The 1,153,433-nt window shown below is 46.3% G+C and overlaps 3 protein-coding genes across 13 annotated transcripts; 1 reads left to right on the top strand and 2 right to left on the bottom strand.

Annotated features, from left to right (window-relative positions):
* Nucleotides 1-604,662: 604,662 nt before the first annotated feature.
* Nucleotides 604,663-627,081, bottom strand: LOC146822130 (uncharacterized). The gene is made up of 3 exons (XM_085609092.1): nucleotides 626,983-627,081; nucleotides 612,292-612,432; nucleotides 604,663-605,243 (listed from the first exon to the last, which is right to left on the bottom strand). Exons 1-3 carry the CDS (start codon nucleotides 627,079-627,081, stop codon nucleotides 605,130-605,132), a joined length of 354 nt encoding a protein of 117 aa, XP_085465218.1. The 3' UTR covers nucleotides 604,663-605,129.
* Nucleotides 627,082-633,204: 6,123 nt separating this feature from the next.
* Nucleotides 633,205-643,181, top strand: OST4 (oligosaccharyltransferase complex subunit 4, non-catalytic). Its single transcript, XM_085613246.1, has 3 exons — nucleotides 633,205-633,209; nucleotides 639,167-639,304; nucleotides 643,000-643,181. The coding sequence occupies exon 2, from the start codon at nucleotides 639,168-639,170 to the stop codon at nucleotides 639,279-639,281; it is 114 nt and encodes a 37-aa protein (XP_085469372.1). The 5' UTR covers nucleotides 633,205-633,209; nucleotide 639,167; the 3' UTR covers nucleotides 639,282-639,304; nucleotides 643,000-643,181.
* A 10,640-nt stretch (nucleotides 643,182-653,821) lies between these two features.
* On the bottom strand, nucleotides 653,822-1,122,192 carry AGBL5 (AGBL carboxypeptidase 5). 11 transcript variants are annotated; one of them, XM_085613235.1, is made up of 20 exons: nucleotides 1,122,036-1,122,163; nucleotides 1,107,501-1,107,571; nucleotides 1,044,900-1,045,017; nucleotides 1,030,891-1,031,180; nucleotides 1,028,142-1,028,313; nucleotides 1,007,913-1,008,079; nucleotides 992,615-992,792; nucleotides 991,932-992,110; nucleotides 965,914-966,508; nucleotides 962,998-963,167; nucleotides 948,409-948,544; nucleotides 877,124-877,308; nucleotides 870,375-870,571; nucleotides 777,442-777,651; nucleotides 717,509-717,609; nucleotides 686,284-686,442; nucleotides 675,207-675,244; nucleotides 661,154-661,305; nucleotides 659,246-659,349; nucleotides 653,822-656,203 (listed from the first exon to the last, which is right to left on the bottom strand). In XM_085613235.1, the coding sequence occupies exons 4-20, from the start codon at nucleotides 1,031,109-1,031,111 to the stop codon at nucleotides 656,135-656,137; spliced, it is 3,033 nt and encodes a 1,010-aa protein (XP_085469361.1). In that variant the 5' UTR covers nucleotides 1,031,112-1,031,180; nucleotides 1,044,900-1,045,017; nucleotides 1,107,501-1,107,571; nucleotides 1,122,036-1,122,163; the 3' UTR covers nucleotides 653,822-656,134. The 11 variants fall into 11 exon arrangements, with proteins under 11 accessions (XP_085469361.1, XP_085469360.1, XP_085469365.1 ...); XM_085613234.1 differs by lacking the exon at nucleotides 1,107,501-1,107,571 and having other exon boundaries at nucleotides 1,122,036-1,122,192; XM_085613239.1 differs by lacking the exon at nucleotides 1,107,501-1,107,571 and having other exon boundaries at nucleotides 653,822-656,200; nucleotides 1,122,036-1,122,192.
* Nucleotides 1,122,193-1,153,433: the final 31,241 nt, after the last annotated feature.

Below are 1,153,433 nucleotides of genomic sequence, written 5' to 3'. Positions count from 1 at the left end.
CCTCCTGCTTGTTTTTTACTGCCAACATGTAAAATCAGGTGTCCTTTTAACCGTACTTGTAGGCTTATTCAGAAATATTGTTATAATATCGCCCACTTTGAAATTTTTCCCCGTCTCATGCACTATGTTGGCATCTTGGACACTTAATAATAATATCCAGCATTTGTAAAGCGCGCAGCTACCTCAGGCGTGGAGTCCCGGCGCTGGGGGCCGGTAATGTGGCCCGGTGCTGTTAACACTTGGATTGCCCCACTCCTTCACTGGTTGCTTGTGGACATGCAGACGACGGAACACCCCGTGGGAATTCGCTTCTTTCACTCACAGTACCATTCTGGTCTATGAGCCCTAAGTTCCCATGTTCTGCTTTCTATCTTTGGGTTTAGTGAGTGCATACTTTAGCCAAACGGATTGTACCACTTCCTCCCTGGGAGTAGTTTGTACGGTTATTACGCCTGCACCTAAACATGACAGCAGCCGGAGTAAGAATAGTCTGAACTCCATGCTCTGTGTTCTTTATTGACGGTTGGCACAGGGCCTGTGGGCTCCACCAGTGGCCTTGATTACTTTGCCCTTGTTTCTTCAGTTGCTCACTTAAAGTATGCGGTTTCGTAGTGTTTGTTGCTGACTGTCACCACTCAGGTTTCTGAGGCAGTTTTGTATCATACTCTCTACTCATGTTTTTTACTCTGCCGCCACATTATTAAATATGCAGGTGCATAATTTAATACTTTGTGTATTGCACTACATGTTTTAAAACCCAGTTCTTCCAAGTACCCTACAGCTGTCACTTGTACTGTCAGAATGCCGCAGTTGCTTTGATGCGGAGTGTGCTAGACGAGGGCGCCGGCCTTTAGGGGAGCTTTGAGCTTTACTCCTGTGTGTCAGATGTTTACGTGCTACTCGACCTATCGGGAGTGCATCATGCCTCACACCCTGCTCACTCGCATTTACTTCCAAGCACTCCAGACGCCCAAGGCTCATCACTGCAGAATATGCACCTCATGAATGCGTGACTGGAGCCCTTCATAAGTGAAAGGGAGTGGTCTGTCAGGGTAGATAGTTAAATCACAATTGAGAGTACTTATCTCTGCATGTATTGTAATAGCATTTATATAGCGCTTACTACCCCTGACGAGGCGTCAAAGTGCTTTTTTGGCGAGTCGCACGCTACCCCGGAACCCATAAAAGGATTAGTGTTGGGTTAGTATAGTGAAATATGAAAATGTACATTCATTTTAATATTTATCATGGACACGGTCATGATGGGGACCCAGATGTTAAGAGTAGATAAATAATACAATTGTTAAATGAATAGGAGTTGAAATTCAGAGCACAGATAAGTCTAACTGATAATTATTAAATATTAGAGTTACTTGGAAGTACAATGGGATTACCTCGTTTCTTTCAGTTTTTGTTTCCGGGCTGGTCACTAAAGATCTGCTTAGTCTACTGATTGAAGATTGCGAGAACAAATTAAGGCAGGGAGCGCGGAAGAAGAAGTTGCACGCTTTGCCGAATCTGCACCACCACCATTTAAAAAAAAAAAATGGTCTACCCTTTTCGTGCTGTGCAATCCCAATACCTTCCACGAGAATAAAACATACTAGAAATGCATATCTAAATGTTCTTCCCTGATTCTTCACCTGTTCAGGTTTAAGTGAATTCTCATTTCTTGCATTCAACAAGGTTTATTGGGTTTTGCACGCTTCCATTTTCTTAGCGAATACATCGAATGTGATTTGATAATGTGATACGTGCTTAACTTGGCCCAAACGTTTGCTTTTCAAGTGGTATTTTGATGTCGTCCTAGATCTTTTAGTGGTGGTGCACTTTGATTAGCACGTTTGATGGGATACATAAGGCTGTTGTAAAGATGAATATCCTTATTACAATGTACACATAAATCGTCAACTAATTGCTTTTCTTTCATTTTTTCAGCGAATGGCATATATGCAAGAAAAACGTTTCAGTTGAAATGCAGCTATCCTGAGAACTTGTGACCCTGAAACAAATCGTTTTACTACTGTGACCTGGAATTTATTTCCTTTTCTGGATGTTGTGACCTGGAAGTGGAATCTTTTTTTAGGTCTCGCCTGAGCCAGCGCTTTAGCGCTGCACTGGCGAGAGCTATAGAAGGCGGCATTTGGAAGTGCAAACTAGTGCTTCTTTGAGGCCTTCAGCTACAGTGCGTGTGCGCCGGGCGCGCGCACCATTTGTCATCCATCTGATCACTTTCGCGGCTGCTTTGATGTTCTCAGTGAGCCGCGTGGCCACTGAGAACATCAAAGCGGCCGCGAAAGTGCACACCATTTGACACCCCCTCCCTTATCCCACTTCCACGTTCCTCCCCCACCACAGAGTGCGACTCGTGGCCGCGCGTCTTCCACAACTCCCGGGCTTGTTAGCAAATCGTAAACAAGAGAAACATTAATAAAGATTCATATTTTAAACTATACTTATTTTTGGAAGTACAGATTTAGATTCTAGGCGAATGGTTCCAAACGTAACTGTCTATATTATGAAATATGTACTCAGTCGCATTTAGTTCAGCATCATTTTGCCTGTTGGTATTAGACAGCGCGGGTATTGTCTGTGGTCTGTGCGAGCTTGTGTCTGTCTCCAAAGAGCATCATATAACTTTCCACATCCCTGCACACAAGCCGCTAAGAGCACTGGGCTGGACCGCACCACCCAGAGGAGGAGGGGCTGGGACAGCATTGACAATCCATATTAAAAAAAAAATACAAAAAAACAACTGCCGCCAAGCAGATGACCTACACCCCGCCTGCACTAAACTCCAAAGCATTTGCAAAAAAAAGATGAAAAAACGGTAGCTTACGCTGAAGGTTGCTATGAATTTCAGCAGCAAACGAAGCAGCAAGTCATCTGTCTAATACGCGCCTTCAAAACACACTCCTTTGTGATGCGAATGATGGAGAAAAAAACATTTGGAATACTAATTACAGCACATCATTAAGAATTATGGTCAGCCGGCGCTGCATCATAAATAGAAATAAATGTCCCTCGGGTGCGTGCATGTCACGGGGAATTTGTGAAATAATATCTACAGATGCTGCGTTGCATAAAAAAAAACAACAGCATTATTTATTAAAGAGATTACATCGGCTTCTCCCTTTTGGTGCTTTGGAGTGCGTGCTCATGCACAAGTCGGAAATCCGCTGCATTTAATAAAAAAATCTAAAGGGGTCCTAAGCACATTGAATGATAAAACACGTACCGTGCTCTGGAATAAATCTCTCATCTGCGGGTGCGACTAGCAGATGTTGCATGGCATGCCAGGCTGCTCAGCCCCTCTCCCGGTGCTTGCTACAAACGGCTCTGATCTCTCCCATGGAAACAGCACAGCAGAAAAAGACACCGCACATTTTACTGCTGATGCTGATTCCCATCCAGGAACAAGCATTGGCAAAGCCAATAGGTCTCGCCTTTGGGACCTTATAAGTGTTTAGCCATGCAACAGTTATAGGACATTTTGCTGCGTAACTAAATACTTATAAGGTCCCAAAAGCGAGAGCTATTGGCTTTGCCAATGCTTGTTTTTCCTGCTGCTCCCTTCATGATCTCTGGACCAGTGGTACCAAGGACTCTGCGCCAGGAGTATCAAACTGCTAACTATAAGCCGATGCTCCTAGTTCTGGCAACTCCTGACTGACGTCCAGCATACTAGCTGAAAGTGGTGAGAAACATTTTTGATGACTGTTTAATTAATGAGTACTCTAGTCACAACAAAACAGTGGGAGAAAAGGGAGAGGTGTTGGGTGCGCTAGGACCGTCATGGCCAGGACGTCTTCTTTTGAACTGGAGATAGAGCCAGCTCGGTGGCCCTAAAAACTGGAGATGTCTTGGACTGATCAAAGGACTATGTTAACATGTCTACACCAGGCATCTGCTGCAGAGATGTTCTCAAACTGCAGGGTTTCCACCCATTCTGCTCTTTGTTATACATTCAGCAGCATTGGGTGAGGCGCAGTCATGCAATGAGAACGGCTTCTTTATTTAGACCTGAACAGAATTTCTGTGCTCTGTTATGTTATTTTATAGAGCACGTATGTAGCTTCTTGGTGCTATTGAAAAGCTATAATTAAAAGCACAACAGCACACTACTGGAAAGAGTAAACTTTAAGCGGGGAAGGCAACACTGCCGCTTCAATCCAGTACAGTAAGTCTGCAGGAAAAGTCCAAGGAATATCCTTTGAGTCCTTACTAGGCCTGGGCGAAAATTTCGTTCCGTTCGCGGAAATTGCGATAATTTGACATTTTCGCGTTCCGCGGAGAGCGCGAAAATGTCAAAAATTTCGGTTTCCGCAGCTTGGCGATAATTTGTTTCTTGCTCGCGCTGTAAAATAATACATTCTCGCACGCGCGCGATCGCCTTACCTGAATCCCTGCGTTCGCCGACAAGTTTTCTTGATCCGGTCGCGTTCTCCATGAGATGTTGTATTGTTTTTAGCCATTTGCGCTGTCTCGCGACAGTTCGCGCCCGCAGTGACGTCATGCGTCGCGCGATCACGTCTTTCTTCTCGCGATCATGCACCGCGAGACAACTCAAAACAAGATGGCCGGTGGATAAGTTGGCGACCCGCAACCATGCAGAAAATCTCGCGAACATGCCGGAAAAAAACTTCTGCATCTTCGCGATATTTCCGCTTGTTTGCGATAATTTTAAACATTTTCGCGATAATTTGCGAAAGTTAATTTCGCAAATTCCGCCCACCCCTAGTCCTTACAGCAGACAATGATCACTAGATCATTGATCATGTAGCTCAAGATGCCAGTGGGTGCTGCCTGAGGAAATATGGTAGCCAATGTTGTAGGCTTGAATGATGCTGTCTGCTAGTTTCATGCAGCAGTTAGATAGGGTTGCAACTCAGCCCACCCCCTACGTATGCCACAAGCGATGCTCGTAGTTTTCGACAGAAAAGGGTCCCTATAAATTCATGAGAAGGGTCTCTTAGGAAGAAAGTGGACTAAGTTATGACTGTGCCTTTAACTCCTGCAGACTCTTCTAACCCCTGAAGCAGTCTGCCTTGGAAGATCTATTGAGGACCCTGACAATTTTCGAGACATTGAACCATTATCTCAGAGGGCTAGAAGCGCTTGTTCAATGTTTAGTAAATGGAGCTTGTTTTATGTTTAAATGGTGAGGTTGTAATAAATAATCATTGAATCTTTGAATAACTCATTGGTCTACAGGTGTTGGTAGAGCTGCACAGTGCAGATATGGGCTTATTGTTGAACAGGATCTCCATTAAAGTCTTTAAGGAAGCAAAAGACTTCTTTCTCTCCTTGAGCCTACCTGCCCAGTGGCTGTAGGAGTGAGGGAAGAAGCCCATGTGCCAGCCTCTTGGGGCATTGGCTAATGACACACCAATCTGCCGGGAGGCAGAAGCTGCACCAATGACAAACCCCTCACACTGAACAATCCTGGCATGTTTCAGCTGCACCGCTAGCATATTCGAGCAGCCCCGCAGGCATATTGAAGAGCTGTTATATCTGAGGTCCTCAAATGGCAGACCGCTACTGGTGTCTAGGTGGAGGCCTGTCAGCATATTTGGGTTGCGGAGGTTATACCTCAACAAAATAAAATTTTAATTACAAAATGTAAAGATTTCTAAAGGGACATCCCTTAAAGTAAGCATTTGAAATGCATACTACTTCTAAATAGTACACTTCCCATGGCATGGAGCAGACTTTAGGGTGTGTACTGCTGGAGAGTCAAATCATGATAGTAAGCTTCAAATGAAATGTATTGATTACAAGGATGTTTAGATGTTATATGTGTTTCCAGTAATTATTGACCTTACCCAGGTTTGGATCAGAATGGATTCACTATCTGAACAGCCTTCTCTAGACCATATCAAGGGTGTCCACTGCCAATAGAACCCCATAGGTAGCTTTGTAGAAACCTAATGATAAATAAAACAAATATGCAGTTAAATTCAAAGTAATCGTTGTATAAGACTCAGCGGCACGCAAGCAGCCTCCGTACGGGGCTGGGTCATAGCACGATGTTGAGTTTCATGACTTGTGGACAAGGCCGGGAATGCCTCCAGGATGCTGAACAATATGCGATACAATAACAGAGCTGCATTCTGTCCACACTCCTTTATGAGTCAGAGTGCTGGCAGGTGGCAAAAAAAACAAATAGTCAGCCTTCAATAACAGTAAACTGAGAAGAAGCTTGCCCATTTTCTGACCATGAACCATCTCCAAACACGAACTGCTGATCAGATGCAAGCAAAAGAACAAGGCCACAATCATCTTGTGAAAAAGATGGAGATGTATAGGACACTTGAACTGTCACTGGGAGTGAACACACTCTCCAGTCCCAAGACACACAACTTTGCGACCCGTAGGTTCAAGGTTTTTAAATGAATAAATATGAAATAAAATTTCAACATATTCCTTGCTAAGAAATGTTCTTTTATTCAGCATCACAATCCATATAATCCTTTTCTATCAACAATGAAATGACATCTCATTTCTCAATAATTCCACAAGACCCAATGCATTTCAGGCTGGAAGACCCTTCATCAGGGGTCACTGCAACAAAACAGACTGTGAAAACCACATCACAACCCTTTAACAAACATAACTATACAGAGCGGTGCCACTTCATCCGTATTGCTTGTGAAGTTTACCCTTATACCACCAAAAAGGTGCTGCTGAAAGTGCTTAGGTGCCCCAACAAACACATTGTTTTAATACGGAAAACCAACGATGGACTCACGGTTAATGCCCACATGAGAATCACCAAAGTTAACAGAGTTGCCATTTCTTCATGCGTCTCCAACATGCTAAAGACCTCTGTCTGGTGATACCATATAGATCTAGTCACTAACTCCTTGGCCATGAAGATGCACTGTCCCCGCTGATGAACATGCTTTCGACCTTTTACCGTGCCTCAAAAAGTGAAAAGCAAAAAATGCGAATCCAAAAACAAACCATAATGAATGACAGTGAACCCTAACAATTCAAGTTCTCAAAATGTGCCTGCAACGTAAATGCAAGCTGTTATATTTGAAAATAATGTATAGGACACACCATCAGAAGAGAACAAGTATCCGTGACAAGAACAGCTCGTCACTGGACCCCAGACGGCAAACGCAAGAGTGGCAGACTAAAGAACACTTTGAGGCGAACAGTGGAGACAGAACTGAAGACCCTGAACCACAGCTGGGGCACTGTGCAGAAACTTGCTCAAGACAGACAGACGTGGAGGTGCTTCGTTGCTGCCCTACATGCCAGGTGGCATAATGGGCAATAGTAGTAGTCATGGCACAATGATTCATTAAGGATTTTATACCTTTTGATACATCTTGCCAAATTAACACAGTCAATCAGGCATACCTTGTGTTGGAGATATCCAAATATTTATCCAATCATTAATCGTCAACAGAAATGTAACTATATTTTGATATTGACTTATAATTTGTTCTGCAACCAAAGCAATCTGGCAGTGCATTCATATGCAGATGGTTTCCTTTATTTCTCAAGGCCTTGTGGTCACTGCAAGTTCAACAGGGCAGCAGGCCTTTAGACATTCTGCAAAGCCATATTAAGCGTCACAAAATGGAACCTGAAACAAAATGGAATCTACAGCTGCCCATTGGAGGGATTAGATGTTCAATCTTCCCTCTCCAACAATTGGATATTAGTAAACAGCGAGTGGGGTTTGTTATCGGGGAGTTAAAGACGTTCTTCTCTAGCTCTGAATTAGATGAAATAAGAAGCCTTCTAGTTCCACACATAGACAACAATGGTTTAATAAAACACACAAAATGTGATGGGAGGAATACTTGCAATTTGTTTTGCCACTGGTAGCATCCCAACCCATTGGTCTTTTGCTCACCATGCCACCTCAGTTTGGACCTGGCCATATGGAAATCAGTTTTGACCCTGCTCCTCATGGGAACAGTCCAGCCCGAACTGTCAAGCCAGGTCCTCCTTGAACCGAAACACAAGCAGCCCAGGACTGGTTATGCCCTAGTTATGGGCTCATCAGCCGGGTACAGCTTGGTTCCAGTGACACAGGGAGCACGAGACCCACGTCTGGGCATACCCATGCCACTTAGGGTGGTAAATGAAATATACAAAAGGTGATGGGAAAAAGGCTTGCAATTTGTCTAACCATTGGCGATCTGGGTTGACTCCATCATCGATCTCTAGCTCACTTCGCCACCTCAGTTCAGACACAGCTATATGCAAATCAGTCTTGACCCTGTGCCGGATGGGAGCAGTCCAGCCCGAACTGCCAAGCCAGGTCTTCCCTAAACCGGAAACAAGCATCCTGGGACCTGTTTTGGGGTAACACCCCTCATCAGCCAGGCTAGCTTGAATCCAGTGGCAAAGTGAGCAAGGGACCCACGTCTGGGCATACCCTGCGTTTGCTTTCTTCGCCCACAGTTGGCAGTTCAGGCTGGACTGTTCCCATAAGGTCAAGACTGATTTGCATATAGCTGGGTCTGAACTGGGGTGGCAAAGTGAGCTCAAGAACGATGATGGATTCAACCCAGATCTGTGACTGGGGGCGAGTGTCCGAAAAGTTTCAGCGCTCCGTCCATAATCTCCTTGTGTTTGCTTTGTTCGCCCTAAGTTGGCAGGGTATGCCCAGACGTGGGTCCCTTGCTCACTTTGCCACTGGATTCAAGCTAGCCTGGCTGATGAGGGGTGTTACCCTGAAACCGGTCCCAGGATGCTTGTTTCCGGTCCACAGAGGACATGGCTTAGCGGTTCGGTCTGGACTGTTCCCATGAGAAGCAGGGTCAAGACTGAGAAGCTAATAGCTGGGTCTGAACTGGGGTGGCGAAGTGAGCTGAAGAACGATGATGGATTCAACCCAGATCTGTGACTGGGGGCGAGTGTCTGAAAAGGTTTAGCGCTCCGTCCATCGTCTCCTTGTGTTTGCTTTAATAATGTGAGTGGGCATCCCTAGAGTAGGTCTGAAGTGCTTATTGGGCTCTGTGGTGTTTTCACTGTGTATAGATGAAATCTTCCTTAAAGAACAGTGTCACTCCACTTAGGCCTACAGGTTCCAGGGAAGCCTCAATCTGGGGAGAAACATGCACTCACAGTTTGAATTTACAGTCCCCAACAGCCCACATACACACCTTAAGGCGCTTCAAGATTTGTCATATTTGTATGGCTCAGCTCATGATCAGATTCCAGGCCTTTGTCTCCGTACTTGGTCAAGTTAATTACTTTTCTCCCCAGCAGGGGGTCCAAAAGCCTCCCCACTGATTAGGGCGATTTACAGTACTCAACACAGTTCTTTGGAAAGGAAAGGAGTCGGGAGAAAATCTGCATCAGATTATTAGCTTGATACACTATGGACCCCATCCCATCCACAATCATAAAATAACTTAACCACACCATTTCCCCTTTCTGGACAAAAATCATCAACGCCTCTCTCACCTCAGGCTATGTCCCAGACTCCCTTCAACTTGGACAAATCACACCCATTCTCAAAAACCAGGGGCCGACCCTAATGATCTCAACAACCTCAGACCTATCTCCAACCTCCCATTCCTTGCAAAAACATTGGAGAAATGCGTTCTCCACCAACTCAACAAACACATTGATGAGTTCAACCTCCTCGACACCTTTCAATCAGGATTCAGGAAAGACTGTAGCACGGAAACAGCTATGCTCAACGTCTCTGACGATATTCACAAGGCTTTAGATGAAGGTGATGCCTTCCTACTCATCCTTATTGACCTATCTGCGGCATTCGACACAGTAAATCATCCAGCGCTTCTGGAGATTTGTCAAAGCGCTCCGGCATCAATGGCACAGTACTAAAATGGTTCACCTCCTTCCTTCAACACCGCTCGCAACAAATTAAAATCAACTCCTGTCTCTCGAAGCCAACAAAAGTCACACTTGGGGTCCCGCAAGGCTCGATCCTCTCCCCGGCCCCCTTCAATCTTTTCATGGAGCCCCTCACAATCATCTTGAAAAAAGCTGGAGTGAATTACCACCTTTGCACTGATGACACCCAAATCTATTTCAAAATCAAGTCTCCCAGCGACATCCAACACCTCAATGCCACTCTAACCGAGATCCAAACTTGGTTCAACGCTAACCACTTTAAGCTCAACCCAAATAAAACAGAACCAATCCTATTCTCTCCAAAAAGCAATCATCGTCCAATCCAAGAGTGGCTCAAGAATCTGGTCGCCCTAAACTGCCCCATCGTCCTATCCGACTCAGTTAAGTCTCTAGGCATCACCCTTGACAAGAACTTATCTTTGGAGGCCCACATCAAAAACTCTGCAAAAAGTGCTCTTTTCTCTCTAAAACACCTCAAGAAATTGAAACCTTTTCTTCCCCATGATGACCTCAAGACTGTAGTCCAATACCTAGTTCTCTCTAAAATCGACAACGGGAACGCCATCCTAACAGGGACTCCAAAAGCTCACCTAGCCCCTCTAAAGGCAGTGTTGAACATGGCCGCTCGACTCGTATCTGGAGTAAAAAGATTTGATCACATCACTCCAGCTCTCAACTCCCTCAACTGGCTTCCCATGGAAGGGAGGTGTATTTACAAACTGGCCTGCATCACACACAAAACCCTTTACTCTCCGGCCCCTAACTACCTGAACAACAAACTGGTAAGAGCAGGTCAATCCAGAACGCTGAGAAGCTCCAACTCACTCCCTCTTATTCCTCCGAAACTGAAAAAGAAAACCACACAATACTGATCGTTCTCTGTGTGAGAAGTTGGCCTGATGTATGATGTCACTAGTTATAGTGTACACCTTATATCAGTCCAAATACCCTTATGGTGATTGGTTGTAAAGTCAACCTTATAGACCAGCTATCCTAGTGGTAGCATGGACAAGAGCAGTCTTAGGCTAAACTCTGAATGGCATGTGAAGCCAGCTGTGATACCATATATAATCCCTTGAATACCAAATGAAAGGACACCACAACAGATATATATATATAAAATAAAGTGTATTTATTCTAAGCAAACCCTCAGCACTCTTTATGAGTTTAGAGGTAAGTACAACACAGTCTTATTAATGCATACAGTAAGTCACACAGGTAAGTAATACAGTTAGGCCCTAGGGGCCACGCAAACCATATACTAAATAAGTGGTATAAGAACCACTGTCACGGAAATAGAATAGGCCTAGGCCTAGGGAATCGCTGGGGCTACACTACACTAGCGTTAGTTAGGAAGTGGGAGGCCCACGGGATTCGTGTGCAGAGTGGAAACACTCACGCGTAATGCGTAAAAGTCAATAGCAATGTTATAGTTTAGAAATAGATAGATTTAGGACACTTCCGGAGTAGCTAGGAAGTTGAGACTTGAAAACTAGACACTAGGATAGTCACTATCCTGATGAGCACCGGAGTACCCAAGTTACCTAGCCCACAGGCTGCGGGTGCATAGGGGTGAAGATGCGTCGTTTTCGTCGTCGACTCCTATGGATGCCTGAAGAAAGATGCTGACAGGCAGTCAGGGGAGAGTGTCCGGTGGATCCCAAGGCTGGGATCAAGAAGAGAAGAAACCTGCAAGCAGAAGGGACAGAGTCAAGGTCACTAGCCAGTGACCACGTGGAACCAGGAAGGAACCAGGCGATGTCGTGAAGAGTTGCAGGTGAAGGTGAAGCTTGTCGCTGCAGCCAGGAGGACCAGGATGCGTCGAGGACGACCAGGACCAGGAGGCGAGCTGTCCCACGAAGGCTCTTGCTGTCGGCGGCGTCGAAGTTGGACTAGGACTCACCAAGCCTTGGCAAGCGGAACCCACGAAGAACAAAGGACTTGCTTCTGGTGCAGACCAGGAAGGTCTGGGGTGCTTCTTCTTTGCAGAGAAGCGGGAGCCAGTCTGGAGGAGCCAAACCAGCGCAGAAGATTTCAGGGAGCGTCGTCACAGAGGCCACTAGCCAGCGGGCAAGCAACCGGACAGACGCGGCAAGCAGGAAAATGCTGAAGGGCCCCACGCAGGACTCGTGGAGTGTGGGGGGCTGGTCTTCGGTGCAGATGGTGCTTGGGGTTGGGGCTTCTCAATCCCCGGTGCACAACTTCGAGGGTACCTCAGAAGCTGCGCTGTAAGTTACTAGCCACTTTTCCCAGGTAGCCGGTCCCACATCGCTTGTCGCCTCCACGGATCTCAGCTCTGCTGCAGATGTGGATGAGGGTCGGAGAAGTCTGGAAATCAAGGCTCTGGTCGGGCTCTGCAATCGGTTCCTCGTCGAACGTTTCACAAAGCAAAGGGTAGTCTCTTGATGGTGCCTGTTTGCACAGGGTAGCCACTCCTTGGCTACAAGGGAGATTCTTCAGTCTTCTTCTTTCGTCGAACGTCGAAGGTCCAGAGTTTCTGTTCAGTTTTGCAGGTTCAGGATAATCTAATCTCTTGAGGCCCAACTCCCACTCTTATACTAATCTGGGGGCTGGGATACCTGCTAGGTCACGCCTTATGGGTGGGACCTGGGAGGGGGTGGTTACACCCACTTCCCTTTGTCCAGTTTCGCGCCAGAGCTGGGGCTGGAGTGCCCCAGCGCCGGTTTGAACTGGACTATGCAAGGAACACCTTGTGTGCCCCAGGCATGTCTCATTCCTTTCAGCCCACCCTGCCCCAATACACTAAAGGCTGTCTGGGGAGGTGCTAGCACCTCCCCAAGCAGGAAACCTATTGTCCAGGCCTCCCTGGCTGTGATCACTCCCAGCAGCAGGAGGTCAGACTTGTGTCTGTGGCAGCAGCATCCATTTTGTGATGCTGAGGCTTTGGTTAGAGTTAAACAGCAAAGTAGGATTTTAACATGTCTCTCCCTCTAGAAGGGAGGAATAATATCCTCATCACCAGAAATGGTATGGGGGTATTATTCCAAAGTGTTAGACACCTTACACGACATGTTTTGATAAAGCCAAACCATAGTTACCATAACCGTTTAAGATTATAAGGCACTTTAAGAGTATATGGTAGGCTATATCATAGAACAGCTATAAGGACTTGGTTCCGAAAGCTGCAGACAGGCTCAGCTCATGCTAGAGCACCATCTCACATGTTACCAAGCACTCTGCCTCCAGGATTGTTAAGGCCTGCCATAGGAGTGACTGATAGGTACACATGTGTCTATATATAAGGGTAGATATAGGCATACTATACCTAAGCAAGGGGTGATTACACGACCTTGCCCCAGCTGAGTGATCAGCCAGTTGTGTCTGATTGGAAGGCCAGACCAGGGGTGGCATAATACATGCTGCAGCCCCTGGGAGGCCTAGGGTACACCTATGCCCTGGGTACCTATGGTACACTGTACAGGGTCCAATAAGGTGATCCTTACCAATTGGTTATGTACCTAGGGTACATGGAGTCCATTTTAAAGAGAGAGCAGACAGCCTGAGACCCTGAATGGCAGGATCTCAGGCCAACTAAGTCGAAAAACCAGCTAGACACTAGGCAAAAAGTTGGGGGTAACCATAGTCAGATATCCACCTTCCTACACAACCCCCCCCCAAACGAAAGGAGATAAGGCTGGCCTTGACAAGGTAAGCCTCTATTGCCTGAGTGGCCATATAAGGAAGAACCAGCACTGGCATGGTTACCCCCTGTCTCATGGTCCACTAAGCAATCCCTCATCCTAAAGATATCATAGGGTCTCCACCATAGGGAATCTCTACCTTTGGTGTGTCTTTGCAAAGTAAAAGGCTGGTGTTGAGATGGAGTACTGAAGTGAGTGCCCTCAAAGTGAGGCCTCAGCTTCCTCCAATCATCCTCCACCATGGATGCCTTTCTTTCTCTAACTGAGTTGCACTGTGCTCTCAGGGTCAGCCTCTGGCTACCTAAAGCTGGAGGCTGGGTCCCTTTTGTGGGCTTACTGGAGGGACAGGTCAGGTTTGGGGCCCTAAGGTCCCAGGTTTGCCTGTGCCCAACAGAATCCCTCTGGGGGAGGTCCCTAACTACCTGTAAAGGGGATCCCTCAGGAATGTTTTTACCCATCACCTGGCTAGGGCTACTAGCCAGGCAATCCTCATTCTTTTGATTGGGGGGTTCTTGTGGACAGGGGCCCTCTTGGGGTCCACTGGCCTCCCTGACCTCTGCAGCCCTGGGCTGACTGAGGCAGGGTAGAGAGAGGCAGGCTACCTGCACCAGACTGGGTCCCACCTTGGAAGGGGCCACTGACATCAGAGGCTCTGCCAGGCCAGGCCTGGCTACCTCTGGGGCAGTTCCTTCACAAGGGGTGAGGTCAGATCCCTGAGGAGGCTGACCTTTTCCTAATGTCTGGGGAGAGGGAGACTTTTCTTCCTCCCCACTACTCTCTGTTTGTGTGGAGTGATCCATAGTTTCAGGCTTCACTACACCTATGTCAGTCTGAGTATAGGCTGAGACCATTACAGCCTTGCCAACCTTTTCAGGAAGGCACTCACTTTGTGTTTGAGCTGTGACTGTCACAGCTCTGCCAATTTCTACAGGGAAGTCTGTCTGTGCCTGGGCTGTGGCTACCACTGCCCTACCAACCTTTTCAGGGAGGAAAGCTACTTGGACAGGGGTTGTGACTGGCACAACCCCACTACCCTTTTTGGAAAGGCCTACCATTTTAGAATGGGTGTCTTGTTCAACTCCAGCCCAAGCTGAGAGTTCTAAGTCATTCCCCAGTAAGCAGTCCACAGGCAAGGTTGGAGACACTGCCACACTTTTAGGGCCAGTGACACCTCCCCAGCTGAGACATACCTCTGCCATGGGATGACTGTTCTGTTTGCCATCAATGTTAGTTACCTGGTATGAGAAACCAGGCAAAAGCTGCTCAGAGGGAACTAGCCTATGGGTCACCATAGTGATGCTAGCTCCAGTGTCTCTGTAGGCCTCAGCTTTTCTACCATTGATGTAGGGTTCCTGTCTGTACCTACCCAAAGTGTTGGGACAGGCAGTGAAGTTGGCAAACCCCATGCCACCATCACAGACAAGAGTAGCTGCTGCAGGGGAAGTGGCTAAGCCAGGATCCCCCTGTGTTCCCCAAGAAAACCCAACCAAATTTTTGGGGGCACTCCCACCACCTGGGGGATTACTGCTGACAGTAATAGGTGGTGTGACAGGAGTAGTTGGAGGAACAGTTTTGTTTTTAGCCTGTGGACAACTGCTGTCAGTTTTCCAATGCCCAGGTGTTTTACACACATGGCAGTAAGGCTTTTTAACTGTGGTAGAGGAGGGAGCTTGGGACCCACCACCCTGTGTGGAGTTTTGGGGCCCTGAGGAAGATTTCTCTTTTGCTTTATCCCCACCCTTCTCTTGAGGCTTGGTGGTATCTTTCTTTTGGTCACCACCCTGATTTTTAGGCCTAATCCTGGTCCTGACCCATTTATCTGCCCTCTTTCCCAATTCTTGGGGAGAGGTCAAATCTGAGTCTACCAGGTGTTGATGGAGAAGCTGGTTCTGACAATTACTAAGGATCTGCTCCCTCATAATCAAGTTGTACAATCCTGTATAGTCCTGCACCTTGCTGCCATTTAACCAACCTTCCAAAGCCTTAGTGGCACAATCCACAAAATCAGACCAGTCCTGTGTCTGTGTCTTCTGGGTGTCTCTGAACAACAACCTATATTGCTCAGTGGTTAAGCCAAACCCATCTATCAGAGCACTCTTCAGGACTTTGTAATTGTTTGCATCCTCATCACTGACTGTGAGGAGCTTGTCTCTACCTTTGTCAGAAAAGGAGAGCCACAAGATAGCTGCCCACTGACTTTGGGGTACCTGCTGTACTTTGCAGGCCCTCTCCAAAGCAGTCATCCACTTGTGGATGTCATCCCCATTCTGATATGGGGGGACTATCTTGCTTAGGTTTCTATGGTCATAAGACCTATCCCTATCTCTAGGAATGTTGCTGCCACCAGTGGGTTCTGACCCACACAATTTTTGCTCTCTAGCCAGAGCAAGCTTCTCTTTGGCAAGGGCAATTTCTTCCCTCTGAATCCTCAGATTAGCTTCCCTCATTCTGGCTTTATGCTCCTTTCTCTCAGGTGAAGTCATTCCCCTGTGAGAGGAAGCATTAGAGATGCTAGAAACATGGGAGTGGATGGATTCCCTTGAAGGGGATCTGTCCCTCCTGCTTCTCTGTGAAAGCCTACTTGGGGGTCTGTATGGGGGGACCCCATGCAAACTCCCATGTAAACTTAGGTTAGCCTGGCTAAGTCTCCTTACTTGGCTCTGGCTGTCTACCTCTTCCTCTGAAGTCCCATCTGACTCATCTGTGGTGGGTAGACCCTTATCTACAGCTATGGCCCCATCCCTGGCAGCTCTTTCAGCATCATAGGCCTCCAGAAGCTCCACTAGCTGTCTAAGGGTAGGGGTTGAACCCTGTTTTATTCCTCTGGAGGTACACAAATGTCTCATCTCCTGGAATGTTAAGGTATCATACCTAGAGGGGGTCTTCTGCAGACCTGCCCCTCCTGAGAGAGCATCTACTTGATCTCCTCCCAGAGGCATGATCTAGTGAGGGTGTGGTGTGTGCACCTACCTACACTAGTTGTTTCTACTAAACCTCTCTAGTAGTTGTAGTCAGGGTGTGTTACTCCCTTCAACCTACAACTACTAAGTCCAGTAGGACTTAAGTATTTTAAACTATGTTATATGTACCTAGACAATATCTGTGTGATCTTTCAATTTAGTATCTCAAGATTACAATGGTATTACAACAGCAAGCTCAGATCCCAACCGCTGCTCACCAATGTGAGAAGTTGGCCTGATGTATGATGTCACTAGTTATAGTGTACACCTTATATCAGTCCAAATACCCTTATGGTGATTGGTTGTAAAGTCAACCTTATAGACCAGCTATCCTAGTGGTAGCATGGACAAGAGCAGTCTTAGGCTAAACTCTGAATGGCATGTGAAGCCAGCTGTGATACCATGTATAATCCCTTGAATACCAAATGAAAGGACACCACAACAGATATATATATATAAAATAAAGTGTATTTATTCTAAGCAAACCCTCAGCACTCTTTATGAGTTTAGAGGTAAGTACAACACAGTCTTATTAATGCATACAGTAAGTCACACAGGTAAGTAATACAGTTAGGCCCTAGGGGCCACGCAAACCATATACTAAATAAGTGGTATAAGAACCACTGTCACGGAAATAGAATAGGCCTAGGCCTAGGGAATCGCTGGGGCTACACTACACTAGCGTTAGTTAGGAAGTGGGAGGCCCACGGGATTCGTGTGCAGAGTGGAAACACTCACGTGTAATGCGTAAAAGTCAATAGCAATGTTATAGTTTAGAAATAGATAGATTTAGGACACTTCCGGAGTAGCTAGGAAGTTGAGACTTGAAAACTAGACACTAGGATAGTCACTATCCTGATGAGCACCGGAGTACCCAAGTTACCTAGCCCACAGGCTGCGGGTGCATAGGGGTGAAGATGCGTCGTTTTCGTCGTCGACTCCTATGGATGCCTGAAGAAAGATGCTGACAGGCAGTCAGGGGAGAGTGTCCGGTGGATCCCAAGGCTGGGATCAAGAAGAGAAGAAACCTGCAAGCAGAAGGGACAGAGTCAAGGTCACTAGCCAGTGACCACGTGGAACCAGGAAGGAACCAGGCGATGTCGTGAAGAGTTGCAGGTGAAGGTGAAGCTTGTCGCTGCAGCCAGGAGGACCAGGAAGCGTCGAGGACGACCAGGACCAGGAGGCGAGCTGTCCCACGAAGGCTCTTGCTGTCGGCGGCGTCGAAGTTGGACTAGGACTCACCAAGCCTTGGCAAGCGGAACCCACGAAGAACAAAGGACTTGCTTCTGGTGCAGACCAGGAAGGTCTGGGGTGCTTCTTCTTTGTAGAGAAGCGGGAGCCAGTCTGGAGGAGCCAAACCAGCGCAGAAGATTTCAGGGAGCGTCGTCACAGAGGCCACTAGCCAGCGGGCAAGCAACCGGACAGACGCGGCAAGCAGGAAAATGCTGAAGGGCCCCACGCAGGACTCGTGGAGTGTGGGGGGCTGGTCTTCGGTGCAGATGGTGCTTGGGGTTGGGGCTTCTCAATCCCCGGTGCACAACTTCGAGGGTACCTCAGAAGCTGCGCTGTAAGTTACTAGCCACTTTTCCCAGGTAGCCGGTCCCACGTCGCTCGTCGCCTCCACGGATCTCAGCTCTGCTGCAGATGTGGATGAGGGTCGGAGAAGTCTGGAAATCAAGGCTCTGGTCGGGCTCTGCAATCGGTTCCTCGTCGAACGTTTCACAAAGCAAAGGGTAGTCTCTTGATGGTGCCTGTTTGCACAGGGTAGCCACTCCTTGGCTACAAGGGAGATTCTTCAGTCTTCTTCTTTCGTCGAACGTCGAAGGTCCAGAGTTTCTGTTCAGTTTTGCAGGTTCAGGATAATCTAATCTCTTGAGGCCCAACTCCCACTCTTATACTAATCTGGGGGCTGGGATACCTGCTAGGTCACGCCTTATGGGTGGGACCTGGGAGGGGGTGGTTACACCCACTTCCCTTTGTCCAGTTTCGCGCCAGAGCTGGGGCTGGAGTGCCCCAGTGCCGGTTTGAACTGGACTATGCAAGGAACACCTTGTGTGCCCCAGGCATGTCTCATTCCTTTCAGCCCACCCTGCCCCAATACACTAAAGGCTGTCTGGGGAGGTGCTAGCACCTCCCCAAGCAGGAAACCTATTGTCCAGGCCTCCCTGGCTGGGATCACTCCCAGCAGCAGGAGGTCAGACTTGTGTCTGTGGCAGCAGCATCCATTTTGTGACGCTGAGGCTTTGGTTAGAGTTAAACAGCAAAGTAGGATTTTAACATGTCTCTCCCTCTAGAAGGGAGGAATAATATCCTCATCACCAGAAATGGTATGGGGGTATTATTCCAAAGTGTTAGACACCTTACACGACATGTTTTGATAAAGCCAAACCATAGTTACCATAACCGTTTAAGATTATAAGGCACTTTAAGAGTATATGGTAGGCTATATCATAGAACAGCTATAAGGACTTGGTTCCGAAAGCTGCAGACAGGCTCAGCTCATGCTAGAGCACCATCTCACATGTTACCAAGCACTCTGCCTCCAGGATTGTTAAGGCCTGCCATAGGAGTGACTGATAGGTACACATGTGTCTATATATAAGGGTAGATATAGGCATACTATACCTAAGCAAGGGGTGATTACACGACCTTGCCCCAGCTGAGTGATCAGCCAGTTGTGTCTGATTGGAAGGCCAGACCAGGGGTGGCATAATACATGCTGCAGCCCCTGGGAGGCCTAGGGTACACCTATGCCCTGGGTACCTATGGTACACTGTACAGGGTCCAATAAGGTGATCCTTACCAATTGGTTATGTACCTAGGGTACATGGAGTCCATTTTAAAGAGAGAGCAGACAGCCTGAGACCCTGAATGGCAGGATCTCAGGCCAACTAAGTCGAAAAACCAGCTACACACTAGGCAAAAAGTTGGGGGTAACCATAGTCAGATATCCACCTTCCTACACTCTGGCAACGCTCCCAGGTTGTGGAATGCTCGCCCCAGAGTCCTCAGATGCAACCCCATCTTCTCCTGTTTCAAAAGGGACCTGAAAATCCATCTCCTTAACAAATACTATCCTGACCAACGTCAACTAACCTAGACTTCAATATCCGAGTTTACTCCTCTCGCTTGACATTCAAGGATAGTTGGTGACCGGACTGTGTTAACCACCTTATCTTCCATGCTGTATTTTCTTTATCCCTGGTTTTGCTTCCTTACTGCCTGCCTACTATGTAATGCAATTTCCGTCTGTTTTTCTTTATAGTATGTATGTAAAGCGCTCTGATACCTACGGGTCAAGCTAGCGCTATATAAATCTTTTAAAATAAAAAAATAAAATAAAAATGCTGCACCTGGGCTGGAACCTCCCAGGCCCACTGGAACGAAGGAGGTAACCAAGACCTCCTGACCCAACACACAAGGGACTCGCCTTTGAAGTTTTGGTGGGAATGGATCAGGCAGTTGTGGCAGCTAGGGGCCAAGCTGGGGCTCTCAGAGAAGCTCTTACTAGAGACAACTTGAAGTCTCCATGTTGAATTGCCCAGGATGCTATGCAGGAGGGTTGGGACAGGGGGGGTGGAAGGTTGAAATGGATTAGTCTGGGGTGCCTCCCTCCTAAAGATTTCCACCCCTACCCCCTGCACAAGGGAGAGACTGATGAAAGACCTTGGACCTGGGAGAGACAACAGTGAAAGGCTGCCCAGCTGAAAGGAGAAGCAACCTGATGCCCTGAAAGAATAGACTTTTACTCCAGCTGACCCCCAGGACTTGGACGGGTCTATCTAGGGCCAGTGGCTCTCACCACCTTATTCCCCTGAGGAACAGCTGAGGGAAAGGACATGCTGGGGAAGCCCTAGATGGTTCCCCTAGTACTTCTGTGGACTGGCCCTAAACTCCTGTGATACACCAGTGCTGTTCAAGAAGCCAGAAGGATCTGGGGCAGGGAAAGTGCAACAAGAAGCTTCTTTTGCTGGCTGGCTGTGGAGGTGCTGCAGATGATCACTCCAACAGCAGGACAATAGCACCAGGAGACAAGCAGAGGACAGGTCTGTCACAGGGAGGCAGAAAATTCAACTCCCTATAAAAAGGTGTCTGAGGTGAGCCTGCAGGGTGCTTTACCCGCTCACTTCTCTGGAAGGTTGGCACACTGCTTCAAAAATCACCCTACATCTCCGGGTGCATTTAATCCATGACCCTCAGGGGCATTGATTCAGGCACTTCAAGAGCTGCTCCCAGTGAGCAGGAGCAGAACAATGAGAAAGCTGGGTCCTGCCAAGCACGGGGAGCTGGCCGGGGCTGCAACGGCTTGTGCCTGCTCCCCTGTGGCTTCCAATTACTTTTCCACTATGGTGAAAGTCACATGGCACAAACCCGCTAAGGAAAGTTGCAGAGCTGCTAATAAAATATTCATTGCTCTCAGAGGATGCGCCCAATAATTCCTTGCAAGGGACAATCTGCATATTTTATTTTGTGCTCATGGTAACCCAAGAAGCACCGGGGTACCACTAAATTGTGTTTTAAATATGTTGTGGGAGGCTGCAGAGATGCAGCAGCCCCTCAACCCCCAGACTGTCCCATAGTTCACCCTTGGCATTGAATTCATCACCCCCAGGGAGTGGTTTCCCATTGATTCAAGTGTTCCAAGAGTTGGAGCTTTAGCTCTTGAGTGCAGGGACCCTTAGTGGTTGGTCCAATTGTTATATTGTGTAACCTGCAGAGTTTGAAGGAAGGCACACATGCTCCTCATTTGAAAAAGCTTTATTAGCAATGCTCATGATGAACAGTGGAATGTTTACATCTATAATCAATGCTTTGGAGTACTGACATTGTTTCTGTTAGTTCCAATGGTGTTCCATTAACAAAGTATAACATGTGGTGACACCCTGACAAAGCCAGTAAGCCTGCCTTATATATACTGACACCCCTTATATTATGATGTTGCATCTAGTATAGGTGGGGGGTATTGTGATTATAGGGTTCAGGACCCATTTGGGGTGTAATGTGGTGTAAGCGTGTCACCAAAGGTACTGCCATCAGCCTGAAGGTATATATTTGTAATTTAAAGCATCGTATTTGTGTGTGTGTGTTTGTACTGAAAGTACCGATTGAGCATTAATTTATTGAGTGCTGTTGCTACATGTCTGCAAATTGGCATTGCTATCCCACCACACCCCCCCTGAGTAGATCTTGGACTGCTCTGCTTTACTACCTACAGAGAGTCAAGTGCTACAATGGGGTACCTGGTACCCAGTAAAGAGACAATGGCTGATTTAATAATTGTGAAGGACTCACATCCTTCGCAACTAATAGCCCAATTTCTTACACATATCGTCCATGTAAAGGTGGTACGAGGAGGCACATTAAGAGCAGCCACGAGCCTTTAGGGATACCAAGAGTTAGCTGGTTTGGTAGTGAGATCTGTAGAATGAGAACCAACAGAAACCTATTTCAGTGATACGTGAAATAGCAAGAGTTGAGTGCAGCGTGGGGTTGACGAGTACACAGAGAGTTCTAAGAGTTAGAGGATGGATGACAGATGTATGTGGTGAACAATGTCAACGAAGGCCATGTGCGTGATGGTTGTTTCCATAGATTGAAGTGCTTGATATTCTTTGAAACACATGCACACTGACAAGGTTCATGAACTGCATACAAACCATGTGATCATGTGTACACTAGTGATCCAGCGATCTGGGACTAATACATTTCCACAGACAAGGCCCAAATTCATTACCCAACAAGTCCCTTCACGCTGGGTGAGTGTAATACTGAACTTACCAAAATCCTTATTATATCGTCGTCTGCAAAATTTGTGGCGATTTAATCTTTATTTATGTTGACAGGGTTTGTCAAACTAATACCTAATTCTATTGTACTTTTAATTCAAGAATAAACACCTCTGAAGAAGACAGACTCATTTGTATATTTATAATACGTTATCTAAATAATGTGAAAACGCTTATCAATACCAAATACAGTATGACTCATACACCATCATGAGAAACAAAATTAGAGAAATAACAATAGATCGCATCTCAATAACTGTGCATAAAGGAGTGGAAAGGTGAAGAGACAAAAGGTTCAGAGACAAAATACTTTGCAAATGATTATACAAATTCAGTTTTCTGTCTATACGAACCCAATGGAAAATAGGAAAACTACTCTCTGGCCACGAGAGCAGGAAGACCCGTCAAGAAGTTTTGAAGAGGCAAAGTCTAAGTCAGGAAACAGCACACAGGAACAGCCAGCTCAAGAATAGGAGACAGCAACACGGGCCTCTCCTGGCTCAAGAAACTCCGCAACAACAAACGCCACCACCTACCCCCCTTCCACGGGACCCTCAATTATATCCTAAAACCCAAAAGACCAACCCATAATTGTATCAGAACTAACAATTTATTCTCATTCGATTTGGTTAAGGAAGGGGTTGTCCTGTCACACCACTCTCGTCATGTCACTTTGTTCAGAGACCTTATTGTTCATTTATTCATCTTATCAACTTCCAGCCCAGGAAATACAAATTCAGGTCGCTGTCATAATAGACATTTCCTCCATCCTGGCCATGTAACAAACTCTGTATCACGTTTGTCCATTTGCGCCGCTCTCGAAAGAAGTATTCTTTCTCTCGAATTTTATTTTGTTTCTCCATGTAAACTCCTGTCAGGCACATAGGACCTGTGAAGGACAATTGTCTTCCACCTTCCCCTTATCGCTCAGAATTAAAACTCATTTATTTCTTTAATTAACCCAAACATTTCCTGCGGAGCAGAAAAACAAACTTCTACGGAAAACAAACACAGACATTATTAATCACTTCTAATGCTATACCATAACGCGCCCACCCTATGCTGTATCTATCCATGCGCACCCCGAGTTAACATTTTTCTCGCAAATGTTAATAAATTGACCTTACATTAGTCAAAAGCATTTTCCTTCATGTTAGGCCCTTTTTACGCATACGTTTTTTACAACACATGGTTAATAGGTGTTACTGAGGGTTCAATTCGAGCAGGTTTCATTTCCCAAAACCGTGCTCCATCACTAGGCATGCCCATCACACACTCATTTGCACTATACTCTGTACTAAAATCACAAACATGGCAAGCACAATTTATACACATTCCCTGCACAACCTCTTTTCTGACAGTGCACATACAACATACAGGAAATATCTCAAACTTCATAGACTCAAGAAAGAGAAGCCCTGCTTATTAGAATGTAGGCAATGTGTTTCAGGCACATTCTCGCTACACACACTGTATACCAACCTCTCATTGCACCCCAAAACACAACCTAGGTCTCACAATGATGACACAAGCAAACACTGACTGCAGCACAGACAATACACAATATACCTGCCATACACACACATTACACATCTAAGACGTATGTCACATCCGTGACACACTGCCTTCTACAAAGTCACCAGATACTTTATAGTACACAGAAGAGCCACTGAGCAATGTGCTACAGGCCTGCAGACAGGCTAGAGACAAGACTCTACACAATTGTGAGTGTGCCTCGAGCACACACGCTAAATGAAAACAACCCGCATATACAAAACACATGTACACATGCACAAGCATACATATTCGCACATACACTCATATGTCACTCACAGCACACCTAGTAAAGTGCCACCTGCCTTACACTAGGAATGACACTACACACACCAGCCTGCCAGCCCACGTGTTGCGGCCAGCTTATCACCACATGACCTGCACTTCTTCAAGGACTGACAGAGCTCCTCCTCTTCTGCGCCACACAAAAGATTCAAACCTCACTTTCATTGGCTCCCGTCTGATCCTCGCGGGCTTCGATGGTGGGCTTGAGTAAAACCCGTAGGAAGTGGCTCGTTTCACCACCTAAGGGTCACAGGATGTTCATCGTCTTGAAGTCCATGCAAGTATTGGGTTCGTTATGAATGTCATCAGTAGTAGTGCAGCAGTGGTAGTAGTATTAGTAGTAATTATAGTATAGTAGTATTAGTAGCATTAATTGTAATTGTTGTACAGTAGTAGTAGCAGGAGAAGTAGTGGTAATAGTAGGGTCAGTGGTAGTGATTGTAGTGTGATAATGGTAATAGTAGCAGCAGTAGTAGTAGTAGTATAATCAGCAGTAGTAGTGGTAATAGAGGCAGCAGGAGTATTAGTGGTAATAGTAGCACCAGTGATAGTGATTGTAGTGTGGTAATGGTAATAATAATAGTAGCAGTAGTAGTAGCAGAAGTAGTAGTGGTAATAGTAGTAGCAGGAGTAGTAGTGGTAATAGTAGTATCAGTGGTAGTGATTGCAGTGTGGTAATGGTAATAATAGTAATAGCAGCAGCAGCAGTAGTAGAGGTGGTAGAATGAGTAGTAGTGGTAATATTAGTTTCAGTACTAGTGATTGTAGTGTGGTAATGGTAATAATAGTAGTACTAGCTGCAGTAGTAGTGGTAGCAGGAGTAGTAGTGGTAATAGTAGTACCGGTGGTAGTGATTAATGGTAATAATAGTAATAGCAGAAGCAGCAGCAGTAGTAGTAGTAGTGGTGGTAGAATGAGTAGTAGTGGTAATATTAGTTTCAGTACTAGTGATTGTAGTGTGATAATGGTAATAATAGTAATAGCAGCAGTAGTAGTGGTAATAGTAATAGTAGTACCAGGAGTAGTAGTGGTAATAGTAGGATCAGTTGTAATGATTGTAGTGTGGTAATGGTAATAATATTAGTAGCAGTGGTAGTGGTAATAGTAGGATCAGTTGTAATGATTGTAGTGTGGTAACGGTAACAATATTAGTAGCAGTGGTAGTGGTAATAGTAGTAGCAGTAGCAGTGGTAAGAGTAATATTAGCGGTAGTGATTGTACTGTGATAATGGTAATAGTAGTAGCAGCAGTAGTAGTGGTGGTAATAGTAATATTAGCGGTAGTGATTGTAGTGTGATAATGGTAATAGTAGTAGTAGTAGCAGCAGTAGTGGTAAGAGCAGTAGTAGTAGTAGTACAAAACAGCAAATGCAATGAGGCCCCTTTGTGTGGAGACGTTCCTTGCGTTACAGTTGGAAGTGTTCGCCTCCTGGGGCTCTCGTTCCACTCTGAGCCGTCTGTGGCATCTGCCAGCGGTGAGGAAGGGGGTGTATGCAGACAGCGCAGATTGTGAAACACTTCCTGCCGCACAACACTGGCACAACTTGTAAAGGGAGATCAAGGGAAGGGACTGGCCACAACTAAAGGACTCACAAAGGAAAGGCGCGTCATGGCTGGCACGTGCTGGAAGCTCGTGGGCAGAAGGAAATTCAATCAACCCAAAAATACTGCAAAGTACTGGAAATGGTGAAAAACAGGCAAACAAGCATTGGCGTAGCCAATAGGTCTCGACTTTGGGACCTTATACACGTTTAGCCAAGCAGCACAGTATCAATTACATTATATTAGCTAGAAAAGACCTCAACGTTTGTGGTGAATCATCTACGATATACTGGCCCTGTTACTACCAGGCATTAATTAAAGTCCTTTGACAGACAGTGTTAGTGCCTCTTCTGTACTGGACCTTTATGGTCATTCTGTAATAAAATATGAAATAAAACAAGGAAGACTGTGAGCGTGTTAGAAATGGGGGTCTCTAGTTGGCAGAGGTAGGTACCTTTGTCCAAATAGAGACCCTTGCTTCTAGTCAGGGTAAGGGGAATACACACTCTAGATAACCCCTGCTCAACCCCTGGGTAGCTTGGCACGAACAGACATACTTATCCCAAAGGCAATGTGCACAGTAACACAGTGATAACATCACAAATTGACACCAGACCAGTTTAGAAAAATAAATCTTTATCTAAACTTAACAAGACCAAAACGACAAAAATCCAACATGCATGTAATAAGAATATGACTTTACAAATGTTTCAAACAACTTGGCCCATAGAAAACTATGGATGTGTGATTTCTCTCAAAGTACCTGTAGTTGCGATAAAACTCACAAGGCAAAACAGCCGCAAAGATGGGAAGCGTAGAAAAACAAAGAGATGCGTCAGTTCCTGAGACCCGGGGAGGCGATGTGACAGGTCTGCTGCACGCAGGAGAAGTGATGCGTCGAAGACGGTCTGTAGGGGGAAGTGATGCATCGGTTTCTGAGATGGTTCTGGTCCATGGGTGATGCGTCGTCAAAACTTGCCGCACAGGTACGATGCGTGGAAATCCGGGATGCATCGGCGATCGATGCGGCGGCATCGAGCGGCGCTGCGTCGGTTCCTTCAGCCACGATCCCTCAATGCGTCGGTTCTTGCAGAGGCAGCAGGCACTGTGTCGGTTTCAGCAGCGGCACAGCGACGCGTGGAGATTCTTCTTGCACAGCGTTGCTGCGTCAGAAAAACAGCCATAAGAAGAGCGTTGTTTTTACAGCTCCCAACAGCTGGAACAACCTCCAGAGGACCAACACAGTCACAGGCACCTCTTGGCAGGTCAGAACTCCCAGCAAGGAAGTTCAGGGGAGCTGGGGGTGACGTCTCTGTGTCCCTGAGATTTCAGAACAGAAGGCAAGCTCTACTCAAGCCCTTGGAGATCTTCCTCAAGCGCGGGAACACAGCACACAGCAAAGTCCTTATCCTTTCCTTGGCAGAAACAGCTACTGCAGGCCAACCCCAGATACCACACAGCAAAGGGACAGTTCTTCTCCAGTTTCTCCAGCTTGTCTCCTTGGCAAAGGTTCCCCTTGATTCCAGAAGTTGTCTAGCTTTCTGGGGTTTTATGTCTAATACTTATACCCCTTTGTTCTCTTTGTTCAAGGGTCTCTGAGCCTAGTCCAAACCAGTTCTGTCCTCACTGGTGCAGTATGAGCACATGGGGCGGAGACAGCATTGTGCAAGGGAGACAGGCCCTATTCAGGCGCAAGGAAATCTCCTCCCACTACTCTAAATTCAGTCAAGGTCTTTTCAGCTCAGCTCTGAGTCATCCAGGAAGGGCCAGGCACAACTCAACCCCCCCTGTTACTCCAACACCAGGCAGTCAATACACAAACAGGCAGAGGCACACAGAATGGTTAAATAAGGACATGTCTACTTTCTAAAAGGTGCATTTTCAAACACACAATTTAAAAACCCTCTTTACTAAAAGATGTGTTATTCAATTCTGAGTACAGAGAGCCTAAACTTTATTTCTCTATCTTGCCGCTATGGGAAGCTATACTTGTAAGATGTTACAAACCATTTCCCATTCTATTCTATGGGGAAAGATAGCCTTTCAATAATAAAAAAAAGAAATTGGCAGTATTTCACTATCAGGACATGTCACACACACCAGTACATGTCCTACCTTTCACATACACTGCACCCTGACCAGGGGGGTACCCTGGGCCTACCATAGGGGTGCCTTACATGCAAGAAAGGGAAAGTTAGTGCCTGCAAGGAAGCAAAGTGCAGTTTGGGTTTCTAGACAGAAGGGAGATGCTGTGGTTAGTTCTAGAGAGGAATCAAGCTTGTACCACTGATTTGAGGTCCTCGGTGGATTGACGGATTTCATGCCTCCTAGAAGTCTGCTTTGGTAGTGCCCACTTTATACTGGTGCATTGATGCCAGCCTGTAGAGCGAGGCTTCTTATCGAGGATAAAGCCCAAGGATATAAAATTCTCCCCATTCTCTGCTAAGCTGGTTCCATCCAGCCAAGTTCAACTGAAATGGAGCATCCAGGGGGTAAAATACAGAGGAATCCCGCTTTTAGAGGAATCTGTTTGAGGAGGGAGTGAGACTTTCATGAATTAAGTACTTTTAGGAGCTGGCCTGATTTGTAATGTCATTATAGGGCTTTGAAGGGACCTGCCTTAGGAGGGAGCGTGTATTTTTTTGTTTGCATGTGCAATTCTGGGCAAAATACAGATTTCTGGGGAACTTTTTGTTGAAGGGAGGATTGATTCGATAATGATATAGCTAGTTTTATTTGTTGGGAGTGTTTAGTCAAGTAGGACTGGAACCATCTTGGACTTGATTCACAGATTTTCATTCATAGTTTCATGGTTCTCCAGAGAGTGGCATGGTTGACTTTATCAAATAACACTGATAAGTCTCGCAAAGACAGTATTGTTAGAGTATGGATGTCCAGATCAATCCCTCCGCCTCCTTCTAGCGGAATACGCCACACTTCAGGGAGGAACTGATCAGGTTTATTAGTTACGGGATGATGGATGAACTGATGCCCCTCAACAGGTCTGCTGGGATAGCGCCTGAAGCAGATGGTCCTCGTTCTGCAAAGATCCTTGACATATTTGCCAGCTCAACCTCTTGGAAAGAACACCAGCCCACCGGGATTTGCGGGCCAGGCTGGGGTAAGGCGTGGAGTTTACTGAGGAATGTTGGCCTTGAGAGAGAGTTCAATCTTTTATTTTTATTTTATCATGGAAGGATGTTGCACACTTTTCAGAGTTTTCTCTGGATTCTAGGATGTCCCACAAGATGATGAGCTGGGTTGTATGTTGTTTCACAACTTCAAAGAGTTTCTTTGGCACGATTTTTGGCCATGTTGATTTCATATTTTAAGAATGAAGTCTTGATCTCAAATGTGTGATATGCGTATTCCTTTCATTTGGCTCGTAGATTTGTTAGGTTCAGAGTTGAGAGATTTTGCCACCTTATTCTCTGTATGGCTCTTATGAGTTTCCTCTCCAAATAGAGTTCTTTAGAAAACCACTGAGAAAGGGGAAGGCTTTTCTGGCTTTCTGTTGAGAGGGGAGATTAATATCTGCTTCTTTTATCATGGTTTTGTTGGTCTCTTGGTTTTATTGGTCTCTTGAGCCTTTAATGGGCTCCGAAGCTTGGTGGCTTGTATTCTAGATCACACCTGCAAAAGCCTCTGAGGTTTCAAACCCAGTTTTATTTCTTTATCTCTGCCACAGCCACAGTGCAGGTACACTCATTGAGAAAGGAATTATGAAGTTGTCACAACAGTTCACCAGGATACGTTTTCCCATTTTATGCTTTTAAGATCAAGGGTTGATCCTTTAACACAGTGGGTGATGAGCGTAGCTTATTGGGGTCATTATGTTTCTCAAAGTGTACAAATTGTATGACAACAGAGTCCTTATTGAATCCCCAATGCAGATTAAGGTCATTTAAGAACATGTTCTTGTACCTGAAATTAATCTCTCAGCTGTGAGTTCCATCAGTTGTTGAATAATAGTGAGTTATCTATCACCTGGTAGGTGGTAGATGGTGTGGGAAATAGTGGAGCAATTTTCTGCCGTTTTCACTTTAATGGAGAGACTTTGGAAGGTTGACGCGTGATCCCTTTTCATGGAATTGCGCTGGATATTTGTACTGGATAGGAGCTTTGTGTATTCATTCAACTCCTTCCTTCACAATCCACACAAATTATAGGGTAGCCGTTTGGTACATCCCCTACAGTCCCAGTACTGTAGGGGATGAGTCTGTAAGCCATATTTCAGTCAGGAATCAATATTCCCACTGATAATCGAATATGCGATTTCCAGGTGATGTTTCTGCAGTTACGCGGTGCACATTTAAGGGTGGGTCGCTCATTTTTGATAGAGGTTTAAATAAAGTTGCAGGAACTTGAGTTAAGTTTCATCTGACGCGGTCGGGATCTTGTTCGATAATATTGGTTATAACATTTGATACAGAGGTAAATTCAGGACCTTTTTAATATGAGGGTAGGTCTCGGATAGTGAATGTATTGTGAGAGTAGGTCTCAGAGTGTGAATACCATCGGGCATGGTTGGATTGTGTTGGATAAGTCCATACATGTTTCCAGCGTGTGAATCAGTGCTTCATGGCCAACGGTGCCTAATGCTGGAGATTCACAAAGAGGTTCTCCAGCACTCCTGAGCCCAGAGTGTGGAATGGCTGGACAAGACCGCTCAGTGAGGATCTCAAAGACTCCCAAGTCTAGATCAAGGCAGTGCATTGCAAGGTCCCTCATCTCAGAATGACTCAGATACCCCCTCAAAGATGATATCCAGCGATCCCGAGCCTTATGCATGTCTGCGATCAGAGTCCTAGATAGGCCTGGGCTAAAATTTCGTTCCGTTCGCGGAAATTGCGATAATTTGACATTTTCGCGTTCCGCAGAAAGCGCGAAAATGTCAACATTTCCGCATTCCGCAGCTTAGCGATAATTTGGTTCTTGCTCGCGCTGTAAAATAATACATTCTCGCGCGCGATCACCTTACCTGAATCCCTGCGTTCGCCGACAAGTTTTCTTGATCCGGTCGCGTTCTCCATGAGATGTTGTATTGTTTTTAGCCATTTGCGCTGTCTCGCGACAGTTCGCGCCCGCAGTGACGTCATGCATCACGCGATCACGTCTTTCTTCTCGCGATCATGCACCGCGAGACAACTGAAAACAAGATGGCCGCGCCCGCGAGCAACCACATGGGTAAGTTGGCGAGCCACAACCATGCAGAAAATCTCGCGAACATGCGGGAAAAAAACTTCTGCATCTTTGCGATATTTCCGCGTGTTTGCGATAATTTTTAACATTTTCGCGATAATTTGCGAAAGTGGATTTCGCAAATTCCTCCCACCCCTGGTCCTAGACCCACCACCACAATGCCCTTCAACAGCTTCCAGACCCTAGAAACAGACAGACAAGGCATGTGTCTTTATTCTGCACACATAATTATTTAATAATATTTAAATAATAATACATTTGATGAGACTCCTCCTAAACACATCTTTTCCTCAATGCAAGCCACCATGTGTTTAGTGACCATCCAGCTGTGTCCACAAGCACATCTCAATTTCTGACTTTCAAGATGTTGATCTGATACGCCCCCTACCCCTGACCCGCCTAAGCGTTCAGTCCAAGGCTCCTAGACCCAAGCCTTACTTCTTAGGTGTCAGTTTGACTCTTGTACTCTCTTGTCGCTCTCCACTGTCTTTATATTGCTAATTCAGAACAAGTGAAAAAAGATTGCGCTAAAAAGATTGCGCTCTTACCCAATCTTAAAACATTACTGCGACCAAGAATAAGGGCTCAAATACACCCCTTTTTCAATGATGTCTGCTTGGCTTGTAAAACCTACTGTGACATCATTCACTAAATGGCTCCTTTTATTGTTTTTATAAAAAGGTTAATTTAGTGGCTCAAAATCCTAAAATTGACAGTCTTTTGGGATCTTTGACCCAAAACTTCCCGGAATGAACATTTGCAGCATCCTTGGCTCTGATGTGGCTCTGCATCCAGACTGTATTACCTTAGCTAATTACTGATCCCCATCTGATTCCTTTCTAAAAAGTCCAGGAATCTGAATGCTGGTAAATAGTAAGTATTTATTTCTGCAAAGTTATGTGCATCCAACAAGACAGGCAGCAGCCAGCAACTGACAAAACCCCCACATTCCACATTCTACCCTTGACACAGTCGTCAAGTTGGCACTCGCTCCAGGTTCTAACTCTGAACCTAACACATCATCTCCCCCAAGAAAATGAAGATACGTACCCCCTGAGAAAATGAATTAATAGTTACTAACATATCAACAAAACAACCAATATAACAGAACTTAACCCCTTCTGTGCCACGCCCTTTCCCCCTCCTGTGCCGGGCGTTTCATTAATGGGTGGGGTTCATGACGAGATAGTCTCGTCATGGGCACAGCGCGACCGTGCTCCATGACGAGACTATCTCGTCATGGGCACAGAAGAGGTTAACAGCCATACATAACGACATAAGCAATATCAATTGGTATACATGCAAAACACCCATAGTATATTAAAACACATACAATGAGCACCAAATATATGGGACACAGGTGCTTATAGATAATCCTTGTGCCATGCAGGAGGTGTCCTTTCGCTTCCAGATCTCAACAACCTCTTCTCCTTCTTGGAAGATGGCACGTCATCCTGAGCCACAGTCACCTTCAGCATACCTATCCCACTTTGCATGGACAACATTTCTTTATTCCACCATTTGCCATTGTCAAGTTGAACTACTCTGTCTTTGACAGTTTTAATTTGCACACGTTCCGAAAACTTAGATTTTCTTTGGGGATCATACCAGGCAATTTGACTCTCACCTAATCCCCCACTCTGAAATTAGCTTGTCATCTCCCTTTGGTTTTTCCCACACTCACAAACTCCCGTTGAGTCTTCTCACTCCTCAGCTTGATCTGCTCATGTTCCACATCAGACACCTTTAAATTCCCAATCCACGGTCTAACCATTTTGGTGGTAGCCAGTCTGCATTTCAATAATGCACATGGTGAAATACTGGTGGTTGCATCGGGAGTAGTTCACAATGCTCACAACAAGTTCCTTAGCTCCATTTTCCAATCCAACCCACTCACCACAGCTAATTTTCCTTTATTATTCTATTGCACGCTCAACCAGGCCACTGCTGCGGGGGTGATACAAAGAAGTCGTGAAATGCTTTATGCCCCAATGAGACAGAATTGTTTTTAATTCTCTCGCCACAAACTGCACCCCATTATCTGTGACATATTCCGTGGGGTCACCCTCTCTCAAAAAATGGTTTCTAAAAATGCAGCCTCTTCCTCAGTGTTGGAGGTTTTAACAAATTCCACCTCCAGCCATCTGGTGCCATAATCCACCAAAACTAGACCTTACTTGTACCTCTCACACAACACATGCATAGGTCCAATAATGTCCAAACCCAATCTGCACTATGGTTTTTCCAGAATGGGTATGGCCTCCAAAGGACTAGGAAACATGACCTGTGTTTTGTCACTTACGGCACATGCCATGCACTCCCTCACAAAGTGTTACACAGATCGAACATTTGCCTGATCCTCCTTTTCATAGCTCTCATACCAATGTGCCTTTTTTATGCTAAGGTCAAGACCTTGTTCTGCATGGCACTAGGAGCCACAAATAGTTCAATTCTCCTCATCACACCATTCTTCAAGTTCAATTCTGAAAAAAACATGCTTAAAGGCTTTCATTTCCTCTTCAGCACCCACATCAAACCATTTTCTGCTTAACATACATGCCACTTGTTGATTGACAACATCCTGTATTCTTTCACTCCTCCTCCGACATACAATCATAGTCGAACCCAGCAATGCAGCCACCAAACAAGAATCATCTTCCAATACATCCTCCGTTCCATCATTTGTAAGTGGCATCCTAGATAAGCTGTACAAAATCAGAGGAAAGCTAGGGAGTAAGTACAGGGGTACGTCCCTTCCCCAAATCAATACAAGACTTAAACAATGTGGACGGACCCACTATGTGTATGTAATTAAATCACTGTGAGTAGTAAGAACATGGACCCATTAGGTGTTCTTAAAAGACCCCTCACACACCAACCTGGTTGGTGTCATGCTTCATCATTGGGGTCCCAACCGGTGAAATATTTACAGTTAAAAATATCTCTGAGGATCCTTACCTATAACTTTAATAATGGTGGCTCAGGATACGGTTAAAAAACAGTATGTGTGGTGCAACTAATCTGGATTTATTTACTGTAAATTGCTTTATGTGTGGCGGTCTACATGTTTCAGCCCGTAAAAAAAGGTGAAAAGGGCTTTCTTCAGGACCAAGTGGGTGAAAAGTGAGTGGCAAAGGTGAATAGTGCCACGTGAAACCTTTTGTAATACCTACACACGCGCTAAGGTGTGTGGTTAGAAGTGTCTGCGTACTTACTGACACTTGAAAATACAATGTATGGGGCAAATGTGCGGGAAAATTGGGGGGAGGGTTCATCCAAGTAACCGATTTGGTATTGGCAGTCCCTCTGCTGCAAACCTGATTCGGTCCTTTGGCTATATGAAGTGTTGCTTTGCCTGAGCCCAACGTAGTAAACACTGCTATCAACAGTTTGTGATCCATACGAATAACAAATTCCGTACATCACAAATAATTCCTGAATTGGTCAACACCCCACCAACACACTAAGGCTTTGCGTTCGATCACAGAATAGCCGGATTCCGTCCCACACAATGCCCTTGAAGCGAATGCCACTACCACTTCTCTACCATCTCTTTTTTTGTGTAACAGATCTGACCCCAAACCATGCTGACTGGCATCTGTCACCACAATGGACGAATCCTGGGTGTCAAATTGTTGTAAGGGAATGGCACTGGCTAATTCGTTCTTGATGATCTCAAACTCCTGATCTTGATTGTCATTCTACACAAATTGCAGATTTTTTTCATGAGAGCTCTCATGTGATAGGTTTTCCCACTATAGTTGGGAATAAAACGGGTATAAAACTCTAACATACCAAAGAATAAACAGAGCTGATCCTTAGTCTGCGGCACTGGAAATTCTTTGATAGCTCTCACCACACTTTCTTTGGGTTCCACCCCTTGGGAAGACAATTTGTAACCCAAATAATCCACCCACTGCAAGCTTACACTTACCCGCTTTCAACATAACCCCTTTTCCAGTGAAAATAGTCAAGCCTAATGTCTTGTTGTGACTTTCCATGTTGCCGCATTCACCAAAATATCATCTTAGAAGCATTTCACATTAGCTACCCCCTTAAACATGGCTTCCACCACTCTTTGAAAAACAGCTAAAGTGGAAGCCAGACCAAAAGGCATTCTTTTGAACCTGAAGGTTCCTGCTGGGGTAACAAATGAGGTTAGATGGTGACTGTCTTTGTGCAATGCTATATGGTGATAGGCAGAAGAAATATCCAGGGTAGAGAAAACCCTTGCACCTTTAAGAGAACCTAACATCTCCGTGATGTTGGTCAACGGATGCCTATCCACCCATATCCTTTCATTTAGATCACGCAAGTCTATACACATCCTTAGACTACCATTCCCTTTTCAGGCGAGAACCACAGAAGACAACCACTCAGAACTCTTGATGGATTTAATTATGCCCTGTTCACTAAGGGATTTCAATTCCAGTTTTATCTCCTCCCTCATGGCCAGAGGGACCCGCCTTGCTTGATAATCAACCAGTTTCATACCATCCTTCAATATTATGCAATGGGAAAAACCTTTGATCTTACCCAGCTTCTCACTGAAAATTTCCAGAAACGCATTTTTCCACACTCACTCCTCAAGTATATATACTGATTTGCATTCCTCCTTAAGTAAAACTAGTTCCAGACTGTTAGGATCTAAAATGATGCTCTAAATTCTTCTGTTTCAACCACCCTAAAAGGCATGCCCCATCCTTCTCCAGGTAAACTGCAGGCAACGCGTTGCGTCCATTAAAACTCAAAGCGCACTCAAACTCATCCAGCACTTCCACAGGTTTACCCCATATGCTACAGGTCTGATTAAAGACGTCTTTAACTCAATATTATCAAACATCTGCCATTCATTGGGACCAATCAACATAAAGAAGGAACCAGAATCGACCATCATAGGTACAGAAACACCAGAGATATCCATCTGACAAACTGGTCTTTTGAGCGAGCACACTTGAATCGGTCTTCAGAACTGTACCATTCTCTACACCTTCCACTGATGACTCTGTAATCATCATGAAGCAACTATCCTCCTCTCTGTCTGAGTTAGAAGTTGTTTCAAACACACTATCAACTGAAAGAATCTTCTTGCTATTAGACTTAATCAGAGAATATTGAATTTGTTAACATTTGCAAAATGACTCTTCTTTTTACACTAGACACATGTTTTTTCTGCAGCAGGACACGTAGTGGCATTCCCCAAATGATTTCTGCAGCCACACCTATAACAGTAAAAAAAAATTAGGTTTGGAATCAACTCTTTTCTCTTTTTTCTTAACTTCAGTACCCACACCCACGGATTGAACTCAGGATTCAATAGCCATTTGCTCCATATACACAGTTGTAGTTTCTACTCTCTTGACTATCTCCAGAGCCTTATCTAAGGTTACATTTTCAGTAGTCAGCAACTTCTCCTGAATTTTCTTACTGTTGATTTTCTCCACTAGCTGATCCCACAACATTTCATCCTCAAAAGCATTTTACTCGCATGTGGATGCCAAAACTCTTGTCACTGACAAACTTTTCAACTGATTCCCCCAGTAATTGTTTCCTCATATAAAATGTATGCCTTTTGATTATACCATTACATTTTTCTTAAATCTAATATCCAACATTCTGATAGCCAAGGCGTACTCATCCACTTCATTATCTTCATCACACTCAACAACCATAGGAATGTGCTGTAAAAGTTTCCTCCCTTCTGTACCCAATGAGTGCCGTAACAAAGCCATTTTTTTCTTTTGAGTGAAATTCTGCCCATCAATGGCATCCATATAAGCTTCAAACCCCTCCAAACATAATTCCCATTCTACAGGAGGAACACCTGGAGATGACAAAAAGGTAAGTAGAGGTAACAGCGCTTGTTGCATGATTAAGCTCTAGAACGGGATACCTACGTGCAATTTAAACTCCAAGAAATAGAGGTACACTTTCACCAGGAATTAGAAACTATCAAATATGTATAATGCACCCCCAAGTGAAACAATTAACACAATAAATTGACCCTAAAAAGGAATAACACAATCACGGAGGTGTGCATATTACCCAAACATAAAGAATGCGCTCCAATACACATGAAAACATTGAATAACATAAGCTGTATGCACAAAACTGATTTCGTAGTGTGCTATCACTGACGATGCCTCAGGAAAGTGATGCACAAAAGTACAGATGAAATAGTTTTTGATGTGCCTATCACCGCAAGAATAGGCAAGCCCAGCAGAATGCAGAAGATTCGCTCACCAGTCCAACTGTTCAAATGTGTGCCTGTCAGTGGTGATATAGGCCCTTGGAAGAAATGCTATTGACAAGGACAGCTTGGAAGAAATGGTTGTTCACACGCTGCACTTCATGGCCAGCAAACGTAGGTGTGCTTGTCACCGCAGTACAGGCCCTGGTTTACTGAAAGAGAAATATCTGCAGTGGTATCTGCAGCGAGGATGTGCCTGTCATCGAGGGGGCAGGCCCTTACACAATTTGGCTTTCAAAGAATAACTGCAGCGATGTCTGCAGCAGCGATGCCCTACCAGATATCGAGACCTAGAACAGTTCCCCATAGTAAATTGGCTGCCAGATTGTAGTAACGAAGACTACACGTAATTATAATTTAATTATACATTTTTATTAAGTTACGAATAATAAGGCCCACAATCAGCCGACACAAAGCGTGACTGTCAGGTCAACAGCTGAGGAAAGAATGGCAAGAATTTCGTGACGTCAGATATAAACGCTGCCAGAATTCTGAAGACGCGTCACCAAGGAAACAGCAAGGATGCAACTGCGTTGTGCAACCAAACTACGTGTTTGAATAACTTTATACATTGCGAAGATATACAACATCTCCCTTTGCCAACTTAAAAGAGCAACATAAATAAGTTAAAACAAAACATAATCCTTATACTTGCGGGGAATGCATGACATTCTACCAGAGGTGGTACAAGTACCTTCAAATACGTTTTGACTAGAAACTGCAACATCACATGGCATATTTGTTTCTGATGTGGATACATCTGTAACTTGTGAACTTTGCCTACTTAATCTGCACCCAGATTCCTGTTCTTTTTCAGCTGAAAACTGATCAGGTAAGGAAGAACTGCTTACAGACACATTAGCCTCTGAAGGAATAGGAACACATGTAGCACCAGGTGTCACGTTGTGATTATAACTACCTGTCTCAGAAGGTAACCATAAATAATCATTCTCTGACTCTAAGTCATTCTTGATAGACTCTTCAATGAGTTCTCTTTGACCTGGTTTGAGTTTAATTACATCACTCTTGCTTCTCCATCCTAACTTGTCCAAGAGAACCGAGCTATGAGTTACCTCAATAACTTCAGATGGAGCTGAGAACTTGAATTCTCCTTTTTGAACCTTGAAAGGTTTTTGAACAATGACCCAATCTCCTTTTGTAAAGCTTTTGTTGATAGCTCTATGAATTTTATCATGGTAAGTTTTAGATTTGATTTGATGTTTCTGGATTCTTTCTTTGACTTTTATATGTCCATCGTTGATTTCCACAAAATTTGTAGGATTTTTCCCTCGTTCAACAAAAGTAGGTGTGAGCAATGTTTTACTCTTTCTGCCTCTCATAAGGAAAAAAGGAGAATAACAGTATTTGTAGTGTTATTATATGCGTTAACCTTTTCTTGTATGAATTCTTTCACTGGAAATTTTGAAGCCATGGCCAATTGTATGCCTTTTTTCAAGAATCTGTTGACTCTTTCGACTTGTCCGTTGGATTTTGGTGAATATAAAGGAGTCTTTTCCTGTTCAATACCATAGTGCTGCAAAAATGACAACATCTTTTCTGAGGTAAGTTGCTTGCCATTGTCAGAAACCAAAATACAAGGTAGTCCTTCCACAGCAAAACATTTTTCAAGAAAAGTGATAACTGCATTAGTGTCTATAGCTGCTACAAATTCAACGTAAATCCACTTGCTGTAGTAATCAGTAATCACTATAATGAATCTACAGTCATGTTCTAAAAGGTTAAATGGACCAGCAAAATCAATTGCTATTTTGTTCCAAGACGTTTTGGGAATGGACACTAATTGCATCTCGTTAACCCTTGGTTTCCAGTGCTTATCAGATTTTAAGCAAACTACACATGTGTCAACATTTAAATCTACATCAGCATCCATTCCTGGCCACCAATAATGCATTTTCAAAAACTTTTTGGTAAGAGTTGAGCCTGGATGGCTTCTATGTGCAATGTCAATCAACCTTTTCCTCAACTTTGAAGGAGGAATCAATAAATAACCACTAAAGAGTAAATTATTTACAATGCTTAGTTCATTCTCCATCTGACAATAATTTTTAAACTCTGAAGACAAATTTCTGATTGGTGGCCAGTTTCCTCTAACAAATTCCTTAACTTTGTTCAATACGTAATCTTTGCTACTGAGCTCTAACCATTCAGTCTCAGTGCAAGACTGTTCAGAGTTTAAAAGAATATTTAAAGAAGCTACTACACATTCCGTATCTTCTTCCATCTATGGCTCTGAAGACTCTAATGGTAACCTGGATAGAAAATCTGCGTGGATATTATCCTTGCCTGGAATGTGCTTAATGGTGAAGTTGTACTCTTGTAATCTTGCAATAAGTCTAACTAATCTGGCAGAGGCCTTACCATTTCCTCTGCCATAACCATCAACCATGTAAGTTAAAGGTTTGTGATCAGTGACTAATTCAAACTGCTTACCCCAAAGATACATTTTAAGTTTTTCTACTGCCCAAACACAAGCTAGTGTTTCTCTTTCAATTGTGCTGTAATGTAGTTCAGAATCATGCAAGCGCCTGGAAATAAAAGCCACAGTGTGAACAATATTCTTAACTTTTTGAGTAAATATAGCACCAATGCCTACAGAGCTAGCATCAACAGTTACTATATTTTTACCTTCCGAATCATAAGGATGTAGAGTTGGTGCATTAACAATTGAATGTTTGATTACAGAAAATGCTGAATCCTGAATGTAAGAGTTCCTTTCGGTCCAATGTGGGCCTGAATTTTCCTTCTTGAAAATGTAGAAATCGCTCGTCGCCAAATTGTAGTAACGAAGACTACACGTAATTATAATTTAATTATATATTTTTATTAAGTTACGAATAATAAGGCCCACAATCAGCCGACACAAAGCGTGACTGTCAGGCCAACAGCTGAGGAAAGAATGGCAAGAATTTCGTGACGTCAGATATAGACACTGCCAGAATTCTGAAGACGCGTCACCAAGGAAACAGCAAGGATGCAACTGCGTTGTGCAACCATACTACGTGTTTGAATAACTTTATACATTGCGAAGATATACAACACAGATGAAACGCCACAATTAGAACTCAAGGTGTTGCCTGGAGAAGGCCACAGAGCGCGTTGCTAGGCGACAACTGCGTGGCTTGAAAACAGCCTAGGGATACTCGCAGGGAGCCAGGAACTCAAGATGGAAGGGAGAGCATTGCTAGGCAAACCTTGCGCCGGTAGTACGCAGAGCCCAGGGCCAAACAACAAGGCTGAGGCATGGATAATAGCCCCCCACCTCACACTATAGAGGCGCTGGGCCTGTAGCGAAGAGCACAGTACTTATCTGTGGGACACCTCTGGACTTCCGACTCCTGTCCTACCTGCAGGCACCTCTGGACTTCCGACTCCAGGACTTCCAGCTGCAGGACACCCTCTGGCTGCACAAGAAGGTCACCTGTCCTGTCCGTCACTGGGCTCTTGTCCACGCATCATTGTTAAAAAGTCCAGGAGTCTCAAAGCTGGTAAATAGTATTTATTTTGGTGAAGTTATATGCATCTGACAGGACAGACAGTAGCCAGCAACTGACAAAACTCCCACATTCCACATTCCACCCTTGAAGCAGTCGTCAAGGTGGCACCCGCTCCAGATTCTAAGTCTAACTCAGAATCTAACACTTTCCTTCTGCGTTTTCTCTCTCTCTCTCTTTTTCTCTCTCTCTCTCTCATCCTAGGATGTTGTGGACAGAGGGAATGCATTACTTCTGCCAGATGCTGTTAACAGAGGTCGGATGAAAAAAGCAAGACATATTTTCAGTGTTAATGACTGGTCATATTTAGTTTTTCTCCATATGATGATTTACAGATTTGCACCGAACTCTCCCAGAACCCCATAAACATTCTTTCTGTTGGTTTCCTCTGGTGTTTGATTGTTTCCTCTGTTCTGAGTTACAGATTTACATATTTCACCCTTTGATGGTTATATAAATATGTATGCAGCCTGAACGTACGCACTGGAGCCGCAGTGCCAGTTTACACAAGGCTTCCAGACAAAAATGTGTTTGTTTTTGTTAAAATGACACTTTAACGACAAGCATTGGCAAAGTCAATTGGTCCCACCTTCGGGACCTGTTGACTTTGCCAATGGGTTTTCACCATCCTGCACAACATAACATCTTTGATGCTGTGTGGCATGGCTAAAGAATAAAAACAAAATTAAAAAATTGATGCGGTTGGTAGTGTCATTTTGTAGAAGTGCATATAAAGCATATGCGTGCCTACAAAATGACACAGGCACCTTTTCGATTTTTTATTTTCAGTTACCGATCCAAGTTGCTAACAATATCCACCCGTCAATGGCATCAGGAGTGGAGTGGAGGAGTGTGGCTCAATGGTTAGTGCGGCAGACCCTGAAGCAGAGTTCTGGCCAGGGACCAGGGTTTGATTCCCGCCTCGGCGGGGCTCGGGCTCAATTTCCTCGGACCTGTCTATTCTCGCCTCGGTGCCTATTCTAATCAAGGGCCCCATGCTGCAACTCTGGGCAATAGCTTGCTTAGCCTCCACACCGGCCCCAACAGCGCTAAGGATGCCTGGCTTCACCCTGGGGGTGCCCAGGAGTGGACACTTCACAGGGAAAGCCAGGAGGAGTTCCACAGTGGTATGAGTATCAGCGCCAGGAAACCGCAAAGGCGACACCGCAAGGTGGCCGTCTGGTGACAGTGCGCTCTATAAGTACCTTGACATTTACTTTTACATTTACATCAAGCGAGCTCCTGGGTTGAATGTACACTCTACAGATACACCTGATATGTTAAGGCGCACCAGACCCCAACATCCGCCCTCTGGCAAAGGGGATCATCTTGTGCATCCACACGTAGGCTGCACCATGTTTCATAGGTGAGGCGAGAGAGCTACACACTGGGCCATCAACCTCCTTCAATAGAGAGCTGCAGCATACCAGGGCCTACATGAAGAGTGTGCAAAGTTGTCCAAGTAGGGTGACCCTGAGGAATGTCTTGGCATCCAATGGATCAACAACCTTTTTTATTACCAAATCAGGATCCACTTGCTGATATTGATGGCCAATACACATTGCGGTTCGACGGTCACAAGTACAAGGTGATTGGCTGCAGACTGTCAACATCCAAACCAGACAGAATAAATGAGAACTGAGGACAGATATCAGGTGACTACATAGAGCAAACTGTTCCCCAAATGTTACCTTCATCTTCAAAAACAAACGCTGAATATACGAAATGTACTCTGTGTCCCCAGCTGTTGAACAGAAGCATGGTTCTGTTTTCTGGTTTGTGTTTATTTTGGAATGAACACATGTTACAACTATAAGTAATAATCACATCGTTTCACGGAATGCGTGGGGTGAAGATTCGTCTTTGCGTGTTTTTAAAGTTGATGATAGTTCTACCGTCCTCCTGTTGAGAAAGTGACTTCATGAATGATGTCCATCCTTCAGGTGTGAACTATCACCACCACATTAACACCATCCTATGTGTGTCAACCCCAACCTGTTCCAGATTCCCTTTCAAAGATAAATTCCTGGATGGGGTTAGGACTTTTTACTCCAATTTTCGGATTATGCTACAGCAACTCTGAGTCCTTGACTCTTGGAAGTTAAAAGAAAACAAACAAAAATGTTAACTCTTTTAAAGAAGCGCATCATGTCTCGTCTCTGTCACTGAATGAACACCCACCACACTTGTCATTAGCTATAAAAGATGACCCTGTAATACATCAGGCTCGGTTGAGCCCCATCTTCCATAGAATGCTGTAGTAAAGCATTTGTTTCTGCGTTGACTAGTTGTCCAGATGGGATGATCCTGATAGCAGAGATCTAAGCCGGCTTTAGGAATGACTATGGTGTCCAGACCAATGAAAGCGTTGTCTTTGGCTATCGTACTAGGGATCCAGCGAGGCAGACACAGAGCGGCTTTTTTGCTGCTGCGTAGATTTCAAAGCAGCTCTCAGCAGGATTGATTGCTGTATCTTCTGGCCTAACATAGAAAATTGAGACTTTAAGCATGGCCTATTTAAGATAATTATAATCTCCGCCCAGGGGCATGGACCACAGGGACACATCAATATGTAACATGGAATTTATATAGGGTTGTGTCATATCCCCTCGTTTTTCATTTAGGGCAGTTTTACCAGCTCAACTCTCACATGTGAGATCATTTCTCCCAAATGGTAAGAAATGACCTTCATTGTCGCTGCTTCTTGTAGGCCGGCAGCTTTAAGGGATTGGACACCAGTAGGAAGGCAGCATCTGTTAGATCAGTTGTTGTATTTAACTAAGAGAAACAAGATTTAAAGTAATGTCAACAAGAATAAAACTCTAGGTAGAGATGGGAAAGACAAATGGTTTCTATTGTGCAGAGGTCTGGCTCGTGGCTGCCTCAGCATCTGACAATAATAAGGGCCCGTAAGGCAAAGATCTTGCCAATAGCAACACAGTGAGCACCAGGACGGGCCTTTAAGCAGTGAAAATTATTGGAATTTTAGAAATATAATCTGTGCCACAAATTGGCGAAATTATACAATAGCACAGAGTTGAACAACAAGTAGAAATTTTGTGCAAAATAGGAGTGTTTTCAAACTGATCTGTGTCTTGTAATCTATCACAAATATTGGATATCATGTATCTTTTGCAAAGGAATTTGTATATAAGACGCAATTCAATGAGGGCATCACACAAGAGGAGGTGGCACAATCAGAAGCCCCCTGCAATGCTGGTATTTCACCCACTGACACAAGGTCATGGCCCTTCTGGAGTCACTAAAGGAAAAACTACTGACGCGCAGGTTCTGCTTCAAGAAAGTGCAGGCTCTGCTTCAAGAAAGTGGAGGCTCTGCTTCAAGAAAGTGCAGGCTCTGCTTCAAGAAGGTACAGGCTCTGCTTCAAGAAAGTACAGGCTCTGCTTCAAGAAAGTGCAGGCTCTGCTTCAAGAAAGTGCAGGCTCTGCTTCAAGAAAGTGCAGGCTCTGCTTCAAGAAAGTACAGGCTCTGCTTCAAGAAAGTGCAGGCTCTGCTTCAAGAAAGTGCAGGCTCTGCTTCAAGAAAGTGCAGGCTCTGCTTCAAGAAAGTGCAGGCTCTGCTTCAAGAAAGTACAGGCTCTGCTTCAAGAAAGTGCAGGCTCTGCTTCAAGAAAGTGCAGGCTCTGCTTCAAGAAAGAGCCTGCAGGCTCTGCTTCAAGAAAGTACAGGCTCTGCTTCAAGAAAGTGCAGGCTCTGCTTCAAGAAAGTGCAGGCTCTGCTTCAAGAAAGTGCAGACTCTGCTTCAAGAGAGTGCAGGTTCTGCTTCAAGAAAGTGCAGGCTCTGCTTCAAGAAAGTGCAGGTTATGCTTCAAGAGAGTGCAGGCTCTGCTTCAAGAAAGTGCAGGCTCTGCTTCAAGAAAGTGCAGGTTCTGCTTCAAGAAAGTGCAGGCTCTGCTTCAAGAAAGTGCAGGTTCTGCTTCAAGAGAGTGCAGGCTCTGCTTCAAGAAAGTGCAGGCTCTGCTTCAAGAAAGTGCAGGTTCTGCTTCAAGAGAGTGCAGGCTCTGCTTCAAGAAACTGCCAGAATATTTTTTGAAAGTTTTAATACGTTGGAAATGAAAGACTCATATCCTTGGGTAGCAATGAAACAAAGTGCACTTTTGCAATGTTACTGTTTTTCATTTGTGTGCCATCTCACAAAAACATCATAGAAATGAAATACTATTTGTATTAGAGGTGTGCAAAGTTTTTTGTATTCTTAGCAAAGGCTGCAAATTATTCTCTCTGCAGCAGTTGTGTGAAATTGTGAGTTATGCAATTGACTTGTGTCTCAAAGATCTACAAAATTCTGCTAGGATGTACTTTTCACACAAAATGAGCCATCTTCTGCCCAATATCATTGATCATGGGACATGAAAACCTGCATAGAAAAGCTGTGTAAATGTATGTGCTTGTGGAAAGGAAATCTCGTCCAAAGATAAACTTGCAGAGAAGAGAGTGAATACACTTTCCGGCTTTGCAGGGTTCATTTTCAGAGAAAATTATCTTGCAATGCCCAGAGAAACTTTTCACGGTCAAAGTTGAAGTTATACCAAGAACTTTGCACAGTCTGTGAAGAGTGAAATTGAGTAACTTTGCAAAGCTGGTTTACTTTGCACACTCCAGATTATAATGTGTGAGATGTGAATTAGATCATTTGTGATTTTGTTTATTTATTCTATGTTATTTGTAAATTGCTGTATATAGTCAAATACTAAGGATGAAAGGAGTTCAAAGTCTTTGAATGTGCATTCAGCCAGAAACTTCAGCTTCTTTCATGACTCACCCTCATGGTACCACAGGCACTTATGAAGAACTTTTCTCTCTGAAATATTTGCTTCCTGGTCCGAAGGCGTAGGGACGACTGAGGTACTGTGCACAATTCTCAGCGGGCATAAACCTTTCTTATATCTGTAATACTGCGACTGCTGTCAAGCATATCCCTTCATATGGTCATGCCTGTGTTAGAGCGAAATTACCGATTTTTCTGATTGACAAAACCACTGGAAACGGCAACGAAATGTATATGTGCTCCTTGCACGCGTGTCGAAAAACAATACTGAAATGAGTTAAGTTGAAAGATCCAACACTGTAAAAGTTTGCTTGGTTAGTTAGAGAATGGTAGAATCACTAGACATGGTGATTTTGAAATTAATTTTATAACTAACTACTTATATTTCTATCAAAGATGTCGTGAGGATGAAACATAAAACTTACCATTCCTAGCACAATGACTTGACAACATATATCAGTGCAAAACTTTTATGTTATATGTTAGAGCTTAAAACGTTTTTTATATAGATTAGGGGTGGGCGGAATTTGCGAAATCCACTTTCGCAAATTATCGCGAAAATGTTAAAAATTATCGCAAACACGCGGAAATATCGCGAAGATGCGGATGTTTTTTTCCCGCATGTTCGTGAGATTTTCTGCATGGTTGCGGTTCGCCAACTTACCCATGTGGTTGCTCGCGGGCGCGGCCATCTTGTTTTCAGTTGTCTCGCGGTGCATGATCGCGAGAAGAAAGACGTGATCGCGCGACGCATGATGTCACTGCGGGCGCGAACTGTCGCGAGACAGCGCAAATGGCTAAAAACAATACAACATCTCATGGAGAACGCGACCAGATCAAGAAAACTTGTCGGCGAACGCAGGGATTCAGGTAAGGCGATCGCGCGCGCGAGAGAATGTATTATTTTACAGCGCGAGCAAGAAACAAATTATCGCCAAGCTGCGGAATGGGGAAATTTTGACATTTTCGCGCTCTCCGCGGAACGCGAAAATGTCAAATTATCGCAATTTCCGCGAACGGAACGAAATTTTCACCCAGGCCTAATATAGATGCCTAATAATATGTATATTTTAGATTTATGGAAACTTTTTTGATTAAATGCTTTTATCAATTACTTTACATGTTGCTATTTTGAAAATGTAGTCGTAGGCCATAATCGCATTTATGTGAATTAATCACTGACAAGCATTAAAGAATGTGTATATATGATACATTTGAGACATTTTATAATGCCTTTTAACATATATTAGGAGTTTTACACTAAATGAAATATGAGTTTAAAGACACTTGAATTAACTTTTCTCTTTAGGCTGTGTCTCTCCATGGCCTGATGCAATGAACTTTGACACATTTCCAAATGTTGCTTATTTGTTCTGATCATGTCACATTACTTAAAGTACAAACCAGACACTTGTTCTTAATTCTGTTTTGTTTGGCTTTCATGAAGAACCTAACCTTTTGGCCGTGTCCATGGAGAAAGCAATAACGTTAAAGCTTTTTGTCGATAAACCTGTGAGGATGAAATGTAGTATCTTTGCTCATAAATTGCGTGAGAAAAGTTTCTGAGTATCAATTTGTCTCTTCTAAACAGAAGGGGATCACATGAGGTCCCTCCACAGTGGACTCACAACGACATCATGATGACAAGTATGCAGTATAAAGACTATTGGATTGAGGAGGGCTGGCACCCCTGCTTCTTCTCTGGTTTTGGCTGCCGGTGGACTCTTTGTTGATGTTCTTGAGAACTGTGACCGTTGCCATTGTTCCATCACTTCCTTGACTCGATTCTGCCTGCCACACTATCTTATTTTCCTATTGTCTTATGCTAATGAACTTGTCTGCTAGAATATTTGGATCTGTCTCGTGAGAATCCAGACCTGAACCTTTGATAAATGCTCCTTTTCCTTTTGTCTATGCTTATGGACTTACACCTAGTGGACATTAATTTGAATCCCGTGTCCCCTTGAGAGATTTCTAATTGAACCATCCTGTTACCTTGGCAACCATCCTTTACTTTCTTTCATTTGATTTACTAAATGTTTAGAATTTTGCTGCATACCTTTTGAATCTCTAATACAATAATACACTTATTTTAAAGAACTTTTTGAGGTAATTATCTGAGATTAATGTTCTTTCTTTGAAACTGTGCTTGGGAGTTGACTGCCAATTAATGGTCCTCTTTGGGTAGACTGCGGTGGGTTATTCTAGATTCCACCCCTTACTATGACAAAGAAAGACCCATCAGAGGACCAATGCCTCAGTGGCAAGGTATACGAAGTAAAGATTTGGAATGTAGCACTCCTATGGGCACAGTGCTGGCTAACCTGTTTGTTAAAATGTGCTTCTGCACCTGTACGATGCTGCTCCAGGCTGGTAGCCAGGACCATAGATCTGGTCTCCTCAATAAATTCAGCATCTGGCATTGTGTCAAAACTTTTATGGAGCTGCCTCTTTGTGATGAGGTTCTTGACTTAGTCTCCTGCATCCCAGTGACTCCATCAGTCCATCAGTATTTGACATAACTTTGCCAGACATCTCAGGTACACGATTGTTGAATCTTGTGTATACTGGAATGGTTGTGTGGTTGTGTTTTACAATGGAATGTGTGAAGTGGCAGTGTAGGCAGTCTCCCCGCCGCAGTTGGTTATACTGGAATAAAGCTCTTACCTTTCCCAAAGATGTTCACTTGCCATCTTTGACTATACTTCTTTACATTGGTGATGACCTCTGTGCCCCACCATGACTGGGAGGAGAGCTGCCGAATGACCCTGCAGGGAGTGATGACATTTGTGCTGTTCCCACTGGCAGATCAGGCAGCGTGTTGTGGATTAGGGGCGATGGAATTTACTGCCTCTTTGAGCTGTCCAACATCCCAGGGTGAGAGGTTTTGTTCTAATTTCTGCTGCCAGTAAATATTGTGGGGGATAATGCCTCCACGGACCTCTACAGCTGCTGCTGTCGCGAGACATTTCATGTGCAGAGTCTCCACAAGCCCTTACAGCAACTGTGCCGCAAGCTGTTCTCACGCACTTCGCCCTCTTGAGTGTATGTTCTTTTGTCAGTGATCATGCTAGGAGTACACGCTTCCTTGAACATGAACGCAATAATCAATGGTTGCCTAGTTGCAAGACGCCATTTGTTTACTCAAGAATTGATGCCAGCACAGATCCACTGCTTAAGGGAACTGTAGCGCATTGTTAAGCAAACATGCAGAAACGAATAACATGAAACATTGGATACAGTTTTGTTCAGGAAAAGCTCACTGAAATAAATATAATCAGTTTTGTACTATGACAAATGCATGTCTATAATTGGAACTTCTGGGGGCTTTAATGGGACAATAGTTTTGGTGGTATTAAGTGACCATTATCAAACTTGATTTTGCTCTTGCTATGAAAGGATTTTTGGCACCCACATATTTCTAAATGCCCCAGGTGAGCCTATGGTACCTTGGGTGGACTAGAGGGAGGGGTCAAAGTGTATTTTCAGGCTGTGGGTGCTGACATTTATACTGCATCCAGAAAGTTGGCCATGTTTTAACATTGTCTCTGTGCTGAAGGAGGAAGGATAATAAAATATCTTCCACTCCTTGTAAATGTTGAGGAAGAGGATGAATATATGGATGAATATGACACAGCATTGCATCATTTAGGTATGAATTTTGGAAAAAAAGAAAAATTAGATGGTGGAAAGATTTAAGTTTCATAAAATGAGCCAATTCCCAGGCGAATCTGTGGAGAGCTACGTTGCTGGTTTGAGATCACAGGTGGCCACGTGCAATTGCAAGAATTTCCTGGAAGAAATGCACAGAGACCAATTACAATTGAAGGTTAATAATATAAAAGTGCAGGAGAAATTATTAAATACAGAAGGATTAACGTTACAGATGGAGGTCGATATCATGAAAAGAGCTGAGATCACTTGGTTTGAAGGAGTTAGCATAGAGGGAAAGGGGAGACGTGGTTCAAAAAGAAGACCAAAAACTTAGGGGAAATGATGCCGCAGTTGGATCCGGCCAATTTGGAGAGTGTGTCAGGGAAGAATGAGTGGTGTAAGGAAAACTAAAAGTGTAGTTAATATTGTAGAAGCAGTGGGGGTGAAGTCAAAGTCATGATGTAATATTATAAATACAACATGATTTATTGAGGCCCAGTTAGAATTCCAAGGAGTGGTGGTTCCTTCTAAGGTTATTTTTTTTGCCAAAGATGGGTCTTGTTTATCACAGAGGCCACAACAGGGAGATCTGCTTCTATGGTTGGAACCTAATCATCCTGATTAGGTATTGGGAGCACAGTCTAGATTATGTGTAGTGTAGAATACATCATTGGACTAAGAATACACTTTGGTGTTCAGGAATGAGTTGGGGGTACTCAAAGGGTTCATGCATAAAATTGTAATGAATGATAGGGTGACTCCAAAGCCCAGAAGCCGCATGGGGTTCCTCTCATCATGAGGGAACCATTACGTTAAGAATTGCAGAAGTTGTGTGATGAAGATATTGACTCCTCTGGTGATGGCCAAAAATAGTAATGGAGAATTGTGCCTTTGTGTGGATTTAAGTGATCGTAATGCTGCAATTTGGGTAGACAATCATCCCCTGCCCTTTTTGGTGAAATATTAACAAGCATTAAGGGAACTAAGGTGTTTTCCACACTAGACCTGTCCTTGGCATACCATGAAATAGTGTTACAGCCACACTCTCGACCTTTGACATCCTTTGTCACACCGGAGGATGCTTATAGATACAAGTGGATGCCATTTGGGTTAGACTCTGTGTCCACTGTGTTTCAAAGAGCTATGCACCATTTGTTCAAAAACGTACCTCAAGTTATGTATTTCCAGGATGATAACCTGGTGTATGGTGGGGACGTATTTCAACATGTTTGTAATTTGAGGACGGTTTTGGAGATTTTGCAAATGAATGGATTAACAATAAACAAGATTCAAGTGAGTGGAGTGGAGTATTTGGGCCATTGGATTGATGAGAGAAGTATTTCTCCCAAAATGAAATTAGTATCTGCCATAGTAGAAGTGCCATCCTTGGTGAATATAGATCACCTAAGATCATTTCTGGGTTTATCTGAGTATTATTCTAGATTTATTTCAATGTTTGCCGACAAGACTACGTTTATGAGGAAACTATTGCTTAAAAATGAAAAGTTTGTGTGGTCTGATAATTATGAGACAGACACCAATGATATGACTATTATAAACTCTGATGCCAGCTGTGTGGAGCTGGGTGTGGTGTTACTGCAGAGTAGGAATGAGAGAGATGTCCCCATAGCATATGCGTCATGACCCATGAGGGGTGCGGAGAAGAACGACTCCATGATTGAAATAGAGGCATTGGCATGCCGGTGAGGTGTAAACCATTACAGGAAGAATGTGTGGGGGACTGAGTTTGTGATTCGAACCAAATCGTCCTTTGATTGATGTCTTTTTTATGAAAATTGAAGGCAGAGCGTTTGCTAGAAGTGCACATTGGGTAATGAGGATGATGGAATACAACTATAAGATGCAGTATATTTCAGGGAAGAAGAGCATTTTGGCAGACTGTCTGTTAAGGTTGCCAGAAACTGAGAATAATGACATGGAGGACAATACTAATGAATTAATGGTGAATAGAGGAAATGTGGTCACAGAAGGCAGTATTTTTCATGTGGCGTGGGAATGTGCAGCGAAGAGTAATATGTTTTACAAGAATATAAAAGGTATCTTCTAGAAGGATGGCCTGCTAAAGGCAAAGCTTCTGAGGATGGAGAGAATTTTTCAGCAAGTGACTGGAATTGCCTTTTGTGGGAGATGTGTTGCTGAGAGGGAAATTACTGGTGGTGCCGTCGGAATTGAGATAGTATTTAGTGAAGCAGGTGCATCAGGGTGACATTGGCATGAGTGCTACAAAAAACGCATCAGTGAAGAATATTAGTGCTAGTGAAAGTGGCAGGATCAAACTCTGCACAAGCTGGTTAACAAGTTAACACAATATTGGTTCCCACAATGCTTAAAGGACAAAGAAAAAAACGTCCACCCAACGTTTCAAGATTTGGAGACTAATAGCCGCAAATGTCATTTAAGCAAAAGTCTTTAAAGTGAGCAAATGTCCAGTAAAATTAAAATTCCTCAAGTATGTAGTCGTAGAAACGTCTTTATATTTACAATGTACAATTCCAAATTCAGCAATATTACAGCCAGTCCTTCATCATTATAATTCAAGTGTTATATTCAAAGCCTCATAGACATTGAGGTCTATTCAAAGAACAGATGTAGCCAGTAGCCAACACGTGTTTCCCCTTGGGATTAATCTCCCACTGACTTCCTCAGGGCTACAGCAAGACAAAATAAAACCCATGACTGTCTGTACCACTAACCTTCCCTATGGTTAGTATGGTGGTAAGTTTTCAAAAGTAAAATAAAAATAAGAAAGACGAAAAGAAAAGAAACTGTGATCCTAAATATTAAAGAAATATTAAAGAGAAAAAGAAAGGAAGAATAAAAGAAAGAAAATGAGAGTATAGTGGGTAAAGAATAGTAACTCTGCTCCAAAGTCCATCCATTGTGCCACCTAATGATCGTGCCTACTAACCACATGTTGTAGCCCTGAGCATCCTAAACTATTGGTACGTACAATGGTTATGGGGTCCAGTGCTCAAAAGCTGGATTTCTGTTCTCAAAAATGGACTGTGTCAAGGATACTCTGGTTGCACAGTGTGGTAGATGCCTTCAGCAGAAATACTGATGCTAACAGATCGCAGCATGGCGAGCCTGGTACCTGTGAAAGCATCTGCAAGATGTAAGCTTTTGTGCGGGCACTGTTTGCAGTGTGGTTCCTGCAGAAAAACTGTTTTCTATACTTTCATCTACTCTGTTTGCAGCCAAATGTACAAATAATAAACTAGCACATTCATAATGTGTGTGTGTATATATATATATATATATATATATATATATATATATATATATATATATATATATATATATATATAGCGCATCCTTCCACTTCCCAGCGGGCGAGGAGGAAAAGCACACGGACACCAGACGTGCTTCACAGAGATTTATTCAGAAGTTAGTAACAGCGTGGCATGTCATTACGCGTTTCGGCCACCAGGTGGCCTTGATCACATAGAGTAACAACCTTACTGAATATCCTTTTATACAGAATTTTGAAATCACGTGATAATTAGTGTTGAACGATATAGAAGAAATATTCTTGATTTGCCTGTCATGATAAATCAACATGAGGGTGTACAGATACATGATCAATAATAAGGTGCAAATGCTTGTTGTTCAAAGTGCGTAGGTTAAAGTGCAAATTGCAATGATATTATGTGCAAAATATGCTGCATAGTGCAAAATACAAATATTCGCATGAGGTATGTAATTATAAATAGGGGATAGCTATAAAAATATTTGAAAGTACAAAATACATTTAATAAAACCTTCATATCTAATCGCCTATAGAATAATATCAAGATGTTTTTGTGCAAAATACGCAATAATTATATCCACCTTGATCAGCAAAGCAAAGACTGTCAACCTGATTCAAAAATGCTCATGAGTATAGGATACTAAATATCCATTCAATAATTGACAAGCAAAATTAAAAATAAAAATAAAAAACCTAATGACAATATATCGTTCATATAGATCTTGATTTTCAAAAGAAATATGAATAAGTGCAAACTGTGACAAAATAACAGGATAGGAGAACACAAGAAAAGAGCCATTATGTGTTTGACAATTGAGATTCTTGGAGTGCCACGGCCTGAACATCGAATGAGTCCAAAATCAAAATCCAATTTCCAAATATAGGGATTGGTTCAATGAGCGTCTGCACAAAAGCAAATGATAATATGAATTTCTTCAATCATGACGTTCCCAGACATATGGTGGCTTGTAGACTTTGAAAAGGCCAAATTGGGTGTATCATCCATTGGTGATGTTGCAAACATCGTCACCAGCAAGAATGTGAGCGACAACCAAGAGGACATTGTAAATATAACAATAGGATAAGTGAAAATGACAGAAACACAAGACAGAAAGAAGTGGGAGAAAAAAACAAGGAACAAATACGCATTTAGAAGTCAGTAAATGGTTCATCAATTACAAACCCACATTACAATATTTGAACAGTAATAAATAATGTTATATTCTGTTTTTCCAACTATGTGTGGTTAAAATTGTAAGAGCATAAAAAGACTAAAATCAAGGAACAGCTGACCATACACATGAAATGTTGATGGATATCTTGTTTAACATTCTCAGATTCAACCCTGAAAGAATGTGTGTATGTTCGCGTGAAGATAATCTAATTGCTGTCAGATACAGTTATACAGGTCCTCAGTGTTATTGAGTCCTGTAGGGGCCTTGCTGTCGAACTCTAGGATGTACCTTGTTTCGAGCTGTCTTAAAGATTTTTCTCTATTGCCCCCTCTGCGTTGTGCAGGAATATTGTCAATAACAAAGTACTTAAGACAATTCAGGTCATTATTATGGTACTTTTTAAAATGTCGCGCTACGGGGTAGCTGGAGTCATTGTTGACAATTGCTCTTAAGTGCTGAAGGATCCTGGTATGGGCTTGGAGTTTTGTACTGCCTATATAGTTTAAACCGCACGTACAGTTTAGGACATATACCACGAATTCTGACTTACATGTGTAGTGGCCCTTAATTTGTCTTGCGGTGGGGCTAAAGGGTACATGGTATTCAGTGGTGTTCTGACCGAATTTGCACGCCCTGCAGCTTGTACATTTAAAGAATCCATTTTTTGGTTTAAGCCACGTGCTGTTAGCGGGTTTGTCCCTGTTGGATCCCATGAGTTCTCCCTTCATCGTTTTAGCCCTTCTGTATGTAATCACAGGTTGAGGAGGTAACATTGGGGCCAGTACACCATCAGTAAGTAGAATGGGCCAATTTTTTGAAACAATGGCCCTTATTCTGTGGTGTTGCCTACTGTAGGTTGTAATTAAACGTGGTGCGTCCAAAATTGGATCATCCACCACCAGATCAGGTACATTGGTAATAGGGATACTAGACTTATCAATTAATAAAGTATCTCTGGGCATGATTTGTACTTTATCATAGGCCTCCCTCAGGGTCCTCTCAGTGTACCCTCTTTCCTTCATCCTTGTTATAGCCTCCTCCGAGCATTTTGTTCTCTCCTCTGGTGTGCTGCAAATACGCTTTATGCGGAGGAGTTCCCCATAGGGGATACTTCTTATCAAATGCTGCGGATGAGCACTGCTGGCGTGCAGAATAGAATTGCCAGCAGTGGGTTTTCTGTATAGGGTTGTCTCAATTTTGTTGTCAACAATCATGACTCTAGTATCAAGGAACTCAACTGAATTGTAATCTATGTGCGACGTGAATTTGAGATTAAAAGTATTATTGTTTAAAATCTCAATAAAATTCATTACACTAGAAAAATCCCCATTCCAGACCATAAAAACATCATCAATAAACCTGAGCCATGTGACAATCTGGGAGTTGAATATTTCCGCATGTGTCCCCATGAGAACCTGCTCCTCCCACCAGCCAACATGAAGACAGGCATAACTGGGGGAGAAGCAAGCTCCCATGGCGACTCCCCTCTTTTGGGAATACAGGTCATTGCCAAACATAAAGTGATTATTGCACAGAGCCCATTCAATTAATTCCAAAAGCATGGCATTATGGTTATGAAATTTGATCGGTCTGCGATCCAGATAGTGTTTGGTGGCAATTAAACCTGTGACATGTTCGATGCTTGTATATAGTGATTCGATATCAAGAGTCACTAGCAGAAACCCAGATTGCCATTCAATGTTGTTCAACTTTCTAATGAAATCACTCGTGTCTCTAATGTATAGTATATATATGTGTGTATGTATATATATGTGTATATATATATTACCTACTGGCGGTCGCCAGTAGGTAGTTATAGTTAGGACCCCTTTTCCATAGGAAATCCGCAACATTCTATTTTGAATAACTTTGGCGCCGATCGACGAATCCTCGCGAATTTCTCAAAATAGGTGGGGCGCTACGCTCCGCTCCTACCCTGAAAGTCTCGGGGGGATTCGTCAAGCGGGGGCTGAGATAAAAGGGGGGTCCCAAAACGCGTTTTTCCCATGCATTTTTCCATAGGACCTTTAGACAGGGCAACAGCCCGAACGGCTGAACAGAATTACTAGAAATTTGGCAGAGAGGTAGTCCTCAGGTCAAGGAAGTGCCTTTTGTAGGTTTGGTGTAAATCTGTTCAGTAGATTCTGAGAAAATAGCCTTTAAATCAATATATATATCTGAGCCAGCTTACGGTACGCTTACCGTAAGCTTACCGTACGCGTACGGTGGCGTGCGCGAGCGCGATTCTGATTGGCTCTTAGATCTTAGTAAACATTCGAAACAGCCGAAACCAGGAAGCGGCGGCCGCCATTTTCTCTCTCGCACTGAGAGCTATGTTGTTAAATAAAACCAATAAACATATAAAGGGGCTGTTTAGACAGCTCCCACACACATAGCCATGTTGAGGGAGTCCCCAACGACCCCCCAAGGCCAAAAATGCAATTTTTATTTTTTCGCTAATTTCGCCGATTACGCTTACCGTACGCGTACGGTAAAAAATGTAAAAAAAAAAAACACTATCCACACTCTCCCGACCCCCTGTGCTTTTGGTGGCCGCAGGCCACCAAATGTGCAGGGCTTATGTGAGGTGTGAAAAACCACAATATTTTAAACAAAAATAATAAAAGAAAAAACTAACAACACTCTCTCCACCCCGTGTGCAAATGATGTCCGAAGGGCACCATTTGTGCATGGCTTATAAAAATTACGAAAAATTAAAATATTACCTTTCAAAACGAAGTGCATCATATGTCCTCCATGTGCGCAAAGCGCATCTTGTGTACATGGCCCATCTAGCGTAACGTGGGCACGCGGTGCGCGTAGCGCACTGCGTGCCCACCGTGCGTGCACGGCACTAACTGCGTAAAGTGGGCGCGCACGCCACGAATGGCGTAAAGTAACTTAGCATTTAAAAAACCGTACAAATTCACTGAAAAAAACATAGGTTTCACACACGTTATAGTTAGGAATTAGCATTTAAAAAACCTTGCAAATTCACTGAAAAAACCATAGGTTTCACACATGTTATAGTTAGCGGAAATTTTACTGATAAAAAACCAGTGAAATTCCCCCGTTATAGTTAGTGTAGGCAACTATAACTCACGCGACCGCAATCTTCTGCTGATGACATATGTGTCTTTATGAAAAAAAAATATTTGTAATATATGTATAGCTAAAAATGTATGGAAGAAGACATGGGCAAATAAGTGTCTAAATACAGTATTAGCATCAGCAGAGGATTGCGGTCGCGTGAGTTATAGTTGCCTACACTAACTATAACGGGGGAATTTCACTGGTTTTTTATCAGTAAAATTTCCGCTAACTATAACATGTGTGAAACCTATGGTTTTTTCAGTGAATATACATATGTATATATATATATGTCTATATATACACATTATATATATATATATATATATATATATATATATATATATATATATATATATATATATATATATATATATATATATATATATATTCCAACGCAATCCAGTTTAACAGTTATAAAGAAAACTCACTGGTGCCGTGGCCTCTGTTTTCAAGACGTGCTTTATTCAACGGATCTCCCTACGCGTTTCGGAGTTTCAATCACTCCTTGATCACGGGCGGGGATTCAAAGTGCAAGTGATACATTTAAAGGTGCAGTCTCCGTATTACGTCAACACGTAGTAAACATAGAAACATTTTCTCTGTTACATTGTTGCAAATAAAGTTGTAATTCAATATTATCGTATTCAGTGTATAAACAGAGCAGAAAATGTAATTCACTTTTCAATGTTGGCACCAAACATAAATGTTTTAACTTCATTTCTATGAAGAAAAATAATATGCGATTAACAGTACAACCCAAGTGGGTGCTTAACTATGCACATAAATTATTATAACTCCAGTGAGTAATAATCATATCAGTGTGGTGTCCTCTTTACATCTATTCAGAGTGCTACAACTGCTCGTTTTGATTTCTTCAATCCTGCAACAAACCAAAAATTACTGTTAACTTTGAAGACTGCTGTGTGTCAAAATTTAATAAAACTTTAAAAACCCTTAAAAAACATGTTACGACAGAAGCAGCATTTGGACAAAATTCATCTTAAATGTATCGACATTTCCTCATCCTGATTCAAACCTATGGGGCACATGGTGTCATATTTGATAATCATTTTCGATTCCATCTTCCTCAATTCCAATGTCCGACTACCCCCCCTTTCTCTAAGGGGAATACAATCTAACACCATGAATTTCAGAAGATTGACATTTTGGTTGTGTTTCTGATAGAAATGCCGGGCTACCGGATATTGCTTGTCATGATTCTTTACAGCCCTAAAATGCTCCAGAATCCTTTTCTTTACTTTGTTGATAGTACTACCAATATAAAATTGGTTACATGGGCATTTGAGTGCATATATTGCATATTCAGTGTCACATGTCAAATGCTTCGAAATTTTGTACGCTGGCTTTTCAGTATTTATTTTCACAGCCTTACAGCTTTGACTGAATTTGCATGCTTTGCACTTGTTACAAGTGAAGAAACCCTGTATCACATTACCTTTCTTGGTTTCTTTTATTGTACTAGTCATCAGAACATCTTTTAGGGATGTAGCTTTTCTGAATGTGATAGAGGGATGCATACCTATCTTTTCTTTGAGATCAGTATCAGTTTTTAAAATTTCCCAATATTTGTTAAGGCTTTTCCTTACATCCCAAGCTTGGTTGTGATAGGTTGTAATGAATCTTAACTGTTCATTGGTTTCCACCCTCTCTTTTCTTATGAACATGTCTTCTCTTTTTATTTTAGCTACTCTTTCAATAGCTGAATTAATGGTGGCTTTACTATAGCCACGTTCTGTGAATCCTTGATTCATTACTTTTTCTTCCAGTGCATAATTTTCTTCTGTGCTGCAATTTCTTTTGGCACGTAGCAATTCCCCAAAAGGAATGCTATTGATTAAATTCTTAGGATGGCAACTCGTGGCGTGTAACAGACTGTTACCTGCTGTTGTTTTTCTGAACAATTTGCTACAAATCTTATTGTCATGAATTTCTAATCGTAAATCCAGAAACTCAATAAAGTTTTTGTTAGTTTCACTGGTGAATTGCAAATTCAATGTATTGTTATTCAAATCAGTAACAAAATTCTGTGCCTGAGTTTCTGTGCCCTTCCATATGCAAAAGATATCGTCAATGTATCTGACCCAGAGGACGACGTGGTCGTGGTATTGTCTGATGTTTCTGACAAACTGCTCCTCCCACCAGCCGAGATATAAACCTGCAAAGCTGGGGGCGAAGCAGCTTCCCATCGCCGTCCCCTGGGTCTGTCTGTATATCTGTTTGTTGAAAAGGAAAAAATTGTTTTTAAGACACATGGAAATCATTTCTAATATCATTTCTGTGTGTAACAGAAAAGACAAAGATCTTCCCTTAAGGAAGTATCTACAAGCATCAATACCTTGATTCTGGGGAATGCTGGTATACAGGCTGCATACATCCATACTCATTAATAGGTAACTGTCTTCCCACATGACATCACTGATAATTTTCAAAAAATCCCCCGTGTCCTTGATATAAGAGGGTAATCCTTACACTAGAGGCTGCAGAAAATAATCAATGTACTTAGATACATTTTCAAGAGGACTACCTCTTGAGGACACGATGGGCCTGCCTGGTGGACATCTTAGATTTTTGTGAATTTTGGGCAATAAATATAAGATTGGAATTTTTGGATCTTTACATAATAGAAATAGGAATTCATCCCCTTCTAATATCCCTTGATCACGCCAATCAGTTAACCTGTCTGTCACTAGTTTATTTGCAACATCATATGCATTTTTGGTAGTGAGACAATATTTATTGCTATCTGACAATTGAGTTTCACCTTCCTTTAAGTACATCTGGAGAGGCCAGATGACCACATTCCCTCCCTTGTCGGATTTTTTGATTACAATATCTCTCCGGTCTTCTAGATTCTTTAATGCTTCTCTATGTTTCTTATCCATGTTTTGTGCAACATTAGAATTTTTCTTTTGAATTCTTTTCAGATCATTAATCATTCCTCTCTCAAAACAATTAATGGCATCATTATTGATACAGGGTAAAAAAATAGACTTTGGTTTAAAATGCGTCCCAGCACTAATCCCAATGTCAATACCTGTATTGATAAGGTTTAAAAACGGATCATCAATAAAAGATTCAACATTACCAAGTTCATAAACCGTATGTAAAGTATCAATATCGTGTGTAGTTAATATTGAGGGATCCGCTCTCACATTCTCAATATTAGGTGTCTTACTGTTAGCAAACCACTTTTTTAACTTTAACTTCCTAACAAAATTAAATAAATCAATACGTGTTTCTGTGTAATTGAACTTGGAAGATGGGCAAAAGGACAACCCCAACGATAGTACTTCAAGTTCTGTTTTAGACAAAGTATAATCAGAAAGGTTTACCACTGTCATTGTCTCCTTCATTTTGTGGCTTTCTTCCCCCTTGTTTGCATTCCCACTGGGTTGTCTTGTAGACTGTTGTTGGCGCGTCTTACTTTGTTTCCTCCTCTTCCTCCGCGCCCTCGACCTCTGCCCGGGCTTTCGCTGTTTGCTTGTATGCTCTGTGCTCTTCCTTTCGCCATGAGTGTGAATTCCATTAAAATTCGATCTTTTACCACATTGGTTTCTGGAGGATCTAGAGTTTCTGGAGGATCACCTTCATCCCTGTCCACAGTTTCAGAGATATTTATCACTTTCTCCACTGTTGTTGTCACTGTTTTGGAGGTAGTCGCCTGGTCTTGATTACTGGTTTCAGTGGTTCCTTTTCTCAAGTGGTCAAATTTTTTACTGAACATGAGGATTTGTCCTTTACTGTAATCCATCTCATCTCTTTCAAACTTGATAAGTTTTTTTGTTTTCGTCTCTTCTTCTATTTTTTCCAACCTTTTATTCATTTTAGCCATTTCTCGTTCAAACTCCTCCGAGTCACACAGTTCTTTAAGTCTCTTGACAATATCTTCGCTCTCTTCATTTAACTTGTTGCATTCTTTTTCCGCGTATTTAATCAGTATTTTCAGCATGTTTGATGAACATTCATGATTATTATTCATCCATTCATTGATCATTTCAGGATCAGGATTCTGGAAAGTAGGAATAATATAGATGCGGAGGCCACGAGGGATTCTCCCAACATCTACATATTGCTGTAAAGCCGTAGCTTCCCACCATTTCGATTGTTCTTTCTTAGACACCTTCCATAATGTGTCCCATAATTTACGCTTGTCATCTCCGTTTTTAGCGATAGTTTGAATGCCCAGGGTGTCTGATCCAACAGTTGAAAAGTGAATTACATTTTCTGCTCTGTTTATACACTGAATACGATAATATTGAATTACAACTTTATTTGCAACAATGTAACAGAGAAAATGTTTCTATGTTTACTACGTGTTGACGTAATACGGAGACTGCACCTTTAAATGTATCACTTGCACTTTGAATCCCCGCCCGTGATCAAGGAGTGATTGAAACTCCGAAACGCGTAGGGAGATCCGTTGAATAAAGCACGTCTTGAAAACAGAGGCCACGGCACCAGTGAGTTTTCTTTATAACTGTTAAACTGGATTGCGTTGGAATTTGTTGGGAGTGGCATCCCGGCCGTGTTGCCCGCCGTTGAAGTGGCTTCGGTTTGCCAAACGATACGTTGGAATTCAAATATATATATATATATATATATATATATAAATTGAAATTATACTGGCTTTAAGTGGCGATGTTTCAACCGCATATGTCAATACTTTCAGCAGTATAAAAAAAAGCCCCTCAACAAATAGATTGCTCATTTTATTATGTTCAGACACTAAAGGCCATATGTAGGTAGGCCAATACCGGTCGGTAACGGCCGATTTTCGGTAAATATACCGTTACCGACCGGTATTTAGGCTTTTGAGATGTAGGGGGATCATTTCTGTATTCGGTAATTTACCGAATCGGTAAAATTACCGAATCGGTAATTTTACCGATTCGGTAAATACCGAATACAGAAATGAGATATAGGGGGAGTGTGTGGTGGGTGTGGGGATTCGTTATTTACCACCAACTGAAAGTTGGTGGTAAATGACGAATGTCCCTGTGAATGCATTATTTGGCCCTTATATGTGTGCAATGTGGCAGACACACATGCCCTCAGTGCATGTATGTGTGCCACATGTGCACACATGCAGGAATCAGGGGTGCAACAGGGTATCAATGTGACACCCTGCCACCCTTGATTGAGCTCCCCCCATTACCGATTCGGTATTTACCGATTCGGTAATGGTAACTGGCTTCCCATTGATTCCTATGGGCCTCCAGGACGACCATGTGATTCCACAGTTTTAAATTCTTTTGCATTCAGGGCGCTGCTCAGTCTTCGGGTTGCCATGAGTCACAGGTTCAGCATCTTCCAGTGTCTGTAAGCTATCTATCCATCACCCCTCTGCCTCTCCAATGCTTGTTTTTTATTGGGTTGCAGCGCGTCTGCCAGGCAGATGCTTGCACAGCTGCTGCATGGCACCGGCGCGGGTCACGTTCCACGTCCTCTTGGGCTTTCTTTCGATGGAGCGGTCTCTGCAGCCTGGAAACGCATCAGGCAGCACCCGCGCCCCCAGCTCTGCGGTTTTACCGCATTGTTGGGTAATAGAGATGATGGTAAGAGGCCTTCATCAGGCTCACATCACGGCTCCCTCGTGCATTGAAACTCTAGCCCTGTTCTTTCCTCTGTTGGACGGAGAGGACTGGTCGGTCATTGATAGCTCCTGCTGCTGCTTTCCCAGAGTGCCCTGCGCCACTGTGCTGTGCACTGTGTAGTCTGAAGGCATCTTTTCACAATCCGAGCCCAGCAACCTCTGCTTCTGTCTTTCTTTTAACTCTGATTTGTGCTATGTCTGCCTCTTTTATCTCCAAATAAAACGGGGGCTAGGTCTCACTGTGTCTTTCCTATGGGTAGGCGTAACTCGCACAATTCTGTGTAGCATAATCACACGGAATTACTGAAACATTCTGTGAGGTTACGCAGAATCACACAAAAAGTGTAACTCTGCATTTAGAGCAAATTTCTTTGCACAAAAATGGACCCCTTGTGCGGATCCGTTTTGGGCTAAGAAATAGTGCTAAATGCAACAGAAAACGAATAGCGAGCTCAAGTGCCTGCTCACGCTTCCTAAATGTACTTTTGCGGTAGGATTTCTCCCCCAAATAATTTGTAATTATGCAGGTGGGTGTAATTGCGTTATTATAGGTAATTCTGCATCAAAGAGTAACACAGATTTACCAAATTTAATCCGATTACTCTGGCATCATTGAAATTCTGCCCAGGCCTAGTCTCTATTGGATTGTAGCAGATTAAATCGATTTTTTGTTCAGTTTGTTAGGCCTCAATTTGTGTTCCTTAAATATCTGCCGAGGGAATCTTTTCACAGCTCTCCTTCATTGTAGATATACTCTTACACCCCTGTACTACAGCCTTGCCAGGTTTCCCATGCATGACGTGATGCGCCAGTCTAGGCATTTTCTTTGAATTCTGGGACTTGCAGTTTTGTATATTCCATTATAAAACAGCACCACCAGTCTCAGATTCTAACGTAAAAACCTGGACTGGAGTAGCGCATTACACATGGCCCTGGAAAAGTTGGCAGCTATGAAACCGAGGTGTGTGGGGTTACCCGGATCGGACACAAACACTATTTGCTCCTGATTCTGAGGTATTCCCAGTTGTGAAGTCATTCAACCACAACTGGAGATAACTAAATTCCAAGTTTTTGTCTTGGGCGACCCATCAGCTGGTGCTGTCCTCCAGTATCCTGTTGGCTTTGGAAGCTTTTGACTGCTATAGCTAGACAGTGAGATCCCAGTCAGGGCCGGACTGGCCGTAGCGGGCACCAGGTGTTTCCCCGGTGGGCCGCAATGGTGGGGGCCGGTTTTGGCCCCCTGGGGGGCCGTTTTTGTCACCGGGGCCTGCAATATCGGCCCACGGTAACAAAATCGGCCCTTGCAAACAGCTCGGCCGCACCCCCTCAGTCCACCCAGGGGGCCCGCCGAGCAGTTGGCCAGGGCTTGTTTTGATTCTCAGTCCGGCCCTGATCCCAGTCCAAGGAGGCAGCTGTGACCTGTGATGCCACCTGCAGTGTTTTAGGTGACTCTAGTACACCACAGCCTATTCCAATGGAATCTGAGTCCAATTAAATGGTGCTAGGATTATATGAATCACATTGAGACCTTTACACTGCTTCAGAAATAATAGTACAAAAAAACACTGGCCCATCAGGAGACCATCCAAAAGTGTCCCGTCCGCTAAGAGCTGCCCTATTTTCAGCGTCGGGGACAGGCTCAACAGACACTATGGTGCCGACCTTTCGCAACTAACATTAGTCTTTCATAGTCCATAAAAGCTGAGTCACTCGAAAAAACCTCCTGAATGCTAAGGCTATAACTTCAAATGCATGCATATATGTACGTACGTATGATGATGTATGAATATATTATTATTTATGCATTATTTCTATAGCACAAACCTAGTCAAAAGGCAGTAGAGCGCTGTACAGGGTCAAAAACAAGCATAGAGTCAATGAGTGAGTTACCTGGGTTCTGAACTCTTCCAGATGTCAGATCCATCGCTGGTTGCCTCTAATACAGCGACGGCTCGGCTGCTAGGGCAGAGGAGTGCAGCCCCCCCCCCCCCCCCCTCGCCAGCAGATGCAAAGTTTGAAAAATAAAATGATAATAAAAGAGGTTTTTTGTCATTTTACTTTTCTTCGCAGGGCCAAGTCTTGGGGGCGGGGCCATTGTGACGGCTCATGGAGACAAGTGCGCATGTGGGTTTGGCCGGCCATCGTAGGCAGCCACGCCCACATGTGCACTGAGATGTCTCCAACCCGGGCTGCGTTGCCGGGCTAGAGACAGCAGGCACAGGGTCCCATTCTCTCTGGGAGCGCAAATCCAAGCCGCTCAGGCCAATCCTGGCCCTTCTCTCATGCTGCTAGCTGCTTGAGAGCCGCATCTGGATTGGCCATAGGAGAGTCTGGGAGCCTCTGCCTGTGCTGCCGTGGAGGCAGAAGAGCGGCGATGCGGCGGGCGGCAGGTACCTTTTCCTTTGTTTTATGTTGTCTTGTTATTGCCATCATCCCCCCTCCGCACTGTCCTACCACTTTTCCCTGACACCAGCCGCTACTGCTCTAATAACTAATTGCAGGTGACTTGTGGCGAATTTTTCACTATTTGTGGCATCACCATGCATCATAATGTGCTTGTAATAAAAACAGAATTATCTGGTTTTTACATGGTGATTACACACCCCGGTAAATTGTGATGAACTGCTTTAAGCTGTGTGTGGGTTAAGCTACATACCATTGAACTCGGCTTTCAGTGGCCGGGAGTCAAACCTTCAGCTGGAAACACAAGGAGTCTTATAATTGGTACTGTCCGGTGGTCCCCAACAACTTTAGGACCAGGGAAGCTTGCAGTCTCCCCTTTCACCGCCCCACTCCCCCATCCCACCCCACTTCCGCCCCTCCTCCCCGAATAGTTACAGCATGACGGTATTCGCTTCCCTCCACCCCCGGGCTCTGCATCTGTCCCGGTCTTTCCTCGCTTTCACCAGGCCTCTGATCGAAATACCACAATTCTGACCTTTCCCTCACTTTGTGGCAGTTAAATATTCATCATACATCTGTGCACGTCATCTTGTGTCTGGCTGATTCTCCACACGCTAGTACCGTTGACGAAACATCTGCTTTCCTAATCTTCGACTGCTTTGAGACGCCCCCATCCGCCGCAGCGCTTTATTTTGTATTTTTCATAGCGCCTCAGCGCTGCTTCTACGGTGGCGCCTGAGACAGGAACACGCAGCTCACTGACCGCATGAACGCACCTGTGCTCACAGGCTGTCACAGGCCGACAGAGACGCATGCGCACAGAAGTTCAGCTTCCACACACTGTTACCGCTCATGAAGGTTAAAATGCACTCGTACAAAGATTTAAAAATAAATCCGCCCACACGGACTGAAGTGGGCGCTCCTGGGAAGGAATGTCCTGAAAGTGTGTGCACACCCCAAACATACTTACTGGTGGGGGGGCTCACAAACTGTTTCTGACCCTTTCTGACCTTGGAAACAGCAAGATATTGACTACTGTCAAGGACAGCACTGGTGACAGGGGTTTTAAAAGATAAAACAATATTTTCCGCAAAGACAAAAAAACGAAAAAAATGACAATGCCCAGATTGGGAACTTGCCTTTTTCCCATGCACAAATACACACTACGCACAATTTCACATGCCCAAATGCCTTTGCTTGGGTGTAGACTGGAATTCACGAAGATTTTCCAGAAGCACAAATCTTCTGAGTGTTGCCGGCTTGCAACCTGCACTTGTAAACTTCTATGAATTTCTGAAATTCGAAAATTAGAATCCAATGTAGAGACGTCAACACGTGGGGGCCGATTTCCAACTTTTTAAAACTCGGGTCCAATTTGGCCTCTAGTGAAAGGTTGCAGTGACAGTAAATGGTATGAGAGATGCTAATCATACAATACAATGCAGTGACCAGGCCAGTAAAACAGCTTGGGGCAAATCTACAGGGCATTGCGTCATCGAATCGTCACTTTTTTCAAGTTTCAGGTGGCGTAATGAGCTGCTCTATATTTACAAGGCGGCGCTAAGCCGCTTTTCGTGGCTTAACACCGCCTTGTAAATATGTCCCCCCTCACCACAGTTTTCTGCGGCAAAGGGGCGTGCAATGTGTGTTGCTGTGAGTGTTCCCACGCAACACCCTTTTGCTTTTACAAGGATCTGTAAGTCTGAGGCAGCGCCAAAAACTAACGCCACTGAATAGCAGGTGTTAGATTGGCGCAACAAGGAAAAATGCATGTATTTCTCCTTGTTTTTTGCTCTATGCTGCACACAGAGAAGGAGCAAAAATGCCATTAATTATTGTTTTTTCTGCAAGAAGGTGTCACTTCCTGCACAAACACAATCATCCCTGCAACACAGGCACCCTTGCACCAGGGTACCTGCATTGGCACAAGCCAGCTTTTTTAGCGCCTGTGCAAGGGAAAACACAGGTTGCGCTGTATTATTGTAAATACTGCACATCCCTGCATTTTTTTAATGCGGCACAGCTAAATTGCTTGCAGCGTCGCACCATTTCGTTGTAAATATGGCCCCTGGTTTGTTCTTTCTTCCAAGTCTGAAGCTAGATCTTGCTCTGGGAATATACTGCGTTTTGTCACTTTTCCTTAGTCTTTTGACAGACTTGATTGATTGACAGGCACAGTGAGTGCCTGCTGACACAAGCATTGGCAAAAGCCATTAGGTATTCCCTATGGAACCTATTGGCTTCCAATACGTCCCATCCCCGATGGCTACCATGCATGTGCATGCAAGAGCCGTGCCTACTGTTGAATAATGTTTCTAAATAAATAAGCAAAACAATCCAAGATGGGTGTGACAAATGCATGTGCATGCCAGGCACCCTCTTGGGATGGTTTTTGACTTATTGTTTAAGACAATTCATTCCAAGATGGCCACTTTTCATGCCCATGCATATATGGTAGCCATCTTGGCATCATTTTCCTTGAAGCAAAAAATCCTTCCAAGATGGCTGCTGTGCATGCATATACCTGTGCATACGTACTATTGCACTGCTATCCAGTTTTTTTTCCTTAAATTTAATTTACCATTCTAAGATGGCCACCATTTTTGGGGGAGTTTTGTGTGATGCCATGCAAATTAAAAGAAGCAAGTGGCCCATTAGCAGCCACAGGGCCCTGGTGAAAAGATTAAAATAAATGCAATAAATAATATGAAATGTAATAGAGAAAGGACGATGGTTATAAAATTGCAAGCAGCCAAGTAGCAGTGTATAGCTTCCATGTCTCCAAAAAAAACACAAAGTAGTGATTGCAAAAAGTGAGAGGCCCTGTAGCAGTGTGTAGATACAGAGGCCTCACATAAAGATTTAAAAAATATATATGAAAATATATAAAAAAATAAAGCCATGGAGGGGCAAAAGAGTGATGAAAGTGATGCAAAAGGGCAAAAAAAGAGTCTCCTCCCACCAGCAGTTGAGTAATACAAACCTACCAATCAGAAACATGTTAAAGTGGAAATGCTCCAGGGGTAGGGAAAATAGCAGAATAGGAAGGAAAGCCATTGAATAAGGAGAAGGGGCTTGAGCTAGGCTAGAGAGCCACCCGGTCATGAGCACGGCGCTGACCCAATGTCAACTATGGGGGCGATTACGATGTCGGACGGACCGTCTCGTAAACAGGACTGACCGGCCTCCGATCGGTGGTTCTGCCCACCTCATTAGGATGCGAACGAACACTGGTCGGTCGCATTCTAACATTTGCCTATGGGAGCATGCATTATGGCCGTAAAACGGCCGTAATACATGCTACCATAGGGACATGGGAGGTGTTGTTCGTCCCTGCACCCCGTGGTAGGCACCTCAAGGTGCCTGCCACTGGCTGCAGGGATCAACAACCAGATGCCTCACACACAAGGTGGCCCTGCTGGGAGCCCCCCAAACATGCCATCCGACATGGTTTCCCTGTCGGACAGGCCGGCATGAAACCAATGCCGGAAACTGTGCATCGTAATCCCATGTGCGGAAAGGCCTGGCCTTTGGGATTACAAACCGGTTCCGACTGACTTGAACCCTTCGGTAGCCAGCCGGAATGACCGGCCGGTTTCAATTCCGACCGGCTGATACATAATCAGCCGGTTGGAATTGAAACCGATGATGGGGGTCGGAAAGCCTCCGACCAAAGGTCGAAAGCTTTCCGACCTCCATCGTAATAGGGCCCTTTGTGTTTTATACTGTAGGTAAGAGGTCTTGGACAAGAGACAGCTACAGCTCTCTCTAGGTCAGGACCTAAAAACAGCCTCCCATCCCTCTTCTAGGCCACCTGCACTTTGCCTAGAGATATCTCACGGTTTGTCCAGTGGGACCAGATGAACCTCTGTTCTCGCAGACTCAGGGGCTCATGCTGGCCTTCCTGCTCTCAGTGGATAGTGTTTTGTTAGAAATGTCCTAGATCGGACGCGCTACTGTAGGTACACTCCCCTTCTTCAGGAAGACTTGGCTGGCCACGAGGCATCCTACTTTAGCTGATCCATATGGCAGGCTGGAATTAATGGTGTGGCAAAACCAATTTTTTGTGGAGGAAATCTGGGTCTGATGGCTCAGAGAGCTAAAATCGCGGCAGAGCCATTCAGACTTTCATCTTTTCTGAGGTTGATAAAATGAGTACTTTTGAGTTGGATAGCACCAAATGGCACCCCTCTGGAGTATGAATGCGCCCTACAAATCCACCCATTATATTAGCTACGAATTTTGCATGTTTTTATAGGCCATAACCTACCCTACCCACAAAGCACCCCCAACATGTCCCCATATCTCAGATACACACTCTTTTGGGATGGCCAGGTACTGCTGACACTGGATTTCTGGTTCTGTTAATTTTGTGAAAACATTACAGAGGGATACCCCAGAACATGTGCCCCAGTCCATAGTATAACATGTGCATTTGTGAAGCGCACGTTTGTTTGAGGGTATTGTGGCGCTGAATGACAGATGTTTATTGTTAGCTGCGTCCATGGTACCCATTTCATCAACCTCAGAAGGATGAAAGGCTGAGTTGACCCACAGGGATTTGAACCTGTGATCATGAGGTCTAGCACAGGTCCCTACAGTAGATTAATTAATCCACTAGGCCACCAGACCCACCAGCAGAAGCAGAGTAAACCTTTGGGGTATGGATTGTCCACAGGTCCATCTTTGAGTTTCCCACCCACAGCAAACCTTTCTCGTGATATTCTCGTGATATTCCCTTGCGAGGGGAAGCTTTGCTCGCAGAGTGTTGCTACGTGTCCATCGAGACAGAAAGAGGCCACCTGCTTCTTCTTCCTCTGGTCCTGGTTCAGCGGCAGCAGAGCGGCCATCTTGTCTGTGCTCTGCTGTAGCCGCTGTCCAACCTGTTAAAGCATCCCACACCGTGGTCTTGGGTCACCGTTCAATGCTGCTGTGCCCCCCAGCAGCAGTCACACCACTACAACTATCACTCAGAACCTTTCAATGTCCAGATTGTCTAGACATGAAACACTATTGCACTCTGCTTTGCATATTACTTTGGTACGAGTCCTGTGTTCAATCCAGCTTCAGTGCTTCCCACTTCATGTGACGCGGAACCATAGCTCTGTGACTGTCCCTTATAACTGCCCACCATAGAGAGCCCTTTTTGGTCTCACTCACACACCCCAACCCACCTGTGACATTGCATATTCTGTTAATGGCTCTTGTCTTGGAAAAAATGAAACAAATTGGTTGCTAGGTACGCAGCCTGCACCTTACATGAAATTATTCATAGCAAATGTTTACCAAAAGCGTATCCTCTCTAAGCACCTGAACTGATTGCTTTTACCTGTGCTTGCATAATAAATGCTGCTCCGAAAATTGTAACACTCGTTGCTGGTTCAAAGTACGCATTTGAGGTGCCAATGATTTTAGGCTCCTCTGGATTCAACAAGGTTTCCTCACATCAACTCGTTCACTGTCTCAACAGCCTCCCCTCTCAGGTTCCAGTGCGCTGTCCACGAGCCCGACCGAAGCCTGCAAACCCGGGACAACCTGCTACCCTGTGACTGAATGCATGTGAGGATTCATCTGCTAACTAGGCCCAGTTAAAATGCAATTACGCTACAGTAATCAGAGTAACTTAACAAATTATGCATTACTCTTGTGATGCGAAATTACTGAAATTACGCGATTACACCAGATTGAATAATTAAGAGTAACATGGGGCATAATTCGTACTGCAGGAGCACAGGAACAACAAACTAAGAGAGCGTGAGCGGCTGCTTGTTCCGCTTTTTGTGTCCTGTAGCATTTACTGCTATTTTGTTTGTGCAAATGCATCCTCGAGGACATTGTTGGATGCGAGGGTGTATTTTGGACTAAGAAAATAGAGCTACTTGCTGGATTACTCTTTTCGCATAATTACGAGTAATTTTGAAGTAATTATGAGTAAGTATGTTAGAGAGAATCGGGCCATTTATGCCCCCCCGTACAGCTAACGTCATTGCCCCAGTGGTAAGATGCCTTCCAACTTATGCTCATCATTAACCCTGTTGTCACGTACAGAGGTCTGCCCTCAAGGCTCCAACAATTGCACTGCAAGCAGTGCACCGAGCCAAGAGGCCGCAGACCCGCTGATTGAAGAGTTCCTGTCCCCATAAGTGCTTCGGAGAGGCACTAGAAGGATACAGCACTTCCTTTGGCCAACTTCTATGGCCAGAAGCCCTGGTAGCGGGAAGCCTCCCAGCTGCCTGACCCCTCAATGGCTTTGCCTGGCCCTCTTTGCTGCATGTTTGATTAGTTGGTTCATCATGTGACTATTTCTGGAGGGGAGAGCAGTGGGCCAAAAGAAATCAACTGCACTAGTCAACTGCCGACTTCCATAACAAGCATTGGCATAGCCAATAGGTCTCGCCTTTGGGACCTTATAAGTGTTTAGCCATGCAACAGTTGATGTTTTTACACCAAGGATATTGTGCTGCATAACTAAATACTTATAAGGTCCCAAAAGCAAGACCTATTGGCTATGCCAATTCTTTTTGTTGTTGTGCCTCAGTTATCATCATCTTCTGAGCTGCCCTGTCTACCCTGTTACAGCCCTGAACACATCAGTGGGTGTTCTTATTGACGGTAAACTGTGTTTTGGGTCAGGTGACTGTGAGAGCTACATTGGTGCTTGCTAACATTTGAGAGCGCCAAGAATTATTGAGTCAGAAGAGCCTGTTGTGTAGCTTTGTGTGAGAGGCTGCAGCTGGCATGATGGTGGCATTTTGCAGGTAGTGGGCAGCATGCAGGACCGGGGCAGACAAAGTAATACAGGTTGTGGTTTATGATGTGACTTGTATTAGAGTTCCTTGTTGTTTATATGGATTACATTTTGATATTAATGTGTTCCTAATGTTCACTGCTTAAGTTTGCTCACGAGAAAGTATCAGTGATAGTCCTTGAAATGTCAGTGATAATTACCTTGAAATTAAGAAGATGTCACATATGGCAATCCGATACTTTGGCAGCTATGTAGGCTAACTATAACACATAAGCGATGGCACAGAGCTAGGGAGCGTGTGAGCAGGAAGTGTTATGATGCCGTGCGCAGGACACGTTTTATATATCTAATAGGTATTTCAGGATGGGCGCATATATTTTCGTGTTTTTGGTGGTTAACGCCGCTGTACGTGTAAACAGTAAATTTAGTATTACAGGATAATTGTAGATCTGAACCATAATACAAGAGGGGTGGCAGAGAGCCAGGGAGCGAGCGAGCAAGAAGTGTGATGATGGAGGTGCGCCGCACATGTGTATATATATTTGAAAAAGGATCCAATGACGGTGCATTTTTTTTTGTGCTTTGAGTTTTGCTAATGCCGCTGCACGTGTGCGAGGAAGAAGGAGGGGGCGTGTTAATGTGCTGCGTGCCGTATGCGTGCACTTAGCCTGTCCTGTGAGTTCTGCAAACAGAGTTATACGCGTGCACAACTGCTGTTGTTTGTAGGTGTGCACTAATTTTGGGCAAGTGACGAGAAGCTGAGCAGCATTGGAGTAGCAGTTTAAACTGTAAGTCCTTGGTAAAGCATTATGAGTAAGTGTGTGACACATGGCGTGCAGAGTTTTGGAGCTCGCGTTAATGTGCAGTGGAGTTTTTTGTTTTGGCGATTGGATAAGCGGTGTTGCTGAGTGTTTATAGTGAAGTGACATTGGTTAGGGCGGCGTATTTGAGTGTGTAAGTGAGGTTACAGTTTGTACTTGAACGTTGCTACCTTGAACATTGCCAGTAGTTTTGGCAGTGGATCGCAAATTTAAGCTAAAAATGAGAAGAAACGATAAGTTTGTTTTATTAGTTTAACACTTGCGGCATGGGACAGCTTGATAATGGCTGTGCTAGGAACTGAGAGCAAGGAGAAAGGCGGCTGATTTCAGGTAGCGTATTGTTATGAGAGGTAGCTAGGAGCATGGAGGGGGTGAGAGTTGAGGGGGCATGCGGGGTTAGGGGGACACCTAGGGATGTATTTGCAGGATGGCGAAGAATTTAATTGTTTGTTAGTGGTAAGTGTTATAGGTGAGGCGCAAAGCAGAAAGAGTCCGCCGGCAGATTGGAGGGACGTGTAGGGAGTTTGCTGGGTTACTGTTGTTGGGGAGCGAGGGGAGTACTTAGCTGAGGAGGTTAATTGCGGCTGGCGAGTGATTACATTTGAACGGCGTTTCAAATTTAGCGAGTTAATGCGAAAGGAAAAAAGCAAAACAAGTTCATTCTAGTAAGATCTTTTGTGCTTGGCTAGAGTTGTACTTGCAGCAGCACAACTGTTTGGTGCCTCAAGCTGCGAAGCAGTGAACACAAGGGTTTCTTATGGCTACGGTTGTCTTTGGCTGTCTGATAAAATTATGAATGAATTTGGGAGATCCTGAGTTGGCTTTCCATTCACAGAACTTATTGAAAGTTGGTAGCCCACTGTCACGCCTCATGTGGTTCTATGCATGTTGTTTCTACAATCCATACCATAAACGTGAAACGGAAGAAATGTTTGATGTGTTACACTTGTCTATCTACGAACACTTACTATTACCAATTTCATATGCACACCAGCGTCAGATTCTGTGTAATCTGTACTCTTTAGACAAGGATAACCAGTCTCTGAAAATATCAAGACCATTCTTAAACATGAATTAAGGCGTACTTGCTTTTAAGCTGCTCGCAAAAAAATAAACAAGCCACGCGAATGGTGCGCGCGCGCGCGATGGCAAAAGTAGGCTTGCGAGTGGTGTGCGGTGCGGGACTGAAAGCTGGCGGATGCGCGCGTGCACCCCCCCGCGTGAACGCAAGTGCTAGGCCAGCCAGCAGCACTTTGAAATCTCACCTACAAAATGTCTCTCTGAGCAGCGCATGCACGCTGTTTTTAAGCTGCTCGCAAAAAAATAAACAAGCGCGCGCGCGATGAGTAGGCTGGTTTAACAAGCGCGCAAACCGCGCGAGTGGTGCGCGCGCGATGGCAAAAGTAGGCTGGCGAGTGGTGTGCGGTGCGGGGCTGAAAGCTGGTGGATGCGCGCGTGCACGATCGCGTGAACGCTAGCGCTAGGCCAGCCAGCAGCACTTTGAAATCTCACCTACAAAATGTCTCTCTGGGCAGCGCATGCGCGCTGACTCAGCGAGACCTAAAAAGCACTCTCTCGACAACACAATACTAGGAGTGTGCTATATCGTAGCACAAAATGCGCCTTTCTGCCAATTTCTTGATGTGAGAATAAATTTCACACTTCAAAACGTGCTGAAGACTAAATCACTGCCAGCAACAGCTGCTTGAGTTCTGTTGTTCCAGTGTATTCAATGTAAGATTTCAGTACCAATGATGATTTAACGCATTTGTGGTAAATTGGCACATAGTTATGCAAAGTGGCGTAATGGTGTATCTTGGAATTTTGCAAAAAAAGTGTAATGTGAAATTACTGCAACTACGTGAATTACGCCGGCATAATTTACATTTTGTCCAGGCCTAGACAATACTTTTCTGCAGGAGCTGGAAGTGTACAAGCAGAACCTGGACCTCTTCATACTGGCTGTGCTCCAACTGACTCCCATTAGTACCTACCTATGATTCCAAAGTGCTGATCTAAATCTGCATACCCTGAATGTGATAATTACATCACCCTTGTTAACCTAGGCCTGACAATGCCCTCACCAATCAAGAACAATTCAAGAGCCCCTTGAACTCATTTGCCAATGCACTGGTATGTGAAGAAGAGAATAGCAGCATCTTCATGGTAGGCAGTGAGTGCAATGTGACTCTGCCTAAGAAAATTACCCCATCCTTTTTCCTGTTTTTACTCAAGTTGAGATTCCAAGAACCAGTTTCCTATCTTTTGTGAGTACAGCCGTAGAGGTGACTGTGATCAAACTTGGACTTACTACTGTTGTTGCAATCGGGCCTGTGTGTAGCTACCCGAAGACTAGTCTGGATCGTCTTACTCTGCATATGTTGCGCCCATGATCATACATCTTGTGACACACCCTCCTGCCTTGCATAGGAGAAAGAAAAGAGACATTTTCAGAGACTGCACGATTTGTCACTGTCCTGATACTGGGTCTTTCTATGAGAATTGTCGAGATGGTAAAGTACTGGAAGAGGTGCCTAATTCAACTGCTAATGCTCTTGAGCTACCAAGCACTCAGTTGGTGACTCAAAGGCTTGTTACTTTGCAAAACAGAATAGCTCTGGATTTTGTATTGGCTGGTATGGTTGGTGTATGCTTTAATTGGAGTTGTGTGTTGTACTTATATCCCTATGGTTTCTGTCGGGATCAACAAGCAGATTGAAACGATATGCTAGTAATAAAGTCTTGCATATAGTTGATAATGGATTTGTATGATGGGACCTCTGTTCACTGTTGAAAATAATTTTTGGAGGAAAGGGGTTGAAAAGCATTTGTGGCGGAAGGGGTATGGAGATGCTCAAAATAGGTTTGATCACTGTTCTTCTCTTTCTGATCTTCATTCTCACTTGTATTGCCTCCATCTGAAATCCAACCAAAGGCAAGAATACCCCCATCTAGGCCTTCAACAGTCTATGATGATGATTGCAATAATTATAATATGGATTAAACATCTGTTGATGGTACTTTGGGAAGCAGACAAGATGATGAAGGGCAAGAAGTGTTTTGTTTATTGAATATTGAGCTGCACTAGTTGTGCCATAAATAGCACAAAAGAGAGGGAGTGTAAAAAATATAAACCCATTTGCCTCTCTTATCATGACTATAACAGAATAGTGCCATGGTGCACGGGTGCCTGCGTTGGAGCTAGGCAGCTGAGTTTAGCGCCAGCACTAGGGAAAATAGAGGGAAGCTCTGTATCATTGTATATACGGAGCATCCCTGTGTTTTCAGAATGGCGGAGCGTGATGTTAGCAATTTTTTCTTAATGCAAACACAAGGGGATGATGGACGGAGCGCTGAAACTTTTCAGACACTCACCCCCAATCACAGATCTTGGTTGAATCCATCATCGTTCTTTAGCTCACTTCGCCACCTCAGTTCAGACAGCTATATGCAAATCAGTCTTGACCCTATGCGTCATGGGAACGCGAACTGCCAAGCCATGTCTTCCCTGGGCCAGAAACAAGCATCCTGGTACTGGTTTCGGGCTAACAGCCCTCATCAGCCAGGCTAGCTTGAATCCAGTGGCAAAGTGAGCAAGGGACCCACGTCTGGGCATACCCTGCCAACTTAGGGCAAACAAAGCAAACACAAGATGATGATGGACGAGCCCTGAAACCTTTCAGACACTGACCCCCAGTCACAGATCTGGGTTGAATCCATCATAGTTCTTTAGCTCACTTCGCCACCCCAGTTCAGCCAAGCCTTGTCTCCTTGTGTTTGCTTTGTTCGCCCTAAGTTGGCAGGGTATGCCCCGACGTGGGTCCCTTGCTCACTTTGCCATGAGGCACAGGGTCAACACTGATTTGCATATTGCCAGGGGTGGCATGGTGAGCAAAAGAATGATGGTTTTAACCCAGATCTTTGGACTGGGGGTGAATGTTATGATTTGTTCTGCATTCCATCCATCAGTTGTGTGTCTTCTGCTTTCTCGCACAGCAATTTTTGCTTAACACCACGCTTCACCATTACCTTGTATAAATGCCCCTAAGTGTGTAGTAGAATACAAATTTGAGCCATGCCTTGTATGCGGGAGCCGATCACCACCGAAAATGTATGGGTTATTCCCTTGTCACTCATCACTGGGATTCTAAACTATTATTATTATTTTTTTTAAATCGCTTTCAGACTCAACCAAAATGTGAAATGGATATTTCTTTGAAAATAAAGTACAAAGTTTGGAGAATGTAAACAGAAGATGCTGTTTTAAAACTAACATTGTTGGAAAAAAATGCAGTTAAAGCTAGTTTAGGGGGAATCACCCTCATGAAGTACAACTTTCATCAACTTCAATAAACGGCAACCATCCTTTTAATTTGACTCTGCCCTATGTGGGCTTTGGCAACAATCAATGTAACCTGAATAGAGCAACATCGCCCATTAAAGGAATTGTACATTACATTAGTTGCCAAAGACACTCGTTGCCACTGGATGGAGGACATACCGCCTCTGCATTCATGCATAGTCCGACTTCCGGATCCTGCCATGGCTCCGCCCTCCTCTTTCTTGGCTGCGTCTCGATGGTGTTCAAGGTGGTGGGCTTGCACAAAGTAAAGCAGAAGTGTGATGCCATCAAGGGATGTTAAACATGCCCACTACTGTTCTCAATAATGGATTGCCGCAGAGTGAACCAGTGCAGAAGATACACCGTTCAGAGGACTGCTAAAAGGGCGAAAGCCAAGCATTAGGTGGGGTGCTCGCAGTTCAGATGAAATTAGGCGTCTGAGGTGCTACCCCTTAACTCCCCTAGATCAGTGAGGTCGCATCTAGGGTGCCACTTTATTAGTGAGCGTTCACTGTTATGATAGTAATTAACGCCTCACACAAACTTTAGACAGTCTGGTCTCGCTTTTTTGATTGATAAGTGAATATGGAGGACTTAATAAGTTAAGGTCTAAGACTGGGAGATAACCACACGTATCAAACCATTGGTTTCGGGAGCTCCATGTCGAGGGGGTTATATATTGACTATGCCCGCTAAGATAGCCAAATCTTTAAACACAGTGAAACACCCTGTAGACGAGAAAGGGATACCCCCATTGGCCAATACTCGTGAGAGAGCAGCGGAAGGGTTCAGCACTGCCTGACTCCTATTTTCTATTTCAACGTCCAATATGTCAGAAGATGCTAATTTAGCGTGTTCAACTACGTTTGCAACGACACCATTGGCCAACACTCCTTGTGAATCTCAGAAGGGCATACCAAGAGGGGAAGCTGGAGCAGAAAATATCACCAGCTCAGACCCACATAGGGAGTTATCTATTGAGGTGGCTATCCTATTCCAGGTGCTACTGCGACTCAATCAGAAGTAGTTCCGCCCGCGTTTGTAGGGGGGAACAAATCAATGCACAACGTGTTTCCACTGTTCCAGCCTCATAAACCTGCAATGAAAGTGGGGAGCAGTAGAAGAGCCTACCCTTAGGATTACACGGCCTAGAACAGCCATCTCAGAACTCTCAGAACATGGGGGCGTGGGGACCCAAATGTGCAGATTCATTAGAGGGAAATTTAACTGGCAATGTAGGAGGTATGGAAATTATCTCCCATCCCCTGAGTCGCTTTCGCCATGTCAGAGGGAGTGCTGAGCGAGTGCTGAGCGAGGGTAGATATATAAAATGAACACATCTGGAAATGGCTAACGAAATGGGAGGGCGCCTGGACAATATGAATGAGCAAATGACCCAATTAATTTCTGAAGTCGTAGAAATAGAACAGCAAGTATCCGATTGTCAGGATAAGATAAGCACTACCTCTGAATTAACTGAGCAACTCAACAGGGAATTAACATTGATTTGAGATAAACAAGAGCAGATGGAGAACCGTTCTAGACGATCTAATTTGTGAATTGAAGGGGTGCCTGAGCACGAAGAGAGCACTGTTGGCCCTGTATCATTCGTCAAAGCATCAATAAGCTTGCATGTCTTACTAGAATACACACCAGATTTAACTTTCAAGCGAGCCCATAGAATCCCTGCACAAAATTCTGCTCAAGCCAAGCACACTAACCTATCCTGGTGAACGTTTTGAATTATAGGTTGAAAGAACGAATACTCTCTAAAGCACTCAAGGAGAAGTCTTTCTCAGGCCAAAAATAATTTTCTTTTTGTATTTTATCCAACATAACAGCGGAAACAACTCACAGGCATAAAAAAATTAAGAATATCAATAACAATTTAGAGCAAAAGGTGCATAGGCTTCTGTAGCTCCGCTTTCCAGAATAAAAGTGCCTTATAAGGGGAGAGTTCAAATACTTAACATGGTCAAAGATGCTGCTCTGCTTTTGAAATCTATAGGGTGATTTGGATGTTGATCAGTCATTGCGAGGAAAGAGATGGTAGAAGATGGATGGGGCGGGGCCAGCAGGAAACTAGAAGGACCGGCACCCAGACACGGTGCCACTGAGCAATAGGCAGTTTTGGAGTGGGAGGCTAGGTGGAGCGACTGCTATAGCACTTGGGTTTTAGGGTGAAGGAATGGTCAGGGAGATGATATAAAGGAGGCAAAAATGCTAAGTCCTCATTTGGTTCCTATTTTGCACAGGTTCTAAAAGTGTTAAAGTTTTGCTGATGTGTAATTTCGGGTGACAAAATATTAGTGCAAATTATTAATGATAATGATGCATATAGTTGTAACCGATGAATTAAATATGTTGCACTTGAAATTACATAATTACTTTGTTTAGAAGTCTGATTAATGATGCAGTATTTTTATGCCGCATTTTTGTGTGAGACGCCATTATTTTAAAATGGATGCAGTTTCTGGTGCTTAGGATGTCCTGCTCCCGTCTCTTTCAAACCTCCCAATCAGTGTCCTGCTGCGAGTTATCTCTCCCCACAGTTTCCACAGAGCAGAGAATGCTATGACCTAGGAGGCAAACTGTATTCGAAAGTTTGTATTGTGAATTAAACATTACAACATGTATCCGATGTATAATCATGAAGTATTTCCTCTGGAAGTTCAGCTGCAGGCGAGCAAAAGGAAATTATTCAATAGGCTATTGCTTCATATTATGTGGTGCATCCCTGGAGTGCAATTTCAGAGGAAGCAAGAAGAAGATTTGTCTTAACTTAAGAAATGGGTCAGTGCTAAGAATATTTACAGTTAACTGTTTATTTTTGATTTGCAAATTCGACCTAACCAGGACCATACCATGCTGAATCTTTAGTTTTATTAATCATTATGCATAATTTGTTCATAAAAACTCCTGATTTTGAGCTGTCGGGGGCAATTTTCAATTTTCCGCCCAAGAGTCTGTACGACTGTTCTGAGATTTTCTTTATCCCTGAGATGCAGTCAGCACTCTTTATGAGTGTGACATTTAGATTTTATTGCTTAAGTAGGGATTTTTATTATGATTTGTGATTCTGTATTTCTTCATCTGAGGCTTCAGGGGAAATGAATGCATCTTTCTGTGTCATGTCGGTTTTACTAGTAATTTTGTAATAAATCCTTTTAACCCTGTTTTTGATCTAGAACTCAGTTATTAATGGTCCCAGTTTCTATTTTGACTTTACTCTGGTAACAATGAATGGTTGTTCTGATGAGCAGAGTAATCTCTTATTGCAAGAGAAATGTGAGACCTCTGCGCTGAACAGCCCAGGGAAAAATTGGGAGGTGCATAAATATTGGGGTGTAAACAATTTTTGGGGATTAGCTCCCACAAAAGCACATACAATATGCACTTTTACAGTGAATTTTGAACTAGATGTACGCAATATATGTGGCATGCCCATTGATTTCCTTGGTTTAGTGCGCATCTAGCACTATTTGCATTTTGTGCTAAAGAAAGAAGCAACATGAGTAGCTGCAGTGCGGCAGGAGTTCGGGAGTTGTTGTGTAGGGTTAAAAGGGGCTACGATAAAGGAACTAAAGGGGGAGCAGAGTGTGGCGTAATAGTTGATCATTTTGGGCTTGATTCACGAAGGTACTTATGTGTAATAAATTTACCGGTGCTGAGTCTCTGCACTCGTGGCAGAGTCTCTGCACATAGAGGTTTCATGCTCACATGGAGGTCCTCGTTCACATTGAGGCTTCATGGTCACTTGGAGGCATTACTCTTACATAAGAGGTTTATACTCACATGGAGGTCCTCGTTCACATTGAGGTTTCATGCGCACACAAAGGTCCTAGTTCACATAGAGGTTTTATGCTCACATGGAGGTCCTCGTTCACATTGAGGTTTCATGCTCACATGGAGGTCCTCGTTCACATAGAGGTTTCATGCTCACATGGAGGTTCTCGAGGTCCTTGTTCAGATAGAGGTCTCATGCTCACATGGAGGTCCTCGTTCACATTGAGGTTTCACGCTCACATGGAGGTCCCTCATTCACATAGAGGTTTCATCCTCACATGGAGGTCCTCGTTCACATAGAGGTTTCATGCTCACACGGATGTCCTCGTTCACATTGAGGTTTAACGCTCGCATGGAGATCCTCGTTCACATAGAGGTTTCCGGCTCACACTGATGTCCTCGTTCACATTGAGGTTTCATGCTCACACGGATGTCCTCATTCACATTGAGGTTTCATGCTCGCATGGAGGTCCTTGTTCACACTGAGGTTTCATACTCGCATGGAGATCCTCGTTCACATTGATGTTTCATGCTCATATGGAGATCCTCGTTCACATAGAGGTTTCATGCTCACATGGAGGTCCTCGTTCACATTGAGGTTTCAGGCTCACACGGATGTCCTCGTTCACATTGAGGTTTCATGCTCACATGGAGATCCTCGTTCACATAGAGGTTTCATGCTCGCATGGAGGTCCTCGTTCACATAGAGGTTTCATGCTCACATCGACGTCCTCAAGGTCCTCGTTCACATTGAGGTTTCACGCTCGCATGGAGGTCCTTGTTCACATTGAGGTTTCATGCTCACATGGAGGTCCTCGTTTCCATTGAGACTTCATGGTCACTTGAAGTCATTACTCCCACATAAGAGGTTTTATGCTTGCATGGAGGTTTTGTGGTCACATTGCAGCTTCACTCTCATGTAGTGGTGTCATTCTCACATAAAGGTGTCATGCTAACATAGGGGTTTCATCTTCACTTTGATGATTTCTCAATATAGAGAGGTTCCACCAGCAAATCAAGGCGTCTCATGTTCTCAATCTTCATTCACAGTATCGCCATGGCAATATAGAGCTCCCCCTTTTACAGAGGTGACCTGCACCCTTTCTCACATAGATATTTCTCAGTGACATAGCTGATTTACACTCAGATAGTGTCAGTCAGTCAGTCAGTCATATAACTTTATTCGATTAAAAAAAATAATTATATATGTAATGTATACAGTTCAGTTCGCACGCATGTCATCATACACAAATAATACATCGCCGTATGCACAAAATCAGTAATACATGCATAAAGATGTATAGAGACCCTCCATAACAACATCACCAAGAATAAGGATCAATAGGATGAGTTCTAAAAACCAACAATAAGCCATCAAAGATTACAGGAAAAATAGCAACCTAATGATATATTATAGCTTATACATACTGACACAGAACTAAAAACTTAAGCTAAAAGCACCAGCCAAAAACCGAGACACATAAAAACGCATTTTAGGTACAGACAAAAGCTGCAAATATAAAAATGCGGGTTTATAGCGAAGGGAATTAAATCTGTGACATATCATAACATTGTGCATAGTGTCACAGGCAGACACGTTATCACATGCGCAAGGCAGTAAATTGGAGGTTTTGTACCAAACATCTGTTGAAAACAGTAACTGGTGAAAAATGCCCAATCTAAAATAAGGCAATAAATGTCGGTGATGATTGCACAGTTCTTGGAGATCTGATTAAACTCCGTTGAGTGACTCTACCATAATATACTGGTGCATCGACTGCTTGGTTAAAGCAGGGGCCTCCCCTCCACTGCCGCCCTGAGATAGAAGGAGGCTTCACACAAGCTTCACCCAAGCGAGATCTACTTACAGTGCGAGCAGGACAGTGGTCTGGGGCCCATGTAGAGTTCACTCTTTCTAGGGGATTGTGAGTAACATTTGGCTTCATGGTTACCTACAGGTTTCACTCAAACATTGTTATTAGATATGGAGTGCCGTTGGTCACGTACAGATGTCACTTTCACTTAGTGGTGTCATACTAACTCAGAGAGCCCTCAGTCACCGAGGGGTTTCACACTCACACAGTGGTGTCATGCTAACTTAGAGGGTCCTCAGTCACCGAGGGGTTTCACGCTCACACAGTGGTGTCATGCTAACTTAGAGGGTCCTCAGTCACCGAGGGGTTTCACGCTCACACAGTGGTGTCATGCTAGCTCAGAGAGCCCTTAGTCCCGAGGGGTTTCACTCTCACACAGTGGTATTATGCTAACTCAGAGAGCCCTCAGTCACCGAGGGGTTTCACGCTCACACAGTGGTGTCATGCTAACTCAGAGAGCCCTCAATCACCAAGGGGTTTCACGCTCACACAGTGGTGTCATGCTAACTCAGAGAGCCCTCAGTCACCGAGGGGTTTCACACTCACACAGTGTTGTCAAGCTAACTTAGAAGGCCCTCAGTCACCGAGGGGTTTCACTCTCACACAGTCGTGTCATGCTAACTTAGAGATCCCTCGAACACCGAGGGGTTTCACCCTCACACAGTGGTGTCATGCTAACTCAGAGAGCACTCAGTCACCGAGGGATTTCACGCTCACACAGTGGTGTCATACTAACTCAGAGAGCCCTCAGTCACAGAGGGGTTTCACACTCACACAGTGGTGTCATGCTAACTTAGAGATCCCTCGAACACCGAGGGGTTTCACCCTCACACAGTGGTGTCATGCTAACTCAGAGAGCACTCAGTCACAGAGGGGTTTCACGCTCACACAGTGGTGTCATACTAACTCAGAGAGCCCTCAGTCACAGAGGGGTTTCACGCTCACACAGTGGTGTCATGCTAACTCAGAGAGCACTCAGTCACCGAGGGGTTTCACGCTCACACAGTGGTGTCATACTAACTCAGAGAACACTCAGTCACAGAGGGGTTTCACGCTCACACAGTGGTGTCATGCTAACTCAGAGAGCACTCAGTCACCGAGGGGCTTCACGCTCACACAGTGGTGTAATGCTAACTCAGAGAGCCCTCAGTCACCGAGGGGTTTCACGCTCACACAGGGGTGTCATGCTAACTCAGGGAGCCCTCAATCACCGAGGGGTTTCACGCTCACACAGTGGTGTCATGCTAACTCAGAGAGCCCTCAGTCACTGAGGGGTTTCACGCTCACACAGTGGTGTCATGCTAATTCAGAGATCCCTCAGTCACCGAGAGGTTTCACGCTCACACAGTAGTGTCATGCTAACTCAGAGAGCTCTCAGTTACCGAGGGGTTTCACGCTCACACAGTGGTGTCATGCTAACTCAGAGAGCCCTCAGTCCCGAGGGGTTTCACGCTCACGCAGTGGTGTCATGCTAACTCAGAGAGTCCTCAGTGACCGAGGGGTTTCACCCTCACACAGTGGTGTCATGCTAACTCAGAGATCCCTCAATCACCAAGGGGTTTCACGCTCACACAGTGGTGTCATGCTAACTCAGAGAGCCCTCAGTCACCGAGGGGTTTCACACTCACACAGTGTTGTCAAGCTAACTTAAAGGGCCCTCAGTCACCGAGGGGTTTCACTCTCACACAGTCGTTTCATGCTAACTTAGAGATCCCTCGAACACCGAGGGGTTTCACCCTCACACAGTGGTGTCATGCTAACTCAGAGAGCACTCAGTCACCGAGGGGTTTCACGCTCACACAGTGGTGTCATACTAACTCAGACAGCCCTCAGTCACAGAAGGGTTTCACACTCACACAGTGGTGTCATGCTAACTTAGAGATCCCTCGAACACCGAGGGGTTTCACCCTCACACAGTGGTGTCATGCTAACTCAGAGAGCACTCAGTCACAGAGGGGTTTCACGCTCACACAGTGGTGTCATACTCACTCAGAGAGCCCTCAGTCACAGAGGGGTTTCACGCTCACACAGTGGTGTCATGCTAACTCAGAGAGCACTCAGTCACCGAGGGGTTTCACGCTCACACAGTGGTGTCATACTAACTCAGAGAGCACTCAGTCACAGAGGGGTTTCACGCTCACACAGTGGTGTCATGCTAACTCAGAGAGCACTCAGTCACCGAGGGGCTTCACGCTCACACAGTGGTGTCATGCTAACTCAGAGAGCCCTCAGTCACCGAGGGGTTTCACGCTCACACAGGGGTGTCATGCTAACTCAGGGAGCCCTCAATCACCGAGGGGTTTCACGCTCACACAGTGGTGTCATGCTAACTCAGAGAGCCCTCAGTCACTGAGGGGTTTCACGCTCACACAGTGGTGTCATGCTAATTCAGAGATCCCTCAGTCACCGAGAGGTTTCACGCTCACACAGTAGTGTCATGCTAACTCAGAGAGCTCTCAGTTACCGAGGGGTTTCACGCTCACACAGTGGTGTCATGCTAGCTCAGAGAGCCCTTAGTCCCGAGGGGTTTCACGCTCACGCAGTGGTGTCATGCTAACTCAGAGAGTCCTCAGTGACCGAGGGGTTTCACCCTCACACAGTGGTGTCATGCTAACTCAGAGATCCCTCAATCATCAAGGGGTTTCACGCTCACACAGTGGTGTCATGCTAACTCAGAGAGCCCTCAGTCACCGAGGGGTTTCACACTCACACAGTGTTGTCAAGCTAACTTAAAGGGCCCTCAGTCACCGAGGGGTTTCACTCTCACACAGTCGTGTCATGCTAACTTAGAGATCCCTCGAACACCGAGGGGTTTCACCCTCACTCAGTGGTGTCATGCTAACTCAGAGAGCACTCAGTCACCGAGGGATTTCACGCTCACACAGTGGTGTCATACTAACTCAGAGAGCCCTCAGTCACAGAGGGGTTTCACACTCACACAGTGGTGTCATGCTAACTTAGAGATCCCTCGAACACCGAGGGGTTTCACCCTCACACAGTGGTGTCATGCTAACTTAGAGGGTCCTCAGTCACCGAGGGGTTTCACGCTCACACAGTGGTGTCATGCTAACTTAGAGGGTCCTCAGTCACCGAGGGGTTTCACGCTCACACAGTGGTGTCATGCTAGCTCAGAGAGCCCTTAGTCCCGAGGGGTTTCACTCTCACACAGTGGTATTATGCTAACTCAGAGAGCCCTCAGTCACCGAGGGGTTTCACGCTCACACAGTGGTGTCATGCTAACTCAGAGAGCCCTCAATCACCAAGGGGTTTCACGCTCACACAGTGGTGTCATGCTAACTCAGAGAGCCCTCAGTCACCGAGGGGTTTCACACTCACACAGTGTTGTCAAGCTAACTTAGAAGGCCCTCAGTCACCGAGGGGTTTCACTCTCACACAGTCGTGTCATGCTAACTTAGAGATCCCTCGAACACCGAGGGGTTTCACCCTCACACAGTGGTGTCATGCTAACTCAGAGAGCACTCAGTCACCGAGGGATTTCACGCTCACACAGTGGTGTCATACTAACTCAGAGAGCCCTCAGTCACAGAGGGGTTTCACACTCACACAGTGGTGTCATGCTAACTTAGAGATCCCTCGAACACCGAGGGGTTTCACCCTCACACAGTGGTGTCATGCTAACTCAGAGAGCACTCAGTCACAGAGGGGTTTCACGCTCACACAGTGGTGTCATACTAACTCAGAGAGCCCTCAGTCACAGAGGGGTTTCACGCTCACACAGTGGTGTCATGCTAACTCAGAGAGCACTCAGTCACCGAGGGGTTTCACGCTCACACAGTGGTGTCATACTAACTCAGAGAACACTCAGTCACAGAGGGGTTTCACGCTCACACAGTGGTGTCATGCTAACTCAGAGAGCACTCAGTCACCGAGGGGCTTCACGCTCACACAGTGGTGTCATGCTAACTCAGAGAGCCCTCAGTCACCGAGGGGTTTCACGCTCACACAGGGGTGTCATGCTAACTCAGGGAGCCCTCAATCACCGAGGGGTTTCACGCTCACACAGTGGTGTCATGCTAACTCAGAGAGCCCTCAGTCACTGAGGGGTTTCACGCTCACACAGTGGTGTCATGCTAATTCAGAGATCCCTCAGTCACCGAGAGGTTTCACGCTCACACAGTAGTGTCATGCTAACTCAGAGAGCTCTCAGTTACCGAGGGGTTTCACGCTCACACAGTGGTGTCATGCTAACTCAGAGAGCCCTCAGTCCCGAGGGGTTTCACGCTCACGCAGTGGTGTCATGCTAACTCAGAGAGTCCTCAGTGACCGAGGGGTTTCACCCTCACACAGTGGTGTCATGCTAACTCAGAGATCCCTCAATCACCAAGGGGTTTCACGCTCACACAGTGGTGTCATGCTAACTCAGAGACCCTCAGTCACCGAGGGGTTTCACACTCACACAGTGTTGTCAAGCTAACTTAAAGGGCCCTCAGTCACCGAGGGGTTTCACTCTCACACAGTCGTTTCATGCTAACTTAGAGATCCCTCGAACACCGAGGGGTTTCACCCTCACACAGTGGTGTCATGCTAACTCAGAGAGCACTCAGTCACCGAGGGGTTTCACGCTCACACAGTGGTGTCATACTAACTCAGACAGCCCTCAGTCACAGAGGGGTTTCACACTCACACAGTGGTGTCATGCTAACTTAGAGATCCCTCGAACACCGAGGGGTTTCACCCTCACACAGTGGTGTCATGCTAACTCAGAGAGCACTCAGTCACAGAGGGGTTTCACGCTCACACAGTGGTGTCATACTCACTCAGAGAGCCCTCAGTCACAGAGGGGTTTCACGCTCACACAGTGGTGTCATGCTAACTCAGAGAGCACTCAGTCACCGAGGGGTTTCACGCTCACACAGTGGTGTCACACTAACTCAGAGAGCACTCAGTCACAGAGGGGTTTCACGCTCACACAGTGGTGTCATGCTAACTCAGAGAGCACTCAGTCACCGAGGGGCTTCACGCTCACACAGTGGTGTCATGCTAACTCAGAGAGCCCTCAGTCACCGAGGGGTTTCACGCTCACACAGGGGTGTCATGCTAACTCAGGGAGCCCTCAATCACCGAGGGGTTTCACGCTCACACAGTGGTGTCATGCTAACTCAGAGAGCCCTCAGTCACTGAGGGGTTTCACGCTCACACAGTGGTGTCATGCTAATTCAGAGATCCCTCAGTCACCGAGAGGTTTCACGCTCACACAGTAGTGTCATGCTAACTCAGAGAGCTCTCAGTTACCGAGGGGTTTCACGCTCACACAGTGGTGTCATGCTAGCTCAGAGAGCCCTTAGTCCCGAGGGGTTTCACGCTCACGCAGTGGTGTCATGCTAACTCAGAGAGTCCTCAGTGACCGAGGGGTTTCACCCTCACACAGTGGTGTCATGCTAACTCAGAGATCCCTCAATCACCAAGGGGTTTCACGCTCACACAGTGGTGTCATGCTAACTCAGAGAGCCCTCAGTCACCGAGGGGTTTCACACTCACACAGTGTTGTCAAGCTAACTTAAAGGGCCCTCAGTCACCGAGGGGTTTCACTCTCACACTGTCGTGTCATGCTAACTTAGAGATCCCTCGAACACCGAGGGGTTTCACCCTCACTCAGTGGTGTCATGCTAACTCAGAGAGCACTCAGTCACCGAGGGATTTCACGCTCACACAGTGGTGTCATACTAACTCAGAGAGCCCTCAGTCACAGAGGGGTTTCACACTCACACAGTGGTGTCATGCTAACTTAGAGATCCCTCGAACACCGAGGGGTTTCACCCTCACACAGTGGTGTCATGCTAACTCAGAGAGCACTCAGTCACAGAGGGATTTCACGCTCACACAGTGGTGTCATGCTAACTCAGAGAGCACTCAGTCACCGAGGGGTTTCACGCTCACACAGTGGTGTCATACTAACTCAGAGAACACTCAGTCACAGAGGGGTTTCACGCTCACACAGTGGTGTCATGCTAACTCAGAGAGCACTCAGTCACCGAGGGGCTTCACGCTCACACAGTGGTGTCATGCTAACTCAGAGAGCCCTCAGTAACCGAGGGGTTTCACGCTCACACAGGGGTGTCATGCTAACTCAGGGAGCCCTCAATCACCGAGGGGTTTCACGCTCACACAGTGGTGTCATGCTAACTCAGAGAGCCCTTAGTCACTGAGGGGTTTCACGCTCACACAGTGGTGTCATGCTAATTCAGAGATCCCTCAGTCACCGAGAGGTTTCACGCTCACACAGTGGTGTCATGCTAACTCAGAGAGCTCTCAGTTACCGAGGGGTTTCACGCTCACACAGTGGTGTCATGCTAACTCAGAGAGCCCTCAGTCCCGAGGGGTTTCACGCTCACGCAGTGGTGTCATGCTAACTCAGAGAGTCCTCAGTGACCGAGGGGTTTCACCCTCACACAGTGGTGTCATGCTAACTCAGAGATCCCTCAATCACCAAGGGGTTTCACGCTCACACAGTGGTGTCATGCTAACTCAGAGAGCCCTTAGTCACCGAGGGATTTCACACTCACACAGTGTTGTCAAGCTAACTTAAAGGGCCCTCAGTCACCGAGGGGTTTCACTCTCACACAGTCGTTTCATGCTAACTTAGAGATCCCTCGAACACCGAGGGGTTTCACCCTCACACAGTGGTGTCATGCTAACTCAGAGAGCACTCAGTCACCGAGGGGTTTCACGCTCACACAGTGGTGTCATACTAACTCAGACAGCCCTCAGTCACAGAGGGGTTTCACACTCACACAGTGGTGTCATGCTAATTCAGAGATCCCTCAGTCACCGAGAGGTTTCACGCTCACACAGTAGTGCCATGCTAACTCAGAGAGCTCTCAGTTACCGAGGGGTTTCACGCTCACACAGTGGTGTCATGCTAGCTCAGAGAGCCCTTAGTCCCGAGGGGTTTCACGCTCACGCAGTGGTGTCATGCTAACTCAGAGAGTCCTCAGTGACCGAGGGGTTTCACCCTCACACAGTGGTGTCATGCTAACTCAGAGATCCCTCAATCACCAAGGGGTTTCACGCTCACACAGTGGTGTCATGCTAACTCAGAGAGCCCTCAGTCACCGAGGGGTTTCACACTCACACAGTGTTGTCAAGCTAACTTAAAGGGCCCTCAGTCACCGAGGGGTTTCACTCTCACACAGTCGTGTCATGCTAACTTAGAGATCCCTCGAACACCGAGGGGTTTCACCCTCACTCAGTGGTGTCATGCTAACTCAGAGAGCACTCAGTCACCGAGGGATTTCACGCTCACACAGTGGTGTCATGCTAACTCAGAGAGCCCTCAGTCACAGAGGGGTTTCACGCTCACACAGTGGTGTCATACTCACTCAGAGAGCCCTCAGTCACAGAGGGGTTTCACGCTCACACAGTGGTGTCATGCTAACTCAGAGAGCACTCAGTCACAGAGGGGTTTCACGCTCACACAGTGGTGTCATACTAACTCAGAGAGCACTCAGTCACAGAGGGGTTTCACGCTCACACAGTGGTGTCATGCTAACTCAGAGAGCACTCAGTCACCGAGGGGCTTCACGCTCACACAGTGGTGTCATGCTAACTCAGAGAGCCCTCAGTCACCGAGGGGTTTCACGCTCACACAGGGGTGTCATGCTAACTCAGGGAGCCCTCAATCACCGAGGGGTTTCACGCTCACACAGTGGTGTCATGCTAACTCAGAGAGCCCTCAGTCACTGAGGGGTTTCACGCTCACACAGTGGTGTCATGCTAATTCAGAGATCCCTCAGTCACCGAGAGGTTTCACGCTCACACAGTAGTGTCATGCTAACTCAGAGAGCTCTCAGTTACCGAGGGGTTTCACGCTCACACAGTGGTGTCATGCTAGCTCAGAGAGCCCTTAGTCCCGAGGGGTTTCACGCTCACGCAGTGGTGTCATGCTAACTCAGAGAGTCCTCAGTGACCGAGGGGTTTCACCCTCACACAGTGGTGTCATGCTAACTCAGAGATCCCTCAATCACCGAGGGGTTTCACGCTCACACAGTGGTGTCATGCTAACTCAGAGAGCCCTCAGTCACCGAGGGGTTTCACACTCACACAGTGTTGTCAAGCTAACTTAAAGGGCCCTCAGTCACCGAGGGGTTTCACTCTCACACAGTCGTGTCATGCTAACTTAGAGATCCCTCGAACACCGAGGGGTTTCACCCTCACTCAGTGGTGTCATGCTAACTCAGAGAGCACTCAGTCACCGAGGGATTTCACGCTCACACAGTGGTGTCATACTAACTCAGAGAGCCCTCAGTCACAGAGGGGTTTCACACTCACACAGTGGTGTCATGCTAACTTAGAGATCCCTCGAACTCCGAGGGGTTTCACCCTCACACAGTGGTGTCATGCTAACTCAGAGACCCCACAGTTACCGAGGGGCTTCACACTCACACAGTGGTGTCATGCTAACTGAGAGATCCCTCAATCACCGAGGGGTTTCATGCTCACACAGTGGTGTCATGCTAACTCAGAGAGTCCTCAGTCACCGAGGGGTTTCATGCTCACACAGTGGTGTCATGCTAACTCAGAGAGCCCTCAGTCACCGAGGGGTTTCACGCTCACACAGGGGTGTCATGCTAACTCAGGGAGCCCTCAATCACCGAGGGGTTTCACGCTCACACAGTGGTGTCATGCTAACTCAGAGAGCCCTCAGTCACTGAGGGGTTTCACGCTCACACAGTGGTGTCATGCTAATTCAGAGATCCCTCAGTCACCGAGAGGTTTCACGCTCACACAGTAGTGTCATGCTAACTCAGAGAGCTCTCAGTTACCGAGGGGTTTCACGCTCACACAGTGGTGTCATGCTAGCTCAGAGAGCCCTTAGTCCCGAGGGGTTTCACGCTCACGCAGTGGTGTCATGCTAACTCAGAGAGTCCTCAGTGACCAAGGGGTTTCACGCTCACACAGTGGTGTCATGCTAACTCAGAGAGCCCTCAGTCACCGAGGGGTTTCACACTCACACAGTGTTGTCAAGCTAACTTAAAGGGCCCTCAGTCACCGAGGGGTTTCACTCTCACACAGTCGTGTCATGCTAACTTAGAGATCCCTCGAACACCGAGGGGTTTCACCCTCACTCAGTGGTGTCATGCTAACTCAGAGAGCACTCAGTCACCGAGGGATTTCACGCTCACACAGTGGTGTCATACTAACTCAGAGAGCCCTCAGTCACAGAGGGGTTTCACACTCACACAGTGGTGTCATGCTAACTTAGAGATCCCTCGAACACCGAGGGGTTTCACCCTCACACAGTGGTGTCATGCTAACTCAGAGAGCACTCAGTCACAGAGGGGTTTCACGCTCACACAGTGGTGTCATACTAACTCAGAGAGCCCTCAGTCACAGAGGGATTTCACGCTCACACAGTGGTGTCATGCTAACTCAGAGAGCACTCAGTCACCGAGGGGTTTCACGCTCACACAGTGGTGTCATACTAACTCAGAGAACACTCAGTCACAGAGGGGTTTCACGCTCACACAGTGGTGTCATGCTAACTCAGAGAGCACTCAGTCACCGAGGGGCTTCACGCTCACACAGTGGTGTCATGCTAAATCAGAGAGCCCTCAGTCACCGAGGGGTTTCACGCTCACACAGGGGTGTCATGCTAACTCAGGGAGCCCTCAATCACCGAGGGGTTTCACGCTCACACAGTGGTGTCATGCTAGCTCAGAGAGCCCTCAGTCACTGAGGGGTTTCACGCTCACACAGTGGTGTCATGCTAATTCAGAGATCCCTCAGTCACCGAGAGGTTTCACGCTCACACAGTAGTGTCATGCTAACTCAGAGAGCTCTCAGTTACCGAGGGGTTTCACGCTCACACAGTGGTGTCATGCTAACTCAGAGAGCCCTCAGTCCCGAGGGGTTTCACGCTCACGCAGTGGTGTCATGCTAACTCAGAGAGTCCTCAGTGACCGAGGGGTTTCACCCTCACACAGTGGTGTCATGCTAACTCAGAGATCCCTCAATCACCAAGGGGTTTCACGCTCACACAGTGGTGTCATGCTAACTCAGAGAGCCCTCAGTCACCGAGGGGTTTCACACTCACACAGTGTTGTCAAGCTAACTTAAAGGGCCCTCAGTCACCGAGGGGTTTCACTCTCACACAGTCGTTTCATGCTAACTTAGAGATCCCTCGAACACCGAGGGGTTTCACCCTCACACAGTGGTGTCATGCTAACTCAGAGAGCACTCAGTCACCGAGGGGTTTCACGCTCACACAGTGGTGTCATACTAACTCAGACAGCCCTCAGTCACAGAGGGGTTTCACACTCACACAGTGGTGTCATGCTAACTTAGAGATCCCTCGAACACCGAGGGGTTTCACCCTCACACAGTGGTGTCATGCTAACTCAGAGAGCACTCAGTCACAGAGGGGTTTCACGCTCACACAGTGGTGTCATACTCACTCAGAGAGCCCTCAGTCACAGAGGGATTTCACGCTCACACAGTGGTGTCATGCTAACTCAGAGAGCACTCAGTCACCGAGGGGTTTCACGCTCACACAGTGGTGTCATACTAACTCAGAGAGCACTCAGTCACAGAGGGGTTTCACGCTCACACAGTGGTGTCATGCTAACTCAGAGAGCACTCAGTCACCGAGGGGCTTCACGCTCACACAGTGGTGTCATGCTAACTCAGAGAGCCCTCAGTCACCGAGGGGTTTCACGCTCACACAGGGGTGTCATGCTAACTCAGGGAGCCCTCAATCACCGAGGGGTTTCACGCTCACACAGTGGTGTCATGCTAACTCAGAGAGCCCTCAGTCACTGAGGGGTTTCACGCTCACACAGTGGTGTCATGCTAATTCAGAGATCCCTCAGTCACCGAGAGGTTTCACGCTCACACAGTAGTGTCATGCTAACTCAGAGAGCTCTCAGTTACCGAGGGGTTTCACGCTCACACAGTGGTGTCATGCTAGCTCAGAGAGCCCTTAGTCCCGAGGGGTTTCACGCTCACGCAGTGGTGTCATGCTAACTCAGAGAGTCCTCAGTGACCGAGGGGTTTCACCCTCACACAGTGGTGTCATGCTAACTCAGAGATCCCTCAATCACCAAGGGGTTTCACGCTCACACAGTGGTGTCATGCTAACTCAGAGAGCCCTCAGTCACCGAGGTGTTTCACACTCACACAGTGTTGTCAAGCTAACTTAAAGGGCCCTCAGTCACCGAGGGGTTTCACTCTCACACAGTCGTGTCATGCTAACTTAGAGATCCCTCGAACACCGAGGGGTTTCACCCTCACTCAGTGGTGTCATGCTAACTCAGAGAGCACTCAGTCACCGAGGGATTTCACGCTCACACAGTGGTGTCATACTAACTCAGAGAGCCCTCAGTCACAGAGGGGTTTCACACTCACACAGTGGTGTCATGCTATCTTAGAGATCCCTCGAACACCGAGGGGTTTCACCCTCACACAGTGGTGTCATGCTAACTCAGAGACCCCACAGTTACCGAGGGGCTTCACACTCACACAGTGGTGTCATGCTAACTGAGAGATCCCTCAATCACCGAGGGGTTTCATGCTCACACAGTGGTGTCATGCTAACTCAGAGAGTCCTCAGTCACCGAGGGGTTTCATGCTCACACAGTGGTGTCATGCTAACTCAGAGAGCCCTCAGTCACCGAGGGTTTTCACGCTCACACAGGGGTGTCATGCTAACTCAGGGAGCCCTCAATCACCGAGGGGTTTCACGCTCACACAGTGGTGTCATGCTAACTCAGAGAGCCCTCAGTCACTGAGGGGTTTCACGCTCACACAGTGGTGTCATGCTAATTCAGAGATCCCTCAGTCACCGAGAGGTTTCACGCTCACACAGTAGTGTCATGCTAACTCAGAGAGCTCTCAGTTACCGAGGGGTTTCACGCTCACACAGTGGTGTCATGCTAGCTCAGAGAGCCCTTAGTCCCGAGGGGTTTCACGCTCACGCAGTGGTGTCATGCTAACTCAGAGAGTCCTCAGTGACCAAGGGGTTTCACGCTCACACAGTGGTGTCATGCTAACTCAGAGAGCCCTCAGTCACCGAGGGGTTTCACACTCACACAGTGTTGTCAAGCTAACTTAAAGGGCCCTCAGTCACCGAGGGGTTTCACTCTCACACAGTCGTGTCATGCTAACTTAGAGATCCCTCGAACACCGAGGGGTTTCACCCTCACTCAGTGGTGTCATGCTAACTCAGAGAGCACTCAGTCACCGAGGGATTTCACGCTCACACAGTGGTGTCATACTAACTCAGAGAGCCCTCAGTCACAGAGGGGTTTCACACTCACACAGTGGTGTCATGCTAACTTAGAGATCCCTCGAACACCGAGGGGTTTCACCCTCACACAGTGGTGTCATGCTAACTCAGAGAGCACTCAGTCACAGAGGGGTTTCACGCTCACACAGTGGTGTCATACTAACTCAGAGAGCCCTCAGTCACAGAGGGATTTCACGCTCACACAGTGGTGTCATGCTAACTCAGAGAGCACTCAGTCACCGAGGGGTTTCACGCTCACACAGTGGTGTCATACTAACTCAGAGAACACTCAGTCACAGAGGGGTTTCACGCTCACACAGTGGTGTCATGCTAACTCAGAGAGCACTCAGTCACCGAGGGGCTTCACGCTCACACAGTGGTGTCATGCTAACTCAGAGAGCCCTCAGTCACCGAGGGGTTTCACGCTCACACAGGGGTGTCATGCTAACTCAGGGAGCCCTCAATCACCGAGGGGTTTCACGCTCACACAGTGGTGTCATGCTAACTCAGAGAGCCCTCAGTCACTGAGGGGTTTCACGCTCACACAGTGGTGTCATGCTAATTCAGAGATCCCTCAGTCACCGAGAGGTTTCACGCTCACACAGTAGTGTCATGCTAACTCAGAGAGCTCTCAGTTACCGAGGGGTTTCACGCTCACACAGTGGTGTCATGCTAACTCAGAGAGCCCTCAGTCCCGAGGGGTTTCACGCTCACGCAGTGGTGTCATGCTAACTCAGAGAGTCCTCAGTGACCGAGGGGTTTCACCCTCACACAGTGGTGTCATGCTAACTCAGAGATCCCTCAATGACCAAGGGGTTTCACGCTCACACAGTGGTGTCATGCTAACTCAGAGAGCCCTCAGTCACCGAGGGGTTTCACACTCACACAGTGTTGTCAAGCTAACTTAAAGGGCCCTCAGTCACCGAGGGGTTTCACTCTCACACAGTCGTTTCATGCTAACTTAGAGATCCCTCGAACACCGAGGGGTTTCACCCTCACACAGTGGTGTCATGCTAACTCAGAGAGCACTCAGTCACCGAGGGGTTTCACGCTCACACAGTGGTGTCATACTAACTCAGACAGCCCTCAGTCACAGAGGGGTTTCACACTCACACAGTGGTGTCATGCTAATTCAGAGATCCCTCAGTCACCGAGAGGTTTCACGCTCACACAGTAGTGTCATGCTAACTCAGAGAGCTCTCAGTTACCGAGGGGTTTCACGCTCACACAGTGGTGTCATGCTAGCTCAGAGAGCCCTTAGTCCCGAGGGGTTTCACGCTCACGCAGTGGTGTCATGCTAACTCAGAGAGTCCTCAGTGACCGAGGGGTTTCACCCTCACACAGTGGTGTCATGCTAACTCAGAGATCCCTCAATCACCAAGGGGTTTCACGCTCACACAGTGGTGTCATGCTAACTCAGAGAGCCCTCAGTCACCGAGGGGTTTCACACTCACACAGTGTTGTCAAGCTAACTTAAAGGGCCCTCAGTCACCGAGGGGTTTCACTCTCACACAGTCGTGTCATGCTAACTTAGAGATCCCTCGAACACCGAGGGGTTTCACCCTCACTCAGTGGTGTCATGCTAACTCAGAGAGCACTCAGTCACCGAGGGATTTCACGCTCACACAGTGGTGTCATACTAACTCAGAGAGCCCTCAGTCACAGAGGGGTTTCACACTCACACAGTGGTGTCATACTAACTCAGAGAGCCCTCAGTCACAGAGGGGTTTCACCCTCACACAGTGGTGTCATGCTAACTCAGAGAGCACTCAGTCACAGAGGGGTTTCACGCTCACACAGTGGTGTCATACTAACTCAGAGAGCACTCAGTCACAGAGGGGTTTCACGCTCACACAGTGGTGTCATGCTAACTCAGAGAGCACTCAGTCACAGAGGGGTTTCACGCTCACACAGTGGTGTCATGCTAACTCAGAGAGCCCTCAGTCACCGAGGGGTTTCATGCTCACACAGTGGTGTCATGCTAACTCAGAGAGCCCTCAATCACCGAGGGGTTTCACGCTCACACAGTGGTGTCATGCTAACTCAGAGAGCCCTCAATCACCGAGGGGTTTCACGCTCACACAGAGGTGTCATGCTAATTCAGAGATCCCTCAGTCACCGAGGGGTTTCACGCTCACACAGTGGTGTCATGCTAACTCAGAGACCCCACAGTTACAGAGGGGTTTCACGCTCATACAGTGGTGTCATGCTAACTCAGAGACCCCTCAATCACCAAGGGGTTTCACGCTCACACAGTGGTGTCATGCTAACTCAGAGATCCCTCAATCACCGAAGGGTTTCACTCTCAGACAGTGGTGTCATGCTAACTCAGAGATCCCTCAATCACCAAGGGGTTTCACGCTCACACAGTGGTGTCATGCTAACTCAGAGAGCCCTCAGTCACCGAGGGGTTTCACGCTCACACAGTGGTGTCATGCTAACTCAGAGACCCCACAGTTACCGAGGGGCTTCACACTCACACAGTGGTGTCATGCTAACTGAGAGATCCCTCAATCACCGAGGGGTTTCATGCTCACACAGTGGTGTCATGCTAACTCAGAGAGTCCTCAGTCACCGAGGGGTTTCATGCTCACACAGTGGTGTCATGCTAACTCAGAGAGCCCTCAGTCACCGAGGGGTTTCACCCTCACACAGTGGTGTCATGCTAACTTAGAGGGCCCTCAGTCACCGAGGGGTTTCACTCTCACACAGTGGTGTCATGCTAACTTAGAGATCCCTCGAACACCGAGGGGTTTCACCCTCACACAGTGGTGTCATGCTAACTCAGATAGCACTCAGTCACAGAGGGGTTTCACGCTCACACAGTGGTGTCATACTAACTCAGAGAGCCCTCAGTCACAGAGGGGTTTCACGCTCACACAGTGGTGTCATGCTAACTCAGAGAGCACTCAGTCACCGAGGGGTTTCACGCTCACACAGTGGTGTCATGCTAACTCAGATAGCACTCAGTCACCGAGGGGTTTCACGTTCACACAGTGGTGTCATGCTAACTCAGAGAGCCCTAAGTCACCGAGGGGTTTCACGCTCACACATTGGTGTCATGCTAACTCAGAGAGCCCTCAATCACTGAGGGGTTTCACTCTCACACAGTGGTGTCATGCTAACTTAGAGATCCCTCGAACACCGAGGGGTTTCACGCTCACACGGTGGTGTCATGCTAACTCAGAGAGCACTCAGTCACAGAGGGGTTTCACGCTCACACAGTGGTGTCATGCTAACTCAGATAGCACTCAGTCACCGAGGGGTTTCACGCTCACACAGTGGTGTCATGCTAACTCAGAGAGCCCTCAGTCACCGAGGGGTTTCACGCTCACACATTGGTGTCATGCTAACTCAGAGAGCCCTCAATCACTGAGGGGTTTCACTCTCACACAGTGGTGTCATGCTAACTTAGAGATCCCTCGAACACCGAGGGGTTTCACGCTCACACGGTGGTGTCATGCTAACTCAGAGAGCCCTCAGTCACCGAGGGGTTTCATGCTCACACAGTGGTGTCATGCTAACTCAGAGAGCCCTCAATCACCGAGGGGTTTCACGCTCACACAGTGGTGTCATGCTAACTCAGAGAGCCCTCAATCACCGAGGGGTTTCACGCTCACACAGAGGTGTCATGCTAATTCAGAGATCCCTCAGTCACCGAGGGGTTTCACGCTCACACAGTGGTGTCATGCTAACTCAGAGAGCACTCAGTCACAGAGGGGTTTCACGCTCACACAGTGGTGTCATGCTAACTCAGAGAGCACTCAGTCACAGAGGGGTTTCACGCTCACACAGTGGTGTCATGCTAACTCAGAGAGCCCTCAGTCACCGAGGGGTTTCATGCTCACACAGTGGTGTCATGCTAACTCAGAGAGCCCTCAATCACCGAGGGGTTTCACGCTCACACAGTGGTGTCATGCTAACTCAGAGAGCCCTCAATCACCGAGGGGTTTCACGCTCACACAGAGGTGTCATGCTAATTCAGAGATCCCTCAGTCACCGAGGGGTTTCACGCTCACACAGTGGTGTCATGCTAACTCAGAGACCCCACAGTTACAGAGGGGTTTCACGCTCATACAGTGGTGTCATGCTAACTCAGAGAGCCCTCAATCACCAAGGGGTTTCACGCTCACACAGTGGTGTCATGCTAACTCAGAGATCCCTCAATCACCGAAGGGTTTCACTCTCAGACAGTGGTGTCATGCTAACTCAGAGATCCCTCAATCACCAAGGGGTTTCACGCTCACACAGTGGTGTCATGCTAACTCAGAGAGCCCTCAGTCACCGAGGGGTTTCACGCTCACACAGTGGTGTCATGCTAACTCAGAGACCCCACAGTTACCGAGGGGCTTCACACTCACACAGTGGTGTCATGCTAACTGAGAGATCCCTCAATCACCGAGGGGTTTCATGCTCACACAGTGGTGTCATGCTAACTCAGAGAGTCCTCAGTCACCGAGGGGTTTCATGCTCACACAGTGGTGTCATGCTAACTCAGAGAGCCCTCAGTCACCGAGGGGTTTCACCCTCACACAGTGGTGTCATGCTAACTTAGAGGGCCCTCAGTCACCGAGGGGTTTCACTCTCACACAGTGGTGTCATGCTAACTTAGAGATCCCTCGAACACCGAGGGGTTTCACCCTCACACAGTGGTGTCATGCTAACTCAGATAGCACTCAGTCACAGAGGGGTTTCACGCTCACACAGTGGTGTCATACTAACTCAGAGAGCCCTCAGTCACAGAGGGGTTTCACGCTCACACAGTGGTGTCATGCTAACTCAGAGAGCACTCAGTCACCGAGGGGTTTCACGCTCACACAGTGGTGTCATGCTAACTCAGATAGCACTCAGTCACCGAGGGGTTTCACGCTCACACAGTGGTGTCATGCTAACTCAGAGAGCCCTCAGTCACCGAGGGGTTTCACGCTCACACATTGGTGTCATGCTAACTCAGAGAGCCCTCAATCACTGAGGGGTTTCACTCTCACACAGTGGTGTCATGCTAACTTAGAGATCCCTCGAACACCGAGGGGTTTCACGCTCACACGGTGGTGTCATGCTAACTCAGAGAGCACTCAGTCACAGAGGGGTTTCACGCTCACACAGTGGTGTCATGCTAACTCAGATAGCACTCAGTCACCGAGGGGTTTCACGCTCACACAGTGGTGGCATGCTAACTCAGAGAGCCCTCAGTCACCGAGGGGTTTCACGCTCACACATTGGTGTCATGCTAACTCAGAGAGCCCTCAATCCCTGAGGGGTTTCACTCTCACACAGTGGTGTCATGCTAACTTAGAGATCCCTCGAACACCGAGGGGTTTCACGCTCACACGGTGGTGTCATGCTAACTCAGAGAGCCCTCAGTGACCGAGGGGTTTCACCCTCACACAGTGGTGTCATGCTAACTCAGAGATCCCTCAATCACCGAGGGGTTTTACGCTCACACAGTGGTGCCATGCTAACTCAGAGAGCCCTCAATCACCGAGGGGTTTCACGCTCACACAGTGGTGTCGTTCTGACTCAGAGAGCCCTCAATCACCGAGGGGTTTTACGCTCACACAGTGGTGTCATGCTAACTCAGAGATCCCTCAGTCACCGAGGGGTTTCACGCTCACACAGTGGTGTCATGCAAACTCAGAGACCCCACAGTTACAGAGGGGTTTCACGCTCATACAGTGGTGTCATGCTAACTCAGAGATCCCTCAATCACCAAGGGGTTTCACGCTCACACAGTAGTGTCATGCTAGGCTCCATTGCTGCTACTCCTGAGGCGGAAAGCCGGGAGGTGTTGTATCGTTTTTAAAACCTGCTTTGTTGTATTGTATTGATTTTAAAAATACTTGCCTGACTTTGCACAATTCCTGACTCCCATAACAGCTGAATATTAGCTGCCGGGACTCAGAATCCACTCGTTTCTTGGCGCCATTGACCGCCGAAGGGAGACGACAGCCACGCCCACCTCTTGTTGGCCACACCCCCTCCTACGCTACCCGCCACCACTATAAACTATGTGTCAAAATCGGAAGCGCAGCGGACGAGCGCAGCGGGCACGCCGATTGCGCGCCGCAGGCGCGCTTAAGGCAAGCTCGTCTGCGCTCGACAGCGACGAGGACGCGCCTAGCGCCACAAACCCTGTCCAGTACAGCCCATCATCCCCCGGCTACACTCGGGATGCTTTGATCGACCTTCGAGGGTATGCGCATGAAGGTAAGCTCACCTTCGAAGAGACTGCCTCTCCACTAACTGACTTCACACACAAGGACCTAATTGTAGGAGGCCTCTTGAACGTAAGATCCTTACCAAAGCACGCCACTGAAATTAATCTTCTTATCGAGTCACACCATCTAGATGTACTTTTTTTAACCGAGACCTGGACACATGCAAACTGTGAGACCGACCTAGCAGCCGCTTGTCCGCTAAATTTCAATATTCTTCATCTTCCTAGACCCAAAGGCCGCGGTGGCGGAGTTGGCGTCATCTTCAAAGCCTCGTGGCAAACGAACACCTTAGACAGAGATCCGACACCCGGAATCGAGCTCTTTGGTTTGTCGATAAACTGCCATCAAGGAGATACCTTTACGGTAATCATTTGCTACCGCCCACCTGGGGCCTTTTCTCTCTCGCAACAGCAAGCACTCCTCACGACTATCACCAACATGGCAACCTCTCACAGTAAACTAGTACTTCTAGGAGACTTTAACCTTTGGCCAAACGGCAGCCTAGACACAGGTCTAGACAACCTTCGGCTGTCCTGTGATAGTGTGGGCCTTCAACAACTAATAAAGGACCCCACTCACTCTGCAGGCAACCGACTCGATCTTATCTTCTCGAGCCCGGGTCTAACCCAAGTAGGCGACATCCTGCCTATGAGCTGGACAGACCACTCGCTCATTAAACTCTACATCAATAATGCCACAACAAGCAAACCCAAATCTCACCCGCCCCCACAATTCTCGTACCGAAACTGGAAAGCGTTAGAAAAACTCAGCACCTCCACCAGAATCTTCGAGGTGGAGGACAGTTTCGCCATTACCAATTCGGTGGAAGATAACTATAGATCCTTTAGCTCGAGAATCACCTCCCTTGCGGACTCTGCTGCCCCTCTTAAACTCTGTAAACCGAAAGGTAGAGCTCCGGCTCCCTGGTACAACGACTCTTTGAAAACCCTCAAGTCAGCCTGCAAACAAGCTGAGAGAAAGTGGAGACATGGATACTGCAACAATAATAAAACCCTCTGGAAGAAGGCACTCCGTGACTACAAGTCCGCTATTGCAGAGAGTAAAGCGAACTACTACTGCGCCACTATTACCAATGCGGCCAACAGTCCAAAAAGTATATTTCAGATTCTGGACAATATCCTACACCCTGACTGTGTCAAAAACCCCATCCCCCCTTCTCAGCCCCTTTGTGATAGCCTCGCTCAGTTTTTTACTGACAAAATTGAGACGATCATCAATAATCTAGCAACGTCCCCGTCATCCACTCTTCCCACCCTCCCTGAAATCAACCCCACTATTCCTGAATCTCTGAGGTCAGCCTGTCCTCCCACGAATAAACTACTGGCTTTCCCTCTTATTTCTCAAACAGAATTTGAAATAGTCGCACAGGGCATCACTTCCGGATCCCCCCTTGACCCTCTGCCTCCGAAAATATGGAAAACTTGTGGGCACGAACTGTTTCACACTCTCCGGATGATTTGTAATCAATCCCTGAGCTGCGGCGTCGTTCCCCGCTCCTGGAAGCAAGGGCTTATAACCCTGCTGCTAAAGAAACCCACGCTAAACCCAGATTGTCTGTCCAATTTCCGCCCCATATCACTCCTGCCTTTCCCGGCGAAGGTGCTCGAACGCTGGGTCAGTAAATGCCTCTCAACCCATCTCGAGCAGTACCATTTTCTGGACGAATTCCAATTTGGGTTTCGCCCAGCCCATGGCACTGAAACTGCGGTGCTCACCGCCATGGAGGAGCTTCGAATGCGCGCAGACAAGGGCCAAGCCGTGGCCCTGATTTTACTTGACCTGTCTGCCGCATTCGATACTGTCAATCATAGGATCCTGCTCGAGCGGTTGAGAGAGGCAGGGATCGACGGCACGGCCCTGATCTGGTTTCACTCCTACCTTAGTGACAGAAAACAGGCCGTTTCCCTCCCCCCTTTCCAATCGGTCTTCTCCCCGGTCCCTCACGGTGTTCCCCAGGGTTCCTCTATCAGTCCGATTCTTTTTAATGTTTACTTAAAACCTTTGGTCACGTTAATCAAATCGCATAACATGACCACAGTAAACTATGCGGACGATACCCAGCTCCTTCTCTCTTGGGAAGGCGAAGACTCCATCCCCTTGCAAGCCTTCCATGACTGTCTACGAGACACGGCAAGCTGGTTGCACCGGAACTCACTTCAGTTCAACTCCTCGAAAACCGAGGTGATGTTCTGCCCTGCGAGTCGCATACCCCGCCCTCTGCCCGCTGAGTTCTGGCCCCCGGAAAACTCCAACAACCCCCCACCAGTTACCACTGTTCGCAACCTGGGCGTCATGTTAAACCATCAATTGAGCATGGAAACGCAGGTCTCAAGAACAGTTGCTACTTGCTCTGGCCTTATGCGCTCACTGCGCAAAGTCTTGCCTCTACTTCCACCCTCCGCCAGAGCACTAGTAGTCAGGTGTACCATTCTCAGTCGCCTTGACTACTGCAACGCCCTGCTGCTTGAATCTCCTGCGACACTACTGGACAGACTCCAACGAGTCCAGTCGGCAGCAGCCAAACTGGCTCTTGGATGGACCAGGAGATCCTCGGCCACCGCCGCACTGGCCGAGCTGCATTGGTTGCCTTTGAGGCAACGCATTGCCTTCAAGGCCCTCTGCCTGGTCTTCAAGGCACTACATGGAGTAGGACCAAGACCTCTTCAACGTCTGTTCTCCTGGTACACCCCCACCAGAACACTCAGGTCCACAACTGCCTGCCTTGCGAAAGTGCCCAGATGTAAGAAGGCCAGGATGGGAGGAAGATCGTTCAGAGTAGCTGCAGCCAAGCTATGGAACAGTCTACCTGTCGACATTCGCCAAATCTCTCATCTCCTCCCATTCAGGAAACGAATTAAAACATGGCTCTTTCCTCCACCCCTATAAAAATTCGGCCAGCCCAGTTCACCCCCGTCAATAAACCACAGGAGTAGCTACCAGCGCCAGGATACCTGCCAGGTGACAGTCGCGCTTTATAAATATTAAAAAAAAAAAAAACTCAGAGATCCCTCAATCACCGAGGGGTTTCACGCTCACACAGAGGTGTCATGCTAACTCAGAGATCCCTCAATCACCAAGGGGTTTCACGCTCACACAGTGGTGTCATGCTAACTCAGAGAGCCCTCAATCACCGAGGGGATTCACGCTCACACAGTGGTGTCATGCTAACTCAGAGACCCCACAGTTACCGAGGGGTTTCACACTCACACAGTGGTGTCATGCTAACTCAGGGATCCCTCAATCACCGAGGGGTTTCACGCTCACACAGTGGTGTCATGCTAACTCAGAGTCCTCAGTCACCGAGGGGTTTCACGCTCACATAGAGGTGTCATGCTAATTCAGAGATCCCTCAGTCACCGAGGGGTTTCACGCTCACACAGAGGTGTCATGCTAACTCAGAGATCCCTCAATCACCAAGGGGTTTCACGCTCACACAGTGGTGTCATGCTAACTCAGAGAGCCCTCAATCACCGAGGGGATTCACGCTCACACAGTGGTGTCATGCTAACTTAGAGATCCCTCAATCACCGAGGGGTTTCACGCTCACAGAGTGGTGTCATGCTAACTTAGAGATCCCTCGAACACCGAGGGGTTTCACGCTCACACAGTGGTGTCATGCTAACTCAGAGAGCCTTCGATCACCAAGGGGTCTCATGCTCTCATAGTAAATGGTTAATATCACAAAGATCCTCCAGTCATAGAGAGGCGTCTTCGTCATGCAGCAGTTTCACTCTCACATGGAGGTTTTGTGCTCATGTATAAGCTTCTTGCTCACACAGAGATCTCTTGTGCACGTAAAGGTTTCACACTCACATAGGAGTCCCTCGTTCACATAGAGGTTTCATGCTCACATGGAGGTCCCTGCTGCACATGGAGGTTTCATGCTGACCTACAGTTTCACACTCACGTGGGGATTTCATGCCCACATAGAGTTCCCATGTGCACATGGGCGTTTCATGCTGACATGGAGGTCGCTTGTGCACATGAAGGTTTCATGTTCACATATAAGTACCTCATGGGCATGTTCCCATAGAAGTCACTTGTGCACATGAAGGTTAGATGCTCGCATAGAGTTCCCACATGCACATGGACATTTCGTTTCATTCTGATAAAGAGGTTCCTCATGCACATGGAAGTTTCATGCTCACATGGAGGTCACTTGTGCACACGGAGGTTTCATGCTCACATAAGGTCACTCGTGCACATGAACGTTTCACACTGACATAGAGGTCCCTCGTGCACATGGAGGTTTCATGCTCACATGGAGGTCCCTTGCACACAAGTATATTTGATGTTCACATGGAGGTCCCTCTTGCACATTGAAGTTTCATGTTCACATAGAGGTCACTTGTGCACATGTATGTTTCATGTTCACATAGAAGTCCCTTGTGCACATGGATGTTTGATGTCCTTCAGTCACAGGGGGGTTTCATGCTAACAGAGGTATCTCCTACACAAAAATGTTTCAAGCTGACATAGGTGTCCCTCATGCACATGGACGTTTCATGCTGACACGTAGGTCCCTCGTGCACATGGAAGTGTTATGTTCACACAAAGGTCACTTGTGCACATGGGGGTTTCATGGGCACATGGAGGTCCCACGTGCACAGGGAGGTGTCATTCCATGCTGACAATGAGGCGCCTCGGGCACGTTTGACGCACTCACCCCGGTTTCTCGTCTCCTTGGAGTGGGCCAGGGATGAGACATCCGAAGGCTCTTTAAGAGCCCTCCTCACATCCATCCCTCCCTGCCCCCCTCCTTCCGCCTGCTGGGAAGTCGAGGACCCCCTCTCCGAGCTGCTGGCTGGGGTTCAATCCGACGAGCTGCTGCTATTTCGGGACCCCGGCTCTTCGGGTGAGCGCGCGCTCCTCGAGGCATCTGGGCTCTTTTTCCCTTTTATGGAGACGAGCGCAGGGTCGAAGGAGAGAGGGAGAAAGGCCGCTTTCCAGCCCCGGAGCTGGGCCGGGTCCAGGGGGGGCTGGAGCCGGTGTCTGGCGGCGCCGGGGTAAATCATCCACTCGAGACCCGTCTCGGTGACCTCACCCCGTAGGCCGCACCTCGGATATCTGTTCACCAGGAACCGTGCGGTGGAGGCTGAGCCCACACCCAGGACAGACAGATCTCCACTCAAGATATGCAAATGTTTGAGCGTCACAGCAAAGCCTGAACTAACACCAGCCCTGGCATTACTCACAGTCTGGACCATAGCTAGGGAAGGCTGTGACTCGGGAAACGAAAAGCATTGATAGAGGCAACTGCTTGGCCTTTTGTATAGTGAGAAGTGTCTGGTGTTGCACTAGTAGCCTCAGGGCCACAGACACTTTACAGTCAGAACCAGGGCTGTTGAAACAATCTGGTCTCGACCAGCCAAAGTTGTGGCTTTTCTGATAAAGGCATACTGGTGCAGCTTTAGGTTTTGCTGGAAGCGCATTGACCTGACATTGAATATCTTGGGCTTGGTTCATTGTTGCATGGTAGCCAAAAATATTCTGATTTGTAGGCAAAGCGCGTATTCCCCCATGAGAAGAATCTCCAGTGGTGGTGAGTTTTCCAGCGGAGAGCCTCCGACGAGTCAGGATTTACCGCTTCTTCCAAACATTGAAGGATTTCCCCTGACTGTGTTACTCGAGAAATGACCCCCTAGCAAAGGAGAGATGATTTTTCCTAATAAAAATGCTGCCAGCCAATGAATGAGGTGAATGAAGGAAGGGCCATCAGGAGTGGCTCGTTCTTTTTAGATTTATATGACGCACTCTGACAATGGAATTGTCCAACGGCACTAGGCTCAAATAAGGTAAAGGCAGGGACTAAAAAAACATACATCTGTGTGCTGAGAAATTAGGCTCCGAGTGGCCTTCAGAAGCTCATCAGAACAGGTTCATTTTTAGGTCTTGCTAGCGCGCATGCGCTGCTCGGAGAGACTTTAGTAAGGGCTTTAAAAATGCTACAGCCGGCTACAGCTTGCAGTGCACGTGCGCGGGCACGCGTTTCAGCAGAGGCGCCATATGGCTTGACTACTGCTGCGCGCGCACCACTCACGCACATGCACTGCAAGCTGTGACCGGCAGTAGCATTTTTAGCTTGCTAATCGCGGCACCGGTGCTTTATTTTTAACATTAAAACAAAGCGCCGGTGCCGCGATTATAGCAAAAGTAAAGAAATAGAAACAAACATCTATTTCTTTACTTTTGCTATAATCGCGGCACCCGCGCTTTACTTTTAATGTTAAAAGTAAAGCACTGGTGCCGCGATTAGAAAGAAAACAAGCATTGGCATAGCCAATAGGTCTCGCCTTTGGGACCTTATAAGTGTTTAGCCATGCAACAGTTGCATAACTAAATACTTATAAGGTCCCATAAAGCGAGGTCTATCGGCTATGCCAATGCTTGTTTATTTCAGATGATGAAATAATGTCACTCTCTGTTCCACTGCAGACAAGTCTTTGGAACCATGTTAGATGAAATGAGTGGTCTAACAGGACGGGGTCTCCTGGTGTTTTTCTGAAGGTGGGAAAGGACTTCAAGCAGAGATTTTACATTATATAGAATTATGGACCAGTGACAAGTGTGGCGATCTTACTCCTGTTGAGCTGCTGTAGAATATCTCGACACCCTGGAGCCGTCGGCGACAGCATTCTGCACAGCATGGCGGTAAGCGATTTGGCGTTGGGAGAACCCTCTAAAAGAGCAATTCCACAACCATGCTTTGAATGGATGAGCACCAATTTTTTAAGGGGGGTGCTGCCATCAATGAAGTTTTTTAGGAATTGTGAAAAACGCAAGCGTCACTTAACGACCAAGGGGCTTATTTACAAGCCCTTTGCGCCGCCCATACGTCACTTTTTCCCATAATAAAAGTGACGCACCGGCGGCGCCAGGGGCTTGTAAATAAGCCCCCAAGTGTAGCAAATGAGCCACGCCCATTCAGCAGGCGAGTGGTAAGTGTGTGGTGTGGAGCTGGTGGTGCCTTTTGGAACATACTGTCCCAAAACTATTATTTTTGCAGACAGCACATTTTTCATTGAGATGGCCACAATATTTGAAGAGACGAGCAGTTTTGCTGATAAAAACACAGTGCACAAATGATAATGTGTGAAAATTGGGGTTCAGCAAATATTTATCGTTTGCATATCATCAAATAAAGAGTTTTGATCCTATTAAAACCTTTGTGTTCATCACACGTCAGAATTACAAAACAGTGTGCTTTATTTGTTCTATCCTAACTACTGATATATTTTGAAATATGTATACAGTTCGTTTACAGGTATTTAATTGTTGTTGTGTGTTAGAAAAAAATCTGACATCACAGAGCCTTTCCTTTCACACTCCCTGTACCCCAGCAAGATTGTCAGATAGTAAACCTTATAAAATCTCCTAACTTTGTAGTTAGAGAAAGAAACGTAAACACCAATCTCCATAATAAGAGAATGAGTAGCAATTTGTCAGAAGACATACCATGATATTTGAACTCTGTCTTTGAATGGACCACGAATGTGTGAAGATCAAGCCTGGGCGTAGTGGGCGTAGTGGGGCTACGTGGAGCAGCACGGAGTGTGGCAAAATCTACGCACACTTGCGCGCTCCGCGTAGCCCCACTACGCGCTGCCTGCCTCCCGCCTGCCCTAATTTTAAAATAATTAAAAGAAGGTTAAAAGTAAATATAAACCTCCTTACCTTCAGCGTGGCGTCCCGGGGCTCCCTCTACTTTCTGACCGTAAATTCTTCATGCAAATGCGCATGCGCGGGGGTCCGCGCATGCGCATTTGCATGAAGAAGTTACCGTCAGCAAGAAGAGGGAGCCCCGGGACGCCGCGCTGAAGGTAAGGTAGTTTATTTACCTTTAACCTTCTTTAAATTATTTTAAAATTAGGTCGGGCGGGAGGCGGGTGGCGGGCAGCTCTGCTTCGCTACGGTGTGTGCGTAGGGCTGCCTGCTTCGCCTACTTCGTAAACGGCGAAGCAGGCAGCGCTACGTGCACTCCGTGGGCGAAGCGGAGCACGACGCCCAGGGTTAGTGTAGATAAAACCAAAAAATAAAAAGGCATCTTTTTTACTCACTGGCCTTCTGCATTCCACCATGGTTATTTTGGGGGTGCTCCAGCACCCTCTATCCTCCAATGTCCACTTTCAGTGATTAGGCGAATGCCCCAACAATCAGCCCTTCCAACCGATTCGGATCATATCGGCCGGATTCCTTTCCGACTGAGCCGTTCTGATGGGCTCGGTCGGAAAGGAAACCGACACGGATTTCTGGATTGCGCACGACAGGCTCAGAGAGCCCGTCCGCCATCCGGAAATCTCCCAGTACTCCCCCGCCTGCCTCTTTGCGACCGAGGGAGTACGATGGCAGTTTTTCACTGCCTTTTCGTGCTGGTTTTTCCGGCACGAAAAGGCAGTCGGAAACTGTCTTTGGGGGCCCCTAGTAGGGCCCCCATGGGTGTGAGGCTGCCGAATGGCAGCCTGGGGGCTCCTATGGTGTCCCTCTGTGTATCCCTGCACCCGGTGGCAGGCACCTTAGGGTGCCACCCACAGGGTGCAGGGATGAACTGCACCCCTGCTTTCAAGGACGCAGGCATTCATTTCGCTCGGAATGCATGCCTGCATTGACTTGTATACGAGTGCGACCGAACCCTGTTCGGTCGCATCGTACTAGCAGGGCCGTAACCGACGACAGCAGGTCGGTCGGTTACGGTTCCTGACCGATCCGACATCGGAATCGGCCCCAGAGTTGGGGATTACCACCATTGTGCTAGAGCCAGCATGTTGCCATGAATTACCAACATTGTGCCAGGGCCAGCATGTTGCAAGAGGTTATACCATTGTGTCAGGACCAGCATTTTGCCAGGAATGCTTCCAGGAATTGCTACCAATGTGCCATGGTAAGCATGTTGCCAGGGATTATAAACATTATGTTAAGATCCACATTTTACGAGAAAAAACCACCATTGTGCCAGGGCCAGCATGTTACCAAAATTACAAAAATTATGCCGGGACCATTATGTTCTGGGAATTTACCACCATTGTGTCAGGGCATGAATTTTACTAGGATATATCACCACTGTGCCAGTGCCAGCATGTCATCTAAGGGCACCACCAACAGATTGCCAGGATTTGTCACCATTGTGCCAGGTCCTGAATTTCAGGGGCAGCATTAGTGCACAAAACACCCGCTCCTCACCGGGAGTCCCGTTGCAATGGCCCTAAACACAAACACAGACATGCACTCTCAGACACTGTCTCAGGTATGCACAGACATACACATACAAATACAAACACACACAGACATATACACACATACCTGTACACTCACAAGCAACCTGGGAAAGGGGGAAAAAGGTGAAGGGATGGGGTTAGCTGCTGTGGGTGCCCGGCAAGGACAGAAGGGGGTGGGGATCAATGAGAGCCCATAGGGAATGCAGGGTGAAATGAGGGAATGAAGCAGAAGTGTGGGGACAGTAGAGCGGTGCGGGGAGAGTGCCAGGTGGCAGGAGTCTAACAGGAGTGTGGGGGCAGGGGGATAATCAAGCTGGAGTGCAGGGGCTGGGAGACAGGAAGAGACCAAAGTGCTTGACTGGGGTGACATAAGCAAAGTGATCGGGGGAGCTCATTAGCAGCTAACAGGTGTTCTGGGGAGGTTGGTAGGTGGCGCTATGGAGGCACTGATGACGGGTTTCATTTACCTCTAGCAGTGCACCTCTAGCGGCAGGGCGAGGCAGTGCAGACACTGCTGTACGAGGGGAAGGATATACTTTTCGGCTCACATAGCACCAGGTTGTGTGGTATGCCTAGCAACATGCCAGATGCCTTTTTTAGGCTGAGCCTGGGCAGCGCATACGCTGTCTCTTTGAGACATGCTGTATTCACTCTGTGGGCTTACAGTCCGCCCAGTGCCTTTTTGTTCGTTCCTGCGATTGTCGTTCAAAAATGCTTGCTTGCTAGTGGTTAATCGTTCCTCTTTGTCAATTCTTTTTGCCTTTTGTTTCCACCCTTGAAGCACCTTCCAATTACTTGTATCTTTACGCCTCTGTGTTTATCTGTTATTTTGGGGGACTCTTAATTTCTTTTATTCCTGCTCGTGTTTGTCGTTGCTTGTTTGCATTGCATGCTTTTTAAAGGCTGCTTCTCGTTTGGTGCTTCCTACTAGTGAAGATGCCACAATGAGCTCACTAATGAGAGATGACTAAAATGTTGCCGGCTAGCTCGTTAGCAGCATTCTGTATCACCACTTTTAAAAACCCCCAGCTTTATCTTGCCCAGCTTCATCTCACTCCCCCATCCGCCTTGTCCCTACTTCATCTTGCTCCCCATCCCACACTCAATTTCATCTCGCTCCCCCGCCCTCATGTCTATTTCTTCCCCCCACCAACCAGTCGGTGCCGGTTTCTTCTCCTCCCGACCACCCTGCACATTCATGTCAATCTGCGGATGCTGCTATGCCCGCACTGCATAGCTAAAATAAGAATGGGCTCAAGCCCAAACTAAAATGAAAGTTATAATCTTCCGGGTTAGTCTGCACACAGCTCCTATTTGCAGGCACTGCTACGCAGTGCACTGACAGCAGTGGCTATTTGATTCTACCAGCAGAATTGTGCCCGCTCTGTGTCGGAGCAGTGCTTACAACAGGAGGCAGCAGCTCATGGTTTCATTCAGCCCACCCTGTGGCGGTAATAAAGCACATACATCGTCCCATTCAGCGGGCACTGGTGACTCTGCAGATGCAGGGTACAAGGCTTGGGGGCAGCAGGGTGAGTGAGACTCCTTACTAGTTCCCTTTGATATATTTTCACCCTTTTAATAGGGTCACTGCGGCTCCCATACTCTTCCTCCGCGTATTCCTGCTTTGTTACATTCCCAGGTCGCAGTGTTCCTCATTGCTGCGGCCTGGATTCAAAACATAAGTGATTTACACGAACTGCCTGTCGCAACCCACTTCCAGATTTGTACTTCTGCTGTTTTAATCAACAGTTTTTGTTTTGCAGTGAAAAGAACAACTCCTAATTTGTTTGTTCACATCTTCAAAGTAACTTTGTGGTTTAAAATAAATACTGTATCAAGTGTTTCTCCATTTTGTGAATTTTTATAGGTTTTTGAGGTGTTTTAATTGCTGAATTTTTTAAGAGCATGATCAATGGGATTGTTTCGTTTTTAATCCTTTAGGGGTTTGGGTATTTAATGTGTCATGGTTTAATGTGCCTCTGTTATAGCCAATTGCCCTAAAGCTCTTTTCTTCTTCATCATTGCGTATGAAAGCACTTCCAGATATGTAAGTTCAGATTACCAGTTGTACAAAAACAACACTTCAAATAAGTACTTCTCAATGCAGTGCTATAATGTGCCTATTAGTGTCAAGACTTCTTGGTTAAAAAAATACACTTTTTTTGAATTTTGAAGAGACTTTATCATATTTTATGTCAAGTTTGTAGTATGATTTACACAGCAAAAAATATTTCCAGGGCTTGGCTCATGCATGGGCCTAAAAAACCAAGCCACACCCTTGTCTCGGCTCTGGCTCAAGTGTAAAGCTATCTGGGCTGCTTTTCAAAGAGCGAGATCAAATGCCAGATGCTGTTTTCGAGGGCATCACAAGCTCATTATCTGCTCCAGGCTTTCTCCAGAAGAGAGTTAATGATTATCAAACCATTTTCATTCAATTATTTTAGGTTTTGTGATGCATTAGGTAGTCTGATTAATTCATTAAGTACTCTTCCGTGGGACACCATGGGGCAGATTTATGTTCCTTGGCGCATCCCTGCAAATCAGCAGGGATGCGCCAGGGAAGATGCATCACGCGAGTTTGCCCTTGCGCCACCGCAGATGCGCCGCATTTATAATGCGTTGCAACGTGGCGCAAGGACAAGCAGATGCGTGACGCATCTGCCGGCATAAGGTTGGCGCAGTGCTGAAGTTGTGTCGCAAGCGCGACGCAACTCCAGCACTGTTACAACCTGCCCTATCCCTAACATGGTGCGTCACGCCTTACGCCTGCTTGAAGCAGGCGTAAGGATTTGACGCACCAGCGTCGGAAAAGTGACTGCGTGAAATCTTGAAGATTTCACTGCGTCACTTTTCCAAGGCTTTTTCCGACGTAACGCCCACCCTGCATACATTAAACCTGACGCAGGTTTAATGTGGCGCAGGGCTTTACAACGTGACGCATCTCCCTAGATGCGTCACGTTGTAAATCTGTCGCAGGATGGCGCTAGCTTTGCGCCGCCGCTGCGTCACAAAAGTGACGCAACGGCGGCGCAAAAGTGGCGCACGGGGCTTGTAAATCTGCCCCTTTATGTTGAAAAGTGCACCTTTGCACTCCATCTAGGCACTGCACATGGTAAAACCTGGCGAATTACGACTATTGAACACAATGAAAAGTTACAGTCAGTATGTTGATACCACAAAGAATAATACAAATTCCTCCCCCATTTACTTGCATATTTAAGAAAAAAGCTGCATAAATAATCAAGTAACATGCATCATGTCACTGCTGCCATATGCAGGTTTGTTTTCATTGCATCACCGACTGGTGCAGTTAGCAAAGGTATTATTTGAAAAACATTATTTTATTCATCGTTTAAATTCCGTTACGTTGCAGACTTGCCCTATCTGGGCATAAATTGCATTTCCAGTGTCCATTAAAGAGCACGGAAGCCCAACCTTGTTTCTCTTTCTCAACAATAGTTTTTGCTAAATTCCACCACTGAGTTGCATCATTGAGGCAAAACACAAACAAGCATAGGCAAAGCCTACAAAGCCTACTGGCCTTGCAAATCTTTTTTAACCAATGGGTACAGCATTGCAGCTAGTGTGCAGCATTGCTATTTAACCCTTTCCGCGCTGCGTGAATTTTCGCGCTGTGCGGCCATTTTATTGAGTGGGCAGAGTTCAGACAGCCCCTGGCCGTCCTCCGCACTCGCCCACCGGACGGCTTAAGCACACAAGGGGTTAAAACAAAAGAGCAATGATGCAGCTGCTGCGCCATTTTCCAGTCATGTGCATGTGGTCAACATGCATGCACCTACAGAACTACTTGTACATTTGTTTTTCTATTTACTAATCTGAGCTTGGACCAGTAAATGGAAAAATATGGAGTGTGAAAGGGCTGTTTAAACAAAGGGGACACAAATGATCAGGTTGCAGGAGCGGGATGGAGGAGGGTGTGCGGGAGAAGCAATCTAAGTGAAAGAGAGCAATTTGGACCACCAGGAAGGCCAGAAGCACACAGAGGTAAGATAGCACAACATGAGTGTGGGTGGGGGTGTAGAGGTACATGGCCGTGAGAGAAACTTGGACGTGGGATAGACAGCTGGGAAACACATGCACATTCATAGCATGAATAAGTACAATGAAAAATGTAGTTCCTAAAAGCAAGCAGTGAAAGCACAGAAACCAGCCATTCAAAGAGATTGGTCAACAGACTATGCTTCAGGGGAGGGACAAACATAAGATTGACAAAATAACATCAAATGAGAAGCATCCAAATCAAAAGGACAGAGAGGCCAACCAATGGTAAGCGATGGGTGGGCATCTAGCACCTGTGGTAAACCCACAAAATGTCTCTTGCAACAAGACAGCTGTGCTGCAGATATGCTTGTTTAAACAGCCTTGTCCATATAGCTGTCCTTTAGAGAGACCTCTGTTTGTGGCAAGTGGTACTGCAGCCTTCTAACTCTTAATAAACCTATTTATTGCTAGTGCCTGTTACTGCAGCAACAATGGGTGCATAAGACATCCGAAAATGCATTGTCAAAAAACCTGTGTGCATAAAAGATAAAGGCTTTAAATAATTGTGTTTCTGTAGGAGAGGCTGGACCCCTACAGTGTTTCTTTTTGATCTCACGGGGTCGGCAGCCCACCCAGGAAATTCTTTTTTCCTCATTTTACTATTTTGTTGTCTGTGTTCAGTGTTTTCAAGAGCTATTTAGCTCTTGTGTTCTTGGAGGTAGGTCAGGAATGCTGTGGGATGTCCTGAACTCCTCCACCCTTCTAGGGGACATGTGCTTGCTGACAGCTGAAGTTACTGGCATGCATCGAGCTGAAACATGATGGGCAACTGAGTGCTTGATGAGAGGGCCACACGGGGCCCTCGTCCATTAATACGCAACGGGACCGGCGCAGTCTGATGCCGCCCAGCCACTTTTGTTGTAAAGAGAGGAAGAGATATCAAGTCTTGGAAGTGGTCAATGCTCCACACGGTGGAACTGGACAGAGCAGCTGACTGCTTCACTGGCTGCTTCAAGAGCCTTACTGGTGGCTGGCATGCAGATCCCTTGTTCTTCTGTTTCTGTCCTGCTCCAATATTGTGTAAGAGGATCTGTTGGGCACTAGTGAGTGATACCATGTGTATGAAACTCCCTAGACACTGGACCCGAGGGTATCTGGAGTGTTGCACCCACTGACCATGTTTACTGGAGCTCAAGTACCAAACTCATCACTCTCCCTGCCTGTGTGCAGATAGACCAGTTGGGGAAAATGTCTTGTGCAGGTTTGTGATGATTTGCAATCTATTCTGTATTCCTGTAAGAGTAAACTTACAACTCTCTTCCAACCCCTGCCCCGCAGATTGCCATGTCAGGTCATGCTACTTTCACACCGGTTAAGTATCCTTTGGACAAGCTTTAGGAGACACCGGCTCCATCACTAGTGTCTTGCCTCACTTGGACGACCAAATATAGTACTTCCAGGTATCAAATTAATTGTTACATTACACCCGACTTAATGCTGAAGACGGATTTAAAGTAATCTTTTACTAAAATGATGACTTTAGAAATTCACCATTTTATTGCCCCAAAGTTCAAGTAGCCATTTCTGATTCACTGCAGCTGTTGTAGCCCAGGACAGCCTGCTGGCCTCCTGCCAGGAGGAGTGAATGGCTCTCTGGAAAGGTCTGTTGGAGGGATGAGGTGTGACCTCCTCCTGACAGGATGGACAGAGGGCTGTGGCCATAAATGGCTCAGCTTCAAAGAGGCTGCCCTCTCACATAGGCAAATACAAGTCACACATTGGCTTGCCCACTCCTTTGTGCAGGTAGACAGGATGGCATCTCTTCCAGAGAGAGAAAACCCGTTGTCGATGCAATTTTCAAAGAGGGGTGGCTCATTATGGTGGACACGCCTCAGGGGTGTGTCCTTAGCTCTGACATAGGGAAGAAGACTTCAGACAACTTGGATTTGGGCCTAGAGATGCGCTCTGGTATTATTTAGTGTCCCAGGAAGTGAGGTAAGAGCGGGTAGAATTGTCCCGTTTCATTGGATCTCAGGTATTCGGGGACCAAAGCTCCATACTAACGGCAATGTGGCAATGTTGGGTTGGCTCTGTCCCTTCAGCTGTTCCTGGTATTTAGTTTCTACTCAAAAGTGCCACTACTCTTATTTAGGGGTTTAAGTCTGAAAGGGAGATGGCAAGTTTGATACAAGGAGCTGATGTAGCTAAAGAACAGTGTGATAACATATATAGGACTATAAATATGTAGGCTGAGGAATAAAAATAACTGTATTTACAAAAAGCATAATTAAACAAAACCATCAAGTGTGTACGCAGCAAACTGGAAGTGCCTAGGAATTTTGGGGACAGTGTTATACAAAGAAATGCAATAACAAATGTTACGCACATTTTTACATGCATAAGTTTACCATGGCTCAACATTAGACCGTGCTTGCACATCAAAGAGCCCCTGTTCCAGAGTAAATATTGCAACTCAGTAGCACGTGATCCTGATCAGCAAACAGTGTGGTCAGGCTGCAATAGGGGTCCAGATAGGACTTTACACCCCAGCCCCATGCTTTCCAGTGCCCCATGCAGCTGCAGAAAACATATGTGTAGATTTTGAAGGGAATGCAAACCTGTCGCCTTGATTAGTGTCACTAACTTTCAGTCTACAGAAGTGTCACTGTAAGAACATATTTTATTAGTGGAGGGGGATAAGTACCCACCTCAATTAATAATCACAATCCTTGTCAGGGTGAACCCTCAAAGTCACTTAATTAACCTGAGCACCACTCCCCTGTTTGTTATGGCACAAAGCAGACAGGATTAAGTTAGGGTATTGTGTAAAACAAAATTAATTTAAAAAACGTTAATATACAAAATGACACCAAAATGACAAAAATACAATTAGGGGAATCGGAGACATGAACTTTTAAACTTTTAAGTAGAAACAGCACCAAGAAGCACAAAGTGCCAATGATAGTCAATGTTTGCAGTAGAGAAGGACCAAGGCGCAATTTGACACTGACCACGATCGAGAGCGGGTCAGATGCTCTAACCAGGTTTGCCTTGGTCAAAGATTTTACCTTTTGAATTTGCTCCTTTAAATCCCAATTAATCACAGGACTACCCTTCCAAAGCCCCCCGAGAACTCTTAGAGGCTCACAGGGTGTCAGGCAGCGCCTAGGTCAAGTCCAGTTACTACTGATCCGCTGGGCAACTACAGAAAAGACCTCTTGTAAGTTGTTGTAACCCTGCAGCTTGAACAGGAGGTAAGCCTTGTGATCCTTTGAGTCGCCTTCTTTGTCCTGGGACAAACAGAGAGAGCAGGTCCAGTCCTCAAGGGCTCTTCTCTGGTGGGGTGCAGAGACAGAATATCGAGTAAAAATATCGAATTACACAAATATCAAGTCATTAATGTTGTGGTTCAGAAACCTCGACAGCAAGAATATCGTGGTCAAGAATATTGATTTAAGCCAAGTAATATCGATGTTAAGAATATTGAAGTGTTTAATATCGTTTGCAAAAATATAGTTGTTAAAAATATCATTTTTTTATTAATGTTATGTATTTTTAAATGTATGTGTTGTATTTTTCTGTATAAGAATTGTTTGTATTTTTAATATATGTGTTCCAGTTTTAGTAGTTATTAAATTTATTTTATTTGAATTTTGCGTTTTTAGTTCCGCAGCGGGTTGTGGGTTTATAGGGGAATAGGGTGGGAAGTAATTTAATTATATTACATTTAATAATTCTTTTTTATTTATTAATATTTAGTTAATTGAGATGGTATAGTGTTAAATGTGTGAAGTAATTTATTATTAATTGATTAATAATTGGTTGTTAATTAATTGGTCATTAATTATGGTAATTGTAAAATTAACGATAGTTGTGTGTGTTGTGGTGATTATAGGTGTAAAGGGTGGGAAGTAATTTATTTTTGATGTATGAATTAATTATTTGTTGTTAATTAAATTTAATTAATTAATTGGGAATTAATTATGGTAATTGTGTCATTAATTTAAGGTGTTTGTTGTGGTGTTTATAGGTGTAAAGTGTTGGAAGTAATTTATTTTTAATTTACAAATTAATTATGGGTTTTTCATAAATTTTAATTAATTGTTGGGAATTAATTATGGTAATTGTGTAATTAATTTTAGGTGTGTGTTGTGGTGTTTATAGGTGTAAAGGGTGGGAAGTAATTTATTTTTAATTCATGAATTAATTATTGGTTGTTAATGAGTTTTAATTAATTAATTGGTAATTAATTATGGCAATTGTGTAATACATTTTAGGTGTGTGTTGTGGTGTTTATTGGAGTAAAGGGAAAGAAGTAATTTTTATGTAATTAATCAATATATAGTTGTTTAATAATGTGATTTATTTGATATTTATTTTGGGTAATTGTTTATTTTTTGGTGTGTTTTATTTACTTTTAAAGGGGTAAAGGGTAGGAATTAAACACATTTTAATTATTTTATTATTAGTTGTTAATAGTAATAGTTTTTAATTTAAAAATGAGTTTTAATTGTGTATTATTATTTTATAGTTTAATTTAGGTGTGTTTTGTGGATACTATAGTGTTAAAGTGTCTGTAGTCAATTAATATCTATTCAGTTTTTTATTAATAATATTTTTTAACTGAATATTAATTATGTTAATTATGGAAGTAAATTTAATTAAAAAGGTTGAAATCGTTAGTTATTGGTGTGGTGTTATAGGGTAGGAAAAAAAATACACTTATGTATTAATTCATTTTTTTGTTTGTCAATATATTCTAGTTTAAAAGATTTTTTTTAAATACATTTATTTATTATTTTATATATTATTTGTAGCTTTTTGTTATATGTAATTCATATTATAATGTTTTCTTTTTATATATTGAATATATTTGATTTCTCATTTTTCAAATATTGTTTATTTGTTTTTATGATTTTTTTATTTTTATGATTTTGTATTTTTGTTTCAATTGTTTGAGTGTGAATTGTAAATTTTGTCTCTCCACTATCCAACACTTTCCCTAATGTTGCATTAACTGGAGTGGGAATAGTAATTTTTACCTCTCCGCTATCCTGCACTTTTCCTACTGTTGCACTCACTGGAGTGGGAATAGTAATTTTTACCCCACCACTATCCAACACTTTCCCTACTGTTGCACTCACTGGAGTTGGAATAGTAATTTTTACCTCTCCGCTATCCTTGCACTTTTTCTACTGTTGCACTCACTAGAGTGGGATTAGTAATTTTTACCCCTCCACTATCCAACACTTTCCCTACTGTTGCACTCACTGGAGTTGGAATAGTAATTTTTACCTCTCCGCTATCCTGCACTTTTCCTACTGTTGCACTCACTGGAGTGGGATTAGTAATTTTTACCCCTCCACTATCCAACACTTTCCTTACTGTTGCACTCACTGGAGTTGGAATAGTAATTTTTACCCCGCCGCTATCCAACACTTTCTCTACTGTTGCACTCACTGGAATGGGAATAGTAATTTTTACCCTTTCGCAATCCAACATTTTCCCTACTTTTGCACTCACTGGAGTATGAATAAAAATGTTTAGCCCTCCGCTATCCAATCCTTATTCTACTGTTGCATTCAGTGGAGTTGGAATAGTCATTTTTACCCCTCTGATTTCCAACACTTTCCCTATTGTTGCACTCACTGGAGTGGGAATAGTATTTTTTACCTGCTAAGAGTCTGGACTTCAGGTTAGCTGCTTAAGTCTGTCACCTGAAAGAGCCTTTTCTGAGCAGGCCCCTTTCTATCCTTTCTATAGAACTCCATGATGAAAGAGTTAGGACAAATGTCTTAAAATAAATCATACTTATTCTAGGTGTCACTAATGACCCACGCAAGAGGCCAAGCTGTTAGAGCCACTTATTATAGGCCATAAATCAACGTGAGCCACTCTAGCCTTAGTGCCAAGTAGGGTGGCCTTAAATTCACCCCTGAACTTCCTGCTTAGGGCAGACACAGCACACTATAGTCTTCTTCTTGGGAATGAAATGATTTATCTAAAGTAACTAGAGTAAATAACAAAGCACTAACTGGTAGTAAAACCTTTTCCCCTGTAGAACTGATTAGATATGAGTTTTACACCACATGTGCGCAGTTTAATTTGAAATATTTCTTATTAATCTTCATGTATGATGGATTTGGGGACCTTGGTAATTCTGCTGTTTTCTATTAGCCATCAGCTGCTGTTGCCGGCTAAGGTGACCAGAGTGTCTTAGACAACTTGCTCAGGATGTTGGCCATGATCTTGAGATAAAATTTGCCAGGAAAAGGGCAGACGTGTAATTATACAAACATTTAAAACAAGATACAGTGGTACCCATCCTCCTTATATATCCCACATTTGTTCTCCCAGTAGATCAGATCAGATCAGAATATTCTTTATTCGGCTGCTGACAGCCATAAAAGCATGCAAGACATGCAAAATAGGAATAGAATACATACAAATGATTTAAAACACGCAAATAAAATGCATAAAATCTTCAGGTTTGAGATATTAATGACCAACAATCTGGGATGAGCAAAACCAAGATTAAGACCTCTTGGAGCAGACTGCGGCTTGTCCCCTGTCCACACGTTCCGTTATCTGGTAATGCCAGTAAAAAATGACATGCTTGCATACAAAGCCATAGATTCCTAAGCCTCAAAAATGGTTGAGGAATTTTTTGGTATACATTTTATAATATCTAGAAAAGAAGAGAAGTGAGGGCAGGGTCCTACTTAGGAATGCGAGACAGGGATAGGTAAGTTGGAAAGGGCTAGAGCGTGGTAGGTGCTGATGGAAGACCTGATGAGAGAGGGTCGGACATCTGAGGCCTCCACCCCTGAGAGACCACCACAACAGGAGCACCTCCAGGGGCTATACTGCAGATCCCGGGAGATGGGGGACATATAACATAGCACCACATGAAACGACAGCTCCAAGAGGGGAGGCATCTGTGAGGGGCCACCACTCACCACAAGGTACTGGGGAGGCGACTATCTGAGCTCAGTAGATGTAATTGGGAGACAGCAGTGCGGGGCGGGAGGGAGAGGGGAAGGTGGGGCTAGTTATCTTGTTGGGGAAAAGGGAAGAGGGGAGGGAGCTTACAGCCTAAATAGAAGACTACTCACCAAATGGAAGATTAGACATATGGAAATTGGACTCATTAAGACAACGATATATGAAACACGCAATGTAATACATTGATCCTGAAAAGGTTTTGCATATAATGGTACTGCAGTCAGCGGAAAGAATGTATAACATGTAAAAGGCAATAAAGTTTTTTAAAAAAAAAATCTAGAAAAGAAGAGAAATTGTACTACAGTTTGTTTGGGCGAATTAGTACAAGGCCATTCTTTAGAGTCCAGCTGGGGTTGGTGTTCAGCCAGAAAAAAAGAAAATATTTCACTTTACAACCCTAGCAGCTGAACAATAAAAGCCTTTCCCAGCTCTTAGGAGAGACTTTTATTGGTTTTATTATTGCGACTTGTGAAAATGCGTCTCCCTGCAAACAAGCAAAGGATGGGAGTCTTGGCTGACCCTCAGACGTGGGTAGTTGCTCTGAGGTGGGCTCCTGTCTGTCATCTTTTTGCTCACTGTGCCTCCGCCATCATGGACCAACCACATGTAAATCAGTCTTGGCCCTGCCCCACTAGAGGCAATCTGTCCTGAAGGGCCAGGCCACGCCCCCTCAACCTCTGTGCTCACCGGTGCCAAGGAGAAAACTCCAAAAAAGTGGAGCGGCTGGAGTTTGCGCGGGTGGTGTTGGCACAACTAAGCGCATTCTGCTAACGTTTCTATTTTCATAAAAATCAGGAAAAACTACTTTCAACTTTTTCCCCAAGCACTGAAGCAGCTAGGTGAAGTCTAGCATTCCAGTTCTTATAAAAATCTCCTCTTGTGTCTCCAAGCACTTCCGGAGATAATTCCATCGATGAATAAAACATGCGCTTTGTGTGTTTCAGGCCACTGGAAATACTCTGTAGCATTACAACATAATGCATACATTTTTTAACAGAATTGTGTAACTGATACGTTTAGTAAATCGTGGGAAAACGTTGAAACAACTGATGCGTATTTCATGTTCCAGTGTACAACAGAAAAGTGGGCCCTCAAACAGGAATACGGCCGCTAAAATCTATAAATGACAATTTATTGAGAGCAATGCATGTGAAAGCTTTGGTAATGTGGGAGGATCCCCTAAAGGGTCCATTCGGTGAATGGTGAATGACGTCACAATACAACTCAAAACCCACCAGAAGTCATCAAACAAAGCAACATTCTAGATTGTCTGTTGTTGGTGACCGAGATTCACCTCTAGGAGAAGAGAATTGCTTTTGTTTTGCTCCACACTGGATGGCCCCTTAGACCTTGATATAAAGAATTTCCACCCTACCCAACTATCAACAAGAGATATTGGCCCCTTGGATAGTCCACTTTCTTCATGTAGACCAGGTTTGACCTCTGGAGCACTATTTCCTTCTATGGTGTTTACAACAAACATCTCCATCAAACCACCACCGAAGAGAAACAATGCCAACCTAGTCCAAGGTTGGCTATTGGGGCCAGATTTGTTTGAGGGTACAGGTGACTTCACCAGCAACGCTGATGCAGGGGTTCAAGAGCTTATGTTTTGGAACTGGCCGGTTGAGATGAATTCGTAGCAGGTTTTCGCCAGGGCAACAGCAGGACTGTAGGCTGTTTGTAGTGTAGCCATACCATATACTCTTAACCGCATTATAAGTATATCGCGATAGCGTGATAACTTGAGAATGACTACACAGAACCATATCGTGTTTGGTGTCAAACATGTAGGAATCATACCCCCAGTCCAGTCATGGGCATGAGGGCATGATTCCCCCCTGCTAGAGGGGCGATATGGGAAAAGTGGCAGAATTTAGACACCAATTTAAAAGTGCACACGTATCACAAAATGGATGCTACTCGCCACCCACACGACTCTGGCTGCCTGTTGCTGGGGAAAACCCCAGCCTCGGCAGCTGGACAATAGGGATCCTGTTGCAGGGAGGTGCCAGCACCTTCCCAGACAGGCTATGTGGATTGGAACTGGGTGGGTGCACCATAGGATACCTTTCAGAGTTGCACGTAGGCTGCTACAGCGCCTACATTCTGCATACACCGCCTGGAACCGGTTCAGGGGCATCCTGCCCCTCGCCCAGGTGGAAAACACACAAAGGGGAGAGGGTGTAGCCACCCTTTCCCGCCTCAACTACCATTGGTGGACACTGATCTGGACACTCCCCTAATCTTGTGGATAAAGGTGAATAACGTGTCCCCGGAGAATCAGATTAATCTTGGACTTCACAGACTTGACCTTCGACGAGCTGCTGCCCAGCTGACTGCAGAAATCTCCCTTGGGGTAAAGGAGTTACCCCCCTGCTTGGCAGGCACCTGAAACACTGCAAGTGACCCAGTTGGAACTTCGCTGCTCCTTCGGACATCGACGACTCCTCTCAACCTGGAGGTGGGTTTCCTAGCATCCCAGAGGCCAGTGAGTGTGCCCAGCAAGTCTGAGCACCGTGGACCGTGTGGGTGCCGAGATCCCTGATACCCCAGGACACCAGCCACCTCTTGCGTAGCACACGACCCTGACCAGTGGGGAAGTTGTGCTTTGCCCCAATATTGAGCCAACCTCTCAGCAGCAACTGTGCCAAAGATCAGCGCCCTAGCTCACTCCGGTGGCCCGTGGGCACCCTTTTACGCACTCCAAATTGCTGCCTTCCGCGGTCCCTTGTCTCTCGACTTGTGGGCCCTGGCGGAGGACAATCCTTACTTTTAAGAGTTCCCCTGGTTGCACCAGGCCTGCTCTACAGTCTCCTTGAAGGAGATCTCTCACAGACCTCGTGGGTCTGCACCAGTAGCTGATTTGTTCATCTTGTGTGGGTTGCGGTTGCCAAGGGTTAGTGGATCCAATCCAGACACTAACACTGCAGAGACCCTCATCCTTTGTGGGACAGTCGCCCTCCAGAAGCTCCCGGAGCCCGTGGCTGCAGATCCAAGCTACGCCTTTTCCACTTGAAGCACCTGACATCGAAGGGCTCTTTTCCTTGAGCTCCCTGGTCACTGTGCCGTGACCCAGACTCTGTCCCCTCTGCTTTCAGGTTCTTCTCTACAAGATCTACAACTTCATTCTTCACGGCATCATCGACGCTTTTGGCTAGCAGCAGTTTTGTACATTTTCACATTGAAAATCAGCCCGTGACCCGACATCGAAAACGACCTATGCACCCGGCTTCCCTGGGGCAGGTAACAGTGGTACCTCGGTACTCCCGTGGTAGTGGGCTCCTCAAAAGCTTAACTCTAAGTTTTTAACTTTGAACTCCTGCTAGAAGTGTCTTTAATCTGTTTGAATCAAACCGCGACATTCTCCATAGGCGTTAATAGAGACCCCGATAGCAGCTATTTCCACTGCACGCGCCTCCCGTGGGTCCCCTTCCTCATCACTTGGGGTGGATTCTCAAGGGGCCAGCGATCCTAAATGCCCTAGGCATTGTCTATAGAATTTTCGTGGTTCTTATACCACTTTTTTAATATATGGTTTGGTCCCCCCCTGGGGCCCTGTGATTCCAGTGCTATTTATTGTACCTATAAATGCTTGTTTGAATTGTAACTTTACCTCTAGCCTCATAAAGAGACTTGTGGGATTCTGTTTAGAATAAATACATATATTTAATATATATACCTGTGTGGACTACTCTTTCATTTGGTCATTCAAGAGGTTATCTATGGTAAAACAATAAGCTTAACACTCCTTCAAGACTTAGCCTGAAGGCTGCTCTCCACAGCTACCACTAGGATAGCTTTCTTTAAAGGTTGTCTTTTAAACCTATCACCTTAAGAGTCGAATTGGACTGGTGCAAGGTGGTCACTATAACTAGTGACCAGCATATGCCAGGCCAACTTCTCACATTGGTGTGCAGCGGTTGGATTCAAGCTTGCCATTGTTTTACCAGATAACAAATTGAATTTCTAAAGTGAAAGCCACTTGGTACTAAAGGTACATATAAATTCAAGCTTAGAATATAATAAGTTCTACTGAACTTAGGAGTTGTGTGTAGCACACCTTGACTACAACTCAAGAAAGGGTTCAGTAGGCCACACCTAGTGTAGGTAGATACACCAGTACCACTACACTAGAAATGTCTTTAAGTTCAGGTGCCCATAAGGCTCTGGAAGGACCCCATAGGGTTCCAGTCGACAAATATGATCATCTCTCCTTTGCTGAGCTTAGGGAGATGTGCACCACTAGGCAACTTAAGACAAACAAAGGTGCCAATACTCAACGTCTCAGGGAAATCCTGCTCATAGCAGACTTTAAGCAGACTTTAGTGTCTGATGGGGTAGACAGGTTGGGTGGGCATCCCCCAGAAGAGGACACCCCAGGGGAGGACTCTGATGAGGACCAGGAAGAGGAAGATGAACTTGACCTGGATGAACAAAACCATTCACAACATGGAGATGATGGCCTAAGAGGCACTCTCTCCATCCCTAAAGGGAGAATGGTGGATCCAAACAGAAGGAACAGACCCCCCTCAGTGGGGTCCAACCATTCTGAGAGATCCAAAGGGACCTCTGCCTCTTCTCAGAGAAGAGAATCCTCCCAAGAGAGGAAATGCAGACTGATCCAGTTTGAGCAGGCTAAGCTACAGCTCAGGAGAGAACAGTTAGCATTGGACAGGGAATCCCTGGAGCTTCAGAAAGCTTCAAGAAAATGGGGTCTAGAGACCCCTGGTGGCAGTAATACCCCTAGAGTTAGAGAGAAAGCTCCTGACAATAGGAACCTACATAAGATTGTGACCCCCTATCAGTCAGGGGATGATATCCACAAATGGATCACTGCACTTGAGAGGGCCTGTAAAGTTCAGAGGGTCCCAGTAGAGCAGTGGCCAGCAATCTTATGGCTTTCCTTTGCAGACAAAGGTAGAGACAAGCTCCTCTCTGTCAGAGAAGAGGATGCAGATGATTATTATATCTTGAGAGATGCTTTGATAGATGGGTTTGGCTTAACCACTGAACAGTATAGACTAAAGTTCAGAGACACCCAGAAAGCACAGGATTAAGATTGGGTAGACTCTGTGGATTGTGCTACCAAGGCTCTGGAAGGTTGGTTAAATGGCAGTAAAGTAAATGATTATCAAGGATTGTACAATCTCATCATGAGGGAGCAGATTCTTAATAATTGTCAAAACCAACTCTTACACCAGTACCTGGTGGACTCTGATCTGACCTCTCCCCAAGAATTGGGTAAGAAGGCAGACAAATGGGTCAGAACCAGGATTAGGCCCAAGAACCAAGGTGGTGACCAGAAGAAAGATTCCACAAAGCCCAAAGAGAAAGGGGGGGATAATAAAACAGAAAAATCCCCTGAAGGGCCCCAAAAAATCCAGTTCTGGGGGTGGGTCCCAAAATCCTTCCTCTACCAATAAGAAGCCATATTGCCATGTGTGTAAGCAACCTGGCCACTGGAAAACTGACTCCAGTTGTCCAAAGAATGGCAATAAAGAAAATATTCCTCCTATTGCAGCTCCAACACCTCCTGTTACTACTAGTAGTAATCCCCCAGGTGGTGGGAGTGCACCCAAAAATTTAGTTGGGCTTTATTGGGGAACTCAGGTGGACTCTGGCCTAACCAGGTCCCCTACACAAGCAACTCTAGTCTGTGATGGTGGCATGGGGTTTGCCAACTTCACCATGAGCCCCAATATCTTGGGCAGGTACAGACAAGAGCCCATGATCAATTGTCAAAAGGCTGTGGCCTACAGGGACACAGGGGCTAGTGTCACCATGGTGACAAAGAGACTAGTGCCCCTAGAACAGCTTTTACCTGAGTTTAGCTACCAGGTGACCAATATTGATGGAGTTAGGACAGATCATCCCATGGCAGTGGTAAATCTCAGCTGGGGAGGGGTCACTGGCCCAAAGAGAGTGGCAGTGTCCCCAACCTTGCCTGTAGATCGTCTACTGGGGAATGACCTGGAAATCTCAGCCTGGGCTGAGGTACACCACAATGCCCATTTAAGAATGGTAGGCATCCCTGAGAGAGTGGATGGGACCCTGAGGGCCTCACCTACACCCCAGGAAGAATTAAAGGGAGTGAGGCCTGAAACTATGGATCACTCCACCCAGACAGAGAGCATAGGGGGTGAGGAACAGTCCTCCCCCCACCAGACTAAAGGTAAGGGTCAGCTTCCTAAGGGAGCTGATCCTGACCCCTGTGAAGTAACTGCCCCAGAAGTGGTCAGGCCTGTCCTGGCCACAGCTCTGATGGCAGGGGATGCTTCCAAGGTGGTACCCAGTCTGGAGCAGGTATCCTGCCCCTCTCTACCCTGCCTCAGTCAGCCCAGGGCTGCAGAGGTCAGGGAGGTCAGTGGACCCTTAATGGGCCCCTGCCCAGAGGAACTCCCTCATCAGCAGATTAGGGACACCCAGCAGAGTAGTTCTAGCCAGGTGAACATTCCTCCACAAACTGAGGGATCCCCTTTCCCCCCAGATGGACTTTGTTGGGCACAGGGAAACCTGGAGCATAGTTGCCCCAAACCTTCCAGTGCCCTCCACTATTCCAACCAGAGGGACCCAACCCCCAGCTGTAGGCAGCCAGAGGTTGACCCTTAGGGCCAGATATGACACAGTCATGGACAGAAAGGTTTCCATGGTGACCAGTGACCTGAGGAGGGTGAGACCACCCCAAATAGGGCCTCACTTCCAGACTCAGACACCCCACCAGCCTGCTTCTGTACCAAAACCCAAAACAGGTAATTTCCAAAGACTTTGGAGAAACTCTAAAACCCCTTGGGGTAGGATTTCCCAAGTGGACCATGAGACAGGGAGCAACCATGCTAGTGCAGGTTCTTCCTTATATGGCCACTCAGAAAATAAAGGCTTATCTGGACAAGGTTAGCCTTATCTCCTTTCGTTTGGGGGGGGATTATGTAGGAAGGTGGAATCCGACTATAAGATTGCCCCCAACCTTTTGCCTGGTATTTGAATAGTTTTTGACTAGTCTGGCTGGGATCCTGCTATCCAGGACCCCAGCCTATTTGCTTCCTCCCTAAAACTGATGTGAGTACCCTAGGTACATTCCAATTGGATACTGAGGACACCCTACCTGCCCCTTGTAGATGGTACCCTAGGTACCCAGGGCATGGGTCCCTCAGAGGCCTACCAGGGGCTGCAGCACTTATTGTGCTACCCTGGGACAGCCATACCAAATGACACCACCAGACCACTACTGTAGTCTGGGTAAGGTGGTGCTTGCACCCCCTTACAGGGATACAGGTACCCTGTATCCCACCTATGTACAACACATGTATTCTCATTGGTCACCCCTCAAGCAGGCCTTGCTAATCCTACAAGGCAGGGTGATGGGATATGTGTGAGGGGGGACCCCTACCTGAGTAGGGCCCCTCTGCAACCCTCGTAAAAATCATTGCTGGGTTGTTTGTAGTGTAGCCATACCATATACTCTTAACCGCATTATAAGTATATCGCAATAGTGTGATAACTTGAGAATGGCTACACAGAACCATATCGTGTTTGGTGTCAAACATGTAGGAATCATACCCCCAGTCCAGCCATGGGCATGAGGGCATGATTCCCCCCTGCTAGAGGGGCGATATGGGAAAAGCGGCAGAATTTAGACACCAATTTAAAAGTGCACACGTATTACAAAATGGATGCTACTCGCCACCCACACGACTCTGGCTGCCTGTTGCTGGGGAAAACCCCAGTCTCAGCAGCTGGACAATAGGGATCCTGTTGCAGGGAGGTGCCAGCACCTTCCCAGACAGGCTATGTGGATTGGAACTGGGTGGGTGCACCATAGGATACCTTTCAGAGTTGCACGTAGGCTGCTACAGCGCCTACATTCGGCATACACTGCCTGGAACCGGTTCAGGGGCCCTCGCCCAGGCGGGAAGCACACAAAGGGGAGAGGGTGTAGCCACCCTTTCCCGCCTCAACTACCATTGGTGGACACTGATCTGGACACTCCCCTAATCTTGTGGATAAAGGTGAATAACGTGTCCCCGGAGAATCAGATTAATCTTGGACTTCACAGACTTGACCTTCGACGAGCTGCTGCCCAGCTGACTGAAGAAATCTCCCTTGGGGTAAAGGAGTTACCCCCCTGCTTGGCAGGCACCTGAAACACTGCAAGTGACCCGGTTGGAACTTCGCTGCTCCTTCGGACATCAACGACTCCTCTCAACCTGGAGGTGGGTTTCCTAGCATCCCAGAGGCCAGTGAGTGTGCCCAGCAAGTCTGAGCACCGTCGGACTGCGTGGGTGCCGAGATCCCTGATACCCCAGGACACCGGCCACCTCTTGCGTAGCACATGACCCTGACCAGTGGGCAAGTTGTGCTTTGCCACAATATTGAGCCAACCTCTCAGCAGCAATTGTGCCAAAGATCAGCGCCCTAGCTCACTCCGGTGGCCCGTGGGCACCCTTTTACGCACTCCAAATTGCTGCCTTCCGCTGTCCCTTGTCTCTCAACTTGTGGGCCCTGGCGGAGGACAATCCTCACTTTTAAGAGTTCCCCTGGTTGCTCCAGGCCTGCTCTACAGTCTCCTTGAAGGAGACCTCTCACAGACCTCGTGGGTCTGCACCAGTAGCTGATTTGTTCATCTTGCGTGGGTTGCAGTAGCCAAGGCTTAGTGGATCCAATCCAGACACTAACACCGCAGCGACCCTCAACCTTTGTGGGACAGTCGCCCTTCAGAAGCTGGCCTTCCTTGAAGCCTCCCGGAGCCCGTGGCTGCAGATCCAAGCTACGCCTTTTCCACTTGAAGCACCCGACATTGAAGGGCTTTTTTCCTTGAGCTCCCTGGTCACTGTGCTGTGACCCAGACTCTGTCCCCTCTGCTTTCAGGTTCTTCTCTACAAGATTTACAACTTCATTCTTCACGGCATCATCGACGCTTTTGGCTAGCAGCAGTTTTGTACATTTTCCCATTGAAAATCAGCCCGCGACCCGACATCAAAAACGACCTATGCACCCGGCTTCCCTGGGGCAGGTAACAGCGGTACCTCGGTACTCCCGTGGTAGTGGGCTCCTCAAAAGCTTAACTCTACGTTTTTAACTTTGAACTCCTGCTAGAAGTGTCTTTAATCTGTTTAAATCAAACTGCGACATTCTCCATAGGCGTTAATAGAGACCCCGATAGCAGCTATTTCCACTGCACGCGCCTCTCGTGGGTCCCCTTCCTCATCACTTGGGGTGGATTCTCAAGGGGCCAGCGATCCTAAATGCCCTAGGCATTGTCTGTAGAATTGTCCTGGTTCTTATACCACTTTTTTAATATATGGTTATATGGTTTGGTCCGCCCTGTGATTCCAGTGCTATTTATTGTATCTATAAATGCTTGTTTGAATTGTAACTTTACCTCTTGCCTCAAAAAGAGACTTGTGGGATTCTGTTTAGAATAAATACATATATTTAATATATATACCTGTGTGGACTACTCTTTCATTTGGTCATTCAAGAGATTATCTATGGTAAAACAATAAGCTTAACACTCCTTCAAGACTTAGCTTGAAGGCTGCTCTCCACAGCTACCACTAGGATAGCTTTCTTTTAAGGTTGTCTTTTAAACCTATCACCTTAAGAGTCGAATTGGACTGGTGCAAGGTGGCCACTATAACTAGTGACCAGCATATGCCAGGCCAACTTCTCACAAGGACCCATAAAGAACCCATCCTCAAATTTAGCACAGCTGTGGTTGGGATACTATTACGACATTTAGAGAGACTTGAGAGCATTTAGGACTAGGAGGACAGGTCTAATGTTCTGGAGTTTTCCAACCCCCTTTTGGCAGGGCGTATGGTTTTACCCAAACAGCTTTAGGGGCCTTCTCTGAAGTTGTGGCCTGCTTCTGGACCCGATGATCTCTAGCTACCCAGGTGGCCCTGATGGAGTCCTATCACTTAGTGGCCCTCAAAGCTTTTTGAATGAAAGGAGCAATTGAAGAGCCGCTGAAAATGTAGCAATGTTAATGGCACATTTGGAACAGCTGGCGGAGGGGTGCGGTTGGGCCCGCTATCCACTCAGGAAGGCTGCAATCTGTGAATTCAGAGTGCACCTCCAGTCAATAGGTCTGACACAGCTTCAGCTGCCTCACCAGATCCATGTCGTCACAATATTCATACTAAATATTCATACTTGTTTATGAACATACTGCTACAGTTTGTATCCTTAGGGGCCGATTCCGATCCGCGTCGGAAAGCACTCCGACCGAGTCGGATCCGGAGTGTTTTGCGACCGAGCCGGACCCCTACAGTCCGACCGAGCGAGTACGATGCGCACGTATGCTGTCGGACTCGGTTCGGTCGGACTCCCATAGATGTCAATGGGAGCCGGTCGTACGACGCGTACATGGGCTCCCATTGGCTGAATGGGTACGTCTCAAACAAGTGCGCTCCCTACAGTGGGTACGCGTCGGTGCCGCCCGCACCGTACATGCCTGTGTTGGGGAGACCCATAGGACTCCCCCTGTGTCTGAGTCGTAGGGCTGCGGGTGTCAGGGGGTCCGACGCGGAACCCCAAAGTCCGACTCCGGGAGCTTTTGCGAGCCGGACACTCCGGCTCGCACAGGCTGTCCGACACGTGCATCGTACTGGCTCGGTTGTAAATCGCATCCATTGCACGCCACGGTTAGCTTCCGACCGGGACTTACGGAGCGGTTCAGACCCGGAAACGACTCGGTCGGTGAATTTCATGTAGCTCGCATCGTACTTGCTCGCTCGTACAGCTGTACGAGTCAGCCGGAAAACACACGTACGGCTTGTTGTTTTTCCGGCCGAACCCGATTCGGTGCCCTTCCGACCGAGATCGGAATCGGCCCCTTAGCGTTCATTGCGTTCCATTGGAATGGAATTACAATGTGTGATTCCAATGCCCTCAGCATTCTGTTGGAGAACAGTTGCTTTGGGCAGAGGCCCTGCACAGAGCTGTTCCCTGTGTATGGGGTGTCTTCACTAAAGTAACCTAACCCAAGCTGCCTGCTGTAGTACTCGGAGACCTTAGTCTTGGTGAGGTCATTTTCCTATGTCAGGTTGGAATGTGGTCGGTGCAGGATTCTTCTCGAGTCAGTTGCTCCGTGGCTGGCGAGGGGAGAATCACGCCACGTTATTGGTGTCTGCTAATAAAGGTATTTCACCTTTATAACCTGTGCGGTGCAGTCACTTCAACATTTTGGCGACGATAGCCAGCCACATGTTGTGACTGTGACACCAGACTGCTGTGTGAGCGGAGTTGGTGCTGGAGCCTTCTACAGCTCTTGGTATGAGACAGACCTGAAGGATTTTCGAGGCTGAGGCTGCGCTCATAAGGAGTCAAAGTCAGCGCTGAAGTGAGGTGCGGGCGTACTAACTCTCCGTGTCTGCCCGCGGTACGAGACTTCTGCTGAACTCCCCTGCAGGGCGCATCACACCACCAGCTTCATTGAGCGTGAAGACTGCGCGTGTCAACCTAAGTAGGACGAAGATCGCAGTGAGTATTGGGTATGCGAGACCATCTCGCCTGTGGTGTCTGCCCGCTCTAGCTGCTGTTTTACACAAACCCATGCAGTAAGGACCCTGCAATACTTCTGTCCTGGTGCACTGGTTGTGTGCAGTTCTAACCGTCTTGACTTCGTACTTGCTGGTAAGGAGGAGTCCATGTGCATTTCTTATGAGTAGACTGTGTAGTTTTATCAGAGGAAAGCACCTCTGCAAGAAAGCTCCAGCAAAATATTAACCCTTTCAGAGCTCCACTGACTTTCAATTATGACAAATTCCTCAATCGTGATTCAACCCCCTTTTCTGGCACAACAGGGCCAACCTTCCACTCAGTGGGAGGAATGGATAGACCTGTTTGATAATTTTATTATTGCACTGGATGGGTTGGAATTCACTCCTGAGCGGAAGAAAGAGGTGTTGTTAGGCACCATTGGCAAGGAGGCTCAATATATTTTTAAATATTTGCCTCAGATGCTGGGCTTTGACAATCAGCCTGTCGAGGATATGCTCCAGGAAGCCATACTGCGTCTGGAAAAAAGGTTTGCTAAGGTGGAAAATATTGCAATGTCATGTTACAAGTTTTATACCAGACCTGAAAAACCGGGCAAATCGCTGGATGACTTTGTCTCAGGCTTACGCAAACTTTCTATAGAATGTCAATTCGGTCAAATGACCGACGAGTTGATCAGGGACCAACTTACTGCCCAGTGCCAGAGTAAAAAACACACAAGAGCGTCCTTCCTTGAAGAATGCCATCGCCATTGCTAAAGTTGTTGAAGAATCGGAGCATTGCATGAAAGAAATGAGTAGAAAAGAGGCTGTAGAAGGAGAGGTTGCTGCAGTTGGGAAGAAAGAAAAAGTAACTAAAGCCACTGTAATGTTGTTTCCTTCCCCCAAATGATGGCACAGACACTCGGGGTGCAGTCAAGGGCTTCTGTATTCACGGAGAGGGAGCGCGTACAACCTGGTTGCTCGCGCTCCGAGATTCAGTCGAGTGCATCCTCCCAGCAGGCTTTGTGGTGCACAACCAATAGACTGCGACACCACACATCTTCCCCCTTAACGACAACAAGGAGCTAACTAACCAATGCATGTACATTTTCCGTTTACTTTGTGTAACAGAACATACAATGCGCAACTGGCGTAGTCAAAGGGCGCCTCACCGAGTAACCATAAGAGACTACAATAATGACAACTTATAGCAGATCGGAGGAGAATATAGGAGAAGAGAAAAAGGGAGAAAGAGAGAAAGAGAGAGAGAGAAAGAACAAGAGAATCACTGTGCATTAATTGCTAGAGGGTAATGAAGGATAGAGGACAGAGGAGTGGTAAATGTCACTCTCTATACCTCTTGGGTAACACCACTGCCCTGCCCCTGCGAGTATGTGTGAGGGGAACTCCTGGTTCATGTGCTTCCCATGTGTGGGAACTGGCCTCCCTGGTGCTCCCCTCCAGGACCCTGTCGTTTATGGTGGAAGTCCCTTGCGTACTGTCCGGGTTGTGTGTATCGTTGGTTTCTTGAGGTGGAGTGTGCTGAGTGGCATCGGAATTATTCTTCCCTACCGTGGTGCCCGCATCGCCCCTTGTTTCCTCCATCAAATCACTCCTCTTTGTACCTGTAACCACCCTGCCTTCGTCATTGGCAGGCTCCCACTCTGCATATCCGGTGCTGGTGGTGGGAAGGACCTTGTTCCATCCGATAACTTTGTTGCACTTGGCCATTCTGCATTGCGACCACACTTTACCGTCGCTCAACAAGGCGAAGCGGGAATACAGTTCTCTGACTTGTAGGGGCTTGCTGAACTTGCTGTCTCTTTTCTTGCCGAGAGTACCAAATTTCACCCTGACCTAATCCCCCGTAGCTAGGGAGACCTCTCACACTCCGTGCCTCTTGTTGTAGTTGGCTTTGAATACTTTCTGGGATTTCTCCAAGTTGCTCCTCACTACTGCTGGGGACCATTTGCTCTGCAGCTTAAGGTTCATCCAAACTTGGTTGTCACGTGTGAACGGTTCTCTTCCTCTTAGGATCTTGAACGGGCTGTATCCAGTTAGGGTGGGTGTGATGCGGTATGCCCATACCGTGTTCCTGACTTCTGCTTCCCAGCTCTTACCCGTATTGATGGCTGCTTGAACAGAACCATTGATCACTGGGTTAACCTGTTCTGCGAGGCCATTACCTGCAGGGTGGTACACTGGGGTGTGTTTAGCTGCGATGCCATTCCTCTTGATGAATGCATTCCACTTCTCCGAGGTGAATTGGGGGCCATTGTCACATGTGATGATTTTCGGGATTCCTTCCCTCAGAAATGTATCAGTGAGAAAGGAAACAACTGCATCCGTGTCCACTTTTTCGTACACTGCTACCTCCGGCCACTTGGAATATCTGTCGACTAGGACCAACACATATTTGGGAATCCCCCAAAGAGTCCAGAGTAGGGCCCAAAATGTCAATCGACAATTGCTCCCAGGGGTTGTTTGGAGTGGGGAATCCTCCCATGGAAGGCCTCAGCAAGGTCGTTGACGTGTCCACGGTGGCGCAGTGTTCGCATGCTCTTATGTACTTTTCCACCTGGTTGTCTATAGCTGGCCACCAGTACGACTGTTTTGTTCTTCTCTTTGACTTCACGATTCCCAGGTGCCCTTCATGTAGGATGCTAAGAATGCGATCCCGCAGTAGTCTCGGAGGGATGACTTTGTCTCCTCTCAGTAAAAAAATGGCGTTGTCGCTGATGGACAATTCATCACGCACCTCCCAGAATTTTCGGAGGTCGTCCTCCATGTGCCTCTTCTCAGGCCATTTTTGCGTGACATACAACTTCACTTACGGGAGCTGAGGATCCTCTTCGTAGGCCGTCTTCAACTCTTGTGCTCTGATGACTGTCTCTTGGTCCGTCGTGAAGGCCACGGCGTACTCGTCCCATTCAGTATGTGTGAGTGCTCCTTACATGGCCGCAGAGCCTTGTTATTAGACCCTGGTAGATACTCAACGTTGTAGACTAAATCCAACAGTTGGAGGGTCATCTTGGCGATACGTGGGGTGGCACTGGCGTGTCCACTGGACGTGAGGACTTTGATCAACGGTTTGTGGTCCGTTCTGAGAGTGAATCGGGACCCCAGAGGTACTGGCAAAATTTCTCCATGGCCCAAACGGATGCGAGCATTTCCTTCTCGATGACGCTGAACTTCACCTCATTAGGGGCGAGGAAACTGGATGCGAAGCTCACGGTTGTTTCCGTGTTGTCAGTGGACCTTTGGGACAGGACAGCTCCTAAGCCATTCTCGCTGGCGTCTGTCGTCAAGATGCTGTGAGCCGAGCTGTTGAAACCCTGCAGGGGGATGGCATCGCATATGTCCTTCTTGATGTCTTCGAATTCCGCGTTGGACTCTGGCGTCCAGCTGAAGGTTTTCTTCTCTTTTAAGATTTGTCGTAAATGGTGTGTTTTAGTGGCAAAATTCCTGAAGAATTTGCTGTAGAATTCAGCGAGTCCCAGAAAGGAGCGGACTTCATCCTTGCTTTGTGGCTTGGGTGTGGATCTGATGGCCTCCATGTTGGTTCTTTTTGGATAGATCCCGCTGTCGCTAATTTCGTGTCCCAGATACGGGACTGTACCCGAAGCGGCATTTCTCCAATTCCGCCATGAGGCCGTTCTCCGACAGTGTCCGTAACACCTCTTTAAGTTTGTCATCGTGCTCCGCTTTGTATTTTCCCATGATGAGTATGTCGTCCTGGAAATATAGGACGCCGCTGACATTCTTGAACAACTTGTGCATGCGTTTTTGGAAAACCGCAGCTGCTGAAGCCAGGCCAAATGGCACTCGCCGGAATCTGTAGCAGCCGAAGAGAGTGATGAAGGATGCCAAACTCTTTTATGAGAGATGGAGCGATATTTGGTGAAAAGCCGCTGTGAGGTCTATCGTGGAGAACCAATTTACTCCTTTGGTTTGGGCCAACAATTCATTGATTCTGGGTAACGGAAACTTGTCCACTATTATGTTTTTATTCAGTTCTCTAAGGTCTATGCACAGACGCACTTTCCCACTTGGTTTCCGTGCCACCACCAATGGTGCCAACCATTCCGCACTTTCAATGGGTTCTATTATGTCATTTTCTTCCAGGCGTTTGAATTCCAGTTGCACTGCTTCTCTGCAGTTGAAAGGAATGTTCCAGACTTAATGGCTGACTGGCACAGCGCCATCCTTGAGTAATATCTTGTGCGTGAACGAGGAGGGCCTCCCAGTGGGCCCACCAAATACTAAAGGGAACTCTTCTTTCAGTTTTTCCTCTTCGAATACAGGTGGGTTATCGGTCATGAGTACCTGCGTAGTCTCTGGCGTCCAGCCGAAGGTGTTCTTCTCTTGTAAGATTTGTCGTAAATGGTGTGTTTTAGTGGCAAAATTCCTGAAGAATTTGCTGTAGAATTCAGCGAGTCCCAGAAAGGAGCGGACTTCATCCTTGCTTTGTGGCTTGGGTGTGGATCTGATGGCCTCCACGTTGGTTCTTTTTGGATAGATCCCGCTGTCGCTAATTTCGTGTCCCAGATACGGGACTGTACCCGAAGCGGCATTTCTCCAATTCCGCCATGAGGCCGTTCTCCGACAGTGTCCGTAACACCTCTTTAAGTTTGTCATCGTGCTCCGCTTTGTATTTTCCCATGATGAGTATGTCGTCCTGGAAATATAGGACGCCGCTGACATTCTTGAACAACTTGTGCATGCGTTTTTGGAAAACCGCAGCTGCTGAAGCCAGACCAAAGGGCACTCGCCGGAATCTGTAGCAGCCGAAGAGAGTGATGAAGGATGTCAAACTCCTTTATGAGAGATGGAGCGATATTTGGTGAAAAGCCGCTGTGAGGTCTATCGTGGAGAACCAATTTACTCCTTTGGTTTGGGCCAACCATTCATTGATTCTGGGTAACGGAAACTTGTCCACTATTATGTTTTTATTCAGTTCTCTAAGGTCTATGCACAGACGCACTTTCCCACTTGGTTTCCGTGCCACCACCAATGGTGCCAACCATTCCGCACTTTCAATGGGTTCTATTATGTCATTTTTTTCCAGGCGTTTGAATTCCAGTTGCACTGCTTCTCTGCAGTTGAAGGGAATGTTCCAGACTTTATGGCTGACTGGCACAGCGCCATCCTTGAGTAATATCTTGTGCGTGAATGAGGAGGGCCTCCCAGTGGTCCCACCAAATACTAAAGGGAACTCTTCTTTCAGTTTTTCCTCTTCGGATACAGGTGGGTTATCGGTCATGAGTACCTGCGTAGTCCCACTGGGGTTGAGCTGGATGCCCAACGCCCTCTGGTCAGCCCACCCCAGAACAGAAGGTTCTTTTTCTGCGACATACAGTTTGCCGATGGAGTCTCTCCCTTTGAATTCAATTTTAAGCTGCCGGAACCCAACCATAGGGATTCTCTCTCCCGTGAAGGTGACAGGGTGTACATCGGTGGGGTGTAGATGTCTCCCTATAGTGTCAGCAAAGTCCCTTTCCCATATGTGTCTTTGGATTATAGTGTATGGGGAACCAGAGTCCGCCACCATTGATACCTGCACTCCCCCAATGGTTAACATACAGGAAGGCTTTTTGCTGCTCTTGCAATCAATACCCATGCCATGGTCTTCTATGCACAAACTACAATCCTCATCAACATTGTCTTCCCCACCCTCATTGTCCGACTCATACAAGACACATTTGACTGTGGAGTTGCTGGGTTTCCATCTGCAGACTTTACCAAAGTGTCCCACAATCCCACAGAAGAAGCATTTGACATGGAACACAGGGCATCTTCTGTCATTGGCCATGTGGGACTGACTCCCACAGCGGTAGCAACTACCTCGTTGCTCACTCGGGCTCTTGTTGGGTATTGCAAACTTTCTCATGGGTCGCCTGTTCTGTCTGTTCCCCACACTGGGAGCAGGTTTGTCACTTGGCTGTTTTTTGTCACTCACTTTGCAGCCGGTAAGCTTGTGCTAGTTTTGCTTCTTAGCAGCCACCACACATCTTTTAGACAGTTCCGCCTTCTTCACAATCGCAAAGATTTCATTCAGAGGTGCATCACCACTGACCCACAATTTCTCCTGTACACTCGTGTTGACTGTGTGCATTATTATTTGATCTCGTACTAGATCATCGTGAAGGTGGCCAAATTTGCAATTTTCTGCCAATTTTTCAAGCGCCGCTACAGAGTCCTCCACTGTTTCCGAGTCGGTGTGTTTCCTCTGAATAAAATTGTAGCGGTCTATGGCCGTGCTCACTACTGGTTGGTAATGACTGTCTCAGTCTTCCAATGCGTGCTGGAATACGTCTGTGTCATTCGGGCCTCTGGGTTTTTTGACCAGACCCTCATACACCTTCAAGCCTTCCGGTCCCAGATTATGCAGTAAGATTCTTTTCCTGCATTTACTGGAGAACTCCTCTTCCCCCTCATCCTCCAGGGCAGAGAGGTAAGTACACCTTCCATTGAGGAAGAACACCTTCCAATCAGCCCATTTCATGGCGGGCTCCCCGGGCATCGGCAGGAAGTGCACCGGGTTTGTCAAGGAGAAGGTTTGGGCGCACATCGCAGCAGATTAGTTGGCGCAGGAGTGGTAGACCCCTGAAGGGAGAGGGGCACGGCGGTCCGCCGTCCACACTGTAGGCGATGTAGGCGCTCAAGGAATGGAAGGAATCCCAGCACTTGTGGAGGGCTTCTCACTGGCTTTGGGGAGTAGAGGCAGCGTGCGTGTCCCTCTGAGCGCTGTAATGCAGGACACGTGGTTGGTAAGCTGCAAGGGTCAGCAACATAAGTGGCAAACGTGGGCACCTGTAGGCAAGGTATAGTGGTGCTGTGCTGTGGCGAGGACAGCCAGGGGTTGTGTTATGGAGAAGGCCACAGCGTGTAGAGAGCCAAGTCGTGCTGCAAGGAGGGCCGCCGACTAGTGGTGCATCCCCGTGGGACTGCAGAAGAAGGTGCACTCTGGATCAGTATACTGTGGCAATCCTTTCAGTTTGCAGACAACAGGGGTTGGTGTATGCCCTCTGAGGGGACACTGCAGGCTGCCTTTGCAGCTGGCTGCAGCACCGCCGTACTCCCTCTCCGACTGACCTGATGATCACGTGGGCCTCACTTCGGCGCTCCGCTCGATGTTGTTCACGGGGCGCTGGCCATTGCAGATAGAGGTTTACCCGCCTCGTCGCCAGCTTGTAATGTCGTTTCCTTCCCCCAAATGATGGCACAGACACTCGGGGTGCAGTCAAGGGCTTCTTGATTCACGGAGAGGGAGCGCGTACAACCTGGTAGCTCGCGCTCCGAGATTCAGTCGCCCACAGCCTCCCAGCAGGCTTTGCGGTAACACGTGGTGCACAACCACTAGACTGCGACACCACAGCCGCAGCCAGCAAATATGATAATAAAGCACAGAGAGGGGCCCGAGCGAGGGGTTGCTCCTGGTGCAGCAATAAGTATCATACTTGTCTCTAAGTGGTGTTTCACTTCAAACAAAGAGTGCAGAAGATGTGGGCATAGAGGACATTATGCCCAGATTCATAAAGAGGCTGCCAAATACCATGTGGCAGTTGCCAATTACTTCAATTGAGAAGATGAGAATGAAGATCGGGTGTTGATGGTGCTCTCTGGCTTGGAGGAAAATGCCAGATGGATTCAACCAAAGGCATCATTCCAAATTCTGGACAGATGGGTGGAACTGATGGTGAACTCTGGCTCTATATATACTATTGTACCTAAGAAGATGTGGAGAAAGGAGTGGCATCAGGCTACTCTTCTGTTCAAAGACATTAATCCTAGAGGGTACAATGGAGAAAAAACGAAGTGTTGGGATATTTTTCGTCTCCCATTGAGTTTAAATCACAACAAATTGTGGGGAAAGTCTATGTGGCTGAGGATGGTCCACCCATTTTGGGGTGGGGGCATCAGTTTGACTTGCATATAGTTATTGATCCCCATGCTCCCGGGCAGGTGTTGTCAGTGACAGATATTACCACTGATGGTGTTGAGTGAAATGAAGGATGTGTTGAGTGAGAAGAAGGGAAAAACAAACAAAAATATTTGTGAAAACAAAATAAGAAATATATACAAAAGGAACAAATAGAATAAGATCCTCCATAAGCCAATACTATAGGCAACAAAGGGAAAAGAGGCAAAGGAAATTGCAACAAGGTTTATGCATCCCATACAACGCAGGAAATAAAGCCCCCACCCACTATGAACACCAAATCCATGAACGTTATAACACTGTTTGCACATATGCTTCAAGATACCATGGGTGCCTTTGAAGCCTTAAGGAGCAAAGTTCTCTGACTCCATCATTAGAAACGGTGCCATCGGAATTAGGAGCATGGGCAGCATGATGACCATCAGAACTGGGAGGATGAGCATCTCCTGCCCTCCATGATGATAGAAGAGATAAGGTCCCTAGAATCCTTATGTAGCTTGATCTGGTGGTAAGCACTTTTCAGGTTGAGTTTGGAAAAGTACTTTTCACCCTCAAGCAACAACAACAACTCATTTATGTTAGGTAGTGGAAATGGGTCCGTTACCACATGCTGGTTTAAGCTGCAAAGGTCCACACAGAACCTGAGCTTACCATCAATCTCCTTTTTATTATTATTTTTTTTTTTTTAAAACCTTTATTAACCGCAGTTGCATCAATTTACATTGTACTTCCATTTGCCAAAGCGTCAATTCAGCAATACAAAAATACACATGTTCAGAGGGTGAGACACAGCCATTTAGCCGACAACCCGGAGGTCCGGCGGCGGTAAACAGTTGAACATATGCATAGGAATCAGGTATGTACATTGTATGTAAGTGGGTCTATGGTGCTTTTCTGTTTTTCGTCGTGTCGCATCTGAAGCGCATTGCCTGCAAGAGAGGAGGGCGCTGTGTTCCAGCCCTCATTGCGGCGCCGTCGATTAGCCCCTAGGCCCGCAGGGGGAATCGCGCAAGGCACCAGGTTCCCCACCAAATGCCCAGGTCTCCGGGCAACGGAGCCCTGGTGTCCTACTCTTGGCGTAAGCTGGAGCGCGACGAGGAGGTTGCAGTATAGCTCACAAAGACACACATGTCAGCGTGTGTATCCGACGAGCCCAGTGTGCCGGTTCGCAGCTCAGCTCTATGCGCGCGGCGCATGACGCTCTATCGTCCCTTCAGCGGTGTGCTCCCCAGGCCGCCGAGCGCTTGTGCAAGCCTGGTATGGAACTCTGCGCGTTTTGAGTGGATCATCCCGCGTTTGCCAGGCGTAGCCGCCGTCTGCGCGTAGTGCGCGCCATTGCTGCCTCATCAGTGCTACACAGAGCGCGCTAGGTAGAGCAGCGCCTCGGGGGCGTCGGGTAACACATCCAGCAACTGTTTCTGTGGTTGGACATGGGTTCGGTCAGGGAGCGTAGCCAGCAGCCGAGCTGCTCCCCGTGTGCGTATTATGAATGGAGGGGTCAGGGTTAGGGTCAAAAACTCGGGTGAGGTCCAGAGTAAGAGGGGAGGGGGGGAGGTGGAGATCGTTCTGCATGAGAGTGGGAGGAGACAGTAGCTGTCAAGTGGGGCATAGCTGGGCCATATGGGAGGCGTGCCGAGCAGCAGGTCGTGGGGGGGGGGGAGAGAAGGGGGTTGGGAGGGGGGGGCAGGAGGCCGTCGAAAGGGGCCAAGAGCCCGCTGTGTCTGCGTCCGTAGCCCTAGATTATCCTCTCGTACGAGGGAGGTGCTCCTCCATGCCTAGGAGGGGGCTTCTGAATGGGGCGGAGTGGTCATATCTTCCCGGGTGTGTCCGTATCCCAGTATCGCGCGCGCCCTCTCAAACTGCGGCGGCAGCAAGCCCCGCGCGCGCGCCATAGACGCGCTGTAGGCGATGTCTGGCAGCAGCCCCCTGCAGAGTAAAGAGCGAGAGGCGCTAGGGGGTAAGCAAGCAGAGGGGGCCGGGAGCTATCTCCGTCATGGTCTCAGGGATGTCGCCATCCAGCCAGCAGGGCAGCGATGCCCTCCAGAGGCTCAGGTTATCCCTCGGTTCCGGCAGGCCACCTGAAAGGCTGTAAGGAGGTCATCCCAAATTTGGGCGATGGGGAACTTCCGGAGCCCTGCAGTTTCCTCACGTAGAAGCACTGCACTCTCCGCCTGCGCCCAGTTTACGAAGGAGGCCCTCCAGTGTCTGATGTGCGGGGGGGCCGTTGCCTTCCAATGCTTGGTGAGCAGGCGTTTGGCTGTTACAAGCCCCATGTCCCAAAAGCGCGCCTGCACTTTATTTGCTTTTGTGCGCTTGTATAAGCCTAAGATGCATGCCTCCCACGTGCGTGGTAGCCGTCCATCTGTACCGCGCTCAATCAGTGACAGCACGTCGTTCCAGTATGCCTGCACACCAGTGCAATGCCATAGCATATGTAAGAGGTCTGCTCCCGGTAGCGAGCACCGCTGGCAGACAGCGTCCGTCCGCAAGAAATATCTGTTTATCTTTTCAGGTGTGAGATACGCACGCTGCAGTATGTAATATTGTATAAGTTTAAAGCGGGGGTTGCGTGGAACGTTAGTCGGACTGGCCAGTATCATCGCCCATTCTTTGTCTGTCCAGTCTCTGCCCCTGTCTGCCGCCCAGCGCTCCCTCAGCACCAAAGTGGATGGTTGCGAATGCGCCAATAGTGCCTGCGCCAGCCAATGTATGACATGCGCGCCATTTCCCATAACGTGCAGATATTGGATGAAGGTATGCGTCGGCGGCTCCACCACCATGTCATCCCAGGAAGCCGTGAGTGTCTGCATGAGGGAGGCATGCAGGAGGAACTGCCCCGCCGGGAGCGCCGTGTCTTCAGCCAGGGCGGCGAACGTAAGCAAGTCGCCATCTTCATATAGATCACTCAGCGTGTCTACTCCTGCCTGCTCCCATCCTGTCAAGTGGGCCTCCGTGAGCGGTCCCGTCGGGCCAGGCATGCCCAATAACGGTAACTCCGGGGCGTACGGTGTGGTCGCGCTTGTGAGGCGAAGGCACCGCTGGAAACATCTGCGCGCCACTGCCAGGTAGATCTGGGAGGGGCAGGGCGCGCGGGTCAGCGGGTGGAACAGCGTGTTGATTTGTGTCCGCGTCCAGGCAGTCGCATGCGAGGCAGTGTCCTCTAGCTGCTTGCCGCCCAGCCACCCCGCCACCCATTGCATCTGCGCCGCTAGGTCGTACAGCTCCATATTGGGGACCGCTAAGCCCCCGGAGTACGTGGGCATGTATAATTTGGCCAACGCTACACGCGGTCTCCCCTTGTTCCAGATGAGGCCGCGCAGCAGTGCCTCCAGGTCGCGGAACAGCTTGGCGGGTACATACAAGGGCAGGTTTGCAAAATAGTACAATAGGCGGGGCAGCACTATCATCTTGGTCAGTGCCACCCGGCTAGGCACATTGAGGGGCAGGGTGTTCCAGTAGCCAACCTGCGCACGAACAGATGCGATCGCTCTGAGGAGATTCCCGTCCAATACGTCTGCCGGGGTTCTATAGATTCTAATCCCCAGGTAGCGGAAGGTGGTGGGATGCCACTGCAATCTGTCCCCTCCCAGTCGGACGTCGCATTCAGGCGTCGTTGGGCCAAAGGGATAGGCTCCCGACTTGGCCCAGTTAACCCTCAGGCCCGACATCACCTCGAAGGTGCGGAATACATCAGCGAGGGAGGCGGGGATGGCAGTTATGTCTCTGACGTACAGCAGCAGGTCGTCTGCATATAGAGATACCGCGTGCAGTCCATCCGCTAATGGGATTCCCCATTCCAGTCCGTGCGCCCTAAGCGTCGCAGCCAGGGGTTCCATTGCCAGCGCGAACAGCAGCGGCGACAGCGGGCAGCCCTGGCGGGTGCCTCTGCGGACCCGGATGGCGTCAGAGAGGATGCGGCCCGTGCGGACTCGGACAGTCGGTCTGCTATAAAGCAGGTCAATCATGGCGTTATAGCCCCCCCCCCAGCCGGTATTTCTCTGCAACCGCCCTCAGGTACGGCCACTCAACGGAGTCGAAGGCTTTCTCCAAGTCTAGTATCAGGCATCCCGCTCTTGGCCACTGTTGCGTGGCGTATTCCTGTACCCGAAAGAGCCGGCGGATGTTGTAGGAAGTGTGGCGTGTGGGGACGAATCCGTTTTGGTCCCGGTGCACCAGAGCAGGTACATGAGGTGCCAGACTCCTAGCCAACGCAGAAGCAAGGATTTTATAGTCTGTGTTTAGCAGAGCCAGTGGGCGGTAAGAGCCTACTCGCGTGCCGTCCTTGCCTGGCTTAAGGATAGAGACCAATGTGGCCTCATTCAACGTTGGGGGCAAAGCAGCTCCCTCCGCTGCCGCCGCATACATTCGCAGTAACTCCGGGACTAGGATGTCCGAGCCGGCCTTGTAAAATTCAGCCGGCAGCCCGTCCGGGCCTGGGGTTGTCCCATTGGAGAGCTGAAAGATGGCCTCTCTGAGCTCGTCTGCCTCCAGCGGGGCGCCGAGTTCGTCTTGCTGCGCAATAGTCAACTGCGGCATTGGCAGGGGGGAGAGATAGTCGGTGATGTCAGAGTAAGGGACTGTGAGACGGGAGCGATACAATGCGTTATAGTGGACAGTGAAAGTGTCATGGATGCCAGTTTGCGTGTACATTAGTTCCCCCCCCTCTCCCTGTATAGTCGTCACCGGGGCAGAGCGGGCGTCCCGCGAGATCAGCCACGCTAAAAGCTTGCCCGGTCTGTCACCGAGATGATGAGTTCTCACCGAGTGCGCAGCGTAATTGACATTGCGAAGTCGCTCCAAAAGGCGCGCATGCTCCACGTGGGCTTCATGTAGTGGGCCTCCGTCCCCATCCACAGCCTCCCCCTCCCGTGCAAGCAAGCCCGACTCCAGCCTGGTCAGGTCTCTCTCCAGCTGGTGTCGTATCTGCCCCTGGGTGTGTAGACAGTGGCCTCGTATCACTGCCTTGAAGGCGTCCCACTCCACCCTTGAGTCAGTTGCCGTGCCGGTGTTGTCCTCGAAATATTGCGCGGTGCGCTCGAGCAGGGCAGCGCGAAAAGTCGCATCTAGTAACAGCGCTGGCTGTAGGCGCCATGTAGGGACAGGGGGGTGTGGGCGGGCCCAGGCTAGGGACATGAAGTGTGGGTTGTGGTCCGAGTGCGTGCGGCCCATGTATTGCGTGTCCGTCACATGAGGCAGTAGGTCTGTAGATGCCATGAAGCGGTCGAGGCGGACATGCAAATCGTGGGCGCCAGAGTAATAGGAGTATGTCCGCGTCCCTGGGTTGCGCTGCCGCCAAACATCTTGCAAGTCCCACTGCGTGGCCCATTCCAACAACGCTTTCGTGGCTCCCCTGGTAGGGGCATTAGCTGGGGGCGGGGAGGAACGATCCAGTGCGATGTCTAAGGTGCAGTTATAGTCACCCCCTATGATCCATGAAGTTGCATGCCAAGTCGCCATAGTCGCTGATAGCCGCGCCAGGAAGCCGCCCTGATCAACATTTGGGGAGTAAAGGGACATCAGTGTAATAAACTGGCCATCTAGCCTGCCCTGCGAAGCCGTATATTTGCCCTCACTATCTACCACAGTGTCAATGGCCTCCCACGGGGTCCCTGGACGGACCCATATCAGTGTTTCGCGAGCGAATGAGGAGTATTCCGTAGCATACAGTTGCCCTCGCCATCTACGATGGAGCGCCCGCACCTCGGTCCCGCTCAGATGGGTTTCTTGGAGCAGCGCTATGTTGACTTTGTGCCGCTTTAGGTACGAATAGATATGATAACGCCTAGCCGGTGTGTGCATCCCCCTGACATTCCAGGTGCATATTTGTATGCTAGCCATAGCGGTCATGTGCGTGTGCATCTCCCCCATTCCCCAAGGGCGCATCCCCCACCTCAAGGGTCCCCCAGGTCCAGCAGCCCGCTCCCACCGTGCAGCTAAAGCGGATGATGTGTGTGCAGTGTCGTGATCTCCAGCAGGGTAGGGGGAGAGGGAAGGAAGGGTACATAGAAAGCCTGAACATGGCAACTAGAAAGTTTAGAATACCAAAAGGTCGGCTTCACAACGGGTCGCCGTCCAAATACTCAAGTGAGCTTATGAACTATACAGTCTCAGGGGGTGGGTGATTTATCTCTTAACTGTAATTAAAACAGTGCAGTCTTGGAAGCGCCCTGCATGCTCCCCAGGTGGTGCGTGCATGCCGCTGCTGGCCGGCAGGCGTCTAATGTCCGTTGTTCAAGGCCGTAGCAGCTGTACGCCCGGTCGTCAGGCCAGCGTGGGCAGGAGCGCCCGAGGGGGGGCATGGGCATGTCCCCCTCCGAATGACGTCAGTGGTAACAAGCCGGTGACGCAGCACCAAGAGGCATCTCTACATGTCTGTAAAGTGGGTGTGTGAGCCGTGTGTTCATAAGCAGAAAATGTACTCACAGTGTCCAGCTCCGTGGGCGGATCCCTCATAATGTAAACGGTGTAGGCGCAGGGGGCCTCAGGCAGGTCCAGTCGCGCAAGGGGCGGCCCAACAGGAACTCCGGTAGGCCGATGTCTCGTGTCAAGTGGCAGTTCATCACCAGGGCTCCTCAGCCGAAAAGGTCCGCTGTTTGTGGTGTGACCTCTGGGGGTCCCCCAGAGTCCTGCGTGTCCGGGATACCATAGATCGCCTCGTCATCCGTTGAGTGCACTGTCGGGCTGGCGTCCGGTCGAGCCGACGACGCCGGGGAATTGCTGAATTCCGCCACCCTACGCAGGGCATCCCGCTGTTCCTGCTGGACGAGATCCACCGGTGGGGAGCGGCTCGCCGTCCCTCTGGCCGGCGGCGGCGTGGGCGTCCTGCGGCGGCGCCGTCGTCTCGATCCTCTTGCCCTCTCCGCCGCAGCAGCTCCCATCGTCCGCCGCGGCGCGTCCGGCATCCCGCCATCAAGCCAGGCCTCCGCTTCCTCGGGACTCGCGAAGAAGTGTGTCTTATCGTGCGCCACCACTCGTAGTTTGGACGGGAAGAGTAACGAGTACTGGAGGGCCGCTTCGCGCAATCTTCGTTTTATCGCCTGGAAAGAGTGCCTCTGCTTCTGTACTCGCGCCGTGTAGTCTGGGAAGAACATCACTGTTGCGTTGTCGATGGTGATTTCCCCTAAGGTTCTGGCTCCTCGCAGTATGGCATCGCGGTCTCTATAGTTGAGTACCCGGAGGAGAAACGGTCTAGGGTTAGAGCCCGGGGGGGGGCGGTCTCGTGGGCACGCGGTGGGCTCTCTCCACCACGAAGTGCGGGGAAAGTGTGTTGTCCGGTAGCAGGTCTCGCAGCCAGTCCTCAACCTTGCGGACAGGGTTCGCCCCTTCCCATCTCTCCGGGATGCCCACCAGGCGAATGTTGTTTCTTCTTGCCCGGCCCTCCGCATCTTCAGCCCGTCCCTCTAGCAATTCCACCCGATTCAGGAGGTCTTGCATCTTTGTTTCTGTCCGCTTCGTCGCTGGCTCGATATCCGCCATAGCGCCTTCCAGCGTTGTGGTGCGCGCTTGCAACTTTTTATGGTCGGCTTGGAGGTGTGTTAAGTCGATTGCCACACTGTCAATGCGGGTCTCCAGGGAGGTGCGCGTCTGCTGTATTGACTCCTCCATCCTCTCCATGGCCGCCAGGACGCTATCCAGTTTCACCGCTACGTGATCGGTGTCCATCGCGGGTGTTGCTTTCTCGTGCCTTCCCCTCTCCGCTGCAGCTCCCGGTCCGGAGCGAGTTTGCGCCCCTCTAGGCATGGAGTTGGCGGTGTGCGCAAGGTGTCCCCCCGTCGCCGAGGGGCAGGGGTCCGTTTCCGCGCAGCGAAGCGGCTCCGCGCCGCTGATGCCCCTGTCGTGGATCCCGCCCCACTCCAAGGGAGAGGAGCGTCGTGCTTCCCCACCGCCGCGCAGCGCCAGGCGTCGCCGCTTCAGTCAGCCAGGCCGTGTCGCTTTCGCCATGTGTCCAGGGGTCCCAACCAGCGATGGGTCCGGTCGCAGCCGGTGTGGCGCTCAGCGGCTCCCTCCAACTTGCGTGGCACTCCTGCGCCTCTTTTCCCACGTCGCGGTCGCCCACCGCATCAGCCCGAGGCATAGGGATCGTGTCACGTGCGCGGCCAGAAGGCCCAGTCCAGCGCTCCTATAGTGGCCTCAGGAATCACGGGTGGCGGCAACGTGTGTCGGCGCGCCGTGCTGCAGCGCAGCTGTCATCCAGAGCAAAAGCCGCCCCTTGCGGCTAAAGGCCTGCAGGAGTCTCGGAGAGGAAATGGCGTCCCAGTGCATCCACAGCCCGGTCAGAGCGCGAGGGGGGGGAGAGGCAAGTGTCGTGCGCGCCTTCGTAGGCCCGGGGGCCTCCACCGCTGCCCGCCCAGGTCTTCCTCAGTCCACGTGAAGCGCGATGGCTGGCTCCGACGCGCAGCAACGATCAGGTGCCGCACCCCCTCGGGTCCGCCCGGTTGTCTCCAGGGCCCCAGGCACACGACTCACCCCGAGTCCGGGCGTCGCCAGCAGCGTGGTCGCGTGTCCTCGGCGGCGTCCCCAGCTCGTCGCCACCTTCCGTTGGTTCCGCAGGAGGGAGGGGGGGTCCCCAGACGCTCCCAGCTGTGGCGTCCGCCTTTCCAGGTCACCCCTGCCGTGGTCGCGGGCCGCCACTCGGCATCGCAGTAACTCCCCCGTAGGCCGCAGAGTTAGGCCTAGGGGATCAGGCAACGCCGCGGGTTCGCGTAGTCGCGGACCGCGGCCGCGCGTCCAGCAGAGCCGCCGCAGTCCCACCTGTCGGGTCGGCGCGGTTCTCCACCGCCGATTCTCGCCAAAGTCGGCCAGGAGACGGAGAAGGTTCCGTAGCAGGCCCGCCAGCAATCTCGAGCAGGGCACAGGAGCGTTGTGGCGGATAAACGACCCGGGCAGGAGGGCTCAAGCGGGAGCTCTACCCGGGCACGTCTGCTTCCATCGCGTGTTAAGCCACGCCCCCCCCTTACCATCAATCTCCTTGGTAATAACTACTCAGGAGACCCACTCAGATGCTTCAACCGCTCTATGACTCAATGCACAGTTTGTAACATTTCTTTTACCTTGCCTCTCACCACTACTGGAACTCTCCTTAATTTGTGTTTGACAGCAATGGTACCTTTTTCTAACACAATTCTATGGGTGTATCCCCTAATTTCTCCCAGCTTCTCACTGAGCACATCCTTCATTCACCTAACACCTCAACAGTGGTAATATCCGTCACGGATAATACCTGCCCAGGAGCATGGGGATCAATAACAATATGCAAGTCAAACTGATGCTCCCACCCCAAAATGGGTGGATCATCTTCAGCCACATACACTTTTCTCACAACTTGTCATGATTTAAACTCAATGGGAGACGAAAAATATCCCAACACTTCTATTTTTTCTCCCTGTTATTCTCTAGGATTAATGTCTTTGGGCAGAAGAGTAAAAATGAAGGGTAGAAGGGAGAGGGGTGTGTAGTACTCGGAGATCTTAGTCTTGGTGAGGTCATTATCTTGTGTCATGTTGGAATGTTGTGGGTGTGGTATTCTACCCAAGTCAGTTGCTCCGTGGAGAATCACACCACTTTATTGGTGTCCGTTAATAAAGGTATTTCACCTTTATAACCTGTGTTGTACAATCACTTCAACACACGCCTACAAGTGTGCTGATTGTGTGCATCAAGAGGTACACACACAACACATGCATACAAGGGCTTGTTATCAGGGCTCTTCATCCATTGTTTTTTTCGAGTGTCATGCACATTGTGCTTCTGCCCACGACAACATACAACATGGTGCAATAGGGCTGACCACTTCATCAATTGACTCTCTTGCACTCTGAGTGATGGGGTTTCGCCTGTTCTCATGCACACAGCTGCCTGAAGCTGAGGCTTTTTTTTAAGCGCCCGCTGCTGGTGCACCTGAATTCCAGGGTTGGTTCCACCTCGTGCCTCTTTCTTCCACCACTCTATGCTTCCCGTCTCTTTATCTCACTCTTACAGTTTGTTCATATTTGTTTGTCAGTGTATTGCTTTTTACCTGTTCCTCTATCTTTTTCCCTTTTGCACCTTTCGCTGTGTTACTCTGGCTACAAGTCTGATCCTGAAAAATAGGCCCGCCCCAAAAATGAGTGCCGGGACTCACCATTTGCCACCACTGGCACAAATTAGGCAGTGCAGGGATTCATAAAGTTCTTTAACACTGCACCGCACATGTGGAGGGGTGGTTGTCTCGATTATACTGCAACCTTATGGTTCTTACACCATGCCCTAATATAGCCTTAGAGCCCAAGTTGAAGGTGAGGGCCTTTAACAAGGGTGCGGGCCTTTATTGGCCAGTTGAGCCCGCTACGGAGTGCTCTAAGGCTATTAGAACATTCCACCCCAGAGGGCAGAATTTTCTAATTTGTATAACAAAGGCCTCACAGAGCCCGAGGGGGCTGAAATCCCCTGGGGCTCCGTGAGGCCTTTGATCACAGCGGTGGCTGTAAACAAACATTGGAATGTTGATGCTCCAGGCTTCTATCAGCCATTAGAAGCCCAGAGCACTCCATTGTCTTCAATGGAGCGCTCAACATTCCAATGTTCTAAATAGGAGTTTGATGATGAGCTTAATTGTGCATCCATGAAATGTCTATGGGCAGACATATAAGTCAGGGCCCCTTAAAGGGCCTAGTTAGTAGCAGGGCTCAGTAAGGACCCCTAGATGCAGGGCCTTGGAGTAGCGATCCTAGAAGGATGGATGTACGACGAAATAAAGACCCTTGTACCAGTGCTCGGCTAGTGGTAAAGTTCTTGTCACAAGTCTCCAAGAGTTCACAACTGTTCAGAGTAGTGTTCTGTGTAAAATAACTGGTCCCATACAAATGCAGATAAAAAATAAAGCTTTTATTACGCAAGCCAATCTTACTGTAGTTCCTGATTATTCGCCTACCCATGCTTCACAGATTTTCCTAATTTTCCCACACTGCCCTGGTGTCTTTTTAGGTCTCGGCTAGCGAAGGCTGCGCTTGCGCAGTCTCGCTCGCGAGATTTAATGACTTTGAGTGACTTTGAGAAGAGGGGCTTGCACCCGCCCCTCTTCTCTCCTGTTCTCCATTGGCTGGCCTTTTAAATGCAGGCCAGCCACTGGAGAAGAGGTCCAGTCACTCCGTTGAAGCCCCGTCCTTTTCGGATCGGGGGGCGTGTTTTTTGCGAGAAGTCTCAGGGAGGAGACAACAGCAAAACACGCCCCCAAATCCGAAAAGGACGTGGCGTTTCTCCGAGGCATTTTCTGCTTCGCCTCGGAGAAAGGCGGCGGGGTTAGGCTGCTGCTCTGGTCTGCTCTGCTGCTCTGGATAACTGATAATTATCTTTTAACTATATGGTGCCACGGATAAGATCGACTGCCTGTTCATACTGTATTTCTATGCTTAAAAAAACAATAAATGTAAAAATTGACCAAAAAAGAAATCATAACTATATTTTTTAGAAACATGGCACGCGTTTCGCTTGGTTGGGCGTTTCGCTTGGTTGGATATACCGATGCATGGATGGAAGTGGGAGAAAGTCCTTTCAAGATGGCCGGTGCCGTTGACTAGGGGAGCCTGGGTCCCGGAGGTGAGAGACGTGCGCACGGCGACAGCTCAGTCGGGGTTCATGTTGGTTGTTGACACAGCGGCTCAGTCACACTCCTCCTTCCGGAGGTTCGTGTCAACAGAGCCCGGCCATGGAGAGGCCGCGGGATAAGCTGTCACGTTCGCCTCATGGTCATCGTGGCTCCCGGCACGGCCCCCGCTCAGTTAACGGCTCACGGCCCCGTTCCTTGTCCTCCGATAGGCCCCGTAGTTCCCGGCCCAGCTCCCCTTTTGCTACTCGCCGCTCACGGCCCCGCTCCCCTTATGGTTCCCGGCCTCGATCCCCTCATAGGCACTATAGTTCCCGGCCTCGCTCCCCACATAATTTCCGTCGCTCGCCGCCTCGTTCCCGTGGCTCCCGGCCCCGCTCCCCCGGTAGTCTACCTGGCTCCCGGCCTCGCTACTCCCACCGGTCACGACCCACTTACGGCCCCCATGACCACAGGCCCAGGTCTCGTAGCCCCAGGTCCCGCTCCTCCCGTGCCCTCAGGTCCCGCTCACCGCTAGGTTACCGTGGCTTGCGCTCAAGCTCCCCTCTGCCCCCGCTTCCGCTGCGCCCTTACGTGCCCCACGGTTCCCGGGACCTCTCGCCCCTTAGTCTACGGCTGCGCTCTCCCTTTGGTGACCGACCCCGTTCTCCAAGTAGCCCGTATGCCTATCCCCTGCACAGCCCAGGGAACCTGTCCCCTCTTCGTTCCCGCTCCCCTTATCGCTATCACCCAGGGAGTCCCCGTCGCCGCTCCTTCTCCCCCGGGCACCGTCCCCCTCATGACTACCCGTCTTCACCCTCGAGGGGGCTGCCCGAACTGGACTCCTCACAGCGGCCACGTGACCCGGAGGACCTGCGGTACCGCCTAACCCGGCCCAGTCAGAGCGGCGACGGACAGGTAGGGCTCATGTCAACAGGTGAAATTGTTTTCGGAAGCATAGTGGTCATAACTAGCATCCTAAGTTCACTTTTATATAGTCAACCTCAAGACATGGGTGTTTAACCAATAGGTACAGGCAGCATGATCGATCCCACAGTGCCTGGAGACTATCACCAGTAAAACAGTTTCGCTTTACAAATCCTGATTAATTGTATATAGGCGATGCTGCCTTGTTCACGCAAGTATGTTTTGCAGAGGCAACGTTTGATGTGCATATGTGCACAGCCAACTGAAAAGGAGTCCACTTCAGTGACAGGGCTGCTGTGACTAGCTTTTGGTTCATTCCTTTATTTTTTTTAATATTCTGTTATATTGATGCAATTTTTTTCCGAATTCCATATGGGGAGGGGGCGGCCGAGCACTTTGACAGGGCCGGTTTTGGTACCCAGTCCGGCCCTGGTCACAGCAGTCTATTAGCAGCACAGGACGAGCACGCGCACCTTCCCTATGCCGGGGTCAGTGACGCGCCTCTGCTGCTTGAGAGATGACCCAGTTGTGACGGAGGAGCGCGCGCTGAGCACCGGCGGTTATCGGTGCAATCTTTATGACTGTTGTCTCTTGCTCTCTGCCTTGCACAGAGTTCATTCACACCGGGCCCAGAGCTCCTCATGCCTCACACCTGTTAATCTGGGTTAAGGGGTGCAACCTTCACCTACAGGCCAGCAAGGGGGTGGGGCAATGGTGCGGTGCGAGGGGTTCGGCACACAGATCGACAGAGACACACGGGTAAACAGGAGCACACATTCAAACACACAGTTACACACAAACACACGTGCAACTGCAGGGATAAACTGACGCATTTATACACAAATGCTAGACAAACATTTCCAGACACACATCTCAACGTATAGTTACACAGAGATATGCACGTGAACACTTGTGTTAAGTACCCAGGTATGCTACAAAATGCCAGGCATACAGGCACAATCTGTGACGTAGGCATTCAGGCCGAGATAAACCATCCTGTGCATATTCGATGATCAGTTACACAAAAACATAGGGGTAATCTGGCACACGTATCTTCAGCCACCTAGATGAGCATTCGGTAGAAGGCACACATACACAAGTTTGCAAGCACACCAACGTGATCAGGCCTATAGTTAAGCCACACTCACCATCTAGAGCACCACACAGCTCTAAGCCATCGGGGTGGCAACACATGTGCCTCCTCAATGGTACAGCCAGGTCATACCCTACAGTGATGGTACATATAAGACACAGCTGCTGTCATCATCACACACACAACATGCCTCCAGTCACATACTTGGTTAAGCGTTAGTTGCCGAAGTGTTCGCCTCCTGAGAGGTATATCCATTTCATGTTTTTCTGCCTCATCTACATCACCCGCAAACACATAATACGGCATCAAAACCACACATACTGCTCCACCCTAATTCATAACACCATCTAGATGGCCACTATCCAATAAAATCAATCACAGAGGAATACATTAGTCTACTCCAACCCTGCCAGTTACTATCCACTGACTTACAATATGACAAACCACCAAATACAATATCAACAGAATTGTAAAGTGTGCCCAGATTGTGAAAGCACTGTGGGATGCGATTTGCTGCTGAAGTGGGTGTATTAAGCAGACTGCGTTTCCTTCCTTGGTACTTCTACTAAAAATGAATGAGGAATTTATAAAGCGCTGGAATCACCCCGGCAGGGGTATCTCCGCGCTAGCAGCGGATAGAAGCGAGGAAGTCGTGAGGGCGCTCAATCGTTAATAAGCTCCGTTTTTAATAGTTTTCTGATTTTAAGCAAGTTAGGTCACTTACGTAAGGCACAGGGGAGCGAGTTCCAGAGACGTGGGGCAACATAGAAACGAGCATTTACAATGCAACGGTCTCGGCATTGTTAAAGTTAGAGCTATTGGCATTGCTCATGACATTATTTTTGTTTGTTTTTGTTTTTAAAACATGTAGAGAAGCAGCATTGTTATTTACAATGTCAATAGCTTAATCAGTGTGTGTGTAGGTGGCTGTGTGTGGGTGCAAATGCAATAGGTCTCGCATTTGAGAGTGATTAAGCTATTGACATTGTAAATAACAATGCCGTTTCTTTAAATGTTTTAAAAACATAAACAAAAATAATGTCATGAGCAATGCCAATAGCTCTAACTTTACCAATGCCGAGACCATTGCATTGTAAATGCTTGTTTCAGGTAAACTACCAGTATTTCCTCGTGAGTACGAATTGCAGCTGAGAGCGTGAAAATGTGCTTTTTAAAGGAAAATTAGCTTCAAAACAGCTTTCCTTGCTACTTTGAAGCTGAATGGATGATGGCGATTTTTTTTCTAAAACCAACTTTAAAGTGGTTCGAAAATCATGACATAGAAAAACCCACGAATAGAAAATGTTGTGAACCGCAGTGGAAATTGTAGAATTTGCAAGAATTACGGAAAGTGTGTGAGGAGCAAACTTTGGAAATTGGCACACATTATGTTGCAGATTCCTTGTTCGCACTCCACTCCACAGCCCGCCTCGAGGTTCCTGAAAGTGGTGTAGGCGGCCGCCTTGCGCAATGGTGACTGTGCCAGACATTCAGATGGCTAGGGCTGCTCATCTGGGAGCCATGAACCAGTCGCTGCCTGAGTCACCCCGTGCATGGCTGGGCTGAGGGAGGCAGGGGCGGTTCCAGGGAAGTGAGAGAGGATTTCCCAGTAAGGAGGATGACGTCATTAACAGCAGCAGAGTTTATTATACAACCTGCCATTGACACTGGCCCATCACCTTCCAGGCGAATTGATGCTTTTCACCAAGGAGCTCTGAGTGACATCAACTAGACATTGAGAGCGAAGCTGCAATGAAAGGTTTGAAAAGCATGGCCTCCTGCCACCCACCGAAAACATCCTCCTGTTCCTCAATCCAAATATAAACAGAACCTGGCCTTCTGCCAGCCATCCGCACCATCCTCTTCTTACACCGCTGCACCCTTCCACACAAGAGAAAGAAATACCTGGCCTCTTGTCACCCACCCCTACCACCCTCTGTGCCTTCCCACCCCTTCCCAGCCCAAAGCTGCATTCTGCCAGCGTGTTTTCATGGGCCACATGTGTGAAAACGTTTTGCATTTACAAACGGTTCGAATCGCTAATTTTGGCTGTTTGCGAATGCAAAATAGCTTTTCAAGATGTATGAAAGGCTCTGTAGTCGTAATTTTAGGCAATCGTGAAAATTGCGATTCCCTAAAATTGTGACTACAAATAGGGAATCACAATTTGTGATTCTCTAAGCACATGTACCAAGCATCTTCTAAATGCAAACTGTGCATTTAGGAAATGCTATTACCATCGACTCCAAGTCGATGATAGCCATGTGTAATTTTTGAAAAATGCACAAAAATGTATTTTCCAAAGTGCCATGTAGCGCACACCAGGCGAGGCAGCGGTACAAAGGAGAAGAGAGCGCTTCCCCTCGTGATGTCACATCAATACTTAACCTCTTTCGTTAACCACTGATGGGACGTCACTGCCATGAATTACTCGATTTTAATTCAATTGTTCATGATAAAAGCCGCCTATTTGAGCCATGTGCAAAATATAGAATTATAGATCGGTGAGTGTGAATCACAGGGATATTTTTCTCCGAGAGTTTCTGAGCCACATCAAAAACTGCAATTTCAGTCAATATCCTGAGTTAGGAAAAAATACCTTTTGTTTACTATACTTTTATATTACTTATGAGTCCTTTACACTACACTAACATTAATGGGCTTTAGTATTGTTTAGTTTGTTGTGTAATATATTTGGTTATACTAAATAAATTGAACTGTGTACAGGATTTCTTAGAGATGTGCTATTTTTTTATTTGTTTGGCACTTTGAATAAAGTCCTTTGGTTTTGCCTTCTATTTTGCTCTCTGTATGCTCCACTGGAAAACAAGCTTTGTTTCTCACTGCCGGAACATGAATTGGGTTTTGAAAATCATGTTCTTGACAGTGAATGCACAGGGGACCCATATATACCACATATATTATAGTCTGTCCGTGGTAGGGGTCAGGGGTGTAATGCGCCACATTACAAAGTTAATGGCCTCTTTCTAAAGAGTGAAGGGCTGAGTGTATGCAGTGACCACATCCTGGGTATGTCTGCTCATCTGGAGGGCGTGAGCGCTGCATGCATACTTCTCCCTAGGGGGCAGTGTTACACACAGTGTAGAAGGGGGTGGTGATAAAAGTTAGTTGGTCCCAGGAAGGGTAGACCATGCACTACTTTTACACAAAGGTGATCCTGACTTAACTACGAAAGGAGGGCCCACCCCGCCCCCATGAAAACACTAAGAGATGAATACGTTACGTGTCAAGTCATAGTAAAGAGGGGACAGAGAGACCTAAACAAAGCTCTGCCTATTAAATGTGCAAGACCATTAAGGCCTCAGAGGCACTGACCCCAGGCTTATCTTATCCCCCCAAAAAAGGTCATTCCTTATTTATTCCCTTTTATAGCTGTGGTTACCTGAACAATACTTGTGTACAACTAGGTGACCGCCACCCTGCAGGCCATTAAGGACTCGATTGTGTCATAGCCTAGTGCATTCTGGGTGGTGTACATTTCGTGATCTTCCATTGACCTGACTAGATTGACACCCCTGAAATCAATGATTTGGCGGTGAAAGGTTCAAGACTAGAGACAGTGTCAGCAATGACCTGGAGTGGGGTTGTCACCCTATGTACAACCAATGACATGCAAAGCTGAAATCTGTGTTTGTTTGGGAAAGACTTGTTAATCCAGGAAGCTGCACTGACGTTAAAGGAATGCAGCCTTTTCTCCCCAAGAGACATTTGTAGCTTCAAACACAACACATGCTATCATCCACCCTCCAGCCTCTCCGGCTTCCTCAATGTTTTCTTGTTTCCCTTTACCGGTGACTCCGGCTATGGCCGACCATCAGAATAAGAGACTAGGCTCTCCTCCGCGTGCCTCATTACACTCATGAGGGGTGAAGCGTACCAAGAGCGGCACATCATACACCATCATCTCCCCCTCAGGCCTCTCCGGCTTCCCCCAGGTATTTTGTTTGTCTCTGTACAGATTGAGCCTCCAGAGCTCTGCTTTGATGTTTATGGTCTGGCGTGAAAGCGCAGCTGTCGCAAGACAACTATGTGAGCATCACAGAAAAGCGCTTTTGAACCACCCACAGGTTGGGACCCAGGAGTGCATGTTTAGATTGGGTAGAAGTTGTGTGCTTCCACAAAAAAGTGCTTGCCCTCCAGACAGCTACAATGGTTATGGTCTGGCTTGACAGCGCAACTGTCGGCAGCCAATGATGTGAGCATTATTAGAGAGGGGCTTTGTCCCCACCCACAGGTTGGGACCCAGGAGTGCATGCTTGGATTTGGTAGAAGTTGTGTGCTTCCACAAAAAAGTGCCTGCCCTCCAGACAGCTACAATGGTTATGGTCTGGCTTGACAGCGCAACTGTCGGCAGCCAATGATGTGCGCATTATTAGAGACGGGCTTGGTCCCCACCCACACATTGGGAGTCGGGAGTACATGGTTTGATTGGGAAGAAGTTACGTACTTCCACAAAAAAGTGCTTGTCCTCCAGACAGCTGTGATCATTTTGTTTATTCATTCAGTGGCTTGAGGTTGAACTTTCAGGGTCACACACATGACATTACAATGCTATTACACTGTCTTGGATAACTAGATAACTTATAGTGTTTATCTCTGGCAGCAGCACAGTTGGGAGGAGGGCGGTAATCAACCTACATGGATTTTTAGGTCTGGCTTGACAGTGCATTCATAAGCCAGACCTATTGGCAATGCCAATGCTTGTTCCCATTCAATTTTTGGGGCCCTTATGCAAACCATAGCTTCAGGCGAAGAATTGTATCTTGCTGTCAAGGAAGCATAGATCTCTGCTTCACTAGAAACACTCAAAAAACCAAGCCTAACTTGTTTCATGAAGCAGAAAAAGGTAGCCTCAAATTCCCATCCAGCAGTAGCGAGATACAGGGCCATGTAGGAGGTATATGCATCATGACAAAAACCCACCACTCTTTCATTTATTTATGTACTAAATTATTTAATGATTTATGTATGTATTAAAACATTATTAAGTGCACCAAGACTGAAGGTGACAGGACTCTGTAAAACAAGCACTGCCAAAGCCAATAGTCCTCGTCATTTATAATGACTGCTTGTTTGCATTGTATAAATTAAATAAATGTAATCCGTAAGATGGTCACCGGTGCCTAAGTATGTATGCATGCACACTGGTGGCCATCATGCAATGCTTTTCTTTGTGTTTATTACAAAAAACATGTAAGATGACTGAGCATACTTGAGCATGCATTTACATACATGTGCAGCCATGGACAGCCATCGCGAGCTAAAAGAGGCGAAAAGCTTGGTAGCATTGCCCAACTGCTGGACCCATTGCAAAATAATATCCTTTTTTTAAAAAAACAGGGAGAAGGAAGCAAGGTTAGCAGGGAGACAACAGATGAGTGGGAACAGACAGGGCAGGGTGTCGGCATTTCACAGGGGGGCGCGCAGACAGAGGAAAGTGCAAGGAAATCCGTGCACTTCCACAGAGTGTTGAATCACAAAAGAGAAAAGGATAGTTAGTCCCTTGATGTCACAGAGGAAGAATACAAATCATCCAGTCACAAGTTGTACAGAAGCTACGCTCCAGGGGCGGGAGAAAACAAGAATAGGGATGAAAGGCATTGAATCAGAAGCATGGAACTGAGATAGACAATTACACCATCCAATCCTGAGCAAGGGGCTGACACAAATCACACTCTATGTATTGTATTGTAGACAAAGGTCATCGACTCTGTAGGCAAGACCTAAAAATAAATAAGAAACATCAGAACATTTACAAATATGAATAGTAATAGAATAGAACCAGTGAAAATACAATCTAAAACAACTAGAAAATAGTGAACAATCGCAATAATTAATAGAAAACTCAGAAGAAAAAGGCAAGTTTGAAAACGTGTGTTTCAGAATCACTACGAACGAGCAGAAAGTCTGGGGCAGGGTGAATCTCAAGGGGAAAAAGTTACTCAAAGTTGGAGCGCCTGCAGGAAATGCCTGTTTGGAGAGAACAGAAAGTTCTAGAGGGTGAACCACTTTACTCTCAGTCTGACGTGAGCCCCTGACGTCTGTACCTTCGAGGGGAACCAGTGCATATTAAACAGTACCAGGATAATGTGATTAAATTAGCTAATTCCAAAAACCAAGCAAACAACGTGTGTTTGAACGTTAATACATGAAAGAGTGATAGAAAAAGTGCTACAGACAGACTGACGAAAAGAGAGACAGGAAAGGCAGTCAAAGAGATAGGGGAGGACAGAAAGAGAGATGTAGGTAGAGCAAGAAAGAGAAAGTGAGACAGAGAAAGACAGAGGGTAAGATAGAAAAGGAGGAAGAGGCAGAAAGACAAAGAAAAAGAGATGACACCATGAACCAATAGGGGACGAAGAGAGAGATAGGAAAAAACAGAACGAGTGAGAGAGATGAAGAAACATTTAAAGAAGCAGAAGGAGGCAAAAGTAAGGGAGACAAGGAGCTAGACATATACAATGATTACGCAAGAGAATAAAAGGGGGAAAGAAGAGTAAGACAGAGCGAAAGAGAGTGAGAGAAAGTCAGAAAAGAATGGAGACCAAAAAATAAAAAGAGGCACACAGAGAAAGAAGGGAGTGAGAGGTGGTGCAAGGGAAAGAGAAAGACAGAGAGGGAAAGATAAGAAAACTATGTTGAGAGAGAAAAAGAGTGAGGTAGAGAAAAAGTGAATGAACTTGAGAGACGGTTAATGAGAGCAAAGAGATAGGGAGAGATGAGGAATAGACGTCTGGGAGAAGGAATGGGCAAAAAGTGGGAGTGGGATGGAAGGGAGCGAGACAGAGAGAACAGTAGGTAGAGCGGGTGGAGAAAGAGTAAGAGGGAAAGAAATGAGAAGGGAGGCGAAAAGAGAAAGAAAAGGAAGAGACAGGAGATAAAGAACAAGAGAGCTAGAGTGAAGGTGGGAGATAAAAAGAGAGATAATTAGAGAAAGAGAGAGAGAGAACGAAATAGAGAGAGAGAGAAAGAGAGAGAGAGATAGAAGAAGAATAAGAAAGAATAAGAAAGTATTAGAGTGAGAAAGACAGAAGGAGGGATGGTAGCAGGGCTTACCGTTGGAGGGGACTTGGCAGGCATGGGGTTACCATATTCCAAACTTGCGTGCGCTGAGTCTGTGTACATGGCAGAGGGGCTGGCATTGTGTGCAAAGTGTTGGCATGGCCTGATGAAGGGCTTCACATGCATGAAGATGACACTACACAATGATGCCCAGTTATGGGACTATGTTTCAAAGACTTCCTGAACTCTCACTATATTTGAAGATAGTAGCCGCCATCTTGGATTATGGGGAATAACGTCCCTTGCAGTTCACGCTGTCTTTTCTAGGCAGTTGTGCTACAATGTTGCTACATCCAGGACCCTTGTTTTGTGCAGTCTTGATTTTTGTTGGAAGGAACCAAATGTCTATGAGATCCAGCTCAGAACTAATTCTGTTTTGGAGAACAATTATCAAGTCGAGTTACAAAATGAACTATATTTGCACTTAGATTTCAGAAGTTAAGGACTGTGGGAATTAAGTACATTCTCTTTTTTAACTTGTAATTCTTTTGTGAAGAAAGAGAAGGAATTCCTGAAGAGAGAGAGAGAGAGAGCGCGCTCAGATCCCTCCCCACTGCTCACAGGAGGAGGACGAAGAATGGTAAAACTAAAATACAGAAATAAATCAGGTATGAAAACTCCTTGCCGTGTTCTGCCAGAGTGGCATAGAAAGCACACGGACAGAGCCGCACAGCTGTGCTGCCCTTGCCCATCTGATGAGGATTTCTAGCAAAACATCTGGCATACACCTTGAAAGTATTGTTTCTGTGATCTCCACTCAACGCCGGGAAAGGCACAAAATATTCAGATTAGTAGAATATCTTTAAATTAGCTGACGCATTCGTGTATTATCAATAATTGATCTCAGAAAAATCGAGAGATGGCCCTAGCTTGTTTAGGTGGAAAAAAGAGTTCATTAAATGGGCTGAGTTTGAAAGTTCTATTGATTGCAAATAGCTAGACGGACGGGAAGCAAGAAATCGCTGGAGGCAGCTAGAGCATGGACAGCGTTACAAGACTTGTTAAAGAACCCCGAACATATGGGAGGGGGTGACCAGGAGGGAGAGATCCCCGGTGAAGGTGTCTGATTGTCCTGTGCCAGACCTAAAAGGCGCAATGACCCCATGATAGACAAACCCCTATTGGGTGGGAAGAAGACTACTGGGTTTATTCCAGTGACTCACAAAGTAGGAATAAAATGCCCTTCAATCAACAAGGCAGATAGGTGACTAATGTGACACGCCCATGGGCTAAGTTGGGGTAAGTTCAGGTAGTTATATAGGAATTGTAAGGTTTAAAGTACGCAACGGCACACAGTTTACTGATATTATGTAAGGTATGAATGACCAAGTAGCCGGTATTTTGAAACATGATGTGGATATATACAACTAGAGGCATTACCGTTCTGAGGTCCCGTTTTATAAACTGCACTAGGAAATAGACAACTGAGGCTGTACTCTCACTGCTATATTATTGTATTGATTGCCTGAAAATTCAATAAAATTTGTTTACAAAAAAATAAAATTGATCTTAGAAAGCTTAGTTGAATAATATTGTTTTATTTTCTGAGTTCTACCTGCGCTATGTCTCGGATGCTTTTTAGATATTTTTACCACTAGCCAACAATGTTTTAAGTACTTTTGAGTGTTAGCAGTGGAACCTCTCGGGAACAATAATGTAAGAACCTGAGATTCTAAAGTTCCTCCCTGGCTCATAGATGTCTCAGTGAGAAGGACAGTTGTAGCAGTGTCTTAAACCAGGAAAAGCACATCTGATTATGTAGCGTCTTCCCCAGCTTGCAGCAGTCTTTAGAGTGTACCAAGCAAGAGGCCTGTTTTAACACTGTATTAAGATTGTCTTAAATCAGGACAACACCTTAAGGGCCAACTTTCCTTGCTTACCAAAGTCTTAAACCTTGGAGAAACATTAGTGAATAAGAACTGAACTTTTTACCACCGGAATGACACCCAAGGCTCTCCTATTACAGCTCTTAAGTCTCTGAACATTGCAAACTAACTCTGTTACTTAAGAACTCTGTAGCTAGCAAGATGTATTTGAATAATGTGGAAGAGTAAATGTAACCTCTAAGGCCCAGATTAACTAAAAATGTTGCAATGCGGCATGAACATCCGCAGCGTTGTGTTGCGCTAAGGCTACAAAATTGTGCAGAACACCATTTGTCAAGAGTTGCGCACTGCTGATGGCATCCGTAACGCTCTCACAGAAAAAGCATTGTTGTCTGCAACACAAAATGCTGAACCCTGGAACAAGGGCGAGCAAGTTATATTTTGTGTGAGAGGGGCACACTTCCATACAATTTCAATATGCAGAGCATCATCTATGGGTAAATCGCATAGCATGTGTAATTTTGCAGATATTACATGTGTTGCACACAGGAAGATCATGAGAAATTCTTTTTTCCCCTTTGTTGCGACTGTCTTCGTTTGCGCTAAGGATCCTCGTAAAGTCAGGTCACACGGTGTTAGTAGATGTGGCTTTGCATTGAATCCTGGAGGTTTTTGCTCTATCCCAACCTTGTTACGCCTCCCTTGCACATACTAAGAGTAGTTTGGTACTCCACAATGCAAAGCAGCTTCACGGTATAGTCACGTTAACCTGTTAATGCAATAAAACGTTTGCGACCAAAAGTAGATTGACGCTGTCATTTGCACCACGATGCAGCACACAAGAGCTTGTGCCAAAAAACAGCGCCCTTGTGTTCCTTACAGGAATTGTGTAGATTCAAACAAAGGGAGTCTTAATCAGTGCAGAGTGAGTGCGAATCACAGGGATATTTTTCTCCGAAGTGTTTCTGAGCCACATCAAAAACTGCAATTTCAGTCAATATCCTGAGTTAGAAAAAAATACCTTTTGTTTACTATACTTTTATATTACTTATGAGTCCTTTACACTACACTAGCATTAATGGGCTTTGGTATTGTTTAGTTTGTTGTGTAATATATTTGGTTATACTAAATAAATTGAACTGTGTACAGGATTTCTTAGAGATGTGGTATTTTTTTTATTTGTTTGGCTCTTTAAATAAAGTCCTTTGGTTTTGCCTTCTATTTTGCTCTCTGTATGCTCCACTGGAAAACAAGCTTTGTTTCTCACTGCCGGAACATGAATTGGGTTTTGAAAATCATGTTCTTGACAGTGGATGCACAGGGGACCCATATATACCACATATATTATAGTCTGTCCGTGGTAGGGGTCAGGGGTGTAATGTGCCACATTACAAAGTTAATGGCCTCTTTCTAAAGAGTGAAGGGCTGAGTGTATGCAGTGACCACATCCTGGGTATGTCTGCTCATCTGGAGGGCGTGAGCGCTGCATGCATACTTCTCCCTAGGGGGCAGCGTTACACATAGTGTAGAAGGGGGTGGTGATAAAAGTTAGTTGGTCCCAGGAAGGGTAGACCATGCACTACTTTTACACAAAGGTGATCCTGACTTAAGTACGAAAGGAGGGCCCACCCCGCCCCCAGGAAACCACTAAGAGATGAATACGTTAAGTGTCAAGTCATAGTAAAGAGGGGACAGAGAGACCTAAACAAAGCTCTGCCTATTAAATGTGCAAGACCATTAAGGCCTCAGAGGCACTGACCCCAGGCTTATCTTATCCCCCCAAAAAAGGTAATTCCTTATGTATTCCCTTTTATAGCAGTGGTTACCAGAACAATACTTGTGTACAACTAGGTGACCGCCACCCTGCAGGCCATTAAGGACTCGATTGTGTCATAGCCTAGTGCATTCAGGGTGGTGTAAATTTTGTGATCTTCCATTGACCTGACTAGATTGACACCCCTGAAATCAATGATTTGGTGGTGAAAGGTTCAAGACTAGAGACAGTGTCCGCAATGACCTGGAGTGGGGTTGTCACCCTATGTACAACCAATGACATGCAAAGCGGAAATCTGTGTTTGTTTGGGAAAGACTTGTCTTAATCCAGGATGCTGCACTGACGTTAAAGGAATGCAGCCTTTTCTCCCCAAGAGACATTTGTAGCTTCAAACACAACACATGCCATCATCCACCCTCCAGCCTCTCCGGCTTCCTCAATGTTTTCTTGTTTCCCTTTACCGGTGACTCCAGCTATGGCCGACCATCAGAATAAGAGACTAGGCTCTCCTCCGCGTGCCTCATTACACTCATGAGGGGTGAAGCGTACCAAGAGCGGCACATCCTACACTATCATCCACCCTCCAGCCTCTCCGGCTTCCTCAATGTTTTCTTGTTTCCCTTTACCGGTGACTCCAGCTATGGCCGACCATCAGAATAAGAGACTAGGCTCTCCTCCGCGTGCCTCATTACACTCATGAGGGGTGAAGGGTACCAAGAGCGGCACATCCTACACTATCATCTCCCCCTCAGGCCTCTCCTGCTTCCCTCAGGTATTTTGTTTGTCTCTGTACAGATTGAGCCTCCAGATCTCTGCCTTGATGTTTATGGTCTGGCGTGAAAGCGCAGCTGTCGCAAGACAACCATGTGAGCATCACAGAAAAGTGCTTTTGAACCACCCACAGGTTGGGACCCAGGAGTGCATGTTTAGATTGGGTAGAAGTTGTGTGCTTCCACAAAAGAGTGCTTGCCCTCCAGACAGCTGCAATGGTTATGGTCTGGCTTGAGAGCGCAACTGTCGGCAGCCAATGATGTGAGCATTATTAGAGAGGGGCTTTGTCCCCACCCACACATTGGGAGTCGGGAGTACATGATTTGATTGGGAAGAAGTTATGTACTTCCACAAAAATGTGCTTTTCCTCTAGACAGCTGTGATCATTTTGTTTATGTATTCAGTGGCTTGAGGTTGAACTTTCAGGGTCACACACATGACATTACAATGCTATTACACTGTCTTGGATAACTAGATAATGTATAGTGTTTATCTCTGGCAGCAGCACAGTTGGGAGGAGGGCGGTAATCAACCTACATGGATTTTTAGGTCTGGCTTGACAGTGCATTCATAAGCTAGACCTATTGGCATTGCCAATACTTGTTCCCACTCACTTTTTGGGGCCCTTATGCAAAACATAGCTTTAGGCGAACAATTGTATCTTGCTGTCAAAGAAGCATAGATCTCTGCTTCACTAGAAACACTCAAAAAACCAAGCATAACTTGTTTAATGAAGCAGAAAAAGGTAGCCTCAAATTCCCATCCAGCAGTAGAGAGATACAGGGCCATGTAGGAGATACATGCATCATGACAAAAACCCACCACTATTTCATTTACTTATGTACTAAATTATTTAATTATTTAATTATTTATGTATGTATTCAAACAGTTATTATGTGCACCAAGACTGAAGGTGACAGGCCTCTGTAAAACAAGCACCGCCAAAGCCAATAGTCCTCGTCATTTATAATGACTGCATGTTTGCATTGTATACATTAAATAAATTAAATCTGTAAGATGGTCACCGGTGCCTAAGTGTGTATGCATGCACACGGGTGGCCATTATGCAATGCTTTTCTTTGTGTTTATTACAAAAAACATGTAAGATGACTTGAGCATGCATTTACATACATGTGCAGCCATGGACAGCCATCGCGAGCTAAATGGGGCGAAAAGCTTGGTAGCATTGCCCAACTGCTGGACCCATTGCAAAATAATATCCTTTTTTTAAAAAAACAGGGAGAAGGAAGCAAGGTTAGCAGGGAGACAACAGATGAGTGGGAACAGACAGTGCAGGGTGTCGGCATTTCACAGGGGGGGGCGCTCAGACAGAGGAAAGTGCAAGGAAATCCATGCACTTCCACAGAGTGTTGAATCACAAAAGAGAAAAGGATAGTTAGTCCCTTGATGTCACAGAGGAAGAATACAAATCATCCAGTCACAAGTTGTACAGAAGCTACGCTCCAGGGGCGGGAGAACACAAGAATAGGGATGAAAGGCATTGAATCAGAAGCATGGAACTGAGATAGACAATAACACCATCCAGTCCTGAGCAAGGGGCTGACACAAATCACACTCTATTTATTGTATTGTAGACAAAGGTCTTCGACTCTGTAGGCAAGACCTAAAAATAAATAAGAAACATCAGAACATTTACAAATATGAATAGTAATAGAATAGAACCAGTGAAAATACAATCTAAAACAACTAGAAAATAGTGAACAATCGCAATAATTAATAAAAAAAACAGCAGAAAAAGGCAAGTTTGAAAACGTGTGTTTCAGAATCACTACGAAAGAGCAGAAAGTCTGGGGCAGGGTGAATCTCAAGGGGCAAAAGTTACTCAAGGTTGGAGCGCCTGCAGGAAATGCCTGTTTAGAGAGAACAGAAAGTTCTAGAGGGTGAACCACTTTACTCTCAGTCTGACGTGAGCCCCTGACGTCTGTACCTTCAAGGGGAACCAGTGCATATTAAACAGTACCAGGATAATGTGATTCAATTTGCTAATTCCAAAATCCAAACATACAACGTGTGTTTGAACGTTAATACATGAAAGAGTGATAGAAAAAGTGCTACAGATAGACTGACGAAAAGAGAGACAGGAAAGGCAGTCAAAGAGATAGGGGAGGACAGAAAGAGAGATGTAGGTAGAGCAAGGAAGAGAAAGTGAGACAGAGAAAGACAGAGGATAAGATAGAAAAGGAGGAAGAGGCAGAAAGACAAAGAAAAAGAGATAACAACATGAACAAATAGGGGACGAAGAGAGAGATAGGAAAAAACAGAAAGAGTGAGAGAGATGAAGACAAATTTAAAGAAGCAGAAGGAGGCAAAAGTAAGGGAGACAAGGAGCTAGACATATAAAATGATTACGCAAGAGAATAAAAGGGGGAAGGAAGAGTAAGACAGAGCGAAAGAGAGTGAGAGAAAGTCAGAAGAGAATGGAGACAAAAAAATAAAAAGAGGCACACAGAGAAAGAAGGGAGTGAGAGGTGGTGAAAGGGAAGGAGAAAGACAGAGAGGGAAAGATAAGAAAACTATCTTGAGAGAGAAAAAGAGGGAGGTAGAGAAAAAGTGAATGAACTTGAGAGACGGTTAATGAGAGCAAAGAGATAGGGAGAGATGAGAAATAGACGTCTGGGAGAAGGAATGGGAAAAAAGTGGGAGTGGGATGGAAGGGAGTGAGACAGAGAGAACAGTAGGTAGAGCAGGTGGAGAAAGAGTAGGAGAGAAAAAAGAGAAGGGATTCAAAAAGAGGAAGCAAAGGAAGAGAAAGGAGATAAAGAACAAGAGAGCTAGAGTGAGGGTGGGACATAAAAAGAGAGATAATTAGAGAGAGAGAGAAAAGTAGAGAGAGACAGAGAGAACGAGAGAGAGAGAGACAGAAGAAGAATAAAAAAATAAGAAAGAGTCTTAGAGTGAGACAGAGAGAAGGAGGGATGGTAGCAGGGCTTACCGTTGGAGGTGACTTGGCAGGCATGGGGTTACCATATTCCAAACTTGCGTGCGCTGAGTCTGTGTACATGGCAGAGAGGCTGGCATTGTGTGCAAAGTGTTGGCATAGCCTGATGAAGGGCTTCACATGCATGAAGATGACACTACACAATGATGCCCACTTATGGGACTATGTTTCAAAGACTTCCTGAACTCTCACTATATTTGAAGTTAGTAGCAGCCATCTTGGATTATGGGGAATAACGTCCCTTGCATTTCACGCTGTCTTTGCTAGGCAGTTGTGCTACAATGTTGCTGCACATGTTTTGTGCAGTCTTGATTTTTGTTGGAAGGAACAAAATGTCTATGAGATCCTGCTGGAGAATAATTCTGTTTTGGAGAACAATTATCAGGTCGAGTTAGAAAATGTACTATTTTTGCACATAGATTTCAAAAGTTTAGGACTGGGGGAATTAATATATTTCTCTTTTTTAACTTGTAATTCTTTTGTGAAGAAAGAGAAGGAATTCCTGAAGAGAAAGAGAGAGAGAGAGAGAGCGCTCAGATCCCTCCCCACTGCTCACAGGAGGAGGAAGAAGAATGGTAAAACTAAAATACAGAAATAAATCAGAGATAAAAACTCCTTGCCGTGTTCTGCCAGAGTGGCATAGAATGCACATGGACAGAGCCGCACAGCTGTGCCTGCCCCTGCACATCTGGTGAGGATTTCTATCAAAACATCTGGCATACACCTTGAAAGTATTGTTTCTGTGATCTCCACTCAACGCCGGGAAAGGCACAAAATATTCAGATTAGTAGAATATCTTTAAATTAGCTCACGCATTCATGTATTATCAATAATTGATCTCAGAAAGCTTTGTTGAATAATATTATTTTATTTTCTGAGTTCTACCTGCGCTATGTCTCGGATGCTTTTTAGATATTTTTACCACTCGCCAACAATGTTTTAAGTACTTTTGAGCATTAGCAGTGGAACCTCTCGGGAACAATAATGTAAGAACCTGAGATTCTAAAGTTCCTCCCTGGCTCATAGATGTCTCAGTGAGAAGGACAGTTGTAGCAGTGTCTTAAGCCAGGAAAAGCACTTCTGATTATGTAGCGTCTTCCCCAGCTTGCAGCAGTCTTTAGAGTGTACCAAGCAAGAGGCCTGGTTTAATACTATATTAAGATTGTCTTAAGCCAGGACATCACCTTAAGGGCCAACTTTCCTTGCTTATCAAAGTCTTAAGCCATGGAGAAACATTAGTGAATAAGAATTGAACTTTTTACCACCGGAATGACACCCAAGGCTCTCCTATTACAGCTCTTACAACAGTCTCTGAACATTGCAAACTAACTCTGTTACTTAAGAACTCTGAAGCTAGCAAGATGTATTTGAATAATGTGGAAGAGTAAATGTAACCGCTAAGGCCCAGATTAACTAAAAATGTTGCAATGCGGCATGAACATCCGCAGCGTTGTGTTGCGCTAAGGTTACAAAATTGTGCAGAACACCATTTGTCAAGAGTTGCGCACTGCTGATGGCATCTGTAACGCTCTCACATAAAAAGCCTTGTTGTCTGCTACACAAAGTTGCCGAACCCTGGAACAAGGGCGAGCGAGTTCTATTTTGTGCGTGAGGTGCACACTTTCGTACAATTTCAATATGCAGCGATTCATCTATGGTTAAATCACATTAAAATATGTGATTGTGCAGATATGAAGTGTTTTACACACAGGAAGATCATGAGAAGTTCTTTTTTCCCCTTCATTGCGACTGTCTTCGTTTTGTGCTAAGGATCCTCGTAAAGTCAGGTCTCACGGTGTTAGTAGATGTGGCTTTGCATTGAATCCTGGAGGTTTTTGAGCTGTCTCAACCTTGTTATGCCTCCCTTGCACATACTCTGGTGCCGATTAGGATCCTGGAAAAAATTTCCCCGTACGACTCGTATCCGGTCTTTTTACCGTACGAATCGTACAAGTGCCGTACAAACTGCCAAGTACGATTCGCATGGGAAAAAGTCCATACGAATCGCATTGGGAATAATTCCCCACACGTCCTCGGGTCGGAAAATGTGTCCGACACGTCCCCGGACGATTTACCATACAAATGTGAAAAGTGAAGTCCGACCGCGCAAGTACGATCCATCCCGTGCGTCCGATGTTACAACCGTATGGATAAAACACTGTCCGCACCGAACTCCCATAGCAACCATGGAGACTTGTGCCCGCATACGCGCCGAACACCCCCCCCAGCCCCCGTATGTACGCGCCCAACCACCCCCCAGCCCCTGTGAGTACGTGCCGTACCCCCCCAGCCCCCGTGAGTACGAGTCGAACCCCCACCCGTGTATGTACACCCGTGTACGTACGAGTCGAACCCCCACCCGTGTATGTACACCCGTGTACGTACGAGTCGTACCCCCACCCGTGTATGTACACCCGTGTGCGTACGAGTCGAACCCCCACCCATGTATGTACCCCCCACCCGTGTATGTACACCCGCCAGCCCCTGTGAGTACGTGCCGTACCCCCCCCAGCCCCCGTGAGTACGAGTCGAACCCCCACCCGTGTATGTACACCCGTGTACGTACGAGTCGAACCCCCACCCGTGTATGTACACCCGTGTACGTACGAGTCGAACCCCCACCCGTGTATGTACACCCGTGTACGTACGAGTCGTACCCCCACCCATGTATGTACACCCGTGTACGTACGAGCCGAACCCCCACCCGTGTATGTACACCTGTGTACGTACGAGTCGTACCCCCACCCGTGTATGTACACCCGTGTACATACGAGTCGAACCCCCACCCGTGTATGTACACCCGTGTACGTACGAGTCGTAGCGCTGGGGGTACGCACCGTACATACACAGGTGTACATACACGGGTGGGGGTTCGACTCGTACGTACACGGGTGTACATACACGGGTGGGGGTTCGACTCGTATGTACACGGGTGTACATACATGGGTGGGGGTTCGACTCGTACTCACGGGGACTGGGGGGGGTACGGCGCGTACTCACGGGGGCTGGGGGGGGTACGGCGCGTACCGGGCCCCCTAATCTGGTCGTTTCGCGGCGTACTTCACTTTTCCGGCACTTTTTGGGTGCCGTAAAAATATTGCCGTCCGGACTGCTGTCGGTTCGATTCGTACTTCCTGGGTCGTGAAACGCTGCCTGAAAGCGTCCCGACGTCACGTCGGAGCATTCCCGGATCACATTCGTATGTATATTTTCGTCGGTCGGTGTTTTGTACGACTCGTACGGAAATGGTGTTTCCGTGCGAATCGTACTTCCATGTTTGTAATGTTTTTGTCCCGGGTACGAGTCGGACGGGGAAAACGCTCCGACCGACGGTTCCTACCCGGTTTTTCCAGAATCCTAATCGGTACCTAAGTGTAGTTTGCTACTTCACAATGCAAAGCAGCTTCACGGTATAGTCACGTTAACCTGTTAATGCAATAAAGCGTTTGTGACCAAAAGTAGATTGATGCTGTCATTTGCACCACAATGCAGCACACAAGAGCTTGCGCCAAAGAACAGCGCCCTTGTGTTCCTTACAGGAATTGTGTAGATTCAAACAAAGGGAGTCTTCATCAGTGCATAATGAGAGGTACCTTGTGAAGCACATGTGTGCTCCAATGATTGTCCTAACACTAGAATGTAAGATAATCACTTATTTGTGTGTAGTATCAGCAGTTAGAAAGTGGCCCATTACCACTCTGCTGATTACCTATATCGATAATAAACTGTATGTAATAATATGTCTGTGTGTTCATGCATGTCGTTGCATGTGTCTGTGCATGTTCCTCTTCTATTTAATACCGTTCAATTTCCTAGATGTTTAAAAAAGAACATATTTTCTATGACCATGTTCATCAGTAAATTAATTAAGTGTACTTCTCATAACCTACCTACAGAGGTCAGAAGAGCAGATGTCTTTCTTAATTATTCTGATAATATAACCTTTTATATAACAAATTAATGTATATTAGGCTAAGAAGCCAGTTTTGAATTGTGTTCTGTACGATGCCGAGGGTTAGTCTCACAAAGCGTTCCTCACTTGCCAAGCTTCACAAAATATTCTTCTCTTTTTATATAAAATACTTTATTTGAATCACAAAGAAAATTGCAACAATTAGAAGCAATAGAACATTTACTTATGCAAACAAATGGATTCATTAAAAAAATGGGCATAACTTTGGCAAACAGTCATTATCATAAAAATAACTAGCATTTAAGACCCAATTCTTCTGAGACTGGCGAAGATGGATGGTGTATGCTTCTTTTATTCCCTAGTCTGCCCTATCATCTAATGTGTTCATTGTGTCTATCAGTAGTAAGTATACGTAAATTGAAAAAAGTATTTTGACAAGATTTCTCTGTTATTTAATTCATGCAACATTCAACAAGACAATTAAACAACTAAGCCAGATATCACATTATTGATTCAGCCAAATCTCTCGGAATCACCCTGGACATGCACTTGAACATGAAGAATCATATTAGCAATGTATGCAAGGGTGCTAAACACCAGATGAGGATACTCAGGAATCTCAAAGCATTCCTTCCGCAAGTTGACTTCAAGCAGGTGGTCCAAGCGCTTGTTTTGCTAAGGCTAGACTATGGCAGTGCTACGCTCTGTGGCCTCCCCAAATATACCTTGGCCCCACTAAGGGCTTCCTTGAATGCCACTGCCAGATTGATTACGGGTGCAAAAAGAAATGCTCACATATCGCCAGCCCTAAAATCCCTATATTTGTTGCTCTACCAAGCAAGAATACAGCTAAAGACTGCCTGCTTGTCTCACAAAGCCCTCCATTTCGAAACCCCCGGTTACCTCGCTCAAAAGCTAGAATTATCTGGAGGTGGTAGACCATCAAGAACAGCAAACTCTTTCCTCTTGAAACCACAGATGTTTTGCAAAAAGAAAATGAGTCACAGAGCTTTCTCAGGCTCTGCCCCAAAGATCTGGAACTCTCTCCCACCGGAAGTCCGCAGAATCTCCTCCACGGTTGCTTTCAAAACGGAAGTAAAAATATTCCTTATGAACAAGTTCTTGCATTAATGGGTTTGGATCGTCTGTTTTAATGTATTGAACTTACACCTTTAAGCCCCGAGTCGGTTGTTATGATCCTATAATTAATTGTTTGCTCCTCTTCCAGGTCGCTATTTTTCTAGCCAGTGTGATGTTCTTTGAGACCCCCTTTGTCATTGTTCTTGTCTGCATGCTTAATTGACGCCTGTCTTTCCCTTTATTATTTCCTACCCTCCAAGTGTGAAGCGCTCCGATATCCATTCTGAGTGCTGTTCGCGCTACATTAAACTTTATAAATAAAATAAAAAAATTACAGCAACTCCCTCCTCGTCATTGCTAGAGGTAATGTTTCTAATGCAGAAAACTCTTCAGGCAATATTAGAAGCTTTGAGGGTGAATAATGGGTTGGGGAAAACTCATAAAAATCAACTACAGGGAATCGCTGAGGAGTTAAAATAAATTAATAATTGTATGCCCACCCTAGTGCTATCCATGACAGAGAAAAGAGACCAGGAGTTAAGCGAACTGGTTGATGACGAGCAGGTAAACCCTACTAACACAGCAAGATCCCCAACGGTATACATCTCAAAACAACCCATGCTGATAACAAAACGGGGGACGTACTGGGGGTGCTAAGGGCTACACACCATTATCAGGAAGAACAGAGGGATACAGAATATGATCAAAAAGAAAGGAGTCAAAAACAAAATCGGGAGGTAAGTGCAGAACATAACCCCAAGATCTGAGCCTCGACAAAAGAGTGAAATAGGAGGAAGAAAGAGGGCAAGTGGGTCTATGAGGGGAGCAAAAGTACCAGAAAGAGGGGGTACCCAGACACAGGCTAAAGCAATGCAACCTGAAGACCTGCAAAAAATAAAGTTTGGGGTACTGCCGCCACGGAAACAGAAATACAGCCTGAGAGGTGTGGCACCTGGTGTAAGCAACTGGGGAGAAGCCACTCTAGAACAAACCAGGAAAAGTGAACCCTTAATGCCGGTCAAGGAATTTAAAAGCGAGGGGAGCAGAGTAGGGCATGGTCTATGGGTATACATGGAACCCCAGGGAAGAGGGACAGGTGGAAAATACCAGAGGAAACTTAAGCCCTGAACTGCTCACATGTTTTTGCAAGTACTAGCCAAATGCCCCAGTCTACGTTAGATCGCATCTGGTGACATCAGGCAAATAGAATTCACAACAAACCGAGAGGTAAAAGAGGTGACAAAGGCCCTTTATCACTCTGAGTGTGTAAAACAGAAGGTGGTGTAGGCGGAGGTAGAACTAGGAAAGGAGGGCCTAAGACTGCATCAGACGGGGGAACTGGGAATGAAGGCGGGGAGGGAATATAAGACCCTGACTTGCCACGCAGGTTTAAGCATGGATCAAGTAAGGAGCTGCTCACAAGGGGTCCAACATAGAACATTTACTGACATAAGCGAAGGCGGCATACGGGTGACCATAGCAAGTGGAAATAAATAAAATAATGTTGAGAAATCGATTTGAGTGCCTATCTGATACAGTTTTAAGTTGGAAGGATGGTCGTGTGGGGAGGGTAAGCGACCTGGACTAGGGTTTTGAGCCCTCGCACAGCCTAGCAGCCTTGTCCTGGAGCACAGGAGGTTATAGGAAACTGCTAAACTATAACAGCTTCAAAGAAATGTTGGGAAGTATGAAATTATGTTTCTACAGGAGACTTGGCTGTGGAAGCACTCGAACCATTAGATAGTTTTTTAACGATTTCTATAGACGTTAGGCGTTTGAGCCCAGGTCAGCCTTCAGGCGGTCTGCTCACTTTAGCCAACAAAGGAACCACACTGTAGGTTAAAGTCATGGTTATTGGCTGACCAGATAGAGAACTATAGTGTCCCACAGGTATAAAGATGTATATTTGAAATTAATATATATATCCAACCATGGAATGCTGCAGATTATGTGGAGCATTTATGCTTGTTAGGCAAGGGTATCTCACATTATAATGGTTTTAGAGGATTTTAATCATAAGTTAGATCCTCCCTCCAGCGATAAGATGTACAAAGATTTGTTAGCTGCCACACAAGTACCACTGGCTAAAAAACAGAAAAAGCATGACTTGGAAATAAACGACAAGTTCAGCCTGGCAACACGCAAATAAAAAAATAAGCTGAGGGAAAGAAAAATAGAATTTATAAATAAAAATTGGAAACTATGCTTGAAGTGATAAGTACAAATAATATCAGGAAGTTCTGGCAGTTTGTGCGTGATGGGAGTGGGCAGGGAGAAATGAGGTGTCTAGTAGGCGAGGATGACTGGACAACCACATGAGTACCTTGTATGGTGTTAACAACGCGGATGAGGGCGCAAAGTTTAAGTTCGAGTTTAAGGAGTATATCAGGTCATATTTTTCACTCCAGAAGATAAAAAAAACACACAGAATCTCAAACTAAGACGGCTGGCCAAGAGAACCTCCCTGCAATTATCATAAAAAATAATGTGGATTGGTTGGCAAGTTGTTTTCATGCCACCTTTCAAAAGGCCTTGCTCTCTGGGAGTTTTACAGAGAGTTGGAAATGCACAATAATTAGGCCGATATATAAGAAGAATGATGCAACACAGCCCAGAAATTACTGCCTAATCAGCCTTCTGGATGTGGGGGAGAAAGGATTCTCAAAGTATTGTTAGGTCTAATGAAAACTTGGGTGGAGCAAAATAACGTAATCCCGGTTGAGCAAGGTTGCTTTAAAGAAGGCCACTCGACAGTCACCGCTGCCTTAGTTTATGGTTAATAGCAAAGAAGTCTATTGAGTTGATTGGGCCGATTATTTTGCTGTTTTGTTGATTTCAGGGCCACCTTTGACTTGGTCGACCGTAAACTGCTGTGGGATATGCTGAGGTGGCTCGGCATCAACACGTGCTGCTCGCTTTTATTGAGGAGCTACACAGTTAGAATTGGGCCTGAGTGATCTTAGACACCAGAGGGACCCGATCGAAGAGAATTCAGATAAAGAATGACCCACGACAGGGCTGTGTCCTGTCTCCCTTATTATTCTCTTTATTTTTGTCTGATCTACCAAACATTTTAAAGAAAGTCAACAGTGTTTGCCCTAAAATGAATGGGACCCACGTCCCATGCCTACTATAGGCCGATGATTTAGTGATAGTAGACATGACGGAAATGGGAATATTAAAGAAACTGGATTCCTTCCTTGGATATTGCTTAAGCAAAAGACTCACGATTAACTTGGACAAGACGAAGATAATGGTTTTGGGGAAAAGAAAGGGGGGTTTTAATTGGTGCTTTTGGAAATAAACTTGATGTAGTCAACAAATATAAATACTTGGGAATGTGGTTGATGTCAAGTTAAATTGGAGAGATCTTGTTGAATCGCTAAAAACGATGGCATTGTCCTCGGTATGGGGCATAAAATAGTTTAACCGGAAGTATGGAGGGCCCTGTGTATGCCCCATACTGTCTGCCTTTAATGTAATGGTCCGACCCCAATTACCAATATGGAGTGCAAATGCCAGCACTAGGTGGTAAATTTGATTGGAATCCTGAAGAGGGTAAACATGTGAAAGGGCTCCTCGCATTGCCACCCTCAATCATGATCCAATCCATAGGGGTTGAATGCCAACTTACGGCCAGGAGCTATTTGGGGGTACAAGTTACACTAAAATTCTGGCAGACTAAATAGAGAGGAAACCCCCAAAATATTGCACCTCTGCAAAGCGGCGATAGACAACAGTGAATGAACTTAAGTAAGACATATGCTAGATAAGCTCTGAGTAAAATTGTCACTAATGCCAGATCAGTGGAGGAAAGGGACACAGATCCCTAAGCAGGAGCTACGAGACATTAGAACCAAAAGTGCAAGGGAGGAGGATCTGTTTTACTTGAGAAGTAAATTGTCCTTTCCATTCCTGGTTAAAGGTTGGAACAATGATGACCAATTTCCTTATATTGAGACCCTAACAAACCCCAAGCTCGGGAACGCGGTGTTAAAATTCCGGGTCGAGATAAACCCATGTTACGTAGATAAGAAGACAAAAGCAGTAATGAGCGACGAGCAGGGCACGTGCGCATGTGGATTGAAGGCAAAATGTGATGGGACACATCTTTTACTGTACTGTTGATGCTTTTTAGCTGAAGAGAAAACCTTTTTAAAAACCATTTTTATCACTTATGGAATTACTAATCAGGATCAAGCCCTCAACTTGCTGGTAAACATGAGATTTTTAAATGCCGTATGCGCAATTGGGAGATTTCAAATGCAATACAGCAGACATTATAAGGTCTGTCGAATAATTTGTAGGGACCTAGTGGGTTGATGGACCCCCCACTAAACTACTTTTTCCTTTTATACAGTTGTGTTTATATTGGTGATATGGGTTTTTAACTACTTTCACTCATGTATGATATTAGGATGTATTTATGGGAACGTTTATAGACTAAGGTCTAAATAAACAACTATTTGACTGACTGACTAACTAACCCAGTCAAACAGGACAGAAGTGCATACAACTACCACAAAACCTGTCATGGGGAGATTCCTAACAAAATATATATATATTCAATAGTAGGTTATCCTTATTAGCTGGAGCAAATGTCACTCGGTAGCCAGTCAAAGAAGTAAAGAATTGGTTCAATGAATATCTTAGCAAACAGAATTCCTCCTGCTAACCTGCAAAATTGATCCATTCCTGAATAAGAATACAACATTCTCTTACATTTATTTAATCTAATCCTTTAATCATAGAATGTGGGAAATCACTTGCCATCATATTAGACAAGAACTTAAATTTCCAAACTCACATTAATGCAATAGGTTAAGGGTTACAGGCCCAGGTGAGACATCTCATCTGCGAGGAAGCTTCAAGCTATTTCCGCAATCAAGATTAGAATATAGCAACTCTCTCCTTCAGGCAGTCACAAGCTCTGCTTCGCCTCTCTGAAGTCAGGACTAATCCATCACCAGGCTGGCCACAGGGGCGAAGAAATAAGATCACATTACACCTCTTCTGCTCCCTCTAGAATGGCTCCTGAGAGAAGCAAGAAGCTTTTTTATATGCCTGCACCACTTACAAAATGGCCATGTGTGCCTGCCTGGTGCCATCTCAGTAGTGAGGACAACAGGAGGTCCTGACGTCCTCCTTGGAAACACCAAAGAGGTTGTGACTCTTGAAACGAATTAGCTAAGTCACTAAAAAGATGTGCACATAATTATTACACAAGAGAGAAGCAAATACTCTTCAAGACACACCAGAGAGAAAGACACAATCGCTGTATAATGCAGCCAAAATCTTATATATATTCTCTTATTATGAAAATAGCAAAGTCAATAACACATATGAAGGTTTATCAATAGACTGTCGCTCTAGAATGGCTCCTGGTAGAAGCAAGAAGCTTTATTATATGCCTGCGTCACTTACAAAACGGCCAAGTGTGCCCGCCTGGTGGATATGCCAGGCAAACTCCGCTCACTGCAGACTTTGGAAAGTTCTCTGCTGGAAGCTCTGGGCTCTGACAACATAGGATAATTCCTCTCTGGATGAGCTGCCACGGCCTGGGGCTCGATGCCCCCAGTCATCCGGACAGTTGTGTCTTTAGTGACCTTCAAGAGAGAATTTAATAACTTGCTCTTTCAGCATCCCTTCCACATGCAAGTGCAGCGCCCCTTTCGTTTTTCTAGGATTACTTCTCACTGCTCATGGGGTTGTCATCGATGGGACCTTCGAATGCATAATTTCTTAACTGTTCTGTCAAACTGAACATGTTCCTACGTGAAGTGCTCTGCGTCTTCCGGGTCCAGCTCACGCTTAAACAAATGCTACTAAAACCCCTGCTGTTTTTCTATCTAAAATGTCCTGGGCCTCCATGGGCTGCTTGTGAGACCACTCTGGAGCCAGGGGTGGAGAGAGTGAAGCAGGACAAGCTGTGCAAGAAGGGCTTGAACTCGGGTGAGGTTCCTGCTCTGTCCTCTCCCTCGCTGGCGATCAGAATGAAGGTAGGTAGATCCAGGAGGGACCCAGAGGGGAAAGGGGAAGAGGAGTGAGAGAGAGTCGCAGGTGGCACTCATCTGCTTCAGATATTCAGGAGTGGAACAGCGAGGCCGGTAGGGCTGGGGAGGTTTAACACCGAGCACAAAAAGGCGTAAGCGTAGCAAATTATGATATCAAATGGAAACAATTTAAGTGCTCAAAGGAAGTGGGGTTTATCAGACTCTGTCACGGATGATGCAGAGATGAACCCAACACCGACCTAGATACAGGTGCCATACCCCAAGATGCCACAGAATCTGCATGTCGAAGAAGGTAAAATGCACAGCATACAAGGTAACAGCCCCGCATAACTCCACCACACGGGAGAACCGAAAGTGGGGGGAAAAAAAAGGTGAAGAGAAGGACCACCGTAAAGAACTATCGTAAGGGTAAGCTATATAACTATACAAAAACTTGTCAGGCAGCTACTGCATGCTGATCTGTGGTTTAGGAATGCCCCTGCCTAACAGCTCTGGAAGTCATGGATCTAACCCGGAAGTGAGTACAGTCTGTGGTTTAGTTCTCCCACCAACTTGTTCTTCATTATTTAAGGCAACCTTAAACCCTCTCCATTTCTTCTATACAGATGTTCTAGGGACTTGCAGCCATAGTTGTGTCTGCTTATTTCTAGTAGTAGTAGAAATAAAAGACACACAACTACACTGCACAGCACTGTTGTCTCTCTTTTATTTCTTCGACGACTGACATGTTGGAATAAAACATGGACAACGACGCACGCGGTCGTAGATGGCCATCCAGGGCAGCGGGAAAAGAAATCACCGCGCAGGCAGACCTTGTCCAGACCCCACGCAAGCAGGCGGGCGACAGCCACGGTGAGTGAATGCAAAGCTGATGACTGAAAGTGTGGGAATGTCACTCTTGACATTTCTACACTTGACAACGAAATAGATAACTTGGCACTACCAGTGTGTCACTTCACATAACAGTGACATTCCTATACTTTTAGTGTACCTATGTGTGACATTTGATGTCATACACATCATGCCTGCAGCGGAGAGATCGTGGGGGAGTATTACAATCCTAATGCACGTCTCCCTTTTAACTAGTAGTGGAACCAGTTATGCCTGGGATCTCATTACGATGACTTTGAAGTGGAATTTGCCACAACAGTCGAGCAGCCAGTGTACCTTGTCCACAGTATCTGAGTAACCCACGGGCCACACTGGCCAGCCCTAAATGCTCCTTGGTGAGTCATGTTGACTGTGTAAAGGGTCCCCCCTCCGTGCGCATGATGCTCTGTGTGATGCTTCTGACCTATGATAATGTGCCTCAAACTCCCATATTCTCCGCACTCTCAGTGACGCTCATCATGACTGCCGTTTAGCTTCTGCATCTGACAACTTTAACAGTAGCAAAGCTTCTTTTCCTCCTGAATGATGCTCGGCACTATTGCTTGTAGGTAGCTGAGGTCCTTTCACCACCAAATTAAAGACACAAATCTGCAACCAGAGTAAGAAATACTGGGGTATATTCTTAAGGAGCTATCGCCAAGTTATCGGCACTTTATCGCAGCCAAAGTCGCGATAAAATTACCACCCCGTTCACAAGCTGGTGCAAACAGCCGATACCACCAGTTTTCCGGCGATTGCATCCTCAAAAAACATCGCTACGGATGACCCCGGCAACTATCGCTAATAAGATGCAGAGTAGGCGTTCCCGAACAAAAAGCCGCGGCAACACCACTCCACAACATTCACAACGACCAGCCTGATCTGCGACAAGAACACAAAACAGGCAATAAGGCGCATTAGCAGCAGGAAACTAACAACTGCTCTGACCTGGTGCAAAGTCGGACGACAACCGGCAGCAGCCAAGGAATCACAGCCCATAGCCAAACATGAAGAACAACAGATGCCTCCGAGCAACTGAACATGCAGCCTGGAGCACCAAGAGGGCAACAACACACACCGCCACCCCCCCACCCAGACCCCCCCACCCCTCCCTTCCGACAAAGAGAATGGACATCAACTCCACGAAACCATGACCCAAACAAATCGTCTGAAGTAACACAACCAAAACACCTAACATACAGGTTTGGCCATAAAAATGGAAACAAACATCCACATCATATAACCCCCCAAAAAAACTTTTATTACAGATGAAACAAAAAAAAACAATCATGAAGCGGCACGGCAGGTCTTCTCCGGGCATTCCGTAATTCACAGACTACAAGACAGAAAGACAGTTAAGAAGGTGTGACATGCGCCCATCAAAGGACAGAGAGGGAGAGCGACAGAGAGAGAGAGGGGGTGAGGGGGAGAGAGGGATAGAGAAAGAGAGAGGGAGAGAGAAAGAGAGAGGGAGAGAGGGAGAGAGAGAGATAGAGAGAGGGAGAGAGAGAGAAAGAGAGAGGGAGAGAGAGTGCCGAGACTGCGGACCCAGGCCCCACTGCTCACCTGCAGCCACCGGTGTGTCTCCAAGAGGGCCCACCACGTGCCGGTGGGAGCTCCAAGTCCAGGGCCCACGACCATGGCACCCTCCACATCATGCAGCCGCGCACCGCGGGCCACCAGGTCACACACCTGATTCTTTGTCTTGATTTTGCAATGGCAGAGAACACATCAGTGCACAGGGCATCATCGCAGGCTGCACACCCGCTCAACTCAATAGTTGCCACTAACTCTGTGACCCGCGAGGCAACGCCACTTGGCGGGAGGCCCGCACTGCCCTCTGGCTTAGGCCTACACTGCGGTCCAGCAGGGCTCACACCAATGCCACCATTCTAGACCGCCCGGACGGCGCATCATCGCAGGCTGCACACCCGCTCAGCACTGAAGGTGCCCCTATCTCAGTGCACGGAAAGACACCGTCCCGTGACGGTGTGCCTGTGCCTGCCGCAGTGTATCTGGTGTCGTCAAGTCTGTGCACCGCTGACCATGGACCCTTTATGATTGAGTCCTGTGGTGCGGACGCCATGATGTCACCACCGGCACTGGGCAACGTAACGTGTCAGGGCCCTAGGCCCTCATGCATAATGTATAACCACACGGAGACACACATTTGGGGAGTGAAAATGACGTCCAGCACTTGCGCCAGGCCCTTTTTATTGGCAGGGTCACATGTCCTGTGACGCCGGTGCCGAATGGGTGTGAACCAGCCGTGAGGGAGTGGCTGTGGCATGCAGACAACTAGACCTGTGAGCAGCAGATCCCTACTGGGCAGACCTGGGACATGTATAAGGGTGTAAACAATGACCCCGGGGCTGTGGGTGTGCTTCCGTTCTGGCCTGGACAAGGAAGTAACGAATGCGTGTTTCCCCGTTCTAGTGTCGGCGCCACCAGGCACGCAATCGGCAATGTGTCACCATGTGACCCAAGTCCAACAACATAAGCAACATGGACGTAAGGTGTAATCATTGACCCTACATGCATCCATACCCCCACACTTGCAAGATCATAGACATGAAACTCCGTTGTGTAAATGAATGTTTAATGCACATTCAATGGAGTGTTGTAGCTGGAGCAGTACAGGGCCATGCAAACCCCACTTTGCAGCGTTGGCCCGTGGAGGGCCAGCCAGAGTCCTTCAGGGAATGACATGTACATCAGTAATGGAGGAGTTCAGTCCACAGTCTGATATCTGTGTTATTGGTGGCTAAACAGATTATGGCAGTCCATGTCAAGGTCCAAGGTGAGTGTCACAGAGTGCATCCGGGGACAGTGCAAGGGGATGATGCTGAGGGCAGAACCAAGCAGAAACCGGCCATATGACGGACATGAATGCTACCGCTTCCTTCTGACCACGGGGGCAGATTCAACCGCATCTACCTTCTCTGCTGTTTCATGTGCCTCACATGTGGGTGGTGGTGTTCTGTCTCCAGCACTGTGTGGCACTGACACATCAGGGGCCGGAGATGTGGATGGAGTGGTAGCAGCAGCATACATCAGCGTCAGGCCTTGTGGCAGCAATGCCATGAGGATGGTCTTTATGGCATTAAGGGACCCAGCTAACTCTCGCTGGTGTGCAACCGTGTCAGCCGCTGTTTCTGCACGCTTATGCTCCTTGTCCTCCATGAGCCTCCGCATGAGTCCCAACTCCCGGGCGAGCTTGCTGGAGCCACTATGACTTGGCCAGTCATTCCTGCCTCTGATTCAGGACCCTGGTGATGTCAGCCATGTTTCGTTGGAGAGCATGGAGCGGACTGTCGGTGTCTGTTAGGGACTGTGAATGTTCCCTGATGGGACTTAGACACCCACGTATGGCATCTAATTTGGCTGCCATGTGGTCAAACCCCACATGCACTTGTTCGGTCAGCTTCTCCTGGCACCCCTACACACGGAGTTGGAAGGCCATATGTTCGTCGTGGCGGTCCTAGGAGGCAGCCGTAGTGGTGGGTGCTGCCTGCTGTATGTACTGTGCAGGTGGTGGATTCTCCTCGTAGCAGCTGGGCTGCCCTGCTCCTGGAAATGGGCTGCGGAGGCTGTCTATGAGCTGTTGGAGGGCGTCAGAGTCGAAGGACTGGTTGTCCTCTTCGTCATCAGGGAAGAGAGGTTGGGACTGCTCTGCAGGAGGTGTTGAATTTGCCTCTGCAATGTGAAGGGGAGATGCAGTTTAACATTGTGTTCACATGTATGTTGACGCATTGTACATGTTTACATGCAGACTGAATGACAGTGTACATTGTTACTGTTTGTGGGGAGCTGCCTATTTGATGTGGGACAGTGGACATTTCGACAACTTCACGGATGTGTGTTTGTACTTTTACATTGTTAACTCACATTTCCCTGCGATGCCATATGTGATTGGCCAGTTACTGTACAGAAGCGGGACCAGTTGTGTCCCCTGTTCTGTTGTGGACGTGTTGCGGATTATGCCACATCGTTGTCAATGTTGATGTGCTCTGCATGTGATGTGTGTGCCGCTTTTTGGGGGAGTCGCACCTGCAGCTCTGATTTGGCTGCCCCTGACCCCTTACATGTGGTGTGCCTCTGACTTCTGTGCTTCTACAGTGCTGGGATGTTGCATTCTTGGGTGCATTGGTATCTTGGTGGGAGTTTGGGGTCTGGGGCATGGTTTGTCTGAAGATGTGCTATTCTTACTTGTGCATGTGTGCCATTGTGCCCATCTCCCCCCGTTCCCCAGTCCCTGGTCGTTACCCATCCTGTTGCTGTTGTGTCCGGTCCTGTTGAGCAGTGTCCGGGCCCCCAACTCCTGCCACTGTCTCCCCACTGATGACTGTGGACACCATTTCCTCCATCTCATCCAGTTCCTCCTGTGGAGCTGGACTCCCACCTCCAGTCTGCATTGCTGCCTTCCGGTTGTTTGCGAGCTTCTGCTTGGTTTTGCGCTTGACATCATTCCAGCGCCTCTTGACCTCTTCCATTGTCCTCTTCAGCACTCCGACTGCATTCACCTTGTCCACTTTGGTCTGCCATATTCCATTTTTAGTTGCCAGTGATACAGTGGAGGTGACGAACAGTAGTTAATGGTGTTCTATCACCTCCGTTATCAGGATCCTGTTTTCCTGCGGACTGAACCTTTTCTTCCTACTCTTCTTCTCCTTGCCCTTCCCTGACCCCGAAGTCCTCCGGGGTGCTTGTGGGGTTCTGGTTGTCCTCTGCACTTGCTCTGGTTGACTCCATTGTGCTTCGCTGTTGTTTGGCTTTTGTATGTTTTTTTCACCTTTTGTAGTGCATTTTCCCGCATGTCGTTTGGGGATTGCAGGCCTGTGGCTGGTTTTCGCTGATTTTTGTAGCACGATTGGCGTCATCGCCGCTTTTTTCGCTTTGGTGTTTCGCATTTTTGTGGCGTCGCATTGATGCGTTGTCGTGGGACTATCGCATGGTGCCGCCAGCTTGGGAATACCACGTTGATACAGAGTTATTTTCCCGTGATGGACTGCGATGTGAAGGGTTGCGTTATGCTACTTTTGCGGTAATTATCACATGTCCTTGAGAATATCCCCCACTATTGTTAAATGGGGCTTCTCATTTACAAGCTTGCTCACTAAGCATTGTATTGGGACGGATCTGTGTTATTTTCTGTGTGCTCTCTGTAGGAATATCTGTGGGGATGACTGGGTATCCTTGTGCATTGTAAGGTCATTTACTATGCTTTAAAAGTTAATGCATTTAAACATAATGAAAAAAGTGTTGCCATTCGTTTTCCAAACTTCCTTGGGCTTTACAGCCACTTTATCAAATCCAACCCCCTAAGCAGTGGTCTGCAGCTAGGCTCACTTCAGAAGACAACTCTGCATAAGGCTGAGTAGAGAGGGCTTCAAAAGAACTCAGATTACAGTTTTACCAACACTAAACTCTTAAAAGGGCCACCCATCCCCCTCCCAGTGCAGTCCAGAAGGTCTGGAATGTCAATGGCTGTGATCAGGGCTGCAAATGAAACATTTACCCGCAGTAAACACTGCTCCTTCCCTGGGGAGGAAGCCAGGCCCTCGGCGTCTCTCTTATGTGGTAATGAGCTCTTGAAGCTGTCTGTGAGGCACAACCAGGCTTTGTCTAGAGCCTGTGAGCCTGGCGGGAGGGGCTCTGTGGGACCGCCCCCTCTGATCCAGAATATTGCTGTACTGTGCACACTTTTTATTGGGTGCATGAAGGAACAGGATGTGGCAAGGGCTGCAAATTGTCATTTACACGTCACAGCGCTGGCAGCCTACGGGCATGTCTGCTACTAAAGCCCAGAGAAGGTCCCAGAAGCAGAAGGCCTCATTGAAAGCTGATGTCTGGAGTGTTACTGCCCACAGGATCATGTCACTGGAATTGCCTGCTCGGTGCATGACACCAAAGACATTCCCAATAGTAGGGTGTTTGCAGTATCACCAGCACTCCTGTCAGTATTTTCCATAAATGCTTGTAATGGTCCAGAGAGGAATATATAGTGGGTAACTGGAATACCTGGCATTTCTTTCTTTCTGGAATTAATGCCCATCATCAGCCGCTGCATGAACTTCCATCAACCCTCCAGACACCTGCGCTCTGCCTCACTCGCTCACACCCTTCGTATCCGCGGAAACAACAGTGGAGGATGCCCTTTCTCCTACCTCGCAGCCAAATCCTGCAACGGCCTCCCCCGCTAGCTCCAGACCTCACCCTCTCATCTAGAGTCTAGGAAGGGACTCAAGACCTGGCTGTTCAACTGATCCACCCACAACTGCAGCCCTCGGCACCTGTATACCCTCACGGATGATTATCCACGCTTTACAAATCCTGTTTATTGATTAATTGAGATATTGAATCCTGGATGAGCTACTATTGTTCTCAGCTTAATGCTAACAAAACCAAACTTGTGGAAGGGATTCCCAGTGAGCCAAAGAAGCGCTCGACAGATCAGTGCCAACACTTCACAAACAATTAGTGCAACACAAGTTCATTGTGTATGGGGGTGCAGTGAACCCCTAAAATCTTACTCTCAAAAACTTCTTAATAACGCGCCCTCTGGCCGGGTGGTTTGGAGACGATGCTAAACATCAATCCCATGAAGTAATGTGTCCCAAGTCAAGGTACAAACCACATTTAAAAATGCACCCAAATCAGAAATGACTCACTCAAATTGTGAATTTTAGAGTGCAATTTAGGTACACCATGGAATTTTATTGCAAAATTTAAAAAGAGAACAATACAAAAATTGCAGATCTTACTTAAATCCATAAATCATTGTCATGCAGGTTCTAAGTAACAGTACAACACAGAATACCAGACAAAATCTATAATATGCTGAGTCCCAAATGTGCAGGAAAGTGAGTAAGGAATCGAACAGCATCCCTACTAGAACACAAAGAGTATCTGGCTCCAGTGCTTAATTTGTAAAATGTTAAGTGCCAGGGCTCTGACCGGGAGGCCACTGCAGTTTGCACCACCCATCGCCCCTGTCATCTCTGTCAAAACAGCTACTAACCATCTCTCTTGCATATAAATGCGACAGTTCAGATTATTCCTGGTCCCCAAAGCTAAAGGAATGGCTGGGGAGGCAGGTATTAGCAATTTTTTAATGTACATTGTTTTCCTAAACAACTGTTATACTGCTCATCTCTAAATTACATGAGCAGCGCCACCTTGTGGCAGACTGCCCTAAGTGTGGTGTTGACATTTAGGTGCCGGTGCCTAGCACCGGAAACCAATTAAGTGCCGGTGCTCAGCACCAGAAAGCACCGGCTCAAATTAAGCACTGTCTGGCTTACCCAAACACTTGAGTGTTTATGTAGAAAATCTCCTCATAGAACAATATGAAAACTGCAGAATGATTGTAGTGTGAGCAAAGAAATACATTGTCAACATATCAGAATTCAGTTTTTAAAACCGTCATACAGCCCTACCACGTATGCACTATCCCACTACGTGAAAATTGATTCAACCACTCTGACCTAACATCATCCGGTGGTATCAGAAAAAACTAGCTACATAAACAACAGTGAATCACTGTGAATGAATGTAATACTGCAAGGTGAAGAACCTTGGTAAAATATTACAATAGTGAGTCCGGGCTATAGAGCCTTCTTCGATAACAGTACTATGAGAAAATAAGCAAATCCACATCTTGCCTGACTACATTTAGCAGAAACAACAATAAAGCGTGAACATCCATTTTGAACAAGATGGCGTTGAGGCCTAACTGAGGCCTAGTTAGCGGAGGCCAGGAGAGCACACTTTAACAAGCCATAAGAAATTGTTTCAATGGCAATAGAATCAATTTGACATATACATGTGAAATCAATGTAAACTAATATTCTTCTCATGTGTTAATAATGAACATTTTTCATTGGGCTTCCGCAAATATATCAGTCAAGATGTGCGCATGGCTCATTAACATGTCTGTAGCCTTTTTATCCAGGGTCAGTGCGAAATCTTGCTGTTACGCTCAGGGGCGGCTCCTCCATTGGACTGGAGGAGCATCACCTCACTTAAATACCCCCAGAAAAGCCCAGAGAAGAAAAATAAAATGGTAAAGAAGTTAATTCATTACCATTTTATTTTTCTTCTACGCATCCAGATTCAGGGAGGGGCAGGCCTGCTGAGTGGCAGCAGTGGTGGGCTGCCTCCACACTAGTTTATAGTGCGCATATCCGTTTGGCTGGCACCCTTGCGACGGCCAGCCTGACATGCGCACTATGAACCTCTAAAACCATCTATCTTAGACAGCTCTGTTAAGAGCTACCACAGGCCTCGACTGTCCTCAGGAGCGCCGAGAGATGCCGCTCCCTCCAATCCAGGCGCTGCTGTCATGCTGAGAGCAGCGCCAGGATTGGATAAGTAGGTAAGCTGGGGCCCTGGCTTGATGCCGGAAAAGAAGAGGACCGAAGCGAGGAGGATGTGCCTGCACAAGCAGAAAAGTGCGTTTTCATTTATTTCATGTGTATTTATGTTTTGTATTTATTTTATGCCCTCACCCATTTTCACCCTCTCCAATCGGTATACTTACCAGCTGCCACTGTTTACACTGTACTCCGGCAGTTGTACTTTTTGTAGGATTATTTTATGATTTTTTACTGCTGCAAAAGAATAGAATATTTTTTTTACTTAATTGAAAACAAACTCGAACGAGCTACTTACCATTAGGCCCTATTGTCACAAATGTAACTCACTCATGTTCCACCGGAACCATTGGGTTGTTTAAAGAACCCTCACCCACCAACCTAGTTCGTGGCATGCTTCATCATTGGGTTACTGCACAAGATGCCTAGCGCATCCTGGGTGTGCTGCGACGCCTGATTACAGCACAGCTGGATTTTTATTATGGAGTTGTGAATTTATGAGTGGTTTTAAAACTACCTCAAGGTTGTCCGTACCAATTGAGATTTTTACTACTGGATACCCTGAGTGGTTAAATTAAAAGCAGTGGATGTAGGGTGCAAGAAGAAGGGTCTCACACTTCAGGGTGTGTGGATGACATGTTTCAGCCAATTATGAGTGCTATTAAGTCACGGTGGCTTTCTTCAGGTCCAGGTGTACTAGAAACCAGCCTTGTGTAGTATGGGCATGAAGGCATGCAGCAAACGTTTTTTAATGAATCGTACTTTACATTTTTCCCCATCCTTTTTAATATCTGGAGTGGATATAATGAGAGAAAATTACACAGACAGTGCTATGCTAAATTCCGTAGCCAACAATCATGCCTATGTAATGCAGACTTGCTCAGGGCATCGAGACACAGTTCACTCCACTGTGTTATCAAAAGCTATAACAAGCACAGGTCTATGTTCGGCACTGACTGAGTGCTCAGTCTCCTTACACACAGTGCTTAATAATATAATTATATAGGTGTGAAAATGAGGGCCACGCGACTCACACCATGCCGTTTCAACATCTCATATCTTTCTATGCCAGTGGCATGGTTCATTGATGAAGAACATACTGCTCAGAAGGCAGGGCATGTGCAGCACAAGCACACATGCAACATAAAATCACAAAATCAGGGATTGTGTAATGGTGATATGTGAATTTTGCTCAAAAAGTGATTGACAGAGCTTAGTCCTGTCTAATGCATACTTATGTCGCGTGGAGCAACAAATACAAACAGGATCTTCCTGGAGGATGATTCCTTCTGGAGGGATTAGGCTCAAATAGCCGGCACTGAACAACGGACTGGATCATCCTCATAATAAAAACAGCGAAAAGATTATCCGAGGCAATGCTGACAGAAATCCAAATATCTGAGAATCACTTTCAAACAACCATCAACTCCTTCAAGAAAAACCTGGATAAGGTGAATAAAGAGATTCCTTGGCAAAAAAGGACCCTCCTGTTGGGCTGCGCGCCCATTCTACTCGGGCCACAGCGGCTACTACTGCTTTGGGACGGGGTGTCCCTTTGCAGGACATCTGTCAGGCGGCGACGTGGGCTTCGCTACACACGTTTGCCAGGCATTATTGCCTTGACAGCCAAGTCCGGAGGGATGGCTTCTTTGGCCGTTCTGTCCTCCAGGACTTTCTGGTGTGATCTTGGTTCGCAGACCCACCACCGGGGATGGTATTGCTTGGGTATCTATTCTAAGGTGAGGAATCTAACTAACGTGTTTCTTTCAGATGAACAAGTTACTTACCTTCGGTAACGATGTATCTGTAAGAAACATTAGTTAGTTAGATTCCTCACCGACCCACCCATCCTCCCCGTTCTGCGAACTGACATCTAGGGTTAAGGTTGTCCTTTCAGGCCCCTAGATTTTATTTTTGGCACCAGTGTCGGTCTTTGCATGGCTCTGCGTTCCTGGCGCGGAAGGCTATGTACAAGAACTGACGTCAGCGCGCGAGGGCGGCGTCTAAGTACTCCGACGACGTCATCCCGGCGCACGTAAGGACTATTGACAGATTCTAAGATACAGATGTTTCAAAAAGATCTGAAACGTTTTTCATATGTTAAAACAAACCCCTATTCCGACCCAGATTACACCCCCACGGAAAAACAACACAACTCCACAGATAACAACTCATCCAACAGGACATCATCAGACACAGGGAGTTGGTCAAGTGGGGATAACTCTAAGAATTCACTCCCCTACAGAATCAGATGGTGCCACCACAGCAATTCTACCATCCACCCCAACCCGCCCAATTTTATGGCTGGGGGAACCCCCTCCACCAGCCTTTCCCCTCCCTCTTTTTTCCTCCTGGTCAGAGGTTCCCTTTTGGGCGTCATGAGAGGCAGAGACAGAAGAAGAAGAGGCATCCAAGTGCATGGGGAAGAGAACCCAACAGGGGTGACACCAAGAGCAAGTCAAGGGACATGCAACCAGGAACCAGTACACATCCAGGATTGTGACGAACTTATCCTCAAAGATACTCACAGAAGCGTAAACCAGAGTTTTGAACAAAGGCCTAGGGTTCGTGCCAACTGTACACCTTGACAAGTTTTGCCTCCACTGCAAACTAGCGGAATTCTTTCGAAAGATGAAACTGACAACCTTTTTTGATAAAAAAGTAACTCTCCACTAAATCAGAACCCCCAGGGGACACGGGTCTGAAGATCAAATCCACTTTCTAACCTCACATCTGTACTATCCCCATAGAAATCCTTATATCTGAGCAGGCAGTATCAAGCGCGGTAGAACGCATACAGGACAATAGGAATAATGCTTACCATAATATGAGTAAGGCAGAAACCTCAGCCTTGAAGGAACTTAAAGTGGACAAAACTATCATCATTAAACAGGCAGATAAAGGAGGTGGAGTAGTAATCCTGAACAAAGAGGATTACAGAACTGAGTGTAAACGTCTCGTAGAGGATGAAACAATCGCCAAATACTCCAGCAAGACCTCTCCATCCAACTGCCGAACGAGATTAAAAATTTCATAGAAGGCGCAAAGATCAGGGGGTGGATCTCCAAAAAAGAGGCAGAATTCCTGTCCACAACTAACTCCAAAATACCGTACTTTTACGCACTCACCAAGATTCACAAGAACAGAACTCCAACACCAGGATGCCCTATCTTCTCAGGTATAGGCTCCCTGTTGAAACCATTGCCACATTTCTGTGACTTCTTCCTCGAACCCACAGTACAAGGGAAGCTCGACTTACCTGAAGGACATTAAGGATCTTCTAAGCCTAATCAGTGATATTGAGTACGATACGTTCAACAGCCTATTACTGAGCCTGGACGTAGAAAGCTTGTATACAAGTTTACCCCAAGAGGAAACCATGGCAGTCATCAAGGATGCCCTCCGCCAAGGTGAATGGAATTACAACACCCCTAGAAGGTTCATACTTGACTGTGCCTGTCTTTTCATTATAAAAAACATCTTTGAGATTGAAGGAACCATCTACCTCCAAACATTTGAGACTTCTATGGAGAGCATCTTTGACTCCAGTGTAGCAGGGTCGCATGCCTTTGACTTCGAGAAGAAGAGCACCTTGAATGACGACAATCTCTTCAAAGACAACATACAATTGAGGAAGCATTACATAGACGACATACCGATTATCTAGAAGGGAAAGGTATCAGATAAATACCTGCAACAGAAACCTGAAGTTCGCCCATACATTGAACACAACTCCTATAACTTTCTTGGATGTTACCATCCTTGCAGAGGATGGGGGTATACAAGCTAGAAATTACCACAAGCCAACAAACAGGAACACACTGTTACAATTCGATGGTTTCCATCTGAGAGCCTTGAAAGAAAATGTACCTTATGAGCAGTCATTAAGATTAAGAAGAAAGTGCAGTAAGACCTCTGATTTCAACCTAAAAGCCAAGTCCCTTACTGAAAAACTGTGGGAATACCCTGAGAAGACAATACTATCTAACCGAAGAAGGGCATGAAACCAAAGCAGCCAGGTGAGGATGGTGGCCACAACTGCACCCCTGGTCTGTGTGACTACCTTCAACATGATCTCCAATCAAGTGACGAAAGTGATCAATAAACATTGGTAGATCATCCAAACAGGTCAACTGAACTAGGAGAAGCGCCTCTTTTCATTCAAGAAAGCAAAAAGCTTGAAGGACAGTCTGGTTTCTACCAATCCTAGATCACAACTGGAGACAAGTAGGTTGAAACGCAGCAACTAGGGCTTTCCAGAGGTAGTGGGCCATTACGCATGCAGCAACTGCAGTGTATGCCACATTACCACCAAAACACTTATCTAGAATCCGGAAAAGTTTGGACAATAAAGAAACACACGAACTGTAATTCAACCAATGTGATTTGTCTGATCACTTGATTGTGCAAGCTTTGCTATGTGAGCTTGACCAGTAGGGACATTACGACATGCATCTGCGATTACTGGAGTAAATGTACGCTGCAAAAGAAGTACAACAAGGATGGCAAACCACTTCCTGAAGGAAGGTGATACACCGAAAGACATAAGATGGGTGGTCATTGAACAACTCGAAGGGAGTCTTAATAACTTGCAGGATCTCTCATATGAAGAAGAACAATGCTGGATTTGCCGTTTGTCCACCCACAGGCATGAATTGCATGACAATATCCCTTGGAATACAATCTTGACGTAACTCACTTGTCAGTACCCCGATTCAGTCATAGAATAGGCAGTGTGTTCATACGAGGAACTGTATCTATTCATAGTGATAACCAACTACACACCCTGTGGACATTCTGCCAGTGTACAGCAGTTAGGCAACAAATCACTGTGATCCAGCACTCCACAAGATTATTTTATGATCATATAATATATCAGTCCATTCAGCAGGTGTTGTTTCAAAATTATTTCTTTATTGGGTTCTTCTTCTCTTTACATGTAAGCCTGGACCGCTTGATGGAGGGAATCTGCTCCGACACATTGATATTATTTTAAATCATATAAGGGTGAAAAACACCTTGAAGAACTATGAACAATCAAGTAAAATAAAAAAGGTAACTGACTTAGTCTGGCCAATTAGAGGAAGGCTTAGTTACATTTCGTGATGTTGGAGGGGAATAAGACGAAGCCCTTTTTATACTTCATAATTTTGCCCTGAAGAAGTCCTCTGGGACGAAACGCGTCGGCTACGCTATATGTGTCTTTTATACATGTAAAGAGAAGAAGAACCCAATAAAGAAATAATTTTGAAACAACACCTACTGAATGGACTGATATATTATATGATCATAAAATAATCTTGTGGAGTGCTGGTTCACAGTGATTTTTTGATATATTGTAGGGTCTCTGATCCTAAGGGGGTTTAGGGGTATTTAACCTCATGATCCTTGGCACCCGAAAAACATTAATAATTTTGACCTGACTAAATGATTTGGTGCAATTAAGTTTCTCCCTTATACCCCGTCTCTTTTGTGTATTGTACAGCAGTTAGGCACTTATTTATAAGATCGCTTTTGCATAAGATCATTTATAGCCCCTTAGCACAGAGTTTAGATTTAAAGTCTTTCTTAGCCATGTGCTAATATACTTATCCATTACAAAGAATTTCTATTTTGCAACAACAACAACATTTGAATATCACTTGTCTCTGTCATGATGGCACTATGTACTCAGTTTCTCTCAAAATAGCCCTCTCTAAGAAGATAAACCTTGCTACTGAACTCTTAGCTCAGGTTGTAGGTTACCTACAAGTGTCTCTGTGGAGTAACGTTCCTGACACTTCTTCTGTACAAGTCAGCCCTCAGAGTAGCACTTTGCCGCTGCCAGAAAGGGGTTAACTGAACCTCCCAGCGCCGCACGTATGACGCGTCATGCTGGGATGCGGAAGCACGGCACGGTTCCCAGACAGCTACACTACTTCAGTCGGCCGCAGCGGATACCCTGGTAGCAACGAGATCACCGTGAGGTTGTGAGTAGGCAGATTTGCAGGTGGATCACCTTGACGAAGTAACTGTGGGGGCATGGACTAAATATGTCTGATACCGCAATTGATACCATCTCGGAGCCGGTAAGAAAGGATGACATTATTTTGCACTTATGATATCACTGATGGCTTTCCTCCACAGTGTGTGACTACAGGCCCGCCCATACTGGCCGACCCTTGTTGCTTGAAATCCCTGTGACATAAATATGTATTAGAAAGGGCTAGGTGCCCAATTATGACTTTGGTGGTGCTGCACCGGCTCTCCATCGGCACAGCACCCCCAGAGCTGTATATGGACCACCCACCTGATTACGAGTTCAACTCATGCAGGCAGATGGTCCTTTTGCCTTTCCCACAGTGATTCCCTGAAAAAGGGCATCGCAATGAGAACGGCAAAAAAGTTCCGGCACTGTATGGACTGTGAAGTCCATGCCGTGCCGGAACTGAGGGTGCAAGCAGACAGGGGGGCACATATTGTTCCCCCCTGAATGCATGCCCATGGCGGGGGAACATGATTGCCCTGGTAGGCCCACTTTGTTCTCCCACCACTAGCCTTTTGGAAGCGGGCTCACTGCCATGATAAGGCTGGCGGTGGAGGTACTCGTAATATGCTCATCCAGTGAATGACATGTACATGCCTGAATAAGAAGGCCCGTGAGCTACAGTGAAATAAAGAGGCACTATATATGGGCCCTTATTACCAAGTCGACGTTTCATATAGAGCGAGGTGCACATTTATACAGTTAATGAAATAATATCTGGCTGCTATAAAATAATATACACGATCACTACCGTTATAAACACATCAAATTCACGTCTGGGTTTCGTGTCTGTAAATCTGCCCGGCGTCCTGTATTATATATGTAATGTATTGAGGGACTGCATCTCCGGCAGGCGTTAGACAGAGGCAGGGCACTTTTATTTAAGGGGTCATATTTATGGAAGAATGCGCGTATGGTGTAAGTGTGCGTGTTTTCTAAGGAGCATTGGATGTGATGTCTCTGTAAGCAGAGGAGTCCATGTTTCTATGGATCTATTGTTGAGCCGTGCCTACATTTGAAGGTTAAGCTTTTAATCTGCGTGTTCTCCACCCGCAGAAGTGCCCAACCTGTGAGCCCCCTCTTTGTTGCCAAAAGCTCTCATCTATGTGCAGAATTAATATCACACAGCTGGGAGTACTTTTCTGTGCAACTTGTGCAGGTGAAGAAAATGTATCTGGAAAGATGTGTGCAGGTAAGTCAATAGAAATAAGTGCCGGTGCTAAGCACCAGAAACCACTGGCACAAATTAAGCACTGGCTTGCACCGCACGTGCCCTGCCATCAGATTAGTATGCTCTTCATCAATGAACCACAGCATAGAAAGACATGAGATGTCGGAACGGCGTGGTATGAGTCGTGCGGCCCTCCTTTTCACACGCATGCAATTATAGTATCAAGCACTGTGTGTGAGGAGACTGAGCACTCAGTCAGTGCCGACCATGTATCAGTGCTTGTGATAGCGTTTGATAACACAGTGGAGCGAACTGTGTCTAGACTAGGCCTGGGCTAAAATTCCGTTCCGCTCGCGGAAATTGCGATAATTTGACATTTTCGCGTTCCGCGGAGAGCGCGAAAATGTCAAAATTTACGCAATCCGCATTTTACCAGAAATTTTTTGCTTGCTCGCGCTGTAAAATAATACATTCTCGCATGCGCGCGATCGCCTTACCTGAATCCCCTCGTTCGCCGACAAGTTTTCCCGATCCGGTCGCGTTCTCCACGAGATGTTGGATTGTTGCTAGCCATTTGTGCTGTCTCGCGACAGTTCGCGCCCGCAGTAACGTAATTCGTCGCGCGATCACGTCTTTCTTCTCGCGATCATGCACCACGAGACAAGTGAAAACAAGATGGCCGCGCCCGCGAGCAACCGCATGGGTAAGTTGGCGAGCCGCGACCACGCAGAAAATACCGCGAACGGGCGGGAAAAAAACGTCCGCATCTTCGCGATATTTCCGTGTGTTTGCGGAGATTTTTAACATTTTCGCGATAATTTGCGAAAGTGAATTTCGCAAATTCCGCCCACCCCTAGTCTAGACCCCCTGGGCACCCCTGCATGACATTGGCATGATTGTTCGTTACGGAATTTACCACAGCACTGTTTGCTACCGTTGTTTGTGTAATGTTCTCCCATTATATCCACTCCAGATATTTTTTTAAAGGATGGTGAAAAACGTAAGTTGCGATCCATTAAAAAACTTTCACTGCATGCCTTAGTGCGTATGCCCGCACTACACTAGGCTTGTTCCTAATACACCTAGTCCTGAAGAAAGTCACTGTGACTTAATAGCACTCACAATTGGCCGAAACATATCGACCGCACACTGTGATGTGTAAGACCATTATTCTCCCACCCTACATCCACTGCTTTTAATTTACCTACCCAAGGTATGCATTAATAAAAATCTCGATTGGCACAGACAACCTTGAGGTAGTTCTAAAACCACTCATTAATTCACAACCACATTATAAAAATCCGACTCTGCTGTAATCAGGCGTCGCAGCACACCCGGGATGCGCTAGGTATGTTGTGTGGCACCCAATGATGAAGCATTCATTCCACCAACTAGGTTGGTGGGTGAGGGTTCTTTTAAATAACTCAACGGTTCCCCATCAGCCTGGGACGACTCTTGGTGGCCCACGTCACTAGGCACAGCCCCGGAAACCACGGACCACGCACGCAACCTGGGGGTCATCCTCGACTCCACTCTCTCCATGACCAGGCAAGTCAACGCCGTCTCCGCGTCCTGCTTCAACACCCTCCGTATGCTCCGCAGGATCTTCAAATGGATCCCCCTCGACACGAGAAAAACCGTTACCCAGGCCCTCATCACCAACAGACTCGACTACGGGAACGCCCTCTACTCAGGAACTACAAACAAGCTCCTGAGACGACTCCAACGCATCCAGAACGCCTCGGCCAGACTCATCCTCGACATCCCCCGCCGCAGCCACATCACACTCCACCTGAGAGGCCTGCACTGGCTCCCCGTCAACAAAAGGATCACCTTCAAGCTCCTGATCCACGCACACAAAGCACTGCACAACACCGGACCCACCTACCTCAACAACCGACTCAGCTTCCACACCCCCACCCGAAGCCTCCGCTCAGCCAACCTCGCCCTCGCCACAGTCCCCCGCATCCGGAAAACCACCGCCGCCGGCAGATCCTTCTCCTACCTCACCGCCAAGACCTGGAACTCTCTCCCCACCACCCTGCGGCAGACCCAGGACCTGCCGGCCTTCAGACGACTCCTCAAGACCTGGCTCTTCGACCAGTAGCACCCCCCCCCCCCCTCCCCAGCGCCTTGAGACCCTCTCGGGTATGTAGCGCGCTTTACAAATGCAGTGATTGATTGATTGATTGATTGATTGAACATGAGTGAGTGACATTCGTGACAATAGGGCCTAATGGTAGCTCGCTCGCTCTTTGTTTTTCATATATTAAAAGGGAAGAGGAAGGAACCTACTTGCATCTTCCCGCTCTCTTTTTCTGATTATTCTGGTATTTTAATTGGCCTTTGCTGAATGATTTTAGTTTTACATATGAGAGAAATTACAATGTTTTTATTAGCCAAACAGTAAAATGTATTTCATATCATTTCTTTTCACATTGTTGGCTAGTATGTGTGAGGTTCCTGACCACACAGAGCGATCCGTTCTGTTGCTTGAGGGGTCCTTGTCAAAGAGGAAAAATCACACACAGGAGGACCAACGCAGCTTCCATATTTAAATAACATAATTAGTCCCGTTTTTTATCAAAATCAGATGCTTGGAATCCATCACAGTCCCATTAACTCCTGTGTAAACAGCCCTCCCGCGCTCACAGGCATACATCAGCTGCTAACACACTCTGATTGCATCTGTACACAACCATCAAGCACACATCAAACACACCTCACAACTGCTTTCTAGCCTGCGCCTATTAATTCTTTCTGCTTTCACTGGTTTGAACGCTTGCCTGCACGTGGATGACGCGTATAAGCAAAGGGGGTCTTTAATTAATCAGTGGCAGTGGGCTGCGCAGGGTTTGATAAACTCTCATGAGCGCTGGTGCTGCCGCAGTTTTACAATCCGCGCTCTGCTGGGAGCGGAAAGTGAACCTGATGTTAATGAGACACATGAAAACCATTAAAAACAGGCGCACAACACCCGGTAGCCACGCGCCCTGGGGACACCCCGCCATCCGCACGGGCTGACGTTTTAGGGTCTCTCTCGCTCAGCTGAAACCCCACGAGGCGGAAGAGGCCGGGAACTATTTAAATGATGAATTACACGTGTCTCGAAGTCAGACCGCTTGCAATCATTAGGCTAATCTGTTTTTTCCTTTTTAAGGGTGAGCCGTAAGGGAATCCTTTTCATGCTTTTCGGTGAAGGGTTGTGGCAGTGCGTACGTCTCACGTTACAGAATACAGCAAGGATACAGACACAACGTTTAACTGTTGAGTGACCCTTGTAACCAATTGCATCAGTGGGCGTGGCACTAACATATTTACAAAGAGCTTTTGTGTATGATAGAAGTCACATGTATAAAGCCGTACATTGAAAATATATTAATCCATACATTGATACGATACAAGCAGGTCTTTAAGTGGGATGAAAAAACTGGAGGGTCTCTCAAAGAGGCGTGGCCAATGTAATTAAGGGCGCGGCTTAAAAACACGTAAGCTAAAATCTGTGCTTAGGATACTGTGCTGCCTGACTTGTATTTTGCTGTTTCTGTCATTGCATCTAGAAATATGATACAACAAGTAACATCATACCTACAAGAAGTCAGTACTATTGGCTTTGTCAATCAATCAATACATTTGTAGAGCGCACAACTCACCCGTGCGGGTCTCAAGGCGCCGGGGGCGGGTGGTGCTACTGCTCGAACAGCCAGGTCTTGAGGAGTCTGCTGAAGGCCAGCAGGTCCTGGGTCTGTTGTAGGCTGATGGGGAGGGTGTTCCAGGTTTTTGCAGCGAGATGAGACAATGATCTGCCGCCGGCGGTCACTCGACGGATGCGGGTGACGGTGGCGAGGGCGAGGTCAGTGGAGCGAAGCTGGTGGTTCGGGGTGTAGAAGGTGAGTCGGTCTTTGAGGTACGCTGATCCGGTGTTTTGGAGAGCTTTGTGAGCGTGGGTGAGGAGCTTGAAGGTGATCCTCTTGTTGACAGGGAGCCAGTGTAGGTCTTTCAGGTGGGCTGTGATGTGGCTGTGGCAGGGGATGTCGAGGATGAGACGTGCAGAGGCGTTCTGTATGCGTTGTAGTCGTTTCTGGAATTTGGCTGATGTTCCTGCGTAGAGAGCGTTGCTGTAGTCCAGTCTGCTGTTGACGAGGGCCTGGGTGACTGTCCTTCTGGTACCAGTGGGGATCCATCTGTAGATCTTGCGGAGCAATAGTTAGTTGCATTTCACACCACGACAATGTTGCTGCCCCTGAGTTTCAAAAAGAGAAGGGAAATCCATAGAGAAAATGGCTCTCTTTAAAGGATTTCCATTCCCCTACATTGCTCACCTGGCATGACGTCACTAGTAAGAAGTGAGCAGTGTGAGCAGCGCACATCGATGTGCCTGCTGTGCTGTCACTGCAGTACAGGGAAAAAACAGACCGCCTGCGCCATGGCACAAAACAGAGCCCAATAGAGACCCGTTTCAAGACCCCCTTCCAAAAACTGTCGGTGCTCAGACCCGGTGAGACCCGGTCCACTTAAAGCCCTGGATACAAGGTCCTTATATATTTAATTGCTGTAGAGCGCTGCTCTCTCCATGCGATAACTTCGCAGCACTGAGTTGTACAGAGGGAAAAGTAAAGCAAAATATATTAGGCCATGGATTGAGTCTAGCATAAGTGGTGAAAACTGCCAGATAAAGCCGGACTGGCCAGGTCACCACGTTGGCATGGTCCCAGTGGACTGAAGGCTAGCGCTGTTCCACGAGCAGGACGGGCTGCCATGGCCCACCCATGCCCACTTGGCGCCATTCTACCCACTGGCTCCTGCAGGGTGGGGCTAGTTTGCCCATTTTTGCCAGGGCTGGTTTTGGTTTCGCTCCCAGCGAAGGGCGAGCTCGCTCCTCTGTTCATATTCACGCCTCAGATATCCATGTGTCAGAATGACTCACCAATGCCCTCCTTTCTTTCTGTGGTGCTTGCTAGCACTGTGTTACGGTTTTCTGACACTTTAAACAACAGGTGTTACTATTATCAAGCAGTATTCAATTTATTGACCTGGAAAGTGTGAAAGATTGAATGAAATCTCCAGACTATATCCAGAACTCTGCAGCAATCACTTACCTCACCTACCCCACTTACCATGGACACGTGGGCTGCTGGTGGCCATTTTGTTTCCGAGGGGTCAATGGCGGCTCGCTGGGCACCAAATGAAGGCAGCAGATGAAAAAGGCTGACGTTGCTGTGAGAGCGATGGAGATTGTCTGGAGATAGCCTAAGACGTAGGAAGACATTCAGTCCATGGTCATGTCTTCAAACGCCAACATCGCTGAGACGAAGGCTGGGGTCTTGTGATGACCCTGCTAATAGGTCATCCAATGTAAGTTCAGCAGCTCCATTCCCAATCTCTTGAGCTTTAAGACCATTCCAGGTAGATATTATCAATGACTTAGTTCAGCAGCCGAGGCAGAAGCCAGTTTCCGCAAGTGTCAGCAGGCGTTGTGCTTGATGCATTTGTTGATTTGTTAGATTGCCCCTCAGCTCATTGGTAATAGATCTGTAGCTGTTTTGGATTCTTGGGATCAAGGAAAGTTTCTTTATGACTGGCTTGATGTAGAAAGGTGGGATGCATTACAGAAGAAACTGAGGATAGTTCTCATATTCTAGCCAAAGAGATGGATTGGAAGCACTGAGGCTCCTTGAAGACTGGAAAGGGCACAAGGCCTCACGGGGAGCCTGATTTACCATTTTGTTAACCAGTCGCAAGAAATCCGAATCATGCAAGTGAGAGGGGGTAACACAGCACTTTAACTTCACGAACATCTGCATGCATTAACTGTGCCAGATTTAATGCTGGATCTGATGTTTATGATGTTCATTTACCTAATTTGAAAGGAAATAAATGTGTTTTTCTGCACGAATTTTGCAAGAGTATTGAGGAAAAGCAAATTAGCGGCATGACTTACTTTATTCCATTAGCTTTTGTGTAACTTTCTCTGAAGATAGGTGCCTTGTGATTATTTGTTGTAAAGAAACCTGAGGGAGTTAAGATGTACTGAGCCACTTTGAAACTGATATTTTAGTTCAATCAATTAATTTGACCCTGTGTTTGCAGGTGGGGCTCACCAGTGTTAATTTCAAGGGACCGCCACTTGTTTTTCTTCTTCAGAGTTTCACCCAGAGCAAGAGCGATAAATTCAAACAAGGTGAAAATAAGGAGGAAGAGAAAGAAGGAAAAAAGGTGTCAAAAAGAAAGTAGGGATGAAAAAGAGACTGCAAGGGTGAGATAAAGAGGCAAGGCAATGGATGGATGTGGGGTTGGGTATTTGGGGGAGAAGAATCACTTGAGTGAGTGAGTGAGAGAGAAAGAGAGAGAGAGAGCAAGAAAACACAGACTGTAGAATGCTTAAAAAAAAGTAAAAATAAGTCCTTTCTGATGTAGGCAGTGGAAGAATAAAAATGATCCAATCAAAAGGATGATAAATGTAGGAGAGTAGGATCTGCTTCTTATAGTTACCCCCACTTTTCGCTGATGTTTCACTGTTAACTGATAACCAGGACCCCAGCCTAGCTGCTTCCTCTCTAAATTGATTACCAGTACTATAGGTACACTCTAGGTTGGATTCTGGGGTACCCTTATAACTCCCTAGTATATGGTATACTATGTACCCAGGGCATAGGTACCCCAGAGGCCTACCAGGGGCTGCAGCATGTATTATGCCACCGCTGGGAAGCCTTCCAAAATGACACCACAGGACCGCTACTGCAGCCTGGGTAAGGTGGTGCATGCACCCCTTACTGAGATATAGGTTCACTATATCGCTCCATATCGCTGCACATATCAACCTATCAGTCACCCCTATGGCAGGTCTTACTAATCCTGAAGGCAGGGTGCTGGGTTTTATGTGAGATAGTGCCCATGCATGAGCAGAGCCCCGCTGCAGCCTTCGGAACCTTTATTCAGGGGTTGTTTGTGATGCAGCCAAACCATATACTCTTAAGTGCATTATAACCAAACGGTAAATGCTAACTTTGGGATGGCTGCACGGAAACATGTTGTGTTAGGTGTCAAACACCTTGGAATCATACCCCCACACCAGTAATTGGTGTGGGAGTATGATCCCACCCTTCTAGAGGGAGAGACATTACTGCACCGGTGTACCCGGTACCAGCTAACAGAGCCCTGGCATCACAAAATGGATGCTGCCAGCCAGACATGAGTCTGCCCTCCTGTTGCTGGACGAAACTCCGGTAGAGGAGGCCTGGACAATAGGTTTCCTGTCACAGGGAGGTGTCACCACCTCCCAGACAGGCTTTATTGTATTGGGGTTGAGTGGGTGCGCGCCAAGAGTGCTTTGAAGTCTGCACTGAGGGCACATTTAGTGCCCCTTTGCATAGACCAGCTCAAACCGGTTGCAGAGGCTACCAGTCCCTGCTCTGGTGCAAAACTGGACAAAGGAAATGGGTGTAACCACCCCTCTTTCATGACCCTCCCATAGGTGGGTGCCTAGAGTTTGTCCCACCCCTTCCTTGGGTATAAGATAGGAACCTCTGGCAACAGGACTTTAGATTACACCTGGACGAAACTCTGATACTGAATCTTGGAACTTCGACGATCTACATTGAACCAGATGACTGAAGAATCTCCCTTGGAGTAAAGGAGTTACTCCCCTGCAAGGCAGGCACCAAAGACGCATCTGACCAGTTTGCATCTCCGAAGCTCCCGCCGGACTCCGAAGAATTTTGCAACACAGGAAGTGGGTTTCTGTGGTCTTAGAGGTCGATCAGTGTCAAGTCTAAAGGGGTTTGCTCAAAAACATCTCCTAAGTGTCCTTAACTTCTAAAATTCCAACCGTGACTTTCCCATAGAACGGTACGGGGCTCGCGGCTGTGTTCTCACACTGCACACGTCCTCTGTGGGTCTCCTGTGTCACTACCTTGGATGGATCCTTGGAGTCCTAGCGATTCTACGTACTCTAGGCAGCGTCTAGTCAAGTCGTGGTTCTTATACCACTTTCTTAATATATGGTTTGGTCCGCCCCTAGGGCCCATTGGATATTGTGCTATTTACTGTCATTTTAGAACTGTATTATTGTGTATCTTGGACTCTAATCTCATAAAAAGATTAGTAGTGAGTGTTTAGAAATAAATACATATATTTTATATATATCTTGTGTGGATCCCCTTTCATTTAGTAATACAAGAGGTTATAATCTGGTAAACCAAGCTGCTTTACACTCCTTCAAGACGTAGCCTGAAAGCTGCTCTCCATAGCTACCACTAGGATAGCTTTCAATAAAGGTTGTCTTTCAACCTATCATCAATAAGGGTTGTTTGGGCTGGTGTAAGGTGCCCACTATAATTAGTGGACAGCATATGCCAGGCCAACTTCTCACAATAAAGAAGCTCTGCTCCAAGGGAGGCACAAACTCAAGAAGATGAAGGAAAGCCATAGAATAAGATGCAAGAAAATGAGGTAACAATTAATGCAACCTGTGGGAAGCAATAGACTGGTTCAAATATTTTGCCCATCACTTTTGTGCTCTTGCTTGTTTACTGATACAGGTTGTACTACCCCTAGTTCTTCCAAATGTGTCTGGGATTGACACCTAACCTTGTAGTTGGAGATTTCAGTAACAATGACCAGGGCCAACGGTGCAGTGAACGAGCCTGTGCAGTGACACAGTGACTTTGTGACTTGGACCCGGTAAATAGAGGGGGTGGTGCGATGGCGGTCGGGAGTCCAGGGTGAGTGGCGGGAACCCCCCCTGCCCCTCCCATCTTCCCCCCTGCGTGCATTAATACTGCAACATCAACTGTGGTGGAGCCCCCCATGGCATGTACTGAGTGCCAGTGCAGAGCGGAGCCTGGCAGATAAAACAACTCACTAACGGAGGGGCGCGGAGGTGAAGGGCGACCCAACAGATTGGCCTGAGAGTGCGTGCTGGTGAAGTTGAAGGTCTGGGGCCGAATTGCGTTGTGTGAGCGGCAGTGGGTGTCTGCCTCCCTCAGTAATATAGACCGTGGTGGCGAGGAACAGTGTTCGCACTACGGTGTGGGGCGGCAACCAGCGCCAACTGGGAGAGCAGTAGTGCCAGCCGAGACAGACACCTGAAAATATCAGGAACCCTGGAGAACGGGGGACCGGGGCCCTCGGCTTCCCTCTGCTTTCCCCCGCGGCCCCATCCACCTATGGAGCCTGGTAGGAGAGATCCAAATCAGCAGTGTATTGCATGCTGGCACTGCATGAGAGAAATGGGGGGTTGGACACACATCGTCGCCGCAGGGAGAGGGCAGAGTCGCCTGAGAAACAGCCAGGATGACATCCACGAGGGGACCTAAAACAGTCCAAACTAACAAACTAGACCGCTATACGTTCCCCAAAGAAACGCAAGACCCACCAGCCAGAGATAAACGCACTGGAGAACTTGGGGGTGAAAGCCCGAAACACACCTTGAAAGATGTGATGGAGGCAATAACTGGGGTTAAAACCTCACTGGAGCACAAGATGGACTCAATCTCAATTAAAGTGAATCTCATTTGGGCATATCTCACCAAAATCAGCAAAAGGTCAAACAGGTAGAAATCACCATGGTGAGCCTGGTGGATGACACCACGTAACTACAGGGCGAAGTCCGAGAACTGCAAGCTTTTCGAAAGTTCACCGAAAACATGCTGGATGACTACAAGGGACACTTCAGAAGAACCAACATACGCATCCTGGGAGTACCAGAGAAATCGGAGGGTCAGTAACCGGACCTCTTCATGAAAGATCTTGTCCTTAATTACCTGCAGCCTAAAGGGCTGTATAAATTCTTTGTAATAGAGAGGGCACACAGAGTCTGCGGGGGTCGCCCGAAGCCAGGGGATCCTCCCCGTCCAATGCTGGCAAGAGTCCTCAACTTTTGGGGCAATGATGTTATACTCCAAAACACCAGGGTGGCCCCCCCACTCCGATACGAGAACGCCGACATAACCTTCTTCCCAGACTTTACCCAAGTGGTACAGAAGCAGAGACGATCCTTTGTGGCAATTAAAAAGAAACTCAGAGACAGAGGCCTAAAGTATGCAATGTTGTTCCCCGCTCGGCTCAGGGTGGAGGTGGAGGGAAGGGCATGGTTCTTTGATCACCCGGAGTCAACGGCCGAATGGCTAGAGACCCCGAGAGAATAAGACAGTAACCTTCATGGCCACGACAACCAGACAGACCGTCACGCTGCGGGAAGTGCAGGACCATGGAACGGTGGAGCCTCCCCCCCAGTGGCACCGGATACATGCCCAAGACGGGAACAGGTACCAGGGATCAATTACGGACCTAAACTACATGGGGGCACCTTCCGTGAATAAGGGGTATAACTTTGCAACACGACCCCTCTCTGGGGAACATACCATAGTGGACATAGAGGGGGGTCAGAGGGACGGAGCACCACGTACCTCACTTTTCTTCTTTTAGTTAACTTGTTGAGCAACAGGCACTTTGTAAGTTTATTCATGGGCAGTTTAGCGCCCAGAGTGCAGGGGCGCAGGGAGGGGGGTGGTTGGAGAGGGGGTTTACAGTTGTTGAATGTTGTAGTTTTTGTGTTGACAGATCAAACTGACATTGGTGCAGAGGAGACAGGAAGTTATGTAGGATCCATTAAGTGCACAGTGGGATAAAAGTGCCAAAATCCTGAGTTGGAATGTCAACGGGCTTGGTGATAAGGTCAAGCATAGCGTAATCCTACAATATATTAAAAGACAGGCCCCTGACATTATCCTGCTTCAAGAAACCCATTTGGTGTGCAACTCCTGTAAGGCTTTAAACAGGTGGGGCTACAAATTGGTGGCACACACTGGCTTTACGACCAGCTCCCGAGGGGTAGGCATAATGGTGAGAAACTCATTCCCTCTATCCATCAATTCCACATGGACATAGGGGTAGATAAATAGGAGTCTCGGGACTTTGGCGAGGGAACATATTGACGCTTATGTCAGTCTACCTGTCTCCTGGCCTCCAGAGCGGCACATTTAAAAACCTGGGAACAATCCTACTATCACTCCCGGAGGGTCTCCTGGTGGTAGGGGGTGACTTCAATGCAGTTGTATCAGACACCCTAGACCGGCACCCCCATGCGAGATCGGGTCTTCTTTTAGATGGCTGCCCAACTTTATGGAGGCATTAGGGTTGGTGGATGGGTGGAGAACATACAACCCAGACAGAAATCCAACATACTTTCCATTCCGGGGCTCACCATAGCCTTTCTCGCATAGACTACCCCCTGGTTCGTGCATCTCAGGTGGCCAATATACAAGAGATCAGACATCTGGCAAGGGAACTCTCCGATCATTCTCCTGTATGGGCATGTATAGTCCTGGATCGGTCAAGGGTAGGGAAAATTGCTCCCCTTAATCCATGGTATCTCTGTGACCCAGGAGTCTGGAAAGCATTACTCCAAGCCATAGATCACTATTTCCAAGAGAATGAGGGAACGGTGGACTTGGCCCAGACCTTCTGGGAAGCGTTCAAATCAGTAATATGAGGGCAAGTACTGTCACTAATTGCTGGAACGAAAAAGACACACAGAAAGAAATTGTAGAGACGGAAGACGAGGTCCTCCGATTGGAGGATGAGCTAGAAATAGAAGTCACCTATGAGACACTTCACACACTACAACTCAAACAGGAAGATTATAGAGTGTTGGCCACTGATAGGGCTAAAAGCCTGGGAAGAGAAAAACTGAGCAGAACATATGACCTGGGGGATAAAGCGGGGAAGCTAATTGCATGGGTTGACAAGAAGGAGTGGGCTAGTAGACTAGTTTCGGAATTGAGGGGTGCTGACAACACATCCATGACCGATACACAAGAAATTGTGAATCAATTCGCTAACCACTACCAGGAGGTATATCATACTAGTGGGTCATTCACGGAGGAGGAGTCTCAGTCGCTAATACAAGACATAAAACTTCCCACCCTGACAGAAGAAAATCGACACTTTTTAGAAAGTGAGTTTACAAATGATAAAATAGCGCAAGCCATCAGGTCGCTACACTCAGGAAAGGCACTACGACCCAACGGTATTCCCATTGAGTTGTACAAGCTTAGACCTGATAAATTAGCCGCATACCTCCAAGCTATGTTCGTGGAAAGCAGAGAGGTGGGAGTGCTACCAGAGGGTGGCCACTTTGATCGCCATTCACAAGGAGGGTAAACCAAAGACCGACTGCGCCTCCTCCAGGCCGATTTCCCTGCTCAACACAGAACCCAAAATCCTAGCTAAACTCCTAGCTAACCACCTGATGAAGTTAATTGGCAGCCTGGTTCACCCTGATCAGTCGGGTTTCATGCCGCATCGAAACACCGCGCTACACTTACGGAGAGTGCATGGGGTATTAGGAAGAGTAGCTACAATCCGAGAGGCAGCAATAATCGTGTCATTAGATGGGACCGTGGCATTCAACACTATCAAATGGCTGTATCTCTTTGCAGTCCTTGCTAAAATGGGGTTTGGCCCGAATTTCATTCAATGGGTACGGCTCCTATACTCTGAGCCCCTGGCGCAGTTTGTAGTCAATAATAAGAAATCGACCGTGTTCAAGCTGAGTCGGGGGACCCATCAGGGTTGCCCTCTCTCCCCTCTCCGATTTGCCCTTGCCCTGGAGCCTCTGGCTGCCTGGATTCATAGGGACCCTGTCATACGAGATCTGCATTGGTCCTCCGAATGTGAACACCGTATCTCTCTTTACGCAGACAACATTCTGCTTTACCTAGCCTCCTCGAAAGCATCATTAATAAGTGTATTGGATATATTGACCCTATTCAGGAGATAATCTGGGTTTTCCATTAATTGGGGTAAGTTCCTCATCTAAGTCCTAAAAGGGGATCCACCTACCCCACCACAGAACTGCCCACTACAAATCAATACAATGGGCTTCAAATACCTAGGTATCTTTATCTCCCTAGATCAGACACTCCGTTTTACCCGTAATCTTCTCCCTCCCCTGCAAAGGTTGAAACGAGACATAGCAAGCTGGAAAATGCTTCCGCTCTCGCTGCTGGGCAAAGCAGCCCTCTTAAAAATGATGACATTGCCTCGCTTTCTATATGCGCTGCAGAACTCTCTAGACCAAGTTCCAGCATCATACTTCAAAGAAATTGAGGGCCTACAGTGGGATTTACTGTGGGATGGGAAGCCTCGGATAGCTTTAGCCAAACTAACTCTAAATTGGTATGATGGGTGGATTAGCCTCCCAGATATTAAAAAATACTACTGGGCGACACATCTCGCAGCCATTAATCAGGGCACCTACGGACGCCCAGATGATCCGGGATATGCCATGGATCGGTGGCTCCTATCGAGAGGGAATTATAACAGAGCACTCTATTCAACACCCCAGAAACACCCCTTAACTGGGCCAACTAAACACTCGGTCAATGTATGGCACGCTGCAAATAAGCACTTGGGATGGGACCGAAAACTTCTGTTGGCAACTCCTTTATGGGACTCTGAGAGGCTGGGAAACCTGTGGGGACGAAGGGTTTTGATAACTGGGATCTCATTGGGATCTCACAAATCAGTGATGTATGGGTTAAAGGCGAAATTATACTGTTTGCCTCCCTGCAACAACAACATGAACTAGCCGACTCAGAACGTTTCAGATATACCCAGATCAGCCATGCCTCGAGTCCCATCTCCCAAAAGGCTATTCCCCCCCAGAAGCCTCGCCACTAGAGGATACACTGCTAGATGGCTACCTGCCTGAGAAGGCCATCTCCCTGACATACAAAAAATGAATCAATAACATGGAAGACCGTCTTCAGTCACTCAGAGAAAAATAGATACGTGATGGGATTGAGCTGGCCATGAAGAGTGGCAGGAAGCAGTGGCTTCCCCGCGGGAGATGGCAATCCAAGCTAGACTGAGGTTAGTCTAACTCAAAATTCTTCACAGAGTCTACATTACAGGGCCCTTTGGGTTCGCATGGGTAGAGCAAAAGGAGGAGATTGCAGGCGACAATGTGGAAGAGAGGGCACATTCATGCACATAATATGGGTTTGCGACCTCATACAAACATACTGGCGCAACATTCATGATATCCTTAGTGAAGTGCTCACACTAGACCTGCGCCCAGAAGCTTGGAGATGCCTCCTGAATGTGTGGGAACCCACCGACCTCAATAATTATGACACACAATGGGTCACACTGGGATTAATGTTAGCAAAGAGAGATATTGCACATCTCTGGGGAGCCTCGCAACCGCCTAGAGTAGAGGCCTGGAACGAAGACCTAGACTGGTGCATGTTTTGGGAAAAGTAAATTTAAGTAGCTCGGGCTGCCCCAGGAAGTGGGCCCGGATATGGAGCCCTTGGTATAGCTACTGAGGGAACAGCTGCAACCCACCGTAGTGCACTACCTCGGATGAGTCCCCTACCCCATAAAATGTCTATACAATGTACTGTTGCACGATTCTATAGGATAATGTATCTGCTGAAAGAAAGTGTATTTTGTAACCTCTGTATTGTATACTGCATGTCGATGAACAAGTTCAATAAAAAGAAATATAAAAAAAACAATGATCAGGGCGCCCATTGCAAAGCCTACTGTCACACAGGTAGCAGGATTTTTCTAAAGGCGGATTCATTAAACCAAACTTTGAAAATAGAGGTAGGTGAGGGTGCCAGTTTGCAGACGTGCTATGAATGATGCAACACAGCAGGGTCAACTTTAATCCCTGCCTTCTCTTAAGAAAGCCTTTAAAATGCCATCCCATTCAAATGCCTCTTTCTCATTTCACACCATTAGAGGAAAAGGTCAAATTATGGAAACCCCCTTTGTCTGGTCAGGGGGTAGTGAGCAGGGGAAATTTACATAGCAATTTTCAAGGCACAAATTACATCTATTAATCCTTTTTAGGTCTCGCCTACACGGCGCACATGCGCTGCTTAAGAGGGTCTTTAGTCGTCGTTCTTCACTTTTTCAAGCACTGCACTCGTGCTTGTGGCGGCATCCACCTTGCGGGAGCGCGCAGCGGCGTGCCACAAGCACGAGTGCAGTCCTTGAAAAAGTGAAGACTGCACGCATGCGCACGCACCACTCCTGAGCTTGATAAGATAAGAGTATACAGTGTTTTCTCAGGTGCGTTGTAATCCTTACCCGTCTCTCTATCTTAATTGAATTACTTTAAAAATGAAATCGATTAATATAAATTAGCAATGACGAGCACAAGCACAAGTGCTTTAAAACGCCTGCTGCTTGTGCTCTTTTGTAAGATGGGAAATTAGAGGTTTTCAGAACATGCGGATTCAAGTCTTCACTATAATTGTTTCTTTTATTTGTTCTGCATGTATTTTATTACATATAATAATGTAGTATCCTCAGAGCATTAGGAATAGCCACAAATCGTTAAACTCTGCAAACATGTATGGGTTTTATATTCGAACCATTGTCACAATGAAAGTTGAGCTTTAGAGTACTCACCCTAACTGCAAATGCCTTGCATTAATGGCTGACTCACTCTCACTGACTATCACACTCTCGCTGACACTCTCACAGACTCTCACTCTGTCACACTCTCACTGACACTCTCACAGACTCTCACTCTCTCACACTCTCACTGACACTGACACTCTCACTCTCACTCACACTCTCACTCACACTCTCACTCACACTGACTCTCTCACTCACACTGACTCTCTCACTGACTCACTGACTCACTGACTCTCTCACTCACACTGACTCTCACTGACAGACTCTCCCACTCTCACTCTCTCACTGACAAACTCGCCCACTCTCTCACTCACTCACTCTCTCTAACTGACAGACTCACTGACAGACTCTCACTGACAGACTGACTCACTCTCGCTGACAGACTCTCAGTGACTCACTCTCACTGACAGACTTTCACTGACTGACTCTCCCACTCTCTCACTAACTGACTCTCCCACTCTCTCTCACTGACTGACTGACTGACTCTCTCTCACTGACAGATTCTGACTGATAGACTCTCACTGACTGACTGACTGACTCTCTCTCACTGACAGATTCTGACTGATAGACTCTCACTGACAGACTCTCCCACTCTCTCTCTCTCACTCACTGACTTACTTTCCCACTCTCTCTCACTCACTGACTCACTCACTCACTGACTCACTCACTCTCACTCACTCGCTGACTCACTCTCACTGACTGACTCACTCTCACTGACAAACTCTCACTGACTCTCTCACTCTCTCACTCACTAACTGACTGACCCACTCTCTCTCACTGACTGACTGACTCACTCTCACTGACAGACTCTCACTGACTGACAGACTCTCACTGACAGACTCTCTCACTCTCTCTCACTGACAGACTGACTCACTCTAACTGACTACTCACTCACTCTCACTAACAGACTCTCACTGACTGACTCACTCTCACTGACAGACTTTTTCACTGACTGACTCTCCCACTCTCTCACTGACCGATTGACTCACTCACTCTCACTGACAGAATCTCACTGACTGACTCACTCTCACTGACAGACTCTCACTGACTGACAGACTCTCACTGAAAGACTCACCCACTCTCTCTCACTGACTTACTGACTCACTCATTCTCACTGACTGACATACTTTCTCTGACTGACTGACTCACTCTGACTCACTCACTGACTGACAGACTCTCACTGACAGACTCTCCCACTCTCTCTCACCGACTGACTCACTCACTCTCACTGACTGACAGACTCACTCTCACTGACTGACAGACTCACTCTCACTGACTGAAAGACTCACTCTCGCTGACTGACTGACTCACTCTCACTCACTGACTCACTCACTCTCACTGACTGACTCACTCTCACTGACTGACTCACTCTCACTGACTCACTCGCTGTCACTGACAGACTCTCACTCACTCTCTCACTGAATGACTGACTCACTCTCACTGACTGACTGACTCACTCTCACTAACAGACTCTCACTGACTGACTCACTCTCGCTGACAGTCTCTCACTGACTGACTCTCCCACTCTCTCACTGACTGACTCACTCACTCCCTCTCACTGACAAGCTCTCACTGACTAACTCACTCTCACTGACAGACTCTCAATGACTGCCAGACTCTCACTGACAGACTCTCCCACTCTCTCTCACTGACTGACTCTCCCACTCTCTCTCACTGACTGACTCACTCACTCTCACTGACTGACTCACTCACTCTCACTGACTGACTCTCCCACTCACTCTCACTGACTGACTCACACTCACTGACAGACTCTTACTGACACTCTCACTGACTCACTCTCTCTGACTCACTCTCTCTGACTCACTCTCACTGACTCACTCACTCTCACTGACAGACTCTCACTCACTCTCTCTCACTGACTGACTGACTCACTCTCACTGACTGACTCACTCACTCTCACTAACAGACTCTCACTGACTGACTCACTCTCACTGACAGACTCTCTCACTGACTGACTCTCCCACTCTCTCACTGACTGACTCACTCACTCCCTCCCACTGACAGACGCTCACTGACTGACTCAATCTCACTGGCAGATTCTCACTGACAGACTCTCCCACTCTCTCTCCCACTGACTGACTCTCCCACTCTCTCTCACTGACTGACTCACTCACTCTCACTGACTGACTGACTCACTCTCACTGACTGACTCTCCCACTCTCTCTCACTGACTGACTCTCCCACTCTCTCTCACTGACTGACTGGCTCACTCACTCTCACTGACAGACTCTTACTGACACTCTCACTGACTCACTCTCTCTGACTCACTCTCACTGACTCACTCTCACTGACTCAGTCTGACTCACTCTCACTGACAGACTCCCACTGACTGACTCTCCCACTCTCTCTCACTGACTAACTCTCTCACTGACTGACTCACTCTGCCTGACTCACTCTGCCTGACTCACTCTCACTGACAGACTCTCACTGACAGACTCTCTCTGACTCTCTCACTGACTCACTCTCACTGACTCACTCTCACTGACAGACTCTGACACTCTCTCCCACTCTCTCTCACTGACTGACTCTCCCACTCTCTCTCACTGGCTGACTAACTCTCACTGAAAGACTCACTCTCACTGAAAGACTCACTGATTTACTCTCACTGACTCACTCTCACTGACAGACTCTCACTGACAGTCTCACTCTCTCTCACTGACTGACTGACTGACTCTTGCGCTGTCTCTCACTGGCTGACTCTCCCACGCTCTCTCACTGACTGACTCCCTCACTCTCACTGACTGACTCTCCCACTCTCTCTCACTGACTGACTTACTCACTCTCACTGACTCACTCTCACTGACTCACTCTCACTGACTCACTCTCACTGACTCAGTCTCACTGACAGACTCTCACTGACAGACTCTCACTGACAGACTCACCCACTCTCTCTCACCGACTGACTGACTGACTCACTCTCAATGACTGACTGACTCTCAATGACTGATTGACTCTCTCTCACTGATTGACTCTCTCTCACTGATTGACTCTCTCTGATTGACTCTTTCACACTGACTCTCTCTCACTGACTCTCTCTCACTGACTGACTCTCGCTAAAAGACTGACTGACTCTCGCTAAAAGACTGACTTACTCTCGCTAAAAGACTGACAATCGCACTGACAGACTCTCACTGACAGACTCTCACTGACAGATTCTCACTGACAGACTCTCACTGACAGATTCTCACTGACAGACTCTCTCACTCTCTCACTGACTGACTCTCCCACTCTCTCTCACTGGCTGACTCACTCTCACTGACTGATTGACTCTCTCTCACTGATTGACTCTCTCTCACTGATTGACTCTCTCTGATTGACTCTCTCACACTGACTCTCTCTCTCTCACTGACTCTCTCTCACTGACTGACTCTCTCTCACTGACTGACTGACTCTTGCTAAAAGACTGACTGACTCTCGCTAAAAGACTGACTCACTCTCGCTAAAAGACTGACAATCGCACTGACAGACTCTCACTGACAGACTCTCACTGACAGATTCTCACTGACACACTCTCACTGACAGATTCTCACTGACAGACTCTCTCACTCTCTCACTGACTGACTCTCCCACTCTCTCTCACTGGCTGACTCACTCTCACTGACTGATTGACTCTCTCTCACTGATTGACTCTCTCTCACTGATTGACTCTCTCTGATTGACTCTCTCACACTGACTCTCTCTCTCTCAATGACTCTCTCTCACTGACTGACTCTCTCTCACTGACTGACTGACTCTCGCTAAAAGACTGACTGACTCTCGCTAAAAGACTGACTCACTCTCGCTAAAAGACTGACTCACTCTCACTGACTGACTATCCCACTGACTCACTCTCTTTCACTCACTGACTAACTGACTCACTCTCTCATTCTCATTCACTCTTACTGACTGACTCTCACTCTCACTGGCTGACTCTCTCACTCTCACTGACTGACTGACTCTCTCACTTTCACTGACTCTCTCACTCTCACTGACTGACTCTCTCACTCTCTCACTGACTCTCACTCTCTCACTGACTCTCACTCTCGCTGACTGACTGACTCTCACTCTCTCACTCGCTGACTGACTCTCTCACTCTCACTAATTGACTAATTGACTGTCTCACTGACTGACTCTCTCTCACTTACTGACTCTCTCACTCACTCTCACTAACTGACTAACTGACTGACCTTCACCCTCCTGTTATTTATGCCCCCCATAACAAAACAAGCATTGGCATAGCCAATAGGTCTTGCCTTCAGGACCTTATAAATGTTTAGCCATGCAACAGTTGATGCTGTTGTACCAATGATATTGTGCTGCGTAACTAAATACTTATAAGGTCCCAAAGGCAAGACCTGTTGCCTATGCCAATGCTTGTTTAAAATGTTTTCTCCTCAAGGCCACAAAAAGCTGTTGATCCATCTCGGCCTCTCAATCATTGTTGGGAGGAGCGCGGTCTGAGTGAGTGCCGACTCTGTCGGGTGAAACACAGAAACAGCCCCTCTCACTCCCTCTCCTCTCGGTGAGAAGCTCTTACAGGAAACCAAATGTTCAGGCAGACCATCAGACAACAAGCGACGAGGGAGAAAAGGGAACACCTGGAGAATTGACCCAGGAGTTTGGCCAATGACCGGTCAGACTTTGACATTTCGCATAAGGTTCCGATCTCTTTCTGACACATACGTAGCAGCCAGAGTAACCAGCTGACCTGAAAACACTAAAAAATAACAAATAATTGATCTAATGTGACACACTTTTTATCACTATGACAGTAAATCAACTGTTGCTGTTTTAGGGGGATTTCTGATGTTGTTAAACTGGAAGTAGAGATCTTAAGATGTGTATATTTATGATAAGAGAGATTTTCTCTCGAGTCCATCAAGCCATGACATCAGTCTGATACTACAGGAAGGTCCGGTAAAGCTGGCGGACCCCGCTCAGACCTCTCACCAACACGAGCCCCTTCAGTAGGTACCTGTGATGTGAGACTTCTGGGGTGTGAGAGAAAGGAGGAGATATAAACTGCCCTTGTCTTCTGTTTCCTACATGCATTGGGCTTGTGAAGTGTGTAGCGAGGCTACGGTAGAACCTGCTGGCCGGGGTCTATGCCACTGCTTGTGCCACCGTGGAGCTGTTGAAATTACACCTACTGCTCTGAATCTAGTCTGTAGGAGCATCGCTCTTGCCGCCTCCACCGGTCCTTCCATTCTCCATCTCTAACTGTTCTGTGGCATCACTGCCCCACGTCTTCACTGCTTCTGGCCCTTACACCTGCCCTGAAGTAGTGTGAGTCCTTGCCCACACTACTCCAGCCGCCCTCTCTCCCATTGGTAGCTGGTGACAAAGCTGAGCTTTTCCTGCCCTGTCAGACCTCTCCCTAACCCTATTTAATCCTCCTCCCCACCAGGACATGTTGTGGTGGTATTCAGGTAATGAGCAGAGAGGGGATGGGCATCTCCCTGTCTTCCGGTGCAGCCCATACAGCCTAGAGAAGGAACCCCTACGCCGTAGCCTTCCTCTGACACTCATCCTCCTCTTGGTGCCTTCTCAACTTCCACAGTATTACCTCACTAACACCTCTCTCATCCCAGCAGCAAGAAATACCCACTGTGTTGGAGTCACCAGGACATTGACAAATTGATCTTATTGATAGCCTACCTCTACAACGCACCTACCATGCCCGCCTGTATCCAGCACATGACTGTGGCTTATTCCTTGGTCAGTCCTGGGTGGTCTCTACAACACGCCTACCATGCCCGCCTGTATCCAGGGCATGACTGTGGTTTGTTCCTTGGTCAGTCCTGGGTGGTCTCTACAACACGCCTACCATGCCCGCCTTTATCCAGCGCATGACTGTGGCTTGTTCCTTGGTCAGTCCTGGGTGGTCTCTACAATGCACCTACCATGCCCGCCTGTATCCAGCACATGACTCTGGGTTGTTCTTTGGTCAGTCCTGGGTGGTCTCTACAACGCACCTACCATGCCCGCCTGTATCCAGCGCATGACTGTGGCTTGTTCCTTGGTCAGTCCTGGGTGGTCTGTACAAAACCGCCTACCATGTCCGCCTGTATCCAGCGCATGACTGTTGCTTGTTCCTTGGTCAGTCCTGGGTGGTCTCTACAACGCACCTACCATGCCCGCCTGTATCCAGCGCATGACTGTGGCTTGTTCCTTGGTCAGTCCTGGGTGGTCTCTACAACACGCCTACCATGCCCGCCTGTATCCAGCGCATGACTGTGGCTTGTTCCTTGGTCAGTCCTGGGTGGTCTCTACAATGCACCTACCATGCCCGCCTGTATACAGCGCATGACTGCGGCTTGTTCCTTGGTCAGTCCTGGGTGGTCTCTACAACACGCCTACCATGCCCGCCTGTATCCAGCGCATGACTGTGGCTTGTTCCTTAGTCAGTTCTAGGTGGTCTCTACAACGCACCTACCATGTCTGCCTGTATCCAGCACATGACTGTGGGTTGTTCCTTGGGCACGCCTGGGTGGCTTCAACAGCCCGCCTACCATGTCTGCCAGTATCCAGTACATGACTGTGGGTTGTTCTTTCGGGACTCCTGTGTGGTCTTTACAACGCACCTACCATGTCTGCCTGTATCCAGCGCATGGCTGTGGGTTATTCCTTCTTCTTTGTTGGTCTCTACTATGCATCTACCATGTCTGCCTGTATCCAGTACATGACTGTGGATTGTTCCTTGGGCACTCCTGGGTGGTCTCTACAACGCACCTACTATGTCTGCCTGTATCAAGCGCATGTCTGTGGGTTGTTCCTTGTTCTCCGTTGGTATCTACTATGCATCTACCATGTCTGCCTGTATCCAGTGCATGACTGTGGGTTGTTCTTTGGGGACTCCTGTGTGGTTTTTACAGCACACCTACTATGTCTACCTGTATCAAGTGCTTGACTGTGAGTTGTTCCTTGTTCTTCGTTGGTCTCTACTATGCACCTAGCATGTCTGTCTGCATCCAGTGCATGACTGTGGGTTGTTCCTTGGGCACTCCTGGGTGGTCTCTACAACGCACCTACTATGTCCGCCTGTATCCAGTGCTTGACTGTGGCTTGTTCCTTGGTCAGTCCTGGGTGGTCTCTACAATGCACCTACCATGTCTGCCTGCATCCAGGTCAAGCCTGTGGCTTGCTCGAGGGTCGTCTGTACAGCGCATCTAACATGTCTGCCTGTACCCAGCACATGACTGTGGGTTGGAAGCAACAAACCTAACCTGTGCATGGTTGGCATGCCCACGTGCATCGTTCTCTCTCACACTCTTAGTCCCATTCCATGCATACATGCAGCTACATGATTGAGCCACTATAGGAGTGCATTCCAACACTCTTAAGGCATGACACAAAAACACTTTTCAGATAGACTACAGGCCTAAGCGACACCTTGCCCATTAGAAACAGCAATACATTCATGTAAAACGCAGGCCTTGTATCCTCACTTAAACGCTGCGGCCCATGTCAGGATTGCAGCCCTTGTCTGGTTACTAGTGCACAGCACGAACATGCTTTACATGAGTGTGTGCAGTCAGTGCACCAGGGTGAGACTTGTGCATGGAAGGCTCCTGAACCCCTGTATCCAGCCAACCGAGCGTATGCGGTCATTATACTAGTGTGAGACTTGTGTATGACTAGTTCCTGGACCCCTGAATCCAGTCTGGTGAGTATGTGCAGTCTTTGCACCGGTGTGAGACTTGTGTATAGATGGTTTGTGACCCCTGCAGCCAGTCGTCTGGGCATGTAAGGTCATTGCACCAGTGTGAGGCTTGTGTGTGAATAGTACCAGGACTCCTGCAGTGTGAGACTTACTTATAGATGATTCCTGGACCCCTTCATCCAGCTTCCAGAGTGCTTGAAGTCATTGCACTAGTGTGAGCTTTGTGCATTAATGGTGCCTGGACGCCTGCATCAAGCCTGCTAACTGTTAGCAGCAATTGCACCAGTGTGAGACTTGTACATAGATGGTATCTGGACCCCTTCATCAAGACTGCTGAATGTGTACAGTCCTTGCACCAGTGTGAGACTTGTTTATAGATGGTTCCTGGACCCCTGCATCCAGCCTGTTGAGTGTGTCCAGTCGTTACACCAGTGTGTGACCTGTGCATGGATGGTTCAGGACCCTTGCATCCAGCTTGCTCAGTGTGTGCACTCTTTGCTCCAGTGTGAGACTTGTACATGGATGGTTCTGGGTCCCTGCATCCACCCTGCTCAGTGTGTGCAGTCGCTGCACCAGCGTGAGACTGGTGTATGGATGGTACTGGACCCCTGCATCCAGCCTGCTCAGTGTGTGCAGTCGCTGCACCAGTGTGAGACTTGTGCCTGGATGGTTCCTGGACCCCTGCATCCAGCTTGCTGAGTGTGCCCAGTCGTTACACGAGTGTGAGACTTGTGCATGGATGGTTCCTGGACCCCTGCATCCAGCTTGCTGAGTGTGTCCTGTCATTACACAAGCGTGAGACTTGTGCATGGATGGTTCCTGGACCCGTGCATTTATCCCACTCAGCAAGTGCATTCATTTCCACAGTGAGACTTGTGGATGTATGGTACTTGGACTAGCGGCATCAGACTTTCGTATGGATGGTTCTCGACCCCTGCATCCACCCTGCTGAGAGTGTGCAGTCATTGCACCAAGTTGAGCCATGTGTTTGGATGGTCAGGAACCCCCGCATTCCTCCTGCTGAGCGTGTGCAGTTGTTGCATCCAGCCTGCTGAGTGTGTCCAATTGTTGCACCAGCATCACACTTGTGCATGGAAGGTTCCTGGACCCCTGCATCTAGCCTGCTGAAGTTGTGCACTCCTTGCACAAGTGTGAGACTTGTGTATGAGTAGTTCCTGGACCCCTGCATCCAGCCTCCGGAGTGTGTGCAGTACTTGCACCAGCATGAGACTTGTGCATGGATGGTTCCTGGATCCCTGCATCAAGCCTGCTGAATGTGTGCAGTCACTGCACCAGCTTCAAACTTGTATTTGGATGGCTCCTGGACCCCTGCATCCAGCTTGCTCAATGTGTGCACTCCTTGCACCAGCATGAGACTTGTGTATGTATGGATCTGGACCTCTGCATCCAGCTTGCTCAGTGTCTGCAGTCGCTGCACCCGCATGAGACTTGTGTATGGATGGTACCTGGATCCCTGCATCAAGCCTGCTGAATGTGTGCAGTCTTTGCACCAGCTTGAAACGTGTGTATGGATGGCTCCTGGACCCCTGCATCCAGCTTGCTCAATGTGTGCACTCCTTGCACCAGCATGACACTAGTGAATGGATGGATCTGGACCCCTGCACCCAGCCTGTTGAGTGCGCGCAGTCTTTGCCTCAGTGTGACACTTGTGTATGGATGGTTCTGGACCCCTGCATCCAGCCTGCTCAGTGTGTGCAGTCGCTGCACCAGCATAAGACTAATGTATCGATGGTCCTGGACCCCTGCATCCAGCCTGCTCAGTGTGTGCAGTCTTTGCACCAGTGTGAGACTTGTGCATGGATGGTTCCTGGACCCCTGCATCCAGCCTGCTGAGTGTGTGCATTCATTTTCATAGTGTGTGACTTGTGGATGTATGGTTCTTGGATTAGCAGCATCAGACTTTCGTATGGATGGTTCTGGACCCCTGCATCCAGCCTGCTAAAGGTGCGCACTCCTTGCACCATTGTGAGACTTGTGTATGGATGGTTCCTGGACCCCTGCATCCGCCTTCGCAGTGTTTGCAGTCATTGCACCAGCATGAGACTTGTGCATGAATGGTTCCTGGATCCCTGCATCAAGCCTGCTGAATGTGTGCAGTCTTTGCACCCGCTTGAAACTTGTCTATGGATGGCTCCTGGTCCCCTGCATCCAGCTTGCTCAATGTATGCACTCCTTGCACCAGTATGCGACTTGGGTATGGATGGTTCTGGACCCCTGCAACCAGCCTGTTGCGTGTGTGCAGTCTTTGCACCAGTATGACACTTGTGCATGGATGGTTCTGGACCTTGCATCAGGCCTGCTCAGTGTATGCAGTCACTGCACCAGCGTAAGACTTGTGTATGGACGGCTCCTAGACCCCTGCATCCAGCCTGCTCAGTGTGTGCAGTTGCTGCACCATTATAAGACTTGTGCATGGATGGTTCAGGACCCTTGCATCCAGCTATCTCAGTGTGTGCACTCCTTGCACCAGCTCGAGACTTGTGTATAGATGGTCCTGGACCCCTGCATCCAGCTTGGTCAGTGTGTGCAGTCTTTGCACCAGCGTGAGTCTTGTGTATGGATGGTTCTGGGCCTCTTCGTCCAGCCTGCTGAGTGTGTCCAGTCGTTGCACCTGCATGAGACTTGTGCGTTGGTTGGTTCCAGGACCCCTGCATCGAGTTTGCTCAGTGTGTACAGTCTTTGCACCAGTGTGACACTTGTGCATAGATGGTTCTGGACCCCTTCATCCAGCCTGCTAAGTGTGTCCAATCGCTGCACCAGTGTGAGACTTATGCATGGATGGGTCCTGGACACCTGCATACAGCCTGCTCCTTGTGTGCAGTGGCTGCACCAGCGGGAGTCTTGCGCATGGATGGTTCCTGGATCCCTGCATCCAGCGTGCCCAGTGTGTGCACTCTTTGCACCAGCGAGTCTTGTGCATGGATGGGTCCTGTGAGGAAATATGAATTTTTATGGTCAATTGTGTCCCCTATCTTAGACCCCAACGGCTCCATGTACATGCTACAAGTACATGTATGTTCCCTCCAGTTCCAGCTATGAAGACGCAAATACATGTGCGTCCAACGCCAACATGTCCTCTTTCAGATCCGCCATGAATGGGTCGAATATTCCATTCCTAAGTATGATTGGCCACCGACTTTATATGGTTCACTTTTCACGTTTTACAGTTCAGGCGAGTAGGCCCTGAATTCTGCCATCAAGCCTTTTTCTGCTTCTACCTCTGAAATGCTCCAGCTTGGACCTGCATCCGTATCCATGAACTTTGTCCTACTCCCTGCGCGGTTAACGGTGCATGACGCGGCCTGTTGCCTGCCAAAAACTGTATTCAGCCTTCAAGTTATCTGCTCCGCTCCTCATCCAATGCATTCCTGTCTAGTAGCTTAGGTAAACATCCTTCCAGCTACCGAGCAAAAGGCTCGGCCTTGCTGTCTTTATGCAAGTAATTCATAGCCCCTGTTACCATGGAAGATTCCTGCCCCCTCGCATCTCATGTAGACACATAGACGCTTGTACATGCACTAACAGTCAGTATAGAATAGATTTCGTCCGAGAGACCTTTCCTTTTGGATAAAACAGTTCCTTAAACAAAGATATTAGATACGATTTGGGATTAGGTTGACCTGACCCCCCAGACTTCTGTCTCCACATGTAGAGCTAAATGTCAATTCCCCTTCACCCTCTAGTTGCACGTCAATCACACGTCATGCGGCTGCGCGCGCATCTCTGCCAAACATTTCTGCTGACACTGCAGGATTCTCTTATGGATCCACCCACTTGTGACATCATTTTAAATGACGTTTCTAGTATACGCCTGTTATTACGCCCATTTTTCATTACGTATGTGTATTCTTATCTGTACTATCAGCTGTTACGCCTCCTGCATCTGTCTTAATGCAATGCTTTTCATATATATATTGTTACTTGTCAATAATGTATTGCCTATTCCCTTCCTGAACCTTCGTGGTGATGGAATAAGATTGCCTGGTTCGAACCATGATTCCTTTGTAAGGAATAAAGCCCTTTTCAGAACCTCTAATACCACGGATTCTGCCTCTTATTTTGACTGAGTTATTCTTACTAGACTTTACCGCATAAAAAATAGTACAGGTAATTTAAATATTTACCACATAAATTGGCGCCCGAACAGGGACACTTTCTCATCTCACGCGCCGGAGGTGCGTTGCAGGCCCGGTCCCCTGCCACAGCTGAACGGACAAAAACGCGTACCCGCAGAATTTCCTGTATCTCCCTCCGGCCAAGCGGGGGTGACTGAGGCTGCGATCAACACCCAGACGAGGCGGTGAGAAGTGCGAAGTATCCCGACCAGAGCCTAGCTGAGAGAGCAAGATCCGAGGTATACAGAGGCCCACCAGGTTCCGAAGTTCCGAGTCGAGTCCAGTCCGGTCCAGTTCAGTTCAGTTCCGAGGCCTTCCGTTCCGTGCTACCCGGTGAGTACCATTGCTGGGGAGGCAGTTAGACGTGCACATTAATTTGTGCCGGTCCTGACGGGTTTGGGTACACAGATCCGGTCTGCACTGTTTTAGCAGTGTATCTGTACTGTTTAGCAGTATATCCAGTATGTTCATGTATATAATTAAGTATTATTTAGTATTAGTATTATGTCAGTAGTTAGTTTTCTCCTAATTATCATTGTTCGTTAAATGTTAAATGTCAAATGTTTTAATGTATTTAAAAATTGTGGTATGAATGAGTGTTCATTATTGTGTTTATTGTATTAATTGTGTTCAAGTCCAGTTCAAGTAAGAATCAAGTAGCAAGGTTTAAAGATGCCGTTCTTTTCAAAATTAAGACAGATTAAAACTAGAAAAGGAGTACTCGAAGAAGCTGTTCCCATTCCACCTAGGGACACTCCAGGGTATTTTATGTATCATAAACATGGCTTAGATGCCGTGTTATATCTTGACTTATGGGTGGACTACACCAAGGATCTAGCAGAAAGTCAGAGATGGCCCGCAGCTGGGACATGGGATGCAGATTGCATCATGAGAGTAGAAGAAGAATTATGGAAAAAGAAAGCCAGACAGTCACAGAAAGATGCCATTGAACTATGGCGTAAAGAATCGCATAGGCGCACAGAGAAAGCGCTCAGACTGGAAGAGAAAAGTAGGGAGAACTCAAATAAAGCCCGAGAAAATATATTAATTGAGGAAGGTACCCGAGTAAAAACAGAACAAGTAGACAGACAACGAAACACTCTTATGAATGGTATGTATCCTCTTTTGGCCGAAGGTTTACCTAAAGCCACCCCGGGAATACCGAAAGATTTGCCACCCCCATTACTCCCGATTAAAGCACATCCCAAGACCGCAAAAGATATTTTCCTTTCCTCCTATTTAGACGATGTAGCTCCCGAATATGTTAATGTTCCGCCACACACGCCACCTGTCGATGGTGCTCAACCCCGAGATCATCCGCCCCCAACTCCGCAACCACAAACTCCTCCGCATATTCCAATAGGTCCATCTGTTTCCACCGCTTTTCCTGCATCCACAGTTTCTATCTTACATCCCACAAATCCTTTTGTGCCTAGCACCTCAGAAGGTGCGACAGGAGGTGCGGCAGCAATTTTTGCCACGCCACCATCACGAAGTAAATCGTCTCTTAGAGATTTAGCAAACCAACGTACACCCCAAATAGCAACGTCCGACATGTTTAAGGAACATCTTGTAGATTGTGGATATGATCCAGTGCCCGGTAAAAATGACAGAATGCTGCTATCATCACTACGTATACGACGAGCTTCAATGTATTTAACGACACTACCAGGAATGATTACACATTTAGATAATATATATCGCTTTGTCCAAACAGGGCAAGGCCCTGAAAGTATTGACGAAGCCATGGAATACCAGAAAGTGGATGTACAGAGACTACTGTTACGCTTCTTCATAAACTGCTTGATCAGAGACAGAGATAGGTCCGAGGTAGATCAGGATGAAATGCAAGTACTTACCAGATGGGGTCAGAATATATCTGAGGGAAAACATGATAAACAGACGTGTATAGTAGCTATGTGCCGAAAGATCCGCAAAGAAGTAGAACGAATACATAAAGCCAGATTGGAGGCAGACAAAACTGAATCAGAGGGAGAGGAGGAGGAAGAATCAGAAATGCCCACAGGACAATTAGAAACGATAGCTTATGTAGGTAGGGGAAGACCTTGTAACAATACCAGATACTTTAATGACCCGATACGTCCGATACGTCCAGAATGTAACAGACATTTTCAAGCCCCTATGCTAAATACGAAGTCCCCTGAACACTTATTCCAGGCTGCTGATAAACTACTTCGAGACCGAAGGGGGTATCATATGCTCGATTCTATGGATGAACAAGAATTAGCCAGGTCAGCAGTACAATGGGCTGACAGTTCTGAAAAATACAGTGATGATGCGTTAGCACACACGTTTTTGAATCTTACCCCAGACGAACAGCGTTTAGCTGGCATATACATGATACAACACCTCGTTATATTATATAGAAACCAACACTCCGATCCTGGTCCCCTACCTGATATATTGATAGAATTACTCACGAATAAATGGAGAGGTTCAGGCACTGATTTAATTAAAGAAATTCTAGAATATCGACACCAGTACATTGTCTTCGTATGCCCAGAACATGTTTCAGTTCCCCCCAAAGTGGAAAGAAAAACGTATCACATAGACAGACAGAATCCCTTACGCGAAGTACACCCAATCAGAGGTGAAGACAATACTTTTAAACGCGTGTTTGTGTACACGCCCATAACTAAAATTGAATTATTAGAAATGAAGAAAGTAGTACCTAGCCATGACAAAGACCCAGCAGGTTTCCACCGTGAGATAAAAGACATGTTACTCATGGGAGAGTATACTTATCCTGACATCATGAAAATATTGAAAGTTTTATTGCCTGCCGGTATTTACGAGAAACTCAAAGAAAAGGAATGGGAGGTGGGAGACCAAAAGATAGAGTGGACAGCATTAGAGAACGAAGCAAAAGCCCGAGCTGCAGGTTCAGGGCTTGGGGAAAAGACTACAGCATTGCCAGGATTATTAGTGCAGGTACTACCACGTTTATTAACTACGAAAAAGGAAGACTGGGGTGCAATTTCAGCCTGTAAACAAAAACAAGATGAAGACACTAGTGATTTCTATTCCCGATTTGAAAAATGTTTTGGTATTAATAGTGGCATAAAAGCAAATAGTGAGTCGTATCCACATCTGTTTGTGACAAAATTAGTTGAGAATTCCCTGCCCCAAGTTAAGAATAGGGTATTAAAATTCGAGAGTACCTGGCAAGGTAACACACCGTCACAGATGTTACAAATGTTACAATATCATCACAATAGAATTAGAGAAGAACAAGAACACGAACAAAGACGTATGAAAGACACGGAAATGAAAATGCTTGTTGCTCAGTCAGTTCCAGCTGACGGTCATAAAAAGGGTACGACACAGTCCAATGATTCAGTAGGTCCTGTTAGAGGGACATGCAACTATTGTAAACAGCCAGGTCATTATATACACGATTGCGCAGTTCTAAAACATAATATCTCTACGGGTATAACGAAAGAGAGACCACGTCCGCCTAGACAGGATCAGATCCAACAACAAGTCCCTCAGCATGCGCAACCTATGCCAGTTCCACAACAGACCGCACCACAACCACAACAACAGCCACAGCCTATTGCTGCAACACAAAACACGACACAACAGATGTACCAGTATGCACAAAATGACTATCCAGAGTATCAGCGCTACACATGAAATAGCCTAGAGAGGGAAGTTGGCCTACCCCTTATTGAGGTTCCCGTAGATCAAGAAGGTCCTTACGTACAGAGTCAAGTATTAGGGAAAGACAGAAAGTTTCTACTCGATACAGGGGCAAGCAGAACCACTATCCGTCACAGCGAAGTCCCAGGGGTACCCTTCTCAGGCTCACAAAATATTTCCCTTGGTTTTTCAGGAAAGCCCACTATTAACGAAGTATCGCAACCGCTTGCATTCACAGTCGGTCCATTAACACGGACTACAGATCTATTGCTCACAAAATCATGCCCAGAAAACTTGTTAGGTATAAAAACATTGAAAGCTCTAGGAGCTGTAATATGTTGTTCTCCGGAAGGAGTACGACTATTTTTGCGTGACTTTAAGGGTCACTACGTGTCTAGAGACATGGATCATCGGTTACAGAATCTACCTACACATTTATGGGCACAAGGCCCCACTGATGTAGGTTGTATGCACATTACACCATATCGAGTCACACTCAAAACAGGAGTAGTATTACCACGAATACGACAATACAAGTTACCCCCAGATGCTGTTGTGGCTTTACTGCAAATCGTTGACGAGCTCATTGCACAAGGAGTGGTTGTGGAAACCGACTCCAATGTATGTAATTCCCCGATAATTCCGATTCTTAAACGAACTGATCCAAAAGCACCACCAGTATATCGATTAGTTATTGATCTGCGAGAATTAAATAAATGCATTGTACCACAATACCCCGTGGTCCCAGATATCTCTTCATTGCTAACAGCCATAGATTCAGAAGCAACGTTCTTTACTGTAATTGACCTCAAGAACGCTTTCTTTAGCGTCCCAATCGATCCGGAAAGCCAATATTTGTTCGGATTCAGTTTAAATGGACGAAGTTTTAAATTCGCACGCGCACCTCAAGGATTCACAGAAAGCCCCAGCATCTATAGCCAAGCACTGAAAAGAGAACTTGACAGTATCCACATGCCTGCTAACACTGCCCTGCTTCAATACGTCGATGATCTGCTGATCACCGCCCGAAGCGAACCTGAATGTGAAAAAGCATCACTGACGGATTTACATTTCTTAGCCGACAAGGGGCACAAAGTGTCCCCTTCAAAGCTACAATTCTGTGTCCAGCAAGTTGTGTACCTTGGGCACTTGCTGTCCAAGGGGGGAAGACAGCTTACACCCGACCGTATCCAGTTAATTGTTAACATGCCGCCACCCAAGACACAAAAGGAGGTACGGGCATTCATAGGCCTCACTTCGTACTGTAGGCAGTGGATCCCTCAATATGCATTTCTAGCAAAACCACTCATTCAGTTGACAACACAGGAGGCAGCGACATCGACTGTCCTCCCTTGGACTCAGGAACATACGCAAGCTTTTGAAAGCTTAAAGAAAGCTTTATGTCAAGCACCTGTTTTAGCAACACCATGTTACAGCAAACGTTTTACACTTTTTGTTACAGAACGTGAAGGTACTGCTTTGTCAGTACTCACGCAGGAACAAGCAGGATCACACAAGCCATGTGCTTATTTTTCTAGTACATTAGATCCCGTAGCTCAGGCTCTTCCTGCGTGCCTGAAATCGGTCGCAGCAACAGCTTTAGCAATCAGACAAAGCGACGCCATAGTGTTAGGACATCAATTGACAGTACAAGTACCACACGCAGTAGAGGTTCTCTTGAACCGGACCCAAACACAACACTTGACCATAGCAAGACTGACGGGTTATGAATTGACATTGTTCCAGCCACACATAGAAATCAGATGTTGTAGTACATTAAATCCTGCCACACTTTTGCCAGTAAGTGGAACAGACCCATTGGCACATGATTGTATTGAAGTCATTACTATTACGACGAAACCCAGACAAGACTTGACCGATATTCCATTATCATATCCAGACCTGACATTGTATGTAGACGGTTCATGCATGAGAACAAGTACAGGAGAGTTAGTGGCCGCTTATGCAGTCACAACAGACACTGAAATTGTTGAAACGAATTGTATCGATACCTTGTCAGCTCAAGCAGCAGAGCTCATCGCTCTGACACAAGCCTGTATTCAAGCCAAAGATAAGAAAGTCAACATATACACAGATTCACGTTATGCATTCGGAGTCGTCCATGACTTCGGCGTGCTTTGGCGAGAGAGAGGTTATTTAACTTATCACGGTGCCCACATCCAGCACGGTCCCCTTATTCAAGCTCTGTTAGATGCAATACATTTGCCGACTGCAATATCGATTATGAAGTATAAAGCCCATACAAAAGTGACTGACATTATTTCTCAGGGTAATGACCTAGCTGACAGGACAGCTAAACAGACTGCTCAGAATCAGACTCATACAACTGACACGACAAAGACAATAGTTCCGACACCAACACACTGCATGACAGTTAAGGATCCCGCTCTTGATGTAATTGACATACAGACACATGCTACACCAGAAGAAATAAAGAGATGGACTGAATTAGGAGGGATCCAAACGGATCAAGGATGGATGACGAAGGAAAAATCTATATGGTTTCTTCCTGACTCCATGGTTCAAGTCATCATTAACACAATACATAGTCCAGCGCACCTAGGAGAGAAAGCTATGCTAGACAGTATTCAACACATTTGGTTCAATAAACACTTGCGAGCAGCAGCTAAACAGAAAGTACGTACTTGTATGATTTGTTGTCAGTTCAATCCAGGAAAAGGCGTACCTGTAGAACAGGGTGGATTTCAAACCCCCGATCACCCTTTTGAAGTCCTCCAGATGGATTATATCCAGATGGAACGTTGTCGAGGATTCAAATATGTCCTCGTAGTTGTATGCGCTCTTTCCCGGTGGACAGAGGCGTATCCCGTCTCAGATTACACTGCCCCGACTACTGCCAAACAGTTAGTTCGAGAATTCTTCCCACGGTATGGTTTGCCCCGTGTCGTGTACTCAGATAATGGCCAGCCGTTCTCATCCGAGCTAATGAAACATGTTTCACTTCTGTTAGGCTATCAATGGAAATTCCACTGTGTCCGACATCCCGAGGCGGCAGGTCTTGTGGAGCGGCATAATCAAACTTTGAAAATTAGACTGTCCAAAGTATGTAGAGAAAAAGGTGTCGACTGGATAGTAGCTTTACCAGTTGCGCTCTTTTACATGAGAATGGTAGCACACTCTCGAACAGGGCTATCCCCGTATGAGGTGATCTTCGGTAGACCACCAAATATGTGGGGGACGCCTATACCCCGTAAAATAACTGATGTTGATTGTAATATGCTGACAGATTACCTGGCTTCCTTGATGTCTGCACTACAATCTTGTCGTTCACAGGTAGCTGCAGCTTTTCCCGATAACACTGAGGTGAAGCCCCATGACGTGGTTCCGGGAGATCTTGTGCTTATAAGGAACTTCGACAGAAGGAACCCGCTGGAGCCTCGCTGGCAGTCGCCTAAACTCGTCTTATTGACCACAAGGACAGCTGTGAAGATTGAGGGACGTAAAGGGTGGTTGCACTCGAGCCATATCAAAACATTTCATGGACTATCATCCGACTTAAATTATCAGCCCTGCATTCCCTCACAGACTGACTCAAAACTCCCCCTGGTTGACAAGACTGAAAAAGAAAACTATAAACTGAAACTAAGGTCTAGCAAGTCAGACAATTTGATTGTTTAAGTCCTCTCCAAGGTGAATCGGTTGAATTTGTCTCTGACATGTATCCTCTAGACCGAAATAGAGAGAGAAATAGACAGAAACAGCTCAAGAAACATGCGTACTGTAAATCACTTCGTAGTCACTGCATAGTGACATTGTTAATTATGTTTTTTCTAAGTCTTCTGATTATCATTGCCAGTATATTATTACACATGTATTACCCTATTTCCAAGCGTGCTTTCAATGCTACTGCCGAACATTCTTTTAGCGAATTACCCCCGCACGAGCTGTCCTATAGATTTGCGCTGCGCAACAACACATTCATTAGTATGTTACATCATTCTCATCAGACCAGCAATGCTACAAATTGTTGGATATGTGGCCGACTCCCTCCCTATCAGAAATACAAGGGAGTTCTGCCTCTCTTTCCGTATCCATTTACACACAATGGCTCCTGTGGAGCATGGTTTAGTTTGATTAATTCCCTAGATTCAAATTCAGTAGTTTATCAAGACAACTGGGTTTGGGGAAACCTGAACCTAGTTTTACTTAAAGTCTGCTACCCTAACAAGGAGGGACTTCACAAAAGAACAGGAACTGATCTAGAAAATGAAGTATATGGATTAGGTAACTTTACACTTAATCTCATGATCCTGAATGTTGAATCCGAAGCTACACCAATCTTGCCCGCTATGTCAGTATTTCCAGTTAGAGGCGAATTATGTGTAAGAAAGAATGGTTCAATACACATGGGCCATAGTAAATGTACCACTGTAATAGAATTCAGTGATAAAGGCAAATCTACATTTAGAGCTTCTCGTCACTCCTACTTCATCTGTGGTCACACTGCATACATACGCCTACCCCTAGATTGGGATGGTACCTGTTACATTGCATTCCTTCTGCCACCTGTTTTCCTAGCCCCGCCTGATTACCATAGGAATACCCATTTAGTACACAATAGACAGCAGAGAGATCTCCCGATTGTCGACTACACCGAAACAGCATGGGAGCAATACACAGATTTTAATAAAGGTTTCTTTCCCTACATAGGTACAGTCACTAATAGTAAGTTGATACGTAGATTAACTAGAACCCTTGAAGCAGTAGTGAATGAAACTACTTCCGCCTTAGGCAACTTAACAGAGGAGCAGTCTGCGATGCGGATTGTTGTTCTTCAAAATCGTCTTGTCCTTGACGTCATCCTGGCCGATAGGGGCGGAGCTTGTAGGGTCATCGGATCAAGTTGCTGTGTTTTCATACCAGAAAACGCGCCGTCAGTATATAAAGCCATAACTCGACTTCATAAGATCGTAAGCCAGATACACCAGAATCCAGGCACCTGGACTTGGTCCGGTTGGTTCTGGAGCGTGTTGTCAGCCTGGGGATGGAGGATCCTATCCTTCCTAGGTATTGGCTTTCTCATTCTATTCAGTTGCTGCTTGTGTCTACAATGTGGGCCAGCGATTTGTGGTCTGTGTGCCACATCGTGTATCCCGCCTTCGAATTTTCATTCAAGATCCCTGTGAGAAGTTGGCCTGGTATATGCTGTTCACTAGTTCTAGTGACCACCTTGTACCATGCCAAGCAACCCTTATGGTGTGGTTGTAAGTCAACCTTTTCGGACTAGCTGCCCTAGTGGTAGCGTAGGCTAAGCAGTCTTTGAGGCTAAACTCGTGATGCGTGTTAAGCAAGCTGTTTTACCAATAGTAACCCCCTTTTATACCAATGAAAGGACACCACACAGATATATATTCAAAATATATATGTATTTATTTCTCAAAGTAACCCCTAGTCTCTTTATGAGCACAGGAGCACAAATCGTCAAACAAGATTACAGTAGAATACACAGAAGTTGCACTTTATATGGATAGGCCCTGGTGGCCACTCAAACCATATACTAAAATAGTGGTATAAGTACCACGAACAGAAAAGGGAAAAGGCCTAGGGCCTCTAGAATCGCTGGGCCTACAAGGAGCTAACGTCAGTTAGTGACCAGGAGGTCCACGGGTGGCGTGTGCAGAGCAAATAGTCACACGCGTGCTCCCATAGGTTTCAATGGGTGCGTAAAAAGTACAAAGTTACTGCAAAAGGAATCTTCCGGATGACCTAGGAACTTAAGATTTGGAACACAGGCACTAGAGATGTATTACTACACATGGGCACCGGAGTACCAGCTTTACCTCACCCACAGGAAGCGGGTGCATAGGCCTCAAAGTGCGTCGGGTTTCTTCTATCTGTTCCGTTGAGCCTGGGACAAAGATGCTGCAGGCGGTCGGTCGGGAAGAGATGCAGTGGATCCAAGAGTGGATCGGAGATGTTGAAGACCTGTAAGCAGAGGGGACAGTGTTCACAGTCACTAGCCAGTGACCAGCGTGGCACCAGGTGGGTACCAGGCGATGTCGGGTGCAAACAGGTGATGAGGGGTAGCTTGTCTCCGCAGCCACGTGGTCCCTGAAGGTCGACGACGTCCAGGAGTCGGCTCACGAGCTGTCCCACGCAGGCTCTCGCTGTCGGCGGTGTCGGCGACTTGATCGAAGCAAACAAGCCTTGGCAAAAGCAATTGCAGGAGGATTCGGAAATCAGCTGTTGGTTCTGACCAGCAAGGTCAGAGGGATTGCTCCTTTGGAGGGGAGCAAGGGCCAGTCTGGAGCAACCAGACCAGCGGTGTTTGTCGTAGATTTCGTCGCCAAGATGGCCACTAGCCAGCGGGCCAGCAACCGGTTAGGCGCGTCGAGTGGCAAAATGCAGAAGGGCCCCACGCAGATCGTGGAGATGCTGGAGGGCTCACCTTTGGTGCAGATGCTGCTCGAGGGTTGGGCTTCTCAGGACCCAAAGCACAACTTGGAGGGAGCCTCGGTTGTTGCACTGGTCAGCTTGTCGTAGTCGTTCCAAGATGGCTGGCTCCACGTGTCTCGGTGCCTCCACGGGTCTCCTCTTTGCAGGGACTGTGGATCGGGCGGTGAGAGGTCTGGAGGTCCAGGTCTTGTCAGTCTCTGGGCTCGGGCTCCGGCGGGAGGCGGCGGCAAAGCAGACGGTGATTCGCTGGATGGTGCTTGCGTTAGCAAGGTGGTCACTCCCTGACCACAGGGGAGATTTTCTTCAGTCTTCTGTGCAGCAGAATGTCGAAGTTCCCGTCTTCTTCTTAGTTTCAAGTTGATTCCAGGATGTCTGAAGTCTTAGGACACAGCTCCTACCTTTATTCGGATTCTAGGGGCCGGACTACCTGCTAGGTCCCTCCCTATGGGTGGGACCAGGAAGGGGGGTGGTTACACCCCCAATCCTTTGTCCAGCTCGCCCCAGGCCCGGGACTGGTGTGCCCCAGGACCGGTTTGAACTGGCATATGCACCGAGGCTCCTTGTGAGCCACAGGCATGTCTGGTTTCTTTCAAGCCCTACCTGACCAATACACAAAATCCTGTCTGGGGTGGTGCACGCACCTCCCCTGGCAGGAAACCCTTTGTCCACACCTCCCAAGCTGGAAGGACTCCCAGCAGCAGGAGGGCAGACTTGTGTCTGTGGTGGCAGCATCCATTTTGTGGAGCTGAGGCTATGTCTGATTTTACCCGGGTTTCAGGTACTGTACATGTCGTGTCCCTCTAGAAGGGTGGAATGCTAACCCCGTCGCCAGAATTGGCGAGGGGTTAGTATTCCAATTCGTATGACACCTTACTCGACATGTTTTGATAAAGCCAAACCAAAGATAGCATTTAACCGCGAGGTTCATAATGCACTTAAGAGTATATGGTATGACGATATCTGGAAACAGTAGAAGGAAGTTGTTCCGACCACTGCAGACAGGCTCAGCTCATGCCAGAGCACCATCTCACATGGAACCAAGCACTCTGCCTTCAGGATTGTTAAGGCCTGCCATAGGAGTGACTTATAGGTTACCAGGTGTCCCATTTAAGTTTAGGTATAGGTATACTACACCTAAGTAAGAGGTGATTACACCAACTTACCCCAGCTGAGTGATCAGCCAGTTGTGTCAGATTGTTAGGCCAAGCCTGGGGTGGCATAATACATGCTTCAGCCCCTGGCAGGCCTTGGATACCAATGCCCTGGGTACCTAGTGTACACTGGTACAGGGGCTGACAGGGTGATCCAACCAATTGGGTATGTACCTAGGGTACATGGAGTCCATTTTAAAGAGAGAACAGCCAGGCTGAGATCCTGAATAGCAGGATCTCAGGCCAACTAAGTCGAAAAACCAGCTAGACACTAGGCAAAAATTTGGGGGTAACCATAGTCAGATATCCACCTTCCTACACAACCCCCCCCCAAACGAAGGGAGATAAGGCTGACCTTGACCAGGTAAGCCTATATTGCCCAAGTGGCCATATAAGGAGGAACCAGCACTGGCATGGTTACCCCCTGTCTCATGGTCCACTAAGCAATCCCTCACCCTAAGGGTATCAGAGGGTCTCCACCATAGGGAATCTCTACCTTTGGTGTGTCTTGGCAAAGTAAAAGGCTGGTGTTGAGATGGAGTACTGAAGTGAGTGTCCTCAAAGTGAGGCCTCAGCTTCCTCCAATCCCCCTCCACCATGGATGCCTTTCTTTCCTTAACTGAGTTGCACTGTGCTCTCAGGGTCAGCCTCTGGCTACCTAAAGCTGGAGGCTGGGTCCCTTTTGTGGGCTTACTGGAGGGACAGGTCAGGTTTGGGGCCCTAAGGTCCCAGGTTTGCCTGTGCCCAACAGAATCCCTCTGGGGGAGGTCCCTAACTACCTGTAAAGGAGATCCCTCAGGAATGTTTTTACCCATCCCCTGACTAGGGCTACTAGCCAGGCAATCCTCATTCTTTTGATGGGGGGGTTCTTGTGGACAGGGGCCCTCTGGGGGTCCACTGGCCTCCCTGACCTCTGCAGCCCTGGGCTGACTGAGGCAGGGTAGAGAGAGGCAGGCTACCTGCACCAGACTGGGTCCCACCTTGGAAGGGGCCACTGACATCAGAGGCTCTGCCAGGCCAGGCCTGGCTACCTCTGGGGCAGTTCCTTCACAAGGGGTGAGGTCAGATCCCTGAGGAGGCTGACCTTTTCCTAATGTCTGGGGAGAGGGAGACTTTTCTTCCTCCCCACTACTCTCAGTTTGTGTGGAGTGATCCATTGTTTCAGGCTTCACTACACCTATGTCAGTCTGAGTATAGGCTGAGACCATTACAGCCTTGCCAACCTTTTCAGGGGGGCACTCAGTTTGTGTTTGAGCTGTGACTGTCACAGCTCTGCCAGTCTCTACAGGGAAGTCTGTCTGTGCCTGGGCTGTGGCTACCACTGCCCTTCCAACCTTTTCAGGGAGGAAATCTATTTGGACAGGGGTTGTGAATGGCACAACCCCCCTACCCTTTTGTGACAGGCCTACCATTTTAGAATGGGTGTCTTGTTCAACTCCAGCCCAAGCTGAGAGTTCTAAGTCATTTCCCAGTAAGCAGTCTACAGGCAAGGTTGGGGACACTGCCACCCTTTTAGGGCCAGTGACACCTCCCCAGCTGAGACATACCTCTGCCATGGGATGACTGTTCTGTTTGCCATCAATGTTGGTCACCTGGTAGGAGAAACCAGGCAAAAGCTGCTCAGAGGGAACTAGCCAATGGGCCACCATTGTGATGCTAGCTCCAGTGTCTCTGTAGGCCTCAGCTTTTGTACCATTGATGTAGGGCTCCTGTCTGTACCTACCCAAAGTGTTGGGACAGGCAGTGAAGTTGGCAAACCCCATGCCACCATCACAGACAAGAGTATCTGCTGCAGGGGAATTGGCTAAGCCAGGGTCCCCCTGTGTTCCCCAAGTAAACCCACCCAGATTTCTGGGGGCACTCCCACCACCTGGGGGATTACTGCTGACAGTAATAGGTGGTGTGACAGGAGTAATTGGAGGAACAGTTTTGTTTTTAGCCCTTGGGCAACCGCTGTCAGTTTTCCAATGCCCAGGAGTTTTACACTCATGGCAGTAGGGCTTTTTGGCTGTGGTAGAGGAGGGAGCTTGGGACCCACCACCCTGTGTGGAGTTTTGGGGCCCTGAGGAAGGTTTCTCTTTTTCTTTATCCCCACCCTTCTCTTGAGGCTTGGCGGTATCTTTCTTTTGGTCACCACCCTGGTTTTTAGGCCTGATCCTGGTCCTGACCCATTTATCTGCCCTCTTTCCCAATTCTTGGGGAGAGGTCAAATCTGAGTCTACCAGGTGTTGATGGAGAAGCTGGTTTTGACAATTACTTAAAATCTGCTCTCTCATCATCAAATTGTACAATCCTGTATAATCAGACACCTTACTTCCCAGCAACCAACCCTCCAAAGCCTTAGTGGCACATTCCACATATTCAGACCAGTCCTGAGTCTGTGTCTTCTGGGTGTCTCTGAACATTAACCTGTACTGTTCAGTGGTTAAGCCTAACCCATCAACTAGGACACTCTTCAGGACTCTGTAATTTCTGACATCCTCTTCTCTAACAGTGAGGAGTCTATCTCTGCCTCTCCCCTCAAAGGAGAGCCATAAGATTGCTGCCCACTGGTCTTCAGGAACCTGCTGCACTTTGCAGGCTCTCTCAAGAGCAGTCATCCATTTGTGGATGTCATCCCCACTTTTGTAGGGGGGCACAATCTTGGACAGGTTCCTATTGTCAAAGACCCTATCTTTGTCCCTAGGGACATTGCTGCCACCAGTGGGTATAGACCCACTCTCTCTATGCTGCCTAGCCTTGCTCAGTTTTTCTTCCATCAGGGCTACTTCTAGCTCCTGCTTCCTGATCCTCAGCTGGGCTTCTTGCATCTTGGCCTCATGTTCCCTCCTCTGAGGGGTGGTCATCCTTCTCCTGGAGTGACCTTGAGAGCCTCTAGAGCCATGGGAAGCATTGGAGTCACCTGAGCGATTCCTTTGCCTTCCAAGCCCTGTGTTAAGTCCACTGGGGAGATCCAGTGGGTTGAACCCACTGTCAGTCCCCAATAGCCTTGGTTTAGCTGGGCCAAGTATAATACTTGGCACTGGGCTAGTTCTCCCTTCATCCTCACTACTGTCAGTATCCTTTTCACTCTCATCCTCTGTGGTAGGCATCCCATCTAAGGGGTGACTATTGGAACTGGGTACCTCTGTAGTATCTTCAGAAGGGGGGCCTCCTGTTCCTGACCCTAAGGGGGCTAACTGGGAAGCTTTCTTGAGTGCTCTCTGATTCTCATCATTCTGTAAGAGCTCTCTGAGCTCAGCAGAGTTTGGGTTCTTGGGCTGTTTAAGGCCTCTAAGAGTTGCCAAATGCCTGAGCTCATTCTGATTAAGGGTAGCAAAGCTGGATGGTGCCCTCTGGGGGTCACTCTCAACAGAGATGGGTACAGTGGACCCCTCTGCCCCGGCCATTGCTCTTAAGTGTGGGTGGATGTGTTGCAATCTACCTACACTTGGGTTTACCTACTAAACCTATCTAGTAGTTGTAGTCAGGGTGTGCTACTCCCTTTGCTCTACAACAACTAAGTTCAGTAGAACTTAAGTATATCTAATCTTGTTTTATATGTACCTACAGGTACCTATGTGATCTTTCAATTGGTAACCAAGAGATTACAATGGTAAAACACAGCAAGCTCAAATCCAACCGCTGCTCACCAATGTGAGAAGTTGGCCTGGTATATGCTGTTCACTAGTTCTAGTGACCACCTTGTACCATGCCAAGCAACCCTTATGGTGTGGTTGTAAGTCAACCTTTTCGGACTAGCTGCCCTAGTGGTAGCGTAGGCTAAGCAGTCTTTGAGGCTAAACTCGTGATGCGTGTTAAGCAAGCTGTTTTACCAATAGTAACCCCCTTTTATACCAATGAAAGGACACCACACAGATATATATTCAAAATATATATGTATTTATTTCTCAAAGTAACCCCTAGTCTCTTTATGAGCACAGGAGCACAAATCGTCAAACAAGATTACAGTAGAATACACAGAAGTTGCACTTTATATGGATAGGCCCTGGTGGCCACTCAAACCATATACTAAAATAGTGGTATAAGTACCACGAACAGAAAAGGGAAAAGGCCTAGGGCCTCTAGAATCGCTGGGCCTACAAGGAGCTAACGTCAGTTAGTGACCAGGAGGTCCACGGGTGGCGTGTGCAGAGCAAATAGTCACACGCGTGCTCCCATAGGTTTCAATGGGTGCGTAAAAAGTACAAAGTTACTGCAAAAGGAATCTTCCGGATGACCTAGGAACTTAAGATTTGGAACACAGGCACTAGAGATGTATTACTACACATGGGCACCGGAGTACCAGCTTTACCTCACCCACAGGAAGCGGGTGCATAGGCCTCAAAGTGCGTCGGGTTTCTTCTATCTGTTCCGTTGAGCCTGGGACAAAGATGCTGCAGGCGGTCGGTCGGGAAGAGATGCAGTGGATCCAAGAGTGGATCGGAGATGTTGAAGACCTGTAAGCAGAGGGGACAGTGTTCACAGTCACTAGCCAGTGACCAGCGTGGCACCAGGTGGGTACCAGGCGATGTCGGGTGCAAACAGGTGATGAGGGGTAGCTTGTCTCCGCAGCCACGTGGTCCCTGAAGGTCGACGACGTCCAGGAGTCGGCTCACGAGCTGTCCCACGCAGGCTCTCGCTGTCGGCGGTGTCGGCGACTTGATCGAAGCAAACAAGCCTTGGCAAAAGCAATTGCAGGAGGATTCGGAAATCAGCTGTTGGTTCTGACCAGCAAGGTCAGAGGGATTGCTCCTTTGGAGGGGAGCAAGGGCCAGTCTGGAGCAACCAGACCAGCGGTGTTTGTCGTAGATTTCGTCGCCAAGATGGCCACTAGCCAGCGGGCCAGCAACCGGTTAGGCGCGTCGAGTGGCAAAATGCAGAAGGGCCCCACGCAGATCGTGGAGATGCTGGAGGGCTCACCTTTGGTGCAGATGCTGCTCGAGGGTTGGGCTTCTCAGGACCCAAAGCACAACTTGGAGGGAGCCTCGGTTGTTGCACTGGTCAGCTTGTCGTAGTCGTTCCAAGATGGCTGGCTCCACGTGTCTCGGTGCCTCCACGGGTCTCCTCTTTGCAGGGACTGTGGATCGGGCGGTGAGAGGTCTGGAGGTCCAGGTCTTGTCAGTCTCTGGGCTCGGGCTCCGGCGGGAGGCGGCGGCAAAGCAGACGGTGATTCGCTGGATGGTGCTTGCGTTAGCAAGGTGGTCACTCCCTGACCACAGGGGAGATTTTCTTCAGTCTTCTGTGCAGCAGAATGTCGAAGTTCCCGTCTTCTTCTTAGTTTCAAGTTGATTCCAGGATGTCTGAAGTCTTAGGACACAGCTCCTACCTTTATTCGGATTCTAGGGGCCGGACTACCTGCTAGGTCCCTCCCTATGGGTGGGACCAGGAAGGGGGGTGGTTACACCCCCAATCCTTTGTCCAGCTCGCCCCAGGCCCGGGACTGGTGTGCCCCAGGACCGGTTTGAACTGGCATATGCACCGAGGCTCCTTGTGAGCCACAGGCATGTCTGGTTTCTTTCAAGCCCTACCTGACCAATACACAAAATCCTGTCTGGGGTGGTGCACGCACCTCCCCTGGCAGGAAACCCTTTGTCCACACCTCCCAAGCTGGAAGGACTCCCAGCAGCAGGAGGGCAGACTTGTGTCTGTGGTGGCAGCATCCATTTTGTGGAGCTGAGGCTATGTCTGATTTTACCCGGGTTTCAGGTACTGTACATGTCGTGTCCCTCTAGAAGGGTGGAATGCTAACCCCGTCGCCAGAATTGGCGAGGGGTTAGTATTCCAATTCGTATGACACCTTACTCGACATGTTTTGATAAAGCCAAACCAAAGATAGCATTTAACCGCGAGGTTCATAATGCACTTAAGAGTATATGGTATGACGATATCTGGAAACAGTAGAAGGAAGTTGTTCCGACCACTGCAGACAGGCTCAGCTCATGCCAGAGCACCATCTCACATGGAACCAAGCACTCTGCCTTCAGGATTGTTAAGGCCTGCCATAGGAGTGACTTATAGGTTACCAGGTGTCCCATTTAAGTTTAGGTATAGGTATACTACACCTAAGTAAGAGGTGATTACACCAACTTACCCCAGCTGAGTGATCAGCCAGTTGTGTCAGATTGTTAGGCCAAGCCTGGGGTGGCATAATACATGCTTCAGCCCCTGGCAGGCCTTGGATACCAATGCCCTGGGTACCTAGTGTACACTGGTACAGGGGCTGACAGGGTGATCCAACCAATTGGGTATGTACCTAGGGTACATGGAGTCCATTTTAAAGAGAGAACAGCCAGGCTGAGATCCTGAATAGCAGGATCTCAGGCCAACTAAGTCGAAAAACCAGCTAGACACTAGGCAAAAATTTGGGGGTAACCATAGTCAGATATCCACCTTCCTACAATCCCGGAAGAAGAAAGAAGAACAAATGATGCTATATGAGCAGATTGATGGATTGATGAAGATGGATATTTCATAAGGGTCCGTAGGGGACAAGGAGGGAATGAGGAAATATGAATTTTTATGGTCAATTGTGTCCCCTATCTTAGACCCCAACGGCTCCATGTACATGCTACAAGTACATGTATGTTCCCTCCAGTTCCTGCTATGAAGACGCAAATACATGTGCGTCCAACGCCAACATGTCCTCTTTCAGATCCGCCATGAATGGGTCGAATATTCCATTCCTAAGTATGATTGGCCACCGACTTTATATGGTTCACTTTTCACGTTTTACAGTTCAGGCGAGTAGGCCCTGAATTCTGCCATCAAGCCTTTTTCTGCTTCTGCCTCTGAAATGCTCCAGCTTGGACCTGCATCCGTATCCATGAACTTTGTCCTACTCCCTGCGCGGTTAACGGTGCATGACGCGGCCTGTTGCCTGCCAAAAACTGTATTCAGCCTTCAAGTTATCTGCTCCGCTCCTCATCCAATGCATTCCTGTCTAGTAGCTTAGGTAAACATCCTTCCAGCTACCGAGCAAAGGGCTCGGCCTTGCTGTCTTTATGCAAGTAATTCATAGCCCCTGTTACCATGGAAGATTCCTGCCCCCTCGCATCTCATGTAGACACATAGACGCTTGTACATGCACTAACAGTCAGTATAGAATAGATTTCGTCCGAGAGACCTTTCCTTTTGGATAAAACAGTTCCTTAAACAAAGATATTAGATACGATTTGGGATTAGGTTGACCTGACCCCCCAGACTTCTGTCTCCACATGTAGAGCTAAATGTCAATTCCCCTTCACCCTCTAGTTGCACGTCAATCACACGTCATGCGGCTGCGCGCGCATCTCTGCCAAACATTTCTGCTGACACTGCAGGATTCTCTTATGGATCCACCCACTTGTGACATCATTTTAAATGACGTTTCTAGTATACGCCTGTTATTACGCCCATTTTTCATTACGTATGTGTATTCTTATCTGTACTATCAGCTGTTACGCCTCCTGCATCTGTCTTAATGCAATGCTTTTCATATATATATTGTTACTTGTCAATAATGTATTGCCTATTCCCTTCCTGAACCTTCGTGGTGATGGAATAAGATTGCCTGGTTCGAACCATGATTCCTTTGTAAGGAATAAAGCCCTTTTCAGAACCTCTAATACCACGGATTCTGCCTCTTATTTTGACTGAGTTATTCTTACTAGACTTTACCGCATAAAAAATAGTACAGGTAATTTAAATATTTACCACACCTGGACCCCTGCATCCAGCCTGCTCAGTGTGTGCAGTCGCTGCACCGATGTGAGTCTTATGTGTGGATGGTTCCTGGATCCCCGCATCCAGCTTGCTCAGTGCGTGCACACTTTGCACCAGGGTGAGACGTGTGCATGGATGTTTCCTGAACCCGAATAAACGCCTGGGGACATAAACTACGGTCAAGTGTATAAGGATGGTTTATGTCAGTGGAATGCACAAAGCAACCTACACCAGGGCAGGGCACATGTCCACTCCTGTACTTGGTAGAGGCAGCGCAGACTGCTCACAGGAGGTACAGGACATCCTATAGGAAAACCAGGGCTGCATACACTTTTTAGGTCCCGCGCCTAGCGTTGCAGTGCTCAGCACTGCTTGCGCAGCGCGATACCTCTTGTGCGGGCTTCAGAAAGCTAGCCACACGCTCGTGCGTATGGGTTTGCTTTCCCCGTCTTCCATTGGCTTTCGCGTGCTTTTTTTTTTTAAACGGCACGCGATTGGGCAAAGGTAGGTGCATGTCCCGCCTTTGCTCCGCCCATTCCCACCGGTGGCCAGCACGCGCAGCAGCGCGTGTTTGCCTCACTGACACGCTCCCTCCCCCCGCTCCTCTGTGGTGCGCGCGCACCACAACTTTCGATTCGTTCTGCCTCGGTCCAGCCGCAAGCTTCCCAGGATCGCCCCGGATTTCCCTGCACCTCCCAATGCCCGCCTCTCCGCACCTCGTCCCCGCAGTTGCTCTCCCTGGTGCTGGATGAGATGGGAGATCTCTGAGCGCACCACCATCTCCACGAGGCGTCCGACCTTCTCCTCTTCGGTCCGGATCGCTGTGAGGTTTTGCATCGTTTTGGGGGGGATTACAACACTGGCAACATCTCCCCCGTTTGGAGCCCCTAGGATTGGCTTGTATATTTCCAGACATGACAGTGTGGAGGACGCTCAGGTCTCTGCTCGTGTTCTGCTGGGGACTATTCGCTGCAGCGGAGGAGGGTAAGAGTTATTTGACTTAATTACCTTATAACAATGTACATCAGCCCCCGTGCCCCCCACTACCCCCAATCTTGAGTGCTGACAGTTGTTTGCGCACCGGGAGCTTTGCGTGCTTGAAGTTGGCTTCCGGTGGGTCCTGCTGCTGTGGTCTGGTTTTCCGAACATGTAGTTTTGAGATTCCGCTCTCATTTCTCTCACATATCACAGTACATCCTTAACTGTGGTCTTTCATACATCTCCAGCTGGTGAAGCAGTGGAGACGCGGATACATAGACTTACTTTGTTTCTCTAGCAACCTTCATAGGCTGCAGAATAGACTGGATTGCCTGGCACGGAGCCTTGTATTGATCTGGCAGTGTTGTAGTGGAAATAGGCATGTTTTTCATTTCAATCGTTTGTAAAAAATAACGTAATGTGCTGTACTTCAAACTCCAAACACCCCATCCACCAACTCTTGTCAGGGTAGGAGAGTTGTTGCTGCTTGTTGACTTTCCCTGGTGCAGTCAGTGTTTGAGAAGGCATGGGGAGACAGGCGTTGTGTCACCTGACATAGTAAACGAGCACTTCTGGACAGGGCGTGTTCATTTATCTGCATGTTATGTCTCAATATATCAAGTTATTGGGAAGGCGGGCACCCTGCCACGCCTGTTGAGAGCCGGCCATCACTTACCAGAAAGACTGAATCAAGTGCCCACCTGCTCTCCAACTTGAGATGTTCGCTTCTCGCTTCCTGGACCATTTGCCCTCCCTGCGTCTGGACGGTTCGCCGAAGTCTGGTGTACAGTGGGGCCTCCATGACATAAAACTGCAACAAACACCCAGCACTGGGCCATTTCAGTAATGAAATGGGAACCCTTTACCACTGGTCCACGCCCTATTTCCTTCCAGGGGGCAAAAATCAATAAACGTTTGCATTGCAAGTGTGCTTACGAAATTACGATATATACGTATTATCAATGCCCCGACTAAGCCAACATATGTTCAAAAAAACTCCTGCACATGTCACTTGCATTGCTATAATACCAGACGTAGCATGGGTCACATTATCAACCATATCATCTCCATTGCCTCACAGAGCCCTCTGCCCCTCAAAAGACTCCTGTTTCCTGCGGAGGAGCCATGGAAAGGGCATGGCGTGAAGGTTCTGACGCTAAACAGCGGCTCTCAGTTAGCAGGGCTCAGAGAACCATGTCTTCTTCATGTGAGCCATGAGATCAGGGAGCCAATGGCAGTGTCAGGGGTGGCATGGAACGTGCCAGGGATGCATGGAAGGCCTCTACCACAGACACCACTGAGCTCTTTTTGATAGTGGCTTACTTGTGGCATAACAGCTAGGGCTGCCGACTTTGGAGCTGGGGAACCAGGTTTGAGTCCCAGCGTTGTCTCAACATCCTGTGATTCTGGGCACATCACTTAATCTCCCTGTGCCTACCACAAATGAATGTCCCCTGTCGTTGTGTAATTTAACTGTGCTCCAATACCTTTCGGGTCAAGTTCATGCTATATAAACAAGCATTTGCAATGCAATAGGTCTCGAATTATTACATTTTGAGCTATTGGTGTTGCATTATTTAGCAATGCCAATAGCTCAAACTTTAATAATGCGAGACCTATTGCATTTCAAATGCTTGTTATTATATTGTGAAATGCATTGAAGCGGTGGGAAAACCGCACAATAAAATAACATCCATAAAACATGTAAATAGATATGTAGGGGAGTTATGAGTAGAACAAAAGGGGTCACTGTTTCATCTGATAAAAACGAACGCATGCAAAACCTGAATAGCCCTTGACGAAAATGTTAGTGGGAAATGAATGGAAAAAAGCGGAATGAATTGAGCCACGGACCCGGTCATTTTATTTTTGAATGTCGATTTCATTAATTGTAAAGCGTGCAGTGCCTGGAGGCTTCCAGGCGCAGATCCCAAGACGTGGAGTCAGGTAAAGGCCAATGAAGCGTTCTCAAAGGAGAGCCCGGACAAGAGGCCATTGAGCAGGGGCCTGGGAACCCTACGTCACAGTGACCGCCCGGAAGTGGGAGGAAGGGCATCGCAGTTCGCGGGCTCTTAGGCTAGAGGGCGCTCCTGCCCAATCAATGCATCACAGTCCACAGCGGCAGCCATCTTGTGCTTGCAGAACATGCAGTTCTATTGGCTAAACACCTGGCCTGGACCCAGTGATCCTCCTCACTTGAATAAACCCTGTGTGATCCTGGCCAAGTCGCTACATCTCTCTGTGACTCAGGTTTCCTATTTTCTAAAATAAGGGAGCGCTTAGAGACAGACTAAACTCCAGTAATAGGTACTGCATAAATGTTTCATGTATTGTGAAATCATGATTACATTCAAACTCAAGGGGAATAGTGGGGGGTTAGTTTTTAGGTCTTGCTTGACAGCACATCTGCAAGTCTTTTGTTACTAATTATGTTAAACATTCATAAAGCAGATTTAGGCGTTTGTTCCTTCCAAGAAGTAAGTCTCTGAGGTGGCTGGTAACATTTGAAAGTGGTGAGGCGAGTGAAGTGCCCCCACCACTTCCCAAAAGCCAAAAATGCTGCAGTATTTTGCCTTCATTCTGCCCATTGACGAGGCCTACAAAGAGAGTGTAACCTAGCCACTTAGGGAAAAAAAAGAAATCGAAGTAGCTAACGGTTATGCTGGATTAAAAAAAACAAGCATCATGCAATATAAACAGAAACTAAATCACTGATGTGCACCACACTTGCATTTTAGTTACAATTAAATGTTGCTTACCCACAAGCTCCGCGTCCTTGATGTTCTTCTACTGTTTATTTATTTTATTTTAAAAGTTTTATATAGCGCTAGCTTGACCCGTAGGTATCAGAGCGCTGACTCCCCTAACCAATACAGATGCTGCTCTCATGCTACTAGTAACCAGCATGAGAAAAGCGCCAGGATTGGATGGAGCAGGCTGGCTGGCGCTCCTTCAGGCCCTGGAGGCCTGTGCTTGCTCTCTACCCAGCTAGTCTAACACAGCTCGGGTTGGAGAGCTTTAAAGTGTGCATGTCAGGCTGGCCGTCGCAAGACAGCCAGCCAAACTGACATTTCCACTTTGGAGTGTCTGGCCAATACTCCTTCCTGCAATCAGTCAGCAACAGTGGACAGGCAAGCTACGCATTGGTAAAAAACAAAATGGCAATAAAATCATTTCATAGCCATTTTATATTTCACATTTGCCATGGTTTGGCTCACAGCAGGTGACCCTCCACCACCCTAATGAAAATCCGGCACTGCTCTCTCATCTCATGCTATTGGCTGTTTGGTGTGTCATTCCAACTCCTAGGCAGTGGGGGCATTGCAACTCCTCAGGGATTACTTTACATTTTAAGAGTACACAGAACAGTCACACGTTTAAATTCTTTAACTCATAGCTGCATTGCATACAGAAAGCAACACTTTTTTGTTTTTGTTTTCCATTGCTGCAGTATTTCTTATTTATTTTCTTCAGCTTTAAACATTTAAGCTGACTGATTGGCTTTGCCAATGTTTGTACCTTTTTATTTTATAAAAACATGTTAATTGGTTGAAAAAAAATGTGTATCAAATACAATATTACACACAAATAAAGCCATTGAAACAATAGTCCAACTTAATAAATCCTAAAAACCTTTTGAAGCATGATGTAATACAGTAAGTCAAAAAAAAAGTCATACAAAAAGCAACATTTGAACAGCTGTTTTACAAGACAGCAAGTTTTCTTTGTGGTCTAACCTTGTCGTAGGGCTTTCCTGCCCCTTCCTCAAGAGTGGCCTCGAGCTCTGAGCCTGCAGAGCTGGGATTCACATTCGAGTCTCAGATATACCACTTGCTGTGCTGTGATGCTCTCCGTTTCTCAGTTCACCCAAAGTTAGTGTCTCCTGCACCTTTGTTGTTTTCCCCTCCCTGTTGGTATTCCCTCTCTAAAGGACTGTGTGACTTTGTCTATTACCTGAGAACTCCCTGCCACACTGCTGTCTCCTGGGCTCCTGAAGCTAGAAGCTTGGTCCACTGGTACTTTCCAGGGTTTGTCATCCTGGAGTGTGTGGTTGGTTTGTTCACTGTCTGATGCAAACAATCTGCAAAGGCTATCTGTACCACATATTGAATTATAACCTATCTCTCCAAAGATCCCACGCCTTTATTCTGAACCATGCCATGACTGAACTCCACCCTGAGTCCATCAGTTGAGGTGCCACTGCAGGGGTTTACCTTCTCTCTCTCTCTCTCTCTCTCTCTCTCTAATCCCCATTTCCCCCTGAGGAGGCCACAGTGATGGCCATCCATTCTTGTTCACTTGCCTGCTCGACCCAGAGAGGAGATTGGTGGAATATCGTCAGAGCCTGCATCGACCTTACCCAGTGAGCTGAGTCGTGACATGTGTGAGTTGGCACGCCTGGAGACATGCGGGGCATTTTGGATGCTTTGGCGAAGATATCATCCATACGGCGGGGCCTTAGCAGGACATGGCAGCTTGTGGTCATGGGCGATTTCAATGTGTGCATCTGAGGAGATCAATGACCATCAGGCACGCTCCCAGAGAGTCATACATTCTTAATAAATATAGCCAAGAGAATTCTCTCTTGAGTAAGTATGGCTGCAAATGATAACATTATTTTAGTACTATTAACATCTTGTCACAAAATAAAGATGTTAAAATGAGAAGACATGGGAAAGCTAAAACAAAGTGTAATAAATACCCCTTTAAAGAGAAAGAAATAGATGCAAGAGAGATGGAGAGAGTCACTGGGGTGGGAGGCAGGAGGGTGGGCGGATGTCAGAATCAAAGCAGAGACGTTTTGCAGGCATGGCTGCCGTGTGTGGGGGATCCCACGCACAGGAGCAAGAACAGGGGAGAACTGATATCCCCGGCAGAGCGGGGACGTGCCAGACTGGGTGGACGCTGCAAAGCTTCCTGCCAGACTGAGCCTCATTTCAGACCAAGAATGCAAAGTGGTCTGTGGCCGGAAGAGAATGTAGCCTAACGGTATGGGATCGTGAACATGGCATCAGTCCCAAATCTAGTGCGCCTGCGCCAGCTCCCTAGACAAAGCCAAGGAGCCAAAAAACGACCAGAAACAGGCACTGTGTACTCTGAATGTTGCATGACCGCAATCACGGCCTGATCAGCCCCATTGGCAGTTTGCAAATGATTTGCACAGCGCAGAGGGCAGACTCGGGGAAGGCGGGAAAAAGATAGGAGCATATTAACAAGGGCTTTATCTCCGCTTTTTTGGCTTTAAAAGCCAAAGAAGCGGAGATAAAAATATCGCCCTATCAACAACAGGGTGCTAACATGCAAAATCGCATGTTAGCACCCTTTTTCACTACGCTTCCCTTTGCATCTCTAATGAGCGACATTTCTCCTATTATTAAGCTTCACGCTAACCCTGTTAGAGACAAAAAAAAGCAGAGCTAACCACGGTTAATGCTGCTTTTTTACGTCTTCTAATTTTCAGACTTAGCCATGTAATCCAATGGGAGGTGGATTACATGGCTAAGTCCACCATGGGCTATCAACAAGGATATCCCTATCCTTGTAGTTTTATTGCTGCATTACCAGCGATAACCTCCCAAAATGCCGCTATCGCTGGATTTTTTATCGCCTAGGCGGTTAGCATTGTTAATTACGCGATAACCAGGCGATATTATCCAGCGATAGCGGGCGTTAAAAAAATTAACGCTAAGCGCCCTTAGCATTAATTTTCCCTGTTCCTTGTTAATATGCCCCATAGAGCGTTGTTCAATCAATGAGTCACGAGGCTTGTGAGACAAGGAGAGTGTTGTGTCCCGTGTGCGCCAGCCCGAAAGGATGACACAGCGAGGCTGGGGAGCTCAGGCAGGTGCCTTTATTCTTCTATTCAGTGCGGTGCACGCAGGCACCTCCGTCCTCCTCGAGGGTGCAGGTAATGAATGTCCAGTCCCCCGCTCCCTGACCAGAAGTGGTGTCCGGGCACCTCCCCATATGCCCTGTGCAGGGTACTAGTGCCCACCTGCACTTGTCGTTCCCACCGAGAGCACATGGACAGACGTCAACAGCACCTGGTGCTCTGAATTCATCTCTGGTCACGTGATCCACAGGCAGCGATGCACCAGTTTCCTAATGGCTGCCAGGTTTAGCCGCCCTACAGAACACGTTTATTTATTTATTTATTTATTTAATGCCGTTTTAGATAGTGCGGTCTTTACCCAAAGGTGTCAGAGCGCTTTACAATAGAACCGAGTGCGTTGCTTAAGGAGAATTACACACTAACAAGTTACAAATACAATCAGGGTAATTATAAAGGTAAAGATAAAATAAGAGGTGCAAGAAATTGGTTACTACAGGTATGGGTGACATATTTACAGCGTTGCCTTCAAATGAATGCTAAGCAGTCTTGAGGGACATGAGAGAGTTGAATTAAGCCTGGAAGTGTCTGATGAAGAGAAGAGACATGTGACACCTCAAAGAGAAAATATTGCAGCCCTGGAGTGTCAACCACCACAAATAGCAACAACACTAAAAATAACACAAGAAGTGTTGAATAGCTATGGTGGCGGAGAAGGCCACATTTGTTAATAGGAAATGTCCCAAAAAATGGAGTAGAATATGGGGAAAATGGAATATGTATAGAGGAGATATATGTGCCCCCCCCCCCCCGAGGAAGAAAGTGACTCAGAGGATGATATGTAATAATAGAGAGAGTAGTTGCGAAGTCGAACGTCACTAAATGTAATGAAATAACTGTAATGCAGATGGAAAATTGTACATGCAGATCTTTGTTGTTTACAATAAAATGTAATAAAATTTTTTTTAAAAAGAAGTGTTGATTCAGAAAGATGACTTCTACAGTCCCCACTCGCCAATAAAAGGCGCGATCCTTAATAACCAAAGAAGGTGTCAGATTTTAAAGAAAACTATTAACTGTTGCTACAATGATAGCTTTAGAACAGTTTTAAAAATGGCCTTGTCCAGCGCAGCACAGAACTCCTGTTAGTACACGAGGTCTACTGTTAGATGGAAACTAATGGAGACTTAAATAAAAGAGGAGAGAATGACATTGAGCAATGAACAGGGCTCTGCATCCCTGGGAACTCTCAGGAACTGGGACCTCATTTACTTATTTTCGTTGCAGGGCAGCGCCGCAAGCCTTCCTGCTGCGCTGCCCTAAGTCAAAAGAAAAGGGCAGGAATGCGCTGTCTCTATGAGATACGACACATTCCTGTCCTCTTTCACAGCGCTGGCGCACAAATGACTGCCTGGCGCTAATTCATGAACCCCAGCTCCAGCGTGTCTGTGTTGAAATCAGGTTCTTTTTGTGGAGGAAGGGACACCTTCCCTCACAAAAACAACCCTGATGCCTCCCCTGGGGAGGTGTAGGCTTTTAACCCATTCCCAGATTTACAGCCTGTTGTAAATCTGGGAATGTGTCAAATGCCGTGGGTGTTACATGGGAACACCCACTGTAACACCTATGGCACGCCCCCCCGATTGCAGTTTGAGGCAACACAGCGACTTGCGCTGCGTTGCCTCACACCATATCTACGAGGTCATGAAAAGCCACGCAGGGTGGCTTTACGTGGCCTCGTCGATATGGGTAAGCCCAGTGTGTCGCTAGAATGCCAAAAAAAGTGACATTCCAGCAGTGCACTGGGCTTGTAAATACGCCTCTGAGTCAAAGGTAAAAGGCACTACAGTCAGCACTCTGTGTCAACACCACAGTCAACACTGAGGGGAGCACAAATTGTGGACTGCATCTATCACGATGCTAGGGAGCAAACTTTTCTGGGATTTTATGTGGTGTCCGGCCACACCCTTTTCCCTGGCCAGACTGATTTTCATGACCTCTTCTATCATTTATCACACGTTCTTAATGTTCCTTTTTGTAAAAATTGCATTCTGGCCCATTGATTACACTTCAACAAGCCCAAGCCGGAGAGTATGGCCAGGGTGTGGAGAGTACGGCTCAAGCCAGAGACTCCGGCCCGACTGTGGATGTAAAGATACGACTCGTAAATGACGTCTGTGAATACCAAAAGTCGTAAAGTTAGACTTTTGTCTCAGATTGCCTTTGTGAATCGGGCCCTTTAACCTTAAAACGATAATGTCATGTAATGCATGTCGGCATGAATTTACTTGATATATTTTTGACCCCATTTGCCCGCCCCTCCCCCTTCTTCATAGCTGGCAGCTGCCACTGAAAGCAAGGCGGTGAACCCAAGGGGCACATTGGACAGACCCAAGAGCGTGTTTGGGATGCTGATCCGAAAGAACGCGCAGCAGTGGGCACTATGAGTGGATTACTGAATGAATCCTTTGGAAGTGACCCATGCTGCAGAGACGCACATTGCTGTCAGCACAAGGTGGAAAGCTGTGTGTGCAGAAAAAGATCTGGGTAATGCCAACAAGCACTTGGCCCTTGAGTGGAAACTCCATTACCCTGTGACAGACACACAGCCATGAAAGGACACATTTCTCCCAGTGAAAGCAGACTTGGTCCCCTTGTTACTGTGCACGAGAATAAGAACGCCTTGTGTCTGGGCCAAGAACCATCTACCTGTGATTCTGGACAGGTCCTGGAGATGAGCATCCGTGCCACGTTGATGAACCATGGGCTTAGGGTGTAAGCTGCCAAGTGAAACGTGCACACGGCGCCCCAATGTCGGAAACAAAAACCTGCTCTATGGGGCACTGCAAACACCTGAGCATTTACAAATGTGCTGGTAATACTCTGAGACGTGGGAATCCTACATTTTTTGACCTGATGTACTGACGTTTAGCCTATTCCCTTAAACTGAGCAGAATGCCGCCATGTTGGGAAATTGTTCTTAGAGCCACACTGCCAGGTTCACAATAGTGGTGAAAAGAAATTTGCCATCCGTGCCCGTGATGCAAGGATACAACAGCTCAACCAATGGAGAATAATAATCCATTCCTGTAGCCAGCTCTAGCGGGATAATGCAATGGAGGGTTATGTGGCTGAAATAGGAGCTGTAGGTATTAAAGATCAGAGAAGCGGTCACTGGAAGATTCCATCCTTAGATTCCAAAACAAACACCTGGGCAAGCGGTGAGAGGATGAGACCTTCTACCGCTGCACCCACACCAGAGGAGCAGGGACCAAGCTCCGTCACTCCTGGCTTGGCAGGATGGCTTATCTCAGCTCCTGCTTCCAAGCTCTCTTCGTCACCTTCACAGCAACAGGGATTAGCAAAGTCCCAAGGCCAGAATCAGTGCATTTTCACCAATCGAAGGGCCCTGCGGGCCACCTTACCACTTCTCCAACAGAGAAGCCGGCCGAAGAAGGCCTCGTCGGAGTAGTGTTACTGATTATAGCTTCTCCATTGTACATAAGAGTAGATGTTACTTACAAGTAAAACTGTTTTAACTGGCTTGATTGCTTCAGATCAAGTCAAAGGATTATGGGGCCCTATTCAAAAAACTATTTCAGTGAGAAAGTTTGACTTATATCTGAAAATAGTTAATTTATTGAATGCAAAACAGATTCTGCAACCCATAGTCATTTTTGCACTTGTAAAAGGATTTCTTTACACTGAGGTTTCTGCGTGAGTAAACCAATGGCTGTGTTAGAGTTGTAGGTACCTGCCCTGCGGATGGGAAGGAAAAGGAACTCCTCAAAACTGATGTGCCAATGGGGTTTTCTCCACAAAGGAGAAAAAGAGAAAAAAGTTAAACTTGGAAAAGATTTGAGAATTCCAAAAAGTAGTAAATCCGCACCCATGCAAGGCAGTAAACCTGTGGGCACAGATGTGTCACGTATTCTAAGAATCGGGCCCCAGAGGTCTTTTCTTCTGTGCTTATGTTATTTGTTGGTCAAATGTTTGCCATGGTGGCACATTGGTATGTGTGCCTGGTATGAAGGTCTGTATTCACCATTGGAATATATATGTTAAACTCCAGGCATGCACTGGGCCCATTCTCCCTTCGCAGGTGGAGGACTTGAAGACAGGGATTCTAATAAGAAAGACGAAGGAGTCAAATACTCACCGATGATGTGAAATTCATATTAGAGAAGCAACAGAGCTGTCAACATTCTCTGATCACAAAGAGGTAAGATACATCCGGGTTCAAAACCCCCAAGACGTGAATGGATGAATGAATGAATGAATGATTTATAAAGCTCACATCTGTATAACAGATGTCCTGGTGCTCGCCCATGATGAAGCATGCTGACCCAATAGAGTGCCTGTGGACTTGGGTATAACAGACTTACCTGGTAGCTGGAACACCGAATGAAGCAATGGGGCTCTAACTTGGTTGCCCATTTCCTAAGACCATCTCCCCTCTCTTCTAAGACTGATCTTATAATCCCTTCCCATGAGTGATCTCATTTCTTAAAAGTATCGATCCCCCGCTCCCTTTCAGATCTGCTGTGACTATGGCCAGGCCTGACGCACAGTATATGGACCCCCGGCCACTCCCTCTGAGCCGTTCCCTGAGCTTCTTCCGTGCTGAGCTCACTGTACCCTTGGATTCACCCTCCCAGGCTCCGCTTGGTGAAAGTATGGTGTTGCCCCTGGAGAACCCTGAAGACCAACTACAGCGGACGACTTTGACGCTGGAGAATCAGGTTCGAGTCTGGCGGGAGGCTCAAACATCCTGTGATTCCAAGTAAATTACTTAATCTGTCTGCGGTGAAAAAAATAATATGAATGTGTCCGTCTGAAATGCAACTGGTGCTCATGTTAAGCACTCTGATAACTTCGGGCCGAGTCCACGCTATATAAAATAATAGTTAGATAGATAAATAGATAGAGAGATAGATAGATAGATAGATAGATAGATAGATAGATAGATAGATAGATAGATAGATAGCAGCTGCTTTCTGCTGCATCTAGTTCCACTTACTCTGATCACTAAACTGCAAGCACTCACTCGAGTTGGGGGTACACGCGGGTACATGGCGTCCTCCCACTATTTTAATAGGGTGGGCGCCGTCCCCACTGCCAAGAAGTTGGGCCCCACAGAAATATGTTGAACTTGTCCCAGTAGCATTTTCAGACACCGGACACGTTCAGCAGCTCCTGCACGTTGTCTGCTTTTCATTCTCAGCAGCAACGTGCTGGCAGGGAGGGAGCTTTTTTTGCACCAGCTGTGCCAAAGATAAGGGCAGAAGTTACCCCATGGCAGCCATCAGGCCTCCTTCTGATCGAGAATAGGAGGGGAGGCGGCCTGGAACCTCTCAATTAAATGCAAATGCCCAGGAGAGGAAACAAAAGCACACAGCTTGTTATCTCTTCACAGACACTTGAGAGATGCATGCTTTTTACTTTTTCAGTCCCTGTATATACGTGCACGCGCTGTAAGAATGTCAGATGGGATGGTCTGTCACAATATTTACACAACTAACAATATAAATAGCTCTATTTTATTTCTTTTATAGCGCTACTCATCCTTAAGCAGCCTTCCAGTGAGGCACTTCCTGTGATGCCATGTGGGATGTCACGCATCGTGACATCATGTCATTCCATGTGTGTTGGCACGCGTCATGATGTCACTTGCATACAGCCTAACTTGGTCAGTCCCCCCATTTCTTTTCATAGGACTTGTGCCCTGCGCTCACTTGAGCTCAGCTGCCACTTTCTTTAACTCCTTCGGTGCTCATGACGGCTCCCGCTGTCATGAGTCACAGTAGACGTGTGCTCATGACGGCCGGGAGCCGTCAGAACGTTGACGCTCTGCCCACGCGCTATTAATTCCCCACCTGTGCAGGAGGATTAATCAGTGGGCGGAGCTCGGACGGCTCCCAGCCGTCATGAGCACACGCCGACCGTGATTTATGATGGCCGGGAGCCGTCATGAGTACCGGAGCGCCACACCCAAACCCGTCCCCCCCTCGCACCGTGGCGATATTCGCGCCGCGGCGAAGGGTAAGCCTGTACTATGCCTGGGAGATGTACTGTAGTAGTTTAATGAGGCTGTATTAAAAGCAGGGCATCCTCGCTACCCATAGTGCTTTGCAAGGTCAGTGGTATCAGCTCAGACTCCATCTTTCTCCAGATGACAAGTGCTACTTATTGTTTCCAAGAGGAACATGGTCAGGGTCTGGGGTGAAACAGGGGTGAATAACGCTGAATTACCTGCTCCCCAAATGATTCTTTTGAGAGCCACCGCCCTGCACCCTGCATTTTGCTTGCTGAAATGCAGCTGAGACCATCTGGTAGCCCAACTCCTTGTGGGCGACTGATTTCTAAAGCAGATATTCAGTACCAGGTGTTATGGCCAGGAAGGTATCCACTATTGCCCGAAGAAGGATGAAAGCACTGTCAGTGCACGGCTCTGCTGCTAACAAAGAGCCCTGACAGAGACGTCCTGTGTCACTCACAAGCTTGAAATCGATGGGGGCCAAATCAATACGTGAAGCCCCCACAGTAAGACACCATCCTGTGGAAAAGCAAAGACAGCGAACCTGCGGCCAGGGTGCGAGTGAGCTAAACACTCTGGGGGCATATTATCAAGAGAAGTATCGCCGCTTTTTCGGCACATATCGCCGAAAAAGCGGCGATTTTTCTATCGCACTATTAACAAGGACTCGCTACCAAGCATTAGCGCGTGTTACCTTAAGTTAGCAGCCGTTTTTTTGCCACTTTGCATGTCAGTGATATTTATCGCTAATGACATACAAAGTGGGCATTCATTCACACAACTCCATGACAAACACTCGCTAAGACAGCTTCGGGATATTAACAAGGCTGCACCGGGCCCGCGATGCGAGAATCAAAGCCACGCTAAGCCCCCTTATCGCAGGTTTTTAACTCCTGCTAAAAATACGACTTGGCCATCTTTTATATGGGAGGTGGATTGCAAGGCTAAGTCCAAACCTGCAAATTAGCAAGGTTTCCAGTATCGCAGGAAAATTATCGCTTGTTTTCTCACGATAAAGCATGTTCTCACGGCTATGGCTGGATTTCCTATCGCCTTCGAGCAAAGCCTTGTTAATACCGCGCTACCACGGCGATGGAATACAGCGATAGCCGGCGATAATAAAAAAAATACGCGCTAAGCGCGCTTTGCGATAATTATCGCAATCTGTTGATAATATGCCCCCTGGTGTGTGCAAACGGGTGGGGTAGATGTATGTAATGAGGCCGGCCGGTGTGGGATGGCCGAGGCTTCTGTCTTTATGGCTTTCTTCTACATCCATTCGAGGTGTCCAAATCTGATGGGTTGAAAGGTTCTTTACCCTTTTCAAACACCCCAGACTCCAAGACACTGGGGGGCAGATCTATGTTGTAGATGCGCCACTTTTACGCCGCCGTTGCGTCACTTTTGTGACGCAGCGGCGGCGTAAACCCTGCGCCACATTGCGTCCTATTTACATCGTGGCGCATCTATGGAGATGCGTCACGGTGTAAAGCCCTGCGCCACATGACACCGGCGTCAGGTTTCATGTGGGCGGTTCCACGCAGGGGGGCGTTCCGTCGCAGGAACGCCCCTGAAAAGTGACTCAGTGAAATCTATAAGATTTTACTGAGTCACTTTCCCAACGCTGATGCGTCAAAACCCTGCGCCTGCTTGAAGCAGGCGTAAGGCTTGACGCACCATGTTAGGTATGGGGTAGGTTGGAACAGTGCTGGAGTTGCGTCGCGCTTGCGACACAACTTCAGCACTGCGCCAACCTAACGCCGGCAGATGCGTCACGCATCTGCTTGTCCTTGCGCCACGATGTGCTGCATTGTAAATGCGGCGCATCTGTGGTGGCGCAAGGGCAAACTTGCGTGACGCATCTTCCCTGGCGCATCCATGCTGATTTGCAGGGATGCGCCAGGGAACATAAATCTGCCCCTTAAAGTTCGGCAGGCCTGGAGAAGAGTGACTCCAGCTATGTCACTCACACTTCCCCAGCCCCTTTGGGGACTTAGAACCACAGGCCTGGCATCCCTCACGCGCTGTCCCTGTCCCAAAGGAGCTACAGAGATGGCTTCCGTGTGGAATCTGCCCAGACTGCCCTACAGAGGAATCCTCTCAGACCGTGTCCCCGCCTCTCTCACTCTTTCTCTCGCAGGGTTGTCCTGTCTCTCTCTTTCTCCTCCACACCAACATCCCTATAACCCCTTTTCTCCACCCCTTCTCTCATGCAATCTTAGGGGCAGATTTACAAGCCCCTTGCGCCACTTTTGCGTCACTTTTAACATGGAAAATGTGACGCAAAAGTGGCGCAAGGGGCTTGTAAATCTGCCCCTCAGTCTCTTGTGGAAGTGGGGGAGGGAGTGAATGACAGCAGCTTCACCTTTCAATGCATACTTCATTTTGTAACTCTCTACATAACACTGTTCTTTGATGGAACAAGTTACAACTCAGCTTGTGGCGTTACGGCCAGAGCTGCCGACTTCGGAGCTGGGAAACTTGATTCTCGGCTCAACATCCTGTGATTCTGGGCTCATCACTTAATCTCCCGGTGCCTAAAAACAATGGGGCAGATTTATGTTCCCTGGCGCATCCCTGCAAATCAGCATGGATGCGCCAGGGAAGATGCGTCACGCAAGTTTGTCCTTGCGCCACCACAGATGCGCCGCATTTACAATGCGGTGCATCGTGGCGCAAGGACAAGCAGATACGTGACGCATCTGTCGGCGTAAGGTTGGCGCAGTGCTAAATTTGCGTCGCAAGCGCGACGCAACTCCAGCACTGTTCCAACCTACTCTATCCCTAACATGGTGCGTCAAGCCTTACGCCTGCTTCAAGCAGGCGCAGGGTTTTGACGCATCAGCGTTGGGAAAGTGACTCAGTGAAATCTTATAGATTTCACTGAGTCACTTTTCAGGGGCGTTCCTGCGACGGAACGTGTCGAAACGCCAACGTGAAACCTGACGCAGGTTTCACGTGGCGCAGGGCTTTACACCGTGACGCATCTCCATAGATGCGTCACGATGTAAATGGGGCGCAACGTGGCGCAGGGTTTACGCCGCCGCTGCGTCACAAAAGTGACGCAACGGCGGCGTAAAAGGGGCACAAGTCCCTCATAAATCTGCCCCTATATGTAACCGTCAGTCATATAACTGGTGATCACGTAAAGCACTATAAATTGCCCTTGGGCCGAGCACACGCTATATATAAATAAATAAATACATTTTCGGAGGTGCGTGTTTGCCGGAGTCTGCGCGTGGGACTGTGGGTGCGTGCGTGCGTGCGTCAATGCGTGCAGGCATGCACATGTTGGTCTCGGAAGACATTTGTCTTTTCCCTTCTAATCCATCATGAACCACAGAGCGCCCTGTGGCCCGTGAGTGGTTTCGCAGCGCTGCCTGGAGTATGGCTTCTTCCACAGTCTGCATTACTTCTTTGAAAATAAATCCCCTCCCCGGGGGCCGCGTCCAAGCCCCTGCAGCACAACTGCCCCCAGCTGCCGCGCCCCCGCCAGCCGTCCCTTGGATGGGGGGTCACATAGGACTTTCAAGAATAGAGATCCGTCAAATAGTAAAGCGTCACAGCAGCTTCCTGCAGCGGGCTCCGTTTCCATCCAGAGATCTGAGGCATTCCCCAGGACCAGGGCTTGCTTTCCCATTAATAACTACAGTATGTAAGGGGGGGCGGGGGTGGGGGGCTGACGTACTGTCAGTTGCAAACCCCTCTTCAGCTGTTCCCTCTCCCTTCAACCCACAAACCACTCACAGGAAGGCGTCTGACACATCAGCAAACACTCCCATGTCATTGATGTAAATCTAGCCTCATATGCTGGGGCTAGTAAAGCACTGTGGGGCCTAGCTGACAAATAATCACGCAACGCAGCAAGTCACCTCGCTGCGCTGCGCCGCGCTGCGTGGTAGGGAAAGGGCAGGGATGTGCCTTATTTAAGGCAATACCGCGCATTGCTCCCGTTCCCCTTGCACTCGCACCATTTTGGCAGCCTAGCACCAACACAGGCACCGTTGCACCATGGGGCAAGGGTGTCTATGCTGCAAGCAGGATTGTTTGTGTGCAGGAAGGGACGCCGCCCGCACAAAAACAGTCCCATGTGGCATATTCCTCTTTCTATGTGTGCGGCAGAATGCAGTACACAGAAAGAGGACGTAATGAGGAGAAATAAAGAGATTTCTCCTCGTAACGCCTTCCTGGGAATGCATATCTTTTTGGCGCATTCCCAGGTTTACCAATTTTGGTAAATCTGGGAGGAGTAAAATACCATGGGGGTTGCGTGGGGGCACCCATATAACGCCATGGAACATCTCCCTTGAACAGAGTAAGGCAACGCAGAGATTTGCGCTGTGTTGCTTTACTCCAGATTTATGGAGCCACTCAGGGCCAGACAAAGTGGCCTTGCAGGCTTCATAAATCTCATTTAGAACTTGTCTCACTCTTGCACCACCTTGGGTGGAGCAGGGGGCACTATGCCACTCATGGCCTCCTTTAGGGTACAAGAGATTTTAATTTTGGGAACTAATTTTTTTCCTCAAGAACTTTGATGCACAGCAATGGAGAGAAAAAGACAAAAGGTTGAAAGAAAGGACAGAAAGTTCGGAAAAACTGACAAAGGGAGAAAACAGGGACAAACAGAACCTGCAAGAGTAAGTTAAAGAGGCAGAGTGTCTGGTGGTGAATGAAAGAGGTGTGAGATGGCATGAAGACGGTACACTCGTGGTACGTGGTATTCTGAACCCTAACATTCGATAGCACCAGCCGCGGACTTCTGAACTAAACTTTGGGCCCCAGCGCTAATCATTTTAGAAACTGGGCACCTCAGCCCAGTTACAAGATACAAGACCACAGGCACGGTGGCCCTGGGTCATGAAACTGCAGAGACACATTTTCCTGGATTGTGGTGAGTCTACAACCCTCCCCTGACTAGGCCGGCATACTTAGAGTGCCCCTTTATGTCTTCTCAAGCCCAGGACAGCCAGGAGGGTCTGTATCGTCACCTCCTCGGCAGTGGCCATGGTTCTGTTGGCTGCTGCAGTCATCCTGATGCCAGGACTGTTTGAACATCTTTGTACACCGTGCGGTTCTGCAGACCTCCTATGTAGTTGCAAGGTCTCGAAACCTAAAGTCCAGCTCCCAGTGGGAACCGTGACGCCTTCTGCTCCTGTGGAGTGTGGCCCCAGTTGAATGGGTGCCATGACCACTGACATAGGTTGGGTGTGACCAGTATTTACTGAAATTGGGCCCCTAAAGATTGGTGCCATCTGGGGAGCCCGCCCACTGCTATGTCTGCCGCCTGCACAAACTGAACGATCACCTCAACCAATCCTAAAGAAAAGCGTGAATTGTGCTCCCCAGTGCACCGGTGACGTGGACAACAGCATTCTTGGCACCTCATAGCTTCAAAAAACCCTTGCTGCAGTAACATTTTAGGTTTTAAGTCCAGACATTTTTTTCTCTTTTTATGACCCGAATGCTAATCTGATGCTTCCTTCTACTCAATTGTCCAATCATCCACCCATAGCCAGAGCCACGGAAAGAGAGGAGCCTCGTATCAGAGGAATTTCACTATTTTGCATGCATTTTCTCTCACCTTTTATCCCATTGACCTAAACTTCTAAATATTGTTTGCAAACCTCATAGTGGAAAACCCAATGACTCCCATAAGTTCCTGCTTTTAACCAAGCGCTATCCCATCAGGATTTTAGAAAATCTTGGTCCCAAAAAGTTCTCTTTCTCCCTCTGCCTCTGAATCTGTTTTAGTGTTCCCCATACCTCTGCCTACCTTTACCTGTGTGTTTCCTACCTCTTCCTCAACACCTTTCCTACCTAGTTATCTCTTGCTCTACCATCTATCCTACCCTACCTTATGGCACCTCCCTTTAACGCTCTCTACTTCTCCGTCTACCTACAATTAGTATGAGCTTCACCTCACACACTTCTGTTTACCATAGTTCTTGCTCTACCGCTATCCTCTTTTACTTTACCTTTCTCTACTTCGCATCTCTCTCCCTCAATCTCTGTCTTGTTGTACCTCATCTCTCTCTATACCTCACCAATCACTAAATCCCCACCCTTTACACTAAGCCTCTTTGATCTCTACCCCTCATTCTATCTCACACCTCGCTACCACGCACTATCTCTCTTTCTATGCCTCAATTATGTTCCTGCATATTCTTCCAGTTGTTATTCAAAAGCCTTGAGTTCGATTAGGCATGAGATTGGGCTCAAGATTTGTGAATATTTTTTGAAACAGCGCAATATTGGAAAACTACAGCACTCTATAATGCTATTAACTATGACTGAGATGTGTTTGAATAAGAATATATTCCTGTTCAATCATTTTTTTTTTAAATATCTTTATTGCATTTTTATCTTTCCTGTTACATAGGTACTAAGTATCAGCACATATTCCATTTATAACAACATCCTTGATATTATGTCGCAGTTACATCAATCCAATTATTTCAATCACAGAATTATGACATAGTGCATGTTAACTTCGCAGGGATTGTCGTGCGTTTGTAAAGTATCATAGGCAGTATCCGCCCCCCTGTCCTGATTCCTGTTCAATCATGAACTGTACCAACTACTGTGCGGAACAGCTGTAAGGATTCCTCTCTCTCCAAGCTATGCAAACCTCACCATCTGTTGGTGGTAGAAAGAAAATGCAAGGGGACCAGAAAACAAACAATATCTAGACAAAATAGTCCTTTGACTAAGATATATTGACAATCTATTCTTAATCTGGAATGGTACAATTGAGAAATGTTTGGTGTACTTAGATGCATTAAGCAACAACGACGTAGGCCTGAATTTTACAAGTAGGACAAGTCAGGAAAAGGTGGACGTCTTGGACATTACAGTTTATGTACAAGATGGCCTAATTGAAAGACTTTTGTGGGAGTGCCAGTTTAAAAATAGAGCATTCTGAGTGGCCCAGGGAGCTTTTTTTTCCTTTGGGCCAATTCACTGACTCCAGTGCGCCCTGATTGGCTGCCAGCAACATCTTGTGCTGGCAGCCATTACAGGGCTCTGGGACTTAGTCCCCTGCAGTAATAAATTAAAAACAAGCATCTGCAATGCAACAGGTCTCGCATTACTGAAAGTTTGAGCTATTGCGTTGCTTTATTATTTGCAATGCCAATAGGTACAGTTTTCAGTAATGTGAGATCTATTGCATTGCAAATGCTTGTTTTCTCTTTGGTGAGAGTCTGAGATTCCAGAGCGTTCTGAATAGCTTCTGTATCAACCTCCCAGCTAGTGCAAATGAAGACATCAATCCAGCATGAAGAAAAAAATTATTTTTCCAGCCACTAAAATCAGGAAATACCTCTAGGCCTTGGGGAAGAAGCTTGGATTTCAGGGACTGCCAGTCATCTGGATTAACCTCATAACTCTCAACAAGCTCTCACACTCTGCACTTGGTAAAAATGTGTCACATCTTCCATAGTCTACTGATTTTTTTTAAATGGCGTTTTCGAGTGATGTGATTCTTGTGTCCGACCCGCAGGTCTTACGAAAGATTTGTGAGCAATCCGAAAAAATAACGAAGACACTCCTAGGCATGCAAAAGTGACAGTGCATATGAACACAGCGAGTGAAGGCCCGTGCGCTGGTTACGCCCAGAAATCAATACCGAAAATTGTGCCTGAAACTAAAGTAAATGTCCAGACGCGAAATTAGGTATGCAAGAGGGCCAGTAGCATTGGAGGGGACAACTGAGCAGAAGGAGGGACAAATGGTAAGGATTGACCTCTGAAAAACAAGGCATTTTGAATGGCACAGGAAGGGCATGCTGAGAACCCCCAGCGCAGACACTCCATGTCTCGAGAGACAGCGCATGCGCTGCCTACGCTCAAACTAAAAATATAAGGAGGCAGGGTAGGGATAGCCTGCCCTCTCTAGACCACATTGGGGGGGGGGAGGGCAGAGAGATAGAAGTTTCTGCTGCAATTCCACAGGACTCTGTGAGATCAGAAAAAAAATGCTAGCCCGAGGCCAGTTTTATTAATTAAGGGGAGGGGATGCGATGACCCTCTCTGCAGGCCATTACAGGCCCCAGAGAGCGCACCTCAGGGCTACAAAAGTCCAAAAAGGAGAGGGGTCGCGCAGCACCCCTCCCCGAGCGTTTATAGACCCCGGGAAGCCCACCCTGGGGCAGAAATGCACCTTAAAGGGGGCTGGGGTCCCCTACCTGGGCCTTGGAAAGGCCTTGGGGACCCCATTCCCGAGGTTTGCTAACTTTCTAAAAAGGCAGGAGACTGCATAGTCCCTCTTCCTGAGTCTTCTTTGGACACCATCCCCTGTGGCCAGCTCACATGCTGTGTACCAGAAAGCCCACCCCGGGACACAGAAGTTTTCCTGCACGCACCGGTGCGGGTAGGGGAATGTATATTTGCTCCTGCCTGGCAAGAGCATTTTCAAAACTCGCGTAAAATGGGAGCAAACCCTGAGTCTGCTCCCATAGGGCGAGAGCTGTGAAAATGCTCCTGCCAGGTGGGAGCAGGCTTTTGATCTGTGTCACTGCCCGAGCTGATGCGGGCAGGGAAACAGATCCACAGATTGGTCCCTTCCTGAAGGAGCAGTATAAATAGCTGCTCCCTCCAAGCAGGCGCAATGCCGGTTCCCGGAGTATGCTGGGAGCCAGCTGGGGCTGAGGGGGGCTAGAGGCTTCCCCACAGCCCCCAACATTGTTAATGGTGGGTGCCATGTTTGGGCACCAGGGCACCTACCTTTAAATAGTGCATTGGGCCCCAGGAGATGGGGTCCAAAGGGCGTAAAAAAGCTCATAGAGGGGGCCGTGTTGCCCCCGCTCCTTTCAATTAATCAGCGGCCCTGTGGGATGGGGTCCTCAGGGTCTTTTTAAAGCTCAGGGAGGGGGTCCGCCCGCTACCCTTTTTTTGTATGTTTCGGCCCTGGGCGTGTCATAAATGATGCCATTTGAGATGTCATGAGAGATGTCATAGAACATGTCATGAGTGATGTAATATGTGAGGTGATAAGCAGTGTATGGCAAGTCGTAAGTTATAGTTAGCTCTGCAAATCAGTCTTGACCCTGATCCGCATGGGAACAGTCCAACCCGAACTGCCAAGCTGGGTCTTCCCTAGACCGGAAAAAAGCATCCTGGGACCGTTTTCAGGGTAACACCCCTCATCAGCAGGGTAGCATCGGTAGGTTCTACGGCGGAGGAGACGTGCAGCATGGAGGGAGACCAGTGGAGGCAGGCAGCGGAGCAGCAGAGCTCGGTTCGGCGTTTGGAGCCTGGAAACTGGAACCCACGGGCTCGGGAATAAGCCGTGGGAGGACAGTGGGAGTCCAGCGCTGCCTTGACCGGTTTGACCGCTGCCGTGCAGTGCTGTGCTAGGTCTTGAGGTGCTCTAGGTGGAATTCACGATACGCCGGCGGAATTCACCCCCCCCGGAGTGCAGTGCTGTCCCGAGTGCTGTGGCGTTGGCGCTGCCCTGACTGCTGTGGTGTTGGTGCTGGCGCCGTGCTTCCGTGCTTCTGTGCCTCTACGGGCTCCTCGCCCAAGATTCTCCATCAGTTCTTCAATTCCCCAGTCTATAGCCCAGTGGCCCAGCGGTCTCTCTCAGTCTGTCAGCGGGCCCAAGCAAATTGAGCGTATGCACCCTAGAACTGTTAGCAGGGTGCTGTAAGGCTGCTATGAGGCTATGTGGAGTGAGTTAGAGCTGGAAAACTCAGGGAAAACCGGTTTGATATAGAAAAAATCAACTAATTTTCAAAGCCATAAAAGTTGACCCTCATAACTTGCGGTTTCTTTCCTTCTGGAGGAGGAAAGGAAAGGAGGTAAATCTACATTGAAGGAAGCTGAGGGGAATTGCACTTGCCATACCACACCATTAAGAGCCACTGACTTCCAGTCGAGCGTGGAGTGCGAATTGTGGAGCGGCCCTGGGTCTTGTTTGGATTGCTGCAACGGAACCACGGTTCTGCAGTGCTGCAGTTCCGCTCTTGCTTGCTCCCGCCAATACCTGCAAACCTGCTGAACCCCAATTAAATATCCTGAACAAAGGAAAACTGTGAGTACGTGCCGGAGCTGGGGGTGAGCAGGGAGGAGCTGGGTTGGAGTTGACGTTAGAGCAGTGCTGCGGGGGTGTCGCTTGTTAGTGCTTGAAGGGCACTTCAAGAGTGGTGGTATTGCACCAGCACTTGTGAGTGCTTGAGAGCTCAATTTCCGTCAGCGGCAAGCCTGTACTGCAGTGGCAACTGCGGCCGCCATGAGCGGGTGGCTGCAGTGAGTAATTGGACTTATTCAGATTGTGGAGCCTACAACCACGCCAAGCGCGCCTGCTAGCCCCCCCTGTTTATGCTGATTCTCACTTGTATTTCATTTGCTTCTCGCCACTTGCCATTTGCTTCTTGCCACTTGCCATCTGCAAATTGTAGCTGCAATCTGTGTGTTTGCATATAGCTTTGAACCATCTTATTTCTGCCTTGCCTCTCCATTTGCCACCAAAGCAAACATAGGAAGGCGAAGTATTGGCACAGGAGACTGTTATTGGTTTTGGTGTTGGAGACTTGGATAAAAAGCGACTTCGCTGCCATTGGGAGTCAGCCTCATGCTCCCCGGAGGACTATATTTTGGGCAGTAGCAGTAGCAGCTGAACAGCTGAGCAGTTGGGGCTATTAATTTATCTTTCAAACTAAGAATTACCACTGTGTTATTTTATACCACGCTCTGTTATAACCGTGCCTTAGGCTTAAACTGTTCCTGCTTGCTCGTTTTGTTAAGGAGGAAGACATCTTGTGCCCTATAGGGTGGATACTATGAGGTCGGGAAAGGAACGGCCACCCTTCCCTCCCATTAAGAGGAAGAAAAAAATACAACAATCAACAACTCTAAATAAAATAAAAATAAAACAAACAGGTGATGTTGGACCCGGCCTCATGGCGTGGTCTTAACCCTCTTGGTTTGTGCTCGTCCCCCCGCACTGGCCTACACGGGCCGCCCTTTCAGGCCACCAGGGACCTCTCCTCCCTTCGAGGTCCCCCCTTGGATTGTATCCCTTTGCCTACACCCGCCTCAGCGGCCCCCTTTTCCAGGCCGCACAGGAACCCCTCATCTCTTTGGGGTTCCCCCCATGCTTGCTCCACGCACCAGCCCACGCAACCCGGCTCCCGCCGGCCGCGGCCCCAGCGAAGCCCCGACATCGAGGCACCAAGATCTGGCCAGGGGGCACCACGTGGCCACTTCACCTCTCCCGGAGGAGGAGAGTTTCGATGGGACCCCCACCGTCCCCCCACACCTAGGTGCGATCGTCCTCCGGCCTCCCCGGGCCTGGCGCCTCCCCCGCTGGGTGTCTGGCCTCTCCCAGCCCGGCCTCTCCGCCCCCCCCAGGCGCGAGGGTCCGGACATCAAAGAGCTCCAGACCTATATCTGGGGCAACCCCACAAGGGAACGGCAGTTGTATCCCGGAGTCAAGAGCCCTGCTGATGGAATCGCGGCTGACCCTACGGAGAAGAACTCTTGCTTGACCCTATACCACGAGCCCAGCTGACTGCGTCGCGGCTCCACCTTATTGAGACAAGGAACCTCACGGAACATCGGGGCCCTGCTGACGCCGTCGCGGCCCAACCTCGCTGAAGCCTCCCCCAGAGCCCTGCTGACGTCGTCGTGGCTCGAGCTGAACTGAACCACCTGAAGAGCCCTGCTGACCTAGTCGCGGCTCAAGCTCCACGAACTGATCACCAGAGCCCTGCTGACGCCGTCGCGGCTCGACCACTCCGGGACACGGAGTCCCTCCAGCTTGAGGAACAAGAACTGGGCCTAAGGTACCCTCGTACCCCGCTACTACCAAAGACTGTCCCGCTACCCCGTCCCTACCAAAGACTTTGAGACTCTTGCGGATCCCTCGATCCCCCCCTTGTATATATCGATAACCGCAACCTCCTAAATGCTGATAAAGAATTGCTCATCGTGATAAACAGCCTCGAGTCCTGTGTGGTGGTGTTACTGTGCTGGTACGGTATAGGAGAAGGACCTCTCCTAGGAGGCTTCTCAGCAGCGCTCGGCTACTTCGTACAGTGTGGAGGCCCCCCTGGGTGGTCTCTCCGACTCCCCTGGGGTCCGCCTTCCAACATTTGGTGGCCAGCGACGGGATCCGAGCCGAACGCAGAGCGTACAAGCAAGTAACCCACTCGCTATCCATCCAGACGAACACAGACCATGGAGTTCCAACCAGAACGATTGGAAGAGTACACACACAAAGAGTTAAAACAGTTCTGCAAGGACAAGGGCATTTAGACCACCGGCCTAGGTACCAAGGAAGAGATGCAGGAAGCCCTGAGAACCTGGATAGAGTCCGAGGCGGGGGGAGAAACAGCCTGGAAACCGGCCTCTCCGCGGAAGAAATACGAGAGCGGTAGAAGGTCCGGACCCATGAGCTAGAGCTCGCACGACTTCGGCTGGACGGCGAACTCTTGCTGGCCGAAAAGAAATTGGCCGTAGAACAGCTACGGCTACAAGAGGAGATAGAGGAGAAGAAGCGGGATCGAGAGCTGGAGGAGAAAAGGCTGACCCTCGAACACGAGCGGGGTCTCAAAGAACTCGAGCTCAAGGCCCAGAAGGGGGAGACCGGCACCCCCAGCAATAGAGACGCTCTGCCGCCCACCAAGGCCAAGGTCCATATTCCCAAAGATGTCGTCAAAGAGTACTATAAAAACGACGACATCCAGCAGTGGTTTAAGGCGTACGAGGTGGCCATGACCTCCCATCGGGTACCCCGGAAGGATTGGGGTGCCGGCCTATGGGGTCGGTTCCTTAGCGAGGGCCGAGACACCCTACTCCAGCTCCCGGAAGAAGTGATGACCTCGTACGACCATATGAAGGAGGCCCTGCTCACCCGCTATGGACTAACCGCGGAAATGTACCGCCAGCGGTTCAGAGACTGCAAGAAAATCCCCGGTACCACGTGGGTAGAGTATGTTGACTTTTTCAGCAGGGCCCTAGAAGGGTGGATCAAGGGGAGCAAGGTCGCCACCTACGAGCAACTGGTAGACCTCATTATTTGGGAACACCTCTCCAACAACTGCTTCGTGGAGCTAAGACAACACCTCCTCGACAGCAAGCTGACCGAGCCGCGGAAGCTTGCCGCCGAGGCCGATCGATGGGTCAACACCCGAGTCCCCCGGAGCTCGATGGGGGAGTACCAGCGAAACCCCACCGGACCCCCCGCCAGCGCGGCGGGGGAGGAGGGTCGAACAGGAGTCGGGACATCCCAGCCGGGCCGCCCCGGAGTCCGCCACGAGGGCCGCCTCAGCAACACACCTCCCCGAGCCTAGCCCGAAGAGGGACGGCGCCAGCCAAAGCCGGACCCCGGCCCACAATAACCTGCTACGGCTGCCAACAAACAGGACACTATGCCAGCGACCCTGCCTGCCCCATGAACCGACGAAGTGGGACCAGCGGGCCCCCGCCCCGACAACTAGTGGCTGCCGCCCTGGGAGAAGGGGAGGAAGAGGAAGAACCCCTCAGCGGGGGGTCCACTGAGTGGGAGCCGGCGGCTATGTCCCTGGTCTGCCTGGGCAGCCGAGAAATGGTGCCCCGAACCCCCATCCCGAGCAACACCCAGAAGTACCAACAGTGGGTCACTATCAATGGACGACGGGCCGAAGCCCTCCGTGACACCGGAGCCAGTGTCACCGCTGTCCGCTGCCACCTGGTGGCCCCCGAACAGATCCTGCCAAATGTGCTATGCCCCGTCCGGACGGCCGACAACAGCGAGAGCATGTGCCAGATGGCACAGATTCCCTTCGAATGGGGAGGGGTGACGGGCATACTGAAGGTGACTGTCCGCGACGACGCTCCGGTGGACTGCCTCCTGGGGAACGACCTCGAGAGTTCCCCCTGGGCTCAAGTGGAGCGGCGAGAGCATCTCCGAATGCTAGGACTACCCGAATGGGCCTTCACCACCACCCGGTCCATGGCCGCCCAGGCTCCCCGTTCGTCCATGGCCGCCAACACCGTCGAGCCCGAGGGGCCCGTGCCACCGCCTGCCTCCAGCGAGGAAGAAGCGGACCTCGATGCCAGATCCACGGTGCCCCCCCCCCCGGACGAGATCGCCTCTCTCGGCACCCTCCCGGAACTTGCCCAATGGCGCCACGACGGGGGCCACACCAGAGAACAGTTCGTGCAGGAACAGAAGACCTGCCCCTCCCTTGAAGGAGTCCGGCAACAAGCGGCCTCGCAGGCCAACCGTGACCAGACCGCCCTGGGTCACCGCTTCATCCTGGTCCTCGTAGACCACGCAACCAGGTACCCTGAGGCCATCCCGCTTCGAACTGTGACCGCCCCCGTAGTGGGCCGGGCCTTAATGGGGATCTTCTCGAGAGTGGGGTTCCCCCGAGAAGTGGTGAGCGACCGAGGTACGAACTTCATCTCTAAATACATGCGGTCCCTGTGGCAGCAGTGCGGGGTCACGTACAAGTTCACCACCCCATACCACCCTCAGGGGAACAGACTGGTCGAGCGGTTCAACAGAACCTTAAAAGGCATGATCAAGGGCCTGGAAGAGCCCCTACGGAGGAGATGGGATGTCCTGCTGCCGTGCCTCCTGTTTGCCTATCGGGAGGTCCCGCAGAAGTCCCTGGGGTTCAGCCCTTTCGAATTGTTGTACGGGCATCCCGTCCGAGGACCCCTCAGCCTGGTCAAGGAAGGCTGGGAGACGAAGCCCCGAGATGCCCCTCCCGACGTCCACAGATACCTCCTGACCCTCCGCAACCAGACACGGAGGTTCCGAGCCCTGGCCGAAGCCAACCTCGAGGCCAGCCAAGAGGACATGAAAAGATGGTACGATCAAAACGCCTCTACCATCGAGTTTGAGCCGGGCCAGCAGGTCTGGGTCATGTCACCGGTTGACCTCTGCGCCCTCCAGGACAAATGGACCGGGCCCTTCAAGGTGGTGGAAAAGAAGAGCCCTGTCACCTACCTGATCGACATGGAATCTCCCCGGAACCCCCTCCGGGTTCTGCACGCTAACCGGCTCAAACCCCACTTTGCCCGGACTTAACTAAGCCTACTGCTAGCGACCGACGACGGGGGCGAAGGCGACTCCGAGCCCCTACCCGACCTCCTGCGGACCAGCGACCACGACGGGACCATCGAAGGCGTCCAACTCGCCCCCTCCCTGACCCCGGAACAGCACCACGACTGTCAGCAACTGTTGCAGCCCTTTGCGGCCCTCTTCTCCCTCACTCCGGGGGTGACTCCATGGTGTGTCCACGACGTCGACACTGGGGACAGTCCCCCCGTGCGACACAGAGCCTACAGAGTACCCGACCGGGTGCGGGCCTGCATCCAGGCTGAGGTGGCAAAGATGCTGGCCCTCGGGGTCATCGAGCCCTCCGACAGCCCGTGGGCCAGTCCCGTCGTCCTGGTGCCCAAAGCCGCCGCACCAGGCACCCCCCCGGAGCTACGATTTTGTGTGGACTACCGGGCCCTGAACACCGTTACCAAGACCGATGCCCATCCTCTTCCCCGGGCCGACGAGCTCATCGACCGCTTAGGGGCAGCCCGCTACCTGAGCACTTTTGACCTCACCGCCGGGTACTGGCAGATCCAGCTCACCCCCGGTGCCCAAGAAAGATCCGCTTTCTCCACCCCTGATGGGCACTACCACTTTTGGGTGATGCCCTTCGGCATGAAGAACGCCCCGGCCACCTTCCAGAGACTAGTGAACAAGGTCCTGGCCGGGCTAGAGGCCTTCAGCGCGGCTTATTTGGATGACATTGCCGTATACAGCAGCCACTGGGCTGAGCACCTGGGACACCTCAAAGCAGTCCTGACCGCCCTCCAAAGGGCCGGGCTCACGATCAAGGCCAGTAAATGCCAGATAGGCCAAGGATCGGTGACCTATCTGGGCCATCAAGTAGGGAGCGGCCAGGTGGCTCCCCTCCAACCGAAAGTTGATGCCATCCAGGCGTGGGAACCCCCCACCACCCAGACAGCTGTCCGGGCCTTCCTGGGCCTCACCGGGTACTACCGGTGATTCATCAGAGACTATGGGAGCATTGTCGGCCCCCTCACAGAGCTCACGTCAAAAAAGCAGCCCAAGAAGGTACACTGGACCCCCCGCTGCCAGGCGGCCTTCAAGGCCCTCAAAACGGCAATGTGCACGGCCCCTGTGCTACAGGCCCCGGACTACAGCAAGGAGTTCGTGGTGCAGACGGACGCCTCCGAATATGGAATTGGGGCCGTCCTGTCCCAGGTAGATTCGGAGGGACTCGACAGACCCGTGGCCTTAATCAGCCGACGGCTGCTGCCCCGGGAGCAGCGGTGGAGCACCATCGAGTGGAAAGCCTTCGCTGTAGTGGGGGCCCTCAAAAAGCTCCGGCCCTATCTCTTCGGCACCCACTTCCGGGTCCAGACCGACCACCGGCCCTTGCGGTGGTTAATGCAAATGAGGGGCGAGAACCCCAAGCTGCTGCGATGGTCCATCTCGCTGCAAGGGATGGACTTCTCTGTTGAACACCGGCCCGGCAGTGACCACGCCAACGCTGACGGCCTGTCCAGCTTCTTCCGCCTCGACGAGGAGAACCCCCAAGGAAATGGGTGACTCTCCCTGCCTTCGGCTGGGGGGGGACGCCTGTTGGACCCGGCCTCGTGGCGTGGTCTTAACCCTCTTGGTTTGTGCTCGTCCCCCCACACCGGCCTACACGGGCCGCCCTTTCAGGCCACCAGGGACCTCTCCTCTCTTCGAGGTCCACCTTTGGATTGTATCCCTTTGCCTACACCCGCCTCAGCGGCCCCCTTTTCCAGGCCGCACAGGAACCCCTCATCTCTTCAGGGTTCCCCCATGCTTGCTCCACGCACCAGCCCACGCAACCCGGCTTCCCCCGGCCGCGGCCCCAGCGAAGCCCCGACATCGAGGCACCAAGATCTGGCCAGGGGGCACCACGTGGCCACTTCACCTCTCCCGGAGGAGGAGAGTTTCGATGGGACCCCCACCGTCCCCCCACACCTAGGTGCGATCGTCCTCCGGCCTCCCCGGGCCTGGCGCCTCCCCCGCTGGGTGTCTGGCCTCTCCCAGCCCGGCCTCTCCGCCCCCCCCAGGCGCGAGGGTCCGGACATCAAAGAGCTCCAGACCTATATCTGGGGCAACCCCGCAAGGGAACGGCAGTTGTAACCCGGAGTCAAGAGCCCTGCTGATGGAATCGCAGCTGACCCTACGGAGAAGAACTCTTGCTTGACCCTATACCACGAGCCCAGCTGACTGCGTCGCGGCTCCACCTTATTGAGACAAGGAACCTCACGGAACATCGGGGCCCTGCTGACGCCGTCGCGGCCCAACCTCGCTGAAGCCTCCCCCAGAGCCCTGCTGACGTCGTCGCGGCTCGAGCTGAACTGAACCACCTGAAGAGCCCTGCTGACCTAGTCGCGGCTCAAGCTCCACGAACTGATCACCAGAGCCCTGCTGACGCAGTCGCGGCTCGACCACTCCAGGACACGGAGTCCCTCCAGCTTGAGGAACAAGAACTGGGCCTAAGGTACCCTCGTACCCCGCTACTACCAAAGACTGTCCCGCTACCCCGTCCCTACCAAAGACTTTGAGACTCTTGCGGATCCCTCGATCCCCCCCTTGTATATATCGATAACCGTAACCTCCTAAATGCTGATAAAGAATTGCTCATCGTGATAAACAGCCTCGAGTCCTGTGTGGTGGTGTTACTGTGCTGGTACGGTATAGGAGAAGGACCTCTCCTAGGAGGCTTCTCAGCAGCGCTCGGCTACTTCGTACAGTGTGGAGGCCCCCCTGGGTGGTCTCTCCGACTCCCCCGGGGTCCGCCTTCCAACAGGTGACATCCAGTCGTTTAAATCATCTACGGTCCGTATATTTGGGAAATCAGTAAAGTCCCCAACAAAATTTGACTTCATGAAAGATCCAACAGGAGCCATGTTAACGCTATTAACTAATTCTCGCGGTCTCCAAACCCCAATTAAACCACTAAGTGAATCAAGTACATCATCCCTTAAACAAGGAGGAAGGGAACACGCTCATTACGAGCTGGATGGGGAGCAAAGGTCAAATTCAACTGAAGAACTATGCAACCAATGGGATCAAATAACGGACCGAGAGCTGCAAAATATTTCTCTAACTACACATTCGCAGCAAGAGATTTCAAACTGCACAGGGCAATTGATGGGAGATACTCAGAAATTATTAACAACGGGGCTGCCAATACCAATTGAAGTGCAAGTAAATGTAAGAAAAGCCATCGACGTAGGGGAACCAACTAATCTGGCCCAAACAATTCAATCCCAGCAAGAACCTCCGAAAGAAGTGATTGACTGGGCTAAATTCACAAGGGACGATAAAATCTTGCCCAATCACCAGCAATCCGATGTTAATCTGACAAATGCTGTCCATATGGTGGACCAGGAGAATTCTAAGCAAAATCATGGGTCTCAAAACAATATGGATGACGAGAGCATGAAATCAGAAACCTTGTAGCGTTGGAGTACTCCCTACCAAAAAGATGAACGGAATAGTAGGTTACATTTTGCTGGTCTATGTGAAAAGGGGCATGATCAGCAAAGTCCTGTAAGTTCAACCAACAAAGAGCATTCATTTTTAAATGGGCAATGCCATAGCCCGGCACGGCAAGAAATAGGAAACTGGAACTCAGGGTCAATTTGGGATCTATTTTTTAGAACCTCGCAATTAACTCTTGAAGCCTTAACATTTCAGTCTAACAAAATGGAGGTGCAAATAGATCTCTTGGGTGCTATGGCATCATCTGTAGCCGGTATTGACCAAAAGATAGCATCATTAAACAACTTAATAATAAGGGCACAAGCTCAACCAACATCTTCTTATATAGAGTGTAACTGTGCCCCAATAATTAATAAACTGGTCACAATTCCAGATGTTTTAAAAACAATAATTGATGACGTGAAAGGAAATCTATTCAATGTTGGCAAGAACGCTAGCCAGCACGACGGCTTACCTAAAGACCCGACGAAAAGTAATGGTAATACTGGACTTAAAGAAAGTCCGAAGGATCCAATAGCAGGTAAAAAGATTGAACAAGCAGTGGAAATCCCATGTTTATCACAATTAGCATCTTTAGAGGCACCATCAGAAGTTCATTTAACCAAAAGACAGAGGAAAACGGAAAGCTAGAAATAAAATCTCAAAAACAACAAAAAATGTAACTATCTCGGAATTAGAGAGAACAAACAGAGAAAATAACCAAGAACAAACATCACACCAGGTACAAGATGTCAAAAAAACATTACCAGCAAAACCTTTCTATCCTTTGTTCAATAAAAAATTGTCAGAAGCACATGCAGATATAAAAAACAAAGTCATCAATGAACCAATAGATAACACAAAACAGGAAGATGAGGAAAAAGTTCAGCTCTCAGGTATGTTTTATGCTGAAGAAAGTAATGAAACGGTGGAAAGTAACGAAACGGTGAAAAGCAAATTAGCGCAATCAGAAAAGAAAAGGTCAAAAAGAGAGAGTATAAGAGAGGCTCAAGAAAATACAGAATTGCCAGGAAACCAGAAGGAAAGTAATACTCCACAGGATCAGGGAACCGTGGAAAGAAATCCACTTATACAACAAATACGGCCTAAGGAGTTAGGTAAATACACTGGGAAGAAAATTGAGTATGACCAAGAAAAAGATGTAAATCATATACAACAAATTAAAATAAAAAACTTTGGTCAAAAAGAGGGAGTAATATAGGTAATACAGGTAATTTTTGCACCAGAATATAAATCGAGGGGTTATAATGATATCTTGAATCGTGGAAACATCTTAAAATTGTGCAAAGCAGTACCTACATTGGAAAGAATTAGAAGTACTGACATCGAATCAATTGAATTCCTAGTAAGAGATAATAACAAACAAGAATCGACATTAATAACCTGGACAACACCGTTGCTGCTCTCATTATACAAGAAAACAAGCTTTTTCAGGACTGGGGAATAAAAGTAACAACCCCACCCCAACCCTCCTATCCTAGCCCATTTATCTCACCGAAAACACTAAATAAGAAGCAAAAGAGACCAGATACTAATCAGACATACTCAATATTAAATAATCCAATAGGTATAACAACTGGGCAAGGTCTGAGAGCAATAGTTGAAAACAAAAGTGACCCACCGGACACCGGACACCCTACAGTTTGGCTGGCTGACTGCAGCCCTACATAATGTCAAGAAGGACTGACAAACTGCATTTGATGCTACTACAAGGGGGCTAACAACCCAAACTGAAAGGATTAGAATATGTTCCTGGAACATAAATGGCGCACAATCTAAGGTTCATCATGAGCAACTACCATCAGTATCGGCCAATTTTCAAATTGTCTGCCTACAAGAGACCTAGGTAATTGTGCCTTTCAAATTAGAAGGTTACAAGGGCTACTATTCGTTAGCCAAGAAAACAAGCAAATATGGCAGATCTTGTGGGGGCTTGGCTACTTTTATCTCAACTGAACTAAATATGGAGAGTGAGATGGATGCCCAAGGTCTAAAGGACTGTTTGATTGTCAAAATACTTTACAAAGTACAAAAGATAATTAAATCCATTAACGTATATATCCACCCTGACTCCGGTTCACGAAGAACAATGGTCAACTGCCTGATAACTATAATATTGCCGCAATTGGCAAATGACATCCATCCTGAACTCATCATCACAGGTGACTTTAACATGAACCTGTTATGGTGTTATGTTAGAGATGCCGAAGTTCAACAACAGAACTATCTTTGGTCGATCCCCAGCCTCCCACATTGGATATTAAGGGAGGTAAGAAAGAAAAAACTGGTAAGAGTTTTTTAAAGGACTTAGAAACTATAGGTTTGAGGGTGCTAAACGGGCGATTTCAGCAAGACTCGCCATCGGCTTGAACGTATCGTGCAAGGGGAAATAAGTCCAGAATAGATTACACAATAGCATCATTGGACTTATTTCACAAAATTTCTTCTTACCGGATAAGCCAAACAGACAAGAGTGATCATAATCAACAAATAATAGACATAAACTTAAAGGGTATAAGGCATGAAAAATATACGACACTTCCGAGAGAAACAGCAACAGTAAATTATAAGAAACTCTATTGGACAGAAAATATGAAAGATTCATTTATAGCCAGTGCACAAGCAATGGTTGAGACACATTTTGAAGGAGATTTCTCTAATGCTATTGAAAAATGGTCCCTCTTTACGAAGACATTAATTTCCAGTCAGTCCCAAAGAGATGGTAATAAACGGCAGCTGAAAAGAAAATCACGGGCATTGGTTAAAACATCGTCTGAGTGTCATCTATTAAAACAGAGCGTAATAGAACGCTAAGACTGGTAAAGAAGTACCCAGGCAATCGAATCCATGGTGAAAAACTCAAAAGATTAAATACAGAAGTAAGAAAATTGACCTGGAAGGACAAAACGCAAGCAAAACAAGAGATATGGGCAAAAGCTCTATATACATGTAGAAGGAGCAATGCAAGAGAATTCTGGGTACTAGTCAATAACTTAAACGGAGCTAGTAGGAAATCCACCTCTTCGACAGTCGCTGAAGCAGATTGGGTTACGTTTTTACACTTGCATCTGAATCGCGATCTAGGCAAGGTTTTGAACCCCATCATTGAGGGTACATATGGCACAGAGGATAATAAGAATACCAAAATAACTATAAGGGAAAGTCAAGTATGTAAACTTATTAAGAAACAAAGATCCAATGGTGCCCCCGGCCAAATGGGATTCCAGCTGTTTTTTACAAGGAGAAAGCATCATATTGGTCAAACTATTTAACACCAGTATTCAACCAAGCACTGCAAACAAGGACCATCCCAGAGTCCTGGAAGGGATCTATAATTTCACCTATTCATAAAAGTGGCGACTGGTCACTTCCGGCCAACTATAGATTAATCACGCTGCAAGACATTGAAGCAAAGCTTTTTGCATCAATTCTCCTTAAAGAGTTACTTGACTGGGCAACAGATAAGCACTTTATCCCGCCGAATCAATCAGGTTTCATACAAGGTCAAGGGATGGCAATGAATATTTTAATAAAGGGAACATTAATGGAATAATATAAAATAAAAAAGCAGCCATTATATTTATGCTTCGTGGATTTTAAATCCACCTTTGACTGTGTGGATAGGCACATTTTATGGAGGAAATTGGCTCATTAAGGTATTATTCCATGTCTTCTAAGAGCAATTCAACTATTATATACGGAGACCTGGACTAGGGTTCTTCTAGGCAATGGCTCAAAACTTTCTAGGAAAATTAAGACATCCCAAGGCTTAAAGCAGGGTTGTGTTTTAGCACCGTATTTATTTAATTTATTTCTATCCGACCTTACAGTAGCATTGGACAATGAGGTAGCACACTCTCCGAAACTGGCGGATAAACAAATATCGAATTTATTATATGCTGACGATGTCGTCTTGCTCAGTCAAACAAGGATAGGGCTGCAGCGATTAATATACAAAATATTAATGTATTCAATTGAGAATAAAATGATAATCCACAAAACAAAAGCCAAAGTAATGGAAGTCAGCACTAGGATACTTATCCACAATAAACACAAATGGTATCTACAAAAACGGCAGCTAGAAAAAGTGCAATGCTATAAATATCTTGGTAAACTGTTTGACAAGAATGGATCCTTTTTACACCATAAAACAGATATGAAAAAAAGAGTAAACTGTTTACAGGGGGCCTTTCGCTTACTCTACCGTTCTTTGGGAGGCCCAACTTACTTCCCACTATTAAAAGTAACAAAAGCGAAATTGCTCTCCAGCCTTACCTATGGAAGTGAAGTTCTTTGTGGTTCAGACTCTACATTATTAAATAATGCTGTTACAAAAATGTTTAAATATTTGTTTCGACTGCCAGCCAATGCATTGCCTGCTCAGATCAGGCTGGAATTTGGCTTATGTAATCAACGTTTCACAAGGATGGGTCAATACGTAAAGACATGGAAACAAATTAAAACTAATATTAATAATCCAATGTGCTGTCTGCTATGGCAAGATATACAATGGAATCAAAAGTTGTCTTTTTTTTTAAATACCTTGATATGGCTTTGAAAGAACTTTCAATTCACGAGATTTGGGAAATGCCTTTAACCCCACAAGCTTTTAAGAAAATAATTAACAAATCAGTAAAACATTTATCTCTCCTGACAGATAAAGAATTGTTTACTAAGCGGTCGCATGCATGGATGACAGTCAATGAATATACGATGCTTAAAGTTCAGCCGTACTTAGAAATACCATGGACAGTACAAATTAAAAATATATTTATGAAAGCAAGATTTTGGTAACCTGCCAGGCTTAAAGCATGCAATGCCGTGGCTGAGGCCAGCTACATCGACTCCCTGCCGACTATGCAATTTATGGGAAGAAAATATCACACATCTGGTTTGCATATGTGCAGCAATGACAGCTGAAAGAAAGAAATACCTGAAAAACCTTTTCATCAAAAAAGGTGTTCGCACATGTAGACATGCTATGGTAGTTTGTTTTAGTCCAACAGACATTATAATGAATGCTAATTTTACCAAATTTTTGGTACTTGCAAAAAAGAAACTGGATGTCAGAGAATTGAGTCTAGTAAATCTGGTAATTATGGATAGCTAGGGAGGAATTCTGTATTATATAAGTACATTTGCTCATTAGTAATGACATTAATATTGCTATTATGTATATCAAGTCTTTTCTATATGCCTTAAAAATGATGGATGGAATTAATAATTTTGTGGTATTATCTGGAAAAAAATCCGATTAAGATTATTAAGAATTTTAGACTTATTTGAAATGTTTTATGAGGTGTGTATTAAAAATTGTTCTAATTGTAAAATTTTAATTAATCATACAATAAAATGTTACTACTTACTACTACCCTCATCAGCAAGGCTAGCTTGAATCCAGTGGCAAAGTGAGCAAGGGACTCACGCCAATTTAGGGTGAATAAAGCAAACACAAGGAGATGATGGACGGAGCGCTGACATTTCAGTTGCAATGTGCATATGTTTTATTGCTGTGCTGAAAACTGTGTTACAGCACGCAGAGGCAAGACATCCAATCTCAGTGCCACTACAGTGTTATGGAAGGTGTCACTAAATCAAATCACGGTCCCACTGCGGCTATGTCTGGTCCTTCTCAGAGCAGGGGGTGGCAGAGATGGGTGTCATTGCATACTAAAATAGTGTACTTGAAATCTGTTGCATATTTCTAGGGCCACTGGGATCATGTGTCAATGCATCAAGGTTGGGTAAATCATGCTGCAAGGAAAGGCAAATTATGGAGCGTGATGCTGTATTGTGAGGCAATATTATTTCATTGTTTTGGAATTTTAACATACTATTCGGGTAAAAGGCTCACCTCATTAGAACCGGTTTAACACCTGGCTACAACAGTCATCAATTACAAAGTAACCAGTAAACCTTTGCAAAGAGTTTGCAACTTTGCAACCCCATCTGGCGTGCTTTTTGATAACCGTCAGTAACGAGCTGGGCTAATATTGAACACATTGGGGAGTACAAAATTGGTGCCCTGCTGCTGTCCTGGCCCAACTAATGGAAGCAGGGTGAATCTCATTCAGCTCGGGCCTTTAACGCTGGCCGCTACTTCGGGCTCTAAGGCCATTAGAGCAGAATGGAATCTAATTTGTAAAAGCAAAGGCCACTAAGAGCCTGGAATCCCCTCTGGCTCCGAGAGGTCTTTGTTTACAGCAAGAGCTGTGCAAAGATAAAAACATAGGGATGTTGTTCTCCAGGCTTCAACCAGCCAGCAGAATCCTGGAGCACTGAATTTTATTTAATGGAGCGATAAACATTCTAATGTTCTAATAATAATTAAAGTGGAGGTTGTTCTGGGAGGAATATCTAGAAAGTGCGGCGGATGCCTCATCATGTAAACTAGAAAGAACAAGGGGCTCTGGGTTTGAAAAAGTACTGGGTGTGCATGGAGGGGTAAGAACAGCAGGGCAACACAAAGCAAGCTGATTCACTCAGGCCAGCAATCTTCCAAACGCTTTGTTTCTCACCCCGCATACGGAGAGTGCCCTTTTAGCTAGGATCTGAGATACAACCAGAGTAGGGTTCACATGACCAGTGCTTATCTGCCTTTGAGAGCCTGAGAGGGACTTGGTGAATAAACCCCTGCTCGAAGTTTTGGCTTTGGACGTAGGTGGAATCTGGGTCTTTTAAAGATTGTGTGGTTTCTGCTCAGCCTTGTTTGCTCTTCCACCGCCTTCCTCTTTCATGGGATGCATTTGCGCAGCAGTAGACAATGTCCCTGCCTTTTAAAAGTCAATCAATATGAGAAATAAAATGATGCATGGTTTCTGCCTATGTCACCAATCTGCCTTCTTGTGCTTTTGTTATCCTTTTGCTCATTCGACAGCATCTCTTCCTGGCATGTGTCACTGTACAGAAAACTGAGCCTCCCTTGATAGTCCTGCTTTAGGTGTACGGACTCCCGAGTGGCTAGCCTGGTCAGTCCTTAATATCATTTGTGTGTCTATCCCTCGCACATTACTCGGCCAAGTGCTGTGTCCCATAACACGTTAAGTGCACCTTTGTGGTCAACACACATGACATAAAAACACTTCTCATATAGGCTCAAAACAAAAACACCACCCTCTCAACCACACACTCCAGCTGGTCTAGCTTGCTGTTCGTGTGGGTAAGCGCATCAGCACCCCCCATAGGAGTAGTAACTGCTAAACAAATGGTGCAATACCACACAATACAATACTCCTGCAGGGCCAGTCCTCCTTTGCACACCCACAGCCAGCACTAGCCGTCAGATTAGGCTGGTCAGCAGTACTGATTGACGTGGCTACTAGCCTTTCCTTAGAGCACATTAACACTCTCACTTGGGGCCCCATTAGGATGGCGGGCGGACTTTAGTCCACCCGCCACCCTAGTGGTGCTGGGTCCAGCCGCCAGTGGTGCGCCGGTCCCGTCCCACACCGCCAATTAGGTTGCAACCGCCACCCTGGCGGTCGCATTCCGCATCTTCAACATTTCGGTGGGTGCTGCTGTAAGCAGCACCCGTCGCAATGCCAAAGAGGCATGTTGTGCATTGCCATGCACAACGTAGCAGGCACCGCACTGTACCTGCCACCTTGTGCAAGGCAATGAAGGGGGTACACCCCAAGTGCACCCACCACCCCTCCTCCCCCCACCCCCCACCCTCCACACCACCCTGGGAGCCCGCAACGGGCCCCCAAAGCACATCCCGCCAGCCTTTCTTTTTTTATGGCTGCATCGCCGCCATGGAAAGGTTTTTACCACCAGGCATCATAATATGGATGGCGGTGCCTTCCAGGCACCGGCACCATATTATGCCCGCGCTCCGCCCGGCTGGCAATCGCTGGATAAATCAGTGGAAAAGCGGCGGACGGACTAAATTTTATCCCTTCGCAATCCAACACTTTTCCCACTTTTGCACTTATTGGAGTGGGAAGAGTAAATGTTATCCCTCCGCAATCCAACACTTTCCCTACAGTTACACTCACTGGAGTGGGAATAGTAAATTCCACCCCTTCACAATCCAACACTTTCCCTGCTGTTGCACCTATTGGAGTGGTCATAGTAAATTTTAAGCTTCCGCAGTACAACAATTTCCCTACTGTTGCACTGACTGGAGTAGGAATATACAATTTTACCCCTCCGCAATATTTATATTGTAATTTATTCATTTTGTTTTTTAAATTAATCAATTGTTTTACAGATAATTTGTTTGTTTCTAATGTAGTACGGACTGCAGTGGGAATATTACATTTTTTTCTTCCTCAATCCAACACTTTCCCTACTGTTGCACTGACTGGAGTTAGAATAGTAAATTCTGCCCCTCCGCAATCCAACACTTTCCCTACTGTTGCTCTGACTGGAGTGGAAATATTACATTTTACCCCTCTGCAATCCAACACTTTTCCTACTTTTACACTAATTGAAGTGGGAATAGTAAATTTTATCCCTCCACAATCCAACACTTTCCCTACTGTTGCACCTATTGGAGTGGTAATAGTAAATGTTACTCTTCCGCAGTCCAACACTTTCTCTACTGTTGCACTGACTGGAGTAGGAATATAACATTTTACCCCTCCGCAATCCAACACTTTCCCTACTGTTGCACTTATTGAAGGGGGAATAGTAAATTTTATCCCTCAGCAATCCAACACTTTCCCTACTGTTACACTCAGTGGAGTGGGTATAGTAAATTCTACCCTGCGCAATCCAACACTTTCCCTACTGTTGCACCTATTGGAGTGGTAATAGTAAATGTTACTCTTCCGCAGTCCAACACTTTCCCTACTGTTGCACTGACTGGAGTAGGAATATAACATTTTACCCCTCCGCAATCCAGCACTTTCCCTACTGTTGCACTTTTTGGAGTGGGAATAGTAAATTTTATCTCTCTGTAATCTCAAATTCTTCCTAGTGTTGTATTAATTGTAGGACTCCGCAATACTTTATTTTATCTTATTTTGCCTTTATTATAGTGAAAGTAATACATTTTACCTTTGTGTGATGTAACTATTTTATTACTGTTGTGTTGTGTGAGGTTGGTGTAGTAATTTTTATATATTATTAGTATAAGAATGTGTCAATTTATTTTATAAATTGTAGTGGGAATTTTTAATGTATTCATTTGAATATTTAATCATTTATTTTATATTGTTTAAATATATATAATTATACTTCTGTTATTTTATAGTGATATTATTTATATTCATGTTTTTATTTGTAAAATACTTTTATTAAATTGTAAAAACCTTTATGTTGTTTAATTTTAATTAAAGTAGTATTTTTTGTTATTGGTATATATATAGCTACCACCTCCAAGTTACAGATCGTTCAAAACTGCGCAGCTCATCTGCTCCTCCAGAGCCTCTACCGGGAATCCACCAAGCCAGCAGTGAAGGCTCTTTATTGGCTGCCTGTATTGGAGAGAATTACGTTTAAAGCTTTATGTATCGCCCACAAGTCCTCCCAGGGAAAAGGACCGCCAATCATTCAATCTATTTTCTCCCCTTACTGCCCTAACAATCAATCAATCAATCAATCAGTGGTTTGTAAAGTGCGCTACTCACCCGTGAGTCTCAAGGCGCCGGGGGGGGGGGGGGAGGGGGGGCGGGAGCGGCTCCGGATCAGTCGAAGAGCTGGTCTTGAGGTCCTTCCTGAATGTGTGCAGAGTCAGGGAGTGTCTGATGTTCACAGGGAACCTGTTCCAGGTCTTGGCAGCAATGTAGGAGAAAGCTCTCCCACCGGTTTTGGTTCTGCAGATGCTGGGGACCTTGGCCAAGGCGAGGTCGGCGGAGCGGAGGTTCCTCTTGGGTACGTGGAAGGATAGTCTCTCTGGGACATTGCACTTCACGATGCTTAAACCTTTGATAAAAGCTATTCGCTGAAACACGTCAGGTGCATCGTGCCTGCGGCTGCCTGCGCTGATTGAAATAAAGCTGGTATATCCGGATCCGGGCTCTGGCGCATTTCTTTGTTGGATGTTATTTGGCGGGAAGCGCTGTCTCCCGTCTCAGTAAGAGCCGCCCAGCAGGGTTGGGTGTCCCCGACAACAGCATCGTTTTGGAATAGTATTGATGGGGGACATGACCCGCCCGTCCCACTGCAAGCTTTGAGGATTTCTGGGCGATAATTGCAGTATGTGATGGGAAAGGGAGCCAAGGGAGGTTGATTCTCCGCTAGGCAGGATCCGGACACAGCGCTTATAGACATTTGTGTGGCAGCAACATGGACTCTTTGTGCACCAGCTTTCTGCTCTGCCATACTTACCTTCAACAACATGTCTAGGTCGTATGTGGGGGAACCTCATTGTGATGGCACAGGTATTCCAAAGCGGCCCAAGATGAACTATGGGACATGTAGTATGGTAGCTGCCAGTCATGTGATTTTACAAACATCAATCACACCTGGGACATTGCACTTCACGATGTTGATAAAAGCTATTTGCTGAAACGCGTCAGGTGCATCGTGCCTGCGGCTGCCTGCGCTGATTGAAATAAAGCTGGTATATCTGGATCCGGGCTCTGGCGCATTTCTTTGTTGTATGTGTATATATATATATGACAAGCCGGATGGCAGGCTTAACACTGAGTGCGTCCTGGAAAGCTCGAGGGCGTTTGTTGGTCAAAATTTGCAGCGCGGTGTCCTTGCCGCGTCAGGAATGCACCATCTTCTTTCACTGTTCCTGTGAGAAACGGATAGAAGAGGCTGTAGATTGAAACGAGTTCAATCTGCCAAGCGTGATGAGCCGGATGTAAATAACTCTCCACAACTCCAGGGATCCTACTGCAGGACAACACAAATTCTCGAACCAAGTATGCGATATTGAACTTACTAAAGAAAATAATTGTGGTTCTGTTGTAATTAATACATTTCCCAGCATGCAACAAAACTGAACACAAATGAAGTGCAGCCCACTAAGGGCAGGGAACCAATAGAAAGCATGCAATAATTTGAAATAAAAGAGCCTTTCAACATCGCGTACTGAGCAGCCTATGATTAAGGGGCGGCAACCCATGAAACGTGTCAGGCACCATAATTCACCTGGGTTCTGTTGGAGAGGAATATTCGGACAAACCGGATGGCAGGCTTAACACTGAGTGCGTCCTGGAAAGCTCGAGGGCGTTTGTTGGTCAAAATATATATATAGATATATATATTATATTCACTGAAAAAACCATAGGTTTCAGGGGCGTTATAGTTAGCTGGACATTTCCCTCGTACAAAACCCTAGAAATTCCCCCGTTATAGTTAGTTCAGCTAACTATAACTCGCGCCCCCGCAATGCACTGCTGATGACGTCACATATTACATCACTCATGACATGGTCAGTGACATCGCTGATGACATCACTGATGACATCTGAAATGACATCACTGATGACATCACTGATGACATCATCCATGTGATAAATTAGTGCATCTTCTCACACCCTTTGATATACTCAATCAAAATTTCAGACGTCCATTCTCAAAACCATAGATACTCCAATACCAATAACTACATACCCACTCATTGACTCTTAGATCCACACACACATCCACTCACTCACCTGTACAGTCACTTACAGTCACTCAGTACAGGACTATCATATGCATTTATACACCTACATAGACACTCACACACCACCAATCATCCATAGAGGTACTCTCACACCTAGTCAGTCATGCAAATAATTAATCACACTCCCATTTACTCACCTATGCAGTTATACACACACAAGTTCACTTACTCATAAAAATAGTACCACATTCTTACGCTCTTATACAATCACTGATACAAGCACACACTCATCCATACAGCCACTCTAACAATCACACACTCTCACATATACCCACTTATATACTCTTACACATATATACTGCCTTTCACATATGTAGTTACTCACACATGCACCACTGAGATATACATTCAATCACTAACACACCCATACATACACTCACCCAACCATACACTCCATCACAGATGCACTCTTAAAACCATGCACCCATAGAATCACCCACTCACACATGTATGCACAGAGTCACAAACAAACACTCGGGCATCCAAACAGATACTCAGACAACCAATCAATAACCCCTAGAAACTCTCATATAGCTATTCACAAAACCATGCAGCCGCTTATACACCAACAGACAGACATATACAGAGATTCACACAGTTTAGTCACTAGTCTGGAGTAAGATACGTTTAATGACTCACTTATAGAGTCAGTCACGCACCTACTAAATCATCCATTCACACACTTATACACCCACTCATTCGTCCATAGGTTTTTCCCTATATATATATTAAACATATTTAAAATTTACAGAAACACACACTCACTGGATGACGTCATCAGTGATGTCATCAGTGATGTCATTTCAGATGTCATCAGTGATGTCATCAGTGATGTCACTGACCATGTCATGAGTGATGTAATATGTGACGTCATCAGCAGTGCATTGCGGGGGCGCGAGTTATAGTTAGCTGAACTAACTATAACGGGGGAATTTCTAGGGTTTTGTACGAGGGAAATGTGCAGCTAACTATAACGCCCCTGAAACCTATGGTTTTTTCAGTGAATTTCTAAGGTTTTTTAAATGCCAATTCCTAACTATAACGCCCCTGAAACCTATGGTGTTTTCAGTGAATTTCAAAGGTTTTTTAAATGCTAATTCCTAACTATATCAGGCCTGAAACCTATGGTTTTTTCAGTGAATTTCAAAGGTTTTGTAAATGACAATTTTGAATGTATTAATTGTTATACTGATTTACTATATTTTTTAAACTATTTATTTTTATATATATATTTTTAATTACATTATACATTACAATACAAAATATACTTTCTCAGAATGAATTACTTTAGTTTAAATACTTGGCAAATAGGCAACAGACTTTTAAGTACAGTAGTTACAGTTGTTGCAATGGGCAACACAATTTCAAACACAAAGCAACATTGAGCTCAATGTGAATTTCTAGTGAAATGCAATTAGTTACTTTATGGATTACTTTTCTAGCCACAGGACTGGATCCTAGATTCAGTCCTTGGACATCTCCTGTAAACAGTTGAGTAAAAGCGCTTTGGTTACAGTAGTTATTTTTAAGGAATATTATTGTATTTTAAAAGTTGACACTTAGAAACTTTTTCACATAGAATCACCAATGTTATCCTATGGCAGAAAATACACTTAGCAGGTAAGTAGTGTTATCATTACTTTTCCTTACTCAGTGGTGGATCCTGGATCCAGTACTGGCCAACCTCCTGTAAACAGTTGAAAGAATGTGTTTAAGTCATACAGACGATTTTTTAGGAATATTTTTAGTTTGTGAAAATAGACACTTAGAAACTTTTCTGGTGAAAACCACACAATGGATTCCTATGGAAGGAAATACAAGTTACTGGTAAGTACGCTTAGAATTACTCTTCCGGGTCAGTGCTGGGCTAAAAGATGCAGCCCTGGGTTCTCTCCTGATAACAGGTGAGTAAATCGGAATTCGTAGTTCGGCTGATTTTAGAGGAATATTTGTACGTTTCAAAAATGGACACTGAAAATTTTCTGGTGAAAACTACACAATGGATTCCTATGGAAGGAAATACAAGTTACTGGTAAGTACACTTAGAATTACTTTTCAGGGCCTGTGCTGGGCTAAAAGATGCAGCACTGGGTCCTCTTCTGATTACAGGTGAGTAAATCGGAATTCGTAGTTCGGCTGATTTTACAGGAATATTTCTACGTTTCAAAAATGGACACACAAAATTTTCTGGTGAAAACCACACAATGGATTCCTATGGAAGGAAATACAAGTTACTGGTAAGTACGCTTAGAATTACTTTTCAGGGTCAGTGCTGGGCTAAAAGATGCAGCCCTGGGTTCTCTCCTGATAACAGGTGAGTACATCGGAATTCGTAGTTAGGCTGATTTTTGAGGAATATTTCTACGTTTCAAAAATGGACCCTGAAAATTTTCTGGTGAAAACCACACAATGGATTCCTATGGAAGGAAATACAAGTTACTGGTAAGTACGCTTAGAATTACTTTTCAGGGTCAGTGCTGGGCTAAAAGATGCAGCCTTGGGTTCTCTCCTGATAACAGGTGACTAAATCGGAATTCGTAGTTCGGCTGATTTTAGAGGAATATTTGTACGTTTCAAAAATGGACACTTTGAAAATTTTCTGGTGAAAACCACACAATGGATGCCTATGGAAGGAAATACAAGTTACTGGTAAGTACGCTTAGAATTACTCTTCAGGGTCAGTGCTGGGCTAAAAGATGCAGCCCTGGGTTCTCTCCTGATAACAGGTGAGGAGATCGGAATTCGTAGTTCGGCTGATTTTAGAGGAATATTTGTACGTTTCAAAATTGACACTTAGAAAAGTTTCTGCTGAAAACCACACAATGGATTCCTATGGAAGGAAATACAAGTTACTGGTAAGTACGCTTAGAATTACTTTTCAGGGTCAGTGCTGGGCTAAAAGATGCAGCCCTGGGTTCTCTCCTGATAACAGGTGACTAAATCGGAATTCGTAGTTCGGCTGATTTTAGAGGAATATTTGTACGTTTCAAAAATGGACACTTTGAAAATTTTCTGGTGAAAACCACACAATGGATTCCTATGGAAGGAAATACAAGTTACTGGTAAGTACGCTTAGAATTACTCTTCAGGGTCAGTGCTGGGCTAAAAGATGCAGCCCTGGGTTCTCTCCTGATAACAGGTGAGGAGATCGGAATTCGTAGCTCGGCTGATTTTAGAGGAATATTTGTACGTTTCAAAATTGACACTTAGAAAAGTTTCTGCTGAAAACCACACAATGGATTCCTATGGAAGGAAATACAAGTTACTGGTAAGTACGCTTAGAATTACTTTTCAGGCTCTGTGCTGGGCTAAAAGATGCAGCACTGGGTCCTCTTCTGATTACAGGTGAGTAAATCGGAATTCGTAGTTCGGCTGATTTTAGAGGAATATTTCTACGTTTCAAAAATGGACACAGAAAATTTTCTGGTGAAAACCACACAATGGATTCCTATGGAAGGAAATACAAGTTACTGGTAGGTACGCTTAGAATTACATTTCAGGGTCAGTGCTGGGCTAAAAGATGCAGCCCTGGGTTCTCTCCTGATAACAGGTGAGTAAATCGGAATTCGTAGTTCGGCTGATTTTTGAGGAATATTTCTACGTTTCAAAAATAGACACTTTAAAAATGTTCTGGTGAAAACCACACAATGGATTGCTATGGAAGGAAATACAAGTTACAATGGTAAAGGAAGGGGGCGGGGCCTGAGGTGACGTGTGCAAACACGCCCTGTGGCGCGTTTTAAGTTGGGGAATTAATTCCTCTTCAATCCTGCGGTCCCCTGGGGGCCAACTAGCCCACCAGGTACCTCCAGTATGCGTCAGGGAGCTGCGTTGCAGAGCGGTGTTCAGAGGCCATGCCCCTTTTTACAACACTCTGCCACGCAGCTCCGTGGCGCTTCCTGGAGGTCCCTAGCGGGCTAGTTGGCCCCTAGGGGACCTCTGGATTGAAGAGGAATTAATTCCCTAAATTATAACGCGCCACAGGGCGTGTTTGCACACATATCGCTTAAGGCCCCGCCCCCTACCTTCACCACTGTGCAAACGCGCCCTGTGGCGTGTTTTAAGTTGGGGGATTAAGTCCCCTTGAATCCTGAGGTCCCCTGGCAGCCAACTTGCCCACCAGGTACCTCCAGTATGCTCAAGGGAGCTGCATTGCAGAGAGGTGTTTAGAGGCCACGCCCCTTTTTACAACACTCTGCAACGCAGCTCCGTGGCGCTTACTGGAGGTACCTGGTGGGCTAGTTGACCCCTAGGGGACCTCTCGATTGAAGAGGAATGAATTCCCCAACTTAAAACGTGCCACAGGGCGTGTTTGCACAGTATCACCTCAGGCCCCGCCCCCTACCTTCACCACTGTGCAAACGCGCCCCATGGCGCATTTTAATTTGGGGGATTAAGTCCCCTTGAATCCTGAGGTCCCCTAGCGGCCAACTAGGCCACCAGGTACCTCCAGTAAGCGCCACGGAGCTGCGTTGCAGAGAGGTGAAAAAAGGGGTGTGGCCTCATTACACCTCTCTGCAACACAGCCACCTGGCGCATACTGGAGGTTCCTGGTGGGCTAGTTGGCCCCCAGGGACCCCCAGTATTCAAGGGGAATTAGTTCCCCCTCTGCAAACGCGCCAGGGGGAGCGTTTGCCGAGTGGTGTAAGGAGGGGGCATGGCCTCCGGCCCGATCCCGATCTTTTCTGCTGGCATTGCTTTTCCATATGGGGAGCAGCTAACATGCTGCTCCCCATGTGGAAAAGCAATCAGCTTTGCCTCATTGAAGCGAGAGCAGGTTTCCCTGCTCTCGCTTCAATGAAGCAAAGCAGTTTGCAATGACAGGGTGGGAGCCGCGAGGCTCCCGCCCTGTCATTGCAAACAGCAGTGTCCCGGGGGTGGGCACCCCGGGACACTGCAGGAGCCGGCCATGGGGGGTGGCGTTCCCCAGGGCCATCATTGGCTCCAGGAGGGGGGCCGCTTGGCCCCCCTCCAATACGGACAAGTTGCCCCGGGGGGTGGCGGTCCCCAGAGCTGGGGGGGCCTGAGAGCCCCCCATCGCAAATACTTTCAAGCCCCGGGGGGTGGCGGTCCCCGGGGCTGGGGGGGCTGCGAGCCCCCCCACCCATTTTCTATAAACCCCGGGGGTGGTGGTCCCCGGGGCTGGGGGGGCCGTGAGCCCCCCCATATAGTATCTCTGAGCCCCAGGGGGTGGCGGTCTCTGGGGCAGTGTGGGGGGGATTGGGACCCCCCCACACTTTTTTTATTTCTGCCCATAGGGATTTGGCCCCCCCAGGGGCCAATTACCAAAGAAGCGCGGGAGCCCCGAGCTTCTTTTTTTTTTTTTCGGCCGAAATTCACGCTGGGTGCGCGAATCTCGCTGATTTTTTAATCCTTGTGGGACCCCCTGAGCAGGCCTAGGGGGTCAGGGTGTTTCTACCCTGCCCCCTTGTCGCGTTTTGCGCCTTTGTTTTTGTACTTTCTTGTGCCTCGGCTCTACCGAGGCACAAGATGGCTGCCAACACTTCCTGATTCAGAGTGTTGGCAGCCAATTAGCATTCAGCTCGTGCTCGGGAGGGTTCGGGGAGGGTGCGGGGAGGATCCGCGGATCCTCCCCGGCCATAGATATCACTAACTTTTAACTCTAATTTTCTCAGGAACTACTGAACGGATTTACACCATTTAAGCAAAAGGCACGAGTCTAAACTGAGGACTACCTCCTCGCCAAATTTGGTGTAATTCCGTTCAGCAGTTCGGGCTGTAGCTGCGACAACACGTCCTATGGGAAATTGCATGGAGAAAACGTGTTTTGGGACCCCCCTTTTTTCTCGGCCCCTGCTTGACGAATCACCACGAAACTTTCAGAGTAGGAGCAGAGCGGAGCTGGCCAAAAGTTTGGAAAATTTTGCGAAGATTCATCAAAAGGCGCCAAAGATATTCCCAATAGAATGTTGTGGATTTCCTATGGAAAATAGGTCCTAACTATAACTATCTACTGGCTAGTAGATAATATATAGATATATATTTGTTATATTAATATACTGTTTAATATTTTTTAAATTTTAATATAATTTAAAATTATTAGTTGTATAATACTTTTTTAACTAGATATGTTAAAGATATATATGTATATATATATATTTGTATGTGTGTTTAACTTTTTTAAAGTAAGTTTATTTGTTGTATTTGTTACAACATACATTAAATGTATTACATTTTTATTTAATTAATGTTAGTATTTAATATATTTTAAATTTAATATTCGAATATTTTAATGTACATATACATTATTTAATTAATGTTAGTATTTAATATATTTAATTTTTAATATTCTAATATTTTAATGTACATATACATTTAAAAATGTATATTTAATACAACGATATTATTGAAAACAATATTTTTTTAAATATATTTGTACTTACCTTTTTAAGTATAGGTTGACGATATGTTTTTTAGTAGATATTTTGTCACTGAACCATGGCCCTTAATCTCGCCATGCCTAAAAAACAAAAACGTTTAATCGGACCTTGTGTAATGTAGCTGGTGCTCATGAAAAGCGCTCCGTTCCCATTTGGAGAGATAATGCTATATAAAACTTTGAAAAAAGAGGAATCTGTGAATGCTCAGCAAGTAAACAATAGTGCTAACGCTCACCAGGGCCCTCTTCAGAACCGAGAAGGATGGCTTCAGAAACAGAATTGGAAGCCATGTGCACTATTGTGATATTCACAAGTCACGTGACGTCAGTTGAAATCGCTGTATTTTTTATCATAAACACAAAACTTAGGGCCTGATTAGGATGGCGGGACCCTAACGGAAATGGCGACCGCCTGACATAGTGTCGGGGGTCCCACAGGACAAATTACAATGCAACCGCCACTGTGGCGGTCACATTGTCCAGGGTTTCCATTGCGGAGGGTGCTGCTGGCTGCAGCACCCACTACAATAGAAACAAGCATTTGCAATGCAATAGGTCTCGCATTTGCGAGTGTTTGAGCTATTCACATTGTAAGTGACAATGCCTTTTATTTATGTGTTTTGAAAACCTGCCAAAGGTGCGTAAGCACACAACTTGTACTTATAGGGGCTTATTTACAAGCCGCTTGCACCGCCGGCGCGCAACTTTTAAAATGGGAAAGTGACGTATCGGCGGTGCAAGGGGCTTGTAAATAAGCCCCATAGTCCTTGCTTACGAGAAGCAAGTCTGGCAGTAAAAGAGGAGCAGCTATTGTCAGCTTTGCTTTTCGTAAGCAAGTTCTATTACACAAAGTACACCGCTTGCAGGTTTTCAAAACACATAAATAAAAGTCACTGTCATTTACAGTGCTAATAGCTCAAACCCTCGCAAATGCGAGACCTACTGCATTGCAAATGCTTGTTTTATAAGCGACCCTCACTTGTTCAGATGCCTCAACAAAACACGTGAGATGCATTGGATTCAGTACATTTTAAAATGGTCTCAAGGAAGAGAACTACACTACAGTTAGAGAAAATGTGAAGTGCTCGATATATGAAAAGTCCTAAATGCCTAAAAAGATTCCAACTCAAACATAGCTCACAAATGCATTGAACTGAAACTGTACACTATCGCCAGTACCTAAATCTAGCGCTTTCAATTAAAACTCAAGATATTTCAAAAGGTTTTTAAAGCGCACGCAAAGTGTTCATCCTTTTGGACCATCTTAGATATCCTCGAATACAATAGTTTCAGCACAGCCTCGTCGCCATTCAACAAATCACAACAACGGAAAAAGTTTTAATCTTTAAAGACTCACTGGCTTAGGCAAAGGGGACTCATTCAGAACAGCAACCTAGCCAAACATCCCGTCCTGGGTTTTCATGTGACAACTTAATGCCTTCTGGGACTTGTAGTCTTTCATTGCTTCCATACAGCCCAGTTGGTCTTGCACACCTGATAACAGTGATTAGTAATCCAGACCCCCACCTTGACTCAACAAGTGCAGCTAATATGTGTGATCTGCTTCTAACAGCCCCTTAACAATTCTCTCTTTCTCTTCTCTCTCACTGATTCTCTGTTTATTTTCTTTCTGCCACTCTCTCTCTCTCGCCCTCACTCACTCACTCTTTTCTCTCTGTCTTTTGATCGTTCCTATTTGGATTTCTTGACACAGCGCTTGGAGTTCACTCATTCACACTGGTGCCCTTGCACAATCATTGAGTTTATGGTATTTTCACATCTCCATGTAAATCAGGAGGGGAGGCCCGCTCTGTGACCGCTGTGACTGAATCACCCGGGCTACAGTCATATAAAACAAGCATTTACAATGCAATGGTCTCTGCATTGGTAAAGTTAGAGCTATTGGCATTGCTCATGACATTATTTTTGTTTATGTTTTTGTTTTTAAAACATTTAAAGAAACGGCATTGTCATGAGCAATGCCAATAGCTCTAACTTTAACAATGCCGAGACCGTTGCATTGTAAATGCTTGTTTTTGTTAAGCAGGGGGTTGGGGGGTTTAAGTGATTTGCCCAGAATCACAGGATGTTGGGCGTCATTGCCGAGACTCGAACCTGGTTCCCCGGATTACAGATCGGCCGCCCTAGCTGTTAGGCTACATCCTCCCCAGCTGATCGTTTATTGGAGTTTTGTGATGGCATATCGTTGAAGCATCTTAGATATCATTAATAACTAATACGTGTAACAAGAGGGCCCTTGAATTAGGTAACAGTAGCAAACGTCACACGGGTGCAAGGGCGCTGACACAGTGGCATGTTCTAGGGCAAAAATGTAATGCTATTATTTATTTTTATATTCTTGATATTGTCATCAAATGTATTGCAGAGACACTGAAATGAAAAGGGCAGTGAAAGGTAAAAAGGAGAAGAATACAATTAAACCACTGTGCCGCTTACACCTGAGCTAGGTGCCACGTGCCGCCGGTCCCCGACTGTGAATGTTGAATTACTCCGAGATATGTACCGGTTTATAGCAAAATGTATATTTGTGGTACAGAGCAGGTCGGTCGCAGGAGCCGTGCTCCATTAGGGGAAGCAGCATGAGCCTGGTGCACTATCTGACCACAGCCTGCTGCATAACACTGGGAAGCACTGCAAACGAATGGATCAAATGTTAAGAGCTGCCACTCAACTCACGCGCTGCAGTCTATGGGCTGGCGGCATTCAATACACAGTCTCACTCTCAACACGCCTGCTGGGGGCGCAGCCAATCAGTGAGAGAATCACGTGCAGCAGGTCTGCACTGAATGTATTGGGAGGCGGCGCGGTGCGGGGGGGGCCCTGCACACGACCATCAGTTCTGTGAGTATAGCCAATGAATGAGTGGCGGACAAATGAAACTTTCATTTATGTTTTCTTATGCCGCTGCAGAGTGAGAGAGTGTGGGGCTTTCATTCTTAGGTGCACGTGACACGTAATTATTGGAAATGCACGCAATGTGTGTGCTAATGTAAAGAAGCCTTTCCAGGTCGTTGGCGCGCGTGACTAACATCCCTTGTTTTGCTATCAAGCCAGGAAGGCATCACTGCTGGTTAAGGCGGGCCCGCGGCCGGAAAACAACACCTACTCTCGGTGAGTGCCACTGACATCTTTTGGTTGTCACTTTCCGCCTGCCGCATAATGTGCAGAGCTGTTCTGTGTATTGATAAGCAGTTGCGGGTATGGCTGGGACCGCTTACTTTTGATTTGCCGGTTCCGCCTGCGAGTGCGAATGACATGGCCCTTTTAACTACAACGATGTAGGGCCGCCTCTCTCTTCAAGTGCTGTGTTTTCACAAATAAAAAACACCTTCTGCCGATTTTTGTGTCCCCAGGAGTTTTCCGGCAACAATTAAACAAATGCCAACATAACTTTGATGCCCCCATTGTTTCCGACACACGCTTAGGTTACTCCCTGCACAAAGGGGTCGGGTCATTTGTATTAATTAATTCAGGGCACAGTGAAAACGAGGCACGTTCGCCATCTGTGTACTCCGAGCCATAATCTCCCTTACCACCGCCCCAATCTTTCAGGACTTTAACAAGCACACCACCGCCTTTCTCCGAGGCGAAGCAGAAATGCCTCGGAGAAAGGCAGCGTCGATTTCGGATTTGGGGGCGTGTTCTCCTCTTGCCATTGGCTGGAGGAGATAATTAGATTTGTTGAAAAAAACACGCCCCCGAATCCGAAAAGGACGGGGCCTGATCGGAGTGACGGACCTCTTCTCCAATGGCTGGCCAGCATTCAAGAGGCCAGCCAATGGAGAACAGGGGAGAAGAGGGGCGGGTTCAATCCCCTCTTCTCCAAGTCATTAAATCTCGGATCGAGACTGCGCAAGCGCAGCCTTCGAGCCGAGACCTAATAAGAGACTTCTCTGCCTATCAGTGTCAAGTTGAACTATAGCAAGTTGCATTGAAACTTTTTTTTTATTGTTTGACAAGAACCCCTTTTTCGCTTTTCTCAGTTATTCCATTTTAACAGAATTTTCTTTGAGAAACCGAATATAATTGAACTTAATACATTTAACAGCCTTGAAAATGGTACTGAAATACAAGGGACCTATGGACATCCTATAAAGTTTTATTTCTAGTGGTAAAGTGCTCTCTCTGCCGCACTAGTGCATATGAATTCAGTGAAAAATGCGGATTTCTACATTTAAATTTTCAGATGAATATCAGGTTTACTTAGTATACAGGTATACTACCAGGAAAGTGGCTAGAAACAAACCCCATCAAATAAACCTAACGTAATCAATTAGAATTTTTTTTATTTTAGAATGTTATAGCACTTGGATGTAAGGCAAGTGAGACACGTGCCACTTCTGGTTGTATTATTCACATACATAAACAACGGATATAAAATCGTCAGACTTACGTTGTTAATAAACGTCATATTGAGGGGCCTATTTATGTAGCCTTATTTTAGTGTCTATTGATGCGGTCAGCCATGATTGCCATGGCAACAGCTATGCATTCTGACAGCACTGAGAGTTAAATAGGGATGGCATTTCCTCGTGAAGGCTATGAAGCTGCAGAAGTGTGCATGTTCTAGTACGCTGATATGTGCACTTTGGGACCTGCAGGAGAAGCAAGCCGTTGGATCTCACGGTCCCAAGACATCCGGAGAGGGGGCGTCTCCTGAAATACGTGGGTGCAAAGCCCCAGACACCCTTTAACCACAAAGGGGCTCTAAGTTTACCACCTCAGAGACGGGGAGCCCGTGCAACGGTGAATCTCACAAGAAAAGCCATGTTTGTTGACCAAGATGAAGCTGGCTGTATAATGGAAGCACAATGGGCCTGATGAACGGAGGGAGGGAGGGAGCAAGCAAGGCGGCCCGACAGGGGTAGGGAAGTTAAGCGGAAGCACGCCTTGCGCAAGTTCTAAAACGCCATTGGAGACGGAGGACAGGAGATGTGCACGCACACGTATGGAGGACAGGAGATGTGCACGCGTTCTGCTAAAATGCCGTGACCTGTACGCGTGCACATCTCCTGTCCTCCGCACGCACGCGTGCACATCTCCTGTTCCCTCACATCTCCTGTTCCCTTTCCGAAGCCATTCCGACAACAATAGGTCTCGCCAAGGTGCGAGTGACCAGCGCATGCGCTGCATCGCTAGGCGAGACCTAAAAAGGGATGTGTAACACATCCCTGTACTACTTGACAAGCACCATGCGGTGCCTGTCCCTTGGCACAGGGATCTGTTGGGGGCACCATAGGTACCCCCCGCACCCACAATCGGGCCCCCAATGTCCATTCCTGCCAGCCTTCCCATGGATGGTGAACCGCCATGGGAAGGCTGTCGGGAAGGGACCATCCTAATCCCTATAACGGTGCCTGGTAGGTACTGCCACCATTTTAGGGATAGGAAGGCATCCGACGATAAGGAGCGGGCTCAAGGAACTGCCGGCCATTGTAATTTCGCAGGCGGAAAATGGCCTTACGATAGCGGTGAGACTGCCACCACAGCCTGTCGCTAGCGGTCTCGCCATGATCATAATGAGGCCCCTAGTGTCTGAATTCAAAGCCAAAACCTACAGAGAATTTCATGCAGAACAGCTTGCGATGTAGTCACTCAAAGTGTCACACATGAGGTAGGCAAATGTCACGCATAGTCACACTGAAAACTCGGAAGTATCATAATCTGCAGAGTGCAAACTTGGCAGCTATGGAATTGTAAATAAAAGGGCCTCTTTGAAAGGAAAACTCAAAGGCTAACATGGGCCAAATAAACAAGGTTTAGGTTTATGTGGGCCGCAAAAAAACAAAACATTCAATTTTCATAGAAACATAGATTTATTTAGAAAAGTACAGAATAAAAAAAGAGCAAGAACAACGATAAAATTGATGTTTTCTTCCTGACACTTAGGGGGTCATTAGGATGGGGGGGCGGATCGCCACCGCCGGCTCGGCAGTGGCGATCTGGCCGCCATCCCAACTAGATTTACTTCCCACAACGTGCGTCCACCGCTTTTCCGCCAGTCGGCAATCGTTACTATTGCCTGCCGGGCGGAGCTGGGGCATAATATGGTGGCGGTGCCTTCTAGGCACCGCCATCCATATTATTTATTGCGGGTTACACAGGCCTTTCCATGGCGGATTCTCTGCCATGGAAAGGCTGGCGGGGAATTGCTTTGGGGGCCCAATGCGGGCCCCCAGGGGCGTGGGGGGCTGCATTTGGGGGGTACCTATGGTACCCCCCTTCATTGCCATGCACATGGTGGCAGGCACCACACGGTGCCTGCCACGTTGTGCATGGCAATGCACAACATGCCTCTTTGGCATTGCGGTGCGTGCTGCTTCCTCCACAATGTCAACGATGCGGAATGCGACCGCCAGGGTGAGTAAGGAAAGTGTTGGATAGCGGAGAGGTAAAAATTACTATTCCCACTCCAGCAAGTGCAAAAGTAGGGAAAGTTTTGGATACCAGAAGGGAATAATTTACTATTCCCACTCCAGCAAGTACAACAGCAGGGAAAGTGTTGGATAGCGGAGGGGAATAATTTACTATTCTAACTCCAGAAAATTCAACAGTAGGGAAAGTGTTGGATAGCGGAGGGGTAACAATCACTGTTCTCACTCCACAAAGTACAACAGTAGGGTAAGTGTTGGGTAGCGGAAGGGAATAATTTACTATTCCCACTCCAGCGAGTGCAACAGTAGGGAAAGTTTTGGATAGCGTAAGGGTAAAAATTACTATTCCCACTCCAGCGAGTGTAACAGTAGGGAAAGTGTTGGATAGCGGAGGGGTAACAATCACTATTCCCACTCCAGCAAGTGCAACAGTAGGGAAAGTGTTGGATAGCGGAGGAGAATAATTTACTATTCCTACTCCAGGGAGTGCAACAGTAGAGAAAGTGTTGTATAGCGGAGGGGTAACAATTACTATTCCCACTCCAGCAAGTGCAACCGTAGGGAAAGTGTTGGATAGCGAAGGGGAATAATTTACTATTCCCACTCCAGCGAGTGTAACAGTAGGGAAAGTGTTGGATAGTGTAGGGGTAAAAATTACTATTCCCACTCCAGCAAGTGCAACCGTAGGGAAAGTGTTGATAGCGGCGGGATAACAATTACTATTCCCACTCCAGCAAATGCAACAGTAGGGAAAGTGTTGGATAACAGAGGGGAATAATTTACTATTCCTGCTCCAGTGAGTTTAACAGTAGGGAAAGTGCTGGATAGCGTAGGGGTAAAAATTACTTTTTCCACTCCAGCAAGTGCAACAGTAGGGAAAGTGTTGGATTGCATAGGGGAATAATTTTCTAATCCCACTCAAGCAAAATAATTAAAATCAATAAACAAACAATGAATAATATATTTTGCCTCTCACCATATTCCCCTATAAATGACACCACCAATGTTCTAAAACATAACACTATTAACATGATTTATTAATAATTATCTAATTAATTAATTAAAATTAATAAGCAATTTAAAAACAATATATTATTTAATTTACACAATTAACAATATAAAACAACTTAAAATACATTTTATAATAACACATTTAAAAAATATATTGAAATTAAATTACTTCCCAGCCTACTGCCCTATCAACACACAACACACAAAAAAATGACACAAATAACATAATTAGTAAATAATTAATAATTATTAATAACTAATTAATAAATAATTAACAATATATTATTTATCACAATTTTCAATATGAAATTTAAAATAAATCAATATTAAATAATTAAAAAATAAAAATTAATTAATTATAATTAAATTACTTCTCACCCTACTACCCTATTAACCCACCACTCATTTCTAAAACAATAACACAATTTACATGTTTACCAATTAATTATTAATGATTAACAAACAATTAATAACTAACTAATAATAGATTATTTACCACAATTAACAATATAAAAACATAAATACTTAGGGGCCTATTAGGATGGCGGGCGGACTTTTGTCCGCCCACCACCCTGGCGGTGCTGGGACCGGCTGCCAGTGGTGCGGCGGTCCCGCACCGGCAATGAGGATGCCACCGCCATGGTGGCGGTGGCATCTCGTATGCATTGCATTGTGGCGGGCGGTGCTGGAAGCAACACTCGCCACAATGCATTATATGCATGTCGCGCATTTGCATGCACGACATGTGCACCCCCCATGTCATGGGGGGTGCGCACGACATGGAGGGTGCGCATGTCGTGCATGCAATTGCGTGACATTTGCATGCACGCACTTCCCGTGCACCCCCCAACACCCTGGGGCCCCGCAATGGGCCCCCAACTGAGAAGACCGCATGCCTTTCACCACCACGGAAAGGCTGCTTCCCGCTCTCATTGTAATATGGATGGCGGTGTCTAGCAGACACCGCCACCATATGCAACCCTTTTCCGTCTGGTGGACTCGTCGACCGGGTGGAAAAGCATCGGACAGTCTTCCCGTCCGCCGCGGTACCCCCAGCCATCATATTATGGCATGGGGTAAATGGGAGTGGGTGGGAGATTATGCGGGCGGTGGCAATCCGCCCGACATACTAATAGATACCTTAATTATTAATTCATAAAAATGATTGATTAATTAATTATAATTAAATTACTTCCCACCCTATTCCCCACAACCCACTCCTAAAAAAATAACATACTTTATTTATTTACCAAATAATTAATATTAATTAACAACCAATTATTAACTAATTGATACAAAAATAATTACCACAATTAACAATATACAATATTAAATATATAAATATTAATTAATAAATAATAATAATTAATTAATTATAAATTACTTCCCACCCTATTCCCATATAAACACGCAATCCGCTACAGAATAAAAACGAAAAATGTAATTGAAAATAATTAATAACTTCTAAAAATTATTATTACATTTAGGGGCCGATTCCGATCTGGGTCGTAAGGGCACCGAAACGCGATCCGGCCGGAAAAACTACGAGCCGTACGTGTGTTTTCCGGCCGACTCGTACAGCTGTACGAGCGAGCCAGTACGATGCGAGCTACATGAAATTCACCGACCGAGTCGTTTCCAGGTCCGAACCGCTCCGTACGTCTCGGTCGTAAGCTAACCGTGGCATGCAATGGATGCGATTCACGACCGAGCCAGTACGATGCACGCGTCGGACAGCCTGTGCGAGACGGAAACATCGATATTATTAACAACGATATTTTTACGAACGATATTACTGTCTTTGATATTTAAAAAAAATGATATTTCTTACCTTACTGTCGATATTCTGGTCCACAATATACTTGCTGTCTATATTCTTGTACCTCGATATTTACAACTCGATATTATGGTACTTCGAAAAAAAAACTTGCTATTCTGTCTGTTCACCGATAAAGACATACTGAATACAAAGGGCTGACATCGTAATGAGTAATCATTAACACAAGATAATAAAACATTTGAATACAAATCAATATTTTTTCTTGAACATTAACTTACCAGACACAGAATGGACTGAACAAATTAATAAGCGTACAATAAAGAAACCTATTTTTCTTGTTTTCCAAAAGCAGAATATTTCCTGTTAGACGCACCAAACAAGTCAGTACAAGACTACTGGCGTGGTCGGTATAATTATCGTCTGCTAAAATATTCGCTACTAGTATTAGTGGGGGGCTAATGGTGCGCCTGCGCGTAAGGTCACTACATAGATGCAACATGGCTATAGTAATCAGGCATTGGCGAACGTTGTGGTTCGTTATTAAAAATGATGTATAATGCATTCATCGCTCCCACTCTTTCTTCTCTCCTCTCCTCTTTATTTTCCCCCCACTTACTTTCTCTTTCTTCAATTTGTTTTATCTGGTAGGTCCCACATAGGCGGCTCCTATTGCACTGCTTCTCTTACCTGCTGTCCATTGGCAGGCAAGCTTCGGCTCTCCCTCCTCTTCTGATATTCGAGTTCAGGCTCTCGCTCCCCTCTCCTCCCTCAGGCAGCCAGGCAAGCTCCCGCTCCTGCTCCCACCCCTCTCAGCTCCCTCCACCTGCTCCCCTCAGTGACAACACCGGCAATCTCCCCCTCCTTCTTGCATCAGCTCTCTCCTCCTCCCACCTCCCGCTCCCCTCAGTGACATAGGGGCTCATTATGATGGTGGACGGACATCAGTCCGCCCGCCCGCCATCATAGCTCACCAGCCCAATTAGGATGCACCCGCCAGTATGGCGGACGCATCCTGGCCTTTTAACATTGCGCACGGTGCTGCTGGCTGCAGCACCGTTCGCAATGTGAAAATGCCACGATGTGCATTTCCATGCACAACGTGGCAGGCACCACGCGGGCCCCCAAAGCCAGTCTTTTGCGGCGGGTTATATCCACCGCAAAAAGACAGGTGGAAGGGCTCATCATAATCACTACAGCGGTGCCTGCACTACACCGCCGCAATGATGCCCTGGTTCCGGGTTCCATGGCGGACAGACTTTCCGTCTATTGTGGAACCAATGTGATTCCCACCGCCATCTTAATTTGGCGGTGGGTTAATCTCATTCTGATGGCGGAAGGATCGCCACCGCCGGCCCATCATAATGAGCCCCATTGACGCCAGCGTTCACCCGCTCCTCCTCCTCCTTCCTCCTCCAGCACAAAATAACATTTTGTTTTAGCTCGAGTATAATGCGCACCCACTTTTTTAGCAGGGTAAAAAAGTGTGCATTGTACTCAAGATTTCGCGGTAATTGGAAATTGTAAAAATGAAGCTACGAAATTTGTATTAAAACCTTTGTTACGTACCGTTATATTGGCTGGGCCCAAAGATATTCATTGTCAGCCGCATGTGGTCCGAGGGCCGCGAGTTTGACGTGCTTGACATAAACTATTTCTAGTTCAAGGCATTAGATACCAGTGTGACTATCTGAGCAGAATTAATGATCATGGGACACCAGTAGAGGAACACAGTGATATGGGGGAGTGTATTTTCTTTTTCTCTTATCTTGTGGGTGGTTCTTTCCCCTCCTTAAACCCTCCTCCTCTGGAGTTTCCATTTAACCTTTTGCAACGCCTGGCATTCTGAGGGTAGTGCCACCCATAGAAAGGTCTGAGGGCTAACAAGAGGTCCTGGCATCTCTTACTAGGACACTGTCAGCGTGGATCAGGCCTTTGCTGACGTCAGAGCACGTACATAGATTCATATATACATTTCAAACGGTACTGCTTACGAGTTCGACGGATAAAAGAATCAGCAGATATCTAAGTATCAGGATTCCTTCTAGTGTTTCTTAACGGAGAGAGAATATTCGAAGCTATTGAGGGCAGAGAGGACATTTCAATTTAGACGTCTCCAGGAACCCACAGAGAAGCCTCACGGAACTATCTACCGCCAACATCTATGTAGTGCAGCAATGTGCATGCGGGACACATGGATCTTGCCAAGCTAGTTAAACTCAATTTCTGTGTAAAAATAGCATAATATTTTGCTGAACATCTTACAGAAAACATGTGGGATGTGGGTTTCATCGAGGAAAGGATTAACTGTTGTCTTATTAACCCAGCATCATTGGTCCTCCTGCAGTTGATTAGCGAGGGCTTGTTCCTTCAGACATGTGGCAGCAGTTTGTGTCATCCTGTGCTGGTTGTTGAGGGAAGGCGTGGCGGGGCCTTATGCTGGCAATGAACGAGGACACATGGCGGCCCCCATTCCAAAGCGTGGTCCTTTTGTAGTTAAACTAGTTCAGCTAAAGCAGAGCAGTAATTGTGGGTTCAGAGTGCGCTCCCACCAGGGGTGAAGAGCAGTCAATGAGTCTGGCATGATCACCGGTGGCCGCTGGCCAATCCGATTCAAGCTTTCCAGTTGCCTTTGATCCCAACATCTGGCGGTGTCCTTCCCCTTGGTGGACCTCTCCAGCTGCCTTCAGAGCAACTGCCGTGAAACCCCACTTCTGCTTGAATTTCTGGCCTTTATCCAGTATATATATATTTATGTATGTATGTATATATAATCACCTCCCGTACTCTTTGAATCCTAAAGACCAGGCACAGACACAAAGAATCTCCACTTGTATTTGTTTATTTTCTTAACACATCCCCCATAACGCGTTCGGTCACCCTGTGACCTTGCTCACATGACGCACAGCGTCTTAGTGGCCTTCTTAAATACAACCATGTGACAGTTTCAACAACAAAAGACTCTGCCTCGGGATTCTTTCTCTGAGGCATGCAACAATAACATAAATCGTTGAAAGTTTTATTCACAATATTGCAAAAAACGAACCTGTTTTTTAATTTCACAATCAAAATACTGTATTTTCAAAATTTGCAATGTTTGAAAATGTGAACTGAATACTTTTTCTTTTACACTCTCATTTCAAATCATTTCACTTACTGAATTTATTACTTTCTGCCTAAATGCATGATGTCAGATCACAACCAATCACTTAAAATAATACCCTGCATGCCTGTCATTTTTACTATCTCCATAAATTCTGCTTTGTTCTAATGAATATTTAGCATCACCAGTCAATTCATCTTGTTAATTACAATTTAAATATCGATCTAATACACATCTAAGGAGTCGATTATGATGTTGGTTGGAAAGGCTCCGAATGGGATTCGAGTCTGCCGAATCCGATTCGGAACCCGTCTTTCCGACCGATTCGGAAAGCTTTCCAAACGACCAATTACGAAGTTCGGAAAGCGTTCAGACTTTCCGACTCGGTTGCAAATGTCATTCGGAGGAACAAAGTCGTTCGGAGCCAACTCGTACAGGTCAACGGTCCGCGTTTCCGACCGAGCGATTACGATGGCAGATTCGAACATCCTTTCCGAATCAGTCGTTCCGACACGGATCGGCTGTCGAATTCTGAACTATGCACCTGATACATAATACAGGCCCAGTTGTGCAGTCTGTATTTATCATAGGCCACGTCAGTAATAAATATCAAAGGCCACACTGTATGAACACTAAAGGCCAGTTTGTAAAGAGCATCAGAGGTCCAGTTTGCATGCGCATCATACAATCTATCAATAATGGACAGCAAAGGCCAGTCTGTATGAACTTCAAAGGCCAGTCAGTAGTGAACATCATAAGCCAGACTGTATGAACACGAAAGGCCAGTCTGTATAAAAATCAAAGACCTTACGTAAAGGTTTTCAGCATGGAAATGCAAAATTTGCATAATTTGGTTTTATGTAGTCGCACAAAATTTGGGGAAAGTTATGTAAAACTACACATAGTTATGCAAAATACAAATCTCTCATTTAGCGATATATTCTATTGTGATGTGCATACATTTTTGACGTGTGGACGCATTTCACAGCAAAAAAAGCACAAAAAAGTGGCACAAGCAGCAGTCATTGGCATTCTGGCCATTTGCATCATTCTCACGTGCTCACTGCAAACTTTTGCCACGAACTGCGCAGAATTACACAACGTGGCGTAATGGCATAATTTCAAGAGTTTGCTAAAAATACACAAATTACACTGGAGTAATTTAAGTATGGCCCAGGCCTGGTTTTCAAGAGCTTAGAGATTGCCCTGGTTCTAAGGCAGATGCTCTGGGTGAAGATTATTACTCACTATTACTCAGTGCCACCGTAGCGTCACTTTTTGAGACGCTCCAGTAACGCAGCGCCATTTTCCATATTTACAAGGTGGCACTAAGCTAAATATGACCCTTTCCACTGCAGGCAAAGGGGCGTGCAATGGGTGTTGCTGTGGCCATTCCACAGCAACAGCCATTGCTTTTTGACACCGCTCCAGATTTACAAGGCTGAGGCAGCGGCAAAAACAAACACCATGGAATACCAGGCGTTAGACTGGAGCAACGAGGAGAAATTATTAATTTCTCATTTTTTTTTGCTCTTTCTATTTGTATTGCATTGTGCAGAACACATAGAAAGTGCAAATCACCATTATCGATTGTTAATGTGCAGGAAGGTGTTCCTCCTGCACATAAACAATCATCCCTGCAGCGCAGGCACCCTTGCAACATGGCAGCAGGGGGCCTGCGCTGGTGATAGGCAGCTTTTTTCCCGCCAGCGATAGAGGAAACACAAGGGTGCGCCGTATTCTTGTGAGTACAGCACTTCCCTGCGGTTTAAAGATGTTGGAGCGTGGCACTGCTAAATTTGGCGCAGCTCTGCGCCTTGACATTTTCTTGTGAATATGCCCCTACATCTCATGTCTCTGGCCGCAGGCTGCGCTGGCCCTGTTCAGGAGTGAGGAATTGAAAAATTGCTCTTAAAGAAGGAACACAAGGGTGCAAGGCCTACAAGAAGAAGCTGAGGGGCCAGATCCCTAGTTGTTCATGGTGGGCCTTTCTCATATCTACTGGAAGAACATGCAGAGATTTGTCTATTTAGGGTCCACTGGGTGGGTCTGAAAACTCTGAGATGAGCACACAGGGAATGAGATTCAAGTAGAGTTTTCCTTTTCACATAGAATTTGAGAAGAGGTGCAGTATTACACAGCCATTGCATAGGCAACGGCAGCTTTAAACATTCCTTATGAGGCATCACACCAGGCAGAGGAGCACACATAGGCTGATTCCTGTTGGTCTGGCTCATCGAAGTCTCTATTGATATTGTCAGTCTTGAGTATGAAGAATTAACTGAAGCTGTTTCCTTTGTTGATTGAGTGGTTTATGTGGGAGCCTAGGGGAGGATGGACATGATTATAGCTTGTTTTCATATAAACCTTCAGGCTGTATGCCCCATAGACTGTAAATGACAGGTGTTGCTAAAACTGCATTTAATTGGTAACACTTTATGGAGCTCGGCCGGCTGAAAGGCTGAGTTGACCTTTTTATGATTCTAACTCCTGACTGACAAGTCACACCAGATATCAACTCAGCCATCTTGTCAGTTTATTGGTTGATAGAACTCGAGAGGGCTTTGCTTTTGCTGGAGGCTTCTGTGATGGTTGCTTTGATGTGAGCTGTTATTGTTGTGTTTTGAGCTTCCTGTGAGCTGAGCAGAGAGATTCATATGTCCTAGATTGAGTAGCGATTTGAATTTGTGACTTTTATTGTTTTCTGAAGGTTTAATTGCTATCAGTGAATTCTTGGTTGCACCAAGATGCTGAGAACTTTGGTTTTAAACAGAGAGATGCACATCTACAGTAACTTTTAGTGGGATTGACTGAGTCCAAGAGTGTTGACATTGTTTGCATTTCCGTGTTTGACGCTGCAGGTGATGAGGTCTTGTTTGATGGTGTTTCTGAGAAAATCTTTAACACAGAACAACTGTTATTTTCTTAGTTAAAGCTGACCGTGGCCTCTGGATGTGATATGGAAAAGGAAGAGCAGAAGAGGTTGGTCCTCACTTTCAGTGACAAGGTATAGCAGCTGAGACAAGTTTCAGAGGAGCAGAATAGGTCATGGTATTTTTGTTGGTGTTGGGTAGTTTGGTTATTTATTTCATATTTTGAACCCCAAGGCGTAGGTTAAATAACATTTTCTTAATTTTGTTTGTGGCTCAGTCTCCAAAGAGCTGTAAGTTCTCAAGAAATGTTGCTGGAGAGATGCACGGAGGTGGCATTTATGAGACTGATGGTGTAAGAGAGTTAATTAGGCAGAATATCGAAAACTGACGTATCGTGGGACAAAATATTGTGTCGAAAAAAATCGAGGACAAAAATATTGTTCAGATAAGTTTCTATGGGTAAGTAAAGGTTTACTATATACAACTCCACATATATGTACCTTGATGATATATATATCTTCAAGTACGTAGATGTGGAGTTAAGAATCTATACTTACCTTCTCGATATTCTTGTCCTCGATATTTTTGAAAGGATATTCTGTCCACACGATATTTGTGTTTTCGATATTCTGTCAGAGATCCCTTTTCTCAAAACAAGCATTGTGTCATTTCTGTTGGTTTGTCAACTGGTTGGAATGTGATCGGTAGGGATGGGGACAGGAGAGGAGCTCTGGAAAGCTGATGGTGTCATCTCCTGGAACGGGCAGGCCAGGAGGACTTGTGGTTGGTTGCAAGGGCTCCACGTCTCTTGTGCTTGCCATTGATGACCGTATGGCGTAGTGTTAGTTTTGTTTAAGGTTCATGAGTTGGTGTGAGTAAGATATGCCTGAGGTTGTTAGGATTGGAGATAAATGTGTGCTTTTTGTGCATGCTGTGCTTGTAAGGAGGTCAATTAGTGTGAATTGCTTAGAAGAATGTAGAAACATCCAAGACTGGAGTGTACGTGAAGTGTATGCGACTCCTGAAGTGGCCCATAGCATTTTCCAGGCCCAACAGGACGAAAGACAAGTCCAACAATTTATCACAATTGTCTTCTTCCACCTTTTGTTTCAGACGCCCTGGGAGGGATGCTCTTGGAAGGCCAGCAGGAAAAGACCATGGCGTGGCAGGAGTGGGCAGACAACCTTGAAGTGTCTGTTGACTTGATACTGATGGGGGGTCTTAGAGGTGGCTTCTGAGCCTTTCGGGTCGCTGATGGGAAAAGTCTTCCTTTAATTTGAACTCTCTTTATGTGGAAGGCAGTCTCTGCTGGCTTGGTGTAGGATAGGGCCATCTATCTCTCTGCAGTGGATTCTGGGCCTATAAGGATGTTTCTGGGAGTTCCGTTTCTCAAATTGAGCTAGGTTTATGGGAGGAAGGGACAGGGTGGCCTCAGATTGGCTGCTGCCGGATGCTTGGCATGGGTTGGACTTCCCTGTATATTAAAGTGAGGCACTTCATAGTGAATAAGGATCACTGAACCCTGACAGTAAGCAGCAGCCGCCAGCATCACACTGGCAACTGACACCATCACAACCTAGTGAGTGGAAGGGAGGGGAATGAGTAAGTGAGCGCCGCACCCCATTTTACATCATCCCTTCATTAAAAGATAAGGAGCGGGTGGAGCGTGGTGATACTTATGTGTATGGAGATTTGGTACACGCATCTGCCAGGCGGGTGTGAGAATGTTGTGTTTGGTTTGTATGTATTTAGAAAGTAGTAAGCTTGAAATCCTCACCTAGGGCCTCATTCAGATGTTGGTTGACGGGTTACTCCGTCAATATAAATCCCATAATATCCTACCAAATTTATATTTCGGCGGACGGGATATATATCACAGTTGTGACGCGTAACCTGTTCGACAACATCTAAATCAGGGCCAGGAGTTCGGCATTGTTGATTTTAAACGCGGGGGGCCTTATTTATGAGCCCTTGCGACAGTTTTGCGCTGCCGTTGCGTCACTTTTCGTGATTCAGCGGCGGTGTAAAACATGCCTCGTGTTGCGCCCTGTTCACAAAGTGACGCATCTAAGCAGATACGTCACTTTGTAAACCCCTGCTCTACATTATACCTGCGTCAGGTATAATGTATGCAGGGGGACATTCCCACGCAAGTAAGCCTCGTAGATGTGACGCAGCGAAATCTATGAGATTTCACTGGGCCACTTCTAGGACGCAAATGTGTCAAATCCTTAGGCCTGCCTCATGGCAGGCGTAAGGGTGACACAGTGCTATGTCCATAGCCCTTTCCCCTGCATTGATTGAGGTGCGTCACGCTTCTGACACTACTCCAGCAATGCGTCATTTTTGCACCAAGATACGTCAGTAAAACTGACGTATCTGTCATTCCTTGCGACATCATGCGTCATACAGTAAATATGAACCATCCATCATGTCGCAAGGAGGGAGCAAAAAAAAGTGACGCAGCAATGCGTCACTTTTCATAAATGAGGCCCTGGGTGTTGGTTTACAAATTAATACATCATTGCAGAGCATTTTTAGAAAATGTTGGATTTTTCATCAAATGAAGCAAAACGTGACCAGAAAGCGTGTGTGCTTTACGGTTTAGGTTGCTGTAGGGAGGTGAAAGGTTTTACCCTCATCTTTTAAATATCTTTGTATTTTTTAATAGCGTGTGGGGGTTTCCGCGAGGTCACACACCTGTCAGTGGGATACAGATAACAGGTGTTCATGCGAGTCCTGGTGCCCACCAGGAGGGGCGGATAGCGACGAGCTGGACAGGGTGTCAAGGCCTCTTACGAGAGGCAGGTCTGGTGTCGGCACTTCGGACACTCCCTCCCTGGCACTGACAGCCGGTCTGCTCTCTGCCTATCAGCAACTGCTTCGGGAGATGAATTACATTTCTCTGCGAAAGTAGACAGAGAGGGGTGGGGAAGTGCCCCAGAAGTAAAATTCTTCCAGGGTTTGGGGCGGTGCCTCACCCGGGGCAAGGATGGAAATGGACTCCATGGCCCTGTAAGTCCTCAGCGGCCCTAAACTTAAGACTTAAAGTAAACGATGACGATACTCAGTGCAATCACCAGGTCCAATCAAAGGCCAGAAAGAAGCTATGGGCAATGCTCGGTGACTTAAGAAGATTCGAATCTCCCAAACGTTAATGAAAAGGAATCCTTCGGGGTTCGAGCTCTTGAGACCCCCTTTCAGAAGCGCTGGCGCCCCCCCCCCCCCTCCCTCCCTCCCGGGGGCGGATCCAGCTCTGTGGAGGGAGCATTCAATGTCGCTGGTGCACAGCCTGGACATCAGGCTTAGAGCAGGTGCATGGAGGCAGGGGTGGTCTCTGTGCAGCTGACCGTGGGAGGGCGGCTCATGATGGCCACTATCATCAGCACCTGCGGACGCCCTACACTTATCATTGAGATTAGAAGCAGCAGTAACACCAACCACAAGCATTAGTATTATTATTAATAACAAGTATTAGTATTAATACCAACAACAAGTATTACTATTATTATTAATGACCACAACTATAATTCCAATAACAACAACTAATATTATCATTATTATTAATAATAAAGGCAACAATAACAAGAACATACACAATGCTAATAATACAATTATTATTCATAGTAATAATAAAGCACATTATGCACCAGCTGTGTGTCCTCGTGAGTGCCGATGCTTAGGTTTCGTACTACCCACTTCCGATTGCACGTGCATGACGTCATACGCTTCAGTCAGTTTCATTCAGGTTCTTCTGCATCACTTCCGTGCCAAAGTGCTTGACAGAGGCCAGTAAGGAAGGGAAGGGAGGCGGGCAGCAAGAGCGGGCAGGTGAAGGTTGGCACTCACAGCAAAAGGAACTTGGAGTGGGGCGGTGTGGGCAGGTAGGGGTAGGGCATTTCTGGCAAACATCCATTACAACGCAGTCATTACAACGACCTACCTTTACAACACAACTGCTACAACGCAACTGCCTTTACATCGCATGCCATTACAATGCATGCCATTACAACGCATGTCACTACAACGCATGGCATTACAACGCATACCATTACAACGCATGCCATTACAACGCTTTATAAGGTAAGTAATGGACATTTTTTTAGTATTAGGGTAAGTATGGATTTTTGGGTACATTGGAATAGTAATTTTTACCCCTACAACATCCAACACTTTCCCTACTGTTGCACTCACTGGAGTGGGAATAGTAATTTCTACTCCTACACTATCCAACACTTAGTAATTTTTACCCCTACACTATCCAACACTTACCCTACTGTTACACTCACTGGAGTGGGAATAGTAATTTTTACCCCTACACTATCCAACACTTACCCTACCGTTGCCCTAAAAGTATTATACGTTGTACTGGTAGGCATTGTGATGGAATGCGTTGTGATGGTAGTTTTTAAAAATGCGTTGTAATGGCATGTATTGTAAAATCATGCAATGTAATGGTAGTTGCGATGTAAAGACTGCATTATAAAAGCATGCGTTCTAATTGCATGCGTTGTAACGTCATATATTCGGCATTTCTAGGGCCGTCTTAACAGCATTATAGGCCCCCGGGCAAAGCAGTGCCCTGGAACCTGCCTACACCATCACTCACAGGAATAAAAATGTTTAACTGAAAATTAGTGTTACATTCTGGTCTGCATGGGGTCCCTATCCTCGTGGGGTCCCTGGCCAACTTCCCAGCGTGCCCATGCGTTAAGACAGTGCTGGGTATTCCACTACTATAAGGCATTGAGGGTAAATGAATGAAAAATGAGGTGGCAAAGGGAGGGCGAGGTGAAAACGAGAGATATGGGTTAAGTGCTCGAGTGGGGACAAAAAGTGATTATTGAAGACAGGAAAGGAGTCAGGTTGTCAGTGTCGGTAAAGCGATGCAAAGTAAAGGGAGCCTGGAGGTTTGACGTAACACAGGGTGGGATAAGGATCCGTACCCTTCATCATCCTCGAGAACTACCGTACAGCTTCAAGCCTAGGAAACTCTACTCTTCATCAACCCCGAGAACTACCGGACAGCTTCAAGCCTAGGAAACTCTACTCTTTATCAACCCCGAGAACCACCAGACAGCTTCAAGCCTAGGAAACTCTTCTCTTCATCAACCCCGAGGACTACCGGACAGCTTCAAGCCGAGGAAACTCTGCTCTTTATCAACCCCGAGAACTACCGGACAGCTTCAAGCCTAGGAAACTCTACTCTTCATCAACCCCGAGAACCACCAGACAGCTTCAAGCCTAGGAAACTCTACTCTTTATCAACCCCGAGAACTACCAGACAGCTTCAAGCCGAGGAAACTCTACTCTTCATCAACCCCGAGGACTACCGGACAGCTTCAAGCCTAGGAAACTCTACTCTTTATCAACCCCGATAACCACCAGACAGCTTCAAGCCTAGGAAACTCTACTCTTCATCAACCCCGAGAACCACCAGACAGCTTCAAGCCTAGGAAACTCTACTCTTTATCAACCCCGAGAACTACCAAACAGCTTCAAGCCTAGGAAACTCTTCTCTTCACCAACCCCGAGGACTACCGGACAGCTTCAAGCCGAGGAAACTCTACTCTTCATCAACCCCGAGGACTACCAAACAGCTAGGAAACTCTACATGTATTCAACCCTACTAAACCTTACATTGTGGCAGATAAAAGAAAACATAAATTGCACCAGGAATCCCTCCACTGCATCATCACTACTTAACTCTACACTGCATTAGCCCTTTGAAAATGTGCGCTGCACCAGCACTGCGCAACCCTAAACTGAACCAGCCCAAAGCGATCCTATTCTGATCCAACCCTAAGCACCTCTACACTACGCAAAACCACAATGGACCAGCCCCAAGCCACCATACACAACACCAACCCTACCAAAACTACACTGAACTTGCCCTAAGCAAATCTACACCAGCCCAAACCCTAAGCAGCCCTAAACTGAACCAACGCATGCCATCTTACCCTCAACCAACCCTAAGAAACTCCACACTGAACCAGCCCACATAAACCCTACAGAATGTGCAGGCAAACCGAGCAGACCTTATTAGGATGTTTAGGCCCTACTGCTGAAGTTGTGTAGTAAGCGGCGAGACTTCTCCAAACCACCTGTGGTGGCATGGAAAGCCCTCAACAAGCAACCTGAGAGGCAGTATCAGGAGCGTGTCCTTGACACTTGATGGTCAGCCCTCAACAAACTACCTTCCAGGCAGCATTGGGGGCTTGCCCAGTCCAATCTTACTCATTATCAAGCCTTCAAAGCGTCATCCGCAGTACTTGACATATATAGAAAAAGGCTTCCTGTCCCACTCATATCCTTTCCTGTCTAGGGGTCTGTCCTACACGTATACATTTCTGCCTCTGGCTTGCCCCACTCATATCCCTTTCTGCCTCGGGGCTTGTCCCACACATATTTCTTCATTCCTATGTGTTAGTCCAACTCATATCCCTTTCTGCTTAGGGGTTTTACCCCCTTATACCCTTTCCTGCCCAGGGACAACACAGGGTTTCGCCCACAGTTGTCGTTACTGCATAGGGGGTTGTCCCAATCATTTCCTTTTCTGCCTAGGACTCTGTCTTATTTATGCCTGTCTCTGCCTAGGGGTTTGTCCCAAGTGCATTCCTTTTTACCTAGTGACGTATCCCTCTTTTATCTCTTCCTACCTAGGGGTTTGCCTCACTCATATCGTTTCTGCCCAGGGTTTTGTCCCACTCAGATCCTTCACTCGCTGGGGTCTGTCCCACTCGTATCCTGGCAGAGTGGAAGCAAACACCGAACTTTACTCCTTCATCTTTGAAAAGGCCACCCAGGCCCTGTCTCATGCTATTTGTCAAGGGCAGAGGTTTCCCTCATAACAATAGGGATTGGATGTGGCTTACGATCTTTGGGGACAACTCCCTTCTTTAAAATAATCTTGTGCATGAATCCTTTCAGCATTCCCAGTTCCTCCTTGAATACCAAGGGATACTCTTCCATCAGTGTTCTTCGCCAACTGTTGTAGTTGTTAAAATTGTTTAAGGAATGGAGATGTGTTGCATTCTCGTGCATCAGAAGGTTGGGACGGGACGACTCCAGCATGGAATGTAACATACTGGGCAGTGGCTGGAAGCCTCCCTCCCGGCTGATCCATGCTTAATAAAGCTTTTACCTTTCCCTATTTGCTTCTTTGGATCTTTCATTGAGCGCTATGAGACCTGTCGGTATATATGCGCTATACAAGACTGAATTAACAATAACAATAACAATAACAATTGGCCACCGGGCCTCAGGTGGTGCCATGCAAGCAGTCTGCACTCAATCAATCAATTGATCAATAAAGGATTTATAAAGCACAGCAAATCACCGGTGAGGGTGTCAAGACGCTGGAGTTGGTAACTGCTTTGTGGTGATTATTTTCATTCGAACAGCCAGGTCTTGAGTCCTTCCCTGAATTGCTGGAGCGATGAGGCGGTCCTGAGGCGCAGGGGAAGGTCATTCCACGCTTTGGCTGCCAGGTTGAGAATGAGCGACCTCCGTTGTTGCCTCTGCAGATCCTGGGGTGTCTGTGAGGAAGAGGGAGGTGGATCGCAGGTGTCTGGTTGGTTGGTGGAAGGTCATGCGTCTGTTGATGTATGTTGGTCCTTCGCTCAGAGCCCCCATTAGACTTCCACATATAAATTTCCATTTGGCTGACTCAAGACATGTGAGCTTTTTCTTTCTGGTTCAGCGGTAACCTGTGTCGGATGGCACCATATTCACACCTCTGACTCCTTCACGCCAACACAACACTGGCACTGCTAAGACTAAAGAAAGTCAGAAGGCAGAGACAATCTGGGGCATCTATGAATATTCCTGTATCATGTTCTGTAAACTGAACTTCCAAAAATAGTAATATACAGCACAGATGATGTTTCAGGCCGCACAAGAAATGCTCTGACGTACGTGAGTGTGAGTGTTTTCATGTGGTACAACCAGCGATTACAGCGATTACAGCGAAACAAAAATATTGTCAGAACGATAAGCCAGCACAGTCGGGGAAAAATTCACACACTTTAACATGGGGTATCCAGCTAATGAGCAAGCTGCAAACAAGCCACCTCGGCCCTCTCCCAGCACCCCGAGTTTGTACTGGAACATGGCCAGTTTCACTGGGATCACATCTCACTGCAGCTGAGCCAGACCTGTCACTTGGCAGAGGTTTCACACTGTCAGTGGTTCTGTCTTACAGACTGTAGGCGTGAGGGTAGACTTCCACATGTTGCCTTCGTTATTGCCCCACATCTTGCATCAGTTATTAGAACCAAAGAAGCTCTCTCTCTCTCACACAGACTCTCTCTTTCCCTGTCTGTCACTCACTGTCTCCCTTTCTATCTCTGTCTCTGTTCCATGTCTGAGCTCATATTCTCCATCTTTGGAGATCTTGCCAAGTGAGTCAGACGGATTGAGGGCTCCATTTACAATATTTTGAGACAGCGCAGCGCAGGAAGCCTTCCTGCTGCACTGCCGTGCATCAAAAGAAAAGGGCAGGAATGCACCATATCTACAAGATTCTTGTCCTTTTCCCCTGCGCTGTCGCACAATAGACTGACATGTACCAACGCAGGCACCCTAGCGCCATGGTGCATGGGTTCCTGCGTTGCAGGGATGATTGTTTTTGTGCAGGAAGGGACACCATTCTGCACAAAAACAACCATGAGAGCAATGCAGCACAAATAGAAAAAGAAACAAGCATTTGCAATGCAATAGGTCTCGCATTTACGGGAGTTTGAGCTATTGGCATTGTAAATGACAATGCCTTTTATTTATGTTTTGGTTTTTAAAACATAAAATAAAAGGCATTGTCATTTACAATGCCAATAGCTTCCTCGCGTAAATGCGAGACCTGTTGCATTTTCAATGCTTGTTATATGAGCTTCAAAGACTTTTGAATGGAAGCATTAAAAGAAAACCTCTCATAACTGTACCAACAAATAGGTCCTTTTTCTCACCAGGCACATGGCATGCATGATTAGAAGCTGTGTAGAAATAGCGCTTCGCGATACTGTGGTAAACACTAATGTACTGGAATCTTTATTTAAATCCCTTTCGGAGCAGTCAGTAAAAGTGGCAAATATAATTGAAAAATTGAGCAGTTAACATGCACCTTTTGGTTTCACTTTTCCAAAATTATCCTACATAAAATCCTACTGAGCAATGTGCTGGGGGTTACTCACTTGGTGCACATGGGGTCTAAGTTTATACTTTTTGACAGGGCTGTTTTAAATTACCAGTCCGGCCCTGGACGTGTTTCAGAGTCGAGTCAATGACAAAGAAGTGGTCCAAATGCTACGTTCAGAAGGGGGAGGGTGTGGCTTAACGACCAGTGCAGCCGACTTGGGCGCTGAGAGATCCAGGTTTAAGTCTCGTCGTGTGCTCAACATCCTGTGATTCTGGGCAAATCACTTCCCCCTGCCTACGGACAGCGCCTACAGACCCTCACGGGTTATTAGCGGCGCTATACAAATCCAAGTATTATATTATAGTATAATTATTAAGAAGAGAAAGAGGCAGCCAAAAGACGAGGATCAAATGTCAATGCAAAATGGAAAAAGTGGCCTAGAAGGAGACTAGATAAGAGGGGGTGGGGGAGGAGTGGCCGGAACGCTACTCTTAAAAGCTGATGAAACACAACTAGTAGAAATGGACAAAGTATTGAGGAACTATATGCAGCCGTTCCAGGCGTTCTGAATTTCCGGTATAGAGCAGTAAATTCAGACATAAGCGAAGAGAGAGAGAGAGCAGTAAATACAGAAATAAGTGAAGAGAGAGAGAGCAGTAAATACAGACATAAGCGAAAGGGAATGGGGTTGTAAGAGAGACAGAGGCCTAGGAAAAGGAGGGGAGCCAGGTAGAGAACAAATGCGTATTACGAAGAAAACAAGACAAGCCCGGCTTCTAAAGTGTTCCGGACGCGAGCGAGCCCCGCCGCGCGAAAGTGAAAGCAAATTTGTCACGGCGAGACGCGGCGGAGCGTGGCACGTGCACTTGGCGGGGGCGGGTGAGTGCATTCCAGGCGGGGGAGCGGACCCTTTGAAGTATGATGCTGAGGGCGCCAGTGGGCTGAAGCGCTTCCCCAAACGGATTGCATGGCGGCACGATGCACGTGATTGTGCGCGTGCTCGCCATGTAATCCACTTTTGGGAGCACTTTGAAATGCCCCTCTTACTAGAGTCTCGCATAGCGATTGCGTAAATGCAATAGCTAGGCGAGACCTAAAAATGAGGAGAAATAAAGGAAATTCTCGTTGTTGCGCCTCCCTTATGCCTCCCATGGGGGGGCATAGGAATCTGATGCATTTCCAGGTTTACAAAATCTTGTAAATCTGGGCAATGCGTCAGGTTCCATGAATTTCGTGTGGGAACACCCACAGGAACACCTATGGAACGCCCCTTTCACACAGAGTAATGTGTGAAAGGAGGCCATATTAACAAGGCCATGATAAGCCACGCAGGGTGGCTTTACGTGACCTTGTAAAGATGGGCAGGCAAATTGCACCACCAGTGCATCAAAAAAAGTGACTCACCGATGGCCCTAGGGGCTTGTAAATAAAACCCTGTGAGTTTCCACCAGGTGAGGTCAGTCAAGCTGGAACCAAATTCAATGTACTATCTGGCATCATTTGTGTAGCCCTGCATTTTGCGGTGCACCCAGAGATTGCTTTTACGGGATACAAGAGGGTTGATGAAAGGGTCCATCTGGTGAATGATGTCACAATGTGTCTCAAAAGCCCAGCTCACGTCATCAAATGAACAAACATTCTAGAATGACCATTCTTGTTAGTTGTTGATGATGCTCGACTCAAAGATGGCCTCTGCGGCTATAAGACGCGACTTCCCGGCACTACATGACCATGATAAAGTAGTAGGGAAACTCCTTAGCAGGTGTGCTCCACAGGAAATATGAATTTTAGCAGAGGGCTGCGAGGGGAACCCATTGGACATTGGCAAATGTCTCTTTTCTCTCCCAACAATGCATAAGCAGCATATGTTACCAATGTGAAGATTGACTTACTCTACTGTATTGTGCAGCTGAATTAAACACCCACTAAAGCAACAGTATGTGCCCTTAAACACAATGACATGTGAGGTATGATGTTCTATGCACATGTTGAGAAGAGGTGTCTCATTCCTCAGCACACATGCCAATAATGTGTACACGTGCACACACCAGAATGTAGGCGCCCCTACAGTATGACCCCGGTAGTTGCTTGAGTAGCCAGAAGAGTTGTTCCTTCTTCAGGAATGACATACACCAAACCCTGAAGACTCATAGGGCGAGAGACTTTCTGGCTAGTGTTTCGGTGGCTTGGCTGGTGCTGTGCTGTTGTTGCAGCTGTGGTAGAAGACAGTCTGTTGGTTGCCAATCAAATGGTTGTGGGGACAAAAATGGTTTGAACATAATTAAATTCACTCCCCACTACCTCCCTCTGGTAGAAGGCGTGGTTGGCCTGATTTCTGCCCAGTAACATTATTTAAAATATTTTAGTCTTTAATCTTTGTTTGGGCACAGCTTTCAGTATTTGCTTTGCACTGAACATGTGCATACCTACCTTCTCCTATTACCTGTGGCTAGCCATTGACTTATGGGGGGTGTATCTCCAGGATACACATACAGATTATAAAGCGAGACTTTATCAACATGTTCCTGTGCATTTGATGGAGTTTTTTAAGGTAAAGTAAAGGTAGAGTTGCATATTAACTGCATGTTATGTGGACATAGTGGTGATAGTAATGCTGAGATTAACGCTATGACGTAATTACTTTGTTACAGAAGGATATGCATATTTTTAATCAAAAGATTTGCCTGACATACGGGAGGCGGCCACAGGGAAAGATACGGTAAGAAGCCGATATTGGCATTTATATACATTTGTTTTGGACCATTAGGTAGGTTTGGATTATCAAATATAAGTTTTGTCTAGAGAGGATAAATGGAGGCACTAGCAATTAATACTGGATGCTGTACTCAAGGTTGTCTTTGATAGAGATGATGGGTGGGTAAGATTTTATTTATTGGTGATGGTGTTGCTTGTCACTGGAAGGCTTTATGTTTTGATCAAAATATTGTGGTAAGAAGCATGGCATACCCTCAGCACAAGGACACGTTTGCTCCTCCATCCTTATTTTTCTATATTTTCTTAATTCAACAATCACTCTTGTCCATTGGCTGTTCCTATTGGTGATTTCACAGTTTCTGAGGTGGAACTACGGAACTTCGACACACCTGCACTGGGAATTAACATTTGACACTACTCTTAAGCTCTTTGCTGGCTTGGGGTCTGTCTTGTCCACTTGTTGTCCCAAACCCCATGGTGATAATCAAAATGGACAATGTAAATAACTAAGGTTGATTATTATTTATTTTGTAGCCTTGATTAAGTCAGTTGTGTACTTACCATAGACGAAACACGTGTTGGATACATTTTCATGTGGGATTTATTGGGCACATGAAGATTGAAAACAAAGTGGAATTTACAACTATATCAACTTTTGTGGACGCTTGGATTTGGACATTGGGGCTCCGGATAATTTTGAACCTTTAAAATCTGTGTTTCACGTGTCACATTTGCTGGTGCACAAAAGACAGAGGTCAAGTGTCAGGCTGCTTTAGTCTTTTAATAGGGGCATTGGTGTTTACTTTCCTGACTTCAAAGTGAGAGGAGTTTTTAAAGTGAATTATATTACAATGTAGGGTGTTGCTTTTTGCAATACACAATAAAATGTAAATACCTGTAAATGAACTGTATGCATCCAGCAGTTAGAAAAAGAAAAATGAAGCACTTTTTTTGCAATTCTGAAGTGTGCTGGAAACAGAGATTTTAATAGGATCAAGACACTTACTTGGTGATGCACAAAAGATACATTTTCACAGAAACCCGATTTCCACACATAATCATTTGAGTGTAGTTGTATCAGTAAAACTGTACCTCTGTGCAACTTCAGGGGGCACGTCAATGAAAACTGTGCTGTCTGTAAATGATAGTGTGCTGCCACACGATGCTTCCGTTATAATCACAAATGGCCTCTCCTTGTGTACATTAAAGGTATATGTGTCGCGAACGTTTGTTGTTCTAAAAAGTGGATCGTGGTTCTAAAAAGTTTGGGAAGCGCTGCTCTAGAGAGCGGCTGATGCTTTAGAACAGATGTTCTGTCGGCGGAGTGCAAAGCTGATCGGTCTCTCAATTGAGCACTTGAGCCTTTGCAGATGGCAGGGGAACATCACACATCATAACTTGGTTTTATAGAGCTTCTCATGCCCAAACAACATCATATTTCAACTTACCATCAAAGCAATGGGGAGGCGATTTCATATTTCTGCCAGCACCTTGCCGCAAGCTGTGCGGCAGTTTCAACACAAAAGCACTATAGGGCGGCTGTCCAAGTCAGTAGGGGCGGTTTTCATCAAGTTATATTCTACTGGAACCTCCGCCTGTTCCAAAGCCGTGCTAGGGCGGAGGGGGTCTCATTGTAATACATTCACAGCACCATATTTGGGAGGCCATTTTCATTCCCTTTGCATTGAATATACTTGCGGCTGTTGAAGATGAATGACATTGAATGAATTACCTTCACAGGTCACCTAAAATTGTGGCATGTGAGTTGGAAGCGCTAAAGTTCACTTTGACTTACAGGTGTGGGGGAGCAGGAACTAATCGGAACACAGTTCTACCATTTTTTATTTTTGCAGTAGAAATATTTTCATGGTTTTTTTGCAGTTAAAGCATAGCTTTTTTAAAGGTTTTTAATTAATGGTAGTTTAGAACCATTCAGATCCAAAGGTGTATTTAGCTACGGTGCACCCGGCCACTGCCAAGAGAACAGCATTGGTAAAGCCAGGTCGGTCTCACCTTCATAACGTGAATGCCAGCCCGTTCGCTGTGCCACCAATGCTTGTTTATAAAGCAAAGTTTGTTTTTTAAAAAAAGTAAAAGAACAAAGAAAAATTCTAGAGATGATGCAAACACCTTTCTTATGATATCTGAAATTTTAATTGTTCTAAATGTATTTTTGGGGAGGAAAACTCCTGGGTGGTAAAAGACCTGTACCCCTGCCCTGAGTGCCCTGAGTGCTACCCTCACAGTGGTTATAGTGGCAGAGGACTAGAGTGCAGTGGTGGCACCACACCGTGCAGTGATCAGTAGGAGTGGACAGGTCCTTTTGACCCTGTGTCACTGGAGTGAGGTCTACAGGCTCACCCAACTTTCGTTAAAGTTCTGCTGCTTGCACTTAACTCACCCTTGGCCTTCATCAGCTATAGGTCGAGTGCTGTACAGCACACAGCAGGAGTGGCATCTCTGCACTGGATCTATGTGCGCCTGGGGAAGGGTACACTATGTGGAGATGACAGTACTGGACAGTATGTGTGCTGTGTATATACCCTGAATGCAAATTGTGCCTACAATGGTACCTTGCATGGAGGACCCTGGGTTCCATTTTGGGGAGGCCCTGGCCTGCCTGCTGAAGACATGAGGAGTAGAGGAATCCTCCCAGATATATGTGTGTATTTCTGCATTCTTATGAGCTGGGTGGGACACACTGGAGGAACGGAAAGAGAGAGACTCACCTCTGTACACCTGTACACTTCAAAAGGTAGCTCTTTGATTCTGTGATAGATCACAAGGAAAGGGCCTGGACACAGCTCAGGAAGGCGATGGGGCTGATAAGGGAATATTAAAGAGTAGGGCTGGGAGCCTGGGATTCATCCTTTGAAGCACATATCACTGTGGCTGACATCCAGATGTGAAAACTAGTCACTCCCTGGCCTGTTTTGTGGGACTATCAGCATTGAAGACTCTCCCACTGTGACAGACAGCCTTTCAAGAGGAAGAAAAGTGAGAGAGGAAAGTGTGTATTTCAAAAGAAGCAACCCCCCCCCCCTCCCAAAAAAAAAACTTTGAACACCCAGAGCCTAAATCACATATGGTGACTGGTAATGGACTATGAGAAGGAGAGGTTGAGACCCCAACATCTTTCATCTGCCAAGCAGCCAGGCGGGCTGTGTGAGAAGGCGAAGCTCTGAAAGACATCTGCCTGTGACCTGCACTAGGATTGTTAGTCTCCCTTCTGAGTGAGGGACATCACACAGAGAAATCAAGACCACCTGCTCTGGAGCCTGGAGCACCTGCCTGCATGCCAAGACCAGTGTACTCTGTGAGGGAGAGAAGAACATTAGCGTGATCGAGGACCAGTAGGGAACCCTACCAAGAGGACTCCCGGTGCGAGATGTGAGGAGATGCTGTGCCCCGATCAGGCCGTGGACCATGTGCAGGAGTTATTTAGTGACTCTCTGTGTGCCAGGAGAGGACCGCGGTGGACTGAGCCATACATTGCGTGCAGTACGGGGAGCGCCAAGCCTGTACTTCCTCGTTGCCATTACCACATATGCCAGATGGTACCAGCGTAGTAGTGACTATGTGACAAAGCATCAAGACTTGTGTGAGCCTTGACGGAGACCCTATATGTCAGGAGGGGTCGCTGTGGCGTCAGCGATCACACCAGAGAAGCCTGCTCCTTGCCCACAAGTACGGCGTTAAGCCCGTAAGCCAGGTGGGGCTGTGGGCACTGAGTTTCTCCAAAGATCGGGCCTGTCATCGAGACCCACTCTCTGACCGACCCCTAGGAAATCTGAGGGCATTGTGAGGATTTTGCTCCATTGCTGGACTCTAGTTGGGAGCACAAAGATCAACCCCCTTCCCCCAAGGAAATTGAACTTACCACACCCACGGAACCTGGGAGCACCTCCGATTACTATTGAGGCCAGCAGAGCAGCTCGGGATATAGAGCCTGTGACTGCCTGGTGCTGCCATGTGCACCGTGATTAGCCCGACTCCTCTGAACAGGAGCAGAGCTGCAAGCGCCCGTGGTCGGAGCACCCATTTAAGCCCCTGAATTCATCCGTGCTGCTGGAAGATGTGAACTGGGCCTGTCAGGCCGCATGGGACTCGCTGCTGAAGGTGCTGTGGCACCATAGACACTTTTGACTATTTCTTAAAGAGTCAAAGCGGACTCTTGAGTAAGGCCTACTGGTGAGCCTTCCCTGGATGCAGCCACCAGTGAATGGGGAATAACCCCTACCAAGTTGCATCGACGAGGGTGGAACAGGGATTTGCCAGATAAACACTGCTGCCTGATCTCAAGAGAATTGTGTTATTGTTTTACTAGTGTTGTTATTTCTTTTAATGTGTAGAGTTGGATATAAAATACTTTTTTTATATCTAAAATCAAGTATTTGACTGGACATTGATTTATTGGCGTTACTAAGGGCACTTTGAGTTATGAGTCGTGTTTACTAATCTCCACCTACACTTCCTTCCCAAGGGAGCCTTTGACTGCTCGTCCACAGCTATCACTGAGAGTTAAGTGCAGAACGGGTAATTGGCCTCATTGAGCAGGATCCATAGTAGTTCAGGCCCAGGGACATGAGGAGTAAAAGATCTCAACAACCACGGTTGCGCCCTGTAGCCCCTGCGTGCACCGTGGCCCACTGAAAAGGGTTCTGACAGTCATGGTTTATTTTTCAAAAACATTTCACTCGGGAAACAGGGCAGAATTCAAAAAGCATAAGGACATATAAGAGTTTAAAGGAAAATGCTTGCCATGGCCTAGTTTGCTTTTCACAGGGTTCAGAATTTAAACAAAGATCCATTTGTTCCTGTTGGCCCAGCACAGTAGCCCAGGGATCAGATTTGTGGGCCTCCAGGAGAAGAAACATCTCTTTTTCAGTCATGCTAAGTACACCGTCTTCCTCACACGGCATTGTGTGCAGCCGATGGCCCCTACCCTAACACTATAGAAGGCTTTGTGTGTCAAGGCTTGGTCATTCAAACAATATGTGGAATGCAAGAGATAACACAAAGCAACCCTTAATGTCTGTTCTTTAGTCAGACCCTCACATAAATACACCTGTTGCTTGGCTTTTACAGGCAAGCTGGGAGGGTGGGGAACAACATTGAAAAAGGGAGTGGCACGTGCTTGAGGGGTGAAGCAGCACACAAGGGAGAGAGGTAGAAAACACATGCAGTCTCGCGGAATGCTGATAAATGAAGAAAAACGTAGTTGCTGAAATGTGAGCAGTGGAAGAATATATACCGTCCAATCAAAAGAACAGAAAAGAGGCTATGGTCCAGGGGAGGGACAGAAACAAGCAGAGGAGGGCAAGTCATTGGTCAATAAACTTGCAAATGAGAAAGACAATAAGACAAACAATTGGTGAGCATCGCTTGGGCTGTAGACCCGCTCTGAGTTTCTCATATCGTCCACGAGAGGTCTTACGTCCTGGTACCTGAGACCTAAAAATGGCCTTCATTGCTGCGAGTGCGGTATCCCTCTGTCGCTGCTGCATTGTTTCCATCTGCCTCTGCCTCCTACTGCTTACAGCGGCTCTGGTCATCCGCTGCAGATGGGAAAACAAGCATTGGAAACCAGCCAGGAAATGTTGCATTAACTACAAATGATGCAGAGGTTTGGGGAATTTCCATAATTTGGTCAATTCAACATTCTGAAAAACGCTACACCCAAAGCCACCAACGCCCCTTTGACCTTCTTCAGCAGCACCCGATGCAATCTGTCCACATCAGCAGCTGTCTGTCCTGTCCTGCCGCTTCCCAGGGCGCTGCTCCCACATCCTGGTCTGGGAGTCGAAGGTTCATGCCCGTCTGAGGCACACCTTCAATCCATGATTGGAGGCTTGAGAAGGTCACAGCTCCCTTCCCTCCTAAACACAGGGCACATGACATTTAAGCCTTCATCTGGCCATCAAAGCATCTGATAGGTCCCCCGGGGAATTCACATCACTTGGGACACATTGTCAAGGGTTGTGATGTCACAAAATTAGCACTGTACAGATGAAACCTTATGATTATCAATGGCCCTCTGAGGTTTAAGGTTAGATTGGATCTTTTAAAAAATTTCCTCCATAAGTTTCCATCTTATCTTGTAATTGGGGGTGCGGAGCGAGCCGCGTGCTTATGAATCGTAAAGACAAGCGGGAGAGGTTTTCTCACAGCGAGCTATATCTTAGTGGTAGGATTTGAGGAAAAGCAACCACAAGGCCTTGGTTCCGATCACAAGACTCCATCGATCAATCAACCTACAGCCCCTTGTAACTGCTTCGGAGAACAGTGCCAAGCATCTCTAGAACATGAGCCAGCATCCATTCCAGCTAAGCCTCTTTAGGTTCACGAGTCCTTCCTTTGGTTAAGTGCATGCCCAGTACTGGGGCCCCACAGTCTCTTCCCAGGTCTCTCTTCAGGGCCACTGTGAGTGAATGATCCTGATAAATCCGAAGCTCCTTCGGCCAGTCGTACCTTTCGTGTGACAACACCCTCCAGAGAAGTCTCCATCTTATTTTCCACAGTAGAGATCACCAGTGTTTTGAACTGTCTTACATGGTACCTCCCCGGACACACCTCCTCTGTGGGTATTTGCAGGTGTTTACCTAGGACCAGGTGGGGGCAGGCATATTCTCCTTCGGGTACGTCATCACCTGGGGGGCAACATAGATAATGTCTGCCACAACAAAAGAGAGCACGTTGAGGCCAAAGATTCAACAAAGCCTGCATAACACCTAGAAGGCGATGATACACCTCCCTAGATACAGAGTGACTTTCACAACTACAAACAGAAGACAAGCATGCCATGTCCGACAAATCCTAGACATAAATGGCCAACATTAATGGTTGCTGCTGGCCCACAAGAAGAACTAGCAGCAATTAGGCAACTAACAAACTCAACTGTGGGAAGCAGGTTGAGCTTGGAAGCACACTGTCAACTACAGGGACAAAGCTGACAGGGACCGTGACCTCATCAACTGGGCATCATCCATTTACTATCTCCTATTACTATTTCCTCGGCACAGCCTCTGAGGAAAGGGCTTGTCTTCAATACTATGGGCCTAATTCAGATCTCTGGGGACGGGTTACTCCATCACAACGGTGGCGGATATCCCATAGGCTGAAATAAAAATCCCATTATATCCCATGGGATTTATATTTTGGCGGACGGAATATCTGTCACCGTTGTGGCGGAGTACCCATCCGCTGAGATCTAAATCAGACCCTATATTTGCTAAGACTATGCCATCTTGCTTGACAATTAATAGCTCAGGTGCCACCAAGCAATGATTTTAGACAACTTGCCAACTCTCCATCTCAGATCACCCACCCAGCCACACCCCGTGCCCCTCTGCCATCCAGCAGCTGGTGGAGGCAAGTGGCAGACCACAGGTGCATCTGTTTTTACAAAATGCTGGGCCCGCCTCCAATCCCTTTTTGTCGTTGAATGAAAAACTACACATCCAGCAAATGCGATGCAGCAGATCAGAACCAAGGCCCCGGTGCACATACGGACAGGTCACAAATGGAGGTGCCCATCACACCCTGACTTTTTGCAACTTGTCTTTCATTTCAAGCTCACACCTGTGTCATAATAGGTTGCATCGCAAAATGCCCTGGGGTCACAGACATCCTCCCTAATGAATATATTTGGATTCGACTGTGCTCTTTTTGAGCTGAATTGTAAAAACACAAGACGATCAAAGCCATAGAAGAAGAAGAATGTAATTGGCATGTGGAAAGAGTGTTGGGGCAATGCCCATCTTAACCTTTTAGATTGTTGTCAGTCAGAGAACACGTGGGACAACAGCTGCTACAAAATTACTTTTTAATTCATCTCTGTGCTTTAGATTTGTAGTGAGCATGACACAACCACTGCAAGGGGATAAGAATGTTCCAAAGTTAGGGTGTTGGTATTTGCTAGAGAGAGAACAGTGTCTGAGTAGACTGTGATTCTTGCATTAAAAGAAGGGCTAATTTGGGCTGTGCGGTGGCAAGAAAGCCACCAAAAATTAGGCTGATCTGGTAATTCCACCAGAAGCAGAATGAATACTGGTTTCAAGTTCTGTTAATTGGGGGAAATTTCACTTTACTCATTCCTCCAGGCCGCCATTCTAACCACAAATAACCAGAGTTAAATCCATTAACAAGGCCAGAGGTGAAACTGATGAATCTAGGCTGGAAAATCCACCCCAATATCAGCGGATTTACTTCTGCAAATTGCTGCCATGACAAGACGCTAGAAAAAGTTAAGTGGAGGAACCTTGGCAGGGAGTGGAGACCCCACAACGTGTCCTTGAGATGGGGGGCTAGGTGATAGCAGTGTACGTTCTTATCCAGGTAGAGTTCTGCTACCTGCACGCGTGACACAGTAGCATTAGACTTTGACTGAAAATCCACCACCAGTTCATGGGCCCATTGATGGTAAACCCTGCAGCAAAAGCAGGCTTATGGACCTACCTATGCAAGTTGCATTAATTGACACCTCTAAATCAGATACATGATTAGTTCTCTACAGACACCCTCACTGGGGTGGTTAACCCACCAGTGGCAGTAATTGAGTTTCTCTGAGACAATCCTTAAATTGGATGTAAATTGCCTTTAGTTCTGGTGTACAACAGTTTCTTTCATCACCAATAACCTTTGTATGTTTATCAGGTAAATGCATTTTCGAGTTAAAAGTCCACTGCAAGGCTTGGGAAAAATGTGTCCTTCCCTCTGACTGACTCGCCCTGTGTGTTTTACTCCAGCGGCATTGACAAGCAGTGAACCCCACTGAACACAACAATACTGTCGGTGCCTGGCCAGAGAGCTCCTGACTGGGTCCGGAGCCTGGGGGGCCCTTGGCATGCACTTTGCAGGGGGGGGGGCCTCATGTTTCGTTACTCCCACTGTATCTTTGTGCCTCTAGGTCTTTATTGCATTTTTGTAGGTTTTGATTGCTTCCCTGAAGTTTTGTGACACTCTGCATGTGTTCACCAAATTTGAATTTACTGCTTAGAGAATATTACTGTAAATGTGCTTGGTTTTAGCCAGGGCCACTGTGACCATGCAATTCTGCTTCCGCGGTGTTTCTGCATAATTATGAATTTGCCAGTTTGCCACATAATCCTCCATCCGCTGCATAATTTGCATATGATACCAAAAAATGCTGTTCAAGCTCAAACGGATCAAATGTTACTAAAAAGGTGGCGATACATGCTGCCGTGCAGTGGAAGAGTCTTTGTAAAAGTCAACCGGTCACCTTTCAACTGCCTATTGCTGCTTTTGAGCAGGGATGTGGAATTCCTATAGCCCGACGCCCAGTACATATTGTTTGGGGTCAAGGGCAACAGGTTTTTATGTGTATTTTGTCCTTGGGACAAGTAGGCCCAGCCCCCTGCAGCACACACCCTTAGGCTGCCAGTAGTACTACAATTATGGATCAGAGAAGGGCACTGTCTGCAGTTAAGGTATTATTTTTGTTCGTATGTGAATGATGTTCAAACTTGTATATATGGTTCAATAATTGAAAGCCTTTATTATTAGAGTGAGCGCTCTACGTAAATGTTGTAAGCTTGACTGCACTACTGACAATGGTTGCAGTATAAAAATGTGTACACACGTTTTCAAAGTTTAGCAATATGAGGCTATAGCTAATGCTCTCTGATGGGATGCAAATATTTGCAGAAGATTGAAAGCAAGATTGATGAATCTTTGCTTTCAAAATAAAAAGTTGATTAAAAAAATGAATGCAGGGAAAAATCTTTTAGCTAAACTACTGTAAACTTTCAGGTACCATTTCTTTGCAGCATCATTTAGTAATATGTGTTGGTGCATGCTAGTATTTCCCAAACAATTCATAATGGAAAATCAGTGTAACCAGTTTCAATAAGATTATGGGAAACAAAAATAAACAAGTATTGGCAGTCAGTAGGTCTGAATTTGGTGCCCAGCTTTTTAGTTTTGTCAATGTGTGACTTGTTTTGGCATAGTTTTTGTAAAACCTTATTGGTGTGGGAGCTGCAGTGCCCTCACGATTATAACAAACATTGGCAAAAGCAAAAATAGTTTTTGGTCTCAAAAATCACACACTGCCACAGTAGTTACTGGCACTGAACAAACCTACTTTGTGTGCCGATATGTTCCTTGTAAAAGAGCATAAAGCTGTCACTCACAGTGAAGCCAGCTGATACAGAGAGAGGGACAGGATATTAATAAGCGCAAAAGGTCATGGCCAGACTAAATTAGGGACCCAATTAAAGAAAATCTCAAAAGTGCACCCATGGTATATGTCCTTGCATTAAGTACAGCTATACGGCTTTTGTGAATTACCAATAATATACAAAAGTAGAACAAGAAAAAGTACTCCTAGAAAATATTTGTGAACTGCATTTTAGCATGAGCAGATATGCAGGTATAGATTTTCTCATGTGAAAATCTGGGTGTTTGCAAATTCACTTTCCATTTAACCACTTTTTTCCCAACTCTTGAAGAAGGCTTCCTTCCATCTGCCATTATCAGGACTCAATTTCCAACATTTCGCAGTATGGGAAAAGATTAGAGAAGAGTTGTTGAAAACCCTTAAAACATGCAAATTAGTAGGTTTGCGCTGACTCAAAAGGGCATTTTAACCCTGGAACTATTGCCTACCACTACCTTCAGCCCCAGTATGCAGATCTGTGGAAACATGGCAACATAAGGAATTTGCAAGTAATCAAACACAACTATGGTATGAGCCCTGGCATAATCAGATAAGCTATATTGGAGCTCTTATATAATGAGATTGCTGACATTTGTCGCCGCAGTACATGGCACCAAAGGGACAAGTGGATCTTGTTCCAGGACAAGTATATTTATGAAGCAACCTGCCCCATGGACAAGTAGATATTATAATAAATTCCACACCCCTGTTTTGAGTATTAAACTGTTATTAATGAGGTGAATCTTTGTCTAGACAGTGTTAAAATGAGTTAAAAAAAGACAAAATAATGCAGTAATACTGTGACAAAATGCACCAAAATATGTCACATAATGTGCCTTTTCTTACCACATAATTTAGTCAACACTGCCGCACAATTCAAAAACAGGCATATTCCTTTAGTGCCCACACACCCCTATGGATATGTTTTGGCACTATTGGCAGAAAACATATGTGTATTGTTGCCTAATTCAATGGTATTTGTTTTATGAAAGGAGGATGGACTCACTGGACCGCCTGGTTTTGAAACAGGACCATGCAGTGTGGCAAATAACTGTTGTCCATTCTAAGGGGCAGATTTACAAGCCCCTTGCGAGACATTTACGCCGCTGTTGCATCACTTCTGTGACGCAGCGGCGGAGTAAACCATGCGCCATGTTGCGCCTTATTTACAACGTGACGCATCTAGGGAGATGCGTCACGTTGTAAAGCCCTGCGCTACATTAAACCTGCGTCAGGTTTAATGTATGCAGGGTGGGCGTTCCGTCGGAAAAAGCCTTTGAAAAGTGATGCAGTGAAATCTACAAGATTTCACTGAGTCACTTTTCCGACGCTGCAGCGTCAAAACCCTGCGCCTGCTTGAAGCAGGCGTAAGGCATGACGCAGCATGTTCGGTATGGGCAGCCCCAGAGCATTGCTGGAGTTGCGTCGTGCTTGCGACACGACTCCAGCAATGCGTCGCCCTTATGCCATCAGATGCATCACGCATCTGTTTATCCTTGCGCCATGATGCGCTGCATTGTAAATGCGGCGCATCTGTGGTGACGCAAGGGTAAACTTGCGTGACGCATCTTTCCTGGCGCATCCCTGCTGATTTGCAGGAATGCGCCAGGAAACATAAATCTGCCCCACTGTGTATTGAGCCTTCAAACCCGGCTCACTGCACACTTGTGAATTCAGTCACTCTTTATCAAGCTGTTTCTTCATCTGCAGACTCCAAATAAGTTCAATGATATATTATGATAATATAATTAGCAGAAATTGTTTTACGTATATTGCTACCACCTCTAATTGCCTAATACAGATGTTGCTATTAGCCAATGTAATGACTCCCAATTTACTTCTTTCGAAGCTTGAAAGGCTGAGAGGGCCCTACCAGTCTACAAACTCGCAGCCTGCAGGTTACTCACACAGATGTCAGCAGGGAGCAATGAACTCACACACCATAACTGGTGCATCTACTGGGATGTGATCATCAGAGCTGCTTCGGCCCTCTTTGCTTTTAAGATAACATGTTCTCAGTTCTAGGTTCTGTTTTTTGTTTAAATCTCTTTTACTGAGTTTGAAAACAAAGAGAAAAGATTAACAACACCAGGCTATAGGCGGCGTTAAGTTGGTCAACATCAGTAGGGTACATATTACTCAACACGTCACTCTGCCACTCAATACAAATAAGCGACCCGTGGCAGATCATGAGTGGAAGAGCGAGACGCCTCCTGGCTCATAAATTCCCGTGACCACAGATCCCAAAAGGGCGGCCCTCTATTTCTCGAATTTAGTATGCCCGGGCGACTCCACTCGCCGCCACTGCGGCCCTATAATGATTGGATTGGTCTGGGTGCGAAAGCTCGGTGAGCAATATTATGCCCCTGAGCAATAGGATGCAGCAAAAGGATACAATCCTGGGGAGCAATAGCAGAAACTCAACGGAACTGACGTCAAACACTGCGTGTGTTGTCAGCGTGCAACGTGTTACCTAAAACAGCAACGGAGACACTGCATGGTTTAGAAGAAGCTCTACAGGGGCCAACAGCCACTAAAGGCACAGAAGGCAACCTGCAGCAAAGGGTAAAAGGGGAACCCCCTATTCTGCCAGCCGGTAAGAGAAAGAAGAAACGACCAGAGGCCAGACCTAGATAGGAGAATAGGAAAGAAATGGAAAGAAAGGAAGGGGGGGGGGGAGAGGAGGAACACCTCATTTGTGAAAACTGGCGGGATAGAGGAGGGAAGAGCCTCCGGAAAGAGCCCCGGGTACCCCCACTCCAAGCAACAACCGCCCATCCCACCCTGGTCATTCCACCGCTTCCTCGTAGGAATCTCCCCTGGGGAGCACAGGGTCGTCAACCAGTTGAAGGGCCCTTAGGCGGGTGGAACAAGACGAGCATGTTCCAATTTAGAGAGGTGTAACTCCAAGGGTTGCCAAGTGCGCTTGAATGTAGGGTTGGTATGCGCCAGGCGATGGGAGAGGAGCTCCATCGCCATGACCTGCCATAAACGGATGAACCACACCAAGGAGAGGGGGCAGGGCCTTCTTCCAATGTCATGCGATAACCTGTTCCGCCGCATTAAGCATGTGGAGGATCAAACGCCGTGCCGAGTGTGTCATTGCTTTAAGAGACTTCAGCCGAAGTCCAAGGATCACTACCCCTGGGGCACTCGGAATGGGAAATCCCACTACCTGCTTGATATGGCTCAACGCCTCCTTCCAGAAGAGCGTGAGTAGCGGGCACGACCACCATATGTGCGTGAAGGAGCACGCGGCAGCCTGGCTGCGCCAACACAGGGATGTGGAAGTGGGAAACATCTTCTGCAATCTGAGGGGGGTGTAGTACCAACGCGTCATGATTTTGTAAGCTGTCTCTTGTTGTGTAATGCTTTTAAAAGTGTTAGGGGTATCCCTCCACAGTTGTTCCCATTGTTCAGGGGGGATTTCTTGCTCAAGGTCCGTGTGCCAGGGTTGCTGATAGAGGGGCGGTGGCAGTGCACGTGAGCGCTGCAGGACCTTAAAGGTCCTGGAGATCAAGCCCTGGGAGCCATCAAAAGAGCAGACCAGAGACTCAAAGGGAGTGAGTTGGCGCGTGGTGCCCACCATGTATGAGGAGCATGCATCCAGCGTCGGACTTGGAAGTACTCAAAACGTGCGGCGTTGGGGCGGTGAAATTCCTGCTTACATTGCTCAAAGGATTTAAAGGATCCTCCCTCAAATAGATCTACAATGGTACGACACTCTCCAGCTGCCCATGCCAGGAAAGATGTAGGCTGGAGGGCTGGCGGAAACCCCGGATTGCGTAATGAGTATTGTGAGCTTTAAGTAACGCCCCTCCTTGTCACGCAAGACCCGTGTAACATGGACCTGGCTCCCTACTTTAAAAAGTATCGCCACCCCTGCTGTTTTAGGTGGTGCGGGGGCCCAGAACTGATTGGGGTATCAGTTCGCTGCAGATGGGTTTCCTGAAGGAAAATGACGTCCAGGTCGTGGGAAAGTAAGTAGCGCCACACCTGCCTTCTCTTATTGGGGGCGTTGAGACCTTTTACATTGAGGGATAGACATTTAACTTGTGCCATCACAAACTACAAACAGAATAATGTGCGGGTAGGCTTACAATCTTCCACTCCCATCCCCCGTGTATTTCGGCCTACTCAGGGATGGTGTCGGGTATAAAAGGAGGTGAGAAAGGAGTCGTGTTTCACTCGAGTAAATAGCAAAGTATCCCCGTGGCCAATATATCCTGCGCTGGAAGGACAAGATGTTGTAGTGTGCCTGAGCTCTCCCCCGAAGAGGGCAAAGAAAGAAGAGAGAAAGATGGAAAAGAGGAAAGAATAAAGAATAACAAGCTGAACAGTCAAAAGGTCAACGGGGCCAACGTACATCGTTCCAGTCCAAGAGCAGCCCATAGGCATATACCAGGGTGGCTCTGAGGAAGTCACTCCTCATAGGGACTAAGGGAATGGCGGGGCGTGCCAGCAGGTACAGGATATTAGCTGCCGCCCTTCCCAGTGGCTAACCCGCCACAATGTTGCTAGCTGGGGAGCACGGTTCCCCCCGAGGAGCAGGTTCATAATCCCCCGCCCCAACATCGGGACCAGGGGCGCATAACGCAACCAAAAGAGGGATATCAGAAGACTCAATTTCTCAAAGCAGTCTAGAACATGTTCGGTGGTCCATAGATGATATAAATGGCTGGAACACCAGGATGAAAGGGTATCCCCCTCCATCCCGATAGGCCTAGTTCATGTCAGGGGCCTACAGCCTGAGTCAGGACCCAGTGGGGGAGGGGGACCCAGACAGGCAGCCCCGCCCGTCCGATGTTTGTGAGGCCTCTATAGATTTCAAATGATGGATAATGTCCTGTTTGGCTTGGTTAGACATTTCGCTTGCTTTGTAAGCTCTATTTTGAAGAGGAAGGACCTTCAACCACTCGGGGTGCAGGGGGACCCTGGGCTCAGCATCTGCAGAGGTCGAGGTGGAAGGCCACGGGTCAGGTGTAAGTTGAAGCAATTGAGAAGCCTCCTTGAGCGATCTTATTGATCTACATTTGCCCTCCCACTGGAAGGTCAAGGCAAAAGGATGACCCCACGGGTATTTAATATTCAAGTCCCTCAGTTTGTCTGTTACTTGCTTGAAATCTCTGCGTCTTCGTAATGTGATTGGGGAGAGGTCCTGGAAGATCTGAATATGGTGGCACCTCGTAGGTCAGGTCAGTGTTGCTCTGAGACACGCGTAGGATCGCCTCCTTCTCTGTATAGAAGTGCACCCGGGTAAGGATGTCAGGGATTAGGTTCATCTTCCCGCGTGGAGGTGCCACTCGGTACGCTCTATCCAGAGTAGGGGGTGAAGCGTCATCATCTCCCCGGATCGTCTGGAGGAGATCCGCCGTGTAGGTCAGATGTCCTGTCCCTCTCCACCCCGTGGAACTCCCCAGATGCGGAGGTTGTTCCGACGGCTCCTATTTTCTAGGTACTCCTGCTTGATTTGGTTGTTCCTCAAGTGCTGCAATGCGGTGCTAGAGCTCCTCCTGGTCCTCCGTTCTCGCATCGAGCGTTCGTTCGAGATCGTCCACTCTGGTGCCAATTTTGGTCACGTCGCTCCAAATGTCTTTCAGGCAGGTTTTAACCTCAGTTTTGAGGGAGTTGATTGCAGTTTTTATTTCCTGGAGAAAGTTCGAAATAAAGCTTGAGTGATAGGGCTGTTCTCCACGTTTTCCGGAGAGGTTGCCATTGTGAGGGTCTGCTGGCTAGGTGCCGAAGTAGATTTTGCCCACAGTTCTGTCACGGTAGTGTCTTTGGTGGATGGCGGTACTGTGGTTTTCCCCGATTTAGTGCGGGGCATGACGTAATCAGTTGACACCCCTGTCTCGCGGAGGCACTCGCTGGCATCTAGCACTGGGGCCCTCTGCGGAAGGAACACTATACGCAGGAGTAGGAGAGGCTGCCAACAATGAGTAACTGCGTGCCTGGAATACCGGTTCCAGAGCGGGTGTATTGTTGGTATACCAGAGATGCCTCCAGCGGTGGAAGGATAAACCTCCAAGGCGTGGGACTACCAGCGCAGACAGTCCGGAATGCTATGCCATGGATTCCCCTCCCAGCCAGGAGAAGGTGCCACCACCAAAAACCAAAGTATGGGCACGGTGGGCAGGACCCCGGGTGCTGTCTGATTGCACAGCCGATCACCTCACCACTGCATTGGGTCCGCCCCTGCTCCCTCACCCAGTAGGCCCCAAGCGCACTCTCGGCTCAGCCACGGAGGGGCCCCTCAAGACCCTGCTCGTCAGCTAGCGTTGCCGTTCTGGGGGTGTTGTCAATGTTCGTGCACCGTAGGGGGCTATGGGCCACAGCACGGGTCTCGCTACGTAGATCTCCGGTGGGGGATACGGAGTTGCGGTCAGGAGGCAGGATTCACCTTCTCCCCAATGCTGGTCCCGGAGCGAGCGTTGAAGGACGATCTAGTTGGAGGCCCAAGCACACCAAGACTCCGGGCTCAGGCGTGGATAGTGGACCACGCCAGGATCTCTGCAGTGGCGAAGCTCTGCATGATTTGTTGTGGAGACTCATCCCAACCAAGGCACTCCAGGCCGGGAGGATGTGGTAGAGGCAGTAGACAGACCCCAACGGCATCAGTTTTGGGAGGCCACGAACTGTAAGGGTGCACCGGTGTCCAGGTGAGGGAGAGGTCTATCGCGCTCCTCACCCAGCAGTTTCAATGTCATTCACGCTCACCACGGGGATGGAGATCCACTAGGCCTGCACCGTCACACCACCCCACCAGTCACCTCACCTCTGGGCCGTAGGTTCCACCATGATGTTGAGAGCCGTCTGTGCTAAGGCCCACATGCGGGTCCTGAGCCCGAGGCGACGCGAGAAGAGGGCCGCCGCTGGTCACGCCCCCCGCGATAGGGTCCACCAGGGGAAGCGCAGGAGCAGGGAGGGGGGTGCCGGGTGTGGGCAGCACCCCAACGAACTCTCCGCGCCTCAGCAGTGAGCCGCCTAGTGAGATCCGGGCTCCTCCGAGACGAAGGCCTCTGCGGCGTTTACAGGCAAGATGGCGGACGGCAAATTCTCTGTAGGCCCTCCGCTCCGCCCCGGGCTAATCTCTGCAGCAGGTCCCCCGTTGAGGTGCAGAAGGCGGGCAGGGGGTTAGAGAGATGCTGGGGGGGTTTCAATCACAACCCGAGTCTCTTGCTACGCTGGATGTGTGCGGCCGGCCTCCGGAGGACAGAGCGGTCTCGGCGCACATCCTACTCCATCGAGGTTTTGGCCACGCCCCCTGGTTCTGTTTTTTAACCATGATTCTAAGCGGGAGCAAAGGTTAATTTGTTAAAACAATAAGTGCCGGGGTTCTCGTCAGGAGACAGCCTGCACCAGCCCATTTCTCCTGTTAGCACCGCCTAAAACAGAACCAACTACTAACCATGAAAGCTGGGAGGGGATGTAGCGTAATGAACAGAGCTGACAACTTCAGAGCTGGGAAACCAGGTTGGAGTCTCAGCCTTGGTTCAACATCCTGTGTTTCTGGGCAAATCACTTAATCTCCCTGTAAATGAATGGGTCCTTAACTGCTGCTCATAAAAAGCGCCCATGTCAATGATTAAGAGCTGGTGCTGAGCACCAGAAATCACTGGCTCAAATTAAGCACTGAGGCATGAGTCTTGTTAATGTCAAGTACTAGATACAAGGACTACCAGTGGCTGTAAGGCGTAGGGCCGCGCCTCCTATCCCACTGCACCCCGAGAACATATGCACTATTATTACATACATACAGTAACACAACAGTGCAGGGAGGATCTGCGGCACTGCTGGAATGCATTAGCCTTATAACTTTCAAGGCTTGTTGTAACCCTCACACTGTCAGGCCTTTCCTACAGCTGCCCTGCTGCCATGGCGCCTCCCTCCATTATCCACAAGTAACACATGTTTGCAGTTTCATGTAAACAGATGTTACGGGTGCCAGAGGCACAGTACATTCTTGGGGATAGGTAAGTACACACACATGCCATCCGCCCCATTATTCCACTAATGGAGTCTTTCCTCTATTGCTGATGACCGACATAGCGCGTCACAGAGATTACTTCTGGTCTTGTCCACGCCTGGGGCTCCATCTGGAGCCGCCATGTTTCCTTGAGGCAGACAGTCAGATAAAGAGGCCTTTTTGAAGACCAATTGATATTTGCTGAGCGGTAGGGGTGTAGCTCTAGGGGGGTGTTTGGGTGTGACACCCCGCAAATAAATGCATTCTTGGCTTGGTAGTTGGGTTGGGAGGCCTGGGTCGGGTCTGCTTTGTCTGTGTTGCATTTTCCTCACTCCTGTTTCACTAAGAGGTTTTAACTTATTCATTTTTTGGATCAAGAACTTAAATATATATAGTGACCGATTTACCCAAAAAGAATCAAATCTGTACCCACAGAAGTACTTATTGAATGAGTGCAAGGTTTACTACTATCTAGAATTCACAAACATTGGCAGTAGTAAGCGTGGAAAGATGCACCAGTCTCAGGTTTCCAGGCATACTACGGACACTCAAACACCCAAAAGTGATGGCACGAATGGTTGCAAATAGTTTACCCACTGGCATTTCCTTGAGGTAGCATTTCAAATCATAGTTTTTCACTCACTGTGTCAGTCTAGATAGAGGGCCTGATCTAGGGTTTAGACGATAGAGTAAGGGTGGCGGAGGACCTTATACTCCCCAATCTGCCTCTACTCAGGCCACCAAATTTGGAGATGTCCACCAGCCCCGCAGACATCTCTGTATCATTGTCATGGCAGTTCCTGTCAATGCAGGAAAGGATATACCTAAGAGTGGGCAGCAAAAAAAAAAGTAATCCCACCGCCCATTCTAACTAGAGCGGACGGACAAATGCCTTACCTCGACGGCACCTACTCTGTTGGACAGTCGGAGTAAGTTTTACACTAACTAAATACATTTGTCTCCAGTGGTGTAAAACTTGAGGTCCACCAAACTCAAAATCAGGTGGAGGACCTTGAGTGTGTTGGACAGGCACCCCGTCAGTGTTGGAATGGAGTACTTGTCTGCAAACTCTAAATCAGCCCCAGAGCCCCCCCCCCCCTAATGCACATCAGTACTGACCCTGCTCTTCAGGGGAGCAGTCCACCCGACCTTGATCGTCTCACCCATTCACTCTGCAGTCCGTTGCTTTTTTAGTTGGGAAATTTGTGATTCGCACTCTCGAATCTCACTGACTGAGCTACGCCCCTACTGAGGGGCTCCAAAGGGCGAGTGGGACACATGCTGGTGCCTGAGTGTTTCATCACAGAAGAACTGGAACCTCAATGGAGCATCAAAGATGACAGAGGCTGACTAGCTTTTGACATTGTAGTGGAACTCCCTGTTAGATGTTCAAGACATATTTCAAGAATGACAGCTCTCGATTTAAATGATGGCCCTTCTTTCCCAGCATGCCATCTTGATTTTACCATCCCGTGGCCCCTTCTAAGGTTCCATGCCCTCACTGTGTTGGCCTGTAGCTACTCGACACCATTTTGCCCCAGTGTGGAATGCTGCATGGACCGGTATGCTCAGCGGCCTGGCCTTCGCACCTGGGTACCACTCCCTTTCCATTGTACCTCTTGCTGTTTCCCTCCCGGTGCTAACATCTATGTAATAATCTAGTCGATGATGGGATATACCTTTGTTATGCATGGCTTCGATAAGAATCTTCTATCATTTACAGTATATTCTAAATATGGTAATTTGCTGCTATGACATAGCAACAGTTTATGACAAAACTCGTTGCCCACTGTTGCTACATCATAAAGACCTTCCAGGCCAGGCTGGCAGGGCTCGCCGAGAGTTCATCAGTGCCAGGCCAGGATGGCAGGGCTCGCCGAGAGTTCATCAGTGCCAGGCCAGGCTGGCAGGGCTCGCCGAGAGTTAATCAGTGCCTGGCCAGGCTGGCAGGGCTCGCCGAGAGTTCATCAGTGCCAGGCCAGGATGGCAGGGCTCGCCGAGAGTTCATCAGTGCCAGGCCAGGCTGGCAGGGCTCGCCGAGAGTTAATCAGTGCCTGGCCAGGCTGGCAGGGCTCGCCGAGAGTTCATCAGTGCCAGGCCAGGCTGGCAGGGCTCGCCGAGAGTTAATCAGTGCCTGGCCAGGCTGGCAGGGCTCGCCGAGAGTTCATCAGTGCCAGGCCAGGCTGGCAGGGCTCGCCGAGAGTTCATCAGTGCAGCGATGCTTCTCTGCATTGGCTGAAAGCAGGAAGCAGAGCTGCAGGAAGGGGAGGGAAGGCAGGGAAGGTGGTGGAGTTTGGTAAAGTATTTCTTTCACAATCGGGTCAGTAAGGGGAGGCCATGTTCTGCATGGCTCCCCCATTGCTATTTTGCCCCTACGCAGCAGATGATTTTGGGGTCTATACAGAACATAAAATCATAGATGGGTAAAATCTGATTTACAGAGAGGTTTTTCACCCAAGGTGGTTGTCTATTCGATGTCACTTAGAGCCCCTCAGTGAAAAAACAACCCCGTAATTCACTGTTATCCATTTATAGTTCAGTATATACGTCTTCTCTGCACATATCCTCTTTTGTAATCTAAATTTAAGGTCCCAGCACAGACATAAACTGCACATCACATGTCCCACTGTGGAGTATTTCAACTATGGTTTAGGATAAAATTTACCATTTTCAACCCTGTGGGCACTTTGATGTCTCTGCATGGACCGTACTTCCGCCTACAGGGCCCGAGTACCTTAGGGTGTGTAAAGTGGTGGGGGCACTAGGCCCACATACTTTATAAATGAGCACACAGACACTAGATGTATGGTTGGTATCTGGCCTCGAGCACGTGCGCTCGGCCCCTTTTATTATCAGGGTCACCTGACTGCTGACGCCTGTGGTGGGTGGGTGTTTAGTGTGGGTTCATAGGCAGTGGAAACACTGTATCCAGCAGGATACTACAGGGTGGTCTGTGCTTGACAAACTGTAATAAATAATGAAAACTACAGGCACCTGCAGGTGCAGGACAGAGAAGCGGTTTGTTCATCACCACAGCCCTAGAGCAACCCCAGAATCAAGTAAGAATGCCAGAGGAAATGAATCAAAACATTCTTGACTTCTACTGCGGCAGAACCCTGCTCAAGTAAAGAACACACTATTAAACATGAACGCCACTACACCTCTCCCTTCCCTGCAAAGAGCATCGCCAAACAACAGAAAACATGTATGGAATCATGGTAATAAGGGTGGGAAGTTATAACAAAGCAAGATAGAAAGATATGTATATATCCTGCCCACACTCTCCGGGGCACGGAACACAACTTTGCCCCCGCCTGGGCGAACACAGTGAAAAATGCAGCTCCCGCAGGAGCAAAGTGGCAGAGGCAGCTCCTGCCAGCCCCACAGTGGATGCTGGCTGGGGAGCCGGCTGGGGCCTTGGGGCTGCCTCTTTAGCCCCAACATTAAACAAGCATTGGCATAGCCAGTAGGTTTCGCCTTTGGGATCTTATAAGTGTTTAGCCATGCAACAGTTGCATAACTAAACACTTATAAGGTTCCAAAAGCGAGACCTATTGGCTATGCCAAGCGGCCTGAGGCCGCAAAAGTGAAAGTGATCGCGATCAAACATCAAAGCGGCTGTGCGGCCGCTAAAGTGAAAGCATTCATGGTAAAAGTGGCGCGCGCGCCCGCGCACATGCACTGTAGCTCTAGGCTGGTCTGGTAGCATTTTTTGGAGCCCTCTCAATAAGTCTCGCCACACCAGCGCATGCGCTGGGTCAGGCGAGACCTAAAAGTAGTCTGGGTGCCCTGGATGGCCACCGGGGCCTCCAAACATTCTGAAGTTCTGCTGGAACATAGAGCTGCACAAGAAAGTAACACACCATTAAGTATGTACAGCTCTACACAAATCACATACCAAATAAATAAACTAAAGGATCTAAGAATCCTAGAAGCAGGTCTCTAGGGCATTCCATGATTAATAGTTACTTGCCAGCCACCAGAAGACACACACAGCTGCATTTCACAAACAATAGGACCGCCAAGGAAAAGGACCATCACTCTACACAGGAAACCCTACTCAGGGCTCTGGAACGGCAGTTCCAGTCATGAAGAGAAAACAACAGAATAAATCGTTTTAGAAAGGACAAGCTCACAAGCTGGACAGGCTCACCTGAAGACTTCTGCAATGTCCACCAGCTCTCCAAGGACTGTGTGATAAAAGAAGAACTAAGCAATCCTTGTGACATGTAGTGCTGGTGTCTTTGGAAGCACAGGAGCCAGATACTACTGCAAGCTCACTGAAGTGTCGAAAACCTACTCTGTAGGCCTTGCCTTTCGAGGAGTAACTAGGTCAAATTGTCAAGGGTAGTGTCGTATAGGATGTCTAATTCAGATATCACTGATGTCTCTCAAATTACAAATAATGTGCTATTATTTTAAGAAACTTGTGTAAGGCTTTATTTAAATTAGGGAAACGTACTTAGTAATTTCATGAAGTTGCTGAAGGCATAATCATTTTTCTGATTACATTTCACCATTACTCTGTAACACCTGTGTCTCTCAGGGTCTCTGTGACTTTATTCAGGGATTTGCTTGGGAGGGTATGTATTTGTAAGGCTACATCCAAGCATGCTGTCATCTTATGATTTCTCTCCACCACAGAGTTCAATTCCTGAGTCAATTCCTAATACGTGCAACATGTGTGCTTCTTCACTGGTGGTGTGCAGGGGTCTCACTGGTGATGACCGTCTTGCTTGGGCATCAGGCACCCAGTCTTTGGCTGCCGGTTGTAAGCAAAGGCAAGAGTCACCGTTCATGGAAGTCAACAGAGAGCAGCAGTATGCAGAAGCACCCAGGCCTTCACCCGCACACCGATGGCCATCACTACCGGAGATCACTGGGCAGGATGAGCAGTGGTAACAGGTTCTTGACCTCTCCACTCTCTTTCCTTCTAAATATCTCATGGTAACACTCTAGAAAGCTAGACTTTGACTCTAGGCTAAACAGGTGGACACTCACCACACCAGGGCGGTCTATCTACACCTCTTCATCAAATGCCACAGTAGCAAAGCCCCTCAGTTCTGGGGAATAGTCCCTAAAACTGTCCCTCTCCAGGAGACATAGGCAAGATTCTGCCTGGCCTCCGAGCCTTCCTCCAATCAGGTGCCGTTGCTGGGCTCGTGCCTCTCCTCTAGAAGCAGAGGCGTACCTGGGGGGCAGTCTGCCCCGGGCGGCACTTTTTGGGGGGCGGCGGCGGCGAGCACAAGGTAAGTTTTCTTTTTTTAAATGTTATTCTCCCTTGTCATTGTCTGTCGCCCCCCCCCCGCTCGTCGTAGTCTCTCGCCTCCCCCATCCCCTCACTCTTATCTGCACCGGCCGTCACTGGGCGGAAAACTCAGGGATTACCCCGGGCAGCAAAAGCACTAAAAGACACGGGAAGGGGAGGTTCGCAGGTAGCCCATCTCTGTGGCAGGTGCGTCACCCGTGGCCGTTCCTGGCCACGCCCCTGGTCGAAGTGCTTGTTTAAGTGCTGCTCTTCAGGAGATGACACCGAGGGCCCTTCAGATGCGACAGACCGGGGTGAACACACGGAAGCGGAAGGCGAGGCAGCGCCCACTCTGGCCTGGGGATGATAGACACGGCAGACCAGATCCCGGACTGCTGTCGACGGGATGGAAAGAACACTCTCCGGGGGAGGGAGGAGGGAAGGGCGGCCATGTTTGCTGTTGATGCAAATATAAATACCAATGAGGTTGATTGAAATCCGAAGTGCTGCTCTGCTCTGAGCTGGGAGCAACTTGGTCACAGACATTGAGGACAACGTAGTGTTTCTGTTCCATTCAGTGGATTGAATATTAAAGTCATGAACTTGGCTATTTATTTGTATTATTGTAGAGCGCGAACTCGACCCGAAGGTTTTGGAGCGCGTTACACGAGCACCAGGTGCTTATTCAAGATGACATTAATATTCTGATGTTATTCAAGGTGACATTAATATTCTGATGCACGGGGAGATTAAGAGATTTGCCCAGAATCACAGGATGTTGAGCTGACGCCGAGACTCGAACCTGGGCCCCCAGCTCCATGGTCAGCAGCACTGGCCTTTACGCCACCTCCTCTCCCCATGCGGCATTAAGGTGTGAATCAGGAGAGCGGAGAAGGAGGATATGGAGGTAGATGGGGAGACACCAGTGCCGACTACACCATCCCATATGGAGCATTAGATGCCCTTAGGAGAGATATAGATATCCGGGGACGCTCAAGTATGCATATGTCACCTCTCTACCATCGACACACTCTCTTCACACCATATCCAATCACAGAGAACCAGATGGCGCACTCATGACCAGCTACATAGTTCTGCGCAGTTAGTGTCTATTAGCATTCTCCCCTGTAGGGTGCTGGCAAAAAGGCCTGTTCACTTCTACTATAATCAGTTGTCACCAACCATTACTAGTGTCACATTTTATTCACAGAGAGGCAGACTGCCGTATTAAAATGCATATCACTTCACAGAGTGCCCCCATGAAAGCTGTTGTTGAGTAATACATGATAACCCGGCACAGCCATTGGCAAGAAACTTGGGACACTTGTCTCCTGCACAAGAAAACACCCCTGGTCAGCCAGTATGAGAAGATGAGGAGCAGGTGGTTGCATGGAGTCTGTGCCAGGCACTTTCACCCTACATGTGCCGTGCTCGAGTGCCATTGCAAAAGGAACAAATGATGGATGGAATGCTGAACAGTGCAAGCATTCACCCCCAGTCACAAGGCTCTGGGTTAAATCCATCATTCGTTTGCTCACCACGCCACCCCAGTTTGGATCCAGCCATATGCAAATCAGTCTTGACCCTGTGCCTCATGGTAACAGTCCAGCCCAAACTGCCAAGCAAGGTCCTCCCTGGACCGAAAACAAGCATCCTGGGACCGGTTTCGGGGCATCACCCTTCATCAGCCAGGCTAGCTTGAATTCAGTGGCACAGAGAGCATGGGACCCACATCTGGGCATACGTACCCTTCCCCCTTAGGGCGACAATTGCAAAAGGAATAAATGATGGACGGAATGCTGAACAATGCAAACATTCACCCACAGTCACAAGGATCTGGTGGCACTGAAATGTTTACTTTGCGTGCTTTCCCCTCCTTGCACAGACCCCCTAAACCTCAGAGGCAAATAGGAAGCTGTTGAGGGAATGGGTGAGCAATGGTTCGACGCTGTGACATCATTCATTTCTCTCCCTCCGCCCCAGGCATATTGCTGAACAAGCATCCATGCACCACATTCATTCCCTTTTATACATTCTCTTAACTCATAAAGTGTCCCTGGAGATGAAAGGGCCACAGGTTAGCAAAGCATCAACCTGGTACTTTCACTCGGAGCGGAGCAGGCACCTGTCCTCCAAACATGGGTGCCTTAGAACATACACACAGCCGAAGCTCTCACACGTGCTTACATGTTTGGCACATGTAACATAAGCATGTCTAACATATCTCCGCAGTGAAAGAGAATGTCATAGGAAGTCCAGGTTGGACGATGTCCAGACAATATGATGTACTGACCTTCCTGGAGCCTAGACTCAACTAAAACACAGAAGGAATAAATTAAACACGGAAGGTCTAGTAAAAGAGTAAGATTCTAAACATATTACAACTGGGACAATGCAGGCATGTGGGCCTTGCCCTAAAGAGTGACCTCATCACTACAAAAGATTACAGCCCGGGGGTGATTCTAGGGCCAGGCTGTTTTAGCCAACTCCTTAGGGGGCCAGCAGCATGAGGGAGGGTGCAGTCCCCTCACCGTCCTTGGGAGGGCAGCATAGAGGGACGCCCACGTAGCATTTAATAATCCAGGTAAGGCTGTTAGTCAGCCATGCTCCTTTTAGTATAACCATTTAAAAATTGACATGTTTTGGTGTCATTCATGTAAACATATGAATATTAACTAGCATTGGCAAAGGGAAGAGGTTCGGCTTGCATTTTGAACTCTCACTTAAAAATGAAAATCTTGCTGAAATAAAAAATACAAAATGACTGCTTCTGTGATAATGCATCTATGGGATAAAGGATTTAATGTGTGATGATTCGGAGTGCTTTTTGGATTTAAAATAATCCCTCATAAAAGGTGAAATGAGAAACCAGACAGCAATATCCTGAGGCGAGAGACAAATGCTCCTCTGGGTGGCGCCAAATTCCACTCTATATATATATTAAAGCTTTGGTAAGGAACATGTGGTGTGGACAGCTGCACTGTCAAGCAGACCGAAGAATGGGTGTTGTATTTCGGGAGCCACACACATGTTGAAGGGGTAATGTGCAGCATTGTGATTAGGGCTCCCGGTTTTATGGTATTTCTTTTTTGCCCATTTTATTTGTATTTATCCATATTTATTTTGTGTTTTGCGTATAAATGAAGTTGTAAAACTGTACATTTCCATATCTATTTACTGATAGACACACGCTCATACTTTGATGTCTGTTGTGATTTAGCTATTTAAGCTGCCAAATATTACACAACAATAAATCCACTGGTAAATAGTAGCATTATATCATAACTATATGTTGACATATGCCATTATTTAAAAAAAATTCATCCTGTTTTTAAATTTCCCATGCTGTCCATCTGCTCGGCTGCTAGCCTATAATTCATGAAAGACAGCAGAGAGAGTCACTTTAAAGAAGCACAATTTTGTGGATTTATCCACTTTTAAAAATAAATGCAGAGAGCAAACACGAGGGGCCCGATTCACAGAACTAACTTAAGACAAAATCCTAAACTTACTACCATTTTGGTATTCACAGAAGGCACTTACTCATTTCGGTATTCACAGAAGTTAGGAGTCCTAACTTTAGGACTCCTAAATGCCTTCTGTGAATACCGAAATTCTTAAAATTAGGATTTTTCTCAATTTAGTAGTCCTAAGTCTAAACTTAGGACTACTAAATTGAGAAAAATCCTAATTTTAAGACTTTGGTATTCACAGAAGGCATTTAGGAGTCCTAAAGTTAGGAGTCCTAACTATACTACTACTAAACTGCAAAAAATCCTAATTTTAAGACTTTCGGTATTCACAGAAGCCATTTAGGAGTCCTAAAGTTAGGACTCCTAACTTCTGTGAATACTGAAATGAGTAAGTACCTTCTGTGAATACCAAAATGAGTAAGTGCCTTCTGTGAATACCAAAATGGTAGTAAGTTTAAGATTTTGTCTTAAGTTAGTTCTGTGAATCGGGCCCATTGTTTTCTGTCTGTATTTATCTGTAACAATCTGTGAAAACAGGGAGCCTTAATTATGATTCGAAATGAGTCCGTTTAGGTTCTAGGGCAGCTAGGTGGAGGGAGTAAAAGATATTGGTTGTGTCATCGACAATTCCCATTGGCTTCCATGAGCAATGGCTTCTGCCTGAGGGAACGAAAAAAAACAACTAGTGGAAAGTGCCCAGAAAACGGATAAAAGCGGAACTGCAGTTATTAATAAATAAAGAGCAGGCAAAGAGCATGTGATTCACAGATGTTTATCTTCCGGTTTGGAAAGGTTCCGCACATCCACAGGTAGTGTATCCGAGTATGTGCTAAAATTACATATGTGTTTATAGACTGCGTAATAACTTGATGGAACCAAGATGCTAAATGAAAACTGAAGCGTTCCCTGCACGTCACCTCTGTGCATTTTGGCAGGCAATCGAAAAGGCTAGGTGGGAAGGAGAAACATTAAGTGACATCTAGAAGAGGTAGGAGAACGAGCTGTGTGCACGCGAGCAGCCTGCGCCCCCCTTGTACTGAAACAACACATCCACGATGGCGGCTCTTGCCATGCCATGTTGTTGGAAAATGAGGCAGTATCTGTGAGGTCTACACAAATAACATGTCACATTTATCCTTCACTGTGAACCAAACACCCTATTGTAGTGCTTGACTCGCAGAGGGTAGCGTTACAGAGCACTCTAAGGTTTACTCAAGGGAGGTGGTGTAGGCTAGTAATCGCCATTTACCAGTATGCAGGAATAACATTTAATAATTGATTGTCCAGTCTGTACTTTGCTTTATAAAAGAAAGTACATTTATTAAACACACACACTACTCAATACTATGCACCAATTTATAAATATACATAAGCTGTTGGAATTACCTTGTGACATTGCATAACATCTCCACCCCTCCCACAGGGGGGGTGGGGTCTAGTAACAGTCCTCCCATGTATGCACATCATCTTACCCCCTAATGCAGTGGGTTGACACAACCTGGAGTTAGGGCCTTGCCAACTGGCACCATCACAGTGGTGACCCACCCCATCATCTCAACAAGCATCAAAAATAGGTTCACCTGCCCTGGGGGCACATGACCATGACTGAGCATCTCATACTGACCATACAGTATGCACCTCTACATTTTAGTGGCTAACAGTCGGGGTTGTTCTTCCGCTAACGCAGTAGCAAGAATACATGTTTGAACATCACTTTAAATGAGGTACTTAGCATAGCCGATAATCAATCAATCAATCAATCAATCAATCAATCAATCAATCAATCAATCAGAAGTTTGTTGAGCGTGGCTACTCACCCGTAAGGGTTTCAAGGCGCTAGGGGTAGGGGGGGTAAAAGATCCATTCCATCAAGGAGGGGGTATGTCGAAGAGCCAGGTTTTTAGGTTTTTTGCAAAGATGGGGAGCGATGTTGTCTGTCTGAGGTGTAGCAGAAGGGCGTTCCAGGCTTTGGCCGTGAGGAAGGAGAAGGAGCGGCCTCCCGATCTGGTCTTTCTGGTGCAGGGGACCATGGCATAGGAGAGCTGGGCTAATCTTAGGGTCCTTTGGGGTGCATGGAATTTGAGTTGGCTGTTCAGGTGTGCTGGGCCGGTGCCGTGGAGGGCCTTGTGTGCGTGGGTGAGTATCTTGAAGGTGATTCTTGCCTCAACGGGGAGCCAGTGGAGTGTGTGCAAGTGCTGGGAGATGTGGCAGTGTTTTGGCAGGTTGAGGACCAGTCTTGCGGCGGCGTTCTGGATGCTCTGTAGCTTGGTCGAGTCTGCTGGAGACCAGGGCATGAGTGACGGTTTTTCTATGTTCGAGGGGGATCCATTTGAAGGTTTTTCGAAGGAGGCGGAGAGTGTGGAAGCAGGAAGACGAGACGGAGTTGATCTGGCGGTCCATTTTGAGCTCGGAGTCCAGGATGATTCCCAGGTTGCGTGTGTGGTTAGTTTGGTTGACTGGTTTCCGAGGGCGGGGGGCCACTAGGTGTCGCTCCAGGCATCAGGGTTTGGGCCCATGATGAGTACTTCTGTTTTGTTGGTGTTTAGTTGTAGACAGCTGTTTTTCATCCATTTGGCAACGGCTTCCATACCTTCTCAAAAGTTGTGTCTGGCGGTGTTGTGTTCGTTGGATAGGGAGAGGATGAGTTGGGTGTCGTCTGCGTACGACACAATGTTCAGTCCGTAGGTCCTGACGATGGGCGCGAGTGGAGCCATGTAGACGTTGAAGAGTGTCGGACTGAGGGAGGAGCCCTGAGGGACTCCGCATGTGGTAGGTGTAGGGTCCAAGAGGAAAGGGGAGAGTCTGACCCGCTGTGTCCTGCCAGAGAGGAAGGAGCAGATCCAGTCGAGGGCCTCGTCCTGGATTCCTGCGTTGTGGAGTCTGCGTATTAGGGTGCGGTGAGAGACTGTGTCGAACACCGCTGCGAGGTCAAGGAGGATGAGGGCTACTGTTTCTCCTTTGTCCAGTAGGGTGCGGATGTCGTCTGTTGCTGCATGGAGGGCGGTTTCCGTACCGTGGTTTTTTCTGAAGGCGGATTGGGAGGAGTCGAGGAGGTTGTGCTCTTCAATGAATGTGGCGAGTTGGCTGTTGATGGCTTTCTCGATGACTTTCGCTAGGAACGGGAGCAGGGAGAAGGGTCTGTAGTTTTTGAGGTTGGTGGGGTCCGCCGAGGGTTTCTTCAGAAGGGGGTTGAACTCGGCATGTTTCCAGTCATCGGTGAATGAGGCGGTCGCCAGGGAGCGGTTGATGGTGTGGCAGAACATGGGTGCGATGGTGTCGGCGGCTGAAGATGTGGTGGAGGCAGGGGTCCATGGGGTCCCTGAGTGGATTCACTTCATTGTCTTCAGTGTGTCTTTGGTGGTGAGGGCCGTCCAGTTGTCAATCGCTGGTTTCCGGGTGTCGGGGGTGGTTGGTGAGGGTTCAGTGTGTTGGTTGTCTTCGTCAAAGTTGTCGTAGATGCTCTTGATTTTGTGGTGGAAAAAGGTGCTGAGTTTGTCGCAGCGGTCTTGTGAGGGAGGGATGTCAGTAGACTCGCTGGTGGGTTGGGCGAACTCCTTGATGATGTTGAAGAGTTCCTTGCTGTTGTGCGTGTGGGTGGAGATTCTGTCTTCAATCACTTCTTTCCTCGTTTCTCTGATGAGTTGGTGGTGGGTGTTGGTGGCGGCTCTGAAGTTGTTGTGGGCTTCTGTGGATTTAGTGTTCCTCCAGGCCTTTTCGAGATGGCAGCAAGTGCGTCTGGACTCTTGAAGTTCGGCAGTAAACCATTTGGCTTTCTTGGCACAGGTATTGTTGTTTTTCTTGAGGGGGATATGGTGTTGGTGCTGTCCGAGATCCATCTATGCAGGGTTTGGGCTGCGGTGTTGGGGTCATCGTTTTCCGCGATGGTTGGTGTGGAGTTGTTGAGTGAGGAGGTGAGCTGGTCGTCGGCGATTTTCATCCTGTTTTTTTGTGGGAGCAGGTTCTCGTGTCTGTGGATGGTGGGTGTTCTGAAGGTGAAGTGGACGCAATGATGGTCGGTCCATGGGAGTTCGGTGGTGTGGCTGAAGGTGATGGAGTTTCCTGTAGTGAAGAGGGGGTCGAGGGTGTGTCCTGCTGAGTGCGTGGGCTCGGTCACGATCTGGCGAAGTCCAATGTTGTGGAGGTTGTCCTGGAGGGATGCGGTGTTTTGGTCCAGTTGGTTGTCGAGGTAGAAGTTGAGGTCTTCCAGCAGGATGTAGTTGGTGAATGCGATGGCCTGCGGGGAGATGATGTCAGTGATGGAGTTGGCGAAGGGTCCGTGGGGTCCAGGGGGTCGGTAGATGAGGGTTCCTCGGAGGGTGGTGGTGGGGCTGGACAGTATCTTGAAATAAAGGTGTTCCATTGTGTGCTCGTCGGGGAGTGTGCTCAGGCGGAGGGTGGATTTGTGGACGATTATGATTCCACCTCCCGGGCGGGTGGGGTGGTCCTTCCTGGAGATCTTGTATCCTTGGGGGATGACGATGGCGATGTCCGGTCTTGAGGTGGTGTTGGTCCAGGTTTCGGTGAAGAATGCTACATTCGGGGTGGTGCTGTCGAGGAGGTCCCAGATTTCGGTGGCGTGTTTGTGGAGGGATCGGAGGTTGAGGAGGATGCATTGCAGGGTCTTTGGTTTGGGTGTGTTCTTGGGGTCAGGTTGTGCTGGGTCCGTGTTCCTTGCGGTGTTGTAGGTTTGTCGGCAGTGGTGACAGCTGAAGGGTCCGTGGGTGTCCGCTGGTGAGGCTAGCTTGCAGTTGTTGTTGCGGCCTGGGTTGAATGTGTGGAGTGCTGCTGGGTTGTAGAGTTGGTGATGAGGAGGTCCAGAGTTCCTGGCGCTGGTCGCGGTCGGGGCATGGACGGGCGCAGACGGGCTTGTCTTTGGCGCGCCAGCGGCGTGGCCACCATTAAGCAGAGGTCGCGAGGGCTGGACAGCTGGGAGCGGGGAGGGGGCTGGATTGGTCGCGCTGGTCGTGCTGGGGGGAGGGGCTGCAGGGGCAGCAGCGACAGGGAGGACGGGCGGGAAAGGAGGGAAAAGGAGGAATAAAGGAAAAGAGAACTAGAGTGGAAATAATGAAAAAAAGAGCAGAAATGCAGAAAAGTGCAGAAAGGAGAATAAAATGAGGGTAGAAAAAACGAGTGATAAACGAGTGAAAAACAGGATGAGAGAAAGAGATAGAGGTCCACTGGACCACCAGGGATGAGATGCAGGTGAACCTGCAGGTGGAGGAGGGCCTTGAGCACCAAACACACGAGAGTGAAGGGGCAGGCCTCACTTAATGGTGGAGCTGCGAGACTGGGAGAACAATGTCACTGACAATGAGTCCAACAGATGTGGTAATGCATTTCAAGTAAAGCCCCTAAAAGGCGTCACAGTTAAAATCACAGGATTAAGCATATACAGCCAGACACCCTAGCAGGAATGTCCAGCAACATAACCCCACTTTACTTATGAATTCACATAACACATGTGACTTACATTCCCACCATAGAAATAACATTGGTAAATGCACTTCTCGTGCAATTGCACCTCTTCACCTCCAGGGGATGCCCTTCTCCAGACATCCCCACTACAGCCTTCCACGTATTGAGGCAATCCTTAAGGCACCCCCCAGCTGTAGAACAAAAGTTCCAGCCCGGGTGAAAGTTTATTACTGGCTGAGCCCTTCAGGGATTACTTCTATCGAGTTCTCCCAGAGACTGAGGGTGGGACTAATTATCTTCATGCTGGGGAGTCTGCGTTGCTCCTGCAGCTCCCCCGGCACCTCTTTCTGCAAATGGGGGTGACCCCTCTCCTCTGGGGGCCACCAGGCACCAAAAATAGTAGCTTTCCCTATGCAAGGCGCTTCATGCTCAGCCATGCATTTTAGAACGGCTCTCCCGCTGCTCCGTGGAGAGCCGCGCTGCCCTTGCTGGCGGTCTCTTGCCGCACCTGCTCTTGTTGGGGGCCCGGTCCCACTCGGACCCCGTACTGCAAGTTGAGTGCTGTGGGGCTCGGAGAACCCACCCCCGGCCGCTCCTGCTGGCTCCCCGTCCAGCCCGCAGCCTCGTGTGCAGCCGCGGGAGCCGGCGCGTTCATTCGGTTCTGCCCGCTGCGGCAGGCAGACATGGATGCTGCTTCCTCTCCAGCAAGTCTTCGGGGGATTGCAAAGGCCCTCCCCCCACTTTCCCACTACCACGGGGAAGTGCGACGACACTCCCCCCGCCTTCGCCTTCCATTGGGGGCCCAGAGATGGTATTCCGGGCCCCATGGCAATCCTTCACGGGGAGCGCAAGAGCGCTCCCCGACTTTGGCTTCCGGCTTAGGGCCCGGAGTTGGGATCCCGGGCCACTAGTACATCATTGCGCCTCTCTCCTCTCTCCAGTTTCATCAGGGGCCAGGGTGGGCTCCTGGAACCCCTTGTGGGCAGTTTCATGGGGAGCGCGACGGCACTCCCAGGCTTATCTTCTTGTGGGGGCAGCCCCCAGGACCTGACCCACCCTGGGGGCCCATTCCAGACCAGCGGCAGAGCCCCAAGCGCTTCGTCGCCGGTCAATCCAGGGGTCAAAGGTCGCCTACCTTCTGGGGGGCATACCTCAGCCCCCAGGGGACCGATCTTCACCATTTTGGCCTATTCTTGCTCCTGGTGGCGAGCCCCAGCCACTAGAAGCACTTTCTTTTGCCCTCCTGGTCTCGGGGAGGGTGAATTCATCAGGGAGCTGTCTTCACTGGCTCCATGCGCCAGCCTTTCACCTGGCTCTCCTCCTGGGCCTCTCTTCTCCTTCCGCAGCGGCCCAGGCTTCTGCTCCCTTGTCCTGGTCTTCCCTTGTGGCGCAAGTCAGAGTCCTGGGCCAGTCTGGAGGTTCTTCCTTCCAGCTGCCCATGGTGCCAGGCACCAGCACCAGTCTTCCTCAGCAGGACACACCCCAGAGAGAGCTCTTCTTTCTGTGCAAGCTCTTTTAGGAGAATTTGGAGGGGGCTGGAAGGAAGTCTCTGCTTGCCCTATCAAGCAGCGACACACACCTCTCTGCCCCTGCTCCCTCCTTCCTGCCCAGGACTCTGGGTTAGTTCAAAATGGCGTCGTCCAGGGGTCTCATGCCATATGGTCTCTGAAAGTCCCTCCCCCCCTTGCTGCCTTCTCTCCAGAGCAGCTTGGTGTTGGGTACCAGGTGACAGCTGCTGATGGAAAACTGGGTAGCTCCACCCATCCTCTCTCTTTTAGGAGGAGCCCTTAGCCCTTGGAATGCTTGCCGTGAAGGGCTAGCCCTCTGATGCTACAGCTTGGGGAGGAAGGTCATTAATCCAGCCTGGCAGGGTCAGCCCAGCCAGGCTGTGGTTATGAGCTGACTCAGAGGAATATGACATTTCTGGATGGCCCAAAAGCAGTACAGATATGACTTTGGACTCTGCAGAATACTTCTTCTCACCTAAGTTAGAGTGGACTTTAGTGCGGGTCTGGAATTTGTAGGCCCTAGGGAAGCGAACTATCCCCTGTGGTCTCCATCCTCATAGGAGAATAATGATGTGGTCTTTCAGTGAAAACAGTAAAGCACACTGACTTTCCCTTAAATGTTTCTTCCCATTGTATAAAGCCTATTCTATGTCACCACCCAGCTCTGCATATTTCCTGTCACACCATTCTATCTGTATCTGCTCCTGAACTGTGCACAACAGGAATCTCCCCTGCGCAGCCCTTACACGTGTGCACACGCATGTACACATGTGTCTGCATATAACCAGCCCGGTGCCCCTTACTCCGGCTGCAGCGCAGCGGCCTAGTATCACCAGGGGGACACCGGTAAAATCCACATTCAGTCTCTTTCATCATGAGTTCACTATGGGTGAGTCCCAACTTATGAGGCTCTCCACAGTAAAAGCTCAACAATTAGGAGTTCAAATAGCAAAAAACCCGGGTGGCTCAGATGGTCAGAACCACCTTCTAACACATGTCATGTAACCAGTGCTTGAAATGTAAAAATAGAAGTGCAGGTACCCTGTACCAGAGTACCTCCTTGTTTCTGAGAAGTGCCGGTACTCTCCTATTAAAAGTATTACGTCTCTCTTGAGAAGTGCCGGTACTCTCCCTCTTAAAATAAAAAAGTGCCAGTACTCAGTACCGGACAGTACTGGCCCATTTAAAGCGCTGCATGTAACCAGCAGAGTATGTTCAGTGAGGCTGGAACAATGTTTAGAGTGGGGGTGTGGCCATCATTGTTACATCACAGAAGTCACAGGGATTATGAATAATTCAAGCGACACACAAAGAACCATGGCAGCAAACGAGCCACGCCCATTCGGCAGGAGAGTGGTAAGGGTATGGTATGTAGCCAGTGGTGCATTCTGGGGCACACTGTCATATATTACTAAAGCATGGTGTGGTAGCAAACTGTCATTGACCGACATTTTCCATTGAAATGACCACTAAATTTGCATCAACATACAATGTTCTTGATAAAACCTTATAGTACACAAATAATATGTTGATCTCGGGTTTCAACACATATATAACAACTGCACATCACCAAGTAAAATGTTCTAAATTGTTTTGATCCTATTAAAATCTTTTTAGCCATCACACTTCAGAATAACAAAAAAAATGCTTCATTTGTGTTCTACTAACGGCTGATATATTTCGAAGTATGTGTACAGTTCATTTATAGGCATTTAAATGTTATTTGGTAGAAGAAACTGATATCTTACAGCCTTTCCTTTCACTGTCCCTGTAAATCATTTAACTTTGCCGTCAGAGAAAAAATTAAACATCAGTTTCCATGATAAAACAATAAGCAGCAATTTTTCAGAAGACATAGCCCGGCAGCGCTTCCAGAATCTAGGCATCCATTTTTGTGGTTTGGGACTTCTCAGTGACTTTACACGTGCTGATCTGGTGTAATTGTGTTTTGTTAGTGAGATGTAGATAAGATTGGAAGAAATACTAGGGGGCAATTTACAACTTCTGGCGTATTCCTGCAAATCAGCAGGGATGCGCCCAGAAAGATGCATCACGCAAAACTACCCGTGCGCCACCAGGGATGCGCCGCTTTTACAATGCGGCGCGCCATGGCGCATGAATAGGCAGATGCGTGACATATCTGCTGGCGTAAGGTTGGCGCAGTGCGAGAGTCGTGTTGCGGGCGCGACGCAACTCCAGCAGTGTTCCAACCCGGCCTATCTCCAACTTGCTGCGTCACGCCTTACGCCTGCTTCAAGCAGGCGCAAGGTTTTGACGCAGTGGTGTCGGAAAAGTGACAGAGTGAAATTTTTTAGATTTCACTGCGTCACTTTTCCGAGGCTTTCCTCCGACGGAACGCCCACACTGCGTCGTAACGCCCACATGAAACTTGACGCAGGTTTCATGTGGCGCAGTGTTTTACAACTTGACACATCTGCCTAGATGCGTCACGTTGTAAATAAGTTGCACGTGGCGCATGGTTTACGCCGCCATTGTGTCAAAAAACTGATGCAACAACGGAGTAAAAGTGTCGCAAGGCGCTTGTAAATCTGCCCCTATGTGTCTACATGCGTGTCATATGACTTTGGTAATTTATTTATTTATTTATTTAAGAAGCTTGTAACGCGCACGGCTACCTCCAGAGGGGGTGTCCCGGCGCTGTAGACTGCATACTTAGAAAGAGGGGCGAATTAAAGAATGGTGAACAGCCAGGTTTTCAATTTATTGCGAAAAAGAGACTCTGAAGGAAGAAGCCTTAGATCCAGTGGTAGACTGTTCCAAAGTTTCGCCGTCATTACGGTGAATGCTCTACCGCCCATTCTAGAGCGGCGAAAGCGAGGAACAGTAAGAAGACGAAGGTTGTTTGACCTCAGAGATCTGGTCGATTGAGAAAGCACAAGTCTCTTTCTCAAATAAACCGGGCCCGACCCATTGAGGGCCCGAAAAGCAAGAGTCAGCATCTTGAACTGAATGCGATGGGAGATGGGGAGCCAATGTAGCTTCTTACGGTAGGACGCAATCGACTGACGGTAGGGGATATTACCTATCAGCCTCGCCGCCGCATTCTGAACGATCTGGAGACGCTCAATTTGGTAAAAGGGGGCACCAGCATAGAGACTGTTGGCATAATCCAGATGTGACGTAATCAAGGCATGGATGACAGTTCTACGAGCATCCAAAGGAAGATAAGGAAAGATCTTTCTAATCATACGCAGTTTCCCGAAACAGGCTGCCGTGACCTTATTAATTTGAGCTTTACAAGAGAGAGCGTTATCGAATTGAAAGCCCAGGTTGCGAGCTGTTTGAACTGGGATGGGAGGGGGATTAAGCACAATCGGCCACCACAAAGAAGCAGAAGGAGTAATTTTCTGATTAAAAAATAAGACCTCCGTCTTATCAGTGTTGAGTCGGAGATGATTAGAAGTCATCCAGGAACATATATTGCCAAGACAATGGCGAAAACTGGCGAAACTGGAGTCAGAGTGATCTCTAAAAGAAAACATAAGCTGTGTATCGTCAGCGTAAGAGATCACTCTGATCCCCCAGGACTCCACCACCTCAGCCAGGGGTGCAAGATACACGTTAAAGAATAAAGGGCTAAGTGCAGAGCCCTGAGGCACACCACATAGAAGGGGTTTACCCTCTGATTCATACGGTTTGAGAAGAACCTTCTGAGTTCGACCAGTAAGAAAGGAGGCAATCCAAGATAGAGCGGTGCCACCTAGTCCAGACTGCCTCAGACGATCCAATAAAATTTCGTGGGACACCGTATCAAAAGCGGCGGATAGGTCGAGGAGGACCAACATGGCCTCCTCACCCCTATCCACACACTCCCGGGTCGTCTCGGAGACCTCTAGTAAAGCAGTCTCGGTACTAAAACCAGTTCTAAAACCTGACTGAGAGTCATGAAGAAGAGAGTTGGCTTCTAAATAATCTGCCAATTGTAACTGTACAGCCTTTTCCAGGACTTTCGCCGGTTTGGGAAGGAGAGAGATGGGGCGATAATTGCAAAATTGCGCCGGGTCCGCATCCACTTTCTTCAGAATGGTAACTAACAAGGCCTCCTTCCAAACAGTCGGGAACTGGCCCACGCGCAGTGAGGTATTCCAAATCGAGAGAAAAGGTCTGACCAACAAGGGGGCCAGATTACCCATGACTTTAGCAGGGACCGGGTCTAAAGGGGAACCAGACTTACACTGGGAGAGCAGATTAAGTGCAGACTCAGTAGTAAGCTCATTAAAAGCCATCAGTGATGATCTCGCAGAGTCCCCGGCACAGGAGATATGGGAGGTCAGCACAGTAGGAAAAGAAGACGTAATGTTGTCAATTTTGTCTTGAAAGTATACCGACAGACCATTACATAAAGCCTGGCTAGAAGAACTCTGAGGCACCATAGCAGGAGGTTTAACAAAGTCCTTTACAAACTTAAAGAGAGTTTTAGAAGAATTATCTGCATTCTTAATTTGTAAAGCAAAAAAATCTCTCATCGTAGATTTCTTTAATTTAGAAAAAAAATTTAAGGCAGACTTGTAGATAGTTTTAGTCTCTAGATCATAGGTTTGCCGCCATTTACGTTCTAGTTTCTTACAGCGACTCTTTTCCTCACGTAGGGCAGGGGAGAACCACGGGGCAGAAGGTCGAGATCTAGCGGAAGTAGTAAGCTGAATAGGTGCGATGGCATCGATGGCAAACAATAGAGCAGAATTGAGCTGAGCCACGCTAGCGTCAACATCTTTAGACAAGGAGTCTGGTTGAAATGAGAACAAGCATTGGCATAGCCAATAGGTCTCGCATTTGGGACCTTATAAGTGTTTAGCCATGCAACAGTTGCATAACTAAATACTTATAAGGTCCCAAATGTGAGACCTATTGGCTATGCAAAGCGTCCGTGCGGCCGCGAAAGTGAAAGTAATTGCGGTAAAAAGCGGCGCGCGCGCCCGCGCACATGCACTGTAGCTCTAGGCTGGCCTGGTAGCACTTTTTGGAGCCCTCTCAATAAGTCTCGCCAGACCAGCGCATGCGCTGGGTCAGGCGAGACCTAAAAAGGGGTCTAAGGCAGTACAAGTGACTTTATGCCATTTTCTCCCATACTCCATGCCAGGCGCCGCGTAAAGCGTCGGGTAAGCAGTTGTCACAGCACGGATCCAAGAGTTAGTGCTGTTGAACTCGGTGATTCTCTAGTATAAAGTTATGTTTGAAGTTTAGGTGTGGTCACTTTGAACTAGTGCCATCTGGTTGTTGTGTAAGGAAAGGCTGCGTAAAGAGCGAGTTGCACCGTTGGGCGACAACGCTTGGGCCACATCGCTTTCATGAGGTTGTGATGTAGTCTTGCTAAGATGTTTTGGGGGGCATGTGAGTGTGGTGACCTGGTGTCCCAGATTTGCCGGGACACTTGCAGTTTTTCACCTTTTGTCCTGGCAAATTTTTGAAAGTTTGGCACATGTCCCAGTTTTCAGTGGTGAACAGCTGAACACAAAAGGAGGAACGTTTTCATGTGCAGCATTAGGTAGCAACCCTTACCAGAGCCCGACTTAGTTAACATAGAGGATGCTGTGTGTAAAAGTTTCATTTAAATTCGCTTAATGCATCATTGTCTGTGTTTTTAGGTCAAGCCTAGGCAGCACGCAGCGCTGTCTGGAAGACCTGCGGTAATCACCGTACGGAACGTAATCCCGCCTGCTGCTTGCCATTGGTTCACTCCTGCGTTGCTCTTTTTCCTGGCACCTTATTGATTGGTGCTCCAGATACATCATTTCCGTATTATGCTGAGGAGCACCAGCCAACAACAGTTTACTTACGCTGTAGGTAGTTATGCATTCCTTTAGGGACTACTTGTTTTATTTCCTGCTAGACATTCACCATGGTGCCCGCCTCATGGGCCACCACGCGCATAACTTTTTTGTACACGGATACCACGCTTCATGTTATAGCATGGCGCCCACTTTCATATGGGCCGCTATTTGCATAACTTTTATATAGACGTACGCCAAGCTTTATGTTTGAGCACGGAGCCCGCTTTCATGTTTGCAACACGGGTGCTGCGCTTTATGTCTCAGCACAGCACCCACTTTTATGCGTACCATCCCAAGAGCTCTAAATTTCGCAAATGCAAGACCTATTGCATTGCTAATGCTTGTTTATGTTGGCAAGTACTGTCAATTCTTTGTGCAAAAGTATAGTCCTACTTCTATGTTCATGGAATTTCCCGGTTTTTGTTGTTTTTTAAAGTCTGGTTACCCTGCCTGCACGGGTCGGTTGTGTGAGCACGGTTCGAGGTGCAATGCATTGGCAGCTATATGGCTTTGGTGCTATGCCCCGCCCATGATACAGGGTATCTATCTGGCTCTGGTGCTATGCCCCGCCCATGATACAGGGTATCTATCTGGCTCTGGTGCTATGCCCCGCCCATGATACAGGGTATCTATCTGGCTTCGGTGCTATGCCCTGCCCATGATACAGGGCATCTATCTGGCTTCGGTGCTATGCCCCGCCCATGATACAGGGTATCTATCTGGCTTTGGTGCTATGCCCTGCCCATGATACAGGGTATCTATCTGGCTTGGGAGCTATGCCCCGCCCATGATACAGGGTATCTATCTGGCTTTGGTGCTATGCCCCGCCCATGATACAGGGTATCTATCTGGCTTTGGTGCTATGCCCCGTCCATGATACAGGGTATCTATCTGGCTTCGGTGCTATGCCCCGCCCATGATACAGGGTATCTATCTGGCTTCGGTGCTATGCCCCGCCCATGATACAGGGTATTTATCTGGCTTCGGTGCTATGCCCCGCCCATGATACAGGGTATCTATCTGGCTTTGGTGCTATGCCCCGTCCATGATACAGGGTATCTATCTGGCTTTGGTGCTATGCCTCGCCCATGATACAGGGTATCTGGCTTTGGTGCTATGCCCCGCCCATGATACAGGGTATCTATCTGGCTTTGGTGCTATGCCCCGCCCATGATAGAGGTCATTGATCTTCATATGATGGTAGGTGGTAACTACTGGAAGCTCCTCGGTAGCCAACTATATCACACTTGTGAGCTTTCTTTGCTGTGTGTGGTATTATCTGTCTGAAGTGCTGTGTTGAGTCTTGGGAGTATCCTGGTGGCTGGTGCTGTTGATATCTCAGGCTGGACAGGTATAGGTTGTGCATGTGCTGTGTTGGGTGTTTATGACAGGTTATTTCTAATGTGCTTTGTTGAATGATGTCTTGTGGTGAAGGAGACAAGGACAAAGAACAGACAGTTTCATTGTTTGATGTGTTCAGCTGGGCACTTATTTGTTCCACTATACAATCTGTCACTGTGTATCGGATGCAAAAGACAGCATTGGACCCTACAGATGGTACACTGTTTATTTGTCCAATATGGAAACGTCAGGTGATGCACTACAGTTAATGCAGGTGCGAAGTAACTGAGACTACTGCACATGGTGAGATGAATGGACACTACTTCAGGAGAAGCACATAAGCAGCTATGCTCGCTTGTATACTACTTACAGAAAAGGTGTGGCACAGACAGCAGCTGTGCAAGCTTCCTTCCCCCTTCAGAAAAAAGGTACAGCACAGGAAGCAGTGGAGTAAAATGGTGCAAGCTTCCTCCCTATCACAGAAAAGGCACAGCACATGCAGCCGTGCTGTACAATGGTGCAAGCTTCCTCCCTCTCACAGAAAAGGTACAGCACAGGCAGCAGTGGTGTACAATGGTGCAAGCGTTCTCTCTCTCACAGAAAAGGTACAGCACAGGCAACAGTGGTATACAATGGAGCAAGCTTCCTTCCCGCTCAGAGAAAAGGTACAGCACAGGCAGCAGTAGAGTACAATGGTGAATGCTTCCTTCCCTCTCAGAAAAGGTACAGCACAGGCAGCAGTGGTGTACAATGGAGCAAGCTTCCTTCCCCCTCAGAGAAAAGGTACAGCACAGGCAGCAGTCGTGTACAATGGTGCATGATTATATCCCCTTCAGTGAAAAGGTACAGTCCAGGCATCAGTGGTGTACAATGATAGAAGCTTTCCTTCCACTCACAGTATAGAAACAGTTCAGGTAACAGTGGTGTACAATGGTGCAAGCTTCCTCCCCCCTCAGAGAAAATGTATAGAACAGGCAGCAGGGGTGCACAATATAAATACAATTACAATGATGTAAGCTTCCCTTCCGCCCATAGACTATGTATAGTACCGGCAGTAGCGGTGTACAATGGTGCAAGTTACCCTTCCACTCACAGTATAGGTACAGCACAGGCAGCAGTGGTGTACAATGGTGCAAGCTTCTTTACCCCTCAGTGAAAATGTACAGCACAGGCAACAGTGGTGTACAATGATGCAACCTTATTTGCCCCTCAGTGAAAATGTACAGCACAGGCAACAGTGGTTTACAATGGTGCAAGCTTATTTGCCCCTCAGTGAAACAGCAGCAGTGATGCACAATATAAATTCAATTACAATTACAAAGATGCAAGCTTCCTTTCACTCACAGAAGAGGTACAGCACAGGCAGCAGTGGTATACAATTGTGCAAGCTTCCCTTCCACCCATAAAATATGTACAGTACAGGCAGCAGCAGTGCATGTTTCCTCACACACAGAGAAGGTTCTGCATGTGCAACAGAAGTGCAAACTTCCTTCACAGAATGGTTCCACAGACAGACAGCATTGCAAGCTTCCTTCGAATGCACAGAACCGTTCCACAGACAGCATTACAAGCTTCCTTCACATGCACAGAATGGTTCCACAGACAGGCTGCATTGCAAGTTTCCTTCGCATGCACAGAACAGTTCCACAGACAGCATTGCGAGCTACCTTCATATGCACAGAACGGTTCCACAGAATGGAGCATTGAAAGCTTCCTTCACATGCACAGAACAGACCACAGACAGACAGCATTACAAGCTTCCTTCACGTGCACAGAATGGTTCCACAGACAGCATTGCAAGCTTCCTTCGCATGCATATAACAGTTCCACAGACAGGCAGCATTACAAGCTTCCTTCACATGCACAGAACGGTTTCACAAACAGCATTGCAAGCTTCTTTCACTTGAAAAAAAACGGTTCCACAGACAGGCAGCATTGCAAGCTTCCTTCACATGCACAGAAATGTTCCAAAGTCAGACAGCATTGCAAGCTTCCTTCACATGTACAGAACAGTTCCACGGACAGACAGCATTGCAAGCTTCTCTTACACACACAGAACAGTTAGAGCACTGGCTGCAAAGAGGCGGGGCAAAGCGAGTTCACACCAGAATCTTTGCATTTTCCTAGTGACTCTCAGACCATCTTACAATTCATAATTTACTGGACCTATGTAGCTGTGCTGTCAGCATGGAACTGCAAAAAAAAAGCTGAGCTGGCAACCATTCTGGATGACCTTAGCATGGGCTTGGATCGCCACACCCTCCATACACTGCCTTTCATAGGATGAATCATGCTACCTTGACCCACTGCCTGGCAACAGTTGGCCTGCAGGGGACCCTCTTGTAGTTCACTTCCTGTCTGGCCAAAGCCAATCCTTGACCCCAGACCCCGCCCTCCCCCACCCCTCCTCTGCACGTATTTGAGGAGTCCCTCGGGGGTCCCTCCTGTCCCCTCTTAGTTTTACTGTTTACATGCCACTGGTAGCAGGTATTGTAAGATCCTTGGGCGTGGATTCCGTATGATATGCAGATGATCTCCATCTGATCCTAGCTGGTCCCAGGTGGCCCATCCAAGCTTCAGCCCACCCTTCAGCCCTGCTTCTCTGTCACTCAGAGCTGGATGAAGGGAAGCTTGTAGAGGCTGGTGGCCCTGACAGAGCAGGCCTAACCCTCGATGGAATCCCGCCTTTTGGTACTTTCAAATGGATCTCCACCCTCCTCACCTTCCAATACTGATAGCCTTGGATTTTATGTTGAGAAGGTATTGCCTCTGGAATGGACAGGCTAATCCAGCGGTCTTCTACTGTCTTTATCAGATGAAATTCCAGAAACCAATCTTTCTTTTTTGCTCCAACACCTAGGAGCTCCAGTGCAATGAGCTAAAGTGGGATGTGCAACAGAGGGATGAGCTCCAGAGGGATGAGCTCCAGTGGCATGAGCTCCAGTGGTATGAGCACCAGAGGGATAAGCTCCAGAGGGATGAGCTCCAGTGGTATGAGCACCACCAGAGGGATGAGCTCCAGAGGGATGAGCTCCAGTGGGATGAGCTACAGTGGGATGAGCTCCAGTGGCATGAGCACCAGTGGGATGAGCTACAGTGGGACGAGCTCCAGAGGGATGACCTTCAGTGGGATGAGCTACAGTGGGATGAGCACCAGTGGGATGAGCTACGGTGGGATGAGCTCCAGTGGTACGAACACCAGAGGGATGAGCTTCAGAGGGATGAGCTCCAGTGGGATGAGCTACAGTGGGATAAGCTCCAGTGGTATGAGCACTAGAGGGATAAGCTCCAGAGGGATGAGCTCTGGTGGTATGAGCAACAGGGGGATGAGTTCCAGAGGGATGAGCTCCAGAGGGATGAGCTCCAGTGGGACAAGCTCCAGTGGGATGAGCTCCGGTGGGATGACCTCCAGTGGTGTGAGCACCAGAGGGATGAGCTCCAGTGGGATGAGCTCCAGTGGTATGAGCACCAGACGGGTAAGCTCCAGAGGGAAGAGCTCCAGGGGGATGAGCTCCAGTGGAATGAGCTCCCGTGGGACAAGAGATGAGCTCCAGAGGGATGAGCTCCAGAGGGACGAGCTCCAGTGGAACGAGCACCAGTGGGATGATCTCCAGAGGGATGAGCTACAGTGGGATGAACTCCAGAGGGATGAGCTCCAGAGGGACGAGCTCCAGTGGGACGAGCTCCAGTGGGACAAGAGGGACGAGCTCCAGTGGAATGAGCTCCAGTGGGATGATCTCCAGAGGGATGAGCTACAGTGGGATGTACTCCAGAGGGATGAGCTCCAGAGGGACGAGCTCCAGAGGAACGAGCTCCAGTGGGATGATCTCCAGAAGGTTGAGCTACAGTGGGATGTACTCCAGAGGGATGAGCTACAGAGGGATTAGTTCCAGTGGGACAAGCTCCAGGGGGACAAGCTCCAGTGAGAAGAACTCCAGAGGAACGAACTCCAGAGGGACGAGCTCCAGTGGAACGAGCTCCAGAGGGATGAGCTCCAGTAGGAAGAACTCCAGTGCGACCAGAGGGATGAGCTACAGTGGGATGAAGCTCCAGTGGGATGAGCTCCAGTGGGTTGAGCTCCAGTGGGATGAGCTACAGTGGGATGATCTCCAGAGGGATGAGCTACAGTGGGATGAGCTCCAGAGGGACGAGCTCCAGTGGGACGAGCTCCAGTGGGACGAGCTCCAGTGGGACAAGAGGGACGAGCTCCAGTGGGATGAGCTCCAGTGGGATGATCTCCAGAGGGATGAGCTACAGTGGAATGAGCTCCAGAGGGATGAGCTTCAGAGGGATTAGCTCCAGTCAGATGAGTTCCAGGGGGACAAGCTCCAGAGAGAAGAACTCCCGAGGGAAAAGCTCCAGAGGGATGAGCTCCACTGGGAAGAGCTCCAGAGGGACGAGTTCCAGAGGGACGAGCTCAAGCTGGACAAGCTCCAGTGGGATGAGCTCCATAGGGACAAGCTCCAGAGGGACGAGCTCCAATGGAATGAGCTCCAGTGGGAAGAGCTCCAGTGGGACGAGCTACAATGGGACGAGCTCCAGTGGGACAAGCACCAGAGGGATGAGCTCCAGTGGGACAAGCACCAGTGGGACGAGCACCAGAGGGATTAGCTCCAATGGGATGAGCTCCAGCCAGACGAGCTCTAGTGGGCCGAGCACCAGAGCAATGAGATCCAGAGGGACGAGCTCCAGTGGGACGAGCTCCAGTGGGACGAGCACCAGAGGGATGAGCTTCAGTGGGACGAGCACCAGTGGGACGAGCACCAGAGGGATAAGCTCCAATGGGATGAGCTCCAGTTGAACGAGCTCTAGTGGGACGAGCACCAGAGCGATGAGATCTAGAGGAACGAGCTCCAGTTGGATGAGCTCCAGTGGGATGAGCTACAGTGGGATGAGCTCCAGTGGTATGAACACCAGAGGGATGAGCTCCAGAGGGATGAGCTCCAGTGGAATGAGCTACAGTGGGATAAGCTCCAGTGGTATGAGCACCAGAGGGATAAGCTCCAGAGGGATGAGCTCCGGTGGTATGAGCACCAGAGGGATGAGATCCAGAGGGACGAGCTCCAATGGAATGGACTCCGTGGGATGAGCTCTAGTGGTATGAGCACCAGAGGGATGAGCTACAGAGGGATGAGCTCCAGTGGGACGAGCTCCAGTGGGTTTAGCCACAGTGGGACGAGCTCCAATGGGACAAGCACCAGAGGGATCAGCTCCAGAGGGATGACCTCCAGTGGTGTGAGCAGCAGAGGGATGAGCTCCAGAGGGATGAGCTCCAGTGGTATGAGCACCAGAGGGATGATCTCCAGAGGGATGAGCTACAGTGGGATGAACTCCAGAGGGATGAGCTCCAGAGGGACGAGCTCCAGTGGGACGAGCTCCAGTGGGACAAGAGGGATAATCTCCAATGGGATGATCTCCAGAGGGATGAACTACAGTGGGATGAACTCCAGAGGGATGGGCTCCAGAGGGATTAGCTCCAGTGGGATGAGCTCCAGGGGGACAAGCTCCAGTGAGAAGAACTCCAGAGGGACAAGAGCCAGAGGGACGAGCTCCAGTGGGACGAGCTCCAGAGGGATGAGTGCCAGTGGGAAGAGCTCCAGAGGGACGAGCTCAAGTGGGACGAGCTCCAGTGGGATGAGCTCCAGAGGGACGAGCTCCAGAGGGACGAGCTCCAATGGAATGATCTCCAGTGGGAAGAGCTCCAGTGAGACGAGCTACAATGGGACGAGCTCCGGTGGGACAAGCACCAGGGGGATGAGCTACAGTTGGACGAGCACCATTGGGACGAGCACCAGAGGGATGAGCTCCAATGGGATGAGCTCCAGTCGGACGAACACCAGAGGGATGAGTTCCAGTGGGACGAGCACCAGAAGGACAAGCACCAGAGGGATAAGCTCCAGTGGGAAGCGCACCAGTGGGACGAGCACCAGAGGGATGAGCTCCAATGGGACTAGCTCCAGTAGAACGAGCTCTAGTGGGACGAGCACCAGAGCAATGAGATCCAGAGGGACGAACTCCAGAGGGACGAGCGCCAGTGGGACAAGCACCAGAGGGATGAGATCCAGTGGGACTAGCCCCAGTGGGACGAGCTCCAGTGGAACGAGCACCAGAGGGATAAGCTCCAGTGGGACAAGCTCCAGTGGGACAAGCTCCAGTGGGACGAGCTCCAGTGGGACAAGCTCCAGTGGGACGAACTCCAGTGGGACGAGCACCAGAGGGATGAGCTCCAGAGGGGTGAGCTCCAGAGGGATGATCTCCAGTTGGACGAGCTCCAGTAGGACGAGTTCCAGTGGGACGAGCACCAGAGGGACGAGCTCCAGAGGGACGTGCTCCAGTTGAACGAGCTCCAGTGGGACGAGCAGGCATCTCCAGAGTCAGTGGTTACTGGTGAATGGTGAATGTATGGTGAAAGATTGGTGAAATGGTGGGGATCTGGTGGTTGGGATAAATTGTTAGTGAGAGCTGTAAGGGTAGTGGATGCTGAAAGATGAATGGGTGGTCAATAGTGAACGATTGATTAAAAGTGAATAAATGGGGAGTCGTGGTACGGCAAATGGATATTAATTTGTTGGTGACTGACTGGTGAATAGATAGTGAATAATCAAAGATGATCAATAGCAGCACCAATGGAGAAAGGTGACTGGGTGGTGAATGGACAACGAAAGGCGTTTGGATGGTGAATAGTGAATGACTGGTACATGGCAAATGGGTAGATGGATGAATGGATGGAAGATAGATGGTCAATGGATACTGTTTGATGAAGTAAGGATGCGAGGGAAGGAGGGAAGGAAGAGAGGGATGGAGATATACAGAGGATGGATGAATGGATGGATGGATTGATTCCAGAGAAATGCTGAAGAACCGGGCTCATTAAGCCTGGTGGCGCAGGGTACGCCTGAAATCTTCTGAGTTCGCCTTCCAAATTACAGAGACACGGAAAACTCTGTCTGGCATAGGAACTTCAATTTATTAGCTGCAGCTAGGTACAGTTGTCCTAGAAGTACATCAGTGGTAGGTTCTCAGGAGATTGCCACTTCAATCCGTGGCTCACAGTCTTTTGTAGCGCTTGAATCCCCTAAAGCAACAACCCCCTCAATGTGCAATAAAAATACAAATCATCCACAAGAAAACATTCTTTGTACAAGATACAGGATAATGGGTAATAGAAATTCCTTCCCTAAGGTCGTGTTCTCTACCCGACCCTATAGGTCAGGCGGCATAGCCATTCCTTGGTTAAATTAATTTACGACAGGACGTGCTTGCGTGTTGAAGATGGTGATTCGTAAAACAACTGGAGAGGCCGAGAACGGTCTCCAAGGGTCAACAGATGGTTATCTCGGGGATTAGTTGCTTCGAGCCGGGTCTCGGAATGGACTTAGCTCAGGGAAATAGGAAAGGTTGTGTAATATGTGCAACAGTATAGAATGAGAGGGAAACGCTATGAAGGTTGAAGGTGCCTGAGTGAGGGCAACAGCGTAATGGTGTTACTAGGAAAGATGGGGCCGTATTTGAATTTCCTTTGACCCTCCTTTTGCCATTACTCAGGCAAAGAAACCAGATGCTGTTGTTAATCCGAATCGACTTCAATAGCCATGAAATCTACAAGCTGTTGTTGCCGCATTATCTTTATGTTCGCTGCTTTCTGTGATACCGGATTTGGAACACACAGGGTGGCGCAGAGCCCGCATATAGCTGGATCACATTGTAGGCAAAGACAACCTGAGAAGAGAATAGCCAAAGTCGCTCCGACAAAGGTAAGAATCTTCCATCCCCATGTAGACAGTAGTCCCCCAAACCATCCCATCAGAGACCAATTCCCTTCATCCTGGTGAACGGACTCAGCGATCTTATGTAGCTTAGAGATGGCTTGGTATACTGTAGGGGCGTTGTCTGGAATAAAAATGCAACAGCTAGATCCGATCAATCTGCATACGCCCCCATGGTCAGCAAGGATTATATCTAATACCATCCTGTTCTGAAGCATGACAAGGCGGTCAGCAGCGAGTTCCGCAGTGATGTTACTCAAAGCTCCAGCTTTTTCATTGACAGTGGCTTCTACAACTCGAATTAGTTGTCTTATGTCTCTACTGTTGGCTATTGAGCCCCAGAATGGAAGGAGTCCTTTCAAGACATCCCCGACTTCTTGCCCTGACGTATCCTGGTCAGACGCCACCCCTCTTTTCTGTAAATGATGCTTGGCATCTGCTATATATGTAGGGGGCAACAACCAAGCGATATAACAAGTGCCTCTCCAATTACCAGGTAGAGAAGTGTAAGCCTTATTTCCACACACGAAGTATGTATTACGTGAGGGAACCATGCGAGGCCAATCTGTCCCATTCAATGTCACAATATGTTGGAAATTGCTTGTACCTTTATATTCTAACCCTCCTTTCCTAATACAGAATGGTGCTTGTCCAGGGTACCACTAGAAAAGTTTGTCCTTTTCGAGAGGTTCTATTAGAGGGCAATAAATACAAATCCGTAGATTTGGTTTGGCGCATCAATTGCCCTTCATTCTTCACCTGTACATTTGTACATATATCAGCATATTCTGACTTCTCACTATCCGTCCCTTTTTCTGTCCTGCCAGCATAAATGGTATAGATGTACTTCCAAGCTCCTTACTTCTCGAGTATCCCCATCTCCAGAAAATACCCAACTGGCGCTCAATTCCCACCATGCACTACAAGAGCCATTAAATGAAAAGGGAAGGTTAATGTATGGCATTCCAGAATTCACTGAACTTTGCAGAAGACCGCAAACCCAACAGTTCGTCGCATTAGTGACCAATTGATGTTGGTGTAGCATGGAAACAAATGTGTTGTTGCGGAATTCACTCCTTCTTGACTCAACATGAGGTGGTAGAGTGACATGTGTATGCATTTCAACCGTAACTTTGGGAGTAGGCTGTGTAAAAATTACGTGTAGTCCCCATCCTATACAAGACAATATAATACATATCAAAATCAATATTAATAAAACCACTATAAAACGATTATGCAATAATTTACAATACTTCGTGCTCATTGTTTGTATTTTGTCCATTCCCTTGTTAACAGTCATTTCTAGCTCTAAATATTGCCCGTGACGGGAGGTTGCTTCACTCAGCTGTGATTGTCTGTAGTTCTTTATGCTTTCCTGCAAGTCCCACAGGCCTAGAACCACATTTGGGTCACAATTCTGAGACTTACGATCACGGCCCTGCAATCATGTGGAAATCGGGATAAAGACAAAAGTCAATGAAGCACTATTGATGTATTTTGTTCAGTCTGGGCCTCAAATCGTACCTCTGGGAACCAGGTACAGTTTGTTCTTGGAAAAGGAGATGTGGTTTAGTAGTGTCCAATTTCACTACCGGTGGTATAGCTGTCTGGAGGACCTCGTCGTCGTCTTGTCCTGCTCCGGCAAAGTCTAGGCGCGCATCGCTGAATAGTCCAAATCTTGGTACTCTTCCGGTTTCAGAGTCACTAATTCGTTTATGAACCCATTGATCATAAGGCAATGGTAGGGGCACTTTCTTGCAATGTACCCCATGTACCCACTTCTTTTTGCCGACCACCTTTACTGCAGTACGCGTCGTCAGTAGCACCTGACGAGGTTCTCTCCAGCGAGGTTCCAAGTTCTTTGACCTCTGGAAGTTTTTGACGCAGACCCAGTCTCCCGGCCGTATGGTGTGACCAGGATCCGTTGAAGCCTGGGGCAAAGTATCTTGTACCTGTTGGTGAAGGACACGTAACTTAGTGGTTAGATCATGTAAATAGTCAATTAACAATGGATGCTCTATCTCTGAGTATTTCTTTGGCCTTGGGACTCCCCAAACGTTTGCAGGGCGTCCAAAGACAACCTCATAAGGACTAAGCCCCATACGGGAATGGGTGGTTGTTCTGGTGGATAAGAGAGCCAAGGGCAAGGCATCAGGCCAGGCAAGACCCGTGCTGGCTTGTATTTTCGCCAGTTTAAGTTTAAGGGTGCCATTATAGCATTCCACCAAACCTGCTGACTGAGGATGGTTTGCTGCGTGGAATTTTTGCTTAATGCCAAGGCCTGTACATACTTTCTGCATGATCTGACCCACAAATGCACTTCCGTTATCACTCCAAATAATTCTCGGCAACCCAAATCTTGGAAGAAACTCCTTCAAAAGGACTTTTGCCGTGGATAGAGCAGTATTATCTTTCAGGGGATAGGCCTCTACCCATCGGGAGAAGGCACATACCACAACAAGAACGTACTTCAGATTGTTACATCGTTCCATGTGGATGTAATCTATTTGTAAAACCTCAAAAGGGTAAGTTGGGGAAAGCAAAGTGTCCTGCTGGTTTTGGTGTTCCCTTCCCCGGGTTATGCATCAAGCATACAATACAATGCTTAACCAGATTGTCTGCACATTTAGGGATCCCCACATTCTTCCATACCCGAGCCAGAAGCTTGCATATACCTTTAGCGCTAATATGGGCTGGACCATATGCCATGGTAACTACTGGGAGTACATAAGCATCCGGTAACAACCAGCGTTGATGTTCTGACAAGTCTGTCCAGCACCCTGTCACATCCAATCTTCCTATACTTTCTTTCCACGTACTCAATTCTTTCTCTGTGGCCTCTGCCTGGATCATTTTCACACTGTCCACAGTATTCTCACACATCCCTCCTTGTGCAACCCATCTAGCAGAGCCCGCAACATACATGCGGCTTGTAGTGTCTCTAGCTGTCTCTTTCGCTATGTGGTCTGCGAAAGCATTTCCTTGACCTACATGATCAGTGATTTTCTTATGTGCGCTACACTTCACAATCGCTACCTGAGTGGGCAAGGTGAGTGATTCAAGGAGGTCATTTACCAATTGGCCATGCTGTATCTTAGTGCCATGGGATGTGAGAAACCCTCTTTCCTTCCACAGGCGGCCAAAACTATGGGCCACTCCAAACGCATACTGACTATCAGTATACACATGCACCCTTTTTCCTTCAGCCAACACACAAGCTCTAGTCAGTGCTATCAATTCAGCTGCCTGGGCTGAGTTATGTATAATACGCGCTGTTTCTACAACAGTGTATAAGGTAGTGACTGCATAGGCTGAGGTCGTTTCACCATTGGGAAGCTTAAAACAAGAACCGTCCACCCATAAGGTCCCATCCGGGTCCGGGAGTGGAGTATCCTTTAAATCAACTCTGCCTTTTGTCTCTTCCTCCGTGCGGAGGAAGCAGTCGTGTTGCTCCTGAGTATCATTTTCTGCTGGAATTGGCAGCAATGTTGCCGGGTTCAAGGTATTACATCGCTTAATGTGTATGTGGCTAGCCAAGAGCGTCAATTCGTACCCCGAAAGGCGTGCACTCATGAGGTGTTGGGTCTTTGTTCTATTTAGGAGGGTGTCTACTGCATGCGGCACCATAACAATAAGGGTATTATCTAATACCAATCCAGCGGACTGGCGAATGGAAACTGCCGGTGCTGCTGTAGCCCTCAAACAGCTAGGTAATGCCTTGGCCACTGGATCTAACGTGGCCGAAAAATAGGCACAGGGGCGTTGCTTTTCCCCAAATCGTTGCGTTAAAACTGATAACGCGCAACCTTCTTTCTCATGAACATAGAGTGTGAAAGGCTTACTGTAATCAGGAGTACCTAACACAGGGGCAGAGCACAAGGCAGTGCGTAAATCTTTTCTGACATTCCGCAGTCCATGGAAGCGGGTGTGGTGTATCTGTAAGAGTGAGTGCCAACAAAGGTTTTGCCAGAAGGGAAAAATTGGGGATCCATTGTCTACAATAAAAGGTAATACCCAAAAAGGCGCGCACCTCTTTTTGCGTACATGGGATAGGCATTTGGGCGATTGCTTGGATACGTTCTGGGGTCAATCGCCGTCCCTCCTTTGACAAGAGATGACCCAGGTAGGTAACCTCTTGGCAGCAATATTGCAATTTTGATGGTGAAACCTTGTGGTTGTGGTCAGATAAGTGGCGTAACACTGAAATGCTAGCCTTTTTATAAGTGTCTTCAGAATCTGCTGCAACCAACAGGTCATCCACATATTGAATGAGAGTGGCCCGTGGTGGTAAACACAAAGTATCGAGCTGTGATTTCAATGCTTGACTATAAATGGAGAAGCTCTCGTAATAGCCTTGAGGAGCTCGCTTGAACCGGAAGCTTCAGCCTGCTAAGGAGAAGCCAAAAATATCCCTACTTTCCTCAGCAATGGGAATGCTGAAGAAAGCATTTTTGAGGTCAATGACGGAAAACCAGGAAGCTGAGGCTGGTATCATTGTCAGCAGGGCATTAATCTCCGGGACAACAGGGAATTGAGATACCACTATCTTGTTGACCTCTCTGAGATCAATCACAAAACGATAGACAGGTGGCTGGGAAGGGTTGGTTCGTTTAAAAACAGGCAGAACAGGGCTATTGGATACATTTCCCCAAGTCTCTTCGACCACATCGTTTTGAACCAAATCATGAACTATAGTCAAAAGAGCTTTTTCGCCGTCACTGGAAATTTTATACTGTGTAATGCGAGGAAATTTAGTATTAGGCTTGAGTGTTACAATATAGGGAGGAATCCGCAGGAGGCCCACATCATTGGGGCCGGTGGCCCAGAGGGTGGCTGGAAGAGATTGTAATTCAGGGGGAAGCTGATCTTTAGACAAGTACATCGGTGAGGTCCATTTCTCACCGAAGGTAAGACGTACACCAGAAGGGGAACAGTGTAATGTCGCATACAATCTCTTCAATAAATCCAAGCCCAACAAATTTTCACCATAACCAGTTGTTAAAAGGAGCGGGGCCTCCAATTTGTAAGGAGGTATTGAAATGGGCAAAGGGCGTGAAACTGGGTTTTGAACTGGGGCGCCAGAAAAACCTACAGAAACATTTGTACAGCCAGACAAAGGTGCCCCAGGGAGTTTAGAGTGAATCATAGAGCTCTTTGTTGCACCAGTGTCTAATAGGAATGGCTCTGTAACACCTAGTGCTTCCACATCAACATAAGGCCCACTTTGGTCCACTGGAACTGATACTACTCCCTTACTTTGTCCATGGCTGTCCTAGCTAGGTTGGGAATTCTGACTCTCATCCTCAGTATAGTAATCACTGTTGTAATAGTTGGTAGACTGAACATTTTGCTGATCAAAATAATTTGTGGAGTTTCCAGGGGGCATGGAACGTTGGTTATTAGGCGGCGTACCTCGTCCTCTACCTCTTGGTGCTGACTGATAACCACCCTGGCCTCGTGACGCGGAAATACCGCTTGTGCGCTGTAACAAAACCGGGCAATTATACTTTAAATGGCCTTCTTCTTTACAGTAAGCGCATTGATTTTGGCCCAGTGGGGGTCGGGGAACGAAAGGCCCAGACCTCTGCAACTGTCTCTGGAATTGTGGAGACGGCTGATATTCACGTTGGGCTGGGCGAGGAGGATAAGCGTGCTGCAAAATAACTTTTGTTTTCAACTCTTTGGTCTTTTTATCAAGTTTCTCTCTTTCCTCTTTATCCCTATTTTCAGAGTACTGGGCAATAGCCAATATCTGGGCCGAAGAGGAGACCGCCCATGCACTTTCAGAATTCTTCAATTTATTAGATATTTCCGGAACCAAATTTGACACAAATTTGTCTATCCTGACCACTATGATCGATGAACGTCTCCTCGAAACGAGTGAAGAAATCAGAGACGTTTTCATCCGCTTTCTGCTTACAAGCTGCTAACTTATCCCAATTAACTCGCAGAGGTGGCATCATAGTTTTCAGTAAGGCAATGATCCTAGCTGGGAGTTCTGTAATTAGAGCCACTTGGAGTCTGTCCGCGGCGAGTATGGCAGCCCAATCACCCCCTAGTTCCCCCACATGGTCCTCCTTCCGAATCCTAGCCCATAACGGTTGTGGGACCACATTACCCATTAGCATGTCTATATCGGCCAAATTCATAATACATGCATCAACAGTTTGGGACAACTCTTTGTAGTACCCAGCAGGATTTTTACGGGGGTCCGGTAACGACTGCTTAAGGGCCAATACCTCAGATCGTTTCCACGGAACGTGTACCCACACACGTTGAAAGTGAGCAGGTATAAGAGCATTACCACCCTGAGCTGCAACCTCCTCTCTCCACACTGGGGAAACCTCTCTCATGGGATAGTGTTTTAATTTTCGCCTGACGGACGAATCGCGTTTTGGCAAGGACCGGCAGGCAAGCATCATTCTAAAAGTGACAAGCATTCCTACCGCGTCCTCAACCTCTGCCACCACAATCAGCCCTTTATCAAACTCGGCCTGTACATCGAGCAGGCCCTGAGGGGCTCGTCCCAATCCCATATCCTCCCACTCTTGACTTAAAATGTTACACATAGTATCAAAAACATATCTCTGCGTTGGCGCGTCCCACTGCTGAAAGGTGACCATAATATCTTGCACACTATACTGGGGGCCATTCGTGATCCACCTTCGGGCTTGAAGATCTAGCACTTCCCGTTCCTCCGGACCTGGGAGCTGACTACGAGTTTGTCTACGAGGAGGAACAGGGGTCATTTGAAATGTCCCAAAGAGAGGAGACAAAGGGCCAGAAACGGTATCGATCATTCGCCTCCGAGCGGAGGGAGAATTCGTCATTAGGATAGGAGACAGAATATTAGGCGGGGCAGAAGAGGGAGTAACATTTACGAAGGGAGCCGAAGGTAAGGGAGAGCTCGGTAATACCGGAGCAAGCTGTGGTGGGGGTGCAGGAACCGATTGAGGAGCGACAGGTGGGACAACAGGCGGAACAGGCGGGGCAGGTGCTAATAATAAAGGTGTATTCGCTCCGGGGGCAGGCGGTAATCCAAAAGGTACATTAGCTCCCTGCGCTTAGGGCGGGGGTAATCTCAACAGATGGGACATTAAAGAATCCTTCTCAGGATCCACATTTTTCTCTGTAGGGGAAGTCGGCAACACTGGATAACATTTATCTACCGCCATACGACGTTGCCTATCTGAGACCTCAATCGCATGATCGGTTTCATTATTTTTAAACTGTTGCGCAGTAAAATAGACATATCTCTCCTATCTCTTTTAGCTTGTTTTATTTCTTTCTGTTTGGCCTCCTTACGCCATAGGCGAAAAGAGTCAAACATAGCCGGCCGGGCTTTTCGCTTAGTGTTCTCCAAATTATCTAAAATATTGAGCTCAAAACTGCCGTTCTGTGGCCATCGTAAAACACCATCTTTCCTAATATAGCGAACCCATGCCTCATTAAAAGCTATGGGGCCAATACCATGTTTAGAATATACCTCATAAGTGGGAGTTCCGGCCGGAGGAATTGGACAAGAGTCCTCCAGTCGGGAAGCCCTATCGCGATTACAACAAAACCATCTTCCAAACTTACTGAAACCAGGCATCGCTGCCACAATAGTTTCTTTACAAACTTCAAGGGGTTAATTAGTCACTTTATAGTACAAAAAAAACTGCACTCACCCCTCGGTTTCGGCTTTTGCAAAAGTCGAACAAAGACAAAACAAAGACAAAGGAGTGGCCACTATACTTAACTTAACCAGATGTTTCCGTACGCCAACAGAGGTCCGTCTGATGTCTTGCGATACCAATTACCAAGGGAGCCAAAGCGTGGCCGCAGTCAGGGCAGCAGGTCTTTTCAGCCGTTGGAAGGGAGAAGCCACACGGTAAAAAACCTTTGGTCCACTTACGACATGCAGGGGTCGATCACGTGGTGCGCGTCCTCCGGAATTTCCTTGCGGGGCTCCTCACGATCCTCGGGCTGGACCCGCGACCTCTGAAGTGGCCTCACAGAGGGCACCAATTGAAGAACCGGGCTCATTAAGCCTGGCGGCGTAGGGTACCCCTGAAATCTTCTGAGTTCGCCTTCCAAATTACAGAGACACGGAACACTCTATCTGGCATAGGAACTTCAATTTATTAGCTGCAGCTCGGTGCAGTTGTCCTAGAAGTACATCAGTGGTAGGTTCTCAGGAGACTGCCACTTCAATCCGTGGCTCACAGTCTTTTGTAGCGCTTGAATCCCCTAAAGCAACAACCCCCTCAATGTGCAATAAAAATACAAATCATCCACAAGAAAACATTCTTTGTACAAGATACAGGATAATGGGCAATAGAAATTCCTTCCCTAAGGTCGTGCTCTCTACCCGACCCTATGGGTCAGGCGGCATAGCCATTCCTTGGTTAAATTCATTTACGACAGGACGTGCTTGCGTGTTGAAGATGGTGATTCGTAAAACAACTGGAGAGGCCGAGAACGGTCTCCAAGGGTCAACAGATGGTTATCTCGGGGATTAGTTGCTTAGAGCCGGGTCTCAGAATGGACTTAGCTCAGGGAAATAGGAATGGTTGTGTAATATGTGCAACAGTATAGAATGAGAGGGAAACGCTATGAAGGTTGAAGGTGCCTGAGTGAGGGCAACAGCGTAATGGTGTTACTAGGAAAGATGGGGCCGTATTTGAATTTCCTCAATGCTTAGCTAAGATTGAAAAGTAAGCCTTTCCCAGATTCTATGCCATGCTGAGGTCCTCTCCAACGCAGTGAACGCAGGGTGAGTCTACTTTGCTGCAGCATTGCTGCCCCTTTATCGAGTCTCTGCGTTTCTTCGTTCAGATATGAATGCCATTCTCTGCTGAAGTGAAAGTGAAAATGTCTTGGGATGAAAGTTAGGGAGGGCAGGAGGATCCCACCATGTTTAAACACAGCACAGCAGTGCCCCCGTGATCTCAAAGCTGTGGAGGTGCAGGGAGGCGTGTGGAGAGTCTGTCAGCGCTGGGCTAGCCTCATCAGCCGTCTGCGGGCAGCGCAGGGTCCTGCCAACAGATTTGTGTCTCATGGATAACTCCAGTCACCCAGATAGGGTTTTAGACCTGACTCAGGGACCCTTCGGAAGGATGGTCCGTACTTAGGACATGGACCTCTGGCCAATCACAGCACAGAGGGGCTGGGCACAGTCTGGCCCACAGGAATGTGTAGAAGTTAACAAGGTGTGAGTGGTAGGTTTAGGCTAGGCTACTTCAGCGTACTTGGTACTAGGTACTGCACACGGAGTGAACTCCGGAGCCGAATACCTCAATGACAAAATCAAATTCCACGTACCCAAAAGAAACCTCCGATCTGCCAACCTCTCTCTGACCGAAACTCCTCCTACCCTCAGAGCCAGAGCAGGTGGAAGATCCTTCTCTCAGATTGCGGCCAAAACCTGGAATGAGCTCCCGGCAGACATCAGACGCGCTCCCTTCCTGAACACCTTCAGGAAGACCCTCAAGACCTGGCTCTTTGGCTAAGTGGAGTTGCGAACCCTCCCCCTCAGCGCCTTGAGACCCTCACGGGTGAGTAGCGCGCTCAACAAACCCCTGATTGATTGATTGAACAAGGGGACTATTCAGGGCTCACCTGAGCCTGAGAGAGCCTTTTACAGGGTTAGAGAGAGCAGCAGAGTGGCCCTGAAGGGACCCTGGGATGCAGAGGGGCTGCCATGGAATAATCTTACTTTAGATCAGTCACAACAAAAAGACGAGGTCCTGCTGATCTCAGGTGTCTTGAGGGATGTTACCGTTGGAAGAGTTTGGTTAAGAAGCCAGCTCTCTGACATTGAGGGGTTTATGGTCAATGCATCGTCTGAAATGAAATCTTCTTACCTTTTTTGACCCCCTCCCCTCCACCCACACTCCTGTGTATGAAGAAGCTCCTGGCCCAGAAGGCATTTGTGCATATAGCGTTAAATGCAGCTGAGAAACGCTGTGAAGATGTTTAAAAGAGGAAAGGGCCAAAGTGATAAGAGAGACTTGGTCTGGAAGGAAGCCGTTAAACGCTGAAGGGTCAAGCCTGAAGGAGCGAGGCCAAGAGTGGGGAGTTGTGGACAAAACGTCGTTTTTACCAGGTGGTAATTTTGTTGTGCAAAAATACTTCCAGGTTTTGGCACTGCTGCCCTGTGGGGGCAGAGCCTGCTAAGCATGAGTTCGCTTTGCCAGTGGTTCGAATGATTGAAGCCACTGTTGGAGGAATGCTCTTTGTCCATGTCGTGACCCTGGAAGTAAGCTTCTTCGCTTTGGTGTGAGCAGCATTATATCTCCGAGGAGGCAACCTGCAGGAAGTGAGGTTAGATGGCAGCCTCTGTTTCATTGCCAGGAAGCCATCTTTAAACCAGGCAATTTCATGTTCAGTGACTTGCAGTTCCTACTGATAGCGGCTCTTTAAAGACTCTCCATCGAGCAAGTTTCAAGCTAAGCTTGTCCATGATAGATAAAGAAATGCTGAGGTGGGCTGCCCTGGAATGGCACCTGTACTGCAAAATACTGAGCACCAGATGTTAGGAATAGGAGGTCCAGATTAAGGCTATGTGAGTGAGTTAGTTGCTTTGAGAGCTGCAAGAGGCCATTGCCATCCATAACATCCAGACATCAATAACTCCTTAAGCATATGAGATAGGTCATCTGCCCAGATGTTAAAGCCCTACATGATGATTTCATATTCTTAGATAATAATCATGAGCAGAGAGATGTGAAAGGGATCAGTCAGGAAGGAGCGACGGCACCTGCTCCAGGAATCTGGAAGTGAGGAGGTGATAGATACGGGCACACATGATGTTGATGCACTCAGCGAGTATATATTCAATGGAGGACTCTGTCTTTGTAGGTGATGGAGCTAGGCTCAGAGAAAGCTGTCCCAATTATAATAATAATAATATCGAGTTTGTAGAGCGCACAGTAACGCCATCACGGCGTGTCCCCGCGCTAACACTAACCAAGAACTCAGCATACAGACCGACCGGATTAAGATGAGTAAAGATGAGTTTTGAGCAGGGACCTAAACCGCGTTTCGTTCCTCTCCAGTCTCATTGCACAGGGGAGTTTATTCCACTGTTGGGCTGCTTGGAGTGCAAATGAGCGTCCGCCCATTCTAGCCTTCTTAGTTCTAGGTACTTTCAGCAGTCCGGCGCCCTCTGATCGAAGGGACCTGGTAGGTTCATATCTGCTGATTAATTACTCCAACTGGTTGATTTTTTTAATGTTGTTGTAGTGGGTAGGGGTGGAGCTGCCTTTAAAGCAGGTGAGAAAAATATCCAAGATAAAGTTATGTCTACGATTCTGACTTTGTCGCTGTGCATTCAACTCTATCATGAGCGGAGACTTTGGGAGAGCCAAGAGGGAGGGCAGGTGAGCCTGAGGGTGTACAGTTGTTGCAGTGTGTGGGAGTAGAAGTAGGAGCTGGGAGGTGAAGAGAGTTTTGACAGTCAACTTTGACCAAGGGTGGGCGCCTTTCCATGGATGGAGGATCTTGTGATCTCGTCAAGGCACGGAGATCAATTGCGGGGCGGCTGGTTGGCGAGCTGTGGGTCACAATAAGTTTTTTATGAGCTTATTTAAGTTGTAGTTAAATTCTTTCAACTCAGCGTGGTTTACCAGTAACGCTAGTATGTATGAATAACAATGACAAATATTTTGGTACAAGAACACTGTAGCAATAATATTGACAGCCGAAATATCATAGAGGTAAGTAATTATTGTTAATTCTAGATATCATATTCTTAACTGCGCATCTACATGCCTTGATGAGTTACTGTAAGTGTTTGTGATTGGGGAGGTTTGCACTCTGCTGTAATTCAGTTGAAAGTTTGGATTCACCTGTGGTGGTCCTAGCGATGATCCCAGAATAGGCCGTAACGGGTGTAAGTGGCCTTGATGGAATATTGCTTGCGTAAAAGAAAAGACCACTAGTTATTCTTCCTTTCCCCTGTGGTAGTAAGAGTCAACCATCAACACCTGGGGCTTAGGAGCAGGGTGTGCACTTTAAACTTCTTCCTACCATTTTTAAAGAGGGAGGGTTGGTAGCTGATTGCTGCTGGAGAAATGTACGAGAAAAATCGTGCAGCGGAGTTGTGATCAACATCCAACCTGGTCCCAGTTCCCATATGTAAGTGCCCTGACACATCAAGTGCCCCTTAAACATATTTAGAAGAAACTAACGCATCTGTAGAGATGCGTCACTTTCCCTGCATGCAAAACCCTTGCGTCACCATGTATGTGTCGTATTTACAATACGGCGTACCATAGCGCAAGGATTGACAGATGCGTCAGAAATTCTGTTGACGGAAAAGTCACGCATTGCTGGAGTCGTGTCGCAAGCACGACGCAACTCCAGCAATGCTCAGGGGCGCCCTATGCCTAACATGCTGCGTCACTCCTTACGTCTGCTTCAAGCAGGTGCAGGGTTTTGACGCAGCATGAACGTAAAAGTGGCTCCGCAAAATCTTGTAGATTTCATTGCGTCACTTTTATGGGTCTTTCTGCGACGGAACGCCCACCCTGCATACATTAAACCTAACGCAGGTTTAATGTGGCGCAGGGCTTCACAATGTGACGCATCTCCCTAGATGCGTCACATTGTAAACGGGCCGCAACTTTTACGCTGCTGCTGCGTCACAAAAGTGACGCAACGACGGTGCAAAAGTAACGCAAGGGGCTTGTAGATCTGCCCCATAGTGTCCGTGGTTTAGCGCTCCCTCCTGGCCAAACAGATGGTAGCAGAGCAAGACTTGGGTGCCATGCTTGTTCTAATCCTCACACGTCTGACTTGTAACTTTTGTAAACATTTTTAAATATTCTTCAAAAAACACTAATATGTATTAACTCATTTGATTTATAAAGTGCCACAGTGCAGCCTTTTGGTGTCTTCAGCCTTTGCAATTGTGCATTTCTGTATATACGTGAGGGAAGCAAAGACAAAGGCATCAGTTTGGGGGAAAATGTATTGAACACAGTGGGATCGGTTCACAAACTGCATTTTGTTGTACGATTAACAATATACTACAAAAGCATTACTTGCATACTACAAAATGCAATTCCCTAACCTACCTGCAGAGGTCTCCACCTCCTCTATGTGGAGATCTCCACCTCAACTGTGGAGGCCTCCGCACATGTACACAACTGATTTAGTAATAAATTGGGGAGGGATGGGGAAAGTGGCTCGAGGGAGGGACATATACCCACCCACACTAGAGCAAGCCCATTGATATTTTCAAACTGCTCTTCTATGGTCACCTCAGCCAAAAAGCACCTAAAACAGTCTTGAACGTGGTCCACAGCCAGCAACACACATAGGCAACCACAGGTAACGCAGTGCCCTACCATAGAAAGTAATAGGGGTAGGTACTTAAAATAGAACTTCATAGGAAATAATGTTAAAATAAATTAACTTATTTCTATTTGTTTAAATATATGTAAACATAATTTAATGTTAAAAAATATATGACTAAGTGGTGAATATTTTATTTTTAAAAATTATTTTCTTAATTTAAAAAACATAATTGTATTTTTTTAATAATTAAATACATTTATATTAAACTTATACATACCTTTTAGTGACTTTTATCATATAGCAAATAAACAAACATTTTAGTTTAGTGGGTATTTTTATTAAATCTTTAAAAATCATTTTTATTCAATTATTTTTTAATTAATAAATATTTAATTCAAAATGAAGTTAATAGTGCTGTGATATATGTTTTATGTTGTTCTACATTTAAAATAAATATATTAAATTAAGTGGCATAAAAAAATCTTACTAATTGTTTTATGTTTAATAAACATTTTATAATTTTCCAATACTTTACTATAGGGAGATCTTTGCTTTCATGGTGGAGACCGCCGCCTACATATGAAAAGTTACTATTAGTAACTTTACACTTGGAAATTAGGCACCACCAGCTGAATTCGGTGGTGCAGATATGTAAGGCTATACTTTTCAGTAATTTTACACTTGGAAATGTTGAATAGCCAAAAATAGTACATTTATTGCAAAAAGTAGGAGTAAATGTACATGTGTAGATTTGTTCATTTGTTAAAAGGCCCCAGTGAGTCTGATACTTCAGGCTTGGTGTTCAAGCGTGATGTTTAAGGATGTATAAAGTTTTCATTTGCTAGTGGAGTTTTGTGACATTCTGGATTTTTTTTTCCTTTTCAAAGTTTTCTAAGTTTCACTGTTTGCTTTCTCCTACGCCTGATCAAAAATGATTCTCCACAATTACTATTTTTGCAAGTTCATTTTCATGCGCATGCTGAAAACAGCCAAGCATGGTAAGACCTATGGAGGGTGTGCTATAATGCCTACATTTTTCATCATATTTCCATGTTATAAACTGTATGCAGAATGTCAGTGCTGCACACATATTCCCGAGCTCCACCCCACAGAAAACAAACTCAAACTATGCGTTCGTCCGTACATCCATCCATCCATCCAGCTGTTTCTTCTCCTGTCACTCCATCCTTTGCTGTCGCCAAGCAGGAAACCCCCTTGCAATACAGCACCAGTAAGTGCATCCTCTCTATTGCTAACTGCACGTCTCCCTTCTCGTGTTTGCACATACATGACCCTCCATCCAACCATTCATCTGTTCAGTCACACTCTCATTGTGCATTCAAGTATAAATCTATACTTCCGCTTACTCATTCATTCACCCATCTATTCATCCATCCACATTGCTTCAATATGCACATCCCTTCTCCATTCCATTCAATGACCACCCATCCATCGATTTGTTCATTCACACATTCAGCTTTCCTCACTATATGCCAGTGGCGGCTGGTAGAGAACAGGGGTGGCGGGCGACGGGATGAAAAAAAAAAACTATAAAAAAAAACACTTACCTCTTCAGCCGGCCGCATCTCTCCTCTGCTTCCCTTACAACGAGTCCCAGGACGGAAGCAGGAAGCACACAGGCTCTCCTAAGCCAATCATCATGCTGCAATGTAGTGTTGTGATTGGTCTGAGCACCGCTGTGATACGGCGCTCAGACAGGCAGTGGGAGCCTGTGCATGTTCCCCACCAGGCTGTGCATTACAGCCTGGTGGGGAACATGGAAAGGGCATATAACTGTTTGGCCGGATCAAGACGGCTGGCCACCATCATGCGCACTTAGAGTGTGCCCATCACTCCTCCCCCTGTGACCCCCGTCCCTCCCTAACCTAGTCCTGTAGCGAAAAGTAAAATAATAACAATGTTATTATCATTTTATTATTCCTTTTTTCGCTGTGTGAGAGCAGTGGGGCGACGCTCCTCCACTTCAGTGGAGGAACCTCCCCTGATATATGCATTCATCAGGCTCGCCAGCTCTCCTTCCATCTATCTGTCTATTCACACGACCACCTTCCATACATCTGTGTAACCCTTCCTTCAAAAACACAACTTCCAGCCATCTCTCTAACTATTCTTACTGTACAACCCAGGGAGAGATGTCCTACCTCACACCCCCAATCTCACCCCCCCCAATCTCAGACCTTTTTCATGCCTCCACACACTGCCCATATTGGCAGGGCAATTGGTGCAAAGCCGCATTTCCCCTGCCAGTCTCACTTCCAAGAATATCCCCTGCAGCTCAGAGGGATTGCACACCTGCACTCTACAAAAATGTGTTCCTTTCCACAGAAGCTACTGTTATTTCTTGAGAAGTCATTTATTCTTCAGGCTTCAATAGTGTGTCTGCTTGAGTTGTTCCTGTGTGCACACGGAGTGTGTCTTGTGCCTGTGTGTGTGTGCCGGAGGAGTCTTGGGTCTACCTGTCTATGGGGTGAGCCTGAGTGCAGGGTGAGCGAGGTGGCTGTGAGTGCAGGGTAGGTGGGTGCCTAATTGTGTCTGTGTGAGTGTACATTAAGGAATGTGTGTGTGTAAATGCAGGGTGAGTCTTGTGTCAGTGTACATGCAGGGTGAGTCTTGTGTCAGTGTACATGCAGGGTGAGTCTTGTGTCAGTGTACATGCAGGGCGAGTCTTGTGTCAGTGTACATGCAGGGTGAGTCTTGTGTCAGTGTAAATGCAGGGTGAGTCTTGTGTGTGTCGGTGTACATGCAGGGTGAGTCTTGTGTCAGTGTACATGTACGGCGAGTCTTGTGTCAGTGTACATGTAGGGCGAGTCTTGTTTCAGTGTACATGTAGGGTGAGTCTTGTTTCAGTGTACATGTACGGCGAGTCTTGTGTCAGTGTACATGTAGGGCGAGTCTTGTTTCAGTGTACATGTATGGCGAGTCTTGTTTCAGTGTACATGTAGGGCGAGTCTTGTGTCAGTGTACATGTAGGGTGAGTCTTGTGTCAGTGTACATACAGGATGAGTCTTGTGTCAGTGTGCATGTAGGGTGAGTCTTGTGTCAGTGTGCATGCAGGGTGAGTCTTGTGTCAGTGTACATGTACGGCGAGTCTTGTTTCAGTGTACATGTAGGGTGAGTCTTGTGTCAGTGTACATGTAGGGTGAGTCTTGTGTCAGTGTACATGCAGGGTGAGCCTTGTGTCAGTGTACATGCAGGGCGAGTCTTGTGTCGGTGTACATGCAGGGCGAGTCTTGTGTCGGTGTACATGCAGGGCGAGTCTTGTGTCGGTGTACATGTAGGGTGAGTCTTGTGTCGGTGTACATGCAGGGTGAGTCTTGTGTCGGTGTACATGCAGGGTGAGTCTTGTGTCAGTGTACATGCAGGGTGAGTCTTGTGTCGGTGTACATGCAGGGTGAGTCTTGTGTCAGTGTACATGCAGGTCGAGCCTTGTGTCAGTGTACAGGCAGGGCGAGTCTTGTGTCTGTGTACATGCAGGGCGAGTCTTGTGTCAGTGTACATGCAGGGCGAGTCTTGTGTCAGTGTACATGCAGGGCGAGCCTTGTGTCAGTGTACATGCAGGGTGAGTCTTGTGTCAGTGTACATGCAGGTCGAGCCTTGTGTCAGTGTGCATGCTGGGCGAGTCTTGTGTCAGTGTACATGCAGGGCGAGTCTTGTGTCACTGTACATGCAGGGTGAGTCTTGTGTCAGTGTACATGCAGGGCGAGTCTTGTGTCAGTGTACATGCAGGGCGAGTCTTGTGTCAGTGTACATGTAGGGCGAGTCTTGTGTCAGTGTACATGCAGGGCGAGTCTTGTGTCAGTGTACATGTAGGGTGAGTCTTGTGTCAGTGTACATGCAGGGTGAGTCTTCTGTCAGAGTACATGCAGGGCGAGTCTTGTGTCAGTGTACATGCAGGGTGAGTCTTGTGTCAGTGTACATGTAGGGTGAGGGAAGTTCTTACGTGAGTTCAGTGTGGATTGTGTGAATGCAGGGTTTGCCTGTGTGCATGCAAAGAGTGCTTGTGTGCATGCAGGGTTATAGATGTGCCAGTGTGCATGCAGAGTGAGATGTGTGTCTCAGTTTGTGCATGGTGATGGGTGTGCCTGAGCGACAGCTGTGCCTGTGATTATGCATGGTGAGTCTCGTGTTTGTGTGTGCGCAGGGTGAGTTTTGTGCCTCAGTGTACAGTGAGTTGTACTTGCTTGGTATGGTAAGCAGCTTACCTGTGGGACTGCAGGGTGAGCCTGTGCGAGTGCAGGATGAACGGTGTGCTTGTGCGAGTGCAGGATGAACGGTGTGCCTGTGCGAGTGCAGGATGAACGGTGTGCCTGTGCGAGTGCAGGATGAACGGTGTGCTTGTGCGAGTGCAGGGTGCAGCACATTAAATCCAGACCGACTGGAATTGCCATTGCTTGTTTGTGACATTTGCTCCTCCTTAACTAGCAGGCACCTTCTAGACCAACAGATCAAAGAGACCCTTTGGCTTTATTCCTTCCACTTTCAGCAAAATGAGACATTCGAGGGGTCTACTCTGTTGGGTCATGTTCTTGAGGGGTTCTGTAGACACCTCTAGGGCTTCAAGTAATGGCCTTGGGCACTACCTCCTGGTACAGCAAGGACTTGTATCAAAGCCAAGAAGAACATCTGGTGACAGCTTGCTGTACTGTAACTTTGTAAAACATTCTTAAAGTTATTCTGCCTCCATCCCCCAGCTCAGAAAATAACGTCACACATGAACTGATGGGAATGAGTGCTTCACTCCATGTACAAACCATGATGCGTTTCCTTTCATTAATTGAGATTTGGAATCACAACTACCATCAATGGTTAACTTGTGCCAGTGAACACTACCAGAACTTATGTCAAAGGACCTGAATATTTACCACCTCCTGCACTGTGCTGTTTCCTGTCTGAGCAGAAGAGACAGTAGATAAGTCCTTCCTTTGCTTGCAGCGAGCATTGACATAGAAAGACAAGCAATGCAGTGATGCCACACCATTCCAGCGTATTAGCACCCCTTCTTTTATTTCCATGGACCACAGCGGAAAGTAAAGGCACACTATCACTCTCTCTCTCTGCGGGTGTGCATACTGGTCACCTAGCATGCTGACTGGTCAGCTGGCGGTCAGGCCATTTGTATTGGTGGTTGGTGTTATGTTATGTTATGTGAATTTGTAGAGCTTGGCTAAACACCCACGAGAGTATCCAGGTGCTGCGTACGGCAGGCCAAAGGGCGGAGGAGGAGATTGTGCCTGTTTCCTCTGAAAGAGCCATTTGTTGAGGTACCTTTGGAAGTCCATGAGGGAGGGGGAGGTTCTGAGCTGTTTCGGGAGGCCGTTCCCGTCTTGGCTGCGAGGTATGAGAAGAAGCGTCCTCCGCTTCTGGTCTTCCTGATGCGAGGGAGGTGTGCTCTTGCCTGGACGCAGATCGAAGGTGTCTGGTGAGTTGGTAGAAGTTGAGGCGCGGTTGAGGTAAGCTGGACCGGTGCTGTGGAGAGCTTTGGAGGCGTGGGTGAGCAGCTTTAAGTTACATCTCTCCAGGACTGAGAGGCAGTGCAGATTGATGAGATGTGGAGAGAAATGGTGATTTGGTGGGATGTTCATGATGAGTCTGGCTGGCGGCGGCATCCTGGGTAGTTTGGAGTAGGCGAAGGACGTGGGCTGGGATTCCAAAGCAGAGGGCTCCTGGCAACAATGCTGCTGCAGGTAAGGCCTGATTTTTCCCATTTTATTTTTATTTATTTTTACAAATTTAGCTCTGCAAACTCCACTGTGTCTTGAACCAGTTAGAGGGCTATCACAGAACAGATACTCCTTGTAGTAAGCGTTGATGCCAAGCTCTGTGATTAACATTGCATTGCATCGATGCAGCTGGACTGTCCATTTTGTGTTTTTGTGTGCTAACCCATGCAAACAACATTTGGACATGCCCTGTAGGCTCCATTAGCACATTAAAGCCAGACCCACTGTGCTTGTTGTATTTATGTGCGTCGAAATGGAAAATAGCTAGATATTAATCTGTTGTGTGTGCTGCCTAGACTCTCACAATATGGTTTACGTTGCCTTTGGTTTTGCGCATAATTTAGTCAAAACTGCTGCATATCTCACGCCCTGAGTATTTTATTGCGTGCATCTAATGGAGAATCACAGCTTCGAAGGGTCCGGCCGGAAGACCCTCCCTCAGTGCAGCAAAGAGCCAGATATGTAGTTTAATATCTTCAAAGCTTGCTAAGAGTCCTGATGAAAGCTGCCTCGTCGTGACCTCTGCCCTCTCGCGTGCTCCTATCCACCGGGGTTCCATGTGCGTGACTCAGGCACTCCGGGAGAGTGAGCGACAGCGATGACGGACGGCCCCCGAAGCGGGACTGTTTATGTGCGCGTGAGGGGCTTCGTGGGGTGGACTGTATGCCTCAATTAGTGGTACAGACCCTCGCAGAGTAAATAACGACCTCGGGGGGGACCAGATGTTGCACTGCTTGCAAAGTCCAGGAAGGAATCCCATATAAACACTTTCACATTAGCGGGGAGAAGCGGCGCCTACAATACTATCCGGAAACTAAAGCGAGTGTTTCATCGCCGGGACCAGATAGATAATTGTGCAAGTAAAAATACAAAGGATCTTGTACATTCGTTTTAAATGAAATCCCACCAGCATCAAGGTGACAGTCAGGCACCAATGACGAACAAGCCTGCACCAACATTACTTAATGCCACCATGTTGCGCCTGCCACGCTAAAACGTTCATTTAGAGTCTGGCTGCGAGGAACTTTTTATTAAATCAAAGTAATGCATTCAAACAGCGCCTTAGTGGCTTCAAGGTCAGAAAAAACGAATTTGGGAGCAATGGTGGTAGGCCAGAGCAGATGGGGCTGGGCTGACAATCTATAAACCCTGAATAAACATGCTTTTAACCAGTGCTTTAAATGGGCCGGTACTCACCGGTACTGAGTACCGGCACTTCTTAGATTTATCACTCTGAGTACCAGCACTTCTCTACTGCCGTGGAGAGTACTGGTACTCATGAAAAGTAAGGGTCATAGCGCCAGCAGGCGGCAACATCCCCACCACCCCCCCCCCCCCCCCCCCACAATAGCATGCATGTTCTTACACACAAATAAAACACACCACAGAAATTTTTGTTTGGGTAAGAAACTGCTGCAGGTTTATTACATACACCGTTATGTAATATGGTGGGTTATCTTACGGGCGATCCAAGGGCAGGCAGCCAACTGGGCCGCCTGCCCGCCTGATGAGCCAAGCAGCACTGGGCGAACCCCATCTGTGCTGCCCCTTCGGTGATCCTCTTCCCGGATCACGGTCCCTTATTACTCACGCCCCTTTCAGGGCGGAGCGTAGCATGGCAAGCCCCCGGTTGTTCAGGCCCACAACCGCCCGAAGGACTGACGGGGCACCGACACGGTTTTCCAGGAACCTCCCATGAGGCTTCTGGGCTCTGGCTCTCCCTATGGTGCCGCGCAGAGGTACCCTTCGGTACCCATTTGCTTCCAGATCGCCCTGTAACTCCGCCTGCAACGAAAAAAGAACAACATTACAACCTTTTATGCCTCCCCCGCTGCTTCCACGCCGGGTAAGCGGTAGGGTGGGAGACGGCGTGTCCAGGGCATGAAAAGAGGAAGGACAGAGGGTGGGGGAGGCCTATATACCCCCACTCTCGTTCATCGAGCCCCGGAAGTGACGCGCCCTGTGCGCCGCAGCCACTGGCTGCTAGGAGTGGGGGGACTCCTCCCCGAGGGGTCCCCAAGCAGAAGGGGGGTGGGCTGGTGCCTGGTTGGCACTAAGAGGCCCGCTCTTCTAGGGCGCCCTGCGGGCGCCAGGGCAGCCGCATAGCGCCAGCAGGAGGCAACAGTCCCCACCCCCCACAATAGCATGCATGTTCTTACACACAAATAAAACACACCACCCAAATTTTTGTTTGGGTAAGAAACTGCTGCAGGTTTATTACATACACTGTTATGTAATATGGTGGGTTATCTTACGGGCGATCCAAGGGCAGGCAACCAACTGGGCCGCCTGCCCGCCTGATGAGCCAAGCAGCACTAGGGCGAACCCCGTCTGTGCTGCCCCTTCGGTGATCCTCTTCCCGGATCACGGTCCCTTATTACTCACGCCCCTTTCAGGGTGGAGCGTAGCAAGGCAAGCCCCCGGTTGTTCAGGCCCACAACTGCCCGAAGGACTGACGGGTCACCGACACGGTTTTCCAGGAACCTCCCATGAGGCTTCTGGGCTCTGGCTCTGGCACCCCCTATGGTGCCGCACAGAGGTACCCTTCGGTACCCATTTGCTTCCAGATCGCCCTGTAACTCCGCCTGCAACGAAAAAAGAACAACATTACAACCTTTTATGCCTCCCCCGCTGCCTCCACGCCGGGTAAGCGGTAGGGTGGGAGACGGCGTGTCCAAGGCATGAAAAGAGGAAGGACAGAGGGTGGGGGAGGCCTATATACCCCCACTCTCGTTCATCGAGCCCCGGAAGTGACGCGCCCTGTGCGCCGCAGCCACTGGCTGCTAGGAGTGGGGGGACTCCTCCCCGAAGGGTCCCCAAGCAGAAGGGGGGTGGGCTGGTGCCTGGCTGGCACTAAGAGGCCCGCTCTTCTAGGGCGCCCTGCGGGCGCCAGGGCAGCCGCATAGCGCCAGCAGGAGGCAACAGTCCCCACCCCCCACAATAGCATGCATGTTCTTACACACAAATAAAACACACCACACAAATTTTTGTTTGGGTAAGAAACTGCTGCAGGTTTATTACATACACCGTTATGTAATATGGTGTGTTATCTTACGGGCGATCCAAGGGCAGGCAACCAACTGGGCCGCCTGCCCGCCTGCCCGCCTGATGAGCCAAGCAGCACTAGGGCGAACCCCGTCTGTGCTGCCCCTTCGGTGATCCTCTTCCCGGATCACGGTCCCTTATTACTCACGCCCCTTTCAGGGTGGAGCGTAGCAAGGCAAGCCCCCGGTTGTTCAGGCCCACAACCGCCCGAAGGACTGACGGGGCGCCGACGCGGTTTTCCAGGAACCTCCCATGAGGCTCCTGGGCTCTGGCACCCCCGATGGTGCAGCGCAGAGGTACCCATTTGCTTCCAGATCGCTCTGTAACTCCGCCACAGCTCTGGAGGTGGCCACCGTCTCCACCAGGGCCCCCCACCAAAGTAGCTATAGTCTTGCCCGCTAGATCGTCTGTCTAGGGCCTCCTGTAAATCTAGATGAAAGGACATCCCTCCAGGATATCGATGCCCCAACTATCTCCCAATAGCCCTAGCCGATAGCTTGGGTCAGCTAGCGCCTGATGAAACAGACGCCCCATGCCTGTGGAGTTGTGCCAAGCACAAACACCTCATGCCGCAAAGTTCGACTGCGTCACCTGCCTCTGCCCCGTACAGCACAGGACAGTTACAGGCACCCTGGCTCACAATGCCCATCTATTTGCTGATCACTCTGGATGCCGCCCTCTGGCACCGTGTGAGACTGGGCACATGTGTCTCCGATGCCTGGGACAGCACTCACTTGTTAGGAGACCGTTCCTGCCGCAATAGCCAGCTAGGCAATTGGGGCGGGAAGGATTATACTTAACCTAGGCGCCGTCCCTTCACTCGCTAAATCAATGCGCACATGGGGGTCCCTAACGGCGTATGGACATTGCGCACGGCTGCACCCCAGCGCAGCCCTGCCTCCCCAATTCTTTATAGGAAAATCGACCGCTAGCTCCGTCTGGGAAGTTCCCTAGGCATACCCGCTTAGAGAATCTGCTGCTTCGATACTGGGCGCACAGTCTGAGATCCAGTGCCTAACCTTAGATGAGGAAGATGCCACCCACCGCTTAGGTCATGGGGATCTAACGGAGCACACCATATCCCCCGGGCGTTACTCTACGTGGGACTGGCTCCACCCAGCTGTGACGCCAGAGACACACCTCTTAAACCTCTTTACTCGTTATGCACTTGGCACCCTTCTTGTTGCAGCTTGGTGTATTAGAAAAGCACGCATGCCCACAGGGCACGATGACGCTGCTAGCCCGTGTATGTAACCACTCGCTGATACTTATCTATTCTTGGTGGCCTTACTTGGGTTGAGGAGATGCTGGATGCTACCCCAGGACTGAAGACTTAATGCTCCAACCCACTATGATCCCGGAACTTGGGGACAACCCCAGGGATGACCTTGTCTTACCTGGTACATCTACCCCAGCACTCGGCTATCAATGTGATAGGGACTCCACCCAAGAGATGCCCCTTCTAATGTCTGATTCTAGCCCGCAGGAGGCTAACTCGGGGAGGGGCGGGGGGGGCAGACAAGTCTGCGTAACCAGGGGGGAGAGGTGAGTGCAATTACCTGCCCTTTCCTGAAGTTTGGGATGCCAAAAGGTCGAAAATACCCTTTCGCCAAGTGGCACTAACGCTGAGTTTACCAAACCTAACCGTGCCACAGCACACTGGTTAGCTCATAACTACCACCACCCGCCTGCTGCCCTGGTGGACGCGCGGGCGGATATGCCTACTGGAGCTGCCAGATGCCGGCCCTGGGCTTGCGGGGGACTGCCCACCCCATGTACAAGGTACCTGGTTCTATATGGTACTAGCAGGTGTGCCCCATGTAGGCCCTCGTAGCCAATTGCACCATGCAGTCATCATTTTGTAAGTGCTTCTCTCAGCGTTGCAATTTCCTGAGTAAATGAAAATTATAATTCCCCACCATTGAGCAGGAAACCGGAGGCAAGGCAGACAGTTATTTAGTGGCTTCTGGCATTGAGGAAACAGAAGCCACGATTCCGGCCTTGCTGCGTAGCATATTGATCATACCTCCATACAGAACTGGTGGGACTGTCACCTTATGTGTTGAACAAGCATGAATAGTCTCCCTACGATGAGTAGTGAGCTTACCCGCCATTGGGACAATTCTATGAATCAATTTCCGCAACGGCCAGACAGGTCACCAGGCCGTGAGCCAGGTACCAAAAGCGGGAGCCCTATGTAAACGGAAAAGCGGCGCACAATCCCATGGTTGTAGACAAAATTGGCCTCGTTGTACTGCGAAAGGGGCACATGCGGAGACAAAATAACTATTCTTAGCAAAACAGAGCCTGTCCGAATCTATAGCCTAAATGGGGACAAAGATGAACCATGATATTATCACTGACCAAGCTGTGATGTCCTCTTCGCTACCTCTGGCATCTTTCTCATAATTCGCCATATATGGCTGACACCACACTCTCAGCCTGTGCTTTGTGTGATCTTGGCCCACTTTGGTGTGACCAGAGCCCCGTGAAGTCTGCGTCATGCATGGACTGGCCCGAGGGCCACTTCCCCAAAATTTGGCCACAAACCCGTGACCCCCATGATACCGCAATCCTGTAATACCCCGGGGGGGGGGGGGGCAACAGGCGACTCTTTTAAAGATGAAAGAATGTGCCAATTCCATCCTTGACACCCGGGCATAATACTACGTTAGAACACCACCTTGCTATAATACCAACAAACGGACAGCCGGACTCCGCCGTGCCACATCCAAGAAGAGCCCGCCACGGTGCCAAGCCCCTTGAGGGGAGAAGTACAGTTCCTGCCTACAAAACTCAAGAGAAGGTGGACCTCACCGGAGCGCCCCACCTTGTCCCCACTGACATGTACGAGCGCTAGTATAGGGCAGGAAAACAATGACCAGATGGGTGGACACTCGCTACACCGATTGGGTCTAATACACAGACAAAACTGATATTGGAACAGTTTAAACCTACATGGTCCACTAATAACTCAGCCATGAGACGGTCTGGAACAAGGACCAGTGGACAGCGAGTCAGTCGATGGACAGTTAAGTATTGATGGATTTGGGACAAGGCACCGTCCAAAACTGAAACAAAGTTGGAGAGAATAGTTCTATGGAGAAAAGCCTTGAAAGAATCGCTCATCAGAGTAAAGGACATAACTACCAGCTTAGGTCTACCTTGCTGGGAAGGATGGAGCGATGCCCGTTATCGGAATTGGTGAATGAAGGCATTATACATACATGAACAGCCAAATTGTGTGAGACTGCTCCCCAGTAGTCGTCCTGCTTGGAGGCACCCTGCCATTACAAATAGGATTAGAGCACCAATACTTAACCACAAACTGATATACTGATTAGCCCCACCCAGGGCACCCTGTCAGTAAACCACCAAGGCAGGCGCACTGCAAGGCCACTGAAGGCAGAGCAAAACTCATTGTCTGACCTTGGGCTGCTCGCGGCGACACAACCTAGTGACGCCCAGTGTTGCGCAAAACTGGAATCTGCATACGCGCACGCGCTACATACGCAAGGCAGTTCTAAGGAACACCTAAAAATTGTGCCAATATAAGCCATGACTCCTGTCAGGCGGCTACTTCCTTTTGCACCACACCGTGCACCTGCCGAGCGGCCAATCATGGTAACACCACAACTACTAACCTAGGACTCGTGCAAACGTGATATCCCGCCTATTAAAAGCCCTCACAACTAAAAGGGTGGCTTGGGCAGCTGGCAACAATGATTTAATGCCAATTGCGTTACTCCGTGCCTATAGGGTCATCTCTGCAATAGCAGACTTCGCCAACTCGTGGCAGACTGTCCCAAGCGCCAGTGACCCATTGAGTCACGTGCAGTGCACCAGTACCAACTTGGTCAAATTACACAGTGCTAGCTTCAATCGTGTACCCTAAACCTGTGTCTCCTCGAGGAGTTTATACTGGCAAAGCTGAAGACATGAGACAATCGCCACCTTTAGAGGTACCAGAGCATGTTGTAAATGATTCCTTAATAGCCTTCTTGGATGCTTTAAACATGTGATGCATAAGGATGCTTCGACCACCTTTTGCATTGCCCCCATTTCTGAGTAGTCCCTTGATTATCTGTTATCCACCCACAGATTAGCCAACTCTGCGTGCTTGCAAGGAACGCAGTCCCTTATCAAATTGGCGCCAACGAAGAATTAGTTTCTTTTTATTCTTCTCAACCTGTGGGAGCAAAACTAATATCAACGGTCGCACTACCGACCCTCAGTGCTCCGATTAACGACCCCGGAATGCCTATCTGCAAAGCTTCTCCATGCGCCGCTTGGGCCGAGAGGGTAGGCGACAAGGTGAATGGGTCTGTGTCACAGTGTAACATTCAGGAGACTATGAGACCCCTGTCCCTTGCTGTGTGTAACACCCACCTCAACAATGTACCTCCTGGCTTGTTACATGCAGGCACTAGGGTGCACCTGCTCGAGCCCCTTGTTACCCTTTCGCTGGTAATCCTCTGCGTGGTCGAAAGTAAAGCAAGCCAGGAGGAACTGGCAAGGGGGAGGGCCTAATAGGACGATGTCTTACCAGAGCCCATACCTCCATCTAGCATCGCAACCCCAAAGTGCGCGGAAGTCTTTAAGATTCACGGACTGCGTGCAGACCTAGGCATGACGGGATTTTACAAAATAGCACTACTCTTGGCACTGACACATTGTTTATAACAGACATACACCTATGGATGACATACGCTGAGGACGCCGCCGTGCGCCCGATGCAGGCGTATTGCCGGCAGCACAGGCGGAGGGTGTCGGGTACAGCGCCGCACAAAGCAGCGGTGATTAACTTCCCACCAACAGGTATTGGCTTCCGGTCATGTTACACCTTTATGACAATGAGCAGCCCTAATCCCCAGTTACTCGGGGATACCTGCAGTGTGCAATTTCTCCCAGGCTCACCGCAGAAACACCGACACTGCCCATACACCGGACAGCGAGGGACCGGTGTATAGCCAAGTCGCATATATTGGAGCACTGTACATGGGCAACGGTTGCTGGTGGCAGCAATGCACTACTACCCTGAAATATGCTGGGAGCTGAGGAGGTGTGTCTAAAGACAGCCCTGCACAGTGCTGGGGACGATAACTAAACGTCGAAAGCCCCTCGGATGGCAGTAACCGCAAAGCCTACACTCCTCTGTACGAGGGATGGGGGGGATGGCTAACCTATGCCAGCACAGTTCTTTGCATAGCATGGTGAGTCACCCGACTGGTATGTCGCTGTTTCTGTACCTGCCTTCCAGGTATATGATACAGTCAGACATCATCTCTGCAACATGTCAGGGTTGTTGGCTTTGTACAGGTTGTTAGCCTAAGGTAAATAGGCGGCACTATGCTTTGTCTATAATGCTGAGATGCTTTCACTTACAGCCGCTGACACCATGACAATGTTGCTGCTCCTGCGTTTCAAACAGAGGCGGAGGGATCCACAGACCAGCCTTACACTGGCTATGTAAGATTCCACTGCGGGGGGGGGGGGGGAGACTAGATCCCTCCCTGCTCTGGGACACCAGATAACATGTTCTCTCTCGATGTACACATTATGTGCAGCCCCGGGTTTAAGTGGGATGAAAACACGGGGGGTGTTCATGGCGGGGGCCTGGCCAATGTACTTGGGGGCGTGACATAAAACATGTAAGATAAGAATCTGTGTTTAGCTGTGGTGTGCCGCCCGACTTGTCTATGGCTGTTCCGTAAACTGCGTCCTGCTGTATGATATCAAGTAACATCATACCTACAACAGGTCAGGACCGTTGGTATTGTCAATGGTCATTAGTTACATGAGATTGATAGGCACATATCTTCGCTTGTGCCAAAACCTTTGTTCACGCCCTAACACTGTGTGTGTGATTCTTTTCCTGGTAAGTGGCAGTGGGACCATCGCAGGAAGAGATGACAACAGTCGGTCCTCCCGCAGCTGTGACTGACCCTGATACGTCCCCTCGTGGCTCCTCCCGGTGTCAGACATTCCACGGAGCCCACAACCTTTGCTGTTTAGTCCCCCCAGTAAGAGGGACACCGCCCGAGGCCGCCTCAACTCCATGCCGCTCCAAGGTTTCCTGGAGATGGGGGTAGCCCTAACCCAATGCGGGCCCCACCAAGAGGTGGGAACACAGGACCCGAGGAGGCACGGGTCCGACTCACCCGGGATACTGCATCGGAGAGCAGGGCGAGCCACTGATGCGACAGTGTCTGCCCGCCCTCCCAAAAGTGCGTGTTATGCGCGTTACATGAGGCCCCACACGTAACGTGTCTACATATGGCCCAAGACCCTGCTCGCAGCCTCGTGGAAATGAAGAGCTAATCTTCCCGGCCATCCCATGCGGGCACGGCCTGAAACCTCCCTTGGCCCTCTTCATCACTGCATGCCACACCCTCCTCACATCCCATCTGTCGTGGACATGCGGTCTGGCAAAGCAGACAATCGCTACCGGAAAGCCGGGGCCTAACCCTTTATTAGGTGCGAAGTGCAACCACTCGAACCATCATAGTCGTGCCCACGCGTTGACTCCTCTATTGCCTAAATCCGGCAATGGGGCCCTAGGCGCTTTGGCGTAGCGCACCGCAAGCAGCCACCAGACAGTGTTACCAGGGGAAAAACCCGGGCCGCAGTAGTGTGGGAAGGGAACGGCCCGGCGATGGGCAGGGGGTGGTGGCGCTCCCCTCGGGGTGGGGGGACGCAGGGGGGAAAGGGTGGGCTGCAGAGGCCAGATGCGGGGGGGTTGAGCGAGTGGCCCCAGGATGTGGACGCGACCCAGAGGGTCGAATGCTTGCAGTGCATGATGCGTTCTTAAAGTATTTGCACGGGTACCGCCTTGAGAACCCCCGCCGGGATGTGGAACTGTGGGAAACAGGGGCCCCTACAATTGACGCAGCCCCACTCGTGCCCCTCACCGCAGGAGGAGGCACGTACAGGCAAAGTCACGCAAGGCCAGCACGGCCGATCCCCCATGGGGGTTCTACCCCTAGTGGTCGGCCTATCGCGCCGTTTGCTGCCCCCTTCAGCATCGCCCTGGAGCCCTCAGGGGGCTGCGGACGGGCCGTGCCTGGGGGGGGAGCGTGGAGCTAGAGAAGCTCCTCTGCGTGCAGCTGCTAGATCAGGCGTGCGCGGTGAGGGGCCGGGAAGCTTGACCCCCATCCAGTCCCTCACCACAACCCCACCGGAGGCACCAACCCCCGCGGGCCCCCTGCGGGGCCAGACCAGGGAGTGTGCAGCTGGGACGGGGTCCCACACAGGCAATGGCCTACGTGGAGGGCCCTGGGGGGGGGTTAGGCTGATTGAATCACCTAGCTTCTCAGCTGGCTGATGCCGCCGCAGGCTGGCCCGGAGCAAGACCGGCTGCGTGCCCTGGCCGGAGCTGCACCCTCCTCCCCTCCCTAACCCCCGGCAGCCTCCAGCCGAGGCTGGGCCGCCCACCAGAATCCCCCGAAAGGGGAGATACGACATGGGGGGCAGGGCCTACACTCGCCGCCACCGCGGGACACCTCCCGCGCGAGAGGTAGCGACGGCATGTCCAGGGCATGAAAAGAGGAAGGACAGAGGGTGGGGAGGGCCTATATATCCCCACCCTCGTCCCTCGAGCCCCGGAAGTGACGCACCCTGCGCGCCGCAGCCACTGGCTGCTAGGAGTGGGGGGACTCCTCCCCGAGGGGTCCCCAAGCAGAAGGGGGGAGGGCTGGTGCCTGGCTGGCACTAAGAGGCCCGCCCTTCTAGGGCACCCTGCGGGCACCAGGGCAGCCACATTGGCTGTGCTGACGAACAGGAGTGGAACGTGTCTCTGGCAACCAAGGCGCCGCTTCTGTAGCCCGATCGGAGCCCCAGGTGAGCTATTCAGCAGGGCTCATTTGAATAATGTCCGGCTGCTCACCATCACGCTGTGCTTGGCCGAGCAGGGTCCGTTCAGGCCCTGTGCTGTCAATCACATTCACACTATCCTGTGCATGTGTGCAAACACAGAAAACATGGCAGTCTCCTGGCAGTGGCAATTAAAAAAGCCATGGTAGGTGAAGAGCAGGAAATGTCTTATCATACCCAAATCTTTTGTGTGTTTGCTTCGGTTTGTGTGTTTGCTTCGGTTTGTGTGTTTGCCTGCATTTGTATGCCTGTTTTTTGTAAGAAAAGAGAAAGAGAGAGAATCAAGACACTCTCTGGAGGTATTTTTAAGAAAATGGGTTGCACTGTGTATCTACATGTCTGCTCGGCGACAAAGGTTCATAAATAGCGTAAAAGGGAGGGTTGGTGGGTAGGTGAGTGAGTGAAATGGTGGATAGAAGAATGAGTGAAAGAATGGATGGATGGATGCGTGAAAGAGGGTGGGTGATTGGATAAAGGGCGGATGATGGGTGGATAAGATTGGATGGATGAATGAAAGGGAGGGAGGATGGATGAAAGGGTGGATGATGGATGAGTGAAAGGAAGGATTTAGTGAAAGGGTGGATGGAATGAACGGGTGGATGGAATGAAGGAGTGAAAGGGTTGATGGATAGATGAGCGAAAGGATTGATGGACGAGTGAAAGGGTAGATGGATAGGTTTAAAGATGGATGGATAGGTTTGGATATGAAGAGTGGACAGACGGAATGGTGAAAAACTGAATGATGGATGAAAGACTGAATAGACGACAGAATGTAAAGGTGAAATGGTGGACATCAGCAAGTAAATGTAGCATGGAAGGATGAATGGACAGATCGATGGAAGAGACAAGAGATATCTTCTGGGGAGGGTCATGATGAGTTGCTTCATTTGCTTGGTGCCATAAGAGCTTGGGTTCTAAGTGGGGGTATTTTCAGTTTCTTCCTACTCACATGCCCAAAAATATATAGTATTGTGCCAAACAACAGCAATTAACAGTTTGGCATTAAGAAGGTGCAACTATTGCAAGAAAAGGAAATTTTAACATATCGCATTTGTCTTTCATTTTGTGGAATGCGTTAACCTGGTTTGTTTACATAAACACATTTCTCATGTGTTGTGGTGTGTGCTGCAACTATTCTAGAAGTTGTTAGGTATCATCATGCCTTGCCCTTAGCCCCGTCCCGCCCACTCACTACACCTTTAGCTAATTTTAATGAGTACCTGCACTTATTTTTTCGCATTTAAAGCACTGCTTTTAACATAAACATAACAATAGAATGCACTTTGTTGCCAAGCAAATGTGTATATATTATGAATGTAGGTATTGGTAGTCATACAATGCGACCCCAGATAAGCTCCTATATATAGGACTGAAATATCTTCCAATGTCAGGAGCACCACCTCTGCGCTCTTGTTAGGTCGAAGCCAACCAGGTTTGCTAAAAAGACATCTTGGGGAGAGTCAGGGAGCTTACCTGGGAATGCATTCCGTCCGTTGTTCAACACTGGCTTTGTGGTTTGTAACTCACATTTTCCTGGCTTTTTATTTGCTGGCTTTATTTGTTTTAGGCTGTCTAGGGTGAGTTTTCTCACCTCTACCTCTCCCTGTATTCCTACACACCAGTGCTCTTTTCTGTAAACAGGCCTGCAAATCTTGTTCTTATCTTGTATCATTTGCAGTGCACTCAAAGACAGAGGTCAAATGTCAGACTCTTGTATACACTTTTGTTTCTCTGACTTCAAAGAGAGATGATTTACGTGACAATATTGCAGGATACTTGGGGTAGGAAAGGCTTTTTTTTAGCATGCAAAAACATTTAAATGAAATGTGCAAGTATTTCAGAATATATATGAATTAGGAAAGCACAAATGTAGCAAATTTTTTGTTAACTCTGATGTGTGTTGGAAACAACTACTTTAATATGATCAAAACAAATCAATACACTAGGGGATGCCATTTCCACACATTATCGTTTGTGCTCTGAAGAATTTTATTAGTAAAACTGTATGTCTGTGCTAATGTAATGGTCATGTTAATTGTAAATGTGTTCTCTGTAATGGCAGTGCGCTACCACACCATACTCCACCCTGCGCCACTCCACTCTACTCTGCACCACTACACTCTACTCCTCTCTACTCTACTCTGCCCCACTCTACTCTATGCCAATGCACTCTACGCTACTCTACTCTACATCACTCAACTCTTTGCCACTGCACTCTACACCACTCCTGTCTAGGTCACGGCACGCTACTCTGCATAACTCCACTCTACGCCACTCCACTGTACATCACTCTGCAACACTGCACTCTACGCCACTCCACTCTATACCAATGCACTCTACTCTGTACCTCTCAAATCTACTGCACTCGATGCCAATCCACTGTATGCCACTATAATCTACTCTGTTGTATTGCACTTTCAGCGACTGCACTCTAAACCACTTTAGTCTATGCCATTACAATCTACTGCAACGCCACTCTAATGTAGTCTGCACCACTGCAATCTATGCCGCTGCACTGTACACCACTTTACTTCATGCAATTACACTACGCCACTATACTCTACCCTGCACCACACCATTCTACACCACTCTACTCCACACTATACAGCTGCACTCTATTCAACTGCACTGTACCTCTTACCACTGTACTCTGCACCACTGTTTTCTACACCACTACACTCTACACCACTGCACTGTATGACACTCTACTCTGCAGCACTGCACTCTCCACCACTAATCTCTACAACACTCTACTCTGCACTACTTCACTCTATGCCAATATATTGCACTCTATGCAAATCTACTCTGCATCACTGTAATATATGCCACTGCACTCTGCATCACTCCACTCTACACCACTGTACTCTACACCACTCCACACTAGACCACTCTATGCCACTACACTCTATGGCTCCATAATCTACGCCACTTTACTCTGCATCACTGCACTCTACTCTGCACTACTCTAATCTACACCACTGCATTGTATGACACTGCATTGTACGCTGCTAAATTATATGCCGCTGCACTCTATGCCATAGCACTCTATGCCATTATACTCTGCAACACTCTACACCAATGCACTCTACATCAGTTCACTCTACTCTACTCTATGCCACTCCACGCAACTGACTGTCACTCTTTGCCACTGCACTTTACTCTACAGCACTCTACTCTACACCACTGCACTCTACGCAACAGCACTCTGCGCCACTGCACTCTACTCTGAACCACTGTATGCAATGCCACTGCACTCTACGCCACTCTCAACACCATTCTACTGTACACCGCTTCACTCTACACCGATGCACTCCACACCACTCTACACCACTGTAATCTATAACACTCTACTCTGCACTACTGCATTCTATGCCAATGTACTATACACCACTCTACTCTGCATCACTCTACTCAACGGCTTTGCACTTTGCAGCACTCCACTCTATCCCACTGCACTCTATGCCACTGCACTTCATGGCACTATACTCTGCACCACTCTACGCTACTGCACTCTATGCCACTCTACTCTACACCAATGTACTCCACTCCACTGTACTCTATGCCACTCCGCACTACTCTGCACCACTCCGCTCTTCACCACTGCACTCTACTATGCAACACTCTGATCTACACCACAGCATTCTAAGATGCTGCATTGTACACTGCTGAATTCTATGTCACTGCACTCTACGCCACTATACTCTCCGCCAGTCCATTCTACTCTAAGCCACTCCAATACACGGCACTCCACTCTATGACACTCCATGCCATTCTCCTTTACACCACTAACTTTTATCCATGCTGAACAGTGGCCATGCACAAGCCAATAGCTCTTGCATAGGTAAGACCTATTGGCTTTACCAATGCTTGTGTAATGTAATGTGGTGCTCATGTAAAGCGCTCTGATGCCTTAGGGCCAAGTTAGAGCTAAATAAAACTGTAAAAAGAAAAATAAACATAAGCAGATGATGCTGGAGCTCATAGGCATGCTCACTCGGAAAACTGTCATGTAGCACGCAATGCGCAAATCAAAGTTCAGAGATGCTCGTGGAGCTGGGGACAAGTCAAGACTCCCAAACTGATCCAGTCAGTGTTCAAGGTGTTGCTAGGAGACAGGCTGGTTGCCACGGGGAGGCTCCCAGTGGAAATCAAAACTTTAGTGCCATATATCTGAGTGAGAAATGGTCCTTTTTTTTGGAAAACATTTTTATTGGCATTTATGGATAGTAATACACGCAGGCACAGGCGGTATCGCCATTATCACAGACACTTACATATCAGGAGCGCACAGTCACAGCCCTTTCGACCTCGCAGTCTTGTGGGCGCTCAGACCGTTCGTCCCTATCCTGAGTGGGGCTGCAGGTGCGTTTCCGGGACCAGCCTCTGGGTATGCCCTACTGTAGCGCGCCCTGATCGCCTCGTCGCAGAGGTGCCGTGAGTGAGAAATGGTCCTTGAAAAGGTTTTCATGGGCGGAAGTGCCCATGGGGCTTTGGACTCTAATTGGACTCAGTGGCACTCACTGCGAACTGAGCAGTGGTGGCTCCTCCACTAGGGCGGAGGATCGTCGCCCCACTGCTTTCTCGCAGTGCGAGAAGCAGAAACATGAAATGGTAATAACTTTTGGTTATTACCATTTTATGTTTCTTTCTGCATTGCGGGCGGGTGGGTGGAGCTGACCGGGCAGCAGTGACTTGCCCACTCCTGAGTATGCATGACTGGTTTTGGCAGCCTTCTCGGGCCCCCCAAACCAGTCATGCGTACTGTGCACTTCTCCATGCAGGCTGCATTGCAGCCCACATGGAGAACATGCAATCCCCTACAGCCCCTGGCTGGGCGGCGTCCCGACCAATAACAACGCTCCACTGGAGTGTTGTGATTGGCTTAGGTTAGGGGAGGGAGGCTGCCTGTTTCCTGTTCTTGCCGGAGGCAGGAGAGCAGGAGAGGAGCAGAGACGACGCGGGACCCGGGCCGGCAGAAAGGTAGGTTTTATTTATTTTTTATTATTGAACTCCCTCCCTCCCCGCGCGACCACCTCTTCCCTTGCAGCCCCTCGCCCGTCCCCCCCACCCTGCGCCACCCCGCACCCCCCCTTCACCCGTGAGCCATGCCAGCCACGACTGCAACAAAGGCCCTTAGAGTAGGGTTTGGTTGTAACCAGACCTGATCAGTTTCTGGGAATTCTGGGGTGATTATGTCCTCTACGGTGCACAGCGAGTGCCATCATGTTTGCTAGAGATTAAATTCACTTTCCAGAGATGTGCCTGGCAAATACTATGCTTCGGTGGTTTATACTGCAGAAATAAAACATGTGTCATTCATTAATACAAATACCTTAGTGCAGAAACAATGCCCTATGTTTTATTTATCATGAACAACCACAATTCTGTGATGTCCTACAGCAATCTACCATCTACTGCATTAACGAGATGCTCCCGCCTTAGGCGGAAGACTGCTGATATTTGTGGCCTGGCACAGCTGTTACCAGACAATTATGTGGGACTCACCAGGAGAGGGGCTTTGGCTCCACCCACATGTTGGGAGCCAGGAGTACATGTTTTGATTGGGCAGAAGTTGTGTGCTTCCACAGAAAAAGCACCTGCCCTGTCCGCAGCTGGCATCATTTTGTTTATTTATTCAGCTGCCTGAGCTTGAACTTTCAGGGGCACACACGTCACATTATAATGCTGCAAAAGTGTCTTAGAAACTGGATACCTTATGGTGCTTTTCTGTGGCAGTAGCACAGATAGAAGATGGGTGGTCATTAACCTACATGGATGATTAGATCTGACTTGACAGTGCAACTGTGTCCTGAGCCTTTAATCTACACCAATATTATTCTAAAGTTCTTTGCTTCCAAACAAATACATATCCATTCCCATGCTGTCTACTTGTAATGTTTCACATTACCATACAACGTGAACACCAGACCTATTGGCATTGCTAATGCTTGTTGATTGTTATTTTCCCTTTCTTCTACCTAAAACATCCTCCACATCATGTGAGTAAAAGGAAAATTAATCTCCCTCAGAATTATTTACACCAAATCTCCTTCCTGCTGTTAAATATTGGGTTCTCTGCTACTGGTGAGAGTCTTTTGTTAACTACCAACTACATTTCAAATCTACAGCAATTGTTATCATTTAAATATTGCCTGAGATGTGAACATTGCAGGCATCTACATAGCAAAACCTTTACCTCTGTGATTAATCGTAAACAAATGTACAATTGTACAGCATGCTAAAGTGTACTAAAATCAACATTTCATGACCATATGCTGTTGACTGCACTGCAGCTATGTCAGACTGTAGCACACTACAGACACATTTGAGATGGTATAGTGTCTGCTAGGAACACACTGAAATTTAGACATTAAATATTACATAACTTTAATATATATACTAATACCAACCTGCAATTCAAAGCACAAGAACTATAGAATATTTCACAAACAACTGCATCATTCTCTAATTTACTGCAACATTTTGATTTGATTGATTTGATTTTGAAACTTATATAGCGCTCGAATGCCCAGGGGCGTCTAGGCGCTGCCATGGTGTAACACCCTACTTAACATATAGGTATAATATATTAATATTTGCATAAGGATCAGTTTCACTTATGCAGTTTGCCATCGTCAACCATCCCTAGTTTTTAGGTCTCGCCTGAAGGCTGCACGTGCACGGCAACAGGGATTGTTTACTGTAAGTGGATTGGAGCCTGCCCAATGCTTACCGTTTGTTGACTTTGTTGTCAGTCTTGTGAACTGCCTTTTAATTGGCTAGCACTTCCCAATGTCACTTCCTGTTCAAAAGTTTCGATCAATGACCGAGTAGTCATTGATTTCGTTTTATTAGTGTCCTCCGCTGTCCATCCGCTGCCCACTGGACTTCAGGCACTATTTTATTTATTCTTACCCCATTGTTTCTTCCACTTCCACCCCCTTTGTTTCTTCCCCTCCACCCGACACTTGGCTGTGTTGCTTCATCCATTCCACCCTCACCCTCCCGCTGTCTGTGTTGCCTTCCCCCCACCTGCCATAAGAAAAAGCGCAATGACACAGCCAGCGGTGGCTGTGTCAAAGCACTTTTTTCTAACTTTTCTTATATCCTTGGTCTGTACAACATGGCTTAAAAACGCTGGTAGAGCCAACAGCTCTTGCATAGGTGAGACCTATTGGCTTTGCCAATGCTTGTTTCATGAGTAGGACTTTGGATTCTGAGATTTATACTCTTCTCTTATAAGAATGAACATTTAAGGCCCAGATAAATTGTGGTTAGCCAAAGAGCCAGAGCTTAATGAAAGTGTCATGTGTAAAATGGGCCCAGTGTCAAATTTAGTTATGTGTCAATATTTGTAGCGCTTAGAAAGGGGCTAGCAAAGTCCCATTATTAAGCACGGTTTGAAATAAATAAATTAGCCATGGTTGCGCGTTGGCGCTTGAGGCTACTTGGGAAGGAGGCTTCTGGGACACTCACAGGCATCTTTAATTCAGAATATATAAAGGCATATTGTTCAGGACCCGTATGTCGAGGCTTGCAGTCTGCTACTGTTTTCTACGAAATAAATACATATGGTTGAAACTCTAGACTTGAGGGTTCTGTTTAACCTTGCAGTCAGTCATCGTCTTGCTCCATCGGTTTTTAAAGGCTGGGTCGCCAGCTGTAGAGGTGTTCTAGCAGGAGTTACAATCGAAATGGATGTTTGAGTTTGAAAAATGAAGCAATTTCCTGGCCCGTCAATAAACGGCGCCCTGCGCGCTCCAGAGCCCTATGAGGGCTGTGTTCACATCTGGCCGCGGTAGCCCCCAGACTGGAGTCAAGTGGGGATAGGGGGCAGACGTCATTGTAACAGTGAACAGACCACCTCAGGCATTCCTGGGGGGTGGGGCGGGCATCCGTCAGACCCTGCAGACTCAGGCCTTCACCAAGCCTGCAGCCTCCTTTCCTTCCCTTGGAGCCAAAAACCAGGGGCCAGATGTGACCTTTTTACAGTCACAAACGTCGACCACGCAAAGGATTTTCATGATGTATCGAACCCCAGTTGCGTTTCGGGAACACATTAACGGATCGCAATTTGGGTTTGCGACCTAATACCTATTTGGAGAGGGAGTGTTTAGGCGTTCCTTCCAAACAAGCATTGAAAATGCAACAGGTCTCGCCTTTGATTAAGTTAAAGCCATTTGCTTTGCTGATGGTATTGTATAGCAAAGCAAATGGCGAGACCTTTTGCATTTTTAATGCTTGTTTGTAACGATGCGATAATATCTCCCGGTGATACATTGTCTATAAACCAGTTTCCATGGACAAAAATTATATGGAATTGTGTAACGCAAAATTACAACAAAAAATGCAGATTTCGCCAACACTATTAAACTTCATCCAGACCTATGTGTGAAGTTCACCCTCAATCAAGCTCAGCAACTGTTGATTATGCCACGAGTCCTATGTATGCTCAATTCATATTAATAATGGTATGCCCATCCTTCATTGACCTTCAGTTCCCTTTGATGGAGCCGAACCCCAGTGATGAATCTCAGATGACCCCCTTTCCCTTTCACCTCCTATAGAAGGTTCAGCTACACCTGACCTTCATCCTCCCCGAGGATGAGTCTCACTGATGATGATGATGCTATGCTCCGCCCCCTCCCCTCCCCGCCCACGCCCCTTCATTGGTAAAGATCAGCTCCCAACAATGGAGCCACTGCTGGTTGCACATTGGTGCTTTATTGTAAGCACAAAGAGATGAGCTCATCAGCAGCCAATCGGGTCCTCCCTGAGCGTGTGCTGCAGCCTAGAGCTGTGACGGCAGTGTTAGGTAGGAAGGAAGCCTCCAGGGTAGGAAGACTGCACTTAGGCAGGAGGTGGGGGGAATACTACAGAAGGGACTGTACTGGAGGTGGGGGTATTCAGGACTGTAGGGGGTAAGGGTAGCGGAGAGTGAGTCACGGTAAGGGCACTGTGAGCTGCACGTGGGAGGGGACTATAGGGAAGAGAGCGCTGTAGAGAGGCGGGTGGGACACTGACAGTGTGAGCGCCTCTTTTTCTTTATCTTTCTTTTCTTTATTGAGTTTTATATAGCGCTGGCTAGACCTGAAGGTATCAGAGCGCTTTACATGAGGATTAAACAATGTTACAGCAAAAAAATCAGTTACAGTTACATTCGTTACTAGTGCATTGATGACATAGAAAAATTAAAAACTGATAGAGTAAGGAAGGGAAAAGGGGGAACAGTAGAGGGGATTGGGAGTATATTAGGAAGCAGAAGAAAGGGCATGGGGTGAAGAACAGTAGGGGACAGTAGAGGCAGAGGGGGGGAAAGGATCCTCATGGTGATCATGCCCCTAGATGCGGGGGAGGGAAGGGAACATAACGTGGAGACGAGGAAAAACAGTGTCCGATGTCCGGATGGGTAGGTGCTGGCTGAGAGGGTGAATCCCAGGGCCCGACTCCTCTACAACTACATATGATAGCTCCACCGGGTATCAGCCAAAGGTTAAGCAGGCTCCGCGGTAAGTCCAAACAGTTGAAGATTCAGCCCAGGGGGCAAGGTCATAGTTCCATTGAAAGTAGTGTAGGAGCGAGCTGGAAGTCCATAGGGAGGAGAACAGCAGTGGAGAAAAAATGATGAGACCTATGTCCGAAGTCCGGCTGGGTAGGTGACGGCTCTAGCGGTGAGCCGGAGCCAATCTCCCCTATAGCTGTTGATGCAGCTCCACCGGGAATCGTCCATGGTGCTCGTGCTCTGCCAGAATAGAATGAAGATCATGAAGTGTCCAAAGGTCTCGAGTCGGGAAACGGGAGAATGAAGAGGACAAGGATGGTAGGATAGAATATGGAGCTTGACTGCCATCTCATAGTCAGGCAAGTTAAGTCGGTTGATCCCTGTGATCCTGCGGCTGGGCTTGCCACTAGATCTGTATTTCTTTAACTCTGCTATGCCTTTGAAGGTTAAGGTAGGACCTCCGATCTCAGGGATAGCCAAGGCGGAGACATCAGGGACGGAGAGATCCAGAAACCGGACAAGGTATAAATGAATCTTGAATGCCACCAAATACGAGCGTTATTTCCCGTCAACAGGGGCCCCGCAGGGATCAGAAGGTACCTTCAGTGCTACACTCACCCACACTTGTAGTCCTTCATTCAGGCCCACAGTTCACTGGCAGCATCTTCAGTGCACTATTCTCCAGCGTTTTGAGGCTTATGGAAGTGAGTGAGGGCAGTGGCTCAGCTCGTCCGGCGCGGAGGTGGTGACCCCTGAAACGGAAATAGTGGCTGCCCGGAAGAGATGCTGCTCTCGCCTTCTGCAGGTATGGCTGATCTAACAGTGCTTGATTCCTGGCAGGTCGAGTATGAATCACTGATTTGACCCAGAGTACGCCTCGGTCGTTACGCATATGTCGCAGACACACGCAGAGTACACAAACCTCAACTCATGGTATGCCCTCAGAGCATACAACGATTTAGGCGTTCAGTGCCCAGCGAGTAAAGTCCAAGGACGCAAGGAGAAATACAACGATTTAGGTGTTCTGTGCCCAGTGAGTAAAGTCCAAGGACGCAAGGAGAAATAGAAGCGCTCTGATACCCGATACCTTCGGGTGAAGTTCGCGCTATAAAAAAAACAAGGCAGCTTGACGAAGCTTCTGATAAGAAGGTTGTATGCCATGACAATAGAAAACTATTGGAACAAGATGGCGTCGGACTGTCCACTGTCCGTACGTACACGCACATGCTGTTAGGTTTGGATAAATGGCGAGAGCAGCCATCTTTGTCCATCCCTACGCGTGCATGGAAGGCTTTCAGAGAATCGATTGCAAAAGGCACTCGCATGGCGAGAGGCAGCGCATGCGCTGCTATCGCCAGGCGAGACCTAATAAGGAATCGTAGTGGTCTTTCTTAATGTGACTGGGGGTGAGTGTCTGAAAAGTTGCAGCACTCCGTCCATCATCTCCTTGTGTTTGCTTTGTTCGCTCTAAGTTGGCAGGGTATTCCCAGATGTGGGACCCTTGCTTTCTTTCTCACTGGATTCAAGCTAACCTGGCTGATATGGGGTGTTACCCTGAAACCAGTCCCAGGATGCTTGTTTCCGTTCCAGGAAAGATCTGGCTTGATAGTTTGAGCTAGACTGTTCCCATGAGGAACAGTGTCAAGACTGATTTGTATATGGCTGGGTCTGAACTGAGGTGGCGAAGTGAGAAGAACGATCATGGATTCAACCCAGATCTGTGACTGGGGGTGAGTGTCTGAAAAGTTTCAGCGCTCCGTCCATCATCTCCTTGCGTTTGCTATGTTTTAATGTTTTGCCACTGAAATGTGGTCACACAACATTAATATGTTATAGACACCTCAAAGGAGGTGTTAACCCATTTGCAATCGGGAAGGGGTCCCCAAAGAACCGCTGGATGCTCTTAAACAACAAAAATTACACTTTAAATTTTTTTTGTTTAAACGCATCCCATTTTACTTTAAGGAAAACGGGCTGCACTTGAAAATAAATGCTTTATTTAAAAGCAATCACAGACTTGGTAGTCTGCTGAACTCAGCAGGCCACCATCTATGTGATGGCTGCGATATCTAGTGGGTCTCAATTTGTGATCTACCTCATTAATATTCATGAGTGAGGTCGAATTGCAACCCAATACGAATTGGTAATTTGTAAAATGACCTATTAGTACGTAGGTCGATATGCAAATTACCACACAGGTCGCAAATTGCGACCAGTATTTTGCGACCAGTTGTACATACATCTAGCCCTAGGTCTTTTGCCGTGGTCTATAAGCTTCCACCATACATCAGGTTTTGCAGGCTTGAATATACTGCCGAGCCATCAGGCTTAACTACAGCCTACAGGCCTTGTTCACTCACCAGTACCCACCGGTCAGACTCTATACCAGGGCCAGCAGGACTCGACTTTAGTTTACACCGGGGTCTGAAGTCCAGATTCTGAAGCCTGACTATACTTCAGAGCCTGCAGCCACAAATATAGGCCTGAGTCTCTAGAGTGAAGAGTAGTGAGCTATCCAGTAGGTATTTGGTGTTTCAGCACATGCAATGAAATTCATTTTATTTATTTATATTACTCCGGTCGGCCGTGAGCTGGAGTTTACTACCCCCCACCATGCCCCACCCCCAACCGCCGCACCACCCCGCAGCACTCCCTCCAGGAGCCGCTACTGGCAGTGGGTAATGATTTTGTCATAGATATCCTTTTATTATTGCTTGCATAAAATACAATCCCTCTAATACAGCACAGTAACCAGCATCAAACAGCTGAACTCAAACTTCAAAGCATTGGATTAGAAAGGCATTTTTTTTCCCCTGTCGATCTTTTTTTTATTCTGAGATTTCTAAAAAGAGTGCCTTTGTGTAGTAATATTTTATTAGAGCAGGCCACCCCAACCACTGCATTACATCTTAAATTCTGACTCAGTGTTACTCCAGGCCGAGCACCCTAAACATTCATTGTCTACCAGGATGATTATAGAAACGCATACACCCTGTAGCCCTCATTTTCAATACAATGATTTAATCACTTTATGAATCATAGTCTTTGTATAATATGTGTGTGATGTAAAGGGCTTTGACACCCTAAATTAGGAGTATCAGCGCTGTAAAAAAAGGGGCAGATTTACAAGCCACTTGCGTCACTTTTACACCGTCGTTGCGTCACTTTTGTGACGCAGCGGCAGCGTAAAAGTTGCGGCCCATTTACAAAGTGACGCATCTAGGGAGATGCGTCACGTTGTGAAGCCCTGCGCCACATTAAACCTGCGTCAGGTTTAATGTATGCAGGGTGGGCGTTCTGTCGCAGGAAGCCCCGTAAAAGTGACGCAGTGAAATCTACAAGATTTCACTGAGTAATTTTTACGTCCATGCTGCGTCAAAACCCTGCGCGTGCTCGAAGCAGGCGTAAGGAGTGACACAGCATGTTAGACATAGGGTGCCCCTAAGCATTGCTGGAGTTGCGTCGTGCTTGCGACATGACTCCAGCAATGTGTGACTTTTCTGTCAACAGATGCGTCAGAATTTCTGAAGCATCTCTCAACCCTTGCGCCATGGTGCACCGTATTGTAAATACGGCGCATCCATGGTGACGCGAGGGTATTGCATGTTGGCGCAGGGAAAGTGACGCATCTCTACAGATGCGTCACTTTCTTGTAAATCTGCCCCAAAATCGATAAATATGAGAGAGGGGCCAAGAAGAGATGAGGGGCACCGTTGGTGGTTGTTAGTGAGGGAATACATGGAAAAGAAGGTCATCGTGGGGGTGTCAACAAAGATAACAGCCCAGCCGATTTCGGCGCTAAAGCCATCCCTGGATTGATTAAGTATATATACAAAACAAAGCAAAATTGAACATTTTAAAATGCTCTGTAAATGTGTAGGAATTTGAAAGTGGAGCTAAAAATTCAGTTGATATCCTTAGCTTGACTCGTGGAAACAGCACAGTAGTATGAAGATTAGTGGCCTCAAAGCACTAGCATGCGCTGCGAAAAAGAGAGGATGCACTAATGGCAAAAAAGTACAAGGTGATACAGTGGAACATAGCATATATAGCTTTGCGTTTTGGAAATAAACCCAAATTCTGAAGAGCTCCAACCTACTTATTAAAATTATAATTTCAGTTTTTGTTTGTGAATGAAAGAATAAATATTTCATAATTTCTGTATTTTTTAGGTATGCTTGTTTCTGTAGTTATGTATTTTTTGGAGGTTGACATCCTAGAAATTGATTAGGCAGGGTTCCCCAGCTTCCACTAGTGATTCAGTGGGGGTTCACTAAAGTCAAACGGTTAAGTACCACTGCTCTACAACATTCTGCGACACTCTACTCCACTCTATGAAACTTCACTCTACACCACTCTAGTCCACTCTCCTCTACACCACTCCATTCTACGACACTCCACGGCACTCCACTCTCTGACACTCAACTCTATCCCACTCCACTCTACGACACTCCACACAACTCTACTCCATGCCAGTCCACTCTACAACACTCTACAACAATCTACTCTACAACACTCTATGCCTCTGTATGCAATTTTACACCACTCCACTCTATGACACTCTAATCCACTCTACGGCACTCCACTGTACTCCAATCTATAACACTTCACTTAACTCACTGCTATGCCACTTTATGACACTCCACCCGACGCACCTCTATCCTACATCACTGCACTCTATGACACTCTAATCTATTCCACTCTACTCTACGCCCCTCTGCTCTATGTCCCTCCACTTTACAACACTCTGGCACTCAAGTCTACGACACTTTACTCCACTCCACTCTATGTCTCTCCATTCACTCTACGACACTTCATTCCTCTCAATGGCACTCTACTCAACTCTACGTCACTCTACGACACTCCATGGCACTCTAGGCCACTCTAATCTACAACACTTCACTCCACTCTACGCCCCTCCACTCCATGCCCCTCCACCCTCCACCTCTCTGTGCCACTCTGTGCTCCTCTACTCCACTCTTCAAACACTCTTCTCTACTACAACACTCTACCTCCACTCTACACCCCTCCACTCTATGCCACTCCACTCTACAGCACTCCACTCTCCAACACCCTACTCCACTCTATGCCATTCCAATCACCAATACTCTACTCCACTGTACTCCACTCTACACCACTTCACTCTGTGCCACCACACTCTATGATACTCTATGCCACTCCATTCTACGACACTCTGCAACCCTTTACTCCAATCTACGTTACGCCATTCTACACCACTCGAGTCTGTGCCCCTCCACTCTACATTACTCCACTCTATGACACTCTAATCCACTGGACTCTACTCTACTCTTCTCTTTTCTACACCCCTCTGCTCTACTCCACTCCATGCCACTCTATGCCCCTCCACTTTACAACACTCTGGCACTCAAGTCTACGGCACTCTATGCCTCTCCACTCTATGACACTTTACTCCACTCCACTCTACGTCCCTCCATTCACTCTACGACACTTCACTCCTCTCAATAGCACTCTACTCAACTCTACATCACTCTTCGACACTCCATGGCACTCTACGCCACTCTAATCTACAACACTTTTTTCCACTCCACTCTATGCCCCTCCACTCCATGCTCCTCCACCCTACACCACTCTGCGCAACTCTGTTCTCCTCTACTCCATTCTTCGAACCCTCTTCTCTACTACAACACTCTACCTCCACTCTACACCCCTCCACTCTATGCCACTCCACTCTACATCACTCCACTCTACTCCACTCTATTCCATTCCAGTCTCCAATACTCGACTCCACTGTACTCCACTCTACACCACTTCACTCTGTGCCGCCACACTCTATGATACTCTATGCCACTCCACTCTATGACACTCTATGCCACTCTGCACCACTCCACTCTACAGCACTCCACTCTACACTACTCTACTCCAGTCTACACCACCATACTCCACTCTACTTCACTCTACTGTACTCTACAACACTCCACTCTGCTCCATGACACTCCACTCTACAGCACTCCACTCTACACTATTCTACTCCAGTCTACACCACTCTACTTCACTCTACTGTACTCTACAAAACTCCACTCTGCTCCATGACACTCCACTCTACAGCGCTCACTCTACCACCAGAGTCTAATATGGACTGTATAAAAGAATTGATCACTTTGACGTCAACCTGAGACCCAGGAAAGACTATACAGGGTGAAGAATTCTCATGTGTAAGAAGCATGAACTAGCAACTGTAGCAAGATTTTCATCTAGGATAATACTGAGATTGTGAACTCATTTTGCAGGGTAGTGCACTGAGTTCACAGACGGAGGCCCTATTCGAGCACGGTGAAGAGACATCTGTGAGCAACAACTCGATCTTTGAAGGTTTCAGCTTTAGAAAACCATACAGCTGCGAGACATGAAGAGAGGTGGGCTGAGGAAGGGCACTGCCTTGAAAGATTAAAAATAAACTGAATGTACTCTGCGTACATGTAGCATTTAACACCAAGGGCCCGATTCACAAAGGTACTTACGTGTAGTAAAGTTACAGGTACGTAATCTCCGCACTCGGGCCGAATCTCTGCACAGCGCACTGCTGAGAGTGACCCGTGTGGAGATTCCACCCCGAGTTCTGAGATTCCACCACAAGTGCGGAGACTTTGCACTTGTAACTATACTACATGTAAGTACCTTTGTGAATTAGGCCCCAAGTGAATCAGTAGAGGGGCAAGAGGGAGCATAGAGATATAGCATAAAAGAGTCGAAGTTGCAAAATAGCACTTTGAGGCACACACCTTGAAGCATTCAGTTACAACCCATTTGTGTTCATACAGCTGTATGTCTCGATGTCTGTCCTTGTGTTTGACTCTCTTCCTCAGTTTCTCCGAGGCTCTTCTGAGTAACCGCCTCGCTTCGCTCACATCTGTCATTAATTTGCCTGATTTTTAGTTCACACAAAATTCTCACTTTTCTATCATAGAGGTTCTTGAAATCAGTGCTTAATTTGAGCTGGTGGTTTCTGGTGCTCGGCACCGGCACTTAATTGTCAACACCGGCACTTGTGACAGTATAGCACAAGGTGGCGCTGTCTTGCTAATTTAGAGATGACCACAACAACAGTTAATTTGTAATTCAATATACATTACAAATGGCTATTACCTGCCCCCAAAGCAATTCTTATAGCTTTGGGGGCCTGTAATAGTGTCCCCCTGATGAGAGTGCTGGCACTTATGTTTTTGCAAATTAAGCACTGATTGAATTGCATTTCTTCGGTCTGCTCTCCAACAGCCAGCAGGTTTTGTGGAGGTGATGATTAAAAATGTCGCCAGCTGGCTCCACAGCATCTGCCTCGTGTGCTAAACCCTTGCTGACGTCACATCCGGTGCTTCCGTTGAATATGTTTCGCCTCCACCTTCCTCCAGACCCCTCCAGTTGAGGACCTGGGATCTGACGCAGCGGACTGGAAATCCTTCTTCCCGCCTCACACTGCGGATCTGATGACAGGCTCTATTTCCTGCTCTCTCTATAATTAGAACGTGTCATCGAATCAGGTCTTTTATTATGTTTTCGCCCTATCCATTCTCTATGTTTGCATTGCCCTCTGAGCTCTGGCCTGTCATCACATATGATCCACAGACCTGCACACGCCCTGCGCCGCCTGTAAACGGAACACAGATCAGAAGAATCCTACAGGAGCCCAGCAGGCTCAAAAACAATGGTGAGGCCAAAGCCCAGAGCACCCTCAGGAAACGTCTGTTTCTGGGTCAGCAAACCGTCACATCAACGCAAAGGAAGCAGATGTGATGCTCACCCCAAGTTACCCCATTCATCTTTAAGAAGGGCGTTTCATCCAAAATAGACCGTTACTTAACAAGCATTGACAAAGAAATAGGTCTGGGTTTACTGTACTAACACATGCATCATTACTACATCAGAGCAAAACACAGGATAGGGAGCCAGCAGGAGCACAGAGAGCTCTGGTTGTGAACTAGTCTATCAACCCGTTCAATGCAAGCACTCAAGTGCAGGTGGAAGGACATACTCAAACAATGCAAGCACTCGAGTGGATGTGGAAGGGCATACCCAAACAATGCAAGCCCTCAACTGCTGGTGGAAGGACATACCCAAACAATGCAAGGACTCGAGTGCAGGTGGAAGGACATACCCAAAAAATGCAAGCACTCAAGTGGATGTGGAAGAACATACCCAAACAATGCAAGCACTCAAGTGCAGGTGGAATGACATACCCAAACAATGCAAGCACTCGAGTGCTGGTGGAAGGATGTACCCAAACAATGGAAGCACTCGAGTGCAGGTGGAAGGACGTACCCAAACAATGCAAGCACTCAAGTGTGGGTGGGAGGACATACCCAAACAATGCAAGCACTTGAGTGCGGGTGGAAGGAGATACCCAAACAATGCAAGCACTCGAGTGGATGTGGAAGAACATACCCAAACAATGCAAGCACTCAAGTGCAGGTGGAATGACATATCCAAACAATGCAAGCACTTGAGTGCAGGTGAAAGAACATACCCAAACAATGAAAGCACTCGAGTGGATGTGGAAGGAAATACCCAAACAATGCAAGCACTCAAGTGCAGGTGGAAGGACATACCCAAACAATGCAAGCACTTGAGTGCAGGTGAATGAACATACCCAAACAATGAAAGCACTCGAGTGGATGTGGAAGAACATACCCACACAATGCAAGCACTCGAGTGCGGTGAAAGGACATACCCAAACAATGAAAGCACTCAAGTGGATGCGGAAGGAAATACTCAAACAATGCAAGCACTCAAGTGCAGGTGGAAGGACATACCCAAACAATGCAAGCACTTGAGTGCAGGTGAATGAACATACCCAAACAATGAAAGCACTCGAGTGGATGTGGAAGGGCATACCCAAACAATGCAAGCCCTCAAGTGCAGGTGGAAGGACATACCCAAACAATGCAAGGACTCGAGTGCAGGTGGAAGGACATACCCAAACAATGCAAGCACTCAAGTGGATGTGGAAGAACATACCCAAACAATGCAAGCACTCAAGTGCAGGTGGAATGACATACCCAAACAATGCAAGCACTCAAGTGCTGGTGGAAGGATGTACCCAAACAATGGAAGCACTCGAGTGCAGGTGGAAGGACGTACCCAAACAATGCAAGCACTCAAGTGTGGGTGGGAGGACATACCCAAACAATGCAAGCACTTGAGTGCGGGTGGAAGGAGATACCCAAACAATGCAAGCACTCGAGTGGATGTGGAAGAACATACCCAAACAATGCAAGCACTCAAGTGCAAGTGGAATGACATATCCAAACAATGCAAGCACTTGAGTGCAGGTGAAAGAACATACCCAAACAATGAAAGCACTCGAGTGGATGTGGAAGGAAATACCCAAACAATGCAAGCACTCAAGTGCAGGTGGAAGGACATACCCAAACAATGCAAGCACCTGAGTGCAGGTGAATGAACATACCCAAACAATGAAAGCACTCGAGTGGATGTGGAAGAACATACCCACACAATGCAAGCACTCGAGTGCGGTGAAAGGACATACCCAAACAATGAAAGCACTCAAGTGGATGCGGAAGGAAATACTCAAACAATGCAAGCACTCAAGTGCAGGTGGAAGGACATACCCAAACAATGCAAGCACTTGAGTGCAGGTGAATGAACATACCCAAACAATGAAAGCACTCGAGTGGATGTGGAAGGGCATACCCAAACAATGCAAGCCCTCAAGTGCAGGTGGAAGGACATACCCAAACAATGCAAGGACTCGAGTGCAGGTGGAAGGACATACCCAAACAATGCAAGCACTCAAGTGGATGTGGAAGAACATACCCAAACAATGCAAGCACTCAAGTGCAGGTGGAATGACATACCCAAACAATGCAAGCACTCAAGTGCTGGTGGAAGGATGTACCCAAACAATGGAAGCACTCAAGTGCAGGTGGAAGGACGTACCCAAACAATGCAAGCACTCAAGTGTGGGTGGGAGGACATACCCAAACAATGCAAGCACTTGAGTGCGGGTGGAAGGAGATACCCAAACAATGCAAGCACTCGAGTGGATGTGGAAGAACATACCCAAACAATGCAAGCACTCAAGTGCAGGTGGAATGACATATCCAAACAATGCAAGCACTTGAGTGCAGGTGAAAGAACATACCCAAACAATGAAAGCACTCGAGTGGATGTGGAAGGAAATACCCAAACAATGCAAGCACTCAAGTGCAGGTGGAAGGACATACCCAAACAATGCAAGCACTTGAGTGCAGGTGAATGAACATACCCAAACAATGAAAGCACTCGAGTGGATGTGGAAGAACATACCCACACAATGCAAGCACGCGAGTGCGGTGGAAGGACATACCCAAACAATGAAAGCACTCAAGTGGATGTGGAAGGAAATACCCAAACAATGCAAGCACTCAAGTGCAGGTGGAAGGACATACCCAAACAATGCAAGCACTTGAGTGCAGGTGAATGAACATACCCAAACAATGAAAGCACTCGAGTGGATGTGGAAGAACATACCCACACAATGCAAGCACTTGAGTGCGAGTGCGGTGGAAGAACATACCCACACAATGAAACAATGCAAGCACTTGAGTGGACGTTTAAGCACATATAGTATATATATATATTTTTGCCGGCTTGGGTTTCTGCCGGAAGACGCATCACCTGGCAACGGGACCGATCCCGGAAGGACCCGCATCTTGTTTGTTATATATATATATATATATATATATATATATATAAAAAACAGGTAAGTAATAAGGTCTGAGGGAAATAGCGACCGGCATGGACAAGTCCCCCTTCTGAATCTGTACAAACATAGAAGTCCACGGGTCAGGGAAAACAGAGAAATATCAATGGTATTGAGACTGGAAAACTGTGTGGTATGGCACACCTGGACTATTGTCTAAATGAAGAGTCCTCATAAAGAGGACCTAATCCCATCACCCACCGAAGTGGCATGCTTCATCATATAGGATCTCTTCTTAACCACAACCTGGTGCGGTTAAGGAGGTACAACTCAACTTTTTGAACCATTTTAAGCTGATTGCTTCTCAGTAAATTCACGAGCCATTGAGTAGTGTTAATTTTTCTCCAATTAATTTTTCTTTGGCCATAGAGGACATTCTAGATAACAAGGGTGATTTCCTCACTGTTATCAATTGGTATTTCAATGTTATAGATTGGCATTTAAGACACAACAACATCTCTTTGCCGTGACGCCCCTGTCTCACGTCTACATTGATTTATGTTAGTCGTGTCACTGTTGTGGGTGTAAGACTTCAGCTATACGCTGGTTTTTCTGCCTCTCCTCCGAGTAACTACCCAAGAGACCTGTTGTTTACCATATTAGTAACACGCATTTTGGGTACATTGATGCTGCAATCTGGTACCCTTAGTATACAAGTTTCTTTTACTTTCCACAGAGCGTTGCCTCACGCCCTGAGTTGTGACCAGGAGCGTTAGGTGATATTCCCAATTTGATACGGGTAAGACTAGCCAAGTGTGGACTGTCTTATATTGTTTTTTGATGGTTGTTAAATTGTGTGGTTCACACATTCTGATTGAGAATAATCATTATGTATCTTCTCTCCTGTCTTGTCTTTTTCCAACAGGAATCAATCCACCATTCCTGTAGTGTCTTAAGTAAATGAGACAACACACAGGTACACAGTTGGTTGTATCGTTCCACTGTTATGCAAATCCTTCTTTGGTTATTCCTGGTTACTTTCACATATTAGTGAATGAGTCACTTTAATTTGCTGCAGTAGTTTATCTATGGTCCTGAAGAAAGCCACGAATACAGTCTTTTGATCTCTGTTGGCTGAAACATGTAGACCTTTGTTTGATTCACTTTATGTGCGTTCGCAAATTTGTTCAGATCGCGCTTCTACTGTTATTTTAATGTTAACACTTGGAGATTTCTATTAAATCATGCTTCCTCCTCGTAGTCAATTTTAACATCACCTTTAATTCACACTGCAACACTAATTTTTCACCACACTAGGCCAGCTTCATCGATCTTTAGGAGATCTAGTCCTCCCTATATAGTTGAAAACATCAGCAAGCTCCTTCCTTTGACAAGTGCTGGGAGTTGTAGCTCCTTAATCGCACCAGATTGTGGTTAAGAGGAGATCCCATATGATGAAGCATGCCACTTCGGTGGGTGATGGGATTAGGTCCTCTTTATGAGGACTCTTCATTTAGACAGTAGTCCAGGTGTGCCATACCACACAGTTTTCCACAGTCTCAATACCATTGATATTTCTCTGTTTTCCCTGACCCGTGGACTTCTATGTTTGTACACGTTTAAGTACATACCCAAACAGCCAACAGCATTAGGTGAAATATGAATAATCCACTGGTCTGAGCACAAATAACTGTAATGATTTGTTTTATCTTCTGCTGTAGCTGTCTGATCTTTAACAGTGATCCTGCCATGGAATTATATGATCCGTAGAATGTTCTACCTCTAGAATGTTTCCACTTATACATAGACTCTGCTCTGACCTGTCCTGAGGAGTGCAGACTTGTTCTCCACACTATTACAGTACATCTTGATTTGACTCAGTTTGGCGGATCAGTATTGAGGGACTAAAATCAGAATGTAAGTGCGGAGTCTGCAATACTCAAAGTGGATTATCCTTTCCCTGGGATGTTGGTCAAACAAGATTTACAGTTAAAGGGGTAATTCATTGGAGCAGAAACAGACGGATCACCAATTATGCCTTTCATGCATCAGCGAAGGGTGTTTTTAGAATAATGTGCTATCCAGGAACCTGTAATACTTTGTGCTTGAATACACCTGCACTGTGAATACAGCTTTATTCTTCCCATTGACTGTTTATTCCTATGAAAACAACAAGCATTTGCAATGCAATAGGTGTCACATTTGTGAAAGCTAGAGCTATTGGTGTTGCAAAAGATACATATGTATCAAGCCCTTTTCCCGTTGGCAAACTGCCCGATTCTCAGAATAGGCCCGTTTGCGAATGGGAAAAGGCCTTTTGGGATGTATCATCCCAAAAGGGCATCGCAAATTAGAGAATCGCCAAATTTGCGATTCTCTATTTTGCGATTTGCATTTAAGGAATCTCAAATTACGATTCCTTAAATGCAATGTATGAAGCACAGAAAAAGTGTGAATTGGCCGTAAGGAATCGCAAATTACCACCAACTTCAAGTTGGTGGTAATATGTGATTTCTTTGAAAAATTTACTTTTTTGCATTTTTCAAAGTGCCATGTGACGCACATACATGTGCACACATACATATTTCAGGGGTGCAACAGGGTGTCCTTTTGACACCCTGGCACCCTTGAAATTGCATTCTCATTTTGCGATTCTCAAATTGCGAATCGCAAATTGAGAATGCCTCCTAGCCCATAGGAATAAATGGTAAGGTATTCCTTAATTGCGATTAGCAATTTGCTAATCGCAATTAAGGTATGCCAATGAATCGCAAAACATTTGCGAATTTGTTATTACATCCCGTTTTGCGATTCTCAAATAGAGATTCCCTAAAAATCGCTATTTGAGAATCGCTTTAACAAAATTTGATACATATGCCCAATGTGTTTTAGTTGTTTTCTTATGTACAGTGGACTCATTATTTAACCTATCTAAAGAGATAGGAAGGAAATGGATAGAGAGGAAAAAATGGAAAGCAGAGGTGGTACGAGTAGTGCTTGCACTGCTGCCATTGCGGCTGTGCCGTATTAATCCTGGATGTGTCCCATTGCCAGCACTGCGTAAATGAAGCAAGTCGTTTTCCCACAATTACACCATTTGGAAACACGGGTGTGTCAATTGCCCAGTTTGCCTGGTTCAAGAGTTGCCAATCAAACCACTCAGCAGTCACCTCTAACCAGGGCTTTAAATGGGCTGGGTCCTGCTGGAGCTTAGCACCGGCAGTTCTAAAAAGCAGGTGCTGAGACGGGTCGATATCGGGCTGTCCATTTTTGCCCTCACCCTAGATGAAAAAAATAAAACCTTAACCCTACAGCAATACCCCCCCTTTACTGCCTTTGATGTAGCTTCAAAGAGACTCGTTATAGCAACGCCCGACAGGTATCTTGCTGCTTCTGTCAATATATATATATATATATATAAGCACTCTTCTTCCTCGTGTTTCCCACAACCGGAGCAGAAAGAGCACGGACCACAGGATTCTTGTTTAGTACCCGTTTGTTTTATTCAGGATACTCTCACAGACAAACGGCAGCATCTATATATATATATATATATACATATATATTACCTACTGGCGGTCACCAGTAGGTAGTTATAGTTAGGACCACGTTTCCATAGGAAATCCGCAACATTCTATTTTGAATAACTTTGGCGCCGGTCGACGAATCCTCGCGAATTTTTCAAAATAGGTGGGGCGCTACGCTCCGCTCCTACCCTGAAAGTCTCGGGGGGATTCGTGAAGCGGGGGATGAGATAAAAGGGGGGTCCCAAAACGCGTTTTTCCCATGCATTTTTCCATAGGACCTTTAGACACAGCTACAGCCCGAACGGCTGAACAGAATTACTTGAAATTTGGCAGAGAGGTAGTCCTCAGGTCAAGGAAGTGCCTTTTGTAGGTTTGGTGTAAATCTGTTCAGTAGATTCTGAGAAAATAGCCTTTAAATTAATATATATATCTGAGCCAGCGTACGGTGCCCTTACGGTGCGCTTACCGTACGCGTACGGTGGCGTGCGCGAGCGCGATTTTGATTGGCTCTTAGCTCTTAGTAAACATTCGAATCGGTCGAAACCAGGAAGCGGCGGCCGCCATTTTCTCTCTCGCTCCCTGAGTTGGGCAGCAAAAACGAACCCCAAAAATGTGTAAAGAGGCAGTTTCATGAGATCCTAACCACCCAGCATTGATACAGGGGTCCCCAAACCACCCCCAAGCCCCAAATTTTTTTTTTATTTTTTTTCGGAAAATCGCCGATTACGCTTACCATACGCGTACGGTAAAAATTTATTAAAAAAAAATTATCCACATTCTCCCCACCCCGTGTGCAAATGGTGCCCGAAGGGCACCATATGTGCATGGCATATTACAGCTATGAATTTAACAAAGAAAACATTTCACAAAGATGCGCATAATATGTCCCCCATGTGCGCACGGTGCGCGAAGCGCATCGTGCGTACATGGCCCATCCCGCTTAACGTGGGCACGCGGTGCGCGCAGCGCACCGCGTGACCACCGTGCGTGCACGGCACTAACTGCATAAAGTGGGCGCGCGGTGCGCGAAGCGCACCGTGCACGCATGGAATGAACTGCGTTAACTGGGCGCGCATGCCACGAATGGCGTAAAGTAACTTAGCATTTAAAAAAACGTACAAATTCACTGAAAAAACCATAGGTTTCACACACGTTATAGTTAGGAATTAGCATTAAAAAAACCTTGCAAATTCACTGAAAAAACCATAGGTTTCACACATGTTATAGTTAGCTGTACATTTCACTCGTAAAAAAAACAATGAAATTCCCGCGTTATAGTTAGTGCAGGCAACTATAACTCACGCGACCGCAATCTTCTGCTGATGACATATGTGTCTTTATGAAAAAAAAATATTTGTAATATATGTATAGCTAAAATTTAATGGAAGAAGACATGGGCAAATAAGTGTCGAAATACAGTATTAGCATCAGCAGAGGATTGCGGTCGCGTGAGTTATAGTTGCCTGCACTAACTATAACGCGGGAATTTCATTGGTTTTTTACGAGTGAAATGTACAGCTAACTATAACATGTGTGAAACCTATGGTTTTTTCAGTGAATATAGATATATATATATATATATATATATATATATATATATATATATATATATAGCCACATCCTTAATTACATTGGCCACGCCCCTTTGAGAGATTTTTTTCATCCCTCTTAAAGCCCTGCCTCTAACACTGTTCAGTGTTGCGTACATTCTAAAATGCTCATGCCCAAGTTTTATTTTTCTTAACATAAAGTGGAACCAGACTCGCATCATTTGCGTCAAAATAATGTATCATTGGCCTTCGGGGGTTACATAGCCATCAAAATAAATGCACTTTGAAAGAACAACATTTTTGTTTTTAAATGTACCTAGTGAGAAAGAAATGACCCTTCTAGTGTGTCACCAAAGAGCCGCGATGAGACATGCGTTTCAGCATAGAAACAAGTATTTGCAATGCGACCATAGCAAGGAGGCAACAGATGGGTATAGCTGGCCAGGTAAAACAATCGAGCAGCATGTTGGGGGAAGGGAACAATGGGGCAGATTTATAAGCCCCTTGCACCTCCTTGCGCAGTCAATGCATCACTTTTTTTGACGCAACGACGGTGCAAACAATGCGGCCAATTTACAACGTGACGCATTAGGGAGATGCGTCATCTTGATGCGTCCCATTATACCTGCGTCAGGTAAAATTTATTCAGGGTGGGCGTTCCCACGCAAAAAGCCATGTAGAACTGACGCAGTGAAATTTACAACATTTCACTGCATCACTCTACGCCTTCACTGCATCAAAATCCCTACACCTGCTCAGACCAGGCGTAAGGAATGACACAGGTCTCTTTGAATTGGATTCACCTATCTGTTGTGGCGCATTGCTGCAGTTGCGTCACTTTCATGAGCAACTCCAGCAATGTGTCACTTTTGGACCAACAGATGCGTCAGAATTTCTGACGCATCTGTTAATCCTTGCGCCATGAAGCACTGTTCTGTAAATACAGCGCACCCATGGTGGCAAAAGGACATTTGGCGCTGACGCAAGGAACGTGACACATCTATGCGGATGCGTCAGTTCCTTGTAAATCTACCCCAATGTATGTAAGCAGGCGCTGTGCTGAAACTAAAGTGCGGGCCTGTGTGTATGTGTTTGTGCAAGGGGTCGGGGGGCAGGGGCGTAACATAGGCACCCGCAGCCCCCACGGTGCTGGGGTGCCCCAAGCTCCAGGGGGCCCCCTCAACACAGCACTCTTACCAGAGAGCTCTTGATTGAGCTCGGAGGGGGCCCTTGATTGAGCTCGGAGGGGGGCCCCTTCACGTTCCTTGCAGGGTGGCCCCCTCAATTTTCGTTACGCCAGTGGCGGGGGGAGGCGGTGAGGATTGTTTTAAGGGTGAGGAGCGTGGTGTGTTGTGGGGAGCGTGCATAGTGTCTCTTTGTACAGTAAGCATGCTATGGTGCACAACTCTTCAGTACAGGTGCTAAACAGTGCAAACTCCTCACAGGTAATGCATCGCAGGAAGGTTAGACTGGCCCTCAATCTAAGCAGGCACAGTGAGCTGGCAGAGCTCTGTCCCTCCTCCCTACCCTCAGGATCCACCACTTGGGCATTGTGTTTTTCCTCCCTTACGCCTCCATTTCTAAATCTTTACGCTCGGCTTGGATCGCACGAAGTAAAGCTCTGAGCATGGGTTCCAGGAGCCTACTCCCACAATAATTCTATAAAGAATTATTTATAATGTATGATTTTATTTGATAGATGTAGGGACTGTTGTGCTTTTCATACTGTTCTTGACTAATCCCCTAAAAAGCCAAAGCCTCTTATCTCGCTTATGAGGAGCAGCAATGTTAGTCCTTCTGTCTATAAATGATGTATTAGGTTATATGATTGTCTGTTCTCATGAGACCAATAAGATGCATCTTTCCTCTCCTTCAGAATCTATTTGTATATCAGTACTCAACCCTCTATTATAATCTCAACTTGGACATTTTTCTTTCAACCTTTGGTGGTTTGGTACGACACAGATAACTTTTTTTACTAATTTAGGGGCATATCATCAACGAGGAGATAAAAAATTATCGCCGCTTTTGCGTCCCTTTTCGGCCGAAAAGCGGCGATAATTTTATCACCAAATCAGCAAGGTCACGCTATCGCGTGAAACCTTGCATTAGCGCCTGAATTCTGAACGCACAGCTTTGCATCTCTAATGAGATGCAAAGTGGGCGTCCCTGCCCTGACATGACTGGAGAAATGTCGCTAAGCGGCATTTCTCCTATCATCAAGCCCCACGCTAAGAAGCATAGCAGCAAGAAAAGTAGCGATAACCCCTGTTATCGCTACTTTCCTTATGCCTGTTTCAAGACTGACGTAGCCATGATATCCTATGGAAGGTGGATATCATGGCTAAGTTTGTGGGGCCCTATCATCAAGCTAACGCCAAACTTTGTGAGATTATCGCTGGATTTCCAGCGATAATCTCACGTTTGGCAGTTCGCACTAGGATTTTTATTGCTTTTGAGATAAGTGTTGCTAATAGCACGCTATCTCAGCGATAAAAATCCACGTTAGCCGGCGATAATTATCGTAGCGCTAAGTGCGCTTAGCGATAATTATCGCCGGTTGTTGCTGATATGCCCCTTATTCTATCGTATGGTGAGAGCAATGTTACTTTAGTGGCATGTTAGAGCTTGACAACTGCATTCTTGATTCTTTTTAGTCGTAACTCTAGCGGACACTTTATTTTGATCTGACGGCATATGAGATGTATTAATACATGCAGACTAGACAATTGCAGCTGATTTTCTAGGTGATACTAATTTTTCTTGAATATGGTACTTTGGTTTTAATATGGACTTTGAGCCTTAACTCGAAGAGGACAACATTGGTCCACAATAAATGTGGAATATATTGGTTGTAACCTTTACTGGGTTATATCCGTCTCTGTGGGATACCTTGAAGATTGCGAGTACAATAATAGGCAGGTATGTTTTATCGATTGACTTTTTTCTAATCCCTGGTTTGGGCTATTTTTTCGTAGGATTACTGTATTATTATACAATCTCTTACGTTACGTTTAGCCCATCCAATATGGCGCTCTTTGTGGGGGTTATAGGCTGCGTGCGAGGGATGGTTACTTTTTCAATCCCACCGTCTTTTTTGTCATTGTGGCTTTTCGGCATAAATAATAAATCCAAGATGGCGCAGACGCGACACGCCACTGGATACACGAGGAGTACTTTCCGCTTTTCGAATGAATGAATAAGGTAATGGCCTGCTGTATACCTTGTTTAGGACTTGGGATGTATGTAATGTATGTAGAATACTTGACATGGAAGGAATTTTATAATATACTTTAGGCTCTATGAGCGGGCTAACGTAATGCTTATACTCGCGTCCTTTTTGGTTGACTATTGCCTGAGATCTCAGTACTGCCTAGCTTAATAGAAATCTATTATATTTAGTTATTGTATGTCGTATGTGACGTAACTAACTTACAGGGGACAACACCTGCAAACAATACATTTATTAGCATGTATACACTTAAAACTATTGAGTGAATTGGGCTAAAGCCAGTTTGGTTTTAATATGAATTTGAATTTGATATAATGTTATAATGGATGTAGCAGATAGTTATGGCCGCCTGAAAATGTAACTGACGGGTTATATTAGTTATCATGGTATACGCACCAGCTGATGACCATTTTTTTAAAATGTTGCATGTGATCTCTTTTGGATATTGGATGCGAGTTTTAATGCACGGAAAATGCATTATTGTTGTTGTGTTCCTCTTAGGATATGCGGTCTACTCTGACAATACAGTTTGATGACTTACGACAATCACGATTATATTAGCTGCATATAATGGTTTTACGTGGTGAGTTTTTTTATATCATAGCGTGTCTTATGGTGTGCACAAATAGGTGGGGCATTTTGTGGTCTATTTTCATACTTATTTACCTTCTCACAATAATAATGCTGTACCTATCACAAGGTGAGATACCTTTGAAAGTATACACGCACTAATTGGTGAACTTTTTATTTTTTCTTCTTTCGTCTCTTTAGCCTTGACTGTAAGAGATATGCTTTACTCTTTTATTATATCGGACAACCCAATTGAGGCCGCTTCATAATGTTTGTGCACCTAGAGCTGCAAGCTACTTGGTGTAGCACCTTTTGTAATACATTACAAGAGCTTTGCTACACATGTTGTAATATAGCTGCTCTGCTTTTCTTCTAGCCCTGATAAAGTCTATGATTTAAAGCCATATAGACAAAACACGTGTTGGCATGTTCTGTGGCTACGTCTGTTGCATTGAAGATTGAAGTATGGATGTACACTGATCAAGATTTGGAATAAAGCAAAGAAGAACCCATCAAAGACTGTCATTTGGATTTATATATGCTTGATTTAAGTGTTTGTTGCTCATGATTATATATAGTATGACAAGTATGGTTGACCACTTTTCACTTGGCATACCATAGCATTGTCCGCTCGGACTGTAAATTGCTCAGTTTGAAAAACAAAATGGCCGACTTCAAGGTCTCCCATATTAATTGGAACTTGTAGTTGCACTGTAACAATGTCACTTTCCAAGACGAAATTTAAGAAAATAATAATTTGTACTTGATTAAGAAGTAGGCTTTCATTGGAATGATTATCGCCCTACTCAGTGAGTTCGACGCTCGAGACTAACATATGCTGTGACTTGCGGTCCACAAGGGCAAACTCAGGTAAAAGCCACCCCGGCCTCCCAACGTAGCATTAAAGTGGGTGATAGGGACATATTTACAAAACTGGGGTAATGAAGTGCAATTTACAAAATAAGTTATTCCTTGTGATGAAAAAATCCACAATTCTAGCCACTTTCAGTTGAATTTGTGTAAATCAATTCATTACGTTGGGTGGAGGCCCCATAAATCACGCGGGAGGGGGCAAGGAAGAGGTAAATCATCGTTTGCACTTCTCATGCATGGTGGGGCAGACTTACAAGAAAGTGACGCACCTGTACAGATGCTTCACTTTCCCAGCATCAACCTGAGAAACCTTTGCACCACCATAGATGCACTGTATTTACAATACGGCGAACCATGGCGCAAGGATTGACAGATGCGTCAGAAATTCTGACGCATCTGTTGGGGAAAGAGTCACACATTGCTGGAGTCATGTCGCCAGCACGACGCAACTCCAGCAATGCATTATGAGGCCTATTCCCACTACACTGTGTCACTCCTTACGCCTGCTTCGAGCAGGCGTAAGGTTTTGAAGCAGTGGCATCCTAGAAGTGACGCAGTGAAATCTTGTAGATTTCACTGCGTCACTTTTACGAGGCTTTCCTGCGTGGGAATGCCCACCCTGCATACATTACACCTGACGCAGGTATAACGTGACTCAGGGCTTTACAACGTGACGCATCTCCCTAGATACGCCACGTTGCAAACTGGCCGCATTTTTTACTCTACCGATGCATCATGAAAGCGATGCAACGGCGCAAAAGTGTTGCAAGGGGCTTGTAAATCTGCCCCGGTATCTTTACGGTATTCTTTATAGTGCAAAAGTGGCGGGAACTATATTTGGAACTTTTTTGTATTTTTTACTTTCTACACCCTGCAGGAAGCCTTTAAATTCAGCCCGGATTCCGTTGCAGCTGGCACAGCTCACAGGCTGTACCTCAGAACGTTTTTATTCTGTATGGACTTTAATCTGCCAGTTCTTTCAAGAATGAATCCAGAGACACTGTTCGAGGTATGGTCACGATTATAAACTAAGTACAAATGCTGTACCATCTCCACTCCGGGTTGCTCACACGTGCACTTCCGGTTTCATCATGTGCCTTACGGTTGTGGTGTTCCGTGTTAATGTTGTTGTAATTCCGTGTAAAACTGGATGTATTATGGAATTAAGGAGGTTATTCGTGCCTCCTAGTTTTCTTTGTCCTCGGTGACGCATCTCAGATACCTACGTGCCTGCGTGTGTTGTGCACATGTGTGCAGAGCTGTTGACACAATGTCACATTGTGAGCTATGCTCCGCGCCCTCCCCTTCTGTGAAAACATTGGGCCTAACAAGACCCTGCCAGGTCTGCTTCGGCTGCGTGTGGTCCCTCCTGGAGCTGGGGTCGAGGGCTGTCACGGGTGGGCCGTGAGTCTCCTCCAGGTGCCCCAGGACAGAGTCACCTTACGCACGTGCGTCCTCCACAGCTGGGGGGGAGCTGATGACAGCTCCCGCCGGCAGGAGCGCGGGAAGGCTTGTAAACACAAGATGGTGGGTCGTGCCCCGCAGAGGCAGAAGGGTGTTGAAATGTCCCCCACAGAGGCCTATAGCATTCACACTGAGCCGCCAGCCCTCGTCACATATTAGAACAGCTCTAAGAGGCAGTTTGTCCGCACTGACTGTCATTGAACCATGGCCCATATTCTCAAGGAGCTATCGCTGAGTTATCGGCACCTTAACGCAGCCAAATTTGCGATAAACTTACCACCCCATTCACAAGCTGGTGCTAACAGCCTATAACGCCAGTTTTCCTGCGATAGCATCCTCAAAAAACATCGCCACAGAAGACCCCGGCAACTATCGCTAATGAGATGCAGAGTAGGCGTTCCCGAGCAAAAGCCGCGACAACACCACTCCACAACATTCACAACGACCAGCCACATCGGCTAAGGCGCGTTAGCACCAGGAAACTAACAGCTGCTCTGACCTGGTGTAAAGTCGGACGGCAGCCTGCACCACAAAAGCAAGCCCAGCCCCGAGCCACACCTGAAGAACAACAGATGCCATGGAGCCACTGAACATGCGTGCCGGACACCCAAGAGGGCCACAACACCCACCGCCACCACCCCCAGGAGCCAACCCCCAAAAGGCACCCCCCCCCCCCGGACCACCACAGTGGTGGCGCAGACAAAGACAGTGGACCCCAGGAAACGCACCACCCTCACAGACCCAACACCTGACAATGTCATTGCCCACTATAGGCCCAAAAGGACAACCATCCTACGCATCCTGACCATCATCGCCCAACAGGCTGACGGCACAAACACAGCAGACAACCAACATCCCTCCGCAGTCAAAGCTGCTGGCTGTGCTGCACCTGTTGGCCTCTGGCACCCCCAACCAACACGTGCCAGAGTCGGAGGAGTCTTACAGCCAGCCACATCCAAGTCCCTCACACCTGTCCTGGACATCACCATCAGCCTGGTACCCCAGTCCCTATACATCCAACACAATGCGCATGATCCTCTGGAGACCAAGCAAGGACCATACGCCATAGCTGGATGCACGCACGTGTTGGGGGCAATCCACAGCACACATGTCATACCTGTGCCCCCTGGTGACACAGCACACTATCACCGCAACAGAAAGCACACGTCTCACATCAATGTGCAGGCAACATACGAACACCGTGGAAACTCCACCAATGTCGTCGCCAACTATCCCAGCCAGTGTACATGATTCCATCATCCTTCGACAATCCAACTTCAACCGGCGCTCCCAGGATGGCACAAAGGGAAATGCACAGCCCCTTGGCAAGACCCAAATGAACACCCCACACACCTCAACTGCACAACCATGCAACTCACAACTCTGGCAATGCACATGTCACAAAATCACATTCAAAATCCAAAACAACATGCCCACCCACGAGACACGACAGAACAACTTACTATGGTAACATGGGCAAGCCATGAACATGAGCCATCAACAGCATTGCACCTCAGCCACACAATAGCAGAATGAGGGGAGAGGTGGGAACCAGGCATGTGTGAAAGAGGCAGGAGAACCATGATTGGGAAAGCACACAATGCCAAGAGTGGCGGAGATGTGCTGGACAGACCGCAGTATGCAGAACACACCCATATACATGGCGACATACAACCCCGGAGTATGGAGTATAGTGGACAGTGGACGCAACCATGTCACCCCAGCCAGTGGGGGAGTTCGCGGAAATGTTGCCTGTTACGTCCCCCCCCCGTAAGCGTGAGCGGAGTGGGATGGCCCGGCGTACACCAGACCAGCGTAGGGTTGTGAATAAAAAGCATGTAGCCCTGGACGTGGTCCTCTTCCGGAATGTCTATCGTCTCTGCCAGGGTGGCGCATCTCACCCCGCCACGAGGCTGATGCCGTCCTCGTGAGCGGATTAGCCTGCGATCCTGTGTGCCTGCTGTACCCTGGCCCCCTGGACCCCAAACCCGTCAGGCTCTCCCCTGCACTGCCAGGCCACACTGATCACCTGCCGACACCGGCATGTTGCAAGGAGAGCCCACCACGTGCCGGCGCAACCTCTAAGCCCGAGGCCTGCAACCTTGGCAGCCTCTGCAGACCACCACGGCCTCCACTACACAGGCCCGCTTTAGTCCTTTCTCGTTGACGCACTCTACTGCTGTCTCCGACCTACACTACGGTCAAGTAGGTCACACATTTGGAACTGAGTCTCGATTACACGATGGCAGAGTACATATGTCCATTGCAGATTTTACATCAGTGTACTCCCTTCAACGTGGTGCCACCAACTCTGTGCATGGCATGCTCGCAACACATGTCTGTTATCCCCTGCAGACTACTGCTTCCGGCCTACACTACAGACAAGTAGGTCACACATTTGGAACTGAGTCTTGATCATACATTGTCCGTGTACGCACAACAATGAAGATTCTACTTCACTGTACTCCCTACGATCAGGTGGCAGCAACCATGTGCATAGCATCCAAATGACACATGGCTGTGGGCCCTTGCTGACCGCTGCCTCCGGCCCACGCTGCAGGTGAGTAGGTCACACATTTGGGACTTAGTCTTGATCATACATCATCTGAGTACGCACATTAATGAAGAGTTTATTTCACTGTACTCCCTTCGATGTGGTGACACGAAGTATGTGCCTAATGCAAAAACAAGTTGATGGACAGAATGCAGAACAATGTCATACATTTACCCCAGTACCTAGATCTGGGCCCAAATCCATCGTTTTTTTGCTCACCATGCCGTTCCAGTTAGAACCCAGCCATATGTATATCAGTCTTGACCCTGTGCCTCTTGGAAACAGTCCAGCTCGAACTGCCAAGCCAGGTCCTCCCTGGACTGGAAACAAGCATCCTAGGACCGGTTTCGGGGTTTCACCCCTCTTCAGCCAGGATAGCTTGATTCCAGTGGCATAGAGAGCACGGGACCCACGTCTGGGCATACCCTTCCCACTCGGAGTGACAAATGCAAAAACAACAGTTGATGGACAGAATGCAGAACAATGTCATACATTCACCCCAGTACAGAGATCTGGGCCTTAATCCATCGTTTTTTTGCTCACCATGCTGTTCCCGTTTGACTAGCCATATGCAAATCAGTCTTGACCCTGTGCCTCATGGGAACAGTCTAGCCCGAACTGCCAAGCCAGGTCCTCCCTGGACTGGAAACAAGCATCCTAGGACCGGTTTTCAGTGTTTCACCCCTCTTCAGCCAAGATAGCTTGATTCCAGTGGCATGAAGAGCAAGGAACCCACGTCTGGGCATACCCTTTCCAGTCAAGGTAGGACCTGGCTTGGCAGTTCGGGCTGGACTGTTCCCATGAGGCACAGGGTAAAGACTGATTTGCATATGGCTGGGTTCAAACCGGAACGGCATGGTGAGCAAAAAAAGATGGATTTTGGCCCAGATCTCTGTACTGGGGTGAATGTACGACATTGTTCATTTGGACTACTAGACGGATGTAAGTTCGTACGCGTACTATGCCATTGCACAGTTTCCTGCTCTGTCAGATGTAGTAGGCATGTCTCTGTGCGTGTGCGGAGCCAGTTGTGTCCTCTGTTCTGCAGTGTCGTCAATGTGGGTGTGCTGTTCTTGCTATGTGTGTGTGCTGCAGTGTGCCAAGGGGATCAGGGACAATTGTGGGTGTGCAGTGTGTTACTCCTCATTGGGCATGTGTGCCATTGTGCCCATCTCCCCCTGTCCCGCCAGTCCCTGGTCGTTACTCACCCTGTTGATGTTGTGTACAGTCCTCTCGGGCTGTGTCCGTACTCCCTACTCCTTGCACCATCTCCACACTGATGACTGTGGCCTAGCTTTCCTCCAGCTCCTCCTGTGGCAAAGGACTGCCACCTCCTGTCGCCGTTGCAGCCTTCCTGTTTGCGGTGGGTTTGTGCTTGATTTAGGTTGTCATATCATGCCAGTGCCTCTTGGCCTCCTCAGTTGGCCTCCTCGGCACTCTGACTGCATTCCAGGTGGTCTACTTGTGGGTCAGTTGATGGTAGTGTTCTGTCACCTCCGTGACGCTGATCTGGTTTTGCTGCGGACTGCACCCCGTCTTCCTCTCCCTCCTTTCACTGGCCTTCCCCAGGGTGCATCCATGGTGCTGAGCACTATGGATTGTTTCTGGTGTGTTTTTCTTGTTCTGCTTTTATAGTGCATTTTCCCACCAGACTCGTGGGATTTGCAGGCCTGTAGCTGGTTTTCGCTGCTTTTTGTATCGCGATTGGCCTCATCACAGCTTTTTTTGCATTCGCGTTTCGCATTTTTGCGGCGTGGTGTTGATTTTAACGCACCCATTTGGCGCGTTATCTGGTGACTATCGCATGGTACCGCCGTGTTGTGAATGCCTGGTTAACACAGCGTACATTTCCAGCGATAGACTGCAATGTTGTGGGTTGCGTTAAGTTACTTTTGCGATGATTATCACACGTTCTTGATAATATACCCCCATGTGTGTATGTCAGAACCGTATCTCATGTGAAATAAAAAGAGGATGAACGACAGGGGGATGGATAGAACTCGGATATAAGTAATAACAAGCATTTGCAATGCAATAGGTCTTGCATTTGCGAGGCTTTGAGCTACTGGCATTGTAAATGACAACCCTTTATCTATGTGTGGGTCCCGTTCTCTCGCTGGGCCGGCCAATTAATGTGTGCATACTGAGCGGAGGCAGGGGTCCTGTGCAGAAGTGGCCTCACTTGTTTTCGGGTGTTTATAAAACTTAGCCGAAGCAGTGTTTTTGCGGAAAGGAAATATGCAAGTGTGGGACATTTTTTTTTTTTTAGCGTGCCCGGGCCGATTTCTATACTCAATTCAACCCTGTACAGACCCCCGTGGGCTTTTATGCTGCCAAGCTAGAGCTAAGAAACCTCACAAGTTTGTCAATAAACACAAATTAGTAACTGGGATATTTTTCGATACAGACGATCTAAGAAGTTGATGTTTTCCCAACCCTTCCGTTCTCATAAATAACAAAACTGACGTCCATTGTTTAATCAAATATTGCTCACCACTACTGTGACAGGATATTTAGTGTATAGAAAGGTTTTAAACATGTTAGCAGTGTAAACACTGTTCTGGCAGTGTGAATCATGTCACTGGCAGGCGTTGCCAGTACAGATCAAGCTTTTATATCAATTCAATGCAAGATTGTCTACATCCATTTTCTGAGAACAGTTGCCACTTTGATAGGGAAGTTCCACAGTAAACGCAGAGGTTTCTTAACTCTACCACGTGGCCCATTTTTCACATCTTAACGAGCATATTATCAAGAAACGGCATTAACATTATCCCCGCTTTAGCGGCAGAAAACTGCGGCTAAAGCGGCGATAACGGGCTTGATAATATGCCCTTGAGAATTCCCATGGAAGCCCATGTTCTGGTGTCAACATGGGCTTCTATGGGAATATTATCAAGCCCATTATCGCCGCTTTAGCGGCAGTTTTCTGCCGCTAAAGCGGCGATAATTTTAACACCGTGCTTGATAATATGCCCCAACATTCTTCTACCAGCCGACGCACTTCTTCACTTCAGTAAGATGTACAGACGTTTATCTGCTTATACTAAGGGTTTGTTCAATTATGCAGCAAGAGAAGGCAGACTTCATGGCCTAACGAGGCACATTCTGAGGTAGTATTATTTCGCCATTTTAACATATGAATACTGTCTGTGTAGAGGCTTTACCTCATTGATGCCTGAATATAGCAATGAGCAACTGAAAGGTGGCGAGTTAACCCTTACAGGTGCCCGCTTTGCACGGAACGAGGTTTGGTGCTTTTGAAAGTCACTTGATCCATTTGAGCTACAAACATGATTTAGTTTGGAATCTGCAAATTATGAAGTAGTTGGTGGATTATGTGGCAAATATGGTAACTCTATAAATGCGAAAATGTTGCTGCCGAAGAATCACAGTCGCCCTGCCTATCCCGAAGCAACATGGTGAGGTAGTTATACCGGCGAGATTTTACCCAGGGGAGACTAACTGCTCACACCACTGAAACCACGCTCAGTAACGCATCAATCGAACACATCAGCAGGACGTGAGCAATTACGCGCACTATCACACAACCGAAAACACTAACGCATAGGTCACACAGGAATATGGAATGTATTAATAAAAGCGACTCTCTCCTGGTTTTGCACGAAAACGACATTACATTAAAATGCACATGTAGGGGGAGGAGAACACATATTTATACACACCAAATGAACAGGAGTTCCCCCAAATAATCCAACGACAGCTCATCTCTCATATAGTCATTAGATCATCTGTGTAACCTAGACAAGTTTCCAGGATGCGCGTTTACAACTTGTTATCTCAGAACCATAATTGGTGTGAAAAGAACAATTACTACAATGCAAGAATCGAAATCAAGAACGAAAAACCAATATCGTGTTCCCGAAGAGACCTAGACTTTTCCGGGCTGTCCAGGTCTGAAGAATTTACTGTGGCACGACACTATGCCCCGCCCTCCCTCTTTATTCTCCTAATCTCACATCACATATTGTATGGGAAATAATAAACAAAAGCCCCTAGCCTCTGCCCCCCTCACTTCGTACCCTGAGACTGGTGTTGCTATTCGCCCCTCCTTCTTAAGACCTCTTTAACAGTCCCATCTTACTTGCCGTCCATAATACCCAGCCATGATTATTCTGGGAACGTCACTTACTGGGTGCGGCTTTTTCCGTTCAGTTGCGACTATCTGACGTCACAGCTCATGCTTCGCCTTTACAACCTTCATTGGAGAGACCTGATGTCTGTCAAACTAACGTCACAGATTTCAGACTGAAGGCTCTTCTGCGGTGATTGTGTAGTGAATTTAGAAAGAGCACATAGTTTCGATCGTCTAAAGAAATTCAAAAGTGCCTCGATAAGACCAGAATCAAATCACAGTGATTCCGATTATAAACCGGCCCGAACTCTTACATATTATCTGCCGTGGCGACGCACCTCGTAATAGTCTGTTCACCCTGTGATACTACAAGCGAGAAGTGGCGAGGTGATCATGTCTACAAATTGAAGTTCCGCCTTCTGGAACAGAAGTAATGGCATTGCTACATATCTATCAAACCACCATCACCAGGACCCTGTCATTCTCTGGCACAATCTTTTTGTTACTCTCGTACTCTGTCTCATTAAAGCTTTAAAAGATTGAGCCCATAACTATCAACCCTACCGGCATCTGAAGACTGTAGCTTCCTTTAAAAAACGTTCACTTTTCAAACAAGCAAATAAAGTGCCTACCGAGTAATTAAAGGGCACTGGATAACGCCGCGAGTAAACGATCCAGTCTGGGTGGGCGGGGCCAAAAGAAGACAGGGCGATAAAAAGGAGGGACTAAAAAGCCTAGTTCACAATAGAAAGCCAGCGTTTAGCATTAACTATGACTCAAGCCAATGGGAAGAAGGGGCGGGGCTTAAAGCACCCTTCTGAAAGCTGCTCGATTACAAGAAGCCTCGCAGAGCGTGCAGCGCATGCGCGCTGCAACGCAGGTCTGCGAGACCAAAAAACACAGAAATGACAAGGTGGGATAACATTTGTGCATACTGTTCAGATCGCAATGGCACAAGTCTGACAGATGCTAAAATAGTGTGCAGAAGAAACTTTGAAGAGATCAGGTAAAAATGTCTTGGAAACTCTCACCTGACATATTGCCCCCAGCTTTAAAAACCCCTTCTCATTAATACAATTTAGATCACTAACTCCTCCCACCCTTAAACCGCCCCTTTTCTCCAGCATTATGAAACCTTTCAAACACCTTTACGGTCCCCATCTGTCTCTACATATCCTTGCCTTTTTCGTTGTGCTTTTGTCGTCCTCATGCTTCCAGAACCTCACAGCTCACTTCCACTCCTCTTCCCCTACCCACTAACCCCAAAGCTGGCTCGTCTATTCAGGAAGGTAGAGAACCATTTACCACCTCCTATCTGCCCCTAAAGCAGAGGTCTTCAAACATTATTGCTCTTAGCTCACCTAAGCAAAATGTTCTGAACTTGGGCCCCCTCCAAAACTTTATGGCAAGGATTTGAGGAGTGGGATGGGAGGGATGATCACAGGGAGCGGGGATCATGAGAACATTTCAGGGATGCTTTTCTGTAGCTATAATCCAAGCTAATTGTGAGACTTATAAAATATGCAATAGCCTCAAATAAGAACAGAATTTACCAAAAACACTACTGCCCATAATTGGGCTGCTATGGGCTCCAATGCACTCCACTTGCTGCACTAATGATGGCTGGAGTACTGAGTAGCAGGCTATGTCCTCTTCTTTCACTCCTTCCCCACCATGTCTGACCATCGCTTCAATCTGGAAACAAGTCCAGTCTCTTTCTGAAAGAAAATGAGCTACTGAATGCTGCCCCCTCCTTTTTGCGCCAAGGGTGTCATCTGTCCTAATGTTAGCAAGAAAAATGAGCCCATGTGCCCACTTTTTTATTTTAAACCATTCAGAATTGTGAAGCAGTGGGCCCCTGGGCAAAAGTGTCACTGCAACTGTTTCACTAATGATAGGAACTGCCTTGCTGCCGCCTCTGACGTTTGTTAACAACATGGGCTCCCATCTCACACCAATCCTCTCCGTCCCATCTCCCATCAACCCTCTCCTCTCACTGGTACCCAAATCAAGGTGTCTCCTCTACTTCATTTTTTCCCCTCCCTTGGGCCATTGCGCCAAGGCTCAAAGACACATTGGCACAGCAAGTATCCCCTGCAACCGCAGCACCAATGACACCTCCAGCTCTGCGAAGCAGGATGGCCACTCTGTGCACCCAACAGGGCCATTATTTCTAGGCCAGATCCACGAAGCAGATTTCTGTCGTTTTGTGTAAAAAAAAAAAAAAAGCAACAAAAAAGCACATTTAGCCCCCACTCCTCCCCTGCTGCTTGGCCCCTGTTCGACGCACAACAATTGTGACCTAAAGTTTGTAGTACCTAGGATCTCACGTTCTCGGCTAGGTGGTCAGTCCTTTGCTTACCTAGGTCCTCTCCTGTGGAACTCTCTTCCTTTATTCCTTTGGAAAGAAACTGTTCTCAGTAACTTTCGTAAACACCTAAAGGCTTGGCTGTTCAATCAGTAGGTTCACGACAACTAAAGCATTCACACTTGTCCTGTATGGCGGCACTGGGAAACCTTTTGGTAGCTACGCGCCTTATAAGATTAATAATAATATTAATAATAATAATATGCCAGAATGCTAGTGATCCAGCGCGAGCAAGGAAAATGCACCCCATGCTCTTTATCTTAGTAAGACTGCCATTACTGAGGTCCAGTGCCCACTCACAGAGGGTGGAGGGAGCTCCTGTGCTGTGAAACAGATAGTAGAGAACTTATGAAGAAGCATGCTTTCTCACCAAGATGCCTGCTACCTGAAAGAAATGTAAATGTGTGCGTGGGTTAATCACCAAATATTAAAAAAAACCTGCTTTGGAACCAGTGTAGCTTTTAATTATCTGAGTCACTCAGCCTCATGGTGACAAACATTGTATCTTTTTGAGAGGTAATACATGTGTCCATTAAAAGGAGTACACCTTTTTAATGGACACACATAAACGTATTTACACTAGATATATCCTGAATGCTTATCATTAAAATGTGTATTTTTACAGCATTTGTTTTTTCTTAACCAGTAATTTGCAGCAGCCTGTTTTATACAGAGTAATACAATTTTAAAATAATGACATTTACAGTGCTTTCTGTCACAGGCTAAGATATCAAAGCACTATAAACAAATCACTATTCCTCACTGCACCAATCAGGATTTAATTATGTGACTGTCTATTCACACATGAAGACATCTGCAGTGATTGTATTAGCCAACTCAGGTTTCATAAGGTAAAAGATTATATTTCCCTTTGATCAGTTGAGCTTGCATTTATTCTTCATTTGAAGTGCGTGCATGCTTTTATATGTAGTTATACGAAGGTGAACACAAAACAATGAAAGGCTGATTTTTTTTTCTTTTTAGCCATGTCTTTGACCCCACTTTACACTCACTGACGCCTGCCCCATGTCACTCTGTAGTGCCCTCCTCACACTTTTTTATGGGCTTTAACTGCTGCATGTAAATGAAAACAGCCTAGAAATGTGCCTTTCCCGATTCCAGGCTATCTTCATTTACATGTAACTGAAGACCCATTTGCGCCCCCCTGGAAACACATTTGCGTCCCCCCAGGGGGGCGCGCCCCACAGTTTGAAGACCTCTGCCCTAAAGGCTCCTACAGGGAAACTCTTACATAGACCTTTTCCTACCCCCCTTCAGACCCCAAACTTCCCAAGGCTTCAATCCCACAACTTCTTCCCCAGTAGGCCTGTCACCTTCTCCCTTATATGTAACACATATAATGTATTGCCCCTAAATGACAAGTGAGCCTTATCTTCCCTGAATATGTTTAATCCTCAAATGGTATGCCTTTATGCACCAACATCTATAAGGTCTCAACTTACAGAGTGCTCACATTAATCAATTGGCCTTCCCGCTCTATCTATGGCCACCTGCTTTACCACCCCAGGCGGTAGCCACCTAGGAGCCAACTTCAACTAAACCACATATGGCCCTGCTCAAGGCGTTTTCAAATCCTGCAAATCTTTCTTCATTTCTTTATCAATCAACGCCACACACAGCAACTGCACCAAGTCATTGCTTCACAAAATTAACAAGCATTGGCATAGCCAATAGGTCTCACCTTTGGGACCTTATAAGTGTTTAGCCATGCAACAGTTGCATAACTAAATACTTATAAGGTCCCAAAAGCGAGACCTATTGGCTATGCCAAGCGGCCGTGCAGCCATGAAAGTGAAAGTGATCGCGACAGCAATCACGATCAAACATCAAAGTGGTTTAAGTAATCGCGGTAAAGCGCGGCGCGCGCGCCCGCGCACCTGCACTGTAGATCTAGGCTGGCCTGGTAGCACTTTTTGGAGCCCTCTCAATAAGTCTCGCCAGGACAGCGCATGCGCTGGGTCAGGCGAGACCTAAAAACTAATAAATAAGGAATGTACGCGCTTTTCTGCAACTCAATAAGCGTGGCCATCAGCTAGCCCCAGTGCATAGCCCCTTATTCCTGCCAATCTGTTGTTGCTCACTCTGCGTTCTTCCTCAACTCCCTCCCAAATGGTCCCTTTTTATGAAAAGAAAAAAAACACATTAAAAAAACACCTAGGCCCACCAACCCTCCTTGATGCGCTGTTACCACAATCGACAACCTCACATACCTCTTCACACATGCAGATCCCCACTGCCCTATACCAACCTGCCTTTCCGAAAGACCTACTAGTCCCCGTTGCTGCTCCTTTCTGAAAAGAGTAGGCCCCAAAATTCCCTGCCCCTCTCCTACACCAGTCTCAGCACCCTTAGCAACTGCAAACTGGCAGCTGGTTGCCGGTTAACATACCTAAAACTGCCCCTGTCCATTATATGTCCAGGAGAGGAATCTCTCAAACAAATAATCCCCGTATGGTCGACTTCCATAGAACCACATACTTACCCCAAACCACTTCATCCCTTATACATTTCCTGGATCACCGACAGAATATCGGAAACAAAAATATTGTATGGACACAATATCGTGCCAAAAATATTGAGGACCAAAATATCTAGAATGTAAGTGCAAATGGGTAAGAATAGATTTACTATTCTTCACTTCATATCTGCGTACCTTAACGATATATACATTGTTAAGGTACAGATATGTGGAGTTCTATATAGTAAAACTTTGCTTAATTATCAAAACTTACCTTCATAATATTTAGGTACTTGATATTCTTGACATGATATTTAGTTCGACGATATTTTAGTTTCCAATATTGTGTCTAAACACCACATTTCCTTAAATTAACCAGTATGGTATACTCCCCTCTCATTACACCACGCATCTGTACCCCTTTCGTTCTTACTCACCCCAGTTACTCTTATAATAGAAAAGCACCAAAATCCACCCCCCCAAAAAAGGGCTGTCTTCCAACCAAGCATGCACACATTCCCCATCAGGCTCAAAACCCTTCCGACACATCTATCATCAGTGATCTCTTCAACATCTCTATTCTCCTTTTCCCCAACCCAACTCCTAGTCCATCTCTCTTGTGGTTGGCTCATTCCGTCATAAAAAGTTGTCCTATAGAACCCCTCCGCCAACTTCTTGCAATGGGGACTGGTGCAACATTCTCTTATCATCCAGTTCTCACATAAAATAGATGACAGTCTCGAACCTCATCACAGCATCTCCACCAATGTCACCTCGCCTTTCCAACCCACTTTCTGAAGATTCCCACCATATTTCCTGTAAGCCTAGCTTGCGGAGGCTGCTAATGACCTCTTGACCCAATGCGACACTCCCAGCTCTCCTGGTACCCACAACTTTGTTGATATCAACGATACCGTCCTCTCCCCTTCCAGTGCTAAACCACAGAACGTCCACTGTGAACAAGATAATGCATCAGCAATGTCATTCTCCACTCCCAGCAGCTGTGGTACCCCAAAAATGATATTGTGGGTCACGCACCACAAAAACACGCACATTACCCTCAGAACCCTCTCCCTCGCTGTTTGCCAATTCAACAACTCCTCCATGGTCACAATACCCATATTGAAGCTCACCATCTGTGCTAGCATCACTCCCCGCGCCACAACACCAGGGTACAGCCCAGTGGAAAAAACTCCATACTCGACTCCTTTAATTCTCCTGTGGTTCACTTTCCTCCTTTCTTTCTCCATCTCTCTCGCTCCACCCCTGAATAATTCTTTCTGCGCCCTTTTCTCTCTCTCGCTCTCCTTCTCCCTGTCTGTCATCTGGCTCTTTTCCAGTGCATAGCGCTTTTTGATTTACACCCTGAGACTGGTGTCTATCTTCTGTGCCGTCTGTATTCTCAGCCTCTTTCCCTGTCCCTAATTCACCTGTCCCCTTTAAGAAGCGACTGATGCGTGACGTGCGCCCTGTCTGCGTCCTCTCTGCCCTCCCTGCGTGGCATGTACGCGTCAGCACTTTACGCCTTAGCGTCCGGTCCTGCACACAGGCCAGTTATAGAACGTCCCTACTTCTGAACTGATGTCACTTCCTGGATTCTTCAGAGGTCTGAGTTATGATCCAGCATGTCAATCAATGCCAAGGGGTACAAACCCACCGACCACACAGTGACCCTGAAACCCACCAGTGACAACAGTTCATTACTTGCACCTTTCAAGGACACTTTAGTTTCCTGGTTTCGCCGGAAGCCCAACTATCTCTTGAGCAGCAGATAACACCATTCCAAGTAAGGCAGCAGTGGTGTGGTCAAGGCTTCTTATGATTGGTCCTGTTTGTTTTTGTTTGGTTTTCCTAATAATACACGTTGGTAATTGGTCAGGAGCCTGCAGGAGCGAAGGGTGCGGACGAAGCGTATTATTGAGCGGGGCAGGTCAAGGATTTTTCAGTTCCATCCTATATGAGTCAATCATTGAATGAGATGTTAATGACCTTTATGTATATAAGGGACTACATTTGTGTGCTCAGTCTGCAAGTAGCCGAGCAAATGATGCGATGCATAACCGCGGTCAATTAATGGCCCACACTTCACTCCAAGTGAAACACCTCCATGCGCCTGTAGGTCAGGGCCTTTTGTTAATGCTCATGTTCGGTGCACTCCACCATGGTCTTCAGTGCAGAATTATCAACACATCTGTGATGAAGGAAGATCTTCCTTCAGTCAGGACTGAGGACTCTCTCTGTTGTGTTCTGTGGCCCTGCTCTACCTGAACATCAAAGGTGTTCAATTGGTGGCGTATGAGATTAAAGCGTGGGCAGGGATCCATTTTATTTTTGGCTGTTTTACATAGCACAGACATTGCCCAAGGATATTTACAACACGCTACGTTACACTTTTTGTTTGGCGCAGGCAAATTTGCCAGGATACACCGGGAGATGTGCAAACTCCAGGATTTGAACCTGGTTCCCAAAGTGTAGCTCATTTTCGGCTCAAGGTTGCGAAAGGAACTCGAACTGAGCCAGAGCCAAGGATCTGGCTCAAAATTTCAGCGGCTCGCCCATCTCTACTCTACCACTAAATGTGTTAGAAAAACAAAATGTGGCAGACTGATCCCTGGAGTTCTAAAAACTCACTCATCAATCACCTCTCGTAAGGGGCACACTGTGTCTGTTGATGTGGGTATGCAGGTGGATTACAAGAAGAAAAGACATCTCCACGGGTGTGAACGAAGATGCCGAATGGGCATCGCCACAAAGCTATAATCACTGTCCCTGATTGTTCAATTCACATCAATGTCATCGTCATGATATCCTGTTAGGCAGGGACAGTCGCAGAGTTGTTTTCATAAGCAATCGTACGATGGACCAGCTGACTCGTGTGGCTACATTCTCAAGTGTAGAGTCAGAAGAACTGGGTTCTAATCCATCCTTTGGTGACCCTAAGAAATTCATTTATGTTCTTAACCCTGAAGTCACGTATCTGCCAATATTTCCAGTCGGGCTGGGTGGAAAAGTTTTGTGAAATGCAAAATGGGTGAAATTCTCCTTTTTTTTCCCTCATTCCACCTGCAAGACGCAAGCTTCTAAACTGACCACCAAGCAGACAGTTCTTGGTCTTTCTGTATTTAATTGGCTGCCTCTTGCTTTTCTTTTTCCATCTGTGGCAGGCAGACGTAGATTCGTGAAACATCAGATTCACAAAGCGACCTGCTTCCGCTTACTGTGTAATGAAAAGAGTAGGGCCCAACCCCACCTGAGAGTGCTCAAAACAGCCTACACCCAAGGATCAGGCCCAATTTAAATCACACGACATTAATAGGAAGACGTGGTTTCCGCGGGGGCAGATTGTGAGCCACTGAACCCCTGGCGGGTTGGCGGCCATTTTGAGCTCAGATTTCTCCAGTATACGCCTAGTGTTCGCAGAGGCTACTGTAAAGTGGACAAATCTCTCCCCTGACAGTAGTCCAGGCCTTAAATCCCCGCGACAGACTGTTTTCGAAGCTGGTGCAGATTACAAGATCCTTCCTGAGGTTGTGCAGAATTCCTGCGATTAACAGCATTAAATAAGAAAAACACCTTGTCAGCAAACTGGAACCAGAGCGGCCATGATGCCTGCACAAGGCGCCTGGGAAACTGATGTTCCTGATAACTGGGCTTACAGCTGATTACTGTGTGGATTTTAAATTACAAAACACACACATCTGGGGAAGCTGTGAACTCTTCAGGGTCCGGGCTCCTGCCTCTGATTTAAATCACCATCTCCAGCTCTTTCAGATGTCCTTGATAGAGGAGGGGACACGTCAGCAGGGTTCCTTGAAGCTCAGCCCCACTCTTTCCCTCTACCAGGGAGGCACATAGGCCAAGCTTGAACTGATAAAACCAATAGGCTGAGCCTGAGTTTACAGTGAAGAACTTTCATGAACTGAGGACAGAGATGTTGTATTTGTGCATTTAACACAGCAGGGAAGCTACTGCAGCTTGGAAGGTCCTGTCTGCCACCATTGTTTAATGTTATGTCACATTTCATGTCATCAGCCTTTGTATAGTGCCCATCAGCCATTAGTATAGCATCGGAGCGCTGTGCCTGGGGTGTGTGTTTCCTCATGGTTCTAAAGTTGAGTCGTAGTCAGGAGTCCCAGGCCCTCATTACGAGTGGCCTCTTAATTCGGATGCGGCTGGCAAGAGCAGCGGGGTAATCGGACACGGAACTACCCATTTCTCCTTGTAATTCCTCATTTCTTAGTGGACCCTCAGGGACCAACTCATAATGGGTTGGATTGTTCCCACTCCCAGAGTTACCAGCACCCCCGGGTCACTGTGGGCCCAAGTCGTCCTAGGATGATGTGTTTCAGGTATTGTGTTTGGCTCGGTTCCTAAGACTGTGTTTTGTCCACTGTGTGATGCCAGTGTTGAACCATGGGCTCAAATGCAGGAGGACCTCCAGGGGTCATGTTAGATGGTTGGGTGACAGAGTATCATTCACCAGGATATATAACAAGCATTGACAAAGCCAATAGCTGTCACCTTTGGCACCTGTAGTCTTTTCAAGTGCCCTTTGCCAATGCACAGGATGGAGAGAAGGATGTGGAGGGTGGTGGAGAAGCAAGTGAGAGCAGCATGGGAGCCTGAGGGAGAGGCCAACATGGGCGAGAGCAATGTGAGGGGAGAAGTACACGCAGGAGAGAGCAACATGGAATAAGAATGGAGCAAGAATGGGGAAAGACGTATAAGAGAGAGCATTTCTTGTGAGCGAGAGCAATACGGAGAACAGGAGAAGGCATTTAGGGGGAATACACAGGAGAGAGAGGTAGAAAATTCTTGTACTTTCAAGGAGTGCTTAATCAAAAGAAATAAAAAAAGATCCCTAACAGTTGGCAATGGAAGGATACAAGTCAGCCATTCATAGTGATGGTGAAGAGGGTATACTCCAAGGGAGGGACAAATACAAGATGGACAAGATGGGGCAAGGAAAAGAAGCAAGCAGTGACATTAAAGCTAACCAATAAGAGTAGCCACTCACTGGATCACACCTTAACATCCGATCCATTTACCAGCACATTCAACCGCGTCCCTCCTCTCTGATCTGAATCCAACAGCAGCAATATAAAGAAGGCCTGTTTTCTGGCTAGCCCTCTGCCCAGCTACACATTTCAGCCCTCACTGTCACATTGGTGGCATCTCTTTTAGTAAATATTGTTTTCAACAATTTGTACATCTTTCTTACCCAGTTTACCCACAGGTCTCCTTTTTCGTCAAATCCCAACCAGTAGTGAACGAATGCAAAGAGAGTTCATGGTTCAACCCTAGAGGGTCAAACTGGAAATACAAATCTGGCATGCACCATCTAGAAACAGACAAATGATTTCATTCAACATAAAAAATAGAAATTGATCATATTTACTGAGTTCATTATATCACAAGGATTGATTAGGGATTGATTAGGCCCCTAACACGATTAAGGATTTGTTTTTCATCTTCCACTGGATATGCCCTCTTCCATCAGTCACTGTTGTTACTCACACCCCTACGTGATGAGCTGAGTGTATATCAGAAAGACCATGTTATCTGCTAATGGCCCTGAGTTATGCCTGTTCCCTTCTCAGGTGGGATTAGGAACACCTGAATCAACCGCGTCACACAAAGCAGAATCCAGGTGAGCTCCTCTGTCTCTTGTTGGTTGAGGTCATCCAAGTCACACTGGAAGATGCACAAACTCTCAAGGGATCTGCTTCTCTGGTTCCTCCTTTGACAACTGTCCCAGGAAGATCTGACGCAGGTCCCGGAAGTAGCAGCATCCACTCTGCAGCAGCTCATGAGGGCTTCGGTAAATTCTGCCAAACAGACTTCAAGAGAGCCGTTGTTGTAACGCTACTTCTGGAAAAAACTCCTTCCTAGATTAATATGAGCTACTTCTCTCCGATTTACAATCTGCCGTACCCCACTAAGCACCTTTAAGAAGTCACTTTGCAGCTCCAGGATCTTCTTAAGTCCATCAGACTGTTAAATCTAGGACAGAGTTAGGACTGATTCCCCTGACGAACTGTCTCCAATCACAATGACATGATACCTGATCACAATGACGTCGGTGCCATCAACGCCTTAGACCTGTCGGCGACATTCAACACCGTTGATCTGTTTAACAGCTTGTCAGCGTTGGATATCACGAGAGCAGTTCTTTGGGGGGATAACGTCCTTTTGGGCCAATTGCTCACTTTGCATGACAAATGCACCTTCAGCATCAAAGACACATTCCTTTGCTACAGCCTTTCTTCACCCTGTGTGTTTATTTACTTGCTTTTATCTCTTCTTTTGGGTTACAATTTTTTGCATTCACTGATGAAATTTTTACTCAGAGTTGAAGACCATCCTCCTCCACAGCTTCAACAGCTGCCTTACAGGTTCAGTAACCAGACACCGGCAAGGTATTTAAAGCTCAGATTCCAACATGTGGTTGCAGCAGACATCTTTGATTCCTCCACCTTTGGCCTGATGCTCTGGTACCACGTCCTACTGCAGTCAGGCTGGTGCATGTCCTGGGGAATCAGGACATCTCGGATCCCTCCACCTTTGGCCTGATGCTTTGGTACCACGTCCTACTGCAGTCAGGCTGGTGCCTGTCCGGGGGAAGCAGGACATCACACTCCTGCAAGTGTGACAATGCAATATATTCCAGGCCTCCCAACGCTATGACAATAGCTTGGGCGCAGGTTTTTGTTATTTTAATGTACATTAAATTATTAAACAAGTGTTGTTGTGCTCATCTCTGACTTTGACAAAGAGCACCACCATGTGGCAGACTGTCATAAGTGCCGGTGTTGACAATTCGGTGAGGGTGCCAAGCACCGGAAACCACCGTCTCAAATTAAGCACTGGGTGTCTAGTGATCAAAGGCTACCATCTTAACTCACCTTATGGAAGCATTGACCTTATCAGCAGATCAGAGTTACAGGTTTGAGGACTGGACCAGGAGGGCACACATTTGTGGCACAGGCCGCCACCCTCTCCTGCCCTCCAGGCCCAGGTAAGTCAGTCAAGACAACCTTTTAGCTTTACATGCTAAAGGACTCATTCACTTTATGCGCAAATAGTGCGGAATTGTGCAGTGACGTGATTTTTGCTCACTGACTTGATGTTTACTTTTTATTTTATTTTGGTAAGTTTATGGAGTGTCCAGACGCAGGCAAGAGATGCCGACAAGAGCAGCTAGAAAAAGCACGTTTTCAGTCGCCTCTGAAAGCAGGGCAGAGGAGGCTGGGTTCAATCCGAAGCTCAGGGAGAACATATGAAGCCATCTGCCTTCTTATCCCGGGGCAGCAGATTGTGGGGACATTCTTTTTATTGGAGTAAATTGGTTTATAGGCACAGAAATAGAGCTTAATTGCAAAAAACTTTACTAAAACAGACCTCAGTTTTTACACTCACTGCCTGGCCCTCACAAATTGAATGCAATCGGCTCACATTTCAAATGATTTCACTAAAACTGGAAGATGGTTGTGTACGCATGCGCAGACCAGTAGCCAGCTTTTCAGCACATAAATAAGCATGCTAAAGCCAGTAGGTCTTGCCTTTAGGATTTATTCGCTCTGCCTCTGCACGATACTGTGCTACACAGGGGCGGCTCATACATTAAGTTGGAGGAGTGTTGCCCTACAAAACAATTGCCCCCAGAGATAAAAATAAATATTATAAAGTTCATTTATTACCATTTTATTTTTCAAAACTCGAGCTGTATGATGGGGCCAGTCAGGCAGCAGCAGAAAGCCGTGATGGGTATTCACTTTAAGTTTAAAATACTCATTTCTTTTTGGCCAGCTGTCGTGCGACGACCATCCAGACATGCGCATTTTAAACCTCTCTAACCCTGCTGTCTTAGACAGCATAGGGCTAAAGTGTCCTCGGGAGCGGTGGGAGAGGCCGCTTCCTCCAATCTTGGCGCTGTTCTCATGCAGCATGAGAGCAGAGCCAGGATTGGTTACTGCAGTTTCCTGGAGCTTGCCCGCCTGGGGATGACCCGAACGAGGAGGAGGATGTCACGCCGCGAAGGTAAGTGGGATTATTTTTCCTTCACTTATTTTTTTACTTTTATTTTTCTCCCCACCTCCCCCCCCCCCCCGCCCTTCCTTACATGCCATCCGCCACTGGTGCAACATGGTCAAAATTATGTAGACACCTTTTTTTTAATTTACCATTCTAAAATGGATAAGTAATTCTCCTCCTCCCCCAAATCAATAAAATATGTATAAAAAAAAAACGGAGTAGGTGTGGCGTGCAACGGAACAGCAGCACAACAGAAAGAGCAACAAAGTGGGCAAGGGAAGGGGCTAGTTTGACAGGAGGGAAGCACACAAGAGAGAGCTTGCAGCAAAAGGAAGAAAGCAACATGGAGCACGGGAGAAGTACATGAGGGAGAAGCACACAAGAGAAAGCTTGCAGCAAAAGGAGGAGAGCAACATGGAGCACGGGAGAAGTACATGAGGGAGAAGCTCACAGCAACATGGAGCACGGGAGGAGTATATGAGGCAGAAGCGCACGAGGAAGAGCTTGCAGCAAAAGGAAGAGAGCACCATGGATCGCGGGAGGAGTACATGAGGGGGAAGCGCACAAGGAGGAGCTTGCAGCAAAAGGAAGAGAGCAACATGGAGCACGGGAGAAGTACATGAGGGAGAAGCACACGAGGGAGAGCTTGCAGCAAAAGGAAGAGAGCAACATGGAGCACGGGAGAAGTACATGAGGGAGAAGCACACGAGGGAGAGCTTGCAGCAAAAGGAAGAGAGCAACATGGAGCACGGGAGAAGTACATGAGGGAGAAGCGCACGAGGAAGAGCTTGCAGCAAAAGGAAGAGAGTAACATGGAGCACGGGAGAAGTACATGAGGGAGAAGCACACAAGAGAAAGCTTGCAGCAAAAGGAAGAGAGCAACATGGAGCACGGGAGAAGTACATGAGGGAGAAGCTCACAGCAACATGGAGCACGGGAGGAGTACATGAGGCAGAAGCGCACGAGGAAGAGCTTGCAGCAAAAGGAAGAGAGCAACATGGATCGCGGGAGGAGTACATGAGGGGGAAGCGCACGAGGAAGAGCTTGCAGCAAAAGGAAGAGACCAACATGGAGCACGGGAGAAGTACATGAGGGAGAAGCACACGAGGGAGAGCTTGCAGCAAAAGGAAGAGAGCAACGAGGAGCGCGGGAGGAGTACATGAGGGAGAAGCGCACGAGGAAGAGCTTGCAGCAAAAGGAAGAGAGCAACATGGAGCACGGGAGAAGTACATGAGGAAGAAGCGCACGAGGGAGAGCTTGCAGCAAAAGGAAGAGAGCAACATGGAGCACGGGAGAAGTACATGAGGGAGAAGCGCACGAGGGAGAGCTTGCAGCAAAAGGAAGAGAGCAACATGGAGCACGGGAGAAGTACATGAGGGAGAAGCGCACGAGGAAGAGCTTGCAGCAAAAGGAAGAGAGCAACATGGAGCGCGGGAGGAGTACATGAGGGAGAAGCGCACGAGGAAGAGCTTGCAGCAAAAGGAAGAGAGCAACATGGAGCACGGGAGAAGTACATGAGGGAGAAGCACACGAGGGAGAGCTTGCAGCAAAAGGAAGAGAGCAACATGGAGCGCGGGAGGAGTACATGAGGGAGAAGCGCACGAGGAAGAGATTGCAGCAAAAGGAAGAGAGCAACATGGAGCACGGGCGGATATTTGGTGGAGGGAGAAGCACACGAGGGAGAGCGAAATACGGAGCTCGGGCGGGGGAGAGGCGCACCAGGGAGACAATTGGAAAACACACTCACTCTCATAGAGTGCTCACCCAAAAACAGTTCTCTAAAAGTGAGGAGTGGAAGGATAGAAGCCAGCCAATCAGAGAGATGGTAAACAGGCAATGCTCCGGGGGAGAGACAAACTGGGACAAGGAAAGCTATTAAATAAACAAGCAAATGAGAGCAACAATAAAGCCAACCAATGCTATGCTGTGCTTTGGGATAGCTGGAAGCCCCCCTAAATTCATGGTAACTCCACAGAAGGTCTTTCACAACCAGCTCAACTTAAACAAGCATTGGCAAGGGCAATAGATCTTGCCTTTGGGATCCATTGGCTTTGCCAATAGTTTCCAGCCATGCTGCGCAGCATCACTCATGCTGCACAGCATCGCCCATGCTGTGCAGCATGACTAAAGAATTTTTTTAAAACAATCTTTTGAAGGGGCCGGACATGTCATTTTCTAGGTGCACATGCCACACATGCATGTGCCCTCAAACTGATGCGGCCACTTTCTTTTTCTTTGTGGTAACCGATGCAAAGTCAATCAGTAACTAAAAAGCAAAAACAGTGTGAACGTTTTTTTTTTTTTACAGAGGGTGGGAGAAGCAACAAGTGGAGAGGAAGCAGCACCTGGGAGCAGAAGCAACACGGGGACGTGGAAGCAACACAGGAGGCGCGGGCGGCGGTGCCAAAGCAACACGTGAGCACAGGCGGTGGAAAGCAGCACTGAGTGGTCAGAGGGAAGCAACACAGAGAGCACAGATTGAGGGAAATCTGAAGACAGGTGAGAACAAAGTACAGCACTGGGAGGGGCACAATCTGGCAAAAGTGAACAGCGTGGAGCAGACGGGGAGAAGCACACAGGCGAGGAAACAATGGAAGGAAAATATATGAGGGTGAGCACAACATGAAGGGGGATGAAGAGAAGTGCTCAGGTGACAGAGAGCAACACTGAATGCAGGCGGAGAGAAGTACACGAGGGAGACAGTGGTGAAACGGTTGCACTACCATGGAGTGCTTAACTCAAAGGATAAAATGAGTACCTAAAAAGTAAGCAGTGAAAGCATAGAAAACAGACAAACAAAAGAGATGGTAAAGAGGCTATGCTCCATGGGAGGGACAAACACATGATTGTCAAACTGGGACACGAATTAGAAGCTGGCAAATGAGAGTGACAGGAAAGCCAACATATGATAAGCAATGGGTGGACTCCCAACCCCTGCATGTTGTTGGTGCGCCCACACTATGTTGCGCAACATACAGCACATGCTTTGTCCAGTAAGCAAGACCTAAACAGAACAGCCAACACATGCTGGAAGAAACTGGTAGCCTGTGCGCGTTAGAGATAACATGTCATAATATACAGGGGATTGCACACACCACTTGCAGACAGCTTGCAGCACGATCGGCTGAGAGTCCATGTGAGGTGGACAATCTGACACCGGCACCTCTCAGGAGGCGCGGGCTACCTGCTGCCTCAGACAGATGAGACTTCCAGATGTGAGTCAGAGAGCAAGAACCGCAGACTGCAGCTGGTTTTTAGATTAAAAAACCCAAATCGTGATCGATGGTGTCTCTCAGGAGTCTGCTCCAGGACTTGAAGACTAAAGGTGGGGGAGGGGCACTGGAGAGTTCCTGCTTCCTTTAAGCAGGCAGGAAGCAGCCAGGTTACCTGTACTGTAAGCAATCAGGGCGTTCAGTGGAAATTCCAGGGCTGCAGGTCCAAGCTGAAAATCTAGCATTATTTTAGTGCCTCTTTCACATAAAGACAGGGGTTGTAGTAAAAGAGAAGCAGTAAGTTTTATTGGAAAATGTTATTGAACACGATTCGCTTCGATGAGTTTATAGAGCTCTCTCAAAAACTGTACAACCCTAACGACCTCACGAGTGAACAGTGAAAGGTGCAGACTTTGGTTGTTTGCAGAACAATGAACTTCATTTTGAAAAACTTCCACCGACATTTATTCCCCGGTGGGATGCGTGAGGCGCTCGTGACCCGTAGGAAGATTTCCTGCTTTGACACAGGTGGTGCACATTCCGAGGAATTTTGAGTTCTCCCTCAGTGTGTCTGTCTCTGCCATGAGAGGAGCCACTGTAGGACGCCGCCCTCTAGTGGAAATCCCGGCGATTTCTTTCATGGAGGACTGAATTTCCACCTCTATTCTGGACTGGGCCCTGGTAATGTACCCAGGAATGGTGGGTATATTTCCAGTGCCTACAATCCTTGTCTACCTAACATCCTGCAGGTTTTTCCCCACACAGTCAGAAGACAGACGCAACCTTTCCGTGAAAGTCAGCCACACTTTTTATGGTGGATTTTCCGTGGGGGCTAACTCTGCCAAACATGGCTGAAGATGTGACAGCAGAAATGCTGCCAACTTTGGCGGAGTTGGCACCATACCTTGGCGTACAACATAGCATCCTACATAGAGGCAACTTCAACAAGCATACTGCAGCGTTCGATCATGTAGACCGCAACATGTTATGGCAAAAACTGACCAAATGGGGCATACCTGTTCATCTCTTAAACGTACTGATAGCACTACACTCTAACACCTGGATTAAAGGGAAACTTGGTGCAGGCACACATCTTTCAAAACCAATAAAAACAACAAAGGGCCTCAAACAAGGCTGTGTCCTAGCTCCAATGCTATTCAACCTCTTCCTAGCCGACCTGCCCGGCGAACTAGACAAAAAATTCTGCCACGCACCAAAGCTAGGGAAGACCACACTATCCAACCTGCTGTATGCAGACGACCTGGTGCTCATCAGCCAGACACCCATTGGTCTTCAGCACCTACTAAACACCACTTACGGTTTTTCAAATAAAAATGCTCTGCAGATAAATTTTAATAAATCTAAGGTTATGGCAGTAAACTACAAAAAGAAAAAGGAATATAACTGGCACATAAATGGAGAACGATTGGAAAACGTAACAACCTACAAATACTTGGGCATAATACTGGACTCGAAGATCACCTTTAAACCTCAGCTGGACTCCCTGCGAGGCAAGGGAATGGCAACCTCCCTTGCCCTAAAATCCTTAAAAACGAAACTCCCAGATTTGACCTTCTATCCACTTCTCCAAGTACTTCGCGCAAAACTGCAACCAACACTCACCTACGGGAGCGAACCCCTTCAAGGAAAAGACGCCACCCTTCTGGACACAATCATATCAAACTCTTATAGGCTCATCTTTAACCTGCCAAAACAAGTCTCCTCAGCACAAATACGACTGGAATTTGGCATCGCGAAACAAACCTTAGAAAGACGGTGTGCATACGTCACTGCCTGGCACAAGATACGCAACGCCAACAATGATTCCCTAAATTCTAACATCTGGGATGAGACTCTTCAGCATCAAAAATCATCAGCGAGGAAGTATTTAATTGACTCTCTTGAAGTACTGGGCCTATCCAACTTATGGGACATTCCAACAGGCCACGTGACGTTCAAAAAAACAGCCAAAAAAGTAGTTAGACTTATCTCTACAGTTGAAGACAAGGAGGCCCTGACAAAAAAAGCACAGGTTGGGTAATCCTTAATGATTATGGTCCAATGCAACCACAGGCTTACCTCAACGTGGGCATGAACTTAAGAATGAAAGAGAAATTTTTAAAAATGCGTCTGGGCGTAATCCCGGTATATCCTCACCTACCGCTCTGGATAAGGACAAATCTTCAACCACAATGCCGTCTGTGTAAAGCAGGAAAGGAAGACCTTGTCCATGCAGTGTGCATCTGCCCCAAACTGAAAGATCTGAGATGCAAATTCCTGCGAGACTCCTTCAAATCTTATGGTATACGGACATGCAGACAGGCAGTCAAACTTTGCTTCAATCCCAGCAAAACAAAACTAAACTGTCAGGTCGTAAAATTCTTTGAACTGGCCGGAGTCAGATATATGAGTGCTTGAGGACTGTTGATTTTAACAATGCTACACTTTAATCTGAATCAACTTGGCAAACTCACAGGACAGAGAGAACTTTTAAATATCCTTTGGTTAATTGTCTTTGCAATTTTTAATTGTCCTTTTAATGTTTTTTATTCGATTTGTAAAGATTTTAATTAATCATGTACAAATAAATACTTACTATGCAAGAGCCATTGGCATTGCCAGTGTGTTTTAGCCATGCCGGACATCAGCCTGGCTGCTGGTCAGCATGGTTAAAAGTTAGTGGCATAGCAGAGAGTGGTATTGAGTGGAGTGCATACATTGCCGTGGAGTGAGGTAGAGTGAAGTGGAGCATTGTGTAGTGGTGTTGAGTGGAAAGGAGTGTCATCGAAGGTCGTAGAGTGGAGTGTCATGGAGTAGAGTGGAGTGTCATGGAGTAGAGTGGAGTGGGGTGTTGTAGAGTAGAGTGGAGTATTGTAGAGTAGAGTGTATTGTTTATGAGTTGAGTGGAGTGTTGTAGATTAGAGTGGAGTGTTGTGGAGTACAGTATAGTGGTGTAAAATTGAGTAGAGTGGAGAAGTGTGTTGTAGAGTAGAGTGGAGTGGTGTAGGGTGGAGTAAAGTGAAGTGAAGTGGCATGGATTGGCATAGAGGGATTTGCATTAAGTGGAGCAGAGTAGAGGACAGTGTCGTAGAGTGGAGTGTCAAAAAACAGAGCGTCGTAGTCTAGAGTGGCATGAACGGTCATAGAGTGGAGGGTCGTAGAGTGTCATGGTGTCATATGATGGAGAAAAGTGATCTAGAGTGGAGTGGTGAAGCGTGGAGTAGAGTGGCATAGAGTGGAGTACAGTTGGGTGGTGTAGAGTGGCATAGAGTTGAGTAGAGTTCCGTAAAGTAGAGTACAGTGGAGTGGAGTAGAGAAGAGTGAAGTAGAGTTGAGTGGAATAGAGTGGCCTAGAGTTGAGTGGCATAGAGTGGAGTAGAATAGGATGACAGAGTGAAGCAGCATAGAGTGGAACAGAGTGATGTAGAGTGGAGTGTCTAACAGTAGAGTGTCATAGAGTGTTGCGGCATAGAGTGGAGTAGAGCATCATGGAGTGGCGTAAAGTGAAGTAGAGTCTCGTGTTGTGAAGTGGAGTGTCATAGAGTGGAGTAGAGTGGAGTGAAGTGTCATAGAGGGGAGTCGCGTGGAGCGGAGTGTCACTGATTAAAAAATTTACTTCATTTGTGCTTTCGGAATTCTGATATATTCTGAAATATTTGCACAGTTAATTTACAGACATTTATATTTTGTTTGGTGCTAGAATACCTCTTTTCGTTCACACCCTCAAATTGTCAGATAAATCCTCTCACTTTGAAGTCAGAGTAAGAAAAGTAAACAGCCAGCTCCCTCGGAATACGAGCCTGGCAGTTGACCTCTGTCTTTGAATGCACAGTAATTGCGACAAGATAAGAACAAAATGTAAAGGCCTTTTTTACAGAAAGTGAGCACTTGTGGAAGAATACAGTAAACAAACTATGCCCCACAGGAGGGACAAAGACATGTTGGACAGCCTACAACAAATAAAGCCAGCAAATAGAAAGCAAGCAAATGTGAGTTACAAACCACAAAGCCAATGGAGGGAACGCATTCTTAGGTCAGCTTTCAGAATGTCCACAAGAAGTTGTTGGCAGCCAGACAGCTGTGCTGTCTGGTAGGCTGTTCCCAAGAAGCTTTTAGCGTAGTCTTCAACATAAAAAGGGCAGTTCAACTGCCCATAGCACTGTGAAAAATGTGGCATTTTTTAGCAGATTCTTTTTTACCACTCTCCGCTAAATCAGTAGCTTAGTTCCTAGGGGAGTAATTCTAGTGCAAGCTACCAGCAGTGGCATTGAAGGGGGTGAGACTGGCAAGGGAGTCCTGTGGGCCGCCCATCTGCTGTGCTTAACTCTGATTCACTAATCTCAATCTCTTTCGAGACACAGGGGTGGCTCCTCCACTAGGATGAATGAGTGTCGCCCCACTGCTTTCTTGCAGTGCGAGAAAGCCAAAACATAAATTGGGAATAACTAAGAGTTATTGCCATTTTATGTTTGATTTGCGCATTGCGGGCAGGCGGGTGGTCAGGGCTGCTCAGCTGTTTGAGTGGGGCAGGGGAGGAGTGGTTTGCCACTCCTGAGTGTGCACAGACTGTTAGGTCAGCCCTCTCGGGCCGCCCAAACCAGTCTTGCGCACTCTGCCCTCCTCCATGCAGGCTACATAGCAGCCTGCATGGAGAACAAGGCCACCCCATTAGCCCCTGGCTGGGCGGCGGCCTGACCAATTACAACGCTGCTTGCAGTGTTGTGATTGGCATAGGGGAGGGACCTGGGCTGCCAGCTTCCTTTTCCTGACAGGAGAGCAGGAGCCGAGAAGATGTGGGTCCCGGCAGAAAGGTAAGTTAGTTTAATTAAATTATTTGTATTTTCCCGCAAATCCCCCCTCCCCGCAACCCCTTGTGCTTGCCCCCCCCACCTGCAAGCACTGCCAGCCGCGACTGATAAACAACTATTATAATACTTATCTCTAAATTAGACTAACAGGGCCAACATGTGGCAGACTGTCATAAGCACAGGTGTTGACAATTAAATGCTGGTGCCGAGCACTGAAAACCGCTGGCTCAAATTAAGTACTGATTGGAGGGATACATATGTTAAGACAAATCATTTGCATTTATTTCCCATCGTCAGCGAACAAATCAATTAAACAAGCAAGGACCCATACACAGGTAGTTTGAACTCAACATTATAAACCACTGAAGGATGAAAGGCTGAGTCACCCTGTGACTAGTAAGAAACATGTCAGGATGAAGTGCTTAACTCATTGAGCGATCATGACGTCATAGGCAGGGCAACAAGAAACAACAATGTTCAAAAAAGCAATCTATCATTTGGAGCTATTCTAGATGTCACCTACCTAGAAATGAAAATGCACGTTCTAAGGGAGATGTGAGAAAGTAGATTGAACTTCAGGAAGGGTGGGGGATGTGGGTGGAATCTGGAAAGTAATAGGCAATCTGGGGGACCCCCTCAAGGTCAGGGAACCCATGATTACTTGGCTATCAAAAATTCACATCGTATGAAAACACAGAAAAAAGGGGATAAAGAAAAAGATACAAACCATACATGAAAAATTTAACCTAAGCCAGTTTGCCCGGATACCCATAGAAAGAAAATAAAAACTGAAAAAAAAACATTTATTTGTGTGAAAATAAAAATATAACTATGAGGTCCATCTAATATCTTGCTATTGTGACATGTAACATTTTGACAGCACAGTCAGAAAAACACAAACCAGCATGTGGTATCGGTAGTGAGAAGTAATGCTTCATTACCTGTGTATACACTGACTGATGCAAACCATGCTGGCAGACAGGCATGTTTACTCTTTGTGGCATCTCTTAATCATCATTGACCATTCCTTCTACTGAAAGATGAAAATGATCAAGGCAGAATTCATCAAAATGGATGCTGCGCCTGAGCAGCATGGTCCCGTCAGGGATGAACTAGGACGAAGGTTTATTTGTATTTCTTGGCAAACAGATGGTCGCGGCCTCTTTTAATTTTAATGTATGAAGTAATGTGACTGGTTCCTGGTACAGTCCTATTTGTTCAGGTTAAGCATTATGTCTAACTGTTTCCCCCTGAAATATGTGAGTTATGTGGTATGTCCTTATTTATTGCCCCCTCGACCTTCCAAGTCACGCAGAAGTCTCACACATTTACTGAATGTAAACGACATCTCATGATAATCCACACATTGCATCACATTTTTATTTGAGTTTAAATTCTAACAATTTTTTTGTGGTTGTGTGATTGTGGTTGTGTGTGATTGTGTGTGTGGTTGTGTGTGATTGTGTGTGGTTGTGTGTGATTGTGTGTGATTGTGTGATTGTGGTTGGGTGTGATTGTGTGTGGTTGTATGTGTGATTGTGTGTGCTTGTGGTTGTGTGTGGTTGTGTGAGTGTGTGGTTGTGTGTGTAGTTGTGGTTGTGTGTTGTGGTTGTGTGTCTAGTTGTGGTTGTGTGTGTGGTTGTGTGTGTGTGGTTGTGTGTGTTTGTGTGTGTGATTGTGTTTGTGTGTGGTTGTGTGTGGTTGTGTGTGATTGTGGTTGTGTGTGATTGTGGTTGTGTGTGTGTGGTTGTGTGTGTGGTTGTGGCTGTGTGTGTAGTTGTATGTGAGTGTGTGTGTGGTTGTGTGTTTCTGTTATTGTGTGTGTGGTTGTGTGTGGTTGTGTGTGTGTGTGCTTGTGTGTGTGCTTGTGTGTGTGTGTGGTTGTGTGTGTGTGTGGTTGTGTGTCTTTTTGTGGGTGTGTGGTTGTGTGTGTGATGTGTGTGGTTGTGTGTGTGTGTGGTTGTAGTTGTGTGTGTGTGGTTGTAGTTGTGTGTGTGTGGTTGTAGTTGTGTGTGTGGTTGTGTGTGTGTGGTTGTGGTTGTTTGTGTGGTTGTGGTTGTTTGTGTGGTTGTGTGTGTGGTTTTGGTTGTGGTTGTGTGTGGCTGTGGGTGTGTGGTTGTGTGTGTGTGGTTGTGTGTGTGGTTGTGTGTTTGTGGTTGTGTGTGGTGTGTGTGATTGTGGTTTTGTATGTGGTTATGTGTCTGGTTGTGTGTGTGGTTGTGGTGTGATTGTGTGTGTGGTTGTGTGTGTGGTTGTGTGTGCTTGTGTGAGTGTGTGGTTGTGTGAGTGTGGTTGTGGTTGTGTGTTGTGGTTGTGTGTGTGGCTGTGTGTTTGTGTTATTGTGTGTGTGTGGTTGGGTGTGTGTGTGAGGTTGTGTGTGATTGTGGTTGTGTGTGATTGTGGTTGTGTGTGTGGTTGTTTGTGTGTGTGGTTGTGTGTGTAGTTGTGGTTGTGTGTTGTGGTTGTGTGTCTAGTTGTGGTTGTGTGTGTGGTTGTGTGTGTGTGTGTGTGATTGTGTGTGTGTGTGGTTGTGTGTGATTGTGGTTGTGTGTGATTGTGGTTGTGCGTGTGTGGTTGTGTGTGTGGTTGTGTGTGTGGCTGTGTGTGTGGTTGTGTGTGTGGTTGTTGCTGTGTGTTGTGGTTGTGTGTGTAGTTGTGTGTGGTTGTGTGTTTGTGTTATTGTATGTGTGGTTGTGTGTGGTTGTGTGTGTGCTTGTGTGTGCTTGTGTATGTGGTTGTGTGTCTTTTTGTGGGTGTGTGGTTGTGTGTGGTGTGGGTGTGGTTGTGTGTGTGTGTGGTTGTAGTTGTGTGTCTGTGGTTGGAGTTGTGTGTGTGTGTGGTTGCAGTCATGTGTGTGGTTGTGTGTGTGTGGTTGTGTGGTTGTGGTTGTTTGTGTGGTTGTTTGTGTGGTTGTGTGTGTGGTTGTGGTTGTGGTTGTGTGTGACTGTGGGTGTGTGTGGTTGAGGTTGTGTGTGTGTGTGTGCTTGTGTGTGTGTGGTTGTGGTTGTGTGTGTGGTTGTGTGGTTGTGGTTGTGTGTGGTTGTGTGTGTGATTGTGGTTTTGTATGTGGTTTTGTGTCTGGTTGTGTGTGTGGTTGTGGTGTGATTGTGTGTGTGGTTGTGTGTGCTTGTGTGAGTGTGTGGTTGTGTGAGTGTGGTTGTGGTTGTGTGTTGTGGTTGTGTGTGTGGTTGTGTGGTTGTGTTATTGTGTGTGTGTGGTTGGGGGTGTGTGTGTGGTTGTGTGAGGTTGTGTGTGATTGTGGTTGTGTGTGATTGTGGTTGTGTGTGTGGTTGTATGTGTGTGTGGTTGTGTGTGCATGTGGTTGTGGCTGTGTGTTGTGGCTGTGTGTGTAGTTGTGGTTGTGTTATTGTGTGTGTGGTTGTGTGTGTGGTTGTGTATGTGTGTGGTTGTGTGAGTGTGGTTGTGTGTGTGGTTGTGGTTGTGTGAGTGGATGTGGTTGTGTGTGTGGTTGTGTGTGTGGTTGTGGGCGTGTGGGTGTGTGTGTTTGTGTGTGTATGTGTGCAGTTGTTGTGTGTGTTTGTGTGGTTGTGTGTGTGTGGTGTGTGAGTGGTTGTGTGTGGTTGTGTGTGGTTGTGTGTGTGTGTGGTTGTGTGTGTGGTTGTGTGTGTGGTTGTGTGTGGTTGTGTGTGTGTGTGGCTGTGGGTGGGTGTGGTTGTGGTTGTGTGTGTGTGTGGTTGTGTGTGTGTGATTGTGGTTTTGTATGTGGTTTTGAGTCTGGTTGTGTGTGTGGTTGTGGTGTGATTGTGTTTGTGGTTGTGTGTGCTTGTGTGAGTGTGTGGTTGTGTGAGTGTGGTTGTGGTTGTGTGTTGTGGTTGTGTGTGTGGTTGTGTGTTTGTTTGTGTGTGTGTGGTTGGGGGTGTGTGTGTGGTTGTGTGAGGTTGTGTGTGATTGTGGTTGTGTGTGTGGTTGTGTGTGTGTGTGGTTGTGTGTACATGTGGTTGTGGCTGTGGTTGTGGCTTTGTGTTGTGGTTGTGTGTGTAGTTGTGGTTGTGTGGTTGTGTTATTGTGTGTGTGGTTGTGTGTGTGGTTGTGTGTGTGGTTGTGTATGTGTGTGGTTGTGTGAGTGTGGTTGTGTGTGTGGTTGTGGTTGTGTGTGTGGATGTGGTTGTGTGTGTTGTTGTGTGTGTGGTTGTGTGTGTGGTTCTGCGTGTGGGTGTGGGTATGGTTGTGTGTGTATGTGTGTGTATGTGTGCAGTTGTGTGTGTTTGTGGGGTTGTGTGTGTGGTGTGTGTGTGGTTGTGTGTGTGTGTGGTTGTGTATGTGGTTGTGTGTGTGTGGTTGTAGTTGTGTGTGTGGTTGTGGTTGTGTGTGTGGTTGTGTGTGTGTATGTCGTTGTGTGTGGTTATGTGATTGTGGTTGTGTGTGTGTGTGGTTGTAGTTGTGTGTGTGGTTGTTTGTGTGTGTGGTTGTGTGTGGTTGTATGTGTGTGGTTGTGGTTGTGTGTGGTTGTGGTTGTGTGTGTGGTTGTGTGTGTGATTGTGGTTGTGTGTGTGTGGTTGTATGTTTGTGTTATTGTATGTGTGGTTGTGTGTGTGGTTGTGTGTGTGGTTGTAGCTGAGTGTGTAGTTGTGTGTGGTTGTGTGTGTGGTTGTGTGTTTGTGTTATTGTGTGTGTGGTTGTGGTTGTGTGTGTGGTTGTGTGTGTGGTTGTGTGGGTGTGGTTGTGTGGGTGTGGGTGTGTGTGTGTGGTTGTTTGGGTGTGTGTGGTAGGGTGTGTGTGTGGTTGTTTGGGTGTGTGTGGTTGGGTGTGTGTGGTTGGGTGTGTGTGGGTGTATGTGTGTGTGGTTGGGTGTGTGGGTGTATGTGGTTGTGTGTGTGGTTGTGTGTGGTTGTGTGTGTGGTTGTGTGTGTGGTTGTGTTTGCTTGTGGTTGTGTGTTTGTGTGTTGTGGTTGTGTGTTTCTGTTATTGTGTGTGTGGTTGTGTGTGTGTGGTTGTGTGTGTGTTTGGTTGTAGTTGTGTGTGTGGTTGTGTGTGTGGTTGTTTGTGTGGTTGTGTGTGTGGTTGTGGTTGTTTGTGTGGTTGTGTGTGTGGTTGTGGCTGTGTGTTGTAGTTGTGTATGGTTGTGTGTGTGGTTGTGGTTGTGTGGGTGTGGTTGTGTGGGTGTGGTTGTGTGTGTGGTTGTGTGTGTGGTTTTGTGTGTGTGGTTTTGTGTGTGTGGTTGTGTGTGTGTGTGGTTGTGTGTGTGGTTGTGTGTGTGGTTGTGGTTGTGTGTGTGGTTGTATGTGTGTGGTTGTGTGTGTCTGTGTGGTTGTGTGTGTGGCTGTGGTTGTGTGTGTGGTTGTGTGTGTATGTGTGTGTATGTGTGTGTTTGTTGTGTGTGTGGTGTGGGTGTGTAGTTGTGAGTGGTTGTGTGTGTGTGGTTGTGTGTGTGTGGTTGTGTGTGTGGTTGTGGTTGTGTGTGTGGTTGTGAGTGTGGTTGTGTTTGTGTGTGTGGTTGTGGTGTGTGTGGTTGTGTGTGTATGGTTGTGTGTGTGGTTGTGTGTGTGGTTGTGTGTGGTTGTGTGTGGTTGTGTGTGGTTGTGTGTGGTTGTGGTTGTGTGTGGTTGTGTGTGGTTGTGGTTGTGTGTGGTTGTGTGATTGTGGTTGTGTGTGTGGTTGTGTGCTTGTGTGCGGTTGTGTGTGATTGTGGTTGTGTGTGGTTGTGTGTGGTTGTGTGTGTAGTTGTGTGTGTGGCTGTGTGTGTGGTTGTGGCTGTGTGTTGTAGTTGTGTATGTGGTTGTGTGTGTGGTTGTGGTTGTGTGGGTGTGGGTGTGTGGGTGTGGTTGTGTGTGTGTGGTTGTGTGTGTGTGGTTGTGTGTGTGTGGTTGTGTGTGTGGTTGTGGTTGTGTGTGTGGTTGTGGTTGTGTGTGTGGTGTTGTGTGTATGTGTGGTTGTGTGTGTATGTGTGTATGTATGTGGTTGTTGTGTGTGGTTGTGTGTGTGGTGTGTGTGGTTGTGTGTGGTTGTGTGTGTGTGTGGTTATAGTTGTGTGTGTGGTTGTGTGTGGTTGTGTGTATCGTTGTGTGTGGTTGTGGTTGTGTGTGGTTGTGTGATTCTGGTTGTGTGTGTGTGGTTGTGTGTGGGTGTGGTTGTGTGTGGTTGTGTGTGGGTGTGTGTGGTTGTGTGGGTTTGGGTGCGTGTGTGGTTGTGTGTTTTTATGTGTGTATGTGTGGGGTTGTGTGTGTGGTGTGTGTGGTGTGTATGTGGTTGTAGTTGTGTGTGTGGTTGTAGTTGTGTGTGGTTGTAGTTGTGTGTGTGGTTGTAGTTGTGTGGTTGTGTGTGGTTGTGGTTGTTTGTGTAGTTGTGTGTGTGTGATTGTGGTTGTGTGTGTGGTTGTAGTTGTGTGTGTGTGTGTGATTGCGGTTTTGTGTGTGTGGTTATGTGTGTAGTTGTGTGTGCTTGTGGTTGTGTGAGTGTGTGGTTGTGGGTGTGGTTGTGTGTTGTGGTTGTGTGTGGTTGTGTGTTTGTGTTATTGTGTGTGTGTGGTTGGGGGTGTGTGTGTGGTTGTGTGAGGTTGTGTGAGATTGTGGTTTTGTGTGTGGTTGTGTGTGTGTGTGTGGTTGTGGCTGTGGTTATGTGGTTGTGTTATTGTGTGTTGTTGGAAAGGCGTTCTCCGGGGGGCTTCGGAATACGTTCCGGACCACCCTTTGACCCACCTCTCCCGGAGTTAGGCCGAGCAAGGGTCTCGTTCCTAGGATCGCCCACGCTGAGCTTGCACTATCTGACAGAGGGACACCACACAGTAGTTCTTCGTAAGACAGTATACTTTATCGATAGTTTCAAGGGATCTTTATGATCCGAAATGCAGGTATTGAATCAGTGCCACAAGCGGCGGCGAACTCGTGATGGGGGTATGGGGGTAGCAGGACAGTCTTTGAGTTCAGTGTCTCTGCGGAGTATCCTACGCACAGCCCTCAATCCTCGAGCTGGGGGATGTTGTTTCTTTCGGCGATCGCTGCCGATTCTCCTGGAGGGGAATGCCGCGAGTCACAGGTGGTTTCGGAGTCGGGGAGCCGCGACAGCGTCAGCAGGGCTCAGATGGTTCAGAGTTCGGGGTGCCGCGACAGCGTCAGCAGGGCTCAAATGGTTCAGAGTTCGGGGCGCCGCGACAGCGTCAGCAGGGCTCAGATGGTTCAGAGTTCGGGTAGCGTTCGATGGAGCCGCGACCAGGTCAGCAGGGCTCTCGTAGGTCCAGGTCTTCTCTGCCTCCCGTCCCTTCAGCACCCCTTGTTATACTCCCCCTCCTCTTTGAAGTCCGGAGTCCTCGCTGAGAGGGGTCTTGGTGCCTGGGGCCGGGGTGTCGGGATTTCCTGACGCTCGGCCCTTTGATCTGTTCAGGTGGGTCTGGGAGGGACTCCAGACGCCCAGCAGGCGAGGCGCCCGCTCACCGGGGGCCTGGTGGCCGATCGAAACCCTCCTTGGGGAGGAGACCAGAGGTGTGACAGGGACGGCGTCTCCTGGTCTGGCTTGGGGGCTTCTCGCTCTCTCGGCCGGGCATGCATGGTTGGGTCTTGGGTGTTGCTGAGGTCCTGGCCGGCCATCGGGTTGTTGGCCCGTGGTGGCCGGAAGTCTGTGACATCGGGGATCAGGTGCGGTTGCAGGGTGGCTGGCTGGTCGGGAGGGCCCACGCCACGAGGCCGGTCTCACACGTGCCCCCCCCAGCTGAAAGGCGGGGAGAACTACCCATCCACTTGGGGGTTCTCCTCGCTGAAGCGGAAGAATCGGGACAGGCCGTCCGCGTTGGCGTGGTCAGTCCCGGGGCGATGCTCCACAGTGAAGTCCATCCCCTGGAGGGGGATTGACCATCTTAGCAGCTTGGGGTTTTCTCCTCTCATTTGCATCAGCCACCGCAAGGGTCGATGATCCGTTTGAACCCAGAAGTGGGTTCCAAACAAGTAGGGCCGTAGCTTTTTGAGGGCCCAGACTACTGCGATGGTCTCTCTTTCAATGGTGCTCCACTGCTGTTCTCGAGGTAGCAACCTTCGGCTGATGTAGGCTATGGGCTGATCTATGCCCTTGTCGTTGAACTGTGAGAGGACTGCCCCGATGCCGTGCTCCGAGGCGTCTGTCTGGACCACAAGCTCCTGAGAGTAGTCGGGGGCTTTGAGTACCGGAGCGGTACAGATAGCGGCTTTCAAGGCGTTGAACGCTTTTTGGCACGGGGGAGTCCATTGTATTTTCTTCTGGTGTTTTTTGGAGGTTAACTCTGTGAGGGGGCCTGCGATGCTGCAATAGTTCTTAATAAACCTCCGGTAGTAACCGGTGAGGCCCAGGAAGGCCCGGACTTCCGTTTGGGTTGTTGGGGGTTCCCAGGACAAGATGGCGTCGATCTTCGGCTGGAGGGGGGCGACCTGCCCGCTTCCCACCTGGTTCCCCAGATAGATCACTGAGCCTTGTCCAATTTGACATTTACTGGCTTTGATGGTTAGGCCGGCCTGGCGCAGGGCCAGCAGTACTTGCCGGAGGTGCTGGAGGTGTTCGGTCCATTAGGAGCTGAATACTGCTATGTCGTCTAGGTACGCTGCGCTGAGCCCCTCTAGTCCGGCCAGGACCCTGTTCACCAGCCGCTGGAAGGTGGCCGGGGCATTCTTCATTCCAAACGGCATCACCCTAAAGCGGTAGTGCCCATCCGGGGTGGAGAAGGCGGAGCGCTCCTTGGCTCCCTCAGTGAACGCAATCTGCCAGTATCCGCAGGTTAGGTCGAAGGTGCTGAGGTAGCGAGCGGCCCCGAGGCGGTCGATGAGCTCGTCTGCGTGGGGGATAGGGTGAGCGTCCGCTCGGGTGACCGCATTGAGTACCCGGTAGTCCACACAGAATCTCAGCTCGGGGGCGACACCAGGGGCAGCCGCTTTCGGGACCAGGACTACCGGGCTGGCCCAGGGGCTGTCGGAGGGTTCAATCACCCCGAGGGCCAACATCTTGGTTACTTCGGTCTGGATGCAGGTTCGGACCCGATCAGGGACCCGGTAGGCTCGGTGTCTCACTGGCGGGCTGTCGCCGGTGTCTACGTCGTGGACACACCAGTCGGTGACCCTAGGGGTTAGGGAGAAGAGGTCCGTGAATTGTCTTAGTAGCCGGCGACAGTCGTCGGACTGTTGGGGGGTGAGGGTGGTTGACAGTCTCACCCCCTCTACGGAGCCATCTGTCTCTTTAGCACACAGGGGGTCTGGAAGGGGCTCTGTGTCTTCTTCAGTCCCATCGTTGGTGGCCAGGAGCAAACTCAACTCCGTCCTCACAAAGTGGGGTTTGAGGCGGTTCACGTGGAGGACCCAGAGGGGGTTCCGCGGGGACTGCACATCAACTAGATATGTGACTTGACTCTTCCGCTCGACCACCTTGAAGGGACCAGTCCATTTGTCTTGGAGGGCGCAGGGTTTCACCGGGGCCATGACCCAGACCTGTTGGCCCGGCTGAAACTCGACCAGCGTGGCATTCTGGTCATACCAGCGCTTCATCTCTTCTTGGCTAGCCTCGAGGTTTGCCTCGGTGAGTTCTCTGAATTTCCGGGTCTGGTTGCGAAGCGCCAGGATATAGCGAAACACGTCAGGAGGGGTCCCCCGGAGAGTCGTTTCCCAGCCCTCCTTGACCAGGCTCAGGGGCCCCCGGACGGGGTGTCCGTACAGTAATTCGAACGGGCTGAACCCCAGAGATTTTTGGGGAACCTCTCGGTAGGCGAACAGGAGGCACGGGAGGAGGACGTCCCATCTTCGGCGTAGGGGTTCTTCGAGGCCCATGATCATCCCCTTCAGGGTCCTGTTAAATCGCTCGACTAGGCCATTCCCTTGGGGGTGGTATGGGGTGGTGAACTTGTATGATACCCTGCACTGCTGCCATAGGAACCTCATGTATTTGGAGATAAAGTTCGTTCCACGATCACTCACGACTTCGCGAGGGAACCCCACGTGGGAGAAGATCCCCATCAAGGCCCGGCCTACCTCGGGGGCCGTTACGGTGCGGAGAGGAATGGCCTCGGGGTAGCGGGTGGCATGGTCCACCAGGACGAGGATGAATCGGTGGCCCTGGGCGGTCTTGGGATCTAGGGGTCCCACGATGTCGATTCCCACCCGCTCAAAAGGGGTACTAACAACGGGTAAGGGTTGTAGCGGAGCCTTGTGCTTCCCCCCACTCTTTCCGCTGGCCTGGCACTTGAGGCATGACTTGCAGTGGGTCTCCACATTCGCTCGCATCTTGGGCCAATAGAAGTGGGTAACTAGTCGCTGGTAGGTCTTGTCTTGGCCTAAGTGTCCTGCCAGGGGTACATCATGGGCTAGGCCCAGGAGGAGACTTCGGAAGCGCAGGGGTACCACCAGTACTCGGGCCGATCCCAGCTCGGCCGACTTCTGTTCGCTGTACAGGAGGCCGTTTTCCCAATATATCCAGTGTGTTCCGGACTGGTCGCCTGCTGCCTGGGCTTCGGCCTGCTGTCGGGGTCCAATGAGGGAAGGGCAGGTGGCTTGTTCCTGGCAGAATTCTTCTCGGGAGGGACCTCCCTCGCAGTGCCACTGGCCCATCTCGGGCAGGTCCCCGAGCTCGGTCAGGGGCTCGGGATCTGGATGCACTGACCCGTCATCGTGAACGGTTTCTTCTTCCGGAAGAGAGTCGTCGGGCTCGGGTAGCGCGTCCCGGACCTCGGGGACGGCGACTGTGTTCAGCGGCATGGCCTCAACTCCCTCGGAGGAAGGCAATCGGGCAGTCATAGAGCGCGTGGTGGCGCATACCCATTCGGGTAGGCCCATCATCTCTAGATGGGCTCTTCGTTCCACTTGTCCCCACGGGGAACTCTCGAGGTCGTTGCCCAGGAGGCAGTCTACGGGTTGGGAGGTGCGGACTGCCACCCTCAATTTACCGGTGACTCCCCCCCATTCGAAGGGTACCAGGGCCATCCGGCATAGGCTCTCGGAATTGTCCGAAGATATGACTGGACAGAAGGCGTCGGGCAGGATCTGGTCTTCGGAGACCAGGTGGCAGTGGACCGCTGTGACACTCGCCCCGGTGTCGCGGAGGCCCTCGACGCGGTGACCTTTGACCGTCACCTGCTGTCGGACTTCTTCATGTTGGCGGGTAGGGGTGTTCCGGGGACCATCTCTCGGTCCCCTAGGGAGACCAGGGCCATGGCGGCTGGTTCTCACTCTTCGGAGTCTTCCATCTCTTGACCTAGGGCTACGGAGGCCATTGGTCGAGCCGGAGGGGTTATCGTTGCGGGTCGTTGGTACATGGGACACTGGGGGTCACTGGCATAGTGTCCAGTCTGTTGGCAGCGGAAACAGGTGATCTTGACTCGGGGTCCCGACCTCCCCGGTGGCCTGGTGCTGGCTGGAGGTGGGGCTGGAAAGTGCGGAGGTTGGCCTCTGGGAGGACTGTGCTGGGAGCCCCCCGGGAATTCCCTCGGTCGGCCTTGGTTCCCTCCGCCCCTCTGGCGGGGGGGTCCCTGACTGTGGCGACCGTAGTCTCCCACAGGACCCCGGGAGGCCCGGGTGTTCACCCATCGGTCAGCTTCGACGGCCAGTTTTCGCGGGTCAGTGAGCTTGCTGTCCAGGAGGTGCTGGCGTAACTCCACAAAGCAATTGGCGGGCAAGTGTTCCCACGCGATTAGGTCAAACAGCTCCTCAAAGGTGGAGACCTTGCTTCCCTTGATCCACCCGTCCAAGGCCCGGCTGTAAAAGTTCCCGTACTCTACCCATGTGGTACCGGGTATCTTCTTGCAGTCTCGAAACCGTTGCCGGTACATTTCGGGGGTGAGCCCATATCTGGCTACTAGGGCCTCTTTCATGTGGCTGTAGGAGTTCAGCACCGTGGAGGGCAGGTCCAGCAGGGTATCTCTCCCCTCGCTCAGGAACCGGCCCCACAAACCAGCCCCCCAGTCTTTCTGCGGAACTCGGTGGGAGGTCATGGCAACTTCGTAGGCCTTGAACCATTGCTGGATGTCGTCGTTTTTGTAATATTCCTTCACCACATCCTTGGGGATGTGGACCTTTGGTTCCACGGTGGAGGAGGGTGGTTGATTTCCCGAGGGTCTGGACTCCTCACTTTTAGCCTTGAGCTCGATCTCCTTCAGGCTGCGTTCGTGTTCTAGTTGGAGTTTTCTTTCTTCGTGTTCTCTCTGGCGTTTCTTTTCCTCAAGTTCTCCTTGTAGGCGTAATTGTTCTACCGCCAACTTTTTCTCGGCCAGTTTTAGCTCTCCCTCGATTTTCAGTTTTGCTAGTTCTAGTTCGTGGTTGCGGCCCCTTTCTCGGTCTGCTAGTTCCTCCGGGGATAGGCCCCCTTCTGGGGCACTGCTCCTTACCGGGATGCTTCGTGGTTCGTTTGGCGGCTCTCCTTCTGTTTGGGCCAGGGAAGCTCCTGCCTCGACCCAGGTCTTCAATGCTCCCTGGAAATCTTCTTTCGTGCTTAATCCGGGGGTAGCGATTCCAAGGTCTTTGCAGAATTGTTTTAATTCTCGGTGCGTATAATATTCCAACTGGTCCTCTCGGAATGTCGAGGTTTTGTTGGTACCTGCGACACCTAGGGAGGTTTCTCCTTCCATCTCTTTTCGGTAGTGCGTCAGCCGTTTACTGCACGATCTCTATGTGTCGGCTCGGATCCCGTCGTCTGCCACCAAATGTTGGAAAGGCGTTCTCCGGGGGGCTTCGGAATACGTTCCGGACCACCCTTTGACCCCCCTCTCCCAGAGTTAGGCCGAGCAAGGGCGGGGAGGCCCTTCCTGGGAGGGTCTCGTTCCTAGGATCGCACACGCTGAGCTTGCACTATCTGACAGAGGGACACCACACAGTAGTTCTTCGTAAGACAGTATACTTTATCGATAGTTTCAAGGGATCTTTCTGATCCAAAATGCAGGTATTGAATCGGTGCCACAAGCGGCGGCGAACTCGTGATGGGGGTATGGGGGTAGCGGGACAGTCTTTGAGTTCAGTGTCTCTGCGGAGTATCCTACGCACAGCTCTCAATCCTCGAGCTGGGGGATGTTGTTTCTTTTGGCAATCGCTGCCGATTCTCCCGGAGGGGAGTGCCGCGAGTCACTCAGCAGGCACAGGTGGTTTCGGAGTCGGGGAGCCGCGACAGCGTCAGCAGGGCTCAGATGGTTCGGAGTTCGGGGAGCCGCGACAGCGTCCGCAGGGCTCAGATGGTTCAGAGTTCGGGGAGCCGCGACAGCGTCAGCAGGGCTCAGATGGTTCAGAGTTCAGGGAGCCGCGACAGCGTCAGCAGGGCTCAGATGGTTCAGAGTTCGGGGAGCCGCGACAGCGTCAGCAGGGCTCAGATGGTTCAGAGTTCGGGTAGCGTTCTTCGGTTCAGGGGTCGATGGAGCCGCGACCAGGTCAGCAGGGCTCTCGTAGGTCCAGGTCTTCTCTGCCTCCCGTCCCTTCAGCACCCCTTGTTATACTCCCCCTCCTCTTTGAAGTCCGGAGTCCTCGCTGAGAGGGGTCTTGGTGCCTGGGGCCGCGGTGTCGGGATTTCCTGTCGCTCGGCCCTTTGATCTGTTCAGGTGGGTCTGGGAGGGACTCCAGACGCCCAGCAGGCGAGGCGCCCGCTCACCGGGGGCCTGGTGGCCGATCGAAACCCTCCTTGGGGAGGAGACCAGAGGTGTGACAGGGACGGCGTCTCCTGGTCTGGCTTGGGGGCTTCTCGCTCCCTCGGCCGGGCATGCGTGGTGGGGTCTTGGGTGTTGCTGGGGCCCTGGCCGGCCATCGGGTTGTTGGCCCGTGGTGGCCGGAAGTCTGTGACATTGGGGATCAGGTGCAGTTGCAGGGTGGCTGGCTGGTCGGGAGGGCCCACGCCACGAGGCCGGTCTCACAGTGTGGCTGTGTGTGGTTGTGGTTGTGTGTGATTGTGGTTGTGTGTGTGGTTGTGTGTGTGGTTGTGTTTGCTTGTGGTTATGTGTTTGTGTGTTGTTGTGGTTGTGTGTGTAGTTGTGGTTGTGTGTGGTTGTGTGTGTGTGTGTGGTTGTGTGTGTGGGGGTGTGTGATTTTGGTTGTGTGCTTGTGGTTGTGTGTGTGTTGTTGTGGGTGTGGTTGTGGTTGTGTATTGTTGTGGTTGTGTGTGTAGTTGTGGTTGAGTGTGGTTGTGTGTGTGTGGTTGAGTGTGGTTGTGTGTGTGGTTGTGGGTGTGTGTGAGTGTGGTTGTGTGTGTGGTTGTGGGTGTGTGTGGTTGTGTGTATGGTTGTGGGGGGTGTGGGTGTGGTTGTGTGTGTGTTTGTGGGTGTGTGTGTGTGTGTGGTTGTGTGTGTGGTTGTGGGTGTGGGTGTGGTTGTGTGTGTGTGTGTGTGTGTGTGTGGTTGTGTGTGTGGTTGTGTGTGTGGGGGGTGGTTGTGTGTGTGTGGTTGTGTGTGGGGGGTGTGTGTGTCGGGGGGGTTGTGTGTGTGTGTGTGTGTGTGTGGTTGCATATACACTTATAGCCTCAAAATTGATCAAACAATGCCACATATTTGCACATCATAATCATGTTATAGGGTTTAGAATTGAGAAGACTTGGAGCATTGGGCAGACAGTTTTAAGAATGGTTAAAATATCTTCTGAAACAGTAAACTGACCATTAGGAATTGTGGACGAAGACTGTTAGTAAACAGGAAATGCATTGATGTTATTGGTGGAACATCCATACATATGCTTCCGCTTTCCAAGATTTCCCAAAGGATGAGAAATTCTCCAATGAGCTATATAATACTCAACCATGATTTGCTGCTAGAGTTTGCACAGACACCACGCATCCACCAAAGCTTCAGTGGAGGCCGTGCCTTCTCCGGCCTCACGGCCAAATCCTGGAACAGCCTCTCTCTCCACCGCCGGTCAGCACCCTCTCTGGCAGAATTCAGAAAGAGACTCAAGACCTGGCTTTTCGACTGAGCCCAGCAACATAGCGGCTGGATACCCTTGCGGGGGAATAGCCGCGCTCTACAATAACATATTGATAGATTGATTGAATGCCCACCTGCTTGCGAGTTAGAAGACATCCACAAACTCCTCTCTGACTCTTTCCCTCCCTGGAAATTGTTAGTGATTTGCTCTAACAATGCACTGAAGTAAACCCTGCTAGGGTGGGAAGGGGAACCGAACACCCCAAAATTATCTGGGGGTATAGTGGAAGAGTTTTCCCTGTGGAGAAAAAAAGTGCAACTGCAATGCACCTTTCCCAGTGAGGGAAAGTACTGTCTATGCAATCTGCAGTTTGGAAATAGTAAAGTCTGACAATGTCATTTGGGCAAAATGTCACATGACACTGCACATCATATGGCTAGGCCTGCAGCTGGTGCAGCTTTGCAAGCCTACTACTGCCAATGTTGGCGAATCACAGGAAGTAGGATATTTGCACCGGTCCATAGGAGTACTTTTATGGATGCCGATTTTCTACTTTTTAGTAACTCGGTCACTATTTATCTTTGAGTTGCAGACCCAACAGTGAGCAATTTAAAACCTCTTATCTTAGTGAAATGAGGACGAAAGTACACTTTAAATTATGAAGGACTTTGCATCAGGATTAGAAGAAAACCAATGCAAACATAGCAGACCCACCTCTGAGGCAACAGACCCAACTCCGAAGCCAAGAATGCTTTCAGTTTGGGGGCAACCAGCAACCCCGCCCACCCACGCCCAAAGCTGTGTACCTGCCTTTTACTGCTCATGGGATTTAAAACATTAAGAAACATAGGAACCTCTGAGTAGAGTTCTCTATTGTATGGCACATATCACATGCCAGAAACAGGCTGTTTGTTTGTTGTGACTTCACTGCAGGGTGCATTATCGGAAAGGATCTCTCCAAATTAGGAGAGGTGTCAGGTGAATTAGAGCCACGTGCTGCTGTGAACTGGAGTCCATTGGATGTCACACTGAAGGCTGCAGAAAAAGATTATTGGAAAGTTGTTGTATCCTGTTCATGTTATAATCCTGCTATCATTTCCCTCCCTGCTCAGCCAGTATGAATGTGCTGTGTGCTGCATGGAATGTCGGAGTTATGATGCGTATTGGAATGCTTGGGGGCCTGGATGCTTGAGTGTGACAGTTGGAGAATGGGCTGAGCAGCAGGCAGGCTGCTCCTGGTGGGGCTGCTTCACAGGAACATATCTACATGTAACTGAACTCAATAAATCTACTAAAACTACATCCTACCTGCGTGGACCTCATTACTACAAAAGGCCCCTAGAGAGATGCCAAGGGCAGGCCCAGACCTCGGGTATCCAAGGACCACAGAGCTGCAGAACAAGATGCTGTGAAAGGCCCCTAGAGAGATGCCAAGAGCAGGCCCAGACCTCGGGTATCCAAGGACCACAGAGCTGAAGAACAAGATGCTGTGAAAGGCCCCTAGAGAGATGCCAAGAGCAGGCCCAGACCTCGGGTATCCAAGGACCACAGAGCTGAAGAACAAGATTCTGTGAAAGGCCCCTAGAGAGATGCCAAGGGCAGGCCCAGACCTCGGGTATCCAAGGACCACAGAGCTGAAGAACAAGATTCTGTGAAAGGCCCCTAGAGAGATCCGAAGAGCAGGCCCAGACCTCGGGTATCCAAGGACCACAGAGCTGCAGGTCTTCTGCAAGGTGTTGGGTGAAGGAAAGGATCCCACACGTCTTGAAAAGAACCCAGAGATCTTCTGGAGATGGAACTCAATGGTAGCCTAGTATGAAACCCAGCCAGCAGGCCTGTCATAGCAGTGCCATGGCGTAGGCCTTGCAGAAGTGATCGGAGGGTTTGAGTGCATTATGGCACACCTGGGCGAGGACTATGTACAGTGACATGCACATAGGTCTAGTGTCTGCTTGAGGGGCTGGCAGAGGACACTGCCCCTGCACCTTGGATCGGGGGGAGCGATGCACTCTTCCATCAACCTCCAGCGTCTGTCTTTAATAATGAAAGGATCTGCCTTATAAATATCTCTGTGAAACCAACTCTGACTCAACAGGAAGCAGACTTGAAATACAACAGCATGTAAGTGACAAATGTGATGCTGACTTCGCGCCCGCCCTATCAATGAGATAACTGCCTCTGAGTTCCCAAAACATATACATAGAAATATCAATGGTCCATTACCCAAAGAAATCCTGTAGTGGCTTCACAAAAGGATTCACGTTCAAAAGACTGTCACTGTCCCAAATGTCTGTGGCGTTAATGTCTAACAGAACAGTTCAAAAGTTCAATTCTCTTACAAGCTTAGTACAAAGTTTGTTTGCCCAAAACGAATGACTTCCAGATTAGTCTCTGTCATTTAGCTGGAATTAGCAAACCCTCAAGAAGAGACGTTCCAGAGAGAAGCATCATGAACCATGAAGAAAGGGTCATGGCTACAGCAACGCAGCACCTCCATCTCCTAGCAAGGAGATACCAAATAATTCAAGATGGCCACCACCATCTGCAAACACCGTGAGAGTTCAGGAATTCTGGAACTTGTAGTTCTCCGGTAAGATACCATATTATGTTATGTTATGTTATTTCTTCTCGGTATAGCACGGTGAATCATACCCAAATGTTTATCTCGGTGCTGGGCCAGCACAAAAACATCACAACAGCTAGAAGAGCCAAGTCTTCAAAGTTTTTTTAAATTTGAAAACTCCGAACAGAGTCGCAGATGGTACAGAAGTGGGTTCCAGGCCAAAAGGGCAAGAAAGGAAAATGCTCCACCGCCCAGTCTGGTGGCGGGGACATGGGAAACAATCAAGAACGCCACATGTCAGCGCGCAACCAAGATGGCCGCGTAGGTGCGAGGCTCCCGAGGACCTCCGCGACCTCCTGAATTAATCCTGGCGATATCCTGTCCTTGTTGAGGGGACTGTGTCGGTGAACCCGAGCTGAGGCGCCGCCCGTTCTTTGGGCTCGAATCGGACCCCGAACACCGGTGGGAGCATCGATTGAAGGTTGCGGCCTTCTCCTCGCCGGCCCCCCGGATTGGAGTAGTGGGGCGATCCGGGGACGAAGTGAATAACAACGGCGAGCGGGGCTGAGCGACTCGCATACCCCGCACTTTCACTTTCGCTTTTGCGCCCTCCTTGCCTCAGGCGGGGTCGGGCTGCGGAGCGGGGTGCGGTGGTGTTGCCTTGTCCAGGTGCCCGGCTGACCCGCCGGTGGTGGGTTGCCCCGCTGCCCGGTGGTCGCCCCCCGTCCCCCCCCCTGACACCCGTGATTTGGTGTGGCGGCCCGTTTGGAGATCTTGGCATGACGGTGTAAGGGCCAGCATGTCCACCAAACAAGATGGCGACCGGGCGAAGATGAAGACAACCCGCCGTGGCACGGCGCACCAGGCCAATAGTATGGATCGCTATACGCTCCAGAAGGGTTCTCCGGAGACAGCGCGGTCGTCCCTGGTGGGCCCGACGGAGGCACCTGCCCAACCGGTGGATCTGACCCTCCGGGACGTCATGGGCGCCATCGCAGAGATGAAGGCCTCGGTGGACCAGCGTTTCGATACCTTGGCGCAAAAAATTGACTCGGTCCTGGTGGATGTGGGCCTTGTGAGGGCAGACTTGTCAAAAACGAACGACCGGGTTGACTCCCTGGCCCACACCACAACGAGCCTCACGACGGACGTGGTGGCCCTCCAGAAGGAGGTGCGCCGGCTTGGCCAGGCGAGCGCCCTGATGGACCGGCGACTGGAGGATTCCGAGGGTCGGGCCCGGAGGAACAATGTTCGCATTATTGGTGTGCCGGAGGGCCGAGAGGCGGAGGCGGCGGATCTCTTTGTGGAAGAATTGATCCTGACCCATCTTCAGCCCCGGGGGCTGAGTAAGCTTTTTGCGGTGGAGCGTGCCCACCGGGTCCCTGGGGGCCGCCCTAAGACCGGTGCCCCGCCGCGGCCTATTATTGCCCGGATTTTTAATTTCCGGGACAGAGACGCCATTCTCCAGACCTCCAGGCAACAGGGACCGGTCAGGCTGGACAACATGGATGTACACTTCTACCCAGACTTTACTCCGGCGGTCCAGAAGCAGCGGCAGAGCTTTCTCGGTATTAAACGTCGCCTACGGGACCTAAACCTCAAGTACTCAATGCTCTTTCCGGCTAAGCTGAGGGTGGAGGTGGATGGCCGTACGCACTTCTTCGACCGGCCCGAGGCGGCTGGGGACTGGTTAGATACTTTGCCTGGAGATCGGGGTGGGGGGGGCGCGGCTGGCGGGGAGGGCCCGCCGGATCAGAATTGAGGGGTGACTGTATAGGCCTTGCTCGGGACATTACTCCTTTACCATATATCGCTTTCGTATGTTCCCCTCCCATGGAGGTCGGGTGGGGTCTGCTGGGGGCTTCCCTCCTCCTCTGGGGGACTAGTTAGTACTTAGCTATGGGGCGACAGGCACACTGCACTTTGGGGGGGCTGTCTGGGCTCATGCAGGGGTGCAGGGAGGGGGGAGTTCTGTTGGGACCGGGGGGTGGGGGGGGTGTGTTGTTTGTTAACACCGCAAGGCAAACCCGCAACTGTTTAGTTGTTTTTAAGATGCTCGGTGGGGGGCGACCGATTGTTTTGACGTATCATGGGGGGTAGGGATTTGATTGTGTTGTCATGGAATGTTAACGGCCTGGGGGATAGGATTAAACGTGGTGTGGTCCTGCAGTATTTAAAACGTATTTCACCAGATGTTGTCTTCCTGCAGGAGACACACCTTATAGGTAACACCTTTCATGCAATGAATCGGCGGGGATATCGTTTGGCGGCCCACTCCGGCTTCACTTCGGGCTCGCGGGGGGTGGGTATTATGGTCAAGAACTCGCTCCCGTTGGAGATTGACGAGGTGCGCCATGATGAGAGGGGACGTTACGCTGTTCTGGTGGGACGAATGGAGGGTAGAGTGTTTATCTTTATATCAGTGTACGTCCCGCCTGGGTTACAAGCCATTACATTTGCGGACCTGGGGCGCCTCCTTCTGGACCTTCCGGGTGGCCTGTTGGTGGTTGGAGGGGACTTTAACGCGGTTGCCTCTGGGTCTATGGATCGCCATCCCCCTAGGGACCTCCCCCGGGCACAGGCGTGGCTGCCCGGCCTGTTAGACACGCTGGGCCTGGTGGATTGCTGGCGCTTAAAGCATCCCGTATTGCAACAGTACACCTTCCACTCGGGGGCCCATGGTAGCCTCTCGCGGCTTGATTACATCCTTGTCCCGGCGGCCCATGCAGGGAGGGTGGGGGAGGTGCGCCATTTGGCACGGGGTATCTCAGACCACTCCCCATTGTTGTTGCATTTCGATGTCTTCCCGAGGGGGGATGGCAGGGTGGCCCCGATCAATGCATGGTATTTGCGCGACCCCACCATTCGTGCCGACTTGATCAAATCCTTACAGCGCTATTTCGATGAGAATGTGGGGTCGGTCCCGTCTGCCATCTCCCTGTGGGAGGCTTTCAAGGTGGTTCTTAGAGGGGAGGCCCTCTCCTTTATTTCCAATGCCCGGCGGCGCGAGCGGGAGGAGGTGACCCGGGTTGAGGCCGAGATTGCAGAACTGGAGGGTGACCTGGGGAGCGGGGTAACAGACGCCAAGTTGCATGTTTTGCATTTAAAGCAGGCGGCCTATCGGGCCCTCGTCACGGAGGCGGCCAGGGGCCTCAGTAGAGAGCAGCAGGGGCGATTGTATGATGTGGGTGACAAGGCTGGCAAATTGATTGCGTGGTTGGACAAGAGGGAGAGAGCGAGCCGCGTGGTGCCTTTGATTGAGAGCGTGGATGGTGTGTGCGTCACTGAGCCGGAAGCCATTGTCTCCTACTTCGCGGATTATTTCCGCGAAGTCTACTCCCCGGTTTCTCCCTGCTCGGAGGAAGATTCCCATGCCTTGCTTCGGGACATCGCACTGCCCTCCCTTACGGTGGAGGACAGGGATTCGCTGGACGCCCCTCCCACCTCGGACGAAATTGCCTCGGCTATTCGCTCGGTTGCATCCGGCAAGGCCATGGGCCCCAATGGTATTCCCATTGAGCTATACAAGTTGCGCCCGGATGTGTTGGCGCCCCACCTGCGCGCGATGTTCCTTGCGGCCCACTCGCGGGGCTCCCTCCCGCCGGACCAGCGTCTGGCTACAATTGTGGTGATCCACAAGGAGGGGAAGCCCCGTGAACGGGTCACATCCTATAGGCCGATTTCGCTTTTGAACGCGGAGCCCAAAATCCTCGCCAAGGTGTTGGCCAACCGGTTGGTTGGCGTGGTGGGCGATTTGGTCCACCAAGACCAATCGGGCTTTATACCACACCGCAACACGGCGCTTAATCTGCGGCGCTTGCACGGGGTGCTCGCGCGTGTCCCATTTGTGCGGGAGCCGGCCATCTTGGCGTCCTTGGACGCCACCGTGGCGTTTGATACGCTCGAATGGCCATATATTTGGGCGATGCTGGCGAAGTTTGGGTTCGGCCCGGGTTTCGTCAGCTGGGTCAAATTGCTATATTCGGGCCCGTTGGCGCAGGTGGTGGTGAATGGGCGAGTATCTGCCCCGTTCGCGCTGGGGCGGGGCACGCGACAGGGTTGTCCCCTGTCGCCTCTCCTGTTCGCCCTGGCCATGGAGCCCCTGGCGGAGTGGCTGCGGTGGCACCCTTCTATCCGTGGTCTCCGCTGGACCCCCGAGCATGAGGACCGCGTGTCTCTCTATGCTGACGATATCCTTTTGTATCTCGCCTCCCCGCGCAAGTCACTGATCGTCCTGGTTGATGTTTTGCGCTCCTTCGGTCGCAACTCAGGCCTGGTCATCAACTGGGCGAAATCCTGTGTCTATGTGCTCTCCGGGGAGGCCCCGGTCCTGCCACGGGACTGTCCGATCCAGATTGCCTCCCAGGGTTTCCGGTACCTGGGTATATATGTCACTCTTGACCCGGAGGCCCGCTATGAGCGGAACCTGCTGCCCCCCCTCCAGCGTCTGAGGGAGGACGTGGTGCGCTGGCGGCGTCTGCCACTCTCGCCGCTCGGCCGAGCGGCCTTATTTAAAATGATGTCCCTGCCGCGCTTCCTCTACGCCCTCCAGAATACCATGGACTTGGTCCCGGCACGCTACTTTCGCGAGGTGGAGGGCCTCCAGCGGCGCCTGTTCTGGGACGGGAGGCCGCGTATTGCTCTGGCTAAGTTGACGCTCCCGTGGTACGACGGAGGGGTCGCCCTCCCGGACATCAAACGGTATTACTGGGCCTCCCAACTAGCTGCAATTAATCATGGCCTTTACGGGCCCGCCTTGAACCCGGCATTCGAGATGGACAGGACGCTTCTGCCCGGTGGCGACTATAATCGAGCGCTCTACTCTGGCGCGCCCGACTCCCGTTTGACGGGACCGACGCGTGTCATGGTGCGTGTCTGGCACGCGGCTAATGCAGCTATGGGGTGGAAGGACCGTTTGACCCGAGCATCTCCGCTGTATGCATCTGAGAGGTTGGGCTCCCTGTGGACGTCGAAGGGCTTCGAGAAGTGGGACACGATCAGAATCAGCACGGTGGGAGATCTCTGGACGAGGGGGGGATTCAAAACTTTTGAGACGCTGCAGGCGGAGTTTCAGCTGCAGGGCAGTGAGTACTTTCGGTACCTACAGGTCCGCCACGCGCTGGGCTCCGTCTTCCCGGATGTTGCATCCATTCCGGAGTCTTCCCCCCTGGAGGACAGAGTGCTAGATGGCCATGTCCCGGACAGCACGATCTCCCTCATATACAAAAAATTGATTAACGATAGATCGTGTCTGCTGACTAGTCTCCGCGAGGCTTGGGTTGCCGACGGGCTGGAGCTGGACGACGAGGATTGGATTTCCGCGGTGGCCTCTCCGAAAGAGGTGGCCATCCCGGCTCGCCTTCGTTTCGTCCAGCTCAAGATCCTTCACCGGGTCTACGTGACGGGGCCAAGGCTTTTACGTATGGGTTTTGCCGGTGATGGAATGTGTAAGCGTGGCTGTGGTGCGTTGGCGACTTTCATGCATATACTGTGGGAGTGCCCGAAGGTGGAGCGATTCTGGCGTGGTGTGCATGAGGTTCTACGTATGGTTACGCGTGTCACGCTGCTGCCTGAAGCGAGGAGATGCTTGCTGAATGTCTGGGAACCAAATGACTACTCGGTCCCGCAGGCGCGGTGGGTGACTCTGGGATACATGATAGCCAAGCGTGATATTGCCCAATTGTGGGGATCCCAGAGGCCCCCTGCGGTGTCGGCCTGGAAAGAGCATATGGATTGGTGTATGTTTCGTGAAAAGGTGGTGTATGTGGCGAGGGGTAAGCCTGGGGCGTGGATGAAACTCTGGGGCCCCTGGAACGCCTACCGCGGGGGTATTTGTGAGCCGCCGCTGCTACCGGCGGCATCGCCGGCTCCGTCTCCCTAGATGGCGCCCCTCCCTTGGCCGCGGGCGCGCGGTCCCCCAATCCCTGATCTACTCCCGTCCCCCTCTTCAGAATTTTGCTGCTGGTGTCGATCCCCCACTTATGGAGCACGTGTTGTCACTTGGATCGAGGGTTGCCTTGCGGTTGTGGTTTGTTTATGTTGTTTTGTATTAAGAAAATGGAACCGTACTGTGGGCATGGAGCTGTGAGGCCTGCACCATTGATCACTCCTGTCTTCCTACTGTGCACCGCTGAGAAAATTTTCTGCTGTATGTATGTAATATGCTTTTGATGCTCTAGCGGCCGGCCGTGTGGTTGTAGGCCCATACCTGTAACTTCTATAAACTGCAATAAACGGTTTCAAAAAAAAAAAAAAAGAACGCCACATGTGCTCTCCACAAGCGTGAAGCCTTCTCTCAGGAGGCACCAGTACTTTTCACATAGCACCCATCTTTCCTTCACTGCAATAACCTTGGCGCAGGCAGGAACTGACCCCCGTGCCACCTTGAATGCTGGAGCACGAACTAGGAGACCCTCAAGGATTGGTAGCTAGCTTCCTTCTTCACTTAGTGATATTGGAGCAAAGACCTCATGGGTGATGCAGAGTTATAATGTACCAACCTAATGGGAGTCGCACATTAGTAAAATACCATCACAGTGTGTGTGCCCCCTCATCCCTGAAAGACATCCACTTGTACAACAAAGAACGAGATGGTGCCAAAAAAGGGTTCTCCGATGGTGGCCATGACTGTGGAGATGGTAGGAGTCTTGCAGGTCAAAAAGGGAGACATAAACGGGGGCAGATTCTGTTCAAATATATGGTTTCCCCCACATGGTGTTGTCTGGCGGGTCACAGGTGGCATTTCAAAGTAAGGGGCAAAAGCCACAGAAAGTTGTACCGTCATGAAGACAAGAAGTCATTGATAAGATGCAGGTTCTTGTATAAACCAGGACAGTGCTTAATTTGAGCCGGTGGCTTCTGGTGCTCGGCACCGCCACTTGTCTTAGCACTGGTGTTTGTGACAGTCTGCCACATGGTGGCGCTGTCTGCCAAATTTGTATATAAGCACAACAAGAATTGTTTATTAATTTAAAATACATTAACAATCACTAATACATGCCTCCCAAGCATTTCTTATAGCCGTGGGGTCTAGCATAGCATGAAGTGTCATCTGTAGGAGTGTGATGGTTAGTAGCAGTGTTGGTACTGTCATTGCCAGTGCTGGCAGGGGCAATGGATGGTGCAAGCTGCAGTGGCCTGGCACGTAGGGGCATATCTACAAGCCCCTATTGCCACCACAAAGTTACTTTTTACGACATTGTGATGGCGATAGGAACATTGCCTTATTTAAAAGCCAGCGTTAAGCCACTTACCCTGGCTTAACGCTGCCTTGTAAATAATCCCCCCTTTCAAGCTATGCTTAGCGTGAAAGGGGCAGAGGGAGTTGGGATGGACGTTCCATCGCAGCACCTATTGATTTTGACGCTGCTGCCTATTTACAAGGGAGGCGTAAATAAGAGGCAGGGCCAAAATTAAGGCCAGGGAAAACCTGCTCTTAAGTTGGCGAAACGAGGAGAAATGCATTATTTCTCCTAGTTTTTGCTTTTTCCTTGTGTGCTGCCAAAATAGCATTTAAAGATTGTTTATGTACAGGAAGGGGGTCTTTCCTGTACATAAACAATCTTTCCCCTGCAGGCAGACACCCTTGCACGGGTGTCGCGTTGTGTAGTACCAGCGCAGGGGGAAATTATCATTGTAAATATGGTGCAGCCTTGCGTTTCTGAAGTGGCGGAGCGAGGCGTTAAGCCATGACGTCTAACGCCTCACTCCGCCACTTCCTTGAACATATGCCCCTTAATGTTTTACAAATTAACCACTGCCAGAAGGTGTGTAGTAGCCAGCAGCGAGGACCCAAGGGACTACAGGACCTATTAGTTTAGGTTAGGGGACAGCTGTGGAGGCTCTTAGGTTGGACTGAGGTAAGGAAAGAATGAGGGTTTCAGGAACATGGAGTTCAGGATCTGGTCAGGCGGCCAATAGGATGCCACAACAATGAAAACTCTGCTCTTTTGTTATTCTGTGAGCAGGCAGCAGAGACGGATGAATATGGAGGCGTAGATCTGCGGCCACTGTGATCCGTTTTGCATGACAGTAAAAAGAGGCGTAGAAAACAGTTGTAAACATCTTACGATGAGGTTGACGGACACTGGTCAGGACAGGAAGGCGCGAGTTCCAGGTGTTGCCCGTGGTGTCAGACTGAGCCTTTCAGAGGGAAATGACGCAGGGTAAAGAACAGGTTTGGACTTCATCAAGGAACAGAAGAGGAATCCCTTGGAAGTGCATGACCAGGGCTGGGAGTGATAACTGTAGGGACACAGATGTTGGTGTGTAGGGCCATGGGGGGGCCTAACAAGTCTTCAGTGACCAAGAGGACACCTAAGGGGATGGGGGGTCAATATGTCAATATGGAAGACATTTGGGGGGGGGGCTGAAGGTTGAAGACAGCAAACAAGCAACTATCACTGTTTATATGGCTCGATGCATAATTAACGTTGCTAAGTACTTAATTGATGCAATTGGTAGACTACTAGGTCAAAAGAGAATAAAATTACTACATGGTGGACATAAGGATCTGAACTGCCCAGGGATGCTCTAACAGCAGTAAAGGGGGCAGGAGAAGAAATGTCTGGTGGAAGGAGCAGGTTGATTCAGCTGACTGTGGGGGAGTAGAGTTATTGGAGGGGACTTGTGAGATGCATGCGCCTGCCCTGGCGCCCACAGGGTGCCCTTGAAGGGCGGGCCTCTAGTGCCAGCAAGGCACCAGCGCACCCCCCTTCCTCTGATTATGGGGACCCCTCAAGGAGGAGTCCCCCTACTCAGGCGGCCTGTGGCAGCGGCGCGCAGGGCGCCTCATTTCCAGGGCGAGAGGAACGGGGGGGGGGGGGTATATAGGCCTCCCCCACCCTCTGTCCTTCCTCTTTTGCGCCCCGGACACGCCGTCTCCCACCCTACCGCTTACCCGGCGTGGAAGCAGCGGGGGAGGCATAGAATGTTGTAATGTTGTTCTTTTTCGTTGCAGGCGGAGTTACAGGGCGATCTGGAAGCAAATGGGTACCAAAGGGTACCTCTGCGCGGTACCATAGGGGGTGCCAGAGCCAGAGCCCAGAAGCCTCATGGGAGGTTCCTGGAAAACCGTGTCGACGCCTCGTTAGTCCTTCGGGCGGTTGTGGGCCTGAACAACCGGGGGCTTGCCCTGAAAGGGGTGTGAGTAATAAGGGACCGTGATTCGGAAAGAGGATCACCGAAGGGGCAGCACAGATGGGGTTCGCCCCAGTGCGGCCTGGCTCATCAGGCGGGCAGGCGGCCCAGTTGGTTGCCTGCCCTTGGATCGCCCGTAAGATAACCCACCATATTACATAACGGTGTATGTAATAAACCTGCAGCAGATTCTTACCCAAACAAAATTTGTGTGGTGTGTTTTATTTATGCGTAGACATGCATGCTACTGTGGGGGGGTGGGGAGTGTTGCCTCCTGCTGGCGCTATCAGCCCCGGTCCAAGTGTGGATTCGGTGACCCCAGGGCTAAGAAGAACCAGCAGGTTCATAAACACATATAGGGTCGGTAAAGGGCTGGTAGAGCTAGAAAAAGTGCAGAATAGGCAGAGTGTGGGGAAGAGGGAGGGGTGAAGGGCATCAGGGACAAGCTGGAGGGGGGTTGATTTGTTGAGGTGTGAGAGAGTTAGAGACAACCCCATACATTCATTTGCTGTGAGGCGCATTGATAGCTTGATCGAGAACGGGAAAATTGTTCGTTTTATGGTGCCTTCATAAAAATACATATGTTTGGCCACAGAAACACTGCAGTCGGATTTCCTGCCATGTCCGAAGTGCTGGTGTAGGATGTATTTCTGCTGACTGGGCAGAACACCCGTCACATGAGCACAGGGCTGAGTGACGTGGGAACACTCTCCAGTCGATGACACGAGGCCAGGGCTGTTGGCTCAGACACAGCCACTTCCGGTCCCGCCTCATCCGCTGCCCAGCCAAGGATGCTGGAACTGGGGGCGGTCACAGGAAAAGGATGCAGGCAGACTCTGTCATCTTATCTGTGCGCACCCCGCGTGCTCCTGAGAAAATACAGGTCACGTGCGCGCTCTGTTTACATCCTAGCCAATAAACTTCAAAAAGCTGCTTCTTTAAAGTGAAAGAGAGGCCATGTACTCCCTTGGGTCTGAGTCACAGAGCTTCCTACCACGAGCCGGCCTGACTTACTCCTGGAATTTAAGGAGTAAGCCTCATATATACGCAGACAAATATTTGTGAATCCGTCTGTACACGAAGATTCCACATGTTGTTGGAGGCGACTTCTGCCTATGAATAGGTGTGACTGCAGTGTGCCTGTCTGGCCCGTACGGGGTCAAAGTATTGATGTTTAATGTTTTATTTGTGTCTAAAAACTTAAGGTTGCTCAGGAGGCACCAGCAGCTCACAACATCCTCGAGCCTCGAGGGAAAAGAACGGCACACAGTCTATGTTCAAATATATCTCACACAAGGAAGAGCAAATACCACGAATGAGATTTCAATCAGAGAAGCTTCCTGCATCTCCTGAGAGCCCAGATTCCCCTTTGTAATGTGCATCAGCACTAAATCCTTCCACACCCCCAAAATCCCTGTAACAGTTAAAAAATAATGAAGGACACCCACTTTTGAAAACACAATACTGTTTACTAGCTAGAGCTTGTGAAGTATCACCCCAAAATTCCTGTGTATAAATTAAGCCTGGACAAAGCGCTACGCTCGCGTAGTTTGCGAAGTTTGCGCCACTTCGCACTACGCGAATTGCACGTAGCACAGTGCAAACATGCGTAGCGTTGCGTAGTGAGCGGTAATTTTTTGCTTGCTCGTGGTCCTCAACAACAAGTTGGCGACCGCGAGCAAGCAAAATGACATCCCGGCGAGTCTTTTTCCTTGTTCGCGATCAGCAACATCAAGTTGCCGATCGCGAGCGTGGAAAATAAACATCCCGGCGAGATTCTCAACACGAGGAGGTCAGGTTTCTCATTGCGAGTGGTCGCGTATGCTCGCGACCGCTCGCGATGAGAAACTACCAGTCCGCGTTGAGAAAGCTGCCGCTCGAATAAAAATCTACTCGAGCGTCAGAAAACTACAGCTCGCACTGTGCAAGATGCCGTTTTCAATGATTGCACAGTGCCGGTTGCTTGTCCGCACTGTGCAATCATTGAAAACGGCATCTTGCACAGTGCGAACAGGGTACTACGCAGGTCGCGAAGTGCTACGCGTAGCTCGCGTAGTGCGAAGTGCACTTTGCGAAGCTTCGCGTAGTGCTACTTCACGAACTACGCCCAGGGTTAGTATAAATGGTAAAATGCAGGCGCTAGGCAGGAACACAGGAAGATGAAAGGGGGACCCCTCACCATCCCCACTTGGCATGACTGGTCCAGCAAGGCAGGAACACAGGAAGATGAAAGGGGGACCCCTCACCATCCCCACTTGGCATGACTGGTCCAGCAAGGGATGGTGACCTAGTCAGTGGGCGATGAGGTCTAAAGGGGAGTCTGTGCAGTGTGGTTCTCCGCTAGGGGTGGGCGTACCTCGTGTAAATCTGAATAGCATAATCATGCAGAAATACCCCAAAATTCTGTGGAATTTTGTGGAATTACATGAGAAGAGCAATTCTGCATTTAGCGCGTTTTTCTTAGGCCAAAAATGCCCCCTCGCATTCACAATGGACATGGGGATGCAAGAAATAGCGCTAAATGCAACAGAACACAAATTGCGAGAGTGCGCAGCTGCTCGTGCTCTTTACATGTGCACTTGGTGTAGGATTCTCCCCCGATTTACTCCCAGTATTCAGCGGTAGCTCAATAGCGCAAAATGCGCGCCTTCTTCCAAAATGGGCACAAGGATGCATTGGGCACTATGAAAATAGCGCTAAATGCAATAAAACAAACGTCAGCGCGAGCAGCCGCTCCCGCCTGATAAATGTTCTCTCGCAGTAGGATTTGTTTCCCCCTAAATTACTCTTAATTACGTGAGCGGGCTTACTCGCGTTATTATTGGTAATTCTGAGTCAAAGACTGACGTTCAATTACCGAAATGACTCTGATTACTTCGGCGTAGTTTAAATTCCGCCCAAGACTACTCACCACATTGTATGAGGCATGGGTGTCAAGGGCGCCTGCAATGGAAGAAATGGGAAATCCCGACACTACACAATACCTCAACACTGTGCGCCTGTGCCATGAAAACAATAGCAACCATGACAAAAAACCACTTCTTTCTTCTCCAGCCTAACGAGGAAATGATTAGTTGGGGCAAGTACCACACAAGGCTTGTGCGCAGTGTCACTGCGGTGGGGCTGAGTAAATACTTCACTACTCAGAATTGCCCACCAACACAATGGTCTAAGGCTGGTGGTGCCCAGGCAAACCCCTGAAGAAGGAGAGACTGAGAAAGATTATGGGTCTTGAAGCCAGGAATTGTCTGTGCTATGCAAAGACATGGAACAGCTACTCCATCGAACAGCAGCACTGGAGGCCTGGGCGGAAGATGCAGCGGAGACTCCCGAAGGAACAACATGCGCTTGGTGGGCCTGCCCCAAAAGCAGAGGGACAATGCCTGGAACCCTGTCTTGAGAAACAGATAACGACAGAATTGAAGCCACGAGGACTATCCAGGTTTTTCTCCATTGAACAAGCCCATCGGTTGCCGGCGTCCCACCCCCGCCGGCAGCGCCCCCTAGGACCATTACATTTGCCTTCTCAATTATAGGGACCGGGACGCTCTCCTGCAGGAACCTCGAGTCCACAAAAACACACGCAAAGGAGATGGGTGGAAGGCGGCACAATAGTTGCTGGTGACGCTGTGGAAGTCATGATCCCAGCCCTGGAGGGTTGGGGGAAGAGATGGGTGATGGGAATTTAGTAGGCACAGGATGGAGGAAAGAGATTTCTGACTGGGGCCCTGTGGGAGGCAAGATTCAGGAATAAAAGGCAGAAGGAAGTAAGCCACACCATAAATGCCCCCGGGAGGGCAGTATGAAAAGGGGTCTCCTCTAAGCCCTCCCTGGTGAAACAGAAGCACATTCTAATGGATGCAGGGGCTGCCATATGTGAGTTTGGGACTCCAACAAAATGCGTTGGAGGAAACCCAAGGTGATTCTAGGCGCACCTTAATACAGATTATTTGTATTATATATTGGTTTCACATAGGTATTTTTATGCTACCAGATGAAACTTCTCTTTTTTTGCGATTAGGCGTCCGTAAGTTATGGATCAAAGTGAATTCAGGAGAAACCAGTCATAACTGGTCAACTGAAATTTCTAACTATTTACTGATAGTGGCTTTTTATTCTATGTGCTTTCACAATTGAGTTATGAGTCCTTTGGTAGAGGAGGAAAAGTATGAAATAGAAACATTAGATAAAAATCAGCCAGTTATAATTTATCAGTGTATAATATTTGAGCTCACGTTTACCTGTGCTGTCATTTCCCACTGGCTTGCCTCTTATGATCTTAGCTTGGTGCTCTTTTCGAGGAGTCGCAACTACTCGATCATATTTAAATTCATGGTGTAGGCATGTTTTGGAGGCTCCATAAGATGTGGCAAGATGAGGTTTTTGGCACCCACAGAGTACAGTCTGTTTTGTTGAGCTGCCTGTTGACCTGGCGCAGTGCATGCCCTGCTGACACATAGGAGTGTGGCAGGGAGAGATTGACTGTACCTAGTAAAGAAATGTAGGATCCCCGAGAGGCAATTACTCCTGTCCACAGTGGCCCTTCCTTAGTAAAGTATTTGGCTGTCCCTACCGTGCATTTAAAGTGTCAACAAAAGGTGCATGTTGATGTGTGTATGTACGCATGTGTGTGTGTCTGTATCCACGTGTTGTGTGTCTGTGTGTAGGTGTTGTGCCCCTGTGTGTGTGGTGTGTGTGTGTGTGAGAGTTTGTGTGTGTGTGTGTGGTGTATGTGTGTGTGTGTATGTGTTTGTGTGTGTGTGTGTGTGTGTGGTGTGTGTGAGTTTGCGTGTGTGGGGAGGTGTATGTTGCTGTGTGTGAGTGTGTGAGAGAGAGATGGCGTGACAGAGAGAGAAGGAGGTGAGATAGAGTGTCAGTATGCCTTGTGTGGTGTTCACCTCTGGTAGCCATGCCCGATGACAACAGGTACGTGTGCCCAAGCATGGCATCTGGTGGCCCTCCATCTCAAGACCCCGACTCTGCAGGGATGAAGGGCTAGTCTAACATGTGTTAGGATCCCACTATATGCGTGACATTTGACAGCCTTGCACCTAGGGTTTCTACCAGGGAGTATTATTGAGACCATCAGTGTGCTGGCCTGGACCACACCGAGCAACAACTGGAATCTTCAGAATGGATGTGAATAATGAAAATAGTTGAAATATGTAAAATAAAAGATTAAGTCAAACATAGGGAGTTTCTCTCTGACATGGTAAGAGCTGGTTGGCCTTCTCCAGGCTTGGGTGGTGTACAGAGCATATGTGCACCTTCACGGGTCTGGTGGTTTAGTGGACTAATGTGTCCACTGTAGAGGCATGTATTCAACCTCTTGGTCTCAGGTTCTAATCCTGATGGGTCCACTCAGCCTTTCATCCTTCTGAAGTCGATAAAACAAGTACCATTGAGTTGCGTAACAATAAACATCTGCTATTCAGGGCCAAGACACCATTGTGGGTGAACATGTGCTTTACAAATACACATGTTATGCTATGTTACGTTATGTTACATGAGGCCATAGGGCCATAACATCCATTAATGTCCTCTGATAATACTTATAATTTTTAGTCAGACCTAGGGTACCACCTAAATAAAGGATACATTGTGGTTTACCCTAAGGAATTTTTAACAGCCTCAACTGGATCTCACTGATCTATCCAGAAAAAAATTAATTTCGAAGAACTCCCTCAAGACAGCACAACTTGAGGTTGAGTCCGCCCTGGCAGTGCCATCTTACCAGGGTTGGACAAGGAGGCCAACGATGAAGCATGCCACGTTACGTGAGTGAGCCCACCTCGTCCAATTCTTGGAATTGCCAAACGTTATTGTAGGGATATAGTAGTAGGAAGAGCAAGAGAAGCGTTTGAAATCATTTCTTCGGATGCTCCCTAACAGGTTACCGCGCCAGTTTTGTGTTCTGATGTTATATTAGAGACAGATGTGGGGCCTCTATCAGCCTCTTATTCTCCTTTGGTGTTTGAGACACCTTCACATGAGGCATCCATGACAGTGTGATAGGAAATGTCATCAGCCTCTTCATCATCCAGAACGACTATCCCTCTGCCCATCTCACAGGCAGACATCTTGTTCCACATCCCAGTGCTACTGAAGGCAGCATGGAGCATCAATCCCTTGTTTACTGTTCCATTAATCCAACATGAGTAAACATCCTGCGTCTCTGCCATGAAAGCTCTTTTGTGGCCCAGTTGGGACCAATCAAGTGGGTGGGGGGCTATGGAACTCGACCTTTCCACATCTGGAGTTTTTTACTGCAGTGGGAGGGGATACCCTGAGAGCAGCCTGGTCACAATTATATAAAATAAACACATTTAGGGCTCCATCACTGAAGGGCTCTGGTGGTCCTGAGCCCCTCTGATGTTACAATAATCTGACCTCTAAATCTGGAGAGCAGAGATTCCCCAGGATAGACCTGGGGTGCAGTGCTGACAGTGGAATAATATCACCCCTGGAGCCCACTCATTGGGTGGGCAGGGGCAGCAGGGAGCGAAGCCGAGAGGGGCGCGAATGGGAGTTAGCGGGGCAGGGCAGGTACCACATGTGCATTATGGTTTTGTGCAAAGGTTGTCCCCTGAGAACATGACAACTGGGAGAAATGATACAGTGGTGCTGTTCTGGGGTAACTTATCGGTCACAAAGTAAAACCAGACAAGAACGTCCAACAGAAAACATCAGACAGAACCTCTCAGACACCCAACCCAGCTCAGATATACCATAAAGGTGACTATTGTGGGATTCTCAAAAGCACCTACCCCAAAGGAACCCTACACATGAACACACAACACAGCACAGTGGACAGAACATCTTACGCACCACTATGTTGACGGTTTCCACGTCATTCATTGCCGTCTTGAGAATTTGGGGCCCCTGGGCAAGGCATACTTTACAGGGCCCTGTCAGAACAGCTTTGTATTTTATTATCCATTTTCTATTCATTTCAGTCCCACGATGCCAAATAAAATGAAATAATACATTAAAGATTAAGTTGGATAAATATACTTGTGAGGTCGAGAGGAATTTCACTTTCCCAGTGGGGCCCTTGGAAGGCTGGGGCCCTGGGCAATTGCCCACTGTGACCATGCCTCAAAACGTCTCATTCACAACAATATTAGCTCCTAGTAATGGGTCCCCGCAGAGGCAGGGGCGGCTGGTACCCTTTGAAAGTGGTGGGGGGAGCAGAGTGCCTCACCACTTCCAAAAAAAACAAAATTAAACGACCCTTCCTCGAAAAGCCCACATTAAAAACACCCACTCGGTCCAAAAGCACAAATACAAACAACCCCTCCCTCCAAAAGTCCAAAATTAAACACGAACACATGCGTTACACATTTGCTAGAGATAAAAGTAAGTAGTACTTACTCACGGCTCCCATGCATCCTCCTCGGTGCTCTCCTGCAGTCTGGAGTAGGAAGAGCGCCCAGCTTCGGGACAAGCTGCGTGCTTGTGACAGGAGAGTACAAATACAATGTGGCAGCAGAGTGTAACTTCAATTTGTTAAAAATGTTTACTTTTTTTATTTTTTTAATATTTATCTTTTCATAAAGTGTGTCTTGAACTGTCTGGGTAACAAAGCACTCAAAAGATAACAGTGGCACATGGGTCCAATGTGCTCTTAAGTATAAATTGAACTGGGAATCCCTCACAGGGCATCGAAGTACGTCACACTCTATTGGTACAGCCTCTTGCCTCTGACGTATGCTGACGGTGCACAACCCTTGTTTCCCATCGCAGATAATCTTCATCAGGACATAGCGCCTAGAAGATGAGTCTCAGGTGAATAAACGCTGGACGGGAAGCGCTAGTTTGCATTGAATGGCAGCAACAGAACTCATCTTCATTCGTTTCGGAGCAAGATCACACAATGAGCTGCGTCGGGGTCTGTGGAAGGAGAGCTGAGGGTTGCGCTGGGAGTAGCATTGCCGATGCTCTCATAATCTCACACTAGAATCCATAGAAAAGTGGTGATCTAAGGGGAAAAGGGAGGAGAACAGTATTTACCAATTGTAGACATTCCTCAAATAGCTACCCTAAAACTCCTTAGATTATATGTGGGATAAAGTACCCCCTGCCGTACATAATGAGGATATTACAAGTCACAGAGGAGTTCTGTGACCTTCTAGAGGAACGAGGCGGAAGGGAGGCCATAGAACCACAAGGTGACTCGCAATATCCTTATAATGTATAGCAGGGGTACTTTATTCGTTATAATACATGGTTGCACCATCACCTTTCCCACAAACAGCTTTAATCCTTGGTGTGCTGCTCCTTCATGTGAAAGATGTTTACAAACATGAAGAATTTTATGTGAAATATATAGAACATAAACATCAAAGAGCAATAAGATATGTGTTTTAAAAAGTGAGAAAAAAATAAACATGTTGCCAGACATATCTCATTACTGCTTATCACTGCTTATTTTGAAAAACAGAGCAGAAGAAGGAAAAGCCATGTTTTGGTTTGGTTTTTGAAACTATCTTTAATTGTGCTCAGTGTCCAGCCTTTCCCCTCAGCTGCTGGCTCTGGCAGCAGGCATTGTGACATCAAAACTAAACTGTAAAGAGTTATTACAGTGGGGCGGCTACATCATTTCTTCATTTCGTTACTACAGGCAAGTAGGTGCATCACAAGTAGCCTTTACTAAGGAAATTAGAGACAGGCTTTTACACAGGTATTACAATATGAGTACCTGCTGTTTGGTCTTCATCACCTTCATCTAATGGTATCTTACTCTATCTCTTTGTCTGTGAGCAAATGCCCAAAGTATAGCCGAGATGATATAAGATTTTCTGGGGCCTGTTGATCATGTTACTGTCTTAACATAAGCAGTTGTCTTTACTCAGACAAATGTCCTTGTACAGTTCGACCTCTTACATCATCAGTTTCTGGGGTCAATGTTCGAATGCCCCTATCAGATATAATGCAGGTCCCTCATATGTATCATTTCAGTTATGTCATCGGCTCCTGCATTAGCTCTTGCCTCTGAACTCCATTTAACCCAGATCAGAATATAACCCAATCCAGCCTTGATGTTCGCGAATAAACGTATACACGCAGCAGTGTGATGCCTGGGCATTCTCAGGGAGAATCGGAGAGGTCATTGGACTGGATTTGACTCCAGATGCATTCGGAAGTTCGCCTCTTCCATCAGGTACTCTCAGCTTTGTGATTCTTCCTGAGCAGTGTCCGGTGAGATGGCGGGGGGACGCTTCTAGAAGTAAGAACCAGGAGTGCAAGGAGCCACTCCACCACAATCCTTTTTGGGGTGCTTAAAAGCCTCAATACCTCAAAATGGCTGCTTGGATGTTGAAGTCGTTCCATGAGATTTCAAAAGCCTCGCAAGAATTCCCACAAGTTCTCATCAGTATCCAGGAGGAAAGAGAGGTGAAACAAGACTCGGAAGGCCGTGTCCTTGGCCAACAGAAGACGTGTCAAGGAAAGTTATCAACATACATTAACCAAGCAGAAGAACATGTAGTTCAATGTAAGGGGAGAGACGAGAATTATATTATATCTTCACGGCCACTAACCGCCGTCAAAGCTTAAAAAATAAGATGTTCATTGATCAGGGTGAATGTATGACTTTGTTCTGCATTCTGTCGATCAATTGTTGTTTTTGCATTTGTCACCCCGAGTAGGATGGGTAGGCCCAGATGTGGGTCCCATGCTCTCCATGCCACTGGAGTCAAGCTATCCTAGCTGACGAGGGGTGAAACCATAAACCGGTCCTAGGATGCGTGTTTCCAGTCCAGGGAGGACCTGACTTGGCAGTTCGGGCTAGATTGTACCCATTGGGTACTGCGCCACAACACAACACTGAGCCATAAGCCATATGGAACGATAGCGCTAAAAACAGCGACAGTCAGGTACAGAGGAGCACCAAAAGCAGCGATAGCCAGGTGCAAGGAAGCACTAGAAAATAATTAGCCAGATAGAGAGAAACGCTAAAGGCAGTGGAAACCAGGTGAAATGCAGACGATTGAAAATGGTGACAAACACATGCAAGAGACATATTTGCTGTAAACGAGGCCCCTGTGCATCCAGTGAGTGTACCAGACAATCTGAGTTTCAGATACTGAGCCAGTACTTTCAGAAGGTACAGAAGTAAGTGACCATCAAGTGCTGTCTGAATGGGACATACTATCAACGTCAATCAGTTCCACAACTAGCTATAATGTTGCTGCTTCCCTAAAACCACTGCTTGCATTCGATACCACCAAAAAGCAGAATATTGGCGCCAGATAGACTGCCTGGAACTAAACTTTTGATGATTTAATTAATGCATTGGAAGAAGCAGCTAACAAAAACATCATCAACGATCTCAAGAATCTTGCAGGTGAAAGTGTAAAGGAAGTAATAAAGAAAATATCAAGCGCTGATGAAGTCTCATACCGTCAAATCAAAGAGGTTAAATAATAAGTTCCATCCAATGCTAAATGTCGATTTCGAAAGATACATTTTCAACCAAGAAAGGCAGTAAGCTGGTAAAACAATCGACAAGTTTGTTGAAACACTTGATACACTCATGATACATTGTAAGTTCAATTAATTCAATGACGAAGAAGCCATCCATCTCAGAGTCATAAATGGTTGCCTTTACGATTCATTCACGGGTCCCTCTGTCTTTAGACTGCACTTCCAGGACCATTTTGGGGGTAGATAGTGCCGGTAAACGGGCGCCATATTGGGTTGCGCTCTAGTTATTAGGACGGCGCTTCTCGACCTCTACTTAAGCCAATGATGTTGGCGCGCAGCGTTCACGCGCAGCAGGCGCGTCCATCGCGCTCCGGAGTCGCGCCAGAGTCCAGCCCGTCTGCGCTCGTCCGCGCCGAGGATGTGCCAGAGGAGGGGCCGGCCATATTAGTGTCCACTCTTCATAAAGTTGGGTATACTTACCATGCTTATACACATAAAGACTTTGTTGCTCTTAGACCTCCTCGTTCGTACTGTCATCATTCCTTTGCCCCGGAAGCTTTTCTGAACTTTCCGGATTGTGCTTGTTATTTGCCGTCGCGCTCGCTGCCGCTTGAGGTTGGACCCACTACTAGTTCCATCTCCACGCTTAAATCACCCTCTACGGCTAATACTGAGAGTGGTTTCCTCATTAATGCTAGATCGTTAGTTAAAAATAATATCGCTTTCAATGAGTTTGTGTCTAGGGTAAAACCGTCCTGGGTGTTTGTAACGGAAACCTGGGCCTCGGATTCTTCCGGCCCGGACCTCATAGACGCTATTCCAGAGGGCTATGCTCTTGGAAGATTAGATCGGGTGGGTCGCAGAGGGGGTGGGTTGGGGATTGTACATCAAATCTCCCATGCCTGTCGTACCACTCTACTGTCAGCTCCTTCTGATCCTTTTCAGGCCCTACACTTTGTGATTACTTCGGCTTCTTCCCTTCCCTTTGTTGGTATTTTAATTTATAGACCCCCTGGACCTAGAACCGCCTTTAGTCAGAAACTGCTTAACATCTTAGAGCCGTATTTTGGGTGTGAACACTTGACGATCCTTGGGGACTTCAATTTTCATTTGGAGGATTTGGATTCCAAGGACTCCCTTTCTTTGCTAGACTCTATGTCCGCGTGTGGCCTAAACCAACTGATTAAATTTCCCACTCATCAGGCTGGTCACACCCTAGATGGGGTCTTTTCAAATGACCCCAGGCTTTCGACGGGCCAACCCATTCCTTTGGTCTGGTCCGACCATCTGGCCGTTCCATTGGAGTTCCAGGGTTCCCCTGCCATCTCTAGGTCCTTCAGCCATAGCAGAAGAGAACCTAGACGTAATCTTAAGGCGATTTCAAAGGAGACCTTGGCGCCGCTGATTCCTAACAATAGGTTTGTCAATGTGAGAGATGTTAATCGGGCGACCTCCGATTTCGACTCTTTTCTGAGTGGGGCAATTGATACTTTGGCCCCCGTCACATTGCGCTACTCGGCCAGAAAGACTCCTTCAGCCCCCTGGTTTACTGATCCCCTGAGACGCTTGAGGCAGGATTGTAGGAAACAGGAGAGGGTGTGGAGGGCGAGCTCAATCAATCAATCAGTGACACTTGTAAAGCGCGCTACATACCCGTAGGGTCTCAAGGCGCTGGGGGGGGGGGGGGTGCCGCTACTGCTCGAACAGCCAGGTCTTCAGCTTCTTCCTGAAGGAGAGGTGGTCTTGGGTCAGGCGCAGGTCGGACGGGAGGGAGTTCCAGGTCTTGGCGGCCAGGTAGGAGAAGGACCTTCCTCCTGTAGTTGCTCTGCGGATGCGGGGGACGGCGGCGAGGGCGTGGTTGGCTGATCGGAGGTGGCGTTTGGGAGCGTAGAAGTTGACTCGGTTGTTGAGGTAGCTCGGGCCTTGGTCGTGTAGGGCTTTGTGTGCGTGGGTGAGGAGGCGGAAGGTGATTCTCTTGTTGATGGGGAGCCAGTGAAGGTCTCTCAGATGTCCGGAGATGTGGCTGGATCGTGGGATGTCGAGGATGAGTCTGGCTGGGACTTAACAGAACGGGAAAAACATAAGCTCTTTCTCAAAAAATACAAGGCGGAGATAATCAAACATAAGCAGGATTACTTCGCTAAAATAACTAACTCTCTCACGTCCCCCAGAGACCTTTTTCGGATTGTTGATTCTCTGTGCTCTCTGCAAACTCCCAATGCCACTGTCTGCTCCCAAGATCTCTGCGATAGGATCGCTCAGTACTTTCATTCTAAAATTGCGGATATTTATTCCACTTTGGAACTACAACGGGCCTCCTTGCCCCCCCCCTGTCTTCGGGACATCTCGGGGGCCGAAACTGAAAATCGGTTTGCTAAGGCTAGTCTGTCCTGTTTCCCTCCGCTTGACATAGTCCAACTTGATAGGCTGCTTAGCAAAACCAGATCAGGCTCACCCCTGGACCCCTGTCCGCTCAGAGTTTTTAAGGATTGTAGGGATGTCCTATTGCCCCCCCTTCTTGAGATCATGAACAGGGCAATACATGAGGGTGTGTACCCTGCTGTATGGAAGAGGGCGGTGGTCAAGCCTCTTTTAAAAAAGCCCTCCCTTGATCCTGAAACTCTGAAGAACTTTCGGCCCATTTCGCTGCTTCCGGCACCTGCCAAAATGCTCGAAACTCATCTTAACGAACATTTGATGGCTTATGTAGATGGGCATGGGCTTCTCGATCCAGCCCAGCATGGTTTCCGGCGGTCCCATAGCACAGAGTCTGCCCTCACTGTTGTGTTAAACAATATCCGCACGGAGGTGGACCAGGGCCATACTACTCTTCTGGTCTTACTAGACCTTACGGCAGCCTGCGACACCCTATCCCTGGTGACTTTGACAGCCCGCCTGAGGGAGATTGGGGTGGAGGGATCGGCCCGGAGCCTTTTGGCTTCTTTTCTGGATCAGAGAGAACAGAGGGTCAAATTAGGCGAATTCTTATCCCCATCCCTGCCTGTTCAATGTGGGATCCCACAGGGTTCGGCTCTCAGCCCTACCCTTTTCAATATCTATATGGCCCCACTAGCCAAGCTAATAAGATCTTATGGGATGGTGGGGGTCTCTTATGCAGACGATACTCAGATTATGGTATCCCTCTCACACCCGGACGACTCCTCTGTTCTCAGCTTTAGAAACTGCATGGAGGCAGTTTCTAAATGGATGATACACAACTCCTTAAAGCTGAATGGGGATAAGGCGTAGGTTCTTGTCTTTGGTGGTGGGAGTGACCTTTGGTCTGATAAGTGGTGGCCCCCTTCGCTGGGACTGTGCCCCTCTCCCACCTACTCAGCTCGCAATCTGGGGGTCCTGATTGATCCTTTGCTCTCCATGAACCTACAGGTAAACAGAACGGTGTCGACCTGCTGGGGTATCATCAAAATCTTAACAAAAATAAAATATTACCTTGCTCCCTCTGCACGCAAACAAGTCGTAACAGCCCTGGTGTCCTCACGCCTTGACTATTGTAATGTGCTTTACTCTGGTCTAGATAAGGGCTTGGTTCAGCGACTGCAAACTGTTCAGAATGCGGCTGCCAAGTTTGTAACGGATGCCTCAAGGCTCTCGTCGGCTACTGCTGTCAGGAAGAGCCTTCACTGGCTCCCTATCTCGGCTAGGATCACTTTTAAGATCCTTAGTCTTACTTATAGCACACGTTCAGGCCAAGGAGCGAGAGGAATCAAGGATCTCCTGGTTCCCTATGTCCCCGCCAGAAATTTGAGGTCCTCAGATAAGAATCTGCTACTGGTACCCCGTTTTAGGAGAACCAGGTGGGGAGGAAGGTCTTTTTCCTATTTGGCGCCTAAGCTTTGGAATGCTCTTCCCATGGAAATTAGAGCCCAACCATCAGTCCCCTTGTTTAGGAAGGCTTTAAAGACCTGGCTATTTGTTATGGCATATCCGTGAGCTGGCTTCTGTGTTTCTGATCATATTGATAGGCGCCTTGATGCCTTCGGGCTTAGTTTGCGCGATATAAATTGCCTTTCATTCATTCATTCATTCATTCAGGTGACGGATGCTGGGAAAATCTCAGTCTGGAGAGAGTACTCATGGCTGCAAGAGCCAAAGAACGTGCAGACCGACACGTTAGTGATATGGAAGCTGGAGGAGCCCAGAGTGAGTCAGCACTGAACATGAAAAGCAAGCTGAGACAGAAGATCGAGGGCCACAAAGGGATGTCTCCAAAGAGAAAGAAACTTTGCTTCAGATGCGGCTTTTCTTTTCCACACGCAGTGCTTAATTTGTGCCGGTGCTTTCCGGTGCTCAGCACCGGCACTTATTTGACAGGGCCGGGGCTATTGCATTTTCCCTCCCTCGCCAGAAGTCAGCCCTGCCATGTACCGCGCATGAGGGATTAGACTAATGCATTTTAGTGCTGGTGTCCGCATCACCGCACTAAAATGCATGTCACACATTTACATCTACTTGAATTAAATGTGCAGTGAAGCACTGCGTCCTGCACACAAATAAAAAAGGTGATGCTGCTGCGTTCCCCACAATATATTTATCTAACTCGGAGCTCAAAACTGATGGCCTCAGGGGATTGGCTAAATCGTTGCTATGGTGAGCTTTCTATTGAACTGTGTCTTTGGTTTGTTTTCGAAATGGCCGGTGTGGTAAATATTTCGTTACCGGTACTATTTTTTATGCGGTAAAATCTATCAAGAATAACTCAGTAAATATAAGAGGCAGAATCCGTGGTATTAGAGGTTTTAAAAGGCTTTATTCCTATACAAAGGAAGACAATTCGAATTGTGGGCCTTCTGTTCCATCACCACGAAAGTTCAGGAAGGAAGGGAGCATATATTATTGACAGTTAAGCAGTTTTATAGAAAATACATTACAGTGAAACAGATGCAAGAGGCGTAACAGCTGATAAAAGGTGCATACGTAGCTAAGAGAGGGCGTAATTCAAGAAACGTCATTAAACATGACGTCACAAGTGGGTGGATCCATAAAAGAATCCTGCAATGTCAGCAGAAATGTTTGGCAAAGATGCGCACGCAGCCGCATGACGTGTGATTGACGTGCAACTAGAGGGTGAAGGGGACTTGACATTTAGCTCTACATGTGGAGACAGAAGTCTGGGGTTATGTCAACCTAATTCCAAATCATATCTAATATCCTATGTTTAAAGAACTGTGTTATCCAAAAGGAAAGGTCTCTTAGGATAGAATCTTATTCTATACTGACTATACTGACTGTTAGTGCGTGTACAAGCGTCTAAGTGTCTACACTAGATGCGAGGGGGTAGGAATATTCCATGGTAACGGGGCTATGAATTATTTGCATGAGGGCAGCGAGGCCTGGCCCTTTGCATGGGAGCTGGAAGAATGTTTACCTAAACTACTAGACAGGAATGCATCGGATGAGGAGCGAAGGAGATAATCTCGAAGGTGAAATACAGTTTTTGGCAGGCGACAGGCTGGATCAGGCTCCGTTAGCCGCGCAAAGAGTAAGACAAAGTTCATGGTCACAGATGCGGGCTCAGACTGGAGCTTTCAGAGGCAGAAGGCAGGAAAAGGCTTGATGACAGAATTCGGGCCTACTCGCCTGAATCTGTGAAATGTGGAAAGTGAACCACATAAAGTCGGTGGCCTTTCATACTTAGGAATGGAATATCTGACTCATTCATGGCGGATCTGAAAGAGGACATGTTGACGGTGGACGCACATATATTTGCGTCTTCAGAACTGGAGCAGGAGGGAACATACATGTACTTATAGCATGCACATGGAGCCGTTGGGGTCTACGATAGGGGACATAACTGATCACAAAATTCATATTTCCTCATTCCCTCCTTGTCCCCTTCGGACCCTTAGGAGATATCGATCTTCATCAATCCATCGATCTGTTCATATAGCATCATTTGTTCTTCTTTCTTCTTCCGGGATCTCGAACGAAAACTTGGATGTGGGATACACGAGGTGGCACACAGACCACAAATCGCTGGCCCACATTGTAGACATAAGCAGCAACTGAATAGTATGAGAAAGCCAATACCTAGGAATGATAGGATTCTCCATCCCCAGGCTGACAACACGCCCCAGAACCAACCGGACCAAGTCCAGGTGCCTGGACTCTGGTGTATCTGACTTACAATCTTATGAAGGCGGGTTATGGCTTTATATACTGACGGTGAATTTTCTGGTATGAAAATGCAACAACTTGATCCGATGACCCTACAAGCTCCGCCCCTATCGGCCAGGATGACGTCAAGGACAAGACGATTTTGAAGCACAACAATCCGCATAGCAGACTGCTCTTCTGTTAAATTGCCTAAGGCGGAAATAGTTTCGTTCACTACTGCTTCAAGGGTTCTGGTTAATCTACGTATCAGTTTACTATTAGTGACTGTACCTATATAGGGAAAGAAACCTTTATTGAAATCTGTGTATTTTTCCCATGCCGTTTCAGTGTAATCGACAATTGGGAGATCTCTCTGCTGTCTATTGTGTACTAAATGAGTATTTCTATGATAATCAGGAGGAGCTAGGAAAACAGGTGGCAGAAGGAATGCTATATAACAGGTACCATCCCAATCTAAAGGTAGACATATATATGCGGTCTGGCCACATATGAAGTAGGAATGATGGGAAGCTCTAAATGTAGACTTGCCTTGATCACTGAATTTTATTACAGTGGTGCATTTACTGTGGCCCATATGTATGGAACCATTCTTTCTTATACATAATTCCCCTTTTACTGGGAATACCGACATGGCGGGCAAGATTGGTGTAGCTTCAGATTCAACGTTCAGGATCATGAGGTTAAGTGTAAAATTACCTAATCCATATACTTCATTTTCTAGATCAGTCCCTGTTCTTTTGGGAAGTCCCTCCTTGTTAGGGTAGCAGACTTTAAGTAAAACTAGGTTCAGGTTTCCCCATACCCAGTTGTCTTGATAAACTGCGGAATTTGAATCTAGGGTATTAATCAAACTAAACCATGCTCCACAGGAGCCATTGTGTGTGAATGGATATGGAAAGAGGGGCAAGACTCCCTTATAGTTCTGATAGGGAGGGAGTCGGCCACATATCCAACAATTTGTGGCATTGCTGGTTTGATGGGAATGATGTAGCATACTAATGAATGTGTTGTTGCGCAGCGCAAATCTATAGGACAACTCATGCGGAGGAAATTCGCTAAAAGAATGTTCTGCAGTTATATTGTAAGCATGTTTAGGAATAGGGTAATACATATGCAATAGTATGCTGAAAATAATGATCAGAAGACTTAGAAAAAACAAAATTAATAATGTTACTGTACAGTGACTGCGAAGTGATTTACAATACGCATGCTTTTTCAGCTGCTTTCGCTGATTTCTTTCTCTATTCCGGTCTAGAGGATACATGTCAGAGACAAATTCAACCGATTCACCTTGGAGAGGACTTAAACAATCAAATTGTCTGACTTATTAGACCTCAATTTTAGTTTATAAATTTCTGAGTTCGATTGCTCAACCAAGGGGAGCTTTGAGTCTGTCTGTGAGGGAATACAGGGGTGAGTCTCTATACTGGGTGGTAGTCCATAAAATTTCTTGATATGACTCGAGTGCAACCACCCTTTTCTTCCTTCGATTTTCACGGCTGTCCTTGTGGTGAGTAGAACTAACTTCGGTGACTTCCACCTAGGATCCAGTTGGGTCTTCCGGTCAAAGTTCCTGACCAGCACCAGATCACCAGGAACCACGTCATGGGGCTTCACCTCAGTATTATCGGGAAAAGCTGCGGATACCTGTGAACGACAAGATTGTAGTGCAGACATCAAGGAAGCCAGGTAATCTGTCAGCATATTACAGTCAACGTCAGTGATTTTACGAGGTATGGGCGTCCCCCACATATTTGGTGGTCTACCGAAGATCACCTCATACGGGGATAGCCCTGTTCGAGAATGTGCTACCATTCTCATGTAAAAGAGCGCAACTGGTAAGGCTACTATCCAATCGACTCCTTTTTCTCTACATATTTTGGACAATCTAATTTTCAAAGTTTGATTATGGCGTTCTACGAGACCTGCTGCCTCGGGATGTCGGACACAGTGAAATTTCCATTGATAGCCTAATAGAAGGGAAACGTGTTTCATTAGTTCGGATGAGAACGGCTGGCCGTTATCTGAGTAGACAACACGTGGTAAACCGTACCGTGGGAAGAATTCTCGAACTAACTGTTTGGCAGTAGTCGGGGCAGTGTAATCTGAAACCGGGTATGCTTCTGTCCAACGGGAAAGAGCACAGACAACTACGAGAACATATTTGAATCCTCGACATCGTTCCATCTGGATATAATCCATCTGGAGGACTTCAAAAGCATGATTAGGAGGTTGAAATCCACCCTGTTCTACGGGGATGCTTTTACCTGGATTAAACTGACAACATATCATACAGGTACGAACTTTTTGTTTAGCTGCGGCTCGCAAATGTTTGTTGAACCAAATGTGTTGAATGCTGTCTAGCATAGCTTTTTCTCCTAGGTGCGCTGGACTATGTATAGTGTTAATGATGACTTGGACCATTGAGTCGGGAAGAAACCATATAGATTTTTCCTTCGTCATCCATCCTTGATCTGTTTGGATCCCTCCTAATTCAGTCCATTTCTTTATTTCTTCTGGTGTAGCGTGTGTCTGTATATCAATTACATCAAGGGCGGGATCCTTAACTGTCATGCAATGTGTTGGTGTCGGAACTATTGTCTTTGTCATGTCAGTTGTGTGAGTCTGATTCTGAGCAGTCTGTTTAGCTGTTCTGTCAGCTAGGTCATTACCCTGAGAAATGATATCGGTAACTTTTGTATGGGCTTTGCATTTCATAATCGATATTTCAGTAGGTAGATGAATCGCATCTAATAGGGCTTGAATGAGGGGTCCGTGTTGGATGTGGGCACCGTGAGAAGTTAAATAACCTCTCTCTCGCCACAGTACGCCGAAGTCATGGACGACTCCGAATGCATAACGTGAATCTGTGTATATGTTGACTTTCTTATTTTTGGCTTGGATACAGGCTTGTGTCAGAGCGATGAGCTCTGCTGCTTGAGCTGACAAAGTGTTAATACGATTTGTTTCAATGACTTCAGTGTCTGTTGTGACTGCGTAAGCGGCCACTAGCTCTCCTGTACTTGCTCTCATACATGACCCATCTACATACAATGTCAAGTCTGGATCTGACAAAGGGATATCTGTCAAGTCTTGTCTGGGTTTCGTCGTGATAGTAATGACTTCGACACAATCATGTGCCAATGGATCTGTTCCGCCCACTGGTAACAGTGTGGCAGGATTTAACGTATTGCAACGTCTGATTTCTATATGTGGCTGAAACAATGTTAATTCATAACCGGTGAGTCTCGCTATAGTCAAGTGTTGTGTTTGTGTGCGGTTCAAGAGAACCTCTACTGCGTGTGGTACTTGTACTGTCAATTGATGTCCTAACACTATGGCATCGCTTTGTCTGATTGCTAAAGCTGTTGCTGCCACTGATTTCAGGCACGCTGGAAGTGCCTGAGCTACTGGATCTAATGTACTAGAGAAATAAGCACATGGTTTGTGTGATCCTGCTTGTTCCTGAGTGAGTACTGACAAAGCAGTACCTTCGCGTTCTGTAACAAAGAGTGTAAACTGTTTACTGTAACATGGTGTTGCTAGGACTGGTGCTTGACATAAAGCTTTCTTTAAGCTTTCAAAGGCGTGTGTATGTTCTTGAGTCCAAGGGAGGACAGTCGATGTGGCTGCCTCCTGTGTTGTCAACTGGATGAGTGGTTTTGCTAGAAATGCATATTGAGGGATCCACTGCCTACAGTATGAAGTGAGGCCTATAAAAGCCCGTACCTCCTTTTGTGTCTTGGGTGGTGGCATGTTAGCGATTAACTGGATGCGGTCGGATGTAAGCTGCCTTCCCTCCTTGGACAGCGAGTGCCCAAGGTAAACAACTCGCTGGACACAGAATTGCAGCTTAGAAGGGGACACCTTGTGCCCCTTGTCGGCCAGAAATTTCAGAACCGTCAGTGACGCTTTTTCACATTCAGGTTCGCTTCGAGCGGTGATCAGCAGATCATCGACATATTGAAGCAAGGCAGTGTTAACTGGCATGTGGATACTGTCAAGTTCTCGTTTCAGTGCTTGGCTATAGATGCTGGGGCTTTCTGTAAATCCTTGAGGTGCGCGTGTAAATTTAAAACTTCGTCCATTTAAACTAAATCCGAATAAATATTGACTTTCCGGATCAATTGGGACACTAAAGAAAGCATTCTTGAGATCAATTACAGTGAAGAACGTTGCTTCTGAGTCAATAGCTGTTAGTAATGAAGAGATATCTGGGACCACGGGGTATTGTGGCACAATACATTTATTTAATTCGCGCAGATCAATAACTAATCGATATACTGGTGGAGCTTTTGGATCCGTTCTTTTAAGAATCGGAATTATCGGAGAATTACATACATTGGAGTCGGTTTCGACAACCACTCCTTGTGCAATGAGCTCGTCAATGATTTGCAGTAAAGCCACAACAGCATCGGGTGGTAACTTGTATTGTCGTATTCGTGGTAGTACTATTCCTGATTTCAGTGTAACTCGATATGGTGTAATATTCATGCAACCAACATCAGTGGGGCCTTGTGCCCATAAATGTGTAGGTAAATTCTGCAGTCGGTGATCCATGTCTCTGGATACGTAGTGACCTTTAAAGTCACGTAAAAATAGTCGTACTCCTTCAGGAGAACAACATATTATGGCTCCTAGAGCTTTCAATGTTTTTATACCTAACAAGTTTTCCGGACATGATTTAGTAAGCAACAAATCTGTTGTACGTGTTAACGGACCAATCGTAAGTGGAAGAGGTTGTGTTACGTCATTAATTATAGGTTTTCCTGAGAATCCAAGGGAAATATTCTGTGAGCCTGAGAGGGGTGCCCCTGGAACTTCACTGCGTCTTATAGTCGTTCTGCTTGCCCCTGTATCAAGTAAAAACTTTCTGTCTTCCCCTAATAGTTCACTATGTACATAAGGTCCCTCTTGGTCTACAGGAACCTCAATAAGGGGTAAGCCAACTTCCCTCTCTAGGCTATCTCATGAGTATCGCTGATAATCGGGATAATATGTTTGTGCATACTGATACATTTGTTGTGTTGTTGCTTGAGTTGCAGCAGTAGGCTGCGTTTGTGGTGGTGCTACGATCTGTTGTGGAGCTGCCTGTTGCGGAGCTAGTTGTTGCGGAGCTAACCTAGGTTGTGCATGCTGAGGGATTTGTTGTTGATTCTGATCCTGTCTAGATGGACGTGGTCTCTCATGTGTTCTACCTGTAGCAATATTATGTTTCAGGACTGGACAATCGTGTATAAAATGACCTGGTTGTTTACAATAGTTGCATGTCCCTTTCGTAGGACCTGAGGAATCACCCTTTTGATGACTATCGGCTGGAACTGACTGTGCAACAAGCATTTTCATTTTTGTATCTTTCATACGTCTTTGTTCGTGTTCTTGTTCTTCTCTAATTCTATTGTGATGATATTGTAACATCTGTAGCATCTGTGATGGGGTATTACCTTGCCAGGTACTTTAGAATTTCAATACTCTATTCTTAACTTGTAGCAGAGAATTTTCAACTAATTTTGTCACAAACAGATGTGGGTATGACTCACTACTGGCTTTTATGCCACTATTTATACCAAAACATTTTTCAAATCGGGAATAGAAATCACTAGTGTCTTCATCTGGCTTTTGTTTACAGGCTGATATTGCACCCCAGTCTTCCTTTTTTGTAGTTAATAAACGTGGCAGTACCTGTATTAGTAATCCTGCTAGTGCTGTAGTCTTTTCCCCAAGCCCTGCTCCTGCAGCTCGGGCCTTTTCTTCGTTTTCCAACGCTGTCCAATCTATCTTTTGGTCTCCCACCTCCCATTCTTTTGCTTTGAGTTTTTCATAAACACCGGCGGGTAGTAGGACTTTTAATATTTTCATAATGTCGGGGTAGGTATACTCTCCCATGAGTAACATGTCTTTTATCTCGCGGTGGAAACCTGCTGGATCTTTGTCATGACTGGGTACTACTTTCTTCATTTCTAATAATTCTAATTTAGTTATAGGTGTGTACACAAATACGCGTGTAAAATTATCACCGGCACCCCTAATTGGGTGTACTTCGCGTAGCGGGTTCTGTCTATCTATGTGATACATTTTTCTTCCCATAATGGGAACTGGAACGTGTTCCGGGCATACGAAATTTAAATATTGGTTTCGGGATTCTAGTATTTCCTTAATCAAATCAGTACCTGACCCTCTCCATATGTTCGTGAGTAGTTCTGTCAATATGTCAGGTAAGGGTCCTGGATCAGAGTGTTGGCTCTTATATAATATAAGGAGGTGTTGAATCATGTATATACTAGCTAAACGCTGTTCATATGGGTCTAGATTCAGAAACGTGTGTGCAAGTACATCATCATTGTATTCGCCGGGACTATCAGCCCATTGTACTGCTGACCTGGCTAATTCTTGTTCGTCCATGGAATCGAGCATGTGGTACCCCCTTCGATCTCGGAGTAATTTATCAGCGGCTTGGAATAGGTGTTCGGGGGACTTTGTATTTAACATAGGGTTTGGAAAATGTCTATTACATTCTGAACGTATTGGACGTATCGGATCGTTAAAACCTCTGGTATTATTATGGGGTCTTCCTTTACCTACATAAGCTATCGTGTCTACTTGCTCTGATTCTTGCTCCTCCTCCTCTCTGTTTAGATCAGCGGCGTCTACCTCTAATCTTTCTTCGTGTATTCGTTCTACCTCTTTGCGGATCTTTCGGTACATAGCTACTATACATAACTGTTTATCATGTCTTCCTTCTGATATATTCCGGCCCCAAGTGACAAGTGTTTGCATTTCTTCCGGATTTACCCCAGGCCGGTCTTGATTTCTAATTACACAGTTTATGAGGAAACGTAACAGTTGTCCCTGTACCTCCGCTTTCTGGTACTCCATGGCTCTGCTAATACTTTCAGGACCTCGCCCTGACTGGACAAAGTGATATATATTTTCTAAATGTGTATTCATTCCTGGTAACTTCGTTAAATATATTGCAGCTCGTCTAATACGTAATGATGACAGTAGCATTTCGTCCCGTTTACCGGGCACAGGATCAGATCTACAATCTACTAGAAGTTCCTTAAGCATGTCGGGAGTGGCTAGTTTGGGCGTACGCTGGTGTGCTAATTCTCTAAGGGAAAATTTATTTCCTCTGGGTGGCGTAGAAAAAATGTCTGTCGTACCTCCTGTAGCACCGTCTGGGGTGCTGGACGTGAAAGGATTTGTTGAGGGTGAGACAGCAACCGTCGTTGCGGGAAAAGCTGTAGAAACAGATGTGCTTGTCGGAATGTGTGTCGAAGCGTGTTGTTGCGGAGGTACAGACGAATGTTCTTGGCGATGAGCATCATCGGCAAGCGGTCTATGTGGTGCGGTATTAGCATACTCGGGAGCTGCGTCATCTAAATAGCGGGAAAGGAAAACTTCTTTTGCTGTTTTGGGATGTGATTTGGGATGTGCTTTTATCGGAAACAATGGAAGTGGAAAGTCTTTTGGTATTTCCTGAGTAGCCTTAGGTAACCCTTCGGCCAGAAGTGGATACATACCATTCATAAGGGCGTTTCTTTGTCTATCTACTTGTTCTGAATTTACTCGGGTACCTTCCTCAAGTAATAGATTTTCTCGAGTTTTATTTGAATTCTCTCTACCTTTCTCTTCCTGTCTGTGTGCTTTTTCTGTACGTCTGTATGATTCTTTACGCCATAATTCAATGGCATCTTTCTGTGACTGTCTGGCTTTCTTTTTCCATAATTCTTCTTCTACTCGCATGATGCAATCTGCATCCCAGGTCCCCGCTGCGGGCCATCTCTGACTCTCTGGTAATTCTTTGGTGTAGTCCACCCATAAATCAAGAAATAATACGGCATCTAGACCATGCTTATGATACATAAAGTATCCTGGAGTGTCCCTAGGTGGGATGGGAACGGCTTCTTCGAGTACACCTTTTCTAGTTTTGATCTGTCTTAGTTTCGAAAAGAGCGGCATTTTTAGATCTTGTTTCTAGAACACACTTTATACAAGAGAACACAATAATGAACAGTCATTCACACCACAATATATAGAACGTGTTTAAAACATTTAACGCTTAACAGTTTTAACGAACAATGATAACTAATAGAAAACTAGTTATTGACATTATACTGACACTAGATAATACTTATTTATATGCAAGACATACTATATTACTATATATACTGCTAAACAGTACAGATACACTGCTGAAACAGTGCAGACCGGATTTGTGTACCCAAACCCGTCTTGACCGGCACAGACTATGTGCACGTAAAATGCCTCCCCGATAATGGTACTCACCGGGTAGCTCGGAACGGAAGGCCTCGGAACGGAACTGAAACTGGACCGGACTGGACTCGACTCGACTGGACTCGGAACTTCGGAACCTGGCGGGACTCTGTATACCTCGGATCTTGCTCTCTCAGCTAGGCTCTGGTCGGGATACTTCGCACTTCTCACCGCCTCGTCTGGGTGTTGATCGCAGCCTCAGTCGTCCCCGCTTGGCCGGAGGGAGATACAGGAAATCCTGCGGGTACGCGTTTTTGTCCGTTCAGCTGTGGCAGGAGACCGGGCCTGCAACGCACCGCCGGCGCGTGAGATGAGAAAGTGTCCCTGTTCGGGCGCCAATTTATGTGGTAAATATTTTGTTACCGGTACTATTTTTTATGCGGTAAAATCTATCAAGAATAACTCAGTAAATATAAGAGGCAGAATCCGTGGTATTAGAGGTTTTAAAAGGCTTTATTCCTATACAAAGGAAGACAATTCGAATTGTGGGCCTTCTGTTCCATCACCACGAAAGTTCAGGAAGGAAGGGAGCATATATTATTGACAGTTAAGCAGTTTTATAGAAAATACATTACAGTGAAACAGATGCAAGAGGCGTAACAGCTGATAAAAGGTGCATACGTAGCTAATAGAGGGCGTAATTCAAGAAACGTCATTAAACATGACGTCACAAGTGGGTGGATCCATAAAAGAATCCTGCAATGTCAGCAGAAATGTTTGGCAAAGATGCGCACGCAGCCGCATGACGTGTGATTGACGTGCAACTAGAGGGTGAAGGGGACTTGACATTTAGCTCTACATGTGGAGACAGAAGTCTGGGGTTATGTCAACCTAATTCCAAATCATATCTAATATCCTATGTTTAAAGAACTGTGTTATCCAAAAGGAAAGGTCTCTTAGGATAGAATCTTATTCTATACTGACTATACTGACTGTTAGTGCGTGTACAAGCGTCTAAGTGTCTACACTAGATGCGAGGGGGTAGGAATATTCCATGGTAACGGGGCTATGAATTATTTGCATGAGGGCAGCGAGGCCTGGCCCTTTGCACGGGAGCTGGAAGAATGTTTACCTAAACTACTAGACAGGAATGCATCGGATGAGGAGCGAAGGAGATAATCTCGAAGGTGAAATACAGTTTTTGGCAGGCGACAGGCTGGATCAGGCTCCGTTAGCCGCGCAAAGAGTAAGACAAAGTTCATGGTCACAGATGCGGGCTCAGACTGGAGCTTTCAGAGGCAGAAGGCAGGAAAAGGCTTGATGACAGAATTCGGGCCTACTCGCCTGAATCTGTGAAATGTGGAAAGTGAACCACATAAAGTCGGTGGCCTTTCATACTTAGGAATGGAATATCTGACTCATTCATGGCGGATCTGAAAGAGGACATGTTGACGGTGGACGCACATATATTTGCGTCTTCAGAACTGGAGCAGGAGGGAACATACATGTACTTATAGCATGCACATGGAGCCGTTGGGGTCTACGATAGGGGACATAACTGATCACAAAATTCATATTTCCTCACCGGACCGGATATAAAACCCCAAATCTGCCTTGTTGAGGACCGCCTCATCCTCTGGGCCAAGTAGATCCGGTGCATTCCCACCTGAAGGCGGAGACAGAATGTTCTCTGCGTGGGCCGGCCACAGCTCACGTGGATTACCGGAAAGTGGTGCTCTTCACGACCCAGGTTGGTTAGAGTGTGCATTGCCGGCACCTCAAACCATGCGCTGCTCTCTGGCCTACCTGCTGCTACAGCAGGCCCTGGGCATGATGATTTCACCAGCCCTTCAGGCCTCTGTTGTGGCTGGCGCAGGCTGAGGTAGCACTCTTGTCTTGGACACTCCTGTCCTCCAGCCTTACAGAAGTTTGGCAGCCTCCTCAGTCCTCAAATGTATGACAGACTCAGTGACGGACACTGACTGTCACAGAAAGGCTCTGGTTGGTGTGGGCTGCAGCTAGAGGATGTTTTAATTTCAGATTCCTGGTGCAGCCAGCCACAGCCACCAGGTATTGCTGCTGCCGCCACAGGAGTTAAAGTAAGGAACATACGTGACCGCGTTGACATGTGCTGCCCTTCTCTGCTCTTGAGGGTTGCTGGGGGCTTTGCCAGTCACGGTGGGAGAAGGAGCAGAGTGCCTACAGGCCCAGGGCACGGACCTGAAGACAGTGTTCCACTCCATGCCCTCTCAGTGTGACTTAAATATACAGCTACGTATGAGATGCAACGCAGCACGGTACTGTCTGCAGAGAAGAGGGCCAGCATCATCTCTATCACTGGGGCAGCCGGCCCTCTACGGACCGGTAACTTACTCCTGTCTTCTGCACATGATCTTGGCAGTCAGTCTCCACAGAGTACAGCTACAGCAAGAATCCCGAGGCAGCGAGCAGGCATTATTTACCCACCACTATCAGTGACTCCTTGGTAAGTCGAAGATAACGTGGTGATTAATGTTCGTGCAGGAGAGAGGCCAGAGTTTTGTCTCTAGGGCAAGTTTTAAATCACCAGTAACAAAGAGGGTTAACATGCATACTGCAAAGAATGTGTATTTTGCATATCACAGAACTGTATTTTATTTTTATGTGGATAGTTCAGTGGGTTACTGCTTTTGTCGCAGTTATCCTTTGGTTACTTGCAATTCATAAATTACAGTCCTAATCCACACAGCGACCTGAAAACTATCATTAGCTAGTTTGGGTAGAAATGCATTCCTATTAGGAAAGACAACCCCAATTACTGTTGTACATTTTAAACCCTGAGTTTGTGCTTTTCCAAACTACTCTTAAAATATACTACCCACCTAGTATGGATGACGTGCTTCTACACCTTGTTGTAATCCTCATTGGTTTATTTAACATTTCCTTGGCTGATTCATTGTCTCTGTATAATGTGTCTGTGGTATAAAGTGCTCTGACACCCTGCACTGGTATGAGCAGCGCTAAAAAGAAATTAAATGTTTGTGAGAGGAACTATGGAGAGATAAGAGGCACTGTAGGTGAGTGGTGGTAAGGGAATCCGTGGTGGTCGGAGCATATATAGAAGTAGGTGGAGCCAGTGGAGAAATTAGGTGGAGCCGGGGGACATGGGTGTGGTCTCCCCCCAAAAAATGTGAGCACCTGCACTTAATATTTTACAAATTAAGCACTGTCCACATGAAAGTAAATGTCCCGCCACTGGACAAGTATGCAAGGGCTGCGGGAAAGAGAATCATTTTGTAATGGTTTGCAAAGCGAAGGAAAAGCTTAGTCCTTCACATCGATAAAGAACAAAATAGATAACGAAACGCTCCAGAAGCGACGTTCTATTCACGCTCACAAGGCCAAGTGGCTATATCAGTTGAGGCAAATGGAAACTAAATCTTCATCCAAAAGTTGTTCAACATAATTGTCAAGCGACAGTGAAGCAGATGGATGTGCGATGTCGATGTTAACCAACGAGAAACATGCGCATGTTGCATTGGCAACATGCAACAAAAAATGTGAGTCGAAGAAAGATAAATCCAAAGGGGATGATGGACGGAGTGTTGAACATTGCAAGCACTCACCCCCAGTCAACCGATCTGTTATGTTATTTATACTTATAGAGAGCATGATTGCCCTTGGGTGTCCTGGCGCTAAGTACTGGTTACCTGGGGAAGCTAAGGCCTAATAGTGAGAGAAGAGCCATGTCTTCAGGCCCTTGTGGAAGGATAGAAGATCTGGGGCATTTCTAAGTTGGAACAGAAGTTCATTCCATGCTCTCGAGGCACAATGAATAAAGCTTCTACCTCCCCAATTAGTTTTTTTGAAAGGGGCAATTTGCACTTGTTTAGACCGAGATGACCGAAATGTTCTGCCTGGAATGTACCATGAAAGTTTACATTTGAGAAACTCTGGTCCTGTCCCATTAACAGCCTTAAAGACAATACACACATCTGGGTTCGAACTCGGTCTTGGATGCTTGTTTCCTGTCCAGGGAGGACCTGGCTTGGCAGTTCGGGCTGGACTGTTCCCATGAGGCACAGGGACAAGACTGATTTGCATATGGCTGGGTTCAAACTGGAATGGCATGGCGAGCAAAAAAACGAAGGATTTAGGCCCAGATCTCTGTACTGGGGTGAAAGTATGACATTGTTCTGCATTCTGTCCATCAACTGTTGTTTTTGCAGTTGAAGAAAGATAGACACATGAAGTCACTTAATTTATTTAGACACTGTCCGAAAATCACACTACAGATGAACGGCTGTTCCATACATTTTATCATAGACAGTGGTGCATCAACAAACATCATGCCTGAGGAGAAAGAAGTACAACAAACTGTCTCTAGTACCCCGTCTCAGATCGCAGAAGATTAAAGTTTATACATGGGCTACATCAACGCCATGAGGTACAAAAAGACGAAGGTACAACCACTACTTCACATACTTCAAGGTACTTTGTCAAGTGCCTGTTTACTCAGTTTCAGTACTACTGCTGAAATGAGACTGATATCTGTAAATTATAACATAAATGCTGATCACGAAATAGTGAGTCAGTTTCATGGTTGTTTCATGGATTAGGAAAACTTAAGACAATTAAAGTGCAGCTGCATATAATGAGCTCATTTGCCCTGTTGCTGAGCGACACCGTCAAATTGCAGTTAATTGACAGGAAGCTCTTGAAAAAGAACTTGAGACATTACGAAGCATGATATTATTGAGCGATCTTCTGTTCCTGCACCATGGGTTTTGTCCAAAGTGGTAGTGCCTAAGAAGGACAGTGGTGGAGCTGTACTCATGTGTGTTGATATACATCAAGCTAACAAAGCAATTGAAAGAGAACTGCATGCAGGTCCACACATTGCCGATATGATCATCCTGCTGAAGGGTGCCAAAGTCATCTCTCACCTTGATCTGAACAAAGGATGCCATCAGTTGTAACAAGAAGAAGATCGCTGGCACGTTACTACCGTTTGCTCAGATATAAGAGATTACGTTTTGTCACGTCATCAGCTGCAGAACTGTTTCAAGGTGTAATTCACCCCATAATACAGCCTGTCATTCATGCTTTCAATTACAGTGATGATGTGAGAAGTTGGCCTGGTAAATGCTGTCCACTAGTTATAGTGGGCACCCTGTACCAGTCCAAACAACCCTTATTGATGAATAGGTTTAAAGACAACCTTTATTGAAAGCTATCCTAGTGGTAGCTATGGAGAGCAGCCTGCAGGCTAAGTCTTGAAGGAGTGTAAAGCAGCTTGGTTTACCAGATTATAACCTCTTGAATCACCAAATGAAAGTAGAACCACACAAGGTATATATAAAATATATGCATTTATTTCTAAACACTCACTACTAATCTCTTTGTGAGATTAGAGTCCAAGATACACAATAATACAGTTCTAAAACGACAGTAAATAGCACAATATACAATGGGCCCCAGGGGGGGACCAAACCGTATATCTATGGGAAAGTCGCAGTTGGAATTTTAGAAGTTAAAGCCACTCGGAGAGGACTTTGAGCAAACCCCTTTAGACTTAGGGGGTTCTAGGGCCAACACCCACAGGAGCACTGGAGTACTCGAGTTACCTCACCCAGGGAAGCCGGGTGCGTAGGTGTCAAATGGTGTCGGAAATCGTCGTTGATTTCAATGGCGATATGCGGCAAAGTGCTGCTGCCCGGAAGAAGAAAAGAAGATCAGAAGAACTTGAAAGCAGAGGGGACAGAGTCAGGGTCACTTGCCAGTGACAAGGGGCGCAATAGACGAATGCCTACCGATGACGGGTGTTTCAGGTGCGAAGAGGTGAAGCTTGACTCTGCAGCCATGAGGATCAGGAGGCGTCGACGACAACCAGGAGCAGGATTCGAGCTGTCCCACGAACGATGTCGAGTGCTACGGTGTCGGTGCTCGGATTGAACCCAACAAGCCTTGGCAACAGCAACCCATGCAGGAAGAGAAAAGATGCTTCGGTGCGGACCAGCAAGGTCCTGGGGACTCCCCAAGCAATGGAGAGTCAGGGCACATCTGGAGCAACCATGTAAGCCCAATTAAAGTTAGAGTTGCCTTCATAGGGACCCACCAGTCGACGGACGAGGGATCGCAAAGGGACCTCGAGAGGAATCACACAATACCAGCCCACGGGACACTCTGTGAGGGTGGACCAGTAATCTTCGGTGGAGACACTGCTCGGGGTGTGGACTACAAGTAACCAAAAGCACAACCTCAAGGATCAACGAGAAGCATATGCACTTGCAAATGTGCACGGTGTCCAGGGGTTCTGGTTACACGGTCCCCACGAGGGCTACGGGTCTCAGCTCTGCTGGGAGCTCGGGTCGGCCTCTGGGAAGTCTGGGAACCCACCTCCTGTGATGCAAATTCTTTGGAGTCCGGCGGGAGCTTCGGAGATGCAAACCAGTCAGATGCGTCTTAGGTGCCTGCCTTGCAGGGGATTAACTCCTTTACTCCAAGGGAGATTCTTCAGTCATCTAGCGCCTTGTAGATCATCGAAGTTCCAGGATTATGTCCCAGAGTTTCATCTAGGTAAATCTAAAGTCCTGTAACCAGGGGTTCCTATCTTATACCCAAGGAAGGGGTGGGACAAACTCTAGGGACCCACCTATGGGAGGGTCAGAAAAGAGGGGTGGCTACACCCATTTCCTTTGTCCAGTTTTGCGCCAGAGCAGGGGCTGGTAGCCCCTGCAACCGGTTTGAGCTGGACTATGCACAGGGACACCAAATGTGTCTCCAGTGCAGACTTCAAAGCACTCTTGGAGTGCACCCACCGAGCCCCAATACACTAAAGCCTGTCTGGGAGGTGGTCACACCTCCCTGTGACAGGAAACCTATTGACCAGGCCTCCCCTGCTGGAGTTTTGTCCAGCAGCAGGAGGGCAGAATCGTGTCTGTGGCTGGCAGCATCCATTTTGTGATGCCAGGGCTCTGTTAGCTGGTACCAGGTATACCGGTGCTGTCATGTCTCTCCCTCTAGAAGGGTGGGATCATACTCCCACACCAGTTACTGGTGTGGGGGTATGATTCCAAGGTGTTTGACACCAAACACGACATGTTTCCATGCAGCCGTCCCAAAGTTAGCATTTACCGCGAGGTTATAATGCACTTAAGAGTATATGGTTTGGCTGCATCACAGACAACCCCAGAATAAAGGTTCCAAAGGCTGCAGAGGGGCTCTGCTTATGCATGGGCACCCTTTCACATAAAACCCAGCACCCTGCCTTCAGGATTAGTAAGGCCTGCCATAGGGAGACTGGTAGGTTTATATGTGCAGTGATAGGGAGAGATATAGTGAACCTATATCTCAGTAAGGGGTGCATGTACCACCTTACACAGGCTGCTGTAGCAGTCCTGTTGTGTCATTTTGGAAGGCTTCCCAGGGGTGGCATAATACATGCTGCAGTCCTTGGTAGGCCTCTGGGGTACCTATGCCCTGGGTATATAGTATACCATATACTAGGGACTTATAAGGGTACCCCAGAATACAATCTGGACTGTACCTAAGGTACTGTCAATCAATTTAGAGAGGAAGCAGCTAGGCTGGGTTCCTGGTTAGCAGGGCCCCAGCCAGACTAAAGTCGAAAAACAGTGAAACATCAGCAAAAAGTGGGGGTAACTATAATAAGCAGATCCTACTCTCCTACAGATGACATATTGGTTTTTGGTGCCACACAAAAGGAACATGATAAAGCTCTTACACAAGTGTGCCATTTACCTGCTGACGCAGGTCTCACTTTGAGTGCAGAGAAGTGTGAGTTACATGAAACAAAACTCAAATTTTCTGCCTATTTTTTCTCTGATGGAGGAATGACTCCCGATCTGGCTAAAGTACAGGATTTGTCAGCAACCTCACCCCCCCCCCCCCCCAAGATATTACCATGTTACATTTGTGTCTTGGCATGGCTAGCTACTGTTCTAGGTACATCTGTGATTTAGCCACAGTAAGTGCCCCATTAAGAGATTTAATGCTTCATGAATAAAGCTTCAAGTAAATCAAACATCCAATACAGAATGTCACTGAAATGCCCTACTTTGATCCAAAGCTACATACAAAATTGTTGTTGATGCAGCCCTGGCAGGGTTGGGTGTGATCCTTGCCCAACACAATGGACATCCAAATGCTCAAAGGCATATTGTGGCTTACGCTAGCAGAAGTTTTTCACAAACTGGAGGTGCCTATTCACAACCTGAAAAAGAAAGCCTAGCGGTGGTGTGCGCTTGTGAACATTTTCACATGTTTCTATATAGAAAGCATTTCACTCTTGTCAGATCATCAAGCATTGCTTGCTATCTTTGGCAATCCTAAAGCCAAGATGCCCCCTCGCATTGAGAGGTGGGGATTGCGACTGCAGGAATATGACTACACTATTGTGCACGCACCAGGGAAAGATCAAAAACTTGCTGACTACTTTTCATGAGTGCCAGTGCATTGTCATAGTACCACTTCCAAATGGCTGAAGTCTACATTACCTTCATCGTAAAGTCCAGTACACCTGACGCTATCTCAGTGGAACGAATCATGGCTCCCACGAGCACTGAGAGTGATATGCTGATAGTCAAAGACATTATTAGGAAGAGAACATTCGGCCTCTTAGAAACGACAGTGAACAGCAGAAGTTCAAAAGTGTGAAAGATTAATTTTCCGAGAATCAAGAAGGTATCGTCCAGCCATTAATCATAGCACATATGGTCGTACAGAGGACCCCGGCTATGCCATGGATAAGTGGCTTCTCCCAGGAGGTAACTACAACAGAGCATTGTACTTCTGGCCGAGGAGATACACTTTGACTGGCCCGACCAAACATTCCGTCCAGATCTGGCACGACGCAACTTACTCCCTCGGATGGAGGCAAAGACTGACATCGGCCACCCCACTTTGGGACTCTGAGACACTGGGTGACTTGTGGAGATCGAAGGGGTTTGACAAATGGGATCTCATCGGTATCACGTATATTAAAGACGTTTGGGGGGCGGAGGCGTCAAATCCTTTAGTACGCTCCAGACGGAATTTGATTTGGCAGATACTGAACACTTCGAATACTTGCAGGTCCGGCACTCACTTCAGTCTTCTCTACCTAAGGGGATTGTCCTTCCGGAAGCCTCCCGTTGGAGGATAGGATTTTAGATGGTCATCTTCCTGAAAAAACTATTTCTTTGATCTACAAGAAGTTAATTAATCATATAGTTGATCCCCTCCACTTGTTGCGAGAGAAATGGATGCAGGACGGGGTGGAGTTGGACGATGAGGACTGGCAGACGGCAGTGTCTTCCCCTAGAGTGGTTGCGATTCCGGCGCGTCTGAGGCTGGTGCAGCTTAAGATCCTCCATAGAATATATATTACGGGGCCCAGATTGGTATACATGGGGTGGTCGGAAAATGGGGACTGTAAACCACTCTGCGGTCAGGTAGGGACGTTCATGCACACAGTTTGGGAGTGTCCACAGATCAGTTTGTTCTGGCTTAAAATACATGACATTATCAACACGATGTTGTGGGTCCGCCTCCTCCCGGAGGTGCGACGATGCCTTCTTAATATCTGGGAACCCACAGACTTAAACACTCACCAGACGCAGTGGGCTACTCTAGGGTTCATGCTAGCAAAGAGGGATATTGCTCAACTATGGGGAGCAGCTCACCCTCCTACACTAGAAGCCTGGGAAAGAAACCTGGAATGGTGTATGTTCAGGGAGAAGACAGTTCACCTGTCAAGGGGATGCCCCAAAAAGTGGTCTCGTGTGTGGGGTCCCTAGAATACCTATCGTGGAGAACCCTGTGTACCCCCAAGATGTGATGTACAAGATGACCCCCTTACCCCGTGACATTCCCCTCATATGTACTGATTAATGTAATCATCCTGTGATTATTGCACTGTACACCTTTGCTGACCCTCTGTAATGTCTGTTTGAACCAATGTATGTTTAATAAAAAGAATTACTACAAAAAAAAAGAAGGTATCGTCTTATGCCGTTTGAGAATTGTCATACCGGAGAGTCTGAGACATGAAGTCATTGAAGTGGCAAATGACCGACATCATGGAATTATCACCACTTAGCGAGCTCTGCAAGACAGAGTTTGGTTTCCTCATCTTGATGAAAGAGTTGAAAGGGAATTAAAGGCCTGTCGTTTGTGCAACTGTTTATCTCCCAAAACAACCAGCATCCATTGAACACGTCTGATCTTCCAAAACACGTGTGAGAGGAAACGTTTTTGGACCCCTTGACAATGGACATCATTTAATGGTAGTTATTGATGAGTATTCTTTTTGTCCCTTGGAAGACCTCTCCTCTATCACTCAGGAAAAAGTCATTGAGAAGCTAGATGGTAGTTTTACAACATGTGGTGTTCCTTCAGTTCTGAAGTCCGACAATGGCCCATCTTTCAACAGTTGAGAATTCAAAGACTTTCTTACTCATCTGAATGTCAAGCATCAGAAAAGTACAGTCTTTGCAAGGCGCAAATGGCATTGTTAAGCATTTTATGAGCACCCTAAATATGACTGTTCAGCATGCTGCACTGGAAAATCTTAGAATCAGATCGGCTCTTCATTCTGCTTTTCATGCATACCAGTCCACTCTCCGTTTGACTACAGGTGAAAGTGCTTCAACCCTGATGTTCGGAAGAGCCCTAAAGATCAAGTTGCCACAATGGACCACTAAAAGATTGATTGATGATGGTGAACTTTGTCAAACAGATGCATATCACAAACACAAAATACAGACCCATACAGACAAACGCCAATGTGCGAGAAACACTGTCTTTACAGAAGGAGACTGAGTCTTTGTCAGACAGAAACGAAAATGCAAGCCTGATGCCTCACGCCTCTTTAATTCACTACCAAACACCCTCTCCCATGTATGTCACTCTTGCAGGTTGCTTTTTTCTTCCTTTGTGACTGTTTCTTCATCGTTGTCTTCCTCCGTCTTTCACTTTAAGTGTTTTTCCCCTTCTTGTTCAAAGGAAATGTGTGATGGCAAAAAATAGGTACCAGTCCCCAAACAATTGTGTTAGTGGCCCTTGCTCGCAACCACCGGCTCAAATTAAGCACTGGGTGCGGCTGTCCAGCTCAGAGCTGGTAGCAGAGCCCCATCTGACCCTTCCTGGGGCTCAGTCAATAACTAGCGATTTCCCAATGGCCTGCCGTGAATTATCGGATTCTGTGCGCATATTTATTTCCTAATTTAACTGGCTTGCATTACTCTCAAGACACTTACCAAAGTACTGCCTGCCTATCTATATACAAAATGTACAACATTCTTGTTTTCAATGTGTGCTAGGATGAAAAAGAGCAAGCTTCGACAGAGTCAAAATATTCTGAGATTTTGACGTGCAAAGTACTCTTGTCGAGGTTTCTCTTCCCCATCTCCTTGGTTTCGAAATGACATTTCTTTCCTTATTCTCATTGCCTCAATTGATTTCATTATCCATTAAAAACTCGCATATCTCATCAGTATTTCTTACTTTCATTTCCAGCCCTGTAAGGCAATGCCTCTTCTTGCATGATCACCTCCAAAGTTTTGGCTGATGCTGCTGGTTTTTCAACTCTGAGAGAGCACTGACCCCTGCCAACCAGCCCCAGTGCCAGTGCTCTGACCCTTAAAATGTGTCTGTGAGATTGCCTCACTCACAATTGGCATACGTTAACTTACTCACAAGTCCTTTTAGTATGGCATCGGGGTACCTGCGGCCTGCAAGTTAAAGGGTCCCTTGTGGACTGCAGCTCTTCTTGGGCCACCACGAGTATGACAAAGCAAAGCCCGACTCCAGCCTGCCATTGGTGGCTGGAAGGGCAGTTTTCAAGCTGCTCACTCGACTTTGCCATTTAAAATAATAACAAAGTCGGCCCCTTACTTTTAAATATATATAAGTCATCCCTCAGGCAGGATTGTCGAGTCCTAAGGCAGGGTGCTATATATTAAACAGGGGGGCATGTATTTTTGCATGTTCTAATCGTAAAAACCCTGAATTGTTATTTTTACTGAAGAAAGGCTAGCAGCCCCCTTGGCGAGCACAGGGTAAGACTGTGACAGCCCAGCTGTGCTATGTCTGAGTGGACCACTAAAGTTGCTGCTTCAAAGTATCAAAAGAGTTGTCACATAAAACCTGACTTCATGCCCAGGTCCAATTTAGTATGACTTAAATAGGCAGCTTTAGAAAGTTGTGTCTCTGTTGCCCAAAGTTTTTAAGTGACCGTTTATGGTTGCTGGCCACAAGACAGTCTCCTGCCCTCCTGGGGGGAGGTGTGAACGCATCTCAGGAAGGAAAACTAAAGGGAATGCCATTGGAAGAGGTGTTGCCTCTCCCTGGCGGGAAGGCCGTACAGGGTGGGAGCCCAAAAGGCAAACTTCAAAGGGGAAGCCGTATTTGAAGGGCAAATAGTGGACACACGCAAGAGTCCTGGTTCTAGTAGACAGGCTGGCATCGGGGCAGCGAGGGGGAACCAGTTGCCTTGGGCATGTACCCTATAGGTAGCCACATCTCTAGGGTGGACTATCAAACTCCATGCTCCAAGAGAAGGGTTCTGAAATCTTGGGAGTGGGAAGAATATTGCATTCCATTACAGGTAGATGCCACATTTTGAAGGAGCCCATTGGTTGTAGTCACTCCATACCCGAGGGCAATTTCTGGGCATAAAAGTGGCTCCACTGTCACCTAGACTGCAGATCACACTTGGCACTGAAGAGAGAGGACTGAAGAAGCGCTGTCCTGCTGTCCTCTGGACCCGGCCAAGAGTCTGCACCGTGGTAAACATAAATCTCCATGTGAAACAAAGAAGCAGCTTTTTATCAGATGACATAGCCCTACCTGACATTTAACCTTTAAACGCACAGCAAATGTGAAGACAAAATATAATATTTAAAAGCCTTTTATTGCTCATTCAACCTTCTGAAATCCAGTATGGTTATTTCTGGGGGTGCTGCAGCACCCCAGTACCCCTACTTCCAGCACCTACATCCTCATTGCGAGGAGCCGATTGGAGGCCTGTTTTCTGGGAAGATTCTCATGATCCTGCCATTTCTCTAGCTTTAGAAAGACAGTTTTCCCCCAGATTGCCAACAGCCTCAGGAGCCAGGACCCCCAGGAGCCCAGGACAGGAGGACCAGCAGCCAGCCAGCAGCAGAAGTCTGTCCAGGACCAGGAGGAAGCACAGAGGCAGACAGCAGTAACCCCCTTCTCACCACCAACCCTCGAAATTCCACCACATCTGTCTTCCCCCACCCTCTTTCTCTCTCGCCTACCTTTCAAGTTTACCCCTGTCATCCCTTACCTCTCCCCTCTCTCTTACCCATCTATTCCCATTTCCAGATTCCATCCCTCTTGTACACCCGCAAGACTCATTTCTCTTCTCTCCTGTGTTCTTCCTCTTTTTAGTTATCATTATCAGGTCCTGCAGTCTCCTTTATTCGCCACCCCACCACCCTCAGCAGCATCCCAGCAGCGCCCCCTCATTTGTCGTCATGACAGTGAGCACCAGAGGCACCAGCTCAGTGTTGGTCCTCAGTCCCATCACCCTCACAGACAGCTCCCTGGCTGGTGGGATGCTGGATTCCGTGTCGCTCCAGCAGGGGGCAGCACCACAGCGGACGGGCAGTCACCGTCAGCCTCTTCCATCATGTTGCCTTCAATGCCACTGTTTGAGGGCCTTCGCCCAGCAGCAGTCATCAATAGATCCTTGGCAGAGGTGTTTTGCATCCAACACAGAGAAGGAAGAGCTATTCCTGCACTCAATGTGTAAGCGAAGGAGACCTTCCAGAGAGCCACCAGTGACAGCACCACGGCCCCACTCCACCAGCGCCGGTGCCAGCAGCAGAATCAGTACCATCACCAGCAGCGACACAGACAACACCTGTGGCAGTCACAGCAACATCATCTGCAGTGCCACCAGCCACAGTGCCAACAGCATCGTCTGCACTGACACCACCACACGCAGTTCTAGAAGCAGCACCAGCAGCAGTACCAGCAGAAACACACACCACCATCAGCTTTACTAGCAGCAGGCCACCAGTTGCAGCCCATTCAGCAGCAGTCCCTCTAGTAACAGTCCCAGCAGCAGTAGCAACAGGGCCAGCAGCAGTGCCAGCAGAATCAGAGATGATACCAGTGGCAACACCACCAGCAGTTGTCCTTCCATCAGCAGGCCCCGCTAGCAGCAGTCCAAATACCAGCAGCACTCTCTCTAGTGGCAGTCTCTCTAACAGCAATCCCTGCAGCAGCATCACTAGTGGCAGTCCCCCCACTAGCAGCCCCACCAGTAACAGTAGCAGCACCAGCAGCAACACCACCAGTAGCTTTACTAGCAGCAGACCACAAGTTGCAGCCCATTCAGCAGCAGTCTCTCTAGTAGCAGTCCCAGCAGCAGTAGCAACAGGGCCAGCAGCAGTGCCAGCAGACTCAGAGATAATACCAGCAGCAGTACCACTAGCAGCAGCCCCTCCAGCAGCAATTCCAGCAGCAACACCACCAGCAGCAGTCCCTCCAAAGGCAATCCCTGCAGCAGAAAAACCAGCAGCAGTCCTTTCAATGGCAGTCCCAGCAGCAGGAACACCATCAGCAGTTCTTCCAGCAGCAGTACCTCCAGCAGCAGTCCCAGCAGCAGCAACACCAGCAGCACTCTCTCTAGTGGCAGTATCTCTAACAGCAGTCACTGCAGCAACGTCACTAGCAGCAGTCCCCCCACTAGCAGTCCCACCAGTACCAGCAGCCGCACCAATAACATGACTGCCACTGGGGGCTCCGATATCCTGGGTGTTACTGGGAGAACACGCAGCACAATCACCTCTGAAAATACACCCACTCCAGGTACCCTTTCACAGCAGTCATCCATCCACTCACTGTGCAGGAAAGGACTCCTGCCGTGCTCTCGAGCTTCTGGCCGCGGAGCGCTCCGCGGATAGGACTGTTGTGTGTCCCATCTTCGTCGAATCACCCGCCCCGGGAGGGGGGGGGGGGGTGTTTTCTCCTTTATAAAGAGGCCCCTCACTGCTCATGCGTCTTCGCCTAACATGTATTTTATAAATGCAGACGTCTAGTTTCAATATAGTGGCTAGATGTGTCGGGTAAACTGTTTTAAGTGCTTCTAACATTGGCAGTTAAGGGAGATGAGGAGCTAAGTGATAAACTAATTTGACTAAAATCACACAATTAGGCCTAAAAGGGACACGGGAATGGAACCAAAGGGCGCGTCATTCAATCGGCCACATTACCTCTTAGTGAACTCGCTGCAAGACTTGCCCGCCAACCAGGGCCAAGAAAAGGTTCTTCTCCGGATGAAAGTAGGGAAGATGGCGCCTCTTTAATGCACAGCTGGGTTAATGCACAGCTAGGTTAATGCACAGCTAGGTTAATGCACAGCTAGGTTAATGCACAGCTGGGTTAATGCACAGCTAGGTTAATGCACCAGGGAGAGCCAATAATGCATGTAAAGAGGTGTCTGTAGAAACGACTCCTTCCTCCTCCCAGCCTCGCGCTGAAAAGATGTTCTTTGCCAAGCTCAACTATTCGGTCTGATTGCTAAACCCAGAGCCCTCTGAACTCCCTCCTTTAAATAACAAGCATTTGCAATGCAACAGGTCTTGCATTTGTGAAAGCGAGAGCTGTTGCTGTTAAAAATGGCAAGGTTTTCTATTTGTGTTTTTGTATGTAGTGGAGTGATGATATCTGCATAGCGCCATTGCCTCTTGTACGACCTCGTGGCGCTGGAGAACCAGAACATGGGAAATAGGTCATTCTGAGGGAGGGGAGACAAGCGAAGTATGCCGTTCGGAGAAAAAGGGAACAATAGAATCATATGCTGCTGCAGCCCCAACATTTAAACAGCACTATGTATTTCACAAACAAGACACGGAATCCACAACCTACTGCAGAGTCTCAGATCACAACAAACACATCGTAGCTCAAACGAAAGTTAACAAAAATGCCGGACAGATGGTGCTGGGCACTGGAATGGTCTCTCCAAGTTCAACCCGTTACTGTACAGCTGCTGATTGTTCAATTCAAGTCCTAAACTGGTACTAATGAGGTTTATCTTTACCACGGCCAGTCATTTGTGTCACAGACATTGTTTTTAGTTAAGAGCTCTCCCCACCCCCTGGGCCTTTTATGTGCAAGAAAAAGGTGTGCAAATGGCGTCCCAGTTAAAACAGAAGGGAGCGGAGCTCACAGGGAGCTCAGGAGAACAAAAGGGAGCAGGGGGTTGGGGTGGGTGCATGGTGGCAGGGACACTGGCACAGGAGCTGCGGGTGGTTGGGTGTCTGGGGAGGGGTTGGGTGGGTGCATGGTGGCAGGGAGACTGGCACAGGAGCTGCGGGTAGTTGGGTGTCTAGGGAGGGGTTGAGGTGGGTGCATGGTGGCAGGATGACTGGCACAGGAGCTGAGGGTGGTTGGGTGTCTAGGGAGGGGCTGGGTGGGTGCATGGTGGCAGGGTGACTAGCACAGGAGCTGCGGGTGGTTGGGTGTCTGGGGAGGGGTTGGGGTGGGTGCATGGTGGCAGGGTGACTAGCACAGGAGATGCGGGTGGTTGGCTGTCTGGGGAGGGGTTGGGGTGGGTGCATGGTGGCAGGGTGACTGGCACAGGAGCTGCGAGTGGTTGGGTGTCTGGGGAGGGGTTGGTGCATGGTGGCAGGGTGACTAGCACAGGAGCTGCTGGTGGTTGGGTGTCTGGGGAGGGGTTGGGTGGGTGCATGGTGGCAGGGTGACTAGCACAGGAGCTGCGGGTGGTTGGGTGTCTGGGGAGGGGTTGGGGTGGGTGCATGGCAGGATGACTGGCACAGGAGCTGCGGGTGGTTGGGTGTCTAGGGAGGGGTTGGTGCATGGTGGCAGGGTGACTGGCACAGAAGCTGCGGGTGGTTGGGTGTCTGGGGAGGGGTTGGGGTGGGTGCATGGTGGCAGGTGACTAGCACAGGAGATGCGGGTGGTTGGGTGTCTGTGGAGGGGTTGGGTGGGTGCATGGTGGCAGGGTGACTGGCACAGGAGATGCAGGTGGTTGGGTTTCTGGGGAGGGGTTGGGGTGGGTGCATGGTGGCAGGGTGACTAGCACAGGAGATGTGGGTGGTTGGGTGTCTGGGGAGGGGTTGGGGTGGGTGCATGGTGGCAGGGTGACTAGCACAGGAGATGCGGGTGGTTGGCTGTCTGGGGAGGGGTTGGGGTGGGTGCATGGTGGCAGGGTGACTGGCACAGGAGCTGCGAGTGGTTGGGTGTCTGGGGAGGGGTTGGTGCATGGTGGCAGGGTGACTAGCACAGGAGCTGCTGGTGGTTGGGTGTCTGGGGAGGGGTTGGGTGGGTGCATGGTGGCAGGGTGACTAGCACAGGAGCTGCGGGTGGCTGGGGAGGGGTTGGGGTGGGTGCATGGTGGCAGGATGACTGGCACAGGAGCTGCGGGTGGTTGGGTGTCTAGGGAGGGGTTGGTGCATGGTGGCAGGGTGACTGGCACAGAAGCTGCGGGTGGTTTGGTGTCTGGGGAGGGGTTGGGTGGGTGCATGGTGGCAGGGTGACTAGCACAGGAGCTGCGGGTGGTTGGGTGTCTGGGGAGGGGTTAGGATGGGTGCATGGTGGCAGGATGACTGGCAGAGGAGCTGCGGGTGGTTGGGTGTCTGGGGAGGGGTTGGTGCATGGTGGCAGGGTGACTGGCACAGAAGCTGCGGGTGGTTTGGTGTCTGGGGAGGGGTTGGGGTGGGTGCATGGTGGCAGGGTGACTGGCACAGGAGCTGCGGGTGGTTGGTATCTGGGGAGGGGTTGGGGTGGGTGCATGGTGGCAGGGTAACTGGCACAGGAGCTGCGGGTGGTTGGGTGTCTGGGGAGGGGTTGGGGTGGGTGCATGGCGGCAGGGTGACTCGCACAGAAGCTGCGGGTGGTTGGGTATCTGGGGAGGGGTTGGGATGGGTGCATGGTGGTAGGGTGACTGGCACAGGAGCTGCGGGTGGTTGGGTGTCTGGGGAGGGGTTGGGGTGGGTGCATGGTGGCAGGGTGACTGGCATAGGAGCTGCAGGTGGTTGGGTGTCTGGGGAGGGGTTGGGGTGGGTGCATGGTGGCAGGGTGACTGGCACAGGAGCTGCGGGTGGTTGGGTGTCTGGGGAGGGGTTGAGGTGGGTGCATGGTGGCAGGGAGACTGGCACAGGAGCTGCGGGTGGTTGGGTGTCTGGGGAGGGGTTGGGGTGGGTGCATGGTGGCAGGGAGACTGGCACAGGAGCTGCGGGTGGTTGGGTGTCTGGGGAGGGGTTGGGGTGGGTGCATGGTGGCAGGGAGACTGGCACAGGAGCTGCGGGTGGGTGGGTGTCTGGGGAGGGGTTGGGTGGGTGCATGGTGGCAGGGTGACTGGCACAGGAGCTGCGGGTGGTTGGTGTCTGGGGAGGGGTTGGGGTGGGTGCATGGTGGCAGGGTGACTGACACAGGAGCTGCGGGTGGTTGGGTGTCTGGGGAGGGGTTGGGGTGGGTGCATGGTGGCAGGGTGACTGGCACAGGAGCTGCGGGTGGTTGGGTGTCTATGGAGGGGCTGGGATGTGTGCATGGTGGCAGGGTGACTGGCACAGGAGCTGCGGGTGGTTGGGTGTCTGGGGAGGGGTTGGGTGGGTGCATGGTGGCAGGGTGACTGGCACAGGAGCTGCGGGCGGTTGGTGTCTGGGGAGGGGTTGGGGTGGGTGCATGGTGGCAGGGTGACTGACACAGGAGCTGCGGGTGGTTGGGTGTCTGGGGAGGGGTTGAGGTGGATGCATGGTGGCAGGGTGACTGGCACAGGAGCTGCGGGTGGTTGGGTGTCTAGGGAGGGGCTGGGATGTGTGCATGGTGGCAGGGTGACTGGCACAGGAGCTGCGGGTGGTTGGGTGTCTGGGGAGGGGTTGGGGTGGGTGCATGGTGGCAGGGTGACTGGCACAGGAGCTGCGGGTGGTTGGGTGTCTGGGGAGGAGTTGGGTGGGTGCATGGTGGCAGGGTGACTGGCACAGGAGCTGCGGGTTGTTGGTGTCTGGGGAGGGGTTGGGGTGGGTGCATGGTGGCAGGGTGACTGACACAGGGGCTTCGGGTGGTTGGCTGTCTGGGGAGGGGTTGGGGTGGGTGCATGGTGGCAGGGTGACTGGCACAGGAGCTGAGGGTGGTTGGGTGTCTGCGGAGGGGTTGGGGTGGGTGCATGGTGGCAGGGTGACTGACACAGGAGCTCCGGGTGGTTGGGTGTCTGGGGAGGGGTTGGGGTGGGTGCATGGTGGCAGGGTGACTGGCACAGGAGCTGCGGGTGGTTGGGTGTCTGGGGAGGGGTTGGGGTGGGTGCATGGTGGCAGGGTGACTGGCACAGGAGCTGCGGGTGGTTGGGTGTCTGGCGAGGGGTTGGGTGGGTGCATGGTGGCAGTGTGACTAGCACAGGATCTGCGGGTGGTTGGGTATCTGGGGAGGGGTTGGGGTGGGTGCATGGTGGCAGGGTGACTGGCACAGGAGCTACGGGTGATTGGGTGTCTGGGGAGGGGTTGGTGCATGGTGGCAGGGAGACTGGCACAGGAGCTGCGGGTGGTTGGGTGTCTGGGGAGGGGTTGAGGTGGGTTCATGGTGGCAGGGAGACTGGCACAGGAGCTGCGGGTGGTTGGGTGTCTGGGGAGGGGTTGGGTGGGTGCATGGTGGCAGGGAGACTGGCACAGTACCTGCGGGTGGTTGGGTGTCTGGGGAGGGGTTGGGGTGGGTGCATGGTGGCAGGGTGACTGGCACAGGAGCTGCGGGTGGTTGGGTGTCTGGGGAGGGGTTGGGGTGGGTGCATGGTGGCAGGGTGACTGGCACAGGAGCTGCGGGTGGTTGGGTGTCTGGCGAGGGGTTGGGTGGGTGCATGGTGGCAGTGTGACTAGCACAGGATCTGCGGGTGGTTGGGTATCTGGGGAGGGGTTGGGGTGGGTGCATGGTGGCAGGGTGACTGGCACAGGAGCTACGGGTGATTGGGTGTCTGGGGAGGGGTTGGTGCATGGTGGCAGGGAGACTGGCACAGGAGCTGCGGGTGGTTGGGTGTCTGGGGAGGGGTTGAGGTGGGTTCATGGTGGCAGGGAGACTGGCACAGGAGCTGCGGGTGGTTGGGTGTCTGGGGAGGGGTTGGGTGGGTGCATGGTGGCAGGGAGACTGGCACAGTACCTGCGGGTGGTTGGGTGTCTGGGGAGGGGTTAGGGTGGGTGCATGGTAGTAGGGAGACTGGCTCAGGAGCTGCGGGGGATTGGGTGTCTGGGAAGGGGTTGAGGTGGGTGCATGGTGGCAGGGAGACTGGCACAGGAGCTGCGGGTGGTTGGGTGTCTGGGGAGGGGTTGGGTGGGTGCATGGTGGCAGGGTGACTAGCACAGGAGCTGCGGGTGGTTGGGTGTCTGGGGAGGGGTTGGGTGGGTGCATGGTGGCAGGGTGACTAGCACAGGAGCTGCGGGTGGTTGGGTGTCTGGGGAGGGGTTGGTGCATGGTGACAGGGTGACTAGCACAGAAGCTGCGGGTGGTTTGGTGTCTGGGGAGGGGTTGGGGTGGGTGCATGGTGGCAGGGTGACTGGCATAGGAGATGCGGTTGGTTGGGTGTCTGGGGAGGGGTTGGGGTGGGTGCATGGTGGCAGGGTGACTAGCACAGCAGATGCAGGTGGTTGGATGTCTGTGGAGGGGTTGGGTGGGTGCATGGTGGCAGGGTGACTGGCACAGGAGATGCGGGTGGTTGGGTTTCTGGGGAGGGGTTGGGATGGGTGCATGGTGGCAGGGTGACTAGCACAGGAGATGCGGGTGGTTGGGTATCTGGGGAGGGGTTGGGGTGGGTGCATGGTGGCAGGGTGACTGGCACAGGAGCTGCGGTGGTTGGGTGTCTGGGGAGGGGTTGGTGCATGGTGGCAGGGTGACTAGCACAGGAGCTGCGGGTGGTTGGGTGTCTGGGGAGGGGTTGGGTTGGGTGGGTGAATGGTGGCAGGGTGACTAGCACAGGAGCTGCGGGGGGTTGGGCGTCTGGGGAGGGGTTGGGGTGGGTGCATGGTGGCAGGATGACTGGCACAGCAGCTGCGGGTGGTTGGGTGTCTAGGGAGGGGTTGGTGCATGGTGGCAGGGTGACTGGCACAGAAGCTGCGGGTGGTTTGGTGTCTGGGGAGGGGTTGGGTGGGTGCATGGTGGCAGGGTGACTAGCACAGGAGCTGCGGGTGGTTGGGTGTCTGGGGAGGGGTTGGGGTGGGTGCATAGTGGCAGGATGACTGGCAGAGGAGCTGCGGGTGGTTGGGTGTCTGGGGAGAGGTTGGTGCATGGTGGCAGGGTGACTGGCACAGAAGCTGCGGGTGGTTTGGTGTCTGGGGAGGGGTTGGGGTGGGTGCATGGTGGCAGGGTGACTGGCACAGGAGCTGCGGGTGGTTGGTGTCTGGGGAGGGGTTGGGGTGGGTGCATGGTGGCAGGGTAACTGGCACAGGAGCTGCAGGTGGTTGGGTGTCTAGGGAGGGGTTGGGGTGGGTGCATGGTGGCAGGGTGACTGGCACAGGAGCTGTGGGTGGTTGGGTGTCTGGGGAGAGGTTGGGGTGGGTGCATGGTGGCAGGGTGACTGGCACAGGAGCTGCGGGTGGTTGGGTGTCTAGGTAGGGGTTGGGGTGGGTGCGTGGTGGCAGGGTGACCGGCACAGGAGCTGCGGGTGCTTTGGTGTCTGGGGAGGGGTTGGGGTGGGTGCATGGTGGCAGGGTGACTGGCAAAAGAGCTGAAGGTGGTTGGGTGTCTGGGGAGGGTTGGGGTGGGTGCATGATGGCAGGGTGACTGGCACAGGAGCTGGGGGTGGTTGGGTGTCTGGGGAGTGGTTGGGGTGGTGCATGGCGGCAGGGTGACTTTGGCACAGGTGCTCCAGGGGAGTTTGGGGTCTGGGGAGGGGTTGTGGTGGGTGCATGGTGGCAGGGTGACTTTGGCACGGGAGCTGCGGTGGTTGGGTGTCTGGGGAGGGGTTGGGGTGGGTGCATGGTGGCAGGGTGACTGGCACAGGAGCTGCGGGTGGTTGGGTGTCTAGGTAGGGGTTGGGGTGGGTGCGTGGTGGCAGGGTGAGTGGCACAGGAGCTGCGGGTGGTTTGGTGTCTGGGGAGGGGTTGGGGTGGGTGCATGGTGGCAGGGTGACTGGCACAGTAGCTGAAGTTGGTTGGGTGTCTGGGGAGGGTTGGGGTGGGTGCATGATGGCAGGGTGACTGGCACAGGAGCTGTGGGTGGATGGGTGTCTGGGAGGGGTTGGGGCGGTGCATGGCGGCAGGGTGACTTTGGCACTGGTGCTCCAGGGGAGTTTGGGGTATGGGGAGGGATTGTGGTGGGTGCATGGTGGCAGGGGGACTTTGGCACGGGAGCTGCAGTGGTTGGGTGTCTGGGGAGGGGTTGGGGTGGGTGCATTGTGGCAAGGTGATTTTGGGTAGATATAGAAGACTCAAGTACCTCTAATCCCAGTCTCACATTCTACAGGAAGCCCCGTTATTTTGTCATGTGATTGCATTCGCCAAATGCTGGGGAGTTGGCACGAACGAAATGCCATAAACATACATACCTGTGATGTCGTCCCAGCCTGAGATCCTTGCCAGACTGAGCCCTCAATAATCCCAGTTTCGAGCCATAGCCGCACTCTGCTCCTCGCACACCAGGCACATAGTGTAAGCTTTTTAGAACCGTACTCGCCGAGCTATGAACACCTGTCAGAGCAAGGGGAGGGGCACCAGGGTTAGCGGCAGCTCCTGGGCTGGGGACACCTGGGAAGGGGAGTGTCCTGGTTGTGAGGGCAACTGAGCTGCCCGGGTACACCGGGGGTGAGAATAGAGAGTATCTTGCCTTGCAGGGGAGGGGGGGGACGCATGCAAACTAACATTCTATGCCCAGAAAATCAAAAGCCGGCTGTAAATTATTGTGCTGCGGTACCACGAAGAAACTGCAACTTCCGCCGTGGGAGATATTAAAGACCGAGTGAGATGCTATGCATATGGCATCAGTCTACAACCACATGGGGCATCACATGCAGATTCCAACATTTGCGGTCTGAGGTAGACACTACAAATAAAGGCGATCTCCATGACAGCAATATTTAGATAAAAGTGTGCTACCATTCTGCCTGGTTATAAGCAAATCATAGTGAAACACTGAATTAGGAGACTTCGGCACAGAGACACTACAATGTGCTAACAAGCAAACGCTACTCTACATAACGCATGTACTGTACCGAGCCCGGCTGCATGTCCACTTCGAGTGAAGAGAAAGCACGCCTGAAAAGACGTGACTGGATTTAAAGCTTAATGGCGGTTATCTTGAAGTGATTTTACTCATTATATTTGGCAGGAGTTCTCGTGTCCACTGCAGGCAGGCAGGCACGGCGATTCGCGACCCGTACGCATGCACATCTCCTGTCCTCCATATGCACAGACAGGGAGGGAGAGAGGGAGCGAGCAGGAGTTGTGCTAATGCCCGAGCCGTACGCATGCACATCTCTTGTCATCCGTACGCGCACATCTGCTGTCTCTTGTGCTAACGCCGTCAGCCATATGCGTGCTCATCTCCTGTCTTCCATACGCGTGCACATGTCCTGTCCCCCTTCGGCAAAGAAATCGACAACAATAGGACTCGCTAAGGCGGGCAGCGCAAGCGCTGCATCGCTAGGCGACACCTAATAAACAAGGCCGGTACAAGGAAAAGAACAGGTCCCTCTGTTCAGGTCAATTAGTCTTTATTCAGATGTAAAAATTCATAAAAGATACAAATAACTCCATGCCAATAAAAATCAGATATCAAACACTTTACAATTCTCTAGCACCAATGTACCAGTATGAAACAATTCTAAAAAATAGCTATATATCCTATTGTAACAGTGACTTTCTCATACAGCAAGTTTTCTAAATGGCTGTATGTTTTTCTTCGTTTTATTGCACACGTACTAAATTTAGTGACTTCAAAGCAAATTTTTACTGTATTTAAATTACATTAGAAATTAAAAGCATCTTTAAAATAGACCAATCTATTAGCAATAAATAATGGTTTTAAAAATCGTTTTCAAATAGTTTTGTAATGTAATCTAATGGTAAAAATAACAAAAAAGAATAAAATGTTGAGTAGACTGTTCAAATTTACCGTTGTATCGGCAGTCTGCTAGATTCTTAGCCCAAACTCCATTTATGGAAATGCAGCTATAAAGCGTAAAGTGCACAACCGAAGCCTAGTGAGGTAAACCCTGTCCTGTATACTTGTTACAGTCGTTAAATAACCTTAGGCATATAGCAAGTAAGGTAATACTTAACAGATGGTTTAATATTCTCACACGTTTCCCTCAAACCTCTCTCTGGCCCATAACAATCATTTTTATTTCTAATTTGCTATAATTTAAAATACAATATAGGTCATAGAGAGTAAAATTAATAGCTATGATTTTAAAAAGATTTTTCACATGGGAAAACCAAGGGATTTTATCGCTACCATCTACAGCCGCTCAAGCCCTAATAATAAAATTTGTTCCCGTTTTGGACCAGATGTCATACCAAGGCAAAAGTGCGCAAGTGTAAATACTGCCTTCTATATATGGGGTTGATAATTTGTTATGAACGATATATGTTGAAGTAGAGCAGGGTACAGCAAGGAGCCTACTTAAAAGTATTCAATCTAAAAATTGCTTCAATAGATCTAGAGAATGTCAAAACTGCAATTTTTAGATGTGGGTTCCATACATTCTTATTTGAGAAAAGAATGCTCAAGTATGTAAAAAGATAAACTCTGCTATTCTCTGCCCTTTTAATTGATTATTCCTCTTCTCCACACTGCCCGTACCACACACCATCATGAAGGTTTTGGATGGATTGAGTCTCATATCCCCTTTCTCCCATGAATTTAGTGTGACTTTTAAGTAAATGGCAGCTTTAGAAAGTTGTGTCTCTATTACTCAAAGGGGCATATTATCAAGAACGGCATTAAAATTATCGCCGCTTTAGCGGCAGGAAACTGCCGCTAAAGCGGCGATAATGGACTTGATAATATGCCCTTGAGAATTCCAATAGAAGCCCAGGTTCACACCAGAAACTGGGCTTCTATTGAAATTCTCAAGGGCATATTATCAAGCCCATTATCGCTGCTTTAGCGGCAGTTTCCTGTGGCTAAAGCAGCGATAATTTTAACGCCGTTCTTGATAATATCCCCACAGTTTTTAAGTGACCGTTTACGGTTATTGGCCAAGGATCAAGGATTGTAGGCCGTTAGCAGTTTGCGATATCACTACCTTGTCATCGGCATACAGAAGGGTTGAAACTAGACATTTTCCTATTTTGGGGGGTCAGCAGCTATTCCTTGTAAAAAAGCATCCACCCCATAGATATATAAAGAAAACAGGAGTTGAGCGAGAACGCACTCTTGCCGGATGCCTCTCGCGATGTGAAAACCAGGGGTGCATTCTCCATTAACACAATAATGCACATGGGCAATCAGATATAGTTGTAAAAGAAAGTCCAGTGGACGCCCAAATGTGCCCGTATTTACCACAATTTGGGATGACTAATGAGATCAAAGGCGCCGCTTAGATCGGCGAAACATGAATGTATGCTACCCTTCTTTGCTATTGTGTATTTATTCAAAATCAGGTTTAAATTAATATGTTGTTCTAATGTGCCAACCTCATTTCTAAAACCGAATTGTGAATCTGTAAGTATGTTATTATCCCCAGTCCATGTCTCAAGTCTCTTGACCAGCATCCTTCCAAGCAACTTAACTGAGGTGTCAAGAAGAGAAATCGGCCTATAACACCCCCTCTCTCTCCCTTTCCACTCACGTAGCCGGTATATATCCCTTTGTAGCAACTCTGTATACTTCGGTCAATATAGGTTCCCAAAGCATGAGGTATGACTTGTAAGGGTCCTGGGGCCTTCTTATTTCCACATTTCCCTAAGGCCAGGATTACTTCATCCACAGAAATCGGAGATAAAAACTGAGGTTTAAGCAAAATAGGGGCATATTATCAAGACAGGCGATAAAATTATCGCCGCTTTGGCGGCAGAAAACTGCTGCTAAAACTGCGATAATGGGCTTGATAATATGCCCTGTGGAATTCCAATTGAAGCTCAGGTTAGATGTCCTTCACATCTAACATGGGCTTCAATTGGAATTCCATAGAGCATATTATCAAGCCCATTATCGACATTTTAGCCGCAGTTTTCTGCCGCTAAAGCGGCAATTATTTTATCGCCTGTCTTGATAATATGCCCCATAATCTTTTCTGGATTAAAAATCTTGCTATAATGGGCTCGCCGGTACTCTGAATGGGCCACTATGAAAGGAGCAGTGGTGTCCCTGAGGAAAGGTTGATTCATTGTTTTCCAAAATAGGGAACTGTCCCTCAACGTGGCTGCCTGATCCATATCTTCCAATGCCTTGTCTCCTAGATAAGTTTCCTTTTCTCTGGTGTGTGTTTGTAAGGGAGCCGCAGAGCTTTCACCTCTTCCCCATTCCTCAAACTCACATGCAGGCCCCCTTCAGTGAAGGTAGAAACTCAGCATTTTCCCTTCCGGTGGGTACTCTGCATTACTCACACTTAAACTACACATATATAATACACTCACAGTGCACACAGACACAATCATACATTTTCAAAGAATAGGTAACCCGAAGGATGATGTAATCACTGCATTTTTAAAGTCAAACATTTTTTCTTAATCTTAATTATTTACAGTGTTTTAATATTGCCCTACAATTAGTGAGCATGGAGTACTCAGATTATAGGATAAAACTTTCAAACTAAATCTAAAAACAGTAGTTTAATATTGAAACAAAGCCAATATATGTGCTGCGTTTGCTCATCTGTTACAGAAGAGATTAGTGGAATGTGGAAAGAGCAGTTTTGCAATTTAAGCAACTATATGCATAGAATTAAAACACAAAGTGCATACAGAAATGTTGGTGCTGGGAATAGCTGGCGCTTTGATATAATGAGATAAGCCACAACCTTAGGGGACCACTTTGGTGGCACCAAATTACCACAAATGTGTGAGAAAACTGCCTTTTTAGGTTTTTTAGATCTCAGCTGTCGAAAGCAGCGCATGGGCTGCTCTCGGCATTCAAGAGCTTCTTGGAATAAATTCAGATTCCGAAGCTCTCGGAGGCGGAGTTGAAGCCCCGCCCATCTTTCTAATTGGTCCTCGTCATGTTGCATGCAAAACGTAGGCTTCTCATTGTAAAGGGGGCTTCTTAGTCCCTCCTTGTTGCCCCCTTGTCTCCTTTTGGCCACGCCCACCGGGATTTGATCTTTTACCGGCGGCATGACACTCTCTGCTTCATTTGTCCCCACGCACTTTTTTATTCTCACTCATCTTTGGCAAAGGCAGCCGCATGTTTAGTTTCGCCTCGCGCTTTCACTTAAAGTGAAAGCGCGATGCGAAAGTAAACACGCGGCTGCCCACCAGCGCCGTGGTCTCCGGGTTCGTGTTTGGCGGATCTTCCTTCCCTCGTGTTTAATTTCGTCTTGACTGATTTCACTTGCGATGACTGCATTCATCCTCTAGTTTCACACAATGCATTTTATTTTTGTTGTGCCTTGTTTCTGTTGCCATGTTTGAATGTGACATTCAACACATAAGCGTACAGGTGCAGCGCTGAGACAGTATTTATTATTTTCTTCCTTCCTTTCTTTCCCCGCCTCGCCTCTTGGAAACGCAGAGGGGGCTTGCAGGCACAATTGCAGCCGGCGGCGTCCAAGCCTTGATCCGCTCCCGGCTCGTGCAAGCTAATTGGTCAGGAGGATTAACCTATTGAGTTTGCAGCTTCTCGCCGGAGGAGTGGCGCGCGGGACCTAACGCAGTGGATTTTGATTCCTCGGGTTCCAATGTAGCGCCTGCGAAGCATGCAGGGGGAGCGCTGCCGGGACCGCTAGGGAAGCTGGCCAGGACTGGGACCGCCTCTGTCCGCATGGGGCATGGGGGACTCGGTGTTCTGTGGAATGCGGCTGTCCTAAACAGTAAGTACCCCATGGGTTGTGTGTCTTCGCTTTTCACTGACACTCATTCAAGTTTGTCCGTTTGAGGAAACGGGGCTGGGGCCGATGTTGTAGGACAGTCACAGTTTCCTATCAGGCGCCATGCAAAGGTTTTTGGGAGGGGAGATGGGATTCCACTAAGATAATGCAGCAAGCACACATTTTAACGTTGTCGTGTATTCTTTGCTTTCATGTATGTTGCGCCAATCTGCTCTGTGATTTGCATTGGATTTGTATACACTTTGTGGACAGTGACGAGAACCAACCTCGCCCACCTAATGAACATCTTGTCCCCTGTATTGTGATGGGGGCTCCAGAGGAGTGTTAAATCAACAAGCATTGCTCGCACCCTTCAGCTCCTCACACCCGGTGTTGTATAGCATGAACCATACACAACGGACAGACCCGAGGCACGACTCGCTCACAGGTCTCTCTCCTGCAGTTCTCCTCTGCTCCTTCCTGCCACAGCTGGGCTGGTGCGAACCAGTTGCTAACTCTGTGCTGTTCCTGCGGTTGAACTGCGCCTGCTGCAGAGGCCAAGATAACAGTAAAAGTAGGGGCGTCCAGGCCTCCTCCATACCAAGGCTCTGGAACCGGGCACCCAGGAGGGTGGTAGCATCTCAGACACACACACGGCGCTGGGGCCGGTAGTTTTCATTCATTCGAGACCAGGTCGCCTCTGCCGGGATCTGCGGAGCGCTGAAGGGCCGAGGGCCTTGCTGTGCAGCCCAATCCCAGCACACACAGTCTTTGGGGTGCTTTTGTGGTAATCATGGAGACACAGTAATGGGACTTTTGTAACACTGCAGTTGTATCCTTTGTTTCTTTTCCGAATGATTTTGGGTGTTTTGTTTACGTTTTGGAGTAACAGCACAAAAGCACTCGCATTATCGAAGTATTTAGCGTTTGTTGCCTCTGGTTATGTTTTTGGGCATCGGCGTTTTACGATGTACGTCATTTGCCGAAGTGGATACCTTATTTGAAGGAACGTCAGTCTCTTTTTTGCTGGTTCACTCACTATTTTGGTGATTATTTACTAAAACTTCCTTAGCGGACCTCTTTTCTCGCCCTTTAAACGGATAGTTTTTTTTAATGCAACAGCGTGGGCTCATTTATGGATGCTTTTCCATTTTTGCTCATAGGACATGCAACCTGTCGGGTAAGGTGTTGTTTGTTTTTTTAAATGATGCGAGGGTGCAACAAACACTCTGAAACCAGTGTGTAATGGTTATACCGGAAGTGCTTTCAGTGATGGAAAAATAAAGCTCTGCGGAAAGCAAAAAAAAGTACTTGTCTGTATTTTCATTAGTTCTTGACGGTCGCATATTTTTCCAGTGCTGTGTGGCTGCTCCACGCTTTAAGCAATGGCTCCGTGCTTTGTTCGTTGTTAACTTCAGGGTAAGCTGTGACCATGATAAGGGCCTCTTGCAAACCACATCTGCTTTACCAGCATTGCACAAATGCAAGGGTGCTTATGGCTAAATACATCTTACTTCCTCCTTGGTCTTTTTTCTAATGTATGTTGTGTCTTATGTTTCTATAACTCCCCACCTGTCACATTTGTAACGAGAAGCATCTTTGTATGAAAATGTTAAACCTAATTTTTAGGTCGAGGACTACCGGTCTGCCGAAGGCAGAACCGGAAGTCGGAGATTTAATGTTTTCTAGAGTGGCTATTTAGCCCGCCTCTCTTTTAGCTTCTCCTCCATTGGCTGGCTTCCTAAACGGAGGCCAGCCATTGGAGGAGAGAGCCGTCCCTCCAAATAGGCTCCGTCTTTTTCAGATTCGAGGGCGTGTTCCTTGCTGTTCTTTCCACTTTTTAGCCACGCCCTTTTACAACAGCAGGAACACGCCCCCGAATCCGAAAAAGTTTGGAAGCTCCCATCCGCCATTTTTTATCCATCGTCTGGCCGTGAGGATCTTCTTGCTGTTGCTCCTGCGCGCTGCCCGCCGCCCGCCTAGTTAAGCCCTGTATCTTAATGAGTAACCACGTTTCCATCTACTACTTGTGTGTCGCCCCAGCGCTGCGTCCTCCTCGCTTCCCTGCACACCGGGTTTTCACGCCATGCCTTTTGTTTGCGGTGAGTGTAGTTTCTTTGGGCCCAAGGAATGGCAGCGATTGAGTGCCATAATTCAAGGCACAAACCGTGGGTAGGAAAGTGGCAATCGGATTAAAAACAGAACCGGGAGACGATGGTAGAGAGTAAACAAAGGTAAACTGGAGACGGCATAAAGTGTATGTGAGTGCGTGTTGCAGCGGCCTTTAAGACTTCATAAAGTGCGTGTATGTGCGTGTGTTGCAGCGGCCTTTGAGACTTCATAAAGTGTGTGTGCGTGTGTTGCAGCGGCCTTTGAGACTTAATAAAGTGTGTGTGCGTGTGTTGCAGCGGCCTTTGAGACTTCATAAAGTGCGTGCGTGCGTGCGTTGCAGAGGCCGTGGAGAATATGAATACACCGTGCGCTTGTGTTGGGCGTTTTTCAGATTTCAGTTCATGTTGGCCGCACTAAACCTCCTGAGCAGCACAGACCCGTTGAAGACTCTTCTCCCCCCCCCCACCCCCCCTTTTGGGAGCCAGCCCTATCGATCCTGCCCCCCCCCCCTTGTGTGGGTTCAGGAGGGCCTGGTCTATTCATGGCCGGAGGCGGTAAACAGCCGCTCCCATGTGACCCTCCCTCACCTGGTTGCTCCGGAGAACACGTCGAGCTGTGAAGTGAGCAAACATTTGTTCCTTCCGTGCACAAAGCCTCCGATTCCCGCCCCGCTCTCCTCCTGCCCCCTCCCCAGTCCGCGCTCCTCCTGCCCCGAGTCCACCCTCCTCCTGCACTGTCCTCCTTAAAGAGCCCCGCTGCATCTCAGACACATGGTAGTAGGTACTAGTGCAAACAGTGGTACTCCGGGTCGCCGGGGCTTTAAGTGCTTTAAAAATAAGTGACGGTCCTTGAAACGAGCAAGGTCTATATAATCATAATCGTGGCTTAAACATGTTCACTAAAATTCCCATAGAGTACCACCCTACCCACACATTTTCATAGAATTGCAACTGCGACTGGCATACGCGATCATGGCTCTGTGCGCTTTCTAAAGAGGCCAAGGATTGGATGAGCACGTATTCTGAGCACCTTTTTGCCCCTGACAGACACTAAGAGAAACTGGCACTGCCTTCAGCCACAACTCCCATGCACCCTGTTGTAAACACCTGCAGGGCCCTCATTTCCAGCTAATCACCAGACAAGAGTAATCGTTGTCAGAAAAAAAGATACTTTCCTTGGCATCCTGGCAAAGCTTCACAGCGAATGCCAGTTTAATGTTTTGTGCTGAACTTTGCATCAGTCTGATACATCGCATTTTGCGTAGACTAATGGAACTGTATTTAGAGCTCGCTCTTGTCAGGCCATGAATGAGGGAAATCTCAGAGCCGGGTATTAAGCAGCAGAAAATATCTGTTGAAGGAGCTGCAAGTTTCTTTTATGCATTTAAATAAGTGCAGATTAGTTTGAAGTGTGTTCCTATACGCTAGCAATGCCTTCTCGCGTTCAGTTAATGGAATATGGCATGCTCTTTTTACACGTCTGAAAGTAATGTTCTTGGAGAAGCATGCGTAGCTGGAAGACAAATGGCAGGAAACAGCGGGAAGTTCGTGCAACAGAAAAATGACTCGATCTTCTGTCTTTTTTCCGCAGAAACGATGCCCCATTAGTTGGGGCTTTTGGTAGGGAGTTTGTCTGGGCATCGGATAGGGTCTCCTTGTTGAACAGAAATGGGTTCATTCTGGCGTGTGCCCGGAGAACGCTGTAAATGTGCAGGAATTTATATAGCGCAAATCACCAAGCGGTCTCTAAGCGCTTGCTTAGGGAACCCGTCCTGGTATTCCCCTGTGAGATAACCCGGCAGGGCATCCGCAAGGTGAAAGCCAGGCATCCCGCCGCGAGGGGCCCATGTGGAGATTAAGCAAGCTATTGCCCAGAGTCGCAGAGTGTGAACCCATGAGTCGAGTATGCACTGGAGCGAGAATTATCGAGTCCATGGACATTTATGGACTCAAGACCCTGCCGAGCCAGGAATTGAACCCTGGTCCCAGGCTGACCTCTGCTTCCAGGTCTGCCTCCTCTAACCAGTGAGCCACACTTCTCCACACGTGTTCCCAGCCCGACTGCACTCACTTCTCCTAAGAGGCTTTCCTAAAGAAGGGAAGGCCACGCCAGCTCCCCCTGCTGCCAAATCCCAGAACCGTGCAGCCTTTGTCGCCTTTCATCTAATTGAGTTGTCATGCTGGCTGCCGAATAAATAGTGAGCTACCATTAAGTAGATTGACTTGCACACTGGTTAGCGACTTTCACAGTCGGGGTGTTTTGTTCTGACGATTTGGATTAGGCTGGCTGTCTCATGTATGTTTGGGTTCTTTCATAACTCCGGCATTTTAGCCCCACTCTCTCAAAACATCACTACCTCACTCTCTAGCTCACAACCTCACAACTTCACTCTCTCTCACTCACTACCTCAATCACTCTATCTCACTACCTCACTCTTTCTATCTCACTAACTCACTTTCACTCTTTTTCACTACCTCTCTCTCTATCTCACTACATCACAACATCACTCTATGCTTATATATCACTACCTCACAACATCCCTCTCCCTCACTACCTCGCTCTCTATCTCACTACCTCGCTCTCTATCTCACTACCTCGCTCTCTATCTCACTACCTCGCTCTCTATCTCACTACCTCGCTCTCTATCTCACTACCTCGCTCTCTATCTCACTACCTCGCTCTCTATCTCACTACCTCGCTCTCTATCTCACTACCTCGCTCTCTATCTCACTACCTCGCTCTCTATCTACCTCGCTCTCTATCTACCTCGCTCTCTATCTACCTCGCTCTCTATCTACCTCGCTCTCTATCTACCTCGCTCTCTATCTACCTCGCTCTCTATCTACCTCACTCTCTATTTCAATACCTCACTCTCTATTTCAACACCTCACTCTCTATTTCAATACCTCACTCTCTATTTCAATACCTCACTCTCTATTTCAATACCTCACTCTCTATTTCAATACCTCACTCTCTCTCTGCTAATGCAATAGGTATCACATATGCAAAAAAAAGGTAATGCCAATAGAAATGACAATGCCATTTATTTAGGGATACAAAAATGATAAAAAAAATTATTAGCAATACCAATAGCTCTACCTATAATATTGCCGAGACCATTGCATTGTAAATGCTTGTTCCATCTTGGAACCCGATTTCAATATATATATTTTTTTTAGAAATTAACACCAAGAAAGTGTTTTTTTAAACTTATAAGAATGAGGGTTTCACAAATGAGGGACACTTGACAGCAGTGCATGCCCTTACTTTGTTGTCTGTTCTATCTTACAACAACTGGTTTACTGGCTCTTGATTCAATGCCGAACCAGAGTTATAAGAGGTGAGTGAGGTGCAGCCCACCTTGGGGTATGTTACTGGTATTTGAATCCATATGCAGTTATAAAATGACCCACAGTTAGTGCCAGTAGAATTATGCGGCATGGGAGAAGATCAAATTATGTGGCAGGATTGACTAAATTAGGCGGCAAGAAAGGGCAAATAATACAGCACATGTTTGTGATGGTATTACTTCATTATTTTTTAATGTTTATACACGGTGAGATTCGTAAAAGGTTTCACCCTATTAGCACCAATGTAACACCCAAATACAGTAATAAGCAACCGAAAGATGGCCATTTAATTTTTGCGATGGGCTTTCTACTGCGCAAGAGCAAGTGTCGCCATAGTTTTAGTAAATATTGATCCGCTTGAATTATAAAAAAAAAGTTAAACTGAAGATTATGCAGCAGATAAAGAATAATGGGGCAGATTTATGAGGCCCGTTGCGCCATCGGAACGTCACTTTTTGTGATGTTCCGTGGCGCAGAAGCCTGCGAGATATTTATCAGGCAGCACTGAGCCACTTTTTGTGGCTTAATGCTGCCTCATAAATATCAGTCCCTTTAACGCAGTGTTCTGCGTTAAAGGGGCGTGCAATGGGTGTTGCTGGGGGCGTTCCCAGCAACATCCATGGCCTTTTGACACTGCCTCAGATTTACGAGAAATCGAAAATCTGAGGCAGCGCCAAAAGCTTACGCCTCCCCAGGGGAGGCGTAAGGGAGGCGCAACGGGGAGAAATATCTTTATTTCTCCTCGTTTTTCCTTTTTCGATGTGTGCTGAATACAAAGAGGAAAAACCTCTTGTGATTATTTTTGTACAGAAAGGTTTCCCTTCCTGTACAAAAATATTCATCTCCACAACGCAGGCACCCTTGCACCATGGTGCAGAGGTGCCTGCGTTGGCGCAGGCAGCCCATTGTGCGCCGGCGCAGGGGAAAAGGACAGGAATGCGCCGCATTTTATAGATACGGCGCATCCCTTCCCTTTTCTTTTGCCGTAGGGAAGCACAGCAGGAAGGCCTGCTGCACTTCCCTACGGCAAAACCTCATAAATCTGCCCCAATGTGGCAAATCCATAATTATTCGGAAAATGCTGCAGAACCATATAATTCCAGTGGCGCTGCCCACAAGTAATCAGGGAGGAAATGCTCCAGTCTTGGGCTTTTATTGTACAGATCGTTTTTTTCTGATAGGTTCAGTTAAGAAACTGAGATGAACTAGGACTACAACTCCCACAAACCTCATTCGGTTGTCACCGCTCAGAATTGGAGCCCTGCACCCATGGTGACCCGGAGTTACCCTGTGTCCCTGTTCTAGTATCAGTGGCAAGTTGTGCGTTCACAAAGCACCAATGTACAAAACTTCTCTTGTGTGCTATTTTGTCGTGGGTTATTCTCAGTCGTGCGTGGGAATGGATGAAAAAGTTTCCCAGCTTGTCTGTGATTTGGAACCAGCGCCCAGAACGTGAAACGTAAAAATGCAAGAGGTCTCACCTTTTATCATGTTAAAGCCATTTTCTTTGCTATACAATACCATTAGCAAAGCAAATGGGTTTAACTTAATCAAAGGCGATTCCTATTGCATTTTCAATGCTTGTCCTTTTATTGTATGCTGGCTTGTTCAAAAACACCTATTATGGCCTTACGAATAATTCAAAGTGAATTTACAGCCCGCCCACTGCTTACCATTGGCTGGATTTATTGTCACTCATTTGCATCTGTCTTATTGGATGACTTTCCTTCTCCATCTTGTGCTTGCCCCAATTGCACCACTATTTCTTCACTAGTCAAAATGTTTTTCCGATTGTTTTGTTTATTACTTTTGAGAAAAATATATACATTGTTTTGTAAAAATATTCCAATGATGATGTATCTATTTATGAAATAAATTCAACATATGAAAGCACGCCATGGGCCTTTTAAAATCATTTCTGTCATTTAACTCTGTACAGTTTTAATCTGGCAGCTAAATAACTAACAAAGTTTCCCTTGTGTAACATTGTTTACATGTTAGGTTTATACCCAGCTCCATATTGGCTATGGGTGTTGCCCTGTCACCTTTAGGTCTTGCCTACCAGACAGTGCAGATTGTATGGTTGTGAAAGACCTATTGTGGGCTTAACATTGCTTACCATTGGCTGGCTTTATTGTCACTCTCATTTGTATGCTTCTTATTCGGTGGCTTTACTTGTCCATCTTATATACGACCCTCCCTTGGAGCATAGCCTCTTTACCATCCCTTGGCTTGGCTGACTCGTGTCAGTCCACTGCTCACATTCATTGTACTTAAGCCCTCCATGAAAGTGAATGGGTTTTCCAGCTCTGTGAATGGGTTTTCCAGTTCTGTGCCTTGTGTGCCTCCCCCCGCCTCATGTTGCTGCCTCTCTCTTGTTGCAAGCTCCCTCTCATCTGCTTCTCCCCTGCTAAACTCCACCCATACTTTTTTTGCTCACCCTCTTGTGCTGCTTTCCCCATCCCCCACCCAGTCCCCGTTGCTTCACTCCATCCGCTTCTTCATTGCTCTCACCACGTTTCTTCTAGATATTTTTATTTATTTTTCGAAGAGGCCCTTGTAGCAAATTGCTGCCAGCTCCCCTACCTTAAAAAATGCTTTTGCACAACTTCTGTTTCCTCTTTTGCTTTTTACGTCCCATCTCGAGTCTTCAAATAGAACAATGGCGCCTGCATCATTTGATTGCACGCACGTCTGAACTAATGCATGCGTGTACCTACAAAATGACTCAGCCACATCACTGCACTTTTAAAAAAAATGTTCTTTCTTTTGGCAATGCAGAACAGCTTCCCTAAAAGGTATATGCAAAGTCAGTAGATCCCAAAAGCGAGGCCTATTGACTTTGTCAATGTCCTCATTTTTAAACTTTTTCACTATATCTCAACTATTGTTATTGCATATTGTACTTTATGATGTGATCTTTTCTGATCCATATACCTGTGATCGAATAAAGAAAGGATAGATTGATTGATTAATTGACTTTGCCAATGCTTGTTGCACCGTATGAGGACCGCCACATCAGGTAAAATGCCTTGCATGTTCAGGCCCTGCTGCAGGACACCCCTGATGCATTTGAGGGGATGGAAGGGGGGGCTCGAATGTACCGCAAACAGTGTAACAGATACACGCAGCGTCTGTGTGCCAGAGCCCAGCACCGAGGAAGGGAGCGCCCTCCTCTGCAGCGGGAGAAGCGCCTGGAAACGGAACCAAGATCACACAGAGCGCTCTCTGGGGAGGATTGCCATGTCTTGGATTCCCCGAAAAAGGACCTGTTAAAATTCTTTTACGTGCCGTAAACTGCCAAAGCTCCGCCAATGCGTCTGCCTCATGTTTCTAGACTGGACGAGCGCCTGCAAACAGCCTCTTCCAGCCCCTCACGCCGCAGAGGGCACTTTTCCTTCGCTTTAACCAGTTCATGTGTCTCTTCCTCAGAAAACTGCAACGTGTTCAGCAGAGGCTTCAGCCAAACTTAAATTCAATATCGATCAACAACAATTCGGTCTTCATGGAAGAAATTACAAATCTTTTTTTTAAGTTTGAGTTTATTGAAGAAATAAGAAGGGAAGGAGAAGGGAGGGGAGAGGGGGTATAATCATCATGGTAAGCATATACAAAGAATAAGCATTTCAATAAAAATTCTCAATAAAAGCAAAAGTAACAAGCATGAGGTTTATATGAACAGAACCTACGTATAGGAATGAAAAATACTGTATAATGTAGTAGAACGCAATATCATAGTAAAAAGGCATTAAGGAAACAAGAAAATCATGGCGGCAGAAATTACAAATCTGACCATAAACCATTGCTTAAGCGCTTAGAAACAATTACATTTTGAACCGTGTGCTATGCAAACAAAATAAAAACAATACATCAGTGCGCCATTGCAGGAGGCACACACTCCTAGGAGCTCTATGTCTCTTGTGGTGTGAGGAGGTATACAGGAAGATCGCTCATATGCGAGAACTGGGGGCCAGCATGACTCTGTTTTAGGGCGCACAAGGTGTGACTGAAAGTGGTCTGGACAATCCCATTGAAACAAGCATTTTGAGCTATTAACATTGAAAATAACACTGCCTTTTATTCTTGTTTTCGTTTTTAAAACATAAATAAAAGGCATTGTCATGTACAATACCAATAGCTTAATCTCGTGTAAATGCGAGACCTATTGCATTGCAAATGCTTGTTTTGAGTAAGAGAGATCGTTTCTTGCAGAATAATCCAGGGTCCTGGTTAAATAACATTTTGTATAAGAGAGGAACAGAGCTTGGAAGCTCTTTGGCCTTGTTTTTGCCTGCATTAAGAATATTTGAGCGTCGTAGACGTAGGAGTACTCCATGGATTCTTTGTCAATCCAGCTGTGCAAAGACAAGTCACAGAAGGTTTCAACCTGAACTTTCTGGATCAGCCCTTACTCAGGCCGCACAATTGGTAAATGGGTCAGATATTGACTATTCTTAGATGAGCAATAATAAATTCCTCTATTCATGCTTGCAGGGGATAACCTTCAGTTGCAACACATTTCATTACAATTTCATTCAAATCAGTGCACTTCACTGGAGAGAACTGATATGAAACATTCAAATTGTGTTGGGAGGCAGGCATGTGCCTGCGTGACCTGCATATTTGCAATTATATCATCAAGAGAAGTACAGATGGAACATAATTCTGATTGCAGTTTTTGCTCCACGTGGGAGGACACGAGCTGTGCACCTCTTCACAGGCACCCTTCTGTGTCTCAAAGATTTATTGCAGATCGTAAAGGCTGTGTGGTAACAAGGCAGCTAACGTGCCACACCGATAGCCGGCGCCACATACATTGTTTTCTATCACGAGAAAACGCAATGCTCTTAATTACTAGACGGAAACATAACCCATAGAAGGCCCGACATTTTTTGCCCTGAACCCCACTAAAGCTCCTGACAAGCCTGCCCAATCACACAATAAGGTGTCTCCAGGGCTGCGCTTTTATTTATTTATTTTTCTGCAGTTTTATATAGCGCAAACTCATCCCGGAGGTGTCAGAGCGCTTTACATGAGCACCAGTTGCATTACAGACGGACATAGCGAGAGTTCCGGGTACCACAGCGCAGCAGCAGCACTGGCCCATCGGTGCTTCAAAAGTTAAAGGCCCGGCGGCTGCAGACTCGGGCTGCCCCCCCCCCCCCCGCCGTCAGAACCACAAGGTCCTCGGGTGAGAACATGCAGCGGCTGCACTTTAGCGAATCCATTCTCCTTCGGTGGGTGCATAAGGTGGGGAGCCAGCGTTTTATGTTTTTCTAGGGCTGCCCCTGAAGGCTGACCCAAATAAGCGAAAAGCCCACGTTAATGAGAAGCGGGACTTCTGCCTGCAATAACGAACTGTAGGTGTGCTGAATCTTAAGTCAACAGGCCGAGCCTGGATGGGTTGGGGCCGTTCCATGTGGAAGCCCGCGAATAGTGCACGCGAGATGCGGGAGCTGCTGGGGTGCGCGCGCGGTTGCGAGCAGCAGCATAGGTTTCCAATTATCGCGCCCGTGTCTGGGCACGATAATTGGAAACATATGCTGCTGCTGCGCGTAACAGACACCAATAGGCCATGGGTGGAGCAATACGCCCGCCTTTGGCCAATTGCGTGCTGTCTTTGTAAAAAAGACGCACGCAAAGGCCAATGGCGTGGCCCAAAAGGAAAAGCATACGGTCATGCATGTGCGATTCCTTAACCCCCTACAAGAGGTCTCTCGCTGCGCGAGACCTAAAAAGGGCATCTATAATCCAGTAAGCAATCAAAATGGAGGAAAAAATGAAATGATGAAGGAAGTGGAAATCCAGAGGGGTGGCGTGGTTGTAGTGAAGAAAATGAGTTTTTACTAGGTTCTATTAATTTCCTTACATTCCTCCATTTCCTTGCCATCTCGTGACAAAACCCTGCCTACAGCCTCTATTTTTGCTGACGCTCAAAACTATCGCATACCCAAGTCCCCCTGTTCTTTGCAGTTAGCCAATTCATCAACAGAAAGCCATGAGACACCTACGCCCTGTGTAAACAAGCTTGTTTTTCATCTTCTTCTTCCTGCTTGGTAAACATCCTTGACACCTCGATCAGGTTATCTGGACAATGGTCTGACTGACCGAGCCTTGATCAAGCTGATTGAACAATGATCTGAATGCCGAGCCTTGATCAAGCTGATTGAACAATGGTCTGAATGCCGAGCCTTGATCAGGTCATCAACTACAAACACCGCCTTGATCAGGTCATCAACTACAAACACCGCCTTGATCAGGTTGTCAACTACAAACATCACCTTGATCAGGTTATGAGTAAAAATGTAGATATGGCTTGTTCGTTGTGTAAAGCAGCAGCAGCCTCTTGGGTTTTGTCTCTGACTAGCTTGGGACTCTGTTCCATAGCCCGGGCTATTGTAATAAAGGTGATTCTCTCTGCAGACGAAGATTTCCGGGACCCCTTTATTATATAAGGAGGGTGATTCCTGCAACGCCAAGCCCCCACTCCTCCTTGAGGTGGGCTTTTCTTGGTTCTACAAATGGCGCCTGAACAGGGACACCACGGAGACGTAGGTCTGGCCCGGTAGTCGTGAGGGGGCCCGTGGTGGAAGTCCGACAGAGGTACCCTACCCGAGGGACCATTTTGAGTCCGGTAGACCAGAAGTCTTGCACACGGTCTTCCCCATCCGGTCTGGGCCAGCTGACTGCGTCCCGCTGGTGTTTTTCTCCCACTGTTGTCTGCCTGAAGTAAAAATATGCCAGTAAGTAGTAAGTTCCGAAAGTTATGTTGTTGCGTATGTACAGAGGACTCCCTTCTGGAGGCAGCCTGCCCACTTCCTCCAGAAGGAATTCCAAGTTATGAGATGTATGTTAAATATGGGCCATCTGCTATCATGTTTTCTTCCTTATGGGTAAAATATACGAAACAAAGCAATGTTGAATTACAGTGGCCACAGTTTGGCTCCTTTGATCTCCAGGCCCTTTCGAGCCTGGAGGAGCAGCTGCTCCACAAACGGTCTCGTCAAGCCATGTTTGACGCCACCACGTTGTGGAGGAAAGAAATAGATCAAAAAATGAGAAAAAAGCAAGCGTTGAATAAAAAGAAAGAGAGGATGTCTATGGCTGATCATGCGAAAGCGCATTTAGAAAATAAGGTTCAGGAAGTGGTTGAAATGGCAGATAGGAATCATAGGGCTAAGGCGACAAAATGTTACCCCGCTCGTTCTCCCAGGGACCTTGAGGTTGAAGGAGAAGAGGGGGACTCATTGTTGAATGCTATTCTTGAAGGTCCACCTCCTGCCTATGCTCCGGCTCCTATGTATCCCGCTCTTCCTCAAAATGTTCCTAACGCTCCACCCCCACCAGTGGTGGTTCAGGCTGCCTCACCCATTGTACCACTGCCCGATCCTTTGACTCCCGTCATCCTGCCAGCACCCCTCCCTCCAACAGTTCATACCGCCCCACCTATTGACCCAACCCCGACTGATTGCGTTCAGAGACACAACGGCTTTTACGTCACCTCCGAATGACAAAGCCATGCCTTTGAGAGAGACAGCTCCCGTCTTTATCCCTGCAGTGCTCGCCAATAACCAGGGTGTTGGAGCAGCCCCAGCCCACTGGCGTAGGATGTGGGTGCTTGTCCCATGGAAAAGAGCGGATGTTCTTCAATTAAAATCCCAATTACCAGACCCCCGTAAGAATCCAGCTCTTTACTATCAGGAATTAGGTCAGATTGTTACCTCTGGTGTCCTTACCTTAGAGGATATTGACTTATTGTTCGGGTCAGTAGTACCACCCGACATATGGGACAAAATACGCCATGTCAACCCTAATGCCACTTTGCATGGTGACTGGACCGACTTTGAGAGGATGGAGAATGACAGAGAGGGAGGGACTAAGCCTGATCCGGCTATTCTGGCCATCTGTTGCAACTCATGAAGACCCTTTTGCCCAAAATAGCTGTTAATTGGGATAAGATAAATGCATGTAAACAATGTAAGGATGTGTCTGTTGCTGATTTTTTCACCCACTTCGAAACTGAGTACAAAAGTCACAGTGGATTGGACCCTAGAGCCCCAGGCTCGGGTTCAGTGTTTATTGATAAATTTGTATCTAATTTATTACCGGATCTCTCGGCCCGCCTTAAGAAGGCTGAGAGTACGTGGTCAGCTCAGACTATGGCAGGCATCCTTGCCATGGCCCAATATCATGAGAATAGAGAGAATGAAGATAACGACAAAGAGGTTAGGAAGAACAAGGACCTTAAAACGAAAGTTTTGTTACAACAAGCTTATCCACCCTGGGGACAAACTGCTAGAGGCCAAGGTCTGCCTTCGGACCAGTTCCAGAGGCTGCCCCAGCGCCCCCTTCAGTCTCCTTTACAGAAGTCCATCAGTTCGGCAGGGCCCGTTGATAAAGACCAGTGTGCCTACTGTAAGGCTTATGGCCACTGGGTTAGTGAATGCCCGGTATTAGCCCAGAATATTCAGTCAGGAAAAACTAGGCCCGAACCCAAAGGGAAGGAAATATGGGACCTCCTAGGCAGAGGCGTGCACCAGATCCTAATGTTCGACCCCGTATGGGTCCGCCCCAGGGTACAGTTAACAGATTTGACAACAGGTATGAGGCCACTAAGACATACTTTAACGATGATTATGATGAGACCGATGAGACCGGTTTCTACCAGCCATAGGAGAGCCAGGAAAGGGGTAATGTAAGAGTGCCGATTCCTGTGGATCAGCGAGGTCCTTATGTCCGGATGTCAGTTTCAGGGGATAAAAAGAATTTTCTCCTAGACACCGGGGCTAATAGATCCTCTGTTGCGCACACCTTGATACCGGAGGCACCCCTTTCTGGCTCTCTCAATGTCTCCGTGGGTTTTCTGGGGTCCCTGTCACCAACCCCGTCTCTAGGCCTCTCCCGCTGGATCTCTGTCCAGTTCATATGGATGCTCCTTTGATTCTCACGCCATGAGACACATGGCTGTGCTTGCATGGTCTTAACTCAGATTTTTGGAGACAAACATTGCCCTTGTGCTTATTTCTCGGCTACACTTGACCCAGTAGCCCGAGCCCTCCCTAGATGTTTATGCGCAACTGCTGCTGCTGCACTTATGGTCCGCCAGAGCGCAGGTATTGTTATATCTTCACCCTTGACCTTAATGGTCCCACATGCAGTAGATACCTTGCTCAACAACACCAAGACACAACACCTTACCAGTGCACGACTTACAGGTTATGAGCTCACTCTTTTTACCAGTCACATTGACATTAGGAGATGTAATATTCTAAACCCAGCTACACTAATCCCTACTGAGACACAAGGAAAAAATTCTGACCCTCATGACTGCATATTACGGACTGAAGAAGAGACAAAGGGTCGTGTGGATCTACAAGACACCCCCCTAACAGATGCTGAGGGAACACTATACATACATGGTTCATGTCTTAAAAGATCGGATGGAACTACATCTGCTGCATATACCCTCACCACTCTTGTTACAGTAGTTGAGACAGCACAAATTACACAGGCATCGGCCCAAGCGGCTGAATTAATGGGCTTGACACGAGCTTGTGAAATCAGTAAAAACATGACTGTTAATATCTATACGGACAGTCAATACGCCTTTGGGGTGGCTCACAATTTTGGCAGACTCTGGAAAGAAAGAAATGTTCTCACCTCACATGGGACTAGAATGCAACATGGTCCCCTGATACACAGACTTCTAGACGCCTTGACATTACCTAGAAAAGTTGCAGTGATTAAATGTAAAGCCCACCAGAAAGTGACTGATGATGTAGGGGAAGGCAATGCCCTTGCAGACCAAACAGCAGGACAGACTGTTCTAAGTAAATCAGATGGAATGTTTGTGACAGGACCAGCCAGATGGGTGGTGGAAGGAGAAATGTTGTAAAATACTAGTCAGAGTGTGGTCGAGATTCAATCTCATGCCACTGCAAAAGAACTGAACACGTGGGAGGAACATCTGGCAGAGAAAGAGATAGAGGGATGTTGGGTGCGTATATCCGAAGGGAGGCAATGGATGTTACCAGACAGTCATGTCCCCCCGGTTGTCACTATGGCCCATGGCCCTGCCCATATCAGTGCGAAGGGAATATGCAAGTTGCTAGAGCCAACATGGTATAATGAAAAAATACCCTATATGCTGACCGAGTGGTTAACTCATGTATGATCTGCCTTATGCACAATCCAGGAAAAGGTACAGTTACCCCCCATGGTGGCTTCTCCCCTCCTACGTTTCCTTTTGAGGCCATCCAGATGGACAGGTTTGCGAATTTGAAATATGTCCTTGTAGTGGTCTGTGCCTTCAGCAGATGGGTGGAGACCTACCCCACCAAGGATTGCACAGCTATTACAACGGCTAAAGTTTTGTTGAAAGAATACTTTCCACGATTTGGGTTGCCCCGTTTGATTTGAAGTGACAATGGCCAACATTTTACAGCCAATGTGGTCCAGTTTGTGTGTTCCGGGCTTGGTGTCAGACAAAAGTTTCATGCTGCTAATCACCCCCAGTCAGCCGGGATGGTGGAGAAATACAATGGGGTACTTAAATTAAAATTGGCCAAAATAGTGGCGGAAACAGGTGTTACCTGGGTAGATGCCCTATCCCTTGCTCTCTTGTCAGTAAGGACGACTGCCCACTCAAAGATAGGATTAGCTCCCTACGAATTGGTATTCGGTAGACCAGCTAATGTATGGGGCTTACATAGGCCAAAGAAATTGTCTGATGTTGAGTTCCCAGTATTGACTGATTACCTATACCAGTTAACTGATTCCTTTCGTACTCTTTATCATCAGGTACACGCTGCTATCCCCAACAAAAGCGAAGGCCTGAGTCACACCATCCAGCCAGGTGACTGGGTGGTAATCCGAAATTTCCAGCGTACCAAGTGTCTGGAGCCCCGCTGGTCGCACCCCCGACAGGTTCTTCTGGCCACCCGCACTGCTGTAAAAGTCGAAAGAAGAAAGAACTGGATTCATGCTACCCACTGAAAGAGGGTGCCTCTCCCCCTTCCGTACGACCAATGGGTAAAAGAAGGACTGCCGGATTGCGACACTGAAGTAGTACCGACCTTTGTCCCTTTCAGTGATGCTCGACTTCATTACACCACTACGGAAGCTGAAACTGATCGAATCTTGGGGGGTCCAGTCGTCCCTCCTCTGCATGATCAGGGGAAGGAACAAGAAGCTCTCTTTCCAGACCACTCCATACCTTCTTCCACTCGCTACAACTTTAGACCAAAAAAAAAGGGGCTGGCCCTTGACTCTGTTTGGTGTCTATAGGCTGTAGGGCTGTGATATCCCGGCTGAGGCTGGTATGCTGGACCAAAGGGATGTCCATAGGACTCTTGGTATCCACATCCAGTGAAACAACCACCAATCACAGGCAGCCGCTACTGACAACTGGCAGAGCACAATGGCAGCAGTCCAAGGATCTGAAGCGCACAAGCAATATGTCAAACTTCTAAACAATAAATGTTTCCTTTCCACGATAGTTATACTTTTTGCCCTCCTCATCCTGCTGGTTGTGGGATGGATTCTGTTGCTGACCTCTCCCCCAGCTCCTCTGGTTACGACACCGACACCCGCGGAACATCTCCACGCCACCTTGTCACCCCATGAACTACCACGACGCCTGGAATTCATGAACAATACTTTTGTACAATTATTGCACCAGCATCAGCTTGTGATGAATACTTCGAACTGTTGGGTATGTGGGCTCATGCCACACTCTATGACACCCACTGTCCCCTATTTCGTCTATTCATTTTCTGTTTTTGGGTCCTGTCTGGCTTGGAGGATGCTCGTCACCGATGCATATACGATCAAAGGAACAACGAGCTCCATCATTGGCGATTTTTATGACACTTTCACCCGAAACAGAACAGGCAATGTCAGTAATCCTTTCTGCCCTACTACGACATCTGACATCTTGAACATTTCTCGTGCTGAATACAATGAGATGGTTGTGTTCAACACCTCGAGTAGAATCATCTTTTCTCGCTTCCGGTCCAGACGCAAAGTTCCCACCAAATTGCAGGCTTTCAGTGTGATCAGCACGCATGGCCAGGTGTGCCTGAAAGGATTGGGGACACGGGAAGTAGGAGTCAGTGACTGCGCAATAGTCAATACACTGAATATTACCTCACCACCACTCCTAATCGCTTCTCCAAATACATATTTTGTTTGTGGACAGTCTGCTTATACCTGGCTTCCCGGAAATTGGTCAGGTGTGTGTTATCTGGCCTTTCTACTCCCCCCTACCTTTACTGCTGTTAGGACGCATCACTTGACCAATCCCCACCTCCGCCATTGTATGTCTAGGGGAGTAATTGAAGCCGATGACACTGCAGGACAGGAGGCGGGGGACTTCTTCAAAGGTTTCCTGCTGTTCTTGGGTCCTATGGTCAACAGCCGCAACATACGACACCTTACCCGAGTGGTGGAGGCCACCATTAATGAAACAGCAGGGGCATTGGGCAATATCACCGCGGAGCTTCAGGCGGACCGCCTGATGACACTACAACATTGAATGGTACTTGCTGACTGTGGTGGTGTATGTAAACTGATCGGCTCCAGCTGCTGCATTTACATACCTGATAACGCTCCATCAGTCTATCAAGCTATCCAACGTCTGCATAAACTTTCCTTTGAGATTCATCAACAACAAGACGACTGGTCCCTCATGGGCTGGATTTGGGGCCTCCTTTCCAGATGGGGATGGGGGCTCCTCATTTTTCTTGCCTTGGGAATAGCAGTCATCATCTCATGCTGCCTGTGTATCCAGTGCTTGCCTATGCTTTGTGCTTTGTGTACACAGGCCCTTAAAAGTTCCCCAGTCAGTACACGTGACACCAACGTAAGGATAATGTTTCAACAAGAGATTGGCGACATAATGCAGATAGACATTTCCTAAGAAACATGTTTTGCCACTCAATGGCAAAAGGAGGGTCTGAAGAAAATGAGTTTTTACTAGGTTCTATTAATTTCCTTACATTCCTCCATTTCCTTGCCATCTCTTGACAAAACCCTGCCTACAGCCTCTATTTCTGCTGACGCTCAAAACACAAGCTTGTTTTTCATCTTCTGCTTCCTACTTGGTAAACATCCTTGACACCTTGATCAGGTTATCTGGACAATGGTCTGACTGACCGAGCCTTGATCAAGCTGATTGAACAATGATCTGAATGCTGAGCCTTGATCAAGCTGATTGAACAATGGTCTGAATGCCGAGCCTTGATCAGGTCAACAACTACAAACACCGCCTTGATCAGGTCATTAACTACAAACACCGCCTTGATCAGGTTTTCAACTACAAACATCGCCTTGATCAGGTTATCAACTGCAAACACCGCCCTGATTGAACAATGGACTGAATGCCAAAAGAGTGGAGTAAAAATGTATATAAGGCTTGTTCGCTGTGGAGTAAAGCAGCAGCCTCCTGGGTTTTGTCTCTGACTAGCTTGGGACTCTGTTCCATAGCCCGGGCTATTGTAATAAAGGTGGTTCTCTCTGCAGACGAAGGTTTCCGGGTCCACTTTATTATATAAGGAGGGTAAGAGTAGACTCGGGTGATTCCTGCACCGCCAAGCCCCCACTCCTCCTTGAGGTGGGCTTTTCTTGGTTCTACAGTAGGGTGGAGACAGTGTTGTACAGTGCAGCAGTAGGGCAGAGCTCTAGTAGGGTGTTCTACAAGGTAGTAGAGATGTAAAGTGTGGGTGTAGGATTGAGTGTAACAGTGATGACGTTGGGGCAGGGATGAGGTGGTGAATGCAATGTAGGCATACGGCATAACTGGTGTAGAGTGTTGTAGGTGGTGACAAAGATGTAAAGTAGTGGTGCTGTGTAAGGTGTGGTGTAGGAGATATACATGCCCTGCAAATAACTGGCCCCTTTTTCCTTTGCTTAGGACGGCCATCTGCTTCCTACTTTGAATGAATGAATGAATGAATGAATGTGGATTTATATCTCAAGAGAGACCCCTCAGCCAGTGCTGAAAAGCTCAGAGACCAGCTGGGTGCATGCACCCACAGCGGGTTTGTAGAAGATCACACACACAGGCTGCCAAGGCTGGGCCTGGCACCGGAGCTCCCTGGCACACGAGGGCATCCTGCTTATCCTGCTCAGAACACCTCACCCCATCGCGGTTTCCAGCAGGGATGGGGAGCTCCACGGAACTTACGTTACAGAACTTACGTATCGTCTGATCTTGTTATACTTATGGCCCAACACAGCCCACTTTCAATCGCATGTCAAAGGGTAGCAAGACAAACTCGCCCCACCAGTGGTTCTGGAGCGATGGGTATCATTGGATTGGAATCTGATATTAGGAAGGTGAGTGGCACCTGTTCAATTTGTACACCGAGTGCTCTATTTATCATTCTTTCACACAGCGCAAAGCAGTAAGACACCTTGCTGCGCTGCGTGAAAGGGCGAGGCTATGCCTATCAAGATATGGCGCACTCCTGCTCTTTGCCTGCGCTGCCACATAAACTGCTCATAGTACCAACACAGGCACCCTTACACCATCACAGGAGTTACAAGCAGGATTGTTTTGTGCAGGAATGCCCTTTTCTGCACAAAAACAAACCTCGAAGGCGTTTTCCTCCTTCTATGCGTGCTGCCTTATGCAACGCATGTAGAAAGAGGAAAAAACAAGGATAAATTAAGATATTTCTCTATGTTACGCCCCCCTGGAAAGGTGTAGCATTCTGATGCATTTCCAGGTCTATCGTGGGAACACCCACTCTCCACCCATGGAACGCCTCCCTGGGGCAGAGTAAAGCAAGACAGTGACTTGCGGTACCTTGTATTACTCCAGATTTATCAAGCCACTCAGTGCCACACAAGGTGGCCTTGCTTGGCGCATCTCATTATAGGTTTTGCGTCACCCTGCACCCCCTTGCGTGGAGCAAGGGCGACACGAAACCCTTGATAAATGTGCCCCATGTACTTAAAGTGTGTGTCAATAAATGTTCCACCTACCTCTTGTTGAGATGCTCCGTTAACCACTCAGCCAAGTATAAATGTGGGGCGATGAATGGAAGAAGGGACCGAAGCCCCGGGACAGGGTTTAGCAGGAGAAACGAGACAAAAACACTACAGGGGCCACAGATTGCGGGTTAGTTGCAAAGTGATTGTATGGAGGGGTCATAGAAGGTGAAATGATGAGCTTCTCTGTACCGGGGGCACTGGGATGCCCTGGCTGGGGGCAATCAAAGGAGCATTGGTGGCAACTTCAACTGTGTCTGGAACAGCTCTAATTGTAGAGATTATAACAACTCTGTATCACAACATCCAACACAGGAAGCACACAATGGACAACGCAGGAAGCACACAATGGAGCACGCGGGAAGCGCACAATGGAGCACGCAGGAAGCGCACAGTGGACAACACATGAACAGGTAGCACCCAATGGACAACACAGGAAGCAGCGAATAGTCAACACGGGAAGCACCCAATGGACAGCACAGGAAGCGAACAATGAAGAACACAAGAAGCACACAATGGAGCACGCAGGAAGCACACAATGAACAACACAGGAACAGGTAGCACCCAATGGACAACACAGGAAGCGCACAATGAACAACAGAGAAAGTGCACAATGGACAATGCAGGAAGCACACGATGGACAAGACAGACAGCGCACAGTAAACAACCGAGGAAGCACCCAATACACAACACAGGAAGCACCCAATGGACAACACAGACAGCGCACAATGGACAACACAGACAGCACACAATGGACAACACAGGAAGCACCCAATGAACAACACAGACAGCGCACAATGGACAACACAGACAGCGCACAGTAAACAATGCAGGAAGTACACAATAGACAATACAGACAGCGCACAATGGACAACAGAGAAAGTGCACAATGGACAACACAGGAAGCAAACAATAGACAACACAGCTACTCACCTGTGCAGATCTTCGCATGGATGAAATCTGTGGGAAAACAGTGCGCTGTTTATCAATAGGAGGACATGTTTTTATATATTTCTGTTTGGGATTTTATAAGTCATGGGCTGCCATTAAAGGCTGACTTTAATGCTCTGCAGCGTATAAAGAAAGGAGGCGTAGTACAAATAATGTAGTACGGGTGGTGGCTGGGCCGTGGAGTCTGGTTAGGTAGGGGTTATCACCACCTCTTTCGATAGAGGCCCCCACTCTCAGACCTGCTACTGTCCAGACTCACTGCCCCCTTCGATAGTGCCCCCAAGACTCACTGCCCCCTTTGGTAGTGCCCCCAAGACACAGTGCCCCTTACTCCTTCGGGCAAGGCTACAGGTTGTTTACGGAACCCATACTGGTGCTACTTTATGGATCCAGGAAGCCTTCCCATTCAGTGGCCCGGTACCACCAAACCAAAACCGACCCAGGAGCGTAAGGATATTGTACAATTCTGATGACGATGCTCACTTTTCGCACATCAGGTCGCATTATTCAGGAGACTTCATTACATTGTTAGCGCCTGATGTCTTTGCACATCTAAGATGCAGTTCGATGCACAGATGCCTTCATATTCCATTTGAGAGGGTGGACAGCTGGAAAAAAACCTTCTGGTTTTAATGAAGTTTCCCAATGGAAAAAGAAAGGTAGGTCATTAATTTGAATTTTGTTGATTTTAATCTTGTTCTTACAAAGTCAGAAACAAATGTGCAGAAGGACAGCCGACATGTGTTTCGCCCACAGCGGCGTGCAGGCCTGGGGCTTTTTCAAGGCGTAGGAGCTACTTCAGAGCCTAGTTGCGCACTCAAGAAGCAAGGTCGTAGTGTTATATTGGGAGTCAATGTACCATCGGTTCTAATTCAAAAACTGCTCAAGAACCAGGAAGTCAGCGCTAAAAGTATTGCAGTGTTGACAGCGGGCGCTGTATTAGAGTTCGGTCAATCAAAGGATAACAAAATGTTGCGGTCCAGACACCACTCCATTCAGTATACGCATATATTAAAATCAACAAAATTCAAATTAACGACCTACCTTTCTTTTTCCACTGGGAAACTTCATTAAAATTAGAAGGTTTTTTTTCCTGCTCTGTCCATCCTCCCAAAGCAAATCTCTTGTTTCAGTGGGTTAGGGGTTTCCCCATTCAGGACATCTGGAACTCTTGAAAATGACTCCCATTATTAGGACGGAGAACTTCCGCAGCCCCAACCCCTTCTCCCTGAAAGCCTTCATTTTCCAGTCTAAACTCAAGTCTGTTGTTCCCACAACATGCATTTTCACCCATTTACAACCACCAATAGATTTGCCAATGCGTAGCATTACACACATGCAGGCGCGCAACGCCCATTGGGCTTAAAGGGCTTTAGCCATATCAGAGGTTGAAATGAATTAAAAAAGCACTCCGCTTTATTTTCAGTGACTCAGAACTCACAGGGGATCCTATCCATATCACGATGGACGCAGGTAAAAGAGGGGACGGGGGGGAGATACCTGTGCTTAATTTGTAAATAATAAGTGCCAGGGCCCTTACCAGGAGGCCACTGCAGCTTGCACCACCCATCACAACTGCTAACCATGTCTCTCACCTGCAAGTGCGACAATTGAGATTATTCCGGGTCCCCAAAGCTAAAGGAATGGCTGGGGAGGCAGGTATTAGCAATTTTTCATGTATATTGTATTCATAAACAACCGTTGTTCTGCTCATCTCTAAATTAGATAAACAGCGCCACCATGTGGCAGACTGTCCTAAGTGCGTTGTTGACAATTAAATGCTGGTGTCGAGCACCGGAAACTAATTAAGTGCCGGTGCTGAGCACCAGAAACCACCGGCTCAAATTAAGCACCAGAGACGACCTAACTCTGGTATATCGTGCACATGAGGAGCTGTGGGATCAGCTCAGTTTAGTGTATGTGCTCCAGGAGGAGCTGCTTAAAGCCACCCTCCACTGACATGCTGAAGAATCTTAGGGGCTTATATACAAGCCCCTTGAACCACCTGTGCGTCACTTTTACCTTGGGAAAAGATTGTGTATGGGCAGCACAAGGGGCTTGTAAATAAGCCCCTTTGAGTCCGGCTGGAGTTTCTGCCAAAATCTCGGTGCATAAAGAGAGGATGCTGGTCATATTCGCCGTTCTGCTTTTTGAGGAGTACATTACACGCACATCCAGGGATGGCGGTCATTGGGGCAGACAAAGCACTAGCAGATGCAGTAATCTTTAGAAATGTCCATCATTGCCAGACAGCATCCAGTGTCTACTCTAGGCGCTAGATGCTGGAAATGCTGCTACTGAGAGAAAGGAAGGGGGTTCCCTCAGAGCCTGGACTATTATACCAAAATCATATGGCTAACAAAGGTGCCTTTCAGCCCGATGATACACAGAAGGTGGCATCACATAACATTTAGTGAATGAATTTATGAATGATGGCATTAAGAGCTCAAACCCCTATAGCTTCTTGGCGCTAATAACTGCCTGGTGTGGTTGAATGTTCTTTAAACAGTTACTATTGAAACCTGAGGGCGGCAGCATGTTAGTAAAGAGTGATTGGATACAAGGGCAGAGGGCATGCTGCCAAAAGAAACAACGGCTTTGTTATGTATGGCACTCAGAGAGCCTTATCGTTTCTTTCAGTTTCTAAATGTCATAACACACTGCTATGACATCACAACAGTTGTTAACAAAACTGGTAACCCAGTGCTGTGATGTCATAGAGGCCTTCCAGGCCAGGATGAGAACCTGTAGTACAGCTTTGGTTGTGTGCTTTGGCTGAAAGCAGAAAGCACAGCTGCAGGAGGGGCAAGGAAAGCAGGGAAGATGGTGGGGGTTGGGCAAGGGTGGGAGCATGTTATGTCTGGCTCCCCAATCACTCCTCTGCCACTGTGTAGCAGTTAAAAGCAGTTCCAGATGATTTGGGGGGGCCATAGATAACATAAAATTGTAGATGGGTAGAAAATGAATTACCGGGATGTTTCTCACCTCGCGATCTGAATGACATCATAGAAATCTCGAGCTTCACTCTAGATGTCTATTTGATGTCACTCGGAACCCCTCAGTAAACAATGTCCCCGTCAATTACTGTTACCCATCTATAATTCGATATATTATTCATACATTAGGGCCCTCATTTCATTAGCAAGTGCAACAAGGAGCTCGATGGCGCGGTCTTTCTCTTGTCGTCGGATCTGCAGCGCTGGAAGTCAGGGGGAGCATGCTTTTACTGGGCAGATCCCTGATCCGGGGAAAGATGCTGACTGTGTCCCTCTGTAATTTCCTCTCACTGGGTCACATTCAGCCGCACCAGCACTTCCATCTGGACCTAACACTAATGCCTCACTTTAAGGGCCATCAACACTCCTTTTCTTTTTCTGGAGTCCCATCCTGGCTGGGAGCCCGCTGGAGCTTTCACCTTGATGCCAATCCCATCCAGGAAACAAAGACACTCCGCTTGTCACCTCACAAGTTTTTAGGAGATAAACTATGCTTTGGGGGCAGGTTTTTGAGATATCAAAATGCTATATGTGGGCACTGTAAGAAGGCCAGTCCCACCTGTCTGTATCAAGTAATTAAAATAACAACCATTATAAAGCACTTAGTAACAATAAGGTTTACACTCATTGTGAGAAGTTGGCCTGGCATATGCTGTCCACTAGTTATAGGGACACCTTGCACCAGTCCAATTCGACTCTTAAGGTGATAGGTTAAAAGACAACCTTTAAAGAAAGCTATCCTAGTGGTAGCTGTGGAGAGCAGCCTTCAGGCTAAGTCTTGAAGGAGTGTTAAGCTTATTGTTTTACCATAGATAACCTCTTGAATAACCAAATGAAAGAGTAGTCCACACAGGTATATATATAAACTATATGTATTTATTCTAAGAATAATCCCACTAGTCTCTTTATGAGTCTGGAGGTAAAGATACAATTCAAACAAGCATTGATAGTTACAATAAATAGCACTGGAATCATAGGGCCCCAGGGGGGGACCAAACCATATATTAAAAAAGTGGTATAAGAACCACGACAATTCTCCAGACAATGCCTAGGGCATTTAGGGTCGCTGGCCCCTTGTGAAACCACCCAAGGTAGTGAGGAAGGGGACCCACGGGAGACGCGTGCAGTGGTATAAGCTACTGTCGGGATCTCTATTAAAGCCTATGGAGAATGTCGCGGTTGGAATTTACAAGATTAAAAACACTTCTAGCAGGAGTTCAAGTTCAAGAGTTTAGTGTTAAGCTTTTGAAGGGCCCACACCCACGAGAGTACCGAGGTACCACTGTTACCTGCCCCAGGGAAGCCGGGTGCATAGGTCGTTTTCGATGTCGGGTCGCGGACTGCTTTTGAATGGAAAAATGTGAAGAACTGCTGCTAGCCAGAAGCGTCGTCGATGTCGTGAAGATTGAAGATTTAGATGTTGAAGAGAAGGACCTGAAAGCAGAGGGGACAGAGTCTGGGTCACGGCACAGTGACCAGGGGGCTCAGCAGAAAGAGCCCTTCAATGTCGGGTGCTTCCAGGTGGAAGATGGGTAGCTTGGATCAGCAGCCACGGGCTTCAGGAGGCTTCAAGGAAAACCAGCTTCTAGAAGGCGACTGTTCCACAAAGAGTGAGGGTCGCTGTGGTGTTAGTGTCTGGATTGGATCCACTGAGCCTTGGCAACCGCAACCCACACAAGAAACACAAACCAGCTACTGGTGCAGACCCACAAGGTCTGAGAGAGGTCTCCAGCAAGGAGACTGAAGAGCAGGCTGGGAGCAACCAGGGGAACTCTTGGAAGTAAAGATTGACCTCCGCCAGGGCCCACCAGTCGAGAGACAAGGGACCATGGGAGGCAGCAATTTGGCGTGCGTAAAGATGCACCCACGGGTCGCCGGAGCGGGCTAGGGCATTGATCTTTGGCACAGATGATGCTGAGAGGTTGGCTCAATAACGGGCCAAAGCACAACTTCCCCACTTGTCGGGTTCATGTGCTGTGCAAGAGGTGGCTGGTGTCCTGGGGTATTGGGGATCTCGGCACCCACAGCGTCCACAGTGTTGAGCATTGCTGTGCACACTCACTGGCCTCTGGGATGCTTGGAAACCCACCTCAAGGTAGGTAGGAGTTGTCGATGTACGTAGGAGCAGCAAAGTTCCAACCAGGTCACTTGCAGTGTTTCAGGTGCCTGCCAAGCAGGGGGGTAACTCCTTTACCCCAAGGGAGATTTCTTCATTCAGCTGTGCGGCAGCAAGTTGAAGTTCAAGTCTGCAAAGTCCAAGAATAATCTGAGGCTCTGGGGACCCTGTATTCACCTTTATCCAAGGATTAGGGGAGTGTCCAGATCAGAGCCCACCAATGAGAGTTCAGGCGGGAAAGGGTGGCTACACCCTCTCCCCTTTGTGTGTTTTCCCACCTGGGCAGGGGACAGGATGCCCCTGAACCGGTTTGAGGCGGTGTATGCAGAAGTAGGAACTGGAGAAGCCTACGTGCAAGTCTGAAAGACATCCTATGGTGCACCCACCCAGTTCCAGTCCACATAGTCTGTCTGGGGAGGTGGGAACACAACCCTGCAACAGGATCCCTATTGTCCAGCTGCTGTGGCTGGAGTTCTGCCCAGCAACAGGCAGCCAGAGTCATGTGGGTGGCGGATAGCATCCATTTTGTACTACGTGTGCACATTTAAATTGGTGTCTAAATCCTGCCGCTTTTCCCATATAGCCCCTCTAGCAGGGGGGAATCATGCCCTCACTCCCATGGCTGGATTGGGGGTATGATTCCTACATGTTTGACACCAAACACGACATGGTTCTGTGTAGCCATTCTCAAGTTATCACGCTATCGCGATTACTTATAATGTGGTTAAGAGTATATGGTATGGCTGAACTACAAACAACCCAGCAATAGTTTTACGAAGGTTGCAGAGGGGCCCTACTCAGGTAGGGGTTCCCCCTCACACATATCTCAGCACCCTGGCTTGTAGGATTAGCAAGGCCTGCCTTAGGGGTGACCTATGAGAATATATGTGTTGTATTATGTGGGATACAGGATACCTATATCCCTGTAAGGGGTGCAAGCACCCCCTTACCCAGACTACAGTAGTGGTCTGTTGGTGTTAGTTTGTTTGGCTGTCCCAGGGGTGGCACAATAAGTGCTGCAGCCCCTGGTAGGTGTCTGAGGGACCAATGCCCTGTGTACCTAGGGTACCATCTACAAGGGCCTCATAGGGTGTCCTCAGTATCCAATTGGTATGTACCTAGGGTACTCACATCAGTTTAGAGAGGAAGCAGATAGGCTGGGGTCCTGGATAGCAGAGCCACAGCCTGGCTAGAGTCATAAAACAGTCAAAACATCAGCAAAAAGTTGAGGGCAACTATGCAGTCGATGCCACTCTCCTACACTCATGTCCTACAGTTTGCACAGAGCTCCATGATCCTGGTTCATAACTCACTGAGATACATCACAAGGATTATAACACGTGATCCTCAGGTAACACAAGGATCTCTGCTGCAAAAGCAGGAACCCTCTGAGCTGTCCACAAAATTACAAATCTAGGACCTGCATCTTACAAGTTATGCTTTGCAGCAGGCACATTGACCCTCTGTTCTTGTGTATCATGAGTCAAACCTGTGCTTAGAGTACTCAAAGACTTCTTCAGTGAGTGCATAAACCACCAGGGCTATCTAACTGGGACCTGCATGTTACAAGTTATGCTTTGCAGCAGGCACATTAACCCTCTGTTCTTGTGTATCATGAATCAAACCTGTGCTTAGAGTACTCAAAGACTTCTTCAGTGAGTGCATAAACCACCAGGGCGATCTCACTGTTATTCTATCCTGTAAATTAGAGGCTACACAAAGACCCCTTCGGGGACTGCCTTAGCCTATAGGTTGTTGTAATATCCAACCTGTTTGTGACCAACGAACTAAACCAGAACAGATTTTCTTTCACATTTGTCCTGGCTGCCAACTTCTCTGTGTCAGAGTTGTTAAAAAATAAATGTATGGTAGACTCTGTTTTTCATGACTCTGCCCTTCATGACCTTACCCTATTCCTGCTGCCCCACCTTGACCCCCAAGTAATGGGATCACATAGTCATTTTTTTCAATTCTAGCACAGATCTTCAGAATACAGGAAAAAACGGATTCATCTAAAATCTTGATCTATAAAGTGTCCTAGTGTTCCCTTTGCTCTTCTATATCCCCACAGCTTAGTGCAGAAGAGCACTCGACTGGCAGGGGTGAGGTGGGGGGGAATCTGGGGAAGCAGTTGGAGCCTTGACCGGACTTGCGGACACAAACCATTGATACATCTGGTATCGATTTGGTATTTGGCACGGACGCCCAAAACACGCCCCTTCCAAATGGCGAGTCAGTATTCAGTCGCAAACCCATTTTCGGAGTCAGTAAACTTTAACATCTCCTCCTATGGATTCCATACACAGCCAAACCCTCTGCAGGTGCAAAGTCCGAATCAGAGGGTTTGCGACGGCAAAAAAACCTTTGTACTTCCTTGTCTTTTGTTTGGATGTTCACAGCGCCATGAATGTAGCCATGAGTTTTCAAATCAATAAATACAATTAATCATGTAAGGATTACTGCAAGGCAATCAGTAGATTGCAGTTCTGCTGAGATTCCACTCTTTTGACGTAGTCAAGGTAATATTTCAATTACCGCCGGCACATCTGGTGTTTTGGGTGGTATTTCAAACATGCATCACTACCAGCACACCTGCTGTTTTGGGTGGTATTTCAAATGTTCATCACCACCTGCACATCTGGTGTTTGGGTGGTATTTCAAACATGCATCACTACCAGCACACCTGCTGTTTTGGGTGGTATTTCAAATGTTCATCACCACCGGCACATCTGGTGTTTGGGTGGTATTTCAAACATGCATCACTACCAGCACACCTGCTGTTTTGGGTGGTATTTCAAATGTTCATCACCACCGGCACATCTGGTGTTTGGGTGGTATTTCAAACATGCATCACTACCAGCACATCTGGTGTTTTGGGTGGTATTTCAAATGTGCATCACCACCGGCACACCTGCTGTTTTGGGTGGTACTTCAAACATGCATTACCATGGCACACCTGCTGTTTTGGGTGGTATTTCAAATGTTCATCACCACCGGCACATCTGGTGTTTGGGTGGAATTTCAAACATGCATCACTACCAGCACACCTGCTGTTTTGGGTGGTATTTCAAATGTTCCTCACCACCAGCACATCTGGTGTTTTGGGTGGTATTTCAAATGTGCATCACCACCGGCACACCTGCTGTTTTGGGTGGTACTTCAAACATGCATTACCATGGCACACCTGCTGTTTTGGGTGGTATTTCAAATGTTCATCACCACCGGCACATCTGGTGTTTGGGTGGTATTTCAAACATGCATCACTACCAGCTCACCTGCTGTTTTGGGTGGTATTTCAAATGTTCATCACCACCAGCACATCTGGTGTTTTGGGTGGTATTTCAAATGTTCATCACCACCAGCACATCTGGTGTTTTGGGTGGTATTTCAAACATGCATCACTACCAGCACACCTGCTGTTTTGGGTGGTATTTCAAATGTTCATCACCACCGGCACATCTGGTGTTTTGGGTGGTATTTCAAATGTTCATCACCACCGGCACACCTGGTGTTTTGGGTGGTATTTCAAACATGCATTACCTTCGGCACATCTGGTGTTTTGGGTGGTATTTCAAATGTTCATCACCACCTGCACATCTGATGTTTGGGTGGTATTTCAAACATGCATCACTACCAGCACACCTGCTGTTTTGGGTGGTATTTCAAATGTTCATCACCACCAGCACATCTGGTGTTTTGGGTGGTATTTCAAATGTTCATCACCACCGGCACATCTGGTGTTTGGGTGGTCTTTCAAACATGCATTACCATGGCACACCTGCTGTTTTGGGTGGTATTTCAAATGTTCATCACCACCTGCACATCTGGTGTTTTGGGTGTTATTTCAAACATGCATCACCACAAGCACATCTGGTGTTTGTATGGAATTTCATAATGCATCACCACCAGCACATCTGGTATTTTGGGTGGTTGATCCTCCTCGACCTCTCTTGAGGATTCAAGAGCATATCCAACTACATCCTGATCGAAAGACTCCACCACATCAGCGTCCAAGGGGATACGCTCAGATGGATCACCTTCTTCCTCACCAGAAGAACCCAGAGGACCCACCTCCCACCTTTCACCTCTGAACCCAAGGAGATCACCTGCGGTGTCCCCCAGGGCTCATCCCTCAGCCCCACACTCATCAACGCATATATGACCCTGCTGGCCAACATCGTCAGATCCCACAGTCTCAATATAATTTCCTACTCATCCTCTCACTCAGTGATGACCCCACCACCACCAGTACCAATTTCCACAGGTGCATGACAAACGTCACCGACTGGATGAAGAATAACTGCCTCCAGCTGAACACAGACAAGACGGAAGTACTGATCTTTGGCAACAGCAGCAACACATTGATCGACTCCTGGTGGCCATCAGACCTAGGACCCGCACCCTCCAACCATGCCAGAAACCTCGGAATTACCATTGGCAATAAGCTTACCATGAAATCACAGATCAATGCCCTCTCCTCTGACCGCTTCTTCACTCTACACATGCTACGTAAGATCTTCAAGCGACTACCCCTACACACGAGATGCACCGTGACACAAGCCCTCATCACCTGCCGAATGGACTGCGTCAATGCCCTCCATGTAGGAATTTCTGTACACCTTCGTCAGAGACTTCAGAACATACAGAATGCCTCAGTAAGACTCATCCTTGGCCTTTCCCGACGAATCGACAGTACACCCCACCTCAGGGAACTCCACTGTCTCTCAGTGCAGAACAGATGCCAATTCAAGCTGCTGAGCCACGCAAACATGGCTCTACACAACCAAGGACCCCCCTACATTAACCACCACCTGAACTTCCACCAACCATCAAAAACACTAGGCTCCACCTCCCTTTCACTGCCCATATTCCCCACATCTACCAAAGCAGAAGTGGAGGACGCTCCTTCTCCCACATCACAGCAAAGACCTGGAACAGCCTCTCAATGCACCTCCGGACCATCACCTCACTTCCGGAATTCCGACTGGCCCTCAAGACCTGGCTGTTTGAATAAGCCTCCGGAGCCTGAAAACACCTGGATAACCTATCGGGTGATTAGCTGCGCTTTATAAAACCTGATTGATTGATTTCAAACATACATCACCACCGACACAATGCACATGCAGAGCGTCTCCTAGTTGCTGAACTCAAAGAAGATAAGATGCGTTCCTCTGACCACAGTCGGTCATTAGGGGTTGAAACAATATAGACAAATGTTTGGTGGAAAAGCTCTGCAGACTTAGAGACCCTTCCACTCCCACTGAGCGACGGCCTCTGGAAGTTTAGAAGGCAGCTATATGACACCTGTTTTGCTGCATCTACCGCAAGAAACTTCCAGAAGCTGTTCTGTCTCCCAAAAGCCTCCTGTTACTTCTCCATGGCCTGGCTGTATCTGAGGAGGTGGGAGGGCGGCAGGAGCACTGTAGAAAAATCCCATAAACATGGAAGAAATTGAAAAGAGGCCGCCCATGTGAAACATTCATTCAACACCTTTTAGGCACATGAATCCAGTGCTGGAACAAGACTTGCGAGGATGAGGCATTCTCTTAATGTCCATAGGACCGGCCTGGAGCAGAGGGCCAAGAAGAAGGAATGGTGAGAGGGGAGGTGACACTTCCTGCTCTGAAGGTGAAGATGGACTCATGGGGCACTGGTCGAGGGCACCCTTTGTCTGTGTGTCTCTTCCTCTGAACAATGAACGGAAAGCCTTGGGGACTTGGCAGCTGCAATGCCCACTCAGCAGCGACATAGCACTGAACCACCTCCCTGGCCAAGCTGGCAGTGCCAGCCCACCTCACCCCACCGTCTTCAGCTGCAAAGATCACCACTGTGGGAGGACGAGAGACAGCGAAAGAGGGGGCTGTGAGGAGAAGAGCTCATGGCTCTGCCAAAATGGCCGCAGGCAGGAGCTGTGTACCTGTAGCACCCACAGTCACTGCAGATTGGAGCCCTACAGCTATGCACTTCAGTGATCATCACACTTCACATGGAAACACTTCCCACATAGGATCAAAACAAAGACAACACCCTTCCAACCACACACCTTTCAAAGCATAGCACGTTGCCTATACAGGCAAGCGCTTTAGTGCCCCACATAGGGGGAGTGAGCACTATATAAATGTTGCAAGACAATACAATTCAGTGTCTGAAGCATGTTCCAGTTTCTTGTTTTCAACATCTGGTCACTGTAAACGTTAGAAACAGAGAATGAATCTCAACCAGTTACAACACTGGGGCATGTGAAAGGCCTGTGCATTCTGAAGAGTCCTGAGAGCAGCACCGCCTGCTACTACCACTTCCACCAGGAAATGACCCCCGCCCCGGTTGTACTTTCACCTTCCTCATCACTTCCAGGCTTGTTTTCATTGTACTCACCTTCAACGCAGGGGTGTGGCTTCCATTGGGGCAGCAGGTGCTGTGGCACTGGGGCCCACCGGCCTGAGTGCCCAATAAACCCTGCTTATTGTTGTATTTTATAATTCAAGCAGCAGCCAGGGGCCTATGTCCTTTCTTGCACTAGAGCCTATTACACACTGACTACGATACTACTCAAACGCTACTGCTTTTCAATCAGACTGCAGTTAGAAGACAAATAAAAAGACCTGAGAAAGAGAAGCAAGAAGCCCAAATCAGAGACAAATTAAAGAAACCACGTACAAGGGCAAAACCTGGGCAGAAAAAGAAAACACTGGAGAACAATGAACTAGTGATTAACACCAAGAGATAAACAGAGGGGGAGATTCACTAAGATTTTCCACAGTGTATGCGTCACAAAAGTGATACAAATCAGCACAAAATCTTTTTTTCCCATTTACTTTCCACTGGAAATAACATGAAAGTAAAGCAAACATTACTTAGTGCCAAGAGGGCATACCATGGGTGGAGCATGGGCATTCCCATGCAACCACCCGAGGTTTATGATGCTAAACCCAATTTAATAAATAAAGTAGACCGGGTTTAGCATCAGAAAGCTGTGCCCTTTTGAAGTAGGTGCAAGGAAGGAGAAATGCTTTAAATTCTCCTTCTTTTTCCGACTTTGTACATGTGCTGCACTTTACAGCACACATACAAAGAGGGGAAAGGGTTAAGATTAGTCTATGCATGGTATTTGGTACCGGAAGGCTATTCTTCCCGTACAAAACCTATGCTACACTCACTGAGACACCCTTGCACTATGGTGCAAATGTGTCTCTGTGGTGCACGACAGCTGATTTCAGCGCCGGCGCTCGGTAAAAGGGAGGAGAGTGTCATGTTTCTGTAATGTGTCTTCACATAAAGCATCAAGTGACACTGAAAGACTCCTAGCCACGGCAAAGATAGACAACTGCAACATCATTTATACCGAGCTCCCGAAGAAGCTTATCAGTGGGCTCCAAATGTTATAAAACTGGACAGCCAGACCGTGTTTAATCTACACAGGGGTGACCATGTCAGCCAGGCCTAAAGGACTGACCTGGGCCTCAGGAGATGCAAGGGTCAGGGTCTGCTGCTCTGTCCACAAGATCGCCTGGGTCAAAATGGCAAGATATTTGTAGAAAGGAACAAGCCACTGCGTGGCCGCTAGGAGCCTAGACTCTGTGCCCGCACACCGTATCCACGAGCGAGCTTTCAAGCGGCTGAAAAGTGGGCAGAGACGTCCGGGAGACGCGGATCCAGGTTTGGAACTCTGTAAACCCAGTCTGTGGTGGAATAAACCATGTGCACCTCAGAAAACGCCTGAGGTCTGACCTGTCCAGGCTCGGCATCTATTGAACTCCACTAAGGACAGGGTGATACATCACGATAATCAGACTATATTCTTCGCCTAATTGATCAGATTCCAGCTCCCCCTCTGTGGGGAGAACCTGGTACCCATTCCCCTTTGCTAACACACGGGGCATATTATCAAGACAGGCGATAAAATTATCGCTGCTTTAGCAGCAGAAAACTGCCGCTAAAACGGCGATAATGGGCTTGATAATATGCTCTATGGAATTCCAATTGAAGCTCAGGTTAGATGTGAAGGACGTCTAACCTGAGCTTCAATTGGAATTCCATAGAGCATATTATCAAGCCCATTATTGCCGTTTTAGCGGCAGTTTTCTGCCGCTAAAGCGGCGATAATTTTATCGCCTGTCTTGATAATATGCCCCACAGTGCTTTACAAGGACCACCAAACAACTGAATAGTTTGCAGGATACATGACACATGGAATGTCGCGGTTTGGGGCAATGTCATCTTGAGCTTTTTGCAACTTCCTCTTGTGCAAAGTTCCCCTCTTTGGCCAGTGGGGTGGGCTTTAGGTCAAGGAGTCACATCCAGTTCTCCACACACACATCCCTAAGATCTCTTGGAGGAAGGGGAGCCACATATGTGCCCCACTGTTTACACTGAAGGGGGACCCCACCTTTTTCCCTCACAGCTATGCATGGGCGAATTTGTTATGCCAGCCAAATCCACAAAATACCCAATTTTCGTGTAACCCAAACTTTGCAATTTTGCATAATTTTCTCCAGCGGGAGACTGGTTCCTGTAGAAAATGTTTAGCTGAGAGATTTTTTTTTTGCTTGAAGCAGTGTCCTGCCTCCTCCTGGTATCCCGCATGATTATTTGTACGAGGTGTGTGAAAAAAATCACACAAGGTACCAGAAAACCACATTTTTTCTAGATGCATAATTTCACATACTTGTGCCAAACTTTTAGGAATGTTCACAACATTTCGTGAAAAGAAATTGTGAAATTTTACAAACCCATACTTTTAAGAGGACTGCTGGCTAGTGGCAGACATGGTGGGCTTTTGGGCCCAACACACTTATTGTTTTTGCCCAGGGAACAAGTAAACTAATAACCCCTAGTTAAAATCTTCTGCCTTATTTACTTGACTTTCATTTTTACTCATGTAAAGGTATCTGATCACCAGATATGCCTGTGAAAATGAAGAGAAAGTGTGGGGCCCTGAGAGAGTGCTAGTGGCTTGGAATTTTGCAAGTATTTTATGCAGTGCTTAATTTGAGCCTGTGATTTCCAGTGCTGGGCACCAGCACTTAATTGTCATCAGCTGCACTTATGACAGTCTGCCACATGGTGGTGCTGTTTGTGTAATATACAGAGAAGTACAACAACAGTCGTTTATTAATTCATTAAACAAAAAAAATGACTAATACCTGCTGCCCAGGTCATTCTAATAGCTTTGAGAGTGTGGAATAGACTGGACTGACACACCTGTAGGAGTATGATTGTTAGTAGTTGTGTTGGTTAGACCTGGTTGGAGTTTGCGAAGTTCCGCATAAGTGACCAAAAAACTCTGCCGCGCTATGTGGAGTTCCACAAGTGGCTGAGTGCATTAGGTAGCGCGTTCGTGTTTATTTTTAGCGCCGGGTGTTTGTCCTATGCTGGAAAATCAGAGCAAATAGCACCGTGTGCAGCGCACGAGGACGCTGCCTCTTTCTGCCACTCGAGCGCCAGCTTCCTCGATGCGTGAGGAAGTTTTCTCAACGAGAGCGGTAGCGGCAATCCGCGACCGTCCGCGTTAAGAAATCTTGCCGGTAGGTGGTCTGGATTAAGATTTTTGGAGCTCGCCAACTTAATGTCGGCGAGCGCAAGCAAGGGAAAATTCCGCTTTCGGAACTCCGCGTGGTATGCGGAGCGCAGAGTGGGAAAAACTCTCCAAATTCCACCAGCGGAGTGGAATTGCATGCCCAGGCCTCGTGTTGGGACTATTCATTGGCAGTGCTGGCAGGAGCAATGTGTGGCGCAAGCCGCAGTGGCCTTCCGACCAGGGCCGCCTGGCACGTATTCATTTATTTATTTATTTATTGTTTACAAACGCAGCACTGGTTTCACCCGTCAGCTATTGTTGTTTTATCGAAAGATTCGCATGTCTGTCATCAAATCAACACTAACATGTCCCTATATTTTATACTTTTAATTGTCAGATGCACTACAAATCCCATTAGTGAACTGATCGTCTGAAAGGATCGTCAGTGTGTAAATATTTGGTAAATTAAACACGTGAAAGTGCTCGAGCGCCCCCAAGAGGTCAAGTTGGCGCGCTAAAAACACAAAAATAAATAGAAAAATGCTAGGAGCTCCGCAACTGTTCCTGTTTCTATTGTGGATGTCAAAGTGTAAACACGATGCAGACACGGAACAGACTACTTTAGCTCGGGTACCTGTGTACATGCGGCTAACACTACTTGTTGTTCATTGCACAAGATGTGCGCGAAAATAGCCCCGTAACTTTACTTTTCATCCAGCTAAAGTTTCCCTTTGATCTAGGGTTGCCATCTAGTGGCGAAGTCAAGAATCAAGTCAGACCGTCAAAATATTTTTTGCGCTGGGTTTAGATTTTGAGGATTAACGAGTGCAAAGGATCTGAGGACTGAGGTATAATTATTTACTAAGGATCGCGAGCGCGCGCGTATTATTTACGAAAGGATCGCGAGGGCGCGCGCGTGGTGTTACGCACACTTTGCACTGAACTACACACTGCTCTCCGCAAACACCTTTGCTTAGGACACAAATCCGTCCTCTAAATGTGTTGCACCACAAAAGCATGAAACTGAAACGCAACATATTGTGCTGCTGAGGACACACTGAAGTCTACTGCAGCGATATCCACTGCATTTATTGACAGGTTCCTTAATCACTCATTTGCACTGTCCCACCCACCAGAACTCAACACCACCACACAGACAGGCACACACCATCAGCCACAATAAATACACAGCATGCCAGATTGTAATGCCTTTCACAGGCAGCCTCTAGGCACTCATTATTATGTGTATGTCAACTTCTGTTAGACGACACAAAGAAATATGACCCTGAAACGTTTCCTAGCACTTAACTAACAGGAATTATTTTTGTCCAACCCAAAGATAATATTGTATTTCCCTCATAACTCTGAGAGCTATCTGAGAATTCGAGCTGTGGCCTGCTGGTTGTACACAGACCTCTGCATAGGAGCTCGAACCCTCTCTGCCCCCCCCCCCCTCCTTCTTGCAATCTATTATTTAAAAGCATATCATGTTTTATTTCTTCGCTGACTGAGTTCTTGGCAAATCTTTTAGTTGCTTTTAACTCTCAAAGTAGCCTAATCTTCTCTTTAAAAAGGTCATGAGAACATAAGTCCTCTTCAGGGAGTAGTTGAGATGATGGAAACACGCCGCTACCCCACATTAGCCCCCCTGCGTTCATGGGCCCTTCACCGCTCACACGCCTCCTACACACCCCTGTTGTTATTTCCAAGAAGTAACTTTCTTCTTGGCAGGGAGCTTGTCAAGGAATCTGCTCCTCTGCGTCAATCTCAGACTATGCGAGCCATGGCCGACTCCAATGAGTCGCTGATTTATGTTGAGTTGGTCCTCCCGCCGGCTTAGGGTCTATGCTCTCCAGTGATTGTCTTCACCATGTTCAGATATGTGAACATGCTAAAACAAAATAAATGAATAAATAAATATTATAATGTATCACGTAATCTCCCGGTCTTTATTTACCTGCTTGTGTGTGTAGATAAGTATGGCGGAGTCCTATGAAGATGGCAGCCATCTTGTCATCATGCGTGGTCCTGTGAAGATGGGGGCAGCCATCTTGTCAGCATGCACGGTCCTGTGAAGATGTCAGCATGCACGGTCCTGTGAAGATGGGGGCAGCCATCTTGTCATCATGCGTGGTCCTGTGAAGATGGGGGCAGCCATCTTGTCAGCATGAGTGAAGCCTGTAGGGCAGGCTCTGTGTTCTCAGGGATAGCAATGTCATTACACCTAGCTGCTGGGTCTCACACATAGTTCACACAGTAGTGCACTAAGCACGGTGCAAAGTACTTCCACACAAATATCTTTGAAGCTGAATATGTATCGTATCCTATCTCATTTTTCAGACCTTGAAAAACCTTTCCAGGTCCCAGCTGTTATCAGAAGAAAATGGTGCCCTCAAAGAAATACTGTGATAAACTTGTGGCATTTTATATTCCAACATTCAAAATGTATATCATAAAATAAAATAAAAACTTCCATCTCTGGAAAAAAAAGGACCATTTAGCCTCAGTATTATCACATTATGTGACCCGCCTTTCAGCTGGTGTCTCCGGATGAGGTGATCAGGGGAGCTGCACACATTAAATCAAGCTCATCCGATGTCTGCCCCACAGCAGTTCTTCAACCCTCGCCCAACCGTGGGTTACTTACAGAACAAATCCCTGACAAATGGATAGTGGGCTGTGTTTCCTCTTCTAGAGAAAAGCAACCTAGACACCACCATAATCAACAACCAGATATGCTACAACTAGCTTTGGCGAAAACAATGTACGACATGTGTTACTAAGCAGCCATCAGACTACCTGGAAAGTTCAGAATACATTGGCCCATGAATTATCGGGTTTTTTGTTCCAGGGGATGCACTGAAACCTCTCCTATGTGGACGGTGCTTAATTTGTGAAAGAAAGAGTGCTCGGAAGTTCTGTTCAGAAGTCAGCGGCCGGTGCAATTAAACGTCATTATAACAAATACCAAGGCCAGTAGTCTTTAATACACTACCAGACATTGTTTCCACCTTTTGCAGGTTCCCGCTTTTTCTTTGTTATGGTTTTGACATCCTTTTCTTCCTATGTGTTTTTTCCCTCTCTTACACTCGGCTAATTTTCTTACTCAAAAAATAAGAGCCGGTCCTCCAAAATGAGTGCCAGTGCTCCCACCGGCAACCACCGGCTCAAATTAAGCACTGTGTGTAGATGATCTACAAGCAATCATTGACAAAGGAGACACAGCAGGTCTAATACTACTCTTTACCATGTTTGAGACCATCGACAGGCTATCCACTCTCAAAGACTGAAACAGGAAAGCAAAGTAGTCCACTGTGGCTGGCCAAGGACCATCGGCAGTCATGTGTGCTGCTATTGGTACCTCTGGCTCACCAGGCTCCCTCTTTTAGTTCCTGTCTGACTGACATACAAGATTGGATGAGCTCTTGTTTTCTAAAACATAATGGGGGGGGGGGGGGGGATATGAGTTGCTTCTAGTTGCAATAAGCTGTGCTGATAAAACACCATGGGGCAGGTTTACAAACCCCATGCGCCACTTTTGCGTCACTTTTCCCATGTTAAAAGTGACGCAAAAGTGGCGCAAGGGGCTTGTAAATCTGCCCCCATATGTCCAAAGGCTTTAGGATACCCACCTACGCCAGTCTCTAAGGTCAAATCCCTTGGGCCCTCCTTGCGAGTTTGTCAGAATAGGCATTGACCATTACTCCAGCGAAACTGGGCATAATATGCATAATTATTTTTTAACACAGCAAATTCTGCACGTTTTCCTTTTTTTTCTGGGTGTTCCCGGATAAACCTTTGCAGGCCTGACATGCCAGAAATTATCTGGGAAAAACTAAGAGGGTGTGATCATTTTATGACAAGACAGGAGGCTCTATTATGCAATCTCATTTCCAATCTCATTTCCTGCTTCATTTACACAGCACACTTGAAGAAACACTGCATTTCCCACAATTCTGCATTCTCAATCAGGAATCATTAACATGAAAGAAATACTACCAACACTATAAATATGGATGGCCTCAAACTAACTTCGGGGCATATTATCAAGAAACGGCGTTAAAATTATCGCTGCTTTAGCGGCAGAAAACTGCCACTAAAGCCGCGATAATGGGCTTGATAATATGCCCATGAGAATTCCAATAGAAGCCCATGTTCTGGTGTCAACATGGGCTTCTATGGGAATTCTCTGCGGCATATTATCAAGCCCATTATCGCCGCTTTAGCGGCAGTTTCCTGCCGCTAAACCGGCGATAATTTTAACGCCGTGCTTGATAATATGCCCCTTCTTTTCTTGCTGTCTGGAGTTAACTCACTGTTGAATCTGTATGCTTTGTATTTATAATATTACTCCTCTGAGCTTACACTGCATGCTTACTGTGGAACCTATCCCTGTTCTGTAGTATCTGGCTTTTGTTTGGTGTAAATCAGAGGTCTTCTAACTGTTGGGCGTGCCCCCTGAAGGTCCGCAGGAGCATTCCCAGGGGTGGTACACAAATGCCTTAACAAGTATTTGTAAATGAAGATGGCCTGAAGGCACAACCTTGTCTAATTGGCACTTTTCTAGGATGTCATCATTTACATGCAAAGGTATGGAAACAGCAGACCCGTGTGGTGGTGTGGTCAAAGACGTGCCGAGGGACAGGGTCATTGGTGTGGTGGTGTGGTCAAAGACGTGCTGAGGGACAGGGTCATTGGTGTGGTGGTGTGGTCAAAGACGTGCCGAGGGACAGGGTCATTGGTGTGGTGGTGTGGTCAAAGACGTGCCGAGGGACAGGGTCATTTGGTGTGGTGGTGTGGTGGTGTGGTCAAAGACGTGCTGAGGGACAGGGTCATTGGTGTGGTGGTGTGGTCAGAGATGTGCCGAGGAACAGGGTCATTGGTGTGGTGGTGTGGTCAAAGACGTGCCAAGGGACAGGGTCATTGGTGTGGTGGTGTGGTCAAAGACGTGCCGAGGACAGGGTCATTGGTGTGGTGGTGTGGTCAAAGACGTGCGGAGGACAGGGTCATTGGTGTGGTGGTGTGGTCAAAGACGTGCCGAGGGACAGGGTCATTGGTGTGGTGGTGTGGTCAAAGACGTGCCAAGGGACAGGGTCATTGGTGTGGTCAAAGACGTGCCGAGGACAGGGTCATTAGTTTGGTGGTGTGGTCAAAGACGTGCCGAGGGACAGGGTCATTGGTGTGGTGGTGTGGTCAAAGACGTGCTGAGGGACAGGGTCATTTGTGTGGTGGTGTGGTCAAAGATGTGCTGAGGGACAGGGTCATTGGTGGGGTGGTGTGGTCAAAGACGTGCCGAGGGACAGGGTCATTGGTGTGGTGGTGTGGTCAAAGACGTGCCGAGGGACAGGGTCATTGTTGTGGTGGTGTGGTCAAAGACGTGCCAAAGGACAGGGTCATTGGTGTGGTGGTGTGGTCAAAGACGTGCCAAGGACAGGGTCATTGGTGTGGTCAAAGACGTGCCGAGGGACAGGGTCATTGGTGTAGTGGTGTGGTCAAAGACGTGCTGAGGGACAAGGTCATTGGTGTTGTGGTGTGGTCAAAGACGTGCCGAGGGACAGGGTCATTGGTGTGGTCAAAGACGTGCCGAGGGACAGGGTCATTGGTGTGGTGGTGTGGTCAAAGACGTGCCGAGGGACAGGGTCATTGGTGTGGTCAAAGATGTGCCGAGGGACAGTGTCATTGGTGTGGTGGTGTGGTCAAAGACGTGCCGAGGACAGGGTCATTGGTGTGGTGGTGTGGTCAAAGACGTGCATTAAGAGAACAAAATATTCTGTATCTGTTTCTTTGTTTCTTTGCCATCAGGTAACTGCTTATAAAATAACACACACACCTAAGACAAAAAAAAAATGCAAGTTAAACTAATCAGTGGGAAATGCACTGTTTGATGCTATGAACCCTCAGATAGTTAATGCGATCACCGCGGCTATCTGTGTGTGTGTGACCACAGAGTCACAGAAATGTGTGCTGGTTGGTGCAGTGGGGAAAAGCTGGGGAACAGCGTCTCGTGTATTAATAGTATTTATCGTATTAATTGTATTAATTGTATTTATTTTGTGTATTTATAGTGCTACAAAGACCCAGTATGTGATAGAAAGCACTGTGACTTTGTCTTCATTTTAAAACTGTATTAAACACAGTATAAGGCCCTTATCAAAGTGTGCTCGGGGAACATAAGGAGACTAGCAGAAAAGAATGAGGGAAAAGAGCCAAATTCCAAACTTAAGATTGATGGTCATTGTAGCCTTACAAGAAACCTGGGGTTATATTTGCAAGGGGATATCACCACCAGAACGTCACTTTTAGCGACGTTCTGGTGGCGATGTCCCCTTGTCCTTACATACAAAGCGGCGTTAAGCCACTTAACATGGCTTAACGCTGCCTTGAAAATATGGCCTCTTTACACGCTTCACTTAGCATGAAAGGAGCGTTCCATGGGTGTTGCAGTGGGTGTTCCACCGCAACACCCATTGCTTTTTGAACCTACCCCAAATTTACAAGGATGAGGCAGTGCCAAAGACTAAGGCAAGGTAAAACCTGGTCTTAGGATGGCGATGCGAGGAGAAATGATCAATTTCTTTTTGTTTTTTGCTCTTTCCATGTGTAAGAGCTAATCGCCTTTATGGTTTAAATCTGTTGTATTGATTTTTAAAGAAACAACAAGGGGACACTGTTCCTATAGCAGGGTGCAAAAAGTCACCCATGCTTCGGGGTGCAAAAGTCACCCATATAAAATTAGAGGAAAAAAAGGGGGGGGAGAAAGAGAGTCCTAAGAATGGAGGACCCATAGAGAGGGAGAGAGAAAGAAGGATCAATCTTTGTCCTTTAGTGCCCTCACACACCCCAAGGGATGTCATGCTTCATCATCGGGCAATTGCTCCTCGTAGGGCCGGCGCTGCAATTCCCTACGGGTCCCCCGAAGGGTCACTTTGTCGGAGATCTTTTAGGACTGCCGGATGGTGCATGAGGGTGTGTGATGGGTGAACTGAGGGTAAAGAGGTGCGTGCAAAGTGGTACAAAAATATAAATTCCAATTCCAGGGTAAACTTGCAGCGTAGTTGTAAATATTTTACCCTTTACAATAAAAAAATACATTTGGCGGCATACGCATGGACGGGGCAGGTTCAGAGAAGAAACACCCGTATGAAATTCCCGGTTATATGCGGGCACCCATTGCTCTTGCCAAGAGGAGTTATATATTTACATTGCTAGGCACGGTCATGAGCAGTCTCGACAACACAACTGTAGCCACAATGAGGGTATACAGAACTTTGCACTGCCCTGACCGAAGAAGAAAAAAGAGGGTATTTTAACGTAATGTATATTGGTTCACGTGCACTACACTTTATTGATGATTTTGGTCCTGAAGAAGCGCCACTGACCTTTATGGCGATTTAGGCGCGAAACATGTTGACCTATGACCTCTGACATCCAGGCATAGTGTGCCTTTGGGGCGATGTTTTTATTGTAAAGGGTAAAATATTTCTTTCTCTCTCCCTCTCTATGGGTCCTTCATTCTTAGGACTCTCTTTCTCCCCCCCCTTTTTTTCCTCTAATTTTATATGGGTGACTTTTGCACCCCGAAGCATGGGTGACTTTTTGCACCCTGCTATAGGAACAGTGTCCTCTTGTTGTTTATTTAGGCATTAGGAGCATGGACACTGGACCTTCATTAGCTCCTAGGTCCCCCCCTTCTTTTTTGATATATTGATTTTTAAAGGACAGAAAACAAACAACAGGACCTCATGCTCCTAGGAGACAACGCAATACAGACAACCAGTGTCAGCTATGGTAGCATTACTAAGTAAGATGCAAGGAGCGAGTCAACAACAAAAACCCTCAGTAACCAAAGCAAAACCCAAATGTCAAAAACTCCCCGCTAACCCCCACCACACCCTGCCCTCCTTGTCCACAACCCATAAGTAGAAACAAAAAGGGGACGGCACCCAATGCACGCAGGTCATCGTGGCCTTTGGGGCTCGCGTTTCGTAGGGAGTTGAGTATCTGCAAGGCGGAGAAGCCTGAGGTACCGGGGGCCCGTTAGCTCCCGAAACTCCGTTGTGAGCAGTGTTAGAAAGGGCCGCCACAGCTCCGGGAATTCATCCCCCTTGCCCGCAAGAAGCTAATCGCCTTTAAAGATTGTTTAGGTGCAGGAAGGTGTCCCTTCATACACATTAACAATCGTCCTTGCAGCACAGGCACTCTTGCAACATGCCGCAAAGGTGCCTGCGCAGGCGCTAGGCTGCTTTTTTAGTGCTAAGGGAAATACAGGGGTGCGCCATATTTTTGTAAATAGGGCACATCCCTGCGTTTAAAAAATGTCAGAGCTTTGAATTCAGCGCCTTGGTCGTATTTCATGGCTTATGAATCCTCGGAAATCAAGTCAAATGCGGAGAGCCACACCTCAGTGGGATTTGGAATATATGTGAAGAATGATCTCCGGCAGCGGTAATGTCAGGCGTGGAGGGAACTGGCGATTACATCATCATTGCACTAATCTAGGCAAACTGCCCTATGCAGAGTGAGGCCTCCTCCCTGGTGGTTGTGAGTATCTATCTACTCCCCGGAAAAGAGAAAAGACAAGAAAAAACAACTGCTCACACTGCGATCTGAATATAACCCATCCGAAGGCTATATAGTTATTTATGAGTAATTTAAACTTAATGAATTCTGGTGCTGGCACCATCTGGCAGGAGTTTGATAACCAAAACTAGATCATTCTGAAGCTGAAAACACAATTCCAAAGAGCAGACAAGCATGGGCAGAAAGTGAGTTTGGCAATGAATGACTTGGGGCTGCGTCTCCTGAGTGGCAGGTTCATATCAGGCGTCCCGGCAGCACATACCTATTTTTCGCCAAACAAGATGACTACGCTCAATTACCTATGGTCCTCAATCGCTCACTTCGATTACATAAATAATTCTGAGGTCCACCCATCATTGGGTATTGACCATGCCATATTGAGATGCAAACTTGACGGCCTAGGCCACGCAGCGCTGTATTGGGGACCAGGAGAACTTTGAATCCATTAAGCGAATCAGATGGCTCACGGAGGGCTAAGAGAGGCTCATGCCCCTAGAGGAGGCGTTCCTAGCAGATTTCTGCAGCAAGGCTCCAGGGCCTCTAATAAACCTGGATGCACGGATAGCCATGATTGGTCGACTACTGGTGGCTGAGGAAGCGGGCGGGAACACTGATGGTACCGTGTCGCAGCCCGTACAACCTAGAGGAGAAATAACTCTCTTAAAGTCAAAGTTGAATAGGGCCCACAGAGGGTAAACAACGTTTACCATGAAACTTTTTCCCCGCAGGTAATTACAATGCGGTCGTTACAATGACCGTGTTGTAATTCCGCATACCATTACTCCGCAAGTCGGAACAACGACTTGCGGAGGGGGGAGAAGGTGCTGGATTTAAAATCCAACACCTTCCCTACTGTCCGCACAGACTGGAGTTGGAACAGTAAATTATAGTATTCCTACATCCAGCCCCCTCCCCCCGCAAGTCATTGTTAAAACTTGCGGGGTTAATGTATGCGGAATGACAACGCGGCCGTTGTAACGACCGCGTTGTAATTCCCTGAGGGGAAAAAGTCTGCGTGATAACGATGTGTATTCCCATCAGAGCCTAAAGCCATAGGAAAGGTGATAATCTGCTGCTAAAAAACAAAATCAAACAGCAGTCTATATTAAGTCGATACAGGCGGAGAAAATCAAAAAGAGGAAGCGATGTGTGCCCAGCGCCACAAAATAATCAAATCAGATGACCAGAGGACGTTCTGGGCTTGGATCAATGGCATGACATCTGCCAAAGCTCAACCAGCTGTGGCTAATATCGCCCCTACTTGCTAGGAACCCTACATTAAGACACTATACATTGACCTCAACACCATTCTTTTTTCGGCCCTTATACCTGGAAGTGCCAAAAAGGAAGTCACCCCTGAGGTAACAAGGACACAGGTGGAGACGGTGATCGGTCGTATTCACACAAATGGCCCCGGGGGCAGAATGGCCTGCCAGCCGCAATATTCAAATGGGCTGCCACCAAATGGACAAATGTTCTGGCCCCAGTATTTCACACCTGCATCCTCGGTGGCACAATTCCAGACAGCTGGAAAGGATCCCTGCTAGTCCCTAGCCACAAAAGACCCCATGGCCCAGAGAATTTCAGACTAATTGTCCTTTTGGACATTGAGGGGAAATGCTATGCGGACATCTTAGATCAAGAAAATGGGCGAGGGAAAAGCTGTTCACCCCCACGGCCCCCTTTTCTAAACGGGATTTGAGGAAGGCTACAACATTAAGAGATATCTGCTCTGTCTTACCCATCTCATAGATGAAACTATGGAGACGAAAGACAGAGCATTATAAGTGGGCTTCATCGATTTGACAGTGTATCACGGGGCGAACCATGGGCTAAATTAAACAACTGGGGTATTCCATAAACCCTGTTAACTCGTTCCGTGCTCATGACGGAACCACGCCGTCATGAGCCACGGTTGCCGTGTGCTCATGACGGAGTGGTTCCGTCATGCTGCGGCCGTGGGCGGAGTCATGACGGAACCACTCCGTCATGAGCACAGCCCAACCGTGGCTCATGACGGAGTGGCTCCGTCATGAGCACCGCGCCACCGCGCTGCCCCCCCCGCACCCCCCAGCGCTGCGGCGGAATTTCCGCCGCAGCGAAGGGGTTAAAGCCCATAATAATGTTATATAGGGATGCATGGGTAAAAATAAATGTCAGTTCCAGCAGCTGGGCCACATCCTCTAAAATTCACTCCAACAGGGAATTCAAAGAGGGTCGCATTCTTGCGCCACTGTTATACATCTCTATCTGTCCGATTTAAAGACCCACTTGGAAGACATGAACGCCTTTCTCCCCAAGTTAGTGGGCATGAGATCCAAGTACTGCAATACGCAGATGATACCGCCCTGATCGACCAGACGCTTATTCGTCTACAGAGACTACTGGACTCCCCAGCTAAACACTGCAAGGTGAACAACCTGCTTATAAACGTCGCTAAGACAAAGGCCATGATTATTGGCTGCAAGCTAATAAAACAAGCATTTGCAATGCAATAGGTCTCGCATTTTAGAAACTTTGACTTACTGGTATTGTAAATGACAATGACTTTCATTATTGTAGGTTTTTCAAAACACATAATTAAAAGGCATTGTCATTTACAATGCCAATAGCTCAAAATCTCACAATTGCACGACCTATAGCAATGTAAATGCTTGTTTATTAAGCCATCAGGCTACATCTGAGAAAGGGGAAAACACCAGCTCTGCAACTTGGGCACATAAAAAGCATGGCAACTCCCATCCTTTCAGACACTGTTTTCTGCTGTGCCCTCAATTCTGATATAGAAAGGCTGGTTATGATAATTCCATCCTAAGAGTGCTTCACTCAAGATGAGCGGACAATCCTTAACAGTCAAGAACGCTGCCTTGCAGGTGTGTCAGACAGCCACCTCGCTAAACCATATAACTCTTAGTCGAGTAGAAAGAGCCCGCCTTAATCAAAAAGACTTCATTAACTGCCCCCCTCTACTGCACTCCATCAAAATATATCCTGATACATGGAGCCTCTAAGGAGATGGGAATTGTGTATTGTATGTAGTCTAGAACCTCCTCCAGGGCCTATGGTCATCATAATTGTGCCTGCTTTCCACCATCTCCCACTTGATAGTTTGGAGTCAGGGTACGTTGTGCTCTGCTGATAGTGTTAATGCCCGTATGGATTGCCGTGTCTTTGTGCCTGACTTCCGGCTTGGTCTATTATCCAATTTCAACAATAAAGGTCATATTTGTCTCAGTCTGCGATGTCAGTAACTCCATTACTCTTTGAGATTGGTGTCTGGGAGCTTGTGGTATGTATAAGTGTTTCAAATCTTGTTGGGGGCCTCCAGCTTTGCTCCTGATTTGTGGATCTGAGGTTTAATGACTCAGGTACCTGGCTCCTAGGCACTGGAATGAACTACCGCTTGACCTCCGTATGGAACCCTCAGAGACCAGATTCCGTGGCAAACTTAAAACTTACCTATTTCCACCCAACTAATCTCCTTCTCCCCCCTGCCCCTTTCCGCTCTCGTGACTCATTGCCTCCTGTGACATAGCAACAATTCAGCGCGGGGACACACTATTTTTAGTGCAGCCAGGCGCTTTAGAAATGGCTTTATTATTATTATTATTATTAGATGCCCGAATCAGAAAGATTCATTCTCAGGCTGGTTAAATGCTCGTTTATACTGAACATGTGTTAACAGGTCACCCCTTTCATATAACGTTTTCAGATGTCATACATCTTTGTGAAAATCCACTCCCGCAACTGGTGGTACTTGCGGGGAGTGGCACGTGCTGGTTAGCAAATGGAAGCGCTTTGGAGTGTTCTGTACGCCCCGCTGTGCACATCTTGTCTGCGTTCGTTGAGACTGTAGAAAAGTAGTGTATCTTGATCATGTGGAATAAAAAGTTGGGCACGACTGGAGAGAATGAATTTCTTATATTGACGAATAGTTAATATATTAAATAATGGACACTTCGAGGTGTTGCGCTTATGCTGAATATGTAATTTAGATTTGCATGCCACTGTGCATGTGTTAAGTACATTTTTGTAATCTCTTCATGAGACAGATAGGTTTCATTGCCCCAATGCATTTCAGGCCTTAAAGTGACAATATCACGGGGGCACCCTAAATTGTCCGCTTAACATACGCCTCTTCCTTCCCACTGCTTTGTTCCTCCACCCGCCCCACTCACCAGATCCCCTGCACCCCTTCTCTGTCACGAGACGAGACCTAAGACCGGTCGCAAGAATCTGCTACTCTAACTAAAGCAAATTAGGCCCACCGGGAAGGAGGGCACTCCTCTCCCTATCGGCTAGACTAACCGGAGCCCAAAAACCACGACATCTATTGCCTTGCCCAACCTGAGCCCCCCCCACACACACACACACACACGTAGGTCCCCATCCAAAACTCCCCTTGAACTTAATCGCAACCCCTTTTCCCCAGCGTTACTGGTCCTAATTGGGTGGAATTGACACTGTTTGGGCAGCATACGAGGCAGAGGCGCTACAAGGCAGAACGCACTGCAACGCCCCTCTCATCGGTCATCTGGATCGGTGACGCTTCGACAGACGCCTTGCCTCTCCCTCTACTCCAGATTCTCTACAAACAGGAGCATGCGTTGCTAATTAGTACTGTCTTGTTTCTTTTATATTGATGCTGTACAACTGTCCTTTTTCTTAAAAAAAGAAAGTGCGCGGTGTCCCTGAAGCGTGCGCAGCGCTCAGAATTAAAGTTAAATAAAAAAAGTAATAAACAAACAGAGCGCGGTGTCCCTGAAGCGGGCACCACGCTCCGAATAAGTAAAATAAATAAATAAACAGAGCGCGGTGTTTCGGAAGCGGGCGCCGCGCTCAACTTCAAACTTTTAACAATAAAATGTAAACTGAGCGTGGTGTCCCTAAAGCGGGCACCTCACTCAGCATGCACATACAACAAAAACAAGCATTGGCATACCAATAGGTCTCTCCTTTGAGACCCTATGTGTTTAGCCAGAACTTTTGGCTATGTTGTAGAGCATTATCGCTGCTGTGCATTATGTTGAAAAGTTATAATAACTAGCATTGGCATAGCCAATAGGTCTCGCTTTTGGGACCTTATTCGCGTTTAGCCAGAGCTATTTGCGGTTAGCAATGACAAAGGGCCATGCTACCTCCAAGGACAGTTCCAAAGGTTTTTACATACCAGTACACCTCAGCAGCTCATCCTTCACCAGTAAAAGAAACACATTGGTACAGAATTCCCCATCTAGCAAAGACAATCCCTTGGAATTAATGAAGGTGGTAAGGATCCCGGCTCTTCCTCAACAGATGATCCAGGATCATCTAGATTAATAAACAGAAAGAACCACACACAAAGAGATAGCTTGGGGTGGATCTCACCCACGATCACAAGACTGTTCCTCCATAAGGATGGTGGGCACTGCCCAATGGGTTCCCTCTCTCACTCTTCTTTCTTGCACACCAGGCATAAACGCAGCTACACTATCACAGTGATACAAGAAGAGCAATCCACTTCTCACTATGCACAACGTCCAGGCTTCTCGCATAAGCAATCCTCACAAGCCACACTCATACAACAGCAATCATATAAAGCCCGAAAGCCATCCTTGCTTCATGGGAGATTTCAGTGGCTAATCTTTATATGCTTCGAGCACCACGCCTTTCAGAAGTATTTTTAAACATTTAGATATTTAGCCATTGGGTAAGTCACCCTCAGTTGAGCCGCTATAGTATTTCAGGAAGCAGTAACTGGGTGAAGCAGCACCAGGCATTTTTCAGCTGCATCCTGCGGAGTAGCGTAATTTGTAGTAGTTTTAAGAAACGTCCCTAGGAATAGCCACCCCACATTGACAAAGAACTGCCTTTTTCACCATAGATTGCTGACAAGGTTTTAACACAAACATTGACTAATGCAAATAGACGGCCAAGTTCATTCGTGCATAGAGGCAATTGTCCAATGCCCTTTTAAAAGTGGTAATGACAAGTTGCTTATGGATAACTCTTTTTATGAAAATATACTAAGGTCTCGTCTCCCAGAAACGTGCCAATGCTTGTTTGTAGTCATGACAGTCCGAAGGGTTATGGTATACTTGTCAATTGTCTATGGGAGAACATTGTTTTATGCACAGACTACCGGCTGTGGTTATGTGATTGTAATGATTTTAATTAATCACACAATGAATTTAAACTTAAAACAGTATAAGACAGGCTGCAACATAACAATTCAGTGTTTAATATAAAACACATGCTTTCAAAGCACACATTTTAGCAATACTTAATTAGACTGTACTAAGAAGCAACATTTTTATAAGTGTCCATTAAAATGACAAATTGCAGAACTTAGCTGATAACACCCTTACATTGCATCTTAGAAAGGATAAATCTTTGTCACCATAAAATTTCATGTGACTCGGTCATTTAAAGCCCATACTGGCTCCCAAACAGCCTTCACATTTGGTGATTAACCAAATGAACACATTTACATTTCTTTGAGGTAGCAGGCACCCTGGTGAGAAGGCCTGTTTCTTCTTTAGCTCTCTGTTCCTCCCTAGTCTTCAAAGCCCAGGAGACCTGCTCCCCCATCCCCCTGAACATCTCCTTTCACGTTCAGCAAACGGCTCTATTAACCGTTGTAAAATTGAAATTCATGCGCATGCAGTCCCCATAGAACCCACCCACTTTGACCTCTGTTTACATGCAAATTTTCTTTGATAGCATTAGGGCCCATTTCACCCTAGCTGTGCGGGGCCCAAGCGAGAGAGGAACAACATGTGGGGCTTTTTTCCCCTTTTCTTTGAACACAAGGGGGAAGACAGCCAGCTTTGGGCCTTAAGCCAAGGAATGATGGCCCACTGGAATGGGCAGAGGAGACAGACTGGACAGACTGTAGGTATCCTTGCTTCGGCAAGTATGGTGGTGCCAAAGGGACCCACATCAGCTGCGGCTCCCTCGGTGGAGCGGGGGGTCTCTGGCCGATAACTGCGCCTGCTATCTACCTCGCTGCACCTACCTGGGCTCCAGTGCAGACATCTTTGGCTCCATCGCTGTGTGTCTCCCCCGCCGCCTTCCGACATCAGAGGCCGCCGTAGGGGGAGACTACAGCTCCCGGCATCCCGCATTGATCCGCCCATTTCCGGCGGAAAGCGCGCCCGGAGGCGCTACATCAGCTGCGGCTCCCTCGGTGGAGCGGGGGGTCTCTGGCCGATAACTGCGCCTGCTATCTACCTCGCTGCACCTACCTGGGCTCCAGTGCAGACATCTTTGGCTCCATCGCTGTGTGTCTCCCCGCCGCCTTCCGACATCAGAGGCCGCCGTAGGGGGAGACTACAGCTCCCGGCATCCCGCATTGATCCGCCCATTTCCGGCGGAAAGCGCGCCCGGAGGCGCTACATCAGCTGCGGCTCCCTCCGCGTCGCGAGACGCGCGCGGGCGGCACCGGGCTGAGCCCGGGCAGAGGGCGGGCCGTCTGTGGCCGTCCGGGGCAGGAGGAGGCAGGGCAGGGCCACGGACTTTGGCTTCTAGAACTCTGAACCAGGTTACGTAGTAACAAAACTCTCTTTCTTTTTTGTTTATTGTGTATATTTTGTTTGTTGGCCTTGTCCATATTATAGTGTTTCTCATTAATTAGACAACCCATTGTTGCACTATTCATTTGGTAGTTAGTATTCACTGGCCCTACTATGTCCAAACTCAGGTCCTCTAAACTGGCGGCTAACAAGGATACAAGGACAATGGACAACTATCTTGTTAAAGTAGTCAGTAAGATTAACAAGGATAGGAGATTATCATTGAGTAGGGTAAGTCCAGAAACGTCACCTACAGGGCAGTGTCTGTCTACCTTACCGTTGCCCGATAGTAGTTTGGTTAATAATACTAATAATGATGATACAAGTATTGATGTACCCACGGAAGAGCAGGACATTTTTAATGAAACTACCCCAAGTCAGAGCCCTACACCATCACCAAGGCCCTCTGCAATTCAATCTCCTATTCGGAGAGTGGTGCGTGCCTGTAGGAAGGTTCCTGCTAAGAGGGCGCTGGGTCGGAAGATCAACAAGCATTTGCAATGCACTAGGTCTCACAGTAGCAAAGTTTAAAGTGGTTGGTATTGTAAATGGCATTGTTTTTGATCTTTTATGTTTTAAAAGCAATAAATATATACACAGTTATTTATAATGTAGTATGTGATAGTGGGGCAAATGTGTTATAGGAAATAGAGTCTATGCACGTGGGTTAAGACGCTATCAACTACTGCCACTCCCTATAGCCATGGATTAATATGATGTTTTGCCAAGTGTGTTTTCTGTTGCAGAACACATACCATGATTGCCAACTGATGCTGATGATAGTTCCCCAACAAAAAATGCAGACCACCAGCTTTCAGAATGAAATCAGTTGGATGTGTGAATAGCACAGGCGCTGCATACTGTGTTCCGTAGCTTCTTATGTAAGTGGCACATGCTGCTTTCCAGAGCAAAGAGCGTGTGCTCTGACTGACCCCTACCCACCAAAGCCTGAGCAGCTTGCCTGGGTCACCTTAGTTGATGAAACAACTAGGACTTCATCGCCAATCACGCACACAGCAGCGACACCCAGCGGCCCAGGACCATCATCGGCAGCACAGAGACAGCTGACGTGGTTAGGTGTTGCTGCTTTTATACATCATCCTACCAACAGAGGGCAGTGACAACAGTCAGTAGTGCTGCTAAACCAGCCAAAGTGGGGTAGTGGTGTCCAACCCAGCAGGACTAACAGCAGTTCTACAACCACAGCAACACCTATGCACCCACACTACCACCACAGCGCACAAAAATACTGACCGCACCAGCAGAGGGAATGGGTGTGTTGTATACTGGTACACACCCACCACAGAGCGCACAAAACAAACACAATGGCAGCGCCTGCCAAAAGAAAGGCTGCTCTGCATACCAGCAGACTACCACCACAGCGAGCACCATGATAACACCACCAACACAGAGGGTACAAAGATAGAGGCGACAGCACACGCCACCACCACCCAAGTATACTGACAACACTGGACTCCACTGCACACTGCCACCACATAGCGCAAAAATAACAATACTGAGCACCACTTAGAGCAGATTTACACTATCCCAGCACATTGCCACCAGAGAATTGAGAGAGCCCATCAGCAACACACTAGCACCATACAAAGCAGTGAGTGCCATGCAAACACATCTGAGTGCGCAAAGGTTGCTGTGATGCTAGGATCGCCATTGAGAACGGGTACTCAATATACTAGGGCACTATCGCTACCCTCACAAAGCTGAAGACACTAGCACCACTGAGAGAACAAATATCTATGCTGACAGGAGCACCATTGAGAATAAGTGTGCACTAAGCCAGCACAGTCAAGAACAGCTGTTTTCAGCAGCAGTTACGTTTTCCCTTACACACTAGCAGTTCGTAGCTGGGGAAACAATGTTTGGAGTCTTGCTATGAGGGCTCCCTGCCCAGCACGCCTGACCTATCAACTCCACGCATCACCACTGATAAAGCCCCTTCATAGAGACCAGGGCCTTGTTTACAGTTTGGCAGGCTGGTTACCCAGTAACAAGCATTATGGATATCTGACACCTTATTTGGGGCCACTGGAATTATGTGATTTCGCCACCACTGCCGTTCCGCAAAATTACAGATCTGCCCCAGTTGCCACAAAACGCATATTTTGACACCAAAAAATCCAGCTCACGTGGATCAAAATTAAGTAAACTGAAGCAAAACCTGTTGATGCGCAGTGGAGAGGAAGGCGCAATGGTTTCACCTTTCTGCTAACTGTTGCTATATTATCTTTGGGTGTCAGACTAGTACTGATGAGGTGAGACCGTTACCCAGATAGTATGTACAAAATTAAAAAGATAACGAGGTAACACCATTAGAAAATAAGTCACATTACGCCTCATAATTTACCTTCTCTTGTCGGCATATTATTGTAAACCCTGCCACATAATTTTATCCTCTACTTCCGCATAATTGAAGTGGCCCCGATAATATTTTACGGCACTTGTAAAGATAATCTGTCACGTTTTTTTCGGAATATCAATCAACCTCTAAGTAAGCCCCAGGTGTGCAGGGTGCGAGTTCTTGGTGCATGCACGCACACGATGCGCAGGCAGGAAGGACTGTGGTTCCCAGAGAACTGCCTGGATTAAATAGGAAACCAGATTCCTTTCTATTTAAAGAATTTCGTCATCCCGGAGTTTAACCCTAATCTCCCCATTACAAAAAATTAAAGGCTGGCCTGTTCATTTCCTCCCATACAATTTTGCCAGCACCCTTGGCATGACGCCTGCCTATCGGCCAATCTGTGCACCTATGCGGCTACGGGGTGGAGTTGGTTGGCACCATTTATGTACCACCAGACCATGGGATTTGGTACACAAGACCACTGAAATTGTTTCAAGCACTTCCTAAAGCCATCTGAAAACGCTAATCCGTATGACGACCGGGGGCTGCTGGAGTAAGAAAAAGTATTTTACATTTGATAGAAAACGCTTCCAAATTTGGACAACGCCGAAGGTGTCTGCCGTCATTATGGGGTTCTCTTTTTGATGCGCAACCTTCCCACCCCCCACATCAGATACCTCGGTCTCTCCCAGGAACATGAAACCGTCACAAAAAGAACACATCTTTCCTTCCTCTGAGAGACCGTGGCCGTGTGGACAAGAGACTGCCCCAACTGAACTACTCACAAATGAAAACAAGCGCGCACTGAAGCTGACGGAGTGGGAGGGGGAGTGGGGGCGGGCACGCAGGCTGCCAAATGGTGCGATGAATAGTGAAAGCGAAGCTGACGGAGTGGGAGGGGGAGTGGGGGCGGGCACGCAGGCTGCCAAATGGTGCGATGAATAGTGAAAGCAAACAAGTGGTTGCAGGACTCCAAATGGTGCGCGCGCCCGGACGGGTCACATGCACTGTAGTTGGAGGCCTGCAAAGCCACTGTTTGCACTTCCAAAACGCGCTTACTATAAGTCTCGCCAGAGCCAGCGCTAAAGCGCTGGTCAGGCGAGACCTAAAAAGGCTGGTACAACACCTCTCAATAGGGGAGATACCCCTGAGCCCATAAATATCGTAGAGGGAAGTAATGTGCATTCAGCTCAGATTGATCTTCTGGCAACCATCTTCGAGTCTAAATTGGAAGCACTGATTAGACCCCTGGTGGCAAAGTTAGATCTAGTGCTCCGAAGGGTCAATAGTTTGGAAGGTCTCTTAGACTCTTGTATGACCCGGTCTACTACCTTGCCGAGCCCTCAATCTGGCTCATTAGGTACAATGGGTAATAATACAGTGGATCCTACAGCACATGCTTTAGATAGCAACAGGGGTAGTGGTTCAGGGCTTAATGCTCAGGCTTCCTCAGCCGTAATCGCTCTGAATATTCCATCTTCGAACCTATCTCTAGCGAGAATTGCAACAGCACAAATATCAGGACAATCACAAATAGCACAAAAAAGCAGTCAGGATAATTTAGCAGGGGTAGATACTGTTGGGAGAAGTAGACCTAGGAGGAAAACATTTATTAATCTCCCTCCGGAGTGTGTTCCATACACCGTGGTATTAACAAATGTACCAGAGGTTGACTCCTGTATGATTGATCCTAGGTTAGAAACTTATGATGCCCTTAAAAATAAAACACTTGCCTGGCTGAATCGGAACTGTGGTTTCCCGTGTGCTTTTGCTAATGATATATTATTTACCCGTAGAGTTAGTTGGATTGGCAATGGTACAAAAAACACTAGAGGGGATTGTATTATTATAAACTTTAAATATCCACAACATGTGGCAACAGTCCTCCTCAGAGCTGTCACTTTGCCAACCCTGGAAAACTCAGTACGTGTCAGACCCCTTGGCTTCTTTTATAACCACTTGGACAATACCCAATATCGATTGCCCCGTGAGCAAAAGAACCCTCTAAATGGGCACGGAAGGGGGATGGTTGGTTGTGCTCTGAATGCATCTGAGAATATGTCTCGGGCTCAAAACAGCGGGGACCGACATTGTTTTCAGTTAGCTAATAGGCAGTTTGATAACATCCTACCTCTTTACAATCGCTATACTGCCCTATCATCATTAGAGGAAAATGATTGACTGCCCGATGACTTGGGGAACTCTACCCAGTCATTAGCACAGTCCCTCAAGATAGCCACATGGAATATTGCCGGTTTAAAGAATAAAATTGGGATTGCCGAATGGGAAATGACATTAAAATCCTTCGACATTATTGCCCTGCAAGAGACCTGGGACTGTATGAATAGCTTTTCCCTGGATGGTTATACTCATTTCTGCAACCCAGCTATTAGTAGTGTGGCTGGAAGACCTAAGGGGGGCTTGTTAAGTCTATTTAAACTGGACATTAAAAGTACATTAACTCAGTGCTCATCGGGCTCTGAAAATTGTCTAATTGTTGAGCTTTCTACCCAAGATAAGGCTAAGATTCTTTTTGTAAATTTTTATAACTCACACGCATATGAGTGGACCAGTCAAACTTTGGAAGTACTGGATACATTTTTGTCAGTCTATAGTATTAATGGAAATATTTTTGAATTAATAGTACTAGGGGACTTTAATATACACCCATGCACCTTACCATGTATTAGACGGGATGATGAAGGTCCTCCCCTTTCTTCATCTGTTCATCCGGAACATACCAGGCGTGGAGAATATCTCGAGTTTTTTCTCGCAAGATGGAATTTATATGAGTCAGGTTGCGGGGAAGGCAATAATAGGTCCCCTACGTTTAAGGGAAAAGACATGGGTACTGTTATAGATTATATTTTTGTGTGTTCTTTTTTGTTAAATAACGTGTTAAATTATTATACCGATGTGTCAGTTTTTAGTGATCATAATCCTGTTTTACTTGTATTGAAGAATACTGAATTAATTTCTCTTAAAACAGTAAAAGTTGGAGGGGGCCTGAACCTTGAGGTTAAAGACCAGAATCGTAGGCTGAAATGGACAAAAATAGTCCCTGAAATCTTTCTTCAAGAGGTTTTATCCAAAACAGAGGATGAAGTCTCAATATGTTTAGCGGAAAGTACAGAGCCTAAAGAGGTTATAGTAGCATTTGATAATATCTGCATGGAAATCAATCGTAGTCTCCAGAACAAATCCAGGCAGAAGGCGCTAGTGGGCAAAAGATGGTTCGATAAGAGATGCTCAAAAGCGCATGGAGTACTACTAAAAGCACTAAAAGTGATTCCTAAAAATCGTGCAGATATAGTTAAATCAAGGAATGCGTACAAAAAAACTATTCTAGAAAGAAAGAGGGAATTGAAAGACAATGCTTTGGTCCACCTTCTTGAAACAGAACCCTAAAAAATAGTGGCCTATTCTGGAAAATAATAAATCAGCCTCTCTTCTCGGACGACACAAATACCACTCTAGAGGCAAATATTCCTGATGAGGGTTGGATTAAACATTTTAGTCAGATATATACGGAAACATGTAATATTGCCACCCTTCATGGCACTCTAGAAGTTGCAGCCGGGGAACTCTGCACTGCTGAGGACACTGTTATTTTTGTGGCAGCTGATGTGGAAAGGGCTATAGATTTGACCCTGAAAAATAAAGCTCCGGGCCCCGACGGGGTACCAGGGGATGTTTTTAAAAGTGCTCCGAAATTTTGGTCCAAAGTGCTATGTAATGTTTTTAATGCTCTTTTAATTGATAAAATCACGGATTCGTGGAAGAAATCCATAATTATTCCAGTTTTTAAAAAGGGTAACAGGCAAGACCCATCCTGTTACAGACCGATTTCACTGATTGATTCGTCGGTGAAAATAATGGGCCGGGTTATTTTAACAAAACTGAACGACTGGTTAACAGAGAAAGGGGTCCTATCAGACGTTCAGTATGGCTTCAGATCAAAAAGGAGCACAATAGACCAAGGCTTGAACTTGCATTACTAGTAGAAAAATACACGATGGCCAAGGAGGGGTCCATCTACCTGGGGTTCATGGACCTCTCGTCAGCCTTTGATCTTGTAAATCGTTCCAAATTATGGAAAATCTTGCTCGATATGGGACTGGACAGGGCCCTTGTCAATCTTTTAGCAGATTTACATAATGATCTAATAGCCTCGGTCAGAGTGACCCCAGAGGGGCGTTGCACGAGTCACTTTAATTCAGAAAGGGGAGTTAGGCAGGGGTGCATTTTGGCACCCCTTCTATTCACCGTTTATATAAATGCCTTTGAACCTACACTAAAAGATGCAACCCTTGACATTCCACGTATAGGAGAACTCGGAATTCCAGTTCTCCTATACGCGGACGATGCCGTCTTGCTTTCCCGTACTAGTGTTGGCCTCCAACGATTATTGGATGCTTTTGAGGTCTTTATGGGTTCTCTGGACCTAAATATCAATGTTAAAAAGTCTCAGATAATGATTATGGGCAAGAGTAGTAAAAATAAAGTTTTAAAAACTTTCACTTGTGGGAAGCAAGAACTGTGTAGAGTAGCCACTTTCCCATATCTGGGGATCACTTTTGATGAGAGAGGTACCTGGAGTCCCCAGATAAAAAATAGAAATATCGCCCTTGCTAGATCATCTTCTGCACTCCAGGGTTTTATGAAAAAATTGGGAGCAAGGCCAATAGTAACTTTGTTAAAAATCTACAAAGCAAAATGTCTTGCAGTTGCTACATATGGAAGTGCGATCTGGGGTAATCGTTCCATGGAAAGTATACAGATCACGGAGAATAAATTCTTAAGATCTGTTCTCTCTGTTCCACAGTCTACGCCAACATACATTGTCCATACTGAACTTGGTGTAGGTTATATTTCAGATCTGATTAGAGTGGCCCCCGTTTTGGCCTGGCTAAAGACTTGGGTGAATCAAGAAATTCCCCTCAATCATATCATTCTAAAAGATTGCCTGCAGTTGGATAAAGTAAATAAAATAGCATGGCTAGTCTACATTAAAAATTGCCTTGTTAAATTGGGGAGACCAGACCTCTTTTTTTCCCCGGAATCGATAACTGTTAAAGACATTGGTTTGATCAAAGGTATGATGGGAGATTTGTCAAGACTTGAAAGGGAACAAGTAGAACTGGAGAAACCTTCGGTGCGGGCTAGTATCATTTTGAGCACACATGTTGGTGCCTGAATTATATTTAACTATTGTAAATAAACCTTTTCATCGTTTTCTCTTAACCCGTTTTCGGTTTAACCTGATCCATCTAACCCTTGGTCATTTCCCAACCTGGTGCACTCCCGAAAATGCAATGCCGTGTAAATGTGATAATTTTTCGATCCAGAACACATTGCACTTTTTGATGTTCTGTGATCACTTCACGGCATTAAGAAAGAAATACTTGATTCCGATTTTAAAGGATGCTGGGTTTAATCAGGTTAAACCTGCACTTCTGTTTTTACAGCTACTGCAGACCCCTAGGATTATGTTCCATGTTGCTAGCTTTCTAGTGGGTGCTGCTAGGGTTAAGAAGAGGAAGTCGGCTATTAACTAATATGGTTTTATGAATGGCTAAATTTTTATTTTTCCATATGAAATGGTCCCTCTGTGAAATTAAGAAAATATAAATGTAATATGCTAATGATGTGTTTAGATTTTTTAACTAACTGATCTCTTTTAAACATTTTAGTAATTATGAATTATTGATTGTGTGAAATCATATTGTATTGTTCCTATGTCTTTTTATGATATTTATTTATCGAAATAAAGTATTTTGACTGACTGACTGACTAATGCAAATAGACGGCCAAGTTCATTCGTGCATAGAGGCAATTGTCCAATGCCCTTTTAAAAGTGGTAATGACAAGTTGCTTATGGATAACTCTTTTTATGAAAATATACTAAGGTCTCGTCTCCCAGAAAAGTGCCAATGCTTGTTTGTAGTCATGACAGTCCGAAGGGTTATGGTATACTTGTCAATTGTCTATGGGACAGCATTGTTTTATGCACAGACTACCGGCTGTGGTTATGTGATTGTAATGATTTTAATTAATCACACAATAAATTTAAACTTAAAACAGTATAAGACAGGCTGCAACATAACAATTCAGTGTTTAATATAAAACACATGCTTTCAAAGCACAAATTTTAGCAATACTTAATTAGACTGTACTAAGAAGCAACATTTTTATAAGTGTGCATTAAAAGGACAAATTGCAGAACTTAGCTGATAACACCCTTACATTGCATCTTAGAAAGGATAAATCTTTGTCACCATAAAATTTCATGTGACTCGGTCATTTAAAGCCCATACTGGCTCCCAAACAGCCTTCACATTTGGTGATTAACCAAATGCACACATTTACATTTCTTTGAGGTAGCAGGCACCCTGGTGAGAAGGCCTGTTTCTTCTTTAGCTCTCTGTCCCTCCCTAGTCTTCAAAGCCCAGGAGACCTGCTCCCCCATCCCCCTGAACATCTCCTTTCACGTTCAGCAAACGGCTCTATTAACCGTTGTAAAATTGAAATTCATGCGCATGCAGTCCCCATAGAACCCACCCACTTTGACCTCTGTTTACATGCAAATTTTCTTTGATAGCATTAGGGCCCATTTCACCCTAGCTGTGCGGGGCCCAAGCGAGAGAGGAACAACATGTGGGGCTTTTTTCCCCTTTTCTTTGAACACAAGGGGGAAGACAGCCAGCTTTGGGCCTTAAGCCAAGGAATGATGGCCCACTGGAATGGGCAGAGGAGACAGACTGGACAGATTGTAGGTATCCTTGCTTCGGCAAGTATGGTGGTGCCAAAGGGACCCATGAGTGTGAAGGGCTAACTAAACCCCAGTTACGCTGTGTTACCATCCTTTCTTGCTTGAGTTAAGGCTTATGACACCCCTGCATTGCCAGAGTTGCTTTGGGCCTTGAAGCAATGGACAAAGGAGGGAAAAACTGGAGCATGGGACAAACCTTGGCTCACAGAAATAGTGGGAAGGGTCATGGGGCATGATGGGGACCATGTTCCTAACAAAGGGCAGGAGTTTTGTGGGGAAGGGGTGAAAGAGGCCGAGGAGACAGCCTGCTACTCAGGGCCGCAGCTATCATTAGTGCAGCAGGCGCAGTTGCAGTGGGACACAGGAGTATACCAAATGCGTTGTTACATCGCAGTACATTACAACGCAAGTCGTTACAACAACTTGCTCTAGATGGCGCGCTGGACTTAGGAATAGTATAATTTACTATTCCTACTCCAGTGTGTGCAACAGTAGGGAAGGTGTTGGAATAGTAAATTACACTATTCCTTAGTTAAGAGCGCCATCTAGAGCGAGTCGTTGTAAAGACTTGCGTTGTAATGTACTGCGATGTAACAACGCGGTCGTTGTAACAACCGTGTTGTAAAGGTAACGCGATGTAATGACCGTGTCGTTAAAGTTGTTTCCCCCTGGGAATGCATCTAAATGCCACTCCTCCCCAGGTGAGGTGTAACAAGGAAAAATATCTTTATCTCTCCTAGTATATTCCTCTTTCAGTGTGTACTGCAGAATGAGGAAAATGGCACGGTGCAATGGTGTATGCGTTGGCGCTAGGCAGCAATATGTGGGCCAGTGCAAGGAAAGGACAGGAACGTGCCATACAATGTTAAACACGGTGCATCCCTGCCCTTTCATGCAGCACAGCACAGCATAGTGGCTTGCTGCGCTGTGTGAATGTTACATAAATCGGCCCCTTAGTCTGAATTATGAACTACAGAAAAAGTACCCCTGAAATTATTTCATAAGCCCCACCCCCTGTGCCCCTCCCATAAATCCTGGGCATACAACTTTGGAGGAGGGGGGGCTACTTTAAAACATTTTGGTTAGGGGAGCTCAGAGCAAAACGGTTATACAGACCTCAATACATTGTATTGTTGAATTAGACGGGGTTGGTGTGCGCTTATTTGTTTAGGATACTTTGTATCTGTGTATACAGAGCAAGGTTAAAAGGTTGCATCCACCTTGGAGTTGTTTGTTTGTATCCCTTTGTTCCAGAGTCTTTGTTTCCTTGATACATGTGCTGCTCTGCTGAGGCAGCCTTTTCTGTGAAGGAGTTTGTTTTCTTGCTAGTTTGTTGCAGGGCTCTCTTAGGTGAAGTAAGGACTGTGCTGGGCCTTTTCAAGCTGTTTTACTCAGAGGTCTGTGTTTGTACAGACAAAGCATTCTTTTTTCCAGCGCAAATATTTGAATGCTGCCTCTTGACGTGCATAATGTGTTTGATGTATGTGATAGTTTGTTTTTTTGAGCAGAGAAGTTTAGCTGTTTTTTATGTCTTTATTATATATTGTGATTATCCCTAACATCACAAGTACATAATACTTTGGTAAAGATTCAGCTCTCTTCGGGCTACATAATTGACTTTTCTTCAACTTGAAAAAAAAAATACCACTCCGCTAATGTGATTCAAGCTGAACTTGAGGAAATTTGTAGAGGGAATCAAGGCACCAGGATGTCAGACTCCACAAATAAAGCAGCCTGCTCTTCTTTTAAAAAGGTGGCCACTCATATTGGCAACTCTGTTGCTACTGCCATATCAAACTCTTACACAAAAAGGTGGGAGTAATCCTCAGCAGCAGGTGCAAGGAAGCGCACACGGTAGCAAGTTAGCATGGAAAGTGAAGCAAAAGATGGCGTCTCCTCAGGGATATGGGGGTTAAAACCTTGGTTGCGGTTCCGGTCTACAACGGGGTGACTTCTGGTGCAATTGTCACAATCCATTCATGGGTAAACCTGGGGTCCAGGTAAAAGACCATCTGAAATGCTGGCTGACCAAGCTTCTGATTATTTTTTACTCCAATGACTCTTCTTATCAATGATGATGATGGAGCAATTAAAATAGCAAATAAGTTGAAGCCTGGAGATCAACCTTTGGCTGTGACTATGGATGCAGGGGGGCTCCCCTATAGGCTTCTCCAACATCCGATTTCTTCAGAATGGTCACCCCCGAACATATGTGGATGGATACATTAATGCCACAATTAAGAACTGAATTGACAGGGCTACAAGGATGGAAATGAGGGCAGAATGCCCTAAGCCAGTAATCAATAATAAGATTAAATGTAAACAAGGGAGCCCGCAAGGTAAGAAGGACCTTGGGTATCAATTAGTTACGAAAAACAATTGGTTCACCAAGCATTCAATTGTAACATAATGATAAATATAGACCAGTATCAGTACTATATTGTATTGAAGATGTCCAGCCGGACAATTAATTTAATGAATATGGGTAATAAGTACTGATCTTAAACAAGGCGATCGAGTGGGACACAGTCCTGTATCCTTCAAGGAAAAACAAAAAAAACAATAGACATTTACAAATACACAAATCCTACAGGACAGTTAAAATCTACAGATCTGCAATTTCAGCAGGGCCCCAGAAAGTTGAGGGTCAACCAGTGGATGAGCGTTCCATGGTGTGTAGATTGTTGAAAAGGATTAAGTATGAGAATCCTCCAAAGATAGATATTCCAAGGTATGAGACGCTAATTTGGTTTTGCAACTCTTTCAGCGTAGGAAAGGGAATGAGAAGCTGTCGCTCAGGTGCCTGTCAGGTAAGCTGAGGACATTATTCTGTTTAGTTTCCTTTGGGGGAGTGTTTGAGGTTCGGGTTTTTAATGTATTTAGAATGCCTTCTTCACCAGGTGAGGTGCACTTTGCAATTAAAAGGTGTACAAAGAAGTCTACATATATTGCGTTTCCTTCTTTTCTCCTACGCCCTGAACTATGCTTGGTAAAAAGGCTTCAACAGTATATATATCCACTGGAGAGATTGAGGTTGGCAGTCTCTCAGTTACTTGTTCCAATGCAAAAATCTTTGCACCAGTGTACTCAACAGCTTTGAGTAGATGGGTGCTGGGGTAATGGCTTTGGCGTGGGTACACACAGGTCAGTTCGGTGCACATGCAGTGTAGGCAGCTATGGCTTCCAAGTCTTTTTGCGCTGGGGCCAATCTGGAAGACACTCTAAAATCAGCAGATTTCTACATTTAAAACCTTTGTATTGTAAGCAAGTTCAGCATGTTACCATACGTGTGGTAGGGATACTTCAAACTTGCATAATAGAGCCTCATGACTTGTAAAAAAAAAAAGCACATTCTCCTTGCTAATAGTGAAAGAGAGTCTTCATTTTGTTAAAGACAAAGTAGGTGAATATTATCCCGCACTATATATTTGAATATCTGTTTGCCTGACTGGAGTGATAAAGAAGGATGACAGCTGTCAGGCGGACTTTTATACCGAGGATTCTTGTCAAAGGAATTGTTTTGGGAAAGCCAAGGATGCCTGGGTACCAAGGGTAATATAATGCTGTGAGGAACAGGGGTCTCTAAGCGAGGTTACATAGTTGTACAATGCACTGGGGATATAGATATAGGTAATATTATGCTATGAGGAACAGGGGTCTCTATGTTAGGTTACATAGTTGTACAATGCACTGGGGATATAGATATATAGGGATATAGGTAATATTATGCTATGAGGAACAGGGGTCTCTAAGCGAGGTTACATAGTTGTACAATGCACTGGGGATATAGATATATAAATATAGGTAATATTATGCTATGAGGAACAGGGGTCTCTAAGCGAGATTACATAGTTGTAAAATGCACTGGGGATATAGATATATAGATATAGGTAATATTATGCTATTAGTAACAGGGGTCTCTATGCGAGGTTACATAGTTGTACGATGCACTGGGGATATAGATATATAGATAGAGGTAATATTATGCTATGAGGAACAGGGGTCTCTAAGCGAGGTTGCATAGTTGTACAATGCACTGGGGAGATAGATATAACCCAGGGAACGTTCAATCAGCTTTTAAAACATCAATTTATTAACACACAAAGTGAGACGTAAGGGTAGTACCTCTACAGGGCGTAATTGTACACGTAAATAACAGATGCAGGCAAAAAAAGAAAAAGAGTAACAAAACCATATAAAACTACAGTTACTACTCTGTAAAACACAGCACTGCTGCACCCAATTTTAAATTACATATGGTCAAAAGGGTCAGAGTGTTATAGTCGACGACATTTCGAGCCACATAAATGGCGGGATCATCATCAGGACAATAGAAAGTATGCCCGACACCACATACCTAAACTGGATAATTAACTACATGGAAACCATATGAAAGAATCCATGGAGTGCGGCAGCAGAATACTGGGGCACAACTAGATGGAGGCCAGTGAGATGGAGCACTGTGTGAGGCATTCTCATCTGCAGCATGACATCATCACATGCAGAAACATGGGCAGTATGTAGCACAATGGTCACCGATAGTTATACACAATACGCAAATAAGGAGTCCAGGTAATACAATTAAGTCAATATAGTGAGGCTGCATGGTCTGTACACTGTCACACAAGGAAGCGTGGACGCCAAACATGAACTGCAACTGCCGATCGGGTTGTTGCAGCTTATGGTTGGCGTCTCACACAGTGCTCCATCTAGCTGGCCTCCATCTAGTTGGCCCCCGATATTCTGACGCCGCATTCTATTGATTATTTCATATGGTCAATTTCCTTGCAGGACAAAAAGATCTGACAGAGACACAAAACAGTTTAAAATATTCATTTGAACAAACATGCCCTAAAATGCAGTATACGTGCCACGACAAGCAGGAAAATGCATAGTACAAATATAGTCAGCATAGCAGCTAGTCCATAAATCATGAAGGGAGATGTCATCTTAAACAGACAGTGGAGCCTATCCCCCCTCCTCTTGCTAAGAAGCAGTATTATTATATATTAGAAAATCTCTGGGCTTTGTCAGCAGACCCCATACCTTAGCCTATAGATGGTGGATCTACATCACAGGCGCTGTCTCGCTCTTCTTCCTGGAAAGGTTCCTCTTCAAGTGTCTCTCACCTAATTCGTGTCCCCCACTAAAAACCAAAGTACGTTGTCCAAACAACAGCTGCATCAGTATGTTTTGCCTAAGGGATAATGTCTGGCCATAACAAAATAACAAGGGTCATTGTTGTTCGACCTTTCACATAATGTTCAGTCAAAATTACAGGAACATGCAGAGTGTGAATACAGTGATGAGTTCTGATGTGAAAGCAGTCATTAAAATATTGCAAAAATGAAGCTGTGTAGTAAAATGCGCAAAAACAGCAGGCAAGCTGCAATGCGCTCATGCTAAGTTAGTAAAAAACAACAATGTCCCTATGGGCCACATGACACAGGGTGGAGCCTTACACCCGCAAAACATCAAGAGAACAATGAGGCGCTCCTGGCAACATAAGGGGCCAATTGTCTAGAGACTATCTGATAGCCCACCCGCACTGGGTCCTGTTGGAAACCTCACTGACCATGTATAATCCACCCTTGCACTTGCACAAATGACTTGGGCGTGGTTTCTGTTGGTGATCCTGCAGCGGCCTCCATGAGGCCCACACACAACCATGCACAGTCCACGCAGTCCAGTGGCAACCCATTGGAACGGGCCTCAAGGGAATCCCCACTCAAGAGATAGTCTGGAAGTTGCTCCACCAAGGTACGTCCCAAACATCGTTGATGCCATTCCAGTCCTGATATGACAGAGTAAAGACACCCCCAAGAGTAAGCTTCACAGCAGAAGCCACTGATGCTCCTGATGCACCAACTTTGAATCGTTGACACCAACCATTCATGGGTTGGTGTCAACAACCCAATATGGGTCTCTTTTCATGGGGAGAGGAGTTGGCCTAACGGCTAGGGCGGTCGACCTCGAATCTGGGGAACTGGGTTCGAGTCTTGGCAATAACGCTGAACATCCTGTGATTCTAGGCAAATCACTTAATCTCCCTGTGCCTAACAAAAATGAATGTGTCCTCATGTATTGCAACTGGTGCTATGTAAAGCGCTCTGATACCCGATACCTTTGGGTCAAGTTCGTGCTATATAAAACTCTGTAAAAAAAAAAAAAAATTACATATCAATGCAAGAAAACGCAGGACCAACCAAGAGTGGATATTAACTCAACTGACAAGCTGTCAAAGGATCCGGACTCCAGCTACACAGTGTTCATGCCCAGTGGTAGGTGGCTAGAAAATAGACGCATGCAGAGATGCCCGGCTGCTCCGAGCGGTGCTGGTCCACCTGTCCACTGCTGTTCTGTGGACTGCCTTTTAAGGCTGTGAGACTAAGTGGTTTCTGGTGTATTTTTGTTTTATCCCCATGGGTTGGACTCGTTTTTGTTTTTAATAAAGTTTGGGAGGAACGTAACGTCCTGCTGGACACATACTAGTATTTTTCCCAACCACTACCAGAGGGCTGGCTTTTACTCCCACCCCACACCCATCCAGCACAGATGTCATAAGTGACGTGGGGCTGCCAATAAGGGGGCCCACGCACACATGCTCGCAGCCAGTTCAGAATACAGTACACAAGTGTCAGTGTCTTCATCTAGTTATGTGTGCTCAGGGCCCACAACTGTACAAGCTACGCTATAGGTAGCGCAGTCATAGACCGGTGACAGTCCTGGAAGGCATCTCTGCAGCAGCATGGCGGCGCTCATACCCAAAGACTGATGTAATGGTTCAGCCTGGCTTGCTACTGAAACACAACTCTGCCAGTATTTAAAAGTTAGGAGCCAGTGCAGTGCACAGCAGGAGATTGGCTCAGGGCTCAGGTTTGGACTGGGAGGACAGGAGCTTGGCAATTAGGAACCACCCCACCCAAGACAGTTGCAAGTTATGTTCAAAGGTGAGGTAAAGAGAGCAGGCAGTGGAATGCAGTGAGCACTGAGATGGGCTGGTCAGCAAATAGGGTTGCCCCTGGATGGTTTGCTACCAGCACCACCGAATTTTTAATGATCGGGCCGCTACAAAAATAAGCAAAATCACCTAAAGCCAGTATTTTAGCCCTTATTTGTGTATACTTCAAACAGCAAATATAAATAGAAAACACTTTTAAATGTGTTATAGGGCTGTATTGATGAGCCGTGACTAATAATTAAAGCAATCCATGACAGAAGATTGACGTTACAATTAAACACATGCAATTTTGTTTAAACTAGTATTTAATATGACGTCCTAACCTTTGCAGACTCTTAAAACAACAACAAATGGCTGGTAATTTTCTCTTGGAAAAGTGTCAACTCGATCAGCAAGTCACAGGGCATGTCTAGCCACAGATGGGTGACTCAAACACTGGGGAACTTTAGATGTTTTGCAACTGCAAATGGAGGGAAGATGGTCATGATGATCTCAGGGGTATGGTTAGGGATGACACATTTGTAGGAGAAAAATGCTGGCTATTTGTTGTTATTTAAGGATTCTACAAAGGCCTGGACATTATACTAAATAGGAGTTTAAACAAAATCAAAACATATTCATTTGTAACATGACTTTTCTTTCGTTGTTTACTTAAATTATTAGTCAGGGATTGTTAACACGGCTCTAGAACACATTTAAAAATGATTGCAATTTATATTTGTGGTTTGAAGTATGAACAAATAAGCGCTAGAAATACCAGCTTTGGTAGCTTTGTTTATTTTTGTACCGGGGGGACATTAAAATACCGGTGGTGCTAGTAGACAACCCTGCCAATCCTAGTTATGGTCTGACTGTCAGGGTAAAGTGGGTGGGCCCCAGGGTCTCAGAATCATGTCGCTCGGGCTTGCTTATTCTGTGCCAAGCCTCAAGAGAGCAGCAGTGCAGTGAGCCTGCTTGGAGGACTGATGAGCTGTCAGTGAGCATTTTGCAAAGACAGGTCTGTGACTTCAACACTGGTGCAGATCGGAGCTTCCGAATCCCCTCTACTTCCACGGACGGAGTGATTTCACAGTCACACGCACACACACACATCACACGCTGGTGGGGCCCATAACACCAACATTCATCCTACCACTCTATCCGTGCCATGTATAAGGGAAAACACTTTTCGATACCTAACCAATCTGCATGTACCCTGAGGTCAATGGCATCAACTAGTTGCTATAGATCTGGTGAAACATCTTAGCACTCTATAAATTCAATAAACATGACAATAAAATAACCACCCGACAAAGTAATTCAAACAGAATATTGTTTATCTAAAATTGTAAGAAAAGCCAATTAAATGCAAGATCATTTCTTTCATATTTACCTATTCTGGCTAAAAGTCGTTTTCTAAGTCAGAACCGGTCCTCAGCAAAATAGTTAAAGTTTCTAGCCGTCATGTAGAGTCACCGTCCTCTCCTTCAGCATCGGGACCTCTGATCATCAGTTCGGGAAGAAGTGGCGCTAGACCTCTCTAGTCTACTAATATTTATACCAAATTTACATTCCAAATGTTGCAATCATATCTTACAAAACAGTCGAATGGCGGAAATTATGTCGTCTTGGTACATTGGGATACAACAATAGTTTTTCTCACGCATTGATAGTCTCAAATAATGAATAGAAATAAGAAGTCCATAACTAATTTGTTACTTCTACGGATGTCTCTTTAGGGTAAAATGTATCTCATTCGTGGGACCATTATAAGTTCATCAGGTCGGTATTTGGATTGGCAACAATCTTCACGTTCAGGGGCATTTGGCATCTCTCCCAGATTTGTCGTCATGATCATGGCTTTTCAGTTCAATGGGAGGGCAAGGTCGCAGTCAGCGCGAAGCCTTCTGTCAAATTTTCCATCTACTCGAATGCAGGCTGCGGGTGGTGCCATGTTATAGCAGGCCACAATGGTCAACTTAAGTCAAAGGAAACACAAAACATAATTACTGCACGGAAATGATTATACAGTGTTATTCCCCTGCTAATACCCTTATGTGTATGTATTTATCTAGCCATTTGCGACATCAAAAGCCATTAATGCATATTAATTATAAGCGCAAATCACAATAACATCACATAAGCAACATCTATTCTGTCAATTTGCTCACCAACTTAGTTCACTTATTATTTTAGCCATGCAATAGCATTCCCACGTGTAATTCTTCTGTTAATAAGGTTGGTTAGACAAGACTCGACAAATCTTTAGTAATTATTAATTAATCAGTAGTAATTTTAATAATAACATACGAAAATGAAACAGATATTTGGGTTTAAAGTAAAAACCCTGCTCCATCAATCCCCCCTTTGGTGATATCTAATCACCACAAAAATCAAAACCCCCCCCAAAAAAATCAATTTTAATTTCCCCTTTTGAAGAAATTCAAAATATCTTCTTGTTCATTTTTCAAACCCTTGTTTCCATATCATCTTCTCTCTTCGTTTCTATATACATGCTTTCCCTCAGTTCTTCTAATTCTATTTCTTGTGGATCTCTTTCTGGTTTCTTTTGTCTCTTTTTAACATTTTCTCGTGTTATTTTCTTTTTATTTCTTCTGTATCTACAACACATACACCCTAATCTAATAATTAATAATGCAACAATTACACACGTTAATGGAAATAATATCTTACCAAAAATGGTACTACCTATTTTAGCTACAAAATTCTTAATAGCAATCATCTTATTAGCCATTTTAGTCCAGATACTTTCAGCTTCCAGTGGTACTAATTCTTCATGCAAATCAGTAATATTTTTGATATAGACCTTTAGATCTTTGCTTTCGTCAGGAATGTAAGTGCAACAATGTTGAACTTCCAGCATTCCACAGACTCCACCCTCTTTTGCCAATAGAATGTCAAGGGCAAGTCGATTTTGCATCGCCATAGCGCGTAAAGCAACCATTTCAGTATTTACCAAAAGAAAGCCTCCAGCGGTGCTTGTTGACAAGCGATCCACCACTGTTGACAGCTTCCGAATGCCAAATGCATTCAATGCAATTCCCACTGCTGGAATTAAAGCTCCAAAAATATCTCCTACAATTTCTGTCCATGTTTCTCTTCTATAGCGTGTTAATGGATTAGTATGTGCAGCATTTTCTACTCTATCCATGTGAAAAATCTTTGGAAAGACCAGGCCAACATAACATGTGCCAAACCAATGGTCAGGCAACCTGTAATAAGCCTTGTTCCCACAAATATAATACACTCCCGGAAAAACTGGATCTTCTCCTCTAAATCCCCATCCGGTTGCAATAAAGTATGTATCATGGCACTCACTAGTCCCTATGAAATAATAATCATACTGGGATCTCTTCCTTGTAATGCCCAGTTTGCCTTTCTGTGGTGCATCTATAGCCATAGTTGGACTGGCTCCATTTTTCAATTCTTTTTCTTTCTCAATATCCCACACTGTTTCACTCATTTTATGCCCTTCTGCTTTCTTGTGCATGTTCAACCTTCTTCTCTCAACCATGTCTAGAAACGTTTTCTCTTCTTCCTTCAAACTGCAAGTTAAATTGTTTCTAAAAACATCTTCTAATGTTAATTCTCTAGTTTCTAAAAAAATCTCACCTAAAATGTTAGCTTCTTTAGCAGGATTCAGTTCTTTATTCATAGGCAGTTGCCCAAGAATATTATCTACATTAGACATATTATAATCTAATTTCCCTAACTGATAAAATATACTAATCAACACACTACAGGAAATTCCATACGTAGCCGGAAGATGATGATAAGTCACTCCTTCCGAAACAGAGGCAGGTAATTGCATACAGACGTAGCAATCCCTTACATCCATTGTCTTTACGTATTCATACAACAATTTTGAAAACACATTGCTAGAAAAATCATTAATTGACCTATCCTTATGTATATATACATTGCTAGTTCTAGTTGGAACTATCTTCTGTGAACTCTTCCCTATGTTAGTCCTGTTCTCAGTATGTCCTTCTAAAGTGTCTATAGTTACTCTAAAAGAGATCAGTAGAGCAAGCACGCTCCAAAGCAGCATTAATAATCCTGTACAGCAGCAGCACATTTTGCACCATCTTTTCAAGAAGGTACATCTACTTTGATTATTCTCAGTGTTAGCCATCTTGTTAATTTGACCGTGTCTTTTGACTTAGCCTCTTCTACTCCACTACCGAACTTTAGGGCAGCAAGTACCCAACAGATTATTACAATCTACTTGTTTTAATTTTACTTCTTTTCCTTTCTTCTCCAAATGATTTCTTTGGATTTATTCAATTTGGATTTTCATCACTTTTCACTGTTTCTTCATCATCATCAAACTGTATTAGGTCCTGAACATCCGTTTCTTCTCCAATGTCGGACAAGATAACTCTCAGGATTCCCACTGCTTCTTCTTCATCAACCACTTTCAGTAAAGCCTCCTCTGGACTTCCTTGACTGTCTGCCTCTTCTCCTTGTTCAGGCAGTGCCACATACGTCCATTCTGGTGACTTATACTTCTGGTTTGGTTTTCTGATTCTTTTAGTTCCTTCAGATATCTTTGTTTCCTCTTCTTTCGTTGGGTTTTGACTTGACACTTCGTTCACTTGTTCAGCTTTCGAAGAGTTAACTCGTGTCAGTCGATACCTCAGTCTCTTTATCTTGTTGGGCCAAAGATCTCCTTTAGCATTACTCTTGTGTCTTCCTTCTTTATTGTTTCTTTCTCCAATCCAAGTTCTCTTTCTCAGAACTCGTCCTCCATGTATCTCATTTTCACTTTCATCAGATTCTGTCTCAGTTGCCTCTTGTTCATCAACAGTTTTCTCTTCTCTAACAACTTCTTTTTCTCCAACAGTCTCTTTTTCCACCAATTGAGATTTCCCTACTTCTGTCCCTCCTCGGGTCTCCGACATGCAATCTTCTTGCTGTCTACTTGTCCCTTCACCTAGCTTGTTGTTGATGTTCCCTACACCTCCTCTGGGTTTTTCCGCAATCTGTCCCTCGCTTTCTTTTTCTGTCCCTTTTTCTTCAAGAATTATCTCAGGTGGAACTTGTCCAATTTCCTCATTTGATTCAGGTGTCACTTCTGTTGGAATGTTCTTTTCTTTTCTTTCTTTCTTTTTGTGTTTGTCACTGTTAGTTGGAACTTCAGGTACATCTTCAGAATCTGGACTCGTCTCAGAAGTTTGCAATGATCTTTTCAGAACTTCTTCTGGTGGGATGAAAATTTCTCTTGACTCACTTTCCCCCCTTTCAGGATTCTTTTTTCTTTTAACTGCCTCACTGTCTGCATCATCACTGGAATTTGATTCTTCAAAGTATTCTTTTCCAGTGCCGTCTCTTGGATTTGGAACTCTCAGTGTGTGACTTGCATGTATCCAATTTTTCACTCCAGCACACTTCACAGCAGTCGTTGTGGTCAGAATGACTTGTCTTGGCCTTCCCCACCTTGGAACCAGGCAATTCCTTCTTCTGTGGACTTTTATCCTTACCCAGTCCCCTGGGCTCAGATCATGGGCTGGTTTCTTTTCAAGTGTGGTGGCGTCTTCTCCAACCTGGTGAAACACAGAATGAACTGCGTCAGCCAGGCCTTTACAGTAATCCAAAATCATGTCATCAGTTATAGTCATCAGCTTGTTGACTGGTACAAATGCATGTCTCATAGCACGTCCCATGATAATTTCATGTGGACTCAAACCTGTTGTTCTGTCTGGAGTAGACCTAATTGTAATCAGGACTAGAGGCAAGACATCGGGCCATTTCATTCCTGTGGCCAGGCACATTTTGCCAATTCTGTTTTTGATGGTACCATTCATTTGTTCAACCACACCAGAAGCCTCTGGTCGGTAAGCACAATGTAGCTTCTGCTGTACACTCAATGCTTCACAGATCAAACCCATGATTTCATTATAAAAATGTCCTCCTCTGTCTGATTCAATGGTCACTGGGGACCCATACCTTGGGATGAATTCTCTTAACAGTAGCTTGGCCACTGTTATCCCATCATTTCTTCTTGTTGGATATGCCTCCACCCACCTGGAGAACAAACAGACCACCACCAGGACATACCTTAATCTATTGACTTGGGGCATTTCGATGAAGTCTATCTGCATTCTTGTGAAGGGTCCTCCCTCCCTGCCTATTGTTCCTAGGCTCACCACTGTTCTCTTTCCAGGATTGAATTGCTGACATATCAGACATCTCTGACAGAGACTCTCTGCTATCAGCCTGAATTTTGGACTATACCAGGTCTGCTTAAAGGCCCTTATCATAGCATCCCTCCCCAGGTGTCCTTGGCCATGATGCATCCTTGCCATTGTTGACAACATGCTATTGGGCATGACTGGTCTTCCATCCCTATAGACCCACACATGGTCTTTTTCCCTTGGTGCACAACCTGCTTTCACCCAATCTTTCATTTCCTCATCTCCTGCCTCATCCTGCAACTGCTTCACTTCCTCCCATGTTCCTTCCGCATTAGTAAACATTAAGGAACAAGAAGACATTTCTCTTTCTTTACTCCGATTAATGGAATGATTATTCCTTGCACAGTATTGTGCTATGTCATTGGCAAATTTATTCCCAACGGTGACAAAATCATCACCTTGACCATGAGCAGCACACTTTACAACTGCTAGTTCTTTAGGCAGCTGTATCGCCTCTAGCAATTTTCCAACCACTTCAGCATTCTTTATGGGAGTTCCACTTGAGGTCAGGAAACCTCTTTGTAGCCATAACTGGCCAAAATCATGGACAACTCCGAAGCCATACTGGCTGTCAGTCATTACAGTCACTCTCACATTTCTTCCAATCTTGCAAGCTTTCGTTAGTGCCACCAATTCTGCCACCTGAGCGGATTTAACTCCTTTCAAAGGTGATGCTTCCACAACTCCTGAAACTGTACACACAGCATATGCGGCACTCAGTGTTCCTTCATCCGTTCTCAAGCAAGATCCATCCACAAACAACACATGATCACTCTCAGGCAGTGGCAGATCTCTTATGTCTGGTCTTGGTTTTGTACAGTAATCAAGCACATCCAGGCAGTCATGATCAACTTCATTTCTCACTCCCACACATTCAGCATCAGGCAACAGTGTTGCTGGATTCACATTCACACATCTCTCAAGGCTCACATTTGTTGCACCAAGAATGACTTTCTCATATTTAGTCAACCGACTATGAGACATGAACTGTGTCCGGCTCCTTGTTAAAAGGATTGCCACATCATGAGGTACGAATACCCGTACAGGATATCCCATTATGATTCCCTCACTTTGTTCCAGACTTCTGCATGTAGCAGCTACTGCTTTCAGGCAACCTGGTAAACCCACAGCTACTGGGTCAAGTGTTGATGAGAAGTATGCAATTGGCCTCCTCAGACGTCCATGTTTCTGGATTAACACTGAAAGTGCACATCCATTTCTCTCACTACAGTACAGCTCAAATTCTTTTTCATAATCTGGCATTCCTAGGGCAGAAGCTTCACATAGCCTGTTCTTTAACTCTTTAAATGCTGCCATTTCTTCTGGGTTTAATTCCAATGGGTCTTTCACCTCACTTTTGGTCAATTTAATTAATGGCTTGGCAAACAAGGAAAAGTTACTTATCCACTGACGACAGTAACCAACCATTCCTAGAAACATTCTTACTTCTCTTTGTGTCATTGGGGCTCTCATCCCTCTGATGATTTTAATCCTGTCAATGGTCACTTTCCTCAGGCCTTTCTCAATATTATGTCCCAGATACTGGACTTCTTTTTTGCAGAATTGCAATTTGGCTGGGGATACCTTTAATCCTCCATCTGCCAAGTGATTCAGTAAGGCAATGGAGTCTACTTCACAGGCTTCATGTGTTTTTGATGCCACAAGCAGGTCATCAATGTATTGGACCAAAACTGAATTTTCAGGCATTGTTAGAAAGAGATTTCTTCAGCAATTGATTAAATATCGAAGGGCTCTCTGTATACCCTTGTGGAATTCGGCACCATGCCAAAATTCGCTCTCCAAATCTAAATGAAAAAATCGGCTGGCTGTCATGATGCAACGGGATTGAAAAGAAAGCATGGCACAAATCAATTACTGTATACCATTCTGCATCATGGGGAATCTGATACAAAATCACAGATGGATTTGGCACAATGGGACAGCATGACACAACAATCTTGTTAATTTTTCTCAAATCCTGTACTATTCTGAACTTTCCATTAGGTTTCTTCAGTCCCATTATTGGTGAATTACATGGGCTGCTCAATATTTCCCTTAACACCCCCTGCTGGATCATTTTCTCAATTATGGGTGTTATTCCTTCAATTATTTCAGGTGTCAGTCTGTATTGTGGGATGTTTGGGTAAACCACTCCTTCTTTTACAGTAATTTTGACTGGATCTACATTTCTCATCAAGCCCACATCTTCTCCAGTAAAATCCCAAACTGCTGCTTTCACTGTCTGTTTCAATTCTGGGGGTAATGCATCTGGATTAAACACAGCATATGTCCCCAAAGCCTCACTTTCCCTGTTATCTAGGGTCATTCTGTATAGGACATCCTCATCTGGTGTTTCAAAGGTTATTCCATCTGGAGTACAGAAAATAGTGCAATTCATCTTGCACAGCAGGTCCCTGCCTAGCAAGTTCACAGGACTAGTGTCACACACCACAAATCGGTGCATGTCTGAGAATTTCCCTATTCTTACCCTTACTGATTCAGTAAGTAAAGTTTTATCTGTGTGTTAGACACACCAACTACTTGGATCGCTTCATCCGAGAGAGGAAGATTCTTTATATCAGCTGACCTGACAGTTGATCTCGTAGCTCCTGTGTCCACTAGAAAAGTAACACTTTCACCATTGATTTTTCCATCTACAAAGGGTCCTGCCTGGTCTATTTCTAGAGTTGCGCCAAGTACGCACTCTTCCTCCTCTCTTCGGCACCGTCAGAAGTCTCCCTCAGACTCACTTCCCTCATTCCTTAGCCAATATTGTGACACAGCGCTTGCGCGTTTTGGCTTGTTTACCTGCTCTTCATCGTAGAACCCCGAATCTTGGCTGTACTTCTGGGATCCTCTTCTTTGTGGCAAGGGTGGTTTTGGCACCTGATTCTGCTGCTTAACAGCCTTCTGCTGTTGCTGATGCTGACCACACCCCTCACGCTGCACCTGTGAATTCAATGATGGATTGTCATCATTAGTAGACAGTGGATTCTTACACTCGGATTTCCAGTGCCCTAATTTTCCACAGTTGTGGCAGGGAAACTTCTTCTTTGCTTCCTCAATATTGCCTTTCCCTTTTCCTGGGCCAAACCTGGGTTTATTTCCTGGGTTACTTGCTTGTTCAACCAACTGAGCTTCCTGTCTTTCTGCAACTTTCACCTGTGCCCACATTGCCTTTTCTTTCAGTTTCCTTTGCTTTGCCTCAATCTCATCACTGAAGTATTTTGCATGTCTCAGGATCTCATCAATCTTTTTGCTCTGCCAATCTACGGTATGCTGCCTTATCATTTCACTGATTTCAGGTCGCAAGCCATATACAAATCTATATACAAAATGGCTCAGATCCTTGTCACCCAGATGTTCATCTCCACTGAACTGTTTGAAAGCCAGTATTAGTCTTTCATAGTAAGCATGGACTGATTCTTTCACTTCTTGATGTGTTTGATCTATTTTAACCCAGTCTGTTTCCTTGGGGGGTACCTTATTTTTCAAGAAGGCCATAACCTGCTCATACTTTTTCATGACCTCCGGATCTGGAGCTCCTGTCTTTGGATCTCTCGGGTATTCTTTAGTGGGCCAGTCTATGACTATCTTACATTCTGCCCACAGGTCTGCTGGTACAATTATATCAAACAGACTATTCAGGTCGATCCACAGCACTTTTGACAACTTCACAAATCTGTCAACCTGTCTATACCACTCGACGGGCTTCTCTCTTAGTCGAGGGAAATCATTTGTAAATGACAAAATATCTTGTCTGGTCCATGGGACATGTACGTACCCTCCTCCTGGAATCTCCCTCATGGGGTAAGCTGTCACTGCTTTCTCCTTTTCTTTCATAGGGAATGTTGAGTAAGTTCTGTCTGCTGCATCCTCTCGCTTTCTATACCATCTATCTTTCCATCTCTCCACATCTCCCCATTTTCTCAGCAAAGCAATCATCTCCTTAATCTGCCCTGTCCGGCCTGCATTATTCAGATTCTCAATGTCCTTATCTGTAAAATCCACTCTGTAAGGCTTTTGTAAAGCTTTTACCTTGTCCATGTCGATCCCCATTTCACTGGCTATTCCTTTCAACCTGTCATGTATGTTCTTTGCTCTCCATGTGATACTTTTACACAGAAATAGAATCTCCCCTTCCTGATAATTTTTCAGCGTTTCTGTAGGGATTGTTCCTACAATCAGCTCCTCCATTTCCATACGTAGTCTAGCTACATCAATTCCCTGGAATTCTTTTTCTTTCCTCTGCAAAGCCTTCAGCCAATCATTCAAATCTTCAGCAGTTATTCCCATGGATTTTTCCGCACCCCCTGGTTCTGTCACTCTTTGTGGTTCTAAGATCGATCCTCTGTTCCCTTCCACACATCCAGAGTTCAAACCTGGAATGGAATGGAATGGAAAGAGAATTTATATAGCGCGATAGCTACCCAGGGGCGTCCCAGCGCTGCAGAGGAGAGTAGGTTGAGCCGGAAACGCTGGATTTAGTGGAGCTGAGGGAAGATTTAGGTAGAAGTTTTATTAAAGAGCCAGGTCTTAAGAAGTTTTCGGAAAGTGAGTAGATTGGATTCTGATCTGATTGGGAGGGGGAGAGAGTTCCAGATCTTGGCCAGATTGTAGGAGAGTGACCGGCCTCCACATCTGGCTCTTCTGATGCGTGGTACTGAGGTGAGGTGGGAGGTCGCGAATCTGAGGGGGCGATTGGGATGATAGGCTTTTACCAAGGGGTGATTGATGGAAGGGCCTGTTCCCCAGTAGGAGCGATGTGCAATGCACATGCTCTTGAATTCGATTCTAGCTCTCACAGGGAGCCAGTGGAGATCCTTCAATCTGGCTTTGACTGAGACTCGGCGAGGGATGTCGAGAAGGATTCTTGCCGCGCAGTTTTGAATGATTTGAAGTTTGTTGAGTGTGGACTGTGGGGCCCCAAGGTATAGGGCGTTACCGCAGTCGAGACGGGATAGAATTAGTCCTTGGACCACGATCCGTCTTGAGTGAAACGGAAGGAGAGGGAGGATTTTTCGAAGTAGTCTCATTAGCCAGAAGCAGGTGGCGGCAAGCTTGGTTGCTTGGTGGTTGAATGTAAGAGTTTGGTCCAGCCAGATGCCTAGACTCTTGATTTGTTCCTTGGGTTGTGGGGGGTTGCCTAAACAGAGGGGCCAGATGGAAACAATGGATTTCATGATGTTATTTCCAAGGAGCATTACCTCTGTTTTATCCCCGTTTAGTTTTAAACAGGAGCCTGACATCCAGGCGGCAACTGCTTCCAAGCAATTGTGTAGGCTGTGGTGGGAGTTGAGAGGTGGGTCCAGCGCAACCACTAGCTGTGTGTCGTCCGCATAGGTGACAATTTTCACACCAAAGGGGCGGACGACATCAGCTAGAGGGCTAAGATAAACATTAAAAAGGGTGGGACTCAGGGAGGAGCCCTGAGGCACTCCGCAATTAAGAGGTTTACTGGAGGAGGTGAAATCCTTCTCAAATACTTGGAAGGATTTGTCTGTGAGATAGGATCTCATCCAGGTGAGTGCTGTTCCTGAGAGTCCTATCATGCCAAGGCGGTGGAGTAGAATGTCGTGATTTACAGTGTCGAAGGCGGCACTTAGGTCGAGTAGGACGATGGCCGCAGACCCGCCACTGTCCAGGATCCTTCTTGCCTCCTCCGTCACTGCTATCAGGGCAGTCTCCGTTCCATGACGAGGCCTAAAACCCGTCTGGGTGGGGTCCAGTATGTTGTTAGATTCCAGGAAGTCGGTCAAAACAGAATTGACGTGCTTCTCAAGAAGTTTGCTGAGCCAGGGTAGAAGGGAGATAGGTCGGTAGTTAGAAGGATTGGTTTGATCGAGGCTGGGTTTCTTTAATAGAGCTTTGACCATAGCTCTTTTCCATAGAGGCGGGACAATTCCAGTATGGAGGGAGGAGTTGAGCAGGTCTTGGATGGTAGTTGAAATCTGACTGGTTATCGGGATGAGAACCCTAGGGGGGGCTGGATCGGTGGGTGATCCGGATTTGACCTGTCCCATAATCTTTTCTAGGTTGATTAGGTCTAGTGTCGGAATGCTATTGAGAGCATTGAGTGGGACTGTCGTGGGGCCTATGTTGGCGGTATCGCTGGGCGAGGTGGCGGAGTGAGAGAAAGAGGAGTTGATGACTTCTATTTTATGGTGAAAGAACTCCGCTATCTCCTCACAATGGGTCTGGGTATTGTTGTGATCCTTTGGGGTCTCGGGAAGTTGCAGGAGGGATTTAGCTATCCGGTAGTTCTCCTTGGGTTTAGAAGCTGCCTTGTCGATCTTTTGTTCATAGTATTTGGCCTGAGCTAGTTTGATATTTGCTTTGTAGTTTTTGATAGCTGCTCTATAGTTCGCCTTGTCTACTGGGAGATAATCGAGGCGCCATTTCCTCTCGATTCGTTTGCAGGCGCGTTTAGCCTCCCGTAGATCCGTCATGTACCATGGGGCTGTAGGGTTGCCCCGCTTGGGATGGGTACTTTTTAGTGGGAGTACTCGGTCTAAGGAGCTGGTTATCCATCTGTTGTAATTCTCGTTGCCCTGGATGGGATTAGAAGTGTTGACAGGTTTGGTGCGCTGTAAGTTGTCCTGCCATTCAGGTAGGGGGATTTTGGACCAGTTGCGTGACTGTTGAATCGTCGGGGGTTTAGGAAGGGGGTGATTGGGGAGGGTCCAGGTGAAAGGAATGAGGAAGTGATTGGACCAGGGAAGTGGGGAAGGGTTTCCAACGTGAAGGTTGGGGCAGTTGCTGAAGATGGGGTCTAAGAGATGGCCTTTTAGATGAGTGGGCCCAGGGACACGTTGCTGTAGTTCGAGGGCATTTAGGCTGGAGGATAGTTCTCTGGTGTTTGGGTCGTCCAGATGGATGTTGAGGTCGCCCAAGATTGTAAAGTTAGCGGAGCTAAGTGCAAGGTTTGCAGCTATCGGAGCAAGATTGGAAAGAAACTGACCTTGTGACCCTGGCGGGCGGTATATGAGCATACCAGAGAAGGTATGTGTGGGGCTGAATTTTATATAGAAAGGAAGACATTCACTGTCTGGAGAATGCACGGGGGTGCTAGTGACTTCGTATCCTGTTTTATGGATTACTGCTAGCCCACCGCCAATTCCTTTTTTGCGGTCAAGGCGGAGTATTTAGTATCCAGGTGGAAGGGCTTGTACCAAATCGGGTTCCGAGTGTTCCTGCAGCCACGTCTCTGTGACGAAAAGGATGTCTGGGCTTATTTCCTCTAGCATTAGGGAAATTTCCATGGAGTGTTTGGGGAGTGATCGGCAATTGAGCAGGAGCATAGAGTATATTGTGGGTTTCATTTTAGGATGGGGTGAGAAATGAAAACCGCACTGGTTGCAGGCGGGGTGTTTTATAGATGGGTCCCATGCGTGTAGGCAGGGTGACCCTGCGGCCTGATTTAGTTGACGAAGGGAGTGAGAACTATAGGTGATGATCTGGCATGGTGGATGAGCAGGGGGGGTGGCCCTTGGCCCCAGTCGGTCGCAGACGGGCGCAGACGGGCTTACCTTTGGCGCACCTTCGGCGCGCCTGCGGCGCGCCCGCAGCGCGCGTCCGCTGCGCGTCCGGGGATTACACATTTATATATGAGAGGGGGGCGTGGCCTCTGGGCCGTGGGCGTGGCCTGTGGGCTGAGGGAAGCAAATGGCGGCGACTACCACTGTGCCGTGTCAGCGTTCAATCGGCTGCGCGGCGGAGCAGTGATAAGGAAGTTTGAGGTAAGCACTAGGAGAGTGCAGTGCAGGTTAAAAAGCAATGTATTTGTGACTGTTTTACAATTTTTTTTAAAAATCGAGCGTCTCCCGGCTTCCGCCTCAGGAGAGTTGTGCCTCTGAAATGCGTGCTCTTGATCAGCGCGCTTTAAATAGCCGGGGCGAGGGGGGCGTGGCCTCTGGGCCGTGGGCGTGGCCTGTGGGCTGAGGGAAGCAAATGGCGGCGACTACCACTGTGCCGTGTCAGCGTTCAATCGGCTGCGCGGCGAAGCAGTGATAAGGAAGTTTGAGGTAAGCACTAGGAGAGTGCAGTGCAGGTTAAAAAGCAAAGTATTTGTGACAGTTTTACAATTTTTTTTAAAAAATCGAGCGTCTCCCGGCTTCCGCCTCAGGAGAGTTGTGCCTCTGAAATGCGTGCTCTTGATCAGCGCGCTTTAAATAGCCGGGGTGAGGGGGGGGTGGCCTCTAGGCCGTGGGCGTGGCCTGTGGGCTGAGGGAAGCAAATGGCGGCGACTACCACTGTGCCGTGTCAGCGTTCAATCGGCTGCGCGGTGAAGCAGTGATAAGGAAGTTTGAGGTAAGCACTAGGAGAGTGCAGTGCAGGTTAAAAAGCAAAGTATTTGTGACAGTTTTACATTTTTTTTTTTAAATCGAGCGTCTCCCGGCTTCCGCCTCAGGAGAGTTGTGCCTCTGAAATGCGTGCTCTTGATCAGCGCGCTTTAAATAGCCGGGGTGAGGGGGGCGTGGCCTCTGGGCCGTGGGCGTGGCCTGTGGGCTGAGGGAAGCAAATGGCGGCGACTACCACTGTGCCGTGTCAGCGTTCAATCGGCTGCGCGGCGAAGCAGTGATAAGGAAGTTTGAGGTAAGCACTAGGAGAGTGCAGTGCAGGTTAAAAAGCAAAGTATTTGTGACAGTTTTACAATTTTTTTTAAAAAATCGAGCGTCTCCCGGCTTCCGCCTCAGGAGAGTTGTGCCTCTGAAACCTGAGTTAGTCTGCACATTCAACTCTCCTCCACATAGGGTATGTCTCCACTGATTTTCTCCTGTTCTCCACTGATTTTCTCCTGTTCTCATTTCTGCCTGCTCTGGAGGAACAATCAATCTATTGCTTACATATGGAACTGTCAAACCACCTTCACCAGTCCTCTGCTTTTCGAAAATCGGCATAACCGGACCTATTGTCACAGGCACCGTAACTGCCTCAAGATTTTTAGTCAGTTCTCTGATTTTCTCTGTCAATTCAAATGTGGTTCTTGCTAGCTCTCTGGTCTTTTCAACCTCAACTTCATTCTCCCTTTCTCTCTCTCTTTCTCCCTTTCTCGCTCTCTTTCTCGCTCTCTCTCTCTTTCCGCAAGAGAACTACTGCTTTTCAACTCAGGGGTCATAACCTCTGTCTTTATAATCCGCAGGGTGTCTCTCATTGGGGTAACTGTTGTTCCTATCTCTGGTTCTCGTCTATACGGGGGTGGACTTTTGTAGAACATGTCATCTAAGACATCGTCATCAGACTCATTCGCCCCATACCTCCTTGTTTCTACATTATGGTTTTTTTCTGTACACTTTCTCCCTTCTGTCTCCTCTGCAATTCTTACAGGATATAATCCCTCAGTCATACTGGCATCTCGCCATCTTCTCATCCGGTCATGATGAGTTTCGCGATCATACTTTCGCCCGAACATATACCTGTAATTTCCTCCACTCCTCTGCTTTTCTCGCTCATGCATTTCATCTTCCCATTCAGTCAATGCCTCAAACTGCGTTGGCCTAGGCCGAGGCTCTAGACTCATCATCCGCTCTTGTAAATTCCTCAGTATGGCCAGATTAAATGAGCCATGTTCCGGGAAAGCTAAAACTCCATCCTCTTTAGTATACTTCACGCAGTTGTCTAACCAAATACAGGTATGATACCCATACTTCGCAACCATGAAGGATGCGGGGGTTCTTATCGGGGGAAGTAACTGTCCTTCCCTAGTCACAATATCCTTATCCTTGTCAAACCAGTTCTTAACCTTACTAAACAAGGGTTTCTTTTTCTTTTCCTCAGCGTGGTAATATATGTTCTTATTTTCCGCAACCCTTTTGTCCTTTCTACAACTGTATGATCTCCTGTCCAATTGCAGCGCGACTCACACTAACGCACCAATCCTGGAGCGTCTACGTCACTGACTCAGTCCACGAATCCCAGCGCGACTCACACCAACGCACCAATCCTGGAGCGTCTACATCACCCTGTATGTCTCCCAATCCTTGCGCGGCGTACACTAGCACACCAATAACCGTGCTTCCACCATTCTAACCCACTGTCCAATCACAGCGCGGTCTCCCTGATGTCAGCAGTCGCTGCAGCAGCTCCTGCTCCTGTCTCCTGTCTCCTGTCTCTCTCGTCTACCCCTCCTTTACAAAACTACTCAGTAGACTTTGTTTCAACTTCTACGAGTCTGTTAGTTACAACATACAAACATCTCCATTGTCTGCTTCGCTAGCCACAGAACAGCAAAAGACCTTTCCCACGAGAATTCCGCCTTTCCCGAGAGCAGCGCTTACCTCTGCCCTACTACGGAATCGTTACTTCCGTTGATAAAGTAGCACATCCCTCTACTCTACCCTTCTAGCAAGCACCAATTAACTGTTGTCTCCGGAATGCTCCTAAGAGTTTCACAATTAACCAGAATGCCGTCTCATTCACGCACTTTCACACCAGAAAATGTAGTACATTCACACAGAATTCTGTCCTTCCCGAGAACAGCGAACAGTCTGTCCTACTACAGAATTATATCACACGTTAACAAAGCAGCGCTTACCTCTGCTTTGTCCTTCTAACAAGCTCAGAGAATACCTATTACCTTCCTAGTGATAAGCGTTAACGGAATGCCATAAGGATCCCTGATACCTAAGACCAGAACTTCACAGATAACCTTCGCTATCATATACACCTCTCTCACACAGAAAATACATTTCTAATGGCAACACACGGCGATGCTACCTCATCGAACCCAGACAATGCGACGCGCAACTTCAATTGTCACACGTTTTCCCCTGTCTACATACAGGGCCATCAATCCCGCCTTTTCCGAGAGCAGCGCTTCCCTCTGCCCTACCACGGAACTGTCACCGACTTCCTACGTCCCAGAAGCCATACACACTACATAAAACTCAATACACCTTCAACATACAGTGTTAGTACAAATATCGATATCAATCAATAATCAACCAGCCTATATACACGCAAATTCGCCAGATCAAGACAATAGTTAACCATCATTATGCTACCAAGAAACTGGTGCAGATCGGAGCCTCCGAATCCCCTCTACTTCCACGGACGGAGTGATTTCACAGTCACACGCACACACACACATCACACGCTGGTGGGGCCCATAACACCAACATTCATCCTACCACTCTATCCGTGCCATGTATAAGGGAAAACACTTTTCGATACCTAACCAATCTGCATGTACCCTGAGGTCAATGGCATCAACTAGTTGCTATAGATCTGGTGAAACATCTTAGCACTCTATAAATTCAATAAACATGACAATAAAATAACCACCCGACACAGTAATTCAAACAGAATATTGTTTATCTAAAATTGTAAGAAAAGCCAATTAAATGCAAGATCATTTCTTTCATATTTACCTATTCTGGCTAAAAGTCGTTTTGTCGTAAATTGGCTGCGATTAAATTAGCGTTAGCAGAATCCATCTGGTATTTAGAGGCTATCCTGTACATTTTGTGGAATCCATTTTGTATTTCTGGCAGCCATTTTGTCTTCCCTTGTGCTCTGTTTAAAGGACTAGCTATACTTAGACTCTGCTACCCTGCACATGCGCAGGAATATCTAACTGTCCATGCATCTGTTTTTCGTCTGTAACTATCAGGTTGTTTCTACCAGAGTCAGCAACTGCTAGCTCCTCCTTTGCTATTGACGGTGCATTTCTGTATGACCATCTATGTATGTAACTCTTCTCATGTATGCTTGCACCGCCCTTTTCCTGAGCCCCTGTGTGGGTATAAAAGACCCATGGTTCTTCTACTCTGGGTGCTACCTTCATTCAGCACCACAGGGTGCTGGGTGAATGTGGTTCCACCTTATGAGGTTTAATAAACTATGTATTTTCTATTTCAGTTTCTGTGCCAACTTCTTTCTAATAGTCTGAGGACTCTGTGCAGAGAAGGGCGAACCCCTTGCACTAGTAGGCCTAGCTGAGGCCTATTTTCTACAATTGGCGCCTCAACTTGGGGCTCATCGGTGACTCGGATGCCCAAAGGATTGGTCGCGACGAAGGATTGGAATCTCGCTCTGGACGTGATCACTGCCCGATAAGACCAGAGACATGGCTTGGTAGTTCGGGCTGGACTGTTCCCATGAGGCACAGGGTCAGACTGATTTGCATATGGCCATGTCTGAACTGGGGTGGCAGAGTGGGCTAAAGAACGGTGATGGATTAAACCCAGATCAGTTGACTGGGGGTGAGTGCTTGCAATGTTCAACACTCCGTCCATCATTTCCTTTGGTTTTTGCTTTATTCGCCATAAGTTGGCAGGGTATGCTCAGACGTGAGTCCCTTGCTCACTTTGCCACTGGATTCAAGCAAGCCTGGCTGAAGACGGCTGAAATGCCAGAAACCGGTCCTAGGAAGCTTGTTTCCGGTCCAGGGAAGACATGGCTTGGTAGTTCGGGCTGGACTGTTCCCATGAGGCACAGGGTCAGACTGATTTGCATATGGCCATGTCTGAACTGGGGTGGCAGAGTGGGCTAAAGAACGGTGATGGATTAAACCCAGATCAGTTGACTGGGGGTGAGTGCTTGCAATGTTCAACACTCCGTCCATCATTTCCTTTGGTTTTTGCTTTATTCGCCATAAGTTGGCAGGGTATGCTCAGACGTGAGTCCCTTGCTCACTTTGCCACTGGATTCAAGCAAGCCTGGCTGAAGACGGCTGAAATGCCAGAAACCGGTCCTAGGAAGCTTGTTTCCGGTCCAGGGAAGACATGGCTTGGTAGTTCGGGCTGGACTGTTCCCATGAGGCACAGGGTCAGACTGATTTGCATATGGCCATGTCTGAACTGGGGTGGCAGAGTGGGCTAAAGAACGGTGATGGATTAAACCCAGATCAGTTGACTGGGGGTGAGTGCTTGCAATGTTCAACACTCCGTCCATCATTTCCTTTGGTTTTTGCTTTATTCGCCATAAGTTGGCAGGGTATGCTCAGACGTGAGTCCCTTGCTCACTTTGCCACTGGATTCAAGCAAGCCTGGCTGAAGACGGCTGAAATGCCAGAAACCGGTCCTAGGAAGCTTGTTTCCGGTCCAGGGAAGACATGGCTTGGTAGTTCGGGCTGGACTGTTCCCATGAGGCACAGGGTCAGACTGATTTGCATATGGCCATGTCTGAACTGGGGTGGCAGAGTGGGCTAAAGAACGGTGATGGATTAAACCCAGATCAGTTGACTGGGGGTGAGTGCTTGCAATGTTCAACACTCCGTCCATCATTTCCTTTGGTTTTTGCTTTATTCGCCATAAGTTGGCAGGGTATGCTCAGACGTGAGTCCCTTGCTCACTTTGCCACTGGATTCAAGCAAGCCTGGCTGAAGACGGCTGAAATGCCAGAAACCGGTCCTAGGAAGCTTGTTTCCGGTCCAGGGAAGACATGGCTTGGTAGTTCGGGCTGGACTGTTCCCATGAGGCACAGGGTCAGACTGATTTGCATATGGCCATGTCTGAACTGGGGTGGCAGAGTGGGCTAAAGAACGGTGATGGATTAAACCCAGATCAGTTGACTGGGGGTGAGTGCTTGCAATGTTCAACACTCCGTCCATCATTTCCTTTGGTTTTTGCTTTATTCGCCATAAGTTGGCAGGGTATGCTCAGACGTGAGTCCCTTGCTCACTTTGCCACTGGATTCAAGCAAGCCTGGCTGAAGACGGCTGAAATGCCAGAAACCGGTCCTAGGAAGCTTGTTTCCGGTCCAGGGAAGACATGGCTTGGTAGTTCGGGCTGGACTGTTCCCATGAGGCACAGGGTCAGACTGATTTGCATATGGCCATGTCTGAACTGGGGTGGCAGAGTGGGCTAAAGAACGGTGATGGATTAAACCCAGATCAGTTGACTGGGGGTGAGTGCTTGCAATGTTCAACACTCCGTCCATCATTTCCTTTGGTTTTTGCTTTATTCGCCATAAGTTGGCAGGGTATGCTCAGACGTGAGTCCCTTGCTCACTTTGCCACTGGATTCAAGCAAGCCTGGCTGAAGACGGCTGAAATGCCAGAAACCGGTCCTAGGAAGCTTGTTTCCGGTCCAGGGAAGACATGGCTTGGTAGTTCGGGCTGGACTGTTCCCATGAGGCACAGGGTCAGACTGATTTGCATATGGCCATGTCTGAACTGGGGTGGCAGAGTGGGCTAAAGAACGGTGATGGATTAAACCCAGATCAGTTGACTGGGGGTGAGTGCTTGCAATGTTCAACACTCCGTCCATCATTTCCTTTGGTTTTTGCTTTATTCGCCATAAGTTGGCAGGGTATGCTCAGACGTGAGTCCCTTGCTCACTTTGCCACTGGATTCAAGCAAGCCTGGCTGAAGACGGCTGAAATGCCAGAAACCGGTCCTAGGAAGCTTGTTTCCGGTCCAGGGAAGACATGGCTTGGTAGTTCGGGCTGGACTGTTCCCATGAGGCACAGGGTCAGACTGATTTGCATATGGCCATGTCTGAACTGGGGTGGCAGAGTGGGCTAAAGAACGGTGATGGATTAAACCCAGATCAGTTGACTGGGGGTGAGTGCTTGCAATGTTCAACACTCCGTCCATCATTTCCTTTGGTTTTTGCTTTATTCGCCATAAGACCAGAGTCTTGGCATCCACGGCGACTTTTCCTTTCTTTCTGATCTGACCATCCAGGTGGCACCGGTCCTCGACTGAGATCTCTTCTGTTGATTCACCGTGCAGTGACCATTTGGTCGATTTTAGAACTTGGCAGGATGAATCTGGACACCAAGTGATTGGTAAGTGTCTGCGGCGCTTGCTGTTGGTTTTGATGCCTGTGATTGGTAAGGTAGTTTAGTAACGCTTACTGTGGCTTTGAGTATGGTATATTTTGTGTTGGCCAACTTGGTTTGTTTTGACATATGTGACTTGCAATTCACATAGGCAGGTAATGAGGAGAATTTTCTCTAACTGAATTGATTTGAACGGCACATCGTACTAAAGGTACCTTAAGTGCTACTTTGATTATAATATTGCATATTCTGCACTATTTTTGGCATGCCTGTCTTTAGCACACTTCAAAAGATGTGTTGCTTTTGGAATGGTACCTTGAATCTTGATGAAGCACAACTGCCCCCCCCATCCCCCCCCGGAGGGGACGCCTAATAGGGATATGTATATTAAGTATGGTCTTTCTTCTATAATGTACAGCGCATTATGGAATAAAAATACTTGTAAGTGGTGACTAGTACCCCGAGGAACTAAATATGTACATAAAAGGATCCTGGTCTGTGCACTTAGTAACATTCATAAGTGATGAGATGCAGAGCGGTTTTTTGGTGTTCTGCCAGCCAAATCTGGTGAATATGACTTGCAACTAGTATTTACAAATGGTTTGGTTTAAGTACAGTCTGTGGGCTGTCTTTTGTTTCTGTCTTAAGTGTTGATCTGTGGGTTAAATGTGTGTTTAAATGTTGTGGTGTGGTAAATTGTGTTTTGGATGTTGCTAGCACTGGAAAAAGCGTGTGATTGAATGACTGTGAATATGTGAAAGAATTCTGAGAAGTGAAATTGTTAAGGAGTAAATTTAATTTGGTCTCATCACCATCAATAAGTCGCAAAAGGAAATTGAGAGGGGTGTAGCAAGAGAAAGAGCAACCCCTGTGATTTGATGACACCCTTAATGTACAAAAGTATTAATGAAGAGTAATTAGGGACCCGTTAAAAGTTTAGCTTGAAAAAATTGTGGGTATTTCGAATTTGCAAATTGTTCCTATGCAGCTTTGTGTTCTTGGTGGTTCAGTGAGCCAATGTGCTGGGTCCACAGGGTTGTAGGTTCTAATTTAAGCTGAACCTGCTAATCTGAGAATTGAACCTAAACTTATGACCCTTGAAAAGAAATTGTATATTAAAATAAATTTTTCCATAGGGCAAATTATTGCAGTTTAGATAAAACTAGGAAGGCTTTTTGTCTTTGACAGCTTCAGGGCTGTGCAAGGCAGATTTTGACCTTGCAGCCTGTAAGGTGGGGGGCTAGAAATAGGAGAGTGAACCAGGAGGTGAAATCACTGCTTAGAAAGCTTCACTGACATGAAAATGTGTAATGCTTGCAGCAGGACAGCCTTGGAGAAAGGTGGGGGCCAGGAGCACTCGCTGTGGCCCGGTTCTGCGCTGAGGGGCTATTTTTAGCTTCTCTGATGAGACAGGGCAGCTGAGGAACGAAACCCAAGGAGCCTTCCTCGGCCCTATTTTGTGCAAAGACCAGTTAGACTTTCCATAGAAAACTGTTTTTATTTGTTTTAAAACTGTTGCATTCATCCTAGACAAAAAGTAAAATGATGCTCTTGCTTGAAATTTTAAGGGCTATATGCCTATACAAAAACGATTTTCCAATTGAGAATTAATTTTCTCAGTGGAAATTGTGGCGCAAAGCTAACATGGATTATCGGATAAGAGTTTTACCTTTAGAAAGTTAAAATTAAGATGACCTGTGTAAAGAGAAAAACGAAATTGTGTGTTTTACAATAGACTAAATTCAGATACAAAATGTCACAGAATTTATCTTTTGTATAGGGTATTCAAAGGCATTCACATTATACAGAACAACAGAGTTGTGTTGGCTTGCAAGGTTGACTTGAAAGGCGTGTGAATTTGACGCCTTTACGTGTCAAACAGCTGTGAAAGCAAGACTATTTCTGTTCTCTGCAGACTCCGGCCGCAGAGAACAGCTACAGTCAAACACATTGTAAAATACGGCATTTCAGACTGCTGTTTTAAAAGTTAGAAATATAGTTTCATTATTTTTGATAAACAGAGGACAGATTGACAGTAGGGATTTCTTTTGTTAATGCCTTTTTTTTAAAACTAAGGATAAGAGTAGTTTTTGATGTTAAATAATAATGACTGTCCTTCATTTAAAAGTGGCGCAGACTTAAGATGTTTCAAGATAAGCTTCTGTGCTTAGGGCTAAGAATTAATGTGTTTCAATATAATAGGCAAGGGATGCAGCTCGCTTTTCATATGTAGACTCATCAAAATGATTAGATTTATTAACAAAAAAATATATATTTTGATTATATAAAAAAAATGTTATTTCAAATAGGTGCAAAAACAAATTAGTTTTTTACTATTTATAATGCCTAATAATGATACTGTGACCTCCTAGCATCCAAATTGAATTTCAGCCGTGCTATACAGCAATAGGGGGTCAATTACATGTGAAAATGTCACTTTATCCAGGCGTCCAAAACTCATTTTTATAAGGGTATACATTATACATTTTTGATGCCACATCTCTGGGATATGTAGAGGACATTCTGGGGATGACTATTATGCAAAAACATTGTAGGATATTCATTTTTAAATGTCCTAAAAAATCAAAGTCGAAATTGAGTAAAAATTCACTATTTAAATGAGTTTTCTCCAGTCAGATCAGTTTTTAAACTGCCTTACGCCCCAGTAAATGCACATATGTAAGCATAGACCATCTATACTGCTAGACAAACGCTTGGCACACTGCTTACACATATCAATGTACAAAAATTGGCAGAAGTTATTAAGCTTACCTCTGAAATTGCTGGTAGACACACAGAGTGGGTTTTGCTGCTCTGCCTTCGGTCTCTAGGGTCACTTTGACTTGGGAGCACCGCATGACAACCTTGCATACAAGCTGGAACAGCTGCATAGGTTAAAGGCCGAACTCCTACATTTAGAAGCCTGGCAGGGCTCGGCTTCACATGCGCTTTGACATTTCGACATTTGAAAGACGAAATGGCAGGGGAAGAAAGAGGTTTTTGCTTACCTTTTTTTTGGTAAAAGCAAGTTTTTGTGTGCACTCAATGAACATAGTATATGTGACCTCTCTTTAAAAGACAATGGCTCTGCCATATATATATAGTATAAATGTTTTTAGGGTTGAATTCAGGAAGCAATGGGATTCAGTTTGAATTCATGCGGCCTCATGTTGCTATACTACATTTGCTAAGGGAATATGTTCTTTAGCTAAGTTTACTGTGCTATTTAGCTCCTCAGAGTTTGTTTATGCCCAGTTGCTACAAATTGGGGCTAATAGTGTTGACAGAATGAAACCTGTTACAGGTTTCTTACTGTCAAAACTGGGGAGAGGAGGCTAGCTCCTCTACAAATTAAGGGTAGGCAAATTTATGTGTTCTCTCTCTTTTTCTTAATTTTTTTCGAGCCTGTCTAAACTGTCTGTGAAATAACCATGAGACATTTAATTGGCTATTCAGTAATACTGTTTTAAACATTATTAGCATTAATAAAACGAATAAATATATGTTGCTATGTTACTACCCATCCTCTCTGATGGAATTATGAGAGGATGAGTAGTCTAGATTGCTGCTTCCTTATTTGATCTTTAAGGGGAACTAGCTGTGGGTAGTTTTTGTTTGAAAATTCTCAGGTGACAACACCACTATTGTTTGTTATTCTCATGCTACATACAGTTTTGCAAGGGCATTGCTAGTTTTATTAGCTAGTCTGTGTAAATAAACTGACAGTCCTTACTAGAACTAATGTTGCATAGTTTGGATTGTGAAAATGTAGAATGCAGGGAAGAGGTCTATGTGATCCTTAGCAAACATTTTTGAGGAAAATATTGTTTTACAGGAGTCTGTTAGTCACAAGATGTTCCGCTGGAGAACATGTACCCATTATATTGAAGTTTTTAGTTCTGTATGTAATAGGAATCCCTGTTAAATTAGCAGTGTTAGATTTTCCTGCTGCGCCTATAACATGAGAGCATGGTCCTAAGCGTACAATGTAGGTGCTTTTATTAAGAGAAATCATTTTAGAAGTGTCTGCAGTCCTGTACAAGTAATGCAAAGTCTACGAGTAAAAGTGTAGAACATTTCCCTTTTTCTTGAGGGTCTTTAGATGATTAAGATAGAAATATACAGATGTAAGGATTTGGAGTATGTCTGTATTGTTTTTCCCTTTTCCTCAGAATTTAGTAAATGAACACAGACTTCCTTGGCTGCTTGGGATTGGGTGACGTATTACTCTTGTCAGTTCACCAAAGAGTTTTTTTATACTTGCCAATAGGTCCAGACTGTTGTTTTATTTACTCTCACATATATGAAAGTGGTTCCAGGGTGCCTTGTTAATATATGGGGCGTCCCTGGACTAGGAAGTATTCTGAGACTATCCTCTCTGTTGATAGATTATTTCTGTGCCTTGTCTAAAGACCTTTTGTTCTGTCCACCAATAGATATTTGCTGCTTTACAACCATTGCCAGAGGGGCGCGGACATCAGATCCAGCTTGAGGAGTTAGCACCAGTCCAGCTTGAAGTCAAAGGGAAGGTAACCAGCACAGGCATTACTGGCAACCAGGACCTCAGTGAAGGTAGAAGGCCGGAAGCATTGTGATGAGAGTACCCCTGCTACTATCTTGGGCGAAAGACGGGGTCACAAATCAGAAAGGAGAAATCATGGATCAAGCTTTTGATGCCCAGCCGAGAGTCACAGACCGACCAGGAAGGCGAGAAAGTTTTTGCTTGAGGTAACCCCCTTTGAAACAAGGGTTGCTTCAGAGATCCTAGCATCAGGCCTCTGAATCCTGGTCCTAAAGTGGCTGTAAAGTTTTCACCTTTGTTGGCCAAGATCTATGGCCCCAACGAAAGAGCAGTGTGCCAGCAGAGCAATACAGGAGTTAGGGAAGGACTTGAGTTCAGGGTACAGGTGCTGTGTCTCTGGTGCCTGTTAGATTGAAATAAAGAAAACTGGTGCACTGCCTGAGACACTGGACAGGATCGCTGAGCGCATTTGCCCTGGTGGGTGATTGCCCTATCCTGAAAGAAGAAACTTTTCCCTTGAAACTAGGCCATGATTCCTGAGTTGCGAGTTGTGCAGCTCCACCGTGGGAACAACAAGAGCCTGCCTGTGAGGCTCAAACGGACACAGGGAGAAGACTCCCCTCTGGTTGGTTGTACAGCGGCTTTAATTTCCCAAGGACTTCTTTTTCTTTTTGTTGAAAATGTACCCCACTGATCGTCTCATTTTTGAGGAGGAGCAACCCTTTGTAGCTCTTCGTCCTAATTCTCATGGTCCTGTGTAGTTCTCCTGGTCCTCTGGATCCAGGATCATTTTTGTAAATAATATGTCTGACTGCTTTAATGTTTGTATTGGGTATAATGATAGATACTCTAGCCCTCATAAAGGAAACACTGGAAAAGTCTAGCGAAAATGTTTTTGAAGTTGAAATTGATGGTAACTGAAATGCATAGGAGCCTTGAAAATGTTTTTACTGGATGGTTCTAGGATTTGCTTAGGACTAGAAAGCTAATAATTCTGTTTCTGATAATAGTAATTACTCTCTCCTGCTATCTGTATGACCCAATTCTCTGTTCCCTTTGTACTTCTGTTTATACCTCATACATACCCGCTTAACAATATTTAGAATGAGAAATGCCCACCTAGCAATGAATTAGGAAATTTATGGAAAAAAAAAATTGTATTAAAAATTAATATGCATATTTTTCATTTTTCCTACTGGATTATGGGAGGTGTCTTCAGCTAACGCTAAAAGGGTCGTCTGTCGTAAATTGGCTGCGATTAAATTAGCGTTAGCAGAATCCATCTGGTGTTTAGAGGCTATCCTGTACATTTTGTGGAATCCATTTTGTATTTCTGGCAGCCATTTTGTCTTCCCTTGTGCTCTGTTTAAAGGACTGGCTATACTTAGACTCTGCTACCCTGCACATGCGCAGGAATATCTAACTGTCCATGCATCTGTTTTTAGTCTGTAACTATCAGGTTGTTTCTACCAGAGTCAGCAACTGCTAGCTCCTCCTTTGCTATTGACGGTGCATTTCTGTATGACCATCTATGTATGTAACTCTTCTCATGTATGCTTGCACCGCCCTTTTGCTGAGCCCCTGTGTGGGTATAAAAGACCCATGGTTCTTCTACTCTGGGTGCTACCTTCATTCAGCACCACAGGGTGCTGGGTAAATGTGGTTCCACCTTATGAGGTTTAATAAACTATGTATTTTCTATTTCAGTTTCTGTGCCAACTTCTTTCTAATAGTCTGAGGACTCTGTGCAGAGAAGGGCGAACCCCTTGCACTAGTAGGCCTAGCTGAGGCCTATTTTCTACAGTTTTCTAAGTCAGAACCGGTCCTCAGCAAAATAGTTAAAGTTTCTAGCCGTCATGTAGAGTCACCGTCCTCTCCGTCAGCATCGGGACCTCTGATCATCAGTTCGGGAAGAAGTGTCGCTAGACCTCTCTAGTCTACTAATATTTATACCAAATTTACATTCCAAATGTTGCAATCATATCTTACAAAACAGTCGAATGGCGGAAATTATGTCGTCTTGGTACATTGGGATACAACGATAGTTTTTCTCACGCATTGATAGTCTCAAATAATGAATAGAAATTAGGAGTCCATAACAAATTTGTTACTTCTACGGATGTCTCTTCAGGGTAAAATGTATCTCATTCGTGGGACCATTATAAGTTCATCAGGTCGGTATTTGGATTGGCAACAATCTTCACGTTCAGGGGCATTTGGCATCTCTCCCAGATATGTCGTCATGATCATGGCTTTTCAGTTCAATCGGAGGGCAAGGTCGCAGTCAGCGCGAAGCCTTCTGTCAAATTTTCCATCTACTCGAATGCAGGCTGCGGGTGGTGCCATGTTATAGCAGGCCACAATGGTCAACTTAAGTCAAAGGAAACACAAAACATAATTACTGCACGGAAATGATTATACAGTGTTATTCCCCTGCTAATACCCTTATGTGTATGTATTTATCTAGCCATTTGCGACATCAAAAGCCATTAATGCATATTAATTATAAGCGCAAAACACAATAACATCACATAAGCAACATCTATTCTGTCAATTTGCTCACCAACTTAGTTCACTTATTATTTTAGCCATGCAATAGCATTCCCACATGTAATTCTTCAGTTAATAAGGTTGGTTAGACAAGACTCGACAAATCTTTAGTAATTATTAATTAATCAGTAGTATTTTTAATAATAACATACGAAAATGAAACAGATATTTGGGTTTAAAGTAAAAACCCTGCTCCATCAACACTGCTGTGGAAAATGGAGATGAGCAAGGCACAGTGATGGTAATAGGTTAATCTCAGGACATAGTTGCCACGTTTCCCAGATCCATCTGTGATGTGCTGGTCCAGTACAGGTTTTCTTTTCTTCTGGGACTTGTAGTTCTGTTTTATAATGGAGTAAACACGACTGTAAGTCCCAGAATTCAAAGAAAAAAACCTTGACTGGAGCAACATATCATACATGTCTGTCTTTCAGTAGTTTAGTGACCTTCCATTTCTGCTGTTTCAAGGCCCTTTTAAAACTTTTCATTGCCCAAAAGGAGGTAATTTTTTATGTTATGTAGTCTTGTTAGCTTTGTTTTACTTGCAAGAAAGTGTAATTTGACGTGTCACAGGTTTGGCAAATGAATGTCACTCAGAAGTACATTGAAACCATGGAAATGTCACACATGAGCAATGTGAAAACCTGGCAGCTATGTAGGCATACATGTCAACCCTCCAGATTCAGGCATGAGACTACCAATTTCAAGGATAGTCTCCTGCCTTCTGACTCCTGTATCCAAAACCTGATTCAGGGCTCCAGATAGCAGGGGCTGGTCTTGTGTGACTCGGATTAGTTTAGGGCTCCAGATAGCAGGGGCTAGTCTTGTGCGACTCGGATTAGGCACTGCCAGTAAACACCTCCTGCAAGCAAGTACACAACATTTTGTCACATTTTCTCTGCCAGGTATAACGGTTTTCTGTGCTCAGGTATCGAAAAAAAGTATATTTGAATTTCTGAAATGCGATCCTGACTTGCAAGTACCATACACGCCAATAGACCAGATGCAAGCCGCAATTGGAGTCAATGGGAGAAATACCTTCTCCAGGTTTTTTTTATTTTTAAATTTCCTACTTTCCTGTTCCACAAAAGTTGGCATGTATGATGTAGGAGTGTTGTGGTCAAAATTCTTGTGACCAGTAACAAAGTGGGCCGCAAATATAGATGAACCGTGTGATGAAACATATACAAAACTAAACTTTAAACAGTGGTAGTAGAAGAGCACGATAACACCGTTTTTAAAGGCCTTTTCATGAGCCGAACCACATGAGATTTGATTAACGTTCAAAGATGGCTGCCAAGTTGGCAATTTCATTGGTCATCACGGGCTCTTGGAGGAATCGCCTCTCTGCATGCGCCCTCTGAGACATAGAAACAATTAAAGGACTACAAGAGTTACGTTTTAACAAGTGTTCAACCGTTTTACGTGTATTTGGCGGCCATCTCGATGTATCTTGAAGGATGTTGTTAGGTTCAGAAGTCTTTTCGAAATTCAAACCACGGGACATTAAACCGTAAAAGCAAAAGAATTAAAAGTATCTCACGTAAAGTTTTCATATTATAGATTCGGAGACAATACATTTGAAATTGTTTGCAAACTTAAAAATCGAAACCTTACTCATAAGCTAAACCCGGATATGTCTCCTAATTTTTGAATACAGAAAAGAAATCTCACTATTAACTAATACACATACAGAAATCTGCCGAATATATTGCCGTTGTCGGTCTTTGATTGGGAATCTGCTCCAAGTCATCATGGCCGCCTTCCTCATTATCCCTGTGTCTCTCGGAACAGTCTAGCCTCATTTCCGTTGCGGAAGTAGCTAAGAGTGAGGTGGCAGCGGCACCGGAAGTGCGCAGTGGGAACGGTAGAAGGCAGGCTGTGGTGCTGGATTTGGTACCTGGGCTGAGCTGACAGGAACGGCCAGGTGAGTCCTCGCTCGCAGGACATGTGATGGTCTGCTTTACAAATGAGTTCCCCAACATGTACGAGTTTATTTTCGTTTAGCACGCACCCCAAAGTCTCCCACTTTACCCAGAGTGCAAAATGTTACCAGAACTCCTGAATTAGTATTTGGGAAGCATGCATGAGCGTCAGGTGTGAGAGACTACCGTGGGGCTAAAGGAACGGCAGGGCATGAGAGGCTGCATTCAGGAGCAAGAGTAATAAGGCAGCAGTGAGGGGCAGATGTTACAGTGAGTGGCATTGATGAGGGACTGCAGTCAGAGACTAGTATCGGGTGCCATAAAAGAGGGCCTGGTATGTGGGATTGATTTGGAAATAGTAAGCGGCTGAGGCAGGCGATGGAGGGGCCGGGAGGAAGTGTCTACAGCGAGGGAGGTGGGTGTAGGAAGCAAGGCGGTGATGGGAATGAAGTGGTATGAGCCCGAGTGTTAAGAGTGAGAGATTGCTCCTAACAGGAAGAGGGGAGAGACTGCAGTGTGGTGAAGGAGGTCAGTGTGAGGGATGAGAAGCTGCTGTGAGGGTCAGGAGGTAGGTCTGCAAGAATGGGGTAGGTTGAACGCACTGATGCTAGTGACAGGATGGCAGCAAATGGAGGCAATATCGAGCTTGCACTGCTAGACCGGTCGCGGGAAGCCACGAGAACCAACTTGCTGCTTTCGTTTGTGACTTCTAATGCTGGGACAGCAAGAAAAAACAGCCACAAGTCACGACAACACTAACGAACCAAAGCTAACTTTTTTCAGTGGATCATAAAACATTGAACAGTAGCAGCGCGTTCTCATAGAAAACTAGGGAATGAGATTCTAAATTGCTATTTCTTGAATGTGTAAAGGTAATTGACATCTGATCAGAAGTACATGCTGTTTCCTTGAAGGCAGGTATCTCTCGACAACTTGCACTGCAGGCTATTATTGAGAACACCAGGCACACTGTCACACCTACACAGAAGCAGATGGGATACTTGCATACTCCGCCACAAGGTTGGGTAACAAGGTGCCATCGATTGAACAGATGACACTAACTTGCACACCACAGTTCACACATCTGTTGACTCATTTCACTCCCACAAGCTTTGACTTCCTTTCAAAATATTTAATCCCATAACCTGCGGATTATGGAGGAGGGGGAGTACACAGAGAACAGAAATAATAAAACGCAGTTTCTTTAAGAAGACGTGGTTAACACGGGGAACTAATCCAGGACCAATGTCAATCTAAACAAATGCTACCCCTGCCCCGGTTTTTTGGTTCCCGTGGCGCTACCGTTGTGCTCCTTACTCTCAGCCGAAATTAGAGTGCTTTATCTACTTGATGTTATTACCAGTCCTTGCCCATCCTCCACCCCCTGCAGCTAATGAATGGATCAAGGTGGGACAATGGGGTCAGTCCTGTGGTGTCAGTCCTGTGGTGTCAGTCTCGTGGTGTCATCAAGGAGGGTTAGTCAAAGGATGTGTGATGTCACTTCAGCTACTGCTCACATTTTAGTGAATCGGAGTCCTTGGTGAGGACACAGACTGTGATGGTAGGTCGCAAGAGGGTGATGCCTAATAGGAAGATGTCAAAATCAGGACACCCAAAGCTCCAATAGGAACACACACTAGTGGGAAAGGCTATTACCAGGCCCCCAGAGACACCCAACGGAGTTCATAGTCTGTAGAACGGTTATATGGTCAGTGAGCTATAGAACAGCCACATGGCTTAACCTGAAGAGTGCACCCAGCAAGTACATGTAGCAAGACCTAGTGTTTAAACAAGAACCGATTAAACAAACACAAAGTAATAGAATGCTGCCCTTAGGAATTCCCACGAGTTAAGAAGCATTGGCTCAATTCAATTCGTCCCATTTTTATATTTTTTTTGTTATTTCAGTTTATGCTAGATACCAGATTCGCATATTGTTAAATTTGGGGAAGAACGAATTGTTTTCTGTGTTTATTCTGTGCTGTGCATTCTGTGGTAGTGTTTGATTCAGTAGTTCAGCATCAGAATGATATCCCTTCCACGCAACTTTTAATCTCTCTTTGAGACCTCTATTTTAAGTTAAAGTTCGCTAAAGTTTACGTAGTTTAATTCTGAAAAAGTATGTCGATGTGTTGCTGCTCTTTCCCAGCAGATCCTCCACTTTTCCCCAACTTTAGGAAAGACTCAGTAGAATTTTCTTTTAGGCGTTAGGCCCCCTCGAATAAACTCTCTTATCTGTGATCTTCAATAGGTTAGAATTGGAACTGTTTAGTATAAACCTGAACCCTTATCAGAACACCTTTCAATGAGGTGTAATTTATCCTTATTGGCCTTGAGCATAATCTAGTCCCTCTAGAGTCTATAGAATGCAAATATTCCTAGAGTTAGAGGCTAGATTATGTTAATTTATTAAGCTTGATTGGAACCCGAGGGTGTCGAAAATCTTTACATTGGTACAAACATGCAGTAAATTTAAAATCCTTATATCTATTACAACTTAATGTTGACACATTGCACGGTAAATAAGGTGAAGGTTATTGTTTTCGGTCGTAGTTAAAACAGACTACAGTCTGTGGAAGTCTTTGACTTGAAAGAGCCTATTTTTGGATTTAAAAATGTCCGCAAACACCATACCCGTAATTTCCATAACAGATCACACTAAAATTACTATTTATCGTTTGCACAGTGCTATACAGATACTACCAGCTTAGTTAGCATACCCCCTGACAATATCATCCCAGAGGACAGAAGTGACTCGGGCCCTTTAGGATGGCGTTGTAGCATGTTCCAATTTGATTTGTCCACTCCTACGCCCATATATGTTTAAATATTTCAGTAAGTGCCCATACCTTATTTGCCAACCACTACTGAGATTCAAAGGAATCCCTACAAACTCTTGTGTATTTCCCTATGCACTGAAAATTCTCTTGTGCAAAAAGAGTAGTTGTTTCTTTGCTGCTACTACGACATTTGCCACATTTGGGTAGGAAAACATAATTCTGCTCCAATGTGCAGTTTAGGGCAATAATTAAGGCAGTCCTTTTCTTGCAAACTGACCTATATTCCAGCCTCACAATGTCTAAGAAGAAAGACCCTTTGGCCACCTCCGCGAGTCCAGGTTGCACTGACATGTAGAGTTCACTAATAAGTACATTTGTTGCAAATCAGCGCTACGCACAAAAGTGGGAAGCCTAGGAATAAGACAAGAGTTCCTCTTATTCAACTCTACACACTCCTATCCGGTTTTATCTTTCATGTCGAAGCTGTATGAAGTGAGCCACTTTTGTCGGTGTTGAGATGGGGCTCCCTGCCTTGATCACTAAGCAGCTGTGCATGTTTCAATTGTTGGCAGCAAGGTGGGCATCTAAACAGAAGCTTTTAGGTCAAAATGTTTGCTGCTCTGTACGTGACCAGGCACTGTGTAATTGGTAGAACCATAAATCTGTAAAAGTCAAAGTTGCACAACTTTTTAACTTAACAAATGGTCTGAGCACGTTTAGCACATCATGACTAAGGGTGGGCGTAGTTCGCGAAGTAGCACTTCGCGAAGCTACGCAAAGTGAAGTTCGCACTACGCGAGCTACGCGTAGCACTTCGCGAACTGCGTAGTAACATGTTCGCACTGTGCAAGATGTTGTTTTCAATGATTGCACAGTGCGGACAAGCAACCGGCACTGTGCAATCATTGAAAATGGCATCTTGCACAGTGCGAGCTGTAGTTTTCTGCTGCTCGAGTAGATTTTTACTCGAGCTTCAGCTTTCTCAACGCGAACTGGTAGTTTCTCGTCGCGAGCATACGCAACCACTCGCAATGAGAAACCTGACCTCCTCGCGTTGGGAATCTCGCCGGGAGGTTTATTTTCCATGCTCGCGATCGCCAACTTGCAGTTGCTGATCGCGAACAAGGAAAAAGTCTCGCCGGGATGTCATTTTGCTTTCTCGCGGTAGCCAACTTGATGTTGAGTTGCGTGCAAGCAAAAAATGACCGCAACACTACGCTTCGCGTGTTCGCACTGTGCTACGTGCAGTTCGCGTAGTGCGAAGTAGCGCGAACTTCGCAAACTACGCGAGCGTAGCGTAGTGCTTCGCCCAGGCTTAATCATGACATCGTATTTACAGAGTCTATTCATTCCTAAATTCTTAATTTATAAGACAGATATTGGAGTGCATCTCTGGTAATGAGACCTGGTGGTGTGAATACAATACATTAACAACAACCATGTGAATTTTAAATCGTTGTCAGTCACTTTTTTAAGGGTAAGTGTAGTGAATTCCTTTGCGTCACCTAGACTGAGATGGCTCTGCCGCCCAATTTGCTTTTTCTTAAATAAAAATGAATACGGGACGGTATATAAATGCTAAAAATCAGTGTATTTTTTGTGTGGAATTTATGTGCTTCATCATACCTCAAACGAGAGTGAGATGCCCTCCGTGTGCAACACAATTATTTGAACATAATATACTGAAGAAAACTGTACACACACATTCCACTGCAAAACTGTTACAAAGCAGTGGGTAGTAGGACAGGAGTTGTCAATATAGGCTGGTGAAGTTGGCCAGTTCGAAGTAGTACTGTCTTGGTGACTGAACAAAATATTGTTCATATGCCCATTCACGAAGCTTATTGATGTCAACGTACCAAACCTTTATATTCGCACTTAATGAAAAATAAATGCTTGATTGAGATAATGAAATTACAGTAAACTAAAGTATTCATTTGGAAACTTCAGCCTGTTTGTCAGACCCTTTTCAATTCATATGTTTAATAGGCCCAGAGCATTCAGTATTCCAGCAGCATGTTCAGTGTCTTCATAGAGTGCCTTAATTGCAGCTTTTGGAAATCACAGAAAGGTGTCAAGGGAGGTTTATTTTAAATATTCGCGATAAACCTGAGACCACTAATTCTGTGGTTTTTGAGCATTTATTCTGCTTAGTTTTGATAATTCAAAAAGACATTCATAAATCAATTGGACATGTCTTTTAAAAGGAAACGCCACATTAGTAAATCACACAATTGCAACACATTTGTATGCGTGATTTAGAACCATTTCTTTAGTGAGACAATATATACAACACATACATAATACCAAACGTTATTTGTGACAAAAATATATACAACAAACCAATGATCACAAGACAAACATCGCTAAATTGTGTGCCAGCCTGAAATTAAACCAGTCCTGCGTCTGCACTGAAAACACAAGGCAGACAATTGCTCATTCAAAGACACATGTCTACTGTCCTGCCTGTGGGAGGGTGGGGATGCATATCCTACAAAGGGGAAATAATTTCTATTCAGTCCCCTCATAGCACACCCTGTTCTACCGTCCCCCACACTCAACGCGTTTCCAATCTCCTACAATTCCGGGATTCTCTTCAGGAATCGGACTTGGTTTGGGCTCTAAAAGATTAAAAGAAAAAATGTTGCTATAAATCTGACGACCCCTTGTATGACCAGAACTTAATGGCCAGCACATGTATGATAGGTACCTCAATTGTGCTGCAGACAGATGTCCATTATCTGTTCTTCAATTCATAGTGTTAATCGAGGCTACAAAAAGATAGACATCAGGGCATTAAATGTACGATGTACTACATGAGAAACGTATCGTATTTCAAAGGATTGCAGCTTACTCAGTCACTAAAATACACACAAAGAATTTAAGTTATGCACGAGATGCAAAGCTTCAGTCTAATTTTCCCATCTAGTAGGGTAGCGTAAATAGCTACTAAATGCTTAAATGTCACCACTGTGCAAACTCTATACCTGTTGACGCACATTTATGAAGTATTATTTATTCTTGATGAAATGGTATTAGGTGTTAAAAACATCAGTACCTAACAAAGTTACAGGCTTAATTTGGGCTCAGTCTAAAGCAGCTTTTCATTTCTAGCGTTGAAGTGCGGTAAGAAAATGTCATAGCTTTTTGGGTAAATACAGAATTTTATTCTTTTGCAGGATGATTACCGACGTGCAACTTGCGATTTTCGCCAACATGCTGGGAGTCTCTCTCTTCCTCCTCGTTGTCTTGTACCATTATGTTGCTGTAAACAATCCTAAGAAAATGGAGTAAGGACTGTGCAGAAGCCAAAACAGGTTAGAATTGCTCCTTAAAGAAAACTCTTTGTAAGACCTGGGATTTTAGCTGTCCGTCTACACCCAGCTTGGCTCTAGTCAGCCATAATCTGTAGTCTAAAGTAACACGTCTGTGCATTTTATTAATTTTGATAAGAAGGAACAGGTTTACAGGTATAAGCACATATTTATCTTTCTCTGAGCAGATATGTCCTCTGTAAAATTGATTGATTATGCAAAGTACTTTACACAAATCCTAGAAGAGGTTCTTGTCTCTTATGCTTTGTGTTGGAGAGTTCTAGGTGATCCACTATGTTACCCATGGCAGTCTACCTCTGCAGCCTTCTGCACAGTCTCTCTGTGCTCTTTATCACGCCCCAGCACACCCACAAAGAGCTGAAAGTTAGCAAACTAAAATACTCCAAATTGTCTGGAGTGCAGGCTAGTGAATCTAACTCAATCTATGAAGCTACTTGGGTATTTGAGTCCCGAGTGGAGGTTCAGGAGGAGACTGAAGTCTCCGCTCTTTGCAAACGCAGGCACGTTTGAATCCATAGTCTATGCAGCGACTTCTTTCAGGTCCTTTCTCAATCTTTGGACTCATGTACTTTTAATTGTAATCTTGAAGAGTGTCTGTAACTGGCTAATTTAGCTCCTATAGTTAAGTGCCTTGCCCGGGACGAATTAATACAGTATTCGTAGTCGGTTACTCGTTAAGACATGGGCTGGTTGCAAAGACATTTTGAAGGAAGAAAAAAGAAATTGCAAGCAATGGGATGCTACACATCTCCTGCTCCCTTATTCCATATCTGCCGACGAAAGATCCAGGATTGACTACTCAAAACACGCTACTGCTCTATACCTGAGTGCTGTTAGCATTTTAAGAAGACACTCCATTCACTAGGCTTTTCTCACTTCTGCTATCCCATGTTCACCCTGGACTCTATTTGGTGTCTCTTTACCACGTCTCCTACCTGTATGTGTTTTGAGACTCCCATATGGTGATGTAAAGCAGTTTACAAATAAGGGATATAACACAAGCACTCTGCAGAGCTACATTAAATGGAATACACTAAACCACCATTTTATTTCGAAGTTGTATATAAAGTCAATCCTATCTCCTTTCTGCTGCTTATAAGGGGATATTTACAGATGACAGACAGTGGAGGTCATGTCACAACATGGAATGTTGAGTTCACAGGTCACACTGGCGTCGATTATGGTACACTTTGCTGATCTCTAAAGGAGAAACAAGTATTCATAGTTTCCCCAAATAGATGGACGGAGCTTCAAGCACTGTGAAAAGCTGTTGACAAGATGCCGGAAAAACAAACGGCAAAGGGTAATTGAAGAATAAAGTGGAAATGTTGTGACCACTAGTCCTTACTTTGTCAAAGACGTTATTAATATTTCAACATAAACTCGGGCTTTGGATGGGCAGAAGCACCTTATTCTCTTCAGGTACCACAGGCACTGAGTGCTAAAGAGGGTCGCAGAAGAGTTACAGGAACTATGAAATGTCTTTACTTTTAGAAAACGGAGCTTGGAAAATAAAGTTGCTCTGATAAAAATGTGGTCTTAGTACTAATCGATAATGATGTGAAAAATAAAATAGACCCTCTGAAGAGTCTATGATTTTTATGTATCAAAACATCTATGACCATCTAATCCTCAATAAGTCCTAACCCAAAATGACAAATATCACGTTTTGCTTCATCGTTCTGGAACAACAACAAAAATCACCCAACATTCAGAAGCCTTTAGTTCATTTATTCAGTTATGCACAGCTCTCTTTTGGCGAGGTCCAGAGGATTTTAGCTGAGTTGAGGTTTGGACCTTGAGTTGGTCATTCCCAATCCTGTTTTGCAATCTTAATTCCAGCTAAGATTTAGCTGTTGAACAGCTTGTCTCACGTTTTATTCTTAAAATAGACTGGTGTATATACAGAATCATGGTGAACTCCAAGATTGATGTGGCCAGATTCTGTGACTGCAAAGTAGGTGCACATGACAGTAGGTATGGCGTTCTTGAGGTGATACTTGGTTTTTGCCAAACATGTCCAGTGCATTGTTGGCCTCATCTGTCTAGATCACTTCGTTGCATAAGCCTTGTGGTTCCTTCAGATGCTGTTTTGCAAACCACTGCTGTGCAACAATGTTCCTAATAGTCAGAAGTGGGTTTCTCTTGGCTGTCTTTGCACGACAACTTTACTTATTCCCACCTTTCTTAATGTTAGAAACATGAACTCTGTTTACCATGCTGCCAAGGCTTAGAGCTCCCTCAGTGTAGCTTTAGTGTGCTTAGCGAGTTTTAAGAGTATTCTAGGTTAGGTCTAGAGATTCATTTTCTGGGTAGATTGTTAGGTGTCAATTACAACTTTTTGCTCACTATGGAGTGAGTGATTAACTTCTTATAGTTTGGAAATGGCAGATTGATAAGTAGCAACAATTCTATCCATGAGACGGTTATCTTTTGAGCTAGGCATAATGTGCTACCACAAATCTGAATGTCCAAGACCAAACCGGCAAAAGTGTTTTTTTTTTTCTACAGATGATAGCCCTTCCGAATGGCCGAGTAAGGGTCTGCAACTTTTTAATAGCACCCGATTCCACTCTCTTACGTAAGATGGTAATAGTAAAGGCGCACTCATGTTCTCAACGAGGCTTCTGAATGTTGGCCGAATGTTTTTGTTTTTTACTGATGACTAAGAGCTTTATGATTTGTTATTTTTCAGAGGGTTAGATTTATCTCTGTTAGGACTTGGTGAAGACTGGGTAAATGAATGTCAGATATTTGCATTCTTCCACCACAGGAAAAGGTAAGCACAACTTAAACGTGCAGCACCAGTGTAATTGTGGCCTAGGAAGACAAAGGCCACAGCTATGTAAACAAATAAAAATAAAAAAGAACAACGATAAGAGGGATACGTGAAATTGAGCAAGTGCAAAACAAGCAGCTCTAGCACAGTAATGAATACTTGGTGGTGTGTTCGCTCAGACAGCCCTGTCCACCAAAGTATGACAGTAGAATGCATGTAGCTCATGAACATATCCCTCCCATGTGTTAATCAGATACCTCTAATTTCCCTGTTAGTGAGACTTCCCATTGAAGACGCATGGTCTGTGCACATGTTGAAGGGGGTCATGCTGCGGTTCTCTGGTGTGAATTAACAGCTTAGATTGTTTGGAAGCACTAAATCTTTAGCATCATTTGATTTCTGGATCCGAGTACTCGCTAGTTATAAAAGGGTTTTTTAAATATTATTTAGCGTTTGTTTTTCAGTAGGTCTTTCAAGGCAGTTCCACTTTTGCATAGGAATTGCATTGTTTGCAACTATTTTCCTATTGGCTAAAGAACAATGCCCACCCTACTCTCTTCTAGAAAACATCTAACCACCACACCCGTGCCTCTTTGTGCTAATCTCTCATTCGCATCATAACTCTATTAACTTCCTAATGATTATTGTTCACTGCTGTTATACATATCAGAAGTTCACTCTGCCACAGCCATCATCGCATCTCCCTCAGAGTGAGCCGGATCTCTTTGATTCTTGAAGATGCCTTGGTCAATGTCATTTCATGTCTTGTGAAACTTGTGCAGAGCTTGCCTCGGGTCTTTGTGCATGCACTATTTATCATGGTTGGGATTCTTCCAGTAACGCCTTCAAGCTTCCAATCTGTGAATGGTATGTAACTGAGGCGCTCTTTCTTTAACAGGTTTGCGAGGAGGACTGCCTTCCCATGGACAGATGGAATTGAGATAGATGGAATATTCCAGGCCTCGTGCTAACATCATGGAGACTACACACTTTCTTTACTTGTATTGTTTGTATAGCGCTAGGCCACTGCATCGCTGCATTTATGAAACGCACTGAAATAAAGCAATGTTTTTGAAAAAACGAGCGCTTCGTGTGATTAAAGAATGTAAAAAATCTTTAATGATAAACGGGGAAGTAAAGTGAAGGTTTTAAGTGTACCCACAGCCAGCCATGCAATGATTCTGGAGTGAGAGCGCAGCTCAGTGGATTAAAGGTGAAGAGCTGTCCTCAAGGGTTCATTAGAAGGCGGTTAACAAGTTTAGGTCTGTGCATCTTTCTGCGTGGCTTTAGTGACCACTCTTCAAAAGAATAGGCATATTGTTGGCATCAGAGGAGTAAACCTCTCTCACCCTGTGCTTTAACTGTTAGGTGTATAATTACCCCGATAATTACCCCTCTTCCTTCCCCAGAAGTGCTGCCATCGCAACATCGGTGCCTTTCAGTATGTGGCAGGGATTATTTGATGAATGCAGAAGCCACATGGAATAGAACCTCGACCTCCAGCAACATATTTTTTTATCCAAAGCTTGAATTCTGTTCTAAAAGGTATCTGCATAAATGCAGCATATATATATTTTGCTATTTGTAAAAGAAATGATCCTGGTGGGTTTAAAAAAAAAAAAATAAAAAAAAAGCACAAAAGTTTTCTTTAAACAAATAAGGCCCAATTAATAGTGTACAGCATTTACATTCTTTTTGATGAGTGGTGTCGCTATCTTCTTCCGGTTCCCGCCTCACCTGTGAGGTTGAATCAGACGTTTTTCCCCATTGTGAGGATTCCACTCACAATTACTGAATGTCCCATTGTTGTGTTCCATGTGACACTGCCTTCCTTTTGTGCTGCAGGTTCTAAATGCAGTTGTAGCCCTTCTATTTCGCTGGTAGTATGTGCTATTGTGGTCCATCTACAATATCCCTGTGTTTGACACTTTAGTCCTTATTCTATGTCACGTTTGTATGTGCCTTTGTGGTCCGTGTTAAATATGGTAGTTTACTAAAAGCAAAACATCCGGTTCAGTAATCGGGCATGCCTTATTTTATAAAACAATTTCAAAGTATCACTGTTATTTTGCAGTGGGGCCAGGTAATAAGTTGCGTGGTGCTTTTGTTGTTGCTGTTGTTTTTGTCTTAAAACTAAGAGTAATAGCTGATAGTACTGCAGGTCCAGACACACCTAGCAAAGCTAGTGGGCTGGACTTTATTGTGCTGACATACAAATAATATTGTGTATGTCTGTAGCACTCCTGCAGAGAGGGGTGTGTGTGGTGTAGTAAAGGATAGTTGCAAAGAGGTGGGCACGGCTATATTGCTGAGCATTATCTTCAGTTTCTTACTGAATAGGAGATTTGATTCCTAGCTTACACTCTGCAGAAGTTGATTATAAGCCGCGACATCCACCTGAATCATCTTGGAAATACATGAAAGTGGGCATGAGGCCTTGGAAGATCCTGCTGAAGAGATGTGATCATCCTTCATTGGAGGAAGGTTTGGCCATTCCCACGTTGTGCGCAGTGGGCCAGTCAGCGGGGGGGGAAAGGACGCATTCTTATTTTATGATGAGTTATTTAGAAATGTCAGATACCTCGAGGGTTCGTGCCTGACATTCTGAAGAAAAACTACACTTGATGAGGACCACTTCTATAAAATTTATCACAGATTTTTACAAATATTTCCAGAGTACAGTGCATGCAAAAAAGCACTCAAATTTCCATGCAGGCAAAGATCTACAAGCATCCTAATTAAAGTGAAAAATGAAACGCCACCTTCATTATCAGCGTGCTTCTATTCAACTGTAGGTTCGGTAGCGTCCTCTGCACGAGGCCACAAACGACGACTTAACTCTTATCAAAGCAGCCATGGTTCAGCAGTAGTGAGCAATGTAAATCGAGCAGTCATTGCAAGAAACCCCTGCTCATTCCATAATAGTTACTATATTCTCCCCACTCGAAGAGGGATGCCTTAAATAATTAAGGTCCTAAGCCACTGATCTTGGGTAAAAATTGCCCCGTGCTGTTATAAATCTAGGAGCTGTCAAAAAACATCTTCTGTTGCAGAAAGCTTACGCCAATGACTCATTCAGTGTTCTGTATCAAAGCTTGTGGTTGTTGATTCTTAAACATTAGATTTCAATCTAACTTCAATGCAACAGGCTTGAAAAGAAATTCAAGGCACCTAGCGCTTCAATTTTCTATCCTTGTACAATTGAGTCAAAAGAGACTTTGCTAGGTAGCATTTGCTGAGGAAACAGCTGAAAATGCGAAACCCTCTCTGATGCCATGTTTGTGCGGAGAAGTCAGCATTGATCCAAGTGCACAACATCTCGCAACCTCATATGAAAATCGTGATGCAGATGCAGACAGCTAGCACACAGCGCAGGACCCAAGAAATAACTCGCACCTGTATATGGCTTTCCTCGCAGCTACTCCATGTCTTTTTAACAGAGCTGGACAGAGGGGAAACCAAACTAGTAACGTTTTTCAAAGATGCAGTGCTTAAACATGTATTAAAAAGCCTTTTAAGAGCAATTCCACCGGCCTAAGCAGCTCCGTTGACCATATATTCAAGAGAATGTCTACGGGGAGGGGCAGAAACAACATGGGCTTTGATATGAAACTGGAACACCCTTAGGCCTTCATTAGACGACTGATCAGAAGTGAACTACTTTTATTTCAGGAATCTTCTAAAAATAACTTTTTAAATGGGCATTTAATTAATTCCAACTTCAGCATGGAAGCGACCAAAGAACAGCCCATGTGATGGTCTCTTCTGTATTCAGAACTTCTCGTTATGTGTTTTTAGGATGAAGACTACCAGACAGCACACTGTCTAGTTGTCAAAGACTTCTTGGGCATACACTCAAAGCTTCCCTGGGAATGCATTCTGACCATTGGCTTTGTGGTTTGTAACTCACGTTTGCTTGCTTTCTATTTAACAACTTAATATGTTTTAGGCTGTCCATGTTTTTGCCCCTCCTGTGTATTACAACCTCTGACCAGCTTCTTGTATTGTTCCACAAGGGCTCGCTTTCTGTAAGCTTGACTTTAAATTTTTAATTTCTTATCTTGTCATATTTGGTATACATTCAAAGACGGAGGTCAAATATCAGACTGTCTTACAGGGAGCTTGGTGTGTACTTTTCTTTCTCGGATTACAAAGTGAGAGGATTATGTGGCAATCTTGCTGTGTACTGGGGGTGGAAAAGGAAAGTTTTTTTTTTATAGCACACAAAATTTTAATGTCTGTAAATGAACTGTGCAAATATTTCAGAATATATCTGAATTAGAAAAGTACAAATTAAACACTTTTTAAAAATAATTCTGAAGTGTGGTAAAATACAATATTTTAATCAAAACAAATCCATACCATAGGTGATGCAATTTCCAAACATTGGGGCTTATTATGATGGCTGTCGGAAAGCCTCTGACCAAGGCTTCCTGACCGCGATAGTCCGAATTGAAACTGGCCAGTCATTCAGGCTGGCTTCCGACAGGCTGAAGGAGCCCGTCGGCCAGTCGAAGGTCGGCCTGTAATCCCAAAGGGCAGCCTTTCTGCCCTTGGGATTATGATGCGAGGTTTCTGGCACAGTTTCCATGCCAGCCTTTCCGACGTGGAAACCCTGTCGGAAAGCATGTTTTGGGACCCACAGCAGGGCCCTCTTGTGAGCGCGGCCTCTGGTTGGGGGCTGAGGGGGCACCTATGTGTACGCGTGCACATCTGTCCCTCCCTGTCTCCTGCTTGCTATGCACGCGGAGACGGTGCTCGCTGTGCACGAGGAGAAAGCTTGTTGCATCATGTACTGCTTTTGGCCTTTACCGCTGCTCTCGTGTCGGCTTGTTTGTGCCACTTTGCAGAGAGATGCGCAGAAGCCTGCTCTCTCTCCCCGGAGCCGGCGGGGCGGCCCTCTCTCGCCCTGCCGGTGGAAATCCTGGGCTCCCACTCCCTCGGAGGCCTGAAGTAACAGCCTGTTTCCATGCCAGCCATAACCTCTGCTGCTTGTGCAACATTCTGCTGACGCCCAGGCGAGAAGCCGCTCGTTTGGAAAGAACAATGTATGGGCCGACGGTGTCGTACGTAGGAGGGACTTTCATTTCTGAAGGGTGGCTGTAAACGAGGCGCGCACTTGTTGTGCAAGTCGAACTTTGAAAAGCAGTGACCTGTTTTCGTCTTCGAGAGGTGCACATTTTAAGCCTGGTCTGGTCTGTAGTGATTTTGGAAAGGGGAGCCCTGATCAATACATTGAACCGGTACAGGGCGATTCTACCCAGCATTTCAGCACTTTTGTACCGTGCTGGGTAATTTTGCACTAGTTCTCAGTACTTTTGCACTAGTTCTGTGCAGTTTTGTACCGGCGCAGGGTAATTGTGCACTAGTTTTGTACTGGTGCAGGATCATTTTGCACTAGATCTGTGCAGAAAGTGTTGTACCCAGCCAGGCAATTTGTTAGTAAGCGATGGCAAATTGTGCACTGGTGCCGGTTAATTTTGTACCACTTTCAGGGCATTTGTAAGTGACGTTTGCACTAATGACTCGTGCCAAAACAATATGCGCACCAACCGAACACTAAAAAGAGAAAATTTTCGGCAGTCCGTCAGTGCAAACGTCAGTTCATGACTGGTACAAAATTACCAGCATTTCACTTTATTGCGATGCGGGGGCATTTTGCCAATTGCCACCACAACACCCCTGCGAATTGCACCCATTTGCATTTTTCGGAGATTGTTTTGGGAACAGGCTTTTTACCAGATACCACCATTTTTCTGGAAGGAAAGTGACTCTTGTGAATTTTGCAGTGCAAAACAAGGTGCACCTAGAACCGGCGATTTGCGACTGGGCGCTAAGTCCCTCGAAGGGGTGTAGATCTTTCCATTTCTAACCGGTGAATATGAAGCAACCCCCTCCCCTCAAGAGAAGGGTGTGATAAAAGCGGTACCTCCACTCAGCCCCATCCTTACCCATCTTGGCAAAAGAGACTTGACAGACGCTTTGCAGAACAAATGACAAGATAATTCATGTAGCTATTCCAGAATGTCTAAACAATATATCCTTCCTTGTGAACTAAGGGAGTATAGCTTTTGGAAACGCAAGAAAAGCTTTACTAGGATCATGCGGGGTAATGTGCCTCAAAATCCAACCTTCCTGCGAGCAGGAGTTTTCAGTCGGGCGTCTGCGCGGCTTTTCAAATAATTCACGAGAATCCCAACGTCTCTCTTCCCATGTATTTTTCAGATCGGAATATAAGGGGTCTTGGGCATTCGTGTTCTCATTCCAATGGCAGTAACGCAAGACACACACACACGGCAGCTTGAACAGGATCCACTCTCTTACTCAGGCACTCTCTCTTACCTTCGCATCCACACACACACACACATCCATGTGCCTCCTCACACTCACTCACTCATTCAGACAGGCACACTCACTCACCCACTCCCAGACACTAGCACACAGGTACAGGCACACTCACTCACTCACTTAATGCTCTTTCTGAGTAGAGCGTTTTAGGCGCCAGTACCTTCGCGATTGGGTCTGCAGCGTTTGTTAGCTGAGGTGTGGCCTTAGTTAAGAATAGTCTCACTGCACAGTGATGCCTTCCTTGTACTGTCTTCTCCGTGCCTTATTTCCCCATCTCACATGTCTCATTTCTTTTTTTCCTCTCTGCCCTCTATTTTTTTATTTTTAACTTTAATAAGCGTGGCGCCGTCTTCTCGGACACCGCGTTATGCAATGCAATACGTGTTGCTTTTGGTATTGTAAACAACAATGCCTTTTAATTTTTTTAAAGATCCTTGGTGCTCCTCTGGACCACCCTCAGGCCCTAAGGATCTGAGGTGGCCTCCAGTCAGGTTACAGCTGGCAGATCCATCCCAGACTTTGCCACGTTACAATGTGCTGAGGCCGGCCAATATTCATGCTCGCCGCCACTGGCTCCAGCTGTGACAGATGCCGACGCCAGAAGCAGAGCCAATAGTATTATCTGATTCTGAAACAAATCAACTCCTCCTCCCCCCTTCGGTCTCAAACGGCATACCTATACTCCTATTCCAACCCAGAAACCTCACAGCCGCCCAAACACGATGATGATGTCTCTGCCTATGATGACGGCAAAAATCTTTTCTTAGATCTACAGAATGCTAGTGGTCTAGATACATCTCCAGACATTGATCTTTCCTCTCTAAACCAAACCATGAGAACAGACACATCTGCCTCCCTCGCTACAGTGATCAGGAGGCTGGCTGAGGCTTTAGATCTCATTTTGCCCATAGTAAAGGTAAAAACAAATGTCCTTACAGGTTCTCAACCCTGAACAAACTAGCCAAGAACCTCTACTACCATTCAGTGAGGCCCAGCCTGATGTACTGGTGAGAATCTGTCCAAAAGCACGGTCTCGCTCACCGTTATACAGACAAGTGGAAAGGAGGAATAGACCTGCCTCCGGAGATTCGGATTCTTCGTTCAACAGCCTACTCTGGAGAGCCTGATGGTGCAAGTGTTTACAAGTAGATTAAACCTTAATGCATTTCCCTCCATTCCACAAGACAGAAAATCGAAATGCATGGAGAGATTCATCAAACTTAAGTTCTCATCTGCCAGCCTTGCCCTCAGGCCAGTGAATACTAGCTGCCTGCTGGGGAAGTACTCTTATGCGTTATGGGACAGATTGATGGACATCTTGCCAGCTGCCCCATATGGCATCTGCCAACACTCCATCATCTCATCCAGGGCACAGTGAAGTACTCCATTCGCTCAGGTTTGGAAACTACTGACTGTCTGAGTAGGGCAGTTGGGACCAACTTGTTGCTTTGCCGTCACACCTGGATTTGCTCCACGGGTTTTTCTAATGTCCATCAGTTATTAATGAACATGTCCTTTGATCACTCCCACCCCTTTGAAGTGAAAGCAGACTCGGCCTTGGAAAGGTATAAGGAGAGCAAGGCCACAGCATGCTCCCAAGACCTTGTTCCACCAGTCCGAAAGTGCACCCAGCAATTTTGTCTTTGAAAAAAAACAGCAGAGACAATACCAGAACGTGCCTCAACAACAACAAGCCTCTCAGACCTTTCAAGGAAGAGGTAGGGGATCAGGTTAACAGTATCCAGGTCCCCAGGGCCAACACACTACCCAAACACCTGCCCCTCTTCCAGCAGCTGCTACAGAATGGCTTTAATTTGCTCTCAACAGCACTCGATTGCTTGGTGGGAGGCTGAATCATCTTCCTAGGAGAAGGAGCATCACATCTGACCAATCAGTGCTCCAGACTGTGGAACACAGTAACTCTCTACCCTTACTGTCACATCCCCCAGAATAGTCACCCACACCGCAACACCTCCCAGAAGACCACATGTCCATACTCCAAGAAAAAGTTCATGGTTTCTTGGCCAAGGGCACAATAGAAAGGATGCCGGGCTTGAGATCAGAACTCGTTGTTATTGCCATTATTTTCTGGTGTTGAAGAAGGACCGTGGTCTTCGTTCCATCCTACCTGTACGCCCACTGAACTTCTTCCTCCTGAAGGACAAGTTAAAAATCCCCAACTTGGCCCAAGTTCTGTGTGCCCTGGATCCAGGATGGTTGCATTGGATCTGCAGGACGCCTATTTCCACATTCCTGTCCAGCATTCTCACCAACACTACCTGTGGTTTCGGACAGGCCAAGAGCACTTTCTTTTCTCCATGCTCCCCATTAGCCTTACCAGTGCACCTTGAGTGTTCACGAAGGTGATGTGGAGGTAGCGGCCCATCTGCAGAGGTTAGGAATACCAGTCTTCCAATACCTCAATGACTGACTACTGAAGGCAGCCTCACCCCAAGCAGCCCTAAGCCACCTCCAGGAGATGGCTGACCTGTTGACATCATTGGGGTTTTACATCAACATGGCAAAATTACCCCCGATTTCTTCACAATGGCTCCCCTTTATCAGAGCCATCTTAAATACGGTGCTCTTCTGAACCTTCCCTCAGCCTCAACGAGCCAAGGACAATTGGGTTATGATCCTGATGCTTCAACCCTTAGCCTGCGTCTCAGTGAGAGTGGCTCTGAGGCTTCTGGGACAGAGGCCTCCTGTTAATGGACCACTCCAGGTGGCGCATGCAGGCTCTTCAGGAGAATTTGAAGTCTGTTGGCTCAGCACCTGTGAGACCTGTGTGAGTCTCACAGGTGTCGAAGGAGATTGCAAAAGATCTGCGGTACTGGATGTTCATCTGCAATCGGAAGGGTGGTAGAACCTTCTCCCTACCCCATGCACAACTAATGATGGGGACAGACGCATAAGTGCTGGGTTGGAGAGGTCATCTGGGAGAGGTGGAGATCAGAGGACTCTGGTCCCCGGTTAGGGGGGGGGGAGGCGCACTCCTCAACCAGCTGGAGTTGCAAGTGAATCGCGTGACACTGAAGTCATTCCTCCCATTCATCAAGGGAGAACAGGTACAGGTTCTCATGGACAACACAACTGCCAACTGGTATGGCAACAAGAAGTACGAGATAGGGTTGTGGGTCCTATGCCCGGAGGCTCTACATCTCTGGAAGTGGCTGGACTCTCAGGGCATTTCCCTGACTACCCAGCTCCTGGCAAGTCCTTTAAACACCAGGGCAGATGAACTCAGCCATCGCTCCGTAGAGAATCCAAATGGCAGTTACACTTTCACAGGGCATCTTCCAGCAATGGGGAGAACCCGGGCTCAATCTGTTTGCCACCGCTGCAATGATCCGATCCAGCTGAGCCTTTAGGAGGACCTCCAGCCGCAGCAACAAGGTCACTTCTTGCATCCGAGCCTGCACAACCTGCAACTCCATGCATGGAGATTGAGCGGCAACAGTTGATGGCTTTCGATCTCCCTCCCACAGTGGTTGGCATCATCTTGGCAGCCAGACGGCCATCCACCAAAATGGTATTTGCAGGGTGCTGGGAGACGTTTGTTGCCTGGTGTTTCCCTGTAACATCCAACCTTGTATGGGAAGTTGTATGACATCCTGTTTTGTCTGTCATTAGCCCACCAAGGCCTTGCTGTGGCAACAGTTAGGTTATCTTTCGGCCCTTTCTGCCATTTTACGATTACCCCATCAGTCAATACTTTTCAAATAACCAATTTGATGTGTTTCATGAAAGGACTGACCCACATGTTCTCACCAACACATTTTGTAGTTCTGTACTGGGACCTTAATTTGGTTCTCACCTACCCGACGTGTACTCCATTTGAACCGATGCACAACTGTGCTCTACAGCTGTTGACCATCAAGATGATGTTCCTTATCACCACTAGATCTGCAAGACGAGCGAGTGAACTCCAGGTCCTGTCCATCCAACAGTCATACACATTGTTCTTTTAGGACAAATTGGTCCACCCAACGAAAGCAGTATTATTGCCCAAAGTAGTTACGCCTGTGGCGCCGCTATAAAGATGACATTCTGGTCATATGGCACGGCAAGGAAAAAAGTATGGAAGAACTCAAAAGATGGCTCAACCAACTCAATCCATACGAGTTTTACTATGACCACCAATGCAACTCTTGTTTGTTTTCTGGATGTGAAAATTTAGCAAAAAATAGCAAACTTGAGAGTACCCTATACACAAAACCCACGGACCGCAATAGTTTACTCCATTTCAATACCGCTCACCCACGTACTCTACGAGAAAATCTCCCAGTGGGACAATTCCTTAGTACTAAAAGACTACAGGAAAAGGCATACCCAAAACGGAACATTGAATAAGTACAGAAACGAGCTCGGAATACTCATCGGTCTGCATTACTTGATACCAATAAGAAGGAAGACACCAAGTCACGGATATGTGTCACCACCTAAAATTTGTCATCGAATACCATCAAGAAAATAATGAAATATCACATTCTTACTTCTAATCAACTAGCCTACAACAAACCCTTGTTCGCATTCAAACGAAATAGGAGCATTAGGGATATATTGGTACACAGTAATAGTTTGAGTTGAGATCCCCACAAGAGACACAAACCACTCTATGGGACCAACCACCTGTCAAAGGACACTTCCCTTGTGGCTCCTGTTCGGTATGCCCATTCACTACACAACACCAACAACGTCATTTATATGATCACATGTCCCTGTGGCCAACAATATATCGGCATGACCACAGGAAAAGTAAAAATGTTTCACCAAACATAGGCACGGTACGGTGTGCAAAGTCGGCCATTAAATTAACCGCACACTATTTTGAAAGGGGACATACAAATCAGGATTTGAAGTGGACAGTTATTGAAACGGTTAAACCTTGCACCGGACTGACACAGAGACTACTAGAAAAAGAACAGCGTTGGGTATACAAACTTGATACACATAGATTGGGACTCAACGATGAAATACCTTGGGGCCAGCTGACCTGCACCTAAAAGACGATCTTAGGCTGCCAACCACACAACATAGTCCTATGCATGGAAACCATACAGATATTCTAGAATCAGTGGTGGCTCGCTGAGGGAGTGCTGTGGGGCGGGGCAGGGGTTAGGGTGAGGGGGTAGTGGACTCGGACATACGACGGACCTGAGTAAGGTAAGTAATTAAATAAATTAAACTATTTACCCTGCGCTCGCTGCATCACCAACTCGGCAATGCAGTGAGCGCAAAGTAAATAGTTTTATTGCAGGGTTAAAGTGGAGAAACGCTGTCCTGTTCAAGGACAGAAAGTAACAGCCCAACTGAGTGGGGAGAGAAGCCAATGCTCAAACCCTAAACAAACCACACCAGTTACACAGGGAAAAATTTACAATGTTGCGCAATTTTATTTGTAAATGTATTCTTTGTAAACATTACACAGCAAAACACAAAGTTGCAATATCAAATAAACAACGCTGCAAAACGATCATTTACATATCTGTAAATAATTGTGGCTTTTTTATCTTGAAGCAGCAAAACATCTGTAAAGGGAAGTGAGGAAAGACAGTAGAAAGACAACACTATAAACACAATCAGCGACATATAAATAAAAAAACACATCCGAAATTGAATTTGATTTATTCATCTTCTCCATGACCACAAATAAAAATACAGTATTAAAAGGATATACAAATAATGCCCATGACTTCTCACACAGTCTCCAAGAAACATCTTAAAATTACTGACCTTGAAACAAAATTATGCACAAGCCATGTGTATAGAGAGGAAGAAACAACAAATACGGTTGTCCCTAGGGTTGTACAGGGATCTGAGAGAAACCATTTATAGTGAGGTCCGCACTTTCCATCAGCAAACCAGACATGGGCTGAAGAAAAGGCAAAGTGGACCTGACAGGGACGTGACGTCTAGGGACACTGGTAATCTACGTCTGGTAGCCAACAGTAAATGAGGACACTGCAGTGTCGTGGCACCCAAGGAGCTCGCTGCGGTCAATCCTTACGTGATGATCACCCTTGAGATACAGATGTAAAACTGGAAGGAACAGATAATGCTACAAAGCAGCCTCAGCTTGTAGAAGTATCAGTGCCTCGGGCTTTGCTAGGTTGGCTTCCCTGACCATCTGACATCCTTCATGATGGAGCACAGTCCTGTCGACTCTTTCCTACAGATTGGTCCTTAACTATATTTTATAATATTCCTAAAGGTCTGTGAAAGGTAATTAGCAAGAAAAGTCCTATCCACAAAGGCACTAACGGCTTATCACATGTAGGTTTCAATATATCTGCTTCTGTAATACTCAATGTCCCATAGTGTGAGTGTCTTAAGTCTGCAGGGTCCATGGTGGCCCGCATGCACAGCATTGCTGTGCTCAGAGAAGAGCAGCACCGGAATGTACAAGACTCAAGTCTAAAAATAGTGCAATTTAATAATATTTTGCTGGCCTCTGTGGTTTCCACGTAAGATTTTGGTTGACTTACAGGATATACTACCCTGTCTCGATGCAGCAATGCGGTTTACCTGCTGCGTTCTTTCCACTAATGGATTTGCCATTTTAAATCTTTTAATGTAGGGCTCGCAATCAAAGCCGCTAAAGTGAGATGACTTTGGAGGGAGCCATTGTAAGAAAAAGGTCACTTCATAAAACCGTGGTATCTTTTTTTCCATTTCCTTCAGACCATTTTGAGGCAGCTTGGCCCCAAAACTGTAAAAAAAGATGTAGTGATGTAAGTAAGAGAGGGGTGATGTTCATGGTAATGGGATAGGGTTTGTTGGTAGTGGATATGTGTGATCGGTAGGTGTAAGTGTGGTCTGTTTGGGTGGGTGTGTATAAGTGGGGAGTGTGTGTTTGGGTGTAAGTGGGGAGTGTGTGTTTGGGTTTGTGGGTGTAAGTGGGATGTGTGTGTTTGGGTGTAAGTGGGAGGGGTGTGTGTGAGCGTGTGCATTTGTGGGTGCCTAGTGGCAGCAGTGTAGTGGCAGCAGTGGAGTGTGTGCATCTATACACCCAGGTTTGGATCATATGGAGTGGATTGTGCTTAGAGTAGTCGGGACAGACAGTTGTCTATCTGTGTCCCAGACGTTTCAAAATTCAGCACTGGATAAAGTGCTGTGTTTTTGGTTTTCAGTTGTGTGTGTTATGCTTGAGATATCCCAACTTGCCATCCACTGGTGTGGGTCATTAAAAGGTTGGTGCAGAGGGTGGCCTTCGCGGGCATGCATGGTTGCTAAGTTCGTGCTGTTGAGACGCAAGGTAATCAGCACTAGGAAGGGTTTTAAATGGTTTGGTGTTGGAGTCAACAAGAACGTGTTGTCTAGTGGTGCTTTCATGCAAACTGTATATGGGCAAGAGCCAATGGCTCACCCTATAATCTTTGTCAATCTGTATTTTAGAGGGTACATAACAAATTAAGGCATTTTTCAATAGTCTTGAATATGGAAAACATTCTGATGAGTGTCCAATATTGTACACCAATAAGTTCAGCTCTAGGTGAACGCCATGTGATGCAATCCATACGATTTAAAGTTCTTACAATCTGTCCTGTAGAAAAGAAAGTGGTGAGAAAAAGTCTGATGTTGTCCACTGATGTGTAATCTAAATTAGTTAGTAATGGTGAAGACCAGTCCATACTGAGATATAGGTAGACTGGTTGATGTTTTTTTGGATTGTTGGATATCGGTCACGCCTCTGCACAAAACGACAGGATGGCCCGATAGGTGCATCTCTGGGAGGGTTCCACACAGACCTGCTGGGACAAAAGGAAAAAGTTACTAATACTACAGAGCTAGAAGAAATCTGTAAACAGTATGTTTAGTTCTAGTCTGTAAAGACGTTGGCACTAGATTTATTCATATAGCTAAAATTTACTTTTGTCAAAAAGCTGTACAATTGGAATAAAAGCACACAGAAATCTAGTGGGTCTGTGAAATGTTACTGCTTGGAGAAGACAGTGTGGATTAGATTGGAAAGAGAGGCCCTCAACGCTAGAAGCAATGGCAATATAGAATGAATACTACAAACAGAGGATCCCTCCCTTTAGTAGTGAGTTTGCAGCATAGCGTCTTTCATAGATCGACAAACTTTGCGTACTCCTGCCACATTGTGGTGGATTCAGAATAGTCTATAAACATTTGCAGAGGCGGACACTGATGTCACTGAGCTAGAGTAATCCTGCTTCAGAAGCAGAGGGTAAAGATCACAGCAGGATTACTGCTGGGGGTTTCCCTTGTAATTTTTCACACACTAGTCTTGGTGGCTGGAATCTCTATCGTGCATATTAGTTCTCTCCATTGAGTGTCATAAGGGTGCATTCTCTACCATGAGATGGAGCCACAGCAATGGAAGCAGGTTATCTTAGATCCATCCAGTGGACCATCACAATGAACCAAGGGGTCAACAGTCACTAGGGTGCATTCTCTATCATGAGATGGAGCCACAGCAATGGAAGCAGGTTATCTTATATCCATCCAGTGGACCATCACAATGAACCGAGGGGTCAATAGTAATTGGGCTGCATGCTGGGACTACGGAGTTCCTCACCTGCTAAGAGTGACAGTACAGATTTCTTCTATGTGATGCAGCATGTCTAAGTAAGATATCTGCTTAAAAAAAATTAGGTTTTGCCTAGACAGAGCATGTGCTGTCTCTGTAAGAAACTTTGTTTACATACAGTGGGCTTACAGCCAGACCATAGTTTACCATTTCCTTCATTCCAGTTTGTCTTCTAATGCCCGTGTCATATCCTCCTCTTGTTGTTGCCCGCCCCTGGAGCATGGACCAAGTACTCATGCCCTTCCTCTGCTCCTGTTATTGGAGCTACTTTTTGTTTTTAGTTCAAGCATTCCATATTAGTGCTTGTGTTTTCAGTCCATATTCTCATGCATTTAGCTTCTATTCCCTCCTAACTTCCGCCCTTTAATGTTGCTTCGTTTACTTCCCACTCCCTGCCTAACAATGTAAGCAAATCAGCCCTATCTAGGAAAGTGAATAGGTCCGTAGCTGTGTGTGGCACAGAATACACAAAGTGTGACTGTCATTCTGCGTGCCTCTCAAATAAAGAATGCTGCATTATTTCTTGTCCCCCAAATATCATTTTCTGAGTAAAATATTGTTTCTGCTATGTTGTTCTGGTTTGTCCAAAATACAGTGTTCACCAGTACAGCGCCTCTGTAAAACACTGACAAAATGTATGAGAGTGGCCTCTCTTCAGAGATTAAGGGCCCCATAGAACCTGAACCGAGGCTCTGACGTAGGCCTTTTGACTGTATCCCTCTTGGCCACTGCACTCTATGCCACTCTACTCTAGTCTGTATCACTCCACTCTATTCTGCTGCACTCTACGCCACTGCACCCCTCACCACTCCACTCTGCACCAGTGGACCCTATGCCACTCAACTCTATGCCACTGCACTCTACGCCTATGTACTCTATGCCCCTGCATTCTACTCTGCACCGCTCACGCTACTTCACTCTACTCTGCCCAACTCTAGACCACTCCACTCTAAGCTGTGACGCTCCACTCTATACCACTGCACTCTACACCACTCTTGTCTACACCATTGCACTCTATAACCACTGCACTCTGCACCCCACTATGCCACTGGACTCAATGCCACTCTACACTGCACCACTGCACTTTACGCCACAGAACTGTACGCCACTCTACTCTGCACAACTGCACTCTACTCCATGCCACTGCAATATGCCACTCTACTCTGCACTACTCTACGCCAATGCACTCTACACCACTGCATTCTATGAAACTCTGCTCTTCTCTGCACCACTGCACTCTACACCCCTCTTCTTTACTTTGCACTACTCCACTCTATGTAACTGCACTCTGCACCACTCTACTGTAGTCTGCACCACTTTACTTTGTCATTGCACTCTACGCATTTGCACTCTATGCCTCTGCACTTTACGCCACTACATTCTATGGCAGTCTACTCTGCACCACTGCACTCTACACACACTCTCCTTTGTACCACTCTATGCCACATCACTGGAGGAAAGTCCTTCTCCTACCTCGCAGCAAGGGCCTGGAATGACCTCCCCTCCACCTCCGACAAACCCCCACACTGCCTCAGTTCAGGAAGGATCTCAAGACCTGGCTCTTCGGGTGACCCCAGCACTCTACGGGGCCGCACCCCCCCCCCCCTTCCCAACACCTTGAGACCCTCGCGGGTGAGGAGCTGCACTACACAAACCCCTGATTGATTGGTGCACGCTATGCCACTCGGCGCCTTTCCACTCTACGCCACTCCACTATACTGTAGGCTACTCCAAGCCATTCTATTTCACTCTACTCTGCACAACTCTACGCCATGCCACTCTACACCACTCTGCTCCACTTCACTCTACCCCACTCCAGTTGAGTCTACCCCACTCTCCTATATGCCACACCACTCTACGCCATGCCACTCGGCTGTACAACATGACTAAAAGGCATTGGCAAAGCCAATAGCTATAGCATAGGCAAAACCTATTGGCTTTGCCAGTGGTTGTTCTTTTAAAGGAGGAAAATGTAAAAGAGTTTAGGTAGCAAGGATGCTACGTGTTTCAATGAAGTTTGAAAAAATAAAAATCCTACATTTCTATTAAAAAAATGAATAAGGTTTTTTTATTCTTAAGAACTTTTTTCCTCTCAATTTTCAGAATTGTGGGAACCGCAAGTGGGCAGAAAGATTAATGGTTATAAATATTCATAATTACGCAACAGAGGCTTAAAATGACTGTGGTGAACCCCACTGAGCCCGATCTCATCCCCAGAAGACCCCTTGCTGCACTCTACCTGGTCCATGGCTTCCTTGTCAGATACCAAGAGAGTATCATCCGTCTTTGATCTCAGAAGCGGCATGGATTGCGCGCTCAAGGCGCTGACATTCCCTGGTATCTCTGAAAGAAACAGATTGGCGAACACCAAGAACAATGTTAGGGTCTGGAGCAGAATTAAATGGCACTGCCTCACTCTCTGCACACTACAACAACAGCCCACTTTTCTTCATGTGTCACTACAACTGTAATGCTTTTGCTATGGGTGACCGTCCCGCCAAAAGCCGCGTTCTCGCCATGTTAGCCGAGGTACTGTGTGGCTCCTGATGTTCGAATATAGTGTTACAGCCCGCTACCAATGACTATACTGGTTAACAGCCTTCTTTCTCCTGGTTTATAGGGCCAATATTCTAATAGACTTTTAACCCTTCTGCCTCGGGCTATACTGGTTGTTAAAGGCCCTCTCCTCGCTAAAGGCCCTCGGCTGCAGCCCCATCTTATAACCCGATTTCAGGCCCTTTACCAACTAGTATAGCCCTCGGCAGTGGCTATAAGGCGGCATTAATGTCCAGCGATTAAAGAGAATATTGGACTAAAGTCCTAGCTCTCTATTTTTTTTTTTTTCTTTAAAGGATGCTTCTCTTGATCTTTTAATAAAAGTTTGTTTCACTGGTAATGCCAAATCATTTTAAACTCAATACTTTCACAGAGTTCAGTCAGGAATGACCTCAAAGATTTTTGTAAACAAAGCTACTGATGACAGAACAAAAGGCACGACTTCTATAGCCATTAACATGTGCGAGTAAGTTTGTGCCCCACACATGAACATGTTTTAAACTAACAAATATTCTATGAGAGGCAGAGAGAACTGTACAGTGCCAATATTTAAAAAAAAAATGGATTACTGTGGTTCACTGTATGACAAGCTATTTATTCTCAAATAATATTTTCACTGGTATCAGCTGCGTATAGTTTGTTTCTCAAATGAAACAGCTCTAAATTCTAAATCGCTGGTACCCGTTTTGTATCAAAGATTGTTAAAACGTGATACGTTAGATAGTAATCCTACAGAACACGTCATCGCAATATTCAACATTCAACAACTGTAGCCCTGGCAAGTCCAATCTACTTCAAGACTTCAAAGCGTAGAACACTGAGTTTAATGTTGTATGCGATGATTAAACAATAGTGTTCCACTCATGCTGAGGTAGGTATGACAATCTTGGAAGAGGGAGGGGCCTTCACAGTGCCATCTTTAAATGGAGTGCAGAGCTCTGGGGTTGACTCACAGACCTGCCCATGAAGGCAGGCTTGTATACATCAGTATCAAAGGCCTTCTTTGAAGAAGGGTGGCACAAGGCATCCAGTATGTGAAAGACCTTTTATATGTCAAAGAAAGCCGAGAACACTAAATGAACTCTATGCTGACAGGAAGGCGGAGCAGAGAAGTGAGTGGCCAACGCTCCCCACAGTCACCACACAAGTCTAGCAGCCCCACCTGTTAGAGATCTCGGCTTCAGAAGCCCGTTGGACGAGTACTTCCAGACTCTCAGGATGGGATCCCCGCTACCATGTTGAAGCGAGCGGCCAACGCTCCCCACAGTGGCACCGGTTGTCACCACACAAGTCTAGCAGCCCCACCTGTAAGAGATCTCGGCTTCAGAAGCCCGTTGGACAAGTACTTCCAGACTCTCAGGATGGGTTCCCCTGAACCATTTTGAAGCGAGTGGCCAACGCTCCCCACACTGGCACTGGCTGTCACCACACAAGTCTAGCAGCCCCACCTGTTAGCGATCTCTGCTTCGGGAGCCCATTGGACGAGTACTTCTATACTCTCAGGACGGGCTTCCCGCTACCATGTTGAAGCGAGCGGCCAACGTTCCCCACAGTGGCACCGGTGGTCACCACACAACTCTAGCAGTCCCACCTGTAAGAGATCTCTGCTTCAGAAGCCCGTTGGATGAGTACTTCCAGACTCTCAGGATGGGCTCCCCGCTGCCATGTTGGAGGGAGCTCTGCAAGTGCAGCAGTCCGTTCTTCCTCACCGGAATCCGGCTGGGCCGCAAGGGAGGTACTGAGCTGCAAGCCACCAAGAAAAGAAGAGAGCAAATCAATGAAGAGCAAAATGCACATAAATTCAGAACCCAGCGGTGCAAGACACCAGTGACATGATAAAACAGTAAACTGGTTTCTGATCAACTGTACCCACATGGCATATCACAATGGTAATTGGAGTGAGTCACATTATATAACTGATATCCTGCACTATACTGCCTAAGAAGTTACTTTACAGTACATGTCTCTATGTTTGTTGACTTTGATCCAGTGGCTGTGTCCATTACGTGCCTTTTTTAAGTTTTAAAAAGGCTTTTATTCGGTAAATATGCAGAACATAATACAATAAAGTAGAAAATAAGCATATAAGGGCAATGGTAAGTCATATAAGAATGTCTATTACATGCTTAATGCAGTTTTCTTATCCAAAACATGTATCAATAAAACATTTAGTAAAGAGGTTTAAATATAAAATGACAAACAATGAGTTGGAAAATGATATCTTGTGATCAGTGTTGGCACAATTTACAAAGCAGAGGGGCTGGGAAATCAGCAGCATTCACGGCAGCTGTCCAGCTGCAACTTCATGGTCGATGATGGAGATAAATGTCTTTGGCTCCTTATCAAAAAATCATGTAGGTTATGTTTCCGCATCCTATCACAATGCATTTGGACTGCTCGGATCATTCAACTATGGATATCTTGTTTACAGATTTTTGGTCCTGCTGTATCCAAATGTTTTTGTCCCCCACCTTCTATTTTTAGCAAAGTTTAACACCAAAGGGCGCTGGGATATTCCGTTGAAATTGATCAGGACATCATTGTTCACTAGGTTTCTAGTGCTGTTCGACAGAGACCTGGTTTCCCTGTTCAGGGCGTTGATGACTTTGGGCTCAAAATGCAAATGTTGATAATTTGGTCTATTTTCTGTGCTAACAAGGCAAGACCTGCTTCTCTATTTAAGGGAGTACGGGTACCTCTGGGGGAAAACTTCTCTCTCACTGCTACATCACTCTCACACCGGAATATTCTGTTTTAGTGGTTGTGCGACAAATTTGCTTCAATGACAGAATCAGAGATCCCCTTAGAAGAACTTTCCAGGGGAAACAAGTTTGCTTTTGTTCAACTTTCCTTCTTGCAAGATCTGATGTGCCCTTAACTGTTGTTTTTGCTTAAGATGGGAAAAGCAACACTTTTGAACAATCGCGGGAGATATCGATTATGAGGTTTTCATTGAAGGCTTTGTTGGAATTTGTTCACCAAATTTTTTGTTTTACCCTTAACCTTATTCATCATAGAACATTGATTTTCCCTGTACAGGTTGTAATGGCTCATATGGGGCGATGGAGCCTTGCCCTGGTATATGTGGGTTGACCGAACTTCTTAGCCATTTGGGACCCCTGCTATAGATATGGGTATGGGAGTAAAATTACACGGGATATGAAAGAAATCATGGAATTATTTAGCCCACTCGGGGTGCGTGCCCCTCCCCACCACATGTGGCTGGTTTCTCCCCCTGCTACTCGGCAGCCCATAAAGAGTGTGGATCGAGAGGGTGAGGAGAGCTACTTACATCAATACCTGCAGAGTACCCATGTGTGTATGCAATTCCCCCTTTTTTTGCTTCGCTTTGAACATACCACCCATGGCCCTTCAACTGTTATGTAGTAGGTTGCCTGTTGTGGACAAGAGTGTAATTGGGGAATTTTGTTGATTCCACTGGTTATATTGCACTTTTGTATGTTTATTAAGAGGTGCAATGTGAGACACTGAATTATACTACGATCAATATGATGCTCTGATTACACATGCTATGTGCCTATTTTCTGTTGTGCAATAAATCAATAAAATAAATATATTAAAAAAAACATTCATCATAGAAAGTGATCTTCCATTTTGGAGATCCTTCTAAAGACAGTAAATCCACCTAGGACATCCATGTGGCATATTGTAGCCTGTTAAGGGGGAGTGATTATGGACTTTGGGTTTGGCTATCTACTCTGGATTATCTGTGACCCGCTGCCCCCTAACCTGTGAATCTAGCTGCAGGCTTCTTCCCTCACAAGGTCTTGATCAATCTCTGGAGCTCCTGATCTCTGACCATCAGGCACCTTCTGAGAGAGCAGCTTTGTGTTTTTGTCTCAGTTCTTCCCCTGCTTTGCGTCCATTATGGTGGGATGAGTTGGAAAGAATCGGTGTGTTTAGAGCGTGGCTATTGATTGTGAAATGGACAAATTGACACCAATTCCACTTATTGATCGTCCCTGTGGTCCACGGAGGACCACCTTGAGTCTACCCGGTGATCCTCTAGTCTCCTTCTGCATCTTTCGAAAGATCCTGAACGGGACACATGGGACGAGTCACTGATAAGGGGGATAACTGCATGTTCATTTATAGGTCTGGGGATAGACGCAACTTTTGCAGACCACTCCACAGGAAGGGGATCTGAGAAGAGCCAATGATGTGGGCCGGGGCAGACAGTTCTCCTGCTCTATAATGTCCTCTTCTCTTGGTCTAGCAAAAGATAGCCAAGACATTTTGACTAAGTGCAGTGGATTGAAGTGAATTCTGTCCACCGTCCAGGTACGCAGGTGAACCCATTCTGTTGACTGCGCGAGCGCTCTGGCGGGCGATATTCTCTTCACTGTCCAGGCACACTGGCAGACCTAGGAAACCCTTAACACACTTCCCCAGAGAACACTAGTTATTCCCTCTCCCATGGAAAGACTAACAGAAATAAGAAATTCTCCATTTGCCATTCACAAACAATGTCTCTCAAGCAATTTACCACTAAGGGAGTGTGACATTGAAAATAGAAACCCACCATTAGAGCGACCTTTGCCATACCATTCCCATCGGAGGGAACCACACAGAACAAGGAAAACATTAGACTCCCAAACACAGAAGAATGCCTTATAATGTAGCCCACTGCCATTACAGCAGAAAGGAAACTCACAAAAAAGAAAACTCACCTCCTGCGCTAGTAATTGCAGAGAAAGGAAAGTCCGAGTGCACCATTCAAACAAAGAAACCACACTCCTGCCAATCACAAGGCAATGTCATTAAAAGAACAAGAAGCAGCCAGCAGAAGAGGATGCCCTCTAAAGCTGCCCACGATTAAGGGTGAAAAAAGAACACTAGGAAATCTTTAACCTGCCAACATCGGGTCCTGGTTTGCATCAGACTAAGGTAACCCGGTGTGTCACCCTATTTTCCAAGTCCTCCGTGGCAGCCATGTTTGCTGTAGACATGATGGTCCATCCTGCACTTGTAAACCACTATCGTATACAAATGAGGCAACCTCTGTCTGGGGGACCCTAGAGCCCAGGTCACCCACGGAGCTTGCCCCACATAAGAATGTACATAATGTTCTTTATTTGGTTCTTTCTTAATGGAATACTGTTTAACCTTGCATGGAAAAGCGTACTGCTTAACTTTAGGTTTTTGGGTAAGAGCTAAGAGGCTACCAGTTCAAATGGATTACCTATGTCTTCTTCCACTGTAATTCTACCCGAACCAGGAGCAACAGAGATGGAAAGACATATGATCAGGGGCACAGGATGACAGTGAGGTTACTGGGTCCGGAAGGGGTCTACTGGATGCAAGGCAGAGGGTTTTCACATATGCGATGGGAGATTAGGTCGGGACAGAGAGCCTGTGCATATATAGATGCACGTAGAATACGCTATGCATGCACTTATAGACCATCGATAATGTTTCCAGGACGAGAATAAATTCCTGATACTAAATGGTGAAAGCCCGATTCACAAAGGTAAACTTACACTTTGAGTCCGAAGGACAGATCTATCTTTTTATGTGTGGAGACTCTGCAGTCAAGGATACTACTCATAAAATCCCTCTGTGAATAGCAAACAATGGTAAACTTGCACAAACGCGTACGTTTACCTCTGCGAATCAGGCCCTCAGGGTTTAAAGGCATTCATCAAGAGGAAAGCCTTATTGAAATGGTTGTACATCAATGGGACAGAAGGAATGCTACACCGAGACACAGTTATAAACTGCTGATGTTTCTAGGCTGAGATCTAAGCACTGCCCTCTATAATACCATTCCACATCGCAGTCCAAAACTAAGCAGTATTAATCAGAGTGGGCTCTTATTTCAAGAGGGAATCCACGTTCATGGATAAGGAGAGTAGAATAATAGGTGCTGGAGCCCATCAACAGGCCCTGTTCAATTTTCTCTATATATATTCCCAATGACAATAAGAAGGCCTTTTATGCACAACTCTTACAATTCTGTGCACTGCTTTAGAACTCCCAGACTGAGAATACTTTCCCATGATTGCTGGACACACAGACATCTAATAAGAACATCAAGGCCTTGTGTGTTCATTGATTTATGAACTAAGAGTTTGGCCCTCTTGGGAATGGTCAAGTGATAAGACTTCAAAAAGTTAAAATCCTCTTTAGCTTTATAGCACCACTGAGTGAATAATAAGAGTAAATTATTCTAATGAATGCTTTTGCTTTACAACAACTATAAGAATAACGAAGTCTACCATTGTACATGGTCACACGCGTGAATGGTGTGCAGATTTGCAAGTTACATTGTGATAGATTGAGATTTCCTTCCTATGGGCTGATCTCAAGATGAGAAGACAACATGTGCAGAGGTGCTGGACGGGTAACCTTGAGTAAATATACTCCTAGTATTATTTGCTCATGCACTACTTTTGGAGAATACAGGAGACTGCATCAGCTTGTCTAACGTCCTGTTCTTGGACTATTGGACGATGCTTCATGTGACCGGTGAAAGATGAACTAAACGAGAGGGATGGAGATGTTGGAAGGATCTCTCCAGGATCTAACAGATTCTTAGATTCAAATACTACTAGTTAGAATAATAGCCCAGTTCCAGTGACTGTGTTAGTTTTAAACATAATAGGGCCTTGTTTCTTGCCTTTTGGGCCTATACCCTAGGCCAAAAAATGTTAAGACTATGGCTCGATTTGCTGATCTAACCCTCCTTCTGGCTAAACGTCAGATTACACGATGTAGAAAAGCCTCTAGAGCGCCCCTTGCCTCGAGTTGGCGTGAGGAAGCTCTGCGCTTTGGCACGGCTGAAAGTTATGCTTTAAGCAGGGAGCAGCATTGTGGTTTATGTGAACAACCTATAGCATTGGTGTGTGATGATTTCCTGGAGCAATTTAAATCTCAAGATAACAATGCAAACTGATCACTAGTGCCTTCAGGACTCTGCCACCTGACATACCCTACTGATATGTATACAGGACATACGGTACCCCCTTTATTCTTCTAATGATACAGGATGGTCTCACCCACTATACCACAGTTTTCTCAGATACCTGGTCTAGGGATGGCAGTTTGGGGTGCGGGGGAGGTTCTTGTAAATGGTTTCTATTCATTATTGTTTCTTCTTAAATATTCTTTTTATTCATGTACGAGCGGTCCTTATGTAACCTGAAATATGTACCACATTTATATCTGCTCACGTATATTGACATGTATCATGCCTGACTATACCACACTGTAAGGCAATATTTAATTTGTTCATGGTTTCTTTTGTTAATGAAAATTCGATAAAATGCGTTTTTTAAAAAATGCCTTGTTTCTTTGGTGACTCCTCACAGCAAAGTGGGGGAACCTATAAATGATAACTACCCTGCAAGTGAGTCTTCAGCGGGATCTCAGATAAGATCCATTCTAAACTACCTGTAGAGAAGCAGGATGACCAGGCAGTAACCGGTGAAAGGGACAGCTTTATTAAGTGCATCAGCATATGGGAGACGTCCCATCCACAAAGACTGACGATAGACAGCTGACCGGCATCATTCCACAGTCTCCTGACCTTCTCAGAGCTGGGTCCATGTTCTAAAAGTCTACATTCCTAAGCTGATACCATACCACCCCTCGGACCGAAGCCCATTCATGGATCGGTGAGCGCCCCCTCAAGTGTCCTCGCTCTGCAAACTCTAGATAACTGACCGGCATCATTCCACAGTCTCCTAACCTTCTCAGATCTGGATCCATGTTCTATAGGTCTACATTCCTAAGCTGATACCATACCACCCCTCGGACCGAAGCCCATTCATGGATCAGTGAGTGCCCCCTCAAGTGTCCTCGCTCTGCAAACTCTAGATAACTGACCGGCATCATTCCACGGTCTCCGAACCTTCTCAGATCTGGATCCATGTTCTATAGTTCTACATTCCTAAGATGATACTATACTTAGATAGCATACCACCCCTCGGACCGAAGCTCATCCATGGACCGGTGAGCGCCCCCTCAAGTGTCCTCGCTCTGCAAACTCTAGATAACTGACCGGCATCATTCCACGGTCTCCGAACCTTCTCAGAGCTGGATCCATGTTCTATAGTTCTACATTCCAAAGATTATACTATACTTAGATAGCATACCACCTCTCGGACCGAAGCCCATCCATGGATCAGTGAGCACCCCCTCAAGAGTCCTCGCTCTGCAAACTCTAGATAACTGACCGGCATCATTCCACGGTCTCCGAACCTTCTCAGAGCAGGATCCATGTTCTATAGTTATACATTCCTAAGATGATACTATACTTACACAGCATTCCACCGCTTTGACTGAAGCCCATCCATGAATCGGTGAGCGCCCCCTCAAGTGTTCTCGCTCTGCAAACTCTAGATAACTGACCGGCATCATTCCACGGTCTCCGAACCTTCTCAGAGCTGGATCCATGTTCTACAGTTCTACATTCCTAAGATGATACTATACTTAGATAGCATACCACCCCTCGGACCGAAGCCCATCCGTGGATCGGTGAGCGCCCCCTCAAGTGTCCTCGCTCTGCAAACTCTAGATAACTGACCGGCATCATTCCACGGTCTCCAAACCTTCTCAGAGCAGGATCCATGTTCTATAGTTATACATTCCTAAGATGATACTATACTTAGATAGCATACCACCGCTTTGACTGAAGCCCATCCATGAATCGGTGAGCGCCCCCTCAAGTGTCCTCGCTCTGCAAACTCTAGATAACTGACCGGCATCATTCCACGGTCTCCGAACCTTCTCAGAGCTGGATCCATGTTCTATAGTTCTACATTCCTAAGATGATACTATACTTAGATAGCATACCACCGCTTTGACTGAAGCCCATCCATGAATCGGTGAGCGCCCCCTCAAGTGTCCTCGCTCTGCAAACTCTAGATAACTGACCGGCATCATTCCACGGTCTCCGAACCTTCTCAGAGCTGGATCCATGTTCTATAGTTCTACATTCCTAAGATGATACTATACTTAGATAGCATACCACCGCTTTGACTGAAGCCCATCCATGAATCGGTGAGCGCCCCCTCAAGTGTCCTCGCTCTGCAGTCTCTCGTCTAGATACAAGAGTCTGAGGGAGAAGGGAAATCAGCTTGGAGGTTCCAGATTTATTTCAAGTCACTTCAGAAAAGTCTGCGCACTCGGTTCTGTTTACATAGTCACGGACAGATAGCAACAAAGAAAGCTCACAGTGCACATATACGTTGTGAACCAAGACATCTAAAGTATATTTCAGGGGTGTAGCTTCGGGTGGGAGGGTACTTGGGGTGTTACACTCCCCAATAAATGTATTGTCTGATACATAGTTGGGTACAGGTGCTTTCAGTCGGCTATTGTGACTGTGAGAGGTCCGTCTGATTTCAGTGAGAGTTTTTACATACACAGACAAAAACGCACAAACACTCACTCTCTGTTGAAAGTCCTCAAAAATATTGGTTATTTTACAAAATATTGGGTTTTCTTCTTAGTACTTCTACTGAGCCGCACTTCTCTCCCTTTCCATTGCCCTTAAGCCCCTCTTGTGCGCCCTGCTTGTCGTATAGTGTATTTAAACACTATATGCAATCCTGATTGCCGAACAATCTGAAACTCACACTCCACCAATCTTACTGGCCAAGCAATGCCCCTGGTATAAGGAGAATGCTATGGAACATCTTCAGAGTCTTTCCTTTCGTACAGCTCATGCCCCGGCACCCAGCATTAGAAAACTCCATCATAGGCTGTACATTGGCAGAGAATGCCATCTCTTGGAGGGGTTTGTGAGGAGGCTGAAGGTACACCCGACCGGAAGTGGGTGAAGACAGGCCTGGACGCCAGCAAACGACAGGAAGAGTGCAGCGGTCTAGTGGCACTAGGAAATCATGACGTCAAGACGTCAGCGCCGGCAGAGGGGGTAAAGGGCGGAGATTCATACCCCAGCGAGGAGAGCAGCGTAAAAGCAAGGAACAACGGCGACGAAGTGAAGGAACCGAAGAGAGGAGAGCGTAACGAGGAGAGAGAGAAGCCCAGCGAGGAAGACGACGGATGTCCGGAAATCCCTGAGATATACACCGCGCATAAACCCGGCGGCCCAGAGAAGGGAGAGGACGGCCCGGGTTCCAACGCCACGGCCCTTCTAACGGGTCGTGGCACAAGGCAAGTGGCACTAAAGTGGTCGTTTTGGTGGGGGTGGTGGGGTGGCACGGGGAGCTAGTTCACTTGTGGTCCTTCCGCGCTTCCCGCCACGCACCCTCACTCCCTATTCACCTATTCCCTTTGTCCTACACAAACGATTGGTGCTGGTAGCACAATAAACCCAGAGCAGGAGACTGTGAGCTAATCCCGGCATTTTCAGGTCTCGCCTTGCTATCGCGTAAGCGATCGCAAAGCGAGACTATTGTAAAAGGGCATTTCAAAGTGCTCCCAAAAAGCGGATTGCATTGCTAGCACGCGCACAATCACGTGCTTGGTGCCGCCATGCACTCTGCTTTTTGGGAGCACTTCAAAGGGTTCGCTCCCCCGCCTGGAATGCGCTCCCCCGCCCCCAAGTGCGCGCGCGCCACGCTCCGCCGGGCTTGTTTAAATAGCTTCAGTAATTCTCTCACATTCGCCGGATTGCCACTTGCTACGAAAAAAAAAGACTTGCTTCCTAACTCTGAAATTAACAGTATTCAGAAGAAGTCACAGGTCATGTGTTTATTGTATCACGTAAACAGGCTACTGGATGAGCAGAATGTAAATGTGTTTATCTTTCACTGCAAAATTAACGAAGCTTCAACTCTTAAATTGCATTTTTGACAAGTCTTGAATTAACGCCACAGGGAGAACTTCTACCTTTTTTTTTTTTTTGAATCTGTGATGTTTTCGAATCGGAGTCTTCATTCAAGGTTTTATGCAATGTCTGGGGGGACACTTGTTTTATTTAACTTTCCTTCGTGCGAGCACAACTTTAGCATCCTGCTGTGCTAGTTTGGCGTCCCACAGATGCTGCCGACGAATAGATTGCAATCTGTTGCGCTCCGCTTGTTTGCGCTTAATTAGTCTGTCCTGGTTTCCTTTCTGAAGTGTAGGTTTTTGCACGGAAACACTAAAGCTTTCTGTCTGTTTTTTTACCCAAACCTTTATTTTGGACGGAGCACTTAATAGTTATTTATTATGTGTATAAAAATTTTAAGTTAAGTGGAGCTATGAAAAATTGTTTTGGTGTGTATTTGGAAATATGTAGCTATCGCCGCGCTGCTAGTGCTTGTAAATTGTTTAAGCAGAATGTGTACTTTGGAAACCATATGGTTTAAGTGTTTTGAAGAGCGACCTTTAGCATAGAGACAAGCCACCGTAACATTGCCTTTTTTTTAAGCCTGATTTAGTCAACCCGGCCACACATGTTGGTGTTCGCCATCCACATATTTTTAGTGGCTTAGCAGATAGTTACGCTGTGCAATTTACGTAAATAAACATCATGATTTATGTGGCAAAGCTACTGATACCGGTAAGTAATGTTTTTTTTAATACATGCATGTGTAGGAGTTAATGAAGGAGTGCAGTGCTGCTAGAGACCCGCCCCCCCAACGGCACTACCCATGTACGGAATTTTCATCCACATCCTTTTGGGCAGACACTAGTCACCCTTTGTAAATCTCGCCAGGCCACAAACAAACGTAGCTTTCGTCAGCCTCTTAGTGCTTCTGAATGATTTATGCTGAACCTGTACTTTTAAAACCATACATGTAGAAAAGATTTAGTCAACCCATCCATATATGTTGGTGCACATAATTCTAGTGCAATGTGCAAATTCAACATCAGGATTTATGCGGCAAAGATACTGTTGCCGGTAGGTAATGTGTTTTTGCAGACAGGCATGTTTAGTAGTTAATGAAGGTGTGCAGTGGTGTTACTGACCCGTTCCCTCCACGGAATTACCCGTGTACGGATTTTTTTCCGCATCTTTTTGAGCATACGTTAGTTATGCTGTATGTACACATCCTCTCTACAGCTCGCCATGCTAGAAACAGACCACAGTGCTTGTATATGCATTCCACTGCGCTGCTGTGCTCTTTGCTTCTTTGTGGTGCACATAGGGGCTTATGCTATGGAAATATAAGGCAATAAGATTTTGGGAATGGTTTAAGCAGAAGCAGTACTTTCAAAACAATGTGTATAAACGATTTGCAGCGCAACTCTGTTTGAGTCTCGGCTTCGCCTCAACGTCTGTGATTCTGCGCAAATCACCTAATCTCCTTGTGCCTACCAAAAATTAACATGTTCTTGTATAATGTAACGGGTGCTCATGTAAAGCACATTACTATCTTCGGGTCGAGTTGGCGCTACATAAAACTGCCAAAAAAAGAAAAATATTCTATGGGTAGGTCCAAAGATATATACCATGATTCATTGGGAAATGTAAGTGCTAGATATAAAAAAAAATACCTGAAAGAACCCTATTTGTACCTCGTTTGCAGGAATAAATAAACTTTTAAACAGAACACAATACACTGAGCTGGCAATTATTTTTTTCTGCAGAATCAGTCTGTTGTACAGCTGATCACCGAGCCTCACGTGCAACCTATCAACCTCAGTTACATGAATGAATGTATGTGGCTGAAAACTGGTCACTCAATGGCTGACAAGGCAGAGAAGCCACTGTACTATGATTGGAACTGTCTCCCTGTTGAAATGCGGAGTCCTGGAATGTTACCGCAGCCCACCTGTAAGGTGCTCAAGAGAGATCTGTAAACCGCGGGCACATAATTTTGTCATCGCAGGCCCAATAATTCCAGTGGCCTTGCAGATAGATTTACGTGTGCAAAGTACGGGAATCTACATCATGTTTTATGCGGCAAAGCTACTGTTCTTAGGAAGTAATGTCTTTTTGAAAACAGACATGTGTAGTAGTTATTGAAGGAGTGCAGTGCTGTACTGACTCATCCCCCCCTCACCGCATTACCCGTGTACGTATTTTTCTGCAACATCCTTTGAGACAAACGCTAGTCACGCTGTATGTACACACCCTCGCTAAAGCTCGCCATGCCACAAACAGACCACAGTGCTTGTATTTGCTTTCCAGTGAGCCGCAGTGGTCTGTGCTACCTTGTGGTGCACACTGGGGATTATGCTGTAAAACATATGAGGCAATAGGGCTCGCTATGTACATTTAACAGCCTACAGCACCACAAGGTGGTGGTGGGGTAGGTGGGAAGGCGAAACATGTACTTCTATTCGCTTTATATGACTTTTATTCTCGCATGTGTGCCTTTTGCTCACCATTTGTGCCTTTAAAGCGCTTCTTGTGCGGCCTTTGGTTTAAAGTGCTTCTTGTGCGGCCTTTGGAATCCGTGCATGTCCTTTCGAGGCCACACAATGCGTTTTTTACCCACATATGAACCTTCTAAACCTAATGTTTGCCTTTTACATTGATTGTGAAATTGTGCCTTTGTTCACTATTTCGTCTTTTTACGTTTTTTGCGTGCTCTTTAAACTGTATATGTGGGTTTTATTATAGTTTACATTTTAGTTACATTGCGCAGGAAACAAGTAGCTACTGCCGTTTTCCTATTGATTAATTTGCAACAAAAGGAAGTACCGGTGTTTCATCAGACAGCAGCTGCACACTCTGGGTTTCATTTTTTAATATACGTAACAAAGACTATATGGATTAAACTTTAATAGTGTGACAAAGAGATGCCGGGTTTCAGATTAGGCAAAAGGTTTATACAGTACCTTTTAAAAAAAATTACAGTAACATAGAGCACATAAATAACCATCAGCGAGCAAATATTTTTGTGAACCTGCTTTAATGTCTGATTCTGATTACTAGCTTGTAATTGTGTCCAAATTAAACTAAATATATATCTATATCTATCAAGCATTTGCAATGCAATAGGTCTTACATTTGCGAGAGTTTGAGCTATTTTTATTGTAAATGACATTGCCTTATGTTTTGGTTTTTGAAACATAAATAAAAGCCGTTGTCATTTACAATGCCAATAGGTCAAACTCGCGCAAATGCGAGACCTATTGCATTGCAAATGCTTGTTCTTCCTTTCCCTTCTATTTTTTTGGAGCACCTGGGAGGAAGCAAGATACACACAGAGAGCCTGAACTCAAGTCACAAAAAGGACGGTCCAGAGAAGGGAGAAGCAGATCCCCATCCAGTGTTTAACCATCGCTGCATTGATTTAGCCAACTTTTTATTTCATTTACTTGGTACATTCCTGTATGGTCTATGGGACTTGTAAAGCCTTATTTCTACAAAAAACGTCCAGACAATAAAAGAAAAGCGTTGAAAACCTTATATCGCCTGCGTCCACTAGTCACATACACCCGCCAGACCCTCGAGTCTCATAGAGGGTTGTTTAACTCCTTCAGTGCCCATGACGAGATGGTCTCGTCATGGAGCGCGGTTGCGCTGTGCCCATGACGAGACTATCTCGTCATGAACCCCGCCCGCTAATGCAACGCCCGGCACAGGGCGGGGAAAGGGCGTGGCACTGAAGGGGTTAACACACAGATCAGAGCAAGACCATGTCATCACTTCACTCATGGAGCACTCTACAATAATATGAGTAACAGAACAAGCAGTGGAAGAAAAGGAGACAAATATCCGTTTCCATTGATTTTACAGTCTGTTGGGAGAGTCTCTCCAGATCGCAAGCAAACAAATTTGAGGGCTGGGGCAAGTACAAAAAGTAGAAGGGGAGTGAGCTGTTTAAAGGAGGGGATCCCAGAATTTAGGACCATAAGAGGGCACATGGCCTGAAAGAGCCATCAGCAGCATCCTGGGTGCAGAAAAGTGTGAACAAAGGTGCAACACTGTGTGTTAATTTAAAGAAAATGCAGAGCAAGTGGAACTGAAGAAAAGGTGGGAGAGATGCAACACCAGATAGGGAGGGAGACTGAACAGAGGTCAAATGGAGGCACAGAAACTTGACTTGTAGGGGTGAACATGGAGTCTGAACATGAAGCGGATACCACTAGTTGAGACAAGCGAAGACAGGCACAACTTTGGTAGTATAAAAGTACAGTGGTCACGAAGATGTACAGGGGGTGGGATGATATCTGGGAGATGAAACTTCAGATACAGTTACTGATGGACTGCTAAAACACTGCAAACAAGATGAGGCTATGAGAGGGGTGCTGTAGATGAAAAGCTGAACAGATACCTATATAGAACCTCGAGACACTACATAATGAAGAAGGGAAAATGGGAGAAATAGACAAGACCAGGACACAAAACAGGAGCAGTCAGAGAGGGAAGATAAGAATCAGAGGACAACAGTGACAGAGTGCGAGCAGGGAAAAGGGTTCTCAGTTACCAGGAGATTACAGAGGCTAAACATGCAGCCTCACAGACACTGCATAAGGGTGATCCACACGGATTCTGAATTTATTCATGGCACGTGGACCTGCCATATCTAATACTGAACGATCTAAGATTCAAGAATCCTGAGTCATAACATGCTCCGTGAAATACCTCGCGTGCAAAAAACAACCCTTGTATGAGGTTCGGTTCAAACATCTAGAAAAAGGCATTTGCAAGATTTCAGCAATTCAGGCAAGAATTGCTCGTTCCATGCAACACACATGCACAAAAACACACAAAGGCACACCTTTTCTTTATCCTGAAGGGGAAAAAGCATCCAATCACAATGAACATTTACCTTGAAAGCGGCAGGTTTTTCTGGTTGTTACCCCTTTTCTGGAAATAATAAAAATGAGAGAATAATGGTCATAGGTTGAATAATGAAGTGATTGACATCACTCAGAGGCACAGACACTTGAAATACTAGGAGCAACACACAGTTAATGACAACCAGTTTTATGTAAAGGGATCATTCAGTGGTGTTCACACATTGGGATCAGTGCATCTATCAGTGACTGAGCTCTTACTGAACCATGGCCTTCTGCACAAGATATGACAGCCCTAGCTCCCTGCATCTCTGGGGTGCATTGCCTTCCTTCAGAATGTCCTACGCCTGCTCTCAGACCTCAGTATCCTACCAACATCTCCCCACACATCTTACACTGCCACAAGAGAACAGGATTGAGAGGCACAGAGAAGATGGCAAAGCCTCCCTGTGCAGATGTGGTTGTATCACTGCTTGTTCTAGGTAAAGCATAGACCTAGCACCATCTCGTTATCCGGAGATGCACGCATTGCTTTTATCTCCACCTGGTTTCTAATGAACCTGCTTTCTCCAAGGACCACTGCTAGTGCTTCCATCTAAACAGCAACGCTAAACCTCTTTCTCCAGACAGGCAACTAGTACCGCTGTACAATGAAGATATCAAATGACTGGCTGCTTAAATCCCACATGGACTAACTAGGGTACTGTACGATTATCTGACAGTCAGCAGCTCGGCTACAAAAGGGGCTGCTGGTCCAGAGCAATGGTCCAAGTTATATTTCTGATTCTCATGTTAGTGATGTCCACCAGTGATTCTCATAAGACCCATCAGCTCATTCCTCGCTTATCGTCCCACCCGCCACCACCTGTCTGGAGTGCTTTGAATGCTGCTTCCATTATGCAAAAAGAATAAACAAACATCAAATGAATAAACTATGAACTGAAGGTGCTGAGCGCTTCAAGCAGGCAACGCCCAACGATAGTAACAAGACGTACTACGTAGAATGTATTTAGACATTGTTGTGAAAGTGTATCTGGAAGAACCTTCGCTGACGTTAAACCAAATTCTAACCTTATAGTCTGAATTACTGTTTGGTTGTTTGTAAGACTGGCCTCCGGCATTTCTCTTTGGTGACATCACTAATACATTTCTGATCCAGGTTACAGGCCAAGCGTTCCTACAGTACACCCTAAAAAAACCTTACCGTAGGAGACCCTTTACAAAGGAGTTGAGGCTGGCCTCCATAGACTCTATTGAACCTCCTCGGTGTTGTCACAGAATGACCTTCCTGGTTCGCCCTGGGCGTCTGTTGGACCTCCTCTGCAACTACAAATGATTGCAAGAAACGTGTAGACACCCACGTTTTCCGATCCACTACCCACGGATACTCCATTTGTGTTCTGTTGGACTCTTTAGTAACAATTTCAAATTCTCCACAAAGTGTACATTTAAAGCATCAAGCAGGAAAATTCAACTGTCCTTGCGTTCCTTCCATTGTCCAGTCAAGAAGCTGCAGATCGACCGTGTACATTAAGGTATTTAATTTATAAAGAATGTGGTATTTCTAAGCTGCACACACTGTGTAAAATAATAAGCAGTGCTTGCCACTTACTAGGTAGGAATAACCCATATATTACTCTCCACTTCTTTAACTAAGGAACTTGTTTTCTGTTTAGAAGTAAAAGTTGTGTACCTTCGGCACCGCTGGTTCTGATGAATATCACACTGCCTCTGAAGACACTTCATCTCACCTGAACTCGCGTTGCGAGGAACCTTTGTTACTCTTTTTTTCAAACACACCTGGTGATCTTGTAAGACCACTTATGTTCAAGGAGTTACCGAGTAGGCAAGACAACTCCCAGCACATATATGGCGTTGCCCCACCTGAAACCTTTAATCTCTCAGAATCTTCTAGTTCATTTGGGGTCAGAAGATCGGAAGGGTGGGGGTTAGAGATGTTGGTGGTCTAAAACGTCTGCACAGGGAACACAATATCCATCAGAACTAAAGTTTTCTTCTAACAGACACTAAACCTCAGCAGAATCTTTTACTTTATCCAGAATGTTTTTTAAATAATTCAGGCAGAGAAGTCTCAGATGAGCACAACGATGCTGAGCTACCTCAAAATGTTCTGAAACACTAATCTTCTAAACAAGATATCCGCTCTGGCATTTGATTCAATGCAATAATGTTGGAAAAATGTAAGTGCCTGGTTTGCAGCTCCTCAGCACCTCTCTCAAGATGGCAGAAGTGACCACTCTCCTCCTTGTAAGATGCGCAATTGTTTCTTTAGTCGGCGACCTCTTGGCTCCAATCACTGCCTGATGCAGCTCTTCCATAATCTGCTGGCAATCCAGTACTGAAGATGTAGTGAAAATATAGTGAAACTAAAATGTACAATCTCCACTCGCTTTAAGTTGATGCAACATGACCGGTTTGCTAAGATGGAAATATGTGACCATCTTAGAAAAAAAGACACTTCTATCCTTAAAGTCACTTTGAAATTGGAAAAGACAATGTATGGTGAAGCGGACGATAAGATCTGTCATTCATTCATGCTCCTGGCTTAAGTTACTGACGCCTGCATAGTAGATATTGGAAGAAAATACTTCAAATCATAAGACAAGTGCTAAGAAGACAGTCATTAACTTGGCCAACACTAAGTTAAGGTCCCACTGAGCAGTAATGTAAGGCAAAGGATGGAACCTGCTCCCTACACCCATCAAAAATTAGACACTACCTGGATCACAAAAAAGAAGCCTATCGTGCTTCCACAAAAGGATGGAAGATGTAAAGGAATAATCATCCACGGTTGACCCCTGTAAACCACGACATATTGCAAAGCCAAATACAGTACTTCAGAAGGTTCCTGAGGGACACCAGGTGTCCTTGTGTTTGGCATCCACCATTAACCCCTTCCCCGCTCATGACGGAACCGCTCCGTCATGAGCCACGGTTGCCGTGTGCTCATGACGGAGCGGTTCCGTCATGCCACGACCGTTGGCGCCGCTCCGCCCACGCGGCGCTGTTTCCCCGCCTGTGGGGAGTCATGACGGAACTGCTCCGTCATGACAGAGCTCAACCGTGGCTCATGACGGAGTGGCTCCGTCACGAGCACAGCGCCACCGCGCTGCCCCCCCGCACCTCCCAGCGCTGCGGCGGAATTCCCGCCGCAGCGAAGGGGTTAAATCAAGCTCTTCATCAGAGATCATGACAAACAAATCTCAGCCCCAGAGAAGGCAAACACCTAACCATAGTCTGTTCATGTCAATGTGCAAGACACCGCACACCACCTTTCACAGAAGGTATGTAAAGATTACCAGCTTGCTTTATCTATCCCAAATAAGAAGACAGAGTTCCCTGTTCCATCCTTTTCAGGGACAACGAGTAGTCACCAGGATCAATGCGGTCTGAAACTTTTCAAGACCATGAGAATGATTCTCACATTGAAGGGACAGGCATCACATCTCCTGGAGAAATCTGCTCTTGAAGTGTCTGAAAACAGAACAACAACACTTTGTATTCTGGTGAGATGCAAAGAGAACCACCTAGGAAAGCCCACACAGCCTAAAATGTTTTACAATGATATCGAACAACCTAGAGGTAAACCTAAAGAAAACTCAAGTGTTCATATTTGGCAGGAAGCACTATGGAGGCGGTAGCTGGTCATATAACAACTCTGGACTGGCAGTAGGAAAATCTTATAAATACCCGGGGATTAACTTCGACTCTAGGGGCACCTTTGCCAAACATCGCAGCGACATCTCAATGAAAGCTATAGCTTTTCAAGTGAATCTCTCAAAACTCTAAAAAAAAAAAATTGACAGGCCCGAGTTTAACCCCAATGTTGGACGTCATGAGAGCCAAATCAGACCCACGTTGTCATATGGCTTCGAAATTTCCCTGGGCAAACTTAGCACAACATTAAACCAACATGTGACTAAGATTTATAAAAGGGTCTTTCAGCTGCCAAAATCCACATCCGCTGCACAAATCCGACTAGAACTGGGCCTTCTAAATTACGAAATGCTAAGAGCAGGTGCTTATTTAAAACTGTGCAACAAGCTAAGGCAGGCCGGAGCTGGTTCCCTCGAGGCACTGCTATGGTCAGATATCAGCTCTAGTAATCCTGGTGGGTTATACAGTCAGTTCTTTCACGAATGTGTACAGCAATTATAAGCAAGTGACCTCTGGAACCTTAACCCTAGCAGTACAGTTTCAAAACAAGTATTAAGAAGTGCATCCGTATGTGGTCTCATTCTACTGACAAAGTACTCCTCACCAAACGCAAGCATGCATGGGCAGTAATTAACTCTTAGCTGGCCTCTCTTCCACCATACCTGCCCTGCACATACCCCCTGTACTTAAAACTGCGGTTCATGGCACTTAGCTTGGGGGAATGGCACTTCCTGAAACATTTACCACTTTGGCGTCGCCCATAAGACGAGCTTCTGTGCAGGGGCTGGGGGAATTGGAGGAGTCTTTGGAGCACGTTGTATGCCTCTGCCCAGCATTGCTGGCTTTGCGCAGACTAAAACTGAGGCCAGAGTGGAATAGATTGGGAGTCCAGTCCTGTAGGCAGGCAATCATTGCGGTGTTGAACCCGGAGAACACTGCTTTAAACATAAGCTTCACAATCTTTATCCACCTAGCATATCGCAATCTTAACCAGCAAACTCCAGGCCCAGTACTAAAACCAAGGAACGCGCACAGGTGACTACAATAACGGTATATCTACGAAGCAGCATCCTAGCAAAATCTGTGTACTCTGCCCCTGCCACAATACGGAACGAGAACTCAATGACCTGTCATCGACTACTGATAATTGACTGTTGTCACTCTGAACTGTACATTAACTTTTGGACACTTTTTTACAACTTAGTGCTTTATCTGTAGTCACCTCTATGTTCCTTTTTTATAATCACTAATTGTTTTTAACAATACTATGTTGCCACGTGGTTTTACGTAAGCGATGGTTACCTTGTATTATAAGAAACTTTATATCAACTACTTTATTGCTTTATTTCAATTGAGAATAATGGGTGGACCCTAGTGAAAAAAATTATTCTAATGTTTTTCTACGTTTCGTCTTTTTACGTGTGGATTGTAATGATTTAACAAATCAAACAATATATATGATATCCAGAAGAAGACTCCATTTGTGTGAAGAAGTGCGAAACCTGCTAAAAGCACCCATGTGACTATTGCTTATATCTGCAAAGTGAGAAGCCTGAACACTGATGCCCTTTGACATGCATCAATATTTCTTAAATAAATTAAAGAGCACTGCAGTTGTGTATCTATCAACACAAAAAAATGTTTGCCTTGTACTGTGTACCCATATCCATTGAGTGCCAAAATTATCACTCTGAGCTTCAACGAAAGGATGTGGTGAAGGCGACCTTTATATGATAAAAGACCAATTACATTTAGATCTGCCAAATGTAGCCCCACGCTTACAAGGAGGCCCACACCACCTCCTGAAGCCTAACGGTGTGGAAGAGCTAATGCCAAACCCTTCAATATGTTGTCATTTTTCACATGCCCCACTCGATCGAGGAAAACAACTCCTTCACCAAAATCTGTAAGACCTCTGATGTTGGGACAACCGAGCCCTCAGTAAACACTAAAGCATCTGAAGAACCAACAAAATGCAGCACAAAATGAGGCCCATCAACCTTAGCACTTCTTCCTCAGCAGTGATGTCAGGTGATGGATAAAAGGATCATTTTCTTTATGTCATGGACCATATGCGGATGAATACCTTTACTGAGGACTGATCCAAAAACAGGAATTTTCTGGTCAGTGTGAATTTCCATTTCAGAATGTTCAGAAAAAAAGCCCAGTCCATATAGAGGTGAGATTGGCAATTGCAGGGCAACTAACACATCTTCAGGGGAAGTATCCTTCGGAAGCCAGTCATCAGAATAAGGGACAACCTTCCATCTCCCACAAAGGCAGATGTGGGACCACTACTTAAAGCAAACACGCAAGACATCCACATGGATCTCGTACTTGAAAGTGACTGCTTACACCACAAATGCAGGTACCTTTTGTGTGCAGGAACAAACTGAAATATGCATTTGAGTTTACACATAATGATGAAGGTACAAAACACAAGAAATCAGCCAATTCAATTTGAGCTTGCAATACTGTATGACCCATTAGGTGTGGTTCTGAATGTGGTATTGAGCTGCAACATCTGGACAGGGCTAAGAGAACTGAAGGGACTCAGGTGGACACAAGCCATAATGTGCTTGGTGTTGTAATGTCCCAGAGGTGTCATGCAATGGCAATGAAAGACCTGGGATGAGTGACACCATCCACAATGTTCCTAAGCACCAGATATTTCAAAGTTAAGGCAATGGAACGCATTGGCGCCCTATTTCATGACCATTAGTCGCACAGACAGATTCTGGTCTCAGGGATATGTTTAAATAATGACTGAAACAAGAGCAGGACATTCATTGGAAAATATTTTATTTTGTGAAAATTGTCTTACATCAGTGTAAACTTGGAAATCTCAGGCTCTGCCTGGCGGACTTTGAGAGTCACACACCCTATATAAGAAAATATACTCTCCAGTTGGCTTCTTTCAAAATGAAATGTATCATCAAAAATAATGAGACTTCATGGATAGTCTGGCTTTGTTCAGCTATACTGCATCCGGAAAAGGACAAATCTTCAGTCCACTCTCATGCTATTCGAGGTATGGGGCGTCTGACTAAATTCGGACATCCCAGGTCCAACTCCTGTTCATGTGCAGCACGCCACATCTGGAAAAACATTGAGATCTCAGATCAATCCATGCTCCCTGAACTCTAAACTGCTTTCTCTGGATTGCCAATAACATATTCACTTGAGTTTGTGCCTAATCAAGGTGAACGACAGCTCATGCCCACCCTCAAACTCTTCGTATACCATTGTTTTGAATATGGTGCCTATGCCACACATCTGTTGGTTGCAAACAAGGTCACCCATGCCCCCACATTCAATTTGGGCGGCTTTTGCAACATAAAAGCTTTACAACCGATATTAGAAGGTCTTGGTTTTGCTGTTTGTACAGTTCACAAAATGACTCGAAGCACAGATTTGTCTGGGAAAATGCTGTTAAATTCATTATTAAAAGTGGTGGGTACCAAATATCATCAATCAAGCAATTCCTGTATCTTTTCTTTACATGGTATTATTTTCGCGGACATAAAACATGCCCAGCATGTTGGAAATGCTTTCCTGACAGCATGGCACAGTTTGACTTTACACAGTGCATTCCTCCCCAAGCAGGTGTTTTTATTAAGTTTCCATTTTATTTGTGCTTATAATTTCACATTCACCAGCATCCAGGTGAAAACGTAGGCAGATATGTAAAGGATTTCAGAGAGATTTAGTGTAATGTTGTCAATTTAAAGGATATTTGAAATCAATAACCGAGGTGGGGTTGATAGTCAATCAGGGATACTTAGGATGTTTAGAAGAAAACTTTCTGGCTACATGACTTTGGCTAGTCGCATAAGTACACATTTTCCCCATTCTTGGTGATCAATTGATGAAGCTGTATTAAGTCGCACCCGCTTTTTGATGTTCTTTGTGTGGAGTCACTGAGAGATCTATTGCACCGTCTTGCCTACCCCTTCTGCATGAGCTCTACTGCACACAGCGTTACCAAAGTGTCCTCAAAGACATCCACAATTGTATTATTTCATCCAGCAAATCATTACCAAATAATGTCTGTCACTTCCCTACTTGGATTGTTATCTTACGTTAGAAGCCATTGTGAACCTACTATCGGCTCTTTGAATTTCTTACTAACCCAATGTACATGCCTCCCAAATCCGTCTCATACAAGACGATAAATACCAGAGTTCAGCCCAAAAGGGATAAATTCATGTTAGAATTTCAAGATACCCAACATGATGTAAATTGACATACGATCAACCAAAATGGAGTCCATTTACAAAGCACAAAGTATGCTGATACTGTGTTATGGACTCAGGTCTATTTATGACATCTCTGTTCAATATTACGGCAACAAAATAACAAACCCTATAGTTTTATTGCCCTCATTTGGATTTTAACTCAACTCTTACTTTAAGTGAACTTCAAAACATGCTCGTTAAGCGATCATCTACATCCACCCCATCTTACTACTGATCAGTTCACACAGCAGAAACTCTAGAGGGCACCACAGAAGTCTAGAACTAGATGACATGAGATCCAGAATAGAGTCACCTGCATCCTTCATGAGTTCCATGCATCCTTCATGAGTTTCATGCATCTTTCATGAGTTCTATGCATCCTTCATGAGTTCTATGCATCCTTCATGAGCGGAACAATGGCATGGTTACAAACACTTGCTTTCGGAGTGAACTCTACAACAATACTGTTGCCGCCCTAAGAACCTATTGCAGTAAGAGAGCTTTACAATGCAACTGGAGAATCCCTCGATTCTGCTTCCACTCGTTGGCAACTGACTGAAATGCAAATGTTCAGTAGTAAAAAAGAAATCCATCGACCATGTGTTTAAGGGAAACAGCGCAGAAGTGAAATATTTGTCAAATATTCCCAACGCAAGATTCTACCTTCAAGCTTCAATGTAAAAGCATGTAGTCAAGAGAAAAATTCCCCTTTTTGGCACATATAAAAACTTCCACACACTCATACACATATAGAACCAATCAATCACCAGAACAAGACACCAAAGTCTGGACCCAGTCAGATATTCATATGAATAGAATCCATGTATTTTATTAAAATATAGCCATATATTTTGACACAATAACAAAAATTATGCAGCAAAGTTAAAAAGGTTAAAAACACATCTTGATATTCTATACCATAGATATTGCGAGTCCGTTTCTATGGTTCCCGAGTGGTTTTCACTAGGAGGTAGCCTTAGCATGATTTTTGTTTTGGACATTGAGCGGCTGCTATAATAACTACATTATTGCAGTATAGAACGTTTTTCACTTAGATGCATTATTGTTTCAAAAACATTTTTTTAGTTTTAAAAATTGATGGTTTGTGTCCCCCTTTTGGAACTTACTATTTTGATTAGAGCTCCACGTAAACGCTCGTTAGCAAGATGTTGCGGGTGTAACAAGGGGTTTTCTTCCTTTTTTATAGATATCCTCTATGGAGTAGTAGAGTTTCTGTTTGAGATATTGATAGAAGCAGATATCGCTATACTGTCACAAAGTGGTAGATAGAATGATAGCTAGTATATGAATCTCTGATATCGGATTTTCCATTTTTTTTAGAAATTAAAGAATCTCGTGATCGATGTGAGACCGAGATATTATGAGCATTCTAAGGGACTGAAATAATTCTACCCCAGCAGTGCCTCACCTGAAAAAGAAAACAGAAACGTTTTAATTTATAAAGGTAACTCACATTTCTGAAGAATCCAATTTATTAGTGAGTTTAAGGCCAAAAACAATTACCATAGGGGGTGTGTGTATATACATGATAATTCATATATGGACCTCTCTTTCAGATTTCTATTTCTCTAAACCTGACCCTAGCCAATACAGAATTACAGGACGGCAGGTAATCAGAACATTGAGATTGTTATATGATATTATCTAAATGCTAGGATAGTGAGACTGTATTTTAACTATAAATGTCTCAATCCCTTTAGAATCATTGGGCTAATTCCTATATGACCCCACCGAATGACGTTTGTCCTTAGAATCAAGAGGGCAAGGATCCTTTGAGTATCTACTTTTTTGGATGTACCATTCAACTCATAAGGTACAGACATAGATTAATAGAATTGCAGTTTCTAATATATCGAAATAAGAAGTGTGAGAGTACTGTATGGTTATAATTGGTTTCTATTTGAACCATTTGGTATGAATGGGTTGTATGTAAAATCACCAGAAGAATTACACTGTTTTATTTAAAACTTTTTAAGGTGTAGGACGGGTCTCCTGGCGGGAACCAATGGATTCGGATAGATATGTCCTTACAAAGATCAATAATGTTTGAATTTTGGGTTTGATAAAATTTTGCTTTTTTGGATATGTAACAATGTATAAATGTTAATGTTTTTAATGTTGATATTTTATCATTTGATTTAGATTGCACGTACACTCCTCGGGAGATTATAATATTTGTCCTGAAGAAGGTGGTCCTTTATTTCTTGACTTCCACCGAAACGCGTCGACGCAAGACTTAGAAGGCAGACTATAGATTGTAGCGACATCTGTTTTCCGAACAATCAAGTATCTGTATAACTGCTTAGGAGAATAGTTGAACCGGATCTTATGTATTCCTGTTTAAGTGGATAAGAAAACATCTTTCTTACATGTTTTCTCCCCATGTTTTCGATTGTTTTTTAATGTTTTTCTATTGTTCAATATCTATGGTATAGAATATCAAGATGTGTTTTTAACCTTTTTAACTTGGCTGCATAATTTTTGTTATTGTGTCAAAATATATGGCTATATTTTAATAAAATACATGGATTCTATTCATATGAATATCTGACTGGGTCCAGACTTTGGTGTCTTGTTCTGGTGATTGATTGGTTCTATATGTGTATGAGTGTGTGGAAGTTTTTATATGTGCCCAAAAAGGGGATATTTTCTCTTGACTACAGTCTTTTGGTGCTCTACCCCTTTTTGTGGTATAGGGCCCCTCTCCTTTATTTTGTGTTCAATGTAAAAGCATACAAGTAACTGTCTCACTGAAAGTAAACAAAAATCAAAGTAAGACTCACTCAATTCTTTAGCGTCTGGATACAAACAGGTTTAGAGTCTGTTACAAGCGCTAATGTTATCAATACGGGGGCATGGCCTATCTCAGATGGTTACATACTGTGAAGTAGTTCCTACAGTCATTTGAACAACCTCACGTACAGGGTATATTGGTGTCACCAAGTGTCTACATATGTCTTCCAAACATACATTACAATACAAGTCCCATACGGTGTCATTGCTAGTGCTTGTTGTACCATGACCTGATCCACCTTCCTGGTCAAAGATGATAAAGTGATGCAAAATCCCTTTCTTTTATCCTCAACTTAAGCCAATGCCCTATGCTCATGTTCTATTGGGTCCCTCTTCAGGGCATTCTCAACTTGTTTCTATCATCACTTATTTAACCTACCGTTTTACGGCTCTGTTCCTGTTCAACTCTGCCTTTTCGGCGTCTCCTCCTCTGCGCTGTCCCTCTTTTTTTCTTTTCATGGGCCCCCATCTGCCTTCCCCACATCTCTGCATGCTCGGGGTACAGCCCTGTGAGCCCTCTTCGTGTCTCCCCTATTCGCTGTTCACACCAAGAGCAAGGACATTGACAGTAACTACTCTCAGTACTAAATGAATGTTTGTCCCCAAAATAATAAAAAGTATATATACTTTTAAGGATATTTAATGCATCATGGCAAAATGAACACAATAGCAGCTGGATTAATAACATTCAGGTACAAACTGGTGCGCTTACCTATGAAGATCAGAGTCAATAAGCTGCAAATACCATCAAAACCTGTACTCGCCTGAGACATGACAACAGTTCATACACTACTGATTCCAGTGTTGTGGCCTTACCCAAGGACTCCGCACCAGGCACTGGGACAGTGGACTTCACATCGCTACTGCCATGAAACTTTCAATGGCCGTCTCAGGTCCTCTCAACCATAGTTCATATCATAGCACTATCTTTATGCTGCTTAGGGTTTAACAGCATTGAATTTCGCCTTTCTCCAGACTCGCCTGTTTTCAGTAATGTCCAAGCCTAGGTCTCCATATTTGAATATTCACTTAGAGAGTGGGTGATCACTGACCAGGCCCTTCATATATATTTATATTGGCTCACCATAGTTTTTAGATAAATCATTTAACAGGGCAAAAAACATTGCTATAGAAATATGGCTCATCCATTTATTTATGGAAACAACTGTTCTTTAAAGATGCACCAATCCCACTGCATGCTATCATTCTCCTGTTCTTAGCACTCTGGACCCAGTGCCTCATCCCACACTCCAACAATAGAATGAATAATAGGGCAGCATTTCAACACTGACTGGCCAGCACTGGTTGGTTGAGAGGAGCAGCTCTGTGCACCAATGACCCTTCATCTTGGTATGCAAGAGTTTTCTCATGGACTATACAGTGTAGACAGTTCAGTGTCCTATAGATCAGAATCCCAGAGAAACATACTTTTTTTTCTTCAGAGAGAACCTTAGCCTCAGGACTCCAGCAGCACAATACCTCTGCTAGATTTATGTGTAGGATAAACTGCAGAGTCCACACTACTGGACACACATAGGACTAGGTGGCAGTAGACGCTGCGTAATGCTCTAGCTCCTTTTGCAGGTAGACAAGAAATTTAAGATGGAGCACTGTAGATATTGTCTATCTGTTGTGCAGCTCAGATCGAACACAGTTTGAGACTGGCCGCGGTTAGTCCTACCTCAAGACTACATACATATCCTGGGAGCATTTGCCCACTACTCAGGGATTGATCCCCCTGACCTGGTTGTGTTGTGCCCCAGACATTTCCATCCGTTATAAAAAAAAAAGCCAGACGACTACATCTAGAAGAAAAATGTGCATGTCATTGGAAAAGGTGTATTTGTAATGTATACAAAACCATTCTTAAAAATGCTCCATTAGGTTTCAGAAACTTTCTCTAACTTTCCTTTCAGAATGTTCTAGAACCTTCTTAATCCTCCAGAAGCTTCCTTTAGTTCCCAATCCAAGATGGAGGAACTTCCTGTTGACAAGTTCCTGTTCCAGCTCTACAGAAGGAGCTCAGAACTGCTTCTGCTTGCGTTGCGACACGTCTAAGTCCCGTACACTATATTTTTCACACATCATTCCTGAGTTCCTGTGCTCCGCTGGGAATTGATCTCTTCAGTTTGCTGTTTTTCTCCAAGGTCAGGTTGAAGAAGACTCAACAGTGTCCAGTCCGTGACACTTAATAAGAGCTCAAGATGGATTCTATTCCTTATGTTTTCGCTATAGAGAGTACTGTATCCAGCAAAGTCTATAAGTAGGTATAATCAACGAAAAAGAAAGCATCAAAGGAAAGTGCATCAGAAATTCGACGCTCTTGGCCATACTTTTCAAGAGGTGCGCACATACCATACCTTTTGTATGAAGAGAATATGATGCATAGTTATACACTGAGGAGCTAATGGCAGCAAAGGCCTGTCATTGCAGGACCTATGTATGATTCCATCCCATAAGACAGACTCGCTGGGTCCTTTCACCCCATAAAAACATTTTCACAAATCATGCTTCTTGTGCGTTTGAGCTGTTAAGCTAGGTCCAGGTAAATTACTTATAGTTTCCTTTTCTATTTTTCACAGAAACCTGTTCCATGGTGTCATTCTACTGGGAAGCGTCATGTCTTACAAAATAAATATGGGCCTGATTATGATCTTGGCAGACAGGGTTACTCCATCACAAATGTGACGGCTATTGCGGCCGCCATATTGCAATTGTAATGTATCCTATGGAACTCGTAATAAGGTAGACGGAATATCCGTTACGTTTGTGACGGAGTATCTCATCTTGCAAGATCGTAATCAGGTCCGAAGTCTTTTGAAGACTCAGTTAGAACCATTTGGGGGTCGAACTCAATGCCCTACCTTCCTTGCCCCTCCGCGGCTGCCCCCAGCCATCCCTGCGAATGGGTGCTGCCGGCGTTATGAACAGAGAACGAGGGCTGGTCCATCGCTTCCTCAGGAGCTCTTTCGCCGGAGGGTAGGCGGGCCACATGTCATCAGGAGGCAACTCTATTGCTTGGTAGATGAGCTCCTGGGTGAGAGCTCATCACCGCAGCTAGCCATGGGCTGCAGTTGAGTAAAGGAACTCTCCACATGTTTAGAACGGCTTCTGCTAATGATCTTTCTTTAAACATAGAATGTAAATCAGAGTGGACACTATCAGTGGCGCCATGAGTCATTTACAACAGACTTTGCACAGAAAATAAGAGCTGTATTAGTTGGATACAAGGAGTGAGCGTCATTGAAGCTTGTGTTTCAGTCTGTATTTTTATTTATAAAATTAAACAGTAGACTCTAAAGCCAACTTCTGGATTGTTGACAGCCTAAACCATTCGACCAAGGGGAGTTTAGGACAGGATTCATCTCTAAAAACAGTCATCTGGGATCCTGAAAGGATCCGGTCCTCCAGTTGCATTCATTGGACTGTCCTGATGTTTCACGCCCATGTGGTATTATAACAACCCAACATGGTAAAGGGCAACTGAGTGGGTGCTTTCACGTTCACAAGAAGGGTTCCCTGGCCGATGACATGCTTCTTCCTAAAACTTACTGGATTTCCAGATGGTCTGAGGAAGGGAAGATGCCTGGGAGGCTTAGTTGCAAAACTGTTGTCTATTTTGTACAAAACTGAGTTGGTTCCAAGAAACCGTTCCACGTACTATGGCTCTGATCTGATGAGTCTGTGCAGAGGAGGCTTCTGCTCACTTGGGAGTAAACTGGTTTTGATACAGCCTTCATTCCTCCACCTCCACCTCAAGTGAGAGGATGTGCAGATATCAATCGACACTGACATCACACCTTGTTGAGGTCCTATCCCCCTGTGATAAGACAGTGATCTAAAAGCCAGAATGACGACCTGAGACCCTTTGAAGACACATGCTATGAAGGACAGTCAGTGGCACATGAATAATGAACTTCATGCCAAGTAGACCCCTCTGCCACTGGCTCGGAGTGCCAAAAGTGATCGACACAGAGTCGCTGCTCACCACATGGCAGTGCCTGATTGGAAATCCCGAATCAGTCAGCCGGCGTAAACACAGAGGTTGATATGAACCTATGGTGGCATACCTCTCAACAGTCAAGCACCATTTAGCACTGCACTATCACCAATACACCTGGGACTAACCTGCTCATAGCAATACTTTGCTAAATCAGGTCTTGCATTTACCTTTAGTAACAGATCTCATAATAACAAAGCCTGAAGGAAGCTACATCAATATAATACAGGGCACAATATTTGCATAGTAGGCTGCCAGATGCATATCTATAAAAAAGAAATATACCTAGAGATTCTGTATATTAATGTACCCAAATCTTTCTTAAAGATTTCGAGGCATTACGAAAACAGGACATTTCATAAAACAAATTCTAGTTGATTTTGTCATGTAGACTGACAAAATAATTGTAACACCTATATATATTTTTAACCAAAATGCATATTTCTAAAGACATTGTGAAAGGTTCCATCATGCAAAGAGTCTGTTGCTCACTTATGTACTTGCCCAATGTTTTGTCCATCCCTGAAATGGCCCACAAAAGATGTGTAAATATCACAGGAAATCATTGGCTCCGAGGGATTGTACATCAGCCAAACCAGGTCCAGATTAAAGTCCCATGGGCCCTCGGGACAGCTTCCTGGAGGGAAAACATGAGAGAAAGTTCCTTTTGGTGGTCCCTGAAGGCTGCAAATGCTGCAAGCAGTCACCGCACCCATGTGACAGCAGGAGCCACAAAAAGACACTACAACACCCACACGGCACGTTGTTGGGATGCACTTGTGCTACTCATAACAAGCCACTAAAACTCCGTTATTGGACAACGACAGACAATGGTTTCATTTCCTGGCACCTTTTTTTACCCAAATGCACATACGTGCCTTCCGTGCCACCCTCGCACTCAAATGGCATAGTATCAACTTGCTCCACCTACCGAATGAGCAGTTCACTCATTTCAGGCAACTGCACTTTGTGGGTGATTTCCGGATGTACGTGGGTCGAGTCTCTTTATTAGAGACAAGTACCACAATCTCAGCCATTTGTTCTCATACTGGATTCCGGTGGATGGCTTTCAGGCAGATCAGACATGCTAAGTTCTGAGAGGAGAAACCTATATGTTGAAAAGTCATCTCATCAGGAATGATGCGTTAAACTGACTGGTGGTAGGGAGAAGCGTAACACTATTCTCACTATATTGACAGGCACTTTCTCCTCTTGGGGTCCTTCTGAAGTAGAATGAAGCACATATGAAAACCTGACTTTGGACAGGCCAAGCAGAGCTACCAGAGTAACAAACCCCCTCTGGTCTTTTGAAGGATTTCAGTACCAGTTAAGTCTGGAGAAGATGAGAGAAGCTCCCCCGTCCATTAGACGAGGTCACAAATAGACCCCTTTCTAGCCAAGAAGTAAATAGATCACATTTGTTGTTCAGACGAGTTGTAATTGATTTGAAAAAATGGAGTTGAGGTCTTTAACATTAGCCAGTGCAGAAGCCTGTGTAGGCTGTCAGCTCTGGTCATATCTATTCTCCGACTCTGGGAGGCAGGAACATGCCATGTTGCAACACCAATACAACCAGCCAACAGAGTCTGCAAGGAGAGGCCACTCGCTCTTCCCATAGTGTGATGGTGTAGTCTGCACAGACCCTCAATCTCACCACTGGTAGGAATGCTAAAATCTGACTTGTCCAACAAGGTCCCGTCTGAGAAATGTCTGCAATGTCCCCTCGCTGTACTCTCAGGAGTCTGTGTTGGCCATGAGTCGCAGGCAGCCAGAGCATCCCCCAAGAGGTTGGTGCATGCTTTGAAACCAAGGATGGAAGGACCCGAATGAGCTTTGACAGGCCATCCAGCAATCTGCTGTCTAGTGACCAAGATGACAGACTCGGAGAAAGTCATTCTCCAAATCACCAGAGGCAGCTTGTGAACTTGATGCTCTACGGCCAAGGATAGCTTTGGTGAGGAGCTATTGCAGTAGTGAAGGCAGTGTTCCTGGGCGTACAAAGCAAACACAAGGAGATGATGGACGGAGCGCTGAAACTTTTCAGACACTCAATCCAGTCACAGATCTAGGTTGAATCCATCATTGTTCTTTAGCTCACTTCGCCACCCCAGTTCAGACCCAGCTATATGCAAATCAGTCTTGACCCTGTGCCCCATGGGAACTGTCCAGCCCGAACTAGGAAGCCATGTCTTGCCTGGACCGGAAACAAGCATCCTGGGACCAGTTTCGGGCTAACAGCCCTCATCAGCTAGGCTAGCTTGAATCCAGTGGCAAAGTGAGCAAGGGACCCACGTATGGGCATATCCTGCCAACTTAGGGTGAACAAAGCAAACACAAGGAGATGATGGACGGAGCACTGAAACTTTTCAGACACTCACCCCCAGACACAGATCTGGGTTGAATCCATCATCGTTCTTTAGCTCACTTCGCCACCCCAGTTCAGACACAGCTATATGCAAATCAGTCTTGACCCTGATCTTCATGGGAACAGTCTAGCCCGAACTGCTAAGCCATGTCTTTTCTGGACTGGAAACAAGCATCCTGGGACTGGTTTCGGGCTAACAGCCCTCATCAGCCAGGCTAGCTAGAATCCAGTGGCAAAGTGAGCAAGGGACCCACGTCAGGGCATACCCTGCCAAGTTAGTGCGAACAAAGCAAACACAAGGAGATGATGGTCGGCGCAATTAAACTTTTCAGACACGCACCCCCAGTCACAGATCTGGGTTGCATCCATCATCGTTCTTTAGCTCACTTCGCCACCCCGGTTCGGACACAGCAATATGCAAATCAGTCTTGACCCTGTGCCTCATGGGAACAAGCATCCTGGGCGTGGCTTGAGCAAGCTCCTTTGCTCATCCCGCGTATCCAGCTGTTATCCTTCCAGGAACCTGCCACTGCCACTCAACCTTGTGACCATATTCCCTGTCACTCCTGCTACCGGTCCGTGCAACAACGCTGATAAGGAGAGCGGGGGGAGAGGTGTTGTTGCGGCAGGTTGCTGAGGCCTAGGGAACTGGCCAGCGACCAACAAGGTGTGGACACCAGAGTGGTGCCCCACAGGTAGCTACGGAGGGAACGGGCTAGCGACCCACTAGGTGTGGACACCGGAGTGGCACCCTACAGGCAGCTACGGAGGTAACTGGCCAGTGAGCCACGAGGTGTGGGCACTGGGTGGCGCCCACAGGTAGCTACGGAGGGAACTGGCCAGTGACCCCGAGGTGTGGACACCGGAGTGGCGCCCCACAGGTAGCTACGGAGTGAACCGGCCAGAGACTCACGAGGTGTGGACACCGGAGTGGCGCCCCTCTGGTAGGTATAGAGAGAACTGGCCAGCGACCCAAGAGGTGTGGACACCGGAGTGGCGCCCCACGGGGAGCTAGGGAGGGAACTGGCCAGTGACCCAAGAGGTGTGGACACCGGAGTGGCGCCCCACGGGTAGCTACAGAGGGCTGTTGTAGACCAAGTACCATTCTCTGCGGTCGACGCCCTGGGTGGTCCTGAGGAGTGGCTGCCAGGGACGACCCGAAAAGGTGTGGGGCCGAGCACACTGGTAGGGCCTGAGGGGCACGTGCGCATTGCGGAAAGCAGCTGGTGGACCAAGGGGCACAACACTCCAAAGGAAAGGAAATCATCCAAGCCATCCACAACTCCATCCGAGTAATTGCCAGGCGCTGCAATTTATACGGTGGACCTACCACATTGTAACCCCGATCGAGGGGAACTGCCGTGCTACCTTTGGGTTGCCTTAGTGGCCTGTCACTGAGAGGCACGCTGAACTCCCACCACCAAATGCCACCATTGACAGTGTTTCGTTTGGAGAAATGTGAGCCACGGCGGAGTGATGGTGACCGATTAAGACACCAGCGATTCAGGGGGCTGATGCGCTGGCTAGCGCTGTCTGAAGAAGGGTGTAGCAGGGCTGGAGGAGTGAGGAATTGCCCCCTGGATACTCGTCAGCCCAACTAATTGGCCTTCCAACCTCTTCTGGATGGGTGAATGAGGGCAATATTCTGCCGCCTGTTGGTTGCCATTTCAGGAACCGAGTAGGGCAGGACTACACAATCTTCCCGAAGGCAACTGTGGTTCCCTATGGTGTACAGAGGTACATTTGTTCACAAATGGCCATTCGTATACCTGCTGCATCTCCCTGATCATCGTGTCTGGAGAATCTCTTTAACTGCTTGCCCAATCATGCACCTGCAGGCCAACTCATGCTACTGCACCTAAATTACCTGGCTGGCGATAGTAAGCAGGCACCTCCCCTGACCACTGGCTTTTTGGCTGTTGTCCTAAGAGAGTGACCTTCATCTGAAGCTAACCCAGTGACAGCCACTGCATGTACCATTATCCAATAATAGACTTCTCTGACCTCAAGTTACGCTCTAGCCGCTGATGTACTTTAGGCTGTCACATCTCTCACCTCCCTGAGTACTGGCAAGCGGGCCCTGTACGGCAGAGCAGTGTTTCTTATTCAAGGACCTTTGAAGCAGTGCGCTACCACACAGGCACACCATGAGGCCCTCAGCAGACCCGATTGGCTGATCAACAATGCTGGTTCCGGGGAGGAGCCAAGATGGCGACCGGGACGGCAGCGTAGACTCCCGGCTCCGTGAACCTCCGCATCCCGCACGGATATCCTGCATGAGATCCTCAGCCTGCGCTACGCGCTCGTATTTGTGAATGAGAGTGGCAACCGACCGTGTGACTCCGAAGTTTCTGGCGGCGGTACCGCCGGAGAAATGTGCCTTTGAAATTTGCGGCCCGTGCAGCCTTGAGCCAGGACCTCGAGTGGACGCCTTGGCCGGGTGGCAGTTCAACAACAGCGGCCTGTGGTGACTGGGTGGAGTCGGACCACCGGAGCGGTGCACACCTCGGCCTACATTTCGCCGTGGTCGTTCCTCCCGCTAAGCGTAGCGGACCGAGTGCATGCCCGGGGTGGCAATTCTGAGATTCTCCGGTGATTGCCCCTGCCTTTGACGGTGAGCTGCCCGGACGCCGCCCGTAACTCGCCCTGATTCTTGCGGGCTGCTCCCGGATTTTCGCGGGCGCTGGTCCGTGGTGGGGACGACTGTTGCCCGTGACCACACAACGGATAATTTTTGCCTGCCCCCGGAACCCTGTTTCCAGCGACGTGGAGCTTGAGGCGCTTGTCCCTGGGTCCCGGTCCCAATACGGGTCGGGCCTACCCGGCGGCCATCTTGTAATGATGAAGCCTACCATCCTGTCCACCGGGTCACAGCAGGATTGGGAGTGTGTGACTTTTGGGAGTGTGGCGGAGCGATCGCAGAGAGCTGTGCTGGGGTACGGCGACCTCCTCGAGGCTCTCGGTGCCCTTCATTCCACCTTGGTTCATGGCATCGGGGTCTTGGGGAGTAAGCTCGATGGTGTGGCATCAGCGTCGGGACAGTTGCGGCCTGCCTGTCCTCAGGTACACAGGGACTTCCCACACTGCACACAGGAGGACAATGTCGCGGCCACCCCTGAGATTAGTGAACAGCTGGAAACTCCGGACAGTATGCTTCCGTGTGATCGGCTGGCTGTGGGTCTGATCTGTTCCGGAGGTATTGGACCTGAGTGGGAGGTGGTGGCCTCGTCCCGTGCACGGCCTCCGGCGACCCAGGGAAAATTCAAGCAACAGTTGTCTACTTTGGCTGATTCCGCCTTCCTGGACCTTGTGTGCAGTGCAGATCCTGGGGCAACACTGGGAAAGACGTCCCTCCATGATGCGGACTGTGTTGGTACTCAGAGACTTCCACCCCACATGTGTGCGTCGCTTCCCGGTCGTTTTTGGACACTCCTTTACCTTGTAACATTGGACATGGCGCTGGGTCGAGGGGTATGCATGGGCAGATTTGCAAAGAGTGGTCAAGGATAAGGCTGAGCCTTCAGGGGTGGTCATCTAGTAGACGGGCGGGCTCAGGGGTTGCGTGCTCTCATGGCATAGCTATTAGTATAATTGGTGCATAATGCTCCCCATCTTTCTTTGACTTGGTCGATTTTGTGCTGCTTACTGTTTGCCTTGGGGAAAACTTACCGTGCGGGAGGGAGAAGCCGGGGGCATGTTTTGAAGGCCCTCCTCCAGTTTATTAATACTCTCTCTACCCCCCCGTCTGGTGGGGTTCTTTTCTTACTCCCTTTTCTCTGTTCTTCTATATTTCGGGTCTGGTTCCAGGGCGACAGGCACACTGCTGGGGGGGGGGGGGGCCGTACTCATCTGCAGAGGTGCAGGGTGGGGGGTTGGGGAAGGGGATTCTTTAGTCTTTACCCTTTTTTTCCATGGCCTCCTTTTTCTTCTCTGATTCTTCTTTGTTTTTCTTTTCTGGGATCAGCGTGGTACAACTCCTTTGTTGTGAATCACTGCTTTTTCATGTGTGCCACAATTTCCGGGGTGTTTTGTGGGCTTTAGGGCATGGGACTGCAGGCGCAACTGGTCATGATACTTCTCTACATCCTGCACTTCCTGTTTTAGCGCCATTGACTCGATAGATTGCCGTTTATTGTTTACGTTTGTTATTCTGCCTGCCATTTTTCGCTGCTGGGAAATTGTTTGGCACCTGATCCTTTCGTCTTTCCCTATTATAAAATGAAAGCCTTCTTAATCCTGGTGTCCTACTTGCGCCATTCACTGGCCGAGAATATATTAGCATGGAGATTCTGCTCACCGAGGTTCTGCCTGTGTCAACATTGGATCTCTGTTGCCTTGACTGCTTAGCGGCCGGCCCCGGGGGGTTGTAGGCCCATACTTGTTATTGGTTGAAATGCTAATAAAGGTTTTTAAAAAAAAAAAAAAAAAAAACAATGCTGGTTCCTCGGACAATGCTGCTCCACAAGCCTCACTCAGCGACAAGTTGGACACTGTCCTTGCGGCAGTGGAGAGGATTGGTACAGCACTTCAGAATACGCATACATCACTGGAAAGCAAAATAGACACTGTGACGACAGACCTGACACTGCCGCATGCGGATTATCACAAGTTGGTGGACAAAGTTCATAACACAGAGTAGCCCATTACGGTGCTTCAGCCAATAGCTCGGTAACTGGAATCCTCGATGCACAAGCTGGCAGAACAAGTAGAATTTCTGGAGCACCATGCTGAAGATGCAGAGGGCCGTTCGTGGCAGAACAATATGCGAGTGGTAGGCCTACCGGAAGAAGTGGAGGGATCAGATGCCGTCACCTACATGGAGCAATGGTTGAGGAAGCTGCTGTCTCTGTAGGCTTTTTCGCAGTTCTTCTCAGAGGAACATGCTCATCATGTTCCTGCATGCTGACCACCACCTGGATCCAACCCCAGGTCGTTCCTGTTCAGTCTATTGCACTACTGTGATAGGGACTCTATTTTACGCGAGACACGGAAGATGCAAGAGGTTACGGTCGACAATCCAAAATAATGTTCTCCCTGTATTACACTCCTGTTCCCGGGGCGCCCGAGAGTGAGAAACGGGGGAAAAACACACTTCTTCAACGCCCCTGAAGATGCCTGGGATTGGTTGGAGACGGCGGAGCTAGCAAATGTGGACCGGTCTGTAAGGGCTGAAACCTCGGACTGCAGCAAGGTGGCTTTGGGACGGCGTGGCCATCTACCCAGATTACTACACTACTCTCAGTCGAAGAACACACCCGACTTAGAACAAGTCATACAGATGAGGCACCGGGTTTTGCAGATTGCTGCTGCAATATGTGAAACCATACCAAGTTTGGAGCTGGACAACAACTCAGATAAATCGATCAGCAATGGTGGCTCCTCGACAATGTGGCCCTCTGGGGCGAGTCAGCAGATTCAGCGGCTCCGCCAAAAGTGACGCAGCAAAATGCTGAGACATTATCTGATACCTAGATTTCCTGATCACTCGCGCCCGATACTTGCATTATGATTACTGGTCACACTCTAGCATGTCCGCCTCAGAATGTTTGTAATTTCATTGTTTTTCTGTTGCAGGGTTGAGGGATCACTATTGCGTGGCTGCCCCCTGGCCTGATTCGGACTGTCACAATACTAACCTTTTTGACTTGATGGACATCTATGTCATGAGCTGGTATTTACATGGGTTCTTGCAAGTCTATCCTCAACTGAGTGGGATGCCTTCTAGTTTGCTGCCTACCTTTTCCCCACCAGTTCCCTAGCTGGTTGACTCTTGCTTGCTGATTTCAGTTATTCAGCTGTTTGGGGGGACACATGTTCTACCTCTGCTCCACTGATATTCCTATTTTCATGTTAATGGTTTGCATTTTTTCTGTTACGACACATGAGTCCCTGGGACCTGCCCTCCCCCCACCACAGGCCATGTCTATGTTAAACTTACACAGCCCTGCCCTCACTGACAAATATGCAATGCCCAGCTGCTGGGCACCTCGTCTTTGCCTACATGACCCATTTTTATATACTCACATAGAACGTGAGGGGCAGGCACATGTCTTTGCCCCACTATTCAGTCTACTCCTAGTTAAAACGCCATTCCGTACATATCGCACTGTTATAGGAGACTAATTTAATACAGGCAAAAGTCACAACTGCAGAGGTGCTGGCGCAGACAGGTTTTTGCCACCTACTTTTTTATCACTCTACACAAACTACATGCCCGCATCGTTAGATTGGTGGGAGCAACATCAATGCTCCCCTCTATCATACATATGGATTACCTGGGCCGCACTCACTCTGATCACAATCCCCAAATTGTACAACTGATGTGGGTGGCGGATCAGCCTCCCATACTTAGATGGCACTTCCAGCCTGCACTGCTAGAAGACCCTCCCTTCCGAGCCTCACTTAATATGGCGATTACAGAATACTTTGACAATAATGCCAATACAGCCACTTCTGAATTAATAGAACGGGATACCCTCAAGGTGACGACACAAGGGCACCGCTTGGAAACACAAGGAACTATGAGGCAACTACTTGCTAGGGGCATTTCTAGAATACAACACACACTCTTGGACCTGGAAACCAAGGAGGTAAATGATCCCTGTGGCACTGGTGAACCAGCGTACATGAGACGCGAACATGTTACGTTATTAGAAAGACTACTTTGTTTTAACTACGCTGCCCACTCAGCCTACACAGTTGCCCCAGATGACAGATCAGGATGTCTCTTGGCGTGGCTCATCTGCCAAGACCTGCCTCACTAGCCCATAATGGCACTTCAGTCTGCTGGAGGTTCAGTCCTCTATACCCAACACGCCATACATGACAAGCTGAAGCAACACTATACATGGATGTATCAATTAGTCACAAATGCAAGCCAGGAGGACTCGGATTCCTTTTACACTACACTGCAACTGCCCCACATTACCCCAAATAACCGAGAGGAGCTCAATAGTCCCATTAAACTAACTGAAATTAAGGATGCAGTCTGGGCGCCGGCCACCAGCAAGTCCCCAGGGCCTGACAGTTTGCCAGCAGAGCTTTACAAAGCATACGCAACATTTCTAGGCTCTCACTTACTGACACTGTATGAAGAGGCCCTCTCTATCGATAGTCTCTCTGGCTCCCAGAGAGAGAGGCAACGGTCATCCCCCTCCCCAAACCAAATTAAGACTCATTGCTTATAGGCTCCAATAGACCATTAGCCCGACTTAATATCGATTATAAGGTCCTACTCAAAATACTTGCGGACTGCCTGGCACCCTCGGTCCTGGACTTGGTCCACTTAGATCAAAACGGGTTTGTCCCCGCCCAAAATACTTCCCTGAACCTCCGCAAATTGTTTCGAGTCATGACCTACGCCTGGCAAAACTGTCTCGAGACAGATGCCTAGTTTTAGACCATGAAAAGGCCTTTGATTCACTGAAATGGGATTATCTCTTCAATACGCTGCCTTGTTATGCCATCGGCCATCGTTTTCTCAGATTTATAAAATTGTTATACACTAACCACCTAATCAGTGTCAAGAATGGACACCTTATTTCAGGATCAATTCCCATACACAGGGGAACAAGATAGAGCTGCCCACTCCCTCCTTTACTATTTTCCCTGGCAATCGAACCACTGGCACTCACATTGCAATACCGAGGAGCATCATGGGGCATCTCCTTAAGTGATGGGACCCATATAATATACCTATATGCACACGAAATGTTGCTCTACATGAGAGATTCGCACAACATCCCTGCTGCAATTGCATTAACTCTTGAACATTTTGCATCCCTCTCTAGGCTGAGGGTAAATTGGACGAAGTCTTGTCTATTTTCCTTTCTCTCAGATGTTCCCCATCCACATTTTGTCCTAGGCGGGGCACAGTTGGATTGGTAACAGAACACATTTCGATACCTTGGGGTGCGGATTTATCATTCTGCGGCTGATCTGTTTGATGGCAATGTTACTCATGCAGTCACATCCTTAACCAAATGTCCTTGTGGCGCAAGCTGCCACTGGCGGTCGCAGGAGGACGGCGGCATTATTAAAAATGCTGGTATTACCTTGCCTCCTTTGTTTCTTTACCAAACTCCCTCTTTATATCCCAGGTGCGTTCCTCCACGCATTTGATCAGCAGGTACAAGAATTCATCTGGAACGAATCGAGGTGTAGGGTAGCTTTAGCAAAGCTCTGCTCACCCATGAGTGGGGAGGTCTTGCTGCACCGCATTTTGAGCAGTACTACCTCGCCACTCAAGTCCAAATGATCCCTTAATGGCTGGTGAGCTTACACCTGTCGGACACAGCCACATCCTTACCAAACTGGAGTTTGCCCGCTATTCTGCATCTGTTGCACCATTGCACACGAATGTCCCCTTCGGACTCCTTGCTGCTGGGGGTGGAGTACTGCTGCTATCGCAGATGCCTCTGCCTTACTAAACGCATAATACCATATGCAACCAAGTTGGCGCTACTTGGTATGCCAAGGGGTAGAGAACTCACATTGGCAACTGAGTTGACAGCATGGCACGCTGCTGGCCTGAACACACTGGGAGACCTATACCGGAACAGTACCTTGGCTCCATACAAGACACTGATGGAGGAGGACGGCCAATTCCAACTGCACAACTCATTGATTGCTACACTAGGTAACCAGTGGGGGGACATGACCACTGAACTACCCATCCATCTCACGCCCAGTGGAGGGACATGACCACTGAACTACCCATATATCTCATGGTCCAATATCTTCACCTGATGGGGAGGGGTAGACACCTTATACAATGGTTCGCTTATTCACTCCGCACCCACACTAGTCCATAGCTTACAGCTCTAAGATAATGCTGGGAGGACGACTTAACACGCCCGTGCACAGATAAGGAATGGGACACCCTGCCAGAGGGCTCAAGACACGTACCACGTTACTATATTGTAAAATCATTTGCACCAGAATCTTCTGCGGAATAAACTGAATTTTCAAGATGTGTTGCTGATTGTGCTGAGGGATGAGAACCTCTTCATTTAAAGTCAAGTTGTTACTTTGGGTTTCTGGAGACTATATTACGAGATCTGCTGTGACTAACCTTGGCATCAACAAAGGTATTTTGTTAAATATGCTTATGGATGCAAAACTATTCTTCATTTAAAATCAATTTGACGGTGGTTTGATACATTTGGGGATTATATTTAAAATCTGTCATGACACAACTGTCTGTCACAAAAAAAGACTGCATTAAGGAAGGTACTTGTCGACTGTGATGAGAGATGCAAAGGAATGCAACGAACTTCTTTATTTAAATGCAACTTTTTGGTTTGCTTGCCTGTGAAACTATTCGAGAGAACTGCTGCAACAAACTTTTTTGTGTGGAGCTGGGTTTGCATTGAAGAAGGTGCCCTGTGACCTGCACAGACAGATGCAAATCTTTTCTCCATTTGAATTATTTTTTAAGTTAACTTCTGCTGAGAGTTCATTTTGGTTGAAAGTAATTTAATTATAAAATTACTATAAACTCTACCGTTTTAAGTCTAAAAGTATTAAATAATCCATGAAAGCTGACTGCCATCTATGACTTTTAAGAGAAAAGAAGATGCAATGTCTGCCCTGTACCCTAACCAAGGTTGAACCAGGGAGAGGTGGAAGATCTCCAACAGAAGCTGTCCCAGCTGAAAGAAAGGTGATTAAATACAATAGACAGCAAATTAAAAAGAACATGAGTAATTTTGCGAAGGATATGATTGAAAACATTGTGAGAGTCTGATTTATAAATGAAGATTATAGAAAATACTGATTCTGTTCCAGCATGAAGATCAATTGCATAATGATACTGTCTCTACAAAAATCTTAACTTGACTTTGAGAATAGGAAAATACAGTATTAACAGGGGGTAAGGGAGCAAATTGCAGATGATTCATTGAAAGGTTAATTTCTGATCTCTTAAATTTAAACATATGAAGACCTTTTTTAGATTGAGAAAGCTCATGGTATCCCATGTAGCCCTAAACTTTATGCAACCAAACCTAGACAAGTGATTTTTTAAATTACTACGTTCTGAAACACATAATATAATTCAATTTTAAGTAACAAGGTTGGATATCGGAATACTAGTGACAAAGCAAATAGTTTTATAGGTTCAAAAAAACCTGGTAATTACTTGCAAACTATTTCAGGATTAAAAGTGACAGAAATAAAATATCTTACATTCCAAGTAAAGGTGGTGATTTCATTACTTCTGCTAATGGTATTCCTGGAGAATGCGAGCGTGGGTGCCGCCGAAGACCAAGGCGCATGTGCTGCGGCACCTCGTTTTATGTAGGACCTCTGAGTGGTTCTGTACGATTTCTCCCTTCTCCTTCGCGGCCATATCACCCTCCTTCTGCCCCTCCTACCCCATGCAGAAAGAGTGATGGCCCACTATTACAGTTACTGTTCTTCACCCGCACCTGCTGCCGATACACAATGATGGGGAAGTTGCACTGTTTATTCTGTCGCACCAGCTGCGAATGTACAATGACACTGGAGGAGCACTGTTTATTCTGTTGTATTTGTGTTTTATTTTTCCTTTTCCAATTCACAGTCATGGGCTAATTGCCGTAGGATGACTCCTCACATAGTCCTCTGCCAAAGTGTACTGTACCACTGTATTCCACTGAATGACATGACCTATGTTACCTTGCAAAACTCAATAAATATTTTTTTTAAAAGAGGGTATTCCTGATTAAATATGTAATCAAGAGAGGACTTGCCGATTTATATGTGATACAGGACTCATGACTGTATGGGGAAGGAAAATAAACTATTTGGTTTCCTTATGAAGCCCTCATCCACCAATCTAGTTGGTGGCATGCATCATCATCGGGCCCACCCAGTGACACCGAATGTGCTTCAACACCTGTATTACAGCAGAGCAGGTATATTACTGAGTGTGCAGTGATGGTGAAGTGAAAGTGAAAGTTTAAAAGCTATTCAGTGGTCCCAGTACCCAGGGGGTTATCTTTAATGCCTGGGCCTCTGATAGCAATAAAAGCAAGGCAATGGATGTAGGTGGAGTGATGGTTAGGAACTCCTGCATGCGGTGGGTGGTCTACATGTGTCAGCCAGGCTTTTCATTAATACTGGCTTTCCTCAGGACCTTAAGCTATGTGAGAGTGAGATCTACACTTACAGTGAGTGTGTGATCTGTAATGTGTTGCACGCGCTACGTGTGGGAGGGGGATTCACTCTCCAAACATTAGCTTGCGAGTTGCAGCAAATGCTCCTATAGAGATTTCCGGCAGCGGTTCTGACCGACTTTGTTGATCAGGACCCTTTTGAAACCTGTTCTACGGCGGCGGATCTCTAGAATCCCCCTCCCACACGTATGGCACCTTAGCACATGCAACACATTACAGATCACACACTCACTGTAAGTGTAGATCTCACCTTCACATAGCTTAAGGTCCTGAGGAAAGCCAGTATTAATGAAAAGCCTGGCTGACACATGTAGACCACCCACCGGATGCAGGATCACTCCACCTACAACCATTGCCTTGCTTTTACTGCTATCAGAGGCCCAGACATTAAAGATAACCCCCTGGGTCTGGGACCACTGAATAACTTTTACTTTCACTTCACCATAACTACACACTCGGTAATATACCTGCTCCGCTGTAATATAGGCGTTGAAGCACACCCGGGACACATTCGGTGTCACTGGGTGGGCCTGATGATGAAGCATGCCACCAACTAGGTTGGTGGGTGAGGGCTTCATAAGGAAACCAAACAGTTTATTTTCCTTTCCCATACAGTCCTGAGTCCTGTATCACATATAAATAGGCAAGTCCTCTCTTGATTACATATAATAAACCTGGGGATACGGACTGGCTACCCAGTCCTCTCTCTCTCTCTCTCTCCTTGATAATTGAATACTCCTGAGGAATGACATACCGTTTTACTTCTGCTAAAGGTATTCCTGGGCAATTTCATAACTTTTACTCCACATTATATGCTTATTAAGAAAACCCATCAATTAAGTGTATACATCGTTTTCTTTCCAAAGTGGACTATCACAACATTTATGAAGAATAAAACCCGCTTAGATTCACAAATTTCACACACAGAAATCGAGGATGCTATTAAATCTTATAACCAATAGACCACCAGACCTGGTGATTTCCCAGTGAAATTCGTTCAAGGCATTTTCAAAGACTTTTAGAGCCAGACCTTAAGTTGCTTTTTGAGGATTTTTTTTTAAAGGTACAAGTATTGGATTCTTTGAAAGAGGCACTGAATGTACTTCTACCTAAACCTGAGAAAAATCATAAACTAGTTGCCAACTACTGTCTAACATCATCAATCCATTTATATATTAAAACCTAGACTAAAATTCTTGAAACTTTTTTTAAAAATGCTGTATTTCAAAGCATGTCTTTTCCTCATCATGTATGCCTTTTAGTGTATGTCATGTTAATGAATTATAAAGCAAAATATTGATAACATAAAAACAAGCATTGAAAATGCAATAGGTCTCGCCCTCGTTTAAGTTAAAGCAATTCTGCTTGTAATTAGGTGGCTTTTTAGCTTTGCTTTTATTAGCATTTTTCAAACTTTCATGTACATAACATGCATATGTATATGTATGCATGCATTTATATTTGTATTTAAATAGATATGCAGATGTATATATATGTTTATAGATGTATGTATGTATATATATACACATACATATATATAAATGCATATGCATATATATTATATACTGGTGGTCGCCAGTAGATAGTTATAGTTAGGACCGTGTTTCCATAGGAAATCTCAAAATTCTATTTTGAATAACTTTGGCACCGGTTGACGAATCCTCGCGAAATTTTCAAAACTAATGGGGCACTCCGCTCAGCTCCTACCCTGAAAGTCTCGGGGGGATTCGTCAAGCGGGGGCCGAGAAAAAAGGGGGGTCCCAAAACGCGTTTTCCCCTTCATTTTCCCATAGGACCTTTAGTCGAAGGTACAGCCCGAACGGCTGAAGAGAATTGCTTGAAATTTGGCAAAGAGGTAGTCCTCAGGTCAGGGATGTGCCTTCTGCATATATGGAGTCAATCTGTTCAGTAGTTCCTGAGAAAATTGCAGTTAAAGTACATAAATATCTATAGCCGCGCACCGTGCGCGCACCCTAACGTGCGCGAGCGTAATTCCGATTGGTGGTTACATGTCAGTCAACGTTCGAATCGGTCGAAATCAGGAAGTGTCGGCCACCATTTTGTTTGTTTTGAGTGAGAGAGTGAAAAAGGAAGGTGGCGAACGTGAAAAGGGGGCAGGGTAGAGAGTTCCTGACCCCCTAGCCTTTGTCAGGGGGTCCCTGAAGGACCCCGAAGGCAGAAAAAAATCATTTAAATTTCTTTCAAAAAAATCGCAGGGTGCGCGCACGGTGAAAAACCATAAAAAAATAAAAATAAATTATTGTAAAATAAATATATACAAAATATAATAATAAACACATAACTTAGCATTTAAAAAACCGTACAAATTCCCTGAAAAAACCATAGGTTTCACACACGTTATAGTTAGGAATTAGCATTTAAAAAACCTTGCAAATTCACTTAAAAAACCATAGGTTTCACACATGTTATAGTTAGGTGGACATTTCACTCGTAAAAAACCAATGAAATTCCCTCGTTATAGTTAGTTCAGATAACTATAACTCGTGCGACCGCCACTCTATCAAAAGGATGATGTGATCAGTGATGTCATGAGTGATGCCACTGACCATGTCATGAGTGATGTAATATGTGACGTCATGAGCAGTGGATTGCGGGCGCACGAGTTATAGTTATCTGAACTAACTATAACGGGGGAATTTCATTAGTTTTTTACGAGTGAAATGTCCACCTAACTATAACATGTGTGAAACCTATGGTTTTGTAAGTGAATATATATATACATATATATATATATATATATATATATATATATATATATATATATATATATATATATATATATATATATATTTATTTATTTATTTGATCTTTATTTCGGCCAATTTGGCCATAAAAGATGTACAAAAAAAAAAAACACATATGAAACATGTAAAACCATCAAAGAAAAATAATCAGGAAACACATTTGGTACAATATAAAATCATTCCACCCTACAAAAAAAATACTACTAGGGTGAATCAGATAAAAGGCCATGCGATTAAAATTATGAACTTAAAATTAGGTGGGAGCCTGCGACTTTAGGATACGGGTGCGAATATACCAGACATTAGTAAGAAATTTAGCTAGTGCAAACACAATTGGACCTGAAACGTCAGTTTTTAAAATTCTATACACCGGGAGGTACTCCCTAAAACCAAGGTTTCTTATGAGTGGTAGGAGCCAATGTTTCCTGGCGGCCGTGTAAGTTGGACAAAACAAGACCACATGCAGATCGCTTTCCTCGGCACACACACATGCCGGGCATTGCTTGGTAGAGGGCGGTGTTGACCAGGAGCTGGTGTAAGATCGCAGAGGCAATGTGCCATATCTCCATTGGAGAAATAGCTTCCTGGCCAACACAGGAGACATAGCGTCCAGGACCCTCTCCAGCCTGTATGAGTCCTTGCTTTGCGCGAATACAGATGTTAATGACCCCTCTTCCTTGCAGTCTAGGGCCATAGATAATTTCTGCTCGTGATAAGCGTTGGCCAAAGCTCTTCGTGGGATCCTTAGTGAGGCGTTAGCTGGATCCGACCACAGGTCGGGGAGCCCCTGTCTCACACAGGACTTTTTTTATATATTTCTTATATATTTTATCCACGGGATCTGTAGAGCTTTAGGGTGGGTTAGAAACTCCCTCAGTTCCGCCCTGTAGGTAGAAAGTTCTTCACTGCTCCATAGCCTTCGCCAGAAGACTATGGGTCTGAGACCTAGTTCATCTGCTATTGGTCTCAGTCCCAGATCCATCCTCAAGGGGAGGAGCGGAGTGCTAGACGGGAGTGCTACTATCCGTCTAATGAAATTATTCTCAGTTATAGACAAACTGCAGGAGGCTATATGACCCCACAGTTCCGCCCCATACATCAGAGCTCCTCTGGCCTGTGCATTATAGATCTGGATAAGCGGCCCCAACGGTCGATATGTGGGGCTTTTCATCAACCGAGCAATGCCGCCAGTGGTCTGCACTAATTTAAGATTAACCCTAGTCTGGTGTGTTCCCCAAGACATGGTTTCATTCAACGTTACACCGAGATATTCAAAGGTGGAGACTCTCTCTAAACGTGAAGATCCCAGTAGGGGGTTCGGGCGTGATCTTAGGGTTGGGTTCAGGACCATAAACTTGGTTTTGGTAGCATTGATTTCTAACCCCCTGTCTGTGCAGAATGCCACAAAAGAATCAAGGATCCTCTGTATCCCCATAGGGGTTTTGGACAGCAGCAGGGTGTCATCTGCAAACATAATTGCAGGCACCCTGCTGCCATTCAACTTTGGGGCGTCAGTGTATTCGGTGCCATTGAGATGGGCGATTACCCCGTTGACAAAGAGGCAGAACAGGGTCGGTGCCAATACACAGTCCTGTCTAACCCCCCTGTTATATATATATATATATATATATATATGATGTCCAATGGGAGAGTGACTTACTTATGATGACGCTCGATGTAAATTCATTGTACACGAGCATTAGGCACACAGATGGACTCAATGCACTTCACCACTATCTGGGCAGGAGACCTATGTCTATGTTTCAACACACTGAGATGCTTGTGAAAATGGCAAATTTGTGTTTGGGTAACAATGTATTCTTATTTGATGGCCTTATGTACAAGCAAATGCAGGGCACAGCCATGGGTACCTGCTTCGCCCCCAGCTATGCTAATTTGCATATGGGCTGGTGGGAGGAGCAGGTACTCAGGGTGGAGCAACAAGCTACATTCACAGAGCATGTAAAAATATACGTCAGATACATCGACGATATATTCATTCTGTGGAAGGGTTCAGAAGAGAGTGCTACCCAATTTTCCAAAGAAATTAACAACAACACCCTGAACCTCAGCTTCACGTGTAACATGAGTAGGGAATCTATCTACTTTTTGGATCTGGAGCTTTTCGTAGAAGGAGACAGCCTTCAATCTAAAACCTTCAGAAAACCGACAGCTGGTAACGCCATCCTACACGCGTACAGCTTCCACCCCAGCTCTCTTAAAGCCAGCATACCATATGCCGAGTGCCTACGCATGAAGCGAAATTGTAGCACTAACACCGGCTTCAAAGAAGCCACTCATGAATTGTGCAACAGATTAGCCCACAGGGGCTATAACCAAGAAATCCTAGATAAGGCCAAATCCAAGGTAGCCACTAAAACCCGAAAGGAACTCCTTGCTACTAAAACTACTACTACTGTAGGTAGTAAAGAAAGTTCCACTATCAACACCCCGAGATTGGTTACGGGATTCAATGCCTACCATGCCCAAGTACGCAAAATCATCTACAGGCATTGGAATGCAGTAAGGAATGATCCAGTTCTAGGCACGTCCATTAACAGCAAACCCCAAATCACATTCAGAAAAGCTAAATCTCTGAGACAGGAAATAGTGAACAATGCCCCAAGCAGAACAAAAGCTGAAGGCTCCTGGCTTAGATTGCCTACAGGTTTCTACAAATGTGCCAAATGTAAGGCATGCAAACATGGTAAAAACACGAAAGATATTGTCTTACCATTCAGGCAATCACCTTATGTGATCAGAAAGCATTTCACATGCAAAACAGATTTTGCTGTTTACGTATTGACCTGTACATGCGACAAAAAATACGTGGGAAGTACCATACACCCCGTACACGTACGCATTCTTCAGCACTTGAGAGCCATCACGCACAATGATGTCACATACCCAGTTGCCAGGCACATAAACACTCACCACAACGGCAAAGCGGAAGATCTCACTTTCTATGTGGTTGACAGCATCCCCAAAAACCCTAGGGGAGGTAACAGACTTCTAGCTCTAAGGAGATTGGAATCCCGTTACATTCTTTTGTACAATTCAAAAATCCCTAATGGTATGAACGCAGACGAAGCTCTTAATGTCCACCTTTAGTCTAGCGGGTCTCTTGCCGCTATTTCCTATCTTTCTCTAATATTCTGCTACAGTCTGTTCACACGCTTTTTTATTTTCTTTTTACGTGTGCTTTACATCCTAGCAACCCACCCATTACTCGTACACTAAAATCTTAATTTTTCTTTTCCTTGCCTTTGTTTCTGTCCTCGTTTATCTGACTTCATTAGTGCCCCAGGGATTGTTTACACACACTCCTTTATTGTGAGTACACCTCTCTACACCTTTCTTTCAATCTTGGCCCACTTGGGCGGCACCCCCCTCCATTTTTCGTATCCATAATTCGCTTCATTAGGACCACAATAGACGCTCTCTGCTTGCTATAGTCCGACACTTTGCCTGGGTATCCTATTTTCTCCCCGGCTGCTCCTGTCTCATTTGTGAATGTTCACTTGAACTCTTCACGTCCAGACAGGCACCCGTGTGAGACACAATATTTGATAGCGTCCTTCCCTTTGGACCTTTATTAATTCTAGCATTTGGGTATCTTTTCTGACAGATGCACTTGGCATCTCTTATGTTTATTTAGAATGTTTTGATGAAGTTTCCCGCCGTGGGCTTATTTTCATGTCTTCTATGTCCATACATGTACACGGGACAGTGAGACATATAAGGCACTTTGTTTTAATTTGCAGTTAAAGCAGAATAATTGTCTTTTTCATATATATATGCCATTTAATATATGTATGTGCTTAATTCTTCACATGTTTTAATTTATATACGTTGATTTAGTATGTTTGTGTTTTTCGCAAAGTCATGCCGATCAGACCGGTCATGTTTCTTTATGTCTATGATGACAGAGTGGTGGTTGCCATGACAACTGCACATTAACATATGTAAAGGTCACTGACATGTGTAACAGACAAGTGAACAAGGCGGTTCGCCGTCGAAACGCGTCTTGCCGCTGTTGGATTAAACTTCTTTTTGCCATTATTTCACGGAGTCTGTGCCTGTCTGCTCGTCGACTGTCAGGATTGGAATTTCATATATATATATATATATATATATATATATATATATATATATATATATATATATGTGTGTGTGCATATGTGTGCGCAGAGAGAGGTAGAGGTAGAGAGGTGGAGGTAGAGATGTGGAGATAGAGAGGTAGAGATAGAGAGGTAGAGATAGAGAGGTAGAGATAGAGAGGGGTAGCGGTAGAGAGATAGAGAGGTAGAGGTAGAGAGTAGTAGAGAGAGAGGTAGAGAGTGAGTAGTAGAGAGTAGAGAGTGAGTAGTAGAGTGTAGGAGTGAGTAGTAGAGAGTGAGTAGTAGAGAGTGAGTAGTAGAGTAGTAGAGAGAGTAGTAGAGAGTGAGTAGTAGAGAGTGAGTAGTAGAGAGTGAGTAGTAGAGTAAGTAGCAGAGAGCAGTAGAGAGTGAGTAGAGAGTAGTAGACAGTGAGTAGTAGAGAGTGAGTAGTACAGACTAGTAGAGTGAGTAGTAGAGACTAGTAGAGACTAGTAGAGTGAGTAGTAGAGAGAGTAGTAGTGAGTAGTAGCGAGTGAGTAGTAGTGAGTAGTAGAGAGTGAGTAGTAGTGAGTAGTAGAGTATGAGTAGTAGGGAGTGAGTAGTAGAGACTAGTAGAGAGAGTAGTAGAGTGTGAGTAGTAGATAGTAGAGAGTGAGTAGTAGAGAGTGAGTAGTAGAGAGTAGTAGTAGACAGTAGTAGAGAGTGAGTAGTAGAGAGTGGGTAGTAAAGAGTAGTAGAGTGAGTAGTAGTAGAGTGAGTAGTAGAGATAGTAGAGAGTGAGTAGTAGAGAGTGAGTAGTAGAGAGTGAGTAGTAGAGAGTAGTGGAGAGTGAGTAGTAGAGTAAGTAATAGAGAGTGAGTAGCAGAGTAGTAGAGAATGGGTAGTAGAGAGTGAGTAGTAGAGAGTGAGTAGTAGAGTGAGTATGAGTAGTAGAGTGAGTAGTAGAGAGTAGTAGTAGAGTAGCAGAGAGTAGTAGTAGGGAGTCAATCCGATTCCAGGACGCCCGATAGTATCGGCAATTAACGGTATATTCGAGAATACCTCGAAATACATAGACTTTTTCCTCCAGGAATTAGTGATTAACTTGCCCAGCTATTTAAGAGATACTATGGACTTTTTACACAAATTGAACAATCTGAATTTGCCCTCTGATGCTATTCTTATGACTATGGACATCACAGCATTATACACCAGTATAGCTCACGAAGATGGGTTGAAGGCTGTGGCTCATTTTTTGGGTGAAAGAGACATTGAGTTTTATAACCACAATAACATGTTATTGAAAATGATTCGTATTTGTCTTAATAACAATATGTTTCAGTTCAATGGTGAGTTGTTTCAACAATTAAGAGGCGTGGCGATGGGGGCATGCTTCTCTCCTAGCTACGCATGTTTACATGTGGGCTGGTGGGAGAAGCATGTCCTCAGGACCCGCTTTGAGGATCAGTGGTCGAACAACATTCTGGCTTGGTGGCGTTACATAGATGACGTGTTTGTCATCTGGAAGGGCACGGAATCTGAGGCATTTGAATTTGCTAAAAACATCAATGTCAATGACCTAAATCTGGAATTCACAGTACATGTGAGCACCAGTAATGTTAATTTTCTCGATGTAACGGTGCATGTTCATGACGGGGTATTGGAGACTAGCTTGTTTCGCAAGAAGACATCAGGAAACACGGTACTGCACGCACATAGTTTCCATCCCCAGCACACTATAAAAAGTATTCCATATGGGGAATTCTTGCGCATCCACAGAGCGTGTAGCACTATTGCAGCACGTGATCAACATCAATTGGATGCCAAAAACAGGCTGATAGCGCGTGGATATGAGGAACTTAGCCTCAACAAAGCTATGACCAAAGCTAATCTCAGGAATAGAGATGATCTTCTGGTAGTTAAAAACACCGCGAATGCGAATCAGGAAACTCCAATAGTCACCAGTACTGCCCCTGATAAGGAATCAAGTATTAGTGAAATGAGATTGATAACAACTTACAGCAGACAGGCCAGGAAAATTAAACAAATTATCTGTAAAGAGTGGCCCATTGTACTAACTGACCCCACTCTAAAGACAGTTCTTCCCAATACTCCTACCGTCACCTACAGGCGTGCGTTCTCTATGAGGGACGAGCTGGTCTCCAGTAGTCCGGAAGTATCAGCAGGTGGCACCTGGCTTACCCCCACTAAAGGATTTTTTAAATGCTCCTCGTGCAGAGCTTGTAAGTTTGGAACCAACACTTACCACTATATGACACCTTTCAGCGACAAGCCCATACATTTGAAGGGTCATTATACCTGTCGAACTGATCATGTGGTTTATATACTGCAATGCACGTGTAAACTTCAATATGTTGGCAGTACAAAGCTACAAGCACACATTAGAATCCTGCAGCACTTACGTGCTATAGTAAACTCCGATCCTGCGTACCCGGTAGCCAGACATTTTAAAGCCTGTCATAACAACAATCTGAGCTGTCTGAGCTACTTTGTCATAGATTCGGTACCTAAGCAAAAGAGAGGGGGCAATCGTGAAAAAATCCTTAGGCAATTGGAATGTAAATATATATTGGAGTTAGATACCCGTATACCAGGAGGTCTTAACAATGGGGAAGATCTGCACCATTTCTTATGAGAGTCCTTGAGTACTGCATATTAGTGGGTTCATCAGTATATTGTGTACATATGGGTCCTTTTTCTATTTTTCTGTTTTCCTCAGGTCTACTAATATTTGCGTGCATAGTTACATCATTACGAATTCTCTATAGTCATGATGATGTGAGGATAGCAACTTTGACATTTCATATTTTTTCCGTGCACTTTATTTTAGTTTCAGGAGTATACACTTTGGGTATTTCATCTATCAACTTCCTCGTGGCCTTCATATAGTTACACATTATGTGTTTTTAGTCGTGCTTTGTTCATATTGTCAGTGTGACATCTTTGTTGTGACTCTATTAGACCACATATATAAGAGTATAAGGTTTCTGTTTTTTTCTTTCCAGATTTATTTTATAATTGTGCCATATACAATGTATTTAGGACATTTAAGTTGGTTTACTATGTATGCTTCGCATATTTTCCACATTATATGGGGGTTGTGTATATCGAGCTGTATTTGTATATCAAATATACACATTGCCGAATTTGCACATTTTCATTTGCGGATTTGCACATTTCGCTGTATTTGCACATATATTTCTATTTAGCGTATTTTGCACATATATTGCATATTTTGCACATCATTGGTAATTGTAGTTTTTTATATGTCAATCTCCTCATGTATTTTATTGTACCAACTATTTTTGCGCATTTGAGCAACAATCTGATTTTGTCTTTTTTTCATTGTATATGGAGGTATTCAATGCAATATTGCATTTCTGGAAATTGTCGTCTGTAATAGAGTACAGGATTTATCCTGTTATTTGCATACGTGAGAGAATCATAACAAAGCGACAGTATCTTTTCTATGCCTATACGCTAAGTATTTTGTTTATGTCTATTCGTAAGGTGTCCCACATATGATTTAAAAGCACCACGTTCTGTTCGTGTAAACCATGTGATCAAGACCGCTGTGTCGGTCGAAACGCGTCAGAACCGGATTGAAGTTTGCGTGGAAATAAACTAAGCTAAATACCTGTACCAGCGTATCTGTGTCCGTGTCTTGGAGCAACACCGGCTGGTGTTGCGAAAGGAGGAGTTGATATATATATATATATATATATATATATGTGTGTGTTTGCATATGTGTGCGCAGAGAGAGGTAGAGGTAGAGAGGTGGAGGTAGAGATGTGGAGATAGAGAGGTAGAGATAGAGAGGTAGAGATAGAGAGGTAGAGATAGAGAGGTAGAGATAGAGAGGGGTAGCGGTAGAGAGATAGAGAGGTAGAGGTAGAGAGTAGTAGAGAGAGAGGTAGAGAGTGAGTAGTAGAGAGTAGAGAGTGAGTAGTAGAGTGTAGGAGTGAGTAGTAGAGAGTGAGTAGTAGAGAGTGAGTAGTAGAGTAGTAGAGAGAGTAGTAGAGAGTGAGTAGTAGAGAGTGAGTAGTAGAGAGTGAGTAGTAGAGAGTGAGTAGTAGAGTAGTAGAGAGTAAGTAGCAGAGAGCAGTAGAGAGTGAGTAGAGAGTAGTAGACAGTGAGTAGTAGAGAGTGAGTAGTACAGACTAGTAGAGTGAGTAGTAGAGACTAGTAGAGACTAGTAGAGTGAGTAGTAGAGAGAGTAGTAGTGAGTAGTAGCGAGTGAGTAGTAGTGAGTAGTAGAGAGTGAGTAGTAGTGAGTAGTAGAGTATGAGTAGTAGGGAGTGAGTAGTAGAGACTAGTAGAGAGAGTAGTAGAGTGTGAGTAGTAGATAGTAGAGAGTGAGTAGTAGAGAGTGAGTAGTAGAGAGTAGTAGTAGACAGTAGTAGAGAGTGAGTAGTAGAGAGTGGGTAGTAAAGAGTAGTAGAGTGAGTAGTAGTAGAGTGAGTAGTAGAGATAGTAGAGAGTGAGTAGTAGAGAGTGAGTAGTAGAGAGTGAGTAGTAGAGAGTAGTGGAGAGTGAGTAGTAGAGTAAGTAATAGAGAGTGAGTAGCAGAGTAGTAGAGAATGGGTAGTAGAGAGTGAGTAGTAGAGAGTGAGTAGTAGAGTGAGTATGAGTAGTAGAGTGAGTAGTAGAGAGTAGTAGTAGAGTAGCAGAGAGTAGTAGTAGAGAGTAGTAGAGAGTGAGTAGTAGAGAGTGAGTAGTAGAGAGTAGTAGAGAGTAGCAGAGAGTGAGTAGTAGAGAGTGAGTAGTAGAGAGTAGAGTAGTAGAGAGTAGAGTAGTAGAGTGTAGAGATTAGTAGAGTAGTAGTAGAGAGTGAGTACTAGAGAGTAGAGAGTAGTAGATAGTAGAGAGTGAGTAATAAAGAGAAGTAGAGTGAGTAGTAGATAGTAGTAGAGAGCGAGTAGTAGAGAGTATCGATTAGTAGAGAATAGTAGAGAGTGAGTAGTAGAGAGTGAGTAGTAGAGCGAGTAGTAGAGAGTGAGTAGTAGAGCGAGTAGTAGAGCGGGTAGTAAAGAGTAGGTGAGAGTGAGTAGTAGGGAGTGAGTAGTAGGGAATAGTAGAGAAGTAGTAGAGTAGTAGAGTGTGTAGTAAAGAGTGAGTAGCAGAGAGCAAGTAGCAGAGAGTAGTAGAGACTGAGTAGTAGGGAGTGAGTAGTAGAGTGAGTAGTAGAGTGAGTAGTAGAGAGAGTAGTAGAGAGTAGTAGAGATTGAGTAGTAGAGAGTAGTAGAGTTTAGAAGAGAGTAGTAGAGACTGAGTAGGAGAGAGTAGTAGAGAGCAAGTAGTAGGGAGTAGTAGGGAGTGAGTAGTAGGGAGTGAGTAGAGTAGTAGAGAGTGTAGTAATGAGTGAGTAGTAGAGAGTAGTAGAGAGCAAGTAGTAGAGAGTAGTAGGGAGTGAGTAGTAGAGAGTAGTAGAGAGTAGTAGGTAGAGAGTAGTAGGTAGAGAGTAGTAGAGAGTTTAGAAGAGAGTAGTAGAGAGTGAGTAGTAGAGAGTAGTAGGGAGTGAGTAGTAGAGAATAGTAGAGTGTGAGTAGTAGAGAGTGAGTAGTAGTAGAGTAGTAGAGAGTGAGTAGTAGAGAGTAGTAGAGAGTAGTAGAGATAGTAGAGAGTAGTAGAGAGGGAGTAGTAGTGAGTAGTAGAGAGTGAGTATGAGTAGTAGAGTAGGTAGTAGAGAGAGAGTAGTAGAGTGAGTAGTAGAGAGTAGTAGAGAGTAGTAGAGAGTAGGTAGTAGAGAGTAGTAGAAAGTAGTAGAGTGAGTAGTAGAGAGTAGTTGAGAGGGAGTAGTAGAGAAACCCAAGAATCCAGAGTAGGGTAACCCTCACCTTTTGGACATGCAGTTCTGTGTTTCCTATTTTACTTTGGAAACGAGGTGTCCAATTTTAACATCAGGATTACAAGCACCAGAATGGAAAATCAAAAACCTGGAAGGCGAAGTAAATCGGGAAACTAAAGCGTTCTGCTACACACTACTGTGATTTGGAACTTTCTGCAGCCCATACTACAACTCACAGAATACTTTGGGTCAAAGGCCAGGAACGCACAATGTTGTAGAGTAATCTCCTGGTAACTTTGAATAAATCCACTGCATACGTGCTTAAAATGATGGCCCCCGATTGACACTGGTCTGAAAGGTGCTAGTAGGAAGCGGAAATGAAACTGCAGATGCGTTCTTCCTCGGACTAATATCCGGATGTGTCCTCTCACAGTCTGTTGTCCTTGGGTTAGCTGCTTCTGCAAGTTAAACCTTGCAGAGGGCTTCACGGGGAACCCCCGTGGGACAGCAAAGCACTCAATTCGAAGAGTTCTGGACTGACCAGTGAACCCCTCCAGTTTGATGTATGTGCACCCGTGCATTACACAGCTTCTTATACATTAACATTCGCAGATTGCTTTTACAGCTCTTTTGCCGTATCCTCTCAGATAAGTGAATCTGAACAGAGCTGCGCCTGCTTTCCTGTTTCTGCCCACGTTTTGTCGATTTCAGCATATTTTCCGATTACGATAATTACTTTAGGAAAAGGACAAGGCTAGGAAAAGTTTATCTTGTGTACTGTGGTAAAGAGGTAAATGCACATGCGATGGAGCGGCCGTATAAAAGCATAAAGCATACATTTCAACATGAGATTTTCCCACAAATGTGCAACGGAAGAGAAAAAATACATAAAAAGCTCTCGGATTTGGCAAAGGCAGCCACGTGTTTATAATTGCATCACGCTTTCACTTAAAGTGAAAGCGCGAAGCAATTATAAACACGCGCTGCCTTTGCCAAAGGGGATTGGTCACAAAAAAGTGCGTAGCGGCTAATTAGGAGACACAGAGTCTCCCGCCGCAAGTAAAAGATCAAATCCCGGTGGCCGGGGCTTAAAGGAGACAGGGTGGCAACAAGCGCCTATTGACATGCCTTCAGTGCAATCATTGCACTGCCTTTGGCATAATTTGTGACGCAAAACGACGCGCACGAATCAAAACTTAAGGCGGAGCTGAGACAAGGCTTCTGGAATCGTATCGATTCCAAGAAGTCTCGTAAGACGAGAGCAGCGCATGCGCTGCTTACGTCAGGCCGAGACCTAATAACCCAGCGTTAACGTTTTACTGGTCCCATTATATTTAAATGAGGTGATAGTTCAGTCTTCGCATTATTCACATTATATGTTGATGACACATTGTTATAGAACACGTTAAGTAAATCAATTCTTTTACCTTCATTAGTGTTAATTCAAAATCCGTCCTTATGCGATCCCTGTTAGAATCTCCATCGTGTAGTCCTTTGCTAGATACCTTTACATTGCTGATTCTGTTGCCTGGGAATAGTAAGAGAAGCTTTTTCATGTGTGATAGACAAGAACACTAGATAAAATAGATTAAAGCTAAACCATAAACTGCTGAAATTGTCAACACAACCTTCATTAAAATTAGTAATAATTATATTATAAGACGAGAATGCTAGGCTTACATGGAACTTGAGCAATGAGCCCTTGTTGAGAGAAAAATTGTTTAATTCAGTTATAAGTAGGCCACTCCAGAAAACACCTTTGGTATCAATTCATAAATACAAACCACCCAACTGATGTAGGCAGTCGAGCTGTGTACTTTGCAGGTGTATCACTTAATAAAAAAAGATTGATTCTAATAAATACAAACCACTAGTACATATGCTCTATAGTATTTAAACATGAGAATTTTGAAATATACAAACATTACCTAATGACATATTTACCAGAAATGTAAGTTTGTTATTGACTCATTTCTGCAGAGAATCTCGTCCTACTGAGTATCTGATACATTAGTAAAATCACAGACAGGAAATACCCTATGGTTTTGTTGGGATAAAAGTTTGTTACATTTCTGTAATGTCTATAACAATATCTTTTCAAAGGCCTCTCTGCTTTGAAATGTCGCTGTAATTGTGATTCCAGGTTAAAGGCAGAGATCACCAAAGTCAGTTCTTGGGACTGGGATTATATTGCTAGGAGCATGCACCATAGAAGGGCTTGGGAAGAAATTGTGCTCATCTATTTATCTGGTGCCAGAACTCAAGATCAAATACTTTTTATAACAAGATTACAGGAAACTAATCTTATAGCCAAAGGACCAGTGCAGGAAGATGAAAGGACACAACCTTCTAGCTGTTCACATAGTGCAGACCCAACACCTCAGATGTCAACATTTTGCTCCTAGAAATACAAAGGAGTCTCCAAACAATTGATAAAAAAGATTGACTCTGACATCCAGGGTTGACTTGATGTAGCATCGCCATGACAGGTTTGAGGAGTGCATGGACGGCGCAGAGTGGTGTATTTCCGAAATGGAAAACAAATCACCCATGAAATCTAAAACATAACAGCAATTCAAAAAACTGCTTGATCTCACACATGCTAAAAGTGAAGACTTAGAGGCGCACTCGCATCAAAACAATTCGTTCATTATAAGGATCCGTGAGTCCGCCAACATAGTCAAGATGGAACTTTATTTTAAAAGATAATCACAAGCCTGTTTGGGGCAGCAGCCCTTTAACCTAAGTTCCTGGTGGAGTGAATGCATAGATCACTGAGTTCACGCCCACCTCCCCCCCCGACCCCTTTCCCCGGCACTTCAACGGCCCATCATTGCTCAAATATTGAATTATAGAAACTGGGACACAGTCTTCAGGTTGTCCCCAGAAACTCGTGATTTGCGAAGGCTCCAACATATCCTACTTCCGGACTTCGCAAATGCCGCCCAAGAGGCACAGCATGCTTTAACACCTGTCAATTTTTTTGTTGCAGAAACTAGAAATTAAGTATGCAATGCTTTACCCTGCAAAGTTGTGCATCAAACATAATGGTACACAAATATTTTTTCACAGATCCTAAAGCAGCGTTGACCTATCTGAAAAGGAATGTGCCGGACGTCAGAACTAAGCCAATCGCCAACACAAAGGGATGACTTCACAACATGGATAAGGACTGATCTGGGACACAAACATCAGTCACTAACAGTTAGCTAAATTCTTGTCATTTGGTATGCAAGGTTCATGTATTGGGTATTGTTGTCTACTACTAACAAAGTTATTTAATTCCTTTTTAGGTCGAGCCTGACCCAGCGCTTGCACTGGTCTGGCGGAGACCTTAAGTAAGGAGGGCTTCAAAAAATGCTACCGCCGGCTACAGCATGCAGTGCATGTGTGCGGGTGCGCGCTAGCGCTGTGGCCAGCTGTAGCATTGTTCCCCCCAGCTTTTTTCTTTGTAAAGAAATAGATGCTTGTTTCTATTTCTTTACCTTTGGTATAATCGCGGCAGCGGCGCTTTACTTTTAATATTAAAAATAAAGCGCCGGTGCCGCAATTATAGAAAAAGTAAAGAAATAGAAACAAGCATCTATTTCTTTACAAAGAACAAGCATTGGCATAGCCAATAGATCTCGCTTTTGGGACCTTATAAGTATTTATTTATGCAGCACAATTTCTTTGGTGCGACAACAACTGTTGCATGGATAAACACTTACAAGGTCCCAAAGGCGAGACCTATTGGCTATGCCAATGCTTGTTATGTATGCATACATGTGATGATATTTTAAGTTGCTCCTGTATGCCAGGGTACGTACTGGGTGTGCTGATCTATATTCAGCCTGATAATAAGGAAATGCAGTTTGTGTTCACTATTCAACAAGGGCCTGAGGGTGAGCGGTTCAGATAATTGACTCTAGCTCTCATTCAGGTCAACTGACCTCAGGATCTCATAAGCGGGGGTATTCTTTTAAGTTATGTCTTTTATTTCCTGTTGTTGGTGGGCAGATTACACTGTTCATTGGACGTCAGTAGGACTACGCGTAAGCATGTGACATTCCATATTAAGGAACATGACGGGATTGGGTCATTGCAGGGAAAACACTCAGGTGCTGGCTCTAGCATTACTTAACAACCTCTACATAACTCCCTGCAGTTAAGAAATAATCACATGGAATGTTAGAGGACTAAACCACCATAAAAAGGCCAGGCAAATACTGGCATATATCAAGAGGCATGGATGAGGGACCGTGTTGAACACAGCGTACCGAATCTCAATTTGCCAAAGAAAGTGGCACTCATACATACTTCACTTTTTTAAGTACACACTTCTCGGGGGTAGCTATACTAACCTGCCCCTCACTTCATTTTAGGCATGCGTTCACCATTACAGACGCAGAAGGACGATACCCTCTTCTGCAAGAAACCACTGGACTCAAATACTGATACTTCCACATTAAACAACAACATCATGCGTCAGTCTCTTTGACCAATTCCACTATTTTAGGGGACGAGGAGGTGCCAGAGTCATCAACACCATTTTAGTTGAAAACGTTGTTTATTGGCATTTTGTTCAATGACATAACCGGTACAATCCATGGTGGGCATTTCAGCTTCATTACATAGAGATTTTGGTACAGTGCATGAATTAAAAAGCAGAAAGTGGTGAGTCACATGGTGCAGGACACAATTCATTATATCTAGCAATGGCATGGACATTTTACAACATTTCGCATCAACTTTTTCCAAAGATCAGTCCCCACTAAGTGGGGGCCTAGCGGTCTCATGACAGGAGCTGGTTCACACGCGTTCCGCTTTGTCCTCAGTGTCGCTAGTGTTTGCCCGCAGCAGATGGGTGGTGAGAGGTTCCCATATATCGCGGGCCGTGAGCGGGTGGGCAGTAATTCGGCATATATACTGTTTTGTTCCAGGCAGCAAGTGAGGTCCACTAACCAATCCTTTAATTTGGGCACCCTGCCACTCCCCCCACCTGCATGCAATTTTACGTTTGGCCAGAAGGCCCATCGCCAGGAAGCGCTTGACACAGCCCTTGTACCCGGGAAGGTATCCCAGGAGACCCATTTCGGGTGTAAGCCAGAGCTGCTTTCCAATCATGTCCCCCAGTGCCGTTCCCACCTCTGTCCAGTAGCGCGCTATGGACCCACACTCCCATGCGATGTTTAAAAACCCAGCTCCCTCCGCCCACATCGGTCGCATTTGTCATTGTCACGTAAGTGAAATTTGCACATTTTCACCGGGGTATAGTACATTCTGTAAAGAAATTTAAAGTGTATGATCCGAAATCTGCTGCTGGCAGTAATGCACTCAGTTTGTTGACAACAATATGTCCATATTTAGTCCGTGATTGGGTGGCCTAGTTCCGCCTCCCATCCCTGTTTGGCTTTCAGGGTGTTGTGCGACACCGCCCCAATGGTGGCCTTATATATTCAGGACAAAGCGTGTGACGCCCCAGCATGTATTGTTAGGTGCAATGAGTGCAGTGTGGGTGGTTCCTCCGGGAAAGTGGGGGTAGCTGTCTGGGCATCCTGTCGTAAGCAAATGTAGAGTAAGCCATCCAAGGTGGTGGGGGGAGGGGGGTGGCACCAAAGAACTCTGCGGCGCCTTTAAATTTTCCCTGGTAGTGCATGTCTCCCCAGGTGTGAACGCCCACCCAGAGGAGCATGCGCTTACATATGTTTTCTTGTGTGACTAGCAGGTTGGGTTGGTCTTTGAGGGGAAGTAACGAAGAATAAAGCATGGGAGCTTGAGACTGTTTGGCAATAGCGCGCCACGCATTGTTAGTGCAAGTGACCGTGGACCTCTGTCCCCCAGCGGTTGTGTTATCCGTGCCAAGGAACTCTGTAAGAGGGATAGGTGCCATTAGCCCCTGCTCTACCGCTAAGTGTGTCATGAAAGGGGGGGGGGGCGCAATCCAATACGCGGCATAATGTGCCTAAGCGCTGTGGTAGTAAAGCTCCGGGTTGTGTGCCTCGAAACCGCCCTGGGCGAACGGCAGCGTAAGAGTGCTCCACTTGATCCTGGGCTGCTTCCCACCCCATGCCAGGCGGATGAGCTGCCTCTTCAGCCTAGTGAAGAAGTGGTGACCCGGGGAGAAGGGAATGTTTCTAAACAGGTATAGAAATTTGGGTAGGATGACCATTTTCATTAAAGACACTCGGCCAGCGAGTAAGGCTATCCATCTGGTGATCAACTCTACCTTATTGAGAACTACCCCGTAATACGCTCTCAGGAGTGCATCCTTATCTTTGGTTATGTTAATGCCCAGATAACGGACCTCATCTTCACACCACTGCAATGGGTAGTCCATATGGAAAGGGGTGGTGAGCTTTGTAAGCGGGAAGATCTGAGATTTGCCCCAGTTAATGGTGATGCCCGAGAAGGTCCCAAATTTTATTATTTTGCGTATCATAGCATTCAACCTGTCTGCGGGGTCACGCACGTACAGTGTGACATCGTCCGCATATAGTGATATTAACACAGGCCGAGTTGGATAGTCTAACGCGTATTGCTTATGATGCTGCCGCAGCATGGCGGCCAGCGGCCCCATAGCTATCGCGAAGAGCAGGGGTGAAAGGGGACACCCCTGCCGAGTGCCTCGCGAGATGCCAAATGCGGGGGAGCGTCCTCCATTTAGGAGTAGCGATACGCAGGGACAGTGATACAACAACTTAAGCCACAGGAGGAACCCGGGAGGGAACCCCATATGCGTTAAGACTGCGAGTAGGTATCCCATTCCAAGGAATCAAACGCTTTGGTGGCGTCTAGGAAGAACGCCACCGCCTGTTCGTCCTGTTCGATACCATTCATGATGGAAAATAGGGTCCAAAGGTTGGGGGATGTCAACCGGCCAGGTTTAAAACCTGCTTGGTCTGGTCCGATAAGATTGTCAATCAAAAGCGTGAGCCTATTGGCCAGTACTTTAGCTAATATCTTCAAGTCGCAATTGATTAAAGAAAAAGTGCGGTACAAGTCCGGGTGGTCTGAGGGCCTCCCGGGTTTTAAGAGCGAGACCAGCATTGCCACTCGTATGGTGGGTGGGAGCGTCCCCGTTTGCGCCGCCTCCTCATATAGTGCTTTCAGGAAGGGAGCTAGTATATCTATGTAGGTTTTATAAAATTCTATTCCAAGGCCATCGGTTCCCGGCACCTTCCCATTCCCCATCTGCATGATGGCCTTCCGGATCTCATCTACTCCTAGATCAGCCGCTAAGAATTCATGCTGCTGATTACTAAGCCATGCTGATTCTACCTGTTGCAGGTACTGTGGCGTCTCGCCCTGCCGTGACATGCAGGAAGTATAACGTTTTTGGTAATTAGTGGTGAAGACCCCATAATGGCCTGGGTATCCCGGTGTGTATTGCCCTCCCTATGCCGAATCACCAACACAATTCAATGTCTTTGGTGGTCTTATCGTCTCTGCAAGCACTCTGCCAGGGCGCTCGCCCTCGCCGTACCTGCGCGCTAGGTGATACTTGCTGCGGAAAAGACACTCTCTTTCCGCTCCCGCTTGATATTCTGGGAGGAGTTCGCGAATCGTAGCTAGGGTCGGGCCTTCCTGCGCCGTTTGTATATTTGATTCCTGCTGTTTGATCTTGCGTTGCATGCTGGTTATAGTGGTGCATATTGCTTTAAGTATGCCCCCGCTTTTGCCATACAGTGTCCCCTAATTGGACCTTTAGTGCTTCCCAAACAGTGGCCAAAGAAGAGACGGAGTCAATGTTGAGCTTCAAGAATTCCTCTAGTGTGTCCCCCAGTTCCATCCTAAATGCAGAGTCTAAGAGCGCCGAGGGTTGTAGAAGCCACGGCCAGGGCTGGGGCAGGGAGCCCGGTGGGTCGAGCAACATATGCACAGGGGAGTGGTCTGAATAGGTGCGCGCCAAGTGCCGGGAGGAAGGGGTGCGGATCACTATATCTTGCGACACTAGCCGTAGGTCCAACCCGGACCAGGTATTATGTACTGCCAAATAGAATGTTCCCTCACGCCTCATGGGGTGATAGTAGCACCAGACGTCTACCAGCAAGTTGTCATGATTTGTTGAACTTGACGCTGCGCTTTTGAATAATGATGCGGTAGCAGGTGAGAGCGATCCTGTGCGGGGTATAGTGTTAGGTTAAAATCGCCCCCCCCCCATATGAGGTGAGTCGAGCCTATGCTCAATATAGGTGCCCATAAATTGATAAAGTAGTCGTCATCGTCGACATTTGGCCCGTAGATACTCACCAGTGTGATTGAGGCTGCCCCCAGTCATACAGAACCTACCTAGAGGGTCGGCTGCAGGTCCCTCTTCAATGTATGGTACCGTTCTTTTGATTAGGATGGCAGTTCCTCTTGAGTAGGATGAGTACGAGGAGAAGTATCTATGAGAGGCCCAACAGAAGGCAAATTGTGGCTGCTGTGTGGGAGGAGTGTGTGTTTCCTGTACCATTGTTATGCTAACGTGGTGCCTATCTAAGTAGGCCAAAATGTGCCGCTTTTTTCTAGGGTCACCCAGCCCTCTGACATTCCATGTAAGGAAACCCGTGTGCGCTGTGGTGGTGGCTCTCTGTTCCTCTCCCGCCATTGTCGAATGCATCGCATGTGTGCATGGATAAGAATTGTGTACCTGCTTCCAAGCTCGCCCTGTACCTGTGTCTCCTGTAGTTACTTGCACGCTTGGAGAAGCCCGCCCAGTTACCTAGACTACCCTCCCACAGTGGCGTCCCCAACTTGCTGTGTACAAATCCCTCCCTCCTGATCCCTCCCGAAATATCTGAAAACATCCTCAACATCTGCGTTGTAGTTACCCTGTGCGCCATCAATGCTATGAAACTACATATCTGCAACAACTTTTTGACAGAACTGCACATTGAAAGAAAGGCGCAAACAATAGAAAAAGCGTAAAGTATTCGGATCCAGGGATCAATAATAAGCTTTTTCTGTGTTCTCCCCACATTACAACAGTAAAGGCAAATGCCTAACAGAACAGTCCCCACTAATGGAGGTAAGGGGAATACCCTCGGAGGCGTGTGTCCCAGGGGGCGTGACGTCTCCTCCTGCACCAACGTGCGTGCAGGAGGGGGCCCTGAAGCACAAGTTCGGTAGTCTACAGGATTCTCACTCTCCACAGTTGATCTGGCAACATTACGGAAGGGCAATCAAGGACAACGTGCACCTTTACCTGTTTCTCGGAGTTTTTATCAGGGTCAATAACAGCTACAGTCAAAGATGGGAGGGGCGGCCAGCACTTGCCCGCCAGTCAGCCTCAATCCTCGTCCTGCTGTGTCGGGCACTCCCTGTCACCTGGTGGAGAGCACGCCGCTCGCTTTGCAGCCTGTACTGATTTCTTGAGGAAGTCCGCTGCCTGTTGTGGAGTATTGCAGATGTGGTGCTTGCCGTCGTGGGTGATCCGTATACGTGCCGGATAAAGCAGTGCGTATTCCAGGCCTTCTAGCTGTAGCTTTTTTTTGATGGGTGCAAATTTCTTCCGTGCTTCCTGGACAGTGATAGTGAAGTCCAGGTATAAGGATATAGCTTTGTTTTCGAATGTTACGCTTTTCATCTCCCTTGCTTTGCGCAACACTGCATCACGGTTGCAATAGTTGAGCAATCTCTACGGGCCGGGGCGGCGCACCCAGGGTGGGCCTCAGCGCCAATGTGCGATGCGCCCTCTCGATGATCAGCATTCTTGAGATGGTTTCCTGACTGAAGCATGCAGTGAGCAGCCTTTCTACATAGTCTTCCAGGCGCCCAGTGTTGGTTGTCTCGGGAACTCCAGTGATGCGGATGCTGTTCCTTCTGGAGCAGGCTTTAATGTCTTCATTTTTTGTAGCTATTACCTTTAGCAATTTGTCAATGTCTGTGAGCTGCCCGGCCGCCTGCGCCTGGTCATCTTCAAGCGTTGAGATCCGCGTTTCCGCCTCCTTAATTCTGCCGTCTTGCTTCTCGATCGTCCGGGTGATATGGTCCATTCTGGAGCACATGGAATCCACTTTACCCTTGATGGAGTCAAAGCTAGCAGTCATAATGTTGCGTAAGGTCTTCAGGTTCACCTCGTCCGCACTTTGATTCATTTGGCCAGCGCGATCCTGACCCTCCTCAGAGGGCTGCCCCCTGAGAGTTCTGCGAGTGTCAAAAGTAAGCTTGGGTTGCTTTCCGTCTGGCTTCCCCATTGCTGTGCCAGTCTAGTCCAGGGGCAGGGGCGCAAGCGACCTCTGATCCGATGCTCCGTGCTTTAATGCGTACGGGTGCTGCCCGCCAGTTCCAGGAGGGGCTCCTTGTGCCAGGTACGTAGAGGTACTTGTCGGATATGTCAGGATTGATAGACACTTCGGGGTCAGGTCTAGCCAAGGCCCGGCTGTCAGGCGCATCAGTCGTACCACTTGTTGTATGGGCGCAGTGATGCAGTATATTGCGATGCCTCTTGGTCATCGCAGGACGCGCAGCGAGGTGTCGGTTTTATGCGTTGCAAGTCCCACGCTCAACCAAGTGCTCTGCCATGCCACTCCAGCAGTCAACTTGTTTGGCGGCTATGCTAAGATCGTTCAGGTAGAGGGGCCAGCACCCCCGCCCGCCCCCAGCCTTGTGGGTATATCCAGGTGTTTGTGAGAGAGAAGGCAGGCCACACAAACCAAGGGCAGTTTGTTGTCCCCCGAGGGCCTTGGGCCGATTCCTGGGGGGGACCCTTCCCCACCCTCCACTGGGGTCAAGCGGTAATGTAGTTCCTGCCAAGGTCGGCTAGGGCTTGAATCGCCTGGAGCGTTGAGCGCAGGCCACACAGGCCTATCGGCGCCCCTCGAGGTCAGCGATCACCCAGCAGAAGGCGCTGGCAGTCCAGGCACGCGTGGCAGGGCACCAGTCCCCCAGATCAGCACTGTGGCACAAGGTGAGTGCCGAGAACGCCTCTTCCTGTACAGGTGTATTTCTGCAGCACGGCAGCTTTAACCATGCTCCGCGCTGTCAGCGGGTGTCGTGGGTTCCATGGGGCACAGCCCGCAAAAGTTTTACTCAGTATGGAGATTCTCACCCCCGCTGCCCCGGGTGCAACGACGGTTGCCGGTCCCTCCTCGTCTCGGGCTTCCGGCATGGGGTCTGCCCGCGGGCCCCAGGAGAGCGGTGCAGCATATGCAGTAGGGCCACGTCCCCGGCCTTGCATGTTGGCGCCGCCCAGGGGGGCAGCCTCAGCGGCGGTCCATGGCAGCAGTGCCATGTGCCTGTCGGAGCGGCGATATCCTCAGCGGGCACGCCACCTCACCCTGGGAGTATCCGGTAGCAGCTCCCAGGCTATATGTAGTAGGAGAATGAGGCCTGCGCAGGGGTTGCAGCTCAGTCCTAGGGGCCGATGGCCGACCCTCTCCCCACACTCTCACCCCAGGCCCGCTCAGCTGCCCCAGCCGCTCCTCTCCAGCAACCCCGGGTCCAGCACGCTCCGCGTCCGGGGATCTGCCAGAGTACGGCAGGAGCGGTGTGGCAGGGGGTAGGCCATGCAGGCCCGTGCATCCGGTCTGCTCGGCCGTGTATGGGCTCTCGCCACTCGTGTGTCGGCCAGCCTCACCTCGCTAATTAGGCCGCACTTCTCGCTCCCCTCATTGGCGGCGTTCTGTGGCCCCCCCCTGCGAGCACTCGATCCTCTGCAGCAGGTTCTCCACTTCCACGGGGAGTGAGGTTGCCCCGTGATTTCAGGATAGGTGCCAGATTGTAGCTTCGGGGCGGACAGAGCCTCACTACTGTGCGGCCATCTTGTCCGCACTCCCCCCAGCGTCTCCATCAGCACCATTTTAGATATCCACAAAAACAGGTCATCCTCTGCTACCTGCTTGCTTGCTTACAGGTGCTGCTCAGACAATATTGGAGCTAATGAGCAATCAGACTTTGATAGATAACTGTTGACACAAACATCCTTAAGAGAGTACTCATTTTACTCCACAGAACATGACGCACAATAACATATCGACTTTTGGCTGGTTATTATAGGATGTGCGTAAGAAATCCACTGAGGCACTCTTCCTTTCGAAGACTCTGTGGGACCATTTCCCGATCTTACTGACTTTGACCATGAGGCCATTATCGGGTAGTTGTCCCTTCTGGTGCTCCCCTCTGCTACACTCTTGGATAGGGCCTTTAGGGAGCAGATATGGAAGAGTATAGTGGAATACTGTGTGCACAGTGAGGGCTCCCTCAACAGCAATATTAGAGTCCTATGCTTCTCCAACTAGTCAGGCATACTATGCACAATCCAGAGTACACTACACACACTATAACAACAGCTGAAGAGGTTAGAAGCTGACTATGCACAGCATAACCACTATTGTCACACAGATTCAGGATAAACTTTCCAAATTCAGGGATGATGTTGAACAAGAAGTTTAATCCTGGGCAAGTTTGTTTGAACCAGACGTTTTGGGGAGGGTGAACATCCTAGCCACAGCTGTGCCCATCATGGGCTTCATGAGATATCCAGAGTATAGAAGGTACTGACGGGACTAAACCCGCAATGACATTGTCAATTTTTAACATCTATTACACCACCCTTTATCCAGCAGACGGAGCTACAGATACAGCTGGTCCAACTGAGTACCTCACTGAGCCATACTAATTTGGTTTGAGGTGCATGAGAGAAAACCTCTTGATTTACCCATCACAGGAAGGCATCTGGTCTGTACAGACTAACATCTGAATTCTATTAAGAATAGCCAGAAATACTGGCGCCTAGGCTTTTAGAAGTGCGTGGTGAGGCCCAGGAGTTGGGTACATTGCCCTCTTTCTTAAGATAGACAGTTATTATGGTATTGTTGAAGTCAGGAGAGTCTACCGATCTTTTCTCAACATACCGTCCATTATTGATTATTAATTTGGATGCTACACCGTTTCAAAGGTTATAGATAAGAGCTCAACTCCATATGGGAAGTACTGTTTCCTCTAAGCAATCAGGATTCAGACCTAGCAGGTCGACATCCAACAATCTTGGCCTATTTTTTGCACTCTCCCAACAGATAGACCCTGAGCTTCCTTTTGTTGTAGTGCTTCTGGATGCCCAGCAAGCTTTAGATTCCTCATCCAGGAAGATAAGGAATCTATAACTACAGTCTCTTTCAGATCTGGGCATATTTGCTTGCAACACGTACCAGCATGGGGATAGGTGAAGGTTCCTAGGCTGGTTACAGTTGCTTTATACTGCTACTAAGGCTAGGCTATATATCCGTGGCTGCTTATCTGCCTCTATTTCAGCCACATGTGACAGGGATGACCCCTGTTGCTGTTGCTATTGCAACAGAAGCTCTAATTAGCTTACTAAAAGAGAAGTACCACCATCATGGTCAATACATATAGTACAATATCGTCTGCAAAGAAGGAGATGAGAACTTTGCCCTCAATGTCAAAGAACCAGTCGGCAATCTCAGCCATATCATGAGAGAAATAATAGGATTCGGTGCCTTGCAGTGCCTTCGGCCCATTTTTTAATTTTTTGACGCAGACACCAGACAGATCATTGTGCAAGCTCTGGTTCTTACTAGACTGGACTATGCCAGCTCTCTGCTTCTGGGTGTTAATCAGGCAGAACTAGCTCGCCTTCAGCGGGTTCAAAATGCTGCGGCCAGAATGCTGGTCGGTCTTCCTAAGTTTGCTTCTGTTCGTCATACTATCCAAGATCTTCACTGGTTACCAGTAGGCCAGAGAATTAAGTTTAAAGCACTCTGCGTAACTTTTAAAATTCTCAAATTAGCCTCCCCTCCCATGCTCACCCAGACTATTCTCCATTATGTTCCTCCTAGATCCCTCCGATCTGCAGGGTCCAATTTAGCTATCGTTCCGCGTTTTAAGAAAGCGCGAATAGGTGGTCGTTCCTTTTCGGTGTTGGCAGCCACCCTTTGGAACTCGCTGCCTGCTTCTCTTCGTGCTATTCCGGACCTGCTCCTTTTTAGGAAGTCTTTAAAAACCTTCCTATTCTCCATAGCCTAGTCTCTTCCCCTCTGGTTATTTCTGTGGTGTTGTGTTTTCCTATCTCCAAAGCGCCAGGACGCCTCTTTGCTGCGGCATCTGAGCGCTATACAAAATCAAATAACATAACATAACATAACATACTCCAGACTACACACTAACTGAATGATCCTTTTACTCCAGGAAGACAAACCTACTGTTGAATTCCCACTTGTGTATTGTGCTGTCATGACTAGATATCTGTGCTTAACAGATCACAAAGATCCTGCTCTCGTGAGCCAAACAAATTATGACCCAGTATTAATAAAAATGAAAGATCAAGCTGAGCTTGGAGCACACTCCTGATCTCCTTAATAGGGCAAGTCACTATTCTGAAGATGGTATTCCTTACCCAGCTACCTTATTTATTCATTAGTATACTCTTGCCCCTCCCCAAAGATTCCATTAACACATAACACCCTATGTTCCTGAGTATCGTATAGGCTGGTAAAGCACTCGGGTTAGCAGGGCAACACGGACACTCGTCCTATGCCAGAGGAGGATTTGCTGCTCCCGCTTTCAAATTTTATCACTTGGTAGCTCAAGCTAAATACCAATTTAATTGGATACATCTGGAATTCAAACTACCAACACATGAAATTGAAAGAGCCATGGCAGGGAGTACCCCTTTGGATAAAGTCTTTGGTGGGACGTGTGCGGGTTTGCCGGTGTCTCAAAACCCGCACACGTCTGTGGCGGCCCGGCGTTACTCACCTCCCAGCCCATCAAGGATTTGTTTTCCTGCCGCGCCCCCAAACCAAGGAATCAACCGGTCACCCGTGCAGTGGATCGGGGCTCCGACCCTGCCTCCCCCATTCAATCACCGGGCGATCCAAATTCCGAATTCCGTTATCAACTGCAGACGTCTATCGACGCTGCCACCGCATCCCAGGATTTAATCCCTTCACCCCTGGGTTTACATCGCCTTGTGTTACAGCACCCATTATCTTGGCTACCCGGTCCCGATATTGATCCTAATTCAATAGGATCAAAACGCCGTCGACCTTCTCTCACCAGTGCAATTTATGGCGCACATTCTTCTTCGGTTCATGAAATCGTTTTGAATCATATCCAATTCCTCCAAAGAAATCATTGCGTTGAACCGACTATTCTGTATATATTGTGCATCACCTTTCACCTTGCGCCTAGCGCTGTGTTCCTCACTTTGCCACTTGCGCCGTCATGTCCTGTCACGAGCACAATGTGCACTTAGTTTTCTAGGGTTGTCTTTGCATTCATGCTTAACAGTGCTGCCATAACTGTCGAGTATAACTTAGCCTTTAAAATATATGATGCCTTGAGCACATTCAACAAATAATCTGGAGTCTCTTTTTTTGTTCTCTTCCTGTAATGTTGTGTACATACAAGTGTATTTATTGCTACTGAATCAGGTTGAGATATTGTTGTTTATTTTTCCTGTACTCACCCAGATCTCAACTCGGTCTATGGGTTATACTCCTGTGGCTTTTTACTTTAGTAAGTTATTCTGACATCCACAGTGAAACATGTACTTCCAACACTTGAATCCCTATTGGTCATCACAGAGTTATAGTGACCAACTAAAGTGCTAATATTTTTAATTCAAGTGAGGCACACCTGAGCATCATTTCGTTGGAAGAGGAACTGTTTAAATTAATGGGCGGATTGAAAATATGAGGGGCGGAATCAGTCTTTAGTAATTAAAGCCTTAATGAATTTTTAAGAGTGCTAAAAATAGGTGAACAGCGAGATGTCCGTATAAGTACAGAATCCCCTTTCCACATCTGCTTGCTCCTCTAAACATCTTCTCAGTTGCTTGACAACTATCTTATTTTAAAATAGTTAAACTTTGTGCGCAGCAGGGGTTGGCCGCCAGTGCATGGTTTGGCGTTGGGCCAATTTGGAATATGCTTAAAAAACTCTGAAATTCACTGGAAAAAAAGAAGTTTAAAGTGAGGTTTTAGATTGCTTAGCTGCTAAGACCTTAATTTGCATTAAAAAACCTATAGAAATTCAGTGAATAAACCACAGGTTAAAGTGACGCTATAGTAAGGTATTGAAATGAAGCAAAAACCAATGTTAAAAAAACCAAAAAGCACTAAAATGCGTCAGTTATAATTTAATCAACTAACAAGAAATAGCGTTCCCATCCTGCATTGCTTCCAACCTCACATATTACATCTTGCTCATTTCAACACCTAACTAGAACGTCACTTTAATTTAGGTTCTTTTCTAGTAAATTATATATACACACACACACAATTTTTTCTTTTCTTCTTTCTTATATCAACTCTCCCAGTCACATGAATTTGGTTTCCTGATGATATGGTCGCCAACTAAAGCCACCATCTGTGAACTCTTCAACTCAGCTTCTTCATGTTTGTTGTGTCAAATTTTGATGTTGTCTGCTTCTAAAACATTTCTCTTCACAGAGGCTGTATCCTGCTTCTGAACCCAATGGTGGAAAAGAATAATCTGAAGATGGCGACTACGTACTAAGGCTTTGTGGGCTGGAGTCTACTTGACTCCACCTATGGTTTTAGGGGAATACAAGGATTTTCTGTCCACCACCACTAGATGGTGGAATAATGACCAGCATGTGAATCTAGATGTTCACAGTGCAAAACCATAAAGGAAAAGCAATCACCATACTGGTGAATGAGCTCAATCTCAAGTTCTTCAATCATCACTCTCATGTCGAGTGTTGTGGACATTTCCTTGATCAATGAGCTTTGTCTCTGTGAACGAGTTCTGCATGAAGTCAGCCAGCCTAAAATTTAAGGAGTCGAAAATAGAGTTCTTGCTTGTCTGACCAGCAAAATATGAACCTTTGTATCAGTCCTGACTTTCAATTATTGTTGGAATGGAATGGTTCTCATCTTAGTTCACTTTGCTAAATTCTTAGGATTTCCACTCAACTCCATACTATAGCAATAAATTCACATAGCAAAGGATTTACAGTTTATACAATTTCAATAGTGCCTTCTGAGACAAATCAAACCTTTTCCCTCAGCCAAGAACGTTCAATCTGTGGTGCAGGTGCTTGTTCCCTCTCATAAAGAATGAGTAGGAACCCAGTATCCATGGGTTTCCTAATGTCTGTATCTGCCCCATTAAAAGTGCCTTTAATCCTGCTGATAGTCATCTATATGCTACTCATGGAAGAAAATCAACTTCCGAGTTGAATGCACTTAAATGCTGATTTGTCTCCTAAAACTATATTATCTCTGGATCCAAAACAAATGACATCCAATCTGGATATATGGTGTCACGAGGCCCGGAAGGCAGAGCAATATCCTTTATATATGTATGTGTTTCATGCTATAAATTGAGAGATCACTTACACAAAAGAATGCTCCAGTCAAGACAACAGACATGTATTCTTCCTATCTTGAGAGAATGCACCATAGTTCAGTCTGACATTAGTTATTAAGCATATTATAATTGCAGTGTTTCTTGATTTCTTAGAAAAAATATCAAACAAAAATTAGGCATTCTGTAGTTATAAAGCACACTTCAAGTCTGATTTGATTATTGTTTACAAAATCCATATTCAAATGGCCATCTACAACTTCTCGTATGCCTTGAATTGGTCCAAATTTAGCACAACTTGCTTATTATGAAGTAATGACAAGAGCCCCTCTTGCCTCTTTAATGAGTTAATAACATCATAAGCCACTTCCTATGTGTTTTAATGTACCATTTCTGCACCTCTATGATCTGACATGCAACTATCTCATATAAATGAAAGTCTGTATTTGAGAATTTACTTCACCTTTTGCTAGTATGTGTAACACTCAATAGTCCCACACAACTATTTTACTTGTGTTAATAAAGTGAGAAGTTCCTCTTAAAGTGGAAGGTGATGAAAAATTAAATCTTTGCATGCTTTTTAGATCTAATATCTGTATTGATTGGGCTACTGAGAAACAGGGGGAACTGACCACAATCCTTTAATGTTTATTCACTGAATATTTGGAGGGAAAAAAGATCTGCTCTTCCATATATAAATGCCAGAGCTGAGGGAGATTGATGAATAGGTAAGAAAAAACCTCTACCAGTAAAGAAAAAAATAAATTTCTCTACAAATTCTTTTGTAAGCACTTGAACAAGGAGCAAAGTCTGCACAAGAGGTGATTTTTGCAGCAACAAATATATGCGAGAAAACTGACAGCAATACACTGTGACTGACCTACTCTTATACAGCATGATTTAATTTACTGTATGCCCAAGATATTTACTTCCACATTTATTTCCTGGAGGAGGGACTCCGAGGGGAGCCATTTAGTCTTGGAGGAACAGTTTTTTAGCTCTCAAAGAGAATTAGAACAAAGCCTTACTGCTTCTTCACTACAGATGAACTGCCTGTCAATAAAGAACATGATGCCTAAGAATCTAGCTTTGAGCACAAATCGGTTGCCTGGAGAACCCTAACCAGCCATAGTAGGATATCTTTGTGGTCAATGTAACCCCAAAAGAGTGAATGTTTTAGAGGTTTTCCCTTCTAAAACTACCACTAAAGAGATTAGTACAGCACTAAGGATTACAATCCTCTTTGACAAGGACTCCCGTGACTGATCACAGTTTAGAGAAGATCTTGTAGTACCACATTTTCCTATGGTGGTGTTAGTTTTATTATTTGCTTGAACAGGAGTCTAATCTTAGTAACCTCTTTTATCTTCCCCTCTGCTGTACCTAATACGTTTAGTCGGTATTCCCTTAATGATAAAATGTTCTAACATGTCAGAATGTTCCCTGAGGATTTTCTTTTTTCAGTATTGTAATTACGTTTGTCTAACTCCCCATAGGGGATATTCCACCTGATCTGTGGGAAGTGGCTGCTTAGATACTGTAATACTGTGTTCCCTGCTATTTCTTTCCTAAAAAAGTGAGGTTTCTAGTTTCTCTCCTTTGACATCCATCCTGATGTCTAGAAATTCAATCGTTGTCTTGCCTTGTGTCATTGTGAATGTAAGATTCAGACAGTTGTCATCAATGCCTTACTTTATTCAGCACATAAAAGATACAAGAACAAGCAGACATTAAAATAACAATAAAACATACATAAAATACAGGGAAAAGTAAGGCAGAATCAGAATACAGCAGCCTCCATACATTTCTCCAAAACCCACCTAAACGTAGCGTCTGCCATAGCCAGTAGTATCAATCCGATAACAAAAGGCCCCCACAGTAAAATCTAATACACGTCCTACCCATCTATCATTCTCCTCAATCTCACTGCTGCTTTTAGGAATGCACAGACCTGTGGCAGACATCATGAGTGCCTAAGAGTTGAAGGTAAAACAATAAATCCCTACATTTCCTAAATCCCAATGGTTAAAATTGGTTTAATAAACAATTTAAAATAGCATATGAAAAAAGAGCAAAATAACAAAGTGCATCACAGTTTTGTTCTGAGTAGCCATCACAGGGGCAAGCCACCTCTGACAACACCCCCAGAAAATTCAAAAGCCTGACCTCTGTGCCAGTCCAAAAAAAAGTCGAGATTGCTCCCAACGTTATAATGGTATTGTAACATACAACACAGGGACCTCAAATTCATGACAGCTAAAGTACATTTTTACAGTCCTCTTGCTCATTTCTTTTTTAAGTCTCTGAGAATGGCAGAAATCTAAAAACAATGATTTACCACTCCTTATGGTGGGTGGAAAATCAAACAGTTTGTACAGTCAGCTCTTCAAAAGTTTTGCGTACCAACTCCAACCAGGGAATAGAGAGGCTCTGATCTAGATTCAAACAGTCCAAAATAATGTCCCTGTTCATATTTGCCTCCATGTTAGTCCACACACTAACCCATATTGAAAGTGGTGCCAACCTAGCCAAGACAGAGATATACCCAAGACTGAGCTCCGGATGCAAGATAAAATGGGAGCTCGTAGGGGGTTAATGCAAAATCCACTTGCAGATGTGTGTTTCTTCAGATTGAAGGGTATTGGTGTTGCAGTAACACCAGACTCCTGCCCCATAGAGAGCTGCGAATGCACACTGAGCATTATAATATAAGATTCAGACAGTTGTCATTCAGGAGTCTGGCAAAGTCTCTACGTTTCTTGGTGGTACTGCTCCAAATCATCAATAAGGAATCTATATAGCATACCCATATACTTACATCAGTCATGTAATCACTCATCTGTGGGTCTATGGACACCTAGTTCCTCCCACCTGCCCATCACAATATTGGCGTAGCTTGGGGAAAAACAGGTGCCCATGGCAGTCCCTTGTATTTGCTCGTACATACATTAGTCAAAGAGAAAAACATTCTCACCAACGCAGAATGTAATCATATTTGGTTACATTCAAAATCGCAAATGGGTCTATCCCTTAAAAATATTCACTTGTCATTAGACCATTTTCATGCATTTTTGTACATAGCGACTGTATCTCTAATGTTACAAAAGCATAATGTTCATTCAAGTGGCATGATCAATCTCTCTCAGGAAGGTCTGTCTTGTAGTTATGAGGGTAGAGTATCCATTAATGGGAATAAAAAATGACTGATATAATTAGATGTTCGCTGTAATAAACTCTCTTTGGACGCAAATGTTGGGCGTTGTGGTGGGGTTTCCATATCCTTATGCAACTTAGGGAGTAGACAGAAGGTTGGAATTACCAGGTTATCTGTTCTTTGATACGGATATTCGTCATAGCTCGAAATCCCATCATCTCTCCAATTTGTTAAAAGAGTATTACATCTCTCAATCAAGTAATTTTTTTACTTTTGTACAGCACCGTGCATCATTTACCTGTTGCTGCTCTTTCTTTATGTATTTATCCTTGCTCCATAACAAAATATTGCCACCGTTATCTGAAGGTTTGATTACGTAGTCCTTACTCTAAACAACTTGTTTGTTTTTTGTACCGAGACCAGCTGATGTTTCTGTACTGTTTTCTGAAAAACTGTAATCCAAGGTGTTTCAGTTCTTTGTTCATGAAATGTATCAATTGAGTAATAGGATATTGTGGGCATAACTCTTGACCTTGGTTTGAATTTAGTACCACTACATTGATTCATTCTGATCCCCATCTCTTTTAAAATTCAGACCAGGTCTGTTTAATTTCTCTCATTTTCCAGGTCTAAATCATCAAGACATCGATTGATTTTGTTCAACTCATAAGCATTACACAAGCCTTCTGCATCATTTATTGCCCATACTGTGTCAGTTTTTATTTCCTCAGATACATTCTCACTCTTTCTTTTTGCATTTTCTTGCATCCTGGCTAATTTTAATAGGTTTACATGAGTTGGGTATAGTTAAGTTCTGCCGTTGGGCAGAAGGCTAAGCCTGGACTCAAAGTTTTAATCTTTCCATTAGTCAATTCTTTATCTGAACGTTTAATTACTGTCTTATTCAGAATGATCATATCTTCACTACATTGTGTTTTCTTCCTCTTTTTGATTCTTGCCTTTTGTAGTCTCCTTTTATTTTTCCTTCGCAATCTCCTGTTTTTGTTTGTCGGAACACATATTGTCTGCCTCTTGGCATCCTGTACTCGTCTTAAAAAAAATAAAAAGTACTATTACCAGTGGAGGTATGCGGTGTAGTACTATTTTCTCCTTGTTCGAAATCAGAACTCACTTCTGAGTTATAATCTTTGAAAATGCTAAAAGTCTTCTACTCTTTTTATCATTTGTCGCTTGCAAATTTCCATTGTTTTCTTATTATGTCATCCTCATACCTCTAGAGTCTGTGCTCCATACTCTGTTTGCACTTTTTGATTTCCGTTTACTCGTTAGATGCTTCAAATTCAGCTTCTAAACTTTCAAATAGTTTGTTTTCTCATACTCTTCCTATGCATGTTTTATGATTATTTTGTATCACCCCCATGAAACATTCCACTGAATTTTAAACTCATTTCTAAAGTTAAGTTAGGCTCAAGCTGCCAAGTGGGGGCTCATCATAAGCCCCCGGGGACCCTATGGACATCAAGATATTTCTGTAAAGCTGTTGCCCTCCCCTGTCCCACCTATTTAATTTGCACTATCTTAATGTTTGAAACTTGCAGGGTTTTGGTGTCAGCATAGTTGTTACATTATATTTTGAAATAATTTCACCCTTTTTTGGCAATCCTTTTTCTTCAGATGTAAATACTGTATTGGCTATTGCTAGACGTTTGTTGGCCGTGTTCATTACCATCTCTCAATGCTCAATTTGCGTGATCACTCGCAGTACCAGCAAGATTGCAAGTATATGCTTAATCCTGCAATCTCGGTCCTCGTTTTGTAAATCAAAAACATCAAGTCACTCACTGCTTTATGTTTACTTTTCATATTTTCCTTTTGTTGTGTCCCCAACCCCTGGTTGTTGTTACGTACACTACTTCCTTACTGATGGAGCATCAACACAGGTTCTGAGCTGCACCCAGTAACTCAAACCCATCTCTAATCTTAGAAAACAGTGCAAATTATTAGAAAAGACAGTTATCATACAACTTCAGGAGTACCTGAAGGGTTATGATATTGTCCACCCCACAAGGCAGGAATCATACCATGAAATGCAACAAAATGTGTGTTATTGTGAGTATCTGACAATCCATGCCTAACAAGTGATGAAAATGGTTCTTGAATTTTGGGGCTACTTCCTTTATTTGCCATATCTGAAACTATGGACCACATTATCATGCAGAAATGATGAGGGATAAAAGGCTTTGCTCTATTCTGGATCTGTACTTTTATCACAGACTGATTCAGCCAAATAGCTTTCCGGTCCCTCTTTTATCTTCCAAGGTGGGTCCTCTTATTCATCTATCAGCCCGCTGCTACTGATCTCCTTGTACAGACTTTGGTAAATACATGTCAGTCAGCCTTGTGGGCTCAGGTGTTGCACTTGGTATGACAAAACACAAATCTTCCTCTAGCTTAACATCACCAGTTACTGAAACAGATGCCAGAGGAGACACTGCCTAGTAGCAATCCATACTTGGGAACAATAAAACTATCTTGAGCTGAACGTACAAATTACTTACCTCTGGTAGAATTATCCCCAGGTGTGAGACTGGACCTGGAAAATGTTCTTGTCTCAGCATCTCTGTGCGCCGGGGGGCGGCACCACGCCACTCCGCCCCGCCATCTTCCGCGGGCGTGACGTCAGCGAGGTCACATAAGCCCCTTCTTGGCGCGCTGACGTCAGTTTCCTTCTTTTCCGCGTGCCACGCGGATCCAGATCGTGTCCCTGGCCTGTTTTCAGGCCTTCTTTTCACGCTTTGCGTTTCCTTTGGGAACAGTGTGCACATGCCTTCGGGCTTCAAGACTTGCTCATCTTGCGCGCGCCAGATGTCCGTGACGGACCCTCACCCCATTTGTATGTGGTGTTTGGGTGAGCACCATGACTCCACGGACTGTGAGGCTTGTCAGCAGATGCAGCCGAAGTCCCGGATCTATCAGATAGAGTTAAATCTGAGATACTGCTTGTGGGCAAGGCCATAAATCTCTGCACATCTAAACTATTGCTAGATTGTCTTAGTTTACTCCTTATGTCTAGAACCACAAATGAATGTGGTAGTCCAGGTAATGTCACCTTAAAATACTACGGAGTTCTTCCCCTCCTAACAAGAAATCCGAGAGGCTTGTTTACAGCAGCCATAACAAACCCAAGTCTGGACTACTATAATGGATGCTATGATCTAGGAATTACAACATGGTAATGTATCCAGAAAATGGGCGTGCAGAATAGCAACACATTCAAAAAGATGTGCCTTTATGAAATCTACCCTTCAATCATTTCATTGACAACACGAGGAAAGCTGGATACAGTTTAAAATCCTTACCATATCCCGCTGTATTTCTAATGGAATGGTTCTTCAATTCCTGAAGAAGTGTGTGATACAGTACCATTGAAATATGGTTGTTAGATAAGGCAGTGATTGTCTACTGTAGACTAAGAGAACCAAAACATTCAAGTTTAAAGACAAGGCACACCCTTGCATTGCAGCTAACCTGAGAATGCCTTTACTTCAAATCCAAGGGAAATAAGCATACTACTGGGGAAAAATGTGAAGATTTTCTGTTTCGGTGATGACTCCAGCTGGTAGATGGTTACCCTTTCAGTAGTTGCCATGCTCTACTGCCAATTAGACACTGCGGTCACAGTGCATCTTAGGAAGGTATTGGGTGACCTGCTCTAGTGCTTCCAATAAAATTGTGTCCTTTAGAGCAAACATCACTGTGAAACTGACTGCTCTTAATGATCTGGCTACCGTAGTGCATATATCTTCCTGCACAAAGTGCTGACCCTGTCAGTAGAAGATGCATCCTATGGTTGTAGGATATTCCTGGTTATGGTCATTACAACACAGTCTGATTGCGGGTGTCCACTTTGAAGGACGACTCCAGCGGTGCTGGTATACACATTTTTCAGAGTCTACTGCCCTTACTGTTGCCAAATCACAGAAATCTCTAAGAAGTGGTAGACAAAGGTTGGAAGCCTTCCTTTGTTGTTTCAAGGTGTCCACTAGGAAACTTCGCACTGAGAAGAGTTGTTCCAAGGCAATCTCATTGGTGGCATCCTTTTTCAGCAAGAAGAAAATAGGCGACCTCAATTGACTTATTTGGGAATGATTACAACACATCCTAACCCGAGTATGTATACACATGAATGCATCAGTTTTCAATAATTGAAATATTTCTACACAAAAAGAAAAAAATACAATGGCCTTAAGTCTATAGCTCAATTGAAACGCTATATAAAATTGAGATTTCATTATCACCCTGTATATTACTTATCATTATATTGTATTGCTTTACCACATAAAATGTACATTTAATTCATAGCCTTCTGTACCAAACTTTAAGAATGTGGTTGAGAAGTATTAACGTGACCCCCAATCCAAAAAGCTTGTGACAAAAAATATATACATAAAGTGAATATTTACAACCAAAACATCAAATAAAGCTATTGTCATTATGCTGAAATAGGTCTCCCAAAATCAATCTATATTCAAATAAGTAAAAAATGGGAGAGAATCTATAGCCCATTGGTTTAGATGCTCCCATGAGTTGGAGTTTTTGAGGTGACGGAGGATTAAAAGGGGAGTGGCTGCAACTATTAATTATTGTCTGTGGCACTTTAGAATGTTCTAGTTGTATCTTGGTTGTATCATCACAGCCTTAGAATATTGATGAGTATCAACACTATGAATAAAAAAAAAAAGCTCAGGACAGAGACCGACAGAAGGGGGACCTGCATTTAAATACAATATAACAAATATCTGTTAAATGTTGTGATGAACAACATTGTGATGGTCACCTATAAATCCACGTTTTTGTGAGGACATACCTTGTAAACTGTAAAATTAGTCTGTTTAGGAAATACGCTTTTTGAGCATGGTCACCCCGTATTTTTGACCTTTTATGGACTCTTTTTTAGTGGCTTTAAAACTCTGTGCCAGGGCTTGGAATGCCACTATTATACTGCAACACCTATTGTGCCATCCACTACAGTGGCAGTGCAAACATTGCAACAGGCCTACAGTTGTAGCCTGACTGGCGTTTTAACTACTACAATTCGATCTGTCATAAAAAACCTTTCTGACAAGTCAAAACCTCCTTATCTTTATGCAGGCTTTATAGCCTAAAAGTCAAAGTGCCTAGTATTTAAAGTAGGACATGTAGAAAACTGAATGTTAACATCTGCTTACAATGATGAGCAACCAAAAGCTATTTATGACCCGTCCCACTCCTCCACTACTAACGATTGTTGCAGGGGCACGCATCGGAGGGCTGCCGACGCTGCACTGTACTGGCTGCTGCCTGTTGGGTGCTTGGCCCGCACCCTGAGACTGTCTTTAAGACCCTCAAATGTGCCCCCCAGGGATGCTTTAGACATGAGTGGCACAATAGTGCTTTAGCAGCATCGGCCTCTTCCTGCTTTGCAAGGGGACCAGTGGTGGTGGGGCCCACATGGGGGTATGTGCTGCCCTGCTTCCTTTCTTTTACTGAAGAGGGCACATCCTTGTCTTATATTTGTAGGAGACTACCCCCTCTGGCTGCCAGTGCCAGCCCAGGGTTATCTGATTGTTGGTCTGTCCTCCTCCTCTAAGGGGCATCTGATGGCTGGGGCCACCAGAGCAGTCCAGGTGATTCCGGGCAGTTCTCGTCTGCCCTGAGCAGCACACTGGGAAGAAATAGATCAACTCGCACCACAGCCCAGAGAATCAACCCTATGAATGAGATCAGAGTTCTAGAGGGATCCTCCTAGGAATCTCCATCCATGAACCCCCACACCCCTCCGGTTCGGATGCCCCAGTAATATTGGACAAAATGGACTTTGCACCAGTACAGTGATAGAATCCACGAAAGACACTACTACCCTAGACCTTGGTATCCTCTGTGAAGAAAAACACAAACTGAAAAGTAGAGTCCATAATAAGGAGTCATCATTGAGAGACCTGGACCCTTGTACAGACTCCATTGCAAAAGAACTGCTGGAGTTGACAGACTGGATTCTGTGTTTTTGAGGGGATTGTAAAGAGGACATGTAGGGATGAGCTTGGAGGAATAATATCGGAATTGTAGGCCACCAACCCGTTCAGTACATTGAAAACGGTTTTAAATTGGACATAGTCCACAGAGTCTCACTCTGAAGTTTGTGAACAGGCTCATCGGGTGCCATTCTGGAGGCCTCCTTCCGGCACCGCTCCCAGGCAGACAATGGCCAAACTCCTGAACTACCACCACAGAGCTTGCATTCTGCAAAAGGCTAGACTCAAAGGCACGCTCACGGTGGACTCAGAGGTATGATATTCCCAGAATTTACCCTTATGTTGCAGAACCAAATGACCTCCTTCTTGGGAGTGAAGAAGTTCCGGAAACTCAATATTAAATATGCTGTACTATCTTGTCTCTGTCTAATGGTTTTGGTGAACAAGTTACTTACGTTTGGTAATGCCTTATCAAGTAGAGACTCTATCTAACCGCAGAACCTGAGATTAGAAGTCTGTATCAGATAAACAAAAACACTAATTTCTTCACGCCCCCGGAGGAAGCCAGGAACTGAACTGAGCACCTCCACAGGAACTCATCCTTGGGATGGGAGCCAGATTCCTTGTCTCCCCCTACCACCCTCCACAAAGTTGCGGTGGTACCCGCACAGAACCAGACGGGGGATTGAGAGAGCAATACAGACAAGGAAACTGGCTTGGGAGGGCTGCTAAGCTGCCCAGTCTCTTTGGCTGCACTCCGGGAGCTCCCCGAATACTAGCCCACTGATGCAGCAGATGAGCAGATGAGCCACTACAGTCTCGCACACTGGGGATTCGCTACCCCTGACCCACATGGTCACCACGCAGTTGACCTGCATTGTTCAGAGCTCAGCCTTCTGTATGGTTTACTATGATTGCTATCTGTTAAATCTGTGTACACACTTGCATGTTCTTCATACCAAATACTTACATCCCTACTATATTCGCCATGAGACTCTGCTGCCCTCTGCTCCAGACCCCTCCTCTGGCTTGCTCTCGGGCACTGATGAGCATGCCTCTTGCACCGTCATGGTACTCTCCATAATGGGGTTCAATGTAAAGTTACCTGCTTGTATCTTTCATGACTGATCCTCATTTAGCTGCGAAATGGCCCCTGCTTACTGGTCCTAATTATTTGGGCATGTTTTTACTACAGCAGAGTCCGGTTAAATGCGCAAATTCCATACGTCTTCTCAGTCATCCTATTCACTCCACTTGGTGAATAATGAACGCACAAACACCTTCCCATCTACAACCGCCCAGGGTAAATATAACCTAATCACATGGAATATACGGGGCATGGGTACAATGATCATAAAATGCATGTGCAATTGAGGCGGCAAGCAGCACCTATTGTTTACCTACAGGAAACACACTTGAATCAGGCAGAAGATGACCGTCTCCATCGTAGATGAAGAGGTCAACTTTTCAATACAAAGTTCTCCTTGTTCATGAGGGGAAATGAGCACGTTCTGGGCCACCTTGATAGATTTGCTCTGGTCCTCGGAACCCTTGATCACTCTTCTATACAAAAGAATCTTGCACTTTCACTTACCTGGACCCTGAAGCGGTCCCCCCACCCTCTTTTCCTGGCCTCAGGATGCTCCCGGTGTTACACTTTAGAGCCTGTAAAAGGTCCCGTTTTGCATGCACACTACATTACCCAGAATGCAGCATTAAGGGGAGGTGGTTGTGTGCGCTCACAGGTATCACATGTCCTGGGAGGAGCATATAAGCTTCCCACTATCAGGCACAGATGCTTGACAACCTTCCTTTTGGATGGACCACGCCTCCCTCAGCGCTGAATCATTTGGTTGCCTGCAGTTGGGGAAACTACGTGGAGCGTGTTGCTCCCTCGCTACTTTGTTCCTGCATTCCTGGCCCTCGTTGTTCCGATTACCGCACTCCCGCGGCTTTCATTATTGCCGCACGCCTGCGGCTTCCTGGTTTTGCCCGCGTCTTGCTTTGAAGACTTTCGTGTTTACCGCAAAACCCGCGGTTTCTTGGTTTTTGACTGCAGTTCTAGAAGACATTCCCTCTCGCGTCCAGCAGGTGACGCACCCGCGCACTTTCCTTTTTTTTTTTGTGTGTGCCGAGTTTTAGCGTGACTGGAATCTGGCGGCCGTTTTCCTTTTTTTTCCTGCCCTTGAGAAGACTCAGTATATTGTGCTGCCTGGCGCCCAGTGCTCCCCTTAGAGCCGCCTCAATTGTTCTGACTTTCAGATTGCCTTCTCCCCAGGTAGCGCGTGTTGTGGCACTACTAGGGCTGACTTCTGGATTTACCCTTCATCCTATAAAGCTGCCTATTGCTCGTGTTTCACGGAACATTTATTGTGCTAAAAGATTCCTGGATGGTGCACCCTCGATTTCCGGACAACCTTCCTGCTCTGCTTTATGGCAGCACCTTAAAGAACCAGATGGTGAGTCTGGGAGAGCACACAACCAGGGAATGGTATCTGTCTAGGGGGTACAATATAGTGAGGATTGGATTATATAACTAATTGGGGCACACATCCTTTCAATAGGGTCCAACCTTACTTACCTGGTATTCTTTTTCTTTTTATTTAGGAAACCCTCATTCCTGAAAGTCTTGTAACATCACCGTGTCTCGCCTGCGCCTGGTGGTCCTACGCTGTCTCTTCTCTTCCATCAGGGTAGTTGACCGAGTTTCGAGTTGCATTCGAGTTCGGTGGTGCCCTGGGGGGAGAGTAGAGATACTTCTTCACTCCCTAGGATTTGGATACCTCCGGTTTGGAGGTTGGACCCCGACACCCTGGAGGTAGTTTTCTCCCCAAATGGTCTCAGCTTGGTAAATGGTACTCAAGGCCTCTTGGCCAAGTTAACCTGTTCAGTTCTCTGTAATATTCACTTGACAATAGTCTGACTATACCTCTAACAAAATCATATTCAGATGAGCTTTCCCCTTCCCACACTATAAGGTGCCTTCTTCGTTGAGCATTGGGACTCCTATTGAATGGATGAGTGGTATATTGGTTCCTCTTCTTGGGCTTTTTTCCTCTTCTCTTTGAGCTACAGTCCAATGTGTTTGTTGGAAGTGCTTGGCATACTAATCTATAACGTACCTTCCCTGCCACTGAATCCCCACTGTTTCTCTGGTCACTGAACTATTTATGGTTTATGCAACATGGGGGAATTCACTAAAATTCTGGGTGGAGTGAAGTTGGATATATTCATTATGTATTGCACTACCTTTAATTTTACAGTAGGACTTGACAGCCATTCATGCCCATTTGCACATTGTGAGAATTGTTTTTTGTTTGTATGAAATACCCTTCTTCCCCCCCCCAATTTTTTTTTATTTTTAAAAAGAGATCTTGTAGTCCTGATTAAAGTCTCTTGATCGTAGTGGTAATTCCAAAGGTGGAAATATGTCGCACAAGTATTAGGATGGTGGGTTACTAATTTCCCCTTCCCAACCGTATATTTTAAATATTGTCTGGAAAAAACCCTCACAGAGAGTAAAATATGGACTTCTTTTCAAGATAATTGTATTTCCTATAACATAGTCACTTCAGATCCCTTTCACACTGTTTTAAGTGCACCCAATTGAGTGGTTGAGCCCATGACAGGAATGATGTCAGGATGTAAAGCCCGATGATGAAGGATGCCACTAACTGCGGCCGAGGGCTGTTTTTTCCAAACAGCCTTAGGTTGTGATTTGAGCATACACTCATAGTAAGCTTCATTTTGGGGCTTCAGATACTTGGCTTTACTGTTGCGTGACAATTGTATCGTAGGGAGGAAGTATTAGCAAGCTGCTTTTTCCTCTCCTCCTTCTGCATATATTATATATAGTGCTGGATATCGTTTACTAATTAAAGAAAATTAAAGATGAGAAGTCAAAGGCATTCAAAACGATTGCATCAAAATGAAGCAAATGGATTATGCTACTCACCCAGTAAGCATCTGTTCTTGGCATGTAGAGCTGTAGATTCACATGCTTTGCATACTCCTGCCATCTAGTGTTGGGTCTGGATGTTTGCAAGTTGTTTTTCTTTGACGAAGTCTTTCCAGTCACAAGGTAAGGTAACTCCTCCTTTCATTGATAGTGCGCATGGGCTTCGACTCAATTGTTAGATTGTTTTCCAGCAAGAGGGTGAGAATGGAGTAAGTGAGGGTAGTACAGAGATGTCCATGCGTATGTAATGTAAATAATGAGAACTGTAACAACTATAGGTGCCCCGGGAGGTGGAAGGGCACATGTGAATCTACACCTCTACATGCCAAGAACAGATGCTTACTGGATAATTAACAATCCTTTCGAGGCATGTGTGCTGTAGATACACATGCTTTGCATGGACTATATAGAAGTGTTTTCTCAAAGCGGTGGCTAACTGGTAGGTGTTGTAGCGGATTGAAAAAGTGTCTTTAGCACTGTTTGGCCTTTATTGGCTCGTTGACTTGTTAACACATCCACACAACAGTGTTTGGTAAATGTGCATAGTGTGAGCCATGCTGCTGTCTTACAGAGGTCAGCTATATGAATGTTTCCTAGAAAGGCCATAGATACTCCTATTTTTTGTGTGAAATGCGCTCTAGGAGGTATAGTTAAAGTTCATTTAGCTTTAGCATAGAGTTTGAATGCAATTAATAATCCATCTTGAAATACCAGATTTAGAGCTAGGATTGTCTTTGTGAGGTGTAGCAAATGCAACAAATAGTTGGTTTGTCTTACGAAACAATTTTGTTCTTTCAATATAGTATAATAACGCTCTTTTGACATCTAGTGAATCAGTTTGTGGGAAGAACACCGGTAACTCAACCAATTGTTTAGTATGAAAAGCAGAAACCACTTTTGGAAGGAATTTTGGGTTGGTGCGAATGAACTACTCTATCTTTATGAAGCTGAAAGAAGGGTTCTTTTAAGGTTAATGCTTCTAGCTCACCAACTCTCCTTAATGAAGTGATAGCAATGAGGAAGGCAACCTTCCATGAAAGAAACTGTAACAGACAATAGTGCAATGGCTTAAAAGGTGGACCCATGAGTCTTGTAAGCACAATGTTCAGATTCCAAACTGGTGCAGGAGGTACCCTGGGTGGTATTACTCTTTTAATGCCCTCCATAAAGGCTTTAATTACTGAAACTTTAAACAAAGATAAATATTGTCTATTTTGCAAATATGCGGCTACTACCGCAAGGTGCAATCGAATGGATGTGTAGGCTAGACCAGCACAGTGTAGATGCAAAAGGAAACACATAATATCTTAGATAGAGGCATCTAGATTGTTGTTACAATACACAATTTTTTTTTCTCCATTTTGCTGCATAACATGCTCTGGTGGTAGACTTTCTTGCTTCCTTAATAATAGTCTGGTGGCAAATTTAAGTATCCCAACTCTAAGACTTCAAGAGCCAAATCTCTAGATTTAGTTCCTTTGGGTTTGGGTGTCTGATTTCTCCATGGTTCTGAGTGAGAAGTGTGGAATTGAGATGCAGCTTTCTATGTGGAACCACTGATAGTTCCTTGAGTGTGGTGAACCACGGTTGACAGGACCATGTGGGAGCCACTAAAATCAGTGTGAGGGATGTTTGCCTAAGCTTCCAAACCAGAAATGGAAGGAGAGGGAGAGGCGGAAAAGCGTAGACAAATATCCCTGACCAATTCATCCATAGGGCATTGCCTTTGGATTGAGGGTGTGGGAACCTGGAGGCGAAGTTTGAGCTGTGGCAAACAGATCTATTTCTGGAAATCCCCATTGTTGAAAGCATGGAAGGAGAACTTGGGGATGAAGTTCCCACTCGTGTATTTGTTGCAGCATGCTGCTGAGGAGGTCTGCAATTTGATTGTTCACTCCTGGGAGGTGCTCTGCCAGAAGATGAATTCTTTGATGGATTACCCAACGCCAAATGGTCTGAGAGAGGCGTGACAATTGCAGAGAGTGCCCCCCCCCCCGTTTTTTTTTTACATAGCTGTCATATTGAGCATGCAGACTAAGAAAACCTTTCCTATGAGGTGAGACTGAAAAGCTTTCAGTGCAGATACACAGCTAGAAGTTCTAGATAGTTGATGTGAAGACTTTTGTGCTTTTTGTCCCATAGTCCCTGAATTGTCAAATTGTGGAGAAGGGCACCCCAACTTGTGAGAGATGCGTCTGCTGTTAGCACGATATGTGGAACAGGGTCGAGGAAGGGCCGCCCTTTTGATAAGTTTTGTGTGTTCCACCACTGCTGAGAGCAATGGGTGCGGCTGCCTACCAACACTAGATTTGTTAAGGGATCCTGAGACTAATTCCACTGTCGTGCTAAGCATTCTTGTAGGGGACACATGTGTAACCTTGCATGAGGCACTATTGCAATGCATGATGCCATCATTCCTAACAGCGGCATGGAAGTCCTGACTGCTAAGTATTGTTTGGTCTGAAACTGTAGTAACAGAGTTTGAATATTTCAAATTCTGGCTGCATTGGGAGAGGCTAAAGCCGTGCAAGTGTTTAGAGTCGCTCCCAGATAGGACTGCATCTGTGAAGACTGAAGATGAGACTTCTGTGCATTAACCGTGAAACCCAATTGGTAGAGTAGGACTAATTTAGTCTGAGTGTGTTGTAAACACTTTTGGTGTGTGCTGGCTTTGATGAGCCAGTTGTCTAGGTATGGGAAGACATGAATCTGTTGTCTTATAAGATGTGCTGCTACTACTGCTAGACATTTTGTAAATACTCTGGGAGCAGTAGTTACTCCGAATGGGAGTACTTTGAACTGATAGAGTTTTCCTGCTATCACAAATCTGAGATATTTGTTATGTGCTAGGTGAACCGGAATGTGAAAGTATGCTTCTTTTAAGTCCAGTGTGGACATAAAATTGCCTTGCTGTAGAAGTGGAAGTACTTGCTGAAGTGTGACCATGTGGAAATGTTCTGATAGTATGGACAGATTTAATGTCCTTAGGTCCAAAAATGGCCTTAAGGAGCTGTCCTTTTTGAGGATTAGAAAGTACAGAGAGTAAACCCCTGAACCTTGGTACTATAGCGGAACTGGTTCTATGGCTCCTTTTGCTAAAAGAGCTTGTACTTCTTGTTTGAGAAGCAACAGGTACTGTGACGAGAGTTTGTGAGTGTGAGGTGGAATATTGGGGGTATTGCTGGCGAGCTCCAGGCAATAACCATGTCGGATAATGTCTAGTACCCATTTGTCTGATGTAATGGATTGCCAGATGGCGAGAAAATGTTGAACTCTTCCCCCGAAAGGTGTTAAATGATCATGGGGAAGTTTAGGCAAGTCACTGTTTATAGGGGAAGGGGAGTTACCTGTTGGTGTGCTCTTACCCCTACCTTTGAAGTTGTTTCCTCTTTACCCTGGAAAGGAAAACCAGCGGGAAAATGTAAAAAAGCGAGAGGTGTGCCCACTTTGCCAAATCCAATCCTCAGGTGGAGGAGGCAAAGTTAAGCACACTTTTCAGTCCCCTCCATCTTGAAAATGAGGGGACTTCTCCAATTAGGGGTAGGTCAATACCCCCTCCCACCGGAGGGTGGCATAATAGTGGGTGTCGTCACCCAAGGTAAGGTGCACATTGGCCCTTCTTGCTACTCTACTAAAACACACCCTAAATTTAGTATTTAGAGGGTTCCCCAGACCTAGAAACTAAATCTGCGAAGACCTAAGAAGAAATTGGACATCCCTGCAGAGAAGTCTGAAGACGATGACAGCCTTGGCTCCAGCCCTACCAACCTGTTTCCAGCTTTGACGTACCTGCGACCTGTCTTGCAGCCAGCGACCTCTGACAACCCTGAACTACTGCCTTCAAAAAAGGTTCCAAACTCCTAAGGACAGCAGCCCTGTCCAGAAGAACTCAACTTCAAGGACTCTGGATGCAAACGGATCTGCATCTCCTACCCACTCGGCACCCGACGCCCACGTCCAGAGTGGCTCACCTGTCCAGTGAAGTCTCCCCAGCAATCCTGACCTCGAATTCAGCATTGGCTGACCTCGCCTGGACTCCATGACTACATCTGCAGCCTGAGTCCAGAGGCTCCCCCTGACCACGACCAGCTCCTGTAAGAAGTCTCTGACGTCAAATAGCACCCCTGCACCCGAAGGCCTTGGTGAGCTGAACCGATGACCCCTACATCTCTGCTTACCTCTGCTGTCGCTGGTCTCCCCCTTGCAACCTCCAAGGCGATGCCTGCAGCCTGTTTATTGTAAACAGAATCCTCACTGAAAGGCATTAGGTGCCCGATGCTGAGATTGCACCCAGACGCTGCTGTGCCACTGGTGGTGCAGTTTTGGTACTCACCTGACCATTGCTGACATTTGGTCCCGAAGACTGGAACTGTAAGTGTGATATTTACCTGTTTAACCGCAATATTGTTTTCCCCATAGGATAACATTGAACTGTTCAAAATATATTTTAAGTGTTGACTTTTGAAAGTGAAAAGTATTTTTATTCAAAAACGTACTTAACTTTTTACGAAGACCTTGGTCATAAAATAAAATACAAAGTATATTTTTGTAAAATTGGTGTGGATCTCTTTTTTGAGTCGTATGTCCATTATTGGTCAATGTTGTGCAATAAATATCTTGCACTCTGTGTTAGGCCTAAGGCTGCTGAACCACACTATCACTAATAGAGCACTTTAGGTTTTACATTGAACCCTGTACACTTTTGGGGAACCCCATGTCTCTGTGCACAGTGTACCCACCTAGTGATGATACCATATATAGAGCCAGCTTCCTTAACCAGGTGACAGACTGGATCTGGTATATTTCTAATAGTTCTCTCACGCCGGTTCCCATCCATTTGATAGCGCGCCTTCCAAGCAAATGGATGAAACCAAAAACGAAGATTTAGAGGCAGTCTTTTTTAAATGTACATTATAGATGACCAGAACCCTTGGTATATACACCAGTGCTACGGGGAGGCAGCCGTGTTGGTGAGGAATCTGCAGGTAGGTACAGTATCCACCTGAAAAAGGGCTTACCAAGAGTAAGTAAAAAGTTCTTCTGATGGATACTTCTACTTGCAGATTCCTCACCTTTGAATAGATTACCCAAGCAGTCCCCCACCTGGAGGTGGGTGAACAACTGTCTATAGCAAAAATCCCCGGCTAGCTGAACGAGCAAGTGGCCATCACCCTTCACTTAGGGATCCAAGCAATTGTGTTTCTCAAAAGTATGAAGAGGCACCCAAGTCACTCTCTTGCAAATATCTGTTACCGGTACTTCTTTGGCCAGTGCTGAGGTAGAGGATTTGGCTCCAGTAGAATCAGCATAAATAGCTTCTGTAGGCTTCATGTGATCTATAGTGTAGCAGATCTTAATACACAGAATAATCCATCTTGAGAGTGTCCATTTGTGTATTGCTTAGCTTTTTATTTTCCGAATGTATCCTACAATGGGTTCATCATTTAGTCTGAATTTATATGTTCTGTTCACGTAGAAGCCAAAAGCTTGTTTGAGATCAAGGTCAAGAAGTCTTTCCTCCTCTTTAGTTGGAAGTGGTGGAGGATAAAAAGTTGAAAGAGTGATCGACTGGGCTAAGTTGAAGTGGGTACCTACTTTTGGCAGGAAAGCAGCCCTGGTTCTCAACACCAATTTGTCAAGAAAGAACGAGATGAAGGGATGTTTTACACAATGCCTGAGCTTTGCTTTCCCATCTAGCAGACATGATAGCAATTAAGAAGATAGTCTTGAATGTTAACAATCGTAAAGGACAACTATGCAAAGGTTCAAACAGGGAACACTTTATGTAGGTAAGACCAAATTGAGATCCCATTGCGGCATAGCAAAGGGTGTAGGGGGGTACTTGATTGTGAGGGCCTTGAGGAATCTGTGGATCAGGTAAAGCAGACAAATAACCTTTAACAGTAGCAACCACACAGCCCTGCTGGGTTAGGGCAACATTGAGGATGTCTGATAAGTCAGCCAGAAGAGGATCTATGGAGTTGTCTGCACAGCGTTAAATAAATTTGGCCCTTCAGCCAGATTAAATAGATTTGGTGGAGTGTGGTCTTGCACACAAAATGATGCACACCACTTCAGGAGGTAAAGAAAAGAGTTCTCTAGTTGCCCCGCTCAATCTGCAGGCATGCAGATGGAGACTCTGGAGGGCAAGTTGTATAACCTGCACCTGCAATTGGGGAACAGGTCCACCCTGCAAGGAAGACGGAGAGGAGGGCACAGGGAGAGGTGAATGAGGTCTGCATACCACACCTTGCATAGCCATTCCAGGGCAATCAGAATTACTATTGCCTGGTCTTGGCAAATCTTCCTCAATATATGAGAAATGAAGGTTGTGTGAGGAAACACGCAAGGAAGCAGCAGTGTCCATTTTGAACAAAATATGTCCCCTAATGCTGTCTGGATCGGACAGTAGAGGGCGCAGAATTTTGGGATGTGAGAGTTCCAGATTGGAAAATAGGTGAATTTGAAGAGGCACTAACAACTGGAAGATATTCTGGAATAGATCTGTGTAGAGGTGCCACTCGTGGTCAGCAATATGATGCCTGCTGAGTCTGTCCGCTCGCACTTTGAGCACTCTGGCTAGGTGATTTACTTCCACACAAAGTAGATGGTGCTGAGCCAGGACCAGTATCATAGAGCCTCTCTGCAGAGAAGAGACAAAGCCACTCCGCCATGTTTGTTGATGTATTACACCGCAGTCGTATTGTCTGTCAAGTTCTGGACTGGCGATTGCGAGGGGAAGGGAGGAAGGCCTTGAGAGCCAGAAATATTGCCCACAATTCAGAGTTATGTGTAACACCTGTTCTTCTGGAGACCAACGTTATCTTATCTCTAGCTTCTCCAGATGAGCACCCATCCCTAAAGTGGAGGCATACATAATCACGGTTGTCCCCGGAGCGAGAGAGCGAAGCGGCTTTCCTTGAGAAGGTTTGCTGTTCACACACCACGATTGCAGATCAGCTGCATTGTCCCTGGAAACCTTGATGCAGGCTTGTAGATCCCCACTGATTTGGAACCACTGACTGTGGAGGCACGATTGGAGTGCCCTCATGTGCCAGTGTGCATGGGTGACCAACAGAATGCAGGTGGCTAGCAGACTGAGCAGGCGTAAGACCACCAGGACTGGGATGATCGCTCCATCCTGAAACATCAGAATCATAGCCTTAATGCCTTGCATCTCCTGAGGATGACGAAAGGTTTGACTCAATGTGTTGTCCAATACTGCCCCAATGAACAACATATGCTGAGAAGGCACTCTAGATTCAGAGGGTTTCACAACTCCTGCCCACTCTTCACTGGACAGGTGAGCCACTCACTCGGGCCGTGGGCATTGGGTGCAGTCTACCCAGCAATCCTGACCTCGAATCCAGCGTTGGCTGACCTCGCCTGGACTCCACGACTATGTCTGCAGCCTGAATCCAGAGGCTCCCCCTGACCACGACCAGCTCAGAGTTGTTACCTGCAAATGGCAAGACACCAACTCTGGCGAATTGGCCTCGATTAGCCAGTTGTCAGGGTAAGGGAATAATGGAATTCCCAATCGTCTGAGATGTGCTGCAACCATTACCATTGCAATCCCCTTCGTTAAGACTCCAGGTGCAGAAGTGAGATTGAATGGAAGGACTATGAGCTGGTAATGTTTGATCATGACCGTAAAGCATGGATACTTCCTGTTAGACTGTAGGATAGGGATGTAGAAATAAGCATCCTGCACATCAAAAGATAAAATTCAGTCTTCGCTTCCATCGCAAGCAGAACCTAAGCTAGGGACAACATTTGTATCTAGGATCAGCTGGAGTCCTTTTTGGAGATCAATAGGTAACAATAACATCCTTAACCCTGTTCCTTCACTAGAAACAACTCCGCAGCTCCTTCATGTAGCAAGGTTTGAAGTTCCTGATGAAAGATGTGCAGGTGGTCTTGTTGAAGTCAGCAAGGAAGAGCATAACTCCTTTCCATAATTTGTAAAAGCCAAATGTCGGAGTGTCAGTCCTCCATATTTGTAGAAAAGAGGATGCCAGCCCTCCAACTTGTCGCATGTGATCCGACAAGGGCTGCTTTCCTGATGTGACCGGCGAAGAAGTGGGAGCGAGAGGTAAAGCATGTCGATTTCCTCTGCCATACCCTCTGTATTGCCTGTAGAGAGGTTTTGTCTGCTGCTGCTGCTGTTATTGCTGAGCAGAGTATTGTTGGTGCCCTCAAAAGCCTCTACTGAATTCTCGAAAATTCATAAATTTACTGTAATCTCTGGGTTCGGTTTGTTGACTATGGGATCAATCTGTGGCCTCGTTGTCCTTGAATCTCTCTAGAGCGGAGTTTGCCTTAGCTCCACAGATCAAAATCCATCAAACAAAAAGTCCATGAGAGTTGTTTAGGCATCTTTAGAGAAGCCTGAATACTGCAACAAAACATGTATTCTTTGGGAAACTGAAGTCCCATAGCTCTAGCCATGGATTCTACTACCTGCTTTGCAGGGGCATGGCCAGCTCTTTGAAGTGGTTTTGAAAATCATTTAACAAATTAGTTGAGTCTTACAAGGCGTGTAAAGATTACCCCATAAGCCAAGTTACATTGTTATAATTTAGGACCATACTGCCATCTGAAAACACCTTTTTGGAGTGTTGCTCCGTCTTCTTAGATTCTCAATCAAATGGTGTAGATGGGAATGAGCTGGGAGTCATTTTACTGGAGCAAGAAGCTTACACAACCAGGCTATCTGGCAAAGGATGGGTTGACAAGATATCTGGGTCACCGGGTACAGGCTTATAATGATGAGCTATTTGTCTGGATACAGCAGTCAATGTTTTAGTTTTTTCCCAAATAACTAATATAGGCTACAAGAGGGCCTCATTAAAAGTAAGAAGTGGTTCTGCAAAGTGAGAGGTGGAATGTAGCGCTTTAGTTAGGTTATATGATTTGACCTCCATCGATGAGAGTTGAAGGTCAAGCATCTCTGCTGCTTTTCTCACCACAGTATGATAAGAGGCTACTTCAGGTAGAGGAGAACAAATTATTTACCTTTGGCAATGCCTCATCTGGTAGAGACTACATCTGGCTACAGATTCCTTACCTTTGAATTTCCTAGGAGTCAGATTGGATATTACTAAGATTTTTCGTGAGCAGTACCCCTGCTCGCTGGTAGGTGGGGTTGATCAGCTCCGCATGCATGGTCCGCGCCGGAAGTGACCCTCGTGGCACCTTCATAGGCGCCGCCTTATCCGCACTGACGTCAGTTAATTTTCACAACTTTCCACGCCAGGAGCATGGATCCATGAAAAACACTGACATTGGTGTGGATAAACTAGGGCCTTAAACAGATCATCCCTAACCTTAGTATATGTCCGCAGAGTGGGGAGGATGGTCTAGACAGTAATGTTTGGTGACAGCGTGCAGGGAAGCCCATGTTGCTGCAGGCAGATGTCCAGGATTGGAACTCCATGTGCTAACGCAGTGCTTGCAGCTTTAGCTCTGGTGGAATGACCTTGCAAGCCTTCAGGGGGTTTCTTCTTGAATTTTGATGCAGAGTATGTCCCACAGAGAAATGGTTTGCTTCCAACCGCCCGACCTTTCTTTGCACCAACATACCCCATGAAGAGTTGGTCGTCCACCCAGAAGTTTTGTGTGTGGTCAAGGTAGAATGACATCGCTCTTTCTGGGTCCAGTCGCTCTTTTTCTTTAGAGGGGTGTGGAGGCGAGAGAAGGTAGGCAGGTTGATGGACTGCCCTACATGAAATGGGGCGACCCTTGTGCGAAGCACCACTTCTCAGGATAAACTGAGAGGCAAGGCGGCTTAGATGATAAGGCCAGTACCTCACTCACTCTACGGGCGGATGGAATTGCCACCAGGAAGGCTGGTTTTTGTGTTAGAAGGCTGAGGGGGAAGTTGTGGAGGCTCAAAAGGCACTCATTAGAAAATTGAGAACCAAATTAAGGTCCCACTGAGGCATAATGAATGGTGAAGGGGGATAGAGGTGGATGAGACCCTTCAAAAACCTATGTACAATAGGGGATTTAAACAAAAAAGGGTTGGTCAGGCAGCCGCAAGCAAGAAGACAGGCACTGCAGTGAAAGATATCCCTTAAGGGTGCCCAGAGCAGATCCATGCTGGGCAGGGAAAGAATGAAGAGCAAGACTTCGGAAGGGGGGTGGAGGAGGGGGGGGGGGGAGGGGGGGGGGGAGGGGTTGCCATTGGAATTTTTTGCACACCATGCCACAATTGTTTTCAAACAGCAGGCAGGCATATACCATCTTGGTGGTGGGCCACCTGCCTGTCAAAGTGACATTACAGACTTCTGGAATGTGGTCAAAAGCTGTCAAATGCCGCTGCTCAATCTCTACGCAAGAAGGTGGAGAGTAGACGGGTTTGGGTGGAGGACCCTCCCCTGCTGCTGCAACAGAAGATCCTATTGAAAGGTCAGCGTGAGTGTTAGTATCAATTGCCATTCTCAGTAGCTCGGGATACCAAAATCTCTTTGCCTAGTCCAGAGCCACAAGGATGACTGAGCTACGTAAAAAAGCTCGCTACCAATCTAGGAAGGCCAGAAATGTTTAATTCCCCAGAAAATCTGATTAAACCGGATTTGACTTGGGCTAAAAATATGTTTTTGCAGGTGGCACAGATGGATAGGGAGGCCAGGGAACTTAAACCATTGATGCGGACACATCAATTATTGTCCACCTCAAGTACCATGGAACCCTATTTAAATATAGTGTCAAATCAGCATCATCATTTCCTTTTAGCGAGATTTAGATTCAATCAATTACATCTACTTCTTGCACAACCGAAGGGATGGAAAAAGATTGAGGACCTGGGTGCTTGTTCATGTGATAATTTTTCGACTCAGGACTCATTGCATTTTACTTTATTCTGCAAGCATTTTATTTATATCCGGAATCAGTTTATTTTGCCTATTTTAAGGGGCAAAGGATTTTTACAGGCTAGACCTGCTTTTATGTACCTACAGATGCTGACTAATGTGTGGGAAATTTTTAACATTGCTAGTTTTCTGACTGCAGCGGTCAGAATAAAGAAAAAAAGAGGGATTATTATGAATTAGATCATTTTTAACACTTGACAAATTTTTACTTTTATATCATGATTTGTCTTTTATACGATTACAATATATCTTCTCTGTATCCTGTTGGTGTTTGTGCAATTGTAATATTTAATGTGTTCTCTGCAACTCCCTCGCCTCCTACTTCCACAACAAGATCGCGGACATACACAACAGCTTCAGCACTCAACCGACGAACGCCACGACCGAACCACCGCCCCCCACCACCACCCTCCGCGCCTGGACTCCGATCAGCACCGAGGACACCGTCCGCACGATGAACTCCATCCACTCCGGGTCTCCGACCGACCCCTGCCCACACCACGTCTTCAACAAGGCCGACACTGTCATCGCACCCCACCTGCGGGACATCATCAACACCTCCTTCGACACCGCCACCTTCCTAGAGAGCTGGAAGCACGCCGAACTCAGCGCCCTACTCAAGAAACCATCGGCCGACCCCACCGACCTCAAGAACTACCGCCCCATCTCGCTGCTCCATTTTCCTGCAAAAGTCATCGAGAAGACCGTCAACAAGCAGCTGGCCGCCTTCCTTGAGACGAACGGATCCCTCGACCCCTCGCAGTCTGGCTTCCGGGCCAACCACAGCACCGAGACCGCCCTGATCGCAGCCACCGATGACATCCGAGCGCTACTCGACAACGGAGAAACAGCGGCCCTCATCCTCCTCGACCTCTCCGCGGCCTTCGACACTGTCTGTCACCGTACACTAGTGCAGCGACTCAGCAACGTCGGAATCCAGGAGAAGGCACTGGAGTGGATCATCTCCTTCCTCGCCGGAAGGACACAGAGTGTCCGCCTCCCTCCGTTCAGATCTGAAGCCACCGAAGTCATCTGCGGCGTCCCTCAAGGCTCCTCGCTCAGCCCTACCCTCTTCAACGCCTACATGAGCCCCCTCGCAGACATCGCACGCCAGCACAACCTCAACATCATCTCCTACGCCGACGACACCCAGCTGATCCTCTCCCTTACCAACGACCCCGCCACCGCCAGAGCCAACCTTCACGAAGGGATGAAAGAGGTAGCCGAATGGATGAAGAACAGCCGCCTGAAACTGAACTCAGACAAGACGGAAGTCCTCATCCTGGGATCCTCACCCACCGCCTGGGACGACTCCTGGTGGCCCCCCGCCCTAGGCAGCGCACCCATACCAACAGACCACGCACGCAACCTGGGCTTCGTCCTGGACTCCTCCCTCTCCATGACCAGACAAGTCAACACCGTCTCCTCGTCGTGCTTCAACATCCTTCGCATGCTACGTAAGATCTTCCGGTGGATCCCCACCGAGACCAGGAAGACGGTCACCCAGGCCCTCGTCACCAGCCGTCTGGACTACGGCAACGCCCTCTACGCCGGAACCACTGCCAAACTCCAGAAGAGACTCCAGCGGATCCGGAACGCCTCAGCACGACTCATCCTGGACATCCCCCGCCGCAGCCACATCTCCGGTCACCTGAGAGACCTGCACTGGCTCCCAGTCAACAAGAGAATCACCTTCCGTCTCCTCACCCACGCACACAAAGCACTACACAACCAAGGCCCAGGATACCTCAACAGCCGCCTCAACTTCTACGCTCCCAAACGCCAGCTTCGATCGACCAGCCACGCCCTCGCCGCCGTCCCCCGCATCCGAAGAGCCACCACAGAGGGACGGTCCTTCTCCTACCTCGCCGCCAAGACATGGAACACTCTCCCCACCCACCTCCGCCTGACCCAGGACCACCTCGCCTTCAGGAAGCAACTCAAGACCTGGCTGTTCGAGCAGTAGCGGACCCCCCTCCCCCAGCGCCTTGAGACCCTCTGGGTGAGTAGCGCGCTATATAAATGCGATGATTGATTGATTGATTAGTATATTTTAACGGTTTTAATTAACCGAATAAAGTGAATTTGACTGACTGACTTGGGTCCAGTCGTTCCTAATCTTCTTGAGAACTCTGGACAGGAGTGGCATGGGCGGAAATGTGTACAGGAGGCCTGAGCTCCACTCGAGACGAAAAGCGTCACCAAGCAAGAGCCGCCTTGAAAACTCTAGCGTGCAAATCTGCTGACATTGCGCAATTGACAGAGGCGAACAGATCTAACCAAGGTTCTCCCCACTGTTGAAAGAGACCTTGAGCCACCTGCAAGTGAAGACGCCATTCGAGATCCGCTAGGCATCGACGGCTGAGTTAGTCTGCTCTGGCATTCAGAGAGCCCACACCAGGTGTTGATCCACCAAGGATATGCCGTGCTGTTTCAGCTATGTCCAGAGGCCTCTTGACAAAGGGTCCACGACCCCACCCCGCCCGCTTGTTTCAGTACCACATGGCGGTAGCATTGTCTGTGAACACCTGTGCTGGCCTTCCCTTGATGGCGGGGAGAAAGGCTTTCAATGTCAGTCAGATTGCATGGAGCTGCAGCGGGTTGATGTGGAGTACAGATTCTGCCAGAGACCTCTGATCCCTAACTCTCCCAGATGACCTCCTCATCCCAGGAGTGACACATCTGTCACTACTGTGAGATCTAACTGGGGAAGGGAGAGGGTCTGCTTCTGACCCAATCATGGTTCGTGAGCCACCATTGCAGATCTTTCGCAGTTCCCTCAGAGATCTGGACCATGTGTGAAAGGTGACTCTGATGCTGTACCTGTTGAAACTTCAGGTCCCACTGCAGAACCTGCATATGCCATCGGGCAGGAGTTACCAGCAGTATGCAGGAGGCCTTAAGTGCCAACAGCCCCAGGGTCTGCCTCACCAAACTCCAGAACAGAGGCTGAAACATAGGATATCATAGCCTGAATATCCTGGACTCGCTGCTCAGGAGGATAACCCAGAAACTGCACTGTATCCAGATCAGCTCCAATGAAAGGGAGTGTCTAAGAGGGGGTCAGGGTTGACTTCTGCAATTGATAGTGTACTCCAGCGAGTGCAGGAGGTTCTCCGTAGTCTGGAATTGGGAGACTACAACCTGGGGCGATCAGCCCAGTCGTCGAGATAGGGGAAGACTGGCACCCTTGATCCCCGCAGATGAGCTGCAACCACCGCCATCACCTTGGTGAACACCCAAGGGGCACTTGTAAGGCCAAAGAGGAGAAGGGTGAACTGAAAGTGCTTGTGACCTACCGTAAACCGCAGACAGCGCCAGAAGGCAGGCAGGCCGGGAATGTGGAAATAGGCGTTCTGCAAGTCCAATGCTACCTCTCTCCTGGATCCAGGGCAGGCAAGACCTGAGCTAGCGTGAGCATCTTGAATTTCTCCTTTTTGAGAAAGAAGTTGAGGGCTCAGGATAGGAAGAAGGCCTTTATCCTTTTTGGGGAGCAAAAAGTAGTGGAAATAGAAACCACAGCCTACTTCCGACACCGGAACCCTCTCTATGGCTATCTTGGCCAAGAGACCCATGACTTCCTTGCGGAGCAAGGACAAATGATCCTCTGTCAGCCAGTTGTGAGATGGTGGCATGGAGGGAGGGGGTAGTCTCAAAGGGGATGGGGTGATCTCGAAGGGGAGGGGGTAGCCCCTTTGGACAATCAGAAAAGACCCACCTGTCCAATGTTATAAACTGCCAGAGGAGGAGGTGATGGTGAATCCTGCCGCCAACTGGATGCACATGATCGAAAAGGGCGAGATTAGGATGGGCTCGGAGACTGCAGCTACGGGAGGGGGGGGGAGGGAGGAACGGGGGTGCCACGAGGTCTGTGGGCATTGCATCCTCGTCCACGCAGAGGCTGGGAAGCATACGCAGCTCGGTGGCTGGGACGAAACTGGCATGGTTGGAAGCCCCTACAGTTGTCATGAAAGGAGGGAAAGGGAGATTGGGGGTGATGTGGGGCTGCCAAGATGCCCAAGGACTTGGCCATAGCCCAGGAGTCCTTAAAGCGCTCCAGCACCAAATCTACCTGGTCTCCGAAGAGATGGGTGGCATCGGAGGGCATGTTCATAAGGGAGACTTGGACATCCTCGAAAAGCAAATCACCCCCAACAAGGCATGGTGCCTCAGGGCCACTGTCAATGAAACCGCTGTGCCCAGTGAGTCAGTTGTGTCCAATCCACAGTGAATTGTGAACTCAACTGCATCTCTCCTGTCGGCAACAGCCTGGGAGAGGATGGCCCGTGCCTCCTCCAATACATGTGGCAGCACTTGCGCAACTGTGTCCCACGGTGTTCACAGACTGCAATGCTATAAGCAGAAGAAAACATTTTCTTCCCAAAGAGTCCAGCCATTTGGATTCTCTGTCCGACGGAGCAGCAGGGAATGTGCCCTGGGAAGTTGAGGTTTGGGAGAGTAAGTTTGGGTCCCCTGGCACGGGGGCATTGGTGGTGGGCGATCGTCCTATTCACAGGAGACCCTGTGTTGGGTTTGGACCAGGTCCCCAACAGGTCATCAGTGAGGGCATCATTGAACAGGAGTAAAGGTTCAGATGAAGACTTCCGGTTGCAGCACCTCCCTCAAGATGTTGGTTATGACTGCCTTGAGGGCAACAGAAAGTCAAGGACCTCAGCCGCCCTCCACACCACAATTGCACATGAGGCTCCCTTCTCTGTAGCCAGCCACAGTAGGGGGAGAAAGCATATAAGAATCTGGAGAATATCCAGTCCATTGGCTTCACCCAGTTCCTCACACTAATCCATATTACGGTTCTCTTCGTATGGCTGGTATTCTTCAGGGTCCAGTGACCCCTCCCATTCCTCCCTGAGTCCTAGCCCATGGGAATAGGACTCAGGTTCCAAACTATGAAGCAAAAGTCCTGCCGGAGTCTGCGTGTGGCGAAGTCCATCCGGCTCTGTTTCGGCAATCACAATGGGAATGATGCTAGGATCGTTTGCATCGGGACAGTCGCCGGGGAAGATCGAAGTGGCACAACCGGCACCGATCTGGATCCAGGAATAGATCCCTGGGGGCCAACGAAGAACCAAATGTGGGCCCCTGCCAACCCCACAGGGCCAAAAGGCGCATCGACAGGGTCAAGCTGCCCAATCTTGAGGCGCATGGCCTCATAAAACTCGAAGTTGGTCGAGGGTTGCTACGGCTCCCAGAACTTCGGGGAGACGTGGAGTTGCCACAGGCGCAGGCTCCGAGGAACGAGGCCTCGAATGCCGATGCTCCTTCAATGAACGAGGAGAAATGGAAGACTGCTTCGACTTCTTGCACCTCTTACCTGAATGTCCCGAGGTCTTGGAGTGGGACGATGACTACTTCGGGCTCCGTGAACAATCCTGGGACCTTTCCCTTGACCAGGACCTCAAATTTCAGAAAGACGCATGCCAGGCCGCCATGAGCTTCAGGGACCATTCTCTCAAAGCCTTCGGTTCACGTCCCGGAAATCGGAACACAACTTTGTGTCGTGGTCGCGTTCAAGGAAACTAACAACGTCTCAACCGGATTTAGTAGAAATTAATATATATGTATGTACAAGACATTATAGGAAGAGAACAAAAGAGAGAGACTCCAAATTATTTGTTGAATGTGCTCATGGCATCATATATTAGAAACATGACCGTTATATCAGCACTGTTAGCATAAATGCAGAGGCAACCATAAAGAACTTAGTGCACGTTGTGCTCGTGACAGGAAGGTGACGGCGCAAGTGACAAGTGAAGAACATAGCACTAGGCGCGAGGTGAAAAAGTGATATACAATATGTACAGGGTAATTGGTTCAACACAATGATTTTCTTGAAAGAATTGAACACGATTTAGAGCAATTCCATGAACCAGAGATGGATGTGCGCCATAAATTGCACTGGTAGAAAATGGTCGACGGCGTTTCGATCCTAGTGAATCAGGATCATCATCAGGACCGGGTAGCCAAGATTGTGAGTGCTGTATGGAAAAGGAAAGGGTCAGGGCGGCTGGGGGCGGGGGGCACGCTGGGAGAAGCGATGGAATTAGGGGCAAGGCTGCCTACCTGTAGCACAAGGGGATCGGGATCCAAGAGTAGATCAAGACAATTCAGGTCCTTTGGAGTCGTGGCAGCGTCGAGAAACGTCTGCGATAGATCCTGGGACAGAAGTGTGTAGTCTGGGGAGAGAGGAGGGGAAACCGGTGTATGACAGTTGCCGTGTAAATAAGCAAGCACAGGTGGGGGGTCAGACCGCGATGTTAAAAAAGTCTACTCACCCACTGGTAGTTTGGAGGAATCGTAGGCGAGATGCAGGGTCGGAGCCCCGATCCACTGCAGAGAAAACAGGTGTAGATTCCTGGGGGGGAGAGGGTTAAAGGGGGTTTAGAGTATGAGTGCAGGCGGTGGGCAGTGAAAAACAGGTAACAGGGCTCAGATGTGGCCGCAGCTTACCTTGAATTTACAGGCGATGATGACAAATCATTAAGGACGCTTGCCAGCCGTCACAGCGGCATGAAAAGGAAAGTGAAGAGCTACTCTAGGCGGGGCTCGATAGGAAATACTTGGCGGTATAGCAAAATAGATGCAAGTCAGCAGTTATGGTGAAACAAATTAAAGTGAAACTACACAAGTGTATCATAATGGCAAAATTATGGATTCATAGTTAGCCTGGCTGTAACAGGAAGTAGGCAGATAGGTGACAAGTGACACTCGGCGCGGACAGTTCAATTGGCATATGATGGCATCTATATATACTTTGGTTATAACAGCAATCTAGAATTACAAATGGCGAATAAATAAGTGAAAAACCTTGAATGAGGGACATGAAAATGGCATAGATGCGGTAACAACAATTAGTGAATTCACAATCAGCCGGGCTGTGACAAGTATTTAGCAAATAGACAGCAGTTTGTAATTGGTGCTAACAGTTCAATGGCATATATTAGCGTGAAGGATTACGACGACTGAAAACTATGTCATAAACAGCAAAGGATCCCATGAACATAGGTGTAGTATGCCAAACAAGAAAATAGCTTAAGCTAGCGTGAGTATTAACAACTACTTGAGATCATGTCTTGGGCAAGAGAGGGTACCATGCCTAGTGTGAGTGGTGTAGCTAGGGTGTTGGCAAGGAGGATAATGCGGGGAAACTGTACTGGAAGAGATACAAGGGGTAACCGGGATCACAACTGGATGGTGCTATTCCATTAGTCAGTCGTGTTCAGGCCCTGGGACACTGAGTTACAGCGTGTGATCCATTTGCATTCACTCTTGTTCAGTAAGGTCTGAAGATTACCACCTCTGAGGGGAAGCAGAGGTTGGTCACTCACCTGCCAGAGAATGTCAAGTGCACTGTGGTTTTTTTCAAGGTAGTGAGCCGCCAGGGGGGCTGTCAGAACTTTGCAGTGTATTCTGCTCTTGTGTTGTATGATTCTTTGCTTGACCATCTGGGTAGTCTGACTGATATATGTGAGGTTGCATGGGCACTGGATGGCGTAGATCACATTCTGGGAACGGCAGTTGGTGAAAGTTTTCAAAGTATATGATTTGTTGTTGTTCCTGAATTCCTTTGTGTTAGAGGTGAGGGCACAGACGCTACATGTGTGGCATATGTGGTGGCCAATCACAGGTGGTAAACCCCAGGCAGCAGTAATGGAGTTCGGTTGGATGGGTTTGGAGGGCCAAGTAATGGTATGGACCAGGTGATTTGCCAGGTTATCACCTCGCTGGAAAGAGAAGAGTTGGGGTTCCTGAAAGGATTTGTTAGTTCTCAATATTGTCCAGTTACGTTTGAAGATCTTCTTCACGTGCTGACTACAGGGGCTGAATTTGGTCACAAGTGGGATTCTAGAATTCATCTTTTTCGGTTGGGGTGTGAGGAGGAGGTCTCGATGACAATACCATGTCCTTTTTCGGGCTCGTGAGATCAATCGTGGTGGATAGCCCCTGGAGATAAATGTTTCGCGGAGGATATCCGACTCCCTGAAGTAATCCTTGCGCCATTTGCTATTTCTACGAATGCTCAAAAATTGACCGTATGGTAGGCCATCCCTCAGTCCGCGGGGGTGGTAACTGGAGTAATGCAGTAGAGTATTTTGTTCTGTCGGTTTCCGGTAGAGCATGGTTCCAATCTTGCCTTCCTCCGCATGGATGGTGATGTCCAAGAATGGCAAGTCATTTGGCCTGGAGTCGGAGGTGAACTTGAGATGAGGTTGGGATTGATTCAGCCAGAGAACAAAGGAATTCAATGTGTCCGGTGTACCTTTCCAAAGGAGGAGGACGTCATCTATGTAACGTCGCCACAGGGAAATTTGTGTCCTGAATGGGTTGGTCGGAGTAAGTATGTGAGATTTTTCCAGATCATGTACAAACAAAATAGCGAAATTGGGGGCAAAACAAGCTCCCATGGAGACACCCTTGTTTTGTAACTAGAACGAGACTTGGTAGAGAAAGTAATTGTTCTCCAGGGCGATGTGTAATAGATCCATGACGAAATCAGTGGGAATCAAGATGGGTCTTGGTCTGTCTTCAAGTACTTCTTTAATGACTGTAAGGCCATCATTGTGATGAATGTTTGTGTATAAGGACACTATGTCCAGTCCAGCCATGAGTTCAGTGTCTATATCGTAGGGTCTGTCTTGTATCGTTTTGATCAGATCCATACTGTCACGTATGAAGGTATCAGTCAGCGGAACAAATTCTTTGATGACTGCATCGATATATTTCCCTAGTGGCTCCAGAATCAACCCACAGCCAGATTCAATCGAACATCCGGGTGGATTATTGCTATCCTTGTGGACCTTGGGTAAGACGTAGATATCAGGTGTTCGGAATTGTAGGTTGTTGAGAAAGGTAAATTCTTTAGCAGAGATATTGTTCTTGGCTTGGGCTTCACTTGTGACGCGTTGGATCTTGGTTTTCAGATCAGGTAGGGGATCTCTGGTGAGTTTGCGGTAATGTAGAGCGTTTGATAGTTGTCTTTTAATCTCAAGATCGTACTTATAGCTGTCCATGACAACGATCCCGCCACTCTTGTCTGCCGGTTTTATGATCAAGTCCGTTATTTCTCTGAGGCCGAGGAGTGCTTGTTTTTCTGGGAGTGGTAGATTGTAAGGAACATATTCGAATTGTTTTTGGAGATTCATGACCTCGCGTAGGACCAAGCGTCCGAAGGAGAGTATTTCAGGTGGCATGGCTGTTAAGGGTGAGTTGAAGGTGGATGGAAGCGTGGTTTGTTCGAGTAGTTGGATTCAGGTTTGTCTGCAAAGAATTGTCATAGTCTAATGAGTCGGAAGAAGTGTATAAGTTTAGTTTAGAGTTCGAAAACATTACTATGTTCAGTGGGAACAAAGCTGAGGCCTCTGCTGAGGAGTTTAGTCTCATCACCGGAAAGAATGTGATTGGAAAGGTTGAATATGGGTATCAGTTGTGAATTAGGATTGGCGTTGATCGCGGTAGGGTCCATGTCAGGGGTGGTGTCACTGTGGGAGTGCGGGGTGGTTGTCACTGTTGTGGTCCCCATCGGTAAAACTTGTTTCTGGTTTGCCTTTCTACAGAGTATTGATATTGGTAGTTGTTGCGTCCTCGGGCACGATTCTGCCGCGTCCGCGACCCTGTTCTAAAATACCGGGTGCTAACGGGGGGGGGGGAGGGGTCTGTTGGTGCTCCTAGCGGTGTTGGGTCCGTCGTGTGAGTCAGAGTCTTCAATGGATGTGCTGGAGGAATCAGAGAACGTGATTTGTTGGTTATTACGAAATCTGCCCCAGTTGCGTGTTCTCGGGGGGTTGTAGGGTGTGTTGTAAAATTCATCCTTCAGATAGGGATAGGTTTTTTTCTACATTGTAGTATTTAATGTCTTTCTGGATTTTTGTGATTTTTTTGTACAATTCAAATGTATTAAAGGTGGCAATGGTGGTGTTGATCTTGTCCAAGAGATTTTTTGCTTCTGGTATGGAACTATCCTCTAGTACAAGTTTCTCAATTTCGGCAATTTCCTCCAATTCTTTCTGACTGTGTTCGATAGCGGTATCGATCCCTAACACCATCCAGTGTCGGGAACAGGTGGTGGTCAAGTGACTGAAGCCTGTCCGAAATTTGGGGTCTTGGGTAAAGATTGCTGGTATGTTGCGGGTTTGTAGACCTAGTGGGATAGTGCCTGATTTGAGATATTCTGTAAGCATGCAGGCGTGAAGGGTCGTTCTAATTTGTTTTTTTCTTTAATTTCTCTAGCCTGTCAAGTAGGATCTTTGAAGTATTGGTAGTGGGGGTGGTGGAAGTAGAGGCCCAGGGTTAGAAAGTAAGGAGGGACCACTCAGGATGCGTTGGATATAGTCTTCTGAGTAAGTAGGAGTCTCCCTGGATATGTTCAGTTAGGAAAAATTACTAACTGAACAAACCAAACTAAGTGGTTTGAGGTAATGGCCACACAAGAGGCCTACTCTCACAGCTCAGCAGCTGCTCACAATATAGTAAAACGCCACACCCACGAGATACCGGAGGACACCGCACACGTCTGTGGCGGCCGGGAGATATTCGTTTGTCAATTGTCTTAAGGATTAATTCGTCATCATCGCCTGGAAATTCAAGGTAAGCTGCGGCCACATCTGAGCCCTGTTACGTGTTTTTCACTGCCCAATGCTCGCACTCATACTCTAAACCCCCTTTAACCCTCCCCCCTCAGGAATCTACACCTGTTCTCTCTGTAGTGGATCGGGGCTCTGACCCTGCATCTAGCCTACGATTCCTCCAAACTACCAGTGGGTGAGTTGACTTTTTTAACATCGCGGTCGGACCTCCACCTGTGCTTGCGTATTTACACAGCAACTGTCATACACCAGTTTCCCCTCCTCTCTCCCCAGACTACACACTTCTGTCCCATGAACTAACCAGATGTTTCTCGACGCTGCCACGACTCCAAAGGACCTGAATTGTCTTGATCTACTCTTGGATCCCGATCCCCTTGTGCTACAGGTAGGCAGTCTTGCCCCTACTTCCATCGCTTCTCCCAGCGTGCCCCCCGCCCCCAGCCGCCCTGACCCTTTCCTTTCCTTTTCCATACAGCACCCACAATCTTGGCTACCCGGTCCCGATGATGATCCTGATTCACTAGGATCGAAACGCCGTCGACCATTTTCTACCAGTGCAAATTTTGGCACACATCTATCTCTGGTTCATGGAATTGCTCTAAGTCGTGTTCAATTCTTTTAAGAAAATCATTGTGTTGAACCAATTGCCCTGTACATATTTTATATCACTTTTTCACCTCGCGCTGTGTTCTTCACTTGTCACTTGCGCCGTCACCTTCCTGTCATGAGCACAACGTGCACTAAGTTCTTTAGGGTTGCCTCTGCATTTATGCTAACAGTGCTGATATAACTGTCATGTAGAACTCATGTTTCTAATATATGATGCCATAAGCACATTCAACAAATAATTTGGAGTCTCTCTCTTTTATTCTCTTCCTGTAATGTCTTGTACATACATATATATTAATTTCTACTAAATCCGGTTGAGACATTGTTGTTAGTTTCCTTGTACTCACCCAGATCTCAACCTGGTCTATGGGTTATACTCCTGTGGCGTTTTACTACTGTGGTCGCGTTCAATACACCACAGACAGGCGAGGTGCAGGTCCGTCACCGACAAACGGTCGGTGGCAGGTTCCATAGGGCTTAAAAACATGTCTTCCTGGATAACATATCCAACTACACCAGGAGCAAAAACCTCAAAAACTCTTGACAAAACACCCCAAAATACAGCCAAAAAAACGACTAAGGTGTAGCTCTTCTCTGGATCTGTGCTGACTGACGCAGAAAGAAAAGAATGGACGTCAGCGCACCTAGGTGGTGCCTATATAGGTGCTGCTGATATTACTTCCGGCACGGACGATGCAGACGATGCACGTGGAGCCGATCAACACCACCTACCATCACGCAGGAGTACTGCTCACAAAAAATCTTCCAGATCCAGTTGGACGCCTGGGAAATTCAAAGGTAAGGAATCTGCAGCTAGAAGCCTCTATCCGATTAACCAGTTGAAGAGAGAAGTCCCACTCCGGAGAAGTGTCCAGACCAATAGCCCCCCTTAGACCTTTAAAGTCCGGGGTCCATTAAAAGGTATTTTACACCTCCTACAGTGGAAGTATCCTCTTGGGGTTATTTCCCCAAAGAAAAACCTCTCTTCCTCAACGAGCCTCTGTGCCTCTCTTCTGGAGTGATAAGTCATAGGAGTCTATGACTCTGTTGACAGTGGTTCTGTCATTTATGGCATTCAAGGCCTCATTTGTGGCACAGCAGGTGTCTGTTGTGACAGTGATCTGTTGCGCTTTGAAGGGGATGAAGTCAGAACACACAGAATTGACTTCAGTGTCGGCATTTATGGACAACACTGGCATCCGGTTTGTAGGTGCCCAAGTGAGTGGAGGCAATACAAGGAAGGATGCAAATGGTGCCTGTTGACAAGGAACCAGAAAGCCTTCCAGAAAATATGCCAACTGTTCCATGTGTCCAATCAGCACCCCAGAGGGGACAGTTGCTCTATTAAAAATATTAAACACAGCTTTTAAGAGAAGAGATGGATGTCCAAACTGCCTTGAATTCAGCGCCACAGGAGGAACACAGGCTGGAGCCGGAGTGCGGTTAGATAAAGTCACTGGAGCTGGGTCCACTGAAGTCGCTGGCTCGACTCTATGGGGAGTAAGATGAGACGCAGTTTCTGATAAGAAGTCACAGTAGCCAATATTGTGGTTGGGTCCCAGACACCATTGGCAGATACTATGAAGGTCCTTGATGGACATCTGGTTGTCACAGTCTTGACACTGCTTCAATCCAATTGTTTTTTTGTGGCGACTTAACATCAAAACCTGTACCTAATAAAATAAAGAAATTGAGAAAACATTGTTAAATGAATTTCTCCTTAGGTCAGTTGTAGTGCTCCAGATTGCACTGATGGCCAAGAAAAAAAGAGAACCGACATCAGCAAGCCAACTGGGGTATTTGAGGGCTCCAGTTGTGTCATGCGGGGCTACATGCAAAAACAAAATGGAGACGGTGCCCTCTACCAGGGTGGGACAGCTATCAAACATTTTCCAGATCTAGTCTGTCGCCTGGGATATTCTAAAGGTGAACAATCTGCTGGTAGAAGTATCCATCAGAAAGTAAAAGCATTAGCACTTAAGGGGTTAAACCCCAAAGCTAAGATAGAAAGACTCTGCAAACAGTAAACGGCCAAATTACTAGAGAATTCATCATGAAGTACAGCACAGTTCTATTGGAATTTAAGCATAATATATTGAAATACAGTAAGAATTTTTTTTGCAGAACATGATGTTGATCATAACGTTGACATGTAAAGGGAAGTTTGGTCATGAGTCATCTGGGAAGCCGTAGAGAAAATGAACCTCTCTGAGATTAGTAACAACTAACACAATCTTATAATGTCAAAACTCAAAAGCAGATGGTGGAGGATCAAGTTTTGCTGTGCACTACCCAAAAGAGAAAAAAGGTAAAATACAGAGGACACATTAAACTTCTGGACCGGCACAAATGCATTACCGACCGGCAGATTTCTCAGTGCAAAGATTCTTTTCAAGGTGGAAACGGTTTCTTTGAGTGCTGGAAAGAAAGTGGAATTAACTTAATCTTGAGGCCAAGTACAAGTGCAGAGATTCATATCCAGAAAACAACAAAGAAAGTAATACACTTGAGCAAAGCACGGTGATTTGACTGCATAATAAACTAACTGTTTAACATCCACTAGTGATAGAGCCTAGATAACAAGAACTCACTTTGCAAAAATTAAAAATGAGGGGTCAAAGGCATTCAAAACCAATGGTTTTTGATATAGTGCCTCCTCGCATCAGTCAAACATTTTTTAGTTAAAATGCATAGGCTATTTGAAAGCATTTATTTTTAAAAAACTTTTATTTAAAATTATACCCAATACAAAACTTCTAAAGTTGCTTTGATCAAGTGAGAAGGCTGTGCAAGTGGAATAACATCTCTTAATTTCCATACTCCAATTATAGGAAACAGACTCTCCATGACTGACCTTAGAAATCATTTTTTTGGGGTGGAAAAAAATGCACATACACAGAAATAAAGGAGTCAACAAAAAGCGGCAGAGAACAATAGAGTAAAATACAGAAGAAAGTTTATTTTACATTATCAAAAGACGAGGACAATATGAACACATTCAAAAGTTAATTGTCACAATCAAAAAGATGTGGGCATCAGGTGAGAAGAACAAACGTGTTAGAAGAGTAATACAAGAGTAACAATAACAAAACAGCACAAGTTATAGTGACAAAAGCGAAGACAAGTTTGAGAAAGTAAATTTCAGTGAAACAATGAAAGTCAACAGTTTCAACCGAATACAGTGACTGAACACCATCTTGCTTGCAACTCTATATCTCTAGTTAGGGGACCAGGAAGAAATATAATTCAGGGACAAGTAGTGTGACTGTTTTAACATTTTTATTATAAACATACAAATTGGAAATCTTGCTAGCTAATCAAGGATACTTAATGAACTTGAAGGCAATCTAAAATGTCCATGCTTATTGTAAATGCATTTAAGCTGCATTTATAAAGCAAGTACCACAGAGAAGGAATGGAGATTTGGGTGTTAGCCAGAGGGCAAGGCTTTCAAAAGAGAACTGTCTCTTCCACATGCTATTGCTCCTAGACTCACATGATTGCCTATCCTGCAACCTCGTGGATGGAGTCAAAGCAGTCAAAAACATTTGCATTAATTATTATTTTTAGCAAGACTACAGAATCCATTGAGCCTCAATAGCCTATTCAAACATATGCTTCAGTAGTAACGTTTCCCTATGGAGCTTGAGTAAATGCAAGTGGATCTATGAAAGATGCCTATATAAAGAACCACTTTCAAGAGGTAAAATATGATGCACCAAGGGTCTTCATAGGTAAATACACTTGGACAGATACAGAGGTGTGAGAATTGTAATGGGAGAGACATTGTACAAACAGTACAACTAACTAAAGTCGTGTACAATATTTTCATTTTGTGCAATTCACAAAACAGGTATATATAAAACTGGATTTGACAAAATATACACACTAGTTGTCATTTGTAGTTAGATGCTGGTAATATTGACTAGTACACCTGGATTCCTTCAGCTTTCATCAACTGTTCATAAATATTTTTCACTAGGAAACCTTTCCCACGGAGCTTGAGTACATGCAAGTGGATCTATGAAAGAAGTCTAGAAGAAAAGCTAGTGTCAAAGTGTTTTGTGGATTTTTCTAAAGATATCCAAACATACCACAGTTATAGCCCCCTTTTTGACTGAGCTCTTGAAGTAGAGGTTATTGGTTCATCTTCCATCTGGTGGCAATATATGCCACAAGAACCAAATTCCTACCATATGTAGTTTGCACAAATTGTTGTTGCAGCAATCAAAAAACTTAAGTGTGACTAACACAGTATGTTAGACATATTTTTCAAACACAATTATGCATTGAATGTTCCAGAGCAGAACAATTCAACAAATTCATGTAACAGTCTGAATGACCTTTGTAGCATGTGCTGTAAAAGACTAGTCAACCACTGTATCTCTAATTATCTATTAAATGAATAACTAGCACTAACTAGCAAAAACAAAAAGATTAATCCTACATTCAGGAATGGATTCCAAAAAGAAACTCCATATATTTAGATAAAACAACATCAAAGAACTGGCGCAAAGAAACTGCCATATCCCCATTTAACAGTCAATGGCATCAGATGCAATCTTAGGGATAAAAAAATTTGATAAAGTCTTAATGCCAGACAGTGATGATGGTGAAATACTTTAGATTTACACCCTACACAAGATTCCACATGACCTAATAACGCCGGTGTGTGATGACCGTCTGCCATAGACACACAAGGCAAACTCTACTAGATCTGTACTATGTTACTTCAACTGATTCCACAGGTGGAAGCATTAAAGGTTCCACAAAACACCTTTTTCGCTCAATATTATTTTGGAATTATCGTTTATATTATTCTGCTGCATGATAGGTCTGGCTAAGGAATGTAATAATCTTAGACAGGCTGGTTGGAGGGATCCCCTTCTCAAACAATGATGGGACTCTAGTTTGGAATGCTGCTGCAGGGAGTAATTCCTTCAATATCTGAAAGAGCCTTTGGCAAAATGTATTTTTCCATGTCAGAATATTAGTCATTTCAGATGCAGAAGACAGCGTTAGTGGCTCTGAAAGACAAACAGCCAAGTACGTGTCACTATTCAACTATTTTTAAGCTTCTAACTGTGTCTCACAATCAAAGGATTGTGTTCCACAAGAGAAAGGTCTTAGGCAATCCCAACACATGTCCCAACATCAGTTTCAGACAATCACGGCAAGAGTGTGGTCTTTAGGCTAAATGTGTGCAAATGAAAACTTGTAAAAAAGAGGGGTGGCTGCAGACATTGAAGTGGAAGGCTGCATCCTGAGGTGTTAACTGGAGGAAGACGCTGGGGACCAGCCTTCATTGTTGCCTGGGGCCTTGATGTTGAAGACATCCTTTTAGGAAAATCGTAATTAGGGTTAAGGAGCACCTTTAACTTATTTTTCCACCTGGAAAATAGGTTTTACGTGGAGAATTACCTTCACCTCCATACCCATAAAAAACTATATTTTGAGGAAGTTTCTCAATCAATTTGCATCTTCGCTTTAACCTTTTCTGGCACTCTGTGTAGGTGCATCATTGGGTGCAAAAAACATTTGGAAGGTTTGTCAAGAGCCATACAGCAATTTTTTACTAGAGTTTACTACTACTGCAATGGCCAGCACTCCGCCCCTCCTACAGGAACATCTACGGATCCACCCCAATGCTAAGGAAACAAACACAGAATTCCCACTCTAGCTGCAAGTTTGTTAAATTCCATCTCTGGGGTTAAATAACCTGAAATCTTGATTCAATAAACCAGGATCTGACAATAGGTGGCACCAGGTGCTTCCATAGAAGCCTTAGTTCAGTTTTCTCATAATGGTTTCTCCTAGACTCCAGCCACTCCACTCCACTTCCCTTGCTGTTCCTCTTTATACATGTTCACCAATGCTTTGCTTTGTATACTGCGATTTTGAATACTAATGATACTTAATAACCCTTTATTACACCTTAGCAAAATGTGAATTAGAAACATGTCCATGTACAACCGGTAGATATTTTAAGGAGATCCTTTCTATCTTTTATATTGCTTAGAACTAAACTTGTCACTTCTTTAGTAGACAGTCACAAGAAGAATTTTAAAATAAAAACATTATGCTTTTAGCATTTTCTTTTTTCCTATTTAACTTTACAATGAATGCAATGATAAGATAATAAGTTTTAACTGCAAACTTATTTTGTAGATCTAATATTAGCAATGACAATTTATTAAACATCAATAAAATCAAAAATGTTGTTTGTTTGTTATATCAGTTGCTGAAACATTGCCATCAAAACGATTTTGGAATACACAAAGTGGTCCAGGCTAATACACACCATACCCATTTCTTACGGAAATGTCTTCTCTGCACAGCAAAGACCAAACCCCCAAGCTCATGGAGCTAAAGATCTTACATAGGAACCGGCAAGAAATCTCCAATGAGGGGCCTTATAAAGTGGACAGAGAGAAAAGAAGTAAGAACTATTCACCAGTGAATAACAGACCTGTAGACAAAGAGTATACTTACTGCATCTACAGCTTGGTGAAATTGCACACAAGCATAAAAGTTCCTTTATGTCACAAAGGTGTCTCTGTGACTATTGCAGATTCCTAAAGTTTTACATGTTTCTACATGCAACCTCCACAGATTAGAACAATCAATTATACGAGACTCAATACAAGCTACTGCAAACAGAAGACCCCACACAAGTCTTTACAAACAAAAAATATTGTATTCCAAATTGAAAGCAATACTTTTTAAGGGTGACATATTCATAAACAGTTCAATTCTTTCACTACCACATAATGAAGGCTTCTTTTGATTTTTCCACATGTCAAAATTGTTCAGGTGAAAGGAAAACAAACAATACTAAATTGGATCATAGATCTGACTGTCCTACTTTAATTTGGTGAAACATCAATGCTATTTCTAGCTAAAGTATGCTTCCATGGAAGCGGACTATAAAGAGATTTTCTTTCATAAAAGATTCATGAAGAAAAGGGGTCAAAGTTATTAAAGCATCACTAAACCTAATAGCGACATATAAAATAGCAATCACAATAACATGACACACACCAACGGTCATAATTAACTTTCCTCATCTTTCAACAACATATTTTTTGTTGTTGCTGCCAAAAAATATTAGATTGTACACCTACTTCGAAAGAGGTATTACATTTTTTAGGAACAAATAAGTTTGCATGCTTTGCAAATATCAAATAAACATCAATATATAAACTAACATGTTCATGTGCACATACACACACACACGCGCAACTGGTAACACAAACAAAGATAAAGTGCATGACAACCAATGACCAACAAAAGCAGACACCAGTAACTAAGAGTGTCAAAATGACCATTAGTGTGTGAATTGATTCAATCTCCCTGTCCTTGTTAAATATAGCTGTACATTCCACTGTATTTACATTCACAACATTAAGGAGCCATGGAAAGGCATGTGGGCTTTGATGCATGTGGACCAGCAACTGCATTACCGCCTTAAGGCTCCACAACATCTTCAGCTCTTCATCTCTCCTCATCTCTCACGAACCATCATTTGCCCTTTTTAGCCCATCACAATTACTGATCGTCTTATTCATCTCAACACTATCCAAGTATATATGCATTCCCCTGTATAAACACAAGACCCGGATCCTACAAGATACACTTTTCCAGCACATTAGTACAAACTGAGACAACGTCTACAACAGGATTCAAAGTTATTATGAATACCAACTTTTGCCCAAAGATTAAACTTTAGCTAGGTCAATCGGTAATCTCTCTCTCTCTCTCTCTCTCTCTCTCTCTCTCTCTCTCTCTCTCTCTCTCTCTCAAAGATCGCCATCCTCCTTCCTTGGCTACATCGCTTAAGGCACAGAAAATTATCAGAAAAATTACAATCTACATATGGTACTGATCAGCCTTAAGCAGAGAGAGAAATAGACAGTCCCAGCTATTTCCCAGGCTACTGAATGTGGTCCTTAACTGCTGTCTTTGCACAGCTGTCTCTGGAGCAACAAACACCCATTCATAACTGTCAGCAATATAAGTAAAGACAAAAAAACAATCAGCAAAAATATAAATTATTGAAATCACCTTCCCATCTGTACTCTTGCGGGAACAAAGGTTTATAAGGGCAACAGTGCCCACGACTTTGAAAAAAGATTCACATATTTTGTGTCATTAAAAATGTGTTCCAAAGAGTAAAAAAAAATATGTAGGCATGTAAGCAATAATCTGAAAGGGCCAGAAGCTAAACCTGCAGCTTAAATGAGAAGAGGTACTGGCATGACATTATAAATCAAATGAAATTACTACTATTTAGAAACTATAAAAAAAAAAAAAAGAGGAAAATAGTCTTTGGGAATAGCAACAACTGTAATCCAACAGAAGTTGCACTTTAAAATAATATTACTCTAAACATTTTCCATTGATTTGTTTAAATAAATATGACAAAATGCTCACCTTTTATAAGAACTTCTTTGTACAATAAACATGTAACAAAATGGTTTGTGCACTAGATCGCAATAGTATATACATTGTGTTTTGAGGCGCAATCCTTTAACTCTGCAACAAGTGGTCTTCATATACTTCCACTCTTCTTGCAAGCGATAGGTGAGCCGCCCTTTCCATACATCAAATGATTGCTTGATAGGAAGTGTGCTCTCAACAAAATCCACAGTCATCTTAAATCCAAGATGAGGGTAAAAGTTGTCTGTCTGCACTGTAGCTACTGATCAACACAATGGACTAGACTAGCTTAGCCTTTCTGCGATGGCCAACAGCAGGAGCGTCTCTGCCAAGTCTGCTGGTCTTCTCACTCAGGAAACCCAGAGAGGGCATGCCAGGGTGAAGCAAAGGAGAGAGTCTTTTGGTCAAGGCCTTATTTAGAAGGCTTGGCTTTGCCATTGATTGCAGAGAGGGAATGAGTTTAGAAAGACTAGGAGGTTGGATTGGATACAAACCTGACATGCTGATAGAGGCTGGGAGCGAACATCCGCCAAGGCCCGAGGACTGAGATCGTTGAGTAGAGCTTCTTGCAAAACCTGCAGTGACGGAAGGGGAAAGCTGAGGTGAAGGTGCATAAGAACTTGGGATGCTTCTGCTGGGACTGCCAATGGAGGCTCGCAGTAGGGACTGGTGGTGCTGCCGCCTCTTCTCCTGGGCTCTTGTTTCTAGGAGTTAATGAAAATGTTCAAATGTAAGAATAAAGCCAACTGAAGAAAATATTCAGAAGCCCCCCTCCCAAAATCAACATCATATCACTTAATCTATGATTAACCATAGTATCTTAGAAGGAAAGGGGGCCTGTAGTATGCGACAATCAAATTATATATATATATATATATATATATATATATATATATATATATATATATATATATATATATATATATATATATATATATATATTCACTGAAAAAACCATAGGTTTCAGGGGCGTTAGTTAGCTGGACATTTCCCTCGTACAAAACCCTAGAAATTCCCCTGTTATAGTTAGTTCAGCTAACTATAACTCGCGCCCCCGCAATGCACTGCTGATGACGTCACATATTACATCACTCATGACATGGTCAATGACGTCACTGATGACATCACTGATGACGTCATCCATTGAGTATGTGTTTCTGAACAGTTTTAATATGTTTAATATATATAGGGAAAGGCCGGTGGAAGAATGAGTGGGTGTACAAGTGTGTGAATGGATGATTTTCTAGGTGCGTAAATAACTCTCTAAGTGAGTCATTAAATGTATCTTACTGCAGACTAGTGACTAAACTGTGTGAATGTCTGTATCTGTCCATCTGTTGGTGTATAAACGGCTGCATGGTTTTGTGAATAGCAATATGAGTGTCTCTATGGGTTATTGATTGGTTGTCTGAGTATCTGTATGGGTGCCTGAGTGTATGTGTGGGTGGGGTGTGTGTGACTCTGTGCATAGATGTGTGAGTGGGTGATTCTATGGGTGCATGGTTTTAAGAGTGCAACTGTGATGGACTGTATGGTTGGGTGAGTGTATGTAAGGGTGTGTTAGTGATTGAATGTATATCTCAGTTGTACATGTGACAGTAACTACATATGTGAAACACAGTGTATATGTGTATAAGAGTAAATAACTATATGTGAGAGTGTGTGATTGCGGCACTGGTTGTATGGATGAGTGTGCGCTTGTACTAGTAATTGAATAAGAGTGTCAAAATGTTTTAGTATTTTTATAAGTAAATGATCTTGAGTGTGTTTAACTGTATAGGTGAGTCAATTGGACTGTGTTTAATTATTTGCACAACTGACTAGGTGTGTCAGTACCTCAATGGATGATTGGCAGTGTGTGAGTGTCTATATATCTGTATAAATGCATATGATAGTCTGTACGGAGTGACTGTAAGTATGAGTGACTGTACAGGTGAGTGAGTGGAGGTGCATGTAGACCTAAGAGTCAATGAGTGGGTATGTAGTTATTGGTATTGGAGTATCTATGGTCTTCAAAATGGCCGTCTGAAATTTTGAGTTGGTGTATCAAAAGTTATATTAGGGTGTGAGAAGGTGTACTAATTTATCACATAGATGACGTCATCAGTGATGTCATCAGTGATGTCACGGACCATGTCAAGAGTGATGTAATATGTGACGTCATCAGCAGTGCATTGCGGGGGCGCGAGTTATAGTTAGCTGAACTAACTATAACAGGGGAATTTCTAGGGTTTTGTACGAGGGAAATGTCCAGCTAACTACAACGCCCCTGAAACCTATGGTTTTTTCAGTGAATTTCTAAGGTTTTTTATATGCCAATTCCTAACTATAACGCCCCTGAAACCTTTGGTTTTTTCAGTGAATTTCAAAGGTTTTTTAAATGCCAATTCCTAACTATAACGTGCATGAAACCTATGGTTTTTTCAGTGAATTTCAAAGGTTTTTTAAATGCTAATTCCTATCTATAACTTATCTCTGACGATATCATGAAAAGCATTCTTTTTTAAAAGTAGGGGGCACATTAGTTTTGTGGAAAAGCATCTTTGTGATTGGTTAAGAAAAAGCAGTTTCAACGTGTAGTACATATCAAAGGATAAAATTTGCTCAGATCAACCACACCTGCTACTTGCATTTGGAAGGCACTGTTCGAACTTAAAACAATCGTCAAGTTTTAACCTGCACGTGTTAGAAAATGTTACAAAAAAATATCGTTAAGTTTTAAAAAATTGATAAACTTTTAACCTGCACGTGTTGTAGAATGTTCTAGAAAGTGTGTTGATAGAATACGTTGCACTTCTGACTTCTATGTGTTGTTGCATATTAAAAAAACGGTTCATATGGAAAATTAAAAAGAAACCAATAGAGAAGTTTTGAAACCTAAAAGAATCAAGGAACTATTCTAATTTATTCTTTACATGTATTTATGTGTGCAGCAACACAATTATAGACACAACAGCACTAGGAAGAGGAAGAAGCAGGGAGTGGGGGAGGGGGGGGGGGAGATGGGCAGAATGGCACACATGCACAATTAAGTACAACTCACATAGACTAACAATGGCCAAAATGAAACACACCAACAAGCAGCACAAGTCACACAACCCGCCAACATCACACCACTGAACGAGCATAGAAGTGAAAACCACGCTGCATTCATACAGGACGTGTACAAAGGCCAGTCGTTGGTGTTGTGGGATGTCTGCGACCGTGGTCATTATGGATGAGATGCCCAGCATGTGGCACATGGTCGAGTTCACTGTGTGTTATGTTGCTAAACGGCTGCACCTCCCTCCCACGAGCCCCCACACTTTTGTACGGTGCGCTGTTGTATCTCGTGCACTCGTACGGCACACCATTGTAATGCCTATTTGCGCATGTCCTGCTACATTCCAACTACAACATCACAGTGCCGTTTGGAGGTGGTGCATGCCAGTTTACAACATCAACTGCTGCGGCTCTTGTAGCAGGTCACACCACAACACAGACACACTTACCGCACTTCCTGTATACGGACATGTCCGAGACACCCCGTTCCCCTTGTCGGATAGGCACACCCCTGCACTGACCTGTGAACCCCACACCAGCACACGCCAGTTGTGCATGCAGGAGGATGCGTGCGTAGCTACACATCCAGGCTCACTGCCAACGCTGAGGTGACAGCACACTGTGATGTTGCAGGGCTCGTGCCTATCATGCTAAGACAATGACCACAGGGGCACACTTACTAAGATGTGGGTTTGGGGGGCATTGGCGGTCCTGGAGTTGTTGAGATGAGTCTTCTGGCCCTCATGGGTATCCCTGTATCATGCTCATTGACTCTATGGTACCTGTGGGTGTTCTGGTGTGGCTCTTGGCTGTGTTCCCTTTCATGGTGCAGGTAGTTGTCCTGCTTAACACCAGCAGAAAGCAGGTGTAAAATCCCTGGTGCTAACGTGTCTTATCGCCGGAATTTGTTTCGCATTGCAATTGGTGTGAAAGTTGTGATGTGATTTTTTTCGTGTGCAGAACAATATACGAACTGAGCAGTGTATCTCATCAAGATCCAGCACCTGACGCACTATTCCCAATCAATATAAATACAATGAGATTTCTTAATAGATTTTGTGTGTACACTGTAAGTGCAGCCACTACCTCAGTGCAATTCAATACAGGATTTTAGTATTTAGAATAAATCGGAAAGGTGCACCTCGTGTCTTTTTGCACGGGAACGGCTACTCTCCATTTCATTATCAGCACTTTAACGGAAGTAAAGTTGAGATAAATCTAACACACTATTCAGAAGTTGGTGCAAACTGCAGATATCACCAGTATTCCAGCGATAAGTGCCCCAAAATTTAACACCATGGTGGACTCCATCAAATAACAGTAATAAGAACAAAAAAGAGTCACACAGCAGTTAAGAGAACAACCAAAAACGTTATTAATTTTTTTTTCAAACTTTATTTTTTATAATAATAAATATATAAACGAAAAACTATTTTCAAACTTTCTTTTTTTATTAACATATATATGAACAATAAACTAATAAACAAAATGTAACAACAATAATAAAAAACAACAAGGCGGAACACTACTGTGGGGACAATGGATGTAGACGACAGACCTGGAAAATAAGAAAGATTGTTAAAAAAACAACAACATGGTATTCTCAACAAAATACCACAAGAAACAAATCACAGATATATAAAATGCATAAAGCTAACAAAATTTTATAAGTTTCACTTACAAAAACTGTAAATGTTGCCGCTTTAAAATATTTACCGAATCTGAAGAAAATGTTTTGCAGAAGGCACCACACCAACAACGTTTTTCTTCAGTGGTGAGTACATTTTTTACTTTTTCCAAGGAGTAAACAAAGACCAATGCCACCTTCGTCACTCGCAAGATTTGCCAAAGAGTTCTGTTACGAGGAGATCCTAACAAAAAATACTCGTGCGGCACAGCAGGTATGATGAAACACCTAAGGACCCTTCATCCAAACAATCTTGCACGAGAAGAGTGCAAACAGATGAGAAACACTCCTGTTCTGTATCTGTAAAAAAGAATCACAAATAAATGTATATTAATAACTTTCAAATTTATACTATTCCATTACTGTACAAACACATTTTATATAAAAACTGACTATGAAACTATAGCCCTGAACCACAAGTGTGACGATCATTAAAACACTACATGCCTAGTGCATACTACTTTGAAGCAGTTCATGCCCTAAAGCCTACCTAACTAAAAGACTACATGCTAACTGACTGAATGATTACAGTACTACAAGGAGACACACTGGGTGACTCACAGGGTGTTTGCTAGAAGAGTATGAATACTAACTAGGGAATAGAAGGTGTGAAATACAACTGTGTAGGTGATTAGAGGACTGCATCCATACTGCATAGGCATTTAAAGCAGTCCATGTGCTAAGGCCTGGATCACTGCATGACTACTTGGGTACTGACTGAATGATTATCGTACAGCAAGGAGAGTGCCTAGGTGAATTTATAAGTGCTAGGCGTTTCGCACAGGGAATAGATTAGTACTTGGTACTGAATGGGTCACTAGAGGAGTGCAAAGGCAGTGACAAGTGCTGGACTGTATGGATACTGACTAGGAAATTGAAAGTGTGAAAGACAAGTGTCTAGGTGGTTAGAAGACTGCATGCATAGTGCATAGGGGTTTGAAGCAGTCCATGTGCTAAGGCCTGGCTCAGTGTATGAATACTTAGGCACTGACTGAATGATTAGAGTACTGCAAAGATAGTATCTTGGTGAATTTATAAGTGTTTGGGTTTTAGCACAGTGAATGGATTAGTACATGGTGCTGAATGGGTCACTAGAGGACTGCAAAGAGAGTGACAGGGTATTTCCTGGAAGTGTATGGATACTGACTAGGGAATTGAAGGTGTGAAAGACAATTGTGTAGGTGGTTAGAGGACTGCATACATAGAGGATAAGGGTTTGAAGCAGTCCATATACTAAGGCCTGGGTCACTGGATGAGTACTTGGGTACTGACTGAATGATTAGAGTACTGCAAGGAGAGTGCCTAGGTGAATTTATTAGGGTTTGGCGCTGTGAATGGATTAGTACATGATGCTGAATGGGTCACTAGAGGAGTGCAACAGCAGTGACAGGGTGTTTGCTGGAAGTGAGCGGATACTGACTGGGGAATTGAAGGTGTGAAAGACAAGTGTGTAGGTGGTTAGAGGACTGCATGCATAGTGGATATGGGTTTGACGTAGTCCATGTGCTAAGACCTGGCTCAGTGCATGAATACTTAGGCAGTGACTGAATCATTAGAGTACTGGAAAGAGAGTGTCTAGGTGAATTTATAAGTGTTTGAGTTTTGGTACAGTCAATGGATTAGTACATGCTATTGAATGGGTCTCTAGAGGACTGCAAAGGAAGTGACAGGATGTTTCCTGGAAGTGTATGGATACTGACTAGGAAATTGAAGGTGTAAAAGACAAGTGTATAGTATGTCAGAACACTTTTATTTGAAGCAATCTATTTGGTACTTAGAAACTGACTAAATAATCAGACTACTTCTAGGACAGTGCTTAGGTAAAACTTTTAAATTTTCAGTTCTGCCACAGTGAACAGAATAGTACATGGTACTGCACCTTAGTGTCAAACCCTGACTCATTTTATCAATGCATAAGCAAAGACTAGCTTCTAATGCTACTAAAACTTGACAACATGAGAGGTTTTAAATTAGTTATCTGTCAGCAAATACACAATGTTACCAAATGCTTCTCTCACAGTGGTTCTCAAATGCACACAGACTCGCAGTGTAATTCTAGACAACAACCACTATACCTAGGAGTTTACCAAAAATCATTCACTACTGTGGAAGTGGTAAGCGAACTGCACACAATCTTCATATTTCAGGACTGCACTTTTGTGTCAAAGCCTGACTCATTTAATCAAAGCATAAGCAAAGACTGGCTTCTAATGCTACTAAAACTTCACAACATGACCGGTTTTAAAACAGGTATATGTCAGCAAATACACAATGTTACCAAATGCTTCTCTCACAATCCTTACCCATATGCACACAGACTCACAGTGTGATTTTAGACAAGCAACACTATCCTAGGAGTTTACCAAAACTCATTCACTACAGTGCAAGTGGTAAGGGAACTGCACACAATCTACATATTTCACAACTGCAATTTACTGTCAATGCCTGACTCATATAATGAAAGCATAAGCCATAACTGTCTTCTAATGCTACTAAAACTTGACAACATGACAAGTTTTAAAACAGTTTTCTGTCAGCAAATACACAATGTTACCAAACGCTTCTTTCACAGTGTTTCCCAAATGCACAAAGACTCACAGTGTGATTCTAGACAAGCACCAGTATCCCAAGGAGTTTACCAAAACTCATTCACTACACTGGAAGTGATAAGGGAACTGCACACAATCTACATATTTAAGTACAGCACATCAGTGTCAAAGCATGACTCATTTAATCAACATATAAGCAAAGACTGGATTCTAATGCTACTAAAACTTCAGAACATGACAGATTTTAAAACAGTTATCTGTCAGCAAATACATGATGTTACCAAATGATTCTCTCACAGTGATCCCAAATACACACTAACTCACAGTGTGATTCTAGACAAGCACCACTATCCCTATGAGCTTACCAAAACTCATTCACTACAGTGCAAGTGGTAAGGGAACTGCACACAATCTACATATTTCACGACTGCAATTTACTGTCAATGCCTCACTCATTTAATGAAAGCATAAGCCATAACTGTCTTCTAATGCTACTAAAACTTGACAACATGACATGTTTTAAAACAGTTATCTGTCAGCAAATACACGATATTACCAAATGCTTCTCTCACAGTGGTTCCCAAATGCACACAGACTCACTGTGTGATTCTAGACAAAAAACACTATCCCTTGCACTATATCAAAACACATCTAGAAGTAGTACTACATTTTAGTATAGAAACATAACATAACTCATTTCACAAATTCACAAACAATGACTGGTTTCTAATTCTACCAAAATATAAAAACTGCACAGTTATCTGTCTACAAACACATGAAAAACACAAATGCCTATCACAGAATGGTTTCTACATGCACACACATTGTAGAGAAAAAAAAGTACTCCCTGCACTTTAGCAGGAAAAATACATTAGTCTGATTAAAATCAAAATAGTCTACCTACATCCCCTCACAATTAAATAACTCATCTTTCAAGTTCTTTTGTAGATTAAGGAGTATATCAATCACTCACCATATTTTCTTTTACAGAATCTCTGCACTGTGCACCTCTCAGCAAAAGCAAAGAATGGAAAAGTTTCCCCTTCATTTTCCACACATATACATGTAAACAGCAAATCACAATCCTTCGCACATAAACTCAAACGCAAACACACATTTCTATTGGTTAAACATTTCAACCCTTTCCAACTGAAATACATTTCAACCCTTCCCCCAATCTGCCTTCTGCCTGTTACCATAGAAACAGGTCATGGAACACTGCACTGAGCTCACAAGTTCAGCACACAATGTTCCTACACAAGACAGGAAGTGTGCTTGACTTTTCAACATATCAGCTTATCATATATAATGTTCCTTACAATCTGTTTTTGTTAACCAATAACAATCATACCTTTAAAAAACAAAAATATACACCCTACCTTTCAGTGTAGAAAGTTGTTATACAACCAATGATTTCTTGTCGTTTTTCAAAAAACGTTGCTGTGGATCCGCGCACCCACCGCGAGAGAATCCGTGCATCCAACGCGATAGGATGCGCGCACCGTGCGCACATTTCGCCGCTTTTTCTTTTTTAAAAAGGGGGGGCCACAGGACCCCCTAAGCAGATCTAGAGGGTCAGAGTATTTCCACTCTGCCCCCTTTATATCTTTTACACACTTATTCCCCTTCCATCTTCAGCCTCGCTTCTACCGAGGCAGAAAATGGCCGCCAACAGTTCCTCGTTTCGAATGTAGAGAGACGCTCGACAGCCAATTAGCATTCAGCGCGCGATCGGGAGGGTGCGCGCTCCGTTCGGGGAGGGTGCGCTTATGGTGCGGGTACGGTCCGCGGATCTTCCGCGGCCATAGATATCACTAACTTTTTTACCCTAATTTTCTCAGGAACTACTGAACAGATTCACACCAAATATGCAAAAGGCACGGAGGACTACCTCTTTGCCAAATTTGGTGTCATTCGTTCAGCGGTTCGGGCTGTAGCTGCGACAACAGATCCTATGGGAAATTGCATGGGGAAAACGCGTTTTTCTCAGCCCCCGCTTCACGGATCACCGCAAAACTTTCAGGGTAGGAGCGGAGCTGGCCAAAAGTTTGGAGAATTTCGCGAAGATTCGTCAATCGGCGCCAAAGATATTCCCAATAGAATGTTGCGGATTTCCTATGGAAAATAGGTCCTAACTATAACTATCTACTGCCAACCGCCAGTAGATTATATATATATATATATATTCAGTGAAAAAACCATAGGTTTCACACACGTTATAGTTAGGAATTAGCATTTAAAAAACCTTAGAAATTCAGTGAAAAAACCATAGGTTTCACACATGTTATAGTTAGCTGGACATTTTACTCGTAAAAAACCAATGAAATTGCCCCGTTATAGTTAGTTCAGCTAACTATAACTCGCGCGCCCGCAATGCACTGCTGATGACGTCACATATTACATCACTCATGACATGGTCAGTGACATCACTCATGACATCACTGATGACATCTCAAATGACATCACTGATGACATCACTGATGACATCATCCAGTGAATGTGGGTTTTTCTGAAAATTAAATATGTTTTATATATGTATATCTCAAGGTCGATGGAAGAATAAATGGGTATATAAGTGTCTAAATGGATGATTTGTTTTTGAAAAATTGATTGTTTAACTGACTGATTAAGTGTATCATAGTGAATACATGTTTTAGTGAGTAATGTTTAAATATGTATATATCTGTATCAGTCTCTCACTTTGTGTATAAGTGGCTGCATGGGTTGGTGAGTAGCTACATGGGTGTCTATATAGGTTATTAGTTGGTTTTTTGAGTATCAGTCTGAGTGTCTGCATGGCTCGGTGGGGGGTATTACGTAGTGCATAGGTGCATGAATGAGTGACTCACTGTTTGTATGTGTTGAACAGACCATGTGTGCAGGACTGCATGGGTGGATGAGTGTGTGTATGGGTGTGTTAGTGAGTGAATGACTGTCTCAATAGTGTCTTTATGAGTAACTACATATGTTTAAAACTAGTATATGTGACTATTGGTGTGTATATATGTGAGTATATGCAAGGGTGAGAGATTGGAAGAGTTCCTGTATGAATAAGTATGTGTTTCTATAAGTGATTGTTTAAAAGACTAAGTATGTGTAAGTTTCCGTAGAAGTAAGTATGGTGGTGTGTGTATAACTGTATATGCAAGTAAATGTATGTTTGATTCTTTATTAGTACGAGTGACTATGTGTGTGAGTAACTCTATGGATGAGTGGCATTGTGTAACAGGATGTATAGGTGTATGAGTACATATGATGAGTGAGTACATGTATGAGTGACTGTATTGGACTGTTGGTGAATGAGTGGATGTGTATGTGGATCTTAGAATTACTGAAGAGGTTGTTGTAACTGGTATTGGTATGTCCATTGTTTTGAAAATTTTAGTCTCTATTTTTGAATGTGTGTGTCAAAGGTTATATTAGGGTGAGAGGAGGTCTGCCACTCTATCACAAGGATGATGTCATCAGTGATGTCATCAGTGATGTCATTTGAGATGTCATCAGTGATGTCATGAGTGATGTCACTGACCATGTCATGAGTGATGTAATATGTGACGTCATCAGCAGTGCATTGCGGGCGCGCGAGTTATAGTTAGCTGAACTAACTATAACGGGGCAATTTCATTGGTTTTTTACGAGTAAAATGTCCAGCTAACTATAACATGTGTGAAACCTATGGTTTTTTCACTGAATTTCTAAGGTTTTTTAAATGCTAATTCCTAACTATAACGTGTGTGAAACCTATGGTTTTTTCACTGAATTTCTAAGGTTTTTTAAATGCTAATTCCTAACTATAACGTGTGTGAAACCCATGGTTTTTTCAGTGAATTTGCAAGGTTTTTTAAATGCAAATTTTTTTTTTTTTTTTTTTTTTCTAACATATTTTTAATTTAATTATCTTACCTTTTATAAAGACTATGATTAAATTTTTAAAATTCTTTAATATGTTTTTTTAAATATATTTTTTAAAATAAACATGTAAAATTTATTTGCAGTACTTTTTTTAAAAAAAAAATATTTTTTTAGTACGCGTACCGTAAGCTCACGGTAAGCGTACGGTTTACGCAACGTCCGTTATCTATCTACGCTGCTTGCGTTTAGTTACGCACTTTGCGTAGCCGCGCGTACTGCGCGTGGGACGCGTGCGCGCTTACGCTACACGCGCACGTTACGCGGAAGTGTCGGGTAGTGACTGTTATGCGCATGCGCGCAAGCGCGTGTCTTTTTTACGCGCATGCGTACTTTTTGCCGTAAGCGTACCGTAAGCGTACCGTAAGCGTACGGTAGGTCATGTGATCATGAAACACAACTTTTGATTGGTTGAAACTACTTTCAGTTCTAGAACTCTCCTACACCACACCCATTCCCCTCATTTCTGCTTGTGATCCCTTGGGAGAAGGAGCTGGTTTGTCTTTGGGATACGATGGCAGAACAGCAGAGCTCTTCTGAGAGTGAGGCTAGCACTAGCAGCACTGTCTTGAGGCAGAGATCGAGGAAACAAAAGCCCTCTTATGTATGGGATTATTTTACTTTTCCTGAAGGCCAGCAAAAGGTAAATGCACCCTTAGTGACTTGTAAGCTGTGTAAGCGTGTACTTTCTAGAGGTAATCCTAACAGGAAGTATTCCTTTGGGAATCACACCATGAAGAGACACCTCCAGGATGTACACAGAAGGACACATGGTCATCTTTTTGGAGGTAACTCTTCAGAAAGACGAGCCAGTACATCCACAGTAGCTCAGCCTGGACCATCATCTGCAGGGCTGACTCCTTCTTCTGCAGGTCAGGTGAGCCCTTCATCTGTGGGGGGAGAATCTCCTTTTGCTGGCCCTCTGGAAATGAACCCTCGATTTCGGAAGGTTGATATTCATTGCACATTTTGTAAAGATCTAATTTGCCATAGGGAGACCAGTGTTTCCCTAGTGAACAACAAAATAGATCAGCACATTTGTCGCTTTGAATAATTTTCCCATGCTTCCTTTCCTCTGTCCCTGCATGAACACAACGGTTCTTTTAAGAGCCAACCTTATCTTTCATCTTTTTTTTACATATGTTTTTAAAAACTTTTTTTTTTTTTTTTTTTTACCGTACGCGTACGGTGCGCGTACTTTTTTTTTTTTTTTTTTAAAAACACTAAAAATCATTTATCACATTACATTGTCCTTGAGAGACTACAATTATTATTATTGACTTACCATACTCACTGAAAAAATATTTATTCATTTGTTTTTTAAAAAAATAGTTTTAAAAATGTTTGTAGTTTTCGAAAATTTTCTATATCTATCTGGAAAAAAAGAAAAAAGTATTAATATTTTTAAAACATTTTATAATACAGTACACATATTTACATTTTTTTCCCAAAAATATTTTTGCCTTATTTTTGCTGTTTTCAGAATATATTGCATTTCACTATAAATTGTGAAAGCAATTGCATTCATCATTTTACAGCGGGCAAAAAAAAATACCAATCACAAAGATTGTATTAAAAATGCCCTGATTCTTTTTTTACTTAAACTTAACATTATAGAAATGCATAATATTGTAAAAAAATATCATCTAATACCAATAGTTATTTCTTTAAAATACCGTCTGATATGTTTGTTTCAGAAGTATAATCACAATATTATATCTCAAATTACTCCAAAATACATCTGATTTCATTTCCTTTAGACCAAATAGTAATTTTAAATTTTTTTTTGGAATAAATTTCCAACGGTAATCCAATAAAATTCTAAAGTTTAATTTGTCCAGATCTCACCGATTCTCTGTAACATTTTGGTTCACGAAAATTTTTTGAATAATTTATTAAGTCCACAATAGAATTGGTTACTTTTCCACATGGCCAAATAGTAATTTTTTAAAACATTTTTGAAAAAATTTCCAATGGCAGTCCAATAACATTCCAAAATTTAAAATGTGCAGAAGTTACCGATAATCTCTAAATTATTGGTTTTTCAAAGTTTCATTAAAAATTAAAAAAGTCCACATTACAATTGGTTATCTTTCCATTAGGCCAAATGATAATTTAAAAAATCTTTTTTTTACAAAATTGCAATGGTAATCCAGTAAAATGGTAAAATTGTTTTGTCCAGATCTTGCCAAGTCTCTCTAAAATTTAGGTTTCAGGAAGATTAGATAGGAATTTGCTAAATCAAAAGGCAAACGTTGTTTGAAAATCAATTGAGAATCATTACACAGTGTCCAGCCTTTTTCACATTTAAGATAAACTGTGTAATGTCCAGAAGTAACAGTAGGTCCATCATGGAAAATTATTGCAACAGTTACAAAAGTTTTTCCTGAAATTGATAATTGCTGTCCTGTAAACTTCTTTATTAAAGTATCCAATTTTGAACCATCAGCTCTACATCGTTGCATCATTAAAATTACATACTGTCCGTATTCCTTTAAAATTAATGTTGAAAACATGTCAGAATTACACTCACCACATTTCATGCTATGATTAGCATCTTTAACTAATTTTGCAAAAGTGACTGTTTTACTGTCTGGCAATGTCAAATAAATAAACCTTTCATTATCAACAATAGAGCCACATATATTATAACAATTATCACAACTATGTTCCCATTTATAAGAGAGACCAAAAAAAATGTCAATGGGAACTCCTTCTTCTTCCACTACCTGAAGAAAATACATCAAAAATTCATGTGCATCTTGCTGTTCATTTTGAGAAAACTGTGTTCGTCCTGAACATACATCTAAAAGTTTTCTAATGTCAGTAGCACTTTCTATTTGAGTTTTATCTTTACTCAGCTTTTGAAAAAGGAGACTCAGCTCTGAACAGAATCTTTTTCCCTGATTTACTATTATCTGCTCTTGCAAACTTTCCAGATAAAATGCAACATTCAGCACTACATTTGCGTAGCAGTTGACACCAGAGCTATTTTCAAAATGACATCCTACAACCTGTTCTTCATTTTCCTTTTTCTTTTTGCTTGCAATTACATCACTCCTCTTTTTTTTCCTCTTCTCTACATCTTCACTACAGATATTCTCATTTTTTCTTTTACGAGAAACTACACGTTTCTCCAACACAGGATACTGACCTAAATGAGGAGCATAGCTTCTTCTTAATCTATTATACTCCTTTACACAGTTTGTATCAGCACTAACTTTTGACTCATCAAAGTCTATCATGAATAAACCTGATAATGTTTTGACTCGTGACAAAGCAACATATGCCATACCTTCTTTGAACACAGTTGAACCAATGTTCACAAATGCACAATCTACAGTCAATCCTTGAGACTTGTGAATAGTTACAGCATATGCTAGAGAAAACGGAAACTGCTTCCTACGTACATATAAGTCTTTCACAAGCATAAAACGAACTGTACAACGACAAATATCTTTAACTTCATCTATCTGATCAAATTTTATTTTTAAACATTCAACTCCTTCTTTTTTCTGGTAATTAATAAAACCCACAACTCTTCCCATCGCTCCATTAACTAAACCTTTCTCAACATCCAAATTTCTCCTTAAAAACACTCTACAGTTCATACAAACATATAGATTTTTTTCTAATCCAGCTGTTTTGGAGATGTTCTTCTCTAGTGAGTCCAATTTATTTTTCAGTTTGCCTGTTACTGTGACAGTAATTCTTCCATCCTCAATTTTGTCCACTGCTTCCAATTTCCTGATCTCTTCCTTTTCCAATTTCAAAAGCTCCTCATTGAATATTGAGCATTCACGTAGAGTTGGCATTAAGCAGATGACACTTTTGTTTTCTGCAATGTTCTTGTATATCTTCTCTGCAACTATTTCTTCCTTTGGAAATAAATTATGTAGCAGCCGACTCTGTAATGCTTTTTTGCCAACTTCTGTCAGTAGTCCAATCCTGATATCTTTCAGAATACTTCCATATTCTTCATCGTTTGCTTGCCTCATATTAGTAGTAAGTTCCTTGTACTCAAAGAAGGACCAAATATTTGTATTTCCGATGCTTCCCAATGACTTCTTCGTGTCTTCATGTGTCACAGTATTAAACACTGGTTGTCCTTTAACTGGAGTAAGTTGCAAAAGATCTCCAAAAACTATGACGTGTTTTCCACCAAATAACATGTCATAGTCTGTCTTCAAAATTTGCTGCATTCTTAAATGCACAAAGGCAAGCATTAGGTTTGATACCATGCTCACCTCATCAATAATGAGAACTTGCATCTTCTTCAATACTCTTGAAACTTCCAAGGATGCTTCTCCAGTTAGCTTGTTGAATTGTATTTTGTTCTCATGCTCCACTGGTAACATTAGCAAACGATGTAAGGTGATTCCTTTTATGTTATATGCTGCTAACCCAGTTGGAGCAGTAACCACACAAGACAAAGTAGAATCCGTTTTTTGCTGTAGGTAGCTTCTGATGACTTTTATTAGGAAACTTTTTCCAGTTCCAGCTTGTCCGCTTACATACATCCTGATTGGATGAAATGATGTGCATGAGCACTCTTTTTTTACATGTAGAAATCCGTGATCAATTTTGTTTTTGATCTCTTCATAAATTTGTTGCTGCTCTTGATTCAGTTGTCTTTCCAAATTTTCTAAGTCTATAAATTCTTCTTGAGCTTGATTCATAGCCGTTTCCACTTCATTCATGGCTATTGATGCTTCATTTTCAATGATTGGTTGTCCTAGGGGATCTTGACTGTGTGTTCCTGAACTTTGGCTGTCCTGAGAACTGTCTCTAGCTATTTCTGCTGCAATTGTAGTTTCCTGTTCAATTTCTTCATTTAACATTTGCAGATAAGTTGTGAATGTATTGCATTGTATGCTGTCTTTGCAAGCATTAAATGAATCTTCATAGCTTTGAAATTCTCCCAGTAGTTCATCCTCTGTACGCCATGGTTTAAACAACTGTAAAAGAGCCAAGTAGTAAAATTCTTTCTTGTCAGTAGTGTCGCAACTCAGCTTCCGGTGATTTATCAAACTTCCTTTTGTTTGCTTCACCAAACATCCTTCTTCACCAACGACTTTATATTTTCCATTATTGATGTCTTCTGTGGCTTTCCTTGAATAAATGTAGTTCTGCAGCACTTCATAGAGACACATGTTCTCCAGATGTTGACTTCTCTTGGGATAATATGTGTCCAACATGTTTGTTTTCAATATATCTGTACTTTCTGGGTCATTATCGACCAAATATTCAATTTCTCCTACAGATTTCAGTACCCGATTTCTCATTGCTGCAAGGCCTAAACTTGCCCAAATTATTCTTCTTGACTTCGAGTAGAGACTTGCAGAAGATAACCTATCTGAACATTCGTAGGATCCAATTTCTCGATGCGATAACATCTTCAAACTGAAACTGTACAGCTTCTTACTGACAGTCTTCTCGTGAGAAATCTCTTCCCACATTTCCTTCAATTCTGTTTTTTCTGATTTCGTAATGTAAGACGTTACATATCGTGCAACAGCAATGGAATTGTCAGCTACATACTGTATATCCATGTTAGCGTTCCACATGGATAAAATGACTGGGTTGTAGTCATTTATATTTTTTGATTCTTCTTTTCTTTTAAGGTTGTAGGTATTCTTAGGTGATTTTCTTGTGATAGTATGTCTCACAGCTGACATAAAACTGTTTACTCTTCCATTTGAAAGAACAGGTCTAGGAAATCCAAATCGACATTTAGTGTAGTATTTTTCTTTGCTCTTGTATTTCCGTCGACAGTATTTTCCACACCGATGACTTTGGAAACGTAAAACTTGCTCCTTTAACTTGTTCTCTTCTGTGCTTTTTGGTATAGCACATGTTGCATATTCTTGAATGTAAGATAACACTGCTTCATCAGCATCTGTTCCAAACTTTGGGGCATCCTTGATCCACAACAGCATATGAATATGAGGAGCACCTCTTGCCTGGTACTCTTTTCTCCAAAAGAAATCCACTACTTCTCCAAGGGGTGGATTTTTTTTATTGCAGATGAAGGACATCATAGCCTCAAATCTATGATTGAAATATCTGCAAACATTAACCGGATCCAATAAGCACAGTTCTCCTGCTGTCTTGTATTCGATGTTTTTAATGTTTGAATTGGCCTCTCGTAGAAAATCCAGTAAATCATCCCAAGCGTACTCGGCACAGCTTAGGGTAAGGAACCATGTTGGTGTTCCTAAATTCCGTAACATGCATTTTAGTTCACCATGGCGTCGGTACCAATATTCATTTGTCCCACGCTGACAAGCCATCAGATTGATCAGTTGTGTTTCCAAATGATCATCTCGGTGCTGCACTTTCTCCATAAAATCCTTAGCAGACACATTTTGTAAATGTACTCCACTTTTTAAAATGTGATTTACTGCATAAGACAGTGCAGACAAGTCGCTTTCAAATAAAAGATGGAACAAATAAGGAATACTTTGTCGAAATCTGGGATCTTCAGCATATAGTCTTGTAGTCCGATACTCTGAAGCTGGAATCTGTTCTGGACGTTCATCGTATCGTCCTCCTTTTCCTTTAGGAAACAGCTGAGGAAAACATCGAGCTTCCAAGCTCTCCTCCCATACACTCACAGGAGTTCCTTTTGCTTTCTTCATCTGAAAGAGATCAATATTGTCTCCCATAACTTCTTTCGAATGAAGAGGATGTATGCTAAAATGTTCATAAATTTCTTCTTCCTTTGACTTGTCCACTTTTTCAATTTGTCCAGTTGGTGTTTCTGTGTCTTCTTGAAAATCTTCTTCTTCTTCTTCTTCTTCTATATAAATTGATTCATACCATTTGTTATTTTTTTTCAAATACAAATTTGCTCTTTGTACTTTCCGCACATCTACCAGCTCCTGCCAAATCTTCTTATTCTTTGTAGGTACACCATTAACCAGAATAATTAATGGTTCAGTTTCCAAAGTATCCGCATCAATAGTTTCCATATTTTTTTTCAAATCCAAGGGCAAATACACCACTCTACCTTTTAAACCTCTCAGTAAATCTGAAGGAGGTAATTTACCAGTTTTGGGCTCCATACGTACTATGGTCTGGAACGGATGAACACATTGAATGAGTATAGACTCATATGTATTTAATTCAGAAAGTTCAGCAGGAATAGCATCCAATTCTAAATTATTATGTACAGCTCTGGTCGGCATTCTATTTTCCTCTAACTTGTTGTAACAGTATTTACAAATACGCTGATCTTCACCCAATTCAAAACAATTTTCTAGAAATATATATGTGGCAAAATCCTTCCACTTATAATTATCTTCATTTTCACTCTTTCTGTAGAGATCAACATTCCTAGTTTGTTTTCTATAATGAGTTCTGCGGCAACAAATACAAGTAACATTTGGTCTTTCATTAGAGACTATTGCAAATTTTGTTATGTGATCATTAAATGTCTTACTTACAGAAGGTTCTACATTCTCTTCCACTTCTTCCTCATTTACTGTGTCCTTCTCTGCACTGTTTTGTTCAGGACCAAAGTAACAAAACTGAATTTCATCAACAACCTTCTCTACATCTGATACCGTTCCTCGGAACAGAGCCCTATTCAATTCATTTAACTTTATTGCTGGACTTTTGGCAAAATACAACCGTCTCACAAACTTTCTCATTTCAGTATGATGAACAGCCAGCATCCTAAAATGATGGAAAACACTATTGCACACTTTTCTAGATAGACAAGCCAGAGAATGACCCTGCAAACCAGTATTCTCTCTCACTCTGCATGGATCCAGACTTTGAAGCACCTTAATCTTCTGTTTTACACTTTTTTTACTATATTCTCTAAGAAACTCTCGAAATTTGTCAATAGAATCCTGACGCACAGTGCAAATACTACTACAATTCCAAGTGTACACTGGGGCTTTAGGACGTCTCCCCATTGCCTCATCTGCCATCACTTGTACCTCATCTCTTGGAACCATTATCTCCTTCTCCATTATGCAACCATTTTTCACTTCGTAAGCACGACCTCTGGTGTCAACTGCATGCAGCAAACTATTACTTTGAAAATAGCTCTCTTCATTAAAAAAAGGTTCACTACTTGAACTATGCATCCACTTTCCTAAAAACACTTTACAAAAGTTTGTTCTGTTCACTACTCTTTTGCTTTTGCTTTTGCTTTGTGATTTCAGTACATTAACCATTTTATCTAATGTACGCATCCTATTCAAAATTAATATGAATAGTTTCCTTTTTAATTCTAATGCCTTTGCTGCAATGGCTTCAATTTCTTTTTTTCTCTTGTAATATTTTGCCTTTTGCTTATATTTCTTCACATCCTTTATCAAATTGGACATAACTCTTCTCTGAAACATTTTTCTACGTATCTCTTTAAACGCTGTTTTTCTGTTTATGTAAATCTTTTCAGTTGCAGAAGGTATATTTGCATTAACTAAATTCTCAATTTTTTCCTGTTCTCTTCCTTTTGTAACATTCTTTCCAGTACAGACATTTTGTACATTTTTCTTTGTTTTGAATATATTTTTAAGAAATTGTTTTTTCTGCTTACCAGAAGATTTTTTCTTTTTCCCAACATGAGCATCTTCTACTAACTTTGGTCCTCCAGTTGTCTTCAAATATAGTTTTTTTTTTAGCGTTTTTTGAACTCTGGATTTTGTAGGCATCTTAAATTTTGTTCACTGCTCTTCAGCAATACCTGAAAAAAACTAAAAAAAAAATCCTTTATTGTATTTAAATATATTACTACATTTCTTTTCACAATAGTCACAAAACGAAATTTCTTTGCCAATTTGAATGCACACAAACTGCTCTTTTTTTTGGGCAAGTGAAAATCACTTTTACAAACTGTCACATTATGAAACCACTTTTCAGATTTTTTAAAAAGCCCATGTCCAGAGTGCTACACTCCAGCAAGGGCAACCAGCCTTAGTGATGCTGAATGTATTTGCATTACAGACTGAAACCTGAAAACCCCACTCGCTTGTAAATACTGTGCATGACTATACATGGCAAGCACATGGGTGTGTGCTAAGACTCTGCTTCTTCCCCCAAAAATTCGCTCCCCCTTTCCATCTAATGCAACTGTGAAATCACCAGAGCAAGACGCAATAAATCTCTGCCTATAATTCCTCTCTGCACACAGAGTCATGTTTTCACATTAGTCCCAAAACAAAATTTCTTTGCCAATTTGAAAGCACACTTACTGTGAAATCACCAGAGCAAGACGCAATAAATCTCTGCCTATAATTCCTCTCTGCACACAGAGTCATGTTTTCACATTAGTCCCAAAACGAAATTTCTTTGCCAATTTGAAAGCACACTTACTGCTCTTTTTTTTTTCGGGGCAAGTGAAAATCACTTTTTACAAGTGAAAATCACTTTTACAGACTGACACATTATGAAACCACTTTTTTTGATTTATTTAAATGCACATGTCCAAACTGTTTTTTCAGACCACCACCATGTGTATTCTCGGTGACTGCCTACACTCCAGCAAGGGCAACCAGCCTTAGTGATGCTGAATGTATTTGCATTACAGACTGAAACCTGAAAACCCCACTCGCTTGTAAATACTGTGCATGACTATACATGGCAAGCACATGGGTGTGTGCTAAGACTCTGCTTCTTCCCCCAAAAATTCGCTCCCCCTTTCCATCTAATGCAACTGTGAAATCACCAGAGCAAGACGCAATAAATCTCTGCCTATAATTCCTCTCTGCACACAGAGTCATGTTTTCACATTAGTCACAAAACGAAATTTCTTTGCCAATTTGAATGCACACAAACTGCTCTTTTTTTTGGGCAAGTGAAAATCACTTTTACAAACTGTCACATTATGAAACCACTTTTCAGATTTTTTTAAATGCACATGTCCAAACTGTTTTTTCAGACCACCACCATGTGTATTCTCGGTGACTGCCTACACTCCAGCAAGGGCAACCAGCCTTAGTGATGCTGAATGTATTTGCATTACAGACTGAAACCTGAAAACCCCACTCGCTTGTAAATACTGTGCATGACTATACATGGCAAGCACATGGGTGTGTGCTAAGACTCTGCTTCTTCCCCCAAAAATTCGCTCCCCCTTTCCATCTAATGCAACTGTGAAATCACCAGAGCAATACGCAATAAATCTCTGCCTATAATTCCTCTCTGCACACAGAGTCATGTTTTCACATTAGTCCCAAAACTAAATTTCTTTGCCAATTTGAAAGCACACTTACTGCTCTTTTTTTTTTCGGGGCAAGTGAAAATCACTTTTTACAAGTGAAAATCACTTTTACAGACTGACACATTATGAAACCACTTTTTTTGATTTATTTAAATGCACATGTCCAAACTGTTTTTTCAGACCACCACCATGTGTATTCTCGGTGACTGCCCACACTCCAGCAAGGGCAACCAGCCTTAGTGATGCTGAATGTATTTGCATTACAGACTGAAACCTGAAAACCCCACTCGCTTGTAAATACTGTGCATGACTATACATGGCAAGCACATGGGTGTGTGCTAAGACTCTGCTTCTTCCTCCAAAAATTCGCTCCCCCTTTCCATCTAATGCAACTGTGAAATCACCAGAGCAATACGCAATAAATCTCTGCCTATAATTCCTCTCTGCACACAGAGTCATGTTTTCACATTAGTCCCAAAACGAAATTTCTTTGCCAATTTGAAAGCACACTTACTGCTCTTTTTTTTTCGGGGCAAGTGAAAATCACTTTTACAGACTGACACATTATGAAACCACCATGTGTAACTACAACAAAAACAATTTCCATTTCTATTATTCATTTCTTAAGTTACCACATACATCCCCTCTCAAACTGTAAACTCACCTTTAAAATTAGTTAGTTGTGAAAGAAATGTGACACTCAAACAGCAGATTATCAGAGCCAGGATCTCTGTTGTGTTCACCTCTCTCCTCTCAGCAGAACCAGATAATGGCAAACTTTCCCTCTATTTTTCCACACATATACTTGTAAGTTTCAAATCTCAGTGCTTCCCCCTTTTTTTCAAATGTAATCACACATTTCTATTGGTTGAAAACCAACCCTTTTCCAAAAGTACCCTTCCCCCAACTTGACTTCTGCCTAGTACCCTTCCCCCAACTTGACTTCTGCCTGCTACCATAGCAACAGCTCATGGAACACTGCTGTGTTGAGTTAGGTCAGAAGTTCGCCAAACAATGTTTCAATTCCACAGAGCAAGAGTGCTTGACTTTTCAAACCTAACAGCAAATCCATAGTACTGTTCTTTGGTTACACATTTTTTTTTACCAATACAAAACATGCTTCTATTAATTTACACATACAGCCTAGTTTTTATTCTAGAATGGTATGAAACAGCCAATCAGTTCTTTTTGTTTTGAAAAAAATATGTATGCCTCCATTTCCAAACTGTCTTTCTTTTCATATTGCCATTCTACTGAAAGACACCTCCTGAGTGCATCCAGTTCTCCTTTGAAGATGTTCACAGTGTGGATTGTAGGGCACAGCTATGTCTTCTGGAGTGAAAAGTTTGCAGAGAAAACAGGTATGGTGAGAGACCTTGCTTTGCCAAATGTAGACATTAAATGGATTGGTCAGAGAGGGTTAAAGTGGCACCAATTGATGCCATTGGTGAAATCCTTCATTCAAATCCAACACCCTGACCTCATAATAGTGCACTGTGGTGGCAATGACCTAGGCACTTTGACTGGGGTAGGTCTGGAAATGCTTATGAAGGACACCTTTGCACAACTGTTTACACTTTTCCCTAAAACTGCCTTTGTGTTTTCCAACATATGCCAAAGGCAAAAATGGAACTGGTCCAATCATTTCTGTCCACAGATTGACAAAGCAAGAAAGCACGTCAACAAATCTGTTTCTGCTTTCCTCCGTGACTATGGTATGGGTGCCATTTACCACAACAACTTGCGTTATGACATGCAAGACATTTATAGAGGAGATGGTGTGCACTTCAATGATGAAGGGAACAGAGTCTTCCTCTTGAACCTTAGACTCTGCATCGGTACTTACTTGTAGGTACCACTAAAAAAATGACTTCATAAACACAACAGCTCTTTTTAGAGCTCCCTAATATCTAAACTCTTAAATCTGCTTTTCATTTATTTATTTTTATTTTTTTTACCGTACGCTTACCGTAAGCTTACCGTACGCGTACCCCGTGATTTTTTTAAAAATCAATAAATGTTTTTTTTGTACTTTTCTGTCCTTCTTTGACCCCCTTACAAATGTTAGGGGGTCTGTAACTCTCCTCATTGCCCCCTTTCCTTGTTTTCACTCTTTTTTTTCAGAGTGAAATACACAAAATGGCAGCCGCCGCTTCCTGGTTTCGACCGATTCGAATGTTTACTAAGATCTAAGAGCCAATCAGAATCGCGCTCGCGCACGCCACCGTACGCTTACCGTAAGCGTACGGTAAGCGTACCGTAAGCGGGCTCAGATATATATATTGATTTAAAGGCTATTTTCTCAGAATCTACTGAACAGATTTACACCAAACCTACAAAAGGCACTTCCTTGACCTAGGGACTACCTCTCTGCCAAATTTTGAGTAATTCTGTTCAGCCGTTCGGGCTGTAGCTCGTTCTAAAGGTCCTATGGAAAAATGCATGGGAAAAACGCGTTTTGGGACCCCCCTTTTATCTCAGCCCCCGCTTGACGGATCCCCCCGAGACTTTCAGGGTAGGAGCGGAGCGTAGCGCCCCACCTATTTTGAGAAATTCGCGAGGATTCGTCGACCGGCGCCAAAGTTATTCAAAATAGAATGTTGAGGTTTTCCTATGGAAACGTGGTCCTAACTATAACTACCTACTGGCGACCGCCAGTAGGTAATATATATATAGATCCACAGATATGTATGTGTGTACTGCAAGGATGTGTACAAGAGACACCCAAGTCTGTAGGAAAGACAATGTATGTTTCCGATTAATAAAGTGTCTGAAGTTCATTAGCTCTTCTCTCAAAGGCAGTATTAATTTACTAGATGTGCATGCCCTTTCACCCATGAAATTTTCATTCTAGAATGGGCAAGCACCCACAATGGGTATTAGTGTATAGCAGAAACCAAATACTCCCAGATCACGTGAACAACAACAAACTAACACAACCCCTTTTACTCTTTTAATGCAAAAATCAAGTCACAAAAATATGCTGCTAGTGGGTGCATAAAATAGAAAAAGAACATCCTTTTGTTGGCTTCAACAATTCCAAGAAAAAGCTCAGAATAATGCCAATCCAATGGTTGCATCAAAAACTCACCTCTAAAGTTATTGAAAGAGTAATGAAAATGTAATATACATACGTGCCCCATATGGGCAAAGGGCTGAAACAAGGCTTTTTCCTTTTGAAGAAGGAGATCTCTAAAATATGGTAAAGTAACAGGGGCATGTCCCAGTGGTAGGGAACACCAAGTTTCATCAAACAAACAGTTGACAAAAAATGGGAGAATCTCAAAAGTCTATAAAACAAGAAAGGTATATATTACTTACCCTGTACGCATCTGTTCGTGGCATGTGATGCTGTAGATTCACATGCTTTGCAAACACCTTCCATTTAGAGTTGGGTCAGGAGTTGTGGAAGTTGTTTTTCTTCAGATATTCCACATGGGCATAGGCTCCATAGTTGGATTGTTTTCCCCCAGGCAGGTGAGAAAGGAGTGTATGTGTAAGAAAGGGGTGTCCATGCTAAATGTAAATACACAATGAACTACAACTGCTATAGGCATCCAGGGAGGAGGGAGGGTGCATGTGAATCTACAGCACTACATGCCATGAACAGATGCTTACGGGGTAAGTAACATTATCCGTTCGATGGCATGTGTGGCTGTAGATACACATGCTCTGCATAGACTCTAAAGCAGTCCCATCTTGGAAGCAGTGGCTAGCCCATAGTAGTTACAGTTGTTTGGAAAAGAGTATGAAGCAAAGCCTAACCTACATTGGCTTGTTGGAGTACTAAAACATTCACATAGTAGTTTTTGGTGAAGGCGTGTGGAGTAGACCATGTAGCTGCCTTACAAATATCAGCTATGGGAATGTTCCCAACAAAGGCCATAGTGACTCCCTTTTCACAAGTGGAGTGTGCTCTGGGAGAAACAGGTAAAGGTCTTTTGGCTTTAATGTAGCAAGTTTGAATGCATTTGACTGTCCATCTGGCTATGCCCGATTTGGATATTGGGTTGTCTCTATGAGGGGTGAAAAGGCTACAAAGAGTTGTTTAGTTTTCCTAAAAGTCTTAGTTATTTCTTTGTAGAACAAGAGTGCTCTTTTGACATCTAGGGTATGAAGAGCTCTTTCCACAACGGAATCAGGTTGAGGGAAAAACTGGGAGCTCAACGAATTGATTGAGGTGAAATTCTGAGACTACTTTAAGTAGGAATTAAGGATTGGAACGAAGAACCACTTTGTCTCTATGCATTTGGAAAAATGGTTCTTCTAATATTAAAGCCTGGAGCTCGCTAACAAGCCTGAGTGAGGTTATGGCAACTAAGAATGCCAACTTCAACGAAAGAAACTGAAGAGGGCATGAGTGAAGATGCTCAAATGGTGGACCCATGAGACTAGTGAGAACAATATCAAGGTTCCAAGAAGTTGCTGGAGGAACTCGAGGTGGGATAACTCGTTTGAGTCCTTCCATGAACACCTTAATGACTGGGATTTCGAATACTGAGAGATACTACCTAGTTTGAAGATAGGCAGCAATTCCTGCGAGGTGTAACCGTATGGAAGTGTAGGCTAAATATGCCTTTTACAAATGGTAGGAGACAATGTCTTGCACCGTGGCTTTCATTGGATCAACTTGTTTGGATTGGTAGTAGCAAATAAAACATTTCAATTTTGCTGCATAAAAATCTCTAGTTGTAGGTCATCATGCTTCCTTAAGAATGTCCATACATTCTGTCAGTAAATCAAGGTATCCAAACTCTATGACCTCAGGAGCCAAATTGCAAGGTTGAGCAGTTTGGGATATGGGTGTCTGATTTGTCCTTGATTCTGAATGGGAAAGTCCAGCCTGTTGGGGAGCTCCTCATGTGGTACTACGGAGAGCTCTAGAAGCATTGTGAACCTGGGGTGACATGCTCAAGTGGGGGCTACTAGGATTATGGTGAGAGATGTTTGCCTGAGTTTCAGAACCAGAAATGGAATGAGAGGAGGCGTGGAAAAGCATAGGCAAATATCCCTGACCAGCTCATCAACAGTGCGTTGTCCTAGGATTGTGGGTTTGGGTACCTGGAGGTGAAGATTGGGCATTTCCTGCTGTGGTGAAAAGGTCAATCTGAAGAAACCCCAATCTTTGGGAAGTGTGGAAAGCGGACTTGTGGGTGAAGTTCCCATTGTTACTGCATCCTGTTGAGCAGGTGTGCAAAGTCGTCTGTTCCCAGAAGATATTCCGCAAACACGTGAATGTTGTGATGAAGAGCTCAGAGACATAGGGTCTGAGACAATGGTAATAGGTGTGAAGACAGTGTCCCTCCACTGTTAATGTAAATAATACATGGCTGTCATATTGTCTGTCTGGACTAGGATAACCTTGTGAGACATATGAGTAAGGAAAGCTTTTAACTATATGTTATCGCTTGATGCTCCAAGTAGTTGATGTGTAGAGACTGGTTGACATTCCACAGACATTGTACAGTCAAGCTTTGTATGTGGGCACGCCAACCCATCTGTGATGCGTCCGTGGAGAATGATGTGAGGAACAGGGTCCATAAAAGGCCGCCCCTTCAATAGGTTGCTGGTGTTCCACCATTCTAGAGAAAGGTGAGTGTGGCGGTCTATGAACACTAGATCTTACAGGTGACCCCGTGACTGAAACCACTGGTGAGCTAGACACTGCTACAGGAGACATATATGTAACCTTGCATGGGGAACTATGGCATTACAAGAAGCCATCATTCCTAGCAGATGCATGACAGTCGTTACTGTAAGTGTCTGGTTTGGTCCAAACTGGAAAAGGGTTACCTCAAAGTTCTGAATTCGAACTGGATTGGTGTAAGCTAATTCTAACTGTATGTTTAAGATTGTTCCCAAGTAACGTTGAACCTGTAGAGGTTGAAGGTACGACTTGGGACATTGATAGTAAAACCTAGTCTGTAAAGTAGATCCACTGTCAACTGAGTGTTGTTGGCACTGCTGAAGAGTGCTGGGTTCGATGAGCCAATTGCCCAGGTAGGGAAATATGTGGATATTTTGTCTTCACAGACGTGCTGTGACTACTGCCGAGCATTTTGTGAAAGTAGGTGTCCTTTAGGTCTAGTGTTACCATATAGTCCCCTTGCTGCAGAAGCGGAATGATAGTCTGTAGAGTGACCATATGGAAGTGTTCTGATAGGAAGTATTTGTTTCGAGGTCTGAGAACTAATATTGGTCTTAGAGACTCATAGTTTTTGGAGATCAGAAAGTATAGGGAGTATACTCCTGAGCCTAGTTGTTGAAAAGGAACAGGTTCTATGGCTCCTTTGAGAAGAAGGGCTCAGGCCTCTTATTTGCGAAGTGTTAGATGTTCTTGTGATAGTCTGTAAGTGCGAGGTGCAATATTGGGCAGTGTGGTAATGAGCTCCAGACAGAAGCCATGTTGGATAATGGCCAGTACCCATTTGTCTGTGGTATTGGAATCCCAGACTGGGTGAAAAAATTGTCGTCTGCCCCCGACAGGTGTTGTGTGGTTGGGGAGAAGAACTGGGTAGTCACTGCCTTGCAGTGGATGTTGATCCGTGTCTGGAGGCAACCAAGCCCCTTTCCTTATTGTTACTTCCTCTGAAGGAACCTCTAAGATGAGCCTTGCTGTATGCGGACTGGGTCTGTTTTTATTGGGAAGTGGAGGCATCTGTGGAGGTGGATTTATATGCCCCTCTGTAGCCTGGATGACAAAAGGAACCTCTAAGAGTGGACGTTTGTAGCATCCCCATCGCCTTGGCTGTATCAGTGTCCTGTTTCATTTTTAGCAAGGGTAGAATCTACTTGCAGTCCAAAAGGGTGCTCTTTATCAAAAGACACATTTAATACTGCCTGCTGGACCTCTGGTTTGAAACCAGAACACCTAAGCCATGCGTGTCTTCTTAGAAGAACTCTGATATAAGTTCTTCTGGTTGCTGTATCTGCTGTATCGAGGGCACAGTAGATGGAGCTGTTTGGCCTGCCCCTCTGCGACAAGTTGTTGACCCCTTTCGCGATGTTTTACCGGCAGGTACTGCAAGATTTCCTCCATTTCGTCCCAACAGGCTCTATCACAGTGGGCCAGAAGGGCCTGTGAATTGGCTATATGCCAGTGCTTGGCTGCTCGTGCGGACACCATCTTCCCAGCTGCATCTATGCGCTTACTCTCTTTCAGGAGGGGGGTATCCCCAGTAGCCTGACTGTTTGCCCTTTTGTGTGCAGTGGTTGCAACAGTGGTGTCAGGTGGTACTTGACTGAATAAACACGAACTATCCGTGCAGAGATCGAGCAGGCGGCGCTAATTGGAGCACCGCATGGTTTGGCGTAATTAGAGCTTCTCCGCTGTGGGGCCAACTGAGGGTCGTGCCCCATCTGCACCCCACCTCCCCCCACAGCACGCAATCACAATACCTATTAAGGAAAGCAAATAACAATTTAATAGCAACAACAGAGAAAGCTGAACTCCAGAGCGTCATCTAAGCCTGCAAGAAGAGGCACTAACTAATGTAGGGGAAGAAATAGAAAGAAAGTGTTTTGAACCTTTAAAACGCGCTGTGCGCGTACTCTTCTTTCTCCTGGAAACGGACATCAACACCGGGCCCCCAAGAACTTTTAGTGGCATGTTGACTGGTGTGCTAATTCCTCAAAGTACCGACTGTCTTCCGGACGGAATTCACTCGTGTTTTCTCCCTGCCTCCGAACAATTGTAGCAAGAAAGGACACGCGCTGCTTTCTGCATCAAAGGCAAGGACGGATAGTTTATTTCGGGCTACTTGCTATATTGTTTCTCGCTATCACAGAGATATTGTTTGGTGGAGAGAATTCGAATCACGAAAGCCAGTACTGAGCTGTTCATACATTTTTTTTTTATTTTTTTTTAAACAATAACTTTATTGAAGACTCCTCTTGTGACAAAGAGTTGGAAGCTGGCAGGCGTATGGCTTTGAATTTTTGGGATCTGTGATTCTACATTTTGGAGAAAGATTTGCCTCATTAATATTTTCCTTTTTAGCGGGACTTTTGATTGGTACACTCTTAAGAGGAGACCTTCTATTGGGCCTTACGTGGGGGTTCAAGTATTTGGACTGTAAATACCTTCTACTGCCACCACCATTGCCGTGAGGGGAACGGCCTTTGGAACTTCATTCCCCAGCGTTCCTGGTTCCGGGCGCTTGCCGCAGACGTCATCTGGCAGCGCACGGGCTGCACTTAAGGATTGTAGGTGCCCCGCCGCGCGGGACACGCGCGGGCAGCGCCCGGGCGAAGCCCGGGCCAAGGGCGGGCCCGTTTGTGCCCATTGGAGACCGGCAGGAGGACAGGATGGGGCACCCCTCTGTGGAGTGCCGAAAAAGGTCAGTTCCTCACTGTTGGCGCGTAAGGCCATAGTTGCGCACCGGGCCATTTCCGTATTGTTATTAGCACATTGCGGCACCCACCATGTTGTTTGTGTGCACACTAGACTATAGCCAAACATAGGAAACCTACTGGGGGCTCTGTGTTGGGCACCTTAGACCAGTTCATTACACGTGCATCATCGGCTTTGGAGAGAGAAATAGCCATGACGGAAAAGACTCTCTATGGACCCCACATTTGATAGACGATCTTCTTTGGGTAATCTAGCCCAGGCAAAGTCCCCCCATGATACCCGTTGTTCCTTTGAACGTAGAGAACGATGCTACCCCAGGACACGCTAGTATAGCGGTTGCGTCTAGTTTATCCAATTCGGAAGGGTGCACAAAGAGGGTTTCGACAACTAATCTTGTGGATAGCAGCATTTTGTCTGAGCCTACGCGGAGATGCACGCATACCCGCAGTGTAAAACCCGTCCCTATTAAAAATAGCCACAAAACGGACATTAAGAGGAAACGGACAGATGCGCAACAAAAGGGAAGGAAGGCGAAGAAGCCCAACCCGGAAATGGACGATAATGGTCCCCCAGTGATAATAATCCCCGAAGCTGCTCCCTTAGAGGCGACATCGAACGCCCAAACATTAAGTTCTAGGGAGGAGACATCATTCAGCTGGGGAGAGGATATGTGGGCCAAAATGGAAAACCTGTTTATTAAATCCTGTGCCCCCATATATGACAGGCTGGATAAAATAGATATTAGATTGAGTATCCTTGAGGCAGAAGTAGCGAGGGTCCAGGGAAGAGGGCCCGCTACTTTGGGAGCAAAGGGGTTGGAGAAGGAGATAGGAAAGCAGGGGAGAGGAATGACAGAACCCGTAGATGGGATGATCCCAGCTTCCCCTGGTGAAGGACTGCCTGGTAATAGTCATTCCCAGGCATCCCATTTAGATCCTCAAGGGCAGGATAGCGGCCCTGTGTTAACTAGAAGAGTCCTAGCATCCCAACAATGCCCAAGGGGAAAGGGTCGTGGCACCACTCCGTAATTGCGAACCCTCCCGAGATAAACTCTACACCCCACAGTGACCGACAGCGGGAAATCCTATCACGTATTAACATCCCCTGGCATGTGCACCATACGTGGTAATATTAGTGGGGGTACCAGTTTTACGACCGGGTCAATGGGAGGATTATCCTGCTCTAAAAAGAAAGTGCATCCAGTGGTTGAATGCTAACCGCCCGCTGCCCCTTACGGCAGTGGCAGAGATCTTATTTGCCCTGAGGGTTGAGTGGGTAGGGGGTAGGGAAAAGTCGGTGAGGGGTGATTGTATAGTAATCAATTTCAAGGACATCAGAGCCGTAGAACATATATGTGGGTGGGTGCAGGAAAGGCCTAGGCCCCAAATAAATGCTGTTCCCCTTGATTATTTTTACTCAGAGGGGAATATACCCATAGCGCATGATAGTCTACGAGTTGGAGGGGGCGCCACAGGAAATTTATGGGGTGTAGAAACTAGGAACAAGTATGATGCTCTTTCAGGGCTAGAGGATTGTGATTGACGCCACTTGCCCCAGGCACAGGCTGGAAACACGGATGGTCGAAGTAGATTGGCAATGGAGGGCGTAGGGATAGAAAGGGGTTGTCAAAAAGGACTTTCAACTGGCTCTTCTGACCAATCTCTAGGGGGAAAACTGGTACTCTATCCTCGGTTAGATCCTGAGGTTGGGAATGCTAACCCACCGCTTAACACCATGGTGGCTGAGCTGGATTCCCTAACAGTACCAGGGATAAACAATAGTATTGCCCGGTCCCATACTATGGACCGCGTGGATACCACCGAAAACCCTCCTTTTTCTAATGCTCCCACTTTGAGTAATTTGTCCTTGCTGTCCTGGAATATAGCTGGCTTAAGCTCCAAGATATCACAGGATGAGTGGGCCGATTTTATTGAGGGTCATGATATCTGTTTGTTCCAGGAGACGCGGGCAGTTCATCACGTCTTTCGCCAGGGTTACCTGAATTTCTATATCCCCGCAGAAAAGAAAGATAGGGGACGGCCAGTGGGTGGTTTAGTAATTTGGGTTAGGCAGGCGCTGGCCTGCACCGTATCCCAGTTACCCACAGCAAGTAGTGATATCTTAGCTGTAAGAGTGAAGATGGGGTCAGGGATACGAGTAGATATATACAACATCTATGCACGTGGCCTTCCTGGAGGGTGTCGTTCTGAGGTGGTGGTAGCATTAGAACTGTTGTTAGAATCATCGCCTAGTGAAGTCTGGCCATTAATTGGGGGAGATTTTAATACTACGTTTGAACCAATGGGTTCCGAGGATGGAAGTCTAACTGAAGAGGAGGACCGTAAATGGGGAATACCTACTCTTGAAATCCCACCGATAAAAAGATGGACAGAGCCGGCTATCCATTTAAAGGGTCTTTGTATGGGCCTTTAGTTGAGGGCGGCCAATGGCCGAACCCGTTCTGATAGGTCCGGGGTTGTAACTTTTGATAATGGGTCATCGTCAAGTCGCATAGACTATTGGCTGGATAGTCTATATCTGTGGCAGTACCTCATCGACATGGCTGTAGTCAACCGAGTCGAAGGTGACCATAATCCGCTTATAATGACTTTGGCTGGGGTGTTTTGTAAGGCAATCCCTATTAAGGATACCATGGCAAACCACGATGTCGTGGTTAGTAATGATATGCGCCACCTTAAGTGGAACTACACAGTCGCTCACCCAGAGATAACGGCCAAAATGGAACAGGAGCCAAGTATAACCATGGGTATATTGGGTGCCAAAGACGATAGCCAGGAATGGAAGACGATGGTGATGGAGGAGCATATAGCCCTCTTTAATCGCCTGAAGTCATATTTTCTTAAATGTGGTAGGTCTGGGAAACCAAATATAAGAAAACCCCATAGGTGGTACAACGAAGACTGTCGCCAGGCTAGAGTTGAGTTGGGTACAACACTACAGAGATGGGGGCAGAGTACGTCTGGCAAGGAACAAATATAGGAAAGCCGTTGGTGCTGCTAAAAAACAGTGGGAACAGGATAACTGGGGTGATTTACTAGAAGCCTGCAAGGATAAAAACCCAAAAGGATTGTGGGATAAACTTAAATGGGCAAAGGGTGAATGCCCAGATCCCCCTCAGAATAATGTAGCCCAGGAACAGTGGGTGGAGTACTTCAAACCCCAGTACGCATTACCATCAGATGAGCTAGATAGTAGACCCTTTATTGACAAACCCTTTAATAAGTGGGTATTTACTGTGGGTGACGTGAATAGGGCATTAGACACAGTGACACCTGGTAGAGCCGCGGGGTCTGATTGTGTACCTGCTGACGTGTTTTTGAATAATAAATCGCTGTGGTGTAGTTATATACAAATTATTGCTAACACAGTCGCATGTGGTGCTCCAATCCCGCCCTCATGGAAGGGAGCGGAAATAATTCCTGTCTACAAAAAGGGCGACAAATCGGTGGCAGGTAAATACAGGCCGATCAGCCTTGTAGACTCCATGCAAAAAGTCGTAGGGCGGTTGATTCTGCAGAAAGTCCAGCTATGGATAGATGAACATCATATACTCACCCCTTTGCAGGCAGGGTTCCGCCCCCTCACAAGTGCAATAGATCAGATATTCCGTTTTGTGACAATCTATTGGAAGACTGTCTTATTGGGTAGGGGAGCATTATATGCAGTATTCGTTGACCTGAAGGCAGCATTCGATGCTGTTCCACGCCGTAAGCTGTGGCAGGTACTAGGCGATTTGGGTATGCCATTGGAGTTGTTGTCCCTAATCGTCCGCTTACATGAGGATAATTATGCTTGGGTGCGGTGGGGAGCAAGGGGCGAGGTCACGGAGACCTTTCCCGTTGCTAGGGGAGTGAGACAGGGTTGTGTGCTGGCACCCACCCTGTTCTCATTCTTCGTCAATGGGGTGGCCGATTTCCTGGCCCAGGCCCCCTCCGACGCCCCAGTATTATTAGGAGGTTACATCCCTGTCCTCATGTTTGCGGACGATACCCTATTAATCTCAAAGACACCCAGTGGTCTACAGAAAACTCTAGTAAGGTTTGAAGAGTTCTGTAGAATCCGTGGCCTAGAAATAAACACGGGGAAGACCAAATTCATGTCATTCAACGAACATAGATCATTCAGGGGCAAAATCAGCATGAACAATGTTTTGGTTGAGCAAGTAAATGCTTTTACATATTTGGGCGTATCCTTACAGAAGGATATGGGCTGGAAATACCAACTCAGTCTGACTACTCTTAAATTTAAACAGGTGGGGGCGCTTCTGGGGAAATTTAAAACCTCTAGTACGAAGCCCGTTGCCCCGGTGTTAGAAATATACGGGCTAAAGGTTTTGAGCTCTGTTCTTTATGGAGCAGAGCTTTGGGGGTTCGCAAATTTGAACCAACTGACCGCGGTAGAGAACTCATTTCTACGTAAAGTGGTTGGCGTCCCTGCGAGTACCCCAATGCACCCCCTTCGGTTAGATTTGGGTAGGAAGGCTGTAAGCGACTTTGCAAAACTTCGACCACTATTATATTGGCGAAGACTATGGTGCACAGAAGAGCTAGAACAATACACCAATGGTCTCAAGGATGTAATGGTGGCCGATACCTTCCACAAAATCTCTTGGTTAAAAGAGATTAGATCGCTTCTTGTGAAGATGGGTCTGAGTGAATTGTGGAATGATCCTCAAAATTCAGTTTTCCCATCAAAAAAAATCCTGAAGAACATGTATTGGGATTGGGTAATGGCAGAGGCTTGCACGAGTAGATCAACAAGGTACCTAACAGGCCAATTTTTAGAATTTAAGCAAAGACCGGCATTAGAAAAATACTGGGATGTGATCACGAAACCCCACGATAGGAAATTATATTTCCAGTTGAGGGCTGGCACCCTCCCTTTAAGGTCGTTTACAAGTAGCTGGGTCGGATCCCCAAAAGAAGAATGCCCATGGTGTCCAGACATCAAGGAATCTTTAAGTCATCTACTGTTCTTCTGTCCCATCTATATTGGACCTCGAAGGGTATGGGTTATCCCTATATGTAGATCATTGGGTTTCAGAAAGCACGAGGAAGCACTTAGAGTTCTCCGAACAGACCCGTCCCCCCACATTGCTATAGCATTGGCTAAGTTTTTAAGTTGGGCATGGTCCATTCGAGCCAAGGCCCTAAAGCAACATCTATCCATATTGTAAGAGATAGCTGTTTTCAGTTGAGAATTTTGGGGACGCGGAGGTATTTCATAGTATGTATCGCATTTTATATAACAGTGTTGGTCTGAGGGTTTGTACCCAGACCGTTTTAAGTATTAGTCGACAAAAGTCTTCCATTTAATATCTTTTTACAAGTTTTTTTATTATGTAAATAATTGTATTTATTGTCTCATTTTTATCATATCCGTTTGTAAAATTGGTGCTAGATGTTTTTTACAAGCTTTTATGACAGAACTGTCGAATAAAGTCGTATTGATTGATTGACTGAATAAACAAAGGGCTGAAAGGTGCCGCTTAGTATTTTTATCCACCAGAGCAAGGACAGGCTCTTTAAAAATATCCTTGTCATGTCTCATCAAGCTTGGAGGCATGGGTAAAAATTGAGTGTCCTTGTGTGTGGAAGAGTGTGTGTCAAATAGAAAATCCTGTACTAGGGATTCTTTATGCAGCTCAACGTTATGGAAAGCAGCTGCCATCGAGATAACCTGCTGGAAGGAAGTGGAATCCTCAGGAAGGTGGGGGGGAACGACGAGCAGGATATAGGTCTGGATCGTTAAGGGTATTTGGATCAGTTTGGTATAAATCCTAAGGTCCAGGATCACCTAATTGTCCTCCTGAGGTGAAACAAGTGGGTCGTGAGTTGAAGAGAGTTGTTGCAGAGAATTAGGATGGTATGGAGGCAGTGGTGATGGTGGAGGAGGAGGCAGTATAGGAGGAGGATGGTATGCAGGGCAGGTGGCCTTGTCCTTGGTTTTCTTTCTGGGTGTAAGAGGAACATGGTGGGCCTCCTCAAATGTTAAGTTCCTCTTTGGAGGTGGAGAACCAAGGATCCGACCAGTTCCCTCCTGTATTTGAATTTTTCTCTGATGAATGTCCATTTTCTCCAAAATGGGTACGACAGCAGATGTGGAAGACGATGATGCTTCTGAGTTTTTCGGCGCCAAAGATTTCAGTACCAAGGTTTTTCGGTTTGAAAGTAGGATGCTTGGCCGGCGCAGAGGAAGATGAGATCGGCTGCTGAATCGGTACCGAAGAGTGGCCCAGTACCGACGCATGTTGACAGTTCAAAGAGGTCGATGCCGAAGGCATGGCTTTAGCAGAAATCTTCTGCGTAGAGGTGTCTGAAATAGTTTTTCAGATTCGACCATGGCTAGAAGGCAGTGGTTTTCCGGTGACCTCTATGTGGAAGAGAGCGGACATTTTTCTGGCCAGCTTGAATGGAGGAGCAGGAGCTGGGATCACTGTACTCATGCGCTGAGCAGATGGTAGTTCTTGCATCTCCATGTGTATTTCCAGCTCGAAACTGGAGCTTTCATCGATGGAGAAAGCCTCCTCTTCTTCAGCGGTTGGCTCCTCCTCAGCGTGTTCTTGGCCAAAAAGGTCAGGAGTGTCTTCTGTGGCTTTCTGCGACATTTACAGACCATGAGTCCTTCGGTCCCGAAGGGTTTTCTTGGACCGAAACGCCTTACACGTGACACAGGCAGCTTCTTTATGGTCGGGCATAAAGCACAGGTTGCATACGAGGTGCTGGTCAGTGTGCAGCTATTTCGTGGGACGTGTGCAAAACCTGAAGGGTGTACGATCCATTATAAACACATTTACAATAAAGCCAGTGGCATGCGGGAAGGTAGGCCTGAGATGGGCTGCACCCCAAGGGCGGGCAGTCAAAGCCTGAACTGTCGAAATTCGATAGTAGCGCACAAGTGGAAAAGAGAAAAGAACCATAAAAATCGAGGACAGTAAAGAAACCGAAGAAACGTACCGCACGGAGTCGAAACTTAGGGCAGAGGCACACACATCTGAACCAGACGATGGAGAGAAAACAATATAACAATGGAGATAATGCCCATGAGCAAGATCACCGAGAGGAGGAGTCACTCAACCTCATGACTCGAAAGACTTCTTCGGAAAAAAAAAACTTGCACCACTCCAGACCCAACACTAGATGGCAGGAGTATGTAGAGCAGGTGTATCTCCAGCCACACATGCCATCGAATATAAGCTTTGTCATGTCTTATGCCATTCCCAAACTATAGAGGTTGGTAGGTATTTCCTGGATTGCAATTTTAACCCAGGAGCTAACAACCATCAAAATATTACTTACAGGGCAACGGCCCCTACTTTCTACAAAGCCCAGAAACCATCACACGCTTACGCATCTAAATACAGAAAAGCAAATATATTGAGAATTGGTGGGTGACTCTCCCTTATTTCTGGGATAAGGTATAGTTCCCATTCAGGGATACAGAGGATTGTGTCCCTGATTATAAATGTAACGAGCATTGAAAATGCAATAGGTCTAGCCTTTTATTAAGTTAAAGCCATTGTTTTGCTAATGGTATTGTATAGCAAAGCAAATGGCGTTAACTAAATTAAAGGTGAGACTTATTGCATTTTTAATGCTGGTTTTTACTTGTTACTACTTGACAAAGCCAATAGTCCCGACTTGTTGTAGGTATGATGTTACTTGTTCTATCATATATCTGGATGCAGTGACAGAAACCGCACACTATGCTAAGCACAGATTTTTAGCTTATGTGTTTTTAAGCCGCAACTGTAATTACATTGGCCACGCCCCTTTGCGAGACCCCTGAGTTTTTACATCCCACTTAAAGCCCTGACGACAGCTCCATGTTTTTGTAATGTTGGGGGGGGGGGGGGGGGGGGGTGGGGTGGGGGGGGGGAGGGGGTCGGGGGGCGGGGTGGGGGGGGGGTGTCATACGTAAAATTAGATCCCTGGCCAGAATTTCAGTGCACTAAAGTAACGTGCTGAGCACAAACTTCAAAAAGCTATCGCTCATCAAGCTTCAGACTGAGGGAGGGTTTGCAGAAGGAAAAGCTAGAATTGACTTTGACCGTTTACGCAACTTTGTTAAAATGGATATTGGGTCATGAAAACACCATTTCCACATTTTTAATTTAAAACTTTCAGATATTGACCTTGCGAAATGAAGTGGGGCGCAGTGAGTGCTCGGAGGGTGATTCAAGAGCCGTTTATTTGCAGGAAGGTTCTGGTACTAGTGCGCGTGCGCAGGGTCTGTTGGTGAGCAGCTGCATTTAGTGGCTTGAAGTGCTGCAACTATATACTTGAAGAGCACTAACTGAGTCTACAAAGCAAAACATCACAGGAGCGAATAAGGTTTCCAAATTATGTAGTGATCTTCGCGCTGTTGGCTTCATCACGGTGCTGGCTGATTTCACTTCTACACGTTTAGCTCATAATTAGGAATGGATTCATGCTCGTTGTTTTCTGTTACAATGCGTGCCCTAGTGTTTGTTTTACATGTGCATATGTGGGCACATGACCACGTTCGCCGAGGCATTTTTATACACAATGTAATTTAAACAAGGGAGCAAGCACATTAAGAACGCTATTAAAAAATAGATTACGGAAATGAATGCCAGTCTGCTTGCATAACAGCGGTGTGGGTCAGTATTTTGGTTTGATTGTAAACATCCCAATGATTTTGAGAAATTCTTTCATATAATGTACCATATTTAAATAATTATTTCCATGCAAGTGCCCTAATTTCTTCAACAAGCACGGGCAAGCTTCGACATTTACTGATACCTAGGGCTCTGCACATGAGGACAGCGCTACATGTAAGAAGCCTCCTATCGTGCTTTCTCAAAGATATTTATGGGTAGGTAGGATGCTTTCGGTTTGAAAGGTGTGTTTTCGGTGTAATTGGAGGGATGCCGGGAGGAAACACAGAGCTTGTGGTGGGGAAACATTGATAACAGTGGCATGGGCTGTGCAGGAAGGTGGAATCTGACTGCATGGTTGCCCCCGCTTTTTTCCTGGTGTTTGAATGGTTTTTGACTAGCCTGGCTGGGATCCTGCTATCCAGGACCCCAGCCTATCTGCTTACTCCCTTAAATGACTGGTGTGCATATTAGATGCACTAGTGATTGGATACTGTGGTACCTTATGAGCCCCTAGTATATGGTACCTTAGGTACCAAGGGCACAGGTACTTCACAGGCCTACCAGGGGCTGAAGCATGTATTATGCCACCCCTGGGAAGCAGACTAAATCGGACACCACAGGCCTGCTACTGCAGCCTGGGTGAGGTAGTGTTAGCACTCCTCACTGAGGTATAGGTTCCTATATCTCACCATACACACACATATAAACCTATCAGTCACCCCTAAGGCAGGCACTATCAATCCTGAGGACAGGGTGCTTGGTTTACAATGTGAGGGGGTGCCTCTGCATGAGCAGGGCCCCTCTGCAGCTGGCAGAGTCTATTCTCTGTGGCTGTTTGTGGATGCGGTTAAACCATATACTCTTAAGTGCATTAAAATGCTAACTTGGAATAACTGCATCAAAACATGTCGTGTTTGGTGTCAAACAACTTGGAATCATACCCCCAAACCAGGAACTGGTGTGGGAGTATGATCCCACCCTTCTAGAGGGGACGACATGTACCCACTGTGGAAACACGGTAGAAATCTAAAAGAGCCCTGGCATCACAAAATGGATGCCACCAGCACAGACACTGGGCTGGCCTCCTGCTGCTGACTGAAACTGGCAGTGGAGGAGGCCCAACAATAGGCATCCTGTCACAGGGAGGTGTCACCACCTTCCAGACAGGATTTAGTGTATTGGGGCTGGGTGGGTGCACTCCTAGAGTGCTTTGAAGTCCTGCACTGGGGGAGCAGTAGGCTCCTCTGTGCATATGCCAGCTCAAACTAGTTCAGGGGCTACCTGTCCCTGCTCTGGCGTGAAACTGGACAAAAGGGAAGTGGGTGTAACCACCCCCTACCCTGACCCTCCCAGAGGAGTGGTCATAAAGCTAGTCCCTCCCCTACCTTCAGTATAAGATAGGGAAACCTTGCCATTGCAAATCAGATAACCCTGGACGACGCTTCACAAGAAAAATCCTGGACCTTCGACGTTCCACTACCTTTGGAAGACTGAAGAATCTCCCTTGGAGTCAAGGAGTGACTCCCCTGCTTGGCAGGCACCACAAACTTGAATCAACGGTCGCAAACATTCCCGCTCGAGTCCGAAGTCCCTGAAGCCCCGGAAGTGGATTTTCTGACTTCGATGGCCATTGTGAGTCCCCAGCAGAGCTGAGACGTGTGGACCCCACGAGTGACGAGGAACTGCAATACCTGGGAACTGTGCACTATTGTCGAGTGCAACCCCTTCACGACGTTCTATGAACTTGTGCTTTGGACCATTTGTGGCCCACGCCTCCAGCAGGTTTTGCAGCAAAAATCAGAGGCCTACCCAGTCCCGACTGACCGTGGGCTCCTGTGAAGCATTTCCTCACGAGGAGTCTTCGAGATCCCTTGCCCGTTGGCTTTTGGGTCCCCGGAGGACTTTCCTATCGAACCAAAGGGCTCCCCTGGTTGCTCTAGGCCTGCCCTCACTTACCCTCGCTGGGTAAGTCCCTCAGATCTTGCTGGTCTGCACCATTGACTAAATTCACTTTCCATGAGACTTGCTGTTGCCAAGGCTTGTTGGCTCCAATCCGGTTGCCGACACCGCAGTCAGCTGCAGAGGTCATGGGACCCTCCGAATCCAGCTGCTGGTCATCGTCGATCTCTCCTGGACCTCGTGAGCGAAGAGTCAAAACAGCCTTGATCACCTGAAATCACCAGACATCCGTGGGCATCCATCTTCCTGGCCCCGGGTCACTGGCAAGTGACTGTGAACACTGTCCCTTCAATCTTCAGGTCATCTTCATCTTGAATCCAGCCTTGGATTCCACCAGACACTTCTTCATTCGACGCAAGCAGCAAGTCTTCTTTGACTTCCATAGAAAACAGCGACGCAACCCGACACCAAAAGACACCTATGCACCCGGCTTCCCTTGGTGAGGTGACTCGTGCACTCTGGTGCCCTAGTGTGTGTTGGCCCTCGAATTACTTACCTTGTAAGTGGCTTGCTTGTAGACTTCCTCGAAGTACCCTTAAACTTTAATAATCAAACCGCGACTTGCTCCATTGAAATCAATAGGTAACCCGCGGCTGTGTTCTCACACTGCATGCGTCTCCAGTGGGTCTTTTACTTACCTACTTTTGCTGCATTCGTGAAGCCCCAGCGATTCTACAGGCCCTAGGCCTTGTCATTCTGCAAGTCGACTTTCCTAAACCTCTTTTTTAGTAGCTTACGCAGTGGCAACAGGCTTGGCCCTGGTAGAATGAGCATGCAGTCCTTCTGGAAGATGCGGTTGTGTAAATATGTAGCTCATCTTAATGCAGAGAATGATCCAGTGGGAGATGGTTCTTTTCTGCTCAAACTTGCCTTTCTGTGTTCCAGAGAACCCCATAAAGAGCTGATTGTTGGCCTGGTTTTCTTTGGTACGACCTATGGAAAAGCCCAGCGCTCTTCTGGGGTTCAAGCGATGGAGTCTCTACACCACCTTAGATAGTTGAGGCAGAACATAGAACACCAGTATGGTGATGTTTTGACAGACTTGGAGGTCATCATAACTTTAGGCAAGAAGAACGCCTGCATCCGCAAAACCAGCTTGTCTGGGAAGTAGGTGGTATATGGCAGGTTGACACCAAGAGCTTGATGCTCACTCACACATTGTGTTCCTTGTCACCATAACATCGGTGCAATCTTAAGTGAGGTGCTACAAGGAACAGCTGTGAAGTGGCTTTAAACAGAGTGCACATTATAAATGTGAGGCCCAAGTTAAGGTCCCACTGTGGCATGACAGAGGGAGACGGAGGAAACAAAGGGTGTAAACCTTTCAAAAAATGCAAAACAACTGGAGACTTAAAGAGGGCTGAATCAGCAACTGTCAACAAGCCAAAAGAGCTGAAAGGTGCCCTTTAACTGAGCCCAGAGCAAGGCCTTGCCGGTCTAAGGACAGAACTCCCAATAAAACAAAACTTTGCCTGACGGGCGTCTATTTGGGGAGCACCGCATCAGTGCATCAAATCTGGCCCAACGACAGGCGTATACAGTTTTCGTTGAGGGATGCCTGCCTGCCAAAATAACATTCACCACCTCCTGAGGAAGGTCAAAGGAGTTCAGCTGTCAGGGCTCAATCTCCAAGCATAAAGGTGAAGATTGCAAAGGTCCAGACGCAGAACCCTGCCCTATTACTGCAACAGCAGGTACTCTCTGTACCCAGTCTGGGGTCACTAGGATGACTTCGGCCTGGTCAGTCATGATCTTCTTGAGTACTCGGGGTAGGGGTCCAGAGTGCCACATGAGGTGGAAATCAAGCAAGAGGCGCCTTGGAAACTCCAGTGCTCAGAAGTGTTGGCATTGTGCATTCTCAGCAGAGATGAACAGATTGAGCCAAGGTTTTCCCCATTCATGTAAGAGACCTCGGGATACCTTTGGGTGTAACTGTCACTTGAGATCCACTAGGCGCTAGTGGCTGAGATAGCCCACCCTGGCATTCAATGACCCCTGCCAGGTGGTTCACCACCATGAAGATTCCTCAGTGGCCAAGCCATTTAGAGGAGCAAGGACTCCTCGCAGGGTGTCCGCAACCCTATCCTGCACTGTTCGTTGCAGTACGACATGGAGGAGGTGTTGTCTGAGAACAACTGTGCCAGCCTCCTCTTGATGAGTGGAAGGAAGGCTTTCAACACCAAGTGGATGGCTTCCACTCTCTATGATGGCCACCCCAACCGAGATGCATCAATCATCACTGTGAACTTTGGGTGGGTAACCAAGATGGGTCTGCTGCGGACCCAACGATGGTCCAGTAACCACAGCTGCAGAGGTTTTGCAGTCTCCTCCAAAATCTGTGTTTGGAGAGGTCCCCTTGACGTTGGGCTCACTTTGACTTCAGATCTTCCTGCAGAGCAAGCATATGCCACCTGGATTACTCGACCATTAGGATTGAGGAGGCCATCATGCCCAGCAGCCTCAGAGTCAACCTCACTGAAATCCAGGACCGAGGCGAAAATGATTGGTATTGTAGCCTGAATGCCCTAGGCTCTCTTTCCTGGGGTAAAGGCACAAAACCGCACCTTCTCCAGAGTGGGTCAAAAATCATCAGGGATATAAAAAACTCATCAATGATCGCTCGGGACTGCTGACTGGCCTTCGTGAGGCGTGGGGGGCTGATGGATTGGAGCTGGATGACGAGGACTGGGTGTCTGCGGTGGCCTCCCCGAAAGAGGTGGCCATACCGGCTCGCCTTCACTTCGTCCAGCTCAAGATACTCCATAGGGTCTATGTTACGGGGCCGAGTCTGATGCGTATGGGCTATGCTGTAGACGGGTTGTGTAAGCGTGGGTGTGGTTCTTTGGGGACCTTTCTCCATATTTTGTGGGAATGCCCGGAGGTGGCGCGATTCTGGCGTGGTGTGCATGAGGTTTTGCAGGCAGTTACGCATGTGCCGCTGCTGCCCGAGGCGAGGAGATGTCTCCTGAATGTGTGGGAGCCAACCGACTACTCAGTGCCGCAGACGTGGTGGGTGACTCTGGGATATATGGTGGCCAAGCGTGATATTGCGCAATTGTGGGGTTCCCAGAGGTCACCGACTGTCTCGGCGTGGAAGGACAACATGGATTGGTGTATGTTTCGGGAAAAGGTGGTGTATGTTGCGAGAGGTAAGCCTGGGAAATGGGTGAAAGTGTGGGGCCCCTGGAACGCCTACCGTGGGGGAATCTGTACCCCGCCGCTGATGCCTGATCCGTCACCGGCCCCGTCTCCTTAGCCTGCTTGTCTTCCTGGTTCCGGGCATTGAGTCCACTTTGTCTCCGTCCCGACCTATCCCCCCCCTTGATATTCCTGTGTATCGTTAGGGTCCCCCCCAGGGGAGCACATGCTATTGTTTCCGATTGTGGGTTGCCTTGTGGACTTGTTTTTTCGTTATTTATATAAAAATGAAACCGTTGTGTGGGGTCCGGATGGTGTGGCTGCCAACGTTTCTCTCAACTCCTGTGATCCCACTTCTGCCGCAGCGTGTGTTCTACTGTTTGTATTATATGCTCTTTTTGTTTGCTAGCGGCCGGCCTGAAGGTTGTAGGCCCATCTTTGTATATCTTTTGGATTCTGTAATAAACGGTTTAAAAAAAAAAAAAAAAAAATCATCAGGGAAACCTGGGAGCCCTTGAGCCACCGAGTTCCAAAGAGCATGAATAGCAACCCCGCAGGCATTTGGCATTCACTGATCTGAGTGCCAAACTGGTAGAAGAGAAACCCTCATCCCGAAAGTCTCCACCCGTTTCGACTTCCTATCAGGAAGAATCAATGGGAATGCGTTGGAATTAGCTGTGTTCGCAGACGCGTGCACCTAAAGCTTTCATGTGAGGGGTGTAGAGATAAAAACACAGGAAATGGTGCCTCAAGTTCGATCGAGTTCGAACTGGCACAGACTCAACATCATAGAGAACAAGTGGGACCTCAACTTCTAAGGTTGACTGAGTTGGTATCAGCGCCGATGCGCCCGGAACTGGCATGAACTGTGGCGACGGAGGTGGAGTCAAGAGTGAAGTCAGAGGCGGCATAGTTATGGGCTTGGAGGGTACAGCTGGCGTGGAGGGTGAACACGCCAGTGGTAAGCTAGGCCTTGCATAACTCTTCGATCTGCTTACGAGTGTTGGACTGGTCTGAAAACTCAGGTTTTACCAGAACAAGTTGCAGGTTCAGCTCTGAATGAACTAAGGAGCAAGATACAGATACATGGTCCCACCCGGTGCCTTCTCAGGGGAGGTCGAGAGGTGGAAAGGGGCCAAGTACTGCTTAGATTTCTTGTTTTTTCTTCGACTTACCTGACGATTTGGATCGTAAGGAAGATTGACCCCTGGAACCACTCCGGCAACTGCTGCATCTCAAATCTCCGATGGCCCGGGTCAAAACTGGCACCACGCTCTCCCCACAATACCAGGTATGTTGAGGCAAGAAGCAGGGATGCCCGCTGTCCCCGTTGCTGTTCGCCCTGGCCCTTGAGCCTCTCGCAGAGCTCTTAAGACAGGAGGGCCGGGGCTTTGGCGTGACGGTTGAGGGAAAAGCACATATTATCTCCCTCTATACGGATGATATACTCCTTTATTTGAGAGTTGGAGCCCCGGGCATTGCAAAAGCTTTGGAACTCCGGGTGCGGCTTAGCCGCCGGCCCTTCCCTCAGACCTATTGTGGTCGCCTAGTTCCTTTCGATATCTGGGGATCCAGATTTTTCATTTGTTGGGAGGATCTCAGAGAAGCCAATTTGGGGAACACTTTCTGCTCCCTGAGGTCCTGTGTTCACTTCTGGCACTCACTTAAGATGTAACAACAAGAGGAGGGACAATAGGGCTTTTTTCAGGTCCAGCATACGTGCCCAGGGCAATGTGTATAAAGATGGGTATGCAGTTCCTAAGGGTGAGGAGACATATAAGGTCAGCGAGTACTAGGTTCGATATGTAGGTTCAATAAGTGAATCCTATTATTCAAAGTGAGAGGGGGAGACCCCTCTTCGTAACTGGAGCCCTCACACACCCAGCAAGCTAGGTGTCATGCTTCATCATCTGGGCTTGCTCCTCGTCGGGCCGGCGCTGCAATGCCTGACGGGCTCCCATAAATGGGGCTCTTTGTCTGAGATCTTTTGTTCCTGCCGTTTGGTGCAGTGGGGGTGAGGGGCCCAGTAGTGTAAGTGAGTTAAAACAGGTCAAATATTCCTTGAATTGTATTTATTCTGGTAGGTAAATTGCCTGATTAAAAGTCAATAGAGTGGCGTAAAGCTAGGGGTTAAGTGCCTAGATGCCTACGTCCTACTGACCGAATGCTAGGTGTGTGAGGGCTCCAGTTCCGAAGAGGGGTCTCCCCCTCTCACTTTGAATAATAGGATTCACTTATTGAACCTACATATCGAACCTAGTACTCGCTGACCTTATATGTCTCCTCACCATTAAGAACTGCATACCCATCTTTATACACACTCCCTTAAGATGCCTATTATGGCTAAGATATCGATCCCTAAAATGGTCATGCTCCTGAGGCTCCTATATTTCTTTACAAATTCTCCAGTGGGAGTGCCGGTCTCGTGGCTTAAGCAACTGGACACCTTGTTACGTGACCGGATATGGAACAGAGGCTATCCCTTGCTGTGCTTCAGCGTCTCCCTGAGGAAGGAGGTTTAGGTTTCTCAGATTTTGAACTCTTATTTTTTGGCTTCCCAACTCCAGTGGATCACAATGTGGCTTGACGGGGCTAATCAGGGTGAGCTGGGGGTGACTGGGCTCTTGGCACACATGGAAACTTTACAGGCAAAACTGCTTTGCCAATCAGTGGTTATCCAGTGTCAAGGGGTGCTGTTATCAGCAGCCTTGAAATGTTGGCGCAGGTACATTTTAAAGACTGCAGGAACACCATTGTATGCAACAGTGTTGCCCCGGCGGGGCTTCCTGATGTTGAACAACTCTCATATTTTACTGTTGGGCAATGTCGGCTTGGACGGATGCCGGGCTGGTTATGGTCGGGGAATGCTATCAGCAGGGCACCCTACTACCATTGGAGGACCTGATGAAGCATTATAATCTGCTGTCTGGCCATTTCCTCAAGTATGTAGCATTGACGTGAAGGTTTAGAGATCTGTAGGCTGGGGAACGGGAGGAACCAACGACCCACGCTGTCCTTGGTCTCCATGGGTGCAACTAGACACCTGGTGACTTGTTTTTTCCGATCTCTCTCGGCAATGGTTCGCAGCTCCTTAATTACTTTGCGGGACAGATGGGAAAGGATCTTGCAACGAGAGCTATCGTACCCTGAATGGCGGAGAATATTAGCCTCCCTGGAAAAAAATCTCCAGGACTACGAGGCTGAAATATCTCCAATTTAACTATATATATATGACCTATAGGACACCGCATAAAATCCAGGTGGTCTACAGAGGCGAACTTCAACTCTGCCACAGATGGGACATTTACACGCTGATCTTTCCCATATGGTGTGGCATTGCCCCCCGAGTGAAAACCTATTGGGAGGCAGTATTTGCTGCCCTGGAATCTGCACTTGGGCATTCTCCCCCTTGTTCCATGGAAGCTTGAGTACTAGGGCTCTTCCCGAGGCAGAGCACACAAAAAGTTGGCTCAAGGTTTATAGATCTGGCCCTAGAGTTAGCTAGAAGACGTATAGCTATGACCTGAAATTTGGCAGTTGGACCGAGGGTTCAAACTTGGAGGACAGACGGAACCCAGTGGACACGGGCCGAGGAGAGGCACTGTTCAGGGAGGAGGCCAGAGGGGTGCAGATCCACCCTATAGCAGATTTATGAACAGAGGTTTTGGTAATGTGGGAGGAGCCAGAGAATGGCCCAAAGGTGAAGGATGACTCGCTTGGGGAGGGCTAGGTTGGGGCACCAGGGGACTGACGAGACAGTCGCAAGATGAACTAGGGAACACCTCTAAGACCCCAGCTCAGCTTTACTATCCACCTGTAGCGAACAAAGGAGTACAGATACCCCGCTCCATATACAGGACATACTGCAGTCTTGGCCGTAGGGGGGCATTCGTTACGATAACTGGAGGGAACTGCCCGGTGGTGGATGGCAAGCCCCTCTCCTCCCCCTACCTGTTCCCCTGATAGTCGATGGCTGCTGCCTACCTAAACTATGGGTCGGCGGCACGTAGTTGATTGGGTCCTCTCTCTCAGTGCATGTTTACCCTAGTTTCTTGTATTTTTTGTTCCCCTATATTTTCCAACTTCCTGTTATAGAACTGGCAACTCAATTTTCCTCAAATGCTATACTATTTTTCACAATGTAAGGTTTGCACACCCCCCTTCCTAAAGCAAGAGGATATCTCCCGAGAACAGCAGCAGTGTGGATTGATAGTAACAATCAGATATGCTTAAACTAGAATGTTAAATATCGAAAATAAGATTATGCTGTGCTTTAGATGGTTTATTATTACATGACACACTGCTGTCATTTGTTGAAATGTAAATGCCAATAAACAGAACTTAAAAAAAAAAAAACATCGCAGCGGGCACTTCCATCTCATTACTAGCTATGTAGACAAGAAAGGTCGATATGTGGTTCTGGCCAGCCGCTTAGCTGACCATGACCTGCCTTCTTTTGCAATCTCTTGCCTGTCATGGACAGATTAGATGCCAAAACCGTTCTACTGTGGGGAGCTTAAACTTGGTGCAGAACCCACACACTGTAAGCAGGTCACGAGCCTCTAAAATACTCCGCGACATTATGGACACATACATCTCAAGAGATACATGGCGACATATTCATCCAAACACATCAGCATATACCTTTTCTTCTGCACCACATGCATCTGGAAACGCATCGATTACTGGCTCCTGTCGATTGGCACACTTCCAAGGCTGATGGATATCCGAAATCTACTACACACACTTTCAGACCACTCCCCTGTATTACTAACTCTTAATATTCCGTCTGGCTGAGGCCTTGAGAAACAATGGTGCTTTCCCGGCACTGCTCTTACAGATGCGGTGTTTTGTAGTATGTCCGTTAGAGTAATTGTCGACATTGCTAAGTTAGCATGGGCTCTGCTACATGACGCTGCTTTTGTGCACGTTACTACATGACTTTGTAATGCAAGACTCTGTGCCTTTCACATGAGAACAGTCTGTTCTTGGAGTTTAGTCTGAACATGTGCAAGGCCGATAAAAAAATGCACCTTGTTATTCTATCTGGTCAGTCCCTAGCACTTAGACAAAACATGCTACACAGCTGTAGTCGCTGGAAACTCGTGTTTTGATATTACGGGGTTGCACACACACTTGGAGACGGACCTTTCCAGGGAGAAGAGCTATGCAGTTCATATGATGTAAAACTACGATCTAGGCACTAAGGTATGGGGTCTGCTGACAAAGCCCGGAGATCTTCCTTTATATAATAAAACATATTCTTACAAAGGGGAGGGTGGTTAGGCCTTATAGTCCTTTATCCACTGTCTGAATAAGATCACATCCCTTTTCATAGTCTATGGACTTGCTACAATGCTAACTGTTTTAGGTTTATGCGTTTTGCATCGGGTAGTGGCTCGTATACTGCATTATAGAGCACTATAGTTAAAATAAACATTTTTAACTGTAACAGTGACTGTCTATTCTTATTGTGGACAAGTACGAGTGAGTGAGCGAAAGGGTATGTCTTGCTACTGAGATTCCGGAGAGAGTCGGGAGCGTTGTGTTCTGGATTGTCTAATCATTTGTAGCTTCGTGATTATGTAGGAGAACGAATGAGGCACTATAGCTAGTCGGTTCTGGGATTTTGGGTACTGAGGCGGTAGGAAAAGTTAGCCCCTACACACCGAGGTCCTATTTTCCTACGCATGTGTATGTGCAGAATCCCCGTAACATGACGCCGCCAACGTTTGGTCTGGTACTTATCTGCGAGGTGCCCGAGTAGTGCTTGTGCTTGTCCACAAACCTCTCACTTCTGTTTCCGGACATGGTTGTGATGGTGTAGCCTCCTATATTGTGATATTTTACAAGCTTGAAATTTAAAAGGTCTTTTTCTTTCTTTTTTTTTACCCATTATTGACACACAAGGTTGCTATACTCTTCTATTGATAATGGCGGTTGCCATAACACCTCCTAACCACGCTCCAGTCACGGCTTATTTGACTCAATATGGAGTCCCTGATGCTGGTGTTGCACTTATTTTTGTTGTTGAGGCAGATGCAGCTCACCGCCTCGAGGTGTTTTATTTTTGGGTCACCTTCCCGGCTGTCGATGGAACAGATAATTTGTTTCACGAATATACAGCCACCGCAGTTCTGCTGGATTCTCGACCTTATAGATCTCTTGAAGTTCCGCTAATGGCTTGGCAACATGCTATATGGTTTAATGGTGCCCTTCCTCACCCTGTAACTGTGGTCCGTTTAGGCCCCTTGTCAATTGATGGGGCCACATGGTCAATTTTGACTGGTTATACCCCACATCCAAATTAACTTACTGTTCCAGGCGCAGAGCTAAGCGTATTACATACATCATTAATACGTGTGCATAGAGCTGTTATACAGTTCATGTCGCGTAACTTGCAGGTGGGACCACCTGGCGTTGATACCACCACCGGGTCTCGGTGGTTGAGCAGCATCAGTCCTGTCATGATTAATACAGTGATGGGCAAGCGTCCACAAAAAAAGAACGAGCTGCCTTATTGGCTTGCTGAAAAATTTTGCCAACACAAAGCTGTTTTTTCAAATACCACGCCTGTGGAGAAACATAGCATCCAGACGATCAGTTTACCTAAAGGGCTTGTTCCCGAGCTAGCTGAATGTAACATGGGGTCGAGTGTTTGCAGCGGTATATTCGATGTGTTTCAGCACACCCTAAATGACCGTTCTCCCTTCCGTGATAAAACGTGTTCAGGCTGAACATGGGGCCGAGGCGGCCCAGGAGTTGAGAATGAGACTGGTTGTAGTGTTCGATATTGTTTGGGATATGATCCTTGCTAATGTTAAGGGTGATGCAGTAAGCTTGCAGGTGGCGCAATGCTTGGAGGCTGTTGCAGACGCAGACAAACAACGCGAATTGCCAAAGATTATTGCTAAAGCTTATAAAACCTTAGGTTGCAATAGTCTGGGAATTAAGCCTTTTGCTCAACCTCAAACTGAAAATCAATCTCAACAAAAAGCCCAACCTTATAAGGATGTGACCCCTTTCTTTCCTAAAAAGAACTGGAAAAACAAACAAGCATTGGCATAGCCAATAGGTCTCGCCTTTGGGACCTTATGTGTTTAGCCAGAACTTTTGACTATGTTGTAGAGCATTGTGGCTGCTGTGCATCATGTTGAAAAGTTATAATAAAAAGTGCTAAGCATTTTTGTTACCTTTATACAAACCAAGACGGCATTATATACAACTGAACAACCTGATTAAAAAAAAGATTTTAACACAAAAAATGTCTTCTAGTTTTTTTGTACTTGCACTGCTGGCAATTTCTTACTGCCTGTTCTCATGCTTGTTTGTTATAATTTTTTTGTTATGGGGGAGCGGGACATAAATAACAGGGAAGTGGAGGTTGGAAAACATTAATTTAATTAGAACACGAGCAGCAGATGGACCCTAGGGAGAATCAACAGATGCCAGATTTCGAGGGCAGACTGACGTGATGCTTAGGTGGTGCGCTGATGCAAAATGGTGGTGGTGAGTGATGTTTGGTACTCAGGTGGTGCCCCTATATGGTGTGGTTTGGAGGTACGTTATGGATTGTGGAGTTGTGGAGTTGAAATATGCGGTTTGGTGTGTAATTATGTGGTGTGTATTGGAAATGTGTGGAGTTGAATTGTGTGGCCTGGAACTGTGGTGTTGAGTGAAATTATGCTTAGTGAAATTGTGTCATGTGTGGAGTGCATTTATGTTGATTGGTGGTATGTGGCATAGAGTGCATTTATGCGGAGTGTATTTATGTTGCATTGAATAGAGTGTAATTATGTGGCCCTGAGTGGTAATATGTGGAGTGTATTTATGTTGCATTGAGTAGAGTGTAATTATGTGGCACAGTGGTAAAACAATATCATACATTGTAATAGAGCACAAAAACACAGGTGAACAAAGAACAGGACACTTCACCACCACAACAAATGGCCAAACAACCACTGCGCTCAAACGTTCTTGTAAGGCGTTACAACTTTTCGAATAGTGTTTTCGTAATGTTAGTAAAAGGTGTTTAGAGCAAGAACTGCCTTAACCTACCACCAAAAACATGAGGTGGCGCCAGTCAAAAATGTTTTATCATATGGCCTATTACATGCAGCACTAAGTACGGTCCTCTGCTCCCTTATCGAGACCGGCAAAACGTGCTATTGGCTGTCGCAGGCTCTCAAAACTCTGCTTCAAAGGAGGGACCCCGCGGACAACCATAGAGTGGAGGAGCGGACGTCTGCAGCGCTTTTCAGTTCCATACCTAGTGGACAGACCATGTTGAGAGACAATTGCTCTCGCATGCACAATGAACTCATTTTCTATCCAGTTGACCCGTTCACACTGAAATGGCCATAGGTGCGCTGATGTCTGGATTAGCTTGAGAGATACATGAAGTAAAGCGGGATGTTCTCTTTGTCTTCTGGTTTTTTTTTTTATCTTTGATGCCGTGACGCAAAAACAATGAACACACAACATCAGGATGTACAGGAGAGAGCGCAGAAAACAAAGGGGAAGCGGCAGCACCAAAGGGAAATGCAATCTGTATTGCCGTCAGTCAGAGGAGCCACTAAAGGGCCACACGGCGGGGACAGCAGCACGTGCGGCATCCCTCAAAGCTAAGCCCAGCGCTAAACATAAATGTGCACACGGAACCAAGCGCTCGGAAAACGGCAGCTGGCGCCTCACCGTAACCCACAAACTATTTTACAGTATGGGATAAAAGAATGGATAAAATAGAAGGGAGAAAGATACAACTCTAAAATTCATAGAATATCAAAGAACCGTACATTGTGTATACTTTGCTACAGACTTTGGGTTCCGCAACATTTCTGTGCTCTTTGGAAAAGTCCAATGTTTTCTTGGGTACCTTGATTTTGAAACAGATCCAGGTAGAAAGATCGGGCATATTTATAATTTTATTCAACAAGGAGCACATTAATATACATACTATTTTTGAACTTGTATTTTACAATTGATTGCAGATACGTACATGGAGAAGATTATCGATGGAATAGTCGCGATTCCTCAATTGCACCTAAATCACCATGCCCTGATCCAGTCTCCCCTACAAACATTCAATTATAGAAAATATTTTTCGCATGTTTTGAAGTGTTCTGACACCTACAGCCAAGTTGGCGCAATGTTACAATTGAAAAATAAAACTAGGCTGAGGCTGTATTCCTATATTTAAATGCGGCAGAATATTTATTCTGAGGGAGCTTGAGTTGCGCTGCGGTAATGGCTGCGCTCCTGCGGCCCACGCCTGGTGTTTGTGAGTCAGGCACCGCGACTAACAAGGTCCCATTAGCGCCACCATTGTGCACATCAAAATCCCTCGCAAAATCCAGGGCGCCGGTACCTCCTCCCTCTCAGCGTACCTACTTAAAAAAAATATAATCTTTTAAAACATGTGAATTGTTTATCTCACGATTCAAAAGCCAATTTGCTCACCGAAAGATCGGCAATGATAAAAGCCTTCTTAGCATTTGAATCTATTTAAATGCAAGGCTTTTTCCCTTCTATTGTTTCTGTTCTGTACCTTCTGGAGAATCACAAACTTTGCTCATTATTATCTGGATGGTGCAGAACGTCCCAGGCACTACCCAAAGCAGCGTTCTAGAAGAGTCGTTTCTGTCCCAGAAATGGCAGAATGGAACAGTATCGTCCTGATAATTGACTCGCAAGGCATGCAATCTCCCAACAGGCAGACCAAGGAGGCACTGCAGCTGCTTGCTCCCGCAGGCAAAAGCCTGTGGGATGCGAGGAATGCAGCTGCAGCGTCCCGTGAGTGGTGCTCGTGCGCTGTAAGGAAGACAGACGTGAAAGTAAAAGCAAATTAGACCTGGTCCAGAACAGATGGCACCCTGCGCGCTCCCGAGACCCCTAGGCCAAGGGAGTGCAAGTTTTGAGGAGAGGCGGGACATGCACCCGTCTTTTGCCATTTGCATGCTTTCAATTATTGAAAGCTACACGCAAAGACCAATGGGATGTGTGGGAGGAGGCACACCCACACGAAGAATGCTCTTGGAAGTCTGAAGTGATTCCAAAAGTCCTCTCCTAGAGCAGCGCATGCACGCTGCGTTCTAGGCAAGACCTAAAAACAGGGGCAGCAACAACAGAAGCAGGGTTCGCGTGCTGGTTCACCGACACCCTAATCTTCTGAGCGAACTTATGATTTGCGCAATCGCGCGAAAATTACGTCTCCTGATCGATTTCAAGTCCCTGATCAGCGCTCTCCTCGTTCTTTACAGGACTCATCGGACTCTCGAGTCGGTGGAGGGGAGCGCCAGGATCGGGGCAAAGATGCGACCACACAACAGTGACGGGATCAACCTCAACAGATTGACGTGAAAGCCAAACAAGAGGGACTGCCTTGTTTTGGACCCCCGTATCAAAAGAAGAAATTTGCTGCTCAGACGGTGAGGACGCTACTCCTAGACTGGCGATGGGCAGTGACTGCTCGACAGCGCAGCAGAGGTTACCATAGTGCGGGAGGCACTGCATCCCTGTCTGGAGGCGGGAGCAACTGATACATTTATTACAGTAGAAACAGCAGATACTCAAGTTGCTCCCCCGATAGACTATGAAATAGTCCTTCAAATTGAAGGTGATATACAGCATACAATTACAGCGGTTTTCTGGGAAAATTTCACTTCTTCATATGACATTTTGTTGGCAGAGGCAGATTGGCCTCCACCATTTGTTTTGGCCGCTTCTAGAGAGGAAGACGATATACTTCCTAGTTTTTCACCATACGTCCCTGAGGAGGCTAAACAGGCATACGCATCGGAGTGTGCTTCGGCCCTTGTTCCGGCAGTGTACCGTAATCAAGTGGGCTGGGATAGAGATTCGACGGAACACGAGATTCCATTACGGTCTATGCTGCAGTCACAACCGCAATATTCAATCAGACGGGAGACTAAAGCTCCTGTTTGTGACATTCTGACTCAATTGGAATATCAGGGTTTAATTGAATCTTGTGTATCACCGATAAATAACCCTCTTTTTCCGGTATCGAAACCGGACGGTTCCTATTGCATTGTATTAGATTATTGAAATTCAAATAGTCATTGTCGTACGTTTGTGGTACAGAACAAACACAGCTCTGAGCTGGTGAACAGCATTGTTTGTAAAAAATATAAAACACCACAAAACATATCCAATGGTTTCTAGTCACAACTTGGCTCCTGAGAGCCGTGACCTGACAGCATTTACTACCATCGGAAATCAGAAAAAATGTACGCTTTTGCCTATGGGGTATAAGAATAGCCCCGGGGCTTTCGCTGCATGTGTTGTGTCTTTATTACACAGCATAGACCCTGATGGGTTCTCGTATGTTGATGATATTTATCTGACAGATGACTAACTGATACCACATCTAGTTCGAGTCGACGCAATTATTTTGCAGTTTGCCGAATATGGATACAAACTAAATTTGCTAAATCACACATCGCTTACTTTGTGGTGCTCTTTCTGGGCTACAAGCTCAATAATGAAGGCAGGGGGTTGGCCCCCCACTTTCTGAAGAAATGTGCACAATTGCAATCTCCTTCTACACTAAAAAAAATAGTTTCAGTCTTTGCTGGGATTTTTTTTATTTCGGGAGGACATACGTTCCCGATTATGCCCAGCGTATCAAACTGCTGTAAGCGTTGATACAACCTACATATACTTCTGCCTGCTGGTTACCGGAATATACCTCTATTCTACGATCTTTGCAGTCTGATCTGCTAGAGACTAATTTCTTGTTGAAAAGTGATAATTCTACCAACCTAGTCATACGTATTGTGCCGGGGACGGTGGGTTTCACGTACTTAACGTTCAGCGAAGGTGACACAGTACCACTTGCAAACAAATCACATTTGTACACAGCAGCGGAAATGCATTTTTCCAATGTTGAAAAGATTTTGACTGCGGTCCAAATGGCGATTCTGAAAGAACACTAGCTGGCACAGGGAAAACGCATTCTGGTGGTTTTGCCTATTCCTGCTTTAGAAGCAGTGACTAAGGCCAGTGTACCAAACTCTAAAGCGTTACATCCCAGTTGGATACAATGGGCTACTTCTATGACATCGGCTGATGTCACGTTTATCTTTGATCCTGCCCTCCAGACATAGGTGTTTTTACAGTACGAACATGTTCATCCTCCTCTGTTGTTGTTACTTCCTTTGGATGAGTACAAATGTATCATTTACACAGACGGCTCGGCTCAACCGGCCATCGGGTCCAGACATGCTTATTCCGCAGCTTGCGTTACTGTTGCTGGCTCGATTAGATATGATGAATTGAAGTCTTCCATTGTGCATACACAGGCACTTGGGGACTGTACGGCGCAATTAGCCGAGCTGCGCGCTCTGATTCTAGCTCTTGAGTTTGCAGATCCTAATGTGAATACTCTTATTGTGTGAGTATCCTTCTACTGTGTCCAGTCTTTTAATGACAACTTATTCTTTTGGTCTCAGAATGATTATTGAGGCTCTAAGGGCCGCGCAATAAAGCATAAAATGCTTTGATCTCGAGTGGCAGAGCTCAAGAAAGGTCTGCTGCTCACACAGGTTATTCATACTCTTGGCCATCAGCGTGTGGGAGCCAAATCTTCAGTAGCCATGTGCTCCGTTGCAGCAGTTACAAGGTCCATGAATAAGATAGATAATGAGATCCTGGCAGCTATAGCTGCTAAGAAGGATGGAACTGCTTCCCGCAGGGCTTACCTTCTAAATATTCTTATCATATATCACCTGAACAAGTTCCTTATGCTTCAATTCAGTCAGTTGCAGATTGGCTGATTCCCAACATGGACCGCAGACTTCCATTGATCATAGCTGCACAGGAGGGCATGGATTCTGCACATGCTGGAGTGTCTGCGATAGTGTATTGTACAACAACGTTATTGGTGGTGTGGTTTATATAAGCAAACCCATAGTTATGTGCTTTCTTGTGACATTTGTCAACAAATCAAACCTTCTACGGTTTTACGTCCACCAGAGAGACAGCTATGTACATCAAATCAGCCGTTCGGCTGTATATATCTTGATCATTGCGGTCCTTTGACTTCTGATACTGCATATAATTATATTTTTGTTGCAGGTGACTCGTGCACTAGATTCCTCTGGGTTTGGCCACAACACAGTGCTGACGCTCAAAATGTAATTAGAGATGTGCGTGTCTATGTCGGGACGTTTGACTGTAGCACCTACCATTCGGACCAAGGTCCAGCGTTCGCCTCTAGGGCGTACAAGGACGTGATTAAGTCTTCGGGGTGCTGGTGCAGTTTTCATCTCCATACAGGCCTGAGGGCAATTCTATAGTAGAGCGGATGAACCATGACTTAAAGCAATCTTTAACAGCTAGAGTCTTAAGTACTGCCAGGAACTGGCTGGCCCATTTGTATGAGGTACAACATGCACTTAATCTCCCAAGAAGATCTCTGGGTGGGCGGACCCCATACAAAATGCTCTTTGGCATTAAAATGTTTGTGCCCCACCTTGATGGTCTAGACGTGGTGCCACATTTGACTTAGAAAACTATTTTACAGTGTTACAGGACCTTCAAAACACCCGTGACAGCTATGCTACTACTCATATACCCTCTTCCACTGACACGGCAATGCTGATTCCTGTCGCCGGCTGACTTCCTAAGATTGGCAATCTGGTACGAGAAAAGCTGGAGAACAAAAAGAATTTGGTCCCTCTTATCGTGCACCGGTCCCTGTGCTTGGATTGAAGGGTACTCGTACAGCGATACTACCACCATTGGTCTCAAAGACAACAGATACATTTCAATTGACAATGTCAAGCTACACCATCTGGCCGATTCTGAACAGTGTGACTGAGTGGTCCATGTAACGCTATTCCTTTGAATCTGGTGATGCCTGCATCTTCAACTAATCCCCGTGTCGTTGATGGTGAGATGGAAAGTCCGGCTAGTCTTTTACCTCCTGTGCCTTGTGGACGTTGAGTATACTTATCCTGCTGAGGAGTTCCATATTGAAATACCGGACGGTCCTTTACAACATGCTGAGGCTGCGCTGCTGCCTTTACTGAACGTGGGTGCTTTTTATGTCAATTGGATTTGTGACAGTGTTCTTCTTACTCATCAATGGTCATTATTTGCCAGAACACTCTGCTGTAAAGTTGGTTGATGGTATTCTGGCTCCCCATACATCGTCCCATATCACGAAACGTGAGCAAGCCCTTGTGAACATTTCAGCTTTCCCGGTTACAGATGGTATCGTTTGGGATAATGTGACATTCGAAATTCATGGTCCAACGGAGGTCCTCAAGATACCATACGTGTTTTGCGTTTCCTTAGGAGATGTGGTGACACAGGACATACATTCTGATGATTGGGACGTACAAGCTGTACATTCATTATTTTCGGATTTGAAATATTATGCTGCTTTTGATGCTGAAGATTTGTATTTAAATACTGTCAATTATGCTGATTTGTTCTGTTATCAACATTATGGCCACCGTTTCTTCCACAAAACAAACACGTTAAGACCCACTTTTAATTACACGTAGCCGGAACATTGTCCAACTCCCTTACAGGGTAGTTCTAAAACCCTTAAAAATAAGTTCCATTATTTCACTGATTATAACATGTCCAATCCAGGATCCTATTTCTGTAAATCAAAATTACTGTCTCAATCTAAATGAAATTTGACACACACAAAGTTAATATATTCAAACTCTTTTAGAGCAGAGTTGGCTTTACATGGTTATGATCACTGGAAAAATACCATTGATTTGAAATCTATTTGGAGCTCTAAGATTTGGCAGGTCCAAGGAACCGAGGCTTTGCATCGTGCATGTCTGATTCTGAATAAAATTCTGTTTTTAAATGACAGTGCACCAAACTATTTGTTTTGGCCTGGCTACTGCCAAAAATATGAATATTCCTTCCATTCCATCTTTGGCTGAATATGATAATTGGTGTAAACACACCAATCATACAATAGATGTACTACGAGCTCGGTTTCAAAATGACAGTTTAAATGTCTCTGATGTTGACCCTTCAGGATGGTTGTTGTGGCAAACCAATTCTAATGCTTGTCAACTGTGTTTTTATAATGCAATGGCCGGTTTCAAACAAACTAGACCTGATCCTTGATACCAACATTCACACACGGTCACTACATATTCAGTGGGTAGATTGTGTCAACAGTGGTTAGGACATTCCACTCTGTCGTCTGTGAAAACACCTGTCACTTTTATCAAACAACATCTATTTAGCTGATTTTCTCTTGGGTCCTAAAGCTCCCAGATTAAAAAGATTCATTTATGCTGCATATAAGGAAATATGGAAATTATCTCAGATTGAGGCAGCATTCCGTCTGCGCCAAATAGACAAAGCTAATTTGGAGAAGGTTCTCGACAATAGCATATACTTTAGATAATATTGTTTCGTCTGTCATTGATATTGTTTAAAGTGATGTTAGATCATGGTAAATATCAATTACGATCTGTAATGCAATTTGCATGGACATTAGATACTCAAAATGGGTTAAGTACCATGGGATCATTTGAACGCTTCTGCTTTGTTTATACTGTTTAATCTAACTGAGAAACAGATTCATATCCATGAAAGATGCTACATACACACTGTTGCACATTGAACAATTCGAACACTTTCCATTTTCTGTAGCGGAAACCGATTCAGCAACATGGTTGATTCATGGGGTGTTCTCTACCTTTTCCACCGTTTCAATTTAAATCTTGCATGAAACATTTCTCAATTGGCCGCTTTGAACCCTTAGGTAGTGCCTGCCTACATGAATTGTGGCCCCTCCATTTACTTACAGATGTCAAAGGGAGGATCCGGAAGTTTTCTTAACTGGGGAGGACTGCGATTCCACAGTGGGACACTCCTTGGTTTGTAAACAAGTTAAGTTACAAGGCACTTGTAATGTGTCTGCACCTAATCTGGCTTTTTTAAAAGGAACGACAGTTCTGGCAATAATTCCCGCTCTCACATTGCTTTCTAACGGCAGTTATCTTATTTTGAACAACGACTGCTGTGGCTTATGGGCAGGCATCCCGTATATAGTAACGGTTTCCCAGCGTGTTACTTGTTGTAGCAATGTGCTTTTTCCACCCCCGCATGGGACTGTAGATAGTTCCATTTGGCCTTCTATTCCAACTTTGAAAACAGATTTCAATAAATTAAGCAGACTCAAAGCAGTATTGTTTCAACAAGCAGTGGCTCTCACTTCGGACCGAGAGACCTTTGAATTGCAGGTGGATAGAACATCTACTGAGATTAAGTCAATGCTGAATACGAATCTCCCACTTCATTTTGGAGAACTGATACATAGAATATTTAATGTATCGGATACAAAAGGCCTTGCTCATGACTTCTTTTCAGACGATTTTTGGAGTAATACCAGCCTTTATACATTCTATTTTTTCCAGCGCCTTTGGAGGCTTCCCCTTAATACTGGCGCTGGTGGCTGTAGTGCTGATACTTCTACTCCTGTTTTGCAATAGCTGTCCATGTTGCGTTGCTGCACAGACCAGGACAACTGCAACTGTACTGTGACCCAATGCTACACCTTTTTGGCTGTTTTCCATTAGCGACGCTTACCGTAAGTTATGGACTAACTTTTCGCTTTGCTTACTTCACTTGCATACAATCTGTGTTTTACTGCCAGCGATGCCCTTTCTATTGGGCCTTGGATTTATGCCTCTCCAATACGTCATACACAGACCCGGATTATGATCTGTTAATGGATCCCATAGTGGCCCATGACCAGGCCTGTTCACGGGATGGCTGTATGGCGCGCGCGCAGCTGCGCTTGGAGGGATGGCTGAATAGAATATCTGTGCAGCTGCACAGCATCTCTTGTAACAGAGTTTCATCAAATATCACGCAAGTTGCCCAGATATGCTCTTGAAAGCTTCGGATTACGAGGAACACGTGTGTTCCTTCGACCTACTTGATTGGATGGCATCCCTTTTTGCTACAAACTAAATGGATAACCTCTTGGAACGGATTGCATTCTTGGGTTCACGTACTTTGATGGATTTTACACCTCAAAATTAATCCCGTTCTCAACGAATGACAATCTACGTCATGAATTTTTTATTTTATATTTCCAAATTTGGTTTTTCTCCATGCGCTTCTTGACTGCTTACCTCTGAAATTTGTTTAGGTCTTTTTATCTATATGCTACGACCAGGCCAAGGGGAGTGTGTAGTATGGCCGTTAGGGTCATTGTTGACATTGCAAAGTTAGCATGGGTTCTCCTGCCATGATGCTGCTTATGCGCACGTTACTACAGGACTTGGTTATTCAAGACTCTGTTTGTGCCTTTCACATGAGAACTGTCTGCTTTCTGCATTCTCTGCCTGTTCCTCGAGTTTTTTCTGAACACAGAGTGCAAGTCGATAAACATGCCCCTTGTTATTCTGTTCTGGTCAGTCCCTAGCACCCCAGACAAAACATGCTAAACACAGCTGCACTGCTGGAAACTCATGCTTTGATATTACTGGGATGCATGTTGGTTTAACACACACTTGGAGAGGGATCTTTCCAGGCAGAAGAGCTATGCAGTGCATATGATGTAAAACTACGACCTAGGCACTAAGGTATGGGGTCTGCTAACAAAACCCAGAGATCTTCCTTTATATAATAAAACTTCTTCCTACAAAGGGGAGGTGTTATATTTTAGGTTACCGATATGAAATATGTCTAGGTAACATCGTACACGTTCCCTACATCATCTCCCCTTCATTTCATATGAACGAGCCTTATAAGGAGATAACTCCAAATAAGGACAGAATGCCTTATAGCAACATAGAGCCTTATAAGGACTAATGCCTTTTAAGGACAACCTTTCACCTAGTTCCATGCAGAGAGATGTTGCTAAGAGGTCATCCTTAGCACATATGAATAATCTATGAGAACACACTCCAGGGGGTATACTTCACCTCTCCTATCTACGCACAAGGTTTAATCCCCAACGTCATCCTCATACTGAACAATGGCTAACAAACGCACATGGACTGTATAAATACAACACCTCTTGCTATCAGTAGGCAGGGGGGAACCGAGACTTCAAGGCCGACACACTGACTAGACACGCTGCGGCTCCGACATGCAATCGCTCCAGCCAGCAGTGGTCTGACTATCCCTTGTGGGGTGTCCAACTCAAGTCCAGGACGAAGTCCCACACTCTCACTATTCAGGTAATGGGGTTCGACTAAATCCTAGCGGGATTCTTGGCTCTTAGACTCTTAGGCTTATTAGCTCTTTCGCACCTTCTCACACGCTAGGTACACTTGGGTACATCCAGACAGGCATCTTAGGAGTACGCACTTTATTTTATAAATGCATTTTATATTCATGTATATGTTCAGGACTATTGCAAAATGGTAGAACTGTACTATTCCTTTTTAGTCACTGTACTGCTGATCCTATATCTCTGCTACTGTGTAACAGTTGTAGCAGCGCATATATTTTACATGAGAAGAACAACGGTACAATAAACTCTTATTGTAAACACGCCCGACTGTTTCTTCTGTGTATCTCTCGGAGAGAAAAGGAGCACACACGAGTGACTGGGTGAAAAGTAGTATATCGTTTCCACGAGTCTGAGGTTTGTTGTGCTCTGAGGGTGCCAAAAACTAATCTCTCCGATAAAAGGAGATTCTAGTGGCACTGTGAGCTAGCTAATGCAAAAATAGGCTAACATACTCGGCGGGGTGTACAGAGTCAGTCTGACACCAGACCCACAGTATATGTTATCCAAATACAGCGCAGGTCCCGCATGAAGGGTACTATAAGAACTACACTACATGGCGCCACCAACGTTTGGTACTTAATTAACAGTAGAATCTGAGTAGCTCAATTGTGCTCATTCTCAGAGACCCTACTTACAAAACCAGAGATGTCTGGAGTGGGTGGGCACAAAACTTCGCCACAGCTGAGGAGGCAAGTTATCCTATTTATTGGCGGTGGGTTATTCAAGCTTGAAGGAATTTTCCCAAATTGTGCATAAAACCTTATCTTAAAATTCCTTGGACAGTTATTACAGGTCTTAAACACGATGTCTAACGAAGAAGGAGCCTTAAACCAAATAAACCAGGCACTTAGTCTGAAGAAGACTATGTCAATGCAATACATATTGCAGCCAATGTAAGACACACATTGACAGTTAAACTCGTCCAACATGGGTTACCACCCAGAGGAGGTGTAGTAATATTCGTGATAGAGGCACACGAAGATTTCAAAACAGAGGTATTCTACTCATGGATTACGTTCCCAGCAGCGAATGCCGTAACAGAAACTTTTTATTATTACACACATGAAGAAGTTCCAGCGGTCTACACTCCGTTTGCGGAGACTGAGATTCCGATTACCTACCAGGAACATTTTTTTCTGGTTTAATGGCGCCCTACCCCACGTTACAATGAGAGCAAGGCTTGGTCCTTTTGGAAGACCAGGAGCAACATGGCCGATATTAGCGACCTATGCACCACATCCTGACATTGACTCAAGGCCAAGTGATGAACTGATTGTTCAACTCAAAGAGTTGATAAACTTTAGTAACATGACACACTTCGTCTTGAGGACACTAGCGGTCCAATCAACAGTAATTACACCAAATGCAGCTTCTACACAGAGTACAGATACTAAAATTACTACACAAACATTACACGCGGTAATGGGCAAAGTGCACATAAAACGTGAACAAATTCCTTTCTGGGTAGCTCAGAAAATAACCCAGTAAGAAGCAGTATTCCCAAATACAACACCATTTGAAAAACACAGAATGTTAACAATCTGTTTGCCCATGTCTGCCTAAAGTGGTAACCCCCTTCCATCTGGGGCAGTCCATTACCCTTCCTACCTTCTATCCTCCCCCTCACCCTTCCAAGGAGGAGGAGAGACTTCACCGCTTGGACCCTAAGAAGGCGGCGAGTTTCTACCTTGACAGGACAAAAGACTTTCGAGTTAATGACCAGCTCTTCGTGGGCTTTGTTAGCTGCAGGAAAGGCAGAGCGGTGCACAAGTGCACCCTTTCCAGATGGATTGTCTTGTGCATCAAGATATGCTACTCTTTGGCTGGTAAGGAACCTCCGGAGGGTTTAAGGGCTCATTCCACTAGAGCTAAGTCTTCCACTTCTGCTTTGTCTAGGGGTGTTCCTGTGGAGGACATTTGTAGGGCGGCAACTTGGGCCTCCCTCCACACTTTTGCAAAACATTATTGTTTAGACTCCGAGGTGAGGAGGGACAGACATTTTGCTCGTTCCGTCCTTCAGGACTTTCTGGTATAGAAGGGTGGACACCCTCCCCCGGGAGTGGGGACTGCTGTGGGAATCCATTCACAAGGTGAGGAATCCACTGGCAGATGTATCCATCAGAAGAACAAGTTACTTACCTTCGGTAATGCTTTTTCTGGTGGATACAGTATCTACCTGTGGATTCCTCACTGACCCACCCTCCTCCCCGTTGTCCATTCTTGTATACCTTCAGTATATGATGGTGTTTCAAAATGTATTTGTTACTATCAAAGGCAGTGTGTTATTTCTTTTGCCTTTCTATTTATTCTCCACACTGTGTGTGTTGCATTGTATATTATGTACTGTATATGCTGTGTATATATTGCTGTCAGTCCGTCTGTGCGCCTCGAAGGCACGGAAAAAAGGGTGGACCTGTCGTCATCACGCCGATGAGGTCTTCTTATGGAGCCGGTGACGTCAGCGGAGTCGCGAGCGGAGTCGTGCCTCTGTGACGTCGTCTTCAACCTCATCGGCGTGGACTGCTACAAAAGTTTACGAATGTTGCTGGCGCAGGGGATATTCACAAGGTGAGGAATCCACTGGCAGATGTATCCATCAGAATGCAATCTCTAGGAGACTGCACGGCTCAGTTGGCGGAATTAAAAGCACTGATACTGGCACTTGTAAATACGGATCACGAATTCCCCACACTAATCGTGTGTGATTCCTTTTACTGTGTATAGTCGTACAATGAGTACTTACAACATTGGGAACAAAACGTGTTTAAGGATGCGAAGGGAGGCCCAACTAAGCACAAAATGCTATGGGAACAGGTAGCAGAGTTGAAAGCCGAGCTACCGAGGACTCACGTGATCCGTACACTGAGTCATCAACGGGATGGCGTTCACGTTGCAGGAAATTCATTGGCTGAAGAAGCCGCAAAGGGGGTTGTTCGCACGGCTTCCGTAGCTGCGCAGACTCGTTCAAGAACAAGAATAGACGGAGATATGATGGTAGCTGTCATCGCTTCACGCAAAGGCAGCACAGCAGTACCTAAACAATTTCCACTCAAATACTCCTACAAGTTAGATGCACAAAACATTCCATATGCTCAGATTTCTGGAGTGGGGGATAGAGTGATACCAAATATGGATTGTAGGCAAGGTTTAATACTAGCTGCACACAAGGGTTTGGGCTCTGCGCACACAGGCGTTACAGCGACTATTTTCTTACTGAAACAGCGCTATTGGTGGCCAGGGTTAACTAAGAAAAACTAAAGACTATGTCTTGAAATGCGACATCTGCCAGCAGATGAAAGGCCCCACCGTTGCACACCCGGCACAGACGTCATTATTAAAATCAGACAAACATCTCGCATGTGTGTACTTGGACCACTGCGGCACCTTACAGACGGAGCTTACAGATATATCATGGTTGCAGTGGATTCCTGCTCGAGATTCCTATGGGTATGGCCTCCGCGCTCGGCTGACGCTCGAACTGTTATCAAAGATTGGCAAGTCTTTATCGGCAGATACGCAGTTACATACTGAACGCAGCCCTGCGTATAGCTCTCGGGCTTACAAAGAGACCATGGAAGGAATGGGTGTCGCATTGCGATTCTCATCTCCGTACCAGCCCGAGGGAAATTCGGTTGTGGAAAGAAAAAAACGGGACTTAAAGCAATCTTTAATAGCTAGGGTATTAGGCAAGGGCGGTAGTTGGGTCACACACCTTTATGGGGGTCCTCTTTGGGACACAAATGTGGGTACCTGATCTTGATTGTGAAAGCGCAGTGGCGGATGAAAAACCATTTGATATCCATGATAGTTTAGCTGTTTTACAGGATCTAAATGAATCCAGGACAAAACAAAGCAATGTCCGTCTAAAGCAGGCTGTCACGGAGGAAGTCAAGGTAGTCACGACAAGACCTGTCTGGATCCCAAAAGTTGGGGATATGGTCAGAGAGAAAATTGCGGACAAAAAGGAATTTGGACCTTCATACAGAAAACCTGTACCAGTACAAGGAACAAGAACTGTGCTGCTCCCGCCTCTTGCCAGAAAAAAGGAGAAAAGATTTGTCTCAATCGACTTAATGAAACCACACTATGTGGCCGATCCTAAACAGTAGGCCTAGTGGACTCCGCTGTAGCAGACACCCTCCTCTAGCTACAATCCAAGAAGTTCAAACAAAAAGACTCATCATGTTTGAAGAGTCACCTGTAAGGAATGAAGGACTAGGCAACAATGCTATGGAACTTGTTCCACTTGAACCAGACATTCAAATTCAAAATGAAAATCAGAATAATTCACAAGTTGCAATTAGACCTAATATAGAAGTCTACATCAACATGCCTTGTTGAGAGGAAAACATTTCAACGAATCCTGATGCAATTCCTACAATTGATCGTACTGCTTCTGGCTATTTCATTAACTTTGATATGTTTTCTCTGGACCCAAGCGAGCCGGAAACAACACTAGCCAAAACACCATTCAAGCAAGGATTAAAGAACTTTCTAAAAGACATACCTGGCATCACCTTGGATGGAACTCTGGGTAATTTCTGGGATATTCTTTTTTTCTTTTCTGGCTAGTTTCTTTTCTGGCTAGTTTCTGGGATATTGTTTTTTCTTTTCTGGCTAGGCTTAGTATTGACTTTTAGTATGCTTATCAATGGACACTAGCTTCAACAAAGTTCCACGGCCCAAAAGGTCAACATCCTACTGAAGCCACATACATCATCACAACGTGAACAAAGAGACTGGTCATCAGTGAACATTACTTCAGTTCCTATACCCGATGGTATAGTATGGGACAAGGTTGATTTTAACATATTTGGCCCGACGGAACGTTTAAAAATTAATCATGTATTTAAAATCTCATTAGGTGATTTCATTACCGCCAGTACATTTTCTGATGATTGGGACACTGAAACAATAAATAACATGTTGTCTGATTTAGAGAAAACTGCTGCATTTTCTAATAATGAAATGTTAGAGGGTTCTTCAGACTATGACAAATTGTACTGTTACCAACATTATGGTCATCATTTTCTGCACAAATCCATTTCAGCTAGGAATGTTTTTGAATACCATCAGTGGGAACATTGCCCAACACCACCAAAAAGTAGTTCACAAGTGTTTGCACAGAAATGTGAATACTTTTCAGGGTTTAACACAACAGATCCAGCCTCATATTAATACAAGGTTGCACCAACATCAGCACTGAAAATTTAACATATAGATTTCAATGCTGGAGTGGCGATCGAGAACTGTTTCTTAGTGGTACTAACTGCAAGAACGCTTTAAGCGGTTCTCTCATGTGCCAAGATATTATTTTGCAAGGAGCTTGTAATGGTTCAATTGCGGATCTGTATTGCCACATGAAAGGAACTCATGCTGCCGTGATCACGCCAGCGTTTGAGTTACTTTCGAATTGGAGTTACTTGATGCTGAACGGTCAAGGTTGCTGTGGCATGCTCCCGGCCATTGCATATCTGGTCACCGTCAACACCAGTGTTACCAGCTGTATGCAAGTATTGTTTCCTCGACAAATACAGTCAGGGAGGTGCCGCTATGGCCTTCACTGAATGTTTGTTTTATACAGTTCGATACTTTAAGCAGAATGAAAGCTATGCTTTTACAGCAGACCGTGCCGTAAACCTCCGCTCGAGAAACCTTTGAACTTTAAGTTGCAAGGACCTCGACAGAGATACAGGCGCTAATACGTACTAACTGCCCCCTACATTTTGTAGAAATGGTGGGTCGTATCGTCAATATGTCAGATACAAGCGGCATTATACACCTATTTAAGACCATAGGGTCAGGATTCCTTAGCACCTTCCAAACAATCCTCCGAGTTATTCCTAACTTTATACACTCCGTATTTTGAAGCATTTTCAGGGTCTACCTCTGATCCTGCTGGCAATAGCTGGAATCTTGATTGTCGTTTACCTGCTATGCAATGAACGGACCATCCGCCAGCGAGATTGCAAAAGCTCTTCTGAGGAGATATTACCGTGAGTGCATGGTACAACATCTGGGTGCACCTTGCCTACGAGAACTAAGTGCTTCTTGGTTCTTATCCTTCAGACCAGTCTTCGAGGACTGCATTGGACCTATTTTACGATGCCTGTTTTGCAGAGAAGAATGCGAGTTGGACATCTGTCTGAAACCTCTAATGGAGATGCCAGCGTACTTAGACTCCAGGCTGGAACCACTGCGGTCCCATGCTCAACTCGGTCCTCAGCGTATTCCCATCTTGACATATGCATTCCTCGATGATCCGCAGGTGCCCTTTTCAGCGGAGTTGAATTTCACCTCCACCATTGGCACCGAGGTATCGACTACAGCACCAGCTGCCTCTCCAACAGCTGTTGGCAGTGCAGAATTTCATCTGTGCTCTGTTGACGTGCTATGCGAGGTATTACAATGTTTGTCACCTGCGGCAGCAGGCAGCGATAATGTTATGTCTCCCAGCCAGGACATTTAAGCTGAATCTGTCTCACCTTGTGCTGGGAACAAATCATCTTTTCTTTCACCTTTTTCTCAAAAGAAGTTTTTCAAATTGATACTTTCCATAACTAAGTTTTGCCTTCTAAGTATGCTTGCAGTAGTTCAACTTGTGTGATCGAACTCATTTAGAACTTTACAACAAAATTCTAACTTTAACAAAGAATTTTTGTTCCTCATTTTTTAAACTTTTTTTTAATGATTTTTTAACGTTTTTAGAAACATTTTAAATGAATTATTGATAATTTTATGCACTGACAGTTATAAATGTGTATCTCAATTGTGTATTATTATTGTTGAGTCTTGGGTGGAGTGGGTGTTATATTTCATATCGGTACCCTAATATAGGTCTATGGAACATTGTACACTTTCCCTACATCATCTCTCCTTCATTTCAAATGAACAAGCCTTATAATGACATAACTCCAAATAAGGACAGAATGCCTTATACGGACATACAGCCTTAAAAGGACTGACGCCTTTTAAGGACTAAACCTTTCACCTAGTTCCATGCCGAGGGTGGGTTCTTCCCCCAATAGATATTGCTAAGACGTCATCCTTAGCACATATGAATAATTTATGTGAACACTCTCCACGGGGTATACTTCACCTCTCCTATTTACACAAGAGGTCTAATCCCCAACGGCATCATCATACTGAACAATGGCTTACACACGCACATGGACTGTATAAATACAGCACCTCTTTCTATCAGTAGGCGGGAGGGAACCAAAACTTGAAGGCCGACACACTGACCAGAGACGCTGCGTCTCCGACATGCAATCGCTCCAGCTGACAGTGGTCTGACTATCACTTGCGGGATGTCCAACTCAAGTCCAGGACGAAGTCCCACACTCTCACTATTCAGGTAATGGGGTTCGACTAAATCCTAGCGGGATTCTTGGCTCTTAGACTCTTAGGCTTATTATCTCTTTCGCACCTACTCACATGCTAGGTACACTTAGGTACATCCAGACAGGCATTTTAGGAGTACGCACTATATTTTATAAATGCATTTTATCTTCATGTATATATTCATGACTATTGCAAAATGGTAGAACTGTACTATTCCTTTTTATTCACTGTATTGCTGATCCTATATCTCTGCTACTGTGTAACAGTTGTAGCAGCGCATATATTTTACATGAGAAGAACGACTGTACAATAAATTCTTATTGTAAACACGCCAGACTATTTCTTCTGTGTATCTCTCTGACAGAAAATGAGCATGCATGAGTGACTGGGTGAAAAGTAGTATATTGTTTCCACAAGTCTGAGGAATCAAGGTTTGTTGTGTTCTGAGGTTGCCAAAAACTAACCTCTCTGATAAAAGGAGATTCTAGTGGCACTGTGAGCTAGCTAATGCAAAAATAGGCTAACATACTCGGCGGGGTGTATAGAGTCAGTCTGGCACCAGACCCACAATATATGTTATCCAATAACAGCGCAGGTCCTGCATGAAGGGTACTATAGGAACTACACTACAGAGGGTGGCTAGGCCTTATAGTCCTTTATCCACTGTCTGTATAATATGACATCCCCTTTCATAGTCTTTGGACTTGCTACAATGATAACTGTTCTAGGTTTATGAGTTTGGCTGCTGGGAGTGGCTCGTATACTGCATTATAGAGCACTATAGTTAAAATAAACATTTTGAACTATAACAGTGACTGTCTATTCTTATTGTGGGCAAGTAAGAGTGAGTGAGCGAAATGGTACATCTTGCTACCTCGAATCCTGAGAGAGTTGGGAGTGTTGTGTTCTGGGTTGTCTAATCATTTGTAGCTTCGTGATTATGTAGGAGAACGAAAGCCACTATAGCTAGTCGGTTCTGGGATTTTGGGTACTGAGGCGGTAGGAAGGCTTAGCCCCATACACACCGAGGTCCTGTTTTCCTGCGCATGGTTGTGTGTATGTGCAGAATCCCCGCAACAGTTTCACCCGGCCCTTAGAGACGCCATATTGGAATACTGCGACTTAAATGGATGATTGGTGTCGCGACAAGCCACTTTATAAGACGCTTTTAAAGCATACATTCATGGTATATGTATCTCGAAGCATGCGGGTGTCCTCCGTGACATCCACAATAACTTTAAACATGTGGAGAATGAGCTGACAATCCTAGATAGCTCCAGCGCGCAGCAACCTGGAAGTACCAATTTTCACCGATCAGTACAGATGGACGAATTTTGTGCTCTGGCAGAAAGGGAAGTGAACTGCTTGGGAAAATTTGCCCTAGCTCGCCGATATGGAGAGGGTGAACGCCCAGGACGTACACTTATGTTTGTCTCTTCCGTCCGCATGGAGGCCCCAAGTATATACCAGAATGAATACTAGATGACAATAGCAGGGTCACTAATACCATTGCAATCACTGATACCCTACTCCACTATTGTGACTGGTTGTATTCCACTAAACTTGTGGGGGACGTCGCCAGAGCGAAATACCTAAATGAGGTCACAATTGTCTGGATTAAGGAGCCGCAGCGTCCATTTTTAAGTGAGCCCTTCTCTGCTGATGAAGCTGCCCCAGCTATTGATGCGCTGGACGGTTCAAAAGACCATGGCCTTGATGGTCTCACTGCCATTTTTTATAAAACATAAATCCATTCTTACTCCCCATCTTTTGTATATGTATGCTGAGGCCCTGGCGGTCCAGGAGCTGCCGCCCACATTACGTGAAGCAATAATCACACTTTTATTAAAGCCTGGCAAGGACCCACGTCTGTGTGCCTCATATAGACCCCTTTTTTTAAATTACATTTTGACAACAAAATCTTAGCTAAAATGATATCCACAAGGCTGGTATTACTGCTGGACCAGATAATCTCTCCGGCCCAATCAGGGTTTGTCCCTCACGGATCTACATCTTACAATCGCCGGACAGTATTCGTCGCCCTGCTCGATGCTGAAAAAGCCTTTGACTCCTTGGAATGGCCTTTCCTTTGGGCGGCACTGCAGAAATTAGGGCTTCCTATAGGCTTCAAAGCACTGATCAAGCTCCCAACCACGGGCGCAGCTCCGGGTGAATGGCTCAATTACTCATCAGTTCAGGATAGCTAGGGGTACATGACAGGGATGCCCTATGTCACTGGTACTTTTTATTGTTGCCTATCGATCCATTAGTGAGTCATTTGCAAGAAAAACATTTGCACCATTCCTTAATTTCAAACCAGGCCCTATCCTTGTCTCCATGTATGCAGATGATATCTTACTATTTCTCCATCAACCCGCCCTCGTTCTTGCTCCTGTCATTCGGGAGATAATCAGGTTTGGGGGATTCTCAGGCCTCAATATCAACTGGGCAAAATCCAAACTATTTCTACTAACCGACTCCACCTCAGCGACACCGTATGAATATAATCTGCAGTGGTGCAACGAGACCACAAAATATCTTGGCATAATACCCCAAAGGGATATGGAGCAGCTGATCCTTCTGAATTATGGGTCGGCTGTCGATAAACTTGCGGATGGATCAGACTCCTGCTTTCCATGGCAGGTTGGATAACCATAATTAAAATGGTAGTGTTTACCCGTTTTCTGTATTTTTTAATTTTTTTTAAATCCCAATTTCATTGCTGGACTTGTTTTTTTCCCCAGACACTCCGAGGTCTTTTGGTGCTACTTATATGGGCTGACCAGCGGCCATGTAGCCGATTGGACACAGTTGTGCATCCTTATGACAGAGGCGGCTTTATTGTTCCCAATTTTCAAATTTGTGATCTAGCGGAGCTGGGGCAATTTGCCTCTTACTGATTTCATCAAGACCCTAGACTTCCTTACTCTGTACCTGAAAAAGACCAAGCAGAGGACATTTCGCTATCCGCCTTCTTACCGGGAGGAAACAAGCTTGACCCCCAAGATATTCAGACACTGTCCACTACATGCTGGGCAAACGTAACCACCTACTTGGAACAGGATCCCTATATTCTTTATTAGTTCCGTTCATGAACAATCCATGGATCCCACCTACCCGCGAATGAGTAGTGCAACGCATGCTCAGCAAATTCGACTTACATACGATGGGACCTAATGTTCATGCCCTTTCCCACAGCGACAATGTCAGATTACCCCAGGCTACACAGATGGCTCTGTTTCTCATGTTCTGCCGACATGGTGCTATTCATGCCTGTATTCCCTTATATCCCATTGCTCCCGACGATTTTTCCCCATGGACTTTATGGATATCAACCGCGGGGGGAGGGCTGATGTCTAAACTTTATAAGGCCTGCATGGCGCTGCAGCCTGCTCATGATGAGAAGACTAGGGGAGAGACATGGGTCAGGAACAGACAAAGAATGGCAAACAGATTGGGCTTGTTTCTCCAAACCATCGACACAAGCTACTCCAATTTAAGTTCCTAGACAGGGCCTATTTAACCCCTAGTATACTTGCTAAAATAGACCCCACCAGGACCTCCAACTGCCTGAAATGTAACACACTCGAAGCTGACTTTGCACACCTTACATGAACGTGCCCGCATTTTTGGGCCTACTGGAGTACGATCTTAGATTGCCTCTCCTTAATGACACACATCACGCTACACCCAGATCCCCTCCTGGCGCTCCTGGGCTAGGTGAAAAATATTCCTAAACCAGTTCATAGGTACATCTCTGTTAGCGCGAAGTGGTGCTGCACTGGGGGAGTTGGAACCGCCCCACTATTAAGGCGTGGCTCAACAGCATGGTATATTGTGACTCAACTAGTGAAGTCTGCGCCTCGCTACAACCCCTCTCCTCAAGGTCCAGGATATCTGGCAACCCCTTAGGCACCATTTGATATCCATAGATGACGACTCATATTGATAGTTTCATCCACTGTGTCCACGCTCAAGCGTCATATGCTTAAACGCCACGTATGCTCCACTGGAAGATATTACTTTGAATAAGATTAATGTTGGAAAATCATAAAAAAAAGTTTATAAAAATAAAATACCTCTAAGCTTGAGGGTTTGGTTTTGAAAAACCAACAACACAAAAAACTAGGACTAGCTGGTGATGCTGGCGGACCACCTGACATTGAGCACTATCACCGAAAATGCTCCCACTATATCGACAGAAGCACTACAGGCAAAAAGAAGGCCACCACATAAGCAGACCGCTTTGAATTTGGCACGCAGCAGCAGCTGGGATGGCAAAGATGGGGCCTCTTCCCACACTAGCAGTTTGGCAGCCCGCCAAATGAAATCAGGCCTTCAAGAAATAAGGTCATAAGTTGTGGAGGATGTGAGCCTTCCGCAAGTGACAGGTCCTCAACTATCTGCTTAATGGGAACCAAGTACCTCATGGTAGCCCTTGACTCTCTCAGGGTAGTGACGCAGAGCAGTCCAAAGCCTAGTCAGGAGAGGTGGTGTGGGCTAGCAATCCCAATTCGCTGGCACGCAACAACACAATAAATTATTGTCCAGCCAGTGCTTTTTCTTTCAAAAGGAAAAGTACATTTATTACACACACAAACTACTAAATACTATGCAATAATTTACAAACACATACATCAGGTAGATGGAAATACCTTCTGCGACACCTCTGTATCATATTTCACCCCTAGTGGGGACTGAAACACATAATTACAATGCCCCCAACCTATACCAGACGTAACATCACTTTATTGGGGGGGTCGGGTCTCTTTACATATAAAGCAGCCTTGCTGGCTTTGTGAAGGAGTCATTACATCAATATTTAAAGCAGGTCTATTGGCTTTGTCAAGGGATCACCACATTTAGATTGTCAAGAGCTCATATGAATAAAACATGTTAGCATTCAACATTAAAACCAATGGAATATGGCACTATATTTAAATGCCTTAATTATTAATAAGAAACGTTGCAAAGTTGATAAATAATCACTGTCAAAAAATTATTTTGACTAAAGCATTTTGTTTAAGTGATATACGTGTCAAAAGTCTCTTTCACCTCTATAGGCCACGACATGTAGCCAGAGGAGTAACCATTAGGGGTCCCAGCACTCAAGAGCAAAAGATCCAGTTCAGAGTGCTTTGAATTAATGAGCAACATGGTCTGGAGGGATAATGCTTTTGAGGCCCCCGGACACCTAAAACAAGTTTGTCAAATCGTTCCTGGTGGAGGGGGGAAGGGGGACACTGTCATGTTTCCTCTGAGTAGAGCTCACCTGAGGGTCTTGGGTCCACCACTAGCTGACTTCACTGCCAGATCCCTTCCCACCAAAACTTTGATGTGAACCCATCCTGTGTTTGCTCCAGATGTTTGGGCTTCCTCTTGTACTGATAATTGCTCCCTTTGTTTCAGGAGGCCTATGTTTCCTCTGCTGACGACCAGGTGGGACAAAGGCCTGGAATCTGATCGGGAGCGAAACCATAGAAACAGGACAAATCCTGAAGTCTCATAAGATGCAAGTGTGTTATTGGAAACTGTACAATCAAACTTATCATGGATGTTTTCACTCCAGTTTGACACCTCGCTAGACTATTTAGGCCTAAGTGGAGTGAAACAGCACTGTAAGGCAGCTTTCACTATAGGTAAAATACAGTTAAAACACCATATTATTATTTATTATTATTTTAAACATTTATAAAGCGCGGCTGACACCTTGCAGGTTTCCTGGCGCTTGTGAATACTCTTATCTCAGGGGAACAGATAGCGAGGAGCAGGAAGAAGGGGTTGTTTCTAAGGGAATAACCACGTCTTGATGCGTTTCCTGAAAGGGAGGAGCTGTGAGATTTGACGGATATCAGGAGGCAGACTGTTCCACAGTTTAGCCGCTGCGACTCTGAAAGATCTGCCCCCCGTCCTGACTTTGTTATATTTAGGAACAATCACCAGACGGGCTGAGGCTGAGCGTAGAGCTCTGGAAGGGGTATACCATGTGAACATGGCCTGCAGAGGTTTAGGTCCAGCTCCATGGAGCGCTTTAAAAACAAGGCAGAGGGACTTGAAGGCCACACGTTGTTTGAGCGGAAGCCAGTGTAGTTCAGCTAGGGCCGCTGAGGCTGAAGATCTCCTAGTCCAACCCGGAACTAATTTGGCTGCGGCCGACTGAACTCTTTGAAGTCGGTCAAGCAGGGCAACTGGGGACTCAAGTAACAGCGCGTTGCAATAGTCCAGGCGACTGAGGATGGTGCACCTGACTATCTGCTCCCGAGCTTGTGCGGGTAGCAATGGCATAATTTTGCGCAGGGAGCGCAGGATAGCTGTGCACATTCCCACCGTTTTAGCAACTTGGGTTTCAGTGTTCATTTTATCATTCAGTGTGGCCCCAAGGTTGCGAACCGATGTAACTGGCCGAGGTTTATCTGCTGTTTCCGGGGGCCAAAAGTCGCAGGGGAATTGCCGAGGAATGCGACTTCCTGCACAATACAGAACCTCTGTTTTGGAGGAATTAAATTGCAGCGAGTTATTGTGTAGCCACCCAGCCGTCTCCCTTAAGCAGTCGTGAAAGGCTGCAAGGGGGGTAGAGTCTTCTCCCTCCCAAGAGAGGATGAGCTGGGTGTCATCCGCATAGTTGATTGTTTTTAACCTGTGCGCCTTTATCAACGTGATCAGAGGTCTAAGGTACACGTTAAAGAGAATGGGGCTGATGGAGGAGCCCTGGGGCACCCCGTGGGGGACAGAAGAGAAGATAGATTGATAAGGGGGGAGAGACACCGCCTGTCTCCTGTCCCGTAGGAAGGAGTGGAACCAAAGTAGGGCAGTGCCGTCTACCCCAACCGTCCGGAGTCGCTCCAACAGGACCCCATGGTTGACCGTATCGAAAGCGGCAGACAGGTCCAGCAGGATCAAGGCTACTGCCTGGCCCCTCTCTGCCCGCATACAAAGGTCCTCCAGAGCTGTCAGGACAGCTGTTTCAGTCCCGTGAGCAGGACGAAAGCCAAACTGAAAATCGTCCAGAATCTGATTTTTCTCCAGATGAATGGAGAGACAGGTGCTAACCCATCGCTCTACAATTTTTGCTGGGAAAGGCAGGAGGGATATAGGCCGGTAATTGGACAAACAGTCAGGGTTCAAGGAAGGTTTTTTTAACAGTGGGGTGATGAGGGCCTCCTTCCAGGAGGATGGCACAAGCCCGCAGTGTAAGGATTGATTGCAGATCCTGCAGAGGGTGACAAAGAGGTCAGAACCTAAACTCTTCCAGACTTTTGGAGGCACCGGGTCAAGAGGGGATCCGGAGGTGATCCCAAGTGCCAGCCTTTCAAATTCAGGTTCTGGGATGGGGGGAAACTCCCGCAGCTTTTCCATGAGAGGAAAATCAGAGTGCACCGAAACAGGATCACTAGTACAGGCTCTAGGTGTAATGAAACCACCTAGGGGAGGGGAGGAGTTCAGATTAAGAATAATGGTGTCGATTTTGTTTTTGAAAAATAGCGCAAGGTTATCGCAGAGGGCTTGTGTAGGAAGGGTAGATGTTATGGCACAATCAGGGTGGGTAAGGTTTTTGAGAATCTGAAAAATGCTTTTAGAACTGTTGGGGGCATTGCTGATCGTAGTGCAGAAATAGTTGGCTTTGCTCTGATTAATGGCAGTTTTATATGCTTGGAGATGGTTTTTCCAGATTACTTTATTCGAATCGGAGTAGCCTTGTCTCCATTTCCTCTCTGATTGTCTGCAGGCTAATTTAAGGGATTTCAGAGAGTCGTTAAACCAGGGGGCAGGAGCTCTGCTTTTTGCTTTGCCTTTCTTCTGGGGGGCAAGAGAGTCTACGGTGGAGGTGATTGCTAGACAGAAGGCTTTGAAGTTGTTCTCAACCGAGTTGGTGGGGGAGAAACTGTTTTCAACATTGAATACATATATTATCCAGTAAATCTTAGAGACAGATTTATGAATGTCCACTAATATTAGAAGGTCTAGTTCACGGTCTGGACCTATCCCTGCGGAGTCCCTTCTGCATCAGACTACCTGTGCACCATAACAGGACCGCGAAAGACCGTAGCCTCACACGAACATCGCATGTGCACGTGTGACCACCTAGTGCCCCTTACCCTAACTGTGCTTCATCAGCTTTATCTTAAAAGGAGGACACTGGTGGTAAACACGCTCAGTTCAATTACGTGAATCGATTCGGAGTGAGACACCGGTGGTGAGACTCATTCACAGCAAACATCCAAAAACCTGATGCTCAAACGCGAAAATCCTGGAATAAATGGGAGGAACCCATTTGCAACAAGGCCCCAAAAAAGAATTTCACTCAAACTCTATTTGAACCAGGGCATTCAGAACAGAAAAACCCTCGCACACTGGAAATGGATTAATTCAGATAATTATCTTCAAGTTACATACCACGCCACTGCAAAACATCTAACTATTTCGCCAATTGACTGCCACTACAGACAACCCACTAGGGACTTCTTAAAAATAAAAAAGAATTTCTAACCGCTATTTGATGAACCTCTGGATTTTGCGGCCCATTTCCTGGTGTATGGGCAATGAACTGGTCACATATCTATATCCAGCTTTCGAAAATTATCCATAAGGTATGTTTGTCTTAGACACCTTGTGATTGCAGCTGCATGTTTCTGCACACATCTCCCAGTTTCATCCTGGTTTGCCATAATGTTGTCAAGCTCTCCAGTAGGAAAACCAAAAATGCCAAGATGGCCCTTTCTCTTCTCCTAGGCTTGCGGATCTTTTCACATGCCACAGTATCATCTCTTGCCACCTCTCTGCCTGTAAGAGTGACAATCTTTGGTCTTATGACAGGCAGGGACTAAAACCAGTGCACAGATGGCTACTATTATTCATACACTGTTCCATAATCAAAATACTCAGGGTTCTTATTATTGGATTGCCTGTGGTCACAGACCTTTACTTCATGGGCATCCTGATGCCACCGGGGGCTTGGGTAGGACCATTCACTAGGCCTCTCTGTCTGTGGTAACCACTCACACACTCAAAAGTATACCACCCGGTTGAACAGTAATAACGGGCACTGTTCTCTCAATAAAGGTGTTTTCTTATTTTATTTACATGTTGGGAGGCAATTCCTTTTGTTAGATAACCCTCACACACTCTAGTAGTGTCATGCTTCATCATCGGGTTCACCCTGACTCCTAAAGGTCAGGGTGGGGTCAACCGTATTTCAGGGGGCACTTAGAAGAACAGGCCAGGGAGTTAAAGATTACAAATCCTCCTGAAACTCCTGGTATCTCTTCATTATTGGAGTTTCTGGGGATATTAAAAATAGAAAAAACGGGGGCATGGTCTGCAGCCGACCAAGATGGCCGCGACCTAGAGGAGCTCCGAGGGAGGCGTCGGTTCCCCAATTAATCCGTCCAAAATCCGGGCACTTATCCTGCCTCTATAGACACGTTCTGAAAGCCGAGGGCGAGAGGCGTTGGGCGCTCTGCTTACTGGCCGGTAAGAGTCCTGTGCAATGCCGGAAGGCGCGTACCGAGGGAAGCGGCCCTGATGCGTGGATGAAGCCGGGGACTGCCGTGCTGCTGAGATCCTCGGAGGTGCGCTGTGGCACCTGGACAGCGTAGATTGAAGTTGGCGATTCGGCGTACGGAGGCTGTCGGGAGCTGTACCCAGCCGTCGCTAATGTCCGCGTCCTGTACCTCCCTCTCCCCCCCCCGCACACCTACAGGGAGCCTGCGGGGCTGTCTCGGACCCCGTATTAATACTTAGCGCGCCGGGGCAGCCCGCAGCGGTGGGGGCACCTTGCCGCGTCGATCGCGGGCAGAGGCGGAGGCATCGCGGTCAGCACATTGGCCCAAGTGCGACCGGAGCTGGTGTGCAGGGTGAAGTGCGCTGAAGAGAGAGGGGGCTGGGCGCTTGGGGACGGATGCGACCTCTGCTGGCGATTAAGTCTGGACGTGTGGAAGCAGCCCGGGACTAACAACCTCCTATGGAATTAGGATGTAAATTGATATTAGATCGCAGTACCCGCTCTGTGGTGGGTGTTACAAGACGCAGTGCATCACTCGGACCGGCCCTTGCTGGGTCGGGGGGTGGCATAAATACAGTACGAACTCCTCCCTGGGGCCCAGGCTGGCACCATTGACGACTTGTGTATAATGCTGGCGCGGCTTGGGGCGTAGGCTTGATACCCTAGAGAGGCTGAGTGCGGTGCGCTGAGGTGTCGCTGGTGCTTTGGCGCACCTTTATTGCTGGTGCTTCACCGATCCACCGCCCCATCAACTTCCAGCGCGGTGGGAAAACCGACAGGCCGCGCATGGAGTGTGCTCCCGCGGCAGGTGGCGGCGATTACCGATCGGCGCAGTACAGGATTGGGCAAACATGGGGGGCAGGGGCCCACGCACAAACTCGCAAGGCAAATTGGACAAATATGCCTACCAGAAGGGCCTTCCCACTCCGCCTGAGCGCAAGAATGTCCCTGACAAAGACTCAGGTCTGGAGGGAGCGACGAAAGTGACACTAGAATATATTATGGCGGCTCTTGCTAAGGTGCAATCCACAGTAGGGTCCATCTCGACTGATGAGTCCTACTTGAGGGCAGACTTTCAAAAGATGACGGCCAGGGTCACAGAGATTGAGCAAGTGACAAAATTCCTGTCCAAGGACACCACTGCATTACTTCAAAGGGTCAGTCATTTGGAAGCAGAAAATAGAATTATGGCTGACGACCAGGAAGGGCGCTCGCGGTGCAATAACGTCCGAATTACGGGTATCCCCGAAAGTGAAGGGAGTCCAGCCATGGATTTATACGTTGAGGATCTCATAAAACAAAGACTTCAACCCCGAGGACTTTTGAACTTCTTCTGTGGAGAGGGTGCACAGGGTACCGGGGGGCAGGCCCAAACCCGGGGCTCCCCCTAGACCAGTTGTGGCCCTTATCTTCAATTTCCAGAATAGAGACGCTATACCACAAACTGCAAGGGAGGCTCCACCGCTGCATCCAAAACTCAGTGGTGTCCTTCTTCCCGGACTATACGGCGGCAGCAACTAAACGTCGCAGGAGTTTTGTTGAGATTAAGAAAGAACTCAGACATAGGGAACTACCATACTCCATGCTGTTTCCGGCAAAGCTGCGTGTAGTGGCGGATGGCAAAAACTGGTTCTTTGAAAGCCCAGAGGAGGCCCATGACTGGCTCGAGGGATGGCGGCGAGTGGAAGGATCCGGAAGGATCCGGAAGATCGGAGAGACGTCAACAGCAGCACAGAGAAGAGGAAGACACCAGTAATCGCGGAGGGGAGAGTGAGGATGAACGTGCGAAACAGACTGCGGTTAAGGACTGAAATACGGAGATGTTGCGTACTTGGGACCGGCCGGGATGGAAAGAGGCTCTATGGCTTTGCAATGTTCAAGTAGGACATTGGCTACATGTCCAAGATATGAATAACGTGATCCTCCCACATGACGGTGGTGGGCACGGGCACCAGAGTAACGTAATTGAAGATTGGGCTGTGGCATGTTCTTGTTGATACCCTGTCTTTGGGGAGGGGACGGACAACAGCTTTCCACGGACTTCTACCCCCCGCACGCAAGTACTGTTCTTGGGATTAAAGCACTCTGCTAAGTTGGGGGGGCGGATAGTTGGGGGTCCGTCTGGCAGGGAAGCAGGGAGGGGGGTGGTAGGGGAGGGATGTACTTCATTTTGGGTCTGTTCCGGTTTTTATTATTTTTTGTGGGCTAGCCAAACTGTGGTGAGTAGACAAGTACGGGTGTACTGGATGCAGTCTTCCCTAAAACGATTTATTGGTCTGCTGGGTATCCTACAAGGGAAACCATTGAATACTGTCTGCACTCACGCACGCTCCCTTCAAGGTCATGATGACCAGGTGTTCACTAACGGAAGTTTGGCTTGGACAGGGGGGGTGGTTGGGAGGGAGGGAAAAGTTGAGTTGGTGGTATTTGTTTTTGGTGTTGATTTCTAAATGGGCACACATGGCACACCTCCAGACTAGGAATAGTAAAGATTTCTGGACGCACTATGTAAATGATCCTGAGAGTAGACAGATTGTGAGTGAGGGACAGGGATGACGCAGACACGCATCGAGTCTAATTCACAATTGCCTTTGATGTCCCCGATTAACCCATTAACGCTGCTTACGTGGAATGTAAGTGGACTGGGGGATAAAATAAAGAGAGGTCTGGTCCCACAGCATCTAAAGAGATGCGCGCCGGCCTTGCTACAGGAAACACATTTAGTGGGCTCGACCTGTAGGGCTCTGGATAGATGGGGGTTCCGTATGGTGGTACACTCTGAGTTCTCCTCTGGTTCAAGGGGTGTAGGTATTTTAGTGCATAAACAGTTCCCACTAATTGTACAACATACTTATACAGATGACCAGGGTCGATTTGCAGCAATTTCCTGTCAATGGAAAGGGAAACTGTTTAATATCGTGTTAGTATACATCCCCCCGGCCCTTCACTCAATAGCTTAGCGCATTTTTGTTAGGTCTTCCTGCAGGTGTGTAGCTGATTGGTGGAGACTTTAATGCGGTCAATGATGGAACCAGGGATAGGTGTCCTCCCAGGCAACACACGGCAGGAACTACGCGTCTGGGGGGCTTTGTGGATGCCCTCGGGCTAACCGATGCGTGGAGATACAGGCATCCAGAAGTGCGACAATACACGTTTCAATCGGGGGTACATAATAGCCTTTCCCGCATTGATTATTTTTTTACAGCCGCAGACCATCTTGCGAATGTGGTGGCCGTTGAGATCCGCCCTAGGGGTATTTCGGATCACTCGCCCTTAATGCTAACATACACAAATCATCATAAAGCGCGGAAGAGGGTCTATCCCGTGTATCCGAGGTACTTACAAATCCCTAAGATTTCAAAAGACATAGTCGCTGCGACACAACATTACTTCCAAGAGAACGCTTTCTCAGTCCAGTCCCCAAGTATTATTTGGGAAGCATATAAAATGGTGATCCGGGGGCAGGCCATTTCCTCTGTAACAGGTCACAAGAGGGCAAAACAAGCTGAACTCGATATCACAGAGACCGCCCTGATTGATGCTACAGATCAACACGCACAGGATCCATCAGTGGAGAAGTCCCGAATCCTGCGTGCCAAACAATGTGAATTCAGGGAATACCAGCTGGAAGCAACTAGGGCTCGGCTCCAAGCCATGCGGCATACGATATATGAGACAGGGGATAAGGCTAGTAAACTTTTAGCCTGGCTTGATAAAAAGGAGCGAGCAAACAGAACGATAGCGCAGTTACGGAAACCGGATGGCTCATTGGCGGCTGCACCGGAAGAAATAGTGAATATTTTAGCCAGATATTTCCAGCAGGTCTACGAGTCACGGACGACAATAGAGACGGTGGAGGCTCAAACGTATATTAGGGATATTAATTTGCCTAAACTCTCCCCAGAGGAAGCCCTCACCCTAGAAGCCGACTTAAGGGTCGAAGAACTGCAAGTGGCTATCGGCTCCCTACAGTCGGGAAAAGCGGTGGGACCTAATGGTTTACCCATAGAACTGTATAAAAAGACGGCACCTACGACTGCCCCTTATCTTTTAAATATGTATCTTGAGAGCCTCGAGGCAGGGGAGCTCCCACAAGATCAACGCAGGGCTACCATCGTGACAATCCCGAAACCTGGTAAACCCCCTGAGGAGTGCGCCTCTTACCATCTGATCTCTTTACTTAATGCTGAAGCTAAAATATTAGCCAAACTATTGCCGACTCGGCTGACCCCACATCTCACGACCCTAATTGACCCGGATCAATCTGGGTTTATGCCTAATAGGAGCGTGGCTCTCAACCTGCGGCGGCTGCAGGGAGTAATGGCCCGGATGTCCTCTATTCAGGAGCCGGCGGTTATCCTTTCCCTTGATGCGCGGATGGCTTTTGATAGGTGGAGTGGCCATATCTTTTTGCAGTCCTTAGGCACTTAGGATTCGGCCCGAAATTCTGTGCGTGGATAAAGCTGCTCTACACTAAACCGTTGGCACATGTAGTGGCCAATGGTCACATCTCCAGAGACTTCCAGCTGGCGCGGGGATCGCGCCAGGGGTGTCCACTGTCCCCGTTGCTCTTCGCACTGGTGCTGGAGCCACTGGCGGCATGGATCAGGTGGGAGCCACTGATTCGTGGACTCCAATGGACGCCAAACTCGGAAGACCGCATTTCATTATATGCGGACGATGTGCTGCTATATCTGACGTCCCCTTAGTGCTTTTAAATATCTGTGAGATTTTCGGTCGGGCATCTTGATACACCATTAACTGGTCCAAGTCGGTTCGGTTTGTACTGCGTGGTCCGATGCCGTAGCTTCCAAGGGATTATCCGCATCAGGTCACGGAGGCCACCTTTAAATATCTCGGCATTCATATTACGCCCAAACACGATGACTTCATTTGGAGAAATCTTGGACCCCCCTTGGAGCAGTTTCGGCGTGATGCGTTGGTCTGGCGCGGTCTGCCGCTGTCAATGCTGGGAAAGGCAGCACTTTTTAAAATGATGGCGCTCCCATGTTTTTTGTATGTCTTGGAAAATACTCTGTTTCCCGTACCATTGAGCTACTTTAAGACAATTGCGTCTGAGGTTTCCGGTATGATTTGGGGGAGCAAGCCGGCGCGAATCAGGCAGGATAAGTTGATCAGGAGCGGTATGACGGTGGTATAGCCCTCCCAAATATACAGTTATACTATTGGGCGGCCCAGCTAAAGGTAATTAATAGTTGGTTGCACGCTCCTCATACCGACCCAGCGTTTCAGGCGGATAGGTAAGGACTAGGGGAGGATGGGGTCATGTCAGTGCTGTACAATAGAAATAAATCCAGACGATTGATTGGGCCCACAGCACACACAGTTCACATATGGCATGAGGCGCATGCCAGGTTGGGATGGAAGGGAGTTATCACCCAAATGACACCACTCTAGATCTCTCAGCGGCTTGGGCGCCTAAAGAATAGCAAAGGTTTTGATAAATGGGATGCGATAGGCATATCAACGGTGGGTGATATCTGGAGGAAGGGTGAGGTAATCCCATTTGAACGCCTGCAGACCCAATACGAACTTGCCTCGTCCAAACTTTACAGATACATGCAGGTCAAACATGCGCTGCTGGCGGTTCTACCGGTAGGGACCATCTTGGCAGAGGCTTCACCTCTGGAGGATAGGTTATTGACTGACTATATGCATAAAAGAGCCACTTCCTTAACCTACCGTAAGTTAGTAAACAACTTGCCGGACCCCAAATTGGCGCTTAGACAGAAATGGGTTGCAGATTTGGTAGAATTGGATGATGCAGAGTGGCAAGAGGCACTGTCATCGCCTCGAGAAGTCGCAATACCGGCACGCCTGCGGTTGATACAACTCAAAGTACTTCACCGCACGTATTACACCAGAGTGACCCTCTTCAAAATAGGGATGGCTGTACATCACTTCTGTCTGCGGGACTGTAGGGAGGAGGGTACTTTCTACCATACTGTGTGGGAATGTCGAAGATTAGGGCGTACTGGGTCAAGATAATGAGGACTGTGTCTCAAACTGTGGAGGAATCGTTGACCCGGAGCCGAAACGGTGCTTACTAAATATTTGGGAACCAAATGATCTAACCCACCCGACACAGGACTGGGCAACACTAGGAATCATGTTTGCTAAAAGGAACATTGCGAGGAGGTGGGGATCCGGTGAATCTCCAACGTTGCAGGACTGGTGTAGGGATATGGATGAAGCTATGGTGGCAGAAAGGGCGGTGTATGTGCATCGGGGATGCCCTAAAAAATGGGAAAGAATCTGGGGAAAACTGAATAAATTCAGAGGGTATATATGTGAACCACCTAGACTGGAGGCGACCCAAATGTCCGATTAGGAGTAGGGGGAGGAAAGTGTCGGGGTTGTTGTAGTGTGGGGTCACGGTGGATGCTCCGGAAATCACGTATAACTGTTTCATTGACGATATTAAAGAAGGATTGGTGCGGATGGAGAATAACTATGTAGGCCATGTGTTTTTGTCATGCTTATTGTTTTCAAATAAAAAATTTAAAAAATAGAAAAAATGTGGGGTCGTAAAGATTTAATGGTCATATGACCCTTGTACAGTTGCCAACATGTTTCAGCATTTGTAGTGGCCCCTAAGGGGTCCTAGGCTTTCTTCAGAGCAAGACTACAGTCCCGGTTCTTGGACATACTTATCCTGGTTCCGGTAAATTTAATACATTTGTGTTTGCCTCTAGGTGCCATTCAGGTAGAACTCTTGACTTTACATCAGTACAGAACAATATACATGTTGGAAGTTAGCCATTTCTGCAGAGTCACCCTAAATCTTTCGGCCTTTTTGCTGAAACCTATTTTTGATGGCTATAGAGCTCTGTGCGCTTTACCCCTGCTAATAAGTGTTAAAGTGCCCGTGCTCCTTTTTCAATATGGTAACATTGGAATAAACCTAATTGACACACTCAATTTACTTATAGAGTGAGGTACTTTCTGTAACCGGGCCAGTAAATTAAATGCTAATAGCGTGCTGAAGCACTCATTGTGCCACTCGCTGCAGTAGCTATGTAAAACATGTTTCCAGGCCAGCCACTGCAGCCTGGCTGTGCAGTCTGTAAACTGCCATTTGGACAAGGCTAAATAACATTTTTGCCAGGCCTAAAACCTTACTTTTTAATACTAATACGTCTCTCCTCAGGTAAGCCTTTGAAGCCCATATGCCAGGGTGGAAGGTATTTAGAAGTAGGGCATGCACATTTGATGTTTTATATGTACTGGTAGTGAGTCTAAAGTAGTTTTTAGGTTTCGCTGAGTCAGCGCGCACGCGCTGCTCGGAGAGACATTTTGTAGATGAGTTTTCAAAGTGCTGCTGGCTGGCCTAGCGCTTGCGTTCACGCGAACGTGCACTCGCGCAGCCGGCCACCAGCAGTCTTTCACTGGTCATTAGACCCGTGATGACTTTCACAAAAGAAATGGAAAAAAACATCTATTTCTTTACTTTTGCTATAATCGTGGCACCCGCGCTCTACTTTTAATGTCCAAGGTAAAGCGCCGGTGCCGCAATGCTTGTTCTCGCGCGCGCGGCCATTGCTTGTCCTTAGTATGTTGTGACTTTTCCACGATTTTATAATTGCACGAACAAGACTACAAATCCCAGAATCCAAAGGCAAACTTGTGGACTGATAGAACTACTCAGGTGTGACACTGGGAAACTTGAGGGTTCTGTACAGACACCATGGTTCTTCAAAACAGATCTGCATTTCTTGGATCCGGGACTCTACATTATTGTACATCCTGGTTTTTGAAAACCCTGCCGTTTCCATATCAACACGGGCCCGGGAGTTTTATGTTCCTAACGCACAGTAGCTCTGTTTATCTGGGCACTACAACGCTATACACCAGACACTATAAACATGCCCATGCGTAATACACAGCCCTGTCGCTCCCAACAACCAGGTGCTATAGTTAGGTACCCTCTACAAGGGTACACACCATACAACCCGTAGCCTTTGCTCTCAAAAGTACCCCATGGCACCCAATTGTCCTCCTCGTCACTATAACCCCCTCTCCGGTACCATGCCATTTCCCCAGCTTCGGTTTCTTACATCATTCTCCAAACTCTTACATACTTCCTCACCCCCACCAACCACCTCTGACATCCCCACCAACCACCTCCCACATCCCCACCGCTTTCTCTAATATTATACGCCTACCCCCTTCATTATAATAGCCTTCTTTCCCACTAACCATCACACTGCCTCAGATCCCCCCCGCCCCCTTTAACAGCCCCACACTCTCACCGGTAGCGGCCGCCATCACCGGACAAGGCAAGGAATCCACCTCCCTATTCTGCTGTCTGAAGAACCTGAAGGAAGACTTGACTTGCTTGCCTTCAACCCAAGACCCCAGAAGTGATTACAATGGACAGTTGCCTGATCTGTTTGAGCTACAGTGATAAAACAAGCTTCCATTGGCCTCCCTCCCTGCAACAGCCCAGCTGACCAGTTCCAATTGGACCTGCCTTGAACTCTGCCGCTGCCATTTACGGGAGTGAGTTCTAACATCCAAGTGATGCCCTCCCAGGTCCCAGACCCTTGGCTGGTGTCAGAGTGTACACTTCCTGCCTAAACTGCAAGAGGTGGAACTTAAAAAGTTTTAACCAACTTTTTGGCCGGAGAACCAAAGGAGACCGAAAGTTGCCGTTTAAGCCATAAAATTACTGGTTGGCCTCAACTTGCCGGTTTGACCTGCTGAAGGAGATCAGACTTCCAGAAAAGTTATTAAGTCCGAACGGTTTCATCAGGCCAGACGTGAAGCAACATCCGATCGACTTTGAGGTCTTCTTGTGCGCAAACTTTAAACCGTTAAGCCTGCTTCAGATTCAGCTTGCCTTGCAGAGGACTCGTCGACAGCCACTTTTTCTTCCATAAAAATTTCTAAGTCAGAAGGTAAACTTTCCACTAGGATGAACGTGGTCCCTGTATTTGACGGGGATCCATTGCAGTCGGACTCAACTTTTGACTCTGTATAGCACGATCAGATGCCCGTGGTTGGCGCTTTGTGTTTTTTTGGTGCTATTTTGAATTCAAACTTTAAAAATTAATATCTCCGGTTCTACCTATTGAATGTTTGTTGTTCCCTTATTCAATGAGGTTTACTCTATTTTTCAAAATTGGTTTGGGAGTTTTCTTACATCCATTTATTATTGTTCGAGTACTGCACACATTCTTTACACATTGCCTTTAAGCTAAGCCTGGCTGCTTTGTGCCATAGCTACCAGGGAATTAACCACCAGTTTGGCTTTTGTGATTCACCTTGATGAGGGCTGTGATTATTATTTTAGGTGGATTCTTACTCCTTCAACAAATACACAATTTCTTACAATCCCACATCTACACTTGGTATACTTCAGTTTCTTTTCACTTTCCAGTCCAGAATTTTGTCCCATTTCCCAAATGCATTATGGTCCTTGGTGTTTTCTCTGTCATCATACCCTTCCTAGATTATATCCTGGTAGTTCGCTCTTTACTAGCTTGGTTACAGGATCCTACGGTTATCATGACCCATTTATAGCTGCATTCTGGACATTTCTTTCTTGGCTTTGATCAGTACTCCGTTCCTGGCTTTACTGTCTAGTCTTGTGTCTCCTGGATTTGCTGGTCTTCCCTTTTCCAAGTCCCAGCTCAGCATTCCATTCATTGGTGGTTCCCAGATTCCCTGCACCAGGTTTATTCCTTGCACCTGGACCTCTCTGCACCTACCTGTGCTCTATTCCTGAGCCTCCTGCTACTTTAGCCTGGTAAGGCCAGAGTGCGTTGGGTCGCAACTGACTTGATTGTTGAGTATCCTCATGCTGTGTTGTGTCCTTGGTGCTGTATTCCCTTGCTTGCCTTTTGATTCAGTTTTTATCTCTTGTTATCCTGACTCTCTGTTTCTGTGATAGTCATTGTTCCTAGTCTGGTCTTCATTCTTCCTAATCTGTCCTGTTCCACATAAACTCCTTGCTTTATATTCTGTGTATTCCTGTCCTGAACCAGTCCTTGATTTCAGTCCTACTTAGCCATGAGCCCTGTCCCGGTTTCTGTATTCACTCCACTGGTCCCCTTTGTCTTCTTTTGTGTTTATATTATAATTGTGATTGTCACTGTTACAAGGCTTGTGTCTCTAGCACAGAGAACCACATAGTGTTCTTTCTCCATAGGAGCTGCAGAGTGCCTCGCCAAACTCTGAGAATAATCTGCTCCTTCCTTTGTTAAGATCTTGTAACCTCACAGAGATCACAATCAAAGGAGCATACAAACTATCATATATGATAATTTGTCTAGTGTTTCCCTTGTACCCAGTTGTTGTAGCATTATCTTAGTTTCCCTTTGCAGGCTGTTACCTGATCGCAACCTCTCCCAACCTGCTCCAGGCCTCTGCTTCCGTCCTTCCTTCTCAACTTTGAGGGATTTACTTGTGTACATTAACCCCTTCTCTGGAAATCCCTACCCTGCAGAGAGTACATACCACCTGTTATCCAGTCTCGTCCGAAACTCACCCCACTAGTCTCAAGACAGTATCATTCTCTGAAAGTGCTAGCCATGAAATCGTGACATACAGTAAAAGTCCAAATATCTGTTAAAGGCAAAGACACTGATCAGGCTCCCTTTTACGCGGAAAGCTTTCTCGCTGGCACTAATGTTACTATTTCAGATCGCCCGTGCCTTGGCAATGCTCAGCTACTGGCGGCCATCCACATATGCCTTTCAGATCACTGGATCTGTTCTTTGTAAATACCTTGTTAGAAGTAGGTAAGACAGATGATGTACTAGCCATTTGTATTTGTATCCGTAACCATAGTGCAACTGGGTTCATGTTATGTACAAAAAGCCCAGCATTTCCAGTGTAAAACCACATACCTCCTCTTTACCCTGTAGGTAGCAGAATAAGATTTAAAACAGGTTCATTCATTCTAATGCAGAGCCTGTGTCAAGACCTGTTTATCAATATACATTTTGCCCTTGTAGGTTTGCCTCTAACTGATTAAGCCTACGCTTCAGTCATTCAGGCTATAATATGGTGCTGCTGCATGACTGGTGGCTCGTAAGGTGCAAGAGGGGGGACTGGCACTAACAGCAATCTACAGTAAAGCAAGCTTAAATATTTTAAACCCCCAAACACAGGTAGATTTAAATATTTCAGATGATTAATTCTAGTTGCTGCATGGCATTCAGCATGTCAGGACTGTCACATGTAAACCCATTAAAACCCATTAAAGGTAGCTCTACGTCATGAGTCATTTTTATGAGGCAGTATTGAGAGAAATATTCAAGCAAGCAATAAAGGGGACCAATTGGTAAAAAACTACAACTTTTGCGACAACATATTTGGAGCCAGTCGATGTAGACAATGCAAATGATGTAGACAAAGGAAATGAACAAAAAGATAGGCAAGAAGTACATGTTCATGGATGGTCAAACATTTTATTTCCTTAAATTTCAATTTAGTAGCTGAACATTAATTCACCAAAGACGGGCAGACATATGACGGACAACACTGCGGAGCATAACAGATGAGGCGTACAAAATAAGGGGATGGGAATGGATCATCAGGAGGAAGATGCGAACAGGAAATAGAAACCAGGTGCTATGATACAGTCTTCGGACAGAAACATTTTATGTCTTACATAGGAATTATAAACCAATATTTCCAATCACACGAAAAGCAGCTCAGACATTCTGCATGAACACATTCAAGACCGCAGCTCAATAAATTCTAGGCAAAGGTGTGTATCTAACCGCTTCCTAAACCCTTCACACTACTGGCCCTGTGGTGTATAGGTTTAGTATGTTAACCAGTATGCCTGCAGGTGTATAATCAGGTTTAACATGCATGAATTTGCAAACAGAACTAACAATTGGTAAGGTCCTTTTGAGACAGTGAACGCCATGATATATTAAAATTGTTCTTACTATTGGACAAAACAAAGATTTCCAGCAGCCTAAAATCGTAAGTGAGCTTTCGACATAAGGCTGTGGTTAATGCCTCGTATCACAACTAATCAATCTTTAAGTGTCCTGCCCAGACTAAAAAGTAAGCTACAACAAGAGACACTAGCAAGCAGATGGGAAAGAAACACTATGCATACTAGAATGAATTGTCAATGAGAAACTGTCAGCAGGGCACTACTATACAGAAAGTCACAAGTGACTGGGAATGCAAGAGTCGATGTGCGGTTTCAAACTTCTGAAAGTGTTACAAAAGACCCTTTTCTTTAAGCCTAGAGCAACTTGTAGTCTGCTCTAAACTATCTGCCTGCCACACAATTTAAAGAGATCTATCTATTAACACCAAATTTGAGCGGGAGCTTTGCCTCATACACGATATGGATATATTCTGTATGATGATTTTCAAGGCGCCTATCCAAAACATTGCAGCCAAAAAAAGAAATTCACTTCTCTAACATAAGAGCAATAGAACAGTGAAATAAAGAATTATCTTTGTTTCTCGCTTCTCTTACTTAACAGAAAAAAATGTTATTAATTGGATACTTGGGTGAGTGATCTGGCACCTTCCCAGGGTCTCAGGAGCCCTCAAGCATGTGCTGACATGTTAGATGGAGAGTAGCCATCTACAGGCCTGGCCTGCCCATGACTCTCACAGGGCTCTTCGGAACAGAGATAGGCAGTGCAAAGCGGGTGACACTCCAGCATTGTAGAATAGTATCTCCCTTTCCTGCCATGGGTCTGCGTAGACCCTCAGGAGATAGGGAATTTCTCACAATGGATCTCTCTACAGCAACAGTGCTTCAGACAAGCAACTGTCAACATGGTGCCTTTCATCCATTAAGGGCAGAAACCACAGTCCTGAGAAGTACATCTCACAGGGAAGTATGAGAGAGAGCCAGAATGCTAGAGATTCATTTGGTAAAGTGTAGGGTGGAGAGCATAATGTGTTACCCAGGGGTAGGGGATACGAGGTGGATAGAGCACAGATATTCTTTTTCTCCCCTAAAGATATTATGGAAAGGAGGGAAGGATTTATTTTTAAAATTTGAGGGAGAAGGAAGTCAAAGGGCGGCAGGAGGTGGTTTAATAGGGTCATGTGTGTGGTTAATCATGTACACTTGATCCATGAAATCAGCTTAAAAACAATTTGGGTAGCCATACAGAACATAGCACTGCTAATGGGTTGCTATGAACAATAGAGCTGTTTTCTACTTCTGCTCCTCAGTGAAAGCATAGACAATAAAAACGTCTCAGCTTGTAGACATGAAAGCTATGATGACAAAGACAGGGGGGTGCCCTTGGAACAGGGGCGGAAGGTTGGGGAGAGCAAGAACCGCTACTGTCCTACACCGTGCCTCACCTGTCACTCAGCTCACCTTCCCCACAGGATATCTATTCATCCCACTGAAAAGCACTGCAACCAATATTGTAAAGCAGGAACTATCTGAGAGATGGATTTCAAGATTATTAGGCAACATGCCACGTTTCAGATGCAATTTCATCACCCACAGTTAGACTAGCGTATTTACTGAGAATACTATCTGAAACGTACACCTGTAAACTAGGACATCGGTCTTCCCATTTATTACAGCCATGTTACGTTATTTTATTTATTTAGAACCCTATTTCTTGAACTTTAAGGTTCTCGATAATAGATCCAAAGTAGAAAACATGCCCATGGATGTGTCAGCTCAGAACAGCAGTTAATGATATGTATTTTAGAAGATTTATGCTTGTATTTAGTATTTTGTTTAGACTGGTGGCTACAATAGTTTCTGCTCACTGGTGAACTACTAGTGGTGTGAGCGCCATTTCTTGTCTTGACAGTACTTTTTGAGGGGCATCAGCATTATATATTGATCCAGAACACCATCTTTGTGCATCTGAAGCACTTTCAAGCTCCCTATCAGCCAGCACTGATGCTTTCACAGACTAGCTAAAGAAATCCCTCACTTTTGCCCCAATGATGAACACGAGGGAAAAAACCCAAGTGTCAACGAAAAAGAATAACAAAATCTGATGAAATGTTAATTACGTAGCCACTTTTAAAACTGAGGACCAAGTTAAAATCCTACCCAAGGCTGAACATTCTTATGTAGATGCTTGTAGTCAGAAGAAACTGCACCAAGGCAAATAAAAAACAAAATGTCCCTCTGAATAATATGGAAAAATATTGCATCCAGAAATAAAAACCAGGAAAACATACTGTGAGCGCTCTCACACGACACTTATCTAAACAAAACATTCAAAAACTAAGATCATTAACTTGTGAAATGGAAATTCAGTAACTATGGTGCTGTTTTTTGGTTGCAGTAAAAAGATACAAATTATATAATTTATTCTGAGGCGGTTGCATGTGGGTGGCAGAGTGCAAGATGACAAAGTATCCCAGCATTGTGCACCTCATCTCCAAACACTATTGAATACAGTCCTTGCGCCAGATACATTAAGGTAAATTTGAATATTCCATATCCGATGTTGAAAATATCCTCAAGTGGAAATTGACCGTCAATAGTTGAGAAAAAAGTGCATGAGGAAAGTTAACCTGCTGGAGTCTCAAAACATCAGCAGAAGTCAATCTGGTCAACATGTGATCTTCATTTTCAGTTTCTGATCCGCAGACGCTCGATTCAAGGGTTTACTCAGCAAAGGATCTGGTTACGATTCCTCATTTCATCTAATGTGCAGAACATACAGCCTTCACATGGAGAATATTTACTGCAGACAACTTCCTATCAACAGTATCCAATATTCTTTTTTCACAAGATAGCACATTTTATTTGGAAGATAAAAGAGGCACCCAGGTGCCGAAGTGGTATCTTCAGGGTCAGTTTTTATCACAGCAGTACCAATAGTAGCTAATAGAATCAAACATAGGTCGCCAGCAGGGCAGCAAGCTCAGCTTACCTCGCACAGGTCCCAGGACCTTGCTTTTCTGTGGACTGTGGCTCATGGACACAGAGCCAGAAGGCTTGTTACTGCTGAACGTGAAGCTGCCAGTTCCCTTAATCTGGGGAGAATTCTGCTGACTACTGCTGCTTGTGCCATTGCTATAACTCCGGGCCCTGCCCAGTGTGTTCTCAGAGCACAACACAGGAACAGCACTGAAAAAAAGAAATCAAAAGATTATTTTGTAAGTTTGTTAAAAGAAAAAAAGTCAATAAAACGAGAGCAGTTTATGAAAACCAACAGCTGTAACATTTGTGTTCCATGAGTAAGTGAGCAATTATGAAAAATATAAAAGGCATGTATACCAGCTACACTGCTGATAAAAGGTCTACTGTACATTCACTTGCTACTTCCTGCCCTGACACAGAGCTTGTAATCTTTCTACAATTTTCTTTGGTTCCCGTCTCATTATTGTAATCTGGCTTCAGTCGGTCCAACAGTACACACAACTACATGTTCTTTTCATCCAGTTGTGGGGGCCCATTTACATCATGCAGTTTGTATGAAAAAAGCCATTTGTGGGTCCACTGCCATCCTTTTCCAGGGGTGGAGGAGATCCCTCTACTCCAGCCATATACCACCAAAAACACTGTTTGACACTAAAGAACTTGAAGGAGCCTTCTGGAGATTAAGTATTCAAAGAAAATAAACAGGCACCTGTGAAATCGTCATTACTGGGGAAGTTCGTCTAATGATCTCCAATTGTGAGAAAAGTCATTCATAACAGTCGTCAAGCAACTTAGTGCAAATACAGGCACTGATTTCGAGCGCATATTCGGATTCTAAAATAAACAACTTTATTCACCTGCCAATTGTAGCATTAGTGCATTATTGCCAAGAAAGAGACATTCATAACTTATGAAGAGATGATCTGAAGCTCTGAAAGAAGATCTACTTTCTAGGTAGAATTTGAAAGCTGTGGAAACATTTACTTTGTACGTTATCTCTTCGGTTCCTAACCACAAGATAGAAGTAAAAACAAAAAGGAAATTTCATGTTTTAAATGACCCTTTGTTTAAAAAAAAAAAGGTACCACCTGGAAAAAAATAAACCTTTGCTTTGAGAAAGAGTATGTAAGGCCCTTTCAGAAAAGCCTGAAGCGTACCAATTATTTTTTTTTTCCAATCCACAGATCTCCTCTCCAAAATCTTCCAGGGCAGTAAGATCTCCATTCTCACAACTACATGGGCATTTGAGAAGCCAAAATTAGATTTAGAGCCCTCAGAGGAGCAGGCTCTCCAATTATGGTTTCAAGCTGCAAGAGTTCATCAAAATAACACAACATATTTGTAACAAAAATATCAGACCCAAATGCCTGATCAGCAGTGCTTTCAGGAATCAAGATGCCCTTCCAGAACCTCGGAAGGAAATTACAGGTCTGGAAGCAACTCATGCTTTAACCTGACCCTGATACTGTTTGAGCTCCCAGAAGACAGGCATGGGTATTTATCCACGATGACTGATATGACGGATACAATACGGTTGCTTCTTGTTTTTTTCTTCGTTTATCTCAATTTTCCAGTGCAACAAACAAGAGTGAGTTGCACTGAGCGTGTTCGGGTAATTGTTCGCGCTTTACAAATACTGGACATTTACATTCATCTTTTAGAACTAGCATAGCGCACAGAGATAGCACAGTGAGGGTGTAATGGCTGTCAATTGTGATGTTACAAGGTTTCATAGTGACTGAAAACTTACCAATATTATGTACACTAGATCTCAATATTTTAAAATTACTATTTTTTAAAATAAATATGTTGAAATACATTTTCAGTTTCTAGTGATCTTGAGTGTGTAAATCATTAATGAACGATCTTTAGAATTATCACTACTCCCTGTTGAAGTCCCGAAAGTATTGACACCACCTCATTTATATACTGGGTGGGGTTCTGCAGGGTTACAATAAGCTTTTGTTCACACTCCGCGTTGGTGCACTGAACTGAGTTCATTCGTGTCAGCTGTGGGTGTGAAAACAAACCTTGTAAAGCTGGTCTAGAGACTCCATTTACGCAAAACACCCTCAAGTTCAAATGATAGCTCTTGAACTGCCAAATACAATTCTGTGCCCATTCGGAAGAACGTCTGGCATTCATTTGTCATTCGATCTTTTGTTCTTTTCTGAGTCTATGGAAAAGTGTTGGATATGCTCCTATCCAGGAGGGTGTTGGAATGTGGAGGTACAACAACTGAGGTATAGTTTCCTTGTTGGAGGAGATTTTCTTTCAGAGGAGGAAGGCTGTTGGTCCACTCTTGCTCTGGTAGGCTGCTAATGATGTTGAGTATTTCACTGATACTACTGTTGCCTTTGGCAGTATGTTTATGATACTGTTGTCGTATCGCCAATGATCTCTCTTCCTCCTCCCCAGAAAAGACAAGGGCCTGTGTCTCACTCATTATTTTCTAGATCATTCCAAACTCCATGCGCAGGATGGAGTTTTTTTACTTTAAAAGAACAAATCTCCCAATTTGTGAAGAAGCAAAATCCTATGCTCCACGTTAATTCAGGGAGGTTGTTTTGGAGTGTCCTTACATAAAAAGTACTTTTCATGGGTGTTCTTGACTTGTTCATTCTTTAGTCGATCCTCCCTGGCATGATCCTAGAAAATGTAGTTATTTCTAGGATATGCTTTTTGGGACGTTCCTCCTTGGGGCAGCATTTGTGGGCCCTTTCCCCCTGGATTGCTTGCCTCGGATGTATTCCTATGGAATACTGTAGGACACTGGCTCTGTATATGGAATGCCACTGGGTGCTTATACTGTGCACAGAGTTCAGGAGTTCCCCAAAAGAGTACAGAGCTAAATGTAAAACCTAAAGTGCTCTATTATTGGAAGTGTGAGCGAGCAGCCTTAGACCTTCCACAGAGGAGTGTAACACATTTATTGCACAACATTGACCAATAATGGACACAGCTCAAAAGGAGAGCCACACCAATTTTAGAAAAATAAGCTTTGTTTGTACTTTATTTTAAGACCAAGATCTTTGCAATAAGGTATGTGTTTAAATATAAATACTTTTCACTTTCAAAAAGAAGACACTCAAACAATTTCCGAACAGTTCAATGTTATCATATGAAGGAAAACAATAATGCGGTTAAATGGGTAAGTATCAGACTTACAGTTCTAGTCTTCAAAGGTCAGCAAGGTACAAGAGGCAGGTGAGTACCAAAACTGCACCACCAGCAACACAGGTGCAGAGGTCACAATCTGAGTTCGGCCCAATGCGGTTCAATGGAGACTGCGGGTGCTCAAAGATACACTACTTGCAGGTAAGTAGATCGGTTGCAGGGGCCAAGCTTTGGGAGGTTAGATCAAGCATAGGGGTGGGGGGCACAAAGCAGCACCCAACATACACCACCAGCGGCAGCAGGGCGGCTTGGTGCAGGGTGCTAATTCAGCATTGGGCACCCAATGCTTTTCAATGAGGATTCTGCGTTGGACAAACAGGCTGCAGGCATCCCATCGGAGGTTGCTTAAGGATGGCCTACAACAGCGGAGGTAGAGATGTAGGGGTTGTAGGGGTACAGTCGATTCAGCTCACCATGGTGCAGGGGCTTCGGGTGCAGGGGTGCCTTTCGACGTCAGTCTTCTTATCGCAGTGAGGTGGAGCCTCTGGATTCAGGTTGCAGGAGTCATCGTGGAGTTCAGGAGAGGTCAGCCAACACTGAAATAGGGGTCAGGATCACTGGAGAGACTTCACTGGACAGGTGAGCAACTCAGACTCCGACCCTGGGCAACGGGTGTAGAGTGGGCAGGAGTCGCAATTCCAGCTGGATCCGGAGCTTCTGGACAAGCCCGCTGTCCTCAGGTGATCTGGTCTTTGTTGAAGAGCAGGCAGGATTCTGGAAGGCGCTGGCCACAGGACAGGCAACATCTTCTTTACAGAGTCTTTAAAGGTGGGGAAAGGCCGGTAGGGCTGGGGACCACATCAGTAGTTGTCTTCAGGCTTTGCTGCACAGTGTCTTCTTCGTCCTTCATAGGCTGCAGGATTCTAATTTCTATGTCTGGGGAGCCACCCAAGTACTAAATTTAGGGAGCGTTTTAGGGGAGTAGTAGGTAGGGCCAATGGGCACCTTACCTGGTGTGACTACACCCACTATTATGCCACCCTCCTGTGGAAGGGAGCATAGACCTAGCCCTGATTGGTGGAGTCCCCTCATCTTCAAGATGGAGGGGACTGAAAAGTGTGCTTAACTTTGCCTACTCCACCTGAGGGATTGGTGATGGCAAAGGTGGGCACACATCATATCCTTTACACGTTTTAACGTTGGGTTTACTGCCCAAAGTGTAGGTGAAAACCAGGGGCTGCCATCTATTGCTAGCAGCAGAGGTTCGGGTCACATTACAAAGGCGGCAGGCATTTGAAGATTCCCCTTCAAGCACTGGCCCATCTTGGGGGAGGAGGTGCGACACCTCTGCCCAGGATGTGCATTGTTTCTGGTCCCAGAGAGCAGAGGTTCTCACCAACGGGTCCAGAAACGTGGTAGTGTGGCAGGCTGCCTAGAGCCTGTGAGTGCCCACACCAGGGTAGGTAGGTTTGCAGGGGGCACCTCCGAGGTGCCCTCTGGGTACATGTTACAATAATTTATTGTGAGAAGTAGTTTGGTACTAAACATTCCTGGGTTCAGTGAAGCCATCATAGTGCTGTGGAACTGGCGTTGTCGAGTTTTCAGCCCATGTACTCTCTCCGTCTTCACTGGCACTTACAATATTAAGGAATAGAGACAAATATTGAAGGGGCACATTGGCTCATGCATATATGCCCACACCTGGGATATAGTGCACCCTGCCTTAGGGCTAATAAGGCCTGCTAGAGGGGTGACTTACCTATATCTTAGGCAGTGCTAGCTGGCATGGCACACAAGCAGTGTGCCATGTCGACTGTCATTTTGTCTGCACCAGGCCATGCATGCTGCAGTGGCAGTCTGCATGGCCTAGGTGAGTGGTCCCTAGGGAATACTTCAGTCCCCATGCCCTTGGTACCCAGGTACCTTTTACTAGGGACTTACAAGTGGCATGAAGACCTAATTGGGGAATCGTTTTCAGGGAAGATTAAGGACCCTCTGCACTACAATTGAAACCACACCAATGTCCAGACACAATGTGGGGGCAAACCATGTCAAAAGAGGCACTTTCTCACAAATACTCTTAAGGAGGCCTTTCTCCTCTATCCTTTGTGCCTGTGCCTCTCTGATGTCCGTGTCCCCGCCTTCAATGGTCTAGGAAAGAGGATTAACTTACAGTGGTACTCTAAGCAGGTTATCTTCCGATGTGCCGCAAATAGTTCCCAGTTTATGTAGAGGGAAAGGATAGTCCTCCAATGCCCTTATGAGCACAAAGTTCTTAACTGAGGGTTCCATGTGCTCTGGAGAGAATATCTTAATGGCAAGAGGAACCTCAGAAGAAGAAAGGCCTCAAACGACTGATGTTGAATGATGTAACCCTTGAGTGTCTAAAACTAAACCAGCAGTGGTGGAAAACATCAAGGTTTAGCTGCTTGACCCTACATAGTGTCAGATCTAGTCTACTGTCCACCTCCTGTGAAGGTTTGAGGTGGAAGAATCACTTACCCTGGCCCTCTTAGTGGTAAGGTACTCTGAAGAAGTCTTTCCCTGGCTCATGACAGTGTCTTCTAATCCCTGCCCTCCCCGTCTGACTTAATTGCCAGGGCTGGTTTGTGCTCTCTGCCCTGCCCGGATTTCTAGGATGCTTTCCCACCACATAAAAGGGGTCAGCATGATGGTCAATGAAGCATAAGTGAGGAGAGAAATACCTCAACTAAAACTCCTGCCTAAGAAAAACAAACTTGACACCCTAATACTAGGAGCACAAACGTTAAATAAAGAAAAATTGAGTTTCCAGTTAAATAAAATCTTACGAAGGCAGCAGGTGTCTTGGATCCTTACTGAGTTACAAACAAACCTGCTTGGGTAACTCCACAGAGCATGGTGGGACAACACAGCTTTTAGAATTTTAATGTAGTAATAGCAGCTTTCAATCCGGTGACATTCTAATTTCTGCTTTCTTAGTGTATTTCTGGAGTGGTGTTTACAGTCAAATAAAACTAAACCCCTTACAGGAATGTTTTCTTTATAACATTATTTTACAAAATATACATATTTAGAAATATGTTACAGGATACCACACAAGTCCAAAAATATTTTACCATTTATTAATATCAGAAAATTCACATGATGGAGAATCCGTCTCCCTTTCCACCTGCACCATCCATTTTAATTGAATATCCCAAGTACTGGCTCAACAGTCTAGCGGTTCTTTGATGTTCATAACTATTTCTTTAACTTCCACTTTCAGAATTTGATCACTGTGTCTTCCTTCACACAACACAAAGTATATTTTGTAACTTGAATGATTTGGATATACTACATTGATTGGGATCCTGCACCCTTGGCAAAAACAATATATTTCAGGTGCCTGCTGGAAAAACTTTAAAATGTTGAGTTTACCACTGCCTCCACTTTCCTTCAATTCTGTATTGGTTTGCTTTGATTTATATTTCCATTGCCAAGAATTAATTCTCACCTATCTTACTTTCCAACTGGTATAGGACAATTATCCTCTGTCCAGTAAACTTGTTAACAACCACCATTGTTTACTAAAAAAGTAATCTAAGGTTTTTAACACCCATAACAGCTCGATCTTTCCACTTTGTAATGCTGCTGTTAACCAAGAGCAGGAATATGCCGTACTTGCTGATCTTAGGTGGCGTCTTGGGAACTTTCTTCTTCGAGCCAGCATTTCCCTTCATGTTCCTGACATGCTTCAGCATCCATGCCCGTAAATTAGAAAGACAGTTGTACTCAGACATGATGATGCGGGGCCAAGGGTTACACTCTGCCACATCCAGTGCTGCAATTGCTACAGCTCTTCCAACCTATACAATGTAAACAAATGACCATATGTATTAGCCATAAGAGACTAGCAAAATGATGTATGCAATTTCCAAGAGTTAAGGAATTATTTTCTTGGAGTTACTATCAAAACCACAGTCCCAAAACAAATCTGCAGGGCAATTAAAAAAAATATAATTGGGCTCAAATAAAAAACATTAACTGATGCTAAGAACAGATTAAAGATTTGCATAATTTCCAAGGATTCTGTGAAAGACATCAAAAACAGTGCAGCTTTTTAATTGTAAACAATAACAAATTATACTTTGAAACTTCTCTGAAGTATATCATAGCTACGCAAGTGGGGTTCTATGTTTGTAAGCATTAATCATCTCAAAAGCATGACTGGGAAGGAATGGAGCACTGTACAAGTGGTTGAGGAATGTTCGAGAACAATTAGAAATTGCATACACACTGATCCGAGATGGGGGATGAAGTTAATATGGACAGCCTTAGTCATAGCTGTGGGAAGGTTACAGTAAGCTGAATTTGCAGAAGTCAGGGAAGCAATGTTTCAGATCCATAGCACATACATTGGGAATACTAGTCTCCTGTGTAGCCCAACTTAAGTGAAGTTTTTTTCTTTGAAAACTCAAAAAGAGCATACAATAAAATCATGAGAAAGTATCATTCATTATATAGAAGTATAAGACCAAGACAAAATAAAGTTTCTATAAAATAAAGTTTCTTCTCCAAAATTAGAAACTCTACAAAGATCACTGCGTGCCCTCTTAGGGACTCAATTTTTGAATTATTCCTGTGTACTAATATGCCGAAACTGTATAAAACTGGCACAACAAACAAACAGTCTCATGGGTCAAATTAAAGCTCTAAAAGGTCTCAGTTGAAAAAAATCTCTTGAAACAGAATTAAGTGCAAAGTATAAACTGTTCACAATTACCAATGAAAAGAGTAATTGTAACATTCTACTTCGTATAGTTCACATAGCTGCTAATGGTGGTTTAAGTATTCCAAACCCTTGTGAGGGCGAATTTCAGTACTAACCTGTCAGAATACCCAAAATTATTTTTATAGTTGGATCTTTTCCCTTTCATATGTCTTGCGACAGATGATAATAAACGGAACCCAAATCATAATATATACAGCAGGTATGCTTCTAAAAGCACAGCTCCGCAACTGGTTAGGCCAGGCTCTTGCCTAATATGGAAACCTGCTTTTCATGAAATAGCCCTCTATCTGCAACTGCTTGAATCCAATGCAACTTATCATAGGAGTTCTGTGAGTAAACATGGCAGGACACAACAAATTAGCATTCAAAGTTTATAGGAGAGGCAATGTGGAATGACCACAATAACAATAGCTGAAAAATTTCAGACCCTGGAAAACAGACGTAACTTTTGTTTATATGCTTTCCAAATCCAAATTTAGACCAGTATTTAAAATAATACAAAGCTACACATAATTATATTGTACCTTAAACTATGGGCTGAAAATTCTATGTCAGGACTGGAGGCGAGGATTATGCCTTCTTTCTCCACTTTATTCATACAGCAGCACAGAAAGAACAACGAAGACTACATTTCCCATGAACCATAGGGAAAAAAGTAGTCAACAACATTGTGTCAACAACCAATCAAAAGAGAGAAAAATGTCCAATCAGAGTCTCTCCAGTTACTGATAGTCCCTTGTTAGTGTCCAGATCTCCTCTTTCTTCGCTGCTGCGCAGCCAGTTAAGTCCCCTCAGGGTTTCTACTGTTTGGGGGGGCTTTGTTATGTGCTTTTATGACTGCTGTGTGTCTTTTGATGCTCTATTCTGCTCTATCAGGGCTTATTGCTTGAATCTATTGTCTTGTGACAAGGTTTGTTATATTTTTTTATTGAATTATAGCGGAGCCTATCGTTAGTCTGACGCGTCGCTGTGGTAATTTTCTTCGATTGTTTTGCTGGTATAGCGTTTGCTTTCCTTTCTTTTTTCCCCCGTTTGAGAGTTGAGGGGGTTTTGTCGGTAAAAATTTGGGTTTTTCCTCACCGCGGGACCGAGAGTCGTCTCTCGCTCCTACGCGGTGGTGCTGGCGCGCTCTGGTCCTCCCGCCGCCTGGGGGCGCGAGAGGCGGTGTTTGAACGCGACGCGTCTCTGGTTTTGATCAGTTTCCAGAGACGCGCGCACGTTCGACTGCCACCGGAGCCTGGGCTGAGAGAGACACAGAGTTCTTCGGTCTGTACCGGCCCGCGAGCTTGTTTCTTCGCTCACGGGCCTAATTTGCATACCGGACGCTTGTATCCCGGTGCTATGAAGGGGATTCGAGTCTTGTATTTGCACGAGTGTGCTGACGCCTCCCTGGAGGTTGTATTCTTGCCGTTCGGCTTGCTTTGGGGGACATTATCCAGCCCAGTTATCTGCATAAATTTAAATTGGTGTCTGCCAGCCTCTTTGTGTCCCCTCAGGGCTAGTCACCCTGCACAAAATTGTGGTTTTGCCACGTGTAAAAATCTCAAACTGACACCCAGTTGTAACAACTTACTTGCGAGTGCAGCGCAAAAGTCTTCTTGCCCTTCCACCTGTAATGGATTTTTACGGGGATTATCAGGATGAAGAGGAGGATCCTCTGGCGGATATGCCATGGGGCGATGCTTTCTATGAAGCAGTGGATACCTCTATTTATAGGGCAGTGGACCAGGCCATTTCTCCTTTGGAGGACAGGCTGACACAAAAAATAGAGCAGGCATTTTTACGCCTTGAACGCAAAAATTCTCTATCATCCAATGTCCAGGACCTTTCGGGTCCTCCCCCTCCTAAACGCCCCTGTGCCCCGAGGGTGGATGTGGACGCTTTCGAGCGGCTCAAACAGGCCTTTATTGATAGCCATCCTATGGGAGGTATTGGCGACTCGCTCGCTCTTAACCTCTCCCCCTCCCCTGCACTTCCAGGTCCTTCAGGGGATCCGGATGCCAGCCCGTCTAGGCCTTGGCTTCCGACCCGACCCTCACAGGTCCCTTTGGCGCCTTCTGACTTACAGCCACCTCCTACACCTTCTGACATGTTGGACCCTAATGACATTGTCCATCCTCGCTCCTCAGACTGGGTTCCAGCGGACAAGGTGGCGACTTACGTCGCAGAGCATATCCGGCGCCCGCTCGAAAAGGAGGCCCGCAACTGTCTCCGAGTGGAGTGTCCTCGCCCTTCTCTGGAGGGCAAAGTTGCCCTAACCCCGGATATTGACCCGAGAATGCTAACGTTCCTGCAGAAATTTATTCGAGACCCCAAGAAGGGCATCGATAGGTCGTGGCGGGCGTGCCAAGATAAGCTCTTGGACGCCCTGGGGCCCGCCACAAAAATTCTTGATATGGCAGAAGAAGCGAAGGCTTCAGGATCGATGATTTCTCCCGAAACTCTTTCAGGCTGGGCTCAGCGGGTAGTGGTCTTCCTAGGCAACGCCAACTGTGCCCTCTCCACCGAGCGGCGGAGATCCCTTCTAATCAAAATTGACCCAAAACTGGGTGAACTTGCGGATTCCGAAGCAGGGGCGATTGCCCAAGGGGGCCTTTTTGGTGAGCCCTTCATCAAGGAACTGGGCAAGTTTGTAAACACCTTTACGTCATTGGACAGGGCGCAGTCGACCATTAAAAAAGTGTTCCCTCGGGTTTTTCGAGGGGCTGGTCGAGGAAGGGGCCGCTCGACCGGTCGACAAAATCATCAAGTCAATCAGAGAGGCTCCGGTCAATATCAAGACCAATCGAAATTTTGAAATTTCTACCCCACAAGAGGACGCCGTGGCAAAGGCAGAGGTCACAGGGGAGGAGCGTCTAACGCAAACTCTGGTGAGTGTTACCCTTTCTTCCCCACAAAGCATAGGGGGACGCCTGGCAAGCTGTTACGGGGCATGGTCATCCCTCACTCGCGATGCATGGGTTCTTCAGACGATAAGGGGGTTCCACATAGAATATTGCGGAAATCCTGTTCAAAAGACTCCCCCGCGCCCTATGCAATTTTCAATTCACGACGCACTACTGGTGGACGAGGAGGTCGATTCCTTGCTTCGCAAGGGCGCTATATCTCTCGCAACACTCCACCCAAGGGGTTTCCTCAGCAATCTCTTTTTAGTGGACAAGTCTGATGGCGGCAAGCGCCCGGTTATAAACCTCAGCGAGTTCAACGAGTGGTTGGTTTACCGCCATTTCAAAATGGAGGGTATTCACCTCTTGCGGGATGTTCTTCGTCCTCACGACTGGATGGTACGTTTGGACTTGAAGGACGCTTATCTGGTGATTCCTATCTTTCGGCCTCACCGCCGTTTCCTTCAATTCGAGTGGCACCACCGGATTTACGAGTTCACTTTCCTCCCTTTCGGGCTGTCTTCCGCACCCTGGTGCTTCACAAAGGTGCTCAAACCAGTGGTGGAATTCCTGAGAGTTCGTGGGGTCAGGCTGATCGTCTACTTAGACGATCTCCTCCTGATGGCTTCCTGCCCCAACCTTTTAGCCGATCAGCTACAGATGACAGTGTCCTTGCTCCAGGACCTTGGGTTTGTGATCAATGGAAAGAAGTCCCTTCTCCAGCCGGCTCAGTCCGTTACCTTTTTGGAGTTAGTCATCGACTCCAGGGCCTCTACTCTAAGCCTGCCGTCCAGGAAACTTGCGAAGATTCGTCACGAGTTGCGTCGCGTTTTAGCTCAACAGCGCGTCTCACTGCGCCAGCTGGCCCGGGTTGTAGGTCTTCTATCTGCCTCTATCCAGGCGATTTTTCCGGGTCCGCTCCACTACAGGGCCCTACAGCGCCTCAAGGCGTACTTCCTGCGGAAAGGGTATTCTTACTCCCACAAGATCCGTCTATCCGACGAAGCTCGGAGCGAAATCCAGTGGTGGTTAACACACATGGAGAGCAATCTTCGGTTCCGTTCCAGATTTGATTATCGAATCAGACGCCAGCAGGCTTGGTTGGGGCGCCCGCTGCGGGGATCTTTCCACGGGAGGCTTGTGGTCTCCCAATGAACAAAAATTACATATCAACTGTCTCGAGCTTCTGGCCGGCTCGTTTGCAGTCAAATGTTGGACCAGAGACTCAGTACGGTCTTGCGTACTTCTGAAAATGGACAACGTGTCGGCTGTCCGTTATATCAACCACCTCGGAGGCACCAAGTCAAAAGCCCTCTCCGATCTGGCAGCGAGCTTCTGGCAGTATTGCCTGGACAGTCAGGTATCGGTCACAGCGGAGTATCTTCCGGGCCGAGACAACGTGGAGGCCGATTATCAATCACGCCACTTCCGCGACTCCAGCCTCTGGAAGTTGGATCATTTGGTGTTTGCCTCCCTCAGCCAGCTTTGGGGTCCGTTCACGGTGGATCTATTTGCATCTCGCCTGGACCACCAGCTTCCGAGATTTTTCAGCTGGAAGCCCGACCCTCGGGTAGCAGCCACGGATGAGTTTCTCCAAGACTGGAGCGTGGATCGGGGCTATGCGTTCCCTCCGTTCGCTATGATTACCCGGACAACGGCTCAAGTCCGCAGGCAGAAGGCAGACTTAGTACTCATCACGCCTCTGTGGAGGTCTCAAGTGTAGTTTCCAGTTCTTCTGGAACTTTCCTGGGATTTTCCGATCCTACTCCCCCGGTTTCTGGATCTCCTCAAGGATCCGTACGGCAATCCTCATCCTCTAGTGTCAGCGAACTCGCTGTGGCTCATGGCGTGGAGTATTTCCGGGGTAGATGGCAAGCCCCGGGCCTTTCGCGATCAGCTGAGGAGCTCCTTTCTAAAGCCTGGGCGGATAGCACCATTAAACAATACAAATCTGCGTGGGGCAGATGGTCCCGTTGGTGTTTGCGACGGGGTTTCGATCCCGTGGTCACGGATGTGGTCCACGTTGTAAACTTTCTGGCGCATTTGGCTTCTAATGGCTTGGCATATAGGTCCATTAACACTTTCAGGTCAGCCATTTCCTCGGGTCACGTCCCGGTTGGTGGTTCGGCGGTGGGCGAACACCTTTTGATCTGCAGGCTCCTTCGGGGCATTCGACTTTCCCTACCTCCAGAACCGCGGTACTCGGCCCTGTGGGATGTTAATCAGGTGTTAAATCTCTTCCTGTCTTGGCAACCAAATAGGTTTCTATCCCGTAAGGAGTTATCGGCGAAGCTGGCAATGCTGCTCTGCTTGATCTCTTGTCGTAGAGTGTCGGATGTGCGCGCACTCGATATCTCGGGTCGCATGATCACTCCGGATGGGGTGACGTTTCCCTTTCTCGCCGGACAAAGTGCAATACAAGAGTTGTCTCTTACCCGGCCTTCGCGGATTCTCCAAAGCTCTGTGTGGTCAGTTGCCTCAAGGCCTATGAGGAGATGACGGAGGAGTATCGTCCTCCGGGGGAGCGTCAGCTGCTCATCGCGCTCCGGAAACCCTTTAAGGCTGTTTCCTCCCCAACCATCGCCCGTTGGGTGCGTTGGGTGATGCAAGAGGCGGGTATTAGCCTCCGGCATCTTGGGGCGCATTCCGCGAGAGGGGCTATGGCCTCGAAGGCGTTTGGTCTGGGTGCCCGCTTAGAGGATATCCTCAATGCAGCGGACTGGTCCTCGGATTCCACCTTCAAGAAGTTTTACTTCAAGCCAATTCTCAAAATGGCTCAACTGGTTGTGAGCAAGCTTTAAACAAGCATAACCCTCGCCTCCAGTCCTGACATAGAATGAAAAGTTTCCTAGCTATCGTAACGGAAAGTTTCAATTCTATTAAGGACTCGGAGGCGAGGATTATCCCGCCCGGTGTTCTCAGAGGAAACCCCTCCCCGTATTGCAGTAAGTAAATTCTTTCCTTCATGTTTGTGCCGAAGGAACTAGTGCTTGATGATATGTTCTAACTACCTTTACATTGGTTTTCTTTACTGGTTTGCTACCTAGGGTGGTGTTTTCCCCTTGGTAATACTGCCTTGTTTGTTGCAGGTTCGGATACCCACAAACAGGACTCCTGAAGTTGAGTGCTGGGCTGTCTTCGCGCTCCGAAAGAGGAGATCTGGACACTAACAAGGGACTATCAGTAACTGGAGAGACTCTGATTGGACATTTTTCTCTCTTTTGATTGGTTGTTGACACAATGTTGTTGACTACTTTTTTCCCTATGGTTCATGGGAAATGTAGTCTTTGTTGTTCTTTCTGTGCTGCTGTATGAATAAAGTGGAGAAAGAAGGCATAATCCTCGCCTCCGAGTCCTTAATAGAATTGAAACTTTCCGTTACGATAGCTAGGAAAATTTTCATTCTCCACACAAACTTACATCTACAGCTGCCAAAATGAATAAGGTTTGTTTTCTTAAAGTTCATCACTAAGCAGTTGTCCCAGTTATAAACTGGCAAGCAATCCATTTAGCACTGTAGATGGAGTCTAATATAATAAGACCAGATAATCAGAGTTCCATTGGACATGACTATGCAACTGGTTAGTTTTCTTGATCTCTGTAGACTGAGGAGCTTTAGCGGTAACGGTCTTGTAGGTGATGCAGCGGGTTTTGAAGAGGATACAGTTTGGGCAAGGGCAGTCAGGGCAAGTTTATTAGGTTTAGTGTGATACCGCCATACTTCTTAAAAAATCTGATGAGTCTGGTAACCGCATATCAGACGGTTTAAGGAAAACTAATGTATAGTAAAGGATGGCAGCGAAGGAGAGATGGGACCCAAGCCTGCACCTTGGGTTTGAAGCCTTCCTCGACAAGACAAGGCTTTGCCTAAAAAGAAGAGAAATAGTCAAGAACCAGGCAATCTGGGCCCGAAGTATGTGTGTGTGGAGTGTTGGTGAATGAAGCAGTCTAGTTTCATGTGTAGTTTCATGTTTGGAAACCGTTCTTCTATTGTAACTGTCCATCGTATAGTGTGAACATTATAAGGGTTTGGTTTCAAGTGTTCCCATGAGAGGAGAAGAGAAACATACCTATTTCTGGTCAGATTTAGGCTTAAATAGTCTTATTTTGCCACCGTCTTTATTTATGAAGAGCAGTGGTTGTCATTACATAGCCCACCATTTTAACTTTTTCCACTGATTATTATCTCTCTAGTAAAAGCTCCGGGATTATGGTCTTCCACTCAATGGCAGGGGAGCCTCTTATTTTTATTTTATTTTGAAATTGCAGACATTTACATTTTTGTAAACAATGACTTTTTTTTTTTTACACAGAAGTTTATTTTTATATGTCTGATTTTTAATGCTATTGTTATTTTTACATGTGACATGCTTTATCTTACGGACAAGGTGAGCCCATTATTGCATTTTTCAGTCCCTAAGCCATTTACCTTTAACTAGTTTATGGCATTTTATAACATTTATATTCTTCTCCTACTGTACTGTCCTCATATATTGACTTTGATGTTTCTGCATACCAACTTCCAAGAACAACCATGAACATGGGTGTTTAAAACATTATTCAGGGTTTGTGGTTTCAACATTTCAAGTTTCCAGAACATGTTGAGAAAAAAAAAAAGTAAACGAAATACGGAAATGGCACCAACAAAAGCCCTTCGTTTCTCAAATCACTCTTCTCAGCTTTTCAAAAGTCTCAATTGAAAAGGTTTATTACTAGTGTTCAATTTCTAATGTTACTTCTTTACATTCATTACATGCTTGCATTAGGCACGAAGAACGGTAAAATACAGGATCATACTAATCAATAGAAATTTAAAAAAACTCAGCACATTATTAGTGCACGAGCGGTGTGGGATTTCTAGATCCAAGAATCGAGAAGGGTCACACACATTTTCATTATTCACTTTAACACATTACTTGACATAGGACAACCATAATAATTGGGTTTCTAAAGCCTTGATATAACTCTGTAAAACAGGCAGACACGGGAGGAGTAGAAAGATTATCTCTCACTGTATTATTCAGACTATCTTCATAATTATTAACAAACCTTGGTGCAATGTCGTCACTACTCGAACAATACCACAGCTTGGAACCACCATACGCTACCACCCAATCCCTATTCACCATAAAGGGGACCGGAGAGAAGAGACCAATGGAAACCAAAGTGTCATAACATAGTCAACAGTCGCTATGCTATATTATAGTGCACCTTGGGTTTGAAGCCTTCCTCGACAAGACAAGGCCTGAAACTACTTCACTGGCTGTCAATGCACCAAAGAGCGAAATTTAAGCTGCTCAGTCACGCGCACAAGGCGCTGCACAAACGAGGGCCTTCTATCCTACAGAACAAAGTTGAATTTTATGTACCCACCTAGTGCCTAAGATCACGGTCTCTAGCTCAAGCCAGAACAAAACGCACTAAGAAAGTAAGGGCAAGGGGTCGTAGTTTCTCATACTTGGCAGCAAAGCATTGGAATGAACTACCACAAGACCCCCACCTTACCGAGGACTACCTTGTCTTCAGAAAAAAACTTAAGACCCATCTGTTCGTTAAAACTTAACACCGGCAACGCTCATCAACCACTCAGCTATCTACCGGAGTCCTAGCACAGCGCCGTGATATCCTTCCTGGATGAATGTTGCGCTTCACAAATAAAATACAAATTACAAATACAAAATAGTGCCTTAGTAAAAGCAACTCACCCTTCCCTTCAAGCAATACATGAACACAGCATTCTCAGATTAGTAAAGGAAGTAGCAGTTGTGTCCGACTCTTGATCACCAGCCACTAATAAGTCGCATCAAATTCGATAAACACCCAAGTTATTTCAGTGTCACATATTTAAAGCAGTGCATTTCAGACACTCATATTTCCAACCTACGTTTATATACAAAGATAGGTCTCCTCCACTACCCTCTGCCAATTCAGTATGTAGTCTTCCATTTTTACCCTCATTTGGATGCTACACTTCTGCATGGGATTGTAGTAAGCTGGGTTTCTGTTGCAGTAACCCCCCCACTTTCTGCCAGACTACTGATGCACTTTAATTTGATGTGCCCTGGGTCCCTGAAATCAGGTTCCAAAGGCCTGTGTTCTTTCCCAAAACTGTAGTTTGTACTCCCCAATTGGCACACCGCTGGCCACATGTCAGTCCCTTGTAAAAGGTACTGTGGCCAGGAAAGGCCTATAAGGGCTGCATCAATTATTGTGCCACCCTTAGACAAAATGAAGAGTCGACATGGCACACATACCTGTGTGCCATGCCTACAACCCACTGCCCTGACATAAGTCAGCCACCCCTCTAGCCTGGGTGTACTATGTCAGTGGTGAGGGTAAAGGTGCATGATACCTTCACCCCAACAGTGTCTAGACCAAGACATTGTAAGTGTAGTAATGCAATTAAGAGTATATATGGTGCTGGGAGTTTGTCATTACGAACTCCACAGCAACATAATGGCTTTACAGAAAACGGGGAAGTTTGGTATCAAACTTCTCAGCACATTAAACCCAAACTTGTGCCAGTGTGGGATTTACTAAAAAATACACTCAAGAGGGCATCTTCGAGATTCCCCCTGAAAAACGACCAGCCTCTGGTGGGTTCCTTGACTGGTACACACCAGCCTGCCAGCACAAGACATGTTTCTGGACCCCGGGGGTTTTGGGGGGGTTAGAAACAAAGCCTTTTCCTGGGCGGAGGTGTTCACACCTCCCCCAGGCCAGGGAAAGCCATCTGTGGCAGGGGAGCTTCAAAGGCCTGGCAGCCTTTGTAATGCGACCCCCAGCCTCTACTATCTGGAGCAGGCCCCACTTCGTGTCTCCCCCCCCCCCCCTTTTCGGCGGGAAGACAGTCGTGAAAAATTTGCCAGTCCAGAAAGTGTGCCTACCTCTGCCAACTCCACCTCTCTGGTGGGGGAGGAGAGGTGAAGCTCACTCTTCAATGTCTATCTTGCAGCGGCAGGCACTCCCAAATCAGGATTAGGGATTGTGCCCGCTTCCCCATGTGGGCTGAGCACACCAAGGGTGTAGTCACTCTAGAGGCAGTAGCCCATTGGCTACTGTCCTCAAGACCCCATAAACACCCTCTAAATACATTTAGGGGGCAGCCCTGACCCCAAGAAGGCAGATTCCGCAACCTACGAAGAAGGACGAAAGAAGACGCCCAGCAGAGGAGACTGCAGAGAAGAACTGACTTTGCCCCAGCCCTACCTGCCCGTCTGCAGTTTCTAGAGATCCTGAATCAAAAGTCGCCTTGTCCTGCAGCCAGCGACTTCCAGAACCCTTGGGAGGACTGACTACCTTCAATAAAGTGAGCTAAAGAATGATGATGGATTCAACCCAGTTTCAGTGCTCTGTCCATGATCTCCTTGTGTTTGCCTTCAAGAAAGACCAGATCTCCTGTGAACAGCAGCTCTGTTCAAAAGAAACTCCCAAGACAGCCCCTGAGCTTGCTGAGGACGAAGAAACCTGATGCCTGGAACAACCACTGCACCTGTCGCCTATAGCCCGAGTTCAAGTGGCCCACCGGTCCCAGGGAGGTCCCCCAGCACTCCAGAGTCCGAAGCCACCATGGGTTGACCCCTCTATGACTCCCCAACGTCACCTGCAGCCTCTGCACGGAGAACCCCCCCCCCCCCACTGCAAGTGGCCTGGTAAGGTGAAATCCGACCTCAAAAGACTCCCCTGCATCCAGCCACCCTGCACCCTGGAGAAGAGAACCTGAGGTGCACCTACGTCCCCGAGCCCTCCAACTTACCTGCCCAGCGATTGGTTTTTCCCAGAAGTCTTCCAGGATCGAGCCTACAGCCAAAATCCAAAACCGTCAACTCCCATTGAAAACAGGGCACCCAGCGCTAAAACAGTACCCTGCACCCAGCCGCCCCTGCACCGCAGCACTTTGTGAGCTAAACCGGATACCCCTTTGCCATGAGCCTAACACCAGGAGCTTTGCTCCCACAACCTTGTGGCCTGCTCGTGAGCAGCCACCAACCGGAGGCCCTCTATACCTCATTGGATAACATTGGCCCTCAGCACTCTGTTGTCAAAGGTCTCTGTTAAAAAACAAGGTACTTCATAGGCTCCCTACTGATGCAGACTTTTCTTGTTACGCTTCGCATTATATTTGAAGGTTTGCAGGGCGGATGAGTATGCGCCATGAAAGTATAGCCGGAGATTGTGTGGTCATAAATTTTAGGTTTCCAACGTTTGTGAACCAAGGTACTAATAAACCCCTCACACTGGGTTATTTTTCATCACAATCTCCAACCTGAGCCCTCAAGTTCAGTCTATCACCCTAAGGCATCCCTCTGTATTCCCAATGCAAATTGCTTCTTGGCACTTCAAAGTTTCCTTGAGAACGAATGGCTTCTTTCAGTCCACAAAGTCTCAGACCTTTCGGCTCCTCCCATATCCCATTTTTGTAAGTTGGGGAATGTGCCTGCAAAATTTGTTGCTGCCTATGCCCAAGGATCTCCAACACTAAAATCTCCAGTGATTTCTGTGGTCCCGATCTATCTGTATTCAGATAAATTGCCAGCAATTACCGCTACCCTAGCCGGTCCTCAATTGGCCGATATTGTCACAACAGCCATACTTGCTGTTCCATTACCAATGTATAAAAATACCACAGCAATTTTGATATCTCGCAGGGAGTCGAAAAGTAGGGAATAGTGAGTAGGGTCCATTTATAGATGGACAAGAGATTTGTCTTTTCCAGGAGAAAATGATCATAGAAGCGGATTTAGGAATTATTGGGTCTCTGCTGTCAGGTTATCAGTAGGATGACCATCAGGTGGCTTGCTTGCAGTGACAGCTCCTCTGCAAAGGCGGCATTGCGTCGCACCACAAGAAAAATAAAAGGAGAATAATGTTATCATAATTCTATTTTTCATTATTGGCTATGTAAAGCCGAGGTGGAGCTGCTCTTCCCACAGAGCAGGGGAAGGAGTGAAGGCACTCTTAAGTGCACATAACTGCTTGGCTGGCAGTCTTGGGCTGGCCAAACCGTCATGCGCACTTGGTATGTTCTCCACCGGGCTGTGTTGTATAGCCCAATGGAGAACATGCTGAGCCTCCCATTGCCTCGCCCGAGCGCCAAACCATGGCGCTCAAACCAATCACAATGCTGCACAGCAGCATTGTGATTGGTCAGGGGAGTAATGAGCCTGGGTGCTTCTTGGTTTGTCAACCTAAAGAGGACAAAGACAGAGGGAAGAAGGATCACCAACCATTTACTCAGACGCAATCCTGGCTTCATATATCAGGTCCCACTATGTTATTGTTGCAGGTGACTTGAATCTAACCACGAGCTAAACGGCATGATCCAGGATTTGTGTTTCGATGAAGATGCATTGTGGGGAATTCCTGAGTTAACATTCCCTGTAAGGAGTCACCTGTCTTTGGTTACCCTCCAAATGGCAGATTTAACCCTTACACATGGCCTCCGAGCATGTAATGGGCGTCCACTCCTCACTCCTGATGCCACTCCTGTTCCTACTTCTGGAGAGGAATGTACTACCAACCATATCGATTAAATTCTTCCTTAACATCAGGATATGGAGATTTATGCAAAACATGGTAGTGATATTTAGGGTTGAGAGTGATCATAACCAACTGATTTCAACTGTCCGGGATTGGCCATCACGTGCCATGCTCGGCCTTGTGAGAAAGTGTTGGTGGTAACTAACAGTAGGAATAGGAAGTGGAAAGCTGTATGCTCTTCTCCCAGGGCGGTTTCAGGCATTTATGCAAATGTGGTTACCCGCATGGCCACAATGCTTAAAAACTGAGGGAACTGATTCTTGATGAGCACATTAACCTATTTGCAGGGCTCAAAGATTATTTTGTGAAGAATTAAAAGTAGGCCTTTAGTAAAATCACGCAAGTGGTGTATAGCATACGGCAAGGGGACAAAAGATATTCTTATTAATGCAAAAAATAAAAAAAAGAACCAGGCATGAGATCAGAGAATAAAAAATGGAATGACCTCCTAGGAGTCTCTATTATGTGTTTTGGCCCAAACTCCTTTTATTTTAAATATTCATAAGTACATACAGTTCTTTTTTTAAAAAACTTTTTATTGAACTTTGCTCAAGGTCTCATACAATACACAGCAGTGATCAAAAGAGCTTGCAGAATAGCAGCCATACATTGCACTCTTGAGGACAGACACGACAGTGGAGCGGGCTAATCACAAGAATCCCTTCTATCCCACCCCTCACCACTCAGCCCGATACATGCGCCAGGGGCCCCATACCCTCCTCCACTTCTTCACACATCCTCTGGACTTGTAAATCGTTTCCTCTGCCCTCTGGCGCCAATCCAGATCTCTTACCCATTGGTCCCACTGAGGGGGCGCCCGCGCTCCCCACCCCCTGGCTATATTTTGTTTCGCCACCCCCGCGGCCACTGCCAGCCAAATCTCGTTGTGTCTGGTCCAATCCGTGGCGCCTTTAATCATTAAAAGTAACCACCTCGGATCAAGCGGGACCGTCGATCCCGCTACTGTCGCCATTGTTTGTGTTACTCTGGTCCAGAAGGGCACTATGTACGGGCAGTCCCACAAAGTGTGGAAGAAGGTACCTTCCCCCCCCGACATCCCCTCACACACAGAGGAGACCGGCTCCTTCCCCAAGAGAACAGGTGTGTTCGTGGGTAGTAAACTCGATGCAGGATTTTTAATTGCACAAGGCGGAACCTAATCCGTATCGGCTTTGTAGGGCATCCTGCCAGTCATCGTCCTCCAGACGTCCAATGTCACCCTCCCATCTTTCGCGCAGTGTCACCAGGGGGTCAGGCATGTTGTTTATAAGCCTACAGTATATGACGGACGTGGGTCTCTCCGGGATCGGGTCAAGAAGGAGCCTATCCTCCAAGGGGGAGTATTCCGGGAGCGAGGAGTCTGTGCGCATGTGTGACCGCAGGGCATGCGTAAGGCGTAGATAGTGAAAGTACTGGGAGTCGTGCAGTTGGTATTCTTTTTTAAGGTAGTCGAAGGATCTGGGAGCGCTCTCCTTCCACACATCGCCCAGGTAGTCGATTTCGATCAATCGCCAACCCCTAAAGCCTGTTAGGCTGGAGACCTCAGCTAGCTGGTCACCAAACCAGAGGGGCGTCCTGCCCGAGAAGGCATCCGCCCATCCCAAGAATTTATTAGCCTCCCTCCAGCACTGCAGCATCACTCCCGTATGCGAGGGGAGATCTCTGCATTGCTTCCGTGAATACAAGAGGGGCTCGCAGTTGCCCCCGGGCATGACATGCCTATCTACCCTGTAGGCATTCTCCGACCTTGCCATGTACACCCAGTCATTGATCAACTGCAGTTGTAAGGCCCAGTAATACAGTTGGACATCTGGGAGGGCCAGCCCCCCGTCATACACCCCTCTTGTGAGCTTTCGCATCGCTATTCTTGGGTTCCCACCATCCCAAAGCAGCGCCCTCAACGATAGGGATATGCGTTTAAACACCCCTCCGGGGATCGGGTAAGGTGAGTTTTGCAGGATATATAAGAGGCGCGGTAGGGGCAACATCTTGAAGAGCGCAGCACGCCCCATCAGGGACAGAGGCAAGGATCTCCAGTGGGTCACGTCCGATACTTATCGCGCCAGGTGGGGCTCAAGATTCCTATGAAAAAACTCTGCTCTGCCCCTGGTGATATACACCCCCAAGTATTTAAACCCCTTGGTGACAATCGTGGCTGGGCACCGCGGTGGAATCCGAGGGGGGGGGGGGGGGAGGGGGGGGGGGCGGAAAGGGGGTAAATCAAAGATTTGGCCCAGTTAATCTTGTAGCCGGAGTAGCTCCCAAACAGTTCGAAGAGATGGAGTGCCTGTGCCATCGAGTGGTACGGTCTGGCCATGTAGAGGACGATGTCATCTGCGTTTAGTGATATACGCTCCTCCCACTTGTTAGTGAGCGACAGGCCCCAGAAAGACCTATCTCTCCGAATCCAGTGTGCGAACGGCTCCAGGGCCAGGGCGAACAGGAAAGGGGACAGTTGACACCCCTGTCTGGTGCCTCTGCGCAGGGGGAATGCACAGGACAGCGCCCCGTTCACCCTCACTCTTGCCACCGGTTGTTCATAGAGCAGGCGCACCCAACTGCAAAACATTGGTCCAAAGCCTAGTCTTCGGAGAACTTGGAACAGGTACGGCCATTCGATGCTGTCGAAGGCCATACAGGCGTCCAGCGCAATCAATGCCGTTTGAGTATCGTACTCGCCCTCTGTCATATACAGGACCCCATACAGCCTACGCAGGTTGTCAGGTGCTCTTATGCAGCATGAACCCCGACTGATCGACATGCACCAAGTCAGACACCACCGTGAGTAATCTCGTCGCCAAGACCTTGGCCAACACCTTGGCCTCCACGTTGAGGAGCGAGATTGGCCGATATGACGAGCATTGGTCAGGTGGCTTCCCAGCTTTATGGATAACCACAATGGTGGCTTCTCGCTGGTCGGGCGGGAGCCTACCCACCCCTCGCGCTTCCAGACCCCCTCATAGTAGGATGCAAAAGCTTCTGCTATGTCCTTGCTAGTAGTTGCCAATGTGCCATCCTCAACCCTGACCTCGGCTACCCATGACCGCTCCCGTCACTCGAGCCATGCCAGTAGCTTCATAGACTTATCCCCTGCATCATATATCCTATGTTGTGTGGCGAGGGAATAGGCACGCGCCTCGCCCTCCGCCAACGAGCGGAGTTCTCGTTGCTTAAGGGCAAGCTCGTGACTTTGCTCCCTAGAGGGGGATCCATTGATGTCCCTCTCCATGACTTCAATTTCACGCTCTAACTGTCTGACCTGGAGGGCTGCTTCTTTTTGTTGGACGCCAATCAACGCCTGAACCCGCCCCTCAGAATAGTTTTATAGGCTTCCCACAGGACCAATTGAGAGTCGACCGAGCCCTGGTTCTCTGTGAAGTATAATTGGGAGTACTCCCTCAACTTGTCGATTATGGAGTCATCCCTGAGGCGCCAAGGGTCAATCTTGGGAAAAGCCGCCCTATCCGTCATCGGGCCCTTGAGAGTAACCCCCACCGGTGAATGGTCGGATACCCCCCTGGCCATGATACCGGAGTCAACAAAGTCACCCAGTTGGTCCCCCACACAAAGATGATCTATCCTAGAGAACGTGTAGCGGAATAGAACGTGTATTGTTTTTTGGAAGGGTTATGAGTCCGCCATACATCACTCAGACCCATTGCTGTTGCAAACCCTCGCAGGCCCAGTTCCCCTCTGTTACCACGTCTCTCCCCGGAACGGTCGACATCAGCGTCCATAACAGCGTTGGCATCGCCCCCCCCCCAGCACCAGGGTACCCTGTGGAAGGTCCGTTAAGTGGGCCCCCAGTTTCGCATATACCTGGGCATGGAGACCGGGTGGAATGTAGCATGAGCTAAGGACTATCGTGCGCCCCTCCCATCTAGTCGCTACCGCTGCCATGCATCCGGAGTCTTCCGTCCACGTACCTGTGACTATAAGTGGCAGGGCGCTACGAACTAAAATACCCACCCCCCTAGAGCCAGACGTAAACCCGGAATGGGCCACCATCTTGTACCCGAACCGGTCCAGGGCCCTGCATTTGTTACCCCGTAGGCGAGTCTCCTGAACGAGCACCATGTCCGGGGAGTGGCGTTTCAGACATTGCAGGACCAATGTCCGTTTAATCTTGTTGCCCAACCCATTGACGTTCCACGTCCATATCTTTATGCGCGTCTGGTCACCCATTCAAGTACAGAAGCCTGGATTGTGTTGAATCTCCCCTTTGCCACTGCTTAGGTTGACTGTGTACCATCTGAGCTTTTTTGTTAGAGACTACAAGAGCTAAACATAAAAGGACACCCAACTCCCTTCCCCATCCCCTCCCGCACCACCCTCCCTGCCAAGTGGGCCCCCAACCACCCACCTCTAACACACAGAGTGCCTGTCGCCCCATTGATCCCAACAACAACCAAACAAAGGAACACGAGTCTGCAGCCGCAGAAGAAGTCTGCTGGCTCTGTCGGGACTCTTGAGGTTGGATTTTGCTGTTCTGGGTCCCCTGCCCCCCTCGGTCATGGACTGCCCCACGGTCCGCCATCCCTCCATCCAGTTGCTGGCCTCCGACGGAGAGTCGAAAAAAAAATGCTTTTTCACCATCCAGGACCTTTAGTCGTGCGTGGTACAACATCATGTACTTTACCCCGTGATCTCTGAGTGCTCTCTTGACGCCTTCAAACGACCTGCGCTGACGCTGTACATTGAGCGTGAAGTCAGGGAAGAATCGAATCGTAGCATTTTCTAAATGTAGGTCTCCGGACACTCGTGAGAATCCTAGCGATAATGGTGCGTGGGGGGGCCCCAGGATTGGGTCTCCCCCTCCAGTGCGCGGTGGGCCCGATCCACCGAAAAAAAGTTGGAGAGGCGCTTCGGCTTCAGATGTTTGAGTAAGTATGAGATCCTCCACAAAGCAGTCTGTGGACGGGCCCTCCATTCCCTCCGGGACCCCCACGATGCGGATATTGTTACGCCGCGCCCGGCCTTCTTGATCTTCGAGGCGCGCGGCAATGTCCGCTTGATTTTTCGTGAGCACAGCCACTTGCTCCTCGAGGTTCTTTGTTTTAGGCTGTAAACTGCCGATGCCGCTCTCAGCCTCCGCGACCTTGTCTGACATTTTACTGAAGTCCGCTCGGAGGAGGTTGACTTCCTCTGTGACGGCGTCCAACTTGAGCTCCATAGTGCCACGCATATCTTTCAGGGCGCCGCGCATTTCCCGAATAGCCAACATTATGTCCTTGAGTGATGGATCCGGCCCATAGCTGGCCGCTTCACGCTGCTGGTGTCCGCACTGCTGGTCGTCCTCCCTGCCCATGCTGACTGTGTACTTGTCAATGTGGTTCGTTTGGTTCTGAGATTGCGGTCTAGTACACCCCATGATCTTGAGGACTGCCTCGATGCTCGCTGGGCCCCAATCTCCGGCCGGCCTACGCTCCCGCGGCCCAATCTCCGGCCGGCCTACGCTCCCGCGACAGGGCCCTCCGTACTCTGCCCCGCGTCACTGGCAGGCGTTGCTCCCAATGCCCACTCTACTCGCGGGAGCTCGCAGACTGACCGGAGCCAGATGCTCTCCGGGGGGGACTCCCAACCGGGCTCCACCAGGTTCTCCGTTGAGCCCCGAGTTCAGCTCGCAGTTACTCTCCAGATGCCGGACTTTTATGCACGGTGTTGGGTCCCAGCGCTCCAGGGCGCCACCCAGTGGCCGCTCCTGCTCTCCCCGCTGCGGTGGGTACTCCAGAGGATGCCCCTATTCGCCGTAGCACCTTATGCCGCTGTAATCACAGGTGTCAAATGCAGCCTGCCCACTGCCAGTGAAGTCTGCCGTTCCACTCAGTGCTGCTATCAGACACCCTCCGGCACTCTGAGCACTCTCCCCCTCTATGTGCCGCCGCTGTATGAGTCCCGGGATCTTGTTGCTCTCTCACCTGACTACGAGCGCAGTCCAAGCAACACTCCCACTGCACAGGCCCCCCCGGGCTCCGTACTCTCTTCAAATGGTTACCGGGCGCCTCCGGCGTACTCCTTCGCTGTAAGGCTGAGTGCTTCCCTGCGGCCCTCACCTGTGCCCCGTATAATGCGCGGGAGCTGCCGCGGTGCTCGCGTCTCCAGCACGCCCGGCCCTCCGCAGCTCCCGCGTTGTTGTCAGCTCGTAAGAATGGAGACGGCCGGGCGGCGGTCCCACAGTCCAACGCCACCGCCGAGCCCGAAGTCCGTTGTGCAATTATCCACCACCTCCGCCGTGCACAAACTACTGGGCAGACACCGCCTGGCGCCCCTTATGACCGGCTGCCGCCTCCTGGAGTCCGCCTCACAGCACGATGCTTCCGGACCGGGGCACAGCCGCGGCGGGCGCCATCTTGTCAACACTAGGCTCGCCGGCCGCAATCTAGCCCGGCTGTCAAAGGATGCCCGCAGCGGATCAACACAGGCATTGGAGGCCACCCACCTCTTCCCTCCAGCTGCACAGGGCGGTAGGTGCCGCCAATACTATCGGATTATGACGGATTTGGGGGGCTATGTTCGGATCGGCTACTCTGCTTCCCTAGTGTGCGGCCATCTTCTTTGGCTGCAGGTCACGACCCCAAGTACATACAGTTCTTGATGAACTGCGCAAATGATTGCCCAACAAAATGCTTTAATATTTGTGTTGATAAACACTGCAATGCTTATATGTAGAATAGTTGCAAATGAGTATGATGGTTTCCATTTGTTTTAATGGTGATATCATGGTGATATAAACACATGGTTATTGTTAATAATGAGATGACACTTTGACAAAGCCATTAGGCCAACCTTAAATCTAAAGACACCCCTATATAATGTGATGTTGCATCTGGTTAGGTGGGATGAGTTGTGATTATGGCATTCAGGACCCACTAGGGGTGTATTATAACATGAGGGGCGTCACCAAAACTATTTCCATCTACCTGACGTATATATTTGAATTGTAATGGATAGTATTTGGGGTGAGTGAATGTGTGTGTGCTTTTGTTTATTGAGTGATGTTGTTCTTGCATACCAGTGAATCAGAATTGCTAGCCCACATCTCCGTAGGCCTTGAACTACTCATACTCGCTACCCTGATAGAGTCAAGTGCTACAATGGGTTTTTGGTTCCCAGTAAAGACACAATTTTGGTCCGGTTACTTGTAAGTACTCGCACCCTTTACAACTATCAGTCAATCATGATAGTTTATTCGGTTAACCAAGTACCATCAAAGTATGCAAACACAATGGAATAATGTATATAAATGTATATAAAAGACTATCAATTCAGCCATAAAATTCATAATAAATACACCATTAATTTCAAAAATGAAATAAGTCATCCTATGAACAAAAGTAATAGTTAGAAAATATCAGTGCAAAGACGTCCGAGGACTTAGTGCAAAAGAGCAAAATACATGTCATTTAGAGTCTCAAGTAGTCAAGAAATATGAAAAAACATACACTATAGATCACGAAGCTTCTGCTGTTGGAAGTTTACTAAGGTTACACCAAACATTCAGAAAACATTTGCTAGCAGCCAAACAATTCAGGGAGAAGTATGGAGAAGTGTGACTTTTTAAAATTTTCTGGGCTACAAAATATCTGGTAAATCCCAAATTCCGACAGATTTAGCGAATCCATTTGCGGTGGGACCAGAGGTACTCTGGGCAAGAAAACGTAAAATGTAACTCGGTCTCAAAATCCAGACCACAAGCTGGACAAAGGCTAGAAACTGATTTCTTGTTCCATTTGTTTGTAAATGTTCTGAATAGGAGGGTACCTAGTTGGAAGCAAACATACAAACTCTTGTCCAGAGGCTGGGATGCTAGATCCAGAAAAGTCTCAAAGCACAGGTAAAGCTTAAACTCAAAGAATTTGTTAGTATAATGACCCTTTAACCCTCTGTTTATATTTTGTTCATGAATATATGCCTAGTAACACAATTTCAGACCATTAAGCTCAGATTAACAAAGAAAATTCGGCTGCTCCCACTGCCTTAGTAGGCCTTGCCTGCTAAACCAATCAAAAACAAATTTAACCCAGGGTACGGTCTTAGGAATCTCTGTAGTCACTTAGTTCGGGTGAGGACCAGAGACGGACCCAACAGACAACAGGTTTAAGTGCTGCCAAATCAGTAAATCTCTTAAGTTCTAGATCAAAGTATAGTTGTGATGAGAGGGGTGCTAGTTGGTACGGAGACTAAGGTGTTCTCGGCGGTCACTGGATGAACGTCAGTGTAACTCCAAATCTCGGCACCATAGAGTGCAGCACTTTGCACTCTGGCTCAGTACAACTCTAGGGTCAATGATATAGAGTGTGAGCTTGTTTTTAGTAAATCTTACGATAGCAATAGATCTATGTTCAATTAACATCGTACTCTTAGTAAGTTGTCATACCCATTTTAATTTTTCAATTAAGTTGACCCTAAAGTAGCCAAAGCGGAGTACCCTTACTAGTACTTCACCAACAACACAGATGGCAGAATCTTTAACCATGTCCTCCCCAAACACCATATATTTAGTTTTATTTACATTGAGCTCCAGACCCCTAGCCGAACACAACCTAAAAATGTGTTAATTAGGAGCTGGACACCCATGGGTGTTTTGGAAATAAGGAGAGAATCGTCTGCAAACAAAAGAATGGAGACCTTTCTGTTGTTCAAGACAGGCGAGTCATTTCTACAATTCAACAGTGTTTCTACTACATCATTCATATAAAGGGTAAATAGAACTGGAGTGAGAACGCAGCCTTGGCGCACACCGCACTCAATAGCAATGTGTTCTGTAAATTCACCCCTACTACCACACCAGACTTGGGCGAAGTTCTTTGTGTGAAGTTGGATCATGAGCTGAATCAAATTTGCAGGGCCCCCCACACTTGACAAGACGGGCCACAAATTATTACGTGGGATGAGGTCGAATGCAGCTATAACATCTACCAATGCCATAGAGAGCTTCTGCTTACATAATAGAGCACATTTCCAACAGAGCGTGACGCATCTAAAAATCTGCTTGGTGGTACTAGTATTAGGGTGGAAACCAGCTTGAAATGGGGACATGATTTTATTAGAGTCCACCCAATCTAATAATCTGTGTCAAACTTGTCCGGCAAGAATCTTTTGTAGGTTGTCGCTGACACTGACTGGCCTTTAATTAGAAAGGGCGCAAGCATCTCCCTTCTTATAAATCGTGATAATTTCAGCCGCTCTCCATGAATTGGAATCTCACCACCGGCCGATATTGCATTTGATAGTATATTTACATAACTTATCCAAACTAGTGGCTCTGTTTTATACAGGTCTCCAGGGATTTTGCAAGGCCCAGGGGCCTTAGCTGATTTTAGGAGGTCAATTGCTCTAGATGCATCTTCAAGGCTAACAAGCATGTTCAATGCAATAGGTCTCGCATTTATGAGAGTTTGAGCTACTGGCATTGTACATGACATTGCCTTTTATTCATATGTTGTTTTTTAAAACAGATAAATAAAAGGCATTATAATTTATAATGCCAATAGCTTAAACTCTCGCAAATGCGAGACCTATTGCATTGCAAATGCGTACTATAAAAAAAAAATTGTTAGGAGGAGCAGACAGGATAAAGCTATTTGAGAAACTAGAGCTCGGCGGCTGTAATTAAAGCGTACAGAGCAACAGGGGGTGTCACTATGAGAGGTTACAAAATGAGACAAGGCGATACTAAGGAGGGACTACTAAGCCTTTTGACCAATGAACAGCCACAGTTTACAGTGGACAATGACACAAGCCAATGAAAAATCTGGGGGGAGAGTGGGCGGAGCTTCAAGTCCCCACCTCAATACAGCATGCCTTGCAGAGCAGCACATGCACTGCCCAGGCTCGACCTAAAAACACATTATTATTTATATTCACGCAGTAAAAATATACATTGCAGCGGGGCACTTTTGGTTCTTAAAGTAATTGGGCTTTCTTTCAACTGGTTTGTTCCTTTATTTTGAAAAGTTGTGAATGCCATTTAGCCAAAATCGCCAGAATGATAATTAACCTCTAAAGAATACTGCCTAGACTACACTTGAAAATGTGGGTGGGTGACAGTCAAGTGACACTGTGGTACAAGGGTAACGCCAAAGAGGCGTGCCTAAAAACTGTGCTACAAAATTAGAAAAAAAGGCCTTACATCAAAGTTTCTTGACCACAGACAAAAAAATAATTATTCATATAAATTAGTTTACCAAGTGAATATATGAGCATTTATAATGCAATATCTAATGTCAAAGAACATTTGTTTTTTAATAATGCGCAGTCAATTATGAGCCACTTTCTGTAGACACTGAAATGCGGTCAAATACATAAAAAAAAAACATCCTTACAAATGTAAGCGTGCAGAAAGTCTAGAAGTGACCATGCAGGTTTATGGGTTTATAAAAATGTACCAATATTTACAAAGAGCAGTTTGAACTTTTTTTTGCTCTGATTATGTTCCTGTAATTGGCCAATTAAGATCAGTGCAAATGATAAGGTCACTTAGAAAATTAAATAAAATTAAATAGGTTACTTAACTTCAGAAGAGTTTTTTTATGGTGGATACCCTATCCATCTCCCCCAGCACTAGAAGGAAATGGAAACTCTTGCAATAGCACCTGCGTGTTGGAAGGTGGTGCCACTATGCTCTGTAGTAACTGTTTGGTCTTCAGACTTGGAAGCAGCGGCCGAAGAAGGCAAGTTCAGAGGGGTAAACCTGCCCATACTTTTTGAATTTGACTAAGTTCTTGAAAAACAACTGTCCCGGACGGTTAATTACGACATTTGAGATGTCTTAGCAGAAGTGGGGGGAGCGAGTCTAGGTGCTGTAAAACTCAGAGGAACAAGCTAAACTATTACGGGTTTTCTTACCTGGATGCCTGTTGCCTGAAATAAAAGCAAATGTGTGTAAAGGCTAATTAGAAGCTGGAATGGTCTTCAATTCATGGAGTCACTTGAAGCTTCCTGATGATAAAAGATTGTTGCTTTTTTTTTAGGAAATAGTAAGTTGACCAGGCGAGCTATGGAGAGCATACTTTTAATGGACAGGTATAAACATATGTTTGCACTAGGTACAGTCTGCATATTACTAAGACTTATATTTTGGAGGTACTTTTTTTAATCTTAAACCTAAATCTTTTTGTGCATTTTGTGGCAGCCTATCTTATACGGTTTGTAATAAAGGTTAAAATAATGACTTACATATTCATAGTGCTTTCGGTCAAAGGCTGGGACCTCAACACTATGAACCCCAAGGTCCCTATTCTCCACTTCACCAACCAGAATTCAGTTCTGCAGCGCTCAGTTACACACACACAGATATGTGCAATGCTCACATTACCCAACATAACGTAAATTAGTGTATTTCTCAGTGATTTGTTTCACTTGCATTTATTTTTCTTTTAAGTTGTGCGTTATTTTATATGAAGTTACCGGAAGGTGAAATAACACAATAGTTACAGAATATTTTGTTCTTTTTAGCCACACATTTGATCCCGCCCCCACCCTCAGTGACCCCGCCCTCATTACATTCAGGATCACAGTTCCTATACTTGTTTTTAATGCACTTCAACCACTGCTTGGAGGAATTTTTGGTGTTGAGGCACTAGATAGACGACATGTGGTTTCGTGACAGACATCTGTCTACGTCACGAGCAGCATGGTTTAAACCGTGTGGCTTTGGCGAGAGATATCACTGCACTTTGTCAAAGGTTGTACATTTTTACAAAATGTTGAAAACTTGAAGGAGCTAACCTCTGAATTCACGGAGAAGAGAGGAGAACAACAAGTCAGTGCGAGAAGGGTGGCACCTATATGTAGGTCTGGGTAGTCTGAAGGGAGATGGAGTTGTAATGGAGGCCTTTAGCACTACCTGCGATATGCAGGGGTTACTGCAAAAGTTTCTGGATCCAGTGTGACGCCTGGGGAGATTGACAAGGTGAGACATCTGTGGCTAGCATTGATAAAACAACTAAAGAGTGGCACTATCTTACGGCGACACTGGTGCCTAAACAGGGTGAGAAAGGCCTGCAATTTACTAAGGTTTTTCACTGTCTTAAGACATTTTCAATACTCCTAAAACAGAAAATGACGAGCGTAACTCAGTCTGTTTCAAATACATACAAAACATTTGGTAAATTATGGTAAAAAAAATCTGACTATTCCAAAACAGAGGAGAAGGCAAACAAAACAAGGTTTGTTAAATGTTGCTGTGCAGGATTCATTACAGAATATAGCACTTTGTGATCAGGCATGCTGCTGTGCGAGGGGATATTTCTCCGTATGCAAACAAAAAATGTTAATGGCGCGGTCGGTGTCACTACTACTGCACTGACATTTTCCCGACATAGAATTCAAATGTGAATTGTCTTTCATGAGGGAAGAGGCAAGGTAGTACGTTTAATTAACGCCATCTGTTTAATACACAAATGGGATTGAGTGAGAAGGCGCCCTGCCACTGCTGGGATTAAACGGCCATTTCCACCACTCACCTCACGTGAGCGAGGTAGTCTCCTAAAAGAATATCCCGCCCCTTGCAAGACGAAGCACATGTCAGCTGGCTGTCTGCGCTCAAAGCCAGAAACCCCAGCCCAGGTCCATTTGCTTGGACTTGTTTCCAACAAATGTCCTGTTCTGGTTACAGCTGTCTTCGAAGCTAACTCTGTGTGCGTGTATTTTCACCTTCTACCGTTATGCAACAAACACAAAGAAACTCTGTGCATCTGACCATTTTAGCATGTCCTCCCCATTTGTCGCAGGGCCCCGAACTCTACAACACAAGTAAAGAATGCCATGTGTATGTGGGTCTAGCATCTCCGCCAGAGGTACTTACTATGTCTGTCATCGAGACTTCGGTCCATAGCTAATGCCAATCCAAGCGTATAGCTTTGAAACTCTTCTTTGCACAGTTCAAAACCACAGAAGATACATTCACTTTGGTTTTGATAGCTTTCAAATTACAGCTTGACTAGAACAATGTTTTTTTTCAAATATGTGCAAACCCTTTGACCTGCCAATTGCAAAACTTTAAACACTGTAGAGAAGATGCATTGTTAATCTGCTGAGAATTGCGGTTTTTTTTTTTGTTGCATAAAAGTGCCCCTTTGGGGTGTAACAGAACGTTGGAGGTTCCCACTGCCGCCCCCCCCCCCCCCCCCCTTTGTATTAGCAGAAGCGTTTAACAATGCAGCCCACCAGGGCAGATGTCGTCCTTGTTCCTCTGCCTTACTTGCAACGTAACCCCACGCGTCAGCCAATCAAACGTTGAGTCTCTTTAAAAAAGAAGGTCCGGGAGTGAGATCCCGTTTTGTTTCTTCACCTCGGAATGAAAACGATCAGGTTAAACAATGGCGTGATCACGGTCAGTTCTGCACCGACTTCTCAGCATTCGCATGATTTTATTTATTTAAACCCTAGAGCGGCGACGTGGGGATTGGCTACAATTACATATGCCTTTGGGGAGTTGTAGATGGTTTCCTTGCAACCTAAAGCAACTCAAGGAACGGTTATTCTTTAACAAAAAAATATGGGATCTGTATTGATAAAATTTAACAAGCAAGGGGGTCGGGAGTGGCGACGGTGGCAAGTAACAGGGAGCAATGTGTTTTGCATTATCGTGCACGCGTCTGGGCACGATAATGCAAACCAAATGTTACCCTGTGCGCGTAACAGACACCAATGGGAAGTGGGCGGAGTAAAGGCAGGACATGCGCCCGCCTTTGCCCAATTGCGTGCTGTATTTTTTTTTAAAAACGCACGCTAAAGCCTATTGCAGCTGGCGAAAGCTAAACCACACGCACGAACGTGTGGTCAGATTTCAGAACCCCCTACATGAGGTCTCCAACGCTAGGCACGAGACCTAAAAATCACTGAGTCAGAATCCTCTAAGCAGACTACAGGTGATACCTTAATAGCGGTCACTAGATCGCAACTCAGCAATATGTTCACTAAGATCTTTACCAGCATATAGCTCAGAAAACTGGGATACCCGTCTGTCAGGTTGAATATGATAATGAGAAGTTTTTACATTTTCTGATCAAGACTGTGATACTATACGCCAAAAAGACCAGTTATCATTTGTTTTAACAGCAGCACGCATATCTTGTCAAGTTTTTTCATCCCAGGTCCTTTTAGCTAATCTCAGAAAAGAATTACAGTTGCGCCTATCTTCAATAATTGAGCTCTTATGCGTGCACTGTCATACTACTTCACCTCTTTGCCCAAATTCGATTTCATGCGACTCTCCTCTTTATAAAAGATCTTCTGCATCTCATTAAAAAATAAATTGTGTATATTAAGTATAGGAATATCTGCGTCTTTAACCCCTACATAGTTGGGCAGAAAAGCCACAAACACATCATATATCTGTGAATACAACATTTGATTGGACAACACATTTGGCCAGGAGACATAGCAATTACTAGCTAAAATTGGTTCAGGTACTGAAGGTGGCAAGTATTCTTTGTACTTTTCAGGGCTTCTCCAGAGGATAATAAAATCAAGGAATTGTGGTAACTGTATAAGCGTGGATCTACTCATGTCAATCACAAATTACCATAATCTCACATCTAAGAGGACGTAGTCAATAACACTAGCTTAAGAGCCTCTCTTAAAAGTGGATGCCCTCTCAGAATCTGAAATAGTACATCCGTTACACGCTCTTAGACCTCTGCCAACCGTTAAAGGGGCTAATTTAAGAGCGGTGGCAAATAAATTGTTCCGAGGCTTTCCTACCAGGGAAGGAATGCCCCATATTTCATCCTCCATATCGGTTATCTCGTTAATATATGAAGAGGTTTCATAAGAAGTATTAAAGTCTCCCGCTACTACTATTTTTGTATTCAGATGTATAGATCCTAAGACCTCTTCCAAGAGAGTTAAAATAGGTGACTTATTGTTAGCCACGGTTGATCTTACATAAGCATTGATAAATGACAACCGAATGCCTGAGGGGAGAGTAACAATCCCCATTAAATCTGGACAGTCTATCTGCAATAAAATATGGGAGCTAAAAAGATCATTCTTAATTACAATTAATAGGCCACCAATTGCCCTCCCTGATTTCTCTGGGGGTTTCGCTTCCACACTAAATGTACTGAACCCATTTGTAAACACTTTCTCAGTGGACCAGGTCTCTTGAAACATACAAACATCACAACTAACAAAGTACAATACCAATTCAGAGTATGCCACTTTTGACTTTATGCCAGCCAAGTTCCACAATAGCAAGAAGGTGATACTAGCGTGGGGTCCCTGCCATCCTTAAGATCAACAAAACCTGGAGGACTAAGGGCTTTCTCTGGCTGTGTGTTAGTAATACTACCATCTATGCCCTGTAGAAGTGCCCTATGGCTGCCACAAGTAGAAGTTTTAGCAATGCCACAAATAAAAACAAGCGTTTGCAATGCAATAGGTCTCGCATTTGTAAGAATTTAAGCTACTGGCATTGTAAATGACAATGCCTTTTATTTATCTGTGTTGCTAATTAACAAGGCAATCATTTAGAGTAAATGCGAGACCTATTCAGAGCAGCGGCCGCCATTGTCCCAGCTGCCCGTAAAGTGGAAGCGTGCATGGCGAGCTTAATCTGTTGCAGGAAAGCAATCGTGCCTGCAGTAGGAGAAATTCTTTAAAGAAAATAGTAGGGAAACTTTGTCCTTGAAAAAGGACAATTTATAGGCACCGATTACCAGAAAAAAGTGGATATAGTGAATAAGGAAATAGGAGAAAAGCGGTAAGGAGAAGAAGAGTGATGCGTAAATGGCGGGGAAGATGATAGAAAGTAGGCAGCGCTAGAGATGCTTGGTTACAGGCAGGTGTAGAGGGGCTTGGGAATAGAGAGGGGCTTGGGAATAGAGAGGGACACTGGGGAAGGGGCACCATGACATTTGAGTGGGTGGATGTACCTGGGTAAAGGTGGGGTATAGGTATAGATGGTCTAGACAGTAGAGTTACAAGGGTATACGTAGAGGATCTAAGGTTAAATGTAGGGGCAGAGGTGCTAGGGCAAAGGCACAATAGAGGTAGAAGGGAAGAAGCAGAGGAAATGCACTAGTGGACAGACAGGGGCACAGGTACTAGGGTATAAGTTGTGGGGCAGGTGGTAGTGCATTGGGAGGGGTAGTAGAGTAAGGGTAGAGCAGAGGTACTACGGTATAAGCCAGCACTAGAGGTGAAAGGGTATAGGCAGTAGGGCATAAACTGTCGCACAGCTATGGGTTACTGGCATGAGGACATGCTTTAGGGTACAGGCAGGAAAAGTAGTGATACAGCAGATCTAAGGTTTAAGCAGCAGGAGAGGTAGTAGGGTAATGGGTGGGGTGGTTGTACTAGGGAAGAAGTAGGGGTAGATATATTAGGGTATAAACTGGGGGAGAGGTCCTGCGGTATAAGCGGGGGTAGAAAACTGGAGCAAAGAAAAACATATTTGAGGGTTTAGGGTCTTTGGTTAGGAGGAGATATAAAGAGGGAATGGGCAGAGATAAAGATTTGGAAGAACCGGGCGCCGGGGTATTGTCCTAAAACGAGAAAGCATAATGTACGTAATCCTGGGAAAAAGTAATATAGGAACTGTTAGACCTGTCAGCCCTTTGGGTGGTCCCTCCTCATCATTATTTATTTTGTCCCACTTTTGCCTCAAACCCTGTTAGTATTTTTCCTTTTTGGGAACCACCAGACTTTTTAGTGTTGATGCAGGGTCAGGGAGCCATTTTCCCTACCCCTGGAACTTCTGTCTGAGGGCCTGTAACACAAAATGGTGGCCACCCATTGTCACCTGAGACATAGCTGGAACCTACTAGTACCTTCCAGAACATTCTAGAACCCTGTGACAGTGTGAGGCAGGTTTAGAATGTTGGGAAGCCAGCTCAGAGTTGGCAGTTGGAGTAGGCAGTTGGCACCTGACTGGTGAAGGGAGAGCAGCACAACACTGAAGGAGGAAGGAGTGAGGCAGCAGGGGTGGAAACTTGTGCCTGGAGTGGGGTCCAGAAACCCACCCTTGATACTAGTCCCTACTGACTGAGCCCAGCCTAGAGCCCTGTGTGGGATAAAGTCAAGAAGAACCAACTCAAGGACCTGAACAGCCGGAACAGGCCTTGAAAGTAAAGAACAGCAAGTTCCTGACCTGTCTATTGGTATCTTCCTGGAGTCCGACGCCGAGAAGCCTAGAGACCTGGGGCCGGAGGTGAAGAAGCGGCGCTGACTGGAAAGCAGACGTCGTACCCGGAGCCGCCAGAGGTCGAGAGAGGGCGCCGACGGAGGTCGTGGAGACACCAGAGGTCGAGGAGGAAGTCACCTGAGGTCGAGTGTGCGGCGTCGACGGGGGAGTGAAGTCCGCCCTCCGGAGTCGCCGGAGACCGAGGTGAATCGTACCGGAGGTCGGGAGTGGAGATCGCACTCCGGAGTCGCCGGAACCTGAAGGGAAGAGCACCGGAGGTCGGGAGTGGAGGTCGCACTCCGGAGACACCCGGAAGTAGGGAGATCGTGTCCCTGTGACGCCGGAGACCGACATCGAATCGAGGCTGCCCAGCGACATCGAGCCGAGGCCGCCCGCCGACATCGATCCGGAACCACCTCACGGCGTCGACAGGAACTGACATCGAGCCGAGGCCGTCCGCCGACATCGATCCGGAACCGCCTCACGGCGTCGACAAGAACGGACATCGAGCCGAGGCCGGCTAGCGACATCGAACCAGAACCGCCTCACGGCGTCGACACGACTCCGGCGTAGTCGGAAGTTCATAAAGAGGGCAGTAAGTGGAATAGAGGGCGCCTAAGGCCCTGTGGAGCCCTAAGAGACCATTCTAGGGGCAAGAGAGGTGTTAGGACCAGCCTGGGAGTGCCAGGGGTGGACTGAGACTGATTCAGTGACCTGTGTAAGGGGTTGTGTAGTTTGGGAGAGCCAGATTCCTAGATTACCCTTGATCTACCTCAGTTTTAGCCTCAGCCTTATCCAAGCTAGGTGAGACACCCTCAGGCCATCCACATAACCACAAGCTGTGATTGGGCCAAATCAACCCTTAGTACCTCACAAATGTGACCTGATTTGAAATTGGTCTGATGGCTTATATTTATTGAGAGTATTGTATTCTTTGTATTTATCCTATTTATTGTCTCACAGTATTTATTCCCTCGCAGTATTTATTTGCCTATGTATTTTATGCACATCTAGTTATTCATTGATTATTTATGATCTGAGCTTATTTATTTGACCTACCTTTTTTACAGAAGAAGCTTTGTGTACTGTAAGTGTGTTATTATTTATTTAACCTGCAACTAAGAGAAAACAAGATAAACACAGATATATTTTCATAAATTTTTACGGTGTAGTGTCGTTTTTGGAACGGATGCACGCATGGTTATTGTGAGGGTGTGACGTACGCTTAACACGGTGCCTGACCCCCGACCGCTCGAGCCAAGCTACCCCTTGTGTTGGGAAAAACCGGGTGACTGCTAACCCGGTAGCCCGGGGTTTTCTAACGTAATTGGTGTTCAGCGGTGGGATAGAGCTGTGCTTGCGTCCACTCGACAATAACTGTGGGTAGTCCATAGGCCTACACCGGGAGTTTTCTCAAAGCGGACTTCCTAATTCTGAGTTTTGTTTTTTCCAAATTTACTCTGGTGGTGGGAGGAGGTATTACAAAAGGTACCCCCCTGCATAGCTTCTGTAAACACCTGTCTTCTATTCTGAGTGGGCAAAATGGAGTTTGTGTTGGAAGACCTGGAAACTTATACTGTGGCCCAACTCAGAGAGTTTTGTCAGAGAGAGGGGGTGTATTGTCCCCAAGGTGCCAAGAAGGGTGAACTCCAGACCAGCTTGAGGGCTTGGGGGGAGGCACGACGAGAAAGTAAGGCTGAGCAGGAGGACAGGGATGGAGAGCCTGACAGCGAGGGGGCTGGATTGTACCAACCTGAGGTGGGGAACCTGTTAGCGGGGCCCAGAACCATTTCCAGGAAGGGCAGCACTGTCTCTAGCGGTGGCTTATCTGAAGCAGAGTTAACTGACCGGAGGGAGAAAAGACAGCTCACATGGGAGTTGGCAAAGCTGGAGAAAGAGAAGGAGGGACAGAGGATGGCTCACGAGTTGAGGCTGAGGGAAATAGATCTCCAGATCCTACAAGTCGGGGCACACACTGTTCCTAATGGTGGCAGCAAAGACAAAGAAATCACCAGGGAACCCAAACCCTATCTGCCAAAAGACATAGTAGCTAGCTATAGAGCAGGGGATGATATTGCCAAGTGGCTAGCGGCCTATGAGGTCTCTTTAAGGGCCCATGGGGTGCCAGAGAAGTACTGGGGAGGGGGATTGTACAAATACATGCCTCCAGCTGGTAGGGATGCATTATTGGCCCTAGAGCAGGATGAGCAGACCCACTACCCCACCATGAAAGTGGCGCTCGTAAGAAAGTTTGGACTAACACCCGAGAAGTACAGACAGAAGTTCCGGGGTAGCCACAAACTGGGCACACAGAATTGGGTGGATTTCCTGGACTATGCAAAGAAGGAATTAGAGGGTTGGATTCAGGGCAGTGAGGTGAGGGACTACGAGGGGTTGTTTGATTTAATGTTGAAGGAACACCTGCTCGAAAAATGTTTCCCTGAACTGCGTCAACACCTGGTGGATAGCAAGCTGACCAATCCCCGGAAGCTTGCTGAGGAGGCGGACATTTGGGCTAGTACCCGGGTGTCCACAAGGGGGACTGGAGGGGATACTCAAAAGGCCGGACAGGGCGCCCCCCAGAAGAAAGAGGGAGAGGAAAAGAAAAAGGAGTTCTCTAAAGGCCCCCAAAATAACTTCCAAGGAAAGGGAACAGGATTCACCCCTAGGGCTAACCCACCCAGAAACCCTAATCCTGGCCAGAGTCAGTAGCCAAGGATTGTCCATTGCTTCGAGTGCGGTGGCGTCGGACACTATAAGGGAGATGCGAAGTGCCCGAAAAGACCACCCCCTCCCATTGGAGGAAAGGCCCCCGGAGTAGCTAGTGTAGTGCTCGGGGAGGAGATGCCCTTAACTAAGGGAAGGGAGTGGGCGGGTGTCACTTTAGTGTCCCTGGGAGAACGGGAGATGGTTCCTAAGATCCAGGTGCCCGCAAATACCATAAAGTATGGGCAGTGGATCACCATCAACGGCCAAAGAGGGGAGGCTCTGAGAGACACAGGAGCCAGTAGGACTATGGTACGTAGCCAACTGGTGTCTCCAGAGCAGGTAATTCCCGATGTACTCCACCCAGCCGCGATGGCTGACGGCAGAACCGGCCACTATCCGGTGGCCGAGGTTCCATTTGAATGGGAAGGGGTTGCAGGTTCACTTCGAGTTGCCGTAAGCCCTGCCGTGCCAGTCGATTGTCTGCTGGGGAATGATATGGAGCACAACGCTTGGAAGGAGGTGGAATACCGGACTCATGCTGAGATGCTGGGTACACCTGACTGGGCCTGTGTTAGCACAGGGTCCGCGACTACCCGGAGAGGGAGTTTGTTTCGACTGGAGCCTGGAACAAAGGCACAGCCGGCTGCCGACCAAGGGAAGAACCGAGGACAGGAGGAGCCTGCCTCGGCATCCGCGCCCCGTGTGACGGATAGGCCACCGGAGGTGGTGGACCAGGAGTCCGCGGTGGGGGATGTTACCAAACTGGAGGACCTACCCATCCCGGCCGAGTGGCACGTGGAGGGAGGGCCGACCAGGGAGGAATTCTGCAAGGGCCAGAGGGAGTGCCCTACCCTTGAGGGACTGAGGCGACAGGCCGAAGCCCAGGCAGCAGGGAACGTTGAGGGGAACTACAACCTTTACTGGGAGGATGGCCTCCTCTACAGTGAACCTAAGGCACCCCTACATGGATCGTCACGAGCCTTAGTAGTCCCTCAACGTTACCGAGCCTTCCTACTGGATTGGCTCACGAGATCCCCTTGGCAGGACACCTGGGGCAAGACAAGACCTTCGCCCGTCTTGTCCCACACTTTTATTGGCCTCAAATGAAAGTGTCGTCCGACACCTACTGCCGGACGTGTGTGTCTTGCCAAGCCAGTGGGAAAACAGGGGTGAAGCTGAAAGCTCCCCTGGAACCACTTCCTGTCGTTAGCACCCCCTTTGAAAGGGTGGGCATCGACATTGTGGGTCCATTAGATCCGCCTACTACAGCTGGTCACAGGTTTATCCTGGTTCTGGTGGATCATGCCACACGGTACCCAGAGGCTATACCTCTAAGGACCATTACAGCACCTGTTGTGGCTAGGGCCCTGATGGGAATCTTTACCCGAGTGGGTTTTCCCAAGGAAGTTGTGTCCGACAGGGGGACCAACTTCAGGTCAGCATACATGCGGGCCATGTGGAAGGAGTGTGGAGTGACCTACCGGTTCACAACTCCTTACCACCCCCAGACCAATGGTCTGGTGGAGAGGTTTAACAAAACCTTGAAAGGCATGATCAGAAGTCTGCCTGAAAGCATGCGGAGGAAATGGGACGTCCTCCTAACCTGTCTATTGTTTTCCTACAGGGAAGTGCAACAGAAGGGAGTGGGCTTCAGCCCCTTCGAGCTTTTGTATGGGCACCCTGTGCGTGGACCTCTCAGCCTGGTGAGAGACGGATGGGAAAGAACTCCCAGAAAGCTTCCCCAGGACGTGGTGAGCTACATGCTGGCCTTCCGAAGCCAAATGGCTAAGTTGTGGAAGCAAGCGTCTGACAACTTGGAGGCCAGCCAAGCAGTAATGAAGGCGTGGTATGACCACAACGCTCACCCGGTGGAATTGGAGCCTGGCCAGAAGGTGTGGGTGATCGAACCAGGAGAGCTTAGCGCCCTCCAGGATCGCTGGTCAGGACCCTTTGAGGTATTGGAGAAGAAGGGTAAGGCTACCTACTTGGTGGATCTTAAGACCCCTCGTCAGCCCCTACGGGTACTGCATGCCAACCGCCTCAAACCCCACCACGAGAGGCCCAAAGTCATTTTGATGATGGTGACTGACGGAGCAGAGGACGTGGAAAGCGAGACTCTCCCCGATTTATTTGCGTCTCAAGAGAAGGATGGGTCGGTGGAGGGAGTGATTCTCTCCCCATCTCTAACTCCTGAACAGCAGGAGGACTGCCGCCAGGTCCTGGGACAGTACTCTTCGTTGTTCTCCCTTGTCCCGGGTAGGACTCACCTGTGCGTCCATGATGTGGACACAGGAGACAGCCCACCTGTGAAGTCCAAGATCTACCGGATGTCAGACAAGGTGAAGGCCAGCATTCACAGTGAAGTCACTAAGATGCTGGAGCTAGGAGTGATCGAACCTTCCAGCAGCCCCTGGTCCAGTCCGGTGGTGCTAGTACCAAAAGCCGCACCACCGGGTGCCCAACCGGAACGGAGGTTCTGTGTGGACTACCGGGGACTGAACTCAGTAACCAAGACTGATGCTCATCCGATCCCAAGGGCGGATGAATTGATTGACCGGCTGGGAGCTGCCCAATATCTAAGTACCTTTGACCTTACTTCTGGGTACTGCCAGATCTCTCTGACTGACGGAGCTAGGGAAAGGTCAGCCTTCTCCACGCCCAAAGGCCACTACCAGTTCTGTGTGATGCCCTTTGGGCTCAAGAACGCACCTGCCACGTTTCAGCGTCTGGTGAACCAGATCCTCACTGGAATGGAGAGTTTCTCTGCTGCTTATCTGGATGACATAGCCGTCTTCAGTAACAGCTGGGAGGATCACTTGCGTCACCTGCAAGCTGTTCTCCAGGCCCTGAGACAAGCTGGTTTAACGATCAAGGCCAGCAAGTGCCAGATCGGGCAGGGGTCGGTAGTGTACCTTGGACACTTGGTGGGTAGGGGAGCGGTGCAACCCCTCCAGGCGAAGATCGAGGCCATCATGGCCTGGGAACCCCCCAAGACTCAGACTGAGGTCCGAGCTTTTCTGGGCCTCACCGGATATTACCGCCGCTTCGTGAAGGGATACGGTACCATTGTGGCCCCCCTCACGGAGCTTACGTCCAAGAAACAACCTCGACGGGTAGTCTGGACGGAGGCTTGTCAGCAGGCCTTTGTAAAACTGAAGCAAGCCATGTGCGAGGCCCCGGTCCTACGGGCCCCAGACTTTTCCAAGGAGTTCATTGTCCAGACGGATGCATCGGAACATGGCATTGGGGCAGTGTTATCGCAACTCAATGAAGAGGGTCTGGATCAACCCGTGGTCTTCCTATCCCGGAGACTACTTCCCAGGGAACAGAAGTGGAGTGCAATAGAGCGTGAAGCCTTTGCAGTGGTATGGGCTCTGAAGAAGCTGCGGCCATACCTGTTTGGCACGCACTTCCTAGTTCAGACCGACCACAGACCCCTTCGTTGGCTGATGCAGATGAAGGGGGAGAATCCCAAGTTGCTAAGGTGGTCTATCTCCCTACAGGGAATGGACTTTCAGGTGGAACATCGGCCTGGAGTGGACCACGCCAATGCAGACGTCTCTCAAGGTATTTCCGCCTTAGTGATGAGAACTCCCAAGGGGTTGGGTAGCTCTCCCCACTTTCAGCTAGGTGGGACGCGTGTTAGACCTGTCAGCCCTTTGGGTGGTCCCTCCTCATCATTATTTATTTTGTCCCACTTTTGCCTCAAACCTTGTTAGTATTTTTCCTTTTTGGGAACCACCAGACTTTTTAGTGTTGATGCAGGGTCAGGGAGCCATTTTCCCGACCCCTGGAACTTCTGTCTGAGGGCCTGTAACACAAAATGGTGGCCACCCATTGTCACCTGAGACATAGCTGGAACCTACTAGTACCTTCCAGAACATTCTAGAACCCTGTGACAGTGTGAGGCAGGTTTAGAATGTTGGGAAGCCAGCTCAGAGTTGGCAGTTGGAGTAGGCAGTTGGCACCTGACTGGTGAAGGGAGAGCAGCACAACACTGAAGGAGGAAGGAGTGAGGCAGCAGGGGTGGAAACTTGTGCCTGGAGTGGGGTCCAGAAACCCACCCTTGATACTAGTCCCTACTGACTGAGCCCAGCCTAGAGCCCTGTGTGGGATAAAGTCAAGAAGAACCAACTCAAGGACCTGAACAGCCGGAACAGGCCTTGAAAGTAAAGAACAGCAAGTTCCTGACCTGTCTATTGGTATCTTCCTGGAGTCCGACGCCGAGAAGCCTAGAGACCTGGGGCCGGAGGTGAAGAAGCGGCGCTGACTGGAAAGCAGACGTCGTACCCGGAGCCGCCAGAGGTCGAGAGAGGGCCCCGACGGAGGTCGTGGAGACACCAGAGGTCGAGGAGGAAGTCACCTGAGGTCGAGTGTGCGGCGTCGACGGGGGAGTGAAGTCCGCCCTCCGGAGTCGCCGGAGACCGAGGGGAATCGTACCGGAGGTCGGGAGTGGAGATCGCACTCCGGAGTCGCCGGAACCTGAAGGGAAGAGCACCGGAGGTCGGGAGTGGAGGTCGCACTCCGGAGACACCCGGAAGTAGGGAGATCGTGTCCCTGTGACGCCGGAGACCGACATCGAATCGAGGCTGCCCAGCGACATCGAGCCGAGGCCGCCCGCCGACATCGATCCGGAACCACCTCACGGCGTCGACAGGAACTGACATCGAGCCGAGGCCGTCCGCCGACATCGATCCGGAACCGCCTCACGGCGTCGACAAGAACTGACATCGAGCCGAGGCCGGCTAGCGACATCGAACCGGAACCGCCTCACGGCGTCGACACGACTCCGGCGTAGTCGGAAGTTCATAAAGAGGGCAGTAAGTGGAATAGAGGGCGCCTAAGGCCCTGTGGAGCCCTAAGAGACCATCCTAGGGGCTAGAGAGGTGTTAGGACCAGCCTGGGAGTGCCAGGGGTGGACTGAGACTGATACAGTGACCTGTGTGAGGGGTTGTGTAGTTTGGGAGAGCCAGATTCCTAGATTACCCTTGATCTACCTCAGTTTTAGCCTCAGCCTTATCCAAGCTAGGTGAGACACCCTCAGGCCATCCACATAACCACAAGCTGTGATTGGGCCAAATCAACCCTTAGTACCTCACAAATGTGACCTGATGGCTTATATTTATTGAGAGTATTGTATTCTTTGTATTTATCCTATTTATTGTCTCACAGTATTTATTCCCTCGCAGTATTTGCCTATGTATTTTATGCACATCTAGTTATTCATTGATTATTTATGATCTGAGCTTATTTATTTGACCTACCTTTTTTACATAAGAAGCTTTGTGTACTGTAAGTGTGTTATTATTTATTTAACCTGCAACTAAGAGAAAACAAGATAAACACAGATATATTTTCATAAATTTTTACGGTGTAGTGTCGTTTTTGGAACGGATGCAGGAATGGTTATTGTGAGGGTGTGACGTACGCTTAACACGGTGCCTGACCCCAGACCGCTCGAGCCAAGCTACCCCTTGTGTTGGGAAAAACCGGGTGACTGCTAACCCGGTTGCCCGGGGTTTTCTAACAGGAACCATTTCAACTTGAAGAGATGTCAAAGCACGGCAAGGGTCTAGTGTTTTTTTGTTTTTTTTTTACCTGGGGCAGCGGCCACAGTGTTCCAGCAGTGCAGGACCAGGAACCCACGGAGCTCCATGGCATGTGCAGCTCTCCCTGCTCTGCGGCCACTCATTGCCCGGAATTGGGTGAGGAGAAAGTTCTGGAACACGGCTGCCATCAGGCGAAGGCCATCACAAGTCAGCATGAAGCATGTGGCCTCACGAGTGGCCAAAGAGTTGAGGAATACGTTATCTACGTTATCCAGATAATAGGCCATGCCAGCACTGGGAAGGACGTCCCAAGCAGCATCGATTCAGGGGCATGCCATGACCTCGGTGTGAAGTGTGATAAGACGGTGTGTGATCTTGTCGCTGAAACTAGAAATGCTATAAAACAATACACTCTCTCTCTCTCTCAGAGAATTTCCTAACAATTAATGACACACCGTTGCCCTTTTAAGGCATAGGTGCGAGTTTTGAAAGCGGAAGAAGAGAAAGGCAGTGATTGCCAGGGACTTCATGTGGCAATTACCTGATAGAAAGTTATTGAAAGTGGGCGCCAGGGGATAATTTGAGCGAGCGCCCATGTTAAGGAGAAAGCAGACGCCTGTGTTAAGGAGAAATCAGGCACCCATGTTGTTAATTTTAAAACACGAGCTAAGATAAAGCGCGGCTGTGCTTCCAAAGACTTTCCAAGAGGAAAAACAAACTGCAAACATCCGGGCCCAACACCAGATGGCGATCTATGCAAAAGTGTGTAGATCTGCAGCTCTACATGCCAAGAACAGATGCATACTGGTAAGTAGCATATTCCGTTCGAGGCATATGAGCTGCAGATTACACACTTTTCCATAGACTATATAGCAGTTCCCAGCCTTAGCGGCGACCACCGGTATCTGTTGCAGTGGTTTGAAATAGTGTTTTAAGTACAGCCTGGCCCACACTAGCTTGTTGCTTAGTTTGCACATCTACACAGTAGTGTTTGGTGAAAGTGTGCGGTGTTGACCATGTAGCTGCTTTGCAGATATCATCTAATGGGATGTTCCCTAGAAATGCCATGGAAGCCCCTATCTTTCGTGTAGAATGGGCTTTAGGGGGAACGGAAAGCGTTCGTTTTGCTTTGTGGTAGCAAATCTGAATGCATTTTACAATCCACCTAGCTATCCCTGATTTTGAGATGGGGTTGCCCTTGTGTGGTGGAGAGAAAGAGACAAACAGTTGTTTGGTCTTTCGGAAAGGTTGTGTTCTCTCGATGTAGTAAAGTAAGGCTCATTTGACATCTAGCGTGTGCAGAGCCCTTTCTGCAACGATCTGGGGTTGCGAGAAAAATACTGGTAATTCTACAGATTGGTTAAGGTGAAAAGGGGAAATGACTTTAGGTAGGGATTTTGGGTTGGTACGGAGCACAACCTTGTTCTGGTGCATTTGAAGAAAAGGTTCTTGCATGGTAAGTGCTTGTATCTCACTGACCCTTCTAAGGGAAGTGAAGGCTACAAGGAAAGCTGTTTTCCATGTTAGGAATTGCAGTTCGCATTTATGCAAAGGTTCGAAGGAGGCCCCATCAGCCTTGTGAGAACGATATTTAAGTTCCACACAGGTGAGGGTGGTACTCTGGGGGGAATTATTCTTTTCAGGCCTTCCATGAAGGCTTTAATGGCAGGTACTCTGAAGAGTGATAGATGTTGCCTGTTTTGTAAGTAAGCTGCAATTGCTGCGAGGTGTAGTCGAATGGACGTATAGGCTAGAATACACCTTTGTAGGTGGAGTAAGTAGCCTATGATGTGTTGTATAGACACGTCCAGAGGATTGATGGCGTTGTTATGGCAATAAACAACAAATCTTTTCCACTTGGCAGCGTAGCAGGCTCTAGTGGTAGGGTGTCTAGCTTCTCCGAGGACGTTCATACAGTCAGGGGGAAGATTTAGGTACCCGAATTCTAGGATTTCAGGAGCCAGATCGCAAGGTTGAGCTGAGCTGGGTCCAGGTGCCTGATCTCTCCATGGTTATGGGTTAGGAGGCATGGTGAGAGGTGTAGCTTTTGGTGTGGTACTACCGAGAGTTCCAGCAGCGTGGTGTACCACGGTTGTCTGGCCCAAGTTGTAGCTACTAGGATTAGTGTGAGGGAGTGCTGTTGTAGTTTTCGCATCACTAATGGAATGAGTGGGAGAGGCAGAAAAGCGTACGCAAATTTGCCTGACCAGTTCATCCATATCGCATTCCCTTTGGACAATGGGTGTGGGTATCTGGTGGCGAAACTTGGGCATTTTGTGTTTTCGTGGGCGGCGAAGAGGTCTATCTGCGGATGCCCCCACATTTGAAAGAACGGATGAAGAACCTGTGGGTGAAGTTCCCACTCGTGGATCTGTTGTGTCTGTCTGCTGAGCAGATCTGCCACGGTGTTTTGGACTCCTGGGACATGTTGAGCTAGGAGAAAGATTTTGTGGGTAATTGCCCATCTCCATATGCTCTGTGCTAATTGAGAGAGCTGTGGAGAGTGTGTGCCGCCTTGTTTTTGAATATAATACATGGCCGTCATGTTGTCTGTGCGAATGAGGACTGCCTTGCCTGAAATCTGTGTTTGAAAAGATTTCAGGGCTAGAAAGATTGCTAGTAACTCCAGATGGCCGAGATGGGCTTCGGCTTGGAAGTGTCGGTGCCGGTGGCCTTGTGTGGTTTGGTCGGCACCGAAGATGGCGTCGGTGCCGAAGGGCTGGGTTTCGACCCCGAGGGCTTCGGTGCGGAGCTCGGTGTCGAGGAGGAGGCCGGTTTCTCTTCCGCTGCCGAAGTGTGTTTCTCGGCACCGCTGGCAGGCTGGCTCGAGCCCTAGCCGCCGGAAGGCTTACTTGGCTTCTTCACCGGGCCCGAAGGTGGGGTGTGTGAAGCAGTGTCTCTGGTCTTGCCTAGGCCCGGAGGCGAAGGCGTGACCGAAGCCTTTTTGGGTGTCGGCGCAGGTGTGGGAGGGGGTAGATTGGTACTCACAACCCTCTGCGCCGGAGTGATGTCCTCCACATCTGACTCGTCGGCCTCGGAAGCGCTGACGAAGTCCTCTTCGGTACGATGATGTTCCGGATCGTCGATGTAGTCTCCGAAGATGTCGACCGGAATGGACGTAGAGGAGTGTGCCATATTCCTTCTGGCTCTTCGGTCCCGAAAAGTCTTTTTGGATCGGAAAGACTTACAGGCCGGACAGTCTTGAGCCTCGTGTTCTGGGGAGAGGCAAAGGTTGCATACCTCATGAAGATCGGTGTGGGGAAATTTGGACCCACATCGAGGGCTCTTTTTAAATGGAGTTCTTTCCATGAGCCGGGACCGGAGCCTGGGTAGGCCCGAAGGCCGCCGTCGACGACGACTGGAACCGAAGGTTTGTGTCGATTAGAAGGCGCGTTGATTGAAGAGATCGTGATCGAAACAATACAGCGATTGGGGTGAGGATTGCACGTCGATCGTCGAACTGGAAGCTGTTCGTAACCGGAGCGCGAAGATTACATCCGAGCCCAATGGCTGAAAAAAACAATCTGAGGATGGAGCCGAAGCCCATGCGCAATACGATCCAAAGTAGGAGTCACCGACCTCGTGACTTCCAAAGACTTTCCAAGAGGAAAAACAAACTGCAAACATCCGCGCCCAACACCAGATGGCGATCTATGCAAAAGTGTGCAATCTGCAGCTCATATGCCTCGAACATGTATTTTCTGCAACAGAACAATTCGCCCCATGCCCCTGTAGTCTGCTATATTCACAGAATGAGAATCCTCTGGTAGCCAGTTATGCCTATCAAATTGGTGTTACAGCTACCGCAATTAAATATTTATCAGCATCACTATTAGTGGTGCGAGATATTTTTCTATAGCTGAGAGTAAACCAAATACAGCTTGAATGCTCAGTCAGGGGGAGGAGGGAATGGGGTTAACCCTATTTTTCGACAAGTCACCCCCTAAAAGATAGCAGGTTCGCAATTCAAAATGTATACGTTTTTCTGCCAACTGATTAGAGCACAACATAACCAAACTATAATCATGCGCTGATAGATTAGACAAGCACCTTCTTTCATAAACAATATCAAATCCAATCACAGAGCGACCGTTTCGCTTCACCCTAAGCCAATGGATCACTTTATTTGGGAGTTCATCAGTGTCCTCAAAAGATCCTGGTTTTGATCTAAGTACCTGGGTCATGTAAATCGTTCTTCTAGAATTAAACTTAGAATTCACTGACAGTAATTGAGATGGTGTATTCAAATGACAATTATTCACCAATTGATAAGTTGGTACACTCGAGTTGGTCTGAAAATGTAAGTTCCCATTACCAACATGATCTCTCTGACCCGAATTATAATAGGATGGTGATATGATTTTGAGAAGAATGATAATTGTTCAATAAACCATCAGGTTTACAACTTGATGAGCATAGGAAATGGGCCCTTGGGAGAGATGTCAAGTTAAGAGATCTTTTAGGGAGTCTACCTTTCTCCTCAAAACAGAACTCAATATTAGTAACCACTGGATCCAGCCTCTGATTCACACACTGCGCTTGGCTGGGAAAGTTTCCATGTATTAGAGTTTAGTCCTGATTGATCCTTGTGATGAGTTCCAGGGAGCCCTGCACTGCATACACATCCACAACATGTTGCAGGTTCAGTTTGCAAAATAGTTACCAGATCAATTAGAGAAGTAAATAGATCTCCAAGATTATCCAGCTATTGACTGAATGCCCGCAAGTGATTTGCTCCCACGAGCTCTTGATGAATAACATTGTCAGTTTGACTAGAGTTATTAGTGTAAGAAGGTTCCATATGAAAGGATGTCTCACCATTGTCCTAGATGGTTGCTAATGAAGCAAATGTATTGTAGCACGGTACATTAGGACAATGGTGATTGCAGGAGATAATAATTATAACAAGCATTTGTAAAGCGCGCGGCTACCTCAGGCGAGGTGTCCCGGCGCTAATATGGCAGACAGCAGAGCAGAGGGACCGCGCAAATATTTCAATTGCCTAAAGAGCCAGGTTTTCAGTGCCTTTCTGAACTCTAACTCAGAGTTCAGGCTCGATTGAAAAGAAGACCTCCGTCTTGTCAACAGTTAGCTTTAATCAGTTTTCATTCATTCAGCCTACTATGTCTCGTAGACAGTCTTAGCCGCAGCAGAGTGATCGTTGAAGGGAAACACCAGTGAGTGTTGTCCACGTATGAGATGAGATAATGGATATGGGGCTGAAACGGGTGGCTCACTAAGTGATATTTCACAGTGCTGGTTTAAAGCAGACTATGGGTTCAGAAGGACCTGGGGCATCAGAAATGCGCCACAGGCTTCACAACTAATAACCCAAATTTTATTTTACAGCCTCAGACCCTGTGCCACCCACAGCAACAGAGAAATCCTTAAATTAACTTGCGTGGCAAAGAATAGTAATAAAAGGAATTTGGTTTTATACAGGTCATAATGCCACACTTCTGCAGGTACTGATATAAGAAAAAATGTGCAGCTCTTCAGAGACCGTCTCTTCAAATATTAATTTCCTCTTCCTCAGAAGTGCTGGGGATGCTTCTTGCTATGGATAGCGAGCCAGAATCTTTCCAGAATTAGGATGGATGTTAATGTTTCTCTGCCCGACGACAGACTTTTCAGGCAGCTGAATGGTCAGGATTGTGCCGCTCTGTATCAAAACTTGTCTGGCCACAGAAGACTTCAGGGTTGACTTTGATACTGAAGGTGGCAGTTCAGGACCTGGTTTTGAGACGGCGTGGTCTAGCTAAGAGGATCACAGCCCATTGAGCAAGGCTTTGTTGGTGCTTGTCCTGGCTTCAAGAATCTTGTTGAGGCCAAACCCTGGGGGGACAATCTCACATGGTGTCTGAGGTGCAGACTGTGTACTAAGTGCAGGCTTCATTGGAGTCCAGAAGACTATGTGTTATAACGCGAGGACTTTGAACTCAGATCTATCACCCAAATACCAGACAAACCTTCAACGCTGGAGTAATTTCCTCGATGTCTTCAGGTCCGAAAATGCCAAGGCTCTGTAGGGTGCTGGCACTGCATATTGTAATGCACCTAGCAACCAGTCTATATGTACGAGTTACTTACCTTCGGTAACGATGTATCTGGTAGAGACATTGTCTAGCCGCAGATTCCTTAACTTAGAATATCCCCAGGCGTCAGACTGGATCCGGAAAACTTTTTTGCAGCAGCACCTCTGCGGGCGGAGATGGCGCCACACGACCCCGCCCGGACGTCGTCCACGTACGTGATGTCAGCGAGGTCATATAAGTCCCTCCCAGCGCTCTGACGTCAGTTTTCTTCTAAGAAGCTTTTCCGCGATACAATGCGGAGCCACCGAAAAAATAAATGTGAAAGTATGCAAATAGTGTGCGATGGATGAAAATCAGTGAATAAATAAGGAGGATAGTGCAAGACACCATCGTAAAAGACAGAATTAGACACTGCCTACAAATAAGTAAAAAAGTTGTGAGAAAGAACCTCGCAAGCTAAGCGAAGACCCGTTCCCAAGTGCAACAAGGGAAGAATATCCCGACAGACAGAAATGGACTGTCAGTACCATGCAGAACAACAGACAAAAACAGACTGTCAGTACCATGTAGAACTGTGCCGTCCAGCAAGAACAAAGCACAGAGAGAACAACAGTTCACCGCATGAAGGTATGAAAAGTCTGGCACTGCCCCTATAGTAATGGAGATCTGAAACCGAGGTGAACAGATCCCCAAAGAAGACTACTGTAGAGGAGACCAGAACCCTGAGCCAATAGAGATGGCAGGAAGGCAGCAGGAGAAGATAAGTAAATGAAGAGGAATCTTCTGGTGAAGGTCAATCAAAAAGACATAATTTTACAGCTAAGAAACCCTTCAGAGGGAGTCTACTGTAGTATGGTAACAGAAACCCCTGAGAGGGAGTCCGCTGTATTATGGCAAATCTCAAAGGAACACAACAATGTGAGCATCCGTGAGAGGAAAATAACAATGTCAACTGTAAAAGGGGGCCAGCAGAGAACCCCACTTGGCAAGGACCTCGCAGAACGGGGAGGCTGGGTGGGCGTTTAGGAATCTGCGGCTAGACGTCTCTACGAGATACATCATTACCGAAGGTAAGTAACTCGTACATCTGATAGAGACATCTAGCCGCAGATTCCTTAACTTAGAATAGATACCACAGCCATACCCCTAAAGGGAGGTGCGTCTGCGACAGAACAACAGAAAGCGCCAAGCATTTGAGCTGGCAACAGAGTGACGGACAATGGGGAAGACTGTGGCGGAACAGTCAGACAGCAACCCAAATAGCTCCGAAGAGCAAAAGATAACGGGATGCAAGACATCCCAAAAATGCCATAATGGTGCTACACCATCCCTGCATAAACAGGAGAGTTAGAAACGACACCAGCCATATACCAGAACAAAAGAAAGGGAGAGGAAGAAGGACCACTCTCAGCGTAATGGCGTACTTTGTGAACACCGATGAAAGAGATGCAACCAGAGCCTACTAGGCTAGCCCACGGAAGGAAGGCCGGAGAGGCTACAGCCAAGAACCAAAGGTCAAGACTAGAAATCAGCACGCCAAGTGCACACCCAGTCCCAAAAGGGGGAACAGGGATGAAAATAAACAATCTTAAGCACGCTAATGCAGGCCAAGACAGAAACATGTGCAGAGCAAACAGCTACAGAGAACAGCTGCTCGACCAGGCAGCGGTAAGACCAAGGTGAGTACCAACCCACGAAATACAGATATGCATGGTGGAGATCTAGGACGACCGACATTAGAAGAGCAGTCCCGCATGCCCAGCTGATACAATATAGCACAGCCGAAGGAAGGTGCAGAAGAGGCACCAAAGTACTAAGGCGTAGAAACGGAGGAATAATCACAGAATTTTAGACCACACCCTCCGACTGGAAGGAAAGTAACCTTTGTCCAGAAGAGAGAAGCGTTCAGTAACTGAACACAAAGAAGGGAGCAGTGTAAAACCGGGGAACCACCCCAGTAAGCAGGGCGCAAAAAGGGCCTTATTGGAAATGCCGCATGCATCACTGGAAATGTCCCTGAAACATGGAGACTTCGGACCAGACCTTGCAGCCTCGAAGAGAGGTGAAGAGTAGGAAGAAGAGTACCCATGGAACATATATATATATATATATATATATATATATATATATATATATATATATATATATATATACACACACATATACATATACATATTCACTTCAAAAACCATAGGTTTCACACATGTTATAGTTAGGTGGATCTTTCACTCGTAAAAAAACAATGAAATTCCCCCGTTAGAGTTAGTTCAGATAACTATAACTCGCGCGCCCGCAATCCTGCTCATGACGTCACATATTACATCACTCAGGACATGGTCAGTGGCATCACTCATGACATCACTGATGACATCATCCTTGTGATAGAGTGGCGGTCGCGTGAGTTATAGTTATCTGAACTAACTATAACGGGGGAATTTCATTGGTTTTTTACGAGTGAAATATCCACCTAACTATAACATGTGTGAAACCTATGGTTTTTTAAGTGAATTTGCAAGGTTTTTTAAATGCTAATTCCTAACTATAACGTGTGTGAAACCTATGGTTTTTTCAGTGAATTTGTACTTTTTTTAAATGCTAAGTTATGTATGTATTATTTTTTTTATATATATTTATTTTACAATAAACTACGTATTAACATATTTTTTTGGGGGGGGGGGTTTTCACCGTGCGCGCTACCCCGCGATTTAAAAAAAAAAAATTAACAATTTTTCTGCCTTCGGGGTCCTTCAGGGACCCCCTGACAAAGGCTAGGGGGTCAGGAACTCTCTATCCTGCCCCCTTTTCACGTTCGCCACCTTCCTTTTTCACTCTCGCACTGAAAACAAACAAAATGGCGGCCGACACTTCCTGATTTCGACCGATTCGAACGTTGACTAACATGTAACCACCAATCAGAATTACGCTCGCGCACGTTAGAGTGCTCGCACAGTGCGCGGCTATAGATATGTATGTGCTTTTAACTGCAATTTTCTCAGGAACTACTGAACAGATTGACTCCATATATGCAAAAGGCACATCCCTGACCTGAGGACTACCTCTCTGCCAAATTTCAAGTAATTCTGTTCAGCCGTTCGGGCTGTACCTTCGACTAAAGGTCATATGGGAAAATGCATGGGGAAAACACGTTTTGGGACCCCCCTTTTTTCTCGGCCCCCGCTTGACGAATCCCCCCCGAGACTTTCAGTGTAGGAGCTGAGCGGAGTGCCCCATTAGTTTTGAAAACTTCGCGAGGATTCGTCAACCGGCGCCAAAGTTATTCAAAATAGAATTTTCAGATTTCCTATGGAAACACGGTCCTAACTATAACTATCTACTGGCGACCGCCAGTATGTGTGTGTGTATGTGTATATATATATATATATATATATATATATATGCGCGCTCACTTCCAATCACTTTCAAGAACTTGGAATAGCACTCAACGGGACACTCCTGCAGTAATTTAATCATTTATTGCATTTGCGAGCATGAGAAAACATGACGCGTTTCGGCGATGCCTTAATCAAATGTTTTACAAAAATCGCGCCAGAAAACGGCATATTTCAAGAGGCAGAACAGGAGTCACATGATGTTATTTTTCATGGTCATCGAAATGGGACAACAGAAAGGGGCGATCGTCTTTAAAAATCAGCCGCCATATTGGGAGAAACAATAATTTAAATGTATAGATACAATTTACAAATCGTTAAACGTTAAACCATAAATAAGTCCCCAATATTGGTCTGCATCTCAGAAAAAGCAATTATTTACATAAATATGTACATTTACTTTACAGTTATTACGCCGTATATCGGCACATGAAGTCCCACGAACCTGACCATAATTAAGCCGTGTATCGGCAGTCTGCATTGCAGGATCAACAGTGAAATACGTAGAGGAAATATTCCTCCATTACAGAGGAACAACTTGCAACTGTAAATCAATTGCCCAATATATATCAAAAAAGGGTTTCTGACATAACGCCGTATATCGGCCTGAACCCCTGCGTTAACACTATCTTACAAGCAGTAATGTGGCCCCTGATGCAAAAAAGCCTCTATCACAATCATTTTATACATACAAAAAAGATATGTTATCAGTCCTCACACAGAAACAGAACCACTGATATAAATATAAATCTCACAGAATCCTAAATACCTGATCTCTATCATGGGGTCATATTGCTCTATCCTGTTATTTAGTCACCAAGATGGACCGATAATTCCTCGCCCACATTCATACCCACGGGATTTTTCGTACCCAGATCTATAATGTAACGTGATTCCAGTCTACGTAGTTGTTTGATTCTATCTCCTCCCCTGATGCTTATGGGTACCTGGTCCAGACCATAATAGCGTAATAGCTCCCTATTGCTATTATGTTTTTCAAAATAGTGCCTTGCGACAGAATAGGTGATATCATTCTTAGCTATCGCTCGCATATGTTCCAGGATGCGAATCTTGACACAATGAATCGTGCTGCCCACATAACGTAGGCCACACGGACATTCCAGACAGTAAACTACGTAGTTTGTGTTACATGTAATGAACTTCTTAATGGGTCGGGGATTCTTAAGGCCAATAACCTGATAGGTCAATGTCCTTCTACTGCCTACACAGGCTTTACATTTGCCGCATGGAAAGAAACCTCTAAGATCCCTTAGGGTTCCCATCACCTTGGGGCTGGTAGGTAGATGGCTTTGAACCAAACTGTCCCTTAAAGATCTAGCTTTTCTAAAAGTTATTAGAGGGACAGGAGGAATATCTGGACCGATCACATGATCCGTTTTCAAAATGTGCCAGTTTTTTCTTAGAATTTGCTTCAATTGATTGGCACCATTTGAAAAGGTGGTCACCATTCTGAACTTATTGGTATCACATTCATCCATTCTACTTTTCTTGTTTCTCTTTTTCTTGTCCTGTGTATCCATTTGCTGGTCATCTTTGAATAGAGTGGCCCTTGGTATATTCCTTATAGGCAACTATAACTCACGCGACCGCAATCCTCTGCTGATGACGTCAGATATTACATCACTGAATTTAGACACTTATTTACCCATGTCTTCTTCCATGAATTTTTAGCTATACATATATTACAAATATTTTTTTTTCAGAAAGACACATATGTCATAAGTGATGTAATATCTGACGTCATCAGCAGAGGATTGCGGTCGCGTGAGTTATAGTTGCCTGCACTAACTATAACGGGGGAATTTCAATGGTTTTTCACGAGTGAAATGTCCAGCTAACTATAACATGTGAGAAACCTATGGTTTTTTAAGTGAATTTGCAAGGTTTTTTAAATGCTAATTCCTAACTATAACGTGTGTGAAACCTATGGTTTTTTCAGTGAATTTGTACGTTTTTTTAAATGCTAAGTTATGTATTTTTTTTTTTTTTTTTTAAGGTTTTTCACCTTCGCGCACCGTGCGCGCGCTGTGGGCGTCCGGTGCGCCTCGCGCACCGCGCGCCCACGTTACGCAGTTCGTGGAATTTTTCCGTTTCTACCGTACGCGCACGCTACGCGTACTCCGTGATTTTTTTGCAACAAAAATTAAAGGAAATTTTGGCCCTTGGGGGTCCTTCTGGGACCCCCTGACAAAGGCTAGGGGGTCAGGAACTGTCCACCCTGCCCCCTTTTCACGTTCTCCACCTTTGTTTTTCACCCCCTCAGACTGCGAGAGACAAAATGGCGGCCGACACTTCCTGGTTTCGACCGATTCGAATGTTTACTAAGATCTAACAACCAATCAGAATCGCGCTCGCGCACGGCAGCGTGCGCGTACGGTAAGTTTTACCGTGCGCGTACGGTAAGTTTGACCGTACGCGCACGGTGCGCGCTTATTGATATATATATGCTTTTAAATGCTATTTTCTCAGGAAATACTGAACAGATTTACACCAGACCTGCAAAAGGCACATCCCTGACCTGAGGACTACCTCTCTGCCAAATTTCAAGTAATTCTGTTCAGCCGTTCGGGCTGTAGCTTGGACTAAAGGTCCTATGGAAAAATGCATGTGGAAAACGCGTTTTGGGACCCCCCCCTTTTTCTCAGCCCCCGCTTGAAGAATCCCCCCGAGACTTTCAGGGAAGGAGCGGAGCGCCCCACCTATTTTGAAAATTTCACGAGGATTCGTCAATCGGCCCCAAAGTTATTCCAAATAGAATGTTGCGGATTTCCTATGGAAACACGATCCTAACTATAACTATCTACTGGCGACCGCCAGTAGATTGATTATATAGATATATATATATTTCTTAACCACTCGTAAGCACACTTCCTGGGAGGAAATCACGAGCGCAGACCTCTTGTCGTGGCAGCAGTTTTATTTATTTACAATCCCCATAACGGATGTCAGGACGCGTTTCGGCCGTCACAGCAGCCTTGGTCACCTGACCACACATCCGTGCAGACCCGGTATTTAAAGTGCAAATGCAACACATTTTTTTACTTTTCTGTCATAGACATAGAAAACATGTATACACGAAGAAATACTATATAGGCACAATGCGATTGAAATGGAAATTCAATTTTCACAATTTCATAAATTATATTGCATTGCGTCTGACAATATTAAAAGCCTGAATGCATATATTAATATCAGTAAAAATACTTCAATTGCGTATCTTTGTGTCACGTCATAATATGTCACATTAATATTCATATAAAGTGCTCACCGTGCTATAGAAAAAAGCCCTAAATGAGGGACAACTTTAAAAGAAAAAAAGAGAAGAAGAATAACCACAGTAGTCCGTCAAATAACAAGTATGTTAAAGTGCATAAATGCCCCACTAATGGAAGGACATAAAGTGGCTAGTGCTAATCTAAATAGAATGAGGCGAACAAACCTATAAAATCAGATAAGGTGCATAATGCAACAGTACTTGATAATCTAGTTTAACTAATGCTACTAGTGCTTGTCAAACTCTATGTACAGTTTCAAATAAAGTGCATGATGCAACAGTACTAAATACCATAAAGTGACTAATGCAACTAGTGCAAAACAAATCTTGGCAATCAACTAATGGAGACCACCGATCTAAAAATACAGTTCAATCCTATTATGTAAACATACAGAATGAACGGAGAAAATATCCCATAAGCAATTCATTTTTAGCAATCAAATTCATCTGAGTCACGAAAGGCAAACAGAATATACAGACATTATCTATGAGGGATAAAAACCAGTGACATGATTAAAATGATCAATAAAAGGAGATGGTTATATAAGATTGTTAATACTACCCTACAATATCCTAAAAACCAATCATTAAAATATGCACATATGACCCCAATATATATTCCACCTACATTTGTTTTGTAATGGAACCAATGGAACCAAGGAATAGATGTGTATATATATATATATATATATATATATCAGAAACGGGTAAACTAGCCACGACTATGCAACCTGGATGTAGAAGAACACACCTTGTGCCGTAATGGCAGACGGAAGCTGCCTTGAAAGCGTGACGAACACCCCGAAAAGCTCCGAAGGAGGAGAACGAAGTAAATAAGCTAGATGACCAATGACGTATTGAAGATGGCGCCAAGGCGCAACATTGAACACCGTACAACGGCAGATAAGAGCTCAAGAGGACGCCTAGAGGCCCACGGGAACTCGTAGGCCCAGTTGACATAACAGAGCTATATAATAGCAAACAAGTACCCCACACGAAGTATGTACACCCCAACAACGGGGAACATGTTTAATAGGGCAAGCTACAGTCAGAGGAACAATCTGTGGAACAAGGCCACAGTAGGTTAACCACCAGTTTAAAACGCATAATGCATCCAAGGGATGAGAAATGAAAGGGTAATTACCTCCGACCATGCAAAAGGAAGACCTGAGGCTTACTATCAGCCTAAAACACAAGGCATCAAAAGGATGCTAAATGAAAAGGTACCACCCCAGAACATACGCCTGAGGAACACAGGCCTAAGGGGGGGCGAAAGATCGCAAGGAGGCGCTGAACAGCTGAGTCGGCGTGTGCAAACAATAAAACCCCATCAAAGGGTAAATCAACAAGTCTCTCTCGTATATTTTACGGGAAGACGCTATCCCGTAACCAAGCATGGCGCCGCAAGGCGACTGAACCAGCCATAGCCCAGCCTAAGGAATCAGCAGTACCCAAGGCGGAGCGGATCATAAACTCAGCAAGGTCACGGCCATCCCGCAGAAGATGAAGTAGGTCAACACGAGCGCCTTCAGCGCTGGTGGAGAACAAAGACTCTGCAGAGTCCCACAGGGCAGAGGTAGCCCGAGCCAGGACGCGGACTGTAATTAGTGACTGTAGTGCAGCACTAGTGGAGGCAAAGATGTTCTGGCCCCATGACTCAAGCCATCTGGACTCCAAGGAGGGAGGAAGCAAAATCCGGGGCAAGGAAGGGAAGGCAGTTTGCAAAACAAAACCTTGCACGTCTGGATGCACAAATAAGCAGACCGGATCATATGGAGCAGGCCGGGGGCGGTGCAAGACGGAACGAGCCACCGGGTCACCGGAAGCTGGCCGAACCCAGGTACCCAAAAGGGCATCATAAAGAGAAGCTTCAAAGGGCAGAAGCGGCTCCACATTCTCTGACCCACGGTGAAGGACATCAAGTAAAGGGTCCACAGACAAGGGCGCCGAAGAGGGTTGCATGTTCAAAATCCGAGTGGCCAAAGAGACCACTGTGAGAAAGGCTGCACCAGCTTCAGTAGCCCTCCGAGGAGGGGATAGTAGCTCATCAGTAGGCGAGGGCTGTAAGCTAATCCTCCCAAGACAGGGTGCAACCAATGCCCAACTGAAGGGAGCCCCACTGACGAATGGGGGTCCTGATGAGGTTCTTGAGGAGGCGAGGAGCCTGCCGGGTGCGGTTGTTCTTCAGGAGGTGGGGATCCTGCCGGATCCAAATACTCTAAGTGAGGCACAGGCAAGAATACATCCGGTGATGCCGAGCGTGAGGGCGACGCCAAACTCTCTCCGGACGCCTCCGGAGAAGAGTCAACAACCCTGCATCGATGCGGCGCCAAAACCACTTTAGTAGGCGCCGACTGAGCTTTGACCGGCGCCGAATCCACGATAAGCTCCCCTTCCGAAGAAGGAGAAGGTGCCGGAGCCAGGGATGCCAGCCTCCAGCGCCGCACTGGCGCCGACTTAGCCTCAACCCGGAGCGGCTCCGACTCCGAAGGAAGCAGAGGCAGAGCCGGGGGGGGGCGACAAGTTCACCTTCTGAAGAAGGAGAAGGAGCCGGTGAGGCAAACCTCCGGTGCCGCACCGGCGCCGCCTCAGCCTCAACCGCAACGGCTCCATCCCGGCAGCTGCCTGCCCAGAAGGTTGAGGCGTGCACAAAGCGAGGCTTTGAGCACCAGCAACCACCTGCTACGCCACAGGGAGCCCCACGGGACTATGCGGTGTGGCAGAGGTGCAATGGGTCGTAGAGGGGGACCCAGCCGGGCCGGGCCCTGACGATACCACATCTCCAACATCCCTGGAGGACAAAGGCTCATTTGACGCCGGGGCGAACCCACCGGCGAGTCCGTCAGGGACCCCACAGATAGGGGAGGCCCCGAGGATGCTCCAGGGATAGGAGAGGACCCAAGGGAGGCCTGCAAGGCTATGGCATAAGCCTCCATTTGGGCCCAAGATGCCACCGCACCCGGATAGGGCGGATAGAGGGGGGATGACTGACATTGGCGCACGTCCGGAATATTCCGGGAACCAGTGCCCCTGACCACAGATAAAAGGGAGGTAGCGGATCTCGGCGACCAGTGCCGCAACTTACCAAGAAGTGGTGAATGACGGCCCCGGGCCCCAGAGGGTAATCAACGGCGAAACTGCGTTGAAGAGGCCGGTGGACGAGACAACTCCGACCGGGACAGTTGTGCCGAAAGAAGCGTCATCCGCCACTCTCGCTGTGACTACGGCTTAAGGTGTTGGCATGCTTCGCAGTCCGTGGAGTCGTGGTGCTAGCCCAGACACCACATACAAATAAGATGCGGGTCTGTCGCGGACATTTGCTGTGAATAGGAGGAACAGGATTTAAAGCCCGAGGGCATCGCTGTTCCCGACGTGAAGCATCGAAAAAGGGGCCTAAAAACAGGCCAGAGAAACCACAGGCCTGAAAACAGGCCAGAGGAACTCCGGATCCGCATTGCACGTGGAAAAGAAGGAAGTGGACTACGTCAGGGCGGGCTCGTGTGGCGCCGTCCCCCGGCGCGCAGAGGTGCTGCTGCAAAAAGGTTTTCCGGATCCAGTCCGACGCCTGGGAATATTCTAAGTAAAGGAATCTGCAGCTAGATGTCTCTATCAGATCCAAGTGACGTTTTGAAGCCCTAACAACCAAACAGCTTGAATCCTTGTGGTCTCTGTGCAAACAAAGAGGTAATTTAGTGGAGACAGGGTTTTGCCTGCACATATTGCTATGTTAGCATAAGTGGTTTAGATGTTAACGCCATCTTGCCACTTTGCTGCTTTTGCACACAACACTACAGGCCGTTATGACAAGTAAAACTGCTTGCTTGCTTCTCTTCACATGGGAACGGTTTGTTTTTCACATCCCGCGACCTTAGGTCAAATAACAATGTATGCTGTTGAATTCAGGTTGATCGGCCAAGGCTCTAGGCATAACAAGCCCACAGCTGCAAATATCTGAAACTCGGGTGCCTTTAATATTGCATTTGCATGCATGATTCAGACACTTGGAGACAACCTTTCCAGACACAGAGAGCAGAGCTGATCCTGTGATGTGATTCAGCTAAGCTGATCTTTGAGGTATGGGGTTCCCCATTCAAACCTAGAGACCTTCTATTTTTATATAAAACTAGCTTACTAGCTAAGGGAGGGTGGTGCACAAGGTATTATAGGACTGGTGTCCACTATCATTGTAACATGATTACTCCCTTCGTTTATGGTATTGTAACAATGCTGATGGTTTTATTTCTAATCATTTGTCTGCTTATGTTAGCTAAAGTACTGCATCTTAGAGCACGTAGTTAAAAATAAACATTTTAAACTTGTGTGTCTCTGATTACTCACGTTGTGGACTGATATGAGAATAACAACGAAAAGGTGTTTCTGATTCCCACCATTCCTGAGAGTACTCCAAGTCGCTTGTTCTGGGTTGTCTAATCATTGGTAGCTTCGAGTTATACGGAAAACGAATGAGACAATGATGCTAGTCGGATACTAGTCGGATAGGGGTTCTGGGTACTGAGGTGAGTTTTTTGGTACACCACAATTCACTGAGGTCCTGGTTTCCTGCACATAGTTCTGTGTATGAGCAGAATCCCCGCAACATGGCGCACCTAACTTATGATTGAGATGCCTTTGTAGTGCTTATATTGGTCCACAACACCCTCACTCTCGTTTCCGGTTGACGAGAGTGACTGTTTATACCTACCTATATAGTTTACTTATAGGTTCATTCAAGCTTGACAATTAAAAAGGTTTCTGTTTGAATTACTGACCCTTTTTGTGCTAGGGTTCGATATAGATTGTTTTTCTACTCTGCGCCCTTATGGCTGAAGTTGCTATTGCAGCGCATAGTCGCGCACCTCTCCGGCGTCATGACGCAGTTCGGGGTGCCAGACGATGGAATGTCAATTATCTTTGTTGTGAGTGCCGATGCATCGTTCCCCTATGAGCTGTTTTACTCTTGGGTTACTTTTCCGGAGGTGAATGCGGACGATAAGACGTTTCACGCATACACTCCTACCGCAGTTCCAGCTAATTACACGCCGTATAGGACGCAGGAAATTTCAATTGCCAGTTGGCAGCATCGTATTTGGTTCAATGGCGCCCTCCCCCACACCGTAACTCCGGTTCGGTTAGGTCCCTTGTCCATTCCTTGGGCCACTTGGCCAGTCTTAGCCGGGTTCACACCTCATCCATGATATTTGCAAGCCCCAGTAGATGACTTACGTCAACTACACAACGCTTTGATTGCGGTACATAGGGCTTTAGTGCAATATGTCTCTCACAATGTCCAGGTGGGGGCACCTGGGGTTGCGACGCAAACAGCTGTTCCGGCCGGGATTACTATTAGTCCCATCATGGTTAATTCGGTAATGGGCAAGAGCCCCCAGAATAAGGACGATATGCCTTATTGGCTTGCTGAGAAATTTGACCAGCTGGAAGCAGTGTTTCCTAACTCGACTCCTGTGGAAAAACACAGGATCCTTACCATTAGTTTGCAGAAAGACTTAGTCCCAGAGGTAACAGATTGTGAGAACTGGGGCAAAGTGTTTGCAGCAGTCTACGCGAAGTGCTTCGGCACACTGTCTTACTGTACTGCCCTCCGTGATCAAGCGTGTTCAGGATGAGCACGGTCCGTAGACGGCGGTCGAGTTGGGAATGAGGCTTGTCAGCGTGTTCGACATAGTTGCTGATCTCATCCTTGCTAACATCAAGGGAGATGCGAATAACTTTCAGGTGTCGAATGTGCTGCGCGATAAGCCCCAACAGTTACCGAAAATTATTGAGGAGGCTTATAAGACCATTGGTCGCAATAGTTTGGGGGTTAAGCCTTTTTCTAAAACAACAGCGCAACCGCAAACTCCGACGGTTAAGTCTACTAAAGACAACCGTCCAGTTTTTCCTAAACAAAATTGGAAAACTAAGAAACAGGGGAAGCAGCAACAGAAACCGGGGTCTCGTCCCGCGTCACCAGTACAAGTGACTACTGAGCGCACTTATGAATTGCGCGATCGCACTAGAATTAGGGCTCCTGATAGATTTCAGGTTCCTGAACAACGTTCTCCTCGTTCTTCAAAGGAAACATCGGTCTCACAATCTGGTGGAGGAGAACGTGGCAAAGGTTGGGGTGCCCCAGAAGGACATGAGCAGCCCCGCCCGGCTGAGGGTAAAGGCAAGCAGGACGAATTTGCACGTCAGCGACCTACGTTTCAGAAAAAGAAAGTTGCTGCACTAACAGCGAGGTATGCCACAGACAGTGAGAACACAGCTTCGGAACCGGACATGAGCACTAACGCTGCTAGACAGCGCAGTGGAGGTTACAATAGTGAGGCAAACACTGCGTCCATATCTGAAGGCGACAGCAACTGACACATTTAATTACTGTAGAAACTACTGACACTAGAGTGGCTCCCCCTGACAGACTATATGACATAGTCCTTTTAATTGAAGATGACATACAACGTACCATAAAAGGGATTTTGGGGGAAAATCTGACCTCTACGTATGACATTTTGCTAGCAGAGGCGGACTGGCCCCCAGCTTTCGTTTTGGCGGCTCCTAGTGGGGAGGAGGTTTTCCTCCCATCTTTCGCGCACACTGTGCCGAAGGAGCAAGCTCAGAACTTTGCAGTAGAGTGGGCACAGGTGCTTGCTCTGGCGTTGTACCGTACTCAGGTTGGGTGGGATAAATTATCACCGAGCCATGAGATTCCGTTATGGTCTATGCCACAGCCACAACTCCAATATCCCATGCGCCGTGAAGCTAGATCTCACGTCCCAGAAATCCTTGAACAATTGGAATATCAAGGTGTAATTGAAACGTGTGTCACCCATGAATAATCCACTTTTCACTGTAACCAAACCTGATGGGTCGTACCACCTAGTTTTGGATTATCAACATTTGAACTCTCATTGTCGGACGTGCTCGGAACAGAATACCTACAGTTCTGCCCTCGTTGATAAGTCTTGTGAGAAAAAGGTTTAAGACCACACTTGACATCTCTCACATAACCTGTCCTCTATTAGTAGTCAGTGGACAGCCTTTACTTCTGGCGGCAAACAAAAACAGTTTAAAAGATTAGCCATGGGCTACAAAAACAGTCCAGGAGTCTTTGCCACGCGTGTGGTCTCTGTTAGAGAGCATTGACCCTGATGCGTACTTGTATGTTGATGATATTTATCTCACAGACGAATTACGGCCGCATCAGTGTCGCGTTGACCGCATCATTGTTATGTTTGCGGACAGTTACAAATTTAACTTTGCGAAATCACACATTGCAGAGTATACAGTGTTGTTTTTGGACTACGAACTCAACAACGAAGGACCTCACTTCCTGGAGAAATGCACATGTTTGCGCGCTCCTACAACTCTGAAAAAACTACAATCTTTGCAGTTTTTTTTAAATTTCGGGCATACCTACATTCCCGATTATGCCCAGCGTATCAAGCCGCTATATGCCTTCGTACAACCTACTTTTACTAAATCGAGCTGGCTGCCAGAACATTCGGCTATCCTGCACTCTTTGCAGGCTGATATTCTTGCTTCTAAATACTTATTGACACGTGATAACCACACAAAACTCGTAATCAGAATTGTGCCTGGCGCAGTGGGTTTCACGTGCATGACATTTAATGAAGGGGACACTGTCCCTATTGCTTACAAGTCACACTGTGACGACAGAGTTGAGTGGTATGGTTGAGCTGTGGAGCTGGATCTGCTCCTTCTTAACAGATAGAACACAAGGGAGGAAGCAGAGCAGAGCGGCAGCAGAGGCAGCGGCAGGAGCAAGCGGTTTTCACCGAGTTATTCATCCCCGCGGTGCCTCGGAAACTACCTCAGAACCTGCCTTGGAACCGCCGCAGGCTGCAGACCACCTCCTCCTAGTAAACCTCGATTGGACCGGCATTTTAACAGCGGAGGAGGGAGAAGGCAGAATCGGACTGACTGTGAGCACGAGGCATTGGCAGTGACTTGGAGCCTAGGAGCTCGGAGCACTTTGGTGCCCTTGGGTGTTCCCCGAGCCCTGAGCATCCAAGGTTAGCGTGGCCACTGGAGCATCTGGCGAGAGTCCCCCCCAGTCAGGCGAGGGGGAGGTCTGAGAAGTTCCGGCAAAGTGGAGAGCCGCGCTTCGACAATTCGACACGCCGGTAGCAGCTCGGCTGAGCTGCTCAGTTTACAGCGTTGAAGGTTGCACCTAGCAGACGCCCGAACAGCGAGTTGGATAGGTATTTACGCTGACCGCTGAGATCCTGGAGCTGGCCGGCAACGCTGCCCGTGACAACAAGAAGACCCGCATCATCCCCAGACACCTCCAGCTGGCCATCCAGGGTCCCTTACTGTTTGGAGCGCTGCTCCTGATTCCTGTTGCTCTCCGGCCACTTCGCCACGCCTCGCAGCCCCCGCTTCGCGGGTGCCGCTCGTAGGCAAAGATTTTGGTTACTGTGGACTTAGCCTCCTGTCCCTCGACGTGCATGAACACCAACGCGCTTCCTGGAAACCAACAGCTGGTCACCAAGGTCAGAGGCGGGACTGCGAGGACCAGCGTGCCTAGCGGCGCGGATCGGTCACAGCTGGTCCTCTTCCCGCCCTCTCCACTTGACCTCTCCTTAGATAAGCTGTGGCAGCAACGCGCATGCGGGACACGCGCGGGGCAAAGGCCGGGGCGTTTAAGGCCGTTCAAGGAAGACAGAGGACGGCCCTGGCCCTGAACCCCTGTATCCTCGCCCCTCATCCGTTGGCAAGGTAGGCGGAACTGTGATTTCCATCTCTTTTATAAACACATAGTGCCCGCCTCCTAGCCCCATCATCTACCGCTTTTGAGAGGCCCCTTCTTGCATCTGACCCAGCACCACAGATGTCAACTATGCGCAATAGAACTAGAAGCTGTACTAAAAAAGCCATGGCGGTAGCACAAGTGACTGGACCTATAGTTCTTTTTATTTCACGGGTGAATGAGACCATCGATAAAAGTATTATATTGCTGGAAAAAAGAGTTTCCTTGGACCTCATGAACGCTAAGCGCTCTTCCTTGGGCTCTCTTGCAAACGCAAATTCACCCTCCCAGCAAGCTTTGATTAATTGTTCCTTACCCCTACCCTTGACCACCGCTGGCGAATTCACAGTTCCGAACGTTGTCGATTTGTCAGTCACCCAATCTGACTCGGATCCGTCTTATGTTGATCTTGAGGCTACCCCAGATCTAGAAGTCTGTCAGACATCTGAAAAGACGAAGCCAAGCCTAGATGGGCAAATGGACAAAGGAACACTTTCTGTACCTATCGACACTGGGGGCAGGGTTACTATTCCTACAAAGGTGGCGTCCAAGACCAAGTCTAAGGAAAAACCTAAAGCTAAAGCAAGGAATCACAACTTGATATCGCCTACCCCGCACCTGGCGTCAGGCATACCCTGCTGGGTTGAAAACATGGTAACAGATCTTAAACTGGACCTTGAGGCCACAATAGCAGCGCAAATAAAGCCTTTAATCTCCAAACTTGACAGACTCACGTCGCTAATAACTTCGAAATGGCCTAATAAGATGAATGGGCCTGGGTCTATTCAGTCACAAGGGATTAAAGAAACGCTTCCCAAACCTTCACCTTGCGTCAAGCCCCCTAAAGATGCATCTAACAAGGCAAAAATACCATCAGCTACCAAGGATTCAGCTGTATTACACCTGTCCCAAACAGGGAATACTTCTGCTCAATCCCCACCCCTATCTACTCCGAAGGCGGTGGGTCCTACTTCGGCTTTGCAACAATCTGCTGGTGGAAATAAAACTACCAACTTACAAGCAAAAGATCTCACAGGAAAGTCTACTAACCCTGCAGCTCCTCATTCTACAAACAAGCCCGAAGGCTCTAAGCCAAAGCAGGCGCGCTTTAAGTCAATTAGCCTGCCACCGGAAGTCTCTCCTTTTGTGGTTGTGCTGACAGCCGTTCCCCCACTGAAGGAGGGAGTAAAAGAAACCTTTGTAGAGCTAAAAAACAAATGTGCTCAGTGGCTTCAACTACACAAACCTTTACCTAGCAATATGAGTGGTGAAATTCTTACAGTGCGTAGAGGGGACTGGGTGGGCAGGAGTAAGAAAACAATAGCAGGGGATGTAATTACAGTTAACTTTAGGGATATAGGGGCAGCCAGCTACATATGCAATACACCCAATAGTGGTCCTGCTACCCAAATCAATCCACTCCCTTTGTCTTATTTCCTTCCCATGCCGCCAAGACTAAATCCCCATCGGCCTACTTTTCCAACTAACAGAGGGTCTGTGTATCCCCCGCAACATACCACTAAACACTGGCAACAACCACCACAATTCTCATCTTTATTCCCACATCATGCTAGTCTTCAGTGGCAACAACCTTTTCAACATCTACCACCCCTATATCAGGCTGCTCAGCAGTGGCAGCAACCCCTTCAGCCTCCACAATTCGCTAACCATCATTGGCAACAGCCATGGCAGGACTTGCCCCCTTCTTTCGACCCCTCGTATTCACAATTCGCTCATCCAAATAGATACTGTGTGCTAGATGAGGTAGACTGACTTAACTTCATGGAAGGTCCAGATATAAATCTCACTATCACCGATAACGATATGGAGGATGTTCCGCCAGCCACATCTCTCCCTATATGTTCCGAATCCCCAACAGAGGCACCCCTAATACCACTTGCCCACATATTTACTAGGGACAGTGTAGACCCACCAAATTCTAAAATTATTACCATCCTCGACGGTGATCCAACACATGGCGAGATAAAAATTCTTAGTTGGAACCTTGCGGGGATCTCTAGGAAATTAGGCCTCCCGGAGTGGAATGTCCTGATTGACGCCCACAAGATTTGTGTATTCCAAGAGACCTGGATCACTGAGCCACTGCACCGTGTCGGGTTTGTCACATTTTATACACCAGCTGTAAAACCTAAGGCAGGGAAGGGGCGGCCATCAGGGGGGCTTATTATCTGGGTAAGCATTTCGCTCAACTGTCGGATAACCATAAAAAAGGCAGGAAACCCAGACATCCTTGGTATCTCTCTATCGGGCCAACGTGGGGGACTACTTGTAGATCTCTACGATGTCTACGTTAGAGGCTCCAAAAATGGGTGCATCTCACCAACAGTAGCGGAACTTGAGGCCCAATTAGGGGACCATAACGAACCTGGCCATATCATAATAGCAGGAAATTTCAACTGCACATATGAGCCACTCCCCCTAGAAGGAATACCCGATTTAGGAGAAGAGGACAGTAGGTGGGGTATTCCCATCCTCTCTATCCCACCCATTAAGCGCTGGACTCGCAGTGCAATACAGCTTAACGCACTTACATTAGAGTTTGGATTAAGAGCAGCCAATGGCCGCACACGTTCTGATCAGATGGGTGCCCCAACGTTCAACAGAGTTGGTCACTCCACAAGGATAGACTATATTCTGCTGGACCGGGGGCTCTGGAGTTCGGTCATCGATATGGTTGTTATTCCTACCATAGAGAGTGATCATAACTCACTTTCCCTAACCCTAATGAATTCTTGGTCTACCAGAGCGCCGCTAGCACCACCGAGCTGTCCACAGGAGATTACTGTCTCCTCTTGTGGAAGACGCCTTAAGTGGAATAAGATCTTGTGTAATACTAATAAATTGTCCACTATTGAAGAGGTGATTAATGGCACACAAATTGTAATCAGCTCCATAGATTTATTTATGGCAGCAGATAAGGTAACAACTATCTACGAAGTAGCCATAAAAACTATAGGGGACCTTTTCTGGGTAAAAGGGATTATAGGGAAAACCAAACCTCTAACCAAACCCAAAGGCAGACACGACTGGTATTCTGCATCATGCAGAAAGGCCAAGACATGTCTAATTGAGGCAGTTAAAGGGAAGTCCCCCTTATCAATTCAAATAGCTAGAAGGGAATATAAAAAGGTCTTGTGGTTGGCCAAAAGGGAGTGGGAAGATGCCTACTGGTTAACCCTTAAAGAAGCCAGCCTGAAAAAAGACTCTAAATATTTTTGGGACACTATAAGGGCACGTAACAGACCAGACAGTGATCTGCTAACCTGTAACATCTCAAGCCAGGTGTGGGATGACCACTTCTCCAAACTCTACTCCTGCCAGGACGGCTCCAACGGGAGAGGGTCTGCTATATCCCTGCCTACCACAAACTATGCACTCTGCCCCACTGACTTTGATTTTACGCTAAAGGAGGTGGAATACGCAATAAGCTCTATCATTCCACAAAAAGCGGCCGGACCTGATGGGATTCCCGGGGACCTGTTAAAATCCGATAGCACCAAATGGGGCAAATTGATCCACTCCCTTCTTGTTGCCATCTGTAGGGGTGCCCCTATTCCCTCATCGTGGAAAGGGGCGGAGGTGGTCCCCATCCATAAGAAAGGTTCGAGGGATGACCCATCTAACTATAGGCCAATCAGCTTGTTAGATACCAGCCAAAAAGTTGTCGGCAAAGTCCTGTTACTTAGAATCCTAAATTGGGTAGAAGAAAATAAAATCCTTTCCGACTTCCAGGCAGGTTTTAGAGTGGGTACTGGAACGATTGAGCAGGCATTCAGGCTCATGATGGTATATTGGAAGGTTGTGGTTATAGGCAAGGGCAGTCTTTATCTCGCGTTTATCGATTTAAAGACTGCCTTTGACCTTGTACCTAGGGACCTATTATGGAAAGTACTTGCTGACATGGGGCTGCCACATTATCTACTATCCCTATTAGTCAGACTACACCAGGACAGCTTTGCCCAGGTCAGGTGGGGCCCTGGAGGGGAGAAAACGGGCAGTATTCCGGTTGAGAGAGGAGTCCGCCAGGGATGTGTTCTGGCTCCCACCCTTTTCTCTCTCTACATCAATGGGGTGGTTGAGCATCTCCTCAAACATCCATCTGACGAGCCATCCCTGGCTGGCAAACGCATACCGACCCTCCTCTTCGCGGATGATACGCTTTTAATCTCCAAAACCCCAATGGAACTCCAGAGACTTTTGGACAATTTCCAATCATTTTGTACCAAACGAGGTCTGGTAATAAATACTAACAAAACGAAGTACCTTGTCCTCAATCCACCGAAACAACATGTGCGTTCCCCCACCCTAAACGCTGAGCTTCTGGAAAGGGTAAAGGTCTTTGATTACCTTGGGATACGCCTTTCGGATAAAATGGACTGGACGCCACACCTAGATAAAATGCTGTTGAGCCACAAAAGGATTACAGGTGCCCTATTAAGAGAGCAACGTTCCAGTACAACAAGGCCTATAGGAACAGTCCTTGAGATTTACACAGCTAAAGGAGTTAGCTCTGCCCTTTATGGGGCGGAACTCTGGGGCTTTTCGTCCACTGACGCTCTGCAGAGATCTGAGAACAAATTCTGCAGAGAAATAATGTCCCTTCCACAAGGCACCCCGACACTTCCTTTATTCATGGACCTTGGCTGTACCCAGATTGGCGAAATCGCGAAATTTCGCCCTTTATTATTATGGGCCTGTATTTGGCGGGTAGAAGAACTAAGCGGATATGCCAGAGGCCTCAAAGAAATCATGTCATCACCAAGCTGGTATAAAATCAAATGGCTAAAAGACATGAAAAACTTATTAATTAAGTTGGGTCAACTTGAATCATGGCTAAGTAGAACTTCACCCCCAAAGCAAACACTTAAAAAGCTTTATTGGGACTGGATTTGTTCTCAAAGAAACTCTAGCACCTCCCTGGGCAGGCTAACAGAGGACTTTCTGAGGTTCAAAGACTGCCCCAGGCGGGAACTGTACTTGGATGCAATTGGAAAACCCTTTGATAGGGCCCTGTATTTTAGATTTAGAATGGGAACCTTACCACTTAATACCTTTACTAAAAGATGGAAATCCTGTATGGAAATGTCTGAGCTATGCCCATCGTGTCTTGTTAAACCGGAAACATTAGCACATTTTATGTTTGTGTGCGGCGAATATGCTACTCCAAGGAGGGTCTGGCTCAAAAACCTATGCCGTCAGCTGGGGACTAGGAGTCATGATGTGGCAATCAGGATACTTATTTCGGACAGTAGCGTACCCTATGCTTGCGCCCTAGCCAAGTTTCTATCCTGGGCTTGGGCTATCCGAGCCAAAAAGCTAAAACAATCTGTTTAATTCTTTGTTAGAAAAATTTCTTAAACTGAAAATGCTGCCATAATTGTTTAACCTCTAAAATTTAACCAACTAGTTGGCTAGTTTAACTGAACAAACATTTTTTGAAACTATTGCCCTTTCTAAATGTTGGAACAGAGATATAAAATCTTTTTAAATTTATTACTGTTGTTCTTAACTGTAACTTTTTATACACTGAGCTGCTTTTATGATAATGACTTTTTATCGAAATAAAGCTTTGACTGACTGACTGACTTGTACACTTCGGCTGAAATGAGTTTTTTCACCGTCGAAAACGTTGACTGCAGTGCAGATGGCGATTCTCAAGGAGAGAGCGCTGTCGCAAGGGAAATGCATGTTGGTTGTCAAACCGTATCCTGCTCTACAGGCTGTGACGAAAGCCAGTGTACCCAATTCTAAAGCTTTGCATCCACGTTGGATACAATGGACCACTTCTTTGACGTCCCTGGATGTCACTTTCATCTTTGATTCCTCGTTGCAGACTCAGGAGTATTTACAGTATGAATTTGTTCATCCAGCTCCTCTGTCATTGCGCCCGCTTGAGGATTACCAATTTTATCATTTACAACGACGGTTCGGCGCAACCGGCGACGGAGTCTAAGCACGCTTATTCAGCAGCCTGCGCAATAGTGGCTGGTACTTTTGTGAAAGGAGAATTCAAGTCTGGTGTCGTGCACACGCAGACACTGGGTGATTGTACCACCCAGTTGGCAGAGCTACGTGCTCTGGTGCTTGCACTAGAGTTTGCTGATCCTCAGGTACCTACTCTTATTGTGAGTGACTCATATTACTGTGTTCAATCTTTCAACGACAATTTATTCTTTTGGTCTCAAAATGAATATTGTGATTCCAAAGGTAGCACAATCAAACATAAAATGCTTTGGGTTCGAGTCGCAGAACTTAAACAACGTCTGCCGCTCGTGAATGTAATTCACACTCTTGGTCACCAGCGCGTAGGTGTACGTGCTGTTGGCAACAGTTTAGCTGACGAAGCAGCGACAACAGCAGTGGGAACATATCTGGTAGCAGCAGTTACAAGATCCAAGAGTAAGATTGATGATGACATCTTGGCAGCTATTGCTGCTACAGAGAAGTGTGATAATTACCCTAGAGGTTTCCCTTCCAGATACTCTTATCATTTAAGTCCTGATAAAGTTCCCTACGTGAGAATTAACAATGTTGGTGACCGATTGATTCCCAACGCGGACTGCAGACTTTCCTTTATAACAGCCGCTCACGAAGGTATGGCTTCTGCCCATTCCAGTGTTTCAGCGACTGTCACTATCTTACAACAATGTTACTGGTGGCACGGATTGTATAAACAAACTCGTGATTATGTCCTTAATTGTGACATTTGCCAGCAGATTAAACCTTCTACTGCTGCGCGTCCACCTCAAACACAGTTGTACATATCTAACAAACCACTTGGGTGTGTTTATTTGGATCACTGCAGTCATTTCTCCTCTGATACTGCGTATAAGTACATCTTAGTTGCAGTGCACACATTTTCTATCGGTCTGGCCACAACGGAGTGCTGATGCTCGAACTGTCATCAGCGCTTTGCGTGTCTTTGTGGGAATTTTTTGCATGTGGTACCCTCCATTCGGACCAGGGTCCGGCGTTCGCCTCTAAGGCGTACAAGGATGCCATGAGATCTTTGGGGGTCGAAGTCAAAGTTTCGTCTCCATACCGGCCTGAAGACAATAGTGTTGTGGAGCGAATGAACCGTGACTTAAAGCAGTCCTTGACAGCTAGGGTTTTAGGTACTGGCAGTAACTGGTTGGCCCATTTGTATAGCATTCAACATGCACTTAATCTCCCTAGAAGGTCTCTGGGTGGGTGGACCCCATACGAAATTCTCTTTGGCATAAAAATGTTTGTCCCGGTCCTTGATGGTCTAGACATGGTGGCATGGACTTTACAAACATTGAAGGCTGGGAAAGTTCCCTGGGACTACATGAATACATCATCTTTATTCTTGTCGTTCAATCTGACTGATAAACAGTTCATGTCCATGAAGGATGCGACATATTCACTATTGCATATTGAAAAGTTGGAACCTTTACCATTCTCTGTGGCCGAATCAAACTAAGCTGTGTGGCTTATCCATGGGTTAATCATACTACCTTTTCCTTTGTTTTAGTTCAGTTTATGTATGAAACACTATGCCTTAGGCAGATATGAACCGCTAGGTACTGCTTTCCTACGTGAAGTTTGGTCGCTCCCATTTACATACAGGTGCATGAGAGAGGGTAAAGAGGTATATTTAAAAGGAGAGGATTGCACTTCCACACCTGATCACTCAGTAGTTTGTAGGAACATCCAATTGCATGGCGCACGCAAAGTTCACGCCCCGAATTTAGCTTGCATTCTGAAGGGAAATCCTGTGCCAGCGATTACATCCACTTTCACATTATTAGCTAACGGTAGTTATTTGCTTTATAAAAGCTAATAAACAAAATATATATATTTTTTTTTTAAACGGTAGTTATTTGCTTTTAAATAATGAGGCATGCTGTGGGATGCTAGTAGGGATTCCGTACATTGTAACTGTCTCACAATGTGTAGTCTGTTGTAAGAATGTGCTTTTCCCGCCCCCACATGGGAGACTCGATGTATCCATCAGGCCTCCCATACCAACCTTGAAAGCAGAGTTCCACAAGATGAGCAGAATAAGGGATATATTGTCTCAAAAAGAAGTCGCCCTAACTTCGTCCCGTGAAACATTTGTCCTTCACGTGGCTAACACCCGCACTGAGGTGCATGCTCTTTTAAATACAGATCGCCCCCTTCATTTCGGTGCTCTGTTTCACACTATATTCAATGCCTCGTCAACAACTGGCTTGGTGCATTTTTTCAAAGTTGTGGGCTTCGGCCTTGTGACCTTGTTTCACACAATATTTGGTGCAATACCGGCATTTTTTCATTCTATTTTTTCCAGAGTCTTCGGCGGGCTTCCTTTAATTCTCACCTTGACTGCTGGTGTGCTGCTGTTGATTTGTTTGCTCTGCAATGGCTGCACGATCTGTATCACAAGACAGTGTGCCTTGGCTGCTTCATCTGCACAACCGGATGCTTGAATACTATGGGACACTACCACTGGCCACTTTGAGCGTAGCCTATGGATTATCCTTCCGGTTCTCATACTTTACTTGCGAGCAACCTGTTTTCCATTGCCTTGATTGTTTATTTGAATGGGCTCTGGATTTGTGCCTGTCGAACATGGCGTCTCCTGCCCCGGATTATAATCGACTGATGAGTCCCTTAGTGGCTCATGAGTTAGACTGTTCTGGTATCGGGATGATGGCCTGTGCAGCTGCGCATGGAATTCTGGAAAATTGGGATATATACGCAGCAGCTCATGACTTCTTGGCGTGAAGTTATCTTGAAGAACACGCAAGTAGGCAAGTTGTCCTCTGATGGTACTAGGGACTCCGGTAATCGAAGAACATGTATGTTCTTTTAGTTTATCAGATTGGATGGCTGACTCATTTACTGAAGATTACAATGACTTCCTCTTGGAGGCTGTTGCGACATACTGTGCCAACACGTTGATGGATTAAATTGGCAGTTGTCCATCTTCCGCGCTGACTAACTGGAAATGTTTTACTTTTTATTTTTTTCTTCAGAATGGGCTGTATACCGCCCCTGATTGATTTTTTTGTTTTTTAATTATCCCCAACAAACTTTTTGAACTTTCCACTACCAATTATATGGATTGGCAATATATGAACTTGGTTCTGTCTCACTCGAACTCTGCGTTCCTACATTTCTTCCCTATTTTTGTTCTTGGTCCGATCAAGGGAGGGTGTAGTGGAGACAGGGTTTTGCCTGCACACATTGCTATGTTAGCATAAGCGTTTTAGATGTTAACACCATCTTGCCACTTTGCTGCTTTTGCACACGACACTACAGGAAGTTATTACAAGTAAAACTGCTTGCTTGCTTTTCTTCACATGAGAACGGTCTGTTATTCACATCCCTAGACGTGCACCGCGACCTTAGTCTGAACACTGTGTGCAGAAACCATAAAGATCAAATAACAATGTATGCTGTTGAATTCAGGTTGATCGGCCTACGCTCACGACACAACAAGCACACAGCTGCAAATATCTGAAACTCGGGTGCCTTTAGTATTGCATTTGCATGCATGATTCAGACACTTAGAGAAAACCTTTCCAGACACAGAGAGCAGAGCTGATCCTGTGATGTGATTCACCTAAGCTGATCTTTGAGGTATGGGGTTCCCCATTCAAACCTAGAGACCTTCTATTATTATATAAAACTAGCTTACTAGCCAGGGGAGGGTGGAGCACAAGGTATTATAGGACCTGTTTCCACTATCATTGTAACATGAATTCTCCCTTTGTTTCTTATGGTATTGTAACAATGCTGATGGTTTTATTTCTAATCATTTGTCTGCTTATGTTAGCCAAAGTACTGCATCTTAGAGCACGTAGTTAAAAATAAACATTTTAAACTTTTCCGTGTCTCTGATTACTCACGTTGTGGACGGATATGAGAATAACAAAGAAAAGGTGTTTCTGATTCCCACCATTCCTGAGAGTACTCTAAGTCGCTTGTTCTGGGTTGTCTAATCGTTGGCAGCTTCCAGAAGATACGGACAACGAATGAGACACTGATGCTAGTCGGATAGGGGTTCTGGGTACTGAGGTGAGTTTTTTGGTACACCACAATTCACTGAGGTCCTGGTTTCCTGCGCATAGTTCTGTGCATGAGCAGAATCCCCGCAACAGTAATGGTGCGACCACAGAAACTTACTGTGGTACCTGGGGCACAATTGGAAGAGCATGCTCTCAATGCACCTCCCCCCCACCACACACACACACACACACACACACCTACACCTACACCTCTCGGGCCTGGCTTGAAAACAACAGACAGTGAAAATTTCCACTGGTATGGTCACTGTGTAAGACTTTGTTTTGTACATGTTGATATGTTCTTCAACAGCACTACTGGAACGTTAGTGCTACTAAACACGAGAACAGCTTGGAACAAGAAACAACAAATAACAGAATAGAACAAGGACACAATTCCTCTAGGTAAAGACAGAAAAGACGGGCTTTTCAGATGTTTCTGGAAATAGAGAATACATGGACTCCAAATGCTCAGATTACAAAAACAAAAAAACACAGATTCGTAAAACTTGATTTTTTTTTTTTTAGAAGTAAAACTCAGACATTTTTGTGTGATGTGGGTTTAATCACGGGAATTAGGATTTAAGGAGAGGATCAAAAAATGCAAGACTTTAGATTTAAAAAAAAGCAATATCAACACCAAAACAAGAAACTGCAACTTTCTAAACTGGTGCTTGACTCCTTCATTTTCATTATTACTCTTGGAAAATCCCAAAGAAACACGGTTTAGCAGCAGAACCCCAAAAGTCAATCCAATAACTTCTGATCCACAAAGCAAAATGCATTTTAGCAAAATGATTTAGAGTCCTGCTCTTAGTGGCACAGGTGCAAAATTACCTGTTCGAAGAGGTCTGTGGTATACTTGGGTGGGAATGCTGGAGGAGGAGGGGGGCTCGCCCTGCCATTATCATGGCAGGCTGCAGGAATAGCATTGACAGACCGCCCAGTGTTATAGTTGCATTCCAATGTGTAGCTAAAATTAAAAATAGACATGGACATCTCCAATTAGAAGTGAATTTACAAAAGAGCAGTACTTGATTTTTGGTGCTTCACAAAGTACATTAAATTAGCAGAATATTCACCTCATCTACAAAGTGATGCACTGTACATTTTAAGGAGTGTTTTCTTAACTGCTGATATGTTTCTCCCAACACCAAGAACCCCAGCCTAACACTAACCACACCCTAAGGTATAAGGGTAATGTGCTTTGTGGTTTCCTGCTTTTGAGCATCTTGTGGCATTTATTAATTCGTTATAAATGCATGTTTTGCTCATTCTATAGCATGATGCTATGCTATAGGTTGATAGTACATCAATAACTCATACGTTATGTATTCAATAGCAAGATTTATAAAGAACAGTAGATTTAGGGAAATGTGCAAAAGAAATTCAAATGATCCTTTTTTCACAATTAACATCACAAGACCCGTTATTCTCATTGTAACCCTGGGAGATCGTATAGAAGTTGGGTGCACAGGCATTCAAGCGGAAAGAAAAGCTTCAGCATTTTGCAACAGCATCAAAGTCATTAACATGTGCTTGAAGGGCAAGCACTGGCAAGTGTGGTGCTATTTGTACATCTCAAGCAAAGCAGGACCAAACAAATACAAACTGACCTCACTTGCTGTAGACTGTGAAACACTGAGTATATACGAGTGAAAGGTATGTGTGGAAAAGGCCACCTAGGAAACTGTTTTTTAAATTCTATGCATTTCGGTGTGAAGCCAGACATTAACTAGGAAGGGAGGGATTTTGATAAAGATTGATTACATCCATTTATCATCTGACATGCTATTTGTTGTTGTACTTGCATGTATCCCATTTTTGCTTTTCACTATTTCTATTTCAGCAATAACCCCCAGAATCTGCATTAGAACCGGGTTTTAATATTTTACAAAGCTTTTCCAATACATTGTGTGGAGTTCTTGAGTGTTCATCTTAAGAGGAGAGGGGTTCTTGAACTCACTAACTAATAAATGTAATCCTAATATTTTCTGACAGGAATGACTGTAGCAAATATACATTATCTCCAGGTAAGTCATGGAAGATAAGTGGGTTACAGACATCTGTCTTTCCTGCTCATCTTGTAGAACAAGTTACTTACCTTCGGTAATGCCTTATCTGGTACAGATATCTAGCAGCAAATTTTCCATGAGCAGTCCCTCTGTGCGCCGGTAGGTGGCTTCGTTTGCGATGTCTATATATGCGCCACCGAGGCGTACGGACGTCAGGTGCATTTCGTGACTTGCCACTGCAGAAGCGTGGAGCCATGAATTACGCTGACCACTGGGGTAGGAAACTAGTGTTCTGAAAGGGGAAAAACCCTGTCCTTAGAAATCCGTTCACAGGGTAGGGAGGAAAGGTGCGTCGGTAAGGAATCTGCAGCTAGTTAAGAGTCTCCACCAGTAACTTGTTAATCTGATAAAGACTTCCAACTGCAGATTCCTTACCTTAGAATAGATACCCAAGCAATACCTCCCGGGAGATTGGTCTTAAGACCAATGTCATACGAGGAAATCCTGCAGGACCGAACAGGGAAAATGCCCATCTCTACAGACCTGACTGTCCAGACTAATGTTTGGTGAACATGTGCATTGAGGCCCACGTTGCTGGCTGGCAGATATTCAGGACCAGAACTCGGCATGCCACGCAGTGGTAGCAGCCTTTGCTCTGGTGGAATGAGCTTGCCAAACCTCAGGGGGGCTGCTTCTTAGTCAATGCGTAGCAGATCTTAATTCAGAGCACGACCCATCGGGAGATGGTCCTTTTCTGTTCAGCCTTGCCCTTCTTTGCTCCAACATATCCCAGGAAGAGTTGGTCATCCACCTGGAACTCTCGTGTTCAGTCAAGGTAGAACAGCAATGCTCTATTTGGGAGCTGATGATGCAGGCTATTCTCTTTCTTGGAGGAATGATGTGAAGCCTAAAAAGTAGGCAGTGATGGTTTGGCCTATGTGAAATGGAGTGACAACTTTTGGAAGAAAGGAAGACCTCATACAAAGTATCAGTTTGTCAGGGTAGATGTTTAAATAAGGAGGCTTGGATGATGAGGCCTGAAGCTCACTGGCCCTCGGGGCAGATGTTATCACCACGAGGAAGGCCGTTTTGATGGTCAAGAGCCTGAGTGGAGCATTATGTAAAGGCTCAAAGGCAGTGCACATAAAGAAGGAGAGGACGAGATTGAGATTACACTGGGGCAGAATGAAAGGAGTGGAAGACAACATATGTTGCAAACCTTTAAAAAACAATAGGGGATTGAAAAAGAGTGTTGTCAGGCAAAAGAAGAAAAGCAGAGACTGCAGATAGATATACCATAACAGTACCCAGAGAAAGGGGGCAGAAAGGGATCAATGATTCTTTTGAAACATCATGACACAAATTTAGCCCAACAGCAGGCATAACCATCTTGGTCGAGGGACGCCTGGCTGCCAAGACAACAATATAGACTTTGGCCGGAAGGTTGAAAGCCATCAACTGTCGCCGCTCAATCTCTACACAAGAAGGCGGCATGTTGAAGGGTTTGGGTGGAGAACTCTCCCCTACAGCTGTGAGAGAAGATCCTCCTAAAGGGGCATTCTGAATCAAAGGACCAATCGCCATGCTCAATAGCACAGGACACCAAACTCTCTTCGCTCTTAGGAAAATATCTTCTCTGACTGAGTTCAGGCAAAATCTTAAAACATGGCTTTTTAAAAACTAATCTCCCTTTACAGTATGCGGTACCTAAGGGTATTCGCGCGCTATAAAAGTTGTTATAACATAACATAACCTCTGTGTGGTGAAGGCTCAGCATGCAGGGACCCTCGATGTCAGCTGAAGTGCCTCCTCTGCTAATCTTTTGGGATGCTCATTTATAATAGAAAGCATCCTTGTGATGTGCGTATAGATCAGCAATGTTATGGATATGTAGATATCCCTGTCACCCTGTGGACGAAAATAGAAAACCATTGTACATAGTGCATCAAATGACCTTATACATGGTGTTTGAGGCATAGTGATAATGGTATGCGAAGCTAGCGGTGTAAATAAATTAGTTTCAGAGAAACTAATCTAACATTGTCGTGCATGCAAATATTTCGAAAAGGTCACAGCAGAAATTTTATTGTGCAAAATTTGAACAATGTAAGCAAAAGGTGTAGCTCCGTTACTTGGGCCTAAACTGGGCACATAATACCCACTCCTCATACTAAGGTTCGATATATAAAAGCAATCTAAAAACCAGCAGGCCACAATGAAAATCCCAAGCACTCTGATAGCTATACTGCCTAGAAAAACAAAAATTGTTTTGGTTCAGTTTGCACAAAAAAAAGGTGGTTTACGTGCTCTGAGTGGTAGACGCAACATTGCTGTTGCTCGCAATCGCAGAGGATGGTCCCAGAGGCACACCTCGAAGCAGGCTTATGGAGTAAAGGTGGTTCCATCCAGTTCCCACAGCAGCTGCTGAGGGAGCGACTGTATCCTGTGAGCGGATCGTAGAGCCGGCATCTAGTTCACTAGGAACCAAAGTATCACAGAGTGGCTTGAAGAATGCATTTATCAGCAATGTAATATGCTGGGGACAACAATACCCATGGGCCTTTAAGGGGTCCATTAGTACTTCAATGTCGAAATGACGCAAAAGATTACCATCCAAGGCATAGATCCAATATGCATTTGTGGCTGCAAAGAAGGCAACGGACTACAGGTTGTACACAGTGAAGCCAAACAGGCCTAAGGGACAAGAATGAGTTCTCATTCAGTTCTCGGAGCGAAGGTGTGCCGAAGCAGTGTAACATGCGCTCACAGCATCGCAGCCAAGCACTACTGTCTCCATTCCAAGTTGAACTGAGACGTCTAATGCAGAGCAGAAAAATTAAAATCAGGGTTCCTGCCACAAGTAGCAGGAAAAGCGGGAGACCTCCAAAAACGCTTCCCAACACAGTGTGTATGAAATATAGTATACAAATTGTCTGAAAGGTGCAAACCAGTGCACTATCCCCTTTGAATCAGACATATTAAAGATATGGTGGACCAGATTTCCAAAATGCAGTGGGAAGTTAGTATGGAGTAGCGTCTGTATCTCGGACGAGGGACTTGCAACCTGGAGATCAAACGTCCCTCTGGCTGATGAAAAGGGCACATCTTTTTTTTTTTTTAAAAGCATGACTTTCAGTCTGTTCAGAGAAACAGAGCGTATGTTGGAAACATTTATCGAAGGCCATAGCGTGTAACTGTGTGGGCAGGTGGAAGAGTACCTGTGTGCAACAAGTGTCTATGGAATTAACCGTTACCAGATAAACAATGCCCGGTTCCATTCCACAGCAATTTTGATCATTCAGCATCAAATAGATCCCATTCGAGAGCAGCTTAAAAAACTGATGAATCATGGCAGCTGGAGAACCCTTCAGATAACAGGACAAGTTTGCAACTGAAGCAATGCATGCCCCGTGAAGAGAAATGTCCTTGCAGACTAAGGACCCGCTTAAAGCATCCTCACAGTCGGAACCACTAAGGAAAACGTCCATATAACCATTCGTGCATCCAGACCTACATGGTAATTCCCAGTATTCATGCACATAACCTTCCCCTAGCGCTTCATATCTGCCTACTTGTTGGTAATGCAGAAAATATAGGAATTGGAAAGTCGTGACTGGTGGGGTCATATAACCATGAATTATCCAGTCTGTGGATGGTGTCTCCGTGATGGTGAAAGGTAATTGGTCTAATTTGTCAAATGTGCAACATGGTATATTTCACATCTCCTAGTGTCATTTTTATTGGTCTTTCCATTAGATCATATGCAGAAAAAAGATTCATGCTGTTGATATACCGCCACGGTACATGGTCATAGCGTAAAGTCTGCAATGTCCAGCTTAATACCAGAATGCATAGTAGACGTATTATTCATGTTGAATAATACAAATATCTTGCTATATTATGTCAATTGCAGAAGATCCTATGTTGCCCAGTGAATACATTCTGGATGTTAACATGGTCATATTGTTGTCAACCACAGCCAAAGACTTTTCTAAATTAACCCTATCGATCTCATGCAGTCTCTCAGCAGATTCGGGTTGAGAGACTTTACAAAGCTTGTTGTATATTGTACACAAGAATCGCTTTTGACGTGAGTTCTGGGGACCCAACAAGAAATCCCTGAGATAGATGACATTATAAAGAAGGGCCAAGTGTTTCTTCACCCGAGTGTGTGTTGGGGTTTTTAGAAAATCAAGGCACAACTTCCCAACACTATATGATGTCACCACACCCGAGTGTTCCGATTGTACATGAAGCTGATCAGGCCTCTTGATCCTGAACACTTCGGTGTTGCCCAGGAATCTAGACTTACACCCATTTGTGTTCACGGGTCAAACCAACCATCCCTTCCAATGAAGGTCTGAGGAATTGTAAGAACCTATTCGTATCATGGTATCTAGTGTATCCTCACTGTACTGTGTGAAATGCTGCCAGTTCTCAAAACATGAGAACACGGGAATGTGAGGTGTTCAAATCCTTCATCTTGGCTATTCCAAGACAGGAAGTTTGTTGCACGGTTTTATTTAGGAAAATTATTTGATGTGGTATGAGGCATGCTCTGAATAAGACCTCAGTTCCCTGAACCTGCCAAACTTTTGTACCCCTGACAGTTTGTGTCCATGGTTTCCGTACAAAAGTCGAGTCCCTTTACAGACCGATGGGAAATAGAGGAAGCAGAGTATATCAGCTTGGTGTTCATAAGCATATTTTTCTTTACAGATGTAGGTACAAGCCTATAGTAGTAAGAGGCTGGGTCTGATGTGCCAAAACAAGAAAAATAAGCAAACGTGTGCAAATGTTTTTGAACTACCTTTCGGTGGTGTTGGGCAGTGTTCCCACTGGGTGTAATGTAAAATTTACTTACCTTCGGTAACGTAATATCTGGTAGAAACAGTCTAACTGCAGATTCATTCACTTTTGAATTCTCCCCAGGCGCCAGTCTGGATCCAGAAATTTTTCAGCAGTACCTATGCGCGCCAGGGGACACGCATAGGCGATGACACTGACTCCGGTCAGGACGTGAGTGGAGCCAACTAAGTCCCCTCTGGCGCGTGGGAGTCAGTTTCTTCTGTGAAACCTTCCGTGCTAAAATGCAGAGCCACTATATAAACTGGTTGTGGAAACAGTGTGCCAAAAAGTTCAAAAATCTTTGAAATGTTATAGAAGAAGAAACATCAAATGGTATGTTAATACCCAACATGGATTTTAAAGAAAACCCCAAATGAATCAACGAAGCACAGGGCAACATGAAAGCCTGCACCCTGGTGAATAACCACCATGCAAGGGGAAAGAAACCTTATACTCTATAGACCAGTCACCAAAAATCTTTGAAACCCTGTGCCTTGGTAAATAACCCTCATGTAAGGGAAGAAAACCTTACTATCTGCAGCCCATTCATCAGTGGTAATGAGTGGCATGATAATAGAAAAACAAACCCTATAAAAAAAAAAACACCATGCTGTTTGTTGATTCAGACCATTACGTGACAAACTGACATGGCCAATCAATGGTATGATGGTACCAAACAAGAACTTTCAAAGAAGGAACAAATAAATCAATACTGCCCACTGGGGTCCAATCCACAATCCAGTGTGAAATAGAAAACACCACCCACCCTACCGACCACACAAATGTGGTATTGGCAGGTATGGCAACATTTAAACAAAACGTATGAGGCCAGATCAAGTGGTCTGTTGTGTCACACAAGTTGAAATAGTGATCACTGGTAAAGAAAACCACTTCTGAAAAAGGGTATATCCCTTACCTCAGAGGTCATTCGCAGACTGAGGAGGCTAGGCAGGGAGTTAATGAATCTGCGGCTAGACTGTCTCTACCAGATATTACATTACCGAAGTAACTTCTGATAGAGATATCTATAAGCAGATTCCTTAATTTTTTAATTAAATACCATAGCTATACCCCTCTGGATGAGGGTCTGCGAACTAATATGACAGAAGTTCTCAAAGAGAACCAGACGGTCAATAACTAACACCCAACCAAATGTATGTAGGAATAGCAGAAAAATAGCATGGCTCTTAAAATAATCCATGATCACGGTCACAGAACATATAAATAATAAACAACCCCACATGCCCAAGAGAATCGGCCCTTAAAGGCAAAGGGGGAATACAAACGTAAAGAACCATCTGTCAGTTATCAGACATTCTCCTCTATCCCAAAAGGGAAAATAAAACTCATTGACCAAAATGGCAAAATGAAAGTCAAAAGTCTGTAATCTGCATTCTTCACAACTAAAAAGTAATAGCCAAGAAAGAACTGTCCTGATAAAATCCAACAGAAGGACTCTCAGAACTAATTCCATTATACTAAGCTGAATAAGCACCAAAAGAAAGTTGAACAATAATACCGCCACGGTATTGAGAATTTTGTTTAAACAAAATGACCACTCAAAGGTTACATAATGCACTGTAAAGAGACTAAAATGACACTAATAGGATTGAATTTAATATTGACCATTCATCAATTATGCCAGTTGTAATAATTTATGCCACAATGGTGTATCGACTGGACATATACATAATGTATATAAAATTGGGTCACTATAGACAAGGAGTGGTCTGACAACACAGAGCATCGCTGGCTCACATTTACTGCAGGACTACAGGTATCTACAAAGCCAGCGCCTGCATGGCCTTTTGGTCAAAAGTCTGAACATGACTCAGAGTTGTGGGCACACTCAAAATACCAAGGCAAGCGAAAGAAGAAAAGGGAATGCACCTATTAGCGCGGTATCAATTAACATTAAATAAGGAAAAAACAAAACATTGAAAGAAAATATATAAAATTAATCCTTGTTAGCAACAAGCACATGCAACATTTGTGATATGAAACACAATTTGATCACAAGTCCACCTCAAGAAGTAACAGCTATGATTTCTCAAGGACTTGTAACACACAGAGGAAATTGACCCATACCCAAAAAGACAAGTAATACATAACCTCCAGAAAGATGCAAAAAGCATTGTGGGAGAATAGCAAGAAGAGCCTCTTATAAAGTCTAGAAACTCTAACCATAACTCGCATGACTGAAAACTAGGCCTGGGTGGTGAACTCCGGTCCGCTCGCGGAGTTTTCCACACTCCGCGTTACACGTAGCTCGCGGAGATCCAAAAAACTCTGCCCTGCGTAGTGGAGAACAGTTTTTTTACTTGCTTGCGTTAGTCTACGTCAAGTTGGTGAGCGTGAACGAGGAGAATCAACCTCCCGGCGAGATTTTTCCTCGTTCATCGTCAAGTTGGCAAGCGAGGAAAATCAACCTCCCAGCGAGATTTCTCAACGCTTGAGGGGCAGGTTTCTCATTGAGAGTGAACGTGTATGCTCGCGTTGAGAAACTGCCCGTTCATTTTGAGAAAGCTGTTGCTCATGTACAATGTACTCGAACGGCAGAAAAGGAAAGCTTGCGCTGTGCATGGTGCTGTTCGCAATGATTGCACCGTGCAGGCAAGCATCCGGCACTGTGCAATTACTGCAAACTGCATTTTTCTATCGTATTGAGCTCCGAGTAGTGCGGCAAAGGTTTTTGCACTTCGCGGAGTTGCGCATAGTGCAACTTCACAAATTCCGCCCAGGGTTACCGAAAACAGGTAAGGAAACTGCAGCTAGAAGTCTCCTACAGATTGTTTCCGACACTACCTATCAAACAATCTAAGATACAGAGTTCACCTCATATGTTCCAAGAATGAACAAATTAATTACCTATCCCCTCCACAGAGGAGAAGGTAACTAACTTGTGTCTTCCAAAGAATACACAATAAACTCGGAGTTTACTCACAATTTTCAAAAAAGGAAGAACATATAACAAAAATGTAGATATGCAGTCCGCTAATAACGAGAAAACAACCTGCACCATAAAAACACATAATCCAAGAGGACTTTAATGAAGGATGGACCACAAGAGCATGTATTCAAAAGAATACAAAATGTAGTCCCTGAATCCATCCACGTCACAATTAATATGCACACCACAAGAGTAGTGAAGACAGACTACGCTGAATACCTTAACGAGAAAAGACCAGAGGGTCCACATACACCAGTCTTACCACTGGCATACCAACATGTCCCTATGAGAGACAACAAAAGGTCAAAACCATGCACATTTTAGTATAGAGCCCGGTCTGCTGCAAATCTGCCCTACGCTGTGCAGTGCATTACTTAACGATAAGGGGTGCAAGAGTGACATGTTTTATATAGTGTCTGTTATGTAAGCCTGTGTCTTTGCAGCGCTGCAAAGAAAGTGTGTGACAAACTCTAAACCAGAGGATGCTTAAGCCGACACAACAGGCATGGTAAAGCCGCAACGAAGCTGGTAAGGAGCGGGGCAAAGTACTGCAAGGTCTGCTCTAGCGCCTAGACACAAGTTAGCCCTAGAGACCTAGCGCGCTCAGGTACAGCTCTGCGTTAGACATGGCATCCACTGCCAGGTGCCCCCTCCCCCCACTAGTCTCGCAGGACTCCGTGGTCACTCGAAACAGAAATAAAAGTGACATCGATCAATATACAGCTAAACGGTTGCCCCAAAGCCTTACTGCTTTTTAAACAAGACAACAAGCGCGACCAGCGCTGACCGCCATCAGTTTCCAATTAGATCATTGGAAACAGATGGCGCTGCTGCTCGCTCCCGAGCACCCTAGGCCAGGACACAGAGAAGGCGGGACATGCACCCACCTTGGACCAATTGCGTGCTGTCCTTCTTAGAAATTCGCACGCAAAGGCCAATTGTGGGTGATAAAAAACATAAACACACGCACAAGCGTGTGTTCAGGGTTTAAAAGCCCTTACTAAATGCCTCGCAGAGCAGCGCATGCGTGCTGGCTCAGGAGAGACCTAAAAAGGGAAAAAAAATACTGCATATAAAACCTCTGCTCTCGCAGTATACCAAGTGGTCAAAAAAAACCAACAATGGACATATTAATGCCCTAACAAAGCTTACTCGCTTTGAAAGAAATAGCCTACATCTCAAGTAGAAAGACAAGTTACATCAGTAACAAACAACAAAAAGCTATGACTCTGAAGACCTTTGTGTGAGAAAGTGCCCTCTTTCTGCATGGTAGTGGGCGAGGCTTGGTGGCTTGGGGCTTCCACTTCCTCCGGACGGTCGGAATAGTTGCGGCCATCTTGGATTGGGGGGAAGGAGGCTTTTCAGTCACCCAGGCCGGATCCTCCCAGAGGTCTAGAAATGCAGGCGCAGCCGCGACCGCGCCAGTATTAGGCTCCTGAGGCTTGAGCCGGGAGCGAGTGGTACACAGTTACTTGGTATCGTACCTTGTTATTTTATGTGCTATCCTGGTAACGCACTGTTTTTTAAAACTTTGTTTTAACTTTGAGAAAGACTTAAAACACTCATTTTTAACTTACCCAATTTCATATGTGGCATTTTAAGGGCTGTTGAGTCGCTGCGAGTAGTGGGCGAGGCTTGGTGGCTTGGGGCTTCCACTTCCTCCCTTGTTAAAAAAAACCTTCTTTGGACGCTGCCAACCCGGCCAACTATCGACCTATCTCCCAATTGCCTTTTCTGGTTAAAGTTGTGGAGGCTCATGTGAATTCCATTCTGGCCAATTTTGTTGAGCAACATGCTATATTTGATTCTACTCAACACGGCTTCCGGCCCAGACACAGCACTGAATCTGCCCAACTAGCTGTGTCAGAAACCATTAAGATCAGCCTTGATATTGGAGACTCAGCGGCCTTGGTCCTTTTGGACCTAAGTGCCGCTCTCGATACGGTGTCCCATATTATACTTCTCAAGCGTCTGCAGGATATTGGGATCAGGGACTCAGCCCTGGCCTGGATTAAATAATTTCTATCGGATAGATCTTTCCAGGTCCTGGCACCCCCCTTTTCCTCACAGGAATTCGCACTACACCAGAGGGTTCCACAGGGCTCCATCTTGAGCCCTTTATTATTCAATCTATACGTCAGCCCTCTAGCAGTGCTGGCGAAAGAGAGGGGGCTGTCGTTGGTGTCGTACGCAGACGACACCCAATTAGTGATATCCTTTTCTAGGAAATGTACCTCCAGTTTAGACAATTTTAAGGACGATCTGTCAGCTATATCTGATTGGATGGCAATTAATTGCCTCCAGCTTAATTCTGGCAAATCAGAGATCCTTCTATTTGGAAAGGATAGGGAGCTGTGGTCAGATCTATACTGGCCGGATCGATTAAAACCTGCCCCACTTCCGAAGGAAACCGTAAAAAATCTTGGGGTATGGTTCGATCAGGGACTAACCTTTGAGAAACAAACTAAAACGGTTGCGGGGGTCTGTTTGGACTCCTGCGGGGTCTAAAGCCTTTGCTCTGGTTTTTCCCTCCTTCAGTGCGTCAGACTATTGTCCAGGCATCCGTCCTTTCAAGACTGGACTACAGCAATTGCCTCTATTAGGGAGTCACCAGAGCCAGCGTTAAGTGCCTCCAGAGGGTCCAGAACGCAGCAGCACGGATTCTGGTTTCATTACCCAAGCATTGTTCAGTTGCACAGGTTCTCCCCAAGCTCCACTGGTTGCCAGTGGACAAACGGATACAATTTAAAGCACTGTGTATCTCCCACAAGATTCTGTCTAAACAGGCCCCGCCAGGCCTTATCCAGCTGTTGGAGGCTTATACACCCAAGCGCCCTTTGCGCTCCGCTAACCTAGCTATGGTCTGCACCCCGCGTGTGTGGAGGGCTAGGGCAGGGGGGCGCTCGTTCCGCTGGCTGGCGGCAAAATTATGGAGCTCTCTCCCGACTCCAATCAGAACTATTTCTAACCATCTGCCGTTTCGTAAGGCTTTGAAGACTTGGCTTTTTCCCACTTTTACTATTTAACTGTTTCGACTTGCTTTGGTCCTCGTCTCAGGTCCTTGTATTGCACTGGGACGCCTCGTTGCTGGGGGAGCCATGCGCATTATAAATCTGCAAATAAATAAATGGTAGCCCCCACTTTTTTGCTGAACTGCTGATGTGCTTTGACAGAGTGAGCCCTGGGCTCCTGTCAATTAGGTACCCAGAGCCTATATTCTTTCCCTAAAACTGCATTGAAAACAAAACCCAATTGGCATCTCTGGCCACAGGTCAGTCCCTGGTAAATGGTACCACAGGTACCCAGAGCACTGTGACCAGAGAAGACCCCTAAGGGCTGCAGCACTTATTGTGCCTCCCTTAGAGACCCTGTACCACTACACTCACACACTGCCTTTGCAGGCTGCGTGTTTTGGTGCAGAACAAAGTGAAGAGTCAACATGGCACACAGCCCTGTGTGCCATGCATGTGTGCCATGCCTACAACCCACTGCCCTGGCATAGATCAGTCACCCGTCTAGCTGGGTGACTCCACTCCACAGGTGGGGGAGGCGAGGTTTAGCACAACTCTCAGTCCCCGCCATCTTGCAAATGAGGGGACCCAGCCAACCAGGGATGCCACCCCTCCCACTGGAGGGTGGCATAATAGAGGTTGTACTCATCCCAGGGAAGGGACCCATTGCCCCTAAAACTATTATTTAGGGGCACACCTGAACCTTGCTTCCTCAGACAAGAACCTAAAAGAAGAAAAGAAGAAGAAGGACCGAACAGCCGAGCGGAAGCTAAGAGGAGGACGCCCTCTGACTTGGCCCCAGCTCTACCGGCCTATCCCCACCTGTAACCTTCTCCAGCGAAATCCCGATGTGTCCTGCAGCTTGCAACCTTGAGAAACCCTGAGGACCTGCCTGTCTTCAATCTCAAAGCCTCGGTCTCCAGTGAACACCGGATTAGTTCAAACAACAAACTCCAGCTCTGCAAGGATCTGCCAGTTTGCACCACTCTGCACCAGACGCCCACGGCCCGAGTTCGAGTGGCCCAACACCAAAAGGAGGTCTCCCTGATGATCCAAACCCGAGATCTGGCGACCCCTGACCTGCCTCAAGCCTCCAGCCGATGCCTGCAGCTTCAAACTGGAACGTCCCCCCCCACTCGCGACCAGGAGCTGGTAAGAAGATTCGACCCTAAAAGTCACCCCTGCACCAGACGCCAAACGACGGTGCCTAACCAACCCCCAACATACCTCTCCCAGTAGTAGTCGCACCCAGAAGACATTCGTCCCAGAGTCTGCAGTGCTTTTGCAAACCGGAGACTACCCATTGAAAGCTACAGGGCTTAAGACGCCAAAACAGCACTCTGCACCCGGCCACCCCAGTGCCGCTAAGGGTGCATCTTTGTGCTGGCCTAAACCCCCATTTGCCCGGAGCTTAAGTCTAGGAGCTTTGCTCCCACAACCCAGTGGCCTGCTCGTCAGCAGCCACCAACCGGAGGCCCGCTATCCCCCATTGGATAACATTGGGCCTCAGCACTCTGCACCCGGCCACCCTAGTGCCGCAGAGGGTGTAACAAGAGTGCATCCTTGTCGCTGGAAGACCCCTGAGGATAACCCCAGAATACCAACTTCTACAACAAAGTACTTACCTTTGAACCGATAACATTATTTTTCTCCATAGGATAACATTGACTTTTTTTGTGTCGAGTTGGAAAACCTAAGAAATCCTTTTAAAATTGTACTAAATAACAAAAACGCTCTTACTTACCTGCTTACAGGAAATGTTCCAGTGTAGTATCCAGGTATACTACACTGTGTAAGAAATGTACTCTGAAAGTACTGTACTGGTCATTTTACTAAAAAGCCCATTAAAAGTATTTGTACTGTATTTACAAAGCATTGCATTTCTCAGTAACAGTACTGTAATGCATATACAATTACAATCCAAACAGTATATTTACTGCTAAGTATTTATCCTTACCTGTGCCAGGCGTGCTTAGTTCTAGGAAATAAAATAACAAAAAGAATATTTTTACGCAAAAACAATTGGTCTGAAGTTCAGTCCGAGTGTGTGAATTCATTTGCTGACTGTGTACAACAAATGCTTAACACTGTCCTCTGATAAAGCCTTAGTGCTCGACAACACTACCACAAATCGAGAGTAAGGTGCTATCTACTTTACCTCTGCCTATCTTTTGGGTTCCACTGGACTCGGTGCACATCTTGCCTCACTTTGGTATAGTATATACAGAGCCAGCTTCTACAGATTGTTCATCCTCTAATATGGCCAATGCTTGGATTTTGGCTGATTGCATATTTATCTCTTGTTCAACCAAGGCAAGGAGCACTCCGTAAGAAAAAATTAACCAGAATGAATACTGGAGTTACTGTGAGGTACTGGGGAGGTCCAGAGCACTACAACATTGTTTGGTTAAGTAGGTCACAAAAGCACTAAATGGGATGAACTGTATGACCATAATAGGGAATAAGATTTCAACCAATAAATGCACATTATAAAATAATTTCTAAAAAGATGAAAAGCACATGAATAGTGAAGTGCGCACAAGACTGTAAATACGCACTTCCAGTTACCACTGCTAAAAAAACCTGAATCACAGTTAGCTACCTGTGAATGATCCCTGTGGATTTGTGGATGGACACACGCCCACTTCCCTCTTTAGACTGCCCATCTCGCTTGTCCTTGGCATACATGTTCTTCTCTGAAAAATTGCAGGCCATGAAATCGAAGTGAGCAGAGTTGAGTGCAATGAGTTTAGGAAAAAGCAAGTTCTCGACCTGTGGGTGTGAGAAATAATTAAGACATCATTTTCCTGATGTTGCAACAGTTTAGCAAGCAAAATACCAGTCAGATCAACTAAAACAACCTAGCTTCCCCATCACATAATAGTGCACTGTAAAATTAATTTGAATACTTAGAATGTTCAAGCGGGTAGAGCCAGTTATCATTATGGAACCTGCCTTTCATCACCTCAACTGAAGGGAGACACGTGCAGATAACAGGCAGACACTAATGTAGCAATGATTTCTGAATAATTTCTTCCGTTGCTATATTAGCAGTACACCTGCATTCCTAGAGAGAAGGAAAGATCGCAGTATTTCTCCCTCACTGGTTACTGATCTCAAGGAATAGAAACTCGACTATTGGTATTTTTCGTGTCCCCTTGAGCCCAACTCATGCAAAATGGAAACCATCCACAATAAGCCAAATGTTCTCCACTTAGATCTGTGGTCCGCTCCAGGAATGCGAGGAAAAGATTTGGTAGTTGTAGCAGCTCATCTCAGAATTCCTAGGGTATCTATTTGCTGTTACTTAGTAAACCAGCTGAACTGTTCCTGCGAGTGAGGAATAACCTGTCAATGGGGGGAGGAATTGTCAGGGGCAACATTTAGACTGAGGGTGCCTCGGGTGACAGTGATGAGCCTAGAGAGCTGTGGGAATCATAAAATTATCCATAACCAACATAGATTTTAGCACCACAGCTAAAGGTGAGACAACCTGTTCTGTGTTGAAGAAGTTATTGATAGACACATCTGCAATGGAAGTAATACTATCAACGTCATTATGGACAAAAAATTGGCAGGGTGGAACAGATGATATGAACATAAACATTACAAATGGTGTTTAACACGGTCTTTAAAATTCATGTACCAATGCTGCTGTGAACATTAAAATAAATAATTTAAAACAAAACTAAATGGAGATTCTTGAGTAAATTCCTCACTCGCAGCAACAGTTATGAGCTGGTTTACTAAGTAACAGCAAATACATAACCTAGGAATTCTGAGATGGGCTGTTACAACTACCAAATCTTTTCTGCACATTCCTGGAGCGGACCACAGATCTAAGTGAAGAACATTTGGCCTTTTGTGGAGGGTTTCCATTTTGCATGAGTTGGGCTTAAGGGGACACGAAAAATACCAATAGTTGTCAAGTTTCTATTCCTTGAGATCAGTAACCAGTGAGGGAGAAATACTGCGATCTTTCCTTCTCTCTAGGAATGGAGGTGAACTGCTAATATAGCAACAGAAGAAATTATTCACCATTTATTTGTAATTGTAGGACAACGGAGGCGTGGGGCTGGATACCCTTTGTGTGATTTCAAAGTGGATTGGTTTGTTGAGGAGCCGCATCCATTGCTGAAAAGCAAAGCTTTCCTACTACCTGTGCTAAACGGAGAAGACTTCATGTGGCTCTAATGTAACCACAGCTAGGCCTGGGCGGTAAATTCCGTTCCGCTCGCGGAATTTCGGTAATTTCACGTTCCGCGGAGAACGCGAAATTGCCCAAAATTCTGCTTTCCGCGACTTCGCGAAATTTTTTCTTGTTCGCGTTCTCAAAATGCGTGTTCGCGAGATATTTCTCCCCGAGCATGCAAACAGCAACTGTGAACAGGAAAAAAGCATCGCGAACAAGCAATTCCGCGTGTTCGCGGAATCTCTGCGTGTTCGCGGAGATTTTATACCGTTTCGCGGAGATTGGCGTAACGCGGTTACGCAAATTCCGCCCACCCCTAACCACAGCACAACAAACTTGTGGCTATTACTAAGAGGTTAATGATTGAAAACCAGCTTCAAAGAAGGTTGCTGTGCCTTCAGGAAATACATCTCCTTCTGTCTTGAAACTTAATATTACAAATGAGAAACGTGCAATTCTCAAACTCCCCTTTTACCCTTTCATGTTTTAAACATATAAAGAGGAGAGCTCCACCCTAGGCACAGGTCTATTGAAGGGGCCATCTGCAGTGCTGATGTCTGTTCATCAAGTCTTAGACTATAATTTAAGTTTGAGGCAAACTAATGACTTAGTAGCTGCATGGTATTATCATGGAATTTTCCAACCGATTTCAAAGCTCTCTTAGATTGGAAAATACACTGTACAAAACAGGAAACGAGAAATCTTGCAGTTAAGTACTATCAGGAAAAAATGGATTCGTGTTTTTATGTAATAGATTTGAAAAATCAGAAAGATAGCTGCACCTTGATGGTTCTCAACTAGTGGGCCCAGACCAGAAAAACAACAGCTGAACAGATGAAGAAGCAAAATAAAATGAGAGGTAAAGAAAGACAAAGGAACAGCAAGATATGAAAGTCCTATACTACAATAAAACACACGGACTAAACGCTGCTCCGCACACAATGATTTAACAGATCAGAAAGAAATACAGAAGACTACATTTGCATAGCCTCTAGTAGACAGAGAGGTCCATGAATATTCCACCTAGTAGTGTTTGATAATAGTCCTAACAAACATTACCCCCTTTGGTTACTGACGCGTGATTAATTTTCTCGAATTAAAACAGAAAGATGAGGGGTTTTAAAGGCATGCCATTGTTTTCTAAAGTGTGACTTTTTTGCACTTAAGTATTCACCAGTGCACTGTCTTAGGTTCCTATTTTGGGTTATACACCAGTTTCAATGTGATGTACACATGTGAGATACAATACATTCAAAATACAGTATTAAACAGAGGCATTGCATCTTGCTAATTTGCAGATATCCATTTACTTTCATGAAAACTCACCTGTTCCATCTCCTCTGTGAAATTGTTCCCATACATGAAGCACCCACGCTTGGAGGCGTGGCCATGCAAGTCTATATAGTAAGCAATCCCACTTTCCTCAGGAGGGATCGATTCTGTGGGAATGGCAGACAGTGGTCTCTCCAATTCGTTCTCACTGTTTAAGCTACTGCTAAGATTTGGTTCAGGATCAAGAATCCATAACGGCTGAGCCCTGATAAAGTCATCCGAGTCTGGATGTCCACCAGTGTCATCAGCCTGCATGGGCACATCTGACGGTTGGAAGACCTGTGACAAAGTTATGTAATCGCCTTCCCCACCTAGGTGGTTGATTAAGTTGTTTGTTTTCTCCATCTCCGATAATGGGGGCTCGTAGGGGAAGGAGCAGTTCTCAGAGGAATGGTTCAAAGTTTTTGAGACTGCCATTATATTAGATGCCACTGGAGGGACGCATGCTTTTAACTCTTGGGATGTATGTCGAACCCGGCTGTGAACATGATGATAAAGGAGAACTGCTTTGGCACCATAAACTGAAGGATGAAGATGAAAATCAGGATTCAGATACTGCCGGTTCAGGTTAACACCTCTGGAGTCCGTTCTATAAGACAAAGGAAAACAATGCCAGTGGTTAATTAGCAACAAATGATGAGGTTGGTGTGGGGTTTTCAATACTTTTTATGCATGTGAAGCACAATTGCAACTAATTCTTCAATTCAAAGAATATAAAATATATATATTTCTTAATCACAATAATATCCTTATTTTAGTAACTTGTAGTAAATATCTAAGTTCTGTATACTTATTGAACGCCTGGACTTCACAGACAACATTAGCTAAAAAGAAATATTAGAACAAAGATTTCTAGAAAAAGGCTAGGAAATGCAAACTACACTCGTTTTTAGGTCTCGCCTGAGCCAGCGCTTTAGCACTGCTCTGGCGAGAGCTTTAGTAAACAGGGGATTTGGAAGTGCAAACTAGTGCTTTTCAGGCCTCCAAATACAGTGCATGTGCGCCGGGCGCGCGCACCATTTGTCAGTCTGCCTGATCACTTTCACGGCCGCTTTGATGTTCTCAGTGAGCCGCGCGGCCACTGAGACCATCAAAGCGGCCGTGAAAGTGATCACCATTTGCCACCCCCTCCCTTGGCGGCTTACTAACAAACCAAACAAACTCCTGGCCAACTTCCTCAGAGCGTGACAGGCAAAAAGCTTCATACTAGTTTCTTTTTGCTGTTTGTTTTCTACTCTGTGGGATGCTGTGGTGTGAGCTGTGTCTTTGTAAACGCACTGGAGCGCTGTGTTTTTGTGCTGTAATTGTCCACAGTGAAGCACAATGTGCGCTCCGCCATCACTGCTTTCCTTCCAGCGTGCCTGGTGTTTTCAATCAGCGCGGATTTCTTTCCGTCTGTGCGGATCTCCGGCGGTGCTTTGACAGCCGAGAAGGATGCTGTCTGGTGTGGGGGGAGGCATGTGAAACGATAGTAAATTAAACTGCTCTCTGTGCTGAAATCAATGCACATTGCCTTTTGCAGCCCCACCCCCGCCCTCCCTGGAGCACCCCCTGTCCCAGGCTGATACATGGCTCTAATAACCCTGAATGGATGACGCTCCACCGTCGTCAGTGTCTTGAGGCGTGCGCGTCACGTCGGGCTCTTTTATCTGATTTCCTGGTCGGATATTAGCATTTATATAAGGAATGTCCACCATCTATAGGACTGAGAATAAGGACTAGGCTTGTCACATCCTCTTTTTATGCTTAAGTACCGATTACAAATAACAAGAACTTAACATCAAATTCATAAAATGAGGAAATCAGTTATAGTAACAGTTTATATAAATAAAACGTCACCGCAACGTATACAATTTGGCAAAACACAATATCACAGCAGATATGATTGGGCTCCTGTTTGCTTTCCTCTGTTCAGTCTTGTCAAGTGTTTGAGCGCCTGTGCGCGCGGCCGCCGTCTGTCCCAATGTCATGTATCGATCGTCTAAAGCGATTTAAAGAACGCGCTAACACCCTTTAAGTTTATTTGTATTTACAATCATGTCACACATTCCCTGTCGGCCATGTATACATAACCATTAATTATTGGTAAAACATTCACAACTCCTCTATTGTTTAAAGAGCCACGGTGCAATTAAACCTGCAATATGTTCCCGATTGATTTTCTCTCCAAAGCCGGCACGCGCCTGTATCTCTCGGAATGCTGGTGCGGCAACTTGCCACGGGCTAGCTGGCAGCTAGCCAAGCCGGAACAGCGTGGGTCGCCCCCGGGCATCCGTCTACTTAATAACAGATAAGAGGGCCATGCGATATAATTGCAGCCACGGAGCCTTCCAGCCGGGCGCTGACAGTGAGTTCACAAACTCGTCAAATAAAGTACACGTGTAAATATCTCTTTAAAGTCCGCTTCAAAGCCACTTCGGGGCAGGTGGGTCATTAAATACAGATCGCGCCACTTCTCATCATAGCCGCCTACGGCAGCAGCATACCTAAACAAGCATTTGCAATGCAATAGGTATCGCATTTGCAAAAGTTTAAGCTATTGGCATGGTTCATGACAATGCCTTTTTTATCTATTTTATAAACCAAACACATAAATAAATGCCATTATCATTTACAATGCCAATTGCTAGTGTTGCATTATTATTAGCAATGCGAACTGCTCACACTTTTATAATGCGAGACCTATTGCATTGCAAATGCTTGTTCCATTTCCAACCATAAGCATATATGCCCCTCAATTCCTTCAGTCCCTGAATTCAAGATAGGTTTGTATTCTTCCTTAGACACCTCATCACTATATCTAAGCCAAAGAAGGTGAACAAAAGTATGCAATGGAAGAAGGCTGGTGTCGTGGGTAAGGAGATTCCAGTTTGAAAACCCTTGTCTGTACACTTATCGGGACCACTGCTATTTACCACCACTGAATCAACTACACTTTCTATTAGCCAACAGGAAAGACCTTTCCATGGAGCCTATTATTGCCTATCACTGTGACTTCAAACCAACATGCTTTCGTTCAGGGCAGCATTCCTGCAATGGTCGCATGGATCCAACACATCATCTCAACTGTGGACATACACAGACCCTGTTTGGACTTGGGGTTGAGCTCTGACTCCAACATACGGAAGTGAGGCACAACACAGATTAAAAACAACAATTAAACTCTCCGAGATAATGCTGGAGAATTGCCTTTAGTGGCAGACTCACTTGAATCCCCATAGAGCTTGTTGTAGAAACTTGGAACTTCTGCTGCCTTGATTCCAGATGGTCTGGAAGTGTGCTGGTTCTCAGGCAGTGCTTTGTAATATAACGATCTTCATTATGGTTCAGCTTATAATCTAACTGGTGACCTAACTTTTGGCTCTCCCAGCTATTAAATATATAGCTTGATCTAAACAAAATAACCTCCTCAACTTGCCCAACAGGACGTGCAGTAAAATGCCTTGTCCATTCATGAGCAGCAACACAAACTGTGTCAGTCATTAAATTGAGGTTCTCTGAAATCTGCCTCAACTTTGGAATTCAAGCCCTAGGCTTATCCAGTTCAACTAACAGGCAATCCACATCGAACTAGAGGACTGCTGATTTTACAGACCCAGAATAAGACACTTGCTTTACGTACACCACACAATTCTAATAAACGTTACAAGGGTCTGAGCCATGGTTACCCCGGTTACCCATGTTGAATGATTATGGCAAGTAAAAGGGACTTGGAGACTCACAAGACACAAGAAGCCTAAGATCAGTCAAATATTAAACTCAGAAAACTGTTTTGGAAGTCAAGGGCATTTTTCCACCACTTTTTTAAAATTGCTCCCCCATTTTGTATAGGGGAGGCCACTCTAGGAATAAACTTTTTTTTTTTTTTTTCACTGACCAGTTAAAAATAAAAGAAAAACTTCCAGGTTAGAGGTCGTTTGATTACAGTTTTCTATAAGACAAATAGGTTGCTCACTTCCTATTCTCAAATAGATTGTATTTGAAATAGCTCGAGTTACAATGATTCGCATGAGACTAAATTTCAAGCATTGGGCCACCGCAGATCCTATGCAGAGATGAAAAAGAACTTTACTTGCAACAATAAGGTCAGAAAGCAAAATACTAACAGTTCCTTTCCAGCTTCATGCTAAGAGAGGTCCACAGATGAGCCTCTGCACTGATGACAGGTGGGATATTTAAAAATGCATGCAGCACTGCTGTGCCGATCACTTGTGCTCACCAAGCAAGATTAGCCAGGACTTACTTTCGCCTGACTTGTTAATCTTACTTGTGTCTGGGGACTTGCCCAGTCCTCGCCATTCATTGTTTTAATCTATTAGTTTAGATGTTTTACTTTCCCAGAGCCTGTTAAGGTTTCAGACAGGCATCTCTGCAGCAGATAGTAGGCTATTTAAACATGAAAGCAGAACAGCTGCACCAAAGGCAAGCCTGTCTTCATGGTCAGCAGAAGATGCTGCCACTCTCATTCCCGGTAAGTTCTACTGTCAATCCATCACATGCATTAACTAGGACAGAGAGAGAGCTCAATTTGTGTGTCCACACAAGGCATAATTGACTGCTCTGGCGTGTGTGGCAGGTAACACATATGTAACATACAGTTCAGGCCTGATTGTATGCCAATGTGAGAGCATTAACTGTTTGCAGTGTAAGTGTGTGTCAGGCTTATGACCTACAAAATAAATATTTTGAATGGTAAGGTTCACAGCATGTGCAAAATCACTATTATTTTCCGACATTATTTTCAGAGCTGTAAGTTGATTTTAACCTGCTAACAAACCGAGAACTGAAATGTTTGAATCTCTGAAAAGCTGCAAGGTCATCCGTGCTAGCACACATCAGGCAAGTCTTCCCAGTGATCATATGAGAAGCAAACGTGGAAAATCATTGGAGAAGGAATCAAGAGTATTGAGGATTTGGGTGACGCAGACACCAGGACTGATTGTTAGAGGGACATGCCAAAGTACTGCTATCTGACAGCAGACCTGATGATTTTCCGAGGAAAGGGGATACTTACATGGCTTGGTGTCAAAAAGTGCCCTCTTTTTGCATGGTTGCCCCCACATTTTGGAAAACTGTTGATGTACTTTGAGTGTGCCCTGGGTTTCTGCCAAACAGATATCTAGGGCCTATGTTCTTCCAATAAAGACAAAATCCAATTGGCACACTTTGGCCACATGTCAGTCCCCATGTAAATGGTACCATAAGTATCAAGGGCACGGTGGTCAGGGAAGGCCTCTACGGGCTACAGCACTTATTGTTCCACCCTTAGAGGCCCAGTATACATATACATATACCTCCCCCACCCCATTGCAGGTTGCGTGTTTTTAGGTGCAGAACAACATGAAGAGTCAACATTGCACACATCCCTGTGCGCCATGCCTAAAACCCACTGCCCAGGCATAGGTCAGCCACCCATCTTGCTGGGTGCACTATACCAGTGGTGAGGATAGAGGTGCATGAGCCCTGTACTCCTACTGTGTGTAAGCCAATTCTTTGGCCTTGTAAGTGCAGTAATGCCGTTAAGAGTATATTGTGCTGGAAGTTTGTCATTCCAAACTCCACAACACCATAGTGGTTTTACTGAAAACTGGAAAGTTTGGTATCAAACTCCTCAGCACATTAAATCCACACTGATGCCAGTGTGGTATTTAATGAAAAATGCACTCAGGGCATCTTAAAGATGTTCCTTGAAAAACGACCTAACTAGTGTCCTGGCTGAGTGGTTGCTTTCAGCTGCCACCACCAGACATGTTTCTGGACCTTGGGGTAGAGAGCCTGCTGCTCTCAGGGGTCTGAAACAATGCATATCCTGGGATGAGGTGCCAAGCCTCCTCCCCCATGATGGGCAGGGTCCATGAAGGGGAAGCTACAAAGGCTTGCTGCCTTTGTGAGCTACCCCAGCCGTTTGTTGCTTCCAGCAACTGGCCCCCACCAGTTCTGACCCCCACTTTGGGATGGAGAATCGGCGAGAAAACAAAGGAAGGAAGGGAGGTGTGACCACCTTTGCCAACCCCACCATGCAGCAGGTGTACTTTGGGTGCCAACTCAGATCCCCCTTTGCCCTGAGCCTAACACTAGGAGCTTTGCTCCTACAACCTTGAGGCATGCTCGTGAGGAGCCACCAACCGGAGCCCCCTATCCCTCATTGGATAACACTGGGGCTCAGCACTCTGCACCCGGCTGCCCTAGTGCCACTGAGGGCTTTTTTCCCCACAAATAAGTACTTACCTACAAACCGCTAACTTCATTTGCTTCCATAGGATTGCACTGACTGCTTTTCTTGAAAAAGTGTGGAGTTGGTTTGTATGGAATATTGAAAAACTGCATATGTACTAAAAGCAAATTACTTACCTTTTGTCTAGGAGATGTCTCAGTGTGATATCTAGGCATATCACACTGATTAGCAGAAGTAATTTAAAAAGTAATGTGCGCAGTAATATGTAAAGTAACTGAAAAGTAATTTCAAACTGTTGACTTACCTGTAATTCAACCAACTGCATTTGAACCTGCATTCAACTGTAAATCATTGCATAAGATTTTGCAAAGCTTTTATTTCACTTACCTGCACCAGGCATAACTCTAGAAATAAAATAACTAAATGATATTTTTGATACAAACCAATTGGTCAGGGTTCAGTCTTTGAGTGTATGACATCATTTCTTGCCTAAATGTGTACAACAAATGCTTAACACTACCCTCTGATAAAGCCTTACTGCTCGCCCACACTACCACAAATAGAATGTACGGTGCGATCTACTTTGACCTCTGCCTACTTTTGGGGTTCCACTGGACTCTGTGCAAACTATACCACATTTTGGTACACAGAGCCAGCTTCCTACATTTGGTAAACAGTTAGGGAATCTAACAGAAAGCAGAGATGTGTATTGTAAAATGTCGGAGGTATTTTCAATATTCACTGTTTCATACTATGACTGCTGAAATTACTATAGTAATTATCATTCTGCTACATAAGATTTATGTACGAGTAGTGAATAACAACCTTTTATAACAAAATACCGATAACCGTATTGGTCTACTGTTTCAAGGGGATCCATATTCATATACAGTGCTCCACTGTAGATTAATTACTATAACAGGGTTATCTGTCTCCTAGCTTCCTTCATCTGTATGAGCATAAAGTATTGTAGTGAGGATTGAGATCCACCTCCTCATTCTTGATTTCTCCAAAAAGGGGACACTACACATTATTCCTCTTAGGCTTTAGAAGATTGTAGGAAACTGGGTTTTTGTTGAAGTAGTTCTCCCACTTTTTGCCTGGTACTTAATGCAACTTTGACAGAAATGCACTGGGTTTCTACTAACCAGGTCAACAGTACCAGTGTTCTTTCCCCAAAACTAGTGTACACTGGTCAACTTGATCCCCAATGACCAGGCCTTTAGTACATATGTGAAGTCCCTAGTAAGTGGTAGCCCTGGTACCTAGGGCATAGGTACTTAAGAGGGTCCCTAAGAGCTGTAGCAAATATTGTGCAACGCTAAGGGACCCAAGGCCTTATTCATGCAGACAGGTACTGCAGGCTGCGTGACCAAGGTGCTCTAAAACGTGAAAACACAACATGGCATACACCCTGTGTGCCATGCCCCCCAACACTGCATATTTGTAAGTCACCCCTACAGCAGGTCTTACAACCCTAAGGCAGGGTGCATTATATTACATGTGAGGACCTGTCTGCATGAGGAGATCTGCACCTGTGCTGGCCAGTTTAATTACTGACAGTACCAGTGAACGAGGTAGCCATCATCCCAGCTACATAATTGCTTCACTAAACCTATGGTGTTTGTTATCAAATACCTCGTATATATAAACCAACACCGATTCCAGTGTCGGATTAATTAATGCATGCCCCCATATGGTTCCATTAGAGTTACCCCATGAAACCCTACCAACCTATAGTTTATTGGCTGACTGGTCCTGTCCAGCCTGCCAGCACAGACGGGTTTCTGACCCCCTTGAAGTGAGAGCCCACATTCTGAGGTAGGAAACAAAGCCTGCTCTAGCAGGAGGGGTCACCTCCTCCAAGCAGGATGAATAATAATTTGCCTATCAAGGCAGGAAGCTTCCAAGGTCTCCACCGCCTGTGATTTGCAATCATGGCTTCCCCAGACAGGGGAAACGCCACCCCTCTGCCCAGGGCCCATTTGACAGCAGGACAGGTGGGGAAATTAGAAAATTAGATAGACATGAGGCGGGTTCACACTCAGGCTAGTGCCACTCCTGAAGTCAACAAAACTAGGAAACTTCCACTTCCTTGGTATTTGGTAGAATTAGGTCCTTGGGGTCAGGGTTATGCCCACTACCCACATGAAGGGGTCATATAGAGGGCACAGTCACCCTAAAGGTAAGTAGCACATTGGCTACTACCTCACACTTCCTGTAACACCACTAAGGGAAATTCTACTTACCAGTATGCATCTGTTCTTGGCATGTAGAGCTGCAGATCTACACACTATGCATAGATCGCCATCTGGTGTTGGGCCCGGATGTTTGCACTTGTTTTTGTCCTGGAAAGTCTTTGGAAGTCACAAGGTATGTGACTCCTCCTTTGGATCATAGTGCGCATGGGCATCGGCTCCATCCTCAGATTGTTTTTCGCCAGCAGGGAAATGATGGAGCTTTGCAAGAAACAGGAAAGGTGCCCATGTATGCTGTATTTAAATAAGATAATACTGGAACAGATAAAGGTAGCCAGGGAGGCGGTGGGAGTGTGTAGATCTGCAGCTCTACATGCCAAGAACAGATGCAAACTGGTAAGTAGCATTTTCCGTTCGAGGCATATGAGCTGCAGATTACACACTATGCATAGATTGTATAGCAGTACTCGCTCCTAGCGGCGACCACCAGTATCTGTTGCAGTAGTTTGAAATAGTGTTTGGAGTACAGCCTGGCCCACACTAGCTTGTTGTTTAGTTTGCACATCTACACAATAGACCATGTAGCTGCTCTGCAGATATCATCTGAGGGAATGTTCCCTAAAAATGCCATTGAAGCCCCTAGCTTTCGTGTAGAGTGGGCTTTAGGAGGAACGGATAATGTACGTTTTGCTTTGTGGTAGCAAATTTGTATGCATTTAACAATCCACCTAGCTATCCCAGATTTTGATATGGGGTTTCCTTTGTGTGGTGGTGAGAAATACACGAATAGTTGTTTGGTCTTACGAAAGGGTTGTGTTCTCTCGAAGTAGTAAATCAATGCTCTTTTGACATCTAAGGTGTGAAGAGCTCTTTCTGCGACTGTTTGTGGCTGTGATAAGAATACGGGCAGCTCCACAGATTGAGGTGGAAGGGAGAAATGACTTTAGGAAGAAATTTAGGATTCGTTCGGAGAACAACCTTGTTATGATGCATCTGCAGAAAGGGTTCCGAAACGGTTAGTGCTTATAGTTTGCGAACTCTTCGGAGAGATGTAATGGCTACTAGGAAAGCAGTTTTCCATGTTAAGAATTGTAGCTCACATTTATGTAGAGTTTCAAATGGAGGCCCCATTAGTCTTGTGAGAACAATGTTTAAATTCCACACAGGTAAAGGTGGTACTCTGGGCGGAATTATTCTTTTGAGGCCCTCCATAAAGGCTCTTATGGCAGGTACTCTGAAAAGTGATAGATGTTGTCTATTTTGTAGATATGCTGCTATGGCAGCAAGACGCAGTCTAATAGACGTGTAGGCTAAGTTGCATCTTTGGAGGAGTAGTAAGTAGCCTATGATGTATTCGATAGATACATCTAGGGGATTGGTGTTGTTGTTATGACAATATATTACAAAACGTTTCCACTTGGCTGCATAGCATGTTTTAGTGGTAGTCCGTCTAGCTTCTTTAATGACGTTCATACAGTCAGGGGGAAGGTTAAGGTAACCGAATTCTGGGATCTCAGGAGCCAGATCGCCAGGTTGAGCGGAGCTGGGTCTGGGTGTCTGGTCTCTCCATGGTTCTGGGTTAAAAGGCGTGGAGAGAGGTGTAACTTCTGGTGCAGAACTATGGAGAGTTCCAGCAATGCGGTGTACCATGGTTGTCTGGCCCAAGTTGGAGCAACTAGGATGAGAGTTAAGGAATGTTGCTGTAGTTTGCGCACCACTAGTGGAATGAGTGGAAGAGGCGGAAAAGCGTACGCAAATCTGCCTGACCAGTTCATCCATATCGCATTGCCTTTGGACAATGGGTGTGGATATCTGGCGGCGAAGCTTGGGCATTTGGTGTTTTCGTGGTTGGCGAAGAGGTCAATCTGTGGTTGCCCACACATTTGAAAAAACGGTTGAAGAACTTGCGGATGAAGTTCCCACTCGTGGATCTGTTGTGTTTGACGGCTCAACAGATCGGCTATGGTGTTTTGGACTCCTGGGACATGTTGGGCTAGGAGAAAAATGTTCTGAGGTATAGCCCACCTCCATATGTTCTGTGCTAGCTGAGAGAGCTGCAGAGAGTGTGTCCTGCCTTGTTTTTGTATGTAGTACATGGCTGTCATGTTGTCCGTGCGGACTAAGACAGCCTTGCCTGGTATGTGTTTTTGAAATGCTTTTAAGGCTAGGAATATGGCTAGTAACTCCAGGTGGTTGATGTGGAGTAACTTTTGTTGAGGTGTCCACCTGCCCTGCAAGGTGTGATGTAGTAGGCGAGCTCCCCAGCCTGAGAGCAATGCGTCTGCTGTCATAACTATTTGAGGAACCGGCTACAAGAACGGTCGCCCTTTGGAAAGGTTCTTGGTGTTCCACCACTGCAGAGAGCGATGGGTACGACAGTCTACCAACACCAGATCTGTTAGCTGACCTTGAGCCTGGTTCCATTGGCGTGCTAAGCACTCTTGGAGAGGAAACATCTGGAGTCTTGCATGAGGCACTATGAATATGCAAGAGGCCATCATCCTTATGAGTTGCATGAACACTCGAGCTGTTGTGGTTGGAATTTGGTGAGAAGAGCCTGCATGCTTGCTATCCTGGCAGGACTGGGATAGGCTAGTGCCCTTGAGGTGTCTATTGTGGCACAGAGGTATTGTGTATGGGACGGTTGCAGATGGGACTTGGCGTGGTTTACTGTGAACCCCAGGACGTGAAGTTGTTGAATAGAGGCGTGAGTGTGTTGTACACACTGGTTGTATGAGCTGGCTTTTATGAGCCAGTTGTCCAGATATGGGAAGACGTGGATGTGCTGTCTTCTTAGGTGTGCTGCCACTACCGCTAGGCACTTGGTAAACACTTGGTGGTGCTGTTGTGACTCCGAATGGGAGTACTTTGAATTGATCGTGCTGACCGTCCACTACAAATCTGAGATACTTCCTGTGAGCGTTGTGAATGGGAATGTGGAAGTAGGCATCCTTGAGGACTAGGGTAGCAACGAAGTTGCCCTGTGAAAGCAGAGGAAGGACCTGCTGGAGTGTGACCATGTGGAAATGGTCTGAGTGTATGTATAGGTTTAGGGGTCTGAGGTCTAGAACAGGCCTTAGAGAGCCGTCCTTTTTGGTATGAGAAAATACAGGGAGGTGATGGGGAACTGGTTCTATTGCACTTTTTTGTAAGAGGGAGATTACCTCCTGCTTTAACAGTAACAAATGTTGTTGTCACATTGGACGCTGTTTGGGTGGTATGTTTGGGGGGGTGTGGGGGGGGGGGGGGGGGGAGATGTTAGTTCGAGACAGTAGCCTGATTGAATTATCTGTTGTACCCACCTGTCTAAAGTGATGTTGTTCCATGCAGGAAGGAATTGTTGGAGTCTTCCCCGACTGGAGTGGAGTGGTCTGGGGGGGAAGTCATTGGGTGGGTGTGGAGGCAGAACGGGAGTTGTTGGTTTTGCCTCTGCCTTTGTTGCGGTTCCCCCTGTAACCACCTCTTTGGTAACCTCTAGTAAAGGTGGATTGGGTGGGAGCTTTGTAAGAAGTGGATGGGCTATCCGAGGAGAAGCCTCTGGTGGTGCTTCTGAAGGATGAATGACGAAAGGAACGTCTGGGAGCTTGCGACTGCAAGGCTCCCATAGATTTGGCAGTGTATGTCTCCTTCATTTTTTCGAGGGCTACATCCACATTAGGGCCAAATAGGGGTTGCTCATCGAATGGCTGATTGAGTATGGAACTCTGGACTTCAGGTTTAAAACCTGAAATGCGTAGCCAGGCATGCCTACGCAAGAGGACAATGGTGTTTATTGCCCTTGAGGCGGTATCTGCTACATCTAAGGCACAACAGATGGAGGTTTTAGTAATGGTTTTACCTTCTTGTATAAGTTCATTGGCTCTATTTTCATACTTGTCTGGGAGGTGCTGCATTATGGACTCAAGCTCATCATAATGTGCCCTGTCATACCTAGCTAACAGCGCTTGAGTATTTGCAATGCGCCATATGTTTGCCGCCTGTGATGCCGTTAGTTTGTCAGAGGTGTCTAGGAGTTTAGATTCCTTATCTGGTGGTGGTGCTTCACCCGACACCTGATGATTGGGAATTGGCTCTTTTTCGCGCATTGGTGAGTGGTGTGGGGCCTTTAATGTAGGCTGGATCAGTAGGGGTGGCCTTATACTTTTTTTCGATTCTAGGGTTGATGACTCGAGCCCTGACCGAGTCTTTAAAGACCTCTGCTGCGTGCTTAATGACCCCCTTATAGTATAAATGCAACAATATCTCAGCAGGAGTTATTGCAATTACTTAAACTTGTATGTACAAGACATTACAATAGGCGAACAAAAGAGAGGAGGCTTTAAGTAATTCAATTCATGCGCCCATAGGCCTCATATTATAAGAAGATCAATAAATGTACAAAACAGTTGTTAAAGCACTGTTGGGTAAAAATACCAAGGCAACCCTAGTGGAATGTGTACAATGTGCTCGTGACAGTGAGGTAACGGCGCAAGTGACAACGTGAAAAACACCACAGCATACGGCGCAAGAGATTTTGCAATATATATACAGATTGAAAGGTTCATACATCAACTTGTTCAATAATACAATTAGTAATTTCCATTATGTTAATGAACCAAGGCTCAAAATGCGCCTAAGGCGTTTGAGCTGGTGGGCAAAGGTCGACGGCGTTTCGATCCTATTAGATTAGGATCATCTTCAGGACCTGGGTCGCCTATTCGTGGAGTGCTCTGTGAATAGAAAAGCGTATCAGAGCGGCTGGGAAGGGGGGTAGAAAGGGGGGAGCATTTTGGCAGGAAAGGAAGACTTTCAACGGCATACCTGATGCGCGTTGAATCAAGCGCTGGCGTAGGGAAAGAAGCGATGTCCTTAATAAAAGTGAATGCAAATGGATAACACGCTGTAACTCTGTGAACCAGGGACTGAACACCATTGATGAGTGGAACAGCACTATCCTTTTTTCCAACTGAGGCTCTATTTTTACTGCCCACACAAATTTTTGCTCCCCCATGATGCATCTCACACCTGCCCCTTTATCAGTCCTGGCAATTGCAATATACATCTAGATAAGGATATTTCATACTCAATATCCCCTTATCACTCACCCTGAGCTTCTCATTTATATCAATTGTACTTGTGGATTGTAATATGGTGTATTGTATGCATTTTTTAACCTTGAGTCACTCTATGTACTATAGGTATACAATTATTGAAGATTTTTCAATCTGTATATATATTGCAAAATCTCTTGCGCCGTATGCTGTGGTGTTTTTCACGTTGTCACTTGCGCCGTTACCTCACTGTCACGAGCACATTGTACACATTCCACTAGGGTTGCCTGGGTATTTTTACCCAACAGTGCTTTAACAACTGTTTTGTACATTTATTGATCTTCTTATAATATATGACGCCTATGGGCGCATGAATTGTATTACTTAAAGCCTCCTCTCTTTTGTCTTGTACATACAAGTTTAAGTAATTGCAATAACTCCTGCTGAGATATTGTTGCATTTATACTGTACCTACCCAGATCTCAGTTTGGTTTATGGGTTAAACTCCTGTGGTATTTTTATAATGACCCCCTTAAGCATGGGTAAAATTGAGGTGGACTTTTGTGTGTGTCAAGTGTCCATGAGAAAATCCTCCTCCACGGGGTCTGTGTGTAGATCAACCCCGTGGTAGTGGGCAGCTCTGTGTAAGAGCTGGTTAAAGCCCATAGTGACCTCTGGGGGGAGGAAGGCCTGGAGGGATAGATGTCCTCTTGTGGGATGTTAGGGACGTCTGGAATGCTATAATCATCCTAGGGGTCTGGGGAGCCAGTAGGAGTAAGGTTCCCTAGTGATTGATCGTCCGCACATCCCCCCCGCATCATAAGCCGGTGCAGGCGTATCTAGTGGTCGCTTCTTGAAGCTAAGCATCAAGTGACCAGTCTTGGGATCCTTTACAAAGGTTTTTGGGGTAGGATCTGGGCAAAACAGTTCTTCTGTGGGGGCAGATCCTTCAGTGCCGATGGTGTTGGTGCCACAGGCTTTTTCGGTGCCGATTCGGTAGCGGTTCTGGGTTTGGAACCGTGCGGTTTTGCAGTGTCTTTGGCCAATGGAAACTGTTTTTTTGGTTCCGAGGTCTTTCGGCTTCGAAACATGGGAGTCGGGCCCTTTGGTGGCAGTTTTTTGGTCGGCTCCGAGTGTGTTGTCTGCGTCGAGGAGCCGGTGCTAGTCTTCGACGCCGAGTGCTTGGATGTCGAAGCAGCGCTCGGCGTGGATGAGGAAGAGGATGGCTTATTTTTCGGTGCCTGGGTATGTTTTTCGGCACCGAGGGTAGGCTGACTCCAGCCCGAGTCACTTGAAGGCTTAGTAGGCTTCTTTACCGGGCCCGGAGGTGGGGCATGGGATGCAGTCTCTCAGTGTGCACCTGGCCCAAAGGCGAAGGTGTGACCGAAGCCTTTTTTGATGGTGTTGGGGAGGGGAGGGGGATATGTACTCACGAACCTCTGTGCTGGAGTGATGTCCTCGACGTCGGAGTCATCGGCTTTGGGGGCGCTGACGAGGCCTTCTTCGACCAGCCCCTGCTCTGGCACATTGACGCCCTCTTGGAAGATATAATCGGGGATCGAAGAAGACGATCGAGCCATGGTTCTTCTAGCTCGTCGGTCCCGAATAGTCTTCTTGGAGCGGAAGGAGGCGCAAGCTGGACAGTCTCTGACCTCGTGCTCCGGTGAGAGGCAGAGGTTGCACACCTCATGCAGATCGGTGTGGGGAAACTTCGACCCACATCGAGGACACTTTTTGAATGGCGTTCTTTCCATGAGCCAGATGATAAGGCCCGATCGGAATCGAAGACTTCGAAGTTGAGTCGCGTGGATTGGGAAAACGCGATCGGGACAATACTGTCGAAAAGGGGAGGATTGCGCGTCGAAAGAAAAAAACGGTAACGGTTTCGAATTGGAGCGCGAGAAACCCATCCAAGCCCGATGGCAGAAAAAAACAATCTGAGGATGGAGCCGATGCCCATGCGCACTATGATCTAAAGGAGGAGTCACATACCTCGTGACTTCCAAAGACTTTTCAGGACAAAAACAAGTGCAAACATCCGGGCCCAACAACAGATGGCGATCTATGCATAGTGTGTAATCTGCAGCTCATATGCCTCGAACATACAGTATTTAGGTGGCATCTCTGATACCAGGACTTCAGATTCGTTGGACCAAAAGAATAAGTGGACAGAGAAGTTTGCTGATCTGAGAACAGAGGAGCACATCTGACTAAGGGCAACGCTGCCAGCCTGCCTGCTGCACCCGACTCTTGTGGAGAAACTGACTCGTCCTACCGCTGTGCAGACTCCAAGCAACCCGAAGGGCTGCCAGTGCTTCGCCAATCGCCAAAGAACTCCCTTGTAGTAGAGGATCTACTCCCCTGCAGCTTCAGGCACCAAAACAAGAAAGGTGTGGTTCACCGTCCTGCTGCTCACCTGGACTACTGACGCTGCAGCTGCTCAGGAAGAAGTAGCAGTGCTCCCAAAGGGCAGATACATCCTCCTTCCAAGTGTGGGGATGCAAGGACTGACCGTAGCTGCACAGTACCAATACCTGGAGAACTGGACACCTGGCAGCAGACAACGCTTGCTGTGTCTAGTCTACACACCAACGCTGAGGAAACCAACCTGCCTGTCGAGGGACTTTAAAGGACAGTGAAACCCACATCATGAGTGGCCCAGCTGTCCTGTTTGCCCCCTTCAGCAGAAACCAAGACAGAGATAATCTGATTGCCGCCACTCAACACCTCAAAGTGTCTCTGCACCGCAGCCCACAGCCTGAGTCCGAGGGCGGCGATGGTGCCAACGGGGTCCCTGGACCCTCTAAGGCTAAGCCCACTCTTGGGTTTGCCAAGACTGGACTTCCAGTCACCGACTGCAACCTCTTTCAGCAGGCCCCTTTCAATCAAGAGTGCATCCAGCACACGAACTGGACGTCAAAAGACGCCACTAGAGCACAGTCCCACAACCTGAGGAGAAGTGGACCAATGGTGACCATGTGTGCCTGAGCATCTCAAGGGTCAATTTCCTCCCTAGGCCCCCCCTTAGTGGGTTCCTCGGACTGGCACAACCACTTGCAACCTCTTTCCAACTGGACCGTTCCCCATTGAAGTGAATAGGGCACCCGATGTAACACACCTCTGCACCTGGATGCCCCAGAGTCTCCCGAGGTGACCTGTTGGTGTGGCCTTGGACCTTGCCCCATATTCACCTTAAGAGCAGGAAGAGGATCCCATAATGCAGTAAGTGCCAACTTTTGAAATGTATAAAAATTCATAACTTGCAAAGTACTTTCGATGATCTTGGTATCTAAATTCATATAAAAAGTGTTATTTTTATAAATTGGTGTCGGATTTCTTTGAGTGTGTCTCACTTACTGCCTTTGTGTGTGCAATAAATGCTAAGCAATAACCTCTGATATGCCTACCTGCTCGCACCATACTACCACAAACGAGAGCATGAGGGGTGTCATTTGTGCCTCTGTAATTGCTTTGGGGTTTGCCTTGATTCTTTACACAGTGGGCCTCTTTATGGTCCACTATATAAAGAGCTAGATTCCTACAAAGATCTACCCGGTGTGACCCCACAAGAAGTAGGATTCACGATAGTTTGTTTGCCCAAGACTAATTTAACTTTACTTTTTGGTGTGCCTTTTGACAGTCATTTGATAGTGAAGCATGCAATTATGGCCCACAATCTGAGCCAGGGCCATCATTTATATCTTGACTGGCATCAAAACTTGCCTCAAACAATGTGCTGGCAAGGCCAAAACTTTGGATGCTGCCTCAGGTTACAACATTTCCCATCAGGAATAAACTCTGGCAAAGGAGGGAGCTTTGTAATTACTGTAATTACGATAAGATTACTTCCTTCATTTGATGCAGCCACGATTAAAGCTGTACAGTTAAAGACTTTCCCTCATGGTGCGATCCTCTGGATCCTTCTCCATCAATGCGCAGGTCCTACAAGTTTCGACCAACAATATCTTCATATGAACAATTGTTACTTACCTGTAAACAGGTGGTTCTCCAGTATTGGTGTCTTTCATAGATTCACATGCTTGAATATTCCCCGTCGTCGGAGTGGGAGTCCCACGGTAAATAATATAGCAATATATACAGTCATAATATATATATATATATATATATATATATATATATATATTATCTACTGGCGGTGCGCGAGGACGTCAGATATTACATCACTGATGACATATGTGTCTTTCTGAAAAAAAAAATATATATATATGTATAGCTAAAAAAAAAAAAAAAGGAAGACGACATGGGTATATAAATGTGTAAATACAGTGATGTAATATCTGACGTCATCAGCAGCGGATTACGGTCGCGTGAGTTATAGTTGCCTGCACTAACTATAACGGGGGAATTTCATTGGTTTTTCATGAGGAAAATGCCCAGCTAACTATAACATGTGTGAAACCTATGGTTTTTTAAGTGAATTTGCAAGGTTTTTTAAATGCTAATTCCTAACTATAACGTGTGTGAAACCTATGGTTTTTTCAGAGAATATATATATATATATATATATATATATATATATATATATATATATATATATATATATATATATATATATATATATATATATAGATATAGATATAGATATTATATATATATAAGTAATCATATAAAACAGAGATATAAGTAGGTGATAAACATCAAGAATGTCCCTATATGAAATCTCCATAGAGATACATGAAGAGAGAAAAAAGACATTCGCAGTCTATCTCTGTCATTATGTTGGTCCAAACTACAGCCAATCAGGCGTCAGCTCCCCTCTATGAACCTTCTCCTCAGAGCTCCTCACCTCAGATTTTCGTCGCACCAGAGTGACTTTAGAGTGTATGAGGAGAAGGGAGCCTCTGAAGGGAGGAGGGAGGGTCGCATGTGAATCTATGAACGACACCAATACTGGAGAACCACCTGTTTACAGGTAAGTAACAATTGTTCTTCTCCAGTATTGGGGTGTCTTTCATAGATTCACATGCTTGAATATAGAATAGCTAGCAGTAACAATTACCATTGTTTCCATAATCATACGAAAACTGGAATCGTAATGACAATCAACATCCTTATATATATGATGTTATTCAAAATCTATATAAGTGCAAATGACACCATTATTCAACGTAAATGGAAACAATATGGAGGAGGAAAGGAAGAGGCTCACCTTATTTAAAAAGATTGCGAAGCACTGCCTGCCCAACTGCAGCATCCTCCTCGTTTAAAGTCGCCAAGCAGTAGTGTCTTGTAAAAGTATGTCTGCTCGACCATGTAGCTGCTCTGCAGATTTGATGTAAAGGCACTCCAGCAAATAAGGCGGTTGAGGATGACATTGCTCTAGTGGAGTGAGCCCTCACTGGTGACTGCAAAGGCTTGTTCGCCTTTTGATGGCAGAAGGCGATGGCTGCTGAAACCCAACGTTCAATGGTTGGTTTTGTAACTGGACGCCCCTTGTGAAACCGTCCATAAGCTATGAAGAGTTGATCAGATTTTCGAAAAGAAGCTGTTCTGCTGATGTAGAACTTTAAACACCGTTTCACATCCAGGGAATGTAACTTTTGCTCCGCAGGCGTTTGAGGATTAGCAAAGAAAGTTTTTAAAATGACTGGTTCGTTAATATGAAAATCTAAAGGCACCTTCGGCAAGAATGTTGGATTAGTGCGTAATACTACAGAATCTGGTTTGAACTGTAGGAAAGGAGGATTTATTGTAAAAGCGTGGATGTCACTGACGAAACGTGAAGACGTTAGTGCTAGAAGAAGAGCCACCTTCCATGTCAGATACTTCAAATCGACTTTATGTATTGGTTCGAACGGTGGTCTCATTAATTGTGCCAACACGATGTTAAGGTGCCACAATGGAGGAGGGCGTCCAACAGGTGGAAATTTACGAAACAACCCTTTGAAGAATTGATGCATTATCCTTGAAGAACAAAGGGAAGTTGAACCATCCTGACGGAAACGAGAAATTGCCGCCAGAAAAACTCTCAAGGTTGCACGAGAAAGTCCGGACTTAGCCAATTGTAAGAAGAACGGTAGCAATTGTTCTGGTGTAGAGTGAATTGGATGAACCCCAGTGGATGCACACCAATGGCAGAATCTCCTCCACTTCAACTTGTACGTTTTCACCGTAGAAGGGGCCCTCGCCTGAGCAAAGATGTTTCTACAGTCCTGTGGAATGTCTAGATGGGCAAATTCACAGTGCTCAGGTTCCAAGCTGATAAGCTCAGTGATGAGGGATTCGGATGACAAATTTTCCCCTTGCTCATTGTAAGTAGATCTGCACGAGGATGTAGAAGGATTGGTTCGCATTGGGAAAGTAGGAGTAATTCCGAAAACCATGCCTGTCGAGGCCATCGTGGGGCTATGAGAAGTAGATGGCAGGGCTGCCTCCGCATCTTCCACAGAACTCGAGGTACGAGAGGGATTGGGGGAAAAGCGTAGGCAAACAGATTGTACCAGTTCATCAAAAGGGCATTGCCCCGTGACCCTTGATGGGGATGCCAGCTTGCACAATCTCGGCATTTCCGGTTCTCCGGTGTGGCAAAGAGATCCAGCTGTGGACGACCCCATCGTCGAAATATCATCTCTAGAGTTGGCTGATGTAACTCCCATTCGTGGGTCGACGAGGAGGACCTGCTCAGGGAATCCGCTAGGATATTGGATACCCCTGGTAGATAAACTGCTGCAATTGTGATGCGATGGTCGAGAGACCAATCCCAGATCGACTGAGCTAGTCGCGACAGTTTCTGAGATTTTGTCCCGCCCTGCTTGTTGATGTAGTGCATGCAGGTTGTATTGTCCGTCTGTATTAGGACTGTTTCTCCTTGGATTAAAGGAAGGAACGAACGACTTGAGAGCTAGAAATATAGCCATGAGTTCCAACCTGTTGATGTGCCAGGTTTTTTGACACATCGTCCACTTCCCCTTTACTGACAAATCCTCCAAATGAACACCCCATCCTTCTAGAGAGGCGTCTGTTGTTATTGTCATGTCTGGCACTACCGACAGAAATGAAATTCCTTTTGTTAAATTTAACGGTTGTGTCCACCATTTGAGTGCCGAGTCCATACGGTCTGTGATGTTTACAACGTCGTTGAACGACCCAGTAACTTGACGCCATTGGACGTCTAGTTCCTCCTGTATGGGGAGTGTCTTTAATCTGCAATGAGGGATCAAGGCAATGCACGATGACGCCATCCCCATAAATGACTTTAATAGTCTTACTGAAAATGACCTTTTTGATCTTATAAGGGACACCACTCGAAGAATCCTTTGAAGACGGTCTTGGGAGAGAAACGCCTTCGTTGACACTGTATCCAATGTTGCTCCTAGAAATTCCCTGCGATGAGAGGGTTGTAGATGGGACTTTATGGCATTTATGGATAGTCCTAAGGAGCGAAACACCTCTTGACAAAGACGTGTGTCCCATAGAAGTTGATTTTCCGATTGTGATTTTAGGAGACAGTCGTCCAGATATGGGAAGATTTGAACACCCTGGAGACGTAGGAAAGCTACCACAGGAGCGAGCACTTTTGTGAACACTCGAGGGGCAGATCGTAGACCGAATGGTAACACCTTGAACTGGAAATCCTTTTGACCTACTCGAAAGCGTAGAAATTTCCGATGTCGATGTAGTATGGTGATATGAAAATATGCATCTTGGAGGTCGATTGTCGCCATGAAATCTCCTTGTGAGAGTAAACGCAAGATCTCGACAAGCGTCAACATACGAAAGGATTGTTTCTTTAGATACTTGAGGGCCCTTAGATCTAGTATTGGCCTCCATTCCCCATTCTTCTTGGTGATAAGGAAGAATCGGGAATAAAATCCTTTCCCTCTTTGAGATCTTGGTACCACCTCTATGGCTCCCTTGCGTATTAACAGTTGAACTTGATGAAAAAGTTCTTTGATATGAGCCGGCGGTGGTCCGGTAGGTGGCGTGGGTGGGGGAAATTCGATGAACTCTAACGTGTGACCTTTTTCTACAATGTCCAGAACCCAACGGTCCTTTGTTATGGAGGACCATTGAGAACAGCACAGTGAGATTCGACCTCCAATTTTCTGGAACTGACACAAGTCATTGTCTTTTAGGATTGGAACCTCTGTACTAGGATTTTCCTCTGTAATTCTTGGAAGACTGCTGGCGAGAGGACTGTTGCTGATTGTAGGTATACCGATTGGAACCCTGGTTGTATGTTCGGTATTGATTGCTTCCTCTCCGAAAATTAGAGGAGGTGCCGCGTCCACGTGCACCCCGAAATGGCTGCTTTCTAAATTGCAATGTACCTAGAGAGCGAGCAGTCTCTGTATCTTTTTTGATCGATTGGAGAGCTTCATCCACATGATCTCCGAATAAAGATTCTCCGTCGTATGCCATATCCAATATTTTTGCCTGCACTTCCTGGCGAAAAGATGTTGAGCGTAACCAACCTTGCCTGCGCAATACCGCCGCTCCAGCGAGTTGACGGAAACCTGTACAAGCGATGTCCACTGCACAGTCGATTATTTCTGCAGATGTACTCTCTCCCTCTTGAAGAAGCTTCACAGCTTCAATCCCAGATGCCTCAGGTAACATTTCAACCAAAGCCGCTATATCCACCCATATTTGACGGTCGTAACGACCTAAAATGGCTAAGGCATTAGCCGCTCTTACAGTGGTGGAAGCCATTGATGAAAATTTTCGCCCTATGGCATCCAAGCGACCTCCATCACGCTCAGGTGGTGCAGTGATTGTAGATGCAGGGTTTCTAGCCCGACGTTGCGCTGCCTGTGTAATTACAGAATCTGGTTTTGACTGACCAGTGAGGCATGCTGGAGCTCCTACTGGCGATTTATACTTTTTCTCCAACCTAGGTACCTGTGCCGGAAGGCTATTTGGTGTCTTCATCTTTTTGCCTTCATCCCAAATGAACTCGATAATAGGGATTGTATGTGTCTGTTTGAAAGGTTGATTTTTAAAATCATACCGAAAACAATCCTCTTCTTTATGTTCCGTTGTTAATTTGAACCGTTGGGCCACTCTATCCATCAACTGGTGAAAACTTGCAATGTCGACAGGTGGTGAGTCGCCAGGTACTACAGGAGAGGGAGATGGTGTTTGGGCATGGTAGTCATCCCACTCCGCCATATCATCATCATCATCATCATCATCATCATCATCACCATCGCCACCATCATCCAGGATCTCACCATCTTCCTTGTCTTGAGGAACTTCCTCATCACTGTCATGATGAATTAATGTCCGAGCCGATGATTGTCTCAGCGGAACTGAAGGTGTTATAACTGGCACTGGCTCCGACACAGGTGTTGGCACCACTGGAACAGCAGGAACTACAGACTCTTGTGGTGATAAAGGAAAACGCCGATTATAATCATCCAACACGAGTTGGAGATTTGTAATAAGCGACAACGGTAACGTCGCAGTTTGTCCTTCCGTAGGAATTTCTTCCTGATAAAAGCGTTCCTCGTCCTCACTACTTTCATCCTGGCATTTTATTATTAAATCCGATGGACTGTGTGCTGTACTGAACGATTCAGGTAAACCTTCTCCTGACTCTTGATCTGAATCAGTTGCGAACAAAGGTGAAGGAAGTTGGGAATCATCTAAAGGTATGACCTCACCTAACATATTCTGTTGACCACTTGGAGGCAATGGCAACAAAGGTACAGCGGCAAAGGACGAAGTAGTCGCTGAAGACGCGGAAGAAATGTTTGTATTCATTGACCTCTGCGCAGAAGTTGTCCTCTTAATCTTTATTTTCACCGACGAGATTGCAGTCGACGGGGTCGAAAGCACAGAGGCCTCTGTCGACATCTTCGTCGACGGAACCAGCGTCGACGGAACCAGCGTCGACGGAACCAGCGTCGACGGAACCAGCGTCGACGGAACCAGCGTCGACTGAGTCGTCGTCGACGGGAACGACGACGAGGTCTTCGTTTTCTTCGTCGACGGAGCACTCGTCGACGCATCAATCGACGACGTAAGCGTCGACGAGACAGATTTTGCAGTCTTCGACGACGACGATGGTAGCGTCGACGAGATCTTTTCCTTCTTCGTCGACGACGATGCAATCGGCAACACTGAAGACACAGTCTTTATAGTACTGATAATCATCGTCAACGACGATAACGTCGACGGGACCGATAACGTCGACGGGACCGCCGTCGACGACTTTGATGCTGACGTCGTCGTCAGAGTCACCGTCGACGAGCAGGAAACGGCGAATTTCGTCGTCGGAAGTCTCGTCGACGATGAAGCCAATTTTTTGCCAGAAAATTGGGAAGTCGATGCCTCAGCAGCCTGAGAACTATGTCTCGTGGGTGATATCGCAGTAGCCATGGAAGAGGACATGGCAGATGTCAGACAGAGACATTTTCTTCTTCTTAAGGAAAGGAGAAGGAAGATCTTTTACACTACTGCGTTTTGAGGCTGTGTGGGAACGGCCAGAAGTAAAGCTTTCTACTTCAGAAACCACTTCATCCTTATCTTTCAGTCTCTGGAGCCACAACAAGAGACGGCCTTCCCTGTCTTTAAGAGTTTTTGTAGAAAAAGTTCTACAGAATTTACATTTACCCACTTCATGATCCGGGTAAAGACAGTAAATACACTTACTGTGTGGATCTTCTGAATATAAACGTAGCTTTCCACAAGAGGAACAAGGTCTAAACAGAGACTTCTTACTTGAAGACATGCTGAAGAGAAAAAACTGAGCAGAGCTCAGGGAGACTCCCTTTCACACGACGTGCGGTAGAAAATCTGAGGTGAGGAGCTCTGAGGAGAAGGTTCATAGAGGGGAGCTGACGCCTGATTGGCTGTAGTTTGGACCAACATAATGACAGAGATAGACTGCGAATGTCTTTTTTCTCTCTTCATGTATCTCTATGGAGATTTCATATAGGGACATTCTTGATGTTTATCACCTACTTAGATCTCTGTTTTATATGATTACACATATATATATATATATATATATATATATATATATTACGACTGTATATATTGCTATATTATTTACCGTGGGACTCCCACTCCGACGACGGGGAATATTCAAGCATGTGAATCTATGAAAGACACCCCAATACTGGAGAACTCAAGCCTTTAATATCTAGGTTTACCACTCTTCACAGAAACATACCTCCTCTTTTCTCTAATCCATTCAGACTATTCACTTCGCCCAGTACATCAAGGCTGATACACACTGCAAATCATACTTTGGGTTCAAAGAGAATGACAAATCCATCTCTTATATTAGTTCAGGACCTATTGCCTTTTTTTGAACTGAAACCATACATCTCTCTCTCAAAACTATACTGCTTAAATAGGCTGGTAGGGCTGGATGAGAGTGAGAATTGTTGTGTGGATACACATATACACCCACACACATATACACACAGTTTTCACTGCTGGAAGTAAATATCAAGAACATATTTGTTCCAAACCTAATGCCACCAGAGCAGTGTTTGAAATAGCCAAGGATTTGGCGAACCAGCCATTCGTCGTTCTTATGCTCTACTCGCTCTTGAACTCTGTTAAGACCTCTCACTTTTCTTATATCTTCTGCTGTCTTTGATACAGCTGATCACCCCAGCCTAACCTATAGGCTGCATGACATATGCATTGGATCCAGAGCATGAAAATGGACAGATTTCTATCTCACTGACAGGATAGACAGACACTCTTATGAGTGGAGTGTTTTAGGTATCCTACCTGAGCCTCTCACTTGTATGTTGCTACTTTCACAACCCTAAAAGGATAGCAAATAGTCAGCATATGTAAAACATTAAGTTAAGATAAGACTTGTTGAGGCCACAATGAAAGTTACCCATTACCATAACTGCATGAGTACAGTAGGTGTGTGGAAAGGCAGGCAATACCTTCAATCTTAATCCTGGGAAAACTGAAGTTTTGACCATGGCCAACTCTCTCCTTTCAGCCTAATCAGGGTCGCAACCTTTGCACACAAAGCTAACAATCTAGGAGTATTACTTGACACCGCCTTGTCTTTTAACTCAAACAAGTTGGTGTCAAAATGCTTTTTTTCCATGCAAAAGATTTTCTTCAGATCAAAGGTAAGCAGAAAGCCATCTAATCTAGGTTGTTAGTGCCTTCTATTTAGGCTTACTAACTGTTTTAAAATAATTTAGAATATGGCCGCATGCATGTTCGTAGGCCTTTACTGTCCAATATCCAACATTGCCAAATTTCAATGACTTCTAGAGAAAAAGAAAATTTTGAGCTTTCAGTCTTGGCCTTCGTACTTACACCATAAACCTCTAAACCTTTCAGAAAAGTCAATCTTTGCACTCCCCAGGTACATTGCTAAGTTTACTAGTAGCAAAAAGACATTTGATCTACACTCAAAACCTGCTCAGTCCACATTTACACCAACCTTCCTCTTCACAGTGCTGTATTCCAGATCTCATCTGCCAAATACAACTACCTCCACACAGATTACTTTGAGAGTTACAGCTGGAGCTGTGGCCTGAAGAACTTGGGAGCCAGAGTAGATTACATCATTAAATGTTTAAGTTACCTGTGCATGTACACAGAAAGTTCATAAAATGAACCACTGGTACAGTGCATAGCAAGCTATCAAAAACATACCGATAATGCCCCCTCACAACGCCATCAGGATTCAGTATTGGGATGAGCTTGAAGACAAACATGCGTCGTAACATCTGCGCGCGGGGATCGTCCTGACGAAGTATGAACTCAAGGAAGCCATTGAAGACAAAACTGGAGGGTGTCTCACCCGGATGGACTCGGCTGCTGAGGAAAAATACCTGTTGCAGTAGAAAGTATATTTCACTTTATTACGTCAAAGCATCAAGCAAAAGCTGCTTTGTATTTCAAAAAACAATATTTAGGTGAACAGCTATACCCAAGTAAAGTGAACAAAGTCTTCTGGGGATGGAAGAAATAAAGGGACAAGGTAATTTGTGGGAATGGTATGGTATGGAATTCTGATAATGCAATGAAAGTCATATTTTTCTCTCAAATATTGTATTGGACTAATTAAAAGGAACTGCTTTTTCAAAAGTATAAACAAGGCCAAATATCCATCTGTTTCAACTGCAATCTCAAATTTGAGCCCATATCCAAGACATTTCTTAACAGTAATCAGCATATATAGCTCCAGTTCTTGCTCTCTAACAATTTGTTTGCAATACAGTAATATGTTACAATGGTCAAACCATCACATTAGTTTACTCTGCAGTTCCATTTTAATGTCAAAAACAAAAATTTCCGAAAGAGCAAGAAGCAATGAGCCTAGTTAAAGAACTTACCCTCTTCCCTGTGAAGCGCCAGGGACGTGGTGTTGAAGAATCTGGAAACAGCTTTTCCAATCTGGGCTCTCTGTCATCCATCCTTCCATGGCAGGAAGTGATAGTGAGAAGGTCAACTCGCAGGCCATCTAGTGAGTGGCACAGCAGTTCCCGGTGGTAGTAAATAGAATTGAGGGGACTGTAAACACAAGAAAAACAAGCATTTGCAATGCAACAGGTCTCGCATTAGTTAGAGTTGGAGTTTTTGGCATTGTTAGACAATTTTGCTGAATGTGTTAGTTTGTTGTGTACTGAATGTATTTGCCATGAGTGAAAAAAAATGTTATTACAACAACGCTGTGAGTGTTGTATTGTAAAACATGGCATCACCGAGGTAAAACTTTATTGCAAAAACGCAACATAAGTGGTCTATTATAAAACATCGCACCACTGTTTATCCAAAAAATGCAGCAAAAGTGTTCAGCCTGTCGCATATTAAGGCACGAAAGGGACAATTCCACCCAAGATACACTTCTGGAGACTCTATAACATGCTGTTCCTCACTGTGTCTCTAGACTCCCCCCTCCCCCCCCTTTCCACACCAACATGTGAAGCGTTGCATTACTGTGGCGTATTACAAAAAACATTACAGCACAGTAGCCTTATTTGTAATAGAACTGTGCAAACTTATTATAAGTAAAACATGACGGGAGGCAATGTCCCTAAAGCACAAGAATGTGGCGTAATGCCCAGAGCTGCGAGCGGAAAGCTAGAAACCCAGGTACAAGTTATGACGTTAGCTCACTATACTGTGATTGTTGGCAAATTAGTTAATGTCCCCGCAGCTCCCAAAAGGCAATGTGTTCTTGCGCAATGCAACTAGTTCTCTTGTAAAGGTTGCCTCTGTTTTTTGGGGGTGTTCGCGCTATACGAAAGTGCAAAACAAAACAAAAAAACAGCGAGCCAGCACATCTCTTTGGGCAAGATCTCACTATACTAGCTGATACAGCACACGCACAGTTATAAGGGCTCTGTACACCTTAGTACTGCCCGTGAGGTGAAATGTTCCCACTACACATATAGCCCTGCCAGCGGACACCATTCAAACACAGACCCAGTTAGTATACGGTCCTTAAACACATACAGCTTTGGGGTGGCAGGAACCGTACAGTACACTTTTAGCACTTTACAATCCAAAAAAGGAAGCTTTGTTGTGTTTGCTGACACAGTACGAGCTACTAAATTGTACTTATTCAGACTGAAGTTTTAGTTTATGGCTGTAAGGTAAAATGTCTATTACACATAAATGGGCAGTATCGAGACACGCACTGACTTAGTGTACAATAGTTAAAGGCGTGTACAACCCCAAAGTAACAGTAACAGCACACTGCACTCCCACAGCACCCTATAATCAAAAAGGCAGCTTTGCTTTGTTTGCCTAAAAACGGCAAGACACTAAATCAGAGTCATTCAGACTAAAGGTTTACTTTAGCGGATATATTTTTGAAAGTTAAAGATTGCACCAGTTCTGCTAAGAATGGAGTGCCTTATTATTTCTAGGTGTTACCGTGCGTAAAGTGTCCACTTTGTTGCATACTAACAAACGAGAGGGGCAGTACCACCTGAGGGACACTTTGAGGCTGTATTGCATGTTGTTTTTCAGTGCGTCCCCAGACCTCACCTTTTGTACCAACACCAGATGCATTGCATCTGTAACAGCGAACAGAAAACAACCAGTAAATAATAAACAAATGCAGCAAAGCTTCCTTCCAGTCTGGCCTCTTCCTGTTTGTAATTTAAATACCGCTAGCATGGACATAAAACACGTCGCAGCATGTGCATTACAAACCACAACAGTTTGCTTATGAATAATTCACTACAAACAGTAAATGGTGAAATAGATAACATCCACCAAGTTACCTCCCAGACAATAAAGAAAGTGCCACAGGGCATGTGTTTGCCTTTTGTGAAGTATGTAGACAGACAAACGTTTCAATGGAGACTTAACAACTGTTGTACTACAGCGGAGAGATTATTATATAGAAAAGAAAGGATCGCCATAGGTTGGAAAAGCGTAATAGAAATAAAGCCACAAAACATATTCCCCAGAAACGTTAGAAGTTACACATTAACAAAAAAAATATAAAAGACCCAACTTCTGATAGGAAAAGCAATATGTGCACAAATTGTAAGTTTGTTAATATTCCTGTTCTGTAGATCTATACTGACCAGACCCGTAAACTCCCTTTGTAAAAGTCAATGAATTAACGGGTAAGCTGCCTGGGCTCGATGCATATTTATGTTTGTTTTAAGTAAGCGCAATGCAAAGCACTAAGAGAAGGTAATATTAAAAATTAGCAATTTTGCCCTTTGTTTGTTTTTGTATTGTGCAGGGGTGTAGGATCATGTTTATGCATAGATTTTGGAATATGTCGCCTCTGTTTTTATGTGTGTATTGGTAAAATGTTTATTAACAAATGCTATAGAAATATATCTGCACGTTTGGGAGCGCCGCTTATAAACATACAAAAGCAAACACCAGCCAAATCCGTCCTGTGAATTGCCCTAAACAACAACCTAATGTTGTAACAGCAAAAGCAGCATGCATGTAGATGTAAGTGAAACCGACTCAAAAATGTATTGCTGCAATCGCGGAAGCAAAAGCGCCAAGTAGATTAAAAAAAGGCACCTTTTTAATACAAAAAATACGCAAAGATGTGCTGAAGTGGGAGTGTTATTAAAATGGAAGCAAACACATAATACTTAGTGAATGCAAAATAACCACAAAATAACAGGCAGATGCGGGCAAGGCGTATTTCAGTCTGGTTTTTTGTTATTTACATTAGAATTAAAGCTATCACAGAGACGGAAAAAGTCGCAGCATATGGTTTACAAACCACAACACTTTGCTCCTAGCAGCTTACTGAGTGCGCACAGTGGATGGTGTTATAGATAAGATTAACAGATCCACCTCCCAGACAGCAAACAAAGTGCTGGGGGGGCGTGTCTGTCCTGTAAGAAGTGTGTAGGCAGGCATACTGTTAGACCTGTCAGCCCTTTGGGTGGTCCCTCCTCATCATTATTTATTTTGTCCCACTTTTGCCTCAAACCCTGTTAGTATTTTTCCTTTTTGGGAACCACCAGACTTTTTAGTGTTGATGCAGGGTCAGGGAGCCATTTTCCCTACCCCTGGAACTTCTGTCTGAGGGCCTGAAACACAAAATGGTGGCCACCCATTGTCACCTGAGACATAGCTGGAACCTACTAGTACCTTCCAGAACATTCTAGAACCCTGTGACAGTGTGAGGCAGGTTTAGAATGTTGGGAAGCCAGCTCAGAGTTGGCAGTTGGAGTAGGCAGTTGGAGTAGGCAGTTGGCACCTGACTGGTGAAGGGAGAGCAGCACAACACTGAAGGAGGAAGGAGTGAGGCAGCAGGGGTGGAAACTTGTGCCTGGAGTGGGGTCCAGAAACCCACCCTTGATACTAGTCCCTACTGACTGAGCCCAGCCTAGAGCCCTGTGTGGGATAAAGTCAAGAAGAACCAACTCAAGGACCTGAACAGCCAGAACAGGCCTTGAAAGTAAAGAACAGCAAGTTCCTGACCTGTCTATTGGTATCTTCCTGGAGTCCGACGCCGAGAAGCCTAGAGACCTGGGGCCGGAGGTGAAGAAGCGGCGCTGACTGGAAAGCAGACGTCGTACCCGGAGCCGCCAGAGGTCGAGAGAGGGCACCGACGGAGGTCGTGGAGACACCAGAGGTCGAAGAGGAAGTCACCTGAGGTCGAGTGTGCGGCGTCGACGGGGGAGTGAAGTCCGCCCTCCGGAGTCGCCGGAGACCGAGGTGATTCGTACCGGAGGTCGGGAGTGGAGATCGCACTCCGGAGTCGCCGGAACCTGAGGAAAGGAGCACCGGAGGTCGGGAGTGGAGATCGCACTCCAGAGACACCCGGAAGTAGGGAGATCGTGTCCCTGTGACGCCGGAGACCGACATCGAATCGAGGCTGCCCAGCGACATCGAGCCAAGGCCGCCCGCCGACAATCGATCCGGAACCACCTCACGGTGTCAACAGGAACTGACATCGAGCCGAGGCCGGCTAGCGACATCGAACCGGAACCGCCTCACGGCGTCGACACGACTCCGGCAGAGTCGGAAGTTCATAAAGAGGGCAGTAAGTGGAATAGAGGGCGCCTAAGGCCCTGTGGAGCCCTAAGAGACCATCCTAGGGGCTAGAGAGGTGTTAGGACCAGCCTGGGAGTGCCAGGGGTGGACTGAGACTGATACAGTGACCTGTGTGAGGGGTTGTGTAGTTTGGGAGAGCCAGATTCCTAGATTACCCTTGATCTACCTCAGTTTTAGCCTCAGCCTTATCCAAGCTAGGTGAGACACCCTCAGGCCATCCACATAACCACAAGCTGTGATTGGGCCAAATCAACCCATAGTACCTCACAAATGTGACCTGATTTGAAAGTGTACTGATGGCTTATATTTATTGAGAGTATTGTATTCTTTGTATTTATCCTATTTATTGTCTCACAGTATTTATTGTCTCACAGTATTTATTCCCTCACAGTATTTATTTGCCTATGTATTTTATGCACATCTATTTATTCATTGATTATTTATGATCTGAGATTATTTATTTGACCTACCCTTTTTACACTAGAAGCTTTGTGTACTGTAAGTGTGTTATTATTTATTTAACCTGCAACTAAGAGAAAACAAGATAAACACAGATATATTTTCATAAATTTTTACGGTGTAGTGTCGTTTTTGGAACGGATGCACGCATGGTTATTGTGAGGGTGTGACGTACGCTTAAACGGTGCCTGACCCCCGACCGCTCGAGCCAAGCTACCCCTTGTGTTGGGAAGAACCGGGTGACTGTTAACCCCGGTTGCCCGGGGTTTTCTAACATAATTGGTGTTCAGCGGTGGGATAGAGCTGTGCTTGCGTCCACTCGACAATAACTGTGGGTAGTCCATAGACCTACACCGGGAGTTTTCTCAAAGCGGACTTCCTAATTCTGAGTTTTGTTTTTTCCAAATTTACTCTGGTGGTGGGAGGAGGTATTACAAAAGGTACCCCCCTGCATAGCTTCTGTAAACACCTGTCTTCTATTCTGAGTGGGCAAAATGGAGTTTGTGTTGGAAGATGTGGAAACTTACACTGTGGCCCAACTCAGAGAGTTTTGTCAGCGAGAGGGGGTGTATTGTCCCCCAGGTGCCAAGAAGGCTGAACTCCAGACCAGCTTGAGGGCTTGGGGGGGAGGCACGACGGGAAAGTAAGGCTGAGCAGGAGGACAGGGATGGAGAGCCTATTAGCGAGGGAGCTGGGTTGTACCAACCTGAGGTGGGGAACCTGTTAGCGGGGCCCAGAACACTTTCCAGGAAGGGCAGCACTGTCTCTAGCGGTGGCTTATCAGAAGTAGAATTAACTGACCGGAGGGAGAAAAGACAGCTCACATGGAAGTTGGCGGAGCTGGAGAAAGAGAAGGAGGGACAGAGGATGGCTCACGAGTTGAGGCTGAGGGAAATAGATCTCCAGATCCTACAAGTCGGGGCACACACTGTTCCTAATGGTGGCAGCAAAGACAAAGAAATCACCAGGGAACCCAAACCCTATCTGCCAAAAGACATAGTAGCTAGCTATAGTGCAGGGGATGATATTGCCAAGTGGCTAGCGGCCTATGAGGTCTCTTTAAGGGCCCATGGGGTGCCAGAGAAGTACTGGGGAGGGGGATTGTACAAATACATGCCTCCAGCTGGTAGGGATGCATTATTGGCCCTAGAGCAGGATGAGCAGACCCACTACCCCACCATGAAAGTGGCGCTCGTAAGAAAGTTTGGACTAACACCCGAGAAGTACAGACAGAAGTTCCGGGGTAGCCACAAACTGGGCACACAGAATTGGGTGGATTTCCTGGACTATGCAAAGAAGGCATTAGAGGGTTGGATTCAGGGCAGTGAGGTGAGGGACTACGAGGGGTTGTTTGATTTAATGTTGAAGGAACACCTGCTCGAAAAATGTTTCCCTGAACTGCGTCAACACCTGGTGGATAGCAAGCTGACCAATCCACGGAAGCTTGCTGAGGAGGCGGACATTTGGGCTAGTACCCGGGTTCCACAAGGGGGACTGGAGGGGATACTCAAAAGGCCGGACAGGGCGCCCCCCAGAAGAAAGAGGGAGGGGAAAAGAAAAAGGAGTTCTCTAAAGGCCCCCAAAATAACTTCCAAGGAAAGGGAACAGGATTCACCCCTAGGGCTAACCCACCCAGAAACCCTAATCCTGGCCAGAGTCAGCAGCCAAGGGTTGTCCATTGCTTCGAGTGCGGTGGCGTCGGACACTATAAGGGAGATGCGAAGTGCCCGAAAAGACCACCCCCTCCCATTGGAGGAAAGGCCCCCGGAGTAGCTAGTGTAGTGCTCGGGGAGGAGATGCCCTTAACTAAGGGAAGGGAGTGGGCGGGTGTCACTTTAGTGTCACCGGGAGAACGGGAGATGGTTCCTAAGATCCAGGTGCCCGCAAATACCATAAAGTATGGGCAGTGGGTCACCATCAACGGCCAAAGAGGGGAGGCTCTGAGAGACACAGGAGCCAGTATGACTAAGGTACGTAGCCAACTGGTGTCTCCAGAGCAGGTAATTCCCGACGTACTCCACCCAGCCGCGATGGCTGACGGCAGAACCGGCCACTATCCGGTGGCCGAGGTTCCCTTTGAATGGGAGGGGGTTGCAGGTTCACTTCGAGTTGCCGTAAGCCCTGCCGTGCCGGTCGATTGTCTACTGGGGAATGACATGGAGCACAATGCTTGGAAGGAGGTGGAATACCGGACTCATGCTGAGATGCTGGGTACACCTGACTGGGCCTGTGTTAGCACAGGGTCCGCAACTACCCGGAGAGGGAGTTTGTTTCGACTGGAGCCTGGAACAAAGGCACAGCCGGCTGCCGACCAAGGGAAGAACCGAGGACAGGAGGAGCCTGCCTCGGCATCCGCGCCCCGTGTGACGGATAGGCCATCGGAGGTGGTGGACCAGGAGTCCGCGGTGGGGGATGTTACCAAACTGGAGGACCTACCCATCCCGGCCGAGTGGCACGTGGAGGGAGGGCCGACCAGGGAGGAATTCTGCAAGGGCCAGAGGGAGTGCCCTACCCTTGAGGGACTGAGGCGACAGGCCGAAGCCCAGGCAGCAGGGAACGTTGAGGGGAACTACAACCTTTACTGGGAGGATGGCCTCCTCTACAGTGAACCCAAGGCACCCCTACATGGATCGTCACGAGCCTTAGTAGTCCCTCAACGTTACCGAGCCTTCCTACTGGAATTGGCTCACGAGATCCCCTTGGCAGGACACCTAGGGCAAGACAAGACCTTTGCCCGTCTTGTCCCACACTTTTATTGGCCTCAAATGAAAGTGTCGTCCGACACCTATTGCCGGACGTGTGTGTCTTGTCAAGCCAGTGGGAAAACAGGGGTGAAGCTGAAAGCTCCCCTGGAACCACTTCCTGTCGTTAGCACCCCCTTTGAAAGGGTGGGCATCGACATTGTGGGTCCATTAGATCCGCCTACTACAGCTGGACACAGGTTTATCCTGGTTTTGGTGGATCATGCCACACGATACACAGAGGCAATACCTCTGAGGACCATTACCGCACCTGTTGTGGCTAGGGCCCTGATGGGAATCTTTACCCGAGTGGGTTTTCCCAAGGAAGTTGTGTCCGACAGGGGGACCAACTTCATGTCAGCATACATGCGGGCCATGTGGAAGGAGTGTGGAGTGACCTATCTGTTCACCACTCCTTACCACCCCCAGACCAATGGTCTGGTGGAGAGGTTCAATAAGACCTTGAAAGGCATGATCAGAAGTCTGCCTGAAAGCCTGCGGAGGAAATGGGACGTCCTCCTACCCTGTCTATTGTTTTCCTACAGGGAAGTGCCACAGAAGGGAGTGGGCTTCAGCCCCTTCGAGCTTTTGTATGGGCACCCTGTGCGTGGACCTCTCAGCCTGGTGAGAGACGGATGGGAAAGAACTTCCAGAAAGCTTCCCCAGGACGTGGTGAGCTACATGCTGGCCTTCCGAAGCCAAATGGCTAAGTTGTGGAAGCAAGCTTCTGACAACTTGGAGGCCAGCCAAGCAGTAATGAAGGCGTGGTATGACCACAACGCTCACCCGGTGGAATTGGAGCCTGGCCAGAAGGTGTGGGTGATCGAACCAGGAGAGCTTAGCGCCCTCCAGGATCGCTGGTCAGGACCCTTTGAGGTATTGGAGAAGAAGGGTAAGCTACCTACTTGGTGGATCTTAAGACCCCTCGTCAGCCCCTACGGGTGCTGCATGCCAACCGCCTCAAACCCCACCACGAGAGGCCCGAAGTCATTTTGATGATGGTGACTGACGGAGCAGAGGACGTGGAAAGCGAGCCTCTCCCCGATTTGTTTGCGTCTCAAGAGAAGGATGGGTCGGTGGAGGGAGTGATTCTCTCCCCATCTCTAACTCCTGAACAGCAGGAGGACTGCCGCCAGGTCCTGGGACAGTACTCTTCGTTGTTCTCCCTTGTTCCGGGTAGGACTCACCTGTGCGTCCATGATGTGGACACAGGAGACAGCCCACCTGTGAAGTCCAAGATCTACCGGATGTCAGACAAGGTGAAGGCCAGCATTCACAGTGAAGTCACTAAGATGCTGGAGCTAGGAGTGATCGAACCTTCCAGCAGCCCCTGGTCCAGTCCGGTGGTGCTAGTACCAAAAGCCGCACCACCGGGTGCCCAACCGGAACTGAGGTTGTGTGTGGACTACCGGGGACTGAACTCAGTAACCAAGACTGATGCTCATCCGATCCCAAGGGCGGATGAATTGATTGACCGGCTGGGAGCTGCCCAATATCTAAGTACCTTTGACCTTACTTCTGGGTACTGGCAGATCTCTCTGACTGATGGAGCTAGGGAAAGGTCAGCCTTCTCCACGCCCAAAGGCCACTACCAGTTCTGTGTGATGCCCTTTGGGCTCAAGAACGCACCTGCCACGTTTCAGCGTCTGGTGAACCAGATCCTCACTGGAATGGAGAGTTTCTCTGCTGCTTATCTGGATGACATAGTCGTCTTCAGTAACAGCTGGGAGGATCACCTGCAAGCTGTTCTCCAGGCCCTGAGACAAGCTGGTTTAACGATCAAGGCCAGTAAATGCCAGATCGGGCAGGGGTCGGTAGTGTACCTTGGACACTTGGTGGGTAGGGGAGCGGTGCAACCCCTCCAGGCGAAGATCGAGGCCATCATGGCCTGGGAACCCCCCCAAGACTCAGACTGAGGTCCGAGCTTTTCTGGGCCTCACCGGATATTACCGCCGCTTCGTGAAGGGATACGGTACCATTGTGGCCCCCCTCACGGAGCTTACGTCCAAGAAACAACCTCGACGGGTAGTCTGGACGGAGGCTTGTCAGCAGGCCTTTGTAAAACTGAAGCAAGCCATGTGCGAGGCCCCGGTCCTACGGGCCCCAGACTTTTCCAAGGAGTTCATTGTCCAGACGGATGCATCGGAACATGGCATTGGGGCAGTGTTATCGCAACTCAATGAAGAGGGTCTGGATCAACCCGTGGTCTTCCTATCCCGGAGACTACTTCCCAGGGAACAGAAGTGGAGTGCAATAGAGCGTGAAGCCTTTGCCGTGGTATGGGCTCTGAAGAAGTTGCGGCCATACCTGTTTGGCTCGCACTTCCTAGTTCAGACCGACCACAGACCCCTTCGTTGGCTGATGCAGATGAAGGGGGAGAATCCCAAGTTGCTAAGGTGGTCTATCTCCCTACAGGGAATGGACTTTCAGGTGGAACATCGGCCTGGAGTGGACCACGCCAATGCAGACGGTCTCTCAAGGTATTTCCGCCTTAGTGATGAGAACTCCCAAGGGGTTGGGTAGCTCTCCCCACTTTCAGCTGGGGGGGACGCGTGTTAGACCTGTCAGCCCTTTGGGTGGTCCCTCCTCATCATTATTTATTTTGTCCCACTTTTGCCTCAAACCCTGTTAGTATTTTTCCTTTTTGGGAACCACCAAACTTTTTAGTGTTGATGCAGGGTCAGGGAGCCATTTTCCCTACCCCTGGAACTTCTGTCTGAGGGCCTGAAACACAAAATGGTGGCCACCCATTGTCACCTGAGACATAGCTGGAACCTACTAGTACCTTCCAGAACATTCTAGAACCCTGTGACAGTGTGAGGCATGTTTAGAATGTTGGGAAGCCAGCTCAGAGTTGGCAGTTGGAGTAGGCAGTTGGCACCTGACTGGTGAAGGGAGAGCAGCACAACACTGAAGGAGGAAGGAGTGAGGCAGCAGGGGTGGAAAGTTGTGCCTGGAGTGGGGTCCAGAAACCCACCCTTGATACTAGTCCCTACTGACTGAGCCCAGCCTAGAGCCCTGTGTGGGATAAAGTCAAGAAGAACCAACTCAAGGACCTGAACAGCCGGAACAGGCCTTGAAAGTAAAGAACAGCAAGTTCCTGACCTGTCTATTGGTATCTTCCTGGAGTCCGACGCCGAGAAGCCTAGAGACCTGGGGCCGGAGGTGAAGAAGCGGTGCTGACTGGAAAGCAGACGTCGTACCCGGAGCCGCCAGAGGTCGAGAGAGGGCGCCGACGGAGGTCGTGGAGACACCAGAGGTCGAAGAGGAAGTCACCTGAGGTCGAGTGTGCGGCGTCGGCGGGGAAGTGAAGTCCGCCCTCCGGAGTCGCCGGAGACCGAGGTGAATCGTGCCGGAGGTCGGGAGTGGAGATCGCACTCCGGAGTCGCCGGAACCTGAAGGGAAGAGCACCGGAGGTCGGGAGTGGAGGTCGCACTCCGGAGACACCCGGAAGTAGGGAGATCGTGTCCCTGTGACGCCGGAGACCGACATCGAGCCGAGGCCGCCCGCCGACATCGATCCGGAACCGCCTCACGGCGTCGACAAGAACTGACATCGAGCCGAGGCCGGCTAGCGACATCGAACCGGAACCGCCTCACGGCGTCGACACGACTCTGGCGGAGTCGGAAGTTCATAAAGAGGGCAGTAAGTGGAATAGAGGGCGCCTAAGGCCCTGTGGAGCCCTAAGAGACCATCCTAGGGGCTAGAGAGGTGTTAGGACCAGCCTGGGAGTGCCAGGGGTGGACTGAGACTGATACAGTGACCTGTGTGAGGGGTTGTGTAGTTTGGGAGAGCCAGATTCCTAGATTACCCTTGATCTACCTCAGTTTTAGCCTCAGCCTTATCCAAGCTAGGTGAGACACCCTCAGGCCATCCACATAACCACAAGCTGTGATTGGGCCAAATCAACCCATAGTACCTCACAAATGTGACCTGATTTGAAAGTGTACTGATGGCTTATATTTATTGAGAGTATTGTATTCTTTGTATTTATCCTATTTATTGTCTCACAGTATTTATTCCCTCACAGTATTTATTTGCCTATGTATTTTATGCACATCTATTTATTCATTGATTATTTATGATCTGAGCTTATTTATTTGACCTACCCTTTTTACAGAAGAAGCTTTGTGTACTGTAAGTGTGTTATTTATTTAACCTGCAACTAAGAGAAAACAAGATAAACAGATATATTTTCATACATTTTTAACGGTGTAGTGTCGTTTTTGGAACGGATGCACGCATGGTTATTGTGAGGGTGTGACGTACGCTTAACACGGTGCCTGACCCCCGACCGCTCGAGCCAAGCTACCCCTTGTGTTGGGAAGAACCGGGTGACTGCTAACCCCGGTTGCCCGGGGTTTTCTAACACATACGTTTACCTGTTGGCACAATCAATATTACAGAATGTACTAAGGTTGCCTAAATAGGGTATTATAGCTCCTGCATACACCCCAAAAATGAATACTGCTTTAACGCAGGATGCGCAGTAAGGAGATTGCATTATGAAAGAAAAGTAGGGAAATCTTCACGGTTTGTAAACAGCCCGGCCAGAAAATGGAACGAAATATAGCTTTAACAAAAAAAGCGCAGCTATATTGATTGATGTAGATTACAGTGGGAGCTATAAGCTGCATGCCACAGCATAGACACTACCGAAAAGCCACACAGCAGCCAAACAAATAAAAAAATGCCCTGCTGGTTGGAAATGTATGTGTTAATGGCGGCTATATGAGTGCCGCATTTTTTGATTACAACAACACCCAGAATGCTGTATTTTAAAACATGGAACCACTGATGTAAAATATAATTGGAAAAACGCGCCATAAACGCAGTATTATAAAAGATCGCACTACTGTTTCCCTAAAAAATGCAGTAAGTGCAACAACGTCATGAGTGCTGGTATTTCCTGATTGCAACAACGCCGCGAGAGCCGCATTTTAAAGCATCGCATCACCGAGGTATAACTTAATTGTTTAATTGTGAGAATGCGCCATAAGTGCTGTATTATAAAAGATAGCACTAGTGTGTAGCCAAACAATACACTGAGTGCAACAACGCCAGAAGTGTTGTATTTCCTGATCGCAAGAACGCTGTGACTGGCATTTTCTAAAACATTGCACCACAGATGTAGAACTTAATTACAAAAACGTGCCTTATATTTCCTGATTGTAACACCGCCATGACTACTGTTTTCTAAAACATCACATTACCAATGTAGAACTTTATTGTGAAAGCGCGCCGAAGCGCTGTGCCCGCACAGTAAACGCGAGAAGACGGTAAAGAGGAGTCCAGGCGCGTGCATATACCCTGTCCGGGTGCGTGCAGGCAAGGCAAAGAAGAGACGGCAAAGAGGAGTCCAGGTGCGTGCACATGCCTTGTCCGGGCAGGCACGGAGACGCGGCGGAAGCGCTGCTCCAGGGCATCGGCGGCTGACCGGTTGCACTGCCGGAGGACTTGGCTGCACACGCAGGACACAGCGGTGAGTAGGGGCGTGAGGGCGGACCGTGTTAGGAAACTGCCTGAAGGTCCTGTGTTGCACTGATGCCGTGCGTGAGCAGAATCTCCAGTCAGGGTGGGCAGGGCCTAAAGGAGACAGGGCAGACACAAACCCCGCTTCCAAAGAACACAGACAGAAAACCAACGACTATAGATCTCGCCAAGGCGAGCAGCGCATGCACTGCAAAGCAGGCGAGACCTAAAAACCATCAGCAATGGTTTCAATGCTGTTTTTCCATACAAGTGCAGGCAGTTGGGAGAGGAGTTGGCCTAACAGCTAGGTCGCTCGACCTCGGACCTGGGGAAATGAGTTTGAGTCTCGGTAATGACGCTAAATATCCTGTGATTCTGGGCTAATCACTTAATCTCCCGTGCCTAACAAAAAAAATAAAAAATAATGAATGTGTATCCTCATGTAACGTAACTGGTGCTATGTAAAGCGCTCTGATACCTGATTGGATTCGGGTCAAGTTCGCGCTATATAAAACGCTGAAAAAAAAAAAAAAAATTGCAAACAAAAAAAAAAAAATACAAAAAAACATACACACTTTCTCACTACACAGGTATTTCCCACTTGATTCTATCTATAGAATATATTTAAACCACACAATCAAAAAAACTATAATGTTGTGGGTCTCTTGGCTAAGAATTTATGGCGTCACAATGTAAGCATGGATCGAGCTTGTGTTACACTGCAAGAAACACACAAACACCTACATGGCTGAGGTAATAGGAGAAAGGGCACATGCACACAGATCCCTTTCATTAGCATGATCGATATCTGGTTATGCTTGTGGTGGATGGGTGAGTACGTGTAGAAACAACCCTCAGAGAAAAGGGCTACAAAGTATGTTAACATAGAAATTTTAACCCAGGGGCACATGTACAAACTTGCTTCGTTTGCATAAAGTAGCAAGAAGTAAAGTGTATGACTGCACTAGAAACACATCTAATATCAATGTATGAAACAACTGTGATTGGCAACTGAAGAGCATAGCTACATGTAGATAACTTTATGCTTTGTGGTCATTCGTGCAGTCAAAAACCACTACATGGTTACTGGGTGGCGAACCATGCCATGCAGCATTCACCTTGCCTACAGGGGATCCTGCCGTAAGGGAGTAGACTGCTGTTTGCTGCCTCCTACGGCACTTTGTATCATCCTCTATATTGTGACCCTCTGCAAACAACTCAATGCTAATGGGTGTTTGCCCTGAGCAGGGCAAAGAAGTGGCCTAATCGCAGTTCTATGTAGAGCCCAATAGTACAGCCGCGCTCTTGCTGACAGCTGGGTTAAAGGAGGATAGGTTCTTTGGTTGCAAATAAACAATGGTCACCAACAATGAGGGGGCAAGGCAAAGGAAGGTGAAATGAGGAATATTTGAAGGGACAATTACATCCTCCCCTCGTTCTATGGTTCGTTCTGAAAATATGGGAGAAGTACTCCAGATTTTGGTGTGGGTATTTTCTGGAATAGCCCCACAAATGGGGAAAAATGCAGTGCAGGGAACCTACAGTAGCACAAAAGAGGCAGGGAAAAAGAGCTAGGAGGAACAATGGGAAAATGTGTAATATACACATATATGAATGAGAAAAGCCTGAATAATCATTTTGGTGTTACATTGGAAAAGAGGTCAATAAAGGTCTATTGATAAGTGATAAACTTTAAGTCCATGAGTTTGTGGTATTTATCAATGACCTAATGGTTAGTCAGCCCAAGTTGCAATTAGGAATCACATAGAATAGCACAAATAGTGCTAAAATAATATGCAGAATTAGGCAAAAAACTAGTGAAGTTTGTAGCCTTTCAAATCAAGTTTTATGCCACCTATGGACTAATTCAGAGTCATTTCTTGATACCTACGCCAAGTAAGTACCACGCCTGTGAAATGCCATTCAGGAAAGGATGGACCCATGAGCTAGCGTTCTAAGCCCAGATCTCAAACTCCCGCACAAGCATGAGAGCAGGCAGCAACTACAGAGCTGCAAGTTACCTAAATAGTATAGGCAGGGACTTCGAAGGTCAAGGATAGTGTCTCACTCTCATGCAATCTTTGCAGACGAGTAAAACATGCAATTGGCAACAACAACAAAAATTAGATGGATGAGGGCATGAGTCAAAAATCTCAATGCATTAGGAAAAACAGTATTACTGGTCTGTTAAGTGACCATTAGAGCACACACAGCGGATACTCAGAAGGGACATTCAGAGAGAAATCACAATTTGTTTCCCATACTTATACATCATTAAGACTGCAAACAACGTTACCGTTCCTGTAACCATGTGGCTCAAAGTGAAGGACGTAGATAAATTATTAACAACACTGTGCTGCTTCAAAGTGAACTCAAAGTAATTAACACCTTCTTATGTAGGATCTCCACTTATAATTTCGATGTGACAGGTCTAGAAATTCAGTCAGATAATGTGAGCACAAAGTACCTTTTAGAGGAAATGTTTTTACAGTCGGAGAACCTCTCGTCTAATCCATTCAGCATCTCCTGGCAGTCTGCGTACGAGAAAGGAAAGCAAAAAGCAAAGTAGGTGGTGGCCCCCTTGTATTCCAGGAACCGATGAACGAAGGACAGCACAAACTGGTTCTCAACCATCTAAGAAAGACAGAATTAATGACAATAGGAACAGTTGCATGAAGCAGTCCTTCACATCTTATGCACATATTCGCCCATCCCCATCTTATATCATCTTATATAGTATTCTAGCAATACAGTTAGGCAACAGGTAATAGTGTGAACAAAGTGCATCAATTCTATTCCAAACCAGAATAGAGAGGCTCTGAAATAAAGAGGGACAGGTAATAAGCAACACAAGGTCAGCTAAATTATAATATCTCAAACAGGTTAAATTCTAAGAGCATAGACAAGCTCACAAGAACTGAAACAAAGAAAAACTTAATATTTAAAAATCTATCATTTTGCAAAACAGTTATCTCATTTTGAGAAACGTGCTGCTTGAAGTTCTGAACAGCACATCAACAATAATTGAAGATATTTTATATTGAGATAATTGTATCACTAACAGCTGAATGATCTGGATTGTTTTAGTCCTTAAGTTTATAAAAATACTAGTTGATAGATGAGAATGGTCTGGCAATTTACACAGTGCTAGAACCCGGAAGATTCCACCAGTAGTGATAGTGATTAAAAAAAGAGTACTTAGTATGCACAAAGGAGCTAATCCCTGAGCACTTGTTAGAATCTTGATGAAGCTCGGAGCGCTTTCAGATTTGTCCCAGACAATCTTTAACTCCCTTGACCCCTTCAGATCTCGAGAAGTGCATACGTTCTCGCAACAGAGCATCAGCGAAGCCTTTGCCCTGCAAGGAGGTGGTGTTTTGTAGCATAGAGAAAGCATACTTTGGTGGTGGTACTAGCAGACATGCCCAGGACAGGGACGTTGATGGGTAACATCTAAGGAAATATGATGTGTGTTTCCTAACAGGCACCTATTGGCACCAAAAGGTGATCCAAATGAAGCGGTTGGCATGTATTCTGCCATGTTCAACATGACAAGAGTACTCTGGATCACTGGGTGAAGGATCTCAAGCACTAAACATTGAAGTGCAGATAAGGGAGACAACATGATTAGTCGAGGGAAAATCTTACAGATTTCACATGCTCTTTTAGGCCCTGACCTTTGACAAGGCTTGATTCAGGCAACAAACAGTAAGTAACAGGCTTCTGTCTGAACTGTTTCAACAATAACACCTGCAAAAGAAGCACAAGTAAGTCTGGGCTACTTAAAAAGGGTAGAAAACAGTGCTTGGAAGACACTCTCACCAATTACGTACAATTTCATGACATCGCAGCAGTGGATTTGAAAAGGGGAAAGTGTTACAAGATGATTCAGATGAGTGAATGAGCTATGCAGAAGAACCGCAGCATGATGGAAGCAAAACTACAGCAATAAAAAATGAGGGCGGATAACCTGCAATTTGTAGGCGTTCTAAAGGGAGAGCATCTCAAACCTTCACTACCATGCAAAATTGCAGTAATGCTACATTTGTAACAAAGCATGAATAAATACAAAAAAAGAAGCACATAGGTTGAGGTGCTTCCTTAGTTTCCCAGTGGAAAAGTGGGACTCAACTATTTTGCTCAAAGTGGAATAATTGAAGACAGAGTTAATGTCTCACAAAAAAGAAAACCAAACGATTTGCAGAAGGAAACCTGGAAAACATTTCCACATGTGAGCCAAAAAACTGTTCTGAAAAGACCAGGAAGAAAAGACCTCAAGACATTAGGTGTATGAGGGTCAAAGCATGAACTTTGTTCCCAGCAAAGATGGAAGTATCCATGGAAGACCAACTGAACTCCTTGTGGAACAGTGTGTAAGCGAAATGGTTGCTGCACTTTGAAGAGGAATCAAAAGATTGGTCATGCAAAAATCATACTAGATCTCTGCTGTAATCGTTTGCTTTTAAAGGCTCGTATTTTTTCCCCTATGCTCAATGCAAGTTTGGCTCTGTTGCCAGGAACCAAAGTCATTTGCTTTGTATTTGTGAGACGAGCCCTCTCATGAGGCACCATTAATAATGACATTCAAGATAGGACATTAAGGCAAGAGATTTATTTGTTAATAAAAACCAGTGCCTTAAGGCAAGAGATTTATTTGTTAATAAAAACCAGTGCCTTTGATTTAATGTTGATGATCAAGCAAAGACGATCTCAACTGGTCCTCTGATGACTGTTTGCACCGAGTGGAGGTGGGACTCCATGTATGTACAGTACAGATTTCAACAACAGGAACTGTAATTGATTGTGCTACAGTCGCATCCTTTTATGATCCTTTCCCCTTGCTTGAACTTCCTTTGTGACATTCCAGAGATAGGTCACCAATACCACAGAGATTTTGCACCAGTTGTGCACCAGCCCTCACTCTGTAGAGAAGGGTGGAAGGGAATAATGAGAAAAAGGAAGGCAGTTGACTACACAAATAAGGTTTTTATTAAAATTGATGAATGAATTAAATAAATATATACAGCGCAAAACAACTGCTCCAAAAAGGAGCATCCCGGCGATATTATGATGCAGTTAAAAAGAGTAGACAGAAGAGGGATCACCCAACTTTAAATCTCTCAGAAAACGTGGGTCTTCAGAAATCTCAGATGTGGAGAATCTAATATGACCCAGTAAAAGATTGATAAACAAAAAAATGTAAACTTTGATGCGTGACATGTCTTGCTTTGTAGCAGAACTTCATTCATTTGACCACGGCAACCTCTTATGAAGACCTATAGTTTTCTTGCTTGAGAATTCGCACTTATGCTGATTTTCAGCGTGCAGAAGCTGAATTGCACTAACACGTGCAATAAAAGTAACAGCTGCATTCATTGTGGGTTTTTAGGACAAAAATCAAATGGCAAACACAGGCCCACAGGGATCCTCCCGAGCACATAGTTGCTTATTGGGTATAGGAGCTGTAATAGAAAATAATTCTCCATTCAAAGCCATATACAGCTGGAATAATAAATAAAAACAAAAAAATAGGTTGAACATATTCTCGTCAAAGTTATCCTGGCTACCTTTGTGTCAGACACACAATCTTGAGAACAATGTAAATGTTAATAATCTGTGCTGCAGGAATAAATGTGGCTGTGCATCGCTGCTGGTTGGGGGTGCAGGATATTTTATTTTACCCGAGACACCGAGTGAGGGTTGCTGGGAAGCCAGTGCGAACACATGAAACTAGTGCGAAAAGCATATCTGCCTGGGACTACCAGTTGTAACCAGGCACTGACAAGCACACAACTTCTTTCCTTGGCAGGTACTCCACTGCCCTGTGCCTAGATCTATGCTATAAATATAGACAGACACTCAAAAAATAAAGAAATTAAAAAAACTTCTCTATACTAACTAAAATGAATCTTTACCGAAATATAGAATCCAAGTTCTGGATCACTGGAATTTTTAGCATTCTAATAAGTGATATTAGAACAGTTAAAGCGGCATCGCCAAACACTTTTACAAATCATATTAGTTATAAAACTCCTAGCTAAGGTAATGGCTGCAAGGAAAGTGAAATAGAAGTAAATTAATTTTAAGCCTCCTTTGTGTGTGGCTACCAGTGATGAACACAACATTTTGGCAAAAACAATATTAAAACCTAAGCCGCATTAAGTTATTTAGGTATTTTTTTTAACTTGAAAAAAACAATGACCACAAAATAATGGCCAACAGACAAAAGTCATATTTAACTTTATTTTCTTTGGGAAAAATGGCCAAACAAACAGTAAAATCCAGGCTTACTAAACGTAAGATACAAAGTCCAAAATGTTTCTTTTTTTGACTTTTAGTTCATAGATGACAAATATACGACGACAGCCAACGCGCTTTGTTCCTGTATAGACAATTAACGGAACTTCTTCAGGGCTGTAACAAACAGAAAAACATTTATATAAGACTAATTAAATGACGGCCAAAAACACATATTACAAAACTAACATAATTTACAAAACATGAAACAAGTTGTACGACTCTAGTATGCTTAAATTCACCGACAAAAAATAATAATATGCACAATACACCATAAATTACAAACAGTCGCAAAGGAAAAACATAAAAAGTTTAAAATTCTAACCATCTTAATTTCGGAGTGAATTGTGCTATTTAGGATCAGGAAAGGGAAAGGATCAGGAATTAAGAATAACAGAGTTGAGACCATCTTCATATCAAAATAAATTATACTGTTTCTAGAACGAGATTCAAAGTAATCCTTTTCTTTAATCTGACTGCATTAACTAGATATAGAAACACTAGTTGCAGTCTCACCTTCACTTAATAGCAAGACAAATTCAGAAATCCAATTGGTAATTCAAGAGTATGGAATGGATATCTTCTCATACCGAATATATAGGATTCAACTGACTGAAATAAGGAGCAGGAGAAAACGAATGAGTTAAAAAAAATTCGAAGCGTCAGGTCGTAGTTAATTCGTATAACTTAACGTATCTCACCTCTAAATGTAAGTCAATGGTTATTCAGATTCAGAAACCATCATTTCACAAAGAAAGAAATGTCTTTTTCAAATTTAACCATCAGATTGTTTATAATTAAAATATGAAATTCAAAGAAAGGCACCAGTACAAAAGTCAATGAATGCGTTCAATATGCATCTATGTCTCAAGATCTAACATAATTCTCACCTAAAAAGACCTGCTTTCAGTCTTAAGAAATTCAAATTCAACACTTGTTTGTCTTCAAAGACATGGGGCTTAGTTCCCGCATCCGCATATTATCCAGAGAGAGATTAATTATAATCCGAAATCCAATATCATAGAACAAGTTAAAACGAAAAAGCAGTTTTTTATGGTGTTTATACAGGTCTAGTAAGGCTGGATTTAGATTAAATCACAATATATAATACCTATATGTAAGATATAATATCCTCATTTAGATCTTTTCAGACTTAGTCTTATGACATGAGTAGGTCCATCAACGATGTTAGTATCACCTACATAGGACAAAGCAAAAGTAGTCATTAAATCGAATGAGAACAGTTTGAGCTAACTGAAAGAGTTGAGAGAAACATTAAACATTGTCCTATAGCAAAAGGATTTTATATGAATGCATTCTGTCAGTATAGGGAAACTGTATATGACCCTGCTCTTTATAAATTATACCACTTCTTGTTATTGAAGGAGGTCTCCCCCAGCTGTGTTACACACGCAAATGGATAGAATGGTTTATACTCGATCGTCAATCCGGATTGTGAGCACAATAAATATCGACAGGCCACCTATTTGCAATATAACACAAGTGTCATGTCAGCGAAGCCATATCGAAAAGCCCTACAAAAACATAGATAAGTTCACAAGAGAAATCTCATGATCTAACAAAAACAGGCAATATTTAACGTGAAAGGGATGGAAATTAGTCTCTTTCTCCTTTGATAGGATAGTGTACAAGAATTATGCTATCCTTAGTAATGTTTCAATGTTGTTCAATATATGAGCTTAGTCAGCGCTGCATACGGAGACGTGGCGGAAAGAGTTACATCCTCCTGGTTGACCATTTGAAAATGCGGTTACCATTCTGTTAATATTTTATGCAAATTTGTCGGATATTTGAGACTTGGCTAACCACGTATCGCCCATAGTACTATATTGGTGTACACTCTTTAGATGCGATTAATTTTACTGTAGCGGATGGCGAAAATCCTATTTCAACATGGCGGATGTGTAGAATCGCTGATGTCATATCTTTCCACCAGATATAAAAATGAGATTGTAGTAAGAATATGGATTTTATTTTTACTATTAGTGAAGATATTACAATATACTTGGGTTTTAAATTAGAAATATATATTTATATAATCCGAAAATAATATGATTTTTTCTTTCGTTATATTTATTTAATTTTAAATCTGAACGTTTAGTTGCTGCTAAACACAGTCATATGGTACAAAAGAATTACCCATTGGCTAGATATAGGATCGTATCTTATCTGTGTGTGTATATATATAGGTTTGCAGTTCACCGAGTGCACCTTCAAGTGCAGAGCACACGTATTGGAATATTGTCGCGCCAGCTCAGGCGTAGGAAGGTAGCACCACCCCAGGATTGCCAAAGGGGGCCACGGCGCGCAAATCATGTCGTCGCCAGTTGTGGGGGACTGAATTTAATATGGGCATCAGCGGCACATCACGGCGCAACTGTGCTGAAGGACTATACACTTACCTAATCTCATTTGAGCAAGAGGCGGCGGCTGACACTACAAGTCCCAGCAGGCGTTGGGAAAAGGTGAAGAAGCTCATTGGAGCATTTAAATGAGTGTCAGCTGATAGCAAATCATTGGAGTGAGCCTATGAGGAAGGAATCATCCGAAACGCGTCAGGCAAACACTCGAGGTTGAAGTGCTGTCAGTGCCCTAACAAACAGATTGCAGTTCACCGAGTGCACCTTCAAGTGCAGAGCACACGTATTGGAATATATATATATATATATATATATATATATATATATATATATATATATATATATATATATATATATATATATATATATATACATATACAGATATTTCAAAATGGCCGACTTATCACTCGCAAAGCCCTCAACGCGAGTGGGCTTGTTTTACGCGACGGTCCCTTTTTTGATGTCATCAGCCTGCGTTTAAAACTCAGACCAGGTGTTCTCTGTTTCAGGACGCCGGCTTGCAGTATAAATATGGCGCCAAAATTACTATGGCGTTCGTTGGCGATCCAGAGAGGGAGACGGAACCGCTTATTAAGGTAAACTCATAAGGAAGTCCTCCGGTTTTTGGCTGCGAAGCGTCCTTGATGTGGGGAGCGTTAGTCCTTATATTTAAGATTTCTGTGTTTTAAGCACTTCTCTATAATGGGGGACTAAGACTTTATTATATGGGCACGAATAAACGTTTATTGTAGTTTATCATGGATGAGGGTCCAAGTGCCGTCCGTTGAGGTCTGGAAGGCTGTGTGGGTATCTCTAATATATAGACAGGAGATTTCAACACCCTGTAGTTAGTATATATCCTGAATGTTGCAGAGATCTGTATGTCTCTCGATTTTAGGTATAAGTTAGAGTTGATGGTTTCTAACTTATTAGGTGAGGAACTTACTGCCGCGTAACACGCATGCAGCATAAACATTACTAAGGATAGCATAATTCTTGTACACTATCCTATCAAAGGAGAAAGAGACTAATTTCCATCCCTTTCACGCTAAATATTGCCTATTTTTATTAGATCATGAGATTTCTCTTGTGAACTTATCTATGTTTTTGTAGGGCTTTTAGATATGGCTTTGCTGACATGACACTTGTTATATTGCAAATAGGTGGCCTGTCGATATTTATTGTGCTCACAATCAGGATTGACGATCGAGTATAAACCATTCTATCCAGATTTGCATGTGCAACACAGCTGGTGAGACCTCCGTCAATAACAAGAAGTGGTATAATTTATAAAGAGCTGGGTCATATACAGTTTCCCTATACTGACAGAACGCACACATAAAATCCTCTTTCTATAGGACAATGTTTAATGTTTGTGTCAACTCTTTCAGTTAGCTCGAACTGTTCTCATTTGATTTAATGACTACTTTTGCTTTGTCCTATGTAGGTGATACTAACATCGTTGATGGACCTACTCATGTCATAAGACTAAGTCTGAAAAGATCTAAATGAGGATTATATTATATCTTACATATAGGTATGATATATTGTGATTTAATCTAAATCCAGCCTTACTAGACCTGTATAAACACCATAAAAAACTGCTTTTTCGTTTTAACTTGTTCTATGAATTTGGAATACAGATTTTCATAAATCTCTCTCTGGATAATATGCGGATGCGGGAACTAAGCCCCATGTCTTTGAAGACAAACAAGTGTTGAATTTGAATTTCTTAAGACTGATAGCAGGTCTTTTTAGGTGAGAATGTTAGCTCTTGAGACATAGATGCATATTGAACGCGTCCATTGACTTTTGAACTAGTGCCTTTCTTTGAATTTCAGATTTTAATTATAAACAATCTGATGGTTGAATTTGAAAAAGAAATTTCTTTCCTTGCGAAATGATGGTTTCTGAATCTGAATAACCATTGACTTACATTTAGAGGTGTGATATGTTAAGTTATACGAATTAACTATGACCTGACGCTTCAAATTGTTTTTAACTCATTCGGTTTCTCCTGCTCCTTATTTCAGTCAGTTGAATCCTATATATTCGGTATGAGAAGATATCCATGCCATACTCTTGAATTACCAATTGGATTTCTGAATTTGTCTTGCTAATAAGTGATGGTGAGACTGCAACTAGTATTTCTAGATCTAGTTAATATAGTCCGATTAAAGAAAAGGATTACTTTGAATCTCGTTCCAGAAACAGTACAATTATTTTGATATGAAGATGGTCTCAACTCTATTCTTAATTCCTGATCCTTTCCCTTTCTTGATTCTAAATAGCACAATTAACTCAGAAATTAAGATGGTTAGAATTTTAAACTTTATATGTTTCTTCTTTGCGACTGTTTGTAATTTACGGTGTATTGTGCATATTATTATTTTTTGTAGGTGAATTTAAGCATATTAATGTCATACAACTTGTTTCATGTTTTGTAAATTATGTTAGTTCTGTAATATGTGTTTTTGTCCGTCATTTAATTAGTCTTATATAAAAAAAAATTGTTTGTTACAGCACTGAATAAGTTCCGTTAATTGTCTATACAGGAACGAAACGCGTTGGCTGTCGTATATTTATGTCATCTATGAAATAAAAGTCAAAAAAAGTAACATTTTTGACTTTGTATCTTACGTTTAGTGCACCTCCATTTGTAAAAAAATTGTTTGATATGTTGACAGAGGCACCATTAGGTGACGGGTGCTGGTGTTTTTGTGCATAAACGGCCTGATAAGGCGGCAGTAAAAAAGTGAGGTGCTACCATTTATGTACGTCACCTTGTAGCGTCTCTTGTTATTACGGTAAAGTCCAGGCTGACAAACCCACAAATATTACAGCCCACAATTAAATCACTGTGTTTGGGTACACTACTTTTTCCATAGAAAATAGTTTTTCAAATATTTAAGTTGTGTCAAAACACAAGGGAAATCGTCAGAGTTCCCTACTTAGAGTAGGGTTTAAAAAACGAGGATGGTTTGGGATCCAGATACCTCCGACACCATCAATTCTATTACTGAACATCCATATAATACTACTATAGAATCCTAGCCCAATTAATCCTGCATTGCGTCATGACTGTCAACCTATCCAACAGATCAAACACACTGCCAATAATAAATCATGCAAACTTGCAACCCTATACATAATTATCTTCACAGCACTAACCCTCACGTGTGCCATAGTCCATTTAGTAACATACTCTGAGGAAATGGGACACTCTCTACCCTCACAGACAGTTGTTCCAGCCCAAAATGCATCCTGCCTTGCAAGATACCAAAGAGAACGTAAATCATAGGATAAAACTTTGTGCAAGTATGCCCTTTTCGTGCAAATCCAGATGCTATTCTCACCAGGGAATCTCTGCCCAGCAAACCGGTCATGCAAAGAGCTCCAATACCTTCTGGTAGAGTTCACGTTACATAAAACTGCAGAAATAAGACCAGTAAGTATTTCACAGTTTTTCTTTCTTGCCACTTGTAGCTAGACTTTCACTGCCGCACATTTATTAATTATAGGGCTCGCTAACAGCAGAAAGTCATACGTTATAAAACAGTAGGTTGCACAGACATCTTAACATGACAGAAAATGGACTTTGCTTCAAAGATCAATGCATGAATGGGACGTTCAAATCGCAAATAGAAATGAAGGTATTGACATAGGTTGGGTGGGCTGCTTGCATACGAACACCTTTTACATGGGGATGAAGACAACTTTTCGATTTATTTTATTTCCAGTTTATTTGCTCCTGATGAAAGAGAATACAGCAAACACATCCAAGAAGAAACCAATTACGTAAGAGAAGTGCGTTTTTGGGCTAGTGTTTGTGAAAACAAAGTTGACGCTATTAGTACTTTGTGGCACTTGTGCAATTTTAGTAAAATGAACTAAATTAATAATTTAATTTGTTCGTGAATAAAGCTGGTAGACTAAGATGGTAAATCCCAATTTTTTGAGGGGTTCTACTTAAAGGCTCATTTAATTTGTTTATATTTTATTCTTTACCTATAATAACAAATACTTAAACATTTTTATATTTTATCCTGTATGAATTTTTTTATGCTGTACACAAAAGGATTGTTTTTAACAAATAAAGAGGGTAAATAAAATCTATGGGCTAGTATAGCCTCACGAACAGGGCCGCATCTTACTTATTAGCTACATTTGAGAAGCTACCTTAATACAACTTTCAAACCACTCCACCTCAAACAGCATTGGTTTGAAATACAGGAAGCAGTTTGGTAAGGCCTATGTTTCCCAATGTACTAACTTGAATGTAAATTGAAAATACAGTGGACTTGTCTAGAAAAGGCAGTGATTGAGGGATTTCAAGGCAGGCAGAGAGGCACAGACACACACAGAGACAGACAGAAGAGGTGTGGCGCAGCGGCCAGGGTGACTGACACCGGACGCTGGCCAGCCCAGCACCATGTGACTCTGGGCAATAGCTCACTTAATCTTCCCGACGGCCCCCAGTGCCGGGATGCCTACGGGTAGCTGTGCGCTTTACAAATACTGGATTCACATTTATATATACACTCACACATACATTATATATGCAGTGATTTGTTTCTCCCTCCCTCCCCATGACATTTCACTCGTACAAACCCAGAGAAATTCCACTGTTTTAGTTACTTCATCTAACTATAACTCGCGCACCCACAATGCACTGCTGATGAGGTCACATATTACATAATTCATGACATGGTCAGTGACATCACTGATGCCATCTCAAATGACATCACTGATGTGAAATGTCCAGCTAACTATAACGTCCCTGAAACCTATGGTTTTTTCAGTGAATTTCTAAGGTTTTTTAAATGCTAATTTCTAACTACAATGTCCCTGAAACCTATATTGTTCTTAAGTAAATTTTAAAAAGACGTGCATACTTTTTGTAGTCAAAAACTAAATGTAATAGTAGTCTGATATAAGTTATAATTTAACAAGGTTTAAAACTTAATTAGCACTAATTAAAATGTAAGTGTAGAAAAACTGTGACGCAGCAGCTACGATACCCGACTTTGAACAACAGCGTTCACAGTTCGTTCCCAGCTCCGGCGGCACGTTAGCCCACCACTATGTCACTGTGGGCAATACCTTGCTTAATCTTCTCGATGCCCCGAGCGCCGGGATACCTCTCTGGAGGTAGCTGTACGCTTTACAAATCGTGACATTTTTTAAATTTAAAACCATAGTGATGACAAATATTAGCACTGATTTTATTTGTCTTCCATTCTGAATGATATTTTTTGTAGGTCTTCTATTTAGAATTACGGCAATTAATAGATGCTTTTAGTCACGAGAAAGAAAATGACACGGTTTGCCGGGTAACAGTTTTTAATCTCGCCAACATATATATATATATATATATACACACACACACACACACACACACACACACACACACACACACACACACGCACACACACGCACACACGAAGATCGAAATTGAAACCTTTACAGCTTCATATTCTGTAACTTTTCCCAACACGTGCACAAGTTAAACAGTGAAAACGTGAGTACGTGTCAACTGTAAAACGTGACATCTAAATGGGCGGAGCCGCATGCTCCTTCCATAGCCTACTGAATAACCAAAAAGTATATAAACCACACCCGTTGCCCAATTAGTTTTGTTTTTGCGAGTTATTTACGCGTGTCCATTCTGTGATGCAGGTTCCGTTTTCTAGCGTCGGATTCTTCTTTTGCGACAACAAAAGATATTACGGAGTTGTAAGTTGTTTCATTATGGCATAGTAGATACTTATAATACGTAGCTATTTGTGAATATTTAAAGATTTGTATTTACAAAAAAGTGTAATTGATTGTTTTTGCCATTTATATGTAATGTCAGCAGCTTGTATTCAGAAACAGAATAGAAGATACACTGTTCCTTTACTGGCGCCTTTGAGCTCATATAGTGTGATTTTCTATATTATAATAGTGACACTATACTTGACCACAGACGTGTTGGTGACCAGTGGGCGCCAAAACTCAAGATTTATATGCAACGTCAGCAGCTTCTCGTTCTAACTTTGTTTCCCCCCCCGTGATAATGTAGTGCGAGTATGTATATTCCAATATTCACAGTCATTTTGATCTCGGAAGACGTCATGACCAGTCGGCGCGAGGACGAAAGATTTCGAAGTCCCGGAGAAAAGAAGCTTTGAACATATTCACAGCTGGAAAATATTTTGTTATTCTCCTTCTCCTTATAGAATATATTGGAATAGTAGTGTATATTATACTATATTCCTATATATTCTTAAAGGAGTACCTGATCGATCAGCGGAGCAGTCAGCGACCTCTAGGCATTACGACAAAACTTTCCCGCGTTCTACAGAATACAAATTGTAGAAATTTAGTATTTTTTGTAGGGACCCTTATTCTTCTTCGCCTATGGAATACTATAAACTCACCCTGTATATTCATATACTGTGTGTTTATAGTACTTCAAAGGGTTTAGACATCTATCTGTGCGACAAATTTACAATACATACTATAGTTATTTCCACAGATAACTTAGTACCTCACAGTTTGTTACACGGATAATGTTCATTAAAAAGTAGTTGCAAAAAAAAAAAATAATAATTGTATACATAGTGCTTCATGTAATGTTTTGATGAAGCGTACATATGTAATGTCACGTCACAGTTTTTTACTGGTGATTGTTGTTGTGACCTCAGATGATGAAGTGCGGGAGTGTTTCTTGTAGCACTTCTTTTCTACTTTATCTAAAAGTAACTGATGCCCATATATATTAACAAGAATATGGGGCAACACTTTTACAAGCTATGGCCGACAAAAAAAGGGAGGATGTGGCCACGCTTAAGGGATATTTTATGAATTGCGTTTATTTGTCACCCCTCTGATATATACAGCTTCACTTTCCTAAGAAAGTATATTAGTGATTGCTTAATAAAAACTGTTTCAAACCTAGACTGAAATTTTTGCAGCGCAACCACACCTCCCCGTCAGAAAAGTAAACACCACATTCGAAGTAAATAGTGCTTCTGGGAAGTATCCTACCCGAAGACTTAATAAAGAGAAGTCCGCAGCACAATCTGTTATTTTCCCGCCTTGATTTGTAAGGCCCACGCAAATTATATAAATGGCCCTTAAAATATATAAAAAGCAATTTTTCCCTTTACAGTTCCTATAAACCACCTTGCGAGCACTGTACAGAGTTAATAGTTTCCCTCCCCTACTTTTTTTTTCCCGTACTCCTTTGAACTGCATCACAAAATGGCTGACAACAGTGAACCGTTCCCAGCCAATAAGGAGCAACACTTTAGCCAATAAAATGTCCATGGTGTTCCGCAGAGTAGGGAATGGCTGCCAACACTTAGAACACGGCACCCAATCAGATGTCCCTGATGCTCCGCGAGGGGGAGGAAATGACAGCCAACACTTCTACTTTCAATGATTCGCAGCCAATGAACATAAGCTTGGGAAGCTCCTGCTTGGAACACGTCTGCCAATCAGATGTCCCTGCTACTCTGCGGAAGGGGAGGAAATGGCGGACAACACTTCTACTTTCAATGGTCCCACATAATATTAAATTTAGTCGAAGAAAGTGACACTGTCCGTGATAAAAAGTGTACACCGCCTTATAAGTAAACATTACTGCGCATTATATTCACCGTAAAGACTGCTTAAAACAAGACCACACTGTTCCTACTATACCCTATTACACAATTATTCTCTTTTTTTCCGCACCGCACATTCACACTACCGGTGTGTGCACCCTACACACTGCTGTCCGCAATACGGCGCATTGTTTTCCCGGTGGGGATTCCAGAGCCTACGCAACCTTGCCGCAACACCGCGCGCACCATTCTGCGGACGTAATTTCCACGGCCTACGCAACATTCAAACTCCCTGCCTCTGCACTGTATAGAAAGTTTAAACTAAGACCACAGTGTTCCTACTATACCCTCTTATACAATTTCTCTTTTTTTCCGCCCTACGCCTTTCAACCTAGTCACAAAATGGCTGCCAACACTTCCTAGATTCAATAGTTCGCAGCCTAACAGCCGCACGCTCGTAACGCCTCAGCCAATCAGATGATTCTCAAATATCGATATCTGTAAATTTTGATATTTCTCTAAAACTACTGAACGGATTTACCCCATTTCAACTAAAGCGTGCTTTCTGGACCAAGACCTTTCTCCCTGCCAAATTTGGCGTGAATCCGTTCAGCAGTTTGATCTGTAGCCTTGTCTAAAGTTTCCGATGGAAATTGCATTGAGAAAACACGTTTTGGGACCCCCGTTGACGAATCACCCCCAAACTTTTAAGATAGGAGCTGATCAAAAAAGAGAAACTTTCGCAAAGATTCATCAAACGAGACGCCAAAGTTATTAGCAAATCAAAAAATGTTTTTACCTATGGAAACATGGTTATAGGAAGGAAGGAAGGAAGGAAGGAAGGAAGGAAGGAAGGAAAGAAAAAAAGAAAGAAAAAAAGAAAGAAAAAAAGAAAGAAAAAGAAAAAGAAAAAGAAAAAGAAAAAGAAAATTCAAGACAGGCGATTTTTTGAAAAGCATTTATGATGTACCATGGGAAGATGACATGTTGTTAATGACTATTGATGTCACCACACTCTATACGAGTATAAAACATCAAGATGGCCTCAATGCCATAAAACATTATTTAGGAACAAGACCTATTTCCCTTTGGGCTCATAGTCAAATGTTATGCTCCATGGTGGAATATTGCCTGAAGAATAATTTCTTTCTCTTCAATGGGGAATTGTTCCACCAACTCTGTGGCACTGCGATGGGCACCTGCTTCGCCCCCAGCTATGCCAATCTACACATGGGCTGGTGGGAGGAGCAGGTGGTCCGTCAGCAGTGCCAGGAGGAATGGGACAATAACATCCTCCATTGGAGTCGTTTTATTGATGATTTGTTTATCATTTGGAGGGGAACAGAAACATCAGCCAATAATTTTGTCAAAAAACTTCAGATCAACAATCTCAATCTAAAGTTTACTAGCACTATAAGTAAGAATGAAGTGAATTTTTTAGACCTCACGGTCTATGTGAAGAATGGTCATTTACAGACACAGATATTTCGAAAACCAACAGCAGGAAACACGCTGCTACATGCAACAAGTTTCCATCCCAGTAATCTTATCAAGAGCATCCCCTATGGGGAATGTCGAAGAACAGTCCGTAACTGTAGTGAAACTGACACTATGGAAATAGAACTTCAGACCTTACGTTCCCGTTTTAAATCTAGAGGGTATGGCGCTGAGTGCATTCAGAGTGCAATTCATAAGGTCAAGCTCAAAACAAGAGAAGAAATTCTATTTCAGCCATCAGAAACAAACAAACGCAAACAGAAACAACTACAAGACTCAATGAGTGTAGATTGGTGACTTCATTCAACAAACAACATGGGCAAGTACGTAGTATCTTGTCGAAACATTGGCATTCGATACGCCAAATTGTATCAAATAAACCCTTAATAACGTTTAGAAGAGCCAAATCATTCAAACAAATTCTAGTGAGTAACATGGCACCGAAATCTTGCAAACAACCCCCTAAAACATCATGGTTGAAACGCCAAGATGGATTCATTAGATGTGTGAAGTGCAAGGCATGTCAGCATGGTATTAATACCAAGAAGTTCACAACAGGCTGCTCAAGAATTGAGAAAAACAGAGGGCAGTTTGATTGCAAAACGGATTTTGCCGTCTACATGCTGAGCTGCTCATGCAATCTTCGGTACGTGGGCAGTACAATCCTCCCTGTTCATAAAAGAATACTTCAGCATCTAAGGGCCATCAAAAACGTGGATAAAACACACCTGGTGGCACGCCACTTCGCAGTTTGCCATGAAAGTAATGTGACAGGCTTATCGTACTTTGTCATTGATGCGATTCCACCCAATGTGAGAGGTGGTGATAGACAGAAAGATTTAAGAAAACTAGAATCATGTTACATTGTGGAATTAAACAGTAAAGCACCAATGGGCCTTAATATCGAAGAAGATCTGTATACACACTTATAGGGCCTTCACAGAGCTTTAAATACCCTTCCTGGAATTTCCGTTTTTAACAAATTTTGAACATTATAGTGTATTAATTATAAATGTATGGATTATTAGTTTTGTCAAGAAGGAATTAATCAGCTGATTTATATCACTTTAGTTTTTATTCATGTGAGGCATTTAGTTATCAGATGAGCCAGATACAAGCAGGTTTGCCCACTGGGGCTGAATTAGAGGAAATGGTTAAAACAATATGTCAAACCCACATGCGTGTATTGGCTTTTGCAATTGCCACTGGATGTATGGCGCTTTTTAGAAAATAGACCGTGTTTTACAAAAATTATGCCATAATACAATTGAATGTACTATACTTTACTTAAAGTTGTATTTATCCTGTTTTCGATTTCGATTTATTGATCGCAACGGGTAAAAACTACGAGTCTTTTTTCTTGTACATTTATCTTGTAGTCCTCACATGATCGTATCACGTGCACAGCATAAATGGTGGAATTGTTTGGCAAAACTTTGTTGGTGAACAAGCCTGCTGGTCCAGGCGAAACGCGTCCGACAGCCACTGAATAAACCCTGGCTGGATTTGTCAAAGAAACAGCGAGGAGATGCCCACCGCTGCTGCTGCGGGTCAGCTGCGGCACCTTGTTGGTACTGCAGCGTTATTGAACGAATAAGAACCGTCACCCTTGCAGGGGGGTTGCCGGTTTGAGAGCTCGGTGTTGCAGCCGCAAAGCGGGGCAGGTTCCATCTTGGACATTTGCATTTCAATTATAGCCATTTTACAGACTGTTAGCTACGCAACCACTGAGTTTGAAGGGGTGCACTACATCACCCAGGAGACCACGAAGATGGCCACGCCCACCAGGGCAGGTGTTGGAACTTAAATTGTGCACTTCGAGCAGCGCTTCCAGTCTTTATGCTCAAACGCCACTGAAGAAAGGTTATTCCTGAAACGCGTCTGGCGTGCATTGTTTTCATGCTTCTCCGAGATGTTCTCCTGCTGGCAGGCTGTCCACGAATAAACAAGAGCTGATACTTACCTTCGTGTGGAGTCTCTTCAAATGGGGTTTCCTGTATGTTTGGATTTATTTACGGCCCTGACCCGGTCGCGAGGAGATGCCCACCGCTGCTGCTGCGGGTCAGCTGCGGCCCCTTGTTGGTGCTGCAGCGTTATTGAACGAAGAAGAACCGTCACCCTTGCAGGGGGGTTGCCGGTTTGAGAGCTCGGTGTGGCAGCCGCAAAGCGGGGCAGGTTCCATCTTGGACATTTGCATTTCAATTTAAGCCATTTTACAGACTGTTAGCTACGCAACCACTGAGTTTGAAAGGAGTGCACTACATCACCCAGGAGACCACGAAGATGGCCACGCCCACCAGGGCAGGTGTTGGAACTTAAATTGTGCACTTCGAGCAGCGCTTCCAGTCTTTATGCTCAAACGCCACTGAAGAATGGTTATTCCTGAAACGCGTCTGGCGTGCATTGTTTTCATGCTTTTTTTCGGAGATGTTCTCCTGCTGGCAGGCTGTCCACGAATAAACAAGAGCTGATACTTACCTTCGTGTGGAGTCTCTTCAAAGGGGGTTTCCTGTATGTTTGGATATATATATATATATATATATATATATACATACATACACATTCTGCTCCAAAGGTTGTCCACCAGGTGAGTAGCACTCGATCAGCAGCTTTGTTTATGATAGGGAGGGACGACGATCCACTTGTAGAAGCCACTCCGTAATGGAATTGCCGGACGCGTTTCGAAGCTCCTTATGCTTCTCTTCACAGGCTTTAACGGAGACTGTGTGTGCAAACACTGAACCCACTTCGCCATTTTCATACTGCACACCCACCAATGGGAAGCTCGAATGAGACTGCATTGTGGGAAATATGGTCCGGATAGCACACAAATCTTGTCCTGTATGGACCCTGCAAGTTGACTCGTCCTCATTCCTGTTTGCCGCTGCTGGCCCACATTGCCGAAATGATAGTTACCAAGTCGGGTGGCCCCTTTTACGGAGCAGCTAGTAGTTTGGGATACAGTCTATAATGTACATCTGAGTTAGAGTTAGGTACTGTGCTATTTCTACTCCATCTAGCAGAAGAGATGTGTAGCACAAATTTACAAAACAGTACATAAGAACAATACTGCAGGTGGATAGTAACATTAAGAGTTCATGACAGTTTATGACAGAATAATCTGAGCCTAATGGGCCATCCATGCATACAATACACACACATGCACTAATAACCAGTTTACAGGCACGTACATATTAACAGTGTGGTAACAGTTGAGAAGCATCAAATATAGTCAAGCAAGGAAGCTCATAAGCAAAGTGGTGTTGAGCACTAGACAAAAAATAAATAAGTGTAAACAGTTTGGAAAGAAACAGTTTGGCAATAGCCTTTCATTGCATGAAGAAGGTACTTTTGATCTCTGGATGAAAGGTGGTAGTTTTGAAATTGAGGAGCAGACAACTGAAATAATAAGAACCTTCAAAAGGACACAATTGCTTGGGTTTTGTTACACGATGGGAGTCATGTAAACATATGGTGAGCAAAAGAGCAAAAAGATGTGGCTTGTGAGGGAGATACCAAGTACAGGAACTGTTTTTCAAGTCATAATGAGAAGTTTGCCTTCTGCTCTGTGTTTGGTAGATAGTATGACTGCCTTGTGACAGTGGAGAGGTTTGTTTAACCAGCCGGGTAGGTCGGGTAGTGTCTATGTAGCAAAAACGATTTTGCCAAGAGGAGAAAATGCACATTGTGGGAACTTACAAATGTAAGCAGTTACAACAGTAGAGCTACTGAATCAAGTGATTAGTGACTTGGGTGTCTGGATGGAAAGGCACCGGTAGACATTTCTCATCTTAAGTAGCTGGTGTATAATCTAAGAGGAGGTAGAGAGACAGATTAGGTCTCTAATGTGATACTGAGTTTAAACAAAACTCCTAGGTTCCCTACTGAAGAGGAAGGTAACAAGTTACATAAGGGCAAGGTGACAGCCGCAGGGTCAGGAAGTACATCATTTCTATTTCAGTTACGTATTTGAGACAGGGGAGCCCACCCAGTATCAAACAGCAGTGAGGGAGTCGGAGATTTTAGTTTAGAGCAAGGAACAAAGAAGGTGCTTAAACTAAGAGAAGAACCAGAAGTCTAAATTCAAGTACCAGTAATGTCTTGCCCACTATACCTCAAGTGGAACAGGTATGGTTGGGAGGTCAGAGGACAGGATGAGGAATGGTGGTAAATGAGCTGAAATGAGGTGTGTGCAAGGGCGGTTTCTGTAGAAAGAAGCTGAAGAAAGACAAAATGCAGCAGCTCGAGGAGACTGAAAGAGGGTGAGTAATATGCGACTCCGCTGAAATATATCTGCATTAAGCAGGGGGATGAGAGGTCCACAGTTGGCTTCTTAGCAGTGGAAGAACATTCCTCACCTTGAAAGCACTTCGGGGTAGATGGCAGAATGGAGGAAGTGGTTTAGTAGGAAGGAAAAGAACGGGTGTGCTACAGGCTTTTGGCTTGAGAGGTGAAGGTTTGAATGTGGGACGTGATGGGTTTCAACTGAAATTAGAAGCAGGGTTCAATGTCTGAAGTAGTCAAGTTGGTAAGAGGAGCGGGAAGCATAGAAAAAGGTGTCAAGTCTGTTTCCCACAGTAAAGATTTTATAGAAAAAAGGTGGCAAAGTTACTGGTCAGGAGGCTTCATAGTGTTGCTGTGGGTATTGTTGTACTAAAATACATCTTAAAAAAACTTCAGAATGTCTCAAATGGCCGAATTCAGAGCATAACAGGAAGCTGTATGGTTTCTAACAATTCAACAGTCATTTACTGAAATGTCAGGCTTACGGACAGCCCATGTATGCTTCATTAGCATGTCCTACCTCTCGAACAATGAAATTAGGCAGCAGGAAATGTCATGGTGAGGCTCCAACTACTAAAATATTATATAAGGTTTTAGGGAAATGCATGTTCCCAGAATGTGTTAAGGGAACACTGAAAAAAGTACCTCAAAAGCAGGCCTCTCTCGGATGCGTTCCCAACGTGGTTTCGTGGGCAGGGTTCGAACAAAAGGGACCATGCCTTGAGCGTAAAGCTTGCTTTGCTTATTCATGTTCATGATGTGGATCTTGATCACCTTTCCTGGAGCGCCTCCTCGTACACTGAAATAAAACCAGGACCTACAAATGGAAACATGAAATCACATAAGAATTATTTCTGCCCTGATCTCATGTTATGGATAAGAACCTTTTACATTCTTATTCAGGTTACTTAAGTGGAGCTACATAAAGAGCGACTTCGCCAGTAGGGCTATTTAGATGTCTCAAGAGGTATGAAACAGGTGGGGCATAGACCGGAGTGATCTCAATGTGTCTCAGGCACACTCTTGCTGGGGATGCTAAAAGGAACAATTACAATTGCAAAGTTAATGTTTGTCAAATAGCTGGTTTGGTTTCAGAGCAGTTCTGAGATATTTATATTGCTGTACTGAATGGTTTATTCCAGCTCATGCTTCCACCAGTTGCTCTCCCCCTGCCCCCAAAGAAATACTCTAGATTTAGTGCATGACACTCTGCAGCAGGTACATTTCGTTATATGTCAGAATCACAGCACCTCACAAGAGGGCACCTGCTTTACAAACAGAAAAGTGGATTTAATTATCCAGCTGAAATAAAGTATAATTTTAGTTTGAGCCTTTTAATTGAAATGTAAAGATGAAAAAAAAAAACTAACTTTAATGAGGTGGTCACAGTACATTACCTATATAGTTTCATGGACTACATTAAACGTACTCTATCCCTAGTGATACTGATCAGTTACTTTTCTTAAATATTGTGCTGTTTACACGTTTAGGGTTTTTAAATCTGCAAAGAGTGCAAAATCAAGATTCCTAGCTAATATTCCTTCATGCTACAGCCCCTGACAATAAAACATTGCATTCAGCACTACGTTTAAAGCTCTCACTAAAGGAAAGCTGGACAGCCTATCATGTGCAGTAACCACTTGCAGTAGTAACAAATCATTTGCAGACTGGATAGGGCAGTCCAGACCTCGTAAAACACGCATAACTCAAGAACAAAAGAATATAACAATGCTACAAGGCCCATGGTTAATGACCCGGGGGAGAGAATGGAAAAGGAAAAAACAAAATGCACAAGTGGCATGAAAAAAGTTGTCAAAAGGGGGAGGGACAGTAATCTCACTCAATCAAGTAATAACTAATCACTTGAAGATCATTACAATTCCACTCAAACACACTTCGCAATCTACCAAAGTTACCATTAACATCCACTCATGATTTTTCACCTTTTGGATGTAGGCATCCAACCAGTATGCTGTCACTGCTTGATATTTTTTTTCTGTGACATTATAATTGACACAAGACTGGTGTTACACTAGCAGATGTGACCAATCCATGCCCACCATGAATGAACTGAAGGTTTGTCAGGTTTGTTTAAACACATCACTGATCTTAAGGCAACAGTTAAGAGCACCTTTATCCGTGGGAGGTCTTCTTTCAGACTGTACATCAGGACTATTAGCAAACATTCCCAAGCAAGCCCATATAGGATTGAAACCTTTGCTGGTTTAAAAAATCTGGTTCTTCTCAGACACCACAGCAAATCTAAGTGCAGTTGGCCATCATATGTAACAGTCATTTCCTTCACTGTGCCAACTATTGTTTGACTCTATTAAACCTGGTTTGAAAATGTGTCTGGTGCCCAAGGGTAGTTGTGAAATATAAGTACCAACATGGAAAAGACCGATTTTAAAAAATGCAGCCCGGTATTCGTTTTAGTTTTTTTTTTTTATCACAGTGGGATCCAACAAAGACATTAATTTATAGGCATATTAAGTTTTAGACTAGGGACTACTCCACAGTCTTTAAAGACTTGATGTCCATAGGCATGTAACGGGGGGTGGGGGGGTGTTTGTGAAGTAAGATGTTTGCTGGATTAGACATAACGTTGCTACAGCACTTTTGAGTTTACAAAATGCTTAGATGTCCAGGTAACTCTTCTTTATTTTATTGCTATTTGCAGATTGCGCAACACGTATTCCACTTAAGTGATAGAATATATATATATCTCGCTTGACAAATGTGATAGTTTATCAAATTCAATCTCTCAACTGGTAAAGTGCATACCGACCTAGAGAATAAGGATTTTAGAAGAAAGCAGGTAAAATCACGGATTGGTTTAAATAGAATTCAAAGGGGCTTTGGAAATGAACTCCAAGTTAGCATGCAACACTGCTGTGAAACGCGTGGCTACAATGAATCTATTTGCTACAAGTTATTTTTCCTCACTCACAGTATCATGGCAAACTCTTCCTTAAATCGATATGAAAAGGCGAACAAGACCCATTAACAACCAGTCATTTATAGCCATCATTTCTTCACTAGGGAGCCTGCTATAAGAAAGCAGAACAATGCCTTTGTTGTACAGTGGTTGGCAAACTTAGCAGTGATATTTTTTAAAGGAATGTTTCCTAAACATACAACCCTGAAAAGGAAAGAAAACCTCAAGACCAAAGCTGTATAGCATCGGGAAAAGAGGGTTAAAATCTCAAGCTATCATATTGATGCACTCAATAAGTATACACAGAGTGATTAATGCATCAGTCACTCACAGCAGCCACGGAGAAGGAATACAGGATCTCAAGTATAATACAATGTAAAGAGAACAGAAAAACATATGGATAAAAGCAAAGCATGTGTAAGGGTTGGATTTTTGAATTGACTGGTAGAATTTTACCGGTTTCCATTTTCATACTCTGTATCGGCACAGTCTGGTTTGGTCCACACACTGAACTCATAATCAGCAGGCGGCAGAGAGCTCCCAAAGGCAGCAGACCCACTGCTGCCACTTCCAGTCGCGTCCCCATCGCCTTCTTGGTGTTCTACCTTCTCAACACGGGCAAGGTTCCCAGAGTCAAACTTGGAGCTGAACAAGAAGTTGCCGCAACGGATCTCCATGTTCAGTCACGCACAGTGAGGGGTTTCATTCCCGTACCGGCAGCAATGCTGCTAGAAGTTCCCAAGGACCTGTGGAGGGAAAAAACAAAGAATACAACTCAAACATAGATTTCTTAAACACAACCCCGTCCGGCATACAATTACAACCAAGAAAAACACCACAATCAAGAGTACACGTGATGGAGACACAAGAGATCCAACACTGACTCCAATCCCAATTTCCACATTGTCGCTAGTGTCCTAGCAAAAGCAATCCATGACATTCGGCCGGATCTCATGACTGAGTCATGACATTAACCAAGCTGTCAATGGATAATTTACATAATCCACGATAAGGGAATAATATAGGTGACCACCAGCTGTGCATGAGCACTTACATGCACGGTTTGTCCATCGCAGAAGAGGATTTTTATCCTTTCATAGTATTGCTGCCTCATTGTGTGCAGTAAATATACATAACCCTCTCACGTTCTCATGCTGTAATGCAAGGCGGACTTGCTACATCTACCTTAGTGCTAGGGTGTACCTTGAAGCATCTACTGTTAGGGTTATATTGCTGACATTTTCCATGGGCATTTTGTTTGTGCAGTAGAAATTCAACATTTAAGCATTATTATAAACTGTAATTCGGCCAAAGTTAAGCATAAACACTTCATGGCATATTGTTATTTTTACTTCTACTCTTGGTGTTACCTCCACTTTTGATTGCAGTTTCACATTACTTCATATTCACAGTCTTTTACCTCACATTACAGCATTTAAACACTGCATCTTTTTGTCATCGCCAATTAGTTTTGGTATTATGAAGGATCAGGCACAACCTTTCCTTCTCAATACATTTACCAGTTGATGTTAGCCATTTACATCTTGTGACCTATTTTCTACTCTAAGGCCCACTAAGATAAAACTAAACTAAAAATAATTCCCGACTTCCTACATTCCTGTAAAGGTGCCAAAAAAAACGGTTCACTGTAGGGGAGTGGTACCATACCAAAGGTACAGAATATGGACTGGTGTAAGCAGGTGGAGAAAACTCTACCAGCCATGAGGATGCCAAAAGAAGTTTGAAAAAATCTGGGGTCAAAGGAGGGAGGTCTGCGAGCTAGTTATAACTATGTGTACTAACTCATGCTGTAACAACCCCAAAGGGGGTGTGGAACATACGCAGGGGATTATATGTGTAACATTTGGTGATGTGATGGACCCGAAACACACCTATAGAGGTCTTTCACACACAGACCCGAGCAGAAGCTAACCAGAAATGTATATGCACATCCACTGTATTGTATGTTCAAATTATTGGTTCACATTGGATTAGTATCTTGGGTGCTCTCAAGCAACAACTCCTCCTCTGCCTTTTATGGACTACATTTTTGATATATTCAAACAAATTGTGGAAACCAGCTTTTCTGGTTCATTACAGTTTATGTGTGCCTCGGCAAATGTGTGAAACACCTGTAGAGGTCAATGGTCTGTGCTTTATTTATGTAAATTGCTATATCTCGAAATGCCAAACTGGTTAAAATGTTACCCTTGTTTGCTTAATACCCTTATCTGATGTAAGTGTACTAATACAAAATAAATAAAATGTATTTAAAAAAAAAAAAAGTTTTAGACGCCTATCTGCACAAGCTTCTTATCCAGATATGCAAGTCTAGAAATTGAGGCAGAGTGGAGAGAACCCACTATTTTATCCATGAGAGGATTCCTCTAGGAGTAGAGGTCAAATCCGTTTATTGGTCAAGTACAGATGACACAAGAACCAACTCTACCTGGCTCTCGTAGAAAAATGTGCTGCTCTTCTGCATTGAAGGTGTTGCATAGGGAGTGTGGACATCTTCCCAGGCTCCACATTAACACTGACAGCCCGATTCCGATGCAGTTAGGAAAGGATTCCCACCTAGGGCCTGATTCCGATGCGGTTAGGAAGGCCTCCTAACGGCATTTGCTCTTTCCAAATTGGATCAGGAACGTGTCTTCCAGACCGAGGGCCTGATTAGGATGCGGTTAGGAACATAGGCTCCCATTGAAGTCCAACCAAATCGTATCTGGAAGCATCCAGATGCATCGTATTCAGTCGGTCGGACTCTCCCGATCCAAGTGGTTTGGAAACCATTTCCAAACCGATTCGATCTGGAAGATTTCCTAACCGGATTGGACTCGGGCCCACAGTTGGGTGAAAAGAATGGCAAAGTTATTGGAGGCCTAAAGCAATGCTGGAAAGAGCAGATTTAGGGCTAATCAGATGGTAGAAGTCTACAATGATTATTCAGGTACTTCCAGTATCTACTTTGCTTTATTTATGCACTTCCAAGAAATGCATGAAATGCTCCACCATTATGCAGTATGAACATCTGCTCAAAAACAAGGGAACCATAAATATCAAACTTGTGTGGACAAGACCTTAAAAAAGATAACTACACGAATGATGGGCCCAAAGGAACGGATGCGAGATGCTATATACTCTGGTTACCTACAGATGGACACTAACACAGAACGTTACCCGATATTATAATCATGTCAATGAACAATCATATTGCATACTAAATTACTGTATATGTGTCGCCAGATTGATTCTCATTGTAATCAATGCCTATGCTTTTCAAAATGTCAATAAAATGTTTAAAAAAAAAAAAAAGATAACTACAAACTATGTGATCCAGCTGAAAACAAATGACCATGGCATAGTTCTGGCTAATAATGAAAACGGGGAGGAAGAACGCCAGAGATGCACACGAATAGCAGCAGGCAGAGTATGCAGGCAAGCATAGACGTCTGGCACGAATTCGGCTTCTTTCTTCTTTTTCATGAAATTTTTCAGTTAAAACCCTGATCAATTCTGGGATGCAAACCGTGTACGTTCTAACTACTGCAAACGTGGCAGAGCTGTAACGCACTGGTGATAAATTTGCACCCGATTCCGATTGGCAACTCCCACATTATGCACTTTGTTGGAAACCGGGCAACCGGGTTAGCAGTCACCAGGTTCCCAGCACAGTGGTAGCTTGGCTCGAGCGGTTGGGGGTCAGGCACCGTGTTAAGCGTACGTCACACCCTCACAATAACCATGCGTTCATCCGTTCCAAAAACGACACTACACCGTAAAAATTATGCAAATCAAGTTGAAAATATAAATGTCTTTATCTTATTTTCTCTTAGTTGCAGGTTTCATCACATAAATACAATACAATAGGATTTTCCTTTAAAAGAGCAGGTCAACCAAACAATGCTACTTTGGAATTTCAATAAATAGATTCAGGTCCTCATTAAGCAAAGAATAAATAGATGTGCAATAAATACAGACGGCAAATAAATACAGTCAGACAATAAATACAGTGCAGGAATAAATTAGTGGAAGACAATAAATAAAGCACCCTCAATAAATAAGGTAAAGCAATCAATGACAGTATAGATCAGATCACTTTCATGAGGTAACTTGGTCTTACTTTGCCCATATACAGCTTGTGGTCATTTGGATGGCATGGGTGGTGTCCCACCTAGATTGGTCAAGGCTGGGGCCTAAGCTGAGGCAGAACAAGAGTAACCTAAAGATTTGGCCCTCCAAACTACACAGCCCCTCACAGATGTCACTGCACGAGTCTCAGTTCACCCCTGGCACTCCCAGGCTGGTTCTAACACCCCTCTAACCACTAGGATGGTCTTTCAGGGCTACACGGGGCCTCAGACGCCCCCTCTACCACTTACTGCCCTTTTCACGATGATCGGCTCTGCTCGGCGCCGTGTCGATGTCGTGAGGCGGCTCCGGCTCGATGTCGCTGGGCGGCCTCGTCTCGATGTTGCTGGGCGGTCTCGACTCGATGTCGCTGGGCGGCCTCGTCTCGATGTCGCTGGGCGATCTCGACTCGATGTCGCTGGGCGGCCTCGTCTCGATGTCGCTGGGCGGCCTCGTCTCGATGTCGCTGGGCGGCCTCGTCTCGATGTCGCTGGGCGGCCTCGTCTCGATGTCGCTGGGCGGCCTCGTCTCGATGTCGCTGGGCGATCTCGACTCGATGTCGCCTTCCGGCGTCGCAGGGACACGGCCTCCCCGCTTCCGGGTGTCTCCGGAGTGCGATCTCCACTCCCGACCTCCGGCGCGCTTCACCTCAGTTTCCGGCGACTCCGGTGGGCGGACTTCACTCCACCGTCGACGCCTCACCTCGACCTCGGGTGAATCTCCACTCGACCTCCGGCGCCTCTCCACGACCTCCGTCGGCGCCCTCACCTCGACCTCGGGTGAATCTCCACTCGACCTCCGGCGCCTCTCCACGACCTCCGTCGGCGCCCTCACTCGACCTCTGGCGGCTCCGGGTACGACGTCTGCTTTCTGTCAGCGCCGCTTCTCTACCTCAGGCCCCAGGTCTCCAGGCTTCTCGACGTCAGGACTCCAGGAGGACACCACTGAACAGGTCAGGAACTTGCTGTTCTTCCTCTTTAAGGCCGGTTTCAAATGTTCAGTTCCTTAAGATAGTTCTTCTGGTCTTGGTCCCACACAGGGCTTTAGGCTGGGCTTGGTCAGTAGGGACTAGCATCAAGGGTGGGTTTCTGGATCCCACTCCAAGCACTGGTTTCCACCCCTGCTGCCTTACACCGACCTCCTTCTATATCTGTCCTCTCTCCTCTCCAGTCAGATGCCAACTGCCACTCTGAGATGGCCTCCCAACATTCTAAACTGCCTCCCACTGTCACAGGGTTCTAGAATGTTACAGAAGGTTCTAGAAACCTCCAGTGGGTTCTGGTGATGTCACAGGTGACAATGAGTGGCCACCATTTTGTGTCTCAGGCCCTCAGACAGAAGTTCCAGGGGTAGGGAAAATGGCTCCCTGACCCTGCATCAACACTAAAAAGTTTGGTGGTTCCCAAAAAGGAAAAATTATAACAGGGTTTGAGGCAAAAGTGGGACAAAATAAATAATGATGAGGAGGGACCACCCAAAGGGCTGACAGGTCTAACACGCGTCCCCCCCAGCTGAAAGTGGGGAGAGCTACCCAACCCCTTGGGAGTTCTCATCACTAAGGAGGAAATACCTTGAGAGACCGTCTGCATTGGCGTGGTCCACTCCAGGCCGATGTTCCACCTGAAAGTCCATTCCCTGTAGGGAGATAGACCACCTTAGCAACTTGGGATTCTCCCCCTTCATCTGCATCAGCCACCGAAGGGGTCTGTGATCGGTCTGAACTAGGAAGTGCGAGCCAAACAGGTATGGCCGCAACTTCTTCAGAGCCCATACCACGGCAAAGGCTTCACGCTCTATTGCACTCCACTTCTGTTCCCTGGGAAGTAGTCTCCGGGATAGGAAGACCACGGGTTGATCCAGACCTTCTTCATTGAGTTGCGATAACACTGCCCCAATGCCATGTTCCGATGCATCCGTCTGGACAATGAACTCCTTGGAAAAGTCTGGGGCCCTTAAGACCGGGGCCTCGCACATGGCTTGCTTCAGTTTCACAAAGGCCTGCTGACAAGCCTCCGTCCAGACTACCCGTCGAGGTTGCTTCTTGGACGTAAGCTCCGTGAGGGGGGCCACAAGGGTACCATATCCCTTCACGAAACGGCGGTAATATCCAGTGAGGCCCAGAAAAGCTCGGACCTCAGTCTGAGTCTTGGGGGGTTCCCAGGCCATGATAGCCTCGATTTTCGCCTGGAGGGGTTGCACCGCTCCCCTACCCACCAAGTGTCCAAGGTACACTACCGACCCCTGCCCGATCTGGCATTTACTGGCCTTGATCGTTAAACCAGCGTGTTTCAGGGCCTGGAGAACATCTTGCAGGTGACGCAAGTGATCCTCCCAGCTGTTACTGAAGACGGCAATGTCGTCCAGATAAGCAGCAGAGAAACTCTCCATTCCAGGGAGGATCTGGTTCACCAGACGCTGAAACGTGGCAGGTGCGTTCTTGAGCCCAAAGGGCATCACGCAGAACTGGTAGTGGCCCTTGGGCGTGGAGAAGGCTGACCTTTCCTTAGCTCCATCAGTCAGAGAGATCTGCCAGTACCCGGAAGTAAGGTCAAAGGTACTCAGATATTGGGCAGCTCCCAGCCGGTCAATCAATTCATCCGCTCTTGGAATCGGATGAGCATCAGTCTTGGTTACTGAGTTCAGTCCCCGGTAGTCCACACAGAACCTCAGTTCCGGTTGGGCTCCCGGTGGTGCAGCTTTTGGTACTAGTACCACCGGACTGGACCAGGGGCTGCTGGAAGGTTCAATCACTCCTAGCTCCAGCATCTTAGTGACTTCACTGTGAATTGGCCTTCACCTCGTCTGTCATCCGGTAGATCTTTGACTTCACAGGTGGGCTGTCTCCTGTGTCCACGTCATGGACGCACAGGTGAGTGCTACCCGGAACAAGGGAGAACAACGAAGAGTACTGCCCCAGGACCTGGCGGCAGTCCTCCTGCTGTTCAGGAGTTAGGGACGGGGAGAGAATCACTCCCTCCACCAACCCATCCTTCTCTTGAGACGCAAATAAGTCAGGGAGAGGCTCGCTTTCCACGTCCTCTGCTCCGTCAGTCACCATCAGCAATATGACTTCGGGCCTCTCATAGTGGGGTTTGAGGCGGTTGGCATGCAGCACCCGTAGGGGCTGGCGAGGGGTCTTCAGATCCACCAAGTAGGTAGCCTTACCCTTCTTCTCCAACACCTCAAAGGGTCCTGACCAGCGATCCTGGAGGGCGCTAAGCTCTCCTGGTTCGATCACCCACACCTTCTGGCCAGGCTCCAACTCCACCGGGTGAGCATTGTGGTCATACCACGCCTTTATCACTGCTTGGCTGGCTTCCAAGTTGTCAGAAGCTTGCTTCCACAACTTAGCCATTTGGCTCCGGAAGGCCAGCATGTAGCTCACCACATCCTGGGGAAGCTTTCTGGGAGTTCTTTCCCATCCGACCCTCACCAGGCCGAGAGGTCCACGTACAGGGTGCCCATACAAAAGCTCGAAGGGGCTGAAGCCCACTCCCCTCTGTGGCACTTCCCTGTAAGAAAACAATAGACAGGGTAGGAGGACGTCCCATTTCCTCCGCAGGCTTTCAGGCAGACTTCTGATCATGCCTTTCAAGGTTTTATTGAACCTCTCCACCAGTCCATTGGTCTGGGGGTGGTAAGGAGTGGTGAACCGGTAGGTCACTCCACACTCCTTCCACATGGCCCGCATGTATGCTGACATGAAGTTTGTGCCCCTGTCAGACACAACTTCCTTGGGAAAACCCACTTGGGTAAAGATTCCCATCAGGGCCCTAGCCTCAACAGGTGCCGTAATGGTCCTCAGAGGTATAGCCTGTGGGTACCGTGTGGCATGATCCACCAGAACCAGGATAAACCTGTGACCAGCTGTAGTAGGCGGATCTAATGGACCCACAATGTCGATGCCCACCCTTTCAAAGGGGGTACTAACGACAGGAAGTGGTTCCAGGGGAGCTTTCAGCTTCACCCCAGTTTTCCCACTGGCTTGACAAGACACACACGTCCGGCAATAGGTGTCGGACGACACTTTCATCTGAGGCCAATAAAAGTGTGGGACAAGCCGGGCAAAGGTCTTGTCTTGCCCCAGGTGTCCTGCCAAGGGGATCTCATGAGCCAATTCCAGGAGGAAGGCTCGATAACGTTGAGGGACAACCAAGGCCCGTGACGATCTGTGCATGGGTGCCTTGGGTTCACTGTGGAGGAGGCCATCCTCCCAGTAAATAATGTAGTTCCCCTCAACGTTCCCTGCTGCCTGGGCTTCGGCCTGTCGCCTCAGTCCCTCAAGGGTAGGACACTCCCTCTGGCCCTTGCAGAATTCCTCCCTGGTCGGCCCTCCCTCCACGTGCCACTCGGCCGTGATGGGTAGGTTCTCCAGTTCGGTAACATCCCCCTCCGCGGACTCCTGGTCCACCACCTCCGGTGGCCTATCCGTCACACGGGGCGCGGATGCCGAGGCAGGCTCCTCCTGCCCTCGGTTCTTCCCTTGGTCGGCAGCCGGCGGTGCCTTTGTTCCAGGCTCCCGCCTAAACGAACTCCCCCTCCGGGTAGTCGCAGACCCTGTGCTGACACAGGCCCAGTCAGGTGTACCCAGCATCTCCGCATGAGTCCGGTATTCCACCTCCTTCCAAGCATTATGCTCCATGTCATTCCCCAGCAGACAATCGACTGGCACGGCAGGGCTTACGGCAACTCGAAGCAACCCTGCAACCCCTTCCCATTCAAATGGAACCTCGGCCACCGGATAGTGGCCCATTCTGCCGTCAGCCATCGTGGCAGGGTGGAGTACATGGGGAATCACCTGCTCTGGAGACACCAGTTGGCTACGTACCATAGTCATACTGGCTCCTGTGTCTCTCAGAGCCTCCCCTCTTTGGCCGTTGATGGTGACCCACTGCCCATACTTTGTGGTATTTGCGGGCACCTGGATCTTCGGAACCATCTCCCGTTCTCCCAGGGACACTAAGGTGACACCCACCCACTCCCTTCCCTTATCTAAATGCATCTCCTCCCCGAGCACTACACTAGCTACTCCGGGGGCCTTTCCTCCGATGGGAGGGGGTGGTCTTTTCGGGCACTTCACATCTCCCTTATAGTGTCCGACACCACCGCACTCGTAGCAATGGACAACCCTTGGCTGCTGACTCTGGCCAGGATTAGGGTTTCTGGGTGGGTTAGCCCTAGGGGTGAATCCCGTTCCCTTCCCTTGGAAACTATTTTGGGGGCCTTTAGAGAACTCAGTTTTCTTTTGCCCTCCCTCTTTCTTCTGGGGGGCGCCCTGTCCGGTCTTTTGAGAGTCCCCTCCAGTCGCCCTTGTGGACACTCGGGTACTAGCCCAAATGTCCGCCTCCTCGGCAAGCTTCCGGGGATTGGTCAGCTTGCTATCCACCAGGTGTTGACGCAGGTCAGGGAAACATTTTTTGAGCAGGTGTTCCTTCAACATCAAATCAAACAACCCCTTGTAGTCCCTCACCTCGCTGCCTTGTATCCAACCCTCTAATGCCTTCTTTGCATAGTCCAGGAAATCCACCCAATTCTGTGTGCCCAGTTTGTGGCTACCCCGGAACTTCTGTCTGTACTTCTCGGGTGTTAGTCCAAACTTCCTCACGAGCGCCACTTTCATGGTGGGGTAGTGAGTCTGCTCATCCTGCTCCAGGGCCAATAATGTATCCCTGCCAGCTGGAGGCATGTATTTATACAATCCCCCTCCCCAATATTTCTCTGGAACCCCATGGGCTCTTAAAGAGACCTCATAGGCCGCTAGCCACTTGGCGATATCATCTCCCGCACTATAGCTGGCTACTATGTCTTTTGGCAGATAGGGTTTGGGTTCCCTGGTGATTTCTCTCTCTTCGCTGCCACCATTAGGAACAGTGTGTGCCCCGACCCGTAGGATCTGGAGATCTATCTCCCTGAGCCTCAACTCGTGAGCCATCCTCCGTTCCTCCTTTTCTTTCTCCAGCTTCGCCAACTCCCATGTGAGCTGTCTTTTCTCCCTCCGGTCAGTTAATACTGCTTCTGATAAGCCGCCAATAGAGACACTGCTGCCCTTCCTTGAAAGTGTTCTGGGCCCCTCTAATAGGTTCCCCACCTCAGGTTGGTACAAACCAGCCCCCTCGCTGACAGGCTCTCCATCCCTATCCTCCTTCTCAACCTTACTTTCTCGTCGTGCCTCCCCCCAAGCCCTTAAGCTGGTCTGGAGCTCACCCTTCTTTGCACCTTGGGGACAAAACACCCCCTCTCGCTCACAAAACTCTCTGAGTTGGGCCACAGTGTAAGTTTCCACATCCTCCAATACAAACTCCATTTTGCCCACTCAGGATAGAAGACAGTTGCTTACAGAAGCTATGCAGGGGGGTACCTTTTGTAATGCCTCCTCCCACTACCAGAAGTAAATTTGGAAAAAACAAAACTCAAAATTAGGAAGTCCGCTTGGAGAAAACTCCCGGTGTAGGCCTATGGACTACCCACAGTTATTGTCGAGTAGACGCAAGCACAGCTCTATCCCACCGCTGAACACCAATTTTATGTTGGAAACCGGGCAACCGGGTTAGCAGTCACCAGGTTCCCAGCACAGTGGTAGCTTGGCTCGAGCGGTTGGGGGTCAGGCACCGTGTTAAGCGTACGTCACACCCTCACAATAACCATGCGTTCATCCGTTCCAAAAACGACACTACACCGTAAAAATTATGCAAGTCAAGTTGAAAATATATATGTCTTTATCTTATTTTCTCTTAGTTGCAGGTTTCATCACATAAATACAATACAATAGCATTTTCCTTTAAAAGAGCAGGTCAACCAAACAATGCTACTTTGGAATTTCAATAAATAGATTCAGGTCCTCATTAAGCAAAGAATAAATAGATGTGCAATAAATACAGACGGCAAATAAATACAGTCAGACAATAAATACAGTGCAGGAATAAATTAGTGGAAGACAATAAATAAAGCACCCTCAATAAATAAGGTAAAGCAATCAATGACAGTATAGATCAAATCACTTTCATGAGGTAACTTGGTCTTACTTTGCCCATATACAGCTTGTGGTCATTTGGATGGCATGGGGGGTGTCCCACCTAGATTGGTCAAGGCTGGGGCCTAAGCTGAGGCAGAACAAGAGTAACCTAAAGATTTGGCCCTCCAAACTACACAGCCCCTCACAGATGTCACTGCACCAGTCTCAGTTCACCCCTGGCACTCCCAGGCTGGTTCTAACACCCCTCTAACCCCTAGGATGGTCTTTCAGGGCTACACGGGGCCTCAGACGCCCCCTCTACCACTTACTGCCCTTTTCACAATGATCGGCTCTGCTCGGCGCCGTGTCGATGTCGTGAGGCGGCTCCGGCTCGATGTCGCTGGGCGGCCTCGTCTCGATGTTGCTGGGCGGTCTCGACTCGATGTCGCTGGGCGGCCTCGTCTCGATGTCGCTGGGCGGCCTCGTCTCGATGTCGCTGGGCGGCCTCGTCTCGATGTCGCTGGGCGGCCTCGTCTCGATGTCGCTGGGCGGCCTCGACTCGATGTCACTGGACGATCTCGACTCGATGTCGCCTTCCGGCGTCGCAGGGACACGGCCTCCCCACTTCCGGGTGTCTCCGGAGTGTGATCTCCACTCCCGACCTCCGGCGCGCTTCACCTCAGTTTCCGGCGACTCCGGTGGGCGGACTTCACTCCCCCGTCGACGCCTCACCTCGACCTCGGGTGAATCTCCACTCGACCTCCGGTGCCTCTCCACGACCTCCGTCGGCGCCCTCACCTCGACCTCGGGTGAATCTCCACTCGACCTCCGGCGCCTCTCCACGACCTCCGTCGGCGCCCTCACTCGACCTCTGGCGGCTCCGGGTACGACGTCTGCTTTCTGTCAGCGCCGCTTCTCTACCTCAGGCCCCAGGTCTCCAGGCTTCTCGACGTCAGGACTCCAGGAGGACACCACTGAACAGGTCAGGAACTTGCTGTTCTTCCTCTTTAAGGCCTGTTTCAAATGTTCAGTTCCTTAAGATGGTTCTTCTGGTCTTGGTCCCACACAGGGCTTTAGGCTGGGCTTGGTCAGTAGGGACTAGCATCAAGGGTGGGTTTCTGGACCCCACTCCAAGCACTGGTTTCCACCCCTGCTGCCTTACTCCGACCTCCTTCTACATCTGTCCTCTCTCCTCTCCAGTCAGATGCCAACTGCCACTCTGAGATGGCCTCCCAACATTCTAAACTGCCTCCCACTGTCACAGGGTTCTAGAATGTTACAGAAGATTCTAGAAACCTCCAGTGGGTTCTGGTGATGTCACAGGTGACAATGGGTGGCCACCATTTTGTGTCTCAGGCCCTCAGACAGAAGTTCCAGGGGTAGGGAAAATGGCTCCCTGACCTTGCATCAACACTAAAAAGTCTGGTGGTTCCCAAAAAGGAAAAATTATAACAGGGTTTGAGGCAAAAGTGGGACAAAATAAATAATGATGAGGAGGGACCACCCAAAGGGCTGACAGGTCTAACACACTTGATTTCAGATATTCCAACAGAGCACATCTGATTGTGGGCTACCTGCATAAACAGTTTGCATCAGGTTTCACCTGCTGGAAATTGCGGAGAAAAACTCTGCCTCCAGTTCAACTTGCAGGCTGATTTGGCCAATTTCTTTGCACCTAAAATGGAATTATTGGCCCATATAAAAACAGGGCCCAAATGTATTATGATTACAGCTCCGTTCATTTTCACATTTCCTCTACCTCCTTCTAAAACTACTACAAATCACCTTTAAACAAGAAACAAGGATATGGCTTGAGCAATATAACCACCGATCATGTATACTGCTGATGTCAGTATGAACCAGATTTCACGGTTATGTTTGTGATGTATAAAATAATTTCTCTCTAACCAAAGTGAGATTATACCATTCCTTTACCATAAAAAGTAGACATGAAAATCTTTGTTACATGCATCGTGTGAATCAATTTTTTTTAAAGTACTACTCCCCCAAGCTTAGTAACTGCATAGTCTGGCTAAAGTACACCTGAAAACATCTCACAAAGGTCTCTGCTATAATAGCATGTTGCAACCATCAATGCATAAAACCATCATCTTCACAAACAAATTGTTTTCTAAGATCCCGATAAGTGAAATTCTAACGATCCCTAGGAATGAAGATTAAGGGTACTGTGTGTGCCTACACAGAGCTGCTATGCCCACCCTTTTACCCGGGCGTATCCATGACTTCGATGTTCACTAGATAGTGCTAACTATTGCCTTTTGAAGCAGGTAAGAATGGTAATGGAAAATCTGTGATAGGAGAGGAGGGCTACTCAGACTTAATTATGGACATTAATGTGTAAAGGAAAGGAAGGGAACCAAGGCTGGAGGTAAGATTTCAAGTATCGTGGTCAATACTGAGCACTAGACCCTGCTGCGGAAAACTGCCCTGTACCATTACCCCTTAAACCAGCATAGGTCCTCAGTTAAACTGTGAATCCCTTGGCTTGAAAAGCTGAAACTAGTTATTGATCGAATGTAGTCACTTTCCTAGAATGTGCTGCAGTTCTGCTAGAGGGCTCCATCTAGGTGGGCTCTCGTGTCAGCCATCTTCCCAGCATATATCAAAAGTAGCTCCTGAGCTATACTTCTCTACTTATTCAATCTAAAACATCACAAGATTTTGCAGTTTACAAGCTTGAACATGTGCTAATATCTTTTACCATTTATCAAAACGTTGCCAATTTTTCAGCTAATTGTGAAAGAAAGTAAACAATATAGTAGAACATTTGCTGCTACCCAACATTCAATGCACAGGTTAATTTGCATCAAGGATCTGCCTGGTTAACTTAACAAAAACATTACAGCAAACCAGTATTAGCGACCGGAACACCGGATTTTCTGCCCACTTAATGAGAATAGATTGCAGACTGGTGAACATCCCTTGCTCCCCAAGGCAAAATAAATGTTCCTCACTTTGTTCATCTGTTGCTAAGTTGGATCAACAGCACACCACTGCGTGGGGACAACAATAAACACATGTAGCTCAGAATAGGCTTGGAAATGCACTTGAACTACAGACCTCAGCTAAAGGAGGGAGCATCATTAAATAAAGGGAACGAAAGCAAAGGACTTTTGGAAGCATATCAAAGGCTGAGTGACATGTTTTGTAAAGCGGTGTGTCTTATTTTGAAAGACAAGAGGCATATGCGATGACAGAAGGATCAATTTTAACTCGCAGTTCTAAATGTCACAAGATGGAAGATTACTACTAATCTATCACAAGATCATCAGCAATACTTAAAGAAAAAAACATTGACAAAGATCGAAGCAAGCAGTCATTTTCAAAGTGTATTCAAGGTCAGATTACTTGGTCTACTTACCACAAAGAAATTCGCCTTTTTAATCTGGTTCACCCATACTGGCTACAGTCAAATGCAGTTCAAAAGTAATCTTGATTCAGCCACAAAATGAGATGCATAATACTTCAAGACGACTTCTCTACAACAACAAAACAAAAATAGCAAAAATATACACTTTTGCAAATCAATGGAATGCAGAGAATCTGCAAAGTTTTGCAGACATTTAACATTTGTGCACTCGGTCCATACATCATGCACAACAAGGAGGCAAGAGTAAAGCTTGGAGTAAAAATGGAAGAAGGTTTGCTGCTTGACATGGGAATATTAGTCTTCACCCACTGTGTAGAAGGATATTGTATTAGGCTGTCTATTTTGAACGTTAACTTAAGCTCCAATTGTGGATAGCTAATTTGTTCAACATTTCCGTCACCAATTCTGGGCCAAGCTAGGGGCTCCTGTACTTTTTCTTCTTTCTAATCATTGCTTTGTTGATCTACACATGGATGCCTTTTCTGGTGTTACGTTGAGGTGCAAACACTATTACATGAAATCAAGCCACAGCTCTCTAGAACCATCACCCTATTAATAGTGTCTCTGGTTCACATGCAAGTACTCTCATGTGTGTGTTTACCTCCTTATCTCTCCACCATTCGCCTGTCCCTGCTCAGATGCGGACTATTCACTACTCTACTTATTCATGCTTCACCGAGTGCCATAAGAAGAAAATAAAACCCACTCGAACAGTAGAAAAGGGATACTTTCATAGCCTACAGAAATAAACATTGGAAAATAAAAACGGAAGGAAACAAAATAAGAGTTTTGTTTCTATTGCTTTTTATGCGAATACTAATCTACTGTAGTGGGGAAAGAGACATAAAATGTAAACTCCTCTTGCCTAGCTACTCAGAGAGCAAGCATTGGCATAGCCAATAGGTCTCGCCTTTGAGATCTTATACGTTTTTAGTCGTGCAGCACACAAGCTGCGAGGTTACAAACATCAGAAAGTACATTCAGCAGCCGGTCACATTTCATGTATCAGCGGCAGGACCAGAATACTTCTACCCTACATGCCCTGTGAGAAGGATTAAGCAAGAACATTACCAACAGAGATGTGGTGGGTGCGAAGGAGACATGGAAGGCAGCAAGGCAAGGGGTGCCAGCCAATGCGGGAACCTGGTCCATCAAACGGGAGGTCGTGACTTGAACCATGCAACAGGCCTCATGCACAAATGCATGTACTCAGGTGATGTGTGATCTTTGGATTAAATGGGAAATTAATGGCCATTGATTTACAAGATGGTTTGAGTAAACTAAATTTGGAGCATTCTTTTTTTTCAATATTAAATTGATGTGTGTCCAAAACATCTAGAAGGCAGCTAGACACCTGCTGCTCTGCACTGGCATGATGAGATGCCAACTGACGGCAGCCAGTCACCCTGCACCAGCTGCTGAAGGCAGCCAGTCACCCTGGTTCTCTGCACTGGCATAGTGAGATGCCAACTAAAGGCAGCCAGTCACCCTGCTTCTCTGCACTGGCATGATGAGATGCCAGCTGCTGAAGGCGTCCAGTCACTAGCATGATGAGATGCCCACTGAAGGCAGCCAAAGACTGAAAGATTGAGATGAAATGAGTGACAGGTTGAGAAAAGGGCAGCCTCTGCTGAAAGGAGGGACAGAATGACGAGGGGATAGCCCGTGTAGTACAGTATGGCAGTGCCACTAGAAGACAGTAGCAGGAGGATTCCACTAAGAAGCTGAGAGCCTCTGGTGAAAGGAGGGACAGAGTGACACGGAGAGGGAGAGACAGCCCATGGGAAGGGCCATTAGAAGAGACTGAAGGGGTGAAGTGAATGGAGGAGAACGGTAAGAAGCAGAGACTCTGGTGAAGGAAGGGGCAGGGTGGCCAGGAGAGCGCAGAGACAGCCTGGAGTGGCGGTGGGGAGTGCCACAAGAATAGACTGAAAGGTTGAGATGAAATAAGTGACCGGGTGAGAAACAGAGAGACGGAGACGGGAGAGACAGCCGCAAAGAACCGGTGGGGAGTGCAGTTAGGAGACACTGAAAGCCTGAGATGAAAGGAAGGACCTTGTAAGAAGCAAAGAGCATCTGGTGAAAGGAGGGACAGAATGACGAAAGGGGAGAGAACCTATGATGAGCAGTTGGGACCTAGTGAGAAGCAGAGAATAAAAGCGTAGGATGAAAGGAGGGTCGGGGTTAGGAAAAGAAGCAGGGAGTCTTGTGATGAATTAAGTGAGCTAAGGGTAGAAAAAGCAGAGAGCTCGCAATGAATGGATGGACAGGATGAGAAAAGGCAGAGGGGGCCTCTGGAGAATGGAGGGGCAATGAAAGACGGACAGAATGCACAGAGTAAAGGGACAGGGTGAAAGAGGATGAAGACCTGCAGTGCCTCGTCAGTGGTACTATGCGCTATATAAATGCAATTAAATGAATAGCGGAGCAGAGTGAGGAAGGCAGATCCGGAGCGTGAAGGGGCAGTGAGGACAGAATGACAGCCTGCAATAACCGACAAGACAGAGTGAGGAGTAGGAACATGTGATGGAGGGACAGGAAAGGGCAGGCAGGGGCCTGTGGTGTGTGTGGGTACAGGGAGGTTGCTTTGAATGGAGAGTCGGGGGGGGGGGGGGGAAGACAGGTGCTGTTTTGGCAGAGAGACATTACCAGGATGTGAGAGGGAGAGAGTTCTGGGTTGATAGAGCGAGAGAGGAAGTCTGCGTGCGGTAGAGATAACGTTGGAGTGGAGAGACAGCCTGCAAGAGAGTACAAGACAGGGTGACAGGGTCATTATTGAGCGAAGGTTACGGGGAGTAGGAAAGAGCGCCACCCAGCGGCGGATCGACAGTCAGGTTGAGGGGAAACGGAAGACAGTCCCTGCCTCAGGGGTGCACTCCCTCTGTACAGCTGCAGGGGGGAGTGTCGCGAAGTGCATCACTCTGAATGCGTCATTGAGGAATGGGTTCCTGACACTTTGTGCCGGACACACACCCATGCACCGCGCCTTGGCCTCTTTGCTGAGACTGCAGACGTGGCCCAACCTAGGAGGGAAAGAGGTTCTGCAGGGTTAGGGGCAGAGAGAGTCCCTCTGCTCATGGACATTAAGAGCAGGGTTAGCAGAGGCGGGACTCAAAAACATGCTTTGCTACCGCGAATGCCACGAACACAAAAATCATGGAAAACGAAGACGGCATTAAGTACAGGCTGCAGAGAAAAACAAGAAAAGTAACTCTAAAGCGCATGGCTCATTTGCCAGCAAGAAAGGTTTAAGTTGTGCGTCTCCTCCCGTCTCAGCCAGCTCCTGGAAGAGGCACAAAGGTGCCGGGGGAGGGAAGGAAGGGGAAGGGGAGGAGGATTTAACAAGCGCGTCCGCGAAAAGAAAATAAGAAAGAAAAAAAGCACGAAAGTATAAGCGACCGCGAGACAGGCACACGCTAATTAGAAACAGATGTCCCCTGCGCGCCGCTGCTCGCTCCCGCAAGGTGGATGTCGCCATACGCACGAGTGTTAGAAAAGTACAGACAGATTCCAAAAGGTCATCTCCTAGAGCGGCGCATGCGCGATGTGCTAGGCTCGACCTGAAAACTAGGGGCATGGGGAGTCTGGAATAGGAAAGACAGACTAGTAAAACAAACATTGGAAAAGCAAATAGGTCTCGGTTTAAAAGGCCAAGCTACTGTCTTTGCTAATGTTGTTTTCCTTTCACATGCATGCGTCAAGATACAGGTGCACACACGGCTGGTAATGTTGGAATGGCTTTCAATTAAAGAAAAAACATTCAAAGATGGCCACCGATAGACATGCATACACTCATTGTGACAGAAGATGGCGAGGTTAAATCGATGGCCAGGTTAAATCGATTAATTGAATTTTGTTTTTTTTAAAGCTAGACCACGCAAAAAATAGTGTGTGGCCTGGCAGCCAATCACAGCTGAGCTGGTGGGGAACAGAGCAGGGAGTTGGGTGGGCAGCATCAGGAAGATAGGAACCAAGAAGCAGGGACATAGGATGGGAAACACAAATCACTTCCATGGAGTGCAACAGGTTAATAACAAAAAACACCTCTGGTGCACAGAGGAAGAATACAACATCCAATCATAACACGTTGAGAACGAAATGCTTTTTGGCAGAACAAAAGTAGGAAAAGGATGCAAAGCTAAAGATTAAGAAGCTGACAAATGGGATAGTTAAAGCCGGATCCAATCATGAGAAAGGGGCTGACGCAAAGCCCACTTCTAAATATAGGTAGCATCTTAGAAACAACTGTTTCACTCCAGACAGTTAAAGTCGGCGGAAACAGGAGACTGAAAAGTTTGTGGAAGGAAAAATGCTAGAGAAAAGTAGGAGGACCACCTATATCAATTAAGAACAATCTGTAAACAATATGCGAGTACCTTTGAAACATTGGTGTTTTCACTTAGAAATGAATTCACCATTATGAGAAACCTTTCCAAAGTCTAAACCCGCCTGGAAACTTGCCTGCAGCCCTTCATGATGGACTTACTGCCCAGAATCAAAGAGCAAGTAGGGGCTGTGAGTACACAAATGTTAACATCGTAATAATCTAAAATGCATCTCTCAAAGATGGTCAGAGCATCGGCCTGACTGCAACTCATCATGTGATGATCTTGAGTTTTCGAGTGGGCAAAGCCAAATCATTTTAATGCCATGGGGAGTGAACATCAGCTGTAAAACAAAAATACAATGTATTGTGCAACAGTAAAAGTTACATTCCAAACTGCACCACAGAGCACCATAGGCAAAGGCTCATGACTACATAAAAATAAATAAGAGTTCCTCTCCTTAGGCAGGTAATGTAGATAAATAGAGAGAGAAGGGGGGTGGGGGGAGAATGCTGTTTAGGTCAACAAGCAACAAAGTTATGGAAGAAAAGCTTCAATCATTCTCAGCCACTATTAAACGCTCTGGCAACATTCCAGTCCATTTTTTGTTCACTGTGCCACTCTAAACAGAAACCAGCCATATGCGATCAGTCTTCATCCTGCTCCAAACAGAACAGTCCAGCCTGAACTGCCAGGCCCCCTCCAGATGAAGACGCAAGCAACCCCAGACCGGTTTCATCATACTTAAGCCTCGTGACTGAGGTATAGATTGAGTCCTGAAGCACAGTGAGCACGGGACGCACGTCTATGCATACCTGTCGGACTTAGGGTGTCTACTACAATAAGCATGCATTTGCAATGCAACAGGTCTCGCATTTACGAGAGTTTGAGCTATTGGCATTGTAAATGACAATGCCTTTTAATTTTTTATTTTTTTTTAAACAGATAAAGACCTATTGCATTGCAAATGCGTTAGGAAAGAGTGTGTCCTGCCTTTTCCTGCTGGCAAGAGCAGGCAGGACAAAGCGCTTTGAGAAAATAGTGCTCGGCGGCTCTAATTCACGTCTACCGAGCAGCAACACACGTAACAGGGGATGTCCTCATGGGAGGTTACAAAATGGGAAAAGGTGGCACTAAGGAGGGTCTACTAAGCCTACTAAGCCTATTGACTAATGAAAAGCCACAGTTTACAATGGACAATTACACAAGCCAAAGAAAAAACTAGGCGCAGCTACACATCCATACCTTAATACAGCATGCCTTGCAGAGCAGCGCATGCACTACCCAGGTTCGACCTAAAAACTATGGTTGGAACGCTTGAATAATCTCAACCACCAACGATTGCTCGGGGTTGCATTCCAGTTCATCGTTTTTCCGTTACTATACAGCTCTAGACAGATTCCCGCTATACAGCTCCTACTTCAGCACCAGGACACCCTCTGGGCGAGTAGTGCACTATACGAATATATATAACATATGTAATTAAGCCGTGGTCCTGCTGCAACAGAAACAGTCCACTATAAACTGCCAGAACAGGTCCTTCTCCAGACAGGTACACAAGCCACCCCACAGCGGATCCCTACTTAGACCTAGTCAATGAGGTACAGCTTGGTTGCTACGGCACAGTGAGCACGTGGACCATGTCAGCCCCTATTCCCTAGTATCTTATGAGCCCATGTTAAGTACATTGTTAGTGGTCTCAACCTAGCATAAACTCCATCTCTCCACTGGTGTAGTGAAGACATTTGGACTGTCAGAGTACCAGGTTTTAGCGTTTCAGTGCACAGTTTACCAAACTCGTGTATTTGCCTGCCACAAGTGTTTCCGAATCTGACGTAAGGGCACAGTTTCTAATAGTTTTTCTTAAGCTTGAGATACCAACAGTGCTTTCTGCTGGTGCTTTCCGGTGCTTAGCACCGGCACCTATTTATCAGGGCCGGGTCTACTCTAGACCCGATTGCCAGGACCACCTCACATCAACAACTGAAGTACTGCACAATGCGTGTCACACATAATATATTATTTAAAATCGGCTGTTAACAATCACACCGTCTCCCCAGATAAGAGCTGAGCTAGCCAATAATAAATCCATGCAGATGCCTTAAGTCAGTGTTGCCGGTGGGCGGGCCACTGAATCTAGGCTTGATTTGGTCCTGTCGGGCTGTGGCAGCTGCAGAAGCATGCGTGACAGTTTTTAAATTCCATGCCGCCGGCCCGCCCAGGTACACGACTCACAGGGTGGCGCCAGCAGTCCAGCACTGTTATTTGAAGCAGTACAGCATGTCATGCAGTGTGGAGCAGCAGGCATTAACCGCAACTGCAGTAACATTACAGTAAGTGACCAATGCTGCTTTTTAGGTCTCGCGCCTAGCGTTGCAGTGCGGAGCACTGCTCGCACAGCGAGAGACCTCTTGTAGGGGGTTTCAAAATGGACCTAGGAATCGCACACGCTCGTGCGTGTGCTTTTCCTTTTGGCCCACGCTCTTGGCCTTTGCGTGTGTCTTTTTATTAAAGACAGCACACAATTGGCCAAAGGCGGGCGCATTGCTCCGCCCATGGCCTATTGGGGTCCATTACGTGCACCGCTGCCATGTGGTTTCAATTATCGTGCCCAAACACGGGCGCGATAATTGAAACCACATGGCTCGCTGTGGCACGCGCATTACTTCTGAAACACAAACGTAAGACACAAGAACAAAAAGAAATCCGTTAATAAAAAGTAGTTGAGAGCTATCTAAATTGTTTCAAAATGACTGATTAATCGCCATGTTACAAAACAATCTTTGCAACTTTACACAAATTATGTTTCACGTACCGCCTCTTGGCTGTTCCTGAAAAGCAAAACGTAAACAAATAGCTGTAATTTTCGATGAAAGGCGGCAGCCCTACCGGTGGGGTGGCTGAAGTGGGAGAAAGAAGTCGAATAGTGGGTGGAGAGGACGTCCTCGCCAGCTGTAGGCCCTAGCAGTGTGGCCTCTGGCTTGCATGAACAGCAATGGCTTTTCAACTCATTGTTGGCGATACGTTTGTGGGACTAGGAGGCAGGCCTGGAGGTAAAATTGAGGTCGTGGTGGGCCAAGTCCTATACCTTATTAGGAAGTGTGGCCTAACGGCCAAAGCTGCTGACTTTGGAACGGACTGCCTATTTTCGGGTCCCGGACTCGGCTCAACATCTTGCGGTTCTTAGCAATTAATGTAATTCCTCGTTGCCTAGAAAAATGTATAAAATAACCATAGTGCTTAAATTCTCTTGAGTCAAAGTTCACGCTATATAAAACAGAAAAAAACTGAAAATATAAAAATGACCAAAATCTGTGGCGAGGCAGAGCGTTCTTTGCCCTAGTTGTAATAATCTGTGTATTCAGCTGCTGTGGGGCGACCCATCCGTAACACCCTCTGCAGGTGAGCTGTAAACACTGCGCGCTCTTGGTTTGGCTTTCTGGGAATGTTTAGACTTCGCTGAAATGTCCTTAAAATGCAGTTAATACCATGTTCACACTTCTTTGTGGAAGTGCACACATCTGCTCTCTTTGCTCTGCCCCATGTCGTGTGGTCTGTGCTAAGTGTCTCTCACAGTCACAGCGAGAGCGCATCCTCTCCTCACAGGGAAGGGCCCCATTTGTCCAATTGGGCGCGAAAAGCTCTCACCGTCATCGGGCAGAGGCCCGGGATTAAAGTCTCCTCTGTTTTCCCAGGTGAGCTCCATGCTGGCCGAGAGCTCGACTTTTCTCACCCCAACTTTAGCCGGAACGCAAATAAACTCCGAACGGGCTTGCATGTTCTTAAAGGGCCTCATTATGTTTGTGTATGCAGGCCTAAATAACCGCCTAATTAAGTTTGTGTGCGTGCTAACCCAAACAACAATCAAATGGAGTGTAAACACAGTCCAAAATGTCTCCAGGATGAAGCTGTTTTTAAGGGCGGTTGCTCTGTTCAGTGCAAGGTAAATGCACATTTTTTAGGACATTCCAGGTGACCAGTCCCAAATGGTTTCTCTGGGTCATATAGTGTGATGTTTTGGATTGCTAGTGAGCTGTTATAAACAATTCCAGTTATCTTGTCTTGAAACTGGCTATTGATGAGCAGTTAGGGGAGAGGAGTTGGCCTAAGGGCTAGGGCGGTCGACCTCGAATCGGGGAACTGGATTCCAGTCTCGGCAAGGACGCTGAACATCCTGTGATTCTGGGCAAATCACTTAATCTCCCCATGCCTAACAAAAATGAATGTGTTCTAATGTAACGCAACTGGTGCTATGTATAGCACTCTGACACCAGATTCGGATCAAGTTTGCGCTATATAAAACTCTAAAAAAAAAAAAAAGAAAAAGATGGTCTCTGTTGGTGGTTTCAGTTTGTCTTATAATTTACCACTAGAGTTTCACTTGTTATTTCCAAGAACCCTATGCAGTCTGACTCATAAATACCAACATTCTGCAACTGGGCCCATTGGGAAACACTTGCCATTGTGAACTTTAACTTGCTGCATTTATCACTGCACTATTTTTGACTCACTTTATAAACATAGTGTCAATGAGAGCATAATGATAACTTGTTTTTATAGAGTGCTTCATACAGTTTTGTGACCCCTAAAACGAGTTAGTGTTACTCAGTTTGCATTCAGTTCGCCCACCTTGGAAGGATGAGCTAAACTTATAATGATTCAAGTTTTTAAAAATCAATGGTTAGGAAGAAACCATTTTGATGCTATGTTCCTGACTTGTGCGAAATATTTAAAACATTTTCATTTCTACAGATTCCTCCTTCCCTCCACCTTATCTAAAGGAAATGGGCTCTCCTCACAGTCCCAGTGGATAAAACATGCAATATATATATATACACACATATTTTCGTTTAATATAACGAAAACTCTATCCGAAGGTATTGGAGCACTTTACATGAGCACCAGTTACATTACATTGCACAAGGACACATTCATTTTTTTAGGCATGGAAATGTTAAGTGATTTGCCCAGAATCACAGGATGTTGAGCGGACGATGAGAGTCAAATCTGGTTCCCTAATTCCAAAGTCTGCAGTTCTGGCCATTACACCATATCCCCTCCGCTCCACGCTATTTGGAAAAGGACAGTCAACTTAGACTGCCTTTGTCTCCTTTGCCCAGGTTCTCCAAACGATTTCTCTTCTTCAATTCTTTGTCATCATGTTAAAGACATACTCGACGGCAGGCCTCTCCAGGCACTTACCATGCTTGGCGGGTGGTTGCCTGGTTCTCCTTCAGTGGCTTCTTTGATATGTGGTGCATCGTAACTATCTTCAACCTTACAGGTACTCTTACCCCAATAAATTCCGAGACCACCAGAGAGTGCTTAGTAACACTTTACAAAAGCCACAAATAAAAAGTGAAAAATACAGTAGACACCCATTGTCCTAATTTCATGTGTGGTATCTTGGGCAAACCCTTGCTCTTTAGCTGACAGCAGTTAGCATGCTGGGTCATTTAGTCCCAGACTTTTAATGGGATAAGTGAAACTACATGTCCTAACGTGCCAAGTACCAGTGAGTAAAAAGTCAACAGCAGCTGATGTGATGGTGCCACTACTGTCATGGGGATTGTGCATTTTAGCTATCAGTGCTTGTTGGTTAGAGCCCGGGACTCAATTCTGGCTTCCCAGTCCAAGGGCAGCAGCTCTAACCGTTAGGCCACATTTCGTCCCCACTCTTTTTTCTGCTGGGGTCTGAAGGTCCACATTGAAACAGTTAAACTACAAATCTCACAATGCAAAGTACTTTTGAATAGAAAGGCAGGTCTAGATGAAGATAGCCAACATGGCATAAAGGTACTTGGCAGAAATGGGAGACACATTACATATTTTTTTCCTGCCTTCTTCAAACTTGCTTAGGAAAACTTTTTAGGTCTCGCCTACGCAGCGCGCATGCGCTGCATAGGAGACCATTAGCCATCGTGCAGCTCTTTTTGGAAGCACATACTCGTGCTTATGGCGGCATACACCTTGCGGGAGCGCGCAGGGGCGCGCCACAAACACAAGTATGTGCTTCCAAAAAGAGCAGACTGCTCTCCCAAGCACACGTGCACCTCTCTCCTCGCCCACACGTTTTTGCTCGTGCTTCTTGTTGCTTTCTTTTCATTTAAGTTCTGTTTTCCTTTCTTTCCTTTCTGTTTTCTTCTTTTTTTGCTAATGTTTCTCCTTGCCATTCTTTTCCTCTTCCTGTATTTCCTGCTATACTTCTCTAGCCAGGTTCCTTTTGTTCTGCACTATGTAGCTCCTTTTCGCTCTCAATAGGTTTTCTTCCTGTGTGTTTTCTTCATTTTTTGTCCCTTCTCTAGCTCTGTCCATTTCCTGCAGTTCCTTTTAATTCCTTACTTTCCCTTTGCTCTTTGTCTGCCTTAATATGCTGTTGTCGTCCTTCCACCTTTCTTCAAAGCGTCCTTCTATCTATGTCCACGTCAAATAAAAATGTTCCTCACCTTCCCATTACTACCCTCTTCTGCATGTGTGTATGGCACGCGACAGCTGCAATGCAAGGAAGACAGGCTCGAGGTTTCAAGTGGGGCCTGAAACCTCGAGCCTGAAGCTTCATTAGCCACGAACTATTTTTAAAGAGAGTGAAGGACCGTCATTTGTTACAACACTTCCTCTGTGGGGCCACGCCTTTGGGCCCCTCTCCCTGAAAGTAAAGATCTGCAATTGCTGTCTACTGTTTATAAATCGTCTTGGCCACGCAATATTGAAAACCAGATTGGCAACCACTGCTTGTTACATATTGCTGATGGTTACATTTAATCGGCATAATGCAGTCTGTTCGTGAGAAAGACTAATCCAGCCCTGATGAGAGTGCGGCAATTGATTTAACCGGCACTCGAAACGCGTCGGCAGACAAAGGAACTCAACTCCTTGGTTAAATATTGCAAATATACCCCCTTGTGTCCCTGATATTTCAGAGGATTTGATTTATTCCAAATATAAGGGTGTTAGTTGTCTAATTCATCAATTTGTATGACAACTTTGTATTTCGGATTGTGTATATAATGATTGTTCTTTGTGACATTTCATTTGGTTGTTTCAATGTTTGATTATTATGAGTTTATTTGTAATTGTATGCCAAAACACATTTTTCACGTTGTTCATTTTCATTGTGTAAGTACTAATGTGGTATTTCGTGTAGTTCGTTATGTGTTCTTTTTGTGATCAAAGATATTAATTTAAAAAAAAAAAAAGGCAGAAATTACTGCTTAGGTAAACGTATTAATTTTCGTTTATCTTACTTCATATGAATAAGTGTTGAAGTCACTAGAGGTATAGGTAATTTTTTTCTTATGTAGTATAACTGGCCCTACCTACCCTCTAATCCTTTGGGCCAAACCCCTCCTTTTTTGACAATATAGCTAGTGCGCCTGCAGCACTGATTGGGTCACCCACATGAGTAGCACTGTAAACATGTCTTAGACCTGCCACTGCAGTGTCTGTAGTGTTCAACTGCCATGTTGACCTAGCAAGTGCATCTGCTTGCCAGACCCAAACCTTCCCTTTTATTACATGTAAGGCACCCATAAGAAAGGCCCATGGGCATGGTGCAGTGTATTGAAAATGGTAGGACATGTGCTGGTGTGTTAAACATGTCCTGATTGTAAAACACTGCTAATTTAGTTTTGCAACAATATTGCAAGGACTATTCCTCCCATTGGTTAGTATTGGAGCTGCCTTGTAACATCTTACAAGTGTAACTTCCAATTGGGAACAGATAGAGGTTTGGAGTTTGGGTCCCTCAACTCACAATTTAAAAACACATCTTTTAGGGAAGTTGGTTTTTAAAATGCGTGTTTGAAAATCCCACATTTAGAAAGTGGACATTTTCTTGCTTTACCAATCTGTGCCTCTGCCTGCCTGTAGAATTGACGACTGGTTTAGACTGGTAGTTGGGCTGTTTGCTCTACAGTCATGCAAAGGGAGCCGAGGTGTGTCTTGCAAATTCTGATGGGCCATCACCAGGCTGAGCTAGAGGGGTGGGAGGAGTGGTCACAGACATCTGAACAGGACTGTGCCTGCCCTCTCACAAAGCTGGCTCCACTCCCTGTAGTGTTTCTGGAACCAGGCCAGGGAAAGGCAGGGTCTTGTGCACTACAATGACTTTCCTTTGAAGTTTGTGTACTTCAAAGGCAGAAACTGGTATAAGTACTGACGTTGTGGCCCCATAACTTCAGAACACTGCTTCTTTGCTGTTTTGCTTTGCTGTGTTGGCCTGCTGCTTTTGTCATGGGCAGTGAAAGGACTGGACTAAACCTTCTACAGCATGCAATCCTAAGTTTCGTCAAGGGCTTATGTGTACTTGTTCCCCGTTTGAAGTCTCAGGGCCAGAAAATACTTTATCTACAACTTGCTTCCAGCACTAGGGCTCCTCTGCTGAAAGTCCTGCACTGCCAAGAGGTGCCGAATCCGGTCCTGGGTCCTTGGAACTGAGTGGTGTGCTGGAAACCAAGACAAACCACTCCAATTCCATCATACACGTCGCTGCCTGCACTGTAGACGTGGTCCCCGCTCACCAAGAACGTGACACATCGAACATAATCACATCGCAGCTCCGGCCTCACTAACTACATTGCTTCACGCCCTCATCGACGCTGCTGCCTTTACCAAAGCAGAAAGCACCGCTCGTGAAGCGCACGATGCACTGCATCGATGACATCGCAGCCCCTGGTACTCCGACAACAGTGCCATTGACTCCAAATTGGTCTCTGCTGCCATCACAATGGCGGAGGGCACCGCTCATGAAGAACACGTTGCATCGCCCGATCTCACATTGCAGCCCCGGGTCTGCAGGCGACAGTGCTTCATCACCGAAGCTCTGGTCACTGCTCGTGAAGAACACGATGCATCAACCGTTTTCACTGTGTTACTGTGTGTGTATGCACAAATGCTTTACACTTTGCCTCCGAGATAAGCCGGACTGCTCGTGCCAAGCTACCAAGGGGGTGAGCACAGGTTACCTTAGCTGTGTAACCCACTTACCTTTACTAGAGCAAGGATCTCTACTTGGACAGGGTGCATACCAACTTCCAAGTAGAGACCCCATTTCTAATATTATACAACATAGAAAATTAGCCCTGGGACAGAACCTAAAGAAATAGAAAAAGTTAATTACCTGTAACACCCTCAGCATGGATAGCTACATTAAATTCATGAACATTAAAATAACTCCTTTCATGTTTACACCTCAACAGAAAGTAAGCAATCTCAAACCACATGGTGGCTCGTAGAATTACAAAGGCACCAGGAGTGGCCACCTTAACATATCCACCCCAGTGCCGTACATAAATTGAACAGTAGAAGGACATTGTCTGTTTTTTTCAGTCATTGAAAAAGTGCAATGACCACCTAGGATGGGATCTCTTTCTGCTGTAGAGAGCTAGATGGGATTGGCTTTCTTGCTGCTGTAGAAATCCTGATGGCAAAGAGAGATAATGCTGTAGACAATTTTAGTAAGTTAAGGGCTAGAAACCTAAAGGGTCTACTAACCAAAAGAGCTTTGTTGGGTTGTAGGAGTATAACAAATTGAAAGAACCTGAACAAAGGATGCACAGAGGTTTGGGTCTATGGATCTTGTTAGCAAGAAAGAGGGGTGGGTTGTGAAGAAAATGTAGTGCATCAAAGTTTTTAAAACCATTAGCTTCTCCACAGTAACCCAAAACCGTTCCTTAATTTTCACCTATATTCAATCATATATTTTCTGAGGCCATAAAATGTCTAGAGACCATGAAAGCATTAATAACTATGATTTTGTGAGGAGAATTGGGAATGAAAATAGTCTATGCAGTGTTCTAAGGTAGTAAATCAAGTTTTCGATTTCCTGCAACCTGGTCCATAAGGGTACAGAAAACAACTGGAAAGTCTCCTGGGTATTGGTGTGTTCCTTGAACAGGGAATCTCCGTCAACTCAACAGGTTCAACATGATGTAAGCGTCTAAAGAAAGACACGGTTAAGGATAGGTCCCTTTGCGCACTAACAACCAATATTAAATAACAATCCTGCACACTTATTGCGCTCTACTCTGTGGTTAGCCGCTCAAATAGCCACCCTAATTCTACACATATAGTGAGAGGAGTGCATCAAATCACAAATAAAATTCAACGATAAATTATCATTAATTCAAGTCCATTAATCACGAGATATCCAATGCTCTATTGAAATTAATTTATTTTCCAGAGTTCATCTGCTTATTTTTGTAAATCAGACTACCACATCTTTCTGATACAAGTTCAAAAATTATTTTCCTTATATTCAAAGTTCAGACTTCTTAATGTTCAATTTCCAAAAGTTCTTAATATTCCAAAGTTCAAAGTTCTTAATATTCACAGGTGCAGCCTACGCGTTTCGTCCTATAACCCAGGACTTCATCAAGGCTCTTTTTAATTGTTGTAATTTCTCACTTCTGACTTCCTCATTGTATAATTCCAACTGAGTTAGATGGCGGCATTTGTATTAAAGGCCCTTAATATTGTGGGCTGAATGAGCAGCACAGTTCCTGGATCTCAAAACGTCTTGGTTTTTCACTAATATGATGTAAGCGTCATCAACATACACGAAAAAGAAAAAACCCATCCCATCGAGCAGATGTGGTAATGGTTTCAGGTAAAAGTTGAGCAGCAGTCAAGAGATTGATGAATAGCCCATAGAATGAGTTTGACAGAATATGTGCAAAGGCATAACCCCACTACCAGTGCCCTTTTGGCAAGAAAGGAGGCTAATTAATGCAGTGTTTAGACACCAATGCAGGCCTCGCAGGCGAACACGGCCGAAGCATCTAGTGGTCAACTGTCGAAGGCTGCTAATAGGTCGAGTAACATCAGGGCTCTGCCACAGCAGCCACCAGCAATCATTCTCAGTTAGATGACAAGTATACTACAAAGGATAACCAGTAGGCAGCTTTGACCACACCTAAACGGTCATTAAACTATTTAGAGCTCAGAGGTTGTGCTGTGACCACAAATCAGACAAGCTTGGACAGATAGGCAAGAAGAAAAATAGCGGAAATCGATGGCGTCCTTCGGATGGAATGAAGGATCTTTGAACACAGGCTAACAATTGCTGCTTTAAGGTCTGTCGGTACAACAGCAGAAGAAAGCAAGCTATTATTGGCAACACAAAGAAAAGATCCATCAGCATACTGAACTTCAAGCAAAGGTTTGCTAAGCAGCTATCTGTAGGAAACCATATTTCGTAACAGTCATATGTTTATCCTGGTCTCCAGTTGATAGGATTTAAAACTTACGAATGCTGGGCCTTTTGCTTGCAGTTCTTCTGATACTAGCCGAGCAAGTGGTTTGACAGTTGCTGCTCATAAGATAGCCTCCATGCCCTTTACTCCAAGCAAGAGAGAAATTCAGCCATTTCCATGGAAGGTTCGACCTTGTCTGAAGACGACAAGGAATCAGTAACAGGTTGAAAAGATCTTTTAGAAGAATTATCAGCATTCTGCATCGTGGATAGCGTTTTAGCTTTGCATAGCAAATTGGTATATTTATGTTGCTGTCACAAAAGAGATTTCAGCATCAGTACCATAAGAAATGTTCCAGGCAGACTCATGTGTTTACAGTGCTTCTTTTTCCCTTCTAATACGGTCACTGAACAAAAAACCAATTAAGATCTTTTTCTTCAGAAACTTTAAACTTTTCTGTGACTGAAGTTTGTGAGCGGCTCATTAAAGTGGTGTAGATAGTTCAACAATTCCTTCTCTACATCAGCGGCAAGTGCCTCTAGCATGGCTGGAGATGAGCGATGAGAAGAGATTTTTAAGCTTTTACAGGGTTTTTAAAAGACTCCTAGTGATTCTGCACCCCCCACCCCCCTCACGAAATTTCAAACCAATTATCAATAATTAGATCTGTAATTTAATGTCTATTTTGTACTGCTGAATGCACCACGAATAGTTAAGTTTTGATGTTCTTTACAGCACAAACAGAGCTTATCTTTGTGCGTGAACAGGCTATAGACTCTAAGGGCTACATAATAGTACAGGTACTCTTTCTAAAGATGCAATAAGCACAGGCCTGTACAAAAACCTGTGCAGGTTATGAACCTCTTCCCTTCAAGAGCAAAACGGAAAATCATACTCCACCTTTCTGCAACTGAAGATCTTCTTCCAAGTTTATATATGTAGCCTGCATTAGCTTATACCCATATCTTGAAGGAAAACATCAGGATACATTTGAATAAATCTAGACTGAATGCTAGCAAAAATCGTATGTAAAAATAATATCTACACTTATGGTAATGATACTGGCAGGATTCAAACTGAACTTCATGCTAGACACCAATAACAAGAGCCATAACTTTCATGAGATGCTGAGGCAGTCCTGTTGAGGAGAGACTGTCCAAGCAATGTGTAGCAGACTTATGAGGTACCATGACATAAAATCTAGACAGACACAAAATTATATTCAAAGTGATCACCAGCAGCACGAGGCTTCACAGCCCTGAGGCTGAACACCACCTTCAAAACATGCAAAAGCCACTAAAGTGCACTGATGCAATGTTTGTTTCCAGCTGCCATGGACCCAATAACACTAACCTGTGAGATACCAACATTTCAGAGAAGCATGTGGAGCAAGTATTTGTTTGGAAGTATAGTCTGTCAATGAGAATCTCGGATCAAGCTGATCTCCTGTAATATTCTTGGACTTTCTATAATCTCAAACACAGAGCAGAGCTAGCAGAGCTACAGACACCAGCCCTTTGCACTCTCCTGATGTTTGTACTCATTAGTTGTCCAGGCATGTGCATTCTTGAAATGGTCCCATCTGAACAGTGTTGCATTACAAATACTCAAGTATATGGAGACATATAAAATAAAGTTTAGATTTGTAAAATTATTTTTTCTCAGCGCTTTAATTCTGCTCACTATTCAGTGAAATAAAGCTAGGGGAAGGTAAACCAGAGGTTCAGTAGAGTCTTAACGGGCATCTGTACATACTGTAGTGACACTAGCTCTGACTGAGCTCCATCGGAGATGTTATGGTGCTGATGGTTTCTCTGGGAGAGGACCTGGACACACAGTATCTCCACCATCCTACTAATGAGAGCACAACAAGTGGTTACAGAATGGCCAGCATTCTATTATGCCACACAGCTTGGGCTCCCACATTTGTACATCTAGGTGTGTGTCACGTCACAGGCACAACTACATACAGAAACATAAATAAAATCAGAATAACCTTTCCCTTGGCCCTATACATGGATTGACTGAAGACGTGGTAGGCAATACTTCACATACCTGCTCTTAAAGAGTCCATCTTTTACAAAGGAATGTTTGGCTGTAGCCTCAAACTGCATGGACAAGGCTGGAATTGCAGCGGGGAAGGTATTAACACGACAGCTTGATAATGGCATGCGTTTATCCCTGCCATGAATGCTAAGAAAACAGGCCACATGGTAAAGAAGGTAGCTATTTCAGTTATTACACAACTTTATACATTTAAATCTAAGCATTTTTAATTAATGTATTCATTTGTTGTCAGTTTCAGAGCACTGCATAAGGAGGGTGACACAACATCAGGCAAAGGGCAATAATGCACTGACAGTGCCTGGGGCAATGGCTGCTGTTAGGCCGAGGCACAAGGCTTTAGTGCCATTATAGCATCCTGAGTTACAGCCGGTGAGCTAGATTCAAATAGTTAAATATTGAGCACCCAGTGAGAATAGGTGCACTTTTAACTGCAGGCCTCACCAACTGAAACACTTCCACACAAACCTTACTTCTCCAAATGCACATTACTTCATGATGCCTTGAATGACTGACTGTTTTTTCCCTAGAGGATTTGCGTCATACTGTCAATGATAATAGAAATACAGTGTTGTACTTTACTCTGCAATGGTTACCACTACACAACAGAACAGTGCAAATATTATGCACAATATCGTCCATACTTATGTGGTGGCATTAGAATATGTTAATTTAACAAATGTATTTGTTTGGCCCGTTCTACACCTACACGAACTTCACTATATTTCAAATATAACGCAAGTAAAGATGAACTAAAAGTAGGTAATGTAACCTCTGGGTCAAACAAATAGATTTTTAAAACGAAATGCATTTCTTTACACTAGAAACCACAAGTTAACAAACACATACATGCCGGGTGTTGCTGTAGAGTGTAAAGACCAATCAATGGGCCATTCTGTTCCCCACAACAAATGAAACAATTTATAGGCTTGTGTCAACGTTGCAAAGATGAGGTAAATGGGGTGATGACTGCACTCAAAGACCTTTCTGCTTTCTTTAAGTTTGATAAACAAATCAAGAACGCCCATGTTCATAGTAGCAATGGAATTACAACACAAGCGTCATTGTCATAGCAGTTTCAATACACTCCTGATTATTTTGGCAGAAAGCTGGTCTCCCGAGTAACAAAACTGTAAACAGGAATTGGTACTTCAGTCTTCAAGAAACCTATTTAATCTCTTGTCCACCATGGCAGTTTTACCAGCCTCACCGTACATACTGAGGTGTACATATGCCGTTAGATTGGTCTAGAGAGGATTTCACGGCCTGTATTAGAATTGCAGCCACCAGTGCAATCACTACCTTATTTTGATCATAGAAGCATTGAAGGAGCTGGATATTATCTACTGGCGGTCGCCAGTAGATAGTTATAGTTAGGACCGAGTTCCCATAGGAAATCTGAAAATTCTATTTTGAATAACTTTGGCGCCGGTTGACGAATCCTCGCGAAATTTTCAAAACTAATGGGGCGCTCCGCTCAGCTCCTACCCTGAAAGTTTCGGGGTGATTCGTCAAGCGGGGGCTGAGAAAAAAGGGGGGTCCCAAAACGCATTTTCCCCATGGATTTCCCCATAGGACCTTTAGTCGAAGGTACAGCCCGAACGGCTGAACAGAATTACTTGAAATTTGGCAAAGAGGTAGTCCTCAGGTCAGGGATGTGCCTTTTGCATATATGGTGTCAATCTGTTCAGTAGTTCCTGAGAAAATTGCAGTTAAAAGTACATAAATATCTATATGCGCGCACCGTGCCGTGCGCGAGCGTAATGCTGATTGGTGGTTAGATGTCAGTCAACATTCGAATCGGTCGAAATCAGGAAGTGTCGGACGCCATTTTGTGTGTGACAGTGAAAATGAAAGGTGGAGAACGTGAAAAGGGGGCAGGGTAGAGATTTCCTGACCCCCTAGCCTTTGTCAGGGGGTCCCTGAAGGATCCCGAAGGGTGACAAAAACATTTTTTTTTTTCAAAAAAGTCGCGAGGTGCGCGCACGGCAGAAAAAAATTCGTAAAAAAAATAGAATTAAAAATCAAGTTTAAGTGTTTGGATGTTGGTTGGCTCTAAAAAGAGCCGTTGTGTTAATGGAGGAACAGAGGAACAAAAAAAAAAATGAAAAAAATTATGGGGTGGAGCATGTGTGCTGCTGTATCTTGTTCTCTATTAGGTTAATGCTGGTCTCACCATAACAGAGAACAGCATTGCACACATTGCACCGTATATGAACCTTCTGGAACAGAGGGTGCATATCCAGAGGTCGAGAAGCAGGTGAAGCTGCGGCCGCAGATGATGTGCTCGGCTGAGCTGCTGGAGGGTTGTCTCTTGCAGCTCGAGTAGACCCCGGAGCATAAGCCACAGGATGCACTTTTTGGAAGTGCCTTAACATGGAGTAAATACTAAAGGAGTATTTTTTTTAGGGTCTCCTCTCGATAAGACCACTCCACAAACAGTGCAGGTGACTTTAGGAGCATTCACCTTCTTCCGGCCCTCTGGAAAAGTAAAACATTTCCAAATAAATGAGTCCTTCTGTTTCCTCTGCGTTGGTGGCACAAAGGTCTCCTCCTCACTCCCTGAAGATGACTGCTGCTCTGCCATTTTCAAGTACTGGAGTACTGGAAAAGCTGTTCAGCTCCTTCTCCCAGGAAATAAGAAGAAATAGTGAGGGAATGGGTGTGGTGTTTGAAGATTCTGAAACAGAGACTACTATTAACCAATGAAAAGTGTTGTTTCGTAATCACATGACTTGCCATGCGCGCACTCAGCACGCACGACGCACGCATGCGCGCACGGAGCACGTATGCATGCACACACCGTGCGCGCACCGTCAAAAACCCTAAAAAAAAAAAAATTTAAAAAAAAAAAATTTCAACTGTTTATACATTACATACATTCATAAATTAGCATTTAAAAAACCTTTGAAATTCACTGAAAAAAGCATAGGTTTCACACACGTTATAGTTAGGAATTATTAAAAAACTAACTCGCGCGCCCGCAATCCACTGCTGATGACGTCACATATTACATCACTCATGACATGGTCAGTAACATCACTGATGACATCACTATATATATATATATATATATATATATATATATATATATATATATATATTCACTGAAAAAACCATAGGTTTCACACACGTTATAGTTAGGAATTAGCATTTAAAAAACCTTGCAAATTCACTGAAAAAACCATAGGTTTCACACATGTTATAGTTAGCTGGACATTTCACTCGTACAAAACCATTGAAATTCCCCCGTTATAGTTAGTTCAGCTAACTATAACTCGCGCGCCCGCAATCCACTGCTGATGACGTCACATATTACATCACTCATGACATGGTCAGTAACATCACTGATGACATCACTATATATATATATATATATATCTCTATATATCTCTATATATATATATATATATATATATATATATCTATATATATATATATATATATATATATATATATATATTTATTCACTGAAAAAACCATAGGTTTCACACACGTTATAGTTAGGAATTAGCATTTAAAAAACCTTGCAAATTCAATGAAAAAACCATAGGTTTCACACATGTTATAGTTAGCTGGACATTTTACTCATAAAAAACCAATGAAATTCCCCCGTTATAGTTAGTGCAGGCAACTATAACTCACGCGACCGCAATCCTCTGCTGATGCTAATACTGTATTTAGACACTTATTTGCCCATGTCTTCTTCCATTAAAATTTTCGCTATACATATATTACAAATATTTTTTTTTCATAAAGACACATATGTCATCAGCAGAGGATTGCGGTCGCGTGAGTTATAGTTGCCTGCACTAACTATAACGGGGGAATTTCATTGGTTTTTTATGAGTAAAATGTCCAGCTAACTATAACATGTGTGAAACCTATGGTTTTTTCATTGAATTTGCAAGGTTTTTTAAATGCTAATTCCTAACTATAACGTGTGTGAAACCTATGGTTTTTTCAGTGAATTTGTACGTTTTTTTAAATGCTAAGTTACTTTACGCCGTTCGTGGCGTGCGCGCCCACTTAACGCAGTTCGTTCCATGCGCGCACGGTGCGCTTCGCGCACCGTGCGCGCACAGCGCACAATTAAGTTTTACCGTACGCGTACGGTAAGCGTAATCGCCGTTTTTTCGAAAAAATTTAAAATTGCATTTTTTGCCTTGGGGGTTCATTTGGGACACCTTAATCAAGGCTAGGTGGTTAGGAGCTGTCTAACCAGCCCCTTTAAATGTTTTCCACCTTTGTTTTTCCTCCCCCCTCAGAGTGCGAGAGAGAAAATGGCGGTCGCCGCTTCCTGGTTTCGACCGATTCGAATGTTTACTAAGATCTAACAGCCAATCAGAATCGCGCTCGCGCACGGCACCGTACGCGTACGGTAAGCTTACCGTAAGCGCACGGTAAGCGCACGGTAAGCGCACCGTAAGCGCACGGTAAGCGCACGGTAAGCGCACGGTAAGCGGCCACAGATATATATACTGATTTAAATGCTATTTTCTCAGGAACTACTGAACAGATTTACACCAGACCTACAAAAAGGCACTTCCTTGACCTGTAGACTACCTCTCTGCCAAATTTCAAGTAACTCTGTTCAGCCGTTCGGGCTGTAGCTGTGTCTAAAGGTCCTATGGAAAAATACATGGGAAAAACGCGTTTTGGGACCCCCCTTTTTTCTCAGCCCCCGCTTGACGAATCCCCCCCGAGACTTTCAGGGTAGGAGCGGAGCGTAGCGCCCCATTAGTTTTGAAAATTTCGCGAGGATTCGTCGACCGGCGCCAAAGTTATTCCAAATAAAATATTGCGGTTTTCCTATGGAAACAGGGTCCTAACTATAACTACCTACTGGCGACCGCCAGTAGGTAATATATATATATATATCTCTATATAGGTGTATAAATGCACAGAGTGACTAAGTATGAGTGACTGTACAGGTGAGTGAGTGGAGATGTATGTAGACCTAAAAGTCAATGAGTGGGTGAGTAGTTATTGGTATTGGAGTATCTATGGTTGTCAAAATGGCCGTCTGAAATTTTGAGGCGGTGTATCAAAGGTTATATTAGGGTGAGCGAAGATGCACTAATTTATCACATGGATGACGTCATCAGTGATGTCATTTGAGATGTCATCAGTGATGTCATCAGTGATGTTACTGACCATGTCATGAGTGATGTAATATGTGATGTCATCAGCAGTGGATTGCGGGCGCGCGAGTTATAGTTAGCTGAACTAACTATAACGGGGGAATTTCAATGGTTTTGTACGAGTGAAATGTCCAGCTAACTATAACATGTGTGAAACCTATGGTTTTTTCAGTGAAATATATATATATAAATAATCTACTGGCGGTCGCCAGTAGATAATTATAGTTAGGAGTGATTTCCCATAGGAAATCTGAAAATTCTAGTTTGAATAACTTTGGCGCCGGTTGACGAATCCTCGCTAAATTTTCAAAACTAATGGGGCGCTCCGCTCAGCTCCTACCCTGAAAGTCTCGGGGTGATTCGTCAAGCGGGGGCGGAGAAAAAAGGGGGGTCCCAAAATGCGTTTTCCCCATGCATTTTCCCATAGGACCTTTAGTCGAAGGTACAGCCCGAACGGGTGAACAGAATTACTTGAAATTTGGCAGAGAGGTAGTCCTCAGGTCAGGCATGTGCCTTTTGCATATATGGTGTCAATCTGTTCAGTAGTTCCTGAGAAAATTGCAGTTAAAAGTACATACATATCTATAAGCGCGTACCGTGCGCGCACCATAACGTGCGCGAGCGTAATTCTGATTGGTGGTTACATGTCAGTCAACATTCGAATCGGTCGAAATCAGGAAGTGTCGGCCGCCATTTTGTGTGTGACAGTGAAAAAGAAAGGTGGAGAACGTGAAAAGGGGGCAGGGTAGAGAGTTTGACCCCCTAGCCTTTTTCAGGGGGTCCCTGAAGGACCCCGAAGGGTGAAAAAAACATTTTATTTTTTTTTTTCAAAAATTCGCGAGGAGCGCGCACTGTGCGCGCACGGTGAAAAACCCTAGAAAAAAAAAACATTTTAAACGAGCCATTCCATATTACAGGATACAGTCAATCTATAACTATATACATAGGTAGTTTATTGTAAAATAAATATATAAAAAAATATAATGCATACATAAATTAGCATTTAAAAAACCTTACAAATTCACTTAAAAAACCATAGGTTTCACACACGTTATAGTTAGGAATTGGCATTTAAAAAACCTTGCAAATTCACTTAAAAAACCATAGGTTTCACACAGGTTATAGTTAGCTGGACATTTCACTCGTAAAAAACCATTGAAATTCCCCCGTTATAGTTAGTTCAGATCACTATAACTCGCGCGACCGCCACTCTATCACAAGGATGATGTCATCAGTGATGTTATGAGTGATGTCACTGACCATGTCATGAGTGATGTACTATGTGCCGTCATAAGCAGTGGATTGCGGGCGCACGAGTTATAGTTATCTGAACTAACTATAACGGGGGAATTTCAATGGTTTTTTACGAGTGAAATGTCCAGCTAACTATAACATGTGTGAAACCTATGGTTTTTTAAGTGAATATATATCTTTGACACCGTAGTGTAAACAAACTGACACGATTTACCTTTGGACACGGCATATAGAGTGACTGAGACAGACGTCGAATGGCCAAAGAAAAGTATATGCAAATGGTATACCAGATAGTCAATGCCTGAAGTTGGATCCAGGAAGAAGACAGCCAGTAACGGTACCAGATAAGCAAGTTTACAGGTCCATTAGACAATGTAACCTTTACAGCACAGTAAGCAAGGCTTGTCCAGACCATAAAAACGAGCTGGAAAATACCATGAACACTTTTACCCAGATATAAGAGGCCCGTATCGAAGCACTTCCTGTGGCTCCTGCTGCTGAAACACTGGACTGCTGTCAAGAATTCCTGTCATGCGAGGGGAGGAAAACGGTAACCAGCGTAAACGGACTACATCTCCCAGGATGCTTAGCGGTTGAGAGGTTATGTAAAACAGGAGAGCTGTTACATAACTCAAGGAAAACACGCCCTTATGTAAACAGGAGAGCTGTTACATAACTCAAGGGAAAACACGCCCTTATGTAAACAGGAGAGCTGTTACATAACTCAAGGGAAAACACGCCCTTATGTAAACAGGAGAGCTGTTACATAACTCAAGGAAAACACGCCCTATAAAGGGAGGAACCGGGAGGTACAAGGCTGTCGGATATTGTGTTTACACCGACGTACCTGCTTCGTGAAGAGCAGTGTTCCGGAGTGGTGCTCCAGTAAGGCAAGAACGGAGGTAGGTCGAGTCGTTACTCCCTGGGCCGTGTCTTGCCCCATCATCACCTGTGAAGGACCCGGAAGCTCTACCGGTCAACCATTGAGCTTCGCTTTTTGACTCGGCTGAGTCAAAGCGCAGTGGCGCTTTTGCTGGTTGGAGTCGTAACTCCCAGCCCGACCAGAGATACAGGGACTGCCAGCTGTAACGCACACCAGGAGGTGTTTGCCGCGTTACAGACTCGGAAGTCCACAGGATCGATCGAGCGGCTGCTCTCGGTTCAGTCTTCTTGCTTTTGATTGGGGTATCGGTGACGCATCACCAGGAGGTGACTCCGCGTCCCGGTGCAGTCTGAGGAAGAGGTTGAGCGGCTGCTCCCTTCAGGTAGAGACCCCGGCTGGGTGTTTCCCTGACTCCTCGATTCTCCCCAACACTCGTCGTGCCCCTCACAGCCTACCGATTGGCATTGTCGGCCATTTCATTTCTGCCCTCTGTTGGCATACGCCGGGATCGGCGTATATGCAGAGGACGGTTAGGACCATCCGTGCTGTGGGCTGGTAACGTACTTAGCCTGGAGGATTCCAGTGACTATAACTTTTGTTTATTCGTTGTATTGTTTTTGCCTTCATTAAAATAACTAACCCTTCACAAGTGGTTGCGTCCTCATTATCGTGTCTGTTAAACGATCCTGAGACGTTCAGGGCGTTACAAAATATCCGACCGTAATAACACTAACTGTCTCCCGGTCGATAACAGACATGGCAACACTTGATGATGTGCTGGCTGCTTTAGCGACCGTGCAAGTTGAAGTGGCTGCCTCTAGGCAAGAAACAGCCGATGTAAAAGCCAGACTGGATGCTATCCAATTGGACCCGCTCACGCCCAGCACCTCCCTCACGAACCAGACCCCTGCGGTAGTAGTGGAAATGCCGGTAGCCATCCCCTTGGCAACACCAGAGAGGTACAGTGGGGATCCTAACACAGTGCAGGTATTCCTCACACAAGTGGCGCTACATTTATCGTGCAAACCAAAGGCGTTCCCCACGAGTCAGGCTCGTGTGGCTTTCCTTATTTCCTATTTGGCTGGAAACGCGGCACAATGGGCCGTACCTCTGGTGAGCAGGGACGACCCCATCTTATGTGATTGGGGTGCTTTTCGCGAGGAATTCCTGAAGGTATTCGACAGAAGGGCTGACTCGTACATGGCGGACCGTGAGATGCTTGAGTTGAGACAGGGATCCAACGACCTGGTGCAGTATCTCAACGCGTTCCGACGGCTAGTTGCGGAAACCAAGTGGCCTGTTGCTAAACAGACGGCGCTCTTCCATCACGGGCTGTGCGATGAGCTCAAAGACGCCGTGGCTCATATTGACCCTCAACCCAAGACATGTGAGGGCCTTATCAACCTGGTATTACGGCTGGAACATAGGCTGAGTGAAAGAAAAGGGGATCATGGGAGAAAAGGAAAATCCCTTCCATCCTATGTGACGGTGGGAAGTCCTGAAACTTCCACCGCATCCAAGGGAGAACCCATGGACATCGGCGCAATACGAGCGAGCCTCACAGCCACGGAGAAAGAGTCACGCCGTAAACAAGGATTGTGCCTATATTGTGGCAAAAAAGGCCACTACGTACGTGAATGCCCTGCCAAACCGAAGACGTCACGTTCACGGGCCAACCGGTCGGTAACAGCTGTGGTGGACATACCGGCGGAAAACTAGAGGACTCCCAGACCAAAGAAGGGGCATCTCGGAGTCACTCATCCATCCCTTCACTCTCCAACTCGGTCACTAAGGGACACCGACACCTGTTTCTCACGGTGCACGTGGGAGTGCATGACCAGTGGATACCCGTTGTGGCCATGGTGGATTCAGGGGCCACTGGCATGTTTATGGACCACAACGAGGCATGCAGGCTAGGGCTAGTGCTTCTTCCCAAAGCTGTACCCGAAGACGTCTATGCTGTAGACGGAAGGCGATTGGTGACGGGGCCCATCGGGCAGCACACGGGGGTCCTTCCGATGAGATATGGGAGGAACCATTTGGAACAAATCGATTTTAACATCATCCGAGCGCCCCAATATGGCGTCATATTGGGATTGCCGTGGCTACAGAAACACAACCCCTCTGTGGATTGGCCAACACATTGCGTCGAAATGACGTCACCGTATTGCATCCTGCATTGTGGAATAAGAACGGAATCCCTTGACGCAGATGAGAGCGGGAGTCAGACGGTGGCTACAGCGGCAGAAAAAGATGTGGCTCTCCCCCAGGCTTATCACAGTTTTGAGGATGTATTTGATGAGGTGAAGGCGGAAGTGCTACCACCACATAGACAGTTTGACTGCCAGATCGACCTGGTGCCAGGGGCCAGCGTTCCCAGCGGCAGGCTGTATGCCCTGACGGAGCCTGAAAACGTGCATCTCCGGGGGTACCTGGATAAACTCCTCAAGCTAGGATTCATCCGCCCGTCCAAGTCTCCGGCCGCCTCGCCACTCTTCTTCATCCCGAAAGCTAATGGGGAGCTGAGAGCCTGTGTGGACTTTAGGGCATTGAATGCGATAACCATAAAGAATCGGTACCCCTTGCCTCTCATCAGTGTACTGCTGGAACAGGTCAAGAAAGCTAGTATCTACACCAAGTTGGATTTGAAAGGGGCATACCATCTGGTGCGCATGAGGGACGGAGACGAGTGGAAGACCGCCTTTAAGACCAGGTTCGGCCTTTTTGAGTACCTCGTCATGCCGTTCGGTCTGTGCAACGCCCCGGCAGCCTTTCAGTACTTTTTGAATGAGGTATTCAGAGAGGAGTTGGATATCTACGTGGTCGTATATATCGACGACATCCTCATCTACTCGTCCAGTGTGGAGGAGCACGTACACCACGTCAAAGCTGTGCTCCAAAAGCTGAGGGAAAACAAGCTGTTTTGTAAACTCAGCAAGTGTGACTTCCACGTCACGTCCGTGGAATTCCTCAGAGTGATGCTGAGTCCAGAGGGACAGGAGATGGCAGAACGAAAGATCAAGGCGGTGAAAGAATGGCCGGTGCCCCAAAGCGTGAAGGACGTCCAAAGTTTCATTGGCTTCGCCAACTTTTACAGGCGGTTTATAGATGGATTTTCAGGATTGGTGGCCCCAATCACACAGCTACTGAGGAAGTCCAAGGAGTTTGTCTGGTCCCCTGAAGCGAACACAGCCTTTGAGGCCCTGAAAAGCGCCTTTGGTAAGGCGCCGGTGTTGGCTCACCCCGATCCGGATCTCCCCTACGTGGTGGAAGCGGACGCTTCGGATGTGGCGCAGGGGGCTATCTTGTCCCAACGCAACCACGACACAGGGGTGCTTCATCCCGTTGCGTACATGTCCCGCAAACTCAACGACGCCGAACGCAACTACCATATTGCGGAGAAGGAGCTTCTCGCAATCAAGGACGCCTTCACTGAATGGAGGCATTGGTTGATGGGGGCAAGACATGTGGTATCGGTGTACACGGACCATCGGAATCTACAGTTCATGACGGCCACAAGACACCTTTCTCCCAGGCAGCTGCGGTGGATGATCTTCTTTGCGGGGTTCAACTTCCGCATCACATATCGGCCGGGGACGGAAAACCGGAAGGCGGACGCCCTGTCCCGTCAATCTGCAGTTAAGGAACCATTGCCTGCGACCGAGCATTCCATCATTTCCCCGAGGATGGTATTGGGGGTTATCCAACCGGATACTTTCCTGAGGGGAATAAAGAGAGGGATCAGGTCATTCGCTTGGCGGAGGTGGCTCCTCAGTCACAGAGAATGGCAGCTGAAGGACGGGATACCCCTGAAGGGCAGGTGCCTGTTGATACCCACGCCTAGGCTAAGGAAACAAGCATTCATCTGGTGCCATGACTCTCCATGCGCAGGTCATTTGGGCTTTGAAAAAACGGTGGCTAGCATGGGACGGCATTTCTGGTGGCCAACCATGAGAGTGGATGTCAGGAGGTGGGGACAGGAGTGTCCTACGTGTGCTACCATGAAGGCCGACCATGGCCGAACCCAAGGGCTCTTACATCCACTTCCGACCCCGGATAGACCATGGGATAGCATATCACTGGACTTCGTGGTGGGCCTACCGGTAGACCAGGGGATGACGGCAATACTGGTGGTGGTGGATTACTTGACGAAAATGGGGCACTTCATCCCCTGCAAGAGAGTCCCTACGGCCGGGGAATTGGCGTCACTACTCCTAAAGAATGTGGTACGACTGCATGGATTACCTGGGGTGATCGTGTCGGACCGGGGGTCGCAGTTTACTGCGCAATTCTGGAAGACTTGGTGCACTGCGCTGCATGTTAAGACCGCCCTGTCCACCAGCTACCACCCTCAAATGGACGGCCAAACCGAACGCCTGAACCAAACGCTCAAACAGTATCTGCGATGTTTTGTGGACCAGGGCAGGGAAGAATGGGTCGACTTGCTATGGGTTGCAGAGATAGCCTATAACAACGCCACTCACAGCTCCACACAGTCATCTCCGTTCTATAGCAACTATGGCCAACATCCCAGGTTCTTGCCATTTCTACATCCGTTCAGAGAGGACAGGACTCCCGCCACAGCGGACAGGGTGGCACACATAAAAGACACGTTGATGCGCTCAAGGGCTGTCCTAATAGAGGCCAAGAGACGATACAAGGCTGCGGCCGACAGGAAGAGAAGGCCCGGGCCACTGTACCGCACTGGAGACTACGTCTGGATATCCACAAGAAACATGAGGTTTCGAAAGAACAGTGTGTTCCATCCCAAGTACATGGGCCCATATCGCATTACCAAGTGTATGGGTCCCGTGAACGTGAAGGTGTGCTTGCCCCAGTCATTGCGGATACACCCTGTCTTTCATGTATCATTGCTCAAACCAGCACCCTCCAAGCCGTCTGGGACACCTAGGCCGGTATGCGTGGAGTCGGAGGTGGAGTATGAAGTGTCGGGCATACGGGCGTCCAAATGGCGCAGGGGGAAGCTGTGGTACCTGGTTGCGTGGAAAGGCTATGGCCCGGAGGAGCAATCATGGGAACCGGCTGAAGGGGTTCATGCTCCGCGCTTGGTCTCCTTGTTCCATCGGCGTTTTCCTGCCAGCGCTGGACCCGTGGGGAGCCGCTGAGAGGGAGGATGTACTGTCAAGAATTCCTGTCATGCGAGGGGAGGAAAACGGTAACCAGCGTAAACGGACTACATCTCCCAGGATGCTTAGCGGTTGAGAGGTTATGTAAACAGGAGAGCTGTTACATAACTCAAGGAAAACACGCCCTTATGTAAACAGGAGAGCTGTTACATAACTCAAGGGAAAACACGCCCTTATGTAAACAGGAGAGCTGTTACATAACTCAAGGGAAAACACGCCCTTATGTAAACAGGAGAGCTGTTACATAACTCAAGGAAAACACGCCCTATAAAGGGAGGAACCGGGAGGTACAAGGCTGTCGGATATTGTGTTTACACCGACGTACCTGCTTCGTGAAGAGCAGTGTTCCGGAGTGGTGCTCCAGTAAGGCAAGAACGGAGGTAGGTCGAGTCGTTACTCCCTGGGCCGTGTCTTGCCCCATCATCACCTGTGAAGGACCCGGAAGCTCTACCGGTCAACCATTGAGCTTCGCTTTTTGACTCGGCTGAGTCAAAGCGCAGTGGCGCTTTTGCTGGTTGGAGTCGTAACTCCCAGCCCGACCAGAGATACAGGGACTGCCAGCTGTAACGCACACCAGGAGGTGTTTGCCGCGTTACAGACTCGGAAGTCCACAGGATCGATCGAGCGGCTGCTCTCGGTTCAGTCTTCTTGCTTTTGATTGGGGTATCGGTGACGCATCACCAGGAGGTGACTCCGCGTCCCGGTGCAGTCTGAGGAAGAGGTTGAGCGGCTGCTCCCTTCAGGTAGAGACCCCGGCTGGGTGTTTCCCTGACTCCTCGATTCTCCCCAACACTCGTCGTGCCCCTCACAGCCTACCGATTGGCATTGTCGGCCATTTCATTTCTGCCCTCTGTTGGCATACGCCGGGATCGGCGTATATGCAGAGGACGGTTAGGACCATCCGTGCTGTGGGCTGGTAACGTACTTAGCCTGGAGGATTCCAGTGACTATAACTTTTGTTTATTCGTTGTATTGTTTTTGCCTTCATTAAAATAACTAACCCTTCACAAGTGGTTGCGTCCTCATTATCGTGTCTGTTAAACGATCCTGAGACGTTCAGGGCGTTACAACTGCTTCCAGTTGCCAAACCCAAGACAAAGGCCGCATTCTGGGAAGGAGGAGGATCAAATGAAGGTCCCAAGACTAATCCGATCAGTACTTGGCAAACCAGTCATCCAACAAGGCTTAGTTCTTGTCTCGGATAAGGGTAAAACTCTACTGCTTTCCGAAGCACTCATCTGCAGGGCAAAGCTTACTAGCAAGACTGGATGTTATACTTTGGGTACACGTTGTTCCAAAGGTGAAAAAAAACAAAAAACTGAATACAATAATGAATTTAGACCAAGCACATTACGAATTTAAAGTGGACTTCTATGCAGTGGCCCACTGTAACCTGTGCCTATTCCTCTAGGTTTTGGTGTTCAAAAGAGCAATGTAGATGGGATGGGGTTGAATTTCCAAAGATATCAAAGGATGGTCAGTGACTCCTAAGCTCTAGCCTGACAGTACTTATTAATAAAGGTGTAACATGAATGCTACGGAGGCGGGTCAAAGGTGACCACCTCAAGGGAAATACTAGAAAGAAGCAAAATTACAGGAACGATTAACCAGGATGATCAGAAACAAAGCCAGTGCATCAACGGTCAACAACATTACAAGGAATCAAGCATGAGTAAGGCGAGAGACCAGCACATTAGAAAACAGCTCTGCTAGAAAACCCAACCAAGTGGACTAAACCAAGCAAACATGAAAGTAATGGATAAAAATAAGAATTACTTTGTTCAGCCTATAAGTCATCTGCTGCTCAAGTGGCTTCAATAGTATACCCAGTTTTCTAAGCGCACTTAGCCATGCACACACCCAGTTTTATCCTCTGCAGGCCCATAGGAAAAGGCAGGGACTTCCTCTGACCCACCCACAAATGAATGCTACCTTAGTAAACTTGTTTTCCTAAATTCTTTAAGAGGTTTACTTTTACTGCAATGCTGCCGAACTCAGAAAACCCTGTTTCTGGAAAACAAAGCATTACTGCCAAAAAAGTTTGAAAACAAAGATTACGAGTAAATGTTTTTTACACCACCTGCTTTTAGTTGGGTGGTTTCCTAGTGGTGTTCACTCCTCTCAGTTTACCCGTTACTATTCAGCATGTCAAGTCCCCCTCAGCTCCTCTTCGGTCTGAACCCTCCTCAGACACACCTCTTCTGCTAGCGCTGATCCAGCCATATCTCTGCTCCATTTTGAGACGGCGGGCCTGCTCACCAATAGCCAACATATCGCCATCTGACGCTTACCCAGCAAGAGGTTTAAAGGCCACGAATGTATGGTTCATTTTTCCGCGCTTAGGTTTATGGACTAAATTGATCAAGCTGTGTCACTATCTTATCCAATATAATGTTAGTTTGCCGCACATACAGGTCTTATGTAATAACGTGGAGTTTTTCTCTGCACAACGTGGGTAAGTCAAGGTTCCGGTCCGGTCCGGTCTATTCTCTGCAGCTAGTCTGGCGTCAGGTACGTAAGATGAAGATATTTGAAGTGCTTGCAATCTCCTGCATGCAGGAAGCTGCCCAGTCCTGATCTGTTAGGGGGGTTGCTAAGTAATCATCCCATGCCTGTCTGGCATGCAGTGGGATCAGGGGTCTGTCATTCCTTAGTGCAGCATAAAGGAGTGATATCAGTCTCCTCCCAGCTCCTCCCTCTAGGAGTATTTCCAATATGGCAGAGGGGGTTGGTACCTCCGAGAACCTGGTCCAGTTATCTGTGGTTGTCCATGCTAGTTTGGCAAACTGTAGGAATTGTCCTGCAACCATCACAAAGAACTCGCACGTCTCATCAAATTTTATGATTTTAGTCTCCGGGCACAAGTCACTGAGTGTGGGGCATCTGCCATCCCTCCACGTCGCTAGCATTGTGGTCTCCCATGTGCATCGGTACAGCTGTAGCCAGTCAATTGGTAGGGGTCTACTGAAGGGTGGGTGTTTTAGCACTGTCTTAATCGTCAGTTCCCAGGCCGAGGCTGACTGACCTACCAGCCTAGGTGTATTCGGGAGGTTGGCAGTCCTCTTTAAAAGGATGAGAAAGGCACCGTTTTGTATTTCGCCTCCCATAAGTCTGGTTACCCAGTTGGGGCGCTCCCCGGAACACCTCGCTGCGCACTGAAATGTGATAAAGTTCCAGGTCTGGTAGTCCCAATACCCCCTTCTCCCTGTCAAGCTTTAGCACCGCCATCCACACTCTGCTCCTATTCCCGGCCAACAGCAGGAGTACCAGCAGGCTATCTATCTCTCAAGAGAGAAGTTTCCTGATTAGGGACAATGAGTTTTGCAGCAAGTATAAGCAGCGTGGAGCAGGACCATTTTTGCTAACACTACTCTGCCCATTACAGAGAGTGGCAGAGTTATCAAGAATTGTACAGAAGCCTGCCGCCCCTGCAGAGGTTTGCATAACTTACACACATGCCTGGATGCTTCAAAGTGGGCACAAACATCCCTAGGTATCTGAACTGCTCCTGTTCCCACCAGATGCCCAGCTTGGGCAGCTCTTCTTGCAGTGTCCCTGCTATTTCTGCGAGGGCGTACCGTAGTGCTTTTTGATAAACAGCCTTGAGAGCTCTGCAAAGTATTCAAAACCCCGCAAGAGTATTGGGACAGACTCGCTAGGCTCTTTCACACAGGCCAGTGCACTGCCTGCATATAAGGAGGCCACATGGATACAGTCTCTGAGCTTAATTCTCTAGGGTCCCATTGCTCTTCGCATCCAGGTCGCCAGTGGCTAAATCGATATGGCGAACATTAGGGGTGACAGCTGGCAACCTGTCTTGCCTCCGTCTCAATTCTCCATCCACGAGACATCGGACCAGTGAATCTGACCTAATACAGGAGCCCCACCCATTGCAGCATATTGCGGTCAAAGCCCATTTTTCTGAGGACAGTAAAAACGTAATCCCATCCCAGAGAATCAAACGCATTTTCGAAGTTCCTTGGACTACTCTATTAATACAATGACATGGCCCAGGTGCCATATATTCATTAGGGTGTTTTGGCCAGGGGTGAACTTTTACTGGCCCTCATGTATCAGGGCAAACACCCTAGACATCAACCTAGCGAAAAATATATTGGAGAGAATTTTTGTGTCTATGTTCAGTATGGAGAACGGTCTATAGGCGGCTAGGTGTGTTGGGTCTTTGTTCGGTTTCAGCACCATAATAATGGTAGCCTCTCAGGGAGTCCAGCTAGAGGTTGTACCCCTTCACCTCATGATACACTTCGAGCACTTTATCCACTAGTGTTTGAGTATGCGTGATCACCCACCTTCCCCCATATCTTGTCTGTGCGTCACCTCGATCCCCGGGATGCAGGACAGACCAGGTTGCTCATAAATGCATGTTAAATATTCTGCCAGGGAGTCATTCATACTAGGCTGCATTATCGATATCATCCAGTCTAGCCTGTTCAGGGTCGGTATTAGCAAGGAGGGCTCTTGTCGTCTCAGTAACAATGCAAGTGATCTACCAGACATATCTCCTTCGCAGTGTAGCATTTGTTTGTAGTCTCACAGGCTGTACCAGTTCAATATGTCACAAATCTAAGCTGTCTCGCCACAAGTCTATCGCAGCTCGTACCTGCTCACCCATTTCATCCCCCTGCATTTGAAGGTGCAGCAATTGTGCCTCCAGTCACACCACTGGGCATTGTAAATGTCGTTTGATACTATTTGTCGTGGACATGCGCTCACCTCCAACTGCATTCAGTTCCTCCCCATTCTGTTGCCGCATCTCTGTGGACTCCGAGCTGTATCAAGGTATTGCTTTAGGCAGTCTTTAATAGCGGTTTATAGACATTATCCACTAGGGTGTCTCAGTCAATCAGGGTTTATAAAACACACGTGAGTATGTAGAGCTCCAGTTTCCCCAGGAGATGACAAAGTCTGTTAAATCCCTGCTGCTCACTTGGAAGCAGGTCACTCAAGGGGTCCTATGCTCTTGTCGCCACAATGAGGCGGCTCCAGGTCAATATGCCCCCCTCTCCCAATCTCAGCCCTACCTCCTACCCCGTTCTAGCCCCCCCAACATCCCAGTCATGTGGACTTACTGACTGCTGCTGAATGTTCATTTCAAACTAGGATTACTGCCCATACCAAGGAAAGGCGTAAGAATTCCGATGGGGTATCTTCTATTTTAAAGGAGGAGATTGATTGGAAGGAAGCGGCATGCATGAAATCATTGAACCATATTAAAAAACTTCAAATGCTCACAGGCCACAGGTGAATAATGAAAAGGACATTTTAGCACATGAGATGGTATCAAAGATGTAAACTTTTTTCAAAATTTCTGGGTGCATGGAATACAAGCATGAGGCAGATAGAGCAGAAGATCTGGTGGCAGACCCACCAATAACCTTCAATAAATGCTCAAAGAAAGGCTATTTGTGCATGTGTATTTTTCAACAAGCTTTCATACAGTGTTTCATGAAGACGATTTCTCAGCAATCTAAGTAAAAAGAGTTGGTCCCAAATAGTGAGCTGGCTTAGGAACTTCCTTAAAATCAAGCATTGCCGTGGTTAATGTTTTTTTAGAAGGAGGACAGTAGTTGATTGACCTGCAATGCAACATGGCTTAAAGTCAAAGAAAAAAAAAAAACACAAAGCTGTGACGTGGCCAGCTTCGCCCCCATCAGTGTGTTTTTATTTATGCGATGTTCCACAGCAGCTCAACAACATGTAAACACAAACATTAACAAAGCTTACAGATTTTGCATAGATGAAACCTCTGAGAATTGCAAATCATAGTTTTAAAAAAAACATTTTATTGGTTTTTATAGTTATCAGAAGGTAAACAATACAGTTCAAGTGTTCATTTGTTATCACTCTCATGACGTAGCCAAGCAGTGTTGACTTATTTGAGATAGCGATTCATAACCTGTAAACTAACCAGTTAACTTTCAATCCCGGGCCCAGTTCCCTCCCCCCCCTATTGTGGACAATGCCATAAGCTAAGGATGAACAGAACGATGCTCTCACGTTTAGCTGTAGTGCTATTCCATCTGTGCTAACTCCCATCCTATTGCTCAGGGTATTAACTATGCTCGGACGTGCCCGAGGCAGCTTGGGGTCCTCTCCATCCAAGTTCTGCTGCACCAGACTCTTGGAGGAGACAGTCCCGTTGGAGTGGATCCCCCTGATTCGGGTTCTGGGTCTTTTGAATTATCTACCAGTGCTTCCCAGGTCCTGGCTCTCCCTATTGATCGAATCCCCCAACGGGCGTTTCTATGGAGAATCCTCCGCTCACAACGTGCTCATTTCTCCAATTCTTTTCTCCATATTGAAATTCGAGGTCCCTAAGGGCCCTTCCCATGCCTCGTTATTTCTCTTTTAACCAGTATCAGGGCGAGGTCTTAAAATCTGGTAGTGACCCTTGGAGGTGTGTGTGGTGGGTGGGGGGTGGTGGGGGGAGGGGGAGGGGAGGAGGGGGGAGGGGACAGGCCCAAGAGACAGTGCGCAGGGGCACAGGAAACAGGGCGCTCTATAATCGTCTCGATTCTGTTAGTGATTTCATTCCAGTAATTCCTTAACCCCGGACAGGTCCAAAGCATATAAAAGAGTTCTGCCCCCACTTCTCTGCATCCTGGGCATCCTGCGTCCTTCCTGTGGAAAAATGCATTAATTTGCCCCGGGGTGAGGTATGCCATGTGTAGTATAAAGAAATTAATTATTCGGAACCTGGCATTACTCGAGATCCTAGGGGTCCCGGTCTGTATAGTTTACCAATCTTTGTCTTCCAGAGGGGTATTCAGGTCCTCAGCCCATCTATCTCGGTGAACAGTCAGCAGTTGAAGGGTATCCCTACCCAGTGCTCTGTAGAGACACGCGACTTCTTTGATTCTCCCCCCCCCCCCCCCCCCCCCCCCCCGCAGTACCAATGTAGCATGATGCAGAGGTTTGGAGATTCCTGCTCCCGAGTGTTCACGGATTGCCGCCGCGAAGAACATCCAAGTTTGGTGTGAACGGACCCGCTTCGCGTACCTGCGACTGCGGATCTGCCAGCCAGTGGGCCAACCACTGCAGTTGGCCAGCAAGGTAATATCTTTCGGAGTCTAGGACTTAAAGGCTCCCCTCCGTAGTCACATGCTGCATTGTTTTCAGAGCTACCCATCCACGGCCCATGCCCCACAGGTAATTTGACATTAAGGAATGTAAGTTGGTATGTTACCTTGGGGGTATCCATATTGGAAGCACAGGGAAAAAGAAAGTTATCGCACCATTTTTAGCAGAGCCACCCTCCACGCTTATGAAAGGAGTGGCTTTTCCAAAACTCCATGCTGGTCTTCAAAGACCATACGGCTGCCCCGTGTTACCCTCAAATATATCAGAGGTAAGTGGTATATTTTTACCTAAAGATATTTCAGGCACCTGAGTTCCTATTGGAGATTTCCGAGGTCAGTGATGAAGTCTCAGTCTCTTGTTGAGGGAAAAGTCTGGACTTTTGCCAGCTAATTTTTAATTCCGACATTTTCCCAAATTCCGTCATAAATGCCTTAGCACCAGGTAAGTCTTCTCCCACGTTCCCCAAAATCATCAGCAGGTCATCAGTGTACAGCGCTGTATAGTGTGCCCTTTTCTCCAGATGTATCAGACGGTACTTTGCATCCGTCCGGACTAGGCAGCCAACAGTTCCATAGGTAGGGCAAACAGGGGGTAGAGGGGGCATCCCTGTCGCATGCCCAGTTCCACTCCGCACTGTTCAGGATGGGCCGCACCATTTTGGAGCTGAGCCAAAGGTCTCGTATAGTGAAACCTGACCCATTTCAAGAAGCCTTGTCCCAGTTGCATGCTTCTCATAACCCCATACAGAAGCTCCACTTTAAGACGGTGAAGGCTTTTTTTTAAATAAACTTTTTATTGTTTTCCAACACACAACATGGTATCAGCACATGACATTGGACATGACTTAAGGAGATCACATTGAGTAGTACACCACCCCATTCGACAGTTCCACTTGGTAGCCACATTGAAAAATATCAATAGCTTTTACGAATCCCATGAAAAATGTCCAGCTCCAATAAGTCTTAAACATGGCGCAACCATGCGAGATAGAGAGCATGATACAGAAAGAATGCAGGGACCGGGGGGGGGGGGGGGGGGCATTACAATATTAAGTGTGCGGAGGAGAAGCCTCCACCTCTGCCATCATTCGGGCTATCTGTTCGGTTCATTCCCTACACAGCTCCACCGTTGAGGAGATATAGATGTCCCCCCTGTATTTATTTCATTTTCCCCATTTATGGTCCCATTTCTTGGGGCAGCCACGACCTTTAAAGACTGATTTCTTGGCAATCATTGCTATGTCCATATCCCGTGCCCAGGTACTCCGGGTCGGGACCGCCTCCACCCCCCATTTTTGTGCGATGTTTCGTTTCGCGATGGCGAATCCCATCGAGACCCAAGTCTGCTCAGCTTGAGAAAGATCAGTCGCCCCCCCAAATATTAAGTAAGCATAGGTGAGGAGATGGCGGGAGGGGTTTGCCGCAGACTCTCGCCAGTTGACGGGCGATCCCCACCCAGTAGTCCTGAATGCGTGGGCAATCCCATATTATGTGGAAGAAGGTGCCTACTTGATTGCAGTGTCGGAGACAGAGCGGGTCGGGACGTGTACCTATCCTAAACAGGAGTTTAGCATCAAAATAGACCCTATGAAGAACCTTAAGCTGCAGAAGTCGCATGCGCATAGGAATGGCCACTTCACGCGGGGAGGCCAGAGCGTCCCGCCAGTCTTCATCTTCTATGTCCCCAAAGTCTTTCTCCCAGCTAACCCTCAACTTTTGCATCGGATCTACACGATTGTTGACCAATTTCTTATAAGTAAGCGAAATGGCCTTATGATCCATAGGGTCCAGTAATAGCCGATCCTCCAAAGAGGAGAAGTCCGGAAAGGGGGCGTCCCTCGGCAAAGCAGCCGATACGGCATGGCTGATCTGTAGGTATCTGAAGGTCTCAGTTTGGGCCAGCTGGTACTTCGTCTGAAGCTCCGCGAAAGTAGCTAATTTCCCCTTACCCCAGATGTCCCCCACCGACGATATCCCATTTGTCGAACCCTGGACACCTATTGAGTTGCCCCAATATGTCAGGTTCCCATAGTGGCGTAGCCTTTGTAAGACGCTTATTCCAGCCCAGTCGTTTGTTGACCGCATGCCAGGTTTTGACCGTGTGACCAGCGGAGCCAGTTAGGTGAAGCCTGCGGGGGTTGGAGTACAGCGCTCTGTTATAGCCGTCCCTCTCATGAGCCCCTGATCCATTCTGAAGTTTGGTCATCATGGGGGCCGAATACCCACCTATTAATAGCCATTAATTGAGATGCTTGATAATAGAGATGCAAGTCTCGAAGCCCTATACCCCCATTGTACCAGCCCATGGTGAGTTTATTCATAGCAATTCGCGGCGTGCGATCCTCCCATAGTAATCCCGGAAGCGCTCTGTCAATCTGAGAGAAATATGACTCAAGAACAGGATTGGGGGTATTCTGTAAAATATACAGAAAACGCGGACGCGCAAGCATTTTGAACAAAGACGCACACCCTAGGAGAGTGAGAGGGAGGGAGCGCCAATGCAAGACGTCTGATTTGAAGCGGTGGAGGGGCCCAAAGAGGTTACTTTCAAAGAAGAGGTCAGCCTTCGGGGTGACAAAGATGCCCAAGTAACGGAAGCCACGTCTAGCCACCGGTATTTCGTAACCCCTTGGACTGGCTGGGGGAGGGCCCCACAATGCAAACATCTGGGATTTGGACCAGTTTATGCGATAGCCTGAGTGGGCCCCAAAGATATGGAAGATGTGAAGTACCCGCCGCAGTGACCGTGCTGGAGACGTTAAATACAAAAGGATATCATCCGCGTAAAGCAAGATGCGGTCTTCGTGGCTCGGCGTCCATTTAAGCCCCCGTATCTCTGGGTCTCCCCGGACCCAGACAGCCAGGGGTTATAGAACCAAGGCGAAAAGTAGCAGAGAGAGGGCAACCCTGTCTCATGGCACAGTGAAGTGTAAAGGTGGCCGATCGATGGTGATTGACAACCTGATCCAGCGTATCAATTTAGGTCTAAAACCCATTCAAGTCAATACGGCGAAGAGAAAGTCCCATTCTATGGTATCAAACGCCATAGCTGCATCGAGCGATAGCAGGATCGCGCATTCCTCCAGAGTGTGGATTCTACCCAGGACCCCGTGTACCCGCCGCAGATTTCGGGCCGTGTTTCTCCCCGGCATAAATCCTGACTGGCCCGGATGAACCAGATCCGTGATTTAGGGGAGAAGTCGGTTGGCCAGAATCTTGGCCTCAAGCGTAAGAAGAGAAATGGGTCGGTATGATTTACGGTCCTCCACCGGCTTGTCGGGTTTGTGGATCACCACAATAGCTGTCGTGCATATCTCTGCTGGAAGTTGACCGGACTCGAAGCATTCGGTACAGAGGTTCAAAAGGGGGCGGGGGGGGGGGGGGGGGGGGGAAGAGGGGCCAGCAGAGTCGTCAATGGCTTAAAGAGCTCGATAGGAAGCCCGTTGGGGCCCATCGCCCTACTGGATCGGAACCCATGTATAGCTTTTCGGATCTCCGTCCCCGTGACGTCCGCCTCCAGGACCTCCCTGCCCTCCGGAGCGACAGTCGGCACCTCAATAGTGGCCAGGAGATCAGTCGACCATCTGGCCTGAGATTCTGGGGAGCTAGTATAGACCCTTTCATAATGGAGTGTGAAAGCACCAGCTATCTGTTGAGGGTCAGTGAGAAGCCCCCCTCCGAGTCAGCTATCGCGTGCACCCATCTCGAGGCTTGGTCCCGGCGTTCCAACCATGCCACCCGTTCTTTCACAGTGTTCATAAATCCTATGTCAGGTAGAAAGAGCTCGCGTCGCGGCATCTTCCTGGAGAAGTTGCCTATAATCTTGCCTCTTGAGCGTAAGGCAGTGCCGAATGGAGGGGTCAGGCTCACGCTCCTCCGCCTCTTCCAAATCCATGACTTCCGACTCTGATTCCGATATCCTTTTTAATCTCTCGGCCCTGTGGCCCACCATAAGAGACAGTGCCCTTCCCTTAATTACTGCCCCAAAAGCCCCCCATAGAGTCACTGACGAGGTAACAGAGCCCACATTTTCAGCAAAATAGTTTTCTGCATCTTTGCGGAGGGCATCTTTAATATCCGGTATCTTAAGTGCCCATTGGCTGTATGGTGATAGATCCCGGTCGCCCCTTTAGCGGAAGACTCAGGGAAGCCCAGACCGGGGAATGATCGGAGATTCCGCGGGCCAAGCAGCTCGACCCAGTAAACAGATGGATATCCTGGGCATGTGTAAAGAGATAGTCAATTCGAGATTGGCTACTGTGTACCCCTGATTTGAACGTGAATCTCGTATGCGACGGATTAAACCACCGCCATATATCCACCACCCCTAAAGCATTAGCAAACTCAGACAGAGGCGAGCCTCTCAACGGATCCTCCCTGGGTGGAAAACGATCTAGGGAGCCAGTCATTACAAGGCTGAAGTCCCCACCCAACATGAACACTCCCAAGGGAAGCTCCAGTAAGAGGGATCCCACATCGCGCAGTGTTAGGCCCTGTAGACCGGGGGGGGGGGCCATATATAGCAACTATATTGATAACCCGCCCCTCCCAGGTGCCCGAGGCCATGGTGCATCTACTCTGAGCGTCAGTCCAGGTCCTGTGTACAATATAGGGGCAACCTTTACGTAGGAGAATCTCTCCCCCCCCCCCCCCCGAGAACCGGAGGTGAACCCCGAATGAACAACCTTATTATAGCCTTTCCTATTCAGGGCCCGGCAGGAGTTCCCGACCAGATGCGTCTCTTGCAGCAATACTAGGTCAAGCTCGTGGCGTTTGATATATTGCAACACAATGCCCCTCTTAATTTTATCTCCCAGACCATGGACATTCCATGTGGAGAGACGAAGCGCTAAACTTGGGGCCATCAAGTCGTATTAAAAGGAATCTTATAAAGCCAGGCAATTCCTCGAGGCCCGGAACAGCTGGGACGGAGGAGATGTGAGTGAATGACAGTGGAACCACTCGCACAGGCAAGAAATTCAGCAAATGTAGTGCATTGATACCAGAAACCAACAAACATTGAAACACTCCCATTCCAACCAGAACCTCCGCCCCATCCTGCCTCCCTGCATAATGGGCCTGAAACCACCCACCTCCCGCAACTTGCAGAGTGCCTGCCGCCCACCCACATCAACGTTTAGGAACGTGTCCAACCCCACTCTCTATAGCGTAGCTTGAAAAATCAGTAAGACTGGCCCCAACCATTAGCCCCAATGATCAAAACACATAGCAACAAAATTTGCCCTACACAAAATTAGTGGATTAAACAGTCTGGGTACGACAACACCACCAACCCCAGAAAAACAGATCCAGAGCAGCACACACAATGAACGTCAGTAGAGAGCAGGAGGCCCAGAGCCCAGGCAGACCAGTCAGTCAGAGGCCACAGCAGACCAAATGAGAGTCCCATAAAGGCCCCCAAAAAGGATAGTTTCTCCTGCTCATCCCGGTGGGCCCTGAGAACTCGCCCCGGGCGGGGCGGGGAGCTATGGTGTTGACGCCGGTCGTCGGGGTCTTCAGGTATTGTAGACAGTTTTTGCGGCTTCTTGCCAACAGTACGCCAACCGTCGATCCAGTCCCAAGCGTCTTCAGGCCTGGTGAAGAACCAGTTTGCGCCATCGGATTCAAATCTTAGTTGCGCCGGGAACAGCATGACATATTTGAGCCCCCGATCTCTGAGAGCACGCTTCACGTCTAGGAAGCGGCAGCATTGCTTCTGGACTCCTAAGGTGAAGTCAGGAAAGAATGATACTCTACTATTCTCCACAGTTAAAGGGGGTGCCGCTCTTGCCGTCTGTAGGATAACATCGCGGTCTCTGTAGTTGAACACTCGGGCCAAGAGCGGGCGGGGTGGGGCCCCAGGCTTGGGCTTACCCCCTAGCACACGATGGGTCCTCTCGATCGAAAAGCATTTGGAGAGAGAGGCCTCTCGGTTGAAGGTGTTTTAGGATGAGTTCCTCAACATAGAGGTCAGCAGACGGCCCCTCCGCCCACTCAGAGACCCCAAGAATGCGAACATTATTGCGCCGCATCCGCCTCTCATATTCATCAAGTTTGACCGCCATCGCCTCTTGAGTGATACGCAACTCAAGACACCTGCTTCTTGAGGGTGGCAGGTCCGCAGTGGTAGCCTCAACGGTATACACGCCGTCAGCCATCTTGCGCGTATCGTCCCTGATGAGGGCCACTTCCGTAGCCACAGTGTCAATGCGATGTTGTAGAGATGTCCGCACTGTGCTTATTGCTGCAAGAATATCTTTGTTGGTGGGCTCAGAGAAGTCCCTCTGGTACACAGCTGTGCCCGACTTCTCCTCCTGGGACCTTTGCCAAGCAAATTTCTCAAGCTTGGTTTTTGTGGAATTCCGCCCGCAGCGGCCCGTCGCCATGTTTGTCACAAGGAGGGGAGCAATAAATGGCTGTGGGTAATCACTACTTACCGCCGCCTGCCGTGAGATAACCCACGCAGCCTGTCGGCTTTTGCTCAATCCTCACCAGCCCCACGGCAAGTCTATAGGCCCAGTACCCTTTAGCTGTCAGCGGGTACCCAGTACATCCCCCACGTGGGGTAGATCGCAGGGGGGTGACCCCCCCTTCCAGCAGCTGCAATGGCAGGGGCCAGTAGCGCATCCGGCAACTGTTCTCCCAATCACCACCTCCGCAGCCCGTCCCTCGTCGTGGCGTGCCCCGGGCCCATGCACTCACACCCAGCTCTTGGTCATGTCGTACTTTCACCTCCAAAAACAGTGCCACCCTGGGAGCACGGGGCGTGTGGGGGCGAGTCAGGTAGCCCCCAGAGCCCCAACAGTTTAGGGGCGGGTCCCCGCATGGTGATGCCAGTCCCTCACCAGATCTGTCCCCCAGAAGTCCAAAAGGGGCTCCAGTCAGCGCCAAGCCGGCTCCGGGGAAATCCCTCTCAAGATGGAGGTCGCGTAGATCTCAGGAGACTCGGTGGTGGCACGAGAGCAACTACAACTTGGGTCGTGTCGTTTTCACCCCCTCCACTCCAGTAGCGTCAGTCTGGAACTCCGCTCCGGCACTGGGCCCAACAGTGACCCCCTCTGGTCAAGGCGCGGGCCCCACAGCCCGGAGCGCCCGCACTCATCTGTCCAGGCCGCAGCTCCGATATCGCGCCCCAGCAGAGACGCGCTGCCGGCCTGAGCGCTGGTGATGGTGTCGGCGTTTGGAGCGGCCCCGCTCAAGGATGTCCGATGAGCCTCAGAGTTCGCCCGCACCCGGGGATAAAGCACCGGCAATCTTGGAGACAGGTAGGGCTATGATCGGGCCGGGGCAGAGTTAATTAAACGGTTATATCGAAAGCGGCATGCGGGAGCTCGGTTGAAGGCCTTTTTAATATCAAAAGCAAAGACCACCCCCTCCTCCCCTATTCTGTCATAAGTCGCCATAAGGCACCATATATTGAGCACAGTATTTCGGCCTGGGATGAACCCGCCTGATCTGGATGTATGAGGTCAGTCATTGATGGCTGGAGCCTAGTTGCTAGTACTTTGCTAAATATCTTGAGTCTAGGTCAAGCATGGATAGAGGTCTTAAAGTCCAACACTCCAGAGGGGATTTACATGGCTTTAGGTGAGGTGACCTTCATCCACTGCCGCTCCAAACAGGTCTACTAGCCTGGGGATCAATTCCTCTGCATAGGTAGCATAAGCCTCTGCAGGGAGCCCCTCCATGCCAGGTGTTTTGCCTCTAGCAAGTCCCTGAATAGTTACTCTTACTTCCTGTATGTCTATAGAGGCCCAGAACGCTTCCGCCTCCTCTGTCCCTAGTGTAAAAAGTGGGATAGCAGCTGAATATTCCCTGCTAGATCCCTCTTCCTGTCTCAGCCGGCTGCAGTAGAGGTTGGCATAGAACCCCAGGAATCTTCGATTTATCTCCTCTTGCTGGTATAGTATACGTCTCTCGCTGTCTCCAACTTCAAGTATTGGGGAGCCCTCCTAGCCAGGTTAGTCAACCAAGCTAGTGAGGATCCTGCTCCGTCCCGTTCTGCATGGGTGCGCTCCATATATTTCTTATACTCAAAACACTGCTATCGTTCCGTATCCTTAGCCACTTCTTCTTTGGAATCCAGTAGGGCCTGGCCCAGCTCAGGGTGCCCTGGTCTTTGTATTTCTAGTGTACGGAGTGCCTGATCTGCAATTTTTTTGGTCTGTTTGGAGTGAACGTTGGACTCCTACAGAGGCTGCATGCATCGGCCCCTAAGCACCACTTTAAAGGCTTCCCATTCTGTCAGTCTAGATGAGGTTGTGTATGTATTCTCAGCAAAACAACTGGCAATGTACCCTCTAACTTCTTAAAGGAATACCTGATCCTCTAGTGCTTCAGTTTTAAGTCGCCATGTTGGCATACGTTGGCGCAGGTGGCCCCAACCGATATGAAGGAGGGCCAGAGAGTGGTGAGAGATTGTGTGTTGAGTACTCCACGGAATGAGTATGGGCATGAACGTCCGGGGAGCACAGGAACGTGTCCAATCTGACGTGGAGGTCATGTACCGGGGAGCAGTAAGAGTAATCCCTGCACACAGGAGTTCAAGTGTCTCCAGGAATCTATTAGACCCCATCTGCTCTGCCAGGCTTAAATGCCCACTCTGTTCTATGCATTGGAGCGTCTCTAAGCAGGGGGTGGGAGCAGTCTCTAAGCAGGGGGTGGGAGCAGTCTCTAAGCAGGGGGTGGGAGCAGTCTCTAAGCAGGGGGTGGGAGCAGTCTCTCAGCAGGGGGTGGGAGCAGTCTCTCAGCAGGGGGTGGGAGCAGTCTCTCAGAGGGTCAGCTGTGCAGTTAAAATCCCCTCCAACAATTACAGAGTAAGGGAGATTGGTCGCCAGTGTATGTGAGACCCCAGTCAGGAAGGCCACCTGATTTGTGCTGGGGCCATAAATCCTAACTATTTTTATGTCTACGCCGTCTAGTCTTCCTGGGATTGCCATGTATCGGCCATCTGGGTCTATCACCTCCCCAGTACTCTGGAATGGGACCCCTGCCCTGATCCAAACCATTACCCCCCTCCTGGGGAATGCAGAATACGATGTATAGTATGCTTAATCAGGCACAGGCAGCCACAAACACGAGTGAAATTGGCCCACGTTGTTCTTAATTGTTTTAACTGTCACCGATTTGTTGAATCTGCTGCTAGCGCACTTTGCACATCGCGACCTTTGGTACTTTTAAATCTGTTTTTAATATCTTAAAAGCAAGAACTGGTTGCAAATACATGCAATCTTGCAACATCTCAGCACTTGAGCCTCCTCGGTCCCCCGCTGCTTCTATAGCTGATTGTGTGGAGGGAGAAACTCACCCCGAACACCCTCACTTCCGGGGGGGGGGGGGGGGCACCAGACGGCGGCCATCTTGGAGGTCGGCAGTCTAGTCCTTACACGAAGCACTGCCCGAGGCCAGATTTAAACTCGGGATGGCGCCGAGGCGCAGCGAACGCGCAACTGGCGCGCCTAAGGCAAGACCGTTCGCAGGGGCCAGGAACCCTGTTCAAGGCACCCTTGATCATATAAGACCCATTATATACACTAACAAAGAGCTTTTGCCTCTGAACACAGTAGTCCATCCACCCTGCTCTGCACTCCCTGAGAGCAGAGCAGCCCTTGAGCTGCTCGATCTGTGGGCTCACAACAGAGACCAGAGTGCCATATGGAAAGGGATCAGAAGGTAAGACGGATCACAACAAATTTTGGAAGATAGGACTAATTAACTGTGGCTCCCTCCCAAAGCACGCAGTAGAGATAAGACTTCTAATAGAGGAGGAAGAATTGGAGGCCCTGTTTCTGACAGAAACCTGGCTCCGAGAAAGCTCAACCCCAGAGATTATAGAGGCCCTTCCCCAGGGCTTTGAAATATTTCGCCTGGATAGAGCCGGAACTATAGGAGAGGGCATCGCTATCATTTGTAAAACATATTTAGATTGTACTATCACCCCTCTTAATATCACTAAATGTGAGGCTGTGGCCTTCAGATTGTCCCTCACCCCGTCGTGCTCCTTTTCAGGCGGTCTTATCTATAGGCCCCCCAGGCTCCTGTACGCAGTTTTTAGAAGCCGCCCCCGACACGCTGGCTAGCATGCTAATAGGGAAAAGCTCCCTCACAGTGCTAGACTTTAATATCCATCTGGACGAGCTCAATGACCATTCAGCAAGGAGATGCCTAGCTGACCTGGACGCCCTACAGCTCAAACAACTGGTACCTTCCGCCACTCATGAAAAAGGCCATATCCTAGACCCCCATCTTCTCAAATGACCCCAGACTGGAGGTGCTAGTACCCAAGCGGATGCCTTTGACAGACCACTCCCTGATTCCATTGCGCCTCCTTAAACTCCACACAGTTGACCATAAAAAAAAAAAAAAGAACGTCCGGAAGTGGGCCACAAATGGCCTAGAAGAGTCCCTGAGGCTTGGATCACAGATCTTGAGTCCACCGTACCACCAGACACTAAAGACCTAGAACTGGCTAACCTGGATAAATGGTTCCATAGACCGGAACTTCAAGAAGCAAGGTCAACAGATGCAAAAAAACTCGAACAGATCGTCCTGGTTCTGCCAAACGCTGGTCTCTCAAAAGAAGAGCTGTAAAAAGCTGGAACAAAACAGGAGGAAATCTTACGAATCAGAGCTCAAAAATAGCCTATAAACCAGCCATACAGCTCTATCACAAGAGCATCAAGAAAGCGCAAGCAGCTTTCTTTGAAGAAAAAATAGCAAAGTCTGCCAATTCCTCAAAGGAGCGCTTTAAAATAGTCAAGTCCCTTACCACAATTGACTCTGGAACAAACATCGCCCAACATTCAAAAGAGATGCAATGGGCTAGCCTCGTTCTTCAAGAGCAAGGTGGAAAATATTTATAATTCCCTCCACCTCAACTCCACCAAGAAATTAACTATCCCGGAGGACCACAACAGCACCACAAAATCCCCAAGGAAGGGAGAACAAGCAGGACTCCCCACATCCCCCGCCGTCTTATCCTTCCCCAAAATGAGTGAAGAACAGGTAGGCTCCTTGTTACAGAATATCAAATCCAGCTCTCCTCTAGACCCGGCTCCACCACATATTCTTGCCCAGGGCGGGAGAGCTGTCCTAAGCCAACTTTCCAATCTAATCACTCTTTACTTCGAAAATGGCAAGGTACCCAAAGAGTGGAAACACGCCATCATTAAACCCCTACTAAAAAAAAAACAACTGGACCCTGCCGCTCTGGCTAACTATCGCCCAATATCCCTGTTGCCCATCCTGGGCAAGATCGCCAAGAAACACACGAACAACACGATCTCACATTTCCTGGAAGACAACAGCATCATACACCAGACCCAGATGGGATTCCGACCAAAACACAGCACGGAGTCAGCACTGCTTGTGGTCACTGAAAAACGTAAAAACATTTTAGACCAAGGGAGAGCCACAGCTCTTGTACTATTGGATTTAAGCGCGGCGTTCGTTACGGTAGAACACACAGTACTGATCCAGAGGCTTGAGGAAGTTGGAATTAGAGGAACAGCTAGCCAATGGGTGGCTTCAATCCTGAGTGGGAGATCCTTTCAATGCATGGAGGCCGGAATAACATTAGACTCCCTCTCAGCACCATGGGGAGTCCCTCAGGGATCCTCCCTAAGCCCGAGACTCCAACATATACCTTAGCCCCCTGGCCCACATAATACAGGAGTTTGGCCTCTCAATCATGTAATTTGCCAATGACAAACAACTACTGGTCTCAATCTCAGATTCCCTTAACTCGGACCATAGACAACTAGTCCCGCCAGGAAAAAATAAATAAAAAATCGGAGCTTGGATGGCAGCTAAATGGATGTCCCCTAAAGGAAGCAACTTGACACTATTTCTCCTGTTCCTGGCTCCTATGTGGTTCCCTCCTCAATTTACTTACCATTGGCTGGCTCCCACGTCACTCTAGTTCACTTTGCTGGTCAGTGGCTCCTCCTCGCCTCTGTCGTCCTGTCATGCAGCCTGGGTCAAGTACTCCTTCCGGTGGCCAGTGTCCGCATGCCTGCAGAGGTACTTTTTATTGCATCGTTTACATGCTGTCTCTACACCCACATTTGTTGTGTGTACCTGTGTCACACACAGTTACATGTGTTTGTGTTAAGGTGTACAGGAACAGGAGAAACCACCAAGTCCTGCTCACAATACGTTGCAGAATTATGCCTCCATTACCGCACTATAAGAACTTGAATTATGGTATGCAATCGCCCTACCTTACTCTTTAAAATGCCCATGAAGAAGGGGGAGAAACCCAAAACGCGTTGGCTGTGAATGAATGATGCAAGGATCCCGCCAGCTACGCTGCAGCCCCCATTAAAATGATGCAAAATTATCTTTTTGTGTGGGCTCTTCCGTTTGGGCAACTTTGTTGATGGATTTGTAACAGCTCGTCCGGCCATGGGAGAGCCACGCCGCTTGTTTGCGGATCTGTTGTGATGCCATCCAGCTGTCACATTTTTGGGCAGTATTGCGGTAATGGAGGCATAATCCTTCAACGTAGTGTGAGCAGGACTTGGTGTAAACCCACTGTGGACTTTAATCTGTTTTTACTGGGAGTGAATCAAGGAGACTCACTTGAGGAATACTGAGCATGACCACGAATACCAAAAGGCTTTGCTGATTGCCACGCCCACTGGGGCGGGTATAAGAACTTGAATTATGGTATGCATTCGTCCTGCCTTACTCATTAAAATGCCCATAATGAAGGGGGAGAAACCTGAAACGCGTTGGCTGTGAATGAATGATGCAAGGTTCCCGCCAGCTACCCTGCTGCCCCCATTTAAATGATGCAAAATTATCTTCTTGCGTGGGCTCTTCCGTTTGGGCAACCTTGTTGATGGAGATAGACAGACAGACAGATAGACAGATATCTGCCCAAATTCCTTCATCCTCACAAAGTTACACGGAGCACTCTCGAGTAGTTTTCAAAGATTTTATTGTTGCCAAACAACCATAGCTGACAAAAGCGTTATGGCCGTACGGCTTTAGTCAATGTCAGCGTACTCCCTTACATTAACCAATTATATACTTTATGTGCATTTCAATTCAATGAAAAACGGACTTACAAAATATCTCATTAACATTCATTGATATTGAAGGACTTTTCGCAGATGCCATTATCCTGGCGTCCATCTTGGAGTGTTCATTTTTAACAAATGTAATCCACGTTAAAATTTGTAACATTTATACAAACAATTTGGTACTGTACCCAATAGCACACTCACAAGTCATTGCAATCATTGTTGCGCCCTGGATGGGTAGTTACCTCAATAACCTAGAATGTCCTAAATGGACAATTGTACAATTTTAATTCATTGATATTGAAGCTGGACTCTTCGCAGATGCCTGTTCCTCACAGCCATCTTTGAATGAGCATTACTGACAATTGTAAGCAACATTAATATTTGTAACATTTATACAATTAATTAATCATACCAATTAGTACATTCACAAGTCATTAAAATCATCATCACGCCCTGAATGGGCAGTTGCCTCAATCACCGATGTTATATTGTCCTGAATGGACAATTGAACAATTTTAAGGTGTGCCAACCTCTCACGTCAACAAACACCTCATCATCTTCAACATTTCTTCACATATTCCAACTGATTAGTTATTATACACATTCTTATTTTATGTTTTATATGAAATCTAATATAGTCCGTTAAGTGAATATCTAAACCATTTATAACAAAAATTCTCCTCCAAAATTCATTGTTCAGTAATAACAGAGGAGGGCATTGTACTGTTATAACGAGGAATTCTCTACCGTTCTCTATACTCATAATTAATCTCTTTCCAACATGCACCCATAACTCTTCTTCACTATTGAGGCCATATGGGGCTAGTGTTCTTAGTTCTACAATGTATTTCGACTCTAGTTGTCGTAGGGTTTTGACTGTCGGCTCCTCTTTCCTTTGCCTGTACCTGGTCTATACAGAAAAAACGTATCAATTTGCTATTACTTTGATGATGTGTTGCAAAGTGTCTGGGACTGGGTAGTTCTTATCCCTGTGAGTTATCGCCCGCATGTGTTCCAGGACTCTCTTCTTTGCCTGATGTACCGTGCTACCCATGTAGAGTGCGTTGCACGGACACAACAGGCAATAAACCACTAATTCGGTGTTGCAGTTGAGTAGTTTTAAAATCATTTTCTTGGATTTTCTCCCTGGGACTGGATATTCCTTTACTTTCACACTTTTCTTGCAGGCTTTGCAATTAAGACAGGGATAGAAACCTCTTGTTTCTGATATACCCTTACTCTTATTGTCAAAATGACTGTGGACTAGTATGTCTTTTAGGGATGTGTTTTTCCTTTAAGTAATACTCAGATGTTGTGGGAGTTTCTTACCAATTACACCATCTGCAAGATATTCCAATGTTTTGTCACTATCCTACGGATCTCTTTAGAGTCCGTAAAATATGTCAAGATTAACCTTGTTACTTCATCCTGTTTTATATCGGTTCTCTTATTTAGAAGTTCTTCTCGGATTTTCTGATCCGCTTTATTAGCTGCTATTCTTAAGGATTTTAGGGGGTAGCCTCTTGCATTGAAGCGCTGGAGTGCCTCCCTTTATGCTGCTTCATAACTTTCACCAGTGGTGCTGTTATGTTTTATTTTAAGTAGTTCTCTGTAGGGGATACTGTCCACTAAGCATTTCGGGTGCTGGCTTGAATAGTGAAGGACTGTATTGCCCGCAGTAGGCTTGCGATACAGTCTTATCAATTGTTTATCCTTCACATATACTAACAGATCCAAAAACGCTACTTCAGAGTAACTCATATTGCTTGTAAATTGCCGGTTGTAGGGGTTAGTATTCAGAATCCCTAGTTAAGTCTCAAATTCCCGTTTAGACCCTCGCCAGACGAAAAAAATATCGTCTATATATCGGGTCCAAGTAGCAATTTTTTGTGCCCAGACTTCATTGGGCCCAGTGCAGGCCTCGTGCTTCTCCCACCAGCCCACAAATAAATTCGCGTAGCTGGGGGCGAAGCACGTGCCCATTGCTGTACCCTGTTTTTGGATATATAGCTGGTCTCCAAATAAAAAGATGTTATTATTTAAACAGAACAATATGAATTGCAGTATCATTGGATTGTGTTCAGCATATTTCAAAGGTCTAGTTTTCAAAAATACATTCACTGCCTCTATGCCCGGTGTATGGTTGATACTTGAGTATAGACTTGTGATGTCAAGAGTAACCAAGAGAAATTCATCCTCCCATGGAATATCAGCAATTGATCTTATAAAATCTGTGCTGTCTTTAACATATGATACTAAGTCACACAAATGGACTTAACACTGTATTCACTAACACAGATGTGTTCTCTAAAAGACTGCCTTTAGAGGACACAATCGGGCATCCCGGGGGTTTGTTCTTATCTTTGTGGAGTTTTGGGATAGGATAGAATGTGGGGGTTACTGGATGCTCTACCTTTATAAAGTCATATTCATCTTGATGAAGTATCCCCCTACCCCTCCACATAGTAATCATTTGATAAAAGTCCAAAATACTGTCATTGTACTGTCTCTTGGTGATTTTGATGTAGCATGTCTCATCACTTAGTTGCCTCATCGCTTCCTCTTGGCAAGACGATTTATCCTGTACAACGACATTACCACCTTTATCAGACGGTTTGATTTCTATCGATGTGTCTTCTTGCAGCGTTTTCATAGCTTCTCGTTGTTTCTTAGTTAAATTCTGGGACATAGATTTCCTTTCAATATGCGAGGTCCTTATTTTATCCAGGTCCTTAATGATGACCTCATGGAAACTGTCAATCATAGCGAAAGCTGTTTTAGGGATACATTTTGATTTCCTTTTGAGATTACTTGTAGCACCTACTTGAGGTAAATCTATTTGTTCCAGAAACAAACTCTAGTCCCTCCTCTAGTGTTTCCTCCTGCATTGAATCGGTTTCGTCTCCAAGTTCATGTAGAGTTCTTAATGTTGTCAAATCTTCTACTGTTAAAATGTCTGTGGACACGGTTGGTCTTTCTATACTTTCCATAGACCTTCCAGATCGACCCGAGAACATTTTTTTCAATTTTAGTTTCCCAATGAAGTGAATATAGTCCCATTTGGTTGTCTGAAAGAAAGTGAGTCCTTTTCTAAGAACTTGTTTTTCAGCTTTCGTGAGTTGCCTAGTTGAAAGATTTATAACTGTTAGGTCGTTTGTTAGTTTCTGATGGTGCCCCTCTTGCTCCTCGTTGCGGCAGCACCCGCATAAGAAGTGAGCGGCGGTTGGCTGACGAGACTTTTGGTTGGAAAATATATATATATATATACACACACATATATACACACACACACATATATACACACACACACACACATATATACACACACATACATATATACACACACACACACACACACACACATATATATATACACACATATATATACACACACACACACACACACACACACACACACACACAGATATACATACACATACTTTTTTTAATACAAAACATTTGGCAAGCGCTGCCGAACCAGGAGTTGCAAAGTTGAATAAGAGGATTCAGCACCTTTAATGTATAATCAGTAAAAATTTGAAATCAGGGGTGAAATAGGTCTCTTTACTGTTGAACAAGGGTTGTAAACACTAAACAGTGATTAAGTGGTCGAAAAAATGGGGACTATGATTCATTGTGGCCAGCAAATATATGTGTGTGTTACACTATATAAATCAGTAATGAACCAGGCAAGTATGGCATTTAGGATACCCAGATAGTGCAAGGACTATATCAAAATACTTATCAAGAGAGATTCACAAGGCTAAATCAATATAGTGTGGAGGAGAGCAGGAAGGGTGTGAGCAAGTTTGTGGAGAGCATCTTGGGGAGTAAGTGACGTAGTATGAAGAGTGGGAGGAATAGTAACAAGCATTGGCATAGCCAATAGGTCTCGCCTTTGGGACCCTATAAGTGTTTAGCCATGCAACAGTTGCATAACTAAATACTTAGAAGGTCCCAAAAGCGAGACCTATTGGCTATGCCAAGCGGACGCGAAAGTAATCGCGATCAAACATCAAAGCGGCCGTGAAAGTGAAAGTAATCGCGGCCAAGCGCGGCCAAGCGCACATGCACTGTAGCTCTAGGCTGGCCTGGTAGCACTTTTTGGAGCCCTCTCAATAAGTCTCGCCAGACCAGCGCATGCGCTGGGTCAGGCGAGACTTAAAAAGGAGCAATAACAATTAGTAGCAGTTCTAGAAACAAGCATTTGCAATGCAATCGGTCTCACATTTACACGATTTTGATCTATTGGCATTGTAAATGACAATGCCTTTTATTTTATGTTGCGTTTTTTTAAAACGTAAATAAAAAGGCATTGTCATTTGACATGCACTGGGCTCTAATGTCCGGCAAAAAAGTGTGACATGCCATGGGCTGTAAAGTTAGGGAAACCATTCATAGCATGCACTGTAGTCTAATGTCAATCAAACCCACTGTAGCAGGCACTGGGCCCTAGCGCCCAGTAAACCATCTATAGCATGCATTGGACTCTAATGTATGATGCCCAAAGTGTCTGCAGTCATACCAGTTTGAGGATTCATTTCTCTAGCTTTGGAGTAACTCCCCCCAAGTCCCTATAATTCAAACCCAGCTGCCCTGGGACCAGGTCCGAAAAGCAACTCTTTATAACACTGAGCAGTCGTTTTGTTGGAAAAGCTTGTCACGCATCAACCCAGCAAGCTGGCCATCCACTTTTCTCAAGTCCTCCTAACCACGGTCATCCATGTTTTTAGGTTAATAAATAGATCATTATGGGCGTACAGTGCCTAACGTAGAAAATGTGGTGTTGTAGGTTATATGCATGGATACAGGGGGGCGGGCTGAGGGACAGTACAAGCATCAGACTCATTCAGACCTGTGCGATTCTTTGGTATACAAGTTATGTCTCACATATACGTAAACGATTAATACTGTGTCTAACCAAGCGTGTGCAGTCCTTGCCTGGTTAGCCATGCAGTACAGCATTCCTGCGCATTGTACGTAAAAGAATGGTGTGGGTACGAGGCATTCTGGGTATGTGGGCCTTGAGAGCAGAGCTAGCAGGGCCACGTATTCCAAGAGTGACGAAATAAAAATGAGGGCAGCGAAGCCAGCCCTTCAGTCACAGTGTGATGGACTGCTGGGCGGATGCGATGTCTGGCGGTCAAGTGTGCACCCTCAAACACCTTCCAGACGGCGTGGCCGAGACGGCATACCACTGCGGTGACTCAAGTCTGCGCGCCGTCAGCAGCCTGTCAATCACACCAGCGCCTCCCCAGTCCCACGCGTGGACAATAAGCTCTGCTCTTCCACGGGTGGCGCTCTCAGGCACCCACACGGGCCACGAAGCAGGAGAGAGCCCAGGGGCCTGCCCCGAGGCAAAGTAGTTTTGACACAGCCAGCGCGAGACAGAAAACGTAACGGCGACGAACACTGTGTGGCTCTTTGTAAGCTCCCGCCTCCCCTCCTCTCCCACTGGACATACTGTAAACTGTTGGTGGGCTCTGCAGGGGCGTGTGGATGCAGTCCATAGTGTCTGTGTGTACATCATTCCATAAACAAATCACAGCCAAATTCAGGGATTGGATGCGTTCCATACAGGTAATGTTAGGAAAATGAAACCTTTGAAAGTAACATTACGGTATGGCCACAAAGGCGATGGGGGAGGGGTGCAGGTGAGGCAGGGTCAGAGTACTGAATGAGAGGGTACTAAGGAAAGAAGTGTGGCAGGAAATTGAAAAACATTAAACCAGGAACGTGCAAAAGAAAGGAACGAAAGTAGCTGGAAAAAGAAGGGTAGATTAAAAAAAAGCAATAATAAAAGAGCAAAAATGTCAATAAAGCAATACAATGCACAGAAAAAAAGAAAGAGTATAGCAAGCGGGTAACAAATTGTAGTGGAAAACTAAGAGCTGGGATTGGGAAATGTGATGGAAGTGAAGTGAGATGATGAAGAGAGACAGTGAGTGTCTAAAAAAAGAAGGAAAGACAGGGAAGGGGAAAATTGAGAGTGCGAAGGAACGGAGCTTTGGGAGGGGGCAAAAAAGTGAAGAAGAATAGGATGGGGAAACTGATTGAGGTCTGTAAAGATGAAGTGGCAAGAAGTAGCATGGAGTGAGAGGCAGATAAAGAGTCATACTTTGCCAGTCATTATGTGACAGGGCAGGTGTCCTGCACAGCCCTTAAATGACTCCCCCTCCCTCTGCTCGCCCCCTCACCCCCAGTCAGGCACCAAGCACACATGCATCACCTTTGATGTAGACGTCGTCGTCCGCCCGCATGAACCACTCATACTTGTCCAGGTAGTGGTCGTGCATATACTTGATCATCATGAAGGACTTCTTCTGAGGCGGGTACGAGTCGTCCACTCCAGGCAGTGAGATGACAGGCAGTGGCTCGGACAGTGTTAGGTCCCTGGAGCACTGGCTAGAAAAAAAACTCCACCCGTACCGGAATATAGGGTGCCCAGGTGCGGTAGGCGGCCCGGGCCCGCGTGTCCAGGTACTTCTGGGCTGTCAAGACGCCCACATGGAGGAAGTTCAGGTGCTTGTCCCGTGGTACCCCGAAGTCCCCGCTGCCTGTGTGGGAGCTTTGCGCCTGGATGCTGCTTCTGCTATTGTTGCCCTTTTTGCTCTCGTCCTCCTCGTCCTAGGGCTCCTGTCCGTAGACAGAGCTCATGCTGGGCACCGCGCCCTTGCCCTTTCTGGGAGGCACTCTGCTGCTGGGGCCACCGGGAGCCGGCTCTAGGGCCCTCCCAACCCCCATCTCTCCGGGGCGTCCGTAGTAGGAGCAGGGGATAGAGTGCCGCTTCCTCTCGCTCATCTCGGCCACTTTGGGGGCGATGAGCCAGGAGGCGGCGGTGAAGCCCAGGATAATTCCCACCACCACACTCATCCAGGGTGTCCTGGACCTCACAGCCATGACTTGCGGATAGACTCTGAATACGCAGCGGTCCTCAAATAATGGCAAAAGAAAAAATCCCTAGACAGCTGCGCAGTGAAGCGATCGCGAAAGTGATCGCTATTGTAAAGAATCAGAAAAAAAACACGCCCGCGAGAGGTGCGCGCACGTGCGCCATTGCAAAACATGTGGTTTCAATTATCGCGCCCGTGTCTGGGCATGATCATTAAAACCACATGGCCTTTGGTACGCGTAATAGACACCAATAGGCCATGGGCAGAACAATGCGCCCGCCTTTGGCGAATTGCGTGCTGTCTTTAATAAAAAAAGACGCGCGCAAAGGCAAATAGAGGGCCACAAAAGGAAGAGCACACGTGTGCGATTCCTGGCTCAATTTCTGAACCCTGTACAAGAGGTCTCCCGCTGCGCAAGCAGTGCTATGCACTGCACGCTAGGCGCGAGACCTAAAAAGTGTAATAAGAGTAGTAGTAGTAGTATTAGCCATATTTTAACAAAAGTGTGGTTCTAGAACCACGATTTGATATGCACCATGGAAGCTAAGGAGTCACAGGAATACCCTGACTTGAAACAATGGTAAATGGATGTCACCATTATCCAGCCAGAGAGGTGGCGGCAAATTAATCAGAGAATTAAAAAAAGGACAGACTGTTGCCGGGATACGATCACAGGAGAACAGTAAAGCCTGAGCAGTGCACTAATGAGAGTCTATGGTATATGTTGGGACAGCAAAGTCACCTGCATGGGGTACAGTCGTGGTCCCCTGCCCGGAGTGCCAGACAGACAAACTAGTATGCTGTTTTTGAGGTTTCTCAACACAAAGCCAACGTGCATGCAAAGGCCTGTCCCTTGCCATGAGTGCGATCATGGACCTGGGGGAGTGCACTAAGCATGCTCTCATTTGCTTGCCAGTAGACTACCATCCCTGTCATGGGTTCAACATGGAGGTAGCAGCATACAGTGTTTTGTGAATCAGTAATTGCGACTAGACATTTTTATGTGCGTCACTAGAGTGGAGGCTTACAGGCACACTCATGTAAAGTTCCGCTTCTATGCACGAACCCAGATCATGGAGTCAACATACAAAGGAAATGTCATGTGTGTGCACATGTGGCTTGTTACTGTAAACAAAATGGAGATTAGGTTGTTTTCCCAGATGGAGGACGTGTATTGTTAACATTAATGAAGCGGAGGGGTGACTATTAGAGTGAAGAAAAAAAAGAGACAAGGCTCCGTTAGGAATTCAACTATGCCCTTATGCTGGAATGGTCTGCTGATTAGTCTTCTTTAGCAATGCATTTAGTAAATGGTAGGGGTGAAGGGCTGGATGCAATCCGTTGTTCAGGGTGATAATAGTCTTTAAGGTGAGGTAATTGGTCTCTTTCCTGATCACAGTTCAGTGTAGCCATTGATGGCCAATTTAGGAAAGACCATAAGTCTTTGTACCTCCAATATGGGTACTCCAAGCTGGAGGCTACACTGCTGTGAGGAGTATCACTCTACACCAAGAGGTGTGTGATGATAAAAGCCTGGAGAGGACACATGAAAGAAGATCTATCTCAAATCGGTTCCGAAAGTTTAGACGGAGAATCAACATCCCCTGTTCGCAGATCGCAGAGGCATAACACAAAATGATGACACCCTCCAGCAGAATGTGGTGAGGGTTCTATATCTCACAGATATTCATAGGCCCTAAACAGGGTGCTGTATTACACACCTGCCTGTCCACTCAGACAGTATAAAAGTGAGAACCCCTGACCCACTTATTGTTCCAATTCGAAATTATCTTTGGTCAAGGAAGGCGTGCTCCACAGAGTACGGAGAGGACTGCTGAGCAACCAGAGACGGTGTCTGCCTGACAACCAGCTTTCCAGACTGGAGAGGACTCCCTCTGGAGTGTTACCTGGGAGGATGAAGCTGTTCCCCTGTCCTGAAGCGCAACCTGCCTGCTGAACGAGGAAATGACGGACTTTGGTGTATTGACACAATAATACACCGGGACTACTAAACGAACAGAGCACACAGGCTAGTAAATTGCACATGGGCTTGATAAGTGCCCAGACAGAACACAAACCTAGGAGAAGGGGCATGAGGTGGGGTGGGGATGAAGAGGAACAGCGGCCCGAAATGCAGTTGCCCCAAACCTGTGAAGTATTTGTTGCATGTCTTATGTAGTACGGAGTTGTTTGTGTGTATTTAAGTATATATTTTTTTTAAATAAGCAAACCTTTTAAATAAGCAAACCAATAGGTTGGACAATCTGTTATCACCCTAGTAGGTGACTGCTGAGTTCTGAGATCACTACTTCAATGAGGGGCCAGTGACTGCTCGTCATTGCTACCATAATTAAGTGCTGAAGGAGTTGTACAAGGCCCTGCTTACAGAACCATGGCACTACCGGCTCCAGGAATCAGAGCCAATTTCCGCAGTCCCCGCGGCTGAAGCTCAGAAGCCAGTTTGTCCATGTGACCATGGAAGAGGGTCCGACAGTACAGCTGCCAGCAGTAAAGAGGACAAATTCATCAAGCGGTTGATTACTATTTAAGGTTAGCATGGAAAACGAACAAGAATATGAAATGGATTTGGTATTGTAGACTGGCTAAGTCCACAAAACACCATTCTGGTGGAATTCACTTGCATAGGCTGGTTTACGTGGTACAGGATTGGATGGAGAACAGCATTCATGATCAGGTGAACATCAGTGCCTTTAAGGATACACACAGGAGATGATTTCAGAGACAATTAAACGAGTATCACAGAACAAGAACACGGACAGGTGGCACGGGGACACAAAAATGCATTATGGTTCAAGTCACGTGTGGGTGTCTGGACAGCAATTGTCAAAAACATTCGGAACAGTGCAACCCATAGTGTCAGTAAGCCCATCCCAGATCCCGTACATGCAATTCACTAAAAATTCCAGAACTGATTTTCTATATTAATTTTCTCCTTTATTAAAATGTTGATGTCTTTTCATAAAAACAACCAAGGTTACAACCAACGCATTTCGTTCAGCAAAACTGAACTTCATCAGGGCTTATTTTTATATATATTCTATAAATGGTTTCACGAGACGTCCATTTGGATGCTTGCCAGCTCATTATCTTGTAACAAAACAGTCATCCATTTAAGCTGCGGTTAAAATGTTCCCCAACCACAACACCTGAATCTGTGGGTTCTTTTCTAAACCGGCAGGTACTTCCTCATAGGGTGACCGGCAAATAAACTGCAGGGCATGACAGCTGAGTTTGCATATGATAAATTGATACAAAGTGGTATTACTGTCGTCCCTTCAAATGCCCTCTTTTCAGGTGTCCTTATTGCTGTGCACAGAGATGTTGACGCGACTAGAACCTGGGCTTCTATTCCCCCTCCCTTGCTATACGGTGAGCACGGGAGCTTCACACCAGCCTTTTCTGTTAGCAAGGAGCGCCTTTTCGGTTAGCAAGGAGCGCCTTTTCTGTTAGCAAGGAGCGCCTTTTCTGTTAGCAAGGAGCGCCTTTGCTTTAGAAACAACCCCCAGTAATAGGATACATGCTGGTCATTTGACATTGAAAGACCTGGAGTTATTTTACCTGAGCCAGAGCAAACACTTCTGACAAGCAGGGCAAAGGTACCTGACAATAGTCGCTATGGGTGCGAACAGCCTTCACAGAGCGCAAAGGCTAGAGTTACAGAGTTTGGAAACGCGACGGTATATGCTCTACATGCTAAAGCTTCAACTCCAATGACATCACTAAGATTTGCAAGTGTTCTTCCCAAGATTCCCCAGCTAAAAACAACAGCATTTGCGTATTAGATCGGATCCAGTCAATTCAAGATACAAGTGGGGTGTTGTGAAGACAAGCTGTTCCTCGCTTGTAATTTATTTAACTGCAACCCTTCTGCTGGCCTATTCAGTGTTTAATGCAGGCTTTTGAGAATCTAGCCCGTTGTCAGTGTTATTGCGTTTATCCAAGATTTCACACAGCAGAACAGTATAATACGTCGATGTGCACCGCAAGAAGGATGCACTTAATCACTCTCATAGGTCTGCTCAAGTGTCACTGCTCCATGCTTGCAGCAGACAAGTTGTAGACAGAACAGGCGACATCCGTTCCCCCAGTGACAAGGCAAGAGAGAGGCACAAATTACACTTGGTTATTTGGTAATCTCCAAAGAAGCAGTCACAGAACCCGACCAAGCCAGAAGTGACAGCTGTCTCTGCAAGAATGCTGCAGGAACTGTAGACCAGTGATCGTCAAAGTGAAGCCCTCCTGGTCAACAGGAATATATGTTGTTACTACGCATTCCGTTGCAACGCATGCCTTTACCACGCATGCGTTACAACGGAATGATTTTTCTACGCATATCCTTTACCTCAATAATTCCTTTACCACGCATTTTTTTTGGGTGGGGGGTTTACCACGCATTTTTTTGGGGTGGGGGGGACCCCCCCGCAAACCCCCTTTTTTCTTTTTTTTGCCTTTTTCTCACGTCTTCGCCGACACTAAAAAAGGACTGAATCGGATGAGAAAGAAGACGTTCCGTGAAGACGTTGCTTGCGTGGTAAAGACGGTCGTTGAAGCAATACGCGTTGTAAAGACGTTTACGAGGCAAGTACGTAACGCGTAGAAAAGCCTTCGTGGTAAAGGCCGTTTCCCGTCAACAGCGGCACTGGACTCCACGGACATTAAAAGATGTTAAATAAATTAACATTTAAATAAATGCTTGCCTGTTTAAGTTAAAGAAAGGGAGCAACTAGGGTGTACTCCACCGCTTAAATTTAGAAACACCTTCATCTTTAATGACTTCTTGCAGCAAAAGTGTAAAAATATGACGACGGCTGTTCAACATCCAAGTGTAGATCATTAACATGCAGAACTGTTTCACCTTAGTACATCAGATTATATGAGTGCATTGAAAAAAGGAGTGAAAGTGAGAAAAAGACTTGTCTAGGATCACACAATTTAGTTGAGTGGAGAAGCCATGGTTAATCCCACAATTTCACATAGTGCAATTCAGACACTACATGTATATGCTTCGCTTCCCCTACACCCACCTTATTGCCAACTCCCCCTCCCTTCCTCAACCACCACCCTGCTGGCATTAATGTGGCTTTCCGTCACATCACAGACCAAACATTGATGCCTCTGGGAATATGTTTGCAAGTACCCATGCTGTACACTATCCTGGAGATGGAAGTCTGATATATGAGCTACCGAGGTGGGTTTAAATGTATCATGTTCAGGTGAAGGGGTAAGCGCCGACGGACTGCCGCCCGGAGGGCGTACAAGTCAGGTGGTCCAGGGGGATAACAAGCACACCTCCAACATTTCCATCGACAGTGAGTCTTCTATATCCTAGCCTACCAGTATTCAATCTGCTGGTACTCCTTTTAACGTTCCCAAAAGGTGGAGCCTGTAGAAAGTCAAATCCATGACTTGCAGGTTTCACGGGTCAGCAGGAGGTGAATTAACCCACCGATATAGTACTTTAAAAGCTGGCTGGCAGGGAGGGCACTAGGGCCATGTTCGAAACAACAAACCAAACCGGACCCGTTTCAAGGAGCTCACCCGAAAAAGCAGCCTCCGTGCTCTCAGCTCTCAGGCGATCTTCAGGAACGGGCATCTTAGCTCACCGATACCTGCAGGCAGAAGGAAAGGCGTTACCGAGGCGCTAGAGAAAGCGCGATGAAGCCATCAAAAGCGTGTCAGTGCCAAACCAGATCAGAGAAGAGCAGGCAGGCTTCAGCGAGAGGACAGAAAGTCCAGCCTGTTTTAATGCATCTGGCCTGTGCGTTGAATACGTACAGTTTGGCAACCCTCTTTAATCATTCATGGGGGAGGGGGGAGGGCAGCGCAGTCAGACCTCTGATCGGAAACCGCGGCGGTGGCATCACACAGATGACCTCAGCGGGTGCTGGCTGAGCGGTGCCAGCTGGGCCCTGCAGTGTCTGGACTGGGCACCCCGAAGCACCTCAGCTGTGTTGGTTCCGTCGCTGGACCTGCCGAGGGTTTGAGCCTGCCCCGCGCCCCTTTACTTGCGCTCGGGGCCAGTTTGCACCTCCTGAATATAGAAAACATCTCCGTTTTCTGGTAATATGCTGAAAATTACCAAGGTAACAAGCCTGTACTGGGCACGTGCTTGCCCACGCTTTAAACCATGAAACAAAGGGGGAAGGCGAGAAATAGTTAATTATTTGATTGGGGTGTTTGCACACGATGTCTCAGAAGGATTGGAGGTCAGCAGAGGGTCCCAGGAGGAAGCAGCGCCGAGGCCGCGTGGATGAGGGTCATACAAGTGGGCACAGGGGACAGAGGATTAATCCATCTTTGACATGTAGATACAAATAAAAAACAAACATCCACCTAGCCTCCCACCCATCCCTTCTTCACACCTGCCCCATTCCAGGGGTCCCTAGTGACAGACTGCACGGTGGTGGGGATTGCGAGCTAGCACAGGGGCACCGCACCCACCGTGGACAACCAAGCCAAGATGCACCACAAAGCCCATGGGCTCCTGCTATACATGAGAAGGGCGTGGCACAGTCTTCCGCAACGTAAGATTTTTCACCAGAAAGTAGCCTGGCACTTTGTGCAGCTTCCTGAATCGGGTACTTCTCGGGACCCGCCCAAGGTGGCTGTAGAAAGCTTCAATGGACACTGAAGGCAGCACTGATTTACACGGGCACTTAGTACTTGCCAATCACCAGAACTGGGAGGACTTGTGGCCCCACAGTGCTGGCATGAGGGCTGTCAATGCCAAGATAGCTGAGAGAAGCACAAGCTTCAAGTAGTAACATGTCCTTCAGCTGCAGGTGCCCCACACTGGAGCACACATCCAAAACAAGCTGGATACTCGCCTTGGACATTGCTACTATTCGAGTCTGTAGTTACCCCTCACCTCCTCTTAAACATCGAGCACTTAAGGGACCACACAACGTCAGTCTTTGGAGGGGCTCGGTGCTGGTCACTTTGAAACAAGCTGGGTCACAATGTGCCACTCACAGAGGCACTTTTGTTTTTAACGGAGACACCTACTAACCTACTGTGATCACTAGGAAACTTGAATTTAAGGTTAAATAGGTCACCCTTCAGAGTCCCTGTACTTGTCTCCAAACACAGGGAGCTATAAACTATGTCGGATGAAAAGGAACACAAATGTTCTCTCAAATATTACCTTTGCACTCATTAGCAAACATTTATAAAGATCAAAAGTTCATCAGACCCAAATGGACTGAGCCCATTTAGAAGGGCTATCCAACATCAAGAGAGTACCACAACAGTTATGGCAAATTAGCAATAAAAAAAAAACTTGCAACAAATGCTTAGGACAATCAAAATATTTGGCTCAAAACAGAAAAACAGATAGATTAAATATTTAACTTAAACAAATGTTTGTTTTACCACACCTGCTTCTAAGTCCACCAAAGAAATATTTTGGAAGCTCAACGATGTAGCTTCCAGTAGTCATGGGTTGCACCTTTCAAAGACCAGGTGGAAAAAAACACCTTTTTTAATTTTCAAACGAAAACATGCACACAGCTCACTTAAACCTTCCATCTCACCATTTTCACCCCCCACCCCCATGGAAATACACAATTAAGAACCCAAACGTGTGCCCAAAACATAACCCTCATGTGGCTGTTAACCTTCCATGACGGGTACTATCTAGCAATCTTGTACAAATGACATCCTTCCTAAAGAAAAACTACAGAGACTAACCTAGAATTGAATACACTGCCAGCTGGGTGGCCATTGCAGACACCACATAAACAAGCATTAAAAATGCAATAGGTCTCGCCTTTGATTAAGTTAAAGCCATTTGCTTTGCAAATGCTATTGTATAGCAAAGCAAATGGCTTTAACTTAATGAAAGGCAAGACCTATTGCATTTTTAATGCTTGGTTATTTTTAAAACTATCCCAATACATTTGAACTGGGGGTTGGTGAGACAAAGCAGACGTCCTGTGAGCTTGGACACAGTTACCAGAGACTGGCCCAGCTCTCTGAGCAGTGGAGACAGACACTGTACAGACTCAGTCGCAGTGCCAGGGGGAAGGCAGTATAACACACAGAGGGCACTCACAGGTTAAGAAGGCACGGTCACGCTGGAAGAGTACAAGTCAAAGCACAGTATAAGGGTTGGATTAGTAAGAGACGTTACCTAGTCCCAAGTGCAATTGTTAAGGGGTGGCGCTCTGGTACACGGAAAGTGTGATATCAGGCACACTGACAGGCTGGTATAGTAACACATGCGACAGGGCCACAGCCCGTGCAATGCTTAAGGGCGACGCCCGTCGTTATATACAGTGTACGACACCAGGTACAGTGACAGGCAGAAGCATAAAGACACCATGCATCCCCGTAGAGCCTTGCAGGGCTGGCACTGTTATATAGGATATCGCGTGGCCGGTAGCACGCACACAGATACACACGAAAGAGCAAAGGGTACGTGTTCTTATCAAGGATATTAAGCTATCTTTAAACATCGCGCTTGTGTATTTGGATCGTGAGGCTGCTAGCTGTTTTAGCGTGCGCTCACACAGTGCCTAGAAGGCAGCTGCTTATACAGTGAGCTATCGTCTATGGATACAGGGCACCTCTGGCATGTCGGTCTAGGCTGGCATTTCAAGAGGCAGACAAACAGGCTAACCAAAAACAAGGTTTATGATAAGTATAACGAAAATAATAGGATGAGACCCAAGTCACGTTGTCAGCATACAACTAAAAATAAGATCGATGGAAACATCTATTATGGTGGAAAAAACAGCAACATTTTAACTAAAAAAAGGATAATTAAGTACGAGTGGCCGGTATTTTTCTGTAATGGTCGGTAAAGAAAAAAAACAGCATAAGCCTGTACAAACTATTTCACTTGGAATGATAAAATTAAATAGCGTATTAAATAAAAATTAGTGTAAATAACATTTAGAGCTGTCTAAACTATTTCCAAATAATTATGGAAACTAGCAGAGACCAAATTGTCATGCAGTAAGCAACTACATAGAGTTAATACAACATCGGCCTTGCGCATCTGTAACCATTAACAAATGACCAGAATTTATGTCTCCGAGTCGTGAAAAGGCACGCACGCTGATGTTACGTGTAATCCCCAAGAAACGCCGCACGTGCACTTCTTCTGTCCCGTCCGCGTACACGTTTTGGAATCCGTATGGATTCCAAAAGGCACTCACATGGCGAGGGTAGCGCATGCGCACTGCTAATGCCAGGCGAGACCTAAAAAATCTTTGGGAAGTGGGGTCAGCCTACCACTGTAATGGAATACTGAAAGAACCTTGCACTTGGGCAAATGGTAGTCTCATTCATACTTTCTTGGGGCAATATTAAGACTGCCCTTCACAAGAGAGAAGAGCTACTATCTAGGGGGCAAACATCAAGGAAAGTGCTCCAGTGTCAGATCTCACAGCAACCTTAAATATAATTGACAACAAGACACATCATGGTAAAAGTTCCGGCGGCTGAGAGTTACGTCCACCATCTGTACTTTTTGCGAGAGTTCTAATCCAGCATCAGGGCATTTCCTCAAAATTCTTTGTTATGCCGACTCTGGTGGACTCAAAAGAAATCTGTGCATTTTATGGCCAGAAATGCACAGTAAATTATATAATGTGTTAGGGCAGATGGTTTAGTCCGTTAATACTTGCCCCGGACATCGGTGGTGATCTGCCGGTCACAAGTTTGAATCCTGGCATGGGTAACTCAGTCTTCCATCCATCTAAACTTTGTAAATTGAGTACAACATCATTACCATAGGGTGTTAACAGGAAAACATTGTACTGTTCACATCAAAAAACAATTTATCTCCAGCAGATTACACTTCATAGACTTATTGCGCATGAGGCTAAAAGCAAAAGCTATTTTCCATGAAATCTTAGAATCCAAAAACTCTTCAAAAGAGCTTTCCACTGTCCACTATGAACCCTTAGCCCCAAGGGTCAATCCAAAGCTTCCTTTCAACTGAACTGTGTTAACTGCTTTCATTTATCTTACACACTAAAATACAGACAATTCAATCAACTCTACTTAGCCATGAAGTCAAGAAACGGATACATCTGTGTTTTCTCTCTGTATTCCACCGGCTGTTCATTGAGTAGCAATACATTCAACTGACTGCAAACTAGAAAAATAAATTGTGGTTTTATCCTTGCTAAAGAACAGCAAATTTAAACACAGGTCAACACTGTCAACTTGTGGTCAAGTTTCCCTATTTCTCTTTTTGGCAATCCACTGCAGCCATATGCCAAGAACAATGGTCTGCTACATAATGAACCAACACCTTCATACTTCAGTACTTGGCAGTATGCGAGGCAATCGAGAATAGCCTCGTTTCTCAAGTCCAACTATGGTATTTGATGCAGGTAACCACTAATTTATTACAAACTGTCTGTACTAGATGGGAATCTGTGATTCAGTTTTGGTATGGATCTAATCAAATTTTTTAGCCCACTTTCACACTGTGGCCTTACTTTTCTATAAATGTAAGCCAATGCCTATTTTTCACACCTATGCGCTATTTTGATGTTATTTAATATTAATGTAAACCCACTGCTGAAACAGTAGAACCATTCATATAACACTTCCACTTGTATGTGGACGATAGCCAGATCCCCAGACATCTGAACAAGGACATGGTTGTTGCAGTTGCAATCAAAGCCTAAGTAACCCCTACTGAATTATGTATGTGTCTACAGCACCTAATGTTGAATGGTAACAAGACAGATTTTCACTCTTTTAGTAAATGTCCACCTTTGCAAATCTGTTTGACCCATGTATGTGGGATCATGCTCTCTAGCCTCTAAACTGGCCAAGGATCTTGGTCAGACTTGATTCAGTAATAGTTTTGATACCTCAGATCTCGGAAGACATTTAGACTCACTTTTTACCAACTGAATCTGCGAAAAATTCTTCAAAATTGTCTTCTTTATTGTCTTTTTCTCTTGTAACCACCAGACGCAACAGGAGAGAAAAATTCTCTCCTCATCGCAAAACGTATATATTCCCTGGCTGATATAAGTGAAGGGTGTTCATGTTTCTTTCCATACTGTAAAGTGGAAAGGGGTGTGCGGTGTGTGTGTGTGGTGTGTGTGTGTGGTGTGTGTGTGTGGTGTGTGTGTGTGGTGTGTGTATGTGGTGTGTGTGTGGGGTGTGTGTGGTGTGTGTGGTGTGTGTGGGGTGGTGTGTGTGGTGTGTGTGGGGTGTGTGGGGTGTGTGGGGTGTGTGTTCACTGAAAAAACCATAGGTTTCACTCGTAAAAAAACCACGCGACCGCAATCCTCTTATTTACCCATGTCTTCTTCCATTAATCTTTAGCTATGCATATATTACAAATATTTATTTTTCAGAAAGACACATATGTCATCAGTGATGTATAATCGGACGTCATCAGCAGAGGATTGCGGTCGCGTGACTTATAGTTGCCTGCACTAACTATAACGGGGGAATTTCATTGGTTTTTTACGAGTGAAATGTCCAGGTAACAATAACATGTGTAAAACCTATGGTTTTTTCAGTGAATTTCAAAGGTTTTTTAAATGCTAATTCGTAACTATAACGTGTGTGAAACCTATGGTTTTTTCAGTGAATTTCAAAGGTTTTTTTAAATGCTAATTTATGTATGTATTTTTTTTTTATGGAACTCCGCGATTTTTCTTGCCCTTGGGGGTCCTTCTGGGACCCCCTGACAAAGAATAGGGGGTCAGGAACTGTCCACCCTGCCCCCTTTTCACGTTCTCCACCTTTGTTTTTCACCCCCTCAGACTGCGAGAGACAAAATGGCGGCCGACACTTCCTGGTTTCGACCGATTCGAATGTTTACCGACATCTAACAACCAATCAGAATTGCGCTTGCGCACGTAAGGGTGCACGCACGGTGCGCGCGTTGATATGGTTTTAAATGCTATTTTCTCAGGAAATACTGAACAGATTTACACGAGACCTTCAAAAGGAACTTCCTTGACCTTATGGCTACCTCTCTGCCAAATTTCACGTAATTCTGTTCAGCCGTTCGGGCTGTAGCTGCGACTAAAGGTCCTATGGAAAAATGCATGGGGAAAACGCGTTTTGGGAACCTCCCTTTTTCTCGGCCCACGCTTGACGAATCACCCCGAGACTTTCAGGGTAGGAGCTGAACGGAGCGCCCCATTTGTTTTGAAAATTTCACGAGGATTCGTCAACCGGCGCCAAAGTTATTCAAAATAGAATTTTGAGATTTCCTATGGAAAATAGGTTGTAACTATAACTATCTACTGGCGACCGCCAGTAGATTATATATATATATATATCACTGAAAAAACCATAGGTTTCACACATGTTATAGTTAGCTGGAAATTTTACTGATAAAAAACCAATGAAATTCCCCCGTTATAGTTACTGTAGGCAACTATAACTCACGCGACCGTAATCCTCTGCTGATGCTAATACTGTATTTAGACACTTATTTGCCCATGTCTTCTTCCATTAAATTTTAGCTATACATATATTACAAATATTTTTTTTTCATAAAGACACATATGTCATCAGCAGAGGATTACGGTCGCGTGAGTTATAGTTGCCTACAGTAACTATAACGGGGGAATTTCATTGGTTTTTTATCAGTAAAATTTCCAGCTAACTATAACATGTGTGAAACCTATGGTTTTTTCAGTGAATTTGTACGGTTTTTTAAATGCTAAGTTACTTTACGCCATTTGTGGCGTGCGCGCCCACTTAACGCAGTTCGTTCCATGCGCGCACGGTGCGCTTCGCGCACCGTGCGCACACAGTGAGCACGCGGTGCGCTTCGCGCACCGCGTGCCCACATTACGCTAGATGGGCCATGAACGCACGATGCGCTTCGCGCACCGTGCGCACAAAGTGAGCACGCGGTGCGCGAAGCGCACCGCGTGCCCACATTACGCTAGATGGGCCATGAACGCACGATGCGCTTCGCGCACCGTTCGCACATGGAGGACATATGATGAGCAAACTCTTAAATCTGCTTTTCATTTATTTTTTTTTATTTTTTTTACCGTACGCTTACCGTAAGCTTACGGTACGCGTACCCCGTGATTTTTTTTAAAATCAATAAATGTTTTTTTTGTACTTTTCTGTCCTTCTTTGACCCCCTTACAAATGTTAGGGGGTCTGTAACTCTCCTCATTGCCCCCTTTCCTTGTTTTCTCTGTTTTTTTTCTGAGTGAAACACACAAAATGGCGGCCGCCGCTTCCTGGTTTCGGCCGATTCGAATGTTTACTAAGATCTAAGAGCCAATCAGAATCGCGCTCGCGCACGCCATGTTTCTTCCGTACGCTTACCGTAAGCTTACCGTACGCGTACCCCGTGATTTTTTTAAAAAATCAATAAATGTTTGTTTTGTACTTTACAGTCCTTCTTTGACCCCCTCACAAATGTAAGGGGGTCTGTAACTCTCCTCATTGCCCCCTTTTCTTGTTTTCACTCTTTTTTTTTCAGAGTGAAACACAGAAAATGGCGGCCGCCGCTTCCTGGTTTCGGCCGATTCGAATGTTTACTAAGATCTAAGAGCCAATCAGAATCGCGCTCGCGCACGCCACCGTACGCTTACCGTAAGCGTACGGTAAGCGTACCGTAAGCGGGCTCAGATATATATATTGATTTAAAGGCTATTTTCTCAGAATCTACTGAACAGATTTACACCAAACCTACAAAAGGCACTTCCTTGACCTAGGGACTACCTCTCTGCCAAATTTTGAGTAATTCTGTTCAGCCGTTCGGGCTGTAGCTCGTTCTAAAGGTCCTATGGAAAAATGCATGGGAAAAACGCGTTTTGGGACCCCCCTTTTATCTCAGCCCCCGCTTGACGGATCCCCCCGAGACTTTCAGGGTAGGAGCGGAGCGTAGCGCCCCACCTATTTTGAGAAATTCGCGAGGATTCGTCGACCGGCACCAAAGTTATTCAAAATAGAATGTTGAGGTTTTCCTATGGAAACGTGGTCCTAACTATAACTACCTACTGGCGACCGCCAGTAGGTAATATATATATCCGTAAGCTAGCTGCGAACGCCACTCCACACCGTCACAGCATAAACGGACACGGACCAAAGTTAAGTGCTGGTTATTTTATTTTGTGCCTTTCTGCCGCCATAACGTTTCGGCTCCTCCGAGCCTTGATCACATGACAACATGAACCAATAAAGAGTTGACTTATAAAGTGACTGTGCAAACATTCAATTCATCACGTGACTGCTTACAGATGGATATAGACAACAGACTTGACTGATATAACTGTGCAAAACAACGCAATTAAAAGTAGTGAACGCACGGTAATTAAAATTATAAATAATTTTAAAAACCTATATTGGTGAATACATCGAATAAATAAATTATTTAAAATCAATGTAAATGCAAATAGCAAACAGTTATACCAAGACTAAATCAATAAATATTCTTTCATTTGTGCAAAATATCGCTGTTGTATATGCTTGGCGCAACCACCCGAGTATATCATAGAGGCATAATAATTTCCACATGCCTATACCCATCAACGTGTATCAGTTATTCAACAGTTATAATGTCAGGATACATTACTAAAACAAAAGGACATCTGGAGGATCATGAGATAAAATATTTCATGAGTCTGCAATAATACAAGTCTAATGACAGTGCCCAATCGAGAAAATGCATCCGATGTATGGTGAAGAGATATCCCTTCTTGTGTGTGAACTATAAGGGAACATTTTTACAGAAAACATCACAATGGCCTTACATAATCATATTCAAATCTAAGTTGACATTTGCGGGATAAATCCCTAAGGGTAACGCTATAAGCTAGTCTGCTTAAAATGTCGTATATATACAGTCACGTTGATGATTAGTGCAAATGTGCAAAATGTGATGTGCAAATATATACACTACAGCTGTGAATAATAAAAAAGTAAGAATATGTGAAAATGTGTTAAAATAGCGATGTTAATCCTATTTTTTTCTTCTTTTTTTTAATTACTTGGAAGGACATTTAAAGAGATATTACATTACAAAGACCTACGGTGGGCAGAAACAGTATGGTTAAGCAGTTGCCACCAAAGGCTAATACTGCCTGTAGCAATTACCAGAGGACCTTAAACTGCAATCAGCAGAATACTGCAAGCATTCAGCAACTAAACAACTAGTACAGAAAGTAAAATCTACCCACTGGTGCTAAAAAAAGACAGTAACACGAGGTGCGAACTTTTCAGTCTCGCTAGAGGGATGACAATTGAAATGTAATGCAGTCAACTGTAAGTCAAATTTTGTTTATATACAAAACCAGTGGTTCACCTGGAGCTCATTCAAATTATATTAAACATTTGGCAGTAGAGTCAATCACTCTGCACTATTATTGTGTATCAGTGATGTGTAGCCATGAGCACATGTAAAAGACAGACTACATATGAAGAAATGGGAAAAGACAAATGATTATTTACATATTTGTATCCATATATTAGGTTTAAATACATACAAATTAAGACGAAGAGTGCATCGTGTCCCCAGTGATTACACACAAAAAAAGAAATCAACATGAAATACATTAATACTGTGTGTTTATACAATGCACACTACTTCAGCTATAAAATCATTGGGCTTATATTCCCATAGGGCTTGATTACAGGCATCCGATCATTAGGTTTGTGTGTGGCATTTTGTCAGTGACGTTTCGACCTCTTAAAATACTGAAGTTTCATCAGGACAGGCAAAACGTGGGATACCTGGTAATGGAATAGCAGCCACTCACTCAATTCCATGGTCCTTGGGAGAACCTATAATATTAGACCAGCGTATCACCAAGGGTGAGTAGTGTAGAATTAAATCATTTGAAAAGAGAAGATTTGTAACCAACGTATAGATAATTGCCGAGGTCTCAACTAGAGTGTTGTCTGCCTCTTGAAGATCACTTTCTTAAATGGGAAATACTAACGAAAGAGTCCATAAGTGAATGGTATCAAAATGGTATAGTCTGTACCACATACCAATGTTGGCAATGTGTGGAGACTTTGGCATGTAATGTATGAAAGAGTGGAGAAAAAGACTCACACGTTTAAATACCTCAAGTACATTACTAGACTGGAGATGATGTGCACGTTCCATTGCAGGATATTAAGTAGAAGGGTGTTCTACATGTGCCTGCTCCGTCAGAATAGGATGTTGCTGATGGAGTGAGAGGATGTCACAGAGAATGAGAACTAGCAGGCAGACCAGATGGATAAGTGGGCTGATGTAACAAGTACCTTGCTCCTTAGGGAATGTATTGGGAGGTTTTTTTCCTAACCCCCTTAACCACCGTACTGAGCACTTGCTGATAACACGCTCCCTATAAAGAAGTCTATATTTTGTTTGTAATATTTTATTTATTTTGTATTGAAGGGTAATTGCATTTCTATAGGGCTTACTACTCTTAGTGAGGCACTGAATTGCTTTACAACAAGAAAAATACTACTCCAGAATGCAATGTTAGTGGTTAATCCATTAGTTAAATAGTTTTGTTTACACTTGTGCGCTTAAAATTATACCATTGTATGCATTAGTCCACGATTCTTGTGTTTGATAACAGTTTTTGTCCTGTGCACGTATGATGAACCATTTCATCCATTAAATATAGGATTCTTACGTTTGGAGTGCTTCAATTAGTTAAAGTGAGTTACATTTTAATCATGTGATTAATTAAATTGAACTAACGGAATTAGGATGCCATTGTTAGCAGGTGAATTGTTGCTTCAAGGGAAAGAGTCAAGAAGTGTGCCGATGTATTACGAAGAAATTAGGAGATTGTTATTCTAAGGGGGAGTATGCATACAAAGCCAAAGGGACAGAAGGAATACTATTTTGCAAGGTTGAGTTAAGAAGAGTAAAGCAACCAAGAGGTGGATATGGGATGATTCGATTGACAAAACAAGTGAAGCTCATTTTCATGCACGGTCTTAAAAAGGAGCAACAATCTTTTATGAGGGAAGGTGATTTATACATATATTGTACTTGGTGATCCGGTCAAGAATAAAGTAGGTCTTATTCATACTTTTTGATTCTCAGAGTGAAATGCCAGGTAGGACAGGACTGAAAAGACACCAAAAGCATCTTGAAAGCCAAAAGCATCTTGAAAGCAAGCTTTTATTTAGCTATATAAAGTTACAACCTGCAGGGACCACACAGAGAAGCAAGTGCCTACACAGGTGAAAATCAAACAATTCACCTACTCCATGCAATGCCCTACATTCTAATTCGACAAACAACATGGGGATGTACAATCAAGACCTAACAGGGTGGTAAAGGGATTTAAAGTACGTAAGATGAGAATAAGTTGGTATTTTTTGCAGGTTGTATTTTCCATTGTGTTATCTTCTATTCTGTCCTATCACTGACAGTTTGTTCGCTAATTGGGATGACGTGTCCTCCCACAAGTCCTTGACAAATTGTTATGAGGATATGCCAGTAGACAGAGCAGTCGAACTTTGTACTGTCTATAGTCTTTGCAGACAAAACCATTTGAATGTTCCTGATGACAAAGTAGTGAATAACCTTCTGAATTCAGATGGTTCTTAGTGGCTCTTCCACTATTTGGCATTCTTGACAAAGAAGTAGTGCCAACAGCTGCTTCCTTCTTGTATGCTGAAATTATTGAGCATGGTGCTAGCCAAGAAGGTAAGTTTCTACGGTTTAAGAATTTGGTGATTACTGTTTGAAGGAAATTCATTTGGCGGGTATTTGTCAGTAGACAGAGCAGAGTGTTTTGGTATTGTCTCCCAACTATGTAAACTAAGTGTACAAATGTTTCTTGGTGATTACCTTGGCAACAGCCAGCACTATTCTGAATCGCAGATGCTCAGTGGTTATCTTTGCAGGGATGAAGTTTCATAATTTGGAAGTCTGTAGAGAGACTAGTACTGCCAACCGTTTTCTTCCTCTATGCTGGCATTATTGGATGTGGTACAATCATGGAAAGCAAGGTCCTAGCTTGGAATTATTTGTCAGTTTTACCCATAGGAATTCAGGACCGGTGCTGTTTTCAGAGGAGGAGTGATGATATTGATTAAATCTTATGAGGTAATGCAAGATGTCGCCAAGTGTCATCATGGACTTGAAAATGAAATTAGGCAGGGCGCATTGCGGCACGAGGACTACCAGTCCTAGAATCCTCTTGGAAAGGAGTGAGGAGAAGGAGGCGGCCTCAACATCCTGCTGCACTATAAAGCATTTTACACCTACCCATTGCGGGACGCATAAGGCCCGTCTTCGACCGGAGGAGGCTGAGATGGGCACCCCCTGGCCTTGTGATAAGCTGTTTTTCCACCGCGCAAGGTACAAGGTGAGATTATGTCCCTAGCTGGGCATAAACATTAAGGCCTTTTCATCGCCATGTATCACTGTGCTAGTGTGCCAACAGCTTGTAAGAGACAGTACACATCTGGATTCAGACTGGCCTGAAGCCAAAAATGAAAATAAAAAAGTCATAACATGGGCAAGCTTAAGTTGGGGGGCATCCAATTCAACTAAAGCTAAAAAAAAACTCCACTCTGGATGGGTTTATTGAGAGGGCAGTGGCAGTTTTGCAACGCTGTGTACTCAGATTATCTTATTGGCGGCCCCAACATCCAGATAATTATAGCGAATCAATCTGAGATTTTTGTTGACAGGTAACTGTTGAGTGAGATACCCCCTCCTCCCTCCCCGCCTGAAAGTTGTATTTATTATCTTACATATTGCATTGTACTGTTATGTCAGTTTGCGTGCTGTGTTACTCAAGTTGTAAATGTTTTAACCTGATGTTTTATTGTAATTTTATGGTTTATTTTCAACCAAATAAAGAAATATAAAAATTTAGAAATTTGTTAGCTTAAGTATTCATGGAAAGTGTGGCGTTTATAACAATTTCAAGAGTTCGTATAACTTTAGAAATGGTGACAGAGGTATGGTTCGTCTGGCTAGAAGGATAATAGATGGGAACTTTTTCATTGATTACAAGTGAGTAAAATGGCATATTATGACTATTACGCGTGTAGACCATTCTCAATAAAGCCTTTTTTCAATGTCTAAATGTTCCTCGAGCACTAAGGTGATACACTGGGTACGCCTTTACACAGAACAAGTCCAATTACGAGGGCCAATCTACAAACTACCAGCAAGCACTGCTCCCGTAGAGGGAAATCTCCTACCAGTGCAAGGACTCACCCACCAGAAACGCCCACCCTTCCTCAACAAGGCCCAAAACACCAGCCACAATAAAACATAATTCATCCTTCTTCCCGATCTCTGCAGCACAGGCAGTCCACAGAGATCTCCCAGCCAGCGTGCATAAATAAGGACGGTCACCACAGTATCTTATCTCAGTAACCGACAGAGGACGCCAATAGTCGTCAAACACCTCAGCCTACATGTGCCCTTACCATCTGCATGCACTGCACGGTGCATCCCCTTGAGATAAAAGGGAAAACACATAGCAATCAGTAACAACAGAGTCCTTGGGGAATTCCACGGTTTTCAGCAACAATAGCGCATCCATACGTGGAATACGCGATAGAACAATCTGGACAGCAAAACATGTGCTAGTAAAAGTAAGAGCACGCACCTCACCACCAGGAACCAGCATAAAGAGGATAGATAGAGACAGTCCACAAATAATGTTTGGACCTCAAATACAGCACTATGGCACCCTTCGTTAATCACGCTCGCTCTTGCCAAAAATCCATTAAATTATGGAACAAAATACGCATGTTGGTTTTTAAGCACAGGAGAGAAATATTAAAGAAAAATATATTGTCAATGTCAACTAACTTGCATCAAATGCAAAACCTTAAAATAAAAAAAAGGGGTAAAAAATGAAACTGTGGGCTAAATAAGAGCGGCTTCCTACCGAATAGTGAGTGCTGGCATGCATGCCTGGGGTGTTGCACATGTCTCACTAACGAAGAGTGCCTGACATTACAAGTACCCTACACGTCTCCCTGCACGACAACGTTAAACGTCTACCTTGTGCAGGGGAAAAATAAGGCTGTCACACCAGATGGGGCGTGTTTCACTGATATCCCATGGGTAGCAGATCTCCCCGTTACGGCAAGTGGTCACTTTGCCGTCTTTCCTCCCCCACCTCCCGCCGGTACCTGTCTCGATCTCTCCCGGTGAGCTCCGTTCTGCGCTCAGACCCGCCTCCTCGTCCTCAGCCTTCTCGGTAGAAACCTAAACAAACTCACCAAGCCGTCCGTGTCTGCCAGACAACAAGGAGGAGCGCTCCGATTGGCTCAACAAGGGCCGGCCGCCGCCCCCTCAACAAAACACGCTGCAATTGGTCGGCAGCAGAATTGCCGTGCTAAGTGCGCTGTATAAACAGACAGACATAATTGAAACAGAAAAGGGAGGACACAGAACTGATCTAATCACAGACAAAATGAACGCCATCTTAAAAGAGGTTCAATGGTAGTTCAGTGTGAGCTTGGACTGTTGCACAGACCATGGGTACTTAGTCTCAAAATAGCGACTTTTTTATGGAGAAACTTACTGTAATAATGAGGAGTTAGGTTTAAAGATAATTAAAATGTGTTCTGTGTTTATATCCATATTTAACTATTTAAAGGTGTCAGCTTCTTTACCAACTGTCTCAAACTCAACACTGTCAACACAGGAAAGGATGGGTCAAATGTAGATAGATTTCCGTTTGCTATTACCTAATATCGAATTTTTGTTATACGCTATACGCAAACAGGTATGTAGTACAGTGTGTTTTACACAGTTTGCGATTCCCAGAGAATCGCAGATTGCCCTACCTCATTAATTTTCATGATGTAAGTCACAATTTGCAATACCTCGAAAATCGTTAAAATCACAGGGATGGTGGCCTGCTTCGGTCAGATTGCATTTTACTAAAGCAATGTTTTTTTTTAAACGCAGACCAATTTCCTTAAAGGAAAACGGGGCGTGTTTCAAAAACAAAAATGAAAACTTTTCTAAGAGGAGTCAGTGGTCCGTGGGACCACTTCCCGTTTGGGAATGGGTTAGCATCTACTTGAAGTAGGCAGTAAAATGCAGATGTTGTGCAACCGCATTTCGGTCGCAAAACATTAACACATACCACTGTGAGTCGCTATTAGAAAGGGAAGCCCTCAACACACTCCTTCCTAATACTGAATCACAAATCCATTTTGTGATTCGGTAATAGGTTACCAAATTATAAAATAGGGTTTGGTACATGGGAAAAGGCTTTTTTTTCAGTTGGAAACGGCCCAAATCTACGAATCGGGCTGTTTGTGAGCTGAACAAAACATACGTACATCTGGCCTGATGAGTTGTTACAGGCAGAGCTACCTGCTTTGGAACTGGTGAACCAGGTTCAAGTCCAGCATCAGCTCATCATCTTTGTGTAATGTAACTGGTGCGCCTGTAAAGCCCTCCAAAGCCCTTGTTCCAAGCTCATACAAAAAAATAGAGGTATTTCTCTTCGGGCAGAATACATACATGCCAATAGACCTAATTCAGGCTCAGACTCTCGATTCTAGAAGTTCGAAATGGCTTTATTTTGTCTGTCTTCCTCCTGAAATAATCTCTTGTTCAACAGAAGTCATGGAGGGGAAATACATTGTCCCAATTATTATTTCTCCACTTTCGTCTCCTAGAATTTTAGCATGTGTGAGACCAGATTATTTTGACATCACTGTGGCACTCCACCTGGTACTGTCTGAACTAGTAAATCTAGCACCCAGGCCAAGATCCTTCTCAGTGAAAGCAATCTCTACATGAGCGCCAAGTCAGTATCATTAAAGGTTCCTGCTTCCACACCCTGAAGATGCAAAAAACAATCTTCAAATGACTCACGAGCAGCACCTGCAAAACCATAACACAAGCTCTCAAAACTAGAAAGCTGCACTACGGGAACACCCTCTACGCCGAGATGAGCAAACAATACACCAGACAACTGCAAACTATCCAGAACTTGGTGGCCAGAATCTTTCTCATCCTTCGGCACTGCACACACATCACACTGCACCTCAAGCTTTACTGGCTCCCTATACACAAGCAAGCCCAGTTCAAACTTGGGAAAGGAGTTGGCCTAATGGCTAGGGCGGTCGTCCTTGAATCTGGGGAACTGGGTTCGAGTCTTGGCAACAACGCTGAACATCCTGTGATTCTAGGCAAATCACTTAATCTCCCCGTGCCTAGCAAAAAATGAATGTTTCCTCATGTAACACAACTGGTGCTATGTAGAGCTCTCTGATACCCGATTCGGGTCAAGTCGCGCTATATAAAACTCCGTTAAAAAAAAACTTCTCACTCACACCTTCAAAGCATTATCAAACACTGGCCCAGCCTACCTCCATAGCCGCATCTCCTTTCACACACCAGTCAGACATCACCTCTCAGCCAGAATCCTACTTGCGCACATCCCTCACATACAGAGAGCCAGAGCCAGCAGTTAGGCCTTCTCTTACATCGCTCCTAAGTATGGCATGACCTACAGCTAAACAACAGAGCCTCCTGCTCGCTCTTGAGTTGCGCAATAAGCTAAAGACCTGGCCTACGCAGGGGGTCTACGACTGCTTAGAAAATTAAATAATATTAACAGATTAACAAAGTGCATATAAATAAAGAAGCCAATTGTACAACTGAAAATTTAAAACATTCTGTAAATGTGAACGAATTCTGAAATTGGAGGCTAAAAATTAAATTAGTATCCTCAGATTGATTCGTGGGAACAGTATTGTATTGTAGTCTATTCTATTGTAATTGCATTTATATAGCACTTACTATCCCTGACGAGGCTTCAAAGTGCTTTTGCGGCAAGTAGCATGCTACTCTGGAACCCATAAATGATTAGTGGGGAATTAGCATAGTGAAAATACGAAAGTAATTTGAGTGGTGGATATGTTAGTCAGTTATTTGGATTGAGAAGGCAGTGGAGGGATAGAGTAGGGAAAAGGGTTGCATTTACAAAGCGCTTGCTACTCTTGATGGGGTGTTGGAGCACTTTTTTGGCAAGAAGCACGCTATTTCGGAACCCATAAAGGATTTGTGGTGAAATAGTATAGTATGCTACTTCGGAACACATAAAGGATTAGTGGTGAATTAGTATAGTGAAAATATGACAGTAATTTGAGTGGTGGATATGCTAGTCAGCTATTTGGATAGAGAAGAATAGTGGAGGGATAGAGAAGGGAAAAATGTTTGCATTTATATAGCGTTTGCTACCCTTAATGGGGTGTTGAAGGTCTTTTTCGGTGAGTAGCACACTACTTGAGAACCCATGAAGAATTAGTGGTGGATTAGTATAGTGAAAATATGAAAGTAATTTGAGTGGTGGATATGTTAGACAGTTATTTGGATTGAGAAGGATAGTGGAGGGATAGAGAATGGAAAAAGGTTTGCATTTATATAGCGCTTGGTACCCCTGATGGGTGTTGACGTGTTTTTTGAGCGACTAGCACGCTACTCTGGAACCCATACAGCATATGTGGTGAATTAGTATAGTGAAATATGAAAGTAATTTGAGTGGTGGATATGTACAAGTGCTTTGCATTCTTTTTACAAGGTAAAAAGTCTGATAATGACAGACAAATGTTTTTATTAAAGTACATCACAGATTAGGTTTCGGCTGCCAGAAATGCTGCAACCAGCCAATTGACTCCAGCTCCTGCAGCTACACGACTTTGTGGTGAAGTGTAGACTGGCTCACTTGTTATCAATTGTTGCCACTTTTATAAGTTGATAAGTCCATTAAGAGCAGGTAGAAATGGTACTGAAATAAGTGCAGCAGACACAGCACAGAATAAACAGTACAAAGAAGAGTTAATTACAAAAGATGCAGAATGTGGAAAGCTCTAGCCTGTCTAGTGAGAGCAGTCAAGACAAGAGGAGACATTAAAAAAAGACAATAAAAATACAAAAAATTCCGTTTTATGAAAGATACATAATTAATGGCACAATATAACACACACAACACTTTCCTATTAACAAAAAAATTAAACAAGACATGTCCCAATGTCTAAGGATTTAAAGTTAAAACACAATCTTTTAGCCTGACACATTTGGCCCTGATCCTTAATGAGGATTTCATAGGAGAAGCCGCACTGTCTCCCTCCCCACTGGTCCCTTTAGTAGCTTCAATCAGGTTCTCACAACAGTTGCCTCATTTCACCACTTGTGGACCATTGCTACCTTGGACTCTATGCCACCCACCAAATTTAACAAACATCACATCCAACAAGGAATCAGTCTGGGATCCCATCTCCTTAAGAAACATTTTGAGGAATTTGGCTACCCTTATCACATTCCAGAGTTTAACATCCTGCATATCAACCATGTTATTATTGACCTTTATGACCATAATCAGTTTTCCAAGCCTAGACTTTCCATTAAGTACATAGCCTGGTTTGAGAATCCGCACACATTCACCTTCTTTGAAGTTATTAGTAATTATACTTTTCTCTTTGCCGGGTCTTGATTTATTCACAGCATGTTTCACTTTCACAGATTCGGCAACTACTTCATAAGGGTTAGAGACCTTTCTCTCCCTGAGTGAGTCTTTATCTTGAACCACCATGTACATAGCTTAGAAGAGGGTTCCCATCCTTTCTAAAATCTGAGGCCCTCATTACGTCTTACAGGCTAAATTCTGATGCCTGTGCAAACATGAATTTGCAGAGGAATCTGAATTATGAGTTGTGTGATAATTATCAAACCCTCACAGTTTTCTCCTGATAAATTCCAGCAATTCAAACCTCCTGAAATTTATTAGGGGCAAACACTCGGAAAAAAGCAAAACATGTGTAATTCTCTGTTTTAGGTTTGAGATCTTTTTATTTTTTTCAATAAACCGAAGGAGGAACAACAACTGCCCACCTACATCTACTGGCCAGTGGTGATATAAACAAATGCAAGACTCTATGAGCTAGGCAAGAATAGAACATTTTAAAATAATTGAAAAAGAGTGGGAGGTGGGAGGACATGGGGACAGCATGGACGAAAGAAGGGGGAGGGAATATGGTACCCTTCGGAATCTTGCATCGGCAGAGAGACATGGAAAATTCGCTGTTTTAGAAAAAACGATTCTGCATGTTATGCCCCTTTTTGCCTTAAAAACTCAGAACAGGAGATATTTGCCTGAAGTGGTAAATACCTCACCCTGGGGTCTTTATAGGCTACTGTGATACATCCTCCACGTCGGAGTTCACAGTCTTTTTAGGTTTCGCCTGACCCAGCGCTTGCGCTGATCTGGCGAGACTTTAAGTAAGGGCGTCAAAAAATGCTACCGCTGGCCTACAGCTTGCGTGCATGTGCGCGGGCCCACGCTGATGAGCAGAGGCGCCATATGGCATTCCTCATGCTCATTAAGCGCATCGCTCGCCGCGCGCTTGATCGCGATCACTTTCACGGCCGCGCGACGGCCGCGCACGCACCACTCCCTTTATACTCTCCCTTGTTTTTTACTTTCAGCGCGCGCACACAGCACCCGGGCTTGCACACACCCCCTCACTTTTACTTTTGTCGACTTGTTTTGAGTGGCTCACACAACTACAGCAGTCTTGATTCTTGTCTTACGCGAGGCACCATTAAAATTAACATGTGGGGCAACAAACGGCTGACGTAGAGGTAACATAGCATGTTTTGTCCTACTCGTTGAAGCTGTCTACCATCGGGCATTCTCCTAGTTTCATTTGTCTTCTGCTTGCGGGTGGTGGCGTTGTACCGGGGGATTATCTATGGGTGTATTCCTAGTACTGTCCCTCACACTGAGTTTTGAGAAAGGATGGCAGCATCGTTCATCCTCTAGATTAAAAGACTGACGCGTTAGATGCTCAAACAACTAACGCTGTTGCCCGTGCACTCATTCTTTATTGAATAACATTGAGGGGCAGCCGTCTAGAATTTAGCAAAATATTTAAGTGAAACAATGAGCAAGTTTTTCTCTCGTCGCAATAGACGTACTTTCAGAGTACTTGGAGTGATTTTTTGTTTAATCCCAAAAAGCCGTGCGTTGGGATTGTAGTCAAACCAAGAATTGAGTTTTATTCACTTCCCCTTATTCTGTCCCTGCATCCAACACCAGTGATCCAAATCATGCGAATCATTTCTCTCCCAGCTGCAGCCTGTAATGCTTCATAAATATATGGGAGCTAGGCCAAGTCGCTCTCTCTCTACCTCTCTCTCTCTACCGCTCTACCTCTCTCTACCGCTCTCTTTCTCTACCGCTCTCGCTCTACCACTACCTCTCTCTCTCTCTCTCTCTCTCTCTCTCTCTCTCTCTCTCTCTTTCTCTCTCTCTCTCTCTCTCTCTCTCTCTCTCTCTACCTCTCTCTCTACCTCTCCATCTCTCTCTACCTCTCTCTCTACCGCTCTCTCTCTACATCTCTCTCTCTACCGCTCTCTCTCTACCTCTCTCTCTCTACCACTCTACCTCTTCCTCTCTCTACCGCTCTACCTCTACCTCTCTCTACCGCCCTCTCTCTACCTGTCTACACCCTCTCTCTCTACACACCTCTCTCTCTCTACACACCTCTCTCTCTCTCTACACACCTCTCTCTCTCTCTCTACACACCTCTCTCTCTCTCTACACACCTCTCTCTCTCTACACACCTCTCTCTCTCTCTACACACCTCTCTCTTTCTACACACCTCTTTCTCTCTACCTCTAAGTGGCAGCCGGAGCCTGATAGCACTGCTTGTCTTTAAAAAAAAAAAAAAAAAATGCATTGGCATAGCCAATAGGTCTCGCCTTTGGGGCCTTATAAGTGTTTAACCATGCAACAGTTAATGTTGTTGCACCAAGGATATTGTGGTGCAGAACTAAATACTTATAAGGTCCCAAAAGCGAGACCTATTGGCTATGCCAATGCTTGTTTTAGAATCTTGTAACCCGCTGGTATCTCTAGGGCTATGTCTGGACCTGTGTCCTGGTTCAACCAAATATCAGTGATAAATAGTCCAGGTGGTGGTTTGAGATGAGGTCCCAGATATCTGTAGGCTATTTGGGAAAGGACCTAACATTAATAAACATGCAGCTGATGTAACTGTTTAGAGAACAGTGTCCTGTCTTAGTATTAGTGTTACAAAGGTTTGGAAGAGCAAAGGGGCATGTCCTCCATGTGTAGTCTAGTTGGTTGTGTAGGTGTATGGGATCGCATGAGGGAGGCTTACCATTGCATCCTATGGCTTTGAGTTGGAGTTGGTGTAAGGAAACAGGCTTTTTGCAGGTTTACCCCCACTTTTTGTCCTAATTTTGACTACTAGGTACTAGTGTAATGACTCTGAAATGCCCTGAGCCCTGCTGAACAGGTCTTGGTGCATGTGCTCTGGTCCCTAAAATAGGGCAGGTTTAATTGGCTTGTCCCCAGTTGGCATAGCCTAACTTACTTGTAAGTCCCTAGCATATGGTACCAGGGGTACCCAGAGTCAATAAATTAGAGTGTCCCCCAGGGACTGCCACACTTGTTGTGCTACCCTGAGTGGCATACTGCAGACTGGAAGAGTAGTTCTAAGCTGCTAACTCAACTTTGCCACTCAAGGTAATGGCAAAGCACAAGCTTCCCTTTTTAATATATGTAAGTCAACCTTAAGATAGGTCTAACAAGCCCTAGGCAAGGTGCAATATGCTAAAAAGTGAAACATATTCTTACCTATTCTAGCAGAAAAACCCTAAATTGTCATTTTTACTGTGGAAAGACTAGTAGCCACATTCGCAAGTATAGAGTTACAGACTGACACCTAAGCCCTGGGGACTCCTGACTGGAACTACTAAAGTGGGTACTGTAAGGCATCAAAAGAATCCAATTTAATGGTTAGATCGAACAAAGTATAACTTTATAAGTTGCCGCTTTAGTTGACCAAGGTTGGCAGTTCCCGTTTACTGTTGTACTCGAGTTCTTTCCTGCAGACAGCTTTCTGTCCTCCTGGAGAGACATGCAAATGACTCCCAGGAGAGATAACAATAGAGGCTTGCCACTGGAGGAGGTGTTACCCTCCCATGCAGGAAGCCACACAGGTGTTTGCCAAAAAGTCAAGCTTCAAAGGCGAAGCCGCATTTGAAAGGCAAATAGGGGAACATTTGGGAGAGGGCTGCTCTATTAGTTAGGTAGACAGGCTGGCTCTTGGGACAGGGAAAGGGAAGCCAGTTGTCGAAAAGGTTTTTGAGGAGCTGTAGCCCCCTTAGTAGCAACTCCTCTGGGTCTGGCTAGGGAGCTCTGGACACCAAGCAAAAGGTTCTGCCATCTTGGGAGTAGATAGAATGGTGCATCCTGGGATAGCCAGATGCCACACTTCCCAGGAAGTGGTAATCAGGAGGAAGGGAACCTGGTAGCCTATTGGCTACCAACTGCATCCTACCCTAAGGGCATTTTCTGAAGATAAATAAGGTGCCCCTGGCACCCAGAACTCCGACCTTGACTGGACTGGAAGAAGAACCAAGGAAGGGCTGACCTGCTGCACAGTGGAACTGGCAAAGAGAGGCTGCACCGGTGTGGACTGCACCTGCTGAACCTGGTGGCTAACAAAGGAGAGGGACTGTGCCTGCTATGTCCTTCTCGAGGAGAAGTCATAGAGTGCAGCCAAAGCCAGTCAACTCCAAGGGTCAGTTCACAGCAGAGGGACACAACAGCTGAGAAGCCTGCTGGAGCACGTTGGTAGCCCAAAATTTTGAACCAATCGCTGTTGTGCAGCACCAGGGACTAGGACCGGGCACAAAAAGTTGGACCCAAATTAGCTGAGCCTGGGGTGTCCTCAGAGTACAGCTGAGACCCCCAGAGGACGAGTTATCAACCTAGGAAGGATTAGACAATGCCCACGATACTGGGAGACCGGTAGTCCAGTGGTGACTGTACTTCTGCCAGCACCGAAAGGACTTCGAGGGACATTGATCCTTTGACCAGGACTGCCTCACCCCCTTTCTGGATTGAGGAGTAGGTGCAGCAAGACCCATGTCAACCGCATCACATCCACAGCATCATTTGAGCATCTTCAAGTTGCTTCATCCCTTGCATCAGGACAACTTCTGTAGGAAAGCCCTGCAAAGGATAAAAGTATCTGGAATGGACAGAAGACTGCTTCAGCTGCTGAGATAACTGTTTCCGAGGACCTTGCTGGCCCCTCTGACTGACTCTCTACTCGACTCAGTTGCCTAAAGTGACTTCAAGTGCCCGAATTATACCTAGCCCAAACTTTTCAGTGAAAATGGTTTTAAGTGTCAAATTTGTTGAATTTGATAATGCTTGTTCGTGGTTGAGTGAAATGCTTTGATTTACTATATCTGGTAAATTCTATATCTCCAGAACCCTCTTTTGGATCTTTCTCATTGTGGTATCTAAAATACATATAAATACAGTTCATTTTTATAAATTGTTGTCATATTTCCTTGGTGTCTTGCCGATTATTTCTTCAATTGTTTTGGTGCTGTTTAAATGCTTTACACTTGTTTCTTTGTGTAAGTCTTGCTGCTCAGAATCACAGCTACTCGTTATTGAACTGAAGTCCTGGCAAACAAAACATAAGAATTTTAAAAGGGTTGGTAAGTTTATTACACCGTTAGGTCTCACAACCACACCACAGAATACACACCATTTCCTCACAGTTGGAATATTTGTCGAGTCTTCAAATGCCAGGGATCCTGAAGCTAGGCAGGTCTCGGGCATGGAAGGCCACAGATGAGCTTGGCTTTGGAGTGTCATCGATGCCCCAGCAGTGCGCTTGTGCCAGTGTGCTCTTTTAATAGACCATCCTGAGAATCGCCATGGCTAGTAGAGTGATGCAGTGGCATTGTAAGAAGAAAGAAAGTGGGTGGAAAATGAAAGATTCAACCAGAGTTCAGCTACTCCAACCTCTATCTAAAAGCTCCCCTTCAAGAAGAGGCTACTAAAAACTAAAATTAAGCTAATATAACTACCCATAAAGGGCCAAACACCTCTAAATAAGAAGTGAGTGGATTGGTAGCTCTTTACATGGAGAGAAAAAAAGGCCTGTAGATTCAATATATGGTGGCACCAGGAGCTAAAGTGATGAGCTGTAGCAAGGTATTTACAAATTACTAGTGATTTTGCTCTTCTAATCTGTGATGTACCACAGTAGGTGTAAATAATCTGATTGCTTTTAGAGGAGGAGTAACTCTGACTTCTTCACTTACTTGTAAACAGTCAAAAATATAGATGTTGGAGGAGCCTAGCGCGCATCCAAGATGGTCGCGTGAGCACAGGGCTCCCCGGACCCTCGCTGCTCCTCGGAATTTATCCTGACTTTATCCTGACTTGGTTGATGGACTCTGGAAGACGAATGCTGGCTGAACACTAAACTCCTTTCGGAAATCAAATCGGACTTGGCAATCCTGAGTTATGGTGGTTTGAACTTTTGAGGCCCAACCGATGGCTGTGCCCGATGCGAAGGTGATCTGTGGAGCCGGGGCGTAGTTGAACAACAACGGCAGCGGGGCTGTGCCAGTGGCCGTCACATCACTTTCGGTTTCACTTTTGGATCTCTGAGGGGCTGGACAGTGGACTTGCTTGGTGCGACTGGGCTTTCACTTTGCCTTCGCTTGATGCCTGTGTCTTCGCCTGCTACCAGTGTGCCCATCGACGGTGGTCCCTCCGCTCCGCCACATTGCGGCCTCTGGTGCGGCCCGCGTCTGCTTGGCCTGTGCCCCCTCGACGCTTCCTCGGTGGTCCCCTTCGGCGAACGTGGTTCTCATGGGAGGCAAGGGAGACCCCGAGAGGCGTAAGACCAAGACATCCCTACGTGGGGGACCGGTCCAGACGAACAACATGGACCGCTACACTCAGGGTAAAGGATCCCCTGGGACGGCCAGTGTCCCCCCGGATGATGCCAGTGGTGGCCCGTCCGTTTCTCCGGATCTGTCCCTCCAGGACATCATGGGCGCCATTAATGGCATCAGGGAGACCATCGCTACGCAGTACGAGGCCTTGGCCCGTAAAATCGACACGGTGGCCATTGATGTTACGCTAATCCGGGCGGATCTCTCTAAGACCAACGAGAGGGTTCAATCGCTGGATGTGCGGACGTCCTCCCTTGGTACGGACGTGTCGGACCTGCAGACTACTCTCGGCGATCTCAAGTCGGCCAACGATCTGATGGCCCGGCGGCTGGAGGACTTCGAGGGACGGGCCCGACGCAATAACATCCGCGTCATAGGCGTTCCGGAGACCTCCGACAACCGCCCGGTTGATCTCATGGTTGAGGAGCTCATCCTCGAACAGCTTGCCCCCGCTGGCCTGAGTAAGTTCTTCGCCGTGGAGCGGGCCCATCGAGTTCCAGGTGGTCGGCCGCGACCGGGGGCCCCCCCGAGGCCTATTGTTGCGAAACTTTTTCATTAAAGAGACCGAGATGCGATTCTGCAGGCCTCACGGGTCCATGGCCCGGTCCGATATGAGAACTCGTCCATTAACTTTTTCCCGGACTTCACCCAACTTGTCCAGAAACAGCGGATGGGCTTCCAGGGGGTGAAGCGTCGTCTCCGGGACCTCGGTCTCAAGTACTCTATGCTTTTTCCTGCAAGGCTCCGAGTGGAATATGAAGATCGGACTACCTTTTTTGACTCTCCTGCGACTGTGAGTGACTGGCTGGATTCGCTGCCGGACCGGGGTGACCGGACTGGGCCCTCTGCCGGTACCGAGGGTGGCGGGTCTCCTTCGGAGTGACTTTTGGTCCTTGACTTTGCCATTTTGTACTGTTCGGCTGGGTTCTACTTCTTTTGTGCATTTTGTTTCATTATGATCTGTGTGGGGGGCGGGCGGGGACGGGTCCCTTTCCTCCTCCGGGGTCTTTTCGTAGAATGGGGTTTGTAGGGCGACAGGCACACTGCAAGTTGGGGTGGTTTTTTGGACCGCAGGGGTGCAGGGTGGGGGGTGTTGGATTCGGGGGGGGGTTGGTGGGTGGGTGGGGTTGTTTGGATTTGTGTTTTTTGTTTTCAAGGCGAAGTATTGGCTATGGTTCAGTTTCGGGTGTTGCGCTATTTGCTAGGGGACCTTTGATCTACTGGAGGGGATGGGGGGGGGGGACGGGTTGAGATTGATGTCTTGGAACGTCAATGGATTGGGGGACCGTATCAAACGGGGTGTTGTGCTGCAATATTTGCGTCGTCTGACTCCTGATGTGGTGTTCTTACAGGAGACGCATCTGGTTGGTAATGTTTGTCATGCCATGAACAGGTGGGGATACCGACTCGTGGCCCATTCTGGTTTCACCACTGGTTCGAGAGGGGTGGACATTCTCCTGCGATCTTCACTTCCGTTAGAGATCACCAGGGTAGTCCTAGACGATAGAGGGCGCTATGTGGCTCTGACTGGGAGGTGGGAGGGGCAGTCCCTTTCCTTGATCTCGGTCTATGTTCCCCCGGGCCTCCAGAACTCCACCTTCTCAGACTTGGGTCGTATGCTGCTTAGGCTTCCTGACAGTCTTTTGCTTATGGGTGGGGACTTTAATTCGGTTGTCTCGGGTGACCTGGATCGCCACCCGCCCAGGGCCCTCCCTGCTGCCCAGGCGTGGCTCGGCGGACTCCTGGAGACCTTCGGTCTGGTGGATTGTTGGAGGTTAATGCATCCGACACAGTGTCAGTACACATTTCACTCTGGGGCCCATGGGAGTCTCTCCAGATTGGATTATTTCCTTATGCCCGCGGCCCAGGCTGCTCGGATTCGAGAGGTTAAACACCTGGCCCGGGGTATCTCTGATCATTCCCCACTGTGGTTGCTTTTTGACACTGGGACGCGGTCCGCTGGGCGGATCGCTCCTATTAACCCTTGGTACCTGCGAGACCCCAAGATCCGTGATAGCCTGATTAAGTCGATTCATCAATATTTTCTTGAGAATGAGGGGTCGGTGTTGTCCTCGGTATCCCTGTGGGAAGCTTTTAAAGCAGTGCTCCGCGGGCATGCCCTGTCCCAGATAGTGGAGGCTAAGAGGGTTAAGAGAGAGGCGGTGGTGACGCTGGAGACTGAAATATCGGGGCTGGAGGCAGCCTTGGAGGCGGGTGTCACTCCGGATGGGCTGCATGCCCTCAGCCTGAAGCAGTTTGAATATAAGTCTCTTGTTACTGACGCTGCCAAGACCATGTATAGGGAGCAGCAGGGTAGGTTGTATGATGCCGGAGACAAGGCGGGTAAGCTGATTGCCTGGTTGGACAAGAAGGAGAGAGTGAATCGTGTGGTCCCGGAGCTTCGGGCTTCGGATGGAGTGTGTGTGACTGAACCTGGTGAGATTGTGGAGTGTTTTGCTGACCACCTCCGGGCTGTGTACTCCCCGGTGTCTGATAGAGATGAGGACGACTCTCGTCTTCTGCTGCGGGATATTGCCCTGCCCGGCTTATCCGTCGAGGACCGCGAGCTGATGGATGCACCTTTGTCTGTCGACGAGATTGCTACTGCGATTCGCTCCCTTCGCTCGGGCAAGGCTATGGGCCCCAACGGCCTGCCGATTGAACTGTATAAATTACGCCCGGATAAAATCGCGCCTTTCCTCCGTCATATGTTTCAGGAGTCGCTCGAGGGGGGTTCCCTTCCCGACGACCAGCGTCTGGCTACTATAGTGGTGATTCCCAAGGATGGTAAGCCACGTGACCGCTGTGCCTCATATAGACATATTTCCCTACTAAATGCCGAACCCAAAATCCTTGCTAAGGTCCTCGCTAATCGCTTGCTGAGCGTTATATGTGACTTGATACATCCGGATCAATGCGGCTTCATCCCACGTCGTAATACCGCTCTCAACTTACGGCGTCTGCACGGCGTCCTCGCTAGGGCGGAGTACTTCTCTGAACCGGCCATATTGGTTTCCTTAGACGCCACGATGGCCTTTGATACCATTGAGTGGCCATTCCTTTGGGCCGTCTTGGCGAAGTTTGGTTTTGGGGAGGGGTTCCTTAGCTGGGTGAAGCTCCTTTATGCTGGACCAATGGCTCAGGTTGTTGTCAATGGGCGGGTTTCACGGCCTTTCGCTCTCGGGAGGGGAACTAGGCAGGGGTGCCCGTTGTCCCCGCTGCTCTTTGCTCTCGCCTTGGAACTGCTCGCTGCCTGGCTCCGTTGGGAGCCCTCGATTAGGGGGCTCCGGTGGGCCCCGGGCTTCGAGGATCGGGTCTCATTGTACACGGATGACATTCTCTTGTATCTCACCTCTCCGCGGAAGTCGCTCAATGTTCTCTTTGATGTCCTTACTTCCTTCGGGAAAAATTCGGGTCTGATAATTAATTGGTCCAAATCTTGTGTGTATCCTATCTCTGGTGGCCTTCCTCTCTTGCCGCCTCGGCTTCCGCTCCAAATATCTCAGTCCGGCTTTAAATACCTGGGGGTGTACGTTTCGTTGGATCCGGCGGTCCGCTATGAGCAGAATCTCCTGTCTCCACTCCGGCGTTTGAGGGCGGATACGGCTCGGTGGTGTAAGTTGCCCTTGTCTCCACTTGGTCGCGCGGCGCTGTTTAAAATGATGTCCCTTCCCAGATTTCTTTATGCACTCCAGAACTCCTTCGATGTCATTCCGGCGGCCTACTTTAGGGAAGTGGAGAGTTTGCAGAGGAGACTGGTTTGGGACAGGCGAGCGCGTATCGCTTTGGCAAAGCTGACTCTCCCCTGGTATGACGGGGGCATCGCGCTTCCTGATATTAGACGGTACTATTGGGCCTCCCAGCTGTCTGCCATTAACCATGCTACGTACGCTCCTGGTTTGAACCCGGCATATGAGATGGATAAATTCCTGCTTCCTGGCGGTAACTATAACAGAGCGCTTTACTCTCGATCCGCTGGTAGGACCCTTACGGGCCCTACTAGGATTGCGGTACGTGTGTGGAAGGCGACGAACGTAGCGATGGGCTGGAGTGAGCGTTTAACGTGTGCCACTCCTTTATTCGCCTCAGAACGCTTGGGAAGCCTCTGGACAACGAAAGGCTTCGAGCACTGGGACACGATCGGCATCAGCAGAGTGGGGGACCTGTGGGTTAAAGGTGCGGTTAAATCCTTCGCGGTGCTCCAGAGCGAGCACAAGCTTAGTGAAAGAGAGTTCTTCCGTTATGCACAGGTTCGGCACGCCCTGCTCTTGGTCTTTGGGGAGGGGACCACGGTCCCTGCTTCTTCGCCTCTCGAGGACCGCATACTCGATGGTCACGTCCCCGACAGTACTATCTCCTTGATTTACAAAAAACTGATAAACAATCGGGCTGACCTCTTGGTGCGTCTTCGGGAGGCATGGAAGGGAGATGGGGTGGAGTTGGACGACGAGGACTGGCAGACTGCACTGTCCTCCTCTAAGGAGGTGGCCATCCCGGCCCGTCTCCGTCTGGTCCAGCTTAAGATTCTCCATCGTGTATATGTGACGGGCCCCCGCTTGGTCTCGATGGGGTTCTCTGACGACGGACTCTGTAAGCGTGGCTGCGGGCTCAGTGCCACCTTTCTCCACATTCTATGGGAATGCCGCGAGGTGGCGGAATATTGGCGCCAGGTGCATGATATTATGAGACGAGTCACCGGGGTCGCTCTGCGGCCGGAGGTGCGTCGCTGTGTTCTGAATGTATGGGAGCCCAATGACTATAATGCGGCTCAGGCTCGGTGGGCGGCCTTGGGGAACATGATCGCAAAGAGAGATATAGCGCAGCTTTGGGGTTCCCAACGGCCTCCCACCGTGTCCGTATGGAAGGAGAACATGGACTGGTGCATGTTCAGGGAGAAAACTGTGTATGTGGCTCGTGGTAAACCGGGGGCTTGGGGTAGAATTTGGGGGCAGTGGAACGTGTATCGCGGGTCTATCTGTGCTCCCCCCCTGGTGGATACGTCTGGGGTTGCCTCGTCCCCCTGATCCTTGAGGGTTCCTTGCTTATCTCGTACTTCGGAGTATAGGTTTGGTTCTCCCGTGGCCCCCCCCTCCCTCTCAGGCCTTCTTTTATTGACCGCCCTCGGGTGGTCGGGTGTGGTCTCCCCCGGCTGTGGTTCGACGCCCATTTCAAGTCGTTTCGCCTTGCTTTTTGTTTTTCTTTATTTTTGTTGTTATTTATATTAAAAGTGTGTATCCTGATTTCCCTTATGTGCAGTCTGATCTACTGTGATATAGCGGAGCCCCTGTGGGCCAGTCATTGTTTTTTGATCTGCTTGACCACTTTAACTACTAGCGGCCGGCCCTGGCAGTTGTAGGCCCGTGCTTGTAACCTTTTCTCTGCACAATAAAACGTTTTTTTCAACAAAAAAAAAATATAGATGTTCAACTCTTCAATAAATAAGTCACTTAAGGAGATTGATTGTTTTTCAAATCCAAGGGAGGAGGGCACCTGGACTCTGAATAGGGCTGTGCTCTGCCACCACAATGCTGGCTCCACCTCCTGTGGAGCGGCTGATGTCTCTGCCCTGCACCCTGAATAGAAAGGCAGAGTCATATCAACAAAGTGCTCAAGAACTGGTTTGGACTGGGCTAAGGCCCCTCTACCCCAGAGGAACAAAGGAATTAGGGGTATAAGTATTGGGACCCTGCTCCTAAGAAATTAGATCCTGCTTGACAAGAAGAACCTCTGCCTGAGGAGAAGGAACTGGGAAAGCTGTAAGGAGGAGCACTGTCCCTGACCTGGGGGATTGGCCTGCAGTGGGTGCCTTGCTGCTGAAAGGAGAGGAGAAAAGACTACAAAGACTTTAATTCAACTTGTGCTTAAAAGATCTCCAAGGGCTTGTGCTGAGCTTGCCCCCTGAACGAAGTCCCAGGACCAGTGGACTTCACCCCCAGCTCCCCAGAGTCTTTTGGAAGTGCCTGCTGCTGTTGTTGGGCCTTCTGAGGGACTGCGTGTCGCAAGGAGCTGGAAGCGTGGCTTGAGGAGGAGAAGCGTGCCGCCGTCGGAGCTGTTGTCGTCGCATCTCGCAAAGGGTGTCGCCGCTGCAGCATCGCATCGAGCGGAAGCGTCTCGCATCATTCCGGAAGTGTCTCGCAACGCCGAAGAAGCGTGTCGCCACCGCAGCCATCGTAGCTGACGCATTGCACCGCATCAAGAGAAGAATCTCGCATCGAGGAAGAAGCGTGTCGCCATATCAGCCATCGTAGTTGTCGCACTGCACCGCATCAAGAAAAGCACCTCGCATCCACGGAGAAGCGTGCCGCCGTCCGAGCTGCTGCCGTCGCATCGCGAAAGGGGTGACGCCGCTGCAGCATTGCATCGAGCGGAAGCGTCTCGCAAACGTCGGAGAAGAGACTCTGGGGAGCTGGGGGTGAAGTCCACTGGTCCTGGGACTTCGTTCAGGGGGCAAGCTCAGCACAAGCCCTTGGAGATCTTTTAAGCACAAGTTGAATTAAAGTCTTTGTAGTCTTTTCTCCTCTCCTTTCAGCAGCAAGGCAACCACTGCAGGCCAATCCCCCAGGTCAGGGACAGTACTCCTCCTTACAGCTTTCCCAGTTCCTTCTCCTCAGGCAGAGGTTCTTCTTGTCAAGCAGGATCTAATTTCTTAGGAGCAGGGTCCCAATACTTATACCCCTAATTCCTTTGTTCCTCTGGGGTAGAGGGGCCTTTGCCCAGTCCAAACCAGTTCTTGAGCACTTTGTTGATATGACTCTGCCTTTCTATTCAGGGTGCAGGGCAGAGACATCAGCCGCTCCACAGGAGGTGGAGCCAGCATTGTGGTGGCAGAGCACAGCCCTATTCAGAGTCCAGGTGCCCTCCTCCCACTCATCTGGATGTCAATCTCTCTATTCACCACCAGGCTACCTAGCCCTGCCCCTCTGGGTTTCCCCAGCCCTGTCACTCACACAAACTAGACAGGCAGATACACATCATAGCAGAGGCGGGCTGAAATAGTTAGGCAAGCAAATACCAACTTTCTAAAAGTGGTATTTGTAAACACAGAATATTAAAATAAACTTTACTAAAAGATGTATTTTATTATTCTGAGTTCAGGCATACTAAACTCGATTTTCTACCATGTTCCCTGGGTCTGTTAGGATCATAGGATGTAACAATTCTAACAGCCCATTCTGGCCTATGGGAACAGGTAGCCTTGCAATAGTGAAAAACGAAAATGGCTGTAATTCACTATTAGGACATGCCACACACATCAGGGCTTGTCCTACTTTATGCTTACAATGCAGCCTGCCTTTGGGCCTACCATAGGGGTGACTAATATGAAGTTAAGGGAAGGTTTAGGGACTGAGAACTGGGTGCACTTGCCCAGTCAGCATGACAGTACCAGACTGCACGCAGGTTCTGCAATGGCAGACCTTAGACACATTTTACTAGGCCGCTTCTGTGGGTGGCACAACCAGTGCTGCAAGCCCACCAGCAGCATTTGTATTTACAAGCCCTGGGCACTCCTGGTGCACTTTACTGGGGTCTGACAGTAAACCAAATAAGCCAATCATGGAATCCAACCAACATATACATTTTACATAGGGAGAGCATATGCACTTTAGCACTGAACAGCAGTGGTAAAGTGCCCAGAGTCATAAAACAGCCAACAACAGGTCAGAAAAAATGCAGGAGGAAGGCAAAAAGTTTAGGGATGACCCTGCAAAAAGGGCCAAGTCCAACACCCACCAAGAGACCAATGCACTTAATTATGCAACATCCCAGCACTCCATAAGCACAGAAGCCAGAGGCACACCTCATGTAAGGGCTAAGGGGCAGCCAAATCAGAGCTGCAGGGGCGACTCCCCCAAAATGTGGCACACACACATTACATGCAGAGCACATCAACATTGACAATGATGTGGTACAAACCGCAACATGTCCACAACAGAACAGAGGACACAACTAGTGCCGCATGTGCGTAGAAACTGGCCAATCACATATGGCATTGCAGGGAAATGTGAGTTGACAATGTACAAGTACAAACACACATCCGTGCTGTAGTCGGAATGTCCGCTATCCCGCATCAATTAGGCAGCTACCCACAAACAGTCACAATGTACACTTTCATGCAGTCTGGGGAAACAGCGGTTTCAACGCGGGTAATACCACGCGGGTAGGTTACAACCGGACATTACATCGTCCTCGTTGTTACGAGGCATGGCATTACATCGCAAGTCGTTTCAACGACTTGCGCTAGATGGCGCGCAACACCAGGGAATGTGTTGGATTCTAAATCCAACACATTCCCTGCTGTTGCGCTAACTGGAGTAGGAATAGTAATTTATACTATTCCTAAATCCAGCGCGCCATCTAGTGCAAGTCATAGAAACGACTTGCGATGTAAAGCCATGCGTGGTAACGTCCCCGTTGTAACCTACCGCGTGGTATTTGCTGGCGGTGTAAAGAGACATATTCGCAGTCTGAATGTATACATGTACAAGGCGTCAACATACATGTGAACACAATGTTAAACTGCATCTCCCCTTCACATTGCAGGTAGAAATCCAACACCTCCTGCAGAGCTCGTGGAGAGCCTCCGCAGCTCACTTCCAGGAGCTGGGCAGCCCAGCTGCTATGAGGAGAACCCACCCCCTGCACAGAACACACAGTAGGCAGCACCCACCACCATGGCTGCCACCACAACGGCTGCCTCCCAGGACCCCCATGGCAAACAACCGGCTTTCCAACGCCTTGTGTTGGGGTGCCAGGAGAAGCTGGCTGAACAGGTGCAGGTGGGGTCGACCGCATTGGCAGACAAACTAGACGCCATATGTGGGTGTCTGAGTCCCACCAGGGACCACTCACAGTCCCTAACGGACACCCACAGTCCGATCCATGCTCTCTAATGAACAATGGCTGACATCGCTAGAGTCCTGACTCTTCAAAAAGAATGGCTGTCTGGTCAGAGTGCCTCCAGCGAATTCGCCCGGGAGTTGGGACACATGCGGAGGATCATGGAGAACATGGAGCGGACGCAGGTGAAAAGAGCGGCTGCCACTGCTGCACACCAGCGAGAGGTAGCTGGGTCCCTCAATGCCATAAAGACCCTCCTCATGGCATTGCTGCCACAAGGCCTGGCACGGATGTATGCTGCTGCTACCGCCACATCCACATCTCCGGCACCTGATGTGTCAGTGCCACACAGTGCGGCAGACATTCCACCTCTGGCCCCTGAGGTGTCAATGCCACACGGTGCTGGACCACCAGCACCACCCACATGTGAGGCACATGCAACAGCAGAGGACGAATATGCGGATGAATCTGCCTCATGGTCAGAAGGAAGCGGTAGCATTCATCTCCGCTATGTGGCCTGTTTCTGCTTGGTTCTGCCCTCTGCATCATCACCTTCCACTGTCTCCCGATGCACTCTGCGACACTCACCTTGGACCTCAACATGGACTGCCATATTCTGTTTGTGTACCAATCACACAGCTATCAGACTGCGGACTGAACTCCTCCTCTTCTGATGTACTTGTCATTCCCTGAAGGACTCTGGCTGGCCCTCCACGAGCCAACAATGTAAAGTGGGGTTTGCATGGCCCTGTACTGGTCCAGCTGCAACACTCCACTGAATGTGCAATAAATATTGATGTTAACACAGATGTCTCATGTCTATGATCTTTCAAGTGTGGAAGTATGGATGAATGTAGGGTCAGTGATCCCCCCTTATGTCCATGTTGCTCATGTTGTGGGACTTGGGTCACAGGGTGACGTATTGCCGATTGCGGTCCGGGTGGCGCCGACACTACAACAGAGACACATCCATTAGCCACTTGCTTGTCCAGCCCAGGACGGAACCACGCCCAGATCCCCGGGGGAATTTCTCACACCCTTACGCTGGACTGGCATATGCCAGGACAGCCCACTCCGCTTACACACACAGGGGACGACGGCAACGCTACATGTCCCAGGTCTTCACTGTAGGGATCTGCTGCTCACAGGTCTAGTTGTCAGCATGCCACAGCCACTCCCTCACGGCTGGTTTACACCCACACCACACCCATTCAGCACAGGCGTCACAGGACATGTGCCACTGTTAATAAAAAGGGTCTGGCGCATGTGCTGGACACCATTTCCACTCTCCAACTGGGCGTCTCCGTGTGGTTCTCATTTATGCATGAGGGCCTAGGACCCTACCACCTCACATTGCCCAGTGCCGGGGGTGACATGATGGCATCTGCACCACAGGACTCAATCATAAAGGGTCCATGGCTAGCGGTGCACAGACTTGGTGGCACCGGTTACACTGCGGCAGGCACAGGCACACCACCACGGGACGGTGTCTTGCGGTGCAGTGAAATAGGGCACCTAAAGTGCTGAGCGGGTGTGCAGCCTGCGATGATGCGCCGTCCTGGCGGTCCGGACTGGTGAGGATTAGTGTGCGCCCTGCTGGACCGCAGTGTAGGCCTGAGCCAGCGGGCAGTGCGGGCCTCCCGCCACATGGTGTTGCCTCGCGGTTCACAGAGTTAGTGGAACCTCAAGAGCTGAGCAGGTGTGCAGCCTGCAATAATGCCGTGTGCACTAATGTTGTCTCTGCCATTGCTAAATCAAGACCCAGAATCAAGTGTGTGACCTGGTGGCCTGCGGTGCGGGGCTGCATGATGTGGAGGTTGCCCTGGTTGCGAGCCCCTGGCTTGGAGTGCCCTTTTGGAGACGTGGCGGAAGGTAAACAGTGAGGCCTGGTTGCGCAGGGGCGGGCAATCACCCATGGGCGGCGGGAGGGGCTGGGGTGCAGCAGCCTGTGTGCGCAAACTCGGGCTAAATCCCCAATCAACAATGTACAGAACAATAAAGTCCAAGGGTCTACCAACGTCACCTACAGTGATGATGACATGTGTGCCTAAAGTGCACAAGAGTAACTAAACCTACACAGGAAGTCCTAACTAAAAGGACGGAATCCTATCACTCACCGAAGTGACATGCTTCATCATCTGGGATCTCCTCTCAGCTGTAAATCCTAGTACAGCCAAGGGCTACAACCCCCTCACTGTGAGGGAGGAGCACAGGGATGTTTTATGAGTATTTTCCCTATCTAAGGCTTACTAAAAAAACAGGATGATGAGCTGTAGTTCTTAAATGTGAGTGATGAGTGCAGTGCAAACAAAAAGTGCAAGTGTACAATAAAACTAACTATCAAGAAACATTAGACATTTTAATGATTGTGTCTTGATGTCAGGGTTAAAAACAGTGCACGATGCAGTTTTAAAATAATAACTGCAGTTGTGGTCTACATGTTTCAGCTATCATGACCTAGCAAGTGTCTAGCTTTCTTCATGACCTTGGTATTAAACAATGCTACTGCGTAATGTGAAGAAATAGTAACCAAAGAAAAAAAGTAAATGGATACGATACAACCTATACCACTCTAGATCTCAGATGGAGGTTCCAGGTGTATAAGTAAACCTGTGTAGAAAAAGTTAAAAGACAACAGTTATACAACTCTTGGTAAATATTATGCATCAACCAATTTAGAACTAAAACGTCCAATAGAAACTTACCTGTAATTCAAGGGCAAGAAACATCACCTCACCTGGCAACAGCTCAGGACGTGAGGCACCGCTCTGAAAAAAGCAGAGTACCAAACTGAGAAAATACTAGAGTCAATTTGAATGATCTGATTCCATCTATCTAAGAGAGATATCAGATCTCCTTGTATAATCTAATGAAATCTATAACTTGTGACAGAATGAATGGTTTTGTTTACAGAAAAAATAATAGTACATCAACCTTGTCAGCGGATAACAATATCAGTCAATTGATTGAGTACTTGTTGCCCAAGCAGCATGGATATACCACACACCCTAATCAACATTCAAAGGGAAATATCTGTGGAAATATCTTCTATTGAACTAATATGGTATACAACCAAATGTCAATCTTATAAAGTTTACGCATTTCCATGTATTACCAGAAGATAAAGTACCCCAAAGAGTGATATCTGGGGAATGTGTGACAAGTCTGATAGCACAAATTGATTAATGTTTCATGTCTAGTATCTTCTAGTGCTTGTATGAAGGACAGAGATGACAAGTCAAGGAGTGAGATCATGGACTTCAAATCATATGAGGCACAAACCGCCAATGGGCTACATGCCGCCCAAGTCAGAGATAATGATAACGCAGAAGTTGCATTTATCGACTATGTGATGGAAGAGTCGATCATTATTTCAAAAGTCAAATCTTAAATGAAACTGATGTCAGTCAAGAGTGTCTCAATGGGTTTCAAATTATTGTACCTCGGAGCTCATGTCCATTGTCTCCCAGTGTTTGTAAGGTGGACATAGCTGAAAAATCAGGGAATGATGCCATAAACTTCAAAACATGGACCGCCAGTGTGCTCAATGCCGCCCAAGTCAGTGATGATAATAATAAAGAAATTACATTTATCGACTATGTGGTAAAATAGTCGATTATTGTTTCAATAAGACTTATATTACAAACAGGAGCACAAAAGTCAATTGCTCCAATATTAAGGATAATTTGGTGCATACACAACCACCTATTAAGATTCTAACACTTTCCACTCAAAATACACTGTGGAATTTGCCACCTGTCCATAATTATGGCCACACAGATATTTCCCTTTGAATGTTGATTAGGGTGTGTGGTATATCCATGCTGCTTCGGAAACAAGTACTCAAGCAATTGACTGATATTGCTATCCGCTGACACGGTTGATGTACTATTATATTTTCTGTATAAAAAACCATTCATTCAGTCACAAGTTATAGATTTCATTAGATTATACAAGGAGATCTGATATCTCTCTTAGATAGATGGAATCAGATCATTCAAATTGACTCTAGTATTTTCTCCGTTTGGTACTCTGCTTTTTTCAGAGCGGTGCCTCACGTCCTGACCTGTTGCCAGGTGAGGTGAAGTTTCTTGCCCTTGAATTACGGGTAAGTTTCTATTGGATATTTTCGTTATAAATTGGTTGATGCATAATATTTACCAAGAGTTGTATAACTGATGTCCTTTAACTTTTTCTACACAGGTTTACTTATACACCTGGAACCTCCATCTGAGATCTAGAGTGGTATAGGTTGTATCGTATCCATTTACTTTTTTCCTTTGGTTACTATTTTTTCACATTACGCAGTAGCTTTGTTTAATACCAAGGTCCTGAAGAAACCTAGACACTTGCTGGGTCATGATAGCTGAAACATGTAGACCACAACTGCAGTTATTATGTTAAAAATGCATCAGGCACTGTTTTTAACCCTGACATCAAGACACAATCATTAAAATTTCTAATGTTTCTTGATAGTTAGTTTTATTCTACACTTGCACTTTTTGTTTGCACTGCGCTCATCACTCACATTTAACAACTACAGCTCATCATCTTTTTTTTTTTAGTAAACCTTAGATAGGGAAAATACTCATAAAACATCCCTGTGCTCCTCCCTCATGATGAGGGGGTTGTAGCCCTTGGCTGTACTAGGATTTACAGCCGAGAGGAGATCCCAGATGATGAAGCATGTCACTTCGGTGAGTGATGGGATTCCGTCCTTTTAGTTAGGACTTCCTGTGTAGGTTTAGTTACTCTTGTCCTCTTTAGGCACACATGTCATCATCACTGTAGGTGACGTTGGTAGACCCTCGGATTTTATTGTTCTGTATATTTAATCTGTAATAAACTTTTTATTTGGATAATATGATATGATTGTATGGTTACCCTTTTTCTGACCACACATGTATGTTAGGTGTTGTGATTGTGCGACTTCAGGCGATTTGTTTCATTCATGATTTCGTGGAGTTGATGTGCAATATCTTAGTCCAAAGGGGTGGGTGTGGGGTGCCCGGGGGGGGGGGTCCCTGGGGGTGGTGGCGGTGGGTGTTGTTGCACTATTGGGGCTCCGGGCTGCATGTTCAGTTGCTCCAGGGCATCTGTTGTTCTTCATGTGTGGCTGTGGGCTGTGCTCCCTTGTCTGGTGCCGGTTGTCGTCTGACTTCACACCAGGTCAGAGCAGGTGTTAAAATCCTGCTGCTAACGCGCCTTATCGCATATTTTGTGATCTTATCGCTGATCTGGCTGGTCGTTGAGAATGTTGTGGAGTGGTGTTGTTGCGGCTTTTTGCATGGGAACACCTACTTTGCATCTCATTAGCGTTAGTTGCCGGGGTCATCTGTGGCGATGTTTTTTGCGAATGCTATCGCAGGTAAACTGGTGACATGGGCTGTTAGCACCAGCTTGTGAATGGGGAGATAAATTTAGCTCGACTTTGGGTGTGATAAAGTACCGAAAACTCGGCGATAGATCCTTGAGAATATGCCCCTAAGTCATTTATGTACTAACTTTACTGCAACTCTATGCCACTCTACTTTGCCCCACTCTACTTTGCAACACTGCACTCTATGCCAAAGCCACTCTAATCTACTCTGCACCACTGCACTCTACGTCACTCTACTCTACCGTGAACCATACGACTCCACTCTACTCTGAAACCACCTACTCTACGTCACTGCACTCTGCACCACCCTACTCTGCATCACTCTACTCTGCGCAACTCTACTCTGCGCCACTCTATTCTAAACCACTCTACTCTATGCCACTGCAATCTACTCTAACCACTGCACTCTACACCACTTTCCTCAAAACCAATATGTCTATGCTACTACACTCTTAAACCAACTGCACTCTACACCACTCTACTCTGCACCACTCCACTACGCCACTGCACTCCACGCCAATGCCCTCTATGACAAGTCTGCTCTGCAACACTGCACTCTCTGCCACTGAACTCTATGCCAGTGCACTCTACGCAAGTACACTCTATGCCACTCAAGGGGGTTGCTAGTAAATTAAAATACCCCTCACTTGAACTATACCTCTACAACCAGCACACAGAGCGAGCTAACCTGACCTTTCATAGAAGGGTTTCCTTTATCCTTTCATATTCCTTCCTTCCATCTATTCATCAATCGTTTCACCCTTCTATCTATTCATCTGTCAATCCCTTCACCTTTCTATCCATCCACCACCCATCCAACATCCACCCATTCACCCTTTCATACATCCTTTCACATGTACCATTTGTCCAGTTGCCATCCTTCAATTCATCCATCCTTTTATCTCTCAATCCTTTGACTCTTTCATCCCTACGCCTGCTAATACGCTCACAGGTGATTAGCACGCTATAAAAACACTGACAACATACATCCGTTTTTCCGTATACCTATTCACTGTTTGACCTTTTTCAATCCATCCATTCAACCTTTCACTCCATTCTTTCACTCGTCCATCCATTCTTTCACCTGTCCATCCATTCTTTCACCTGTCAATCCAAATTTTAACCTTTTTTTATTTCCTTTCACTATAATTCCTTTCTTCTTTCCTTTTTCCTCCTGTTCATTTTTTACTTTCTACCCTTATTTTTTCTTGTCTGTTTTTCAGGTCGAGCCTGGGCAGCACATGTGCTGCTGCAGGCATGCAGTATTGGAGTATGGCTTTGAAGCCCCGCCCACTCTATGCCCATATTTTTAATTGGCTTGCGTCATTGTCCTTCGTAAACGCTGGCTTCCAAGTTGTTATTAGGCTTGTTAGTCCCTCCTTGGTATCGCCTTGTCTGCATTTGTTACCTACCATTACAACTGGACCTTTTACTTGTCTTGTTACACGGTCTGCTTCTTCTTGGCTGTGAGCACTATTTTGTTTAATGATTTGGCCCTATACCACCCACTACGTCGCAGCAAGCTGCACGCTTTTATTTTAATCATAATTACTAATGGCGGCGTTTATTTATTTATTTTAGCAACACGGCCCGCTTTTACTATGGAAGCTGCGCGTACTTATTTTTATTAATATTTTTTTACTAGTGTCCATGCAGCGCTTTCACTTTCAAGGAGGTCGCGCCCCTTTCTTTAGACAAGCCACGTCTAAAGAAAGATGCGCGGTCGCTATTAAATTGAAAGCGTGGCATGGGCGCTTTTATAAAAAACTTGACAGATGCTTTTTAGGTTGAGCCTAGTGCAATCGCATATGCGCTGCTCTGAGAGACTTATTGTAGAGGAGTAGGAAATAGAAGCCCCACCCATTCTCCGCCCATATTTGCCATTGGCTTTTGTCTTTGTCGATCCAAATGCTGGCTTCTGATTAGTCAATAGGCTTGTTAGTCCCTCCTTAGTACCGCCTCCTATTCATTTTGCCACCTCCCATGGCAACTGGCCCCTTTACTTCAGTTGTTACATGGTACGGTACGTGTCATTTAGACTGTGAGCACAATTTTCTTTAATGAGGTTCTCCTACTGCAGGCACAATATGCTTTGGTTCCTTCTTTACTCCCTCCCCTCCCGTTTTTGTACCTTCTCCCCCCCTTCCCGTTGTCCGTGCCTTCTCCCCACTCACCCACCAGCCCTCCCGTTGACCACGTCCCCCGCGCCCGCACTCCCGTTGTCTGTGCCTTCTCGCCAATCCCATGTCCATGTCTTCTCCCCCCCTGCACGCACTCCCTCCCGTTGTCCAAGCCTTCTACCACCCCCCGCCCACCCGCCCTCCCTTCCGTTGTCCATGGTGCCTACTATTTGCAGTGCAATAGGTCTCACGTAAATGCGAGACCTATTGCATTGCAAATGCTTGTTTTTTTGTCAAAGTGCCCCATGCCGCGGTTTCACTTTAATGTTGGCCACGCCCCTTTCTTTAGATGCAGCTTTTCTAAAGAAAGGGGCGCAGCCTCCATGAATGAGAAAGTGCCGCATAGGGCGCTAGTAATTTGCAATGCAATAGGTTTCGCATTTGCAAGAGTTTAAGCTATTGCATTGCCAACAGCTTAAACTCTCATAAATGCGAGACCTATTGCATTGCAAAAGCTTGTCTTATCTTTCTCTCAATTACACCTTTTCTGTTTCTCCCTCTCTGTGTTATACCTGTTGTTCATCATTCCATGATTTCCCTTTTTCTTCTTCCTTTGCCTATGGTAACACCTCTCTGTCATGGTATTCCCAATCCATTATTTATTAACATTTTGTCTGCAGACAAAAGAGGCCAAAAATGTTCTTAACGTTTCATTGGGATCAAGTTCACTGGCACACAATTCCCGTGGCAGCCCCCATATAAGCTGCTTAAGTGTGCGGTTTACTACGCCACTGATGCCACTACACTCTACTGTGCGTCACTCCACCCTGTGTCACTGCACTCTATCCTGCACCACTGCACTCTATCCTGCACCACTCCACTCAAATCTGCACCACTCCACTCTACACCACTCTACTCTGCAACACTGCACTCTCTGCCACTGAACTCTCTTCCACTCTACTCTGCACCAAGGCACTCTATGCCGTTGCACTCTACTCTGCACTACTCTACTCAACTCTACTGCACTGTATGCCAATACACTGTATGCCACTGCACTCTACATCGCTCCACTCTGCGCCACTGCACTCTTCTTCAATCCTGTCTAAGCCTCTCTAAGCTAAGCACTCTACAACACTAATATATGCCACTGCATTCTATGCCACTCTAGTCCACTCTTCACCACTGCAATATACCCTGTGCCACTCTACTCCACTCTATTCTATGCTGCTGAAACTCTACATCACTGCAGTCTATGCTAATGCACACTACACCACTTCACTCAAAACCAATACACTCTACACAAATCTACACTGCACTATACACCACTATACTCTACTCTGAAACACTCTACCCCACTGCACTCTGCACCAATGCATTCTACACTACTCTACTCTACACTGCAGCACTCTACAACACTTTACTCTGCAACATGGTATTCTCTATCACTGAAATCTATGCCACTATACTCTGTGCCACCCCACTCTACTCTGCACCACTCTATTGCACTCTACGCCAAAGCACTCTACATCACTACACTCTAAGCCAATCCATTCTACGCCACTCTTCTCTACCATGCACCACTCTGCTCTACTCTAAACCACTCTACTCTACGGCAGCAGACTCTACCCCACTCTGCTATGCACCACTGCACTCTTCGCCACTTTACACTACTCCACTCTAGGCCACTCCACTCTGCATGACTCCACTCTGCAACACTGCACTCTATGCCACTTCACTCTACTCTGAAACAATCTACTCTACGCCACTCTATTCTGCACCACTCCACTGTACAAAACCTGCACTGTACCACTCTGCCCTCCACCATTCTACTCTATGCCCCTACATTCTATGCCAATCACTCTACAACACTTTACTCAAAACCAATGCACTCTGCGCCTCTGTACTATACTCCAACTACCCTGCACTACTACACTCTACGCCACTACACTCTACTCTGTAACACTCTACACCACTGCACGCTACGCACTCTACACCATTGCACTTGATGCACCTGCATTCTATACAACTCTACTTTGCACTACTGCTCTCTACAGCACTCTTATCTGCGCCAATACACTTTGTGCCAATGCACTATGCGACAATGCACTCTACAACACTGTACTCTGCGACAATGCACCCTACAATACTCTACTCTACAAGACTGCACTCTCTACCACTGAACTCAGCGCCACTCTACTATGCCCCACTGCACTCTGTGCCAATGCACACTACACTCTACATCACCACACTCTACGCCACTGTACGCCACACTACTCTGCTCTACACCTCTGTACTCTACCCTGCACCCCTCCACTCTATCCTGCACCACTCCACTCTATGCTACTTCACTCTACTATGAAACTATCACTGCACTCAACATCACTGAGCTCTATGTCATGCTACTCCACTCTACATTGAACTCTACGCCACTGCCATCTACTCTGCACCATTCTAATCTACAACACTGCACAGTACACCACTCTACCCTATGTTACTGCAATCTACACCAATGCAGTCTACACCACTTTACTCAAAACCAATGTACTCGCCGCCACTGCACTCTACGTCAATAGCACTGTACTTTGCGCCACTTCCCTCTAGGCCACTCTACGGCACTTCACTCTACAACACTACACTCTATGAAGCTCAACTCCCTTAAACTCTATTCCACTCTATGCTACCCAACTCTACAACACTGTGCTCCACTCTATGCCACTCTACGATGCTCTACCCAACTCCCCCAATGCCACTCTGTGCCACATTACTCCATTCTATTCTATAACACCCTACTCCACTCTGCTACACTCCAATAATCCACTCTATGCCACTCCACTCTCTGAGACACTATGCCACTCCACTCTTCTTCACTTGACTTTACTACACGCTACTGCACTCTATGCCATCCTACTTCACTCTGCCACTCCACGAAAATCTACTCCGCTCTACTTTACAACACTCTACCCCACTCTACAAAACACCTTCTATGCCACTCCACTCTGTTCTACACCCCTTCACAACATTCTATGCCACTTCACTCGACAACACTCTACTCCACTCTGACAGTCTACATCACTCAAGTCTACGCCCTTCCACTCTACAACATTCTACTCCCTTCACGACACCCTACACCACTCCACGCCCCTCTATGACACTCTATGACACTCCATAACACACCACTCTACTAGACTTTACGATACTCTATGCCATTCTCCTTTACCCCACTAACTATTAGCCATCCTGAACAGCAGCCACGCTGGTGTACAACATGTCTAAAACATACTGGTAAAACAACTAGCTCTTGCATAGGCGAGACCAATTGGCTTTGCCGAAGCTTTTTTTTAAGGTAGGTGTTGCCAGACATAATGAGTTGGAGCTCCTGAGAGAACGAGAGCCACCTGAAATCATTAGCTTATTTGAGAGATAATCTGATGAGCCTTCGTGTACGGTTTTGTGGATATTGTAGCCCAATTTGAAGGTACTCCTTGCTTCGATAGGGAGGCAGTTGAGAGAGGTCAGGATAGGGGTGATGTGATCAAAATATCTAGTGCCAGATATCAGATGAGCAGTTGAGTTGAAGTCTGTCTTGAGGGAACAAGGGGAATTCTGGGAATTCCTGTAAGCAGGGAGTTGCGTAAATCCAGTTTTAAGAGGACCGTCAATTGAACTACAGTTTCGAAGGGAATTAGTGGTTTGATAACTTTGAGAAGTTTGATTTGAAAATTGGCGCTCCTCCGTATAGTAGAACACTAGAGAGGTGACCCCACTGTCCCAGGGAACAGGGCACTGTAAACCAGTAGAGAAAAGGACTTCCCCTGGAGAAAGAAAACATCCACACTTGCGTTCACTCATACAAACCACTCTTATGTTCTATCAATCTGTAGAGGACTCAAGCTCAATATAAACCTTAAATCGAGATGTAGCATTTAACAATATTTTATTTTGAATATATGTTAAAAAAAAACTCTATTTCAAAAACTTTTGACAAATGAATATAGATAAATGCAGTTCATACAAAGTGTGCAAAAACGCTCCTAACACAGTACATATTCAAGTTAAAATCCGACAAGCGGAACTATTTAAAAAAAAAAAAAGTCAAAAACAATCACCAATAAAATCATCTCGATTTAAGGTTTATATTGAGCTAGAGTCCTCTACAGATTGATAGAACATAAGAGTGGTGTGTACGAGTAAACGCAAGTGTGGGTGTTTTCTTTCTCCAGGGGAAGTCCTTTTCTCTACTGCTCTTTCCTATAGCACTTACATGTGCATGTAGGTTCAGAATATATATATATATATATATATATATATATATATATATATATATTCGTCCAAAGAAAAGCAGAACCCATTGGGGTATTATTTTAGCACGAAGACTACGAGTCCCAGAAAGCAAAGGATCATGACGCCATGGGAGGACGATATAA

The sequence above is a fragment of the Triturus cristatus genome, chromosome 6 (genome assembly GCF_964204655.1).
Source record: "Triturus cristatus chromosome 6, aTriCri1.1, whole genome shotgun sequence".
In the NCBI taxonomy this organism is placed as follows: domain Eukaryota; kingdom Metazoa; phylum Chordata; class Amphibia; order Caudata; family Salamandridae; genus Triturus; species Triturus cristatus.
The sequence above is the reverse complement of the archived record's forward strand: the minus strand, read 5'-3'. Positions and strand labels throughout refer to the sequence as shown.

What these genes read in the sequence shown, in the direction of transcription:
- LOC146822130 (XM_085609092.1), bottom strand. Translation starts at nt 627,081, where the DNA reads ATGCAAGGTTGTCATGCGGTGCTCCCAAGTCAAAGTGACCCTAGAGAC. An exon ending in GTCTACCAGCAATTTCAGAG is followed by an intron (nt 612,433 to 626,982) that starts GTAAGCTTAATA and finishes TTGAATTCACAG; the next exon opens with GTGCAGCGTGAGGGGTGTGG. An exon ending in GGTTCTACGATGAAGAGCAG is followed by an intron (nt 605,244 to 612,291) that starts GTAAACAAGCCA and finishes CTTTGACTTAAG; the next exon opens with TTGACCATTGTGGCCTGCTA.
- OST4 (XM_085613246.1), top strand. Translation starts at nt 639,168, where the DNA reads ATGATTACCGACGTGCAACTTGCGATTTTCGCCAACATGCTGGGAGTC.
- AGBL5 (XM_085613234.1), bottom strand. Translation starts at nt 1,031,111, where the DNA reads ATGGAGATCCGTTGCGGCAACTTCTTGTTCAGCTCCAAGTTTGACTCT. An exon ending in GTTGTGAGGGGGCATTATCG is followed by an intron (nt 966,509 to 991,931) that starts GTATGTTTTTGA and finishes TTTGTCTTATAG; the next exon opens with AACGGACTCCAGAGGTGTTA. An exon ending in AGCCTCTATCAGCATGTCAG is followed by an intron (nt 717,610 to 777,441) that starts GTTTGTATCCAA and finishes TACTATTCCCAG; the next exon opens with GCAACAGAATCAGCAATGTA.